Genomic DNA, 947,698 nt, shown 5'->3' with positions numbered 1-947,698 from the left:
GCTGGACTGACGATACAACAGGAACTGTTTTTAACTTGTGAGGCATCCTTCCATAGTTAGTATTAGGGAAGTTAAAATTATTGGTGCAACAATGACTGTCGATGCAATGTGTTTGGAGAGAGAAGCATACAGAATTTAGCCTCACAAGGAAAACCAAAATATTGTAAGCACTGTCTAATACTGCCAGCCTTTAAGCTATTTATTCAGTTTGTGCTTTAGGCATGAATAGCATCAGTTGTTAAAGCAGGGAAAGCAGCAGCCAGAGGAGAATCTTATTAGATCTTGGCAATTCTTTACTGTATGGTTGCACTTGACACCAAATTAGTGAATCAAAGGACCAACTTGATGAATCATTGTGGACAGATTATCTGTGTTTCTCCAGAGCTCCTTTTGAGATGCTACTAGACTCGGCTCCTGCATTTTTCAGTATCATTCCCCTTCCATCTAGCAAGTTGCCCAGTGACCGATAAAACACTTCTAATATATTTTGCAATGCCAAACAGAGCCATCATATTTATGATTTAAGCTCATGGCAGCACATTGGACATCTGTTACACAGTGTGTCTGACCAAATGCATTAAGCTTATGCTTTTTTTCCCTCCTGAGATAGCAGCTAGCTAGTTGTTAAATCTACTTATGAAATGGCCAGGTTAAATTTAAAAATACAATTCTGAACTTGATTTGAATATTTGATTAGATTAATGCAATGGTTTTAGGTACTCTGCCTTGAGAGCCAAATGGACAAGGTGGGTGGGAGAAGGGCAGAGAAAACCAGTAACAAAAATTAAAATCCTTGTGTGTGCAATTTAGCAATCATTTAATGATTGTCTGCTACCTGGTGGATCTATATTTGGGAACGCAGAGGTAAACAGGACAGAGATCCTCTTCTCTAAGAGCCCGCCACTCTGAGTGTATGAGTGCATACACTCATGTGTACGTGTGTGTGACTCAAGTCCAAAGGTAGGCAATGAAAGACAGGACACTGGAGATTCAGCATATATTTATCAAGTACCTACCACATTAAGCACATACTCTGGTGAGCACCTACTATGTGGCAGGTATTGGGGATACATGAGTAGATCACATGTTAGCTGTCAGGGACTCACAGCCTCTTCCCAGATAAGTGCTATAAACCACTATGCTACAAAGAACCAGGGAATGATCAAAACACTTGATTTTTTTCAACTTCTGAGTGCTTGCTTATTTAAGATCTGAGGAGTGTGACATCTTAAGGGTATCCACCTATGTTTGTGTAACTTTATGCACACATTTAAGTTAATAAATTGAATAGTCAGAAAGTGCAGAGAGTAGGTAGTGTTCACAGACATTTGATTGACTTGGAGGCAAGTAGACGAGTCAATAAAGCTTTTTTAGTTCATCTAACTTGTCCAGTTTAATACAAAGTAAGTCAGGGAATCACAATTTGCTTCTCAAAATCCAGGTAGCTGAGATGGATTTCTTAGCATTTAAAATTTTGCCACAGTTCTGCCTCCAGTGCCATCACATCCAATCGAATAGATTTCTACTGAAAAATAAGAAAGGGAAAGAATTTGAGTGTTTCACAATGTAGGTTATGTGATAAACTAAAGGAGAGAATTTATGAAACAAGGCATTTCAGGGATGAGGAGGGAGGATGGGGAATCTGAAGCTCAGAGGGGAGGCCACCCTGTGCACACAGCCACAGAGGCACCACAGAACTACCAAAGAAGGCAGAAAGACAGACTGCTGGAAATCCGTGAGCCCTAGCCATGATTCCTCAATAGCCTGTCAACTCAGAAACAAATATTTTAAACCTTTCAAAGATGGATAAAAAGCAGATAACAGCATAATGTAAACTGCATTTGAGATACAGCTGTTTTTCACCTTATGATCTTAAAAGAAAAGAGAAGGATTCTGCCATATGCAGCAAAAGCAAAAAGGTTAATACGGCAGAAAGTCTTGGAACAAATGTGGTACTTATCCATTGGTGTTCTGCAGTTTACTCAGCTCTCTTTTCTTTCGCAGTCTGTGCCTAGTGAGCTTGCTGGTTGGGAACAAGTTTCCGGAGTCAGGCTGCCAAGACCCAGATTCTGTTTTTACCACCTACAAGCTCGGTGACCTTGGGTAACTTACTTAGCTGTGCCCTACTTTCTTTATCTGTGAAACTGCAATCATAGGAGTACCTACCTCAATGCAATATTGTGAATCATTAAATGAGATACTATAAGTGAAGTGTCAAGAGGAGGACTAAGACATTGTTAACTATTTTAATATATTTTATGATTATGATTAATGTAATAAAATGGGTTCAGAGGCAAAAGACCAGGGCTTGATCTGTGTGACCGAGAGCTGTGTGACTTTTAGCAATAGACTTAAAAAACATTAAGCAGACTCTTAACATACCTCTAAAACGCGTACAACAAGGCCTATCCCACGAATTGTTAAAGGTGCATTAGAATGTTATGTTTGTAATTGTTTTGCATGCTATGAAGCTCTGCAATAACTAAGATAATAGTAACTCATTTCTTCCTCCAACTAGGATCAGTTGAGCATTTACTGTATGCCAGGCACTCTTCTAGCCCCTGGGAATGTGACCAAGACACACGAGGACTCTGCCCCATGAGGCTTACATTTCAAGCTCAGTCAATAAACCGATAGAACAGAATGTCAGGCACCAGGGGGGAAAGCAAAGTAAAGCAGTTACAGATTGGGGTGGAGGTGTATGTGCTGTTTGAACTAGGATGGTGACATTTGAGCAGAGATTTGAATAAAGTGAGGGAGTGAGCCATGAGGTTATCTGGAAGAAGGGAATTCCAGGCAAAGGGAACAGCGTGTGCAAAGGCCATGAGGTAAGAGCTTGACTAACATATTGATACAGCAAGGAGGTCAATGTGGCTGGAGTGGAGGGAACAAGAAGACTGGTACAGAAGGAGGGCAGAGAGGTAGTCCACGGCCAGATAATCTAGGGCCTCACAGGCCATGAAAAGGGTGGTGTGAAGAAAACCAGCTGAAGTTTAAAGCATTGGAAGGACGTGTACTCTTGATGTTTTGAAAAGATCACCTGGCTGCTGTGTTAGGAAGAGCTTTTGGGGGGAACAAGAGTGGGAGCAGGAAGACGCCCTTATGAAGCCATTAGAGTAGTGTAAGTAGAAGGAGGACATGGTGCTTTTAGGAGGAGTGATGCGTGTCAGGATTTGCTGACTATTGGGTAGGAGATATGAGAAAAAGAAAAGAGGCAAGTAAATGCAAGGCTTTTGGACTGGGCAGCTGGGAGAATGGAGAATTTGGATGTAGATGTACTCAGTATGAGATGTCATAGGCAATTGGAATTTAGGCATGATGTTGGGCTTAGAGACATGAACTGGGCACGACAGTTCATGAAAGGATGAGGTCACCTAGGAATGAGCCAGGGCACAGAAGGGAAGAGGCCACAGGCTTGAGCCCTGGGAGCTCCAAATTTCAGATGCTGCCAAGAATAGGAAGCATCATTATAATAATGATAAAACTGAAAAGTAAAAAAAATGACTCTCTGAACTTGATTTGATTTAGGTGGCTGATTACTGTCATTTTGAATGGATTTTCCATTCCAAGACAGTTAGTCATTTATGTTCTCAAAGCACTTTTCAAATTCTATTATTGTACTAAGCACATTCATTTATGTATTTATTGTTCACTCTTCCTTCTAGATCATAAATTTTCTAGAACTGGAACTATGTCCTATTACTGTGTATACCCTACAAGCCCAGCACATAACTGAGGGTAATAATATTAATCACTAACATTCGTCCAGCCCTTATTATACGCCAGCACAGGTCTGAGTTTGACGTATATTAGCTCCTTTAGTCCCCCGTGACCCATGAGGTAGGCGTTATTACTGTCCCCATTTCACAAATGAACTGAAGCATTGAGAGTCATTTGTCCACAGTCACCAGATAAGTAAGTGATAGCATTGGGCTAAATTAATATCTGTTTAAAAAATAAATATTTGGCCCCAGCTGGTGTGGCTCAGTTGGTCAGAGCCAAAAGGTCAAGGGTTCAATTCCTGGTCAGGGCACATGCCTCGGTTGTGGGTTTGTCCCCAGTCAGGGCGCCCACCAGAGGCAGATGATGGGTGTTTCTCACTTACATTGGTGTTCCTCTCCCTTCTGTTTCTTCCTCCCTTCCCCTCACTTTAAAAGAGTAAAACTAAAAATTAAAAGTAAATAAATAAATATTTGTTAAAGTATAAGTGAATAGAAGCTTTGTAAGAGTTCCTATTACCCAGTTCTTCTACTGAACTGTAAACCAGTCTGATGATAAGAATATAGTTTACATCCTGTCTACTTGTAATACAACCAAAGGCACTTGCTTATTTTGTGATGTATATTTTGCTATTTTATTTTTCAAGACATAATTTATATAGAGTAAAATACACAAAATTTAAGTGTACAGTTTGATGAGTTTTGTCAAAATTATACATCTGTTAACCACTATCAAGAAATAGATCATTTCCATCACCCCAAATAATACCCTCATGCTATCCTCTACTCATGTTAACCCCCATCTGATAAGCAAACAGGCAAACATTTTGATTTTTATCACTATAGATTAGCTTTGCCCATTTTAGAACTTATATAGATAAAAATATATACTATATGAATTTAGTCTGACTTCTTTTACTTAGCATAAAATTTTGAGTTGTATCATGTTGTTCAGTGTATTAATACTTCGTTCCCTTCAAACTGAACTAACAAGCAAAATAGAGACCAACTCATAGGTATAGAGCAGGATGACAGCTAAGGATGGGGGAGGTTAGGAAGTGGAAGGATTGAGCAAAATGGAAAAAGGACTCATGGACATGGACAACAGTGTGTGATCGGGTAGAGGGGAGAGGAGTATAAGGGGACTAAATGGTAATGGTAAAAATACAACAACAAAAAAACCGTATATTACAGAAAAAAACAAAGATAAGGAGAAGCCACGGCTAATGCCCCCCCCCCAAGTTTGTTCCCTTTTAGGGGCTCTTATGCATAAAGTTACTAAGAATATTCTTGTCTTTTTTAAGTGTATGGTTTTATTTTTCTTGCATGAATACCCAGGAGTGGAATAGTTAGATCATGTGATAGGTATATGATTGACTTTAGAAGAAATTGTCAAATTGTTTTCCAAAGTAATTGTGCTATTTTTTATTCTTACCATCAATGAATGAGAGTCCCAGTTTTTCTAAATCCTTGTCAGCACTTGGTGTGTTCATTTTGTAAAGATCTCTTTGCTTTTGAACAGTTTTCAAGATAAAGTTAGAAATCCTTGCTTAGCACCCAGGATACTTTCTGATTATGCATTCAACCATTCCTTTTTTTTTTTGTCCCTGAGGTGAGCCCAGGAACCTGAAACTTTGTGCTCCAGTATGTCATTTTTTCTTATTTTTAAAATTGAGGTATAATCAACAAATAACATTATACTTTATTTGTTTGGCAGGTGAGGAAACCCTTGTTGGGGGGAGAAAGGAAGGGACCCAGGAGGGCAAAGTAGCCGATGGGATGTGTTATAAGGCAAATTATCACGGTAGACACCTGGGGCTCAGTCCTGTTAGGGAAATTCTGGCAGCTTGTGTAGAACTCAGGCCTTGGTTATTCCACCCAAGGGCTGGAGGAATAGTGTTATTCATTTGCTTGACGGCTGCTCTGGGTGTGGGGCTGTGGGCACTGACTGATTCCTTGGCATGAGCCACTTGCTGCACAGGTAGCAAAGCAGCTGGGCTCTGGAGGCAGAAAAAAAATCCCCCAGGCAGAGACTCATAGGTTCTAGCACTTTATTTTATTTAGTTATTTTTTAAATTTTAAATTTTTATTGTTATTCAATTAAAGTTGTGTGCCTTTTCTCCCCATCCCTCCACCCCACCCCAGCCAAACCCCCATCCCTCCCCCACTTCCACCCTCCCTCTTGATTTTGTCCATGTGTCCTTTATAGTAGTTCCTGTAATCCCCTCTCCTCACTGTCCCCTCCCCACTCCCCCCTGTCCATTGTTAGATTGTTCTTAACTTCAATGTCTATGGTTATATTTTGTTTCCTTTTTTTTTTCTATTTATTATGTTCCAGTTAAAGGTGAGATCATATGGTATTTGTCCCTCACCGTCTGGCTTATTTCACTTAACATAATGCTCTCCAGTTCCATCCATGCTGTTGCAAAGGGTATAAGCTCCTTCTTTCTCTCTGCTGTGTAGAATTCCATTGTATAAATATACCATAGTTTTTGGATCCACTCGTTTGCTGATGGGCACTTAGATTGCTTCCATTACTTGGCTATTGTAAATTGTGCTGCTATGAACATTGGGGTGCACAGGTTCTTTTGGATTGGTGTTTCAGAGTTCTTAGGGTATAATCCCAGCCGCGGAATTGCTGGGTCAAAGGGCAGTTTCATTTTTAGTTTTCTGAGGAAATTCCATACTCAGCAAAGTGGGAATAAAGGAAGCATTCCTCAACATAATAAAAGCCATATATGAGAGACCTACAGCCAACATCATACTCAATGGACAAAAACTTAGAGCTTTCCCACTAAGACCAGGAACAAGACAAGGATGCCCTATCTCACCACTCCTATTCAACATAATATTGGAAGTCCTAGCCACAGCAATCAGACAAGAAAAAGCAATAAAAGGCATCCAAATTGGAAAGGAGGAAATGAAACTGTCACTGTTTGCAGATGACATGATAGTGTACATGGAAAATCCTATGGACTCTGCCAAAAAACTACTCGACCTAATAAATGAATTTGGCAAAACAGCTGGATACAAAGTCAATACTCAGAAATCAAAGGCATTCCTGTATACCAACAATGAAACTGCAGAAACAGAAATCAGGAAAAAAATCCCATTTGATATAGCAACAAGAAAAATAAAGTACCTAGGAATAAACCTAACCAAGGAGGTAAAAGACCTGTACTCAGAAAACTACACAACACTGAAGAAAGAAATTAAGGTAGACACAAACAAATGGAAGCATGTACCATGCTCATGGATTGGAAGAATGAACATCATCAAAATGGCCATACTACCCAAAGCAATTTATAGATTCAATGCAATCCCTATTAGAGTACCCATGACATATTTCACAGATATAGAACAAACATTTCAGAAATTTATATGGAACCATAAACGACCCCGAATAGCTACAGCAGTTTTGAGAAAGAAGAACAAAGCAGGAGGGATCACAATACCTGATATCAAACTGTATTACAAGGCCACTGTAATCAAAACAGCCTGGTACTGTCATAAAAACAGGCACATAGACCAATGGAACAGAACAGAGAGCCCAGAAATAAACTCAAGTCTATATGGTCAATGAATATTTGACAAAGGAGGCAGGAGCACAAAATGGAGCTCAACTGTAATGCAGTTGCAGACAACTGTAATTGAACAACAATAAAGTAATTTTAAAAATTAAAAAAATAAAAAATATAATTGATTTTTGTTTTGTTATTGGTAATATCTCAAAGTAAAGTGAGTTAATACAAATACCAGTAAACACTGTGACCCCTTAAAAGAAAGGAACATTTTCCTCCAAATGTGAAAGATAAAGGACCATCCTTGTAGGATACAATGTAACGATCTGACAGCTGAGTGAGTCTGTGTGCTGCAAAGCTCCCTGTGCTCCTGACTCACCTAGAAACTCAGGGGTGATGCTGGGTCTACATGGGCAGAGGCAGGCTCACCATTCTTTTGAAACAGCTAACAACATAAGGGTTAGCAGCTGCAAGAGGGGAAACCAGTTAAAGAGTTTTCAAAATGGCTTGAAAAGCGCATTCTGGCCCTGGCTGGTGTGGCTCTCAGTGGATTAAGAACCAGCCTGTGAAGTAAAGGGTCACCAGTTCAATTCCCAGTCAGGGCACTTGCCTGGGTTGCAGGCCAGGTCCCCAGTTGGTGGTGTGAGAGAGGCAGCCACACATTGATGTTTTTCTCCTGCTCTTTCTCCCTCCCTTTCCCTAAAAATAAATAATTAAAATATTAAAAAAAGAGAAAAGTACATTCTTGAGTGACCTTGCAATATTTCTGCTAATGTAAAAGGCGTGATTGATCTATATGCATCTTTCTGCCTCTTTTCCCATGCCAGTTTATATCATTCTTGTTACTTCTTACTTTTGTTTTGAAATGTTGCCTATGCCATTTAAAATAGCTGATTTTGTTTAAGCAGCGTTGAAATGTTCAACTTTTAAAAAGTCGACATTTAAAAAAAGTCAACTTGAACTTTGCCTCCTCATTAAGAGAGTTAATTTGTTAATTTCAAATTTCTTTTTAATCTGTGGAGAGGACACTTTACCTCTGAGCAAAGGGAAGGGTACAGGCTTCACTGTTGACTAGAGTCGTGTTTGTCTCCCAGCTCTGCCTTTTGTAGACCGTGACCTTGAGCAAGACACTAAATCTCTCTGAGCCCCAGCTGGCTCATCCAAACCTGGATGATGGCGATACTGCCCTCCTCAGTGGGGCCTCTTGAAGGCTTAAATAAGAAAATGATGAGAATACCTAATATGTAGATAGCCTTTTTTGTGTACTAAATTCTCATCGCAGCCGTCTCAGATACCATTGTTATGCCCACTTTACAGATAAGGAGACTGAGGCATGGATAGGCAAAGTATCTTGCCCGACATGACATAGTTAATAAGTGGCAGTGTCAATATTTAGACCCTCATACACACTGAACTTTTTTAAAAAACAAACTCCTGCCAATTATTATTGTCATTAAAATAAAATAGTACCTGGAGTTGCCCTATGTGAGTTAAAATTGGTGTCATTCCCCTTTTGAAGTGGGAAGCCCAGATCTCTTTGTCCCTCCTGAGGATAACGTGGAAACCAATGGCCTTTCTAGTGCTGGTATAGAGACACAAGCATCAATAAAAAATGCAAACAAGCCGACACATCCCTGCACATGTTCTGTTTCTCATGCCTTCTGTGGCCCTTTGGATATTTCAGAAGTAAAAACCTCTCCGTCACCCCTCAGGTAAACAGCTGCATCTCCTACGATGACAGACCAGAGCATGACAGCAGGCGTTGGGGGGCTGTTTTTATGAGAGCCAAAACACGAGTGTGTCAGTGACACAACTAAATGACTTGGCATGAAGATTCCTACTTGAATAACAAGTTAAACTATTTTAAAAATAATCATTCATTTGTTCACTCATTCATTAAATATTGATAGAATACAAGGTGTGTATCAGACACACTTGATACTCACTTGGCCTGTGGCTGCCCACTCGTCCCGTGTGGGTGTGGATGCCACTTCTTTGTTGTGACCTCTCAGTCCAGAAATGATGATCTCTTCCCACGTATACTTATGTGTTTTGTAATGTTTCTATCTTCTCTTCCTGTAAAGGCATGCATTGTTTCATTCTCTATTTACAGACCCTTCCTTCCACTTTCTTTCAACCAGGGCTAACTTCTCATGTGAATTCACTTCCCTTTACAAGTCAGATAAAAGGCTGGGGTGTCCTTTGAATGATGTCTTTGGAGGGAAAGTGTTGCCATAGCACCTAACTTGCAAGATTAACATGAGACTTAACCTCTGTAGTTCAATTAGTACTTGGCACATAGTAGGCCCTCAGTTACATGTGATTTTTCCTTCTCTTTAAGAACATGATAGCTGAAGTCATATACTGTGAGATCATTTAAAATTTATGCATTGTTATACATCAAGAGCTTAAATATATAGAAGTCATTTCTTCTTTTTGTAAGTTATCATCAAATAGAATTTATGAACCCTCAGATTTATGGGGTTGGGATGAATGGTATAAAATTGAGGTAATAAAACTCCATTACATACTTCTGCTTAGAGTGTCTTTCACACACATTTTTGTGTCTAATAATAATATTTTGCAGTTGCAAAAGATTTTTTTCAACTGGGATTATTTGCTACTGCAGTTTGGATTGTTCCATACGCATATTAACTAGTGATATGTACCAATTAATTGAGTTTTAATTTTACATGTACAAATTTGGTATCTGGATTTATAGGTGTCATAAGTGGAAAGACTAATTGAAAAGTGATGGAATTTGTATCTAAGTGATGTGACATGCTGTGGCTTCTAGACCAATTGATTCATTAAATGCTTCATCTGCCAAGCGTTTATGAGAGCCCACACTGTGACACACGGCGCGCTAGGTGTCTCAGGGAGACTGTTCTGTAAAGCTTTGCAGTGGGGCATGTGAAGAGTGCAGTGACAGCAGCATGTCCATGGTGTGGCGGCAGCAGAAAAGCAAGCACAATTAGCCCACCAAGTTTGAAAGTATTGGTTATTAAATTGGTTGTTATTTAGATATGATGAGGTCAACAGATTGGGAGATGATTGTCATTGAAAGATGAGGAGGGGGGCATGCCATGCCACAGGGGACCAGGTTTGGTCAGGAGGTGGAGAGAGAGAAGGGTATGGGCAAGAGCCTTTCTTATGGTTGAGCAAGGCAAGGTAAGCAAGTTTAGGATTGGCTAATTGAATAACTTCAGTGGGCTCTGGGGCCTGTGGCTGCCCCTGGTTTCCTGGGTGATTAGGTTAGGGGGACCAGAGCTGAAAAACAGAAGGCAGTTCGGGGTATGGGCTCTGGATTGCTCAGTTTGCATATAAAGGCATGCTCCTAGGTTAGTTGTTTGTTATCTCTATGAATCAGCAAACCCTCAGAGAGGCAATCCCTCCAGAATCAGCAAGTCTCCAAATATAAAAGCATCAAAATATACAGAACGACAAAACATTGTTAATACAACAATGTGGGGCCAGGGCAGCCAGGAGAACAGGCCTCAGGCTAGAGGAGAAGAGGGTTGTAGGCAGAGGGTTCAGCTTATGCAAATACTAAGGGACATGGAAGAACATGTGTATATTTCCATGTGTTTGGAGTCTGGAGTGGGGAACTATAACAGGAGCAGTAGGGCTCAGGGTGAGGTGGGGGGATTGTGTAGGCAGGAGCTGGTTTATGAAGTTTGCCTGGCTGAAGAATTTGGACTATATTTGAAAGGTAGTGAGCAGTAACTGAAGGGTTTTACATAGGAGGGTGACAAATGATTTCAGTTTACTTCTGTTTGGTGAAAATCTATGCTACTAAATCTATGCTACTTAAAAATTAATGAGGTTTCACATTTCATCTTTGTAAGATAAACAACATGATATGTTTAGCACTTTCAATGGTTATGTAAGGAATGTTTACCCTTTCTCTCCTACGGATTATAAATCCTTGGTGTTCTCTTTCCAGCACCCTCCAGGAAGACAGGTAGTACAGCAGAGAGTACAGAGTGATAAGGCAGTAATTAGAGGACCAATGCCCTGGATGTTCCATTGGTTGAGTCATCTAACTTCTCCAAAGACAGACCAGTGGTTAAGATCATCCCCTGGACCCACACGGTGGATATGAATCCTGTCTCTGCCACTTACAGTGTGACCTCGGGCAATAATTAACTTCTTTTTCAGTTTCCTCACGTGTAAAATGGAAATGATAAGAATATCTATGCCACAGGATTGATAAGAGGATTTGAATTTGGTCCCCTCCCTATGTGTCTCTGCCAGCATCTCTGTGCACACCAATGCCTTGTGCAGTGTTTTGATGGTAATGCAATGTTGGACCAAAGGATAAAGTCAGTAAAATGGATGCTCATGGACGTCACTGGTACTATTATATTGCTCAGCTCCCAGAAGCAGCTACTCTTCAACAGTGGAGAAATGGAATATTAAAGACTATTTTTTTTACTGTTCTTTCTTTTTTTATTGTTGTTCAATTACAGTTGTCTCCATTTCCCCCCCCATTACTCTCCCCTGCCCTACCCACCCCTCACCACGCACGTTCAATCCTCCCTCCCCCATCCCCCATTGTCCTCGTCCATGGGTCCTTTATACATGTTCCTTGACTTAACCCTTCCCCTTCTTTCACCCGTTATCCCCCTCTCTTCTCCCCTCTGGTTACTGTCAGTTTGTTCTTTATTTCCGTGTAAAGACTATTGTTCTTGACTGAAGCCAACATCCAATAAAGTTAATGTGCTATCCTATAGGTTTCTATAAATCAGAGATCGATATGTGGCCTGTTTTCTTCCTTCTCTCTATGACCAAGATGCAGACCTCTGGGAACCAACAGATAGAGAGGAGTGCTACCTGGCGTTATTATATTTAATGCCTCCTAGCAGCATTTGAGCTTCCTGTCCTTATGAGTCTAGGTTTTATTTCTGCCAGGAGATACAATAACCTTTCCCATGAATTGAATCCCACCCACTTACCTCTGTGGTATTCTTGCAAAGATGTTTGCCCAAGTCGGGTCTTGAGGAAACTGGATGGACCCAGTCTGTGAATTTAATTTCCTGCACTTTAGTCTCCTTCAATATGAAAAGGTTCTTCAATATTTCTTTGTCTTTCACATCTATGATAAAATTAAATAGTGCAGGCCTTTCATTTTATAGGAACTCATTGCTCAATACATGAACCGTATATATTTTAAATTTGCTAGAGCCACATTGAAAAAAATAAAAAGAATCAGGTGAAATTAATAGTAACAATATACTTAATTAATCCATTGTACTCAGAACATTATCATTGTATAATATAATCAGTATAACATTATATGTTTACATTTTCATAGAAAGTATTTGAAAGTCAGTGTATAAACAGCATATCTCACTAGGACTAGTCACGTTCTAAGTGCTCAGTAGTCATATATGGTTAAGTGGCTATCAGTGGCTGCAGATAGTGCGGTGTTAGCACGTCCCATCTGGGTCTGCTTAGTGTGTGCTCATGAGCAGGCTTGGCATGCATGCTTCGCAGGAAGAAGGCTGTGCTCTTTGTGATGATCACATCAGAAGGTACACAGCGATCATCCGACTCACCAGTGTTACCTTGGTCACTTGGTCAGGATGGTGCATCTTCCAGGTTTCTCTACTGCATGGTTATTATTTTGCTGTGTATAATGTGTACTTTTTGCCCAAATTCTTGAGGGAAAAATAAGAACGCACATTATACATGGGTAGTGCCTAAAATACCTGTATCTGTTCTTATGTTTTGTAATTATTTGTTATATAAAATTTCATGTACCATAATATATTAAAAAATAAATGCTAAAATTCCTTTATAATACAAAAAACCAGGATCTAAATATAAGTAAATAAAAAATTTAATTAAAACGAAAGATTATTTTCCCTGAAAGTTTGGGCCAAAAACGTGGATGCACATTATACACTCAAAATATAGTATTTATCCTATTTCTCATCACACCATCACCCACCAGCCTTTTCTTCAAAGACGGCTTCTGTCTAAATCACCTGCCGGTACATTGATTGCCAGATGGCGTTTTCCATTGTTAGTTCATTTTCTATTGTAAGGAAAATTTTTTCCTGGTTTCCTTCCTTCCTTCCTTCATTCCTTCATTCCTTCATTCCTTCCTTCCTATCAGTGTGGTCTCATGGATGTTTGTTTTATTTAATAACAGATTTTAATCTATTACTATCAGTATTTATTTTGTTGCTTATAATGTCCCAGATTTTGACTAGTGGAAGGCTTTTTTCAAGCTGACTCCTCTGTCCCTGTGAAGTATCTTTGTCATTCTTTGAGTATTCCTTAAATTCTGGTCAATGAGATATTCCAGGTTTATCTTCTATTTTCCCTGTCTCACCCTTAAAATTAGCTATTTTCCCAAGGAGCCCTGATTCCTTCTAATGTCGGATGGTATTGGGTTGGCCAGAAATTTCATTTTTTTTTTTTTCTGTAAGGTGGCTTTAGTAGTGCATAGTCATCTTTAAAGTCATTTGAAACAATTTTGTTACATTGTATTGTGACAGCTGTTATATCAGTGTGCATTTTTAAAAACATCAAAATCAGTGAAATTTTGTGTAGCCATTTGAATATCAAAGTGGAGGAAATGCAACATTTTTGGCATATTGTGCTTTATTATTTCAAAAAAGGTAAAAATGCAACTGAAACACATAAGAAGATTTGGAGAAGGTGCTGGGACCACTTGAACGTGGCAAAACTGGTTTGCGCAGCTTCGTGCTGGAGGTTCCTCACTGGACGGGCCCCCGTGGTCAGGCAGAGCCGTCAAAGTTACTGGCAATCCAATGGAGACATTGAGAACAATCAGCGCTCTACCACGCAGGAGACAGCCAGCATGCTCAAAATAATCAAATCAGTCAAGTTATTGGCGAAAATGAAAACTGTGACTTTTGGGCCAAACCAATATTTAGAACCAAGATTTTGGTGTGTGATTTGCTTATTTATATTGGGTCACTGGACAGAGCTAAGATATATATAACTGCATACATACACATATATTTATATACACATACTTCAATGTTTATTTACATATCTATTAAAAATCTAAGAGTTCACACTGATACTTTCAATTCTCATCCAATGCCTAGAGTTCTTTCTAGCCATCATTTTGTCTTCAGTTTTAACCCTTACTCTGACAGTGAGACACCTGGCTCCTGTTATTATGAACACAAAGGGGAGACCCCCCAAATGGGATTTATTTATTAAAAATTGTGTACCTATTTTTTCATGTTTGAACTTCATTCACCTTCAAAGTACTCTCATTTTGATGCAATACAGCTATTGAGATGTTTTCTCCACTGCTCAAAAGAGTGTTTGAACTTGATTTTAATGCCTTTTAGTGCTTCTGCCATTTTTGGTTTCACTTCTTCCACAGGAAAAACATTTCCCTCTGAGGACTGTTTTCATCTGGGAAAACAAAAAAGTGTCACTGGGGGTGAGACGGGACAAATAGGAAGGGTGAGTACTGCTGGTTTGGTCAAAAACTGCTGAACTCTCCGCGCAGTGTGGGCAGGTGCGCTCACAAATCACCCATCAGGGAATGTGCAAACGTGTGGTTAGAGTCTTCCAAAAAAATTCATCGAAGCCCAACGCAGCCCCTCACAACAAGCCAGCTGGTGCACTGGTACAGAGGAGTTCCTAGAACACTCACCTAGCAGGGGAAGCCTGTACTACAAGGGGCCTGCCTTCCAGAAGATAACTTCAGTTCTTTTCTGTCCCCCCTTTTATGTATTTACAGGTTCAATCCTGCTGCATGCCACCGTTTAGATTGTGTCAGCTGTCTTTCTGATCCTCGGCTCCACTGCTGCCTCCCTGGCTTTGTTGCCATCTTCCTGGCCACACAGTCACCTCCTCCCCATCACTGCTTTCTCGGCAACCCACCCTCCAGCCACCCCCTCAGCTCTGCTGTCCTTCAGCCACACACCATCCAGCTATGCCTCTGTCTCCAAAAGAAGAGAAGGGAAGGGAAGAGAGGGAAAAGGAGGAAGAAATACTTTTTTTTTACATTAATAAGTCAAATATAGGCATTTAGCGGCATGACAGATTAGATTTTTTGAAAAGCTTTTTCACTGACAAATGCCTATTTAATGGATAAATACATTATTAAATGTGCAAGAAAGTAAGAAAAATTTTCAAAGGCCAGTATCACCCAATAACATAAATAAAATAAGAATAAAATTACATTACTTAGGAGCCGAAACCAGAGTGGTAAGTGGGCACAGGAAGCTGGGCTTCCTGGCCTGTCCTGGCCTGTCCTGGCTGAGGAAGGAGAGAGAAATGCAGTTTCCAGTAAAATAGAGATTTGGGGATTGATGCCGCATACAGGATACAGAATATGGCAATGCAAGTGGCTGAGCAGGTCCATCTCGCATGCATCCGGGACACTACAAGGGGCCACACCCTTATGGACAAGGGGAACTAGAAATCAACAGTAAAATTGGCTTATCTCTGCTAAGCAGAAAAATAAAAGTATCTCCTGAGGATTTGCTACCATAGGCCTATTCCTGTGTGGTGACGGGGGTTTAAATTTATACTACCTCTGTAGCTAGGCAAATATCAAGCCAAGAGATTAAATTAAAGTGGTTCTGGCACCTAAAGCTTTTGTAAATTTAAAGATGGAAAAAGACATCTCAAACCTTGGCTACTTAAATTTCCCAAAATTAAGTTGAGGCAAACAAGAGCTTATGATTAAAAAACAAACTTACCAAATGTATGAGAAAACAAGCCACCATGTTTGAAAATCAGCAGAAACAACCAATCAAAGATTTGAACTCAATAAATTACTAGAGATATTTGTGTTGTATGATATAGAATATAACACACTTATGTGTGACATATCAAAGAAATAAAAAACAAAAACAAAGAACAAGAGACTATCATCAACAATCAGGAACATTTAGGAGAAATATGATCACTGAAATTATGAATAGCTCCAAAGCGTCCAGAACTCTCATATACCACTGGTGGAAGTGCAGGTTGGTACAAATACTTGGGGAAACTGGTTGTGTCTATTACATATAATTGTATAGCAAACCCTACCACCCAGCAATTCCACTTCTAAGTACACGTCTACTGGCTACTAAGGACCCAGTAGAAGTGCAGGTGCACGTCCACCCAAAACTTGTCCTGGAATGTTCATAGCGGTGCTGTTAGTAACAGTTACTACCTGGAAACTACCCACATGGCCATCAACAGCCCATTATAATGATATAAATTGTGGTATGTTCACACAATACAAAACTATACAGCAATGAGAATGAATACAACTACACACAACAGTGTGTCTGAATCTCACAAACATCACATTGTGTGAAAGACAAAAAAAGGAAATGTATTTATGGTTTCATTTAAATGAAGCTTAAAAATATTTAAAATTAATTTATGACCTAGGATTCAAGATGATAATTACCTTTGGTGGGGGTTAATGACTGAAAGGAAGCCTGAGGGAGTTTTAGAGAAGTTGGTAATGCTGTTTTTGATCTGGTTGCTGGTTAGAGATACGTGTTTGTTTGTGAAACCTAACATGTGTTTGTACATTTAGGATACATAAGTATACTCCTCTGAATGTATATGATACCAGAATAAGAAGCTTAAGTATAAAAATAATTCTAACTTAAGAGACAGTGACTAGTGCATCAACATTTGTCCATTCATTCAACAAATGTATTTACGCACTCATCATGTGGCTACTGAGACTAAAGCAGCAAACAGGTCTTGCACTTAGAGATTATATTCTTTTACGTGAGGAGAGAAATTATAATAAGTAGAAAAATAAAGATACATTACAAAATCTCAGGGAGTGATCAGTGCAATGAAGAAGAAATTCAGAAATGCAATGGAGGGCATAAAACATTAAGAGACGTCTCCCAAGGAGATGGCAACAGAGCAGAAGCTGGATGAAGTGAGGACAAACCATGCAAAGAATCGGAGGATGCAAAGGCCCAGAAGTAGGAAGAACCTTAGGGTTTTGGTAGAAAAAACAAAACTCCCCTTAAAAATAAAGATTGACAGTGTTTAGCTATTTTTTTCTCTTCATGAAATGAGATGTTTAGCTGGTTCCATGTATGAATATTTCCTCGACAAATATTTATGATAATATTTACTTTGCTTCTTTACCTTGGTCAGCTATGGGTGAGTTCTTGCATCTAAATGACATTTGTCCTATGTGTTGCAGTGGGAAAGCCACTGAAAACCACTGTCCTTGGCCTTGACAAGTTACTGGAGGGAATTAAGTGGAGGAGTAAGTAGCAGTAGAAGTACAAGTACACGGCAAATGTCCCAGTGGTGCAGGTGGTGCCTACGCAAGGGTTAAGCTGTTAGAAGTGTCTTTCTCCCAGCCTGGGAGCTGCTAATGAGAGAGTATGCTGATAACACTAGACTCCCAACTTAGTTTTTTATTTAGTTGAGTGTTTTCACTTAATGCATAAACACTGATGGAGAGCTTGTTGGTTTTTTTAACTTTTATTTGAATCGCTCTTGGGATTCAAACAATTTAGTAATTCATTTCCAAAAAGTCTTCAAAATAGCGAATAAAATGCTAGTTGGCACTTTTTAACTGCATTCCATGCATTAAGCAAGGAAATATGTCACTGAATTATTTAGATAATTCGCTAAGAAGAGAGACCCATCTTATCTGGACATTGCTTCTCTTCTTCAGTCTAAAACAACCTGTGTCTGGGAAGAAAGGTTTTCCCCCTTTCTTATTCTTGTAGTGTTTCCCCCTGAGCAGCCTCAAGCAGAGGGAAAGGGAAGGTAAATCCCACCTTCCCATTACCTCCCCACCGCTGCCTTTTAATCAACAGAAGGTGGTGAGAGAGAGGTGTCCCTTACTCTTCATGTGAGTGATACTGACTTCTTTCCACTGAGTGAGTGCAGTTGGCCAAGCACACAAGAGATTCTCAGTTCCAGGTGAACATCCACCCCGTACCTCACCCTGGACCTACCAGGGACACTCACAGGTGCTGTTGTAATCACTCTGCATATATAAGGAGAGAACACTCTTTTTATCCCACCAGGTTACTTAAGAAGCATTTGTTGAGGGCTTACACATGCGTTGGTCAGGGTTTTTAAGGAACTGACTCATCCAGATTACTGATATTTAGATTTATGGCAGGAAGCGCAGGGCAGTGGGTCATCATATTTTCAATCTGTGAAGGAGACAGCTACCTGCCTCCTAGTGTTTTTTCCTCACTTTCTGTAGTTAAAGAGCCCCCGCCTAACCCCACCAAATTTTTACCAGGGTACATAGAGGCAAGCAAGCCAAAGGCAATATTTCCCAGCTCCCCTCGCAGCTCAGTGTAGCCATATGACCAAGCTTTCTCAAAAGAGGATGAGTAGAAGGAAAATGGGCAACTTTCATAATTTCATGCCACTTGCCTGAAGAAATTTGCTTGCCTTTCATGTGAGCTCTTTCTGCTTCCCCACAGGCTGGAAATGGACACCGTGCTGCTGAGACGGCTTTTGTTAAATGACCAGGACCACTTCCTAGGACCTAGGAGATGGCAGAACCTTGATAATTCAGAAGGCAGGGAGTTCGACATGGATGGTTTTCTACAAAGTTGGTTTAACTGCAAATGCTATTCTAGAACATGACACAATACATTCAACAATATAAAAGTATTAACACACACAAATCCGGCTTCTGATTTGTCAGGCTTCTAAAGCATTTTTTCTTTCTTTTTTTTTTTTTTTGCAATACAGTGAGAAGCATCAGTAATCTCCTTCTGAAGGCTCCACTCACCCTGATTTTCCCCCTCTGTCATTTCAGAGGTGGAGCCAATGCCAAAGCGCTCAGCCAGGGCTGTCCTAACACACGGCAGACAAGGTGGTGATGATGGAAGAGCCCATTGTTTAAAAATATTGTTTCTGTTGCTAATGTCTGAAATTCTTTATTAGAAACTCATCCCTCTGGTTTAGAGTATTTTCTGACACCAAATGAAAATATCTCTGGCATGTCAGTGACTCTGAGAAATCTGAGATTTTATTCACTTACAAGCTAACTAGTTAGGCCGTCATAGGTGCTAGCAGGGTACATAAGACCCCTGGGCCAGAAACAATGGACCTCTCACTGATGAGTTAGCAGACTGAGTGAGTTTCACGTCTTCATCGCTTTCCCTCGCCGCCAAGTTCCACGAAGCACCCAGGTGATGTGCACATGGTAGGTTTGCTTCACAGCTGAGGAAATGCCTGTCTTTGAAAGGGTGTTGCTAGTAAACCTCTATCCAATCTTGGGACAATGTCTGGAGTGAAACATTATCTTTATCATCCTGGATCAAGAAACAAATGTGCTTGCTGCCCTGGAGGGGAATACTATTTCTATCTTCAAAGGTTGTCTGTTATACAAACATCCTTGAAAAGACGGAACAAAAGCTGATACAAGACATGCAGAAACACCATGAAAAATTATCAACCAACATGTGAGAGAAAGAATCCTAAGCCCTTACAACTTTATACATATGGCCAAGTATATTTAAGGACACTCTCTAAGGCTAGTTATCTGAAATAATTCACCAGTGAAAGGAAGGCAAACATAATAGGTAGCTTCCAGAGTCCCAGTGGCCTGCACTCACAACAACTGACAGTTCTGGATAAAATACGCAACTGGAGACTCTGGAATAGGACTAAAGATACCTCCTCCCCATACTTGCCTTAGTTCCCATGGCACTCTATGCCTGGAACACCGTTTCCTTTCCCTTTGCAAAGATAATTCCTTTGCTTTTTTCTTTAAGACTCTAGTAAAGCATCTCTTCTCTTGCAAAACCTTCCCTGAGCCCTTGCCTGCAACTGAGATAAGAGTCTCACATCTGTGCTCCCAGAGCATCCCACGCTTACTTTCCTCTGCAATAGCATTTACTGTGCTATATCACAACTTTATGCGTGTTGATAAGTTTCCCTTAATCAATTGTAACTTCTTGAGGGCAAAAACTGCTTATCTCTCAATCTCTTTGGTTTGCAATAAATGTCTGAAGAACTGAACTGAATTGGGGAGAATGTCAGTACCCAGATGTGATCTTGCATATTCACCTTTCCATATATTCAATGTAAATTCTATACCAGATTATAATTTCCTGCAGGTCTTTGAATTCCTTGATATTTGCCTGAGTGACACTTTAGAATAGGAGGAAAACAAATTAGAAAAGATCTCTCGCCCTGGCTGGCGTAGCTCAGTGGATTGAGCACAGGCTGTGAACCAAAGGGTCACTAGTTCAATTCCCAGTCAGGGCACATGCCTAGGTTGCAGTCCAGGTCCCCAGTGAGGGCCACAAGAGAGGCAACCACAGATTGATCTTTTCTTCCTTCTTTCCCCCACCCTTCCCCTCTCTCTAAAAATAAATAAATAAAATCTTAAAAAAAAAGAAAGAAAAGATCTCTCCTTTTTTTTTTTTGTAATGATAAAGACTAATTGAGCAAGAAGTTACTCAAGGTTAGGTTAGACGTCCAACAAGCCTGGACGATTGTTCTGGCCTCCAAGAGGTTTACTATACAACCCAATCTTGGACGCATTGGTACTCAGAGTGACTTTATGATTGTGTGCTAGTCAGGGCCCAAAGTAACCTGCTAGTCAGTGCCCAAACTAACAAAGAAACTTCAAAACATACTAACTCCAAAAAGACAGAAGTTTATCTTTCATGTATCAGTCCAGAGTTAGAGGAACAGTTGTTCCAGGATGAGTAGGCAGTTCTTCTCCAAAGACCAAATTTCTCTTTTAGTTTGTCACTGAAGTTTATTTTTACATCCCATCTCTTACCATTTAGGGTCTGGAAGTAGTCAGTTTTTCCAGTCTTGCAAGACCCCACATTTCTAAACTCTCTGCCCACCTCATTTCTGCTTGAAATTGCTCAATTTTTCCCCTGGTATATTGCTTGTCTTGCAATATTACCAACACAGTCAAATATAAAACTAAATTTTAGTTTCTCTCTCTCTCTCTCTCTCTCTCTCTCTCTCTCTAAAGATGCCTATCCAGAAGACATATGATCTGCCTTCCATGTTACCTTAGGGGATAGTTTCACCAAATATATTACATGGGTATCCATCTCTTCAACTCCCCATAGCAGTCTCCTCAACACTTCACTGCCAGATCAATGTCACATATTATACTGCTTTATTTTTTGGTGGGGAGTTGTTTTTGCTTTGTTTTTTGGTGACAGCTCACCCCTTCCGTTCCCAAAATGTGTATTAACCAGGGTGAGGTAATGTGGTAGATTAATCTTCCCCATTATTTGCTGCCCTACCTGTGAAGGGCTTGTAGTGCTTTTCTTGGCCATGTGACTTGCTTTGAGCAATGGAATGGGGACAGAAGTGTTGTGTGCCACTTCTGAACAGGAGGTTTAAAGGTCACCACGTGGTTCCACCTGCTTTATTGCCTCTGCCATGAGAACAGCAGCACACCAAATGAGGGCTGATTCTTCACCCCAAGTCCCAGAATGAAGACCCATAAAGCAGAGATGGGCAATTTATAACCACATCGAATAGGAGAATGTCCAACGGTGTGGAGACCACTGATATTCAGGGGTTGTTTGCTTCGACAGCATTATTTAGTGAAAGCTAACTGAAACAGAGAGACTATACTGCAGTAATAAATAAATCCAAAATTCTGAGTGCCTTAACATGAAAGAGTTTAATGCTATCACTTAGGGTGAGGTGAGGGTAACCCCATTTGGGGAGGACGCAGCCTCCTTTTGGGTGCTGCTGAGTAAACCGTCATGAACAGTCATGGGTTTGATCTGACCTGACCAGCTTCTGTTCGCAGCAGGTATAATCAAGTCCACTGGGATGGACTTCTCAGACAGGTGAATATTTACTTGTATTGCCTTATCCTTCAGATCCTCTTAGCTTGTTTATGTAGTTTGACTATGGCCACGTTGAGGTTTGTTTTGGTCCTGGATGAACAATATTTTTAATCATTAAAGAAGGATTAATGTGGTGGCTCCAAAATGATTTCCATTCTATTTTCCAAATTCAATATTCCTTTGAACTGATTCCAGAATGTGCAAAGGAGTATCGGTCTCATGATGTAGACAGCTATTTGAGCCACTGCAATCTTGGTATGAGACTGTATTCCACCTCCTTGTTCTCAGTCTCAAAACTCACATAGAATTTTTAAATGTACCAAAATGACCTGCTTATATCTCTCTTATCTAAAGATGGTGATTAAAATTAGCTCAGTGCCAAAGCTCTAAATGCCTCTGAACAGATTTCAGCTGTTCTGTCTATCTTTGATTAGGATATGTTCATTTAGGTGTTCCAACTCTTAAAAACCCTTCAGTAAATTTCCCAGCCTCTTGTCTAACATCACTGACCGATTGCCTTTCCAACTCCCAGCCCTAAAAGAGTCTAAAATCATTTCTCTGACATTCTCATCGACTAATTGAACTTTGATTGGTGTCAGCTGCTGCCAACTGTGATAAAACTCTTTTCAGTAAGCCTTGGCATTCTAGAGGTGACATTAGATCATTGCCTCACACTTACAAATAGGAAAGTTTTAGAATTAAGAGGGGGAGGGATGCTATGGATAGTCTTTCATTTAACAAACCTAAATTAAGAATTGACTTTGTGCCAAGTACTGTTGCAATGGGGTAAAAACTTACTCCCTCCTCTAAATTCCCACTGAGAAGAGCAACTTAACGTAATTGGAAACGATGATGATCCCAGGCGGAGGGAAATGCTGTCCAGCTTTGAAATTGCTGTGTGAGGAGGAAGAGCCCATGTGTGGCTAAATGGGAGGAGACCCAGTGAAAGTCCTCAGCAACCTCTAATTTCACCAGCAGGGGCACTCAATGTGACACGTGGGTGTGTGGGTGGGTGTGCGCGCGTGCGCGCGCACGCACATGAGAGAGATCTTCATTCAATTCCACAGCACTGCCATGAGGTAAGTACTGGCATTCTGCCTTATAGATGAGGAAACTGGCTCCCTCATAGTCCTCATTAAGGGTTTGTAATTGGCCCAGATGATAAGTTGTGCAGACTTGTAATAAAGGCGGTTGTGCCAGATGGAGAGGGGAAGGAGGAGGGCCAGCTAACTTTCTAGCTGCCACGACACCCTAAAACTAAAGCTACAGTAAATCTAAATTTACTCTTTTTCTATTTGACTTCAGCCTGAAATATTTGATTAGGAACCCAAATTCTCTGTGGCAAAATCTGCTTGAACTCTCAGTGCCGGGCAAACAGAGCTGTCCCTCTGCAGAGTGGGCAAACGGACAAAACTCCCTGCGAATGTGAGAAGCAGCAGCCCCTGACAAAGCAGCAGGCCTGCTAATGAACCAGGACAGTGGTTGCCCTTCAAGTCACAGGATGAAGGAAATCTCTCAGATAATCTTTTATGTGTGCTTTCAGTAAGAGTATACTGTATTAATGAGGTGAAAACAGGCAGTCTTGAATAGGGACGAGTCCAAAAGTAAAAAATATTTCTTGGAGGTGAAAAAGATGAACTCTGAGTTCGTGCAATGGAAAGAAGCGGAGAGTAAATTAAACGCAGGAGGAAATGAAATTAATGAACAAAAAAATAAGCTTGATAAATTGTACAAAGACACCAAGGGAATGGATAAAGGAATGAAAACAATGAGAGAAAATACATGGGACATGGTTTAGGCGAGCTGATACTACATAACCGAGATGCCTGTGAGAGAGCACATAATAGGTGGAGGGAAGTAACAGGCAAAGGAATAGGAAAGGGAAAATATTTTTAAGTGGAGAAAAAACTTGGATTTTAGAGTCAAAATAATTAAAATGACTAGGTATACCAGGGTAAAGTTTTTTAATTCACTGATTTCTCAATGCAATGAAATGGATGATATCAGAACTCTCCTCTTTAAAATGAACACCTTCAGAAAACAATGAGACATTGTCCACATAATTTCAAGGAGCGAAATATTGTGTTTCCAGAATTCTAGCCCAGCCACATTAGGCTTCATATAGAAAGGCAGAGGAAAGAAAATCTTGGATGCACAAGGCTTCAGAAAGCACACTGTTAGTGTACCTTTCCCCAAAAATTATTGAGTAAGTGCTCCAGTGAACCAAGAATTCAATCATAACAAAGAATTTAGAAATCAAGAAGTTTCTAAAAGAAACTATAGTAAAAGATGAAACCAGTGAAATAACATTAAATTTAGATTACTATTGCTAATGTATTGTATTTATAAAACTTACTGCAAATGTCAAAATAAAGGGAAAGAGAAGATACATAATGTCAAAATGTATTTAAAAGATTGAGACCCAAAATCCTAGATCACTTCAATGAAAACTGGGTGGTAAACAGGGAGGGGGTTAAATCTCACATTTTACAGGATGGAGTACACTGTTTCTTGGTTGATGTACCTTCATGTATGTTTTCAAAAAGTTTTAGAGATAAACAGCAATATTGTAGGTGAAAACATTTTTGTTTTGAGCATTGAAATCCTCCCTTTCCCTGGTACACACCTAATATAGAAGAAGTAACAGTGAAGACTGCTCTGGTTGAGACAGAGAGGCAAACCCATAGCTCTATTCCTTCACCCATAGGAGGGCTCTGAGACCCTGTAATAAAATCCTGGAGCTCACTGAACAAAATTTGAAAACCACTGTAGTAGTAGTAAAAAAGAAAGAATAAAACTTCCCTATCATTAGATCACAACCTTGCCTAGGTTCTATGAATGGATTACAGGTAAGCCATGAAGTGATAATCTCTGACTGTGGAGTGGCTGGGCATGCCTGAGGCTGCTGGCGTTCCATAGCCCTTGACTCAGAGCTGCCCAGTCGAGGGCCCTGTGAAGGGTGGAATGGTCTGAAAGTGTACCCCTCAGTAGCCATAGGCTGGCATTGTGTTGTCTCTCATTTGCACTCTGCTTCACCATGCTGTGCAGAGAGCAGGCAAAGAGGGACTCATACCACATGGACATCTCTTTCAAAAGCCAGTGTTATAAGCAAGTTGTTGTTGGGGGCATACTGCACTGGCCCCAGGTGAGATTGGTCCAGTACGGGGGCTTCTGGGTGAGTAAGCTCCTTTCCTTATGTATGTGGGAAAATCTCCATTGGCAGAATGTCCATGTTAGTGACACCTTAACTAGCTCCAGGGTGGCCTCTACGAGAATATATGCTTATTCTGAAAATTACAGCATTGTATATGTGTGTACACACACGCACGAGGGGGAACCCCCAAAATGGAATTTATTTATAAAAATTGTGTATTTATTCTTACATGTTTGAACTTCAGTCACCTTCAAAGTCCTCTCCATCTGATGCAATTCACCCATTGAGATTTTTTTTTCACTGCTCAGAACAGTTTTTGAACTCCTCGATTTTGATGCCTTTTAGTGCTTCTGCCTTTTTCCCCCACCTCTTTCACATTGGCAAAATGTTTCCCTTTGAGGACCTTTTTCATCCAGGGAAACAAAATAAAAGTTGCTCAGGGTGAGACTGGGTGAATAGAGAGGGTGGGACGGGGGGTCATGCTGTTTTTAATGAAAAACTGCTGAACACTCAGGGCCGTGTGAGCAGGTGCCCTCGTAAATCACCCATCGTGAAATGGGCAAATGTATTGAAAGAATCTTCAAAAAAAATGTCACTGAAGCTGAACACAGCTTCTCACAACACCAGCTGGTACATGATACAGAGGGGTTCCTAAAACACTCACCTAGTCAGGGAAGCCTGTACTACAAGGGGCCCTCTAGAAAATAGTTCTGACTTTTTGGGTCCCCTTCATATATATAATTTGAAATACCTAATATGAAAAAAACTCAATAGATTCAAAATCCATTCCCATCATCACAAGAAATCTCAATATTACATTATTAGATAAAGAGAAAAGGAAGAGCTGTTAGTTTCTTTAAATAAAAGTGTACATTTTGAATAATTGTAAAAATGCTTATAACTGTTTAATCACCAACCTGTGCAAGCAAAGCTTTTTCACTGATGGTCCTATAAAGAATTTGAAAATACCTTCATGAAAAATTTTTCATTAGGAATTTTGTGTAGTTATTTCAAGCATAAAATCTGATATAAATAAAGAATGGAAGAAAGCTCAAGTTTTATTAAGCCTTGACAATATTTTATTTGGAAGCTTTATACAAATTCAATATTTAATGTGTTCCTTGATTGTATATTTTAACTGTTTTACTTTTAAAAAATTTTAATTTTTGTTTAAGTACAGCTGTCTCCATTTTCCCCCTACCACTCCCCCCAACCCCAGCCATCTCTACTCCCTACCGTTGATCCTACTCCCCTTTGGTTTGTCCATGTGTCCTTTATAGATGTTCCTGAAAACCCTCTCCCTTTCCCCCGCATTGTCCCCTCCCACCTCCCCTCTTTTTATTGTCAGTTTGTTCTTAATTTCACTGTCTTTAGTTATAATTTGCTTGCTTGTCTTGTTGATTAGGTTCCATTTATAGGTGAGATCATATGGTATTTGTCTTTCACCGCCTGGCTTATTTCACTTAGCCTAATGCTCTCCAGTTCTATCCATGCTGTTGCAAAGGGTAGGAGGAGCTCCTTCTTTCTTTCTGCTGGGTAGTATTCCACCGTGTGAATGTACCATAGTTTTTTTACCCATCCATTTACTGGTGGGTGCTTAGGTTGCTTCCAGCACTTGGCTATTGTAAGTTGTGCTGCTATGAACATTGGGGTGCATAGGTTCTTTTGGATTGGTGTTTTAGGGTTCTTAGGGTGTAATCCCAGCAGTAGAACTACTGAGTCAAAAGGAAGTTCCATCTTTTGTTTTCTGAGGAAATTCCATACTGTTTTCCATAGTGACTCCACCAGTCTGCATTCCCACCAACAGTGCACTAGGGTTCCCTTTTCTCTGCAACCTTGCCAGCATTTGTTTGTTGCTTTGTTTATGATGGCCATTCTTATGATGGTGTTCAGTGGTATTTCCTTGTGGTTTTAATTTGCATCTTTCTGATGGCTAGTGATATTGAGCATCTTTTCATATGTCTCTGAGCCCTCTGTATGTCCTTCTTGGTGAAGTGTCTGTTCAAGTCCCTTGACCACTGTTTTACTTTTTAATCATAACTTTATAATACAAATAAAATATAATTGTACTCAGTTCCTTATAGATGACCTCAACTTTCCTCCAGTTTACTGAGTGTATAACAAAAACATTGTTTTCTATGTGCTTGTCATAATATATAAGATCGGAGAAAGCACTGTATTAGGGAAACAAATAAACCCACAGAGAAAGTTTGGTCAATAATGGAAATAAAGGGAGAAAATGCTCACACTTGAGCATTAGCCAACAGCTATAAAGTGAGGGGGGAGAATTATAAAACAATATGTAGAGCTCATTTTTACTTTTGCAAAATAAAAATATCCCTAGTGGATATCTGTGTCTGTCTTGCCACCTCAGTGATTCCTTTTTTCAGGTTACTGTCCATCTGTCTTCAACTCAAACATGCAGTTAGAGTGGAAGCTACCATGTTCATAGAACAAAAGCATGCCCCTGTCCATGGCTGATTGGGTCAGGATGGGTTCTTTAAAAAACCCTCATTCCTTTCACAGAAAACTTTGGGTTTGTGTCCACTCTCAGTCTGGCTGCTCGCTCGAATGGAGGAGATTTAAAATCACAAGGTACTTGCTGTTTTCTGCCTCAAGATGAGGAAACAGATGAAGCTTGGAGAGGACAGATTTTCCCGATTCCCCTGCAGTGTTCAGTCTGTTCCTAAGGCCTGGCTGCATTCCTTCTTGTGAGTTCAGGGAGACATCCTACTATCCTTATGGTAAATCCTTCCTTTTGCATTAATTTCTTCAATTAGGTTTCTTTTGTTCACATCCAATAAATACACTTCCTACATATTACTTTATAGGGAAAGGTAAAAGACAGGGACATCTACACTTAAATAATAGTAGAGCTTAACTCTGGATGAGTGGTAGACTAGGCTAAAGTTTATTTTTTTATTTTGTTTTTAGCAAAACTTTTTCCAAAAGCATGTATTGTTCCTGTAATAAGAAAAAAATTAAGGATGTATTTATTTAGGAGATAAGTGCTGGGTAATTATGTGTAAGTCTAATTTTTACACTTATGTTAATAAGTTTTAGGCTTGTTAGACATGACATAAAATGGAAGATGACAAATAATTCTGAAAAGACTGGCCTTAATACTAAAATAAAAATCCAGCAATATTCTCTTTAAATACATATAAAAGTAATTATATTTTTAATTTGCTTGCTAAAGGAGGAACTTACAAACTTTTTATTGGTGCATAAGTCACACTCCATTTAGAGAAATATTTTACGTGGGGAAGGATATTTGCCTTCACTTAAAAAAAAATAAGGCCAAGTGAGCCATAGGAAAAGTAGCAGATTCCCAGTTCTGATTGGGAAGTGTCTTCCACTTCTCTTCAATATCTGTAATACCAACTAAATGAGATTTCAATGAAGTTTGATCGATGGTACTATCCTAGGGGGATGGGGGAAGATGAGGAGGCATATTTGATGTTGGGAGCTGCCCATGATTAATGGATGAATAGGAGACACATGTTTTTAATGAAGCACAAGAATTTAAAAGAAAAAAGGGTGCAAAGTTTCTAACTCCAGATTGCTTTCAAAATGTCAGGAAAACGGAGCCAGCCAAACCCTTGATTTAAATTTAAGATTATAAGGGGGTGTGACTGAAAACTTCCTTCTGAATTGTCTCTATCTGAAAGTAAAAACACCCAGCACAATAATTTGGCAAAGTTGGCCATCTGACTCAAAACGCTTAAACACTGAAATAACTCATCGTGAAGACCGTGCGCTTTTATGTTTAGCACAGATGGGTTCACCTGTGTGAATTTCGGTTCCTATTTTATGTTGTCGTCTTTAAGATGAGAAATGGAAGGTTGACATTTTCTGATGCATGTTCACTGGCAAGTCTTGAGAAGAAATAATCACTAGCACGATTTGTGTGATGACAGTACAATGGGGTAAAATGAATGATGATGGCCCTTGGCACCGGTACTTGGGTGAGAAAGGAAAAGCATTTGTCCTGGTAGAGAAAAGAAATATTTGATCAAAATAAAAAGCTATTGCATAAAGCAGTTATTCACATGTGTGGATAACTTTGTTTTCTTCCTCAATACTGAACCTTAAGATTGCTTCGATCTTGGTTTTGAGCCTGTCCCAAACCTTGGCCAGTCCAAAGCTGTAGGACCCAGTTGCTTTGACTTTCAGCGTCAGCACTATCTGGGCTCCATCAGAAGTCACTTAGGATGGACACTAACTTGTTTCTCAGGTTGCCTGATGTGGGCGGGTCTGGGCTTTGGATTCAGGTGACCCGATTTGAGTCATAGTTCATAGAGACTTTGAAAGGAACTAAATCTTCCTGAATATTATTTTTCTTCTTTGTGGAAGGGGCCAACAATACTTACCTTCCAAACAGTTTCAGGGATTAACTGTGATGAAAGTACCTGTCACATTCCCTGACTTAATGCATAGTCTTGCAGAATATGTTTGTCCTTTATCTATATTATATCTAGAGGCTTAATTTCAGCTGTACCTTGTCTTCCTTGAAAAACTTCCACTACACAGCCTCCACATCTTTTATGAATTTACTTGGTTGATTGCACCTGCATTCTTTCATCAAGCTCACATATTTGCTTTTTGAAGACTTTCTAGAATATTCTTATAAGGACTCTTTCCTTTGCCCAAAGACTGAGAGGCCATTGGTAGTTAGGATTTAGGAACTCGCAAGTGAATAGCTGTGAGACTTAGACTATAAAACTATTACAAAGTAGGGATTGGTTGTCTTGGTGTCATATGATTATTGTGAGAACTAAATGACATAATGTATGGAGCTTTTAGCATGATGCCTAAATATGGCTATGTGGGTGATGATGTGTGCCAAACAAAGCAATAACTCATAAGCACTGATTATGTTGCAGATTCTTTTCCAATTAAAGATTAGAGTATAGCTGTAGGATATAGATTGCAAATAGGGTTTGATTCCTCTGCCCACATGCTCCCTGGGATGCTGGGTTAAGACGGGTTCTGAGGTTGCATCTTAGCTCATTGGGAAAGAGTGCCATGGCATTTAGAGATGTCAGCTGTGAGAGCAGAGGCAGTGGTGACATTTATTTAACATTCTTCTTTTAGGTCAGTTTCCTTCCTTTCCTCTTTCTTTCTTTCCTTCCTTCCTTCCTATCCTCCTTTCTTTTTTTTCTGACTGCTCAGGTGGAGCAAAAGATTCTTTGATTCACCTATTTTACCCCTTCCCAATTTTCTAGTTAAAAAATACTCTACAGTAACAAAAAAAATTGGAGTAGATTAAAATAATGAAAACTATACTCAAACTCTTCCAGTTAGTTACTGAAAAATTAGAGTCCCCCCAAAATCGTTACTAATTTTAGAGTTATTAGCCCATAAAAAGTGAAGTAAAAATAGTGAAGCTAAAATAATAGTAATTTAAAACAAGCATATCACCTGGTCAAGACAACACAAATCATATTCTAATAACAAGCTTTCTTCCCCTAAACTGGGCATTTTAACTATGTGTATATGTTCAATGCAGGAGAAGGTTTTCAGTGTTGCCAATCCTTGGAAAAATGGCCAGACTTAATAGAATCATAAATTAGAGGCTTCCATAAATTCTGGTTGCATACTAATTTTAGTTTAATGTTACAGAGATTATTGATGGCCCCCAGTATCCCTGAATGGACACTGGACATAATAATTGTATGTATTCATAAAGTTTGTTAAGATGTTAAATGCTATACCAAGGACATTGGCTGGCGCATAGCCCAAGCACAGAAAATGTTAGTTTTTAATTAATTCATACAATTTTAGAAATTCTATTGAGATGCTGCTAACTCCTTACATTCTATTCTTTCTTTTTATGTGAGCCCTGTTACACCACTTGAATATACTTCCTTTCATTTAAGGTTGTGATCCATTTTTTTTAAAGCACATTGCCTTGGGAAGGCTGACATTTTATTTCTTTTTATGTTTAGCATATTTATAAGTGTCTGATGAGCTAAACACCAGGAAATGTCTTTTGTGGGAGAAGGGGTCACTAAAATGAATGTCATGGTCTTTGACTCCAAGAAACTATCAGTTTTGTGTGTGTGTGTGTGGCTTCCTGAGTTAATCTGATAAACTCTGTGATCTGGCCCAACCTACCTTTCCAAATGAACTTCCTACCACAGTATGTTATGCTATGTCTATGTCGAACCACCACATTTCCTAAGCAATCCTTACGCTTTCCTAACTCTGTGTCTGGTTACATTCTATTTATTGCAACTTGGAAAGGTTCCCGTCCTCACTTTGAGAAGAAATAGGTCAACTGTAGCCTCACCTCTAAAATCTTCCTTTATTATCACAGTCTGAGAGCAAGACTCCCTTCTTGGTATGGCTGTAGCAGTATGTGTTTTGATGAATGAATAGATGTGTGGGTGAGTAAATAGGTTTCTTATTATAGTCGTGGAGCCTGGGTAAAAAGTTGTCTTAGGCATGCTGGGGGAGTCTGCAGAAGAAGGTGACAAGGGATTCTGAAAGCAAGCGTGAGAGGTTTCATACTTAATTCATACATGCAGCAAGCCATACTGTTCATTGGAGTATTTAATGGCCCAGCTCTGGAATAAAATCCTAGCTCTATTACTCTATGTTATGAGTTCAAACAAGTTCCTCAGTTTTCTCATCTATAAAATGAAGATTACAGTAGTACCTGTATCACAGGGGCATGAAGATTCAATCAGATGATAATTATTAAGATCTTAATGTGATAAGTGCTTGACACATGATAGGAATTCAATAAATATTGATTGTCATTATCATTTGCTGTTTTGTGAGCATCTCAGTCTCCTTGTACCTCTAAGACTAGACTCAGTGCTGGCCTTAAATCTAGCTCTTGAGATCCACCTTTCTTGATAGACACACATTTTAAATTTCTTATGCAAATATAAAACTGGAGAATATCAGGAGACTATTTGGAGCATCAGGAAATGTAGTTTGTGGAACTTACATATGGTCCAGCACAAATAATGCCCCCTCTTTATTATAAAATCTTTTATTGCAAAATCATAAGCATGAATTCTGTAACAAAAAATATCACACTCAAGCACACCATATGACATCGTAGGCGAAATGTTGAAGTTAAAACTATAAATTATCACACCCATATTATTACCCTACCAACCACACTCAAGCAGGCGTTACTTCTGCCAGACTCTGTATTATCTGTTTCGGATAAACCAGTTACTCAATTGGAGGAGTCACTCCTCTTCTCTCTTTCAAGTTCATATCTACTGCACTTGATGGTCATCTCCTCTTGTAAGCTGGCAGTAGTTGAAACTAATTAAAATGCAATTAATAAATGATAACTGGAATATAATGATTTTGGCTTGTGTCAAAGGCATTCAGGTCAATCAGGTAGGCAGAATAAACTGGAAACCCATTGAAATGTTCTTTGAAAATAACTGAAATGCTTTCCTCTAAGTATCACCAATAAAGTACAAAAAACATACTAAAGAGCATCCTGATGTACTGTTATTTACAGCAAATTTCCTTGATCAAGGACAAATAAACCATTTATGTCATATTTTATGTGTGTATGTATGTGTTAAGCTATGTATGCCATCTACTTTAACAGAACATTTCGATAATGTAATTTGTGAAGAAAAGTACAGATGAGAAGAGAGTTTTATCTTCTACAACACAAACACTACCAAGGTTGTGAAACATAGCACATGGGGTCAATCAGAGGCTCTTTCAAATGATTTTTCATCAGGCACTTCAGCTACACCTCATTTGCAGTTTTACAGTTTCCAAGTAGACTGGTAGGTTGGATGGTGGTTGGGTGAATCCCTCACAAAAATAGAACTGAAAACCACTTGAATTAGGGATGAAACATGACAGGAAGAGACATTGTCGGGGAGAGGAGTTAGAGACAGAAATGGCACTTAGGAAAGTAATATACCTGTAGTGGTTATATATCTGGTGTTTTCAGAGAGCCTTAGTTTTCACCTGCGCCCAGGTATCTTATCTATTTATCACCTCTTTTCACTCTCAGTTTCCCGGTTTATGTAATAAATTACATATCTACTGGAGTTAAAACTGAAATGCTCAATTTCACTCTCATAAGCCAGCAAAAAGTAGCTTGGACCAAAATCTGCCACTGGCTGCTGAAGGTCCCATTAGTCTAACAGAGATTGAGAAGCAGAGATGAGATGGCATGCTGCCATGCCTAAGCACATGCACTCCACTACAGAGATGGTAAGGATGACGCATCTGGGGCTGGCCCGGTAATCACGTGTATTAGTACCAATGCAAATTTGGTCCTCTGGGAGATTGGTCATTCTTTCACCTGGGACCTCTTTGTGCTCACCTTGTGGCAGAAATGTTGCCTCACCTTTCAAGGTAGGTGAAGTGAGAGAATATAGATAAAAGGCATGGCTGCTTGTGAGGTGAAGACTTTATTCAAGGAGGTAGACTCAAGGGAGATATGGTCAAAGGGATGTTTCTAGTCTAAAGGCTGAAACTTGTTGCCCTGGAAACAGTCTCCCCTTCCTCAGAAGGAAGACCTGCCCTATGCAACCATTTCCTTGGTTCCCTGCATGTCCATCTAGGAGAGGCCAACTGCCACCTGGGACAGCAGAATTTAGCTGTCTCTTCCTTTGGCAGCATGGAAACTAACAATGGAATGAGTCCAAGAATATTGGCATGGCTTTCTGTGCAAGAAGGTCATTGAAATACTCCAATTTTTGGAAGCCAAGTGTTATGACTTTTATTCAGCATTGTACTGGAGGTTCTAGCCATTGGAGTAAGGCAAGAAAAGTGAATAAAAGTTGACATTATCGGAAATAAACAAAATTGATTATTTAGAGATGACATGAAAATTGTCCAAGTAAAAGACTTACTTTATACACATGTACACACATCAGGAGAGTTTAACAAGATTGCCAGATATAAGATCAATTTCTAAGTCCATTGTGTGGACATACAATAGCAACCAATAGTTACATAGCTCAAAATAAAATATATTTAAAATAGCAACAAAATATAGTACTGAGAAATAAATGTAACAAAAGTTATGTCTGTCTTTTCTGTAGAAAAGTACCCGATTTTACTCAAACACATTAAAGAAGACCTAAATAAATGGAGGTACAACATTTCCTAGATAAGGTGAGCAGGTCTCCCATAACTGATCTATTAAAGTAGAAATTGAACTCTTGATGAAACTTGATAGATAGCCCCTAACATGTATGTGAAACAGGAAAGGGCAAACAAACAGCCAAGAGTATCTTGAAAAGAGAAAAAACATGGGGGAAATTGACCTATTAACTATAAAAATTTGTCATAAAGCCTTATATTAGCCTAATGTATTGGTTCATAAAGAGATCACTTAAACAGCCCTGGCTGGTGTGGTTCAGTGGATTGAGTGCTGGCCTGCAAACCAAAAGGTCACCAGTTTGACTCCCAGTCAGGACACATGCCTGGGTTGCGGGCCAGATCTCTGGTTGGGGGTATGAAAGAGGCAACTGGTCTATGTATCTCTCACACATCAATGTTCCTCTCCCTCTCTTTCTCCTTCCCTTCCCCTTTCTCTAAAAATAAATAAACAAAATCTACAAAAGAAAAAGAGAGATTGCCTAAACAGAATGGAGCGGGAAACCGACCTACCCATATGTAAAAGCCTCACATATACAGAACATATACAGAACTCTCATTGCAAACCTAGGGGAAAAAGGCACCATGCAATAAATGGTACCCAGACAATTGGCTATCCCTGCGAATTAACAAAAATAGGATTTCTGCCTCATATTCTAAACACATCTATTGCAGGTGAGTTAAAAGTTTAAAAGTGAAAGAAATCTTTAAAATTTCTAAAAGAGAATGTGAATAAAATCTTTACCTCAGGTTGAGATGCAATTTATACAATTCACACACATATAAGCCAACAACGAAAAAGTAATGTTTGATTATATTAACATGAAATTTTTAAAAACCTGAGAAAAAAATGACCAAAAGACATTGTGAAGAACAAGAAATGTTAATGCTAATAACTATGTGGAAAAAATTAATTAGTGACCAGAGAAATGCAAATTAAAACTATAATGAATTAATGTCTCACACCCATCAGGCTGACAAAGTTGGACAATACCGCTCTTGACGAGAATGTAAGACATTCTGACCTTGTGAGAGCATAAATCGGTGCAACCACTTTGGAAAATTCTTGGCCATTATTTTTTAAATTTGAAGAAAACATATACTATTACCAAGCAATTTTATTCTTAGGTACAGATGGTAGAGAAATTCTTGCTGATGTGAGTAATATACAAAATGTGCCTGGTTTGCACAGAAGTCCATTGACAAGAGACTGGGTCAGTCATTTGTGTACTACACAGCAGTGAAGAGGACTGGATGTAACTGTTTGCTTCAACACGGATGAGACTCGGAAACCACGTTCGGGGGAAGCAGACCACAAAAGAATACACAGGCTGATTCTACTTACTAAAGTTCAAATGTACAAAAATGAGCATGTAACTTGTGTTCATTAATACATATAGCATGTATTTCTAGGTTATGTGTATATGTTATAAAACTATTTTTAAAAGCCACAATCTTTGGTGGGGAGAGAGGGAAATAAGAAAAACTAGTGGGGAAACATATCAGGGGCTTTGCCAGACTTAGTAATTTTCTATTTATTAAGCTGGGCACAGGGCTGTTAGCTTAATCATCCTTTATACCTTAGCTATTCACTAGACATACTTTTTTAAATGCACAAAATATTTCATAAAAAGTAAATTTTTAAAAAGGCTGTAGCTGGCCGCAAACTCCCATCAACTGATGCAGGCCATCAATTATTTCCTTACAGCCGGATTTATAATTTTAACTTTGGCTCATCCCTGAACAAATTTACTGAATATGGTCTAGTGATCAGATTAGCAGCCCTCCATAATGTTTTAGCCAATTCCAACCTCAGCATATGCATAATGCAATTTTAATGGCCTAGAACAACATATTTAGTCATCTAGTATAGGCGCTTTCCTCATTAGCAACTGCATAGGAAATCCCCCAGTACATAATTTCTATTAGTGACTTTGTTATGAAGTCCCATTGCTGCCTGGTGGGGCCTATCCCAGGAACCGGATTTGATGATCCTAACAAATGTTACTTTCTTTGTGAAGCCTTCCCCAAAGCCTGAAGGCAGAGTTTGCTACTTCAGTCTGCTCATCCCAATAACATTTCTTTGCTTACGAAATGCAGAATACTGACTTACACCTGATGGGTTGCTATGAGGAATAAAAGAGATAATGCATTTAGAGCTCATAGTAAGCACTTGGCAAATATTAGTTATTCTTATATTTGTGTTTGTTTTTGTATTTGTATTTACATTCTTATTCTTCCTCTTCTTTTTATTCTTATGCCTTTATTGGAATCCATGGCACAGTGTGACACACATAAGCTAAGTAGGGATAACTGTAGCTCCCTCCTTAGTCTATAAGCCCATTGAAGGTTGGAAGTATGTCTTCTGATTTGTGTGCCTCTGGTGCCTCATATTATTTTTAGTGTGTAGTCAGCATTAATACATTTTTCTTAAATTTAGTTAAAATAGAATTGTTCTTTATGGTTTCATATTCTTTGAAAAGTTTTCCAGAATTTCCAGACCTGTTCCAGGTCCTTTCCAGTCCCTTGAAAGACCCTGAAGTTTGTGTCCCAGCTCTGTGCTTCAAGGATGCCAGTGATGTTTGCATTTGTCCCCCGCTGGCTGTGCTAAACAGCTTGATGGGGTGATAGCAGGACTCTCATCAACACTTCCTGAGGAAAATGAGGAGTGTCTACCAATGGTTAGGCCATATGCTATCCTGGTTAAAAAGAAAATAGTCTTAAAATGTTATTTATTACCATCTGGCTTGGTCAGAAAAGGTTTGGCCCAAACATGAGTAAAACCATCCTTTCTTAAGTCAAATTGGTTTCATGAAAATATCTACTTGGAAAGAAAGCAAAAAACAAAACAAAACAAAACAAAACTAAACTAAACTAAATTAAATATTGTTGGTCCTAAGGCTATAATATTGCTTTCTTAGGAGAATGTAACTTGCTGCTGAATATAGTCCAATGAACAGTTAGGGCTGGGGCCTGATTCACAGGCTGTGGACATTGTATTCCACGTGGATTGACCTGAGAATTAGGTAAGTGATAGTTGATATGATACATGGCAAGGTCAGGGCCAGAGAACATAGACACTTAACACATATAATTAGCCCTTTTGTCCAAAAGCCTTGTGTTCTAATCTCGATCTGTGACTACTTCTTCTTGTATAGTCATATGCTAACAGTGCTTAAGAATTTCTCTGTTTGAAAGGTAAAATAGTGTAATATAGCATGCAATATAGATCAGTATGAAATTTTATTGGGAATATTATTAGTTTAATTAATAAGTATATAAAGTGTATTATAAAGTATATTTGGTTAGAGGGTTTATAAAGATATAATTATGTGGTATTATATGATTAAGAATGATTTGTGTTATAGTAATAGGAATAGAATATACTACATCAGTGGGTTTGGGGGAATAGATTTTTAGAGAGTAAACTATTTTAAGGCCCTGTCAAGATGGAGAGGAGGGGGCAGTAAGGGTCTGTGTTTTTGTGACCACAGTAATGGCGAGAGCCAAGGAGAGCAATCAAAGTCTCACTAATGGGGCAGAAACCTCAGATAAGAATGAACTCTGCAACCATCACTCTTGGTGGTCTAGGTAGTATCCGAGTCCCTAGGAGGAGCACGAGAATCTACACAAAGGGAATAAGCAGTCATCAAGGCAGAGCAGAAGGTGGCTTTATCAGCTGGCCCTTGGAGTAGAGCTTGGAGTGAAAGAACGTTTGGGGTGAATGGCAAAGTGTGAGATCAGATGAGGGAGGGATTTCGTGGTTAAAGGAAAGAGACGTACTAAGCTTTCACCCGCAAGAGCCAGGACACACTGTTCTCAACAGTCATTTTTTCCATTAGCATGGCCCTGATATGGGCCAACAAACCAAGGTTCAGAAGTCCATGTTACCTCCCTGGTAAGGTCACATTAGTTGCAGGGAAGGAAACCGTAGAAGCAGCAGGTAGGGGAGCCCACATAGTGAAAGAGTGACTTCGGAGTCAGGCAGAGCTTTCTTTAAGTCCAAAATCTGCCACTTACAGGACATGAGGTCTGTGTAAGTTACTTAATATTTATGAGCCTGATTCCTACTTTTCATAAAATGGGATTGAAACAGGTTCTTTTTCAGTGTACTTTTGATGGTTTTTGTTTTGTGTTTTGATTAAGAACCAGAGGTCACATGCATCTGGTGCTCGGCAGGTACTTCAAATTCGCCTTTATTAACGAACACTTACTGAGTGTAGCTCTAGGCAGGCCCTCTTAGAATCTGGGGAAGAAAGATGAATGGGACACTGCTTTGTTTTCTCTTTCTTCAAGGAACTTACCAACTGCTTGAAAAGACAGGTAAACAAACATGGTGACTATTTTACAAAGAGTGAGGGAAACTGTTGATGCCTTCTGGCATCTCTTCTTTTTTCTTACAACTAAGAGCCCTGCTTTTTGTCAGAAACCATGCCCTTCAGCTAAAATACCATTTACCAAATTCCACTATAGAGGTAGGTGTGTCCTTGCGATTAACTTATAGCCAATGGGAAATAAGCAGAAGTTCTGTGTGCAACATCTGGGATGTTTCCGAAGATAAACAGATATTCCTTTGTCGTCTCCTGTCTTTTTCTGCTATCCGGGATGTGGTAGCTGGAGTCTGAACTTGCGTGTTGAAACTGAGGTGGAAGTTGTGGAGGGAGAGACTAGGGCAGCAGAAAAAGCAGGTTGACCTCTGCATCCAGATCTTTGGTGATCAAGAGGCCAGCCTCCAGCTTTAGGCTTCTTACCTTAAAGTTTCATTTCCATGAGAGGCAAATAAACGCCTTTTATTTAAGCCTTTGTTCTTTAGAGTTTTCAGCAACTTGCAACCTAGCCATTGAATTGTAATTGGGTACATGAGGTACTGGTGACCATTTCATGGGGGGATCAGGAAGGGCTTCTCAGAGGAGCCGCTGGTAAGCAGGTTGGTGTGGATGAGCACGGGGTCTGCCACCTGCCATGGGGCTTCCTGTGCCCAGATGTTAGGGGTCTGGTACTGTATCTATTTATGGATATTGTTGGCATTATTTAGACAAGCTCATTAGAACGAGGATTTGAAAGCTCTTCTATAAATTGATCTGCCACTTCCTGAATACGAGAGGGCTGGAGATTTTCGTAGAGAGGCTTTGACAGCTGGACTGGCATTTTTAAATTTACTCGTTGTGTGCGTGTGCGTGAGCGTGCATGTGTCTTAGTGTGTGGTACGATGTTTCAGAAATGCTAATGACTGTTTTTTTCCTCACATTTGCTTTCATCCTTTGACCTTTCTCCCATGTTTGACCAACTGAACTAGTTTGTGCCCACTGGCTCAGAAGAAGAAAGTGGCTACACAGAGCAGAGAAAAAGTCATTGTCCTGGCCTGCGTTTCAAAAGCATAGGCTCTGAGAAGGTTCTCAAACTTTCCAGTGAAGACTGGAAAAAGTATCTGTCACTAGAGATAGAAGATGATCCTACAAGACACACTGATGTGTCTCTAAGAAAGAAGTTCAGTGTGCCTTGCCATCTGGGCCCAGCCCCAGACCGAGATGAGTGGGCCCGCTGGAAAGCCCGGATGAGTTTGCATGATCTGAAAAGAGAGGGTCTCTGAGCCCTCTCCTACGTAGAGTCCTGGGAAAGCGACAGGTATCCAGAAGAGAAATGCCTGTGTCCTGAATGGACCTTAGATACTCAGAGTTTCTCTGAATTCTAGCATGGTGTGGGAGCTGCAAAGTAATTCCTATGTGTCCAGGAATGTTCCAAAGTAGCCCAGAGAGAACCACTAAATCCAAAGAAATCTGGAGCAGTAGGCAATCAGGGGAGATATTTCTGTGGGAGGCAGCATGGCAAGAAGACTGTGAGGATGTGGCGTCCACTCTCTGCTCCCTTGATACTGTGTCAGGCTCCAGACCTTAGATGTGATGCACAAACCACCAGGGAGATCAGCTCTCACCAGTTAAAAACACGCAAAGAAAACAATTGTCCTTGCAGACTGAAGTGTGAGGATAGAGATTAGGATCTGCCCCTTCTTTCCTTCCTCCCTCTCTTCCTCCCTTCCTCCCTTCCTTCCTTCCTTCCTTCCTTCCTTCCTTCCTTCCTTCCTTCCTTCCTTCCTTCCTTCCACAATAATTTATTGAGGGCCTATGGAGAGGCTGGTGCTGTTCTAGGCACCAGGGACACTACAGTAAACAAAACCAATGAAATTCCTGCCTTGATGTAGCTTACACACTAGCTTGGGAGACAGACAATATATAGAAAGTATAAATGTTATTCTGTTAATATGTCAATTAGTGATAAAGACTAAGTAGAAAAATAAAGTAGGGTCAGAAATAACTTATATATAGTAGAAAGTCAATATTCTTACATTAATGCTGAATCTTAATCGAACACCCTGCTCTTATTGCCAGTATTATCATGTGTTGCATTGATCTTGCATAACTGGTGAGAACCCACAAATGTTGACCATTCTTGAAGTGGGGGATACAAGAAATGATGACAAAGTAGGTAAATTGTTTATTATACCTTTCAAAGATCAAGGCCAAAGTTGAAGTACCTACCAGATTTTGGCTAAACTGCAGAGCTGAAGCTGAACTTCAGTGTAAGCTTCCTATCGTCCCTCTTTAACCCTTCATCCATCCCACTGCACAAATATCTGTATTCAATTTTATAGACGACACTACTGACCCTCAGAGAGGTTAATGCATCAGGCCAGGGTTACACTAGGATTCAGAGCTAGGACTGAGTTCAGGCCCCTCACTCTGACTAACCTGGGTAAAACACTCCAGCATGCTTCATGGGGGGCACCCCTGGACTCTCTCTAGATTTGCAGCCAATTAGGGGTTGCAAACAAAAGAACAGGCCTTAGCTATCCTCTGCCACCCTAAAGGATAAAGGACCCTCTTTCAGTCAGCTGAGCCTCAGAGAGTCATAGTACTGCCTCTTTGAGATGGAGGGTGGAGTAAGCAGAAATGTTTTTTCGTGAGGCACAAAATTCTAGCTTATGCTGCAGCAAACTTCTATGGATTACATTTAGATGTTGTCAAATTTGAGCAAAACGCCTGTATTCTAAAAGGTCTTCCTGTTCAAGAGGTAAGCAAAAGGTAGTGATTAGATACTGTCCCTGAGTTTCCTGAAAGGGGTATCTAAGGGCAAATCTCAAACACCTCTGTTCAAATTCCAGTGTACCCACTGATAATGGTAGAAGAAGGAAATTGGAATTGATTTTATCATAGTGGTGGCCATGGACCTCAATTTCATGGCCTTCCTCAATATAGATATTAACAATTTGGCAAAGTTATTGGCCAATTGACTCGCAGAATAAGGATTCATAAAAGAATTCAACCTGAACAATGTGCTGTTTTATGGCCACTGCATGTAAGCTCACCTGCATGAATTTACTATGCTTATTTAATATCCCCTTTAAGATGAAAAATGATGTCTGCTCAGTGTTAATACTATCTTTTGACGTGTTCCTGTGGATTGAATGGCAGTCACACCCTCGTCAGGCAGAGATCGAAACTATCTTGAACGTCTCGCACCGTAAATGGCGTCCTGTGTAAACGTTAGCACGAGCTCGTGCTGACTGAACAGTGCGTTGCCATAGGCACCTTGACTTTGTGGGCTCCCCGGGCATGTACATCCTCTTTCAGGGATCCTTGGTCAGTTGCCATCAAGCTAGAATAAAGGAAACTGCTAACTAACTCGTATTTTGATTTACAGGTTAGTTCTTGTGATATTCTCCATCAGATGGCGTATTTTGCTTTTTCATTATCCTATACATATCTTACCATCTCTTTGAGCCTTAAAATCCTATCATCAGGAAAAATGATAGATTTATGGAGACACTTTGGGTATGAAGTTATTGAGTGTCCCCTTAGAGGTCCTGAAAGTGACGGGGGAAATGCCATGGAAATACGTCAGGAAATATGAGGAGCACAAGATAGGGATCTGAACTGGGGCTCAGATTCCCTGTCTAGAGACTCAGGGGGAGTCTGAACATATCTTCTCTCCCTAATATCTCACAAGTCTGTAATTTCTCCCCTGCTTTTAAGAACAGATTCTTAGAAAAGTGTTCCTATTCAGGTACAGAACATTTTATTTCTCATTATTTTCTGTATAAGATAGTGTAAATTGGGTAAGGTGTTGGACAGAAAATAACACTGGATTAGGACTCAGGGTGCAGATTGCAAGTTGGTCAATGAAAGCTGTATGGCCTTGAGTAAATCACTCAACTTCTTTAAGTCTTAGTTCACTTAAAAAATCAAAGCACTGGATTTAACTCTCTCTGTGACCATATTTTAGTTCTAAGAACTGCAGGTTTTATAGACCATTGGGATCTTGTAATATGTAATAAATTATAAAAACAAACAATAACATGTAATTGTTATTTTGACTCCTTTCTAATATGGTCAGATTCCTTTACATAGAAAAAGAACTAACTCATAGGGTTCTTGTCTTGGGAGGTGGGGATTGAATAATGGATATGTCAGTGCTTTTCACATCGGTGTCTATGGACTCCTGAGAAGCCAGAAATGTATTTTCAGGGTCTGCAAGTTCCTAAGTTGAGAAACACTGGCTTAGAAATATCAAGCCAAACAGGACCTAGAATTGGAAGTGGACAGGTAAGAGGTAGAGGTGGGTGGGAATTTGGCAGTAGGAAGTTGTCAGTCACAGTCCTGGCAGCAAATAGAAGACCATTATAAATTGCGTCATTTGAGGAGACTTGAATAAACAGAGTATTACGAAGTTGCAAAGGGCGACGGAAAACCATTAAGAGAAGTATAGTGCAAAGATTCCATTAATACCCCTAGGTTAGGAAGAGTGGAGGGAGAAGTAATGCCCAGAATAGAAACAGAAAAGAAGCTGTGACCTTCACCTGAGAGACACAGCCAGCTCACAGAAGGAATACCCCAGCCTCACTCTCTTCCCCCTCTCCATTCTCCCGTGGGGATCCATAGTCACTGAAGGCCCCCAGGGCAAGGGAGGCCACCAGATCGGCTCCCAGAGGGCAGAGAGCAAGATGGCAAAGCAAGGAGCTGAGTCCCTAGAAGCAAAAGGAAGATACTCAGCACAGGGGGACAGAGAAAAAGAGGAGATCAAACCCTTTTAAAACGACAACTGAAATGTTCAGCACTACCTATACTGAAGGCAAGTTTTGCTTAATGTAAGCAAACTTCTATTTCATTAAGTCCCATACACTAACATGGGCTGCATGTCTTCTCTCCTTACACCTAATGAAAGGCATTTTACACAAGAAGCTCAACAAAGAGGTTTTGATTTAATTAATGGGACTTATTAATGCTTTACATTTGAAGGTCAAATCTAGAGGTCAAAATTCATACTTTCCCCTAAAAATTGAGCAAAGAGGAGAAATAAAATATTCTAGATTTGGGTCATGAGGAAATAAAATATAAAACAAAGATGCCAGGATTTTATTTTAATAATTAATGGTTAATTATTATTGTTTATTTAATTATTGATAGTGACATTTTGTTTTACAATGCCATTTCAAGGTTGCTTTCTTAACCTGGTCTTTAAAACAACCATTTGAGATTTGGTTTTTTTTTATTGCTTTTGTTTGTTTGTTTTTTACTCCCACTTTAGAGACAAAGAGAATGAGGCCTTGAGCAGGCTGAGCAATTTGCCCAAGGTCACAGTGCTAATAAATAGAGCTGATTTCAGCGTTGATTCCAGCACACTGCTCATTACTTTAAAAAGGCCTAATGTGAGATCCCCTAAGAGGAGATGTTAGACTACTAATTTATTTATAACCTACCTTTTCTTTTTTGTAAGTGGAAAATATGACAATTTTATTTGTGATCTAATACACTATTTTTTCGAGAATTGAATTTAAATGATATCATCAATCACCTAGCCAGATGATGCATGGCTTCAGGAGACAAAATTAAAAGAGTTAAAGCAGTTAAGCATATATTTTATTTCTATTTTGCATTTTTACAGTGTACTCACCGGCACCTGTTTCTTATTTGCAAAATGCCATATTTAAGTTGTTCTTTTCTTTAATTGAGCAAGATTTCATGTCAAATTCAGATTCTTCAGATGGATATTTAGATATAAAATGACAAGTTCTTTTCCACACACCTGATTTCCTGTTGACCTCAGAGAATTCCCCAAATCTAAAGAATTTGCTAGGTAGAGAAATGAAGAAAATCCGGCAGCTATCAGGCAGTTTTCTTTCCTTTTATGTATTTTTATGATGTGTATTTTGCAATTACTAAATGGTGGTCTCAGGGATACATTTATCATGCCTAATTAGGAACTATAAATGGGTATTCAGCAAATATTTTTCTAAAAAATGAAATTTCCAAGTAATAGAAAAATATTACACACAAGCTATAATAGCAGGTACCTTACAAAAATATCACAGAGAAATAGGAGGAAATGAATAATATACTACATTATCCCAATTTTAATTAGACTCATAGAATGTTAATGTAAGAAGATATTTCAGACAGAAAGTGGCTGGAAGGTAGAGAACTAAACATCCATTTAAATAAATATGCTTCATTTAATGCCCACAATACCTCTAGAAAGTAAGGATAATTATTGTCATTTTGCATACAAGGAAACAAGGGTTAAGAGAAGCTTTACAATTTGTTCAAAGCACAAGGCTAGGAAATGGAAAAGGTAGGGTTCAAACCTGGGTTTACCTGGATTAATTGCCCAAACTCATACCAGAACCCAGATTTTATGATGCACAGCTCAGGGCCCTTCCAGCTCAATACGATGCTTCCAAGTAAATGTGGACATGGCCCCTGAGAAAAAGACCTGGAGCTTTGCTTTTTTTTTTTTTTTCTCCTAGTAGTTCTTCCATATCTTTGTAACATCACACATATGAACATTTATTTATGTTTAATGTATCCCATTGAACATGTAGCAAGGAGAAAGACCTAAAGAGATATCCACATCTGTTCTCTCTTCTTTATTATACTTAATTTATGTTCCTTATAATACTCTCAGCTTATCAAGGATTGCTGTGAATTAGTAAATATTGTATAAAGCCAGGAATCTGAATGGGTATCATTGGGTTTGGGAGCTAGAAGATTTGTTAGAGATGATGTAATCTTTTCTCCTATAGCACTACCTGGGATTAAGTCCCAGAGAGCATCAATGAGTCATCCAAACTTATCTATTTATATCAAATTCTGGAGCCCAGGTCTTCTGATCTTCAGGAGAGTTTGTTATTCCCTCCCATTAGTTTGTTCCAGAAACAAAAAGATATTTCAAAGAGAAAATAACTCTGCCCTAGCCTATGTGGCTTAGTTGGTTGAGCATGGTTGCATGAACCAAAGGTCGTGGGTTCAAATCCGTAAGGGCACATACCTAGGTTGTGAGTTCGATCCCCAGTTGGAACATGCACAGCAACAGGTGGATATTTCTCTCTTTCATTGATATTTCCCTCCCTCTCTCCCTTCCTTCCTCTCTCTCTAAGATTAATGAGCTTGTCCTTGGGTGAGGATTAAAAAAAGGGGGGAAAAAAAGAAAAAGAAAACAAAAGGGTGGATGTGAAAGGCAATACAAGAAACACTTAAAAAATAAATTAAAGAAACTCTAAGTCATGGCCTGCTGAAGCAACAAACCTCAAGAAAAATAAAAAAGAGTCTCACTGATATCTAGGTAGAAATAATTAGTGAGGTTCAGGGAGAAAAAATGAGACTGGCCTCAAAGTTTGGAGCAATATCTTTAGTGGTCTTAGAAAAGAGAGTAAAGGGTAAACCAAGACTTTATTTCAAGCCAAGTTGTTTATTAATAAAGACAAAACAAACATATAGGGTAGGGCAAAAGTAGGTTTATAATTGGCATGGTAATATGGAAAATACTACAATAATTAATAAATAATAATACAAGAATAAACTCTGTTGCATTTACTTACAACTCTAAACCTACTTTTGTCCTTCCTGTATTCTCAAATATTTCTGCTATAACTGATGAAGAAATCAAGCCAAGCATGAGAATCAAATGAAGACCTTTGGCATTAGAAAGCTATAACAAGAAAAAACAGATTAATAAACTATGAAGATTAGACCAAAATGTGGAGGTTGTTATACTTAACAAAGTTAAAGTAATAATACATTGGCAAACTCCAGCATGTGAGGTGGTAAGGTTTGGGGAGAAATAAAGAGAGATGTATGTGCATCGATGTCTTCAACTCTCATATTGGAGACTCAACAGATTGAATACAACATTGTTAAACCAAGAAATAGGGACTTATGTTCATTTTCCATAATTAACATTTTTTGGAAGAAAATCACTTTATTTGAATTGATTCACTAACATTAATATCACAAAAGCTGGTTCAAGGAGGCCACACAAACATTTGCCCAGCCCCAAACTCAGTACCACCTCAATGAACTTCTATATGGTAAGGACACTCTTTTCCATTGCAATTCTGAGCAAGGAAACTATTAATGATAGGAGAGGTTAAACTGGTAATTTCATACTTTCACTATCAGTTATATCTTTACACTAAATTAACTTGGTCATGAGAGATGTTTTTCGAGAAGTCCATTTCTTCAATATGAACTTCTCGAGTAGGCTCATCCATTTGCAAATCTGCACTGTTTCAGCACCTCATGAAACCCTCACAAAGCTTAAGGTCGCTCTGCATTTGTGCACACTCCAAAAACTGTTTCATCTCGTGGTGGCAAGGGCCAAACTGCTGCTGCTGCTGCTGCTGCTGCTGGAATGCTGGCTGAGTTCCCTGAGGCTCCTGGTAAGTGATGTCAGGCCCTGAGGTCTCGGCATTACTTCCTCCACTGAAGCCCCCAGTGATAACATGACCTAGTGTGGGGCCAACAGCAGAGCCCACAGCCACACCAGCTGCAGTGGTTGCCCTCTGGGCCAGGAGACCTGGCTGCCGGGGGTCAGCAGCAGGTGAGCCCACAGCAGATGGTGGAGCTGGTGCTGGTGGCTGAGCTGCTGGTGCTGTCCTGGGCGCAGTTCTTATCTGAGGTGCTGACTGGCTGGAGGGGCCCTGTGGGAGGTATGGCTTTGCCTTCCACGCGGCATCACAACCGCACTGAGGCCCTGCATCTAAAAGTGTGAGACTCGGAGAGGACCCCAGCAGCTTCCGGAGAGGGAGAGTGCACCAAAGAACTAAAAGCAGATCAGAAATGAAAACTTACAAGACAAAATATAACCAAAATACTGACCATCTAGCAAAAGATTGAAAAGACATAAAAATTTGGGTGATTTTATGATGACACTTACAAAATTTAATGCATATGAAAGTATTTATATACCTCCATCCCCTCATCCAGACAAACATTATCTCTTCAAAATGATGACATGGAGATTTTTTTCTTTTTCTTATTGCTGTTCAATTACAGTTGTCCCAATTTTTCCTTATTGCTGTCCCCTACCCCCCTTCAGTCAGTCCCCACCCTGTTGTCCATTACCATGGGTACTTTATACATGTTCCTTGACTAGACCCTTCCCCTTCCTTCCCCTATTATTCCTCGTCCCCTCCCCTCCCCTGTGGTCACTGTCAGTTTGTTCCTTATTTCTTCACCTCTGGTTCTATTTTGCTTGTTTGTTTGTTTTGTTCATTAGGTTCCTCTTATAGGTGAGACCATACGGTATTTGTCTTTCACTTCCTGGCTTATTTCGTTTAGCATAATGTTCTCCAGTTCCATCCATGCTGTCCCGAGAAATAGGAGCTCCTTCTTTCTTTCTGCTGCATAGTATTCCATTGTGTAAATGTTCCACAGTTTTTTGATCCACTCATTTACTGATGGGCACTTAGGCTGTTCCCAGCACTGGACTATTTGTAAATTGTGCTGCTATGAACATTGGGGTGCTTAGGTTCTTATGAATGGGTGTTTCAGGATTATAAGGGTATACATGTGGATTCAAATGGGAAGGGAAGGGGAGGACTATAACTTTTTATCTTTAGTATTTTTATAGTACATAATAGTTTTATAAACATGATCAAATACTTAAAAATTAAACCAAAAAATGAAAGATAAACCAGCAATAGAGACACCTTAAAATTGTAGCAACGATTCAGATAAAAAAAGATATTGGTGGGGATTGACTGTGATGGTGGGGGGTGGGCGGGCAAGGGGGAGCAATGGGGGAAAATTGGGACAACTGTAATGGGACAACTGTAATAGAACAACAATAAAAAAACATTGGGATATATGAGTTGCTACCTACCATCTACAGCTGACTGTTAAAATGCTGTCGCCTCAGGGTCCCAAACAGTGGAGGGGTAGGTTAGAATACCAAGTCAGGCTGCACTACTGCTGCTACCGCCACAATCTGTGGACACTTTGGAAGTCAGTAGCACTTTCCAGCCCCAGGTCGGACAAACACAGTCCTGTTGCATGGTGCGAGGACTTAAACTTCATAATCAATCCAGTTGTTTTGCATCTACATAGAAAATTATCTTGATAAAAATTAGAATTTTCATTGTCCCACAAATGGTGTAAGCAGAACTTCCAGTTCTTTCTCTCTTCGGGCAAGTGAAGTATGAGAACAAGTTAGGAAGAGAATATAATGACAAGTGGGTAGTGAATACCTCACATTTTAGGCAAGATGCTATTATACGTGATATTTAATCTCAGCAAGAATATTTTCAAGCTCTCTTCAGTTTTCTTCTTGACACATGACTTTGTAAGTAACACTATATATATTTTAACAAATTTTTCTTTCCATTATTTTGAATATTTGAAAACAAATTGGTTTCACATTTACAAACCACATTTTCAACTTTAGTGATACATCATATTTAAGCATCCATAAAAATTTTAAGCCAGGAGTGTTAAACAAGAAACTTGAGTTTTTGTTGAAAAAAAATCTAATATTCTATGAAATGCTGTTTTTCTCTAAGACAATTTACTGAGAGTAGAAGTTCATTACCTATTCTTTCACGATATCATTGTGTTAATGGTTATTTTAAAAATCATCAATGTATCTTCTAGCTGTCCAAAATACAGACAAAATGTGTGTTTTGGAATGTCTAGTTGAGTTAGGGTGCATGCGTGTGCGTGTGTTTGCAGTCATAATAATTTGGGCCTGGCAAAGCAGAGCAAGATGGTCCTCTTACCCTGACCATGTGATATCTTCCTCAGGCTACTGAAACCTGCATTAGAGCCAAGAAGACAAGAACTTACAGAATGGTACACAGTTCAGGAAGAGTTCTGTGGTGGACCTTGTCTAATCAGACTGCTTGGGGGTTCAATCATTTATGCAACAGATACTTATTAAGAACCTCATATGTGGCAGGAAGAATCAGGCACTGGGATATAACAGTTATGAAATCATAAAAGTTATGATTTCAATGTTTTAAGTATTTTTTTCAAGTTGATTTTCCCAGAGAGTAAACTCTGGGCTAGAGATTTATTGGACTGTATTCTTGAGTTCAACACATGGGGAAGGCAGGAGGAATGCGAGAGAGGGCGAGTGAGCTGCACTATAATTTCAGTAGATTATAATCATTTTTTGCTCTTACCTAAATCCCTCTTCTCTAGAAATCCTTGTTCCCAAGATTCCTCTCTTTCTCCTTTTAGACCCTAGGCTAACCAGCCATGACATTTGCCCAAGTGTCCACTTATACTCAACTTCCCTTTTTACATAAATTGGAAGACCTTGTAAACTGCCTAAAGCTCTGCCATTGGGGGGATTTCCACTCATACCGTCTATCAGGACACCTCTGAGTGAGGTGGTATTGCTGCCACCATTTATTTTCAGCTTTTTGTCACATACAAAACAGACCGACTTATGAACCAAGCTGGGAGGTCATGAGAGATCTCCCAGGGGACCCTAGGTGTTGGAGTGTAGGTGAGGAAGAAGTGCTGGGGAAAAACTGATGGGCGTCATGTGGATCTGTCCTACCCCCTCTGGAAGCTAGTTCATGGACTCCAAAATCGCACTTCCAGTTTAAGATAGATTGCTGCTGGGCCCATCCAATTTTATGACTTGGTGAGCCTGACAGAATTCAGATCATGATGGACAGTTCTGGCCGCATGGTCATTTGATGCCCTGTGGTCTGTCTCTTCCCAGAAGCCCTAGAGCAAGACTGCAAATGTATATTGCTGTCTGTTCAAGTGAGTGCAACTATTTATGATCCTCTTTTCTGATAGGGATGGAAAAGAATTCATTTGCCAGATAAATAGCTGCATAACTTGTATCTGAGTCTGTTAATCTGCTGTAGCATAGATAACAACATTTAACATAGCAGCTGCAATTGGGGCCTCTAATTTTTGAGTTTGCAATAGCATCCTGTCATCCTCCACCAGCCATTATTGGGTTCAGACTTATAAATGAAATGCTGTTATCATGGGAATCACCAACCCTACCCACTTAGGTCTGAGTGGCACTAATTTCTGCCACTCTTCCTGAGATGTGACATTATTTTTGACTTCCTTAGCTTGGAGTGTGGAGTAATTTCAGAAGCTTCCACTGGCCTTCTCCATTAAGGTAGCTCTTGCCCAACGGGCAAAGCACTGTCTGTGTCAGGTGTGCCAACTAGTAGGTGCCTTTGGATTAATTATACATTTAGGGATTTGGGAACTGAATACTGGGTGGGTCCATGGACTCAAGGGACCCGTTGTTACCTAAACATGTCTGGGCTACATTTATTGCCTGGCTTTTCTATAGCCTCATACTAATGGTGAACTATGATGCCATCTTGAGTCTCCAGGTGTCACTATCAACTCAGACCCTGTGTCCAAGAGTCCTCTCAATGTTTGGGTAATCTCCTTTCTTCACTGCACAGCTACTCTTATAAATGGCTGTAGGTCACTTTGGGAGGAATTTATACACACTTGTAAGGCATTAGAAAGCGCTTCTTCCTGGGCCTGCCTTCCCTTTAGTCTGGATGTGGGTCTGAAACCTAGCTCAACCCTGGAAACTGGCAAAGAATTGTGACTTTATATTGGAGTGACTGCCTTCTTTGATTCTCATCTTCTCAGTATATTACTTCATCTATTTTCGATATCTTTTGATTATGCACATTGACAGTACCCTTGTTGGCTGTCCATTTATTCTCCACCTGCCCTGCCCAACCCAGGCTTGCCATATATAATCAGCCTTCTCCATAATCTTTTATAGGTCAGAACCCCAACCCCCGTCTGCCCTTCTGACTGTCACTCACCATAATTGCATCCATCAGGCTTCTGACATCTGGCCTTCAATGTTTCAGGGTCTTATCATCACCCTACTATTTGCTGGTTTGATCTACAATGGATTCTCCATGTTTCAGTTCTGATCTGAAAAAGAGAGCTCACATTGCACTTCTTAGTATTACTGGCACCCATCGCACCAGTGCGTCCCTTATTATTTTGGTGATTGGTGTATCATTTGGGCTCTCCCATGGAACAAAACCCTCTAGTTAGCTCACCATAGTATAGTAGTTTTCAGCCTTGCATAGTATATCTACTGTATAATAGTTCCCTTCTCTGAGTGTGTTATTCTCTTACCTTTTGATTCCCTCCCTAGCCTCACTAGAGGCTGAACTGACTCTCAGGGCAGTTTCCAAAGCTGGAATAAACCTTCGGAGTTGCCTTAACTTGGGATGAAGGGACTTGGCCTTTATATCCCATGTGGATCGGTCATTAGATACCTGCTGCTGCAGAAAGAGTCTGTGACCAGGAGCAAGGCGGCTCTCTGCAGCCAAGAATATCTCTGTAGAAGCTGACAGCTGAGAAATTTCTGTTTCCACTGGGGAGAGAAGGTCCTTTCTTCCTGAAGATGAATCTGGATGATGGTGCATCAGTGTCCACTACAGTTATCCTGATGATGACCATCATTTTCCAGGGCTTGGTCTGTGCCGTGTAAAATGGGCATTATTGTACTATGGGCATTATTGACATTTTTATCAAATCTTCTCAAGGGTCCTATGGGATAAGCACTATTATTTTCCCCATTTTAAAAATTAAACAAAACAAAACAAAACCCACAAACCTGAGGCCTGTAGAGATAAAATGACTTTTTTGGGGTAACAGCTGGAATTTGGACTCACACCCTGGAACCCACATCCCACCCTCCTCGTATTCTGAACGATGAACAAGCAGGCATCAAAGTGCAGCCCAGCTGGATGTGGCTGTGGCAGGTCCTCTGTTGCCATTCTGTCCTCTTTCCTGGGTGCTGTTTGTTCATGGGCATGTTGTCTGCCTACACTGTGCTTTTGTGCCAGTTAGAAAAAGATGGTTCTCCCTGCTTTTCGGGGTGTCCCAGTTTCTTGGGCTCATGGTTTGCCCAGAACATAGCACCATAGAACAAAGAAATCTTCCTTTCTCCAGCAACCTCACATTTTCTCTAAGGCACAAAGCCTGGCGAGCCAGAGCCAGGCTGGATTTAAGCCCCCACTTGTGCCCTTGAATCAGTGCCAGTGTGTACAATACCTTGTCACACAAATGGTTTCAAGTGCTGCTGTCAAATGCCATTGGCTCTTAAACCCCCATTGCTAGCCCATATCTGTGCCCCGAGTTTCATGTACCTTTAAACAATGGGCCAGATAACCCCAACTGTAATTTCTCCAAAAACTTAAAACTGACACTTCAAACTTAAAGACTTTCAAAGCAGAATTTCTCATCTTTTTCCTCCATTGCTACAGAAATCCCTTATATCTCCTGCATTTTCGCCTTTCCATTGGTCAAGCTAGAAACAGGAACTCAACTAACATTTATTTTGTACCTAGTATGTACCTGGCCTTGTATTGATAAACAAAACAAATATTGAATTTCTCCTTATTGAGTTTATGACTTAGTGAGAAGATAGGGAAAAGCTCATAAACAAATAGGTAAAATAATCCTTGATTGAGAATACTATTATTAAAAAACTTTATCAGGGTAATGTAATAGATGTTGGAGAAAGGTCTTTCTTTAAATTAAATTTTATTTTTTAAATTAAATTTCTTGGTTTGACATTTGTTAATGAGATTATATAGGCTTTAAGTGTACATATTTCTATGATACATGATGATCTGTGTACTGCACTGTGTTCCCACCACCCAGAGTCAAATCATCTCCAGTCACCCTATATTTGGCCCCCTTTACCGTGTACGACCCACTACCCCTTTTCCCTCTGGTAGCCACCATGCTGTCATTAGTCTGTGTCTGTGAGTGTCAGTTTTATGTCTCACATATGAGTGAAATCATATGGTTCTTAGCTTTTCCTGACTGACTTGTTTTGCTTAGCATAATATTCTGAAGGTCCACCCATGTTGTTGCAAATGGTAGTATTTCATCTTTTCTTGGGGAATGTTTTTTTTTTTTTAAATAAGGTAGTCAGGGACTACTTCTCTGAAGAAATGATATTTTAACTGAGATGAAGGGAGAAAAAAGCAAATGCAGATGTTTCCAGTTTGATGAATCATTTGCAATGCTATGCTCTTCTGCATCCCACACACCCCAGGTTTAGTGTTTTTATTTCCTAAACAGCTCACAAAACAGTCTCCTTTCTTCCAGTTTCCCTGCAAGCTCTTGCATTTAGGACATCATGCTTTCTTGCCCTAATACTTTGTATGCATCCTAGCTATTGCCATGGCCAGCTATCATGGTCTCTCTCCATTCCATCCTTCATAAAAAGACACAAATTTGATCTGATTATTGCCCTCCTTAAAGTCTGACAGTGGCTTCTTTTCTCCTTCAATATAAAACTCAAGGTTTCTGGCATGGAATGCTAGATAGTGCAAGCTTGGATCCTGCCGGTGTTTCTAGACTCCCTCCCATAGGTCCCTGTGTACATCCTGCCTTCCAGCCATATTGAGTTGCTTGCAGTTAGTTCCCTTACCATACCAAGCCCTCACCTCTCTCCTATCCACATGTGATTGTTTCTCCTGGAACACATTCCCCCACCCCTGATGTTGTGAGGATTGCAGCCAACTCACTTCCTTACAGTCTTTTCTTGAGAATCGTCAGCTGTACCCTGGTGATGGCACCTTCCTTTGTTACACTTGCTGTCCTCCATAGAATGCGGGTTGGTGGTTTTATTTATTTACTTTTTTCATGCCCACATCTCAGTTTCAAATGCTGTTGGTCAGGTTACTGAGTCTTCTTGCAAATATCTTTTCCCCAGATTTTGTGATATGTATTTTTTTTCTTGCTAGAATTTGTGTCCAATAGCTAAATTCTGTTCATATAACACCCAGTATGCAACTATTTGACTCAGTGTGCTTCTTTCTCTTACACAGAGAGAAAACTTTTTTGGGGGGGCAAGTTATTAAAATACCATGTAAATCCCCAAGTGTTCCTGTTTCCTAAGTAGAACTTTAAACTCTCCAGAGATATAATACATGTTTGTTTTTATTGCATTATTGGCTTTTGGGATCTTCTTGATACACTCAGTATTCATTCATTCATTCATTCATTCATTCACATAAAATAACATGTGTTGAACACTTTAGTGGTTCAGAGAAGTTATGAAGTCAAACATATGTTGATTCGATCTCATTCCACTACTTTTAAATTCTTAGACAAGTTATCTAAACTGTCCTTATCTGGAAATGAGAATAAAGTGCAATTTTTATGTTACAATAATAATAATAAAATAATATTTATCTACTTATGCCAACCCATGCTAAATGTGTTGTATATCTTGTCACTAATTTTCAGTTATCCTGCAGTTGGGTATTATTAACTCCTGTTTTGCAGATAAGGAGGCTGAGGTTCAGTAATTAAGGGATTTTTTAAAGATCATTTAACAAAAATGTGGAGTCGAGGTCCATGTTCTTCCAAATCATGAACTCTTAGGTGGTCCTTTGGCACCTGCAAGAACTTATCTCATTACTTAATCCATGTCTCTCTTCTTTGGTGTTAATAGGGATGCTGCTTCCAAATTTTCACTCCATAAATAGTCTCATATACTTATTGCAGTTGTAGTAAGATTATTTTCCCCTTATTTTTAATTTGTTGAACTTGCCAGTAGTCCAGGCCATTTTGTGGTAGCTTTAGTGTTATATCTGACTATAAAGTAGTACATATTTACAGAAAAAAAGTTTCTTTTTAAAGCATAGGGATGGACATAAAGAATATACCTACCTATTTCTACCTTCCAGGTCATTATTAGTGCTGGTTTTTATTTCCTTCTCCACATTCGAATATTTTGTATTGCACAACTGGATAATTTATTTTATCTTGTCTACCAGCCCATCATCTCAGCAAGGTAAAGCAACATAGAAGGCACTTTGTAAGTCTTTTCATCTTAATTTGATTCCTTGCTTATCAGTTTGCATTTTTAACACCCATAATCCACCACTATCCTGACAGAAAGTTAAATAAAATTCTTATCTTAAAAGTGAATATTCTAATTCCCTTGAGGTCGTTAGAAACTTTGGAACTGTCCTCTCCTCCCCAAATGTCTGCTTTATGGGGGTTCTGGGTATACAACAATCACTGGTTACAGATAACATTTTAGGTTTGCTTGGTAGTCTTCTCAATCTTCATGATCTCTTTGTCCACCTTTTAAAATATTAACAGTAACTTATATGAACTGGAGCCAGTTGAATTTCCAAACTCCATAGAGTTTAGGAAAAACAGCAACTCATACACCTTAGCCTCATGAAGCTATATAAACCCTTCACATATAAGGAACTCACATAAATCTTTAAAAAAATGAGCACCGCCCAATAGAAAAATGAATATGTAAACACTTTGTAACAGAAGAATATAAAAACATATAAAATTCTAATCAAACCCCATTAGTAACCAAAGAAACATAAATTAAAATAAGACACTATTTATTGGAATATTAAATATTTAAAAAATTACTAATAGTTAAAGCTAATGAATACATGGTGAAGTGAACTTATGTTTGTTTTTGAAAGCAATTTCTAAATATGTATTGAAAACCGTGCTCTTCATGTCCCTTGATAGAAGAATCTCATCTCCAGAATGTAGTCTAAGGAAATAATAACATACAGAAAAGAATTTAACAATAAAAATGTTTATTATGGTGTTATACAACAGAAGTAAAAAAAAGAAGAAAATATCTTCAATTTATATGTATATAAAGATATATGTATAAAAATATTTATATCTTTATAATGAAATTCTATGTTGGCTATTAAAATTATGTTTATGAAGAACTTTTAATGACATGGTAGGAAGGATGATAATGTCTTATAAAAAGAATACAAAATTGTATATTTAGATTGTTAACAGCTGTGTAAAATATTAATATAAAATGCTGAAAGTAAATATATCTGATCAAAATTTAACAGAGGTTATTTCTGGTGGTACCATCATTGGCTGATTTTTAATTGGTATCTTTCTACCTCTTATATTGGCTTTTCTTTCAAATCCTCAATAGCAAAATCATAAATATTATTTGTCAAACAGCAACATACCAGAGCATTATCTGTACTATTTTGGTCATGTTGAATATGTTGAAAAAACTGTCCTCATTTTGTTTCCTTTCTGTCTTCATTTGGGATGAGGGACTGGAGAAGCTGGCCATCAGTAAGCTATGACATTTAGAATCCTCAGAGTTCCTTCTCCTCCTGCCCTTAAAATGTTCCCCAAATCCAAGTCTGCTTTGGTTATTGCCTTAAGGACTGGGGTCGTCTGGAGACCCTAACGACTATGCACTTTCTCTCCTCTGACTCTGCTAAATAGAAGGAGCAGATGATATGTTTACCTGGAAGCTACCACCTCCCAGCCACAAATCAAAGTAATTGGCTGGAGTGGGTCAGAAATGTAGGGAGGACACATTCCTCAGAGATAAGAAAATGATGAGTTAGCCCTGTCTGTACTCATCTTCCTCCTCCTTTGTTCTTTGTCTCTAGCATTACATCCTTGATGACTTATGGGTTTCTAAGATGAGGAGAGTTGAATAAAGTCTTAGTTTTATCTGGTTCAGATCAGGACAGTCTATTTATTATAAAAAATTTCAAGAGACATTAATAATCAAGATGAATTGTGTTTTTGAGTGGTATCACAAGACTCCTAACAAAATACTAAATTCCTGAGGCTGCCAACCAAACCAAAATGCAAGAACACTGATAGTGCGGTATTGTGCAAACAGAGTATGCTAGACGTTTCCCTTTATCACTTGGTATTCAATATTGATAGTGGGCAGCATTACTGCCTTTTGTTTGTTCTCCCAGCCTAGACGATAATGATAAAAATACCCACCCGGTAATATTTCTTATAGAGCACTCTCACATACATTGTCTCATTTAGGAGAGGAAGTCAGCATGATGAAATGGAAAGAATTCAGGCTTTGGAGTCAGACAGTCCTGGACTTAAGTCCTGCCTCTGCCACTTAACTGCTTGGGGAAACTGTCTGCAAATTTAGAAATACTACTGATTTTGCAGCTTTTTTATGAAAATGAGCAATTATACATAAAACTACCTGGTTTGTTCATTCTCTTATTCACTGTTCAAAAGACACTGTGCTTGTTCAATCTCAGTAATCAAATGAATATAAATTAAAACAATACCTATTATATAACAAATCAAATCAGACATTGTTCCTCTTTGCATAGAACTCATGGTCTAGAGGATTTAAACATTCATCAAATAATAACAAATAAATTAAAAATTGTCACTGTGATAAATGCTATATAGTTTTTAATCGTAGTCAAGTAGGAAGTTGTGCTTAAGCTGAGATCTGAGGAATGAGTGAGAGTTCCCCAGAAAAAGAGGGGAAAGAGGAACATTCTAGAAGAGGAACATATGCAATAGCTGGGGAGTGTGGCAAGTAAGCAGGACAGAGGACAAGGCATAGGGTGGTAGGTGTTCCTACAAAGGTGGGCAAGGGCCAGACTGTGCAGGGACTTCTGGGTGAGTTTCATGAGTTTGTCTCAGTCCATAATATATTGGGTTGAAAATTGTTGCAAAACTGTAAAACCTAGATTAGAAGGGACCTAAAGAATTTGTGGTATCATCAGGTAAGAGACTAATTTAGTACTTGAGGAGAGAGAGAGAGCGATCATCCAATTGTGATGGTGGACATAGAGAAAAGTAGGTGAAGTCCAGACATTTAGGTAGCAAAGCAGAACTTGGTTTTGGAATGAATGTGTTCACTGAGGGAACTATCTACAAAGTCTACTCAATTTCTGGGTTGTATAACCCCAAGCCATAAAAACAAGATTGGGTGGCAAATACTAAGGGTTTCTTATGTGGACTTGTTGAGTCTAGGGTATCTTTAAGATATCCGGAAAGGAGTTAAGTAGGTAGGTGGCTTTTAAGAAAATGGCATGTGTTATACATCATATTATGCAAACATTTTATATTCACAATACAAGAAATTGCTTATACACAGTCCTATAGGACACTGTTTCCTATACTAATCAAGGTCCTTAGTTGTAGACAGCTCAATCCATTCTAGCTATTTGTAGTAGCAAAGTATTTCTTAAAGAACACTGATTAACTAAAAATAAATCTATAAAAGAGCCAGAGGACAAATTTTTAAAATATATTTTATCGATTATGCTAAAATATATTTTACTGATTATGCTGCAGTTGTCCCAGTTTTTCCCCCTTTGTCCCCCTCCACCTCATACCCCCCATTCCCTCTGGCAATCTCTCTCCTTTAGTTCATGTCCATGGGTCATGCATGTAAGTTCTTTGGCTACTCCATTTCCTATACTGTTCTTAAAATCCTCCTGTCTATTCTGTACCCACCAATTTGTACTTCTTTAAAAAAAAAGATTATTTATTTATTTATTTAGACAGAAGGGAAGGGAGAAAAACATCAATGTGTGGTTGCCATTTGATGCTCCCTACTGGGAACCTGACCTACAACCCAGGCATGTGCCCTGACTGGGAACCAAACCAGCGACCCTTTGGTTCACAGGCTGGCACTCAATCCACTGAGCAACACCAGCCAGACCCCAATTTGTACTTCTTAATCACTGCACCTTTTCCTTCATTCTCCTTCTACCTTCCAACTGATAAAACCTCCACATGATCTCCACATCTATGATCCTCTTTCTGTTCTGTTTGTTTGCTTTGTTTTTATAGATTCAACTGTTGCTAGCTATAAATTTGTTGCCATTTTAATGTTCATAGTTTTGATCTTGTTCTTTTTCTTAAATAGGTCCCTTTAACATTTCATATAATAATGGCTTGGTGATGATGAACTCCTTCAGCTTTACCTTGTCTGGTAAACACTTCATCCGCCCTTCAATTCTAAAGGACTGCTTTGCTAGGTAGAGTAATCCAAGTTTCAGGTCCTTGCTTTTCATTACTTAGAGGGCTTCTTGCCATTTCCTTCTAGCCTGCAAAGTTTCTTTTGAGAAATCAGCTGACAGTCTTATGGGCACTCCTTTGTAGGTAACTCTCTGCTTTTCTCTTGCTGCTTTTAGGATTCTCTCTTTATCTTTAAGCTTTGGCATTTTAATTATGTTTTGTCTCTGTGCTTCCTGTATTTCTATGTATATTTCCTTCACCAAGTTAGGGAATTTTCCTTTCATTATTTTTCCAAAATCTTGCCTTTTCTCTTCTCTTTCCAGCACCCCTATGATTTGAATGTTAGTACATTCGAAGTCGTCCCAGAAGCTCCTCAGCCTATTTTTGTTTTTTTGTTTTTGTTTTTATTTTTTGTTTTTTGGATTCTTTCTTCTTTGTGCTGTTGTGGTTGAATGTTTTTTTCTTCCTTATATTCCAAATTATTTATCTGATTCTTGGTTTCATCCACTCCACTGTTGGTTCCCAGTAAATTTTTCTTTATTTAACTAAGTATAACCTTCATTTCTGCTTGGGTCTTTTTTACGCTGTTGAAGTAACCATTGAGTTCCTGAAACATCCTAATAACCAATGTTTGAACTCTACATCTGATACTTTGCTTATCTCCATGTTGTTTAGTTCTTTTTCTGGAGTTTTGTTCTGTTCTTTCATTTGAGCCATATTTCCTTGTATCCTCTTTTGGGCCTCCTCCCTGTGTTTGTTTCTATGTATTAGGTAGAGTTGCTTTGACTCCCTGTCTTAGTAACATGGCCTATTGTAGAAAAATGCACCAGTAAGTTAGATGGGGTAGAACCGTAGGTAATGACCAGGGCGGGGCAACCCATGTGAACCAGGTTTATGGAATCTCCAATACAGTGTTGCTGCTCTGTGGCTCTGTGTATGGAAGGGCTCAGAAAGGGGACGATGTCACTGTCTGGCCTCTGGAGTCATGTCCAGGAGAAAGCTTTCTACCAGTACTCACCCTGATGCCCGACACTTCATTTTCTACCTGTGTCCCACTGGTGTCCTTCCATCTGCTACACTGGTGCTGGATCCTAGAGGGAGTGAGTCTGTATAAGTCCTAAGTCCATTGTGGGCCTTTTAAGAGGAGATGTCTGAGAATCTTGCAGTTTCTTCCACTGCCCCAACCCCCACTGATTTTTATAGCCAGAAGTTATGGGGACTTATCTTCCTAGCACTGGAACCCTGGGCTGGGTGGTCTGGTGTGGGCCTGGGATCCCTTGTTCCTGAGGTATCCCTCCCAATTGTTATCCACCATATGTGGGTGTAGGACTACCCATTCTGCATCTCTGTGTGTCTTACTCATCCTACCCATCTGGATGAATGTTGACTTCTTTAATTCCTTGGTTGTTCAACTTCCATACACCTCGGTTTCCTGATGATTCTGGGTAATAGTTGTTTTGTAGTTTAGTTGTGATTTTTGCTGTGGGAGTGCAAGGAGGTGAGCAGTGCTTACCTATGCCTCTATCTTGACTGGGAGTCAAAATGTAAGACTTGAAACCATAAAATTCCCAAGCATACATAGCCAGTACACTGTGGCACTAAGATTCAAATCTCTGTCTGCTGTCTGCTTCCAGGATCCAGGCAGTTAGAAATGAGTAGAGCAAGGATGATGGGCCAGGTACAGAAAGTCAGGAGGCTGGAAAGCCCCTGAATTTTGGATACTACGTAGCCATGGAAACACAGCCAGGAGCCACATACTCAAGCCAAATACCCAACCATATCCCTGGATTGTTTGGCACATAGTAAGCTTAAGGACAGGGCCCCAGAATTCTGGTCTTACCAGGAGAACAGACATCTTTGTCAACTTATTGCCATAAAAGCTGATATCCGTGTGAGTATTGATATGCCACCACACGGTGGCACTTCTGAATCCAAAATTTGGGGAACTTTGTATGATGGGTGTAAGCTAGGTAATATGTCAGCATGCAAATGGCAAAGGAATCTAGGAACGTAGTTCACGAAAGGGGGCTGGATAGCTTTTGAGTGACCCAACTAACAGTGTCTTCCAAGCCTCCTTTTCATCCCTTTACATCAAGGCACATTGTTCTTCCTGTCATTAAACTTACAAACAACAGCATGCTTCTCCCTAACTTAACATAGGCAGCCCTCATACAAGCAAATCATGTTCATCTTCCTTTCAGGAGATGAAAAGGGGTCAAGGGGAGCAGAGGCAGCTTTTGCCTATCAAATATTCATTTTTCTCTCCTTCTTTAATAAGCTTGATTTTGTCTGGACTGGTAACAGACATAGTTTAAATTTTTTTTTCTGAAGTCTTCTTGCAGATAGGGTTGGCCATGTGACACAGTTCTGAGTAGTGAAGTATGAGTAAAAGCTGTTGGGTGGAATTCTGAGAAAGTCTTTTAGAAGGGGTGGGGACAGGTGCTGACGTGTTCTATTTTTGCCTTACAGGTTCCTTTTTCTTCCTGCCTGAAATGTCAACATGCTGGTGGATGCCTTAGTGCCCATCCTGCGACCATCTCATGAGGGAAAGGCCCAGGTAATCATAAAAGCCAAGCTCTTAGATATAAAAGCCTCTGCCCCAGCCCTGGGTTACTCATCCAGGCCTCCTCATACATGAGAGGAGAGTTGGCTCCCTGCTTTTAGTAAGCCTTTGCTCTCTGTTTCCATTACAAGCAACCAAACCTAAATTTCTAAGCAAACAGTTTTCTAATGTGCTCTCATACTCCCCCCTGCTCCTTCAAATCCATTTTCTACACCATATATGAGATCTTTTAAAATGAAAATAATTATGTAATTTTCTTATCAAAAAGCCTTCAATAATCTCCTGCTAATTACAGAAATAGTTCTACAATCTTTAGCTTGATTCATAAGTCACAGCGTGGTCTGGCATCTGCCTACCTCTCCAACACCAACTCAAGGGACTTTCCCTCTCTTTCACCAGGCTCTGGACACACCAGCTTTCCTGTCAACAGGCATTCTCAAATGTGTCCCCTTGACAGAAATGGTCTCCCTCTGTCCTTACCTCCTATATACCATTAGGTCTTAGCTTTAAATATCTCTTCTCTGTAACAGGCCTACTCTGACCCCATAATTTAAAATAAGCCTGGTCTGTTAATCACTCTTGCTGCATGTTATTTTTCTTCCTCCATAGCTCTTATCCCAAATCATACTTATGTACAAGCTTATTTCTTTGCTATGTTTCCCTCATTACATCATGAACTCCTTTAGGACAAGAAGGGCAAGGCCTTTATCTGCATGGCTGATACTTAACGCTGAGCACAGGTCCTTGCACACAGTAAATATTTGATAATTATTGGTTGAAGGTTAAATGAATCAATTTATTAGACTTTGCCAATGGTAGACGTGTTTGAGCAATCAAATCTTATGTGTACTCATAGGCACAGAGAGTCATGATATAGAGTTATGGAATTTTATTGTGTAAAGGACCTTAGTTGTCAATAGTCAGGTATATAGCTGGAAAAGATCAGGAATTTTTCAAGGGTCATAGCACAGGATCCTAAAATGTTCTAGAATTAGGCTACTCTCTTGTCAAGCAACTTTATCCATTCAGCCATTTAACAAACATTAATTGGGTTCTATGTGCCAGGCACTATGCTAGAACGGAGGTATTAGAAATGAAAGACTGGGGTGGAGGGATGGGGAGAAAAGGCATACAACTGTAATTGAATAACAATAAAAATTAAAAAAAAAGAAATGAAAGACATAGCTTATCCTCAAAGAGTACCTACATAGATAGATGTGGAGACAAATATTTCTGCAAAAGTAAGTGTAACTTTCTTAGGGACCACAAGTTGGGGCACGTGGCTCAACCAAGGAGTGTTAGAGATGACTTCAAGGAGAAGATACCTGTACATGAAGTCTTAAAGATAAGAGGGGGTTCTACAGGCTGAGGGGCATGGAGGTAAGCATTTTAGATGAAAGGAACAGCATAGATAAGACTCAGAAATTGAAAGAGAAAGGCTAGAGCAAAATAGACATGTATGAGAAATGCAGTCAATACCTGACATTCCATGGGGACTCGGTTTAGCCGTCCCCATTCTGGGGAACTCTCTGGATCTGGTGTGCCAGGCTTCTCCCTACTACAGTCTGTACCAGGCTCTTTTGTGATTGCTCATTTACTCCTTAGTCTCCCACACTAGACTGCACACAGGGGTATGCAGTGAATATGGGCTTAATGGACATTTGCATTTGGGCAAAGACCAGTTCATGGAATGAATGAGCAAGTGAGTGATGTGACTGGAATTTTATTTTTGACATATTACCATGGTCTTGGGAATTGGGGGGAGGGCTGACTCAGAGGGCCTAAAAATGAAGTCAGGGTGAGTGACAAAAGGGTATTAGAATAGAGAAACAATTTTGCAGATCTGCTTTATACTTAAAGTAAAATCTCTTCTGTTGAACACCTTAAAAATAATGGTCATTAAAAAACAAAACAAAACAAACAAACAAAAATGTGAGGTGGGCAAATATAACCCAACCTTATTCCATACATTTTATATAATGTCAACCCAACTCATAAGGTCTTCGATATAATTTTATAGTATAATAAATAACAATACTCTCTCTTATGGTTCCCAGTTGATTCCTATTTTATCACTCCTCTTTCTCTCCTCTTTATCACCAAAATTCCAGAAAAAAAGTCATCTGCTTTATAAACTCCACCGTTTCTCAGACAATTGTAAATGTGCTTTCGCTACTTTCCTAAAAATTCTCGCATTATCTGAGTGCTTCATTAGACTGAAAGCTCTTGGGCTTCTTATATATGAATTTCTTCTTCCTGCCCCCAGCCTCATCCCACGTACCAATTGATCTACTATACTGAGCTGCTTTTTAAATGTTAAAATTCCCTTCTCTTCTCTTCCCAGTCTACATAGAAAAAATGTCATTATCATTCACCTCCCAAGCTTCAAGTATAACCAGTGCATCTGACTTTCAAATCAATATTCCCTCGCTTCTTTTTCTTTCAAATGACTGCATGATAGACATCTCAAACTCAAAATATTCAAATGTGAATGTACCATCTCTCTCTTCACCATAAAGCCCTTTTCTTCTTCCCAATCCTTTATCTCAGTTAAAGGAATCATCATATACTCAACTAGCCAAGATATAAACCTAAGAGCAATTCTTGACTCCTCTTTCCCTGTCACTCACTCCCCAAAACTTAATTAATCACCAACTCTGATGAATTCTATCTATGAAATAACTTTTAGATTGTAGTGTAATGAGCAAAATTGTCTCAAAGTGACCCTGAAAGCTCTCCCTCTTTGCTTGAGCAAAGAGCTAGGCAAAACTGGGGATTCTTCTTCTCTCAGGGGAAGAAGCAGCACTTCCCATGTGTCAAGAGGTGTCTTCTCTCCAGTGAGGTTAACTGCTTCATCTCATGAACTCAAGCTTTCTAGGTTCTGAAGATCTGGCACTCCTGCTCAGTTCCCAAATTGCTAGCACCTCAAATTCAGACAGTCTTATTCTAGGCAGACTCTGTATTCCCCCAGTTGGCAAGCCTGGGTTTCTCAAGCTTGTCCTCTAAAGTGAGTGATTCATAGCTGATGGGGGTATCCTTCTGCTGGAACACAGACCCCACATTCATGGTCATCAGAGCTTCAGCCCCAGTATGTGCCCCTGTGGAATAATGTTAAGATCCACAGAACCTCACCTCCTCACCTTTTCTTGACTTCTTGATCTAGCTGGTAAGTTATCCTCTTCCCCAAAAAGCCTATTCCACAATCCTTGCCATATGCTCTTCTATAACTTAAACCACTGTGCATAGTAGGAAATAAGCCTCAAGGGACCTACCTGGCATGCCATCATTCCTTTTCATCCTAAAGCTGTATCTTTTATTAAAATCCTCATTATCTCTCAACTAGATTACTGCTTCCTAACTGAACCCCTGCCTTAGGTATGGCCCCCTTTCATTCTAACCTTCACACACTGTCTGAGGGTAAATTTAAAATTAAAACCTGATCACCTACTCTCCTTTTTAAATCTGTCAGAGGCAACATAGGGCCTATAACAGTGTGTTTCTTTTAAAGGGGATAAGTTCTTTCAGACTCATAGTGCTGACTTAAAATATTTATTATAATAAGAACAAAATCTATAAATACAAAAGATGAGGTATAATAACTCTTTTTCCTCATAGATAGTATACAAATCTAAATCCAAAAATAAATATAGAATCAAATATAGACAACGCCATGCCTATAAAATTCTAATTAACAACATTAATTGAATGAGAAAGATTAGTAGAATAAGAAAGCTAAATTTTGCTGTATTTCTATGAACACTTTTACTCTGTTTCTGTGTCTTAAATTTGAAATTACGAAAGAGGGCAACATTGTTAACTTAAGGATGCTCTTCATAAGAGTATTAAGTAGCGTCACAGTTTTGTTTACTATTTTAAGGTATTCAGACCACCTCCTTGTTGTAATTCTGTCTACGGAATAATCATCAAATGCCAATTGTGATGAGCTGCCTCTTGATCCTTATGGAGCTATCATGGTAACTTGAAGATAAGGTTATCATTATGGCATATTTCAATCTGCATTAAATGATGACCTAATCCAATTATTACTGGACTTGTGCATGGGAAAATAATATCTGAAATTATTTTTTTTAGTTCTTAGAGTTGTTAAAAAATATTCATGGCTGTAGCACAGAGCCAGTGGAAAGATGTCAGTAAATGCTGGAAATGATATTCAGGACATTTTGAAATGATTATAAATCAAGTTTTCAATCATTGTTTCCACTTTGTCTGAAATTTGGAAGAACATATATTCAAACTATAGTCAACGATCTTTTGTCCAATTCCCCATGATGTTCTTTGAACTTTATTCGGCATAAACAAAAAATTTACTGAATAAATCCATAGCTGATCATTTATTATAAACCAGAAACCCTTAAAGGGAACATCACTCTCCTGTGCAAGGCTGTTTTCATTATCTCACAGCAGAGTTTCCGTTTATTTTCTAACTTAGGGAACGAAAGTCATACTCTAGGAAAATATGTTTTATTTCAATTATCAATGAGAAGTAAACATTATTCATAACAACTGGTAAAATAATTCCACATAAATATAATGACTTCAGTGTAGGACAACTGTCATTTTTTCTACTAGGATGTGTCCATGTAACCCCATACAATCAAATGCACTTACTAGCACATTAAAAGTTGAAAACTGTCACTTTAGGTCAGGGTTGAAAACTGATGGTACTGTGTTTTATTTGGACTGCACAGAGTTATTTCTTTTAAAATCAGACTCAGATACTTTTTAAAAGTGAGGCATGTAATCTCTAATATACAATGGTCCCTACCACTCTTGATTGTTTTATAGACAGATGCTTATGTATTTGAAAAGTGGAATCTATTGTGTATTCAACTCACACATTGGATCCAATGTGCCGTGTAACCAGAGGCCATAAATATGGCAGTAATCCAAATGATCCAGAATATTTCTGTATTCATTTTAAGGCTTTGGTTTGTTTGCTTCTTTGTTTTGTTTTATTTAGATTCTCATCAAAAAGGAGGGGGTAAAGCTTTTCCAGAAGATCTTTTGCATCCCAAGAGTGTATCCTCACTTTTCCCCAGAGGGTCCATGGACTTCCAGTTCGAGGAACACTGGCTTATAGGATAAAACCAAATTCTTTAAAGTGGTGTTCATTCCATTTTAATGCCATCTGAACTGTTCAGCAGACATTCCTTCCCTCATTTCCTATCACATCATCTGTCTTCAAGCAACACCGGTTGCTTCCTGAAGCTGTTCCGTGAGTGTCAATGTCTGGAAGTTGCACACGTTTTCTTCCTCCTACCTTGAATGCCCACTCCACCTTATTAGTCTGACGAACTCCCACTCTTCCCTCAAGACTCTTGGTGACCCAGTTGAAGTGTCATCTCCTTGGAGAAGAATTTTCAAGTTCCCCATGACTGGGTTAGTTGTTTCCTGCTCTATGATCCCCACAGCACTATTAAAAAAAAGAAGCAACTTCATTGCAGCATTGATCCCTTGCCAATATAAGGAGATCCTTTTTGAGACTCCCACTAAGTCATTTATTTCTTTCTATAAGAAATGGCAGGCAGAGTCATCACCATTCTTGTGAGGACAAGTGATATTACAAAATATTTTTTTCAAGATAAACACAGATGATAAATAAGAGTAAATGAAGGAACAGAAAGATAAATGTCAAACAATAAAGAAAGCAGGCATAAAGAAATTTAAGACTTTTCCAAACACAAAGAAAGAACATACAATTTGGAGTTACAAGCCTTGAGTTTAAGTTTTCATTCTGAAAATTATCTGCCATTACCTTTAAAAATATTTCTCTCATCACATTATCTCTCTCCCATCCTGGGAACCTGATTTAAATGTGTGTTAACCTCATAGTGCCTTCTATGTATTTTACCTTTTGTATACTCTGTATCTTGTTTCTTTGTACTACATTCTGCACAATATCTTATAATCTTTTAGTTCACCAACTCTATCTTCAGTTGTGTTTAACATAGGTTACATAAAATTCATTTTTTAATTTGTCATTTTAATTTACATTTTAAGAGTTCTAAAGAATTCTTATTCAGATCAGCTATGTAACTTTGTAGTTTCTTATTATTTATAGATATTTTATAAGGTGCATTTTATTTCTTTAAACATAGTAAGAAAAATGTGTCATTTATTGTCAATGTCTGATAATTCAAGCATATTGTTTTTGTTAGTTGAGAAGATACTCTTGTTGACTTATATCTCCTTGCTGTCTGGTTATATATCTGTAGTTGACATTTTATTTTTAAAAATTGGAAGCCTAGGATATTGATACTTTTATCCAAAGAGAATTTTTGTTGGATTCTACCAGGGGCTTGAGTCAATACTCACCTAAGACAATATTAATTGAAGATTAAGCTTTGAAGTTCCATGGACACTTAGTTGCCATTAACGTAGGCTGAGAGTCTACGTTAAGCAAGAGTTGGTTTATTTCTGCTTCACACTTGAAACTATTGACCTTTGGGGTCCCATCTTAATGTGGTGAGTTGTCATTCTCCCTAGATTTGGCAGGTCTTGGGGTTTTATTTTTTTTCTCTATCTTTTTTCCAAAGTCACCAGAATCACAACTTCATGTGTTTAATTCACTGGATCGTCAGCTAATCCTAGATTGTGGCTGAGTCATTCTTGGGGTTTTGTTAGTTCTCAGGTGCTTTGAAGAAGATGCTTTCTATATTTCTTCTCTCCTTTTTGTTGTGTCCATCCTGAGAGTTCGTAACCAAATGCAGGTTTGGCTGTCTGCAACATCAAAAGCCAAACTCGTGAGAGAGGTGCTGGTGGAAAGGAAAGAGGTTTGTTCAGATGCCAGCAATCTGAGAAGATGGGAGACTCTTGTGCCAAGGTACCTCTTAACATCTCTGTGCAGGCAGAGGTTTTTATAAGGAGGGAGAGGGAAAGCAGAACAAAGAGATCAAGGGGAAGGAGGTTGAGAAGTTCCCTAGGTGCAGACCAGCACAGTCCATTCCCATTAGGACCTCAAAACTGGTTAAGCAATGGTCTGGTGTGCATCATACTAGTCTTTGTCATCCTGGTTTTACATCATTCTAGTTTTCATTTGAAGGTCAGCAAATCTCCCAACTGAGATGACTGAAGGTCAGAGTCTGTATCTTTTAAAGTTAGTTTCTAGGATTCTTATGCAAACATACTTTTTATCTATAAGCTACATATTAGTCAGAGTCAGTATTTACAGAAACAATGTCAAAAGAATGGTGAGGTGGGTTATAATTCCTCACTCTTACAGATTGATTAAAATTACCTAGATTGCCATCATTGGAATAAATTTCTAGGTAGTGGCCTCACTACAAAACTTCTCTGAGCCATAAGTTTGATTATCCCTAGAATTTAGAACAGTGGCACATGGTAGGGGCTCAACACATGTTTGCTGTTGAAAGAATCTGTAGAACAAGGATAGCAACATCTAACCTAAAAAGCATAATAAAGAAAAAATAAGATAACAATGTAAAAAGGCAAATTTAAGATGCTGTTGGATGGGTCCAAAGAGGTTTAGTGACCTATCCAAGGTCCCAAAGCCAAGTGGGAAGAGGCAGAAATGGAAATCAGGATTCCTGATTTTTACTCCAGGGTCTTACGAGAAGTGATGCTCCAGTGAACAATTGTGTTGTGGTCTTAGAACAGCAAGTCTTCCAGGGGGGTGAGGGAGCTCAGTGCTAATGGCCTCCTGTCAGGACAAAATTGTTTCAGTGCAATTTGACTGCTTTCTAGGATCTCACTGGTTGCACATAAGTTGACCATCTCAACTTATAGTCTGGTGATACCACTGTATTGAGTGCACAATCCAGTGAAGCAACAAGCCAATTAAATGGAATATGTATAGAGCACTGTTACAAAAGGAAAAAAGAACAAGAGCCTGGGAAGAAAATAGTTTTATCCGACCACTGTCTCGGCCTTTAAATTGAACACTGTATCTGTGTTGAATCTGGCTGGGTCTAGTTAATGGAATGTGATAAGAGCTGTGGTAGTTTGAACCGATCTGTTCGTCTTGTGCTTTACTCATTAAGCAGGGCTTGGCTAATATCCACTCAGTTCAACTCACCTCAAAATGCTTTTACTGAGGTCATGGCATTGCACTGTGCTGGGGGACCTGGAGTCAAGAACCCCAAAGAGACTATAATAATCTAGTGGGTTATTATTATATCCAAAATCATTTTACCATTGGTGTACCCAAAGAATTATATTTTGGGGATCAGAGTGTGGGATGTGGGAGCATTTCTGCAGGCAGTTTTCTCCAACAGTGTGGTCGTAGATTGCATGTTAGATACTCAGCTCAGTGAAAGTGAACACCGGAGTAGACGCTGATCTCTGTATTAGGCTTAAATGGGGCTCAAATGGCAGCGACTACAGGCTCAATATTTCTAAGAGCGCATGTGTTTTCTTTCCCTGGACGTGAATTTCTCCAATTGCCAGAAGGAAAGAATGTTTTTAGTGGAAAATTCAATTCTAAAGAAAAGCTGGACACGATGCAAATCTTCTGTTCTCACCAGATTATTCACTTTTACAAATTCAAAAGGTAGGATAAGTTTCAGGGGGAAAAAAGAAGAAATCTGATCAGATAACCTTCCATGCCTCCTACTTTTGGGCACTAATTCCCTCTGAACTGATCCAGGTTATTACCGCACATCTTTAAAGGTATAAAGAATACACAGGGTTTTTTGATTTACTGGTCAGGTAATGATGGGGAATGTGTGAGGGGGGGTGTTTGGGTGCATTTTGAAGGTTATGGGAAAGACAATGGAAATAAAACCTACCTTGAATAAAAATAATGCACGTCCAAAGTGGATCTGGCATCTGACACTGAGCGGGATGAATTTTCTGCACATATTTGTTATAAGTGAGAAAGGGAAGGAGGGGGGTGGTGCTGTGTCAGCACAGGGATTGCAAATACAAGAAGTACCTGAAAGCAAGGTAGGGAAATGGGAAACAGTTTAAAACACTCTGAGTGGAAAAAGGGAAAGCAGGTACAGTCGTTTAAATGGACAAAAATAAATGTGAATCATAAAAGGGAGAAAGGGAGGGAGCGGGAAGAAAGGGGGGTGAAAAAGCGGGACAGAGAGAGGAAGGGGAGGAAGGGTAAGAAAGAGAAACTACAGAAGTTAATTCTAAAAGACCTTGGTCCATTTCTCAAAGTGCTGTGAAAATATGAAGATTGTGTTCTTTGAAACCCTTCTCCCACCTTCATTCTTAAAGCTTTTTCTTCTGTGTTCATACTCTTCATTTACTCCATCACCCAGTCCCTTCTAGGATATTTAGTTTTCCTGTCAAGGGGGAAAGTTTTAACTTACTCCAATTGAAGTGTTAACATGAATTTCCGTTTTATAGAGAACATGGGAAAACAAATTGCTGATAATAAAAACGTGGGAGCCATAGCGGAGACTCGTTTTTTGGAACGAGGGTCTTGCAGGGAAACATCAGACACATCTCCCAGGTAATCAAGAACGATCGCACATCACGGGGTCAGGTCTGAGAATGACGGAAAAAACCAAGGTTCAAAGACGTGGAGAGAAATACAAAGAGAGAGGCTGTGAGAAATAGGTATAAGCAATGGGATATTCATTCACAAAAGTCCATTTGCAGAAAGTCAAGAGTGTAATTTTGATGATCATAGCAGCCAAGAGAGGACAAGTATCTGTTACTCATCAGGTGCCAAGTATCTCCCCAACTGTTTGTTTCAGTTCTAACAATAGCCGTTTGAGGTGCCTTCCAAGGCATCCATTTTCCAAGTGAGAAAATTAAGGCCTGGAAAGATTTAGAAATTCACTGAAGGTAAAACTCACATCTAACTGCTACTGATATTAATGAAAATTGTGGTCAATTACTGAGAACTTACTATGTGCCAGGCACTGGGGTTATGCACTTTGCAAATATTATGCAATCTAGTCTTCATATGACCTTTTGAAATAGGTATTAATTCACCCAAATAACAAGAAGAAAATATTATAACCAGTAAATGTTGAAGACTGGACTTAACCCTGGTCTGCCTGACTCCAGACCCCACAATACAAGGTTTTCTTCGTCGGCCACCACACTGCAGCGCTCACTGCACTGAAAGCTTCCGAGGTGGGTTTGCTTTCTCTCCATCGCTAACTACGAGACGCTTTATAGTACACTCTTTGTCTTCCTTTAACTTTCTACTTGATGCCCCTACACCTTGACTTTGACCCCCTTACATCCTCCCCGCAAAGAAAGAGACACACTGCTGTAGATGCTGTTTTGTGCCTACAAATCTTTGAAACAACATTGCAAAGTACACATTATTTTCTCTGGTTTATAGATAAGGAAACTGAGGCTCACCTAAGCTGCCCAAGGTCACAGAACTAGAAAGTGAGGGAGTTGGAATTTTCCACTAAATCCATCTAATTCTGAGGCCTGTGTCCTTCCACTTTCTTGCAGGGCCCCTCTAATGTGTCCTGGGGAGTAATCCCATGCTCACAGTGGGACAGGGGATTAGAATTCTAACCAAAGTGCTTTCTAATCATTTTACAGTCAGAGAGCCTCCACTTTACTGAGTACCAAAGTCCATTTTTTTCCAGTGTGAAAGGAGGCATTGCAAAATAGAAAAAGTGCTCTCATTCCAGAGAGATCCTTAGAAATAACAATAAAAAAAAAGTTAAAAGGAATGCGAAAGAGAAGCAGTGGGGGAGATGGCTAATACCACTAGTTTCATTCTTATAAGGAAAAAAGAGACACTTTAGAAAAGATCTATTGTGTGAACTTGAAAACAAGAAGTAGGGTCAGAAGTGCCGTGGTGGCGGCAGGTCCTCGAAGGAAGTAGCTACTAGAACAATAGCTTTGATTGCAAGCCAGTGTTAATTAGGCTTGTGGGCCCGAGATGAGCAAAGATTGAGCTCTAACTATCAGTTCCCACATGAAGGTTTTTTGTAATATGAAAAAGTTATTTAATTTTCCTTTCACGTTGTCCTTTTGAATCCTCACATTAATAAAATTGCTTTCAGTGGAAATATCAGCAGCAAGAAATATAAAATACTAATAGCAGGAATTTTTTTTAAATGCCTACAAGAAGCAGCTAGGAAATTGACACCCAATTTGCCAGGCAAGTTTTATGGCTTTGCTCTTTACCACGGAGCAGAGATGATGTTCCTTCTGGAAAATTTACAAGTTTCTGGGTGCATCACATTGAAGATAGCAGGGGAGATAGTGATACCTGCCTCACAGAGCTATTCAAAAGCCCACAGAATTTAATATTTGTTGTAATAGTGCTTGGTACCTATGTAAACTAATTAAACTTTTGCTGCTATAATTATTTTTCATGACTATCCCCATGATACACTAAATAGCTAGTGTAGTGCTTACACAGAATGATCTTTTTTAAAGGATGAATAGATAAATAAGTGAAACAAAAATTTCATTTATTTTTCCTCTTGGAAAGAAATGGTTTTTTGTGCTTTTTTTTGGGTTTTTTTTTTTTTTTTTTTTTTGCTTAATTGATCAAAAAGTCCGAATTTTCAAAACTACCTTTACTTCATTCCAAATGCTAGGATAAAGTCAAAATTAGGATAAATGGCCAAAGTGGTGGTGCACTGATATTTTTTGTTCGTGTGTCCGCACTCCCAATAATTTTAATAATATACATTACTTCTGTTTCGTGGCTGTTCACAGGGCAATCCTATCTATGAAAAGGCAATTCACAGCGACCCTTGAAAATATTCTGGTTCTTGCTGAATGTGGTGTAGCTTTAACTCCAAATGGGATCGACTTTGAACTATTCATACAATTTGAGATGAGGCCAGCCAATTTAAATCATTCTATTTCTCTGTTCTTCCAGGATGCACTCTAATAGCCTCAAATGGCCTTAATAGTCTTCATTGGGTGGTTTTATGTTCAATGGATATTCTTTTAAAAATGTCTCTTCTCCTACACTGAGCCACTCTGAAGAGATAACACCACATTGTCCAGAGGTGCTGACTGGTGTTTATAACCTCTCTGGATTCTGAACAACGTAAACATTCTTGGTTATCTGCGACACTGATGTCACCTCATTGTGTGTATTCTGGGACTGTGACTTTTTGCTTTTTTTGGAAGAGTGTTGTCAAATAGCCTATGTCAGGAAAAAACTTTGAAGAGTAAGACCTAATGATGAAAAATTAATAATAATAATAATAATAATAAAATCAGGAATAGCATGCAATATGAAGGCCCAAGTACAACCTCAAGTTGCTCATGTAGGAAAATAGTGTTCAGGTATTATTAATTTAGTATTTGGCTTTATTATTTATCACAAACGGTTGAAGTTAAACTTTAAATTGTGTTCTTTACTAACTTTTCACATTACACTTTTTATTTTGAAATAAGTGTAGATTCATCTGCAGTTATGAGAAATACTACAGAGCAATGCTGTGTGCCCTTTATTCAGTTTCCCCCAATGAGCATCTTTTCACACAACATACAGCACAATATTATAACCAGGATATTGATAATTAATGTAGTCAAGACACAAACCCACCACAAGGATCCCTCACTTCCTGTCACAGCCATGCCTACTGCTTTTACTACCCTTTATCTCTGGCAATCACAGATTTGTTCTCCATTTCTATAATCTTGTTATTTTAAAAACACTGTATAACTAGAATCATACAGCATAGTCATTATGTTTATCTTTAGGAGAAAGAATGCTATGTGGCTAATGATATGTATAAAAGTTAGAAATTAAGGTGCTTGTTGGGTGTAGCTACTAACTAGTGTTGTGACCTCAGGAAAGTCTTCAAGTCCCATGTATAAATGAGTTAGATATAATGACCTCAAAGATTCCTTCTAATTCAAAGTTGTTATTATTCCATAGCTCAAATGCTGTCACATCTGAACTGAAACAATAGGAGGGCAGAGCTGAAGCTTTGGGAATGAAAAGGGTCACTCTCCAGGCTCCTCTTGAGAATGTTTCCAGCAATGTGCTCATCTTTTCTAGTAGATGGTCACTATTGGATACTCCCCTGCCATGTAAAAATCTCCCTTCTTTTGTGGTTGTAAGAAGCAGTAGAATAATACTCAGGGTTTTTTTTTCTTTCTTCCCTTTCATTAAATGGGAAAGGGAAGGTCTCTCTTCCCATTAGAGGTCTCTCTGGAATGCACCTAAATAAGAAAACCATAAAACCCTTATTTGAAACTTGATTTCCTCTTATTTTCCCCAAATCTTCCAGAAAGGACACTAGGGTGAGCTACCATTCAGGGGCACCTCCTTGAAAGGAGGAGTCCACAGGCCAGCGGACTTCAGGGCTGAAGCGGATGGGAGGGTAGGCTGTTTGACTGCTCTTGCCCCAAATCCAAGTTGTGTGGAGATCAGAGCTGGCTTCATTACACCAATCTGTGGGGTCACACAGGGTCCATACCCATGAGTGGTTTGTCTGCTGCCTCGGTCCTGAAATTGTGAATAATTTTTATCTTTTAACTTATATTTTATAAGTAAAGTTCAATGGGACTGTGGAATGGGTGTGTGAGCAGAAGAGGTATGGGTAATACACATGTTGACTGCTGTTATTTGCCACCTGATTTGCATATAATCTTAGCAAGCACCCCACGAGCACAGAATTCCAGAGGATACACAATGTATGGGGGCTCAATGAGACTCAAAGCCACAATAAGGTAACTGTGGTACACAGCCTCATGAGGCCACGCTTTCCATTCTAATCAGAACCTGCTTTTAATGCAGAAAGGCAATGATTTCTAAGAAACATGAATGACCAAGGAACCTTATCATACATACCCGTTCTCACTTGTGCTGCTACCCTGAAACTTATGCTGAACATGATGACAAAACAGAAGATTCCTGTAATTTCTATTCCTTTGGGTCCTAAATTACTTATAAGTAAGTTGAAGGTGGAATGTGCAGGTACCAAGAACTGAAGTAAAAGCAGTTGTGTTAGTTTTGCGCAGTGTTCCCGCTGTTCTGGTGAGAACAAAATACATATGTATATGTGATCTATAAAAATACAGTATGCGTAATTTTGGTGATTCTGCATATTAATTAAGTGCTCTGATATTTTCCTTTAAAACAGATATTGCACAACATAAACAGTAAAATTCATCATGATAATTTCAAATTTTAATTTTTTAAACTTGGAGTGACAAATAAACTCCATGATGAGGTGAGAGACAGGCCACAGAAGAAGGAAAAAGCTTTTATATTTATTATTTTAATAACATTTCCCTCCTTTTTGTATAAGGAGCCCACATTTTTACTTTGCACTGGGCTCATAAAGGACGTACCCAGCCCTGAGTAAGATGATGGTGTTGAGATGCTGAGCATGTGCTAGGAGGGAAAAGCCTCCTTAGAAGCAAGGGTTGATTTTTTTTTGCTTAAAGAAATCAAACTTAACTTGGCTAACCTAATCAAGAACACTTTTGTTTTGTTTTCCTTTGTTTTGTTTGGGAGGGATGCAGGGTACTCATGGGACTGAAGGAACACCTGAGAAAACAGATTTTAAAAAGGCTGAAACCAGGACAGTTCGAAAGGTCAGTCTTATGGGTATTGCAGCTGGAGTGAATCTCTTCTATGCGGTTGTCTCTGCCTGTGCAGCCCCAGTCAGTGGACTCACACTGGAAGGGAAGTTGTTTGGTCCACCTTGGCTGGCGTCCATGAGGCTAGAGGAGGGCAGATCTCCTTGACTGACAGGACTCCAAGATTGTACACAATAGGGAAAGAGTCATTCCCCAGGTAGAAGTTGGGGTGCTGTACCACAAGAAAGGAGAATGCAAGCTCAGCTGCAAAATTAAGAAATGCCCATTGTGTGAGACATTCTGAAAGAATACTGAGTTGAGTATCTTTAGCATCGTAGTACTGACTCTGATAACCAGGTAAATCCCACCAGTCCTCATATTGTCAGATAACAAAACTGGAGAGATTATTTTTATTTACTTCTTCATTATTCTCACAAGAATATATATTAAGAGACTACTACAAACTTGATACTATTTTAAATACTGGTGTTAAATATTGGTGTTAGAGTCATATGAAAGACAGGCATGATCGCCACCTCTATGGAGCTTATAACCTAGAATGACAACTAAAGAATCATTAAAGAGTATGGAACAATAATGAACATGCATTTTGCAATATACCAACTTCTGCAAATACAACAAAGGGCACACGGCTGAATCTGGAACTGATGTCTCAATCCTTCCTTCTGAGTAGCTGATGGAAAGCTGTAGCCCGTGTTTGCAAAAGCTCAGCCCCATGTATTTTCCAAACATCACTGGATACTCTCCATCCTTCTGGTACAGATAACTCTTCTTTCAGGTTTTGTGGATTCTTTTCCATATCCCACATAGTGGTTGACAGAATGGACTCTTAAAACCTGCCTTCCTGGACTGAGACTTGGCTCCACCACTCATAGGTGTATAAGCTTGAGCATACTACATAGTCTTCGCGTTCCCTTCTGTAAAATGGAAATAAGTCCTGTACCTCCCTGGGTATGTGTTTAATAAATGCTAGGCTGTTATGATGACCACCACTCCTTCTATTACCACTACCTGAGTCTGCTTTGTGATGTCACTTTTACTGGTCATACTGAGCTCTGAGGAACTCTAGCGCTACCCCCTTCTCTCCATTGTCTAGCTTTACAGTGCTGTTTAGCAGAATTTCCTGCAGTGGAAATGTTCTATATCTACACTGTCCAAAGAGCAGCCATTAGTCACACCGGCTCTTGACTCCTTGAAATGTGGCTTGTGCGAGTGAGGAATTGAATTTTTAATTTGATTTTAATAATGAAATTCAAATTTAAATAGCCACATGTGACTAGTGACTACCATATTGAACAGTGCAAGTCCAATGAAATGGAACTTTGGATACGGGACAACATAGTCTCCTATTCACATACAGTGGGATGCCTCTGAGAATGGTGTAGCTAAATTGATGGAGAAGAGAGAGGGCTAAAAAGTTATCTTCTCCCTCTCTCTTCCCTTTGCCTCTCTTTTGTTTTTCTTCCTTCCATCTCACATAGTGGGACACTAGGAGAATCCCTGGGTCATCAACCTCATCCTCTTTTGAGGAGTCAGAGGTGAGCCCCAAGGTGAAGGTGGGAAGGAGTAGAACCTGAGCTTTTAGCCTTGACCAGAGCCTGAAAAGGTAAAGTATTTTGCAGTTCTCACACATACTAGTTCAGTTCACCAGGGTAGAAGGCCTGAAAGAAAATTGGAGCAAAACCTAGCTAGTGCCTAAAAGTTTTCATTTTGCGGGGAATCTCTGTTGGGCCTCCATCCATCAGAAGCTAAGTTGCAGGGAGAGGGAGCAGGATTCAGATCTTGGCTAAGAACCTAGAAAGGACTATTAGCTTTCAAAATTCCCTATTTATGGCTCTGCTGTTAGTTCCCTTTAAGTACAATGTTTAGAAATAATATTGCTATGTATTCTTCCTCCAGAAGACTTTGCAAAATGCTGGCCACCTTATTCCTGTTAATATGCTACATAAAAGTAATGCCAAGAAATGTACACTTTTCTTCTTGTCATTTCCTTGAAGGTGAATGACATGCCTTAAACCATTGGACACATCCATACTGCCTTGAGAAGAATGAGAATCGCTGCAGCAGCGATTCAAGGAGGAAAAAGAATGCAGGGAAGGATTTTTGTTTCTTCATTTGTTTTTTGACTTCCATAATAGGCTCTTAGAGTATGAAGCAGAAATAAGTTTTGAGAGGTCAGGCTTCTGCGTTAGAAGAGATTCATTAAAAAAAGAGAGGATTTGGGAATCATGAAGGCAGCCCTCAAGCATGCAGGGCCTAAAGATTATGCCAGCATAGTGTACTGCACAGGGTAGCGAGAAGATCCAGATGATCTTCCTTTCAGGGGCTTGAAATGAGGATCATTGAGATGTGGAGGGAACTTGAAAGTGGAATGATTGCATAGGCTTAGAGGAGGAGCTGGGGTAGGGGCACACCTAAGGGAACTGCAGACAGGGGAAGGTATCAGCAACAGAAGATCACTGACCCCCAATGCTTCGGGCCCTCATGGAGGCCAGACCAATCCTGCAGAACACTCATCAGCATCTGGGAGGCACTGCCCATCATCTGAGCTAAGAACCCACATTAACCCTTCATGATGTCCCTGATGACTGGTGGGTTCCTTTTAGTAATGGTGCCCAGCATACCTGCCGTTAGTGGGTGGTTCACTTCTCACACCCAGAAGGGAGGATTTGCTGAGCCCCATCTGAACTGTCACAAGTGGGCATCCCTCATTTTTGAAATCCCTCCAGCCTACTCACAAGCCCCCTTCATTAAATGAGGAAAATGTTTGATGCTGATAGGCATGGGGCAATGTGAAAGGATCATGGGTGGGCAGCATAGTGGAGAAACTCACCCGTTATGCAGGGGATGCTTCACTGCCGTACTATCCTTGAAGCTGAAGCCCTGTCTCCTTAGGATCTGAATGCTTTAGGCCTTCTGTCGATGTTTTGCCTTCCCAGTTATACTATCGTGCAGGAGACACTGTTTTGAACTTTTTTTGGTAGAAAATAGTTTTCTGATTTTCACTTTTTTGGCAGAAATATGGCTTTGTGTATTAATATTAGACCTTCATCTCTGGTTGTAGTAATCAAGAGTATACTCCCAACTTTCATTCCCAATACGATAATCTTGACAACACTTTCAACTCACTTTAATCACTTTCATGAAGCACATGCTGAACACCAACCTTTACTCAGGTGCCCTGCTACTTACTGGTGACACAAAGTTGAACAAAGACAAGGTTATTCGCTTTCATGGGCTGGATACCGTTGAGTTCTATGTAACTCCTTGAAGTTAATGATGCTCATCTAATACATGCATGGAGCCATTGTGGGGCAATTGGTAGACATGGACATATTCCAATAAATGAGTTAGGTTTTTTCTCTTTCTTGCCTGCAAACTATTACTGACCTGTTCAATAGTGATTAGTATGGCCCTTAAAGAGCTTAAAGAAGGTATTTGTTCTTTTGCCTACTCTAACTTCTCTTTTTGTCATTATTCACCTTTGTCATTCAAACTTCTCAGTCTTAAAACCTTTTCCCACTCCCATGACTACATCAGTGTCTCACCTCCCTGGTCCTGGGATAGGTTCCTGTGTGCTCCCAAAGTTGAATTCTTATTGGCTCAGTTGTTCCAATTTAGCTTTTCGAGACAACTGCTTGAGGGTGGCTGAGTGGGTAGCTGGGGGCTGTCCAGCTCCATTTGGCTCATGCTAATAATTTAGAAGGTTTTGTTTCTTTCATTTGTTTCCCATTCTGGATTGAAAAAGTAGAAATGTGTCTGCTGAGTCGTATGGAAAGGTAGCAGGTGGGCGAGGCTGGAAGAATGGGACCAAGCACATTATTTCTGCCAACTGTTAGGCTGAGAAACTCATTCCTCTATTTTTTGCGCTTTGTACCCACCATCTGCCAAGCTATACCAGTCAGATCTTTTGGTTACAAATAACATGAACTAACTTGACCTCACTTAAGTAAAATGGGCATTTATTTTAAGAATATAGGGGGTCTTTCACAGAACACAAGGATAGATAGCCCTCAGGGAGGATTTGGAAAAAGCACCTGGAAAGTCTTTTGCTCTCTGTATTTTTCATTCCTTATCTATCTCTGCTTCTCATGATTCACTGGCTGTCTCTCTCTCTCTCTCTCTCTCTCTCTCTCTCTCTCTGTGTGTGTGTCTCTCTCCTCTCTTTCTCCTAACCTTCTTTCTAGGTTTCCTGTTTAACATGTAGAATGTGGCCAACCCACAGCATGCAAATTCAGATGTTATGTCTCCATTCAGCTGCAAAGACTGACTAAACTTCTCAGTCCCTGTTTCTCATCCACAAGTGGTTGGTAAGTTCTGGTCTGATAATTATCTCTGGTCCAATAAACCATGATGAAAGGGGCAGGGATACATAGTATAAAATTAATGGAAAGATCTGCTTCTGTGGACCAAGAGACAATTCCCAAAAGAGGGGAGATATTTAGGAACACAGGCAGACTTCCTAGCGTCCTTATCCCCAGAGATGTGCTATATCATTTGCTTCTTTCCCTCTAACCTGCAGCCCGTGGGCCACATGTGGCTCAGAATGGCTTTGAATGCAGCCCAACACAAAATTGTAAATTTACTTAAAACATTATGAGATTTTTTTGTGATTACATGTTGCAATGTATTTAATGTGTGGCCCAAGACCACTCTTCCAGTGTGGCCCAGAAAAGCCAAAATGTTGGACACCTCTGCAGATCCTTCCAGTTCTTATTTACTTTTTCCATAAAGATATGATCACTATAATTCTTCAAGGCTACCCACCTGCATCCAGGCAATTCCAGTGGGTATATGTCTCCACATATATTGATCTCCAAATTCTTAACCAGTGCCTTTGTTGTTAAAGTGCTGAGTCCTGTTAACATCTGAGGGTCTCTTCCCACTTAACTATTGAGTATCCAATGACAACAAAAATGAACCAATAAGATCACTCTTTGGATTTCTGGGGCCTTCAGTTACCCACCTGCTCACCAAGAAAGGGTGATAGTGATTTTGAAAGGTCAGGGTGCTTGAGTTCCAGCCCTGACTCTGCTGATCATCCACACAATGATGTGATCATAGCTTCAGGCTCCTCATTTGCACCTCAGTTTCCTCATCTCCAAGGAGCATAATAATGGCCACCTCATTCTCTAATTCAGAGATTTGTTAGATGCCCACAATGTGCCAAACATTGTGCTAGGCTTGTGGTACACAGGCTCTGCCCTCGTACATTTTATGACATAATTTGAAGACCAACATTAGGAAAAGAAATTTTAATTATCATAAGATATATATTTTATAATTACCACAAAATATTTTAGACACAAAAGGAACTATAATGAATAATGGAGTGAACATTTGTATATTCCTGATCAACCTCAAAAATAAAATATTCTCGTGGCAGTTGAAGTCACAGTTAACCTTTTCTTGAACACATATCCCTCCTGTTCCCTTGAAGTAACCACTTTCCTTAATTTAGCATTTATCATTATCATGCATTTCTTTATGTGTTTGTGTTATGGGTTGAATTATGTCCCCTCAAACATGTTTAAGTCCTAACCCCCAGTACCTCTGAATGTGACCTTATTTGGAAATAGGGTCTTTGCAAATTATCAGTTTAAGAAGAGATTGTTAGGGTCGGCCCTAATCCAGTAGAACTGTGTCCTTATGAAAAGGGGAAATTTGGACACAGAGACGGACATGCACACAAGGAGAACACTGTGTGAGGATGGCGGCAGAGGTCAGGATGATGCGCCTGCAGACCAGGAAACACTGAAGATTGTCCGTAAATCACCAGAGGCCAGGACAGAGGCATGGAACAGAGTATCTCTCGGAGCCCTCAGAAGGAACCAACCCTGCTGACACTTTGATCTCAGATTTATAGCCTCCATAATGTACGACACATTGCTGTTGGTTAACCCATCCAGTGTGAGGTCCGTGTTACAGCAATTGAAGCAAGCTAATACAATTTGCTGTATGTTCCCTGAACAAGTTATAACTTTGTTTGAGTATTTCAACACGTTATATAGACTATATCATGCTGCAGGTGGTCTTCTATGACTGGAATTTTTCTCTTAGAATTATGTTTATGAGATTCATCCATTGATACATGTGGCTTTAATATCTTCGTTTTTATTGTTCATAGTAGTCCATTTGATGAATATACTTTAGTTAACACAATTTACTTATCCATTTTCTTAATGATGTAGATTATAAAAATATTGCTATGTACATTATTGTAACGGGGTGCAGCCAAGAGGGGGGCCCCAAATAGGGATTTGTAATGGGGTCCAGAACTCAAGGTGTCTAGGAAATATTAGAAAAATATATATAGGTTGTCCTCACCTCCACAAGCCTGAGCTGGGGGAAGGGGCACATGGAGAAGGGCCATTCAGAGCTATTTTGTATAGCAACAGCTGTGCAGCTAACCTCTGGCATGGTCATTTAACATATCTATAACCTTTGACTGGTTTCATAGATATGTTAAATAGCTGTGGCCCTGCTTTGAGCCAGGGAGATGGGAGTGAATTCCACCCAGGATGTAACTGGGAAGCAACTCCCCCTGGTTACAGCACCTGCGTAAGAGCTTGGAGAAAATTGACTCCATGCCATAGAGCCACACCTGCCCAGACTTACTATGGCAGCCCAGTAAAGCTGGAAGAATAGGGAATGCTGGCAGGTATAACTGATTGTAGGGAGAGTCAGAGAAGGGAGAGAGAACCACGTGGCTTTGGCGGAGTAGGGGGAGAGAACCACACTGCTTTGGCAGAGTGGGAACCCTGTGGCTGCTACACAGCTGATGGTGCCTGGAGCCTGAATCATGGACTTCTACTTCTTTTCCTGAGATATGGCACCCCAGACTGGGCAGAGGGAGAAGGAAGGACTGTGTGTATTTGTGGGTGTTTTAAGGGACTTAGGGATTTTAATGAAGACATTAAGTCATTACTCTTAAGTCTGTATAACTTTTGAATAAATAATTCCTTTCCTTTTCACCAATCTCTGGCATTGAGAGACGTCTTTCCTCTGGCAGTGGGCAAGGCGAACCTAGTAGGTGGGAGGGGACCCCAGAGAGAAAGGTGTGGTCCTTTTGGTAATAGTATATTGTTCACCCCCCCATCTGTTCTGTAACATTATCAGCAATATCTCCTTGTATACATGTGAAATAGTTTCTCTGGGACTGATACCTAGGCATTGAATTTCCATGCAATTATATATTATATATCTTTATTCCCACCAGCGGTGTTAAAAAGTTCATTTTGTTGCACAGCCTCACTAACACACAATATCATCTGACTTATAAATCTGCTCCAATCTGATCAGTGTGACTAGAGAAGATACATAAAATTATTAAGGGTTTTATGAACAAATAAATGGAGGGTGCTATGGGAATGCCTAAGGAGGTCCAGACTAACTTGGGCAATGTGGTAGAGAAGCTCCCTTGAGAAAGTTCCACCTCAGCTGAGATTTGAGGCACAAAGGAGCATCAGCCAGGAAAGGGGGCAGAGGGAAGGGGGTAAAGAGAACAGCTTGATTAAAAGTGTAAACGTGAGGATTAATACAGCACTGTTGAGTAAGGGGACAGAGAGTGTGTCCACTAGTGGTCATATAGCTCCTCAGTGATGAGTCAGGTAGGGCAGCAAAGAATAGTACATCTTTTTTTAGCTTAATGATAACTTCTAGGCTAGGACATATGCTTTGAAGATGGAGTAAAGATATATTCTTTCCTCAATATAGATTTAGACTTCCATTCAAAAAATGGGACTAGGAGGCTGACTTAGATCCTCAAATGTATTTTGTTTCATTGTCACAGTAATTTCTATAATTTTTATATTTTATACATTTAGTATTTGTTATGCTTAATATTATATGTCAACTTGACAGCCATCGGTGTCCAGATTAAACATCATTTCTGGGTGTGTCTGCGAGGGTGTTTCTGGATGAGACTAGCACTTGAATCAGTAGACTCAGTAAAGTAAACAGCCCTCCCCAGGGTAGATGAGCATCATCCAATTCATTCAGGGCCTGGATAGAACAATAGGTAGAAGGAAGAGGAATTTACCTTTTGTGTTTCCTGCCTTCCAGCTTTAGTTGAGCCACCTGATCTCATCTTCTTCAGCCTTTGGACTGGGATTTAAACCTTTGGCAACCCTGTGCTTAGGCCTCTGGACTTGTGCTGAATTATACTGACTTTTTTGGGTTTCCAGCTTGCAGATGGCGGATCGTGGAACTTCTCAGCCTCCATAAATATGTGAGCCAATTCCTCATAATAAATTAGTATATATTTCCATATATATGCATATATATTTCTATACATATATGGAAATATATATTAATATCTTACTGGTTCTGTTTCTCTGGAGAAAACTGATTAATACAGGATGGAATAGCATTAAATGAATTAAGTCACTAATCTTCTCTATTGTCTTATACTCACATATCTCCCTAACCTCTGAAGTTACTTAAATTTGAGATTCCTAGCCAACACTATACTGGTTTGTGTAGGGAACAGGATGGGACAAGTAATCCACTCTTGAGAAAAGTTGCCTAATTAACTTATTAGGGTCTCTAGTTGAAGGCATTGGTAGGAATATAACTCTAGTGGTGAGCTACAGGAAAGGAAACACAATTGGATCATCCAGGACAACCCTTGCTCCTGGGACTAGACCCCATGTCTCCCCTGGCAATTTGAGAAACTTGGAAGGCTAAGAGCATCATTGCCCATCTGGCTTACACAAATGGCTTGTTCTCAAGACTGAGGAAATCCAATTTGGAATATGGTGTATGGAGAGAGGACCTAGGAGTGGGAAGAGGTGGAATTTTCTTGGAGAAGACATGGATTATATGACTCAGCAATTCCACTTCTGGGTATTTATCTGAAGAAAAGGAAAACACTAACTTGAAAATATATATGGAAAATATATATATCCCTATGTTCATTGCATCATTATTTACAATAGCTAAGATATGGAAGCAACCTAAGTGTTCATGAATAGATGAACAGATAAAGAAATGGAAAATGAAATATTACACAGCAATAAAAAAATAAAATCTTGCTATTTGTGACAACATGGATGGACCTAGAAGGTATTATTTATACTAAGTGAAAGAAGTCTACTGAGAGATTTTAGAAATAAGGCCTTTGGTGGAGGAACTTGCTACCCATGATGACAGGGAGCCCTGGTAAACAATAAGGGAATTACCCATGAGGGCTCCCTTCCTTTTGAGGCTCAGGAAAGTCCATTTCAGTAGAAGCTCTGTTCTTTTCTACTTGTAACTTTTTTCTGAAATTGCCTAACCTCCCACTAAGTTTTCAACCTGTATGATGTGCAGTCTGGTGTACTGAATCCGGGGAGACTAAATTATGTATATATAATGTATATATAATGTATATATAACCAGAGAGAGAGAGAGAGAGAGAGAGAGAGAGAGAGAGAGAGAGAGAGGAGAGAGAGGGAGAAAGAGAGAGAGAATCAGATAGTGGGGAAATGGAACTGTTTTAATTCATCTTACAGCAGAAAAGGGCATCAGACCCATTCATTGGGCTACAACTAGGACTTACAGTATCAGTCAGTGGTGGTTCAGGAGAGAGGCTCATGGGGAATTCTTGAAGTGCAGGGAAAGAAAGCAGTGTTAGAGAAAAAGATTTGTAAAAACAATAAACCCAAATGCTATGGGTTAGTTTCACGATGATTCTGAGCCATGGTTTAAAGTTAGAATTACCTAGGAGCTTTAAAAAATCCCTTGCCATTCTGAAGCCCAGGCAAGTTATAAATCAGAATCTCTGGGGAGGGAGGATCCAGACTTCAAGATTTAAAAAAAATTTCCCGAGGTAATCCTTGTCCTCAGCCAAGATTGTGGACACCGGGCTCCTCAATGTTCGGAGGATATACTGCCTCCAGGAAGGGATCAGAGGGGCCATGGTGCACTTGCCTTATCTTTAGTCTCAACGACAAAATAGAGTACATTTGAATGGAAATTTACTATCTCAGGGCTTCTACATTGTTGTTAAAGTGATTTATTAGTGGAAATAACAATAAAAATAGGTGGCATCAGGGTGAGGAAGAGAAAAATGTTAGAAATAAAATGCTTTGAATTTTTTTCTACTTGTGAAAATTTTGCAAAATATGGCAAACTTTGCCAAAGCAAGGTTGGATTCCCACCATATTTTGTCTTTTGAAGCAATTCTAATTTCTAGCATCAAAATGCCCTCCTGTACCACCCTCTGGTTCATAATTCCCAAAGATGTTGCATATTCCATTTCAGAAATTCATTCTTCCTTGAACTTACAACATGTTTTCACTCTGAGGGCATTTAGAAGGAATTGCTTAGAAAAAGCCCTGTGGGGAGCCTGTCATAATGATGCAGTTTTAAAGAACACCCAGACCACTTGTGGGGAATCACTAACCACCCTCCTGTGTTTTGTTTTCTTTCCTGGTCTCCAAGCTTTCTGTAGTCCTTTGCTTTGGTTTCCAAGACAGAATAGATGATATGTTGCTGAGTGAAGAACAATTGCATTTTATCCAACAGTCTCGTTGGGTTTCAATTTCTCACCAGGAGATTGAAGTTATTATTCTCCCAGTTTTTCTCAATATGCTCATCTTTATTTTGTCCCACATCCCCAAGATGGAGTGGAGAGGGAAGGCAGGTAAACAGGTGTGCCTTTGGCAAGAAGGTCGCAAGTGCACAGGTTTCAGCTCCTCTTTCTAAATGGAGAAGCAGAAACTTTAGTTGTGTTTGTGTGTCTGTGCATGTTAGTGTTCATGTGTGTGTATCTGAGCTCTTTGGTGTGTGATGACAGGCAGGGAAATGGATCATCTTCTATGGCTTCAACTAATGGCCAAACGGGAGCTTGGGTTTATCTTACAGACACGGGTTGCTTGAGTTTCATGACACCAACATAGCATTGGCATCTCAATCTCTGATCTTACTGTTCAGCTAATCATTTCACCTGCTAAGCAATCATTTCATGTAGACAAGGGCCTATGTTTGAAATTTAGAGGCTATAATTGAAAGCCCTGAAAATTGGCTTTTGAAGTCTTGAAGACTCATTTTTAGCCAGAAGATGGCAAATATTATTTTTTTAAATCCTCATCCGAGGATATGTTCATTGGTTTTAGGGAGAGAGGCATGGGTGGGAAGAGAGAGAGCGGGGGTAGGGGGAGAGAGAGAGAGAGAAATAGAGAGAGAAAGAGAGAAAATGTGAAAGAGAAACATTGATTGGTTGCCTCCGGTATGGTCCTCGACTGGGGATTGGACCAACTTAGGTATGTGCCCTGACTGGGAATTGAACCAATAACCTTTTGGTATATGGGGTGATACCCCAACCAACTGAGCCACCTGGTCAGGGCCAATTGCCTTTTATTCCTAGATGACATCATCTTTTGTGTGAACTCAGTTGAGGGGTTTCCTTTAAGAAACAGACTTTGTGGGGACTTCTGGCCAAGATGGAGGCACACTGTGCCTCCTCACACAACCAAAAGAAGGACAACAACAAATTTAAAAACAAAAAAACAACCAGAACTGACAGAAAATTGAACTGTATGGAAGTCCGACAACCAAGGAATTAAAGAAGAAACTCATCCAGACCAGTAAGAGGGGCAGAGACGGGCAGCCAGATGGAAAGGACTCTCGGCAAGGCAGCAGCTGGAGGACCAGGGCAGGAAAGGTGGAAGCTGGTGGACTGAGCAAGGCAGTCTCTTGCAGACTGACCAGTCCCATGTTCATGTGCAGATAAACCGGGAGAAACATCTGGGGAGCGAGACAGACCATGAAACCCAGGGTTCCAGCACAGGGAAATAAAGCCTCAAAGCCTCTGACTGAAAACACCTGTGGGGGTTGAGGCAGCAGCGGGAGAAACTCCCAGACTCACAGGAGAGTTCATTGGAGAGACCCACAGGGTTCTAGAATGTACACAATCCCACCCACCCGGGGATCAGCACCAGAGGGGCCCAATTTGATTGTGGGTAATGGAGAAAGTGACTGAAAACTGGCAGAGAGTGCAGCAAATGGCATTGTTCCCTCTCAGGTTCCTCTCCCACATACAGCATCACAGCGCAGTGATAATGGGTTGCCCCGCCCTGGTGAACACCTAAGGCTCTGCCCCTTATATGTAACAGGTGTGCAGAGACAGAAAAAAGATCAAAGGTCCAGAAAAAATACAACTAAGCGGTGAAGAGATAGCCAACCTATCAGATGCACAGCTGAAAACACTGGTTATCAGGATGATCCAGGAACGCACTAGGTACTTCAACAGCATAAAAAAGAAATGAAATTTCTTTGCTTCCAGGCAGCAATGAAAGTTGCATTATGTGAAATAAAGAAAAATCTACAGGGAACCAACAGTGACAGGAAGGAAACCAGGACTCAAATCAAAGGTTTGGACCAGAAGGAAGAAAGAATCATTCAACCACAACAGAATGAAGAAACAAGAATTCAAAAAAATGAGGAGAGGCTTTGGAATCTCCAGGGACAACTTGAAACATTCCAACATCTGAATCATAGGGGTGCCAGAAGGAGAAGAGGAAGAGCAAGAAATTGAAAACATATTTGAAAAAATAATGAAGGAGAACTTCCCTAATCTGGCAAAGGAAATAGACTTTCAGGAAGTCCAGGAAGCTCAGAGAGTCCCAAAGAAGTTGGACCCAAGGAGGAACACACCAAGGCACATCATAATTACATTAGACAAGATCAAAGATAAGGAGAGAATCTTATAAGCAGCAAGAGAAAAGGAGACAGTTACCTAAAAAAGAGTGCCCATAAGATTATCAGCTGATTTCTCAAAAGAAACCTTGCAGGCAAGAAGGGGCTAGAAAGAAGTATTCCAAGTCATGAAAAGGAAGGACCTACATCCAAGAGTACTCTCTCCAGCAAAGCTATCATTTAGAATGGAAGGGCAGATCAAGTGCTTCCCGGAAAAAGGTTAAAGGAGTTCATTATCCCTTATTATATGAAATGTTAAAGGGACTTATCTAAGAAAAAGAAGATAAAAAAATATGAACAGTAAAATGACAACAAACTCACAGCTATTAAAACTGAACCTAAAAACAAACAACACAAAAACAAACTAAGCAAACAACTACAACAGGAACAGAATCACAGAAATGGAGATTACGTGGAGGGATATCAGTGGATAGTGGGGGTGGGGTAAGAGAGACAGAAAAGGTACAGAGAATAAGAAGCATAATTGATAGGTAGAAAATAGACAGGGGGAGGTTAAGAATAGTGTAGGAAATGTAGATACCAAAGAATTTACATGTACGACCCATAGACATGAATTAAAGGAGGGGAATGAAGGTGGGAGGGGGTGTGCAGGGCAGAGGGGAATAAAGGGGAGGAAATGGGACAGCTGTAATAGTATAGTCAATAAAATATATTTTTTAAAAAAGAAAGAAACAGACTTCGTGTTCTTCCCCTATCTGTTTTCAAATATTTTATTCAATATTTGTTTCTCATCAAAATTCGGGTATCACTTCCCATATCTTTACATACCTGAGGCTGGTTTGCGTTCCAATTAAATGCCTCTGGTTGGCTGCCCTCTGCCTCTCTGTACTACAATTGTTCAATCCTCCCCTTTTTATATCAGGCCTTATAAAGATTTCCACAGGTATTGTCATATTTAGCACATTTTTCTTTCAGCTGTGAATGAAGAGACTGTGGCTCTGCAGTATCTGATATGGGTTTATGGTCTAAAGTGATAATGAGCCTGTGGAGACAAGTAGGCCAGCAATTGTTCTAGCCAGGCCAAAGGAGGTGAGCAAAATGCCAAATGCAGACCCAGTGGTGAACTAGCTGTGGAGAGCAGAAGCAGTACTGGATTAATAAAATCACAGGGGCTCAGCTTGCACCAGGAACTAAAGCGGCTTTGGGAAAGACATATGGCAAAAAATAAGCCAAAGTTAATCACAGAGTCAGGCGTCCAATAAAGCCGCATCTGCTTGAAAAGGAAAGCACATCAACCCCTGCACAGTGACTTCTCTCCTGCTCCTGTCGAGCAGGGCGATGTGCAGAGTGGGATTAGCAGGGCAACGAGCCTCAGTGCTGCGGCTGGGGCGCTGAGACTGGCTGAGTGCTTGCCCAAGGCAGCCAGCTGTGGATCTGATTATCAGCAACCACAATGCAGCCCTCGTGCTCCCCCTCACTCTCTCTTCTTTCTTCCCACTCATAAAACAGCCGCCACCACGCTATGTTGTTTCCTACCAGTTCTTCCTGCACTGCTGTTTATCAGCAATAGTCTGTGCACTCAAGTGCATGACCTCATTTAAGAGCTTTGGCAGAATGTCAGCATCCTGTTTCCCCCTCCTCCTTTTGGCCACTTGATTCTGAGTCTGTCATAATTGCCACAAAGAGCTTCTATGTCCAAAATGTGTAACTCTCCTACTCTTCTCCCAAAGGGACAAGAAGAGGCCAGAGGGTTATGGACTGTCACAGGCTTGCTGCTTTGCCTGCAATTTGTTTTCACAGTTGTTATGGACAACGACCATGGTCTTAGCCTTGGGCTGCTGCCCTGCTTGAAGTCTGGCTGCATTTTCTGAGGGGCATTTCATGGAATAATAGTGGGTGTAAATGAATGTCACTTAAGAAAATAGATTCCTGAGTCTCCTCATTTGAGACACACTGGGTTTTATAAATTTTCTTGGTATACAGGAGGCCGCTGTGCCTTATGGATATAGGTAGTGGGTGGAGCTGGCCAACTTTCCCAATTTTTTTAGCTTTAGAACCATTTTATGGAAGAGTATTTGTTATGGGTTGAATTGTGTCCCCTATATTCAACTCATATACTGAAGCCCAGTTTAAGTTCAAACTGCTGTAATAAAACAATACCATAGACTGGATGGCTTAAACAGGGTTTATTTCCCACAGTGCTGGAGGCTGGGACTCCCAGATCAAGGCACTGGCAGATTTGGTGTCTGGGGAGGACCTGTTTCCTAGTTCATAGATGGCTACCTTTGTGCTGTGCCCTCACCTGTGGAAGGGACAGGGGAGCTCTCTGAGCTTTCTTGTGTAAGGGCACTAATCCCACCCCTGAGGGCTACACCATCATGACCTCATCTTCTCCCAAAGGCTCCATTTCCAATACTAACACATTGGAGATTGGGTTTCAACATATGAATTTTGGGAGGACACAAACATCCAGTCCCTAGCAACATTCAGTCCCAGTACCTCACAATGTTACCTTATTTGGAAGTAGGACTATTGCAGATGCAATAGTTTAAGATGAGGGTATACTGGAGTAAGCTGGATCCTAACCTAATATGACCGGGATCATTATAGAAGGATGCAGAGACAGGCACGGACACAGGGAGAACACCTTATGAAGACGTGCCGTGCTGCCATGCTCCAAGGGACTCTCAGAAATTCGGAGAGGGGCCTACCAGGGGTGTCAAACTTTTTGGTGTCTCTGTGCCACACTGGAAAAAGAAGAGTTGTCTTGGGTCACACATCAAATACATTGGGATCCACAATCACAAAAAAGATCTCATAATGTTTTAAGTAAATTTATGACTTTGTGTTGGGCTGCATTCACAGTCATCCTTGGCTACATACAACCCACGGGCCGTAAGTTGGACACCCCTGGTAGACTAAATTGTCCCCTAGTACCTTTAGAGGGAGTATGGCCCTCGTGACACCTCAATCTCAGACATTTAGTCTCTGGAGTTGTGAGAAAATAGGTTATCTGTTGTTTAAACCACTCTGTATGGCAGCCCCAGGAAACTAATACAGTCTGCAGGAGAATACTGTTTTGAAGAACTTACTTTGAGAAATGCTGTGTAACAGACATCCCAGAATAGCAATTATAGCAGTCTAAGAACATATTTGCAGAAATCTAAGATTTTAAGAAATGTAAGGCTCAATTTAAGATTTTTCTGAATATGTGGGTAGAGTTCATGCTGACTACACTGATGTTATTTCACATTTAAAAGAAAAATCTTGAGTCAAGTACATGAAATGTTTTGTAAAGTAAATGGACACACTGCCCTCTTACATCTCCAAATGCTTAAATTATAAAACTAGTTTCATTACTTAAGCCGAGGGTAATCTTTCTGCCTTGCTTGAGTAACTACTGTAGCCTTTAATTAGATGGGTTGGTGAAAGTGTCCCAGGAGTTACACTAGCTGTCTTTATAATATTCCTTTATCCCACTTACTCGAATTAAAATGGAATGCCCTACAATTCACAGCTGCACGCGAGCTAGTGGGGCAGCTATTTTATTGAGAAAATTCCTAAGGGTGAAAGTGATACCCAAATTTGGGGGTTTCATGCACCAATACATTTTAAAAATTAATTTGAGGACTGACATGGATTTGTAAACTTCTTGTCTCATCAAGCAAGGATATTAAAACAATAAAAAAAGAAAATGAAAAAGAAGCAACAACCACCATGTGGTAGTGACATCTTTTCAACTTTTTATGTTGCCAAGCAAGAATATGAAAACAGCAAACAGCTTAACATACCTATAATACCCCCCAAACAAAACCAACAACTTTGACAAACATGTGCTACTGATACTATTTATAAAAGTAAAGGCAATTTTTTCAAACTCAGGAGATAGAAAGAACAAAATGTCCTGATGACACCATTGGGTTATATGTTTTGAGTGTTATGTGCCAGGTGTATCCTAAATGCATGAACTCAATGAACACTCACAAGGAAATTGTGCAGTTGAAACTTAGCTTTTCAAAGAACTAGCTCATGGATTCATTGATCTTTTGTATTTTTTTTAGACTCTATTTCATTTATGTCTGCTCTGATATTTATTATTTCCTTCTTTCTACTCCCTTTGGGTTTTGTTTGCTGTTCTTTCTCAAATTCCTTTGAGTGTAGTTAGATTGTTTATTTGAGCTTTTTTTGTTTTTTGAGATAGGCCTGTAATGCTATGAATTTCCCTCTTAGGATTGCTTTCCCTGTGTTCCACACATTTTGGATTATTGTGTTCTCATTTTTATTTGTTTGAGGGTATCTTTTGATTTTTTCCTTGATCTTATTATTGACCCACGCCTTGTTTAGTAACATGTTATTGGCCTCCATGTCTTTGTGTGTCTTCCACTGTTCTTCTTGTGATTGATTTCTAGTTTCATAGCATTGTGGTCAGAGAAGATGCTTGATATGATTTCAATCTTCTTAAATTTATTGAGACTTGTTTTGTATCCCAACATGGGCTCTATTCTAGAAAACATTCCATTTCACTTGAAAAGTATGTATATTCTGTTGCTTTGGGGTGAAATATTCTGAAGATACCAATTGAATCCATCAAGATCCCAGTGTAGTATTTCACATAACTAGAGAAAATATTTCAAAAATTTATATGGAACCACAAAAGGCCCCGCATAGCAACAGTGATCTTGAGAAAGAAGAACGAAGTTGGAGGAATCCTGCAGTCTAATATGAATGTATACTATAAGTCCACAATAATCAAAACAGCATGGTACTGGTGTAAAAACAGATACACAGATCAATGGAACAGAAGAGAGAGCCTAGAAATAAACCCACACCTTTATAGTCAATTAATATTTCACAAAGGAAGCAAGCACATACAATGGGCTAAAGATAGTTTATTCAGTAAGTGGTGCTGGGAAAATTGGACAAATATGTGGAGAAAAATGTAACTGGGCCACTTTCTTACACCACACACAAGAATAAATTCAAAATGGATTGAAGAAATTTTAGGCCCGAAACCATAAAAATTCTAGAAGAAAACATAGGCTGCAAAATCTCGGACATTGCTCATAGCAATATTTTATCAGATATATGTCCCCAGGCATGGGAAACAAAAGAAAAAAATAAACAAATGGAACTTCATCAAACTAAAAAGCTTTTGCACAGCAAAGGAAACTATCAACAAAATAAAACGACAACTCACAGAATGGGAGAACATATTTGCCGATGTATCTGATAAGGGGTAAATATACAAAATTTATAAAGAATTTATAAAACTCAACACTGAAAAAATGAACAATCCAATTAAAAAATAGACAAAGGACCTGAATAGACACTTCTCCAAAGAGGACATACAGATGGCCATTAGACATAATAAATATGTCCAATGTCACTAATCATCAGAGAAATGCACAGTAAAACCACAATGGGATATCATCTCACACCTGTTAGAATGGCTGTCATCAATAAATCAACAAATAAGTGCTGGCGAGGATGTGGAGAAAAGGGAACGCTTTTACACTGTTGGTGGGAATGCAGACTGGTGAGGCCACTGTGTAAAGCAGTATGGAGACACCTCAAAAAATTAAAAATGGTTCTGCCTTTCAACCCAGCTCTCCCACTTCTGGCAATATATCTGAAGGAACCTAAAATGCTAATTTGCAAGAACGTAAGCACCCCAGTATTCACTGCAGTGTTATTTACAATCACCAGGATATGGAAACAGCCCAAGTGTCCATCAGTAGATGAATGGATAAAACAACTATGGGACATTTGTATAATGGAATACTACTAGGTCATAAAAAAGAAGAAAGGTTTACCCCCTGTGACAGTATGTATGGACCTGGAGAACATTATGCTAAGTGAAATAAGCCAATCAGAGAAAGACAAACACCATATTACTTCACTTATAAGTGGAATCTAATGAACAAACTGAACTAAGTAGTAAAATAGAGAGACTCATAGATAGAGAGCAGGAGGACAGCTAATGGGGTAGGTGAGGAAGGGAGGGATTGAGCAAAAATGCAAAAAGACTCATGGACATGGACAACAGTGTGGTGATTATAGGGGGTGGGGGGCCTAAGGGGACTACATGGTAATGGAAAAAATACAATAAAAAGTTAAAAAATAAAGAAAATAAAAATGCTTTTTGAAGCTTAGATAAATAAAAAAACTTGCCACCTTCATTTTATAAGAAGGTGAAGCACTGGGTTTAAAGGTTGCCTGGGTCACTCTGATAGGTGGTGAGACTGGGAGTTGAATCCACAAGTGTGGCTCTGGAGTGTGTGATGTAGTGATCTTGGATGTCTTATGGTCTTGCATCTCTAACAAGATGGTCCTTTCCAGAAAAGAAACCTCCACTAACTGAGTGTGCATGGATGTTTCTCCTCTATTTTTACCCTCTTGCCGCAGACCTGTGATGACATCGTCACAGAACAGACTGTACTGGCATTTGGGAAGCCCTGCACTACTGCCAAAGACTGCGCACCAGCAAAAGACCGGGAATGCCAAGGAGCTGTGCTGTTTACAGAGGGAATTCCTAAGTTAGATAGGGCGAATGGCACAGTTTTCTTTAATCAGTCATCTATGTTTTGTGGTAGGGCTTGTGCAACCTTAGAAAAGGTGAATATGAATCAATCATTTCAGCTGACATTTTAAAAATACTTCAGGGTGGCAGAAAGTTAATGTATCAAATGTCATTAAAGGTTTAAAACAACCAAACCAAAACTAATATACTTTAAACTTAACCTCAAAATCTGAGTTGTGATTCAGTGCTGAGCTTGGAGGCTGTGTGTGTGCGTGTGGTGTATATGTGATGTGATTTGGATTCTGTAGCTGAGATGCATATGAAAACAGACCCCACAAGCCACTCAGAAGGGAACAACATCAAATACATAGTGGCTTTCTCCACTTGGAAATTACCAAACAGATGTAACCTTTGCAAGTATAAACTTTCACAGGGTAGCATGATTTAGTTAAAGGAGCACATGCCTTGGGAGCAGATAAACACACATTCAAATCCCAGTTCCTATTCTTTCTTGCTGTGTAATCTTGGGAAATTCACCTAACACTCCTTAGCTTATTTAATTTGTGAAATGGGAACAATCAACATATCTTACAGTTTTTTAAAAATACATTTTATTGATTATGCTATTATAGTTACCCCATTTTTTTTCTCCCCTTCATCTCCCTCTGCCCTGTACTGCCCCTCCCACCATCACTCCCCCACCTTAGTTCATGTCCATGGGTCATACATATAAGTTTTTTGGCTTCTCCATTTCCCATACTATTTTTAACCTGCCCCTATTTTGTTTGTTTGTTTTTAAAGATTTTATTTGTTTATTTTTAGAGAGATGGGAAGGGAGGGAGAAAGAAAGGAAGAGATATATCGTGTGTGGTTGCCTCTTGAGTGTTGCCTACTGGGGACCTGGCCTGCAACCCAGGCATATACCCTGACTGGGAATTGAACCAGCCACCCTTTAATTCACAGGCCAGGCTCAATCCACTGAGCCACACCAGCCAGGGCCCCCTGTGTGTTTTGTACCTATCATTTATGCTTCTAATTCCCTGTACATTCCCCCCTTTCTCCCCCCTCACTCCCTACTGATAACCCTCCATGTGATCTCTATTTCTGTGAATCTGTTCCTGTTGTAGTTGTTTCCTTAGTTTCTGTTTTTGTTTCTCTTTTTTTTGGGTTCAGTTGTTGACAGTTATGAGTTTGTTGTCATTTTACTGTTTGTATTTTTGATCTTCTTTTTCTTAGATAAGTCCCTTTAACATTTCATATAATAAGGGCTTGGTGATGATGAACTCCTTTAATTTGACCTTATCTGGGAAGCACTTTATCTGCCTTCCATTCTAAATGATAGCTTGGCTGGATAGAGTAATCTTGGATGTAGGTCCTTGCCTTTCATGACTTGGAATACTTCTTTCTAGCCCCTTCTTGCCTGCAAAGTTTCTTTTGAGAAATCAGCTGATAAACTTATGGGCACTCCTTTGTAGGTAAGTGTCTCCTTTTCTCTTGCTGCTTGTAAGATTCTCTCCTTATCTTTGATCTTGGCTAGTATAATTATGATGTGCCTTGGTGTGTGCTTCCATGCATCCAACATTTTTGAGACTCTCTGAGCTTCCTGGACTTCCTGAAAGTCTATTTCCTTTGCCAGATTAGGGAAATTCTCCTTCATTATTTTTTCAAATATGTTTTCAATTTCTCGCTCTTCCTCTTCTTCTTCTGGTACCCCTATGATTCAGATGTTGGAATGTTTCAAGTTGTCCCTGGAGATTCCTAAGCCTCTCCTCATTTTTTTGAATTCTTGTTTCTTCATTCTGTTGTGGTTGAATGATTCTTTCTTCCTTCTGGTCCAAACCTTTGATCTGAGTCCTGGCTTCCTTCCTGTCACTGTTGGTTCCCTGTAGATTTTCCTTTATTTCACTTTTCATAGCCTTCACTTTTTCTCTGTTTTGTGACCATACTCAACCATTTCTGTGAGCATCCTTATTACCAGTGTTTTGAACTCTGTATCTGATAGGTTGGCTATTTCTTCATTGCTTAGTTGAATTTTTTCTAGAGCTTTGATCTGTTCTTTCATTTGGGCCATATTTTTTGTCTTGCCATGCCTGTACACAGTTAGGGGTGGAGCCTTAGGTGTTCACCAGGGTGGGGCAACCCATGTCACTGCTTTGTGGTGCTGTATGTGGAAGAGGGGTCCAAAAGAGAACAGTGCCACTTGCTCATCTCTCTGCTAGCTTTCAGTCACTTCCCCCACTACCCACAAGCAAATTGGGCCCCTCTGGTGCTGATTCCTGTGTGGGTGGGCTTGTGTACATGCTAGGACCCTGTGGGTCTCTCCATTGAACTCTCCTGTGAGTCTGGGAGTTTCTTCTGCTGGTGCCTCAACCCCCACAGGTGTTTTCAGTCAGAGGCTTTGAGGCTTTATTTCCCCGCACTGGAACCTGGGGTTGCTCAGTCTGTCTCATTCCCCAGTTGTTCCTGTAGATTTTTCCACATGCAATTGTGGGACTGTCTGCTCCACCAGCTGCTGCCTCACCTGCCCAGGTCCTCTAGCCACCACCTTGCCTTGAGTCCTCTCCACCCCGGCTGCCCATCTCTGCCCCTCCTACTGGTCTGGGTGAATATTTCTTCTTTAACTCCTTGGTTGTCGGACTTCCATACAGTTTGATTTTCTGGCAGTTCTGGCTACTTTTTGTTTTTAAATTTGTTGTCCTTCTTTTGGTTTTGAGAGGAGGCAGTGTCTATGTCTCCATCTTTTCCAGAAGTCCCTATCTTATAGTTTTTAATTGAGAATTAGGCTAATTCATATTTAATGGTTAGCATTATTACTGAACAAAGAGAAGTTTATTTTAAAATAAATACAGTGTTCATATCATCAGACTTTGTTCTGATTCATAAATATTCATAATCACTCCACCGAGGGTAGGTATTATTATGATTTCCATTTTACAGTTGAAGAAAATAAGGTATAGACAGGTTAAGTAACTTACTCAAGGTCACAGACCTGGTAAACATCAGAGATAAGGTCAAATCCAGGAGGTCTGATGCCAGAGACAACCCTCTTAGTTATTATTTTGTAACATACTGATAACTGACTATGAAATACTTCCAATATTAAGTATTTATTAATCAATCATACTTGAAATATGTGCTTTCCCAGAACTTCAGAAACAAAGGAAATACAGTCATACCTCAGTACTTGTCAGCTTTAGAACTCGTCAAACCCTGTACTCATCATGTTTTGATGAGAAAAAAATGTTTCAGCACTCGGCCCTTGATTAGGACTCATAGTAATTGTTAGAACTTGTATGGGTCATAAGGCCTCCCCACAATAGAAAATGCTTTATCACTCATCCGGTACTCATCAGTTTTGGCACTCATCTTGAGTTCTGGAACGAATTAATGAGTACCACTGTACCAAGGTACTGCTGTGGTTGGATATGAACAAATTGTGCGTGGATTTAATTAGCTGTGAACATGCCCTGCTAGATGCACAGAGATTATGGAGTGTGAATTTTCTTGTCAGCCGCCACTTTCTTTGCACTAGAGTGTTGGAGCATCAGCTTCCCAGATGGCTCTGATTCCTCTTTCTTCTCTTTCCATTTACTCTCTCGGATTCTTTCTGGCCTGACTTGCTTGCCCTAGACCTCCAGGTTTCTCTGGATGCTGAGGTTCCAAACTCATGGGTTTCCCTCTGTTAATTTCTTCAGTGTGGATTGCCCCTCTCCCAACCTTTCTTTCTGTATCTTCTATCCCCACCCTGCTCAGGCTCCCACTCATACCCATTCTGCTCACTGTCAGCACAGGACTTGACCTTGTCATTCTCAGGAGAAATAGAGGCCAGTGCACACAAGCTCCATAGCTCACTTTGCCCCATCATGTTGGCATATGCACAACAGTCTGCAGAGGTCCTTCCTCATCTTCAAAGCTTCACTGCCCTTGTGCTTCTCAACTCATTGTTTCACCTTGGGGCCTTCCCTTGTCCATGATTCTCTCTTTTTCTCTCCTGCATCTTCCTTTTTGTCAAGTTTTCCCTGTCTTAAAGCAAATGCTGTCTCAACTCAGCAATGATGAAAGACTCCAACCCTTTCTCCTCTCTCTCATCAACACACATCTTGAAAGAGATGTCTCTCCTTTATCTTGTGTAATCCACTCTTCAACTCTTGCAGTCTATTTGGCTTCTTTCCACAACACTTGACTGAATTGCTCTCCTGGTGGTCATCAATGGTCTGTTAATTGTTGAAACCAATATCATCTACTCAGTCATCAAAATTGACCTCTCAGTGAGACCCTGCATGGTCTGGCCCAAGGCCAAATCTCTTGCCTCATTTCCTGTTGCATCCCCCTTACCACACCACAACTACACTGGCCAACCTATTGGTCTGCAAACAAGCCGGCAGTGCTGTTTCATGACCTTTGCATGTGCTGGTGCCTTTGCCTCTAGAACATTACTCTTTCAGATATTTGTATCTCTCCTTTTCTTTTGGATCTCTGTGTAAATGTCACTTCTTAAAGAAGCCCTCCCTAAAAACACTTATTTAAAATATCACCTGCTTCCCTCATCACTTCCAATCCCTTTACCTGCTTCAGATTTTTTCATAGCTTATTATTACTGTATCACTACCTACCTGTTACTTGTCTGTCTCCCCTAGAATATAATTCCATGAGGGAAGGGAATTTCTTTTTTCTTGTTTTTTTTTTCCTTTCAGGTAAATTTCAGCATCTATAATAGTACTTGGGATATAGTAGCTGTCTTATCAGTGTTGGGTTGAATGAACAAATTTGAATGCTCCTCATCTCTTAGCTTCTGTGACACCATACTTTCTGGTCCTACTGTTTCTCTGACCATGCATTCTTTCACTTGCACTTGATCTTCTTCATTCATCTTGGACTTTAAAGTTTTGTTTTTGGTCCTTTTTCTTCCCTGATCTCCATCTTGCTTTTGGGGAATCTCATCAATTTTGGTGATTTTGACTTTCATGTACCTGGTGAGGTCTCTCCTAGGTCTTTATCTCTTGGAGTTTTCTACCAAGAGGCAGATCCATGTCTCTAACAGTCTACCGCACTCCTCCATTCAGAGATCCCTCAAACTTAACATGGCCAAATTGAGGGCTTATTATCCTCCCTTCAGATTTCTTTATTTCCTGTCTTTTTTCCTCAAACCAGTTGCCCAAGTTACTAGATGACTTCAATATTAGTAAGGAAGTCAGAAGACCTGTAGGTCTTGTGGAAAAAGAGATGAAATTAGAATTGGGGAAACCCATTTCTGCTTTTATTCTGGGGACCTCAATGACTGGGCTGAGGAGAATGCTGTGAGTATCTTAGGCAGGAACATAGAGAAGAGGGATTTGGGGGGAGGAGTTTAGTTTTCCTGAACAATAATTTAGGTGATTGAACAGAGATATGAAGGAATGATATGGAGAAAAAAGAATAGGAGAGGGAGAAAGAGAGAGAGACAGAGAATTAGAGATGAATGAGAGTCTTTTGTGGCCTTTCCTTTGAGGCACTGAGATTCTGGAAAATCTTTGTTTGGCATAAGCATATAACTCAATTGATTAAAATATGGCCTTGCATTTCTTCCTTCCTTCCCTCTGCTTTTCTTGCAACGAGCCATCAGCCACTGCATCTCTAGGAGCATATGGTCAGGTGGAAGTGGATAGACAGAGTAGCAGGAGAAGGACTGATTCAACTCCCTCTTGTGCATTTTGGTAAAGAAGGGGTGAATGTCTTTTGAATGAATTAAACTTGGATTCTAGAGAGACCAATGATCAAGGAGTCACCTCAGATGAGGCCAAGATCTGAAGGCAATAGTCCTCAATATTGTCCCATGTTGGTGTCCCAGGGCAAAGCAAGGGCCTGTCACAACCAGACACAAAAGCTACCTCCACCACTGACTCATCAGTCAGGACCTCTCTATATATGGAAGTTGTGTCTGTCAATGTGTTGTTCTGTCTCAAATGACCTTTCCTTCCCCTTCCTTTTCTTCTTACTCTTGTCACTCTTTTTAGTTTCTTCCCTTTGCAATGGAGGTCTTACAGATCTCAAAGGATGTGCATATTTCTATTATCACATAAAGCACTTTAACTTACAATGTGCTCACTAAACTATCAGCTCCTTTAAGAGTATACTTTGAATTCTATTCTTGGTATTCCCAGCAAGAAGCACAGAGCACATGTTAGGTACTTAATAAATGTTTGATGAATGTATAAATGAATGAATACCTGTAAAACATTTAATGGTGCTGCATCTGTTGCTGCTGTCACTCCTCATGTGTCTTGGTGGATTAAAAAAATTTTTTGTTTTGCATTGACATTGTTTCCACGGAGAAGTAAACAACCCCTTTTGCCCTTGGGAGATTCCAAGGGCATCATTTATTACGTGGTACTCTGTAGAGCATGCAAATAATGTTTTATTCATTGTCCTTTCACTTTCTTAATTTTAAAAAAGGAATCTGCTTTTTATTGAAATCCTCCTTTGATGAAAAATCTATACAAAAATACTTTATTTCTTGCTAATGATTACAGAAAATTTCACAAAAGGGTTTACTTTATGCTGGCATCTGTGCTGGACCCTTTCGAACACATTTTCACCATTTAATTCTTAGAGTAATCTTCATTTAAAAAGGGATTATTTTCCATCTTGAAATGAGGATACTGAGGCTTAGAGAGATTGAGTGACTTTCCCAAGACCAATTTACTAAAAAGGGGCAAAGTCAGAATTCAAAACCAGATGCATCTGAATGCAAAACATCTGTGCAATGAGGAGCCCAGAGGACTTTTCAGAAGGCCCTTCTGACTCTTGCCTGGAGGATGGTTCTGCAGGCAGAAGGTCCAGAGCTAGAGGGGCAAGTATGAGTGCATGGCTGTGATTCCTGGCAGAGATGACTAGCACTTCAGATGGAGTGATTGTGCTCATAGAGAGAAGCAGACAGATTGAAAACATATTTACAATGTAAAATTTGAGTAATATTGTAATGACTTAGATGTAGGAGTTTAGGTGGGGAAGACATGCTGGTGACATTCTAGTTCCTGGTTGGTTGCCTGGGAATATGGAGGCACCACTAACTTAGCAGGAAATATTAAAAAGGGTACAGGGGTTGGCGAGTAGATAATATAATTCAGTTGAGGGGTATTGAGTGTTATGTACTTGAGGGTTGTAAGTGGGCTTCTAGTAGACATTTGGATACATGAGTCTGAAATTCAGAGGGAATGCCTTATATCTTCTATATAGTCATTTGTGTTGCGTAATTATTTGATTTAAAGTTCTTGTTAGTTACCAAAAGTTTTCTATTTAATGATCAGAGGAAATCAAGGGAGTGTCTACTAATGAATCAGAGCCCCTTAGGAAAACCTGTTCTATATTATCCTATTAAATGACTGGAAGAGGGTTTCCATTTTGTTATATTTTCCACTGCCTGAAATCATTCTGCATCCCAAAACATTTTGTATTGAATATTGCTCATTGTCAGGAAACTAATAGCTGATTGTGTCACCTGTACTCTTAGGTTTCAAAGTTCTTTCAGTTGTCAGATGAACTATCCACCTCTGTGAGTTCTCTCCAACTGTCTCTTTGAAAATACATGTTATAATAATATCTATTTTTCTTCCGAACCACAATATAATTTAAAAAGATTACTATTTTTCCCTTCAATTAAGCATTTTTCCCTTCCATATGGTCTTATTTATAATCCTGAGCACAAATAAAAAATACTGCAATTAAATAAACCCTGGGAGTACCAGCTCTGACTATCTCACCTAGGAGACTGCAAAATGCTCTAAGACAAAAGGGAATACAGGATGGTAGTGAGTGATTAAAAAAAGCATTATCTTGCTGAACAAAGGAAAGAGGACATGCAAACCAAAATGAACTGACTACAGACCCTCCCCTTAAACTGGGTGCCCAGTGTAGCTTGCTTCATGTAGGTAAACTGCTGCAATGAATTTTGGCCTCCCAGCATCTGCATACCTTTCATGTGTTTGTGAATCACTCCCCGCCCTACCATATAATAAAGAACTGGAGTCTGCTAGGGAAACTGAAAACATCAGGATTGTTTTCCCAGACACTTGAATTTATGGTGTAGGAACATGACTCAGACCCTGGCAATGAGTGACAGCTACTCCAGGCTTGCAGCTGGATGCTGGTGACATGGAGAGGCAGGGACTGTGCAGATTTCAAGCTGGTGAGAGTGTCAGCAGCAACATCCAGTTTTCAGAGACTTTGGAGTGTGGTTCTAGGATTATGATGCTATGTTCACTGTCCGTGAGTGGGTAGTACACGTTGTAGAACCTGTGTCAGTCTCTGGTGACGATGGTGTCTTCATCAGACCAGCTCTGCACTATGTGATTTTGTACACTACTTTTGCCTGCAAAGTCTGCATGCTGGGCTCTCCTAGAATTTCATGAGCTACCCAGTACCCTTTTATTTATTCCATTTTCTGCTCACATTAGCCAGAGCTGCTATCTGTTGCTTTAAACAGATTGGTGCATCCAAATCTACATGATATACTAAATTTTAAGGATTTCCAAGACTCTGTCCTCCTATAGCTTCTCTCTTAAAATGTGTTTAGAATGAATTTCATTTTGCCTTGTATTGTAGTTACATGTTTTTTAAACCAGATTTTTGAGAGCAGAGACTATATCTTTCTTATTCATCTTTGAAGCTTTCTGCTAATTCCTCATCCCAAATGCCTTGCACATAGTAAAGACTATTTATAAAATGGACTTGAGCAAGCTGTAAATACACCAGACCTTTATAGCTGAAAGAAAACAACATAAGCTAATCCTTCCCTTAAGAGTGGGATGTGGAACTCTGAAAAACACTAGAGAGAACAGTCAAAAGGTATCTTTTATGGTCAAGACTTAGGCAGTGATGCACTCCCTCTGAGGTTTCACCTGTTAATAGCCTGGGCCACTGGTCAGTAACAGCCAGAGCAATGGCGGTTATCCCTCCTCTAAGAATTTCCAATCAGAGTGTATTCACTGAGCAATAATAGTGCGCATCTCAAAGCCTACTGGGTCTGCTGGTGAGTTATTGTGTGGACCCAATACAATTCCTCTTTTCAGCAAGGTGGAGCAAAGCTTCCTTCCCTTCCTGTTAAAGTAAAAAAAAAAAAGTAGTCCCTAGAATCAGCAACATGTGCTCTATATTATTGTCTTTCCTTTTATGGGTACAAAAGAAAACTATATTAAATTTTTCTTATATACACATGCCTACCAGCCTAATATTTTCATAATATTATTGGATATACACATAAAATAGTACCAGCAGTGATATTTCACTGCCATTTGGAATGAATCTAGGGCACAAACCTTTACTAAGTTTTGCTCATTAAACCTGAAATTAACTTTAGATCTAGCTCATTTTAGAATGAACGTGAATCGAACTCCTTTCCCTATAACCCCATGTCTCTGAAGTTAATTATCGGCATTATCACGTATTTGCTTTGCAGTTTGAGTTGTGGTTTTAATCCCTTCCCAATGCTCTGGTTTTAAAGACATGTAAATCCTATTGCCACCCTTTTCTTACCTGTATATTAGGACTAACCAAGGAGCATTATATAATATACTTGTCCTATACTCTAAAGATAATACTATTTATTTTGGTGGAGAGAGGTCCTGCAAAAGATTCTCAGAGTAAAATAATTTCCAAGCCACACATTCACATTTATCCTAAAGAGCTAATGTACAACATAATGACTATAGCTAACACAGCTGTATAATACAGGAAAGTTAAGAGAGTAAATACTAAGAGTTCTCATCATAAGGAGAAATTTTTTTCCTTTTTTCTTTTTTAAAGTATATTTTATTGATTATGCTGTTACAGTTGTCCCCTTCTTTCCTCTTCTTTATTCTCCTCTACCCTGCATCTGCCTCCCTCCAGCATTCCCCCTCCCTTAGTTCATGTCCATGGGTCATACATATAATTTCTTAGGCTTCCCCATTTCCTCTACTATTCTTAACATCCCCCTATCTATTTAGGGCCTACCAATTATGCTTCTTATTCACTGTATCTTTCCCCCCCACTCTCTGCCCCCGCTCCCCGCTGATAACTCTCCATGTGATCTCCATTTCTATGATTCTGTTCCCTTTCTAGTTGTTTGCTTAGTTTTTTGTTTGTTTGTTTGTGCCTAGATTCAGTTGTTGATATTTGTGAGTTGTTACTTTACTGTTCATAGTTTTGATTTTTTTATTTTTCTTAGGTAAGTCACTTTAACGTTTCATATAATAAGGCCTTGGTGATGATGAACTCCTTTAACCTGACCTTATCTGGGAAGCACTTTATCTGCCCTTCCATTCTAAATGATAGCTTGGCTGGATAGAGTAGTCTAGGTTGTAGGTCTTTGCTTTTCATGACTTTACTTCTTTCCAGCCCCTACTTGCCTGCAAGGTTTCTTTTGAGAAATCAGCTGACAGTCTCATGGGAACTCCTTTGTAGGTAACTCTCTTTTTGTCTCTTGTTTATTTAAGATTCCCTCCTTATCTTTAATCTTAGGATAATTTAAATATGATGTGTCTTGGTGCATTTTTCCTTGGATCCAACTTCTTTGGGACTCTCTGAGCTTCCTGGGCTTGCACGTCTAGTTCCTTCACCAGATGGAGGAAGTTCTCCATTACTTTTTCAAATAAGTTTTCAATTTCTTGTTCTTCCTATTCTCCTTCTGGCTCCCCTGTGATTCGGATGTTGGAACATTTAAAGTTCTCCCGGAAGTTCCTAAGCCTCTCCTCATTTTTTTTTTTTTGACTTTTTGTTTCTTCATTTTGTTCTGGTTGAATGTTTTTTTCTTCCTTTTGTTCCAAATTGTTGACTTGAGTTGCGGTTTCCTTCTCTACACTGTTGCTTCCCTGTATATTTTTCTTTATTTCACTTTATATAGCCTTCATTTCTTACTTTATTTTGTGACCACACTCAACCATTTCTGTGAGCATCCTGATTACCAGTGTTTTGAACTCTGCATCTGATAGGTTGGCTATCTCCTCATCGCTTAGTTCTTTTTCTGGAGTTTTGATATGTTCTTTTATTTGGGCCATATTTCTTTGTCTTGGCACACCTGTTACTTGTGAGGGGTGGAGCTTTAGGTATTCACCAGGGCAGGGCAACCCATGTTGCTGCTGCATTGTGGCACTGTACATGGGGGAGGAATGGGTAAGGGAACAATGCCTCTTGCTTGGCTCTTGCCTCGCTTTTAGTCACTTCCCTTGCTTCCCACAAGTGGATTGTACCTTTTCAGGTGCTGATTGCCAGGTGAGTGGGCTTGTGTACATTCTAGGGTCCTGTGGGCTGCTCCAACCGACTCTCCTGTGAGACTGGGAGTTTCTCCCACCACTGCAACCCCCACAGATTTTTACAGCCAGAGGTTTTAAAGTTTTAGTGTCCTACACTGGAACTCTGGGCTGTGTGGTTTGTCTCACTCCTCATTTGTTCTTCCCAGATTATCTGCACACAAACGTGGGACTGCCTGGTCCACCAGCTGCTGCCTTGTTGCACATCATCACCACCCCAGCTTCCTGTCTCTGCCCCTCCTACCAGTCTGGATGAATGTTTCTTCTTTAACTTCTTGGTTGTTGGACTTTATTACAGTTCAATTTTCTAGGAGTTCTGGTTGATTTTTGTTTTTAAATTAGTTGTTGTCCTTTAGGTTGTGAGAGGAAGCAAAGCATATCTACCTATGCCTCCATCTTGGCTGGAAACGTTTTTTCTTTTATTTTTATCTATATGAGATGGATGTTAGCTTAACCTATTGTAATCATTTCACAATATATGTAAATCAAACCATCATGCTTTATACTTTCATCTTATATAGTGATGTATGTCCATTCTTTTTTAATGAAACTGGAAAAATTCATATCCTTTAAAGCAAGAAAACTAACAGGTGAATTTATTAAATATTCAAGTGCCAAGTAATGCAGCCTGAAAAATATATAAATTAATTTATTTTCCAAAAGTACAGCTAACGTGTTATATAATACAAGAAAAAATTGCACAATATTATACTCCTCCCACTTTCACCTGTTGCTCACCACTGCTATTGCCCATGGGACTTAAATTCACAAAACTCTGCTGTGAAATGTGCATCTTTCCCTCAATCTACTGATTTAGTGACTCCAATTCTGCTCTAGCCATCCTCTATGAAAAACAAGAAATTAATTGTTGTGATGATTTAAAAATGGAATTAAGTGAAGTGTACATGTTCATGGTCAAAAAGAAAAAAAGAAAGAAAGAAAGAAAAGAAAAGAAAAACCTGAACAATTCTAGCTACCCCCTCTTCCTCATAGCCCAATTGTTAAGTATAGTATTGTGTAATAATTAAAGCTATAGCTTCTGATAGCAGATTACTGCAGATCAAATCTCAACTCTTTTATTTAATGGTTTTGGACTATTAAAAAACCATACCTTGATTCTGCATCTGTAAAATCAATATAATAACCTACCTTAGTTTTGTTGTAAGGGATAGGTCAATTTTTACATGTGGAGACTTAAAACATGATTCTTAAAAAGACTTCAATAAATGTTAGCTATTATTATCCAATTTTCCTTTTATTTATCTCATTTGAAATTACAAAGACAAGGCTATTCACTAGGTCCTCTAAAACTATAACTATTGGAATTTAAAAGGAACCAAAAATGGGATTATAGCATTTCAAACATTATAGACTTGGAAGAGGACTTAGATATTAGATGTTCTCATTATCTACCTGAGAAGGATCTCATTGCCCAAGGCCCCATGATAAGTACAGGTTTCAAGCCCAATAAGGTTCTATGAATTTAGAGGACACACAAGTACAAACAAGGGAGCAGTATAGAAAGAGGTAAGATTAGATGGTTATTCAAAATAATTCTTACAAAGTAAAATACATATATAAGGGAATAAATTTTGTGTAACTGGATTTCATAAGTAACTAACACTTTATTTATTTTTCTTAGATCTTCCTGGAGAGATTTGACTATCTTAGATTTTCTGTTGTCTTGCCAATCAACACTTTATCAGTATGATTATCCTAAATGCTTTTTGAAGGATTTGGGGGGAGTTTTGGGCCAACGTAATCCTCTACAACACGAACATTTAAAGCTATGCTTATGATGTGATGAATGCACAAAGCCTTTTAGAAACATATAAAGGGCATTTCTTTACTTCAGTTTCATTGTAAAATAGTGACAATAATATGTGTCCCATAGGTTTCTTTCTTTTTTTGTTTCTGTGCTCATGAAGTTTATTTTAGTCTTTTTTCTTATTTTTTAATATCTTTACAAATGTTTTAATTGTATTTTTTCCATTACCATTTAGCCCTTTTAGGGTTTCTTGATGATCAACAATGTGCACCCAGCACAATGACTCAGACAGAGTGGACCCTTCCCTATATACACACACACGCACACCCTGTCCCAGCAGGACCCTTGCAATTGGTGGAGAGGAGTATGACTATCAGTAATGTCAAGTGAGTTGATTATCCCCAAATTTCTTAAAGCTAGTTATCAACTGGAAGTAAATATTTCTCTAGAAAATGTTACATTCATTTTTAAACTAACACCTTGATCTTAAGAGTTTATGAATCTGGGTATCAGGTCAAATGCCACCTCCAAAGAGAGACCTGCCTTAAGCATATTAACTAAAGAGTCCCCTCCCCCAGTCGCTCTCTCCTCTTCTCCTTCTTTATTTTCTTCCTAGTTTATATCAGAAGTTGTATCAGTCACTTCTTTTTTATTGTCTCACTCTCTCACACTAGATGTAAATTCCATGACGGTATATGATATCTTATTTAATATGAATCTCTATGTACTGGAGCCATGCCTGGTACACAGGGTCTCTCAGTAAAACCATATTTTTTTGATTGAATAAATAAATGAAGGCCTTGATGAGGAAGTTTGATTTTATTCTGAGTGCATAACAAAGGCAGTGGAAGAATTTTCTGCAACAAAGTTATTGACCAGACTTACATGTTAGAGACATTCTGGTAGCTTTGTGTGCTTTCCATTAGCAACCAGGAAATTAAATTTACCTTTGGACTTAAATTGAAAATCCTAGCAAATGTCATTTGGGACAAAGAAAGCCATGAGACTGGAAGAAATTGGAGATTAGAAGAACAAGAAAAACAAAAAAAGAAAATAAGGAAGGAAGGAAGGAAGGAAAGAAGAAAGAAACAGTAGAAAGAAAAAGTTTGTGAAGACAACTGCCTAGGAAAATTAACTCCAGACATTCGAACAGGTACATCTCAATGACAGGGAGACTTGGAAAGCCAATGAAGCTTAAACGGACTAAAAGAATTTCCTGGCAAGAGCTTTCAGTTATGAATGTTCGACCTCCAGAGATTAATTTGAGCCCTTACAATGTCATTTTCAGAGCTGCTCTACCATCTTTTCACCTAAGGTTTTTGTAAAATTTCATACTTACATGTGGATGCAATGATCCAGGAAGTTGCCTGTAACTTGGGAACTCTAGTAAACCCTCCTGGATCCTATATAAGCACCAAACTTCTGGTTGGATTGAGGGTGGGGGTCACAATGATCTGAGGTGAGTTTTTGTGTGGTTCAGTGTAATAATGGTGGTTGCGGACCACAGCAAAGAGAGGCAGGGCATCTTAGAACGCTGGATTCAACTCCGGAATCTCAGGCGGTGAAGAGACGACATCGCATAATTAACTCTGAGTTAATGGAGGTAGAACAGTGTCATGAGTCATACCAAACAGCAGATCTTTTAAAAACTGCATATAAACTGGGCTTTAGAATTCACTGTATGACTTCTTTGTCAGAGGATTTATGTCTTATTTGCTTTGCTTAAGCTAACAGTAAAATTTCTGCATGCTGTCTGCATTTGAAAGATGTTTGGCAGCAGAAGTGTAGGAGAAAAGGGAAAGAAAGGTGTAGGAGGAGGAAAGTGGCCAAGAAGCAGGCTGGCTGGCTGAGAAGTTCAGGCTAGGGTCAAAATTTGCCACATGGATCTGCATGGTGTAAAACCTTTATGTGCACAGGGAAATATATAATTAGTTAATATAATTACCTGCAGCAGGCCAATAAAGTTAGCATATAATAAATATTTGTTGAAAGAATAAAAAGAACTTTTTCTGATTTTAAAGTAATGACTCCTTATTTCATTGGAAAATTGTAGCAGGTTTATTCAATATTGTTTAATTTTTATTAGGTGATGTCTTGGTAAGAAGGCACAGAGATTCTCCTCCTTTATTTTTTCTTCTCATCAAACTGAACCCTGAGAGAGTAAAAAAAACCTTTTTAAGTCTTGGTACAAACCAGCTGTTGCAACCGGAACTTAATTTTTCAATTTGAACTTTGGTGCCACTGCTATTTTTGAAATGCAATGTGTGATTGGCTTTTAGGTATATACATTTAAAAGTCTACAGAATTAGTTGGTTTCATCTGATGTCTACAGCTCTTAAATATCTGGCCCCTTTGAATAGTCAGTACAATGTGTACATACCTGGTTATCACTGATAAAACTAGAAGCCCAGTCTCTGTATGTCCTGCTATTTCTGACTAGGGTCCGAGCTATTACTCTAAGCTGGCCTTATCAGAGAAAGGTGTTATGGCTAACTGTCTAGGACCGCCTGAGGCAGCAGGACACAACCAGCTCACACTGCTGTAATCATACCTGTTGGGGCCCACTGACAAAGCCTTCCAGATCCCAGAGGATCTGTGGCTATCAGAAAATGTGGTGAGAATCTTGAAGCCTTCATTTCTTTATTTGTGGGATTCCTCTATACCTTTTGCACTGGATGTCAGTAGGACAAAGATGTTAAATATTGCTGGTGTTTGTATAGAGACGGTGTGAATCTAGAACCCATGTAAACAGACTAGTCTTGAGGAGAATATGTTTTGCATCCCCATCATCAGACTATATAGACATCTGTTCTAACATACTGTGTCTCTAATATCTTGCATACATCTCCTACATGGAAGTATACAAACTCTCTGTATCATAGCAGTGGAATATGACCCAAATAGGGTGAAGACACTCAGGGGACAATTCTGAGCAGACACCATGCAACCACCCTAGAGATATCTACAGTTGTTAAAATTGTGCTCTAGGAGCCATGTGAATAGAAAATTTAAAAAACTCATTTAAGAACATTTGTTGTCATAGATTACTCTCATTTGATGCTTCCAAATTGCTAAGATGGTAGAGAAAGGAAACCCAAGTCTAGGCTACTCTGTGACATTATGTTCTTTTATGTCAAAGAATGCTGGTTGGTGTCCTTCATTGCTAATAAAACAAGGGCTACATATTATTGGTAATTGTTTTTGGATGCGTTTAAGAGAAAGTTGACCTTAGGGGGTTAACACAATACGGTTTTCTTTTCCTTATAGACTGGAGTTTGGAGGCAGGGACTCTAGAGCTGTACATTGGCTACATGATGTCATCAGGACCCAGGCTTCACCTACTGTTTAAGTTTCTTTCTTATGCTCATAAAACAGCTTTTTCTTGTCCAAGCATTTTATCCAATCTCATGAAGAATCAGGGGGTAGGGTACAGTAAGGGAGGGTAGATAAAGGACAAGAGAGAGATGCCAGCTGAGTCTGTCCCTTTTTATTAGGAGAACAATAATTTTTCTAAAATCTTAACTAAGAAGATTTTACTTCCACATCTTTAGTTAAAACAGGACCAACTAGCCACCATTAACAGCAAAAGAAGCGGGGAGATGAGTATTTTTTGTTGTTTTTTCAAACATCTTCACAATTCTGTTGGTAAGAAATACAGGGAGCATTTTGTCAGCATGGATATTAGTTAGACAATTTGTGTTTGCCTCGAGCAATAACACATGGGATACAATTTATTTCTAAATTCATCAAAAACTTTTACTCCAAATGATTCATCAGAGGGTTTTTTTCAAGATTCAATATATGAAGCAAACAGATAGCTGGATTCTGACAAATTTTGGTGAAGCAGTAATGGGGTGAAAATTAGTCCAGTCTCAAAGGCCTTATCTATTCTTTTCTCCTATTAGAGTGTCAGATCTGGTGGGGAAGGTCAGGATGTATATTTTTCTTCCTCACTTTTTCCTCAAGCAGAACACATTTAAGGAGTGAATGAATGAGTAAAAATAAACACAGGATTTGACACCATCACCAATTGGTTTTAGAATCTCGAGCTTGAGACTTGACCATTTCATGCCTGCTTTTTCCTGTCTCTGATATGGTTACATTACATGTGCAAATGTGCCTGATGGGGCTGTAGAGGACTAAAGTAAGAACACGTGGTGAACGTTTCTTAAGCATTGTAGGCTTGTACACTGTAAAGTGCTTTCAGTCACATCACCCCTCTTGCTCAGTCCTGCTAATCACCACAGCTCCACTCCTCACCTGTGAGAGAGTGAGAGCCAGCATCACTAGACCCACTTTTTTTGGTTGTTTACATGTATTTTATTGATTATGCTATTACAGTTGTCCCATTTTTTTTCTCTTCTTTATCCCCCTCCACCTTGCACCGCCATTCCACCAGCATTTTCCCCCACTTAGTTCATGTCCAAGGGTCATACATATAAGTTCTCTGGCTTCTCCATTTCCTAAACTATTCTTAACCTCCCCTGTCTATTTTATATCTACCATTTATGATACTTATTCCCTGTACCTTTTCCCCTATTCTTCCCCTTCCCCCTCCCCACTGTGAACCCTCCATGTGATCTCCATTTCTGTAATTCCGTTCCTGTTCTAGTTGTTTGCTTTGTTTTTGTTTTTTAAGTTCAGTTGTTAATATCGTACATTTGTTGTCTTTTTATTATTCACAGTTTTGATCTTCTTTTTTGTAGATAAATCCCTTAATCTGGAGAAGGAACTAGACATGAAAGTCCACGAAGCTCAGAGAATCCTAACTGGACCAAAGGAGGAACACACCAAGACATATCAGAATTAAGCTACCCAAGATTAAAGATAAGGAGAGAATCTTAAAAGTAGCAAGAGAAAGGAGACAATTACCTACAAAGGAGTGCCCATAAGACTGTCAGCTGATTTCTCAAAAGAAACCTTGTAGTCATGAAGGGGTTGGAAAGAAGTATTCGAATTCATGAAAGGCAAGGACCTACATCCAAGATAACTCTATCCAGCAAAGCTATCATTTAGAATGAAAGGGCAGATAAAGTGCTTCCCAGATAAGGTCAAGTTAAAGGAGTTCATCATTACCAAGCCCTTATTAGACCCACTTGATAGATTAAGAAACTAAGGTTAAGGTGGCTTGTAACTGATCTAATCTCAGGTAAATTATAAATGGCAAATCTTGATGTTTAGGCTTGAAAATAAGTACTACACAATAAACCTTTCTTTTTTCCAAAAAAAGGATTTAAGGAGGTGAGGAATTGTTATTTCTTTAAGCTGGTTGTTCTGAGAAATATATACATTCAATAGCTGAACAGATAGCTTAATAGGTAAGGCATCATTTAGTGTACTGGAGACAAGAGTGAAAGCCCTCAGGAAGGGTTTTTCAATAATGTAAAGGACCCAAGGATATAGAACAAAAGGAGTTGAAGCACAATAAAATTAGACTCAATATTGATAAATAGTGAAGGTTTTAGAACTCTTAAATGAGTGCATCAAGTTTCCTTCTCTAGGGATTTCTAAAAATAAGAGAGTCTCAAAAAAAAAGAGAGAGAGACTCTCATCTGTGGGAGGTGGCTTGAGCGCAGCCCAGTAAGAACAGACCATGTGGTCCACTTCTTTAAGTGTGCCTTTGAGCTTTATAATCTTTAAACTCTTAGAATTCATTATCACGTCTGCTTATTTACTTCAAAATAACAACTGACACTTCGCAATTTACAAAGTGATTTCACACATAACCTTTTATGTAATTCTCACAGCTGACTAATGTATTATGCACATTTTCAGAAATAAATAACAAAACTAAATTTTGAACCAAGTTCTTCTTAATCTGAATTCAATGCTCTTTTCTGAACATCTCATCTACCTCCCTCTTCCATGCGGTCATGCTGTGGCTGAAGAACTGGTCAATTCACTGTCTTCTGCTTCAAACCTGCTACTTCACCTATAGTCCTGGTCTTGGTTTGTAGAACTACTTTCTAATTGCCATAGGCGGAGACCTAGGAGTCAAACTAGACTTCTTTTTTCTATCCCATGTATGCTGGATCATCAAATATTGATTTTTAGCTCCAAAATAGTATCTCAAAAATTGTCTTTTCTCTATCCCCCCACCTTTTAGTTTTATCTTCACAATGATTTATTTGGATTACAAAAATAATTTTGCTCTTCCTAGATTTTCTTCTTTCAATGTTGCTTCCTAAACTCCAACCAAGGACCAATGTGAAAAGCTTTAAGCAGGAGAGTAAAATAAGAATATTCCCATGGAACCCCCTCGCCTGAAGCCCTTCATCATCTCCCTGTCTCCTACTGCAGTGCTTCCTACATTTCAGCCATTTCCATAGTCCTTTTATATTGTCGCTATAGTCTTACACCACTGAAACTAGTATCTCGTGTACTGCTGAAAAGAATACATTGATACCCATACCATTCAATGTATGAGAATCCATACACCCAACCCATGCTGTGTGTCCTTTCCAACCTTCCAAAGAGTTGTAAGAGAAATTTCAGTTATTCAAGGTCTGGAACATCCCTGCCAGAACACTGGGCCTGAGTACATGGAGTCCAGGTAGGATGGGTCACCAGAACAGTAACTATGGCAGTCTATCCAAGGCAATAATATCCATGAAATCATGAGTTTGATGTGCTAGCTATGTTCCCCCCACCAGTAGACATTAACATATGTATATAACTATGTGGAAGCAAAAGGGGTTCTATGGGAAGTAACCTCTCAGGATGATCTAATCAAACATTCCTAACCGGGCAGGTAATGGTGGGTAGTCATGCCCCAGGCCTACAACTTCTTTAGTAAAAGGCCAATTTTTGCCTTAAGCGAGCCCTGTCCATTGTTTCTGTGCATCTAGGTTAACACACCCTAAAAAAGAACATAATTTTGTTAATTATCCTGTAATCCAATCCCTGACTTGATTTCTCCCACCTTCATGTAATCTTCCTTATGCTTCCTCCTTAATTTCAAATGCATAAAAAAAAATGTCGGAACTGTCCTCCAGAACATTCGAGGCCTTGCTTCCTGGCAATTGTCAATTTGGGCTCAAGTAAACTCCAACAAAAATTCTGTACAAGTTTGCATATTTCTTACATAGACAACTATTAAAATTTTTTAAAGTTTGTGTATTCCCTAAAATCACCTTGTATTTGTGGTAAACCTTGTATACTTTTGAAAACTTCTCATGAAATAAGTGACTCTTTCTGTTCTGGCTTCTATGTCGCCCTGTAGCCTCATCTGCAAGGTGGCCGTATAGATTATTACCCAAACCAGGATAGTTTTGAGGGCTATGCACACTTAACTTAGATGTAAATCCAGGTTTAAACTTTACCATCCCAGAAAAACCTGAGCATAGGGTCATTTTATTCATCTGCTTACTTCCTGATTTCCACTTGTTGCAGTTGAGCAACACCCAAGTATTTTCAGGTTTTGTACCCATTACATGATTTCAGTCCTCTGAGTTTTTATACATCCTGTTCCTTTAGCCTGGAAACCCTTTCCTACTTTTCTTCTGATATTTCACTTCTAGCATTGACTTCTCCAGGAAGTCTTTCTGGAATCCAGACTAGAATGAATGTTTGTTCCTGTATTTCCTGAGAATTCTAAACATATTTTTATCTCCTTTTTACATTCACGCACTCTCCAAAGCAAGTACCACGTCTTACTGATTTTGTTCCCACCGCACACAGATACGTGTTCAAGGCAAACGTGAGGGACGTGTGTATGACTCGCTGTTGACCAACCTAGTGTAGCGATCACCCTGTTCTCCTCTAGTTAGCACAGGAGTTAGCCCTTGTCTGACTGATGACTCAGGAACTCCCTGAAAGTACTGCTCTTTTCTATATTTACCTTCAGCATTGGTGAGGTAATGGAACATCCTGGTGCTTAAGACGTGGCTTAGGGATTAGACAAAACTGGTTTCGAATTCCTGCTCTGCACTTACCTAGCTTTGTGGCTTTGGCAAATTATTCAGTTTTCCTAAACCTCAGTTTCTTTGTCTGTCAAATCTGGACGATAATAAAACCTTCCTCGTGGGAATGTTGTGATGACTAAGTGCATCTAAGGGCTGCCCACAGTGCCTGTCGTGCAGGGTGTGTTTAATAAATGTTTCAGAAAAGAGCCATGGGTGGAAATGGTGAGGGTATGAGGAAAGCAATATCTCCTTCTGCTGGTTCATTACGGAAGCTGGAATTTTCAAGGACATGAAACATTCAGGGACTTGAGTCAGAGTCCAGGCATAAAGCACCTCCACAGGACTCTGAAGGAGCATAGTACAAATGCAGAGAATTAAGGCCTTACTTCTATGTAGGCTTAGCACATATTTCTTGATGTATAAAAATGAAGCATTTAGCAACTAATGTTCTTCTCCCACAATAGGCACTGAAATCATCAGCTGCCCGAGTTCTTTTTGGAACTCTTGATGTCACATCTCTATACTCGAAAAATAAGTTATTAAGTCCTTAAGGCCATCTCCTCAAGCCCCATGAACAACCTGGCTAATTAATCAATCATGCAAAACCTAATTAATTGGTTAACCAAAGAATTATTATGTGCTTATAATAGGACTTGTGCTTGTGCATACTCCCATTATGTATTAGACATTGTAATTTGTATGAATACAAAGGGTAAAATGATGACAAAGTAAATAACTGGTGTTGGAGGTTCAAGTGGGTCAGACAGAGCTTTAATTTCATAAGCTCCATATATGTAGCAGTCAGGTACCTACAAAGCTGTGCCTATGTGCTAAGGGAACATAGGGGAGTGGTACCTAATCTCCCACAGGTGTGAGGATGGCATGTTATAAAGTTTTTCTTCAATGGGCCTTACTGGATCTGGATGGTCTGATCATCCAATGATGAATTTCACAGGGCAAGAGCAAGGGTCTTCACTGGGTCCTTGTACCTTATAGTTTTAGTGAGGCTGTGGGGGCATTAGCCAATTCCTGGGCATGCCTTTAGGGATTTAGTCCTGTCTCTCTGCAACCCTCCCTCTCCCCCACTCTTCATTCCTCAGCACTGGGGATAGAGAGAATTGGGTACAGCAGGCAGGGAGGTGATTTAATTAGGTGATTTCTGCAATGCTAGAATAAAAAGACAGGCCAGAACCAATGCAGTGGAAGAAGTCTGAGCTTAAGAGGCAACAGGAGGGAGGGAGTTCAGTTCTGATGACACCAAGGTTTCAGGCTGGGTGACCTGACAGTGGTGAGTAGTAGTCAGAGTCAGGGAATCACAGAAGGAGGAGGGGGACACTAAATGGGAGCTTGATCCTATTTTTAATGGGATATAATTTTTAACAAGAGCTAATCTTTCTGATTGTAAATGGCAATTGCCTTCTGCCCAACGTTTTCACATTTTCTTCAGGTTCCAAACAAAAGGAATACTGTCAAGCATGTCCTAGTACTACCTAAACACACTTGGCACAGAGTGAATTTAAACAATGATTAGAGAGACAGTACAATTGCAGTCTGTGCACAGCTCCAGTCAAGCTCTATCAAGTGCTAGCTAATGATTTCCAACCATTCATCAGTCATTTTCTCATGTCTCTACAGACATGTGTTTAAAAAATGACAGTGATTAAAACTGTGGTTGCTGCTGACTAATATTTGTTGTGCTATTCTTGACCAACTTCATGGAATGTGCGTCCTTAAAATGTTCTTTTAACATTTCCCTTGTTGATTACATAAAATAAACCTTGTCACTTTGGTATACAGCCCAAAGATCATGGTTCCGGTTTGGAATAATTAGTAAAATGTCTGAACTGTGGGCCCTTTTAAAACAATAATAAACATCACTATGCTTACTCTGTGTTGTGGTCTGTCAGAAATTACACCAACAGCCCTGGCTGGTGTGGTTCAGTGGATTGAGCACTGGCCTGAGAACCAAAGGGTCGCCGGTTTGATTCCCACACAGGGTACATGCCTGGGTTGTGGGCCAGGTCCCCAATAGGGGGCGCTGAAGAGGCAACCACACATTGATGTTTCTCTCCCTCTTTTTCTCCCTTTCTTTCCCTCTCCAAAAATAAATAAATACATTTTTTTTTAAAAAAGAACTTATACCAACATGTTTCTGGGCAGCTGTCCTAACCTAACACAGAAATAAATAAATAAATAAATAAATAAATAAATAAATATATATATATATATATATATATATATATATATAGCTATAAAATTGAATCAGGGCTATCCACCCTTTTGGCATCTTTGTGACAACTGGAAGAAAAACAGTTGTCTTGGGCCACACATTAAATACATTGAGATACCTAATCACACACACACAAAAAATCTCATAATGTTTTAAGTAAATTTCTGATTTTGTGTTGGGCCAAATTCACAGCCATCCTGGGCCGCAGGTTGGACACCCCTTAGACAATCACAAAGTTGGTATGAAAGTAAGTGCTTCTGATGTGTTTGAGAGCTTTGTTCTATGACATAGCCAAACACTCTCTTTGAAATGTTGCTTACAGATTTCATTGCTCTGGAAACAACTCTTTCACCTTTATTAGTACAAAATTAAATTGCAGCCCATTTCTCAATGTAATTTTATCGACTTCATCTTGAACAAATACTTATTGAGAATTTGCTTTATGTTCAGCCCTGTCCCCTGTCTAAGAGACATAGAGCAAGTTATATGTCCCAAGTTCCTGACCGCATGGACCTTTTATTGAGTTTGGTGGGTGGGGATGGTGAGACAGATTTATTGCAAGAACACATTTTTATATCATGAAGTATCACAAACACACTAAATTGAGAGTTGAAAGAAGGAGTGTCTAGGGAAATGGGGGCTACCTTATTGTGTTAAGCAATATCTCTCTACATTGATCTTATTTGATCTAAAATCTCAGTGATGACAGGAAGACCATCTAACTAGTATGTGGGTGTAAGAGGACTCCAGGCAGAGGGGAAGACATGTGCAAAGACCTTGAGACCTGACAGAAAATGATGTATTCAAGGAACAGAAAAGTAGCCTGTGTGGCTAGAATATATTAAGTGAGAGAGAGGGAGGAGGAGATGAGGTCAGCAAGAGATTAAGCCTTCCACAATGGCTGTACAGTGGAGAGACAGTGGTGGGTGATGTGATTTAAACTAAGCACTGAGATCACTCTGGCTGGTGTGTGGAGCATGGACTTTGGGAGACAGAAAGGAAACAGAAAACAATTAGGAGATGATGCATTATTCTAAGCAAGAGCTAACTGAAGCTTTAGAAGTTGGATATGGTGAAGAGTGATACTTTGAAAGCTGGGTCTACAGTACTTGCTGAAGGACTACATGAAGGATATGTTACAAAGACAAAAAATAAACATGGCAATTTGGGGGTCTTAGTTTGAATAACTTCCTTGATGGTGGTGACATTTACTGAAATGGGGAACACTGGGAAAATAAATTTGGGAGATAAAAATCAAGACCTCAGTTTAAGACGTTCAGTCTGTGGTAACTTTTTAGACACCCAAATAGAGATGTCTCGTAGGTATTCATAAATGTATGTCTGTAGTTCATGGCAGTCACGGATTGGATACAGATTCAGGAAGCAAAAGGATAGTAAAATGGTGGTGGGACAGGGGGAGGGGGTGTAGATTCACCATTCGTGTAGGGTGAAAGGAGAGTTGGACTGGGAGGATCAGAGTAAGAGCTGGAAGAGTACTAAAAGCATTTAGAGAGTGGGATGCATTGACAGGTTGTACTTGCTATTGATGGAAATGATGCTGACATTAAGACCAAGCATGGGAATGAGGTACCGAAGTGGAAGGTGATGGGAATAGTGGTTGGTCCTCTGGGGTATGTTGAAGTCACTTACAATGACTGCAGGACCTTAGAGTGAATACTGGGTTAGGTTCAAGGACAAAGGTCCATGTGAGGGCAGGGGGGTGGAAGAGAAGTTCTGATTGAGGAGCCTACGAAGAGTCACTTGGAGGCAAGTGGAAGGAGCAGGGCCCCCAGGTGAGGCAGGGTAGAGGCAGGTGGACACACAGTGAGGCGCATTCTCAGTGTGGGGCAGCAGCACAAACAGTGATTCAGCCATGCCACAAAGCAAGGCGTTCCAGGATGGAAAGAGAGTGTCAGAAACAAAGTGCTGCTGAACTCAGGAAACTTCAGATACCTGACGATGGACTTAATGAGGGAGGCTTTACTGCACGGGCTGCTGCTGACACAACCACTTACCCCCTCTGCAAACAAGTGAAAGCCGAGACGGCACAACTGTTGAAGGAGAGTGAATGTAGTCACATAGGCACATTCTGGGTACCTCACTGACATGTCTGTGGAAATAATCATACATTTCCCATCTGCTTTTCAATTTCACGTCATGAATCTGGATCGTTTGTTTACAGATCCACTTCCTTTTCCCCACAGGCAGAGTTGTGCATAATTATACCGAACTTGAGTAGAAAACATGTGATTATGATTCCAACTTCAGCCGTAAAATTCTTCACTTTGGTGTTGTACCCAACACTTGTAAATAAGATTATGGGAATGAGAAATTACAGGGAAGTTTCAGCAATTGTGAAGCTAACAAAACCATGCACTGTTTCCACTGCTGGTATCCAGATGGAAACCCTTTTGGTTAAAGAATCACCGGGATCCCATGTGTCAGGTGCGGTTAGGCTGACGTGATAGATTTCTAGCTGCCCTTGAGAGGACACCTTCCTCTTTTCTGTGTAGATTTCCCTCTCCTTTTCACCTTCAGTTGATCATAACAGCTGCAATAAAACCCACTTCACCTTAATAAAAACAAATCAGAGTGGCTCATTCTCTATATTCCAGCTTCACTTGCACAAGTGCCGATTATTGATCTGAAAACATGCTCTGCCTTCCCCTGGCCATATTTACTTTCATTTTCCCCATGCAAGTTTTAGTAACAGCCACTGTCGCCTGCAGTGGAATTGCCCTAGCAGAACAGTATGATGGCAGACTGGTCAGCAAATCTATCTGCGGTCGACAATTTGTCACAGCGAAAATTGCAGAGGCCCAAGTGTGTTCACTGAATGGTTAGCCACTCACGCTTGTCTCCCAGATATATGCATCGGCCTTGCTGACTCTCATCAATAAATTCAATTGCTTCAGAATAGCTGATAATTATGGTATTGAACAATTGATTTTGTGTAACTACATAACCACATAACTGAAGTTGATGTGGCTGTCATTGCTGAGAAGGGGAAAATGACAGTGGTCGTTGCTGAATGCCTTGTGCCCCTGAAGAACTATTGCAGGGAGGCAAAGATCAAAGTCATCTAATTCTTTTTTTTCCAGATGATCCATTTTGCCAGCTCTTTATTGTGAATTGAGAAGAAACTATCTTAGAAGTGACAGCAAAATGACACCAAGGCCATGGCCACCTTCACGTTCCTTTGTGATTTTCATCCTCTTCCAACCACTAAGGTTACAGGTTGATAAGGTCGTTCTGCCAAAAGCAACAACCCCAGAGCTGTTTCAAGATGGAAACATCCAGGTCTGCCGTGTGCCTGTTATGTTAGTGTGAACAATAAACCTGGTAATATTCTTTGCTATCCAATAGGGGCTCATGGAGTGTCCACGTGGCTCCAGCTCTCTGCAAGGGGCTGCAGTTCTGTGTGATTTGTGTGCACTTTGTTTCCATTTGTATTTAAAGTGCCCCGGGGATGTTTCCTGGGGTAGGCATTTCATTGTCAACTGGATTTCTGCTTGGTTCCCTGGCTGTCATGGTGTGTTACTGTGTCACCTATGCTCTCACACAAACTGCAGACTGAGGGGAGTGACCTAACGGTTGAAATCCCAGGTGCCTTAACCTACAGAGGTGGAAGGAATTACTGGACTCTGAAGGGGTGGGCTAGCCCTTGCCTTGCTGGGCAGACTCAATGAAAATATTGGGAAGCCAAATCTTGCCTGATAGTCCCATGCAGACCTATAATTATTGAAGAATATTTAGAAATCATAGATATCACACTAAAGGAAAAAAAAGATAAAACTGTTTATAATAACCTAGAGATAACCAGGTATTACTCCTGCTACTTTAATATTTACTCTGTACCCACACATACACAGGCACATACACATATCCCCACACTTATTATATCTGTAGTAATGTAGATACACAATTTTTAGACTATTTTTCCCATTAAAATGTACTTATGTATTTATTTATTCCACTTAAAATATAAAGCATTTGGATATATTATAACTAGTTTTTTATCTTTACATAAATTGCTTGCCTTTGCTTTTTTTTTCCCCTCAGGAGTTTTGTAGTCATGCTTCTCATCTCTTTCCTTCTAGGGGTTAATTTTCTTACATATGTTTAATCTCTCTATACACCTCCCTACTCTAAACAAGGCATTTAACATGCTTTTATAAATTCTCTAATGTCTCCCATGCTGTCTTCGAATAACTTGAGATTTTAATTCTAGATAGTTACTTATCCCCATTAATCCTGTATTCTTTTTAGAAACTAATTTTTAAAATTTGTCTTAATTTTTATAATACATTTACATACAACATTAAGAAAATTAATAAATGTAGACAACATGTTGCTTTATAGATATATTACTCAAAATTCAAATTTCTACAGTTGGAAAATTTTCAATTTTAGTATATTTATTGCTTTTCATGTTTTGTAGCCCATTTTATCTAGGTATAATTCACAAATAATAAAACCTACCAATTTTCAGTACAATGCGATGAGTTTTGGAAATATAAGTTGTTGTGTAACCATGAACAAAAGGAAGATATGGAAGGTTTTCATCACCCCCGAGCGCTTCCTAGGAACGTTTGTCACTCAGTCTTCTCCATCTCCTATGGTAACTTTCTCAGAAACCAAATAACCATGTGTGCGTAAGGTCTAGTTCTGGACTTCTATTCCGTTCCATTGACTTATTCATCTATTTTTACCCTAATATCTTGATTACTACACATCCTCTCTACCTTTGTGTTTGGCTCCTGGATTCACTGTTCCATTAGCTTAGTAGTCAACTAGTGATTGGACAGAGATTTACTTAAACTCTTGGAACCAAAACCACTCCAGTCTTTGTTGATGGACTATGATTGTGTGTTGGGGCACAACTTCAACACTCGGCCAGTTTACAGCTCTGCCTTAGCTCTCAGTTCCTGCTCTAGAAGAGCCTCAAAGTCAGCAGGAGATAAGACCTTAGAGCCTTCTAAAGTCTTTCTGAGCATACACACAGCCCTGAGCATGTTTCTTTCTGTTTGGATTTATTTTTATTTTGCAGAAATATATTCAGGCAGAAGGGATGCCTTAAGAACTTTTGTATGTCTAGAACTATACCTTCATTTGTTCTGTTGTTTTCCCCAAACCAGTGTTTCTAATAAGCTTTGTAATTTGTTGACAGGTGTTTTTTTTTTTTCTTTTTACCTCTTTCGAAACATTGTAGAATTTTCTGGGGGTCTTTTTGGAATTTGAAAGTATATGTGTTCCATGAGCCAAAACTCAATTGCTTTCATGGGAGGAGGATACAGAAAGATATGTTTTACATCTAGCATTATGAATTTTAAAAATATCATAAAAATAAGTTTCCCCCAAAGATCTTTTCGAGCTCCCAGTTACACGCGGGCTTTCTCTGATGCCTCAGGCCTACCTTGTCCCCAGTGTTCCTGTTTACATCCTCCTTATTACTTTGAACTTCTTCATCTAGGCTGCCAATGGCTCTTGCTTACTTTTTTTAAAACTTAATCTTCTCTTGAAGATACGTTTACCAATGTTTTTAGAGAGAGAGAGGAAGAGAAAGAGAGAGAGAGAAACATTGATATGAGAGAAACATTGATTCATTGCCCACTGCACATGCCCAGACTGGGGATCAAACCCACAGCCTAGGTATGTGCCCTGACAGAGGATCAAACCTGCAGCTTTTTGGTGTACAGGACAATGCTCCAGCCAACTGAACCACTCAGCCAGGGCTTGCTTACTTGAAGAAAAATAAGTATAATTAGTATACAATATTAAATCAGCTATATTAATTTTAAGTATATAATATTTTGATTTACATTTTTATACTTTACAGTGTGATCATCCCACTAACTCTAGTAATCATCTGTTGTCATGCAAACTTATCACAATATTATTGACTATGTTCTTGGCTACTTTTGTAGGTTATTTTGTGTCCTATGAACAAAGCCTGTATTGTTTGTTTGCAGTAATTTCTGCTATACATAGAAATACAGTCTGAAAGTTTTATTCTCCTTATAAAAAAAGTAAAGCTCAGGAAGTTACCTGCTATAACATATAGGTTTTTACAGTTCAGTATACAAATGTCCTGAAATTAGATATATCAACTGTGCAGCTTCATCTAATAGAAACATGGTTCGGGTAGAAACCCAAATTCCAATATGGTGTTGGCACATACGTACTGATAAATATTATTGCCTATAAAAATTAACTTGATGTTTAAATAGGCACAAAAGAATGATATTAGAGTTAATAACATATTACAGGGAACATTGAAGAAATGATTTTTTTCATTTTGTGAATTGTTCTCAGATTAAGCAGTGTCATTAAAATTGAAGTCAGCCTATGGAAGGCCACCACTGGTGACCAAGAGCTGTTCCAACAGCTCTGCCCCTGTATGTGTGTTTTTAACTGAGTATGTCTGCTGTTATACAACATAGAAAGGGTGATTCCCCTCCCCAACATCCAGCAGGAACGAGAGAAAAACAAGATACAATGTTAACTGGCAGAGATACCTTTTGTACAAACATGGTTTCTGAATTGCAAGTTTCAATATCATTCTACTGTCGCATGCACTGACAAACGTTTGATGGACACATGGAAGATGAGAAGAAAGTTACCTACTCAGGATTTTAACACTGTGTACGATGAAGTATTCGTTTAAATACTTCGATTTAGAATATTTATTGGTGTTCCTGTCTGTGGTTGTAGAACAAACTATTTTCCATGCCAAGTATGTGTTCTTATGACTGAAACTCATTTGCTAGGGGTTTGTTTCCGTAGGGGCTCTGGACAAGTTGCAGAGTTCACCTATGCACTTTGGTAGGGGAGAATATGCAAAAAAAAAAAAAACATTGAAAAATTAAATGAAAGAAGAAAATATGAGAGAATACACATTTAGGACTTAGCTATAAAAAACAGGGTAAAATTGTGGCCAAATTTCTGGTGTCACTCGTGGTGACTTCTCTAAGCCTCCCCTGGCAGGTGTGAGGACTCCCTGGTGTAGTGCTTGGGTGGCCCAGGAGTTGCTGATGTCACCAGAATGTTGGTGGACGGAGGTCCCACTGGAACAAAGAAGCTGAGGCCTGGGCTTACTCCATGCATCTTGGTTCTGGCCTTTCCTATTCTTGCCCTTCAAGATGAGGACAGCAGAAAGTGATGCTGATGGGACGTTAGATGCCAACAGGCCTGCCCATGTTGAAATACTGGTAGCAGGGGAGACCTCCTTTGAACAGAAGCACTTTATAAAACTTTTTTAAAAGTATAAAATAAAAACAGGACATGGTAAAGTAGCAGAGAGAAGGCACATTTCCTAGATTTAGACAGGAAAACAAGCATGTTATTCAATATAGGACATTCACTCGGGAATAAATATCTTAAAAATATCTTCAAGAAACTACTGAAATACGCTTGGGCAAGGCAGGAACCCTGTGCACCATGACTTGTTCATAGCGAATGTTCGCCTGGCCTCGGTGGTGGTGACCCATCAGGCTGGCGAAGAAATGCTGGACAAGACAGATTCAGGGCAGCTGTGATTTTCTGAAAAGGGAGAAAAGCCAAGCATCAGAAACTTCTATCTTGAGACGAAGGATTTAGGATAGTAGAAATAACTAACCCCACAAAGGCCGGTCGCTTACATTCAAATGGACACTTTTTGTACATTGCTGGTGGCAGTTGCAAACTCTGCAGTCCTCCTGAAACCAGTGTGGCAGCACAAAGCAAGGACTGTGGAGACAGCCATAGCCCTTAACCCGGCAGCTCACCTCGGGGAATGTGTCCTAAGGAAAGAATTCCACAGAAGCAAAACAACTGCATACAAGAAAATGTTCGTGGCAGCCGCTTCCTCATAACAGCTACAAAATGTCTCTGAAAAATAATTATATATATAAAACAGTTATGAAATCACTTAGTAAATTATGAACCATTAAATCTGTGGAATATTATTCAACTGTTAAAATTATAATTATGAAGGCCATGAATAACAAGGAAAAATGTTTACACTATGATGTTAGGAGAAAAAAGTGAAGTTAAAATACTACATACATTAGGATTGCTTCTGTTTAAAAATACGTGAGTAGAAATAAAATGCACAGAACTTAATATAGTTATCTCAGTTTGGTGCACTTGTGGATGATTTATTTTCTTTTTCAAAATTATGTTTAATAAATGATAAATATATTTTAATAAAGTACAGTGGAAACAGAACCAGTCGAGGGGAATAAACATAGTAAATAATGGAGTAAAACTGGCAGAGGACATATAAGGCGGTGCTATCTGATGCCTGTGGAAATTTTGCTGCTTTGGTTTAGCAGAGGAAAATCTGTGAGTGTCTATATTACACATACTGTGAGTATGTGTAATATAGATTATCTTTTGTAATAAAAATGGTCCTGCAGGTGATGTGAGCTCAGTGAAGCTGTTCGAAGCCTTGGCAGTAAGTGCGCAGTTTTCTTTCCGTGACCATCAGTTACAGAGACAAGAGTGAGCAGAACTGATACAGCCACTACCTGTTTAGAAACGGATTTGCTGACTTCTGATTCCTCATCCCCAGTGACTGCTGCCCCTGTCCACCCCCACAAAACTCCCCCATGGGTTTCCTGTATACACTTGAATGTATAATATGTCTCTGTGTGTCTATGTGTTTACTTTTACCTTTTAAAAATTATACACTATTTTACATATACAGAAAATGTCTAGACCATTAAGTGCAGTTATGAAGTGAACCCTTGTTCACAGTTCTAGATTGGGAACTGGAATGTGGCAAGTACCTTAGAGGCTCCTGGTCATGGCGCCTTCTCTCCCTGAGTAGTAGTGGCCATGGTCAGGACGCATGGCCATGCCTTTCTGAAATACTAATTCCCTGGCTTTTTCTGTGGGTCTCAGGTGCACAGAATTGTATTAGTCACGATTCTTGGTTCATGGCACACTGTTATAATTGGTTTACCATAGGCTGTTATTTCCGTTCCATTTCATGATAATATGATGAAATTATGAATTCATCACCTAGCCCAAGAATCAGGACATTTCCACTAACTTACAGCTTCCAAAGCACTCCTCAACTATTTAATTCCACTGTCTCCTTCCCAGAGGTAGGCAGAAATCAAAATTGTGTATTAATATTTTTTGCTCTTTTTAGAAAGTTTTCATATCTACACATGTATTTTCAGACAATGTATGTTTAATTTTATCTGGTTTTGAGTTTACATGAATGGAATTATACCACATGTATTCAATGACTTGGTCTTTCACAAAAATTTATGTTCATAAGATTCTTCTCTGACTCTAGTTTGTCTATGTTTTACTTCTAAGCAGTATTTGATTGTATAAACATACCATGATTTATTTATTCAATATAATGTTGATAGATATTTGTGTTTCCAGTTTTTTAAATTTATACACAGTGCTGCTATGAACAATTTTGAACACGTCTCTGGAAGCACACACACAGGAGTTTCTGTAGGTTTATTCTGGAGGTACATTAAATGTACAACTCAGCAGGGTATTGAAATCAATATTTAACCAAAGTTGAGGGCAAACATAAATGCCATCCTACTATTTTATAGGAATAAAATCTGAGATTTTGCATAAATATGTAGTTATCAACTTTAATATTAAAATTTTTAGTGATCGCATTTAAACATTTGAAATGATACACTAATTTCTCAGTGCTGCTGATCACATCAGCTATGTCCATGACGCTATAGCCGCCTTATTTTATTTTAGCTTGAGACATTTACTAGACTTAGGGTCAGGTGATAAATGAGGCAATGAAGCAGTGTCATTAGCAAAATTTTAAAGAGTCACGTGGAAATTTCCATCTGCATCTCAGTTTTCACTGCATGCAGAACTTCACGTTTTTATTTTGAGTAGAACGATGGGGGGATTTTTTCAGCAGGTGTCAGGTAAAATGTACCTGCTTTTTTAAGAAACATGAGTTTGGATGTTTTAGCAGCTTACAGCAAATACATTATTTCATCGTGTTCTAGCACATCCTGCTTTATCGATATTCTTCCCTACAACATATAGTATTAAAGTTTGTGTTCTTGTTTCTCTTATTAACACATAGTAGCTGCATATCTGATTTGTAAAATAATGTCTTGTGTAAGTACAAGACAAGACTGTTCCAGAATCTCTTGGGTGTCAAGTAGGTTGACTTTGGTGGGAGAAGAATAATGGAAGTGGTCCAACATTACTGTGTTGATGACCAGCAATTCTGGAACAATAATGTTGAAGATTAAACACAACACTGGAGGATGTACACAAAAGGTCCATGATTTCTAAACCACCCATAGCCATATGGTCTCATCGTTAATGACAATTGCATTACACTTACGTTCCTCTGGAGTTAAGCAATATGATTAACAAAATTCATGCAATGGACACAAATAGAACATTGCATCCAACTACAAGAAACATTCTACTCAAACAAATGCAAAATTTGAACATTTTCTGGTTCATAAAACAAATCTTAACAAATACCTAAGGGTTGGAATCATAGAGACAATAATCTAATCACAATGCAATTAGCCTAGGAGTCAAAACTTAAAATTTATATATAAAAATTAAAAATTTACATTTATAATAAAATTCACATTTACATTTGTATATTTATTAAATTTACATTAAATTTACATTTATAAAGTAAATTCATAGGTCAAGTAAAAATCATGGAAATTAGAAAGCATTTTGAACTGACAAAAATGAAAATGCTACATATCAAATATTGAGGAATTTAACAAAAACAAGAGGTAAATATATATCCTTATCATATAACAATGATGACATTTGAATAGCAGGAAAACAACAAAGAAAATCAATAAGCTAATTATCCAAACTAGAATTAGAAAAAAAACAGTGAACTAAGTTCCAAGAAAGAAAAATAAATAAATAAAAATATAAACATAAATATAATGGTAGAAATTAATGAATACAGTTAAACTATAGAGAATTAATATAGTTAACAGAGAGAATTAAAAAAGACAAAGTGTTCTTTGAAAGACTAATATACTTGACAAACTTTCAGGTGATAGTGAAGAAAAAGAAGACACAAACTATATTAAGAATGTAAAAGTATAGAAGCTGTAGTCATTTAAGATAAAAATATTAATTTATAAGCAGATTCATGGAAATAAATTAGAAAATACAGATTAAAAACTCTTGGATTTTCTTAAAATATAAGGTACAATAAAGATACAAGATCTGTCAGGAAGGTATCCAGCCATGTAATATGAAAAATAGAGACATTTATTGAAGAAGACATGAGATACAAGAAACATTGTACATGGGACAATGAAGCCTCAGTCCCCTTCAAAGTAGGTACCCTGGGACCTCACCCAGTTCTCCGAATCACCATCAGCTGCCTGTCATATTTTCCTGAATCTCATTGACAGTCTGAAATCTCTTCCCTTTCAAAGGTGATTTTAGTTTTGGAAAAGCCAGAAGTCGTGGGGCATCAAATGTGGGCTGTAGGGGGGCTGAGTCACCTGGGTGATGTGACGTTTCACCAAAAACTCCGTACAAGACATGATGCCTGAGCAGGCACAATTTCCTGATGAAGCTGCCAATCAGTTGCCCATGGCAGTGGCCTTCTGCATCATCTGAATAGAGTCCGTGGAGCAATGTTCAAGCTTAACATAAAATTTGATGCAGATTTCTTACTCTACTTGCTCGTCATTTTGAATGTGATGGCCACACAGTACAGAGGTTCACTCAGTGGTGTTCTATCGCCCCCACTGACTAGTACAGTGAAGTCACCATTGTTTACACATGTGCATTCCAGTCCACTCTCCTTGACTGCCAGGCTGAATCAATGTCATGCAAACTGTTCTTGTTACATTAACAATGGCTGGATTTATTCTGGACAGACCTTGTATAATAGATTGTATTCTCTGATAGGTTATATTCACCACTCCAACTCAAGAAGAAACAGTAAAACTTATGGAACTATAAACATTAAAGAAATTATATTAGTTGTCAGATTTTTTTTCCATTTTGAGAACTCAAGGACCAGATGGTCATGGCAAGTATCAAAAAGCATTCAAGGAAAAGGTACTTCCAACCCTCAGCAAATGACTCATGAGGTATAAAAAAGGAGGACTGCTCCCTAACGTACTTTATAAGACTAGCTTAAACTTGATAATAAGAACTGAAAAAGTCAAGACAGAAAAGATAGGTCATTTATAAATATAGATGTAAAAACTAAACAAAATATTGAATTGAATTGAGCAATATAAAGGAGAGATGACAAGACATTTTGACCACTGGGGTCAGTCTAAGAATTCAAGATTCATTTAACATTAGAAAAATTAATGAATGCAATTTATCACATCAACAGATAAAAGGAAAACACATGATGATCTTAATAAATATAGAAAAATTATTTGACAAAACTTAACATCTTTTTATGATTAAAACAATTAGCAAACATGGGAAATTTCTTAACCTGAAATATATTTACAATAATTTTTGTTAAATCTTATATTTAAAGTAAAATGTTGAAAGCTTTGCTTTTGAAATCACTAAAAGACAACAGGCTCCATTTTCCTTTCTTTTGGTGATTCTAACCAGCACAATAAGGCAGGAAAAATGAATAAAAAGGTGTGATACATCTGATAAGGGATTAATATCCAAAATTTATAAAGAACTTACAAAACTCAACACCAAAAATAAACAAACAACCCAATTAAAAAGTGGGCAAGGAACCTGAATAGACACCTCCAAAGAGGACATACCGATGGCCAATACGCATATGAAAATATGCTCAATGTCACTAATCATCAAGAAATGCAAATTAAAACCACAATGAGATATCATTGGTCAGAAGGGCCATCATCAATAAATCAACAAACAAGTGCTGGCAAGGGTGTGGCAAAAGGGGCACCCTTTTGCACTGTTGGTGGGAATGCAGACTGGTGCAGCCACTGTGGAAAGCAGTATGGGGATACCTCAAAGAATTAAAAATGGATCTGCCTTTTGACCCAGCAACCCCACTTCTGGAAATATATCTGAAGGAACCCAAAACACTAATTTGAAAGAACAGAAGCACCCCTATGTTAATTGTAGCATTGTTTACAGTCACCAGGACATGGAAGCAGCCCAGGTTTCCATCAGTAGATGAGTGATTAAAACAAATATGGGACATTTACACATAGGAATATTACTCGGCAGTAAAAAAAAGAAAAGAATTTTACCCTTTGCAACAGTATGGATGGACCTGGAGTACATTATGCTAAGTGAAATAAGCCAGTAGGAGAAAGATAAACACCATATGATTTTACTTATATGTGGAATCTAATGAAGAAACGGGACTAATAAAGAAAATGGGGACAGACTCATAGATGGAGAGCAGGATGACAGCTGGGGGAAAAGTTAGTGGGTGAAGCAATGGAGCAAAAAGGCAAAATGACTCAGGATATAGACAACAGTGTGGTCATTGTTGGGGGTAGGGGTTTTATAAGGGGACTAAATGATAATGGAAAAATACAATAAAGATTAAATTTAAAATAAGGTTATAGAGAAACTCAGTGTCTTTTTTCAACAATGATAATTAGTATTATCAAAATTCATATTATTTTACATTGAGTCTATAATTTTTATCAGTTGTTAAAACTCATAATTATTTTCTACTAAGAAAAAAGATGATCTCACTTAAATTCTGACACTGCGTTGACAGTAGTAATGCGGATGGCCTGAAGTTGTCTTTTTTTGTGCAGAGGGATTTGTCAGTTTCTCCAGTCTTTGCAGAGTGTAAGGAAGTTCTTCCCTCAGTTTAATTGCTTGACTTATGGCAGATAATTACTTTACCTTGCAGTAAATACCTGTAGCACAACTTTGTCATCTTATGCTCATTTTCCTTTCTTTTCTTTTTGTATAGGACTTGGTCATTGTTTTGCAAGTAAATAGGGTATTTTGATTATTCCTCCCATAATGAATATGTATTGCTCTGTTGCTCTGTTTCTGTGCCTTTTTTGTGAACTCAATAACTTCTTTCCAAAACTTAATAGTGTAGTTGTTTTAAAGACACTTTAATTGACAGTTACACTCACCACTGTTATTACTAACTATATACAATTCAATTAAAATGATGACAATAGCTATGACCAAGTTCACTAATTCATGGGCAGTGATGACTACTACTTAGAAAACAGTGATTATAAATTAGATTTTAAGATTCATTTCAATGTTAAAATGTGTAAAAATATACATTTGGGAATTGCTTAGATATAAAGCAATCTAGTAGATTTCCAGGATACAAGATGAATATAAAAGAAGATTGCATTCCTTTACCATCAATAGATGGAATACCCAGTTAGTAGTGTTGGAGATCCTGAGTTTTTTTGCCTTACTGAGGGCAACCAAAGGTGGGGGAAAAGTGCACTACAGGAAAGCTGCCCCCACACTTTCCTGATTCTCTTCCATCTAGGTGCTTTCCCACTCCTTTCCTCCCCCCAACATATACACCAGGAGCCAGCTCCCTTCTCTCCCTCCAGGGATTTCTCCTGTTGCATTTGTAATGCTTTGGCACCATGAATTTTTCTGGACATCTCCAGGATTGAACTGGAAGAGTAGAATCACATCTAGGTAAGTTTCCATCTAATAGAAAGACTCAGTTTAAATTTTTCTAAACCTAAATCTCTCTCTCTGAATCTCTCATATTTAATATATGTATATTTTTATTTCTTTTAAGAAGCAAGGATATGAAAGAAGTTGAAATTATTATATTTCTGTAGAACAGGAAAAGAAGTCACCATATGATCCCTTTCTCTGTTTCACCATTTATATGATTTTTTACTTTTCTTTTTCACATTTTTTTATTGTTGTTCAAGTTCAGTTGTGTCCATTTTCCCCCCACCATTTCCCCCACCCCAGCCATCCCCACTTCCCACCCTTGATCCCACCCCCTTTGTCAGAAACATGTATGAAGGGCACATGTTTCACCATTTATAATTTTCATACATATATACCTGAAGTAAGAAATTTTTACCAAACTCTCATTTAGAATAGTTCATTTAAATAAATTAGCACAATTTGTTATTGTAACTAAGTCTCAATGATCTGATAAAAGCTTTTGAATATATTAAGTAATTAGAGTGATGGATCTTGCATGTATTTTCTTTAGTTGGGCCATTTCTTTGTGACATCTCAAATCAAAAGAGAATTTGAGCAAAAATGACAGCCTTTTCTTTATCTAGTATATACTCAATCCTTTCAGAAACCTTCCAAAAGTCAATCAGCCAATTTTATCTTGCACTAAATTAACTCTAATGGTAGTTACTTTATGATTGGCAAAGCTTTTATGGCTTCTATTTTTGGGAGCTGACCATTTCCTAAACTATGGCACTACCAAAAGATTACCTACCTAATGAGACAGGTAAAAAAATCTGCTTTTAGACACGAAGATGCTTATTTTTTTCACTTCCTCTCCAATTGTTTCTGCAGCCATTATAGTCATTCTCCCTGGGTGATGACTTTGACTTCATCAGGTAATGTGCCTCTTATTGTTAATCACACCGTATGGCTTTCTTATCGACCTTACCTATGCTGTGCTCTTTCTTTTTCCATCTGTGCCATTGTGTTCTGGGTAAATGAGCAAAATAAGATATATTTACTGTATTTCTTTGGAAGAAAGTAATCGTCAAAATAATACCACCCTAGTCCATTTATCTCTTTCCCAAGTGACACAGCTGACTGCTTTATTGACAACAACAATTGTTCACTTTGGGGCTTGTTTCAAAGCCAATATAGCCAGAGAGAAAAAGAAGTGTCATTTTTTTTCATCAGCAGCAAATAAATTATATATAAGTCTTACTACAAAATTTATATGATAGACAGTCACACTGGGACACTGATAGAGTTTTGGGGTAGATACAACTATGTTAAATATGTTAAGTCTATTTTTTCCTTTATAGGAAGTTTATTGGGACTAATAAACTATATTGCACTCTCAGATCGATTTTACAGTTATTTCCTTTGGTCTATTTTGTGAGTAGGCTTATTGTGGAGGGGACCTGACAGCAGAAGAATTTTGTCCTGGATATTCATTTTTGCCTAGTAAACTTTGACAAGTTGTCTTCTCCATTTGTCTGCCTAGGGAGGTGGCAGAATTCTCAAGAGTTACTTAACATTTGCTTCTTCATGAACACATCTAAGTTCTTTTCCGTTCACTGTTTATAGTCCCTCTACGACAATGCCGAGTAGATGCTGAGAGTTGGACTCTGTTCTCCGTTGCTAGCTATAATTTTGTGTGAGTTACTTAAACTCTATGAGTCTCCATTTCCTCATCTGTAAAGTGGGAATCATAAATGTACCCATCTCATAGAGATTAAATGAGATTATGTATATAATACAGTACAGAGACAGGACAAGTATAAATACTCAACAAATGTTAGCTATTATTGTTGCTAACACCAGGGCAAATGAGCAGAAGTTATGTATGGAAAAAAGTGGTTTTGGTGTAGGGTTATAACTTGATCTGCATCACATCTGGTATCATGAACTATGTTATTTAAAAGGCTTCTGTTGTTCTTGCCAAAAAAAGAAACACAACGAAGTCAACTCTAAATCATATTAGATTCCCCAAAGGACACAGAGCTGAAATGAGTTAGACAAAATCACAGTGCTAACCCATTGGCTGTAAAAATTACTTTTCAGCTTCAGAAGGAAATAAAAGCTAATGCAATAAATGAAATAAAATAACCTTGAAAGTGATGATTAACTGATAAAAAGATAATTAGAACACTCTTTAAAAATGAAATGTAACCTAGATTAAAGCCTTTGGTTAATGTTTGAGTGCTTGAGAAATAGTAGATGTCTTATAAAAGAACCTTTGGCCCTATAGTGAGATCCCAAAGCAAACAAACAGCCAAGCAAATCAGGAGATGCTCAATTGTGTAGAGTGAGCTAAAATATCTTACCATTTCCCAATCCACCTTTGTCAGTATAGCTTCCTAAAGTAACACAGCTGACTTCATCGAACATAGTAAGTGAGCCCAGACCTGAGGATGTGACATACCCAAAAATGTCAGACAAATTCCCTTTATTACCAGGAGCATCCGTAGACCGGGGTTAACTGCCACAAACTCTGACCAATGTATCTTTCATTTGATGAAAAATCTCCACGGATTTAACATGGTAAAAGATAAATCAGAGCTCTTGAAAAATACATTAAGTCTTAAGTGTTAATTTCCTTAGTGAAATCTTCACCCTATCACCCTGTTACATGTGAATCACGACGTGGAAGGGAGGAAGCAGTGCTCAGAGACATCGAAGGCTCAGCTTTCTGTCTCCCCGCCTAGGTCAGGTCCTTAAACTTCTAGTAAAATCTACCAATTTGTAAGGCCTTATTTAGAAAGTCTCAAAAAGGAAAGGGAAGGTTTGGGGAAGAGTGGGGGGCGGATGTCGGAACGAATGAAAAATGAAGACATATTTCACAGGGATCCCATTGACTTTTAGAAATACTTGTACAACAGCCATGGCCACTGGGGTGCTGTAAGGACATGCCCCATTATAAAACGTAGCACTAAGTAAACGCAGGAGTGGAAGTTTAACAATTGAACATTTAATGGCTGCAATTATGGCAAAAGAATAATGAACCTATTAGACAGGAGAACTGGCAATTACTCTATAGCTTATTGGAATACAGCTGTGAAAAAGTAATACAGCAGAATACTTAAGAATGGTTATTAAAAGAGGAGAATGCATTCTGTTTACACTGACAGAAGCAATTTTTCTTTTGAAATGCAATGGGGCTTTTTGGCTATCAGACATGAACTCAGATGATGAATCCTACCATTGAAAGGTAATGCATTTTCAGATATGCTTCTCTAGCTGTGAATGATGCTTCCACGAAGACCATAAGGGTGAAATTCTTTTTTTTTTTTTTTTGCTGGAAGAAATGAAAGAAAATGTCAAGATGGACTTATAAACATTAAATAAATCACCTGGAAAAAAGTCGGCTAAATTTTAAATGACCCACATAGCTTCAGTAAATGAAACAGGTACAAGTTCAAAGATGAGGGTTGTCAAGAGAAGGTGTTCAGAACAATTACGTGATCTATGAAATCATCATTTTGGTGTCCAGGAGTGATGGATCATCCCATTACATTTTCAAATGTGTACACTTCTAAGTACAATTTATATGGCCCTCTCCATTTTCAGATTTATCCTTTCAAATGTATTTATCAAAACCCTGGGAGTCAGCCAAACACCAGGCCGGCAGAAAACAATAATCTAGACAAAGGGTCAGGCGCTGGAGCACAGCTGAAGTGTAAGAAAAGTGTGCTATGTAAGTACATTTGACAGGACGGAGCGAGGGCTTGGTCTGTCAAGACCTAGATACCTGCGCAGAAACTGGTTTGGGAGGGGAAATGCATTCTTGCAACGAAGTATCATTTCTGGCCATTTTCAAAGTAGATTAGGGGAATATAAAATAGAAGTCTAAACTTCACAGATGCTGAAAATTCAGAGGTCCTGGGAAATCCTCATTTGCGAGCAGGACCATATTCAAACCAGTCAAAACAGACGGAGAGAATTGTCCATTTTGTCTTTCACTGAAGAAGACTGGATGCTTACAAAAATGAGAACAATTGTGTGCCTCTTTGTAGGGAAAGCCTGCTTGGAACTCAAGGCTGGGTCCCTTTTCCTATTTCTCTTCTATAATTTTATAAGACAGGATTAAAGCATAGTGACCAGGACTTGAACTTCAACTTCCCTGAGAAACTGCGCAGAACACATGCCCTGCCGACCCCGGTCTGCATTTTGCAACAACAATCCAGTCGTACACCTGGAGCCTCAAGCCAGCTGTCCACAGTGTGCCTTCGATAACAAGCTTATGTAGTAAGGGCATATTCGGTCTGGTCTTGCATCATTTTGATGTTCAAAAAAGAAAGAACAAACTAAATTATCTGTTTACCTTGATGGAAGTTGCTTAGGCCAGGAAGTGAATGCAAGGTTACAAAAGCGCAAATTATTTTTAAACTTTTAGGTCACAGACTTGTTTTGAAGATCTAATAGAACCTGTAGACAATCAACCCAGGAACATACACATACATACTAGTTTTTCCAGGGCTAGAAACGTGGGAGGTTTGTAGTCCTAGATTGAAACCTACCTATAAGAGGTGCCCAGTGTCAACTTCTGCAACACCTGCCCTTGATCCAGAAGAAACTTAGCAACCGCCAGTTCCCAAACATTTGATTTAATGAGGCCAATGATAGTGGTGAAATTAAATCCATGTCATTAAAAAAAATGACTATAGCTAATTGTTTTTCCTATCTTCTTACCAAGTCAGATTCTAAATGGTTTGGATTTCACCTGTTCTTTCTTCCCATATTTACTCTGGTAGAGGAACTATGGAGAACAAATGTCTAGTGTATAGGTAAAGAATATTTTAGGTGATCAGCGCCTGAGTAATGAAAATTGATTATTACTCTAATATAGGGAAGAGATGAAAGATTTGAGGATGGTTTTGTTCATATTTTTCCATCAGCTCTGGCCTAACCTCCAAACCAAATTTCTCCCTGTCCAAGTTTAAGATGATGGGGAGAAATGAGAACCCCTTCTGTCAGTGGGGCCAAAAAAATGTGGAGTTTGCCTGAACTAACAAGCAAAACAGAGACAGACTCACAGGTGGAGGACAGATGACAGCTAGTGGTTGTGGGGGGATGTTAGAGGATGGAGGGACTGAGCAAAAAAAGAAAAAGGACTCACAAACATGGACAACAGGGTGGTGATTGCGGGAAAGGGGGGTGTGATATAATAAATAAAATTTAAAAATAATATAATAATAAATGTAATAAAGATTATATATTAAACAAATAAAACATAAATAAAATAAATAAAAAAATAAAAGTGTGGAGCTTGCGCAGTGAACTCCAGTGTCTCACAGGCCCTGCTCTAGTTTCAATGGCTGCCCTCTTCTGCCCACACACCTTGACCCTTCATTCAGCTTTCTCCTTGGACTTTGAGTCTCTAAATTAAAATAATGCTCACCCCATCTACTGTCTCACTTGGTTTGTTCTGAAATTTTCTCCCCTCAGAACGTTGCTGGTGCTTCCTTGAGAGAACCCCCCTTTTTGGTTTGCAGCTGCCCTACTTCTCTCCATTTGTCAGACCCTGAAACCCAGAGGGAGCCTGAGCGAGAGCCTGACCTCCGGCTTCCTGAAACACTGCGCTCTGCCCTCTCCGGTACAGGCAATGGAAGAAGGGAAAACATGGTGATTTTTAAAGTGGATAGGAGGAAGAGGGGGAGAGGAGGGTTCTTGGTTGGCAGGTACATAGAAGTCCTTATATTTAAACTTCTGTATTTTTTCATCCAATCACACAGACGGGTGAGAAAGAAGATAGAAACACGACTTGGAAAGAGGGCATCTTTCTGACAATTTCAGGCTTGTGCACAAGTTAGGATCGCAGTGCCTATTAAGCAATGAAATAATTCTTTGAAAAATCGTAATGGTATTATGAATAGTGCAATGATATTGTTTTGTGTGTGTATTAAAGTTGTCTTATTTATTTGTTAAATGAAAACATTTAATATACATATCCTGATTTGTCATTTATTTTTATATACTTGAAGCCTCAAAATTTTTTTTTGAAAAGAGGAAATACCCCAGACCTCTATGTGTTTCTAAAATATCTCAGACTTTTACCTGTTTCTGAGAAGCCCTGGGGAATGAAAGGTGACAAGAAAGAAGAGGACAGAAAAATAGGAAAAAAGAGAAATAGAAAAAAAAAAAACCAAACAGGACAAGACTTCCAGTTTAGGTGCAGAAGAGATTTAGTCTCTCTTCCCTCATGACCCCTTTGCTGTGTCCTCCATCTCTTCCCACAAAAACTGAAATGCTTCTTTCCTTTCTGCTCTCTGTTGCCTGGTTCTTACTGATGAACATATGCAAATTAAAATATACACAGACCACGTGTGTCTTCCATGAGAATATCCTAAAATGTTTTATTAGATGTTCAAATATAGAAAGTGCCCAGGTTCCCTGATTCTGTGACTTCTCATAAAAGGGTCTCTGTAAACATTTGTTATATTGAATTCAAGTGAGTTTTGAGAGTGGTGTATTTTCAAGTTCCTGTTCAAATATCTGTAGCAAATCAATGAATAGCTCTGCCTACAGGTATCAACCTGGATCATTTGGGTGGTGCAGTGGCTTCCACTCACTCATAACTTATCTGGTAAACCCTGCGCAACTGTATGTATGAAAGAAATGTTCAACTATTGGAAAGACGTGAACTTCTAACCCTGCTCTATGTTTAAACAGCTGTGTGATCTTGAGTAAGTCACGTGACCCTTCTGAGCTCTGTTTCCTTCTCTGAAAATAAAGACATTAAAATATGACAGTATAAGAGATGTTTTCCAGATCTAAGTGTTTGTGATTCTGTAATTTTAATTGTTGCTGAATATGATGCTGTTCGTGGGATATGACACAAAAACTCAACCTTACATATTTTGTTGTCTGAGTTCAGTATATCAGCGTTTCCAATGCAAATTAATATTTCTATCCACTCATACAACCCCGGGGCCCTTGTTCTTCTGAATATATCAGCAGCTTATTTTCACTTGGCATGTCAATACAGAGGTAATAGAAACTTGGTCTAAAGGACTGATGAAGAAATAAGGCCTGTGATTATTTTTTAAAAACTTATGCAAATTTTTCCACAGAACCCAGTTCCTTCCTAGACTGTCAATTTTTAAAAGGATGACGCCAGCCCTAGCTTACCTCTGGAGATTATGATTACATGTTTGGACACATTTTATCATATCACAGTGGGAGCTGGTTGAAAGCAACAACCAACTGTGCTTTCTTGCACTAGGATTTTCAGCCACGCAGTAATGGCACAAGCTGTTTTTGTTAGGAAACGCATTTTACTGATTAGAAAATGCAGAAGGAAAGCTGAAGTCTGGCAAACAAGGAGCTCGGAAAGGTGATTAATAAGAAAAAGGGAAATTGTGCTGCAACAACATATCTTTATGAATGTATACATCATGTAGCTAATATCTGAGGCAAATATTTTGGATTTTGAATTGGCTCATAAATGCAGCTATCAACAGAATGATAGTAGCATAATTCTTAGTGAATATGCATATCGCTTAAAGAATAAACATAGTTGTTTCTTAATAAGTAGTGAAAGTTTATTTAAAAAACTGCCAGGAAAAAATTTCAAAAGAACCCCTTCCAATGTATGCTACTCTAGGTAAACTATATTTGAGAAAAGAGCACAGACACTCGTATTATGAATACGCAGCATCATCTTGTCGATACCTCTTTGCTAGCATCCAATGCTCCGGGTGAAAAAGTAGCTCCTGCCATTCAGTACATGTTTCTCTTGGCTTTCTGCAACTTTAGCAGACGCTGAAAAAAGAACATATACTTCTTTTACAAATATGATATAAAAATTCTTGTACCAAGGAATAACTCTAACAAATTGTTGCAAAGCCTTTGTTTTTTCCTCATTTTTTCCTCCCTATAACATTGTATCCCTGCATATATCACTGCTCCTGTATTAATAATATTTAATGATAATTACATTATCACCATTAATGAAGTATTTTAATTCTCTTTCCCAATTAAATCAATTCCCTTGTGCTAAAAAATCATTAGTAATTCCATGTTGACTCATAACAATTTCTAGTTATTTCAATATTAAATTTCAGACTTCCAGTGAGGTGTGGTAACTTTTTGTGATCGTGTGACATTTTGGGGATCAGTCATAAGGAAAGGCAGAGCCAGCTTCTGAGATGTTACAAGAGGCTGGGAATTTCTATAAGAGCCTTCTTCGATAAAATACAAGTGAGATTGAGAATATATTTCTTTCCTTGGTTTCTTTTCTAATATTTTAATAAATCCTGTTCATCTTTTACTGTTCTTTGTGTTAATGTATAGCACAGTCGTTTGTATTTATCAGGATACTGCTCACTAAATAAAGGCCTGAATCTCATTGAATTAATATAACCAATGTTTGTCTTTCATTCATGGCACAGTCCATTGTGGGTCATGTGGCAATCGTGCGTGGCTCCCATACAACCTATGACTTGGGGATCAGCCTACTTCTGTCTTGCAACCCAGAAATCTCCGGATCCTTTGCCTCTTGGCTGGAGGAGAGAAAGAGTATGTGTGGAGGAGGTGCATCCACTCTTATCTGCTTCAGATTAGAAAGGATTTAGACTTCTTTTTAATTTTCCACCAGCAGGAGTTAGTCACATGAGTTCACCTAGATACATCAGAACAGAGAAATACAGTGAAGCACAGGATATATTGCGAGTACCAGCACACTCAGAGTTATTTTCAGAAAAATTAAAATTATTCCCATTGGGAAGAGGGAAAAACAAAATTCAAGGTGTAGCTAAACAAAAGCAAACAAATCGTCCCTTTCCCCAAGAGTATGGAGGGCCTTATGGATAAACAAATTCTAGACATTCAATGATATCAATAATTCCATAGTAATGCCTGGTATTTCCACTTTGGAAAACACCTTTACAGTACTGTATCCTCAGAACCTTTTATCGTTTCCAACACATAATAATTGCTCAACAAATATTTTTTGAATCCATGAATTCATGCCATTACAAGTCAAGTGTTTAAAGGCCTTGCATCTCATCACTCATTGGCTGATGGGCCACTGGCAATAATATAATTTTGGCCACAAACTGCTTTGAAACAATTTATAAAGTTCGGGAAGCAGGTGAGAGGTTGCCCTCTTCCTTCTTTGGCTCTGCCCAGCCAGTTAGCATATATGGAATGACTCTGGATCTGTTTTCTTGAGAGAAGAAAAAGAAATCCAATTGTAGACTCATTCCTCTTTGTTTTCCCTTAAATAGCTTTCTTAGTATTAAGATAAATTCTACTGGCTGTTACAGATAAACCCCAAGACCTCGTAAGTATCTTATCACTGAAGTTGATTGCTTACTCACCGCGTTCAGCACAGGTATTCCTGGTTAGGCCATCTCTTCTGCCAGTTACTTTACAGTGACTAAGGCTCCTTCCCTCTGAATGCTGTGCTATCTTCTGCTTTGTCTCCCAGATTCTGTGGCAGAATCGTCTTTATTCAGCTGGAAGAAGAATGTATCATTAACAGTCTCTCCTGGGAGGTTTTTATGGTAGGTTTTTTTTTTTTTTTAATAGACCTAGAGTTGGTATATACCATTTCCATTTATATTCCACTGGCTGAAATTCAGTCTTATGATCATATCCAGCTGCAAGAGAGATCAGAAAATGTTTTCTAGCTATCATTCCAGGGGGAGAAATACAGTCTTTGTCACAGTAGTCAACACAAATTAAGTAGACATGGTATTTATAAGATAGATATCAATTCCAAGAAAAAATAAGATACATTAACAGGACTTAAACATTTTACTCACACTACACAGACACACATTTTATCTATTAACTGTCCACTCTTTTTCACTAGCCTCCACCCACTGGGTAATGAGGAAAGAAGACTAGATTTTAGTTCGGTTGAGTAATACCATAGCATAGAAGCATTCTTATCTGATGTTCTTATTATTGGTATTTGGTAAGCTTAGTAAAGCAAGACATAAAAATAAATTCATATGTACATTAAGGATTATAACTTTAAGCATATCAATATATATTGTTTTGCTTAGCTTTTCATAGAAATGCAGGCCTTCATTTCTGTATGGATGTATTGATTAAAGTGCATTTTATCTTTCTTGCATAAATGACCGTGTTTTCTATAATTTTCAGTTTTGATTTTCTTAAGGAGCAAATTTACAACTCCCTCTGTCTTTCACAGTTGTCTCTCCCACAGCTAATTTGAAAGTCATTTAAAAAATATTTATCTCTGCTAAAATTTTCCAAGACTTTCATGTTCAATTTTTTCTTTTGCAGTGCACGCACCATACATATATAGTCTGTCCAGAAGGTATCCAGCCATGTTATATGAAAAACAGAGACATTTATTGAAGAAGATACAAGATACAAGAAACATTGTACGTAGGATAATGACCCCTCAGTCCTCTTCAAAGTAGGCACCTTGGGACCTCACACAGTTCTCCCAGTTGCCATCAGCTGCCCCATCGTATTTTCCTGAATCTTATTGATGATATGAAATCTCTTCCTTTCAAAGGTTATTTTAGTTTTGGGAAAAGCCAAAAGTTGCAGGGTACCAAATAGGGGGGCTGAGTCACCTGGGTGATGTGATGTTTCACCAAAAAACTCTGCACAAGATGTGATGTATGAGTAGGCACATTGTCATGTGAAGCTGCCAATCACCAGTTGCCCATAGCTGTGGCCTTCTGAATCATCCAAATAGTTTCAGTGGAGGAATATTCAAACTTAATGCAAAATTTGATGCAGATTTGCTGTTCTACTCAGTCATTTTGTATACGACAGACACACAGTATAGATGCTCACTCAACGGGCCCCACTGGCTAGTACAATGAAGTCATCATTATTCATGCATATTCCAGTACACTCTCTCCTTGGCTACCAGGTTGCATTGAGGTCACACAATCTGTTCTCATTACATATCTACATATATCATATATGTATATATTGCAATATATATTGTTATATATATACTATTAATTTTGTTAATTGTTAATTATATATAATTATTTTATTATATATTGTTAATTATATATAATTATTACTAATTACATATAATTGTTATATATTATTATATATTGTTAATTATATATAATTATTGTTAATTATATATATCTGTTAATTATATATTGTCAATTATATATAATTAACTGTATATATAATTAGTATATATAACATATATTATATTATATATACTAATATAACTATTAGTATTATATATACTAATATAACTATTATATAGTTAATATATAATATGTATTAACTATATATAATATAATTAACTATAAATAACTATAATTAATTATATATAATTAATATATGTATACATTATATATGTATATAATTAACTCTCTCTCTATATATATATAAAATCTGCAATTACAGATAGACCTACCCCTCAGCTTTAGGAATAGCACATCACTTATACACTAGAAATCCTACTCTGTTCCCTGCCCCAAAATATTACCCACTCTTCCTCTGTTTCTGAGGAAACTGTACCTTGAGTTCATTGTTAATTATTTCCTTTGTTTCCTATCTAATTTTACCGGATGTGTATATATTGCTGAAAATATATGTTGTTTTATTTTGCTATTTTACACATTTTATATACATGTAATTATATAGCATATCAATGATTTACTTTGTTTTATTCAAAATTATTTTTTGAAAGCCATCCATGTGAGTGTATACTCTATTCTCCACTCATTTTAACTGTTTTATATTATTCCATGTTTTGAATATGTCACATCTTACCATTCTGCTGTTGATGGAGAGTGGGTTGATTCCAGGTTTTATTACTATGAACATTCATGTACAATATGTAAATAAATGGAAAGCTGTAATGTGATCATGGATAAGAGAACTTGATGTTGTAAAGTTGCCTGTTTTTCACAGAGGGAAATGAGAGAAAGTTTCCCTACAAGATATTTTTAAAAATTATAAAGCTATAGCAATGATCACCTTTTTACTAGCTCAGGGGTACACAAATAACTCAACAAAAAAGAAGGAATCTAGAAATCAACCCATTTACCATGGACACATGATACATGAGAAAACTGGCATTGCAGATTGGTGTTGCAATGACAGATCATATAATGAAAGGCACTGGGAAAATTTTTTCTTCACTGAACAAAAGGTGAAATTAGGCCCTTACTTCATCCCAGACACAAAAATCAATTCCAGATAGTTTAAATGCTTACAGGAGAGGAAAAGTCATAAGCCTTTTAAAAAAGAATATAGGAGAATTCCTTTATGATCTTGGGATGGTAAGGATTTCCTAAAGTAGACATAAAAACTTAATTTATAAACAAAAACAAGTTTTATTACATGGAAGTTTTTTACACTCCTGTTCAAAAAAAGACGTATGAAGAGAAGCATGAGAATCCAAAATCTGGCAAAAAGGTGTTTACCACACTTATCCAATAATAGATTAGTATCAAAAATGAATGGTAGAAAAATATCAAGTGTTGGTAATTATGTAGAACAATGTGACTTCATGTACAGCTAGTGGTATTATAAATTGATAGAGCCTCTTTGGAAAACTCCTTGGTATTACATGGTGAACTTGAACATATCTATTACATATGGCCCAGTAGTTTCACTCCTACATGTACCCAGAGGAAATCTTGTATATGGCTATAAGCCTTTAAGGCTATAAATTCTCCTCTATGTAATGCATTATCTGCATAACACAAGTTTTGATATATAGTATCTCAAAAAATGTTCACTTATAAGTATTTCTGAATTCCATTGGTTTTTTTCTACTTGGAGTTGTTTTGAAGTATAATTTAAAATTTCCAAACATTTATGGTTTTTAGTTTTTTTAATTAATAAATAATAATAATATACATTGTGATCAGAAAATAAGCTATGGTAGTACTAACTCTTTGAAATTTATTGAGGCTCTCTGTATAGACTAGTACACTGTTAATTTTCATGATATTCCAGGTATACCAGAGAAGAATGTGTATCCTGGAGTTTGGGGGTACAATGTTCTTATTAGTTCTAAATCATTCATTGTACTCTTTAAATTTTATTTATCCACATTCAATTTTCACTGCTTATTTTATCAATTATTGAGAACATTATGTTGAAGTACGCCATGTGACAGTGGGTCAATATCCAATTTTTATTTAAGTATATTTTATTGATTATGCTGTTACAGTTGTCCCAATTTTTTCCCTTTTACCCCCTCTGCCTGGTACCCCACTTCCCTCCAACAATCTCCCCCTTAGTTAATGTCTATAGGTTGTGCATGTAAATTCTTTGGGTTTTCCATTTCCTATACTATTCTTAACATCCCCCTGTTTGTTTTGTACCTACCAATTATGCTTCTTGATCCCTGCACCATTTCTCCCTTTCTCCCCATCCCCCTCCCAGCTGATAACCCTCTAAATGATCCCATACCTATGATTCCTATTCTGGTTGTTTGCTTACTTTGTTTTTTAGATTCAATTGTTGATAGTTACGAGTTTGTTGTCATTTTAATGTTCATAGTTTTGATCTTCTTTTTCATAAATAAGACCCTTTAACATTTCATATAACAATGGCTTAGTAATGACCAACTCCTATAGTTTTATCTTGTCTGGGAAGCACTTTATCTCCCCATCCATTCTAAATGATAGCTTTGTTGGACAAAGTAACCTTGGTTGTAGGTCCTTGCTTTTCATCACTTTGAATACTTCTTGCCTGCAAAGTTTCTTTTTGAGAAATCAGCAGACAGTCTTATGGGAACTCCCCTGTAAGTAACTAACTTCTTTTATCTTGCTGCTTGTAAGATTCTCTTTATCCACTGGCATTTTAATTATATGTCTTGGTGTGGTCCTCTTTGGGTCCAACTTGATTGGGACTTTTGGTGCTTCCTGGATTTGCATGTCTCTTTCCTTTGCCAAATAGGGAAGTTTTCTTTCATTATTTTTTCAAATAGATTTCCAATTTCTTGCTCTTTCTCTTCTCCTTCTGGCACCCACATGATGCAAATGTTGGACCTCTTGAAGTTGTCCCAGAGGCTCCTTATACTACCCTGATCTTTTTGGATTCCTTTTTCTTCATGTTCTGATTGGTTGTTTTTTGCTTTCTTATGTTCTAAATCATCGATTTGATTCTTGGTTTCATCCACTCTCATCTTGTTTCCCTGTAAATTGTTCTTTATTTCAAGTTTTGAATCCTTCATTTCTGACTGAATCTTTTTTACGCCGTTGAGGTCTTCACTAGTTTCCTTGAGCATTCTAATAACCAGTGTTTTGAACTCTGCATCTGATAGATTGCTATCTCCATTTCATTTAGCTCTTTTTCTGGAGTTTTGATCTGTTCTTTCACCTGGGCCATGTTTCTTTGTCTCTTCATTTTGGCAGCCTCCCTGTGTTTGTTTCTATGTGTTAGGTAGAGCTGCTTTGACTCTGTGTCTTGGTAATGTGCCCTAATGCAGCAGGTGTCCTGAAGGTTCCAGTGGTATAGCCTTCCCTATCACCCAAGCTGGGTATTCAAGGTGTACCCTTCCTGTGGGCTGAGTACACCCTCCTCTTGAAGTTGAGCTTTGGTTGATGTTGACAGATCAATGGGAGGAATTTTCCAGGCCAGTCAGCTGCAAGGATGGCTATGACCACTTACCACAAACCTGCACCTTCTGTGGAGGGTCAGCTCTGCAGGGGCAGGGTGGCAGTGCTCTGAAGTGATCTGTAGCTGTCCACTGGGTGCACTGACCCTAGGGTTTCCAGAGTGGTGTCAGCCAAGATCAGCCTCGACCTGTGTTCTGTCCAGGGCCACCATTCCTGAGCTACAAAGCAATCTGAGAAGGCTGCTACTTGTGCTCGGCTTGGAGATACCCAGGCAAACCCAAGCTGTCAATCTAAGTTGGCTGCTGCTAGTGCCGGACATGGGGCTCACTGAAGCCAGCTGTTGCTTGTTTGATAAGATTTAGGAAGTTGTGAAGCATGAGTCAAGACCAGCCATTCATATGGAAAAGCAGCTTGGGTGGGTCTGTAAGTTGGGTGGTACTGAGTTATTGGGGATCTCCAAAGTGGGTCAAACAGTGTTAGCCAGGTTGATGAAGTCTCAAATATAGTACCAGCCTGCCAGCTCCATGGCTCTTCAGGGAAAGGGCTCAGAAAAAGGACAATGGTCTCTGCTCATCTTGATGCCAGACACTTCAGTTACTCTTTGTATGCTACTGTGCCCTTCTATCTGCCACCCCAGCACTGGAGCTCAGGGGTAGTGAGTCTGACTAGGTGAGTTGGTGTGTGGGTTCTTTAAGGGGAACTGTTTAGGGCTCCAGAAGTTTCTTCCACCAAGTTAATCCCTGCTGGGTTTTGCAGCCAGATGTTGTGGGGACTTATCTTCCTGGCACTGGAACCATGGGCTATCACTGTAACCCTAGGCCTGGTGTGGTGCTGGGCTTGCTCGCTCCTAAGATATCCCCCCTGGATTTTTATCCACTGCATGTGGTTGAGAGACTAGCCCATTCTGCATCTGGCCCCTCCTGCCAATTTTGGCGTATGTGGTTTCTTTAATTCTGTAGTTGTCAGATTTCCATTCAACTTGATTTCTGATGGTTCTAAGTAATAGTTCTATATTTTCCTTGTAATTTTGATGTGGTTGTGCAAAGAGGCTAGCCATGTCTGCCTAAGTCACCATCTTAACCAGAAGCAATATCCAATTTTAATTTAATAATAGACTTTCAAATAACCTGTTGAGTAAATAGATGGATATATTAATCAGGAGTTCAGAGGAGAGGTCCAACATGGAAATTCCAATCTAGGAATCCTTGCATATAGCTGACTTTTCAGGCCAAGAGACTGGATGAGGTCATCCAAAGAGTGGTAACAAGAAAGAAGCAAAGAAGTCTGAGAGCTGAGCCGTGGGTCACTCCAGTGCTTATAAGCTAGGGAGATGGGGAGGAACAGACAAAAAGTGACAAGAAGACAGAGAAGGAGAAGGAGAAGAAGAGAAAGAGAAGGAGGAAGAGAAGATGCTTGTAAAGTAGGAAGTAAATCCAGAGAGAGTAATAGGCTGAAAGCCAATTGAAGAAAGTTTTTCAAGGAGCAGAGACTGATTAGCTGTGTCAAATGTTGCTGAGTGGCCAAGTAAGATAAGGACTAAAAATTGAAAAAGAAACACAAAGTCTCTTGTGGCCATATATTTCAGTCGATGGCAGCAGAAGTCTATATACGAGAGGTGCTATTCATAGAGCAATACAGTAATAGCTTCCAGCATTCAGGGTGCTGGGGTCCTGCCTCTGCCATCAAAGAGCCAAGGGGAAGTGGGAGTCTGATAAGGGTACTCAGGCTCTTCTTCTCTGTTAACCTTGCTGATGACCCACCCTTACTCTGGGCTGTCTCCACTGTGGTTGGCACCACGTCGTCCAGGTGCCTGTAAAGAGAGTAGGGCAAGAGTCCTTGTGCCCTCAGACCCACTATCCAAAGCCTTTCCACTGTCTCCCAGGATAGAACTCACAGCATGATACTCTCATAGCCACCCCACCCCCACCCCTTTATCTGGTGAATCCTGCCTACACTTCCTTGCAGTCAGAAGGGACAGGGTTTTTTTTCTGGCCCTACAATGTATTTTTTACTCCTTTTCCAGTCTCAATGACAAAAGAGGTATTCTTCTCTACACTGGTGGAGAAACACATGAAAATATTAGCTAAAGAAATTTGAAAAGAGTTTAATGTTGATAAGTAATAATCCTTCATGTTTGACCTGTAAGAAAGGTGAGTTCCCCATTTCACTTTTCCCTCCAACACATGCTCACCCACACACAAACTGACTGTTGACTCTGGCTTGGAGGAAGATGGCTGCCATAAGCAGGCCTTTAAAAGGCGCCATCTAATTAGAAGCTTTGGGAACATCCTCATTTAAAAAGTCCTCATTTCTAACCATCCAGGTAAAGAACTCAAGCTAATGTAACCAGTGCCAGATGGGGTAGGGGAATACTGCCCTTAGAGCTGGTAGAGAGAGGTCCCTTCCCTGTGTCCTGCACTTTAGTGGACACAATTGTGGCCCTTCTTTCCATGCCCCAACTTGCTGGGAAGAAGCACCAAGGGCAATGAAATAGGCCCCAACCTAATCTCCCCAACTCCCACTTTTAGGCTACATTCTGGGTGCCCATAATCTGTGGCTAAAAGTCCATTATGAAGGCTTATGCAGAATTCTTCCCTGAATATATTCTTCCAAGTGTGCAACTGGAAGAATTGCACTCCTCTCCAATTCTCCTCTGGATAAAAGGCCACTCTCCTCCCCAGACTGTGTGCCTTACCACCTCCTGGATGTCTCTTGTCGTGTTGCTGAGCTGAATTGTGCCACCTCACTAGCTTCCTTCTGCTCTGCATATAATAAAATCCTACTTGCCTTTCCAGACCTAACACAAAGCCCAACCACGGTGACTTCTGATTATCTCTGTATGTTTCTGTCTCTCCCAGTAGTATTGTATTTGAGGCCTTGAGGCTGGGGAGCAGCGTATCTCACGGATCTTCGTTTCCCCAGGCCTCCTCCAGAATACTACACGTGCAGGCATTCACTGAATGTCTTCAGGATACATGAATAAACGCTACGATTCTTACAGCCTATGTATCCAGCATGATGGAGTCAGTCCTGGAAGATATACTGAATGTTTCAGCAAGAGGGCTGTTTCCCCTCCGTATAGTCTGTCTCACCAACTGATTTAAAATTCTAAAAAGGATACTGTAGTTATCTTTCTATGAATCTTTCAGAGTAACTCACGTAGTTTTAAGATCATAGTTGGTTTCTAATAATGCCTTGTTAAGTTAATTAGAGAAAAAAATGATTTAGGATGAAAATGAGGACATGTAGTTCAAAATTGGTGGTAAAGAATGCCCTATGTTGGTAATGGGGAAGGAAAAGAAAAATTAGAGATTAGAAAGTATCTTAAGACCCTACAGTGAGAATTTTATATTTTTCTTTCCTTCTACTGTCATTTTCAGGATTCAGAGTGATCTTTGAGGCGGGCTTCATTGTCACTACACCCTTCCTTCCATCTTAGTACAATCTGTCATATTGCTTGAGAGTTGCATGTTTCTAATTTATCAACTTGTAAATACTTCCCTAAATTTATTTTGTCTGGAAAAAATAATGCTGACACCTTTGACTCTGTATCATCCCCTAGACCAACAATAGAGCTTTAAAAACCCTCCTATTAATTCACATTAGTCTTCGGAATATTTTTTTCTGAACATTAGCACAGTGGTGAATTAATTTCATTATGACTTTAAGTTGTTTTTAAAAACCATAATCACAGATAATATAGTTGAGATGACTAAAAAGAGTTACTATAAGCCAAAAGCTACAGTGGGATTACGCAGTATATCAAGACAATGCCTTTTGTCACAATTCAAGTCAAATAAAAATGAAGAATAAAGAGTGAGGTGGCTGCTGAAACAAGGAAATCCCCTGCAGCCATGCCCCTCTCGCACTAGTGGGGAGGGACAGGAATGAGTCTGAAGCAAGCCAGAAACAGATGTAGTGAAAAGCAGACCGGAAGCCGGAGCAAGCAATTGTGTTTGCATACATTTTTAAGTCAGAGAGAACTGGGTGCAAATTCACTCACTGAAACCTTGGGTAATTTAACCTTTTTGAGCTTTGATTCCTTTATGTTTTATTCAATGTTCACATAAAACCAAGACTAATGGACAATATTTTGGTATAGCAGTATATCTCAATGGGCTCAATCTTGAATGAAATTTAATAAGAAAATATGAAGTCCTATTTTTTATTTAAAAATATTACACCAGAAACACACCAATGAAGCAATAATTATACACACAGAGAACTTGTAAAAAAAATATACCAACGTTTAACTGCCAGAACCAAAAACTTTACAGAGAAGTAACATATGAATTAAGTCTTGGAGGACAAATCTGAGAATTCCTAGGAAAAGATTTTTGGCAATGTACAGATTAAACATTCTTATAATTACAGAGGACTCAGTTGGTGGAAATACTAGAGAAGAAGACTTTAGGTCAATGGAAGATATGCCTGCACAGCAGAACAAACAAGAATGAAATAGGCAATTTCTGCAGTTAGTGACTCCCCATGCCTGCAAGTATTTAAGCAAATCCTCCACGGAAAGCAGCATAGCACAATGGGTAAGCATACCCTCTGGACACAGATTGCCTGGGTTGAAATCCCAGCCCCACCCCTTCACAAGCTGTGCTTTCTTTGTGCCTCAGTTTAAAATGGAGATACAAGCAATGTCTAACTTACATGGTAATGTTCTGAGGATTCAATAATTAACAAATGTAAACACCTGAGTGCTATGTAAGTTTTAGACATTGTTAGTGGTAATATTTCTTGGAGGGGATGTTGTAGGAGGAATTCATGTTTTAGATGAGTTTGGTTGGATAATCTATAATGGATCTGCTTCCTCTGAGATCTCATGATTCTATATTTTTATATTTCCTGCCTTTAAGGGATTAAAATTGCCAATCAATTGAGCTTTGGCTGAAGCATTTTTAAAAAGCAAAACAAAATAACAACAAAAACTCATGCTTCTCTAAAAAATAGTTTTGACCATCCTCTTTCAGATAGTAATGAATAGATTGTTTTAATAATTATTCATGTGTTTTATGACTTCCCCCACCCACAAAATAGCTCCCCAGGAGCAGCAAGGAGAGAGGTGGAAAGGAGAGGAAGATGGGAATCAAAATTAAATTTATTTCAGAAGAGTCCAGTCCATGAAATTACATTACAATATGATATACACAAAATAAAGGACAATTGCTTTTGGTCTTGGTGAAGAATCCTTCTGCTTTGAACATGGAGCTGCATGGGGGGTGGTAATTCTTTGTCTAATAACTCATTATCAGTCACGGTGATGCCCCAACACCTCTTTTTCAAGTGAGGTTGGGGACCACCCGTGATGTTTGTTAAATGGGGCTCCCTGGGTACCACCAGATACAGTAAATCAGAGTCTCTGCAGCTGGACCCAGAGGTTAAGAAACTCAACTATTCCATCCCCATCTGGTCTGGCTGCCACACGGGGATCTGCTTTTCATTGCAATTTAAATGGAATGATGTTTGGCCCCAGTTCCCATATCTGCCTGCCTATGAACAACAGTAGCAACAAGTACTTAACAAAACTCTGGTTGAGGTAAATAGCCAAAGACAGCTTAGCCCTTTTCTCCAGCACTGTGTCTTCCAGCTGAACTGGGCATATAATTTACAGCAGCAAACCTGAAACTGCAACTCTTGACAGATTAATTCCATAACAAAAAATCAATCATGGCACTTGTTGCTGGCATACGTAATATTTTGAGTTTCCTGTCTAGCACCACCGTGAAGCAGACCTCCTTGACCTTGACTACATTAAACAAATGCTCTAATACATTAGTGTACTCAGCTGATCACTGCATGCCCCATCACCCAGGGCTGCACAATAGTGATCATCTTTGAGCTCTTACTTCCTGTGGCATCTCCTAAACCAACATCCTTACTAGCAGAAAGAATGTCTCTTCTAACAGAATGTAGTAGTTATAGCAACATCCTGAAAAAGTCTTATTTTTTGACTGGTCACTTCAGGCAATATGTCAGCTGATTTGTCTGCTAGTTTTTCCCTGAACAAGTTATCTGCTAGTCATGGGACTGGAGTGGGAGTTAGGGGGAGGGGAGAGAAGCTCACATTGAATAAAATTCTCTCTTGTTCAGAAAATATTCATATTCACAATGAGGGCCAAAGAGACTAAAGAGAAAAAGGAACTTGGATAGGTGGCTGGCTGAGCATGTCACCTGTATAATGAACAAACCACAAAGGCTGGAGCTGTGGGGTGATGAGGTAGACAGAGTAGAGAAAAGAAAAATGATTTCATTTTAAGAGAAGTTGAGGGACTAGATTACACCTGAGAATGTGAATTGCATTTGGAGTACACAAACTCTCCAGAAAAGGGCTATTGACTCTTTCATTGGATCTCTCACCATAGGATGGTCGACATGAGTGAAGACTCTCAGTGTTGATCTGAGAGACAAAGCTTAGCCTGGAGTGAACTCCACCAGAAATATTTCCCAGAAACCAGGACCATGCTGCTGATTTGCCCCCAGTTGGTTATTTACAGATAAATAAGTGATCTTCAGGCTGCTCAGGAAGGAGAGCTAATGGGGCCACTATTCCTGGCAATGAATGCCTACACAGAAGCCCCTTCAGTTCAATGAAATAAACAGGGCTAGAAGATACACCTGGACTTAGAGACCTGCATGCTCAATGCAGATGTCTCATTTTAAAAGCTCTTAATTTGCCATTTTATAAAATGATCCTGTGGTAAAAAGAAAAGAGCTAATTAATCATTTCATTATCTGACTGATATAACAAAGCACAAAGTGACAGTGAAAAAAATCAGCACTGAAAACATCTGTCCCACTCTAATGCCGAGGATTTCACAGCCTGACTCAACATCTGCAGATGGAGGTTTTTAAAAATTGAAATGAAGAAATCTTCAAATAGCATGTTATAGAAATACCCCAGGGGATAAACACCAGGTAAAGTTTGCTCTTCAAACCTGTGCATAGAATTTACTGTTCAAATAATAGTGCACCCTCTTACAAAGGAAATCATGTTCAAGTTGGCAGTGATTTAATGAATACAAGATGATTATACTGAAATTTAACATGTATTGTCTCTCTTATGCTCAAGGCTTTCCAAAGTGTCTTATTAACAAGCAATTAAAATGCTAAGACCAGGGATGGTGGCAACGGTGTAATGTGTGCTCTTCTCCCAATTGTCTACAAATTGCCTGGAATATCTCTTTTGTTGCTGGAGCAATGTTGCTTGCTGATGTCATAGTTATTCCTGCAGTTGTTTGAACAAGCAATGAGATCTGGGATTCTCTCTAGATTGTGGGATTTAAGAGAGACCTCCAGCCCTGGCTGGTGTGGCTCAGTGGATTGAGTGCCAGCTTATGAACCAAACAGTTGCCAGTTTGATTCCCAGTCAGGGCACATGCCTGGGTTGTGGGTCAGGTTCTCAGTAGGGGGCACTTGAGAGGCAACCACACATTGATGTTTCTCTCCCTCTTTCCCTCCCTCCCCCACTCTCTAAAAATAAATAAATAAAACTTTAAAAAAAGAAAGAGAACTCCATTCGTAGCCTCTTCTATTAACACTGTAGTAAACCAGTATGCATGCAGGGCCATTCCTGTATCCTGAAAATGTGCTACCCAAAGACAGACCACTCAAGAGCACATAAGCAAATGAAAACAATCAGCTTAATTATATTTATTATAAAATTAATAGATGGTTAGGGTCTAAATACATAAAATACAGATAATGATATAGAAGATATTAAAGCAATTTATAGTCTCACCCCAGGGAGAGTTAAGTGGCATAATGCATGGTGCATAGTAGGCACTTCAGATAAATTTGTGTAATAAGTATTTCTTTCCAGTTTTTTATATGCAAATATATTCATGGTTTAAATAAAAATTGTATCATATTGTACCTACTCTTCTGAAACCTGATTGTGTGTAAGAAGTTTTAGCACTAGATTGTAAATAGCTTTCCAAGTCATTAAATATTCTAACAGCTTACATGACTGCTTACTATTACATTTTTGGACATATTTGGAATAAAAATTAGTCAGAATTTAATAACATAGTCCCACTCTTTTATCCATCCAATAAATATTTTTTGAACACTTATTATGTGCAAGGCTCTATTCTAGACCTTGGGCTTCATTAAGACACAGACAAAATCGTTGCTTTCAAAGAAGTGAAATTGTCGTTTGGGGAAGATGGACCACAAATGAAGCATAATAACTAAATGTTTGAAGATGATAAGCACTGTGGAAGAGAATAAAACTGGATAAAGGGAATAGAGCATATCACGGGTGTAGGGGGAGAATAAGAGTAGTAATTTCAAAAGACAAAATTTAAAGTCTTAAAGGAGGAGAGAAATTTAATCACATAAACATTTTGGGGAAAGTGTTGCTGGCAAAGGAAACACCCAATGCGAAGGCCCTAATGTTGGAAAGTCATCGGACTAGCAAGGTGGCTTTACAAAGAACAGAGTAGTAGGACGTGATCAGAGAAGCCAAGAGAAACGATAAAAAGCTTTTGGCATGTTTTCTTGAGGGAAATTAGGAAACCCTGGAATGGTTTGAGCAGAGGAGTGACACCATTTTCACAGGATCTGCCCAACTACTGTGTCAAAAATAGAATGGATGCGCAAAGGTGAGAGGAGGCTACTGCAGTTAAGCAAGTAACAGTGACGATGGCTCAAACCAGGGTAGCGAAGGTGGGAAGTGGTTCAGTTGTAGGTGGGCTTTGAAAGTAGTGCCTACAGTGTATGCTGATGGTTGGGGTAGTGTTTGCCAGAGGAGTTTGCAAAGTGTTTAGGCTTTGGAAGAATCCCTGGCAGAGTCAGAGTTGCCTGGTATTAAGTTGGGAAGACAGTGGGTGGAGAGATTTCAGGAGGCAGAGATCAGGTTTCAGTTTGGGGCATGTTGACTTTGAGGTGTCTATTAAGCATCCAGATGGAGATGCTGAGGCTGCAGTTGGATTTAAAAGAATGGAATTCAAGGAGAACTCAGAAAGTATAAGTTTGGGCTGGAGATATAATTTTGGGAGTCATGGATGTAGAGATCGCATTGAAGTCAGGGAAGTAGATGAGATCACATAAGTGTACGTGTGGGGAAGAAAGAAACTGAAGTGCTGAGGCATTTAACATTACTATATGTACCGAGAGAAGGTGAAGATCTAGTAAAAGAGACTGACAGGAGCAACCAATGAGGTGGGAGGAAAACCAAGTGTGTGGGGACCTAGAAACCAAGTAAAGAAAGTGTATTAAGGAGGAATGTGGTTAACTATGTCAACTGCTGCTGACAGGTTTACTGCTACTCATCAGTACAATGCCTTGTGTGCAGTAGAAAAAAGCACCCTCTCTCAGGAGATTTGCGACTGCAAACCTGCAGCTCAGCAAGTGCAGTGTGGACTAGATTTCACCGCCTCCCATTCCCCCTTCCAGGCGCCTTGTGCGAGCACAACCCGTACAGATACACATGGCAACCCTCACTGCTGCTGGGCAAGGTAAGGACAAAGAACTGATCACTGAATATAGCAACGTGGATGCCAAGAGTGACCTTGATGGGAGGACTTTTGGAGGGGTAACGGTCCACAAAAACATGAATGTTAAAGGTTTAAGAGAGAATGAAAGCAGAGAAAATGGAGACAGCAAATATAGACTACCCTTTGGAGGCCATTTGCTTCAAAGAGGAGCAGGGATGTCAGGCCGTAGCTGGTGGGAGTCATGAGGTCAGGAGAAATAAAAGAAATAGCGGTACATCTGTGTGCTAATGGGAGCCAGGCCCAGCATCGTCCTCTCTTGCTTTGACTACTGCAGTGACTTTCTCACTGTTTTCTTACATTCACTCTTGTGTCCTACAGTCTTTTCTCCAAATATCCTCTCAATGTGATCCCCTTAAATCATAAACCAAATAATGTCATGCCCTCTTCCCATCAAACTATTTTAAAATAAAATAAAAAGTCCTCACCATGACCTGTACAGTCCTGCCTGGCTGTCTCCTCCTTCATTTCCTACCATCCGTACCTTCAAATATGCAGCTGCAGCCACGCTGGCTTCCTTGTGCTTCCTCCAACCAGCAAGCCTTCTCCCAGCTCAGGGTGGCTCACCTGCTGTCCCTTCTGCCTGTAAGTCTCTTCCATGTTGTCATGTGCTTTGCTGCCGCATTTCATTCAGGTCTCAACCCAAGTACCACCTCCTCAGTCCTTGACTGACAATCTTACAATCTCTCTGTCACTCTTTATGGCCTTTTTTTTTTTCATAGCACAAATTGATAAGTGATTTTATTTGATTCCTCATTTTTGTCTATATCCCCTCCAAAATACAAATTCCATGAAGGGAGGGGCTTTGTCTCATTTTATTCACATTCACCCCTAACTGGTACAGTAATGTCTGGCACATAGCAGTAACTCAATAAGTATATTTTAAATAAATGAATACTTGAAAGTATACAACTAACACTATGGATACTTCAGTGTTTTTTTAGCATATTGAAAATTCAGGGTCATGGGTGTGCGTTGTGTTGGCCTGTGCGGATGCGTGGAGAGGAGCCCCAGTGTGCGCCTTTTTCCAGCACACACATGTGCTCTAACAATTTTCCATCCAATGGTGGAGGACTTTTGGTTCAACCTAATGACACTGTTTAGGACTTAAACTTAAGGGAAAAACTTAGGTATAAAATAGAATCAGAGATGTCCTCTGTTGTGGCAGAGAGGACACTGGATATGCCTCCGAAGTCCTCAATTCAAGTCTTCCCTGCTTCTTTTCGGTGCTGTGTGACTTTCTGTAAGTCACTATGTATCTCTGTGCCTTAGGCCCCTTATTTTAAATTTGTGATAAATTATGTACTTCCATCATCTTATTGTGTGAAGACCAAGTGAGATATTTGGGATAGTGCTAAACAAATGCACATAAATATTTTCTCTGGAAAAAAGAAAGTGTCGGCAGCTAATCTGTGGGGGTGGGGGAGAGAACATGGAGTTCTGCAGCAGCACAGGCACCATCTGGCTCTTTAAAATGTGTCCCTCAGGAAGAAAAATGAGATTGCTGTGGAGGCTGCAGTAAAGAATTATTTCCAAAGTGATATTTTCCAACTCTAATAAGTCTGTGATCACACAACCAGTATTTGGGGTAAAGGCCACTGCTTCCCCCGGCTGACCTGAAAGCAGGCACCGTATATTTCCTGTTGGGAGTGTGCCGGCACAGCGGTTCCCTGTGCAGAATGGAAAATAAAATCATGGAGTGCAAAACACTAGACACTCCTACCTAGCCTGGAACTGAACAAGAAACAGTCTTCCAGTCCTCCCCGGTGCGCCACCTGGCAAATGCCAGCCCACCCGTCCCTGGAGTGACCAGAGGAGGTGTTTTAAATACAGCACTTGTATGTGTGTATTACAAGAACAGAGGAGATGACTGAAAGGATGTGCGATCCAGGAACAGCGTGGGAGTAGGAATAGCTCGAGGCTCTTTTTTTTCTCTCTCCCCCTCGGCAGCATTTTCTTTCTGCTCTTACCTGCTCCAGTCTCCTCTCCCACTATCACCTTCTTCCTCACGTTTCTGCTCCCCGAACCTGCGTCATTCGATTTGCTGTGGCCTAGATAAGCTAAAACAGATTCTTAGTTTCCCAGTTCCAAATATTTATTAAGAAATCTCCTTGGCCCAGCTCAGCTAAACATTTTGAGCCTTGCCACATAAGTCATGGGTTGCTGGTCTCTTTATTTTGGACTTTCCTTGAGAGAGATGCCTACCCCGGATGACTGCAGTGGCCAGCTCGAGGTCAAGTGGCACAGGGCATGGCTGGGCCTGTAGGGAGAGATGTGGACTTGGGCAGATAACCTGAGAAGGGGACTGGGTGGCACAGGCCTTGTAAATGGCACCTTGCTTCGGTGAGGTCCTGCTGTGCATGTGGGTTGCCCCCACAGTCTCTCCTGGAATCAGTCTCTTCTGCTTATCCAAAAGTAGAGGACTGTTACTCAGAGCGGCTAGTTCAGTAGGTTACCAAATGTCCCACTTGAAATCTTGCCTATCAGTATAAAATATTTTATGTCAGCCTTATTAATTTTCAAGGCTGACAAACTGGTTTCTAGTGTGCCAATAAAAGGGCCTAGACACTCAGTCTCACTAAATTGTGAGAGCTTTTTAACTCTATACACTTTCACTACAGGAGATCTAGGCTGCCCAGTATATGCCCTCACACAATGGGGAGCAACCTGGGATCCTACACACAACACTCCCCCCATTTGATGCCCACCCACCCGACTCTGACTCAGTTCTCCAAGAGGCTCCTCCCAGCTCCTAGCAGTGAAAACTGAAAACGACACCATGGCAACATATTCCCAGCAACACCCTTTTGGCTGCACAAGCCCAAGCAAGCATCTGGAACTGAGAAAACACTATAAGCCTTTTCACCTGTCCAGTTACAGGTAGAGGCTTCATCGGCCAAATGGGGGAGATCAGGGCTCCCTGCTCTCACCATCGATGCCCTTGATTCCATCTTTCTGGAAAAATGAATTTTTGTGTCATTGGCATAGAGAAGGGAATTGAAAATGCTCTCCCTTTTGGCACTTATCTAATTGTACTGCCTAAATGTGCAACTGGTCCAGGGTTTAGACTCTTATGGCCTCCGGAGAAATTTTCTCACAGCACAAGTAGGGCTTGGAACTCTAGGATCAGCCTCATCCCGGAATGTGAAGCACAGGGAAGCCCTCCTGCTCACTCCACTCCCATTCCCCCGTTACATCCAGAGGACTGTGTGCTTTGGGCTCATCTTGGAGTGGGGGCTCCTATGGTTTTCTTTGCCAGGTCCAGTGACCAGGCCAGTTGTCATGCATTTAAAAAAGGATGAAGAGCTCTGGCTTTGCTCCATTAATAAGTCTGAGTGTGAAAGGTTGTCGTGACTCCCACTCATTCCTAAATTTCTGGGCTGGTTCAGGAAGGCATGCACACAGACAGACTTGCAGCAAACAGACAGACTTCCCATGTTTGAGAGTGCAATCAGTGAAAGATGCGGTTTCACACCTCACCCAGGCAGTCTGACTACCCCCAACAGCCGCCTCGGACAGCCTGGAGGGAGGGTCTCCAACACATGTTCCTTCTGACCAGGAGGCCCAGATTCAGACAACAGTAATGATGATGATAGCATCAGTAAGATCCTCAGCTACCCGGGGACGTTCTGTGACTTGGCTAGGGTCTCATATGTAGTACATGGCCCCAGCACTGCAGAGACAGGTTGTCATGCCCATTAAGGATGAAATCCAGAAGTTCAAGAGTTTTACACATGCAGAGATTGATTCACCCTCAATTTCTCCAGCCCGCTTGCCTTTCTGGCTAACTTATAAAAGGGGGAATATTGACCTGGATTTGAGTATTTAGGGGCTAAAAGGATTCCACTTCTCTATCCATCTCGAATCACCCTCTATTTATCTACAATATGTAATGGGGGGTGCGAGAGAGATTTAATAGCAGGAATTGCTCTAGAGGGCTGACCTGTACCTGTATTTACTCATTAGACAAGGGACACTGGCAGCACGGACACACACACACACACACCCCTTTGCAGGAAGGATGGCACTGGGGGTTCCTAGACTGGGAGTTTGGTCCAGTAAAAGGGGCCTGGCCTAAATACAGCATGGAAATAGTAAGTAACACACCCAGGGCTGTGAGTGACCAAACTCCTAGCAGAGTGCCTGAAAAACATTAGGCCGTCAGAAAACAGTTATTGAATGAGTGAAAGACAACATCCAAATCCAACTAAAGGTAACGTGGTTACCGTTAGGATTGTGTGCTTCCATCTTAAATGTCTTTCATGAACGAGCATTCAGAGAAAAGGCATTCTTACTTTGAGATATGATCTCTGAAACAGAAGTGCGATGTTTGGGTATTGAATGATCACATCAGAGCTATACTAGCGTGAAGACGGTGGGGACTTAGTCATTCCAACCATCCTCCTTGTCATGAATAAACAGGCAGATCACAGTCAGCCTGGAATCTCCTTTGAGTTTGGTAATGGAATTCTAAGTGAGTCCAAAATTAGTTTCAGTGAATGCCACTTGAGATGATTGTGTTGCCGTGAATGTGATACACGGACACAGGTACCAGGCTTCTCTGCTGAGAAGAACAGCATGATGGGATGGGGGTACACATCAACACGGAGCTGAGTGGGGCCATTCCCGAGAGTCATCAGGAAAGCTAAGTCAGGACTGCTTCGTGTTTTAAAGGTGGTTGAAAAACGATCACTGCGGAAGGCCGCTGTGACGCAACCTGCCAGAGTTTAGAAATCAGGATAAAGTTAAATAACCTATCCAGGAGCGTTATCTTAATCAAGCAGCATAAAGAACTTGCCCACTAGTAAGGCGGGCCCGCAGCATGGGTGGAGGCAGCACTGGATGAGGACCCACATGGTACTTAGTGGGAAAGTGACTTAGTAAGTGTCTTGGATTTAAAAATCAGCATTTGGATTTTAAAATTTGAGAAACTTCTTCTCTCTCTCCATCTCCTCATCCCTTTTTCCTCTTCCCCCTCTTTTTTTCTTTCTTGAGCTCATTGGACCAATGAAATTTATAAACTTTACCAACTCCACCAAGTTTCTTACCTGCTTTAACTACACTAAGGAAATTCTCTCAAATATAACTCTCGGTGCAAGAAATGGAGTCATTGCGCCCAGTTAAAATCTTACAAAAGAACTTCTTTCCCCTGGATTTCTGCAGCAATGATGTCTTTTCTCATCATCCTACTAAACAACAGTGTAAATTTTAATTATTTTTCTTGTGAGTGCAAGCAAATGCTTTGCTGCCTGCTTGTCCTCCGGCCTGCCTGTGGGTGCTGGAAACTGAGGTGGGGAAACTTCGGCAGAGGGAATGTAGAGAGGCAGGGCACAGGGTGCCAGAGACATAGCTGGAATCCATGTTTCTGTGTCCTGACCCAGAACTGATTTATCAAACTATGTCGCTATGCAAGAAGCTCCTCTAAAGTGGCCTATTTATCTTGAGGGTAAGGGAAGGGCTCATTCCTGTTCCACTTCGGTCTCACTGCATTTTCCTTTTGTTACAGTGTCACGTAAGCGAGAGCAGGCAGTTCGTGGCTAGGGCCCCAGAGCGAATGACATGCCATCCACAGTGGGGTCCTGTCCTCGAAGGAACGCGTGTTGGTCAGGCCCATACTGGAATTAAGAGATTTTCCACTTCTCAAGCCTCAGCATCCCTCTTCTTCAAAATGGAGCAATTGGTCTAAAATGCTAAATGATCTCCAAGGATTTTCTAGTTCTGCAAAAACTTATTGAGCTTTTTGTGTAATTTTAATTATGCTGTTCACCAAGTGCCCATCACCAGTACATCACCTCTGGAATCCACTCTCCCCACCCCACCAAGGTTTAGCAACTTAAAATGGAATCAGAGTTGTCACATACCACATTTGAATGGTGTCTCTGTCATAAAATAAGAAAAAAAAAAACACTCAAAGGAGTAGGATGTAAAACAATTCCTTGATTAGTTTAGGTTCTGGCTGTATGTGGGGGTTGTGGAGAGGGTGAAGGGAGATAGAGGATGAGAAGTGTCATAACAAAAAGTCTTAATTTAAGCAGGAAAAAAGTTTCTAGGAAAGGGCTTATTTCATAAAATTGTTACTCTTTCAGCAGTTTAGTAAATTTTATAAAATGTGGGCTCCAGAACGATGATTCAATAGCCAGGCTCAGGTAGCCTTCTTTGGTAAATGAACTTGGGGGCTGGGGAAAGCTAGATCCTGCTTGGAACCGGGCAGAATACTCCTATTCACCCCATGGCTTGCGGGTGATGAATTTTCAACCATGCCCCACATTAATAGGTCACATGGAAAAAGGATCATCTTGGTTAGAACCAGTTGCAAAGTTTAAACAGCAAACCCTGCAGCTCAGAGATCACCGTGGGGTTTAAGGTCAGTGAGTAGAATACCAATGTCGAGAACCTTACAAATCTGGAGAAAATTACCTTCAGCTGCATGAAAAGCATGATAAATTTCAAGAAATATCATTTTTATTTTTAGAATTCGGTGACTAACAACCTGCTTAACCTTGAGATGCTGATATTACAAGAATCACAGTGTGGCCCAGCGCTGGCATGTATGATGATAAATCTGCTTTGTCAGAGATAGATTTATGTGAGGGACACTATGTTTTTCTGATATTAAGATTAAGAAAGAAAAATATATGTAAGCGGGTAAGCAAATCAAGCCTTGTATTTTCATCTGAGAAAGACTGAAAGACATTTTCTAACATGACAAATTTTTTTAAGTTCCTTGTGTTGGAAGGAATTTTCTTCCTCACACACTTTTGGAGGCTATTTTGGATGCTCATTATAAGTTTAGGGAAAATGTTAGTGCCAGGGTTTTTAGTTGATAAGACTGACTCCTACAATCATCTTTTCTCTCACTGGCTTTTGCTTCTGAAACAGGTGTATGGCCTCTCAGTGTAGATTTTACAAACTTTAAAAATAAAACCTTGTTTCAGGAACACAAGAGGCCATGCCACCTCCAGCTGGGAGTTCGAGGTTCTCTGGCCTTGCCGAGTATGGAGGTACCAGTTTTGAACTCTCATTTGGAGTCAGTATGGACAGAGACCATCAAGGAAGGTATTATAGCTGAAAATTACTCAGTCTAGGCTGCGGTCACTTGGAGTTTTAGGCTGTTAACATTTGTAAGTGCTTGTTCCTCCTCTTCTTCTCCCTTTCATAAGTGAAGTGCAGGCCATGTGTCTACTACCAACATGAAATTCCGTCACTTTTCCCAGGTCCTTTGAAAACAGCTCTTGTCTGTCATTCTAGCTCTTTCCAGGTCCTTGCTATCGGGCTAAGGGAATCAGAAAGAAGATTTGAGGTGTTCAGGGTCAGTCAGGATAGAAAATGTCGATATCCATCAGGATAAAGAACCCAAACGAGAAAGGGAGTAGACACAGGAAGGCAGGGTGGAAAAACCAAAGTTAAATAGAGGCTGGCTTGATGCATGAGCAAATTGAACATTTAGACATGACAATGGAAAAAATTCTCTAGCAGAATTCTCATACTAGAGATGGTCTCCAGATATAATCCCATGTGTTTAGTGAATTACATCATCATTATTCCCCAGAACTCTTATAAGAAATCATGTAATAAATTGCGATTTATTTATTCTTGTTGTTTTGGTGGTGGTCAGACATATATAATATAAACTTGACATTTTAATCATTCTTAAGGTACAATTTAATTCAGTAACATCAATTACATTCACAATGTTGTGTAATTATCACCACTGTCTATGGCCAAAACATTTTCACCTTCCTAAACAGAACCTCTGTAACTATTATGCAATAATTCAACATCTTCCCTCCTCCCCCATCCTAGTCCCTAGTGACCACTAATCTACTTTCTGTTGTTATGAATTTGCCTACTATAGATATTGTATATAAATAAAATGATACAATATTTGTCCTTTTGTGTCTGGTTTATTTCACTTACCATGATGTTTTCAAGGTTCATCCATATGGTAGCATGTAGGAGAACTTCATTCATTTTTTATGGCCGAATAATATTCCATTCTTATAATTACTCCTCTGCGCTTCCTTCCTTGGGGAGCTCTGCTGGGGTCTCACTGGTTGCCGAGTTGAGGAGGAGGAGAGAGCAGGTGTGCCTTGGTGCTTCCAGTTTCTCTTTGGGAGCTGGCTGCCCTCTGGAAGTTTGCAACCTGCTCTGTTTTCCGAGTCCGCAGTTTTTCAGGGGTCTGATGAGAGGTAAATTAGTGTTCAGTGCAGCCCACAGTTCTTCATGACTTTAATCTTTCACTTCAGTTTCTCCTTGGGAATTTCATAAGGGAGGATGGTTGAAATTCAAGTATGTCACAGTCTTTATGTTGTCATGTAATCTCATGGCAGAAGCACTAATGAGCTGAAGCAGACATTGTGACTGAACATGATTTAGTTTGGGGGACCAAATGGCAGAATGAAATATAAGCCTTGGGTATAGAATGATCTTGTACTGTCCCATCCTGCACTGTCCTGACCAACTTTAGAGTCCTCTGGGGGCAAGACCTAAACTGTTCACTAGTGGTTAGTAAACGATTGATTTCTTTCCTCAAGGTAATAAACTACACCCTTGATGGACATTTAGGTTTGGGAATATCTGGGGAGAAACTCATTTCTCCAGCTTCATGTTTCCATATAAGGAAAACTCAAATAACTGATGCATTTGGAGGCACTGAGTTTACAAGGTTCAGTTCTTTCCTCTCCCTGGGATGTCTGGAGGCAGTTATTGGCAGGAAGTCTAAATTACGTCTGCTCTGCCCCTCCAGGGAAAGCCTATGGTTGTTCAGCACTCCCAAAGATTGCGGATGGGAGTCTGTTTAAATGAGGGCAAAGCAGCACCAGGCCCACTTGGCCAGTAGATCTTGGTCAGGAGACTCCACAATCACTTCCATCAATAATCTGCCTGGCTTTTAGGTCTCAGTCTTTATTGATTCCGAATTTAGGCCAGAAGGGAGAGGAGTGTGAAGGATTAACCCTATCAAAACCTTATACGTGAAAGTCCTTCTGCCATGTGACCACACAGCAAGAAGTTGACCACCTATGAACCAGGAAATGGGTCCTCACCAGAGATCACATCTACTGGTGACTGGATCTGGGATTTCCCATCCTCCAGAAACAGGGTATTGGCAGAGTCAGAACAAGGGTCAGAGTCTGCCCCGAGCAAACTCTGGACCCTGCGGCAATCTCTGCTTTTTATTCCGTTGTACGTGCAAAGACAAGTCTACACGGATATACCTTTCCCTCATTTGAATCCAACAGGCCTCTTTTTTATTCCGTCTCTCCTATTATCTTGCATATGTTGCCATTTTTTAAAAACGAAAAATAAATTCAATGTTGTAAAAAAAATCCATGTTCTGTATGAGAGTTGGAAGGCTTCTCCTATGACGCACAAATGAGGGAGTAAATGCCACCTTCTGGACAGCTGCTGATGCCGTTGACTTGGGAAGGGCCTCGGCGGTGCATTTGCTTTTCAGATGGACCATTAGTCAGACTCAATTTTTAAGTGATATCCAGATACATTACAAGGTTTCACATAACTCAGTTTTTCATAATGTCTTAAGTAAGCAAACATAACTCAGCAACAAAAACAGGTAAGAAGTGCTGTGGTTCCAGTGTTCCCTTGTGTCTCCTGAGAGACAATAAAAGGGGTATTATTCAAAAACCCTGCTTGTTCCTCTACATGTTTTCACAATCCCACTTGCTTCCTGAGCTGTGTGGTCAAAACTTTGTTAGCATCTCCTTACCAGTATCCTATTCGTTTGTTTGTTTTTCCCCTGCTCCCCATTCTTATTTCTTTATATAAAAATTGACTTAGAGTTTTTGTACTTTATCTTATTTTTCAGAATAAGTGAGACCACAGTGTCAATATGAAAAACTTTAACACCCAAGGGTGGTTTTTGAGCATAGAAAGAAGTTGGTTTCATTTATAGTTACCTTGGTTTAAAGTTAATCTTACTTTATTAAAATCATAATTTTAAAACCTGGTTTTCTTTAAGTTAAGCCTTTCAGTTTACCCGGAAAATCTTATTAATCTATTTATGAATTTAGTAATTTGGACATTAAATAAAAACAATTGATTAATGTCCATTAACTCAAATGAACAGACTCAATTCTCTGTGACTGTTGCCAACCGCACTGCCCACCTTTCATTACCTACTCTTCAAAAACTGACCCTAACCGCGTTTGAAATCTGCTTCTTTGCCATCTGGCCTGATGCTGCGTTTTGTCAGTAGCAGGTGCTGGAGAGACACCACAGCACGAAGGGAATTTTCTCCCCGGTTCCACTGTCTTCATCTCGGAGGGCTCCTGCAGCACCCGCAGCTTCTCCAAGTGTTCTGCCTTCTACGGCAAGAATAGCTTCTCCAAAGTCTTTCCACCTCCAGGCCCCAGCAGTGTGGGCAGTTTCTCCAGCACACACCACCTGTGGTGTGCAGAAGCCAGCAGCTCCTGGTAGCCAGCTACTTCCCCCAGCACCCTCTCAGAAGGTTTTGCAACAGCACGCCTCTGGCAAAGCACTCTATAAACAGCTTGTCCTGGCATCTTGGTGAGTGGATTTCCAGGAAGTGCCAGAGGGTGGATTTGCAGAAAGTTCCACCAGTAGAGCAACACAGACACTTCTCTGAATAATGAACATTTTCCAGGAAGGTCCTGATCTCAACCATGGGTGCTCTCTAACACTAAAGCTAAGACTGCTGCTCATATCTCTGTTCCCATATACTTCACAGTTCTCTTTACTTCTTACCAGACAATCCCTTATTACCCCAATCCCTGTAATATAAATATTTTATTTATTTTTAGAGAGAGGGGAAGGAAGGGAGAAAGAGAGGGAAAGAAACATTGATGTGTGAGGGAAACATCAGTTGGTTGCCTCTTGCGCAACTGCCACAGAGGACCTGGCTTGCCACTCTCAGGCATGTGCCCTGACTGGGAATCGAACCTGTGACCTTTCAGTTTGCGGGAGGATGCCCAATCCACTGAGCCACACTCGTCAGGGCTTCAATCTCTGACATAGGTAATATCTCTTTATGTTAAACTTTCCCTGTGATAATTGCTGTGTGCCTTCTATTTCTGTCTTCTGGTTGGACCCTGAGTGATACATGCTCTTTAAACAAGCAGTCTCATTTATAGACCTAGTTAATTAAACATGCTTAAACTTTTAAACTTCACATACATACTTAATACATTTAATTTTCTCTTTAAACATTTAAAAATGTCTGAAAGAGAATACTTAAAACCCTAAACAAGCAACATCTTCCCAAATACTTAAGTATTCCTAATAATTCAATGTTATATGAAAAATAGGAAATTTCAAATTCACATGAGCTTTCCAATTTATTTACAAATAGTTAAATTCTTATAGAGATTTCAATTTAAATCATAAATCTGAAATCAGTTACTGATTTAAATTTGACATCAGAAGGCTAATCTTTCAGATTCAATGTACCAAGTTACCTTAAACACTATAATCACTTTAAATAAAGAATATGAATTAGCTCAAACTTACCACAACAATGTTTAAGCTTAGGTTTGAGTTTCTTATTTATTTCTGTACTTACTGCCAAACCTTTCCAGGCTTGAAAAGACTCACCCAGCTATGGGACAGTTTTATCCCTGATTAGTAAGGTCACTGGATCAATAATTCATACTCACGTTACCCGCACAGTCTTGGACAGGCTGGGGTGATAGTGCTGCTTCAGGGTCAAGATTTTGTGACTACGGGGCACACACAGGAACTACACGCATCCGGGTCATACGTTCAGCCCTTTTAAAAATGTAGTCTCCGTGTCAATCGGCAACTCAAAGGTCACAACCTACCTAATTCTTTTCTTTGATTTGGGTTATAGGGGTCATATACTTTCACTCAGACTTCAGTTAACTTTTTTTAATTCTTGATTGAGTTCTGAACTTCTTCAGCAACCAGTTACAATGTTGAAGTCATTTTAATGCTGTCTGATTAGATATTACATTTCTATTCGTGTTTTTGTCTGACTGTTGGGGCAACAGTTCTAAAGTTCTGTTAATGATACCTTGGAGCTAAAGCACCAGAAAGCTAGAAACCTTCCACCTGAGAAAAGAATAGCGGAGGTGTGAGGTGGGGTGAAGTTTGTGAAAATATCTTCCTCTGTTTTCACTGCATTTGTATTTCTGAAATCAGGTTGCGGGGCACAGTGAGCAGCTGGACGAGCTCCGTGAAGAATGATCTTTGGTCATTAGGGCTCTTTAAGCTATTTATCTGTTCACATCTTGCCCTAAGGGTAAAGCTGTTTCTTATATCTGCTATTCCTATATTTTTCATAGTTCTCTTTACTTGGTTTCCAAGGTCACCCTAGTCTTGGGGAAAACTAACAGGTTCTGTGTTTGGCCAGGAGGATCTTAATATGTTACCAGGACTCAAAACCTGGCCTCCACCTTCCCCCTCGCCCCCCAACCCCAGAGTTGCTTACACATCTTTCATTTTTAACACTGCCATTTATTGACCATTCTGTTTTCTAGGCTCTGTGATAATTACATTATTAGATTGTCTCCTCTAATTCTTACTACAAGATAAGTATTTTTTCACCACACTTTTATAGATGAAGACAATCTCTGTCTCTCTCTCTCTCACACACACACACACACACACACATACACACACCCCTACATTGTTCCAGGTACTCTGCTGTTGCTAGGGATAGAATGGTGAGCAAATAGTAGTCCCTGCCCTCTTGGAGTTTATAGTCAAGTGTGTGGAGTGGAAGGGTATGCTTTTCTCACACACACATACATGCACAATCACACAGTGTAATCCTCATAGAACCTGCTCAGGGACTGGGGACAGGGAAGGCTTCCCTGAGGAAGGGGCATTTTAATTCAACCCCTTCAATGCCCTAGTTAGTTGAGACCGGTTGGAACCATGTGAATTTTAGGTTCTAACAGACCTGGGTTCAAATCCAAGCTCCATTTTTTCAGTATCTGTATTAAACTTTCTGAGCTTCAGGTTCACATTTATGAAGGAATGATGATGCTGGAGACCTCACAAGGTAAGGGTCACGTGAGATTATATATGTAAGCATTTAGCACCGTGTCTGGCATCTAGATATTAGTTTCTTTTCTGTTCCTCTTGCCCTTGTCCAATTTTTGTCCTTCATCTTTGTCAGACAGTTTTCATTCTAATTCCTAAAAGCCTGGTCATTTGTTTCAAAGTCCCTTTTTTTTTTGGAAAGAGCATTTGACTTTTATGCAAATAGGATTCTTAGAGGCATGTCCTCAGCCCAAACTCCCTAAAGTGGACATGCAGATAAGGGGCTCACCTCACAGTCAAGATTCATTCTTTAGGAGAAAAAAAATCACACATTGAGCCAGCTTAGAAAACAAATAAACAAACAGAAAAGCTTATATTCCACAGCATCCTTACCAGGTAGCCAGTTTTTCTGAGCCACGATTCCTTGGGATTCTACTTTTCGCAGGGAAGTTAGAGGCCTCTGCTCATGGCCATGGGTTACCTAGCTCCCTCTGCCTGCTGTGCAGGTCATGGCCACCTCGCTGAGCCTGCTGGCCCAGGCAGGACACAGTAACTGCCGACTGCACTGGGATAGTTTGTGTGGGAGAATGCCATGTTACAGAACGCACAGAGGGAAACAAAACACTGATTATTTAATTTGCATTGTTTTTCCGTGAGTATAAAGGAACTCCCTTCTGCAAGGAGCACGGAGGCAAAATGATTAAGACAGAACAGCCAGAATAAAATAAACCCAGTTGCTTTTAAAAGCTGGGGCGGGGGACTCAAAGATGCAGAAGCAGTAATAAAAAACAATGTTATTTAAATAATACTATATCTCTCCTGCCTTATCATTCTGATTACATTCAACTAATCTACAAAATTGAAAGGTAATGAGCAGTATTTCCTTAAAGCACATTAAATAATAGTGTCAAAATGCAAATTTATTCATTAAGTATAGATGAGTGTGTTAAATATTCATGAGCTGTTGCTCACAGTATATAATTAATCCCATGGTCTTTGTGTCCAAAGCACTGGGAAGATAAAAGGTTTCAGCACCACTGTTATAAAATAAGATTCCCAAAAATGCCCCTCAGGGCAAAGGTCAGGTACCTAGCAGACCCCAAACTGGAACTTCATTTTTATCAATACATTATATTGCATATTAATAGGAACATGGCTATCTGATGACACAAGATTTATTTTTCCAACTCCTGCTGTCTTATAATCTAGGTGGAAAATAAATATTTCAGGCTCGAAGAAGCTCGTTTGGCCTGAATGTACTAGGTCTGAGATTCTCTTTTGTTTTTGAACCTGGGCAAATGAAAGCATTTTATAAAAGTCCCCTTGTTAACTAGAAAATGTCATTGTTTCTACTTCCTTCTCTACTTGCCTTTTATTTTTAGAATAATTATTTCATGTGGGGTGAAATACCTTCATTATAGAATCTGTTGAAAATGTAGTCCATTTTGACTACCTGGCCCACCTTGTCTAGGGGCAAAGGGAGTTTGAAAACCATTTCCCTCCTTGAATGACTGATACATCTTTATAGGTTCTAGAAAGTCAAAGCCACCCACTTAGAGTGGTTCTCATTTCTTTTCTAGGTTACTGGTATCACAAGTCCTGTTGCTGATTCCTGGGGAAATTCACAAGAGTAGAGTAGCAAATGAAAAGAAGAATTCAAGTTTTTACCAGAAGTCAAAGAAGCTGTTAGTTTTATTCCTCCTCCTACATCTAAGTTTATTTATAAACTTTGTGGTGTTTGGTAGTTTTAAATCCAGGAACCAGTCTCTTCTATTTCTGTGACTTAACAAGAATGAACTAGACAAGCATGATGCCTTTTGTGTAAAACTATATAAATATATCTTTATGTCTGTGTGTAAATTGGGTTCTTGTTCTCAATTTTTTACTCTCCATATGTTATAATTATAATTCGCTATGTAATTTTGGCAATATGTCCCCTGAGAGTGGCCAAAGTATATTTCTCTGCTCCATTGATATGGGACATTGCCATATAACACGTTTTGTCCAATGAAATGTTGGCAGAAATGAAAATGGCCCAGCTCAAAGCCAAGGTTTTAAAAGGCATCATGTGCATGCACTCATTCTCTTATTCATCTGTCATTGACCATGAAATAACATGCCCCAGGAAGCTGCTAATCCAGGGAGTATGAAAGGAAGTATGGAGCTGACCTGGTCCCAGCCCTCAGGCTGGAGCCCAGACCTGCCTGTATCAGCTGAATCCCAGACACACCTTAGCCTACCTGCAGACTTGTGAGGGTGAACACAAATGTTATAACAGGCCATTGGGCTTTGGAACCTGTGGGTTTATTGTGGTGAACATACCTAACATGGAATTTAGTGTTTGAAGCATTTTTAAGTATATAATTTTGTGTCACTAGGTACATTCACATTGTTGAGCAACCATTACCACCATCCATCTTCAGCACTTTTGCATCTTTTCCATCTGAAACCCATTAGACATTCCCCATTCCCTCCTGCCAACCCCTAGAAACCACCATTCTGCTTCCTCTCTCTATGAATTTGACCACCCTAAGAGCCTCACGTAAGAGGAATACTAAGTTATTTGTCCACTCCTGGCTGGCTTGTTTCACTTAGCATAACGTCTTCAAGATTCATCCATCTTGTAGCGTGTGTCAAAATTGCTTTCCTTTCACATTTTGTTTATCCATTTGTCTTTTGATGGACAATTGTATTGTTTCTACCATTTGACTATTGTAAATAATGATGACATGAACATGTGTATACAAATCTCTATTTGAATCGCTTCTTCCTTTCTCCACTTCTTTGGGGCATATACCCAGAAGTGGAATTTATGGATCATATGATAATTCTAATTTTTGAGGAACCCCCAGACTATTTTCCACACCTGCTGAATAATTTTCCATTCCCACTAGCAATGCATGAAGGTTCTAATTTCTATACATCCTCATCAAAACTTATTTCCTTTCTTTCTTTTTTCTTTTCCTTCCTACTTTCTTCCTTCCTCCTTTCCTTTCTTCTTTTCTTTCTCATTTTCCTTTTTTTCTTTATAATAGTCATCCTACTGAATGCAAAGTCATATCCCATTGTAATTTTGATTTTTATTTTCCTGTTGCATTTCCCTAATGACCAATGATGTTAGCATCTTCTCATTTACTTATTGGACATTTGTATGTATGTCTCCTCAGAAAATGTCTGTTCAAGTCTTTTTAGTGTAGAAGTATCTGGTAAATACAATATATATTAGCACCAAAATAAATACATAAAAAGGGCATAGTGATTGTTACTTGTAGAAATTCCAGTGAGTTTTATTTTTGTTTTCTGTTTTATATTTTTTTTGTGTTATTTAGATATTGCTACAATGATTATGCATCATTTGTTTTTGTTCTTATTTCTTTTAGATTTGTTATAATTTCAGTTCTTACATTTAGGCTTATGATTCATAAGAAATAAAAAGAGAAACCACAGGAAAATAAAATAAAATAAAATAAAATAATAAAGAAAAAAAAGAGAAACCACAGAGCAGGAGGAAATATTTGCAAACCATATACTCAACAATGGACCTGCATCTAGAACATATAAATAACTCCCACAACTCAGTCCTAAGTGTGCAAAAAACACTTAATAAATGGCCCAACTATTTGAATAGACATTCCATGAAACAAAACATGCGAATGGTTAATAAGAACACAAAAAGCTGATCAATATAATTTATTATCAGGGAAATGCAAACCAAAATCCAGAATGAGGTATCATCACACACCCAGCAGAGGAGCCGTAATCAACAAGGCAGACAATAGCAAGTGTCAGAGAAGGTGAGGAAAAGCCAGAGCACTCATTCATATTTCGTCAACATGAAAAATGAGGCAGCCACCTGGAAAACATTTGGCAGTTCCCCAAATAATTAAACACAAACTTACAACATTACCTGAAAACTGCACTCTTAGAAGTGTACCCAAATTATATGAAATTATACCCAAATGAAATTATGTATCCAAACATGAGTCCTAAAATCAAAATTACCATTAACTGGTCATGGGAAACAAAATATTTTTCTTCTGTACAAAGCAATACTGCTTCATAACAGAAAGGAAGAGAATAATATTACATAACACAGTATGAGTAAACCTCCAAAAAGTTTGCTAAGTAAAAGAAGTCAGATGCAAAAGACTACGTAGCATGTGACAATTTATATGAAATGTCCAGAAAAGGCAAATCCACAGAGGGAGAACATGGATCAGTGGTTGCCTGGGACTGGGAGTGAAAGCAGGAATTGACATGAACTGACCAAGGAGAAACTTGCTGAGCTGATGGAAGTGTTCTAAAACTAGACTGTGGCTATGCCCAACGTATTAATTTACTAAAACTCATTGAACTCTACACTTAAAATGAATGAATTTTATAGAATGCATATGATGTTCAAATAAAGCAGTCAAAAATAACCAGGAAATGTAGAGGACATTGAGGTACAGTAAAACAAGTCTGGCAGTACATTGATAACTGCTGAAGTTTGGTAATGAATAATGAAGGTTTCTTATATGACTCCTTTTACTTTTGTGTATATTTTGAAATTGTCCATAATAAAAAGGTTTTATAAAGGTTTTATTTATTTATTTTTAAAGAGGGGAGGGAGGGAGCAAGAGAGGGAGAGAAACATCAATGTGTGGTTACCTCTTGTGTGCCCCCTCTTGGGGACCTGGCCCACAACCCAGGCATATCCCCAAGACTGGGAATTGAACCAGTGACCCTTTGGTTCACAGGCCAGTTCTCAATCCATTGAGCCACACCAGCCCGGATAACAAAAAGATTTTTATGAAGATTGTTCTATGTGTTGTGTAGGGGAAAAGAAAAACTATTTTTTAAAAAAGAGGCTACTTTTCTCTCAGATTAATGATAATTTCATGGAAAGAATGAGACAGATACAAATAATGACTAGTTTAAAGTAGAGAAGCCCAGAAATGAGTTTGAAAACACAAGAAAGGATGAGAAAAGGCTTCAAGATGACATTTGAGTTGCATCTTGGTGAGAGCAAGGCTCTGATGTTTTTCAGTCTGGGGTTGGTGTGGAAGTAAGAGTGTGAGAGGTTTGAGGGCACATGTGAGGGCGGCAGAGGGCGTTTAGAGATACTGAGAGATTATTTCATTCGCTTACTATGTATTTCTTTTTTCTATTTAAAATATTGATGCAATTGACCAATAAACATTGTATTACTTAGGGTATACAATGTGATGATTTGATATGCCTATAAACTGTAAAATGACAACTGCAGCCAAGTAGTTAATACGTTGATCACCAAATATAGTTCCTTTTCATTTGTGTGTGTGTGTGTGTGTGTGTGGTGAGAACACTTGAGATTTACCCTCTTAGCAAATTTCATTCATTGACTATACATTTTTTTCATCCAGCTTCATTTAGGTGTAATTGAAAAATAAAAATTGTGTTATATTTAAGTGTGCAACCTGATGTTTTGATATATGTATACAGTTTGAAGTGATTACCATAATCAAGTTAATTAACATATCCATCAACTCACAAGTTATGTGTGTGTGTGTTGTGTGGTGAGACTACTTAAGGTCTCCTCTCTCAGCAAATTTCAAGTATGCAACACATTATTATTAATAATAATCACCATGCTGTATATTAGGTGTTTGAAACATTCATCTCATAACTGAAAGTTTGTGGCCTTTGACCAACAACTCCCCACTTCCCCTACCCCACCCCTTGTAACTTCCCTTCTCCCCTCTGTTTCCAGTGAGTTTGACCTTTTTAGATTCCACAGATCAGTAAGATCACACAGTATCTTCCTTTTTGTATCTGGCCCATTTCACCCAGTAGAGTATCTTCTAGGTTCATCCATCTTGTCACAAATAAGGCAGAATTTTCTTATTTTTTAAGGGTACATAATATTCCATTCATTCATTGTTTTTCTCCACTCCTCCATGAACGGACACTTAGGTTGTCTCCATGTATTGTCAATAATGCTTCAATGAACATGGATGTGCAGATATCTCCTCAGGACAGTGATTTTATTTCCTTTGGATATACACTCAGAAGCAAGGTTGCTACTCTGGTAACTCTATTTTTTATTTTGGGGGGAAACTCCTTGCTATTTCCCATAATAACTATACCAGTTTGCATTTCTACTAACAATGTGCAAAGTACCCCCCTTTTCCACATCCTCACCAATACCTGTCATCTTTTGACTTTTTGAAATAGCTATCCCTGAAGGGATCAGGGAATATGTCACTGTGATTTTGATTTTTACCTGATGATTAGTGATGCTAAGCACCCCTTCATCTACCTTTGACCATCTGTGTATTTTTGGAAAAATGTCTATTTAGGTTGTTTGCCCATTGTTTAACTGGGTTATTTTTTAATTGAGTTAAGTGAGTTCTCTACACATCGCATACCAACCCCGCATTGAATATGTGGTTGGCAAGCACACTCCCCACATGCACACATATTCTATAGACTGCCTTTTCGTTTTGTCTACTTTTTCCCTTGCTATGTAGAAACCTTTTAGTTTCATGGAGTCCCACTTGTTCATTTTTGCTTTTGTTACCTGTGCTTTTGGTGTCACGTCCAAAAATGTCAAAGCTCCCTATTTTTTTGTAGGAGTTTATGGTTTCAGGTTTTGTGTTTAAGTCTTTAATCCATTTTGAGTTGATTTTTATATATGGTGTAAGTTATGTCTCCAACCTTATTTTTTCCAGCATGGTTACCCAATTTTTCCCAACCTCAGTCTCTTGGAGAGACTATTTTTTCCCTACTGTGTATTCTTGGGGACTTTGTTAAATATTAGTTACACCATTCTCATAATCAAGGAAAATAATAAAGTTATACTCATGTAAACTAATTAATTAATTACCTAGACCAGAGGTGCCAAATAAATGATTCTAAGTCTATATTTGGGATTGTAGTTATCTTCCAAATGGCCCACAGATAAAGTTTAAAAATAAAGGAATTTTATAAAAAATTAAAAAATAAGAAAATCTCATAAATTGCTGGGTTCTCTTGAGAAAACTTATGTAGAAGGGCAAGCAACACAAGGCCTACCTTCCATCTTGTCAATATTAACTCAAGGCTGAATATTGGCTACTGACTGTCTTCCGTCCTTCCCACCCATATCACGTTTCATGGCAACTCCGTTTGAATTTGTGGCTGCTGGGCACAACAGAGATGTGTAGGAGTTTGGAACATTTAACTGTCCCAAGTCCCCAAATTCCACATGTGGCAATGTGGAGTAATGGAAAGTGTCTAAGATTTGAAGTCAGAGAAACCTGAGGTCAAATCATGCTCTACCTTAGTCTCTTGGTGACTTATCTTAAGTATCTCAACTCCTCAAAGTCTGTGCTCTCTTATTTATAAAATAGGGTTACCCATCTTACAGGGTTATTAAGAGGATTACATAAAATTATATATATATATATATTTATAATGGCAAGATGAGGGCCTGGCAAAAGGAAGCCCTTACAGAAATGAGTTTCCTTCCTTCTCTGCCCCAGACTCTCAGGGTTTAATGAGAACAACAACAGTGGCAGCTGTGATGATTTTCATCTTTTCAGCGCTTATTAAATGCTAAGTACTATATTACCTTACAGTTACTCTCTCTGGATCCATCGTTTCCAGTAATGCTTGGGACACATTTCCTTTGGCTATCCATATGACTAAGTCCCTGCCTCCTTCAAATTTTTTGCTTCAAAGTCCCCTTCTTAGTGAGACCTATCTTGAGGACACTTTTACTTGTTTATTCTGTTTCACTTAGAATAACTTCTATTGCTATGTCTTCAAGTTCACTAGGGTTTTTTTTTTCCTAATTTATCTGCTGTTAATTTCATCCAGTATAATTTTTCTCTTTCTTTCTTTTTTTAAAAATCCTCACCCAAGGATATGTTTATTGATTTTAGAGAAAGAGGAAGGGAGAGAGGAAGGGTTAGAGAACATTGATGTGAGAGAGAAACATCAATTGGTTGCCTCCCATATGTACCCCAACTGGGTATCAAATCCACAACCTAGGTATGCACTCCAACCAGGAATCACACCCACAACCTTTTTTTGGGGGAGGGTGTATGGGATGATGCTGCAACCAACTGAGCCACCCAGCCAGGGCTCACCCAGTGTGTTTTTAATCCCATGTGTGGCAGTTTTCATGTCTAGAGATTTGATGGATCTTTTAAATATCTTTCAAGTCTTAACTTTTTTGAACATATGGACAACAGTTGTGATAATTGTTTTAATACTTGTATCTTTATCTGCTAATTCTAACACCTTTTTCAATTTTGTATTTGTTTTGTTTGATTTCTTTTCATATTTTCCTGCTTTTTGTCATTTTTTTAAACATTTTTTATTGTTGTTCAAGTAGTTTTCTGCCTTTCCCCCCAACCCCTTCCCACCACCCCAGCCCTCCCCACCTCCCTCCCCTGTTTCCACCTCCCCTTGTTATTATCTATGTGTCCTTTATAATTGTTCCTGCAAACCATTCACCCTTTTCCCCTATAATCCTGTCCCCTCTCCCCTCTGGTTACTGTCAGCCTATTCTCAACTTCAGTGTCTTTGGTTATATTTTGCTTGCTTGTTTGTTTTGTTGATAGGTTCCTATTAAAGGTGAGGTCATATAGTATTTGTCTTTTACCACCTAACATATTTCACTTAGCATAATGCTCTCCAGTGATGAGGATTTCGTCCCGCAAGATCTGCTGTTGAGGTTTCAGTATTCAAACACACATACACATGGACTATAGAAATCCGGTGGGGGAAAAGGGGCTATGTGGCCACTCTCCAAGTTAGAGAGAGACCTCTTCACCCCCGCCTGGACAGGCTTTATTGTTTTTCTAGGCCTCCTACATCAAAGATGGTCCTCATTTATGATTCATAGGTTTGTTTGGGGTGGTTATCTTTGCAGACACAGGAGAGGAAGTCACTGAGTACATCAAAGGGGGATATTTGCAATGTAAAAGGAGAAATGGTTGAAAAGGCTTTGTCCCATACCTGGAGGGTCTAGCCCAGATTCTGGGAAGATAAAGATACTCAGTAAACATTTGCTTCCTCAATTCAGGGTGAGGGAGTTTTTTAGCAAGAGCAAGTCTCATAGCAGTCTAAGTACAATGCAGGCCTGATTTCCCACTGGAGAACTTATCCATGGACGTGGGTCCTGCCCGCCTACTTCGCTCCCCACTGGTTTTCCAAGTGGGGGCTGAGCCACATTTCCCACGCTTGGAACGGTTCCCCACACTCCAGTTCCTTCCATGCTGTCGTGAAGGGTAGGAGCTCCTTCTTTCTTTCTGCTGCATAGAATTCCATTCTTAGTAACTTCATATCGAATGCCAGATATTGTAGGTTTTATTTTGTTGAGTAATGGAAATCTTTGTATGTATTTAAATATTCTTGACCTTTGTTTTGAGACATGGTTAAGTTACTAGGATTTATTTAACCCTTTCAGGTCTGCCCTTAAGTCCCAAACCTTAAGGTTTATAGGTGGGACCAGAGTGATGTTAAGGCTAGGGTTAATTATTCCTCACCACTCTGTCAAGAACTTTCTGAGTACTGTTCTCAGTGCCCTATGAATGATAAGATTTTCCAGTTTTGCTAAGGAGAAATGGCACCATGGCGGACTCTGGTAATTTCTTTGGGTACTTAATTTTTCTCCTTCTTGCGTAATTAATTCCCTGGTATCAACTGTTATGCTGATACTCGCCTGAAGATTCAGAGGGGTGGGGCTTCTTCAAATCTTTGAAGTTCTTTCTCTGTGCATCTTTCTCCTTTCTGCTACACTATCCTGCCCACTCTGGTCAACTTGGTTTCCCTAGAGTCTCAGCTTCTTCCTCTCTACTCAGGGAATCCACCAGACTACTTAGAGTCCCCCTCCCTGAGACATGTCCTGGAAACTCTTCCCAGTAGTATGCTGAGGCAATCATAAAACTCACTTTATTTGTTGCATTTCCCAGAGATTACTCTTCTTTTTTGCTTAGAGTTCCATATTTTGAAAACCAAGAGTTCATATATTTAATTTACTTTTTTGATTGTTTCAGGCAAAAAAAGCAAGTCCAGTCTTTCCTTGTCATGGTTAGAAGAGAAAGTCTTTAATTTTCCTTTGATTGCCATATGTACATATATATAATGTATGTATCACAAGAAAGATTAGAGAGTTTAAATTTATTTGATTGAAGAGTAATGGGGGGAAATGGAGACAACTGTAATTGAACAACGATAAAAAATAAAAATAAATAAATAAATTTATTTGATCGGGAAAAGCCACTATTGAGATGTGTACTGACCAACTTTGTTTTATTTTTTAATAATAAATTTTAGAATTTGGAACCACTGGAACCATACAAAAACATGAAACTAATCATATTTTCTATAAATAGCACACCGCTGGCAACAAAAAACAAGCTAAAGGAAGCTTTTGTTTTCCCTGGGAATGTCTGGGGGTGGAGAGGGCAGGAAAACATCTGGACATAATTAGAATTATCAGAAAGCAGGGCCACTGACAGGCAAGCTGAATTTCAGGGCATCTTTCATCATTGTCAGTCAAATTATTAATGAGACAGAAGAATATTCTGTGTAAAGCATTAGAATAAGATGGTGTCATTGTGAAGGACACCTCTTTGAGGTGTCATGACAGATGGAAATGAGTAATGATGGCATTGATATTTTCCTCTGGAGTTGTGAGGCCATGGACTTCCAGAGTGACAAACAAAAGTTCACTAAGCAAGGGCATTTCATTGTGTGGCCTTTGATGGGGAACTGAGCTTGGGTTGCTCCATATAATATAGTATAGGCCTTGCAGTGAGCTGAAGGCTGTGGCACCTGGAATTTCCTCAAACAGTTGGGTTTGGAGATGAGGGTGAAGAAGCAGGTGAGAAGGGACACCTTTCTGCCTAACTAGCACTTGGTGATCCAGGGTCATTTCTGGTATTTTTAAGGCAGTCCCAGATTATTACTTATCTTTAACCTGGTGCCTAGTCCCTAGAATTCAAAACACATATATCTTCAGTTCTGACTTTATAATGCACATTGAAGGGGATAGAGTCAACTATCACTAAAATGAAAGACTTTGGTCTAAATAACTCAATTTGGCTGTATCTCTTTAATTGAACTAACTGGGTAATTTTTTGGTTTCTTTATATCATTATAAATAATTCATATATGGGAGAGTTGAGAGTAATAATAATAGTATAAGCAAATGACACATTTGGCTCACTATAGGCCAAGTTCTTTATATGCATTCACTCTTTTACCATGTCAATTGCTTAGAAATTAGATATTTAACATTTGTAGAAGAGACTTAGATGAAACAACTTGCCAAAGTCCTACATTTTATGAGTGGTGAATCTGAAAAGCCTCAGATTCCTCATCTGACATTATAGGTATCCATTGGGTTCTCCTGAGTTGGTGAGAGTGCTAAATGAGATCATGTGTGAAAACTTCTTGACTGTACTGCCTAGCACAGATTAAACACTCAATGTATGACAGACAGGAACCTCCTTCATTATCACAAGGGCATTGCTCAAGGACACACACTTAGCAAGTTGGAGCCAAGATTTGAAAATCATATCTTCTGATTCCAGAACCTAAGTTTTTAACCACTTCAGTCCTGCCCATAATTTAAAAAGTACTATAATCCATTTTATACAAGCTTTGATGTGATTGGAGGCATGGCTTCAATTCCTGGCAGGATGATCTGACAACAGGAAAGTTTAAAAGAAGAGAAACCAGATAGAATCATAGAAGATGAGATCCATGATTTTCAGAGGGGCCAACTTCTTCAAAGACTGGCTCACTAGAAGCTTTTCCTGTCTACTCAAAACCTAAGGAAGATAGTGCACTAAGACCAGTAGATGACTTGCTAACCAAAGAGGAATCCATGGGATGCCATCAGAAATTGCTGGGGATATCAGTCAAATTGCAAACATGAAATGATCAGATGCAGAGGTAGTCTGCTGTGACTACTCACTGGTCAGCTCAGTGAACAGCAAGACCAAGTAAAGAGAGGTGACCAGTAAGGTCATGGACCTTGTGACCAAATGGCCAGTCAAGGGTGGGATTTCTCAAAGCTTTTTGGTGGTTTCAAGGAGAACAGGACCAACAAAGTAGGAAAATAAAGAAAATATATGTAATTCTGAACAAATAGAGGTTCAAACCAAGGGATAGGTTGGGGGGAGGCGGAGATGCAGTAGCGGTAACCAGAGTAGAAGTGGCTGTGTAGCTATTGTGCTCTAGCTCTGGTCCTCTCATCAGAACCAACTCATCCAAGTGCACACAAAACCTGATCATGAATGATGGCTACTACTTGAGGAGTTACCTACATTTTCCCCTCCTACTTACCTGACTGGCCTGTTACTTCCTGCTTCTTGAACCTCTCTTCTATACTTTCTTTGACTTCAAATATCTTCCCCAGTCTCTATTTTCACTTTACTTACATGCTGAACATTATTGTCAGCCAACTTCCATTCCCATCCCTTTTCTGGCTTTATCTGTCCTTTACCTATTGCAAATGTCCTTGTGGTCACATACTGGTAAGATTTCCAGACTGGACGGAGTTAAGGCTTTGGAACAGGTGCACAAGCACCTGAGGTGATCAGGAGCCCTAGTGATGCCCTGGAGTCCAGGATATGGTGGGCTGACCTGTTGAAAGAACTTTACACTCAAGTGTTAGCTTGACTCTCCTCTGTCCCTCCAGGTGTTTTCCACCTCTTCCTCTAGACTGTACGCTCCCTGAAAACCTGAAAAGAACTCAGGCTTTGCAGTCAGCCAGATCTGGGATAAAATTCTGCTTATCTGCTTATTAGCAATGTGACCCCGAGTAACTTACTTAACCTCTCTGAACCCCACTTTCTTTATTGTAGAGGGGGAATCATGATAGAACGTATCTCACAGAGTTGATGTGAGGATAAAAAGAGAGAAAGCCGAAGTCTTTATGCTTCAAATCAGACAGTCTTTAATTATTGTTCCCTTTAATTTTGTCTACTAATAGTCCCTCTCTTCCCCCAATCCCATCACCTGCCTTTCTCATCCCTCACTCTGTCAACTGTCTTCTCCCTCCTGAGCTTCCTTTCTGCTATGGCCATGCATGATAAAAAGAGAAACTCCTCTACACTCTTTGTTTAAAATGGATTTTACTGTTAAATACCATACACATTTTAAAAAGTACAAGACACATAAGCATATGTAGTTAAATAAATTATAAAGTGAACATCCACGTAACCCCTCCCTGGTCAAGAAGTAGGACCTTGTACTTCAGAATCTCTGATACCCGCCACCTTTTCTCAGAAAGCTCGCATCACTTCCTTACATTAACTGAAGACTCAGTTCCTCCCGTCCACGCTGATTTCCTTCTAGTTTTCCGAAAGGAAAATTTGTGTGCCAGGAACTCCCATAAGAAAGGAGTGGAGAGGTGGAACTAAGAGTAACATGGGGGGAAATGAGAGAAAGTGTCAGTCAGAGAGAAAGCCAGCAATCCAAATCACCTGTGCCCAAACTAATTCTGATGTGGGCAATGTCTTTCCCTATGGAGTCCCTTCCATGGAGAACTCAGGGCCTGGTGGGGGAGTTTTCTGGCAGCACCAGTTCTCAGTGTCCACCGGAAATTTGAGTTGCACTTCAGGTGGATCTGTTCCAAGAATGTGAGGGTTGCTGAAAGCAGCCCCAGGGAGATGCCATGAACAGAACCTGCTACCAGGTTACATTTCAGAACAGGGCTCTGCATTGCAGGGTGCCTGAGTGGGAATCAGAGCCCAAAGCAAAGAGCCAAGCTAACAGGTTGGCCACAGGATACTGGAGCTTAGCTAGAGAGGCCCAGATGTGAAACCCTTGTCAGTGCCCAGCTTGCCAAGTTCCAACGTTCATCTCAGGTATGAATTCAGCATGAAGATTACAATTTTAGCCTAAAGGCTGAAGTCTTTTGAAACCTGCGGCAAGGACATTGGTAAGGAAATTTCGTTGGAAGAACCACTGCTCTGTTTGAGACCCATCCCTTCTTTTGAGGGAAAGGGTCTATCCTCTAATCTCCAGCTCTGTGAGGAGAATGTGTTACCCGAAACTGAGAAGAGCAGAAAACTGGTGCCTGACCTACCTATGGCAAATGAGGCAGATGGGGATTAGTGGGGAAATCTGGAGGGTGAAATGCTCTCTGCCTGAATTGGTGGCACAGCCATGAAAGTGAAGCCACGTCTTCACTGCCACAGCTTCTCACTGCACGGGAACTGCCCAGAATGTAGACCATCAACCAGGTCAAGAGAACTGCAGGAGAGAAGGGCCCTGTGGGGAATGTTTGAAGAGCTCTGGTAAGAGAGGCAGCTGGTGAACATTCTCCAAGCCCTTACACCTGGAAGCAACCCAGCTAGAGAAGAATATGTTTATTCCCTTACCTTCCTACCTTCACATACCAACCCCCAAGACTCTAGTGGGGAGCAGAAGGGCATAGCAAATGGGAGAAGAAGCTAATGGGAGAAGGATAGAAAAGTATAAGATTTTAGCCTGAGGCTAAAAAGAGGTGGGGAGGGGGAGAAGTCTTGTTTGCTAAATCATATTCAGAATATTCATTGTTACCAGAGACAGAATATTTTAATTTCTGAATTGAGGCTTGTTTTTAATGATTTAAGTGACTGGGTGATGTTATGTTACCTGACATTGACCAGAAAAGTCAAGTCTTTATCCTGGGGCAAAGGAAAATCATCTCCACTCAATAAAGTTTAAAGGGACTGTAGGAGGCACAAAGGTGTGTGTTGCTCATAATCTTGAATTGTTTGTTTAACGTGCTGGTGACTTCTATGTCACCAAAAACTATGATGACAGATAGGATGAAAGGAATCAGAAGCAACAGCGCTCAGTGAATGATGGGGAGTTACCTAAATCCAAAGGAGAACAAAAATTTGGAGAAACAGTCAAAGATAGAGTAGGATAGTATGAACTCTATAAAGTAAGGAATTTAGCCTGTTTGACTCCCCAGTGGGGTTTTGAATTGGGTATGTTTCCATCCTTCTACTTTCTTTGGAAATATTTTGCTGTTCTTTTCCCAGCTCCCCTCCCCCCAAATGCTTATTTTGTAGCTTTTTAGCCTTTCTTCTTTCCTATACTACATTTTTGAAGCAATGCATTTTACCTCTAGGGATAGCTGTAGCTGGACCACATAAGTACTAATGTGTCATATCTACATTGTAGTTCAATTCAAAATGTTTTCTGATTTCCACTGCAACTTTCCTGTTTGACCCATGGGTTATTTGGAAGCATACATGTATTCTTCAATTTCCAGATACTTGGCGATGGTGATAGTTTCTAGGTATCTTTTATAAAAAGCATTTATAGCATTATTCCACTCTGAGAAGACAATCCTTGGCACAATTTCTCCATCTTTTGAAATGTTTAGAGACTTCATCATATGCTTAATTGTTAAAAATCTGCGATGTGTGTTTTAAAGAATGTATATTTTGTTATTTTGAGGTATAGCATTCGGATTATGATAATTTTATTATTTATATTAATCAAGAGTTCTAAATCCTTGCTGTTTAAAAATTGCTTTTCCTATCACTTACTGAGCTTGGTTTGTTAGACATCTCTCAGTATGGTTGTGGACTTGTCCACTTTTTTTTTTAGTCAGTTTTTGAGGTGTATATTTTAAGGTTTTATTATAAGGTGAAAACAAATTTAAAATTGTTACTTATGTCTACTGGTTTGGCCATTTTATCTTGAAATGTCCTGTTTTATATCTAACGATGTTTCTTGCCTTCAAATCTCCTTTGATGCTGTTCCAGATGTATCAGGTTTCTTTGATTAGTGCTTATATGTATATTTTTATCTTTTTATGTTAAATTATTCTGTTTACTTATACTTAACCTTTATCTCTTATAAACAGCATATATTTTCTGTGTCATCATTGTCAATTAGTTCATTTAATTTATTGACTGATATATTGGAGTTTAAACCTATCATCATACCATTGGATTGTATTTGTCACACTTGTTTTTATATTCCTTCATCTATACTTTATTACCCTCTTTTGGATGAAGTATTCATATTTTATGTCTATTAACTTATTAGTTATATAATCTTTTATTTATTTTTTTAGTGGTTACCTCAAGATTACAATACAGTTATGACTTACGAAAGTCCATTATAAATTTTTACTTGTACTATTTCCTGGATGATAAAAGGTATTTAGAAAACATTAATTCTATTCATCCTTCTCTAGTAATTATTATACCATATATTTGTTCTTAACATGTATTTTAAATTTCACAAATTGGTCATTATTTTTGTTTTATGTCATCAATATGTATTTATTTACATATTAATTCTTTAATAGTTTTTAACTACTTTCTTCTTTTCTGTGCTTCCATTTAGAATAGATTTCCATCTTCTGTTTTAAGAAATACTTTCATACATATTTTAGCTCAGGTTTATAGGTGACAGATTTATTTGTGTGAAATTGTTTTGATTTCATACTTATAGGATATTATCAGTGCTTATAAAATGGAAGCTTGGCAATTTCAAAGATGGCATTACTTTGTGTTCTCATTTCATTATTTATATTGAAATCCATCTGTCATTATTATTGTCACACCTTTGATATTAATCTTTTTTTCTTTGATTGCTTTTGAGATTTTCTGTTTTTTCTCACTTGTATTACGACAAGCATGTTACTGCTTTTGTATGTATCTTATTGGAATTTAAAGTAATTCTTGAATCTGTGACTTGATGTCTTATTTTTGAAAATTTCTTGGCCATATATCTTTAAATATTCTTTCTTCTCATCTAGAACTTCAATTACATGCACATTAATCCTTTTCCTGAGCTTTAACCTGGATCTTTCCTACTGATCTTATAGTTTACTAGTTCTCTCTTTAGCTATATCTAGTCTGATACTGAACACATCTATTGAGTTTTATTTTCTTGTTTAAATATATTTGTTGTAGAATTTCTATTTGATTTTTGGTTATTGTCTGAATCCTCCAACTTGCCATATTTTCTTTTGAGTATATTAGACACAATTATTTTTATTTTATATATAACTCTAGTATTTGTATTTTTCATAGGTTTATTTCCATGTCTACATTATCCCTTGTTGGTATCTTCTATTGATTTGTCTAGTAGATTTTCATTTTTAAAAAACCCTTCAAATTTTGCATGTGAAAAACAAATAATTTTACTCTTGATCATGTTATTTTCCTTCAGAGAGGGTATATTTTTTTCCTGGCAGGCAGTTAGGCTGGGGGCAAATCACTTTAATTAATTTGAGAGTGAGATGATTGGAATCTGCTTTCATGTGGGCTGGTCTGTTTCTTGTTCTCCTTTCTATTTGAGTAGTCCTTCAACAGTCTTATCTGAAAGCCTTGGATGTTTTTACCATAGCCCCTGCTCTTTGGTGGGCCTTAAACTTAAAGTTTTTATTCCTAAACCCCATTAGTTTAAAACATTGCTTAACTTCTCAGACTGTCACAGGCTGCCTACAAATTAGCAAATGCTTTGAAGGGAAAAGAAGAGCTAAATGTCATGCTTATCTCTTTGGACTTCCCTTCTCTGAGGATCTTGGTTCCTCATGTGCTTGCTTCCTTGATGGCTCCCTAGTGTTTTCCAACAGATTTTTCGATTCATATTTTATTTAGCCTTCCCAGTTCTTGGCAGTAAAATTAGTCTTCTACACATTAGTATGCCATCACTGGGATCAGAGACTTACTGTACTTTTTAAATTTTAATTTTTCATGTACATATTTTATTTTTACTACTAGGTGGTAAACTTGTAAAAGACAGTTCTATTTTTTTTTACTTGTAATACCTTGCCCTACATTTAATATATACTCATATTTACTGACTGATGTGAATTCATAAACTTTTGATTAGGAGTCCCCCAGTTAAACAATAATATTAAACTCATTTTATTTCAGAGTTAAAATTTTCCATAAAGATGCCATTGAAAAGTCATTGTGATAATGAATATAGACTCAGAAAAGTGAGCCAGCTAAACCACATCAAAGTTTTAAAATAATGTCAGAAAATTCAGGCACAGAAATTCTGAAAACCTTTAACTCCCCAGGATTTATCCATTCTACACAAAATCGGTGTTCTGCAACTGACACTTTGATCCAACATCCTCGTATTGTCAGAGTTCAGAAGCCTTAAGGCCTCAAAGTACTCTTCTGATTTTGATCCAAAACCATAATCACGTTTTGATCTATTGCAGAAAAGAGGTTTAATCTCTAGAGTCGAGCAGGAGCTATGGCACCAGAGGAACCATAAATGCATAGACCAAAAGCCCAGCAAGGGGCAAACAACTGATAAATGTGCTGCTAAAAATGTCTCTACTTCTTTCTTCCTTTTCTTTGATTACTTAACATAACAATATTTATTTTTTCTATTCCAGTCTTTTAATTGCAGTTTTTGTTATTGTTAAGAGTTTTGTTGTATGTGTGTTTTCCATGGGCTAAACCCATGCAAATAGTAGTGCTGGGTGGATGCATGCAGGGATATAGAATCCTTGTTCACAAAATTTCAGAGGGGTGTGTCTGTGTGTGTGTGTGTGTGTGTGTTGATATACATGTTGAAGTAAGCAGACAGCTTAGACAGGATAAAACTAAAGCCAGCTTTAAAATTTCAGATTGAAGCTTACTGTGAAAAATATATGTTTATTAAATGAACAAATGAATTTCAGGAAAATTGTTGAAGTATAGGTTCTGATTGCTATAGAAAGTGTTTAGGTGTGAGGTCCTTGTAGCTTAATTCACAGGAAGATGGTAAGTTGGGTTGACAGAATTTGGCAAATGTTATTTCAAAATAAAAGCACCTCTGAATTTTGGTCTATTTTTGTTAATATAAAAAGGGATTCTAAGATTTCTACAGATAGGAGTGTTTGGGAACTCAGTTTCTAAAACAGGATTTTAATCTAAAAAATACAGGCAGAGAATTTCTATAGTCAGAGTCCTAGAAGCCTGAGCCAAGAGAGAGTCTACCTGCTTTAGATTGAGTAGTTTTAAAGCAGCTGGGATTTTTTTGTGTGGTGAATTCACACACAACGCTGACTTATCCAGAATAGACTCAGCCAAATCCTTCATTTTACCAGACAGGAATGACAATTCCTGGTAACACTTCTTTTTCCAGTCAATACTGAAATGGATCTAACAATATTTTATAGCTGGGCAGACAGGGAAGTACAATATTTTGATAATCCATAGATAATGTTTTATTAAATTAATATTTATTTGTCCAGTAGTTAGTTATTAAGTACATACACATTACTAGGTTCTTGGGGGATCATAAAGAAAGATACTGACCTCACTTATTTGAAGAGTTTGATTGCTACTAACAGAAAAAAAATACTAAGCAGTGCAGGGCTAGTATATTGTCTATTTCCAGATAATTTCCACCATCCATGTTGTCATGGTCCAAGCTGACATTCATGTTCCCCAGACAAAGTAAAAGGGACAAAAGACAGGTGATAGCTGTTCAGTATTGAAAGACTTTTAATTATCACTATTTTAGTTTACATACAAGAAATTCAATTTTTGTGTACAATTTTGAGTGTTAATACATAAATAGAGTTGTGTAGACACCACCACAAATAGAATGCACAACAATTCTATCAGCTCCCAGAATTCTGTCGTGCTGCTCCTTTTTAGTTAACCACCACCACAGACCCAACCTCTGGCAACCACTGACCTGCTCTCCATCCCTATAATTTTACCTTTTAAAGAATGCTGTTTAGATGGAATCACACAGTATGTAGTTTTTTAGTTCTGGCTTTTTTCACATAACATAATGTAGTTGAAATTCATCTATTTATATAAATGATAGCTTATTTCCTTTTATTGCATAATATTTCATTGTATGGATGTACCACAATAATCTATCCACCTGTTGAAGAACATTTAAGCTGTTTCCAGCTGGGAGTGACTGGGAATAATATTGGCTTAAATAGTCATGTACAGGTTTTTGTTCTGAACATATTTTTTTCTATAAATACCTAGGAATAAGATGGTTGGGTCATAAGATATGTATATGCTTAACATTACAAGAAACTACCCAACTGTTTCCAGTGTAGTTATATCATTTTGCATTCTCTTCTACAATGCATGAGTGTTTAGGTTCTTACACATCCTCACCAGCACTTAATATTGGGGTATTTTTTTGTTTTTGTTGCTTTGCATTTGTTTTTTTTGTTTTTGGATTTTTTTAAGCCACTGTAATAGGTATATATGTGGTGGTCTTTCAAAGTCATTTTAATTTTCATTTCCATAATGAAGAATGATATTGATTATTGTTTCAAGTTCTTATTTTCCTTTATATATTTTCATTGGAGAAATGTCTGCATATTGTTAATTTTATATGTCAATTTGGATAGACCACAGTACCCAGACATTGGGTCAATCACATCTGGGTTTTCCTCTGAAAATGTTTCACAGGAGATTAACATTTAAATCAGTAGACTTTGATTTAAACAAGTTAGCCTCTATGATGTGGATGGACCTCATTTAAACAGTCAAAGTTCTTAAGGAAAAAGACTAATCTTGCCCAGAACTTTGACTAGTATATTGCCCTACTCTTTTGCTCATTTTTATATCAAGTTGTTTGGTTTCTCATTTTTGAATTTTGAGAATTCTTTATATATTCTTGTTATGAATTGAATGCTTGTGTCTCCAAATTAATATGTTGAAGCACTAACCTAATGTGATAGTAAAATATTAGGAGGTAGGGCCTTTGGGAGGTAATTCAGTCTGGATGAGATCATAAGGGTAGGGTCCTCACGATGGGATTAGTGCCCTTATAAGAAGGAACCAGAAAGCACTTTCTATTTCTCTTGTTTTCTTTCTCCTTCCACTATGTTAGACTATAGCAAGAAGACAGTTATTAGCAAGCCAGGAAGACAGTCTTCATCAAAAAACAAATTGGCTGGCACCTTAATCTTGGACATCCCAGTCTTCATAACTGTAAGAAATAAATGTCTGTGATTTAAGTCAAACAGTCTATGGGATTTTGTTAGAATAGCCAAAGCCAACTGAGACAATTCTGAATAAAAATCTTTTGTTATATATGTGATATGCAAATATTTTTCCCAAACTGTGGCTCATTTAAAAAAATTCTCTTAAGAGTACTTTTTATCATAGCAGAAGTTTTCAATATTTATAAAATAAAATAATTCAGTTTTTTCTTTTGTGAATTGTTCATTTGATGTAATATGTAAAAACTTTTTGCTCAACCCAAGGTCATAGACATTTTCTCTTAAGACTTTTACTGATTTAAGTTTATGACCCATTTTGAAATAACTCTTGTTTTGCTTTGAGGAATAGATCTAGGGTCTTTGTATTATTTTACATATTGATGTCCAATGGTTCCAGCACCATTGGTTGAAATGGCTACTGTTTCCTTATTATCCTTCACTAAGTTGCCTTTGCACCTTGAAAAAATTCAGTTGAACATGTTTGTATGGGTTTGTTTACAGACTCTCAATTGTTCCACTGATCTATGTTTCTTTCTTTCTTTTTTTTTTTTTTACCGCGCTTTTTAAAACTACTTTAGCTTAAGTCTTAATATTGGGTAGGTTGAGTCTTCCAACTTTGTTCTCTTTTAAATTCATTTTAATTTCTTTGCCTTTCCATAAAATGCTAGAATCAGTTTGTATACATCTATAAAAAACTGTACTATGACTTTTTATTTATGTTTCTTTAAATATATAAATGTTCTCAAGAGGCTAGTTTGGACGAGAAGTCAGCCAATGTCTTCCTTGAAAATATTCAGGAATGTGAGACCTATGAAAAATTGTCTCCCCTTAAATTTTTACCTAAATATTTCTCTTTTATTTCTGTAGCTATTGTAAATTTACAAATGGTCTTTTAAAAAAGTTTCCAGTTTTTCATGGTCAATATATATAAATAAAATCAGTCTTTGCATTTTGATATTATTTCTTGCAATATTGCTTAAAATCTCCAATTATTGCTAGAATGTTTTTTCTTTTTAATTATAGATTTGGGGAATTTTTGATGTAAACATCCCTGCCAGCTAGTGATGGGGAGAATTTTATTCCTATTTTATGCTTTCTATGTGTTTTTCTTGCCTTATCACATTGGCTAGGACTTTGTGTACAGGGAAGAACACAAATGGTGAAAGCAGACATTCTTGCCTCTTACCAAGCATAAGAGAAAAGCATTCAGTCTTTCAACATTTAATGTGAAAGGTAGTAAGCTTTTTAAGATGCTACTTTTAACACACATGTTTAAAGGATTCTTTTCTCTACCTCCTTCCTCTCTGTGATTTCTCCCACATACTCTGGGTCTCAGAGGTACCCTTTCTGGTGTTCTGTCTTATAAATCCTGGCCTTTGGTCTCCCTGGTTGCCCTGCACTTCCCCTACTAGATCCACCTTAAAGCGCAGAATTCAGATAAAAGAGCCTTTAGTACCACTCCTGCTCCTGTTAGGTAAGATAGATAGCAAAAAAAAAAAAAAAAAAAAAAAAAGACAGGGAGGAGGAGGGATACTTGTCCCACCCACTGATTCAGCAGTCCTTGAAATTCTATGTATCTTTTCCATTATCTTGGAAAGAAAATCTTTGAAACTGTGCTTTCATACCAAGCTCTGTAAGGCCCAAAAGGGCCCATAGTGCCTTAAGGAAGAAGCACATTAATACCTTTGTGTATTCATGCCTCAGTCCTGGAGATCTAGCACCACCTTTACCTGTCAATCAATATGTAACTTTTTCACCCTTCCCCATCCTGACAACTACGTAAGTCCTCAGGACAAAGGGTCTCGCTTGGTGCTCTTGGATCTCTGGCCTCCCAGCCAGGCCAGCTGGCCTCAGGCGACCTGGCCTCTGGTCATATCCAGGATGGCTAGCCCGACCCTCACCACCCCTGTGCTCGCCACCCCTGCCTCTGGTCACCTTTATCTTCACCTTCCTTATCCTGCTCCACCCTGAACCTATGCCTTTCAGCACCCCACCCCCACCTTAGCTAAGCCCTGTCTCTTCCATGAGACTGGATTACCAAAAAACCCTGCTGGCACACTAATATACTCACTGATCTTTAATTCTTCACTGCTTTGGCAAGAAGAACTGAGTTTCTGGGAGTTTCTCCCATAACACTACTATCACCAATACCGTAGAAAAGCAGCTTCATAGCTATGGCTCCATCCTGCAGAAACCTGTCTTTCTAGCCCTCTGTTTAGGAAGAGAGAATTTTTTTGGTCCATGCATAAAACACTGTTCCAGTATTTGAAATACCCAGAGTGTAATACAGGGAACACAAAAGGAAAAAACAAACAAGGGATTTATTGTTATGTGGGATGTTCTTCAAATTTTTGTTTGCATCCTCAGTCTGACTGCTGTTATTTATTTTTCAGAGTTCTCAGACTGTTTCTTTATATTTTTTGACTAGGGATTTTTAGCTGTACTCAATGGGAGGTAGGGTAGATTGTGCTCTCTCCTTAAATGGAATCATAAAACTCTCAGCTATTTCTCAAAGTTTCAACCTCAAGCTTACACAACACCCAGGCTTACAGCTTACATGTCATTAACCAGAACTTAATAATATGACAATACTCAACTGTAAAGGTGCATGACCATATGCCCAGTCAAAAGTAGAGGCTCTGTCACCATAGGAGAATAAAAAAAATAGATATTAGAGAAAATCTAGCTATTTCTACTCCACTTTCCTTACCTACGTATGATGGAGGAGATTGGCATGTAAACCATATGTTACATTACTATATTATAAGTGTTATAGAGATAGTCATCTGTGTGAGCATAGTTTCCACACAGGAGTCTCCAGAATCTAGGACACACTGAGGGTAATCATGGAGGTCCCAAAACTTTTGTAATATTTTGAAAAACTTCACAGAATTTATATGTAAGCCCTTGATTAGTTTCTAAAAGTTAGTGAAGCATAACCATCTTTTCTTTGTTCAGAATTCTGTCAACTCAATTAGTAATTCTCATTTGCTCATCCTGATTAGAAATTTAGAATAGAATTACAACAAAAAATCTAGAGCAAGCAACATGAATAACCAACTGAAGACTAGCTGAAGAGAAGTCTTATAACCAAGAATTTTACATCAAGACTGGAGGAAAGGGCGGACATACAAAAAAGGCTGGCCTGGCTCCCATGGGTGGTGGCTGAGATTCCAGAGGGATAGCTCACCTGTGAAGGTTCCCCCTGACAAGTGTGAGGTTTCAACCCCAAGCCTGGTTCCTCAGCCCAGGGGACTACATAATACCTGGCAGTAAAAATCCATGGATTCTGTCCTTCAGGAAGAGACAAGAGTCTGCTAGAGACACAGGCACACCCTTGAAGGGCCAACACACAAAATCTCGTTTGTAGTCATTCATCCTAGCCTCTGGCAGAGGGGAAGTGGAATGGACTAGAGTTGTTTCAGGAGAGCCTGGGGTTTATGGCTCTCTGGAGAGAGCTGAAGGGACACCTGCCAGGACTTCTGTGCTGAGTCCCTCTCCCACACCACCGATGCCATCCTTCTTGGGTGGATCACTCCCCTCCACAAGGGCTTCCCGGGGAAAGCAACAGCCCCACCTTCTGGGACCCATCTTGCCCCTCCCTGCAGGGCTGCACACACTACTGAGGAGTCAGCTGCCTGGGCCACAGTGTAAAAGGTCTGTACAGACTCAGGGGGTGTCAGTGACTGAGTTGTGTGGATTTGGGGCAAGGGCCATTTCCCCCACTTTCCCATAAATCTGACTGCTGACTCTTCTCATGGGAAATCTGCTAACCCCACTCTCTGAGCTCCTGGTGGTCCCACCCTTGCAACTTCGGGTGGCTCCACCCTGCCCAGGTCTGGGCAGAATCTGGGACAGACTGAGTTGTGTGGTGCTAGGTCAGGGACCATTTTCACTTACAAGCCGACTGATGCAGAGCTTTCCTTTCATGTGGCCAGATCTTGGTCTGTTTGGGCCTGGTAAACTCTACTGGCTTCACCCTGATGACTCCCTGAGTCCCTGCCCCACCACAAAAGGGTGTGAGCACCCAGAAGGTAGCAGCTAGACTTGGTATACCCAGGGACATTTGCTGAGTGGCCTCAGACCCAGCACTGGCACCGAGTTTAACCTTTGTCAATCAGGTGAACACTACTTGGCTCTACCTGGTGACTCACTGAGAACATACTTCATGTAACTTGAGTACTGCCAGAGGCACTTTCTGTGACTGAGCCTAACAGGCAACCAGCAGGCAGAGGATGATGGAGGCAGATCTCAGGGTGCCTTGGGACTTTAGCTGATGTGCCCCAAGGCCCCGTGTTGGGAAAAGCCAGCCTTGGTGTGCATGCATTCCCATGCATACCCAGACCATGCAGAAGCAGCCACAAACTGTGGATTGCTTTGTAGCTCCAAACAGATTGCCCAGAACAATTCACAGGCAGCATCTGACATTGGCCTATACCCGAGTCCCTTATAAGAGACCCAAGAACCACCAACACACTGAGTGGCCAGCTTCAGACAACATCAGAGCAGGATCCAATTAGCTTCACAAGTGATGTATTCAAAAGGAGATCTCGGCAGGTGCCAGGCCCTGCTGAGGTGAATTCTGCTTCTTGGGTCGGCAACTGCACAGCAGTTTGTACACGGTGGTCGGGGTTGAGCCTCACAGTCAGTCAGCCTTAAGGTTGATTCCATGGATGAATGGACCCACATAACACTACAAAGAGCATTTGTGGAGCACCCAGCTCAGGTGACTGAGAGACTGAGCCACTGGGTCCCACAGGACACTTATTCCATAAGGCCAGCATAAAAATCCTAGAAGAAAACAGGTAGTAAAATTTCTCATAGCAATATTTTTTTCTGATAATATTTCCTTGAAACAAAGGAAAAAATAAACAAATGGGACTACGTCAAACTAAAAAGTTTTTGCACAACAAGGTAAACCCTCAACAAAACAAAAAGAGTGAATGGGAGAACATATTCACCAATGATATATCTGATAAGGGATTAATATTCAAGATTTATAAAGAACTTATAAAACTCAACACCAAAAGAACAAACAATCCAATTAAAAAATGGGCAAAGGATGTGAACAGACCCTTCCAAAGAGGACATACAAATGGCCAATAGAAACACAAAAAATGCTCAAAGTCACTAATCATCAGAGAAATTCAAGTTAAAAACACAATGAAATATAACCTCACACATGTCAGAATGACTATCATCAATAAATCGACAAATAGCAAATGTTGATGAGAATTTCAAGAGAAGGGAACCCTTGTGCATTGCTGGTATAAAAAGCAGTATGGAGTCACTTCAAAAAGTTAAAAATGAAACTGCCTTATTACCCAGTGATTCCACCTCTGGTACTATATCCAAAGAAACCAGAAACACTAATTCAAAAGAATATGTGTACCCCTATGTTCATTGCAGTGTTATTTACAAGAGCCAAGATCTAGAAAGAGTCCAAGTACATCAGTAGATGAGTAGATAAAAAAAAGCTATGGTACATTTACTCAATGGAATACTACTTGTCTATAAAAAAAAAAGTAGGAAATCTTATTTTTTGCAACAGCAAGGATGGACCTGGAGAGTATCAGGCTAAATGAAATAAGCCAGTCAGAGAAAGACAAATATCATATAATCTCAGTAATGTGTGGTATCCAGTAAACAAAAACTAATACACAAAATAGAAACAGACTCAGGGATACAGAGAACAGACTGACAGCTGTCAGAGGGGAGGTGGTTAGGGAGGTGGGTTGAAAAGATGACAGGATTAAGCCCCCTCCCCCCCAAAAAACCCCAAAACACCTCAGTATAGGGATTACAAGAGGGAAAGGGGGTGGGAGGAGGTAGAATTGGGTGAAGAGGGGATAAATGGTGATAGAAGGAGACATGACTTGGGGTGGTGAACACAGAGTATAACATGCAGATGGTGTATTACAGAACTGTACACCTGAAGCCTATATAATTTTATTAACCAATATCACCTCAATAAATTCAATAAAAATAAAAATTAAAAAAAGAGTTTAGAATAGATGTAAAATTTCTGTTATCAAAAATGTAAGACAAACTACTTTCTACTTAAGTGCAATATAATAGTCAATCTCTTTTAAAACATGGAGTCTTTATGTTTTGGGCCGATGTCATTCGTGGATTCTTTTGACAGCAAATAAAAAAGTCATAGCAAAAATACACTTCAACATTTAGACAGTTTCTCTGAAACAAAAGACAATAGGGGCATTTATTGGCTACTGTATTTATGAAAAACATACTAGACTAGGCATAATTCACAATTTTTTAAAGGTTTAAAGGTATCACCAAGCAGCTAGCTTTTTGCCTTTGCACTTCTATGCAGTATGGCCATTTTTCCCATTGAAGGGAAGGTAGTTACTGGCCTAACAGTCCAGACGGGCTGTTAGCACACCTTTGTAGTAACTGCACTGGGAAGAGAGAGTTCCTTTCTTCCAGAATCTATACATCAGTCGCAGGAAAGGGACCTGATTGTTCTTGCTTGGGATAGATACCCACTCCAAACCAGTCAGTGTAGACAAGATGATATGGTACAGTTTGATTAGCCCTGGATTACAAGCCCACATGTATGAACATAGTTTGTTACTGGATAAAGACTGGGGAAAAAATTATGCGTGTTAGGAAAGGAAAATAACAGCTATCCAACATTAATATGGAGTGCAATAAGAGAGCCAGATATTACATCTGAGGGAATTTTTTCTTTTGTTTGGGTATCTCATTTTTTCTTCAATTCCATACCTACATCATCTACTAAGTTTTCCCTTTAAGAAAGAATACGGTCAGAGAAGTTTCTGATATTATTACTTACAGTATACATTTAACTTCTTTCTGTCAAGAATTCTGAATTATCACATTGTGTCCCCAAGTCAGGAATATTTTCTCTATCATTACAGCCAGAAAGAAAGTCTCCATGTAAGCCATAGTTGCTGCAGATCGGAAAGCTCTTTATTTTAGTTTTTCTCTATGCCTCTGTCGCGTTCCAGCTGTGATACAGATAACCCAGCACCAGGCTCGACTATTGTAGTTTCCTACTTTAAAAAATGTCCCAAACTGTTTTTACTTAAAATTTCAGCTGTTACTTAGTATTTGTTAAATGAGTACATAATAAATGAATAACCTGATAAATATTGCTCATTTCAAATATCAAATAAATATATTTTTGTCTTTTTTGAGGTCTTGTGATATCCCCTGTATATACTTCACATTTATGATGCATGTTTTGCCAAATTTTAGAATGTGATTCCAGTTTTTCTTTTCTCTAGCCTATGGCTCATGCATTTCTGGAAAGGAGCACTCCTGACATCACACCAATTTTAAAAACTTGAATGCATTTTTCACTCTTTTGTTCATTCAAAACCTATCTTGTGCCAATGTGTCTGGGATTCTCAGTTCTCAGTGTGTTTGTGCCTGTTTGGGAAGCCAGATCACAAACAACGCATTCTTAGAAACAGATTTTTATTCCCTTAATTCCTTTTCAAAATTTTTATTTATTTATTTCTTTTTAGAGACAGTGGAAGGGAGTGAGAGAGAGAGAGAAACATCAATTGGCTGGGATCAAACCCATCACCTAGGCATGTGCCTTGACCGGGAATCAAGCTGGCGATCTTTCCCTGTAGGGACAGTGCCTCATCAACTGAGCCACACTGCTCAGGGCTCTTCCCTTAACTCTTGATAGTGACTGAGTTAAGCCTCCTTCAATCAGACCTATGCATTCTGCTCTGTTTCCTTTTCCCACCATGACCTCCACTCTAAATATGTAATATTCTTTTCTCCATTCCTTTGTATACTTCTACACAAGATAACTTCTGACACTCCTTTTTTCTCCTCTGATTTTCCTTGAAAAGTCAACTTCATGGGGTTTTTCTTAACTGATTGATTCTTTCAAGCTGTATACTGATGATCTTTGTGCTTTTATGGTATTCTGTCCATATTTCTATCATAGCACATATCACATCCTCTTCTCTATTATACAGATGACTCCCAAATTTACATCATTAGGCTAGATCTCTGAGCTTCACATGTAAAACTTCATTTCGATGTCCTATACATCCCTCAAACTGACCATGCCTAGAACTTAATTCATCTTCAATTGCTTCTTCTACTGTATTTCCTATCATTGATAGTAGCATCACATCTGTCTGCCCAATTGTTCGAGCTAAACACCTGTGAATCATCTTCCATTTCTCTGCCTTCTCTGTGATCCTTTTAAACAGCAAGTTATACTCCTTTGTTTAAAGCCCTTCTATGTTTTCATGTATTGCTCTTATAACCAAGTTTAAATTCTTTATCACAGCCTGTAAGACTTATATATTCTGACCTCTGATTAAATTGTTTGTTTCTCGCTAACCACAACGCTGCATCTCTTACCCCTGCAGCTTTTCCCCAAACAGCTATCACAGACTTCTTTGAGACTGCCGAACTAGTCATGCTTTCTCTCCATCAGGACTTTCCACATTATGTCTTTCCTTGTGCATGCTTATCTTCTTCGCATCCCCTTTGCACAAGTTGTTTTCAGCATATTTCTTTTTTTTAAATTTTTGTTGTTATTCAATTACAGTTGTATGCCTTTTCTCCCCATCCCTCCACCCCACCCCAGGTGGAGGTGGGTTCAGCTGGGGTTCAAGCATCTTTCTAAAAGCTTCAATCCACTTTCACCAGGAAGCCTGCCTTGTTGACCCCCTTGTCCAACCTTTTGTCTGTGTTGTGATCTCCTCCATTATCACCCCAAGGCACCAGTACTTTTCCTATCCCAGCACTTATCTCATTCTTTGTGAATGCCTGTTAACTGATCTATATCTATTGTTATACTGTGAACTTTATGAAGGCGAGAACTATATTGGGTTTTTTCACCACTGAGTCCCTTAAGCCTAGTAGAGGGCTCAGTTTTAACCTGTATTTCCTGTTCATTGTGAGGCTGAGCATTTTTTCATGCACTTATTGGACATTTATATATCTCTTTGTGAAGCATATGTTCAAATTGTTGGCCCATTTTAAATTGAGACACTTGGTCTTTTATTATTGAGTTGTAAGAGTTATTTATATATTCAGGATACAAATCCTTTGTCAGCTATGTGTATTGCAAATATTTTCTCTTGAATATGGCTTTTATTTTTATTTTCTTAATAGTATCTTTCAAAAAGATGTTTTTAATTTGATTAGATGCCATTTATTAATATTTTCATGATTTTTGCTCTTTGTATCTTAGGAAATCTTTATCTAACCCAAAGTCATGAGGATTTTTTCCCCCTAAAATTTTTATTGTTTTATCTTTTGTGCTTAGATTAATTATGCGTTTCAGGTTAACTAGTTTGTATGGTTAATGCAGGTGTTCTGGGGGTTCAGGGGTCTAAAGGCCCATGACCCACTGTGAATTCTTGGCTTCATGCAGGTAGGAATTTATATTTGAATCAGCATAGAATTTAAAGTGAAAGGGAATTTATCAGTGAGGCAATAAGACAGACAGTGGCTACTCCGCAGATAGAACAGCAGTCTTTCTTTCCCAGAGAGGCAAGGGAGACTTGCAGAAAAAGCCACTCCGTAGTCAGAGTAGTGGAGTCTCCTCATTAGAAAAGGAAGAGAGACCTCAACCATCTGTAGAGGTTGACCTTATACGTATTTGCAGTTTCTATGGAAAATTGCTGGTATGAGAAAACTGAGAGTTGGAAAAAAACTGGGTTTAACTTTAACTTTCCAAGGTATATTTTGTGGCCTTGTATTTTCCTTTTATGGTACAGGTAAATAATACGTTATGGGTGAGGAGCTGTTAATCGATCTTTGCAGGAATTTTCTCAGTTCCAAAGGCTCCTGGTGGTCTGCTCGCACCTCTGGTGAGGTGTGTTCCATGTGGCAGTATGTAGCAGGTCCCTGACTCAACTCAGTTTGACATTAGTTAATTTATATAGCTCTCATGCCCCTTTTCTATATTGTGGTGAGGGTAAAAATTAGAATTCATTTTTTAATATAGACATCCAGTTGTTTCAGCACCATACATTGAAAAGACTATTCTTTTTCCATAGAATTATTTTGACATCGCTATGAAAATCAATTGACCAAATATATGCAGGTCTCTTCCTAGACTCAATGACAATAGCTAAATGAGATACCCTGAGTAGCTCTTCCATGTGAATATATAATAAAGAAGAAGAACCATTAGGAAATACTGTAGGATTTTAATGGAGGTACAGAAGAGACTTGGAAGAATATTAATATATGATCTCATAACTAGCTATCTCCTCTCCATTTATGCTTATTTGCCTCCCAGTGTGCAATTTGCCTACCACACAGGAAAGTAATTTTTCCTAGAACAGGTCACTTCCAGGAAGAGCTAAGTAGGCTATTTAAGTCACCAAAGCCATTAAATCACATAAAAGAGCGTAACTTCTCTATTAGATTTTCTTTGGAAGTTGTAGACAACAGGTGAATGTTGGGACAGGTGCATATTATAAGTTTTGCTTTCCCAGTCTGTTTCTTACCCTGCTTAAGCCTCCCATTACCTGCATATAGCTAACATTACATTAGAAAATTTTCATTCAAGCTCAATGTACAACTATAGATGAAACTGTCATAAGAAGAAACATAATCAGGGTAATTCACATCCACGGTAACTCCCAGAGCTGAGAGTAAATGCATATCAAGTATGATAACACAAGACTAATTGATCTACACGGATAAAAGGGATAAAATTGATCCATATTTATACCACCATTGGTTCCACATCCTATGCTATTTGAATTCACAGCTAACTTTGAAATATCTTTGAAAGGTGCTTTTCGTTCAATGAATACATTTGAAAGTAGTACCAGGGCCTTGACTGAACCCTGGTGTCCACTAGCAGATTCCAGTAAAGATGGGAGAAGAGATATTAGGATTTACTAAACCACAGACAATTTTCATTTAATTTTTCAAAGATAACCACTACATTTCCAATAAATATTGACTGTATTCTACAAGATGCTGCTGTCAGGAAGCTTCATCTTACATTAGATGAAAGTATCTTTATGTCCTGGTGGCCTTCTGCTGTATTAGCCATTTCTGTAAGAAGTTACTAATAGAAGTTCAAGATGCACTTCCTGAGATCCACCACATGCTGGATCATCCTACAGGCATTTTTGAACATTACTTGAATATATAATGTAATGACATTTTTAATATTTATATTATTATTTCTTTATACTTCTTATACTTCTCTATAACATATGACATCTGTATTTGCATTATTCTTGCAGCTATTACTCTGGGTCATCCTGTATTATTTAGAATTCTTATAGCTCTTTGGTAAACTTTGTAAAGAATTAAAGTATCATGAACTTGGTTATATTCAATGTGTAGTTGTTGAACTATTTGTGCATAGGTATTAATAAAGACCAGGAGTATTTCATAGTTATACACTAATCATATTGTCAAGCTTTCACTCTAGTTACATAGCCAGGAACACAATTAAGCTCATGGTCTGTCCAATTCTCAGTAATGAGAAGACAGTTTTGACAGTGTGGGGTGATTAAAATGCTTAATGCTCATTAGCCTTCTTAGATGAAATTTAGTAAAACGAAAAGGTAGGTAATTTAAAGTTGTATAATGGAGAGTATTATTTTACAAAAACCTTAAGAGCACAATTTGAAAAGGGGGCATTGATTGCTCAAAACTTAAAATATCCTAGGCATCACTTTGAATTTACAAAAGCAAGATAAAAGGATTATAAATATACTGAAAGTGAGTGATACAGACTAGAAAACTGAAAAATGCAGCAAAACCCAATATGAAGAAATTATTTAATCTAGCAGGAATAGAGAAATGTGGACAATATTAATGACTCCTAAATCTACAGTGACATCCATTATCATAAATTACCAAGATGAAGAATGTTATAATACTAAAGGTAATTTTCTTGAGTCATTACATTTCAAAGGCATAGCCCAATAGCGAGTATATAAAAATACGTTGTATAAAATGTGAATAAGGTTCCCACTGAGAAGCAAAGTCATAGCTCTTTATGAAGCATTACTAGAATGAAGTCACTGATAGGCAGTGTTAGGATTGGGGGGCTGGTGCTGGTGGTATGTGTGAACCTGTCCACAATGGAATGAACTCCCAGAATCTGGGAACCAACTCTGAATGGGGATTTGGTGAAATTTACCATCATCAGAAATAATTTGTTCTAAGAGATGACATCTGAATATGTTACTGCTTAGGCAAGGGGCTCCCAAAGCTCAACCATTCCAAGCTCATTTTTTTTTCTGATTTCATTGTCAAACCTTACCTTTCCACATGAGTTCCATTCTAGTGCACAGAATGCATGCTTTGGAGGGGACCTTGGGGGCCATTGGGTCCAACTTTCTAATCGCATGAAACACTAAACCAGTGGGTGGTCTTATCTGTCTGCAAATATAACCCACAAATTCACTCATTCTAAAAATTTACATTCTAATTTTGGATTCTTCTGAATGTCCTCCTGACATAAAATCTGAAATTTCATCCATTAGCTCTAGTTCCATTCAGAGGAACCACAGCATTTATGACTGATTTTGTACCTGCTTTAGTACCTTTAGTCTCCCTGGCACATTTTATCAAGCTAATGACATGTATGGGGAACAGTTCCAAGCATGGGAAATGTGGCCCAGCCCCCACTCAGAAAAGCCAGTGGGGAGCGAGGTTGGCGGGCAGGACCCCTGTCCATGGATAGGTTCTCCAGTGGGGAATCAGGCCTGCATTGTACATAGGCTGCTACGAGACTCGCTTTGCTAAAACTCCCTCACTCTGAATTGAGGCAGCAAATTTTTACTGAGTATCTTTGACTTCCTAAAGTCTGTGCTAAACCTCCCAAGTATGGAGTGTAACCAGTTCGACCACTTTCCCAGCTGGAAGCTGTTAAGATCCTTCCCTTTGAAGTAATTAGCAGTATTCTGCCCTTTGTTGTCCTTAAAAGATAATCACCTACAGTGAACCTGTGCAAAGTAAATGAGGATCATCCTCCATGTAATGGGCCCAGAAAAGAATAAAAGCCTGTCCAGGCAAGAGTCAGGGCACTCTCCTCTTGAGAGAGTGGCCGTGCTGTCTCTTTTCCTCCACAAGACTCGGTAGTCCCTGTGTATTTGTCTGTTGCCGCCACAGCACCGGACCTTGCTGGCCGGGATCCGCGACAGACAAGTTTTCAATCCCTGGTGTGAAAGGCTTCCATTTCCCTCCTGCCCCAGGCTGCTCTTAACCTGGCTCCCTTTCTTTTGACTGAATTCTTATTCGTCTGTGTCTTCAAAATGCAGTGACCTACCTCAGTAAAAAATGGGCAAAGTATTGAAAGAGCTAATTCATGAAAGAAGTAATATAAATTGCCAATAAATATGTAAAAATGTTTAATATCCAGACATCAATTAAATGCACTTTAAGTCAATATATCATTTTAGCATATGTAAAAGTGGCAAAGATAAAAAACACACCAAGTTTTAGCTTGGATGCAAGAAAGCAGGCACGACTGCATGTTGCTATAATAAAAGAAACAAAAATCAGAGAAAGATTCAAAATTTGATGAATAAACCTGTTTCTCATACAGAGAAAAGTGACAATGGAGAAATGTTTAAATAGATTATACCACAATGCAAGGCTACTAAAAATGTTTTAGAATAATTTAGTGACATTGGGAAAATGTTTGCAATTCCTTGTTAAGGAAAAAAATGGGTTATGAAATATGATTTTACTAATATCTATAAAAAATCACCGAATGAATATTGACCAATGTAATAATGAGTATCATACCTCCCTGTTAAGTGTTTTGGACAATGCAAATAGGCTCTGTGTCCAATCTGATGTCGCGTAAAAACGAGTTTTAAAAATACTCCCAGAAGTGGTCTGATTAATCCTGAACCTTGCTTTTTACTCTTAAACTCTTCTACGCATCTTAGGTCATAGTGACCTTTTAAAATGCTACATTTTATATTAGTTCTAAAACCTCCAAATAATTTTCATGAGTGCTCTGTTAAGTTATGCTCCAGCCTTTCTTGACCCTAAGTGCCAGGCTTTACATTTGCTCCTGTCAAATTTTATTTGCTTTCATTGAACCCATATGTTGTACAGTTGAACTCTTCCCTCCCTCCGCCTTTTTCCTAGTGCTTCATATTGGACAGCCACTCACAGCTTTGCGTGGTCCACAGATCTATTTGCGTGACATTAATGTCCTCATCCAACATTAATATCCTTTTATCCATCAAAGACTGTAGAGTATGCCCCTTTGTACTGGAGATGAACCCCATTATAACTGGCATCGCCAAAAGACGTGTCAGATAAATCATTTTAATTTGAAGTAAAACTGCCACTGAAGATGGAAAACCAGTCTAAGTGAATTCCATCCTATGTATTATACTTCCAGGGAAGTTCAGGTATGTGGGAGAAAAATATTTTGAAAGATTATATAGACTGTTAAGTGATTAGATAAGCATAGAAAAATGGTATCTATAATAGATGCAAGAACTCAAGAACACATGGTGTGGGATGCTGTGGGTGTGCATACACTGTATGCTTGTGTGATTCAAGCATTTTAGCTATGGGTTTAGGGATTGTAAAATCCTCAATTTAGTACTGTAAAGCAACTTAAAATATTCTTATCATGAGTTACAACTCTTAAAAAGAAATTTAAACCTATGTCATGTACCAATCAGGTGCTATGTTTTCTGGTCCTTAAAATGAATTTCACATTGATCTGGAGGAAGATAAGAACCAGGAGATTCCCTTCTCTAATTATTTTGTTTTTAGAGTCTTAACTAATCCCTCTCAATGGAAAAACTAAGAAGATTTATATGCTAACATGTCCCGCACATTTCCCAAGACAGCAAGTAATTTCCTATTAGGTAAGAAAGAATTCTAGGATGTAAGATCTATTAACATTAAGAGGATAAGATCTGTAGACATCTTAAAGAAAATAATATCAAAAAATAGAAATTATTGGGAAGGGAAGAAAAGTGTTGAGAGTTGAAGAGAGAGAAAACACGAAGGGTCTTTCTCCATGGGACTATATCTGTAATGTTTTGGTGAGGGACAACTATTTTTATGGGATTTTTGGACTTTTTGCTTGAGCAAGTTCATATGCTAACATGATTAGAAAAAAGAAAGCAAGAGAGATATTTGTAATTTTAAGATATGCTAACCAGCAGTTTTATTTATTTATTTTTTTACTTAAAAAAATCACCCAAGCACTGCATAGACCTGAAGACTGAAGGGAAGTTGAAAAGGGAGTCTAATCTTTGTAACAGCATGGAAAGGAAATGGGCAAACAGGAATCAGGGCGATCAGAGGTGAGGCTGGATCTATTTTACTTTAACCGCAGTTGAAGGAAAACGCTGAAAGTCAAGTAACTTTTACTGTTGGTAGAATTAAATCACTTCGAAGTGTTTCTAGAACACTAGTTTCTCTATTACTCTCTTGAGAAAGGGAAATCATATCCTCTCTTCTTGGCATACTAGGATGTAGTACAATATTTTGCTTCCTACTTTGTTTTGCTTGAGATGTGGGTGCTGACATCCACGTAAAGAAATTCTTTTGTGTGTTCCTAATATGGATTATCAACATAAATAATTTATTAAAGCAGTTGCACAAAGCTGGGTAATTTCTAGAAGGTTATATGTCTTCATGACTCAGAATATGGTATCAGAGACCTCCACTCGTTCATCTTCACAAACCCTGTTCCTTTTCCTCCCCCCGCAGGTAACAGGGCTAATCTCACTACCAGACCGCGTGATGGAATCTGGCCAATGGAACGTGGGTGGAATGACGCCCACTGCTTTGGAGCTAACTGCCCACAAAACCCTCTAACACAGGACTCGCCAAGCTCTTTCCCTATTAGCAGGCCAAATAGAGAAGACTCCAAGGATGCAGAGGAGGAAATCCCTACGATGGGAGAAGCCTGCTCTACTGAATCATCCTTGGAGATAAGGTGGTTGGAGAGTCCATGGGACTCATGTTTTAGAGAGAAACAAACCTCATTCTGTTAAGCCACTGAAACTTTGGAGTTGTTGGTTATCTCTACTAGCCTACCTCAGCTAGGTATGGATTCTGGGTCAAATTGCTTGGATTAAAAATCTCATTCCATCAATAGCTGTGCAAACTACTTAACCTGATTCAATTTCCTTGTGTGTGGAATGCTGATAGTAACCTTACCTACTTCATAGAATATTTGAGGGGATGGAGTGAGGTATATAACCCTTTCATAAACTTGGTATTTAAGTATGAGTTACGGTTGCTTCATTCCTAAAGAAGACTCTCATTTTAAGATCATATCCAAGTAGGGATTTCTTGTAGAGTTTGGTAGAGTACTGTAAGCTAATTTGTAAAACGAAAACCTATCCACTGATGATGTTTAACTAAAGGAATTCTGAGTTTTCCAGAAAGAAAATAAGGGAGAAAATGAGGACTAGAAGGAGGAAAGAAGGGAGGTGATGGAGGAGACTTCTTTGACTTCTTGGAGATAAGGTGGTTGGAGATAAGGTGTTAAAACAAAGACTTCTTTGTTTTAAGCAGCTTCTGTACAAACGGAACTTTGCTAACAAGTCTGACACGGCAACAAAGTAAATACCCCTCAGCATCAGACGGTTACAGCAGACATTTACCCTTGTTACTGTCTGCAGGAGTTTCCTGGACATCATTCTGCTTTGGATGGTATGTTGAACCTCCTCCCCCCTGCCCTGTTCCATGACACTCCTGCTGCCCGACTTTTTTTTCCTTCAGTGACAAATACTTTCTGGCTGTTTACATTTCCTCAAAATGTCTTGTCAGAGTGAACCAAACTAATATAAACCAGGAGCCTTTTGCCACTTAGTAAGCTTTATTCTAAGGCATGGTGCCTATAAATAAAGCAATTGGATGCCAGAAGAAAAAAACCCTCACTAAATGCACAACTGTACATTTACAGTCTCTTCTGTAAATAGATGAAGATTACAGGTTTTTAAGTGAACGAGAAACTACAGCAAAATTGTGTGAACTCAGAAAAATGAATGAAGCATAAAATATACTCTATGCAACAGAAATCGGTATTTATTCAGTAGCAATGCCAACAAAATTAAACACAAGGAAATTAGTATTTTGTAGGTTTGATAAAAAGGAACCATGAGTGGATTGAGCGCAGGCTGTGAACCAAAGGGTCACTGGTTCAATTCCCATTCAGTGCACATGCTTGGGATGTGGGCCAGGTCCCCATTAGGGGGCGCATGAGAGGCACCCCACACCTTGATGTTTCTCTCCCTATCTTTTTCCCTCTCTTCCCCTCGCCCTCAAAATAAATTTAAAAAATCTAAAAAAAAAATAAAGGAACCATGAAATGCCTTGGTTTTTGTCCCTCTGGAGTTTCTTAGATGAAACTGCTCAATTTATAGGCAAATATATGAATTTAGCAGTTGGCTATTTATTCATCAACATATTCTTCACTTTTGTGAAAGTGAGCTTCTATTTTTCTGAAGTATCCAAAGATGAACAAAAGGAGATGTATCTGTGAAGAAAAAGGAGTTTTTCGCTCCATAAACAAATTGTGCCTATTCTAAAGAGAAAAAAAGAGTAGAGAGCCTAAACAAAAAGCAAAATGTGGTTTTCTGCATCGTTACAATGCCCAAGGACAGTTCTGATTTGATGCCTTAGCAATTTACATGGAATTTTACTCTAGTGGTTTCTCTAAGGTTCAGCAAAAACAAGCAACAAAACAATACGCTCTCTCTGAGCCACAGGAACCATTTTCAGGGCCTAGTGCATACAGTTTTAAAATTTTCTCTTCTAACAGTACCCTACGAATGGACTGTAAAGAAAACATGCATGGTAATTGAGTTTTGTGGGGTGTTTGGGGCTTTCGTTTACCTTCTAGAAGGCTAGTATCTGAGCTCAAAGATCATGTGCAGTGCAAAGACGAGTGTGAAACAAAAGGCTAACATTTGACCAACCGATGCAGATGGATCGTTCCACTAACCCAGGCAGCTGAATTGGTTAGAGGCTGAGGATACTTAAGCTCTGTGAATAATGCAAACACAGGGCCTGCCAGTTACACTGAGCAACTTCCATACTCTAGCTCTTAGGAGTATCAATGATTTCATCATCCTCAGTAACCAAAAATCTAAGAAACTCACTTTTATGTTGTTTAAACTAGTCCTAGAATTTCATAATAACACAATTGGTTTAGTGATAGCAACAAATGTAGATAATAGAGAATACTGACAAGTACTGGGCTAGGTTCCTTCAATTATATGCATATTTCTACACTTCAGTGTGGAGATTTCTCTGATCATGAGTAGTATCAACACTAATGGGAACCTTGGCTTCCAGGAATAGACTCTTCCAGGAAAGTCACTTTGGCATTTTTGCAGCTACTGTTTTGTGCTAAAAATAATAATAATAATAATAATAATAATGAAAAAAAGTACTAGGGAAGGAGACATGAGTCAGCTACTAGTCTGTTTTCCGGGCACAGGCAAGTCACTTCAGCTCCACAGGTCTATTTTCTCAATTTGAAGATTGAAGGGTTGGACTGGCTGGTCTCTAAGGCCCCTTGTAGCTCTAGAGTCTAGACTACTTCCGAAGGTTAGCACTGGCTCCTTCAGTCATTAGGTCTACATAGGCTGTTCACATAATGAGGTCTCGCCTTTCAGAACTGCAGTTAAGGGAGAAACATGCTCCGCCTCACAGCTCTGGGACTGTAAATCATTTGTTGTGCTAAGACATGCAAATGACTGACCTGGACAACACAGTTTGTTCTTTGCATTGGACAGGCCACATTATACCCCAGATGGGTGGGTGGGTTGTTCAAAAAGAAAGTAAACCATCTGATTGTGTTTTCTTGCCTATTAAAATTAAACTGAGCTTATAATTAACATCATCAGGTGAAGTACTTCAGTGTTGTCTTTTTTTTTAAGGAAACACTGAGTGATTCTCTTCTGATGGCTTTTCGTTTTTGGAAAGGTCAGCCACGTCCCCATTTCAGACTTGCTCCCACGTCGGCTGATTCATTCCAGATCCTCAAAGAGCATTCATTCTCCTTATATAATTTTCCTTTTCCACAATGGCCACAGTTCTCTAGCCATATAATAAAAAATCATGCAAATCTGAGCTTGCTTACACTGAAGACAGGCTTGTTTGAATAGGGAGACCAGTGTTCATTCACTTCAGTGTGAACGAAGCCCGATGCGAGGTTTGTCAGCGTGGCTTTAGCTGAGCTGCAGTTGGCAGAGCCTACAACACAGATTGCTGCACTTACAGGTCTGATTTGCGGCAACTGTGGCATCTGTGTTCTCAGTTCTAGATTTAGCAGCTTCTCTAGCTTTCTTCTTCTGGCCAGCCGTGGAATATGATTCTATGTACTCTTAGCAATCAGTACATTTAATTTTGATTTTTGTTTTATTTTTTGCATCAGGATTCAAAATGTAACCCAACAAATTTCAGAGGAAGTCTAAAATGGGTTTTCTGTGATTCATACACATCAGTGAAAAATATGATTGCTGATGTGCCTTTACACATGCACACAAATGGAGTCTCTGTGCTCACATACGAACGTTCCCCCCTGTTGGTTTTTCTTTGATAGGTTTGATAGCAATGTAAAAACCATATATTATAAAATGTTTCTTATTCATATTACTGGGATAATGATGTAAACCATTACTACTTATCACTAGGTTAACTTAGAAAGAATTCAATCATTCATTCTAAAACCCTTTTTAAATTTCCTTTTTTTCCCCTAGGATTCTGTAGACTTTAAAAAAGAAACACATATTTTTAGCTTGTATGATTTTATGCCAATTTCAGCAACTGTGGCCAGTTTCCATAGTCTATTTGCTTAAAGCCTTGAATGGTACTGAAATATTTTTAATTTTTTAGATGCTGATTAACTTCTGGGATATGTACACATCAATGATGAGTGAGTTCAGTTAAATTTCCTAATGTTTGGAGGCGGGATGAAATCTCTTTCATTTGACTAGCACCTGTGGAATTGACTGCAAATTTGCATGACCAAGTACTCTCTTGAATTGATCCTTAACTGTTCTCTTCCCTTTCAGTAAATCTTAGATCCATTTCTCCACAACATGGGAGAAATTAGACTTTGTATTTTCACTAGGATTAGGAAGTTGAGGGTAAAGAAAAACAGGAAATGGAAGCAGAGAACATTAAAAATACAGAGAAAAATGAGTCATATGATTCTATCAAAATACTCATTACATTGGAAATCATCTAATTAGGTCTCCAAATTGAGAGTAATGTGTTTTTTGTTTCTCACTTCTAGAAAAAAAGAAAGAAAAAAGAGACAATGGCAATAAAAAGTGTACAGTTAGGGTTCTGTAAAGAAAGAAAAGCAAAATAAGGGAGGGGGGAAGGGAAGAAAATGCCTTGTGACCGCTCCAAAACAAACAAACAAACAAACAAACAAACTGCCTATTTCACACCCCCCACTGCCACAGAATTAGGGACACAGGGCTCTGCCAAAGCCTCCATCAGAGAAAATGATAGTGGGGCGGGAGAGCGAGGAAGTTCTCAGAAATTTCTCATTAGTAAATGCTAAGACGAAGAGGTGGCCCTCCATTGACCAGAAAACTAAATAAATTATGTCATTCCCTGAAACATTCTCATCATCAAGGGTTTCTTTTTATTTATAAACGGAATGTCTGTATCACATAAGGAAAAGAAGCCTCATTACAGTTTTAACATTTGTATATGTTTATTTTTCTTAGAGTGGGCATTTCTATCCATCATTGACTCCAAACAACTAACATACATACAACTAAAAATCACATAAGGAAACAACTAAAGGATAACAACACTGACAGTTTCAACAATGGAAGTGGCACTTGGTCATTTTTGTCGATACGAGTCCTGGGGAATCAAAATGGCAGAAGAGAGCAAGGAAGAGGCTTTTCCTCAAGATGGGCCACGATGCTGAAACCCGATCACGGGAGGTAGCCCTGGGAAAGACCTGCAGAGTGCTCCTGAGGGGACAGGCATCCTTACTTCCAGCCTCCAAAACCTTCTGCAAGTTAGCATGATTTTGTATTTTGAATCATTTGCAAAGATGTTTCAGCCTCTCAGCAAATCAACCCTAAAGTATTTAATGAGCAATACGTATATTATGAACAGAGTCATCTTAAGCCTGGAACAAGAAACTATATTTCTCTGCTTTCATTCCTTCCTATTGTTCATGCTTCATCTTTTCCCCAACTAAATAGTCATTAAAAAAATATCAACAGTATCTACGGTTTTAGTCCATGGTCAAAACCATCCTTATAACACTTTTTGAATAATTCTAATGATATATTGTATTTGGCACTGAAATCAATTGGTGACTAGTCTACATAAACACTACCCTATACAGGGATTAGCAGAGGGGAGCAATATATCAGAGCGATGAACAAATTACAGATCATCTGCTTAGGAGATGTCAGAATGCGTAGGCAATGGACTAGTGGGGGGGCCGTGGGCATCACATGGGATAGCATATGCGAAAGGACTCTAAATGATAGAGCACTTTGGACATTAAGATCGTTCTTACTGTTGTTATTATGGTATAACAACTGACCCGCGGAGGGGAAAGTAAACCCCGAGAAGGCAAAAGTTCTGGTCAGATGTAAGACAAGGAATCATTTCCTCTCCGTGTCTAACTGCTCGCACTTGGCAGTGGTAATGTGACATGTGGGGAGACGCACCTTGGGCCTACAAAATAGAAATTTGAATATACAAATATATAGTATGAAGAATGGTCGATACAAATTGATGTAAAAATATGCTTTGCTTTCCCTGTTTCATGAGTTTAAAAAGCATATAATTTTGTGTTGTTTTATGTTGAAGCAAAGTTAGTAAACTTTTTGGTTCTGTTAAAGAAGTATTTTCACAGTATATGTTATTACAGTGCTGAAACCTTACATGTTAAATAGCCACCTGAAATATTTAGGACTTATCCAGAAATAACTTAACATTAATATAGATCATTCTAGTAACATGTTTAGTTATATGGTTTGGGGTAGTAAGAATGGAGAGGTGAGAATGGTAATTCATCACGATTTGCTACTTGGCCCATTTTGAATTAAATGTTTGAGATAGTCAAGTAATCCTCTAGGTAGGATATCACGATATTTTCATTGTCAATTAGGAAATGGCCTGAAGCTTTGGCTGTAGGAAGTACGGTAGGAAGATGGTAAGTCGGGAAGAGATTCCTTTTCTGCCCTCAGCCTAACTAGTGACTGTGGTAAAGCACTTGAACCCGGATAGTGTCCGTGGGGTCAGTGTCTGACAATCACACGCTCCTCAAGATGGCAGAGCTGCTCAGGTTCAAGTGTCCACAGAGCAAACAGCCTTGCCTCATGAGGACCGAGCCCATGGCTGAGAATCTGCTCACTGCTGAAGAATTCTGGGAAGCTACTGAAGGATAATCTTCTCGCTCTTGGGTCACTGCTGTCATGTTACTGGCCTTCACTGCAGCTGCAGTTAAATTACAAAGTACAGTATATACTGTTGAGCCTTCAGGAGTAATATAATGAGCACAACCACCCTCCACGGAATCCCAAGTTCAAATTACTGGCAGAGTCATCATCTGAGAATGTCTGAGAATGTACAGAATCTCGATCATCATTGTTGCTGTCTGCATCATCACCACCGTCATCATAGCATCTTTAGCATCACAGTTGCACTATCTCGATCATGTCAAGTGGCGTGGCAAGATCAGAAAAACCAGTATCAAGACACTGTCCAGTTTGGGTGTGTAAATATTATCCTGTGTTTCTTGGCCCATTGAGCAAACACTTTCTTTTCAGTGATAAATCGATGGCCTCCATATGGGGCATGTTCATGAAGAAAATACTCATCACACTCATCTCTTCCTTGTTCATAGTAATGGTAGGGAACTTTCCTATACCCTTCTGTCCTAGAAAAGAAAAAAAAGGAGAGAAAGATTGAGATGAAGAACGAAAATCATTCATTTACAAGAATCCATTATGTGCTGAGTAAATGCATTTACTTGCAAACCTAGGCATGATTCTAGTCCATGAACTCAGTTAAAACTATTATGTATAAAAGCTTTTAGGAAGATGTACCAAGTCCTTAGTGCTTTAATAAATCAAATAAAATTTATATATCACACCAATTACATTCGAATGTATAGCTCTCCGTTGAAGGAGGAAACGGTGCCTAATGGAGCAAACTGGACAGCCTGATGCTTTTACAGGGCTTGGAGAAATCTTGTGATTTGTCAGAGTAAGACAGTTGGTTCATCTGTGCTCCAATATGCTAATAGCTGGGGTAGAAATATTTGACCATGAAGATTGTGGCTTAATTGCCATTTTGAAAATATGATGAAAATATTCCCCGAATTCTATTTTGCCAGTTGTTGGTAGGGAAGTATGTTTGATAACCTTGATAAAGAATGGAAGGTTTATTTTATTATCTAGTTAGAAACTACCCCCTACCCAGCCCAATGGGGATGTATGTGGATAAAGACATCCATTTTAGATAAGGGCCTGGTAGATTACTCACTTACTTCCAGAACTTCTGGTAAGCTATCAGCTTCTCTGAGGCTCTAGGACATTTTGTCCTTCACGATCAAATGTAACCACTGGGTAGATAGCCATCTATCAAGTCATTAGCACGGCAGAGATGACAAACTTGCTTTGCAAATTAAATAACCGCTGAAGTGGTCTGCATTTCTCAGCCACAAGCCCCCGCTATGCCACTGATTAAGGGGAAAACGTTTCTTCTGACATTTGACATTAGGCTGCGGTAAATATTTTTCTTTTTATCACTGCGAAAAGTCACAACCTGATGCACTGACAATGAAATGTCATGTCAGCAAAGAACACGGGGAAATCACTGTTGCTTTATCTGTTTCTTTTCTTCAGATTTATGGTATTAAAATGAGTTGTGATATTTTGACAAGACACCCGAATTGGAGATGCATAAAAATAATTTCCTGTGATCTTACTTGCAGTAGGTGTCATTTATCATCCCGTAGACGTGGATGCCATAGCAGGCATCCATGGCCAGAATGAACGTGAACCACCCAGTGCTGAGGTATGAGCCAGACTGGACTCTGCGAGGGAACAAAAACAACACACACAACACACACACAGTGACAATAAAGTGTGGTGAGAAACAAGCCAATTGTGGCAAAAACGTAGCATTTGTTATCAGGAAAAAGCATTAAGAAACTCGACAATCTGTCAAAGAGCCACACTTATTTTGAATTATCTCCGAATAATTTACGGGCATGTTCTCACTCTTACTACCTTAAGCCTGGAAGCTAGGCTGTATGGGAGAGAAGCCATATGGCAAATTTTCGAAGTCAAATAATCCTGCTCCCTTCAGGTGAAAAATAATTTGATTTTCCTTATGACACAAATTAGTGCTGCACATCAGAAGACAGGTTTTCTACAAGTTGCTTGGAGCCCTGATGGGAACTGAATGATAATACGTCTGCTATCCTGGACGGATCACTTTCTCTAAGGCTTGTTGGGTTTCTATGTGTAAATTCGATGCAGGGTGAGTGAATCATCTGGTCTATGAAAGCATCTGAAAAGTTCTCCTTCACTGCTTCCCAGGCACCATGAGACAAGACTTTTCCTTTATAAGACCTGTCTTACCAATCTCTTCAACATGTTTTTATTGAACACCTACTATGTGAACACCTACTATTGAACACCACTGTGGGAGATGCTGAGATACAGCAGTTATCAAACAACCAAAACTTTTGTCTTCATGGAGATTAGAGGACTGGATTTGGAGATGGCTGTGTTTTAAAGGTTGGCCATGGAAGGCTTTTTTGATAACAAAGATCCGGAGTGGGGGTGGGGAGTGAGGGAAAAGGGAAGGAGCCACGTGGACTGTATTGGAAAAGACAAGCTCATGTGCGGTCTTTTTTTTTTTTTTAAGATTCTATTAATTTATGTTTAGACAGAGGGGAAGGGAGAAAGAGAGGGACAGAAACATCAATGTGTGGTTGCCTCTCACGCACCGCCTACTGGGGACCTGGCCTGCAACCCAGGCATGTGCCCTGACTGGGAATCGAACAAGTGACCTTTCGGTTCGCAGGCTGGTGCTCAATCCGCTGAGCTACACTAGCCAGGGCATCATGTGTGTAGTCTTGACCACCTCTTGGTCACATAAGAATGGGCTACAGGCCTGGAACACTGACTTACTAAAGGAAAAGGAATTTTCACAGCCTGTGCTGGACTTGCCACCTTGTGTGGGGCTATCTTACCCTGTTTCAGATTTTAAATTTTGTTTATTTTTTCAGTTACAGTTGACATTTACTGTTATATTGGTTTCAGGTGTACACAGTGTTCAGACATTTATATAACCTATGAGGACAGCCCCTAATAAGTCTAATCCCACCTGACTTCACACATACTTGCAGCTATTACCGTACCATTGACTATATGCTGTACTGTACACCCCCATGACTATTTTGTAACTGGCAATTTGTTCTTATTAATGCTTACACCTTTTTCACCTACCCCCCAGCCCCACTCCCATCTGGCAACCATCCAGTTTGTTCTCTGTATCTATAAGTCTGTTCTTGTTTAGTTTGTTCATTTATTTTGTCTTTATATCCCACATAAAAGTGAAATCATAGGGTACTTGTCTTTCTCTGTTTGACTTAATTTACTTAGCTCAATGTGCACTTCTTTGTTCTGTTTAAATGTGTGTTTCATATGGTGCCTGGCCAACCTCACTGCTATATCTGTTCCCTGAAAACAGGGGATGGGATCCTTCATTCTGTGGCAGAAAAGGGTTGCATGCAGGCCAGAGGCCTTGTGTTAGCTGCTGGGAAGGACCTACTGGCCATGGGGCACCAATGCCCACTACTAACAAGGATCTCGTTCTGTTTCTTCTCTATGTGTGTAAAGGGTTGTTCCGTCTAGTGTCTGCATTGTTTTCCTTGGCCACTCTGATCCCAAGAGGTAGCAGCAGAAGGGCTTGAATGTCTACTCCTGGTGACAGGTAACAGATGCTCCTTGCTTGACGGACAACATGAGAGAAAAGAATTTCAGAAGAAGGAAATGCTAGGGGCAAAATCCCAGATATTTAAGGAAGAGATGGGAAGAGTGATAACTGTAGCATGCAGTGCTGACCTGAGGGGTCTGCCATGCTCCAAATGGTTCAAAGGAATGTTTGATGACAGGCAGCATCTCCATACCCATCTTTAGCCGAGGTTGACCAGTCCACCTAAAACAGATGACTGCTACTGCCGTAAGTTTCTCCCCATGGTGGCATTTGACTCATCCCAGGTTGTCTGGCATCTGTGTAGCACCACATCTAAAAAAGACTAAATTTCCTACATCTAGACTTCTTTGCACACCTGGAGCATAGCCAGCCCTTCCCTGACTGATAACTTCTCCCCAGGTGCACCACTCCAGCCAGCAGGGGCTCGACACAGAAGCCTGATACTGTGGATGGGTTTCTCCAGCACCAAGCCTTCCATGTGCTATAATTAGGACTCTGAATCCTTTCATTCTTTTTTTTTTTTTTAAACAGACACTGCTTAGTGTCAAATTACTTACAGCATACAAGCATTTCAGAAGCAACAGGAACTCAGATTGGGGGCTAACAACTGGGTATTTTAACCTTTATTTTCATTGGCTTTGGGTGATTTGCTAGGAGAGATAAACCCAACATATATATATCTATGTCTGTCTGTTATCTCTCTCTCTCTCTATATATATATATATATTTCCAGCACAAATAATGCCCCCTTTTTATTACAAAATCATAAGCATGTAATTCGTAACATAAGAATATCACACTCAAGCACACCATATGACATTTTAGGTGAAATGTTCAAATTAAAACTATAAATCATTACACAATATTATTACCCTACCAACCACACTCAGCAGGAGTTACTTCTGCTGGATATATATATATATATATATATATATATATATATATATATATATATATATACCCATTTCCTCTGCTTGTCACTGAATTTGAAATGCCACAATGTAAGTACTTTCCTTTGTATCTCCTGACATGTCTTCTACATACAAAACGTTCCAGAAACAGGATCCCCATGAATTACACGCACTTTCCTCTGTAATAGGAATGGTAGCAGAAGCACGGGTTAGGAATGGGTGCCACACGGGTGGGAAGATGTACCACAGGGAGGTGAAATACACATTAAGGGCAACTTTGCGTACACAGCGGAACCTGCAGTCCATCCTGCCTCCTGCAGTCTGAGGAGGAGCAGCAATAATGGGGATTGCTTAAAGCACCATCTGCTTAAGAAGTCCTCACTTGAAATTTGGGAGAGCTCAGAAGAGGCAAGGCTCTTGACAAACATCTCTGAAACTGAATCTAGAAACTTCATCTACGTACTGAATTTTTCTGGTTAGTATTCCTACTGAATGGTATACCCCTTTTTCCTCTTCGTGTCTTCTTGTATGACTTTTTCCATAAGACTTTTGTATTATCTCTAGCTTTCTTCAATATCTGATTGACCAAGCACTAGTAGAGATCAGTAAAACTTACAGCATTTGTTTGAATATGATGAGAAAAACCAGGTCTCACTTATTCACGCATTCATGTATCTTTTTCGACAATCATTTATTGGGATGCTATCATGTGCCACTAACTATACTAGAAGCTGGCAATGAATATTTTCTTAAAGAGCACATGGTCCAGTGGGGGAGGCACACACACTGAAACGACTGATCACAAAGCAGTGCAACAAGGCGCAAGCCCAGGTGTTTCTTCGGAGTTCGTTACCCAGTGCACTACGGAGCTGCGAGTGAGGCTACCTGGCTTCACGTTCCGGCTCTCTTGCCACTTGAACGAGGGGCTTTGCACAACTTATTTAGTCTCTTAAATCATCTTAGTTTCCTTTGTCTTGAAAATGAGGTGGCTGAACTCATATTTAAGGTTACTTCCAATTTTGAAATCAAATGATTCTGTGATTGTCACCTTCCATAGTCAACCTGTTTTAACCTTGTAAGCACATTCTATGCTCCAAGCATTTTGGGGGTATAATTAACAGTCTGACCACATTTAGAGCCCACTTGTGCAATGTGCATGCCACTAAATGTCTGGGGTGTATATTTTGAAATACAGTTTCTATCTGGCAATGGCAGTGGCAATTGTCACTGGACATTTGGAGGGAGATCCGTGTTCACCTCCATCACACTTCTGCTCACAGAAGGTGCTGAAATCACTGTTCAACACCAACGACACAACTGGACCATAATATTGAGGGTGAAGCTTACTTTGAGTGAGAGATAAAATAAATCTAAATTAGAAAAAATTGGTTGTATTCTGATGTGGTATTTTTTCCCCTAGGAGTTGCTAACTGTGATGGACCAAGGTAACATTGTAGCCCCGGGATAAAAAGGGGATCTTTTGCGTGACATATGGATCACTACTTTGCAGAACAAGCTCTCCTGGCTCATTCTGGTCCACCCCGGACAGCCGTTTCTGACAGTGCAGCAGTGGGTTTTCAGAGCAGAACCCTCAAAGGATAGATAGAGTGCAACTGTGGACGTGGCTCCTCCACATTTCTATCTTCCCTTCACCATAGGAAAAGCAGGTCAGGAATTTCAGAATTTAGCATATAGTCAAAGACCTTTGCAATTCGCCACATAATAAGAAAATGTTTCCTGTATTTTCGATGCTTGTTTACATTTAAACCTAATCTGATTTATTTTGTTTGTGGGTCGACAGATCGTGATAACTAGCCCCGAAGCTCTTTAAGTGAGCCGCCTTGCATTTGATTCAGTCCGGGGAGGCTCAGACTGCCCGAGTGCCCTGTCCTACAAACAGCACTTAATTAGATAGCTGCGTTTTCTTTCCCTGGTGCCTCTGACATATTCGGGATGAGAAATCGTGTGAGCCGATGTCCATGTAATGAAGCCGGGGGTGGAATAATGGCAGCCGGTAGATAAATCCAGGAATTCTTCTGAATAGATGTCTTGGCGATCTGGGTTCCTAAGGGGACTCACGGCCTGGACAGCGCTGGCTCTGGGAACTCTTGTAGGTGAACCGGCCCCCAACTCCCCTGCTGTGCGGGCAGACTAGAGATGGGGAAGTGTAAATTATACCCACCCACACTTTCTGAGGTTCAATAAAAACTACAACAAAATGATGTGGGCTGATATACATGAAATTGTTTATGATTATAAGCTTGAAGAGACCCAGTGATAATTATCAGATGCCTTAAAAAAATTCCAAAAGAGTGTCCTGTGGGGCCAAATATTGTCTTGTAATTTATCACTCACACATGCAACACTAAGTATGCACCAGCTGGCCGTCAGCCACAGCCCTGTTTATTTATACCTTCCACATTTGGGGATTGATAAAAACAATTATTGTCATCTACAAATAAACAATCAAGAGTCCCATAGGGGTGATAAGAGAACTTAAGTCCTTAATTCAGTACAATAGGAAAGCTTAAATTAATGCAGCAGAATAATGAGCCATGCAGTAGAAAACATAAAGGCAGGAGTGTGAGAGGAAGCTATCAATCATTTATTTCCACCGGCCAAGTTTTGCATCCCACAGCTCCTCGGTAATCAAGATACTTACCACTTGGAAACTACTTAAATTTACTTGCTCATCTCTTGGAAAAATGATGCTGTCAACACCTTGATGTAGCACATGCTTGAAGGCATAACATTTAAAATATAATCTTTCATCCAGTTTATTAAAAATAAAATATAAGCTACCTTGCCCCTTGATGTTTACCCCCGTTCCTTGATGTCTAAAGGCCATCACAAGTCCACAGGGATTCGTTCCCTGTCAAACTCTCCTTATTTACACCATTCTCAACATTTGGGGCTGTCAGCATCCTTCGTTTGCCTGCACTGCTGCTTCTGTGCATGCTCTCTCATCTTCTCGTTTCTGGAAACATATAGTGAAACATTTTCCCCCTGTTTCCTGGTAGGGGGAACTTTTCCCTTTTGGCTAATTTTAGAGGAGAAACTGAGGAAGGTGACATGGTTGCTCTTCATGAGAAAACTGGAGTACATAGATAGCTCTTTATCTATTCACAGGATGCTGTCCTAATTAGTGAACACCGTTAGCTGTAACTTACGTTTTGAACTCAAGAAGCTTATGCTTTGATGGGCAAAATAGTAGCACTTTCTCTACATTGGTGTTTCTCAATCTCAGCACTATTGACGTTTTAGATAAGGTAATTCTTTGTTATGGGGGAATGTCCTGTGTAGTAAGTTCTCTTTCACATTTCACCAGGGTCCACTGTCGCAAACTCACCTGTGCCCTCAGAGTGCAGTAAGTTTCTTGATGCCTACTCTTAGCTTGGGGTGGTTTGCCTTGAGATGTCCCTAACTCTAAAAATACAAGTTCTCCTTACCTACAGTTCCCACTTGGCCTAGACCCAAAGGGCAAGTCTTGATCTGCAATGGGGAAATGGAAAAAGTGTCAAGTGGGAACAAGAATGAGGGATCCAGTAGCCCCAGATTTTGTGGCTGCCCTCTTCAGGGAATGGTTGGTAGGGGGGCCTTTGGCTCTAACTTTGCTGTTAGTCTAAATTCTGCTCTTTCTGATTCATGTCCTCCATAAACTGATAAAATCAAGGTCTGGAGCACTGTGAGCTAGCATTCTAGAGGCATAATAATCATTTATCAAAGCCCAAAGGGGATCAAGACCCTCCCAATAATGGAGGTTTATTGGACAACATAATATTGGCAGCCCCTTCTGAAATCTGCTATACTCAGGAGAAAAAGAGGACTTTTTAAAAAAAGTTCATCAATATTTCATGTCTTGTTTCAACCCTTTTGGAACTCATCAATATACTACACTGGCAGGATAGATAAATAAAAATGGCAAAGTGAGTTTCCATATACCTTCCCACGGAGAAGGAATACATGACAGAATATAGATTACCCAATTAAAAACACTTGTTCCCCATTTTTTTCAAAAGCACATGGATAATAAAATAATACATTTAAACAAGGAGACTAGGTAAGAAAAAGAGCTGATCATTATCAGTAGCATCTTGGGATTCATCTAATGCTGTGAACCAGTCTAATGGAAGCGAAGCTCAAAGTGTGGAAACAATTTCAGCTGTCCCCAGTCATATATTTTTGTACATCACTTGATTGTTGGGAGGTAAGGAAATACTCTGGAGTGTGTCCATTACCTGAACAGTGTGTATTTGTACTATCTATCAATAGGACACGCCCAGCAAATGTTTGAACAGTAATGACTTTCTGCAAATCAGGCGGTAGAATTCTTGTTCTTGGCTTGAATCATTTGCAAAGGGACATAAACTTTTCAAATGGCTAAAACATCATACTATGGATGGTGAGTCTTAAAATAATGTTCCAAATGAAAGGAATCCAGGCCTGGAAAATATGAAAAAAAAGGATCCTGATTAAATGGAAAAAGCAGTAAATCTTAGTGGAAGACTGTACTACCATCCCGAGCAGCTAATGTGAAATGCTGGTGCTAATCAGGAGGCTCTCAGACTGTGAATATAACAAATAGTTTTCCTGCCATAGAATCAACAGGATTCTGACTGTGATGAATGCAATGAAATTGTACATAAAGAGCATAATAAGAAATGACTGTGTCCTTTTCAAAATGTACATTTAAAAGTAAAATGGTTCAGCTCTCAAAGGCATGATTTATGACTGCTGTAGAAATAGAAGATACCACACGCAAAGATTACTTCATGCATTCATCTCAGAAATTAAAAGGTTATTTCATTCTTGCCCTTGGGCTATGAAGCCCCTTTAATTGGAAATGTTGATTTGTGGGATTTCAATCACTTTCTTAAATGAACAGTGGAACCTCAGGAATGGCAGGGATGGGTGATGGGGATGTTTGGGGGCCACTTCATTAACGCAGAACTGGTTCCATTACCACTCAGTATTGACTGACCTGTATCCCCTCCGTGTATTCATCAGTAAATTCATATACTGTGTATTTAAGCCCTAACCCCCAATGGTGTTCAGAGATGGAGCCCTTGGAAGGTAATTAGCTTTACGTGATGTCATGAGGTGGGACCCTCATGATAGGATTAGTGGCCTTATAAAAGAGAATGAGACACTAGAACTCTCTCTCTACCACCATGTGAGGACACAGCAAGAAGGCTACAAGCCAGGAAGACAGCATTCGCCAGAAAGCGACCGTCTTGGCACTCTGATCTCAGACTTCAGCCTCCAGAACTGTGAGAAATAAATTTCTCTCGTTCAGCCACCCAGTTTATGGTATTTTGTTATGACAGCCTGAGCACACTAAGACAATGGGTGTCTTTCAAGGCCCCCCCCCACATAAACATAAACTCCCTTTTGTGATTTCTAGGGCTTCTGTTCCTGAACTCTCTCATCTAGTCATGTCAGTCCATTTGCTGCCCTTAAATACCTCTTGTGAACGTCAGCCTCTGTCTCTTTACTTGTGTACACTTTCCATCTTCCTTAAGCACTTTCCCTCATGTCCTCTCCAGTTTCAAGTCTTACTAAGCTTCAGTTCTTCTGTTATTTACTCAAGAAAAAATTATTGAGCACACTGTCAATGTGAGGCACTGTGCCAGGCACTGAAAATAACAAGTTGCCCCTGATCTCAACTTTGGGTCAAGTGGAGAAGACAGACTGAGTAACAGAGCTACCGAGGAGGTAATTCCCCCGCAAGTGCTCTGGGGATACCAAGGGAAAAGCAACCCACAGAGCTGGAGGGAATTAGGGAACATAATTCCTTCTGTAGAAGGAAGAGCTGAGCTGTGGATTCAGGCTAAAGGAGACCATCAGGAAGAGCATCAGGAGGAGGAGAGCGTCCAGGCAGAGAGAAAGGCCTGTGCAGTCCTACTGAGCTGTAAGAGTAATGGGAATGCAGAATAGTTCTCATACGTCCTCAAACATGGGATGGACCTCAAAGCATCGCCAGTGTTATTGCCATAATAGATTATTGGTTAGAGACAGAACATATAAGTAACACTGATTGATTTTTCTTTCTTACATTATGTTTTGAAATATGAAAGAGAGCTTGATGTTCTATACAGCTAGTTTTTTCAGATGATGGAAATTTATGGATTTGGAGGGAAGTGTCTAGGGGAAAATTGGAAGAATTATGTTTTTTCTTTCTCATTAAATTCCTCATTAATTCAGAATTGAGAACAAATGTAAACAAATATGACTAAGAATGAAAACAATTTAAAAATGTGTGATGCTAATGGAGTAGTGTTCATCTGGGTTATAAACTCAGTTACGAGTCATGAGCAAACTCATCTAATCTTTACTTATCACCAAACCAGCTTTCCTAATGCACACCTGGAGGCTTTCAACCTGTTTTATTTAAAAGGGAAACAGTTTCTACGAAAATACTTAATTCACTGCGTTTTTTTTTTATTATTTGAAATGAAAACATACCATTGCTGCTTTAAGGAGCCCTTTGAAATACCTTTCAGGTCTGGAAACAGTGAGCTAAATGATTCTAAAGCAACTTTCCTCTACCTGGTAAAGCTTCTGGGAGAATGTGTGACACTATGTACCTTATCACCCAATCTCTACCCTAAGTAACTCTGTTGCCTTCCTTGGATCTCTGTTTTTTAAAAGAATGGTCCATAATTTTGAAGATATGAGGTTTATGGACAGACTGTGTGGGTTCTAATTTCAGCCCTTGTCTCAATGGCCATACATTTGCTTTTTAAAAAAAAAAAAATTATTGGGATGACATTGATTAATAAAATTATATAGGTTTCAGGTGTACAATTCTATAACACATCATCTGTATATTGTATTGTGTGTTCACCACCTCAAGTCAAGTCCTTCCATCACCATTTATTTCCCCTTTATCAATGGCCATAGATTTTCTTTCAACTTTCTTGTGCTAGATTGTACTGTTCATTCCCTCCCGGGATATGGTTTGCTCATGGGTGCAGTAACTTTCCTGCTTCATCGACTCAGGGGTTGTCCAAACAACTTGCTTTGACTGATGGAACAGTACGTGGAAGTGAACATTCTGACAGGTCCCAGTAGAGATATTAAGAAGCAACATAGGGTCCCCACATCTTATACTTCTTTCCTCCATCATGGGAACAACACGTCCCAGGTAGGGGGTATTCCTTCAGCCTGGGTCCTGAGATGAGGAAACCCATGCAGCATATATGAGTCCAAAACTGGAGCCAAGTTCAGCTAAGCCTACTACAACTACAGGTGATCACAGGCCTGCGAGTAGGAAATATGTTCTTGAAAGCCATTGAGTTTTGTTCAGGGTTATTTGTTATGCAGCAAAAAGTTGACTAAATAGACCTTTTTGATTAATCATAATAATTACTGTTATGCACGGAATATTTACATGAACTAGGCATTGTGTCAAGAGGTCATCTCATTTAATCCTCACAACAACCCCACCCTATAGGAAGTATTAATATCTCCACTATACAATGGAAGGTTCAGGGAGGTATAAGAACTTGCTCAAGGACAGTGTGCCACCAGCGAAGTCAGGTCCTTAACTGAGTTCTTTCTTGGTCATCACCATTCTCAGGATTGTCTGAGGCACCACATGTCTGACAGAGCAGCCATCAGAGGCCCTCAATTTTCTTCTTGTTCCACTGTTAACCTTCTTGGAAATCTTATTTTGGGCCACAATGTTTTTGACGGCAGAATAAGAGGCCTGATCTAGGTAGGCTTAGGATCTGTTATCACTAATGTTCTGTAACCACAGTTATAATAACATAATTCATATTAGAAAGAATATAAATGTACAGATGTATTTTTAGAACAGACTGACTATCACTACTTTATAGATTTTATGTTTTTAATTTCAGGATTCAAAACACTTTCTGAATTTCGGCCACAGTCATGTTCAAATAACAGCTTTACACCACTGAGGTGGATACATGCATTGACTTTCAAAGAAATAAGGGTTAAGTTCTGAAATAAAGATCAAGTTTCTGGATCCACTTCATTCCCTAGGCATGGCTTTCTTCCAGCCCTTAGGTTCTATGACCTTTTAATAAATTCTCCTCTTTGTCTTGTGTCAGCTGAAGGAAGTGTCTTTTCCTTGCAACCAAAGATTTGAAGTTGGGTTGGCTGACCTCTAAGATTCTTTCCAACACAATAAGTCTATTAAATACTCTAGGTTAGACTTTGCTTCTAACTAATCTTTAACTCTTACTAACAATCACTATTTGATCTGATCCTAGCTTTATACTTAGGCTTAAAAAGTTACTTCTTTCTAATGTACCCTTCAACTTATCTTGAAATCATGCCCTTCCTAAATTGATGTGGGCTTCAGTATTCTGAATGCTAATCACCTTTCTCTACCTGAGGCACAGGTGCTTGTTCCCCTGCTAACCTGATAAAGGTAATTAATGGAAAGTTTTGGCTTCTGTTCCAGTTCTTTTATCAGCCATTCTTTCTGCATATACTTGCTTCAAGACCAAGAAAAGAAAAAAAGAAAGATTTTAATCAGGCAGGAGTATATCCAAGTAGATAAATGAGTTTTTCCTGGCACTTTACCTTTTTTAGAAGAGACATGAAATGACTCACTTCTCCTTAACTTTGTGATTTAACTGGAACTTGAGCTAAGCTAAGCTCTTTTCCTTTAGAAATAGTTCCAGCACAGAACCAGACTCAAAGTTGCTTCTGACAAATAATGCTTTCTGAGCTCCTGTTTCTCTTTCAAAATGAAAATTTATATTTAAACTTACTTTTAGACAACTAAGTTTTAACAAGGCTTTAAGACAGAGGTTTGAGGTGGTCTCAGCCCACTGAAGGAGATGGGGTGTCCAGGTTTGTTAGTGGCACAGGGTCTCCAGTACCACTGAGAACATCATTAAACCAGCCTCAGCCAGATGCCGAACAATCAACCACACAGAAAGAGAAAATTTAAAAAGCACAAAGCAGTTCTGACCTTCTTCTGGTTAAGAAAGACTAATTTTGCTGCCACTTCCTGCCTATCCGAATCTATTATCGCTCTTCTGACTGAGTTACATGGCTCAGTAAGCCCTGAAATAAATTATTTCGAGGGGAATATTTATTTTTAATAGCAAAAGCAAAGTTGTACTCCCATTTCCCACATCTATTAAAATTGTTTGTATCTGGCTCACTAACGAAGGATAATTCAATTAGAAAAGATCAACAGCAAAACTGACATTTGGGTCTTCAGGCACTGAGAATTTTAGTCTCTAACTTAGAGAAGGAGGCTTTGCTTGTCACTCTTTCCAGTAGGCTGACATTCAGTGACTACCTTATGCACACTACCTTTGCCAAACAATAGGCTCTCATCTGTGCATGAAAGCAGGTGCTGATCTCATTCTGCTCTGGCACCAGCAAATTCCTAAAAGGGGAGTCTCTGCTCCGGAGGGTATCTGAAGTCCAATGACCTTGAAACAGTCATACCTAACGGAGTCTCATCTAGTGAGCGAGCTGTTTATATCCACTAAGGTAGAATGTTATTTACTTTTGCCCAGGTGTTTCAATCCTAAAACCTCCATTTTTGTTTTCTCTCCGTTCTTGAGATGGCATGGAGTTTGAGAAAAGAGAATTCTTCCTTTGAAGTCTATTCAGATTTTCCAATTGAGTTAGATTCCTTGCTTAGCGGAGTGAAGAATTTCTCTCAGGGAGGTGGGTTGTTTCCCATAGAACTGTTACACAGCTCAGCTGGAAATCTCCGTGGAAAGGACCTTTGTGTTTGCTGCCTGAAGTAAATCTGTGCCTGGGAAGCCCTTCTATGAACACCACCCTCACACCGGAACAAAGTCTACACCGGAACTGCAGAGACTCGAAGGACCAGAGCATCTCCTCCTCTTTTCACACTCAGGAAATAAAACCCCAGAAAGATCCAAAAATGTAAAGAAGAGAGATTAATTCCAGCACTTAGGACCCTCTCTCGGATCAAAGAGGAGATAATGGCAATGATTCCCTTCTTCCAACCAGAGGAGATAACTCCAGAAAAATCTCCAGAGGAGATTTTTTTTTCTTTGGTGCTCAATAAATTCTTTATTTGCTTAATGTCAAATGCTTTTTACTGATTGTCATCCTCAGAATGAACAGCAGCACATCAAAAGTACAGACCCTCCCAATAAGCCAGCAGTCCCTAGACCCCCATCTTTGCCTCTTCCACCTGCCCCTGGGCCCCTGCTGTCTCACAAGGGACTCTGTCCAGGACAAGTGTGGGAAGATGCTCTCAGTGGCCTTGAAGGCAGATGGTGAGAGAGCATGGGCCAGGAATGGTTTAAGTTTTGCACCTGCCACAAAAGAGACAGCTTTCAGCTGTTTCCAGAATTCCTCAAGCCCAGTAATTCCATTGACCCAGAGTAGCCAAAATGCCATAAAGAGGGACCAGGATGCAGAGCTAAGGCAATACATACTAAAAAAAATGCCAAGAAGAAATAGAGTAGAACTTAGAAAATGTCTCTTTTAGAGAACAACTGATTGAAATGTGAGAATGTTGTTAATCACACAGATTTTCTTCCTACACTGCCACAGTCACGGCATGTCGATCTGCATGCTGAGCTATCAGAATGAGGACACTGGAGAATGTTTGAGGACGCTCTCCACCTACCATATCGCTTTCACCAGTTGGTAATAACACTTTATGTCCATGCTTCTGACTAAAGGGGCTGCAGAAAGTGACTGGAAGAGCTACTGAACTCTTAAGCTGTTGCATAGCACAGTAAACAAAAAAAATTGCTCTTATTTTTGGAGCTCACTTACTGGCCTCCCTACGTTCGTTGTTTGTTCCTCTTCCCTTCCCCCTTACATCTGCTTAGTCTTAAAGGTCCTTCATCACTCCAAGAGGATGAAGAGAACTACAGATTTGATTTGTGTAGAGGCATAAAATCTTGTGAAAGCCTCAACTCAAAATAAGAAAGTAGGTTGAAGGTAGCTGCCTTCCTTCCTCAGGAACTGGACTAAAGGAAGTGTTGAGTGATGCTGACCTACTGGGTTCTTACCAGCTCCGTCCCCATCGTCCCCAACACCACAGCTCCAATCCTTGTGCTCCTACACCTGAATGTCCCAGACCCCTCCACGGTTTCCCCCCTCCGGGATGCTTTACTGCCCGCTGAGACCAAATCTCTTAATCCAGTTCCACAAATTCAGTTACGAGTCTGCAATCCAATCCCTTCCCCCATTCTTTTTCTTCTTTCGGCCTTCAATGCCACAGTACCCTGGCCCAGCCTGTACACCCTGGAGCCCTGGCCTTCACTTCCCAGTTATGGCTCTGATCCCAGTCTCTCTAGAGGCATTGTTTTCCACCACTGCCACCGATAATGCCTCCTGATTATAACTTCCTGGGGGTAGAGTTTGGGATTAATACTTATTTTTAAAAATTTCCTTGGTGATGATAATGTAGTATGTGCAGCCAGGTTGGAAAATCACTGCTATACATGGTAGTTAGGATTGAGGATTCTATTGGAAGCTGAATTCCACTATATCATGAATTAAAATAGCTTTTGAGGATTGGCTTGAGAATCTAATCACTGTTTTAAAATTTGTATCTTTAGGAAAATGTATCCCAATTTATAAATAGCTGACTTGCAAACTAACTGGAAACTTGCCAGCAAAGAGACGCTGCTTGGCAAAGAGGTCGCATCTTTGGTAACTGTGTCTGGCGCGTAGTGCAGGCACTCGAGTTGCCCGGCTTAGTTGCATAATTTTTGGAATGTGGGCTATTGCTAGGTGAAAAGTTGCAAGTATTTTTCCCCAAGGAATTTTTAACAGTTTGCCAATATTTTCTCATTGACACTGTAGCAGAGAGACTGATATGTCTATTTTAAGGGTATGGCAGGATACACCCAAGTCACCCTGTCCACATGGCAGGATACAATCCCAGTCACCACTCAAAGTTTGGCAAGCCTCATGTGCATGTACCTCCAGAATCAGTTTCTAACCCCAGCTTACTGAGATATTAACAACATATAACATATAAGTTTAAGGTGTACAAGGTGATGATTAGACACATGTAGGTGTTGCAGAATGATTACCATAATAAGATTGGTTAACATCTCCATCCCTTCACATTATTACAATTTGTATGTGTGTTTGTGTTGGTGACATTTAACTTCTTTTCTCTTAGAAATTTACATAACGCAGTATTGTTAATTACAGTCACCACGCTGTCTATCAGACCCCCAGATCTTATTGTATTTTCTTATTTATTTTACATCTGGGACAGAATAAGGGTTTAAATGTGCGTTCTCTCTCTCTCTCTCGCTTTTAGTTAGTTGACCCAAAGCTCAGGCAAATTCCAATTTCATCACTCAGGATTGAAATGTGCTCTGTACTTTTTGTAAACAATAAATTATAGCAAAGGGCTGGCTACACACAAGTGTGCCAAAGAAAGGAGAATAAACGAAGATGGGGCTTCAAAAAAATGGGAAGGCGTGATTTTATAATTTATTGAACTCACAGTAGATATCAAGAGGTGTAGCTAAATCTCTGAAATCATGAAGAAAATATCAATTTAACTAAATTAATTTTAGTCTTTTGAATTTTCACTGCAAAGCAAACTCTCAGAAGATTGCCAGTCATTTGTACTTTCCTAAAGTTGTAAAGCACACACTTAATTGGATCTCGCAGCAATTCATATCTCAGGTCATTCTACAGACACAGGCAGGACTTTTTCCTCCCTGCTTTTGGCTGCCACCTGCACCTCTCTCACTGCTATGTCTTCCAGTTTCACAATCAATGGCTTCCCGAACGTGCTATTTGCATACTAGCCTCTTGTAGGAAAGCTTCCTTAGTCTTTAGGTCAGCACAAAGCTCTTTCAATTATGTTCAGCCTCAAACATGTCATTTTATTTATCAGAAGGCCACTTCCCAGTTTTTAAATGGCTTTGTACCTTTCACTTTGCGCAATCCTGATTACAATAGCATCTGTCGTTCACCTTGGGCCGCGCCTGGAGCAATCCTCCGCGACTAGCACGCTGTTAATAGGACTACTGTATGTATTCGGGATGGTGCCCGTGCTACGACTTATCGAGAAGGCCCAAGCTGCTTTTTAAAGCCCAAGCTGCTGATTTGCACATTGTAGGAGAAGAAAAAGTGCTTACAACTGTGGTGCTGTGCATGCTGTTTTCTTCCACTCATAGCTGAGGAATTAATGGTGATTCTAATGCAGCCAGAAGATATGTCAGATAGTAGGTGGCCCCAGCTCCTGAACTATTTTATCTCGTTAACTTTTTTGGATGGTAGCACCGTCATTCTCCAGGATATGTGCGTCATCCTCGACTTTGCTCTCATCGTCACACTTCACGCCCTGTTCCTGAGTCGTGTTACCTCTTTCTTCATGTTGTCTCTCACTTCTTTTCTTTCATTACATCCCACTACAACTTTAAGGCCCTGGGGAAAAGGTGGCTTCAGGGTCAGCCTCAGATTAGCACGTCCAGCCATTGTGGTGTATCTACCATCTACGCTCGCCTTTAGTGAAAGGGAATGAATGAGGTGGCTGAGGTGGTAACAACAGTGATAGGACTCCGGTTCCAGGGAACCATCATTAACACCCAAGATGTACAACCTTAGCATTTTCTTTAAAATCACAAAAACAGGAAGCAGGGAAGGTGATAATTTTTTTAAAAAAGATTTTTATTTGTTTATCTCTAGAGAGCAGAAAAGAGAGGAGAAAGAGAGGGTGAGAAACATCCATGTGAGAGAGAAACATTGTTACCTCTCATTCTTGCCTTGATCAGGGCTCAGACCACAACCCAGGCGTGTGCCCTGACCCGGAATTGACCCCCCAACCTTTTGCTTTGCCGCATGATGCCCAGCCAACTGAGCCACACCAGTCCAGGCAGATAATTTTTTCTTTTTTCTTTTTTTAAAGGAAAACACTCAAGCATTGCTAAGGAGAAAGATATGTTTTCCTATCTTTGTGCCCAGTACTTTTTTCTTAGTCACAGGTGACTTTATTGGAGAAACATCCTCTTATGCATTTCCTGGTGAGGTGTTGGAACTGAAAAAGCACAAGCTGGGTTAGGCACAAAATCAATATTCTTTGATTCAGTCTCGGCTCTTCACCGTGGCACTTTCCCCCCATCATCTCTTTCAAGAAAGCTTTGAAATAGAAAAATCAGATTTTTCCTCTAATCAAGGGTAAGAAATGATTTTTAGGTTTTTGATAAAGAGCTTCAAAGAACTCAGTGTTGGTTAAAATATTATAGCCATTTAAATCCTGACTTCATTTTGTAACATACCATCAAAATCTTCTTTTGATGATTTTTTTCTCTTTATATACCACTACAGAAGCAGGAGTATTTAATAAGCATGTTAAACACAGGTCTAGTACTGTAAAATGAAAGGACCTCTGGATGGATGAATGGATGAATTAGTTCCTCCCAGCAATTTACCTGGACGGTGTGCTTCCTTGAGGGGAGGGGTGGGACCTGAAAAGGAGGGAACCACTTTTCCATGGATAGCTGTTGTTTTCCTTTAATGTACATGTTTCTTTTTTGGCATTTGTAATGTTACAGAGAATAACCAAGGGATTTGTCATCTTAGCAGTTTCTTTGTCTTTAAAGAAATATACTAGGACATGGTTAAAGAATAGTATCATATGCAATTTGTGTTTCAGACAAAGGTAAAATTACTTTTATTTTTAATGCTACCCAGCATGTGAAGGTACACATAGAAAAAATGGTAACTCATTAGCATTTTTAGAAAGAACATTTTAAGTGTTAAATTCCCTTTAATATGTTAAAATACCTAAGATCATTGTTACACCTTAAAAGAGTATTGGGATAAAGGAAGATGAAATTTAAGTTTCAATGCTAAGAAATACACCAACTAAGGAGTTATTTAAAGCTCCTCATATATATATATATATATATATATTTAAAAACCCGGAAAAAGGATTTACTTCTCGCAATTTAATTTATGCCCCATGTTCTAGGAGCACACCAACTGCATAAAAATCGGGGAAGACTCGGATGCACTTACTTAACAAACACCAAGCACAGCAAGGTGGCTGCTGTGAACCTGACCCTGCACAGCTGAGATTTCGCTATTTAACGCTGAGTAATCCCTGTATCAGAAAAGAAACCATGTAAACACCTTTGTGTGTTTTTATGCCCAAGCCTTTAGCAGGTCCGTGCAGTATTGTGCGCATATCCATACGGCAGCTCCCTGAGTAAAGAGTTCTGTGGCTTGGGGAAGAATTGATTTCAAAAGTGCCTTTACCATTCCATTTCTCCCTCACACACCATAACTGTCCAGCCTCATCCCAACACTGTTCCAAAGACAGTGTTTTAAAAATAGGATCCATACTCCTCAGCCCTCTCCTTGGGATCCCAGACCGCACCTTTCACCTGGCTCTGTTGCCTCCGTCCCTCCAGGCCTTCATTCTCGTCATCTCGCTTTGTTCCCAGCACCAGGCTCAACATGCTCCCGTGAAGTTTGATTCTCTTGTCTGGGATTCTATCCTTTCCTGCTCCCCTGACCTGACTTTGATGCTTCCCTGTTCTGCGGTGAACCGGAGTGACAAGAGGAAGGAGTTACTGCTTCTAAGCAGAGTAGGCTGTCTGAACCATTAACCTTCCGGAGCAAAGAGCAATCATGTTTACTCACAGTGAAGAAACATGGAGACACTTGAAGCCTCATCAGTAAAGAAAACAGAGCTAACGGGAGATTCCACTACAGGCTCACTGACAACCAGTTAGCGCTGTGTTTGGGTTCATCTCTCTTTTGGTTATTTTATAGAAACTATTTCAAATTAAGAAAATAAAATCCTATGATAATTCCCATGTTGTATAGATTGTTCCAGACCCCAGAAAAATATGAAACATTTTCCAAGTTCATATTACCAATTCAGCAATACACTGACACAGAAACCCAGGAAAAAGCCAACAGGGGATAGGGACAAAAAAAAAAAAAGACAGTATAATCCCATTGATAATTACACACTCAAAAATCCTCAGTGAAAACCCAGCCGAACAATCTTAGCACTAAATCAAACACCCATTCCCTAGGGCCAAGCAGGGTTTGTTTTTCCCAGGAGTGCAAGGGTGATTTAATATAAGATAAACGATTCATAGTGCAATTTTCAAGCGTGTTAGATTGAACTCTAAGTTAGTGGAATGCTAATAGGTAACAGGTAATGTTAGGAAGTGGTAGATTTAACAAAGTTAACTGTATTTCTTTTTTTCAAGTTTACTGAGACATATAATTGACCAGCAGCACTGTGTATGTCTAAGGGGTATAGAGGGATGACTTGACTTACACACACTATAAACTGATTACCACAGTAAGTTTAGTTACATCTATCATTGTGCATAGAAACAAACAATGCTTTTTCCTTTCAGTTTTATTTTGTATTGGTTGCAGGGGTACAGCTTCGTGGTTAGATAATCATATACTTTACCTAGTGTTCCCCTCAGTGTTTCTAGTCCCCGACCTGGAGCCATACCTGTTTATTGCGATATTATTGCTAACACTCTCTATGCTTTGCTGATGTCTCCACAATGCTTTTACAACTACCAATCTGTGCTTCTTAATCCCTTCATCCCTTTCATCCCGTCCTCCAACTCTCCTCCCCTCTGGCAACCACAAGTTTGCTCTTTGTGTCTATGAGTCTGTTTCAATTCTGTTTGCATGTTTACTTTGTTCTTCAGATTCCACATATAAGTGAAATCACATGTTCTGTGTCTTTCCCTGACTGACTTGCTTTACTTAGCACAATACTCTTTAGGTCCATTCATGCTGTGGCAAATGGTAAGATTTCATTCTTTTTTATGGCTGAGTAATATTCTATTGTATATATGATGTAGCACCATTTTTTATCCACTTGTCTATTGGTGGGCACTTGGGTTGTTCCCGTATTTTGGCTATTGTCGACATGGCTGCAATGAACACAGGGATGCATATATTCTTTCAAACTAGTGTTTTGGGTTTCTTCAGATAAATCTCTACAAGTGGAATTGCTGGGTCATAAGGCAGATCCATTTCAAATTTTTTGAGAAAACTCTGTACTGCTTTCCATAGTGGCTGTACTAACTGGCATTCCTATCTACAGTGCACAAGGGTTTTCTTTTCCCCACATCCTCACCAACACTTGTTGTTTGTTGATTTATTAACGATGGCCATTCTGACAGGTGTGAGGGGATATCTTATTGTGGTTTTAATTTGCATTTCTCTGATAATTAGTGATGTTGGGAATCTTTTCATATGTCTATTGGCCTTCTGCATATCCTCTTTGAAGAAGTGTCTATTCAGGTCCTTTGCCCCCCAAAATGTTTTTGTCTTATGATAAGAACTTTAAGATCTAACACAGACACATCTTAAAATTTTAACTGAATTTTTTGACAGCCGGACTTCTTATCTTTCATATGATAATGAGCCAGTGAATCTCCAACAAGAGAATAAGCTATGCAAAATTCCTCTGAGTTACTTGACCGGAGGATAATTTCCTCTCATAGCTCTTTTTTTTTTTCATGGACCAACCTATAGAAAAATTGTTCTCTGGAAACATTTTTGGTAGACATCATATTAATTTTATTCATTGTATCACTTACTCAAAGGGGAAACATAATTTGATTTCTTTTACGGATGCCAGAAAAATTTTGATGAAATTCAGCATTCAATCCATATAAAATTGTTTTGATGTATGACTAAAGGGATATCTCTTTAACATAATAAACAACTCCATTCTTAAACTAAAGGCCAGAATCATAAATAATAGTAAAATGCTAGAAGGCGTGTGTCATTAAAATCAGGAACAAGAAAAATACGTGTGCTGTTCTCATTTTTCTTTAACACTGTTCTGGAAACTTTGGTGGATGGAATAGAAGTGAAATGTTAACAGTGAGAATAAATAGAGATCTTATATCAACATGAAATCATTGTTTAAAAATTGTAGAAGGAAGCACAAAACTATAGGAATAAAAGAGTTTAACAAAATGGTTGAATACAAAAATACATATTTTAAAAATAGTAAGTTTCTCTTACAACCAGAACCAATAGTTAGAAAATAAAATGTACCAAAGTAACCCTAAAATACACAACAATAGCAAAAATATAAAATATACTAAAGAGTAATGTTGGTAAAAGTTTGTGGAACTTTCAGGACTGAACAATCAGTTTTACTGATTGAAAAGACAAAGGCTGCAAATATTTCCACTCTCCCCATGTAAGTAAATTCAAATGCAGTTCTGATAAAAATTTCATTGGTACAAAAATCATCACAAAAATACATTGACAAAGTAGGGAGAAAATACTGGTTCTATCTATGGAATTCAAAGGATTAATGTTTTAATATAAAAATTGCTCTTTAAAAATGACTGAAAAAAGGCAAATGCTGAAGAAAATGGGCAGAGGTGCACGCACACACACATTTCCAGCCCAGGGACTTCGGCCGTCGCTCTTACCCACGTTCCTTCTTAGTTCCCCACTGACCACCTGTACCAATGCCAAATGACCCAACCCTCCACCGCCAGTCCTCTCACCCAGCCTCAGTTTTCTCCACAGCATTTGTCACCATCTGACATAGGGGAGACTGATCTGTCATTGTCTCTTCCTCTCATGTACTCCTGTGCATGTATTCCTGTAAGTTCCACGAGTGTCACTTGTGTGGTTAAACTGTTTTACCAAGGTCTAGAATAATACTCATCATTTTGTAGGGGCTCCATAAATATGTGTTTATATTTATATTCATTAAGGAATGAATGAATAAATACCATTTAGTCTCCTCTATTTATTCTAAGTATATTCTAAATCCATTGGACATTTTGACTCATTTATTTTTAGGAGTGACTGTCTTTTTTATTCATATTAGTATTTTTATAGTCTAGGTTTATATACTTGGGGTTGGCTCATTGGCTGAAGATGGACTTGCTATTTTGTAATGAAATTATAATTCATATGAAAAAAGGCACTAAAGCTTTGGACAAAATCACATTTTAATCGGAATCCGTCACAGGTTTATGAAAATTCCCATTTGTGTTGACTGATTGGCTCATATCAGTGTATTAGAGGATTTTTGTAAAGGAAGTATTATAGTTAAAGAGGAATTGTCACCTAGCCACAGGCTGGCTGCCAATGATAATTAGGCAAATGCTGTGCTTGGTTGGGGCAGTCACGGGACCATATTAGGTACAGGACTGCTGAGTCAGAATCAGGGCTGTAGGTCATGGCTGTGCAGCTCGTCCCCTACACAAGGGCACAGGGCCATGAGGGAGGCTGGAGACACATCGGGCCTGAAATCAGCCTTTATTCTGCGTGCCAAGACTTATTCCTTGGTTCTGGCTACATCAGCCCAGAGAGAGGGATGCATCTTAGTAATCCCTCACCTATAGGGGAGGCATCATTTTCCATTGTAACAAAGGTAGTTACATGATAGTATTGGGCCTTATCATAATGGAGACTTCCTTAGTATATAAACCACAAGTTCTGAAGACTGAGATTCTACAGCTATGACATTTGTCAGTGAAGGAAAAAAGAACGGTCCTGGAATCTACTTCTGAAAATTTATCCAAAGAAAACCAAAACACGAATTCGAGAGAATATAAGCACCCCTGTGTTCTTTGCAGCATTATATACAATTGCCAAGGTATACATGCAGCCCAAATGTCCATCAGTAGATGAGTGGATAAAACAACTATGTGACATTTACACAATGGAATACTACTTGGCCATAAAAAGGAAGAAAATTTTATTCTTTGTGACAGCATGGATGGGCCTGGAGAACATTATGCTAAGTGAAATAAGCCAGTCAGAGAGAGACAAATACCATATGATTTCACTCATATGTGGAATCTAATGGATGAGCTGAACTAACAAGTAAAATAGAGACAGACTCATAGATGGAGAGCAGGCTAACGGCTCGAGGTGGGGATGGTGGGTGGGGTGAAGGGATTGAGAAAAAAGAAGAAGAACTCATGCACACGAACAACAGTGTGGGGACTGCGTGAGGGGGTAGCTGTTGGAAGTGGAAGAGGGCACGGGGGGATAAATGGTAATGGGAAAAAAATAAAATAAAAAAGATGAACAACCACAACAGAAAAGAATGGTCCTGGAGAGAGCCGCTACTCATTAAAGTTAGAAGAGCAAAATGTTTCATTTTAATAAATCTCAGTAATACTGATTTAAAAAAAAATTTAAACAAAGAAAGACCAAAGTGAGAACAATGTCAGAAACATGACCTTAAAAAAACACTCCAAATAAGTTTACCCCCAACATTAATCTCACTAAGATTGATAATAAGAAATGTTTAACTACAAAAGTACCATCTAGCCTTCTATTCATGAATTCATTAGTGACATTCTTCCAAGGGCCATCAGGTTATGAAAAATACACGGAGGACAGAGTGCAGGTGGGGGCACAGCACGAAGTGCTAGGTGCTGCAGTGGAGGTCCAGACAGATGTTTTGTATTTTAAAAAAGAAAGCAATCATCTTTTATTGGGAATGCTGAAAAAGGTGTTATACACGAGGTGGTGTTTCTGAGTATTTAAGTGTGAATAGGAGTCGGCGTGTTGGACGAAGAGGAACAGAACATTCCTAACGGAGCCATCAGTACATGGTAAAAGAGAAATACTGAGGAGTTGAATATCAGCACAACATAGGGCATATGTTATGGAATGGCAGAAAAAAGAGGCAGATTTTGAAGTGCTAGAATGTAAAAGAGGTTTTTTTTTTTTTTTTTTTTTTTTTTTGCTAAGTTTGTGTTTGGATTGTACCTTTTAAGCTACGATGAGCCAGTGGATATTTGTTAGGAAATAGCATGATTAGATTTTATGATAATAAACTATGTGGATTATGAAGTTTGGGAGATTTTGGTAATAGGATGACAAGATAAGCCTAGTTAAGACATAATGAAGATGAAGGCTAAGGTGTGACAAAAGATTGTCAAGAGAGGCCAGAGCACAGGAACATTCCTGAAAAAACGGCAAAATGGGTGCAAGAAGATTCAGCAACGAGTCAAATTGAAATTATTTCTAACTTGAAAAGTGGGTGGGCGGTGACACTGTAATGGGAACGGAGAGTCCAGGCACCAAGTTATTTCAGGCTGTCAGGGACCACTGTTATGTTTGAGATGCCTCTGAGACCTTGGCTTGGGATGTCCCAGGATGAATTTAGGGTGAATTTGGACAAGTCAGGTCTGAATAGAGAGATCGTAAAATAATCGGATTATCGACTGTAGGGGCGTAATAGAAATCAAGGAAAAAGAAGGAAGAAGAATGGGTCTTTAAGGAACTCCAACATTTGATGTGTCAGATTAGGGCAAGGGTCAAAGAAAGAGATGGAGTGGACACTGAGAGAGATGTCATTTGATGCATGATTCTTTTAGATCTTGATAGGGATTACATTTATATTCTTTCTCCTCTCATAGAGAATATCTAAATTATGCATACTGGTCTCTTCATTAATTTTTTAATGGAAAAAAAACTAATCTAGCAACCAGATTAGGTGCTTACTTATGAATTTCTAAGAGTGGTATAGTACCCAGCATTTCCTGAACACATTTGATTACAGAACTTTTAACGTCTGCTGTTTCATACAACATGTTCTAGAAAATATTACACTGCATACTTTTTGTAAACTTGTGTTATGCACAGGAGTTAAATTGACAGATTCATTGTAATAAAGTACTTCTAGCCCTTTAAAAGTGAAACACTGAATTGATCTGTTCTCATAATTCAAATATTCAACCAATCTTTCAAAGAACTGTGACTTTGCAAGGCCCAGCCCATTCTTTCTGTAGTTCAGAGTGAAAATCACAAAGATTTATACATTTGAACCCAACAGGTATGTTTACAGATTAACACCAAGTTTTCTTCTATATGCTTGCCTTATCATTTCCCATTTTTTTGCCCAAATTTACATTCATTTTAATTATGAAATATTTCATGTATACAAAGAACTAGAGGTAATGTTTTCATAGGTCCATAGAATAATAAACTGCCAAATTTAAGGAATGGAGTCCAATCAGTTCAGATCCTTGTGGTCCAATCCGCTGACTCCCTGGCAGAAATAATCATTATTTTAGTTTTCGGATTTATTACATTTTTTCAGTACAGTTTTACTGTACATGTATATGTCCATGAACAAGTTATTATTTGGTTTTGTGAGTTTTCAATTTCATATATATTGCATCATTTTGTATGTATTCCTCTGTGAGTTGTGTTTTTCATTCAATATTTTGTTTCTGAGATTCATCTCTGTGAATGCTTGGCTGTAGTTCACTTTTTTTTACTACCGCAGTAAAATCCATTTATAAATACATAACAATTTACTTATCCATTCTTTTGTCAATGGATATTTGAAATGTTTCCAGTTTTCTTTTTCTTGCACACATTGCCACTATGAACATTCATAGACCTGTACTAGTGTTTCTCTGGAGAAGTATCTAGGAATATAATTGTTAGGCAGAAAGGTAAGCAAATGTTCAACTACAAGATAATTCCAAATTGTTTTCCAAGGGGCTGGGAGCAATTTATACTCCTATCAATAGGATGTAATAGCTTCTGCTGCTCTTCGCCCACAATAACATTATATATTTCAGACCTTAACATTTCTGCCAATCTGCTGGGTATAAAATGGTATTCAATTTTGGTTTGAATTTGCATTGCCCTAATTGCTAATGAGGGTGATGATATTGTCACGTGTTTTTCAGCTATTCATGTTTCTTTTTCTGTGAAATGCCTGTTCAGGTTATTGCTGATTTTTTTCCTAATGGGCATTTGTCTTTTCCTTAATGACTTTTTAGGAATGCTGTTTGATACTCCCATCTGTGAGTGTTGCAAGCATCTACTCCCACTGTAGCTTATCTTTTTAGTTTTTGTCTTTAAAAGTTTTTAACTTAAAGTTAATTGAACTGATGAAATGTTAAAAAGTAAAAATCAATACATTAATTTATTAATTAAAAAATTGATAAGAGTAATCAAATTTAACAATCTTGTACTTTAGTTTGTGCTTTGGGATCTGTTTTTAAGGAATCCATCCCTAAATGAATATCACATTTTAAGAAAGCACATTTCCCTTATTTGCCTTACAACTTAAAATCACAAACCTATTTGATACTAACTTAGTATTGTTATACTGACCTACATACACAATGGTTTAGAAGACCTCAAGTGTATTTTTGTGCTTTGCCTCCTGCTATCGCTCTTCCTGGTCGCCTCGCACACACACGTGTGCACCCACGCCCCCCTCTTCTTCTGTCCCCGCATTCATCCCCAGCTCTGCTTCTCCACGGAAGTGTTTTCACACGTAAGCTTGTTCCTATGTGCTTGCTAAATGCAGTCCTTAGCCAAGATGTCTGTAGTTAGGGCTCTTGTATTTGGCTCCAATCTCTTTTTCTCTTTTGTTCTTTCTTTCAGTAGCCTTGATTTTACTCATTCATAAATCACCTAAAATTGTATCTGTTGCATTTAAATACTTGTTAATTAATGTAAGTGGCTGAACAAATCTATTTCAATGAATATTCAATATCCCATATAGTTAACTCACTTCAACACAACCTTGTGACAACTCCCGCACCAAAAACAGTATTTTATTTTATATATTTTGATGCATTATTACTTCCATGCTATGGATTTCTCAGCAGTCAAGCGTACATTTGACTTCCTTTTCTCTTTGTGGAAGCCCTGTTAATATCCTCCCTCTTGACATGACCTCACCTCTGCAAAACAGTTAAGAGAGTATTTAAAAATCTCTGAAATTTCTTCTTTATAGTCCTCTCTACCTTGTCTGAACTTTTCTGTATTTGTTATGTGCTTTCATTCATTTTTGTGGAAGAGGGATACTCCTACTGGAATCCAATGTTTGGAGCTCGCCCTCACAAACTTCTAGTTAGACTTTCTCTTACTGCTTTGCAGTCTCCCTGGTGCTCTCATCGCTTCTTCAGCTGGACTTTTCGGCACCACCTGTGCCAACCTCTATTCCCACTGCATTCCTTCCTTTTCCTTACGGCAAACTGGCTTCTCCCACTCAGTCTCTAGGTCATGGACTCCAGAGGGTTTTTTTTAGGACACCCAGGTTTGAATCCTGACTTCGCCACTGATGGTTGTTCCAAGCTTAGGAATAAAGACGAGGAATCTCTCTCAGCCACAGCATCCTTTCAAATGAGAATAACTATTCCTACCTCATTAGGTTGTTGTTAGGATTAAAGAAGACAGTGTTTAAAAATGAACTTCATGCCAGTATATGATAAAAGTTCTCTGTGTGTAAATTGTCATTTTTTTAACTTTTAATTTAATTGCCTCTTTAATCTCTTTCACCTGTGAAAAATAAGTTATTATTCTTCTTCAACTAATGATTGAAATACTTTCACTTCATAATTTCTCTTTTAACCAGGACCCAATACTCTAATTCCTTTATTTATTGACAATAATTATACATTTCCTTCAAATTATGTTACTCATTTTGTTTTATTCTTATTATTTATCTAGGTATATTTTAGCAAATACTGGAAAATGAAAAGTAAAAGTAACTGAAATTAGTGAACTACTATTTTCCTGAAAGAGAAAGCTTTTTAGGTGGCACTTTGGCCTTAATACATTTTGTCCATTTTGTAGATTACCATTTCCAGGAAGTTTTTCAGTAAAATAGGATTTGGAAAAATACATTAGATAAATGGCTCCTGAAATAGTATTGTAATGTAATTATGAAAGTCAATCTATACTTATAAATTGAAAGCTGGCAAAAAAATGTTGCTTTGATGCATTTACTTTATAATAACCTTGACATGTTTTAAAATGCACCACACAGACATCTTTAAAACACAGCACGGTGTTCTCTCAGCACAGTACGGTATCCACAGAGGCTGAATAGATTTATGTACCAGATGAGGTAGTGACGGGCGTACACTCAGATCCAGGACTTTTGGAGGTAAAGAGGGCACAGAAAAACGAGCAGGGGTCCTGTCTCCCCAGTCTTTATACTTCTAGCTCCCAGCAGAATGTATCTACTCAAGGTGGGTACTCAGAGAAAATTGGACCAAATAATGAGGGAAGAGTGGGAATAGGACTCTTCATTTGAGAGAGATGAAGGTGAAAACATTTCCAAGTGTGTACTTTTAAAATAACCTTTGCTCTAAAATAGATTTTTAATCCCTATTTCTTGGTTTCCACTAGATCAGCTTTCCAGCTGCATAGAATAAACACAGTGCATAAGCTATCAAAGTGTGTGTACCAAAAATTATGTATTAATGATCATAATCTCACTGGGGTCCATCACCCAAATAGTAAAACATGGTGGAGAATGAAAGTAATTTCTAAGCAATAGCCCTCCTTTCATACACACATACTATGGGCTAAAAAATGAAAGGAGTAATAAAATAATCAAACAATCTATTTTATCATAATTTCTGGAATATTCCAGGTAATCCATGCATCTGAATTGAATTATACTTCATTTTTCATTTGTAGACATAACATTCACTTCCTTTTCACCATGAAATGTTTACTACATAATAGTTTCTTTATAATAAGCTCTTATTTTAAAACTTAAAACAATTCCAAAATTTTACATAAACACTTCAATTATGTTATGTATAAGAGAATGATCAAAGATGCATTATTTTAATGTGAACAGCTAATGAAAAATAAATGAGAGGTATTAATGGTGTTTTATCAATTTTATGGAAATCAACAATCCTAAAAATATCTGTAAGAAAAGAAGCAATGTAATGAGCCTACAACCATCAAAAAAAAAAAAAAGAAAGAAAGAAAGAAAAGAAAAACAGAAGCAGATACTAGTAAAAGTGGATTACTTTTGGAAAATAGTATTTCAACGCTCACAAGCTTCATCAAGTGTTTTTATTTTCCATGAAAAACAGAGAAATGCAGTGAGAATTAGGTACACTTAGATTTCACATGATTTTGTTAGAAATTTATTTATTTACTTACTTTTTTATTGAATAGCAGTGGGATCTTTCTGAAAAATCTACTTATTCTGCTCCACCCAAACATCCATTCCACTCATGTTCAAAAACAGCGGAGTGAAGCGTGAAGCCCACCTCCTGACTGAAGCTATTACACCCTGACCTGGTCCTCACTTTAAATATTTCCCCCCTCTCATTTCTCCGCTCCTCCTGTTTGGCAACCATCAGCTTGTTCTCTGTCTCTATGAGTCGATTTGTGTTTTATTTTGTATCAATATATTCATTCATTTTGTTTTTTAGATTTCACGTATAAGTGAGATCATACAGTATTCGTCTGGCTTATGTTACTTAGCAAATACACTTTAGGTGTACCCAGGTTTTTGCAAATGGCAAGATTTCTTTTTTGGTTGTTTCTTAATAATATTTTACTATATATTATATATATCACCTCTTCTTTATCCATTCATCTATTTTTTCTCACCCGAAGACATTTTTTTTCATTGCTTTTAGAGAGAGGATGGGAGAGAGAAAAATATCAGTGTGACAGAGAAACATTGATTGGTTGCCTCCCATATGCACCAGGACCAGGGATCGAATCTACAACCTAGGTATGTACCTGACTGGGAATCTAACCCACAACCTTTCAGTTAGGGAATGACGCTCCAACCAACTGAGCCACACCAGCCAGGACTATCCATTCATCTATTGATAGACATCAAGGTTGTTTCCATATCTTTAAAAAAATACTTTATTTACTTGTTTTAGAGAGAGGGAAAAATATTTTACTAACTTATTTTAGAGAGAGAGGAAGGGTGGGGGAAAAAGAGGGTGAGAAACATCAATGTGTGAGAGAAACATCGATCGGTAGCCTGTTATATATGCCTGGACCGGGAGAGAACCTTCAGCCTAGGCATGTGCCCTGACAGGGCCTCGAACTGGCAAGCCTTCACTTTTCAGGAAAATGCCCAGCCAACTGAACCTCACTGGTCAGGGCTTAGCTATTACTAGTAATGCTGCAGTGAACATAGGGGTACATACATATATGTTTTTGAATTATTGCTTCTGCTTGCTTTGGAAAACTACCCAGTGAAATTGTTGGACCATATGGCAGTTCTTCTATTTAATTTTATTACTTTTTTAAAGATTGTATTTATTTACTTTTAGAGGGAGGGGCAGGGACTGAGAAAGAGAGGGAGGGAAACATGCAAGAGATACATCGATCGGTTGCTTCTCCCACGCCCCCAACTGGGCACCTCACCCACAACCCAGGCATGTGTCCTGATTGGGAATCGAACCAGCAATCCTTCAACTTGCAGGCAGGTGATCAATTCCACTGAGCCACACTGGCCAGGGTGGCAGCTCTATTTTTAATTTTTTGAGACATTTTCATACTGTTTTTCATAGTGGCTGCACCAACTTATAACCCTACCAGCACTTGTTTGTTGATTTATTGATGCGAACCCTTCTGAGAGGTGTGAGATGTTATCTCATTGTGGTTTTAATTTGCTCTTCCATGATGATTAGTGATGCTGAGCATCTTTTCATATGTCTACTGGCCATATCTATGTCCTTTTTGGAGAAACTTGTATTTAGGTCTTCTGTCCCCTTTTTAATTGGATTTTTTGTTATTAACTTGTATGAGTTCCTTACATATCTTAGATATTAATCCCTTATTGGATACATCATTTGTGAATATTTTGTCCCATACAGTAGGTTGTCCTTCTGTTTGTTGATGGTCAGAAATTTATTTTTTATATAGGTATAAGAAGAAGTATATAGTAGACATTGGTATTATTGAAGAAATGCCCTAGTCAACCTTCACTTAAGCACTTAGTAAAAATAATTTCTCTCCGTCAGTCTAACAGAGGCTTTCCATTTATTTTTTAAATTGTGAAGAATATGAGGCACGGATGAGCAGTGAATGTCTGTGCTTGTCTGTCTATGAAGCACTCCTGAATCACGAGTGCAGAAGAGATCAGTAGAAGGGTTAGTGGAAATTTGGAAAGGTATTCTACTTTTCCCCATTATTGAATACGGTGGAGTAGATACAAAAAGTTTTTGATCAAAAAAGATTGAAAAAAGATTAGAATTCATATTTCCTTCCCAAGGCCTCACCATTGTAGACAACACTGTAAAATATTTCTTCTTGTCAGCTCCACACCTTTGGTACTCTGGGGCAGCTCATCTCTCAAGGCTCCGATGCTGTGGGGTGAGCAGAAGTATATGAACGTGTGGGATCCCTGCCCTCTTGGAGCCTGATTGGCACCCCGGTCATGAAGAATTTGGTTGAGGAGGCATCTGATGGTGTGTACTTAAACTGAGCCCCGACGACTAAAATCAGGGCTTGCGGGAGAGGAGGCATGCCAGACAGAATGAAGAGCATGAGCTAAGGCATTATTTTTGCAACGGTTTGGGGGAGAGAACATAGACTCCAGGACTCCAGTCTCAGCTCTGACACAGAGCAGTGTGAATTTGAGCCCATCGCTCAATCTCTTTGAATCTCAGTCCCTTCACTAGTTAGAGTGACAGCAAAAATACAGAAGCTCTCTAACTCACTAACAGTTTAGGTTTTCAACAACAGTTCAGAGTCCATCTGCTTAAGCACAAAGTAAATGATTTTTTAATCTTTCAAAACGGCTGCCTAAGATGGTCCTTCAAAGTTTAAAGCCAGGAATATTCTTTCTCCTTCTCAGTGGTATATATTAGAGATAACTTTTTTCAGAGAGTCCTTTTGCTTATTGAACATCAAAGAGAAGGGTAAATAATCTTCCCCATGCCCTCCCACCACAAATGATGCCCACAGTGATTGGAGGGAACCTGCCAGCTCCCGGATCTGCACTCGGTGCCTAGACCACGTCTTCACATGGTGCAGAGTTGACCAGACTATGAACCTACAGAATCATCCTTCGCACAGCAGAACAGTTTTACCAGCAGCTATTTCCTCGTGCTTTCCAAACCAAACATGACCACTTGTAGACTGGATCTGATGTAGATTGGATCTGAATCTCAGGACACAAAATCAAATGCAGAAGACATAAAATTTTCTTAATTTATGTTTTGAGCTTTTATTCTGGTTCATATAGCAAAAGTGAAGGAAAGTGGTGGTGAACGAATGTGCATGTGTCTGGTCTGTGTGTGGGAGAACGTTTTGTTACTAGGCGGTTAGTTTCTCACTAAAAAGGTTAGGAAATTCACCAACATCAACAGCAGGGCTCACCGCATGGTAAGCAAGCAACTTATTGAATAAACAGAAGATGAATCAAAATGAATGATTTGTTAAATCGGAACATCTTGGCCTTGCCAGGTAGCTAAGTTGGTTAGCGTGTCGTCCTGATATGCCAACTTTGTAGGTTCAATCTCTGGTCAGGGCACATAAAAGAAGCAACCAATGAATGCATAAGTAAGTATTATAACAGATAGATGTTTCTCTCTCTCTCTCAAATCAACGAAAAAGAACTGAAACATCTCAGCTCTCTGCTTCTTTTTAGAGCTTCTCCCCACTCATGGACAGTTCTGGGTAGGAGTGTCTTTAGCAGGCCTCCTACACTGATCAAATGGGAAAATTACTGAGTGATTTTGATGGCCTAGCATCTCTTTGCTTTATGTTTTCAGGCTCAGACTAAATAATGGATTTTCTGTATTTTATTAATGTCCTCAGAAATATGTCAGGCTGGTAAATCTCTCTGAAAAAACACAACAGTAGTCAGCACGAAGGGGAAAAAAAGGAAGAAACTTTTTAAACTATCTCTTAAAATGAACTCAGGGATGACTATAAGCTCACAAGTACAAACATGTTCAATGAAAATTGAATTCAGGACTACAGAGATGGACTAACAGCATCCCATACATCCCTGTGTGTGGAGCCCCATACTGCGGAAGGCCAAGTGTACGGTCCGGTGAGAGCAACAGTCGTGACAAACATTCTGACGTGTGAGATGCAGGAGAAAATAATTTAGCCCAGCTGATGTTATGTCAGTTTTGTTATGGCTTCATGGAACGAGTCACTTGCTTGTGAGCCATCCCTATTTTACTATATGTTGCTTTATTTTCTACAATGAGATGCTAGGCTTAATTATTTAAATAAACAATTTGATAGCTGCCATATGTCTTTAAATATCAGTAAGCATACAAGTACAGATTTGTCTACACTCCTTTTTTTTGGAATTTGAAGCCAGTGTTTGTCCAAAAAGAATCTTTCCGGTTAATACTACACAATACTTGGTGTCTTTGTTACAGATTTATGCCCACCCTCCTGTCCTGGCACATTTACTGGGCACCCACTGTGTGCCAGGAATTGTGTTAAAAGCTGAGGCTATCTCACATAAACAGAACATGCTTTCTATCTCAGAGACTGACAGTCTAACTGGAGAGATAGACACTGGACAAATAATTTTAATTTCATGTGATAAGTAAAATAAAAGAGGCATGCATAAGTTATTAAGGAGGAAGTAATTAATTCTGCTTGGGTGGCAAAGGGGAAACAAAAGTTAAAGGAGGAGTTCCTTGAAGAATTTTCCAGGAGGCCTCCAGGCCTCATGTTAATAAACAAGGCCCATATTTCATGTGCTTATCTGAATTAAAAAGATAAATTCTGTATTTTTTAATGCCGTGGTTCTAAGCCTTGGCCAGGCACTAGATCACCTGGGGAACTCTTAAAAACTGGGGATGAGAGGACTACACAAATTATAATTCAGAATCTCTGCAGTGACTCTCAGCCACTGGCCATGACACAAAGTCCTCAGGTGATTCAAATGATGTTACTAGGTCTGAGAACAACTTTGTCATAGTATCAACGGTAGGATGCCCTCTTTGCCCTAAGCCACAGGGGGGAAGGTAAGAATATGAGAATAAAACAAGGTTTAAAATATACAACTTTACCTTTGCACATTTAACTTCAGTCAATGTCAGAACCAAATCCAAAGTGGCCTTGAATATATAAATGATGTTTACCATAGTTAGTTACTGGGTGTTGAGAATTAAAAATCAGTGTGTGGACCTGAAGACTCTTATATGCGAAACACTTCAGGGTCATAAGTACTTGCAACGATTCCTGTCTCAGACTATGCTGAGTGGTTTCTGAACATTTTAAGAATGCATCAGAAAGCATAGAATGTGTCATGAATTAAAAGTCTTCCTTTTTTAAAAAAAGTGGGGGTACTCTAAATAAAATATGGATAATTTTAAGTTAATAATAGTGTAACATAAATATTGGTTCACTAATTGTGACAGATAAAAAACATAAGTATGGGAACTCCATACTCCAATCTTTGCAATATGCAGCTATTCAATTTTTTTAAAGTTTCTTTTTTTAAAAGTCTCTCCTTTTTCCTTTTAAAGCTGAAATTCATCATCCAATGTCACCCCTCTCTTGCTGCATGAGAATTTGACCCTTAGTAACTTTCTAGCTCTCTTCCCCTATAACCTAATAAGATAGAATACCATCTGTGTTACTAGGCCAATATTGCCTATAAAAATGACATCTTGATGATAAATTGCATATGAGCTGGGAGAACCATAAACACCGAATGGGAAGCCATAGCCTTACGCTTACTTGACTGTGGGGGCTCCTTTTAATTGGGATGACCTTTGTAGGGGTCTTTGAACCTATGCCTTTAATGTTATTATAGGAGATACTGGCTCCTGTGAAGCATAAGGCTTCTAATATAGGCAACTTTCACACCTGCCTGGCAGAAGACTCATTTTCTTACACTTGAGCTGGCACCTGGATGTCAAAAGAATAGCTTCGGGAATGCTTCATAGATTCTGAAAAGTGTCCTCCAAAGAGCAAAGCCAATGCTGCCTTGTTGGCAGGCTGCATTACCTGTCCTAGAGTTTTCTGAGCAACCAAATTGCCAAGTGTGGCCAATAGGAGACTTGTGAGTCTATTACAGAAACATTGCCTGATGGACACTGAGTATCGGTATCTTTACTTCCTCAGAGAACCTATGCACAAATGAGAAATGGTGGACTACATTTTCTTTCATACATACATACATACTTTCAAACATCTACTGAGTGGTCACATAAATCAATTTAAGGACCAGTGGTAGCATAGGTACTTGTTATACTAGTTTGTAGAATCACAGTTGATTTAAAGATGATCAAAGAAAAGAAGTAAAGGGCCCAAAGAAGCACATTTGTCTATCTGTCTGTCTGTCCGTCTATCTCTATCATCTATCTATTTGTTCATCTATCTATCCATCCATTCATTCATCTATTTATCTATTGCTATTAGGTTTTCCAATATGAGATGACAATATCAGGATAAAAGAATAATTTATTGTAGAGTATATTTTGATAACAGTTCTTCTGAAAACCTAGAAGTAACAAGAAGGTATTAGAGATTTTTGATCATTTTGAAGGTCCAAAAAGTCAAGAACAATATTGAGTAACAAGTTATGGTTTTTCTAGGGAGGGCAAAACCTTTAAAGAGTTGGGTAGATGTGCCATGTTTTTTTTTCCTTTCTGTTTATGCACGAATAGTATTGCAGATGGAAATCATGGACTATAATATTTGTCATACTGATTGATGGGACAGCTAGCCCTCTAATTGAGAACAAAATTAGTTCTGGATGTGTTGAAATAGCTTTATTTTTTAATAGTTTAATTTTTATGTTACTATTTTTTTTATTCTCTACATTTGTCAGAACAATGTACTTATTTCCAGGAGCCACAAGTAAAATCATGTGGTCATATAACTAGATTTCAGCAGCCACTCGAAGTTATCCCCCAGCCCATGTTCAGAGCCAATCCAGGACCTCTTTCTGGAGAAAATGCTGGGAGAAGAGATTGCATGAGGATCCCTTTCCACTCAGGGTCTTTTTATGCTAATTGTGATGGGTTCTGTTTGAATCTGGGCAATCTTAGAGATTCCGTAGGTGAGTGGGTGGCTGATCCCAAATGCGTAAACCTACCTCATATACCTTCCCTGTACCTAAGACCTATTATGTTGTACTAAATACATCTGTTTATAAGCTTGTGTTTTTTTCACTAGAATCCAGTGTGAGCACCTTTAGAGCAGAGACTCGGTCTCATTTATCTTTGATTTTCCAGCCAGTATCACAACTAGCAGGCATTAGAATGAAAATAAACTTTTGCAGGAACAGAGCAAACAGTCGAGATAAAGAGTCTGGCAGGTGATTCTGAAATTCTGGACAGGGTTTGGTACATTCTTTACCAAAGAAAGAAAACATAAAAGTAGCTTAGAAAGATGATTGGTAAAATATCTTTTTATTCATCCAAGTTCAATTTTTAAAAATTGTGCCCTATGTAGGCTCATAAGATCCCTCTGGATCTCTTTTCTGTCTTAGACACATGCTTGCTTCCAAATGCTCACTTTGTCAGGAGTATGTTATCTAATGTGGACACTCAGAACTCCAGGTAGGCTCTAAATAACCTTGTTGCTATTAAGGATACCAAATTAAAAATTAACAATGCAATCACATAAAATTCCAGCGATAACATCACAATTATTCTGTTAAACAACATAGCTCTTTGCAGAACTTTGCTGGCTTCTACGCTGCATTTTGTCTGATAAGCACTTGCCAACAAAGACATCATACTAATTACTCTTTGTTATTCAAAGGGCAAGAAAACTGATAAATGATTCATTGATTATTTTATTTCAGAAATAATTCTTCCATTCTTGTCTTTAAGTTACATTTGGGTTAATAAATGGAGGCTTTAAGTGCTTTCCCAAGGAGCTGTTTGGAAGAAATCAAGATGACAGTTTTAATACTCAGCAAGTAACAGTGAGTGGATACCCACTTTTTTAAAAAGGGAAGACAAAACAAATATTTTGTGTTCTCTGTGTGTGGAAATGAATAGTCCTTTTAAAAGTAGATCTGTTCTCTAAAATGTTCTTGTTCTGCTTTGTAATATTCTTTCACCCCCCACAGTTCCAAATGGTGTAAAGTGTATACTTTCCTCTCCTCTTTATCCCCAGGTGGGTGTGCCAGGGGCACAAGATATCTCTTAGCCATATCTTGGTTTTCTTGACCAGAAAGGTCAACACATGACACCTAATTTCTTCAAGGGCAATGACTACGCAATAGCAGGAATTTGGGCAGAGGGGGAATATGAGCCAATTACAAGTTCTTCTGTGACCAGGAAGGAGAGTCACCAGGAGGTCTGAGGTAAAGAAGGATGGAGGATGATAGGGCAAGAGTCGAAGGCTGCAAGGTTCTGTTTGACGTCTTCTCTTCCTTAGGTAAGTGAGTAAGTGTATGATCCTCACATCTAGCAGAGAGGCCCAGTGCTCTTTCCATCTGGGCATTTCCCCCGTGTGTGCACCATGCCCCAAACTGATCTCTGTGTACATTCTCAATCTTTGCTCTGTTCCTGTCTCCCCATCTCAGTTAATGATCTCAGCCTCCTGCAGACCACAGACAGTTCCTCATCAGCTCCATCTCTTTGTTCTCCCTTAACTCTGCATATTAGGGATGGATTTGACCTCATAATTGTTCTCAAGTTCATTCCCTCTCTCTTCCTTCACTCTGAACCTCATCCTGTCTGTTCTGGACAACTGTAATTGCTTCTTAACTGGTATCTCTGCTTTCAATTTCCCCCCTACTTATCCATAACCTAAACTGCTGCCACAGTGATTTTTCCATAATGAAAAGCAGATTATGTCATTCCCTTGGCTTAAAATACTTACATTGCTCTCCTCCATCTAGACCAGAGAATAAAATTTGGTCTTCTTCACCGTGCATTAAAAATCTTCACTCTTTTACCCCAGTGTGGATTTTCGAACTCCTATCTGGAAGTTTGACTCTCTACTTGTATGTAACATTGAAACCACTCAGAGTAACTTGTAGAACTCCTTACTGCGCCATATGTACATTATACAGATACATGTGGTTTAGACAGCAGGTGCCAAGCACTTTCCTAGGTCCTAGGGAATACAGATGTGGTGCCTTTGCACATGGTCCTCTGGAAGGCCCGTCCCAGGCTTCCTTTAACATTCTGTGCACACACCACCTCCTCTGCAGAGTCTTCAGTGACCGTTCCAGGCAGAGGCAGCCAGGACATTTCCCAGGACACACATACACAGCCCTGGCCTATTGGGCCTATTGTGACTGCGCGCTTTGGTGACTCCTTCCTTATTAGACTCTAGGCTTGAAGTCCTTGAAGTCAGAGGCTGTGCCTCAATCATCTCTGTGTTCTTAGTGTTTAGGGTAGTGCCCGGAACGATGCAAGTGTCTGATTAATTTTGGGGGGATGGTTAACAGTATGTGCCTGTCATGCGTGACCAGGAGAAATCCATGTTATGCACATTTACAAAATACAGGTGCATCGCCAGAGGACACCTGCCCCCCTCCACACCTGCTGTCAAAGTAATTCCCCACATTTCTGGATCAAAGTATTTTTTTGCTATAAATACATAAATAAATAAGTAAGTAAGTAAATAAATAAATCTGGAATAAAGGTTAGCAATTTTTGTCTCAAGGTGGTGGACTTCCAGAGGGAACTGGGACATACGTTCTCACTGCCTAAAATGTCTACCCCATCCTCCTACACACATACACACACAGACCCTCTGCCTGCTTACCCTTACCAATCATTTACCTCTCAGCTCATTTGCATTTCTTCTGAAAAGCCTTCCCTGATCCTCTCCTCTCCCTAGATTAAGTGAAGTCCCCCTGTCATTTATTCTTATAGCATCACATATCTTCCTCTTATCCACCTATGATTATGTTTGTGTAATTATTTGATTAATTTCTGTTTTTCCTTCCAGAACTTCCAAGGACAGGCTCCCTGTCTACTACGTATGACATGCTCAAAACATATTTGTCAAAAATCAAATTATCTAATTTAATTCTCATAATAATGACCCAAGGTAAGCACTTATCATAGGCATTTTCTAGAGAAAAGGGACACTGAGAACATTTAAGTAACCTGCCCAAGGTCACACAGTCAGGGACGAAGCCCTGGAACAGTTACTGGAATTCTGCATGCTGGCTCCCTTACCACAGAGAGCTAATCTAGAGTTATATCAAAATTTAAATAAATGATTTCAGCTATATTATTTACTGTTGAATGCCTAAGACAAATATTAATTTTAAACATGAGTTAAAAAATGAGTGGATCCATAGAGAATTTGTCATGTTTGATCTCTCAGCTCTGATTGGAAATAAGTCAGTGTTAACAAAGTTGTTGAAATCACCGCCTTAAGTATCTGTGTGGGTGCTTGGAGTCTAATGATAGAAAAGGTAAGCCTATTTTCTCCTCTAATATGTAGTTCTTGTATAATTCCCAGTGTGAGTTTGAAATAATTAAAAAAGTAATCTGATATTTTTAATTTAGTGGAACATATCTGACAACGGGGTCTTGAAGAATTTATTGTTGCATTATTTTCTAGCCTTCTTAAAATCCTAACTCTATTTCTCTTATAGAATGGATATATACTTCTCTAAATATTAAGACACTGAAGAGTAAAGGCATCTAAAAAGTGGTCACAATTAGCAGTTGCTCAAAACCTTAAGGAAGTGTAGGTCTTAAGTACATGAAGTTCTATGGACCCCAAATAATGGGGAGTAGAGATCGAGGCACATCTTGAATACAGACATACCATGTGAGTACAATTTAGACACAAAATGAATACGTTTCCAAGGGCACTTGCTGATCTTGCCCTTAGCTGCCACTGGACTCAGTCGGAGACAACTAAGATACCTTCCCAGTTTGCAGGTACTTACCCCAGCTGAGTACAAAATGGATTATAAGAATAGAACTGGCCCTGGCTGGTGTGGCTCAGTTGGTTGGAGCATCATCCTGGAGACCGACAGGTCACAGGTTTGATTCTTGGTCTGGGCACATGCCTGGGTTTCGTGTTCCATCCCTGGTCAGGGCCCATTCGAGAAGGCAACTACTTAGTGTTTCTCTCTCACATCAATGTTTCTCTCTCTCTTCCCCCCTCTTCCTCTGTATCTCAAAGCAATAAAAAATGTCCTCGGGTGAGGATGAAAAACAAAAAAGAATGGCACTAAAAAAAATAGAAGTGAAACCACCCCTCTGTATCTCATGGAGGAAGTAAGTACTATCACTGTCCCCTCCTTCCCAAGTTTGGTGTGAACAAGGAGCTGTATGTGTGAGGGGGTGCTGGTTGTCAAGGAAGAATTGGTTTCCAACTCATTAAACATCAGAATGTCATCTGCTTCTAGTGGGATCTTGCTATTTTCAAAGCTAATTTAAGCTATCCTTAAAAACATGCCAGTTTTTCCATTTCCACTTCTTTCAGATGGGTCCTTCTACTATCACTCAAGCAGCCCCGCTGGGAGGACGTGAGCTCTGAGGAGTCAGCTCCCCCACCTGACATACTGCATCATGTTCTTGTTGAATTTCAGACATGAATTATTTTAATGGCCCATTTTATAAGCAACTGCCTGAATTCCTACCAAAAAACTATTTTTTTATTAAGTGTTCCCTAAACACCTAATAAAATCTTTCTTCAGGTTTTCTCATTCAGAAGGGCACAGTGGAAGGCAAGCCAGGGCACCCTTGTCTCGTGGCCCAGGCTATTCCTACAACCACGGGCAGGCCTTTTTTTCTGGAGAGTAAAAATGGGCTCTATGTCAGGAAGCACAGGGTGAAGGGAAAATTCAGTTCACAGCTGTTTGTCCCACCTGGAATAGTGCAGAATTTTTGCAAACTACTGCCAGAGGTGTTTGATTGTCATGAGAAATAGTTTAGCCCTAATGACAAATCCCCAGACTAACAAACAGAGAGATATTTGCAAATGGCAAGTGATATTAGAGACCAAAACAGTGCTTTGCTGTGATGGAATGTCTTGGTGCATTATTCATGCCTCTTTGTTTTTATTCAGAGCTGCAGAGACACACATCTGCTTAAATACATTAACTTTCCCAGTATAATGAAATCATTAGGCAGAAGTAGGTTCACATCATCATGTGTAGTGGATCCCTCAGGGTCTAGATAAGAAACCCAAACCACTCTAGGTACTTCAAATAGAGAAAATTTAATACTGGAATTGGCTATAAAGATGATGGAGGACATGAAAAGCCAATCAGGGGAAGAGGAAGCATCCCAAAGACAGGGAGCAGCAGGAAGCCATGAACACTAGGAAGTGGTATTTTCAGAAACCAACACACTCAGGCTGGATCAAGTGTCACTGTGGGGACTGCCTTGCAGAAGCTGGCCAGAGAGGTCCAGTGGGAGTGAAGCCAGAAGACACAGCTTCTGCTGCATTTGACCGTCAAAGGCAGAGGGAGACCTTGACTTCTCCCTCCTCCCACCCTCCAGTCTTCTGCTGGCCAAAACTACAGGAAGCTGGTTGTCAAGGATGCTTTAAAAATGGCATTTCCTGTGATTGACAGTACAGCAGCAGAAGGGAGGAAAACAGACTTCTGGACAAACCAGCAAATGGCCAGCCAGGGCTCCTGTGCTCCCTCCAGCACCCCATCCTTGGCAAATATCAAGCATATTCCTTTTGTGCTATAAGCTTTGCAATTCAGTTAACTTTTTCTTTTCTTTTCCTCGTATTTCCTAGTGACTTTTATAACCCGTCTCCTGTGCCCTGTATAACACACAGATGCTGGAGTTTGCTGTGGAAGAAAAGCAGCGATCAGAAGGGGATGTGCCAAGGGAGTAGACCAGTGGTGAAGGCATCGTACACATCATTTGGATATAGCTTCATTTAAAAAAGATCTGGGTGAAATGCTTTTTTTTTAAATGTATGTTTCTATTGACAGACTGTGCACTAAAACAAGTATTCATGGCTAGCAAACATTTACTCAGTCCTCCGTTCATTGTTAGGGTGGGTTTAGAGGCACACAGAGTACAAAAAGAGATGAGTTTTAGGTTGAGCTGTGTTCCAGCAAGAAGCAGAGTGGGTATACATGGAAAAAAGGGCAAAGTGTGTTCTCTTGTATCCATCATCCTGCTCCCTAACTCCACCCTCTTAGTGTATCCCAGACTTGCTGGGCATGGCTTGCCCAGGGCCTCCTCATGTCTCCGGAGGCCTGGATGCTTGCAGGGGCCCTGTGCTGCCACAGGCAGCTGCAGAATCTGTCCACGCCTGTGGATGCCAGGAGTTTGCTTCTCATCAATCCCGGCTTCAAGCTTTGCTGCTCACATGGCACTTCTCTTCTCCCACTGGAACTCGTTCCACCTGAATCTCACCTCCTGAGGGCCAGGTCCTCTTTATAACTTTCATTCATCCAGAGACCATTAAGTGCCCGGAATTGGGCTAGACACTTTGTTTGGATTATTTCATTAATCCTCATAGCAACTCCCACTTTACAGATAAAGAGGCAGATTTAGTGATTAAATAATTTGCCCAGGGCCACCCAAACCATCAGTCACAGAAGTGGGATTTCAACCGACTTCCATGTCCAATCATACACAGCAGTCCCCTTATTTGTGGTGTCACTTTCTGCAGCTTCAGTTACCTGCAAGTCAACTGTGGTCCAACAATACCAAGTGGGAAATTCCAGAAAGAAACAACTGATGTTTTAAATTGCATGCTGCTATGAGTAGCACAATGAAATCTCACTCCATCCTGGTCTGTCCTGCCCGGGACATAAGTCATCCATTTGTCCAACATATGCAGCCTGGATATGCTATCGGCCTGTTAGTCGCTCAGTAGCCCTCTTGGTTATCAGATCAACCGTCGCAGTATTGTAGCGCTTATGTTCAAGTAACCCTAAGTTTACTTAATAGTGCTGCATTCACACAACATCCATTACAGTATATCATTATAATTGTTGCATTTTATTATTAATTTGTTAATGTTTTCCTGTGCCTAATTTATAAGTTAACCTTTATCAAAGGTATGTGTGTGTAGGAAAAACGTAGTGTATATCGGGTTTGGTACTGTTCATAGGGTCAAGCACCCACCGGGGCTTTTGGCACGCATCTGTTCTGAATAAGGGAGGACTACTGTCCTCCATTACACTGTCTCAGACAGCCCAGGGCCAGCCCAGAGCAGCAGTTCTGCAGGCAGCTGTACTGAGCTTTTTTTGAATACCAGGCTCTCTGCATCTAGAGAACTTTGCCCTTTCGCCAGGCCTTTCAAAGCTACAGTCACACCTTTACAGACACCTGGCTGTCCAGCGACAGTGTACTCACTCACAGTGTTCTGCCCAGGACTTGTGCGATATGCTCTCCCTGTTCCTGGACTCCTAGTAGCCTTCTGTCTCGCAGAATGAATCAGTGTCAGGTAATCAAACACGTTTCTTTCTTTGTCTCTCTCATTTAGGGGGTTGTATCTACTTCCTACAGCCTATCTTGTACCATTTATCGAGCCCAGTGTAAAATCATTCTACTAATAATTCAACCCAACTGGCCTTCATATCTGGTGCCTGCTGGAGTATAACAAAGATCCTTTCATTTTGGCTTTAAAGCATTGCTTCATCCAACCAGCTGACTGAAAACTGACACACATTCTAACCCAAAGGTTATGCATCAGGAGGTAAATGCAGAAATTCTATTAGTTTTTGGACCTGGGGCTGATGCCATTCGTTTTAAATAAAATCAAAATCCTATACAGGAATAGAAAAAGTACCATGAACAGGTTCATTTTTAAAAGCATCCATTTACCTATTATTACATAAGGGCCAAGAAAGCAGTAGTTTCTGTATTATCATGTAGATACTTCTAATACCTGTTCATTGACTTTGAAAAAGGTCTGTAAATAGCATACAGAGAATAGATACCTTTTAAAAGAAATATTAAAGTACTGATTAATGTAACATTAAGAAATTAAAGTCCCTTGGGTAAAGAGAGAGGAAAATTAAAATGCCTTTGACTCTTCATGAAACTGCACCCGGCTTACATAAATTTAGATTCCTTACCTTAACCCGAGCTTAAAATAATGGGCTAACTTGACAGAGCTTTACAAACTCTAGCAATGAACATTATCATTTATTACCAGAGTGACTGATAGTTAGCAGCAGGGAGATATCACATATTGAGAAGTGTCCAAAAAGTTTAGCAAGACAATATTTCTTTTTCACAATACACAGATAAAACAGCTATAAAACTTAGAGCTTATTCCACTCACTTGGAAGAAAGGGCAGGTGGGTGCTCTGGTTAGACAGATTGCAACCCTCTCTTATAGGAACAGAAAGGAGAATGAACAAACACAAGAGGTAATGTTTATTCCACAGTGCAAGAAGGTACACGGATTTAAAGTCCATCACAGTAATTAAATTTCAGTGTTGGCACAGTATATCTCAACATTCAGAGTTCTAAATATAGTTTATACGGTGCCTGCAAGCAAAATGCAATGCACATGAATATTTACCTTTGTAGTGATGATTCTGCTGCCACATGCTCAGAAAAGAAGGGCTGAAATTAGGACAGACCAGAACACGGTCAACAGAATTTGATGATTATCATTTCGAATTGTTGAAATGATCCTGTGGCCTTGTCTGAGAGCAGTGGTTTTCCAAACATTTTTGGTAACAGAACCAATGGATTGAAGTGGAGTAGGTCAGTTGAGCTAAGGGCAGGGGGCTGGGGCCAGGGTATCCCAGGTCCTTCACTGCTCAATGCAATGCCATAGTAGACTCAGACGCACAACCTCAAGCTACCGTTGTAACCCATAAATAAGTAAAATAAAAATCCATTTGGTATTTTATTAATTTTAAGGCACTACAGTGATCTTAAAGTACTGACAGATGGTAGAGAGCTATGTATTTCAAAGGAAGGGCTTGTGGAATGGGTTCATTACGATAGGGAAGAAGCAATAAGATTAGAAGAAGTAAATGTTCCTTACATTCTGCTACTCTTCAAAAAGATACCATCTTCTTTCCCTTTAGGGCCAGTCCCTCAACTGTGGGTCTGGCCCCGGCACCCACGCTGTGTACTCCCCTGTCCCCAAACCATCCAGCTCTGCCCTCTTTGCTGCAAGTACTTGGGACTGCAAAGAGCTGTTCTTCCTTTTATGCCTGTGTTTGCAGCATTAGCTCAGATTTCCTCAAGCCTGTTCACTAGTTTATCAGCCAGCTTAGGTTAAGCATTCGGTGGTAACAAATTACTGTAAGTCCTCAATGTCTTATAACCACTTATTTCTTGCTAGTGTTACATGACCATCCTGGGTTGACAAGATGTCTATCCCTCTGGGGCCCAGGCTAATGGAACCCACTTATTTGGGACATGGTTGGCCTTCTGAGAGAGCAAAGGCCATATGACAGTGTACTACATATTCTGAAAACTTTGTTTGAAGTGGCACACATTACTTCTGCTCACATGTCATTGGCCAAAAGAAGTCAACTGGCCAAGTTTGACATCAAATAAGGGGTAGGTATCATCTTTCCATAGGAAAGGGTCTATAGGAAGGAGTGGCAATGTTTTAAACAGTCTACTACAACCAGCTCATTGTTTAGGGTTTCCCTCTCCCAACTGTGGAGAAAGAGCAACTCAACAATCTCAGATTTGTTTCTTTCATCATGTATTTTTAACTGCAGATACCGTATTTCTCTAGAGTTGGCATGATCCATGCTAATTTCCAATGAGAGCGAAAGGTAGGATTTCTTGTATGTTCTTCTTGTAGAGCTTGTTTTTCCTTTTAGGGTTGCCACTAAATAATTTCATGCCTGGTGCTGCTACTAGCTTTTAAGACTTTTGGAAAGCAGACACACCTAACACATCCTGAACAAAGGGACTGCTCTGTTCCGGTGCTGTTGACTACCCCAGCAGGACATTTTTATAGAATTCTGTAATTATGAAATCAGCTTTAAAAAATACCTGCAGTACACATTAAGAGTGATAGATATTCTTTGCATCAATGGGAATTTGACTTTGTATCATAGATGTTTAAAACGGACTAACCCATAACATACTCATTCTTGCATTTTTTCTGCATATACTGTGAACCGAGCAAGCACTATGCCAGATCAAGTCCTGTTCTCACGGAGTTTGCAAACACAACCTAACCAAGGAGGGATAACTAACATCACAGATGGCACATTCCACATCTGATGTCATCCCAACTGCTACACTGACCCCAGCTCTACCACTTACTGACTGTAAGACTGAGTGGGCTTCTATAGTCCTCTCAAAACTAAGATGAGGAGAATGTAAGTAACTACCTGGTAAGTTATAAAGATTTCCTGAGATAATAAAAAACACTTCATTGCTCCTGGAGCATAGCAAGTGCCCGGTAGACATCAGTCATGGGCCTCATCACAATCACGACCAGATAAAATGTTAGAGTGGGGGATGCAGAATAGACTCTGGCTTTGCAGAATTTCATCTGAAAAAGATGTGGAGGTCTTCCCTGAAACAATTTACTATGGGCCGACAGTGTAATATAGCTCCAAGTAGTGGACAAAAAATACCATATTGTAGGGAAATTAATTCTACATCAGTCTTCCTTAATCAAAACCCAGCAAGACCAGATCAGGCTAGTTCAGGGTGGTATGGCCATAGACACTATTCATGGAGGTCAAGACACGGAAACCACCAAAGTGCCCTTTGATAAGTGAGTGGGAAAAGAAGATGCAGTGCGTACATGCAGTGGAACAGCACGCAGCCAGACGAAAAGGTAAAATACTGCCATGTGTGACGATATGGGTAGACCTTGGGAAAATCATGCTAAATGAAATGTCAGACAGCTAAAACTAGGAACCACATGACTTCACTTATATGTGGGGTATAAAACTGAAAGCAGCACAGGATCAAATAAGAAAAATGAACAAACAAAACCTCGTAGACATGGACAACAGTAACGTGGTCACCAGAGAGAAGGGGGAGGGAGGCAGTAAAGGTTAAAGGGGGTCAAATATATGGTGATGGAAGATGATTTGACTTTGCGTGGTGAGCACACAATGCAATATACATATTATGTATCATAGAAATGTGCACTTGAAACTTATGTAATCTTATTAACCAATGTCACCCCAAATAAGTGGAAAATCTCATCTAGAATATAGGAGTATGCTCTCTGGTGTGAGGCCTGTATTTCTGAAAATGGAGTAAGTAACAACTGTATCTGCATCACACAGGGTCTGGAGAATATAATCTCTATGAAGAGAAGTTCCCAGCGTTACATGCTGGCAAGCACTCTTCCCTTTGTGTTAAATCAGTAGTAGTCATGGCATGCTGTAGCTTCAGTTTCCTCTAGAAATATTGCAGACAACTGTTAGTCATTCCTGCGGAGATGCTTTATAATATTCTTCAGAATGTCAAAAGGACTTACACCAATCCCTAATTTCCTGCTGATCTTTACCTTGACCTTTCCATCAAAGTTTTCTCACACGGCTGGAAACCCTGCATGCTAACACGCAGTATGAAACTCTTCCTGGTGGGTTTTTTTTTTTTTTTGCCTCAGTCTCGGCACTACCACTTGCATACATTTTCTCCGCCATTATGGTTTGAAGCAGTTCACCAGAACACAGACATCTATGGCAAAAGAGAGGCTCCTGAGGGGCATATAACACACATTGCCGAACGCTTTCAACTCAGTATGGTGCAGTGGAGTGTTTACTGGCTGAGACTATTTGCCATATGGGGCACAAATGTTTGCTGCCTGAAAGGTTGTAGAACAGTCAACCACACCAGCTCTCACTGGTTCAGGGTACACTGGCACTCTGAGGATCTGAAGAATTATATATTAATAGTATGCTGTAACGGATTGTTCCATACAAGCATATATTTTATTTGGGGAGTGATTTTATATATAAATCATATTGTTACGACTGAGACAGCAAAAGGCAATACCAAATGGAGCATGTGTTTTGATTGAGTAGCACTTTAGGTAGGGTAAGGATAAGCCATTGTTTGCTTAGAGAATAACTTAGAGAATAACAAGGTGATGAGGGATACAGGAAACGTGGTTGGAGCAACCAGGAATGTGAGCCTCTGAAAGAAAACACAGTTCACTTGAAATCTACTTTCAAGTAAGAAGGGAAGCTGACTTGCTCTGTCCTATTCCTGAGGGCAGAATGAGGACCCCAAACTGGAAACTATGAGAAAGCATATTTTTGTTCAGTTTGACAATGTATTTTCATTTCTTTCTGTCCAGAAAAGGAGTAGTTTGTATTCTGTGATTATAAAGAGTTCCGTGTCACTGGAAGACCGTTTGTTAGAGACACTATATATGGGGTTCATGACTGGGCTAGTGTGGTGGTTTATGAACAATGGCCACAAGTTGGCAATTTGACAAACTGATGTTCCTCCTATAGAAATATGGCGTCTATGTCCCCTCTCCTTGGATCTGGGTGGGCTTGTAATGACTTTACTTCATTAAGGAAGGTAGCAGTGACACGATATGACTTCCCGAGCTAGGTCATAAAAGTCTAGACAACATCTGCCTGGCTTTCCTAGAAAGCTCGCTTTTGAGAGGTTCTCTTTCGGAACCCAGCCACCATGCTAGGAGAAATCTAAGCCACAGGGAAGGGCCACCTGTGGGAAGAAAAATTCCAGTTCAATTTAAACTTTCAATTATATCTACTTTGTCATTTGAAAAAATAGAAATAAACTAAGTTCCATTAAAGTTTAATATTCCACTTGACAATAAATTCATAAGTGAAAGAGTCCAACACAGTAAACATTCTCTTTCAGCATATTCTGACATACTCTGACTCAGGTGATCTTGTCAAATTGGTTTATATATTTATTATATAACCTAGTTTGGACTTATTAACCAACCCTCTTAAAATGGACAAAGGGCTTAAAGAAATTCTGCAAAGGATCCACAGATTAACCAGAAAAAAAAAAGGTAATGATGCAAACACATGCACATAAGAAATTGACAGAGCTGGCGGCTGCTCCTCATAGGTCAAGCTTCTAGCCAGCCACAGAGCCAGAATAAAACCTGTAATGACCTGACCAGAACCAACAATTTAGGAACTATCCAGGAGAATGTATGAAACACAGATTTACATCTACTGTGTTTTTGACCCTCACCGTAAGAGTTCTGCCTTGGTATTTTAGTGGTAATAGCAAGCACATATGTGCATATTTGTAAATAATAGATGTAAAGAAAAGGTTGAAAAATATAACTGCCAATGTTTGAATATTTTTGACTTACAAAATGCCAATTTCATGTGATTCAAACTAATTTATTGAGATTAAATGCTCAAAAATTATTTACCTTTAGAGTGAGTGCAATAAAAAATGGAACGTAGACTAGTAGTTTATGGAACAGACGTGTGGTCAGCATGGGTTTACAAATGCATGGGAAACTGTTCGCCGTTGCTCTCCAACTGGGTGTATCTCTTGTGTATATGTGAACACCAACACATGACATGTTATAAAATTACTGCTTTTCTTGTCTGGGGAATAAATAACTTTATTGTGACACATGGACCCTTTTCAATTAGAGTGATTCTGAATACCAAGATATATTGTGAACTGACTTGAATGACAATGAATACTCTTTGCCCGACTCCATTCCGCAGTGATCTACCCAGAAAACCAATATTCCTTAGAAAGAAACAAGGTTTTAAACAGAATGATCTTTATAGGAGCTGGTAGTTGTAGAGAACTATAGTGCCAATAAAAAGAAGATGAGGATTACTTGCTCCTTTGAGGCTGTAATTAAAAAACATATTCAATGGCTTTTGGAACACCTATTTCCATGAAATCTCAGCACTAAACATTTCAGGGAAATCAGAATAGATAAGTCACCTAAACAGATCAGAAGAAATGGATAAAGCAACCGTAATTCTATGCCACCTCCACCCCCTTCCAATTCACTGAATTATTTTAACCTCTTGGCACAAAATCCCATAACACTCCAAAGCATGTGCCTTGCTTTGGTGCTTGTCAAAATTAGTGTCTGAAAGACAGCGCTGGGAATGCTCTTCCATACAAAGGACTGTCTTCTGTGGTTGAAGTCCTTCCCCTAAACGGCTCAAGATTCCCACTGTCATGCAGCTTGTGCGGTATCAACTCTTTCTTATCAGCTAATATCGTGCTCAGTTTCACAGCACAAGGTTTAAAATGGGGTTTATTCTTGAAAGGAAAAGGAAATCATGGTTCAGTTTTGCCCTTTGTTCTCTCAGTCATACATTCATTCAACAAGTACTCCAGAGGCTACCATGTGACAGGCAGAGAAGAAGGAGACAGACGAACATAGCATTTGCAGTCTGGGGCTAAGAGACCACCAAAAAATCAGAATTCCAAACACCAGGTGAATTTGGTCCCCCAAGATAAGTTAAAAATGTGAGAAGAGTAAGACAGATTGTTAAAAACTAATGTGTTCTGGCATTTGGTGTATCTGTGTAATTTACATTTAAAATCTAGCTCTCTAAGAAGCTATCCCCAAGTTCCAATCATGTGAGAGAACACCTGGAAGGAGCAAGAGACAGAAAAGGTGGGCTGAGTAAAAGGGACAGGGAGCAGCCCATCACCAAAGTCACTGGGATACAGTCTTGCAAACAGAGGTAAGAATGGGCATGAACATGTCCAAAGAACTTAGCTAACTTTAGGAGTCTCCTACTAGCCAAAGATGGGACAATTTTAACATCAATAATGATAATAACTACAATGGATTGAAATACTTTAATATATTTTATTTTATTTTTTCAGCATATCTTAAATTCCTGTGTTCTTATAATATTAAAAAATTATTGGGTACTGATAGATAATGGCAGGGAGCTAAATCATTTTAAAAACTATAAATAAATGAATCAATAATCCATCCTTCTTTTCTACACTAACTATCCCACTGTTGGCCAAAGAGTAAACAAAGAGATTTTTTGGGGTTATAGAAATATTACATCAAATCAATGAAGAATGCATGAGAAATGAAAATATCATTTTATAATCTCTAATGATTTAATAGATCTAGACATTGAACACTAATGGATAACATCGCCAAAAGAGACAACTAGATACTATGATATAGGCAATATCAGATACATAGTGGTTTTATGAAAAAATTAAGTCTGAATATGGTGAAATCTCTAGACTCAACTACTAATGACGGGAAAGAAGAGGATTAAAGAGCTTATTAAACTACACTATGAGGATGCAATCAGCAAAAGCTAGACTGTAAGTAATTACAAAACAAACAACCGAACTGCAAGGAAAAAAAGAGGAGGGGAGAACCCATATATTTTTAAAGATCTTAAAGACATATCAACCAATTGTAATATATGGACTTTATTTAGATCCATATGTTAGGTCTAATTTTTTAAAAGTACAAATACTTATGACACTTATGAGATAACTGAGATATAAACAATGGATATTTGATGACATGAACAAAGATGGCTCATTTTTACTGGGACATTGGTATTCTGATCATATATAAAAACTGAGTTTTTAACTTTTACAATCACATCCTGGAACACTTAGAAATGTAAAAATATAAGCAATATGATCTTGGATTTGCTTCAAAGCAATACCGAGGATGAGGTTGGGAAGATGTGGCTAATGGTGGACATGGGACAGGGTAGACAAATGAGTTAATGTTTGTTGGGGCTGGTGATGAATATGGAGATTCATTACACTATTGTGTTTATGTTTGTGTATGTTTGGAATTCTTCACAATAAAATTCAAGAAGAAAATATATTAGCAGTCATATAAAATCATATACCCAAAAGATCAGCAGAAACCGGCTAATTTAAGCTGGCTTATGTTTTCCAATCAAGTTACCATACATCTAATGGTCTGGTTTTCTCAGAACCAAAGCTATATCCACATGGAAGCGCACGAATATATACAGATACAATAGAAGGAAAAAGAAACTCTCTCTCCCTGAGCATTTGTATAGAATATATGTAAGTCCACATACACACAAACATGTCATACACAGATATAGCCCCGGCTGCACCCGTTTGATATTCTGCTTGCTGCCGAATTTAGCCTTGTTGGAAAAGGATGAGGTCAGGTCGAAAACAAACCAATATTTCAATTAGCACAGACACATATCTCAGATGACGTACTGAACAAATGGCCTTGGTGACATGGGTAGGTAACGTATATTAAGTGTGTCCATGTGAATGAGCATGCAGACACTGTGCCTCAAAAATGAGGGACATTCTGCACCACCAAACATGTGCGTCTAGGTAGAGTTCAGCTTGTAGAAGAGGCACTAGATCTAGGAATTCACCCTTCAGAGCAGCTCCACGATTCCTGGGACTAATTTTTAAAACTGAATACATAGGGAATCTTTTCCAATCCAACAAATCAAGCAATAAAAATACGGTTCACCTACTTCTCACATCAAAGGTCAAAGCATCCATCTTAATACTACACTGTGAAATGCTAACACATTAAACACATGAAATTAAAACAAAACCACACAAGCAAACAAACAAACCCCCAAGTTCTTGAAAAGTAACAAAGTCCAGATTACTGTATAATGGCCTCTCCAGTATGATTGCTTACCACAGCTAGTTGTTTACACAATATAGAAGCCCTAAGGGCCCCTGCATTATTAGAGCAAATTATCATGTTTCAAGAACTAGAGGATTATTGCAGACAAATGTTTTACCAACAGGGGTTTTATGGTTGGCACATGTGATTATATAGCCATTAGCATCTGCAAGCCAAGCAAACAAACACGTGTCATGTGCCTCCTGGAAACACCTCAGTGTGGATATTCTAATTTCCACCATTGCAGGAGAGCAAAAGGACTTTTATCCAAGTGTAGCCAAAGATCATTTTTAAAAACTGAGTAGTAAACTAGGCAAATTATTTCTGTAACTTAAACAATTATCAACTCCCCATCTGCTTTCTGAGGCTAAATGGCAAAAAGGAGCATCTGTCATGTTTTGAAATGTGGCAAATGTTGACCATCTACTTAATTAGTCCACAGTCCTCACCCACCAAACATATTGAAATATTATAGGAGAGAAACTTGGGGAAAGTGGTAAATAGTCTCTTTCTCCATCTGCATGGAATAAAGTCATAAAAAATCAGAAAGCTGCCCGCTCAGAACCGCGTGCTGTAGGAATGCAGTTCTGTGGCTCTGTCATTACGGGAGGCAGGCTTGCGGTTTCCATGGCCACCAGTGGGGGCAGTGTGTGCAGGGGTGCATTGTGTGCATCTTGGTGCTTTGAGGGTGTTGCTGTAGAATATTCCCCCACTTTACCACAGCTTTATTTTTGACAAATATTGGTGTGCTTGCAGTGAACTTTAAGCTACAGCTGGAGGAAGACATGCCCGCTCTTGAAGCTCTACAACAGCAGTGTCAAACTCATTTTCACCAGGGGCCACAACAGTTTCGCACTTGCCTTCAAAGGGCTGAATGTAATTTCAACTCCTTAACTGTTAAGGAGGAGTTATGCTTATACAGCCTAAAATTATTTCGGTCCTTTGAAGGCAGCTGCGAGGCTGATGTGGCCCTCGGTGAAAATGAATTGAAGCTCCTGTTCTACAGGGAAGGACTGTTTTTATGAGATGATTTATAAATGATATTATATCTATGAAATTTTAATGCTTTAATTTTGGCCCACACGGCATGAATTAGTGAGCCAAGATAGTATCAGGCCCGATTTTCACAAGAGCAATTTCAACTAAAAGATCAAGAGGCCATAGCTCTTCTTCTTCTTTTTTAAAAAATTGCAAGTATTTATTTATTTTTAGAGAGAGGAGAAGGGAGGGAAAAAAGGAGGGAGGGAAACATCAGTTGGTGGCCTCTCACATGCCCCCAAGCAGGGACCTAGCCCACAAACTAGGCCCATGCTCTGACCGGAATTGAACTCCTCACCCTGCAGTCTGCCAGAAGATGTTCGACCCGCCAAGCTACACCAGTCAGGGCAACGGGACGTAGCTCTTGCTAAAGGTTACTTTCCCAGCGAAAGATACGGTGATGATGAAAATCTAGTGTGGCCTTTTCTAGAAAACAATGCCCTTGGAGTAATAATAAAGTACTGCATTCTATGGTCTTGTAATCAAAATCAGAGTAATGGGGACATGAACACATTTTGCTTGAATAAGATTCAATGAGGACAAATTAGATAAAACAAAACATTTAAAAGGGAGAAAACATTTCAAAATATTTACGTAGTGCAGTTTCCCTTCCTTTTATTTTACCATCATAATTGCAATCATTTTGCATCAAGTCAACAAAGGAAAAAATTTTGCTCACAGACACAATTTAAATCTTTGAACCATATAAATAAAAATATGTCTTTCCTTCCCTCCTTCCTTCCTTCCTTCCTTCCTTCCTTCCTTCCTTCCTTCCTTCCTTCCGGGGGTGGGGATGGGGGTGGCAGTTGTTTAATTGACCAGCGCTGCATGTGCACCTGTGTACTAGACTTCGTGGGAGTGAAGAAGTAATGTCAGAATTGGTCTTGGTCCCACCATCTAGGTAGGGAGAGGAGAGTAACTGGTACAGAACAATCTGTCAAAAAGGATGAATTACACTGTGCGATGTCACCGACTCTAAATAAATAGTTCAGGGATGAGGGGAATCAAGGACATCTACAGTAATCCAGAAAGGGCTCCATGAAGAGGAGATGATGAGTTGGGCTTGATCAGGACCTGGAAGAGGATAGAACTTTGATAACTTCAGTGGGAGGGACACTCCTCACAGCCAAGAGAGCCTACTAGATCCATAGTGGTACTTCTATCCTCCAGATAACGAGTGTGTATGGTAGTTTCAGAGGAATATACATTATGTATGTGTGTCTGTGTGGAGAGAGAGAGAGACAGAGGGAAAGAAATTAGTTATACATGCAAGTCTACTCCTTCAGCTATGAGAACCCTCATTCTTTGAGAATACTGTGGAAATGGTTAATCATGCTCCTCAGGGCTCATTCTTCTGGCATTTCTTCCAACGTGTCATTTGTACATTTCTGAGTTATTATACAACTTTTATGAAACTAAGTCTACATGACAGGCTCTAAGGTGTGAGTGATGTCTCTTTTGTAAGCCAGAGACATTTGCACAGCCTGTGTCTTGGGAGACTAATATTTCAGCTTTTCTTGGGGTGTTATTACCTGTTTGTGTCTGGCTTCCACTGCACAAGACTGCCAATTCCTTGGTCTAACTGCAGCAAGGGAAAAGCTATCATCAATTATGGATTGGGAGCAAACAATTAACTTTGCAGGAAGCGATTCAAATGAGAGCCAAATTTCTTCTTGGACATTCTGTGATATCGAAACTTTGGTTTACCAGGAGATTTAAAAAAACACTTTGTTTTCCATAGTGTCTATTTGTTCCATTAAGTTCTATCCCTTGGCCTTTGCCTGTGTTGCTGTAACAATAAAATCACCATCATGAAGAAAAACATCCATTGCTAAGCAGCTAATTGCCCTGTTCTCCGCTGTATCTGATAGTCTCTAGGGGTGCAGCAGATAAATTCTTTGAACAGAGGTACCTAAGGTTCCTGTAGCTGGCCCTGACTATACTGGCCACCTGTTCCCTGTTTAGAGAGACCATCCTTTCCCACCCCTAGCCTTCTGTTCCTTGTCTCAGACTAACAATGATGTATGGGGTGCTGTGTTCCTCCTCATTATGAAAATTACTTTCCATTGGTCTGAAGATTTTTATTTGATATCTTCTCAGATTCTTGGCTAGCCTCTGTGCCTTGGAGTCTTTAAGTAAAATCAAAGCTTAGAGCCCCCATATGGGGTCTGACATGCAGCTTTTAACCAGGAGCTCTTATTTAAAAAGGAAAGCTGATGTTTCAAAGAAAAGATGTCAGTTATTTATCATGTGGTCCACCACACCACCAAACTCAGGGCTCTGTAACTGAAGAGAAGTTTCCACACCCTGGTGCACAAACACCATCACCAATGAGTCACTGCTTATCTCCTCCCTGCAGATTCCAGTATGCCACCCCTTACCTCACTCCCCAAGTCAGAAACCTGTGAGTTATTCTTCATGCCTTCCCATTCTCTCCCTCACCACTCCCAGGTTTAGTTACCATCAAACCTCTCTACTTGCTATCTTCCAACCCAGTCCACTCTGATCCACATACACATTCCACTACTTTATTTTAGGCTCTCATGATTTCTTAGAAAGATTACAGCACATAGGCATCAATACCTCCTTAGTCCCACCCACCCTCCTTACTTTAGCCTTATTTCCATTTAATTGTTTCTATACACTGTAGTCTGAATGATTGCTCTAAGTGCAAGTCTGCTATTATTATTTATTCCCTTCCCTCAAACCCTTCAGTGGCTCTTCCCTACCATTAGATGAAGCATAAGCCTTTTTGTCAATGATGTCAGGAATGTCCTACCGCTTCTTCTTCAAAGTCACTCTGATTTGTTCTTGAGAACACGTCTCCTACATGCCTTTCATATCTTGTGCGTTTTTCTGAAAAACCTGTCTGTTTAACTGACTGCTTCCATGAGCTCCTTTGGGGGGTAGGGGGATGTCTATCTGATTGGTCTGTGAATCCTCAGCACAATGCAAGTGTCTGACATAACCTAGGTTCTCAATATACGTTTGGTGAATGAATCTATGATATAATTAATGAATAGTCTGTCCTCCTGATTGGCCACAACAGGCATTAGAAGATATGACCAGAATTGCAGTCAAGATGGAGGCATAAGGAGGTACATTTTGCCTCCTCCCACAATGAAAAGAAGGACAACAAAAAATTTAAAAACAAAAATCCAGAACTGCCAGAAAACCAAACTGTATGGAAGTCTGACAACCAATGAGTTAAAGAAACATTCATTCAGACTGGTAGGAGGGGCAGAGATGGTCAGCCAGAGCAGAGAGGATGAACAGCATGCGGGCAGTCCCACATCTGCATGTGGAAAAACCTGCAGGAACAACTGGGCCGTGAGATAGACTATGCAACCCAAGGTTCCAGTGTGGGGAAATAAAGCCTCAAAACCTCTGACTGAGAAAACCTATGGGGCTTGTGGTGGCAGAAGAAACTCCCAGCCTCAAAGGAGAGTTCATTGGAGAGACCCACAGGGTCCTAGAACATACACAAAACTACCCGCCCATGAATCAGCATCGGAAGGGCCCAATTTGCTTGTGGATAGCAGGGGAAGTGACTGAAAGCCATCTGAGAGCAAATGACATTGTTCCCTCTTGGACCCCTCCCCCACATAGAGCTCCACAGTGAATCAATGTTGGTGGCCCACCCTGGTGAATACCTAAGGCTCTGCCCCTTACAATGTAACAGGTGCACCAAGACAAAGGAATATGGCCCAAATGAAAGAACAAATCAAAGCTCCAAAAATAGAATTAAGCAATGAAAAGATAGCCAACCTAACAGATGCAGAGTTCAAAACACTGGTAATCAGGATGCTCATAGAAATGGTTGAGTATGGTCACAAAATAGAGGAAGAAGTGAAGGCTATGCAAAGTGAAATAAAGAGTGAAGGGAAACAATGAGTGAAGGGAAAGAAACCAGGACTCAAATCAATGATTTGGAGCAGAAGGAAGAAATAAACATTCAACCAGAACAGAATGAAGAAACAAGAATTCAGAAAAGTGGGGAGAGGCTTAGGAACCTCTGGGACAACTTTAAATGTTCCAACATCTGCATCATAGGAGTGCCAGAAGGAGAAGAGGAAGAGCAAGAAATGGAAAACTGATTTGAAAAAATAATGAAGAACTTCCCCATCTGGCAAAGGAAATAGACTTCCAGGAAAATCCAGGAAGCTCAGAGAGTACCAAAGAAGTTGGACTCACGGAAGCACACACAAAGGCACATCATAATTACATTAGCCAAGATTAAAGATAAGGAATCATAAAAACAGCCAGAGAAAAGCAGACAGTTACCTACAAAGGAGTTCCCAAAAGACTATCAGCTGATTTCTCAAAAGAAACCTTATAGGCAAGACGGGGCTGGGAAGAAGTATTCCAAGTCATGAAAGGCAAGGACCTACATACAAGATTACTCTATCCAGCAAAGATATCATTTAGAATGGAAGGGCAGATAAAATGCTTCCCAGATAAGGTCAAATTAAAGGAGTTCATCATCACCAAGCCCTTATTATATGAGATGTTAAAGGGACTCATCTAAGAAAAATAAGACTCAAAATATGAACAGTAAAATAACAACAAACACAACTATCAACAACCAAACCTTGAAAAACAAAAACAAACTAAGTAAACAAGTAGAACAGAAGCAGATTCACATAAATGGAGATCACATGGAGGGTTATCAGTGGGGCGAGGGAGGAGAGAGAATGGGAGAAAAGGTACAGGGAGTAAGAAGCATAAACGGTAGGTAGAAAATAGACAGAGGGAGGTTAAGAACAGTATGGGAAATGGAGAAGCCAAAGAACTTATATGTACGACCCATGGACATGAACTAAGGGAGAGGGAATGCTGGTGGAAGGGGGAAGGTGCAGGGAGAAGGGGAATAAAGGGGAGAAAAAAATGGAACAATTGTAATAGTGTAATCAATAAGATATATTTTTAAAAAAGATATGACCATAGCTTTTACATGCTACTGGAAATCACAAGATGGAAAGAGAACTTACTTGTTTTAATTTTACATTGAAACAGTGAGTTTTCAATGGATATTGGATAGAAACCTAAGAATTATTATATTTCCAGTGGTAATTATAGTACATTTTCACTTCCTGTGCACATAAAGATAATCTCTTGTTAGGGCTCAAACAAGACATTTTGTCACTGGCCTCTTCACGTCACATACTCTGCATGTCAGAGTCTTTTTTCAGCTACAAAAATAGGTATTTGGGCTGTTTCAAACTGCAAGTTCACATTCAGAGTTTTTCTTAAAGTAACCCAGCTATTTAGATACCCTGACCAAAGAAGTGTTCAGATAGAGCTTAAAAGGTCAATCTTCGCCTCAGCATACAGCCTACAGCAGGCCACACACACAGTGAGAGAGGAAGGTCCTTGGACCTTCCAACTTGCTAATTCAGATAAAATCAGTCCTGCTAACCAAGGAGTGACAGATGTCAAAGCCAGACCACCTCGCCCCCAGTCCTGCCATACATCACTGCTGTTTCCTTACGCACTCCATTATCTTCTCCATTGGTTTTCTGAAAGGTTGTTTAGCACCTGAGACACTTGCAGGGCTCTTCCTGGCTGTTAACTTGGGAAAGAAATATGCTCATGCCTCAACTCCACTGCTGGAGACAGTTCCTGAGACGTGCACACTGCTTTCAGCAGAAGAAAATATAGAGTGCGGATTTCAGTTTCATATGAGGAAGGTCACTTTAAAAACCAGAGCTATGGGCTGGTGAAATGGGCTGCCTCAGGAAGTAGAGAGCTTCCAGTGCCCGAAGACTTCAGAAAGAAGTGGGTAATTACTGTTTAATATGCTTGGGAGAAGATTCATCTGTGGGGACCAGGCATGTAGAGGAGGCAGGAGAGGGCAGACAATATGATATTCAAGACTTTTCCATCTCTGAGATTCTATCAGCGTAATAGATTTGATTCAAGTGATGATAAATTTTTATCTTCATGCAGGCTTAAATAATTGTCAGAAGTCTGTAAAAAATTATCTGGAAATAAGACTGATATGACTGTCTCATTTTTATGTAATCCACTATTTTAGACACACAGATTAGATAAAAAGTCCTGATTATGAATTTAGCACATCTTCCCTCAGAACTGTGCCAGATAACGGGTCCTGTAAGTGCTTATTTAGAACCATGTGGCCACAGATTATTTGTTGCATTTTCAAGTTTTGCACTGGCTTTTCTTTTTACCTTTTCCTTTAGATTATAACCTCTATAGTGGCATTTTTGCATTATTCATTGAAGTGTTTCTTTTGTGTCTAAAACAGTGCTTGGTACATAGTAGATGTTCCATTAACACTTATTAAATAATGAGCATTTTCTTACCAAAAAGACTGGACAAAAAAGAAGATATAGGTATCTGTCTAGAGAGTAAATATTTCCCTTGGGTCCTTTGGTGTTGACCCTGGCACCCACGTGCTCTGACTCGCGATCGCTCTGAGTCTCCAAAGAGCATCACCAGACTGCGTATTGCTTCCCAGAACCGTATGATCAGAGGACAAATACAAACTGCTAACAGTATTTAACCTACTAGGTAAATTATAAATGTGTTTATTTGTTTCTTTATATGTGTTCATGTTTCATACCTTTTCTGTAATGAGCTTTTATTGCCAGTCTGACTCAAAAATAAAAGGAGAGGTAAAGGAAAGAAGATGTCACAATGGAGATACCTTTCTACAAATCTGGCTGATATTCCTATAATCACAGAGTCAAGAGCATGTTTGCCTTCTACTCTGTGTAGATGAAGCGTAAGCAAAGTGACCCAGATCACAGAGTCGCACAACGACCTGAGCAGGGAACAAGCTGAACACTCGGACTCCCTGGATCAGGGGGGGGCGGCCAGCCTAGGCTTGTACCCTGCTACACATTTCACACACAGAACCATGCTTCCTCGGAAATTGTTGAATATTACCTCAGTGTGTTTAATATACATGTGATATCTTTCTCTTTCTGACATTTCAACATTTTGTAGATAGTGCGTTAAATTAAATATTGCTATGAATAAATACATACATAATAAGTAAACTGGATGGATGCTGCTGCATGCCCATCAACAACAGGATTTGTAAGCGGAAGGAGGAAGCAGGGAACACAACCACCTGTCAGAAGGTTCATATTGCATTTGGTGTTTCAACAGGTAACTAGATGCTTGTGAGAGGGCCCAAAAGGCAGTTTCACTCACAGGACTGGTAATTACTTCTAAAAAGTGCCTGTAGGAATCATCAGGTGCCTTGCATTCTCCCTGGTGAGACCTGGCCAGGTGACTCCTGCGTTTTGTTCAGCATTGCCTTCAGCCAGAAGTACAACTAAAATGATAAAGCCTATTTCCCCACGATTCCCCTGGCAACACATTTCTAATCTGGCCACATCGATCACTGAGAAAAGATTATCTGCTTCTGCAAAACTTAGTTAACTTTCTGGGCTATGGTCTGAGATCAGCAAAGCTTCTTTTAACTGATAAGACAAGCAATTTCATTTTCTTCTCTAGTGAGTTTAAGGCCCTAAGTTACCACCTAGAATTGTTCCAATATGGTATCTTCTCGTTTCTGCCAAGCTGTGAGACTAACAATACTTTTGACAAGCTGAAAAATCCCTTAGCTGCCTGCTGTCTCTGCAACACATTTCCTTCATCAACTAATTTACTAATTTGGGCCTTCTTGAGAACTCAGCTAATTTGTAAGAACAGGTGACTCATTCCATAAGTGTTCAACGAAGAGTCGCACATGATTACACATACAGCCTTGCCTTGCCTTACAAACAAATGAAGAAATGTGTGTACTTATGGAGACGCTAAAGAGACAGACAAGAGATTCTTCAGTAGCTAATGGAGTGCATCTGGTGATCTGGTAAAATTATTTCAAAAACTGCTGGAGGAAGGGGCTAGAGACAGGTGACATAAGGATATGAAGTCCTTGTCACATGGGCAATTCTGGGGAAACTATCAAGAGGTGATGGATATGAAAACAAACAAATGAAGAATGAAAACCTACTAATCAGAGCTTCACCCTAATTTTTTTCTTATGTTTACTTGGATTTGAGTTCATTCGTACATGCAACACTTTGTGAGCACTTACTAGCACTTACTTGTGTCGGTCACTGATTCAGTCACCTCAGCGTCACCTATCTTCTTTTATCGTAAAAGGAGGAAAAAGCATACTAACTGATCAAGAAAATATCATTATTTTGTTAAAAATATAAATGAGATGCCCAGATATTACTGGAATAGGTAAGAAAAAGTAATTCATGTATAAAATTGTAAAGACAAAAAAAATGATAGCAACAATTTTGGCTGATGTCTTTGCTGATTTTTTTAAGGGTTATTTTCCCATAGGAAAGATATAACTTAAAAATGCCTAACATTTGGGAGCAAAAAAAGATACAAAGTGATGTTTTCATTCTGTATTTTGATTAAAAGGGCCATAATTTCAGTTAAGAAGTTACTGCAAGAGAACACAGGCACTGTCCTCTCTTTATTCTTAGGAAGAGAATGAAGAAAACTCATGTGGATGATGAATAAGCTGTTATCTTACAAACCATCAGAACCATATAGTACAAAGTACAATGAACACCACACTCTTTTTGAATTAAGACATACACAATAGGGTGATAATGAATTCAGTCACTCTTTACATATGATAGATAAAGAACACCAAATCACTGAGGCACAGTGGGCCTTCTTTTCCTACATCCAGTTTCAGTTATCTATTCTATTCTTCATCCCGGAAAAAGAAGTGTTTGCATCTGTAAGATAGTGAATGCATCTAGTGCTCTGAAGGTCTAAAGAAGAGGTTAATGGAGGTAGAGAATTCAACACAGTTCTTAACAAAACATAACTTTCTAAATGAAAGGGAATTCAGTGCCACAGCCTGCGACAGAATCATGGCTGTGAAAACCCTTCAGCTGGTATGAGGGTCACCAGCCCTTATAAATGTGTGAGTTACCTCTTCCAGAAATAGGTGGCGACAGAGGAAGCTTAAATTTTTTTGGTCCAAGGGATCAAGACAGGCACAGTCACTTATTCACTTTCATTAATTTTTTGTTTGTTCTAAAAACATTTACTGAGCATCTGATAAGAGCTAGGCATCATGATAAGCACAAGGTTTATGAGGGCAAATAGAATGTTACCAGTAATGACGACAACGAAGTTTAGTAAGTGCTAAGAAAAGGGATGTGTACTGGATAGGGGAGTCTAAACCAGATTTCTCAGGAAAGGTGATAATAGATCTAATGTTTAAAGAATAAGTAGGAGAAAGCTATAAAAAGGGGGGTTGGGATATAGAAAGTTACTCCAGGGCTAAGGAAAGGCACAGAACACTGAAAACAAAGCAAAATAAAACATAATGTACTTGTAAAAATAAGTTATTTATTTTGAGGGAGGGAGCCTTGTAGGTGGGAGACAACTTCAGGGTGAGTTCAAGAAAAGTCTCATCTGTGAAATTCAAAGAAATCCACACTGAGACTCATTATAACCAAATGTCAGAAGTCAGAGAGAAAGATAGTGTATAAGCAGCAAGAGAAAATGGACTTGTCATGTCCAAAGGAGCTCCCGCCCTCCTTCAGACTAGCAGCGGACTCTTCAGCAAAAACCTTGCATGCTAGAAGAACGCATGATGATGCATTCGGAGTGCTGGAAGACAAAACCCAACCAGGAATTCTGTACCTGGCAAAACTGCCTGTCCTTCAAATAGAGAGAGAGAGACTTTGCCAGCAAAATAAAAGCTGAGAGAGCTCATCACTTCTAGACCTACCTGATGAGAAATCCTAAAGGGAGTTACTCAAGTTGAAAGAAAAAGACGCTAAACAGTAACGTGATAGCATAAGGAAATATAAAACTTAATGGTAAAGGTAAATACATAAGCAATTATATTATCACACTGTAATTCTAGTATGAAGGTAAAATACAAAAGCATTAAAAAAAACTATAAGTGAAGTTAATGAATATACAATAAAAGTAGATGTAAAATGTGATATCAATAACATAATGTGTAGGGGGGAGTTGAAAGTGTACAGTTTTTACATATAAGTGAAGTTTTTATCAGCTTAAAATAGATCGTTGTACTTTATATAAGCCCCATGATAACCACAAAGAAAATACCTATAGAGGAGACACAGTAGACATGGTGGGTGTGTCAGCCTGACTGGGTTAAGGGTGTCCAGATAACTGGTTAAACGTTTTTGGGTGTGTGTGGAGGGGTGTGTCTCGAAGAGATTAGCATTTGAATCAGTAAGCTGTGCCAGGCGGAGGGTTCTTCCTAAGGTGGATGGGCATTACCCAGTCCCCGGAGGGCATGAATAGAACAGAAAGGCAGGGGAAGTTTGAATTCACTCTATGCCTGACTGTTTGAGCTGGGACATCAGTCTTCTCCTTTCTCAGCACTCCTGGGTCTTAAGCCTTCAGACTCATTTTGGAATCTACACCATTGCTTTTCCAGGCCTCAACCTCCAATGCACACCACCGTTTCCCTGGGTCTTCAACTTGCATATGGCAGATTGCAGGGCTTTTCGGTCTCCATAATTGTTTGAGCCAACACCTTATGACAAGTAAATATACATACATATGTGCGTGTGTGTGTGTATCCCATCGGTTCTCTTTCTCTGGGAACCCTAATACAGTGGGAAACATTGAGTGATTCTATTCAGGGATGTATTGTGATTAAATTCACATTTTAGAGGAGACCATAGCAGAAGACATATTTCAGAAGATTTACTAATAATTCAGTGGGGGTGGTGACAATTAAAAGGCAGTGCAAATGGGAGAAGTACACAGATATGAGGTAAAATAGATAAGATTCGGTATAAAATCGAATATGGAAGATAAGAGAAATAAATCTTACATAACTGAGATTCTGGCTTTAGACCTAGATAGAAGGAAGTCTTGTCCATCACCAACGATGTATATCATCATCAGTGTTCATCTTTAGGACAATAAGCTGAGGAGCAGTTTGGGGAGGAAAGAGAAGGTGTTATTTCGGACTGCGTTGAGTTTGAGTTGCCCACAGGGGCACTGAATGAGAGACACCCAGCAGGTAACTGAGATTTGTGTCTGGATCTCAGCAGGCATAGGCTGAAAATAGGAACACAGAAATGGTATGTGAAGTCATGGGTATGATGGAGTCCCCTAGTAGTTATACACAGAATAAAAAGAAGAGAACCAAGAAAAATGTGCTGGAAAGAATATTTCTGGATGAAGAAGACAAAAAGAGAACAATGAGGGTGGTGACCCCAAGGCAAGAGAACATTTTTGTAAAAGGAAATGTGACTAACGCCCAGACAGAGAAGTAAAAACAAACAAAATGTACATGTACTTTGACAACGTAAGATGTCATTTGTAAGTTTACTGGTGTGGCAGTGTGAAAAACCAGCTGTGTGAGTTAGAGAGGTAAATGGAAGTTTAGGGAAAAGAGACATTGAAAGAACACGCCTCTGAAGTAGCTTAATATGAAGTATGGAAGAGTTTTATCATAGTGAACAGAAAAATATGAGATTGAGAAAATCATAGGTAAGAAAAAATGAGGGAATGAAGCAACTCCACAGGCTGCATGAATAAAAATCAACAGTTCAGAGAAATGACCGAAGGTATGGAAGGAAGGAAGGAAGGAAGGAAGGAAGGAAGGAAGGAAGGAAGGAAGGAAGGAAGGAAGGAAGGAAGGAAGGAAGGAAAACAAAATAAGGACTCTTGGTGTAAGACCAGAGGATAGAAACCACAGGTGAAGAATTGGCCATTACTACACATACATTTTTAATAATATTTCATAAAGGTTTATATTTTATAAAGACATTCCATAAGGTTTAAAACTCATATTGATTTAAGATGAACACTATTAGCTCAATCGACATGAGTGCACACTATTCAGAATTGGCTGAATTAAATATCTCAATTAGAGCCGTTACTCCCATAGTTCAGAGTGTGGCCCAGCCCTTCTTTAACTGTGCTGCTTCATTGCAGAAAATGGACTGGCTTTGCATCTAGCCTCAGACAGAAAATACTGGTGAGTCAGACTAACTAGACATGGATGAAACACAAAGTCACTTGATTCTTAAACAGAGGAGTACATGCATGTTAGAAGCTGATTTCCTTAATTTTATGAACATCAAGTCCAAGAACACAGAAGTTTTATAGCCAAACAAAAACAAAAACAAAAATTGTCTAATGCTGATAGTGTTACAGAACAGACCTGGCGGGGTGGGAGGGTGGTGAATAATATACTATTACAGAAAGGGCCCCTCCTTTCTCTCTGGGGGTCCCCCCGACCTACTAGGTTTGCCTTGCCCGCTGCCAGAGGAAAGATGTCTCTCAATGCCAGAGACTGGTGAAAAGGAAAATAATTATTTATTTAAAAGTTATACAGACTTAAGAGTAATGACTTAATGTCTTCACTAAAATATTAAAGTCCTTTAGAATACCCACAGACGCACACAGTCCTTCCTTCTCCCTCTGCCCAGTCTGGGTGGCCGTATCTCAGGAAAAGAAGTAGAAGTCCGTGATTCAGGCTCCAGGCACCATCAGCTGTGTAGCAGCCACAGGGTCCCCACTCTGACAAAGCCCCATGGTTCTCTCTCTCCAGCATGGCTGCCATGCCTGGGTTTTAATCCCAGCGCCAGTCTTTCTCCTCAGCCCTATTTTGGAGGACTACTCCTACAATCAGTTACACCTGCCAGCATTCCCTATTCTTCCAGCTTTACTGGGCTGCCATAGTAAGTCTGGGCAGGTGTGGCCTCTTGGCACGGAGCCAATCTTCTCCAAGCTCTCACGCAGGTGCTGTAACCTGGGGGAGTTGCTTCCTACTTACATCTTGGGTGGAAGTCACTCCCATCTCCCTGGCTCAAAGCATGGCCACAGCTATTTAACATATCTATGAAACCAGTCAAAGGTTATAGATGTGTTCAATGACCATGCCAGAGGTTAGCTCAACAGCTGTTGCTCTACAAAACAGCTCTGAATGGCCCTGCTCCATGTGTCCCTTCCCCCAGCTCAGGCGTGTGGGGGTGAGGACATCCTATCTATATTTTTCTAATATTTCCTGGACACCTTGAGTTCTGGACCCCATTACAAATCCCTAGTTAGGGCCCCCCTTTTGGCTGCACCCTATTACAATAGCACAAGCGATAATCAAAATGACTCAGTATTGAACATTAAACCCTATAGCAAACAATAACTCAGTGCTGTTTCTGATGAGAAATAAGATTCTCGGGTATAAAATCTAACTTGAAGCCATAAATAATATACAGCGTGAATATATAGGAATAAGCCATCCTACGTGATCTTAACTGAGGTCCTATAGGAGAGTATTTATTTGGGGGTGTTTTTTTCAAGTAATCAGGTTTCGCATTCAGACTGCACTTCTCTTAAAGTTGACTTGCTAATAAAGTTGCATTCACAACCCACATTAACATGATTTTATTTTGAATGTGTCATCTTGATTTGCCTAGGAGTCTTGTTTTGATTTACCTGGGTTAATTTTGCAGCAGAACAAACACAGAATTTTCTTTAGTTGTCTTAGCTCTCCCAAGGTTAATTTGGCAGCTCCTGTACTGGATTAATTAAGTGACTTGCCATGTTCCCATTAATTCATTTTTGCCAGGCTACATTCTTTTTTAGGCTGGAATACTTAGTCCTCCTCACATATATGGAACTCATTTTGTACCAATATAACAAAATATATCTCAGAAGGAAAATGTAATTTGAAAATACAGAAACAAATATTTTTAATTATTTTTTTAATTTTTTTTATTGTTTTGTTGTCTTTACTTCATACAAGTGTATGTTTGGGCAACAGAGACAGTAATATATGGCCATTCATTCATTTCCCCAGAGAATGAGTTATCAACTTCTGGAAAAGGAGTTATTTCATTCTGCAAAACTCGGATCAGATCCTTTGACAAGCAGTACTCATTAAGGCCATTTGTTCGCCTGGGATGCTTCCACTGGCAAGCCATCCCCCGGGGCAGTTTAACCCATTTATTTTTCTCTATTTCCCTCTAGGTTTCTAGCTACAATGAGAACAAAATAAATTAAATTAACAAAATCCATTTGGAAAACGAATCTTTTGTAATGGGTTCCAGGAAATGTTTAGTGTAGGAATGAATACTATCAGCATTTCCACTCACACCCAAGATGACTTGACTTTGATACACGAGCAGAGACGCACTTGGCAAACCTGGGATTTGAGACAAGGGCTCATTAATGCACCAACACGCTAAGCAATGTACAGTGTGGGGGTGTTTGCACTGTGCCTGTCCATTGCCTCCTCTCCACAGGGAAAAACCTCAGTCTGCTACTGTTTGGTTGGGTAAAAATTGCCAGTGTAGGTGGGGAATGGTTGTGAGTGTCGAAGCAGGTGTTAATCCACGCATTGGTTCAGTGTACGGGGGCTCCTGTAGAGATTCCAAATTACAGTGTGACTGCACAGGGTTTAGAGACGACCCTCACGCTGGGAGGAGACGGTCTGCAAAGAGAGTAGCAGGAAGAAACTACACACACAAGCAGATGCCTGGGCACAAACTTTCCATAATATTTCCGCATTGTGTTAAAACACCATGAAATGCTTAACATATAAATTGGTATGTTAAGAAGATGTGGAATGCTTAACATATAAATCAGTTGAATTACTGGAGAAAATGTACAGGTGACCTGGAATGAGTACTAGACTACATACAGCTGGAGAGGCACGGTTTGAACTGTTCCTCTCCATGCACTTGTCACCTGAACTGGGGCAAGCCACTGAACCTCTCTGCGCTGCACAAGGAGGGCGTGATAACACCTGCTTCACAGGGTGACTTACAGGATGGAATGATATAACATATAAGCAATCTCCTAATGCCCACGGAGAGTTAGCTGGGCATTCAGCCAGGCACGGGCATCCAAAATAATAAGATGTGAGTCCTGTCTTGAGATTAAATTGTTTTTTTCCCCTTTAATTTTTAAAGCCTCTGTTTCCGTTCTTATAGACGGCAAGCAGCAACGATTTTATTTTTACCATACAGATGCAACTACTGAGGCACGCAGACAGGTAATTATTTGCTTAGATCAAATAACACAGGTACTCAATAGAGAGCCTGTGGTCCTGATACCCAGCTGACAGCTCCAACTTTAGGAAGGCAGGTGCTCCCTTATTATATTCCACAAACTGATTCCAAATTTACACACCCACCCTAGGTAGGCTGAAGAATTTTCAAGGTAAATAATTGAAATGCACCCAGAAGAGACACAGTAGGTTCTTAAGACCACAATATAAGGCTCCTTGAGAGCTACCTATTTCCCTTAAGTACCACTTTGTTTTGATTTGGGCTGTTCAAAGGATTTCTTTGAGATATCAAAGGAATTAAAACTGCAATATTATTATCCTCACATTTGGATATTATTGCATCCGGTGGAGTGGCTGCCTAGTGGTATATCTTTCAAATGTTTTATTGTGTACAAGAAAAGAAAAAATGGCATTTTATAACATTGCTTTGTTGGTTTTGGTACACATTGAAAACAATCTTTCATTTTGCTTGCATTTTTCTAGTAAAATGTCATAAGTAAGTAACAATTGGTACTCCCCCTTTTTCTCTGATTATTGTTCTCTTGTTGGTACCTTACCTTGCCAGTAATATCAAAAGTAAGGGCCTGATTGCTCCCATGAATATGTATAATTATAGGACCTACACAGCTTGCATAGTATATTAAACCTGGAATTGAAATTCCTATCAGATGTATTACGGCACTGTGAAACATCCAAAACTATAAGAGGGTATTACAGCTTAAAACCATATTTAATTTGATCCAATCATTTCCTGAAAACAGTACAAAATTACCTCTTTTGCTTTCCACATATATAAGAGGGAACTATTTAATATCCTTTCCCTTTCTATTTTCTTCCTTTCCTTTCTATCTCCCTTTCTCCCTTCTTCCCTATCTTCGTTCTTTTATTTTTCCTTTCTTACATTTAACAACTATTTATTGAGTGTATGTTGATCAACAACAGCTTGGGATTTCCTGGGGCAGAGTGGATTTCAAAGATGTGAAATTTTTTGCTAAAACTGAGAAATTTCCAAGCAAACTGAGATGAGTTGTCAGTGTAATTGACGGTCTCCTTTGTGCTGGGTACTACTCTAGGTGCTGGGCATTTAGCAATAAAGTTGCTTCTGTCTCTGTACTTTCCAACGAAGAGAGACAGAAAATGAATTCTGACAGTGTGAGTAAGTGCTAGGAGGAATGTAACCGGGTCAGAGGAACGGAGCCATAGGTAAGGCCGGAAGAGGACTCTCATTTTGTGTGGTTCAACAAAACATTTCTGGAGATATTTCAGTAGGGTGTGAAGGGAATGAGAGGACGGGACCCAGAGTGTCTCAGGGAAGCGGATTCTGGTAACTGTAAAAGCCCTGAGGCAGGAGTGTGCAGAAGGATGGGAGGAACAGCAAGGAGGTCAGTGTGGCTGGGATGGGGTGAGAGAAAGAAGGCAGGAGATGGGAGATGAGGGGACCTTCTGGGACACTGAAAAGCACTTGAGCTTTTACTGAGTCCAATGAGAAGCCACTGGAAGGTTATTTAAGTTTATATGAAAGTTTTTGGTTTCTGTGTAGAAAATAAAATATAGAGAGAAAGGATAGAAGTAGGAAGATTAGCTAGGAAATTCTTGTTATAGTCCTTCTTTTGTTGGGAACTTTTAAATGTGGATTGCTTTTTATATTCTACGTGTGTGTGTGTTTGTGTGTATATATATATATATATATATATACACACATATATTCATGTTTATATATCAGGATAGATAGATAGATAGATAGACAGACATAGAAGAGACTGTGTCACTATTTTGGTTTAGAATCTTGGAGATACTTTACTTGCTGGCTGGAATTTGGCCTCCAGGGATCTAGATGGCACCTGTCATTCACTAGTATCTACTATACAATACAAAATCATTGTTAACCAAATAGAAATTAAATACTTTATCTGACTATTTTCTAAGTGATATCTGAATACCAAACTGTTGCTTAGAACAGTAACTAAAATCAAATAAAAATATATTACTCAAAATAAAAAACTTTGAAAAGCAATCTGAGAAAATACCCTACAACAGTCTTGTGGTAGATGCTTTGTGCGGTGGTGTGCTGTTTGGGAGGCACCCACCTGACCCAGGGAGAATTAGGATTGCTAGGGCCGGCACTGCAAAGGTAAAGGGAGGGATGCTCTGCAGCTTTGGATATTCAGATCTTCGGCACAGGCAGCAAGACAATAGTTTCCAAAAGCAGGCTCTATTGAAAATAAAAAGGATTTTCTCAACTCTGTCAGCTTCATTAACACGTCAAAAACTAGGCCTGCAGCACAAACCAGGCACCTCTGATCTGCAAGGCTTAGCGTCCCAGGAAGAAGGATATGATGTAGGAAGCCCATTCAAGAGAGAAGGAGAACACGGAGGGGCCCCCTCTTTCTCTGAGGAATTCCTCTGCGGGGAGAGTGGTAGGGGAAGCACATGGAACACCTGAGTCTTGATGTCTCCACGGGGGAGGAGGACGGTTGTGCTCTGGGAGGAGACTGCCAAGGTGACCCCACCAGAATGAAACGGTCTGCATTTAGCTTTTTGGAATCTTCCTCAGCTACTGTGTGATGTAGAGGGTACCCAGAAGCTTCCTCCTGAATTCTGGAAGGCAGTGGAAGAAGAGTGGCGTGTGTGGTAAGCTTTAAGGAGGTGCGCCCTCCCTCCATTGGCGTCAGTCTGTTCCCTGTATGGCAAGCCCCTGTGACGTTTACCCAGAGAGCCCACAGCAAAGCTCCGGCCCCATCAGTGAGATCGGAAAGGCCCTTGTTCCCTGGCACCATATGCCCAGACACTGTCTTTGTGAACAGAAAGCAGGAAGGGGAAGAATTCTGAAAAGCCCCAGCATTTTCTTGGAAATAAGTATTTTAATTTTTTTAAGTATATTTTATTGATTATGCTATTACAGTTGTCCCATTTTTTCTCCCTTTTACTTCCCTTCTCCTTGTACCCTCCTCCCACCAGCAATTCCCCCAGCTTAGTTCATGTCCATGGGTCGTACATAAGTTCTTTAGCTTCTCCATTTCCTATACTATTCCTAACCTCCCCCATCTATTTTGTACCTGCAAATCATGCTTCTCATTTCCTGTGCCTTTTCACCCATTCTTCCCACTCCCTCTCCCTCCATGTGATCTCCATTTCTGTGATTCCATTCTTGCTCTAGTTGTTTGCTTAGTTTATTTTTATTTTTTTTAGGTTCAGTTATTGATAGTTGTGAGTTTGCTGTCATTTTACTGTTCATAGTTTTGAGTATTTTTAAATGGAAAGAAAAAGAAAGAATGCACAATCAAGTTGAAGTTTCTACACTACCCAAAAAGAAGAGGAAAGCTCATGGAGATGAGATCAAGTTTCAGAAAAATAAAAATGCTTCATTTACTTTGAATATGGTGTGTTACATTTTTATCTCACCGGTTTGGTACCACCAGCAGATTCGCCATTAGTTGGGCATTCCATCGAAATCTGGCCTCGCTGTGAAGGCTGAAGTCATGTGCTGTACTATTATTTTGAATTAAGTACTCTGCAAGGGTGTGACTGGGGGGGGGTGAGGGTCTTTAAGAAAACATAACATTACAAATTCAGCACGCAAGTAAACATTTAAAATAAAAATATAAATCACAACAAATTAGTGGAAACCTGAAGATTCAGTTCCTTTTCTTCTATGATCTCTTCACCTGTCATGGGGCCCTGATGCTCACACTTCATTAGGTTCATGTTAACTCTCGGCTTATCCCAACTGGTTATCCTGTTTTCTACAACAACCTGTGCCGTAAGATTAAGTCTGTGGGCTAACCAGTGGCAAGCCAGCAGACCAGAAGAGGAAATGCTTTCTTGCTGTGATGGTCCTTTTGGGAGAAAAGAAATGTGCTCAAGTTCATTATATGATCTTTTGCCCACTTCTCCCTGGACTTGGGATGCTTCATAGATTCTCCTTGCACAGAATGGGAGAAAGTATTACTCCTCTCTACTCTTGCTGGACGTTTAGGAACATTCACTGTTAGACAAAGTGCATGGAGGGGCAGAGGGAGAAAAAAGCATGTCCGAGCGCTCTCATAGAAGCTGTGCTAAGAACTGTTCTATGGCCTTTATTTTTCTGTGGAGGAAAAATGTTTTGCTTTATATTTTTTCATAATAAAATCAAATAAACATATACTGAACAGTTAAAGAGCATAGTTTCCCCCCCGCCAGTGGGTAAATTAAATTAGACAATACATGCGAAGTGCTTTGTAACTGCTTTGGTGTTAAATTAATATAAAATATTTTTATTATAATTATTATTATTACTTTTACTGCTTTTGGGCATGAAAGTTAAATTGGTTACTAAATATTTCTAACTTAGTCATTAGGTTGTTGCTGAAACTCTGAAATCCTAGTATTATCTTTTTTTGAGGGATCCTGAAGAAAACTGTATGGGAGGAAACAGCAACGTTTTAAAGAAAGTGCTGGAAACAATCGGCATCACTTCTGAGTTGGTCCTAATTCTCCAGAGGCAAAGAGGTGGCAGGCAGGTGCGTCTCCAAGTTGGTCCATTTGTCAGCACGCGGAAAGTGATGCACATTGTGAAGTAGCTGGACAAACAAAGACTTAATTTGACCTCTGGCTCTAGGTCTAAGATCCCTTCCTCCCTTGACCCAGGCCTCCTGCCCACTGGTTTAGTGAGAGGTGGCCTAACAGGATTTAAAACGGATTGATTTCCCATTTTGATTCAATGCTGTTACTGGTTGTGTTTTCCTTTAGCAGTGTTAGTTAAATATTTAATAGAATCTTAAGAAAAAATTCTGTCTGGGCAATGTAAACATATTGTTGGGCTGAATGAAAGGGTCACATCTTGATTAAGCTGAATGTCAGGAGTATCAATAGCACCTTATCAGTATTCTAGAAAGATGCATCAGGAAAACCCCCACAGAGCATCGGGGCTGCTAAGCATTTTACGCACAGCCCAAAGCGTGTTTACGGCGAGGGAACAGGTCCAATGCCACATGGGGGTTTGATCTCTTCATCTCCACATCTGATTAACAGTTTAGCTTTTCAAAAATAGAATTCTAATTTGGGAATTAATCTCTCTGACCTTTATTGTACAAACATTTGTATGTTCTGTAATCCACAACAGATCCCGATCATTTACCAAACAAAGTTTTCCAAAGTTATTATAGCAACATGTCTATTTTGACAAGGCAGAATTAAAGACAATGGGTAAATGTTGCAGACAAGCACATTTTGCCCCTAAACAATAAAGTTAATTAAAATGATTCCCCAATTAGGCCAGCTGGAAGATAGGCGATGGACACGGGCCTCGGCTCTGGGTGTTTTTAAATGAAGTGATGGCTACCACCCATCAGGGATGACGAGGACGGCCTGTCTGCCTTTGTTCCTGCTGTGCCATCCCCATTACCACTGTGTTAGCGCAAGTCTTGCTTATTACATCCTTTGCCTACATTAACACTTTCTGTGCTTGTTTCCTATCTACGGTTTTAGCCTCTAACATCCTGTCTTCTACAGTCACACAATAATATTTTTTTCTTTTTAACAGCTTTGTTGTGACATAAACTACGTATCGTACTATGCAATCATTTCAAGTATTCATTTCAGTGCTGTTTAGAATATCCAATGAGTTGTGTATCAATGATCACAGATTAATTTTAGAATATTTTTATCTGCCAAAAAAAAAAAAAATCAACACACCCCTGTGCTCACTAGCAGTCACTCCTTATACCTGTCTCAGCGACAGGAAACAACCAATCAAATTTCTGTCTCTATAGATTTGCCTATTCTGGACATTTCATATAACTGGAATTATACAATATGTGGGCTGTTGTAACTGGCTCCTTTCACTTGGCATAATGTTTTCAGTGTTCACCCAAGTGGCAACATTTAGCAGTGCTTTTAATTGCTGAGTACTGTTCTATAGTGTCTATGTACCGCATGGTTTTATCCATCCATCACTTGATGGGCATGTGCGTTGTTTCCACCCTGGGGCTATTATGAATAAAACTGCTATGAAACTTGACAAGAAGTTTGTTCACACACAAAAATGAAACATGTTTTCATTGTTTTAGAGTGAAGTTACTAGATTTTATACAACTATATGTCTAACGTTTTGAGAAACTGTTTTTCTGAGCAGCTGTACCATTTTACATCCCTAGCAGCAATGTATGAAGGTTCTAGTTTCCCCATCTTTGCCAAAACTTGTTATCTATCTTTTTTTAAAGATTTTATTTACTTTTAGAGAGAGGGGAAAGGGAGGGAAAGAAAGGGAGAGAAACATCAGTGTGTGGTTGCCTCTCACGTGTCCCATACTGGAGACCTGGCCTGCAACCCAGGAATCTGCCCTGACTGGGCATTGAACCACCAACCCTTTGATTCACAGGCTGGCACTCAATCCGCTGAGCTACACCAGCTAGGGCTATTATCTATATTTTTGAGAATAGTCATCCTAATGGGTGTGAAGTGGTATCTCACTGTGGGTTGGATTTGCACTTCTCTGATGCTTAATAACGTGGAACATCTTTTTATGTGCCATTGATCATTCATATATCTTCTTTGGAGAAATGTCTATTCAAACTCTTTGCCCATTGTTTTTAGTTATTTGTCTTTTTGTTAATGAGATATAATAATTCTTTACATATTACAGATACTGGTCCCTTATCAGATACATATTTTCTCTATTCTGTGGGCCATCTTTTCACTTTTCTGAAAGTGTTTTCTCAAGCACAAAAATTTAATATTTTGATAAAGTCCAGTTTATTTTGTTGTTGTTTGTGCTCCTGGTGTTGAAACCATTACCTAATCCAAGATCATGAAAATTTATTCCTATGTTTTCTTCTAGAAGTTTTATAGTTCGACCTCCTACATTTAAGTTTATAATGGAATTTGTTAATTTTTGTGTATTGTGTGAGTTAAGGGGTCCAACTTCATTATATGTGGATATACAGGTGTTCTATCTAGCACCATTTGTTGAAGAGTGATCTCTCTTACACATGAATCTAAGAGTTTCATTTCACTTCACACTCAAAATTCTTTAGTGATTCACTATTGTGTGTGGTAGTGGTTTCTAAACTCATACCTCATGAACCAGTGAGGTAAAATAATTTGGGGAGACTTATGGTGGGTTGCAAAGTTTTTATTATTATTCAGGACAGCAATAAATAGTGTTTATACTTCCTCTATAGAATTTAACAAGACTGTATTTTACACAGATGCACACACCAGAAAAAATAATCTCAGAAGCCTAGTATTTTAAGTGAATTTAGCTTTATTAAAGACTCAGCAGATTCCCTTCTTTTATTTTCATGTTCATGTACACTGGTGGAAATATTGGTCATAGTCTGTCATTTGGCTCCTCTTGCTTAAAAAGCTTCATCTTTTGTCATGTTCCTCCCACACACCTTTATGATTCATCCACACTGAGCAAATGTGACATGTTTTCTTATACCATTTCTTCTGATTGGAACGCCTCCACCCAATTCCATTCTCCAAAAGGAAGAAATATACATATAAACTCTCATACAATGAACTGTTATAATAGTGTTACAAAAGCCACAAGAATGTAAGGGCTAGTTTCCAATTTACCCAATGTACAATCCTTGGGAAGGGAATTAGAATAATTAATGCAAAAACTTATGTTAAATCTCATCATCAGTACTTGCTAACTATGGACGAGGCTTGACCTTTATTTGTCTCAGATTTATTACTTGTAATTAGGGATAATAATGTCTGTCCTACATATAGGGTTCCTGTGAGGATCAAATCAGTTAAAATTTTGCCGTGTATAATGCGCACCCACGTTGTGTGAGCATTATACCCATGGTATGTAATCATTTAGTCATAAATAATATGCATCTCTGTTTTTCCCTAAAAAATTTAGGCAAAAAAGTGCACATTATACAGGGCAAAATACAGTAAGTTACCCAGTGCAGAACCTAGATTACTAGTAGTTGATTGATAATTGTTATTTGCCTCCCTCTCAGCCCTGTATCAGTGATTTTCAACCTTGACTATACATTAGAATCACCTGGGGACTTTGAAAAAGTCCACCTCCTACTTACAAACTAATCCTAAAATTCATATGAACATTCAGGGGATCTACAATGGCCAAAATACTCTTTTAAAAGAGGAACAATTAAAAAGGAGGACTCACACTTTTCGATTTCAAAATTTACTCCATTCATCTACGATCAATTCATTTTTGACAAAGTTGCCAAGACATTCAATGGGGGAAAAATAATTTTTCGTACAAAGAGTGCTGGAACAAGTGGATATCTACATGAAAAAGAATAATGGTCCTCATGCTATACACAAGAATTAACTAAAAATGGATCAGAAACCTAAGTGTAAGAGCCGAACTATAAAACTCTTAAGAGAAAATACAGGAGTAAGTATTCCTGACCATGGATGGCTTAGGCAAAGAATTCCTAGATAAGACAGGAAAAGCACAAATAGCAAAAGAAATAAGAAGTAAGTTAGGACTTCATAAAAATAAAAAAATTTTGTGTTTGAAAGGATGCTGTCGAGTAAAAAAGATATCTCACGAAATGGGAGAAAATATTTGCAAATTATACATTTGGTAAGAAACTTGTGTCTAGAATGTATAAAGAATTATTATAACTCAATAAAAAAAACAAAAAACAAATAACCAAGTTAAAAAATGGGCAAAAGATTTGAATAGATATTTCTTCAAAGCATATATACAAATGGCCAACAAGCATATAAAAATATGTTTAACATCATTAGGTATCAGAGAAATGCAAATCAAACTCACAATGAGATACCACTTCATACCCATTGGGATGGCTGTTATCAAAAAGATAGATATTAACATGTGTTGGCAAAGATGGGAAAACAAACCCTTATAAATTGCTGCTGGGGATGTAAAAGGATGTGGCTCCTCTGGAAACCAGTCTGGTAGTTTCTCAAAAACGTCAAACATAGAGTTAGCATGCAACCCAGAAATTCCGGTTCTAGGTATAAATCCAAGAGAAATAAAAACCTACATTCACACAAAAACTTGTTAATGAACATTATAGCCAGAAAGGGAAAATGCTAGAATGTCTATTAACTGATAAATGAATAAATAAAATGTACAGGTGTATATATCCATGTAATGGGATATGTTTCATCATAAAAAATAATGATGAGCTGATATATAACACAGCTTGGGTAAACCTTGAAAACATCATGCTAAGTAAAAGAAGCCAGTCACAAAGACCACACATTGTATGATTCCAGTGATATAAAATGTCCAGAGTAAGCAAATCTATACAGACAGAAAACAAACCAGTAATTGCCTAAAATTAAGGGTGGATTAGGAATACTAGGGAGTGACTGATGATGGGTGTAGCTTCATTTGGGATGATAAAAATGCTCTAAAATTGGTCATGGTGATGGTCACCCAACTATGAATATTCTCACAACACTGAATTATATACTTTAAATGGGGGGATTATGAGATATATAAACTATATATCTCAATAAATCTTTAAAAAACATTTTGCCCTATTCCCAGAATCTCTGATTCAGTTTTTCTGGCACCAAAGCCCTTAAAAAAATGGATTCCTGGTAATTCTACTGTGCTATTTGTCAACTTCTTCCTTCAATTTTCCTGACTCATCTACTTTGGAAAAATTTATTTAACCTGCCACTCCTGCTTCCTTCTTTATAGTCACTATTTTCTCACTCTTTCTCCAGCTGATCAATATCCTCACTCTACCTTATCCCCAAATCGGAATGACCGCAGCCCTTCCAAACCTATCAACATGTCTCACCTTCCTTGGATCTGGTTCAAACGTCATCTCTAGGAGACCTTTAATGACCAGACCCACTTTGCTTTGTTCAGTGAGTACTTGGCACTTGCTGTGTCCTCCACATTGACTTGTTCACATTAGAATCACCACCTTAGGTTTCTGAGCAAGAAGAAACCTTTAAAGGAAGTAGTTGCCCACCCCACCACCACTGCTTTATAGCTGATGCAAATGTGGTCCAGAGGAATGAGAATTCCATTCCAAGTATTTTCCACCTTGTATTTGTTGACATTTTGTTTTTTAATTATTTCAAATAATTCCTCATGCATTTCTCGTATCTGCCTGATTAGATTATGATCTTCTTGAAGACATATAGTAATTTCTTCCAACACGAATTTCCTGTGCCTGCTAACAATAAAATATACGCTTACCTTAATGAGCTGACATTTCTAGTGTCTTCCTGAATTCTCCTACATTATTCAAGGAAGCTTTTACTTTTAAGGGCATTAAGGCTATTTTATAAAAGGCAATAATCAATGAGTCTGTTTACACTTCACAAAAGATAAAGTATTTAACTTGCTGAAGGAGACAGGTAACCTTGAGCAAATTGCTCAACTTTTCTGAACCTCAGTTTCTAACTGTAAAATGCCCTATCTTGTATATTCTTCATAAATACTAAATAAGTTAATGCTTATTTAATGTTTAGGGAGTGCTTGCATGCGGTATCTGCTCAGGAAACATTAGTTACATTTATCATCATAGTCACTATGCTTATTGGAAGTATTTCTAGCCTGGAATTAGTCCTTAGCGATGCAAAGAGTTTTACACATTTGGAATGTATTTTGCTTCAGAGCACTGACATAGCTCTTCATCCACCTGTGGGAGTTAATACAGTTTCTCAGGTAGCCAACTTTCATTCAGTGAGCACAAATGGTTAGAAAGCTACATGCAGCAAATGTTTGAAATACTAACTTCCAATTGCCCCTGCGTCACATCATCCGTCTAAAGGAACTAGCCTTATTAAACGAGTAAACTGCCTGACTCTGGACTTCAAAGCAGAGCCTGCATCCCAGAGTGCACAGCATGCATTGAGCAACAAGATGCCCCAAGTGGAGTGTCCTCATTAGTTAAGTTCTTCCATCAATTTTCAAGTCGAAGTTTTGTTTTGAAGCTGAGTAGAGCTGGCTTAATTGGCTTTTTTCCGCCTGTAGCAGAAGTTTTGGTGGAAGATGTATATCTAGAAATCTAATTACATATCTTAACTGTAACCTGAGAAGTTTAAAATTCACAGATACACTTTACCTGTCAAATATAGACACAGTTGGCAAATAAAGGCCATAAAGGTGGAGATTTAGTACCCAGCTACATGAATTGTTGCTGCTTTCCTGTGTTTATTACTTCACAGTTAATCAAGGAGATAACTCCCAGGAGTTCAGTATCTTTCTTCCTACGTTCTATACAATGAGGAGGGAGGGGGAAAAGAATATTTTCTTTTAACACATTTCTGATCGAAATAAGGTATTTGGTTCACAAAAGCTTGAATCAAAAACTAACGTTAAATGTTTTAATCAATTTCTGAAAAAATGTTTAAAGCTAACAGACCAGGACATCACATTATTGTTACTATTCTTATACAGTTCTTTTGGTACAGCAACTTCTCAGTAATTGTACAAATGTGTGCATGTATGAGGACAGATATTCAGAAACAGGATGGCCCCCAAACCAGCAAAACTATATTCCTACACTGACCTTGCATTTCACACCAGGAGCAATTGTGCTGAAATAACTTTGTAACGTGGATACTCTAATGATTGAGTAGAACAAAGTTTCTTCGCTGAGCATCAGAACTACAAAAGGTTTTCCATGTATATGTCTCAAAAAGTGATACAATTACCAAAGATGAATAAAAACAGAAAAGACAAAAGTGGCTCCAAAAGACTGAGGGCAGAGGCGCTGTCTGTCACCAGCAATCATTAGTGCTACCCAGGACAGCTGCGAGGAAGACAAGCGCTCCCAGGTCACAGGCAGTACCCAATGGCCCTGCAATAGTTAAGTCTGTTTCCTAAATGATTCTGGATACAGGTATCACTGGGTTTTTTAGACAAATGGCCAGCATGATTCACCTACTCAGCAAATAGGAAATTATTGGCACCGGACCAATTACCCTAGAAATCCTTGATTGGTAGGAAGTTTTCTTCTACCCCTGTATTTCATGGTCCAAAATAAGTACAGCTAATAATTCTACCCTCCTCATTTTCCACTGTTCTTAGCTTTTGCTACTATTATATGTTTCATTTTTTTAAATGTAGAAATGCCCCCAAATGAGAGAAATATAGAAATCATGAACTAAACACACCAAGGCCTAAGAAAAAGAAACTTATATGAAGTTAGACCTGGCTTGTGTAGCTCAATGGATTGAGTGTGGGCCTGTGAACCAAAGGATCGCCGGTTTGAATCCCAGTCAGGGCACATGGCTGGGTTACAGGCCAGATCCCCAGGAGGGGGCACGCGAGAGGCAAACACACATTGATGTTTCTCTCCCTCACTTTCTCCCTCCCTTCCCCTCTGTCTAAAAATAAATAAATAAAATCTTTAAAAATAATAATGAAAAAAAAGAAACTTATGAGAAGTCAAATCAAAAGACTAATTGCTTAAAAACCTTAAGGGAAAGACCCAGGTGTTTCTTTGAAACACCAGAATACATTATCTTGGGAATGAAATAATGTTTCAACATTAGAAAGATCTATTAATACATTACACAATATTAACAGATCAAAGATTAAATAATCCATGATAAACTCAATACATGTCAAGAAAGTAATTAATTTTAACAATCATTTATGTTTAAGCTCTTAGTAAATTAGACATAAAGGGAACTTCCTAAATTTGACAATTATTATCTATCAAAAGTCAAACTTAATGAAACTTAACAATGTTGACATTACAGTTAGCCTAAGACAAGGAAGCCTGCTATCACTACCCCGCTTCATGCTGCAGGAAGTCTCAGTCAACACAATAAGATCGAAAAAGAAAAAGTTACATATTAGAAAGATGGAAAAAAGCAGTATTTTTGTGTAAATGATCAGTCTGTTTATAAATAATCTATAAAAATCTACAAACCATTAGAATTAATAATTGTTCAGCAAGGTGGCTACATACAGGATCAACATGAAAATAATAGTATTTTTACGCAGTAGTAATAATGATATACAAAAGTACCTCATTTACAATATCGACAAACTAAAACATACTTAGAATAAATCCAACAGAGATGCACTGACCTTTGTGGAATAAATTACAAAATTAACTTCTGATTGACATAAAAGGACAGGCTAGACAAAGAGGTATACCAAATTTATGGATTAGAAAACCCTAATTCACTCAATGCAATGACATTCAAATTTCAACAGGCTTTTTCATGAGACATTATAAGCCAATCTTGAAATTCATTTGAAAGAGCAAAAGGTCAATAGTTGTTAAGGCAATTTTGAAGAAGAAAAGATAGGTTAGGTTGGGCCCTAACCTATCAGATATCACAATTGGTAAGAACAATACTGATACTGCAACTAAAAATAATAGCAGCTAACTTCTATTGAACATTTATACGCCAGGTAAAATTTTTAAATTCATTATGAGTTTGGTACAATCATCGTCATCATTTCACAGACCAGAAAGAAACTGGGGCACAGAGAGACGGGGGTCTCTCTGACAGCGCCGGGGCCAGGCACTGGTAGGGTCAGCACTCAGAGCCACGCAGGGCGGCTCCTGAGGTCCTGTACTCCCCCCATGTGCTAATTTCGCCGACGCTCTGGTGGCCTGCTGGGAGTGGAAACTTGATATCAATTAATGCCTAAAAATTGGAGCATTCAATAATGTGGCTGAAATTACTAATTATTCATTTGGAAAAAAATAAAATAAAACTAGATTCCTTCATGTTACATGAAAATAATTCCAGCTGGACTAATTGTGGAAAGCAAAACTTTAATGTTTAAAAAAGAAAATAATGGGAAGATATTTTTAAGGTTTTGGAGGTAGAGAAGGATTTCTTATGTAAAATAAGAAGCACATATCACAAAGTCATATGTTGATTGATTTTACTATATTAAAACTTAATAATCGTATTCACAAAGCAACATTATAAACAACATAAATAGTTAAGCAATAGTGTGGGAAAAGATATTTGCAATGTGTGTTAATAAGAAAAAATTGCAGCCCACAAGATATAAAGAACTTTACAAAACAATAAGAAAAAACAACTTCTTGTTCCCCTAAAAGGGGCAATGCATATGAATAGGCAATTTTCATAAAAGGAAACCTGATTGGCCAACATACCTAGTGAAAGATCCTTAACCTTCCCTGTTGTCAGGAAAATACAAAATAAAACAAGGTGATATAATTTTTTTTTGATCTAGTAGGTTTTTTATTCATCAATTCATGAACTGGGCAGGAATGTGATATAATTTCATACCAATGGAGTAAGAAAAATCAGAGTATGATACCCAGTGTTAAATACAGAAAGAGTTTCTCTCATCCACCGCCTGTGGGAATTTCAATCGGTGCAATATTTTGTACAACACTTTGGTGAAAGCAAAGAAAATTGAAGAAATATGCCTCCTTCACCCTGTAACTTTATTTCTAGATATATACTTTAGACTAAAAAACCCTCATACATGTGACAAACAAATATGTAGAAGAATGTTAATTGCATGTAGCATTATTTGTAACAGAAAAAGACTATAAACAATCAGTCAGAATGTTTATCGAGAGAAAAATGGGTAACTAAATTGTTACTGCACAGTTATATAATAAAGCACTACACACAAATATGGTTAAACAATCAGTAATGAGAGAGATGAAAAAGATTGGAAAGTAATATTTTAGTAATTATATAATTTGTGTAGTGATTATATAAAAGACTTATATGCAACTTGAAAACATACAAAATAACACCCCTTGCTTATGGATATGTATTTAGATAGTTAGAAACACATACTAGATTAATAAACCCAAATTCATGGTAGTGGTTGCCTCAGCGAGAGAAAGGCAAGAGCAGGGACATGGAGCCAGGGAAAGGGACACGGATTTCAACTGTATCTATTTTGATTCTTAAATTCAACAACGTCAGCAAGACCACAAGGCCTCTGGCAAAAATCTGCAAATCTGATATGCTGAGTGGTGTGTATTTGAATGTTCATTATTTTATTTCATAAATATGCAGCTTTTTATATATAAAATAGTTTGTAACAAATAAATAGGAGCTATGTGTATCAGACTTTGATAGCCAGATCCTATTTTATTCCCAGGAGGCTGTGATTATATCATAATTCAGATGTAGCTGTCTTCCAGCCATCAACCAGCCCGTGAATTAAGCAATACTTATTAAGTACCTGCCATTGGTCAGGCACAAAGCTAGGTTCCTGTGATACGGTGGTGAGAGAGCCAGCCATGAGTGTATGCATCTATTCTAGTGGGATTATAAATGTACATCTCAGACCACGATAAATATCATGAGGAGAAGAAGTAGGGGACCACGACCGAGGATAACTGGGGTGTAGGGTGGTGTGCAGGGGGCACATACCACAGCAGACACTGAGGTCTGACTGCCTGAGACCTATTTATACCCCCCATTATCCCTTGCCTTCTTCAACTCCAGAGGTTGGGAAGCTAATCATGATTTTCCAGACTGCCTGGCATGTGACGCAGTTCTAACTAATTAGATACAGTTAGGAGTCTCTGGGGATGGTGGTCCTTCCTGAATGAAAAAGCAAAGCCTCACTGAAGAAAGCCTTTCTTCTCCCTTAACTCCTCCATGACATTCTGCCTGCGGCACTAATGTGATGGGTGTGTGTGTGTAAAACAGACATCTTGAGATAATGATGATGGAAGCAATATGCCCTGGGGGGTGGGGGTACGGAAGAGGCTCCTGGGTCCTGGGTGACATGGTTGAGCTGGGGTATCAGCCCTGGACCATTTACTCCAAACTTTTTTAAAGCAGGTTATTAATATCTACTGGCTTGTACCACAATTAAAAGATTTCTTCTTATTTGCAGCCCAAATCACTCCAGATACATTCTAGGAGAGGTGACATTTGACTTGAGAGGAGAGGAATGAGAGGAAGCCAGTCCTGCAGAAAGCAGAAATCAGTCAAGGAAGTGGGAGGGAACACGTGAGCAGCTGAGGAGGGAAGAGCACCTTTTAGAGAGAAGGGCACGCTTCAGGGGGAAGGGTGCGCTTCATGGGGCTGGCGTGTTTGAGGAGCTCAAGGAAGCCCACTGAGCCTGGAGCTGGTGAACAGGAGTGTGACTGCTTTGCAACCAGCTGGAATCTGACTATCTGCCTGTCTTTCTCAGGTTGCAGGTTAAGAACAGTGTAGCTATGATCTGTAAACAAAGATGAACGCAATAGCACCCAGGGCAGTTGCTGTTTTCAGACCCTTTTCTATACAACAAAGAATTAACCTCGAACCCATCTACTCGAGTATTTTTGTTTGATCTTTTAAAAGTGAAGTACACCAAGTCCACCTTTTGTCCAGAGGGACAGCTTTCTCTACCACTTCCTTCACTGCCTAGGAGGGGAAACTGAGCACTTCACCAGTCCCCTTGACATAAAGTAAATTGCAATGATAGGGTTTAGGTGGAGGCCACCCAACTGTGACCTAGGCATTCCCTGTGCTATAAAGGTTTCTATTTTGTTTTGTATTTATCTAAATGGAAAGAGGTCACTTCATTGTTGAAGGAGTGACTTGAACAACACAAGAAAAATCTAGCTCCTTTAATCCTGTCTTCACTGGGCACTAAGGACAGGGTTGGCTGATTTTCTAATGTGCTTCCTACTGGCTTATTTCCTAGAGCTCACAGTCTTGGCAAACAAAGGTTACTTTATAAGGTAGTATTTACTGAGCACCTGGGAAGGCAGAGTGCTGGTTCAGGCAAGAAGCCCATAGCTTGGAAGAAAATGTTCATTTTCATCTGAAGAGCCCTAATTTGATGGGTATTCTGCAAGTTTCCACTTGGCTATTTTAGAGAAGACCTGGATATTTATTATTAGTTTCTGGGCCTCCCCGTCCTGTTCTCCTTAGCTTTCTGCGGCTAAACTATGGCTTCTAATCCTTTTAATCTTTTATCCCTGTCCTTTCCTCAGGCTGAATTCATTCACCCTTGTTGCTATTCTCTGCACTCCTTCCAAATTGCCTGAGCTTCCCTAGTAATGAGGTGGTGGGAGCACAATGTGTGGTGCCAGGTGCTGCTCAGCTAGAAATGTCCACAGAGGAACTGTTATCCCGCGCCCTTCTGCACAGGCAGCCTCAACCTGGACTTCCCTTTCATCCTGCCAGGCTGCCTGGCTGGCCTGATTTAATTTGCAGACCACTGTGCCCCCTGGGCCTACTTTGGCATCGCTGCGCTCTGGCGTCTGCTTCCCAGAGAACAGCTCTGTGTTTGGATTCTCTTCCCCTAGGTGTATTCACTGCCTTGCCTTTTTCAAATGAGCACAAAGTTATTATTCCCAGCCTGTATACCTCCAGTCTCAAAGGTCGTTTGCATTTTATTTCTGTTGCCTGAGCTGCTCGCAATACTTTCCAAATTGGAATCATTAGTGAATGCCAAAAATGAGCAGCTTCTTCCTTTTTTTCCACGCAGGTCATGAATAAGAATGCTTAAATAAGAGTCAGACCCGCAGTTGCAAAAACAGCATGTGAGGCGGCACATCTTCTTAATCCTCCTTCATTAGTGATCCATCCACCAGCAGCCCCTTTCAGGACCTTCTGATTTTACAGGAGTTTTTCAGCCACATTAAAACCCACATTCTCAACCTTCCAAATATTTACTGAGGGTTGCACTAGGTACTGTGAGAGATTGCAAATCATGAAGACATAATCATTGCCCTTCAAATGGCTTCTTCTATGGCTATAAAGTATATACGATCTTCAACATTTAATAAGCACCTTAAATGTGTCCAGAACTGTTGGTGCTGAGATTTCAAATAGGAAAAGTACAGAGTCCCCATGAGTTTCCTTTGTAGCAGATAATGGCATATGATTCCAGTACAATGTAAAAACAGTTATGAAATATACTCCTGGGATGTCAGTCTTTCAGTCTCACTTACTTCATCTACAAAATGGCATCAACCTTCTAAGTTGTTGGCAGGGTTCATATAAGATGAGTTACAGACAATGCCTAGTGCAGTGAAGGACACAAAGTCTTAAGGATGTTATTATTAACAATCATAGTTATAAGGATAAAATGGTTATTACTGCTATTATTATTATCATCTCCCACATTGAATCCGATTGGTCAAGGCCGTCGGGGACACTGTGATAGGCTGATTCAGAAACCTTTACTAGGTCCAGTAGAAAATACTGTGACAGATGCTAACACCGTGATGGGTGGGAGGAGGGGACAGCTATGCAAGTGGTGATTGACCCTGATGCACACAAATAACTACACTACAACATGCAACGCAGTCAGTCCTCTCATGTAGGAGAAGAGCTGAACAAATAAAGAGATGTCTTGTGGTCAGGAATTGAAAGACTCAATATTGTTAAAACAGTAGTTCTTTGCAACTTAAAGTACTGAGAAGGCAACTGACTTTGTGTTTCAGGATAGGAGGGAACTCACGTCCTATTGTAGGATCTTGTGTTACTACTTTGTGAGTTTCAACCCTGTACTACTTTGATCCAGAACCCCAAGATGTGTCTTTTGCTTGGAGAGTCTAAGAGACCTGGTGAAGCTGGGTGTGGATAAGACCTTCTGTTATGAAAATGAGGTCACTTCCACCTCAGGCAGTTGCAGAAACTCTGGGCCAGTGGTTTGCAACCGCTGCTCCGGGACAGAGTCCTGATCTGCAGCAAAACGGGAGTAAGGACAATGGAGAGATTTTATGCAACTAAATGTCCTTACCTTAACGGGCTGATATTTTGTTCTTTCTATTTTGTGGGTGTTAAAATGTCATCCCTTTACAGAAAGATGCTCTGAAGATTTCCCCTGTTGTATCAGCCTCAAAATATTCTGTTTCATAATGCTTATTTCTGTGAAACCTTATCTACTCCCATGACTTTCATACCATTCAAATGCTGATATCTCCTAAATGTATATCTAGTAGCAAAATACTCCTCTAAACTTCTGAATCACAAATCTGCCTGCCTTGGATATCTCACAGGTATTTTACATTTAACAAGCACAAAAAGGGACCCTTGATTATTTCTTTCTGCCTCAACCTTTTCCTCCCTGGTCTTCCTATCTCAGTAAACGGTATACTAAATGCCCAGCTCTTCAAACCAGGAACGTAGGAGCCACCGTTGATACCTCTCTCTTCCTCCCTCCAGCTCCTCACCTGTCAATGAGTCTCAGCAATTCTAGTTCAAAATATGATTCAAATCCCACTACTGACCATTGCCATGGCCATCACACTAATCAGAGCTACATCCCTGAAATTTTGTCCTAACTGATCTCACTTCTGCCACACCTGCTTCCCTCAATCCATTCTGCAAAAGCATCCAGAGGAATCTTTTAAAAACACATATCATGCTTAGTATTCTTTAATTGCTTTCTATTACTCTTAGCATAAAGTTCAAAATCCTTACCATGGCCTGCAAGGTCCTGTATAGTCTAAGACCTCAGAAGTCCAAGCACAAATTTTTTAAAAAGATTTTATTTATTTATTTTTAGACAGAGGAGAAAGGAGGGAGAAAGAGAGGGAGAGAAACATCAACTGTGGTTGCCTCCCGTTCACCCCCTACTGGGGACCTGGTCCACAACCCAGGCATATGCCCTGACTGGGAATCAAACTGATGATCCTTTGGTTGGCAAGTTGGCACTCAGTCCACTTAGCAATACCAGTGAGGGCCTAAGCAATAATTTTTAAGAGGAAGAATTCTGTGACTCTTTCTGTTCATATCAAATCAATGTGTTACATGCTCTCTGAGAACCATGTTCATTTCCTTCATAGCATTTATCTTAATGTGAATTTTCTATATATTAGTGTAATTGATTAATAACTGTCTACCCACCAGCCCATAAGATACTTGAGGGCATAGATTGTATCTGGCTTTGTTTTTCATTGCAGGGCATAATTTAACATCTGCAGATAGTATGTGCTCAATAAATGTTCACAAATTAACAAATGAATGAAAAAGAAAAAGTATTAAACATCTTTACTTGGTAAAATAAAGAGGTGACAACCCTTGTAGGATTGCAATTAAGGAGACTATTTTTTCCTGGTCTCTGAAATCTAAAGTTCTGAAAACTACTATTCTGTGGTTTAAACGATACATTAGCTTGGGCCTCTGGTTATTTTAATAAAGTAAGTACACAGCTTTTGAAAGCTTTTGCAAGTGCTAGTAGGGACCAGCTAATGTTAGATTGATTCTCTGATCTTTGAGGTGAATCAATTTCTGTGGTCTAATTCTACTTCTGAAGCTCTGGAACTCTCAGGTAACTATCAAAAAATAGTAAGAGTAAAGAAACATAGTATCTATCTTCAGTTTAAGCTTTGCATTTTATAAAAATTTATTTGCATATTTTAACTGAGGTACTGATAAAGTCTAAAGATGGAAAAAATTTATTTATGGCAAAACCTTGTTCATACACTAATTGGCTATATAGTATCCTAATTCAAAACATGTAGACTATAAATTAGAAAAGCAAGATTCTAAGCCAGGCAATCAGATTTATCTTCTCAGTGGCAGCTTGTGTTTAGTGCTTGGATTATTCTATCACATAATTTATTGAGATGTAGACGCTCCGAATCCTGATCTCCCCCGTGAGTGGTTGTCAGATGCTCCTGTCCAAAAGCAAAGCGGTTGCTACTTAACTGTAAGCTTCCACACTTGTCAAATTATCTCCAAAGACTATGGAATTGCTTGTCCTCTTTGTCAAAATTAATATGAATGGGATATTTGCTATCTGTGTTGTAATTAAAAACTCAATTAAAAAAAATCCTGAAATCATTATCAACTTTTTCAGACGTGAGTTGTTCTGCAGAAAAGCAAGCTATTTAAAGCTGAGGCTTCTATCAGCTTTAAGATAGCTGGATTCCAAAATGGACCCAAAGAAAGGATGGGATCTGGACCAGGTGGGAAGCTTCCTGAAGGAGGGCAACAGCAAGGTGCAGACAGTGACGTTACCTGTTAGGTAGCAATTCCTCTCATTCTAGCACTAGTGTGTGTAACCGTAATTCTTTAATTAAATTGTATCATTTCATTAACACTGAGGACTACTGTCCTTAATGAGTGTTCTCAAAATGAGCAAACAGGAGGTAGCTTATCATGATGGCTCTCATTTATACTGTGCCTATCTACTAGATGAATATTATTGGAAAAAATTAGTTGCATGACAGTGGATGCCACTGAGTATAAGCACATTTGTTCTTAGGGAGATGATTACCCTAAGTGGCTGACAGCACTAATGGACTACAAAGAGTAGGCACTGGCGATGAGAGCCAAGCAAGGATGTGTGCCCAGCTGTAAATGAAACTCACTATTTTGTAGCCACGTAGCTGAGGCTGCATGAGAAAGCAGCCTCGCCTCTCCCTGGAGCTAGTTAAACCGGGCAGTTACTTGAATTAGAGCATGAATTATGGATAGTAATAATTCAGTAGAAGCCTCCATTTATTGAGAACTTACTATGTACTAGCAATGAAGCTACAATCCTTTAAATGCATGATCACACTTAATCCTCACCGCAACTCTATGAGATATAGTGTTTCACAGTTTCTAAGAGGTAATCAGGGAGAAAATCAGTTTGACTCCAAAACCAGTGCCCCTAACCATAAACTTGTCCATGCTAGGTCCAGACTCAGTGCGGATCAGAGCCTCTGGGGTATTTCCATTACGCGCACAGCCATTCTATCCGCATGGGCCCAGCCGGTACATCCGGGTTCAGGCATCACGTGTGATACTGAGCCCAAGGAGCTCCTGTGAGTATATTTTTATTGTATTCATTTGGAAACTCTTTATACATAATGGAAAACACTATATTTTAAGGAGAAAAATAATAGGCATTGCTTCTATGATTGTAATACTAAGGAGAAAATGGCACTAAAGCCTAATTTTAAAAATGTGGCACTAATTTAAATTTTCCTAACTTTCTGTTAAGACAGAAGAAGAGAATAATAGTACCTCCAATCTGTAGCTTAAAACTCCTAGCGAGGGGTGGTAACATGTATTAAAATGCCCTAGGAGGGGCCGCAGTGCCTTTTTTACAGAGCTGCGGGCGGCATTCCTCTGTTAGCTATGACAATGGGGACGCCTCAGACAATCTTCACTCTCCTACCTGCTCTTCCAACCATTTGCTTTCTATAGCCTGCACTTCACTGTCTGAGGAGGTGTGGCTAGAGCAGAGGGTGCCTGTTGGTGGACTGTGGGAAGACAGGCTGGACAGAATGGTCAGGTCTAGCAAGGCCAGGCCACTGAAAAGCCAGGTGCCCGTTTAAAAGGCAAAGCTGCTGGGAAGGTTGGGCCAGTATCTGGGAATCAGGTATTTATCTCTTTGAATGAAATAGTTTGTAATACATTTGAATGCAGACAATCAGTGGTTATTTTAAGGGGATTAGACAGTATGTATGTGGGGAATGCAGAACCACTGGATAAAAGCTTCTTTATGGAGGTGAGGGAGGAGCAACATAAGAAGTGAGGGTCCTGAGGGGGTGCTTTAAAGGCGGGTGCGAGAGCAACCCTGGGAAGGATGGGGCCAGACTTCTGAAGACTGTTTCACCTGCTACCTCATTGTACCTGGTCCTTGGGGTAATGAGTAAATACTAACCTTTGTTCTGAACTTGTGAAGCATGATCCGCTTCTCCTTCCCCATCCCAGGCCCCCACTCCCTCTGCCTTCCATTCATCCTTCCACACTCAGAGGTTTGAGAGTTTCAGTCCTTTATGCTTAAAGCCAACTCTTCCTATAAATTCCATCCCCTCCACCTCTCCCATCTGGGAACATGCTACGTTAATTTTTGCCGTGCAGTTTTACTTTTTCTACTTTTGGTTTCTCCTCTTCAGCCTCCAATAGTACTTAAATTTCTCTTCTCTTAAAACAACCTCCTCCTGACCCTGCGCTGCCTCTAGCAGCCATCCTATCCCTCTCTCTTTCATCCAAAATTCTCTGTAGAGAAAAAGTCTGTGCTCGTTTCTCCAAATTCACTCCTCGGCTAACGCAGCTGGGTTTCTGTTGCCGCTCCTACAGGGAGACTGCTCTGAGGAAGGCACCTACAGTCACTGCTTTCTAAAGTTAGGGGGTGCTTTTCAAGTCCCTGTAGTGGATTTCATTGCTTTCGTTTCACTTGGGACCCCACTGCTCTCCCAAACCTCTGTTCCTCTGGTCTCTGTGACATGGCACTGAATCGTGCCCCTTTCTAGCATGTCACTGTCCTCTCCAGGTGTCTTTTTTGGCTTTGTCTTTGGCTCACCCTCAGAAAGCTGGTGCCCCAGGCTTTTGTCCTGGCCTCTCTTCTCTGAGGGTTTTAACTACCGCTTACATATATGCTTTGACTTACAGAGTGAATTTCTCACCCAGATCTGTTGTTCCAAACTCAGGGCTTCCTGGATATCCTCACTCACATGTCTCACAGAAACCTTAAGATGAACATGGACAAAGAAATGAACATATGTTTTATCCCCTACATCTGATTCTTATTCAGTGTTCTGTATATATAATGTATTGCAAATAACCTAACCAGTCAAACTATAAGTTGAGGCTCTTCTCACCAACTCTCATAAAATTAATCACCATGCACTGCTCTTCTTCACTATTTTTCACGTTTGTCCTCTTGATTCTACCCAACTCCCACCCACTCTACTATTTTCCATCTGTACGGTAGCGATATTCTCCTCGCTGACCTTCAAATCTACCCTCCATACATCTCCAGAGTGACCACGATATGCCTGGCATCATTGGGTTCCCATCACTGGCAGGATAAAACCTGAATCTTTAACACAATAGACAGGCCTTCTATAATCTGAGCTCTGGAGACTTGTTGTTTTGCTATTCTGTGTTTGCTGTTTTTAAGCTCTAGTCATACAGATCCCTGTACTGACTTGGGATATACCACACTATATTTCACCTCAAGGCTATATTCAAGCCATCCCTCCCTGCCCCACAGGACTCCCCTCCTCTCCTCTCCCCAACTTCCTCTCACCTCCCAGACTCTGAAAGCGGTCAGGAATCCCCTTCTATGTTCCCAAACACCTGGCCTAGCTCTACCCTTGCACTTACCACAATACACTGACCTTCTCTGTTAATATGTCTGTTTCCCTAATGTATTTCTAAATCCTGAAGGTCAAAGATCAGTATTATTATTTCTCTAAATCCTCAGTGCCTAAAGCAATTCCTAGTACACACAAGGCACACTTCTGATTTTTACTGAATGCAATAGTAGCAGAAATAAATACGTGTATAGGACTTTAGATTTTTCAAAGCCTTCCCGTATAATATCTCCTTTAATCCTCAACACAGTCCTCTCTAGTTATTCAAAATGCATAGTTTATTTCAGTGTATCGCACATGGAAGTCAATGGCAGTTTTAGCTGAGCACTACCTGAGAAACACAACACAGAAAGACATTTATGGAACACAGCCCATCTTTCTCTTAATTGAAAACTATGGGTCTCCCAAAGTAAGTTCACGAGTAAAAAACAACAACAATAACAACAACAACAAAAAAAACCCCAAGGAGTTCTTTTCTTTTTGTTTAAAAATCCCCATTTAACATGTAGGTCTTAGAGTTCACTCCAGTGTTTCTGAGCTCCAAAAAGCCAGTTCATTTTCCTATGCTGTTGTCGCTAATTCAACATTTAGCCTACCTATTTCTCCAACCTACTGAGTAGAAGTTTTAATCCTTTCTTGGCCTCCAAACTTCTAGTCCATATGGAGTCTCCAGTTCTAATTTTGTGTTTGTACCTGATTTCTTTTTAACTTTCAGGCAGCAGATGAATTCACAAATTAGATTTTGTATGTAAAAGTATTAAACTGAAATGCTGTTTGAGACTTTTTGCCCAGTAAAATAATAGAATAAAATAGTTACCAAATGCTATTTTTGCTCATGAAACAAATATAGTTAAGCTATAAAACCTGGAGCCCATTACCAATACCATTTTCTGTTTTTTCTTTAAGACAAATAGCTTTACCTCTTGACCTAGAGAAAAGAAGCCTTACAGCAACGCACAAGCTCACACTTTAAATGTTGTTTGGAATTTTAATCACAGTTGGCCCAATATTTGAATTCACTTCCCTCCAGATAAGAGAAAGCAAATTAGATTATTTAGTTACTACTTCCCTACTAAAAAGAAAAATATTATCTGCTTAAGATATTAATAAATTGATATTGTTTCCATTTCTAAGTGACTGCTCTTCGGGAACATAGAAGGAACATTTTTTTTTGATAGATAGATAGCAATACAGAACTCAGGAATCTTGTCCCAACATCTTATTTGGCTGCTACATGATTCTGAAAGATAATATTCTCTTGCTCCACTTTACAAAAGCCATGAAAACTAGAACCTGCCTGTTGACAACAGTTTGGGCCTAAAAGAAAGCAGACTGTTATCTGCTGACTATTGTCCCATAAGAGAAAACTGCTCATCTCAGCAGTGCATGTCAGTATGAAGAGCGGACTTCCAAATGCCAGCCAAGAGCTTGCCACAAGGACTAGTAGGCATTTATACATTTATGAAAATAACAGTGGCACTTACGTTATTTGACAGATACTCTTCTAAGAACTTTACATGTAATAATCATTTCGTCCTCCCAATCACTCCGGGAGCCTAAGATCGGAACCCATGGAACATGCCCTCCCCCTACCCAAGGCCACCTCCCCCATGCTCTACCGCCTTCAGTACGATTACTCTATTCCACAGAGATAATTTCATACTGGAGACTTTCTTACTTCATGTTGAAAATTGTTAGTGAAGTCACGGAACTTGAGCAAGTGAGAGTAGACAAGGATCCAAGAAATCATTCGGTTTAAACAAGATATAGCGAAGCTATATCTGACATGCCGTGTGTCACACACATAGCTGGTGACAGATTAGAAACTAGAACATAGTATCCTGATCTCTGTAATATCCTACCCTTCCAAATTTCTTTTCTCTTGTGAAAGATGAGATACCCATTTGCTTCAAACGTACTTCCTGATCACCTACAACATGCCAGGCGTCATTTTAGAGACTGGGGATATGAGATGGAACAGAGAAAATACCTACCTTCACGAAGTCACGCTGTTCAGCCCACTAAATAAACAAACATTTACTGAGCAGCGGTGGGGATGGGTGGAGTGGGGGGAGGAAGACTACCAAGAGACAGTCCCTGATCTCCAAGGAGTTTCGTAAAAGATGAGGGAAAAACATGAAACTCAGAAAAACACAAAATAGCATACAGTGAAGAGCCCATTTATATGCTAAATGAATATGAAGGATTTCAGGGAAGGGAGGATTCAGACAGTGGGGGGATTCTGGGTGCGCACATCACGGAGTGAGTGCAGAGGTAAAGGAGATGGTTGCCCACTCACAGTATGTGTGAAGCTGACACAGACAGAATCCAAAGGTATTGGGCTGAGTTAATAAAGTGAGAAACACGGCGTGTAACACCTGTCATACGTGTACATCAACATCCATCCACATTCAACAATAATGATTGACAAAGACGTATGCTACAAGAAGACGAACATAAAACAGAACGCATACCTATGCAGCGAGGGGAGAGGGAAGAGAAATAAATGTAATAAATATACTAATTGATTGATTAACTTAAAAATAAGATCAGGGCCCTCGCAGACCAATGATGAAAATGAGTCATGACCTGATTATGTCAACTTTTTGCCACCAAGTCCAAAAAAAAACCAACCTAACCCCTCGAGGTAGGTTGGGGTAGGCACAGTGAGTTTTATACAATGTATAGACTTTTTGGGTTGAGAGAGGAATGGAAAAGGTGATCTGGGCGAGGGGACAGTATGAGAGGGAAGGGACCGTAATGCCAGGACAGGAAAGTGCTTGGGGAGGAGTAGGGGAATTATGGGCTGCGTGTGTCTTGGGTCTCTTAGGAGAACCCCCAGAAATCAGGCAGAGGTGTGAGAGCTGACGTGGTAGAAAACACGGACTAAGGGGGCATTTCTTGAGCAGATGAGTGACCCAGAGAAAAGAGATGGAGGGGAGCCTGCCAGCCTCTTTGGGAAGAAGACCCAGGCGGTGAAGCATCTAGGAGCTCACATGTGTATGGATAAGGGTCCAAGTTAGTGGTGTCAGTGGTGTCGGTGGGAAAGGGAGATGAAAAAGAGAAACGGACAGAAATTCCCCAGGAATATATTACTTTGGTTCTTTGTGTAGCACATTTTTGAAAGTTTGTTTCAGTGTAGCTGTGGTTCCTGAAAACAGTTAAGTGGGTCACTTGCTTAGCTTTCCTTAGGGGTAGATTAATTAGCCAGCTGTAACTCCCGGATCTCTATTTTTAAATAACGACTTGCAAGAATCTCCGAAGACAAGAACTCACCACTAGTATATAGCATATTCCAGCAGCTGCAAGTCATTATGCCCAGTGGAAATTAAATATCTTTTAGGGAAATCATGCAAGATCTTGTGACAAATATGAAATTAACCCCTGCCACCTCTATGCCCAACTCATTTCTTCCTTCACCTGCTATTCTAATAAGCAGAGTCTCTGGGGTCCTGAAATGACAGCAGAATTGGCAATATTTTAAAAAGACATTATTCGTCTACAAGCAGTGGAACATAAGAGCCTCTGTCCCTGGTTGAGCTAGAAACTGGAAATCAAACGTGGATAAGCACACACAATAGGCCCCTCCAAAACAACTATTAATCCATGGTCAAATGGAGACATTTATAACTCCAGAGATATAAGCAAGCACACAAGACATTTTATTTATCATTTTAGTAATTTTGTTCCCTATGCTTAACATCCCCAAGGTCTCACTTCTCTTTCCTTCTGACCAAATGCATTCTCATTCTGGTTCTTTGCCTCCCTTTCTTCCTCCCTCCCTTCCTCCCTCCCTCCCTTCCTCCCTTCCTTCCCAAGCTTCAGGTTTCAGGTAACGTAACATTTTACTTTCCCATTTCATTGCCTATTTTTCTACATTAGGTTGAGGCTCTTGCAGTTTGTAGGAGATATCAAACAGGACATTCTCAGTCGGAGCGAAATCAGGAGAGCGAGCAAGAACAGCGAGAGCTGGCTGTCAGTAGCTCTGACAGAGCTGCGCTGGGAAAGGCCCCGAGGGCTGCAGCAGCTCTGTGTGTTTAGGTGCCATTTGTGAATGTGTGTTTAAAAATGGCAGTTAATACACAGGCCATACTCACCAAGTGAAGGGCGTGGTTGGTTTGGCTATTTTCAGTAAAGAGCAGGAGTCAGAGACAGTTTTGGCCAGGAAACCTATCCCTGGGTAGGTGAAAATGGAGTCCTCAAGTTTTCTAAGTTATTGTAAAGACTTCATAACAAATCCCTCATTTCCCACTTGAGCACCAACAATCTAGAATCCAGAAAAGAAAAGAAATAATGCCTTCATAGGAATGGTATAATTTTGGGTCAGAGCAAGGCAAAGGAAATCCGTGAGGACGTATCAGAAGAAACAGAGGTGATGGTTCCCACAGAGCCCCTGCCGGGAGAGGCCCGTCACTCCAGCCCATTGCTGTGGACCTGGGCTCTGCTGCTCCCTTGTCAGTCCCTGCGGTGATCCCCCCCCACCCCAGCCTTCCCTCAGCGGACTCTCACAGGAAGGGCTGCGAACCCCAATGCTGCTGGGCGAGCTGTTTTCCTCTTTCCTGTGCCAGACACGGCTGCATCCTGGCTTTCACCTTGATCACTTGACCTCCCGTGTCAAAAAGTTAACACGGTTCCTGCCTCCAGCTAATGGCTCCCAACATCGCTAGGAGTCTATCTTATCAATTACGTGAACTTCAGTCTTTGGCATAAAGGTCATTATTGTGTTATGCACCTGGAATCACATTGTAATGAGGCACATCACATTCTCTTACAGTCAATGAGGGGGAAAAAAAGCACACAAAATGGAAATTACTCTTAAAATGACCTTGGTAAATTTCTACAGCTGGCTAAGCAGAGCCTGTTTCTATACATCAAGAAACTGACGTGGCAGCTTTGTCATACAACCAGGCAGCCCAAGTCCATGTTGGCAAACACGCCATTATGGAACATATGGCTTAAGCCCATTAATAGTGTACATAGTTGATGAACTCCTAGTGTCGGGCCTGGGAAGTCTACCGATTCACTGCCACCTTGCCCCAGGCTGCCTCCAAACATGTCAGGAAAATGAAATGCCATCCCTATTTCCCTTCAGAAGTTATTTCATATTTACACAGGCTAATAAAGGAAAAGGTTGGTTTTTGAGGAAGGGGCAAGATCCATAATCAATTTTCTAAGAGGTGCAAGTGTTGGACATATTCTGCACACATTTTATTCACTGGAATAGGAGCTTGAAAAATACAGGTAGGCTTGCTCCGTGGCTTCCTACCCCTTGCTAGGCCAACAGCAGCTGAGGACAGACAGCTACTCCGGAGAGCCAGGGCTACCTACAGATACCTCACTTCCTCTACCTAAATAGCTTGCCTTATATTATTTCTTAGTGACTGAACAAATATTTGATGAACCAGTGAACAAATTAGTTGTGTGGATAGCCATGACCTGATAGTGTCCCAAAACGTTGCTGTCCCTTTCATTAATAACCAGCTCCCTCTCCAAATTCCTCAGCCTTGCTCTCGTAAGTGGGCTATCGCATTGGGGTCATTAAATAGATAATGAAGTTCTGGTGCTGAAAATCACTGGTAATGTGACTGTCACAAACCCCTCAGAGCCTCAATTCCCTTATCTATAAAATGGGTGAATTATAACATTTGTCTTTTAAAGACTCTATGTTTCAAGAGACAGAAAATCAATTCAAACTATTTTAAGAGAAACACAAAAATTAAGTTTATTAGCTCACATGGCTGGAAGGGATATGGGGCTATCTGATCAAATAAAAGGGTGGGGACCTGGGCCTCAAATTCTGGGATTAAGATTAAAGCCACCAGCACACACTTCCTCCTCCACCTCGCAGCTCAGCTGGGCTCTGCTTGGTTTCATTCTCCCATTGCAGCCATACCTTCCTCACTTGGAATGAACTAAAGTAGGTCACTTTTAACCTTAATTTCATATTCTTCTAGCATCATGATCCCAGAGGCAAAGCTGTTTGTTCTTCATTTTCAAATCAAGTCTTTCTTTAGTATGCCAGGAGAGGCCTCCCATTGGCCATGCTGGTTCCCATGTTGACCTTAGGATGAGACGTCTGTGACAGCCGGGCCTGGGGTCGTGCCCACCCTGCACCTTGAGTGAAAGGCAGTGGCTAGAGTGAATTACCAGAAGAAGGGGGGTCAAAACCCTGCTGAGCAAAAATACGAGCTAACACTTTACGAACCCATCTCTGTGGACGCAGGCACACAAGTGTTGTAAACTGCCAGACGTCCTGTGCGAATCCTGACAAAATAACTACCAATTCTGTTTATTATTTCTCTATCCACGGGTGGGACCTGTTGAAGCCAGTGTTAGTGACATTTCTAGTAATAACAGTTAACATTTAAGGAGCAGTTACTGCATGTCAGGAACTACTTCTTGAGCATCTTAGATGTATGAACTATGAAACAGGTACTACTATTGTTCCCAGTTTTTACATGATAAATAAACAAATGCAAAGACAGGTAAAGTAATTTGCCTAAAGCCACTTTACTGGCAGTGGAGTGAGGGTTCAGTCCCAAGCAGTCTGGGCCAGAGTTCACATTCCCAAACACCTGGCCTCAAAATTTCCTGTGCTAGAAGTACGGGTATAGATTGAAAGGCAACTAATATTTTGTATTACACTGCATGCCTTTTCCTTGATGCACTGATTGTGTCTGTCGTACTCACAGTTGCATAAATATGCCATTCTTAAGGTCGACATGACTGATACGAGAAAATTAGAGATAATTGGGATTGGGCTAGACTTTTATTTGAGTGCCTGAATATCATTCAAATAATAGTGATTTGGAAAATGAATATGTACATCCATTTTCTGAAATTCAGAAAAGGTGCATAATATTCAGGTGCCTAATAACGTAGCTGCTAGTTAATCATGCTTGACACTTATATAGCTCTTCACCTTTTAAAATCATTTTAGAATATGTTAGTTCATTAATCCCTACAACATCCATGTGAGACAGGGAAGGTTCCTGAATGTGTCTCTGATCTCTCTACCAACTGGTATCTGAATAGTTGGTGGACTAGGGAAGGGAGTAAAGAATCGGATAAACCAAGCAATGAAACATGGGCAGCCAAGAATAATAGAGACCCATGAGCATTGAACAGAAAGGAACATCCTCTGACTCTGACTTTGTAGAGATTTGCCCTTGACACATAAACTTACAATGTACAGTATCCATATAAAAATAACTATTCACTCCTGATAGTTTAAAATGTAAGAAAACGGTAATCAGCTTGCATCTTTAACTTCAAATGCTTGTACACCAGTCACTTGACCTTATTAGTGGTCATTTCCATTGATTAAGATATGCTTCCAATTGTAAATGTCCATACTTATATTCCAAGTTCTGTTGCCCATTCCAATTTCTACTTTTCCCCAAAAGGACATGCCTAATGTTAGCATCTAGTATGATTTTGGCATATTCAGTATAGATTACCTCATGCTCTCTGGCCATTTAGGTATCAGTTGTTTCTGGGGTAGGATGTGATACTGGCTAAGCCCACCAGTCACCTGCACAAAGATGTTCTTGGCCACGGTTTTTTCACTCATATGCTGGGACTACCTCTGCTTCTTCTCAGGCATGGATGCTGAACACCACTGGCAATTTAATAAAGTAGAGACAGGAAGGTTCCTAAACAAGGTAATAGGGCTAAAAACACCATTTTAGGGTGCTTTGGAACCACAATCAACACTTGCAAAATTAGCAAAAGGGATCCCCATTAATACAATAGCATAAAAAAGACCCAATCCAGGTCTACATAGAGTACATATTTTTGGTTAGTAAAGAATCATCTCGTTTTAGCATCAGTTCACCCTGCATTCTCAACATACTGAGAATTAAAGGGAAGGAAGTAAAGGACAATAGTTAGGGCTCAAACTGTGGAAACAGGAAGACCTATGTTCAAGTTGATTGAGCTGACTACTACCTGTGTGACCTCAGGCAAGTTGCTCAGTCTCTGAGTATCAGTTTCTACAGGATAATACCAGAATCTACCTCATAGAATTATTATAGGATTAAATAAGATAATCACTTACAGATTTAGTACAGAGCCAGGGATATAGTAAATGCTCAGAAACAAATAGTACTGTCTCTCTCCAGGTTTCTTTGACATTCTCAGATTCAATTTTGAGGCACGCTATTGAGGCCTTTTTAAAATAACCAACTGAGGAATTCTAGATAATGACTGCCTATGAAAGAAGAATATGTTGTGGCCTATGTTAACATATAATGGCCTTTATCCATCCAGGCTAGAAACGGATGCTCTAAATCACCCAAAAGGTCAATTAGCAGAGTAATATGCAATGTTGACCCTGGTCAAAGTCAGGGAATAAAGAATCTGTCATGAACCTCTGTTTTTCTGCTTGTGCCCTCTTCCTTCTTCTTGAGATGTTGTCCTTACCCCAGTTTATTTGGGGCAATTGAGCCCTCCCACATGCCTCGGAAGTTCCAACAACTAAATGACTACTTTACCTACTGATGAGTGTTACTCTGGCAGCTTAAGACTCATGAGGTTACTAACAGTAGTTTTGTCCCTTTTCTACAACCACATTATTAACCTGGAAGATTTTTCAGCTCCCTGCCCTCCCTTCAAACAGCTGCAACAACAATTCATGATAAAGAGACTTGACAGTCTCTGATTTTTCACTAGCAAGGGACACGGCAAGGGTGTTGGGGGTTGGGGCGAGGTGTTAGCAAGTTCATGGGTTAATTTGCATTGGTACAGGGAAACTTGAGCAAACCTTTTTAGAATCAATCCACTGGGAGAAAATATAGAAGGAAGCATTCAAACCACAGTGCTCAAGCAGAATGAACACTTATTTCCCAGACACAATTACAATTGCCAGGGGAGAAAATTTTTCCAAAACCATTTAATCTCTGAAATGGGCAATAAGCTTGTCAGCCCCTTGGGTATTTCAACCTTGGTACAATGGTTCATAGCAAATCTCTCCATGACCCAAACCCATCAGATTCATCAAGTGTCTCCATTCTCTCAATATAAAAGTCTTTTTAAGGCTTTGAGGATCAGGCAAGCTTTGTGCATGCAATATATGCTCCTCTCTGTCACCAGTGCAAAACCTGAGGATGTGCTGGAGAAAGGAGCCTTGAAAAGTGAGGATATTTATCTTGCAAGTGTTTGAGATGTTATTTCTAAGCTAATCTCCCCCACAAATCAAGGAGTCCAATTCAATTCAAGTCCAATTCAAGCTTGTCTCCCAAAATGTCTAGTAAATCCTCAAAAACATGAACTGTGTACTTGTTTTGTGTCTCACTTTCTACCCATCCTCCTCGCAGCCCCATGAGTTCATTATGATTATGGAAAGTAATACGATTAAGACTAGAATGAGCAGTCAGAAAAATTTTCTAGAACTAGCCACTTTTTTTCTCTAATGTCTATTAATGACTGCAACATAAACAATAAAGTTTAATTAGGAACTAGAGTGTCTACAGCAATTAAATATGAAGGAAGTATTCAAAAACACAGCAGGAAGGATCATATTTTTAAAGAATTTAAATTGCAAATGATGTTATTGACAGAACTCTTAAAAGAAATTTTGTATTTGGGCAAGAAAAAAAGAAGTCTAAAGTGAAGTGTTGACTCCATGGCATTTATAGATAAATAAATATTTAGGATGGGTCAATTTGCAACCAGGAGCAGATGCTTCAGGAAATATATAGAGCTAATGGGAGCTGTCCTTAATTTCTACCTCACTGAGTCGATGAGAGGGGGAAAAAACAACTTAAAGGATTCCAGAGTAATGACATGACTCTTTAGTATTAAGGCCACTTCAAATTAAAAGATTCATCTTCAGTTACTGAGAGAAAAAAATTATTAACGAGCTTCATGCATGAATATTAGGAAAGGGCTATAGAGTCCTCGGTGCAAAAAGTACTTGAAGTTGTAACCACAGCATTTAGGTGTCTAAATAATTTTGCCTCCCTTTGGTTCTATAGTCCACTGCTTGATAAACAGCCCTGGGAATGGAAGTTGTGTGCCCCCTAGTCCTTCGCAAACAACTGGGAGTTTTGTGAACCTTAGGGACAGGGTAAATGCTGGATAGAATGGAAAGTGCTGTGTCCTGAAAAGACATGCGAAGAAGGAGCGAAGGTGAGCTTTCATCCCTCCAAGTTTTGCTATTCCTAGTCCAGTACCGACAACTTCGGAAAACAATATAAAGATGAACAAAGCTCAGGTGTCTTTCTGAACGTCTGAAGTACTGCACAGTGACTGAATTCGTCATTGTTTTCGGCATTTGCTGTTCAGCTTAGAACTTGACAGTCTTCTTCCATATGTAACCCCATAACACATTAGGCCCACTCTAGAGTGGTGTCCATTGAAGCCTCTGGTAATGAAAGTCTGGTGTTTGAAGAAACTGTGCTGAAAAAATTGTTTTGTTCCTTGGAAACAAGGTATGTACATAATAGTCTCATGGAAAATGAAAACTAAGGCGTAAAGTCAAAGGAGAAGTCCAGAATATGAAGACAAAAAGTTTGCCAAGTTTGTAGATAATGATGGTATATCCTGTACCAGTTATGAAACAAGACATTAGATTAAGATTCTTTTGACAGAGTTGGATATTGCCAAAACAACTGTCCATTTGATCATTGGCTTCATGGGGTCACCCACACCTTTAACTTAATTCTGAGTTTGGGAAGAAAAGGACAGAGGCTGATCTTCTTGAAATTCCTTTCTAATAGCCAGGATTTGTGGCAATTTTTTTCTCTAGTAAAGTTATATTTCTGCCTCCTCTGTGCTAAAATTATAAAGAAACAGAAGCATGATACTCCTAGTTGAAGTTCTTTGAGTTGACAATCTATTTTTATTTACTTTTTAAAATTATATTTTAATAATTATGCTATTGAGGTTGTCCCAATTTTCCCCTCTTTGCTCCTCTCCATCAAGCACTCCCCAGTCCCTCAGGCCATCCCCACACCATTGCCCATGTCCATGGGTCATGTGTATAAGTTCTTTGGCTACTCTATTTCCTATACTGCACTTTACATTCCCATGGCTATTCTGTAACTACCTGTTTGTACTTCTTCTTTTTTAAAAGATTTTATTAATTTTTAGACAGGGAAGGGAGGGAGAAAGAGAGGGAAAGAAATATCAATGTGTGGTTGCTTTTTGTGTGCCCCCCGACCAGGGACCGGGTTTGCAACCCAGGCATGTGCCCTGACTGGGAATCGAACTGGTGACCCTTTGGTTCACAGGCCAGTGCTCAATCCACTGAGCTACACCAGCCAGGGCCTATTCCTACTTCTTAATACCTTCACCTTTTCACCCATTCTGAAGGTTAAAGATAAAGATGGAATCTTAAAAACAGCAAGAGAAAAGCAATTAGTTACTTACAGGGGAGTTCCCCATAAGACTGTCAGATGACTTCTCAGACGAAACTTCTCAGGGTAGAAGGGATTGGCAAGAAATATTCAAAGTCATGAAAAGCAGGGACCTACAGCCAAGGTTGCTCTACCCAGCAAAGAAATCATTTAGAATCAAAAGGAAGATAAAGAGCTTCCCCAACAAGAAGAAACTGAAGGAGTTCACCATCACCAAACCATTATTATATGCAATGTTAAAGGGACTTAATTAAGAAAAAGAAGATAAAACATGAACAATAAAATGGCAATAAATACATATCTGTCAACAACTGAATCTAAAAAACAAACTAAGCAAACAAGTAGAACAGAGACAGAATCATGGATAAAGAGAGTATTTTTATTTACTTTTCAATTTAAAATCATTAAAATGTCCATACTACCCAAAGCAATCTATAGATTCAATGTAATTTTTATTAAAATACCAATGGCTTCTTACCTGTTCAAAAAGTTTTATGGAACCAAAAAAGACCCCAAATAGCCACAGCAATCTTGAGAAAGAAGAACAATGTTGGAGGGATCACAATACCTGATATCAAACTATACTATAAGGCCACTGTAATAAAACACAGTCTGATACTGGCATATGAATAGATACACAGATCAGTGGAACAGAACAGAGAGCTGCAAAATAAACCCAAGTCTCTCTGGTCAATTAATATTTGACAAAGGGGGCAGAAGCATAAAATGGAGCAAAAATAACTTCTTTGATAAATAGTGTGGGGACAACTGGACTGGTACATGCAAAATAAAATGAAACTAGACCACCAACTTACACCATACACCAGAATAAACTCAAAATGGATAAAAGACTAAAATATAAGTCACGATAACATAAAAGTCCTAGCGGAAAACATAGGCATTAAAACTCAGTTATCTCGCACAGCAATATTTTTGCCAATATATCTCCTAGGGCAAGGGAAATAAAGAAAAAATAAACCAATGGGACTACATCAAACTAAAAAGGTTCTGCACGGCTAAAGGAACCATCATCAAAATGAAAAGGGAAGTGATTGTATGGGAGAACAGATTTGCCAATGATACATCAGACTTAGGTTTAATCTCCAAAATATATAAAGAACCCATATGACTCAACACCAGAAAGACAAACAATCCAATTAAAAATGGGCAAAGGACTCAAATAGACACTTCTCCAAGGAGGACACACAGAGGGCCCATAGATATATGAAAAGATGCTCAGCATCACTAGCCTTCAGAGAGATGCAAATTAAAACCACAATGAGATATCACCTCACACCTGTCAGAATGGCCATCATTAATAAATCAACAAACAACAAGGGTTGGTGAGGTTGTGGAGAAAAGGGAATGCTAGTACACTGTTGGTAGAAATGCAGACTGGTGCAGCCACTGTGGGAAACAGTTTGGAATTTGCTCAAAAAATTGAAAATGGAACTGCTTTTTGACCCAGCTATTCCACTGCTGGGACTAAGCCCTAGAATCCCGAAACTCCAATTCAAAAGAACTTCTGCACCCCATTTGTTCATAGCAGCGCTATTTACAATAGCCAAGTGTTGGAAACAGCTTAAGTGCCCATCAGTAGATGAGTGGATTAAGAAATCGTGGTAGATTTACACAGTGGAATATTATGCAGCAGAAAAAAGGAATTCCTACCCTTTGCAACAGCATAGATGGAACTGGAGAGCATTAGGCTAAGTGAAATAAGCCAGGCAGTTAAAGACAAACACCATATGATCTCACTTATAAGAGGAATCCAATGAACAAACTAAACTAACAATCAAAACAGAACCAGGGACATGGAAACAGGGAACAGACTGACAGCTGCCAGAAGAAAGGTGAGGGGAGGGAGGTATGGGAATGTCGAAAAGAAGGGGAAGGGAGTAGTCAAAGAGCATGTATGAATGGTCCATGGACATGGACAATGGTGTGGGGATTGACTGTGGGAGCAGAGGGGGTGCTGGACAGAGGAGGTCAAAGGGGGAAAAGTTGGGACAACCATAATAGGATAAACAAGAATAAAAAATAATTAAATTCTAAGCCAGTGTTCACATGTGCCTTCACAGTGAGTTGCTGGCCTCTGGGAAAGGCTCCCTGGCTCCTCTGTTTATCTAAAGTTTGGCCTCCTCATTATGATCAATTAATATTTCAGAGCGTTAATTTTTTTCTGAGATTGGAAGAGATGTCACTTTCAGAAAGTCATTTATATTTATTTTCTTTTCAGTGCCCTGTTTCCAACTAAAAAATGCACTGATGATTTCATAATGACAGTATATTATGTAGAAATGGAAACATAATCTTTGAAAAGTATGACTTTTGTGTTAAGTAGTATTTCTCTTCAGTTTTTTCATGTGATTTTTTTCTTTTCTAAAGGGAAATATAGAGTTTTAGGAGAGAACAGAAAAATATATCAGGAATTTAAAAAATACATTTCTTGAACTACTATAAAATCTAAAGGGACCAGATGATTAAAGTTCTTCATTTTAAAGAATTCTTTGAGAAATCCCAGAAGTTGGAGAAATATTTTTTTTTTACTATTGTTTAAGTTCTGTTCAGGAGCATAGGATATAACAGGTTCTGTAAAGAAACAAAATGTTTGTCTGTTTCTCTAGTATTACCAGTATACACAGTATTTTGGATTGTTAACAGCAATACTATTCATGATGTGAAAGATACCAATAAAGTCATTGACCATGAAAATCATGAGGTCATTTATTCATTTATTTCATAATTTATTTAACAAGTAAACGATGAGCACCTATAATATGTGATTGCATATGCTAAGTATTATGGCAAGCATGAACATGGATAATTATTGTCTTTACCTTTCAGAAATTTATGATATAGTAGTAGAGACACACATAATCAGATAACTATAATATAGGGCCAAAGGTTCAAAATGTATGGCATTTTTAGTTTCAAATGGCTCACTGAAAGTACATGTAAACCTGTCTTCCCTCTCAAATTAGTGCTGACATGAGCTTATAACTCATCATAATAAAAGCCATGGAAAATTGGACATCCTAACATCAGAGCAGTATACTGACAAAAATTTGGGAAGACGTAAATAAGATGATAACGTGTTGACAGGCATTTTTGTTTCATGTAGATTAGTTTTGGGTAGAGGCAGACCAATTCACCTGCTGAGAAGAATAATTTTTAAGAAGCAAAATAAATTTTAAAACCATCTGTTTAAAGATATACACAGTACAGAAATAATGAGGACTAACAAGGCTAAAATCACCGAAAAGGGAGACTCTCAGAAAGGTGTACTGATGATTTTCACCTGCATTTTTTCCTATGAGGTTGTGCAGATTCCTGCAGGGGTAGGCTAGAAAATGGCTTTCCCTGGGCAGAGGGCAACGGTTGAGGAGAGAGAAACCAGTGGGTATTCTGGCACTTAGATGAGACCGAGTCATAAATTGGATGCTTGAGGAGCCTCAAGACAGAAATGACTCCCTGTTAAAATCAATGCCAAATATGAAGGAATACAAGATAGAGGCTAAAGAGCTAAGTGACAAACGGAGAAGTGAAAATTCTGTAGCCTCCTAGTGCAGAGAAGACAAAGACCTGCTCGGGTAAGTGGACCTAGCAAATACAGAAAGCTCTAATTGCAAGCAGTGGAGGCCTCTGGACTAAAGACTAGGAAAATCAGTGATAGACTAAGTTTTAGTTTAGTTTAATGAAAACCTGAATCCAGCCTAAAATTGTCCCGTTCCTAAATGATTAAAGGTAGCTTTTACACTGTCGATCTAGCAGAGGGAAAAATAAGCCTTTTCTGATGCAAGGTCACAATACCTGGGGTCTCTTCAATATTCATATTCAGTGCAGTTTGTTTATTAAAATAGTTCTAGGCATGGCAAAAGACAGCGCCATGTGTCTGAAAACTGAGAAAAATCAGGCAACAGAAAGAGATTTAAATGTGATATAGACATGGGTGTTATAAGGACTAACACTGATTGTTATGAACAAGAAAAGAAAAATGATAGCAAAGAAAAGATGCAATGGAGATTTTTGTCAGGAGATTAGAAACTGAATCAGTCATGTTTATATATTATACATATATTATATATAAACATTGATACATATGTGTGTGTATGAATATAATCTGACTCATTATAAAGTTTTGTCATTACACAGTTGTGAGAGCTGGTTAAAATTCACTACAGGGGGATCTTTGTCTTTTATGTTGGGGCTCGCTCCATGCCCACAAGGTTAAGCATTTGGGAAAGAAAGGCAGATATAAAGTTCAGGACAGCGAGGACAGACTGGAATCCAAAAGAATACGCTCGGACACATGGAATAAGGATGGACTAAAACCCCTGTCTGTCTCTCATTGCCTCTGACTTTGAGGGCAACTGTCTTGCAAAGTTTGAACACACATTTGGCTGAGAATTCAGAAAAACTGAAACAGGAGAAGAAGCTGAAGACCTAGCTGCTGCCTACAACCAATGAAATAAACCAATAGATCTGTGAAAATGTGTATGAGACGAGACAGCATACCTGACATCACTGTATGACTTTCCAAGTATAAATCAGTATGGCTACTGCTTCAAATCTACCTTCCCAATGTCCCAAATAATGTCTTTTGTGGCCCACTTGAATTAAAAAAAATTAAGGAAGAGAATTCTTGGAAAGTAATTTAGCCTAACTTAATTAACACAGTATAAAGTCACCACAGAATCTATACAAATAATTAGATGGGGACGGCAGAAGTAAAAAAGTATTCTATCTTAAAATAGGAAGTAAATTAATGCATAGGACACCAAACAGAACATAGTTGAGGATTAAATTAGAGAACGTGAAGACAGACAATGGGAAATACCCACATGAAAGCATAGAGAGACAAAAGAGTGGGTAGGGAACAAGAATAGAGCAAAAGATGAATAGTACAAAACATATATGTAATTGATACATAGAGAGAGAAATGAGAAAATAACACTATTTGAAGAAACAATGGCAAAAAATTTCTAAAGTAAAAAATCAATTCACATGTTCAAAAGGCTCAGAAAACCACAAGCATAATAAATACTTTTAAAATCATTAAGGGAAGGGGCAAGTCAAGGAACATGTATAAAGGACCCGTGGACAAAGACAATGGGGGATGGGGGATTGAATATGGGAGCTGGGGGGTAGGTAGGGTGGGGGAGAGTAATGGGGGGAAATAGGGACAAACTGTAATTGAATGACAATAAAAAAATCATTAGGCACATTATAAAAATGATTTAAAAAAGGGATTACTTAAGGCATATCATAGAAAAATAGATTTTTAAAAAAGACATAAATAAAATAAATCTTAACAGCAGTCAGAGGAAAAAAAGGCACAATCACCACAGAAACACCATGAGAAAACTGATGATTTCTCAGTAAAAATGATGTAAGACAGAGACAATTGAATGACTCCTTAAAAGTGCTGAAAATAGTCAACCTAGGTTCTACAAATAGCAAAATTGTACCTCAAAAATAAAGAAGAAATAGAAACATTCAGAAAAACAAAAAAAATAAAACAATTCATTGTCAGTAGGATTACACTAAAGGAAATACTAAAGAAAGCTCTTCAGGCAAAAGAAATATATTTGTGGAGGAAAATACAGAAATGAAGAAAGAATTTAGGAATGACACAAAGATAAATCCAAACAGAATTGAATATAGACAGTGCAAACCAACAATGGTTATGTCTGAGGAACTTAAAATACACATAGAATTAAATTTAAAGATATAATACAAAGGAGGTAAATGAAGTTAAAGTTTTCTAAGATCTCATCACTACTATGACAGGTAAAAACAATCATATGTATTGTATCAGGCGGTAATAAATCATGAATAAATATGTTGATGTCTTAACCATTAAAAATACATTTAAAAGTGTAAAAGTGACAAGGTAATCGATAACTATTATACAAAAATCATCTGATTGATCCAATAGAAAGAAAAAAAAAGCAAAAAGCATTTAAACTTCTCAACCAGAAAGGCCAAATTATAAACAAATAATAAGATGATGGATATAAACCCAAATATATAAGTACATTAAATATAAGTAGAAAAAAATAGTTCAGTAAAAGATTAATATTTTCAGGCTAGGTTTCAAAAAATCCCGTATGAGCTAACAACAGTGAGGTAGTACCATGTACCATATAAATGCAAGCCAAAGAAACTGGTATAGCTATAGTGATATAAGCCAAATAATTTGAAGGTAAAAATGATTCCTAGAGATAAAAAGGCCATATCATACTAAGGGTCCAGTCCCCCTGGAAGATGTAATAATTATAAATCTAAGTGCATCCATTTAAAAAATTAGCAGACCTCCAGAATCCCTAAGCTATATACAGAAAAGCTTTCCGTAAGTAAATTTTTCCAGAAGAACCCCAGCTAACCACAGATTAGAGGTAGTAATGAAACCTGGAAGCGGCACACTGCGCGTGGCTGGTCTGGTCATTTATATCAGTGTGTGTATGTGCGTGTGCGTGTGTGTACTACGCCAATCCCCTGCTCTTACACCATCCAACTCCAATATTTACCACTAGGATCAAGCTGTAAGTATAGCTTTATAAAGTGCAAAGTCTGAGTCCTACCTCTGGTAACTCATGGTCTCCCGTGCCAACAGGAGGAGTTATGAACTATCTTTAAAGTGGGGCCCTTCTAGCTTTGCATCTCTCTTGCTTTGCCTAGTCCCTGCAACTGTGGCTGCCTGTATCTGCTGCTAGGTCAAAAGAGATTTTGCATTTGTGCTAAGTAAATAAGGTGTCCCCACTAATGGTTTTCAATCAAGATCATCAGATATAAATAGGAGCAAATATACACGAATCACCAAACATTTGAGGAAAACTATGACACAAAAGAGAGTCACTGACTCAAAACAGATGTAACCACTAAGGAAACAGAAGTTAACAGAGGAAACAAGAAAAAAGGTGTGCATGTGTGTATATATACATATATACACACACACACACTTTTTAAAAATCTCAAATACTTAAAAATATATTACCTATGATAAAAGAGACTGGCTGCTATGAAAAATAAATGAGCAGAGTTCTTGGAAATTAGAAACATAATTAGCAGTAACACGTGAAAATCTAGGTCAAAGTAAGTGATTCCCCTACAACACAGCACAAAGACGAAGGGTTGAGTGTGAAGGAAAAGATGGCTTGTAAAGAATGAAAGCTCAAACTAAGTCGGAATAAAGATGAATGAAACAACCAGATGTGTCTGCAGGACTGCAGAGCTGCGCTAATACAATAGTCATTAGTGACATATGACTATTGAAATTTAAGTTGATAAAAATTTACTGAAACAAAAATTTCAGTTAATCTACTACCCACATTTCAAAAGCTCCATGCCACATGTGATAGGGGGCTACTATTTTGAAAATTGCATTAAATAAAGATTACCTACAAAGGAACATGGAACTAATGGACATCATTCTCTTTGTCAGAAAAATTTATATGGATGAAGATTCTAAGTTTTGAGAGAACACGATTTCCAACCTAGATTTTTACATTGAAATTATCTTGCAAATGTGAAGACTGGGTTGACATTGCCAGACACAAGTTCTCAGGATGCATTATCCCATAGATCCTCTTCCAAAGAAATACTTGAGGATATGCTCCAGAATAAAAAGAAAAGAATGTGAGATAAAAGGTAAAGATGTGAGATAAGGAAAGATAGTTGATAATTTAACCAGAAAGCATATCAACAGGTCAAAAAACAGTTGGTAATAAGCCTGTGACATGTAAGGCAATCTCCAGAAATAACGCCAAGAAAGTGTTTAAAAAAACAAACAATATATGATTGCTAATTATATCAACAAAACAGAGGAAGGGGAAGGAAGGTGGAAGGAAAAGTGAAAATGAAACATACTATGGGGTCTAGTTCAGGAGGGGTTGTTTTGCAAATTACATAATGTCAATATAAAATTGGAAACTGTAAGTTTCCAGTGTATTGAAATATACAGTATATGAAAAAAATGGAATGCATAATTACTACAAACAAAATTTAAAAAACCCAATAAAACAAATTTAATATACAAAGAAGAAACTCTCAGAATATAAAAGATTAAATATTTCATTTATTACAATAAATGTGAGTTACTTAAAATGTGTTATTTAAAATGGAAGTCCAATGGGGAATGCAAAATAATTTCATCTATATGCTGTTTAATAATGTCAAATCTATATTAAAATAGCACAGAATGGTTGAACATAAAGTTTCACTAATATATCAAGACTGGCTCTAGCAATTTTAAGTATACTTGAGTTTAAAATGAAGAGAATTAAAATGATTATGAACTTAACAACATAACATCGAAAACATGAGGTAAACCTAGAATTATATACAGAGAAATAAATTTACAATTATATTTGGACACTCAAAGTACAGCTCTCTCAAAAATCAACAAAATGAAGTACTCAGAAATAAATGAGAATACAGATTATTTGATATTCAAAATTAGCCTATATTTTTAAACATTGTATATATTTAATATAGCTAGGTCTTTACATCCAATAAGCAAAAATGAATCATTTTTAATATCCACAGAACATTTATAAAAATCAACTACAGACCACAAAAAAAATCTCACATTTTGAAAGTAGAAATTACAGTCCTGATTTTCTAACTAGAGTAAAAAAAAAGTACCCCTTCTTGCAAACAAAGAAAAACAATAAAAAGATAACTCCCCAACTATAAATACAAAGAAAAACCCCTAATTTTAATAAATATTAACATTAAGAGGAAGTCAAAATTAAAATCAAAGTCTGTTCAGAAGTGAACAGCAGTGAATACATATCAAAATGGGCTAACCCGAAGATAAAATTCAATGGAAAAACAAAAGCCTTAACTGTACTAATTAAATACAAAAACCAGTTTGGGGAATGGGTAAAAAGGGGAAGGGATTAAGATGTGCAAATTGCTACCTATAAAAACAGTCACAGAGATGTATAATTATTATATATGTATATTGAAATTTCCATATTGAAAAAGCTATAATAAGCAGTTGAAAGATAAGTAGAAGAAAATACCTAAAAATGTAAAATATACAATGGCTTCCTGTTCACTCTATAAAGTACTTTAAAAGAATTATAAAGACAAATAAGGAACAGAAATCTGAGCAAAGACCCATTTATAATAAAAGAAATACACACGGCTAAGAAACTTAGGAAACATTCATTAATCTCACCAGTATAGGTGAATCAAAATTAAAACAAAAAGATAGTGTATTTGCCCATTACATCAAGGATGTAAGAAGATTGATAGTGTTTCTGAAAACGTGGGGGAGAGAGCATGCTCAGATACTACCCAGACACAGCTCTCCTGGAAGCTCCATGTCAGTGTGCAGCTATCAAAATGCAAAATGCACGTGTGCTCTGACCTAGTGACTCACTTCTAGGAATATCTCTGAGCAAAAATCTTGCTTTGATAGAAAAGTCGTATATAACAACAGCAAAAGTCATACATAGTAATAGCAAAAAAAAAAAAAGCAGAGAGGATCTTTTTCAATTGCTAGTTATAGAAACCCAACTGACATGCTTTAAGCAAAACACAAAAAACAAAGAAAAACCATATGAGAAAGGGCATATATGGATATGCATATTTATATGTATATGTATCTACATAGAGAGATTTTCCAAGGCATGTTTTTAAGTGACAGTTAAAATACAACTCAAGTGGCAGAATAACGCCACCTAATAAGAAGCAGCAGGAACACAAGGACCACCTTAGTGCAGGGGTGTGCGCGGGTTCGTCTGCGCATAGGAGAAGGGCTGCGCTAAAACGAGAGGGTGCTTGTGGGAAACAGTGTAGGTGTGGAGGAGAAGTGGAGGCAGTCTCCACATTTTTAAATTCTATTTTCCACATTGTTACACTCCTTGCCTACAAAGCCCATGTAACTCAAGCATGAGGTTTTCCACGACAAAAAAACCATTGAAGACGAAGAACTGATATGACAGTGAAACAAAGGAGGAGGAGACTAATGCGAGACTATGATTCTGAATTTGGAGCCTGTGATACCATCGCTGCCTTCTAGGAGGTTAAGGGAGGTAAATATTGGCATTTCTCACATTGCCATGACCCCGGCATAGCACAGGTCTGGAAGAGAAGTAAAAACAAATTGTAGGAGAAGTCAGGAGAGAGCTATTACTTCAAATATGTTACCTAATAATTCATTTTGCTCTACCACTTAATGTCGAGAGGACAATTCAATTCATTTGAAATCATGTATTCATATTCCTAAACTGAACAGCATATTGATTTTGATATTCATTTTCACTGCATTCAAGAGGCCTTCAATGTGGAGCCCTTTCCATGTCTAAGTGTCTTCAAATCACCCAGGATTGTACTGCCACTCTTTGAATGTCAAAAAGACACAGCCACACTAAAGGGAGATGCTTTCCTGCTCAGTTTAGTTGGATTTAACAAATATTGATTGAATGACAATTACGGGCCAAGTCCCGTGCGAAGGCTGCAGAGGGGAAGGTGAACATTCTGTGTCCCTGTTCTGAAGAATCTTCAAATCTGCTGGGGAGAACAGAGGCATAAACGCTCAAGCTGTGCTCAGGGCACTGCAGGAGGGGAGAGAGGGGAGGGGAGGGGAGGGGAGAGAAGGGAGGGGAGGGGAGGGGCACGGTGCACAGGTGAGGCTGCAGGGGACTGGCAAAGAAATTCTGAGCAGGAGCCGGCATTTAAGGTGAGCCTTCAACAACAGCAGGATTTAGTTAGGGGAAGGAGGTGTGGAGGGCATGCCCAAGGGTGGGGAACAGCACAGCTGCCTGCAGAGATGAAATCTATTCTTTCTGGATTGTAAACAGTAAGAGTGAGTGGGGAAAGAGAAGGTGGAGGGGAGGTCAAAGGGGTGGACTGAGGTCAGAATCTTGAGGGCTTTGAAAGGAGAAAAGAACTTATGTTTTATTTTGTGTTGGATTTGAAGGACTTTAAGTGCAGAGTTAGATTTGCTTCATAAAAAGATTACTCTGGTGTAGGATAAGCGAGCAGGAACACCAGTTGAAAAACACTGGCAAAAATTCCAGTGCCCTGAACCAGAGTGGTAACAGTCGGTAGGGGAAGAGGAGATGTGTTTAAGAGACGATCTAAGATGCCAATTTACCACACTTGAGTTGTGAAGATTAAAGTAGTTCATGTACACAAAGATTTTAGAGCAGTTTACAGCAGATGGTAAATAAACACCATGTGACTGCTAGGTATTGTTATTCTTGGATCCACTGCATTCTCTCCGCCCCTTAACACTTCCGGTTCCCACATCTCGGACCATCCTACTTCTAGCGTCCCTTCCCTCTGGTCCCGTGGCTCCTCTCTTGTTTCCATCCTAACACTTCTGATATTCTAAGGGCTCTCTCCGGCTTCAGGCTGCTGGACTGTGGGGCCTGTGGGGCCTGTGTCTCATATGTATCACCTTGCCCAGCAACCAGCATGCTACCTTGCATAAGGTCCTCAAGGTATTTTGGATGACAGGTAGGAACCAAAGCCCATGATATCTTAGCTCAAAAACATGCCTCTGAATGTAAAGAAATTAAAAATTCAGTATGAACATTCATTCTGAAGTCTCTATCCAGAGCTCCTTGCATGCTGTGGATTAAATCATGTCCTACGTATTTATGCTGAGAACTCTTATTCTAACAGGGAACATCTATGCCATTTAAACCTTTGATTTTATTGTCAGCAGATGACACTTCGGGACATCTCACTGAGTTTTAACTGCCTTGGAGAATCAGGTTCAATCCTCACAAAAACAAACAAACAAACAAAAACCAAAACAAAACACACACTCTCCACCACCTTCAGGCTGATTCAAAGGGCTGAGAAACCCCTTCTTGCCTGTGGTGGGAAGGATCATGCCCCATAAAATGTCCACATCTTAATTCCCGAAGCCTGTGAATATGTTACCTTACAAGCGAATTTTGCCATGGTAATGAAGTGAAACGTCTTGAGAGGAAGAGAGTATCCTGGTTTATTCAGGCCCAGTGTAATCACACAGAGCGTTAGAAGAGAAAAAGGGAGACAGGAGAGCGGGAAAGGCGATGTGGCAATGGGGGCCGAGGTCAGAGTGCTGTGGGGCCAGGAGCCGAGGAATGTGTGAATAGCCTCACCTTCTTTGCTGGAAAAGGCAAGGACACAGAGTCTCCCTTAGAGCTTCCTGAAGGAATGCAGCCCTGCCAACCCGCTTTTGACTTACAGCTTCCGAACTGTAAGAAAATATATTTGTGTTGTTTTAAGCCACTAAGTCTGTGGTAATTTGTTATAGCAGCGTTGGGAAACTAACACATCCCCTAACTCAAATCTCATTGGTACAAATAATTTCCTGTTTATTTGTTCTCTCTGATGCAGTTCCAATATCTCAAAAACTGCTCTTACATTTTAAAGTGTCACAGTAAGCATGGCTTCTCATTGTTTTTATGATTCTAACTAAGATATTGCTATAGCATCAGCCCAAACAACCTCAAACACTATAAATTTTCATCTATTCTTAATATGAAAGTCAATTTGAGCCAAGCCAGTTCTGTGAATTTCTGCCAATATTTTTGGAACCGTTCTTTGAATACAAATTGCACAGAAACTATACTCATCCTTTTTATCTTTCATTTTGTGTTCACTTGTTTTTTTGCCTGCGTTATTTTCTTAGATTTCACTGAGTGATAAATGATACTCCTTTAGACCACCATCATTCACATAATTCCGTATCAACAAGATCAATACCAACAACTGAAGAATAACTCTGTTGGTCTTTCCAGAATAAATGACCTCATTCCTATTTCTTGATGAACTTAAACATCACAAGATGTTCCATTCTTAGACTCTTACATTAGAAGCATCTCAGACCTAGAAAATTCTGTCTTACTTGGTAAGATATTTATTCTAAATGTATATTGTCCTTAGTAAGTTGACACCCTATGCTCACCATCTGGTTTATCCTGGCAATTGCAGTATATTTTTATGGGACAGAAAAACAAAAACATAAAACAAAAATCTTTCTTACTAGTTCCTAAATGAGAAATACACTCTGTGTTTCAGACATCACCTGAACATGTTCAAATATTCATTAACATAAAAGTGACACTATGTTCCACAATCTGCGAAATTTGAGAAGATAAAACAGAGAGAATGAAAGGGGACTGTGGAGCGTGTGCTGCCTGATGTTCCCCGAAAATCCGGCTCAGTGTGGCTGGCGCCTGTTGCGAAGCCCTCCTCCCTCCCTCACCACCCTTTCGAGAGGAGAGCCAGGTCTAGATGCCTTTTGTAGCATCACGTGCTCCAGCGGCAGATTTCTGGATGTCATGTTTCAGCGGTTCTGGGGCCCAGGTGACAAAACTCAAACGCGATGCAGCCTTCCTAAGTCTTTCTTCAGAGACTTTAGGGGTTGTTTCGACCAGACATTAGAGCGTGGAGACTTTTCTGTCATTTCATCTCCATTGTGCTGGGCCAGATCTCGCTGGGGCAAGTTTACTAGTCAAGCTAAAGAAGTGAAAGGAGGCTGTAGCACATGAAAAGATGCTCAACATCATTAGCCATTGGAAAACCCAAATCAAAACTACAGTGAGATACTACTCACACCCCCTAGGATGGCTATAGTATAAAAGAGAGATAATAGCAAGTGTTGGTGAGAATGTGAAGGAATTGGAACCCTCATTCAGTGCAGCTAGAATGTAAACTGATGCAGAACTTTAAAAACAGTTTAGCACTTGCTCAGAAGTCTACATAGAGTCACCCTATGGTCCAGCAATTCCACACCTAGGCCTATGCCCAAGAGGAATGAAGACTCATGTGCAAACAGAAAGTTGTATATGACTGTTCACAGCAGCATTATTCATAATAGCCAGCAAAGAGAAACAACCCAAATGTTTTATCCACTGGTGCATGGATAAATAAAATGTGGTATATTAATATAATAGAATATTATTAAACTAGATAAATGAATAAAGTAATGATACTTGCTACAACATGATGAACCTTGAAAACATTAAGCTAATTAAAAGAATCACATATTGTGTGACTCTATGCAGAACATCCAAAATAGGCAAATCCATAGTCACAGAAAGTGGATTAGTGGTTTCCTAGGGCTAGCAGGGCCTGGAAAGTTGAGGGGTGACAGCTAGGGAGCATGGAGTTTCATTTTGAGGTAATCAAAAGATCCCGAAACTGATTGTAGAGGAATTATACAGCATGTGAATTATATCTTAATAAAGTTGTTTTTTGTTTTTAGAAAAGGAACAACTGACTATTTCCCACCAAGTTATTTCCTGAGCTGTGTCCCTGGTTTTCTCACCCAAATAGCTCCACCTGCCTTCCCTCCTCTTCACTTAGGACTGACAAGATCAAAACCAGCAGCTGCTCTGAGAGGCACAATGCTAGACTGGCCAGATTTTTATGTCTTGTTTTGTTTGTGAAATAATGAATAGCAGGGGCATTTGCTTAATCCTGTTTGCTTGCCGCTTCCTGGAAACTCCTGCCAGAAACCAACCACGTGTCGTTTTTCATTACTTCCAAAGAGATGTTCACCTTAAACATTTATTTCTATTCTCTTCCACTCACACTCCAAGGATCTACTCCACTATGTCAACATTCATATATATTTACTTCTGATCATTTCTCTAGAGGCTGCTCTCCACACGTAAGGTGACAGCTGATTGCCTTTAACATGATCTGATCCAAGCCTCCTTAACTAAATTGTCTCCAGCCTTCTCTTTTCAATAGCTAAGCCACCTGCTTTGGAACTGAAACTCTCATTATCAATCTCTCTTTTGGAATAAGACACCAAACTCCTCCTTGAAATCAAAATGTGCTTTGGAAAGGAAAGTGTGTTAATAAACTCCCACACGTGTACCACGATATAGAGTCAGACACAATAGTTGCTTGATTATAGTTCTAAAGAATGAGTTGGGAGGGGCTGGTGCGCATGACCCAATGTAGGAGAGCTCTGCTATGTTGGGGACCTCAGCTCCAGGAAGACACACAGAGCCACAGAGGCCTCCGAGCAAGGACGATCTGTTTACGTGGGTCACTGCAAGACAGAAAGGGACCATTAAAGGAAAAGTAAGTTTTAGTATAAGAGCTCTCTCACTTAATTTCCAATTTTGCCTGGGACGGGCTCCGGCGCCTTCATTCCTGAGACAAGAGTCTTTCTTTATTCCATCACGATGCAGTATCACTCCACTGCTACTGAACTTCTGTCATGTTTCAGTGTGGTAGCAGTGGGTGCGCTCTCCCCTTGGGTGTAAATCAGCTAATGAAGGTTTGCGAGAGCCCCAAGATTTGACAGGGTGCAGGGTACTACCTGGTGCAAGCAGAAGACCACCTTGAACTCACAGGTGCCATTTCCAAGGGCCTCAGCAAAACCCTGCAGTTTATTAGCATACGATGTGTCAAATAAAATCCATGTTTTATATACAACACATTATTAAGTAATGATTATGTCTCAAGGTAGGAGTTCAACATATTTCGTGTTTTCCTCTGCTGTGAAACAAGGAGATTGCCCTTAGCGGCTATTGACAAGTACAAACGGTGAAAGCAACACTGTGCCTGGCACTGAAATTAAGCGGCGCCTCTTCCTCCCATGCACGTGCTGCCCCGTACGTCTTTTGTGAAATTACTTCTGATTGTTAAGATTAGCAAAGGGGAAAGATTCATGACAGTGCAGCCTCCGGCCCTCCATTCTCAGCTCTATTTTCAGTGCTTTTAACATACAGCACTGCTTCTCCAGCAATGTACAGCCAGAGGGACTAGCTCTGCTTCTGCAGACATGTAGAAATGATTCTCCATCTAAACTTATTGAAATCCTTGCCTCTTTGGAAATAAAATTCTCCAATTAGGCTGACTGAGTCTTGCTGATTTGTGCCTCAGTCCGGGCTGTACTATTTATAAAGTGAAGAACAACCGCTCCCTGTGGCATCAATAATTGATGATGTAGGACAAGCCCTAGTTTGATTACATGTCTAAATGTTATCTGACCTATTACCCTGATTCCCAAGTTTTTTAATACTAGTTTTGGCTGCCCATTTCTTGCCTAAGTATGCTAAAGAGCACACCACTACTGAAAATAATAATGCTTCTCCTAAATATCAGAAAAAATGTGGCCATATTACCTGATAGAGAATGGTTTTTGCTTAGTATGCCTATGAACCGCCCCCCCCACCACTGGCCATGTTTAGTTTCCTATGGGAAATTACATGATGGGAGAAAAGGACTAGAAGCTTCTGAGCTCCCTGTCCTTGAACAATGGCACACCTGAAGAATGCTAGGAAAAAAAGGGACAGTGTGATCTTATTAAAATGCTTCCATGCATCACGTCTTTCCACAGTCTGTCTTTTGAAAACATCAATACTAATAGATAGTACTACTTCATAGTTTTGAGAAACTCAAGTTACAAATACTATAACTCCAGCAACAGTAAAATTTCACCAACTGATCTATTATACTGCCGAACCTAACAAGTTACGTTAGGTTCTTTCAAATCTAAGACTCCACACAGTGAAGGCCCCAAATACCATGGTTTTACCCCCTCACACAAGCAGTTGAATGTTCTTTAAGCATCCATTCTTGGGTTCCCTATGTTATCTGTATCTTTGATCTGCTTTTATAGTTCTATATACTTTTAAATACAGATTACTCTCATGTAATATAAATGCATAATTCTTTACACTAAATACTGAAGCCATCTTATTCATCCATTTATTCACCCAGATATTTATTCAATAATTTAGAGGGCTGAATTGTGGCCCTCCAAAAATATGTCTTCCCAGAAACTTAGAATAGGACCTTCTATGGAATAAGGGTCTTTGCGGATGTGACTAAGGTGCCACTGGATGGCTTTTCCTTTGGCAAATTTTGCTTGCTGATAGTGTTTGGTGGGCCAGCTTCTCCTTCTGCGCCCTTCAATTCCTTTGCTGTCTTCATCTATTTTGGTATATAAAGCCTAATGCATACTTACTTTTAGGTTCTGTTTCATAGTATCTGATCTCCAACTATATCTTAAACTATAATCTACACTAGGAAACTGATTCAAATATTTTAGCTGAGAATGTGTATTTTTTCCACATATCCATATAATATTCCTACATTCTATCATAAACATTAGAAATATTAAAATATTGTCCATTCACTCTATTTTTCATATATGAATTTTGGTTTCTTGTGTTATGGTAGAAGGTTCATTGACAAAGCAGACTCAGGTTTGGAGACACAGTCTGGGGCAAGTTATCTGATCTCTACTGGCCTTCGTTCCTTTGGTTCAATGGTGTTACAGATTGAATTGTGCCCTCCTAAAATTTATATGCTCAGGTTCTAACCTCCGGTACCTGAGAATGTGACCTTATTTGGAGGTAAGGTCTTTACAGAGGTAATCACGCTAAAATGAGGTCTTCAGGGTGGGCCCTAATCCAACAGCATGTATCCTTATGAAAAAGGGAAATCTGGACACAGACATGCAGAGAACAATGTGAAGAGACTTTGGAAAAGACAGACATCCACAAGCCAAGGAGAAAGGCCTGGAACAGATACTTTCCTCACAGAAAGGAATCAATACTGTCCAATCCTTGATCTTGAACTTCTAGCCTCCAGAACTGTGAGACAATAAATTTCTGTTGTTTAATCCACGCACTTTATGGTACACTTTATGGCAGCCTTAGCAAATTAATACAAACGATAATAATACTTATCTCAAAAGGTTATTGAGAAGATTAAATAATGTGGCAGACATTGGTGCTCACCTTCCCAAAGAACATCACCTTTCCTTAGTTGCAAACAGAGCTCTGATTTTTCTTTTAGTATCATCAAGAGAGAGTCCATGATCTCAACAAAGCGGATGCAGTGTCTGGAGCAGGGTAAGCACGTGACACATCTATTGCCAATAAGACGTGAGGGGAAATGGCTGGGGGTTCTGAGCCGTTTTGTTTCCTGGCAAGAGAGTCACGGGTGGAGAAACACTGGCCCCCATTCGTCACCATTTGGCTCAAGGCTTGGAGTGGATTCCAGGAGGGTGTGATGCTACACACTGCTACAGGTGTCTCAGATTGTGGGAGCAATGTGGGGGAGCAAAAATATCACAGAGATGCTGAATCATCAAGAGCTCTGACTTTACTGATTGACCGAATCAATTCCTGTGACTGCCTATGTTCAGACTGGTTGTTATAGAACAAACAAACAAACAAACAAAATCCTCTTGTTTATGCACACTTAGCCAGGGGTTCTTGTACTAAGCTGAAGCAGCAAAGATCCTGTTTCATAAGGTGCACTCACTAAACACTGGTGCCCTTTTCCCGTTCTGCAGCTTTGTTCCTCTTTCTTTCCTTTGTGGCTGATGGTTTAAGCTGTCTTGATATCCTGCTTCTCTAACTTTGGTTTCATTAATTTCAAGAAACTGCAGTTAGCTTGTTCATCAAGCATATTTTATTCTTTTCTTTTCCTTTACTCATCTTTTAAAATTTTCTTCCCTCAGTCAGTGTTTCCCAAACTGATCTCCTCTTCTGCTGTTCCAGCTTAACAAAATGATTTACTCTTTCCTGGTGCTTGTTTCTGTGTGACTTGGAATATAATCTCCTGGGAAGAGGATCGTGCCTTTTGAATCGTTTGCCTTGTAAGGCACGCTGTATACACTTATATATTTGGGGATTTACAGAGCGCAGTGGAGCATGACCAGTGCTTTGGTGACTGCTGACAGTAGAGAACGGATGGGAAAGAGGCGAGGATTGTTGAACAGGCTCTGGCCTTTTCCACCAGGAGTGCAGTGGTTTAATCTGGCTCAAGGTAATAGCAAGCAACACTCCAAATAAGAAATGGCTTGTAGGAGGAGGCAAAGGGGAAAGAGGAAAAGGGAAGCAGTGCATTTTCAATGAATTTCCATTTAATGCACTCTGTCAATGACCACTGGAATAAAGGTAAAAAGGAAAATTATGCGGCTTCCTCCTCCTCCTGCGGTCCTCCCCCACCATCCAAGGAGTAATCCCTTTGTATTATTGCTGAAAAAGTTTATGAATATGGGATCACATCATTATAGGTAATGTTTACCTGCATGGCCTTTTTATTTTATACAAATGCATCTACTGTAAATACGATTCTGTACCATGTTCTTTTATTTCAAAATATATTTGGATATTTTCCCACATCTATATACATTCCATAATTGCCTGAGAGAGGTGAAGTTATTTCCCCAAAATTATCCTTTAGAAAAGAAGGATACTTATCTTTGGGAAGTTTTCCTCATCACTTAATTTGAACAAAAGATTGTCATCTAGGAAAGATTCAGTAGCCTGAAACATTCTCAATCTAGAATAGTTTTGGATGCTTATTGAGAGCAGCTGTTGGATTTGATTAAAAGGTGGCAAAGAAATATATCATAGATCAGTCTTTAGTGCTGGTGTAAGAATTCAAAATTTCCAGCTTGAGATTGTATAAGAAGCCTTTCAAGGATTGTTTAATAGCAACACCACTATGGTGTGACTATGTTGGATGAAAATAAAGCTTCTCATGGTTTTCCTGGTTTAAAAAAAGCAGCGGAGTAGTTATGTGGTGAAATCCTACATATACCTCTACAGAACGAGTGATAATAAAGCAATTTTCCTGATGTTGGGTACTTGTGGCTTGGGATAAAATTTCTACTGAAAGCATCTTATGTGGAAAAACAAATGCTACACCCCCAGTAACAGCTGGAAATAAGTCAGATGTATGCTGAAAACTGTGGGTGACCCAGAAAGGAGCTCCAGTTGGTCAAACTGCTGTTAAAGATACATGCGAAGTATTTAAAAAAGATTAATTCAAAAGATGCAAAAGTGGAAATTTTCCCAACATAATATATGTGATCTTAATGTAAATGTGTAACTGCATTAATAAATACACATAGACATTTGATAATTTTGCTTATAATTTTAAAAGCATGCACACTGAAGTTGGCCCAAGTCTTTAAAAAAATCTTCACATTGGAGAATAAGGGCTTGCTTTGTACTCTAGGAGACTTTCTATGAGGTGTAATGGAAGATCTACCCCATCCTTCAGGGTCTCCCAGCTAGTATTCCGTAATAGAGATGCACAATGGTTTATTAGGCAGGTTGTCATGTATTTTATCTTCTGCAGTTACAAAGTTGTGATTGATTTCCTCAAATGTATCTTCATGCACTTTTGCAAGTATGTCTACAGGAGAAATTTCTCCATGCCTAATTTCCAGGTCAATTTATATTGTCATTGAATGGAATTTTCTATTCCTTCTTTATTTTCTCTTTTGCTCACCCAGAGCGAGGTCCTATTAACATATTGCATTTGAGTTACACTATAAGTGAGGGCCAAAATCATCAGGGGAGATGTTTCCATTATCCTATATGTTTTTACTCTGAAGTCCATAGCGCCCCTTACCCCCCATTAAAGCCCAGGACACAACAGGACTCCAGGGGAGGTTGGGGGTGGGGGTGGCGAATAGAATCGACAACCTGGGAGCTGGAAATCTGGGAGAGGACCAGAAAGATAAAAAGAACAGCTGGGAAAGGAGAGAACCAGTTAAAGGGAAGCAGAGAGCTGGCATAGAAAAGGAGGCTAGAGCAGAGGTTCCTGACCTTGATCTGAGTTGGCCCCTGGAGTTTGTTAAGTGACCCAATGGACAGAGCAACCACTCCTCTGGGCTTCATCTATCCTTTATTCCTGGTAACGGGATTCTACTTGCACACTCTACCAGATATTACGAGCATTATGAAGAGGTTATAATAAATATTCCCAAAATGCCCTCCAGAAAAGCTGTTTCAAATTACGCTCCCACCAAGAGTTTCCCCCACATCCTCACCAATGTTATGCATCATCAAACTTTTTAATTATTGCCAATTAGCGAAAAATGATATCTCCGGGGTATTTCTCTAATCACGTATAAGTTTAAGCATGTTTTCAGGGTCATTGGCCAATTATATATCTTCTTTGTTTTCTTTCTGGTTGTTTATGATTTCTTATTGATATGTAAAGAGCTTCTTTTATATTAAGGAAATGAATCCTTTGTCAAGGAGGGCAAATTACTGCTTCATTTCTTATTTATCTTTTTATGTTGTTAAGTGAATTAATTAATGTTGCAATGCAGAAGATGTATTTTTACATAGTCACATTATCAATTGCTTTTCTTAGACCTTCTGTCTAAGTGTTGTTATAAGTTCAGGCCAGCTGGTTAATGTATCAGAACACAGGAATGCAGTCTGAGCCTCAGTCTAGCCACTTAGCACCCAAGTGACCTTGGGCGAATCACTTACATGTCAATAAATTTCTTCCTCAACAGAAAGAAAACTATCTTCTCTCTCTCCCTGTTCTTTCTGCAGTTGTGAGAATTGAATGAGGCAAAGTTTATCAGTGGCTCTAACCCTACACAGTTCATGTGAATGTGTAGTTTAGATCTGAAAATGGAAGATGAAATATGAAGTTTTTTTAGAAGATTAATTTCTCTAAAATAAAACCTTAAATTAGAAAAACCAATGCAAATTTTTATGATCAACTTAATAGGCTTCAAGCAAGGCTAAGAGGGGTTTTGTGAAAATGTCTTTCTCCTGTGGCTCAAGACACGTGCCTCTGACTTGGCGAACAGATACAAGGAGAAATGCAGAGACCAAGAGGACAGAGCCCTGGCTGGGCTGCTAGAAGCAGCTCCTGTGTGGCCTATTTCTGGGTGAAATCAGAGGGCAAGGCCCTCAGGGTAGAACACACTTGTGTATAGGTGACAGGAGAAAGGTCCGCCTGAAGGTGGCCTGGGTAGGTTTGAGTTGTGCTCTTGCCCTTGGCGAACATGGTCAGACACTCAGGCTCTCCACATAGTCTTCTTTCAGATGTGGCCCTCCCTTGGGGCAAGTAAGGGCACTGAGAGACAGGTAGAAAGTGTCACTGTCTTCAATATTGTCCGTGTAGAGGTGCTGAATGGAACTCCCTTGACTTCTATTGGAAATATGAAGAAGGTAAGAGGTCTGTTTTTACCTCTTAAGATTATGGCTGTGGTGTGAGTGGCTTTGGTTTTGAATCTACGGGCACTAGATGGACACCTTTATTTATTTATTTTTTAAAAGTTGTATTTATTAACTTCTAGATGGAGGAGAAGGGAGGAAGAAACAGAGGGAGAAAAACATCAATGTGAAATAGAAACATAGATCAGTTGTCTCTCTTTTGGGCCCTGGCTGGGGAGTGAACCTGCAAACTTTTGCTTTGTGATATGACTCCCAACCAATCGGACCACACCAAACAAGGCCTAGGTGGGCAACTTTAGGCAAGTTACTTAAATCATCTGAGTCCTAGATGCCTCCTCTCTAAAATGGGACATGAATACCTAACCTGCTTGGTTGGGAAGAGAATTAAAGAGACGATACATGTAAGACACTTAGAGTAACTGGAGGTGAACATGAACTCAATAAATGTTGGTTTTCTTTCTATATCTCCCTAAATCTTTTCAAGGACCAGACTTAATTTTGCTTCTTCACCTCAATGAAAGTGAATAGTCACAAATCAACCTTCTGTTCATGGTTTGGCTCTATGCATTCAAGGCTAAATAAAACCATTTATTTTATTCTCTTCCATCTAGGCCCAATTTTCCAGCCCTAAAGTTTACTGTGCATGTCTTCAGAATACCCTATAGTCTTTTCACTTCTCTTAATTTGTAGAACAACAGACTGGGGAGTGGGCTCCTCTCCCCAAGACCAAGAAGATCCAACAGGCATAATAAGGGGAACAGACCTTCTGCCTTTGTCTGCCTACAACTCCCAAAGCTTCCATAGTTAAACCTCACTCTCCACCAGGAACTAGAGACTCCCTTTCTTTGAATTCATGGAGTTTGGTTAGTGCTTTTGATTCTCATTTCTAGCTGTTCCAGATACTACAGCTCCCCCTTCCTCCAAGAATCCCAAATTAGGATTATAAATACTCATGACTAGGTCTGTTGAAGAAAGCAGATACATCTGGCACCTTTGGCAACATTCCAAGTTGTAATCATTAAGAAAAATCCCCATAAATTAACTGAATACTGAAATTTTCAGATCCTTCACCCATGCGAAGAAGACAGAAGGCAGAATGGCCCCGGCTCTAGGGAAAGCTCCCACCCGGGGCCAGAGAGCGGTCAGCCTGAGAGGGCCGTGACTTCAGGAGGCAGACTCATGGAGAGGTCATTTGTTTCTCATTTACCCAGCACATAAGAATATGGAAATGGTCTCAGTCCATTTGTTTAATGGGACTCCTAAGCCAGTAATAAACAAATCAATACAATTAGTTTTGGCTCATCATCATTAAGGAACTATCACTGCTGGGACACAATTTAATTACACCTCTTGCTCCACAGTAAAGAAACCTCTTGAGATGGGTGGCTTCTCCTGAGATTGTAGCCAAGCGGCAGTGGGTGGGGAGGCTCAGAGGCAGTGTCTGCGTGCTTCCTTGAGAACGCTGTGTACGTGTGCGGCATAGCAGGGGTCTGCCCAGGGTGCTCTGAGTGCTCCTGCTACCAGTTTTGGGAATTCATTTGAACAACAATGCATTCTGTGTGGAGCTCAGAAACACAACAAATGCCAACAAATTGAAACAGTGAATGAAGATTAAAACGAGGATGTCTAATCTGGAACTGAAGTCAAACCAGAAGCCATGATGCCTGGTGTGGGTCCCCCGTGACTCTCTGTGACAGTGACAGAGTTCAAGAACTACCTTCTACCTAAGCTTTTCATCTCAATCTCTGGCACATTAGGGCTAACAAGCAGCTAACACTCAGTAAATGAGACCTGTGACCTTAACATTGTTCATACAAACCATGGTTGTTTCTCAGTGGGTTATAGTTAGGCAAATTATTTCGTGTGGACAGAGGAACCATTTCGCATCTTACCACTTCCTTCCCTCACCTCCAAGGACAATTCATATTTACGCCAAATCTAAAGACATGATTGCCCAGCTGAAATAACTACAATTTTCTTTTGGAAGTGATCTTAGGGAAATCAGTATGGCTAGCATCCCAAGTTTCAAATTAGGAAACTAAGGCCCAGAGTACTTAATTAACTTGCCTAGAATTCCCAACTTGAGGAGGAGAATTGGTACTTGAATCTAAAATTCAATTGAAGGGTTCCCTCTGCTACACCATCCTAACAAGTCCATATTTCCAAAGTTTTCTGTTAAGAAAGACTCCAAAATAACACAATCTTTTGAAAGATTAATTTGTTATTTAAGCTTGTAGTCTTTTCCCACTGGGTTCTATAGCAGATCATCAATGGAAAAATGAATTGTCTAAGGTTATGAAATGCTTAATTTACAGGAGCCAGTAATCGATTAATTATATATTTTTGGAGTTGACTTTATATATATATTTTTTCAAAGTAAGTGACATATACTGTATAATGATTTTTAAAAATAAATTTAAACATATGGAGTGCTGTGAAACCAGATATGACAACTCAAAGGTGAGTTACCTAGGAGAGCCTCCTGATCTTTTCAGACTGTGATGTGAAAAACAACTTTTTTTATTATGCTAGCAAAATTCAGGGATTGATTATTATAGTACTTAGCATTACTTCCTCTAACATATAAGGCTTCTCACTCACACCATTGTTTGAAATTAAAAGGTAGCCATAGCATACCTTCCAGCCACAATAAGATATCCTCCCTTAAGCATCTAATTCATATGCAAAAACACTACAACAAATGCACTGTTATTTTCAGCAATCTTCTCTAATACTAGTAAAATTAATTTTATTTTCCTCTTAATTTTCTAATAATAGTAATATGTATATTAAATTAGTACTATTGTGTACCTGGCACACATCATTTCATTTTATATATATATATATATATATATATATATGTATATATATATATACACACACACACATATATATGTATATATATGTATATGTATGTATATAAAATGGTTATGAGGTCTGTCCAGAAAAAGTCCAGCCATTGTTAACACAACAGGAACAGTTTGAGTGACATCAATGTAACCTGGCAGCCAAGAAGAGTGGACTGGAATGCGCATGTGTGAACAATGATGACTTCACTGTACTAGTCAGTGAGGGTGGTAGACGCTGTTGTGTGAGCATGTGTACTGTGTGGCTGTCATATTCAAATGACTGAGTGAATTTGCATCAAATTTTGCATTAACCTTGAACATTCCTCCTTGAACATGGAAACTATTCAGATGATTCAGGAGGTCGCAGCTATGGGCAACTGGTGATTGACAGCTTCACCATGACAACATATCCGCTCATGCATCACATCTCATGCAAAGTTTTTGGTGAAACATCAAATCACCCAGGTGACTCAGCCCCCCTACAACCCAGATTTGGTGCCCTGTGACTTCTGGCTTTTCCCAAAACTAAAATCACCTTTGAAAGGAAAGAGATTTCAGACCATGAATGAGATTCAGGAAAATGTGATGGGGTAGCTGATGGCAATTGGGAGAACTGTGTGAAGTCCCAAGGTGCCTACTTTGAAGGTGACTGAGGCATCACTGTCCTATGTACAGTGTTTCTTGTGTCTTGTATCTTCTTCAATGAATGTCTCTATTTTTTATATTACATGGCTGGATACCTTCTGGAGAGACCTCACATACTCTGTGATGGTTAATTTTATGGGTCTCCTTGACTGGGACAGAAGGTCCCCAGACATTTGGTCAAACATGATTCTGAATATATCTGTGAGGTTGTTTCTGCCTGAGATCAGCTTTTGAATTTATAGACTGAAGAAAGCAGATTGTCCTCCACAATGTGGGTGGGCTTCATCCAATCAGTTGAAGGCTTGAATACAAAAAAAGAGACCCATCTAATGAGTAGGAGGAAACTCCTTCTGCCTGACTGCTTTAAGTTGGGGATTTTATTTGTTTGTTTGTTTTCCTGCGTATGGGTTCAATATCAGCTCCTCTTGGTTCTCAAACCTACCAGCCTTTGGACTAGACTGGCAATTTTCAACTGGTGTTCTGCGAGAATTTTTAAAACGTACAATACTTGACTTCTTAGAAAATCTTGTGGCACAGCAGCTGAAAATCCCTGGACTGGAACTACACCATCCCCTCTTCTGGGTCTCCAGCTCGCGAGCTGCAGATCTCAGGACTTGTCGGCCTCCACAATCATGTGAGCCAATTTACATATATTTTTCCCTCTGGAAAATGTTGTACTATATACAAGTATATAACATGAATGTTTGTAAATTGACAAATGGATTAGAAACCTAATTTAAGAGGCTTAAGTGACTTGATAAGACCAATGCATCCTCCAACAAAGAAAAGCAACTTTACCTAAAAACACAATTCCATTAGTAGAATGTGAGCAACGACATTCCTAGATATTTTAGGTGGTACAGACTCTAGAAAGCATAGGATGTGGTCAAGATATCATTTAGCACTCAAAACGGGTAAGAAATGTATTAGGGAAGTGGCACCAGGAATGTGTTCAGAAATTCTGCTACCATGACTGAGTCAAGCTTATGATAGGATAATACGATATTTTGACAGATACTTTACTATTTGAAAAACTTCACAGAATTGTGGAGATTTACAGAGATATGGACACAGCAGAACCCTACTAAAGGCCTGGGCAGAGACGATAATGGAGCCCTGATGAGAAAGGGGAACGAATCTGGAGGTGTGAGACATCTACATGGACCTGCTCATATCCTCTGAGGAAATGGCCCTGAGCATATACAACATTTTTGGATTGTGGAGATTCTTGATAACTTAGTTGATATCAATTTTTTAAATTTCTGAATGACTGAACCCAACACCTCTTCTTTTTATATACACATGCTGAAATGACAACATAAGAAAAAAAATAAAGCAATGCATATTAAACATCTTTTGAAAATAGACTAAACTGCACAATAAAAATATAGAAATCAAACCTAATGTTTGCACTGTCTTATTCTAAATTGCTGAAAACACACCTATATCTGTTATTTCATTTCAAACAGAGAGATAGCCATTCCCTTTGGACAATCCAGGAAGGCTCACATTTTAGGAAAGTAGATTTCCAAATAACAGACACACTGGTGAAATGCTTAATCAAAATCAGGAATCAGTAACTAGTGTGAAATCACAATGCAACATCTGGAGTGAAGGGATTTCGGCTGTCGTTTTTGTCTTTCTTTCATGCTAAGTTCACATTTGTACTTGTGGTATCTCCCAAATTCCCTAGCCTTAAAAATTCCACTCCAAAAGTTACTGCGCGCTGTGGCCCCCTCGTCCGTTTCCCGAGGCTTGCTGTGTCTGTAAGCCGTGTATTTCCAACTGTGCCAACCCTCCCGGCAGCATCTATCTCCCCACCTACTTGAAAAACCTCCAGCACAAGTTTTATGACAGATATTCTTTACTTCCAAAGACAGTGTTCAATTTTGAAGGGTTGAATGATATAAGCAATTGAAAAAAAGATCTAAAATTGAACTCGATAGGGAGTAAAATGATATATAAAAGTGGATCTAAGGAAACTTGAAAATAAATCAACAAAAGTAAGAAGATGTCAACTTTCTGTTTCATATCCCCTACCCACCACCAACAGGCCCAGCCCCCCATGGTAACATGAGGGTGTAGCGTTAGAGACAAATAGACTGCCCCAATCCCAGGGCACCAGGAGATGACCTTTCCTTTCAGGGAAATAAGCTAGTTGGTAGAACAGGCGATAAAATACGACTTATCAATGATGTTACTGACATCACCCCACAAGAAATCTCCAGTTTGGCTTCCCCAAACACTTCCTATCACCTGGGTGAAGTTCATTGTTCTTGATCACTACTTCTAATCAGTTTTCTTTCAAGTGCAGCCAAACCCCATTTGGTTTCTATTACCAAATAGTCAGATATTTTGTTTGCAATAATAAATGATGTATTTATCTTTTAAAATTTTTACTATGCTTATATTTTTAGGTCTCTATTTTCATTTCTTTTTGATATAAACCTATTTTTCTCAATTAAACCTATTTATTCTAGAGCATCATGAAACCAATTTTATTTTACTCACCATTAATTATGTGCTTTTAAAAAAATTTGTTACAAGGATCATTTGGTGATTCTGTAGGACTATAGGACGGCCAATAAGCAAATTTCGGTTCATTAACTCACTGAGCCTCCAGTCCATTTTCAGAAGGGCAATGAGTTAACTCATTGGAAGAGAAAGAGCAAAGATCATGGAGTGAGAAAACCTAACTAGCCACAGCGCAGCTCACTTAATTTGTCGGAAACTTAGTTTACTCCTCTGTCAAATAGGAATAATAAAATACATGCTGCAAACGCCACGGAAGAGTTGTGTACATCAGGCTGTATATTTATACCAGGGTATTAAATTCAAACTTCTGACTGTACACTCAGGAATCATAAATATCAGATGCCAGAGTTACTGATGAGACAGACCAACCTGCAAGACCTGAAAAGGAGACAACTAAGTTTAATTGCTTGGCCTGAAGCAAGTCAGCCACACATAATATAAAAGGTTTGAGAGAGGAACATATTTGAAGGGGATTTCCTTAGCAAGAGCTATGCTAGGAGATCTCTTCCTGAAGGGGTTGTTTGCCCCTTCAGATCCAATCGGAGGAGAGAAACTTTCACAGGTCCACTTGAAGTGCAATATCTGTCCCCTGCAGCTGGAGACAGGGGGTGAAGTGGCATCTAACCTCCACTGGCAACAATGGCCTCGGAAGTGTTTCCCAGAGTTGGCTGGGACAGAAGTTGTGTGAGTGTGTGTCTTAGATTAGACATAGGCCATGTAAACAGGGGGACCAGAATGAGGTGGTGTTAGCTCCGTTCTGTTCAATAGTGCCTTTGAAATTGGAAAACTCATCAAATAGAAGATGGAGGTGAGTTCCTCACTCCCTCATTCCTCATGGGAGGAGTAAGGAACCAGTTAGAGGAAAATGCACCATCATGTATATCAAAAGCGCTGGGCAGTTGAGAGGTGCCCAGCGCTGCGGGTGGGGGCGGATTCTAAAGAACCCATGAAAGCGTTCTGTGAAAGAAATTAATACAGGTTAGTCTACCAGGGCACAAGGCCACCTAACTGCAGAACTGGCCATGTAAAAAAGCTAGCCTTTCCTCCTTACCTTTTGCTCCAACTCCAAAGGGTCCATAAGGACCAGCTAGCTCATGCAGGGAGGAGCAAGAAGAAAAAAGAAACCAAATGCATCACATTTCCAGGCTGTGGGCCCATGGGAAGGAAAGAGAGTCACTAATTTTGAATGAAGTAGTAAGGTTTGACTATTACATGAAATTGGACATTTAAAATACCAAATTGTGACAGTATTTTGTTACTTAAGGTGATGAGAATATTTTTATTACTTAAGAAATATCAGAAAAACCAGGGGAATACCCAATTACAACCAGGAACAGAGGAAGAACTGAATACAGTTTAAAGAGAGTGGTGACAAAATAATTGAGATACACACATCCACAACACAAACACATATACTACATAATGTTATGCTAAAAATTACAGTGTTTACAGACCACAATATAAAATAGATGTTAATTTCCAAGGCCAATCCATTGTGTGCAGATTTAAAAAAAAAAAACATTCCCAGATCCTAGAATGTAAGCCTCAATTTGAGAATCTAAGAAGGTCTGGAGTGTAGTACAAGGGAGAAAACTCTCGCTTCATTGACCCTCCACCTCCCCACATCTGCCCCAAGTCGGGTAAGGGATGCCCAAGAAGATCGCTGGGAGATCTGTGGACTGGGTTTCTTGGTCAGGAGATAGAGAAGACTGACACGTAATTAACCCCTGGTTAAACAGCCTACACTTCCAGTCAGTCAGAGTAGGGATGTGAATGTTTCTCATGGAGCAGGTAGATGTGAGTCCTATGGGACAGAGAGCAAGTATAGGGTTTTGTTACATCATTCCTAAGAAGTCTGCCCAGAAGGCTAACCCTGAGGATGCATAGCTCCAGCTCCTCAGGGCTGAGAAAGGAGCCACAAGAGATCACAAACTAGAATAGAGATACATGTTTAAGATAAGGGTCCCCAGAAGAAGAAGACCAGTGGTGAGCAAAGGAAAGAGTAGAGAAAGAGCTTAAGCCCACGATCCTCTCCCTGACTGCAGAGTTCCAGCGAAGGAAGGGAAAGGTTTAATGCTAACTCAAGTTCAGAGTTTTGATTATTCCACAGAACTGGAAATCAAGGTTACTGAATTGAGACTGCATTTGTGACTTCAAGGCATTTGAGGACTGTTTTACCCATGAGTGAGCAGAGGAATTATAGAGCCTATTAGAGTTTTCATCTAGGAGCAGAGAAAAAGAGCCCTTCTCCAAAAACAATTTCAAGGAATTATAGAAAACAAAAGTTGCACTTTAATTGTGTCATGGTCAACAACAATACACTCCAATGCCTAGAACAGCCCTGGCACATAGTAGAATAGTAGGTACTCAATAAATATTTATTGTACAAATGAATGGATAACATGCTAGTTTGAAACACACACACACACACCCCTGCAACTCTGGAAACTATAAAGCTTTCTATAGTAATACCTCTGAATGTGTACACTGTTATAATTGTTAATGGCAGCGGTATCCAATTACTTGCAATCTTGAGAAGCAAGGGTTGCAGTGGAACATGTTCATCCGTTCATTCACTAATTTAGACAACGAATATCAACTAACCAACTGCTTTATGTCAGGTACCATGATGGGCGCTGGAAATACAACAGTGATGCAGCTCCTGTCTTCATGGACCTGACTGTTCAAAGGAGGAAGACAGATGAGCAAGTAACGCTGTTTCCAGAAAGTTTGAAATTTGACTGGGGAAGAACAGAAAACAGAAGAAAGATGGTCACAAAAAGTCTGCTAGTGGAATTTTTCCTGGACTTGTTGAGTTCTGGACAGCAAACCATCAGCAGAGAGGATAGCATGGGCTTGGGAAATATCAGTATCAGCTCAGAATGAGAAAGGTCAGAGGCTGTCAAATAGGAATTTTGCTCTCTTCACAAATTTGTGCAGCACTGGTTCTGGAAGTGAAAGCCAAGTTGTGTAACAGAATCATGTACAACTGACAGATACTAGAATGGGCTCACATAAATGATTGGGGTGGGGGATTGTTAAAGGGCCAGAATGACCTGTAAATTATCATACATTGTCTTACATTCATTCATAGTCATTCATTCAACAAATATTTCTTAAGTGTTGGCTGTAAACCAGCCTGTATAGACTCTGGGATGTGGGTTCTGGAAAACTGTTCATTGGAATCCTACTCTGGTCTTCCTGTTCCTTAGTTACGTCCTCCTGCTTCTGTTCTACTCCTCCTTTAGAGAAGATAGTAGCGCAGTTGAGCAACTAAGAACAGAGGCTTGGAAGGAAGCCTATCTGGATTTTGTCTCAGTGACTTCAGTCAAGTGATTCAGTTTCCCTGAATCCCAGCTTCCTCGTAGGTGAAAATGCTGTAGCAAAAGTAGCTCCTTGGGGGGCTGTTGGGCAGATTAAATAAAACAATGCATGTGAAGGAATTGGCATGGTTCCTTGAACACAGAAAGCCTTAGATAAAGGTTATTTATCATTATCATTCTTTTCTTTTCTGCTTTGCTCCCTGGGAAATTGGGCACTTTATTCTACTCACCACAAATGCTGTGATGTTTAAAATATTCTTACTTTGTGAAGCCATTTAATATTGTTATGTGGACTGTCTCATCCTCCCCCGCCCCCCTGAATCAGTGCTATGGTTAACAACACAGAAGCAACACCACAATTATGACTCCAAAAGGAGTGAAACCTCAGGGGCTCAAACCTTTGGGAAAATGAGAGAGCTCTTGGGCTAAAATTCCAAATGCTGGCTCTTACTGTAAAGGGGAGGTTTTTTTTTTTTTTTTCCTTGCGTGTGAAGAAAATTTGATAAAACTCTCTTTGACAAATTTCTGAGCCATCGGAGCATGAAAGAAGGTGTTTCTCATCCCTTGAAAGAAATTCTGGGTACCTTTTTCAGTGCATGAATATCTCAATAAGCAGCTTGATTTTAAAATGTCAAACTTGCCACAGAACTTGGGTCTTGGGTAGGATAAATGTCTTTGATTTGTTTGAAGAAATTTGATTTGGAAATAGCCAAGTGATTAGTCGTCGAGACTAAGGCTTTGAAGTCACAGAATATGGATTTCTATTATAGTCCCTTGCAGATCCCTAGACATTTGCATGTAAAATATTTCTAGAACTTTTGCATATGCTTAGATATTAAAATAAGCATGCTTAATGCATTTATAAGATTCAATCTGTCACATACACAATGCATTTTAAAATGCTACCCAATGAGGAAATATCATCTTGTTTTTTAACCTTAATCAAATAGGAGAATGAACATATAGTGCTGATGAACTGTGATTGTTGAAGTCCTAAATGCACAGCTGTATTTAATTCTGTACATTGTGCATTTGGGATACTGGTAAATAATAGCTCTTTGGAGGTCTCCATTTAAAAGAGACTGAAGAATGTGGAGACAAACCAAAGAGAGTCAAGAATCATTCAAGCATAAAAATAGAAGCCTAAAAAGGACTTTGAAAGGTAAAAACATCTAATTCTTTTCCTAAAGTTACAGACTTTCAGGATGTTAGGTCTGGGGGCAACACAGGGAGATCACTTACTCTAAACCATTCGTTTTACAAAATCAGGAAATGGGAGTCCAAATTAGAGTTTGGTAGACCCTTAATTGCATTTTTCTCCTTCAGATTTTCAAATGAGAAAATTCTACAACTTCCTCTAACAACATATTCTCATGCTGCATCATTAGGAAATTGCAACTACCTTAATTTCCTCCAATTAGGCCAATTTTCTTGATATATGTGAGTTTTAAATTAACAATATAACATACATGTCTGTTTGTGACTATTGCTAAAACATGACACTATGACAAAATGTTAGAAATTGGAAATAATTAATCCAGAGAAGAGAAAACTCACAGGGGACCTACCCAGAGTTTTTCAGTAGATTCACAGTTACAATATGATGATGCAGAATCAGGAGGTTAAGAGTGAAGCTTTGGAGTACGTGGTCTAAATTCCAACTCTGTCCCTTATAAATGGTGTAACTTGCCAAATTGCTTACCTTTCATAAATTTCTATTTCTTTTTTTTTTAAGATTTTATTTATTTATTTTTAGAGAGAGGGTAAGAGAAGGAGAAAGAGAAGGAGAGAAACATCAATGTGTGGCTGCCTCTCATGCGCCCCATACTGGGGACCTTGTCCGCAACCCAGACATGTGTCCTGACTGGAAGTTGAACCAGCAACCCTTAGGTACACAGGCCGGTACTCAACCCACTGAGCCATACCAGCCAGGGCCTAATTTTCTATTTCTTTATTGGTAATAGCAATGGGTACTAAAAGAATAATAGTAAAAAAAAAAAGGACGCAGAAGAGTGTCTAATCCATTTAAATATTCAATATGTGGTGTTTTGATATGATTGTCGTTGATATTATTGTTATATACCACATTTGCAGGACAATAAAAAAAGATAGTGATCACATGTTATCATCACCTCTACCATCGCTAACAAATATGTTACATAAGCCATATGCATACATAAGAATTTACTGTTATAAAGAGAGTTTGAAGAAAAAGCCTTGGGACAGGGTTGAAGGAACTCCTATAGCTGATGACTGAAGGATCTTTTTTCTTCTTCCTTCCTTGGAGATCATTAAGTATGATAACAGCTAGAGGTACAATACTATGCAGGGGAATGGGCATCGTGGTATCTTTCAAATCCATGATTTCCTGACTTGTGTCTATCCAACATTATTTTTGAATTCCACATTGTTTTCTTAGTTTTATGAAGCATTTATTCATGTTGACACTTAAGGAAACTTTAAGAGCAGATCAAGAAAGCCATATGTACATGGTGTATTTCCAATCTCAAGATCCAGTTGTAAAAAATAGCTATTATTTTAATCTTTTTTTCAGAAATGCAGAAGAAAAGTCCTGCTTGCTATCACTGGAGATTCTAATTTATCTGAGTAAAATGAACTCTAAGTGATTATTGATAGAAGTAACTTTTTGCAAATCTATTTTGGATCAGGAGTTGAATGCTAATTTGCACCATAATGAAAAACAAATCTGCTAAATTCTCAATCTCATTATTTAATACAATTTGATGTCACAACATGACTGGTAAAGTAAAAAATCTCTCTCTCTATTATTTTCATTTGTTAGTTTCACACATTTAATTACAGACGTGGGAGCTGTCATTTTTGTTGCTTTTATTAACCAACTGCCACAGACAACTGTACTACCTTTAGATCAGTATGTTATGTAAAAAAATGTGAATTTTTTACAGATGGGTTGACCAATAAAGGGATACGTTTGGACAACAATGGGTTGACACACACACTTAGGAGAGTCGCACAGGCCAAGAGGAACACAACAATGGGAAGCCAAGATCTCGTTTGACTCTATGAGGCTCTCATACGTCTGGGGAAAAGGGAGGACTTTGTCTCTATAGTCCAATAACCCCTCACAAACTTACTTCCTGGAGTGACCTTTTCTAGTGATGTGAAGATATATGTGGAGTGGACAGTATGTCATTTCTGCTGTATGTCTCCAGCGTACCATTTTAAGCATGTTGCTGCTGTGCTGGGGTGGCTATAACATATTCATGAACTGGCAGAAGGGCTACAGCCACAAATCTGATCATAGAGAAGGTCAACCAGAGGGAAAAAACCTAGAGCCATTACTGGAAAAAATAATTATACTGGGAGTATGTTGATTTTAGAAGAGGAAAATCATGTCATTTTCTTTTGTGGTTAATGAAAACTCATTCTCTGTCTACATGGGTGAGAGACACTGAGCCTATATGTGAAAGACCCTGACTTCACTGAAGAACTCAAGTCTCCCAAGAAACTACCTATAGTAGATCAATCAGAATGGAAAAGCCAAGATACACCAAACATAGGACAAGCATTGGCTCAGGCTGGGAGTCAAAAGAATGTTCTCAGGAAATAAACCAGAGGGCACTCCCAAAAACAAACAAACAAGCAAAAAGGATGTGTTTGCAAAAGCTCAGGTCAGGAGGTCTCCATCCAGTAAAGGAACTTCTCTGTCCCAGTCAAAATAGGCTTTGCCTGCCATAGCATGATAAAGATGACACCTGTGAGGTCAGTGTGACAGCCCTGGGCCTACAGGCTGAGACTTACAGATCATAATGTAGGCCAGACAGAAACGGCCCAAGACCAGACCAACAGAATAGAATCAGATGAGGTGAGGAGGTGAAACAGCGGGACTGCGCGTGTTCTCGAGACCCAGAGAGTTAGGAGTGAGAGGTCATTACCCATAGCAAGGCAGAAGCAGCTTACAGCTCCCTTTGCAGCATTCCTCCCTGTCTACCTTCTTCCAAAGAGGTCTGTGCCATGGGTTAGTCTGGTTCACAGGCCCACAGGTTTCACAATGCTGAGCAAAAGTGACCGAGGACAGAACCCATGGAACACGTGCATTAAAAGATGAGAATGTAGTCTGTTCTCCGCATGTCCAGGGATAAATATTTAGGGATAATTTATATGTTTTAAAATTATTTCTCCTTTTTCTCTCCGTGTAGTTAATGGCAAATAGAAAGGTAGGTAGGCAGAACAACATGGCAAAGAAGGGATAAAAGACACTCTGCCAGTGTCTCCAGGGGAGCATCTTGGGACATGAGGTAGAAATGAAAAGGCCAAGGCAGTCCTAGCTCATGACTTGTGGGAAGATGTTTCTGTCCTGAGTCCACGGAGGGACAGGAGCGGCTGCGGGTGCAGGGGCTGAGAGAAACACTCAGCACGGGCGAGGATTCTGCCACAGCCCACGCATGGGTGATGGGAAAACACCCTGAACAGCCCTATCATGAAGGGACATTCAAGCTAATTGTACACATACCAATTACATCTGAGCGCGGCAATCGTCTGGGGCTGACCAGCTGCTCATTTTCATAAAGGGCAACACAAATTTTCAGTTTAAGATTTTAATGGCAGCTTATGCCTGATGCCATAAAGCCCGGCATCTAAACTGCCCCTCTGAGGAAGGGAAAGAAATTTGTGCAAAGCACAAGGATATTGTTCAGAACTAATGTGCTCAATGGTCCCCGGTCCTCTAAGTCACACCTAACCTCACTGCCTCTCAATGAAAATGGTCCTGTCCCATTGAGGTCTCATTGAAGCCCAGCATATGCGTATATCCGAGTCAGAATTAAAACAGCTCACACGTTATTTACTTAATGCATTTTCTCATTTTCTTTTTTCAACACTTACTGGTATAAGTATCCTGATAATAAACAACACCCAGCATGTCATTTTTGATTTGCTTTAAGATTTACAAAGATTCTGTGAAAAACAGAATTCGTCTCCAGGAGAGAAAATGTAATGATACTTATAAATTCTAAAATGACCTGTTGTTATATAATAAACACTTGTTACATATAAATCATTAACTAAAATGTACTCAGACCTCATTTCCTTATGTTGTAAATATTCATGAAAAATCATCTCGTTGCTAGGCCGAAGAGCCCCAAATTACCAGTAATTTCAATGACTGTATGCACCGCTTCTGTGCTCTCGGACTCAGTGCTTCACACACAGTGTCACGCCGACTCTTCAAACAACCCCTGCAGAAGGCAGTATTCTCCCCACTTTATAACTGATGGACCTGAGGCTCCGAGGGGTTCATAGTGTGTCTGAGGCCACAAGGTTAGTAAGTGATGGGACAAGGATTTGAATTGGCCCTAGCTGACCACAGAGCACGAGCATGTAACTTTTACACTGTACTGTCTCCCTTAGAAGGCCGACAGCCTATTTTATTTTCCACTCCTTTCACAAATATTGCACAACTTGGCAAGTGGGACGTCGTGACATTGCCTGCCTGGAGAAACCTCGCCACCTCAGCGTTCCCGGCTTCCTCCCTGTGCGTGCACACGCAGACATCAGCCAACCTGTTCAGAACACAAAAGTACCCTTTAGAAAGCTTCAGAATCCATAAAAGGAGAACATATCTAGTCCTTTCATTGTGATTTTAAAAGCTGAGGTTAGGGTTTTTATTTTCATTTGGGTCTATTTAAAGGGAGAGGCTTTGAATGGTGATAATTTTAGTTGACTGTATGTTGTGTTCCTTATTTTTTTTACTTAGGCAGTGCAGCCTTCCAAAAGGTGGAACTAAAATAAGGCACGATCCCACAGGATTCCATGTTGCCTTTTTCTCTCCCCGTGTGTCCTCTCCCCGCCCTTTCCTTCTCCCCTCTGCCTTCGCTTGATGTCTCCACGTTTGCTACTAAATACAAGAGAAAGGAGTGAGAAAGGACCCTTTAGGCTGGAACAGAAGGGAAGGAGGGCTGGTTGCATCTTTTTGTTTGAAACCTCTGACGGCTCCAGCCCCAACTTGGCCCTCAGCTTTGGGCCTGTTTCTCCATCTGCAAAGGGAATTTTATTATCTGGAAGTTGTGCTGGCACGTCAAAAAAATAACAACTGTAATCTGGACTTACCTTCTTCATGAATCCAGTTCTTTACCTAGACAGACTGCTGCCCACAACATGATTTCCCAGAGTTTCCTAATAATCTTTTATTTCCCTTTCTCCTTTGTCCCCCAACCCCATCCAGTCACCAGGCCATCAGAACCCGTGGCCTTCTTTTCTCCCACATTGTCTCCCCTACCTCACTTTCTGACTTGTCAGCTCCTCCCCTGACACCTGGATAAGGTCTGAAGTCTTTTAATTTGTCCCCTATCTTGAGAATCTTCCCCTTCACATCCTATTGCAGCACAAACAAGCTCTCAAAACCCGAAGGCTTAAAGCAACTATTGTGGGTAAGGTGGGTTCAGTGGCAATGGCTTGTCCCTACACCACATGGCTGGAGCAGCTTCATCTGGGGCTGCCAGAAAGAAGCTGGAGTTATTGACATGGCTGGTGATTCTGCTGAGGTGGCTGAACAGGCTGCAGCTGCCAGAGCCTATGTCCTCCCAGCTCTTTCACCCCCCACGGCCTCTGTCTACCTGGCCTCTCTCTCCAGCAGGGCAGGACCTTGGGCTTCTTTACTTGGTAGCTCAGGATTCTAAGAGAGCAAGTGTGGAAACTGTGATGTCTCTTAAGGCCTAAGCACAGAAGTCACATTTTGTCACTTTCGCCTCATCCTGGCCAAATCAGTCACTAGTCATGTTCAGATTCAAGGGGAGAAGATCGATTTCACCTCTTCGGAAAAGTGACAAAATAACATTGCAAAAAACCAAGTAGGTTGTGAGGCTTTTTGTGTGACCATCACAAGATAAAACCCATATTCTAGCACTTATGTTTCAATATTAATGGATTCCAGACTACTCAAAAACAGAATAGTCAGCTCTATAAAAAGTGAATTTCCAATCTATAAGTATATTCAAGACCATATTGGGTGGGATAGGGATAGGATCTAATCCAACCTTAAAATAGCCTTTCCAATAGCATTGCAAATGTGTAAGCAAGAGGAAGATAATTCAATAAACCAAGAAAAATGTGAATATAATCAATCATTTATTTGTGGTAATGAATCATTTCACATTCTAACTCTACATTGGAGACCACAAACATTTCAGATGAGATCGGGCGCGTTCAGGGTGGTGTGGCCGTAGATGAGACCACAAACATTTCAAAATGGCTCACCTTACACTCATCGCCTAGAAATGTTCCACTTATGGAAGCAAACACCAGTGTCTCACTCACTTTGTGAACAAAATTTCTTATCATACCGGGATTCTCACTCCTTTTGTCAGACTATACATTCTGGCTCGTGTCCTCGTGTCTCCAGAAGTTCCTACTGTGTAACGACTTCATCTCACAGTCCTACGCCTCTCCTCACTCCCACCACCTCTCTTCTCCCACCAGATGGGCTCGTTCATCTGTCACAGGGACAACCAGCTCTTAGTCTTGAATGCCTTCAATTTTCCACTCCCCACCCACAAAGACATGCATCTTTAGTTTTGCCCCTCTTTACTACCTTCAATGTTAGAAAACAAGAAGACATTCCTATTCAAGGTTCATCTACCCATCCACCTCTTCTCTAAGTTCCATTCTCCCTCATCTTTTCAGTAATTTTACTCCAGTAATTCATGCCTCTTTTTTCTACATCTTCAACCTGTCACCCTCTGATAACCATTTCTTTTCCTCCAATATATAAAAGAGTTATCTTTCACTTATCTGGAATAAAAAATCCTAATCTCTTCCCCCTATCTGATAATGACCTAATTTTCTCTCTGGTTTTTACAGCCAGGCTTTGAAAGTAGTCTCAGCTTGTTGTCTTTGGGTATTTATGAGAAACCACAGCTAATATTTACTGAGGACTTATAAGGAACCTGGTGCTGTTCTAACATTTTATCCACCTAAATTCATTTAGTCCTCACAACAACCTTGAGATTGTTCCATTTATATTCCCATTTTATAGAAGAGGATATTGAGGCAGAGAGAGAGAGAGAGAGAGAATTATTTAATCACCTGCCCATAGGCAACAGCCAGAGAATGGGAGAGAGTTTGGGTTTGAACTTGGGCCGTCCAGTTTCAGAGCCCTGGCACTCCTCACCAGATTTTATTGACTCAATCATTCATGCTGCTCAGTTCACTGCGGTCTGCCTTCTGCCTTCATCACTCTCCTGAAACTGCTCTCACATGGGTCACCAAGGCCATGCTAGTTGCCAATTTCAATCGACACCTGTTAGCATTCATCTAAGATGGCTGACAAATTATTCATGAAGAGGAATGAGGAGGGCAACTGAAAAGAAAAGAAAAGGGAAGAAAAGAAAAGAAAAGAAAATGGCAGAGACTTCCAGTCTCTTGTTCAAGTGAGAAGTCATAGCATGAGAAACTTTGTCCTTATTAACATGGCTGAGACCAAGAAAGTAAATCCTTTCTCCTACCCGTCTATGGCTTATGTATTTTAGACCAAATTCCTACCTAAAACATTAGAAAGGTTAGTCAGTTCAAATCACAAACTCACAAATAGAGGCAAATGATCGATTACACTTGTAAGGGACCCCACAAATGGAGTGTTTACCTCGCCGAACACCAACTTCTCTAGGGCCACGGACTACTCCGACTCGATTCACACCTTCACACAGCGTGGGCCTGCACTGACCGTGAAAGGACTTCATAACACTCAGTCCTTAACAACGGGTCAGTGCAGCTGGCATGTGCAATTACTGAAAAAATGCCCCATTGTTGAAAAGGTAACCTTCACTCTATTTAAGTTTCAGAACTTAGACATCTTTGAAAAAAGGTGTTGGAACAATGGAATGTTTCAAAAATGATGCCAAAGACTGTAAAACAAAGAGAAAAAAGTTTATTCTTAGATATTTGACTATTTTAAATTTCTATGTCATTTAGAAGTTGACAGATGTTTATTGAATGCTAAAGGCACACACATGCTGCCATCTTTTGTGCAGAGAGAAATTTGAGAGAAAACAGAGCTCCACCCTCTAAGGCTTTAAATGTTGGTAGTGCTGACTACGTGTGCAAACCAGATGAACATTTGCTTATTCGTGAGTCATATGCTGATTGCCCTCGCTGGGGAGGTGTGTCACTACCTTTTAAGACCTCACTTTCAATGAGCTTATTGATTACAGGGGGAAAAGACAAGAACAGCATGAACAATAATACAACATAGAAAAGAATTAGAAACTTTTAGAATAGCAATAAGCATGAAGTAAGCATTCAATAAATATTTGTTAAATAAACAGTAAGCACTATAAATAGGTTCATGCTAAGTGCTACAGTATTAGAATAAGGAACTCGGAGAGCATTTCATGAAGACAGTATTTGATTGGACCTGAAGAGAGTACCATTGATAGGCATGAAGAAAGACAGTCTAGGACAAAGCCGCGGAAGCAGGAAGACCCCAAAATGTGTGACCCGTTGCTTTGCCAGGATTGAAAAGTAAATAGAAAGGGAGGTTAACCAAGGAGTTCATATTCTAATCAATAGGTAATGAGGAACTAGCAATATTCTTGAGGAGTGGTAAGGCATGATTAGAATTTTAACTTGAGAAGGTGAATTGATAATGGGTTATTAGTACACATTGGAGGGGTAAGATTCTAAGAGGAAAGAGATCAAGTGCTGTCTGTCTCTGTATTAACAACTTGCACAAGGCCTGACCATCAGTAACTAGACTCAACATTTCTCATGCATTAACAGCATCCAGCCCCTGCTTCTGGTAAAAGCACCTGAGCAGAATCATCCCTCCCCCACGCTCAGCCCAGTTTGTGTGGAGCTGATGCTAGCTCCAAGACAGAACGGGTGACCCAGGCAAGACAGTGGCCTCAGTGATGGGTTTTGAGATGGACATGTGATCCAACTTGGACTAAAGAGATCAAGCCTTGAGTTTTTGTCCAGACTCTTGGGGAAATAAATAAACAAACAATAAAACAAAAAACAAAACAACACAAACCCTTGATTCCTCACCCTATTGGATTTGGGTAAGCGTGAGGGAAAAACCTTCTTGAAAACAGAGACCGCACAGGAGACAGCATATGTCATGTTTCTGACATAATAATTTCCTTAGTTGCTTGGGCCATTTTTGGCTGGAATTTTCTTTTTACTTGCAAGTGAAAAATATCCTGACTGATATAATAAGAACTTTATTTAATGAATAAGAATTGAGCGTTTGGTTTTATATGCAGAACTAGAATAGATCTAGTGGGAGAGGAGACCTGTCTTTGGTGAGTCAGTCAACCGCATCATTTCTCATCCCTAGATGCCAACAGTCAATTAGTTTCACTTGGAATCTCTTTCACCCATGAGCTATGATTCATTCCCATCCAATAATATCATGATCTATGTTTCCATCAAGTCAATGACAGAGAATCACAGTACTAGGCACATAGTAGCCATGCAATAAATCATTTGATTTGCTGCAGAACCTAGGCTTTAGAGAGAAAGCAAGCCATGAAGGATGCTATTTTTAAAAAAGTAGTTTCACTGAAAGTAAAGTGTGATTAATCCTGCAAACGTCATCCAGCTTGCCCAGGTAACCTGCACTGGGCAAATGCAAGAGAAGCAAGAGAGGCCATTTTCATTTGTGCTCACCTGAGGCGATGGCTCCATTAATACCCCCAAATCAAATGCCCGTCAGAATGTTTCAAACTTTTAAAATTCTAGGCACTGACTCCAAACTGGTCACAGCCACTCAGTATTCCCATGGTGGCATTACATTACCAAGACTTTGGCTGTTCTGAAATAAAGTAATTGCTCTCCTCTGCCTTACCTGTCATTAAATTGGTGGGCTTTATACATCATTCATAAGCCTCCTGGTGTTATTTATTGTGAATCTCTCTTGCCCAAGTCACATTTGATCAACATACTGAGAAACAAGTATTTCAGGCACAAAACAAAAATTTTATAAGAAGAGAAGTGATTTGAAACATGTTCTGGATTCAGCTTACTTTCATACAGCTAACTGGATTAGCTGCCAGGGATATGTCTCTTTGTGAGTTATTTGATAAATTTGTGACTCTTTTCCCCAGGGTTCTGAATTGAATTCATTAAATATTTACTGAGCGCCTACACTATGCAAGACACTGTGCTAGGTCCTGGGGCAATCTGATGTTTTGTATTATTAGATGTCATCCTTCAAATCTATAGGAAAGTAACAAAAATGTAAATGATGAGGACATGAAGGAGGAAACAGGAGGAGGTGTGTTACATTAGGATAGCAATAAATAGGGACAAAGGAGTCTTTCAAAGGTGGTCTTTTATTAGGGAAAAAAATCATGGTTGGCTAACCCTCCAGGCTAAATTTTTGCAACACATAACCAGAGTAATTTAAAAGAAACAGAAGCAATAATTGTCCACAGCATAAATAACATTATTTCATTACCTAGCTAATACTATGGCAATAATCAATAGGTTGCCCTTTTGTGAGGCTTTCTCTTTTCTATTACCACAGTAGAAAAAGCAAACAATGCCTCCTCAGCAGGTGCGGTGGTCAAGAAAAAAACTAATGTTTTTTTTCATCTGTGAGGAAAAATTTATCTTCCTTCTTTCCCCCACCTTCCTTCCTTCCTTCTTTCCATTTCATAAGTATTTACTCAAAACCACTAAAAATTATTTCCATAGTTTTTGCTCCTGTAAAATTAGTTAGAAATGCCTTATAATGATTAACTATGCTGGTCCACCACACTCTTGACCTGGAATTCCATAACCGCTCAGCCTCACACGGTAGGAGTCTAGATGCTCCTGTACTACAAGCAAAGATAAAATCTTTGAGTAAAAAATGACTAATGATTAGGAACAGAATTATAACTAAACTCCTCATTTATCAATACTTTCAGAGGGGTAGATAAAAGTAGTAGCCTTGAGAGGATAGCATTTCATTAACTATAGGGCTGTTTTATTTGGTGATGAGAAGTTGGCGAATTTGAGGGCAAATCACCCTCAAAATATTCACAAACAAAACATACATTGTCTTTTTGCATGCTGTTCTATTTAATAAGATTCAAGGCTAAGGGATTTTTTGTTTCTTACTACATGAATCCAGAAGGATAACATCAGGCTCCTCAATGTGCCCCAAAGAGCTGTTTAAATCACAGGCACTGAAGTATTTTCTGGGTAGAAGCTTTATCTAGTGAGGGTCTTTGCTGCCTACTATTTTCATTTTTTAAAGATTTAATGAACCCAAGACCTTTCACAAATGGACAAACTGAGCTAAACCCATCCTCACTCACTCTGCTTACTATTCTAGAACTGAAAGGAAGGAGGATAAAAGGAAAAGAGGGAAGGAAGGCAGAAGGAAGGAAGAATGGATTGAATCTGGTATATATAACCTCATAATTCTAACAAAACAATTTTTTCAGAAAAAAATATGAATTTCAGGAAGAGCTTGTATATGCATAAATATCAATATCTGGCTTGTCAATGCAAGCTACTTACTGGTGGAATTACATAAAATAAAACCTTATCTGAACACTGCTATAGTCTTTAGTCAATTGATGCAATCAAAATGGCATTTTTATTTCATTTCATTTCATTTTAATTTATGTTACCTCTTTCCAAAATTATTTCAATCAATATGCATTTTAGTGCCTGTATTAAACTCAATTTAAGAAACAATTTTTTACAAACAACTCTCCTAATTGAGGGAGAGTGAAATTGGAGAACATGGACATGAACAGATAATTAATTGCCCACTATCCCACTATTCAGATGATGATTATTGACAAGTTTACAACTTTTTATTTTTTTTCTTATGGGTGAGTGTAAAAATTGGGATCATGTTCAAGGCATAGTTTTGCATGTCCGTTTTCCCACATAATTTTACTGTGGACTTTACTCAGATTAATATACTTTTTTCTACTTTACTTCCAATGCCCATTTAATAGTCCATCCTATGTCTACAACATGCTTTATTTAACCAACCCTGTATGGTTATGTATTTAGGTTATTTCAATAGGGTTTTTTCTATGGATGTTTCTCGCTCTGATGCAAGCCAGGAAGTGATAATCTATTTCTGTTCTGTGGTTCTTTGGACTACAGCCCCTTCCCCAAACCCTGTGAGCACTTTCAGGTGGTGGCCAGAGCTGCACTGAGGCAACGTGCTAAAGAACATTACTGTGTCTCAGTCATCTGAGGAGAGCCTTCACTCCAGGTTCCAACACCAAACCCCCAAAAGGACACGAATGGTAGGTTTCGTTATTATGGAAAGATGTCTAACTCTTTTGTTTACCTATTTGGTTTCACTTTTGCTTAAATGCAATCATTTAAATGTTAAATTCCCAAATCCTTGACACTTTTAGGCCTCAAAGGTTTCCATTTGAACAACTACAATATTCTTAGCAAAGTTCCAATAAAAAAAAATAACCAACATTTTTCACTGATATTAATCTTCACAGTCAAGTGGTTTTTAGACCTTAATTATTGTTAAATGCAAAACAACATTGCAACAGTAAAATAAAACTTAAAAGCTAAATCTGAACACATTTTACCAAATTTGATTTTATATGGATCCAATAATTTTACACTCTCATAATCAAATTTTTTTCACTGAGCCCTATTTAATAAAATTTCATGTTACTAATTGGACTTCATATATATATAAGTGCACATAGATTTTAAAAAAATTATAAAAGTTCTATATTTACACAATGAAATTCTACGCAGCAGAGAGAAAGAGGGAGCTTATATCCTTTGCAACAGCATAGATGGAACTGGAGAGCATTATGTTAAGTGAAATAAGCCAGACGGTGAGGGACAAATACCATATGATCTCACCTTTAACTGGAACATAATAAATAGAAGAAAAAAGGAAACAAAATATAACCAGAGACATTGAAGTTAAGAACAATCTAACAATGGGCAGGGGGGAGTGGGGAGGGGACAGTGAGGAGAGGGGATTACAGGAACTACTATAAAGGACACGTGGACAAAATCAAGGGGGAGGGGGAGAAAAGGCACACAACTGTAACTGAATAACAATACAAAACTAAAATTAAAAAAATTTATAAAAGTTTCTCAATTGTTGAGTACTCTGGGTTGTTTTTAAATGTTCACTAACACACAAAAAAACCCTTCAGTGTACATCTTATCTTTTTTTTTAATTCTTCTAAAGGATTTCCTAAGGCTAAATTCCCAAAAGTGTAAATATAGTATCAAAAGATATAGACAGAAAATGCAGACAACTGTAACTGAATAAAAGAAAAAAAGATATGGACACCTTTCTGTGTTGCCAAAATGCTTCTCAAATGAATTACGTTGCTGTCAATAGGATGTGAGCCCAGCAGTTTCACTGAGATTGTAGCAGCACAGATTATTACACTTTACAAATTATTTCTAATTTGACAGGTGTAACTGCTCAGGGTTTTTAGTCTATGCGTGTCTACGGGTTTTTCTCGCAAGATCCCCAGGAAATGATAGGCAGGACTCTCCTTGGCACGTGTGTGAGGCGGTAGTCAGAATAAGCAGACACATAAACAAAATGGGTCACTACAGAGCAATTTCTGTTCATGGAGACATCTCTCCTCTTCTAAATAAAAGATGTCCGGGGAGTCGATGCAAGTTTGTGTCTCTTTATATCTGAGGCTGTGTCATCATCACAGTGATTTAACCTGCCTATTAGAAACTGAAGGTCAGCGTTTCTGCGGACTAACACTGTTCAACTTAGATTTATTTGATATTAGGGCTATTACCTACCATGACAAGGAGAAATGTTTGTTATGGCGCAATTTATTTTTCATATGAGCACCCTTTATACCAAGACTCATAAAATATTTTACAGTGATACATAAGCTAATGGTCCTTGTAGAATGCTTACTTTTCAATGTTTATTTAACTTGTGATGAAAAATTGGTTGTTTTATTTTCTGGCAGGTAACAGCTGACTTTCCAACAACTACGTTAAAGCAAATAATCCCAGAGGTTAAGAACGACCACAGATCCAGAACATTACGATTTACCCTTTTCCCAATGCCTTGCACCGAACTGAGCACATGCGAGGCTGTGGTGGCAACAAAAGGGAAGAGGGAAAGATTTTGGAAAAAAAAACAGCAACACTTCTTACCAACAGGGAAAATCTGTCAACCAAGTAATCTTTTTTCCCTAAAGAAGTGAAAAACACTCTCCTGTCTTTTCCCGGTAAGTGTGCCACTCCTCAGCTGCTCTCCCTGTATGGCTGATACGACATTTAAATGATAAAGTAAGACAATCTGAAGTTCACCATATCAAACACAGCAATGGCTCCCTGAGGAACAAGAAAGAAGAATCAATGGCTGCACTGTTGAATGCTTTAGGCCTGTAGTATTATTTTCATAAATTAAATTTATAACCGGCTGGCTTGCCTTCTTTTGCCTTTTCATTGAAGTCAAACCATCATCACTCCCCACCGAGATGATACTGACGGTTTTCAGATAGACTTCTCGGTTTCCTTTTTTCTTTTCAGCTCAGTCCCTCCTCTTAGCTCAGAAACTGTGGAAAATGCCTGCTTTCAGGGGAATGAAGTGTAGGTGGTGTTGTTCTGAAACCACGCAGAAGTGACCGAGCCAGCCAATGGTAAAACCTCTTATTCTCCAAGGACACCACAAGTTCAGAATCTGGAATCGGGAGAAAGTCTCACTGGGTTGGAGGGCAAATGGCTCAATATCTAAAATGCAGAAAAGTCAATGTTTGATTATTACTCACTTGAGGGTCCCCCAGGTTCTTTGCTAATATACAGTTCATTTATTCTGCATGCTCCCTCAAATTCCATGCTCTCCACTCTTTACCGCAGGAAGGAAAGGAGATCATTTCAAGTCAGATTTTTTTTTCTGCAATTGATAGAATGCCTATTTTTTTTAAAGTTTGAAACTTTTGAAGAGGTCATTCACAATGGCATACACCTTGGGCAAAGTTGGTGACAAAACAAAGAGGCTTTTGGATGACAAGATGAGACAGTGAAAAGAAAGCTTCTGTGTTACATGAGGTCGAGTTCAAATTTTACTTCTGACACTAGCTGTGCGATCCTGCACAAGTCACTCTCTTTGACTCCCAGCTTCTTCGTCTCTGCAACGGGATTCAGAGCTACCTCAGGGAGGGATTGTGACGATAGAGTAAGATGATAATTTTAAAGATTCTGGATGATGCCGGTCCAGGGGTCCAGGACAGTGCCTGGTATACAACGGGCAATGAGTAAATGGCCACTGATTCTGCTACTGCAGTTGCCAGGGGGGTTACATTATTACTGCATCCTTTTTCACTAATCCTGAGAACAGGTAGCAATGCTCAACTAGGACTCATGAAGTAGGGGCTGGTGGCAAATTTGTTAGCAAGGTGGTCAGTTCTTACTCTCCTTCAGACTATTCCTCCCAGGATATTCACCAGGAAGCCCAGTGAGCCAGGTAATTAACAATGGAGGCTACAGCCGCTTCGTGGGTGGGTCATGCTCAACATCAGTCACCCACAGTAACAAATACTTATGAAGCTTTTCAAGTATCAATTGGGTAGATATAAAACATAGTTGTAGGAACCAGAGGTTGTGGTTTTAAATACCTTTCCATATTGATTAATAAGATGGCTTCCTGGAAACATATAAATATACATAAGTCTTTTTGAAGTTGTTTTAACTGTGTATGTTGAAAAATTAGCTAAGGAGTATGTCAGGAGAACTGAATGTCTTAAAGGAAAAGGTCTAGGGTTAAAGTGGTGCCCAGTCAAGGTATCCAATTCTAAAGGGACGATTTACAAAGGTGCAGTCAGGGTGTAGACAAGCCACTGTGGAAGGGGCTGTAACCCAAGCCTGGTACCAGTGGGGAGCTAGAGAATCAATAGGAGGGAGCATGATCACTGGAACACATACAGCCAGCCTGGCAGTCTCCTTGCAAGGAGGGAGCTGGGGCAAAAATCCTTCCCCCTCACTCTCCTCCCTCCTTCTGATGAGGCCAACAGGCAAGAGAGCCCTTGGCTGCAATCTATATAGGTCAAACTCCCTGGGAAGAAAACAAGGTGAAGGGTGTAGGGTGGGCCTGGGCAGGCAAATGGGAGGATCTTCAGTCTACCCATAGACCCAGTCCTAAGGTGGGAAATTTCCTAAACCAGGTTCTCTTTCAGAGCAGGGATTATATCTTGCTCATTTTAGTAACCTACTGTCCAACAATTGCCTAGCTCAGAGTAAGCACTCAACAAATATTTGTTTTAGGAAGAGGAGTATTGCTTGGGTATTTGCTTCCCTACTAGATATTTTTAAGAATAGCATCTTTAATTTGCCACTAAACCTATCAAAAGCTTGTCTCTGCAGAGTCACGGAGAAATATGAAAAAACAAAGTGGCAAATGCTTGGCATGTGAAGTTAAAAACAGTCTTATCTCCAGTGAGCTGTGCAAGGCAGTTCTGCACATGAATGAATCCACCGCAAAGTTTGGCTCTCTCTCAGCAAGTTAAAGTTTAAATCCTAAATTAATGCTATTGACTGACATAAATGGAGGCCCCACGATTTACCTAAAGCAACATTTGGAGAAGCAAATTTAAAGAAAAGTAGAAAATGAAATAATTCTGTGAAATTTAAAGTTAAACTTCCACTATTAATTTTTTTAAAACTTTGTTTTTTTCGATTAAAATTCTCTGCAGTATTTTTTTTAATATTTGATTAGCGAATGTTAAAATAATTGTACTGGGATTAAACTTCCTAAACCTTGGCCTTATTTTTTATAAAAGCTGAATAAATATAAAACCCTAGGAGCTGTTTAAGCAGGACAAGTGACGTTTGGCTACAAGTTACACATTGGGATATCACTTAGGACAGTGTACTTCCAACAGTAAGCAATATACTTCACATAGCAATCTAGTACACACTCAGATATGTAATGGACCACAGTGTAAAATGCTTTTCTTAGTGCAGATAGTGGCCAGACATTTTGAAATACACTGCCTTAAATGCCAATATGGTATCTGCCCTGCTTAAAGCATGACTTACTGTGTGATACTGAATCAGTGCTCTTGATACACATGTATCCTCTTTTTATCCATCCACCTGAAATGAATACTGTGTCTTTCCATGTGCCATGCATGCTGATGAAGTATATTGTTTTGCAGTCTGTTTATTTCTTTTAAAAGAAATGCTGACTGCCACCCACTAAATAAATTTCAAGACTCACTAGTAGGTAGACACCTACAATTTTAAGAGACTCGATTTGGCTCAGTGCATATAGAATGCCAATTGGGGAAAAGAAGAAAGCACAAGGCAGCCTAAAAAAGAAATGATGGAGATCCAAGAAACTAAAGAGAAAAATAATGGAGCAATTTATCCGGGAAGCTATGGAGATAGCTGGGCCCATTTTGTTAAGAGTTGGGAGAAGATCGGGAAACAATCTATGAATTCACTCACATACACACATTTATTTTTTCCCATTAATTCAACCGTTCTTTCCACAGACTCTGAGTTCCTGCTCTGTGTTGTGTCCTGAAGGCAGAGAGAGAGGAGACATAGCTCCCCTGCTCTCCAGAAGTTAACAATCCAGAAAGATAAAGACAAGTATGGAGGTAATTACTACATGAATGAAACAGGGAGTGGAGGAAACAGGGGTCCTACAATCAGCCCGCCTGGGAAAGTCAGGTGCACTCTGCCCAGAGGAGGCCTTGCCAAAGACCAGGCATGCTAGCTACCTCCAAGAACCTACCCAGTTTGCCTTTTCAGGACTGCTGTCCCGGTAACCTAGGATTAAATCCTTCTTCTGTGATTTATTACTTGAGTGACTGTCAACAACTTTCTGAGCCTCAGTCTTTCCACCTGTAAAATGAGAAGGTAATAACACCCTCCTAGAGGGGTTGTGGTACAGCTCAAACACGAGGATGTACAATACAGAGCCTAGCACAGCACCACTAGTCCAGCAGCGCTCACGGCTTTGGTCACTATCACCGCCAACGTCGAGATCATCATTCTGTTCGCCTCTCAAAGCTGGTGTGGCAGGAGTACCCTTGCAAAACAGCGTCATGAATGACTAGGCTTTGTGAGACAGGATGCCCCTGACCCTGAAACAAGCATGAAAGATGCACACTCTGAGACAGAGGGTTTTAGAGAAGAAGGAAGTGGAATTAAGATTCCATCGTGAAGCACCTTGCTCTGGAGTGCCTTTTCCTGAAGTTTTAACATTGTTATCTGAAGTGTTTAATTGTGTAATTTAAAATATTTTGATGCTTTTGAGACTTAAGGGCACAGCATATAATTACTTTGAGATGAATTGTGAAATAAGGAGTGAAGAGCTATCAGACTCCCAAGTCTGCCATGGGCAACCACCAGGGGAGAACGTACTTAAATATAAAACACAGCTTATTAACGTTATACAAAGGTTCAAATGATAACCGATCACTGATCTCCATGTGTTCTGCATAGCTAGAGAAATCTATAGGGGATATGAAGTACCAGCAGATACAGAGTATCGTAAACAATAATTTCTAAGATAGAAGAAAAAAGCAGAGCTCGACTGAATAAGACAATGACCAAACCTGACTGCTGGGATTTTTTTAAATCCTCACCCAAGGATATGTTTATTCACTTCAGACAGAAAGGGGGGGAAAGAGAAAGAAACACTGATGAGAGAAATTCCTTCTGTAATGTGCCTTAACTGAGGAACGAACCCTCAACCCAGGCAGGTCCCCTAACCAGGTATCGAACACACAACCTTTCGGTGTACAGGACATCACTCCAGCCAAATGAGCCACCCAGCAAGGGCTTGACTGCCAGAATTTAATTCCACTTCCAGCTTTCTTAAGTTGGATCTTTTTGTGCTACGATCTTCAATAAATAAGACATTTAAATGAAATGATCCCAGACATTACTCCTACTCATAGAAGCCTAATGCAGCCACAGTAAAACCTACTACCATTCGTCCTCTTACCCATTTACCCAAAATGCTCAAATAAAATCAGAAATTCTGATTCCCACCTAGTCATTGAATCTAAAAGGGAATTCATCCACCTTATCAGGCTAAATGTTTCCACTGAGAGTAATTTTGGTGATATGAAGAAGAAAAGTAAATGCTTTTTAAAAGACTCCATCTCTATGTATTAAATCAAATAAATGAAAAATAACAGGATGCTGGTTTCTGTTATAATAATGTTATTGCTTAGAGCAATTACTAATGCAAATGAAGAACAATGAAGTCAGACCCACTTAGCAATTGTCTTTGATGGCACTGCTGACTCCTGGCTACCCACAGTGATGAAACTTCAGATGCAATAATACGACTTGCTTTTGCAGTGTCTCATTTATTTGCTGAAATCAAAGGTTGACAGATGGAGCCAGAGGACCAACGATCAAAGGGGAAGAAATGAGAAAGGACTTCTCAGTGAATAGTGGACAAAGAACTTAGCAAAACCTATCCTTAAGACTTTCACAAGTTGTGTGATTTCTAATAAAAAAGAAACCAACCAGTAGCTTCCAATTTGTCTCAAGTTTTATGCTTAAAACATCAGGACACAAAGATGAACAACCCAATTTATAAATGTGCAAATATTTGACATGTCTCCAAAGAATACATAGAAGTCGTCAACAAGTCCATGAAAAGTTGCCCAATTTCATTAGTTTTTGTGAAAATGCAAACCAAATCCACAGTGCAGTGCCATCTCACATGGATTGGGATGGCTATTTAAAAAACAAACAAGTGTTAGCAAGGATAGATCAAGATTGGAGCCCCTATACATAGTTAGTAGGAATGTAAAATGGTACAGTCACTGTAGAAAACAATTTGGCGGTCCCTCAATAAGTTAAACACAAAATTATTATCTTTTGACCCAGCATTTCTACCCTTAAGAATATATCCCAAAGAACTGAAAACCGGTGTTTAAACAAAAATTTGTACAAGAATGTTCATAGCCACACTATTCACAATAGCCAAAATGTAGAAACAATTCAAATTACCAACAATGATGAATGGATAACAAAATGTGGTATATCCATACAATAAAATATTATTCATTCATAAAAAAGAATGAAGTATACATGCTAAATGTCGATGAATCTTGAACACATGATGCTAAGTGGAAAAAAAAAACCAGACACAAAATGCCACGTCTTGTATGATTCCATTCATGTGAAATATTCGGAATAAGTAAATTCACAGAGACGAAAGCAGACTGAATGTCTGCTAGGGGCTGGGGAAGGGAGAAGGGAAAGTAACTATGTAATGGGGAAGGCTTTTCCTTTTGGGTGATGAAAACAGTCTAAAACTAGATAGCAGGCCTGCACATTGTAAATGTACTAAACACCACTGAACTGTATGCTTGAAAATAGTTAAAATGGTAAATTTCGTATTTTTTGTATTTTAACACACACACACCATGCGATCTCCAGAAGTTCTGTATAGAGCTACGGGATGTGTTCAGGGGTAGAAACGTATTTGAGAGGGGTCTAGAGGCTTTGCATCAAAACTGTGTTTGCTAAGCATGAACACGGTTTTCACTCAAACTGGATATTTACTTAGGAATAAGGGACTGAGAAAGATCGAGGAAGAGAGGAAATTATGGAGAGTGTCCCATAGCACTGACAATGTTAAAACACCTTATAGAAGCAGACTTTCCATTTTAAAACAACTAATATGGGATATACTATTCCTTGTAGTGGGCACACAGAAAATAAAATAGACCTTGTGGTCCTAGCTGGGTGGCTCAGTTAGTTGGAGTATCATTTTGTAAACCAAGAGGTTATGGGTTCGATTCCCAGTCAGGGCACATGCCTGGGTTGTAGGTTCAATCCCCAGTCTGGATGCATATGAGTGGCAACTGATCAATGTCTGTCTCTCTTTCTCTCTCTCTCTCAATCTAAAATCAATATTCTTGGGTAAGGATTAAGACATTAAAATGGACTTTATGTGGTCAACAAAGTTTACATTTTGTTATCTGTATTTATTTAAATGAGCACAGCCTACAATTTCTGCTCCCAATTTCACTTTTCTTCCCTGCAATATGGAAACACTGCTAATTTGCTTCACTCTCCTGGCAATTTTTATTGTTTTGTGTAGCAACAGGGAGCAAGCATGTTTACACACTTGTAATAAGCTACTCCCCTCTGCAGTCCACAGTCAATTTCATTCTATCCCCATATTTCTCTGTCTATGCTAATTTGTCAGCCCATCTTAAATCTAACTTTGAAAACAAGAAATGGAAGGAACCAAACTTCTCCGAAATAATGGTGCAGAGGTTGTTTCTGTACAACTTAAGCAGAGGTATGTGTACTCACAGGGGCATTTACTGACATGCTAGGAGGTATATAAATCCCAGAAATAATATGGTACACCTTCCTGAATTGTCAGTCTCACTCCATAACAAGGGATTTCAGAACATTACTTTCCTATAAAACAGATATGTTATGGAGCAAAATGCAAGATCCACGTGTATTTTTAAGATTATGTGAGACTTAAAAGAAATTTCTCGGTAGCTTCCAGACTCTGAAGAGGTATGTTCATTCTCCACTGCCTTTAGGAATATGTAAAAGCACTTTGTAAACTTCACAGACCAGACAAAATCCGCAGCAATGGGCATGCTGGTGAAAAAGTAGGAGGAGCCCATCTAATGCCACTGAGAGAAGTACAGTCTTGTTGCAGAATTGCATTGTGCTTCACAGTTAGTTCACAAAGTGTTTTCACACATATAATTCATTTAATCCTTATTATGCCCCTGTGAAGTTGTCATTTTATAAAGAAGGGTAAGGAAGCTCTGAAAATTTAAGCAATTTTTTATATACAGGGATAGTAACAGCCAGATCAAGAACTCAAGTTACCCTAAAAGACAAAGCAAAATGCTGGGCTAAGAGAGGGAGGGAGTATTGGTTCAAAGTCAGGAGTTCGGGAATAATCATGCAACTCCGATCTTCCCTGAGAGAGCAGGCAGAGGGTGCTCTTCCAGAGTAGTAGAAATAAAGACAGCAGCAGACACAATGGCAAGTGTGGGTAAGACCTTGCAGCCGAAACTTCCAAATCTGCACACTGACTGGCTAGGGCCTCAGCATCCTAGCAACCAAGGTCACGTCCCTAGCAGATCGGGGCATATCTTGAAGAAGTAAAATGTCTTCCTAGAGCACAAACCTACATATACTAAACTAGGAATCCTCCAAAAGGGCTGGCTGACCAAGACCGAACTACAGTGTGTATAAAACCCTCTGCACAACACAACTTCCTATTAGCCTTTATTTGTTGCTCTGTTTTTAACAGTGAGAGACATTATTATTTCATTTGTTTGTTTATTGATTGATTGAATTTATTGATAGGACATTGGTTATGATGCATTACGGAATTATGCACCTTAACCCCATATAATTTTATTGTGCTAAACAATGTCACCTCGTTGCTTTATTTTTAAATATATATCAGCAGCAGAAGATTGCCAGAAATTGAGGAAAGCTTCCAGAATGAAAGCCGAAAATCAAAACTAACAGAAAATAAGGAAATGGTTAAAAACAATATGCATACATAGTATGTGCAGGAAACAGAAGAAACTGTAATGACATGCTGTAAATAAGAACAGATACTGCATCCATAAAACAAGGTTATTATGAAACTGAACCACTCTATGAATCAAAAGAACTCTTGAAAATAAAAATAGTTTAATAGCTGAATATTAAAAACTTAATGACTGGAATATACATTTAAGTAAATCTGCCAGAAAACAGAATAAAAGAACAAAGCGATGAAAGTTAGGTAAAAGAAACTTAGAGAAAAACTTCCACACCTAATAGAAAACTAAAAGAACTGAAAAGGACAACTGAAAAAATTAGATAGGAGGAAATTATCAAAGAAATAATTCAAGAAAATTTCCCAGAGTGTAAGAAAAATTGGAGTTTCCATATTGAAACTGTTCACTGAAGCCTGGCACAGTTCATTTAAAAAGGCCCACACTTAAGCATATCACATTGAAATATCATAATTCCAGTGATGAAGAGAAATTCTTAGAGTTTTAATGAGAGAAACCAGGTCAGGCACAAAGCAGCAAAAAAATCAAGAGAATCAGTGTCTCCAACTTGAAAATGATGAAACAATTCTCTAAAATTCTTAAGGAAATGATTTTCCTGCTAGATTCTACACTTAACCACATTATCAATCCAGCATGAGGGTAGGAAAAAAAGATTGCTTCAGACAAAAATGCAAGAAACTGATCTTTCTTATCCATTCTTTCTTAGGAAGCTTCTGGAAGATGTAATCCAGCAAAATGTGGGCATTGCCCAAGAAAGAGGAAGAAAGCATCTGGGAACCACAAGCCGAACAACACGGGTGACACAGGGATCGGGGGATGACAGTGATGGGGAGGCCCGCAGAGCCGCCTGTGCAGGTGGGGTGGTATGTCTGCGTATTAGGGGGAAGCACGGCCACTTGGCGGTGTTGGTGAACCATTCAGAAAACTGTGCAAGTGAAAACACAAAGCAACTAATATCACTCAAAAAAATTTTTTTTTAGGATAAGGAACATGATAGCGTTCTTTTTGGCTTTGCAATGAATAGTCTTTATATGGTTTTAAAGACTGAACTTTTGCATTAACTAAAACATACGATGACGTATGCTATTCAGAAACACGGATATGAACAGCACCATCTGAAGGGGTGGGGAGTGACCACTCCTGAAGGTGAGGATGAGGAGTGAGGAGGGGTGAGTGGGCTACTGTTTTTAAACAGATCTTTAACTATATGACAGCATTATTTCAAAAATTAATTTAAAAAAGAACTCTGTGTTGTTCAATAATAACACATTAAGGAAATTTTAATGTAACCAATACAGAAAGATGCTACACAGTCATCAAATCCCGTATCATAAGATATCTGTGTCCAAAAGAAAGAACACTCATGATACATTGTTGGGGGCAAATAAAAGCAAGTTACAACAGTATGTATTGTATGATCCCATTTTTGGAAAAAACACACATACATACACACACAGTGTGTATATAATGTGGGTACAAAAATAAATGGTCCCTGTCTTCAAACAATGTCCAGTCCAGCAGAGAGGCATGCCTATAAGCAGATAGTTTTGGTGTGATATGTTTGCCGATAAGACGCAGGGGCTCTCAAACTTGAGCGTGCATCAGAGTCTCTTAGAGGGCTGGTTTCAACAAAGTCTGCAGGGCACCAGGCCGGAGTTTCTGATTATTAGGTCTGGAGTGATGCCCAAGAATTTCCTTTCTAACATGCTCCCAACGATGCTTGATGCCACTGGTCTGGGACCACACTTTGAACATAACTGAGATTGTTAAATGCAGAGTTCTCTGACACACTTGGCCCAGCATGGGCATCAGGGAAGTCTTCCTGGAAGAGACGCTCTCAACTCACAGCCTAAATGCTCTCAGTAGTGTCTGAAGTTCTCACCAAGGTGGAAACCCATTGTCAGCTGCTGACAAAGCTTACTGGAAATTCTGGATGCCCCAGTGATAAGGTTGTACACACTGACTTACCATCATCATGTCTTGTTGCTTTGGACTGATTTTCTCTAGTCAGTACTGGTTATTTCAGACAAATCAAAAGCTGTGCTTAGCATTTTTATATGCCTTTGGTTAACAAAGTGGAGAAATTATATTATTGCTTACAGATTGTAGTGTGATGACCAAAATCCTCTCAGCTCGAGATGACTGGGAGGGGTTCAAGTCAGTTCAGGGTCCCTGACGAGGGGAGGAAGAAGTCCTCCTGAAGTGAAATAAGCAGAGGGTACAACACTCGTCAGCTGGTTAAGAAGAGACCCAGGACCACTTCCTGTTATGGCTCTGCTCACTGTTGGATGCTGTTCCCCTGCTCACTTTTCCAGAGAAGAGGGAATGGTGGAAACAGATGACTGACACTAGTGACAACCTACCAGAGCCCTAACCCTACCCTCTGCTCTGGACCCTCCCTGTGAGGTCAGGGCATCCCTAGGTGTTTAGGATGGGAAAGACTCATCAGAACAAGTAATTTCTGCTGACATTTCTGGTTAGCTGGTTTCTCCTTATTGACATTTTTTCATAACTTTCTTTTCCCCTAAGGACAAAAATAAAGGAGACTTATGATATAAAATCCAGGCAACATAAACGACACCACACAGAAAGTCACGTACTGAGCAGTAACTAAGTTGAGGCCACTGTGGGGGGCATTAATTACCTAGGGTGGAGAGACCACTCAGTCATCTTCAGATACCGTAAGCTCTTGCCCTTGAGCAAGCAGGTTGCTGGGGGAAATACCACCACCTGCACTCAGAGTGTGGAAGTAGGGGCTGAACGAGGAACCAGCTTTGATTTAGGAACCCACAGCCTGGGTTCTCATGGCTGCTCTTTGCTCACTAGCTGTGGGGCCCTGGACAAGCCTCCTTTCCCTGGTCTGTAATCAGGAGTCAGAAAGGGCCCCTGTCTATACTTCACAGGGTGGACAGGAAATTCAAAGGCATCAAAACGAAGAAAATAGTTTGAAAAATCAAGGTCCTATATGAAGGTATGGTAACTTTATTGCCATTTTTATCTGCTAGGGATTTTTAAAATAGTTATTTTCAAGATTAGAATGGAATACAAAGCTTTTCAGGAGCTGGTCCCTGAAAACGTTTCCAGTTTCGTTAGTGTTTTATGAACTCGCCTAACCCCGACTAGACTGCGTGCCTAGAACAGTGCAGGGCCCGTAATGGGCACTGAGCAAAAATTGGTCATAGATGGGTCAACAGATGTAGAAGTTGTCTGAATAAATTGAGGAAAACATTTAGAACACATATGGAGTTTTTTTCCTCCAGCTTCAGAAGAATCAATGCATTGAGAAAGAGTCTTCAATAGTCTTTCATCTAACTCTAAGCGACTATAATCAGATACGTTTCAGAGAGACACATGTTAAAGATGGGACGCCACATAAGTGGCTGTCTATTGGCTCGCTGGGAAAGGAAAACTGCGTGTGGATCCAGTGAGGCCTAGAGCTGGCCAAGTCAGTCACAAATTAAAAGCTAATCCTCCTTTCCCAGAAAGGTGTCAACTTGTTTTGCTTCTCATTCTGTGATGGGTAGAAAGTTAGTTCCACTTACCTGAAACACTGGTCTCAACTACTCTAATAAAACTACTCTACTGAAAATTTGTGTTGAAAAATAATTGGAAACACTGTTCTCTATACTTCCACAGTTAAGATACCGAGTTACAACCGTTATAGTCTCCTAGACAGTAAGAGTAAACACATTTACATGAAATGTAATTTTCCTGCCATCTTTCCTGGGTAGCAGCCGGCATTCTTATAATGCACAAGGCAAGCTCAGAAGGCTACTTGCTATCCTAAAATCTTCATTTTCAAATCATTTCTTTCAAAATTTATACAATAATTTGTATAGATCACCCAACCTTAAAAACTTGAAAAGGCCAAGAAAACTAAACCACAGTCTCCCTTACACTACAGCCAAAGCTATTAAAAATACAAAGTGGGATCTTTTTGATGTAGGAATTCTTGACGGGTGGGGTGGAAAGGGGGAGAGAAGCTTAGGAATCACAGGGGGCCACGTTGTGATATAATTCATCTGGCCCCATCCAGCACTTCTAAGAAAGCCCTGTCTTGTACTCAAACAGAATCTTGCAGACAGGAGGCCCAGCCCTCCCTGTTCTAGGCTGAGTGAACTGATTAGGAGTTACCACTCTCCTAAGCTAGGTCGTTTCACACTGCCTTAATCTCTCCAGGAACTGCTAGAATCGCCAATGACAGGTCTGCCTTTGGTTTTGGTCGGCCAAGCCACTCATAATGAAAAAGTACACCAGTAAATGTGCTGGAATACAACCAAGCTGGTGCTCTCAAAACTTCAGAGAAGAAGACTTCAAGAAACATAAATTTTGAGTAATCAAAATTGCAATGCTATAGATGCCAGAGATCACAGAAGAAAGTTGCAGAAAACCAGTAATTTAATGAGAAAGAAGAAAAAAACATTTTTGGATTGGAGGTTGTGTTATTTTGGTGAAAACCAAAATAGGGGTCCCAGAAGGGGTAGTAACAAGATGTCCACTACGTCAGGCCACCTGCTAGGGGGTGTGAGCATAATGCCCGGCTAAGGTGCAGGTTAAGGGGCCCATCAGGTAACAGACCTGTTGTTGGGAAGAGATGGAAAAGGGTAAGAATCTGGTTTTGGTTGATTGAGGCAGAAGAAGTACCTAGCACTTTTCTTTCCCTGTTTGCACCGTGGTCCCTGAATGAATTACACCACATGTGACAGGAATTATACCACAATGTGGACAGGTCGCTTCTTAGATACTTGTGGGGTAGAACCAACCTCGGAAATTCTGAACTCTGCCGTGCTAATGAAGGCAAACACTGATGGGACTATTCCAAAAAAGAAAATCGCTTGTTTTTGGTTATAGAATACACTGTATTATTTGGGAGGTGTCAGGTTTACCTTTGTGTTTTGCTTGTGGCAGTGTGAAAATTAGGGTGTAGCCTCTGAGTACACATCAACTGGTAGAGGAGACCATCGGGGTAGGAGCAATAAATCAGCTTAGAATGCAGTTTTTCTGTCTATAAACTCCAGGTGGAAAAATTTAGAATTAACTAACCATTAGATCGTAGAGAGGAATGAACACCAACCCACCGTATGTAAGGAAAACTACCACTGATGTTACTTCACCGACCTAGGACACACAGTTAGAGGTCCCAGTCTCTCACCTCTGATGCTGAGGTTCTTCCCACTCGTCACACCACTTGCTCCATGTACCTGCACATTAGTACTTATCAGAGTGGACTGAAAGAACATAATTGGGTGACAAAAGGCTCTGATTAACTGATGAATGAGAGACCATCAAAGAGGTGTTTAGAGAAATTAAGTGTTTGGAAGATTGAGACTGACATCCAGGGAAGCTTACCCTTTCAAGGCATGTATCAGTGACATTGGCCATGAAAGAACCATATTTGATGAAGGATAATGTTGTCTCAGTGTGAAATCGTTCAGCTTTTCAGTGTTTCCTTCCAGTAGTGTTTGGGTGTTCTCAGAATAGGACAACTAACTAAGTGTGGGTGCTCTAGAATCAAATATGGTTTCAAATCCTATCTTGAACACAAGTTCCCTCTATATTTCCTTCTCCTGCTAGCTTAAGCAAGTAACATCAGTACTGCTTGTGAGGCTCGCTTCCCTTACCAGTATACCAGAAAATGTGCTTGAATAAAACCAAGCTGGTACTCTCAAGACTTCAGAGATGGAGACTTCAGGAAAGAGAAATTTTGAGTAATCAAAATTGTAATGCTATAGCTGTCAGAGATCACAGAAGGGAGTTGCAGAAAGCTAGTAATTTAAAGAGAAAAAAGGAAAGATTTCACACACAGGAGGAGACCATGTTGATCTTCCTCAGTCCTGCGTGTTAAAAATGAGGGCTGAATTCCCCAGGAATCTGATGAAAGAGGAATAGCTGAGTTGTATCCACTCAAATTTTTGAGTCTTAAAGAAATACATTAAAGAAATTGTGCCTTAGCTGATATGGCTCAGTTGCTTGGGTGTCCATTCTGCAAAAGGTCACTGGTTCAATTCCCACGCAAGACACGTGGGGTTTGGTCCCCGGGGGTGCGTGCGAGAGGCAGCCAATCCATGTTTTTCTCTTACAGCAATGTTTCTGGCCCTCTCTTTCTCCTTCCATTCCCCTCTCTCTAAAATAAAAATAAAATATATTTTTAAAAAAGAAATACATATTTGGATTGGAGGTCACATTTTATTGCAATAAAGATAAAGATAATAATTGTACCTGCCTCATAAGTTTGTTAAGATGATCAAAGAAGATGATGTAATACGTGGCCAAGGGCCTGACATTTAGTAAGGGTTCAGCAAAAGACACCCATTATCAGTAAAACGTAAGTACAGGTACATATACCTTTGTCCAACCTTCGGGTTGAACGCTCTCACATTCTCTCATATTCCCTTTGGATTAGTGCCATGTTGGTTTGTCTCTCTACTTGGGAGCCCCTGAGAACAAGCCCCATCTTTTATGTTTCTCTGCCTAGGTACTGCCATAAAGGGGCCCTCATGATAAAAAAATAAGTGAAATTTCCATTAACCCTGAACAGTGAGTCATAAAATTAATCAATTATAGTACATAAGACTGTAATTGCCCTGAGTAGTTTGAAGGTAAGAATCTAAAACAGAATTTGATGAAGAATGGTAAGATTTTATCAAATACACTTCTATTTTATAGAAAAGGGAAAGAACATACCTGGAGTGGGCATTCTGCCCTCGGGATAATCTTTGCTTTCAAGTCCTGGTTCTTGCTGCTTTCCAAGGACAGTGTGTCCCCACCCTACTCGCCTCATCTCTAACTTGAGCTCTTGTGATAACCAGTGATCCACCCTCACTAGGGTCTTTGGCTGTATCTCTTTCACAAAGCATCATTTTGTTTTGTTTTGTTTTGCCACATAGCTCATTTCTGAAATCACAAACAACATGGTCAGAAATTCTTGATCTGGCATAAAATGTTTTTTCTGATTTGGTGCCTACTACATTTCCAGGACACCTCCTCAGTACTTCCCATGAAAAGAAAGTGCCGCCACCCCTTGAGCCCTCCGGTGCACTTCTTCATTCTTACTCACTGTGCCCTCTGCCCGGGAAGTCCTTCCTCATCTTTCCTCCCCCAAAATACAGAATGTCTTTTGTGAAACTAATCAGATTTATGTTCTATTAAGCACATACTGCCTACCAACAATTGTTCTCAGCACTGACAACATATTCACTAATTCCATCCCCAGTAAATCCTGTAAGATGGTATTATTACCTCTATTTACGGAAAAGTGAGGCACACCGAGGTTAAGTAGCATGTCTAAATCCCACTGCTGGTATGCAGAAGCTACTTCCAGTCGGTCAGAATTAATCCCCCCTCTTTTCTAGTGTCGCAACTTGTTTATACAGCCACCGGTGCTTGTTATAGTCTCCTGCGTTACAGGCTTCTTTTAGCATTTGCCTTTGGGTTCTCAGGGTCGAGCGCTGTGCCTTACATTTGGTTGGCACTGAACTAATGGTTACCAACTGCATGAATGCAAATAAGAAAAATACAGCTCTTTACAGATTTCCATAATACCATGTATGCTATTGTGTCTTCAGTTGGTTGCAAAAATGGGTTTAGTGGCAACTGAACAGAAATGAAAGTTGGTAAACGAGAGAAAATAAGAGTTTCAGAGATGGTATACTTTTGTGAAAGCACGTCGTCCAACCTACAGCAATAACCAATGCTTTCAACACTCTTAACTCTGAAGAGTTACTGACGCATATAAGGAGAAATTGAAAACATAAAGCACATAGCTTTTCAAAACCCCAAACCTTTTAAAACAACCTTCCCTTTTTCATTTCTATACATCAGGTTTTATTTTAAGCTATACATATTAGGGAGAGTTAAGAGTCTCTTGAAACAGCTTAGTTTAGTTTCGACAGTAACTCTTTCGCAAAGACTCTGCTACACCATTTCCCAGAACTCTCTTCTCCCCTTAGGTGTCACAAGAAAACCAATAATACATGACATTTCATGCCCTTCCTTGGAGATCACTTACCTTAACCAACAGCTTAGGTGAAGAGTTTCTATGGGAGAATTACTATGAAAGAGTTACTATGTTACAATGGAAAACCTTTAGACATTTCCTAAAAACAGTATCTCAGTATCCACTCAGCCTTCAAGAAAGGCATATTAGCAAGGGGCAATTGGGTCCTTATTTCAAAGAAGAAAAAGGGCCATGGGAGTTTTGGCTCATCATATCACCACCTATCTGATTTCTGAGTGAATTTTTTTAGCACAGTGTTGCAGATACAGAAAGAATAAAACTGTCCCTTGCTCAAAAGAAAGTTTATATTCTAGCTGATCTGAAAGACATTTACGCAGATAGCTACTCCATTCTACAATGCGACCAGTACTCAGCAAGGATGAAAGCCCGAAGGAAAGAAGGACCCACTCTGCCGGGTATGGCCATGGCAGGGCGGGCGCACAGAAGAGGTGCCACTTTTGAGCCTCAAGCCACTAGTTTGGCCACTAGTGGAGAGGTACGGAGGAGGCAAGGTGGGAACCAGGATTACACAGAGAGTAAAAGTCATTTCTTAGCAAAAAGGCAAGAAGAGAAGCTTAAAATATTGTATTGTTGGATCATGGGCCAGTTAATGAAATAAAAGGAGAGAGAAAAGAAGAGAGAATAAAAAGATTCTGTCCTATTTTATGTGACGGTAGAGGTTGTTGCTGTGAATATTATGCAAGAATGTTAAGAAGAAGAAAAGCAGAGGTCTACAGAGATTAAATGCAATTGAATGATTTAATAGAAAGTCAGAATGGTTTTGATAGTATCTCATTTAATGATGTTAAGATTATTTAAGAAAAATCATAAGGCCTTCCTAAAAGACCACAAGTCATCAATATTTGAAAAATTAGTACCAAAGTTTGGTTCAAAAATTAAGAAGATAAATTATCTTCAGCAAAATTTAGCTTAGATTAAGTGTTTGTTACACCTAGAATAGTAAGGTCTTTTTATTTTCACACTAATTTTAAAAATAAATGCTTATTGAAAACCTATTATTTAGCAAGTAAATTCTTAGAATTGATTTTAAGAAATTGAGAAAATGCAAAATGAAACTAAATGAATCTATCTTATTATTAATGTAGAAGTATATTAATTTTATTGTTATATTAAATATATTAATTATATTTTTCTGTAATAACTAATTCTGCAAGTTAAAAAAAAAGACTTCCTTGGACAGTAAACCAGTGATGTATTTATCAATGAACAAATACACTGTAGAAAGCAGAAGAGCACATGTGATTGTAGGAACAATCAGGAAATAGAAAATCTTACTGAACAGGGCTGCTGAGAGGCAACGACATGAACCCTAACAGAGCTACTCAAATTAAGACTCCTGTGCTTCGGAGAAAGGGCTATGAATCAGTATGCTGAGAGACCTAGAAAACTGAATGTAAAAAATCAACCTCCAAGGACATGGCTCCTGTTATGTTAGGTGGGGCTTTTGATTTCCCATTTGGACTTAATTTCATAAGGTGTATTTCCTTTGAGGATATAAAGACTTAAGGAAAAATAAACGAAGGGATTGAGAAGAAATTTTTGCTCATTTTGAGATAGTGCACCTCCTACTGGCATGGGTACATAGTGACATGGGACTATGGGTAAAAGAAGTGTTAAGTACCCTGTGTTATAGGAGCAAGAGCAGGTCAGCTAGGCGCGGACCCACACTGAACCTCTGGTCAAGACACGAGCGCACTGTCATCACACCTCCTGTTGGGGATTGGAGAAAACCCTCACAGAATATGCAATAGCTCGTGTTCTTAAAACGGTGATGCCACAATACTTAGGTTAGTTTTCAAAATGGGAACAATTTTTTAAAAAAATCCTCAAATGTGTTGTAAACCATCGTAGACAAAATAAATTTGGACTGCATAAACGTCTCTGTGTCTCGGTACTGTCTGTGTGTGTAGGCGGAGTGCTATTATAAGGATTCAATAAGACAATGTAAGAAACATAATTAGCACGATGCCTGGTACAAAGCCAAGCATTTGTTAAATGGTTAAAAAAAAAGGAAAAAACCCTCACATTTATATATATACTATATTTTTGGTTAAGGGCTTATTTCCAATATTTAAGGTATTAAATTATGGTTAATGTACCACAAATAAGTAAAACAGAGAAGCTGACCCAGATTTCTAACGAATTACATAGTCCTCATTAAATAAAAACAAATTGTGACTCAGGATAGCTCAATAATAACACTTTAATTCATTCCACAAGAAAGCAGTATCTCTTTAGGCTGAACTTGACAGCCCATCGCCTAATGACCCAAATGTGATATTCTGATGGAATTCCGATTGCCATCCGCAATCCACGTCCTTCAGTCCGGCTTGGAACTTGGTCTCTTTTGATTACTAACAGTCTGTGCTTAGGCAAGTTTAGAAAATTGCATGTTGACACAGAGAAAATGTGTACTTAGTGCAGTCAAATTCTGAATCACAAAAGATAGGATTTCAAATTTCATTTCAAGTAGCTTTAAAAACAAAGACAGTCACTCTGGTTTTTCACTCCAGTTTGAGTTTTAGAACAGGGCGAAGCCTACTGCGGTAGGTATGTTGTGAACTGACCACATCTATAGGTGTTTAAGTATCGCTGGAAATGAACTGACCGATGCCGCCATGAACACATCAAAACTCATATTATGTTCAAGTTACACTGAAATACTGACCAGACTCTTCTGGAAACTACTTTTTCATGGAGGAAAAAATATTAATTTTAGAGGATTTATAGCCAAGGGAAAGTATTATTATTCAGGGAGAGTATTACTGGGGCCTTAGCACAATGCATGTCACATTTTTAGGTCTACCCGATTACCCTGCGTTTAGGAAAATCATTACCTATGATCTACCAAACATGAGAATGTCGAAGCTCTAACTTTCTTTTCACTTGTGCTCTGGCAACTGAATGAGGATGTTCCTTATTTCTTAAAGAGAAGATATGAGATTTCTTCTCACCATTTGTCACATGCACACATTTCATAAATCTGTCTCCCATAATATCTGTATATTTATCTAATCACTTGGTTTTGCCATATATAAGCTAATGATAACAATTATAATATCTTTCTTTCTATATATATTCTCAAATTATTTAGAGATTCATAGTCTTACTTGGAATTTTCAATCAACTCTTAGATATAACATATTTTAAAAATATCCCTAGCCTATGTACATTTTGAATATTGAATACATGAATTATTAACTGAACTTCACACATAAGGAAAATGAGATATTGAGAAACTAAGTGACTAAGAGCACTAAATATGAATTACCAGAATATAAAACGGCAATAAAAAGTCATCTTCCAGCGACAGCTCCTATATGCAGTTGTACACATTTATCAACCGATTGCAGTGATTCAATACAAAGACAGTTCTGTTCACACGGCAGTGAAAAACGGTTTAGTGTAACCTTAACTTCTCTCTCTGCCATGTCCTATAAGTAGCTACTTCTTCTAAAATACTATTTTGTAATCTTGTCTCGCATTTATTTGTTAACGTGTCTGCATCCCTCACTAGGAGAGGGGCTTCAAGAGCTTTACATTTCCATGTTACTTGTGGTTCCAGGATTGTTAGCACTTCATAGAGGTTCTGTAAATGCTTGCTGTGTGAATAAATGAAATGCTGGTTTGTTGTCCTGTGTGAGTTGATACCTTAGGATAAAGGCTTATGTTTAACAACCTGAAAGACAAAAGTGGTTAAAATGTGAGAGTTTATAGTCAAGAAATACCGTGCCTACGTTTTCATGTATGCAATGAGAGGCAACAATTTTATGGGCATGAAAAATGAACCTGCTTTCTGTCTCTGACTGCTGCCACCTTAGTTTCTGGGTGGCCTGTCATGGTTTCCTTTTTGAGGCTGGTATCGGTGAGAGTGAGCAAGTAGCAACACTTATCGTGCAACTTAAATGAGCACGCAGCAATCAGTAAGAGCCATGAATAAGAATGCTAACATGAATGAATGAATGACTGAGCAGATAAAATGTAAAATTAGGAAAAACCCTGCCATCACAATGTGATGCTATCATAATGAATAAGCCTCATCATCTCTCACCTCTATCTCCTATCATCAACAGCTTTAAAAAAATAACTGTCATATTAGACTCGAGTTGCTGCATTTCATAAGGCAGTTGGTGCTATTTCCTGCATTTCCCCCATTTAGGAACACCTGGCAGCAAGAGCCTAGTCTCGGGGCTTCAACAGCGGTGACCCAGGACCTGCAGTCTTGTAGGCGCCTGCTAACCATGGAATCGCTCCCACAGTCCCCGTGGACTGCTGTCCATCTCTGGCTCAGCCAGCCGTTGGGGCAGTGCTTGGTGGTGAAGACAGACAAGAAAACGGACATTTGATGGTGAGCTAGATGCAAGATCCAAGGCTAGGCACTCATTAGCTTTCCTTGCCAAAGTGGAAACAGTTTCACTCCAATTTCTTTCTAACTATAGCTATTTGTACATATGTACGCTGAAACAATTTCAGAAAATACAGAATACCATCACGAAGAAGTAGAAATCATGAATAACGCCGCCACCCACTCTGACTATTTTTTTTGGACTTTAAGACATAAAGGTGAAGGGATTAGCCGAAAACATACATACTTAACACACAGACACAGACAGCAGTGTGGTGATAGCCAGAGGGAAAGGCGGATGAGGGGGAGGTGGAAATGGGCGAAGATGGGGGGAATGGGGATGGAAAGAAACTTTGCTTGGGGTGATGGGCGCATGATGCCGCATACAGATGATGTCTTACTGAGCTGTAGCTTGAAGGCTGCACAGTTTTGTGAACCAGTGTCACCCCAACAAATTCAATTGAGAATGTCAAATAAAAAACACATATTGCATGCCCATATCATAAAATGCAACAGAAAGAAAATCCTGGAATAAGAGGGAGGATAAAGTCTCTTTCTTCTTTTCTCATAGCGTTCGCAAAACGTAAGGAAAAATGAAAGCAAAACAAGAATAAAACCCAACTGGAATGACAGCGTTAGCAGAAATCTAGAAGTTACAGAGGGCAGAGAAAGCTTTCAAAGGGGCAAAGACAGTGATCGAATTAGCCTGTCCCAAAACACTGTAGCACTGAAAAGCATGTGTAGCAGAGGCAAGAGGTCTGAGGAAGAACAAAGAGAGATACAGAGACAGTGAGCAGGTACCAGAGACAGAGAGAGAAAACGTGGGGCAGGAGGGGTGGCAAAGGGTGTTGCCACAAGAAGAAAAGCAACATAAGAATGAAGATGTCCCCTTCACAGATTTCACCCTTGAAGACCACCTGTGTAAGTTTATGAACTGCCCAGTTTCTTTGTTTTATTTTTTAAACAAAAATATTTTAATTGGTAGAAATGAAAGAATGACTTCCAGATATATTCAGTATCCCTAAGTCAGCAAAGGTAAATCACTCAGCATTAGAAAAGAAAAAAAAATTCAATGAAGGCAACCTAGCTACATATTTCAGCCAGAAATGTTTCAGTATATAAAATAAAACAATCTAAAAGAAAGCCAGCTTCTTATCCTATCCCCATGTCGTATTTCATTGGCACTTCTTTCCACACAGAGGAGAATCCAGTGTACAAGAGATTTCGGAGGAAAAAATGATTGGTAGAGAATTGTGTGTGTGTGTGTGTGTGTGTGTGTGTGTGAGAGAGAGAGAGAGAGAGAGAGAGAGAGAGAGAGAGAGAGAGAGACAGGCTGGAGAAGAGAATGTGTAATGGATTTGCCTCTATTAAATGAACAGCTACACAAAATCAAGTGGATTTGTCTTGTATTTAGTCTTTTACCAAATGCAATTAATTTTATTTGGATCTTCTGATTAAAGAAACAATCAAATTTTGATTTGATGAAAATCATCAAATTTTAATGTTGGAGTTCATCTGTTTTGGAGTAGAGGAAATAAAGCCTTGAGACTAGGATGTGACTCGTCCAAGCTTACCTAGTTAGTGACAAAATTGAACATGCATACTCAGTGTTCACCTGCTTTTGTTTCTGGGGTTTGCCAAGTGGCATCAGCTACTGTTGACACAGCACCTGCTCTTTCTGCAACAAGGTAAGTTAAAGCCCTTCTACGATGGGAGACTGAGACAGCTGCCCTCAGCAGGAGAGGGGCTGCCAGGGCTGAGCGCCGGATCCCTGAGTGTCTGTCCTCTCCCGTAAACTCTCAGCTAAGAGGAGACTTCCCCAAGAAGGACTTTGAATTTAGGGCAGAGGGGATTGTGCTTAATTCTGCCAAGAGGTTTTATAGGATTCCTATAAGAAAGAGTCTCAGAAAACATTACTTCTTGGTATGAAATCGGCTCCAGGCAGATTCCAGTAGTTGCAAGATGGCTTTTGAGAATTGTGTCCAAGTGCTTGCAAAATTGACATTCTCATCAGCAAATATTTGTTGAGGACCTAATATATATAGAGTACTCTGCTCAGAGAGATGAAAGACAGCCTTGAGGGGCTTCCAATCTTGCCGATCTTGTTGGCCAGCCAGAACAATATTTAAAGAGTAAGAAACAGCGAAAGCAGCCTGTACAAAGTGCAAGAAACAGGGCAGGAAGAGAAATGCCCGAGGACTTCATAGGAGTGAGCGGTAAACAGGGCTGTTGCAGACTACTGCACGGGAGGGTGGACTCTCGAGCTGTGTCTACACACATTTATATGACAGAAATACAAAAGGAAGGGCATTTCTGATGAGAAACCAGGGCCAGCAAAGATGCAAAGTTTTTGATGGTTGACACTATGGGAGTGAATGAGTCCTCCTCGAGAGGGAATGTTTCCTTTATGCTTAAAATATAATGGGAACAGAAGAAAAATAAAGACCAGTGTCATAAGTTCTTGGAACTACAGTAGCAACCGACCAAGACTGCCTCCTTCTACCTGGATTTCCTTGAATAGTCTCTGCTTCCTGATGCTTCCTCATAGCCCAATACTGAAGACTATGTAGGTCAGGGTCTGGCAGGAGTCCCGTCAACCATCATTCTGAAAGCAACACCTGAGCAGCTGGAATCCCTGGTGGCTTGCCAATGCCTTCCAGAGCTCAAATGTCTCAAAACTCCATTCGGGGGACATTTGATTATATGTCGAGGGTCCCTATGCTGTTTTCAATATGATACATGCAATGGCTTTTTTTCAAGAAAGGAGAGATAAGTTTAAATGATTACCTAAATTATTAAAATGGAGGGGAAGAAAAGAGACACTAATTGGTCTCTTGATATTACAATATGGATAGAAAATAATTCATAATAATAACTGATATTTATCAATGTTTACCACATGCCAGGCCCTAACCATGAAGTTTATAAACATTATTTAGATTAATTATAACAAAAATACAGAAGTCAAATATTATTATTTCAAACTTACTTTACACAGGGGAACACTGAAGTTTCAAGAGTTTTTGAACTTGGTCGGAGCCGTACAGATAGGATGTGGAGAACAGTCACATGTTATAATCTATGGCAAAGAACCAACACCTACTCCCATCCATCATTAAAGTCTAAATCTAGATGAACCTCCTCTAACTTGAAATTTTACTATAACTAGTCAACAGTTATAGACAAAACATAAATGAGTCACTCCCCTCCCCCCTACATACACATTTGTGAGAGGGAAGGGCTAATGGGTATTTTAACTATGCCAACGAAATAGCCCAGGAATCTCCTTAATAAAGCTACTCTTGGTAAGAACAAGTATTTCCAGTTCATTTAACAAAAAGACATAAAGTTACGGTTTCTGACAGGACTGATGGTTACATTTCAAAACTCATAATGGAGATGAACCTCAGCTTCACTAATGTCCCCACATACACTGTTTCCAGCAAAATATAGTCTGTTTACAAGGAGTGCAAAAATGTTGTTAAACTTAATTAGATGTAATTGTCACACTTTCATTAGCTATTAACATTATGTAAAGATAAACTAATGCATAATGAGTTCCTTCATTGTCACATAATTGTAATTTTAATGATAACATTATGGCCAGTATAATACAGTGCATATTTTCAATTTTCCAATTAGTGGGTAATTATTTATAAGGTTTTCTATTACAATCTGTCCATAGAGACCAAGTTATTAATACCTTCATTTTCCTATAATGATGACCACAGTGTTGAAATCAATATGATGGCCACAGGGAGAATTGCAAAGTAACATGGAAAGAACAGCAAAACAACAACCATGAAGTGAGCTCATTCAACACATGCCTGAGGACATTTCAAGATGGAGAAAAACAATGTATCAATATTCTCAAAAATTCTAGTCTTTAAGGTTTCTTCAAGTATGTTTTCCCTCTTATTCATGCCCTTTAGTTTCTAACTCTTTCCTAACACAGTGTCCATGGTATGAAATATTCAATAGCCTAACTAACCTTTGAAAAATGTCTTAAACAGTTTTCACCATTTGGAGAATTAAATTAACATCCCACAGAGCCATTTCTGAGAAAGTTTTTGAGTTGCTCAATCTCAAGGTTCTACATCAGGAAGTACAATAAGGATGAACTGTGGGACTCATCCCGGAAGATGATGAAGAGTGGGGCACATTTACTAGAACAAAGGCAAAGAGAGAGGGGACCAGACAGTGATTTGGGTTCTGAAAACTAGTACAATAACAACACTGATAACATCTATCAGTTTTTGCTTTTAACCACTACCTCTGAGGACTCACCGATCCCCTCATTATTCTCTTTTGGGGAGACCGAGACTATTTAGTGGACTTGAAAAGATGTCCAGGCGTATGCACACGGATTTAGAAATATAGCCTATGAAACACCTGCCCCAGGTCCTGTTCCCAGAGATTCTGACTCCATGTGGCTGAGTGGCCATGTTTTTATCAAGCCCCTTCATAAGATTCTGAAACAGATGGTCACGGCATACATTTCAGAAACACTGCAGCTGGAGCTCAGTCCAGTGGTGGGGAAGCCTCCTGGACCAGTAAACATGGCAGTAGCCTTGGATTCGTAAGATGCTGTAGTTGAAGCTTCACTGTAATAAGAAGTGTGACCTTGATTAAGTCTCTACATCTACGCTGGTCTTAGGGTTCCTTAGTCAGGAGATGTGTCTTGGGCTCATTCCAGAGTTTCCGACACAAAGGGACCATGGAGTTGGCAACAGAGATTCTTGAGCTATATATGGAATTTCAAAAGTCAAATAGGAATAATGTATTTATCAAATATCCAAAAGTCTTCTTGACACATCCAGTTTTAGTTTTTTGGCTGGAACTATAACCTCTGGTTATTAGAATTTCTGATGGCGGTATATTTGTCTCAGATTTACAAAGATGGGGAAATAAATCTTACTACTTAAGAAATGTAGGGATTTTTTTGGGTTGTTTTGTAGATCACATCTTTCACTTTTGTTTTTTGGGGTTTTTTTTTAAAGGAAAACATTTAAATCTAATGACAAGTAATAAATTTCACAGATACTATTTTATTGACTTTTTCTAGCTCCTGGGAAATTTCATCAGTACTGATTCCCTAAAAATTTTTAAAAACTGAGATAAAATCCACATATCATGAAACTCATCATTTTTGCTGGATTTTGCTGCTTTTTAATATGTACAACGCATTGGTTTTTCGTATGTTCACGAGAGAGTGCAGTCACCACCACTATCTGATTCCTGAGCATTTTATTACTGCCACTCCCCTGCCCCCACCAGCTCTTGCCAGATACGAATGCACCTTCTGTCTCTGCAGGTCTCCTTACACGTGACCTTGTGTTTAGTTTCTTTCACTTAACATAATGCGTTCAAAGAAGGACACAGATATTTTTACTCAAACTATTATTTTCTGAAAATAATGAATGATTCTCTGAAAGGGGTCTGTCAGAGTTACCTTGTTAGAAGCTTGTCCGGGCATGCAGATAACTCCTCTGCTCCAGCACAGCCCACTGTCACAGACAGTCTTGTTCACGATGGGGGGTGTGTTGGGCCAGAAAAAGACTGTGGCCATTTTTCTACAGTAAAACTAACTTATTGAGGAATACCGGAGTTATAGCCCATTGCCATTACACATATTTAATGTGTATAATCTGGCAAGTTTGTAATACCTCAGGTATATCCCTATGAACTATTGCCACAGTCAATATAATGAATGTTTTCATTGGCCCCGCTGCCCCTGTGATTTTCATCCTGCCTGTATATCATTCACTCCTAGTGTTCTTGTGCCTCCCCTGTCCCAATCCTCGGGCAGCCACTGATCTGATCTGCTTTCTCTCATTATAGATTAGTTTATATGTTCTCAAATATTATGTACAGTACATAGGACGTATTCTTTTTTTGGTCTGACTGCTTTCACTCAGGAAAATTATTGTAAGACTCATCCTACTACTCACCAACAGTACTGTTGAACGTAACCATGGTGTGTCCCCTTTTATTGCTGAGTAGCAGTCCATTGTACGGATATATCACAATTTGTTCATCCATTCATTTGTTTTCATTTTTAATTTAAACTATATTTTATTGTCTAATGCTATGCAGTTGTCCCAATTTCCCCCTTTGTCCCCCTCTGCCCAGACGCCCCCATCCCTCAGGCAGTCCCCACACTGTGGTCCCACTCCAGGAGCCCACAGGGGTAGAACTGCCCAAGGAAATGCTGTTACAAAAGGCATTGGGACACAATGGGATGAAGATTTCTAAGGTCTGTTCCAACCCTAAGAGTTCTTCACCAGTGTTGCTTCTTAAATTCAGAAGCTAACGGTTCCAAACAGCCTCAGGTCGCACACTCTGGACAGTGAGGTCATCTGTGTGCCACGAGCTGATCAAGGGGGCAGAGATGCAGCACTGGGTGAACCACTCTCAGGGAGCTCATGGTCTAGTCAGGGAAACAGAAGACAGAAAATACATAACATATCAGGCCTGGGTAAGCGACATAAAGGACAAGAGTTTGGTAAGCAGATGTGGTCGGGGGCAGGTGGAGAGTGTTGTCAAGGAAGGGTTCTCTAATAAGGTGATATGTGAATCCTGACCTAAAGAAATGAGGGAGAAAAATCATCTAGATATATGGGGGGACTCGGTCATATTGAATTATGGAATACATGCTTTTCAAGTAGAGAGATGATTCTTTTATATTATCATGTCTTAGTTAAGCTAATATGCATGTATTTATGAGTGCATGTTCAGAGCAGATTCCAGGTTAGGGAATAGCACACGTCATGAGTTCTTCACGGCTTGTGGGGAGCACAGGCGAAATCCCCAGTTCACAGACCATCTGACAGTGAGGCAAACCTGGACTTTGGCACAATACTTATTTTTGCTGCTTCAAGAACACACTTTGGTTTGTCACACACCCTAGTGGTCAACATATTTTTAGTTCACTGTAGGATTTTTTTTTTTGTCTTGGCACAGTTTTGTAGCTGCTTTCATTTCCTACCCACTGACAGCCTGATGAACATGATTTATAAACATTAAAAATAGAGTGGTGAGACCAATGCAAAGAACCTGCCAACACATGCCAGAACCTCTCATGAGTTCCCAATAAAACTGGAGAATCTGTTTCAAATATCAGTGGATCCCCCTGTCTAGGAGATTGTCTGACACCTGGTTAGCACCTAGGGAATATGCTTAAAGAATGAATGAAGTGTTTGAAAAAAAGTTGAATAATGCCACACTTCTGTGCTGCCCATCTCAAACCGAAATAAAAGCTCAGCTTAAATGGAGTAGCTTGGCATGGGTGTGTGTGGATGAGGGTGTGTGGGCATGTGTTAGTAAACAGGATGTGTTCTATCCTTTATGAGAAAGCATGGCAGCTGCTCGCTGGGCTCCTAACAGAGGAAGCTGCTAGTATTACATCTTTAAAATCCCCTATTTGCATAGATCTTACATAGGAAGGCAGACGTTAGAAATGGGAATAGTATATGATCACCAAATCTCACTTGTGCTAGCAAGTTCTGCCTGTGGTTTGTCATTTTTGGAAATGTGGATGTGCTGACAACAAAATCAACTTCTCAGAAGAACTGAGAATTGCCTACTCTCATCATCCTCCTCAGTGTAATTTACATGACTTGACGAAATTAGACCGTTATTTTCATTGGGATGATCTGCAAAATCATAAAATGATGTATATTTTGGGAATGCCTAATTAAGTCTTGTTAGTTCCACTGAGGTTTCAGCTACTAACATAAGCATTGCAAATACCATGGAGGTGTTCACATCTAGTTTTAGTAACCACAAAGAGATACTCTAAGGACTTGAAAAATTTCTTTAGAAGTAAGGCGATAATAAGAATTCAAATCAAAGGGGGAGCCTATGGGATAGAATGAGATATACACTGATTTGCCAAAATTTGCCTTGAAGCAAGTAGCAAGAAATACTTTTATAACTGAAGCCAATATTAATAATCAAAACAGCAGAATTACAGACATAGACACACAAAGTCCATTCCTATTCACAGTTTCTATTACAAACATTAACTAATATTGACCGAGCGGTTTGTCACAAAGTTTGCTGTGACATCCAATCAGCATCTGAAGTGACAGCCATGTTTCCTAGACAATTGCCAGCCCCATGTGTCATACTTGCAAATAATGGGCTGCTCGCATTGAGTGCCATCTGCTTGCTACAAAAAGTCTTCATCTTAATTATGAAATTCTTTTTATTATTTAATATTTTTAACTACCCACAATGTGTGTGGGTAGCAAAAACAACAGAAATATGCTCTCTGCCCACCAAGAATCCACCTGCTGAGGACAATAGAATGAGCCAGCCATGCAGTCATTTCCATTTTGACATATTTGATGTAACTCTTTCCAGAAGACAGAGTTGCCAAAGGCTCACTCTTCGAAAGGGTCATGTCTCCTAGTGAAGGTGGAATGGTGAGCCAGCAGAGGAGTTACGAGTGAAGTACAGGTAAAAAGGAGACAAAGGGCACACTAATTATGCTGATCGCAAAGCATAAGTGAAGTTGGCTCCATTGCTGGAGAAAACGCCAATGCACATGTAAGGAAACCCAGCTGTACTTTGTATGATGAGCAGACGAGCACTACACAACACACTAGAAGTACGGAATGCACAGTGGAAAAGTCACTTTGAGAAAACAACTATTCTTTGTTTTGCATTTATCTTCAAAGCTCCTGGGACTTGACAATAATATATACAATTAGGCTGTAGGGTACTCATTTCATCACAAGGATATTAATATCTTCATTAATAAAGATTTCACGGTCAAGGTCTTCTACCAGGTAGAAGAATCAAGACAGAGTGACAACCTCCCCCAGAAGCTTCTTGTTTGCTTACAGTCCAATCAACAACAATTTTAAAAAATTTGACACGGTTAACATTTCAGCCACATAGGGCATTGTTGGGGAAGATAAACTACCTACTCCCCTCAGTAGCCTGCCACCTGTATGCTTGCAATAGTGCCTTTGCATGAATTATCCAGCCCCAACTTTAATTACCCTATTAGTAAAAGTTATAAATTTTTTAAAATGTGGTTTTTTACTCCAAGACTCAAATATCTTAAATATGCTACTTTCTTACAGATCAGGTCCCCACTTCACATGGGAAAACTTCCACCAGCACCTTGCCAGTGTCTCACTGTTTCCAGTTTTGTTTTACTTTACACTTTTAATTAAATTTACGCTTCCCTCATTCTGCTTTCTTTACAAGGAAAACATGTAGTGAATGTAATTAATGAAGACGAATGTGATGACTTTGGTCAGAATGTTACTTTTTGTCCTAAAGTTTTACTGTTCTCACAAATCGGTAACACCAATTGTCCCACTGACCCATTTGGAACAGGGTTAAGTCAGAGAATGAATTATCCAGTATATAGATAATATATAAAGATATTATCCAGTGTTTTTATGTTATGCACATAATTCCTCATCCAGATAATTCAGGCAAAGGAGAACGTGCATATTAGTGGAGGTGATGCTTGTAGAAGGCAATTGTCACACAGTGCCAATATGAACTTCCAGTGCATATAATTTGAGAGAAATCCATGACAGAGGGATAATGACTCGCTCATATATTGTCAGGGTAATAAATACCTAATGAGCAAAACTGCAAAGCAAATAGTAGGTTGAACATACACCCAAATGTTGATTCTTGACTCAGAATCGGAGAACAGAATGATTTGTCTCTCTGTCTAGAATAATAAAGCATCACTTCCTCATAAGCTAATGAGCAAGAGCATCTGGCAGGAGTATAAAGGAGCAAGATCTTAAGGAAGTGGAGAATAAAATGACAGAGCTGCAGTAGAACTTTTGTAAGAGGTTAAAAATGCCTCACCATTAAAAAATAATCATAATAAAAATTATTTTAGATGTTCACATAACACTACAGCAATAATAGAAAGATTATAGAACTAAATGTTTTCAAAAGAATTAAATGTGGTTCCCAATATGTTCAAACCTTTCTCTACCAGAGCGGCTCTCGATATGCGGTCTCAGCAGCAGTACCAGCAGCATCACCTGGGGATCTGTTCGCAATGCAAACCCTATGTCTCTGCCCCCAAACCACTAACTCAGAGCCTCTCAGGGCGCACCCAGCAATTTGTGGTGTAACCAGCCATCAAGGGGATTCTGATATAGGCTCATATTTGGAAACAATTGCTCTACCAAACCGAATAAAAATCAGAGATTTTTACTGTTTCTTCTGGATACAAAAGAAATTAGCTAATTTGGTCAATTCTGTTTAATTGAGTAAACAATAAACATCAGTCAGACCACTTCGTTGAGTGACATGATGACCTCTCTGGTTATGAGAGAGAGAGCTGTTGTCCTAGTATTTTTTTTTTGTAGAACATCAGCAGAACAAATTGCCCTAAACTCCTACCTCCACTGCATGGTTTCTGAACATATGTATTTTCTCCTTTTTCAACTGCTTTGGTGGACTCACTGAGGCAAGTTTGCCTGAATCCTTTATTTACTTGTTCCTCCATCTCTTGGTCATTCATTCCAAAAAATATTAAATATCTACTATATGCCATATACTACATGTATATCAGTGACAAAAACAAACAATGATCCCCACCCTTAGGGAACTTATATCCTAGTGGGGGAGATAGACAAAAACAGTACATGATAAGATCAGTAAGTATATTATAGAGGAAGTTAGAAGGTAAACAGTGCTGTGGGGGAAAAGAATAGCAGTACCAGGTGAAGAGGACTGGAAATGCTGGTTATGGGAAGGGGGGATTTCCCTGTTAAGCATATCACGGCAGACCCACTGAGTGGGCGGCAAATGAGCAAAGGCTGGACGGAGATGATGGAGAGGATCGTGAGATGTACGGGAAGGAAGGGTGACCCAGCAGAGAGCTAGAGTAAAGGCCTGAAGGAGGGTACATGCCTGGTGTGCTCCAGATACAGCTACAAGTCTGTGTGGCTGGAGCAGAGTGAGCACAAAGGCAATTTAACAAATGAAGGTCCCAGAGCAAACAAGAGGTCAGATCACTCCGGAAGTCATTGTAAGTCATTGTTAAAACTTTTGCTTTTCCTCTAAGGGAAAGAGGACTATCTCAGGGTTTTGAGTAGAAGAGTGTCATGATCTGAATTATGTCAAAACATTTTCATTAATTTGCCTCTAAGTCTACGCACAAATTCATCAACTATTTATGCAGTGGGTTAGAAGACACTGCTACCATTTTTTTTCTTTATGTTAATCATGAAGTTATTTATAAGTATTTTCACTAAGGCAAGTTACTTTATTTGTTAACAAAGAAGAAAATGTTTTCTTGGAGACAATTAGAAGACAGTACTGGATAACAATCAGTTCTCCTTTACTTGGGCCTTGTTTTCTGCCTTCTATGGTGGTTTCTGTATTTGCTTTCTGAGGCCAAAAGCATAACCTTGGGTTGGGGTGCTTAGATTTGCTTTTTCACCAGGCAACTGACAGCTAACAGAATTGTGAGTGAAATCTTGGAAGCTGATTTGCCACCAAAGTGAAACTCAAATGGAAACCTGTATTTGAGGAATGGCTCTGTCAGCGGCTTATTAAAGCCCGCTGCCCAGTCCACAACATCTCTACAGAAGGTAATGGATTTGCCAACCTTTTGGTAGAATGGAGCGAGGGATAGTCTCTCTGAGTAGAACTGTGGAAACTTTTCTATCAAAATCCAACCCCAGGACTTGCTTTGTTTGGTATTGCTGTGACCCCTAGGACTGAAGAAAACTGGTTTTGAAATTCACAGGTGGCAAAGGGACTTGTAGACTTAAAAAAATTATCAGGTATTATTTCTCTAACTCATTTACTCACTTGTGTATAAATACATCCATCAAATATTTACTAAGTACCTATTAGAGTCAGACATTACATTAGGTTCTGGGGAAACAAAGAAATAAAGAGCCGGTATTCCCTGAAAGAGTCTGTGGACTCTCTGGAGACACATAAATGGCATAATGCATGGCAGAGAGTAATGATTTCTATTTTTAAAAAGCCCAAACACTATGGATTTTCAGAGAAGGAAATATAAAGTTATAATTAGAAAGATTGCAAAGGCTTCACGAACAGGTAACATGTGATTTGGTCACGAAGGTGCATGTGCGTGCACGGTGCTGGGAGGAAGCGCAGTTGACAGGGGAACCGGTTTCTGCAAAGGCATTGAGGTAGGGCTGCATTAGTAGTTTCCCAGGTAAGAGGCAAAGAATGCCTAAACTAGTGTGGCAGTAGTGGTAAAAAAAAGAAAGAGAAAAGAAAATGAGTTATTGCTGAGGCCATTTCAAGAAAACCTGAACTATCTGTGGGACAGTTAGCTGAAAGGAGTAGGGCATAAACAACGCATTTGGTACTTGGTTGGCAAACCGTACTGTGTTAGGTCTGAGGATAAAATGAATATGGGCATAGCTCCTGTCCTTGAGAAGTGGGCTGCCAATGAGAGAGGTGGCCAAATAAACACGATAAGGTCAGATAAATAAGTCCCTTGTTGAATGCTTAGGACTTCTGGGCCACATGCTTAAATGGCCAGGAACAGGGCATAGCGGCAAAATTAGGATACAACTGCAAGGCTATATTGGAAATAGCTATTCCTATGCATGTCTCTGGTTCAAGGAACAAGAAACTGCTGCCTTGTCCCTTCCTTTAAAGCAATCTAAAGTAGCACAATTCCAGTGTCATTTGGAGATTAAATAAAATTTGCCGGTCCTGGGAACTTGTTCAAAACACAAATTCTCAGGCTCCCACCCTAAATCGCCTGAATCAGCAGGTGGAGACTGTACGCACATTCAAGTTTGAGGAGTACTGAGGTATAAAAAAAACACAATATAAGATGCAAAGTCTCAAAACAGCAAACTCAAGAATCAAGGCACATGCCCTGATTGGTGTGGCTCAGTGGGTTGGGTATCATTCCAATCCCAAACGAAAGGATGCCATTTGGATTCGTGGTTGGGGCGCGTGCCTGGGTTGCAGGCCCAGTCCTTCGTCGGGGGAAGAGGCAGCCAATCAATGTTTCTCTCACATAGATGTTTCTCCCCCCTCCCCTCTCTCTAAAATAAATAAATAAATAAAATCTTAAAAGAAAAGAATCAAGGCATGCAAGAATCAAGGAAAGAGATTGCCCCTGGCTCGTATGTTTTAAGGACAAGTGTATAACTATTCTTAATTTCCTTAATTTTGACATAAAGTTGGAGACAGAGATGGTCAATTTTTAAAAAATCAAAGGAGAGGAAAAATCTAAATTATAGGGAGAAATAAATTGACTGAAGAGATTCGTCACATGACTTCAAACAAACAAACAGGAAAAGAAAAAAGAAAAAAACCCTTTACAGCTTTTCTTGACTTTAAAAGTCAGAACATATTCTAATGAGGCTTCTAATTTCAGGCCCCTTTGTCTTTGAGTTTGACATCCTCTGTAGTGTTCAAAAGCCTTAACATTGAGGGGATGTTAGCGTAAGGGTCTATCGGGACTTCCTTTCTACACAGTGTAATCCGGCTATGGGTCTAGCTGATGTGCCAAGTCACATTCTCAGGCCCGGAGAACCTTATTTCCCTGAGTACACGGGCTGCTCAAGGCCTGATTTCTACAACCAGGATCTGCACAGCCTTCCCTTTGAAAATATGGTCACTGAATCACAGATGTTTCTCTTGTTTTAATCCTAAACTAAGCTGTCTTGTCAGACATACTGTAGTTTCAGCCTGTGTACATGTGTGTGCATGTGTGTGCTTTAAACACATGACAGGTTGGTATGGATACCTTGATAAATGACAAATGTCCTTGCCACCTTGTCATTATTAAAACAGATTCTCCCCTCTTTTGTATTGAATTTTTAATTTCCAGTACGTGTGTATTACAGAGGAGACCTAATGTAGGTTACTGGATGCCATCGTGAAAGATGGGAAAGAGGAAGTTTCCCGTTTCCCAAAGCTTGTTAGTGTGAAAACACAGCCCCGGATACCTTATTATGCTTTTCGACTCAGGAGTCCTATGGGTCTGCCTATGACTGCTGTGTGAACTTAGTGTTCCTACCAAATACATCAGCTGGGCGGGAACATTAATTCATTTTCACAGAGAGGTATGTCAACACTGCTCTCAAAAAAGTGCTAAGATGTTGTATTTGCAAAGGCTGCCTTCCAAAGGAAAGAAAAAGGAAACAAATACTGTTTTTAATAGTGTCCTGTCTTTCAATCCAAGAAATTTTGCACTTTGCCTATTTCCTCCTCCTCCAGGCATTCCTGGGGTTAGTACCTGTTTGTTCTGAGTCAGAAATAATGTCTCAGTTTTCGGAGTGCAGGTACAGCAATAGTACTTCTTCGGGTGGACCAGGTAGGCTTGTGTGTCTTGTGGCTGACCTGGGCTAGCAGTTTTTTGTGCCTGTTTTGCCTCCCCCCTTGCTGCACCGCTTTTCTGCAGGCAGCTTGCCTGCCATGTGCTCCGACAGAGGGGACTCAGAGAGTTCCCAAATTCTCAGGAGAAAGGCTTGAAACCTCTTCCCACTCTAGAAACTACTAAATGTGTGCAAATGTAAGGTATGTGAGCCATTTTAATCCCTACAGTCAATCACACAGTGGCACAAAAAACTTTCAAAATATCCAAGCTGAGATAGCGAAACCTAGGCTGCACTTAAAACCCACGCCAGATGACAAAACTGTCTCCAGCAGAAGGCAGTGAGAAATGACACATCGCTGATTTCTTTTTCTCTCCTCAAAATTGTGTGGGAATGGATGAAGCATGCAGGCAAAGATTACCCATGTAGCCATCTCGATATTTACCCATCACTTTCCTTTTTTGACAGTGCTTTCTGAAAGTGACTTTTGTGTATCTTTTCCCCTAAATGGTCCTTAAAAGTAACTCTCTGCCTTCTCATGTCTGTACCTGAAGCAGTAACATCTTGAAACACTGATGCATGTGCTGTTAACTTTCATTAATTTCACCCATCCCTGAAGGCGGAGCCACATTGGTGCCAGCTAATTAAGACGCATTTAGGGCAGCTCAGAGCCCTTTATCAGCCCTGGATTAGCTTTGCACTTTTAATGGGGACTATATCTTTCTCTATTATTTGATTAAAGAATGTGTATGCATTTGCCCGTGTACTTCTAAAGTGGGATGCAAGCTGCAATCTCCTACCTGCCCACGGGTAAGCAGAATCTCTCACACTGGCTCTGTGTTGCTGCTCCAGGAGAGTTCACATTTGTGCCGGGCACATAATCATATTCTTCAAGTGTTGAGTGTGGCACCAGGTAACGTTGTCAGCCTACAGCACCTCTAGGGTATGTCAGGCTTAAGGTGTACGAATGCAAATGTGTAAATGCCAGGAAGGTAATATTATTTATGCATACCAGCCATTCAAAGGGGAAAAAGAGATCCATCCTGGCACAGATTATTTTGAATATAAGACTTTTAATTACTAAGCTTTCTGGTTTGTTGAAGATGGTTGTCTCCCCCCAAAAATGTTTGGTAAGTGAAAATGTAAAAGTGACCACTGCTCAAAGGACCTGGAATTCCAAAGGAGGCTGGGCCCCAGAAGATGAAGAAGGAAAAGGCAGTCTTCCCTTTTTCCCCCAGCTTCCCAACAAGGTCACCCTTTCTAATTAAGAAGCCAAATAATTTTAGTCAGTAACTGATAAGAAAGAAAATTAAATTTCATTTGGTTTGAAAAGTATTCCAATATGCATAAGAGTTGGTTTAAAGTCACTCTAAGAAATTTAACAGTGCACATAATTCTTATACTACTTTATGTTCTCTCAATGAGAAATCCCTTAAAACAAAATAAAAACAATTACCACCATAAATGAGGGAGGGGCTTATTATTATTATTTTTTAGAAAGGACTTGACAATTTGAAGTTCTCTGAGAAACTCCATTTAATCATTTACCTATCACGAATCACTTTAACTACTAAGGACACAATCTTTAAAAATTCTAAAACTTATGCATCATAATGGTGAAATAACCTCTCCATTAAAAACTTGATGAAAAAATGTGCCCTTGCTAAAAATTTCCCATTGTGCAGGCAAATCAAAATAGCTTACAACTATTTTGTTAATTTACTGTTAAATTAAATGGACACCCCTATTTCCTGACTTCCTCATGCCTACAATGATGTATACTATGTACTCTCATGTACTTAGGAGAAAAATATTTATGACTTTTGTTAGGATATAATCAACACACAATTGTGCAAATGGACCCACATTAATGTCTGCCATTAAAATGTCTTCATTGCCCTGGCTGGTGTGGCTCAGTGGATTGAGTGCTGGACTGTGAACCAAAGGGTTGCTGGTTCAATTCCCAGTCAGGACATATGTGTGGGTTGCAGGCCAGGTCCCCAGTAGGGGGCGCACGAGAGGCAACCACAAGTTGATGTTTCTCTCCCTCTCTTTCTCTGTTCCTTCTCCTCTCTCTGAAAATAAATAAAATCTTAAAAAAAAATGAAGCTTTAAGAAACTGTCTTATTTGGTGCAAAAAAAATAATCTGAAAATGCTTACAGTCATCACATTACTGATTGTGCTGTTATTCTCATTCCAAGACTGTTGTATGTGTGTTGTGGGATAAGGCACATGAGTGATTTACATTGGTGTCTCGAGGACCTATGATTGTCAACATGGTAGAAAAAATAAACAGCTGTAAGATTCATTGGGTAAGATAAAAACTTGGCAGCTCTGAATTTGAATTGGAAGTTTCAGTTTGAACTCAGAATGATTTTATCTTTAAATAATATACACAGCATATTAGCTGTGTATATTAGCTCTGTCCAATGAAATGACCAAGAAACAAAGAGCGGGCCAGGATCAGTGAGCACCACTAGCACCAAGATTCCGCACTCTCTTAGTCACTAAAAGGAGAAGTCTGTGTCCAGGTTGGTATCATGACATGTACAAGAAGAGCATCAAATATCCTCTAATACCAGGAAGCAAAGAAGCTGTTCGAGATTACTAAAGACATTTCAAAAGTACTCAAAAGCCAGTTTGAAGAGGTTCCCACAGCCCAGAATACGTTAATTTGAATAAAAGATCATAATTTTAGTGAGTTGAAATATATCAAATATGTTTACGTATATAAGTAAAATGTAAATATCAATAATAACAAACTTACTGGTCACTTTAAACGATGCTAGGGAACTGATGTCTTAAAGTTGATAAATAAAAAGGATTGGTACTATCTCATCATAACTAAATGGTGAATGAAGGCATGCTTTTCTTTATAAAGTATATCAGCAAATAAATGAAAAAGAAATGATGAAATATCACCATTTTGCAACCGCCCATGAATGACTGGGCCTAGATCATTAATGACAGCTTACATTAAAAGAGAAAACTAGGCAGTATTCCTCCTGATAGAAGTATCACCCAATGGTCCAACGGTCTTGGAGGGGAAAAAACCCTGAACTTAGTAATAAAGCCTCAATATAAAAATATCAACATAAAAGAGATATCATGGGGTACAAGCAGCAAAATCTAGATTGAGGAAAGCTCTATAGAACAAGTGATTAGGGTTTTTTAAAAATAATAGAGTGAGAGGGTGAGAAGCTCTAGATTAAGGGAAACATAGGTGACCTATCGATTCATTGCAATCTACAGACTTTATGCTAATCCCGATTTGAACAATGTATAGACTTTAATGCTAATCCTGATTCAAGTTAACTATTAAAAAATATTAATGAGATTATTAGAGAAACTTGCAAACAGACTAAATATATAATGTTATTAAGGAAGTATTGCTGATTCTTTGTAGGCCAGTGGTGGTGTGATACATGCTGAAGTATTTATAAATGGAACAATAGGATGTCTGGCATTTTCTTCAGAATAATCTTTGGAGAGGGAAGAAGTGGGTGCTGGTATAGGAGAGACAAGGCTGGCCGTGAGTAATAGTTACTCAGCCTGAGCAGTGGGTGTACAGGGGTTCACTAGACCATTAGTTTCTCTATTTTATGAGTTTGACATTTCCTTTCATAAGATGTTAAAAAATATTCTTGTTTGAAATTTGGCAATGAACAGCAGGTCACTATAAGAAATCCTTAGACAATAAAATCCACACAACTAAAGTTAGGATACAGATTTAAATCATAATGGTGAGAACAACTTTTGAAGTCATTTTGGTCAATCTTTGCAAACCAGATTTTACCGAAACCATGTATTCTGCTCATTTCTAAAACACGAGCATGGTTATCTTTCTCAATCTGGTTGTAGTACTCTGGGAAAGCAACCAGACAGAATTAGACTCAAGGAAGGAAACAGCAAGAAAGCATCAGAAATTTTTGGCTTTTTATCCTCTACATTTATTTTGGTAACTCTGTCAATTGACTGATACCTGCAAATCAATTTTACCAGGTGAGCTTTTCCCCACTATACAAATAGTTCTCCTCACCACAGCCAGCAGAGAAACGCAGCTCCCAAAGCTATTCTCTCCCAGTTCTGGTTGCACAATCCACATACCCCTGACAGTGCTGCCTCACTGAGAGCTCACAGCAAAAGCCAATGTGATAGAAACACAGAGAAACATAGGACATGCTAAGTTCTTCTCTAATACCCCAAAGTGGTTCTAGGGCCTCCAGTTATAACTGGGGGATAACCGAGTGCTAATTGTGCCTAATGAGAAAAACAAATATACCTAATTAATTGCATTGCTCAGGGCTAGTGAAAGACCAAACATTTCCAAAGCCCCTTGAAGAACAGTCATATTTATGTAGAATGGTGCTACATGTGAGATTCCTTCTTTGAAGCACATGCCTTCTGCTTTTTTCTCTACCGCCGGTCTCTGTGGACAGCTTATGCTACACTGATTCAAATCTAGCCATTGGAATTCTTCTCGTTAACTCTAACAGTAAAGGGGGACAGTGTTATGGCTATATTTGTCTTGCATTCCACTAGAAGCTGTGCATTTTGGTACTCGGAAGTGGAAAACACTAAATTAAGCCTACACTGTCAATAGGAGATAAGATTTCAGAATAATTATCAGCATTGAAATTATACCTAGAGACATTAGAAACTGCCCCCTACAAGCACATACCCCAATAGAGTTAAAAGCTTACATTTGATAATATTGAAGGACAAAAGGTACATATTTTGAGGAATCAGAATATTAATATTGGAACTATAGTCAATGCTCAATTTATCCATGGTATTACATGAAGTAGCAAAATTCACAGCTAATTAAAAACTTTAGCAATTACTTTCAATATTGTCCTTCAACAGTTCTTTATTATTACTAGATATATGAACTAAGAGCTGGTGACTTCTCATTCTCCTTCTCTCCCATAGACTCCTTACCTGTCTAAGGATTCAAATTAACTATGTCTTAAAGCAAAAATGGCAGGCAACAGAGTTATGTGGGAGGTAAGAGGAATGAAGAGGAGGCAGAGAGAGGAAACAGAAGATATAAGGAGTAGGAGAAAATGGAGCGAGCAGGCCTCAAGAAAAGGAAGTGGGAAGGGTGATTGATAGAATGCTGCAGGAAAATGGATGCACTGAAAAATGCGGAGAGATTTTTAAGAATTGTGTAAATAGTATCTATACCTCATTTCTCTTCAAGAATCTGCAGTTAATGATTTTAAGTAATGCATGATTTCAATGTGATTAACATGTTAGATACGAAGCTATGGTGTTCGTGACTATAGGGTCTAAAGCATGCCTGAAGCTAGACAATCTTATCAGAAAATCCGTAGCCTGTCTGTTTTGTGGTCTCAGGTACATTTTTGCCATCTCTTGCAAAGGAGTTTAGGTCCTAGAGTTCCTTAACATGTCAAAACAGAAATGTTAGGGAACTCTTGGCTAAAATTCAATTTAGTCAATAGCAAACTGAGCTAAATAAGAACAAAGATACAGATATCCCAGGAAAGAATCCAGTGGTCTTTTTTGGAGCCTCTAGCCAATCAAAATGGAAAGAACAGAAGATAGTGTAGGTGGAATTAATGGGACCTAGCTGCTGGCTCATCAACTCATCCTAATAGTCAAAAACACAGAGCAATCAGTTTGAAAAATAACTCTGTTCATTTGATAGCTGACGAAAAGACTCAGCAAAGATCTGGCATAAAGGACAATGAGGCTGCTTCTCAGAGGACTCACCTGTCTTTCCCGGTTTCCTTCTTAAAAACTCCATCGCAGTAACTCATGCGCTTCTCCGTGGTGACATAAACTTGGGCGCTTGGATAGGTGTCCACAGTCTTTTTCAGCATGTTGTAAACGATGCCATTGCCATCCTTCCTCATATTGCGGAAAGGGCCCCAAATGACATAAATAGTAGTGTTTGCCTCCTTGAAAAAATAATCAGGGGTTTTTAGCAAAAGAGGAACGCTGGTATGGGACACAACTCGAATCATTGTCAGGCGCCCAACATCCTCTTCGTAGCCCTTGGTCGGGGCGTTGTTCATTCTCCAGATGCAGGAGGACTGATCTATCTCATTCCCCACCTTCTGGCCAACCATCTGACCTGAGTTCGACACTATGGCACAAAGGTCACAGTCCAGTTGCAAAGGCTGAAAAACAGAAAGAGACAAGACGGGAGGGGAAATGTTAATTAGTAAGGCCCACCTATTCAAACAAGTTTCTCCGGGAAAACAGAAAATGCAGATGTTACGTATGAGTGCTGAGTGCAGGAATATCTCTGAAATGCCCTCACCAGCCCTAAAGTGACTGTCACAGGTTGTCAAGCCAGGTGCACGCTTTAACTTAAAAAGTGAGTACAGATGGTTAAAAATAATTTTAATTTCTATCCCCTGTGTTGGTTTAAAATTAAATGGAAAAATTGTCACTTGTTTTCCACTCTAAGTGATAAGTTTTCATTAAAACCATAATTTCAAATGAAATAAGGAAATAGGAAAAGATTTGATCTCTTTAATAAGGATGATGACTAAAAAGAAGGCAGAAGGAATATATCCAGGCATCAATTCTGTATTTTACTTACATGCATGAATGGTTATACAGCAGTTGATGAAATGTGAAAAATTCAGCAAACCAGAACTACCTAAGACAAGACTCAGGCTAGCAAAAATATTACAGAGAGACCCTTACAAACTTTTCTGCACCCCCAAGTTCGCTGTCCTTCGTGTTGTTTATTCCAGATGAGTGAGGAAAGGCTTCTTTCATGAACTCAGACAGGCACGTGCAGAGATAGTTTCCAGAGCCACTCTAACCACTCACCTCCCTTTTTTTTTTTAACCAATGAGGTCACAAAGTCTCAGAGGTCAGGCACCAGCTTTTAGGACTTGCAGATAGATTTCAGTTGCAGTGGGAGATTCAAATCTAGATCTTATCACTCTGAACCCACTGCCTTTCCCATTATTCTTTGATTCTTTCCTCCAAAGCTAAGTAAATCCCTTTTGCTGATTCCCTCCCACATGCAGAAAAGGCACTCTGTCTTTTAAAGCAGCAACAAAAGAACAGTGTGCTTTGCTGATACACATCTTGCTCCTGTACCTTCTGTGAGGCTCCACATTTTATATCCGACATTTGTTCCTGGACTCTCATTGTGCCTATTGGTCAGTGGCTCTTCTCACACTCAGACGTCATTGTTACTTTTGTCTGTGCGCTAGACAGTAAAGTCTGTAAGGGTAGAGCCACCGTTTGTCTTCATTTTAATGTTATTCTCCAGAAGTCCCTGGAATAGTATAGGAGCTCAAGACATAGTAGTTAAGTTAGGTAATGAAAGCAATTAAATTAAAATAATGTATTAGGAGTCTGAATATTGAATTTAATATTAGGGAAGAAAAGGACTTTTCCAATGCATCTAGAATTGTTAATTTAGATGAAAAGAGAAAATCAGTCTAGAAGAAACACACCAGCATACTAACAGGTCCAATCTCCATGGGTAAATTGATAGGCAAAGTGCCTCAGAAAAGTTACCAGGATAATTACCACACAACTGTAACAGATCATCTTTCCTATCCACGGTAGGACTCAACAAAGTTATTGAGCAGCTACTATGTGCCAGAAACTGCTCTAGGGGTTGGGGATTCCACTGTGAAAAGTTTAAACAAATATCCCTGCCCTCATAGAGTTTACATCCAGCTACGGGGAGAAAGGCAATAAGCAAACCCACAGGGTACATGTTAGATGGTGATAGTGCTAAGCAGAGAATATGAAAGCAAGAAAGGGGGTTAGGGTCTGTGTGTGTACGTGGGTGTGTTGACAGAGTGATCAATAGAGGCCTCAGGGGGGAAATGATGTTTGAGGAAAGACCTGAATGAAGAGGACTGGGTACAGGGATATTTTGGGGGAAAAGGTATTCCTGCAAAGTAAAGCTGAAGTTACTGCCAACTCCCCAAGGTAAGGGAGGAAGCATCAGGAGAGCACTGTAGTCTGGTAGAGCATAGAGAGAGCAAAGATACCAAGGCCAGAAAGATGATGGGGAGACACCACATAGCGTCTTTAACTGAGGAGCCATCGGAAGGCTCTGAGCAAAGGGGCGCCTGATCTGAGTTATATTTTACCAACTTTGACTGCTGTATGGATGACTGACACAAGGAAGGCAAGGACAGAAAATGAGAGAGCAGGCTACTGCCACAATCAGGGCAAGATAAGATAGTGGCTTGGAACAGGTTGGGTAACAGGGAGGTGACAAGAAGCAGTCACATTCTGGAAATATTCTGAAAGTAGAGCCTACTAGGTTGACCAGTAGATGGCATGTAGGACGTGAGAGAAAGATGATTAAGGATAACTTTGGATTCTCAGCCTAGGCAACTGGAAGACCAGAGCTGCCTTTAACCCAGAAAACAAAGGCTTTGGGAGGAGCAGGACAAGGGGAGGAAGAAGAGCTCGTTCCCAGACCTGTTAGATTTGAGTTGCCTTCAGCACAGACTCTTACAGCAAAGGTAATAACAAAACTACTCAAAATGCTTTAAAGTATTTTCTTAATTATTAAAGTAATATGGGCTTGCTATGGAAAACTTGAAAACTAAACAAATGAATAAAAGAATGAAAAATCTTCATATTGGTACCACTCAACAGTTGCTACAATATTTTGTTGTATTTTCCTCCTCTTATATACATTTTAGAAAGGTCAAGAAATACCATTTATATAATTTGGCAACTTTGGGTTTTCATTTGATTTCACACCTTAAGCTTTTCCATATCAATAAATAGTTCTTAGAGATATTTTTAATGCCTACTCAATATTTCATTAAATGGCTTTACCATTAATGTACCTGTTTGCCTACTCTTGGGCATTTAGTTATTATTGGATTTTTTCTATCATAAAAAAACTGCTTTAATGAACATTTGTGCTTCCCGTTTTATTTTGAATGCTAACAGTCATAAATTAACTTAATTTCACTTCTTTTAGTTTTCATTGTATACCTATAAAACAAGGTAGAGAAAAGCATCTATTTGAGATGTCAGAATTAAGAATTTCAAAAAAAAGACTTGTAGAGCCCACGAAGGTCTGCTTATGAGGCAGGTTAAAACTACTATCAAAGGGACTGCCCATCACTCCTGCTACAGTAGGATTTCGGAACGAAGGGAGGGCACCAAGTGGCTCAGGCACAGATTGGAATGGGTCCACTCAAGGTAAGTAAGTATATTAGAATGCTTGAAAATGGGGTTTGAAGGTTGGTGCCATAGTGAAAACTTCATTAATGACCAAACGGAAGCACAAGGTGTCCCTTGGCCTCAGGCATTGATCTTAGACCCTTCCTCAAGTGTCTAGAAGCCTACGATCTTTTGGGAGGTAAGGGAGTACACAATATGCTTTCTGCCAGGCTATTTGCAGTAGGTCCCGACATCCATTACACTCAGCTGAGTCCTCCGAACTCACCCAGAATCATGCAAATCATGCCTGATTTAAATTGTGTGTGTCATATGGCACGCTCAAACTCATCACCGAGATGCATATGGTGTGGGTAAGATACGTTCAATTTATTGTTCCAAGAAGTTGCTTCACTGTATAATAAAAGCATTTGGGGGTGGGGGTATGGACTCCACCAAGTTTTTAAAAATTAAAAAGGAAAAAGGAAGATATAAAGAAAATGCCTTTGATGTGTTCTAATCTGCAAAATGCAGCAATTTGCATTGGATTTCCCAGCCACGAGAGAAAATTAGCTGGCTCCGCTGTCACAAGACTTAATTTAGCTAATAAGAATCAGCATACTGGTTTCACTTGACAGTTGTAACCCCTAAAAGTGATCAATTAAGACATCACAATCTGTTGCATGACAACATATTGGGATGCTGCAGCTGTGCAGATGATGGGGTCACCAGCTGGCTAACAACTTGAGGGCAAACAATGGGGACAACAGCCTTTTGTTTAAGTAACAAATATGTAATTGGGCAGAGTGCTATGAACGCAATGTCTTCGAGGGGTAGATGATAATTTTTAAATTGCTCCTTTCTTTCATACTATTCACTTGGCCATATTGTCACCATGGCCAGAATCTTAGGGGACTTTCACATGTCCCTACTGCTTGGTCATAGGCCTGCCTCGCTGCCTGACCTCCTGAACGAGGCACCAGGAGACGTGGCCACACATGGTGACCGTTCTATTTACTGCTTCGTCGCAGGAACCATCCTTACAGTATGAGAGGACCGCAGGGCTAGATGAGCGAAACATTCTTCATCCTAATTGAAACTGCAGGTAACACAGAGAACTTGCTTGCTAAGGCCCAAGGGACTCATTTATACCTTTGAAGGCCCCTTCAAACTACAGCAAGCTATGATAAAAAGAAAGACATACCTAGTCACAAATGGACGGTTTGACCCAAGAGCTGCTCTTCCTGGTTATTTCAGCTCCTTTCATTGGCTTTATCCCTGCATCTTGTGATCTCAACTTTCTTTGTTAAAATGCACTACTGTTTCTTGGCCTCGTTTATATTATTTGATTTGGGGTCCTTGCTTGAAAATTTATTCCATATGCTTCCACTCGCTCAGTTCTACCTCAGTAAGCAGTTTCTTTTGACAATGAGGCCCTGGATTTTCCCAGACCTTTAGAAAGATTTATCTAATTCTACTTTATCAAGTCCTGTCTTGATTTTAAATTCTCCTTTTTCATTGACTTGTCCCTACTTCTGTTTTTGTTTTTTTTTTTTTCTCCATTACAAACAAACTTGACCTCTTCATCTTTTTTTCTCTTGTACCCTCAGGACATCATCAAGCCGACTGCCCTGGTGGGGCCTGGCCTGTGTCTATGAACCGAGATCCCCGCAAATATACAGCCAGGCCTGTCTGAGCAACTCTGTCCCTGCTAAAGGAAGCCCACAAATGTCAAATACTTCTTTTTATTTGAAGTCTAAAATATTGATTTTTTTATGGTAACATCACTATATTTGATTTGGCTATTTTCTCTCTCTCTAAAAGGATACTAACTCTGACCTGCATACCTGGTTATAAACAGTTTGGGGAAAGTTAAGAATTTGATGACATCTATTCAACAAGCAAGTGATTTTTATTTAATACCTGTTCTGTGCAAAGCACTGTGATGGTAAAATCATTTTAGAAGTCTAATCTGTGTGAGCTTTAACCTTAGTATGTGATTAACTAGATTCAATTCATATACTATACTATTTTAAAGGCAGAAGAGACTGCCTTGAAAATCAAGTTTTTTCTCTGTTAAAATGAACCTTCCAGTCTGGGGCCCTCAGAGAGCATGGGAGAGGGAGGAAGGAAAGAAGCAGTGCGAGTGAGATGTATGAGTATAGTATATTATATTTATTGATTAAAAACCTGAATGAACATCTATTATGGGCCAGTCACCTTACCTAGCACTTTATTACATTATTCCACAGAATTCTCATAATAAACTCTTCAAAAGGTGGTTTGTTTTTATCTCCCATTATAGAGTTGAGGAAATGGCGATGCATATGGTATCCAGTGGATACTAGATATCGTTCGTGTTCAGCAGAGGAGCATGTATCTTTGATGCAATGCGTTCACATCACTGTGAAGTAGGTGATATTAAAATATTTATTATTATTTTGCACTACTCCTAGCACACATAGAAGCAAACACCTGCAATCTCACCCAGTGTTATATTAAAATTATTTGCATTATACATTAATGCTTCTAAACATGCCGGTGGCCAAGAATTTCACCAAAATAAGAAAACTTTTTAAGTTGATGAAAGCTTCCTCGGGAAAGTTAGGCTTTGCGCGTGAGTGGGCCCTACCTGTCCTTTCTGGCGATGGTGTCACCATGGTATGAGAAATTATGTATATATTTTCTTCTTAATATTTTCAGCTTGTAATATGGCTGAAATTTCTGTCTAAGATAAACTAATCATGGCCAGTTTTATGAGCTTTAAAATTGTCCTTCACATCCTACTCAACTTGCTTTTCAAAAATATCTTACAACAGCAGTGAATTGTGTTTCTTTCTAAAGCGTTAAATGGTTACAGCCCATGTCTAGGAAAAAAAAAAAAACATGGCAGATGATGTTTGAATAAGCTGATCTCCGTGGAAAAAGGGATATCTGCTCCTGGCATGAAAACCTCCTTGAGGCAGATTCACTTCAGAAACCCACAATGGCTGTTTTCAAGTCCTTGGGAATCAAAGTTAGCTCAAGACAGCCACGTCCTTCTGTAACTCACGAACTGTTCTCCCCTCCACACTGATGAAAACTCTGGGCACTGGCTGACTGGGATACTTTGCTCATACTACAGGTCATTCTTACTCTCATTTATTATAAACATGAGTATTTGGCCCAAAATGAGTATTTGCAAAAATGTTGAAGAATGTGAGCACAAGAAAATCCAGAAAATCCTGAATTCTTTGATATTGTGGGGGCAGGCACGAGGAAGATGTGTCTATTCTCATTGCTTTGTAATAGTTTGTGGCATTTTAATAGTCAGCTTTACTTTCCTGTGTTTAAGTATTATGTGTATAGACCCTAAAAAACAATTTATCACGACATGCCCAATTCTTTCCTTATTTATTTTTTTATGAAATGAAAAAATGACCTTAACTAACAGATCAATTACTCTGATTTTTGTTGAGTATAGTCACTTCTCTCTTTAAATTAGTAAACATATAGTTAAAGAACTCTTTTGTGTCTCTGCTCTAAACTTACACACCCATACACAAACACGGTTGCCCTCACTGAGCTGACGAGACAGCTCACTCTCCTATCCACCCTTCTCATCCTGCTCCATACCAACGACTCCAGAAGACTCCTCCCCTATCTTCTGTGGGGAAGAACCTGACAAACTGCCCTATCCTTTTTGAATGAGATATTGGGAAAACTGCCAGGTCCTTTACATTTTAATCAGTAAGAAGAATGAAATATTTAACCTTTACTTATTACTCCATGAATAAGCTTATAGACAATAGAATAGATAATTAAAATCTGTGAATTAAAACTCACAAAAACAATGTGGTTTCCCCAGCAAAGAGCAATGGCCATGTACGAAAGGTCACCTGTCAACTACTTCTAGTTATTAAATCTCTGCATTTATCACTGAGGTGGCTCTACAGAAAACGAAGGTCAAGACATTAAATTATGAAACAGTCAGGATTAGAAAAGGTCACCAAAAATTCAAGTAAAATTTAACCAAACCTGCTAATGCTCTACCCTGGAAGCAAACAGAAACAGCGAGGGATGAAACACAACACTGATTACGGCAATCGATCTCCCTACTTTGGCCCCGAAAGGAAAATGAGTTTCTAGTTGATGTCCTGAAGTCTAAAATGAAACTTGCTCATCTCAAATCAAAACAGGAGCTTCGATAAATATTTCAGAACAAAAAAATCATATTTGAATTGAACCAGCTTAAATTATTAAAAGCGTTGTTTTACACAACCCTCGTGGTTGCTTTCATTTCAACCATAAGAATGCCATTTAAAATACTGGGGATGGGGTACTCCTGGCATGTGAAATGCTTTCTAGGACAACCACTCACTAATTTACTACTTTCATGTTGCAACAAATGAGATCTTTGCTTTTCATCATCCAATTTGGATGGATTTGAGCAAAGCAGCTTGAGCAAAGCTCCAGAGACACACTCCTCAGTTTGCTGCCATTTATTCCTCTACTCTTCCTGAATGTCTTTAGAGTTTTAGTTTTAGAGGCTTCAACATGTATAATGATGCCATTGGGGAATAGATTTTGCCTTTATTCTCCTTGATGTTCTTCTGAGGCCTTTCAAGTGAAAGGTACAAAAGAGGCATTAACAATCTGGCATTGTTTTTATTGCTTGACAAAGAAAAAAATGTATTTTAATTTTTTCCGTGTTTCAGGAATGATTAACCAAGCTGTTTTCATCTATACGGAGTCACTTTCAGCAGACCTCTAACTGTGAGCAAAGAATTGTGAAGACTGTTTTAGAGAGAAATCAGCACAGTTCAACCAAGCCAGCTTGTAAATGTATTCCTTTGCCCCTCTACAAACCAGCATCTTTCCATTGGTGCAGCTTTCAAAAGCAGTGTGTATAAATCACACACTCTGAGTAACAGCATGTAAAAAGACAGCTTTGACAAACCATGGTTTGGCTCTGACTCTCTATGGATTTGGGACATGGCATTTACCGTGATTCCTGCCTGCCGGCATTGTATCCAAGCATACAACTTAATATGGGGATGCACAAAAATATTAATGTCAAGAAATAATTCTAAAACAGGCAACATAAACCTACGTTTCTCAGTTACCATAGGTAATGTGTTCTCTTTATTTGAAAGTTCCTTGAGAGAAATGGATCTGTATAGACAAGTTGGCGAGTCCAAAACAGCAGCTTGCTTTCTCTGGACTGGAAGGCAAAAAGTGGGTTTTCCCAAACCAAGAAAGAGTCTTTTCCCATGGACTGGAATAACAGAAGTCATTCATATTTCACTATCACTATTAGGTCATAACAAAATTGACTAATTTTGTGACCAATTTTCTTCTGGATTATTTTCCTCTCTTTGCAGGAAGATGAGCTCAGGACCTACTGCTAAGATGCCATCCAGGTATGTTACACAGAAAAACTGATGTATGCTATCCTATTAGTATCTTAACATGTCACTCAGCTAGGGGCATGATTCTCAACCAGTTGCACATTACAATGACCAGGAGAACTTAAAAAAAATTATAATGGCTGGATGCCACTCCTGACCAAGTGAATCAGACAACACATGAGAGAGGCACCTGCATGCAAGTATTTATTTTAAGTTCCACACATGGGTCCAAAGGGCATCTAGGACCGAGAAACAATATCTCAGAGGAATTAGTGGTAATAAAAGTGGAGATCAAAGGGAAAAAGAGCAAAATGGTCAATTGGTATCCTCGGGGCCCTACATGTGAGAGATGCAGGGGTAGTGAATCTCTCCAGTTACCCCTCAAATACCACTGCATTGTGAGCCGCACATTGTGGGTGCCTCAGGCAAGCCACCCCAAAGTGCCCCACAATGCATGTGGATCATTTCTAATTAGAATTACTTGAGAAGTAGCAGGGCTGGGAGGACTCTGACTCCTCTGTCTCTCTAAATGGAGAAAATAAATCTCCCTGTGAAAGGAGTCCTCCCTGCTATAAAAGGCTGAGGAGCGATCAGAGGAAGGAAGAGACAGCTTTATCTCAGATTTTAAGAATCTATAGCTGATAAGCCTATTGGACAAACTCTTGTTAATTTTACTAATTTACTGCCCTAAGCCTATATTCTACTTAAATTCCTTACCATATACCCCCTATATATGTTCCTTTGTCTTGTCGAGCCCTCACAAATTTATTGTTTCTTTATTTAAATGATATATAAATGGGCTGCTCCACTTCTCTCACAGAGATCCTTTTAATCTTCCTGTGTACACATAATAAAGCTTGGGATTTTCTCCCGTTAGCCTGCCTTGTGCCGATTTATTAGTAGCCCAGCCACAAGGACTCAAGAAGGGTAGAAAGGGGAATTCCCTCTACTCAACAACATGAAAATAGCCCTAGAAGTCAGTGGTTATGAAGAGAAAAATGGAGACAATATTGGAAGTTTCCATGTAGTACCAAGCATGAGATTTTTTTATTTCCCACAAAGTTATTGTTAATTATATAGCATTAGAGGTAATCTTGATGTTCTAAATAGAATTTGCTTTGAGAGCCAGGAAAATCATGTTACCCTATAATTTCTCTTAGTTGTTATGAGAAATTTTGCCAGTGTGTAAGGGTTGTGGTAAATTTAACATTTTTTGATATGCATTCAATACAGTTTTTTAAAAAAATCTTGTTTTATTTTTAGGCTGGAGGATGTTTTAGTCTGAGAGGAAAGGGTTGGTGGAGATGGAGTGATTGTGAATACAAGAGAATGTCACACTAATGGAGTGAGAACACAGGCAAAAAGACATCAATAATTTGAGAATATAGTTGGATAGGTAGCCTTTGAAAAGTTAGAAACAGGTCCTACCCCATGCAACAGCAGGGATGGACTGGGAGAGCATTAGGTTAAGTGAAATAAGCCAGTCAGAGAAAGACAAATACCATATGACCTCACTTATATGTGGAACCTAATGAGCAAAAGAAACTAACAAACAAAATAGAAACAGACTTATAGAGAGAAAACAGACTGACAGCTGGTAGAGGCAAAGGGGTTTGAGGGAGGTGGGTGAAAAAGGTGAAGGGATTGAAAGAAACCCTCATAGACACAGACAATTGTATGGTGATTGCCAGTGGGAAAGAGGGGTGGGGGAGGTAGAGGACAGAAGACGGTATAGAGGGGATAAATGGTGATGGAAGAGAACTCAGTGGGGTGGTGAGCACACAATACAATATACAGATGATGTGTTATAGAATTGTATACCTGAAACCTATATAATTTTACTAACCAATGTCACCACAGTAAATTCAATTAAAAATAAAGAAAGATTCATAGGTACAGAGGGCGGGGGGGTTGAGGGTCTGGCTGAAAAAGTTGGAGGGATTAAGTAAAAAAACCTCAAAGACACAAACAACAGTATCAGGATTACAAGAAGGTAAAGGGGGTGAAGGGAGTTAGAAGAGGGTAAAGAGGGAACAAATGGTGATGGAACAAGACTTGACTTTGGATGGTGAACACACAATACAATATACAGATGATGTATTATAGAATTGTACACTTGAAAACAATATGATTTTATTAACCAATGTCATCCCAATAAATTCAATAAAAATTAAAAATTAAATAAAATAAGGGTTACTTGAACAAAAATAAGTAAATAAAAATAATTTTGTTTCAAAAAAGAATATACTGGGGGCCTTTGAAAAGGTAGAGACAGATTTTTCTATGAAACAGTAAAAAAGATTAAAAAAATTAAGAATCAGATGACTTTACAAGAGCGAACTGCAATTAAAGTTCCCTCCAGATTTCCTTACATTTTTCTACAGCAGTAAGGGTTTATTATTGAGAGATGGGATACTGAGAGATAAAGTTAGCAGACTTCAGGAGAGAGTTTAACTTTTGAGAAAGAGAATATTTTGAGCAAGAATCAGAAGGACTTTGAGTTGTGCCACAGCTGGAATTTAGAAATTATAGATTTTTGATTAACATACGGCAGGTTCATACAGTCTCTCTAGTACGAGAGCAGCACAGCAGGACTGCAGACATAAGTGAGCCAGCGTGACCGTGGACCGGAGACCGTGGTGAGTAGTGTACTGAAAGTTCAAAGCTGACAAACAATTGTGGGCATCAGTAACATGGATTCCAAGCTGAAAGTGAAAGGAAATGATGGCCAAATGAGCAAACAAAAGAGGTAAGGAAGCATGAATATTTTTAAGTGGTTATGTCCATTAATTGGACACTGGGAGAGAAATGTTTGCATTGAATGTCCTGAGACTGTACTTATTTTCGAAATAAGGAGAAAACATGCGGCTTATATAAGCTTTAAATGAAGGGTCTATGATTCCAACTGAAACAGGCTTTAGAAAAGAAGCTGTGATCTAAGTAATTTCTTCTAGCTTGAAAATGCACACCCAAAGTACAGAGGATATGCAAATTCATTATTGTTAAGAAGTACAGGCATTAGAATGTCTGCTTAAATATGTTAGTTTAAAAAATTCCAACCATTTTTTTATGAAAGATAACTAAAAGAGCTAAGAACAATATAAAAACCATTTTTTTAGGACTATTCAGGACCTAACAAGATAGTGAGGACCTGCCAGCCTGGAGAAGTCTGGAACTCAGGGAGGCAGTCTAGCACAGAGAACTGCTTTTGCCCTGGAGAGGCATTTGTGGCTCTGGAACAAGTAGCTGAGATATGCTTCTCTCAGCCTTGGGACCTAGAAGAACAGAAATCAGAATCTAGAGCTCAAAATGGGTAAATCAACATCTACTTAGGACTAGGACTCCTAAAATGTATTCTAAGAGTAAGTCTGAAATAACCCAGCTGCAAAATATATTACCCTCTTTCATGTCAATAGGTTGCTTCTGTAAAGCTCAATTTTGAAAATTGCATCATCTAGTCCTGAACTTCTAATGACATTACACATTTACAGAGAACAAAGAGAAGTGTTCTCAGAGGAAGACAGTATCATCCTAGGCCTCAAAGAATTGCCACAAATAAAATTTCAAGTACAATACCTGACACACGATCCGAACACCCGCACATTGAAGGGAAAAACCACCATTAGAGAAAACAAACAGAAACAGTCCCTGAGGAACTCTCCATGTAGAATTACAGGGCGCAAACCAAAACAACTACGTTTCCTGTGTTCAGGCAGATAAAAGCCAACTGAAAGTGTTGATGGAAATGAAAACTATCAAAAGTGATGGAGTGTGTGTGAAAAAGGACTACTTAGAAACTCTAGAAATGATTAATATAGTACATGAAATAAAGAAATCAAAGAATGTACTTAAGAGCAATTTAAAGAGAATTAGTGAACTAGATGATAAAAGCAACTGTTCAGAATGAAACATAAAATATTTTCCAAAGTAGAATCAGAGACACAGGAGATACAATGAGAAAGCCTACAATAAATTTATTTGAAATGCCAGAGGATAGGATAGATAGAATGACAAGAAGACAATAATTGAGAATTTTCTGGAACTTGAAAGAATCCATAAATGCAAAAGGCTCAGCTGATGACTCACAGGCAAAACAAATAAAAACAAATCCACATCTAAACATAGAGTGAAACTTCATAAAAACAAAAACACACAGGAAATTAAAAATTACCGTAAAGCAAAAACAGTTGACCTTCAAACAATATGAGTTTGGCCTGTGTAGGTCCACTTACAAGAGGATTTTTTTTCAATAAATATACAGTTGGTACTTTGTTTCCATGGTTTCACATCCATGGATTCAACCAACCAATGATCAAAAACAGTATTTCCATCTGTGGTTGGGATCCCCATGAGCCAAAGGCCAACTTAAGTTACAGGTGGATTTTAGACTGGGGAAGGGCGGGTTCTGCATTAACCTTCTATAGTGTTCAAGGGTCAGCTGTAATTTGGGAGGGGGTAAGTAAAGATAAAATATTTTAAGATATTAACACTGTCATGGAAAGAGGGTAAATGTGCCAAATAACATCACATTTTCATAAGTGTAGGATGCCTGGTACTATTCCTAGGGCAGTAGCTCTCAAACTTTTGGTCTCAAGTCCCATTTATATTCCTAATTACTGAGGGCTCTGATGATCTTTTGTTTACGTGACTTGAATATATATCAATATTTATCATATTAGAAATTGAAAATGAGAAAATTAAAAAATCCATTGATGTATTTAAAAACATCAATATGCCCATTTCATGTTAACATTAACAGTAACCTTTTCACACAAAATAGTGAAAAAAGTGGCATTATTTATATTTCATTTTTGCAAATTTATGCAATTGAAGATTGCTGAATTCTCACATCTGTTTTGCCCTCACTCTCTTGTAAGAGGTTGTTGATTGAAGTAGATTAAAAAAAAAAAAGGTTCACACTGCTATGTAATGGGAAAAGGAAGATAATTTTGTATATTTTTCTGTGAATCTATACAAAAATTTGACGTGTGGCATTTCTTAAAGTTTATTTGTGATATGAAATCTGAGACCATGTCAAAAAATGTTCTACTGTTACATTAGAATGCCCTGGTCCATCTTGTGCTTTGCAGGGATCTTTAACTCGTATGATTTTGTAGCATCACACATCGATCATTTGAAACGTGTTAGTTCAATGAGCTATGCAGATATTAAAGATGTTGAAAATCTCTATTATATATTTTAAACACATTTATGGATACAATATTGCCACTGATCTCACCAGACAAACCTGTAAGTTTTGGGAAACTGGAAAGCTGATGGTGACAAATACAAGTTTGTCAAACATGTGCTAATTTTGACTTGAAAGCTCCACCTTTGTCACTGGTGAAATGCGCTGACTGCTATTTTCGCTAAGTGACAGGCTCACTTCGTTCATTTTCTAGAATGTCTGCCAGGTCCTGATATATAAATATTCATCATTTGTTGGTTTCCATTTCCAGTGAAAACGATGTTTAATGACCTTGGAACTCATGACATTTTTCCACATCAAAATTTGGGCAGGAAAAGGCAAAAGGGGTCAAATGTCTGGTGACAAAATATTTGACTTTGGGTGGTGGACACACTATACAATGTACATGAGAGGGATCCTAGAATCATATACTTGAAACCTATATAATTTATTAGCCAGTGTCCCCTGATAAAATTAATTAGGAGAAAATGAAAAAATAAAACATTGGGAAGGGAAAAATCTATGTAATTTGCAATAGTAACAGTAAAATCATATGATCATCTCAGTAGGTACAGAAAAAAATGATAAAATTCAATATCTGCTAATGGTTAAAAACTCTTAGTTAAGGGAAAGTAGGGAGTTTCCTTAATCTAATAAAATGTTTCTACAAAACAAAAATTCTATATTAATCATTGTAGTGCTCCACACTTAATAGCAATATGTTGGAAACTGTCATTTTCAAGTCGAGAATAAGACGATGATTTCTGCTACCAGCGTGGTCATGCAATGCACTGAGACCCCAGCCAGTACAGTAAGGTGGGGGGGTGGGGGGAATGAAAGCTATAAGGGTAGTCAAAGAAGAAACAAAAAATAATTATTTACAGATGATATGCTATACATAACACACATATAATTTGTTTTATTAGAGTTAGGAGGATTGCTAGATACAAATCAGAATGCAAATGAACTGTATTTTGATACATCAGCAACAATGGAAATTTGAGTATATAATTTATAATTGCACCAAAATATAAGATACTTAGGAACAAATCTAATAATATATGTGCAAGACCTCGGTGGAGAAAAATAACAAAACTTTTTGGGGAACATTTTTAAAAAGTACATAAATGGAGAGATACAACATGTGCATGAAATAGAAAACTTAATGATGTAAAGATGTAAGTTGACCTTAAATCGGCCTATAGATTCAAAGTACTCTCAATCAAAATCCCAAAACATCACAGAATTTCTTTTCTGGAACTTTAAAAGCTGATCAGAACATTTATACAAAAATGCAGGGTAATGAAGTTAATACAGTCCTGACGAGGAACAAGGCGGTCCTAGCACAGGAGCAGACGAATGGGTCCACGGAACACAACCAGCAGCCCACGTAATTTGTGGTGAAAGTGCCACGCAGCGTACTGGAGGAAAAAAACAGGCTTTAAAGGAAGTGAAACTGGAAGAACTGGATAACCTCACGGAAAAGGGAAACGTAGACCCTTATGTATACATAGAACTTGGGTGAGGGGAAATGAAAACCCATAACTAAAAGATAAAACAGTAAGTTTTATGAAGGAAAACAGGAGAAAACTTTCATAAAATCAGACAAGGAAAAAAAAATTAAGCAAGACATAAAAGCACTAATGATGAGGGAAAGGGTTGATGAAATACATGAAATACATTATACATTAATGGTGTCCTTCAAGACAACATTAAGGGAGCAACAAGGCAGGCCACAGATATTTTTTCTCCCTCTCTATCAGGGAGGGGTGTGTGTGTGTGTGTGTGTGTGTGTGTGTGTGTGTGTGTGTGTGTGAGTCCTAGGAAGAGTTAATATAAATAATATATAATACATCGTTACAAATCAACAAGAAAAGACAGCAGCCAATCAAAGCAACAGAAAGACGTATAAATGACTGTCATCACGTAAAAGAAATTAAATGGCAAATAAGCATCAGAGAAGGCACTTGTCATTAGTAATAAGAAAAATGCAAACTAAAACAATGAGATGTTATTGTACATCTACCAGGTTGCCTGAAATTAAAATGTCTGACGATACCAAATGTTAAAAAGAATGTACAGTAGCCGGAAGTATCACGCAATAGCTGGTAGCAGTGTAGACTACAATGCAGGAAAACTGTAGCATTATCCTGCTTACTTGAATATACATGTAGGGTAATTTCTTAATGAGGGCTACAATTCTGAAACCAAAACCCACATTGCAGGTACCAGTGCCCTACCCGAGTGGCACTGACATATTTCAAAAACGGTGTTTTATGGACAAATATATTGGGAAATGTCAAGTACATTCTTCACATCTTGGGGATTGTCCATGAATATTAAATACTAAAGGCTACAAATAGTTATGCACTTAAGTCTGTCTCATTTTGCTTGATTCAGAGTTCCAGTATATTATTTGGAAAAGTCACTGTCATTTTTTGTAGGAAAATGATTAACATGTTATGGGACAATGGCTTGGAACATGGTTTAGAAACTGTGGACTAGATATAGTCTCGTTGGGACTGGAAATGAGACACGAACGGCCACGGATTCCATTATTATTTCACCATCGTTCATTGTCCCTTAAGTTCTACTCCATGTAATAACTGGAGCCCAGATGTGGCATGGGATGAGGTATTAATACTGGAACAGAAGTAACAATTATCATTATTTGCAGAAGATATAATAGTCTTCCTTGCAAACGTGACAAACCACAGTTCAAACTATTAGCACTAGTAGAATTTTAAAATGGTAGCCAGCTGCAGTGTGGATATACAAACTCACCAACAGTACCTCAGCAAAAAATGAATCTGCAACAAAAAGCCATCTAATGTACAGTAGAAAGCAAAATGCAATATAGGTAGAGAAAAAACCTGAACAAGAAATTTGTTAATTCTTTAAGAAATATGAGTGCCTTATATAAGAATGAACCACAATATGGTGTCAATCCAAGTAGTAAATTGCACATGGTTCTTAAGTTTGTTCTTTATTTCCATGGTCCCTTTTTTTCTTAAGAAAAAAATACTTGAATTTCTACATCTAGACTTGATGCCTTTGGAAGTTTATTTAAGGTCTAAGATCTTGTGATCTACTATTAGACAAGCTAAACCCTTTGAATTATAGGAATTCAATATTAAGATTTAAATATACAGTAATATTTATACTTGCTTTGGAGTCTCTCTTTCCTTTATTGCTACGGTAATTATACTTTGAAATTCCTTTCTTGTTAGAATAATTATTTTTAAACTATTTTAAATCTTCTTTTAGATATCACGGGTTATTGACCCAGTAAATGAAATTACTGAGCTCATAGTATTTTAATGCTTTAATAAAGTGGCTTTCTAAAATGCTCGGTCCCTGTGACCACGTAAAGCACAGCAACAAGCCGAAACTAAAATCACCACCCTTTCAGACACAAGACTGCAGACACAAGACAAACTGAAGATTCCACTCAGACTCTGGAAGACCAGAAGGTGACAATGCATAAACAATGATTCAGAGAGTGAAGGAACCAAAATGCTTTATTAAAGACTATGGTGCATTTTGGTCATGGTTTTAAGCGCAGATTTCAGACTTTCTTACCGTCTTCCTCAAAATCTATTTAACTGGACTTCAGAACTCTCCATGGGATCATTTTTGATACAGAGCAATTTGAACATCTTTCAAGTACTGAATAGCAACTTTACATATTTTATTTTTTAAGATTATTTATTTATTTACTTTTAGACAGAGGGGAAGAGAGGGAGAAACAGAGGAAGAGAAACATCGGTGCATGGTTGCCTCTCGCGCACTCGGCACCGGGGAACCAGGCTTGCAACCCAGGAATGTGCCCTGACTGGGAATCAAACCAGCGACCCTTTGGTCACAATCCACTGACCCTTTGAGCGCAATCCACTAAGCCACACCGGCCAGGGCCAACTTTACATATTTTAAAGCTGAAAGAGAAAAAGGCCCTTAAATCAAACTGGATCAATTATCACAAAGTGTCAAAGGACAGCCAATCCAAAATGTAAACCAATTGTTATTTGTGCTGTACTTACAAAATAGGGTTATTGACAGGCCAGGAAGAGACGGGCTGAAGGAAATCTGAACCTTGTGAGAGTCTGGGCTGCGTGCTGCAGCTGAGACGCCCGTGATCACCATCGCGACTTCGTGCCTCACGCCTGGGCTCGGACCTATAGCCCTGGGCCGGAAGCATAGGGCCTAACTAACAAGCTAATGAATTACGTATGATTTATTATTGACCAGCCTGACCATAAAAATAAATAACCTTTCGGTACCATATAATTCATCTGGGTGGGGGGGGGGGGTAAGGCAGAGAGGGGAAGCTGAGAATATGTTTTTTTATGGGTGTGTAATTGCTATAAACAAACAAGTGCTAATTTTAGGCAAAGTATAAGTGACACTTCAAAAACTGGGACTTGTTCCAAATAAATGTTTCCTTCTCATTGTAGGAGATCAGAAGTTTATCATACCATGGCCACGTCATTTCTAAATCATTTTGGTGCCAAAAGTATAAACCACTTTTTCCAATATGGATTAAACATTGAAGACATAATTTAAAATAAAAGCTATTAATAACAGGACACTGAAAGTTTAACATATAAGCCCTGTGTATAAAAATATATAATTAATTTCAGTACTGTCAACCTTCAACATTGTATCACATTCCACTTCCATTGCAGCTGGAAGAACTTAAAGTGCTCAGAGAAAATTATAATAGCACAAGTTTCTGGCAGCGGAGCAGAATACAAATAAGCATTGGCTTTGTCATCAGTCTTGCATTCAAATCCCTCTCTGCTACGTTCTGTGTACTTTTGCATAGATTCCCCAACTTCTTGACTTGTTACTTTCTTAGTTTCTGCAACTCATTTATTAGTTACCTGTGAGCAAGCTCGGCCTTTGCCCCAAGTAAATGTGAGTAAAATTAAACCCTATTCCTCCTTCACCACAGAAGAAAAGTTACCTCACTGAGCATTAGTATGCGATGGAAATTTCGCAGAGGATGGCTTGGGGTATGAAAGAGGGTTCTCCCATTCTGGCCTACATGTCTTCTAAATGGCATACCCTAGACTCGATTTCTCTCCATTTCTTTACAAAGCAGTATATTTTTCCTGGTTTCTCCAAGCTTGTACCCTCATAACTATCATTCTCACAGGCCCCTAAAGACTCTAGTTAGCAAGATCCACCCTTCCTAGGGGCTAGTAGAGATGTATCACTAACAGATGATGTGACTAATAAATAAAAGCACACATACACACAGTTTACAAGGAGAAATAAAACCTTTTTATTGCCTGCATTTTATCATGTGAGGATTCCTTTCAGGACTTGAAAAATCATTCTGTTTTGTCTTTTGCTCTTTGTTATTTTCCTTAGAAGATGTTGGTAATAAAGTTAAATATGTTCCAGAAGCATCAGATGTTTGTTACCTTCATTTTTTTTTCACAAAAGCTGGCTTGGTAGAAAAATGCTACTTAGAAAACACCAGGAGGTAAAATGTCAGATGCAGCTTAAGGATACACAGAGCGAAGGCTTCTATGTGGGTTGGATCGTGAATGCAGAGCATGAATTATGAATAAAATCATTCCTCTACCTCATCATGGGAATAATTTCTCAGATGTGAGTTCTCCTGCTGCCCCACAGAGGGAGTCTAAGTAGTAATTGTGGTTCTTTCTTTACCACTGGCCTGCAAGCTTCAGAAGGCCGCGGATGGTCATCTGTCTCCTCTGAGTGACAAGAAGGCAGTTCCAAATCAAAGACAGCATTGGGCTTTGTTTCTTAGAAACAAAACGATAGATTACACTAAAAATTTTAAAAAGGAAATTAACTTCAAAATGGATTTCCTGGCTGGGTATTAGGAGGACTGTTCTCAAAAATAAATAAATACATAAATACAGTGCTCTTGATAGTCCTTTTTGGAAAATGAGTGAGGTTTTATGCATGGTATGAATAACCACAGATGGCAGTTAAGTGTATAATTGATACAAAGGGGAATGGTTCCAGGCTGATATTTTTTCCTTGGAAAACTTTCTAACACTTCCACATTAATAATGGGCCATTATCTAGAAATTGAAGCTGCTAAGTGCAAACACCATAGGACTCGTAGTTATGCTTTGAAAGTAGTCTTGCAATTATCCAGCTGCAAGTTAAATGCAGTATAGCCTGTGGCTTTCTAAGCTGCATTTTGACTTTTATTTTTGCCCAATTGACCTGTGCTCTGGTTACTGACTGCAGTATTAGATCCATCAACAAAAATATCCTGGGTAAGTGAGATGACACTGCCACCAAACCCTGAGATCCGACTCTCAAGCTGGAAGCCTAACCTCTAATTTACTCTAGTCCGTGACTGATTAGACTCATTATTTAATGAAATATCTCTTGGTTGTCTGTCTATCAAATTATTTGTATTCATGGAGAGAACATGATAAGCCAAAATGATAATTATCCATTTTTCTAAAATAAAAGGTCCATGCTAAGAATAACAATGAGTTATTAAAGTCGCACTTTCCATCTGACATAATATATCTTAGCAAGCTCTTTAAATCCAGCGATTTTCATTGCCGGACATCTTATCTAATAGAAAGGGAGATGTTTACTTTCTATTCATTCAGATTTTGCTAGCTCTGAGCAATAGCTTTTGAATTTGAATGCTGTTGGAAATAATGAGGTAAGATGGAGAAATCCAGTATTTTTTAAAAAGCACTACGTTTAATATCATTGTTTATATCCTCGTTTATCCAAGTACCTGGGTCTAAAACAGAGTTTCTCGCCTGGGCATCCCCTGGGGACGTTCGGCAATGCCCGGAGACGTTTTTGGTTGCTACCGTTGAGGGAGTATTACTGGCATCAGGTCAGTAGGAGCCGAGAATGTTGTTAAAGATCCTTCAATGGACAGCGAAGTTCCTCACAACAAAAAATTGTTCAGCCCAAAATATCAACAGTGCCAAGGATGACAAACAGATTTGAAAGGAATTTAAATAAATAATTAGGCAATAGGCCTATGAAGTTAGGTTACATAAGTGCTATGAATTTAATCTTTTCTGTGTTCCAAGTTTCTCAGATTGTTCACAGGAGTCCAACTTCTTCGAACGATATTAATCATACTAAGGGGATCGAGCCGTGATTTCATAGGATCCCACCCATGTATCTCAGTCTTGCACCAGACTGAGTAGACATTTTCCTCCTCTGATGAAAGCTGGATGGAGAAAAACATGTAATGGAGGAGAAATAGGAAAGGATTGGAAAAGAGATCTAGTGTAAATAGGAAGAGATAGGAATCATTAGAATACAGTAAATGAAGGTGATTCCAATGTTATGGGTCTAAGATGTAGAATCCTGCGAAATATTTTTGTTGGCCAGTGACTTTATCTTTCACTGATCTCATCAATATTACTTGTCTACATAACCCGCATTCATTCACAGACAATGGCCCACTGGATTAATCTGCGTCCCCGTCATACACCCTCAACACACACACTGGAGGCCCTTCACACTGAAAAGACTGGCACAGCCACCACAATTATATTACTCTCTTTAAAAAGGGAATAGACACTTTAATAATTGGGAGTGAAATGATTCAGGGAGTACAAATAATGTACCTATTTTGTTTCCTATATGAAACTGTAGTATTAAACTTCCAATGTAAACTCCTAAGTTATTTCGTAACCACTTGCAGGTTCAACCTCTTCTAGTCTTCCTAGAGGAAGAGGCAAGAGAAAACAATTTATTTTCAGCACAGGTTTCTGTGTTCTTGGCACACAAGCTCCTGGCACTAGAGAGCCGCGAGGAACACAGTGGTTTGGGGCTGGCAAGCTCCAAGCGTTTCAGTTCCCAGCAGCCGGGCTCCTCAGAGGCCTGCCAAAGCCACAGAGCAACACCGAGTCTTCGAAGCCAAAAGCCCTTGGGAGGGAACCATCCTCTGGGCAAAACCTCAACACACGCTCTATTAGCTAAGAGGTTGATTACCAGTAGCAGAATCTTTAACAAATCTTAGCAAAGCTTTAGAACTTGAAAGATACTGGTGTTGTAGAAGCTTGATAGTCAATAAAGTGCCAATAATGCAGATGCCAGAGGGGGGCAGCCATCTCTCTTAGTACGCAAGTCCCTCCCGTTACATCAGATTTCATTCAGTAACTTTCTTTCAAAAGTGAAAGAAAAAAACCTTGGGAATGAAAAAATAAGGGATGAAAATAGTGATAGAAAGAAATATGAACTCTTTTATATGGAACAATCTGACAAAAATTCACATATAGCAGTGAGGGAATATTTGTTAGAATATGAGACGGCTCCACCAAAACAGAAATAAAAACATCACGAAACAACATAAATAATAAATTATCTCTATAGATAAGTGAGTAAAGGGGTATCTATCAAAACCTGTTAAAATAAGAACCATACATACAACTCAGTTTGTGGGCAAAGGCTGGATTAAAGGTCAGTATGGTAGACTGATAGGAAGTGTTGGAAGGTTATTGGGAAAAAGCAAATATCCAGCTGTTTGAAGTTGTTGGCTATTATGAAAAATTAAATTATATATATATATTCTATTTTTTGTATTTGCCTGGGTTTATTTTTAAATTTTTTTATTGTTGACCAATTATAGTTGTCCCGATTTTTCCCCTATTACTCTCCCCTGCCCTATTCACCTCCCTCCACATTCAATCCTCTCCCCACCACATTTTCTTTGTCCATGGATCCTTTATACATGTTCCTTGACTTAACCCCTCCCCTTCTTTCCCCCATTATTCCCCTCTCCTCTCCCCTCTTGTCACTGTCAGTTTCTTCTTTATTTCCATATCTCTGGTTCTATTTTGCTGGCATGTTTATTTTGTTGATCAGGTTCTACTTACAGGTGAGATCATATGGTATTTGTCTTTCACCTCCTGGCTTATTTCACTTAGCATTATACTCTCCAGGTTTATCCATGCTGTTGCAAAGGGCAACCACTGTGGAAAACACTATGGAATTTCCTCAAAATACTAAAATACTAAAAATGGAACTACCTTTTCACCTGGCAATTCCACTGCTGGGATTATGCCCTAAGAATCCTGAAACACCAATTCAGAAGAACCCATGCACCCCAATGTTCACAGCAGCACAATTTACAATAGCCAAGTGCTGGAAACAGCCTAAGTGCCCATCAATAAATGAGTGGATCAAAAAACTGTGGTACATTTACACAATGGAATAGTATGCAGCAGAAAGAAATTATAGATATTCTTAATAAATGGTACCCAAAATTTATATAAACAGTATTCTGTAATAGCAGAATACTAAATGCATTGGTGTGTTTGACACTTGAGCATTATTTTCTTAAAATATGACCCTTTGTTCATTTCCTCATTGACAGATAAATTGTATCTAATACAAAAATCTTCCAGAAGAAAATAATTAAAACATTGATGTGTACTGTGCTTTCTTAATAGAAAACTTTTTTTTGAGAGGATGAATTAAAATTGATCTCAAAGGTTAAATGTAATGAAGTGTGTCTAAAATACACAGTTGCCAATTAAAAACATATTTGTGGTAATTAGCTCCAAATACACATGGAAATTCTAAGCGCTGGCATCCACATCTCATACTCTCACAAGGCGTATAAATCCATGAAATTAACTGATTCAAAACCCCAACTACACAAAGGAAGACCCTGCCCTCTGGCATTCCTTGGGAAAAGAAACCTTGAGGAGACTGTTTTGTTAACTTCTGTTAACCCCAAATCAACAAGGCTCCCACTGTGTGTAGAAGCAACTCCAAACCCTTCATGTGGCTTCAGGCATCCTGGACCCTGGCCCTCTCAGCCACAGTCACCCAGCAAACAATTCCTTCAGTTTCTTGACCACGTCCTATTCTTGCCTTAGCCTCAGGACTGGGAACATTCTGTTTCTTTTCTCCTAAAATCCTTTGCGCTCCACTCCACTTCCCAGGTTTGCAGGAACTTTCTCCTAACGAGGAACCCAGCTTAATATCATCTTCTCCAAGAAGTCTTCCGATCACCCACCCAAGCGCAAGGTCAGTGCTCCCCATTAGACCCACACATATACAGCGCAGAGGGCTGTACCTTCAGAGACACTTATTCTAATTATAATTGTGTATTTATTAATCCATTTACTTATTTATCATCAGAATCTCCCATCGGTCACTATGTTTCCTGGAGGAAGAGAAAATTCTGGGATTCACTGTATCAATCACACTAAGAAGTTGCCTGACCCAAAGCAGGTATTAATAAATATTTTTGATTGTGTAGAAGTAGATTCCAATGTACTGTAAATATCATACTGGTTAAAAGACTTAGCTGTGATGTTTACTGACACAGTGGTGTTAGCACCATTACTCTACATCAGTGTTCAAAAGGGTCCTACCTTATTTGCACAGCATCGTATATTTTTCAGAGTGTAAGTCTTAAATCTGTTTGACTTCAGTAAATGCTAAGGAATCTCCAAGAATGTGGAGACCTCTGGTACCTACAGGACATACAGTTTAGCAGGTTCCTATTGAACTGGGAGACCATATAAAATATATTCGGTGTAGTCAGTGCCTAAGCCACAGAAGTGTATGTCTGTGTGTTCACGAGCACGTGGGTCCCCATGGGTCAGAATACACATGAGCAGATTCCTAGGCAGGGTCCCTGGTGGACAGACTGCCCTGGTATCAACATGTAAGGATTCAGTCCCCGGGTTCCTTCTTCCTTGAACTTTTCAAAATTGCTTTCTTAACCTACATCTTCCTACAACATCCAAGAGGTCTAATAGGAAATTTAAGATAAAGTACCATATTGAGTCAGAGGGACTAAATCTAAAACAGACTTGAATTTGTAATAAAAATGTTATGATAGCTGGAGAAGCCAGGATCATAGGATTCTTCTTGTTTAAGTAGGTCAGTCCAAATAGGTACAATATGACAATGGAAGAGGGATTTGAAAGCAAAGAAGACAAAGTGTAAAAATACAGTAGGACTATTCATCTACATATAAGATTATAAAGTCACTTTTAACCTCCACATTTAATTGAGGAAAGAAAAGTAAATTTCAAGTGTTATTGGAAAACGGTACAAGGTGTAATGTTCCACTGAAACTTTAAAGGTTATTTAATGTTAGATGGTAAGTTTTATAAAAATGAGGAAATGGTTTTGTTCTTTGTATTAATCCAGCATCCAGAGTAGTGTCTGATATCTGGTAAGCAATCAATAAATATTTGTTGAATGAATAATAACAATAATAGCAACTTCTAGGAACACTTTGTCAAATACACAGCTCATAGATAACATACCAATTAACCATTGCACCCACATAGGAGGAAGGTTTATTATAAGCATTTTAAAAGGAGTTAATAAAATCCAAATAATTTCCCCAGGATCAGAGGGCAACATTCCCATCAGGATGAGCTGACCACAGAGCCTGCCTTCCTACCCGCTGCACTAAACAGGCTCCTCGGACACGCAGAATTGTGTGGAGGAGAAACGCAACCACATTAAAAAGGATGTGCAGAAAAAGTCAGAATGTATGATGAACTACAGAGCTGCAGAACGTGGCCTATTTCCGTGCAGCCGGCTCGCTGGAGCTGCAAGTACAATGCCATAGAATATTATGGAGGTGGCTAAAGGCAGGATGTGGGTGGGAAAGGGAGCCAGAAAAAAATAGACAGCAAATAAATAAGGAGCTTATTCCTTTCCATAGTAACAGCTATACCTCTAGCCGCAACATTGCCAGTGCTGTCAGACCTTACAGAAACGAGGCAAACCGTGTTTTTCAAAAGAGTAATAATGAAAAAATAAAGTCCTGTGGTGCTTTTCCTCTATCGGCTCTGCTTATAAATTCATAGCACAGCATGGAGGTTATTAAAATCCCATATGTGAGAACCACACACAGCACAAAGAGATATGAATTGGCGTTCCATGGAGATAATGCTATCTAATGGGCAAAACAAGTAGTAGGGTTTCATTTTTATTCCGAGTACATTTGAAAAGGGCTCAGCATCCAACTACTGTGCATGGATAGCTGACCGTTCAAAGATTGTTTCTCCCCTTCTTTCCTATGGATTAATAAGTGGGTTATAAAGAGTAGGGTTGTTATCTGCCCAAGTCTGGATATTCCCATGACATCTTTTCTTTGCTTGCAACTGTTTGAAATAGAGTGGATTAAAAGCTTCTCCAGCTGCCTGGCACAGAAGGGAGGCAGAGGAAGCCTCCCCCTGCTCCCCACCACAGCACCAGGCAGGCCTGGGGTCCAGAGGAGCTCGTGATTTCCAGTCCACAGTCCACTGGAGACCTGTCCAGAGGTCCAGCACAGTCCAGCTTACACTTCATTGTTGCTGGCTTGGTTTATTAATGGATTTTGGGGCGGTGTTTAGAAAAGGCAGCCTAATGTCCTATTAGGGAAAATAAAATATGACTGATTATAGCTAATACTATTCTACATAATCTGGCAATAAGAGTGGAAAACAGCATCTCAGATCAAAAAGGCAATTTTAAGAATATCCTTTGACCTTAATCAATAGAAAAACTTATACCTGAAATTTCCTAAGTAACTTAGTGCTAGAACTTAATTAGGGCAGATAAATTTATGATCACAAACACCTGGACCAGAGGGGTATAGACAGAAAACACTGCTCTATGGAGGCAGGAACTTTAAAATCCACTGAGAACACTAAGTCAAGCAACCAGAACCCCAACACATCTAAACAGAATCTAAACCAAAAATCTGAAAGGTGTGGGGGGAAAAAGATAACATAGGTATGAAATGTGAGGGATTTCTGAGTTGGAGCATCATCCATTCATTCAGCAAGAATGTAGTGAGCACCTACCTGAGCACTGTAATGAGCACTGTTCCATGCCCGGGGGCATTCGGCAGGAAGATACACAAAGTCCCTGACCCCCTGCAGCTTACATTTAGTGCTGGGAAGGAAAGTAGAACATTTCCCCCAGCCCTACAGTCACCTTAGTTACATTCAGTGGATTGATTGGTAACCTAAATTTCCCTCAAGCTAACCTTGAGTGCCAATGTAAAAAAATCATTACTGAGTTGGTGCCTCGAAATGAGCAACACACTTGGGTGAGATGATCATCTCCAGCCTGGCAGGCAGAGAACCAGAAAAAGCCCACCTAAGAACAAGGAGAATCCAGTAGGATGAAAGGCCATGCGGGGGAGAGGTTGCAGCTAAAATGAACTCTAATGCGGGAGAGTGAAAACATGGAGTCCAGAAGGAAGGAGCGACCTTTAATGAAACGTCACTATCAGACATCTCAGATGTCTCAAAAACCTCTGCTGCCCTGTAGCGGTCATCTAATGGCCATATCTGAAAAGATGAGATGTTCTTACACGTCTCGTTTGGGATGATTTAGGGTAATACCCCTCTTTCAGAAATCCCCTACACGGGCTTGATGAATACTCTCTCAGTGGTTATCCAGTGATAAGAATGTAGACAGAGCAGGAGGGAATAAAGTCCTTCAGGCTAGCGCTGAGGATTTCCAACATGAACAGTTATGAGGTTGTTAGGCAAATCACGTTATCTCTCTGTGTTATTATCTCTAGGCCAGTTGAAGATAATAGTACCTACCTTGTGCAAACTTTCAGGGTGTCAGAAAAATAAAAACAAAATGGTTTTTTAAGAAATAAGGAAGGGACACCTACACATTCTGAGAGCTTACAGCTAATTTTCACAATTCAGTCCAGGCTGGTTTGAGTTTCTTGGCTGAGAGAAATACAAAGAAAATAGCATACCCAATAATGGTAATTTCTATGATTTTACAGAATGCTTTATACATGTTCCAGGCACATATCTCACTGAATCCTTACAACCACCCTGTGGGGTTCCTATGATTATTGCCCACACGTTACAAAGGAGGAAGCTGAGGCCCTGAGCAGTTAAGTACTTTGTGGAAATTCACAAATCTGGTAAATCAAACTCAAATGCATCTGACTCTAAAGCTTTGAGTTAAACCACCAAGTATTCTGGTTCTTATATCCCTCAAGATTCGCCACAGTTCAAATCAGTATAATTTAATTCAATTCAATCCACAAATATATATGTGCATAAACACACATATATATATACATGCACACACATGCACATATATGTGCTTCCAGAGTTCTGAGAGCTTACACATTTTCACAAAATAGCATACACATATCCTTGCTGGAGTCACCAACTTACTTAGCCATGAATGAAGGATGCGGTGGAAACAAGGTGAGCGCACAGGGAAGGGACGGAGGTCGTACCCTGCAGCAGTCACCATCCGATTCCAGGCACAGTGCTAAGCCACTGTTGACACTGCAGGGTTGTGGGGTCCTGCCAGGAGCAAATAACTTTTTCCTATCTTATTCTTCATACCTACACTAATTTATGCAGCTCTATTGAAGTTTCTTGTTCATAAGCAAAACTTGTCATCACTGTAATCTCATCTTCATCCATAGAGAAAAAATAGAATCAGTTCCCAAAATATTTTTGTCTCTAGTTTCCAGAAACCTCATCTTTCTGATTGCTCCATAGGTTCTAGGTGTTAGAGGGACTTAACACAAATATAAGGAATGCCCAAGATAATTACAGTAACAATCACAAACATTTATAGAATGCTAACTTTTGTGCCAGACATAGTTTTAAATAATTACTGATTCACTCAATTCCCCAAACAGCACTATGACACAAGAATTAGTAGCGATACCTTGCTTTTACAGCCAGGAAACTAAACACAGGAAGTTTGAGTGACTTGCCCAACTGTTAAACCAGGATTTAAACCAAGTGGTCTGTCTCCAGGGCTGTGTCTTCAGCCACTACATTATGTTGCCTCATGTGCCCTACATGATAAAAAGATCTGAGACAATGAAATGATACCATTAACTAGCATTTTTATTTCCATAATAAACAATAGACAAGATGCTAATAGAATTTACAAGCCAGAGTTCACTAGGTAGAGGAAGGTTCATGGAAAATACAGACTGGAAACCAAGAAAATTCTCTGTTTATAATGTTTGCCCACCTTCTTCACCCAGAAAGCAGTTCTGCATTTTTTTTTATCTGGAGGGGGTTCTTTGTTTGTTGGTTTTGGGGCTTTTTAAAAATATTTTTAATGAGCTATACCAAGTATACAGTAAGAAAAAAAACACTATTCTGACTTGTATCATTATAGCTTATTTGTACCTGTTTGGGGATTTATAGATGGAATCGCATGGATTGCATTCCTTGTGTCTGGCTTTGTTTGCTCACCGTGACATCTGTGAGATTCATCCCTGTTGGTTTGTGTAGCAATAGTTCACTCATTATTCCATTATATTATTATTCTGTACAACATATAGTTTTTCTAGTCCACTGTTGATAGACAAAGGGTTATTTTCAATTTCAAGAACACTTGTGTACATTTCCTTTCCTGCCAAATGTACCCATTTGTTTTAGGTATCCAGGAATGAAATTCCTGGGTCATAGGATATGTACATATTCTTGCTATCTTTTTGCTATTGATTTATAACCTAATTAAACTGTGATCGGAGGGGATACTACATGTGATTTCAATCCACTGAATTTTTAAAGACTTGCTTTACTGACTAGTATGTAATCAATTTTATTAAATGTTTTATGTTTAATTCAAAAGAATGTATATTCTGAAGCTTTGGGGTACAGAGTTCTAGCTATGTCATTCAGGTCAAGTTTGCTAACTGTCTTATTCAAATATGCTACATACTTACTCATATCTTTGATAATGCTAACAACTAAAGAGGGGGCACCCTATTAAAATTGGGGTTGTGAGATCACCCATTTTCTTCCTAATTTTGTCAGGTTTTGATTTAAACATTGGGTTAAGTGTGTATCTTTTTATATTATTGGACATTCCTGTCTAATTGCCCATCTTATCACTATTGATACGGCTTCTTTCACTTTTAGTATTACTCCTGTCTTTAAAAGCTACAGTGTCGAATATCAGTCAGTACAGCTACACCATCTCCCATTTGATTAGTGTTTACATGGCATTTCTTTTTCTATTCTTTTATTTTTAGCCTGTGTCCTGATATTTGAGTATGTCTATTCAGGGAGCATAAAATTATTTTTATGCTTTTGAATGGCAACATTAAACACCTCTCTTGCATTTTTAATTAATGTTTTTCAATTCTAGGATTTCCATTTGATCCATGTCTATAGATTCCTCTTGTGAAATAATCAATTTGTACATACATTTTCTTAAACAGATTAATCTTAGTTCTTTGAAATCCAATAATCTTAATATATCAATAACCTACAGTTCATTGCTATTTTCTCTTGAAATTCAGATATTTGGCCCTGTTTCCTGACATGCCCGGTTGCTTTCCCTTGACCATTGTCCTTTTTAAGTAAAAAGTTATATAGGCTCTGGATGTTATCTTCCTATACTGAGGATGTTGTTTTCTTCTGAAAGACAGAGCATAGACAGACACTTTATCTTGATCCAGTAGTGAATTGTTTATTTCCGGTTTGTCCTTGCTATAGCTCTTCCTAGTCTCAAAGAAGAGCTTCCCATTTTTTGCCAGGGCCTTTCCTCCCTGGGGGGCTCTGGACCACAATTTCTTTGCAGTTCAATAGGATTGTTGAAATCCCTGCTTAGACAATTGGCCTCTTAACCACTGCATTCTTCCTGCCTCCCCTTGTGTACACTGTAGAAGTCTACAGATTCTTCGCAGAAAGCCACAAGCAGAAAGCGGGCTTGGATATTTCTGGTTCCCTTTTATCTGGGATCTTGGTCCTCCATTATCACGGCTATCATAGCGTTTCTGAACATGAATTTTGTCTCCCAATTCCACTAAAGTTCCTGTTAAGATCTAGGACACTACTTTCTGTTCGACTTCTATACTCCTGTTAATGCACTACAAATGCATCACAGAGAATACCCACAAAAAATGTATTTTCTTTTCTCAGTTGTCTTGGCATCTCAAATTCTGGCCCTTTCAGGTCTACCCTGACGCTGTCAGATAGTAATTTATGCAGCTTCTTAGTGGGAGAGTTAGTCTGTACCGTCTATTCCATCATGTCTGCAAGCAGTGTGCTCTTGTGAGGATTAAATAATGCATAAAATAGCTAACATCACTAAATAATAGTAACTATTCAATAAAAGCTCACTACTGTTATTATTCCTACATATTCGCTAACTACTAGTTCCGGGGCCTCTTTTAGTGTAAGGTTCCTGGGAGTCCTCCTCCAAACTCCCAATGTTAAGTGCTGTTTCTTCCAACTTGACCCTGGCAGATGTTATCTTTAAGTTACATTGCCTGATGTGCAAAATTTTCCTGGTGTTCAGTAATCTTTTATCACCATACTAATAGTCCTCTGAAAAAGAGTGGTTGTCTTTTTTAAGCAGCTCAAACTATTTTGAAACAAAATTTTATGTAGGTCCTCCACAAATGGACCCAAAGCTGCCTATTCTGCTCTCTCGTCTCAACTCTCACTGTGATTGATGGATAGACAGGCAGACAGGCAGACAGATAGACACTCCTGAGGTATACAGGCTTACAGCTGAAAAGCTCTGAGAAACCAGTTTAAAATACTTCCATAGGGATAATTTCTGGACATTGTAGCTCTTAGAACAAAAGAATGCTTAAGCATTTATACCATAATTTTGAAAACATCGCCTAGCATTTTATTCCCTTTAGGTCCCACTATAAAAAGCCTGGCATGGCTCAACCAGTGTCTGGTGATTCTCACACATCACTCCACCTCTTGAGTACTCCCCAGAATTCAAGTTATTATTATACTTCCTCCATAATGCACGAAAAACACACCATGGCCTAAGTGCTGTGCCTGTTCATCACCTAGAATAGACAAGCATCCGATGAACAGCAGAGACATCTCACACAGTCAAAGACAATCCTGGCTCGGGGTGGTCTAATGTCAGTCTCAGACTCTGTGGCTGAAAGAGAGCGACAGAGGAGGAGTGTGCAGTGTGAAAGCACTGGGGAGGAAAACGGAGAGAGAAGAAATGAACAACCAAGCACGTTATATAGGGAAGTTAACCTCTTAAGTCTCATGTGCTATATTGTTTGGGCACAATGTCATATTAAAAGGAATAGAGTTGAACAAGGAATAATTTTAAAATAATTATAATCTTATTTTGAGCTATCGAAAATAAATGAATAGATAGGTAAATAGATAAATATATAAGATCTAGTCCATAACCTAACCCTCCTCTTTAAAAAAACTTTTTAATTGAAGTGTACAATTAGGACTAACAGGAAGCTCAAATGTGTAGCTTAGTGGGTTATGTCCGATTGATCCTGTGTATGTAACTACCACCAAAAGTCACGGAACAGCAGCACGAGAACCTCAGAAACCCCTCATAGCTTTTGCCAATGACTGCTCTCCCTCTGTGCCCCCCAAAGGCAACTACTCCCTCACATATAAATCATTTTGGTCTGCTTTTATTTATATTTTACATAAATAAAATCGGAGAGTGTATAGCTTTAAATATCTAATTTCTTTTGTTATTACCTTTGTGAGACTCACCCACCTTCCATTCTTTTTCAGTGATATATATGTTTGTGATATAAACACATGACTAGTTTATCCACCCCACTGTTCATGGACATTTAGTGTTTACAAATGTGGCTGTCATGAGCTAAGCTGCTGCAGACACCGAGGTGCACGGTGGCCAGTGCTTATACCTTTGTTTGAGTACGGACCTAAAAATAGAACTGCTAGCTTATAGGGTATGCGTATGTCCAATTTTAACAGATATTGATAAAAGGTTACCACAAGGGGTTCACACGAGCAGTGTGAAAGATTTCCAATTCCTGTATATCCTTATAAGTACTTGATTTTGCCGGTCATTTTTGGTTAGGCCGTTCTGCTAATATGTTTGTCACATTGTGTTTTCTTTTTTATCCACAACCAAGGATATTTTTTTTCATTGCTTTTAGAGAGAGCAGAAGGGGGAGAGAGAAACATCGATAAGAGAGAGAAGCATTGACCGGTTGTCTCCCGTGCACACCTGGGCTGGGGATGACACGTGCTTGGACCAGGGATGGAAACTGCAACCCCGGCATGTGCCCTGACCAGGAATTGAACACACAACCTTTCAGTTACAGGATAATGCTCCAATCAACTGAGCCACACCAGCCAGGGCTCACTGTGGTTTTAATTTGCATTGCCCTGATTGGTATAAGATTGAGAATCTCTTCCCTTATTATCCATTTCACTATCCTCTTTTATGAGGTGTCTGTTCAACTCTCTTTCCCATTTTAAGAACAATTACTGAATGTCCTTGTCCCCTTCTGCCCTTCACCTCTGCTCTCAGAAGTCTCTCCCTCCCCCAGCCCAAGTGGCTGATCTGACACACTTCTTGTTCCCTCATTTCCCTTCATTTATTTTTCTTAATATTGGGTGATTTGGGCTAGCTACTTTTCTCCTTATCTCTTTGCTTCTTCCAAAACAACTCTCCCCAGCAGAGGAGCACCTGGGATGCAGCCAGCAGAGTCCTCTCATTCCTCTCTTTGCTGCTCCTCTCAACCATTGTCTTGCTTCTGCATCACCTAAAGCCGGGAAACTTCTTCTTAGAAGTTTCTTGTAAGTTGTATGATTTTTTAAAAATTCTTTCTCAAGACTCTATGACTCCCCTATGCTATGTTGGTCACCTGGCACAGACTGAATTCTGCATATGGGTGAGGAAAGGAAGGACACACACAGGAGGCCACTCCAAGGTCTTGAATGTCAAATTTGACCATTTGCCAGAAGAAGCCTGTTTTTGTGGGAGATGAGCCACGCCTTACAAAGAGAATGAGCTGCCTACCAGCTCTTCTAATCTTCTTCCAGGGCAGGCTCATCTCTCAGTGACCTCAAACCAAAAGCCATTATTAGATTCTCTGTCTCCCTGCACCATGGAAAACTACTTGGCCACAGTTTGACAGGCACAGATGGTACCACCAGCTGCAAGTTTTTTTAGTTCTTATTGACTCTAAACTGCCCTTAGTCTTAATCTCTTGCATTTTGCTCAGCAGAATGGGAGATGGGTCCAAATTATTAATCTGGGAATAAAATTCACTATGGGAGAATTAGCAAGGTCTGGTGAAGGGTGAGATGGAGTTAGGGATATTGGCAAGATGCACAGAGAAAAAGCCCTGGAAAAAAATGTATGGATAGAAACTGTTTGAAGAAAGGGTCAGTACTTAGAAAGGAAAGAGGCACAAAGAAAGAAAAGTATTCTTAGGTCTGGTGATAATTTTTCTGCTGATCTGAAAATGAAAACAGGTCTATACACATTAAAATTGGGCATCATGTAAAGAATAAGGGCAATAAAAGAAAGTGATCTCTACATGGCTAGAATAACCTAAAATGAGTATTTTGATTGTGTGAAGTACCATCCAACAGACCTTGACAATCTTTTGTATTATAGAACACACTAAAGCTGCAATTCTAGGATTCATTTACAGCATTCTGGGTCCTCTATAAAGTAAGTAAACAGCTTGTTTGTTTTTTTTTTTGCAAGAGATTCTATAAAAACATCTGTCAACAGGATGCATGGAATGCTGTAAAAGAATGACCACATATCTTAACGCTAGGGACAATGCTATCAGTTCTGACATCTTCCTTTCATCCTCCTAAAGTAAGAACATTTGAACCCATATGCAAGCTTTTTTACTCTCTTTTTTTCATATCCAACTACTACCACATACCAAGACCATCGATCTAAGGGTAGAAAAATGAGCCAAAATGCCTGGAGTGATCCCTTTTTACCCCAAACATGGTTTTATGATTAAATATTGCCTCAGTGGGAAAAAGTGGAAGGAGGGTGCCATCCATGCCATCGAAGGAGTGAGTCATACCACTAGGCATGTCTGGTGACAAAATCTTCTCATCCTGAAGTATGACAGCATGTCACAATACACCTGAAACCCCGGGACCCAGGTGAGCACTCAGAGGAAAGTTCAGTTACATTATGGCAATAAGTTGTTTGAGTTTTTGTCCTGTGCCAGACACAACATTAAGGATTTGACATATATTTTCTCAGCAAATCCTCACAACAACTCTATGAAATCAGTTCCATTATTAATTTCCTCCTGTAGTTGGGTCTTAGAAAGCGTAAGGAGGGAGCAAGGCGCCCCAGGTGATGAGTGGCAAGTCTCTAAAAACCCAAGGACTGGACGCTCAACAGTGCGGTTCTCTCTGCTACCTACTTCAGAGGTCCTGGACTGGCCCCTAACTTTCAATGTCTCAGGTGCGGCTTGGAACGTTTGATTTAGTGTTTTCTTCCTATTCAAGATTTCTTTGAGTTATTTCTTCTGACGTGCTGTGATCTCCACTTTTCTTCCCATCTACATTCTGACTATACTCACATAAATTTTTGTTCCATTTGTTTCGGGTGAGTGTGAATGGAAGTTAAATATCTTGATTTATATTTATAAATAAACAAATAAATACAAATGATCCAAATGTATATTCTCATACATATTTGGTCTTCCTCCAGGGTTCCCGAGTCATAGCTCTGCAAACTCTTGGGACTTCGACTTGTCTAGAGTGACAAAAGCAACTCTTGTTACGTAGATGAGGTGACTTAGAGACCTCACGTTTGGATGAGGGCTGGTTGCCAGGAGAACCAACCATATGATTAGAGGGTTTCAGTCCCACACTTGACCTCTGGGGAAAGGAGTGGGGCTGGAGGTTGAATCAACCCCCAATAACTAATTACTTAATCAATCATGGCCATGTAACAAAGTGTTTATAAAAACCAAAGAGGACAGGATTCTGAGCACATTGGGGTTGGTGGAGATTTGGGGAGTGTACCTCCCTCTGCGAGGGCGTAGAATCTCGGTGCCCTCTCCTCACACTTTGCCTTATGCATCTTTTCTGTCTCATTGTGTCTGGTTGTATGTTTTTATAATCAACGTAATCAAGTAAGTAAAATGTTTCTCTGAGTTCTATGAGCAACTGTAGCAAATTGATCCAACCCAAGTGGGAGGTCATGGGAAATGATAGACAGCCGGTCAGGAGTACAGGTAACAACGTGAACTTGTGACTGCTGTCTGTATTCCAAATAGCTTGTAGTCTACAGCCAATCAGTAAGAAGCATGAGTAATAACGTGGGCTTATCCTGGCTTCTGAAGAGGGGAAGCAGAGTGAGGGCTGTTTTGTAGGACTAAACCTTTAACCTATGGAATCCAATGCTATCTCCCAATAGATAGTTTCTGAATTGAACTGAATTCCTGGACACCTGCTCGGTGCTGTGTGGGAACTCCACCCCACTTCCACATTGGAACTGGTACCACAGCCAATTTAATGGGGAAGGTGTTTTGGTTTGCTAGCTTTATTTTATTATTTTATTTTATTAACTTATGAAAAGTTACCTGAAAGCTAAAAAAGGAATATAATATTAGCAGACTTTGCTAATTTATATATGTTCATTATAATACCCAGAGCAACATCTAAGAAAATTATACAATGTGATATACTGAAAAACATTATAAAAAATAAATATGGGATCCTAAAAATTATCTAAGTAACCCTCAGGAAGATGAGGAAACACAAATAGAAGGATGTGAAATGAGAAAATAGAGAACAAATAATGAAATGGCAGACTTAAGCCCTAACGTATCAATAATTACCTCACGTGTAAATGGTCAAAAAACACCAACTAAAACAGATTTCTGCAGAGAGGATAAAACAACAATCTAACAATATGTTATCTATAAGAGTAGTTACTTAGATGAATCTCAAGGGAATTATGCTGAGTTTAAAAAGCCAATCTCAAGGTTACGTACTATATGATCCCATTTATACAACATTCTAAATGACAAAATTATAGACATAGAGAACAGATGAGTGGTTGCCAGGGGTGAGGAAGGAGAGAAAAGGAGAGGGGTGGCTATGGCTATGAAAGAGACCCTTGTGATAGGATGGTTCTTGTCCATGGTGTTGAGCATGCAAACGTATACACGTGATGAAACTGCACAGCACTAAACACAACACACACAAGCGCACACATGCATGTAAAATCAGTAAGGTATGAAGAAGCCCAGTGAATTACATCAGTGTGAACTGCCGGTTACAATACTGAACTATCCTTCTCCAATAGCAAGATGTTTCTATTGATGGAAACTGGGTGAGGGGTCTGTAGGATCTCTGCATTATGTTTTACAACTGATATGAATCTACAATATACACTGAGACAGAAGTCTCCCATCTACCTCTGTCTCCCAATCCCTCTGTTCTCTTCCCCAGGAGTAACCACTGTGGCTATTTTCTTACATACCCTTCCCGAGATAATCTGTAGTCTCTCCACATAGGAGTATGTGTGAAGGCACACCTACATAAAGACTTACAGTTTTTGCACAAATTTGAACACCATATACACTTTTCCTTTTCCCACATTGCTTTATCAGTTTATCTTTGAGCTTCCAGTACCAACAGAGCTCCTTGTTTTAGGAGTGGCCCCAGTGTTCTAGCCTAGGAATAAATTCTTATTTACTTAATCCATCCTTTCTTCAGAGAATAACGTGATCCAACAGAACCCAGAATTTTAGTTTGTTTCCCAGTTGTTCCTATTAGAAACAATGCTCCAAGGTGAGCCAGTGATCACTGAATTGATATTTTAAACCATTTCTAACCTGTCCTACCTCATACCTGCACCATGGAAAAATGACCCTTGGTCCCGGGCTCCTGGAATCCACGTCTAGGCCTTCTAATCACTTCCCAGTGTGCTGTGCCCCGAACTTGGCAGATGCTGGCCAGCTGCTAATCTATCTTCATGACCATGTCCCTGGCTTTGCATTGCTTGTTTTCTCATTGTTATTTTAATCTAGTCTAGACGTAAAACTTTTCCTTAGCACAAGTAAACCTATTTGTAATTTCAGCAGACGTTTTTCTCCACTTTACGAATGTGTTCCTTCTCAACATCTAGAATATTCTCTCTTCTTTTTTCAACCCCCTGCCATTTCTTCCATGATGTGTCCTCCTTGACTGAGAAACTAATTTTTCTTACAACCCCTCTTTTGACAAGCAGCTCAATAAAAAGGATAATTACCCTCTGTGCTTGAGTACAATACAAATACAGTGCTCTGCTATGCCTTGCAGGTGTGTAAACATGTATAAATCGCATGGTGTTCGTGCTAAGGGGACGCAGACACTCATACTTTAACATCATCTGATCCCTCTCCATTTCTCTTCATGTACCATCTCCCCCATCTCTGTAACATTTGCAGTCTTGCAAATACACACTTTAAACAGAATGGCAGGTTTACATGAATGAATTCTGTTTTGAAAAACAAGAAAAAGAACAAGTTGGCCACCTCTCCATGCCTACTGCACAAGACAACAACAAACCGCATTTTTTGGTTAATTTGTTTTCGTAACCAAAGTCATAGCTTAGCTCGTGCACTGGTGTGCCAGCTCCTTTCTGCCAGTGTGTGCCAATGGAGACAGTGCCAACTGCATCAGGTGTGTGTGTGCGTGTGTCCACACACGTCATTATCAGTGTAAAATTAAGGTACAGTAGGTAAATGATATACCATCACAAACCTACAATTGTTTTAACATTGTTCCCATGGAAGTTTTAAATGTGTATCTCCAATGTCTATATTTGTTGAGTGAACTTGAACACATGAGAATGTCTGTCCATGGCAATGGCTTTCCTTAGAGCATCTGTGTCTACATGTCAGGTGTCTATTTCATTTGTACTGCGTGTCCCTGTGATTATGAAAGTTTAATAAAAGTTAGATGCTGAAGCTTTCCCTCTTCAGGTAAATATTCTGTAGCCCTTGCAATTTTTCATTACGTGCAAGCTCTGCCTTATCCCCAACCATTAGTAATCTGCGTGGCGGGACCGTTTCAACGTCCGACCTATTCCACCAGGTGAAGCAAACCAATTAGACAGAGCGCCACAGCTGCTTCATCTAGCATGTCCTCATGTTTTTGCTCCTCTTTTTTAATACACCCAAGCATCCCATTTATTTTTTCAACAGCTGCTGCACATTGAGCAGACTTTTTAATTAGCTAATGTTTGGAAAGCCCTTTGAAGATAAAAAGCCCTATATAAGTGCTAAGTGTTACTATTACCTTGACAAAAGAGTTCTTTTTTACCTTGGCTTACTGCAAAATGTGTGAGCTTTCCTTCTCTCTAACTACTGGTGATAGTCAAACCACAGGCTACATAAATCATGGGAGAAAGAAATTCAGCTGTGGGCCTGGAACCACAGGCAACTGGGTGCTCTGGAGTGTTCCTTCGTGTCTTAATGCAATCTTTTCCAGGCCCCAGAAAAAAAGGATGCTGGGGGTGGGAAACAGTAAAGAAATACATTTTTCAGGCTCTACAATGCTTTTCAAGAAATGACAACATTTACAGGAACCTCTTTCTTGAAAGGGCTTTTGGATGTCAAACCTACAGTTTTTTTGTCTTAGCTTGATTCTTGGAAAACAGAGCAACATTTAGGTATCAGAGATTGCATCCTTGCAAATGGATACCCATGGTGTAGAGACAAAAAATGACTTGCCTGAAGCAAATAAATGTATGAATTTCCTTCTTCTCGTCCTCATTACCAGGAGGCAGAATACTAAAGGAAACCCACTAAAATAAGTGGTAAAAGGCAAAGAAAGCCTTCACAGATGAAGGGCCACACCCAACCCGCAACCCACACACACGCCCCTCTGCTTATCAAAAAGCACTCTCCTTCAAGGCTGTACAAGAGGCAGCCTCTGTCCTTGAGAATCTTCCATTTTACTTAAAAAAAAAACCCTACAGTAATAACTTCCATGGGCCCCATGCTCTGTGCCTTACATATGCTATCTTATTTACTCCCCACAACAACCCTGAAAGGTAGTTATTATTGTTTCCACCTTACAGGTGAGAAGACAGGCCTCGTTATTTCAAGTGACCTTCACCAGGCTACCAAGTAGGTAATGGAGTCATAATTCGAACCCAGGTTTGCCTGGCCACAAACCAGAGCTCTAACAACAAACAATGCCACTTAAAAGTCATAGCCATTAGAGCCGGGAGAGTGGTACAAAATAAATATGGTGTCATTCCTGTTACAATGTTTTTATTGTTACAGGGAGGTAGACAAGGCAAGAAGCATGTCTAATTGGTATGATCAGTGAAGACATTGGGAAAATGACTTTGACGGCTTTTACGTAGAGGTGGCTTTGTTAATCCAGCCAGGTGTGGAAACTGGCACTCTTATGTCACCAACTCGTGGAATAGCATTTGATATCATTCACATTTTGGAATGTGTTCAGGAGATAGGGGGTGAGAACAATGGCGTGTAAAACAAGCATTGCTGCCATGGAAATTAGCTCTGGCTATCATGGTAACTAAATTAAAAAATGTAAATAAATAACTTACTTAAAATTATTTTAAATAAAATATATTACTACCATTTTTTCCCAGTGGCACTGAAATTTCAAATCTGAATACCTGGAAAGATAGGACAGTAGTGGCATTAACTGAGAGGGAACTTAGAGGAAAAGAAATTGGGAATAAAGAAAATGAAGATTCTACCAAAACTCCCAAAAGTATAAACTTTTCCAAAAAACCCCCAAACTGTCGGGCAAGGACTAGTCACGCAGCTTTACTGTATGCTCGTGCAGAGCTCTTAATCAGCCTGCTTCTCATCACTTGAAAGCTGCCAGTCTCCGCTTCCTGGTGCCAAAGTACACTTACGGAACAAGGACACACTCGGCAGGCCCACATGCCCAGATAAAACACTTTTTTGGTGTTCTCCCTAAATGATACTATGTGTTATTACACAGCTCCAGGGCTGAAACACTTGTAAAGGTAGAAATGCATATTCCAGATCAACTTCAGAGCAATCTCTTGGAACTGGGAACAATTTCTAGCTCCCTACTGCAAAGTAGGAACAGGGTTAGTGAGACGCTCAGTGGTGAAAGCTTGTTTGTTACTAATACATTAGGTAAATTATTCAGGAACATCATCCTTGTGAGCCCTGTAATTACTGCCTAGTGACTGAGGTTGTTGACCTACAAAATGCAGATCAAAGATTAAATCTGCATTTCACACAAGATTCATTCCAGGCTCTAGCTGGACCAGTTGCTGATTTGAAACCCAAAACATAAAGCCCATAGTATTGTCACTCGAAAGTTATAAGGGAAGGGAGCTGAAGGGGTTCAGATAAAAGGGTAAAAGAATATTGGACTCAGCACTGCCAACAAGTGATGTCAAAATTCTCCACCATTTGACCCAATTACTCTTTCCAAATAGATCTTCCATTACCATTTTTCAGGTCTCCAAGCCTCTTCCAAACTGAAATACATGCTTTTCCATCTCCTACATACCCAGTGTTTTCCACCTCCACTTGTTAATTCCTACTATCACTTTTTTTCTAGAATGCCATTCTACCACAACCCCCATTTCCAAATCCTTTCCCTTGGTCAATGCCCATCGCATAGTTCACTTCCTCAGGGAAGCCATTCTCTCATGGAGAAGTATACATAGCATTTCTGTTTTGTTTCCCCCATGGAAACAACTACTTCCCCTGGATAGCGATGTTGTTAAAAGGGCATATTTCAGTAATGGTTTATTAGCCTGGGATCTCTTGCGAATAAGATTTTAATCTGTTGTATCTTAGGTCCTTTCTGGCTCTCAGTCTAGTCCTTTGAAAAGCAGTAGATGCTAAATAAATATTTATCTAGTAAACATTCACTCAACGTTTCTTGCATTTCTTACTACTGATAGTTAGGTACTGTTCCAAGTCTGGGGATGCGCTGTGACAGAAGTCCAGACTAGCATGTCTGACCTAATAGAATTTGCATTCCAGAGTACGGAACACACAATAAAAAAAATTAACTTGTATGGAATAGTAGAAGTTTACAAGCACAAAGAGGAAGAGTAAGAAATAGAAAAAAGATAAAATGGATCATGGTAGCTGGAAATTTACGTTGGACAGATGGATAGATGACTGCATGGGAAGATGGGTGGATGGATGGATGGATGCCTAGATAAATGGACTCAGTGCACAGTAAAACACTGGCTTTATCAGTGAGAAAAAAACTTTCCAAAAACACTTCCCATTCTTTATATAAATCAGTTGCTGGGGCCAAAAAGTGATGTTCACCTTATCCACAATAACTTTAGAGAAATAGAGAACAGAGAATCTGATTTCTCATTTTATTGCTATATGGACTTCAGGTGCTCCTGAACAGCTTACTTTTGGTGACCTTGAGTCAAGAAGAGCATGTTTTAGTCTGGGGATTTTCCTTTAAAAGGAATGATCTTTCCAAATGAAAACTAACCACTGAAGATAAAACTATGCAAAGACAAAAGTTTGGAAGAAAAAAGAAAGTTTTTTACATTGAAAAGTGTCCAAGTTATGTTTATAACAATTGAATCAACTCTAGAATGAAGTCAGTTTTCACAAAATATCTGGGATGTGATATTTCCAGACCCATAGCGGTCAGTAACTGTGTCGCAAGGAAACTTATGTGACTAATTTCCTAATTTTTATTTGCAATAGGTAATGGTGAGAATCACTTCATAGGTCACCATTCTAGAGATGAAGTGAGTACCTGTCCAACCAGGTGGCTGCATTTCTCATGCTTGGGGTCTGCTGCCTTGTCACTGGGAAAAACAACAGCAGGCAGTATATTCCCTACATTATACCACAAACTCGTTTCAGTTTTAAGGAAAACATCTATTTGTGTCTAAAACTAAGGCTCAGAGAAAAACACTTAATGAGTAAGAACACCTTTTCAATGTTCCCAGCTAGCCCTTTGAAAGGAGAAAGCAGCACAGTCACTCAAGGGCATTCTCATTTTTCTCATGATGTTCAAGGCTCAGGGTGCTCTGGGTTTGGAATTTTCTACCTATGTAGAGATAGTATTGCCTAATATCTCATGTGGTCTCTGGACGTCTCCACTCCGGCCTCAGCCTCTTCTGTAAGTCATATGCCCCTACTTATTTCCCTCCCCTCCTTTATTCCTCTTTTCTGGGATTCTAATAAGGAAGTGGATAGAATGGAGGCTGCACATGCTACAGGAAGTGAGTGGGGGATACAGGGTGAAGTAGGGGATGACCACAGCATCAGTGACATGATTTAATGTTTTGACATCAGATTGTCCAACTTCAACTCCTAGCTGCACAATTACTAGCTGTGTGACTTTGAACAATATCACTAATTTCTCTGTGCTATAGATTCTTCTTTCGTAAAATAAAATTGCCATAGAGGTTAAATGAGATACTATCTGCAAATAGCTTATAGAGAGCAAATGCCTGGTGCATAGTGAGTTCCACGGAAGCATTGCTATCAGTTGTTCTTCCTGCAAGCAGAGGAGGAAAAAAGATTCTTCTGTGGGCAAGGCCCCAGCTTGCTCTGGCTAGGACTCAAAGAGATGTATGGGCAGGCTGACAAGTTGGGAGGGTAGGATCCTTGATGTATGTCTGTAAGGAATAGAACTTCCTGAGAAATAATTCTTCCAAAGGCTGAGCCCCACAATTTGGACCCAGTGACAAAGCTTAAGACTTGGTGGGCGGAAGAGTTATTCTGATTATATCTGATATAACTCCAGACTAATCATGTAAGTTAAATAGATTTATCTGATTCTAGGGAGATAATGAGCTACATTAAAAAGGAAAGAGATGGTTTACTAAAAGTTCTCTAAGACACTGGAGAGCAGACAGCCCAGTTCTGGGACCTCCTCTAAAAGAATGTAACACAGTGAGGCAGCAGAGAGGTGCTATCTTCCACTTCAACAGAGCAGCAGTCAGCGGCGGAACAGGAAGGTGGAGCGAAAGTCTTCGTGGTCACAGACTGCCCGAATGGCACTTAGCTAAAGAAGGGCTGAGACTACTGATATCCATAGCCTGCTGAACGCCACTGCAACCAAGATACAAACTTTTCCTTTGTTACAATATGATTACAAACAATGGTAACCTAGCTCATAAATAAATTTCACCTGCTAGACTTAAATTCTAACAGTCAGGGAAGTGCTAAATAATTTCATTCATTAGTCATTAAACAAATATTTATTAAGCCCCTTCTATGTCCCAGGAACTATGGATTAGGTGCAAAGGGGACATAAAGCAAGCAGGCTCCCCCCCTCCAGGAGCTCACAGTCTGGAGTGCACTGGAATGGAGAGACAAGCCCCCGGCAACTAGGAATCAGTCTTGCTCTGGAGGGGAAGGTACGCAGGGCTGTGGGAGCACGCGAGGGGCATTCAACCTGGATTTCTGGTAGTGGGGGCTTCTTTGAAGGAATGACCGCTACGCTGAGAGCTGAAGAATAACTAAGATCTAGCCAGGTGGAGAGAGGGAGGCAGAGCGCTCCGAGCCACAGCAACAGCATGTGGAAGACACTGGCGTAGAGAACTGTTTTCAAGCGGAGGTCGGCAAACTACGGGCTACAGGCCGCGCAGGCCACCGCTTGTGTTTGCAAATCAAATTTTATTGGAACAGAGCCATGTTCATTCATTTGCATACTGTCCACAGCTGGTTTCCTGTTACCAATGGCAGAGTTCAGATGTGACAGAGACTTGTATGGTCTGCAAAGCTTAAAATATTTACTATCTGGACCTTTGCTGAAAAACAATGGGCCGACCCTTGGCCTAGATCGCAGGCAGTGCTGGCAAAGTGGTGAGCATTCTCCCAGTAAGCTTTCTTCCCCATTATTCTGGTGTTGGACTGGACACCAGCACAAAGCAAAATGGAATGAGTCTACAGGTGTACACTACTACGGTGCACTTCAAAGGCAAACACGCAGCAAGCTCCCTGTGGCACTGTGAGCAGAAGAGGTCAAAACTATGTTTCTAGATTACAGCCTCAAGTTCCCCGCCACATGCAGAATAAATGCACCATCTGACAAACTATAGGACAAGCCCTCTTAAAGGAAATGCCGAAGGGGAGGCACACCCAGCCTGGCCACAGCAGCAGTTCTTGACTGAAATCATAGGTGGCATTCACTCAGTTCAGAGAACCATCTATAATATAGGAGCAGAGGACCTTGACTTTGGGGTTTTCTAATGACAACAAAAGGTTCACTGAACTTTTGCTCCATTTAAAATTTAGTCCTTGCTTCTGCCTGGAACATTACCCCCACCTCCTATCCTATCTTTTGTTTGTAGTTAATTTTATTCCCTTTGCCCATGAGGACTGAAATAAATACTCCCACTTCCCGTTCGCATAGAGCACTGTGCTTATGGACACAGGATCCTTTCTTGCCGGCCGTCTGCCCCATTCCTGTAAGATCCTTGTGGGCACAGTTACGTTCTTTTCACCATTGTAAGTTGGTGCCTGAGACATGCGTGGGTCCTCAATACATATTTACTTAAATGTATTGGATTGATACTGTAGAATGAAATTTTATATATAGTTTACTCTTTAGTTAACAAGCACAAATCACATCAATGAGGAGCCCTATGAGACTGACAGCAATCCCTGTACCCTTCACACTAAGGAACTAGCCAGGTGCTGCTCACAGAATGTTCTCTTTTCTGGTGGAGTTTCTACATTGTTCTGCCTGTCTTTGTCCAGATTTTGCAGTCCCCGTGAGGCTCTGCCTTGGAGACGTGCGTACACTGTTGTTTCCTAATGCTGACCTGCCACTGTGGTCGCTTCCTTATGCCAGAATTTTTAACATTCTACTATAAAGATTTCTTGACCCCTCATATAATAGATATTGCATTAACTGTATTTCTGTGGAGGCTGCCGAGTACTGGCTTCCAAATCTTATGCCTACTAATGGTCCAAATTATCTGTTACAGTTATCTGCACTAGTATTTCCTGCCACACCGGGGAGATAGGGGGCCGTTTGTACCTTGAAGAAAATGTGATTTCCTGATTGATTTCAAGTTCTGACATCAGAGTACCTTGATACTTGCTGGGTGGGAATTTCTGTCTAGTCATTTTATATCCACAATAGCATAGAGGAAATCAAGCCCAACAGAAAGGACCTAGAAGTTCTCAGGGAAGTAAAATGTTCAAAAGGGGAGAAAGATCATGATACGTGGCAGTCTCGTATCCTTAAATTTATTCTTACCTTTTATTATTTACCTTTTTTGGTAAGTAGATAATCCATGGGGATAAAACCAAGCAGGTGATGTTTCAACAGATTCAGGAATCAACTATAATGGACCATGTATATATATATTTTTTCCATTTAAGAACTACTTTCAAATATCTAACAATACAAATAGTTGATCATTTATTTATTTTAGAAGCTAAATTAAAAGTCAGGGGAAAAAATTTTGGAGGGGTCAATCAGACTAGGTTTTTAAAAGAAGATTATGTAGGTGGAAAATAGACAGGGGGAGGGTAAGAATAGTGTAGGAAATGTAGAAGCCAAAGAACTTATAAGTATGACCCATGGACATGAACTATAGGGGGGGAATGTGGGAGAGAGGGGGTGGACAGGATGGAGTGGAGTGGGGGGGGAAATGGGACAACTGTAATAGCATAATCAATAAATATATTTTAAAAAAAGAAGATCATGGACTTGAATTCACAAATTTCTTGCCTGTTTTAAAAATAACAACAACAAAAAATGGTACATTGGATAAATTTAAGCTGAGTTCAAAATTGAATATTTCATGCACAGATTGATATGTAAAGAAAACATGACTGAGGGTAAGGAATTCTAAAATGGATTATGAATCAGTTTAGATAAAACGAATTCAAGAAGTGAATTCAAAATAAAGAAACCATCCAGTGTGAAAAGAGAAACAAGCCTCAGTCTGAAGTAGTAGGGCAATCGCCTTTTCAGATGCTGTCAACTCCGCAATTTCACACCTAACGCGTATGTTTTGCCAGGGATTGTGGATAATAAAGCACTTGAGAGAAAGTAAATTAGAAGAATATATTTACAGATGCATACATCCGTGCAGTTGACAGAATGAGAAGCATGAATCAAACTAACGAATTTAATCTTTAGAAAATTAGAGAGAGTGTAAACGGCTCTGTTTGTCAATTTTTAGAACATGGAAAAATGAAGAGACTATGCTTGTCATTATTTTAAAAGAGTTCTAAGACCTATTTTTACCCACATCCTCAAAGCTCCTGAAAACTCTTCTTTGAAAAGATCTGAATTATGTGGATGACACACTGATTTTCACTGGCAGAAACCTGTGAGCCACAGATTCTTAGGTTGCAGAATCACTTAAGATATCACAGAGATTCTAGTCACTACAGTGTTAAAAATAGCTTCCTTTATCTTCAGTAAGTGTGGAGAGGAATTTAATTTTTAAAGAGTGTTTTAAAGTGATGGGTTTGCCTTAATTCTTTACGAAATTTCCTTGAACCCTCTTCAGGAGTTGAAGGGTCATCTGTATCCATATTTATTCACCTATTTGACAAAACATCTAAAGTCTGTTTTTAGAGTTTCACAGTATTTTTCTGCCTAAAGAAATATTTGATACCATTATTGTCAGAGAATCACAATCTAGAATAAGGAGGCTTAAGTGACAAATATTTTTTAGAATTTTTCCAGTGTACTAAAATATTCTTCATTTATTTCTTAGAGGAAAAATTAAAAACAGATCTGATGTAGAGGCTTTATATTTTAAAATACACTTAGTTTGAAAATATTACAAAGTTACAAAAGCCAAGAGGCGGAAGCCATCCAAATGTCCATTGACAGATGAATGGGTAAACAAAATGTGGCATCTGCCTACCCTGGAATGTTAGTCAGCCTTAAAAAGGAAACCCTCTCACATACCACAACATGGGTGAATGCAGAGGATGTTACGCTAAGTGAAATAAACCAGTCACGAGAAGCAAACACTGTGAGACTCTACTTCCATGGGATATCTAAAGTAGTCCAATTCAAAGCAACAGAAAGTGGGGTGGTGGTTCCCAGGGCTGGGCGTGGGGAGGGAGCGAATGGGGAGATGGTGTTTAGTGGATGTAGCTGGTACAGCGCATTGGTTCTGCAGGATAAAAACGTGCTGGAGATGTGTTGCATAATGTGAATGTACGTAATACTACTCAACAGTACACTCAGAAATGGTTCCAATAGTAAATTTTATGTTATGTATGTTTTACTATAATTAAAAAAAACCCTAAGGTATGTTTCTGACTCATTTACATTTAATTCATCACTCATTTGCAGAGAAATCAGAACCATGAAGCCCTTACCATGAGTCCTTTAATTAGTATCTAGCTCTTTTTTCTTAGTCAGGAAAGCTCCTATTTTGACAGGATTAAATGAACAGGAGTACATAAAAGGAAAGGTTTAATATTTCCTTGACATTGAGATGCTGACTCCCGAAAGGCCAATGAGGTTTTAAACTTGAAATGTACACTCGACGATCACTATTAATAACTAAGATATAGCATCAAGCAAATTCCCCAACCTACTTAGTATGTATGAACACAAGCAATTACGTCTTTGCACAGCACACATACCTTACACTGCAGAGCATGGAGTCAAATTAATGCCTAATATAATCTAGCATGGATAATTGATAACAGGAATATTGATTAGCTACCAGAAATATTTCATCTCAACGCCTTGTATTTTTATTACTAAGCAAGGAAGTAGAGAAGTATATTTATTACTAAACTATTGAAAGAACTAGCTGGGGTAGAGAATACTTAAAATTGGGCCAAAGCTTGTTAATTCTCGACAAAGCAGCAGTTATAAAGTTAGACAGCTTAGTTTTAGGCTACAGGTCCTGGAAAATTGAACAAAGCATAGTCTTTGCTGTTAAAGATCTCATAACAAAGTGAGGAGAAGAGTTAGGCTTCTATATAATTAGAGCATAAAGAGAACAACCCGAGAGCTATAAACAAAGAGCTATAGGCATGCCAAAGAGAAAGAAAAATAGCATGAAGTCAAAGACTATGGTCATTTAGACCCTGCTTAGAGATATCAGAGGTAAAAATCTACCACCAGAGAGTGTCCATCCCATTTTGGGGGAGTTCTGGTTGATTAAAAATTCTTTCTTAGATAACATGAAAGTATGTCTCCCTTTAGCATACAATTATTAAGCTTCTCCTCTTTCATTTTTATGGTAAAGCTTATTAATTATTAATAATTCATTCATTCAAACATTCATACAAGTGACTTGGCATTTAAATATGAGAATCTGGAAGACTGGAAAGAAATCTGGATAGATGTATAGCCATCACATTGGTTGGGAGTCATCAACCAATATTTGGACTTGAAATCCTCCAAAATTTCTCAAGCCTTCTCTTCTCTCAACAATCCACGTCCAGTCATTCACCCACCCCACTTGATTCTACTCTCAAATTAGCTCTCTAATCTTTCCCACAGTCCCTGTCATGTCTAATTTTAACAGCCTCGGATTGTCTCCCCATATCCAGCTGTGCACATGCCCAAACCATTCTCCACAGCGCAGCCAGATTTATCCTTAGTAGTTTCGTTTGCTAGGTTGCTGTAACAATGTACCACACACTGAGTGGCTTTAAACAACAGAAGTTTATAGTCTTTCAGTTCTACAGGCTGGAAGTCTGAAACCAATGAGGTGACTCTAAGGTGAGATCAAGCCACTGTCCCTCTGAGGGAGCTAGGGAAGGTTCTGCTCCAGGGGTCTCCCCTAACTTCTGGGGGTTCCTTGGCTCGTGGCGGTGTAATCCCAATCTTCACATGGCATTCTCCTGTGTGCATGTCTGTCTCTTCATATGGCATTTTTAAAAAGAAGGACATTAGTCCTATTGGAGCAGAGGCCCACCCTACTTCAATATGACCTCATCTTACCGAATTCTATCACAATAACTCTACTTCCAAGTAGGGTCATATTCTGAAGGATCACATTAGAACTTCAATATATGAATTGGGGTAGAGGGTCACAATTCAAATAACAACATATCAAATGTAAATACTATCCTCTTCTTTTCTCTCCAAATAATCTAATAGCTCCTCACTGCTTCTAGGATAAAGTCTAAAATGTCTTAACAAAATAAATTCTTCATAATCCAGCCCCTAGAGTCTCCCTTGTTTTATCTCTTGAAACTCTCTTTCTCCTACCCTTCTCCCAATTATCATGCACGATAAATGTATAATTATAATAGCAGTATGTGCTCCTACCACACGGTGCAATAAGAGACTCTGATAGTGGATCTGACCAAATTGGGAGGGTCAGAAGATGCTTCCTCGAGGAAGGGATGAGTGAGGTGAGAAGTGAAACATCTGAGGGGGAGGTAGGTAAAGGGAGAGAAGATGACCCCAGCCAGAAGAAACGGTTTGTCCGCCATGCTTACAGGATGGACTGAAGGAAGAGGAAGGTGTGCGATGAGGCTGGAGAGAGAAGGAGGGCCAGACAAAACAGAGCCCTGTGGGCCACACCCAGTAGGAGTTTGGGGGAGACACAGGTAATAACTAAGGGCCTTATCCAGGGAAATAAGGTCGTAAATCTGCATTTCAAAAAACTCACCCTGGTAAACTGTAGAGAACTGTAGGAAGCAGAGGGGAAGAGGCAAATGTAGATGTGAGAAGCCCAGCCAGAGGCAACTGGAGCATTCCAGGCAAGAGAAGGATGGTGTCCTCTGGCTGGAAAATGGTCTATCTCTAACAGCATTCCAGATTTGTATCTGGAGGTAAAAACTGAGAGTCTGTAAGTGAATTGGATATGAGGAGTGAAGGAAGAGGGGGTATCAGGGTTGACTTCCAGAATTCTGGGTTGGGCATATGGAAAGCCTATAATTTCATTCATTAAAACTGGAAAGAACACAAAAGGTTCATGAGTTCTGCTTGTACTTGCTGGGTCTCAGAAGCCTTTTAGGTATCTTAAAAAAAACTTGAGGGGACAGTTGGGGGCTCAGAGGCCTTGTCTGAGGTGGAAATATAATTTAGTGAATCTCCACCATGTAGACTCTACTTGAAGCCACACGCATCAAAAAGTTTGAACAGAGAAGAACAGAGTGTCTAAGATGAGGTTACATTCCAACATTGAAACACTAGATAGAGAAGAGAAGCCAGGAAAAGAGATGAGAAGGACCATGACATGTTATGGACAAGGAGGGAAGAAAATGTTTCAAAAGAAGTGGTAAACTGATGAACAATGACAGAAGGTCAGATAAAAAACACGGAGGGTGGGGAAACAGGGAGAAGAATGAGGAGGAGAAAAAGGTGGAGAGACAGAAGAAAGAAAAGATGAAGACTGAAACACTTGCTTATCATTACATTTTTCTTCCCCAAGCTAATCGACCCATGTGTTTTGCCCAGGAGGCATTTCCCACTTTTCCATTTCCAGGAACTTCATCTGGAGGCACTCCAGTAGGACAGTATTTCCCTTGACTATGGCACTGAGCAAGCACCCTCGCTAGTAATTCCCTCATCTCTGCAGGACACTTGTTGGGCATGGGGAAGGATAAAAGACCCGTCAGAACATAAGCTCACTCTCAAAGAGCTTTAAATCTAACAGAAATGTGGAAGCATAATCATAAATAAGTAAATATAATGCAAAATGCCAAAAAGGATGTTTGTTATTCAGAAGAGGTAATTATTTAATGTTCAGAAGAGGAGAAGAAAAAAACATTATTTTTAATGTTTTTGCAGAAAGGGAAACATTTGAGCTAAGTCCAGCAGGCTGGATAGAATTTAGACACTGATAAGGTGGTAGAGAAAGATCTTCTAGCTAAAACACATGAGCAAAGAAACAAACAAAGACAGCAAGGAAGGAAATCAGGAAACTGGTGTTGGGGAGTGTGAAGGGAAGCACTAGGGAAAAATGTTGGAAACTGGCTGATGGAAGGCTGTGAATATTAAGGTAAAGATTTTAGACTTTTTCCTATTGGCAGTAAGGGCTCACTAAATATTATTCATGATTCCTATTTGTGTCTCACTCTGGCCCCTGGAAGTCCCACCTTGTGCCTCTTGAGTTACCTGTTGTAGTCATGCCACTTTGGGTCAACCTCGGCACTTTCTCTCAGACACAATTCCTTCCTTCCTTCCTTCCTTCCGTTTTATTTTTAGTACAATTCCTACATTTAGATCTCAATAATGTTTCACTAAAAGCACTGACCTGGGTGGGACAGGGATGGCTCAGAGAGAGGCACCATAGCTTGGTGGCTATTAGAATAGTTCTTGTGGAATTTTGCTCATGCTCAGATTATCACTGTGGTTTGGCATCGTGACTAGGAGATTCAAGAAAAGTTAAAATTAGAATGGCTTTTGCTGTATAGTTTTTGTTCACGATACGCCTTTGAATTTTAATTAACTTTCATTATCACCTCTATCACCTGTTTTATCTCTATGCCTTCTTCGTCCATCCCAGCTTGCCTTATGTCCTTTCTTTGCTTTACTTTTCTTCACAGCACTTAACACCATCCAACATACTATATTTTATTTACTTATGTTATTTTTTGTCTCGCTCTCCCCTATTTCCCACTAGAATACAAGCTTTATAAAGACTTTTTTCACTCTATTGTTCACTGCTATATCTCCCGAGCTTAAAAATGGCTTGGCTTGGCCCATGGCAGCTACTCAGTGTTATTGAATGCATTACCTAATTTGCATTCCCATCAAAAGCACTTTACACAGATTGCCTTGCTACTTAGAAGACAACAGACAGCATCAAGAGTCCAGTAAATAAAAGTGAGGGTCGACTCAAGAAATATACAAGAGATAGAATCGAAAGACTTTGACAATTCAATAAATGTTTCAAGAGGGAGAGAAGGAAATCAAAAAAGATTCGGGTTTTCAGAATAAGTGAGGAGGAGAAGTAGAAGCTACTGGCAAGAATGGAACAGGGATACTAGCAAAGAAGTGGGTTTGGAGATTAATATAATGTTCTAGAAACTGATTTACTGAATAATTATCACACCCCATAAAATACCACTTTGCTCCATAATGTATTTTTTCGAAAAAGCAGAGAAATATGGTAAATCTTTGCATGCCAAATAACCTTCCTGAAGCCAACAATATACACATATGAGACAATGCCATATGGGACGGCAACACAGAGAGGCAGAACAAAACATTTCTGACATTGATAGATTAAACCCTTGACTTGATAAATGGTTCATGCAGATCAGTAACGGGAAACCCTGCATGCCAACACAAAAAGCCAAAAATAATCTTGTAGTTTAAAAGAATAAATGAATGATACAGCACTCTGAGCTTGGAAAAGCCTCAGCTGCAGTCATGAAATATGTATCAAGAGCACTGGCTCTCCGTGTGACGCGTAGTTTCCTCTCTGCCTGGGGTGGAAGCTATTCTCTTCTCATCCAGAGCAGGCCAAATTCAGATTACAGATTCCACATTTTGTAATTCTTCCAGCATAAGCTGCTGCAACCCAAGCAAAATCCGAGGACACTTTTCCTTGGTTGGTGGAGAAGGTGGCAGTCTATAAAAGGAAATGAGCCAGCGGATTCATTCTCTCTATCACAAAGGAAAATCACAAAGCATATCTCACAGTAGAAGAGAAAAAAAAAGGCCATATATCAGGAAAAGGACTGAAAAGAAAATACCCTAAGCTGGAAATTGCCTCTGGAATAAGCATAATTTCCATTTTATTTCCTTACAATGAATATTTATTATTCTCCAATTAGAAAATAAATAAATAAAAGGATTTTTTAAAAGAGTGATCACTGATCTAAAGCTTATTGGCAGTGAGCTCCTGTCTGGCAGCACAGTGTCTGCACTAAGAGAAGAAATTAATCAGTGAGGAAGAGAATATTCTCTATCAACCCAAATCATTTTAAGCTTAAGCAAAAAAAAAAAAAAAAATCCACATGGTTGTTTAGGGAACAACCAAAGTATAGGCAATTCGAATCACCCTCGTGAGATGCTAAATACATTAAATTAAGTTAGATTCATTTATAGTTCTTAAATTCTGTTTAAGTCAGTAAAGTTAGCCTTCTTCATCCAAAAATTATTTCAAATTGTTTAATACTTACCTCTTAAATTTTCCCTTCTTATCTCAATGAGTTTACAAAAACCATTTTATTTTGTTTTGCTTTGCTTAGCTTTGCTTTAAGAGATCATTAAAACAAACAAACAAACCAACCAGCTGAGCTCTCAGGGGTAAACAACCAACCTGACAGCAATAGATAAATGTAGAATTGTCAGTACTGGATTCACACCCCAAACCAGTATTCATGGAGGTTTTCTGAAGCGACACTGGCAAAGCATTAACTAATCATTTGAAAGGAAACAAAAAAGAAACCTCTCACCTATATACCCATCCACTCAGGTATATACCTCACCAAATTCCAAAAAATTTTACATACATAAAACCTGGTCTGATTTTAAAACCATCCAACCAGGGAGAGGGGGCAGCAGGGGGCAGCTGAGGGTGGAAGGGGGGATGGGAATGGGGGACATCGGTAATCATGTCAACAATTTAAAAAAACAATCAACAAAAATTCATAAATACAACATACCTGCAGCATCAATAATCTAAGACTTATCATTTGGATCTGAGATATTTGAGCCACAAGTCTACAATACCCAAACACCTATTGTGGGACAGGTGTTGTTCCAGCTATACGAGTTATAAATGAAACAACAAGGTTCCTTCTTTCATGGAGCTGACAAGATACAAGTAGAAGGCCATTAAGAAAGAAAGAGCCATACTCAAAACTAGGACAAACTCTAAAACCAATGTATAAGATAGGCAGCGGTTTGGTGGGTGGGTGGGTAGTTGAGGACTCAGGGCCTAGACTGGCCCTGGCAGGACCAACCAAGCATCCTGAGACTGTCCGACTGGCCTGGTACACTCGCTGGGGCAGCCTCTGGGAGTCCGCATCAGAGATATAAGCAGGAGCAGGGCAGTTAGCAGAAGAAAGGTGGGGTCAATGCTTGGGAGGACCCACATCTCAGCAGCACCTCCACAGCCACAGCCCCTATCAAAGGGGGAGATGCCATCCTGGCCATGGTACTGTTTGAAGAAAGCCCAGGAACAGGTGAACAGGGAAGAGCTGTATAAGGTCAAGAAGGTGCCTCTATCCTGAAATGTCCCAAGACCCACATGGTGGGATTTGTGGAGCAGGATGAGGCTGTTAAGGCCAAGGAGGTCCCAGTCCACGTCTGACTGTCTGTGTCTTTGTGCCTGGTGAGTGGGAACGAGCCCACAATATGGAAGGAGACAGATTTACTACTGGATAATTCCTTTATGCCACTCTTTGGACACAAATGCTTTAAGAGGTTCTCCAAAGTAATAGATGATGACATCAAGAAGGCTCTAAACATGAAGCCCAAGGGTACAGGCCTCCCCCCCACCTGGAGCCCCACATCATCTTGCAGCTCTGAGGTCCGTACCCAGCTGCCCTCCTTCTACCCCTTCCTGTCTCACCGGCTCAGTCATGGACAAGGGGCGCCCCAGCCCCAAATCAGAGGGAGCTACCCAAATGGAACCTTAGCCATAATCTGCAATAATAATACTGGTTCAAAATAAACAGACAAAACTGGACTAGGTAACTTACTAGTCACCAAAGGAGAGGGACTACTGTTACAGTGCCAGAAGGGAAGGCCTGGCCTCTCTGAGGAGGTGACAATTGAGTTGAGAGTTTTCAGATAAGAATGGCCAGGCACATGAAGACCAAGGCCTGAAAAGTGTCCAAACAGAGGAACCAGCAAGCAACCCTATGATGAAAACACGTGCAGGAGGCCAGTGTGGTTGGAGGGGAGATGTGGACAGGGCTCCTCATTGGCCGTGATTTGAAGTTTGACATTTATTCTGACTCTAATAAAAGGCCAAGAGAGATGTTAAGGAGAGGAGCCAACTCCTCTGATTTATATTTTTAGGAGTTCTTTGGCAACTCTGTGGTGAAAGTTGGTGTTGGCCTTGATTAGAGAGTCATGGGAAAAACAAGAGACAGGTTTGGAGCTGTAACTGGCTGGTACTGCGATGAATGGGATAGGGAGGAAGGCAGGCAGTTAAATCTCTAGGATGCCTCTTAGGCTCTTGGCTTATGAAGATGAGTAGGTGACTGTGCCAATTACTGAGATGGGAAAGAACGGGGAAAACCAGGTATGAAGAGCAAACTCAATTTTGAACATGCACCTAATTGTGATAACTATTACACAGCCACACGGAAGGACTGGATCAAGCAGGCAATAGGATATACATGTTAGGAAGCCACGAGAGGCTTCGGAGCTGGAGGTATAACATTATACAAGAGGATTTTAAGCAAGTGGATTGGAGAAGGTCACCTGGAAATAAAATATAGACAAGAAAAGAGGACCCAGGCTTAGCTTTTTATACTCCAACAATCTAGCCAGAGGTGAAAAGACAATCAAACAAGTCTGAAAATAGTCAACGAGAAAGGGGGGAAACCGGTTCTGAGTGCTTCCCTGTCCATTCACCCAGTCCTGTGAGACCAGTGGCGTTCATGCTGTGAGGAGGAGGAAGGAAGCACTTGTCTGGTCAGATGCTGATGGTGAGGTCAGCCGAGGACAAGGACCACACAACTGTATTGACAACACTAACGTCCTGAGTGATGTCAACAAGGGCATTTCAGTCCTGAAAATATAACCTATTGTTTAAACAGAAACAATAAATGTGTGCAGATTATAAAATACCTGAATAACTATTAAGTCAAAAAGGAAATAAAATAATTGATGACAATTTTCAAATAGCTTTACAACAATGTTTCTCAGCCTTTTGTTCATGCTGTCTCTCTAAGTAGCCTGTTCAGACAATTTTTTTCTAATTGCACCCCCACGCCCATAAAGTCTTCATACCACAGACAAACTCTATGTTATCTATATACTGTGGCCCTCTGGGCAACTACAAACCATTATAATATCAAAGAACTTTTGCCTCCCTTGGACCTCCCCAGAATCAATTTTCACCCCTTCTGTGGGTGAAACATCCTTAAGAAAACTATAGATAAAATTGGCAAAAAAATAAATTCTAAAGTGGACAAATTAATAAATCTAAGAGCTGGTTTCTCAGAAAATGAACAAAATGGGCAAGATGGAAAATTTTAAAAGGGAGAAACATAAAACACAAGGCAAATAAAAAGTTATACAAATAAAAACACAGACATTAAACAGATTTAAAATACATCAAAGAATACCACACACACTTTATACTGAGAAATTTGAACATCTAGGTAAAAAGGAATTTTTCTGGGGGTGTATAATTTTTTAATGAATTTAAAGACTTAAAAACAGTATAACTAATCATGAACAAAACTAAAAATGTTATCAATGAAATATTTCCAAAATGAACTGTGGGCCATACATTTTTTAGGAAAAAAACCTTTGAAATCTTTAAAAAATACTTAAGATATGTTACATGATCTGTTCCCAAGCTGATCAAAGCGATAGAATGTTATCTAACTGCTTTCATAAAGCTGGCATAAACCTTATGCCAGAACGATGGTTAATACCCAAAAAAGTAACCTCACATATGAATATAGACGAGCACATCCAAAAGAAATATTAGCAAATTAATGCATCATCACAAGTTGATTAGTATGCATGGTCTAGGACAAAAATTTGCCTTATTTCTCAAAGCTAAGATATACTCTGAACTTCATACTTAGTTTAACACTTTTCTTAGTCACATGAGCAAGGAGTTAGAGAAGAATGTAATGCTGCAAATCCTTAGAACTATAAAAGTAAAAAATGTGTCAGAAAATTGAGATGTGGTATTTAAAATAGTGTGATCGTATATCAGAATGGTGTGATCGTATATCAGAATAATGATGCTCAGGGAGCCAGCGACCCAGTGTTTGCTTCGCAACGGCCAGCCCCTGTACTGGGGAAAGCTCTAAAAGGCTTCATGACACTATATTTCATTTTTAGATGAGATAAAAATAATACTTTTAGTCCATTATCATAATTTTAATCCATGTCACAGAGTTGCTATAATAAAAGGCTTATCTGAGAAGCTGTAAAATGTATTTATTTTCAACCTGTTTTGGCTTAAAAATCTAAGACTTGATTCACACATTTACCCATCTTATTGCTGACTCTTTTGTTAAGAGTATTAATTGCACCTGAGCTGAAGAAATCTGATTCAAAACGAATGCTTTTAAAATGTGTCAGTCACAAGACATTTTCATGGTTCCCTTAATCGTACAAACTCTCAGTAGGTATACCCTAAAAAAGTGAAGCATGAATTCCCTTTGTGAATCCAGTACTCGGTATATTCTGTGAGGGATATTTTGTAAGCATTCAATACATTGGTATATTGGTATATTGTGGAAGCATTTAAAACATAAATCCAATTTAAACTTACTCAAATTCCTGGACTTTGAAGTGGACTAGTAATTTTTGTTCTCAAACTTTTATCTTGAAAACATTCAAACCCACATGAATAAGGGAATGAACATGTGCACCCTCTGCATCTAGACTCAGCAGCTGTTAACATGTTGCCACACTGACGTCTTTACCGATCTTTCTACATCCACACTTTTGCTAAACTGTTTATATAAACCAAGGCACGTGGTTATTTAGCATGTGTGTGGCGCATATGAGAGTCCCTTATGTAACTACCAAATTCAGGAAATCTAAGAGTGAAACAATGATATTCTCTAATATACAGTCCATTTTCAAATTTTGCTAATCAACATTGTAACATAAATCCTGTTATCTGACTTTCAACCCTTTTATAATCAAGCTTTGTATAAAACTCGGAAACTTTAGATACAGTTATAGAGCAGGACATTAGCAGCCTTGACAACATAAAAGAAGACAGAGGGGAGGGGAGCTAATGCACTCATCGTGGTGGACAGACAAGAGCAGCTGCCTAAAGGTGATGGAACAAAACCCAGAAGTCTGAGTCTTTAAAATTAAAAAGAAAACTACCAGAAATAGCAACATACTAACATAACCATAAAACTTTGAGAGAGGAAGTAGAGAGAAAGGTAGGTAGAAGAGGTGAGCTAACTCCGCATCCCTTCTTCTTAGAGGGGCTTCAATAAATAATGTCTAAAATTCATAAATCAAGGAATGGTAAAATAAGGAAATAGGCAGATGGTTCTCTCTCCAAATATTAACGTAGTTGCTCTCTGTGCTTTTTCCTCCAGATCTTTTGTCTCACTGGTACCCCTACAGCTATTTCCCTCCTTCCACACTTAGCCCCAGTCCCACTATGGGGGAAAACAGATTCAAAGAGCCAGAGTAAGATTTGCAGAGCTGTTCTTCTTGGAGAGGCTGAATGGCCTGGACGTGGAGAAAAGTGTGAGAGACGGCAAGGGGCAACACTGTGAAAGGGAAGGGAAGGAAGCCGTCCCCCACAGAGGTCTGGAAATCAGTGCAGAAGAGACTGGAAGACGCGCTGTCCTCAATGTGGACTCCCCACACCACTTCATTCCCTGGACAACGGGTCTGGCATTCAACGACCAAAGACACCTGTAAGCCCCCAACCTGAAAAAGGGTAAGAGGGCACATTACTTCTGACCAAGGTGAGTCTAGATGGACCCAGCGGTGAATCTCCCTAGGACAGAACAGTGGCAGATGCATCAGTTCTCTTTTAAATTTAAATAGAAGATTAAAACTAATAACTTTCATTACAGAATACTTACCACGAGCTAGGCTCTATGTTAGGTAGTTTAAGTACATTCTCTTACTTCTCTGGTGTGGTTGGGGGAGGGAGAGGAATCAAGCAAACAAAGAGAGAGAGAAAGAGAGAGAAAACTCATGGATAAGGACAACAGTGTGGTGATTGCAGGGGGTAGGAGGTGGGTGGAGGTGGAAGAGGGTATAGGGGAGATATATAATGATGGAAAAGATTAAAAATTTAAAAATTATATTAAAAATTTCAGTATTGTCTATGTAAAGTTGGGGCTCAATATTAATTGAATGAATGGATCGCTAAAGGATCGCACTGGGCGTGTCTACAGTTGTGCTTGCATAAATTAACATTGCATGAGAAGCTTCAGAAAATTTCAGAACTCCAGTCTTGTCCACTAGCCACCTCATAGGAACATTCTACCTGGATATTACAGAAAATCTGCACTAAGTTTTTCAAAGTTCTTGTCTTTCAAGACTGAAAAAAATGGAAAAACCTATCAGATAATGGTAAGTTCAATTTCTTAGGCTCTCTCTGTCTTGGAAGTTCTCAGCCCCCAGTGGTTTAGAGGAGAGGAGGTTCTTCCTGGCACAGAAAACCTTAAATTAGAGTGAATACGTTGAGACTTGGCACGGCACTTCTGAGAGCCTGCCAGCCCCCGTTCAGCTGCCTTTTCCACATCAACTCTCATGTGCAAAGGAAGCCAGAAGGCAATAGTTGTTGAGAAAGATACATCCACATTCTGAAATGTACAAATATCACAGGTGGTCTCTCACTCTAAATTAGGCTTTGAGGGTAAATCGATAGGGTCAGTACACAAAATAACAAAACTACAGACTATATAGCGCTAAACAGTAAGTGCTAAACTGTCTGTAACAGTGTAGAAATTTAGAAAATAAATAACAAAGGCCATTTTTCAAATGCATTCAGCACAGGTTGTTTTAATTTGTACGGGCCTCTAAGAATAAAATATCCTTCAATGTAAAGACTTGTTTTCAGAGTTTCTAGTTGGTAGGCTTCTAGGAGAAACAGGAAGAAAGTTGTCCAATACCGCCATCGCTTGCAGGGAGAATATTAAAATTAAACACTCTCAATAGATTTGTGAATTTCCACTTTCTTTACAAAATTTCTAAAATGAAAATCAAGTTCCAGTCCTAACTAATATGACTATTGATTAATATTGACAACTAATATTTGTTAAACCCCATGTACCAAACAGCATGAAAAGCATTTTATATACATTACTTCACTTACTCTGCAAAATGTCTTCTGAGATAAGAGGTACTAATGTGGCCCAATTTTGCTGCTATGGTTAAGCAACTTGTCCAAGATCACTGAGTTCTCTAGAGGAACAGAGCCAATAAGATGGGTAGATATTTAGATAGATAGATAGATAGATAGATAGGCAGAAAGACAGACAGACAGACATAAATATAGATTAGATACACATATAGATATATCAGGAAATTTATTGTAAGGAATTGGCTCCCATGATTATTTTGGCTGAGAAGTTCAAGACCTAGAGTAGTAAGCTGGAGACTCAGAAAAAGTAAGGGTCTCAGTTCCAGTCTGAGTCTAAGTTCAAAGGCAGGAAAAGCTCAATGTTCAATGTCAAAGACAGGGAGAGAGAAAGAATTCTTATTGAGGCTTTTGTTCTATTCAGGTCTTCAATAGATTGGATGAGGCCTTCCAACACTGGGGAGAGCAAACTGCTTTACTGAATTTACTGAGTTTCCTGATTCAAGTGTTTCATGTCATCCAGAAACACCATCACAAACATACCTACAATAATCGTTACCAAATATCTGGGGATGTCACGGCCCAGTCGAGTGGACACATAAAATTAACCATCACGATCACGGAGCTAATATGTGGCAGAGCAAGAGCTTGAGCCCAGGCAGTCCGACCCTAGCGTCCTGGCTCCTGAGCACTGTGATGTACCTTTTTCATGTCTAGTAAGCAAAAGCACAGTAAACTGTATTGGAGTACTTGATTCCATCAGGGGTAGCAGCATTGGAACTAGACAGCTGGTGGGATTAAACAGTGTAGATAACCACCAATTCCTCGCTAGGAGCCCATATTATATCATATTATCATTCCATTGTAATACATGTGTGGCATAATTACTCTCATACAAATAAGGGGAATATGTCAAAGTTACATTAAAATCATAATGAAGGAATCAGCAAGACAATAAAGCTGATTTAAAAGAAAATATAAGAAACTGACAGGTAGTAAGTAGGTTTAGGCAGGTAGGTAGGCAGATGGATGGACGGATGAATGGATGTGCAACAAAATTTCTGAAATAGTATTTCTAAGATTCAGATCCCAAACTGCTTCATGGTCTAGAGAGAGTAAAACCCTTAGATCTGGGGGCTATTTCTCTACTTAGAAATCATGTGCCTGCCTATTAGACAATAGTGATTTTCATCTTCTTAGTTGTCTATATGTTAGCATCAACTTCATAATCGTGACTATAATAAATGGCAAATATTAAGCTAAACAAAATCTTATTGTCTGACAGAGTCAGACAACCCTCCTGGTATGTGATGGGGAAAGAATATGCCATCACGGCTTTGTCTTATTTCCAAATTTAGATGATCTTTTAAAAAAATAATAACTTATGAACACAAAGTGTTATGAACTTATGAACTAAAGTATGAGCCCACACTTTCTCGGCACACATGTAGTAAATAAACTCCATAATGATGACAGGAGTTTCTTGAGTGCATACTGACTCTCACCGAGAGCCAGGCACTGTGTTAATCTACCCTGTGGGACAGGGGCCTTGACGGTATGAAAATTCCTTGGGGAACCACTTAGCACAGTGGTTAAGAGCAGTGGCTCTGGACACCAGCAGATCTCTGTGTGCCGTCTGGCTTTCCTACCTCCTATCTATAACCTTAGAAAATCTACTTACCTGACATAAGCTTAATGTTTCTCTTTTGTACAATGGGTAATAAAAAGCTGTATTTACCTTCTAGGGCTATTGTGAGGAGATAGTACTTGTGAATCTGCTAGAGTTAAAAAGACAAACAATTGACACAACATAATGTATGACAGGTGATGGTAAGTAGTATAAAGAAAATTAAGCAAAGTGAGGAAGATGCATAGCAGGAGGAAGTAATGGCAATGGAAAGTTGACATTTTATAGGGGGTTGTCACTGGGAACTTTTGCTTAGGAAGTGGAGCAAGAAGAGCCCCAAAGGAAGTAGGGAGAAAATCATGAGGACCTGAGAAACTGATTGTTCTAGGCTAAACAAGACCAGTGCAAAGGCCCTGAGGTAGGACAGTTTGATCAACAATAGCAAGGAGGCCAATGTAATAGAATGGTGGGAGCAAAGAAGAGGTGGGAGGGAATATTTTCAGAGATGGGGGTGGGAAGTGGATCATACTGAGAGGTGAGGCTGGGGAGAGGATCCAACATGCCTGCTGGTTTTTACTCTGAGTAACACGAGAACTGTTTTAAAAATTCTGAGCATAGGAATTACAGGATTTGCCTTCAACTGAAAGGAACATGCAGGTGTTTAATAAATGTTATTGTACTATTGCTTTTAGCACTGGATACAGTATTCGAAGGTAGAGATGCTACCTGCTAGGGTTTTCACAGACCTTGTTGTTAACCTCTGCTCTGTGGGTCTAAGATAGGCCAACGTTTAACAGGCGTGGTTACCCACCGCCTCTGTTCCCCTTTGCTCTTTCATTCGTTCCCTGTCTCCTTTATTCTCCTCCCTCCTCCCTTTCTTCTCTACACTGTCTTCTCTCGATGCCTCTGATCTCTAGCCTTGCTTCTTCCCTTCCTCTGTATAACACTAGTCCCCCTCATCCAGTTTGGTTTTCCTCAGTTTCTGTTACCTGCAATCAAGTGCAGTCTGAAAAAATTAAATGGAAAATTCCAGAAATAAAGAGTTCGTATGTTTAAATTGCATGTCATTTTGAGTTGCATGATAAAATCTCTCGCTGTCCCCCTCCCTCCTGCCTGGGTCGTGAAAATCCCTTTGTCCAGTGTATAACACTGTACACCCCACCCCCAACCTACACCCCCCCTTAGTCACTGAGCAGCCCGCTCGGCTATCAGCTGGGCTGCCGAGGTATCACCGAGTTTGTGCTCCTGTCACACTTACAGGAACTCAATGCTATGTCACCGTGCCTGCGTCACTCACCTCACTTCATCTCATCACAAGGGCACTGTGTCATCTCACATCATCGTGAGCAGGGTGAGGACAGCACAATAAGGTATTTTTATTGAACTTATTGGGGTGACATGGTTAATACAATTATATCGGTTTCAGGTGTACAGTTCTATAACACATCATCTGTACGTGGTATTGCGTGTTCACCACCCCAAGTGAACTCTCCTTCCATCACCTTTATCCTCACTTTGCCCTCTTCTACCCCCCAAGCCCCATTCCTTCTGCTGATGAGAGATCACACTCGCATAACTTTTATTACAGTATATTGTTATAATTGTTGTACTTGTTCTACTTTATTAGTTTTTGTTGTTAATCTCTTACTGTGCCTATGAATTAAACTTTATCATAGGTACATATGTATAGGAAAATCATATTCCGTGTGGGGTTCAGTACTATCTGTGGTTTTGGACACCCACTAGGGACCTTGGAGGGCATCCCCCATGGATGGAGGTTGGGGGCCTACTGTATTCATTTATCTGAGGAAAAGGGATTCAAACAGATCTTAACTGAGGCCAGTCAGCAAGAGTGGACATGGCGCAGCGGCAGCGTCTCTTCCCCACCGGCGGAGGGAGGCTGAGCCCAGTGGCAGGTGAGGAGACCTCTGCCTGCTTCACCTACTCTTAGCCACACACGGTGAGGGGGCGCAGCAGCAGCCAGCTGAGGGCTTAACATGAATTGGTTGCAGACTCAGCAGATGTTCCTTGTACAGAGAAGCCAAGCATCCTGAGGGCCTCGCATGACAAACAGGTAGGGCTGGATGGGGCATGACCACAGGCTGGAGCTGGGTATAGTGTGTGACAGAGAAAGACACTGAAAGAGACGAGAGGGGCCCAACAAGGGCATGCAGAAACAGTAGATATTACCTTCTCTTACTTCACAGTGTTTGCAGTTCTCATCCTCACTGACCGCACTGAGGAAAAGGGGGAACCAAAGAGGATCTTTACTCAGTCATACGAGACACCAGCATGGAACTCATCTCTGATGCCCATCTTCTCATGTAAATCTCACAACAGCCCTGTGAAGAATCTGGCGGTTTTCAGAATTCTTGATACTTCTTCTAAGCCATACTCCTCTCCACAGGCAAAAAGAAATAGCTTAGTGTAGTAAAAATGATATTCACTGGACACCCAGTTCCTCTTCTAGGCACTGGAGACACAGCCATTGTGAATAAAAGGGACAAAATAGAGGTTGTCATAGAGCTCACATTCTAGTGGGGGAGAAAGACAGTAAACCAGATAAACCAGTAAATCAGAGTGGATGTCAGATACTGGTAGTAGCTGAGGAGAAAAAATAATGCAGGAAAGGGGACTATGAATTTCAGGGGGCAGGGGGCAGGTAGGAAGGGGACGTGGGAGGAAGGGTGACAGGCTCCTCTTAGACCTTGTGACTATAAATCAGAATCTCCCTTTGTAAACCCAGGCTCTTCCACCTTCCCAGAGGGTTAGCATGACTGTGCTTCCATTCCTGACCCATAACAATACACCCGACTCCTTCTCATCACACAGGTCTCTGCTGAAATCTCAGGAAGGCCGCCCTTGGCCACTCGAAGTTGGGTCCCTCGTCCTTCACCTGCTAGTCATAACCTCCTAGCATAATATCATCTCTGTTTCTTTCATAACACTGGACAATTTGTCATTGAATTGCATATCTGTGTATCTGCATGTTTGCTTTCCCACCATTTATGTTATTATTTCCAGAAGCCCAGGCTGAGGTCTTACTGTGCACCTGCCCCATGTCTGATGCTCAGCTCAGGGCTTGACATTTGGAAAGCACCACAACTCTTTAATGAATAAATGAATGAATATCCCACTTGAAGCCATTCTCATAGATGGCCTTAATTCTTGAGTAGAAACTTGCTTTACAGTTACTTCTCACTCGCATTTTTGTCCTATGACACAAGGGAACCCTACTGTTCCATGACATTAACACGCCACCGAGACTTCAAGAAAAATAAAAGGCAAAGACTATCAAAGCACTTGTAAGCCAGAAGGATGTGTTTGGTCATTTCTCCCCTGTATTCTGTAGGGTCTTGCTTTAGATGGTGAGCATGAGAGAGGGGAAATAATAGAGGAATTCGTTCTGACCTTCAGGACAGGGAAGCTGCCTACATACCAGTGGCTGACTGGCCACGGTTCCTTGGAGTTTTTCTAGCTGTTCATCCTGGCTGCTCGCCGGGTCTCTGTCTGGTGTGGACTCCTCTCCCAAGCTTTTGAGGACACAGATTCAGTTCCCACAGAACTGAGCACCTGCTAATCTCACCCTCTTTTTATTTTCATTCCTCCTGAGTTGGAGTTGCTCGTCTTGCTTAGCCTTCTCTTACCCTCCCTCCGACAGTCCCTCCAGACTGCAGAACAAACATATCCAAGCAGAGGTTTTATAAAAGAGGTTCTTTCCCTGAAAGAGGGGCTGGGCTGAGGAGGGCCACTTTACTTTTCTGACTATGTGTCTGAAAAGAGAAATCTTCCCCACTCAGATGATAAAGCACACACATTAATCTTTCTGTTCTGAAGCTATTTCATTTATCTATCAAAAAGCAGGGAAAGACAGCTTAGAAAAACTCATTTAGGAAAAAAAAAACATCTAACAGGATAATCAAATTAATGACTGAAATGCCTTTCAGCTATGAGTGGATGACCCAGCATAAAGAAGAATGCAATACACACCCACCATTGTGACCTTGCCTGAGTCATGATGAGACCAGAGATGCAAAATGCAATGGGAAAAAACCCTGCACCCAACATGTTAATGCGGGTGCCCGGACCAGCCCTAGACCCGGAGAGCCTTCTGGGTGCCTTGCACCCCGATCTTTCTCCAAAACTCCCACCCCCTGCTCCCAAACACAACGCCCTAGGCAGCATTTCAGCATTTTAGTTTTCTCAGCTTTTGATAAAAACTAGACCATTTCACCACCTGCCTTGGAAGAAGAAGAATCTGGATATGTTTCGATTCCATCCTTTGACAGAATTTGATTCCCCCTGGGGGATTAGTTGCTGGCAAGACAGGGCTATCAGAGGCTATCCCACGGGCTTCTTTCTAGGCCCTGGCTAGGCAGGGGCCCGGGTCTGTCAATTCTTTTGTGATTTCTCTCCCAGGACGGCGTGCACTCAAGTGAGAGACAAACTGCCTGCTCTAAGCACACCTGGCCTGTGGGCCTCCTGGACCACACAGGTATAAGGGGTGAAGCTGCCCGCAGTGGCGATGATCTCCTACCCATCTGACCTGCCCTCATCACCCCCGAAAGGTTTGCCAACTGAAATGCACACAAAGAATCTCCATTGGCTCCATGCTGGAAAAATAATGCTATTTCTGGGCATCTGTGCACCATTTCCAGGGCTTTGGGCCAAAGGATGTTTCCTCTTCATTTCTGTACAGACAAAAAAATGAAGGCCACCTTCAGGGTCACTTGGCAGCCCCACAGATATACTCTAAGGGACCACAGCAATGATAATAGCTAATATTTGCAAAGTGCTTTGAAACAAACAAAGGGGGTTCCTGTATGTTGCCCAGAGTTCTCACAACAGCCTTGTATAGTAATTACTGGCCCCTCCCTGTGCTTTAAACCCACACTGGCCCCCTCCCTGTACTTTAAATCCCTGAAGCTGCTAGCTCAGGGCATGTGTTCTTGCTTTTCCTCTGTTGTGAACACCCTTCCTTCGAATATCTGCTTGGTTTTCTCCCTGGATCAAGGCTTCCACTGAATATCACCTTATCGCAGAGTCTTTTCCTGAACACCTGCTAAGAAATAACCAGGGACTCCAGTTCCCTTGCCTATTTCCTTCACAGCACTTACCACTTACATATCATCTATGCATTCACAATTTTTCTGTTGTGTGCTGCTCTCCTGTCACTATGTTGGAGTAGGGCTTGGTCTGTGTTGCCCACTGCTCTATCCCTAGTGCTCAGAACAGGGCCTGACACCTAACAGGCAATTAAAACATACGCGTTGAATGAATGAATGAGGCCCATTTTACACTGGGATGTCAAGAGGAAAAATGTCTGACTCAATATATTAGTTTCCTATTGCTGTTAAAACAAATTACCACAAACTTTGCACCTTAAAACAACACACATTCATTACCTGCCAGTTATGGAGGTCAGCAGTCCCACATGAGCTTTCCTGGACTATAATCAAAGTACTGGCTGGGCTATGTCCTTTCTGGAGAGTCTAGAGGAGAATCTGTTTCCTTGCCTTTTTCAGCTTCTAGAGGTGACTCACTTTCCTTGGCTCATGGTCTCTTCTTCCAACTTTCCTTCATTTTCAAAACTAGCAGCATAGCTTCTTTAAATCTCTGGCCCTGACTCTCCTGTCTCCATATTTCACTTAAGAGCACCCTAATGATTGCTTGGGGCCACTCAGATATTCCAGGGTAATTTCCTCAGGTTAAGATCCTTAACTATCACACCTGCACGTTGTCCCCTGTGTCATGCATGTGAGGTACTGTATTCCTGGTCCCAGGACACGTATGGGGCCCTTATTCTGCTCCCACACTCGAGGTCACGCAGGTGGGGTTAATAGCAGAACTGAGACTGTGGTGCAGGTTAGGCCTTCCAAACCAACCGCTGATCCACCACGAAGAAGAAAAAGGAAGGCTGACAATGATCCTGATAAGACCATCACCACCAATGGTAGGCGGGTGGCAGTGCCCTGGAAACCACCCAGCCTCTGCGATGGTATGCTCGTCCAGACTGCACCCTGACGGCTACCCGGGCACACAGTCTACATGACCACAGTCCCCATAGACCTAATTTCTATATCTGTTGGCAAACAGGATGGGGATTTGGTCTCAACTCTTCAGGTCAGAATCCCAAGCTCGAGTGCTCTAGAGTAGAGCTTCCCAACCTTAACATTACGGATACTTTGGGCCAAATAATTCAGTGTTTGGGTGAGAGTGAGAACTGTCCTGTGCATTATAGGATATTTAGCATCAGCATTGCCCCCGGCCTCTACCCACAACACCTCCCTACCTGCTACAATAACCAAAATGTCTCCAGATATTCATGAATGGTCCATGGAGGTAATGGGGTGGTACAAGATCACCCCAGTTAAAAACCACTGTACTAGAGGAAACAGACCTAAATGCCACCATCTCAGTGCAGGCGGGTGGGGAAGTCAAGCCTCTGGAGGCATCAAAGTGTCCAGAAATCTGGAATTATAGGTGTCTTTGCCTTTATCTACATTTCAGCCCATCACTTATAGCACAGGATCCTGGCTGAAATACATTTGACTGCCCCGAGCATAAAGTGCTTCCCCATAATGCTGGCAAAACATAATTAACCACATGACAATGGCTTTCACATACACATCGATTCCTGTAATTTCAAGTCTCCATTACTAGATAAATCAACAGCAAAATCCTATTTATCAGCAAAAGCCTCCTCTCCTGGCAGACTTTTTGTTAAATATATTAATCCTAGAAGAGTAATACTTTCTCTCAGCTTTGCAAAGCAGTCCACCCATAAAAATGTTAATAGCCACAACATCACTTTCAGTACCCTGCTCCTCCATTAGCTGCGCGGCTCCCCGGCGCAGGGCAGCTGTGGGTTTTTCTGACTGCAGGGTGAGATGTAGTAAGTAGCTGCTCCACAGAGGACCGCATGGTCCGAAGCCTTGTGCTGCTTCTGCAGCTGCAAATTCCTTGTCTGGACAGGTACCACTTCACACAGCCCCTTGGAAATGTTATTCCAGGCCAGAAAAACCTGGAGGGTTACTATTACCCCATCCCCAGTACTAGAGGATTAATATCACCCCACTTAATGTGACCAAGTTATGCTACAAAAGTCAAGAGGAAGGGTCACGGTCCCCGAGTGTCTCACATGCCTCCAACATTCTCCCCAGGCTCACGAGTATTGCTTAGGTCAGGCCTTCTCCAACAGGCGAGCAAACCCTCTGCGGGGCTTGTTAAAATGCAGCTTTCGATTCCCTAGGTCTGGGCAGGTTCCTGGATTCCACAATTCTAACCAGCACCCAAGGGAGGGTGGCCTCCAGGCCACACGTTAGGTATCAAGCACTAGACAACCTGCTGTTAAACCCTTCATTCACCTTTTAGACAGCTCGCAACAGTCTCATTCCAAGAAGAAACCAGCCTAAACAGAAGTACACCAGTTCCATCTCACACACAGAGAGAAGTTTGTTTGCTGCCTCAGTTACTCTGTCTCCAAACCCAGTGGGAGAGATAATTCCCGACTTATTTCTGTGCCACTATAATCGCACAGCAGCTCCTGCCATTCGTTAGCACGCACATCTGGTAGCCCTCTTGCCTCCGGGCCAGCAGGCTCCAGACTCCAGAGCCCTGCAGAGCCTGGGCGAGCAGCCAGTTGCTGACACAGCAGCCAGAGGGTGCCTGGGGACCATGGGAATTGCTGTGCTCCACATCCGAGGGAGCTCAGCCCGTCCTCTGCTTAAGCAAGAGGAGGGGATGGATCTGGCGGAAAGGGAGTCTGAAGATCAGAAACCGGCCTCTCTGTGGACCTGTCAACCCTCCAGCTGCGAGCAGATTTGAATAATTGGGGCTGAGAGGCACATGCAGATGTCCTCTTCGGCCTGTGAAGTGAGCCCTGCTGGTCTCCACTCTGGCGGCACTTTAGCTCATCTAGGGGAAGCCCTGGCTACTGGCTAATAATGCAGCTGCTGTTCACAAACATGCAGCAGACCAATGGGAAAGGGGAATAATGCAGGGATCTATCTGGTATGGAAAGATGGGATGTGTTTCTGCCTCCATTCAAGAGATCTGATTTCAGAATCAGCTCTCACCCTTGCCTTTGACCTTGACCAGCTCACTTACTTTTCCCCTGCCTCATATTTTTCTCATCAGTCAGGTGGGAATAAAAGGTGCGGGGCAGTGCAGTGCCTTGAATCAGCACAAAGCCAGGGTGAGAACACCTGAGAGGCCTCACAGCCCTCACCACTCGCTGGCTGTTTTACTTTGAACAAATCATTTAAACTTGTAGTGACTTAGTTTCATCACCTACATAGTAGGGTTAATATCCCCACAATCGTCTCAGAAACTTCTAGTGAAGATCAAATTAGAATAGGACTGTGTTGCAAACTGTGCAGTGTTTGAGGTCCATGATCGATTGCATCCTGCTGAAAAGGATACAAGAGCCTCGTTTATACCACAAAGTAACACTGCTGTTTGGAACTGGAGATCTCTATACCATTGCCTTCGGATTTCCTTACGCAGTAGATTTAAGGGCCATCCGTGACAATCATCAGGGAAAAACAGGAAATATCCTGTGCCTTGTGATGCTAAGAAATACAATACTAAAAAACATATTTCGGATCAAAGTTCTATTACTGCAACAAATAATTGAAATGATGCCCGAAAAATAAATTAAGAGAAGTGAGCTCTAACTCGCTTCCCTCATGTAAATGCAATCTACCCTGTGTTCTACTTGGCGAGCTAATGGCACTCTAAGGAAATCCACAGTGAGAAATTGCAGCTTCCTTCCAGCCTTCTCAGCCTGCCTGCGCATTTTAATCTTTGCCTCGTGTCAGGCAGGCTCTGAGCGTCTGACCCTGCCGTCCAGACTTGCTTATTATCCCTCCCAGAAATAGGAGTCCTTATTAAAACCCATGCAGCCCATCCAGCTGTGGCACTGCTGGCTGAGCCCAATTTGGAAAAACTGAAAATAGCAAGAAGAGGAAAACAATTTGACATGGCTCTTTTGGATCAAAAAATTTGATACTTTTTATCAAAAGAGAAAAGTTATTCTGGCACAGTTCGAGATATGTGGTCATTCAATCTAGTCTAGTCGAATATTCTTTCATTTTAAAGAACTCCGTGAGCATTTTTATGTGCTGGGCCATGCATGTGTGGTGACTGGAAAACATAAACTGGAAAAGGAGATATTAAAAGCCACAATTAATTACTTGCTTGGTTTGTACTGATGTAGGCTTCAGGCAGAGTTCTATTCCCAAATGATCTTTTGAAGCAAGTACTGTATGTGAAGACATTTTATCAAATAGTGAAAAATGCAGTGTTCTAGAATAAACAAAGTCAGTTGAGGATTGGATGGTATCAGGTCAAGCTCTTTGGAAGACTTAGAGTAAAATTATGAATAGGTGTAACTCCTGGGTGTGCATTAGGATCACCTGTGAAGGTTTCTAATGTAGCTGTGATAGATGTGACCCAGCCTAATTATCTGAAAAGCCTGGCCTCTGAAAGTATGGTCCCGGGACCAGAACCGGCAGCTTTAACTGGGAATATGGTACAAATGCAGACTTTTGAAAATGAATCTGATACCCGAACATGGCTTCTCTAAACTATACTTCCCAAGGACTCAGGTATGCTTATAGAAGAAGTTAATTTTTCACGGAATTACTGTATACTCTTGTGGTTCCCACAAAAGTGAAATATGAATGGAGGGTTCTTAGCAGAGGATAATTAACATAACATGAAATAGAACCATATCCCTATGAGTTCAAACTAAAGATATATTTTTAGCACATTTAGAAAATCAGAAATGGTATAGATTAGATATACGTGGATTTAATTCACCATTCCCAGAACACTATAAAGCAACAACAAAAAAGAAGCTTGAAAGAAGGAAGCTTTAGGAAAAGTAAAGGCAAGAACTACTGTGTCTACTGTAAGATAAACACATGTAATTCTACCAGGTAAAGTCACCTTTGAAAAGATATAGTATCTTATTATATGTATTTAACAAGAATCAGTAATGCTTAATGGGTTGAGGGTCAGATTTTAGATCAGATTGCTTGGGTTCTTCAACCCAGTAGCTCTATGATGTTGGACAAATTAACTAATCTCTCTGCGCCTCAGTATTCTAATCTATGCAATGGACAAACTGTACCTACCACATGGCATGGTTGTGCATAACACATGTGTTCATATATGGAAAATGCCAGTGAGCACTTGATAAATGTCAGCTACCACAATCGTTATTGTATCTTCTTTGTGTCTCCTACTGCGTCTGGCCTGTCAGTCAAGTTATGGTCGACTCAAATTGAAAGATATTTATAGAAGTCTTAGGAATTTTATGATACACATAAACAAGGAGTGAAAGAAAATATGGATAAACAAGGAAGCTAGATTCATTGGGGAGTGAGGCAGAAGAGGATGTTTTCACTGACTTGGATTAATAAAAAATTTTAAATGCAGGCTGAGATAAATTGATGGATATTGAATCCATAATTGGCAATAATAAAAAACTAATGATATTTGAACTGAGGGAAAGAGATTAAACATAGAATCTAAGATTAGAAAAGGTCTTGGCAAGCACCTATTCCAAACCAATATAAGAATATATATTTAATAGCATCCCTGTGAATCTTATTATGAATACTTTCAGTCATTGAGAACTCATTATTTGATAAGATAGCACATTCCAATTTTGAACAGTTTTAATGCTCAGAAAGTTATTACTTACACTGAGATCAAATCTGCCTTCATATCTTCCAATCACTGGCGTTCCTTCCTGTGATTTTATAAAATGCAAATTTTGCTTAGTATGCCCACCTACTGAATATATTATAATTAAGAAGAGCCACATCTCTGGACAAGCTAATTTGCATTCCTGTTAGGATTTAAATAAACACTACACTGAAGTTCCCACATTTTGGAATATTTCTGGATGTGTTTCTCTCTGAGCGAAGGCACCACTACTGGCAGAGAGGAAATGTAAAGGACTTGAGATATAAAGATGCTACCTTTGAGGAGCATGCGGCTTGTAGAGGAAGTCAGCTCTACACACACTGAAGGGAAGGCGTGGTGATAGGGGCTCTGACGGAAGAAGGTAGAGGCTACACTAGAAATACAAGCACGTAAAGAAAACGGAGGTAATCAGAAAAGGCCTAGAAGGAGAGTAGTTCACCAGGTCAGTGAAGGGAGGGGCAAGCATTAGAAAATCCAGAAAGGTATAAGATGTATTGTTATGTTGGAATTTAAACTGATACAGTATGGCCAAAGCATTGGGCACCATGGGGAGTGGGTGCCATGAGAGATGAGCTGAGAGATGGGAAGATGTCAGAGACTGTAGACCTAACGGTCTTCAAGACTCTGCGTGGACTGATTCAGAACGCAAGTTCTAACCTTATCACCACCTCATCCACTCCGTCAAGGAATGTCATTAGCTCTGAGAGGTAGCACTGCCTGTGCGTGGTGAAAACCTGACTCATCCAGGTCTTATCTCTTCCCAAGGAAGTGGTATCACTGTTCTATAGAAGGCAACTTAGAGCTCAGTGAAGTTAGGTACCTTATTTCAGTCTGAACACTACAGGGACCAACATAAAGAAATTAATCTAACAATTAGCCGAGTCCCAACTTTTCCAAATGTTTTCATATCTCTTTCATGAATCAGAAAACAAGAAAAAGGAAATGACTGGATAAACAGAGCATGCCACATGGCAAGGCTTCAGCAAAGAGGAATTGATGGGACCCAGGCTCCAGTTGCTGGTAGATTAGTGATGAAACCCCCAGAAGAGCATTCTAGCAGGTTTAGCTCCCACAAAACACCTGAACCAAATGCCTTATTTTCCCGATGGGGATCCTTCTGCCATTAGGTAGGGCAAGCTCCGGTAAGAACACTGAGTTGGTGGAATATACCCTGCCCACACTAATACACTGCCACAGAATTAACTCTGGCGAAGGGAAATTGTGAGTGCGAGAAAACTTCTGACACTAATGACATTAACAAATCTGAGCTGATTAGCAGGATGCCATGAACTGAAACCCTTGTGTTCTGATCAATCTTGCAGGGAACTCCCGGAAAACACACTTGAGGGAGAAAAAATCCAGGAGATACTCCAGGAAGGTTTCTTCCTAAAAAGAGAGGAATAATCGGAAAGATACAATACACTGACAAACAGAGTGATTATTAGCTAGTCATTTTTAAGGCACTACTCCTTTTGGTAAATAAATGTCTACATTTACATTTATTCCTCATAAAAGGAGTGTGGACACTTTTTCAAACAAAGGCCCGCCTGAGACAGAGAGTCATCGTCATCGGAGCGAACTCTGCCCTAATCAGCTGGAGGTAGTGGGGAAAATACCGTGAGGGACACGTTCATTCTAGGAGGGGACCTGAAAGCAATTGGTCGGAGGAGGAACTGACGTCAATTTACCCAGTATTTAAATAAATAAGCTACAGAGCACTCAGGAAATGATGGTCTGCACAAGAAGGAGCACATTAGCATTTGAGCAGGAAGTGGGGAGCAAAGGTTCTGCTCAATCATTGCTTTGAGAGTTGAAGGATTAAGAAAGCATTTAGGTAGTTGCATATCCGCTGACTGACAGCAAATCAGAAGGCATCTGGGTATAGCCCTCTGGGTATTTGTTTGCCTGATTAATTTTCCATTAAAGGTAGAAGCTTTCCTCATAAGCTGTAGACAACACCCACTCCTTTGTCAGTCCACTATTCCAGCGCTCATTAACACGCAATCTTTCTTTCTAACATCAGACTGTGCCATTGTTCATCTCCCCCAACTGGCGTGGTGAAACCACTGCACAGCTGAGTGACTAATACTCAATGACCACTTTAACAGGCTCTCTTACTCAAAAGGAGCGGCCGATAGACCTGCCTCATTATCATAGTTATGCTGATTTGGTCTATTGGTACTCAGTATCCATTTTTACCTTCTTTTGAGCTCTTTCTTCCCCAATCCTGTGTAGCAAGGGTTGAAAAGCTAACTACGTTTCCCAAACTTTCATACCACTAAGGTCCCAAATGCTATTTAGACTCTGCCAATGGAATGCTCTCCTGAAATATTTGAAGTGCAGAAGAAGATGGAGCTCAATCTTTCTGTAGCAATGGTGACTGAAAGCTGGTATCTGGCAATTGTGAGTTTTTGCAACATTTTCACTGACTGGACACCAGAGTTGTGATATGGAAAGACAGTGATGCTCACAGCAGTTTCCTGGGTTATCTGACCTTGAATAAATTACTTAAATTCTCCAAATTTTGTATTACTCATTTGTAAACACCAGGATTATAATGGTACCTATTGCATAGAGTTGCTTTGAAAACTGAGTATCTGGCAAGGAGGTGTTAGGTATTATTACTGCTGCTGCTTCTGCTGTATATAAACACCTTAGAAGAATGCCTGACAAAGAGAAGGCCTTGATAAGGGTTAGCTAAGGTGATGATGACTAGAAACCAACAGGATATACCTGGCAAAGAAAGGGATCTGGTGGCGGAGACAGAGGACGGCTGTGTGGCATATAAACAAATTCCTTAACCTTTCTTTGCTCCATTTGTCAAATGTTCTCAATTTAAAATGGAGGATAGTATCACATTCACAGAATTATTTACTAAATGGAATAATGTCCATAAATGTTGCAAAGCATAATACAAATGTTTAGCATTATTAGTTACCATAAAAATGCTGAAAGAGTTCAAAAGAATGAAGTGCGACTTCTAAGGAGAATTAGCAAATCAACAATAAGGAAAACAGACCTTGGATGGGGCTTTGAGGAATGGGTGGATTTTCTATACGTAGAGAGAGCAGAGAAAAGCATGCCAGTTTGAACTGAAGCATAAAGGTGAGATACTGAAAGACCAATATAGAATTCATTCTTCTTCTTCTCGAGTGTTCTTCTAGCAGTTACACCATGAACGTTTTGAGACACAGTTAAGAGAAGGAATCCTAAGTGAAATCTCCTAATTGGCTTTCTGCATACTTAACATCACTTAGACAGAAAACTACTATATGAGGGTGAGATGCATTGAAAAGAGAAAGCTCATGGGCATGATTATGTAGCCTACAGAATTTAAGATGCATTCTTCTATATTAAAAGCAAAAAAAAAAGAAAAAGAAAAAAGAAAGCTTCTGCTTGCAGGAAAATGTCAAGGTGGCTCAGATGGTGAATATTATTCTGTTGCCATGATTCCTGTGTTTTTGTCAGCATAAGGTTTTTTAACACAGGCACACCACTCACCGAAGGGCTGAATGACCTCATATTAGCCCACTCCATTCCCAGACTCTAAGTGGGGATAATAGCAACAGCCTGAGAGTGGCGTATTTAATGAAAAGGAGAATTATAATGACCAGCTTCGAGAAGTAAATAAGCAAATTGACCACAGACCCATGCACTAAATAAATAAGTAAATTCTGAAGATGACGAGGGCACTTGGAGTCACATCATAGTCACGTGGCTCTCAGAAATATCAAAGACACATTTGCTTCCCTGAAGTAGATGTTCAAGAAAGAAACAGAAGGGTTATTTGACATATGGCTCAGCACCTTAAACCGTCTCATTTTCATCCTTAGCGGCTTTCTGGCAAACAATGTTAATTTCCACCTAATTTTAAATCAAGAGAATATATTACCATATCCCACTAGTTCTGTAATCTGGGACAGTCAATATTTTCACTCTGAAGGCTGTCCTGAATACATCCTGTCTGAACGTGCATATTAGCTCAAGAATACAGGGCTAAGGGGCTCCGTTTAGTTAGGGATGCAACACAGTCACCGACCATGCTGCTTTTGAGTCAAGGCTTAAGTAACTCCCAAGCGCAGCATTGTATCTTTTGAAAAATGTAAAGGATATGAGGTCAATTCATCAGCAAGACAGCGGGAATGGTAGTGGTGTGGTTGTTATGCCGACCAGTACAATGGAGTAGAAGTCAGGAGGACAGTTCACTGCTGTGCTCAGCCCAGATGTGGACTGCAACAAGATGATGGACCCGCAGCAGCGCCCACCAGTAAATAAAATCTCAACCCTTACATTCATCAAAAGCAATGAAGATTAAGTCACATATGAGAGATACAGGCAGCTGAACCCTGAGCAAAGGAAGCAGAGCCAGCGTGGAGAATGCTGTGTCAACCCATCGGCTGCTCTTCTTCCTGTGCTTGAACATATCACTAAGACCTGGGGCTCTGAGGTCTGGATTTCAAGACTCAGTCCTGCCACTTTGAACAAGTGGGGCTTGGAGTGAGTTGTATCACCTGTCCTACCCTCGATTTCCTCATATACGATGTGGGAGAATAATGTTACATAACCCATAAGAGTATTTGTGAGAAATTTTCAAATTCAGTGATTCATTAAAATTATGCACTGTTATGGTGAATTTATTTGTCAGCTTGGCTAAGGCTCAGGTATTTGGTCAAACATTATTCTGGATGTGTCTGTGAAGTTGTTTCCTGGATGTGACTAGCATTTAACTTCAGCCTTTCAGTAAAGCAGAATATCCTCCATAGTGTGGGTGGGCCTTATCTAATCAGTTGAAGACCGAAGTGACCATAAAAGCATTCCAAACAATGTATGTATCCTGAGCCTTAAAATTCTTTTTTTTTTTTTGTGGTGATGGAAACAGCTCTGGAGTGTTCACTGATACTGTTTAAAAAATAAAGTACTTAACTCTAGTAATTTTTGTAGTAATAAATGCAATACATACTCATTATAGAAAAACTGGGGAATATGTTTAAGGAAAAAGTCACCTGAAATTTATGCCCAGACACAGACCACTACACTTAATTTCTTCAGCTACTGTCTGCATACCTTCTTTCTACGTCTCCATTTAGAGTTGACATAGCCCTCTACATATACTTCTCTTTCTTGCTTATTATCATTTAACATTGTGAAAAATTGTTCTGTACTTTTAGACAGAAAGTGTTTGCTTCTTTACAATTCCCGAACATAGCATTGTGCCAGCGCGCAGTGGACTCAACAAGTGTGATCCAGTGAACTTTCTGACTTGACGAACTGACAAATGCTCCGTGAGACCATTTAATGGAACTGCTGACCAAGGCAATTTCGGTCCCTTCCTTTGCCCTCACAAAACAGCTAAAGTCACTGGAATACAGTCACTGATCTGGGGCTCTGAAAAATTAATTAATTCAGTAAAATAATATGCAGTCTGTAAGGACCAAAAAAAGATAACATTTGAAGTGCATAAGCACACAGGTTCACTCAGTGATACTTTATCCCAAAGCCTTTGGAGCAGTTACACTTTGGAATTTGGAATTCTTTTACTGAAAAGGATGATAGAGCAAATGTGATGTGCAGTGTGTTATAAAACCCCACAGCTGGGTACAGGGAAACATAGTGTCATCAAACAGTAAGAGCAAAGCATTTTTGTAGGAAAGCATGAGAATAACCACAATAAGTAGACCTGTCCTTGTGTTTTATGCTTCATGGTACATTGTAGGAATCTCCGGTGTCCAGGCTGTGGGAACACCCTCCAGAGGAATTTCAGTCCTCTAGGCCCAGTTTATCACTAGCTGGGAACCAAATTCTTGGTTGATGTCCCAGCTTGCAGGGTTCCTAGCCAATGCACGTGGTAAAATTCAGACTAACCACTAAGGTACAGATCTAGTGTTTTTAATTTCCAAGGATAAATTTTTTTTATCCAAAGACCAAAGCTATAACTAAGTTTCCTTATCTGTTCTTTGTGCCAATTTTCATGGTTTCTCTCCTAGCATCCTCTTTCATTAGGGTAGGGCTTGTAAAGCCCTGCTTTAGGTCTGATTGGTCGGGGGTGGGGGGCGGGGGCAGGTATCTCACTGTCTGCCTTTGGGGGACCCTGGCCTCGCCTTCTGTCTTGTAGGGTTAATATTACTCATCCTCTCAGTTACTGACACTAATAAACCCCGAGGAAACCACACCATCAGCTTTCTTGCTTACTTCTCTTTCCATACCGTCTTGATTTCTAGTGCCTGAAGATTTCCCTTGTTTCTGACAAGGTCAACTAACTGGGCATTAAATCATATATCCTATTTTATCCAGCATGTCCTGGTGTTTTACAGCAGGACAATTGTCCCGTTATCTTAGACCACTATATTGCCACCCCAGAACTCTTACTTTCATTTTCCTCTTACTACTTAAAACATTTCTATAAGCCAGGTTACTCCATTAACCAGGCATACCATTTCTGAAGCTTTGTGGAATAACATTTGATATAGGAACAGCAAATTTTGAGGTAAAAATTCTCTCATGAATATTTTTCTTTTATAAGTGAGCCTTTGTAAGCCTACTCCTGAAATCACAGTATGATGCCATCTACTCGGTGACATTATCTCCCAGACATTTAGTACAATTTTTAATACAAGGGACTTGAATGTTCGCTATTCTTAACAGCAACAGAATGAATCTGTTGTGCTGAAGCGCCAGTGCCCTCTCAGCGGGAGTCTTCCAGGCTCCCAGCAGAAAGGTCTGCCTCATGCTCTTCCTTGTTGAACCCCAACTTTAATTTTTCTTTAAGGGGGCGTTCATTGCTAATCCGCAGTTCATTATCCGGAGCAGAGCAAATACTTGTAAGTATTGGTGACCGACTAATACTCTCAGTGAATGCTAACTGCCACGTGATCAATGTCTTTTCCTTCTAGCTGATCTGTCAGGATATTTAATTGGAACTTGAGAAATGCTGATGAAAAATTCTTACAGTGGGTGGGGCTGGGGGGGCCAATTCTATCATCTTCTTCAACTCTCAAATCCAGGTGCTCTTCAGTAAGTGCTCTGCTTTGTTTTACTTTGTTTATCTCAAATGAGGTCATCTGATTTTTGGATTTCTAACATAACCCTGTCAGGTGTATTAACTTGACAGTTGGGAAATGGGCATTTTTTCTACCTAAGGTTCTGTAATGAATAAAATCCCCTTATATCTTCCTGGGGAACCAATTACTACACTGAAAACTATGATAATGGATCTTTCATCAATAACAAATGTGACTTGTAAAGTGAAAATCAATCTATTTTGACTGATGATGTCTCATAGCAATAGGTAAGATTTCTTCCGAAAAATTAAAATTTAAAAAGTGTTTGATTTATCAGTTGCGTAAGATTAGAAATTCAGTAGTTATCAGTCTTGTCCAGCTATTTCCTGGCTTTATGACCTTGGAAAATTGAGACCTTTATTTCCCTTTTTCAAAAGACAAGCTGGTCTCCCAAATATATGTCTCTCTACAGGGAGATAGAAAGCAGGCCTCTCTGTGGACATTTGAGCGGACAGATGGGCTGATGGATGTGAGTTCTTCCCATGTTTGGCCTCCCAACAAGTTTCAAGTATGGGTTTGAAAACATGGTTCCTCTCATCCTCCAAGCCACATCTTGCCTAAATATGAGTTTCAGAAGGCGTGGAGGTTATGATCATAAAATGACTGTAACATATAATGTGCATATCAATTAGGACTCTTTGGTGGCAAGCGACCAATGCATAATTCAAACCAGCAGACATGAAAAGGAAGGATTTACTGGCTTATTTACCCAAACCACAGGGGGAGGGGTAGACTGGTTTTGAGAACGGCTGGGCTCAGCACTGGAGCATTGTCCAGGCCCTCGCTTTAACTCTGCAACTGCTTAGTGTCTCTCTCAGTGTCTTGGTCTCATTCTGTCCAGGGACCACAGCCACTGACACCCAGAGAACCACATCTCAACACTCTACTACCAAAGAAAAGAGGGTCTTTCCCACAGCACTACTTAGAACTCTAAAATCTGGGGAGGGCTCAGAATGGCTCGTCTTGGGCCATGTATCCACCTCTTGACCAATTACTCATTTGGCTAATCACTAGCCTGAATCTTCTGCACACCCCTCTGGTCAGGAGGGTAGTGATTGCTTCTGTAATAAAGGGGTGGTGGAGAACAGGCAAGCATAAGAGGCACTATATGTACCTAAATGACTAATTATATATATAAATATTATATATAATATAATTTATATTATGTATATTATATTTTGTATATTGTATATTATATATTATACATTATCATATATAATATATAATATAAATTATATACATATATTAGTATATAGGTATATATAATTATATATATCAACAATTTTTTTTCATACTGTAATATATAGGTATATAGTCTATGCATGCTTATATTTAAGAAAGTATAAATTGTTCTGTGAGCATGTGTATATGTATATATTGCATGCATGTATATATGGATGTATTGTCTGTATATTTGTATGCATTGGTTCATGGATATGGATATATATTATATATATTACTGTTTTGCAAGTATTTGTGGCTTTTCCCTTTCCAGCAATTTTAATCTATCATCTATAACCCAGGGTAAATTGCATTGCAGTCAGATTAGTTTCTGTATTGCCCCTAAATGTGTCTGATTTCCTTCTCTGGAAAGAGATAGAATCATGCAGACACATGGCAGTGTCTCGGGGTCCTATGGGTATGGGGTACCACTTCCATGTTGGGGTACATAGAGGGAAGCATTGTAAGTGGACTGACCTCCTATATAGTTTTCAGGTCAGCAGCACCAAAGTAAGAGCTCTCCAAGACTACATAACCAACCAAAGAAAATGAGGAGCCCAGAGATTAGAAGGAAGGGTAATGGAACCAGAGAGAGGTAAGAAGTGAATTGATGGAGTGCCAGGCAGTGGCGACCACCAGCACAGACAGGAGTTTACTGTGACTTTGGTGTAATACCCCTGGCCTCCTAGGAGTGCTAAGAATGGAAGAAAGAGGGACAGTGTATACGAGGTCTGTCTGGAAAAAGTCAAGCCATTGTTAACATAACGAGAGTGGTTTGTGAGGCATCGATGTAACCCAGCAGCCAAGGAGAGTGGACTGGAATGCGCATGTGTGAACAGTGATGACTTCACTGTACTAGTCAGTGAGAGTGGTAGACGCTGTTGAGTGAGCATGTGTGCTGTGTGGCTGTCACATTGAAAATGACTGAGCAAGTAGAGCAACAAATCTGCATCAAATTTTGCATTAAGCTTGAGCATTCCTCCACAGAAACAATTTGGAGGAATCCAAAGGCTTTTGGGGGTGATGCAATGAGGGCAGCACAAATAAAAGTGTGGCACAAATGCTTCAAAGATGGTCAAGAATCGTTGAAAGTGGTCCACATTCTGGAAGGCCTGCAACAAGCAGAATACCTGAATGTTGGAGGTGTACAGGCTGCAATCAACACAGATCAGCAACTGACAGTGAGGGAACTAGATGCTAATCTGTGGATTCCCAAAAGTACTGTGTCTGAGACTTTGACACAGGGTCTTGGCATGGAACATGTCATGGCAAAATTTTTCTGAGGCTTCTGCTACCAGAGCAGAAGGAACATCGTGCTGCAGTTGCTAATGACTTCATTCAACCACTACCAATGAACCAGACTTCCTCAGGAAGGTCATAACCAGAGATGAACCATGGGTCTACAGCTATGGTCTGAAAATGGAGGCCCAGTCATCCCAATGGAAGTCACCTGGTTCCCCATGACTGAAGAAGGCGTGGCATAGTTGCAGCAAGATCAACCATGTTAACTGTTTTTGATTGGGAAGGTGTTGTACATCATGAGTACTCCTCCAGCCAAACAGTGAATAAGGAGTACTACCTCAATGTTCTTCATCAGTTGAGATGCAATATGATGAAAACGGCCACAGGTGCTAGCAACTGGTGATTGGCAGCTTCATCATGACAACACGCCTGCTCATGCATCATGTCTCGTGCAATTTTTTGGTGAAACATCAAATCACCCATGTGACTCAGCCCCCCTACAGCCCAAATTTGGCACTCTGTGACTTCTGGCTTTTCCCAAAACTAAAGTCACCTTTGAAAGGGAAGAGATTTCAGACTATCAGTGAGATTCAAGCTAATATGATGGGGCGTCTGCTGGTGACTGGGAGAACTGTGTGAGGCCCCAAGGTGCCTACTTTGAAGGGGGCTGTGGTGTTGTCATTAACCTACATACAATGCTTCTTGCATCTTGTATCTTCTTCAGTAAATGTCTCTATCTTTCATAGTGCATGGGTGGATACTTTCTGGACAGGCCTTTATATTCTGAAATTTTGTTTTTACCCTTTTCCCAGAAGGCCAGCAGGATGTGCCAGGGCAGGATGTGCCTCTTTGGCACAAGGACCCTGAGCTCCAGACGCTGGAGAAACATTGAAAACGTAGTACAAGTTCCCTTTTTGTAAGGGAAATTTGCATTAGAAAGGGGTCCTGTACCAGGAAGAGAGCTAGTACCAGAGATAAAACTTCTTCATCTGAGAAACCTGTCTTCATGGCAGTGGAATCTTTTGTACATTATACCAAACGTCTGCTCTTATTTTCCTGTGTTCCCCCCCTTTGAAGCCCTGGACTCCTACACCTTTCCTTGGCTCAGGACAGTATAGAAGCCTCAATCGCATGGCCGCCTTTCGGGTCTCCTGTTTTTGTAGGGGTCCTACATGTAATCAAATTTATTTTTCTCTTGACAATCTCTCTTAGGTCAATTTAATTTTTGGACCAAAGAACCTAGAAGGGAACAAGGAAAAATTAAACCTTTCCTACATGTGCAACTCTACTTTTTCTCTTCTTTCTGTCCCATCCAGTTTCTTCTCCTACACATGTCTCACCTCCCCCACAAATGCTTTCTGAAATTGTTTCAACCCACCGTGACATCTGCCCCTCTCCTTTGGCTCTAGAGCGCAGCCTGCCTCGAGAGGAGGCCATTGTTTGGAAGTTGCTATTTCACAGCCAGACTGAGAAACACGATCTCTTCCCCACTCGGCAAATATATGCCCTCACACTTAGGGAAAAGATAAATTATCTTAAAATTGATTAATCCGATATGCCAAGTAAGTAGTCTTTGTTATATGTTAATTTAGTTGTTTCCTTTTCTATAACAATTTAACAGTTGAAATTTCTTTTGCTTTATGATTATACAGATGCGAATATTCAGCTTTCGATTAACTATTAAATGGATGAATTTTAAACTTTTGAAACATATTTACATGTAATTGTTTTCAGTATACTTATGTAAAATCCAAAGCCTATATTCCCAAATATAAAAAACCCCATTCAAGTCAGCTTTAATTATACGTTTATTTGGATGTGTGGATTCTGTGCTTTTGTTGCCAAGCGTGTCAGCTCCGTTCCCCAGTCGTGGCTCTAACCACTATCTGGAAAGTTCTACTGCAACAGCAGTGTGTCATGCGCATCTCTCACTAGGCCTGTGTGGCCTGTCTGTCACAGCAACTGGTCCTAAGTACTCTTGTGTCATCTACTTTCAAATGTCCTCATTTTTTAAAGAGGTGTGTTTGGCCTCATTAAATTATTAAGCAAATCAATACACAGCCCTACGATTTGATTGCTATGTTCTAGAAATCGCGGGCTTCTTCACTTAGCAAACACTTAAAGACCATCTGAAAGGTCACTCTTCCCCAAATACCAGAAAACCTCCATGCGTCTGGTGTGTTAAGGTTTTCTTATCAGATCTGAGGGAGACATCTGTCATCCTCACTGGTTATCAGGCAGATCTGCATGTGTGAGTGTCAGAGCTTATCTGGTGGTTAATGCAAATAGGTTGCGGGTTACTTTCTGTGAGCAATGTCTTCCCAGCAGGTCACCCAGCCACAGAGACAGCAGCGTGACTGATTCCATGATCTGGAAACTACAAACAAAACCCACCTGAAGTTAATTCCTCCTTTTTCCTCAAAAACTGCCATGGTTACAACAGGGAGAAACAACGGCTGCCTTGAACAAAGTCCTGCCGTACTTTTAGTAGCTTGTACTTTCTGTCTCCGCTATAATTAATTATTTTAAAATGAATCATTAAAAATCATGTTAAGGAAAAAGTAGAGTTCACAGGATATTGTTAAGCATAGATTTTTTTTTCCCAAACACATATGGGTTATGCTTTTTACTACATCTAAGATCAGTCAATAATACAGTAACTGCCTTAAAATTATAGGCAGGGTCCTCCCGATTTAGTCCTGTTTCAATGGAGGGCTGCATTGTTAATGCAGTAATGACTCGGCAGGGCAAGTCTGGGCAGCCAGTGGGTCAGGAAGTTAATGGTGGTGGGGAGCAAAGGGAAGTATAACCCTGTCGCAAAATCAAAATCACTTCTGGTCCAGACTTTGTACTGATGCTACCTCATGGTTGTTGTCAGCTCAAACACGGTATGGATGAGGAATTCTGGGTTCTGTGGCCAAGAAAATTCAGGATTTGGTCAATCACCCAGTTAGCTGGCACTCATTTAGCTTCCCTAATTCTCAAGACTTCCCTTCCCCTAAACATTAGGACCTGCACTGTCATTGGTTATGAAAGGGAAAGAGACAGGGCAAAGCCTGCAGCCAATCACCAGCTGCCTTGTATTTAAGTTGTCGTTATAGACAGGGAGCAGTATTTTTATTTTTTCATTCTGATTCTTCTAAGAATAGTCCGCATAGTTTTCACAACATATTCCTTTTCATGGCTGTGGATCAGGAGGAAAAAATACTGTAGCAATGTGAAATACAAACAGGTTCACGTGTTTATCTTTTCTGTGCTCCCTATATTTTTACTTCTTTTATTTTTCTTGGGAACAGGTCATTCAAAAACTGGGTGAATTGATAAAATGAAGCTGAGCTTGAACCGGGTATAATTTGCTATACCTGAGGCCTTCAGGGCAGACTGTCACAGATTCATGAGGTTGCCTATACCTCCACTTGGCCACGCCAAAGGGCTAGAGCTCATTCCATTTTTTTTAAAGATAACCAGAGAATCAGATTTTGCTCCCAAGCAACCCAGCTCTCTACTGCTTCTACTAAATCTTCAACCTAATTCAGCGACTCCCATCTCCACCCCCACCTTGTCTTTGACAGTACTGGAGAGACATTTTTTTCTCACAAGCGTTTCCACTCATAAAGTCTTTGTCCAGTGACATTGATGTCTGGTCCAGATAAGGCATCAGCCAGTAAAACTATCATCAATGATGATTGTGTTTGCAGATACTCTAGATCTGGAAACCATTGCAGGCAAGTCTACATGTTTAAAAACTTTCTTGCAAGTCTGCCAGTGTCTAGCAAGCCTGTGCTTTCTTCTGAAAAACTTCTGGGAAAACCTCAAGAACCAAGACCTTAAAATAAATAGGCCAGCTTGGTGTTCACTTGACTGAGCTCAGCCAAGGCTACTGACCCTTCTCCAGATACGAATAGGATGAACAGGGACATAGGAGTGTGTGGCCACCTTTGGAGCAAGGTTTGAAGGTCACTACTGAAGCTATTTGCCCCAGAATATAAAATCCACCACCTATCATATTAGCTATATTACTTTGGCTCTTGAAAACATTTCCCTCCTAAATCTTATTTAATGCAGCTATCTCTGGGGAGGATTGCACCTGAAGCTATTATTTGGTGAACACCAAGGGTGGAGGTTAGGATTATAAGAAGGAAAAATAAAATCAATGAGGAGCGAAGTAGAGAGCCCTCTGCCCCCAATTCTGCTATCCTGTCAATTTAGCTGAGAACTGGAGGGAAAGCCAGTTTGTTTAGGTGTTATGTTGTTTTTCAACTCCCACTCAAAATTTTCTGATCACCTTCACTCCTGTTACAATATGGGGCCTCGCTATCATGGACAGACTAGAATAAGGAACCTGTATGTCTGCTAGTCACTGCAGAAAACGAAATTGCATACTTCAAATACTGCTAGTCTGTTTTGGCTAGCTTAATGCCTCATTGCTTCTTTTTAGTTATTTCTTGCTATTAAATCACGTGAAATGCTTTGGGTGATTCCTGGTCAATAAATATCCTACTGGGCTCAGAATATATTTTAAATTTTTTATTGTAAAATAGACATGCAGAAAAGTAAATATGACACAAACGCATACTTAAAATATTTAGAATGTGAACACCTATGTAACTTCCAACTGGATGAAGACAGGGTATTTGCTGATATCCCAGGAAGCCACACTGCTCACAAACCCAGTATTTTTCTCAGGGTAACTTCTCTTGTTACATATATGATAATAATTTCCTTACTTTTTAAATTCCTTTTTAGTTTTACCTCCTATATATGTCCCTAAGCAACATTATTTAGTTTTGCCTCTTCCTATGATCTGTAAATGGAATCACATTATGTGTATTCTTTTATTTTTGCATCTTTCCCTCAAAATTATGGTCATGTGTGATTTACACATGTTGTCACATCTAGTGACAGTTTCTTCATTTTTATTGGCTGTATGGCATTCCAGTACACGTAGCATGACTTCAACCCGCTCTCCCACGGATGGACATTTGGGTTGCCTCTAGGTCCTGGTGATTACGAACCACGCTGCCTGCCGTACCTGTGGTCCACGCCTGTCAACGCCTGTGCTGCTGAGTTTGAGTGAATGTGTGAGTGACTGGGAGTGCTGGGCATGGAATAGGTAGGTCTTCAACTTTGCACAACAACAGGAAGCTGATTTTTCCAGAGTGGTTGTTCCGGTTTATTATACTCTACTCTGCCAGAATTTAAGAGTTCCTGTTGTTCCACATTCTCACCAACACTTGCTATTATCAGATTCTTAATTTTTTGCCAATCTGGTATTCAGTGTGCACTGATACTTCCTTGTGCTTTTTTCCCTTTCTCATTGTGCTTTTAGGTTGCAAATCACTGATTTTTAAAGAGATTGCGAGCTCCTTTGTAAGTTTACTGCCCTGAACCCAGATTCTTTAAAATTTAAGTACAAAGTCTACTATTCTGGACTTTGGCATTTTACTGTAATTCATACTCAGCACTTCGACTCATAACTGAGAAGCACGGGAGAGGTAAAAGGACCTCATTCATTGAGCATCGGTTTGAAACTGGGCACCCCATGCTCTTTGTTCTATTTAGTCCTCAGGACGACTTCGCTAGTTGAGATTGCTCTCCCTATTTTGACTCAAACCACGCCTGCTCACATGCCTTTAAAGCCTAAAAAACCTCTTTCCAGTACCCATGCTTCCTCCCAAGAAAGAGACTCTGCAGGATCAAAACAATGATCACTATCCTGTAGTGAAGTCATTCCATTAAAAACTACACCAAAAGAATAGGAAAGGTAGCTTGGTTAATACGACTCTTTAATCACAGCTTCCCTAGGTCAGTGTTCCATTAATACTCCAAAATCCAGCACATTAATATTTAAATAAACGAAGGGATCCTTGATTTTGGGCGGGATTTCCCTCACGAGAGGAATTTGTGAAACGCTTCAGTTGCATGTCTCATTTTCTGCCTGTGACAGGCACTCGTGAAGTGATTAACAGGACCCAGAAGAGTTACAGAATATTAAATGACAGCCAGAAATAAAAGTAACGAAACACGGGAGTGAGACAAACTATCCTCTGTGATAATTTTTATACAAGTAATCAATTTATTAGGACAAGCAACAAGGTCAAGTAATGGGCCCTTTAAAGAAATAATTTAAAGCCAATTAAAAGACAAACATCAAGTAAGGCTCCTAAGAATTTATGTGTTATTAATAGCGCCTTTTTTCTTTTTAACTATAAAGGTCTAATAAAAAGTCTGTAAATCCTGCAGATCCAGAAATCATTTTCAAAGAATCAAATTAACCAGATGCAAAGACTTGAGTTTAATATTGCCTGCAAAAGGGAAGGCCAAGCCAGCTTTTAACACCCCTCCGGATGCTAACAGTAACATTCAGAATGGGAGCAGTGTTCTGTGTGTAACTCTCCTCTCTAGTATCTTTACAAAATCACCCTTCGGTGGGATCAGATCCAAAACTCTCTCAGCGATGCAGACACACCGAGGACTTGTACCCATGTTACCGACAACTTCAAACCGGCTTAGACTTCGCCTCTATGAATATTAACCTCACACTCACCCCACTGCATGACAAACAGTTCTAACGCTTTTATTAACTGCTTCTATACCTTTCACACCTTTTGCAAGGTCCATTATTTTTTCCTTCTCTCTGTGATACAAACCCTGGCTTGCAAAAATGTTAGCACGATGTGCACTTTCTAGCTGTCAATCTGCCTCCATTGTCTTGGGTACCATCAACTGGCTACAAAGATTTAGAGGTTCTGTGATTATAGGATTTAAATTATTTTAACCCCTTTAAATTTGGAAACTCTTTAAATACCATTATCTCTGCAGCCACTGAAGAATTTTAAAATCAGCTTGGTCTTTTCTAGCTCCAGGTCTAAGAATTATAGCATTTTAGAAAAGTATAAATGCTTCTCTGCAATTTCACAAAGAGCTGTCCCCAACCAGCTGACCTCCATGAAATAAAGCCAGCCAGTTCTCTAGCTGGTAACTACTGATCAGAGTTAATAAATGGAAAGATATGTATGCTATGCAACAAAGCACTAGGAAAACAGATAATTGCTTCCTCAACTCCACGTGAAGCCAGTGAATCAGATTTGATGTGGGAAGGGCAGCAGACTTGGACACACGTCAGTAAATGTCTAAGGATGAGAAGACAGAAAATGTCAGGGACCCAGAGAAGCTCGATGGGGCAGAGAGAGTAACTTCAGTGACTGAAGGTCATCTTGTTCCTAAAGAAAAGCAATTACCATGGATACTCTGGAATCCTAGGTAACCCTCTGCGGTCTTACCTCTTGCGTCCTCACATTTATGTATCCATAGTGAGTCCGAAGGGGCCGCCTGAAGGTGTAGGAGAAAGGTATCCATTTGGTCCCAGGTTGTCCAAAGCAGTTTAGTAGCAATGGGAAACTCAGTTCATTTACAAGGCGCACAATCAGCAGGAAGAGAAACGCTGCTACGAAGCTCACTGCCACCACGGACTTTCTCTGTAACACATTGAAAAAGAGAGAGAAGAAAAATGAGTGAGGACTTTCAACCAAAGGCAGTTGCAGAGGTGCCTTTACTCCTATTTCAAAGGTATCAAAGGATGCTGTCATTTTTATTTGGAAACAGAAAATAATTACTTGGTGACTAGGTTGTATTAGTGTGCTGAAGCTCTGAGAGCAAGCCGAGCATCTTTTTTAGGTTATCTTTCCATTCCTTTCCTATCCTTTATTACCCATCTTCCTTGACAACACTTACTCAGTTTTCAAAACCCACCAAAAAGACATTCCCAACTATAGGAAGCCCTTGCTAACTGCTCAATCCCCCCTCAGCCATCATCTCTTCACCCCCAACACATCTGTCCTATTGGAGGTAAGAAGTCCCACCGCTCCCATACCTTGAAGGCACTTCTATTGTGTATGTTCCATTGTATGATTAGTTACGTCACTTTTCCTCCAGGTACTTGTGACTTCCTGGAGAGCTGGGGTATGCTATGTCATACTGATCTCTGTATCCCAGGTCCTTGACACATTTTTTTGCATTCTTATAGACAAAGTCTCATTATCAATCATTATCCTGTGTGTTTATCTAGCACCCTCTACATGCAAGAAACTTTCACTTGTGCTATAGGATATGCACAAGTAAGATTTAAAAAACTAATAGCCCTGGATGTGTGGCTCAGTTGGAGCATCATGCCATACACCAAAATGTTGGGTGCTTGATCTCCACTCAGGCACATGCTGGGTTGTGGGTTCAATCCTTGGTCAGGGTGTATGCCAGGGGCAGCTAATCGATGTTTCTTTCTCATATTGATGTTTCTCTCTCTCTCTCTCTCTCTCTCTCTCTCTCTCTCTCTCTCTCTCACCTCTGAATCAGTGAACATATCCTTAGGTGAGGATTAAAAAAAAACTAACAATAAGGGTAGAAAAAAATGCATGCCAAGCAGCATAAGAACAAACCCTTAAATGAATTGCTATGGAATAAGAACAGGAGCAACTGCATCTGATTGGGGTGGGAGAAAGCAGAGATGTAATTGAGACTGAGCTTGATAAAATGCATGCATTTTAAACAGTAAAGATGTGTGAGAGGAGCTTTTAGGTGGAAGAATCAGAGCAAAGAGGCAAGAAAACATGGGGTTATTCCTAACCACATAGCACTGTGTCTTAGTGCGGCACAGAGAAAAAGAAAAGGCTAGATATATACACAGATAACTTGATGGACTGCTTCAGATATCAAGCTGAGAAGTCTATTGGATTTGTTAGGTGATGGTGGTAAACCAAAGGAGGCCTTTGTTTACTTTTTTAAAGGTGACTGTTATAAATTATAATCAAACATTGGCATTTAAGATGCTTTGAGCAGGGAGAAACTAAAGGTAGGCAGCAACTACTTAGAAGGTTATACCAGCTGGCTAGGATTGAGGTAATGAGGGATGGAAAACTAGAACAGTGGCAGGGGAAATAAAAAAGTGGGAAAGCATGAGAAACTCCACTGAGGTGAAAGGCAGAGAACTTGGCTACTGATTGGATAGAAGTGGCAGACAGAAAATTCAGAGATGAATGATACTTTGAGCCTTGGTAACTGAAATAATCCTGGTCATATCAGGGAAAACCAGGGTGGTCACAAAAGAAGTGATGTAAGAGAATAAGAAGATAAAGCCCTTGGCTTTCAAAGTCTTAGTTTTCAGGGACTGGTCCATCATCTGATGGAGCTGTCAAGGAGTCGGGTACAAGGTCAAGTTTGGAGCTGAAGGCAGACATCAGAAACAACTCTGCCTTCAAGTCCAGGGTAGAGATGCAATGAAATGTTCCTCCAAAAGCTGGGCTTGGCTTCTGATTCTTCTTCAGACTTAAGTGATGACAAATAGCTTTCTGAGAATAGCTAAGGATTTTGGAGGTTATTGCTATGTTTTAGCTCGCCACTTCCTGGTGTAATCAGATTTTTAAAAAATTTTTATTGTTATTCAATAGATTTTTTTTTTCTCTTCACAAAATGTCCCAAAAGGAGAAAAGAAACCCAAAGCTAGCCCCTGTATCCTCCCTGGGCCCATGGTCACAGTGTCTCTGGGCAGAAGAATAAGCCCCGAGAAACCAGACACCCAAAGGAATTCTTTGCTCTTACCCAGCCCTAGTGATTTGCAACGTCCCCAGCCTACTGTCTAACAGCCTAATTTTTCAATCACCTGAAAGTCCCTTGAGTTCTGCCTCCTCAAAACCCCTTATCTTACCACTAACTCCTACATCCTTACTGCATTTAAGCTTCTAATCATGAAAAAACATTTTAATTCGCTCATCTGTGGAATCATTCTGTCCACCACATTGCAATATGTCAAGGTAACAGTTTAAATGAGGTGATGGATCTTACAAGTTTAAAGGGAGATAGACCAGAACAGATGGCTAAATGAAAGCAAAGAGGCCAGTCACCCATTGAGTAAACAGGTAAGAATGTTTTTTATCACCATCTGGTAGCTTGTTGCAAAACAGCAGCTTGCTTTGAAGGAGACCCAGATGGGATTTGTGCCTTTGTCTACTCCAGAGCCCAGCACTGCTCTCAGGTTCTCTAGGCTGTCACACTGCATTGCATCGCTGAGGCTTTGGGGACAAAGGTGTGGATGGCCTTTGTGGGTTATCTGATCGTGCATAGCAACACACAGATAACGCATACATGAAAGAAAAGAAATCAACCATTTTGAGAGAAACTTCAACATGGGATGAAATCATAGTTGTAAAAGCCTGCTCCCTAGTAATACATGTCTGCCTCTCGTGCCCTATGAAAGGGAACCAAGTAATGAGCACAGAGGGTGAGGCAAGCAAAGGGAGAGTGGAAGCCAGACACTGGCTCCTCTGTGCTTGACCTGAAATGGGCAGAGGTGCCCCTTTCATAGCTCAGGCCTCCAGCCCAGTCTCTGCTGAGCGCTCTGGACCTGACTCTTTTCTTCATGCTTCCAAACTCCTATTTAATATGAACGCATCCTCACAGTGCTGATATACAACCACCCTGAAACTTCACTCGAAACAGTATAATTTCAAGCACATTTTGTGCTCCAGGTGGTAAGGACAACGGGACTTAACACAAATGTGTGTTTTGTGGTAGTCACTTTTGCCAGATCGTGACCTTGAGCTTCAGCAAGTAAAACAAAAACCGCAGATGAGGCTTTTTGAAGTCTCTGCACACCAGAGTGCAGTGAGAATGTGTGTGTGTGTGTGTGTGTGTGTGTTGGGGAAGTAATGAAATACTGATATGCATGATTTATATGAATGTATTCACTCCTTCCAGTCACACTTGCTCATTAAATTTGTACTCTGTATAGACTTGGTGAGGTGCAGAAAAACAGAAATAAACCCAACAAGACAGACTACTGGAAGCAAATTAGAAGATGCTACCTGTTTATACATGTGTTCTATGTCTAACAACTTGTTTATGGAAGTGATCGCTGATGCCTTTACTGCAGTCATCAGAACATCTCCTAGATTCAACAACCAAAAATTAGGTAAGCGAAAATAACAGTAAGGACTTGTCAAATTTATAATAGACAAGACCCAGCTCAACAAACTCTTACTGCAAAAGAAACCGACATAAACTTAGTAAGTCGTTCCCCTGACATTCAAAGCATGAGCATGGCGTAGGGCCCGCACTGACACAGCGCGTAGGGCCCACAGAGCACAGCTCTGGGCACCCAGCGAGCACACAAAAACCAGATGTCATCGCTGCGCTGTAACTACTGATTATCAGCACCTCGTGGCACATTCGCCAGTTGGCGAGGACTGGCCAGCCCATGTAAATGCATGAAAGAACTTAGAGACATCTTTTTCTCAAATATTCCAAGCAGCTGCAAACCCTTGAACTATTCAGTGACACATATCCACACAAGCTCTGGAAGGGTGTCACTGTGCCCGAACAGATCTGATGGATTGCTGTAGAGAAAGCTTCCTCATTCTTGGTTCTTCATTTTGGGTAAGTCTGAAGGGGCTTTTAAAGCTGAGACATTTAGAATTTAGTCCCCTCTGTGCTGCAAAAATATGCATCAAAAATGTGGCATTCCAGTTTCTTGCTCTTTAGAGTTGAAATACCATTTATCAGACTTATAGTAGAAATACCTATTTCAAAATAAAACCCACAGAGAATTCATGATTTAGAGAGAAAACAGTTGCAGATTTGGAAGAAACAGCTAGCAAATCTGGGGGCTATCTTTACATTTGTATGTTTTAATTTTTCTACCACAGCGTTAGTCTTTAGCCACAGTCTAACTATTAATTTAGTTAGTTGCTAGACTTCATTTTGTTTCTTCTTCATAAATATACACAAAGTACAGAGGGGTACTTTTCTATTTCAATAACATTACTGAATGACTGATAAAATGTATACTTTAATCCATATGCTGTCATTTGTATTATTTATATTGGTGCTCAATCACCTCATATATTGATGAGCCCTTACCCATTGCCTTTTTGTGATATTATCAAATAGAAATTCTTCCCCCATGTAAAAAAGTTGTGTAATCAATGCAGTTCTGCCTTGTGCCCCTGGGCAGGCTCCCAGTCTCGTTCTCCCTGCATGCAGTAAAGATCCTTTCCACTGGTACAGGATAAATTAGTAAAGCTCTGAGTGTATAAACGAAGTATCTATTTGTTTTGTTTCAGCTATTGAATCAACAAATTCTTTGGATGCTGCTTATTGAACTCTACTGAGCAGTGGGAAAACTCACTCATTTGCTGGGAGGATAAGAAAAGGAAGGTAATGAAAAGGTGGACAGTCCTAGATCGGCAGAGTCCACACAGAAGCTTGTCAAGGGCAGCCTTAGATACCTTGGCTGGTGACAGAATTACTGAGGTCATCAAGAGGAGAGAAGTTAATGTCTAACAAGGTTAACGTGGGAGGAAAAGCAGCATTTCCGAATCCGAGAGGCTGATGAAGAAAATGTGGTAAGGTAAAAATTCAGATTTTGAGAGCAGATTTTGAGGAAGGCAGACAGAGTGGGGCTAGAGAGGCAAGAAGGGACCTGATTATGCAGTCTCGTACATCATGCCATAGAGTCTGAACTCACGCTGTAGAACCCAAGAATGGCTTAGCCACGGGATAGACAGGATCAGGCTTGATTTGGGAAAGCTGCCTCAGGAAGTGGAGTGGTCAATGGACAGGGAGGTGGGAAAGACCCTTTAGGGGAAAAAATGACAAGAGCAACAATGACCTCTTCATCAAATATCACTGTTTCATATCACTATGAAATTATCAATATAAAAAGTACAACTGGTACTTTCAGAGATTAGCTTTTATTCTCCTATTAGGGGCACTAGGAATTAAGTCCAGATAGAGTGTATATGTATAAATAATCATCATAGTCTTAACAGAAAATATTTGAATGCTATCAGTTGGAGAAATACATCTGTAATTCACATTTTTCAGACCAAAGAAAATAGAGATGTATCAATAGAAAGATTGAGTGACTTGGCCTAGGTCACAGAACAAGGACACAGGAAAGACAGGTATTGAATTCAGATCATCTGACTCGGGCCTGTGTCCTAGTGACTGAATTAACTATGCTGTTAATTGTTACTCGCACCAATGGGGACATTCTCATAAAACTGCTTCATAAATTTTAAAAACTGGTGTTAGCCCTGAAGTAGATTTTGTAATACATTTTGTCAATAAACAAAATACTTAATTCACATGGAAAATGAAGAGGCTGATCTGAAGCACGGTAATTATATTTACTTCAAAATAAGTAATTTGTGGGCAAATTTAACTCATTTTGCCTAAAGCTGGCTTTATTCCTGGTATTAAAAAGACAACTACAGGGTACCATTGGTTAGCACTCAGAGAAAATAATGCAATGATTCATCCACTTCTGCTGAGAACATTAGCAGTCCTTTGTCAATCAATAGTACGGTGTCTTATTGCAGGCAGTGCATAGGAGCCAACGCGATAGAATAGGTTCGTTTTCCTTTCTCAGCCCCACAATTCCATGATCCTTTCATTTAATGAAGATGCAATTAAAGAGCAAAATGTTGATGGTTTGGTTTTTGTTTAAAAAAGGTTAAAATTGGTAGAACACCATCTATATAGCGACCTATGTTAAGATTTTGGACCCCTCAGCAACATGCTGCTTTCATGCATCAGATAATCCAGTAAGAGTTTGCAAACCCAACAAACAAAAACCAGGGCAACAGGGTCCCCATGGTCACAACGGTCACAGGTTATTCCATGCAAAGAGCTAGGCCTAGGGAAAAATTACAGGTTCCCACATTTTCGTCAGACATGCTTTTTCCCAACAGAGAGAGACTTCCTATGGCTGCAAAAGCTACAGGGAAGTTCAGGTAAACATGAGCATTATGAGTCTGTCAGGGGACATAGGAAGTCCCACTGAACTCTCTAACACCTGTTTTAAAACCATAATGAAAAAGCTTTCTAATACACCCACACATTTTTCCTACTTTATTTGAGGAGGGGATTTAGGTTTTCCTGGCTAGATTTGACTTTTAAAACTGCTACAGAATCGAATAAAATAATCCTGGCTACATTCACTGAGTTTGTTTTATTTTATAAAATTATATAAGAGTGGTTTTATCTCACTTTGCCTCTACATCCTTATCGAATTGCTTCAGCATATATCCTTTTACAGAAAGAAATCAAAGCTCCTCAGAAACACAAGGTAGAGATAACGGCAGGTATCAAGTGTGTAGCATGAAGGGCCCAGAAAGCAGTCCCTCAGTGTGGCTGTACAAAGAGACATAGAAAATGATGTAGCCCAGACGGCTGGTGCTCGTGACGAGAACATCAGAGGCTGGGGCAGATGGCCCTGAAGTCGTTCTCTTTCGTGATGTTTGCACTACAGGAAGAAGTGTCTTCTCTATGCATGCACTGACACAGCCCCCTCCTGTCCTCTCTCTGTGCCCCTAGCACCCTACTGAGGACAGAGAGGTGCTAACTAACCAGGGACAACGAAGGTACTTAGACAATCAGACCCCGAGCTTTTGTTGTGCCCTCAACCACCTGACCTTTGTTGGCCTTGTTTGGTTTCTGCAAACATCCGCTGGCATCTTTCATTTTTAAAGAAATGAGTTTGTCTCTGAGCACCCAATTCTTACTTCTGAGGTGTTCGAGACACTGAGGTGGAGCATAAGGATAAATTCTGGTCATCTTAGAGCCATTAGGGAGGGAGTCCTTCCTGGAAGTATCATGACAATGAAGCGAATGGCAGTGAGGAGGACAATGGTGATGACACCAACTGAGACCTCTCATTTTTCTGTGAGCCTCCATGACCTTGTGTTGAACAGCATTATCTTTTCAAGCACATTCAGACCTATCACCTCACATGATTTTCCCCATAACCAGTGAAGTAAGAAGGGAAGTCTGTATGCTTGAGTCTCATCCTTCATCTCTCTTTTCATGCCTTCCATGTTGCAGGCTGGACTTCTCACCATTCTCCAAAGCCGTCGGCTACCTAGCCTTTGTGACTTTGTCCAGGTTGCTCCTCATGGACATCCTGATATTTTCTATCATCCCCATCTATACATGATCAAATGTGGGGTCCAGCACAAACAATGCCCCTTTTTTATTACAAAACCTTTTATTACAAAATCATAAGCATGTAATTCTGCAACATAACAATATCCCACACAAGCATACCATATGACATTTTAGGTGAAATGTTCAAATTAAAACTATAAATCATTACACAATATTATTACCCTGCCAACCACACTCAAGCAGGTGTTACTTCTGCTGGACCCTGTATAACTCAGCTCAAATGATGCTTCCTCCCCAAAGTCTTCTCTTCCTTCCTGGCTTCCAGCTCACGGAAGGGGGTTGGGTGGAGTAGGGTGGGTGAAGAAGGAAGATGGAAAAAAGAGGTAAGGAGGAGGGGAGAGGGAGGAAAAGATTCCCCTATAATTTTGTCTTTAAAAATGTCTTGAGGACATGAACAAAGTCTGAGAAATACCTCTACTACTGAGGACATCAAACTCAGTATCTTGAATTTAGAAGATATTTTAGTGAATACTGGTGGAAGAAATGAAAAAAAAATAGGAATTAAAACTTATTCTCTTCTAAAGATACACAGTAAATTATCCAAAAAAATTCAATATAGGATCATTAGGAAAAATACATCTTTCCTAAGGGGAAAACCCACAAATTATTCTTTTCTTTTTCCTGTTAATTCACCTTCCTAGGAGATTTCTATGTAGATTTGATGTGGTTGTGGTGGCAGGGGGTGGAAGAGGAATTGGATGGGGAATATAAAGTGAAGCGAGAAAAAGTTGAGTATTTGTTGAACTGGACTTCTCACCGAGAGTGGCTTTGCAGTTCCTGGTAGATAGGACTTGCAGACCTAAATGGAGCTCAGCCTGCTTAGAGCAGCGTCCTTCATATGACACAGAATGAAAAGACAAGAATTCATATATTTTTAGAAAACCAACTCTTGTCTGAGGATAACACTTAAAGCAAGAACCCCATATCAGGGAATGAAAAACGGGTAAGAAAAGGGTACTCTGTCCTTCTAATAAGGACAATGGCCCATTTTCTGAGCCGTGCACTCGGCAAGTATCCGGTTCTACGCCAAGTACTTCACTGGAATGAAAACAGGCTGCCACCAGCGGCCTATCAGTAGACTCAGGGTGGCCAACCCACATTAAATGAGTTAACACATGTGAACTTGGGCACAAGTTCTAATTTAACTTCTTTGTGCCTCTGTTTTCTAACCTGAGATTGGGGCAACAGCAGTACCAACCTATATGACTGTTAGAGGTTTAAATGAGTTACTAGATTTTTAAAAAAGCCTTAAAGTGTTGCCTGGCAAAGAGAACATGCTCATTAAATGTTAAATGTATTGTTACAATCTTCAGTCAAATCTAAGGTGTACTGATTGTTAGTCACACCATTACTCTGAATATGATAAGAAAAACAAGATGGGGAGACTAATAGGAGACCTTGGCAAAAAGCTAAGATACCACAATGCTACTCCCCTAAAGTTAGCATATCCCAGAAATAAAGCATGCATTCAGAAAGGCACAGCAAGAAGAGAGAAAGAGAAAATAATCTCTCCTGATAATTCGAACCACATGTAGGTACTCAATCAGGTTTTGATACAAGTTCACACTGCCAGTGTGATTTAAGAAAAAACTCAGTAAATCATTCAATTTGAAGTGGTCCCAGGTAGGTAATGTCCCCAGGTAGCCACTGAAATGACCCAAATCCTACCTGGAAGAATTTAACTTTATTGCAGGCTAATAGCAACTGCAAGGTGGTATTGGGTATGAGACACACCTCAATCTCAGACATGGAAAAATGGGAAAACATTAAAAGATCAATAAAATATGGTTGCATTGTCATCATAGTAATAGCTGTTGTTGTCATCGTTATCCTCCTTCTCCTCATCATCCTAGGGAACAAAGAGGATCAGGCCTGGGCTATTTTAAATACCTATCTCTCATCCTGTACCCTAAAGAAAGCACAACCACAAGTCCACAAAGAAGAGATAACAAGGAGTCCTGGAGTTGCCCAGGACACCGGAAATCACTAATATAAAAACCCTTGGGGGTTTTATCTTCTGGTCTAGACTGCACAAATATAAAAACAAAACAAAACAAAAAACCTTCCCTTTTTGAACACGGTTAGATGGCCTTGCATACACATGCATGTCGTACCCCATCCCAATGGCTACATATCAACTGTGGTACCTCCCAGCATCCTTCTAAGGAACAGACACTGTTCTCTTGTAGGTCAAAGTTGAACTTTGGCAGAGGAACGCTCACGTATTAAACAGTCTTTTGCTGAGCACAAGCAGAGTTTTGCCAAAGCACAGGTCTCGTGGTGATAGTAAATAGTATTGTGCCAAGAACACTTGAATTTCTAAGTGAGACCATTTTCCTATCAATTCTGGATTTAATATTGCATTGACAGTAATTTGAGTCGCTCACGCAACATAAACTATATTAGTTTATTATTTAGAGTCTCCTGTGTTAGAATAGCAAAGGCAGAAAGATCCCCACTGTTAAGCAGAAGCCTGAAAATGCAAGTACTAGACTTGTGCTGTTACCAGTGAGTGTTTGATATATTTTTTATCATAACCATATCAGTTAGTGCCAAATTCTAACAACCTACTAGCCACCTCTATTTAGATGTCCCAGAGGCAACTCAAATTCAGTAATCCAAATCCATCCAAACCAATGGTATCCTCCCTCTCCCATCCAGTCTTCCTCACCTATACTGTCCCTCTGAGTAGCTACCACGAAAGTTACTTTTGGAGTCCCAATAATTAAAATCTCACGTCTACTTAATAGCTACATGACCTTGGGCATTTCAATTTTCTTTGTCCCTATACTTCATCTGTAAAATCATAGAGTCATTATGAAAATTAAATAATGAGATAATACATGAAGGACCCATCTTAGTGCCTAGCACAGAGCAGGCAATCACAGGTTATTAATTTCCTTCTCTTCTCCACATATCAGGTCCCTTGCACAAGCTATTCTTCCTTCAAGGAATGTCTTCTTCTTTCCCTTCTTTGTCAAGAAAACTGATACTTATTTTTCAAAACCAAATCCAAATGCCATCTCTTCTGTGAAATGGTCCTGACCCTCCAGGAAGATTTTAGAGCACTTAGTTCTGCAGCACGCTTCATATCATGTGATCATTATTTGATTACCAGTCAACCTTCATCATTCAATCAAATTCACACATAGCACCCCATGCCCCCACATTGTCCCCAGACAGACACTGCTGGTCAACCACAGCACCATTTCCCCCTGAGTCAGGATGCAACTTCAGAATCTTTTCAACGTGATGCTCGTGGCAGTGGTGGTCCTAATCAGTGCAACCTGGCATATTACCTCCCTTGCACAAAACAGGGGACGACTTGAGGCCAGAGGCTGTCTTGATAAATCTTATAATCCATGTGACCACAGGATAGACTGTTATCCTTTTTAGGCCTCGATTGCTTCATCGGTATGATGGAATGTTTTTAGGATCCTAGCTGGCTCTCAAATCCAAGACTCTGTAGTGATGACCCAGGGGCCATGGCTGACCAGAGCTGGCATCACTAGAAGGAAGGCTTGAGGCACAGCTCTGTATCTGACTCCTGCTCTGGGTCTGGGCCCAGTTCTTGTCACAGAGCTAGGCATGCCTTCAGATACTCACCAACTGAGCCCAGCGTCTACGAAACTGAAATAGAAATGGGGTGCGACTTTGTGATCTTTCAACTTGGTAGATAGCTGCTGTCACTCACCAAAGCCTACCTGATTGCAGCTACGTGCACCTGCTGAGAACGACTTCGCAGCAAGAGAGATGACTTCCTTTTTAACCCTTGTCTAAAAGGAAGAGCACATATTTTTTTACCCAGCTGTACAGGACGGTATCAGGTTCAGTCTTCCTTATGTATATGGACACGGATGTGCTAATGCACCTAGTCAAACTTGTTCCACTAAGCCCTGGCCCTCGCAATAAGAAGTTCAAATGTCCACTGAGTTAGTCTGTTGAAAACCTGAAATAAAATCAAAGATAGTCTGAAGTTTTTCATTTCTTAAAATAAGAAAACACAGAACTGTTTTTGTTTTCTTATATGCGACTGCATAAAGATGAAGATTTCTCTGAAGATTATTTGCTCATTCTATGAGCTAAATATTCAGGTTTAATCAGCAAACAAAATCATAAAATTATACACAAAGGTAGTTCCAAGGAAAAAATTACCAATAAATACTTGTGAAAAAACAAAAAGCCATTTCCTCAAATTTTAGAAACACATTCAGTTGATGGGGAGTAAACCTGTGCTAAGTCTTAATGTTTCAATTAAAAATCTCTGCTCTGGTGCCCAACGCCCAGCCTGAGTCTCAATAACTGGGTCTCAATGACTGCACTTTCACTACCCCTAAAAGGCTTACCCCGTGACACACTGAACCCCCCCTGCACATCTCTGTTCACTGTTGCAATGGCTAGCTTAATATCTCTTTCCCTGCCAGACTGTGAGTTCTTGAAAAATAGAAACTCTATCCATCTTATTCCCCGATGCTTCCCCCTTGGCAAAAGCAGCCAAGCCAGAAGCCTCAGGTACACAAACCTGGGAAACACGTGAGTAATCAACAAACAGTTTTGGAGCCCTGTTCATCTCCCTCAACAGTGTATCCGCCGGCCTCTGTCAGCAACAAGGGCAAGGCCGCCTACCACCACACCTCGTTTATTCCCAAGCACCTAACCGCCACTCCATAAGACGGTGCTTAGAAAACACATAATTTCTCTTCACTTAAAAACAGTATTTGCTGAATTTGTTAGAGAATTTTCCATTGCACAAAACTGACTGATGGTCTTACCATATTTTTACATTTTCTTGTGTTTTGTTAATTTTAAGCAGTATTTTGCAAATCAGGCTTTGCTCTTGATTTTAACAAAGGCCTTTCTTCCTGATCAAAATAGATGAGCAGTTCAGCAAGACAGGGAAGCTTTGATCTGCAAAAAAAATCTGCTTTTCAGCAGAGCAGACAATACGAGCACAACAGAGGCACACACATGCAGTATTTCCCCCATGTGAACTGTGGTTCCTCTCTCCTGCGGGGCGTGCAAGTGGCAAGACGGCTTAGCCCCACGTGGCACCGAAAGCAGGTCCCGGATACTTCTGAATATATCACTTTTATAGCCTTTTATATTGAATTACTGTGAAAGAAGAAAAATACTTTTGTGAGAATTCAAAATCAAAATACTTTAGAGGCTTTTAGAATTTACCCCGAGGATATAAAGAAAAACTTAAGAAAACAAATAATTCTGTTCTGCTAAGGATAACAGTTACCACTCCCACTGAGAGAGGGCCGCTTCACAGGAAGGGAGACATTATCAAATATTTATGCTGACTTTCAGGGAAAAATGGTAAGTGTTCTATTTGGGGTTCAGGCACTGGAGCCCTATCCCTGCTGCTCTAGAACTTGCCATTTAATGGACAAAACCCGCCCCAGGGCGCTTTGGCCTGTAACATTTCAGCACTGCATGCTCCTTCTGCAACTTGGTTTAAGATGCTTCCTAATGGCATCTATCACCAGAAATCTCACCTCTCCGTTGTCCATCAATCACAAAGATTCTTGTTCAATACATAGCAGGTCTTGGTTTTTCAGTAAAATTTTTTGAAAGATTTCCTATTCTTTCCATGAAATCAAATGAAGGTAAGTTGTTTTAACTGCTTTAATTTCAGGCTTGTCATTTTCTATTTAGGTAAGAGGAAGTTGCCTGTATGATAAGATAAAATCCAAGTAGCTTAGCATGATATGAAAGCCTCTTTATGATCTGATGTCTGACTATTTGTCCAGCCTGTCTCTCACTCTCCCCAAGTTCTTGTCTTAGCTACTGTAGGTATCTTATGGTTCTTGGAAGGCATGAGATTTTTGATGGCTTCATATGTTGGTAGAGTTCCTTCTACTCAAAATGTCAGTTCAGGAAAAAAAATAAAAGCCAACAAAACAAAGCCAAAATAATCTGTCTTCAGACTCTGAAAACTTCACCTTGTCACAGGTAGTTCCCCTAGCCTTTCTGTTGCCTCATCAGGAAATCAGTGCGTAGATCTCTCTGGAGTCCATAGATAGATAGATATTCAATAGATAGATAGACAGGCATATAAAATAGGCATATAAAATAGATATAGAGATAGTACAAATTTTATGTATAGATATATATGTTATAATTATAGTCTCATTAGTTGAGTGTCTACTATATGTGTGGAATTATGCCAGACTCTTTAAACACATTTCCTCTAATATTTTCAACTGCAATTTATGTAAATACTCTTGCTTCCTAAGTTGAGGAATCTTAGTCAAAGGGGATAAATGATTTGCCTGGGACAACAGCTAACAAGTAGTGATGTCAAGATTCAGTCAAGACGCCTTTTTACCGTGAGGGTATTTTATTTCATGGCCCTGTATTCATTTAGCTACAAGTCTGTCTACTCCAATAGACTACCATGCCTTGAAGGAAGAGCTACACTTTGGACCCTAATCCTCAAAACTCATTTTTTGGCATATATTAGGCACTCAAGAAATGCTGGTGCATCAATAAATTAAATGAATGTAATAATTTGCCTCTGTGGTTTTCAAGTGAAAAAAATAGTTATTGTAAGTGGAAATCAAGATGCTTGTATTAACTCTTGATGTTTTAGTTTAGTTATTTTTAAGAGGCAATGTGATCAAAAAATAAGAAGATTTGGAGCTAGAGAGACTATAATCTCAGCTCCACATTAGACAAAGCAGTTCCTATCTACAGAGTTCTAACCTGTAAAATGGAGATTATAACGGCTCCTTCCTCCCAGATTTAGGAAGTTTAACTCTGATAAAACCTATTAAAAGCCCTTCCTTCCTAAACACCAAAGTTCCATACAAATGTTGAGCACTCAGTTCTTGTGCTCATTGGGAAGAAATTCCACAGGGACAGGGACCGTCTGTTATTGTTGCCACTCCATCGTCCTAGCATAATACCTCATACATGTGGTGCCCAACGGACACTTGTCGAGTACACTTCCATAGTTCACTGTTGAGTAAAATGCTGTCCCGCACACTTTGTGTATCTAAGGCGTGGTGTAGAAATGGAAGGCAAAAGTAAAGAGAGAAGTGAATTTTCCATACATGAGAAGCAACAAAGACTTTCACACTGAAAACTGATGATAGAGGGGGAAGGGTATGATAAAAGAAAATAAGTCCAGGAAAGTAGGAGCAAATGAGGACCTAAGCGGGGTGACCAAAAGACTTTTGCCACATGGGTTTACTACAGTTCTCAATGCGTATTACTGCATAAAAATGTAATTTCTCCCTCCCAAACACACACACTCAAACACGCTTTAACCAAGAAATTGGCTTTGATCTTCAGGTTCTATTCTTTATTCTCTTTCCTCTAATTCCACCTCTCTGGAGCCTTCCCTAGTGAGCTAACCACGGATGTTAAAGAAACTTGGGTGTGCTCCTACACAAGTAAACTTTACCTCTCTCAATCTCCAATCTAGAAAATGAGAATAATAACCTACCACTTAGCCTCTCATAGTAACAGTGAGGACTGAAAAAAATATATGTTATGTGTGTGGTACATAGTGAATACTCAGTAAATATCTATCCCACTCCCTACTCCCTATCCTCTCTTTATTCATCCTACACCATGAGAAAAAAAATATAACTACTGAGACTCAATTCAGCAGAGATGGAAACACACAGAGACACACACACACGGATACACTCTCAGACACCTTACCTTTTACCAAATGCAATAGTACTAAAGTCTAACATCTCCAAAGAACATTACATTTGGTAGGACATTGTGAGAGCTTTTAACTACAAAGACCAATGCTAGTAGCACCTTGAAATACAACCTTTGGGTCTCTTTAGTTTGAAAAATCTTCAAGAAGTTCTTTGATACCAAAGAACATACAACATACCTATTTTCAGTAGCTTTAAACTGTAATTGCACGGGCTCCCTACTGGGGAAAAAAATAAGGCCTCATAAAGAAAAAGAAAGAAGAAAACATCTCAATATAGGCTTCCAGAGGAAAATACATCTCTCACTGGTTTGCAAGAATTCTTAATGGAGCTCTTCCTCTTCATAGCGTGGAGTGCGGAAGCTGCCAGGAAAAAGAACTGAATTATAATGGGAGGAACAAGGAAAGAATCACAGTGCTCCATAACCTGATCAGTTTTGACAGGTTGAACATCTCTCCTTCCTCATCACAAATTATGGAAATTTGACTTATTTTACCTTCAAAGCGGTGAACAAAATGTATAAAATAAATAGAGCCTTCCCAGGATATTCATTTTCTTGGAGTAATAGACAAGTGCATTAACTTCACATAAATTATATGCCTAAATATACCACCTAACAATGTGCTGCCACAGACCCATCACTCTGCTTCCTTTAAGTGGGTTGAACTCGACCTTCAAAGCCCTTGAAATGTAAAAAAACTTACTCTTTTCTGACATTTATGAGTGTCTTTTCTGCTTCACTGCCTTTTACCGCCTGGAAATAATAGTGAAAGCATTGTAGACGAAACCCGCTATAAACACTGACAAATAACAGGAAAGGCAGACAGTTTTTATTCCAGGCAGGTTAAAGCTAATCTAATCAAATCTAATTCTCTCTCTTTCTGCAAGCCTACCACTATGTTCAATTTATTTTTTGATTAGAAGTGCAATATGATAGTCCTCTGTTGGACCGCAGTTAAACAATACTGAGGCTTACCTTTTCCCTACAGTTTTGATGGAACAACAGATTTTAAAGGTTAAAAAAAAATAAAACAAAGCACGTTCTCAGACTAAAGTTAACTTCTAAGAAGTTTCTAAGAGAAACTATTTCTCAGTGTTTTTTAACTCTGAAAATGTATAGATTGGTTCTAGTCTAATCAATAATAAAATACGGCTCAGAGAAAAGTATTCTTTAGTCCTGGGTTTTAGAGATTTAAGAAAAATAGCTCTTTGGAAATGGCAGTAAAGACATTACATTACATGTATTTAAATACTGGATAAAGAGCCCTGCCTGGTGTGGATCAGTGGAGTAAGTGCTGGCCTGCAAACCAAAGGGTCACCAGTTCAAATCCCAGTCAGGGCACATGCCTGGGATGCAGGCCAGTTCCCCAGTTGGGGGTGTACGAGAGGCAACCACAGACTGATGTTTCCCTCTCTTTCTCCCTCCCTTCCCCTTTCTCTAAAAATAAATAAATAAATAAATAAAATCTTTAAAAAAACCCAGAGGTAAACACTGAATAATGAGCACAATGACACCTGTAGCTGAAGAACAGTTAGCAATTCAGCCAGCAAGGTGTGAAGAGCTACTTTCTTTGCACGAACAAATGTACAGTCCCTCATCAAAAACAGAGTTCCCTTAGTGAACACAAAGCAAGGCTACATACCCACCCCCAAATAATTGCACATAAGTGATGTTTGCCTTTTTGTGAAAAGTTTTCATTGACCAATAAATTATCCTGTTTTACTACTCTTCAATTATGGTGTAACGTAAATGCACATCGACCAACACACAGACACACATATCCCTCCTTCACACGCCTACACACACATGCTCACTTCTACCTATAATGTACCAGTTGTTAGGCAACACTATCATATTATGTTTTAAAGTTTCATATTTAGAGATAGAAGGAATTTTACCAAAGGTCTTAGAAGAAAAAAGAAGAAAAGACAACCATTTTGCTCTATCTCCAAATTAACATTAGTACATGACCTTCACAGAAAAGAGTAGGAAATGTTCCACAACATGCTGACCATTTTGTATTGAATTGGAGAATAGTATGAAAAGCGGTAGCTGCAGACGATAGTTTAGTGATTCATTACAAATATTCTTACCATTTGATCCAGCAATTATGTTCCTTGATATTTACCCAAAGTGGTTAAGAACTTATGTCTGCACCAAACCTGTACATGGGTGTTTACTGCAACTTCATTCATAATTGCCAAAACCTGGGAGCAACCAAGACGTCCTTCAGTAGATGAATGGGTGAATACATGGTGGTACACCCAGACAATGCAATATTCAGAGCTAAAAAAGAAAGGAGCTGTCGAGTCATAAGGAGACATAGAGAGAACTAAACTGCATATTACTGAATAAAAGAGGCCAATCTGAAAAGGCTACATACAACATGAATCCTACCATATGACATTCTAAAAAAGGCAAAACAATGAAGACAGTGAAAAAATATCAGTCTTTGCTAGGAGATGGGGAGAAGGAGGTATAAATAGGCGCAGAATACAGGGTTTTTAGGGCAGTGAGATTATTCTGTATGTTACTGTAAAGGTGGATCCGTGTCATTATTAATCTGTCCAAATCCATGGCATGTACCACACAGAGAACGAAGCCTGATGTAGACTGTGCACTCCGTGTGACAACGATGTGTCCGTGTAGGTCCATCAGTCGTAACAAGTGTCCCATCCCGGTGAGGGATGTCAATGGTGTGGGGGAACATGCATGTGTGGAGCCAGGGAGCATATGGGAAATCTCTGCTCCTTCAGCTCACTTTTGCTGCAAATATAAAAACGTTCTAAAATATATGTGTAATTATTTTTTATTTAAGTTATTTCCATTTTATTTTGTATTGCTTTCAGGTGCACAGCCCCACAGCCAGGCAATCATACGCTCCACACAGTGCTCCCCTGAAACCTCCAGTACCCCAACTGGAGCCACATAAAACTATCCCAACACCACTGACCACATTCCCTACGCTTTACATACACCCCCTATCAATTGTACTGCTTTATCCCTTTTACCTCTTTCGCCCAGTTCCCTGACTCTACAACCGTCAGGCAATCACCAGTTTGCTCTTTGTGTCTATGGGTCTGTTTCAATTTTGTTTGTTCATTTATTCTGTTCTTTAGATTCCACATGTAAGTGAAATCACATGGTATTTGTCTTTCTCTGACTGACATATTCCATTGAGCTTAATACCCACTAGTGTCTCCATAATAGTCACAAATAGTAAGATTTCATTCTTTTTTATGGCCGAGTAGTATAACATTGTATACATGTATCGCCACTTTTTTTATCCACACGTCTATTGATTGGCACCTGGGTTGCTTCTATGTCTCAGCTATTGTAAATAATGCTGCAATTAACATAGGGGTGCATATATTCTTTCGAATTACTGTTTTGCATTTCTTCAGATAAATCCCCAGAGGTGAAATAACTGGGACTTAAGGCACATGCATTTTTAATTTTTGAAGAAACTCCACACTGTTTTCTACAGTGACTGTACCAATCTGCATTCCTACCAACACTGCAGGAGAATTCCCTTTTCTCCACATATTCACCAGTATTTATTGTTTGTTAATTTGTTGACGGTAGTCATTCTGACTATTGATAGTGTCAGAACTGTATTTCTCTGACAATTAGTGATGTTGGAAATCTTTTCATATGTCTATTGGCCTCCTATATTGTTGGGAACCACCCTGCTTGATTTCAGAAGGTGTAACTCCCCATTGCTAAGGCTGAGTGAGAGACCTTGGGACCCTAAGCCACTAAGGAGACAAAGCTTATCTCCCTGGCAAGGGCACCACCTCTGCCCACTCTACTTCACCCTACCTGGCCCCCAGTGCCTGACCAGTTAGCCAATGACGGGCAAGATTCCTCAAGGGAGGGACAACCTAAGACAGGCATGGTCACAAAGAGGCCTTCAGGGAAGGACTTGGGGGACTATAGAAAAAGCCCCCCAGCTTTGACATAGCCTGAGTCCTCATTCTGTCTGCCAGGAGTCTCCTAATCTCTTGGCTGCATTACTTCCCCTGCCTGACTTAAGCCTGAAACAATGACAGTGGGTGGTGCAGTCCTGTGCTGGAAAGAGTGGGTTGCCCGGGGCTATCAGGCCAAAGAAAGAATACATAAAACCCTCTGAAACCTGCTTTGCTACAAATGCCCTCAGTTTTCTGATAAGGGTCCAAGCATGAAATGAGTTTGTTTCCCCAAAGTTTTATAGCCCTTTAGCTATCTGACCTTGACTCTAAATAAACCCTCATAGTCCTTTGAATGTTATCTATTGTTTGATCATTTCTGTGTGACAATGATTGATGAGCTTTTTGTGTATGGTATATATATATATATGTATATATATATACATATATATATACCATATATATATATATATACATATATATATATATATATACCATATATACCCTGTATTCCTATGCAAATAAACCCAGTAAAAGCCTATTGAGGAACAGGCTCCTGGCCCTTCTCCTTTGAGAGTTCAGCCACCTTTCCTCCCCAAGCAGATCATGTCTTATCCGTGGTGGATGGGGGGCTTGGTGGGCAGAGCCCCCCCACTGTATGTCCTCTTTGGAGAAGTGTCTATTCAGGCTCTCTGTCCATTTTTTTATTGGATTGTTTGGTTTTCTGGTGTTCAGAATGAATTCTTTATAAATTTTGGATATCAATGCCTTATCAGACGTATCATTGGCAAATATGTTCTCCAGTTCAGTGGGTCGTCTTTTCATTTTGTTGGTTTCATTTGCTGTGCAAAAATTTTTTAGTTTGATATAGTTCTATTTGTTTATTTTTTCTTTTGTTTCCCTTGCCCAAGAAGATATCAGAAAAAATACTGCTAAGAGAAATGTCCAAGATTTTACTGCCTATGTTTTCTTCTAGGAGTTTTATGGCTTCCAGTCTAATATTTAAGTCTTTAATGTATTTTGAGTTTATTCTTGTGTATGGTGTAAGAAGGTGGTCTAGTTTCATTTTTTTGCACATATCTGTCCAATTTTTCCCAACACCATTTATTGAATAAACTTTCTTTACCCCACTGTATGTTCTTGCCTCCTTTGTAAAATATTATTTGACCATACAAACATGGGTTTTTTTCCTGAGTTCTCTATTCTCTTCCATTAATCTATATATCTGTTTTTATGCCACTACCATGATGTTTTGAATACTATGGCCTTGTAGTATAGTTTGATATCAGGTAGCATAATACCTCCAACTTTGTTCTTCTTTTTAAATATTGCTGAGGCTCTTTAGGTTTTCTTGTGGTTCCATATGAATTTTTATTTGATTTGACTTATTTCTGCAAAATACGCCATTGTGTTTTGACGGGAATTATGTTGAACTGATAGATTGCTTTGGGTGGTGCAGACATTTTAATAATAAAATTTAAGTGTATTTTTTTAAGTGACAGCTGTGACGAAGAGAAAAAGACACCTGCCTTGGCTGTCAGTTTTGCCTTGGTTCTAGTCTGGGTTTTTCTACCAACCAGTTATGTGGCCATGGTCTCTCAAAGACATTTCCTCATATGCAAAATTGGTAGAGAGGGTGAAAACATTTCATATTGTCTAAAGTCACCTCTGACACCATGAGGAAATTGTGTAGGCCTAATGATCACACAAGAGTGGCACCCTAGGGGGGAAAGAGAACCGAGGGGCACCTACCAAAGTATTCACAGTTTTGTTACCAACCTTGTGATCAGATCTGCAAAGATGTAACACTGTGGCAATGACACTGTTGACAAAAATCAGCATTTGAAAATCTCTCAATAAGGTAGAAAGATGAGTAAAAACCAGTGATTAAATTTGGCAATGATACCGTGGAAAAGGTCATACATGCAGCTTTAAAAAAAAAAAACATTGTTGTAATAAAAATGGGTGACAATGTTTCTTGGATAGTAGTTGAAAGAAAAACAGACCTTAGGTTTTAGTGACCAGGAAGTTCAAAATGGTAGACACAGCTGCTAATGAAAAGAAATAATTGAGGGGATTAGTGATTAATCTGGAGCAGAGAAAATCTGAGAATTGATTGTCAAAATCATCACATGAAAGAAAGACAAGGCACATTCTTTTTTGAGCAAAAGACAGAATTAGGTCTATCAAGTGGAAGTGCAGGGAGGTAGAGTTTGACCTCTGATCAGTAACGTCGTTTCACATATCAGAAAGTGTCTCTAGGATGTTTACTATGCCTCAGGATGATCAAGATGTGGGGTACAGACAGAGACAGGTACAGACTCGCGCTCGTGGTCCAGTAACCAATAGGCTGCTTTGGAAGGAAGTGAACACTCCAAAGGAAGAAGTAGGCACGCAAAGGCTTACTGATGACTTTGAAAGGGAAATCCCATATTGGGTGATTTAAATTAAACCTCCTTTTTAAAGTGTGCATCAATGGATGAATAAAGAACATGGGTAAATAACACACACACAATAGTGTATTATTCAGCCAGGAGAAAGAAGGAAATTCTGCTATTGTGACAACACAGATAAACCTAGAGCACAATATGCTAAGTGAAATAAGTCAGACAAATGCTGTATAACTTCACTTAAATGTGGACTCTAAAAACAAGAAACAAAAAAGTCAAACTAAGAAACGAAGAGTAAAATAGTGTCTCCCGGGGGGCTGGGGACGGGCAAAATGGGAAGATGCTTGACCAAGCAGACAAGCCTTCCAGTTATGAGATGCATAAATTCTGGGGATGTAATGTACAGCATAATTAATAATACTGGATTATATACTTGAAATTTTCTAAAAAAATATAGGTCTTAAATGTTTTTTACACACATACACAAATGGCAACTATGTGAGGTGATGGGTGTGTTAATTAACCTGTTTTGATAATCATTTCAAAATGTATGTGTATTATCAAATCATCCTGTTATATGCTTTAAATATATTCAATTTCATTTTTCAATTATACCTCAATAAAGCTGAGGGGGGAAGTAAAAAACCTCTTTTCAACTTTTATTCCAGGCTACTGGTTCAATCTGTGGCAGGGTATTGCCTTTAAAAAGTGTAGTAAATAAGCCAGTCCTATGTGATGGTACTCACACACCCAGGGTCAGGACGTCAGCCACGGGGAGTACATACAGGAGAAGAGAGCGCAAGGTTACCAGCTCACGCATTCTTTCCACAAACAGTTCATGAGGGTGTCCACATACCTGCTCTGTGCAGGGCTGCCCCCGGTGCTGTTTTCTCGTGAGCGTTTCTCAGTACCAGGGCGATCAGTGCCTAATCGCCCATTATGGTGCAGCCACCATTTCTAGCAAAATAATCTTAAATTAGGACTGAGAATGCCTTAACTTCCCAAGAGACGGGATACCAACCACTGCCCATTTTCAATGTTGCTGTCAGACTATTAAGTTCTTGAGAAGATTCACTACTCATTACCAGTTCAGGTGAGGTTTTGTGACAGGCTACAATGAATAAAAATCCCAGGGATTATTTTGAAGGCTTCTCAGAATGATACTGTAAGGTTTCCTCAGGGAGACTGCTAGGTCTTGTGGCGATAAATCTCCCCCAATAACACTACTTATTCAATTTAAGGCTGCAAGCCCAGAGAGATTGATTAGAAGAGTTGTCCACTAGTCAAGGGGAGAACACGAGATATACCCTATCTTATTTCATCTTCTGGTTTAATCATTGTAAGTGTTATGTAATGTGACATTCACACATTATTGAAGACGTTCAAGGAAAAAATTGCGTATCACCAATCAGCAGATCATTTTTCACTTTTATTTCTTGCAGACTCTAAAATTAATGACTCCCTCCTTTTTCTATTAAATCTTTTTTTTAGTTATATTAAATAAGATATCGAACACGGGAACAGTAAGTATTTATTTTCTCTTTTGGAAAAAGAAATTTTGATGCTTTTCCTCAGCTAATGAACCCCATCAGTGTTAAAAAAAAAAAAAAAGGCTTAAGGAGCAGCAACTTATTTTGTTTCGGTTCATTACAACTTTGACAAGCAACTTGCTCCTTCCAGATCCAAAATGTTCTTTCCTACTTAATTCTTTCATGTCTGTTGTTCCTCTCTAACTTAGTGGTCGAAGCACACCAGGATGCTATTTGCAATCTGCTAATTGGGTCCAGGGGAGTGTCCGCTTGGACTGGGGCAGCAAGGCCACGATGAGCTCGCCAGGCTCCGTGCTCTCTGCCAGGATCTACCCCAGCTGGCGTCCTCTCTGGCAGGCTGTAGGGGCGCCCCCTCAGCTGGGGGAGCATATGGAGGTGGCATGCTGGCTCCGGGCCGGAATCAGCCTTAATCAGCCGAGGATGAAAGGGCTGGTCCGACCACCCTGATCTGCAGCTCCTCCAATGGTGAACTCAGAGATTTTAATTTAGAGACTCTTTTAATATGCCATTGTAAAAATATATTTATTAAAGAAATCTCATCAAAGAGCAGCTAGGGTTCTCTGAAATTTAAGCTTTAGTAGGGGCTAGGAATCTTTTTTTAATTTTAAAGTAAGATAGAGTACTCGTATATCCATCTCTTCCTTTCCTGCTCAAAACAAGCCAGTGTCCATAGGTTATTATTCTCCAGCCTCTTAAGTACAGTACCCTCTGCCTTAATCACGCAAGTGTCGCTTCATCCTGACGCTTCTCTGCCAGAGCTTTCAAATTTCGGCCATGGGTGGATAAAACTGCCTGCTTTGGCACAATGGCTTGGTAAACAGGGCAGGCCCAGCATTCTGCACAGTCTCCCCCCGACCCTATTTTGTTCACACAGGGCTGTTCTCCTCCCGAAAGCCACCTTTCTGCAGGGATCGCACAGCAGACGTTCTATTGAAACACTACGGGAAGTGAGAAGAGCTGCAGCAGGTGTGGGACAGCTGTGTGTGTAGTAATGCCACGAGAATGCCAGAGAGCCAGGAGCTTTATAACGATGCTTCGGTCAACGGCGGGCCGCGTGTGCAACGGGGGTCCCAGAAGATTATAATGGAGCTGAACTTCCAGTAAGAAATGGGAGGGTATGTGGTGCAGGAGTTCTTTTTCCTCGAACAGGAGCGACATCTGTGGGCCTTGGTAACAGACTCCCTCTCACAGCACCCCAACTCCGAGTGCTCAGATGACATCCAATCAGTCACCCCTGACCTGGGTCAGCACAGAGCAGCCTGTCCCCCTGCCCTACATATTCAGGGGTGATACAGCCCTCCCACTCTAGCTAGGTGGTTTTCAGTACATGGCGGTGAATTCTTTGTTGAGGACCTAAGATCCTGTACAGGGACACAGGTCCACAGGAGCTACCTTAACAGGTATTAACTGCCATTGCCACCTTAGTAAAAGCTTTCTCTGTGGTCATGTGGGGCCAGCCTGCCCTGTACTTGGGAAACATTTTCAGATTGTAATGTAAAACATTTATATTTTTCTATCGATTCAACGTCGGAGAGAGCCCTTTGTGTCAGATAGGGTCAATGGAACCAAAAACTAATTTCCAAAGTCAAAATATTAAGTCCTGAGTTCCACACTCTCATGTTAAAGATCTTTTTTTTTTAACCAATATCACAAATTCCTTAATCTGACCACAGTTCCCACTTGCAATAGGCAAAACTGCACTGCTGTGACAATACCTATGTTCCCTTATCTCCCCAACTTGATTTCTTATTCCTACTGATCCTCAGGCCACTTTTCACTGCCTCTGGGCGGTCACTATTACGGTGACATATTCCTTACCCACCTAAGTGCTCCTCAATACTTCCCGTCAGCCCGGCCCACACCTCTGCTCATGGAGCGGTGCCGGCAGCTTCGATGTTCTATTTCTCACCCTGTTGGAAGGAAGCAGGGAGAGGACTTGCGGGACAGTGTTTGCAAAGTCTGCAGTAGTGCACAGTGATGTCCTAGGCCTTCACACTCGCTCCCCACTCACCCACTGCCTCACCAGAGCCACTTCCGGTCCTGCAAGCTCCGTGCATGGTAAGTGCCCTGTACAGGTGTAGCGTTTTTCATCTTTTATACTGTACTTTTTGCTGTACCTTTTTGTATCTAGATACGTTTAGATACGCAAGTGCTTGCAGTTGCGCTACAACTGCCTGCAGCACCTCGGGCGGGAGCCTGCCCTATAGGTTTGTAGTGTCGGAGCAGGAGGCGGTACTGCATTACAAAGCCCGGGAGGTAGTAGGCTCCTGTCGTCAGGTTTGTGTAAATGACCTCTACAATGTCTGCACGACAAAATCACCTAACACCTTATTTTCAGAATGTATCCCCATCATTAATGGACACATAATTGTATTAGGGAATAGGTTACCAAGTGCAGATGTTCCAGTTTTGGGAGAATGTGAAGTAGCTGTGGAACGGGAGGGAAAGAAACCCCGTCAAACTTGAATTTGGAACAAAAAGACTCGGTTCTAGTCCTCAACCTGCTGCTCACTACCTGTGTAACCTCTCCGGGCCTCGGTCTCCTTTGCTGTGAGATAATATTTGTGTCAAAGAGTGGCTACAGAAATGCACCCACATACCCAAAGAGGCAGCATTCTTAGCTGTGGTAAAAGAAAAAAAATAAAAACAGCAAATATTTACTAGAAGGTGGGGTGACTAAGTAAATAATGGAGTGGTCATTCCATGGACGTGTATCTATTTAGAACACCTGATCTAAGCTAACCATTCATTACCATGGATGAGGTGCTGCTTAAAGCGCCGGACCTGAATGAGCACACTTAGTCATCCAAAACCGAAGGAAATCAGAGGCACAGAGCAGCGAAGCACTTACCAGGGTTCCACAGTAATAAGTGTCAGAGCTGCAATCCTGACCCCGTCTGACGTCCACCTGTACCCACACTGCCTCCCAGAGAAAGCGTGCCCCAAAATGCCTGAGGACAATACTTTGCCTCACAGGCAGAGATCCGTGAATTTTATCTCAAATGAAACGATCACCTTTCCAAAGCGTAGGAGCAAATAGAGGTGAGATTAAAGGTAACACACCACAGTGCACGTAACATGCATTCCCGTAAACATAGGCTTCAAGAACACAAGTGGAAGGAAAAAAGAAACCTGTTTTTATTGTAGCTCATGGCACTTAAAAACATAGCTTCTAGGACAACATGAGAACATACAACAGCATGAGGCATACTTTGGAGGGTGAAGACACGCCACACACGAAATCAGATTTTTTGACTCATCCTTCCCTACACCAATTAGCAAAGTATGACATGTTCATTTTCCTGCTCCCTGTAGAGGAGCCAGGGGCAGTTATTATCTTCCCAACCTTATTATCTGGGACTCCCAAAACACTGCTCTCTTCCCTGGTTCTGCCTATTGCCTACATCTTATATTTCCAGAGGCTTGCTCACACTCCTCTGTACTTGAAATTCCCTTTTATTTGGCCATCTAAGTCCACTCTGCTTTTGAGGGTCTACTTCAAATCCAATCTCCTCTCCAACGGACAACACGCCCACACCTTGCCCTTCCTTGGAGATCCCCTCACACACCCAGCCAGGTCTGATTTCTCCTTCGTTTGAGCTTCTGTAGCATTTGTGGAATGTGCCCTCATCTGAATCTCTTTGCAGTCAGGGTTGGCTTGGTAGTTGGCCGGGCCATTCTCTCTGTTAGACCTCTGTTCCCAGAGGGGAAGGACTGGCTGGGACTTACAGTTCTAGGTGCTTTTCTGAGGCCAGCAGAGTGACTGATAGGCTGGCATGTTTGGGGCACTAGGGTCTGACGTGGTTTGCTATTTATAATGTGCATATTAAAACATCTATGAAGAGATGTGGGGGAAAGCATTGTTTTGGTCACTCTGAGAGCAGAAATTGGACCACAGGACTTAAAAAAAAATTATCACTGGATATAAGGTTGGAGAAGATAAAATAATCAACATTTCAGTTCCACGCCTCCATAGGGATTTTATACCTTCCTTTTCCCCAAAGCTTCTAGACCACAGTCAGAGCTTAGGCCCGAAGGTGAAAAAGTAGCAGATAAAACTTCTAGGAAGCAGAAGAGGCTGCCCCATCAGTCGAATAATGAACAAATATCCTCCCACAGAGACTGGAGTAGTAACGGCCTGTGCTGCTGCTGCAGACGGCAGTGGGATGGGGGTACTAGGAGCACACGCTGATGACTAACACCAGCCCTGCTGCGCACAAGCTGTGTGGCCCTGGATGTGCTACTCAACATCTCTGTGCTTCTGTCTCTTCATCTGTGAAACTGGGTGAACAGCAGTGTCATCACCTCAAAGTTTGTTGTAACAATTAAATGTGGCACACTTCGAAGAGTGTTAGCTACTCTAGTGTTTGTAAAACACTTTTTTATTGTACAGGGTCTGGCACAAATAATGCCCCTTTTTCATTACAAACTCTTATTACAAAATCATAAGCATGTAATTCTGTAACAACAATATCACACTCAAGCACACCATATGACATTTTAGGTGAAATGTTCAAATTGAAACTATAAATTATTACGCCCATATTATTACCCTACCAACCACACTCAAGCAGACATTACTTCCGCCAGACCCTGTATACAAAAAGTGCCTGTAATCAGGAAAGAAGAAACTGGTAGATACTCTCTATATCTGTTCGGTGTGGACAAAGAACACTCCCTCAGTGGACTCACTTCTAACAGGGCCTAAATTCCTATGGCATCACTGTGTACATCTCACGTGATGCTCACAGAGCAGGCTTGCTTTTAGAGGCTTGTGGTTCGGGCTAGAGATGATGCAGTCACTCTTCAATTAACCTGCTGCTACCAGTTAATCCTAAACAAACTTCATCCTGTAAATAGATGAGCTTCTAACACCTGTAAAAATGAATCCAAAGTAATTTCAGTGAGCTTGGGGGGCAGGAAGAGGACTCAGTTTAATGTGCCCATGTCCACCCATGTCTGATGGGATTTATACACCTTCTTGCACTCTGCTGTTGCTTTGACAAATGGCAGAAAAATAACTGACACCTGGCAAAAAACAAACTTATAAATTATCTCTTCAACTGCGCTTACCGTCTTAGTTGAGCGAATTATCTCCATAATGGTGTCGGACAGTAGCTAGGACTGAATTTACAGATAGATGCGTGCTGTGATCATTTGTGCAAAGTAAGAAATTACTTCCACCTAAAAACACTTTCCACAGTCAAGGACATGGGAGCCGTCCCTCCTCAAGGCTGGTATGTTTTCCAAAATACCCACTGCCCAGTGCTTCCTCTTCGGCCCTGAAAGGTGGGAAGGACAAGCTGGCCTGGATTGATAACTTTTCTCTCTCTCTTTTTTTCTTATCGATTTCTTCCCACAACCATCTCTGCCAAGATTAGAAGACCAGAATTCAGAGCAGAGTGAAGTATTATACTTTTTAGTGTAAATTATTTCATTTCACTGGGGTTTCTTGTCAGGTTTTTAAAATGGTGTTTATCTTACGGGGTCTTTTTATACACAATCTCCAACCCTATTTTCCAGAGACAATAGACGTGAAATGGAATTGTGTGACTTAGAATGAAGCGACAAGGTCTCCATGTTCCAATAGTCTCACTTCCCTGGTACATTCACATTCAAGGCAGTACTCCTACAGCTCAAGGTGGGGTACTTCCTGCCCTCACCCAATCTTGATTTTGCAACTCCCAGCTGCTTTGGCTTAAGCATAGCCGAAAGCATGAGGTCGGTGGCTTCATAGCAATGACTGAGACAAGTTTCGGAGGAAGAGAAAGGCCATTGCATCTCATTCTACCTTCAAAGAGGAATGCAGCCCAAGGTCAAGGCCAGAGACAGATACAACCCTTTTTCTTGGGACTCCCTGTACCCAGGAGCATGGGGCTAAAGGAGGTCCTTCTCTCTCACCTGGTTCTCTGTGGCTGTGGATAAAGGAGTGGTTAGAGAGGCCTGTAACTCTTCAGACACCTTTGCTCCTGGAAAGCTAAAAAAATCAGAGCAAGCTGACAGCAAACCCTTCTAACGAATGTGCCCTGTGATACCTCGGACTGCATCTCTCACTCCCCCTGCCTCTCCCTGCATCTGCCAGGCTGTTTCTGTGTGCATGTGTGCACGGGCGTATCTGTCTGTCTCTCCCTGTGGGCGTGACACACTCTGTGTATCTTCCTGTAGCGTCCTCTCTCTGTCCTGTCTGTCTGCCTCTGAGCCTCTCCCGTGGTTGTGCAGTCAGTCAGGCCGGCATTACGAATTTCGTGGGCCCTCGGAGTTTTTACCCTCATGGGCTCCTGCCTTGTGTAAACACATTTAATGGCAGCATCGGTATAGAGGCAACTATAACCCAGGGTGGTTCCATTATTGTATATTCATTATTATTGTTATATTCAATTTTTTTCCTGATTCAAAAAATAAAAAACATGTTTGTGTGCCCCTAAAATTATCGTGGTCCTGAGGCACTGGGCCCTGCAGTCAGAGTCTCTCTCTCTCTCTGTCCATATACCTATACCCGCGGCGCACACACACAGGGGACTGGCCCTGCTTTCTCAGTCTAGAAGAGTGTAGGCCAGGTCATGGAGTCTACTTCTGCTCTAAGCTTTGGGGCAAATGATACTCGGTTTCTTCACACTCTTTTACTTCTCACAGGTTAAGGTGGCGGCACTTGTCCTTATGCTGGAATGTTAAGATCTAAGCTTCTGGCAAGAGCTTCAGAATAGAAAGAAGCTAAGTAGGTGTTTCTGCCCACTTCAGTTATAGGTTAGTCACGAGGAGATCTCCAAGAGGCCAGGTCTGGTCCACTCGACATCTGCCTTGGGGATGCAGCTGAAGCCTCAGGCTGGACCCCTGTGATCCTGTCCTGGCCTTGTTTCCTGCCGCTCTTACTGGGAGAACAGCTGGTTGAAAGCCACAGGATGGGTGGCCATTTATCTCCCTATCCACAAACATGTACTGCAACCCTGTTGTGACATGACTCACACACACCATCACGAAGGACACCTTGGCATTTCACGCACAATAAAGCTTGATTGGCCTGCTCGGGGTCGGCAGGCCAGGCACTCGGTGTGCGTCAGGAGCAACCGGATTTGACCACCTTGGCCTGGGAAGACCTAGGAACCTTACATGAGAATCCTTAATGATCATCTGTCTCCAAGCTAGCCATCATCCACATTCCACCTCTAAAAGATAGTTTTCGGGGTTGATATTTGGTTCTTTAATTTGTTTCCATAATAGTCCTAATTAAAAAGCCCTCTACCCTCCAAATAAATCCCTAAGCTTTTTGCTATCTCCCTGTGAAATAAAATAAAATGAAATTGACTTTCTTCTTTATCAGCAAAACTTATAAATTAAAGGCACAAATCCCAGGAAGCCAGCACATTACATTTATCTTAATGCTACTAATTGGACCAAAAAAAAGAGCCTTTTTTTTTTTTTTTTTTTTTGCTTGTTAAAGTTTTGAAAACAACTAAATCCTCCCTGTTTCAATCATACTTTCCCATATATTTTTCTTGGCCCCTGCAGAATAAAAATTATGTCCAGTGTGCTGTTTTTAGAAGATTTCTCACTTTTGGTAGGATTATTTGACCATTTCTGGACCCAAACCCTTTCTTTTTGCCCGTTTTTGCCTCAATATTGTCCTCTTCTTACTTACTTATATTTGCTAGTGGATCTCCTTCTCTGAGCCTTTGGTGTTACCTACACGTATTTCCCTTCTAATTTCCTTCTGGTCTCAAAGGCTTGTCAACGATTCACCTTACCTGAGACTAGAGGAAAAAATTAAAATTATAAATCTAATAATGCTAATACTTAAAAGCATAAACTTATGTCCTTTCAATATCCGATGCATATCTAACTCAGTTGTCTGACATTTCCATTGGCTTGAACCACTCAGGAAATTCCCATCTTCCAACAAGCAAGGACACAGAAAGGATAAGTGACAAAGAGATCAGGTTTCTAATAACATATTCATGAAGGTTCCCTGTTGCACGGTCACGTGAGGTCTCTAAGTTAGGCTCAATATGTGAAATTTCCAGTTGGAGTCCCAACATCTGAAGAAAAGATGTCACCTATTTATTTTGTGAGCTAGCTGTGATCACCCTCGATCTGAGGTTCACCTTCAAGGGCACAAACAAAAGAATCACAATGAAAGCACTAAGGCTGATGCCTGTATTCCTATTTCCGTCCTCCTCCCTGTCTCAGCACCATGGAAGAAATACAGAAAACATGGGAAGGATGGAGCTTTGATGAGGAAAAAAATATATGACCATTTGAAATCATAACGGGATGAGTGAAGTTAATACCTCAAACCCACACCTAAGGCAGAAGATCAAAAGGAATAAGACATGAAGAAGGACTGTTCGATATTCTTCTTATTCTTGATTTCTAGGAGATATGGTAGGTCCTGATCAATTGTGCCTTCCCTCAGCTGATGGGGCAAATGTCACTGAATGGACCTCATGTCCCTGATCAGATACACATAATAACTTCAGTGAGCTCCGCCCCAGACTGCCGGACTGTGTCTGAGACTGTTTAAATATAATGCTGTATTATATATAAGTAGATAAGAAAATAAAAATAATAATTATTAATTCAGCTGGTAAAGTGGTATACCAGAACACAATGTGAGTTAGAAAAAAAAAAAATGGAGTTTCCTCCTTTCAAAGGAAAAACAAACTTTCAGCACTGTGTAACATCAGCAAAGAACAACACCATAGAGAAACAAGGCTAGCTCCGAGCTCAGTGGTCTTCCCACAGTGTCCTGGGTGCTCTGGGGTACCGCGGCCGGCATGGGTCACCGAAGGGGGCGTGGCAAGAGGGAAGCCCGTGGAAACAAATGCCACATCTGCAGGTTTCACACCAGGTGTTTCCCATGGGACACTGCCACGAGAATGACTCCAGGGCCTTAAGAAATTAGTTTGAAAACACAGATAATTCCTCCGACTTCAAAACAAAAAACCACAATAAAGCTTTCTCCTGAGAAACAGGAATTCGTGCCATTTAAAATATTTTCCCTATGTCACCGCAGTACTGTTGATAAAGCTAAAAACTGGAAAAGATCTAAATATCCAATAGTCAAATATTGGCATATACTTAGTATAGAGTTTTCATCATATTAAAAGTGATGCATGGTGATTACCAGAGGGAAAGAGAGGCGAGGGCAGGTAGGAGATGGTAAATGCTGTTAGGAGACTTGACTTGGGGTGGTGAACCCACAATACAGTATAGAGATGACGGCCTACAGAACCGCACACCTGAAACCTGTATGATTTTATTAACCAATGTCGCCCTAATAAATTCAGTTTTTAAAAAATAAGTAAGTAAAAATGATATTGTAGTTTTAAACATTTTGGTGTGAGAAATGTTCAGCCCTGGCTGGTGTAGCTCAGTGGATTGAGCGTGTGCCTGTGAACCAAAGGGTTGCTGGTTTGATTCCAGTCAGGGCACATGCCTGGGTGGCAGGCCAGGTCCCCAGTAGAGGGTATGCAAGAGACAACCACACATTGAGTTTCTCTCCCTCTCTCTCTTCTTCCCTTCCCCTCTTTCTAAAAATAAATAAATAAAATCTTTATTAAAAAAGAAATGTTCATAATAAACTTGAAGGTTTAAAACAGATAAGAAAAGATTAAATATGGTATAACCTCATCTTATAGTGTTTAGGTATTTATCACATGTAAAATTTTATATATATAAAAATATAAATACACATACAAATATGAATATGTATTTATGTCCGTAAGCCTCTTGCCCCCTCCGGCCTCCCTCCTGAAACCCAACTCAAAAGTTTGATACAACCAATCTCTCAAGGTAGAAGGAAAGGAAGGAAAGGAAAAACGATGAAGCCAGAACTCCTTCGGCAGGGAAAAGGGAAGAAAGGATGAGCAACGCACATAATTTATATTTTTGTCTCCTCACACAAAGCGATTATACATTGTGTCCAATCACCTCAGCTGACTTGAGGACATGGATTTTGGAATCAAAAAGACTTAGATGGCTCCTCCTATTTTCATTTCTATTTCCATTCACCCTAGTTTCTCCATTAACCTTTTCCTACCTTGCCCATTTCTATTTGAAGGTATTTCTGCTGCTCGGGTATCATCAATCAAGCTGACCTGGGCACCTGGCACTTAGCATGTCCTCAGTATATGTTTGTTCCTCCCTTTCCTTACTGTCAATGATGCCTAAAAGCATATTAACGATCTTAAATAACAATGAATCAAGGCCACATGAGTACACATTTTTCTTGAAAACTCCTAGACAGGCAGTATAATTGAGTAGAAAGTGAGGTTTGGGGCCTTCCCAAGGACTGGGAAGGGGCTTGGGGCCGGTTTGTACTCTTTATCCTCTGGACCCAGCTGCAGAGTCTGGTTAAACAGAACGGTGCTGTCTGTGGGCCAGGTTTCACTTTCCGACACTTTTCCCAGGAAACGGGGCCCCACTTGAAGTGCCATCTGTGGGCCTGTGAACACTGTGTGCGCTCTGTGCAGATGAGGAGCAGGCGCGCTGCTGGAGTGGCTGGCACGGCCTGTCCCCCGCAGGCTGCAGGCATCTCTGTCTGGCCAGCCTCAGTGCTGACGAGCAGCAGGCGCTGCACTCTGAGGCCTCCCTCAGGCTGGCGCCGAAGGAGAATGTGTCTAACGGCATGCACCCACCCCTTCTCTCCACTACCACAGAAAATAAACTCATAATTAGGTATGCATTTGATCCCCCGTGTGTTTTCCTACAGCTTCTAAGAGAGAAAATTTGCAGAGTCAAGAGAAAAATCTACACTGATTTCTAGGCAATATCTCAAGATAATAATATCTTCAATTAAAAGGAAAGAAAGCTCACATTAAGGTTTCTTCACACAAATATCAATTAGTGGCTCTGCCATGTGGCAGATCTATGTGGTGTTGGGCAATTTATTAAACCTCTGTGCTTTAGCTTTCCTATCTGTGAAATGGGGTAAAAATGGTAAGTACTCAAAGGGTTACTAGATATCAAAGAGCCAAATTTATAAGATGCTTAGAACAGTGCATGGCCCAAAGGAAGCATTAGATTAAAGTTTGATCTGCATGCATTCATACATGCGTACCATGGGGCCCAGATTTGGGTGAGAAGGAAGGCAATATTCAGTGAGCATCTACTCTGTGTCAGGGGATTTCACATATTATCTCATTTGTCTCCATGACAAACTTGTAAATGGGTATTATTGATCCCATTTTACAGGAAACAGGCTGAAATAGAATAAAGTGACTTGCCCAAATTTATACAGCTAGCAATGAACTGAGCTTGGATTTGAACAGAGGTGGATGTGAGCCCAAATCTTTGTCCTGCACCAGGCACATAGTAATAATAATAATGGTGATAACAGCTAACCTTACTTCATTTTCAATCCCATGCCCATTATTGCACTGAATTATTACAAGAATCCTTTGTGATCGTACAAACAAACCCCTGCCACTAGCCACGGCACATCCAATTCCATCTTCTGTCCCTCGCGGCAGCAGAAAGGGGCTTGCCAACAGAACGTCACGGTGCTCGCCCCTGACTGAAACGGTTATGAAGTTAGCTCCCAAACTGGCACCCTAGGTATTCATTTACCAAAAAATAATAAATACTAAAAGTACCATACAAGAAATATAATCCAACAATCAAAACTGGAAAGGACGCACTAGTTCTGGGATGAAAACAGAAACATTTGAGAGCTGCCGTCTCCAGTATTTATTTCATTAGCAGTACATATTTTAAGAACATATCCTCAGTTTATTCACACACAAAGTAGACATACACAACAGATGAAATAAAACAAACATAAATAGGAGTTCTGAAATCTTTTCCAACTATCTACTTTGGCATCACTGACTCAGAACATAAATGGTGGGGTGGAAGAAGGGAGAGACCGAAGAGAGGAAAGAAGGAGAAAGGGAGGAGAAGGGAGTGGAGCGGAGGAATGAAAAAGAGAATGAGGGAGGAAAGAAGTAGGGTGAGGGGAAAGGCAAGAAAGAGAGGAGGAGAGACAGGAAAAAAAAAAAAAAAAACATTTACTCTGTCTTGATGGTAGGAAAACACTTAGAACTGCTCTGGTTGAACGACCTATAGGTATATGTCTCAAGTTACATCTGTGAAGAAGATCCCTATGAAGTTGTGGCAACTTTCTTCCTGATTCTTCCTGTTCTGCTTTTGAGTCTCCTGAGGTCGGCTCGCCTGCTGCAGGTGGCAGAGTGGTGATCTGGCTCGACCAAGCAGGGAGACGGCTGGGGCAATGGCCGCTGAGGACCGGCTGCTGCCCCAGAAAGCTGGACAGCCGCTGGCAGACACTCCTCCCAATGCCACAGCTGAAGCCGGCCTCTCACGTCCTTGTACGCACTACCTGCCACTGACAAGCCATCAAGAGCTGCAGTCATCTCTGTGGACGAAAAAGGAGCCACACACTACACCTGACAAGCACGGGGAGGCCTACATGTGGCCTTACAAGCTCAGAGACCTACGGTAAGCACACAGGGCGGCCCGGAATGAAAACTTTCTAACCGCAGGCAGTTCGTGGCGGGCAGTTGTGTCCTACGGTGGTATTTTTCCCTAACAAAGGTCAGTCTGCACCTCAACTGATCCTGTCTGCTGCCTTTTTCTTTTTTTGCATCTACAGTAATACACCTGATAACATACCTTTGGAATATCAAAGTATCAAAATAATTTCCTTTTCTTTGGACCCTTCAAAGTGCAACTATCATACTAGGGCAGAAACCACAAATCTCCTTATTGTTATTGTCCTGTTAATTGTTCACTGTTACCTATTCTATACCCACCAATGTAAAAGTAATATGTCGTTCATTCCTTTTACTTTTTATCAAATCCCAGAGATTCTCCCCCTGCTTTTCTTTCTCCCACCTCCCTAATCTATCACCAATGGACAGATTTCCTGTAACCCCTTCCACCCCCTCCTTTGCTTGTAATGTATAAAATAAGGCGCCTAACTGCCATTCTCCGGAGCATTTTCGCAGTCCGTTGAGATTTTGCTTCCCGGCAGTTGTCCTCAGTTTGGCTCAAATCATCTCATAAAAATGCTCCCCGGTTTGGACGTTTCTCACATTGACATCTCTTTCCCACAAAAGGCGCCTCTTTCCGTCTCTTCTCCAGCAAGACCGCCGAAGCTCCCGAGGCCTGTTGGATGGGGGAGGTTGATTGATAACAACTGTGTCTTCCAGCAGCGGATTCCCCCCGTGAGGATCGCAGATGGCAAGATGACTTGCGGTAATTTTCTTACCAAAGAACACTGGGCTCAGGCATCCAGACCATATTCAGCAGAGAATCTTTTCTAGTCGAATCCACAGAGGAGAATTTTCACAGTCATAAGCTTTTACTTGAGTTGTTATCGGAGTTTTCAATCACTGACTGTTTAAGAAAATATTAAAAGGCTCTGCACCACACGCAAGTCTGCTTCACAGTATCTGTTCCCCAGCCTGGCTCTGCGCTTTGAAATGTAGTCGGGGAGAAGCATGCCGGGGATATCTGCTTCCTCAGGTGTGCGGCTCTCTTCTGGGGAGCACCTGCACGCCTCGGCCAGCCACAGCGACGAGAGGAGGAGGGCAAGTGCTGTCAGACTTCTGCTGACTTTGGGGGGGTGGAGTGTCACATACATTGGGCTATAGAATGGATTATACATTCTGGTCACTGCACGTGGTGCTTAAAAAATTCTGAACATTGTTTTTGCCTGAAAGAAAGCATGGTGTGATGAGTACAACCATGTTGGAGTGAAAACTCACCTAGTTTTAAATCCTGGCCTTGCCATAAACACATTAGCTATGTGACTTGGAACAAATTCCTTGGCTTCTCTAAACTTTGATTTACCTGACATCAAAATATAGTACCTTCCTCAAAAGGTGAGGCTTGATAAGGTCATATAGTGCGGCAGGCAAATTAACTAAAACTCCTTTTAAACTGTATTGTTCTCCCTTTATCTTTTCCCATCTTCTCCGGCTCCAGGCCTTGGGCCAAAGAGTAGAAGTGATCAGATATCAAAGGCTCTTCTTGTCTTATGTAAACACTACATTCCATTGAAAAAAAGAATGTCCAGGGATAGTTGGAGAAAATGCGATAGTGAAGACACCATTTATAATAGCAACTAAAGACGCAAAGACTTTAAAATACGAACAAAGACATAGAAAGACTCACTGTTATAAAATCATGAAGAGGCTAATTTTCCCTTAAATCTATAATTTCAATGCATTTCAATAAAAATATTGGAAATTTCCAAGCCAATTATAAAATTTATGTAGAACAGCAAGGGCCAAGAATGGCCAAGACATTTCTGAAGAACCAGATACAGGATGTGGGAGGTGGGAAGAGACTTGCTTAATCAGATCTAAAGCTTATTTTAAAGGTACTGAAGCCGATGACAGTGCGGTCGGTACTGACACAATGACAAGCGGACCAATGGGAGCCAGAGAGCCCAGAAATGAATCTCCGTGTATATGAAAGTTCGACAGATAAATGGTGCCGAGATAATTAATAACCACATTCAAAAAGCAAATGAAATAGGACCCTCCTTCACTCCAGGCTAATTAAACACACGTGTGTGTCTCTGTGTGTGTAAAAGTTGGAGTAGGAAATAATTTTTATGATAAGACACCAAACTATACATCATAAGCAATAGTTTGATAGATTCAACCATCTTAACATTTTTTAAAATTTATTAAGAGACATTATGTTTAAAAGTGAAAATATAAATTGCAAATTGGAAGAAGATATTGCAGTATAAATAACTGACACTGGATTAGTAAGCAGAATATATAGAAACTTCAAGTCAATTTAGAAGAGAATAACAACCCAAAAGCAAAATGGGCAAAAGACGTGAACAGATCATTAATAAAAGATGAAATAAAAATACAAATAAACAAAAATCCCCTCAACCTAAGTAATTTGTGAATAAAGTAAATTGACTGAACCATAAACCACAATTTTCATAGGTCAATTTGTCAACTATTTAAAATTCTGACAAAATCAAATATTTGGAAAAGATGTAGAATGATAGCATTTCTTATATTCTACTCATATTGCAAATAATTTTATTCTCTTTTAGAAAATAATTTTGCATTATCTAGTAACATTAAAAGTGTGCATGATTGCATTCAGCAATGTTATAAATATATATGTACTTTTGAGAACCCCTTCTGGAGTGCATCCGAGAATTTTGGCAGCATTATTCCTGAGGGCCTCAAAGTGAAGTCAGTGTGAAGGTCCATCAACAGGAGACAGATGAATAAACTGTGGTTTAATTACATGATGAAAGGCTATGTCACAGTGAAAATGAATAAATAGATTCATTCATCAACAGAGACAAATCTCATAAACCATGGGAATGAAAAAAGCAAGCTGCAGAAGAATACACATAGATGATATCATTAATATAAAATTCAAAATCACACAAGACTAAACAATATATTGTTTAGGAATATATGAGGAAAGTTACATAGGAAAGATATCAATAAACCTGAAGAAATCTTACCTCTGGTAGTGAATGTGGAAGGCACAGCTAGGCAGGCATGGAAAGGGCCTCCAATAGAACCGGTAATACTCTCTTTATAAGCTGGGTGGTAGGTAGGTAGGTGCCTGGGTTTGCATTACATTATTCTTCATATACCTTACATGCTGTGCATATTTTTTACATGTATAAAATATTTCAAAATAATTTTAATGAACATGTGGCATCTAATGAAGGGCAATAAGGTGTTAAGAGAGGTTTGATGGAAGTAATTAGGAGAAAAGGATTCTTCAGATTCTGAGAAACTACCCAAAGCCAAGTGTCTCTCTCTCCCTGTGGAGGATGTGGTATGTAAATATAAAGCCTGGAATCACATCAACCGTTTTCCTCCAACAAAGGAACAGATCTTAGGATCAACATTGTATCACAGCCCTCACCATACAGAGGAAGAATGAAACTGGTACCTTGGTGACACTGTTGAACTGTTGGATCAAACCAGCCGTGAAGCTTGCCCTACCTGTGCACCACCCACATGGATGTCAGTAAATCCCCTTCTTTAAAATACATAAGTGCTGAGGGGATACTTTTCTTAGAAACTAAGAACACCCTCAGAAAAGAAATAAAATTAAACCACAGAACTGCCCTGGGTGGTATAGCTCAGTGGATTGAGTGCCAGCCTGCACACCAAAAGATCATCGTTTGGATTCTCAGTCAGGGCACATGCCTGGGTTGCAGACACGTTCCCAGTAGGGGGAGCGTGAGGCAACCACACATTGATGTTCCTCTCCCTCTCTTTCTCCTTCCCTTCCCCTCTTTCTAAAAATAAATAAATGAAATCTTTCCAAAATAAATAGATAGATAAATAAATAAATAAATAAATAAATAAATAAATAAATAAATAAAACTGGAGAACCCAATGCTACCTATAATCAAGAAGAAGGCAGAAAAAGTCTTTTGGGGGTAGAGAGAGACAGAGTCAGAAGGGGGAAAAAAGATCACCCCTGTCTCCAGCAGTGTGACTCAAGGGTTGCCCAGGGAAGACCTCAGGGTGGTTTCTAGGCACTGAGACAGGAGACAACTGATCAAGTGCAGACACATACGCAATGCCTTGAACTTCGGTGCAATGCTAACAGGTAGGGGACAGAGCCCCCCAATAGGTCAATGTTACACTTGCTGCCACGTGGGAGAAATAGGTGCTTTAAAAACAGAACTTAATATTCAAAAAATAAAGCACACTATTTCTTGTGTATCTAAGTTTATAGACCAAGATTTGAGTCTGCTACACCAACAAAGCCCCAACACAGAATTTCCCAAATTAAGCTTTAGGAAACACTAGTCTCTGTGAAGAAAGGTTTCATGTTGATAGAGGTTTAGAAATGTCTGTGCTACAACTTGTTCTTACCAATTCACAATGCACCTTAGAATGTTAAAGTCCTGAAACGAATCTTTCCCTAAATGCATTTGAGCAATGAACTTTCTAGAGGAACACCTACCACAAGCCAAGGAAACTGGACTTGTGTGTAACACATCTTGGAAACATTGTCTCTATGTAGCATAGGAGGTCAGCCTGCCGTCTGCAGGAACGCCACACTGTTATCCTCTGGGCCTTTATCGTGGTTACAGAGAGCAATGTTTTTCTGATTCCTAGTGAAGTGATGGCCTTCCACCAGGTTTGAATTTGCCACCAGATGAAGTTGGATATAATGCTTCTGCTGTCACAGTAACAAACTGTTGGTGAAAATCTCTACCTACAACTGTCAAATCCCATGAGTCTTTCCAGTAAACAGTAGGGGAACAGCCTGGGAAAGCATTCCCTTTGAACACCCCTACTCCCTTAAAATGCCTATGTTTGCACTTACTGTTTCCTTCAGAGATCAGCAATCAGACAGAGAGGACTGGGGCTAGCGTGTAAAATAATGTCAGAATGATACTAGAATTTAATAACATCTGACTACAGAACTTCTGACATTCTTTTATTGATTGAAGAAGTTTGGGCTGCAGAAATGGCTTTAACGCATGTCCACTCAAGGATCTTAAATTGCTTACTTGTGAATTCCTGATGTAGAACGATGAATAATGGGAGAAGGGGCTGATCAGAGATAAGGCTGAGCACAGTGAAATGCCTGAATTGGGGGAGGGTGGGAGAGGTTGGGAACGAACTCAGAAAAGACTGCCCCGTGCTTGTCCGGGCCACAGAGACAGATTTCACAGCTGGGTCGTCCAACTTCACTTTGCAAAGCAAGTATGTTTTTTAAAGGCTGTGGGTAAATTACAACCTTTATAAAAATTTAAAAAATTTAATATGAGTTGGAGTAGGTTCAGGGTGCAGTATTAAGTTGGAAGATTAGAATAAAGTTGCATGCACAGATACCATATTTTGGCCCAAACTTTCAGGAAAAAAAATCTTTTGTTTTAATTTTTTAATTCAATTCTTTATTTATATAAAAAACCAATTACATATTTCATGGTATTATTTTGCATATGGATACATTATTGCTTTCTAGAGCTACACTTTTAACTCAAAAGCATAAATAAAAAATTTAAAACATTTATATAGATGTGGAATTCATACTACCCATAAATAATGCATATCCTTATTTTTTTCCTCAAATATTTGGGGAAAAAAGTGCACTTTATACAAAGCAAATGTATAATATATATATGTACCACAAGTGCACACATATATAATCTATGCACAGTTTGAAGTTTTTCATTATTGAGGGATGACAACCAGGCAAAATCCCCTCTAACTAGAAATAGGTTTAACAAAGTTTAAAAATAAAAATACTAAAATATTAACTATGTCTGACTAAGGATGTCTTTCTGGCTGGTCTTTTTCTTCTTTTCAGTTTTATGTATGCTCCAAAGTTTCCCTGGTAAGTGGGGCTCTCACCTCTGAGCCACATAACACGTTCCCAATGAGCAAAGCAGTAAGGTGCCAATGGCTTTGGAAATGACCAGGTATTTTTCACAACCACCTCCACAGTGTGGAAAGCACAGCAGTACACAAGGACGCTGTGTATAGGGAGGTAAACTTCCAGGAACATCATTCCGCATACGAATACTCGTAGATCTTGAGTGGATATTTAGGTTGTTTCGAATTGCTCACTAATGTAAATAAGGCTGTGATGTAAGCCTTTGCTCCAATTTTAGCTTTTTCTTTTTTGGGATAAAGCCCCAAACGCAAGATTAATGGATCAATGGATATCAATATCTTAAGGCTCTCAATGCATGTCGCGTGTTGCTTTCTAGACTGATACACCAGGAAGTATTTACACCAGAAATGTACAAACAGATCTATCATAATATCCTAGCTTTAAGTATTAAAAACTTTATTTAACCTTTAAGAATTTAGCAAACAGAAAATGGGTCTTATTTCAGTTTTCATCCTCTTTGATGACTAGGAAGGTCATCCCTTTTCTTATAAGGTTATGTGCCATTGGTATTTCCTCTTCTGTGAATTGTGAGTTCTTTCTCTCAGCTCCACACTATCTTTTGATGTTTGGGGCTTTACCTTTTTACATTAAGGTTAATAACCTTTTGTCGAATATGTATTGTAAATAGCTTTCTGGTCATGTTTTAATTTTTTATGTGATAAATGTTATGTTTTTTCCCTATTTTTCTTTGCTTTTAAACCTTCAAAATTCTTCATTCAGAAATTAAGTAAATATTCACTTAGTTTCCTTAGAGGTTTATAAGAATTTTTTTTGTTTCAATTCTAATCTATGATATTTTTATTTCTCTCTATAATATGGAATGAAATACAACTTGATGTTTTCCCAGATATCTCATTTCCTCAACATCATTTCCTGGAAATACTTTCTTTATCAAATATATTAAATTATTCTATATACCAGGATGTACTTATTTTATAATGGAAAAGTCTATAATTTTTTAAGTCTATGAATGCAATGAACACCTTGACTCTGAAAGAATTATAGGTGAACCCTTTGAACAGTTTTTTAAAGTCCCCACGCCTGCCTCTTCTATCTGTATGTAAATAAATACTGACCCATCCTTCAAGCTGCCCCAAGTGTAGCCTTCTGTTCCCATTTTATAGAGGCTCTCTCTGTTGTTCTCCCCTGCCTGCAGTGCCCACCAAACTGCTGAGGATACAGAGTTACCCCATCCCCTCATTGCACACATTGGTCCGTCAGTCCCAAGGACATGCTGTGGGTGTGGCTGGGACAGGGAAGGTCTTGCAAGTGTAAGGTGACACCAGTGATGGGGATGAAAGGAATAGTAAAATGCTGTCCCATCATGCTGCCTCAGTAGGAAAATATATATATATATATATATATATATATATATATATATATATATCATTCCACTCTATGAGCACTCACTCAGAAAGGACCATTAAGGTGGGAAAGCTATTCATGGTTCAAGTACTGAGGAAGCCTGAGGCTCTGATCCCCATTCTGCCTTTAATGACCTTGGACAAAGTCAATGAACTTCCTAGGTCCTTGGACCTGTCACCTGCAAAATGAAGGACTTGACTATTAGAGGATGCAGTTTGGAAGTTCACAGGGCAATTGTGCAAATATATTTAGTGTGGCTCACAGGGTGTTTTAACTTGTTTTTATTGTTACAGGAAATAGCATCCTGTTTCTAAAAGCCCCTATTGTCATGCCACTAGTTTCACACCCTGATGTTCCCCATCCAGCCTTAAAAGGGGTCTGAGCCCGAAAGTCCACTCAAACCTCATAAATTTATCCAATCCATCAGAAATCCATGTCAACTGTACCTTCAAAACACATGGGATTTGGACCACTTCTCACCACATCCACCGCCACAACCCTGCTCCAAGCCACAGGCATCTCTCACCAAAATTATTCCCGTGGCTTCCTAATGGGTGTCCATGTTTCCATTCTAGCTCCTCTGAGTGTTTCCCCAGTAAAGCAGCCAGAGTAGTGCTGCTAAAGCATCAATAAAGCCGTCACTCAAATGTCACCTACTCAGGGACACCTACTTTGATGACCTTGTTTTAAATAGCAATCCCTATGTGCTCCTAACCAACCTTATCCAGCTCTGTCTTGCACAGAGAATTGTCCCCTTCCCACATACCTTATAACATAATTCCACAGTGTGGGTTTTGTTTTCTTTTCCCCTATTTTGTCATACGAGAGCATAAGGTCACTGAGGAAACACATTTTTGTCTGTTTTGTTTAGTGACTGGCATAGCCCCTGTGCCTGAGTACAGCCCGGCTCAGGTGGGTACTCAGTACATAATTGTGAATAATTATAAACTTATAAATAATTTCTCTCTCTCCTAGAATAAGTTCTTCTGGTCCCAAGAAGTAACATCAGTTAAGTGTCATTTCAAAATGGATGTAGCATCCTCTCTGCTAACCTTCCCCATTACAGCAATCCACTTTACGCCTACTCTACAGCTGGGAACATTCTCAGCAAAGAATTCACTTGCTAAATCTACAAGGAGCTGGGGAGATTTTCATGTTATGAGCAAATCAGTCCTTTATTAAAGACAGCCCACGAAGACATACATGAGTTCAAACAGGAGAGAAGCTTCTTTTCCACAGCCATCGAGTAAGGAATCGATATGAGGATCAATTCATGAAACAAACAAGGCAGCCAGCCCCAAAGAAGCAGGCTCGGAGACGCTCATATGAAACAGGTCAAAGTTCCGTGATATCATCCATGTTCTCTGAGCCCATCATCCCCAGGGGCCACCTCCAGGTCTGTCTGCTCAATTCAAAACATGCTGACAGTAAGATCTGTTGTTTCTCAAGAGTGATACATTCTCTTTGAAAGACTAGAAAAGGTCAAACTGCACCTCCCCTCCCCCCCACCTGCAAAAATCCCTGAGCTGCTTGCAGCAGCTTTGCAATACCAATACATCTCTTTCGAGTGGGAACTGAAAGATGACTCGCTGCCTCGCAAAGGTGGCCACTTTCACAGAGATGGACAAGCTCCTCCTGCACCTGGCACTACCGGTCCTTCAGATCCTCCCCATCCTCTCCCCACCTGTCGTTAACTGAGAGTGTGGCTCACGTCTGGTCACAGACTAGTCCATGGCACAGACTCACACAATCGAGAAAAGAAGAGAGATGGGAGGAACCATTCTAAGGCTGCCAACTTTTCACTGGGTCAAGCACATGCACTTTATAAAAAGACCTCTTCCATAAGACATTTTGAAACTCACAGGAAATAGTAGGTACATAATGTCAACATAAGTTTAATAATTTTAACTTATGAAATAGTTGGGGGTTTTCTCACAGTGTGAGCTGCAGGTCAGAGAAATTTTCTCAGGAACCAGCATTTGAGGAGCACTGATGTTGGTGCCCCCGAATCCCTTGTCTGGAACAATGAAACCTTAGAGGGATTCTCACGTGGGCAGAATGGCTGTGGCTCTAACTTGATGCTTTACATAACGACAAAGAGAGGGACTCAGTCTCATGGGTTTCAGCACACAGACACTTGGGGTCCCCTGAAAATCACAGCACTCTAAAGTAGTTAGAGCCTGGGAGAGATGACAGCCCATTAAGGAGGTCCTGAATTCTGAAAAATGAATTCACAGAGGATGAGACATGGGCCAGGGTCATTACAGGAGTAAGCAACCAGCTTCCCTTTTTTTTCTGTTCCTTTCAGAATCCTCCAACAGCTTTTGCTTATCAGCAAATGGCACTTGGCAATTGACCAAATGTGCACGGCCGTATACTGAGAGTGATGGTAGGGCATCAATCCCATCTTAACTAGGTGACTACCACGTAAAACTTGAAAGAAGACAGTGCACACCAGTGGTGCACAGGCTAGATATGGCAGTATGTGGGGGGAGGAGGAGGGTGGAGAGGAATTAACAATACACACACACACACATATGCACACACACATATATATTCATATATACAGATTCATATGTACTACTGTACACACACACATTAGTTACCTATGTTTAAAGATTGTGAAGTTTACTTAAGACTGGATTTCTGACTTCTCTTGAAAAATCTAAAAATTTGGCAACAATGAGCCCTCATTCTGTTACTGGACAATGGGGCCAGCTGTAGAGTGTGGGTTCTTGGCTTCGTGTAAGAAAGATTTCACCAGGTGAGTCCAGGTGACTGTGAGGATGCATTTATTAAAGCTGGGGACGGTGACACAAGGAAGGGTTTATCACAGAAGAAGAAACAGGAGAGTCTAGGCTGGACTGCCTTAGCTCACTGGGAAGTCAGAGAAAAGGGGGCTGTGGGGACAGTTCAGGGGGTCAGCCTGGGACGAGCTGCCACTGCCCATTGCCTCGCTGTTTAGGAGACAAGGGCCTGTGAAGAAAGAAGTGGGGGAAGAAGAAAGGGGAGGGAATGGCGCTGGCTGCTCCCCAGAGGGAGGGCACCGGAACACTGGGTCCTTTGTCTTGAGTCTTTCATCTCTTTCTTGGAGGCAGGAATGAATGAATCTTAAGGGAGGTGTCAGGGGAGGGCTTCAGCTAAATATTAATCAGTTCTCCTGCCTGGGTCCTGGTCTCCACTGATCGGAAAGTGCCAGGGCAGGATGTCCTTGGTCACTGCAGTTGGTTCTGGCCTCCCTCATCTGACTGCTGCTTTCTGGGCCTGGAGCTGAAACAGGGCTGAGGCCTAGATGTTAACTCTAAGCAGGGGACCATTTGCTCCTGGTTGTAAATTTTTCGGCCATTGTGTTTGGCTCTCTGTCTCCGTTTCCCTATTCTACTGGCCAGGGAATTTCCCTAGCTTCTCACTATCCAGGCTCCAGTCCAGTGTGGCCACCAGTGGCTGGCGCTGTGTGGACAGGCCGTGCTCTCTTCCCTGGCCTGAGCCATGTCATTACCTGCCTGGAGCCTGCAAGATTCTGTGTCGACAGGTCCATGGCTGAGCCCTGGCTTAGGTGTGGAGGTTCTTTATACTCCACCTAATCCCTGAGGGGATTAACAGAGGCCTGGAAGAGACAGACAGCACGGAGAAAGGGGAGAGAAAAACAATGCCAGGAATAGGGTCAAGGCCCTAGAACGGCTGCTGTACAATTCTAGACACTCAGCTGGTTTTGTCTTCTTCACATTCACATTACGTAGAGTCTGAGACTGAAACAAAGTCAATTTTTCTCCCTTTAGGGACAAACAACATTTCTACAGTAACAACATTGAATCCCATGAAGAAATTAAACATGAGACAGCACTACAAGGCAACATGAAGCTCCAAAATGGGTGATACCGGTGACAAAGCGATCTGGGTGGCCCCTGGAGGGAGAGGGGTCTGACAAGGAAGCCCTCGGCTGGGCCTTGGAAGATGAGCACATCACCGTTAGGCAGAGCACGCAGCGGGCTGTAGGAAGAAAAACACAGCCGCGTGAGAACAACGGCAGAGGAGTGTCTAGTGCACTGGCCGTCAGGTACTGCCCTTAATTTCCAGCAGCTCTGTGCTTCTTCCTGAAGTACTTTCTTCATTTGGGGTGCTGTCAAACTATGGGAAACACTAAGCTAGTCAAAAATGAAGTGCCTCTTCGAGTTCAGTGCCTAAGTAGCTCAGCTTAGAGACTTTGGGACCCAATTTCTTTCTCTCTCTTCAAATCAGATCACTTGCACACGGCTTTACTGGTTCTCTGATGTAGGGGCTGAAGGGAAGGATGACTGACACCGGGCCGGGCCCTGACAGGAAAGGGTCCTGCGCCCAGCGGCAGTCCCTATCCTCCTGGCTCTAGCACCTGGGCTTTCTCTCTCTCTTATCCTCAATCAAGCATCATCAAGACAAACTCTGGCAACTCCTCGACAATCCCACCATCATTTCTGCATGTTGCTGAAGTCGAGTTTTTTGTAGCCTGAGTGAAATGAATGGCAAATCCATTTGGCAAAGCAAAACAAATCCTGAATTAACAAACAGCACTGCTACCGCTTCTTGGTTCATTAGTGGAGAATGATATATTTCGTGCATTTTCTTCAGTTCAATATCTTATCTGTATCAAAATAAGGAACAATGAGCTCATCACTTCGATAATGGAATTTCAAGCAGCCATGGGGATAGGACTACAATTTTCTTCCCTACATAAATGGAGATCTGTGAGTTCTTCAGGGAATGGACTCTTTCCAGACAAATCAATTAAAAAAATTATAAAGCATTTTGGTCGCTGACTCAGATAGACATGAGAACATCGAGTACTTCCTCCCCTCCTCTCTCTACTACAGACGGTAGAAAGTTGAAGTCATTTTTCATGAGATATTGACTACATCTTCATATCAAAGCAGCCACAGTCATTACAGAGTCTGGTAATATTTCTGTAAGAAACCGTACCCGGGGAGGACTTAAAGAATTTGGGCTGCTTTTGATTCATAAAGAGCTGATTTTAAACCTGGGATCTCAGTTCCCACGAATTCATTTCATGTGCATATTGCATGTAAAGCAAAGCCATTTCTTGGGCCTCTGACCATTAACAATTTTACAGAAATGATAATTAAGATAATAGCCTACTTTCTTTAGAAAATATGTATATTTTTCAAATCTGACAATTATGAAGCTCAGATTCATATTCAGCCTCAATACTGACATATTTTCCTTCAGAATCTTTATCTTTTTGTCACTTGGGCCCTGAGGAAAAGGTGGTCAAATTACAGTGAGGGGAATACAGGCGCCCTGCTCAGGAACACAGGAGCAAAGTGGGAACCAGTCGGGAAAATACGAGGAGCAATGCAGGTCTTCCTTGTCCAACCCAGCCAGCAGCAGGGCAGCGCGTGGGCAGGACGGGAAAGGAGGCGACAGAGCAAGCAACCTAGCAAGATCCTTAAGTGAAGCAGACTGGTGACCAAGAGAAGTCAGCACGAGCTGAAAGGAGGAGGCAGATAGCTCCATGGGTCCATTAAGCAAGGGGTCATGTTCAAGAGGTCAGGCCTGGAGGACCCATAATCAGGAGGAGGTAACTGGGGACAAGGGGTCGGGAACCTGAGTCAAAGGGGTCAGAATGTAGAAGACAGACCTTAATGCAGGCACTGCCTGACACTGTCCCACCGCAGTCCTGGGCTGGAAGGAGAGTTGGGGTGCTCTAGAGAGACCTGGGACTTGGCCAAGGCTGGAGAGCGGGCAGGAGCAGAGAGGTTTGGCTGGAGCTGATGGCTCCCAGCTCAGTGCTCTCACTGTTCGCCATGCTGCGTCTGAACATGACCCTCTGTCAGACCCAACCCCCAAAAAATGCTTCCCCGGGCCATTTGGGACTGTCCTACAGGGCAGCAGAGCCTGAGATTGTGGGTGGTCACAGACGCTAACACGTGTCTGAAGAGCAGAGGAGATGAGAGGTCAGATAGTTCCCAACACTCCAAGTGTGTTCTGCTCCCAGTGGGACAGGAGGAAGCTCAGTCCCAGAATGATATACTCACAGGGCAGCTGGCAGTCAGAAGCCCAGAGGGGCAGCCATAATCAAGACAGAGCGGGAAGATGAGAACTGGAGATGCCATCTATTGAGCCAGCTGTTAGATCAGGCCCTAAAAGCAACCAAGTCTCATCCTCTAGGTTCATCCTCTTTGCCTTCACAGGCAGGAGGCCACATCTGCTGTCCCAGGAAAAGGAGTCAATCTGGCCTTAGCCAGGAATCCAGAGTCCTCTGAGATGGCTTCCTGCAAGACCCAGAACCTTTCTGGAGCAAGGGGAGAAGTTCTGGCAGTGGGAACTTGAAAGGATCTACAGACATACTTGATATGGAGTCATCCCGACGCTGAGGATGAGATGACTTGGGAAATAGAGCCCTGGACTCTCAGGGAAGGGAAGGGCTCATCTAATGCCCTCCGCCTCCATGCCTGCCTCATCTGTCCTCTTCCCTGCAGCGAGGAGAGGGTTTGCCAGAGAGAAGGTGCCCGGAAACATATGGTGAATGAATAAATGAATTCCACAACATCCAATTTTCTACTACTAGCTATTTGCAGTAAGTTAAGTGATCCCTGAAAGTTGCAATTTCTTCTTTGAAAAATTGAGAGAATTTCACCATAACCCAGAAAAGTTTGAAGAACTCATTATACAGCCCATTTGCTTAGAACCTCAAGCCTGTTTCTGCCAACTATGATCATCAGACCATCTACCTGTGAAACTGCAGATTCCTGGGCTCTGCACCAAAACCCTTGGAGGGGGTTGGCTGTGAGCACAAGAATGCGAAGCTTCCATAAGTACTGCAGGTGATATTTAGCACACGATAATTTGAGAAACACAGATACTTAACGTTTATTGACAAATAGTCTATTCTAGGCCTTAAGCTTGAGACTTCATATACATTTTATTCAATCTGTATAATTACCTTATGAGGCAAGTATTAATTAGCCTCCTCATTTCACAGATAAGGAAACTGACTGGAACAAGGTCGCACAGCCGATAAGCAGCTGAGCCAGAATCCATCTCAGCCGTTTCCGAACCCCAAACTGCGGCTCACACACGCCGATGTGAGCTCAGCAAACATCCACTGGAGCGATAATAAACAGAATGCTCTGTGTCCACTTTCAGCCTTATTTTACTTTGATTTTGATGAAAGTATATGTTTGTGGTGAAGCACTGAGAGGAAATACTGGTGTATTCGTGGGCACTTAGGTTTTCTCAGCCTATCCATGTGAGGAGCAGTAGAAACAGGAAAAACATAAGGAGAAGGCACATGGATAATAGCAACGCGGACAGCCAAGCAATGTTCGTGCACTGGCGTGGAAGGTTGCGATCGAACTTCACAGCCATGCTTTAAAAATGGTTATGATGCTGGGTTACTATGCTATAACATGCTCAGGGCACAACACTGTACAACATCGCCCTCCCACACAACCCCCACGACCTGCCTACAGGTAACCTTGATGGCCCGTGCAGCATACTTGGTCTCAAAAAACTGAATTGTGATTTTAAAAAAAGAAAGAAAACATGACTCATTGAAAACTACCATGTCCATTTTTAATTGTGCTTACTCTCACCAAAATAGTTGTTCTTATTTTCCCTTCAAAGCAGTTGTCAAAGTCAAATATCACCTACATGAGTCCCCCTGGAGGAAAATGGCATTGAATTTTTTCTTTTGCATGTGTAAATGGGCTCTTGATGGTCCTGCAAGAGCTACTTGATATAATGAGAAGTAGGTAATTTATTTTTTGTAATCCAGAGAGATAAAGGCCACCCCTTAAATACACCACTGTGTTATCTACTAGATTGTATTACTTAAAGATGTCTGAGCACATCTCTAGGTAACACAACCTAGTAGAAAAAGCACTGGAGTCAACAGTACAGATGCGTGGGGCATGGTTTCATCAGTCATCAGTTTGGTGTTTTTTAGGGCCCAAAAGCACTTCTTCGTCTTTCTTTAATCACTGAGCACAAGATGTACCGCTACTATTTCAGGAGTTTAATGTGGAGTTAATTCAATAAATATGAGGTATCTTTGAACACCTAAGTTGTTATGCTAATGTGATAAATAAAGATCGTATCGGGACAAGATCAGGTTTCAGTTTGGCTTTTAGGAGCTCTGGGCCCTCTTCCCGCCTCCTCCTGCGAGCCGCTCCTTGTGGGCGGCTTCATGTCCCATCTCAAAGGATGGATTGAAGTAAGTGATTCCTGCAAAGCACTTTGTGCAACTCACAAAAAGAGACATTTGAAGCACAAATTATTATTTTTATAGAAGACATTACAAGAGAAGGGCAGCAGTTACTACAATTACCACTCGGCAAAGAACCTCCTCAAGTGCAGACGGCAGACGTGCTCGGTGAACCAAAGCATTTCCACGGGCCTTAAAGGTTTGAGCTAATAACACCTATGTAGTTACTGAGGATAATGTGATGGCTATAATATATATAGATAGATAGATTCATTATAACAAATGAATTCACTGCCGTATGAAGAAATATTGAAGCTCCTACTATTATGCTGATGTAACTGTCTAGAGCTAGCCCCAACTCCCTCCTGAAACATTATCTGCTTGTTCTAATAGTATTTCAGACTATTACTTAAGTAAATTCCCTCATCTGTAAAATGAGGGGACAGGCGTAATTTTTGTAGATCCTCCCAGCTCCACGAGTACACAGTGGTTTCTGCGTGTTACACAAAGTAACAAGGGTACGCCATGGCATGCCATCACAAGATGGCACTCAAGCACAAAAGCCAATTAACAAATAAAAGATTGAAAAAGAGCACTTGCCAGGCCCACGAGGAGGGTGACCCTGATATCGGTTTAATGAGCAATGCTAACACACCAACAGAAAGAACATGTCAAGTGCTGGGGCGAGCATCAGAGCAACGATGCTCAGAGGAGCGAAGCGTGTTTACCCAGCAGTGCCAAAAAGAGTGAGATGCCGGGGCTGAGAAAGCCAAACCGGTCCCGCTCCCAGAAAAGTAGCCACTACTGTGAGCTGTGAAGATTGTCACCTTCCCCGAGCTTCAGTATTACATGCGTAAATAACTTCCGTTCCTTGTCGATGCCACGCTCACAGAGCTACCGCCTGATCAAACAATACGGTGTCCTAGTAACCCCAAGAACAGAACAAGGGCAGAGGACAGAAGACGTGATGAGGGAGGTACAGAGAGCTCTTAATACAGGGTCTGGCAGAAATAAGGCCTGCTTGAGTGTGGCTGGTATAGTTTTAACGTGAACATTTCATCTAAAATGTCATACAGTGTGCTTGAATGTGATATTGTTACGTTACAGAATTACATGCTTATGACTTTGTAATAAAAGATTTTGTAATAAAAAGGGGGTGTTATTTGTGTCAGACCCTGCATAGAGATTTAAGATTTGATGTCCCTATAAGAAGGATATTGCATAAGTTACCTCTGGTTTCCTAGACCAGACACGATAATATCAGCATGTAATATGTACTGAGCGCTCATTATGTTCCCCAACCACTGTCGGCACTTTACACACATGAGCCCATTTAATCCACACAGCATCACACCAGGAAGGTCCCATGCTAATAAGAGGCAGCTGAAGCTGAAGCTGGAGAGAGATTCACGAATTTAGCCAAGGAAACACTCTGAACTGTGGCAAACAACTTGAACCGTAGCCTTGATGTCATTCCTCCCGTTTAGTGGGAAGTGCAGCCTACACTGGGCGACTTGACGATATCCGTTTTCAACATTCACAAGGTTGAAGAGCAGATCTGCACCATGGTGGCGCAGCTAAAATGCTGCTCCTGAGAAGCCCTGCCAGAGGTACTCTGAGCCAGCATCCTTCCAGATGCGACCTCCAGAGTACCACATAACCCCGGCCCCCGTGAGCCCGGCTAAAGGGAAGTGCCTCCTCAGCCAGAACATGACAGACATCACTCGGACAGGCTGGAAATACCACCTGTTTATATTCCCTAAAGCTTTGCAAGGGAAAAAAGAAATGTTTGGGTGGACTTTTCTAATCTCGAGGGACGGATGACTCCTGACGGATGAAGACCCATGCTCCTCGCTCCCCACAGTCTACCCCTGGATGAAGGCCTAACTACTACCGTTGGGAGTGCTAACACGATGTTTTCCACACTTGCCAATCGGACTCTATTTCCACGTGCCATCTCTCTCACCCCAGACTTCCATACCTCGTGCTCAGTGACTGCAGCAGACTCCAGGCTGCTCTCCTTGATTGCAGCCTTTTACCACCTCTCCCTCACTCTACACAAAGTAGCCAGCCAGTCTCTTGAACATTTTTATTTCTTACCCCAATTTAGCCAATCCAAACTGATTCCAAGTTGACTGCTTAGATGACGCAAATATTAACATCAAAGAAGAGGCATCAAATTTGACGAAAAAATTACTCTCCTCTTTTAACCCCCTGTATATCCCTTTCACTCCCGTAAGTATTCTAGCAAATGTTCTATATCTTTACAAATACCAATTTCCATAGCAATGGAGCCCAATAATACATAGGTACAGCAGCATGGCATGAATCAGTATGCTGGCTCTGGCGTTGGGTAGAGCCGGGTTAGGGTCCTGGTCCCATCCACCCGGGCAACCTTGGTTCATCTCAGCGAGTCTGCTTCCCCAAGTATACGATGGGAGAATGTGATTGCCGTGATGATTAGGGGACAGTGGGCAAAGGGTGTTGGACACATTTTTCTGCCACATAGCAAGTCCTCAATACATGTTAGCTCTCATCATATCAGTATTATTACAGCAAATTGGCTTAGGGTTAAGAGCTCAGATATTGGAGTTATAAACACATGATTGGGGAAAATAAAAATTGCGAGGCAAGGTCCCTATAAATTTCACCCTGCTTCTTTCCACGTGAAAAACATTTCCCCAGTAAAACTATTTAAACACAGAAGGTTCTCTATCCCAGATGCTCTTGAAATGTGGTTCAGCAATTGATATAAAAAGATACAGGAAAAAAAAGAGGCAAATATTTCCCAGAACACTAGTAAGTGTTCAAACCTCTTTGATCAACAAATATTTATGGAACCTTTATGATCTGCCAGGCCAAAGAAGAATGACACAGTTCTGCTCTCAGAGAACTCACGTCCCAGTTGCGGCTAGAAGTATTTTTCCAGGGCACCGGTGATGTGGCTGCTCCGGTGTTCGGCACCTGCTCCATGCAGGCTCTGTGCTGAGCGCTCTGCACTCAGTACTCCTTGGTCCTCTGGGTTATTCCTTGAGAGGACAGCACTGTTTCTCTCATTTTTCATATGGAAAAAAACTGAGACTTACAGGAGTTAGATGGCTTGTCTAAGGTTGCACAGCAGGTGGGTACTAGGCCCAGGACCTGGACCGGGGTCAAACCGACTCTGCCCCTGGGGTGGTGTCTCCTCATTGTCCAGGCCCTGCCAACACTCAATTTTTATCTCACAGCAGTTGAGATGCAGACGACTGCAGCTTACAGATGGAAAATTTACCTAATTAGCAAAAACCTGGAATAACATGAACGTTCATCAATAAAAGAATGACTCAATAAATTATGGCATATCCAAACCATAATTTACATATTATGTCTTCTACATATGATGCAGCCAGTAAAAGACAGACACATATGTATTAACCTGAATGGATGTTCATGATATATATTGTCTAGTTTTCTTAAATCCCCCCCAAAAAAGATTGATAAATGAAAAAAATAAGCCCAAGGAGAATAAGAGAGAGATGAACACATTAAATTTAATGAGTCTGTACCTAACTGTCTTTAGGCCTGGGCTGATTTATCTGCAAACTAAAATATCCTTTCAGTAGGAACTGCGCCCCATGAGACATACACGGGCAAATGTAGAAGAGTGGTTAAGGGCACAAGCTTTGCAGTCAGACAGATCCAGGTTCACATCCCATCCCTGCGACTTATTACCTGTGACCTTGGGTAAGTGACTTACTGTAAACCTCAGCTGCCTCAACTACAAAGTGGTGACATTAATATCTCAACTCCTAGGGATGTTGCCCTGATCGAATGAGATGTCAGAAAAAATACTGAGCGTAGTCCTGGCACATAGCAAGTGCCCAATAGGTGGTGGCTGTTACTTTAACTATTATCTAATCCTCTTAGAGATCAGGCTTTGCTAAAAACAGAAGTCCTGCTGCAGATTGACATTAAAAGACCCCCACCACAAAGGATACATTAAGGCTTCCAGGAAGGCACTTGCAAAAGCGTGGGTTGATGAATAAATGACATTTGATTTTCGGTTCCAACATTTTTCCATTTCAACATTTGCTGGTGAAGCACCCGCATGGCACGCTCCAGCTGCTCAGCTTCCCTCCCACATTTTAAAACCAGGACTATTTCAAATGGGAAGTATGGTCCCTACATTTTCCTCCTTGCCACGATCACAGATCATCCAAGGTCTTTGGGTTCCAAGGCCCTGAATCAGGTCACGAGCCCCATAAACACAGCCCAGTAATCCATGTGTTAGTTGGAAAAAGAAGCAAAATGAGGGCAAGAGAATGAGAAAGGAGCCCAAACAGGCCGTCTCCACCTACCCTCTAGAGCGCCATCGAAGGTTCCAGAGCAACTATGTGAAAGAGAAACTTTAACTTTGGAAAGAGATTTCTAGATTTTTTGGATAACCCCAGATGCTTTGTAAACCAGAACAACAACTAAAAGCTTGTCAACAGTGTAAAACGCTACCGGCCAAATTTAATTAAATTCGGCCTCAGAGGACGGAGAGCAGCACTGGTGTTTATACGCTAGCAGAGCGGCACCGCCGTCAGTGCCCAACAGGCCAGAGCGCCCATTTTACTTACTACCTCCCACTGAAATCTGTGGACGGTGTGTTGCTTCAAACTACTTCAGAAGGAAGCCACTGGTATTAAATCATGGGCTTAAAAGAGAAGGGCTTGATTTTTATTAGAGAACGATGACAGTGGTAGCGGCGATAGTGTTAACAGCTAACATTATTGACCTCCGACTCAGGGCCAGGCACCACGCCGACTGCTTTCCCAGACACTGCAGGTGATGGGTATCATCACATCAAACAGACTAGAAGGGTTAAGGCACCATTTCCAGACAGTGACGAGCCAGGGTTTACACCCAGGCAGTCTCTCCTCCTAGCCCATACTCTTAACCACTACATCGCCTTCAGTTTCGGTCTCTAAACTCCTTAATCTAGGTCTCTAAAGTCCTTAGTCCCTACTGTATCTAGTATTTTATTTCTTTTGCCATATGAAGTGTCCATGGCTGCAGCTGCTTCTGACTTTTTGTGTGTGTGTGAGAAATGGTAACTCAAAACATTTCATTCTAATGCTTCTCACCTACATATTTAATTTTTTTTTAACTCCTAAGAGAAATCATGGCCATTTCAGCTGAGCATCATAATTTTGTATTCTTTCAGAACATGCATTCATCTTCTATTTTCCTTAATGAGGTTTTGTTTATAGCATACAAGAGAGGAAAACAGGATCGAAAAGGCAGGGAGAACATAAATCTTCTCATAAAAACAAGACACTCCTATCACGTGTGAAAGAGTTTCGAGTTGTTTAATGGCCTCAGTTCACTAGAAAATAGAAGGAGTGAAGTGAATTTTGGAGGAAGTGAATTCTGAGGGTCACAGTTCTGTCCACAGCAACAAGCTGTTTTTCTGCGTCTGCTCTGTAAGCCGGTGTCTTCTGCTTCCTTAGTCACTTTATGCATCTGGTGGTCCACAGTGTCTGAACCCTTCACTGTGTTTTCTTATTGCCAGATGTTTATTTCCAGCTGGATGTGTAAGCCCTCGGTGGGCTGAAACCGCATCCTATAATACCATGCACGGCCCGCCCTCCTACAGTAACTTATGTACAGCAGGGCCTCAAAAGAAGTTTAATTAAGTCAGAGATCATTTATTTTTTAAGCAAACTCCAAACCTCTGAAAAGCCGACACTCCAGACTGCATTGCTTCCTCCAGCATTACTTCATCCAGGGGAGCCTTCAAATGACAAGAACATTGATTTCCTCCCCGAGCAATCTGAAGGCCTGATGGCTCTGGAGTTATCATCTAAATATAAACCCATCCCTGATAAAGGTGCCCATTTCTTTCAAAGGCTAAAGAAGTGAGGACCTGAATGAGCACTATTTGATGAGAATATCTGGCCTTCCAATTTAAAGATTATGCAATTTTGTGAGGAGGTACACTATTTTTTAAACTGAATTCTGTCAGACCTAGAAAGTACTTTAAAAATATTTAATAAATGAATGTCTTTTTCCAAAAAAATTAAACCTAACACCTCATCTCATGTTACAATTGAATTGTAGTATAAATGTTGGAGATGGGTTTATGACAAAAACACTTTTACATTACATGCGAATCACTTTAATTACGGACCAAATCTACCTTGAGAACATGTCACTTATACTCGACAATTTAAACATAAAAAAAAGGCCACTGCAATATGCTTATTGCCTATAGATGGGACACAGAAACTCAGAGGTCAGAGCAGTTTTCAGCTCCTGAGAGGGGCCCGGACACCAGTGTCTGAGTCAGAGGACGGCCAAGTGGGCCAGGCTGCGGGCCACAGCAGCTCCCCGTTCATCTGCTGCAGAGAGAGAGTGGGATGCTGCATGAGGTTCCATTTAACGTACGGAAAAGCACCCAAGAGTGCAAAGATACTGGATAGAAAATAAAATAGCACCATTAGGTTTCTATCCCATTCTTTTTTTTTTTTTTTTTGACCACCATTCAGCACAATACTTGCTATTCCTTCTCGGTTTATGTCACCTGTGAACCTTGGCCCATTTTGGAAGTTACTGGCATTCATTATGAACCCTCAGCGCATGCCAAAGGGACAGGGTCAGAGCATAAGCAGAGACTCAAGCGGGGGAGTGGGGGACGATTTAATGGAATACACAAGGCGGTGTGAGGAGCACAGCTAAAGCAACTTGCAAACTAAAGCGGTGCTTTTCAAACCTGACCGTGGTTCAGAATCGCCCACAGAGCGTGTTGAAAATATAGCCGCCCCAGCTGCTCCCTGATTTACTCAGTCCGAACCACTGGGCGTGGGCGGGACCTGGGCAACCAGGTATTGAGCAAGTCCCTCCAAATGATGCTGATGCACATGCAGGCTTCAGAACCACCATGATAAGCCACGTTCGTATCAGGGTGTCACTTCTTGGCAATGTAATTCCTAGAAAATAAATTTCTTTAAATGAAGAAATATCAAGGCATTTTGATTGGTGATAATAACACCATATTTATGTAATATAGGTATTAAAATAACTTCGAACATCTGAGAAAATTAACTGTCACTTTTAAAAATTGAGGGTTTAAACCATATGCTCTAAAACCTTCTTTATAAACATGACATTGATGCAATGCCTCCCTTAATAGTCCTATACTTGCACCAGATGAGCAAATTCCCTGTCTTACTCATAATAACTAGCTGCTTTTGACAACTGTCAAATTTTCTCCTGGCTAAGATGTGGAGATTCATCCAAACCAATTGCCAGCCAGACATCTGGTTTTGTATGTTGCTTTAGAAATATAATCAGTAGCCCTGAATGTGGACAGGATATTCAGACGATCGTGAATGCCGCAGATTACTCTGATTCTAACTTTTGTGACTGGGCTATTTTTTCCCCCCGCTCCTGTGAAACCACTATTCAATGTGTCCTGTTTATAACTTATACAGTACTTGTTTTCTCCAGTCTCCTGGAGATAAAAAAAAAAAAAATCCCAAGTAGTTTTCTGGTTTCAGAACTTGACGATGGACTCCAAATGTTTCTATTGGAGATATCTGCTGCCACCCTGTGAGCCCATAATAAACACCCGTGGAGGCGATATTTTTAAATCTTACCTCAAAAAAAATCAAAAAACAAAACTTTAACCTATTCATATATATCCTCCAAATTCTAATTTTTGAACTTTTTTTTTTTTGGTCAATACAATGTAAATTCATGGAAGCAGCAGGATGCCACTTAGGGAACCACTTGGCACACACCCACTCCTTCAGAGCGCAACTTGTTCAAGACCCGCCTTTTCTCTCGCTGTTCCTCTTCGCACCCGTAATGGGGGTCTCCTGCTGCCTCTCGGCTTAGTCTCTTCTTGTTATGAGTAAGGAACAGTCCAAATAGCCGGCCTTCTCTTACATGAAGATTGTCTTTTAAAATTACTACAATTTAAAAAAGTGAATGGACTGGCGGTCTCTTCAACAATGGCTGTTCCCGAGAAATAGAACTGGAGAGAGGGAGGGGAGGCTGTTACCTGCTTCTTCTCTCATACAAATTACAAAGGTAATTTAACACTTGTTATAACAACTCAAACGCACGGCAAAGTAGAAATGTATTTTTAAACTACCTTAGAGTACCTTAATTTGTACCTTGAAAATATTAGATAGTTTTAATTTTGCTAAGTTTTCTATTATAAGTGCCTGTATTTTTACCCGACTTATTAAATAAGTTAGACTTAGGACCCCTTTATAGATTTTCCTAATTGTAATTTAGTGTGTGTGTTTCACCATTGAGATATATGTTTTTAATTTTTTAATTCTATTTTGCACTGTATCATTATACTTTATTTTTTCCATTTCCTTTATAGAAGTTCTCATAGAAGTAAATGAAGTTGGTTTCTATTTTATTTCACTTATCCCATTATTTTCCAGACTTTTATATATGACCCTTGCTTTCTTTTTATTTCTGTGGTAAATAATAGCATTTAACATGAGATCTACCCTCTCAATGATGTTTTAAATGTACGATGTGGCATTAACAATGTTGTACAGCAGGTTTTTTAAATTTAATCCTCTTGCATTAACTGAAACATTGTATCTGTTGAATATCAACTTCCCCACCTCCCTCTTCCCACTATTGCCTTTTGCTATTGTTATTCTTCTCTTTCTACCGTTTTAGTTTCCAATTATTGTTCTGGTACAGATATCCTTTTCTTCCATATTGGACAGAAGAGTAAATGCTTTGGATAAACACATGTGGCTTCCTAGTAGAAAAGAGTCTTTTAACCCGACAGTGCAAACTCAAATTTATTCAGACAGCAGGTGGCAATAAAGCAATGTATAAGACATTAAGGAGCAGTGAGGACTATAGCAAATTGCTCTGGAAAGCCACTTAAATGCAGTTGAATTTAAATTGCTACAAACCACCAGAATTCAGCCTTAAAGGTCAGTTCGCAACCTCTGCAAAATCTTATTCCCAATCTAGTTTTATCTCTCTCCAGACAAAAATTCAATCGACTCTTTCTTATTTATACCAATGGGAAAGTACCATAGCACAGATAAAACTAAAGAGCAGATAATCCAAGATCGGCATACAGATGACCTCAGTGTGAACTGCTTTTTCTTACAAAGTTTATCATTTAACAATAATTTGTTCAAGCTAACCCTGCGTTAACATAGTTTGTATTCATCCCAAGCCCAAACTACTCAGCGGGTGTAAGGGGAGAGAAGGGCGATGGAAATGGAGACGGGGGTAGTCAACATCACAGGGCAGGGACAGCTTAACGCCACGTTAAGGTAGCGCGCAGGCTGGAACTCCACAGCCGACTGTAGCGATAACTACACTCCCGATGGAAGTCATCGAACTTAGTCTTTGCAGACGGCTGAATTGGATAAAATGAAAGCCAACTATTCTCTCCCCTATCATTTTGCCGTTGTCATGAAGAAATGATTTTTCACAAAAACAGCCTTTGAAATTTCATCCAATGTAAACTCTACCCACTGCTTACCAAAAATGGAAACTACACAACAGGAGAATAATCGTCATTTTCTCCTATCACAAAAGAGAGACTTCTAGCAAAGTGAACAGGAGAGAAAAATCAAAGACTCGGTGTGGGACAGCTTTGCCATCCTGATGAGGCTAGTCACTAATTCCACACCAGCCTCCTTAATTGAAGCTTAGCACACCAATATCCAGCTTAGTGCTCATTTTCTCCTTGGAGCAATCAAGTACTACTCTCTGATCCACTTACGCCTAGCAACAGTAACTGTCCTAAGACCAGAGGAAAATCCCATCCTAGCTGGTGCACGTTTAGCATCTCTACCGCATTTTACAATTTCTAGGTGTTGCATGGCCCTGGTGCATGATTCCTTGCACCTGCAAAAACACAGAAATAAAGTCATTTGTCAAGGCCCCTGAGAAAATTCACAGAAGGAGAACCCAAACTTATAGCCCCTTCCAGGCCCTTACTTTATCCACAGAGGGCTTCATTCACCTCATTTACCACCACTCTGCTCTTTCCTGCTCATTGGCCACTGAGGGGCTTTGAGAATCCTTGCAAGGATCCCAAGATCCATGCTGCACACACCACCCTCCCATAGACTCCCAGTGGAAGAGGCAGTCAGTGCACAGGGGGCTGACAGCGCCCCAGCAGCCCATGCCATCTGCAGGGACCCCGAAAACCGAGAAAGTCAGAACTCTCTGCAGGGTGGGGGCCTCCTGTGCTGAATGGTGCTGGTTTGCCTGCTTTGCAGTGTTTTCAGCCGAGCTGACAGCTGAAAGTCACCGTGGTGATCAGGGTTAATGTAATTGCATTAATAATTTTCCATGGAGGGTATGCTCCAATTAATCTCATCTTAAATAAGAAACAGTAAAAGAACTCTGCAGTTTGACCACATTTCAGATACGCTTTAGCAGCGTCATACACTACACTAAGAAGCCTGATGCTTCACAACACTTTTTGACACCTGGTGTGTTGACATAATCAATCTCTTTCTGTCACGCTCTCAGAAAAGCTTTGATTCTGTGTCAGTTCGGGTTCATGCGAAGCTTTAATAGTGAGAGGCTTCACATTTTAAACGAGCTCCTCCATCTCCGGGCATGCCAAAAGACACCAATGGCGGTATTTTTTGTCCAAGACCTCAGAGAACTCAGCAAACACTCATTTCCACTTCCCTGTTCAGAAAGGGAATATGGCATATTCTTTGTGACCAATTCACTGGGGGAAGAACGATGCAGAAGAAAGTTTAACTTGAAAATACTTCTAAATATAGGACCCCAAGTCTCCTGGGATTTTTTAAGGACAAAATTATTCTTTCTGTAGATGATATTTCCTACAGATTCCTACCCTTTGGGGTGCGTGTGCTTCTTCATACTTTTGTCTCATTTGAAGATAGCGGCGAACAGTGCTCCACTGCAGTGAGACACAGGGCCGTGGGGCCGGCAGCACGGTACAGAAGTGGAGACATTCTAGTTTATATCATCCCTCTCTCTTCTTCCCCCCCACCAGCATTCTACCATCAAAAAGAGAATCTAATCGATTGGCTCATGACAGGAGATAGTGATTTAATTTCTGAGACACCGCCATAACTGGACTTCATCAGCAATCTTTAGTCCGTGAGAGATTGCCTTATGATCCCCCACTCCCCAAACCTTATTTAAATTGAATGCTATCGTACAGCAGCTTACCAATTAAATCAAGATGTCTTAATATTACAGAGAACAGATTCTTAAATGCAGTAACAGCATTTCTCAGCCGTGTTTACAGCCTTGGACATTGCTATTTAAGTACTCCCAGGGATGTAAATTCCAGGACGATTTTCACTTTGCACAGTTGCAGTTCACTGGCGTTGACTGCACATCTCCCTCAGCACCAGGAGCGTTCAGGAATGAGTCTGACTCCTGGTCCAAGAAACTCGGAAAAGGGATCGTGGTCAAAGGAACTGGATCAGATATGTGGGAAATGCTACATATAGTTTTACAGACTAGTTAAAAAACACATGCATACCCTCTCAAACATACACATGAAATAGCTCCCACTTGACAACCACATGCGAGCACTTGGCTGAGACAGCACAAATATTATTCTAGTTCCTACAAAACCCTTGTGGGGGGTGTTTGTTTCATGTCACAGTGGTGGACTCCGAGGTTCAGAGAAGTTAGGCCAGTGACCTCAGATGAAACCTAGAAGTCTAGACTCAAATTCCCTCTGGCTTCAAAGCCACCGTTCACGTATGTAGTATGTACAGTGCCCCCATCCCACAGCCTCCTCTATGGGACTGCATGCAGCAGTTACGGAAGCGGCAGAACCACGTGCAGAACCAGCTGAGGCACTCCAGGCACGGCCCCTGGCCCTCCACAGCTAAGTCAGCGTCGCTAAATTCCTCTCCCTTGGTTTTTCTGGTTTTTGTGGCCCCCCCATAGTAACTCTCCCCACTATCCGAAATAATAATAATTGGCATATGAAAAGCGCTTAAACCATACTGTGGACTAATTTGAAATTTGGACCTGTTTGCCATTAGGTGATCAGGGAAAGTAGATATAAACACATTTGGGTCAGTAAATTTATTCATTAGGAACTTTATTGAACATCTTTTCTGAATGATGCACTATGCTAAGTGCTCAGACAAGACTGTTTGTACTTAACCTAGGAGCTGACAGGTTCATAAGCAAGGTTTGGGACAGAGAGAAATTGAGACAAAGAGAAGGAGAATAAGGATTAAAGAATGCATTGGAGGGAGCAAGAGTGAGGGTTTGGGGCAAGTGCAAAATTCGTGAACAATCACAGAGGTATGATTAGAATCATAACAGAAGTCCATGCAAGGTCGCACAGGTCTCAAGGCAGACTTCACAGAGTTCATTCTGGGTATAGGAACTTAAAGTTTGCGTTAAAGTTCACCGAGCAGAAAAGAGAAAAACACTCCAGGCAGGAGGAAGAGGGAGTTCAAAGGTGCGGATGTGATCAGAAGAGGAAGAGGAACTGAGAACTAGGGAAGAGAAGGCTAGAGGGGAGGTGGAGGCAAAGATTAACAGGTCTACATAAGCTGCACAAAGAATGTAAACATTGTTTTCTCCAGGCTGTGGGCGTCACTGAGGACAAATAAACAAAAAAGTGGCAGGATGAAGTTCGTAGTTCTAAAACATAACTTTAGCAGAAATGCAGACAAAGATTTAGGGGAGAAATTGGGTACAGAGTAGCTTTATAACCTTCAGAAAAGAGATCATCAAACTCTGGATGAAGACAGTAAGATTGGAAAGGCATGTGCAGAAGCAGACTGGAACTGGGACAATGGGAGGACGTGGAAACCAAGCCGGTGGTCTTGCCATGGTGAAAGGAACAGAACAGATGGGCAGGGCAGGGGAGGTGAGAAAGAAGGGAGAAACGCGGCTCAGCTTCAGAGGTGTGAAGCTTGCACTGCCAAGACTGCTGCGGGAAGATTTGTGACGGGCACGTGGAAATTCAGGGTGGAGATCAGGAGGAAGGTCAAGGTTGTAAACACAGATGTGGAATTCCATCAGATTTGGCAACTGGTTAGCTCTCGGTCTCTAAGAGAACAATCTGAGAACAGTGGTCGACTGGGGCCAGAACACACGAAATTGGGAAGTAGATCGAAAGTATCTTACATTATTAGCGAATTATTTCTGACTGTTTCACAAGCGCATTTCCTATTCCTCCCAATGAGTGGAAGCTCGTTGGGCAGGCACCATGACAGAGCCCCCCTGTATGGCCCACAGGCGCTAATAAACACCTGCTGAACTGAGGAAGCGTGGTTAAGAGAGAGCAGTTAGCTAAGAAGACCTCTTTCCAGACAGACCTTGAAAGTGTACCTGGGAGCTCCTGAGCTTGCAGACAAAGCTCATTCCCTCTCACCTCTGCAAATGAAATTCAGGTTTCCTCCTGGCTGAAGGCCTCTGCTTATTTCCCATGGATTAACACTTCCAAGTGAGCAGAATTGACTTGCCAAGTAGTCTAATGCACTTGGCTGGTGTGTCTCACTTAAAAAGCCATTAACAAGTCCGACTAGAGAGGTGAGGGATGTCCAATTAAGGCAATTGCTGCGGTGTCCAAATGCCTAGCAGCTGTGCCCTCCTCACACCACCGGCCTGCCATGAAAATCAGACTCGAACCACTCTCTGAGAGCACAGCCAACACTCTGTCTGAAAGCCATGGAGGCCTGACAAGGGCAGGGCAGAAATTACATTATAAACCACCCCCTTCTGTATACCTCTGTTTTGTTGTTGTTGTTGTTGTTGTTGGTGGTGATGGTGGTGGTGGTGTTTTGCCCTTAAAGAAACTTCTCTGAGTTAGGCTATAATTCCCCTCATATGATGCCCAAAACACATGTAACAAGATTAAAAACAAATTGAACTCCACCAAAAGTAAAAATTTTGTGCTTCAAAGGATACCATTAAGAAAGTGAAAAGACCATCCACAGACTGGGGGAAAATACTTGCAAGTCATATATCTGATAAGGGACTTGCATACAGAATATATAAAAGACAATGAAAAGACAGCAATGAAAAGACGACTCAGTTTTTAAAATGGGCAAAGGATTCAAATAGTCCTTTCTCCAAAAAAGATACACAAATAGATAATAAACACATGAAAAGGTATTCATTATTAATCATCAGAGAAATGCAAATCAAAACCAGAACATACCATTTCACACTCACTAAAATAATTACAAATCAAAAAGATGACCAATCACAGGTAATGGCAAGGATGTGGAGAAATCATACCCCTCAAGCATTTCTGGTGCGACTGTAGAATGATGCAGCTACTTTTGAAAACAGTTTAGCAGTTCCACATGCAGTTATCATATGATCTGCACTTCCGCTCCTAGGTATGTACCAAGGAGAATTAAAAACATGTCCACACAAAAACCTGTACACAAATGTTCAGAGCAACATAATTTATAACAGCCACAAAGTGAATACAATTGATGAATGATACAAAATGCTGGTGAATTCATAGAATGGAATGTATTTGGCAATAAAAAGAATGAGGTAGTCACACAAGCTTCAAAATGGATGAACCTCAAAAATATTATGCTGAGTGAAAGAAGCCAGTCACAAAAGGCCATATATTGTATGATTCCATTTACAGAAAATGTCTATAATAGGAAAACCAGTAGAGATAAAAAGTAGATTAGAAGTTTTCAGGGCCTGGGAGAAGAGGGAATGGGAAGTGACTGCTAATAAGTACTTTTTTTTGGCAGGAGAAGTTGTGAATAATGAAGAAATGAGGTAGTGGAGATGGCTGCACAACTCTCCAAGTATACCAAAACCATTGAATTATATAGTTTAAAGGGTGAATTTTATGGTTAAGTGAATTATATGTCAATAAAACTATTATTTTGGGGAGGAAGGTAGGAAGGAAGAAAAGAAGGAAGGGAGGGAGGAGAGGAGGGAGGGAGGGAGGAACAGACAAACTTGTGGACACATGCATCTCTCAGGGTCACCCCCTGAAGTGAGAACATAAACAGTTTCCATGCAGGAAGTAAGAAGGAAGCACTGCTTCAGGAGTGTCTTGAGGGCCATGTTAATACAAAATAAATCAATGCTTTGAAAGAAATTTACTAGCCTTGGATCTTAGTAACTCCTGGTTTCCGAGGGGCCACAAATGGGACAGTTTCTCAGTCTTCCTAATGTGTCATCTTCATTCCATCTTTGCCTTTGTGAAAAATAAGGGAGAAGGAAGGATGAGAGAAGGGGAAAAGCAGAGCACCGGGGAGGAAGAAAAAAGGGGAAGGAGGAAATAGCAGCAAAAGGGAGGAAAGGACAAGAAAAAAAAAAGAAACAAGAACCATATTTTGCCACATATAAGGTGCACTTTTTTGCTCAAATTTTTGAGGGAAAAATGAGGATGCACATTATACATGGGTAGCGCCTGAAATACCTTGTATCTGTTCTTGTGTTTTGTAATTATTTTTACATAAAATTTCTTGTACCATAACATGCTCAAAAATAAATGCTAACATTCCTCTATAATACAAAAAAACAAGTATCTAAACATAAAATAAATAATTGAATTAAAAAATTAAGATGAAAGATTTTTTTCCTGAAAATTTGGGCCAAAAACTTGGCTGCATATTATACACAGGAGCGCATTATACATGGCAAAATACAATATCTGGTGCCAAGAGAGCAGTACTGGAAAATGCAGGCTTCATGTAGGCAGTCTATTATAGCTCTTCAACCCAAAACAAAGAAAAATAAAACATTTCTGGGTTTATGATAATGGCCCTTTAGTTCCACCCCCTCCTTTACATAGGAATTGCTAGACTTGAAAGCCATTTCCCTAATTCCAATGAAACTAATTGGTCTCAGTTTCCTTAGATTAGACGGAGAGAGAGGTTAGCTGTTAGAACGGCACTCATAGGGAGATGATGGCATTAAAAGGCTGTAAAGGGGAACAAAAAGTCTCATCTTTGATACTGCCAGTACATTTTCGAAAGGTTTTTAAAAGGGGAAACAAAATAACATTTTGCTTAATGAAAAAATTCAAGGCGAGCAGGTGATAGTGGAAGCTGCTTTTGGATGAAAGGCTGAGGCGGGGGAACAGGGACAGCTGCCCTTTGCTGAACACGTGAGAGCAGGCCCTGCATGGGACAGCTCTTTAATCCCAGTGACGGTCCTGCAAGATCGTTGTCTCCCTTAAAAGGAACCTGCTACCCAGGGCCCGTGTGCAGAGGCATCAGAGGATGTCTGCTTGCACGTAGTAGTAGCATTTGATGTTTAGAGCGGTGCTGTCTGACAGAAATGTAGTAGGAGCCATACATGCAATCTAGAATGTTCTAGTAGCCACATTAAACAATTTTAAAAAGGAAATTAATTTCAGTAATGTATTTTGTTTAACCCAATTATCCAGAATTTTATCATTCCAACATGTAATCAGACATTAACATCTTTGAGCCATTTAACATTTTTGGCCACTTCTGTGGCAAGCGTACAAATTACAGTGTATATTTCACAGGGTACCTCCACTCAAACTAGTCATAGTTCCAGTATCCAAGAGCAGCATATGGCTAGGGGCGACCGGTTTGGACAGGGAGGCTCTATAGGACTTTACAGATTTCAAGTTACGACATGCATTATCCTAATTAATATTCATTATAACTCCGTGACATATTTTGCAGGGAAGTAATCTGAGACCCAAGAAGTTAAATGATCCAATAAAGTTACACAGACTATCATCCCTTTTTCCAATAAGAAGAAGGGTTGAATAAGTAAGTAAAAAGATCATATAACTGGTAGGTGCAAACCAGGTCTCAAACCCAGTTCTGTTTCTTAGGTTCAGTGTGCTTTCAAACGTCCTTCACAGCTTGGGGTTTCTAGCTATCTCAGTCAAACCTGGAAACAGGAGGGAAAAGTATTAAGGTAGGCTAAGCAATTGCCAGAAAACAAAAAATCCAAAATTAAAAAAAAATGGCTCAAAGACAATAGTTTATTTCCAAATGTGCCCCAGGTCAGTGTGTGTGTGTGTGTGTGTGTGTGTGTGTGTGTGTGATGGTGGTGGTGGTGGGTTTGCTCTGCTCAACAACTATTCAGGGGCTCAGGCTGAGGGCGACACAGCAGACAGGCTTCCGAGGTCACTCTGGACTGCCCATCCAGCTGTCTGGAAGGGAGAGCGCAGCGCAGGGGAGGACTTTTAGCAAGTTAATGCCCAAGCCTGGGAGGGTGGTGCACATCATTGCCACTCGCATCCCACTGGTGAAGACTGTGTCAGGCGGTCACACTTAGCTATAAAGGGGGCTGTAAAAGGAGGAGAAGACAGTCAAATCAAAGGAAAACAGAGTGAGTCGGGATGGTCAGCCAGCAGCCAGTGCTCAGTATGGCTGACTAGATAGTATTCTGCCGGGAGCTGAGAATGCTTGCAAAGAGCGGGAGAGTCGGAAACTTCCTGTGGGCCTGAAAGACGAGGAAGGGCTGACATTTTTAATCACCTTGTATGTAAAACACCACATTAAGTATTTTGGGTAAGTTGTCTTAATTAACCCCCACAAAAATCCAATGAAGTGGGTATCATTTTTTCCATTTTCCCAAGGAAAAATTAAAACTAGTCAAGGTTAAATAAGTTGCCCAAGGACAAACAGCTAGCACTTGTCAGAGAGAACACTCTCACAGTCTAAAGCTCTTTCCAGTATAACACACTACTAATAAAGGATTAACAGTGAAGCAAACAGAGCTGCCATTTGTGGAATGCCTGGACTATAAAGCACTATGCAAAGTATTGTATATATGTTATTTTATTTAATATTTCCAGCAAATCTAAAGACAAATTTATTGCTTGATTTACAATTCAGGAAACTAAGACTCAGAGAGTTTAAGTAACTTTCCCAAGGTCATGTAGCTAAACCAGTAATAGTTCCTTGAACCCACCTCGGGCTCCAGAGTGCAGACAGTTGGCCCTTGAACAGCACGGGTTTGACCTGTGTGGGTCCACTTACACTTGAGGGTTTTCTTCAATAAATGCAGTCAGCTCTCTCTACCCCCAGGTGTCACCTCTGCAGGTCCCACCAATGACAGAGGGCTGGAAACAGTATTTCAGCATTCCCAACCATGATAAAAAAAAATTATTTTTTTCCATCCCAGCTTGGTTGAATCTGCAGATGCAAGGGGCTGACTCTACAGTTATATGTGAAAATAATTTTAAGATAAATAAGAAGAATTTATGAATAAGTAGCTTGTATAGATTCAAGGTTAAAAAGAGTATTATGCCAGCAGCTGACAGACTGATCATAAAAGTCTAGCCAGGAAGGACTCAGCAAAATCATTTTCCAAGAATGCAGAGACTTGAAATTTAGAAAAATAAAAAGTTCTACGAGGATTTTCAACTCTGAGGGGACCATGCCCCTAACACCCGTGCTATTCAGTGGTAAACTACATACTCTTCACCCAGAATGAATTTATCACTGGGCACTTTACTAGGGAAAGCACACATGAGGCAGAGACTAAAACCCTGTGCCTGGGAGATGGAAATTAAGTGTAGGTAGACAAAAACAAGAATCCAGAAGAAAAAGATTGAGATGCTGATAGAGGAATCTCCCACTCACACAGTGCCCCCCTTGCATCTCATCTCAGCTCTGCACCAGATTTCATAACAAGCTGCGGTTGGAAACTGATGTTTCCTTCTAGGAGAATTCAAGGCTGCTGTCTCTATACCCTCCCCTCCTCCCCCACAGAATACAAGTACTGCCATCAACAGGTCAAGTCCACAAGTCCAGGCCAGCACTGCCAACACCCTCGGGGCCCAGTCCCCTTGCTCTTGTGCTTACTTGGTTTTATAGTCTCTTAAAAAGTATAAATCCAAGGGGGTGGGGGAGGGGATAGTGGGGAGAGGGGATTACAGGAACTACTATAAAGGACACATGGACAAAACCAAGGGGGACGGTGGAGGTGGGGGAGGGAGGTGGGTTCACCTGGGGTGGAGGGATGGGGAGAAAAGGCATACAACTGTAATTGAATAACAATAAAAATTAAAAAAAAAAAGTATAAATCCAAAATCCTGGAGCAGGCCAAGTGGGAAGATAAGGATGTTTACTTATATTGACCCAGATTGAGAAAGACGTTAAATGCTTTGTAAAAAATACAGACAAAACATTCCCTAGACGTGTCAAGATGTATACAATTCAGTATTAGCATACCTATTTGCTGCCCTTATAAAACATTCTGTCTCACACCTATTTCAACTCTTCCACCTAAAAAAATCCTACCTACCCTTTAGAGTTGAAGTCCAATGCCATCACTTTAATGAAAGCCTTGCCCCCTCCTGCATAGTTGCCTCCTTCCCGCTCTGAGCTCTCAGAGATCTTTGTTTATTGTCTACAGAGGTAATCGCATTGCATTACAATGAGCTGTAACTGCATCATCTATCTCCTTGACGAAAATGTTGAGCTCCTGGACAGAGAGTGTCTCTGCATGTCCCATGCCCAGCACAGGGCATGGCAGGGGATAGACCTTTAATAACTCTCTGTGAATGGACTGAAAATAAAAGCTTCTCAAAGCCCCGGTATGGCCCGTTGGGTCTTTGGTGTTTCACGAGGCTGAGCTTCTCCTGGCTGAAGGCTGACTCATGCTGTGGGCATTCTCGTGTGCATTTTTCATTTGCCGTAATGGCCTCTTCTTATCATGCATTTTATTGATCTGTCTGAGCGCTGAAATTTATTATTTATTAGATTTCTGTAATAGCTCTGCTCCAAAGAGCACAGTGTGATATGTAGAGAACTCCAAGGCAACAGCAAGGGAGACCAGAATAACATCAGCACAGCGTGGAAGATGGAGAGGACGGGTGGAAGCCACCGACTAGGAAGCAATGGCACAGGAAAGCCACTGCCCTCAAAAGTGTGGCAGCCAGACCAGACTACTGGGAGCCCCATGCCAGTCCTGGCCTCAGCTCAGCCCCATCCCTACCCACGCTTGTTTGACAGTCTGGCAAGAAAAATAATATGGGAAAGCACTTTGAAAAGTTAAAAGCATCTTACAAATGAAAAATAATATTATTCCATTATCATTAATCAACATCAACATAATTCATCTGAATGCAGAAAGTGTTTTATGTTCAGGCAAGTGACGAAGAAAGTTGGAAGTATCTATCTTCCCCTCATAGACTAGACGGTCTCCTAAAGCGAGGACCAGTCCATACTCCTTTTGCACACAGCACTAATGCAGCATTCCCATCTCCAGAAACATTCATTTTGTCAGGAGTCCTGGAGGGTGATCGGATGCTGAACACTCTCTCACTTTTTTCCACACCGTTTTGAATTCCCATGGGAGACAGCCCTAAAAGGGAGGAGGGGTGAGACCTTGGTATTTCTTCCTCTGTTTACACTGATTAACCTGATAATTCTAAGCCTATGGTACCTATTTAACTTCCACCACATTTCTGGAAAATTGGGCAGGGGCTGATAGACATACGTGTATCCCAAACCTTTCAGCTTTGTTGACTGGCCCCTTCAATGGACCTAAAGGTACAACTGAAATGGGTCTTCACCTCCTTACACTTGCATTGAAAACAAGAGTCTCTCCTCATAATACAAATGCCTGAAGTGATTTACTGACTCCTTGTAAGCCTCTCCCCACCCTCCCCCGACCCACGATCTGATTCCTCCCCACTGTGCTCAGCCCAGCTGACTCCCAGCCTGGCCAGGGGCTCATCCCTCAACTCCTGAATCCAGCCACAGCTCTCTGAAGGCAGGAGATGGGCGTCAATGATGGAGGATCGGTCCCACAGTACAGGGGACTCTGTGCCCTGAATGTTAACTAAATCAGGAACCTGCCACTATTTTAAGAAATTAAAATGGTAAATAAGAAATTACTGACAAGGTCAAAATGACTATTTTGTATCTGTTTACCATTTTTTATGCAACAGCTGAGCCTTTTATCTAAAATATTATGGCACAACCTTAATTATGCAAACTCAATACATTATATGGAAAATTGCATTTACATACAAAAACAAGTAAGGAGTTATAAATGTTTGAAATATTGTCCCAATATTCAACGTGTTGCACAATCAGGTTGAGATTACAATCTTGTTTACAATCACAAACAAGTTGTGAGGCTTCAGCCACATCAAAACCATTTCACCTATGCAAGCACCCATTTCCCCATTTGTAAACTGGGGGTACTGCAGAGCAGGAATGGACTGGGAAGGTCTCTGTGAGGATTAGAAGGAAGTATTACAATACAGTCCCTGAATAGCAGGTACTCCAATAGTGATGGCGACTATTTATATGATTATTCTTTAAGATGTCTACCTACCAATAATAATTAGAACAAACCCTCACATAGCACTTCATATTGTCATTCAATCCACACAATACCCTATGAGGTGGTATCATGGGTTGAACTGTGTTCCTTCCAAAATAATTCATGTTACAATTCTAAACTCCAAGTACCTAAGAATGTGACCTTATTAGAAAATAGGGTCATTGCAGATGAGTTAAATTAAGATGGACTTATATTAGAATACAATGGACCACTATCTCAATCTGATTTGTGTCCTTATAAAAAGGGAAAACTCGGATACATACACACACACATGGACAACACATGTGAAGATGGACACAGAGACCAGGAACACCAAAGACTGTCAGTAAGCCACCAAAAGCGCTCAGAAGGAGCCATCTTTGATACCTTGATCAAGGACTTCTGGCTTCCAGAACTGTAACACAATAAACTTCTGTTGTTTAAGTCACACCTTTGTGGTCCTTTGTTACAGCAGCTCCGGCAAACTAATACAGGTGGGTATTCTTATAGCTCCATTTTATAGGTGAGGGAACTGAAGCATGGGAATGTATGTGCTACATCTCTCTATCGAGTGAGAGACACCTAGTTACTTATTATTCTAGGAAAATAAGTAACTTGACTTTGACGTGCATCCATGTGTGTTTTTCTCTTCTGTCAATGGCTCTGACCTGTTCTTGCTTTTCTGCTGAGAGCCAGAGACCATCAGCTGAGGGACAAACTCTTGGTGGCCCCTGCGGAGGGCGCCCGAGTGTCAGGCCCTGCTCTCTCAGGTTTAACCTCGAGCATCTCTGTGGAGAAGCGGATGCCCACCCTTCTTGGTTGTGACCAGACCTGGGCCATACTCGGAGGGTGTGTTAGCAACTGATCATCTAAGCGGGCCCCTCCAGTGTGCTCTTTTAAAGGAAGCTTTTACATGTAAATTTGATCAATTTACTATTATTGCTTATATTCCTCATCTTCCATGGGCCCTCTGGGAAGAAGAGAAAGAAATCCACTCACTCCTGATAAATTGATGCTAGAAACCCTGGTTAAAAAGCCAGGACTGGCTATTCAATTCTTTCAAAGCAACAATCTTTCAAACCAACAACGAAGTGTTTCTCATGACTGCCTCTGTTTACTATAAAATGTGTTCTGAAGATTGAATGTTCTTGGAATTGCTACACAGAGACACTCAGGTGTAGAGCCTGGTTTATAGAAAAGCAGCAGGAGATTCTAATCAAGAGGGTCAGATGAAGCCATGCGGCATCCAGGCTTCCGTTAGAGACAGGGCCTGCCTTCCTGCTGTGATTCGTGTGGGTCCACAATACATATGGTTCCAAATTTCTTCCCACTGGGAGAGACCCTGAAATTCCACTGGGAATGAGCCAGTCCTTAGGTAATTTCTCAGCATGGCATTAAAAGGCAAGTAACCATTGCTGCAATCCAGCAGCTAAAATTTCTCCTGGAACCTTCCTGGGCTAACAATGAAGCTGAGGAGGTAAGGTCTCAGACCCTAGACGGGAAGCAGAACAGTTTAGGAGGGCATGGGCTACCACCGGGGGAGGATGCAGAGGATGGGGGGAGGGAGGGGGTGAAAGGGGAGCTGTTTCCCCACCCCCAGAACAAGCAGTAAGAAGGCATCGCAACGTAGTGAATAAAAGGCCATGTTTTGCGCCACACGGACCTGTGTTTGAGTCAGAGCTCTTCCACCTAATAGTAATTTTGTGTTCTTCACAAATTATTTAATCTCTCAACTCACATTTTCACATCTATTTAATACAGATAATAACACCAGATGGTAGGACTTCTTAGACTTTTAAAAAAATTATTGCCCTCCCCAAGGAGCCTTTTTAGACATATTTTCTAAATGCCCCCATTAAATTTTAATACTGCAGATATACTGTATATCTGTTTACATATTGTACTCACATCTGTGGCTTACACATTAACAAAGTAAGGTTATTTATTCCCAAGAATCATTTTTTCCCTTGGTAGAGATATTGCTCTGCTGTGGAGTAATTGTATCCCCCCCAAATTCCTAGGTTGAATCCCTAGTAGGATGGCATTTGGAGGTGGGGCCTTTGGGAGATAATTAGGGAGTAAGAACGGAGCCCTAAGGATGGGATTGTTGTCCTTATAAGAAGAAGAGATCCGGCCCTTTATCTCTGCGCCCTCACCAGACACTACATCTTGGACTTCCCAGCCTCCAGTATTGTGAGAAATAAATTTTTGCTGCTTATAAACCACCCATTCTGTGGTATTTTGTTATATCAGCCCTAACGGACTAAACCCACCAAATGATAGTTAAATACCATCGACTTGGGAACTTCCTTGAACTATGTTAGTCATAGTCTTTTCAGTGTGGGTGGTTACTTATGCGTCTCTCTGCCCCATGGAGACCACTATTGATATTACAGTTCCGACCCTGCTTTTCTGGTAAAGTGCTACACTGTGCTGTGTTAAAGCGCTGGGTCCTGCTACCAGAATCCCGAGACCAAACACTGCGTGATTTCCCTGACACGAGGTCCCTAGAGTGGTCAGACTCGTAGAAACAGAAGGAACGGTAGTCACGGGGGACTGGTGGGAAAGAGGAATGGGAGTTGTTCAATGAGTACAGAGTTTCACTTTCACCAGATAAAAAAGTTCTGGGAATTGGTTTATAGCAGTATGAATATACTTAACAACACTAAACTGTATACTTCAAAATGGTTAAAATGGTAAATTTATGTTACATGTATTTTCCCACAGTTAAAAACAAAAAACAATACAATAAAAATTACAAAATAACTATTTTCTTGACTCCCAGTTCTGTGGAACAGCAACTCGGGCTGGGCCTCGTCGGCAGCCACGTGGCAACTCAGCTGGACCTGGCCTGTTCGAGAGGGCCTCTGCTGTGGTTTATTTTATGTGTCAAAGGAAATATGAGTGGGCCGTGCAAGCCCCAGATATTTGATAAACATTATTTTGGGTGTGTCTGGGAGGGTGTTTTTCTGGGTGAGGTTAACCTTTGAGTTGGTGGCTGGAGGAAAGCAGATGGCCCTCTCTGATGGGGGTGGGCCCCATCCAGTCCATTGAAGGCCTGTATAGAACAAAACACCGACTCAGAGAGAATTCGCTCACTCTGACCGCATTCAAGCTGGGACATCACCCTTCTCCTGCTTTTGGACTCAGACTCGGACTGGAACTGACACCACTGGCTCTCCTGGGTCTCAGAGCTTTGAACTCAGACTAGAATTATAGCATCACCCTTCCATGTCTCCAGTTTGCCAACTGCAGATCTGGGGACTTCTTAGCCTCCATAAGTGCACAAGCTAATTTCTTACAATAAACACCTTTCTAACTCTAGACCTAGATATATGCTGTTGGTCTTGTGTCTCTAATGTATAGCCTCAGTCACATATCAAGGGGTTGGTGCTAGCTCTGGCGGGAACTCCCACCCTATGTGGTTTTCCGTCCTGGCCCTGCGTGCTCCAAGAGGATGGCAGAGCAAGCAGTGGGTCCTGCGCTCGCAAATGGTAAAACATGAATTCCAGCACAGTCATTTGGTCAAAGGAAGTCACAAAGATATCCTAGATTCAAAGAACAGAAAAAGTAATTCCTCTCTCGGAGTGGAACAGGGAGAAGTAGACATCAGATTTACATTGCAAATGTGCATGCATAAGTGATGAAGTAATTATGACAATGAACTTCACAAAGAAACTGCCACTTAAGGTAACTAGAGTCAAGACCTAAAGACAGTGCCTAGTATATAGTAAGCACTCAATAAAAGGTAATTATTGTTTGGGATTTTTTTTGTTGTTGTTGTTGTTACAATTCTTTCAATTCCAGAAATGTTTGCCAATTTACAAAAGGTAGTTGATTCTAAGATCTTTCCGATGTATTTCTCTGGATCACAAAGATGAGGAAAAGTTATTGGTTACTAATAGGCTTCTATACCACACAGTATTTGTATATCTAAATATACAAGATATATATCATATATCCATTACACATAGATATAGAAGAGGTTATATAGTCTTTTTAAAAAGGCAAACCAAGAAGTAAAATATGAAATTTAATAGTGCTAATCTCATATTTTCTCTATAAACTGATATAATTCAGTAGGTTCACCTAATCATAAAAGCACAAAATTAAATTATTTAAAAAAATACTTGGACTCTAATATATTACTGTAGGGTCCTAAAAGCTCAATTAATAAAAAAATAATAATAAGATAATTTGAAAATAATGTAGATGTGTCACCATGAACAATGTTTAAGTATTTTTGCATTTTTCTTTTCTTCCATCTCATTAAAGCTCCATAATTGCAATTTTTAAATACAGCAATAACAGAGTGAACACAGATAATGAACTTAAATGCTGAAGAAACCAAATATAATAAGAAAATAAGGTATTCTGTGGTTTCAAGCGTTCTTAAGCAATTGTTCCAACTTTTTACTTTAACACTCATATATGTACTGCTTAAGGTTCAAGGAGAGGTCACTGTTGAAATGCCATTGAATTTTCATTAGAAAAAGAGGAAGGACTAACTTGGCTTTTGTTTCTCAGTCCTGTTGTTCTGGATCCCATTATCAGCACAACTAGGAGTATGAGGGAGTTGGAGCTTCGAAGCCAACTCATCTATAAGCCAGCACTAACCCCCTGGTGACCCCCTAAGCTCCGATCTCCTATTTCCAAATCTTCTGAGGATAATATTTGAAAAGGTTTTCCTTTATACCTTAACATTAGGGAAAAAAACCACCGGCCATTGATCTCTGTCACAAAGATGCCCTCTGCCCCTCCCTCCTCGGTGCCGTGAGAATGGGGTGCACCGTCAGACGGTAATACTTAATGCATGCACTGACATTTAGTAATGCGCTTTACTGCTCTGCCCTTTCCACACACAGAATGGCAACTAGGGGCCACATGCATCTCTCTCAGGCCAGCCACGGCCCTCTCCAGAGCCAGGAAATGCTAACGTACCCAAAGGAACAGCATCCACGTGCAATCACCCACCTACAGAAATTAAAAAGTGCTCCTGGACAATACAGTTCCCTGCCCAACCAGGCCCTGTGGGAATACGCAGACTAACCAAATGAGAATAAGCACAGGCTATTTATTCAGAGCTCACTACAGCAAGGGAGTCAGCCACAGTCACTTGTGTTTTGGCAGAGACTCAAGGCAGGCCAGGGAGGGGGAGAGCTTCACAGTGGGAAAAAGGAAAGGCTTCAGGTATGCCCTGATTGGAGTTCTGTTGGCATGTGGAAGCTAGAGGCAAGCTAACTAGAATAAGACATCCTACCAGACTGGTAAGGGGAGCATTTTCGGCCTTCTCTGATTGGTTGAAAGTGGGAGCAAGAATTAGGGAAGTTGTCAATCATAAATCAGGTCCTGGCCACGTGGGGCTGATTGTTATGGAAGCTGTTTAGCTTCCTGGGTTGTTACTGGAGACAGTAGTTTGAATCCCAAAAGTGAGACTTACAGCAGGCGGGCTGCCTGGGTTACTTATTGTAGATAAGGGGGTATAACCTGAATGAGTTTCTGCAGGTCAAGGGTCAAAGTTCTACTTTTATATATTGTCTGGCACATGGTCGGTTTATATATTCAGTCTCTGAGCCCTAAATAAATATGGAAGAGGTGCAGTGACCATTACCCTGGGGAGTCTAATTTGAATCTGATAAGCCTCTCTGAAGGCGGCTCCCTTCTCCAAGCCGCCTTATCCCCTGTTCACAGATCTACCAACTCGCAGGGCTCTCCCCCGCCCAGTGTGAACTTCTCCAGGCTGAAACCATTACTGACGTCGCCTCATTTCAAACTTACAAACTAATACACAGCAAACCATTTGAATCTAATTTACTCTCAACTAAAATGTAAAGGGCTACACATTTCATGTTTTCTTACCAGAGAAAACATATCTCATATATAGAGGTAACATTTTTCTTGGAAGTAAACTAACTTGGATGTCTGAGGAATGGATAATTAAGAAATAATTTGCAAGACTGACGTAATCGTTCCTCTAGAGTTCTGAGACCCACTCTGTATGGGGATTTTAAATGTGCTGGTATGTCTTGACCCAAAGCACCAGGCAGACCAGAAAATGGGATGTATTAAGTTGGACATTAAGTTGAACAGAAATGAATTTGAAAGGGGCTTCATATGCATTTGCTCCAAACCTCTTTCCAAGGTCACCAGATCACCTATGAGTTATCTCGGTTAATACAAATGTTTAAGAAAAAGAAAGGGATTTGTGCCACAAACTTCTTAGGTTAATGCAAGAGCAAGAATGTTAGAGGGTGTGAGACAAAGCTCCACTTTGTCAGAGAGTTTGTTCTTGCAGGAGTCATGATTTGATTAATACTGTTATTGAAACCACAAGGCGTTGCTTACAATTTGGCACTCCTAAACACTAATGTTCTTAAAAACTGTTAAGTGGTAGGCAAATCTCTGTGAAATGGTCTATTTCCAATGTTTCAATAGCAAAACTCATCCTCCTCTAGAGCAAATGTATTTTGCTGCAATAGGCGTCTTTCTGCTTTGACATCGTAACCTCAATTCTCATGGGCCTGAAGCTCTTAATTATAGCTGATTGGTGTTTACCTCCAAATACACACTTTGTTAAAAAGTAATGAAATTATATGTTCCACTAATGAGTACTTGCAGGTTTTAGATATCCCTCCCACGCCCCGCACGGCTTCTAGAAACCACATTCTTTATAAGTTGCTTAGCACATTATTTCCCAAGGTTTCTGTATAATCATAGCTACAAATCTCCAGCAGCACTTGAATAGATACACACAGTCACATGAGAGCGAATGATACTAGAAATACCTTAGCTATTTAGTAGGTGCTGATTATTACTATAATTGAACTTTTAAAAAGAGTAACGAGAAAGTTTTGGAATTTTCTTCCCTGGAGATTTTTACAATACAGGTCAGAAATTCTCCCAGTCAGTTTCAGGGTGACAAACTAGACTGCTGCTAAAATACTTTCCAGTGCGTGGGATTTAAATATTTACAGGTATATGGCATGATGACGCATTTGCATATATTCAGAATAAAACCCTAAATACCCTCTGCTGCTTTAATTCATTTGGCAAACATTTATGAAGGGCTGTCTCTGGACTGGGTGCCGAGTGACGACGATACGAAGTGCTGATGAAGACACAGAGGTGGGCAAGCACAGCCGCGGCCTGCAGGGCTTCATTGTCTAGTGAGAGATTAAGCTGGACACACAAACAACAGTTTTAATACCATGTGATAAACGCTACAAGATAAATGGATCTTGAAGTTCCCGGGCATGCCAAGTGAGAAGACAATTAATTCTTCTGGGAAGGACAGAGAAAGCTGACACTCAGCCCCGGCACCACCGCCACACTGGATGTTTACAGACAGCCTCCGTTCTGATTGCTCAGGGCCACTGCACTGCTGAAGGTGGAGGGGGGAGAAAAAGTAAAGAAGGGCACTCCAGGGTACAGAATGAAAAGGAAATAGGGATATACTTGCTGAATGTACCTGTCAGTTGCTCCACCAACTGACATTGCCTGTTGCATCTGCTTTTGACTTCTGCTGTCAACTAGAATTACTTCTGAAAAAACAAAAGCAAAAACCCTCCTGAATTTCTACATGATAAAGAAATATTTTTCTCTTTTATCACAAAAGTCAGGTCAACCCAACCCAAGAACTGGAATTATTCTCTGGTCTTCGCAATTGTTGGGATTCCAGTAAAATTCCATTTGCCAACAGGAACAAGATGCTCAGTCACTATATCTGTAATTATCTTCAATTGAATGAAACCCTCTAAAAGAAAAAAGGAGTCGTTTCACTTAGACCTAGGGAACCCACCTAGGTTTCCTTGAGAGTAAGCAGGTCCCCAAACCAGAGACATCTGTCCCTGGGGTGGCACTAAGCACCAGGCCAAACACCGATCACAGGTGTACTTCAGGAGACACAACAAAGTGAATCCCCTTTTTTGAAAGACACATAGAGTATAACATCAAATTTCAGTACTTCCCACCCTCCTGCTATCTGCCTAACAAGAAGAAATCCTAGAGCAGAGTGTTTTATACCCGTGGTCTGGGTGCAATTGATTTACTTTCATTGGAATCATTCATCTATCAGAGCTGAAAACATAAATGTCAAAGCAGCCGTAATATATTTGCACCAATGAACTCATCGGTTATGCTTTCACACCACATAGAGAGCGAGGACTTTATTAACCTTCATGAGGATTAAATACAAAGATAACATTAAAGGAAAATACTTAGGAGTATTTGGGGTAACTGGTATGTAGGTGGGTGGAGAGGGGTAGAATGAGGCAAGTAACTAAAAACTGGGGCCCTAGGATGAGTAGAGGAAGAGAAAGTGCCTCTTAAAATAAAATGGCTCCTTCGAAAGCTAAAATCTTTGGTTCTCATACAACACTCTCATTACAATTTGTCATCATTTTCTCTCCATTGTGCAATTCATAGATGCATGCAACTTATTAGCAAACTATTTACCCACTTTTCCATAAGCTATTATCTAAGTAATATTATTTCCTTCCAAAATGAGAGAGCATTAACTAGGCTCTCTAAATCCAGTGAAGCATATGGCGGGTTAGCAAATGCCTCCAGAATAAATAGTGACATAGGCAGTGCTGCCTTGGGTGGCCTGAAATGCTGTTGGTGACTGGGGGGAGAGGGGTGCGTTCTTCTCCTTCTTTAATGGGTCTGTTTTCCCCTCATGTCTGTTCCAGCAATCTGTCTCACCTCTACCAATGGCTAATCTCAGGAAAGGAACTTCTAATAGACCTACTCAGACTAATGCACACATCGCTTAAAAAGCATAATGCATCCTTCACTGCTTTATACTTTTAACCAAGTCTTAAGTTAAAATAAAGAGTTTCTAATTAGGAAATCTCTGGCATCCACAAACAGGCATGGGGCTGGGGAAGGGTTGCTCTTTGGATAAAAGGCATAATATTCAAATTCAGATTAAATCCCATTTCAGCAAATTTAGAGGCCCTTGAAAGTCTTCAGGCAGAGTAGATTTTGATTATATCAGTCATACAGGGTCTGGCACAAATAATGCCTCTTTTTTGTTACAAGGTCTTTATTACAAAATCATAAGCTTGTAATTCTATAACATAACAATATCACACTCAAGCACACCACATGACATTTTAGGTGAAATGTTCAAAGAGGTAGGAGTGAGCAATGGGGAAAAAGGCAAGACAACTGTAACCGAACAACAGTAAATTCAAAGAACTTACATGTACAACCCATGGACATGAACTAAGTGGAAGGGGATGCTGAAGGGTTGGGGGCTGCAGGGCTGTGGGGGGATAAAGGGGAAAAATTGGGATAACTGTAATAGCATAATCAATAAAATATACTTAAAATGAAAATTCATTAAAAAAAGAAACGAAAGAAATGAAAAAAATCATTTCTAAATTCCAAAAAAAACAACAAATTAAAACTATAAATTATTACACACATTTTATTACCCTACCAATCACACTCAAGCAGACATTACTTCTGCCAGGCCCTGTACTTTGAAATAAGAAAGACTTTGCCTCGAAGATTAGCGGATAGGCACTCTGTTTCTCAGACAGAGATAAAAGAGGGCTTCAGAGGAGTATCACAAGTGTCACTGTATTGGCCACGGCTCAACCCACCTTCCCGAAGCACAAGTCAGGAAGCAGCCGTCTGCGTAGGTAGCTCCCTGCCCTATAATGCCAGGTGGACGTCTGCACAATCTGGAAGAGAAATAACATGCTGACCTTCCTGGGTTCTCTGCTGTCATCCTATGCCCACAATATCCACTAGATCTCTGGGGAACCAGAGCTCCAGAGCAGATCTCTCTTCGATACGGGATCCATACGCCTTCCAAAGGCACTTGGTGAGAAAACAGAGCATTTTCCTAGGACACAAAGGCTATCTTGCCACGTAAAAATTACTAGGCTGATTCAGAGGAAAAGTGCATCTGCCTAGGCTCTTTGTCCCTCTGGAGATTTTCTGAGAAGCTTATAAGTACCAAAATCAATCTCCAGCACCAGAAATCTTTTGTTTCATAAACTTAGAGGAATCCATTATATAACCTGTTGTGTTGAACAGAGAATCGATACACTATTATTTAACACAGGTGACCAAGATGGCTCATCCAGGGGACAGGCACCTTGATGTCCAGATTACATAAACCTGCAGGAAAGCAACGCTGACTCCAGCACCAGGGCTCCGTAAAGTCTACCTTAACTCCATCTAAGGAAAGAATGTGTCTTCTAACCTTTTGCCTATGTGTTCAACAAGTATTTAATGAGCATTTCCTTTGGGCCAGCACTGTCCTCTAGGACGGGCATATATAGATGAACAGATACATTTCTTGTCCTCAAATTTAGCGTGGAAATGCGATGAGTGTTGTAAAGGCGGCAAAGAGATGAGAGTTTGTTCCTGGCAAGGAAATAAAGTCTCTTCAGAGAAGAGGGACCTGGAGTAACATCTTGAGGGTAAATAGAAGTTTACCAGGCACAGCAACAATGACACTATGAGAAGCACATTACAAACAGAATGAACATCAGATTCAAAGGCAGGAAGTGTGGCGAGACAGAGTGGTCAGAAAATGCTGAGTAGGTCAACGCGAGGGGAGCCTCATGTGATGGCTGGAGGTTACATGTAAAGCTAGACAGGTGTGTTTCTCATTAAAAAGTTAGAATGTTCTAGAGTGGATCAAGAATGCCTTACATGCTTTGGTCAAAATTCTGGATCCTCTAAATACAAAATTTTGCTTACAAATTCAGACAGTTCACCAATTTCCTGATTGAGATTTGAGAGCTCAGGTTTAAGAAGTCCTGAAGCTAGAGAAGTTTTTATCCAGAAAGTTTCCATAATCAAATTCTTTTGAAAAAAATGATTCTGGCATCAATAAGCAGGACAGACAGGAAAGGTGAATTAGTAGAGTAAGGATGACAGAGAGCTGTCGTAATATTCCAGAAAGCACCATTTTCTGGTTCCTAATTACTGGAAGACAAAACGCTATTGCGTGATTCCAGATAGCACAATTGCACAGGTTCTGAACTGCATTAACCAAGTGCGAGATAATAACATGGATTTATATAAGCTCTGGCCTGGCCTGGATACTTCCAAAAGCACATTTCAAATGCCTAATTGTTAACACAGAAAGAATTGAGGTCAAAAATGGGAGAAAAACACATGGATGAAAAGAACATTTTCAGAATCCTCCTCTTCAAGAGGGTGGTCACCCAGCAGCGGAGCAATCACTCCCCTATTCATCACGCACACTGAAGAGCAAAAAAAGTGAAAGTTCATTCTTTCAACACGAAGCTCACACCAAGAGCTGGATAACAAATTTTTGCGGGAAATGTGAAATAGCAGTGATATTCCTCGAGTCAAAGTGTTTTTATCTTGGTAACTCTTATACCAATAATCTCTGCCCTTGAGATTAAGTGAGAAATCTATCATTCATTACAGGGAACAAACAGAAAGCCTATCTTCCCGAAGTTTACATTCAAGTCTGATGAGAAATGCATATCACACTTTTTTCCTCTTTTGTATTGAATGGCTGGGGAAGTGAAATGAAAGGAAAGAGCGAAAGCAGACAAAAATAGGGTAACAGGTCCTCGTTTCTCAATCACTTAGGCAAGGGACTGTGACTTGGAATGATGGATGGAAGATGATCTGAATGATAGATGATAAAATACACTTCCATGGAGCACTGGGGAGGGATGCTATGAAGTCCAGAAAGAGGCTGAGAGCCACAGTTGTTTCCCAGAATTTTAACATATCTAATCTCAAATGGCTGCCCTTAATACAGCCAAGTCCATGCCGTGTGGTAGCACATGAAAACCGCCCCTTCGTTACAGCTTATTAAATAACTGGTCCCGGGCACCTGGTTGGAAGTGGAAACCAGACCCTTGGGGCTTTTCCCAAGTCCAGGGATCTTTGCATCATAAAGCATGATTTTACGATGCAAGATGAATTTGTAGTTTTAGGGTTTCTTGAGAAATTAATTATATTAGGCTCCACAACTATGATCCATGTGCTGCTATTCTTTTTTCAGTTGGGGGCTTTACAACCAAGAGAGATTCTTGATATTTACTCTTCCATCCCACATCCGTCACCTCTATCTTCCTACTGGAAGCACCTGGAACTTCAGATTTTGAAGGGCTTCCTGCATCGTCTGCAGGGAAATCCCTAGCCCAGGCTGCACCATTCTGTACCAATCCCTCCAAGGCCAATCTGGCCACTGGATGAGAATAAAATGCTCAACATACTTCTGCCTCAACTAAGGGCAAGAGCCTGCCTATGTGACAAGTGCTACCTTTGGACACATTAGACTATGCACCTGTCAAGACTGGAATGGTATTCACCAGGTAGCTTTTTCAGTATTTTTGAAACCGCTCATGTCACAATCAGGAACAACCTGAAATAAATATCTTGTAAATACCTCTGAGAAGAAGACCCCAATAACATCATGGCTTACTCCCAGCTCCAGGAATCTGCATGAGCTGGCTCCTTGGTGCAGAACCCCCAGCCTGGCCTAACAGCTTCCCCAGGTTAACTATCACAGCTGCTTCAGGACCTGGCCTTAATCTCACTTACTTCTTCCAGGAGGAAGTCCTTGCCACCACCACACAGTGTCCCGACACGTCCAAGCCAGAGTTAGTCACCCTGTTACATGCTCCCACAGTGCTTTCCCCTAAATTATAAACATTTTTTAATCCTCACCTGGGGACATGCATATTGACTTTAGAGAAAAGGGAAGGGAGTGAGAGAGGGAGAGAAACACTGATGGGAGAGAGAAACATCAATTGGTTGCCTCTTATATACCCCCTATGTGGGGACTGAGCCGGCAACCTAGGCATGTGCCCTGAATGGAAATCGAGCCCATGACCTTTCAGTTTATGGAACAATGCTCTAACCAACTGAGCCATACTGGCCAGGGCTCCCCTAAATTATTATGATCTGATTACTATATCCTTGTATATCCATCAATAGATTATACCTCTGAGGAAGCCTGAGTAGCTCCATTACTTGTAGGCACTCATATATTAACTAAATTGAATAATGACTGAGTTAATCAGGCATGCAGGTATTAGATACCTTAAAATACAACAAACTGCTAAAATGCTTTTTGTATAAAATGTATGTATTTAAAGAACAACTACAATCATGAGAATTTATTTCTATAATGTGCATGCTCTCAACACTAGTTTTTTTTTTGTCTCTACTGTCTTCCCCAAGATAGAAAATTAAGATAGATAGTTCTTCAAGAAATTATCTATAATCATACTACAAAGTTTTACCCTGCCCTCTAACTTCTGACAAAATTTACCAGACTATTAAGTAAGCTCTTACGAATTGTGAACCAGAAAACCCTCAGAAATTAAGAGAAAATTATAGCAAAGAGAAGATTGAGGGGAAAAAATGCTTCTGCTCTAGCAGAGTTTGCTATTATAGATTTCCCAGGAGAAAATGGTGTGTACTACCACTACTAATCAGCCTCCTCTTCATTTGCTGATAGGTACATTTCCTGTAACAGCCATCATGAGTCACAGGAAGGACGGGGCTGGGATGCACAGCTCCCCAGTAATCCAGAGCAAGATCCAGACCACTCTCCAGAAATCCAACTCTCCAATGCCAGCTTGCTTAACACAAGAACTCTAACTGGGTTAGAGGAGGCAAAGTCTAGGTTTCAAATGGGTCGTTTTGTAGCATGGAATTTTATTCAGGTACCGATGAAAAATTGTACACATCAAATAATTATGACACATTCACCATACCCAATCCCACAGCTACCTCACCACTTACAACATGCACTTAGCAACATATGGGCAAAGCCCCACCTCCCTTTCACTCTTCAGGGTCCACTGTCACTGGAAAACCCCCACGTAATGTTTCTAGAGAGAGTTTATTTCTGTGCACAGGGGAAGGCTGTCCTAGGGAGACCCACTTGCCCCCAGGACCTGCCAAGCTGCAGAGACAGCCTAAGAGAAAGCACCAGGCAGACGTCTCAGATCTAAAAGCCCAGAGGTTTGCATCTGTACTCGCTTTGCGCATGCCACAGGGTTATGTGGGACCTTGAAAACCTCTCATTACTTCTTACTACTTTGGGCTTCACTGCGTTTTCCAGGGTAATGAGAAAAACAAAGTCCCAACCTTAAGTAAGGCCTAGGAAATAGCTAAGAAGACAGAAGAAAGGAAGGAGATTATTCAACCTTAAAAACAGACAGCTGAAGGCAAGGCAGGCTCACCCATCTACCATGTGAAAGCTTACCATGTTACCATGTGCCGGGAAGCAAACTGCACATATGAAACAGTTCATAAATCACTGAATTTACGAACTTACCCAAGTCACTTACACAGCAGGAATTAGTGCCTCCATGTTACTCGGAGGAACCAAGTCTCAGAAACTTCAAATCATAAAGCTAGTTTCAGTTCTTTTCTTACTGTGTGACCTTGGGCCACTTTCATAGGCACACTTTCCTTAGCCATAAAAAGTGGGAAAAATAATATTATCTACATCATAGGATTGCTTGAAGGATTTAATACATGCAAATCTCTTAGTGCCTATTATGGTCGGAAACTAATAAATATAAGTAGCAGCAGTAATTGTTATTTATACTGAAAATGGCTACAATGATAAGGGATGGTAATAGTGACGACAAATACAACAATATTATTATGAAGTGGCAGAGCTGGGGTTCAAGTATAGGTCTTTCAGATTCTCGAGCCTTTGCTCATAATTCTTATACCTGCAATATAGTACTTAGCTAATAAAAATCAAGATGCATGAATGACTGGATGGAGGGAAGAGGGAGAGGGAGGAAGGAGAAAAGGAGGAAGGAAGAGAAGGAGAGAAAGGGAGAGAGGAAGGAGGTAGGGGAACAAAAAGTAAATAAATATTTCATAAGAACTGATATATATAAATATATTATATATATAATTTTTTTTTTTGCAGAAAGTGGTGGTCAGACTTACTTTATCTCAAAGAAGTACAATGCACACGCTGCACCAGTTCTTTAGGTCGGGTATTTTATAGAACATACTGTTTTCCCCACTACCGTGCCTCTAGTCCTGAGCACAGAGTCTGATATGCGGAAGGTACTCAAAAAATATTGGTTGATAAAGTCTCCACTCCAAGGAGATTTCGATGACAAGACTCCAAGGTCTCTGGACTGGACAGGAGGCTGTCTGCTCCCAGAAAGGCTGCGGCGCTGCTCTGCCCACAGACGGCCGGGTCAGCAGGCAGAACCACATCCAGCCCCAACCTCAGGTCCCTTCGCGTTTATGTTTGTGAGTGAGGCCTTCCAGTTGCAAGGGAGCTGAGGAGCAGTCACCCTGGATGGCAGTGAGGAGGCACTCTGTGTGCTAAGGATGAAAACTTCAGAAGTTCTACCAGATGCAAGAGATTTTGCTGGGTATTGGACAATAATTTAGACTATCTTACCATGATAGAGATAAAATATTTGATTCGCAAAGCTATTACAACCTCCTTCTGGACTATGATTAAAAGAAAAACCTACTTCTAAAAATGAAAGTGATTTAGGATCACAATTTAATTTCCTCTTCTTGAGAACAATACACAAAAACACAAAACAAAGTGAGGATTTCTTAAAATTTTCTGTCAATAAAGGAAGTTACTAAAGAAGCAGGGGGATTTTTACATTTTTTCCACAGGGAACTAAAGGGTACTATTATGATTTCAAAACTTATATGTTAAACGACCTTTAAATTGATAGATTTAATCATGTATGAAATTAAAAAGAGGTGTTACCTTAAAAGGCTGAATTTATTTTAGTACAATTCAAGCATTTTAATATATGCCCATGCCCAAGGCTGACTGTTTATCAGAGCTGGCATTTTTAAAATAACAAGGGATGATGCTAATTCTTTTTCCCCTAACAAGATTTATAATTTATAGAGCAGGAAGAACTTAATGTGCTGGTGATTTCTCCTCCTGCACCTGTAATTGATGACAAAGCACTAATTTTTACACATCGAGGAAATTAAACCTAGCCTTCCAGTGCACTCCTGACCTTTCCTGTACACAAAGTGGTTCGGAGAAAAACAAATCACACTGCAGCAAAGTTTCCTATTTCCTTTCCACATCGGATTTCATTCAGCGGTTTCCTGAAAACTGCTTATCAGTGAATAAAGTTTTGTTTTTAGACGATGCTGTTTCCATTTGATATGGGAGGAGAAAAAGATAACTTGAAAGCCGCCATTCTACCCATTCTACTAAATTTATCCTTCAAAGATGCAAACTGGGGGACCTCCTTCTCAGGAAGTTTATCCAGTCCAGAACAGAAAATTCTAGCTACAGTTGGTGAGATTCCACAGAACTAGGTGATCCCAGAGATTTACTCAACAACAAATGTTTCTTAGCATCTCTGAAAGCCCAGCACTATTGTGGCACTAAGGACACATCAGTGCACACTTGTGACACAAGTCCCAGACCATGGATCTTACAGTCTCTTAGAGGAACACGTGTGTGTGTGTGTGTGTGTGTGTGTGTGTGAGAGAGAGAGAGAGAGAGAGAGAGAGAGAAAGACTTCAGATGATAATGGAGAGAAATTTTTTAAAAAGGAAGATAAAGAGTTCAGAGAGAGGTTATAATTTGAGCAAAGACCCAAGGGCGGCGAGAGCAAATTGTGCAGGTATCTGGAGGAAAAGTGTTTCCGGAAGAAGGCAGAGCAACTGCATAGACCATGAGATGGAGCAAGTGCTTGGGGCGCTCAAAGAACAGCAAGGAGACCAGGTGGCTGAGGCAGGTGACACAAGGGCGAGACCAGGAGGTGAGGGCAGAATGAAGGAAATCTGCTGGTACTTGAACCCACCAACCGGTGCGTTTACATCCCTTTAAGTCCACAATAAAATCTCTGAGGTCTCTGTAAATCTCCAGGGTCTGGGAGTCCCACCATCCCCAGAAAACACTACTTGCTGACAGTGTTTTCTGACAGATACAGAGAAGTGCAAGTACTTCTCTATATCCATCCCCTGAAGCTTCTGCTCAGTCAGGGAATCTCTGTCTACCCTCTGAAATGCCACGTGAGGAAATGAACCTAAGAAAGACCAAGCAAGCAATGTTCAAGACTGTTAACCTCTTCTGACGGTTCTCCAAGGAAACGTCTTTGTTTTCTTCCACCTTTCCCTGAGAATTTTACAATTGCCAGTCCACTCACTGTCCGATGCTTCCCTGAATACACTCCAAGCTTGGTGGGACGTTCAGTACTTTATACAGAATGCTCTTCCACACGTGTAACAGGTATAGGCTGTGTAAATATAAAGGACACAGAATAAGGCAAGACCTCCCTCAACCTAGATAAGTGGACCTCAAACTTGGCTGGGGGTGGGAGCAGGGAAAGGGGGAGATTTAAAAATTCCAGTGCCAAAGCTGCAACCCACGCCAATGAAATCAGAACTTCTGTCCATTACCCAATCATCAGCATATTTAACTTCCCAGGAGTTCAAATGTGCAACTCTGGTTGCCTTGTTACTACTGCTGAAACTAACCCCTGGCAGCCACAACCCATGGTGCATGACACCGATCGATTTTTTATGTCCCCAAGTTTGTCTGCACACCGACCTTAGGGCATACATCTTCTATTCACTACTGTTGCGACTGTCTCTGAATCAAGTATAAATCATCCTAACTCTCCTTTGTAAACCTAAAGAATTAGAGTAAGCCCGTTGTTTCAGTCTACTGAAGTCCCTTAGAATTCTGACTCTTACTCCAGCTTGGGTCATCCACAAATTCAATCAGTATACCATGACTAATGTCAGAGACACAAATATTGGCTAGCTCAGAATGAAGACTCACCCCATTAAATTCTGCCACACACCCCCTTCCAGGGTATGTTCACGCTAGCTGTTTATATTGCCATATTTGATACTCGCGAGAATCCTACGAGGCAGACGTTACTATTTCCAACCTGAAGGTGAGGAGACAGTGATTCAGAGGTAAAACCACTGGCTGGGATTACACAGGGTAAGTGAAAGAGCCAAGAATTGAAGATAGGTCTGTATCTGATTCAGGTCTCATGCTCTCTTCATCGGCTGCTTCTTGTGGTTGTGTAAGTACTTAGAAACTCTCCCAACTAACTGTCTTATTGCCCAGCAACCATTGCTCCAAAGATATCACGAGAACTAAAACTAACTGCATCATTTAACAGATATTTACTGAACACCTTCTATGCTCCAACCACTGAGAATATTGAGAACCCAGCAATGAAGAAAATAGCCCAATAATAGACAAAAAAATTCCTTCTTTCATGAAGCTTAGATTGCTATGCCAGTCATAGAAGGACATGAAATGAATCTGTCAAAACTTAACTTGTGAACACTTGATAGTTCCTAATTATCATAACTTCCTTTTACCAGTACTCAGAAATCATTCCTTTGTGGCTCGTTCTAGAATCTTTTCTACAATGTATATTGCAACAATCTTAAAAACATCTCACGTGCTTAAAAGAAGGAAAAAGGAACAGCAGTTGCCCTGGCTGGAATGGTTCAGTTGGCTGGGCATCATCCTGCAAATGGAAGGGTCTCAGGTTCCGTTCCTGGTCAGGACACATGCCCGGGTTGCAGGTTCAGTCCTGGGTCAAAGTACATACAAAAGGCAACTGATTGATATTTCTCTCCCTCTCTTTCTCCCTTCCTTCCCCTCTCTCTGGAATCAATTAAAAGAAAAAAGAAAAAAAGTAAGAAAAAAATAGCACAGTGCAGTTAAAAAAATTTCAACTGAGTAAATTTTAAGATCCTATTGGCTTTATTCAGCAATTTATGATTTGGACAGCATCCAGTCTAGCAGACGGAAAGGAGCCCCAAACAACTACGATATATAAAGCCAAAGATTTTATAGGCAGAAGAGACCAGAAACAAGGAAGATTTACTAGAGGAGGGAAAAAAAGTAGAGGCTTATTGCAAGGTTACTCTCCTTTAGGAGATGGCGGGGGTTTTCAGGCAGAATGCCTAACACTAACCTGGCGGCTGGTGATTGGCTTGTTTAACACTCTTTGTATGGGAGAACTAAAACTGTAATTAAGTCTTGGTTTGATCATGGGCCTTAGCATCAGTGACTCCACTTTGGGTCTACTGTCTTATTTTCAACAGTGCTTTTAAATATATGAGGAGTAAGAATATCTGGAAACTCGGTTGCATCATAAAAAAATGAAAATGTCCGAGGGAACTGTCTAGACCATGCTATCTAACAGCACTTACAGCAGCGACAGGAATGTTCTGTGTCTGTGCTATCCAGTACGGTGACCACGGGCCAGCGTACTCTTGACGCACTGGTGGCTGTGACTGAGGAAATAAACTGTTATTTTAATTTAATTTTAGTTAAATTCAATTTAAATAGTCACATGGTACTAGTGGCTGCCTTACTACGCCACACAGCTCTACAGGACTCTAGGTTATAAAATGACTACCTCTCCAGAATGTGGGACGGCAGAGGCTTATAAACTCATTCTTTGTGGCTTCTGGTCATTGCTTTTTCTTGGGTTTCTTTCAGAATAATCCGCGAAGACAAGTAGTCCATTCATACACTCATAAAAAGTAAGCATTCACTTAAGACCTAAAACAAATTAGGGATGGTCATCATGGAACTCACGTGCTTTGCTCTGCCCTTTGTGGGATTTTCATAATGAAGAACATGTGCCGGAACTGGTGCCTTCCTCCCTGTCATCAGGTGGTGGTAGCCAATAGAGGTAGACGTTCTCACCTGCAGGGTTATGCCCAGGGCAAGCAGTCTCCTAAACAAGTTTCGGAGGCATAATAAATACCTGGCACTCCTCATCTCTCTAAAAAAATTGTGTGTTTATATGTTGTTTTAATATGCATGTGACTTCACACGATCCCTGACAAACACTCATTTGGCCTGTGAGTTAGCACCAACGAGGTGTGAGTAGGGCAAAAGGAATCTGTCTTTAATAGGGAAGAGGCTGCCATAAGTACATTGGGTTGCAGCATTCGTTGCTTTCAGGTCAAATGCCTTTGAGCATAATAATACCAAGAAACAAAACCCAGGCGGATCTTTATTGTAACTAACACAAGGTACTGGAACAACCCCAAAATCAAATTTTGGTGGCTTAGAACACGATAAAGATTTATTCCTTGCTTATATCACATCACAGTCCCGTGCAGGTTGATGAGGGCTCTGTTCCATATAGTGTTTCAGGGGGCCTGCATGCTTCCATCTTAGGTCTGCACCATCTCCTAGCTTTTTCACGGCATCCTATACACCCATTCATTGTATAAGGGAAGGGAAAATGTGGGGGGTCATGCAGAAATATTTTTAGGAGCAGATTTCAAAGCAGATATGTCATTTCCACCAAACCCCATCGGCCAGAATTACACCCCGCGGCCCTCCCCAACGAGAGAGAGTGAGATAGGCAGTTCCAGCTGTGGAGCAGGAAGAAAAAGGACAGGGGTTTGATGAACAATTAGCAATGTCTCTGCCACTACCACTAGTTTTAATTACTTGGGAAACAGTCCAGCCTGAATTAATGAAGTCATTCATTTAATCGTCACTCTAAGCATAGCAGTAGATTTAACTATTTACCAAATGTTCCCAGCACAGAACAGGTCAGACTTCACTACACAAGCCTCGGCTGTTTTCTTTCTCCTTACCTGTGTCTTAGACCCACCAGTGGCACCCACAGATACTGTCTAACCCAACAAGCAACTGGACAAATAGTTCCAATAGGAAATTCATAACCAAGAAAGTGGCCCTTATTTCACTAGACCAAGCTTCCTTATAGCAACACTGAAACATTTCAGGATTAATCTCCAAATTTGTATTTTTTTATCATGTACCTGAATTTCAAAATGGTCTGAAAAAAACATGCTTTCTGATGGAAATCATTTTTCCCCCAGAAAGAAAAATCCAGTTGTTGGATTTCTTAAATATTGTATGGCAGATGTATGCCATAAATACACTCCCTAAATATTTGGAAAATCAGGTGAATAATAAAATCCTCCTCATTGTCAACATTAGCAAAATTGTCCATTAATATGACATACAAGGCAGGAGCTTTTTTTCCCCGGAAACTAAGGCCTCAAACCCCTCTTTATGATCCTATAGTGGGGAATTTAAACTCCAAACCTTCAGGAGGAATTTTTCAAATGATCAAAAAAGAGAAGCTGCCAAAATAAGGCTCTTGATTAAAAACCAACATGATTACTGCAAGCACAGGCTGGGGGCACCAGCCTGCCGAGCCCTTCGAGAATGTTGCTTACGGGACAACTGTGGTCCAGAAAAGGCCGATTCTATTTCAGTGAAATGAGATTGTCTGGAAGCATTTCACTATATGTAACATAAGGGACCAGTTTCCAAAATGAGGCTTGGATTTTCAGATATAACAATTAGGATGCCATCTAAGGGGCGAGATCCAATGTGTAATTAGTGTAAATGGAGTGTTTCTGAGAGTAGAATTGAATCTGTCACATGGCTGCATGAACCCAAATGGACAGCAAAGCTATTACTGAAACACTGTTTTCATATCTACTGGATAAGTTTAAGTGAGAAAGTCTAGCAAGTGTAGGTTATCATGGACTAAATCCTGTCCCCCCTAAAATTCATCTGTTGAAGTTATAACCCCCAATGTGACTCTATGTGGAGACAGGCCTTTAATTAAGGTTTAATGGGGTCATAGGGTGCAGCCCAAATCCCATAGGGCTGGTGTCCTAGAGGAAAAGGAAGAGACTCTGGGAATGCACACACAGAGAAGAGGCCATGTGAAGACACAGGGAGAGGGCGGCCACCTGCAAGCCAAAGAGAGTTCTCGCCAGAAACAAACCCTGCTGGCATGCTGTTCTTAGACTTCTAGTCTGCAGCATTGTGAGAAATAAACTCTGATGTTTGAGCCACCCAGTCTGCGGTGTTCTGTTATGGCAGTCCTGATGGACTGATAAAAATGAATACAGAAAGCCTCACGTCACATTAGTACAAGTTCCCAGGTGAACAGATAATAAATTCAGTTCAATATAGATGAGGTCCAAGTCACAGACCTCGGAACAAAGGCAACATCAGGAAATATTTGCTAAATGGAAGTGTGCTACCCCTTCAGCATCCTTGACCGAGAAAGAGTATTTATGGTTCACATGAGGAAAAAACAAAAGGTCTAAGGCCCATGTAGCTCTCAGGCACCGCTACAGCACAGCAAAGGCTAGCAGGTCACTGCACTGATCATTTCTAGAAAACGCAGTCCCAACTGTACGTGGGGCTGCTCTGGGCAGTGGCCAAAATAGAGGTTGGCTTGTCAGAGCCCCTGGGGGCAAGGTTATCTTAATATAGTTGGGCTACTTGAATGCAACTTAGGGGTAGCAATTCTCTAGAGAGACTGAGACCCAGCAGGCAAGAACGTTCCAGAGGTTACTCAGGCTAAAATCAGATCTGTAGCTCTGACTACAAATTCCTTAGAATAACTAAGGAAACACAATAAATCATCCAGGGCAGGTAAAATGCAAGCAAATGCCAAGTGGTTCTTTAACGACTTTTAAACAATTTGTTTTGGCCTCTAATGCCTTCCTCTAACATGGGGAACATCAAGATTACAGGTTAGGAAGCAGATCTTAGTTCCCCACCAGAAACACCACCATGTATTCTTCCACCTTTCCCCAAAGATACCTATCTAGTTAAAGCAGACTAGCTGCTAAGCCACAGGACATCTTTGTGTATACCACGACAAGGTTCCGTCCAGAGGGGGCAGCTCAGCACCTGGTGCAAGGCTTGGCCAGGGATGCACAGACGGGCAGTCAGCCCCGAATTAGCACCTTGGTACACTCCACAGGACACAATCAATGTACACAATCATATGAGATGCTCTGATGTAAAAGACAGAGTTTGTGAAGCTTCATGAGCAACTGTAATCAGGACAGGAAAAAGTTCATGCTTTTATCACAGAACAAGCTCGATGGCTGGAAGAAGCACCCCAAGCTCCATGGACACAGGGTGGAAGCAGCCATAATAATGAGCACAACCTCACGAACCTACTCTCAAGACAATGCAACTCAGCAATGTAACAAGTGAACATTAGAGTCTCAGCCGGGCAAGTTCTAAGAAATCTTTGAAAATTGCTAAGTCAAATAATAAAATGCCCGAGAAAGCTCCAGCACATATGCAAAATGAGCCACTAAAAACAAAAGCTCTGAGAAGTACAAAAAATAAATTTATTTATAAAGAGGAAGCACAGAAGGTTCCTGGAAACCAAAGAAACTCAAAACTGGGCCAAGAAGAAGAAAAACACCAAATAGAGAGACAGAGAAACACCATGAAGTCTTTTTCAGTATTAATTGTCTCCAGAAAAATATGGGGAGGGAGGAACGCCTATAGAATACAGGTATATCAACTGGAAGAGAACATTAATGTGAAAAATATTTATAATATATATTACCCCAAGTACAATGTGGCTAGAAAATTGCAGAGGCAGATGCTAAAAAAAAAAAAGGAAACCAGCAATCACTTTAGAAATCCCATCAGCATAATGGAAAGAGAATCAGATCCCAGATCCCATAATGGAAAGAGGTGCTCAGATCCCAGTCAAGGACAAGAATCGGAGACATGACCCACCCTACCTTTCTCAACCTACATATTATGAACTTGTACTTGGGCCCACTCTTAGCCGTTGTCAATGGCTTGACACTAAAATGTCCCCTGAACCTCCCTCAGAAAGTTAGGGTGAGAGCCCTCAGATTTCATCCAGAGGGGCAGTTCCCCTGTAAGAGTCAGACTCTGGGAAGCAGAGGCACATGGTGTGAGTCTCTGCTCTGCTTCCAGGAGATTGTGACCTACTAGACTCTCATCCTTTCATAGATTAAACCCCCGACCAAATGACTTTCGGTATTCATGAGCTTTCGCTGTTCAAGGAGGCATGACCGAATGGCTAAATTTGTATAATATCTGCTATGCTCTAAATGTTTGTGTCCCTGCAAAATTCATATGTTGCATTCCTAACCCCTAAAGATGATGGTATTAGAAGGTGGGGCCTTTGTGAGGTGCTTAAGTCATGAGGGTGGAGACCTCAGGAGGGGGATTGGTGCTCTTGTAAAGGAGGCTCCAGAGACAGCCCTTCCCCTTCGGCCATCTGAGGACACAGCGAGAAGTCTGTGACTCAGAAGAGGGCCCTCATTCAACCACACTGGTACCCGATCTCATACTTCCAGCATTCAGAACTGTGAAAAATGAATTTCTGTTGTTTACAAGCCAACCAGTGTGTGGTATTTTGTTGTAGTAGCTTGAAACGATGAAGACAGCCTCTTCTCACTGCAAAGCACTTCGACAAAGAAATCAGTGTCTTCGTGACCCTCAGGACCATCTGTAAGTTGCAGCACCACCCCAGCAGCTGCCTGTATCCCTCAGGCCTAGGAGTGCTCCCTCTAGGGACCCAAGGTCAGCCCGCAGGAGGAGGGTCCCAGAAAAAAAGATCTCAGCAGCCCTTGAGATAGGGCCGGGGCTGAGTGGAGAGTTCTGGGGCCCTGGGGCCTTACGGTGTAGGAGTGGTGTGGTTTCCTGGAGAGCCATCTCCTTGGCCCGGGGGTCTACTCACTCCATGGGTGGGAGCAGCTGGAACCAAGCATTACGCAGGGACCTGTGAAGCATAGACACAAGGCTCAGAGCATGGGACCTCTTGCCCAGGTCTTAGGACAGTAAAGCTCTTCATGAAGCAGGTTCAAGGTCATTTTATACAAGTATGTTAGGTGCATTAGAGCATTTAAAGTGAAAATGCTCTAATTCATATTGGTGAATCAACACTGGAGAGAAGACAAATGTAATATCCTTTCTTTAGCATCAATTTGAAAAGGGGGCAGGTAGCTATGAGGGCTTACCATATATCCTCCCAAACAGTGCTAAACCCCAGGTGCACGGCAGCAGAGGGAGCAGACAGCCAGATGGCGCAGCCTCAGGCTTAGTGTGTCAGATGGGAGGGCAGAGCAGTCAGGCATCATGGAAAGAAGCACAGTCTCTGGCACGAGACTGCCAGAGTTCAAATCCCACTTTACCACTCATTAGCCAGCTGTACAGTTGAGGCTCCTAATTTATAAAATAGGTATAAATATCTACCTCACAGAAACAGAACTTAATTAATGATGTAAAATACTCAGCACAGTGACTCAATAAATATTAGTTGTTGTTGCTAGTTACTACGAAAATGACAGAAAGACAGAAGAACCAGAAGTTACAAATATTGAATTAACTCCACCCTTACATGTGGCAGGAGCCACCCGAGACTACCTTTGGGGATCCTTAAGAAATGTCAAAGGAATAAAAAATAAACAACACTTTGCCTTCTCAAGGGAAGCAAGCTCAGCTCCACAATATATTGTCTAATGTGTCTAATTTAGAGGAATGCAAAGTATTAAATATGTCACAGAAAGAAGACAAGTTAACCTGAGCAAGCTGAATGGAGTTGTTTTACTTGAAAACATTGAAGTGTGCATTCGGTGGCCCAGTAGAAATGTCTTTACTGTTATGATTGTTGCTAACAACCATTACCACCGATTGAGTGCCTTCTAAATGCCAGCACTTTGCTAGCTGTGAGCATTACTGCCACTCCTTACACATCTCCGAAAGGTAGAGACCTGTTTCATTTTGCTCAGAAATACTAAGTCACCTGCCTAAAGCTCCACCACTGGAAAGTGGCAGGGCCAGGATTCAAATCCAGAAATAACTTGATGGACCACGCTCCTTCTGCCACCGCCATGGCCTTCCACGGGCTGGGGGAGCATTAAAAGCCATCAGCCCTCAGCTCTTTCAGGCTGACCACAAATGAGGCGTAACCACACCCATCCTGACAGGTGGCATTATTTTCCATGCTGCTCCTTGACTCACTTCAAAGGGTTCCTTCACTGGCTTCACAGAACTTCATCATATAAGACCTCATGGGATTACTTTATGGTCTCATTTTTCTGTTTCATGTTATATAAACTACTAGGGTCTTATCTCCCATTTAGTTATATTTTCTCAGTAGCTAGTACCAAGCCCTAACATGAAAGGAGCTCAAGAAACACCATTTGTTTTTTTAATCACATTTTGTTTATTATGATATTTCAGTTGTCCCTATTTTCCCCACCACCACCCCCTTCACCCAGTACCCCCACAGCCTCAGGCAATCTCCATACCATTGTTCATGTCCATGAGTCATGTGTGTAAGTTCTTTGGCTACTCCATTTCCTATGCTGCACTTTACATCCCCATGGCTATCCTGTAACTACCTATCTGTACTTCTTAATCCCCTCCCCTCTTCACCCATTCCCTACAACACTATTTGAACAAGTGAAAGAGGTTCTAAAGAGAGAAGTAATGTAAGAACCAAAGTGGGAGAATATAATGGAACTGGCTATGGTGAGAAGCATAAAGGCAACTTCACTCAATTCCATGATGGAAAATAATACTGACATTCACTGTTTGGGGATCCATGGTCTAATCTCCTTTAATATCCCTAGTGCTTAATCTGTCAGTCACCACACACAGATTTAGCACTTACTGCCAGGTATTCAGTCTCAATTCTTTGAAGCATAAAATTGGCAGCATCAGAAAATATAGCTGTGGAAATACTTTTGATTTCTTTGGGAGAAAAAAAATATAAGCACTTTCATTATTTCTCAACCCCACTGTAGATTTCCCTCCTCCTTGATAACGTGAAAGTAGCAGCAAGGGTCCCATTCATAAATGCACGCTAACGTTCCCTCGGAGGATGTCAGATGAGACCGAACAAGATGCTCTTTTGAAGGGGCTGCATCTACCTGACACATCACCAGGATCTCTCCCTCTCCCCCACCCCTGCTCTCATATCCACCACTCTTTTGATCCTGTGGTCAATTTTCCATAGGGTGTGATGCCTCAGGGACTAAGCTGTGCTTTGGCAATGCTGAGCGGGGAGCAAAGTAGACGGAGAGGTGTAGTGGACTGTCCACCATTAGGAAGACACAGGGAGACCATGGACCCCTGAGTGTACAATAAGCTCTTTCCTCTAAAGTAGCCATTCTCCACAGTGTTGATATGATGGAGCCTTTGGAAAGCATGGAGCTTATCAACTCAGGTAGAACAGCATTGAAATGCTGATATGATACATTTAAAATAATCACACAAGTGCTTTGGGCCAATCAGATCTAAGCTGGCCAATCCTTTCTTCATCACACATTTAATGAGTGCTGATTCTGAGCCAGGCACAGCGCTGGGGGATTGAGAATATAAAGAAAAGCAAGAGATCTTGCCTGCCCTCCAGGGCCCCACAGCCCAGGAACCAAATGACGGGAGTAATAGCAGGAGCGGAAAAGCTATAGAATTACGAACATTTACTGAGTGCTCACTGTGTGCCCAGCATTGTCCTAAGCACATTTACATACACCAATTCGCCTAAGTCTGCATAGGAACCCTATGAGGTAAAATAGTAGTATTACATAAGATGCCAAGGCTTTTGCTATGGAAATCCAGAGAAATCTCCCCTACCATCTCTCATTCAATCTTCTTAAGAGACCACCAGTCGCAATTACTAAAGGGCTAAAAGATTATGAGAGCAAAACTTAAAATGAAAAAGTTCCATTAATATCCCCACACTCCATTGCAAAAGACTATCAGTGCCTGATTACAGCCTTAAGACGCATATCCTGCAATACGGAATATTCTGAAAAGTGCACATTTGAGAAATGTGCTCCTGAATATCCAGGCCAAGAACTCCTCCACACATACCCCTCCTCCCACCTCCACATGGAATTAAAAGGACTCCTTCCCCACCAGGGCCCTCCCAGAGCACCCAGCTCCACCCGGTTCCCCTCTATATAACGGACTTTCTTAGGGGCCGAATTAAAGGGGCAGTTCTCAATTCCAACTCTTCTACTTCAGAATTTAGAGTAATCCTAGCAGGTGAGATGATCAGGTCTTCATCTTTAATACAGAATAAATGGTTAAATGTATGATGGAAACAAAGGTTTCCAAGAATTCCTACACTTTCAAAACACAATTTCTGCCTGAATCAACGTGCTAAACACAAATGATTTTTATTTATCATTAAATATGTAGCACTTCTATTTTCTTGTCACTCCTTGTCTTTTATTCATTTCTGACATTCAGACATGGACTTTCCTGTGCTTCCCCTCAACAGTTTCATACATAAGTCATCTTTTCCCTCATTTGACTGTAATCCTGTGGAGGGCAGGGAGTACACCACTGGTTCTAAATTCTCGATGTGTGTTTGAATTATCTGGGGAGCCTGTGAAATTAACCCACCCCAGCCCAGTCCTCAGAGGTTTTATGGAATTGATATTGGGCAGTTTTTAGAGCTCTTTCCAGCTTTTGTCTAGTTCTTACATGCAGCTGCACCCTGGAATCACCTGGGGAGGGAGCTATACCAACTTGCAATACATAAATCCATCTCCAGAGACTCTAATTTAATTGATCAGAGTGCTGCTGTCATTGATCTGAATGTGTTCTTTATTGATCTAACTGCCCCCTTTTTTGATCTGAGAGCCATCTCTGCTGATCTGAGGGATGCCTTCATTAATCCTAGGGTGTCTTTCTTTGATCTGAGTGTGTCCTTCATTGAACTAAGAACCCCCTTTATTGATCTGAGGGCCACATCCATTGATATGACTGTAGCTTCCAGTGCAGCCTCTGTTGACCTGAGTGAAGCTTTCATTGGCCTGAGTTTCACTTGGATCTCAAGGCTTTTTTCTAAAGTGCTCCAGGCCGAGAACAACCTTACGTCTCTTTGGCATGAACCCCAAGACCTAGCCCAGCACATGGTTGACTGAATTAAGTTTATTTCAATATATGATAAAAATCTCATTTGAAATAGCCTAAACTCTGATTCTACAACTTCCCACAAATTAATCAGAATCAATAAAGTTTAATCATATGTTAAAATTTACCATACTTAAACACCTATAAAGCTGCGGACCTGGTTATCTCAGGGAGTATTTCCTTCCTCGACAGGCAATTGCTTCATAATTAAGATGAAATGAAGAATATTCAGATCTCCATATTTAACACCAACGGCCCAAAGGCCACATCAATTTATACCTAATAAATCAATACTTCCAAAATGTAATGCACTCAAGCCACACACAGATGACTTGCCTGCATTTTTTAAGACCACAGGCCAATTTTTCACTGAAAAAAATTGATCTAAACATCCAAGACTGACTCATTTCATCAGCATAAAACAGGCAGTCCCTGATTGCCGACACGTCGTCCTTCACCCTCTCATTGATGTCTGAGTATCACACGTACTACCCTCTCCAACAACTCCCCATACACATTCATCATCTCCTCCTGCAGTTTCCTGGGAGCCGGGACTGGGAGAGGCTGGGGGAGAGGACGTGGGGCCCAGGTGGGGCACTCTTCCCTATCATTTCATACTCAGCTTTACAAAGGCAAATCTTAGAGACTCACACATCCCTGCATCCCTGCTAGGACCTTTCTTTCAGAGGCCTTCCACAAAAGAGCGTCCCAATAAACACTACGAAGCCTTGGCACTGATTGTGTATGCATTTACACACACCCACACATATACACACATCCTTAGAGGGCCCCCTTAGAAACACCAACAGTTTCCCTCTGCTCTTTGGGTAAAGAACATTGCCTTCAAGTTAAAATGAAACTCCAAGGTGTAGGCATGGCTGTCCCTCTCTGTGTATCATCCAGGGGCTATAGAATGCCCCTGGGTTGTCGCCTGTGTCCTTCACGGTTATCTCTGACATCTGGTCACTTCACCCAGAACGAGCGCTGAGTCAGTTCATTTCTTTTCTTTAATGGGAATACGTTACTCTACCAAGTAATGCTCCCAGAGCTTGGGATAGTCAAATTTTACTAATGCATTTGCCGACATATTTTGCATATGCCAAATGCCGTCTGTGTACGTGGGGTTATTATTCATTATAAACTGGAAATACCATTCTGCCTCCAAGAACCAATCCTCGCTTGGCCTTTGGCTTGTCTTCCCGTTAGAATCCCAAAGGACACTGCCCAAAGGCCCTTCTTTACCTTCTTTCTGCTGAGACCTCTAACTCCCCAACCCACTTTTACCTTTTTTTACCTCTTATTCTTTTAATATAACAGCTCCACAGAAGTACAGTTTATTCTTCAGGGTCCTCCTTTTTGAACATCTATTTTCTCCCTACTGCTTACACCCTGGCTCCCTGAGCCAGGGAACATTACTTTTTCATGCACAGAAGAAAACCACAAACAGTTGTCATCGGTGCCAACTAGCGGTATAACCACCTATAAATTCCGTTTCCATCTCGATGATGAATTCTCTTTTGCTCTCACAACCTCAGTCTGAACATAAGAATTTAATATCTGGGTCTTTTTTTTTCTTTTTGCACACTGTCGCTTTTTCAAAGGCCACTCCAGCTGGGGTAGAACAGGAGAGGCCTAAAAATTCAAGTGTGGATGACATTTAAGGCCCTCTCCGTGGCCCTCTCCATGCCCCCAAATATTTGTTTTTGTGATTTATAACAGTAGCTAGCACTGTCTGAGCACTTACTGGGTGCCAGTACTGAGCATCTCATACTTAATATTATTTCTTCATCTTAGCAACCTTATGTATTATTAACCGTATTTTAAAAGGTGCCATCAATTTTCACCTGGACTATTGACACCATCTCCTTTTCTTTCTGCCAACATTCATGTTCACCGCACTGCAGCCAAGGCGTAAAGTGATTTGTCTTAAAACACTAAATAGATCACATCCCTGCCTCCCACTCTACTCTGCTTCCTTCTCCCATCTCTCTCTTTAGAAACAGCAATGCCTTTCCCACTGCCCTGTGAAGAAGGGACAAAATCCTTAAGGTGGCTCTGCACCGGCCCCTCCCTCGATCCCTCCAGGTTTATCTCTGAACCCCACGTCCCTGGTTCTCAGGACTAGAGCTAAACTGTTTCCAGCATGCTCCAGGCTCTCTCCTCAAAGCCTCTGTCGTAAAACTACCTCTGTCTCATTCATTCTTCACCTACTTATTCTCAACTCTTCCTTCGTCTCAAGAGTCACTTATGCAGGGAAGCCTCGCCTGACCTCCCAAAGTTATATGCTCTTTTGCAGCACAAGACCCCTCTCCTGTCTTGTGCTGCAAAAGAGCATATAACTTTGCTATAGATCCTATAGCAAAGTCAGATTCTAACTGTCGCTCAGCACAGTTAGAATCTGACAACTCCCATTAGAGACTGCAAGCGCCAGACCTCGACCCTCTGGTGTGGTTCCGGGTCTAGCAGTGTCAGCATCATCTGGGAACTTGCTAGAAATGCAAATTCTGAGCCCCCACCACAGACCTAGTACCTCAGAAATCTGAGGGTGGAGTCCAGTTCTCTGTGTTGACAGGCTCTGCAGGTAATTCTGATGCATGCTAATATTTTAGAAGCAACGGAGACTGTAAGATCCAAGAGAAATATTTTGGATCATCACGGTATTCTACCATATTTGATAGAGGAAGGAAGGAAAGAAGGAAGGAACGCAGGGAGGGAGGAAGATGAAAAACTTATGACTCTGAAAAGTTAAATAATGTGTCCAAATTCAAAGATCCAGAAAGTAATGGAATCAAGAACTACAACCTTTTTAAAACTTTATTTTTATTTTTTATTTTAGAGAGAGGGGAAGGGAGGGAGAAAGCGAGGGAGAGAAACATCTATTGGCTGCCTTCTGTACACAACCTGACTGGGGACCAAACCTGCAACCCAGACCTGTGCCCTGGCCAGGAATTGAACCAGGACCTTTTGGTTTGCAGGATGAAGCCAAACCAACTAAGCGACAGCGGCCAGGGCAAGAAGTATAACTCTTTATCATCATGTTTGCAAACATTTTTCTTCTTATATTCCAAGGAAAAACCTAGAAATGTTGCTCACTCATATTTACATGAAATAATACCTGGTCCAAATTCTCAGGTTTTCCTTTTCCTGATACATTTTTTCCATATATGGACCACTAATATGAATACTAATAACAAGATATTACTTATGAAATACACAGTCTGGGTACCTATGAGTTCCTAAAGACCTTACTTTGGGATTCTAAAGGCCACAGGCAGCATGAAATGAAGTGAGATTGTAAAAGTCACTTTAAGAGGTTTTCCTTAAATATACATGACTGACATTTAGAAACTAACAATATGCCACGTCAAGATTAAATGATGTTAATATATAATTTGGAATTTACACAATAACCAAAGTGGATGTTCATTATTTTCACTTACCTAAAACATTCATATGTAAAGTTTCCCAGTTTTATAGTCAATAATCAATACTTTTACCTTCTCACACACACATTCTGTTCTCACACCTCATTAGTGGATGCTCATACTTCCGTAAGCATAACTATTGATCTTTCATATCTCATTTAGAATGCCTTCAAATCACAAATAAGTAACTGTAAATTTTCATTTTATAGTAATAAAAATGCATATAAAGTTAAATCCTATTCTAACATCATCACTTTAAATGCTAAATAAGTGACAGTTTCGTCCCCTGCACTGTCAATTCCACTTTCTCAGAAGTAATCACTTTTAACCCTGTGGGGGCTATTTAGCACAATATCTTTCCAAACATATAGAGACCTATTTTTATCCACATACAGATGCATGTATCCTACATACAAATACGGATTTATATACATACATATAACCCCCATTTATTCACGGTTTTTGAATGATAAAAAAGGAACACTCTAGATCACTGGGATACTTTCATTTTTCCATGACTATCTTATAGACAGAGGAACTTAGTAAAGATATTTATTATTAATAATCTTCAATATCAAAGATGCAAGACCAGTCGTCTTTCCCATCATTAAAAACACTGGGACATCAGAGGGTCCTACATAGGCTGGGATCTCAAAGCACTCATTTCAAGGGACAAAGAGAAATATGACCAAAAAATGAGAGACAAGTCTCCTCGGAAAAGGCTTGAAAGTGGCCTTTCCCCCCAAGAACGCTGTGGTCCACACAATGGAGTGTCTCCTCACCACCCCTGAGAGACTGCACTCTCTGTCCCTTGTCCACACATCAAACATTAAAAGGCCTGGATTCATCGACCTGGAACTGACCATCCCTTCCACACACACATGTACCCTTCGCTTGTTTTAAAATTCTGGTTTCAAATGTGTATATGATGTTACATTTCCTATGCTTATTGCTGTACTTTGCAGAAAATGTCAGTAACATTTAAACCGAAGACTAGCTCAATTTAAAGCCATCAAATAATATTCAACTCATAAAAAAGCTTATTTAAAGTACATAAACAGAGCATGATAACTACCATCCAATCAGAAAATAGCAATTGAAGCAATGTTGCCTATTCCATTGCTCCCATATGCAGAAAATCACGGGCTGGTTTAAGTATACCTGGTCACTTAGAAGAATGCAAGGGGCTACAAGAGACCCCAAAGATATGGATGAACTGGGTCTTGGGAATTTATTGGAACCAGGGACTGAGATGCTCCAGGGAAGCCTGAGAATCCTTCCCCTCCGTTGCCTATCTCTGCTTCTCCCCCTTTATTCTTCTATTTCTGCGGACCTGCTTTCTCAATTTCCCTATTTATATAACAGAAAACCACCCCACTCACAAGAGTACTGGGAATCTGGTAGAACCAATTACAAACTCCCAGATGCAGAGGCTGGTTTGCATAGCCTGGTATAAAAACCCAGTCCTGGCCCAACAAGTCACTGCTAAAAGGGTTAACGTACAGAAATGGTTCTCCCACAGCACCACATGGATTACCTGGAAAGTGAAATTACCAGGGAAGGGCTGACTGAACCAAGTGTGGAAGATAACCCCTACAAATTTAGCACAAATTTCGTTTTGTCCAGCCACAGTTTTCCATTTCAGTACACAAACAAGCTCTCATTTAATTAAGTCTTAACTCTCCCAGTTGGGATGGCTGTAAATCTCAACTTCCCAACTCCTTCAGGGCGAATGGGACACGTAAATTAGAAAAGGGAAGATTGCCAGACCAGAAAATGTAAAGCTTCTAGGGGTTTTAATTCTAATATGAGCTACCGAATGCATTCCATATTATGTGGTAAAAGTTATGAAGCATCTTATTTTAATTAACAGAGCATTGAAACTACTGCTGAAATTTGAAAGCATGAAATCCAAGCACACAGCACAAGATTTCCTCCAATTCAAATTAGCTTATAGCTACAGGACCCAATTCTGAAGTAGTCATGATAAATCACAGCCATTTAGAATGCACGGGATCTTAGTTTCATGTAAATAATACATTAGTACCTTCAAAGGTCAGGTATCTGGAGCACACGCCACTCAGCAAAGAAATCATAAGATATTGCACAATGCTGATCTTGGAGACTGGTTATAGGGTGTTGTAACCCTTCAGTGATGGCTACACAAATCTAATTAAAGTTATTACTTTTTCATCAAAAGTGGCTTTTATGACAGAGAAACACAGTTCTATTACTCATCAACTGAAAGAGAATTTTCTTTAAGAACCTGGCAACTGATCCCTGGCTGGGGAGATTCATCTCCATTACAAAGCCCGCTACATAATTCAGCAGTCCGGGCCTGCATCAGTGCTATAGAGACACAGCATCTGCCTCCAACTCCAGCTGTTAAGTTTCAGAGCTTTTACTTGGGTTCATCGGGGATACATGCGGCACTCTCTCCGCAACCAGCACAACCTAATGTCTCCTGGAGTTTCCGATCACTGCAGAATGACCCTAATGAGCATCTGGGATCCACTGAAGGAAAGACAGGACTCTGAGTTATGGTTGCAAAGTTTGCTCCTCTTGGCAAAGCTAAGCCCTTCTAAACGGCCCTGGCACCGCCGCATCCTGGGTTTCCTCCTCCACATTCCCTCCCTTCATCAGCCACTCCTACTCTTACCAGGCCCTGCTGTAAGTTCCCTGGTTGTCACACTCAAGGCATCCTCCTTAGCCCAGAGTTTCAACTTTCATCTAGTTTCTGGTTGAATTATACCAGTCTCCTAAGTTCCAGAACCAAAGCTCCACCTGCAGATGGAAGTCTCCACTTGCTCTCACACGGTACCTCAAATTCGATACGTCTAAATTCTAAGCCAGCCTCTCCTGATCCTCCTAAATAAATCTGTTCCTTCTCCTGCACTCCCTTCATCAGTGAATAGCCCCACTATCTTATTCATGGTCCAGGCCAGAAACTGTGAGCCAGCAGCCTTGATTCCTCTCTTTCCCTCACTGTTCCTGTACAGTTAGCCACCGGAGCCTGGCAATTCTATCACCTCGATATATCTCAGGTCTGTATGCTTCTCTCCATCCCAACAGCCACTACCTCAGATCAGATGGCTGGTGTTTTCCACCCAGCCTGCTGCAACAATATCCTAGCAGGTTTCCACGTCTCCAGCCTTGCCAAATCCCCGTCACTCTCCACTCTGCTACCTTACTGACTGTGCAAAGATACAAATCCGTCCGTGTCATGCACTGAATAAAACGCTATGAACTGCCTTCCACTGCTCCTAATAGAAAAACAAAACCCAGCAAAAGTGTTTCCTCAACTGGGGCAACTTAACTCACCACTTCCAAGGAACATTTGGCAATGTCTGGAGACATTTTTGGTTGTCACAACTGGGGGAGGGTGGGTTGCTTGCCACTGGCATCTGGGAAAGAGACCAAGACAGGACAGTTTTCACCCCCCAGTCCCAACAAAGAATAATCTGGCCCCAAATCTCAGTGGTGCTCACATGGAGAAACACAGAAGGCATCTGGGCTCTGCTTAATCGTTCTCCCTTCTTGTGACTTCCTACCTTCTATTCTGTCCCCAACCTCCTTCCTTTTTTTTTTTTAAGATTTAGAGAGAGGAAACGAGGGAGGAAGAGGGGGAGAGAAACATCAATGTGTGGTTGCCTCTCCTGCACCCCCTACTGGGAACCTGGCCCACAACACAGGCATGTGCCCTAGACTGGGAATTGAACCAGCAACCCTTTGGTTTGCAGGCCAGCACTCAATCCACTGAGCCACAACAGTCAGGGCAGTTTGCCTCCTTTCTTTACCTAATTCAAAGACCCTTTTAAGGCTTCAATTCTGATACACTTTATCCTGGAAAACTTCCTTGCTGGCCCCATGAATTAGGTGCCCCCTCAGCTCAATCAGCTCTCTATCCTTCCCTATTTTATAACTGCCTGTTTACCTATTAGTGAACCAGACTAGTCCACGCTTAACTTGTCTTTTGTCTGGTGCTCAGCATTTGGCACAAAGCACTGCACATGGCTGGCATTCCTATACTTACCAAACATCACTGGTCATCGTCAAACTATCAACACTCTCAGCACATCTTCATCAGCAGCCTTAAAATGAGCAGCCTCATCTATACTTCTAAGCCCCCTAAAAAATAAGCTATGCCAAGTTCAGAAAAAGCAAAGATGCCCTATGACATTCATCAATGTGCTTCAAACTGTTGACAAATATACTGGAGAGTAAAACCATTGGCAATTGGGTGAAGTCTTAGAACCCAGTCATCTGGATTTAATAGCAATTAGGTGACCAAAACAGAGCAAATTAAAAGAAAGGAACTACTGGATCAGTTACTGTCTCGCGTTATGGTTCTGATAAAGAAACACAGGGACATTTTCAGTTCTTGGGCAAAATTAAATGAAAGGAACAAAATGAAACAAGAAGAATGAATAGATATCACTTCCCGTTCAAGGATCTCAAATAAAGGCATTGACTTGTTGAGTAACTGGGAAAAGAAAGGACACCAAGTGAGTTCCTCTGGTGCAGTGTTTCAGGCAGTGGGCTACCCAGAAGAGTGGCATCAGTATCAACCAGAAACTTGACGGAAATACAGATCCACAGCCCCATCTCAGACCTCCTTAATCAGAAACTGCAGAGGTGGGGCCCAGCAGTCCGTGTTTTAACAAGCTGTACAGGGCATTCTGCCACCTGCTTAAATTTGAGAACAACTCCCTAATTCATCCCATAACTACAACAAAACTCCATTTTCATAATAGCAAGACCTTTATTGGTCCTACTATGTACTAGACCCCGTTCTAAGCTATTTATACATTAATTCACACAATCCTATCACATTCCCATTCTACAGATCAGGAAACACATGGACAGCATCATTCCTCCCCAACAAATTATAGAAACTCCTGATTTTCCTTGAAGAGAAAATTACCCCAGAATCTGAGCTTCTGTGCCTTACGACCCTGCTAAAACTTCTCTCCCTCTTACCGACTTCGTTTAAAGATTGCCCTGTCCCTTACACCACACACTCATTTCAGAGTTGCTAACCCTTGAATGTTATACTCAAACCAGGGCATGCCTGTTCCCAGCTTCCCATGTGAAACTCATCCCACAACATAATTCCTCCAGCCCAGTGGTTCTCAAAGTGCAGTCCACAGACCTTGGGAGGAAGGCCTGGGACCCCATTGTGGACTACCAGGGCAAAGCTGTGTTTTGTAAAAATACTAAGTGTGTTCGCCTTTTTCACTTTGCTGACATTGGCACCAAAGAAGCAACGGTAGGTGAAAGTGCCAGTGTTACGGCTGGGGCACCAAACTGTACTAGTAGTCACTGTGTCCCTCAAGGCCACACACTCATAGGAAATAAGTAGTGGTTTCAAATAAAAGTTCTCGTAATGGAGCAGTAAAAAGTCCTCATTTTATTAAACCCCGAGTACACATCCATTTAATATTCTATGTGACGAAAAGAAAAATGCGCAGAGGAAAAGAATTTCTGCAACTGATTGGGCTGCATGCTCAACTAGTTGCGTTTTTCATGGAAAGCAAATTTTACTTGAAAGGAAAAACTAACAAAGTATGGTTATTTAGGCTTGGCCACCGGGGAGACATTTTCTTGAAAACAAATGAAGTGATCCTATCACTTCAACAAAACACCTAACAACATTTGACGCCGATATTAAAAATCTAGTTTTCAAATGAAAATTAGGAAGTTACAAAACTTGTGTCTGCCTCCATGAGCCTTTCCAGTACTTAAATACTTTCCTTTCTAATTTTTATTTGTTGCTTTTAGACGAAGATAGAAAAGGCAAGAGAGAGAAACATCAATTTGTTGTTCCGCTTATCTATGCACTCATTGGTTGCTGCTTGTATGTGCCCTGACCGGGGATTGAACCTGCAACCTTGGCATATTGGGATGACACACTACCCAGCAGAGCTCCTCAGCCAGAGATTTTTTGGATAAGATATTTGAGTAGTGATATTAAGGAATACAATTTTTGGCTATTATGTAATGAAATGTGTCAACATTTGAAATATCTGCATTAACTCAGTGAACCGATATTTTCAAATGACTAACACAAGATGTTACAAAATCATGCAGGGGAAAAAATCCATTCAAAGTGCAAGCGAGACCAATGGATTTTAGTGTAATGAAATATGAAAAGTTCATTGATTCAGTTTCAGATTTCACACTGCAACTAATCTTTAAAAAACTATCACTTGGAGTTTTGCTGTAGTAACAAAGCAGAATGTCCACAATCATCTGAAAAGACTACTCAAATACTCTTCCCTTGTCCAACTACATATCTGTGTAAGGCTGAATTTTCTCCATCGGCTTCAACCAATACAACATATTGCAACAGACTGAATGTGGAAAACAGATTAAATGCAGAAGCAGATATGAGAATCCAGCTGTCTTTTATTAAGAAAGACATCAGAGAGATTTGCAAAAAAATATATAAATTAATGCTACTTTGAAAAGTACAGGGTCTGGCAGAAGTAACGCCACTGAGTGTGGTTGGTAGGGGACATGAATGTCTCACACAAGTTGGACAGCAGTTTGAACATTTCACCTAAAATGTCAAATGGTGTGCTTGAGTGTGATATTGTTATGTTACAGAATTACGTGCTTATGATTTTGTAATAAAAGATTTTTACATAGTAAAAAAGGCCATTATTTGTGCTAAAACCTGTGTAATTATTTCTCATAAATATATATTATTGGAACTAACATGTAATAAGTTTATTATTACCCTTAAATAAATAGCTTTAAATCTTCCCAGGTCTTATTTCTAATAGTATAAATATCAATAGATATAACTCACTTAAACAAAAACTTTTTGAGGCTCTTAAGACTTTTTAAGAGTGTACAGAGGTGCTACCACCCAAGGTGTAAGAGCACTGTACGAGCCTAATAGAGCTTCTTCACTGCATATAGTTCCTGAAGGTCCTACTCGGTGTCTCAGATTATTTCTCTTCCCAAAGTCTTTCCTGGTTTACACACAACCGACTCTCATCACTTTTTCTTCTCAAGTCTCTCACTGGACATGTAACATAGTTCAGATTGTTATACCTTCGTAAGCCCAGTTTGAGTACTCAAGACCTGTGACTGAGACCTGGCTAGTCCACCTACTAGAGAGGCCTTGGGGAAGCTCCTTGCTCTAAGCCTCAGCATTCTCATTTGTGAGACAGTCACAGTGCCGGCTTCATTAGGGTTGTTGGGAGGAGGTGTGTACCCTCCAAAAATGCATGTGTTGAAGCCTTAAACATCAGAATCACTGTATTTGGATTAAGGGAGTAAGGTTAAATGAGGTCACAATGGTGCAGCCCTGATCCAGTGGAATTGGCGTCCTTATATGAAGGGACTCAGGAGAGCTAGTCCTCGCTCTCTCTGCCAGGTGGGGATACAGGAAGAAGATCGCTGTTTCCAAGCCAGGAAGAGGGCCTTAACTAGAAACAAAATCAGCCAGACTTTATCTTGAACGTCTTCAGAACAATGAGAAAATAAGTTTCTGTTGTTTAAGCTACCCAACCTATGCTGCATTATTATGGCAGCCTGAGCAGACTAAGACACATTTAGCACAGTTTCTAGTATATAGTAAGCACAGTAAATATTCCCTATTATTATTACTCATTCAACAGAAGTTTACTATATTTCGTGTCTACTGTAGTCACCAAAACTCCTGCCATCATGGAGCCGAGAGGCAGGGGAGAGGGGAGGGATCAAAAATATATATAACTACAGTTGTGTTAAATGTTGTGGAAGAAGTCAAAGACATTAAAAGAAGACAGAAGAAGGGGGACCCAATGTAGCCTGGAAGGGAAGGAGACATTAATAAAAGGCATTTTTGAGAAAGGGGCATGTATGCATTCACCAAAGAATGAGGAGAAGTCTTCCAAGTCTAGATTCCTAGAGAGATGGGGCCATGTCTTTCCCTTGCGGACTCTACACGGGGTGGAAGAATCTGCTGTGCTCTTTATTAGATATATTTTTTTCTATCTAATTTAAGCTACGCTCAGAAGCTCAAGGATTTGTTTCTAGTTGTTATGTGACACTTCTAAACTTAATGGCTTTTATACTGATGTCCTAAGCTTAGTGTTTATTGAGAATTACCTTCTGGGAAAACTGAAAAATTACCTTTACAGGCCAAAAAGCAGGAGATAAAAGGATCAATAAACAAAAGCCCCCAGTTCCCCAACTCACCTGACTAATGTTATAATCAGAAAGAATTTAATTCCTAAGGTCAGATGCTTCAGAGAAGCAAAGACCAGAAGGTGAGACCAAGGACACGTGGGAGCAGATGAAAGCAGATTCCAGTCTCACTGTAAGTGATTTTTCCTATCAAAGAGCAAAAGCATTGAAAAGCTTTGAAGAAATGTTCCACAGTGCTCAGAAGCACATAGCCATGAATATTCCAGTTAAGGCAGTATATTTTAACCACCTGGACTGAGAAACAAAACAGCTTCTTCCCAAACACAGGCCCCAGAAATAAGAAGCCAACAAAAGGATGAAAAGCAGCTATGATTTCCTGTTGGCAGAGACAATGGAAGTGGGACCTCTGGGGCTGTGTGTGGAGATAAAATATTAAAGTATGTGTCTCTTTAACTTTTCCTTCGGCATTCCCACAGATGTTCTGTAAGAGGGGGGCTCCTCGAAAATTCTTTCTCCAAGTCAAGGGGAGTGCAGGCTCTCGATAAATCATGAAATGTAAATGGTCTGGTGGAAGAAGCCTCTCGCTGGGAGCCAGCTGAGATCCTGGTGTCAACCTCACTTCATGACTGTGGGCAAAACTGGCCACATACCTGTGCCCAAGATTCCCCACCTCTCACGTGACGATAAATGCTGGTAAAGAAAATTAGCCACTGTGTAAAGGCGCTCTGACTTTTTGAAAATAAGAAAGTATTAATATAGTTAATGCAGTCTCATTTTAGACCAGCATTATATTAATTTCTTTAATTATATAATGCTAGGCACTGGGATTTAATATATATAGATTCTAGAGTAATTCTTCCATTATATAGATCTAGAGGTGTTTCGAAGTGTCCAATAAAGTGGCCAAAGCAAGCTGTAATTCAGGTCCCCTGATTCTCACCTACTGTTTTCCCCCATCAGTGTGTTTTTCCAAGGGTCCCTGCACTTTCCTTAAGTCCCGTGACCACGTCTGCCCCTCTGCTCTGGGGAAATGACCTCCTCTCCAATGCCCTGAAAGCAAGTCACCGTTTTTTTTGAGAGCCACGCACCAAACACTGACATTCCAGTTAACAACAGGCTGCATACACGATGGTGGTCTCGTAAGATTATAAAAAGTTGTAAATCTTCTAATGCCTGGTGACATCATAGCCGTCGTAGTGCCTTAGCTAAACACATCGCTCCCGCATTCGTGGTGATGCTGGTGTAAACAACCCTGCGCTGCCAACCACGCGAAAGCACAGCGCACACGATTGTACACAGCCCATAGTACTTGATGACAATAATAATGAACAACTACCTTACTGGCTTATGTGTTTACTCTACTCTTACCGTTATTTCAGAGCGCACTCTTCCTCATTAATAGAATTTTGCTGTAAGTCAGTACGCTGTGCTATGCTGGCAGCAGCCTGGCGCACCCGGTGTTCACTGCCTCTCTTGATTGCATCATTTTCTCTCATGGTTGATTTAATCAAAGATAATTCTGTGCAGTGACAGGCTGTACAGGCTTGTAGCCTCAGGGTAACAGACTATACCATATCACTTAGGTGTGCAGTCGGCTCTACCATCTAGGTTTGTATAAGTGCACTCTACAATGTTTGCACAACAATGAAATCACCTAATGATGTGTTTCTCAGAACCGATCCCTGTTGTTAAGTGAAGCATGACTACTCTCAATATTCCCACTTCCCTCCTTAACCCTTCCGCAACATAATGCCAATTTATATGCACCTCCCGCCTCCCACCCCAGAAGAACTAGCGTCACTCACTCAGTTTGACCTAATATCCCACCTGTGTCTCTACCTCAGCTGTCCTATTTCCCAGGGACCTCAGCCACTTCTCTCCTCCCTCCTTACCCTCTTGTTCCAAAAGGTCTCCTTCCCTACAAGTGCATATATCCATGCTCAAAGCTTTCAGTCCAAATTAAAAAAATGCCATGGGGTCTAGCTAGGACTTTCTTCATATCCACTCCACTTTCTGCACAGCCAAGCTCCTTGGAAGGGTAGTCCACCCCAGTGTTTCTCAAACTTGAATGTACACACAGGTCAACTAAGGAGCACAGTAAAACACAGGTTCTGACTCAGAAGGCTGGGCAGAGCCAGAGAGTCTGAGTTTCTGACAAATTTCCAGGTGAATCTGATGCTGCTGGTCTGCAGGCCACCCTTGGAGACGTAAGTTCCTATACTCCAATTTCACTTCCCGTATTTCTGTTACTAGAACCAACATCCATTTTCTTCAATGGGCCTCTGGGGATGGGAAACTGCCTGACTCCACTCACTATGTCTTTTGGGGAAAACCACCCTTCTCTGTGGCTTCAAATAAATATAGCACCCTTATTTAAGTTTTTAATTTAACACCCTTATTCCATGTTTTTATATATCCATAAGAACAATGGCAAATAGCATATCAGTCCCAGGGTTTGTACTGGATGGCTAACAAGCTTCATCTCATGAAGAGGAGGTCTGTGCGTAAACAAATTGCTGTCTTTCCACAAGTGATGGCACCACTGCTTTACAAATCTGATCAGCAAGGGTAGAGCCCTTGTTCCTGGAGCCTTTGTGGACCACAAGCAAAAAAAAAAAAAAAAAAAAAATCTCTGTACATTCTAGCTGAAGTGTGTAAGAAATTACCTCACTAAGGTTTTATTTATGTTTGTGGGGTTTTTTTTAATGTTTTGTTTGCTAGGCTTGTCTTGTGTATTTCATATAAGGTAAGCAAAGTCCTTCCAACCACTGGGCATGTGTCCCAAAGCCTGCAAAGAAGGACAGAGCAACTATTTCAAGGCAGCAAGAAATCACACGGAGGAAAGCTTGGTGTCCTGTGTACTTTTCTAGAAAGTTCACATTGCTCTGTGAAAACCTTTCTTTCGTGCCTCTGAGCCTGACTCTCGTTCTAAGTTACCCTCCAGTCTCCCCGCACAGATGACAGATAACACAGCCCAGATAGAGTCCTATCTCTATCATAGAACACTCCTGCACCAATTACTACAATGGTGAAACGTTATGTGTTATATGAAGTCTGTCCAGAAAGTATCCAGCCATGTGCTATGAAAAATACTTTTTTAAAAATTTTATTTTTAGACAAGGGGAAGTATAGGAGAAAGAGAGGGAGAGAAACATCAGTGTGTGGTTGCCTCTCACATGCTCTCTGCCGGGGACCTGGCCCATAACCCAGGCATGTTCTCTGACTGGGAATCGAACCAGAGACCCTTTGGTTCACAGGCTTGCATTTGATTCACTGAGCCATCAACCAAGGCCAAAAATAGAGACATTTATTGAAGAAGAGACAAGATACAAGAAACACTGTACATAGGACAGTAATGCCTCATTCCCCTTCAAAGGTGGTACCTTGGGACCTCACATAATTTTCACAATCACCATAAGCTGTCACATTGTATTTTCCTGAATCTCATTGACAGTCTGAAATCTCTTCCCTTTCATAGGCAATTTTAGTTTTGAGAAAATCCAGAAGTTGCAGGGCACCAAATCTGGGCTGTAGGGGGGCTGAGTCACCTGGGTGATTTGATGATTCGCCAATAAACTCTGCAAGAGACATGATGCATGAGTGGGTGCGTTGTCGTGATGAAGCCATGGCCTTCTGAATCATCTGAATAGTTTCTGCAGAGCAATGTTCAAGCTTAACACACAATTTGACGCATTTTGTTGCTCTGCTCACTCAGTCATTTTGAATGTGACGCCCACACAGCACACATGCTCACTCAAGGGTAACTACCACCCTCACGGCTAGTACAGTGAAGTTGTCATTGTTCACACATGCGCATTCCAGTCCACTCTCCTTGGCTGCCAGGTTACATCAATGTCACGCAAACCATTCTCCTTATATTAACAATGGCTGGACTTTCTCCAGACAGACCTCCTATACTACTTTACTTTTGTTTCATTACTCACCAATTAGACATAAGGAGTTGTCTTAAAACAAGGATTGTTAAAGCTTTAACTATAAAATCAGAAGGCTTTCATGAAGAAAAGTGCATCCAGCAGATGAACTTTTCTTTATCTGTGATAACTGAGCTCTCAGAATTCACATTCTACTGCAATCCAAGGACCAGAAACTCATGCCTCCAGCCGAGCTCAGGGCTGGGTTCTGACAATGTCAGTCCCCACTTAACAGCCTAGATGGGGCCCCTCAAGCCTTCAAGATGAGGTTCAGTCTTCTTAATCTGGACCATAAGGCCCCTCACAAGCTGCCACTGGACCTGGTCTCCACCTCTCTCTGCAGCACAGCCCTTTGGCTTTCTCCCTACACTACCGTACTTCCCCCAAGAGCCTTTCTCTCCACATAGGGTGGGGTCAGGGAACAAATCTCAGTGGAAAGGGAGCTAGCATTCCCATTTATGATTAAGGGATTTCAAACTGCATGTGCACTATTTCGTCCTTGTTGGATTTCTCTGTGCAGGCTTCTGATCTCCGACTAGACGTTCAACTCACTACTCACATTAAGGTATATTTGTCTCAGATTTTAAAATTCTAAATGCCCCAATCACAATGACCACTGTCCGTCTTTATTCCCTCCACTGTCTACTTTAGCCCAATCACAGAAGGGACCAAGAAGCTCAGAATGACTGCATACAGAAGAGAGGTCCTGCATACCCCTGGCTGGTCCTGGATGCGGTGGACTTGTCACAGGGGTGGTGGTAACAGACACAGGCAAAGGACAGAAATCACTTTACTGGAAGAAAAATGTTTAAGAGCTTGCCTGCATGATGATGGGTACGCCAAGTATATTCTCCCTGTAGAGGAACAAACTCCTTTATTGAAGCACACAGCCTGGCAGGGCCAGGATCCCTTAAGGAAGCTCTCTTTCCCATTCTCCTTTGGGAACAGGGGTAGGAGTTACACCCTCTTGGCCCCATCTAACTCTTCCAGAATAATTGGCCCTTAGACCACGGCATACGAGAAGCAGTACCTGGTAAGACCCCAGCCCATCTGAGTGCTTGAATGGGAAATGAATCTCCCACACACAACAATCTCTCAGCAGCCCTCACAATTTTAATGCTGTATAAGCTAACTCCTTCCTACTCCTAAACATATTGTAATAATCACTTTTTGCCCTTTCCTACAAAATACATATAGATTGTTTCTGAATCTACTGCTATCTACTCATACACTGTTAATTACTACTCAATTCTGAAAACAAATTAGATTCCAAATACCACATTGCTCAAAAGCTGAGTCTCAGAGTGATATTAAGGGAGAAAAAAAATCCCTTAAGATATAGATCTCTATCAAAAGCTCAGAGGATGCAGGGCAGCCTGGAGGCCTGAGGCAGTCCCTGGGACAGAAGTTAGCTGCTGCCCACCTGCAGACACTGGCAGCAGAGGGCCTCTGTAAACACAAGGATGCGCACCACTCTCTTCCACAAGGGAAGATGCCTGGGTATGTGTGTGTAGGGTGGGGAAGCTGGAGTGAGGAAAGCCTTCAATCAACATAGCTCAAATGCCTAAGCAGTGGGTCCACAGTTAATATACCATGGCACTGCGTGGCTAACCCCTGGCTCTTCAGCAAGATTACAGAGCATCCCAGAGTACTTTGGAATAAGTACACACTTTGTTGTCTCTTATACTATACCTGGCTGCCTGAACTCAGTGGTTCACACGGTGTCCACAGATATTGTCAGTCACCAGTAGCATAACCTATTAAAAAGTGCTGAAACCCAGTGATTAATTTATTTGGACGTCACAAATTTATTGAATCTGTCCAGTCAGTTCACTGGAGTGCACATGGAGACTGAGAGTAAAATATGCATAAATATCATAGTCTAACCTGTACTTTGTGCCCAGGCCTCACAGTGCTACTATAGGATGTACAACAACCAGAGTGTTTTGGCTAGAAAAGCTGTGACTCTGAAGTGTGGAGCACTCGGCTATTGTTATGTTATACCGGAGGCAGTCATTTGTTTCAGTGCCTTTAGAATGTATGGCTCTACTGCAGAAAAGCATCCAAAACATTAAAAAGATCAGAAAGGAAACTACTTTCTTAGAAACAAGTGCCGGAACTGAAACTTTAACAATAGCAGAAGGTTAAAATGGCACATTTTGAGTTTGTTTTTCTTTTTTAAACTCAGCCTTGAGCAAGCAGGAGGGATGGAAGAGCAGATAGATGCAGTTTCCTTGGAAACTAAATGTGATATTATTGCAGCAATAAGCCTCACGAATCATTGTTTAGAAGGCAAAAATACTGCTCATCTGCTTAAAACTGGACAAGGGTAATTTAGAATCTAAATAATTGTGATCACTACGAGAATCCTTGGGGAACTCTAAAGACTGCCGTGGAGTGGAGGTGCTGTGTACAAGCTAATAAATCTACCAAGGAACACGAGAAAGCCCCCCTGTGAGGCTGCAAAAAGCAGAGGACCGCAGTAATGAGTTACAGGTACAATTTCCAGGGCATTGATATAAATAGGCACCACCAGGCAAACTCACTCTCCAGCCCTCTTTCGATCTTGTTTGTTTGTTTTTGTTTTTTATTGTAAAATCTTTTTTTAATTGTTGTTCAAGTACAATTGTGTCCATCTTCCTGCCACCACTGTCCCCTGCCCCACCCACTCCCACCTCCCACCCTCAACACTTCCCCACTTTGGCTTTTTGTCCATGGGTCCTTTAAACATGTCCCTTGATGGACCTTCCCTTTCTCATGGCTGTGAGAACACACCACAATCACAGACAAGCAGGTCTGCAGGGAGACTGAGCTGCATTCCCTGTCTCAGCTCTACCACTCCCTTGTTCTCTCAGCTTGGACACCCCACTAGCCTCCCTAGGCCTCGTCTGGAAAAACAGAGAAAATACAACTTTCTTCTCAGGGTTACTGTGCAAATCAAATTAATGAGAAAATGAATGAACATTGCCTGGCACATAGCAGAGGGCTCAGACATGTTAATGGTGCTACAGTTCCAAGTGTCAATGGTTCATTTAGACCTGTCTGCTGCTTTCCACCACAGAAAATCCCATTTGAACAAAGAAGTTGATTTTATATGACAATCCATGGCAGGAGGTCTTTATAGAGAAACTCATAGAGTGTCGAATCTGGTCAAGTACAAGTTGCAGTATGTGGGTCCTTTCTATCATTCAGACACTTCAGAATCAATCCTGCTGATGACACAGGGATGGTGGGTGTCAGGGGATCATGTGTGCATGAGGAGCCGGGTTGAATCTGGATTGACTAAGTATAAGAGTATTCCTCCATGAGGACAGGGACCTTGCCTGGCCCATCCACCTTCATGTCCCCAATCCCAGTGCAATGCCTGGAACATAGAACATGCCCCATAGAGCATTTATGGCATGAATGCTAAGGGTAGTGGGGTGTGCCAGGAGCTTGGGGCAACACTACCCAGGGATCAGGAGCCAGGAAGAGAGCTCAGTGAGAGTGCAAATGAAAACCATGGGCAAGGAAAGATATGCTTCCCTCTATGACATGTTTGTGCACGTGTTGGAGCACAGTAGGTGCTCAAATATTTATTGAGCACCTACTGTGCTCCAGACACTGTATTAAGTGCTTTGGAACAGAACAGAGAAGTAAAGGAAAGGACTCCTCTCCTGGAGCTTACATTCTAGACATGCTCAGTCATGTTACACTAACATGGTTTCTGTGATTGGCTCCTCCACTCATCTGTGAGCTTTTTCATGCAAGGCCCACATCACGGTCATTTCTGATTCCTCAGTGCTGACCGCAGTGTCTGTGGGCCCACAGGAAAGGCACCCCAAGTATTTTTTGAACTGAACTCAAAGTCAGACATCAAAAGAAGCAGAAAAACAGAACAGCATTGGGTTGGGTCAGGAGGCACAGCAGTCTCAGCTCTGCCATGAACTAGCCTGGCAACAGTGCACAAGTTACTTTACCTCTCTGATCCTGTTTCCTCGTCTATAAAGTGGGGATCATGGTAGTACACAACTCACGGGGGTGTGGAGGGGGTTAAAAGACATGTTCCCTTTAAAATAATTGGTATGGAAGAGGGAACTTGACGGTCACGAAGTGATATCCACTGGCTCTCAGCTCATGATCAAGATTGTTGTTATTCCTTATCAGGGACAGGAGCTTGGCCACTCAGCTAGAGAGCATGGATAGAAAATTGGAGCAAATTTTCACCTGCAAAACATTTAACAAGGCCCTAAGACCTGTCCTACTTTGATAGCCGTATCTAAAGGAGACCCCTGTAGGCCAACACAATCTGTTTTGCATGACAAAAATCCTCTAATCAGCTACAATATCCTCCCTAGAGTGAACTCTGATTTCCAGTCCAATTCCAAATAGCATCAGCTCCCAATGACGGTCCTCATCAGTAGATTTGTTCCCAATGACCTTTCTCAAAAGGTCAACATTCAACTTTATACTAGTTTTAGTCTTAGGCAAACTCAAAAGAACTAGAACTCTCTGGATTGGCCATACATTTCCTAACTCATTTATGGTGACCTGGATAAGTTAACTTATTTAAATGAAGAAGAAGAAGAAGCTTTTTTTTTTTTCAGAGAAATACTCCTGTGGAGATGCTTTTGGCTCATATAATGGGTGATCATATAACAGAGTTAAAAACTGGAAGTGTGCTAAAGAAAGTTATGGAAAAATATATAGTTATTAAAATGGGATGCCTGGATGAGCTCCGTGAAGAGAGAGAGAAGTGGCAAGGAGACACAAGAGGGAATAAACAGATAAATCCATAGGTATAATTTTATATGGATGCATACATAAGACCATATATTGATTTATATCTATATATTCCAATGAACTGAGGTTAAAATGTATAACATATTAGGTTTAATAAATGTAAACATAAAAATATTATGTTTACATATTAAACATGAGGTTTAATATGTATAACATATTAAATAACACATATATGTACATATAGTCATTACTTGCCTCTACCCTCCCCAAATATAGATATAACATATATTCATTAAGGTACATGAAGTAAATATGTACATATAATTCTTATTTGTCTCTAACCCCCAATAAAAGACATTTCTGACATTCAGTATAGAAATTAACAACAGCAACAACAAAAGGGACACTAAGGCCTGAAGTGTGGGGTGCTGACCATTTTTTAAAATAAATAATAATGTAATAATATATCAAAGAACAAACTGGAGAAATAAAGTTTAAAATAAATCATACAAAAAGTTCTCCAGCCCTGGCTGGTGTAGTTCAGTTGGTTGGAGCATTGTCCCATAACTGAAAGGTTGCAGGTTCAATTCCCTGTCAGGGCACATACCTAGGTTGTGGGTTCAATCCCCAGTACGGACACGTACAATCCCCGGTACAGGTACATATCAGCCCTGGTGTGGGCACATATGACTCCCGGTCCGGGAGCATACAAAAAGCAACCAATCAATGTTTCTCTCTCACGTACATGTTTCTCCTTCTCCCTTCCTCTCTCCCCCTCCTCTCTCTCTAAAAGCAATGAAAAAATGTCCTCAGGTAAGGAAAAAAATAAAAAAGTTTCTCCAGACAAGTCTAAAATAGTAGAGCTACACCAGTGCACAAAAAGTCTCCCAAAATCTCATTATATTACCACAAGATTGACAGTAACTACTACTTCATTGTTATTCCTCTCTATTCTTCTCCATAATCATATATTGAACGGAGCTCTAAATAGGCAGCCTGAGAACCGCATTACACGCGGCAGCATCTGCATGCTCTGTAACAGCCCTCATGTCTAGCCTTAGACACCAATACCATAAATACAGACTCCATTTCTCAAATGACAATTTTGCTCATAGAAAAATAAGTGGCAAGTCAAAATCCAAATGACTGAAGTTGTTTTAGGTAATTCATAGGCTGTAAAAACTAATGAGAAGTAAAAAAATTATGAGGGTATTACAACTCTCCCATTAAAATGAAAATCTATGTTATAACTTTATGCTCTTCAAGTACCATACCAGATTGAAGCATCAAGCAATATATCAAGTGTTCTATTCCTAAAAAATTACTTTGTTTATGTGGAGCAATAACCTTCCATATTAATTTTCAGAAATACTTGCCTACTTATCCTTTTAGACTAGAATCATCTCCTATTCTACATGACCATCATAGTTTACTTCCAATCAGCAATTCATTTGAGTAACTAAAATGAAAATAATTACCCCCCACATACACACACTTCAAGTGCAACAGAGTAAACTGGAAGCAGATAATCATGTCTCTGAAAAGAAACTCCTATGAAGTCATCATTATGAACAGTTTTACGGATAGCACTAAAGGATTTAGTACATGTACGAGAAGCCAGCATGCAACAAGGCTCAATCAGCCAGACAGTGGTTTCATGCTGCAGGAAAGACTATGTCTAGACTCACTCGCACAAAGTGGCTTTGTTTTTTCTCTTCTATTCTCTGTTAAGAGTGGCTACTCAGTATACAGAGGGTATTCTGAATTTTGATGCTGATTGGACAAATGACTGCCAATAATCAGGTGGCATGACTTATCTTTTGAAAAACTGTGTAGGAATTCTAAGGAACACCAATAATATAAGTGCTAAGCATTGCTCACCATAGTGAAAATGCTTATGCCATTTCAAGCCTTCAAACCCAGGGTACAAAGAAAACAAATAGGCAGAGTGCGTTTGATACTGGAGTCTCTGTTTTTATCAGCAGAATTTTCTGATAACACAATGTGATACTTGACCACATCATAAGAGATTCAGTGACCCTTGCAGGTATGAGGAACAAGCATTCTGATTCAGATTTCTGAGTGTTCATGCTTGTCTTAGCATTAAAATAATCATGCAAATCTGCCTCCAGCTGGTCCCTGATTTACATTCATCTTTTTCTGTTTGAAATGATTTATACACACTTGTAAATTCTAAATTCTACTCTTAAAATTCAGTCTTGGAAGAACAGACATTTAAAATATTTGAACTAAATTTACAATATTAATAGCTAGCAATTAATAACAATATGGGTGTGTGGATGACGCCAAGCCTGGTTAATAAGCAAAGTATCTCCATGGTGATCTTTACAGAACTGAGCACTCATATATTTTTCGGCTAATGTAAAAAAAACAAAAAGCTGACTACCATGGATATTACCTTCTTAACACATGGAAGATAAAAGCATACAAAATAGTACATGTTGATTAAACATAAAAAGATAAGAAATGAATCTTTACCATCCCTATGTAATTTAAAAAAACCAGAGCATTCTCCAACCTATAGTTGTATTTAATTTTAATTACTTGCTTAAGAACAAGTAGGAAAATTTACACTGTGAAAGTCCTTACTTATAACAAAGATCACTCAAGCAAAAAAAAACAGGAGCCATCCACAGGTACTCCACACTGTTTTAGGAGAAATGGAATAAAAGTGACCGAAACTTCTCTTCTGGAAAAATGATACATGATTGGAGCCAGTTCCTGGATTCTACTGCCATGGAAATCCAACCCATGCCTGAATACTTTCAGTCCTAAAGCTCCATCAATGCTAAAAACAACAACAGCAGCAACAATAGCTATTAGATTGTTAGTGCAAACTTGATCTAACACCTTTGCTGAGAAACTGAAGCACCGGTTCTATTCTGCAGAAGAACTCCTGGAAAGAGACATTATGTTCATTTTTAAAATAAGGAATACTTGAACTCGGAGACATAATATGCTGAATGTCACACAACTAATAAGTGATAACGCTGAAATGAAAATCCAGATCTACTAATAATATACTCATCAAACACATACTCCTGAACACCTGTTATGTGTTGGTACTGTTCCAGACCCTGGGATCTTCTCTGAACAAAATACAGACCTCACAGAGCTTTATTGACATGTTTACTCCCACTTGATAAGTAATAAACAAACAAAACAAATAAGTAGCATGTCAGGTGATGAAATGTGCTATGAAGAAAAATAAAGCAGGAAAGAGTAAAACAAAATGTGAACTGAATGGAGAGGATCCATTTTTACATAAGCTGGCCAGGAATGGACTCTCTAATAAGGCAAAAAAAGTGATCAGACCTGAAGAAAGTGAGGGAACCATATAACTATCTCATTAAAAAAATGCTTCAGGCAGCGGAAACAAGGACAGTGGCCCAGAAGCAGAAGCTGCTTGGCCAAATGAGACAGAGCACGGAGGAAATTATGGTCAGAGGAGAATGATCAAGGGACTTAAAAGCCAGAGATGAGGTAAGAGACACCATGCCATGGAGGACCTTGCAGGGCACTATCAAGTCTTAGGCTCTGACTCTGAGAGAGAGGACATCTGAGCAAAGAAGGGAGGGACCTGAATAGTATTTTAAAGGATCACTATGATTGCTGTGTTAGGAAAGCAACCAAGGAACAAGGGCAGAAACTGTGAAGCCATTTCGGAGACTGTGGCAGCAGGTGATGGCCTTAGACCAGATGTTAATAACAGAGATGATGAGAAGAGATGGTTTCTTCATTTAGTTGCAAGGATTCACTATTTAAATGTGGGGTGTGAAAGACAGGAAGGAGTTAAGAATGACTCCAAGGATTTTGACCCTAGCAAATGGAAGGGCATGGAAAGTGGAGGTTCTAGCACCATGATGAAGCAGACAGGTGCCACGCTGAAGGTTAGTGTGCAAGCCCACTGAGCTGAGGCAGAACATGGACAGCAGAACCAGGAAAGATGGCTGAAGGGGCAAAACCAGCACACGGCAGTTGTTAACACACAGGGAAGAAACAGCCATGAGATGCTGAAGGTGGCAGTAGGAGACAGGGAAGAGGGAAAGGACCAGCCACACAAGGCCAATGGGGTGAGGACTAAGTCTGCATTCTTGGCATGGCCTTCCCTCCTGTGGCCCTTGGATCCTAAGAACGGTCTCTCCACCTGGAATTCAGTCAGTGTTCTGCTTTGAACTGATTTACATATTCCTCATTCTCAGATATTTGAACAATGAATTCCAAAGCTCATTCTCCCTCTTTCTCTCTGCCAATTTCCCTCAGTCCTACAACCTGCTCTGTCATTTTAAGTAAAAGTAGTGACCTTGACCAGAAGTTTTCAAAGCAAGCCAGGAAATCTCTTAGCAAAACAGATTCCTAGGCCCACACGAATTGGAGTCTACAGGAAGGAAAGATGTTCAGCCAAGTTTGGAAACTACTGAGTTCTCTCAATTAACATCAAGGACTCGTATGACTTGTATCTTAAACATGGCTTCATTTCCTTCCTCTCCATACCATCAGGGCCCCTTAGATGGTCCAACATCTGCTGAGTTTTTCCAATTTTTTTTTCGAGGAATCAAAGGCAGAATACTTTCCCAAGGAATTCTCACGCCCTTGGGTCTAGTGAAGCTCTATTACATCCATCTCCAGAGTCCAATACGAGACTTCTCTTTCACAAATGACTTTCCCTAGTGGGGAAGCCAGATGTTTTTCTTCTTCTTTATCGTCTTTGTTCACCAGTTGGACACTTTAATTAATGTTTAATCTTCCTGCATTTGTGCTTTGAGGCAGAGCCTATGAAGGGCACAGAGTTCAAAACCACGACCTCCTAACACTCCACAGGTTTAACATTAAAAAATTCTGACAATTCAAACCAAACACCAAAACCCCACTCAAACTGCCAACAACACAGGGTCAGTGTGTGCAGGCCTTTGTGGCCGAATCTGTAATTTTCTTTTTATTCTCCTACTGTTACACTGCTAGATGACTATTCCTGCTCCCATCTTCCCAGGGAAGGGCCGTATTCTGTGAGAAAATTGCTCCGTCACTCAAGAGTAATGAAATCGGTAGAGCAACAAACACTAGGGTAGATATGATTACTGAAGGCCCGTTAGGAGATGCCAAGAGAGCCTGTATATTAACCATGATTCCCTCTGCATGCAGCAATCTAAAAGAAAAAGGAGAGAAGACTTTCAGCTGCTCTGCTATCTCAGGGAATCATCTGACAGCTTATTTATTAAATGAATTTTAATATTAATTCTTTTCTGCCTCATAGCCGACCTTCCAAAAAATTCAGTAAGTCTCAAAAACACAAAGCACAATGGCTGAGGGAAAGCACAGGTGGGAAGAAAAATGCACTTGAACTTGTTTTCTCCTGTGCAGTTACATACAAGATCAGTTACCATGAAATCCTATGTTAGGTAGCTGATCTTGTCTTGCAGAACCTAAAACACAGGTAAATGAGAACTCACTGAATTGGGATCCAAATTATTTTTCTCTCTGCACATTCAGGAGAAGAATGAAATCACAGGGACGCACAACAATAGAAATAAATTTTAAGCTTCTTCTCAAATATGCCCTGGGTCCAAAACACATTCTGCTTCTCCAGTTCTATAAAATGAGAACTGCGTGCAGAATAGTGACCCCTAAATAGCCAGTACACACACAATTACATGTACTCTCCTGTGTTTGTTGAGTTAAAATGCGAATCAAAAGCTCTCTGAAAGAGTCTCCCATTGAATTCTTTTTTAAAATTGTGGTAAAATACACATAACGTAAAATTTACCAGCTTAGCCATTTTTAAGTGCACGGTTCAGTGATATTAAACACATTCATATTTTGTTTAAACATCTCCATCCATCTCCAAAACTCTTTTCATTTGGTAAAACTCAAAGTGTACCCATTAAACAACTCCCTCCATTTAACTCTGTCAGAAAATTCTACTAAATAAACTCCCCACTCTTTAAATATTTTGTCTAGGGTTTCCTTCTTCTATAGAGTAAAATTAGGACTTTTTCTTTATGATTTAACTCATGCTTAAGCCCAACACACTGTGCTCAGGAAAATGTGCTACTTGGTTCCCAAAGTCATATTGATTCCTCAAGTATTTACATGCCAGCGCTGATGGGTGTTTCAGACTGAATGACTGTACCCTACACGAATTTACACATTGAAGCTAATCTAATCCCAGTGTGATGCTGGGGCTGTCATGAATTGAATCAGGGCCCTTACAAGGAGAGACCCAAGAGCTAGCTTTCTCCATCATGTGAGGATACAACGAGAAATCGGCCGTTCATACATTGGAACAGGGTCCTCACCACAGCATGAGCACGCTGGCTCCCTGATCTTGGACTTCCATTTTCCAGAACTGTGCAAAATAAATTTCTGCTGTTTATAAGTCATTGAGACTATGGCACTTTGTTACGGAAGCCCAGACAGGCTAAGACAATGGGTGACTCATCAACACAGTTAGCCCAACTTGAATTGGAAGTTGCAGCCATCTTTCTTTACTTCCTCCAAATCACTTTACACTGTTAATTAGGATTAGAGCTGTTTTCACAAGGATCTGGGAGATGACTACTTATAAAACCACATCTTAAAATTTTTAAAGCACTAGGATTTCATCAGAAAACCAGTGCTTATGACTTCCCAGAGCAGAGCATCCTGTAAGTCACATGGAGCCTTTTTGGCACTGAAGAGTTACAATGCTGAGACAGGCCAGCTAGGGGGCCTCAGTCCTCAGGCAGCAGCAAGGCTGGACGGGGGCGTGGCTGCTCTCCTGAGCATTTGCAGCCCCAGCGTCAAATGAAGCTCTGTGTCAGTCTTTCTTGGTTCTGAGTCATTAGTTCCAGGGCAGAAAAGCATTAGAAAACTTTTCAAGCCACAAACCACATATCTTAGGCAGATAGCTAATTAGAATTCACCCTAAACTGTGACAGAATTAACAGACATTAAATAACCATTATTTATAATTGGAGAATCAAGTTATCCAAGAGAGAAAAAGGCAAAGCTCAGATTGCCTTGGCTAAATGTTTAAAGTGGAAAAAATAAAAGGATAAGTAGTTCCCCAAATGACCAAATAACTTATGTCTCAAAGTTAGTAACCTACAAAGTATTTTTTCTGGAGAAGCGATACTGAAATTGTGATGGGGACCCTCCTTGTGGAAGAGCACACCTACGTGATTCCTGCACAGATAGCCAGCGTGCAGGGCAGTCTGGGCTCTGGAACAGTGGCCAAGGGGTAACGCAGCTTACAGGGAAAATTTTTTTCCTCCTTCTTTTCAAGGCAAAGCATATACCTAAGGGAATTTTTTTTAATGGCTGATTATTTGTTATTGTGATTGTTTGTCCTTTTTTATATCTCTTTCCCATCCTCTGGTACTCCTCTCACAAGGCCCGGGGTTCTCTCAAGGGACCTTCATTTCACTCCTCTCCCAAAGTGGTCCCCATCCTGGCCAGGCCAACCACAAAGGCATATCCTCAGGGCAGCTGACCACAAGGGATCCAGGCAAATGGATCAAACCAAGACATAGATGAAATAAGACTTCCTGTTTTCTATTTTTTTCTAAAATGTTAGTTTTGCAATATGTGGTCCCTAAAAAGTAAAAGAAACGCCAATAAAACATGAAAATACATTCTCATCTGATGGGCTAAAAACGTTAAAAACAATGAGACTGTCCAATGAGCGAGGATATGGAAAAATAAGCACTCCACCAGATCTCCCAGGCAGTGTGAATTGCTTACAGACTCTCTGAAGGGTGCTCTAGTATACACGTCCAAATTCTTCAATTAAAACAAGTGCAAACACTAAGAGCTACATAAAGGACATAATCAAAGATGTGCACAAAGATGGATGTGCATAAAGTGTTTAAGATGTTTCTTTGTATAACAGAGAACAATCGGTCACGTACTGATTAACCTAAATGTCCAGTAAAAGCAGATTGTAAAGTAAATAATGGAACTTTCAGGCGATGGAATACACGGATACCATTAGGTGGCACATCACAGAAACATAGGTATTGACGGAAAAAAATCTTCATGGTCTACTGCTAAGTAAAAGAAAAAAATAGGCTATAAAACATATTAATGCATTATAATATATACAATTTCATGTTTTAATTTTATAAGTGTTTTATATATAAAATTATATATAAATTATATTATATAAATACATAAAGTTACATATATTTATATACAAATTACATATAGTTGATATATAATTTTATAACATATGTATATATGTTTAAAAATAAATTTAAAAATTAGAAAGACATGCACTAAAATGTAAACAATAGTGAGCTGTTTTCTTTTTCTTAGTGATTCTCTAAGCTTTTAGAATCTGTACTAACCATAAAATTAACTAAAACATTTTATAATTACTTAGGAAAATATTCTTTGATTTAATGCAAACACTAGAAACAGTAATGTCAATAGCGCCACTAGAGATAAGCCAAGAGGGGTGGGAGATAGACATTGTCAGGTGTGAGTATGGAGAGCTGGAACATGGGAGACTGCAGCTTGTCACTCTATAACAGAATTATTAATTAAGATAACCCTCCCCCCCACACACACATATCTCAGTGAATACTTGTTGGATTAAGAACAAACAAAAGAAATACCTCATCCTATTAAAGTTAAGAACAATCTAACAATAGCCAGGGGGGGAGTGGGGAGGGGACAGTGAGGAGAGGGGATTACAGGAACTACTATAAAGGACACATGGACAAAATCAAGGGGGAGGGTGGAGGTAGGGGAGGGAGGTGGGTTCGACTGGGGTGGGGTGGAGGGATGGGGAGAAAAGGCACACAACTGTAATTGAATAACAATAAAAATTTAAAAAAAAAGAAATACCTCGTCCTTAGCAATACATTTCCCAAAATATTTAACTGTCCCCTCTACTATTAGAAATACCGTATATCCTGATCCCTTTAAAATACTTAAAATCATGTAAATTATTCCTGGGGAATCTTTAAAAATTCATACTATTTACTCCTGAGAGACCATGAAAACATCTTTCCAGACTATTCTTCTGTGAATCGAGGATTTTAATTTGTAAGATGCAACAGCAAGGCTTTGTGCTCAGATCAATGAAAGGAAATGAGCTACTGTGGTTTGTCTGCCTTTTAACAGACCCTCACCAACACTTATTCACAGTCCTGAGTGTATCAAAACTCCATTTGTAAATTAAACTGGCTCTTCCGATACTGAAACAAAGCTAAACCATGTGCGGTGCAAACCACACGCATGGCTCATTCTCTTACACGCCAAATCCCTGGCCAGTGAAGACATGGGCCAGTAACGAGCCGGGCTTTACAGAATCCAAGGATTTATATGGACCTTTGAAATAATTTCCTTTTAAAACATTTTTGTCCCCTCCGGCAATGTAACATGTTACTACCAGCTAACGGCATTTTTTAAAAACCTTAGAGACAGATGTCTGCATTTTTCAATTAAATCTATTTTTTTCATTCTAACTCTGCAAAATCAGCCTTGGCATTGACTAACATCACCTTTTCTCCCTCCTAATTTGTTCACTTATTCCTATTTTTAACCATTAAGATTATGAGAGCAATTCCTAAATTTGCCACATTCTACTATTCTGGGCTTGAGGTATTTAAATATTGCGTGTAAAAATTGCTGACATATTAATTTTTTAATCCATCAGATGTGTGAATTGCTTGACACACCAAGTGAGTGATGGCTGGCCGAAGAACTGAAACCAGTGCTTAGGAATCCTAGGTAAACATAAATACTTTTAAATGTCTACTGACGGGGTAAATAATGTAAAAACAGAGTATTTGCCAACCTTGGGATCATCTGCCATGCTTTTCTTTAATAGCTACCATCTACTAAAAGCCTACTTTTGCCAAGTGTTGCCCCATTCCAAAAGTTTCCTTTAGTTGGGCAAGGCATTATGGGGGCTCCTCTCCTGGCCCAGAGAGTGAGTCTATGACCTGTGAGCCTCCAGTGTAGTTCAGGTCCTCCCTCCCCGCCCTGCCTCGGAGTGAACTGCCTGCCTAGCACCAAGATCTCCTTTACCCCTCCACTCCTTCCCTAGCAGTGTACCTGTGACTGCACAGGGAATTCTGGGTGCAGTACCAGGGAGCGCACTTACCTACACGTATGAGCCACATCCTCCAACCTAGAACTAGGTTCTCCCTCTGCCAGTCTTTCACCTCACTTCTCAGTTAGCTCAGAACCTGAGTTCTATTTGGGGAGGAGGAAGGGTTTTACAAAAACCTCAACATCTTGAGTGTCCTGCCGTGCACGATAGCAATGTTAATACATTTGGAGGGATTTAGGCTAAGGGTGGTGTCTTTGCACTTCTCTGTGCTTTCCTAAGCATGGGCCACGGTGGTTTCTAATTGTGGCGTCTTGCAAAGCTTGTTCTGAGTCTTGGGACTGGTTTTACTGTGTACAACTACCTTGAAACAGTTATGGCAACATCAGGTAAATATCTGATGAACTGTATACGTTATCTTGAATTTTCACAACTATCCTAACAAGTAAAAGTTTCAGCAAATCCTAAAATGACACTGACTGTAGAACACACCAGTATTTTATGTGCCACCGAGAAAGAAACACTGCCGATTGAACTATAACGTCGTTCATTATAATATGCATCCAAGTTTCAAAATGTTAAAATGTGGAGAAAATTAAATGAATCTTAGCAGTGAACTACAGGAGTAGCCTTATTTTTATTCAACTGGGGCTTAAAAAGAGTAAACTGTCTAACACAGAAAATGGCAAAGTCAGGGTTCAACCCGCCGACTTGGATTCAAAATGCTTACCCTTCCAACTCTAATACGTGGTCCCAGGTACTCTGTAATTTTTCACATAGATGACTTATTTCAAATATCAAGCATCACATTTTGTCGATCACTGCAGACTCAACATTGCGCTCATCCTTTGGGAGGCCCAGGTAATATGAAATAAAAAATTCTTCCCTCAAGGAACTTTCAATCATTTCTTGTGATCACAGAACAGAGATACATAAACTTTAGGGACAATTTTTTAAAGCATATAATTACATGTTGGAATAAGTAGCACAGGCTAAAACGCTACAGGTTTTTAGAGTACAGTGGGATCAGTCCTGCGGTAGTTAAAGAAAGCTTCATCCAAAGAGGGGAGAAATGAGACTAGGGAGGGCACCCCAGGTTTGAATCAGAATTTGGGAGTCGGGGGGGTGGCAGATCTGGAAGAGCAGCACCTGCCATTCCCTGAGCACACACCCCCTCAGGCTGGACCTCTCTCGGCTCTTCAGAACCCCCCGCTAGCCACATGCTCCCCGGCTCTGAGTTTAGTTAAACACACCCTGATCCCTGCCCAGACCAGCCTGGCCCGGCCCTGTGTCTGGCTACCTTCCCTTTGCCCTTCGCATCAACCTGCCATACCATGTCTCCTCTAAGTCTTAAGTGACCCCCAGACCCAGAGGGACTTCTGGCTGACTGCTCCCTCAGCACTTACTCTTCTGTCAAACACTCTGCACCCCTGAACTATGTGTGACTGCTTACTTCAAAGTTTATAACTACTATAGTTACACAGGGTGGGGCAAAAGTAGGTTTACCATTGTTCATAAGGAAAATATTACAATAATAAATAAATAATAATACAAAAATAAACTCTGTGTTTCGTGTGCTCACGATTGTAAATCTCCATTTGCCCCAGCCTGTACAGTTGGCCCGTGAACAGTGAGCGTTGGGGCACCAATCCTCACTCAGTAGAAAATCCGTGTACAACTGAACTATAGTTGGCTCTTTGCATCCACGGATCCCCGACTGGGGATTGAAAACACTGTTTTCCATTTGCAGATGGTTGAATCTGAAGATAGGAAACCCATGGATATAAAGGGACCTCTGTATTCAATGATAAACCATCCATGTATAAGTGGACCTGCACAGGTCAAATTCATGTTTTTAGGGTCCACTGCACAGCCATTAGACCTGGCCGTTCTGTGATGGCAGGGACCGTCCAATTTGCTTCCCACTCTACCTCCAGGACTTATACTCAGGAAGCTGAATCATGTTAATCTTGACTCAGTTTACAAGCCTTGTCTCTCTTAATCCTCACTACTACACTGTAAGGTGGGTAGCATTATCTCACCCATTTTACCAAGTGGAGCCACTGAGGCTTAAAGACGTCAATTATTTACCCAGGTTCCAAAAGAGAGAAGTCAAACTTCAGCCAAATAATGAGCCTGATACCAAAGACATGTCGTTAACCATTGGGCCATCCCCTCCTGTTGCTCATAAGCAAAAGCACAGAGGCAGGAATAAAACAACATTTCACGGTACAGAGAGATTTACCTGGCTACAATAGGTAGCGTATGGGCAACAGGTTCGAACTAAACATGTTGAGGACCTGCCATAGGCCAGGCAGGAGGCTGAGCACCTTGGACGTTGCTTATCTTATTTATTCTCACAGTCGCCCCATGAGTTGGGGTTTGTACCTCTACTTTACAATGGAGAAACAGGCTGACAAAAGCTAAGTAACATGCCCACTCACACAGCTGGTGAGCAGCAAAACCACGAGGTAGATGTTAAGTTTGGACAACAATGTACACACAAGGAATTTGAGAGGATTTGGGAGCAGTAGTTGAGGGTATTTTTTTCGGGCTGTTTCCCAAGCTAAGTGCTGACTGTCTTTGGCCAACTGACATTGGCAAATGTCAATTTCCAAAAACTTTTTCTGACCAATTGCGATCTTTAGTTAAGGATTTGTGACGAATTCTGATAATATTTCACTAAAACACCAACGGAACACGGCTATAATTAAATAGCATTAAGTAAAGGCAAACCAATAGAATTGCACAGACTCAGCATTAGGTGCCATGTTAAGCTGGCATCTGAACAGACTGTGTCCAAATCAAGAGGTGGCCCTTCAAGGCAAATGATGTGGCTCATTACCAGGGTAAGCCAGAGATGCAAGAGCCAAATTATGGATCAGCTCCTCAGTGAAACTGAATCTGACACCTCTGTCCTCAAGAGACTGGGAATTGTCTTCCCAACAAGCGCTGTGGCACATCAGTGTCAGCCCATCTGCTGTATGAATTCAGATCCCACTACAGCATGTAAAGCATATTTCTGCTGTGGTCATTAGCAGAGAGAAAAGCCCCCAAAAGCCCCATCATTAAGTGAAAGCCCACAGCATCTGCTCTGTCCTCCAGGGAACCTGTCATTTGTTCTGCAGCTCCTGGTGAAGGACTGAGGCAGGGGACTGGGTGCAGGCATGGAAGTGGCGAAGTAGAGGGTTGGGAGACCTTGATGCTGGCCCCACTCTGCTGCTACCACCTCTGTGACCTTGATCTCATTGAAAAACCTCAGGGTTACAAAGCGTTTTTAAGGTCTGTTAGTTCAGAAACTTTACCTATGTTTGAATCCCTTTAATAACATTCCTGCTAAGTGTTACTCGGTTTATGCTTTGCACTCAGGTGATAGAGAAATCCTTCCTTCCAGTCCCTCTCCAGGGCTCTATGACTTCTGAGCACCTGGGAGAAGGGATCGTGCGCCAAGCGTTGGAGGTTGGAGAGAACCTGAGGCCTGAAAGACAGCTAACTCTCAACAATACTGGAGAGTGGAAGAAGTCACTAGCCCATCTTTGTGTTGAGTTACCAATTACCAATCAAGATCAGATGGTCATGTAAGGTTCTAAAATATAAAAAAGTAAAAGAGGAGTCCTTGACATAATTGGCTTGCCTTTAGAGAAAAAAGGAAATTCTAAGAATGTTGAAACTGTGAACCAAAATACCTAAAACATAGTCACTCATATCAGGAGGTCCAACAATGGAGTCAGCAGGTCATTAAAGAAGTCAGATTTAGGCATTTTCACACCTACATGAGCTTCGGACTTTTGGACCTCCCTGCTTGCCGTAGTACATCCTAGAACTTGCCCTCACCCTTGTTTCCATGATGATGTTCACCTTGGTTTCATCTGTGGACCTCACCAATCCTACTGAATTAGTCATCACACCATGCTAAGCGGCCAATAGGAAACGTACCCTTTGCTCCAGCTTGTTGTTTTTGCCTTTATGAGCTCCGGCTTCCATTGTCTTCCCAGAGCACATTTCAGGCCTTCTCCAGAGCCTGTGTCTCTTGGATTCAAATCCTTTAAGACCCCAAATAAACTTTTAATTTGCTTTACAGTCTCAGATCTGTACTGGTCGACAAAACCACATTTTCCCTTCTATCCACCTATAAGCTCCTATTCATCCTTTAATAGCCAGTTCAGACACGGCCTCTGAAAGTCTCACTCACTATCCCAGAAAGAACTGTGCATTCAGACTCTCCCCGGGAGGCAGTTTAGTGTTTTTATTTAATCCTTAGAAGCAATGCAGTAGCTCTTATCCCTGCACCAATTAAGGTACTTAGTAGCAAGAGGGGCTGATTCTGCCTGGCTTAAACTTAAAGAACTAGAAGTAGGAGGAGGAGTAGGAGGAACTAATAGCGAGGAGTGGATTTTTTTAAAAAACAGGTACTAGAGTTGCTCAAAGAACTAGTCAATCCCTGAGCATCTAGCCCAGGCTGGGCAAGGACCAGGGACAACCCCCAAAACTGCCGCAGCAGGCCTTGATGAACTTGCTCTCAAAACTGTAGGCATCAAGCTGCCTCAGTGCCAAGGGCCCCTCTCCCTGGATTTCGAGTTCCTGTGCTAGAGAAGTTAATTGTCTTGACTCAGTCCGTTGCTATGGCCAGGAAGCAGAACCACCCTGCTCTGAGAACCCACCATTGCTGAGAAGGAGGATTGTCTAGTAAGCCTACAAGACACCATTAAAAGGGTCTGCTAAGTTCATATTTTACAGGTGAAGACTGACTTTAGAACTCATGTTTGCCCAGGGTCCTGTGGCTTGTAATTGGTGGAGCCAGGTGTCAGCCCAATTCTGTGACATTAAAGCAAGAACTCTGAAACTCCCCCACTCAATGCCTATTTACTAACAAAATAGGCCCAGGAAATTGCCAGAAATATTCTCACTAAGCTGTCAAAAATAGACAAGGATTTCTTTGCTACCCTCAGAGGCCATCTGCTAGGTGGTCATGAGCCAGCCTCTGCAGCTGCACTGCCAAAATTGGAGTCTTGCTTCCTTCATTTATTAGCTCTGTGACATTGACTATGCTCTCCAGATTGTAGGCATAAAGGGGTCTCATAAAGGTTGCTTACCTCCTTGGGGCCTCTTTATAGTTACTTGAGGATTAAATGAGTTAACATATATAAATGACTTAAAACCATGCTTGGAGCAAAAGACCAGAGTGGCAAACACAGAACAACAAAGTTGGAGGAATCACACTGATTTTAAAACTTACAATAAAGCTACAGTAATCAAAACAGCATGGTATTGGTGAAAGAAATCAATGTTCAGAAACTGATCCACACAAATAGAGTCAAGTCCCCTTTGACAAAGGAGTAATTCAGGCCATGTGCAAAAAAGAAGAAAAGGAAAAAGAAGTGAAACACAGACCTTACATCTCTCACAAAACTAACTCAAAATGGACTGTAGACCTACATGTAAAATATAAAACTATAAAACTTTCAGAAGAGAACAAAAGAGAAAATCTAGATGACCTTGGGTTTGGAGATAAGCTATTAGAAACAACACCAAAAACATGATCTTAGTTAGACTTTATTAAAATTAAAGTCTTTTGCTCTGAAAACACTAGTAAAAAAATTTAAAAATAAGCCACAGAAGTTTGCAGATATTTGCAAATACGTCTGACATAGGACTTGTATCTGAAGAGATCATAAAACTTAACAATAGAAAGTCCAATGGAAAATGGAGAAAAGACCAATCTGTATGTCAATGTTATAGCTGCTTTATTCTTAAATCCTAAAACTTGGAAGCAACCAAGATGTCCTTAAAAGGCTGTCTTCCAAACTGGCTGTACCATTTTGCCAAGATGTGAGCTGAAATGTCATTAAAGAAGACATATAAGCAGCAAATAAGTATATAAAAAATGTTTAATGCCATTTGTCATTAGGGAGTTACAAAATAAAACAACAATGAGATGTCACAACATACCTGAACATATTTGAACACAACATATTTGAATTGCTAAAATCTAAGAAAAGCTGACAATGCCAATCACTAGTGAGAAATTAGAAAAACAGGTGCTCTCATTCTTGGCTGGTGGGACTGCAGAATGGAATGGCAAAGTGTGAAGACGGTTTGGCAATTTCTTAAAAAGGTATATATAGCGTTAGCATACCATCCAGCAACCACACTCCTAGGTATTTGCTCAACTGATTTGAGAATTATGTCCACACAAAAACCAAAGGGTAACTATTATAGCAGCTTTATTCTTAATTGCAAGCAAGATGTGCCTAAGTAGGAGAGTGGGTACACAAACTCGGGTATAACCACACAATGGAGTATTACGCAGTGATAAAAGGAAATGAGCTATCAAGACACAAAAGACACGAATAAATCTTAAGTGCACCTCGCCAAGGGAAAAAGGCCAGTCTGAAAAGACAACACACTGTGCTATTCCAATTACACGACATTCTGGAAGGGGACATGTAAGAAATCAGTGATTGCCAGGCAGTAGAGGAGGGTTAAATAGCTGACTAGGTAAAAGACAAAGAATTTCTAGGGTGGCACAGATATTCTGTGTAACACTGTAACTGTGGATAATGACACTGTGCATTTGTCAAAACCCACTGAAATTTTCTGCACAAAGAATGAAACTTAATATCTCTAAACTTTTTAAAAAATCATTGGCAAAGTCAGGAAAATCCCAGGATGAAATGTAGCATGTGACCAAAACAATCTAATTTGTGACCAAACAGTCTAATTGCAAATGTATGGGACAACTTCAATAAAGGGGCCGGAGAAAAAAGGTGCTGCCTAAGTAACCTTGGAAATGAGTAGTCGGGATAACAAAAGGCAAAATAAACTGTACGCAAGCACCACAGACAGAGCTCTTTTCCATGGGGGTGTGGTTTAACACTTCCGATACTGCTACACGTGCGTGTGTACTAGGACTGAATAATTGCGCAAACGCATGGCAGATGGCGGGAGCCGAGTTCACCACTGCTGCAGTAGGAGGTTACAGGTAAACGAGGGAGGAGGCTTACCCATGTCACGATTAATGGATGCGAGTTAGTGATGTTAGTATAAACTCATGTTTAGCTTAATTCAGACAGGGATGGTTACATACACAGTTGACCCTTGAACACAGAGGTTAGGGGTCCCATTCCCCATGCAGTTGAAAATATACATACAACTTTTGACTCCCCTAAAACGTAGTTGTCCCTCAGCATCCACAGGAGATTGGTTCCAGAAACCCCCACAATACCAAAATCCATGAATGTTCAAGACTCTATATAATCAGGCACAGATCAGTGCACTCAGGTAGCTCTCCACATCTGCGGACTCCCGACCAGGGTCAAAAACAGCACAGGCATTTACTGAAAAGTCCATGTGAAAGTCGACCCGTGCAGTTCAAACTCGTGCTGTTCAAGGGTCAACCGCAGATATGTTTATCGGTTAGCGTACGCACGGATATACATACACATATATGTATATATAAATGTATAGATTTCCTCAGTCTGCCCGCTGTGAAGGCCTACGGCAGCCGTGCCCCTGCAGCAGCAAGAGCACCTATAGCCCAGATATTGGTTTCCTTCTTTTCTTTTTGAAGATTTTATTTATTTTATTTTTAGAGAGAGGGGAAAGGAGGGAGAAAGAGAGGGACAGAAATATCAGTGTGTGGTTGTCTCTCATGCGCCCCCTACTGGGGACCTGGCCCACAACCCAGGCATGTGCCCTGACTGGGAATCAAACCAGCGACCCTTTGGTTTGCAAGCTGGCGCTCAATCCACTGAACCACACCAGCCAGAGCCAGATCTTGGTTTTTAATCTTATTCTCCAATAAAAGGAACCAGGGCTCCATGGAGAAATGACTGATTCTAGGACTAGGGAGGGAGCTGTCCAAGATGAGCCTGGACCATCTCGTGGTCCCAGAAAATAACAACAACAACAACATCACAGCCATAGGGTTGTGTCAAAGGGACCCAAGAGCCAACTGAAAGAGCTTCCAGGGGCCAAAGATGAAGCAATCTGAGCAAAAAAATAAAAAAGTATTTTATTATAACCCGATGCATAAAGTAAATATCCATGAGTCCATACTGATTCAAATAAATAACTGAATAAATACGTGGAAGAGAAGAGACAAGTTCACTCTGCAGAAGGATTTCAAAGAATCTGTGTGAGTCCTCTTCTCTCAAGGAGATAACGCATAACTCCCCAGCCCTTGAGTACACTGACTTTCTTCTGAGAACACAGTGTGGAAACAGAAGGTGGTAGCTTCATGGAGAAGAAACATGCCAAACACTGTCTCAGCTAGGTGACAAAAGTCAACTGCAACCACACTAAGTCACGCTGACAGCATGGGCCCTTGATGAGATGTGATGAGAATGGCACTTTATATCTCTGTGGTCTACCTCTCAAAAATCCACGATCCCATTATAATCATGAGAAAACCTCCGACAAATACCAACAGAAGGACATTCCACAAAATCCATGACCAGTGCTCCCCAAAACTGTCAAGGTCATCCAAAACAAGGGAAGTCTGTGAAATTGCCACAACCAACTGGGATCTTCAGGAGACATGATAGGTAATTCAGTGTGGTATCCCAGATGGGATCCTGGAGCAGAAGAAAGGACATGAAGTCAAGACTCAGGGACACTGAGAAAAATATGGACTTCAGATAATAATGTGTCACCAGTGGTTCACTAATTGCAACAAATGTGCCATACTAATATAAGATGTTAAGAACAGGGGAAGTGGGGTACAAGGTTTATTTTGTCCTCACTGATTTTCTGTGAGTTTAAAAGTGCTCTAAAACATGAAGTTTATTAAAGCAAAGAAAAATAAATAAAGCATGCCTGGCACGTGGTAATGTTACATGAGTATTAGCTAGTATCAATGGTGGTGGCAGTATTCATGGATCGAGGGGGGAAAGTTTTGCTAAGAGAGGCCTTTATATTCTTCCTGTGCAAACTAAATTCACTATATTCTTCGAGGTCCACAGGCCCCGAAAAATAAGCTGTCACTCCGCTAGTCCCCAAGCAACAACCACTCCCAATCCCTGTGCTCCCAAAAGGAATAGCACTGCCAGTAGCTTTAGGAATGAACACTGGTGACTTTCTGGGGGGCAGACACCCCCAACTCACAAATAAGGACAGGCAAACAAACGCACGTATCTTCTAAGGCAAAGGAACTGGGATAGCTGCCAAAAAAAAAAAAAAGGAAAAGGAAACGGAAACGGAAAAGGAAAGGAAAGGAGAAAAGAGAGGAAAAGAATGGTGGGAATGTGAAGATTTCAATAAAGAGATGCTTATAACTGGAAGGAAGTTCTGACTAAGGGTCAAGGAACTGACCCCACCCAGTGGCTGTCACATAATCTAGAAACCCCAGAGATCAGAATGGTGGTTTTGTTCAACAGTCACATTCCCTGAAGTATTGAGTGGCTTGTATTTCCCTTGCTTGAAGTCTTAAGTCCTCTCTAAATGGAAAATCTCCAGTCAGGCTGACCCACACCAACCATGGCACTCTGCTGTTCTCGCCCAAAATGAGAAGGATCCGCACAGTGGATTGAAAACTCATCTCCTGCCCGACCTCAGCACGACTGTGCTGCAGCCACATTAAACCAGCTGGGCCAAGGAGAAGAGCAGACTGGAGGTGCAGCCCTCCAAAGGCGGATCTGCTCCTGGAAGTGTGAGAAAGCCCCAGGGTTACAATCACATTTCATTAATGAAACACAAACAAGCAGGGACTGTGCTTAATTTACAACAGGAGTTTCCCCAAACCTGGCTGGGCTGCAGAGTGTTGTTACTTTCAAAACACACCTTAAGAGTGGAAGCTGAGACACAAAGTATCGTAAACACAGAGCACTTCTGGGGACTCCCGCTAAGAAACAACCCGTTTTTCCTTGGTGCTGTTGCTTTAAGAGTGATGAGAGTGCCCTCTAGTGGGGGAGAAAGAACCCTGCATGCAGCGTGGAAACCTGTGCCCAACACTTCGCTGAACTGGTCACCAGTCGTTCCTTGGTTCCTGCGGTTTTCTCATTTTAGTATCTTGGTGGTGTTCAAAGAGAATTGTCCACCCACATAGCACATGCACATTCCTGAGAGAAACAGACAAGTTTCCAGGTGGACTGGGCCAGGTCCAGCTTCACTTCAGCACCTGCATGGGTTTACAGCTCCTTCTCAACACTGGAAATGCCACCCTGACATCTTCACACCACTAAACAAAGACCAACTCAACTCGTTAGGCCAGTAGGAAAGGCCTTAAAGGACAAAGCTAAATAGATAAAGTTGCCCACTTCCAAGGGCCCCACCTTCAGACAAACAAAAGGGAAACATTTCCTGATTTTACCAGACCTTTCTTTCAAGTCCAGCAGCCTAGAACATCCTCGGGCAGAAAAATGAGAAGTGAAGGGGCTCAGGGTCATTGGGCTGACATAGAACAAGGCTGTCCCTCGTTAAAAGGCAAAATACATTGCTCAAAGAAAGCCAATATTTATGGTTTTAAACAAAATATAGTTTTTATTTAAAAGTTAGCAACACAGGACAAGCCATATCAACAAAATACAGAAAGGTCTGACTTGAAGAAGCAAGTAGATCCCCTTGCCTGGACCCATTCTGAATTTTATTGAAGCGAATGAGGAATATGCCTAATTGAAATCCCCTCCCTCAATGGGTTTGTTAGCAGGATGCTGCTATTCGGTCTAATGCACATTGACAGGCAGGTGAGGCCCTGAGCAGCTCCGGGGAGTGGTGCATCTCCCCAGGGGCTCACAGGTACGGGGCCAGCCCGTAGGTTGTGGAGAGGAAGCAATGACATGCTGGGCCTACTGAGGTTACTCTGGCAGCAAAAAGGAAAAGGCCAGGAAGGAGAGCATTACTGGTGTTCTTCAAATACAGGCAACTTTATGTGACTTGCAAGTAGGCAATAGCCACCAAAAAAAATACCCACAAAAGTATCCAAAGGGATGCAAATTAAAGCAATGATGTTGTATTATTTCCCACCTATCTTTGGCAGAATGAAAAGAATGACAGATCCATTACTGAAGAAGATCTAAGGAAAGAGACACCGGAATCCATCCCAAAGGGGCATGTAAAAATGGATTCCTCATTTCTGGAGACCAGATGCATCCAACACCTGGAAAAATGTGCATACCTTAGGACCCAGCAATTCACTTCTGGGAATGCTGAACAATAACTTGGACAAGCTTCTCCAATATGAAGATCCCTCTCTCAAAAGTTTACAAATGACCACATTACAGGACTTAAACCTTTGGCTTCAGATAAGTAAGAAAATGAAAACATAATTCAATAGCCAGCATGCATCCAAGAATTAGGGAAAGCATTGATGGAACCTCTGCACTTTCTCTCCGCTTTTCCAGTGGATGTGGTCCTTGGCTTGTCCGTGACCGGAAACCTTTGACGAAGACTCAGAATAATTGTCATGTTTCTGGCTAGTTTCAGGAGTTCAGAGTCATTCACAGGCATTTATTTCCAATTTAAACGTTTTTGGCCTAAGTCTTTTGTTTCTGCTAGAGGCCACGGTCAACATCCTCAGCACGCACCCTCCTTGGTACAGGCTGGTGTAAGCCTCAGGTGAAGCCTTGAGCGAAGCCTTGAGAATCACGCAAATACTTCACTCTCAACAGCACCAAAGGCTTATGGGCATTTCTGAATCTAAGAAAGAACCTATCTTCACCTACCACAATGCCTTACAAACAGTCCTGACCCATTCATCTGGAGGAGCTCCACAAACATGTGATGTGGACAAGTCGCACACCTCATCAGACCTGGGGAGATATGTTTAGAAGCTGCTTTTCTGTGATAAATACTTTCTTTGTGTCTTACATAATCGGGAGAGTAATGAGCCATTGTGAAGGCGACGGCTGTCAGGCTCTTCTGGAAAGGATCAGCCGTGTCCTTGGAAAAGCAAAAAGCTAGAAGCCCAAGTAAACACTTGAGACATGACAATGACAAAAAGACATGAATAATAAATACCTTCAAAAATATGATCTTCCTGGGAGCCTTTATTTACACACTCAGCCAATTTTTTTGCTCTTTCTCTGGCTCCCAAAGAGGATTTAATCCTTTTGACAATTTTTCACTCAGGGAAAGAATAACAAATCCACAGTGGAAAGCAAAACATGATTCCATTAATCAGGTGCCGGAAGCCTCATACATCATTACAAATTTAAATTTCTGCCTTGAGTAACCAAGTGGAAAGAGCTCTAGAACTGGAGTCAGGAAACCTGGATTCTTGTGACCTTGAGTCTCAAGAACTGCCTCTGTGACCTTGGGCTGAGGTGCCTTTCTGAGCTTTGGATTCACTCTGTAATGAAAATGTCTGGGATCCTTCAGAAGGTGAAATGGGATAAAAGATGTAGGAGAGCCGCTGGTGCTCCCCCACATTCCCTCGGCCTTTATCATTTCCGGGCCCACGGGCCTTACCTCCAGCTGTAAGCCTGGCCAACGAATGCCCCTCTGCCCGAGGCTCTGGCCAGCAGGCCTTCACTTCCCAGGAGGGATAACTTGGAAGGGCCTGTGCTACACTGTATCACAGGCTTTCCCGTGGGGTTGAATCCCAGTTGTCCTCAGGGATCACCAGCTTGAAACACACCTTTTGCCAACTTCCTCCCTCCCTGGTCTCACTCCCCACCCCACCCCCCCCACCAGTGTTTCCTGGGATCCCATAGAAACTATATGCCCTGCAATCCTGGTCTCAGGTTTTGCTTCTATAGGAACCCAAACTAGGACAGGGCGTTATACGCCTTTCTCTCAGGGTCTAAGCATTTTTAAATGGCCTGCCCTTATATGGCTATTCCTTCCTTGTGACGTAGGAAGGAGGAAATTTTCTCCAGGATGCACCCGAATGAAAGCTTTTGAGAGTTTGGCTTTCATATCTCCCCTCTAACATCCCGAGGCAGTTCCATTGGCTCCTCCCAACTCCTAGTGGTCCTCACCAAGGAATCAGCAACAAGGCAGAGGGCAAGGATCTAAACCTCCCTTTTGCATCAGCACATAGGGCCATTACCCACTTCCTCAGTTCCCTGCTTCCGCTATGAGAGGGACTGCCAATGTGCCACTGCACACTCAGAAAGGGGCACAAATGCCAGGAATGCCAGGTCGCAAAGCAGCCTGAGTGGGACCTGTGGCTGAAGATTCAAGGTCCAACCACTCCTCTTCTGAGTGGTTGAAAGGTCATGGTTACAGCCTGGCAGGTAAGAAAGGTACAAAAAGGCCATCTCCACTGAACCTCTGGCTTGGCAGAAACAGGCTCAAATGCAACCAAGATCTGCTGAAATAGGCACTTCTGGTCCCCAGACTGCGGCACACACGTGCCACCGTCAGACATCTCAAAGACATCTTTGCCCCCAGTCTGCGCCGCTGTAACCGTTATCACCCTGATGAAACAGAGGTGGGAACCAAGCAGTGAGACCACACTGCTCACGGACCTCCATACCCACCCATAGGGCAGTCATGTCCACAGCACCGTCCCAGGAAGCCGGCTGCACCCTGGTCCAGCAGCACCATTTTCCATGGCAGCCTGCAAGAAATTGGCACTTTCAACAGCAAATCTTTGATTACAAAGGGAAAACCATGATGAAGGGAGAATATGGTAAAACTTAAGGAAATTCCAGGACAGCAAATGTGAAATTATCAAAATGGAAGAAAGGCAGTCAGGAGGCCGCAGAGTCTGCTTAGACGGGAAACACGGAAAAGTCTCCCTCATGGACTTACATCGCCAGAGCCAGAGTTAAGCTGATTCATCACCGTTGGCTTTACCTTTACCTGCCACCTTTCAAGGAGAGAGTAAGCAGGAGCGAAAGACGAGAGGTGAAAGCAGGAGGAAAGACAAGAGGTGAAAGAGCAAGGTGGAGGTCAACTTGAAAGCAGCGTGCCTTTCCCACAGAAGCACTGGAGACGAAAGCCAGCTGCCAGGGCGGTGAATGGGGAAATGAAATCTTCCGTGTCAGGAGGCCTTACACACCATCCAGGCCAGTCTCCTCGCCCTGCGGAGGAGGAAGTGCAACCCAGACACGTGCAGGCTTTACCTGTGTCACCCTGAGGAAACCTGTTCTCCTCAGCAGAGCTCTCTCTAGGGCGACCCACGGAGAGTACACACGCAGGTCATCCTCCCTCTCCAGGGAGCGTCTCTGTATTTAAGAATCCCACCCTAGCTTCCAGGAAGTGTCACCCACACGCCAGGCCCTCCTTTGCTTAGTCTGCTGACATACCAATAGGAAATGCCAGGCTCCCACGGAATATACTCCTTGCCACACAGAGGGACCTTGGGGCGTGAGCCTTGTCTTTCAGATCAAAGTTGAGCTTGAGATCAACCAGGATCTGCTCCTCATTAACTTAGTTGAATGGCTTATGGAGGCAAATGAGCCATTTTTGTCTTTGAAACAGAAATGATTTGACCATTAGGTGTCAGACACACAAGGATAAAACAATTTGGACACAGGGCGCCCACATGCCAGAAAGGCAGAGAGCACCACGTGCAGTGTCTCGGCCATTTAGAAAGTGAGCACCAGGTGTCACCGCTGGGCTCTGAGCTTCCCATGGCTGATCTGACCTGACTCTTGCCCCAACACTGAGGCGGCCATTGTTATCCCCATCTCATAGATGCAGAGACAGAGGCTTGGAAAAGGGAACTGACTCCGGGTACACAGCTGCTGGAGGACCTGGGGGTGAAGGTCTGCCGGGTTCCCAGCCTCAGCTGTCCTTCCTCCCAATATGCATTTTTATTGATTTGGTTAATCCCCACCTTGGAACAGAACACAGTTAAGAAATGGTGATGTATGAGTAAACAGAAACGCTGTATTAGAAAGGGGCTGGGGGATTACGACGTGCTTATGAGAGAGAGGACAAGTATGGCCTGGCAGCCCTGAGCCCCTGGGGACAGGAGGCATGCGTGAATGAGACAGAGTGACACGCTTTCCTATGGCTCTGCGGGAAGCCAGCGTCAGCAGCCTTCAACACACACGGGGCCTAGCACTGCCAGGGAATGTGGGCTTTGTAGAAAACAGCACTGCCCCCTCCCAGCATCTGTTTATACATTGTGGAGGGTCTGAGATCCCTCTGAGGAAGGGAGGGGAAGCAAACAACAAAGAGGAAGAAATAAAGATAGTGGGGCGAGGGGAGCTGAAACAGGTTTCCCATATAGCTGTTAACCTGTTTGCCCAAAGAGAGGAAAAAGAATGAAACATGAACATGAAACCCAAAAAGAAAATAAACTCCCTGAGCCCCTCACAACACTCCCATATCTGAATTCAGAGACCATTCTCTCCTACCATGATGAGCAGCTGAAATTTTGGCAACCCAAGCCTTGTTCCATACCAAAGAAATGCCCTGGCGGGGGGGGGGGGGGGGGGGGGGGCTTTGGGGAAATAAAAATGCCCATCAACAGCCTCTTAAGGACTTCAAGCATTTTCTCGAGGGCTCAAGTGAGGATGCAGATACGTAAAGAGCACCCTAGCAGTCCCCTTAATGAGGCCCAGGACCGGTAGGGCTTACTTCTCTGGAAACAGGAGAGGGGTCTGTTCCATTCATTTACCACTCTACTGAGCATATTCCACAGTGGTAAGAACGGCAAACATGAATACCCTGTGATCCTCTTTTCAACTTAAAAGTAACTGGACTACAAAGCAGAATGTACTTACTGATAAGACAAGTACAAACAACAACATTCCAAAGAGAGGGACTCTTACAGTGAGGGAAGGGTAGTCACTAGAAAAGACTTTGGAAGAAATGGTACTTAGAGAGCTAGATTCCGAAGGGTGTAATGAGATAAGGACTGAGCAGGACAATGGCTACAAAAGAGAGAACAAATGCAAGGAAGGCACGGAGAAGCAACACTGAGCGCAGGGAGGAGATGGAACTGAACGCACCCTGTCTCTGAAACATGTACTGAGCACCTACTACTTGCTAGACGCTGTTGGAGGTGCTTTGGGACAAAGCAAACATCCCAGTGTCATGGGGCTTGCATGGCAGTTGAGAGAAAACAGACTAACAGATCAATAAGTAAATGATACAGTATATTAGAAGGTGTACGGAATATAAAGAAAAACCAAACCCAGGGGAGGATATTGAATGCTGAGCAAGAGGGGAGTGTGGCTGCAAGGTGGTGGGTTCAGGAACACACACGGTCTTGAATATCAAGTTAAGGCATTTGAACTTGAGTTCACAGGTAACTGTTCTGGAAAAAAAAATGCTTGTAAAAGGCTTGGCAGTAAAAGTCAGTGATCAGTAGCAGTTAGCTCTTGGTCATGATGGTTAATTTGGGATGATTTTGAAGACACCAAATTCTTAGCAACACATGCGATCACTAGACAGCCCAGGATAGAGAGGCACACAGGAGAGACACCCAGGAAGAGGTTGAGGAGTGCATTTCACTGAACACCGGTATTGCTACTTACTTCCCAAGAGGGTTCTTCCAGGGAAAAAAAAAATTGGCATGGAGGCACACAACAACCCAACCCCCACCTGGCAGGATATTAAATGTTCTGAGTCGTCCTGTGATTAAACCAACAAATAGAACCACGTTTAATTCTAAGTCAGCATTTTGTACTCTTTCCTGACCAATTAATTTCTTTTAGGGTTCAAGAGACAGAATATCTATTTAAAAAAACTTGCAGGCCCATCTTTGTGAAATGCTGATCGAGAGGGAAAGTAATAAAACCCTGTAAATTAGAAGGAGAGAATGGATTTTTGAAGGAGGGAGAAGCTGGTGAATGACGGGCCCTGGCAACCGCTTGATGGGGAGTGCCCTGCAGTGCAGGCAGGAGGGCAGGGGAGGAGCCGTCAAAGTCAGAGAGGACAGGAGCAGGCCACGGTGACGCTGCCTCAGAATCCGCAAGAACATCTCCATCAAAAGTTGAGCCGCCTTCGGTGAGGCCGCAATGAATGCTAACTCGCTTCTGAAAGCTCCGATCTGACAGCAGTGAAAACAAGGAATTAAGAAGGGGATAATCTTCCTTTTATGAAAAAGGAGAAGTTAAGGCGTTAGACAGGCAGCCTCCTAGATCACCCCCGCAATCAATCCCGAGGGGATGCAGAAGGATGGTGAATGTGGAAGGAGAAAAGGAAAAAGCACTGTTGGGATTAAACCTTGTTTATTCAGACTAGGGAGATAAAGAACATTTTAAATCATTAATCCTGAGAAGCACATCTTGTCCACTCACGCAGACACATATAAATCAAGCACCTTTTTCCTTTGGCTGCTTAGCAGGTTGTCTGTATTTATTAAATTGCCTTTATAACTGTTAGATGGCAGTAAGTTTTAAAAGGCAAAGGCCTAGGAAGCCATTTATGTTTATTGGCCAAGTTGTCTTAGAGGACCAGTGCAGATTATGAATGCCACCTCTTAACCAGCGTGCAAGTTTGTAACTCAATCACCTGTAAGACCACATCGAAAAACAAAGACTACCAAATTTCTTTTCTGATCCCACTATTCAAGAAAAGCTATTGGGAAAACAGAGGTGATTTACACATGTTAAAAAATTTAAAGCCTCTATTAAACTGTCATGTGAAATTCATACTTGCCTAATTTTTCAGCACACATAGAATTTACTCTCTAGCTCATAAATGCCATCAAATCTGTGATGTCGTATAACAGGAATGCAGATTTATCTGTTTAAATAGCCACGCAGCCCTGAATCAAAAGTCAGTTGTAAGTCACTAATTATTACCACAATTTAAAAACACCTGAAGAGTATTTTGACCCAGAGGCAGTTAACCAACTGATGCTTCTCGTACACTCCATACCATGGGGAACTTGTTAAGCTGCAGATTCTGATTCAGTAAGTCTTGGGAGTGGGGGATGCCTGGGAGTCCACATTTCTACCAATTCCCAGTGATGCCCATTCTGCTGGAACACACCGCCCTCTTTGCGTAGCAGGGCAATAGAGTATCTTCTGGGGCTGAGGCTTAAGGGGAGGCAGCACAGTTTGATGAATTCAGCTGAGTGCAAGCAACTGAGTGGTTTTTTTTAGCTGGCCTGATGGTCCCTGCTGGATTTTCTGGAGAAGCACTGCTGTCCCTTCTGCCTGGGAAGACTTGGAAAGCTCAGGTCCTACAAGCATACATGCAAAACGAGGGAGAACAAGTGCAAAGGAGAAACATGAAACTAATAACAGTGTGGTGTAGTGCAAGGCTCTGTACTCTGAGCTGCGAACAAATAAAAAGCAGGATTCTTAGCTTAGTCTGGGTTGAGGTTCAGGATTTGGATTTTTATAAATACCCGGCTGATTCTTAGGACCATGAATGTTCTAGACAAGCTACAGCAAGATCAACATTCCTGTCATGTTTCAATAAAAATATTGGAAACTCAGCATATGCCCCAGGCCACCCTACCCATGACAGAGCTAAGATTCAAACCGAGGGGGTCTCCTGACGTGGAGACAGGGGCTCTTTCCTCTAAACGACACAACTTGGCGAGGAGATCCCAAAACCATGATTGGTAACCCATGTCTGAGAAAGGAATCAATGTCAAATTTTCAAGAAGTAAAGACATCGGGGATTATACATGAGTTGGCTTCACAAAACTGGGGCTGGGGAGGGGGAAAGGAGCGTTTTTCCTGTTGAAAGAAGCAGAGGGTTTCCCTAATGGAGACAGCAGAGCGCACTGTCCAGATGGAATGAGGGCTCCACGGGGCCGAACGCGAGCTCCTAGGGCCGTGCCTGGTCCAGAACAGGAACTTAATAAACATGTGTTGAATGACTGAACAAGGAACAAGCCAACACATTCCAACATTTATTGAACTCCAACTAGGGGCCAAGCACAGCGGATGTAAAAACGAGTAAGATACAGACCCTGACTGTAAGTGGTTAGCATCTGTTTTCCTAATTAATGCTTTGTTAAGAAAGTTATGGTTTCTGGCTTATATGACAGTTGATGGGCTGATGGCTCCTTCCTCCTCCCCTTTCCTTGGCCTCTGAGCTGATAGCGGCCTTCCTCTTCCCATTAGTGAAAGCCGCAAGCTTCCTGGCCCTTTCTGTGCCCCGGAGCCGCTGTGATCCTGGTGCAGCAGGAAAAACATGAGCGCCGTTGTTTTGAAAAGCTGGCTCACTGACAGCACTTCCATGTGGTAGACACTGCTCTGAGCACAGGACTGGTGGCAATCATTTAGTGCTCGCGGCCACCGTGCTCTGTGGCATCACAGCGTTACAGATGAGGAGACTGAGACCCAGAAAGGCTAGTGATGCGCACAACATCTGCCAGCTAGAAACTGGCCGAGCGAGTTTTAAATCGGGGCAGCGGACTCCAGGGCCCTCTCTCCATAACCCCAAACTGTCTCTCAAAGCGAAGGCCTGGACGACCCCTCGCACACATCAGGTTCACAGTTTTGTCTCAAGCATGCGTTTGGTGCCTTCCCCGACATGGCAAAGATCCCACCTGTCTCAGTAACAAAGACAGTCTTTATTTCCTTTCAAACAAAAGCTCAATTCTGCTATTAAGTAACAATATTTCCCTCCAACAGTTCTTATCTCAAATATCTCAATATTTGAAATATTTCTATGGATTTTCTGATATAAAGAGGCGGGGCGGGGGGGGGGGGAGCCATACTGGTTGGTATTAAATTCCAATGAAACCGCTCAATTTATCTTCACGTTTTAAGTCCTCTTCCTGATGTGACCTGTTATGACAGGAAAAAATGGGTGTTGTAAGGCTTTTGTACTGCCAAGTCCTGAACACCCCCATTTCAAATACACACACACAGAGATGGACACGCACATGCACACGCACACACGTGACTCGGTGAAAAGAACAAGGCTTTGACGAGTGAGTTCGCTAGTGGGACTGTCACACAACTGGAGAGAAACTGCATTTTCTACGAGCACTGTAAAAATCCTCCTTTTTGTAAGGACCGAAGGCAGGTTGCTGGTAAGAAGATTATTTTTAAATAAATCCAAAGTTAGTTTTAAACCCTTTACTGCCAAGATCCATTTCATTAAGTGTAAAAATAGGTTCCTTCCCATAAGGGTAAACACGGTAAGTTCGATTTTCCTAAAAATTGGTTTAAAAATAAACCCACTATATCACTAGCTTAGGCATCTAATTTCCTTGTGATAAGAAAGTAATCCTTTCTTCACCTTCTCCCCCCTCTGGCTGCAGGCCAGCATCTTCAAACAGAATACAGCCTAAGAAATAAAAGACGTGGTGTACCCAGACCTAATCCTTTAGGGGAACTGATCCGATGCAGCTCGAAGCAATGTGGTCCTGAAGCAGATGCAAAATTTGGAAGAAACGGAGCCGGGTGTTCAAGGCAGTGGAGTGTGGACTCCCTCAGAGGGATCTGCCCACACTCACCAGACACCCAAAACTGGCTGCTCACTCACTGGTTGAAAAGGTCTGAAATGTAGTTCTGCAATGTCTTTTTTTAATTATATTTTATTGATTATGCTAATATAGTTGTCCCAGTCTTCCCCCTCTGCCCCCCTCCTAGCACTCACTAATCCCTCAGGCCATCCCCACATTATTATTCATGTCCATGGGTCACGCATATATGTTCTTCGGCTACTCCATTTCCTATACTGTACTTTACATCCCATGGCTATTCTGTAACTACCTATTTGTACTTCTTCATCCCCTCACCTCTTCACCCATTCTCCCCACCCCCTTCCCATCTGACAACCATCAAAACGCTCTCCGTATCTGTGATTCTGTCTCTGTTCTTATTGTTTGTTTAGTTTGATTTTTAGGTTCAATTGCTGGAAGGTATGTATTTATGGATACTTTATAGTTCATAGTTTTTATCTTCTTTTTCTTAAATAAGTCCCTTGAACTTTTCATATAATAATGGCTTGGTGATAAAGAACTCCTTTAGTTTTCCCTTGTCTGGGGAGCTCTTTATCTAATCTTCGATGCTAAATGATAGCTTTGCTGGGTAGAGCAATCTTGGCTATAGATCCCTGCTTTTCATGACTTTGAATATTTCTTGCCAGTCCCATCTAGCCTTCAAAGTTTGTTTTGAGAAATCAGCTGACAGTCTTATGGGAACTCCCTTGTATGTAACTAATTGCTTTTCTCTTGCTACTTTTGAGATTCTCTCTTTATCTTTAACTTCTGGTATTTTAATTATTATGTGTCTTGGAGTGGGCCTCTTTCCATCCATCTTGTTTGGAATTCTCTGTACTTCCTGGACTTGCATGTCTATTTCCTTCACAAAATTCAGAAAGTTTTCTTTCATTATTTTTTCAAAAATATTTCCAATTTCTTGTTCTTTCTCTTTTCCTATGGTACCCCTATGATGGGAATGTTGAAATGCTGGAAGTTGTCCCAGAGGTTGCTTACACTATCTTCATTTCTTTGGATTTTTTTTCTTCTTGTTGTTCTGATTGGTTGTTTTTTGCTTCCTTATGTCCCAAAATCATTGATTTGATTCTTAGCTTCATCCACTCTACTGTTGTTTCCCTGTAAATTGTTATTTCATTTAGTGTATCCTTTGTTTCTGACTGGATCTTTTTTATGCTGTTGAGGTCCTCACTCAGTTCCTCGAGCATCCTTATAACCAGGGTTTTGAACACTGCATTTGATAGATTGCTTATCTCCATTTTGTTTATCTCTTTTTCTGGAGTTTTAATTTGTTCTTTCATTTGGGCCATGGTTCCTTGTCTCCTCAATAGTCGCCTCCCTGTGTTTGTTTTTCTGTGTTAGGTAGAGCTGCTTTGACTCCATGTCTTGGTAGTGTGGCCTAATGTAGTAGGTGTCCTGTAGGGTTCAGTGGCACAGCCTCCCCTATCACCCAAGCTGGGTACTTGAGGTGCACCCTTTGTGTGGGCTGAGTACACCCTTTTATTGTAGTTGAGCCTTGGTTGCTATTGGCAGGTCAATGGGAGGGATTTATCCTGGCCAGTCAGTTGCAAGGACTGAGTATGACTACTGACTGCCAACCTCCACCCTCCATGGAGGATCCGCTGTGCAGGGGCAGAGTGGTGGTGCTCCAGTGTGGTCTGTAGCTGTCAACTGGGTACACAGGCCCGGGAGTTTCCCAGGTGGTACAGGCCAAGATCAGCCCACGCCTGTGTTTTGCCTGGGGCCACCCAGTATGAGCAATAAAGCAATCTGAGATGGTTGCTACTGGTGCTGGGCTTAGAGATTTCCAGGCAAAGCCAAGCTGTGAATCTAGGCTGGTTGCTGCTAGTGCCATGCCTGAGGCCACATCACAAAAAGTACAGCAGTTGGGGGCTCACTTAGGCCAGCTGTTCCTTGTTTAAAAGGCTTTAGGAAGTTGTGAAACATAAACCCAAAATAGCCATTCACATGGAAAAGCCACTGTTAATAACTGTAAGTTGGATGGGATGGAGTTTCAGGGGATCTCCAGAGCAGGACAGTGTTAGCCAGTTTGATGGAGAATCAGATATAGAACCTGCTTGCCAGACCAGTGGCTCTGTAGGGGAAGGGTTCAGAAAAGGGACAATGGCCTCTGTCCACCTTTCTGTCTGCAAGAAAGTTGTCCCCCAGCTCTTGCCTTGATGCCAGACACTTCAGTTCCTCCCTGTATGCCATTGGTGCCTTTCAAACTGCTAACCCAGTGCTGGAGCTCAGAGGGAGTAAGTCTGAGTAAGTCTGGGTGTGAGTTCTTTAGGAGGAACTGCTTGGGACTCTGGAAGTTTCTTCCACCAACTCAATCCCCACTGAGTTTTGTTTTTTAAGCCAGAAGTTATGGGGACTTACATTCCTGGCACTGAAACACTGGGCTGGTGGGCGTGGTGTGCACCTGGGACTCTTTGCTCCCGAGATATCCCTCCTGAATTTTTATCCACCACACATGGGGTGGGGCCAGCCCAACCCACATCTGTGCCCTTCCTACAGTCTGGATGGATGTGCTTTCTTTAACTGCTTAGTTGTCAACTTCCATTCAACTATATTTCTAATGATTCTGAGTGATGGTTGTTCTACCATTTAATTGTAATTGATGTGGCTGTGTAAGGAGGTGAGCTGTGTTTATGTATGCTACCATCTGGATCAGAAGTCTCTTTGTCCTCTTTTAAAATGGGAGAATAATCCCTGACTCTGCAGGACCACTCAAGTTCTTTACTGTCTTCAGAAAGGCTGTAAGTCTCTGATAAAGGTCTTTCACAGCTTTTATTCAGATCTTAATTATCTCATCATGGCAGAGGTGAGTAATTATATCCCCTTCTTTCTCTAAGCAGCAGATTCTACCACCCCATCCAGCTAATCACCCCTTCTTGCATCTGGCATGGCCCTGCATCTTAACTCTGAGTGATGCCACGTGACACAAAATGCCTCACCATGGAAAGGAAGATAATGTCCCTCCTCTTTCCCCTGGCCACAGTTGCAAGCCTGCTGTGACCATGTCCACATGAACCACACCCTAGGAGACAGTGGGGCCCCAAATACAAGAGGCTTGTATTTCTGGAAGATATCTTGAAGCAGAGCCAGCTACCCTTTCTAGTTACCTAGCGACATCTATACTACCGCGTGAAAGAGAACAAACTTCTATCTGACTTAAGCCAGTTTTTTAAAATCTCTTTGTTATAATAGTTTAGCCTCTTCCTTAAGGAATTCAACTCATCCTGAACTCCTGTCCCAACAAAGATGGAATTTCTCTACCCTCCCCAACATTCCCCCCACTTCATGTCTTTGCTTTTAGGGGTACCTGCCCTTTCCTGGTTTCCTTCTCCTGCCTAAATGTATTAACTCTCCAAGATGCAGGGGCTCTCCTTCCTCCCCTCTAAAGAATCCTCCCCTAACAGATCCCTTTCTCAGAGATTCCACTGCCCTTCTAATCTGAATCTCTGGCATTTGATCAGGTACTGGCTGGAAAAGACTCTAGTGGTCTCATGGGCATATTTCTCCACATCTTCACGGGAGTGGCGATGCAAGTGTATTGGAAAAGCCAGACACTGCTCTGCTCCTCCCATGAGGACATGAAGGAATATATCTTCAAATCACAGTTACTGTGGAGAGAATGAAGCCCATGCTAAAATGCCTAGCATAATGAAGATGTCCAAGTAATTGTTCTTGTTGCTTTCATTTCCAGGCATCTGTCATTTATTTCCCTCAATACTCTGTATAAAACTGGGCATGTAATGGATTTTAATAATGCTTTAGATCACAAAAATCCCCAAGTGAATTTTTTTAGGCTGTGTTGTCACAAGCGAGCATAATGCTGACCATGTTCATGAAAGGCAAGTTTTAGTCTCTCACACTTAAAAAATAAAAATAAAAATAAATTCATTATCTTTTGTTGGATCTTGACTCCCCTCCTGTGACCTGGATCCTCTCCATTTTCAAGTAACGAGCACAAGCCTCCCAGGGGCCATGGAGCACTAAGAGGTGAGGTTTGCTTCAGGGGTTCGCTGGAAGGAATATTATACTCTCTCCAGCTGACAGTGGTTGGGGCCGCCTCTGAGCCTGCCTTGAGGTAGACAACATCCATATGCGCTTCTCCCCTGGGTTTGGACAAGAGGAACTATCTCTAATCCAGAAATGGGACAGCTCTTAGAACTTGTCTCCACCACAGAAATCCCTGGCTGTGCAGGGTGTCTCAATTCAGCATTATAAAATAGACCACACTGGCCAATAAAAGTGGCCGCCACAGAGGAGACTGGCAAACTCCCCAGTGTCAGCTCATAGATAGAGATGCCAGGGACATCCTAGCATGGGGCTCTGACCCCAAGTCTCCAGGCTACAAAAAATGTTCTCCATTCATCCCTGCTTTCATCCAGATTAATTCATCATCAATTATTTTAAGAAATATCTATTGAGTACCTACTCTAAGCAAGTCACCAAATGTACACTATAGAAACAAGACAACTACTCAAGAATTTTTAAGTTCTGTAAAAGAGGCAGAAATAAACAGGCAATTTTCCATATAATCTGACAAGCACTATACTAAAGAATACAAAGGCCTGTGGGAATGGCTAGAGATGAGGACAGAAAGGTAAAGAGGCGACCACCTGGTCACCAGGGACAGACTCCAGGTAGATGCTGAAGCCACTCCTTTTATTCTACCCCTTTCCTAGCAAGAGAAAGGCCTTCCTTCCTTCGGTGGTACCATAAAGGCAGCCAAAAGCAAAAGGTGCATGCATTGCCCACAGTGTTAATGAAGCGCTCTGCAAATGCCAAACAGGTGGGATGCAAAATTTCTCTCTGCTCAAGAGATCTTTATATCTACTTCCACAAAGCATCAGATTAATAATCCCTTTCACCATAAAAACCAGTAAGAGCTGAGACAAGAAATAGGCAGGGGATATATCTGCTTCTGCAGTCAGAAAACGAAAATTAGACTCACTATTGAATACATTGTTCAAGAACCTGGATTTCATGGTGAGAGGCACCACACGAATAAACCAATGGTGGACGATGCATCTAACGTGATCACTGAGCAACGCCGCAAGGAACTGAGAGCCTTTATTGTTCTGGGTGGCGAAGGGTCCGAACAGGTGGGGATTTGGAGCTTGTCCCCATTGTCCTGCTTTGGACTTCTTCTCTCACTGGGGGAAAGACATTTATGGAATTGCAAACCTAAATCTTAGAGATCATCATCTCATTTTACAGGAGAAGAATCTGAGGTTAGAAAAGGCAACTGCCTTGCCCTGCTGGTGAGTGACAAAACCAAATTAGGACCCAGGCTCCGAACTCTCTCAGCTATGGGCTTATCCCACTAACCCACTTTGAGCCGAGAAACCTGGCACTAGACAAATACTTATTTGGGACAGATTATGACTTCCTTAGAGACCTTTTCCTTCAGTACCTCTCTCTCTCTCTCTCTCTCTCTGAGAATGTATGTCACCAAAAAATAGCTATCAGGACAAAAGCAGTAGCTGTTAAAAAGGCTTTCTGCAAGGACAGAGGCCAAGGATCAAAATTGCAAACAGAAAAAGAAGCCACTGTCATCAGATGAGTGTGTCTTGCAAGTAAACAGTATATGTAGTTGAGTGTTTATGTGTGCCCACGTTTTTATGTGTATGTGTATATAAGTGTTAGAGTGCCGTACATATACCTGTGTGTCTGAGAGTTGTGAGTCTGTGTGAAGTTCTTGTGTGTGGATTTGTATGTATATATCTTTGTCTGTTAAGGCTCCTACAACAGAATACCACAGACCAGGTAGCTTATAAGCAACAGAAATTTATATTTCATAATTCCGGATGCTGGAAAGTCCAAGATCAAGGTGCCAAGCAGATTCAGTGTCCAGTGAGACCACTTCTTAGTTCATCAATGCTGTCTTTTTGCTGTGTCCTTCTCTGGTAAAGGGACGATGGAGCTCTCTAGAGTCTCTTCTCTACGGACACTAATCCCAGTCATGCGGGATCTACCCTCATGACTTAATCACCTTCCAAAGGCTCCCCTTCCAAACCACCACATTTCGGGTTAGGATTTAGCAAATGATTCCTCAGGGCACCAGTAAATTCAGAGCCACAAGCAGCTGAGAGAAAGGAAAACATATTCAAATAGGCATGTGCTGCTGAACCAGACAAGCATGTTGGCTTTGGGTAAGGGATTGAGTCCCTAAAAAGGGTTTGCAGCCTAGAGAATCACCATCTTGTAATCCATGTTTGCCCCCAATTTCCCTCGTGGGGGCATGACAGCAACTGGATAGAAAGGAAGCCACAAATGCCTCTCTTCTTAAACACTGAAGATCACACACAAAGGATTGTTAAATAATATCTGTTGAGCTGATGGAGGTGGGGCTGGCGCTTCTGCTCTATTAGAAGTTTCTACTTTGAACCAATGTCCTGAACTTCCATCGTATTTATTTGGATCCTACCTCTATTTCCTGTCTTTTCACCTTCATCACCTGGATTGTCTGCCTCCCAGAAATGGGTTTCTAGCAACACACCTCAACTTTGGAGCATGTTTATTTAGACCAAGTTGAAGAAAGTCTTCTCATCTGCATTCCCACTTCTCACTGCCCACTGGATCCCAAGAACTCGCCCAAACATCAGGCCTACACAGCAGTCAAAAGCTAAGGGTGCCCGAAAAGGGAGCGAGTATCTCTGCAAATGCTCACGCTTCCCAGACAGACACAATATAATAGAAAGGACCAGCTCCACAGAGCTTTCTGCCAGGTAGTCATTTAGCCAAGCAGTGACCTTCTCTCCGCATACACCGGCAGGGCAGAAGAGCAGCATAGACAGCAAAGGGGACAGAAAACAGTACAGGCTCCCAGGCAGGCAAACCTCGCTTTCAGTCCCTCCTCTGTCAGCTCCTATGTAATCTTAACCAAATCACTGGGCCAAACTGAGTATCGGCTTTCTAATCAAACATATCCACTTCACAAGCTATTGTAATTAAATGAGATATTGTTTTTCCAGCACCTAGAGCTAACTCTGACAGCGGGTAAATGATGGATAAGTGAACACTACTAGAATTTGTATAAGAATTGCCATTTCTGAGACCCGTAGACTTTGGGGGGGGGGAATCTCACCTAAGAATCAGTAACAATGACTGACTGCAATTCCAACTCATCCTAACCAAAGGACTGAAAATTTTTTTTTCTCAAATATTTAAACCTCTTCTAAGTAACAATAAGGTTCCTGGAATTGGCATGCACGAAGATGTCACATAATTTGGGAGTTAGATGTCTCCCAAAGTCTGATGTTTAACCAACTGTGAAAGCTATTTATTGCCAGGCATGTTCTGGGGGCTTGTTCATCTAAAAGGAATATTTTATACACACATACATGCACGCACACACACACACACACACACACATTTAGTGAACAGTCCCCTTGGCGATTTATTTCCTCCTGTGAAAAACAAGGAGGATAGAATTAGCTTAGGGATCTCTACACAGAATCACAGAAGACACCACTTAATGAGATTAAAATTGAGTTTGTCAAAGATGACTAGATGATATATTACAGACTGCAAATTTAGCACTAATTTCAAAACCCTCACACATTAGCAAGTCCTGTAAAGGCATTTATTTGTAAGCTGTACATCAAAGAACAAAGAGTCTATTGACAACAAAGCTATTTTGGAGAAAGTTTGTCTCTCGATAGGAATAAATGCATCTAAAACAGCTATTGACCAGGTTCCTGCCATTTAGTAAACCTCTGAATTTGGTTTCTGGAAGTGCATTTATAAATGGCCTGTAGCTTGCTTTCTATTAGCTACTAACAATGAAGGATATAAAATTCTAAAATGAAGCACCTGTGTTAAAGTTGGCACTGAGCCTGTTAGTGGTTAGGTGCTGCTGCTTCCCAGCCCCACGCAGCACAGGTTCCGGAAGACTGCAGGAGAGGCCAGCCAGCACCGGAGGCCTGACCTCCCAAGGGCCCCCCTCCTGAGCAGAGGTCTTTGCTGAAGCCAGAGCAGGAAAGCCTGGGGCGTGCAATGGAATTACAAGTACAGAGACACAACTTTGAATGGAGCCTAGCCTTTCAAATGTATTATTGGTGGGGAGCGGGTGTCACAGGCCGGCAGGCTCCTGCTCCACAACACAAGCGGGGACACAGGAGACACCTGGAATCAAGCACACATCCCCATGGTGGAAACCTGTGTCAGGAAGGAGGTAACTGCCTTCCCACCTCAGGTCTGTGTGCTGGGTTGGGCCTGAAGACAGAACTCCCGGCAGGGAGGAATTCCATCTCGGGGGGCAGGTGGCCCTCACCTGGTGTTCAGTCAACTCGTGGTGCAGTTAGATGGGTATCGCAGCCATTAAAATGCACAATCAAAAGAACGCAGGTTTTTGATGTCAGCCCCAAGCAGGATAAATTCTGACTCTGGCCCTTTTTAGCTATAGGATCTGCTAAATTTTCTGAGCCTTCATTTTCTTAAATGAAAAACAGGGATAAAAATGTCCACCTCAGCAGCATGCTGTAGTAAATGGGCTAATTTGTACAGAAACACCTAATTCATTTCTGTAATATCGTAGATACTCAATATTAGTTTATTTGTAAAACAAGTAACACCGTGAAAAAGACTTATACATTGGGTTTGAAAAGCAAAACAGCAACCGCAGTACAGCTCTGGGCACTTGAGCCAACAAATGCACAATGTAAAACAGAGTGGGAGGAGACACACTAGACTGTTAGCCGTTCTCCCTCTGCCTGGAGGTCAGGTTATAATATAGTAAGTTTTCTCTCCCTTCCCAAATTTTCTTTTAAGGAGAAAAGGTACTTTTATAATGGCAGAATTTTATTGTTTTAGGAAAAGGTAGTTATTAAAGCTGAGAGTTCTTGAAAGAGGCAGCTGGTCTGAAGGTGGGTGGTTGTCAGAACCGAGATCTGGGTGAGGCCCAGCAGCCAGGCAACGCTGTCATAGCAGGAGTCTCGGGGCTGCTCCCTGTGGTCAGGGCGACCCCAGCAGGAGCCCGCGGAGTGTTCCAGAGAAGGCGAAACAGAAGTCAGTGTCCCTGGCTTCTCCTAGAGAGGAAGTGCCACAGCTCGTGGGCCTCTCTTCAGATGCTGGAGGCAGCAGGGGCCGAGCACCCTCTGGCAGCCACCTTCCACTGGGGGCCATTCTCAACCACAAGCATTAAAAGCCATTCGATGAGCTGTGGCCCAGGCACTGGCTTGGGACCAGCTAGTCACAGGTGAATGGCACACACTACAGATGCTGATCTTACTGCATCGCTTCTCCTTTCTGAATAACATGCTGTTCCAGCCAGCACTCTGAGTGCTGCTTCCTCCTCGGGGACATGGAGCCCAGAGGTGCTGCCGTGGGCCCACATGGATGGCGGTTGGCACTGTTAGGCTCCTTGCCGTCCTTCATGCTGTGGGAATCCTCACCTGGGACTGGGAGCTGGATCTTCCTGCTCGACACATAACGCGATGTCAGGTAGTGATAACTGCCGTGTGGAAACAAAGCAGGGTGAGGAAAGAGAGAGACACAGGCTGAAGTACCGAGGATGAAGTTGGGGCAGGTAGGGACTTCAACATGAGATAAAGACTGCAGGTGTGTTCTAGCGTGATGGGTGCAGTTGGAGGGTGGGCACATGGTCACCTACCTTGTGTGGACCGCCTGCAGGCACACATTCCAGAGCTCCCGGCACCGACGGGACACCGCCGGGCTGGACGGGCGGGCAGGCAGTCCACTCATCATCGTGCCATCTCAGAAGACAGATGGCAAAATTGTGTAACCAGTTCTGCAGTGCCCGTGCAGAACTTTTATTCCAACCTTCTGATGCTACTGAAAATAATAATAAATGCCTTCTTCCGCACCATGGTGAAGAATAAATGAGATCATCCATGTAAAATGCTGACCACAGGGTATTTCTATAAGCACATACTGTTTATTATTTCATCATACACTAAAATATAAGAATAGAAAAACCCATGTAACACATACGGTTTCTTATAAATAAAGACTGAGCCTTGACTTTATTGCCATTTCAGATTTGCAACAAAGTCTACATTTTGAGTAACATCGTTCTTGCCCTACTCCCTTTGCTTACTGCCTTCCACAGTTCTGGCTGCTATAATAAATATACCAGAGACTGGATGGTTTATACAAACATGTATTTATTTCCCACAGTCTGGAGGTCAGAAAGTCCAAGATCAACACGCAGCACAGACAGCCATCCTCATGATGTATCCTCACATGGCCCGGACACAGAGACAGAGGGAGGGACAAAAAGATAAAACATAAACAGAGAGAAACAGAGATGACGAGACAGAAAGACCAAGATAGAGAGAGAAAGAGACAAAGGCAGAGGGAGAGATACAAAGGGAAAGCCAACTCTGCCGTGTCTCTCCTTCTAAGGGCTCCAGTGTCATGATCCAATTACCCCCATAGGCCCCATCTCCAAATACCGACACTCTGGGGACTGAGGTTTCAACACAGACATGGGGACCAACATGAACAAGCAGTCCATAACAGTGACCATGTACCCCTTCATGATCATCTGTTAAAAGAGAACGGGAAACTCATATTTCTCAGACAAGGTGGATACAGTATCACTCTGCTGCCAGAAAAGTATTTCTAATGGCCCAGTGTCCACACGGTGACTTTCACTTTGATTAACAGCCCAAGCCCCAGGCGCAGTCAGCCCTCCCCAGAGGGAGTTGTTTGGGTCCACCCATGCTGCCTGGGCTCCTGTGACATGAGCCTCCCCCCTTACACGTCCACCCACATCTTTGAGGACATGCATTTCACACGGTTTATCTCAATGAGCACACGGAAATCTTAAAGAGGATTCCAGAAACCTATTTCCTACCTCAAGACTTCCTTTTCAAAAGCATCACTGCAGAGCTGAGGGACTTTGGATTTTGTTGTTATTTCCATAACAGGGTTTTGGAAGTGCAGGACCCCGTTTACCGAAAGCACGGAGGTTGCATGCCTCCTGGACTCCAGAAGGCCAAGGCAAGGCGTGTATCCAAGATACCGGCCGGAGTTGGGTGGAACTACCTTTCAATGTCCACTAGATGCTAGGTACTTAATATGTACACTCCTTTAAAATTCTTAACATAACATAGCTGGACAGATGTTGTTATCCGTATTACGGACAAGTTAATGCAAATACAGAGCGGTGACATCATTTTCTCAGAATAAAGGTGGAGGTGGGGCCTCCAACTCATGGTTCTGCCTCCAGGGCCCACATTGATCTGTTACAAGTTGCTTCCCCGAGCGACAATCAGAGAATAGTATTCTTTATGTGAATAAGGAGAGGATCACTTGTTGAGGGAAAAAAATGTACTTCATCATGAAATGTATTCACTTATGTCTGTAAGAGACATTCATTATTCACCAAAGCGGGGCGGGGGAGTACGGGGGGGGGGGGGGGGGGGGCGAGGGGGAAGAAAGACATTTCCCTTCAGGACGTCACTTACCAAGTTGCATTAATTCAACTTGGTAAGTAATTAATTCCATTTGAAAAAGGGGCCCAAAGGTAATGAGTTATGAGAGAAAGAGGGAAAGCAATGCAGGGGAGAGGCATGAAAAAAGCCCTAAAGAAACGGAAGTGCACGAAGAGAAAATGTATTGGGAAAACAGAAGACGTTTTGTGTTCTGTTTCTCTTGAAATATTAGAAGTAACTTCCTTATCAGCAAAACTCTTGAGACAGACGTCCAAAAACACCTTTCAAGGCCGAGAAATGAGGCCCTATACTATCCGAGGGGTTTATATTAACGTAAGCCTTGCAAATCCAATAAGACTGCCAGACGGAGTCCCAGGGGACCTCGCTGTCTCTACACCAGCAGGAAGATTTACACTAACTGAACGTGGCCTCTCAGCAGGGCCAGTTCAATTGGCTCCATCAATCTGTCTAAACAGGGTTCTGACATAGAAACTGGGAATAAAAGTAGGAGACGGGTGTGACGGGTGTCAGTGAATACCATAGCCTGGACACAAGAGGTATTTAAAATGCATCCATCGTAGATGTGGGTGCTAAAGAGAAGACGGAGAAGGAAAAAGGTACCATCCCCCGACCCGCAGAAGTTGAGGAGATGCCAGAAGCAGTCAAGGAGATTCTGAACCCAGCTACAAAAGAGTCTGCTGTGTGTTGATGGGAAACGCACGCCTCTGTAGCACAGAGCAACCCGCCGGCTTCTGATCTTCCGGGTATATTCTAGGTACTAAAATAAGATGACAAAGGAAGCTTTATGGCTCTTTCCAGATGGACCACAGAGCCCTCCATTGCAAGTTGAATGGAGTTCAATGTGAATCTGAGTCCCAAGCCACCACTCATATTCTGAACACAAGCTGTCAGTGTCTCATCATGTCACTGTATCTGTTCCTAAACATTTTCAAATCCTCAGATCCTAGCAAAGTCAGGACCCCCTGGGTGGGATGCAGTGCAGACACGGTGCAAACACAGCCAGGAGACGGGACGCCACCTGTGTCTTCCAGCTGAGGCGGGAGCTGGGAAGGAAATAAACGGATTGGAGTGAATACTAAATGATTATAGAACTTACTACATACTTACTTCTAAATCACACCTTCCCGGGGACAATGAATTCACCATGTGGTCAGAAACAAGCCCATTTTGTATGGTTCACGTTGTAAAGTAACTATCTCAGTCTCACACTTGGCCATTGTTTCTTGCTATTTTCTTGAAGTTGGATGTGTCTTTTCAGGGTTCTAGGTAAGGAAAAGCGCAGGGCTCCCATAAAGATCTTGTCTTACGTACATTTCAGCGACAAGGCATTCCAAAGTTGCTGCGGAGTCTTACCAAATGCTGGTAGAACAGGTCAGGCAAACAAAAGCCCCAGATACACACACATACACACACAAATTCTTCTGAGTTGCTAAATTTAAACTCTTTCCCTCACCAGACCTCTCACTGTTATGCACCCCTTTGGCCATACTGGTTGTGGGTAAACGGTCACCAGGACCCTGTACCTCCCCGTGACCCAGCAACGAAACAGTGAATAACAGTGAATGCTCCTCACTGGCCCAGGGAGATGGTCAGCAGTGTTTCCACTGGCCATGCTCGCACTGCACCAACAAGCAAGGACCTAAGTCCTACTTTCACTTCCTGTCCATTGTTGTAAATACCTCTAATAGCTGAATTTGTTGTTCCTTTACATCACAAAGATTACTGAAGTTCTTGTAGAGTTACACAACATGCAGGCCCTTGTGATGCAGATAAACCAGAAAGATAAGACTCCTGATCTCCTGGAATCACCCTGAAGGGCAGAGAGCATTTAAAGGGACAGTGCAGACCAGCACCATTGTCAGAACAGAGGAAGAGGAAGCCTGCAGCACCCCGAAACACCTAAGCTAAACTGAGACAGGCAAGGCCACAGCGTGGTCCTGTGAGGCACTAATGCAGTCTTGTTTAGCCGGTGAGTAGGGCGCTGGGGCTGGAGAAGAGAAAGCAAGAGATGAAGCTGAAGAATTGGCAGAAAGCAGAAAATGCGAGTCCTTGCAGGCCATACAAAGGCATGTGGGCTTGATCCTAAAAGCTGGGAGCTTTGCGTTCCAGGAAGATCATATTGGCTACACCAGAAAAACAAAACACAAAAAACAAAAAACCCAGCCTAGAAGAGAGCAAGAGTGGAGGCAACGAGGCAGGGAGTGGGCAACTGAGGCAGACATAGATGGAGAGATGATGGTGTCCTGAGCTGAGGCCATAGCAGAAAGAAAAAGGTGCTCTCAAAAGGTGTCAGAAATAGAATGGACAGGGCCTGGGTACTGACTGGGTATGGGGGATGCAAGGGAGAGTCATCAAGGCTAGTTTGTCTGGGTACCTGACTTGGGAGAAGTGCGTGGACAGTAGCGCCATTCCCTAAGATTTGAAGACAACACAAGCCAAAGCAAACATATTCATGAGGACGAGTCTGGGTCCTGCTGAGGACATGCTGTGCTGTGAGGTCCCTGCAGGCAACCCAGCACCATCATCCAGGAGGCTGCTGAGTCAGGAGAGGGATGGGGCAGAAGATAAAGTTTGGAACCACCCAAGGAGAGTGAGGTGAGAAGGGGAGGGAGGCTGAGGTCACAACTGTGAGGTCACTCACATTTGGGGTTGGCTGACCCACAGGCCCCTGCTGAGGAGTCCCAGAGAAAGGCCTGAAGAGGCAAAGACAACCAGCAGCCCCTTGGTGACCAATTGTCTCAGTGCCTAAAACCTGAATGAGCTGCAATTAGTGGGCCCAGGAGTATAAAGGCAAGGGGTGAGAGGGGGAGGGGAAACCCTAGGGGGGCTGGGGAATTAAATTCACTTGACCTTCAGCTCTAAGAATGGATTACAGCAAACAGAACACTTGTTGGCCACTTCCTGTCAAATCGGTTGAGAAGGGCTGTCCCAGAAAAAGAGTGCAAGCTACGGATGTAAGCCACATTTGCAATTGAAAATTCTCTAGTAGTTACATTAAAAAAGCAAAAATAAGCAGGGGAAATTAAATTTAATATTGTACTTTATCTAAACTATCAAAACATCATCATTCACTAAGTAGTCAATCTAAAAAACTACTAATGAGATATTTTACCGTTTTGGGTATGAAGTCTTTGAAATCCAGCGGGAATCTGACTTTTACGGCACATCTCTCTCAGACGGGCCATGTTTCAAGTCCTCAGCGGCCCCAGGAGCTGGTGGCCACGGCGTGGACAATGCAGGTTTACAGCGTGTACACAAACACTTTACTCCCCCCAAATCTTAACCAAGGAAATGAAAACCTGAAGAAGTATATGATCAACAGGTTTTCTCTAAAAGTTCTGGGTAGCAAGCAAGATGTCAAATCCAGATGAAGGAAAATTGAGACAATTAAGGAGCTTTTTGTTTTTAACACTGTCAAAAGAGGAAAGAGGCTGGGGTTCGGCTGATCGCAAGCTCGTTGCTGAACAGGACAGCAAGTGACAGCTGCTGTGAAACGGGGGTCAGAGCTGGGGGCTCGTGAGGAAGAAATTGATGCTGCCTGTTACTGCACTGTGGGGGGAGTGGTGCACCTCACCATCCAGGGACAGGCTGCACCCCGCAAGGTCAGGTGTGGGGGAATGCAACTTGCCGGTGGAGACAGGCCCCTCCCTGGCCAGGGCAATGCCATCTAGAAAGAGTTCCATCTGGAGCTTCTCAAAAATCTTTTAGCCCTCTCTGCTCATCACCTTTGAAGGGTGTGGGTGGTTTCCTCATCATGGGGGTGTTAACAGGACTCAGCATCCCAGGTCTGCACCTCCATCTCATCACCACAAGGTGGGCTCCCTGAGGAGGAAGGGCAGGCAGGAGATGAATTGAACTGCCCAGCTCAAGACCACCTGGCCCTCCTGTAATCACAGTCGGGGCCCAGCTTGAGCTGGCTGGCCTCACTTCTCCAGCTTCTGAGACCTCTTCTGTGAACATTCTTTTTCTCTTCAGATAACAACCTCCGCAGTTGCTCGCTAGAGGCTCTCCCTCCTGAGAAGCAGAAAGGGTGAAACGTTGACACCTTAACCTAGGAAATGGAAGCAGTCTTTCACTGACCCCTCCAGCCTGTCTCCTGTATGCCCTTGCCTTCCCCACCTCCTGTTTTACAGTCTGGTAATGCACCACACAGCTGGGGGCACGCTCGCTCTCTCTGTCTCTGGCCTCACACACACACACACACACACACCTGAGAAAAGAAGCAGAGTAGTGTTTATATAGTCAAAAGACCAGGCTTTGAAGACAAATCCAAATTCCATAGCTGACATTTGCTAGCTGTACGAACTTGCGCAAATAACTTGACCTCTGCAAGTGAGTTTCCTTATCTGAGAAATGGGGAGAAAAGCTACCCCAGCCTCCCAGATGCCTGTGGGATTAAAATGGGTCAGTGCTTTAAACTTAAGTGTCCTAGACATTAAAATGAGTAGAACTGGATCTCAAACATGCTAAGGAGCGTATTAGTGATTAGTATCATCTATTACACATTCTTAGGTGTTCAATAAGTAGTAGCTATGGTTACTGTCATAAAAATCCCCACTCCTTCCTTCAAGGCTTATCTCGGCCATCATGTCATTCTGCTGGCTTTTCCGTTCAATGCCGGCTTCCCAAGCTGCTCTGTGCCACACAACAGGGCACTCACACACTCAGACCTGAGGGCCCTCCCTGGAGAGCTGGCGCTTCCCACTCTTCCCCTGCCTTAACGCAATGCTGCCATATATAGCAACAATCTGCTTGTGTTTGTCACTTTCCCTACAGTGCTGCTTCTTTTACTGTGCAGATGATTCACCTGGGATCTCGTTAAAATGCAGCTTTTGATTCAGGAGATCTGGGGTGGGGCCCAAGCTTCTGCATTTCTAACAAATTTCCTGAGTTCCTGGAGCTGAGGCACCTCCTTTGTAGCTCACCCATACATCCACAAAGTATGAGGTGCTTTGGGGTCAAGTGACTTATGGGCCACGCATAATCACCCCCAGGTTAAACTTATCTGAAAATCTGTGCTTAGTCGGGGAGTAACTCTGGGGTGTGGAAACACTGTACTGCGGGGTCACCATCTCTAATGAGAGGGTAACAAAATGTGGGCACACGATTACAAGTGGAGCAGAGACAGCGAAAGAGGCTCTCGAGGAGCCATTCAGTTCACCCTGAGAAATTCTCTGTAAAACAGCCTGGTGCCTCCCCTTCACCTGTCCGCCTAGCCACCTCCCAGCATTCATGGGGAAACATGTGACCCGAAGGGACCAGGAAAACAGCCTTTGCTGATGTTACGAAATCGCACTTTTCTTTAACCACCTGTGGGAAGAAAGCATGGGGGAGGGGAGAACACCCCCCATCCAGAACCAGAAGACCTGGATTGAAAGTCCAGTTTCCATTTATATATTGACTAAGTTCTTTCTACGCACAAGGCACCATACGAGGTTCTGAGCAAATGCAAACTTCTCAGCCCTCGTGGCTCTCAACAAGGCAGACGATGCACTTACAGGCTACACATATGCACATACGCACAACATATTGTCGAGAGCGCTCAATGCTCAGATGGGAAAATAAAGCGGGACACAAGGACGGAGGGTATCAGGGCGGGCAGGCTGAGTGGAGAGGAGCTCTGAGGAGCTAAAGTTTGAGCAGACACACAAAAGAAGGGAGTAAGCTGGGCGGAGATATCTGAGGGAGACCCATTCCTGGCACGTCTAGGAAACAACAGCAAGAAGGCAGTGTGGTTGGAGCGGAGTAGGTAGGCAGAGAGAGGAGAGGTGGTCAGAAACGCAAGGCCAAAGGGTAGGAGAGAGATTTGGATTTTTTTTCTGAGGGAGATATGAGCCTCCTGAGAGCTCGTACGCACAGGACTGGTGTGATCTAACACACATTTTTAAGCCCACTCTGGCTACAGCAGGGAAGCAAGGGTGGACGATGCATGCAGACCAGATGCGAGGCTTTAGCATCAGCGGTCCAGGTGAGAGAGGCTGCGAGTGAGGCAGTGATGACAGAGCTCCCAAGAGGACTCGCTGATGCAGCGGGTGAAAGAACAGAGGTTAGGCTGTGGTTTTGCCCTAGAACTTGGTGTGGTAAGCAGAATAATGCCCCCAAATATCCATACCCTCATCTCCAAACCTGTGAACATGTCATCTTCCAGGGCAAAAGGGATTCGCTGGTGTAAGTGAAGGATCTTTGGATGGAGAGATTCTCCATGGATGGGTCATCTGGGTGGGCCCGGTATCATCTCAAGGGCCCTGATGGAAGGAAGACGGAGGCAGGACAGTTGGAGTCGGAAAAGGAGATGTGTGGGTGACAGCAGGGTCAGAGTGATGCGGGGCCAGGAGCCATGGACTCTGAGCCGTCTCTAAAGCTGGAAAAGGAAGGCAGCAGGTTCTCCCTCAGAGCCTCCAGAAATGAGTACAGCCCTGCCAACTCATGGTAGACTTCTGGCCTCCAGAACTGTGAGGTAATAAAACTTGTGTTGCTTTACGTCGGTGGTGATTTGTACAGCAGCAACAGGAAACTAATATACCCATGTGCACCATGACGTCTTGGTTGCAACAGCACCAGAGAAGGAGCAGGAATCAGGAGCTCTGTCTTTTAGGTCATGCTGGGCTTCAGGTACCTGTATTCTACCCTAATACAGACACCAAGTAGCTAGACAGCAACTGAGCCTGCAGCTTAGAGAGAGAGTCAAGCTTCATATGACCTTGATTTCTCTGAACCTAAGTGTCTTTAGTAAAATAGGAGTTATATCTTCTTTATGTAGCTCAAGGATCAAAGGAGACATTCTGTGTAAGTGTTCAAAGTGTGCCATTAATATAAAGCATTTATTATTCCTATAAATTGATCTCTAATCCAATGGCAATGGGAGCCATTTTTCAGAGACTTCTTAACATCTTCTGTCTCCACAAAGGTCACCACATCCCATCAAGCTCCACCGAATGCAGACAGCAGCACTTAGGGCAACAAATGGCCACAATTCTCAGAGAAACACCAGATCACACGGGGCATTCCCAGTGAATAGAGCTATAAGCAAAAAATCCCACCCTCGGCACGCTCACCACCTGCCAGACTCTGACTAGCTAATAACCTGCAGCAGAGAGATGGGGGTGTGTATTTTATTTCCTGCTAAATAATTAAGGGGTTTTAAAGGGTCTTAGAGACCAGTAGAGAAGTCCAATCGCCCACCAAAGGCAGGGTTCATTCATTGCCCCACCACTTGCTGAGCACTGGCTCTGTTCCAGGACCACCAGGTAGATGGGAGCACAGGCAGACTGGTGCTCGGAGCCATTCCCCCCACAGCCTCGCATCTGCCCTGGAGGGAGGCGTTCTCTCTGCACATGGCTCTGCAGTCCCTCGGACCCGCCACCTACAGGTGCCCGTGGGGCAACTCCTAAACCCACTTAAATCTCCAATTCGTCATCTATAAAGTAGGGTTTATAATCCCCAGAAAGCATTTAGCATAGTACTTAGTACTCATTAAAGGCCCAATAAGTGGCCATCTTAATTGTTATAGTTACTATTGTTAAAGTATCACCTAAATTTTTTTTAATAAATAGCCTGAAATATGTCTCGGTGAAAAATCCAGTACAACAGAGTAACTAACATTCTTCCTCCTCCTGACAGCCTTAAAATATTTGAAGGTGGATTTTATTACTCCTTTTCATCTCTCTTCCAGGGCAAATATACCCAATTCCTTTACCGTCCTTCAGAGAACTGAACTCCCAGGATTCCTTTCCATCCCCACTACTTGTTCTTACATGTTTTATGTTTGGCCATGGTCCTCTTACAATATAACCCTCCATAGAACACAGTGGCCTGACCAAGGTCAGGTATAACAGAGTTGTTATAGAGCAAACATCTAGCATTCAAGGACTTAACAATCATTGTTTCATTTATTCACGAGCAGCAATTCCAAAGATCTGTGACATGTTTTAGTGTGAAATTTCACTGAAGTACCACTTTGGATCTTTCGGATGATTCAGCTCATGTTTGGGAAAGTTACTGCGGTTCCAGGGGCCTGACATCTTTCTGGCAATAAAGGATTCCGTCCTTGTCCTTAGATGCAGTGACACCTGTGACACAATTACAAACTCAGGTTCCTTGTGGAAACTCGCCATCAAGCAAGAGGAGACACTTTAGTAAAACTGTATTCACACACACACACAAAAAAGCCTTTGCACAGGAAACATATGATCTCTAATAGAAAAAGGATTTGAGGTAAATGAGGATCCATATAAACATTCCCATATTTATAAGATAAAGTTTTGTGAGGGCTTCTAACATCTTCGACAAATGAGATGCATCCTCTATACACATATCACTTTAGCTAAAAAAATGCTCTAATTCTTCTGCAGATGAACTAGGCAGCGTAGCGGGTACAAAACTGAATGAAGAGACAGGTCCCTGAGTTCCAGGTCCAACTCTGCCAGACACTGCCTGACCTTGGGAAACTGACCCTCTCCTGGGTTTCAATATCCCTGCCTATGAAATGAGAGGTTACAGTAAGTCAGGGAGTCTTAACCTGCTGTCCAGGGACAGGTAGGTCAGGGGAGATACCCACTGACGTTTTAAAGACACGAATCTACCCATTTTTAGAGTGAAAGTGCCACAGCACGTTTCAAACTCTGGGCATTATATACCCATAGTAATTGCTAATACTTACGAACTTACTATGGACTTCCTAAATATTTACTGAGTCATAATATTTCTGTATAGTAGTTACTAATACGACCCCCATTCTATTGATAAGTAAGTTGAGATTTAGAAAGATTAGGTACCTGGCAATCACCCAGTGCGTGATGAGCAGAGGAGGGATTCCCGCACAGGTTGAATCACGGGCCCGTAACCAGGTACCTGGACGAGTTGGCTACCACACCACAGTGTGGAATTGTGTCGAATTTGCCTGCTTTCAGATGAGCACTTTCCCAAATCTCAGCAGTGGTTGGCAGTGACTGTCCTTTCAAATTAGCAGCCCAGAGGCCGGACCAGAGTGAGTGACCCTGCCGTTAGCCAAGCTGCTCCCTCCAAGAGCTGGGGATGGAGCAAAGACAGAATTAGGAAAATGTAGCGGGTTGTGCTCAGAAATAAACCACATTTTTACTTATGCTAATACTGATGCCGTTTGTATCAAAAAGAAATAAGGTCAGCATAGGCTATAAAGACTCTACAGGAAATGCTACAGGAAAGAATGCTGCAGGGAAAATTTGATTTCTTAAGTTTTTATACAGAAATCTATAAAATATCTTGTAAAGGTGTTTCTGCTTATGCAGCAGTTTCCTTGGATCACATTTTAATTCTTGGGAAATGACAGATGCAATTAACTTCTCCTGTCCCTTTGTATCATCAAACTAAACTAGAGGATAATTGACTTTTCGTGAATTAACAAGTTTTGAGGCCCATTTACAATCAGAAGATGGGCCTGAAGCAGAATTATAATATATGTCTATAAATATCTGCACTCACAGAAAAAATAATTTTACACGAGGAACAGAAAGTAACTCTGGCTAGTCTGAACAAAAAGTAAGGAAAGGAGATTTTTTGGAGGAAGACTATTCTATCACGGAAACCAAGGCTAAGACACCTGCTGGGAAAGGTCTAGAATCAGAGCCTGGACCATAAGGAAGGCTCAGGAACAGGTTCTCCCACTCTGATTTCACATTAAATTCTCTCTGAGGAATTGCTTTATTCCTCCATTTCTGTGCCTTGCGCCGCGTGGCAGAACACAGCCTCCACGAGCTCTTCACTTTGCCGGTCCTCTGTCTCAGCCACCGGGAGAGAAGCTAACTCCTCCTTCTCAATTCCAATTCCAACACCCCAAGGAATCAAACAAGAAGGACCCCTAGATCAACCACCTATGGCTGAGACACAGAGTAGCCTAACGCAGCATGGCTGCCTTTGAAACAACCATGAAGACCGAATAGTAGGGAAGCGACTTCCAGAACAGGGAGGAGTCCAAAGGAGTGGTGGTCTACAGACTAATAAAATACTACGTGTCCTTTACACATCCTTCCCGAGGCAGACGCCTAAGTGGGCGGAAAGCTCCTAGCTCATACAGCGTCCAGACTGCTCAATGTCCCCTGGAGCCCTCTCAGTCTGGCCCCCCATCTCCAGCCTGCCCTATCCGGCACACTTCCCACTGTGAGCTCAAGTCACTGCATTTTCTTTTCATCTCTCCAAGGACAGAAGCTCCTTCTCACTGGGAGGCCTTTCCTAATGAAGTCAACGTACTCTCCTTCCCTCTCATCTGGCTACCTCCCCCTCGGCCTCTCTTCGACTTAGACTTCTTCATGAGGCCCAGCCCGGCCAGAGCACTGATTGTGACTGCAGTTAAAGGGCTGTGTAGCTTTGCAGTTGGTGTTTTTTTTTTTCTTTTGTATCATACTATAAACTTAATGAAGGCAGAGCCTGGCCCTTCTGTTTGATTCTAATTCCATAGTGCCTAGCATACACAGGGCCTTGCAATGTTAAGTCTCAAAAATACTTTAAATGCTTGTTTTTTGAGTAGAAGATTAAAAAAAAAAAAAAGAGCAAGTGAACCAGGCCAAATCCTAAACTTTCAAGTGTAATGGTCTCCAAAAGGTAGGAGTGGCCTAGAATCAAATAAAGTATTTCTTACACCTCATTTTCCGACTCAGAACTCTTACATAGGCAGCAACCAATTGGCAGGTGATGGCTGGCAAGGAAAACCCCCGAGGCATAAGGGACGCTTTGTTACACCAAGGCAACCCTGAAAACAAAGTCAAACTGTGGTCCACCGAGAGGCAGGATTTCTGCACTCGAAAAAGCCAAGTATCTGTTCCCCGTCCCCAGCGCTTCTCTAAAAAGGGGTTATTAGCCACTCATCTGAAAACCAAAGATCTCAAAACATCAAGGCTCCTTTCAACCAAAAATCAAAAGATACATCAGCAAATGATCATTGCTTGAGAACCACAGGCCTTGTTAAATGTAAATGGCTCTTTCTGTGGTTTTAACATAAAGTGCAGCTTTGAAATACTATTGGCATGTTATAAATTTAAGTTCTTTTCCCACTAACTGACATTCAAGAAAAAATTACAGCTACCCCAACTCATGAATCATTGGGGGCAAGAGGTAGCTACACAGTTTACTTAGAGACATACTGAAATATACTGACATGCAAAAATAATACGAAAATCAAGCCTAAGCTTCAAGGGCCAAATTTTCACCATGGAGTGCCTGGAAATATATCCTAAAACATAAATACATCTAACAAGCGATCCTATAGTACCGGTCTCATTTAATTTTTTTCCTTGAAAAAACAAAACCCAATTCTAAAAGGGACAGAAGAAAATATGAACCGTGGCATTGTTTTAAGAGAAGACAAAGCTGTACGGTCAATGACCTGCTATTGTGGGGATAGACTACCTCAATCTCAGCACAGTTGGGACTCTCTTCTCTCCTCTACTAATCAAGCTCTTAGACCCAAGACAGGAAACTCAGCAATTACATTCACCCTTCAATCTGTCACTTTCTTTGCTAGCTCTTTGCTACGTCTCTTCTTCAACTGCACAAATATTATTTCTTATAAGTAATATAGAGTACTTAATTATACACCCTCCATTTTCATAAGATTTGTATTTTATAATGAGGGGGGAAATAGGTTCACTGTAGAAGCTACAAAACTAGAGAAAATAGAAACAAGAGAATAAGCACCCCTCATCCCATTGTTCGGGGGATTAGTTTACTCTACTCCTGGTCCGGTACAGGAAGACAGTCCCTGTTTGGGAAAGTAATTGATAACCAACTATACAAGTATGAATTTCAATTTTGGCAAGTGCTACAGAGAAAAAGTACAGGATAGGATGCTTTGGACTGTAATGGTGCCCCTCACTCTAATCAACATTTTGTGTCCGTGCTTCCCACATTTGTTCAGAGTAAGTGTCAAATGCAGGTGTGTGGCCCAAGACAACTCTTCTTCCGGCGTGTAGCCCAGAGATGCCAAAAGGCTGGACACCCCTGCACTTACATCGGTGCAGTGAGCTGACGTTCCCAAATCCACAGTGCAAACTGGGGGCAAGTCTGCATTTTGCCAGGTCTCCAACTCTCCCAAGAAAGTGCTTGCACACACTTCTGAACTTACCAGTCACAGTATTAATCCAGGCAATTCAAAAACAGGGCAAAGCACATAAGGTTCAAGTTTATTTTTGAAATGTATTTAGGCACTGGTTTCTACCTCCTTTATAAAGGAAGCAAAGTCTTCTAGTTCACAATAAGTGATATTATTCAAATTCCCCTGGGAATATCAATATCCAGGTTTACATTCACATTAAGGTGTATAGAGAGTAGCATGAATGAACAGAAATTATAGTGAGCCCTTTAGGCTGGCAGAAAGGTAGAGAGGGGGAACCAGCCTGGCCAGCCCTATTGGTTTTCATCCCCATCCACACAGCAAACGGATTACACTTCAAATATAACACTCAGCTCACTGCCTAAACCTCTCATAGTCTATCTTATAATTTTAAAAATAAATGTATAACTTAGTACAGTTTCAAATACTTTCAAATGGCCATTATTGTTTTACAGTGGAAATTTACCTTAATAATTTGTTAGTAGAGGAAACCGGAGAAGTAATAGCAACACGATCCCTTCCTGAACCTGTGCTGGAAAGAACACACTCCCAGCCTTATTCCCAGCTAGGCTTTGCTCACCCTTCTCAGTCAGTTCCTGCGCGTCAGGAGAAATTTCCCTTCTCCATTTTCAGGGAAGAATGACTTCACCCAAAGCGGGCCTGAAAGCCCAGGCTCTGCGTGGCGCCCTGGCAGGCAGCAATGCCAAGAGCAGGCGATGCAGGTGCAGCCTCGGCCTCTCCCAGCGCAGCCTGAGACTGGCTCTGCCAGGCCAGGGAGGAGCCTGGCTTCCCCAAAATGCTACAGCAAGACGGTCAGGCACCAAGCAGGTCCTACTGCTCAGTGGACCGGGCCACCCAGCACTTCAGGAAGGTGAAGACAGGACTCAGCTTCTTGTCCTTCAAGCAGAATATTCCATTACAACTTCTAGAAAGCTCTTTGACAATGAACCCCTTTGGCCAATTATGTTGCAGCTCTTAATAACAAAGGATAAGCCCCAGCCCCTGGCTTTCATGCCTTTCCCACCTCCGCTCAGTTTCCAGCAGGCTCTGGTTTTTTGCGTGGAGACGCAATGCCTCTCTCATCGAGAACTCTCCCATTACTCTTACCAGGGAGGCAGCAGTCACAGAGCAACCAGAAAGTCCGCAAAAACGTTATTCACTACTTTGTAACTAGCTAATTTCCGTTAATGCCGATGGAAGTCGTATATACCAGGACAACGGAAACCACAGCAGCAAAGGAGGGCTGGGAACAGTTGCCCCTCATGTGGACTGGGCTGCAAGTTTTGTGTGATTCCTCCCAGCAACACAAAGGCCGCACCAGACCTGCCAGAGAAACTATAAATCATCTAATTAAATAATATGAAAACAGAGTCAATGAAACCCCTCACAGTGCGGCCGGCAGCTTTCTGATTAGCTGTCACACTGCTGGGGACCGAGGAACCCCAAAGGAAAATGCTGCTTTCTTTTAGCTGTGAAAAGTTTCATTTTCCTCAGCGGTCTCGCACACACACACACACACACACACACACAGAAGTCTACGGATCTGAGAGCTCATTACACAGAATATTTCTTTTTTCAAAATGACTGACACTTTTGTAAATACTCACCCCTCATTACTGAGATTTTCTTTTTCCTCCCTCCTAAGATCTTTATTTCAGTCAAAGAATTTAAATTCCCCATAAAATATTAAAGAGCCCCTAGACCCCAAGGCTCAGAAGGCTGACTAGGTGAAGATAGTATCTTCGCTTAGGACACCTTTTGGATCATGAGTAATTCTGCACAGTTACAGTTGTTCTTTATTATTATTATTATTTAAATCATTTTTAACCACCTTATAAAGTTTCGGTGAGGAGCACGTAGAACTTGGCTGAACACCATTCCCTCCATTCATAACAGAGAAGGCTTTGAGTGGCAGATGAAGAATCCAATTCAACAAGAAAGGTGCTGCATCATACAGCTGGGGTTCCTCGGGGCAAATGGACAAAGAGTGCACTGGGGTGCAGAAGGAAGGAAAAGGGGTGGGGAGAGAACCTAACCTGTCAGAGAAGTTTCCTTTTTTCTCCACATCGCATCTCCCTGTGAGTTACAGGCTGCCCACTCACAGGACTGTATTTGCACAGGAGATGGGCTGGGGAGTTGGACAAAGGGAAAGAGGCCATAGTTGCAAAAAGACCCATTTTGATTAATAAAGAAGAAACTGGAAACAGGAGCAAGCAGGCAGGAAGAAGCCTCTGCATAGCAAGAGTAATGAGCAAACAAGGGTCCTATCGCACACGAGGACACTTACAAGGCACCGAGAGAGAGTATTCCAGTGGTGAAGAAAGATTCTCCAGCGTCAGACCAATCTGGGATTGGGGCGCTAACTCTCCCTCCCGAGACTGTGACCCCTCAAAGCCTCCCTCCCCTCTTCAGTGAAATGACAATAAAAATAAAACACATATCATTGGGTTATTGCTTATTGTGAGATAAAATGAGAATGCACTGAAAGAATAATGTGCTTGATTAATACTTAATTAGCCGTAGCTGCCTTTATTTCTACCATTGATTGCACTTGCACAGTTAGTCAGAGGAGAGGTTTAGTCAGGAAGGAAGGACGGGGGCCACGCGGACTGGAGAAGTGCACACGGGACAGCTGTAAGCTGGCCACGAAAATGCCCCTCCTTGACCAGTCGACCCCCTCCCAGGTGTTGAAGACCCTGAATGAGGCCTGTGTTTCTTTCCATGAACTCATGACTAGGGAGCCTGAGATGATTACCCTTTGGGCTCACAAGAAGGAAAAACTGTAAGTTAATTTCTCAGGAGGATAGCAAGAAACTGACTTTAGGCTCTTTAGAATGTACAAATCTTGGGCAAAGGTAGAGAACAGTTCTATTCCCATTTCAGGGGGGCTGCGGCACGCACACATTCCCATGGCAATGGCAGAAAGCCTGCGGAAGAAAAGACTTAGGAAGTGCCATGGTTTTATTTATTTATATACGTCAGCGTGTTGATTTCAGTCATTATTCTTTGTCCCAGGCTTCTATTGTTGTTAATAAGTCCACTCTCTCCCATCTGAAAATTAATGTTCCTAATATTTGAATTATTGATATTTTTTCTTGCTTAATTCAAAACGAAGAAAAAGAGGATTTTGCCCCTGTTGCTCTGCCTCACCCCACCAAGTGGCACACCTACTTCAGCTCGTGAGGAGCCGGGCTGCGCCCCCTGCTACCTGCACAGAGCCTGCGAGGCCATGGGCCATCGACAGATCACGTGGAGGGAGGGCACATTCATCCCAAACACACCGCCGAGGTCAAGGCACAGACCGAGACTCACTCACAGAGCTCAGTGGCTGGAAGCACAGAGCAGGAGGAGAAACGGCAAAGAGTCTTTCCTAGGTCATTTTACAGACAGCAAAACAGTGTTGTGTCTGTCCCTCTCGCCCTAAACAACATTGTTCAGGTCATTTTTTACCAGGTGAAGACTAGAGAGGAAACAAAGGTTTTCTCTGAAAGAGAATGATTTGTTAATAGGTACAACAAACACAACAATAATACCAATAATAGTAGCAAATGACACTTACGAAGCATTCACTATGTGACATACCCTATGGCAAAACACTTCACATAAATCAGCTCATTAACAGTCCCAAAATAAAGTAGGTACTACCATTATATTTTCAGATGGGGACAATAGGGTTAGAGAGGTCACATCACTGGATGAACCAGGAAGTGAACCATAGGGACAGGCTTACACAGAAGACCTATTATATAATACATCTAAAATTCTGCTATGGTATCTAAAGAGGCTACAGGGCCCTCAAGAACGCAGACAGCATTGCTTTCTGCCAGGTATTGTAGTTTTGCCTTAAGAGTTAAATGTTGCTTATCGCAACTATTGATGTAGGGGTTCAATCTCTACTACTGAAAATTCCAAATGATAGAAAAGGTATACAGTGAAATTTTATCAATTAGGATAAATTCAAGTGCATGGAACAGGAAATCCTACTTAAACTGGCTTTGACAACAAAAGCAATGTATTACTTCCTGTAACAAAAAAAGCCTGCAGTAGGACAGACTTCAGAGATGGACTGATCAGTACCCCAGCTCCATCTCTCTTTAGTTCTTTCACCTCCTCCTTGCATCTGTCTGCTTCACTTCAGGCTGTTTTCCCTCTTGTGTACAAAATGGCTGCAGCAGTTCCAGGTCTCACATGGGTAGCCCCAACCACTCTGAGCAAAAGACAATTTCTCTTTCTCCAGCTATCAAAGAAAAGTCCTGGGCTTCACTCTGTTTCAACCAACTTAGGGCACATGCCCAGGGCTGAACCCACCAACATAGACAAGAAAAGTGCTATGTACCAAATAAGGCCTGGGAGAAGACTGCCCACCACTCTTCAAAACAATGGTATTCAGAAGATGGGTCAATGACAATCTCTCCCAAATTAAGAGTCTGCTATGAAATGAGGTACAAGACAGCTTCCAAAAGAATTTTCTAGGTGCTATTAGGAAAAGAGGGGATAGGTGCAAAGACAGTAACAAACAATGTTACCACGGCAACAGTATTACCTTATTAACCAAAAGTGTGCCCAACAAGAATATTTGAAGGATCTGTAATCATGACCACATTTGAACAATTTGCATTTAATCATTTAATTTTGTGTGCAGAGAGGTGGTACTGGGAAGGGGGCAGTTACTAACTTAAACAGACTCAACATTCCTTTTGTTGATATGATTCCTTTACTTAACCACTGCCACCTTCAAAATTAGCACCAGTGCACTTTCGGCCAAGCCCTCCATCCGGCTGGTGACACATCCCAGCATCGCTGCAGACTCCACATGTCCTGGAGTGAGGCAGTCCAGTAGAATAGCTAAGATCACGGGCAATGAGAAGACTGGGCTCCATATGAGCTCTGTCTCTTATCAGCTTGGAAAACCCAAATTATTTAACTTTTCAATTTCCTCACCTATCCTGGAACACAGCAAATGTTCAACCCCTATTAGCTCTTTTATTTATACAAACTTTAAGTTTATGTGAGTATTCTGAGCCATTATTTTAATCTTACAAATAAATTGACTAATTATAAGAAAAAATCTCATCCACATTCCTCATTATAACAATAATATACAATTTATTAACTGCTTACCATGTTCAAGGCACTAGGCTTGGTGTTTTATGCATATGAATTCTAAAAACGAGTGTTATTGTTGTTATTTGACCGAAGAGGAAACTGAGGCTCCAAAAGGTTAAGGAACTCGCCTGATGCCAAGAGCTAGAAAGCAGCTGAGCAAACACTCGAACACAGGTCACTGCCCCCAGGGCTCACACACTCTGTCCTGGTTACCTGACAACTCTATTTTCTCCAGCAAGTGAAGAATTGTCTTTCATAAAAGAAGGCTAATCCTCCCAGTTTAAAAAAAAAAGAAAATTGTTTAAAGTGGTATTTGGACAATAATTTCAGGAAATGTAATAGCCAGATGATGATAGCACTAGCAATCCTGGGTGTATTTTATGGGGCTATTAATACACGCCTCCAGTGGTCAAAGGCTTCGCCACTCACTTGAGGCAAGTAGTAATGGCCAATAAAACTTGCCTTGTCGTGTCTTAATGCCGTATTATATCATCACACTTGTAATGAAATGCTCTTAAACTCTAGTGTTATCAGAAAAGAAAAAGGGGTGGTTAAACAAGCTAGCAAAGAGAGGAGCGAGTGTAGTAAAGGGGGAAGAGCTAAGACCCTGGTCTAACTCTGCTGTGCTCTTGTGTGACCTTGAGCACATCTCAGATCTCAGTATCCCACTATCTCCGCCTATAAACTGGTTTCATTATGACAGGCTAAGACCTTTTCTAGTTTCAGACGGTCTGTGGGTCTATAGGGAATTTCATTCATTCAACAACAGCTCATGGAGGGCAAAGCAGGTCCACTCCGTGCCCAGAGCTGAGGAGAAGCGGTGAGCAAGGCAGCAGGCCTATCTCTGATGCTGGACTTCAGCTGAATGGATGGCTGGGGGCTGAAATACAGCCCTGTTTTGTAACTTTCTCTTCGTAGATGTCATGCAAATGTCCGAGCAAATGTAATAAAGCCTTGAAAATAATTGAATTTGGGTGATGGTTGGGGGCAGTGGATTCTTTGCACTCTTCTCTCACTACTTTTTTGACATGTGAACTTTTTCCTCATAAAAAAATTAAGATAGATGAGAAAGCTTCAGGAAGACTTCTTTTTCTAATAAAAAACCCACTGTGGTAAATAAGTCCTACCATCAAACACAAATAAAAAAAATTAACAAAATATTTATTAATGCTTGAAAACATCCAAAGCCAACAAAACTGGGGGGAAAGAAGGAATGGGGAGAAGAACCAAGTGAGGATAAAGGGAAGTCAATGCAGATGGCATTTGGGACCTGTTTTCTCTCTACGGATGATTTGAGGGGCCAGGAAACTAGAGATTTGTGTTCACAGCTTTCTCACAGTATGCTGAGGATGGAGGAAACAGACCTGAGCACACCCGTTTGTGTGGGTTAGGATCTCCAAAGGGCCGCATGCAACCCAGCAAGGAGAGAACAGAAAGCTAACAGGCCCTTTGCAGAGGACCAGAATTTAACTGCAAATCATCTTAATCTCTGATTCTGAAATAAGGTGCTTCTAGAGTGCCATGCCCCACGTACTTGCAGAAGCAAACGTAAATCCCTTCTAGAGTTGGATAACGTTGGCTTCACATTATATCTGTAAACAACTGTGTAAATAGGATGTCTCACACACAATTAAACATAACAAGCACAGAAAGAGGTAAGATGTAAGTAAAAACCAGCAGAAACAACAGAAATAGAAATAGACTCACCGAGCTCCAGTTTGGGAATTATGTGAAACAGACTTTTTGTTGAAAGGTTTAGTATGTGTAGGAAGCACAAGGTTGAGACTTTCAGCATAGAACAGTGCAGTGGGCTGAAGAGTGGCCCCCCAAAAGATAGGTCCATGTTTTTATCCCTGGGACCCATGAATATTACCTTATGTAGCAAAGGAGTGAGTATTGCCTAATATGGGAAAAGATCTGACAAAATTAAGATGCTCCAAGGGGAAGTTTATCCTGGGTTATCCAGGTGAGCCCTCAGGCAAGCACTGGTAGCCTCCTAAGAGTAGCAGAGGGAGTTTTAACACAGACACAGAGGAGAAGGCAATGAGAAGTGGGGCAGAGAGACATCGTCACGAAACAAGGAAAGCCAACAGCCAGTTGAAGATGGAAGAGGCGAGGAGCGGAGCCTCCAGAGGCAGTGTGACCCAGACAACATCTTGATCTCAGGGTTAGAGACTCCAGAACTGTGACAAAATAAATGTCTGCTCTTTTAGGCCATCCGGTTTTGAGTAATTTAGTAAATTACTACAAGCACCCTAGAAAAGTAAGATACATGCGAAACTCAAAAAAAGAAAAAGAGAGAACCAAGTGGAAAGTTCAAACCTAAAACTGTATTAACTAAAATTAATAAATGAATGAATTTAACTCTAAAGGGATAGATACACCTGAGGCAGAAATTAGAAGTCAGAATAGCTAAAGTGAATCACAGAAAGATAAAAGAATGGAAAATACAGGATAAGACACATTATATGACATAGCAAGAAGGTAATTAAGTCCAAGTAATTACTAAATATAAGTACTTACAGTCCAAGGAGGAGAGGAGAGTGAATGGGGCAAAGCAATACTTGACAAGATTACAGAGGAGGACTTTTTCAAACTAAAGAATGATATCAGGCCTTAGGAGGAGCTACCATTTTTGCTACGCATCATGCGCTCCCTTGTATAATGTGCATCCATGTTTTGGGCTCAAACTTTCAGGAAAAGAATCTTTTGTTTTAGTTGTTAATTCAATATTTTTTTATATTCTATTTATTTATTTTTAGAGAAAGGGGAAGGGAGGGAGAAGAGAGGGAGAGAAATATCAATGTGAGGTTGCCTCACACACACCCCCTACTGGGGACCTGGCCTACAACCCAGGCATCTCCCTTTGGTTTGCAGTCCACACTCAATCCATTGAGCTACACCAGCCAGGGCAAAATTGGGACAACTGTAATTGAACAACAATAAAAAGAAGAAGAAATGCGGTGTTCATACCTCCAAATGCACCAAATATCATCAACTCAAAAAATCTGCTCTAATAAACGAATAAATGATAAATGAATTTCCTTGATGGAAAAATCAACATTTAGAATGCACTTCCATTTATTATTATTGTCATAAAAAGAGTATGTTAATGTATGATAATTAATCTTTGAAGTTAAAATTCAAAGGTACATTAAAGAACTTCACTTCCTTGAACTTAAATTTGAAAAGCAGAAGTATTCACTTTTGTTTTCCCTCTGCAAGTCAAACATAGATGGATTTGGGAAAAGGAAATAAATCAAACACTCATATGATTCTAACCTATTTCTTCATTTAGTATCCAAAGAAATTTCTCTTATTGGGTCAATATTTTTATGGCCTACCTAAAAATATTGTGCCATGTTAAAAATTAGTAAAATTCAGCATCTTCAGGGGAATTGTAAGTACTTTACATACAACTTCTCTCACGGGAGTCTGTTTCTCTTGAACAGAAACCTTTTGAGTCCCACAAAGTGTTGGTCAATTGATACCAATTAATCCTAGATTATATCCGGCCAGTTACAACTGTTGCTTATATCCTCATTGCTGAGTTTGCTTATCTTGATTATGTGGTATACTAGATTTCAATAACAAGTTCAGTGTAACAACAAAAAAAGAAGATATTATAGAAAAATTTATGCCAATAACCTTGAAAATTTAGATAACAGGCAAAGTTCTAGAAAACTACCTCCCCAAAACTCACACACACACTTAACAATCTAAAAATTTGAAGTCTTAAGCTATTAAAAGATTATAATGCATTATTTAAAAACTTAACACAAAGAAAACACCAGACCTAAAAGCTTCACCCAGAAATTCTTCCAGAAATTTGAAGAACAATGCTGATCATACTCAGAGACCTCCAGAGAATAGAAAAGGAGAAAACATTTCTTATCACTTTAAGTCTCACCCTGATGACCAAAACCCGAGAAGGACTTTGTAAGAGAGGAAAAACTCAGGACTATTCAACTCATGAATATAGAGGTAAAAAGCCTAAACAAAATATTAGCAAACCAAATACAGCAACATGTAAAAAGGTTAATCCATCTTGACCAATCAGGCTTATTCCAGAAACACATGGCTATTTAACATCTTTTAAAAATTATTGTTTAGCACATTAACAGGATTAAGGAGAAAATATATATAATAATTTTAATATATGCAGGAATAGCTTTAATAAAATTCCATATTCATCAAAGATTAAAAACTCTTAGCAAAATATGAATAAAAGAAAAATTCTTTAAACTCTATCTTTAAAAAAATACTAGCAATCGAACACATGCTGATGAAATGTTGATAGCTTTCTCTTTGGAAACAACATCTTATTAAAGGCCCTAGACAGTACAATCAGATAAGAAAAAGGTATATAAAAATAAAATAGTTAGAAAAGAAGAAATAAAAGATTCATTTTTAGCAGATATGATGAAGGATGTAGAAATCTAAAATAACACTTACAGAAAAATGACAGTGAGTTTAGCAAGATTGCTGGATGAAAAAATAAAATCAATAAACAAACATGAACTGCATGTTGATACACAAGCTATAAACATAATGAAATTTTAAAAAGTAACTTTTATAATAGCATGAAAAATACTCAAGAATATCTACAAATAAGCCAAAGAATAATTCTTAAAATGATGTGAAAGATCTCTATGTAGAAAACAAAATATTTCGAAGAGAATTTAAAATCAGTAATACTTGGGGCTATATAAAATATTCATAGATTGAAAGATGTAATTTGTTGATATGCATGTTAGTTCTTCCCAAAAAGATCTATAAAATTAATGGAGTCTTTTAACAAAGAAAAAAAGGAAAAATGTTACCAAAATACATACCATCAAATAACACACACATTTTCGGGTTATGTTTTGATGACCTCTGTAATCACTGCCCCAATCAGTGCTGACCTGCCTCTGTGGGGTTCGCCACCCCAGTCTCCTCCACCCTCTACTCCAATCAACCACTGATTTGATCTCATCCACTACTGAGTAGTTGTGGCTGCTATGAAACTCCTTATAAATGAAATCACATATATATACTTTTGTTTCTGGCTCCTTTTGTTTAATGTAATGTTTTTGAGGTTCATCCATGTTATTGAGTGTTATCAACAGTTTATTCCTTTTCAGTGCTTAGTAGTTTTACATTATATAAAAATATCTGTTCTTTCTAGTTTGGAGCAATTATGAATAAAGTGCTATATGTATTAATGTACAATTCTTTGGGCATATGTTTTTATTTCTTTTTCTTACGTTATTTTGTTGTATTTTTTCCATTACCATTGATCCCCCTTATACTCTCTTCCACCTTCACCAACCCTCCTCCCCGCCCCCCCAGCACAATCACCACATTGCAGTCCATGTCCATGAATTCTCCCTCATTTTTTCTTTTTTGCTCAATCCCTCCACTCCCTCAACTGCCCACCCCCAGAGCTGTCAGCCTGCTCTCTACCTATGAGTCTGTCTCTATTTTGATTGTTTGTTAGTTTTGTTTAGTGGAGTCCACATGTGAGTGAGATCATATGGTATTGGTCTTTATCTGGCTGGCTTATTTCACTTAGCATAATGTTCACCAGGTCATTCCACGCTGTTGCAAAGGGTAAAATTTCCTTCCCTTTTATGGCCAAGTAGTATCCCATTGTGTAAATGTACCACAGCTGTTTTATCCACTCATTTACTGATGTATACTTGGGCTGCTTCCCTATCTTGGCAATTGCAAATAACGTTGCAATGAACACAGGGGTGCATATATGCTTTTGAATTACTGTTTTGGGTTTTTTCAGATAAATTCCTAGAAGTGGAATCGCTAGGTCATGAGGCAGTTTCATTTTTTATTTTTCAGGTAACTCTTTACTGCTTCCCACAGTGGCCACACCAGTCTGCATTCCCACCAACAGGGCAAAAATGTTCCCCTTCCTCCACATCCTCGCCATCACTTGTTGTTTGTTGATTTATGGAAGACAGACATTCTGACAGGTGTGAGGTGATATCTCGTTGTGTTTTAACTTGTCATTTCTCTGATTAGTGACACTGACCATCTTTTCACGCATCTAGTGGCCATCTGTACATCCTCTCTGGAGAAGTGTCTATTCAGGCCCCTTTGCCCACTTTTAAACTGGATTTCTTCTTTGGAGTTGAGCTTTAAAATGTTTTCATTCCTCTTTTATAAATACCCAGAAATAAAATTTCTGGGTACTTAATGCAGTCTTAAAAACCACAAATAAAATTCCACAATTGTTGTGAAATCGATGAGCTAATTCTAAAATTCAAAAGGCAATATAAAGGGATAAAATAGCCTTAAAGAAGTACAACAAGGTGGAAGAGAGAGCTCTCCCAGAAATAAAGACTTATTAAGAAACGTATTATAAACTCACTACCGTGTGGTGCTCGTGTAAAAATAGTCAGAGGAGTCTGTGGAGTATGTTCGAGAAGCCCAGAAACACTCCCAACATGTGAACACTTGGCGCAGCATGCACATGCCTCTGCCAAGCAGAGTGAAGGGGAGTCTTTCTAATGAAGGGTTCCAGGAAAATCAAACAGCATAATGGGCGGGGGGTAGATACTCTATTTTACATCACTCAAATAAACTACATGGTTTTTAGATCTAAATACAAAAACAGAACAACATAGTTTTTAGAGGTTAGTATTTCTGCAAAATCAGGGTGGTAAAACACTGCTTAAAGAAAGATTTTAAAAATTATTAACTATAAAATAAAATAAACTGGGCTACATTAAAATCATTTTGCCCATCAAAAAACACAATAAAAGGATGAAAAGGCAATGGAAAAATACAATAAAAATAAAAATAATAAAAATATAAACTGTATTGATTAAATTTGTGCTCGTTTGAAACATATGCACAATCCGATTCCCTGCTCGCATATACAAACCAACAACAACAACAGCAATAGCAACAACAAAAGAGACAAAGAAAAAGAAGAAAAGGCAAGCCAAGAAGTGGGAGACAATCTCTACAACATACAAAATTGGAAAATATATAATACATAGAATCTATAAAATATATATATGAAAAATTCCTGCCAATAAAAAAGGAAAAAGACCTATAACTCAATTTTTAAAAATGGGAAGAAGACTAGAACAGGCAGTTCACATAAGAGGATAGTCAAATAGCCCATAAATGTCTGAAAAGATACTCAAACTAATTATTAATCATAAAAATGTAAATTAAAAGCACAAAGGTATACCATGAACACCTACCCAAATTAGCCAAAACTGAAAGTCTGACAATACCAACTGTTACCCAGAATATGGAGCAGCAGAGACTCTGGCACACTTCCAGTGAGACAGTAACTTGAAGCTATCACTTTGCAAAACAATTTGGCATTAGGTGCTGCCAGGAAGAACCATGAAAGACGTTGAATACTGGGGAAAGAAAGAGTACTGAGATTCTAGTCCAGCGCGCCCTTGCAGGCCATCCTGCCTTTCATTGCCTTGAGCTTATTCTATGACTATTTAAATTGTAAAAAAAAAAAACCTGATGATGATATAAATGCTTCTAGTCCACAGAAATGCAAATTAATTTTGTCACTGGAATAGAATAGATTATTATTGCCTGTGGAGAGAATCATTTTGCATCTTCTCATAAATTCATTCAGCATCCCTTGCTGCCTATACGTGTGTGCCTTTTATTTTTTGAAGCAGTTGGAATACTCTATTGGTTTCTTCATTAATTAATGAGTTCAATGAAATCTCTGACACTTGTTCATTTTACACTCGGATGAGAGTAATGAATTTACTTCAAACAAAATGATCCTTTAACATCACTAAGGCCAAAGATACATATCTTACACCCTATCGATTCCACTCCCAGGCACACGACCAGTGCACGTTTATGTGCCCAGGAGACATGTGCAAGAATGTCCATAACATCAGTTAAGCCCAGAAACACCCTAAACACCCATCAATGGTCAAGAGGATAAAAAAACTGTGGTATATTCAGATAATACAGTACAGCAAGTAAAATAAATGAATGACAGCTATACAACTCCACAGAGATTAACCTCAGGAACACAATGTTGGTTTTAAAAAAAGGAAAAGCAGAACTTCACTGTATGACTCCATCTGTGTGATATTCCAAACAGATACAAAATTAAACCACAGCGTTAGCAATATGCCTAGGGGTTTAGTAGTGGGGGCAGCGACAGATGCAAGGCTGGGAAGAAGTAGGAGAGCTTCTGGGACACCTGCGATGTTGTCCTCACCTCGGCGCTGGTAACAAGCTTAAACACCCTCACTTTATGATAAACCACTGGACTACTTGTTTCACGAACTTTTCTTAATGTGCATTGTCTTTCACAATTAAAAAAAAAAAATTTCCAAAAAAGGCTTTGGGGAGTGAAAGACCCAATAGTCTAGTAGAGACAAAAGCTACAGTATTCACTGTATTGTCCAACAAGCAAGTTTTCTACATTAATATTCCCAGTCATTGAAGAAATAGCCTTCAGAGACTATTTCCTAATCCCCCAAAGCAGTAAAATAAATGCAATAAGCTGCCGAAAAGACAAGAAGCCTAACAGTCCGGCGCCAGGACTGTTTTATTCTTAAGAGGCTTGCCAGGTTCACAAACTGAGTCTTTTCAGGCAAAAGCTAAAGTTTAATCTTTTCCCCGTTTCCCTGAAACCAGAATATTAACTGCCAGTCAAAAGAAATTAACGCCTGCATATACCTCGTTTCAAGAGTAAATTGTTTCTTTCCAGCTCCCCTGTCACCTGATACACTTCTGTATGCATCAGAGGACAGTGACAGCCCCTTTGTCATCAGCATAGGTAAACGTTGCCTTGGTAACCAAGCCCTCCTACCAGGGGCTCCAGCTCTGAGTTCACCATGCAGAGTTGGCACCATCCCCACACGTGAGGGGGTGAAATGTTAGAAAATTCAACTATCGCCAGTTCCCGTTCGTGTTTTGATTCATGTGTCTGTTACAAGGGCTGTCTGAGGGCCCCAAAGCAAAGCCAGCCCCACGTTTACAGACATCCAGTTCCACTCTGTCCTGAGGGGAGACAAAGATTGGAGATGGGGGCGAGGGGCGTCTGAGAAGAGAGGAAGGAAACCCTATAAACACCTCTTATGCCCTTGGCCTCACTCTAACACTCAGCTCTGGAATACTAAATCTTTTCCTTTCAGGAATAGAAACAGTAATAGTTATCATTGATTGAACAGTTTATTTGTGCCAAGCACTTTTTAAAGGTAAAAAATTTTAATTTTTTAAAGTTTTTTATTGTTATTCTATTACAGTTGTTCCAATTTTTCCTCCTTTGCCCTCCTCCGCCCATCCCATGCCCCCCCCGTCCCACAGTCAATTCCCACCCTGTTGTCCATGTCTGTAGGTCATTCATACATGTCCTTTGACGAGTCCCTTCCCCTTCTTTCCACCATTATCCCCCTCCCTCCGCCCCTCTGGTCACTGTCAGTCTGTGAGAATATTATGCAAAGTGAAATAAGCCAGTCAGTAAAGACAAATACCATTATGACCTCACCTGTAAGAGGAACCTAATGAACAAAATAAACTAACAAACAAATAGAACCACAAACACCGAAACATGGACCGGAACGACAGTGCCAAGCTGCCTGGAGAAAACTGCTGTCCTCCCCGCCTTCCTGACCTCCCATTCTGGCAACAAATTACCCAGTCTTCCCAAAAGGCACTCATTAACCACAGTCTGCCTAGAGCTCTCCAGCACTGAAATGATAGATGAAGTTGCCATGAATGATGAGAAAAAGTAAATAAATAAAATTTCTTACACTAGAGACAATTTATGCAATAAACATTATTTATACAAAGTATAATATACAGTCGTACTTCACATTGTTCCTGACAGCAAAGAGAGGAAGAGAGATGATCATTCTGCCTCATTTGGAGACTGGGAAACCAAGGTTCAGAATGGTTTGCTACCCGCCCCCAGGCCTTAGTGCTAAAAATGATGGGATGAGGACCCCAGCTGACTCCAGAGTCCTCGTTCATCTCATGCACTAATAGACGATCACTGGGTGTGCGCACTGTGTGACTCTTACCCGTGTGAGTGTGACCGAGACCATATGGATATTTATAACTTATGGAGAAGCCCTCAATAAATGTTAGCTATTGTCATCATCGCCCCTAATTACTCGGGCTATAAATCTGCACTCTTAAGTTAGGACACGAAGCTCCTCAGTATTCGGTCACCACCCACCTACCTCTCCCACATCATCTTCAACACTTCAGCCAGGGCCAAGTTCACCCTGACCATGATCCCCTCAGCTCCATGCTTCTGTTCTCCCTGTTCCCTCTGTCTAGGCCTTTTTCTTGTCTGAGACACAATTTCTCGCTTCTCCACCTAGATAATTCCCCTAAGCTTTGGAGGCTCCTCTTAACATAGTCAGCTGCTTTCCTGGGGATCCTGGGGCCAATGTCTGCCTCTGTCAGAGTCTGGGTGCCCTGTGATGGCTACACTTATGTCCTTACTCCTTCTGACTTGGAGCTCTGGTGCCTTGCTGACCTCTGCCTCTTCACAGAAACTTCTCAGGAAATGCTGAGGCAGAACTCAGACGGCCTCAGGTTTTAGCCCCAGATAGACTACGAGGGATGATTTTTTTGCCACCATGATAGAAATCCCCTCCTATCTTTCTACATTTCCCTTTATGGCAATCCTCGAAAGGCTAAAAAACAGCTTCTCATAAAACAGCCCATAAAACTGTGTGGGGTAATTAAGTGTCACCAGTCCACAGAGTACCACATGCAGATAAACAGGGCTGAGGGACTGCCCTCCTTTCACATGCACTGGAGCTTTCTTTTTCCCCAGTAAACTTACACAGAACAAATACGTTTAGTGTTCCCACTTCATTCGCATTTATTTGGGGGCTATGGTTTTCCCCATGGTAAGGATGTGCAATTCTTGCCCATCCTTCAAATCTTCCCTACTGCTCTCCTACAAAACCTAACTGGGAAATTGTGCGTAGCAGCCCAACAAGCAAAGCTAAATCCAAGGAATTCAACAAAGGTGAGTCAAACCACCTGTCTCTAAAGACAGAGAAAAAGAGAAAAAGAAGGTGGAGGGACCTTGCTTTAAGAATATGGGGTATGGAAAGTCAAATAAGGTAAAAGAAAGAGTGTAAGCTTAAGGCCAGGCATCTGGGTTTGAATCCCAACTCTGCCGCACACCGCTGAGTGACCTTGGGCTACTTCTGTAGGCAGGACTAGCTACATAATTTGCAGAACCCCCATACAAAACAAAAACACGGCCCTTTGTTTAAAAGTAGGAAGAGTTTTTCGACAGCAACTGAAGAACATTAAATGCGGGGCTCTTGTAAGCATGGGGGCCTGGGATCACACAGGTCACACAGGCCATGAAGCCATCCCTTCGTCTGGCCTGTACAAATCTGTTTCCTCCTCTGTGAAAAGACACAACAGCACCCCGCTTGCAGGCTGAGAAAATCCTATAAAAAATGCTTATAAGAACACCTGGTACACAACAAAAAACATCAGGTTTGACTCCACTCCAGGAAGACAAACAACCCAATTAAAAAATGGGCAAAGGACTTGAACAGACACTTCTCCAAGGAAGACATACAGAGGGCCCAGAGACATATGAAAAGATGCTCAGCATCACTAGCCATCAAACAGATGCAAATTAAAACCACAATGAGGTACCATCTCACACCAGTCAGAGTGGCCAACATAAACAAATCCACACACAAATGTTGGAGAGGATACGGAGAAAAGGGAACCCTAGTGCACTGTTGGTGGGAATGCAGACTGGTGAGGCCACTGTGGAAAACAGTATGGAATTTCCTCAGAAAACTAAAAATGGAACTGCCCTTTGACCCAGCAATTCCGCTGCTGGGATTATACCCTAAGAACCCTGAAACACCAATCCAAAAGAACCTGTGCACCCCAATGTTCATAGCGGCACAATTTACAATAGCCAAGTACTGGAAGCAACCTAAGTGCCCATCAGCAAACGAGTGGATCCAAAAACTATGGTATATTTACACAATGGAATTCTACACAGCAGAGAGAAAGAAGGAGCTTATACCCTTTGCAACAGCATGGATGGAACTAGAGAGCATTATGCTAAGTGAAATAAGCCAGGCGGTGAGGGACAAATACCATATGATCTCACCTTTAACTGGAACACAATCAATAGAAGAAAAAAGTAAACAAAATATAACCAGAAACATTGAAGTTAAGAACAATCTAACAATGGGCAGGGGGGAGTGGGGAGGGGACAGTGGGGAGAGGGGATTACAGGAACTACTATAAAGGACACATGGACAGGATCAAGGGGGGGGTGGAGGTGGGGGAGGGAGAGCGGTTCAGCTGGGGTGGGGTGGAGGGATGGGGAGAAAAGGCACACAACTGTAATTGAGTAACAATACAAAATTAAAATTAAAAAATTCAAAAAAATAAAATAAAATAAAAAATAAATGTTACTTTTCTTCCTATCTGCACTATAAATGAATGTAAATATAAGAAAAACCATCAGCTTTTGCCATTATTATTCTTTGAAAGTCAAATTAAGAAACAGAATAATTAAGGCATTACTATGCAATTACAGAATAATTTCTTACTTTACCAAAAGATTAGCAACAAGACCCTTCAAATAGCCAACTTCCTTACTTATCTTGGAGTTCACAAAAGACTGATATCTGTACTACTTAACAAAAAAAATCTATTAGGCAAAACAAAGTCTCTTTAGTTAGAGAAATTACCCCCAGGTAGAAAGATGGGCTTCAGTTAAAATGACCCCAGAGATGTTTCCATTTAAGGCTTATAAGAAAGGAGACCTCTTCTCTGTTCCTACCTATCATTCTGACCTGACCACAGGATAGTGTTAAGTCTACGACTGCGCTGGGGATACGAGCGTCAATTGTGGAGTCAGTCAGACCTGGGACTTAGACTCCCTGGTGCTAGTTACGCTCTGTGACTTAACTTGTTGAAGCCCTTAACTTGTAAGCACTTAACTTCTATAAGCCGATCATTTCTTCATTAGCAATACAAACCAACAAGGGCTTACGAAATAACCTGTAGCTTCACGCCACCATATCTTTGTACATGCTATTTTTCTGCCTGAAATGAATTCATTCAATCATTGATTTGTTTGTTGACTGCACTGTGCTAGATGCTAGGTACATAGTGATGAACAAAATAATCATGATCCTTGCCTCTTCGGTCTTTTCACTGATGGGTAAACAAACAAATACACATGCATTCATGTATTAGGAAAGAGCTATGCACACAATAAACAGGGAAGCATAGAGGGGGGTATCAGGAAGTGTTATATTTCATTGGCACAATCAGCAAAGGCCTACCTGAGGCAATCGATTTTAATCTGGGACATGACAGGTAGGAAGAAACAGCCTCGAAAAGAACCCGGAGCAAAGTATGGCAGGTGGGGAAACAAACAGCCCTGCCTCTCTATAGCAGGAATGAACTTGACATGGTTCAAGAACCGGATGGAATAAAAATGAGCGGGGCACCAAGGTGTAGGAGAAGATCTCTCCAGAATAAGCAGGAACAAGACCATGAGCTCTGTGAGCCACGGAAAGGAGCTGAGATTTTGCCCCAAGAGAAGTGGAAAGCTACCAGCTGCCAAGAGGTTTAGACAGGGAACTGCCATAATGTGCTTTACTTTGTGAAAGATCGCTCTGGCTGCGCTGTGAGGTTACCCAGGGGGCTGGGCAGTGATGAGGAGAGCAGGGAGAGCAGTCAAGAGGGGCAACTGCCTGGCCTCCCCCACCTAGGCCAACGAGGAGCTCATGCTCAAATACAAATACCATCCCCACGAGGAAAATGATTTCACCAGGTCTGAAGACCCAGGTGGGTCTTCTTCAGTGAGATCTGATTCAAAACTCTTCAAAAGCAAAAAAATAAAAATCAAAAAATCAAAAATCAAGCAATCTTTTTTTATTTCCACAAGCTCCTTGAAGCGGGTTAATGTCATATTAAAATGAATTTCAGAAGTCCCAAGTGATTTGCGGCACTAGTAGATAAAATAAGAGGGAAAAAGGGGGCGTTTGTGTGTCCATGCGCACAGGTGGTGCACACACAGACGTCAGGGCCGAACTGCCTGTGTTGGAATCTCCCCACTGCTGCAAATAGTTTGGTAACTTCAACCACTCTGTGCCTCAGTTTCCCTACCTTGAAACTGGGTATTAAATGAGTTAATAAGTATAAAGTGCTGAAAATAGTGCCTAGGCCTTATTGATTATAGAAATGTTAGCTACTAATAATAATATTTATAAAAATAAAATGGCCACACAAACTTTCTATTCACTAACCACAGGAACTTGGGCAAAGAACCTGAGTTTTCTCTAAGCCTCAGAGTTTCCTCACAGGTGAAACGGATATGATAGTAGTAGTATTTTTCTAATAGAATTGTTGAATATTAAAGGAAACCATGTGTATGTCTAAAAGACAGTACCTACCATAAAGTTAGTGCCCAGAAAATGGTTACTAATGTTATTTTATTATAAAAGTTATTATTATTGAGGGCAAGTTACAAATAGGATTGTCTATGGATGATTATAGGAATATATTCTATTACATGTGTATATTTTACTTCAGCAACACTTCTGCATTCAAGTCCCGCCCCTTCCTTTAACAGTTGTACAACGTTAGGGAGGTTACTTAGAGAAGCCTTAATTTCCTCACCTACACGGGGAATTTATAATAGTATGTACCTTATATGCTAGGAAGGGTTAAATGAAATACAAAAATATAAACACAATACCCCAACACAATTACCTTGAAGCACTCAATAAATGTAAGCTATGGCTACAATTAATGTTACTATTCATACAACTCCAACTGCTCTTAAAGAGGAATTAAATCTTCACTTAATTCTCTTCATTCTCTCTCCTCTCCTCTCACCTTGAATTCTCTCTAAGTGCTTGATAATAAACTCGCTCTTCATGAGTCTCTATTTGCTGAAGACGAGAGAAAAAGGTCAAACACAGATCCCTTTAACCTATACAAATCTAGAAGAATATATAGTGAATTTCGATGGTTCTAATACAGAAATTTAGAGTGATACATGGTGTGCCTGTCACTTCTTGAATGAGGTTTCAATATCCAGGGTCAAAGATGGGTGAAAGGAAAACAAACTTCACCAACAAGTTAGAAGTCACATGCAGAAACCTTGGCTCAGCTCAAGCCATCAACCAGGTTTCTGGGGTTAAACAGCATGGTAGGATTAAATACACATTAAACCAGCCAAGGGGCAAATAACTAAGTGATATAAACCAGGGTAGGAGAGAAATTCTCTTACACACAACTGAAAGTGTAAGAGGAACAATAAATAAGGCATAAGGTGGCAATGGTTCAGGGATCTGCTGTTTCTGGGGAATCAATTTCCTCCTAGAAATGGGGAAAAAGGAAAGAAGGAGAACAAGGTCAAGAAGGTCAGCAATAAAAAAGAAAACGCAGGTAGTAGCAAAGTCGGCCTCCAGTCAGCCACCTTCGTGACAAAGGTGTGCAGGATGGCAACGGGCTGTCACGAAAGCCAGGCCAATAATTTTGTACCAGGCACAGAAATGAGTCACAGTTCTGTGAACTTTAATGAAATGGCTTATATCCTAGGACTCTGCAAGAGGGCTTTCTCTGCTTGGTGAGAGAGCTCTCTGCGGCCTCCCTTCTGCAGGGCTGAGGCTGATTCTGCAGACAGACTGGCTAGTGATCCTGTGACACCTGTATCCAGGAAGGGCCAGAGGCCAGACATGAAAGGAAGGAAACCAGAAAAATGGGCTGAACAATAAATAAAGGCATAGAAATAGACAGCCAGGAGAAAGCAAAAGAGAAAACTTCAGAGATTCATTTTCTTCTTTATGCCAGGTTTCTAATCCTTTTTGTTACATATTAAAATCTCAAACAAAGCTATGAATCATCACAAAGAAAAAACTATCACCTATCACCAATCTTTGCTCTCCCCGTGCCTAATCCTTAAAAAATGACTTTTTAGATATTTGACTGCCTACACCGATAATTAAGCTGTAAACTAGCACTGATGCACTCACTTTTGTGACCAAAGCCAGTGACTACAGCAGCGGTTTCCTGCACTCTCAGGTCTCCTTTTCAGCCAGCAGAGAAACGGGACAGTAGCACAAGAAAGGGTTTGACATACAATCAGCCAGGAACCAAATTCCTGGTTTATAAACCATCATAAACTGATTTTGAAACTGATTTGAAAGAAATGAGATTCCAGAAATGCATGAGGGATGCCACTGATGAGGGGTTCATTTCAGCTCCAGCCCCTCTGCACTGGGCACAGAGCCACGTGCATTTCAACATTCATGGTGCCCTGAGCCCATGACATCAGAAAGCTTGGGTTTAATGAAAAGCAATGGAGGTGGAAACCAAATGATTACAGTGTTCAAGGAGCCTGTGAGAAATGCAAATTCTTGGGCCCCACCCCAGACCAAGCGAATCATAAACTCCAGGAGGGGGCTTAGCAATCTCCAGTGTAACAGGGCCTTGAGAGGTGTGGGGGGTAGTCCTAGTACCCAGTTCAAGCTTCACAGCACTGTGGCCAGCATATTTGTTAGAAGCAACAGACTTAGGGACCAGGCTTTGTAGTCTAAATTCCAGTCTCACTATGAGGCTTTGGGGAGTTATTTATCCTCCCTAAGCTTCAGGATCCTCTCCCACATAGAGTTCTTGGCTCCACGCTCAGTAAACATCCTTTATATTCAGGATGTGGGGCTCCAGGGCTAGTGCTGGCCACCCTCGGGGGAACCTGCACTGCCTCTCACCCTGGCTCTTACCATCCCCTGAAAGAACATAATAGTCCAGCACAGGGGTTGGCTCACTTCCTTTGTAAAGAAACAGATAGTTAGAAGGGATTAAGCAAAAAGAAAAAGCGGAAAACCTCATACACAAGACTTTGGTGATTACCGGAGGGAAAGAGGTGTGAGTGAGTTACAAAAGGGTGGCGGGGATAAATGGTGATGGAAGGAGACTTGACTCGGGGTGGTGCACACACAGTACAATATACAGATGATGTGTTATAGAACTGTACACCTGAAACCTATGTAATCCTATTAAACAATGTCACCCCAATGAGTTCTATTACAAATACAACATATTCAAGGCTTTGTGGGCCGTGCGGTCCGCATGCCCACTTCTCGACTGCCTCTGCAGCGTGGCTGCGGACAGGGACAACGGAAACGAGTAAGTGTTCTGTGTTCTAGAGAACCTCATTTGCGGGCACTGATGTTTGGATTTCACACATTTTCACACGTCATTAAATCTTCCTCTTCTTTTGATTTTTTTCACCAATTTAAAAATGCAAAACCAATTCTTAATCATGGCTATTAAGAAACAGGCAGCAGGGAGATTTGGTCCAAGAGCTTTAGTTGGAGGGCCCTCAATGCTTTTGCATTAGCTAAGATGTGAAACGTAGGAACCAGAGTGTTCTCATCTGTCAAGTGAAAGTAATAATGCCCATCCTGAAATTTTGTGAGTTAATAAATATCTGTAAAATATCTGGCAGGCTGTCATTATTACAATGAATTGTTCATCTCATAAAAAAATGCAAGTGCTCTATGATCCAGGGAGACTAGGTAAAGCAGGGCAGGGATACAATGCAGAAATGTAGGCAAAGCAGAGCTGCAGGTTTAGAAACTCATTTGCTCTAAGCACCGTTGGACACAGGTCTATTAACATATTGCTGAATTTATATACACCAAATAAGCAGTTAAAAAGGAAAGCAAACTGTACAAAGGAACTCCCATTACCTTACTCTCTTGACTTAAAAGAAGACATGTGGTATATTCTGGATGTATAAATTGCTGCCATATGTGATCGCCCTCCTGGAGCAAAGGAATGACTCAAATAAAAGTGTATGAAGTTCGCCTCTGACCTCAAAGCCTCTGGGAGTTCACACTCCCACACTGAGACCAAAGCGGCACTCCCTTGGGAAAATTCACAGCTGCTGAACATCTGGGGGGCCAACCAGGCTCAGGATATGGAAAAACCTGGGGCTCCACTTTCAGATGGAATTTCAAGGGCTCATCGAAGGCTCCCACATGTCCCTGGATACAGCACTTATTAGCTGGACATCCTCTGCTTTTCTTTGACTGCCGAGAGTCTGGCCAACAGAAGTATCCTCCCCTTCCTTCCTCTATCTAGCCAGTGGGCAAGCCTTGCCCCACCTCCTTGTATGCTCTCATTGCCCCAAGCTTATCCAACCCTTCTGATGAGGAGGATGAATACCTGGACCAACACGCTGTCCAGTTCAGCAGCTACTACTCACACGTGGCTGTTGAGCACTTGAAACTTGGCTGGTATGACTGAGGAGTCACATTTTTGTTTCTTTTTATTTTACTTTACTTACATTTGAAAACCGATACTTGATTCAACTCATGGAAAACTTCTAAGCATCCACAGAACAGCTTGGAAATGTGATCTATTGTTCTGACTGTACATTTTATAAACTCCAACCACATATCAAGTGTTTCTGGTGAAAATTTAACAACCAAATTGAGATACACTATCATGGCAAAATATACAATGGATTTTAAAGACTTATGAAAAAAATATAAATATCCCATTAGTCATTTTTATATGGAGATGTGGAAATAACAATATTTGGGATACATTGGATTAAATAAAATACATTATTGAAATTCTGCCTGTTTCTTTTTGTGTTTTTTTTTTAATTGTGGCTCTTAGAAAATGTAAAAACACTAAGTGGCCCGCGTTATAGTTCTACTAGACAGCACTGCTACAGAGCATTAAATAAAGGTATTACTATCATTATTCATAGTCATCACAAAGCTGGAATTGGACTCAGAATCAGTCCAGCTCTGACCTTTGCGTCCTGCCGCCCTCTTGCTGCCCACGCCCTGCAGAACAGCGCTTCTTTCCCCGTTACCGTTTTCCCTGATGGATAAGGCAGCCCTTCACAAACAGAGACTTCTCCTTCTCTTTCCTTAGAGATCAGCGTGTTGTTGGGGCCCAGAACACCGAACAATGACACCAGGAGCAGCAGCCCTGCTCTCTCTAGGTGTGTGCCCCACTTGTCCTAAGGGGGGGCATGGTTCCAGCGCAGTCGCTCGCTCACTGCAGTCCAATATCTAAGATGAGCTCCATGTGCACATTTTAATCCCACATCATGACTCATCCCCAAAGCAGGACGTACACATTTTACTTCCAATTCCCTTATGATCGCGATCTTCTCAGAGGAAGATGCAAATACCGTTTTTCATAACCGACCAAAGAAGTTTCTCCTTTGCGTCTTGTAAGTGCACAGCTAATAAATTCACCAGGAAACAAAAGAGCCTTTGAAATTTGAGAGAAGTCCCTTCCAGAAAAGGATTTTACATGCAAAAGTTTCAAATCTGAGAAGATATTGAAGATAGGACTGAATGTATGTAGGTGCATATTTCTGTTTACATATTTATATTCATGATGTATATGCAGAGACACACACATTTTTTTTTACACAAACACTAGAATGACTCAAGTACAAGGGTCTCTCTTTCCCTGGCCCCTGAGCAATCTCCTTAGGAGTTAGCTTTCCCCAACTGCCCCAAGTACCAGATGTTGTGAGTGCCCACCCCTCACATCACAGGAAATGAGAGTCAGGCCAGGAGATTCCAAGCAGGGCAAAGGGCCTCTCTGAGAATGTTACCTGCCCCGACACTGCTGTTGACTGAAGTCTCTGGATACCCTAGGCCAAGGTCTCTCTCTCTGACTTAGTGACTTTAAAGCCATTTGAAATCCGAACCAGAGCCTACTCTCAATCCTTGAGAAACAGACTCACGAAAGCACAGATAATCCCTTCGCCTCATAGGAGGCATTTCCCAGAACTACCTTCCTGCTAACAAACGTTGACAGAGCTGCTAACAAGGAGAGGAATTAACCAGTTTGGGGGGTAGCTCCTCTCCCTTTCCCAGCTCTGGCAGAGGTGATAATGCATACCTGGTGTACATTAAAATGGCCAGGAACAGTCAGGATCTGGATAATCCAGAAACTGAGTAACGAGCCTGCTATTACCAGGAGCTAACTGCCGCCTTCTGTAATGGGATCCAGGTAGCACTTGTAAATCTACCCTCTCCAATTAGAAAAAGGCAGTCCTCCCCTTTTCTTTGAAGCCGGGAAACAGAAATCAACTCATCCCATTCCCAGCTTTCAGGCACAAACAAATATGTGTGAAATTCTCACAGACAGACGGACATCTTCCTCCTGGGGAGGAGCTTTCATAATTTTCCCGTCATCTACTGGAAGGCGGTACTGGCTCTCTCAGCTTTCCTCAAATCTAAACCCTTCTTTCTCCCACTAGCCCCCAAGATACATTTCCTGGATTCAAGCTACTGTCTAATTATTCATGCTACTACTACTAATTTTGCCATATGGGCACAGTGCATTCTGCTTTACAAAGTGCGTTAACGAGCATTATCTCTTCTGGACTCCAACACTGACCCAGGGAGGACCCAGGTTGGGAAGCCTGAAGCATATATTGTGGGTCTCTTGAAGAAAATGAAGATAAAATGATAAATACAAAACGCCAGGGCCTCTTCCCAGAGCCTTGAAGGGGCCCTACACGTAAGGGCAAATCCAAGTCTACACCACCCCTCTCCTTCCCGAAGACACATGTGAGTTTTTCAAGCAAAGGAGGTTGGGGGGGGAGTCATGTGATTTACCCACAGTCAAAGAGCTATTCAGTATTAGAGGCAGAATGAAAACCTTATCTCCCCAGTCTCTGTGGTCCCTCTAGTTCCTCTAGTTCCTCTGTCACAAAGGAAACTGAGAAAGGAACAAATAAATACAACACAGCTAAAAGTGATTCCCACCAGGGGACATCAGGAAGCTGTCTAGACTGAGTACTGCCAGGGTAGACAGTGAAATAAACTCAAAGAAAGCCCCTACAATTACCCACTCGGCACTGGAGGTAAAGGACACAGCACATAACCACACAGAGCTGGGGTAACGCCACCTTCACCACTTGCGAACCACAGGACCCGGGACACGTTACTCTTCTCTGAACCTCAGCATCTTTATTTGTAATAAAAGTTTACATGAGATGATGCATGTAAAGCTCTTAGCACAGGACCCAGACTGAACACTCTAGATATGCAACAAATAACTATTATCGTTGCTATGGTTATCAATTCACCCAAAGAGCACTGCTTTTACCCAAGCAACCCACTCCCCAAACTGTGCTAATGGAAGTTGCAAAAACATCTGCTCTGTCATCATACGACTGAAAATTAGTCCGGGCAGCTACTGAGACTTCAGCATCTCTTGGGCAGCAGAACGAAATGTCACGGGATACTTATCAGACGAAGTGCTTTTTCTGTTCTATTTGCCGGGGTTACCTTAGCGTTTCAGGTTTATAACCTGTGTACCTGTGAAGTCTCTGTGGTTTCTGAGTCTCAGTAAAGCCGAATTATTTTCAAATGCTTTGAGAACTTGTAGTACGAGAACCATAAACTGTGGGTTGTGGGAGTTGGTTTTTTTGTTTTGTTTTATTTTCTGCTTTTGCTTTTTTGTTTCCATTCACTTGGGGAATTAAAATGATCACAACAAAAAGGTAACCCACTCCTGTACTTCCCTCCTTTCTTCCTTCCAGTCCAGTTCTCCCTTCCTCTTCCCCCTAGATTTAAAATTGGCTCCAGATGTTATCTGAAAAGCAGTAACAGATTTACAGAAACAAACTTCAGGATCTTAAGGAGCAAATGGATAGATAAACACTAATAGACTTTCATTTTGTTGAGAGTGAGAAATCCCTGCTATACTCATGAAGAATCCAGCTGTTTAAAAAGGAGTACAGGTTAGGCCCATGTCCATCATAGGCATCTCAAAAAAATGTAATAACATCATGTATACATTCCACACACACTTAGGGAACACTTTGCCGAGAGCCAGGCTAGTTCTTATCGATACCAAGCTGCATAAGACAAGGTCTTTTCTGCCTCAAGGTTCAACTGAGTAACCACCAACACCCCCATCCGTATACTCCCACACCACGAGGCATACCTTTCAAAATATTTTGTGTACCTGAAACTACTCGTTTAATGATTTGCCTCTTCATTGAGTCTGTTACTTACTTAGGGTAAGAACAGTATTCATTTACTGACACTTCGTGAACACTAGGTGATCATTGACCTACTGGAGGCCCCTGCCTGTTGTGAGTTATAGTCACACAAAAGAGCTGGCATGTAACTAGCTGGGTGACAGTTCAGGGTAATGCCTGCTGCTACTGAGATGGCAAGCAGGACCACGGGAGCACAGAGAAAGCCTGCTGAAGCAGGAGAAGGCTTGAATGCAGATGTGATACTGCAGTAAGAGTTGAAAGATGAATAGAATTTCTGTTGGTGAAGGAAAAGTAATAGGGAATTCCCCTGCAGAGAAAACCGCATGTACAATAACAACTCATAGCTCAATATTATCAAGGACTTATTATATGGCAGGTCCTGTTCTATTGGAATTAGCTCATTTACTTCTCATAACCTTAAGAAGTAGGCATTATTTTTGCTTCCATTTCACAGATGTGGAAACTGAGGCTTAGAGACCTCACAACTGGAATAGTGTGTTCTGACATGGGAGACTAGGCTCTCAATCCCTAGGCTACAAAGACACAGGGCCATGAAAGGAGATGCTACATGTACTCATTTGGAGAAAGTTTAGGTAAGTGTCTGGACCATAGGAACGTAGTAGGCAGGGAGGCCAGTTCTTGAACAGGACCAGATTCTGAAAGAACTTGAATGCCAAGCGAACTAGTTTGGTTTATCCCACAGTGGTTGGGGAGCAAAGACAAGCATTTAAGCCTACAAGTGGTTTGATCAACACCGTACTTTAGCACAATCCCTGAGAGTGATGTGAAAGACGGGCAAGATTTCGAGGAAGGAAGGAAAGGAGACTATTCAAGAAACCAAATGCTAGGCTCTGGACGAGGTATACGGAGTACAGTTAGGAAGTAATGGGCAAGACGTGAGAGATTGTCCTGAGATAGAATTGATGTGATATGATGAAGGATTGGGTCTGAGTCGGGGGAAGGAAGAATAAATGAGAAGATGCGAAGTTCTTACTTGATGTGAACATTCATCCAGTTTTCCATCAGTCAAGACAAATGTTATGCAAGGACAGGTGTCTGGCAGAGAAGGTGACAGTAACGTAGTCACGCAGCAGTTGTGTTGTTGTCTAACTGCTTCATGTTCGTAAGTCGCATCAACCTGGCAAAACCGTACCCTTCTCAAAGGCAGAAGTGACTCACGGTGTCCTTTGTTCGTATGTCCACTCAGTGTCCACTTCAGTGCTGAGTAGGAAAAAAAAACTAAATCCAGTTCACCAAATATTTGCTAAATACAGAAGGTTTCCAAAATACTATGCTCAAAAACTACCTGCTGATCAAGGTAGAAATCATAGAAGGAAATATGGAGGGGTTTAGTATATGCAATTTTAAATTATCTGTAATTTACAAAAGAAAAACAAAGGGTAATATAAATTATAAAGTTTTACTTCCCTAGGAATCAAATAAATACAAATTAAATATCTCCCCTGACTATCGAATTTCAAAGACTTTTAAAACACGCCATGGACAGAGACGGGTCCTTGACCTGATTGTTCAGTGGCAGTTACCCAGGAGAGCTGCCTAACCAGGAGCATGGTGAGAAATGAACATACTAAGACTTTTTTTAAAGACTTTATTTATGTTTTAAAGAGAAGGACAGAAACCTCAATGTGAGAGAGAAGCATCAATCGGTTGCCTCTTCCATGTGCCCTGAGCTTACTAAGAGGTTTTTACTGCACCCTAACTAGCCTATCCTTATTAACATGCAGATATTATCACCTAACCCCTAGAATAATCCATTGAGGGACACAGGATCATCCCCACTTCAGAAACCCAGGTAGCAAAATCAAGAAACTTATTTGTGGTTATACAATTAGTAAGTGGTGGAGCTATAACTAAAATCCACAGATTTCTGACTTCAAAGCCCATGCAAAGTGGAGCAAATATGAATTCCACAATTAAATGATTACGAGAACCAGCTCTGTGCATGGGCAGAATAGGCTCTGGCCATGTACAATCCCTTCAGGGAATAATTCGCAGTGCCCCACAAACACCACCACCTACCTGCCACGGCATGGGCTTCTCCTCTCAGTTAGTCAGAGGTCCCCACTATTAGGGTCACTATTACGTGCAATAATATGACTTTAATCAACCTCTCTGTACCTCCGTTTTCTCATATGTAAAAATGGATAATAACATCTACCTCCAAAATCTATGGAGAAGAAAATTCATTTTTGTCCACAAAATAAAAGTGACAGTGCTTCAAAAGTTACCTTTCTAAAACCCAAGCTCCATCACAGTAAGTACTATTTGGTCTTCTAAACCCAGCTCCGATATCTTAAGTGAGAAGCCTGTCCTGATAACCCACTGAGAGTGTTCATGGCTCTCTCCCTCTGTGCTTCTGTCATGCCTTCCACTATGTTACTCTTCACTACGTAACGTAAACATTCATTCGCTTTTCCATTCCCCTTTCTGTACCATAAGCCACTGAGAAGGGAGGCAATGGCTTACACATCTTGTGATGCCAACACCAAGTCGAACGCTGGCATATGGGGGAAAGTTTTTGTTAAAAAAAGAAAAAGCCACTATTTTACCCTCGCACAGGCCTGTCAGGCCTCTATGATAATTATCTGCATTCTACAACTTGAGCAAATGGAGGTTTCAAGTTGCAGTGACCATGTAAAATCACACACAGGAGAACAAGCTCTACTGAATCCCGGTCTCCAGACTCTCCACTCCATCAAACACGGCCTTTCAAAGACAACAGTAGGAAAAGACCCACCAAAGACCATGTGACCAGCAATTTTTAACCGGCATGCTGCAAGAATGTTTAAAACATGCACTACCTGACTATTTAGTCAGGGCACTGAACTCCTTTCCCTTAGACTGTCAAATAAAAAATTGACAACCGCCAACACAACAATAGCCATCCGGAGTGAATGAATCCAAATTACACCTCTTTCTTTTTGTCGGATGGGCAAAAAATAAACCTTTTGGTGTGCTGCAGAACTTTAGTCATTGGTTAATGTGTGCCATGAGATGAAAAAGTCTGAAAATTGCTGACCTAGACCATCACTGTATAAAGGACTTTGTTCCTCGAAGGTGGTAAGGGCTCTGAATGGGATCAGGACCACTTGGAAAGTCATCACCTAGGAAAACAGGGAACAGCATCAAAGCGGAAGGAATGCTGGCAAATACGGGTCTAACTCCAGGCTCACTCTGTCCTTAGCCCTGCTGTCTTCAGCAAACCCTTAGACTCAGGACCTTCAGCTTCCTCGTTTGTAAAACGGAGTTTTAAATAGTGATACTCACCATGTAGGGTTTGATGTAAAACTAAAAGAGTCATAAGAGATGGGCTGAGTATAAAGATTAATTAAACGGTGGTTATTATTATGTCTGAGAAAATTGCACATATTAAATGCCTGTGCCACAAAGTATTTTTCATACATTATCTTATCTCATCCCCACAGCAACCCTGTGGAGTCCGTGCTATTACTTTGATCTTACACTGAGGTAAATGAGACTCAAAGACATTTATGAACCTTGTCCAAGGTCACATAGGTAGCAACTGGCAGAGTCTGCATTCAGACCATGGTCTTTCTGAGTCCAAAGCCTTTGCTCTTTGCAGGTCACCTGTAGGCACCCCAGATTAGGCTCGGTGGAGGAAGAATTAGGAGGACTCAGATATGCCCCCAAATTCTGAGGTCAGTGTGAGGTGCTAGAAAGGTTGGATCAGATTCATGTGTAGCTTGGGATGTGTACTAAAATTGTCTGGAATATGTACAAGATAAGGCAGGGGAGAAACCAAAAGGTAAGAAGACAGCCTGAACGATAAATGTCATGCTCCTCAACTTCCCTTTCAGCTAATAAAACAATAAATAGTAGAGGTGATTCATATTTATAGTTCAGTCCCTGTGGTCTTCAAGGTAAAAATCCCATATTGTAATACCGATGTATTATTTCCTCTTGATCTCGCGACTATTTGTTGTGTACCAGAATATGTTTCAAAACCAAACAGGAAGTTCAGAAAAGTCACAGGATATATCTGATCTCCTTTGCCCTAAGAAGTGGAAACAAACTCTACTAGGTTAGTCTCTTACTTGTGTCATTAATATCAAGGCATGTTGGAAGAGATAACTAGAACAGCAATAGATGGCTTCATCCTACAGAAAAACAAAGACTATTTCACAATAACGCAATAAAAACTTAAATTATTTTCTGCTGTTTGCCTCTGTTGCACAGTTTCCCCAAGCTTGGAACAAACAGACCTTTGCATTCTCCATTCAAGGCCCAAGAAACCTTCATGCTGTGAATGTTTTTGATTTATGCATTCGGGAGTCAGATTAGGCATGGGCAGAAAAGTAGTGCAAAAGACAAACAAACCCTCTTCCTGTGGGATGTAAAGTTCTCAAGTGAGGCACTCACACCAAAGCCTCCCACCTGATGCCACAAGGCTGGGAACCCAAGAGAGATGCTCAGTCCAGGCTAGGCACCCAGACTTGGAGAAAGAAAACTCAACAAAGGGGTGGCTGAGCAGACTCTAACAGGGAGTAAAATCATTTTGCTTGTTCAAATTTATGAGCAAAAGGAGGTTCCGAAATTCTCTACTAATAAATACACCCACTTGTGAACTTTTCCAAAGTGCAGCGAATAGCATAGAGCTAACAGACTTCATAGGAAACTCATTCCTAAGGTACTGACTACCTGTAAACTCAGAAGTTTCTGTCTTCACATGATCAAATGCTCAGTTGAACACCCCCCTGCTCCCTCTCACCCCCATTTAAAGTGCTATACCCCTCACCACCAATAACCCTTATACAGCCACTGAAAGGCCTCAGGCGACAGATCCACAGGACACGCGGGAGCACCCCTCCCCTCCCTGCCATCCCCATTATTCGGCACACAGCTCTGCTTTCCCCTGGAGCCAACAGTCTGCAGCTCCTTCAATGCAGGCGCGAGCAGACAGGAATGGTGGGAAAAGAGGCTCTGCAAGCTGCATGCTTCAGAATCTCCCCTCTATGCGTTTGCCAAAGGAACAAAAAGAAGATCCGTGCCAGGAAAAGACAACTGAGATGAGGATGCAGTGGGACCGCGGCTGACTCCGCGCCTCTTAGCAGCAGGAGGCTGGCCAACCACGCGTCGGAGCCACAGATCCGAGTCGTTACCTTCAGGATGCAGGCCATGGCGCTCCGCCGACCCCCCTGCCAACGGGCAGTGGGCGCGCCTGAGTCAGGGGCAGTCCCGGCGACAGGCTGGAGGCTGGTACCGTGACAGGACCGCTTCAACCCACATTCCCGCAGATCCAAATAAGGGGACCGCGGTGCGAGCTGCGCGGACACAGGCCCCGCCCCCCGGGCCTCGGGCCCGCCCCCGGTCCAGTCCACTGGCTGGCGGCCCGCGAGGCCTCGCCTCCGAGTCACGTGCCATCCCGGGCGCCACGGGCTGCTCCTAGGTTCTTGCTACTTTGTTCTTTTCTCTTTTATTTCTGTAAACGTTGTGTCTTTCAACGTATACAAAGTCAGCAGCAGCCTGGGGAAAAGAGCGCGGTGTTTTCTTCTTGATTCCACCTCCTCTAACAGGTCAAGAAAACTTGCACACGTTTCACACTGCTTAAAAAGTTAAATGGGTTGGAATCACCCCTCTACCAGCACCAGCAAAGGATTCTTCAGAAGTAGCAAATGAAATGCTTCCTGGACTGTTTGAGGATAAAGCCTTCACTCTGCTTGAAAACTCTGTGATAGGCTTATTAAAAATTAATAATTTGCCATTAATAGCACAAATTACCTATTAACCAAAGATGCCATAAACCTTACACTGAGTATTTTATGTGCGCACATGCACATATACATATATGTGTATATATGAAATGCTTTTTTCCATGCTTTAACATGTGTGTTTATGAAAATGTGTGTAAACAATTGCACAGTAAATAGACTATATGTATATGAACATACATTCTCATGTATACATTGACTATATATGTATGTACAGTGTGTGTGTGCATATGCATAGACAGGACATTGCTCTTCCCTGCTGTAAGTTTAGAATTTGAATGAACTTCGTTTCAACTTCAGTAACAAGACTACATCTAAACAGGCTTGGAAATCCGGAGAGGCCAGTTTTCACGATAACAACCTGAACTCATGTTAAAACAGAGAGGAATACAGCAGCTGTACTTAACAGGAAGGTGACTGGAAGAAAAAATGTTTTGGGTCCTCTCCACCCCTCCTCAGCAGGCCCTCTTTGAGTGGAAATCAAGAAGGAAAGCCCAGTTCCCAAGTAAGAACCTGCTAAAAGAATCAGAGTTAATTCTGTAAGAAAAGTAACATCACACACAGTAGAAGAAGGGAGAGAACATTCTGTGTATGTACACAGATTTCTACCACTTGGTCTGTCAGAGAAATCTTGAAACCAGGCCCAAAACATTTACTCACCAGAGGTTTCACTTACTAAGAAGCCCTGTCTAGTTCACCTACAGGGAGTCAGGAAAAGCACTGTGAGCTGCTAGTTACAGTGACATCATGAAATTGGCTCACAGACACAAGGCAGAAACCAGGCTTCGAGGACTTGGTGTTTATTGCTGAGGATGTTCAGAGTCATGAGAGAGGAGGAACCGCAGGAAAATGGGTCTGAAACTGAGGAAGAACTGCCTGCTCCCAAGGGAAGCTCTTTTCAGTCAACCTGAGGGAACACACCCTGCTCCCCACTCCTTCCTCCAGCCTCCTCATCTGCCTCAGAGAGCTACTTGCTAATTTTCAATAAGAACTACTTGATTAGGGCTGTATATTTCAAGCTGCTGCTTTAGCTCAGGGTCTTTTGTGGGCCAGGAAAACTCAATATTTCATTCATTTACTAATTCAACAAAACTTCATTGAACTACTAGTAGAAGAATAAATCTTTTTTGATCTACCTACCACCTACCTGGAGGATAACGTCTTTATTGACATACCATGGGACCAGTCAGGGATGAGAGAATGATTTTTGGGGTCTCTAACATTGATTCATTGATTCTGCTTCAGTCAAGTGGGAAAGATAAGAGATACATGATGATATGGCAAGGTAAGTTCTTTAACCAAGTGAAAGCAAAGCTCTAAGCAAAGAGGGACTGGACCTGACAGGTGGGAAGGCAAGGGTGGGCAGAGCATATCATTTCTCTTTCCAGGAAGTCTGCTGCAACACAGCAGACTCTGGTGGGCAGCCTTGCTTAGCACTTCCTTGCTGGGTGACCTTGATCAAGTTCTTAACTTCTATTTAACCCTTAGCTTAGTATCTATCCCTTTGAGAATTAAATGAGGTAATGCTTATAAATCCACTCACTTCAATTCCTGGCATGGTGAACACTCTTTAGTGCTATGTATCTAAAGAATAAAACCTTTGAGGAAAGATCGCTTGTGGGAGAGGAGGAATAGAACAACTGCCATTCACCTTGGCTGTCTCAAAAGGATGGACACGGATGTAGTGAGGGCTTTACTAACTCCCTCAAGTCTTGGGGATGGCTGTCTCAATTAAACTCCCATCCACCCACATCCACACTTGTCAAAACGTTACTTTTTTATTAGGATTGACAGGTCGTGCCTAAATATAGATAGGCATAGAGGTACATTTATAACAACCTAAAAAGAAACTCAAGAGATTCTAGAATAAATCTGGACCAGAAGTTTTACAAAGCAGTATTAATAATCACTGCTTCGGATGGACAGCAGTTAGATAGGAAAAACCAGTTGGATGGAAATAGAAACAGGTTTTGAACCTACAAGAGGATGAAGGTACAGCCAGATAGTCGGGAGCGTGGTGGGATGGGGTGGGGGTATGGCCAGGATTTTTTTGTTTTAAAACTGGCCAAACTACATGAATAGCTTAGTCTGGCCCAAGATGTAGCATAATTTTCCAAGTCTCAAGTTATGTGACTTAAAGCCAAAGTCTGTTTCCAAAAATAATAGTAACAAAATTGAGGCACCTTTCAATTTAATACAATATGCCATTTGATCCTCATAACATCTATATGGATGTTGGCATATCAGCTAGTAAGTGGGGAAACAGAGGTTTGAACCTGGGTAGTTCGATTTCTACGTCTGCCATCTTAACTGCTATATTCAGCTGTCCAGCATGTTAGGAGCCCAGTCTCTACCATTTGGCACCTGATTTAGTTTCAGTCTGTTGTTTAGGTGTGGTAGTCCTGAAACCTAGGGTAAGTATGTATCCCCCCTAGGAAACATACTAGGGTAGAAACCTAGGATAAGTATGTATATACGTGAAGAGTACACTCTGAATGTACACAGGTATAGTCACTCTGTATCTATCAACCCCCAGCACCTCAGTACAGCTTTAGCCAAGATGCTGCACATCCCAGCCAGGTCTCCCATACAGCCAAACTCCCATACCACCTTCTGCCCTCTGCCCATGAACACGAGGACTCTCTCTGCTGTATCTCACCTATGACATGGGGCCTGTCACGTAGCAGCCCGCCAGCCCTTGTTTCCCTGGATGGAGAGATCCTTATGGGCTGGTCCTATCACTGTATCAGCCTCCCTAGGGCTCTTCTGGACCCCAAATGGTCCACCTTCCCTATCACAGACCTTTCACCAATGAGATCTCACTATGCCTTAAGGCTGATACCTCATGAGTTATGAGAAGTCGTGGGCTAAAATGCCCTATTTAAATTCAGTCTTGCTTCATTGTAAACAACCCCATTACCAAGTAATTCTCAGAGTTATAACATACAGTTTCCTGATAGAAATAAAATTAAAATGCAGACTCCCATAACTTTTCCAATGTTATCTTGTACACATATTAATTTAATATATTTATATTCAACACAGAGTCATTTATTAAGGTTTTAATTGGATCCCAATTTTTCCCATCTAAAGTTTTTAAATGGATTCTAGATATCATAAAACTCTTCTTGTCATCCACTGCATAAATTATGCTTCCATAGGAGACTGTGATCAGAAGATCCATTACACAATGTTATAGGGAAGTCATTTTTTTTACATTCTGAACCAGATTAGGAAATGATTTTTTTTTCTAAAAACCATTGCACTATTACAATTTTTACCTGGAAACATTTTTTAATATCCTAAAGCATGTGTCTATCTGTGCATGTCTGTACAAGTCCGCCTGTGTACAAGTATGCATGTGGCTGTGCCTTTTAGATGGATATTTATGAGAACATATTGACATATGGGGTTAAGCTTCATTTCCTCCATTTGGATAGTAGATCATTCCAAAATGTCATACATTTTGCATTCCCAAGACTTGAGCTTACTGCCTTTTCCAAAGCTTTGCACAGTTCTAATCCAGAATTCATCGTTATCCCTGACTATACTGATACTTATCTGGGATGAAGTCCAATACAAGTTATGCATGATTTAAAATTGCATTTTAAAAATATTATATAATTTCTCATCTCTCTTAATGTTCTTCCTTAACTTCATCTCTGCTCTACCCTTCCTATTAGAACTTCCCATCTTTTCTCAAAAAAAAAACAAAAAACAGAAAAACTTTTTCAAATGAACCAGAAAAGAAAAATACTGAGATATCTGTTTTTAATTAAAAGAGAAAAACCTGAAGTTAATGTTCTTTACCTAATTTCCATTACCTAAAAGAATGTAGGTTTTAACTAGATTTGGTTTTCTTAAAGAATTCCTCCCTAAGATTTTTAGAAACATAATCAATTGAAAGTAAATACGGCTGGAAGCACTGGCATGTAGTTTGAATTTGGTTTGTATTGGATTTTTCTAAGGCTATTGAAGACTCCATTATTAATAGAGTCTGATATCTCTTAATCACGTTTCCCAGAGTTCGTTTTCTTCTTATCGTGAGGTTTTTTCCCATGTGTGTTTCCCTACACTTGTCTTAGATTTCGCTTCTGAGGCTTGGTAACATGCTGCCTTAAAATATTAGAGTAGAAATTTGCAATGCATCCACGGTGGATCTGAGGGGAACATCCCATGGGAGGTCGGAGGGCATCTAACAGCTGGCCTGCTCCTGAAGTTTGTTTTGCCTGGACCATTTTTTTCTTTAATGACCTGGTCCTCACAAAGCTTCTAGAGAGAACTAGGACTTTTTGCTAATTCTTTGTAGTCAATAGAAACCCTCACTCCTTGTATCTATGTCTGCACTGTTGTAGCAAAGGTAGAAGAGGAACAACGCTGTGCTGTCCCAGGAAGAAAGATCCGCGGAGGAGTCATCTGAATACACTCTAAGAGAAGCCCGAAAACGCAAAGTATTGTCTTGTGCCCAATTGTGAAAATTTTCAAGAACTGCTCACAACAAACCTGTGTGAGGGTAGGATTGATGGACAACCTGAGAGAGTTCAGAAGCATGTCCCATATTTTCAAGAGCAGACATATGTATCCATGCATACATATATGTGGTAAAACAGGGGGCTTTGGAATCTGAAACATTTTTCTGATTTGTTGACTTAACAAACCTTTGCAAGCCCAGGTGATATGTTCAGGAATCAGAGACAGTTGCGAATTGGCTTCCTCCCATATTCAAAACCTTCAATGGCTCTTTTTCTCCAGAGCTTGGTATGGTTATAGGCCTTTCCGCCATTACTGCCCATTATTGTCTTACAGCAGGAGTTGGCCAACTTTGTCAGAAAAGGCTAGATAGTGAATATTTTAGACTCGGTGAGCCGTGTGATCCCTGTCACCACTACTCAGCTCAGCCATTGTAGCACAGAAGCAGCCACAGAGAGCGGCTGTGTTCCAACAAAGCCTTAGTTGTGAGCACTGACGTTCAAATTTCATATAATGGTCAGTATTATGAAATTTTATTCTTATCTGGATTTGTTCCACCACCTAAAAATGTGCAACCCATTCTTGGTTCTGCAGGTGTACAAGAGCAGTCTGCAGTCCAGATTTGGCCCAACAGTAGTTTGCCAAACCACCTTCATCTTTGCACTCTTCATTCAGCCAGATTTCACCATCCTTCAAGGCCAGATCAAATTCCACTTGTCCCTTGATGCTTTTTCAGACCACCCTAGTCTATTATAGTTTATCCTATTTTAATTGCAGCAATTACTATCTGCAAAATTCTTTGGCAACCAATCACATCCTATCTGGTGGCATTTCTTCTAGCATTAACTTGTCCTATTATCTAAATCTTTATTTTTGCCTTTTATTTGTGGCTTTGCTTCCCAAATAGATCACAAACTTCTGGCTTATTTTTTTTCTTTTCATCTTCACCTCTCTGTGCCTCGGGCAAGGAAATACAGCAATTCTGAAGAGATAACTAAGAATGGCAGATGAGAAGGTGTTAGAAACCACAAATTTATATAATTGAAAATCAGATTGGCCTACCATTTTGGACACCACTCAAAGATTTTGAGAAGAAAATTTGGGATGTAGTATCGTTAATCCCTCCACCACATATGGTATTCTAAGATCATCTTATATTTCTCTATAAGACATGTAACAGATCGCATTAGCTTTTTTTATTTTTTATTCAACAGAGTGATTACTTGATTTAGATGGATTTTGCAGACCATGTTTAATGACAAGAGTGGCCTGTAATTATCCCTGTGGGTATTCTCAGTTGATTAAGAAATCAGTGATGCTTTTATTCTAAGTGGAAGCTGCCTTATTTCCATCATGATTTTTTAAAAATCACTATGTACAGTATATTTTAATCAGTCATGGTGCATTATGTTTATCTGATATTTATTTTCATTAAAAATGACTCCCTGACTTACGCTATGATTTTTTTCAGTTTATTCCACTTTATTTCATCTTTATTTTAATTAAAATAAAATGAAAAGGATCATATAAATAAATCCATTTTGTCTAAGAGACGAAGAGATCTGGGCATCAAATATTTAAACAACTGAGTTTGCAATTTTTACTGACATGTTTGTAATTAAGAAATAGTAAGAAGTTAAAAACTACGTAATGGGATATTCCAAAAAAGATTCGTTTTCCCTTTCAAGTGGTGAATTCAGCAGTACTGAGGACAAGCACTGCATAATTTGAACACTAGAAAAACATCATTTCCTTCATGTTTCATAAGCCTACATTGTAAATGAGTTATAATTTTCTTCATTTTTAAATTGCAATTACAATTTATCATTTAAAAATAGGTGAAAATGGTAAACCAACTCTCTCTCTCTCAATAAACAAGCCTCCTGGTATTTTCAACAAAAGTATGTCTTATTAGTACAGTCACTGAATAAACCTCAATTTTTTTAAAAAAACTGCATTTGTCTAAACTTATAAAAATGTTAGTATCTATATCCTGCTCTTTTCTTTGACCTATATTTTTTTCTCACTATTTTTGGTATTCCTATCATCCCATTTTGCCTCTTCCTTCTTTCATAACATCCTTTACTCTTTTTCCCCTGGGAAAGTTTTTCAGTTTAAATTTAATAAGAAAATTAAAGACCAAAGGAGATACTTTACCTTGAGAAAGTACCAGTTTGGTCCAAGTATTTGTCTGAATAAAATGCAAATGCTCAAAACAATTGACAAGATTTGTGAAAGGCCTAAAATTCTACCCAACATGCATATTTCTATAGTTGTTGGCTAAAGCCCAAGACCCTCGGGCCAGAGATATAGGACAATTTATTATTTATAGTCATAGGACTGCTTATTATAGCAATTGATGACAGGCAGAGTATCACCATTTGTGCCCATTCCCTAAGACCCATTCCCACAACATCACTGAAAACAAAAACAAAAAAAACTACACACCTGCACTCTCTGTGGATTGCACTTAGTAGAATAACCCTGAGCTTAGGAAACTCAAGTCTTTTATAATGGGTAGTAAGCATGTTGGCCTTTTGTTCCCGGAGGAATGCTATCTCTTCCAAGACTGATATCCTTGAAAAGGTAATCCAGAACAAAGGCAGTCTCTACCTGCTTTTGCAAGATACACAGAAACTTAAGAGATCAACTGAGAATTGTCTCCTACGAGCAATAACATTCACTGTACATGCCATTATGAATTTTGACTGATGTGGTACTTTGTACCTATTTTCAACAAATTTAGGCAACTGGAAAGCGTAAGGCATTCATTAGTGTTTGTTGTGAGCTGCCTCAAATAATTGTTTATGAGCAGAGTTTGTAAAAAAATAATAATAAATAATGGTAATAAATAATTCAAAATGGTAATTTTGAAACTATACGTAGTTTCAAAATATTTGTTAGTTCTCCTGCAGCCTCAGACGCCATATTCCACCAAGGCACTCTATGCTTTAAAATGAAATGTTTACACATTGGCTTAAAATTTTTATTTTATTTCCTTTCTGTTTTCTTTGGCTACACACACACACACACACGCACACCCCTTTCTCTTGACCAGAGATTACACAACATATCGCTAAAGTTTTAGCTATGTAGAGAGTGGTGATTGAGTTACTAATAAGTAACTGATGCTCTGTTAAACATTCAAGGTGCTCATATAACCAAATAGGTTTGGTTTTTTTCCCTTCTAAATCACACTTCTTTTTTTTCCTTCTTACTTTTGGCTAACACAAATATTCACTTGCCAAAACCAGGAAGGAATTAGAGAAGGTATACACAGGAGCACCCTTAATTTGCAGAATTGCTCTCTATATTAATATTTTTAATGATATGAAGCAGTCACACAGACCTGGCTTCTGCAAAAATGTTGAAGATGCCTTAAGTGAGTATCATCTGTATTAACCCTCTATTTTCAGGCAAGGTAGTGCTAATTTACTCCATCTCAGAAAGGTGAAAACCCACTATATTTGAAAAGGAAATTTTACAACATTCTTCATGAACCCTCAGCTCCAGTACTTCTAATCTTTCTAAAATTAGGTTCCTTTATGTGAAACCTGACATTTCTCTTGCAACCAATTGAAGGTCTTTCGTTACAGAGAACTCTGATGCCCTGTCACTCTCTGGCCCCACGGTCAGCTTGGATCCTCTACCCTCTCACTCAGGCACCCACGTGTGTCTCCGCGTTCCGTGCACTGGGTCCTGAAATGTGTGTCTGGTGGTGAGCCTCTGATGAGAGACATAAAATAAACACTTTCCATTCCCTTTCAATGGTAAACTTCCTCCTCTTCACAGGCGTCTCTTGTCTGAAGCTGAGGAATGGGAGTGACGTCACTAAACACTTAGTATGTGGTATGCTGTGGGGTCAGCTGAAGGTTAGTTTCCAGAAAACACACCTATTCAGAAGGCAAACCAGTGTAGGCATTGACGAGGGGCACTCAGCATAATGTATTTGGGATGTTATTTCCGCAGGGCGCACAGTGCTAGTGACGTCACATACCAGCCCAGACACGCTAACAATCAGCATCCTAAGATGCTTCAGGAGCACCTCAGGTGGCTTCTTTATGAATTCAACATATCAACATAATGAGATTCAACCAAGGGTTCATCTTCAATAAAAGCAAAGGCATGCTGTTAGATGGAATACTCCTAGAGTCTGCAAAGTTTCCTTTAGCTCTGCACCTCAGAGTGAACAAGTCCAGTTACCATTTTTGTTCAGAATGCTGTAAGGCTAAGACCTAAGCTAATACTAGCAGAAAGCAGGAGCTCTTTCTCCTAATCCAAAATGTCTGTGTGTGTTAGGGGGAGGGGATAAGAATAATATGTGGCAGAATAAAAATACAAACACAAAATGATATCTCTCTGACAGGTTAAAGAAATATCAAGAATCCTTCCTGTTTATTCACGAGTCGCGACCTTTATTATAAGGATGAAATTATAGGTGCGCTGTCTCCCAGGGAGAACTAGCCCTTCTCCACGGAATACTAAGCACCATTAATTTTTAACTGAGTACCTGTGACCACTGACTGTTTCCTTGGGGAAGAACTGGCTATTCTCCTGGAGGGGACGGTTGGTCAATTGAGTCACAAAAGGCCCTTGGCACATAGCCACTTTTGTCCAAACATATTTATTCAGAGCCCCCAAAGTAAGACTTTGGAATCCCACCTGAGAGAAGGACGCTTCGCTCAGAACTGTTCCCAGATGAACTCTGAATACAGCTGCCTCCAGGATTCCCAAAGTCTGTGTTCGGGTGTTGGTGATGTATGCTCTTGATTCTTGCTTTTCTCTGTGCTCTTGCTTAATAAACTGCATAACTATCCATGTTTGACTTGGGGTTTTTATTGTCTGGGAATCCCAACCTCCCAATTAAGTGACCGCGATCTCATACGTGCCCCTTAACGGCACACTCTCTAAAGCCATCACCAAGTCTAAGCACGAGAATAGAGATAAGGATAACCTACTGAGTAACTATCCACCTCTAGGAAGTATTTATCCCGCTCCTCACCACCCACTCTTCTTTCCAACTCTGCATTTTTTCACACAGCATTCCTTTACCTAGACCATCTTCCCTTCTCTGCAGCAGTCAAAATTCAGCTCATCTTGAAATGCCTAATTCAAAAGCTATCATTGACACACTGACCATCCTAACAGGAAATATTTATTCAACAAATTCATTTGAGTTAGACATGGAGCTCTGAACAAGGCAAACAGAGTTCCCGGCATTACAGCACTTGTAGCATTCAATTCTCCCAAAACCCCTATGGTCTTTACTGTATAACTCTAAGTCATTTGGTAGATAGGATATTTATTCTTCTTTGCGTTGAGCTAGTTGATGGATCTCTTCGATATGCCTGTTTGGAGATGCTGCTGTTCTTAAAGACCCTGAGGAGAATGTCAGGCCACAGAGCCATCTCCAGACACAGCAAGACCTAACAATCTCCAAGTGGGGGGTAGAGCTGAGTAAGCCTGTGGTTTCAGTAAAGTGAATGAAGAATTATGTAGGGAACTCTTTTGCCTCTGTTCATATGGTTAGAAAATGTTGCCTAATGTGCTCATTTACTTTACAAGAGCAATATTGCAAACAGAACTGATATTTCTGTAAAGGCTGATATTTTCCAGGCTCGTTCTTAGCTATAATAGTTTTCTCTAAGTAGGGCTTTAGGTGGAAGTGGGCTAGAAAATTGGACTTAATATATACTGATTTAAAACCATGCTCAGGAGCTCAATAGAAAATTCCTCTTATTGGTTACCATCTTAGCATCTTACCAATTATTTGAAGGTTCAGTTAATTGGGTTCCCATGTAACTCATCCCCAATAGTCACTAGTCTATCGGGCTGCAGCTGGGAAAACTTCAACTATGGAGAGACACTCTGATCATCTGGCTGTGGTGTAGTGGGTTCTCTCTCACAGTATTTAACCAATGACTGCGAATTACCCATACTTCAAACAAATGGGTATTTAACAATTTAATAAAGGAATCTGCCAACATGAGAGTTACCAAAATAGTCAAACTAATAAAATATCAAACGTACAATTATAATGACATTACATACTGGTTAGGTCTCTAGTTGTTTCCTGGGATATGGCCCATGCTTGTGTAAGTCACAGACACCTTGTGGGAAGAGGCTATGTCTTCTCCTTCTTTAATTTCCTCTGAAAGGCCTGGTATGATGAAAGACATGTAATCGAGTCCTGATTGAAAATATGGAAACCCCTCCCCCAATATATGATTCAACACAGAAACCCTCCTACCACATTTTCTATAAGAAGTCCAACAGAGCTCTTATTTGGTTTTCTCATGAAAACTACCTTGAAAATTGTATATATACATATGTATGTATATATATATATACACACACATACACATGTGTGTGTGTGTATATATGTATATATTGTCAATTTCTTGCCAACCCCAAACCATTTCTTTTTTGGTTTCCCTATTCTGTTGATGCTTTTAGAATATGCACACTTTTCCTACTGGGTAATCCAGCATTGTACATAATAAAACCACATTGAAAAAATAAACAAAATGACAGGAATTTGATATGCACAGAGACCTGGCTAGAATCTCAACGACCGGTTCTGACTCCTAGGTAACTTCTCTTAAATGCAATGCTTCATGAAGGTATCAATATACTATCGAGTAGCCATACCAGATCGTTTGCCCTGGAAAATAAAATTTCTTGGATGATGCCGTTTTCATCACTAAGAGATACTTGGAAACAAAAGCCTTCTTAATATTCTCACCCAAGTCAATGAAATCCCTAGAAGTTGAAAAATTATCACAATCTATATCATTTTACTGTTGCATGAATATACTTTGAAGATGCCTAAGAAAGAAAAAAGCAACTAAGAATCCATTGTCATAAAATTTACTTCTACTGCCAGAAGAGAATAGTTTCAATTCCATTTTCATATCCAAAGTATCCATGTGTATTATAGCTCCCCTCAAGCGGATATAACTCGTTTACCAGCAAATTTCAAAGTTAGAGTGAACTTTTTACAGCCCTCTCATTGCAACTCCTGGTTTTAAAACCTGTATCATCATTTGTTATTTTTTAAAGCAAACATCTCCTATTATAATTCTTGTGCATCAACTAAACTGTGTTTCTCATCGTGGTTGTGCAAATACCCTGAGTTCAAAAACAAATATGATTTTGAAAGACACTGTGTTGCTCCAACAAAGGGAACATTGTCCATCTTCTCTGACGGCCTCTCTCTGATTAAAGAGGCCCCAATGCTCTGCAGAATGTCAGGCTCCTCAACACCGCCCCCCCCTCGCTGTTTTCACTGCACAGTGAAGGAAACAATTTGTAGCTTACTGCGCTCTCCTTCCTAGAAGAAAATTTAATAAGGTCCCAGAAAGGATAGAAAGCAAAATTTCCTGAGGGACATATACACTTCTTTTAAAATACCACTGGCAGGGAGAGTTGGTTGGAGAAAGGGGTTCCCTTTACCACCATCTCTGAGCTGTGTGTAGTTGGTCTCATTTTTTGTTACTTTTTTTTTAAACAGTGGGCTTTCACTTATTTTACCCATACTCATAAACCATCTTTGACATTTGATTTTCTAAAACATGGCTCTACAAAAACACAAAAAGCTGAGAGATCATTTCATGACTAGAAATGGCAGCATCAACTTCCTCATTTTCTAAACATCATCTTAAGATAGGTATTTTGCACACAAACAACCAAAGATACGCTATTATATACTAACTGTGTCTATTCTGCAGTCACAATGTTCCACATTAGAGCCTACAAAGGGAAGTTTTTCTATTTTTCTAAGCTAAGTCTCAGTATCTGTTTGGTGAAGCTCATGTCCACAGCACCTCCCGTGTGCACACATATCTGTCTATACACCTGGGTAAAAGGAATGCAATAATATCTAACATAACACCACTCTGTTTCCAGCTTCTTTCCATTTCTTTATAGGAACTGTTTATCCAGTTAGAGATAAATCATATGTACTTTAAGTTATAATACTCTATATTCATGCTTTAAAAGTCCCAAAATAGTTCATTGCTATTCTATCATTTGACCTTCACAGCAAGCCTGTGGATCAAACAGCTGGTAAATGTTAAGAGGTGAGGCAAAGTCCAATTTCCATGCTCTAAACCAGAGATTGGCAAAATTTTCCTCGAAAGGGCCAGATAGTAAATATTTTAGGCTTTGTGGGCCATATGGTCTCTGTCACAGCTAATCAACTACACCACTGTAGAGCAAAAGTAACCCTACACAGCATATTAATGAATGAGTGTGATTGTCTTCCACTAAAACTTTTTTTGAGAAAACAGGCAGTGGGCTGGGTTTGTCTGGTGGGCTATGATTTGCCAGCTTCTGCTCTAAATGACTATGCTTTAAAGTCCTGAGAAAGTAGAAGTCAAAAGACAATTACAGGTTAAAAATATGATTGGTCTTCAAGGGATTACAGCTTGGGCTATCAGAAAAGGCTTTATGGAAGAAGAAGTATTCTAGTTAGGGCCTGAAATATTCGTTGCATCTCCATATGGGCACCAGAGGGTTGGGTATTTCATGTGAAAAGAGCAATATGAGAAAATTCTGCAGACAGGATGTGGAGTGGGGCAGGTGCAGGAAGAGGAGGTAGTTCATTTTGACTGAGGCCAAGATATGTGAAGAGGACCAGTGAGATAGAAAAGGTAGGATTTTCCTTAGGCAAAAATATTGAGCAAAAAAAATACAATCTCATTCCATCAAAACCATTATATGTTTTGGGAGTAGAGAGGCAAATGAGAGAGGAACTAATCATTCCTTCTTCTTTATGATGGCCTAAGAAAGATATGCCAGAAGGGCCCAGAATTGAGCTGGGTCCCCGTGAGTGAGGACGAATTTCCAGTCATTGCAATAAACTGATCTGACACAGAAGGATCCCAATGGAAGATGTATTTGAAAAATTGTACCCACTAGATAAGGCAGTGAGAAAACACCTTGCCCTCTACCTGTACCATTAATGGGAAGAAGTCAAGTGTAAGAATCAGATTCCCAAGGCTGGGTGGTAGATTCAAATTATTTGCTAGTGATCTGTTAGGGATTTAGGTTGAACTTGGCTAAATGGTTCTTTGGCTCCACTGGAGGCTGGGGTCATTCGTTCCCCTGCTTGTAGCTGATGACTCAATGGGGCTGAGTGAGGCTGAAGGTCTAAGAAATCTTCATTCACAGGTTTGATTGCTTTGGTGCTCCTCCATTCAGTCTCTGCTTCCATGTGTAGACAATGTGGGCTTCTTTATACATGGTGATCTTAAGGTAGTCAGGTGTGTAACAAAATGACTGACTTCTAAGAAGAAGCATCCCAAGTGATGAAGGTGAAAGCTGGGAATCTCTTAAGGCCCTGTCATAGAAGTTACACGATGTCACTTCTGCCACATTTTATTTGTCAAACCCCAGGAAAAGGGATGACCAGAATCAGGAGGAAAAATAAACTCCACCTCTTGGGGGAGTGGGAAGATCATGTTGCAAAAGAGTTTGCAGGAGGGGAGTTATTGTTTTAGCATTCTTTGGAAACATAATCTACCATAGGAGTTTAACATAAAAATTAGGCCAGAACCAATGAAACCTCTAGGGACTTCAAAGAGACAAACTCAAAACCACTTCCATAACCCAAGCCTTAAGGGACTTACATGAAAAACAAAGCCTGCTGAAAATGAACTTGCAATAAAAAATTATGAACCACGTAGGAAAACAGGATGTAGACATAGCAGAGAGTGGAAACTGCTCACTGTAACCTGAGATAATGGAAGAAAATGAAAGGGACTTACAAATAATCACATTTAAAGGGTGAAAGGTAAGAAACACAAGACATAAAATGAGAACTGAAGAGTATAAGAAACAAATAGTCACATTTGAAAAGTATTACATTGAAATTTTAGCAGTGAAAATGATATTCATTGAAATAAAAATCCTTAACAAGTAGAAATAGAATTAATGAAATAGAAGATAGACCTAAGAAATTATTCCAGTACAAGTGTAGCACAAAGCAATATACATATTAAAATATGAAATATGAAAGGAATATTAAGAAACTGGAAAGTTAAAATAAGAAAGTCGAACACATATCTAATAGAAATTCTAGGAGGAGAGAACCGAGAAGATGATGAAGAACCAATATCCAAGGACATAATGGATGAGAACTTTCCAGAACTGAAGAAAGAATTGATCAGATTTATAGATTACACCAAACCTCAAGCAGGATTAAAAAAAAAAAATTACACTCACAACATCTTAGTGAAATGGACAACATCCCCAATGAAAAATGTTCCAGGCACTGGAGGAGGAAAACAAGAGACGTTAGCAATCCGAATGCCTGAGTTCCCCTCAGCAACAACAGGTAGGTAATAGAATGACATATTTAAAGGGTGAGGGAAAATGACTACCCACCTTGAAATCTGTGTGCTACTAAACTGCGATCACAATGAAGGCCAGAAAAATCCTCCTGTGGTAAAGGACAGAAACCATCAGAGCAGATTTTTTTGTTGTTGCTCAACTTTATTGCAACATGTTTTATGTACAATAAAGTGCATCTGATAGAGTAGGCAGTTAAACAGGAATGAGCAGAGCAGGAACAATAGGCCAGGTACGGGATGTCACCAGGGCACACAGTCTAGGGCACCTAACGATGGGCAAACTAGAGAAAACCACTATAATAAGCTAGGATCTTGCCCCCAGGGTGACCTTTCCTCCCCTAGCACTAGACCCCCTTAGAGGAGGAACAGGGGGGCTGGAGAACAGCCTCATAAGACTCCCATGCAAGCCCTTACAACCACTCCCTTAAGCATTAAGCCCTCAGCACCATGAGGTTCTGACCGGCATCTTAGGAACAAAGCCTCAGGTCGGCTGACCACGAAGACAGGATGTCTAGGCCTCAGTTGTGTTTCAGCTCCAGGCCCAGAAAAGCAGCAAAACCAGAGGAAGCAATGCAATGGCTGACATCAGGACCAGACAGAATGACTAATGAGCCCTGCCAACCTAGTGCCAACCAATCAGTAGAGACCAAAATCCTCCCCTAAGCAAAGGACCCAGTGTGTTCGTGCCTTCTCTCTCTCTCTCTCTCTCTATGTGTGTGTGTGTGTGTGTATACATTTTATATATATATATCTCACAGGGATGTCCAGACTTTTGGCATCTCTGGGCCACACTGGAAGAAGAGGAGTTGCCTTGGGTCACACATTAATTACACAAACACTAATGAAAACAAAAACAATCTCGTAACGTTTTAAGTACATTTTGAGTAAATTCATGATTTTGTTTTGGGCCGCATTCAGTGCGATCCTGGGCCGCATTGGGCCCTTGGGCCATGGGTTGGACACCGCTGCAGAGCACGCCTGCACGTTCTTTCTCAGGTGCATACCTTTGCTTTCTTTCTCCTAAGCTCCAAGAGCCCTGTAACTTGCCTCTCTAACTTGTTTCCTGAGTCTATACAGCTTAGCTGGCTCACTTCTACCTCTGAGACTTTCTAAATAAACTTCTTGCATTGGAGTGCTTGGCTCTGAATTCTTTCTTAGCCAAACTCAAGGACCGAGGTCTAACACATAGCCACTAACACATCCGTTTTAAGAGTATAGTTTGTCGAGTTTTCACAAATAAATACAACCTTGTAACTACTACCACAATCAAGGTACAGCATATTTTCCTTGCCAGGAAAGACTTCCTTGTGCCCCTTCTTAATCAATGTCTCCACCTGGCTCTTGTCCCCTAGCAACCACTGATCTACTTTCAGTCACTGTAAATTAAATTTATTTGTTTTCCCCTAGAGTTCTGTTAATGGAATTATACTGCTTGCAATCTTTGTGTCTGGCTTCTTTCACTCCTTTCAGCTTAATGTTTTTGAGATTCATCCATGTCGTCTGTATTACTAGTTCGTTCTTTTTTATTTCATTCTACAGAAAAAAAAAAAAAACCCTGATGTTTCAATATTAGTTACGGCAAAAGAAAAATTTAAGTCAGAATGTACTATTAGGGTTAAAGAGGGAATGTACATAATGATAAAAAGCAAATTACACCAAGAGAGTAAAACAAGTGTGAATTTTTGTGTTTCTAACAATATAATTACAAAGCATTTAAAATCAAAACTGACAAGATGACACACAGCTATTTAAAAATTCAACATCAAAGTATAATTTTAAAAATACTTCTTTTAGAAATGGATAGATCAAGCAGTCAAAAGTGGGTAGGCCTATAGAAGATGGGGGAGAAGAGGCGTTGAAATGTACCATAAGGTGGTCAGTGGAGGCTTCGCTGAGAAAGCCAGTCATTGTTGAAGGGCCTCTTACACCGTTCTGTGGTCATAGGGCAAAGCATGATCACCTAGCTCCCCTGGACACGGGGCTGATGTGAAGGGGTTAACACTACTAGCTGTTTCTAGGGACACTGGTAACCACGCCTCTTGGGAAGATTTAAAAACGGAAGTGGGATGCTTATTCCTTTTCCATGAAATAAAGGCAAAAATAACAATAGTAAAAAATAACATTAACTGTGTACTCAGCCTGTATCAGGCAATATGCTAAACACTGCATTCATTATCTCTTTCACTTGCATCAACTTTTGAGTTCACAAAAGAGGAAATTGAGACCCAAAGAAGTGGCTTGTGAATAGCAATATCACTACTTGAACTTGTGTCTAACTCTAGAATCAGTACTTAACACTACCAGACCATATTGTGTCACCCCAAAACTGAGATTTCACAAACTTCCACCATTAACTGCCTCTTCTTCTGACAGCATAGTGCATTCCTGACCCGAATGCCTACTAAACCACAGGGCAGGCAGTTCATTCTTTTTTTTTTAAGTTTTATTGTTATTCAATTACAGTTGTGTGCCTTTTCTCCCCACCCCTCCACCCCACTCCAGCCGAACCCACCTCCCTCCCCCACCTCCACCCTCTCCCTTGATTTTGTCCATGTGTCCTTTATAGTAGCTCCTGAAAACCCCTCTCCCCACTGACCCCTCCCACTCCCCTCTGGCTATTGTTAGATTGTTCTTAACTTCAATGTCTCTGGTTATATTTTGTTTGCTTTTTTCTCTTGTTGATTATGTTCCAGTTAAAGGTGAGTTCATTCTTATTCAAACTGTGGAGCAAAGATTCAGCTGGATTATTTCTCACGTAAAACATTCCATCTGTGGAGAAGCAAGACAGACTTTTTTTTTTTAAACAATCAGCCTGGGGCTGGCCAAGGGCTGGAAGTGAGAGGCAGCAGGGTGCCCTTCCCCCCCCCCCCCCCCCCCCCCCCGCGGCCCTACTGACAATCAAATGTTGGAGATCAGAGCTGGGAATGACATGCAGATCCAGTACATCAAAGCAGTGAAGAGCGGCCTGAAAACAGACATCTCAGATTAGCCCCAGCTCCCTGCTGCAGGAGGGACGCTGCAGTGCCCCTTAGGTAACCACCGTCTCATTGCCCACAACCATCCTAGCCAAGGCCTTGCATTGCATTTGCATGGATCTTTGCTGCCTGTGGCCTCAATTCTTGCCTTCTCCTCTGATCACCTTGCAAATAATAATAAAATTATTATTATAATAGTTTTTAATCCAAGACACAAAAATGACTCATGGATTTTAGAAAGCTATAAAAACTAGAACTTGAATGCATCCCCCATGTTTATATGATACCTAAATTTAGGTTTATGCAACTGACCCTTTCCATAATCTGAATTATGCCTTATACAAAAGAATAGAAATAACTCATTGGTATTCTGCAGAGAGCTTGACGTTTTCTGCAGAAAGACTATGAGGGGATAAAACGTTGAGAAGACTCAAATAAAAAACCTTGGAAAACAAACATCATCTTAGCTTTTAACAAACACTGCGTATGTTGCCCACCTAGTAAGAGGTCTGGCATGTGGCTGGTGCTAAATAAATGTTTAATGACAATAAATTGATGAATAAGTTGACACATTAGAGGGCTTGGAGCTATTAAATTAAGCAAAATGAATGCTTCATTGTATTTATGTCAGCAAAATTAGGGGACAGATGAGCAATTGTTAAGTGAACGTAGTCAACCTGGATCATCAATTGCCTAGGTTCAAATCCCCAGTCTTCTGTGTGACCTCGGGCATATTGCTTGAATTCTCTGTGCCTCAGTCTTCTCTGTGAAATTGGAACTGTGAGGTTATATCCTTCTAAAGTAGTTATGAGGATTACATTAAATTATAAGTGTAAATAGATGGCACAGTGCCTACCCTGAAGTGAGCATGTAGCTTTTACCTTTATTATCTCTTTAGGCCACTTCCTCTATTGTTTCACCTTTGTGAATAAAATGTAACCATAACAACTTCAAAAAGACTTTTTTAACTAGAGGATTCTGAACACCTAAACACAAAACTCCATATCAAAGCTGACTTTCTTCCCATGGTTATGTGATAGTTGGTGTTAAATAAACACTGAACTTTTATTCTTTCTTCCCTTCAAAAAATGCCCTTGTCCTTAATGAAAACAGAAAACTGGCCTCTTAATTAATATTTTCAGAAATACACCCCTATTAGGCACCATTTTAAATCAAAATAGATGAGTAGGTAAGAAATGTTCTCATAGGCAGGGCTAAAGACAGCTTTGGCTTCAGTATTAGAAGGACTGGAGAGTAGGATTTTATGAGGGGAGAATCTGTCTGTCTCTTCTTACTGTAGCTCAGTTGCTCGGCCCGTGCTAAGAACTCAGTAAGAAAATACGTATGAGAGTCCCTAGTTAATTTCTCTCAGGATAACAGGTTGTTCTCTCTGACTTCATCCTCCAAAGATCATGCGTTGTAATGGAAAGAACCTAAATCAAACAGATCTAGATTCAAATCCCCAACCTCTTACTAGCCTGTGATCTTCAGCAAGATAATCTTTCTAAAATAAGGGGCAGTTTTCCACCAGAAATGGGGCAGCCTCTGTAGGGTTATTATAAGAACTGGAGACAACAATGTAAACATTTCCTGGACCTAATAGCACTTAAATATGGTACTTATTCTTACATAGATTTCCCCAAGACTTTATCATCCACGGACTCACCTAACATTTAGTTGATTCTATTTAAATTAGCCAATACTTCCTCTTCCTCACATTTTCCCATCTTGGGCGTGAATGCAGAATAGTGTAGCAGAATGCTACATTCTGGAAATTGACAGATCTGAGTTCAGAACTATCTCTGACACATAGGAAGAGGGTTCACTCCAAGGCAGGCACAGATGGAAAAGAAAATCCTGACCTGCCATTCACTAGCTCAGTGACCACAGACAAGGATTTAGTGTCTCTAAGCCTCAATTTCTTAAATGGAGCTAAGTATAATAACCCTAACCCATAAGGGTTAGAATAATTAAAGAACAGCTCAGAGCTTTTTCTTTCTGATCACCTCCCACAGAGAACAAATATGATGAACATCTAGAAGATAATCGATAATGGTAGATGAATAAATGATTGAATTGATAAAGGAAGCAGAAGAACAGAAAGAGGGAAGAAAAAAGGGAGGGAAGATAGAGGAAGGGAGGGAGGGAGGTTGAAAGGGAGGAAAGAAAGGGAGAAGGAAGGAAGGAGAGGGGAAAAGAAGGCAGGCAGGCAGCAGGAAGACAGAAAGGGATACAAAAGAAACTGTGCCCTGCAGATATTTCGGGACATAAGAACCGTATACTGAGCTTTTGATTTTAATGCACAGGGTAGTCAGACCTTGAGGGCATATCCTGAAGGAAGCCATTTGTAAAAATTAACGCTACCTGTGTGACAGTCACCTCATCCTTCCCAGACCTCATTAGACATCTAGAATGCCTTGGAAAAACACCAAATACCAAATCGTGAAAAATGGGAGGAAAAATTCCCAAGGCAAAAGAATTATTTTATATCTTCCCAAGCATCTGTTTCTGAAGACTGAATTATTTCATGCAAAACATATTTCATGGAATTCAAATAATTAAATGAAACAAATATTAAATAAGTAACAGAAAGTAGCAAATAACAAATCTCTTCAGATTTCATTGCCATTGTTCTAAACTTTCAATAAGATATAAACATTCTTTTACTCAAATTGGCAGCAAAATTAAGAATATATTACCAGTTTTCCTAGAAAGAATTATTTGGAAGAAAATACCATTTGAGTACTTTTTTAATCATAGAAGAGCAAAACATACAGTTAATGTTGTTTGTTTTTAAAAAATAACAAAAAAAAGCTATTGAAATCAATTAAACCATTTTCATATGGAGGTAATATCCAAAATGCAATGAAAATAATCTATTGTAAGCAGGCACAGTTTTTATTATTTCTTTACTGTATCAGACATAAATTTCACAGCTCATAATTAACTCCCAGTGCCCACATCACCATTAATTTTTAATCAAAGCAGAGCTGCTGTGAGCACTACTGATATTTCACCAAGGTTAGTAGGGGGTGGTTTTCAGGCTCAGAAACTTTATTTGTTCTGTGTAACAGAGACTGATTTCTAAAAGGATGGCCAGATGTACCCTGTATTCCCAGCTAATTACCTACAGGTGATGGGGACCAAACTCTGTTTTGACTCAAAAAAAAATATCTAGTTTCACAGATAATTACACCTTTGCACAGACTAGGGATTTGAAGTTTTATATTCTTGGTGGTGTTAGGCTTAGAAGGTGTATATTATTGAAAAGCATTTCCTCTATATGTATAAAGGGAATTCTCCACAATCAATTTACCACCCTTATGCTCATAAATGTGTGTTTACAAAAGATCCCCAGATAGCGAGGGAACATTGCGCCAGGGAGCAAATGCGATAAAAGTGTAAAGAACTTTTCTGACATAAAATCACCAGACAAGGAAATGATTTCAATGTGGGCTTGGGAAGGCCCCAGGCAAGTTATTCTCCAGCTGAACATCAAACAACACAAGGCAAAACCAGAGGACTAATGCTCAGTTTCAAACCAGGTAAATATTCTAAGTAAAAACAAGAAACCACACTGCAAAAAAAAATCATTTCCTTAGGTTTAATACTTTTTCATGAAAGACATAAATTGGTCATTTAGATTTAAATATGTATATTTCAAATCAATTTCTTTTTGGAAAACAATGTCATGTTTATTAAATCTAATAAAATGTCTAATAATAAAAGATGAAATCTGTCTAATCCAACCAAATATAGACAAAAGTCAAACTGTTTTAACATATTTTATGATATTTATATACATATATACACAGATAGACCTCTTAAAGATATATGTACTTTAAAATATTTATAAAATATGTAAAGATATATACCTGCACACCCTAAAGATATATGTACCTTATATGTGTTCAATATATAAACTTTAAATATTACATATATTAAATAAACATTTTCAACAGCTTAAAATTTTTTTAAATAGCTTGGCTTTTATAGACCCACTCACAAAGAGACTTTCTAGGCTAAAAGTATTAGTGGTATTAGTGATAATTTCAATTTTGTATTATTCTCTTTATTTTTCAAATTAATAAGTAAACATGTACTACTTTATAATAATTTTTTTAATATTGTCAGCCTTAAAAATTTTAAGTTTATTTAACTCTCTTATTTACGAAATTTGAGATGCGCTAAAAAAATAAAAGAATTTGGTGACCAATAAGCTACACAAGTAAAATTAGTTTCCTCAGTCACACCTCCCACTATGAAACCCTCCATAATGTAGCAGTGAATATTTAATAAATGACTTAGCCATGCTTACACAATGGATACACCTTCCCAAGGACTCCAGGAATAGATCTAGTTGAGCAACTTCAGCCCAATAAAAACAGCATGGATGAGATTTAATGTGGACCACTCCATGGCATTGTGTGGTTTAAATTAAGTTCAGAATGCAATGCAACTTTAATATAACCACAGCTTCAAATAGCATTGATTGAAAAACCATGAGAATCCAGGGTTTATTAAATGAAATGCCCAATTCTAACCCCATCACTTTCAACTCTCCTTGCAGGTCCATTAGCTCCCACCATTTCACGTAGCTGGGTCACTCTATGCATGGGCGTGTAAGCCCTTATTAGGTAATGAAGGCACAGCAATTTTTCCCAGCTTAAACTATCACCTCTATTGTCCTGTGAGGATGCTTGAATTTCCCACTATTCAAGACTCTTAGCCAAGACATTAACACAAGAAAACAGAGAACCAAGATTTTTCACAGTTGGGAATGCTGGCAGATGATTTACTAGAATAAGTGAACAAAGTTAAGTGCAGAGAGTGGGAAAGGAGGACATGCATCCAGGTGAATGGAGAAGTACCTGTGTGTAGGGAAAGGTGAGGCACATTTGGAAAGACATGTCAAGACTCTATCAGGGAGCCTAAGATGACAGATTTCATTGTTAGAGGATGACAATTCATTGAAGACTCCTGCCAGAAGATAACACAATCATGGTGGTGCTTTAAGCAGAGGAAGGATTGGAGGAAGAACCACTAAAGGTAAGAAGACTCTGAGATGCTAGTCAGTGGTTCAAGCAAAATGTGATGAGGGTGTGAACAAAGGTGAGGGTGGAGTAAATGGAGAGAAGAGAAGCTGTTGGGCAGAGATCAAGGGTAAAGGAGGATTCAGATCTGACTTCAGGAAGTAAAAAGATCAAGGAAAGGTTTTAATGAGAAAAGGGACACCTGAGTATGCTTTAGACTATAGGGAAGATGCTGCCAAAAAGGAACAATTTAAACCAAAGCATGGGGGAAGAAGGGGATCCAGGAAAAATAAAAAATACATTTTCTGAACATTTACTATGTGTCAGACCAAGGCTAGGTATATATATATGTGTATATGTGTGTGTGTGTATACGTGTGTGTGTATGTGTATCTACTCTCTGAAAGCAAAATCTGTATCATTTTTATCTTGCTATTTCCAGTACATCACATTTAGTGGGCACTCAGTGAATATTGAATGAATGGCCCAGAGGAAGGAGGAAGGATTAGCCTTGGTGAGATGAAAGGGCACTTTCTCAAAGGCAGGAGTAAATGCAAGGAGTGCCAAAGCAATGGGGTAGCAAGCCCTGATGGCTCAGCAAAATGAGTGTCAAGGTCATTTGTTCAGATGAAGGACAATGATGTGGGTTGGGAGTGATGTGATTAAGACTCAAAGAGTAGAAAAGAATTTCAACAACTATTGTAAATAGTGAAAGAAGGATTCATCCAGACATGAATAAAAGTGTCCAAATAGCAGTGAGGGACGAGCTAATGTTAATATGCCCCCAGTGGGTCCCCATTTTCTGACTTTCACTCCCTAAACAAGGATTAAAATTAGTGAAGCCAGATAGAGGTCATTTAAGTCTTCTGACCCTACTTAATTCCTGGTGTATAACATTATCATGAATTTGTTATGTTATTTTGAGTTATCTGTTTGTTTGGATGTCTGCCAATATACAAACATCTTTCCAAAGATAGAACCTATGTTTTATGCATCTTTAGTCCTTACTATGGTGCCCAAAACATAATCAGTGCTCAGTAATATTGACGGAACTCTGACCCAAGGACTGTGCACCAACCAATGGGAACAATGGAAATTCAATGCTAAGCAATAGACTTTGGGGCAGGAGATAGTATATCAGCCTGAAGTACATACTAGATAATGTATGGAATAAAAACAGAATGTGGTGAGTAGATTGTAAGAACAGAAAAGGGAGATGGCTTCAAGGAACATAATGGCGGGGTAAAAGTGTCTAAATAAATAAGGTCATTTAATGGATCACATAACAATAAGCCCAGAAGCAGGGCGGTTCCAGGGTTTGTGCAACAGCTCACAAAGTCTTACACCCAGCGTTTTTCGTATTTTTTGGTCAGATTTCAGCACATCATCAGCATTCACTCTTTTTGGTTGCAAAATAGCTACCAAAGTTGTAGGCATTATATTCAGATATAACAAGTTATGGCAAAAAAATTTTCTTTGTTGTGTGTTAGTAAGGAAAACTTTTTCTAGAGCTCAGGAGCAGAGCTCAAGTGCCACTGGTCACATTAGGGTCATGTGTCTCTGCCTTTGCTACAATGTGGGTTGGGAAAGCTCATGCATTTCTAGTTTATATATTGGGGAAATCTGCACTTTCAGGAACAAAAAAGAGGTGGTGGTATGGATGGGGAAAATACCAAATAACGTCCTCAAGGGAGTTGGAAGGAATAATGATCACAATGAGGATTTCATAGCCTGGGAAAGACTCAGAATAAATGACTTGCCTACTGGACCCCCCACAATTCCACAGATTATGGACTCTTTGATTCCATCTACAGCTGGTTGAAGCAGGGTGGACACCTAACTAAGAGTAGGACAGTAACCTATGTCAGTAGCGTGGCATGGCTCAAAGTGACAACCAAATCAACTGGGTGCTTTTTCAGCTATTTCTATCAAGGACAGCTCTGGCAAGGATGATGTATTCCTAAGTATATTGATGTGCTTTATTTCCCTGCGTTTCCTTATTTGTGTGCTTCTCTTTACTCATAAGAGGCACTTGCAGTGCCTCAAGAAGAATTAGCATTGTCAAAGCAGGAATGCAAGTGGAAGAAGAGATGTAACTTTTCAACTTATCTGTAGCCCTTTGTTAAATCCCCTATCCTGAGGAATGCTGAATGAGTGATTCTCTGTTTCTTCCTATTAAAATTGCTGAACTATAAAATATGGAATAAAATATAGGTTTTTTTGAGTACCAGCTGTAGACCAAAGGTCTGGGCAAGGGACTAGGATTTCTGAATATCATCAACAGCAATAATCATAAACACCTTCTGAGCACTTTACTAAATGCCAGGCAGGGTATTATTTCATTTAAGGCATACAGCAACCCCATGAAGACGGTATAATTACTATTGCAATTTTACAGATGCAGTTTGCAAGTGGTCTAAAAAAAACATGTAGTCGGCCTACTCAGCATCCTCCTCACTGTCCTGTCTCTAACACTGCCTCTTGTAGTCAGCTTGCACTGTGGAAAAGTCTTCTATTGCATCTAAAAATAGTCCCATCCCCCCAACCCAGTAATTGGTTCGATGCCTACGACAATTAGCACATGGCATTTCTTCGAACAAAAGGATAGGAATAAGATCCCATTTGGGCCAATGAGACACAAGGAAAGGTTGCCTTGGGGTTGCTTCAAAAAAGTCTTCTCCCCTGTAAGAGATGGACCTTGTAAGAAATACCCACTCTTTCTCTGACCATGGTGATTTGCAGATACAAAGATCGGAAGAACAGGATTTTGCCATGGTATACGGACAATTTTTGGCAGCAAGTAAGTCACTGAACTAAGACTGGCTTACAAATTAGGAAAAGTTGTTTCATGAACAGAAGGCCTACAGGTAGGTAGGGGGTTTTAAGTTAATCTTCTCCTCAGGATTGCTGCCACCGTCCTGGGTGTCACAGGAGGTTCCGTGTTTCTCATTGGCCAGGGCTGCATCACATGCCTATGAATAAACCAAACTCTAGCAAGAAGAACAGGATTACCATGCTTGGTTAGGCTAATTAATATTCCCCTTTAGGCGGTGGAGGGTCAAACTTCCCTGAATATATAGAAAGATTAATGCTTGACAAAATCTGAGCTCTCCTGGAAAAGAAAAAAAAGGCAGGTACTGGGAAGGCAATGTGCACGCAGTCACCAAAGCAGGAACCTATCTGTTGACAAAACTGTCAGAGGAAACTGCATGGACTTCTTGAGGGAGGGAAATATGAAGAAAAAAGAGCCCTGGCTGGTGTGGCTCAGTAGATTTAGTGCTGGCCTGTGAACAAAAGGGTCGCCTCTTTGGTTCCCAGTAGGGGCACATGCCTGGGTTGTGGGCCAGGTCCCCGATAGGGGGTACAAGAGAGGCAACCACACATTGATGTTTCTCTCCCTCTCTTTCTCCCTCTCTTTCCTTCCATCTAAAAATAAATAAATAAAATATTTTCAGAAAAGAAACAGTAAAAAGAATCAGAGACACTGGATTAAGCCAACTTTGAAAGCCATTTGACCTTGAAATTCCAGTTATGTCAATATATTTTCTGACTCTTTAATCTTGTCAGGGTCAGTTTTTTTGTTTTGTTTTGTTTTTTGTTTTATAACTTGCTGCCCAGAGCATCCTAATTAGTGAATTGGAAGAGGAAGGATTCAAACCTAGGTCTGTCTGAACCACATCTGGCTACTGAATCTTCAGTCTACATCTCAACAACTATGCCTCACTATGTCTCCAAAATGTAAAGGAAAAATGAAAGAGTGGCCAGCTGATTTTATGCACTTAATTGCAAGTAACCCACTCAGTTGTCCCCTTCAGGTTATAGCAGGGAATGAAGATGAGCCAGTCAACTGAGGGTATAAACTTCCAAGCCCTTTCCCCACACATGTGGATGTTGCTATCAGTCTCCACCACTGGCTCTTCCCTTTTGCTGTCTCAGTCTCCCCATTTCCTTCCTCATGTTCGCTGATACAGCCTGTACACAAGTCAGGCTTTAGTTTGGAGAAACCTAAAGTAAAATTGTCACGTAGTGACAAGAATACTCAAGAAAAATAAAGCAGAGGGATTTGGTGGAAAAGAAGACAGTAAACCATTTTATCATGCTCCTGGGGAAAATTTGAAGTGTTGATGTCAGTAAGCTATGATGAGGAAAAAAAAGTCATGCAAACATAAATATTTTATTCAATCCATTCAGCCAGTCTATACTGAACACTTTTTCCATGCTATATAATTTACTAAGCTCTGAGAATACAATAGGGAGCAAAACCAAAATTCTCTGCCTTTTTGGAGCTTGCAATCCTGTCTAGAAGACAGATATGAAAAAAATAATCACACAAATAATAGTCATACAAATATAAATACAACTGCCGTGAAGGGAAGGGATGTGGTGTGAAGTTTAAAACAGAAGTTATAGCAAGATGCAGCGGGACAAAGGAATGGGCCCAAAGAAACAGAAGATTTAGATGATTTCAATTACCTTGCAAGGGGAAGAGTGTCCACATAGTGTAACTGGCCTGCTTGAATACTGTCTAGTACATCAGACATGAATGAAAACTAACAACTTATAGTAAACTAGCCAGATAATATGATTAGAGTCACATGTTTGTCTAGCTCTCTTATATAAGTACTAGGAAGTTTCCACCCCATATAGTCAGAAAGCATTACAATGAAAGGGGAGTCCAGAATCTTCGAAATTGAAAGTGGGACTCTTGTCCTCACATGGCTGGGAGAACTGTCACTCCCAACAGGGAGAAATAAATGAGATTTTTATTCTGTTTTGTCTTTAATGTACTGTAAAATTTCAGACAAAAAAGTTATAAAAATAATACTCATGTACTCACTACTTATCTGAACAAATAAAATGTTTCTAATATAATTTAAAGTTTAAAGTACCATGTGCCTTTCCCTCCAGTTGCATTCTCTTCCCAGAGGTAACAGTGACCCTAAATGTGATTATCATCACCGTGAGTTTTTAAAATACTTACTGTATAAATATATGTATCTCTAAAGAATAGTATCATATTATACGGTTCTATACTTTTTTTGACAAAATCATATTATATATATTCTTCTGCAACCTGCTTTGTCTGTTTATTACATATGTATGCTCTACAATATTTATGTGAATGTATGTAGATCCTATTTGTTAATTTTCACTACTATATAATATTCCAAAGCATTCATTCTCCTTCTGATGAAAATTTAGCATGTTTCAATTTGAAGCCTTCTATCCACAAGCATGACATATTTTTCCTCTTAAAATAACTGAATTTTTAACTTCTTCAAATTTGCTTCAAAAATATTCTATGGACTTTCGTGTAGTGTCACTGAATGAGTACCCACCTGGTATGTCAGAAATCTAGTACTGAAATTCTACATATTTAATGCGTCACATATGTGTGAATATTTGGTCCAAGTATAGGAGAAATGGATCTGTGGAATACATCTTTCAAATGATTTTTTTGTTTGCTACCACTGACATTACAATAGCATGAAAGCATGATTATCTTGTAGATTTAGGAGAAGAAATGTGAGAAACCTTTGTTCCTCTGTGGACACAAAGACATGTCAGGAAAAGTCTATCATTATTTTAATTAATGACATATCTTTCTTCTAACAGCACTTTAACACTATGTAATTGAATTTATTCTAAAAGCACTCCTGAGAAATAGGGGTGCTTTTAGCTCAATTTAATAAGTGACACTGAAGTTGGTTGGATTGCCCAGATCACTAAGAGTAGCTTTGAATCTTTCTCAAAATGACATATACTCAACTAAGCTGTCTCATACAGCTTTCGTCTTTGATAGAATAGTTGAAGCCCACATTATTTTACATTCTGGCACTAGAAAAGCTATTTCAGTAACTGAATCAACCAAGGCTCCAAATCCCCTTGGAAAGTTTTATCAGTTATGGTCCATTTGGCTGGCAATAAAAGAAACCCAATGGTATAACAATTGGGAAATATATTAGCTCATAAAGAAAGAAGTCTAGAGGTAGTCAGTTGATTCAGTAGCTTATCATTATCATCAAAGACCCAAGTTCTTTCCAACTCTACTATGCCTTTCTCAATATGAGCCTTATCCTCAGTCTGGTAGCAAAATGGCTGCAGTTGTTCCAGGCATCACAACCATACACAAGAGCATTAAAAGGAATAGAGAAATATGTCTTCTTATCACTTTCTCTCAGATATGTTCTTCAGAACCAGTTTCCAGCCCACACCCAGCAGACTTGCTTCTAGATCCACAGAGCTGAGTCACATGTTCATCACTAAACCAAATATTATCAAAGGAAATGAGATTGATAGTTCTGCCAATCAGGCCCACCCCTTGGGCTCTATGAACCCACATGACTTCATGGGGTCTCCTGACTGATGACTAGATGGGGGAGGAGATGTGCAAACAAAATCAAAATTCAAATAGAAAGGGAGAAGGGGAAAGGATCAAGGGTAGGCACCCAAGAGTGCCCAGTAGAGTTAGTCCTTTTTAACTCCCTATTTATACACTAAGGATAGATTTTAAATACTAAGGAAATGAATTTTAGTTCGCTCTAGCCCCATGAAAGATTATTACAGGCTCCAGATCCAACCCCCAAATAACTACTCTATCTCAAGCACCTAACTCCTGTTGACTTCTGAGCCACAGCTTCTATGGTCAGAAGGCCTGCACCTCCCCCAGATTCATATGTTGAAAACCTAATGTCCCATGTGATGATATTAGCAGGTGGGCTCTTTGGGAGATAATTATTGCCCTTATCGAAAAGGCCTAAGAGAGCTCCCTAGCCCCCTTTACCACATAAGGATACAGTGAGAAGGTACCATCCATGAACCAGAAAGTAGGTCCTCACCTGACCCCAAATCGGCTGGTACTTTGGACTTGAACCCCCAGCCTCAAGAACTGTGAGAATAAATTTCAGTCCCTGGTATTTTGTTATAGCAGCCCAAACAGACTGAGATAAGAGCTTTAATCACCAAAGGTAGTCATCAATATTTGGTTACTCATGCTCCAAAATAAAGATGCATCTGGGCCTGGGTAGTAGAGTTGACTAACACTAAGAATGACTGTTTAATGTATAGTTTTACCTGCAATCTATTTTGGGTACCTAAGGACATTGAATCTAATGTTAAATGGTAAACTAATATTCAGCATTTGCTTGAGGAACTCTCTAATGTTCAGTGTAAATTTTAAAGTACCAGTATATGGAATTAAATTAAATTACTAAAAACACTTTCCTTCATTTTCTTCCTGCTTATCCCCCAAGTATAAACTGCTTGGTTTCCAGACCAACTTAGAAAAAAATAAATCAGACTTCAGGTAAGTATTTTAGATTAACTGGAACATTAGCTACCTTTTTTTTTTTGAGTGACAGCTATCTATTTGCCAAATGCCATAAATAGAACACATCCAGACACTGGGCAGGAAACTTTCCTGATGTAACACTTCGCATCACTGCTTTTTTTCAAATTCACATGTTCTTAAAAATAAGATTTTAAAATACTGCCAATATACTTGAAGATGCCAGTCTAATTTAGACAGCAATGTGAAAGTCTGCTTCCATTCAAATAAGGCAACTGTTAAAAACAAGAAGGCATTCAGAAAATCTAATGATGAAGCTCTCAGCAAGAACACTGTACAATCTCAACTGCTTCTGGTGCCAGATTTAGATGCTTGTTAACCAAACTACAACTCAGGCCTTTACATTATAAGGGACCTCCAAAATTGCAAAAGTTTTCCAATAAAAGGGCACTTCTGATGCCTAGGTGAGTTTTACACCGATTTCTTCTAACCCTGTGATGAGCTTCTGCGCACCTCAGCTATAGGCAGCCTGCTATTACACCCTTTCCCAGGTTTCACGAATTCTTTGAAGTTGATTTGAAAATATACGTGGACTCCTCATGCTGCTTTAGTATCAAATCAAAGACAGTTCTGCTTTCATCATTACGCAATGTAAAATATATTTCTTTACAATAAAAGTTTACTGTCTTTAAGAATTCAAAGGTATTTTTTTATGTGTGTAGGAAGAAATATCTTTGGACTCCATGAAATGAAGCCTGTAGATTTCATCAACGTACATGGAAATGGGCTGTTTGAAAGCTGTCAGCTTTCTTCTCAAATATTTGGGGGAGAGATGCCTGGTTGAGGAAAGCGAAGTTACTAGATGAGGCTCCAATAGATTAAAGAAGAATGTCAATGACGCCAAAGCCTGGAATGCGATTGGAGGCCTATGATTTACTAGCTAATTTCATGATTCCTTTTGCATTTAACCCCTGTTTCTGTATTTTTCTTTCACTATACACTTTTCCAAAACTAAAGCCTAGGCCGTCAATAGCGAACAGTGGTAAGAGAAAACTACACCCTAGGAACCCGCATGTCAGTCCTCTAGGGAAGAGGAAGGCTGGCACACATGGCACTTAGGGAGCTGAGAGGGAGATCGTGAGGCTAAGAAAGACATTGCCTGGAATCGGAACTCTGGAAGCTCTTCTCTCTCCCATTTCACAGATGCCATTCATTTTTTTATTTTCTACGATCTTTTGCCACTCTTGTGTTTCTCCTCATATTTCCCCTTTCTTGGTCTCTAAAACATAGGGAAAAATGACTTAAAACAACAAAACATGTCATGCAGTTAAATGAAAGGGGTCCCCATCCTCCAGGCTGTGGACTGGTCCTGATCTGGGCCTGTTAGGAACTGGGCCATGCAGCAGCAAGAGGTGAACTTAAATGTAATGCACTTGAATCATCCTGACACCATCCCCACCCCCAGCCCAGTTCGTGGAAAATTTGCCTTCCACGAGACTGGTCCCTGGCGCCAAAAAGGTTGCGGACTGCTATAAAGTGTTTGCAGTCTGTTCTCTCCCTCCCCACACCTCCCATGTATTAAAGGAAAGCCCTTCTTCCCAGAGCAGCCCTTTCTCCCTTCCCATCCCCAACCCCATCCCCATCCCCATCCCCATCCCCATCCCCATCCTCATCCCCATCCCCCTCCCCCTCCCCATCCCCACCAACATGCAGGAAGGGTAATAGCTGCCTATGGGTAATTAGATTCCATCAGAGTACTTTTGGGAAAGAACTGGAAAAAAGTGCAGGACTAAAGAAAACATTGAAAGGGACGGGAAGGCCATGGACATCAAGACTCCTTTCTGGCGGGACTTGGCAGTGAGTTTGAGGCTGAGAGTTGAGTGCACAGGGTGCAGAAGGGGTTGTGGGGATGGAAGATATACAAACTCTGTGGGCCCTGGGACCTTGTCCCTCTAGAGGCATACCTGACACATAGGAGACATTCAGTAAATATTGAATTAAGAACAAGAAGAATAATGAAAAATTTTAAGTATATACATCAGTTATAGGTTAGACTTTCTTACGTATTTTCTAAGTCTTCGGTAAAACTTGAATTACTTTTAGTTACTTTGGTTTGGTGCATTGGCGTCCTTTCTGTGAAACGCCCTGCCCTGGCTTTTATTCCAGCTACACACACCTGTCATCCGGTGTTGTGAGGTTCGAATCATTATGATAAGCTGCAGAGCTAGGGTTGGAACCAGGTTTGTGACTGTCGTGGGTAAGCATCTCAATGACAGGACAAAGTTGCTTTTTATATGTAAAGTTGTCTCCCCAAGAATTCTTACCACTTTAATATATCAGTATTATTTTAGAAGCAGGATAGGGCTAAATGCTTTATTTCACAAGTGAGAAGTCAGATAAAGGTAAAAATGGGTAAAATGTATTTATACATTCAAGAATAGTGGCTGAACATTTGCTGGGTGCTAGGCATCATGCTGGGTACAATATAGCATAAGGAAATGTGGTTAGAGCATTAAAAATAATAAAAAACTATGATTTAAATTAGGGACGTGGTAAATGCATTTCTATTCTTACAAAGATGGTAAGTCAAAAATTATATGAGCAGATCCCCTTATAAAATTAGGGTCAAGGTGGCTCGAACTTTTTATTTGTAACCTCACTGAAGTCTCCCTGTACGGGGACATGCAACCCTCCTTCTGGAAATGCTAACCCCCTTCTTGGGAACTTCGCTCTCCCTCATACCCACGTATGGAGGATTTAATGAGAGCTGCATGTGGTAGGGCCCCATTCTATTGGCCGCTGTTCATGAGTCTAAAAATGAAGATATGACCCAAGCCAGGCATGGATACTGCTGAAGGCTTTGTTTCCCAAAAGTGGAAAGAGTTAGTCTAAAAAACATTTGTTTTGCATTATTTTACACACAAGTGACCTCACATATGTATTCCTTTTTTGTGAGAACATTTAAGATCTACTGTCTTAACCAACCTCAGTTTTGCAATACGCTGTTGTCAACTACTAGTGTAGTTACCACATTATACACTAGATGCTCAGACCTTATTCATCTTACAACTGAAAGTTGTACCATTTTGCCAATCTCTCCTTATTTCCCCCACCCAGCCCCTAACAATCACTTTCTTCCTTCTGTTTCTATAAGTTTGACTTTTTTTTTAAGACGCCACATACAAGTGATACCACACAGTATTTGTCTTTCTCTGCCTTGCTTAATTCACTTAATGCCTCTGGGTTCATCAGTGTTGTTGAAAGTGACAGGATTTCCCTCCTTTTTTAAGGCTGAATGATTCTCCATCCCATATATACACTCCTTTTTTTCTTGATCCACCATTCATTGATGGACACTTAGGTTGTTTCTCTGCTCTAGCTATTATGAACAACACTTCAGTGAACATTAAAGTAGATAATCTCTTTAAGATAATGGTTTCATTTCCTTTGGTTATATACCCAGGGATGTAATTGCTGAGTCATATGGTAGCTCTATATTCAATTTCTTGAGGAACCTCTATGCTCTTTTTCATAGTGGCTGTACCGGTTTGTATTCCCACCAACCACGTGCAAGGTTTCTCTTTGCGCCACATCCTCACCAGCATTTGTTATCTGGTACACCAAGAGAAAAGGCAGGAGATGGAGAGGAGAGACAGGCAGAGTGGCAGAACGAGAGTCCTGGCTCCAGGGTGCCTGAGCTCACATGCACCATGGCTTTCTCCTGCAGACAATTGAACCAATACATTCCCATCTTAGATTAAACTAGCTTGAGTTGGCTTTTTTCGTCATAGCCACCAAAATATTTCTAACTAACATACTTAATAAATTTAAAGTGGTTTATATAAATAAGCAAGGGACTTAGCTAAACCAAAAGATTATTTTATGAATCTTAACAAAATAGGCTTTAGAAACCACAGACTCTGATTAAAATCTCAAGTTTGCTGCTCACTAGTTTAGTAACCGTGGGCTACCCTTTGCACTGTGCTTTCATCATCACCTCTAAAACGTAATAATGGTATATACATTGCAAGGTCATTCTGAGGATCAAATAAAATAGTGCACATTCAACATTAAACACTGTAAGCACACTGGTTGGTGTGGCTTAGCTGGTTGAGCGTCATCCCATAAACCAAAAGGCCGCAGGTTCAATTCCAGGTCAGGGCGCATGCCTGGACTGCGGGTTTGATCCCAGTTGGGGACACATACAAGGGGCAGTCAATCGATGTTTCTCTCTCACATCAATGTTTCTCTCCCTCTCTCTCTCCCTTCCTTCCCCTCTCTCTAAAATCAGTAAGCGTGATCTCCAGTGAAGATTAAAAAAAAAAAAAGCAAGTGCAGCCTACTCCATATGGTGAACCAGACTTAGGGGAACCAAGAGTTACAGAAGTGCTGGTGCTATCCTGGAAGCACACAGCCTGGGGTGACGAAGGGAGTTTGAGCATTCCTCAGTCAGACAGGGAGAGGATTATGTCTGTGCTGAGCTCACAGAAATTATTCTGAGCAAAGTCAACAAAAGTGTTTTTTTTTTTGTCTCAAGATACTACAGATCAAACCCTGGTAGAGCACATAGATTACCTCTGTACCGAGTTCATGAGAAATTATTCGACATGAGGAAGAAAGTGAAAGATATAACACTTCTAGAAGTAATTAACTCTTCTCTGAAAATTCCTGGGCTTCTCCAGTGGCCTTAGCATATAAACTGGATGCCTTACCTAGACTCTGTGTGTACCCTGTGTGGTTGTAACATTAGATCACGGGTGAACTTTAAAAATAATCTTAATACATCAAGATGGAGGCATAGGTAGACACACTTTGCTTCCTTGTGCAACCACAGAAGGAATTACAACTATATCTCAAAACAAATAACAACCAGAACTGTCAGAAAATTGAGCTATATGGAAGTCTGACAACCAAGGATTTAGAGAAGTCACATTCATCCAGATGGGTAAGAGGGGTGGAGTCACAGAGATGGGTGGAGATGAAGTGTGGTGCAAAGAGGCAGCCTGGCAGTGGTGGTGGTGCCTGCAGTAGAACAAGCAGTCCAACAGTCATGAGTGGTGTATAAAAATGGGGAGGGATACCTTGGGAGCAAGGGATCCGAGTCCTACACCAGACCACACATCCCAGAGTTTCAGCACTGGGAAGATAAATCCTCATAATTTCTGGCTGTGAAATCAATGCGGGTTGGGCCAGTGGAAGAAACTACCCGATTTTCAGGAGAGTCTGTTTTAAGGGCCTGCATGGACTTGGGATGTATGCAAACCAGCCCACTCTGGGAGTCACCACCAGGGCAACAGCTGGAAGGGTGCGAATTGCATACGGGAAATCACTGAAGTGATTGGAAATGGGGCAAGTGCTGGGAAAACCTCCAGAAGCCAGGCAGTGGCACTGTCCCCTCTCAGAGCTCTCCCCCCAACACACAGAGCCATGAAGTGGTGAAGTGGGTTGCCCCGCCCTGGCGATTACCTATGACTCCACCCCACACAACTTACAGGTGACTTTTATAAGACAGGGAGTCAAAGTAGCTCTACCTAATACACAGAAGCAAACATGGGGAGGCTGCTGAATTGAGGAGACAAATAAATATGGCCCAAATGAAAGAACAGTACAAAATTCTAGAAAAAGAACTAAATGAAACAGAGATAACTGACCTACAAGATGCAGAGTTCCAAACACTGTTGCTCAGGATGGTCAAAGCATTAATTGAGTACTGCAAGAACATAAGGGAAGAAATGAAAGTTAAACTAAGTAAAATAAAGAAAAATCTACAGGGAACCAACAGTGGAAAGGATGAAGCCAAGAATCAGATCAACAATTTGAAACACAAGGAAGGAAAAAAATCAATCAGAACAGCAGGAAGAAAAAGGAATTAAAAAAAACGAGGACAGGCTTACAAACCTCTAGGACAACTTTAAACGTACCAATATCTGAATCATAGGGATGCCAGAAGGAGAAGAAGAAGAGCAAGAAATCGAAAAGTTATTTGAAAAAATAATGAAAGAAAACTTCCCTTAGTTGGTGAAGGAAATAGATATACAAGTCCAGGAAGCACAGAGAATCCCTAACATTTTGGACCCAAAGAGGACCACACCAAGACACAACATAATTAAAATGCAAAAGGTGGAACATAAAGAGAGAATCTTAAAATCAACAACAGGAAATCAGAGAGTTACCTTCAAAGGAATTCCCATCAGACAGCTAATTTCTCAAAAGAAACTTTGCAGGCAAGAAGTATTCAAAGTGATGAAAAGCAAGGACCTACAACTTAGATTACTCTATCCACCAAAGCTATTATTTAGAATGGAAGGGCAGATAAAGTGCTTCCCAGACAAGGTAATGCCAAAGGAGTTTATCATCACCAAGCCATTATTACATGAAGTGTTAAAGGGACTTATTTAAGAAAAAGAAGATCAAAATGATGAACACTAAAAGGGCAACAAATTCACAACTATGAACAACTGAATCTAAAAAACAAACTAAGCAAACAAGCAGAAAAGGAACAAAATCATAGATACAGAGATCATTCAGAGGGTTATCAGCTGGGAGGGGGAAGGGGGAGAATGGGGGAAAAGGTTCCCCCATTAAGGGAATTAAGAAGCATAATTGGTAGGTACAAAAAAGACAGGGGGATGTCAAGAATAGTATAGGAAATGGAAAAGCCAAAGAACTTACCTTATTTTGCCATGTATAATGCACACCCATGCTTTAGTACTAATTTCCATGTGTAACGCGCATCCTTGTTTTTCTCTGAAAAATCTGGGCAAAAAAGTGTGCATTATACATGGCAAAATACGGTATATGCACAATTCATGGACACAAAGTAAGGGGGAGTTGCTGGAGGGAAGGGGATACTGGGCAGAGGCGGGCAAAGGGGGAAAAATTGGGACATCTGTAATAGCATTATCAATACAATATCATTTTTAAAAATAAATAAAAAATAATTTTAACTTATTGACTTATGCACAGGGTTCTGGCAAATTGCCTTAGATGAAGAATGTGGTGCCAAAACAGCATTTGTAACTCTTAGCGGTGATGATCTGCTTTTCAAAATTTGGCAAGTGGTTTGGCCATTTGCAATAGCCATAAGGCATCATCACAGCATGTAGCTAAAGTGTAAAAGGTCACTGGGGACACTTAAAAGTACCGACAATTGAAAACCATAAGACTGATCTTAAATGAAACTGTAGAATGCCAACTTTCAGGTCAAGACTCCACAGAAGATGGAAAGTGAACACGTAGACATTTCTCCCACCACTCATCCCCTTAACCCCTACACTGAGGAATGAAACGATGCCTTCAAACATTGGAGACATCGCCAAACAAAATGCAGCTGTCACCTTGCATGTGACGCTTTCCCTGAGCCTCCACCATTGCTCTCACCGCCCCCCACCCCCGGCAGACAAAAGCATCTCCTGCATGGGGCTCCCACAGCACATTGTCCCACACCCAACAGTACAGCCCTTATCATGCTGTATCACAGCCACGAAAGTGTTTGTTTCCCACTCATGATTTCAGGAGAAGTCCTGAGCTTTATTCTCATTCTTGGAGACCTAGGACTCAATAAACTATTGCTGAACATTGGGTTTTCTTCTAACAAGGACACCTAACACTGCTGAGAAGTTGGGTGTTGAGCCATGAGTAATTTTAAAAGAGCTCCACTTTGGTAAGGACCTTCAGAAAACTATGCTTGTCCTCACATATGTCACTGTTGAAAGTACCCAATAAGAAGCCAGGGGAGGTTTTAAGATAATTGAGGCCCTCCAGCTACATAGAAGCCATATCATTTAACTTAAAAAAAATTAGGTGAGCCAGTCAAGGTGGTAGCCATGGAAGATGACCAGGGTGGGGAAGACGTGGCTTTACTGAGGCAAAGTGGAAGGTGCCTCTCTGAGGCCTTCGGCTGTGGAGGTGGGGCAGGGCGGGGCCACAGATTACTCCAGTCTGCATTATTGCACTAGGACAGCTTTCTGATTGAACTCAGCGCAGGAAATGGGAATTGCTTACCCAGAGCCTGGAGTGTTAAGAAATTTTTGCAAAACAAATTTCTAGGTCTCTCACGAAGTGTCCAGATGTTTCATTATCCTTCTGTCAAGTAGTCTATCAGATAAAGGTTCGAGGTCAGGTTTTTTTTTTTAAGGCCACAGTAGGGTAAAACATACTGTAATCTACTTTTGAAGAAAAGGATTAACAAAAAATATTTGCCTTCTATTCAGAAAAACTATTGAGCCATCACAAAAGCTTTAGTCAAATCAGGATCACCAGATTCCTGTAGAAACACCAGAACATCTGAGCCTCACTCTGCACCGCTGGAATCAGAATCCCACTTGGAAAGCTGAAACAGGTGGGGCCTGGGACTTGAAATCACTGTTTGAGTTTAACATTACAGGGGCTTCTTGTTGGGAAAATGTGCAAAAGAAAAAAACAGAAGGCTAAAGTAAGAGGCTTGGAAAGGTGACCTCTGTATGTTTTAGGACAACAATTCTCTAAATTTGGTATCATTTCTGGGCCCTAATAATGCATATTCCTAGGAAGACCCCAGCCTCAAAAATCTGCATTTTAATAATTCTGATTTTATATCTTGGCGATTGTAAATAATGCTGAAATGAACATAGGAGTGCTTATGTTCTTTTGAGTTAGTGTTTTGGGTTCCTTCAGGTATATTCTCAGAAGTGGGATCACTGGGTCAAAAGCAGATCTGTTTTTAATTTCGTGAGGTTTCTCCATACTGCTTCCCACAGTGGCTGCACCAGTCTGCATTCCCACCAACAGTTCAAAAGGGTATAGAAACAGCCCCAGTGTCCATAAGTAGATGAGTGGATAAAACAACTATTTACACAATGGAATACTACGTGGCCTTAAAAAGAAGAAAGTTTCACCCTTTGTGACAGCATGGATGGACCTGGAGAACATTATGCTAAGTGCGATAAGCCAGTCAGAGAAAGAAAATGCCACAGATTTACCTGAGGTGAGCAAACTTTTGGTATCAAGATCAATTTGGGACATATTAATATTCATGAGTCACTTTAAAAATGGAAATTTTTAAGTGGAACCTAATGAACAAACTGAACTAACATGCAAAATGGAGACAGACTCATAGGTAGAGAGCAGGCTAACGGGTAAATGGGGGAGGGTCGGGGTGGAGGGACTGAGCAACAAGGAAAAAGGACTCATGGATTTGGACAACAGTGTGGTGATTGTGGGGGAGGGGGTATAAAGGGGCTAGATGGTAATGGAAAAAAATACAATAAAAAAACCCAAAAAACAATTCTCTGACATGATCAGGGTCTTAGACCACCATTGTAAAAACATTTCTTGTACACTCATTTTTATAAAAAGGATGTGGTCTTGTTAAACAAAGTGCTTAGTGTTGTGAGAAGAACACGGGAGTTGAAGCAATAATATTAAATATATGTAGTATGTTTTCATGTGCTACCTGCTGATTCATTGATGATGGCAAGACATGGGTCATTCTCTTCAGTCAAGTTCTGTCAGCTTTAGCAAGGTGATGACAGTTGAGCAGCCCCTGATCGAAATGACCTTTTTGGCCCATGAGCTAATTTCAGGATAAAAAATTAGAGAGCAGTGGCATAATTCTCGTGGATAATAAGCATGCCATTTTCTCACTAACACTCTTACATTAAATAAAATAGGCAATTTAATTTGTATGGATATTCATTCTTTCAAAGAGACTTAAATATATTTTTAATTTCCATTTTTAAAGTGACGCATGAATATTTTTATCCTAAATTGATCTCAGTGCCCAAAGGTTGCTCACCTCTGGCAAATCTGAGCTGGACACTGGACACCAGGAGATTAAGGAAGCACAACTACTGAGCGCTTACGACACTGCGAGGCACTCCGAAAGTTCTGCACGTGTGTCATCTCACTTAGTCCTCAAAGCAAACCTACTAGTAAAATCCTATCTTTGTTTTACATATAAGTAAAATCAGACCTGGAACTCAATTTGGCCAGTCGGTGCTGGAATCAAGAGCTGAACTGAGATTTGTCAGACTCCAGACTCGTGTGTCCAAGGACTAACGACATGTCTAGGCCTGGCTGGTGTCCCTAAGTGGAAAGAATGGGGAAACAGTTATATTTTGTTGTATGGTTAAGTTCACACTCAGGAACTGGAAAGTTCTGTTCCCTTTCTGGACTGTGAATGAGTATGAGAGAGCATTTGCTTCTGGGTTTAATCTGCGGCAATGTTTAGGGGCAGCAGGTCAAAAGGTCCATCAGATTCCGGCCCCCGGCCAGAGCTCTGCCCACCGTGAGCCCTTGCAGAGGACATCACATGCTTGTCTAATAGAAAAGCTCATGCAGAAATAAAGGAGATCCTCATTTAATTTTTGGGATGTTTTTCCAACTAGTTTTCTACAATGATGATTAGGGAAGGATATAAAATCATTGGGGAGCAATACAGAACTTACAGGTTTAGAAGTGGACATTTGTAAAATTCTCAAAGGCGAAAAATGACAGACCCCTAACTCTACGACACAGGCAAACTGATGCCATCTCCTGGCAAAGTCAGTAAATTTTGACGTGCAGAGGACTGGGCAGTTGTGAGCAGTCCTCACAACTGACCAGTCCTCCAATACAGAGCGCTAACTAGACATTACTTTTCTGGCAAACCCAACTGCCAGAATGTAGTCAGAAACTAGGAAACAGAGATTTCTGGAAAGGTAAAAGAGAGTTCTGGCAAGGTGGCTCAATTGGTTGGAGAGTCATATCACACACCAAAAGTTTGCAGGTTCAATCCCTGGTGAGGGTACATACCTAGGTAGCAGGTTCAATCCCTGGTTGGGGCAGGTATGGGGAGGCAACTGATTGATGTTTCTCTCTCACATGGATGTTTCTCTCTCTCTCCCTCTCTCCTCTCTCCTCACCCTTCTTTCTCTCTAAAATAAATTTTTTAAAAATCCTTGGGTGATGATTAAAAATAAATTTAAAAAAATTAAAACTGTGGTACAACACATACAGAGAGAGAGAGAGAGAGAGAGAGAGAGAGAGAGAAGTGCAAAAGAGACACCGGAGCTTCCCTCATACAGAATAGCTTGGCTGCTTGATTTTACTGACTCCTATGTTATAAACAGTTTGAACAGACTTGGTAATCAGTGGAGCAGACACCAGTGGCAAGCACATTCATAGTCCCCACAGCTGCTGACAACCTGGAAGAGAAAACAGATTTTCAATCTATTTTCTAAAATGAAAAACATTGAAAGTTACCACGGGGTGAGGGTAAAAGGACATCGCTGTGGTACAGACTCCTCTTTCAGTTACTTACCACTGATACATTAGCAATGAGTCTACAAGGAAGTTTTTCAGGAATATTCTACCTACTGTTTTAAAGGCAGGAGTGGATATAATCAATTGAGAAAGAGACAAGGGTTGGAAGAAAACTCTTTATTTTAGCTTTTAATCTTTGAACCTTATTGTATTACTCTGGTCAGACTGCCATGTAGAATACTACAGATGGGATGGCTTAAACAACAACAAAAAAAGATTTTCTCATAGTTCTGGATGTTGGAAGTCCAAGGTCAAGGTGCCAGCGGGGTTGGTTACTGCTGAGAGCTCTCTTCCTGACTTGCAGATGGCGGCCTTCTCGCTGAGTGCTCACATGGCCTCTCCTCTGAATGTGTACTTGTATGGTGCCTCTTCCTCTTCTTACAAGGACACCAGTCCTGTTGGATTAGGACCAAAGCCTTATAACCTCATTTAACCTTACTTATCTCTTTCAAGGCGTTATCTATAGTCAAACTGGGGTTAGAGCTTCAACATATGAGTTTAGGGGGTACAATTTAGTTCATAACACATGTGAATAAAATATTGAAAAAATAAAATACATTTTAAAATAAAGAAGTGAATATTACCCTGTCACTCCACCTTCCCCAATTAACCGAGCAGCTACCAAGTGCTTGGTAATAATGTGGTAACACTCTGGGGGAAATGTATCACAACAGAGAAACTCACCATACAGTAGAAGAAGGGCAACCAAATGTTTGACATTTCGTTTCATTTCCTGGAAGAGGAACAGTCATTCTCCAATGATGTTTGAAAGGTGCTGCTGCATACTACATCAGGGACTCCCTTCTCCTTCCATCCTCATTCTCTGTCTCTCCTCTCTCTTTCCCCTCCCAACTCTTCCTTTCCTCTTATTTGCTTGCTTATATTTTTAGTGACTTTACTGTGAAATCATTCGTTGACTGTTCCTAGTTAGAGTCTTTCAATCAGGAAGTAGACTGGAGACTACTGAAAGTTTTGACCTGGTCTTGCTCACCTGAGAGAATTTGGGGTTCAGTAAAAATTGTGTTTACCTCACTCTCTTGCATAGAGTGGAGGCTAGCAGGGGTTTTTGTTTCCACCTGGGACTTGCTTTCACTCCTTTTTCCATTCCATTATTATTATTATTATATTGTTATTACTATTATTATTGAGAGTGATAGATTCAGCCACCTTTATTATTTACACAAATGTATCCGATATGGTAGGATTTTGTACATGCATTGTTCTAGAAAACTGGAACAGTTCTAGAATGGTATTGGAGATACCATTCGGGGATGGCTCTTTGTCATGAAGACAAAGCCAAGAAATTGAGGCAAGTGGTGACGACTCTGTGAAGTGCCATCTTCCTCACTACAAAACCCATCACTCGCCATTCTGATGCAATTCTAATTCACTGGCAGTTGAAGGTAGATTTTGAACAGGCCTAGTCATTTCAAGGAAATGTTTAAAAGGAATTATTTTTCATCTTTGAGTTGTGAGTTAAGGTTCCTGTTTTAAATTTGTTTTGCCAGGCATCTGAGGGATGCAAGGGAGGGTTACAAAAAAAGCCTGAACATGAGACAACCTGGGATGGGTTATAAATATCCTATAATTCGCAGAAAGTACTGACGCACAGCTTTATATCAGGTTTTTCTTCTTCTTCTTCTTCTTTAAACCCCCTGACATTTCTCTTATCAAATTCAACAGCAGCAGGCCTATAGCTCAGCTGCCTCTTTATGTTTTAATAAAAGACTGAGGAAACATTTCACTGCTATAGATTACTTTCTAGAAAGTTAGATCCCTATTCAGTGTGGAAAGTTCAAGATCTGCCTGCTTAAAACCGTCTGTTAAGCAGTCACAGTGGGAATCTCAGTGACTGAGAGGGAAGAACCGATTGAAGCGGGAAGCAGATGCCGTCCAAATGGACTTTGAAGTAAACTTTATAATTGGGATATTGAAATGAATGGTCATAAAATTGACTTAAGCAAGTCCCAGAACTATAACCAGCTCAAAGCCCATACAGCTCCTTGCTGATCTGCTTCCCCTTTTTCATCCTTACTAGTAACAGCTCTCACACATAAAGATTTTCAATAATGTCAAAATGCCCTGCTCACTGGGGTAAAATATTCACAAATTAACATCCTACTCCCCATTTGCATTCTGGCCTCATAATGTCCCTAATGTGTTTAAGTTTCTGACTGCCTGGCAGACAGGTTAACTCACCTTTAAAATAGCCAAACACACACACACACAATTGTTGAGAACTTAACTTAAAGTTGAGAACTTAACTTCAGTGGTGTGAAAAATTTTGTGACCTGAAGGCTTGAAGGCTATTTCAACGAGAGATGCTTATCTTGCAAAATTCCTACGAGTCTAACGCAGGGGCTGGGCTGGATTCCTGAAGCCGCTGCAGTGGGGGCAGCTGTCCATGTCACCCTGGAATGCTTATTTTGCTACTTTATCCCAAGGATAGCATGAGTCTCATCTTCACAGAGGGCAGGGGAGGCAGGTGGCCTCTTAGAACTGAGAGCTAAGAGGTCATCATCCATCTAGCGATTTCAAATCGCAGTTTCTCAGAGGGTTCCAGGCTGGCTGCAAAGAGCTGGTTAAAAACCAGTGGCACAGGTTCTGCTCTCAGGATGCCCTGAGGGGGGCCCAGGAGCTTGGTGTTTTTAAGGCTCCCAAGGTGATTAGGGTGTGCAGGCAGGCTTGAGAGCCTTTGCTCTCAACCCAGTCCCTCACCCACAGACAATTCTGTTCTGTCACCACTTACTCTTCCCAATCACACTCTAAAAAGGTGCGGGCTAATGGGCAAAAGAACACAGGGACAAACCCCTGCGAACACGTGCAATGTGATAGCTGGGCATTAACAAAAGTAACAACAACAGAAAAACACTAGCGTGGTTTTTAAAATGTTAAATCCTCAGAAAGTGAGTATAGTATGTAGTAAATATGACTTAACCTTGGGGTGGGGGCTGGGAGCTGGGGGTGTGAAGGGACTGAGAAAAAAAGAGAGAGAAAACTCATGGACAGGGGCAACAACAGTGTGGTGTTTGCAGGGGAGGAGGGGTAGGGAGGTGTAGGGGGGTCCAGGGGCGATAAGGAGACTTGGCTTGGGGTGGGGAACGCACAACACAGTGTACAGATGACGTGTTGTGGGATTGTGCCCCTGAAACCTGTATGATTCTGTTCACTAGTGTCACCTCAGTAAATTCAATAAAAAAGAAAAAAGACAACCTTTAAAAAAAGTAAAGTTACTATAATAGAATAAACAATAAAAAATAAAATTTTTTAAAAAGGTAACATTAGTTTGGTGGAGAAAAAATCACGAAGATTGGGGAGAACTATGGGACAAGCTCTTCTGAGTTGGAATGCATGATCAACCCGGGCCACGAAGACGAAGCTGGAGTTGCTCATGCTGGAAGCTGCACTGAGTCGCCCCATGGTTTCTGCGTTCAGCAGCGTTGGGGCATTTGGCCACGGTTGCTTGATGGTGCAAAACATCAAAGGGCTATGTCAACATAAGGTCTACGTCATACTGACATCACCCTGCTAGTGGGCAACTGAGTGTGAGCTAAATCACTTTTAGAGGAAACACGCGTCAGAGCAGAACAGACCTCGTCTTCCGGACATTTCTGCCATGCGTTCCTTCAGCTTTTTCTTGAACGCTTTGGCCTAAGGTAGTTTACTCCATTTTGGAGAGCTCTCAAATTAAAAGCTCTTCTTTCTGCATTTCATGCTAAAATTTGTCTTTCTGTGGTGTCCACCCAGTCATCCAAGTCTAATTTTCTTCCATGTAACAGAGATTCTCAGAGGTTTGGAAACGGTGATCTTAATTTCCCTACATCTTCTCTTTCTTCACCAGGCTAAGTAGCCCCAGTGTTTTACGTGCTCCTCATATGTCATTGCTCAGAGTTCCCTGACCACTCAGGCCACCTCCTTTAAAACAGTCAGGGTTTGATGTCCAGCATTAACCATAATACTCCAGTTTTGGCTGATTAATGTAGACATGAGTGAGACTATTAACTCATTTGAGCTGAACACTGTGTTTCTATGGATGTGGAGTAACCTGAATAAGCTTCTGGGGGTCAAATCACATTGTTGGCTCACTTTGTACTTGCAGTCACACAATCCCTTACCTAGAGAGTATCCTTTAACCCTGCGGGCACCCCCTTGCCCTTGGCCACAGGAAACTTACATAAGCCTCTGTGCAGGCCTGGCTGTAGGCTGAGGGAGTTTGCCTGGCCTTACCTTTCTGGGTCCCTTTTGTACCTCCCTAGGCAGAAGCTATTTTGATTCTAGATTCTCCCTTGAACATTATATTATCCTTATGCCATCCAATTTTAGATAAGCTATCACATTTTGTACAGATATGTCCCTGAAAACATCCATATCTCCATCACATCTGGGAAGCATCATGCCCCTGCAGTGACCTCAGGCCGGCAGCCCTGGGGTTCCCACTGTGTCCACACACACACACACACACACACACACACACACACACACACACACAGAGACGCAGGATAATCCAAAACCCCTAAGTGTGTGTTTAGCATGAACTTCTGTTAAGTCATGTCTTTCTAGTCACATTTATGAGGTGGTTTTGGGTACATAAATGCTGCTTAACACATGCATCCTTATAAAGCTTTGCGCTGTTCGATTTGCCTATCACGCTGTAGTCCCTGCGGTCTGCACTATTGTCGGACATACTCATTACACTCCCACCTCCTATCACCTGCCAGTATGATTTGCGTGGCTGTGATAGTCTTTTCCAGAACATGAACAGAACCTTTGAAGAGCAAAGACCAATGACAAATCCTGCGGACATGTGCTAGAAACCTCTGCCAGTATAACAGCGACTCTTGTAACTGCGCTCTTTAGGTATTATGCTTTAATAAGCTATGAGACTATATGTAGCTGATTCAAAAATAAACCTATAATTAAATAAATTATATTAAAACAAAGGCCATGACTAAACAAGGAAAGCCCAAGAAACAGTCCCAGTCCCGAGGAGACTAAGGAAACGTGACAATTCAATGCAATGTGGTGTCTTGGACGACATCCTTGAACAGAAAAAGGACATTCGTGGAAGATCTGGTGAACTCCGAGTAAAGCCTGCACGTAACTGAGTAGTTAGTATCACACCAATGTTCGTCTTAGTTCTGACCAACGGTCCCCTGTCATGTGACATGCTAACACTAGGGGAGCTGGGGGAAGGGTATGTGAGAACTTTCTGTGCTATCTTGCAACTTCTGTAAATCCAAAATTATTTTAAAATAAAAGGTTTTAGCCCTTACTGGTGTGGCTCAATTGGTTGGAGTGTCATTCCATACACCAAAGGGTTGGGGGTTTGATTCCAGACCAGGGCACATATCTGGGTTGTAGGTTCAATCCCCAGTCCTGGTGCGTGTATGGGAGGCAACTAATGATCTCTCTCTCTCTCTCTCTCTCTCTCTATTTCTCCCCTTCTGCTCTCTCTAAAATAAATAAACATATTTTTTAAATAAATAATTTTTTAAAGTTTAAAATAAAAGCTTTTTGAAAAATGCAATATTCAAAACTTGTCACTTCTTAATTTTACTGCATTTTGCTATTATTTATTATCTTTAAGTTATTTACGTCTAAGTTATCTATATACAGATATTGCTTTTCCCCCAAACAGCTAGTTGTTAAACACCAGCATATCGCTCTTCAAGACCCTCCTTACACACTAGAAAAACAAGTCATAGTCTGCACATGCCCTCACCCATGGTACTCCGTTTTTACCAGTCGGTTACTACGGAAGAATCTGATCCTTTTGTAAACACGTGGATTGCATGACGATGCAGCTCGACATCTCTTTTGGTCTGCATTGTCTGAGTGTGTGCTTTCTTTCTGAAGCAGTCGGGGTTTTCTGGCACCTGTAGTAACCAGAGGAGCATTTTAAATACTCAAGTCAGAAGAATCACTTTCTTCTCAGAGTCCAAACTAGAAATGAAATCCCCTACTGTGAAAAAACATTATGCTATTAGCCATCTCCCTGAAAACACTCACTCAGGGCATTGCTACCTAACCTCCTGTGCTGTCCACACTGGGTGGCAACCCTACCTGCCCAATTATCACACCGTCAGCACCCCATTTTCCATGTTGGCAACAAAGTGGACAGAATGTACCCTGCAAAATTTCTAAATAATCAGATACATTATATCTATGTCTATGGCCCTTTCTTGACTCAGTGGTCCAGTTACCCCGTTTCAAAGAAATAAGCTGACCTGATACAATTTTTCCTTGATAAACTACGTACTTATACATTACCTTCTTCTAAAAAATATTGAATATGTGAGGCGACTTCCCTGTTTATTAGTCTAATTGCAAAGTGTCTGAGACTCAGACAAATGTGAGCAAGAAATTCTCTCCTAATAGTCAGAATCCCACATGAGGCTCAGGAAAAGCCAGCCACAGGCTTGCTTAAGAACTGCTTCTACTTCCCTTCATTTTAATCGAAAGCAAGTAATTAAGAAATTTTCTCTCTGGAAGACTTCTAATAAGCAGATTTCCATTATCCTTAACCACATGGTGTGAACTGACTTTTCTTCTCTTAATGAATCCTGAAACGTGGACGTGGGCATGCATTAATCCAGACATGGCTGAGCAGAGCCGAGCCCCACGGAGACAAGAATCAAAGGTCCTTCTTCCTCAGTCCAGAGATTAGTATATGCAGGATACAGACGTTATGGTCCAAGAATCGAAAAGGACAAGAAAACACACATCTTTCTCTAATTCAAGGGACAAGACATTATGTACTTTTTTAATGTAGCCATGTTCCATTGACACAGCTGAAAATGACAAATTCAATGACAACTTGAGGAGTGGATGTTACAAATGATAATAGATACTATTTATTGTGCCAACCACTCTAGTATGCACTTTAAGTAAATTACCTCATTCAAAATTATGAGGATAATTATCCCTTTTTCACAGGTAAGAAAGCTGATGTTCAGAGATATAAGTTAGTCCTAGGTGACCAGTGTGGTCAGCAGTCAAGCGTGGTCAGCAGTCAAGCTGAGATTTGAACCCAGGACTCTTGGTGCCAACATCTTCATTCTGTCTCTATGCCTTGCTCTCTCACTGGATTTGTATTCATCTGAACTACCGGACAATAAAACAACAATCTCATTTTTCTGCAGTGGGAGCTATATGTAGTTCTCACATCCTATTAGTAAAATCTTTCTAGAACACACCTTAATACATGTACATGTGTAGGTTCATAAATTAATGTACTTGTGGTGCTGCAATAGTATAATATGCACATTATAAAAATACAAAAGTAGGAAAGTTGTAAAATGCTATACACATTTTAACATATTTTTACTATTTTTTTTCTCTCAATCCAAAGGGTCATCTTTTCAATTTATGCACCGCTCCCCCCACAACATAGAGGCTACCCTTTGCCAAATTTAATTAATTATATGCTGTCTTGGGAAAATTCTTATGTATGCCTTGCACTAGTATTTTTACATGTGGGTTTATTATTCTAAATATCACTAATAGGAGGCAATGCTGGCTACTTTCGACGGTAGGTGCCATGAAAGGAACACGGCTCTGGGAGAGGATCCAAGGGCCAGAACCAACTCCAGCTTTACTCCATGCCTGTCACGTGACCCGTTGCCCACAACAGCCTCCGAGGCCACGCTGCGCCATCCGCGCAGAGCAGGAGAAGCCTCACTAAGCAACAGGGGTTCTGACGATGAACCGAGGGCTACAAAGAATAGAGCTCCTGGTGGCAAGGCACTGTGTTAATCTTTCCTACCTCTGATCCATCGTCTGTTTTGTGGCCTGACAGTGTCTACAACGTGACTGGAATGTGGAGATTCAGGAAAAACCTGAAGAATTGTGCAAGCGAAAGCTTCCTTTTTCATAATAATCCTTTATATCGTCACTAGGATACTCTATGTTTACTTGGAACATAATGCGGACTGTAAGTTCCCACATTAAATTCCCAGCACAAGGAGTGAGAGTTTTCCAGAGGAATAAGTGCATTGTTGTGACATAATTAATCTGGGAATCAGTGTATATTTTGGGCATATACACTACATGGAAAACCTTGGATGAATAGCTATTCTTCTGACGGTCCAGTTAAGTATTCTTTTATTGCTTTAATTCAGTGGTTATCAGATCGTGTTCAGTGGGTTTAAGAATGATACCTGCCTGCCATTGGGATAGAGTGGAAAAGAAGAAAAGCAAGAAACCAGCAGGGGGCGCTCTGTGTCCCCTTCTCTATGCAGAACAATTCTCTTCTGATGTTTTATAAATCTGGATGCTTAGAGAAATCCATTTAGAAGAGGGTATGTTAAAAAAAATGAACAAGAACCATAATATATGCTGAAAATTTTTCTCTCTTAAAGTAAAATATAAATGATTCCTACCAAGTATTTTTAAACCTCTGGGCAAGAATATGAAGAAAAAATCAGACTTAATAGAACCCCAAGGGCAAGAAATAATGTAAAAAAATTCAGCAAATTAATAATTTGATAGTTTCTACATGTACTCCAAGTTGAGAGACAGGTTACTTAGATCACCCAAAGTTAGAATTTCCAACTGAATCCCTGCTGAAGATGACCTCAGTGACAAAGTCACTCAGCCTGGCACACGGAGTCTTTACTCAGATGTATCTGGTGGATTGGTAAAGGATGTGCTGGGCTTTTGAACCCTGAATCACTGATTATCAATCTTTGTGGGTGCTTAGGGAGCAAATTCAAGACAGATGAATCATCTAGCATGTGGGCAGGGGTGGGGGGAATTATGAGAATTAAAATACACCTAAAGAGACAGTGTCCTTGCTCTGAAGGATTTTTCTACAAAACGTATTAGTAGAGAAGTGTCACTTTCAGTGGAGTGCAACATTTGAGCCCGTCAGTGCTGACAGTCTGCTCGGCGTGGGTCTTGTTACCACTGGCTATAGGCAAGACAAGGAACATGCAGGCAAGGTGGTTGTAACGAAGTCATGACTGCAAGCGCAGTCAGGCTGCCACAAACTTGGGGAAACAGAAATTGCTTTGACATGAGTAACAGTCTACCAATTATTTCTAGTGCCTGTGCTCCAGAGGAAACTCCTTACTTACTCGGTCAGCTCAGTCCCAGTGGAACCTATGGCTAAATAGTCCACAGTAGGAAACATACCTCAGGAGCAGGCAAGTCTACTCCCAGCTCATCATCACTCCCAAACATGTGCTTGTTAAATCTCGCTGCTGAAATGTCTCTCTGCTTCTATCCAGATCAGCTTCATTCTTCAAGAACTACATCAAACACTTCTTGCTCTTTAATCAGCTCTGCTTACAGTAATTTCCCTAGTCTCCAAATTCATTCACTTATTCAACCAGTATTTACTGAGCACCTACTGCGTTTTGGGCACTGTTGTAGGTGTTGTGGATTCAATGGTGAGCAAAACACACAAGGCTCCACTCATATTGAGCATAAAATCATACTGGGAAACAAATGTCTGGGTGACAAAATTGTTTACATATTATATGTCTATATATGTATATATATGTTTACATATGTATATATACTAACTAAAAAAGAGTGCTATAAAGAAAATATAAAGCAGAATAAAGGAGTCTCTAATATCCACTGTCCATGCCACTCACTTTTTGATACAACACATTGTATTCTGATGTAATCTTTAATCTGTGACCATTTTATTAGAGTGTTAAGGGAGAGATGTACTATCTTTGTCTCCTCCACAATGCCTAGTTCATATCTTGCAGTAGATGCTCCATAAATCATTGTTGAATTCCCTCAATTAAATGAAATCCACTTTCATTTAATGCTGGTACTGGCATCACGAAGAGGGATTTTTAATTGATGCTGACTAATGGGCTGGCCCAGACCCCAAATAAGGACAAGAAGCTTTGGGAATGGTGTTCAGCTGTCAGGAGGACAGATGCTAACTGAAGTCACAGATATGCTGTTTTGAAATATGCATAGATTCCATCCTGCAATACTTACTGTAACTACACTGTGATGGTTCTTAATGTATAGCGCTCATACTTCCTCCATTTTCTGCAACAGTCTTGAATCTGTATCTTTATTCTTTTCAAAATGAAGTAACTATTTAACTATTTAATTACATTGATAACTTTATAATTTATGTTCATTTTAGAATTTTCATATACATAAATCCACAAATCATGGAAAAAATAATACTGAATGGAACAGCATCTGCAGGCACTCCTTTTCTGTAATGCCTTCAGTTTTCTCAATTAACCAGAATCTAAAAGGCATGTTCTTTGTGTCATGCTTTGCTCTAAAAATAAGTTATGTTTTATAGTAAGGCAGGCTGGTAAACATTTCTGACTGCCCACAGTCACAGGACTTGCGCAGGTAAAGGATACAGAAATTCAGGCAAGGATGAAATTCTGCACTTGCCCTGGGGGGTGGTGACCAACGAGATACTAAATGCACTAGATTTCTTATCAGCCCCTTTGCACTCCTTTCCATGTCACTATAGCTCAGAGAGCAGAGCACCCCTCCAGGGTGACCTTCATCTTGCAGTTGTAGTAAACAGAGTATGTGTTTTAGAATCAGACAAATGGAGATTCAAATCCTAGTTCTGCCATTCACTCAACATCCCTAATCTCGGTTTCCACATTGTAAAATGAACATAATAATAACTACCTCTTAGAGTTATGGTGAAGATTAAATAAGATGCATATTAGGTGCCTTGTGCATAAGAAACTGTCAATATATTGCCATTACGTTTATCATTATTTCTCACTCATAATCACTTGTGTTAAATACTGAAAAACAAATAAGAACAAGACACCTTCCATGACTTCAAGAAATTCACAGTCTACACTGGGAGAGAGAAATATAAGCAGATAATTCCAACTAGTGAATGAATAGCAAGGAATGAGTACAGTGATGTAGAAATACCCATGGTAGTGTGGGAACTCGCAGGAAGAGTAGCTAACTCACAGGGTGGGAGAAGGCTTCCAAATGAAGATCACCTAGGAGGTCTTCAAGGATAAGTGGAAGTTCAGCAATGGGAAGCATGGAAGAGTAGTCCCAGTACAGGAAACCGCATTGGTAAAAACAGGACAGCAAGACAACAGTGTGTGCAGGAGCTACAAGCCCGTTCAAGGCAAAGGGTGGTGCATATGGGAGGATGAGGCTGGAGAGAGAGCAGGACACAGCCCATGGAGGTGGCTCATGGATGCGTGTCACGGTAAGGATCTTGAACTTAACCCTGTAGGGAGTTTATGGAGAAAATGCAACTAGAGCATTTTGATAAATAGTTGACATCATTATATTTAAATAAAATACTCATAATGTCACACTGGTGGCTAGGTAGTGAAGGGATTGGATGAAGATGTAAAGAAGTAGAGAGAAAAATAAGATCCTGAACTAAGGCATGGATGTAGGGTAGGATTCAAGAATCCAGAGGTAATCAAGTAGGGCTTGATTAGGGAGGAAGGAGTTAAGGAGAACTCATAGATAGGGTCTACCTAGGTGGTTGAGACGGGATGAGTTTAGAAGATCAGAGACACTGAGAGGCTCCAATGGGGAGTGATTCATCCATCCTGCAGGGCCCTGAAATACTGATGTGGAGAGCACTAGTGAGAGCTAGAGACTTCTGTGAACTAGTCAGAATGACATTCTGGCTCCATAAACAATAGTCGCTGATACACTAGGTACAGCTTTGGGATGTCAACCACCCAAAAAGTAGGAGCTTCACACAAGGGTAGATACATGCTTGTGCGAAGAGGCAGGGGGAAGCCTGGAGAACACTAATGCACACTGCAGCCCTCCCCCTGTCGTGTGCATGCTGTGGGACAATAGTAGCCCCTCTGAACAGGACTGGAGGGGTAGTCTTGCACTGGGGCAAGAACCAGGGTGCCGCCAAGACCTAAGGGAATGCAGCATTCTGTGAGGAGAGCATAAGGACTGCAGAGAGTTCTAGCAGTGGCACAAGACTTCCCCTCACCTCTAGACCTGTCAGTGCCCATACCACCTTCACTGGTGCCAAAACGAAGTGTTCTCTGGTTTACCACCCCTTCCCTTATCAACAGAGCAAGCTGTTGACTCTTCCCACTTCCACAGACATTCGTTTCTCTTTCATGGATGCAATGATCCATGCCCACAATACATCTTTTCCCTGAGAAGCTTCATTTTATTTATTTTTTTATTGTTGTTCAAATACAGTTGTCTCCATTTTCCCACCACCACCTTCCCCCTTCCCCACCCTCCATCCTTCCCCTGTTTGGCTTTTTTTTTTCCTGAGAAGTTTCAGACACCTCAGAACTCATCATGGTGAATGGGCAACTTAAACTCTTTTTCCCTGGGAGCCTGGATGTGGTCAAGACAGCAAGCGTCATACGTCTGCAGTCAGGACTGATTCTCCCAAGGGTGCCAGGCGCAGCTGTGCTGGGGCCCTCAGGGATACGTGGTACTATCACTTCACAGTCACCAGAAGAGGGGCTTCATCAGCGCATCTGACCTCCCCTCACCAAACAAGACCCAACTGGCTGAGTCCTTCTGCGGATTTCTATTACTTGGCAGTGTGGCAGGCAGACTTGCTACCAGTCTGAACTTCTGACTTTAAATCCATTTTTTACTGAGGATGTATATGAATGCTCTGATTTGGCTAATGAAGGATTTAGAGGGGAGGATATCTGTAGATTCCATCAAGAGGTTACTGACGGACGTGTTTTTCCACCCTTCAATATTTGTAAATTCAAATCCATTATCTGTAAAAATCACCAAGTTCTCTTTATCCTCTTAGGGCTGGAAACGCTGCCTTTCTTTGGTCTTCTGACAAGGTCAACAGTAACTACCATGTTTACCAAAACATGTTACTTGAATACAGAGGCTATTGAACACACCAGTGGTAGAAGAATTAGAACTCCATTCAGGCTATTTACGAAACCCTGCCTTCAAGTGTTCTGGGGAAGTGAATGTGTTCACAGTGACGTGACTTTTAAGAAACACTTTCCTAATAGCACAGAAAAGCACAGAGACAAATCCAAAGTTTGGTTGTAGGCTTATCATTCTCACAAATGAACTGAGCATGGTGTTCATTTCTCCTGCTCTTCTTTCTGACTCCCTACGTGGCTGTTTCAGGAAAATAAAGAAGTAACTCTACATACAAAACTCAGAGACACCTTCACCTGTATTCAGGTATCTGTGAACCTCCCAGCTGGTGAAGTCATTTTGACAAAGAGTGGCCTCTCCTGCCTTGTGAAAGTGCAAATGGGAAGCACACTGGCGTGGACAGCGGGCTGTTGATGGTACCGCCGTTCAGGATTGCCGGAGCAAAGGCACTGCTTGCTTTTTAGGAAGACGGGGTTAGCTCAGAATACACCTTCCATGGGTGTATTTTCTGGCTGCTGTTTGGAATCAATTTTAAGGCAAAAATGTGTGAGGCTGAAGGTAGGAATGGAGAAAATTTTGTATAACAGGTGTTTCAAGGATACAGTCTCTTTTTAGCAGAAAATAAGAAAAAGGATGCTGACAACTTATTGAAACAGAATGATTCAAATTGGGTCCTGCGAACAAGGATTTGACAGAACCTGTGCTAAGCACATTTGCAAGCACAGAACAAAACTACTTGCATTTTAGCTTTTTGAATGCCCCTGGCACCCCTGGTACCTGAACCCCATGTTTGGGAATGCTCATACCCAATTGAAGATATGTTCACATTTATATTTCAACAACAACTGCAAGCTTAATTTTGCTTTTTTCTCTCTTGTGTGCATTGAAAAGAGTACTATATATTCCCAGAACAATCATGGTTTTTACAATCTGCAGAGGTATCTAACCTTTTGTTGTCTCTGGGCCACACTGGAAGAAGAAGAGTTGTCTTGGGCCACAAATTAAATATACAAACACTAACAAAAACTGATGAGCAAAGAAAAGGTCTTATGTAAACTTATGATTTTGTGTTGAGCTGCACTCACAGACACTCTGGGCTCCATGCAGCCTTCGGGCCACAGGTGGGACACCCCTGGTAGAGGCTACAGTTTCAGCACGAACTTCAGCAACCTACAAGCCCTGCAGACTTGAAAAGTCCCCATTTAGAACTAATCATCCATGGCCTTTCAATCTGGGCACAGAAAAGTGATAGGTAACCAGTGTTCCCGCCTTGGCCGGCCGAACATGGCGGAGTTGAAGATGTTAACTGGTAGTTATAGAATGAAGTATCAGTTAGTATTCTCTACTCTACAATTACATTTATTTATTGACATTGTAGCCCCACCTTTTTAAAACACAAAGGACTGACTGACCTTCATCTTATTTAATTCTAGTTTAACTCAACCTTTACTAGCTATCTCCTACATGTCAAGCAAAGTATAAGGCGCAAAGCACACGGTAACGAGCTGGACTAAAATAGCGCACCAAGATGTGACCCATGAGACGCTAGTGTATGAGAAAGGAACAATGTCTGTGGTATTAAAAACTAGAAAGTCGAGTTATATTTTAGTTGTAGTGATTTTTATGCGTGTGTAAGAAAAATACTAAATACAATTTTACAGTTCTTCTCATGATTATGCATGACCCACCTTTTAAAAAATGGGGCCCTCTGCCCAAGAATAACAAGGAATCCTGTGAGAGACCCCGTGGTGCTGAATGCAGGGTCTCCACGTTGATGCAGTGGTGGCATTCACCCTCAAAAACACTGACTCACTTCTTTTCAGCTGGCTTCTTGGCCGTCTTTGCGTGCCAGTGGTCTTCAAATTTGCTTGCTCATGAGTCCCCTAACATAAGTATGAAAAACTAGATATCCCTTTATATATTCATAGACCATTATCTAAAATGATTCAGTATTAGTTTAAATAGTTGCAGACACACAATTTCCAGCATATTGTAAATATTCACACTTAAAAATATCAAGTGTTTTATTATGTTTTTAAATAAATACAATGGAATCTAAGTACCATAGTGTATGATACTCACCATCATCTGTTTAAAAGATACACGAACATGCTCGTTATGGGACATTTTCTGTAACACCTTTTCTCCTTGTGAAGTTTTTCCATTCTACTTCCCTCACATGATTTTATCCTAATGTAATATTGTGCTCCAAATACCTTTCTAAACTGAATTTTATAAGAAATTATTTCTTTTGTAAACATGAAACTCTATTAAATTATTTTTCTGTATTGTGCCATTCTTAAAATTCTTAGTTGTACATGGTTGATTAAAGCAATATAGCTATGTGTACAATTTTGAAAGGTAATTATTGGGCAAAACAAGTAAAATGTTATCGGGAATACACGTCTTAACGAAATAGATTTTTTCTCAATTTACATAAGCTTGGATGAATATTACTTAATACTAAAATGAAACAGGATCCAGCATCAGTTCAATTCTACTTACCTTTTAATGCATTTAAGTGCTGAGGAATCATTTGATGCAAATGGTTGGAGTTCTGTTACATTTTACTCAGTTTTTGATCTCCTGAGTTGGCTATCAAAAATCGCACAGTGATCTACCATCAAATTATTTTTTATAATCTTTTATCTGACAATTCAAAGGAGTCTCCTTCAATTTTGTTGATAACAATGAAATGAAAACAATCTCACTTGTAAAAGGGCATGTTATCAAGGCATTAGAGTGGTTCACTTTTTAATTTACTGGGGACTTACCCAGTGACCAGTAATTATTAACTAAATTCATTACAGGTGAGAATCAGTGTGCACAGTGCAGGCAGGAAGGACATGGTAAGAAGGCTTGTCCCAAACTCAGGAAGGGAAATGATCACAGAGAAAAGAGAAATGAGAGAAAAGGAGGGGCACGTACACAGATGGTGGAGGGGCGTGGTGATCTGGACTGCGAATGAAGAGGCCCTGGAGCAGCCTTTGATTTTTCAAAACCAATTGTTATTTTCCCTCAGGAGCCCCAGGGACAACCGACAGTGGGGAACAAATTAACTGATTGCTTAGTTGGAAATCTACAAAGTTCTGATATACCTTCATTTGTAATTCTGATTGTTGCCTTAAAATGTTTTTATAAAAAGGCAAATTTCTTTGTCAATTGTGTCATAATCAGATCTATAAATGTGTCACTTCAAGGGTTTTTTTTTGTCATTTAGAGACAGTCATTGTTTTACTGTGATGCGTTTGTAAGTGCATCATGTCTTCAGAAAGATTCATGGAAAGGACACTGACTTACCCTGGAGTCTGGGTTTCTGAGAGTAAATTTTCAGGTCATACCTTTGAAGTGGATGAAGATTTATAGAACTTTAAGGAACAACTGGATTCATGGGAATACTGGCAAATAATCAAGGTAAATAAGAATTGGTTATAGGACAGAATTAACTGAAGATAATAACTATTTTTATGATTTTGTCTACAATATTGCTGATTTTTAAATATTTTTTGTTTCCCAGATATAAGGTTTTTTTCCTTAGAGCAATTTGGTGAATTATACCTTGATAAGCAATATGGAAGCATTTATATTTTTTTCCTACTTCATCCCTCCAGAATTTGAAAACTCTTAATGAGGAAGCATTATTATTATTCTCATAGCAATATGTTTGTTTGCATGAATCCAATAAGAATCTGTTCTCTTCATAAGTGGACACAATTGGAAACTGATTTTATTAACCAAGTGTTGACTATCAATGTCAGGTTTAAGAAAGACATGCCTGGACTCTGAATGTCACCAGAACGCTCCAAGAATTCAAGATTGACTTTGGAAGCCGATAAAACCCCTTGGGAAAACAGCCTGGCACCTTCCTCGTTCACACGTTCATAGCGGTCTCTCCAGGTGACGGATGACGGTCCCTTTCCTGGGAGGTAGCAAAGAAAGGGCCTCAAGATATAGGGGGGACCTAGAGAACTTGAGGAACTGAGTATTGCAGGCGAATACTCATGGCAACCTGATGGCAACGATGTGGCCTGGCTTTTTCACCCTGAGAAGATAGTTAAAGTTCAAGTTGGCAATTCCTCATGAGATTCTAGCAAAGCAGATTTAAGAGAGTCTATAGGATCAATTGCTATTCTCGGTGTCTTTATGTAAATAATCAGGCCAAATTGAAACTGAACTTAAAGCAGTATCTAATCCTAATTTCATTATCTTTACTATAAATGAGGGTGATTTTAGGGGAGAAATTGTGTTTCAGTAGAACCTATAACACAGTTGTGGACATTAGAGTCTAGTTCAGTTAATTGTCTTTAAAGCCTTTCCTAGAAGAAATTATAAAGTTAGATCTAACCATCTTATTTCTAATATTAATTCTTTATAAAACATTTAAGATAATCATGTTATGTATAACAAGGACGTACAAACAGACTTCAGCAATTAGGAAGCAAAGGCACATTTAAAACTTCTCTTCTAAAATAAAAACTAAAAATTATATCTCATAATGAGTTCAGGCATTTCATGCTAAATTAATGCCCCAAGGTTCTGCAACAAATTAGTCAGAGAAACTTCCCTGGAAATGGAAGAAAAATTTGAGTGGGGACTTCACTAGACTGCGGTTGAGGAGCATTTTATTTTACACTTAGAAATTAATATCAAGAAATAGTAAGGGCTTGGCTTAAAGTGAATGTGGGTATAGTAATGGTTGTTGTTAATGGCATTCTTTATAATAAAATCCACATCTTCTGGTTAAGTTAATCTATATTATATAACAGAAGTAACAGGACGTAACAGAAATAACATATGTTTGTAGAAAAGAGGTTGAAGGATGACAGTGAGTAGGAGCCTTGCTCCCAAGTCAAAAGAAAAAATATATATATTTATAATATACAATTATTTTTGGTAAGTAGTCATGAAGTTATTTTTCCTACAGTTCTAAACAAGTGTTTAAGAAACAGTTGTTTCATTTTCATGAAGATGCAATGTTAATCTGTTGAAAATAAATGTGGACATTTATACTTCCCTCTCTTTGAAATCACACAAAATACTCAACCAAATGAAAACACTCACTTGCTCTTTTTTCATTATTGGAAACAGTGAAGATGCCCAGGTGATGTGCTTCATAATCAATTAGTATTCCCCTGCATCCTTGTTACAAACTCAGCTACTTAAAGATAAGTTGGTATGGTATGTACATGTCAGGGTCCAGTCAAGAAAACGAAAACCACAGGAGGCATTTTAACATGAAATTTACTACAGGGAGTTGGCTAGGCGAGGCGGTGGAAGACTGAATGGGCAAAAGGGGTCACCAGCATAGCTCTGACACAGAACAGCAGGAGCAGCAGCAATCAAGGGAAGAGGTTCGAATTATCAGAGCCCAGAAGCTCAGACATCTGAGGAGGGGCATGTCCCAACTGCTGCTACTATTATGTCCGAAGGCAGGTTCTGAGAGTACCAAAGAGACCGGAAACCAGAACCAACTACTGCTGTTAGATGAAGGCCAATGCTGGGGTGATACTGAGAGGAACAACTAGAAAACAGGGTGGAGAAAGTCCCTTCCTTCCTCGCAGTCTCCCACTGCTGTCCCTATTGGCAGACCTTTACAGGAAGCCAGCTGGCCGAGGAGAGTTTGCAGAGCCCCAGCCTGGTACCACAGAGCGGTGCATAGAAGGGAATCTTGCAGCTGAGAAGTAATGATACCCTCACAACTGATTTAGCTAAGGCTGAGTGAGCCTTGAGCTTGTCACCTGGATGATAGCCGCTGCCTCTCAGAGTACTCGTGTTTGCGTTTCCCCCACTCTTGCATCCCAATGCCTGGGACAGAGTCTAGCACACAGTAGGCACTCAGTAGTTATTTGCTAAATCAATAAATAAATGAATGGAATTCAAACATAGACGTCTCTGATTGCAAAACCCATGATCCTGACTTTTCACTATTGCTACAGCATCCACTGCCTTTGAGGGGGATTTATCCAAAGAGAATTTCTTCCACTTTACCAGTTCGCCCTCAAGTGGCCTTGGCGGCCCACTTTGTTGTCTCCAGTGCTACGGGGTGAGCCAGGAAGAACTGATAAAACAGGGGCAATGACTAATGAGTTCCAGTCAGCCTCCTCTTTTCACAACATAGAACAGAATTTCACCTGCTGACAAACTTGACATGAAATCTCCATACACAGAGAGACAGTCCACATTCATATTTTGTGCTAAATTAGAACTACAAATAAAAATAAGCAATAGCCATGACAAGATTCTCAGCAATGTTTCAGACATGCTTTTTTCCCCTAAAAGAGACCAATCTATGTACATCACTCTCTGTTAAAACCTATATAAACTTAAATTGCCTCAGAGCCAAATAACAAGTTGTGAGTGAGTCATGGACTTCTTAGCCCATGGATTTCACACCTTGCTTTTGAAAGTGAGCCACTGTCTCCCCTCTCTGTCTGCCCCAGCCGTGTACCACAGCACAACCGGCAGCCTCTGCTCTTCAAAGCTGGGAGAAATCAGTGACATTCTCATTTGCATTTTTAAAAAGAGAAAGAAGAAAAGGAGGCTTTTCAGATAATAAAAGAAACTGAAGGATTCCACACAACCCTGTGATTGGGGTATACCCATTCTGATTGCAAGCAGGTAGGCACCTAGTCTTTTTTCCCCCCAGCCCTGATGGACTGTAACCTTCCTCAGTGGGGTCAGACACAGGGCAGCATACCAAGCCCCCTGCTGACAACAGGGAAAAGCAGGTCACAGCCACCTCAGGCCACCTTCCACCCAGCACTGAAGTTTCCAGCTACATCACTTTTAGCAGCTGGGGGTTTGTGTTCTGCAAGGCTGAGTGGAACTCAGCAGAACTTCTTTGGAAATTTGCACCTGGTCTTTGAACCAGATCAGATGTCTCTCACATCACCTTGAAGTTCAAGGCCATGTAATGACATTGTGGATTCCTGTGACACTTAACGGCAAAAGTTGAGCATTAGTATAGTTTTGGTTTTGAATGTTTTTTACCAATTCATTGTATTTTCTGGAAAGAAAGTTATGTTTTGCCTGATGCTCACTTTGGAGGTGAATGAAGTGTTGTCCTCTCCTCTTCCCCGTAGGGCTGTCTCTATTCCCATTCTGATTCAGGCGAGTGAGGTGCTGAGTTGTCTCACATTCGGTTGCCCTCGCCTACAGTGAATTGTGAGACAGTTATGGTATTAAAGCCAGAGTCTCACTTAGAGAAATGAAGTGTTGGCCTCTGGGTTGAGAAAGCTTAGGTGGAGGTTGTTTTTACAACCTCCAAGTAATGTTAGACCAACTATGACTTTAGACATGTGGGTATCTCCTCCCTTGGGCCCCTTCTGTGGGGGAAATCTCAGGGCACGAACACCATTTGGAACTGGTTGCCAAAGCAGAGCTGGTGGGTAATGGAAATCTGTCCGGAGTCACAGAGAGAGGCTTTTTTACATTAGTCTCCCATTCCCACAACATATATTCTTTCCTTGCCATTTCTTCCCTCTGTTTTTTTTCTTCTTTTCCCTTGCTTTGTTCTCTTCTGTCAGAATCTTAGCTGTTTCACACTTAATCCTACAGACATTATCAGGAATGAAAAGGCTGTGGACCACCAATGTAAAGCAACCCTTAAATTGTGGTCTGGTTTTCTGTTTACCTCCAATGCTGGTGAACACAGGTGATGAAGGAATTCTACAATGGTTTCAGTACCTAATTCATGGGATTGGTGGTACTATCTCTTTTACGCAGAGTTGTAATCTCCACACTGAGATCACTTTCCCTTAGATTAGGAGTTCTCAAAGGGGCAGTCTAAGGAACCCGGGATTGGTAAAACACTTTCAGGGATCTGGGGTCAGCATTTTAAGAATAATAACACCCAGATGTTATTGCCTTTTTTAAATCCTAATTCTCTTACAATAGCACAGTGGCGTGTTCCAGAGGCTGCATGAGGTGTAATGTCACAACAGGCTTAGTGCAGGGCAGGTATGGGACTCCAGCCGTCTTCTCTAAGTGACATGAAAGACATTCACAAAAACGTAAAGCAATGTCATTTCTCTCACTTATATTTTTGCTGTGGCGGTGGAGAGTACAGTTAGTTTTCACAAAAAAAGAATAGGTTATTTGTTAACACATAACGGGCTTATTAGGGTTAGGTCTATTCTCATTGTTTTTAAATGAAAAATATTTACCGATAGATCTAATCCACATTAACAAACAAATAAAAGCTCTTTGGGGTCCTTAATGATTTTTAATATTATAAATAGTTTGGAGACCAAAACTTTTCCAACCACTGTGTTAGATTAGAGCCTGAGCTAACAGGTGTCAGTCTTCATTTTAGAGGGCCTTTCATAAAGTGCAGGCATCGTGGGTAAGTTTTAATAGGTCAAAATACCTCCTGGTAGTTTGCACTCCAAACCATATTGGGAATCTAACCACAGCTCCCACCATCATCACCTATACCCTAGTCCATTTCTACTGGAGATATAGTTCAGTGCATCCATTTGAACCCCACTACAACCCATTCTGGACACTGCGACCAGGGTGACCATTTAAAAATGCACGTCTAATCATGACTCCACTTTGCCCAACCTTTCACTGGCTTCCCATCACACCTAGGACACATCTAGAATAAACCTTCATAGGTCTACAAGATTCCACGTGACCTGGTCCAGCCAATCTCAGCCTCATCTCCAACCGCACCTTGCTGGTCACATTGGCCTTCTTGTGGTTCCCAGACAGACTGGATTGCTGTTGTCTCAGGGCCTTTGCCCACGTTGTTCCCTCTGCTTGGAGTGTTCCTCCCCCAGATATGTGCATGACTTTATTTACCCCTTTGTCATCTCCTCCTCATTCTCTTAGAGTAGTGCCTCATTCTCTCATCCCACCCCATGCTCGTTATCCCCTTCTCTCTCTCCATTTCTTCGTTAGTACTCTGTAGCCCGGCATTATGGTACATATGCTTTGTATATTCTCAGTCTCTCCCACTAGAATGAAGCCTCCATAGTGCTGAGACTTTGTCCTACTTATCACAGTATATCCTAGATATCACAGTGCTTAGAATGGTCATAGAACTGGGTAGATGTTCAATAAACATCTGATGGATACCTGAGATCTAAATAATCCGTGTCCTGCCCTGGCCAGTGTTGCTCAGTTGGTTGGAGCACTGTCCCGTAGACTGAGAGGTCAGGGTTTGATCCCTGGTAGGGCACATGCCCGGGTTGCAGGTACTTGTCAGGGTTCACATTGATGTTTCTCTCCTCTTCTCCCTACCCCACTCCCTCTGTCCCTGCCTCCCTCCTTTCCCATTTAAGCATGCCGTTGGGTAAGGATAAAAAAATAAAAGCAGATGACCAAATTTAAAGAAATAAATAGTACATATCCTTGTAGCTATGTGTTAACTCAATATGTGCTATGTACTTACCTTTTTACCAGGTACCAGATTATGGAGATGAATAAAACACAAGCCAGAGCCAGTATGACAAATCCGAAGGACATTAATCTTAGAAAAGAGGTACAGATAAGGTGTATGGGAAAGAAGTACAAAGAAGAAAATGATAAATTACCACTAGGAAATTCAAGAAAAACTTCATAATGTAGGGATTAACTGAAAATGTCTAGAAGCGCTGATTTCAACTTTATCTTCTTTAGGCTTTGCAAAATAATCTTTTCATTTTCTTGTAGTCCTAGCTGCAACCATTCAAAGGCTTTTGTCTCAAAAACTGGCAAACCCTTTGGTTCATTCCTATCACCAAGAGTCAGTTATTTCAATAGGTAACAGAAGTAAAGGAGTTAACTTTCACGCAGAAGGAGAAGGAGGAGAAAAAAAAACAGGATAAGCAATTACTACTCTGGCCCCAGGCTGTTGACATCTCTAGGCCTTTCGCCCCAGGCACTCAGACCAGATAGTTTTTACCTCAAAGACAAAAAACCATCACTAAATTTCCCATCTCATCTGGTGTCAGGAAGACCCACAAGATCAAATCAACATTTCGTAAGAATTGCATAAAAAGCATCAGATCAATGTGCTGTGAAAATTCCCATGAGCATAAGAAATTGAAATTAAATATGTCAATGTGCATTGTTCACATCCACATGTGACTAGAATGAGAACCAAGAATTTGAAAGAGTAACAAAGAGAGGGAACTGGAGTCGGAGGGATAGAGGGTAAGACAGAGAACACAGAGGAGCCCTTTGAGACTTCCTACTGTTTGAAGATAGTGGAAGTTTTTGCAAAGAATAGCCCAAATATCACATAAATCCATGTCACCTCAAACATCGCGTGATGTTGTGAAGTCATTCACCTCAGAACAGAGGTGACGTGAGTTTAGATCTCAGTGCTATTTCATAATGGACAGCTGTCAGTCACTCCCCTTTCTTTGGTTTGTACAGATTTCCCATACTGCATCCAAATCTCCCCAAGACAGTCACAACTTTCATCTTTATTTCTAAGCCCCCATTGAATAGGACACTTTAAAACTAGTTATATCTCATTGGAACTCATACCCCACTACCTCTATCATCAATTCCGTCCCATAGGCTCTGGATCCTGTAAAACAAATCCTGCCACATCAGGAATTAATTATAACCAAATGCTTCTTGTGAGTTGAATACTAGATCATGTTTAAACATTAGGTTACTCATTCAATGGGTACTAACGTTCTCCTGAACATCTCACATATTGCAATTTAAAAATTTTGCTCACTGAGTGGCCATCCCTTGATTGTTGGCCTGCTCAGGGAGACCCATACTTTTTCTTGGTCCTTGCCCAAACATCTCACAAAATAATGGGTGTTTTAAGGTGCTTTCAGCAGCAAGGTTCAGTAATCAACCTCAATTGGAAACAATGTGGATATGTACCAGTCCACATAATAAGATGCACATCAAGCAGGCATGTTTCAGCATTGGGTTACAACGAGACACAATGATGTCATCAAGGACAAAGCCCTTGTTCCGTTTTTCCACTCTCTTGCCCAGAGTTGGTAAGGTTGGTCCCCTTGTGGACACAGGGCGGCTGCTGATGCAAGTTTAGTACCACATGTTGTTTTGTTCACAACCAGAAAGACACAAAGTCATTTCTAGAAGCTGTTTCAAGTGTCATAATAGTATTTTTTCCCCAGAAGCCTCTGGAAAATGCTTTGACTAGTCTCATTACCCTGAATTGGCTTCAGACTGACCTAACCCTGAACCCATAACTGCGAAAAGGAGAATGGGCTCACCCAATGGGGGGTCAGCTCCCCAACCCTCAGGGCTGGAGTACAATGAGAAGAGTAACTTTAGGGTGACAACCACGGTGTCCACAGAAGACTAGGAGGCCTTTTGTCTTATGACATTTCATGGCCATATACCAGCAGTAACTTCTGTTATACTCCTAGCTCTCTGTCTAAATGTAAGTCTCTCTAGCTCTGCCAAGTAAAACAACTTTTAAGTGGTGAGCACTCATAGTGTAAATCTGTAAAACACTGCCTCCCCCCACCAGCTTATTAAATTGTTTTATCTGTGCTGTTTGTCTGGATTCACCTTTTGCTTCCAGCAAAACCCCCTTTTCTTGGTCATAACTAAAGAGTTACCCCCTAGTCTTGCCTCAGAAAAGACAAGCCATATCTTTATCTAACCTTAAGGCTGTTTGAAAGAAGGCATTAATTAATGCACTGATGTTGGCCAGCTCCTGAAGTGACCCTGAGAGGTCAGAGTATTGATTCCTCACCCTTCCAGCTAAGGAATCTTCAAAGACTGCGGAGCATCTGGAGGGCTCACGAAGTAACTCCAGGGGGTTAATGCACTTTATCACTTTGATGTGGAAACTGCAGCCATTTTCTTCTATCACAGGCATGGTTAACAAAATGGCAAGTCACAATTCATGTTGCCCCATTTGTCCAGATGTGTACTTCAGTGACTAATTTGCCACGTGGATCTATTTAGTTCATCCAAATAAATACTGTGAAGCCTCCGAGGATGCTGAAGAAGATCTGGGCCCAAATACATCTCCCGGGATGCCTTAGATACCCTAGAAACATCCCAAGAGGAATCCTCTGATGAAGCTGATACCTCCTTTAGGAGGCTGCACACGTGGCTCCTGCCTAGGTGCCCACAAACACTTTCAACAGAAATAAACAAGTCCAACATGATTCTTAATGGCTTCAAGTCATAAAGAAGACTTCCTCCATGCCTGCTGTAATGCTCCACTTAGGCCTTTGTTGCTGTCTCCTTTTGGTGAAGAATGACCAATTCTTTCTGAGCCATATCAGCAATTCTTACTCTCATATGGACAGTGAATTTTATATAAGCTATTCGTTCTCCTTCTGTCCCTTTTCTAATGCTAGGGACAACTAGATTTTAAAAAGCTCTTCTTTATAGACATTTTGTTCCCATAGGGCTTAATAATATAGGTTTTAGAGGATTGCTTTTCGGCCATTTTTTGATACAAGTATTCATTCAAGACATTCTGAATATGTCATGTGACCGAGTAGCAGACTGTGCTATTAAACATGAACTGAATCAGCAATCTGAACATCTTTGTGAGATCTCATGGACGGCTATTGGAAAGTACTGGATTCTGAGGGAGCCTGGATGTGGCCCCAGGAAGGATCCTAAGTGATGGCTTTGCACTACATGAAGCCACAAAGTGAAAGAAGTAAAGAAATATTTGCTTGCCTTCCAGACCCCCTATAAAGTTTAAGAAGTCAAAGTCATGGAATGCAGCTGCTTGCCTATTTATAGTTCAAAGCTCATTAAAAAAAAAAAAAGCCTTCTCAAGACCTATTCAGGAGCTACTGAGAATTTTTTTTGTAAGCCACCAATACAATCTAAGATCATAGAAATCATTCAGGATCATTCTATTTGCTGGGAAATTAGTTAAATATTAGATAATCAAAGTTTTTGCAGCATCAGCTGGAGTTACCACTTGCAAAACTTAGCCAAAGGAGGAGTAGAAGATACATGCTCCATAGGTAGGGACATTTTCCAAGGAGAGACAGTAAATTCCAAAGACAGTAGCATCCCTCAGCATCATCTTCCAGCATCAGTTTTATCTATTGGTGACAGGTGTCCAAGTTGACTTGAAATTGGACAAGTCAATGTTTTCCAAACTTAGAAAATAGACAAAAAAATTGGGCATAATCTTGTTACTAAGCACAATCTACCTTCTACGATTGCTTATCAATCTGAAATATCCCTCAATTATAAACATTTTAAAATTTAAGTCTGTGTGTAGGTTTGCTAACGGAGCAAATCTCACCTTTTTTCTTGCTTATACCCAGAAATCTAAGAGAAGTTCTGGGTGTTCAGTCACGTCTTCCTCTGTAACCCAGGTATTTTGCACCTTCTGTAGTGCGGCCTTTGGGCACTTCACACACTGGTGAGGGGCACAGAGACTAGAGCCAACTATACAGCCCAACTCCTCTATGCATTAGCTATGGGAGCTAGAAAATTACTTAATCTCTCTATACCTCAGTTTCCTCATCTGTAAAATAAGAATAATACTACTATCAACCTCAGAGTGCTGCTGTGAGGCTTAAATTAATTTTACATGTAAAGTGCTTAAGGATAATGCTTAACATTTAAAACAAACATATATGATAATACATATTCAACAGTTTCCATACATGAAAGATATATGTCAACATATAATAAAAGCTAAATAAAATGAAATAATTTTTATGGCAAACAATATATAATAAAAAGCTAAATAAAATCACCCTATTTTTAAAATCACTTGAAAAATAAAGGTATGAAGAGTTCTGGCCAAGATGGAGGCATAGGTAGAAATGCTTCCTTCCTCACATAACCAAAAGAAGGATGACAATCAATTTAAAAACAATCAACAACCACAAGTGCCAGAAAATCAAACTGAATGGACCAAGGAGTTAAAGAAACATTCATCCAGACCGTTAAGAGGAGCAGAGATGGGAGACAGGCCCCTGAGTGGAGAGAACTGCGGCAAGGTGCCAGACCGTGCAGGCAAAGGTGGGGCTGGCTGAATGGGAATCTAACCACTCAAAACCTCTAGCTATAAACTACTGCAGGGGTTATGACAGCAGGAGAAACTCCCAGTCTCACAGCAGAGTTCATTGGAAAGTAGGGCTAGAGCAGAGCGAGAAAGCGACATTATTCCCTCTCTGACCCCTCCCCCCCACAGACAGAGCCACAACGCAGCAAAGAGGGTTGCCCCACCATGGTGAATACCTAAGGCTCCACCTCCTTACAACATAACAGGTGCGCCGAGACACAGAAATATGGCCCAAATGAAAGAACAGGGCAAAACTCCAGAAAAACAGCTAAGTGAAAGAAGATAGACAACCTGTGTGATGCAGAGTTGAAAACACTGGTAATCAGGATGCTCACAGAACTGATTGAGCTCGGTTGCAAAATGAAGGAAGAAATGAAAGCTACACAAAGTCAAATAAAGCAAAATATACAGGGAACCAAGTGAAGGGAAGGAAACCAGTACTCAAATCAATGGTTTGTAACAAAAGGAAGAAATAAATATCCAACTGGAACAGAATGAAGAAACAAGAATTCGAAAAAATGAGGAGAGGCTTAGGAACCTCAGGGACAACTTTAAACATTCTAACATCCGAATCATAGGGGTGCCAGAAGGAGAAAAACAAGGGCAAGAAATTGAAAACTTATTTGAATAATAAATGAAGGAAAACTTCCCCAATCTGGTGACGGAAATAGATACCCAGAAAGTCTGAGAAACCCAGAGAGTCCCAAAGAAATTGGACCCAAGGAGGAACACACCAAGGTACATCATAATTAAGTTACCCAGGATTAAAGATAAGGAGAGAATCTTAAAAGCAGCAAGAGAAAGGAGACAGTTACCTACAAAGGAGTGCCCATAAGACTATCAGCTGATTTCTCAAAAGAAACCTTGCAGGCAAGAAGGGGCTGGAAAGAAGTATTCCAAGTCATGAAAGTCAAGGACCTACATCTGACATTACTCTAACCAGCAAAGCTATCATTTAGAATGGGAGGGCAGATCAAGTGCTTCCCAGATAAGGTCAAGTTAAAGGAGTTCATCATCATCCAGCCCTTATTATATGAAATGCTAAAGGTACTTATCTAAGCATTAGAAGAACATAAAAAAATATGAACAATAAAATGACAACAAACTTATAACTGTCAACAACTGAACCTAAAAAACAAAGACAAAAACTAAGCAAACAACTAGAACAGGAACAGAATCGGAGAAATGGAGATCACATGGAGGGCTATCAGTGGGAAGGGGGAAGGGAAGGATGGTGGGGGGAAGGTACAGGGAGTAAGAAGCATAGTTGGTAGGCATAAAATAGACAGGGGGAGGTTAAGAATAATGTAATAAATGGAGAAGCCAAAGAACTTATATATACAACCCATGGACGTGAACTGAGGGGTAGGGGAAGCTGGAGGGTGGGTGGGTGCAGGGAAGAGGGCGGATAAAGGGAAGAAAAAAATTGGGAAAACTGTCATAGCATAATCAGTAAAATACACAACAAATATTGACAAGAAAGGTATGCTTCAAGTGGTATAAAACCAATAGAAAAGTAATATATACATGGATTATATAAAAGAGTTCCCGATGTAGAAAGCACACAAAATTGTATACAAGTCTGACTGGAGCTTATATGCTAGCAGCAGCAAAGTTACTAAGAACATGTGAGAAGAGTTTTTATTAATATGCCAGCTATATCCAATAAAGGGTGAGTGGATCCTTCCTTTTAAAAAAAAGTAATTCTTTTTAGTATTGAGCAGAGTCATTAAAAAAGGTTATTAGCTTTGTAACTTAATATAATAGGTACTCAATATACATTTATCTTTGTTAATAATTATGATAGTAATAGCTCTATCATGAACAAAATAATAAAACTTCACCACTAACAACATTTATTAGGTCTTTACAAAGCACTTGCCATATATTATTTTGATAGAGCCTCACTGGAACTCTATGAGGAGCATAGTATGTTGTTGTTTTTTTCTCAGAATGAAAAACTAATTCAGGACAATCGAGTGACTTGCTGGATGTAGCATAGTTTGTAAGTAGTAGAGATGACCCTCAGTTCAAGTTCACTTTCTCTACACTCTAGAGAATCTAGACATGTGCCCAGCAACTAAAGGCAGATTGTTATAATTGTTCGACAAATCTTTGGTGGTTGTGGTGTGCATGAATGTAGGTGTGGCTGGAGCTTCCCACTCTAGGAAAATTACCCAATACTTTTCTTATTTCCCTGTCTCTATTTTTCTTCAAAGTTACTAGTGCAGCTGTCTCAAAATCAGATCAAAACAATGCCCAAAGGAAATATACCCATGTGGGCTGTCATTCTTTCTTACAGTTCTTTCTGGTCACTACTGTGTGTGTGTGTGCACATATGTATGATTTTGCTGACTGTTCTTTTCCAAAGGTTCTTTAAATCTAAGATATGCTAAAATCATGTCCCTCAGATGCCCTTGACACAGTCCCATCCAGAATCAGAAGAATGACCCGGGACCTTCTCTCAGCCCGCTCTCATTCGTTTCCATATGCGGAGTGTCCAGAGGGTGCCGAGCCCTGCACTAGCTGTGGGAAGACAAAGATGCATAAGACCCAATCCTTGCCCTCAAACAGCTCATAATCTAACAGGAAGGCAGACAAGCGAGCAAATATATACACTACAACGGGTTTTCCTAAGATTTTTCTCAATGATCTCTTTCAACTAAGCAATGGTCAAATCTAGTTAAGAAAACACAGATGGTAAAGTTTGTTCATTCTTACTGACAAATCTAAAATATTTTAATTGCATACTAAAGAGAGGAGCTGTCTACTTCCCAATGATTTAGAATAGTTTTAAAAAATCAAAACACTTTAAAAAAAACTGCCTGGAAATAAGTTGATTACTTGACAGCAAACATTACCTTAAATGTTTCTTGACTGAAGGGTGAATCACCATGCCCAGGCAAAGTAATCAGAAGAAAGTTGGAAATAAAGTGACAACAAAATTAAGGTATTAAAGCTCCGAAGTTGGACATCCTGACAGTTACTTCCAGGAACATTCACCCTTTTCAAATAGAGCCAGATTCTCTCAGGGATTACCTGAAACTCTGCAGAACAGTGCTTTCTGTAGGTGGCCTCCTTGGGAAGAAACTAAGTATCTTGCTTGTTTACAGTAAGTTTCCATCAGAACTGACAACCTCAAGGATGGAAAAGAAAGGAAATGCAAGTGCCCTGAGGGAGAAAAAGTTGCATCATTTCATCATCATTTTACTCATAAGCAGTTACTTTGTTATTGAGAAAGGAAGAGCTCATTAAAATAGGAAGGTGGCGAATATTTGCCTTTTCAAGAGCCAAGGCAAGAGGGGATGAAATAAGTTTTGGGGGCAAAAATTAAAACTGGAAGTCAAAAATGTAAAGGAAAAACAGTTTTAAATGGTGTTTAGCTGAATTAAAAGCCACAGCACTTTTATGTTTACCAAAGGGCTTGCTTTTAGAGTTTTCTTTTAAATATAATAGCACTCACTATCTTAAAAGAAAGAGATCATTATTTCTCCAGAACACCAAACAATCTCAGTTTCAACAAACACAGAGGGGTTAGTTATGTTTATGACTGTGGTTTTTATGACAAACAACTTGATTGGCTTATTCAGATAAAAATCTAGAAAAATAGTTCTTCTGAGTTTACATTTCCCATCTCTACTCTTCCCATTATAGTTTGTGAAATTGGGAGTTGCTTGGTGCTCACCTAGTTTCTCTGATCTGTTAGACGGAGGGTATTGATTTAATGTGTGTTTAAGAAGAAAGACGGTGTATTTCCTTTAAAAATCAAACACATGTTACTTTCAGACAATGACAATCCGAACTGATTGGTAAGGACAACCTATGTAATTTCCAAATATGTGAGCAGACCTCAGAGAGTGAGACTGCCTTTTGCCTGATAGGCATGATTGCAGATGAGGTCTCCATTAAGACCATTTTTTGCCCTTTAGAAAATTTTAAATGACACCCTACTAATAGTTAACTTCCAAACATAAGCCATTAGGGCTCACACTAGCCAAGTAAAATGCAGTTCATGCATCACAGGAAATGCTAACACTTTGCACTTCCAATGCCCCCTTTATCCAAACAACAATTACAAAAGTAGGTAACCGTTATCACCTACATCTAGCATTATCGCTGTAATAGGCAACATGACAAAAAATGCTTGAGAACTAAGGAAAATGCTACTCTGGAAGCACTTTTGCCATGGCTCAGAACCCTGTGACATCTTCCAGGAAACATCTACGCTTGCCAGTGAGGGTGGCCAACTCACAGGGAAGAAAATGAAATTTCAGGGATGCCAGGACGCCCATCTGCTGTGCCTCCTGCACTAGCCTCGCATGATACCAAAGATTCCTCCCCACAGTGACCCTGTTCAAAAGGAAAATGAAACCCAGCAGGAAAAGAACAAGAGGTTATTAGCACCAGCTAGCATGTGACTGGGTGTCAGTAGCGGTCTCTTTAGAAAGAAAAGGATATATATACCATCTTAAGGCTGTTGTGAGTGTTAAAATAACTAGTGCATAAAAAGTATGTCGATCCCACATAACCAATAAGTTACATGCGTAAATACATGTGCTACAGTAAGAGTTATGAATATTGAATAGACAGCTGCTCTGCAGTCCATAGGATATGAATAAGGAAGAAACTCAAAGCACTGTGAAGCGTGCTGCCCACCCCAGTGAGACAAAGGAAAGGTTTAAATGTGCTGTAGGATACGGAGAACTTATGAGAGAATAAATTATATCCTTATATATTCTAAGTTGGCAATCATGACCACAATTGTACCTCTAGCCCTCTCTCTCCTAAGGCTGTCAACATTTGCAGATGTCACCTGAAGCTTTTGTACAAAGTGCCAATTTCAGAATAAATACCTTATCCAAAAAGTGTCAAATCCGTTTGAATAGTATTTCTTTACATTATTAGAAAAGGGGGTTTCAAGGAGCAGCCCCAGTTATATCTGCACTCGCCAGTGCCCACTTCCAGGGCTGCTGACCGAGGAGCAGTGCGGGCAGAGGACGGTCACGCAGAGTCCGTGGGAAGTACAAAAGCCATGCCATTCCAGACTGTCCCAGGTGAAAAACAACAGAACACCATCTGGACACAAAAAGCCATGTCAACTCTCTTCATTTTGCAACAATTAAAATATTTCGAATGCATTGGTATGTGGAAACTTGTGTCTAGTGAGCCACGGCTAAATCTTCTGGATGAATATTTAAAACATGTAAAAAAATTCTTCTGTGAACAATCAGTTCCGGGCATCTCTGTACACAAAATATTTTCAATATAAGTCAAAAAAATAAAACTACACTAAACACTCAGCATTACTTCTCCCAGAAAACTCTTCTGGGTGGCTATATGACATGAAACCTCTTTCTGGGGAAGTATTTTTTACCATAATATGGATGAATTTATGGCAAAAGAAAAGACAATGCACAAAGGATTTCACGGTTTCACTTAGCACAAGAGTTATTTCAACATGGGTCTTCCCACAGAAACATGCGGAAGGCTCCCTTCTGCCATTTTGACAGAGTAGGCAACAAGGACCCCAGCCAGGTTCCATTTTTTAAAAATAGAGATACAATTGACATGTAACATTATTTACATGCATGCACACATATATGCACATATATAACTGCTATATAATATACTGTACATATAACTAACATGCTATAACACTGCAGTGTTACTGTATATCAGACGTGCAACATACTGGGGTGACATCTGTAGGCACTGTGAAATGATCGCCAGAGTAAGTCTACACAGCATCCAGCCCACTCAGTTACAATACTTTTCTCCTGCGGGCGGACTTTTAAAATCTACTCTCTTAACAACTTTCAACTCTACCATGCAGTGTTATTCACCATAGTCACCGTGCTGTATATTGTATCCCAGCGACATTTATTTTACAGCCGGGACCACCCTCACCGGTTTCACCCACCCGCACGTCCCACCCCTGCCAACCACCAACCTCTTCTCTGAAACTATGAGTTAATTTTTTGTTTTCGTGGTTTTTTTTTTAGATTCCACGTATAAGTGAGATCACGCAGTATTGTCTTTCTCTGTCTGACTTATTTCACTTAGCTCAACGCCCCCAAGGTCCATCCATGTTTTCGCAAATGGTGGATCTCCTTCTTTTCAGACAGGCTGTATCTTGATTACACTGCCACACTGACATTCCAGGAGGGGCCAAATATCTGCCAGCCACGGACTATCCATCTGGCCAGAGTCCCCAGCACTTGACAAGAAGACTGGCAGACGCCACACCTATTCCGGAGTCCGCTTTGGTTGCAGGTTGCCATATCATGAGCCTACCTTTTCCCAAGCCCCTTTTCGTCCACTAACAAAAGGTTTTGTAGAAAAAAAATTGCTTAATACTAGCTCATTAGAAGAAAAAGAAAAAGACTGAGACAAGCATCCTTAATGACACAAATATTAAAAGTCACTTTGAAAGTTGCCTTAGAGAGTTGTACCTCTTAATATAACTACTGATATTTCTTATAGATGTGGCCTGCCCCCACAACAGAAATCTCAGAGATCTTTAAGAGCATTATCATCTGAGTTAAAACCACAGCTAGCCAAATTCAGGGACTATAAAATCCTAACTGATAATTTATAAATATAATCTACAGAGGTTCCCCTTGTTCCAAGCAGAGACACAATTTGGAGGAAACTGAAAGGGAGGAAATCAGGTTGGTCAGTATGTCGGCTCAAATTATGTAAGTAGAGATGTAAACTATTACATCCCTAGTCATATCTCTAGTTCCATAAATCGGATAAATGGGAAGAGTGAGGGAGTGGAGTGGCCCTCCCGTTTCCCTTGGTTCAGCTTCAAATCCAGTTCCTAACTCCTAAGCATGTGCAGACCACACTGGATTATCTTGCATTGTTTTATCTACTTTCCTGCTTTCAGTCCTTCTTTCTATCTCTGTGTCTCTTTCCTTTCCTCCTTCTCCCCCTCTCTCAATCTCTATTCAGAAATATTGTCTGAATTAGTTAAATTTAACTTGTCTAGGGATTCCTGCTCAGGCTGTATCAGATGCAGATGTCAGTAAGGAAATCAGCTATAAATGGACGTTTGGGGAAGGGGGCATTAAAATGATCATGACCGTGAATTCTGAGGCAGTTATGATTCTTCAAATAAAAAATTGCCCAGGAACTCCCCCCAACAGGTTACATGGCAGTTCCCCCAAATCTTCACTCCTTTATACACGGCCCTTCTTCCAATGAAAACATGGAACTGCTTGCTTGCCAAGTCCCAGCCTGGTGTGACCTATGAGTGTATGAGGAATAGTCATCAAATATCAAGCATATCAGCCGCGTGCATGCGTGCAGCCTGTTTCGAGAGAGTCCCTCCCGGTCCTGTAGGAGGCAGTGCAGCTGCGCCACTGCTCTGGGTACTTCTGAAACTCCTCCGCCATTCTGTTTAGTGACTGCAGCATATTCACGTGTCAGTTTGACTGAGGACGCATTTTATTTTTGAAATCCATTCGAAGTCATTTAGAGTTAAATTTAGTTTCAGAACTGGGTAAACGTTATTTGAGGTCGAAACTAAATGTGACCATGAAGTTCCAGCCAGGATATGTTATCTACCTTCTACTCCTCCCACTGTCTAATACTCTACTTAGTACATGTTCAGTAAATGCTAGTAATAATAATAATAGATTTCACTGCATGATTCATAAACTATTAGTTCTGAAGACCATTCCGAAAGCTTTAGAATAACCACAGAGTCTCTCTAGGCCTCTACTTTGAATGAAATAGCACTCATTTCATATGTATAAATTTGTTTTTAAAAAAAATCCTTACTTCACAGACATATTCCGAATACTGTATGTATCCATTGATAGGGATTGGCCATTTGCAACAATTTGATTTACCTAGCCTAACTTCTGTTCAGGTATCCTGGCATGCCTGTTAATGATTCAGACAACAAACTCAAATTAATCTATGATTTCTGTTTTGGTCTAGGCAAACATTTTCTGTAAAGGACTGAATAGTAAATGTTTTAGGCTTTGTGGACCAAGCAGCAAAATTAAGGATATTATGTATTATTGAGAAATTCAAAATAGAATAATAATAATTGAGTATATATATTTTTATTATATAGATCTGCGAATGACAAGAATAAAATTCTACTTTGGAGGAAAATATTTCACTTAACTGGAGTCATAGCTCATGCTTCTTATCATTACACTGACTGCAAATGTTCGACTGTAAAAACCACTGTTAGCTGGTGGTGTGGATGCAACAGTCGTGGGGCCACACATAGTGTGCCAACCCACTGGCTGTGGTGAGCCACCTTCAAGTACAGGGGCTGATTCGCTCTCTAAGAAGTGGAAGGAACCTGCTACTTCTAAATGTTTGTGGAACATGGTCTAAATGTTTGTGGTTCCCCCCCCAATATTTATAGGTTGAAATCCTAACCCTCCAAGGTGATGGTATTAGTAGGTAGGGCCTTTGGGAGATGATTACATTGTGAGGGTGGAGCCCTCAAAAATGAGATCAGCTTTCTCATAAAAGAGACCCCGGAACTCCCAGCACCTTCTGCCAGGTGAGGGTACAAGGAAAAGTCTGTCACCTGGGGGAAGGGCCTCACTAACCACCCTGTTCTTAGACTTCCAGCCTCCAGAACTACCAGATATTAATGTCTGTTGTTTATAAGCCCCCTTGTCTGGGATACTTTGTTATTGCAGCCTGAACAGACTAAGACGAACCAGTCTGTATTTAATCTCATTAAGGGCAAAACCCATTTTCCTTGAGGGTTCCCAAGGGCATCCCCTGGGGGCTCTAGGACAGAGAAGGATGAGGGGAAGGGGGAGACATCTAGAAAGGGACTGGATCTGATACTGTCCTCAGATTTACTTTATTTCATTGATTGAAAGATAATGTTTCTTATTTTAATACCTCTGACATCAAGTTGGGCCTTACAATCCATGATTTAATTTAATTGGCAATTTTTTTTTCTTTCTTAGTGCAAATAAAACAATGGGGAGACTTATAATCAGTGGCATCTTAGCTTCTATAAAAATAGTAATATATCTCATTCAAAGCTGCCATTAGCTCCCTCTGGAATCTCTTCATCCCTGTCTGAGTAACTGTTTTCATATTAGAGCTATGTTCTGCTTCCTTCTGTTGCCCCAGAAATAGGCCCTTTTGGAGATGTTGTTCCTAGTGAAGGCCTTCAAGAAGCTATCAGTTTGGAGGGGTGTGACAGGGCCTTGTTTAGGGGCAAACTTTCTTGTAGAATTAGTTTATCTTTTAAAAAAGTCATTTGAAATTCCTTTCCTTTCCAAATGACAGGAGGGAGAGAATTCCTGAAGGTTAGTGCCTCCAGCATGTAACCTGTCTCTTCTGGATTACCTTCCCCGGAGGGGGAAGCCAGCCTGCCTCAGCTGGCGCAGAGCCCTGTTCCCTTGACAACTGCCTCTCCGAATCCGATGCCAAGCGCCACCTGGTGTCCGCATTAAGCAGGCACAACAAATAGGCAACTGGCTGAAGGAAGTTTGGAGGATATGCAAAAATTGGAATGCAATAAATAGAACCAGGAAGTCAGGCTCAGACCAGATGCAGGATTATAATACATGTATTTGTTTTACCACATGGAATACAAAGGCCATGTACCATAATGAGTCATCAATGTAACATAATCTTGATATTTAAAAAAATGGTTACTGTGGATAGGGCATCAAATATAAATCGGATTTCCTTGCTGTTAATTCCAGTTTGCCATTAATCGGTAGATTGTCTGCTACGTGGCAGGTACTTTATTAGGTACTAGAGCCTAGCACTGTGTTAAATGTTCTACACTGGTTATTTCATTCTAAACTTATCCTCACCCATGAGGTAGACATAAAAATTTCATTAGGAAACTAAGCTCAAGAAGGTTAAATAACTTACCCAAACTCACAGAGCTGACAAGCGGAGGAGCTGAAATACAAAATTTTACTTGGTATCACGCCTGCTACACAGTGGACATTCATTATTTGTTCAATGAATTAAAGCCCATATTTGCATGATACTGGCCAGCTTCGCCACTCGTAAGTAATTACTACACATACTGCTTTAAACAAGTATGTATACTTGTATACATACTACATGCGTAGTATGTCTGCCTCTCCTTTCTATTACTGGGGCAGGGAAGCAACCTTCGAGGCAGAACTCAGGAGGTCTGACACTGCAGGAGACCTAATCCTCTTAGTAAAGGGGAGTGAGAGGGGAAGAGTAGGGAAAAGGAAGCCTTATCAGTGGTCTGAGCAGGGGCCAAAAACCTTGTTAGTGTCAAGGAAAGTGTTTGCTCATAGGCAAGCTCTCCTGAAGTTGTTATAAAAGTTTGCTACCAATCTTCTTTTAGTGACCTCCTGGCCTCACTGAAAATCAAATGATTTCCTGATAAAAAGTCAGGGTTCCCAGAGCTATATCCACCCCCCTGGGGCTGCCTGAACTCTCCATCTTTGTGCAAATGCCAAGAATTGCATCACAGCGCTGCAGCAGCAGCCTCCCCATTCCCTCGGCCTCCCAGCCATCAATCTCCACAGCACGGCTCACAGAAGGGGCTCGAGCCAGAGATGAATCACAAACATAAGGAAAGAAAAATGTATAAACATATGGAGGAAAGAAAGCTCTCCTGGAAAGGGGCAGAATTTATTTTCACTCTCCAGGAGCTGTCCTCCAGACTTGCAAGCTGCCACCATCTTGAAAAAGCATCTGGAAGTTCAGAATTACTTTCATCTGGCAAATTCATGAACTATGACTAATATTTTGTATCTATCTCCCTAAGACTTTCAAGAGCACTGCAGGAAGAGCACTTTCTGTTCTTCTCTGGGTTTTTTTTTTTTTAACATCTTCACTGTTAAGAGGTTTAGGATTAGTTTAGGCAGACTCCTGAAGGAAAACTAATAATAATTTGAATCCCAGGAAAGCTTTGGAGTAAATGAGATCATGTCTGTGAAAATTACACGTGACCTGAAAGTCCTGTGCATGTGTCAACGTTCAGTTAGGAAAACAGAGTTCTGTGTTATGGGAATAAAGGGTTTAGTGGACGAATTAGGCTTTACATGAAATATGGGAGGAAGGGGAGAAGTGAAGATCTAAAAGAGAAGATAGGAGAATCAGAGAACAGAGTCACTAACGAAGGCACCTAAAGCTCTAGCACAGATGGACAAGCTATTGCCCCTCTCTTTGTCTGGGTCTCCTCACCTGCAATGGTAAGGAACGGAGTCTCTAGAACCAGTTCCACCATTTACTAGCTGAGCAGCCCTGGACAAGTTAGTTCACTTCTCGGGATCTCATGTCATTTGTAGAATAAGGATAATCCCGGCGCCTGATAGGGTTGTTGTGAGGATTAAATAGGACAACATTTAGAACAGTTCCTGGAGCGTGTGAGCATTCAGAGAATCTAGGAATCTTTACCACAGAGGAAGATGGCGACAACTCCACGGGATATATGCCCTGCAGCTAGGTCATCACCTGGAACATACTAAGTGCGTGGTACACACTAAATGTGCATTACAGTGATTTAGGATTGTGAGTTAGAGATGTTTTAGGAACACTATGGGAAAAAAGAAAGGGGTTGAGAATGCCAGGACACATCAGGGACAAGTAGTATGGCTAGAGGGTAGGTTCTCAGGGGGGACTGATAGAGACTCTGACTGGAGAGACATGTCAAGTCCAAAACAGGAAACACTTGACTATCATATAACAATAAAGAGCTGCAGTATGTCCTTGGGTTTTCAAGCTTACCTGACATAGCTTTTGTAGGCTAGCATGGGACAGGTAGAATAGGGAAACATTCCTACAGGGAGAAAGTCTAATTAGAAAGTTCTTGCAGTAAACTAAGGCAAGCAGTAGTGAGGACCTGGATTATGACAGTCAGGATGGAAATGAGGAGGTAGAGTAAAGATAGCCACATGGCAGAAGTAACAGACCATCAAAACTATTGGATACTGGACATAATGAAGAGGAGGGGTCAAAGACAATTTTTAGGTTAAATAAGTCAGAAAAAAGGTGACGCAGATCCCAGCCCGCAGGATCCGGTGTTGTGGCAGCTATATTCAAATACACACGGACTACAGAAATCCTGTGGAGGAAAAGGGACTGCGCAGCCATTCTCTCAAGAGGAGAGCAGCTGGCTGACCCCTTGCCTTGACAGGCTTTTATTGTTTTTCTAGGCCCCTTACATCAAAGATGGTCCTCCTTTACTATGCACAGGTTTGTTTTGGGTGGTTATCTTTTACAAAGGAGAGGATGTCACTGGATACATCAAAGAAGGATATTTGCAATGTAAAGGGAGAAATGGTCTAAAAGGCTATGTTCCATACCTGGAAGGTCTAGCCAAGATTTTGGGAAGATAAAGATACTCAGTAAACATTTGCTGCCTCAGGGTGAGGGAGTTTTAGCAAGAGCAAGTCTCATAGCAGCCTAAGTACAATGCAGGCCTGATTTCCCACTGGAGAACCTATCTATAGACGTGGATCTTGCCTGCCAACCTCGCTCCCCACTGGCTTTTCCAAGTGGGGGCTGAGCCACATTTCCCACGTGTGGAACAGTTCCCCACAAAAAGGTAGGCATTAGAAAATGGGTTTTTAGCACATACAAGTGAACTGCTCAGATGATCAGGTGTGGTCTGGAGCACAGAGGAAACGTTGGGGCTGGAGATGACGGTCTCAGGACAGTCTGGAGAGAGACACTGGAATAGAGGCAGATGCCCTTGCTGCCAGTCTTGCTTTGGAATGTGTGGGAAAAAATTAAGAAATAAAAATTTAGAAAGAAAAGAAAATCCTAACTATAGTACTTGCAAACCTTATTTAACAAGATTTGTGTGTAAAAATATAAACAAATATAGACAGAACATCTTGGTCAATTAAGATTTATTCAAGGCATTGAAGGATGGTTTAACAATAGGAAGTCTATTAGTATAATTTACCATATTACCAATTAAAATGAGAAAAGACAAATGGCCATTTAAATAAATGCACAAAAGAGATATTTGTTAGAATTTAATATCTACTCATTGTGTAAAAAAAAAAAAAAAACTCTTAACAAACTAGGAATTGAACAGAAATTTCTTAGCATTGGTTGATAAAGAATATCCACTAAACTCTAGAGCAAACATTGTACTCACTGGCATATCATTAAGAGTATTTCTTTTAAAATCAGAAACTGGACAAAAATACCATTTATTGTCTTTTCTAATCAATATTTCACTACAGGTGTAAGACAGTACAGCAAGACATGAAAGAAAGAAAATCATTGCATAGTAATAAATAAAACACATTATTCTTAGACAATGTGTCCTATAGCAAAATTATTTAAAATTAACAAATCATCAATAATTATAGAACTAAACTAAAATGGAGTTACTTATGGCAGGGACAAAATGGAGTCAGTCAACACAGGCACATAAAGAAAATGAAGCTTAACCTCACCTAACAGGAATTTACAACTCTTCCTAGAGACCAGCAGAGAACACCTAGAAATTCCAAATGCCAAGTCTATTCACACTGTCCCTAGACTCCCTTATTCCCTGACTCAGCTACCCTGACCCAAATAAGAAAAAAGACCATGAGGTCTGAAAAAGCCAAATAACTTTTGTATTTATCCCATAAAAATCCCTTAGTTTGACAGCCTGAAAGAAACTAGAGAGTATTATGCTAAGTGAAATAAGCCAGGTGGTAAAAAACAAATACCATATAATCTCACATATAAGTGGAACCTAATCAATAAAACAAACAAGCGAACAAAAGAGACCTAAAGACATGGAAATAGAGAACTGACAGTGGCCAGAGGGGCAGGGGAGGGGGCAAGTCAAGGAACACATATGAGGGACCCATGGATGTGCACCATGGGAGCAAGGATTGAGTGTGGGAGAGGAGGAGTGGGCAGGGCAGTGGAAAGCAATGGGAGAAAAATGGGGACAACTGTGACTGAACAACAATAAAACATTTTTTAAATCCCTTAGTCTGTGAGCAACTTGAACTCATCGATTCCATAGCCTTGCATTTCCTGACTTCATGTTGCAGCCCTTATGATAAACTCGTCTTTCTGCTTTGTTTCTTTCAGTTATGCAGTTTGATTTTTGACATAATTTATAATACATTTTCCTGTAGATTTGAAGAATGTAAGATAAATATATAAAAGCCAGTCGCATTTCTTTTATTTATTAAGTTTATTGGGGTGCCATTGGTTAATAAGATTATATTGGTTTCAAGTGTCCAATTCTATGACGCATCATCTGTATACTGCATTGTGCACCCATCACCCAAAGTCACATCTGCTTCTGTCACCCTACATTTGACCCCCTTTACCCTTTACTATCCCCCCACCCCTCTTCCCTCTGGTAACCACCATACTGTTGTCTGTGTCTATGAGTTTTTGTTTGTTTTTCTTGTTTGTTCATTTGTTGCTTTCAACTTTATGTCCCGCACAAGTGAAATCATATGGTTCTTAACTTTTTCTCTGTCACTTATTTTGCTTAGCATGGTATTCTTAAGATCCACCCATGTTGTCACAAATGGCAGCATTTCATATTTTATCATGGCTCAGCAGTATTTCGTTGTATATATGTACCACATTCAATTGCATTTCTAAATGCCACTAACAGATAAATGTATTTGTAAAAAGATGCCACATATAATAGCAGCAAAAATACAGGGAAGGGCAAAAGTAAGTGTACAGTTGTTCGCATGGAAAATAACACAATAATTAATAAATAATAACACAAGAATAAACTGTGTTTCATGTACTCACAACTGTAAATCTACTTTTGTCCCACCCAGTATATGATTATATCATCTATATCACATGCATATCACATCATATTTCCTGATACATATTTATTTATAAGAAATAAATTTGAACTAAAGATAGAGAAGTTATTTTTAAATATTAAAAGATAATAGCAATATCCCAAGAGAAATAATGTTCATGCATAAATGACTCAATATAAAAATGTAGTTTCCTAAAATTAATTAATTCAACATTATTTCATCTAAGAATCCAGAAGTTTAATAAATTTCACAATATGATTCTAAAATGTATAAAAGAGAACAAAAGACAAAAATGGATATGAAAATTCTGAAGAAGAAAAATAAGATTGAGGGATTTGTCCTACCTAATACCAATATTTATTATCCATCTGTAGTAAGACAGTGTGATATTGACCGGAGATAAACAGAAGATCAATGGAACAGAACAGAGATGCCAGCAGCTGACCCATGCATGTCTAGAAACCTCATAGAGGACATGTGTAGCATAGGCTGGTAGATAAGAATAAACTATTAAAAAATATACCATGCTAAAATGACTGAATTTTCCATATGGAGAAAAAGAAAAGTATACTCTACCTCACACTATAAACAGAAATAAATTCTAGGTGATTAAAAACTTAAATTTGAAAAGGAAACAAAAAATATGAATATACTGACCACAGGTATTTGTGATTCTCACACAAAACACAAAAATCACATGTTGTGAAGGAAAATATTAGTAAACTCAAATGTATTAAAAATTATAATTCTTGCTAATTATATACCATAAAAATGCCTAGGCAAATATACCTGTAAAGCATATAACTATAAAATGTGGTGCTCATAACATCATAATATTAAAAGGCATACAAATGATAAGGAAAAAGGCAATTCAAAAAGCTGAGTAAGTGATATGAACAGGCAAGTCTTAGAAAAGGATATCAATGGCCAAGAACACTATCAAAAGCAGCTCACATATAAGCAGATGGTGAGCAACTAGAGCATGAATCCAGCCTGGGTGGGTCTGCAAGTCGGCAGGACCCCTTGGAAAACCACTCCTGTTTCTGGTGGACTTGAATGTGACCTCATTATTTCACCTAGTAATTTCAGTCCTGGTGTAGACCTCAAAAGGCAAGCAAGGCATGGCTTCCTGGGGGCATTCGGAAATTTGTCAACTGTCGACTGACTCCAAATTGCAAAATATACCTCCAGTCATAAAGATGCAAGAAAATTAGCAATTTTATCTTGAAAAACATGAATGGAATGGGTTATATCCACTTATTTGTACAAAATGGTAACATTTCTTTCTGTCTTTGTAATCTCCTAGCAGATTGTCTAGGATGCACTCATATTCTTGTTTAATGTTTATTCAATAATAAAATTATCTTCTTCCCTTTAGAAAAAGCAGCTCAAACTCACTAGTATTCAGAGAAATGCAAATTAAAATCATAACATACCCTTACATGTCCATCAAAAAAATAAAAAAACAAATTCAACAACTGCAAATGTGACGAGGGTATGGAGCAGCTGCAACTTCTATTACACTGCTGGTGGAACTATAAACTGGTACATCCACTTTGGAAACAGTTTAGCGTTGACTTGAAGAAGCACATAGCCTACACTCCAGCAATCCCCTCCTTAGTTACGCATACGTACCCAAAAGAAACTCTGGCCCATGCACCAGCATAATGTATCCAAATGTTCATAGTGAGGCTGTTTTTAACTGCCAAATGCGTAGCAAGAGGAAAATAGGCAAACTTCAGCTTCCTGCAAAAATATGAAGGAATCTCCCAAACATAATGGTATAGTGAAGAATTAACCTCACCCAAATTGATGCCTGACCTTGGCCTTTGGCCAGTGGGAGTTGAACTCTAAGCCCTTGGAATGTCCCACCTGATAGTTCTTTGCCTGGGGAGCCTTGGCCACCAGACAATCTAACAGTGTGGTTTACGTTATGGGTTTTGGGCCACTCCATATCCACTTTACCTCTGGAGGGGCCGCAGACTGGAGGTCAGATAGGCAGCAAAGGCAGAGCCCCAGGAAATACTCTGGACGCCAAGGCTTGGGCGAGCTTTCCATCTTGGCAAAGTCCCATGCATGTTATCATACATTGTTGCCAGAAAAGTAATGCGGGCCGTGACTCCAGGAGGAGAAGGTGACTGGAAGCTCTGTGTGTGGTTCCCTAAACTCTGCTGTATAAATTTCTTCCCTTGGCTGATTTTAATCTGTGTTCTTTCCCTATGATATCCATAAATGTGAGTATAAGAGGTTAAGTGAGCTTGGTGAATCTTTTAGTGAATTATCAAATGTGAGGGTAGTTTTGAGAACCCCCTTAACTTGTAACTGGTGTCAGAGGTGAGAGTGGTCTTGTGGACTGTACGCCTCTCCCCAATTTTACAATGATGTTCAGGGAAAGAAGTAAGTTACATATGTTACATATGTTACATAACATATGTTCAATATTATACCGTTTATTTAAGAAGCCCCCAAGCAGGTAAAACAATGAAGGCCCCACATCTCTTCGTGCAGTTGTAGATGGCACAATTTCAGAGAGCACTTTCCCTGTCAACAGTGTTCCCCTGGACTCGTGCAAGTACTTGCTGCTCCAGTGAGCAAGGAATATCACAAACATTTTTAGTAACAATATAAAACATTCATGAAGATGATAACTCCCAATAACTGGTTATCTCTCTGGTGGGACAAGAGGGAAATAATCAAAAGGCATACACAGGGGATTTCAGCTACAGCTGTACTGCTTTATTTCTTTGGCTAGGTGGAGTTATCTGTATTATTTACATATTTTATTCTCTCTCTATTTTCATACATATGAAATATTTCATTTAAAAAACGTGTGTTTAAGGTACAAAAGGAAAGAAATAATCTGGTGTGGGGGAGGTCAGAGATAGAAATATAAGGAGAAAACAATCAGAGTATAACATCAATAAAATCAAAAGAAGAGATTTAAATGGGACACAATGTTCAACAAAGCTCTGAGAATGAAAAGAAATGATTTGTGGAAATGGCAATTGGATCATTTCCATCTTTCAAAGAGCAGTTTCAACAGAGCGGTGAGGGTGAAATCCGATGGCAAGAGGTCAAGGAGAGAGTAGGAAGTGATGAAATGGAAACAATGAATGTTGATGCCACTGGAAGTTCAAAGTAAAAGAAAGGAGGTAGGCCAGAAACTGTTGATGCAAAGAATATCATGGTTAAAGTGAGGAGTCTGTTATAGGCAGAATGTCTGTGTCCCCCAAAATTCACATGTTGAGATCCCAAGTGCCCAGTATGATGGTGTTAGGAGGTTGGGGCCTCTGGGAGATGATTAGGTCACAGAGGTGGGGCCTTCATGCATAGGATTAGTGTCCTTGTAAAAGAGACCCCACAGAGCTCCTTCTCCCCTTGCACCATGTGGGGATACAGGAAGTGGGTCTGCCTGGACACCCAATCTGCCAGCATCCTGATCTGGGACTTCCAGGCCTCCAGAACTATGAAAAATAAACTTCTTTTATATGTCGCTCAGTCTATGGCATTCTGTAGCTGAATGGACTAAGACAGTCTTTTTGTTGATGTTGTTTTGTTTTGTTCATACGAAACTGATGGTATAGGGGGAGAAATTAAAGATTGGAAATAAAAAATGTAATTATACTGACAGTCTTTGGGAATATTTACTTTTCTTAATTCTGAGAAGAATAGGTTATAGTAGTTACCAGTGATTTAAATAGTGTCCTTATCAAGGTCCTAAGTTACAAAAAAATCATTTTTAAGTTTAGAAACTTGAATGCATTTTTCTATCTGACCCAAGTTACAAAGGATGATTCATTTCCATGCAAATCTCTTTAACTTAGAGAGGCTAAAATGCTGTGAATCTACCTTACTCCCTCCAGATATTATTCTGACCAGCTGACAAAATAGTAATAAGACAAAATTAGAAAAAATAGATTTTAAAACCTTTATTGGAATTCTGATGCTAGAGTAAAAATAGGAATAAAGGGGAAGAGATGATTAGATTGGCATTTTTGTCAAGAATCTTCTGAGGGGCCTCAAGTTGCTCTTCAAGGCTATCAAATATGATCACCAGTGGCTCTTTAGTTTGAGGCCAGGACTGAGCTAAACCCTATACATATTAGGGTATCCCTCCAAGTTTAAGTGTGTACCCACTGTTGTTCACAGAGCCTGAGCACCTGCTGTGGAGAAAAATGCTTCACCCTGTCCACAGCGGCAGCAAGTCGAGGCATGAAGTGGGACTGGGGAGGAGGCAGTGAGGGGCAGGGCAAAGTCCCTTGTAGTAAGTTTCTCCTTTGGGAAGGAGTCTGGCTTGGTGAGCAGTGAAGTAGTAAGGTGGAAGGGTGTGCATACAGCAGGCCCTGGCCAGCCCACTGCTTGGGTGGGGAGGTTGTTGGTGCGTGAACAATACACATGCACACGTGCATGAACGCACACACTCACAACAATCACATCACAGAAGACAGAAGCACTTTCCTCTCACTGCACTGAAGCCGGAGCATAGCTGGGGCTAGGACAGAAGACCTGATCTGTTTATACTAATGCAATATGAAACTATTTTATTGATATGCCACGATGAATTAAATATTAGGAAGCAGGGTTATCACATCTATCTGCAGGGATTTTATGGATGCGTTTGCCTTGGAGGTGGCCTTCATCTGTGCTGTGGACATGCTGCTTCGATTTCCCCCTCCTGGACTGAAGCGCTTGTTTCCCCAGCTGCTGGAGTGTTGGCAGCTTAGAGCTCTCAACAGGGCTTGCCCTCTGCTGAAGGAACCACCTGACTCAAGGTCACTGCCATCTCGGAGGAGAGCCTGCAAGCAATGACTGCTCAATGAGGGAGGATGGGAATGAAGTCCTCTCTCCCTCTCCCCAATTCTAATCAAGTTTGAAAGGTCATCCAAGGGCTCCTTTAAGTTCAGCAGAGGCCTCTGTTTCAATGCATTGCAGTTTAATTTCCCTTTGTTCCCAACCCTGCTGCTTTCTGTTCCTACAGGTGCTGATCCCCGGAGCTCACTCCCCCAATAAGCCCCCTGCATGCAAAACTCCATTCCAGAGTCAGTCTCCCAGAGCTGACCTATGACAGCCTCTGATCTAATCTCTATTTCACATAAAACTCATCTCTTCTGGAAACATGTAGAAACATAACTAAGCATAGCCTTACTATCTCAGATGAATCTCATTTCAACGTCCATTTCTCACAGGTTATTAAGGACTTAATTCCTTCTAAGTCCTTTTTCTCCCATAGGTCATGAGGTCTGTCTGTTCTCATTACACTGGTCTTCTTCAGTGAGGTTGAGAAAACAAGTATTACACAGTAGGGAAGAGAAGTAAATCCACAAGAAGTAAAGTAAAACTTCCTACTTAATATCCTCCCTTCATCTCAGGCCAACCACAAACTCAGATGTTGCCATCCAGGGGTGGACTCAGGATTGGATTGTCCATGCTATTACCCTTAATTAGGTAGTAATTATGATAATAATAATTGTTACTACCATAAATCATATACTTGTATGTCATAAGCTCCACACTAAAATTTTTTAATAGGTTTTCTTTAACTTTTCTAATAAACCCAGTAAGGAAAGCATTTTCAACCTTTTCGACAGGCAAAGTGAGGAGAGTTCAATTGCCCAAGACCACATCATTCTGTAGCTGAGACTACATGCAGGGTCCTTCTGCCTTCAAAGACTAACCGTGTTCCTTTGCACCAACGCTCCCAGACTTCGATTCTTGCCAGCTCCCCAGCACACAGTTCACTTTGGAGGGAAAACTCCAAGACGGCAGAGGTGTTTGTTCTCTGTCATGCACCAGTGCCCTCAGCAGTCGCTGGCATGTACCAAATGTCCATTTAGTTGTTTGTTTGAATGAATAAATGAATGAATGAGGTCCAGTAACACAAGCCTGCTAGAGTGGACCGAAGCATCGAAGAATGCTGAGCACCATGTGTGAACTCGCTTGTTCTTGAGCAAACAGCTGCCACGAGCCCATACACTGTGAGAAGTTAGAAAAGGAGTCCGGTTCTCAAGGCTATTATATCCGCCTCTCAGAAAACTGTCCTGTGCTATGGATTTGTTAGAGTAAGACGCTTTACTGCCACCTTCCCCCAATAATCACACACATCTACAGCGTCTATGGTGTGGGCAATGTCCCTTCAGGGCGGTGCTTTGTGCCCCAGACAGCCTGCACAGCCACATGTGGCCGCTCTGCCTAGGACTGGCCAGGCCTAGTGCATGCTTTTGTCTAACTAGGTACTGAAGCCAGGTAGACCCTATTTTCTGACAGTTGGACTCTAACCCACATTTGTTTTTTAATTCCTCACTCAGCTACCTTTTGTTGACTTACAGATAAATTGTCAAAGGCTCAGAAAGCTTGCTGGATGATTGTCTCAGCATTACCGGGCTCCCCACTCTGTATGGCTCATATTTTCAGAGAGCTCTCTTATCACTCTCTGATGGAGAGCTATTTTCAAGAGCCGTGCAATTTTCTGGCATTCTTCTTTGCTTGTTGAAGACAGATTCTCTTGGGAAGTACAATATCTTAAGTACTTTAAAAACACTGTGAATGCCATCATCTCCCTTCTGAATCAGGCTTTCTTTCTCAGCAATTATCTTCCCCTCTGACCTGCTTTTCACAGGCTGTTTTATGCCCTTTGTCCCAGACAGATGAAACACCTGGTCTGGAAAAGGTCACATTCAGCGTGCTGAAATAATACATATTTCTACATCCCCAGTGAAAAGAAAGGCAAATTGATAGATAACATTAACCAATCTATCTCTGAGGTTCTTGAGGAAGGGACATCAGAAATGTGAAATTGTAAACAGTCTTTGATCAGGGACACTCAGATGCCAATATACAAGCCAAATGAGTTATTTTATGTATAATTCTATACAAACAAAGGCCAGGAGAAAACCAAACCAAAACAAAACAAAAAGAATGGAACAGGCCATCCTGCTGTTACAAAATGTAATAAAGCCAGGGCAAGTCTGACGGGAACCAGAACTGTAGCTGGTCTAATTCCCAAGATACGAAAACGAACATGATTCGGGCATCTAAATAGGTCACAGCAAACAAATACCAACTTTACTTTGATAATCAGCTCGCCCCACTCGCCACGGCAGCTGCACTAAATCTTAATGTCCCTGGCAGACAGACCCATGTTGTTTCCAACCTTGAGAACCACTGCATTTTGTTTGTTCTTTTGTTGGAGTATTTAATATGTTGCTTTGAATTTTCAGCTCACTCACCCATATTTCTTTCGATTGGATTGTGATTCCTTGAGGCAAGAGCCACATCTTGCACATTTTACTATTCCCAGTGATAGTATCACGTGCACCCAGGCACAGCATGGGTGTACACAATGATTTCTGGGAGTTAGTTAGATATTGTTATGAACTGAATGTTTTTGTCCCCCCCAAATCTATGTGTTTAAGCCTTAATCCCCAATGTGCTGGTATTTGGAGGTGGGGCCTTTGAGAAGTAATCCGGTTTAAATGAGGTCATGAGAGTGGACCCCCATGATGGGATTGGTGCCTTTCCAAGGAAATAAAGAGATCAGAGCTTTTCCCCCAGTATATGAGGATACATCAAGAAAGCAGCCCTCTGAGAACCAGAAAGAGGGCCCTCACCAGAACACAGCGATCTTGGACTTCTACCCTCCTGAACTGTGAGAAATAAATGTCTGTGGTTGACACTACCCTTTCTGTGGTATTTTTGCTATAGCAGCCCAAGCCAAAACAGATGTTTTCCACTGTGCGGAGGAATTAGACACCATTTCTTATCATGAAATCTTGCTTCCAGGTAGTAAAGGCAGAGGTGTCTTTAGCAGCATCCCAAAGGTTCAAAGAGCAATGTCCATAACAAAGTGCGTTTTCCCTCACAGTGTTATCAATACATGCATTTCCTCTATTTCTCCTGAATTTGCCATAAGTCCATCTTTCAGAAATCTTTTGTATATTGTCCTATAATGTAGAATGACTCAAGCAATGAAACGCAGGTGCCTAGAGGAAGTCTGTGACCCACACATTACTAGGCATGAAGCAAATGAAGAGCAGTTTCTTTACTATACCAGGAAAATATTTGGTGACGCTGCACAGCCCTGGTGCTACACAAGTGGGGACTCTCAGGAAGAGACCCTGCCCACGAAAGGACTTGGAATGTCCTGTCATCCCGCCACACTCAAGGATAACACAGCAGTGGGATTGCAGACCCCACTGCAGAGAACACCTATTGTGTGAAAAAAGGATGCAGTTCCTGGAACATTCCAGTACCGAACACTGTGGTCAGGAAGGTAGCAAACATCACAGCCAGCATTTAAGAATGTTGAGTACATTCCAGGCACTTTGCTAGGGACTTGACAAGCATTTATCCTCAGAGCCCTCCAGGGAAGGAGGCTCTCTTGTTATCTCCATTTTATAGATGAAGAAACTGAGGTTTATGAAACAGGTGGATAATTTATCTGAAGTCTCATAGAAAGTAAGAAGCAAAGCCAAAACTGAACCTAGTCTGTCTGCTGGACTCTGTACTTGTAGCAAGTGCACTAGCAGAAACTAAGTGGGGTAAACTTACCCGTGTATTTGAGTCCTTCTCTCCTTCTGAATATGTGGAAAGATTATATAGCCATACACATTTAAGTTGGTCTTGATCTACTTTGACCAATGAAATGACATAATATACTTCATGGCAGAAGCATTTAAGATCCAGAGAACAACTTTCTACTTCTCCCCCCAAAGCAAAGCCTGAAGCCCCATGTTGAGATGGCAGCATCAACCAATGCCCACTTCAGATATGGGGTTGAGGATGATAACAGAGAAGGAAGGACCTCCTAGAGAGCCAAGCCAAAGGCCATGGAGATCAATAGACTAGGAGATTTTCCTAAGGATGAGAGTGCAGCTCACTATAGGAATATTCTCTACCTCCAAGGCAGGGAACCATCTTTTGAGAGTGAGGTTTCAAAATTCTCCAGACCAGTTACGGTTATGTGACCCCCATTCTTTCTCTTTCAGAATGTGAACATTTATTGAAATTACCCTGTCCCTGCTCTATTAACAGGGCAAGAAGGCAGGGGCAGATGACTTGTCTTTTTAGTTCACAGTGTGTCATGGGGACTTGGCTTTCTTTTGCATGATGCTACAGTCTGAATGTCTGTGTTCCTCCAAAGCTCATCTGTTGAAATCCTAACTACCGAGTTAATGGTATTTGGAGGTGGGGACTTTACGAAGTGATAGGCCATGAAGGTCAAGCCCTCATGAATGAGATTAGTGCCCTTACGAAAGAGGCCCAACAAAGTTCCCTTACATCATCCACCACGTGAGGACACAATGGAAAGATGTCATCTGTGAACCAGGAAATGTGTCCTTAGCAGACACCAAATCTGCCAGTGTCTTGATCTTGGACTTCCCAGCTTTCAGATCTATGAGAAATAAATTTCTGTTGCTTATATGCTACTTAATGTCTCTTATTTTACTTATAGTAGCTGAACAGACTAAGACAACAGGAGATCGGGAGCATATTCTGTACATAGGGAAACAAGAGAAACTAATATTTGGTTATCAGATTATGGTCATCATTACAAGTACTCCCAATATCTCTATTCTCCTTTCCTTCTGCGAATACTAAAGGATTGTGCTTCCTCGTCTTTTGAAGGAAGACAGAGCAAACGGCTTGCTTTGGCCAATGAAATGGGACCAGAAATGATGTATTGTGCCTGGGCATATGCATTTCAGACCCAGTGCATGGCCGTCCCTGCTATTTCTCCTGTCACAGCAAACCCTGAAAACTCATGTTGACACAGCAATGTTGTAAGATGATAAAACTTCCACCAACCTGGGCCCCTGGATGACCATTGGTGAGCATTGTCACCTGCAAACACAAGGTAGGTGTGTGACATTAGAAAAATAAAACTTTGTTGTTTTAAATACAGAGACTTTAGAGCTTATTTGTTACCACACCATAACCTAACCTATCCTGATAGTACCCTAAAACTTAGCATGAGAGGCCTGAAATTAGAAGTTAATATCTAAGAATAGAAGTTAATCTTCTAATTAATAGAAGTTCATTAGAAGTTCGGAATGCACTGTACTAGAGAAAAGCAGATGGAGACACATAGAAGAGAGTCAAAAATGAACCTGAACTCTTTGTTAGCCAAAATGATCAGCATCTGTTACTTAGCGAAGAAGAGATGAAATAGGCCCTATCAATGCCCTGGCTGGTGTGGCTCAGTGGATTGAGCACTGACCTGCAAACTAAAGGGTAGCTGGTTCAATTCTCAGTCAGGGCACATGCCTGAGTTGCAGGCCAGGTCCCCAGTGGGGGATGCTTGAGAGGCAACTACACATTGATGTTTCTCTCCCTCTCTTCCCCTTCCCCTCTCTCTAAAAATAAATAAATAAAATCTTCAGGGGAAAAAAAGAGAAAGAAATAGACCCTGTCAAAGTTATTGTAAATGCATATATTATAGTAAAAAATATAGAGCTTATGGAGTCATTGCAAAAAAACAAAACAAAACAAAACAAACAAATAAACAAAAAACACAAAACTTAATTCATCTTCAAAAAGGACTGAGTTAAAAGTCCCCAGAGAGGACAACAAGGTAAGTAATACCTGGAATAACATAATCAATCATAATGTAGTTTGCAAACACTTTACATCAACATCGCTGGGGTCTGTGTTAAAATTCCAAAATCCCTAGGCTCTACGATTAAAATTCACTGCTTTAGCAAATTCTGTTTTAAGGATCTCTGCCTTGGTATGCAACAGAATATTCTTTGACTTTTCCTAGAGCTACATAATTCCCATCTAGAAATCCAATACTGTCTTTAAGTCAATGACTCTTTAAGACCATTCCTTGGGAGTTAATGCCCAAGCTAATATTAAAAACTGAATTGTAACCATCTGGCCTTTGAACAGGCATTTTTGGTGGACTTGGATAAGGAAAACCCATAATTACCAATGAAATCAGTATTTGAAATATCTTCGGTATTATTGTCAAGAATTTTCAAAATCAGCCTTGTTCTTGATTTTAATCAATATGCTAGCTGTTAGATATACAAAGACAATGGTTTCACCTCTCAAGGAATTCCATGGGCACATAAATATATTTGATTCTTGTTATTCACCAGTTTTGTTTTGTAAAGTTACTGGATGGAGGGAGGCAGAAAGCCATCAGAGATAAAGTAATGCTTAAGAAAAGACTTACGAGGCTTCCAGTAAAAATGGAGACACAGGCAGACATAGCTTGCCTCTTCTCACAACCACGTCAAAATCACAACTAAAATATAGAATAATATCACTCAGGAACATCAGAAATTGAGCTGAATGGAAGTTTGACAACTATGAAATGAAGATGAATAGAAGTCTGACAACTACAGAATTGAAGAAACCATATCCATCCAGGCTAGTAGGAGGGGTGCAGACACTGAGCAGGCTGGACCCACACTCACATGGATTAAAATTTGGAAGGGAAATCTCGGGATCGAGGAGTCCCAGCCCCACACCAGACTCCCCGGTCCAAGATTCCAGTGCCAAGAAGTTATTTTCCCACAATTTCTGGCTACTAAAACTTGCAGGGACTGAGTCTGTGGAGGACACTGCTGGACCCCTAAGTAGTTCCTCTTGGGGAACCCACACATGGACTTACCTATTCACATTCACTCCCCTTGAGGTCCAGCACCAGGGTGTGGCTTAAGGGCACCACAGAGACACTGAAGTGTCTGGTGTCAGGGCAAGCAGAGGCCATTGTCCCTTTGCTGAGTCCTCCCCCACCCAGAGCTGATAGGCTGGTGCTATATCTGAGACTCCGTCAACCTGGCTAACACTGTGTGACACACCTTGGAGATTAATAGAGGCTCTACCCCACCCAACTATGGGCCCACCCAAGCTGCTTTTCCATAAGAATGGCTGGTCTTGGCTCCTAAATCCTATCACACAAGCAATAGATGGCTTCAGTGACCCTAGCCACTGCCAGATTAGAGTCACAGCTTGGCTTTGCTTGGGAATCTCCAAGCCCAGCGCCAGTAGCAGCTATGTCAGATTGCTTTACAGCTCAAGCGGAGTGCCCCAGGAAAAGCACAGGAGGGGGCTGACCTTGGCCTGCGCCACCCAAGAAACCCCAGGGCCAATACACCCAGTGGACAGATACAGACCATGTTGGAGCACCACCACCCTGCCCCTGCACAGCTGACCATCCACAGAGGGTAGAGGTTGGTGATCAGTGGTGACAGCCAGTCCTTGCAGCTGACTGAACTGGGTAAAAAAAAAAAAAAAAAATCCCTCCCATTGATCTGCCAACAGCAACCAAGGCTCAACTACAAGAGGAGGGTGTACTCAGTCCACATAAAGAGCACACCTTAAGTATTCAGCTTGGATGATAGGGGAGGATGTGCCATTGGACCCTACAGGACACCTACTATCATTAGGCAACACTACCATGACATGGAGTCAAAGCAGCTCTACCTAATACATAGAAACAAACATAGGGAGGCTGTCAAAACAAGGAGACAAAGAAACATGGCCAACATGAAAGAACAGATCAAAACTCCAGAAAAAGAGCTAAATGAAATGGAGATAAGCAATCTATCAGATGCAGAATTCAAAACACTGTTTATAAGGACACTCAAGAAACTTAGGACATCAGCAGCATAAAAAAGACCCAGTCAGAAATGAAATATACACTAATTGAAATAAAGAGCAATTTACAGGGAAACAACAGTAGAATGGATGAAGCCTAGAATCAAATCAATTATTTTGGAACACAAGGAAGCAAAAGACAACTATGCAGAACAAGAAGAAAAAATAAGTCCAAAAATATGAGGATAAAGAGCCTCTGGGACAACTTTAAGAGGTCCAACATTCACATCATAGGGGTGCCAGAAGGAGAAGAGAAAGTTCAAGAAATTGGAAATCTATCTGAAAAAATAGTGAAAGAAAACTTTCCTAATTTGATGAAGGAAAGAGACATGCAAGACCAGGAAGCACAGAGAGTCCCCACTATGATGGATGCAGAGAGGCCCACTCTAAGACACATCATTATTAAAAGGCAAAAGGTTAAAGATAAAGAGAGACTCTTAAAAACAGCAAGAGAAAAGAAGTTAATTACTGCAAGATTGCCAGATGGGAGGGGGAGAGGGAGAATGGGTGAACAGGTGAGGGGATTAAGAAGTGCAAATAGGTAGTTAGAGAATAGCCATGGGGATGTTAAGTACAATATAGGAAATGGAGTAGCCAACAAACTTATACACATGACCCATGGACATGAACAATGGTGGAGGAATTGCCTGAGGGAGTAGGGGGTGCTGGGTGGAGAGGGGCAACGGGGGAAAAATCAGAACAACTGTAATAGCATAATCAATAAAACATAATTAAAATTTAAAACAGAAAGAAAGAAAAGACTTGTAAAGTGAATAGGATTTTGATCAACAAGAGGGTAGTCCAGAAACAGGGATCCATGTATGGGAAGAATATGACACTGAACAGGCGGGAGGAGACAATCCTGAAAGGCCTTGTATTTCATGCTAAGGAGGTTAGATTTTATCCTTTGTAAATAGCAGCCAATTATATCCTGGTTAATTGAGCAGACACTCTCAATTTGCATTTTCCTTCTATTTGTCACATTGCTAGCCTACCGCAAACTACCAGGAGACTTGTAAATGATTATCCTCAGAATAGTGATTGTTTACCGTCTCCTTCTTGTAATTTCTTCTACTTAAATTTCATTTCCTAAACAGGGCTTGCCTGAAAGCTGCACATTATGATTTATTCACTGGGTAATTTCACATTTAGGAGACAATGTTTTGACAATGTTTTGATTATATGCGAATTCAAAACAGGGAACATGACATGAATCAATATCTGTTTAATCCTCAGATAACTACAACTCAATCAAATTAAACCAGTCGAAAGGGCCATGATGTCTACCACATATTCAGTAGCTTGCTTGTGACTAAGCAGGGGAAAACGCCATCCAAGGGGTAGTTTCTGTGAGTCTGGAGCAAAGTGGTTCAATTCAAGCTAATTTAAAGACTGGATAGGTAAACTGGCCTGCTCCTCTGTGGAACTTGCACTACTGGGCAGGGGCACTGTGGTTGTTGTTGGCCTGGTTTTAAGCGCCTGGAGTCATTTTGTTGCATTGCTAGCCTTAGACAGTGCTCAGGAATGCCTGCCTTTCATTCACCACAGGGACTTGCCACAGTTGCTCAGGTGACCAGCTGTGGTCACCAGACAGCAGTTCAGGTCACTATCATCCATCCCCTCTTTTATTACTGTAATTCCTTAATTGTCTTTCCTTATGCTAGTCTCACTTTCTCTCCAATCCATTCTGCACACTCCTGCCAGAGCGATCTTTTTAAAGTGGTAAGACCAACACATCAGTCTTCAGCTTGAAAAGCTTCAGACTCTTCTTTTCTTTTTTCTTTTAAATATATTTTATTTTATTTTTTAAATTTTATTATTGTTATTCAATTACAGTTGTATGCATTTCTCCCCCACCCCAGCCAACCTCTCCTTCCCTTGCTTCCACCTTCCCCCTTGGTCCACGTGTCCTTTATAGTAGTTCCTGAAAACCCTTCCCCCCATTATCCCCTCCCACAGCCATGATTATGCTGTTAGAGTTGTCCCATATTTTCCCCATTATACCCCTCCACCCTGCACTCTCCCTCCCACCAGCATTCCCCCAATCCTTAGTTCATGTCCATGGGTCATACCTATAAGTTCTTTGGCTTTTGAATTTCCTATACAATCCTTGACCTCCCCCTGTCTATTTTGTACCGACGATTTATGCTTCTTATTCCCTGTACCTTTCCCCACATTCTCCCCACTCTACCACCCTGCTGATAACCCTCCATGTGATCTCCATTTTTGTGATTCTGTTCCTGTTCTAGTTGTTTGCTTAATTTGTTTTTGTTTTCAATTTTTTAGGTTCAGTTGTTGATAGTTGTCAGTTTGTTGTCATTTTACTGTTCAAATTTTTGACCTTTTTTTTCTTAGATACCTTCCTTTAACATTTCATATAATAAGGGCTTGGTAATGATGAACTCCTTGAACTTGACCTTATCTTGGAAGCACTTTATCTGCCCTCCCATTCTAAATGAGAGCTTTGCTGGATAGAGTAATCTTGGAAGTAGGTTCTTGCCTTTCATGACTTGGAATACTTTCCAGCCCCTTCTTGTCTATAAGTTTAGTGTTGAGAAATCAGCTGACAGTCTTATGGTCACTCCTTTGTAGGTAACTGTCTCCTTTTCTCTTGCTGCTTTGAAGATTCTCTCCTTATCTTTAATCTTGGCTAATTTAATTATGATGTGCCTTGGTGTGTGCTTCCTTGGGTCCAACTTCTTTGGGACTCTCTGAGCTTCCTGGACTTCCTGGAAGTCTATTTCCTTTGCCAGATTGGGGAAGTTTTCCTTTATTATGTTTTCAGATAAGTTTTCCATTTCTTGTTCCTCCTCTTCTCCTTCTGGCACCCCTATAATTCAAATGTTGGAATGTTTAAAGTTGTCCTGGATGTTTGTAAGCCTCTCCTCATTTTTGAAAATTCTTGTTTCTCCATTCTGTTCTGGTTGAATGATTCTTTCTTCCTTCTGGTCCAAACCATTGATTTGAGTCTGGTTTCCTTCCCATCATTGTTGGTTCCCTGTACATTTTCCTCTATTTTACTTTTCATAGCCTTCACTTTTTCCTCTATTTTGCGACCATATTCAACCAATTCTGTGAGCATCCTGATTACCAGTGTTTTGAACTGTGCATCTGATAGGTTGGCTATCTCTTCATCACTTAGTTGCATTTTTTCCTGGAGCTCTGATCTGTTCTTTCATTTGGGCCATATTTTTTGTCTCAGGGTGCCTGTTATGTAGAAAGGGGTGGAGCCTTAGGTATTTGCTAGGGTGGGGCAACCCACAGGTCAATTGTGTTTTGGTGCTATATGTTGGGAAGGGATCTGAGAGGGAACAGTGACACTTGCTCAGCCTTCTGCCAGCTTTCAGTCACTTCCTCTGCTACCCACAATCAAATTGAGCCCTTCTGGTGCTGATTCCCAGGTGGGTGGGTTTGCATGAGTTCTAGGACCCTGTGGGTCTCTCCAATGAACTCTGCTGTGATGCTGGGGTTTCTCCTGCTGCTGCAACACCCACAGGTCTTTTCAGACATTTTGAGGCTTTATTTCCCCACACTGGAACCCTGGGTTGCGCTTTCTGTCTTGCTCCCCAGTTGTTCCTCCTGGTTTATCTGCACACAAGTGTAGGACTGCCCACTCTGCCAGCCACCATCTGTCCCAGTTTTCCAGCCTCCACTTTGCCATGAGTCCTCTCCACCTAGCTGCCCATCTCTACGCCTCCTATTGGTCTGGATGAATGTTTCTTCTTTAACTCCTTGGTTGTTGGACTTCCATACTGTTTGATTTTCTGGTAGTTCTGGTTATTTTTTGTTTTTAACTTTGTTGCTGTCCTTCTTTTGGTTGTGTGAGGAGACACAGGGTATCTACCTATGCCTCCATCTTGGCCAGAAGTCCCAGACTCTTTTAACATGGTGTCAAGGCCCAGCTTGCTCAGGTTTCCCTCAACTCTCTCATGTGTCTCATTTCACATGCAGTGTTGGAGTTATCCTGGCTTATTTAATTAACATTTGCCTTCTAAATAGTGACTTGTCCTGCCTAAGGGTCTTTGCATATGCTGCTCCTTCAGCCCAGAACATTTTTCTCCATTCCCCACTACAAATCCCTACTTATTTATTCTATCTCATGTTAGGTATTACATCTCCCAGAAAGCTTTTCCTGACCACCCCATCACTCCCTCTGCCTCACTAAGGCTCCCACCATTCCCTGTACACTTTTCCTAACAAAGCACAGGTCATCCTGTATTATCTTTTTCTATATACTTGATTATCTCCCCATGTTAGACTATATGCCTCACAAGAGCAGGGACTATGTCCTGTTCTCCTTTATATTTAAGGAGCCAACACAGTGCCAACACTGTGCTCATGAATACTTTTGAATGGTTAAGTAAATGAATAACACTGTCTTCTTCCTTTGAGGAGATAAGACACAGGATTTAGAATCTGGAAAAAGGGGTGTGAATTCCATTTCCAACAGCTACTGGTGTGTGATCATGGGCAAGTCACATTCTCCCTGAGTCCCAATTCTCATCTGCAGAATAAGGAAGACAATAACACCTCCTTCACACAATTAGAGTGGTGGTTGATTAAAACATGCATAAGGCGGCACTCTAACTAACATTTGTTAGTTATTATATACATAGAAAATATAAACTTTTATTGTTCAGAGGGTTAAATTTTTTAATCACTGATTTTATTTAAAAAGAAAGTTCAATTTGGCGATATCGGTGCAATTTTAGCCTATAAATGAAAATCATTATACTGCAACTAGATTAGGTAGGATATTCAGATGCTCATGAAAAGTAACTGGAAATCTGAATGTTTTAAAAAAGGCTAAATAGAGGAAGGTGTCAATTCTAACTCCCAGCATTCACTAAAAAGAAAAGAAAAAAACCCTAGAAATACCCTATGCAAAATTTTTTTTTAAAAGACCTCTCTCCAGTATTTTAAAAAAAGAAGAAAAATGGCTCCCAATAACTTTATTTGCTGACACTAAAACAGTAATTTATAGCCAACCCATTTTCTGTGTGGTCAAGTGGAAAACTGGATATTGCAGACGATCTCGGGACATGTAGGTGATGGACATTCTATTCTTCAGCTCATTCAACCATACAGAGCATTCTGCTCATTTCTTCCATGGACCCTGCCACAAAGCTTTGTGAGCAATAGCTCTGGGGATCTCATAGAGGGTCATGCTTATCGAAAACGGACATTGAGTATTTCTCACTGTTGGCTTTCAGATCGTTTCCAAATCTACTTCTTTTTCAGTTTTTAGATCAGCAATCATTTTTAAAGTTAGAGGAACTAGCTGGTGTATCAACATATGACCTACCACTGAACTCCAGTATGAAACCACCAAGTGGTTCAAATAAAACAGGGGCCTATTCAAACCAATTTCTGCTCCCAGGCCTCAACTATAAATGAGAGTCATGTCAGCAGGTGAGTTTTTCAGTTGCTGTTCTTACTGGATTGCAGAGATAAAGGCTGACAGTCTAGCAAATATTTCTTTAATGGTCTCCTCTGAGCTCTGATAATGAGATGGGCAGGCCCTCAGTTCCCGTCTTTTTATGTTTATTTCTGCATATCTGTGCTGCTTCATCTCCCCTTGTGGATTTGCCCCTGTGCTCTCAGAGGACAAACCATCCACGTTTCCTATGAGCTTTGTGCTACTTCATCTCTATATGTACCAGAGAGGAAAAGAGAACCAATAAACTTATGGATTAATTTACCTTGATCCCACATTATACCTCCTTATGTGGCATCTTCAATAACTACATTAATCCTTATTTGATACCTTGAAACATGCCCCAGCTTCCCCTACCTTAAAGTAAAATAAGAGTGCCACTCAACCAATTCATTTTAACCAATACTTAGAACGAAGATACGTTCAAAGAACTATGATGAAACTATGGGAACACAGAAGAAATAAGATGGCCTCTTCCCCAAAGGACCTTCCAGTCTGGCCCAGGAGAGGAGATGCAGAGACAGTGAGACTGGCTTAGAGGGCCTCGCTTTTCTGCACGCCTATGCAAGTCGCTCACTCTCCCCACCAAACCTCAGTTTCCTTGTCTGTAAAACAGAAGCAGTAACGGGCAAACCTCGGGAGATGATTATGGTACTGAATGTATTAATGATGGAAAGCACTTAGTACAGGGTGGCTCAAAGTAAGTGTCAGGTAAGTGTTGTAAAAATGATAAATGGAATACATATGATATGGCAGAAAGTCTTACTGACTTGCATAATTAAATAGGTGACCAACAATCCTTTTTAGAAACATCCTTAATACCATGGGGAGCCACTGAAAGATTTTTAAGCAGAAATCTGGCATAATGCAATTTATATTAAACATCAAAATAAAAGCTAACAAAATAAGTAATGAGTATCTTACCATTATTTTTCAGAAAACACATCTAGCTAGCATCTATATTTACGTTAAGTGCATTCCAAGAGTCCTCTTCTCTCTACCTGGGCCTGTGGTGTGCCTTGTTATCTTCCTTTGCTTGTTTGTTAGGGCTCAGAGGCAAATGTTGGGGTACCTTAAATGGCCAAAGGCCCCAAAGTGGAAGAATCATACTGGTATCTGTTCTCTGGAGTGGATGCTATAGCAGCAAGCAGGCTGTCAGCCCCCATTTATCACCTCTGCATACAGTCTGCTCCCACTGGCTCCTCCTCTGGAATAGAGGACTCAGCCCACCTGTTGGCTACTCTTCAACTTCCCAAGGTCCAGGGAAACTGTGTATGCTGATATTAACTCTCCCCTGGGACTGACCCAGAGCAAATATGTTCCTGTACCAGCTCTCTCCAGCAGTCTCATGCCCCCTCACAGCCACCTTCTGGGAAGTGCCAACTGCTATTTGGCTCAGAAATGGAAAGACTAAAGTTGGAAACAGAAGAATCAGGCCATACTGAGGCCACCATCTTCCCAGAATCCTTTCTGTGTGCATGTGTAGGTAACTGTGTGTTTTATGGTTTGTGTTCATGTTTCTGGAAAAGTAGGTTTTAACTAACATTTATTGCATGCTTACCAGGTATACTGGATTCAATAGTTTCCCTAAATCCATGTCCACCTTGAACCTGTGAATGTGGCCTTCTTTGGAAATAAGATCTTTGAATAATTAATTAGTCTATTAAGATGAGGTCATACTGGATTGAGGTAAGCCTAATTCTAATGACGCTATCTACTAGAAGGCCATGTGAAGACACAGAGAGCCCTGGATGGTGTGGCTGGTTGATTGAGTGGCAGCCTGTGAACTGAAAGGTAGCCAGTTCCATTCCCTGTCAGAGCACATGGCTGGGTTGTGGGCCAGGTCCACAGTTGGGGGCATGTGAGAGGCAAGCAGTTGATGTTTCTCTTGCACATCGATGTTTTTCTCCTTCTCTTTCTCCCTCCCTTCTCCTCTCTCTGAAAATACATAAATAAAATCTCTCTAGAAAAAAGAAGAGAGAGACACACAGGGAAACAACATGTAATGACAGGATTTGGAGTGAATGTCCGCCAGACAAAGGAATGTTAAGGGTTGCCAGCTACAACACCAGATGCTAAGAGACATGCTGAGGAGATGGCCCTGCTCACACCTTGATTTGTGACTTCCAGTCTCCAAAACCATGAGAAAATAAACCTTAATGTTTTAAGCCATCCAGGTTGTATAAATTCATTACAGCAGCCCTTGGAAACTAACATTCTAGGTTTCAGGTGCAGTGTGAAGACCTTTAACTCAATTACATCATTTATTTCTCACAGTAATCCTATGAAATGATGCTACTAATATATTATTCTCATTGTACAGATTAGGAAACTGAGGCAAGAAAAGCTTAAGCCTCTCTCCAATGGTCAAACTATTAGTAAGTGATGAGGCCTGGACTCGAACTTAAGCAGGCTGATTCTTAATCACTGCTCTCTGTAATCTTCCAGGAATTCAAATACACTGCATAAGGTTGTTAAAACAGGCAAACATCTGCCAAATACAGCCTGTTGGTATGATTTGAGGACTTGGCTCACCAGCATGGGAGGGTCTTCACTGAGCACCTTTCCACACCAGGGGGAGGGAGGCCAGAATGTGTGTGATCAGGAAAGTGACCAGCAGCCCCTTCACTGTTGAGTGTGGGACACTGATGGAGACAGCAGGCTTCATCTAATGGTGCCCAGGGTCTGCCTACTGCCTTCTGCAGGAAACATTCCTCTTAGACATAACTGAGATGCAGTGGTTACTGGGCAAAGGCAGAGAAACTAAATTGTGAGGCACAGTTCCTGAGTGATGCAGTTTCTAAGGATTACCCAGGCAACAACAATCCACCCCAGCAGACAAGTACCCTTCCTCTTGGCTCCCATAACACCCTCTGTCTGTTTCTGCTGTGGCATCCTCTTCCTTGTATTACAATTTTCTGTATATCTGTCTGGGTCCCTCACAGGATGGTAAGTTCCTTGGGGGCATCAGGACAATGCATTATTCATGAATCTATCACCAGCTCATGTACAAATGGCTATTCATTGTATATTATCTTGTACTTTTTCACTGTTGTTTCTTTGGAGCATGGTTCATTTCTTCAATTAAACCATGCATCTTAAATGGAGGGGAATTTTGATTAAGCTGAGCTCAGAAGAAGTAATGGACCCAAGAGGACTGCCCAAGAGTAAAACAGAAGGCATTGTGAGAAGAGACAATAGCACTGATATACTGAACAAAAGAAAGCACTAGTATAAATCAGGAAGGGTGATTACCATTGTGATTAGTATGGCTGGAATGGAGAGCCTCTATTAGATAAAATGAGGAAAGAATGAGGCTGCTCTTGATGTCTGAGAAAGCAGAGAGGGGCCCTGTTTTTCACATGTTGTGAATTAAACAACTCCAGGAAGGTTCCTCCAAATGTAGTAAATGCCTCCTCAGTGCCATGGGTGCCTAAAATTGAAGTCGTTTAAATTATAAAGCTTAGTAAATTATTAAGGGGATTGGTAAAAAGAGCACAATAATTCCTATAGACATTGAATCTCACTGCCTATGAGTTTATCACTTCCTTTGCTGAGAAGTGATAAATAAAGTGGGAAGATGAAAAACCATGAGGATTTGGAGTGAAAGATAGGAAGCCTGATGGCAGAATAATAAAAATATGTACATAACTAATTTCACAGCCTTGCCTATAGTCTTGTCCTATAAATGAGGCTGGGGATCTGTGGGACAAAGTCTTTAAAGACCATTTATTCCCTAGGAGCTCATATTTTATTTACACATCAAAAAATCTAGCTTGCTAAGTCAGAGCTCCTTTTACCAACATTCTCCCACACTCTGGAAAAACAAGGAGGCAAACACCCCAGTGCCCAAGTGATTGAAAGGGGTAAGTATTTTATTTTTATTATATAGAATAGAGCAAGGATGTATACTTAAATGATTTCTAGTCTTTCTCAACTGCTTTTGACCTTACATTAGATTTGCTAGGAGACCTTTTAAAAAAGGAACTTCAAGGACAAACAAGTTCAGATCTGATTATTCTTTCTTTGGACAATACTTATTAAAAACGGGAAAGACAGAGACACTGTCAATTTCTCATTTTGGTTGACCTTGCCATTTTCCAATGACATCAGCAGGAATAAGGTGTATCTCTGCCAAAGGTAATATTATCTTTGCAATAGGATATGTTGGAGTGTTGGAGAAATTAATTATCTAGTGACTTATAGCTTTTTATCTTTATATCATAAACCAAGGAAAAGAATAGAGAATAATATTGGTCAAATATATCCTTATTTAAAATCTGTTCGGGCATTCTCACTCTCAAATTTTCTAAAAGGACAAAGGTGTATGTTAACAAACTATTAACAACGCTTTCAATAATAATACTAGTACAACTACTAATATAAACAATATTAGATATAATGAGTCTATGTGCGAAGCATAGTGATACATTCTTTTTTTAAAAGGTTAATTCTCACAAAAACCACAGGTCTGTTCATAATCCAAACCTTGTTCTCTCTTTTAAACACTGTCTGTTTTCAGTCAGACGTATTGGAGCATAGTCTCTGTCATTTAGAGTCATGTGACAGGGAGTTACATCACCTCTCTCTTCTCCCTCATCTGAAAACAGGATAACACACACAACTTACTGTATAGGAGTGATGGCTAGTGTTAATTTATGTGTTAATTTGGGCCACAGGGTGTCTGTATATTTGGTTAAATATTATTCTGGGAGTGTCTGTGAGTGTGTTTTGGGATCAAATTAACATCTGAATCGACAGACTGAGTAAAGCAGATTTCTTCACCTAATATGGGTGGGTCTTACCCACCTGAAGGCCTGAATAGACCAAAAAGGCTGACCCTCCCCTGAGTAAAAGTGAATGCCTCCTGCATAACTGCCTTCCAACTAGGATATCCGTGTTCCGTAAGCCTTCAAACTACAACTAAAACATGGGCTCTCAGGGCTGCTGTGGGGCAAAGTGGGCTAGCAGTTGTTTGTATGGAAAATAATACAATAGTTAATAAACAAGAATAAACTCCATATTTTGCATACTCACAACTGTAAATCTATTCCTCCTCTCCCCCACCGTGTGTGTGTATGTGTGTGTGTGTTGCATTTCTCTGGAGAAGCCTCACTAATACAATAGGGTAGTAAGATCTAAATGAGTCTAAATAAGATCTAAATCTCATTTATCTCAAGATCTAAGATCTAAATAAGTATTTACTGAGTACAATGCCTGGCACATAGTAGTATGGACTACTGTGCAACTGCCTATCTCAATAATAGTCATAACATATAAAATGTTTTAGCCTTTTTATGAAGTGAAAATATCCCAGGGTGATCTCTTGGACTCAGAACAGAGAATGAATATGATAGTATTGATCATCCTTGCTTATCATTCATTTCATGTGCCTTTGTTGGTTGAATTATTTGTTTTAAAGAAACTACAGACTCGATGATTTTAAGACCTATCTTGGGTTAGTTATTAAATCAATGCTGTCAAAGTGAGTTCATTATAGTGTCAGGAATTTAGAGGCCAACTCTTTTTTCCTTGACTTTTCTCATATATAGATGTTTTAGGTCCTTCATCTTTTAAAACTGTATTTTTTTTAAAGAAAGAGTCTCTGAGAAAAAAATAGCAGTTCAATAAATAAGCTATTCAATCAATAACGATACTGACCTATATTATAGGAGTGACAGGAAAATTGCTGTCTATAAAATATTCTTGTGAGAGGTATGCATACAGAGCATAGAGAGAGAGCATGATGTAAGTTATTTTAAATGACCTTTTCCTAAAGTAAATCTTCCAAGGAAAAGTAGAAGAGTAGATATACAGACCCTCACAGGAACAATGAGCAACTTGGACATGGTAAATTTCCATCAGAACCTCAATGCAGTTCACTACACGTTCCACACTTACTTTGTGCCAGGCATTGTGTGTGGCACTAGGCACTTCTAGGTGAATGAGATGTGCTCTCTGCTCCCGAGGAAATCACGGTCTAGATTCCATTCAAAGTAGAGTCCAGAGTGTAATGAGGATATGAGGAAGAAGTTGGTCAGCCCACCTGGAAGCTAAGGTGAACAACATGGTCATACGGATGGAGAGAAAAGGGGAAGAGGAAGGAAGAGGAGTCTTATGGAAAGGGAATGCTTATTAAAAAGACACCAAAGCAGAGTAACCACATGATGTGTGGGAAGCATACAGAAGCTTCTCATGACTGAAATAGGGGATGGTGGGGAGGGGCACAGAAGTAGTAGATGGTGCTCTGATTATGGAAGGTCTTCCATGTCATGCACAGGGATTTAGACTGGGCATGTAAATCATTTGTTTTAACCCAACATGATGGTGTGAAGTACTTGGTGACACCTCATTACTAAGAACAAAAGACGCTTCCTTCACCTTTCAAATTCAATAGTTTATTAGTGCTAGACTCCTCACCATATGGTTTGCTGTGCTGTGGTCTTCTAGTAGAATCTATTTGATAACAATCTTTCCTTTACCATCTGTATAAAGATAATTAGAAATGAGGAGAGGGAAAGAGAGGTGGGAAGGAATCAATTTGATACTTGGTCTTTTCTCCTTTTCACCATTTTCTTGATGGTGGAGGGGGGCTTGGGAAAGGTGAAGATGTTCCACCTGCTAACCTCTCTTGCCTTGGAAAAATCTGAAAGTCCCAGGAAAACCATCAGTCAGGCTTTGAGGATTACTCTAGGACTTGGGACAAGGGCCAGTTTTCACCTGGAGTTGCTGAGACCTGGCTCATTGTAGAGCTCATGCAAAGCACGTGGAATATTCTGTGGCTCCAAGGAGGAGAAACAGAAGATTTCCATGCTCCAGGGGGATGAGGATTTGGGGGTGATTTAAGAGAGATATCAGGCTGTGTAGCCTGATACCACACACCTGAGAAGTCATGTGGCACACTCTCCTGAAGTAGGGTTGAAGTGAGACAGGAGCATCCTCCCCTGGCAGCTCTCCTGGCCTGGACCTGGGTCAGAGGAGTATGGCTGAGAGTGCGCATCACCTATACTAAGACCAGTTGGACAATAGGGAGCCTGCTTTCTACCCAGGCAGAAATGTGATCTGCAGACATGGGCAACTCTGTAGGCCACCAGCGTCTGATGCAGAAGCACAGCTTGCCAACAGAAAAGGAGTTCACCTCCTTATTTTCAAGGTGTAGGCAGTCACTGAAGTGGATAGCTCTCTTTCCCCATTTATGCCATGAGGGCACAAGCACATGAGAGAAAGAGGAGAAAGATGCAAGAAGAGCAGGTCATGTCCTTTTGTGTCCTTCACAATCCCTACCCAGAAGGCAGGGATAGAAAACCTACCTGAAATGGGACTAAGATCATAAGAGCTCCCAGTCACTGGACTGGGACTGAGGTATAATCAGTGAACAAGTCTGTTTTCTTTCCCTTTTCTCCTCCCACCTAGTGACTTGAGTTTCTGAATTGCAACCAGGAGTTGTGATTAATAGGGAAATAGGTACCTGGAAGTGGGGTTGCAAATGAAAAGCCCTAAAGTGTAGGACTGTCTCAGTCAGGGGAGTTGTGAGCTGTGGGGTTTCCTCTTGACCCCAGCTAGGAAGTTGGCATTCCCTGTAATGCAACAGAAAAGCTGCTGATTAAGCAGCTTTAAGCCTGATGGTTAAACTACTTCCTGTTGCATGTTAGGGTATCAAACATGCCACTCAAGGCTTATCTTGACCATTGCTACTGGCTAGTAGGGATTTTGGGCTGGGCTTCTTCTGTGGGTCAGAGCAAATGCCCTTCAAAATAGGCCCTGTGCAACAGAATAATTAGTAACTTATTATCAGTAGGAATTTTTAAATTTTAATATGATAGCAATAAATTGGGGGTCTTTTATGTTGTTTAATTGTGTTTGGGGCTATGTTTTTACATGGTGTTAATTTACATAACCCTATTTTATTAGGCAATGCAGTTGAGCATTTTTGAGATGGCAGGAATGCATGAAGGATTTCACTGAAGAATGGAATTTCAGCCTAGTGCAGACAGTGACCATGGAATAAACTTCGTCTCTGGGCTTAATCCATCTCAGAAACTTTTAGGGACAATTTCGAGAGATACTTATAAAGGTACTCGAGCTGAGATTGACCTTATATTAGCTCTCAATTGTTACAGGAGCAAAGAATGCTAAAGGAACACCACAAAAGGCATAGATAGGACATATTTATTGTGATGCTAATCTTTCCCCCATGACAGCCACACTTCCACTCTAGACTGACCACTAGATATTAAATCAACCAGATTAATAGACTAAAACCCAAAATATGGGAAATGCTAAGCCTATGCCCCACCCTAAGTTGTTGTGCTTTGAAGGGGGAGATTGCTGCTGTGATCTGATCTGTTTTAGGGGCATTATACTGACCACTGTACTACTGGTGGGAGTCACTCTGCTAATTAAACATCACAGGACACATAGGTTTGGCCATTCCTTCTCTCTTTTCTTTCACAGACCTATAGTGATAAAAATACTGCAGCTGCCCAAGAAGCCTCCATCATCTCTCTTTTCCCTTTTCCAGATTTTTTTATCCAACACAGAAGCAGCCCAGGAGCTACTACCCTGTTTAGAAAAACCTTAGGCAAGCAAGGCTAGGCATTCAAGGAAATCTGCTTTGCATGTTGGCTCTCTCTGCTTTCCTCTCTCTTTTATCATGGGTGCACTTCCTTCTTTCCTCCCACTAGGGTGGTCAGCTTTGGAGTGGAAGCATACCTGAAACCTTGTTGGCCTGCTGTTGTATGTGTCATTTGGACCCCTCTAGCTTCATTTAACAATTTATCCACAGGCCCAGGGCTATGTATTGACGGTTGGGGACAAACTCCAGCTTTGCTTTGTTTTTCTCTGTGTGTGTGTGTGTGTGTGTGTACATTCCCTTGGGGATCTTTTTGGAGGAGTAACTGGTCATGGGCAGGATTCAGATTGTGGTGGTTTTAAAGTATGTCTGCAATCTCTTTGACATTCATCCCTTCAAAAGGTGGAGCCTAATTCCCCTCTCTTTGATTGCACACTGGATATAGTTGACTTGCTTTTAATGAACAGAATGTGGCAGAAGTGATGATTTGTGACTCTTGATACTCGGTCATAAAAAGCATTGTCAGTTCCAACTTGCTTTCTTGGATTGCTTGCTGTGGAGGAGGTCAGACACGTCTTTGAGGAGAGTGTCAGCACAACCTTGATAGCCTTGGAGGAGGCTACTGGTGAGGTCTTAAAGGAAAGTAAGACAAGTGTTGCTGAACACTGGAAGGGGATCCGTGTTGTGCAGCAGCAGAAATCTCAGTAACATGGAAAGTATGAAATGTAGTAATGAATTGGATTATCCACCTAAGGTGATTTCCAGGAACAGTGTTGATGGTGTCATGTGGCTTTTTGGACTGATTATAATCAAATGTGAGAAAAGAGAGATAAACCAAAGAAAAGACTATTAAACATAAAGGAGCCAGGACTTTGATTTTGAAAACCCCCAACCTCTCCAGATGGCAAACTAAAATTAAGAACTGTCCCTAGGTAGACAGCAAATCCAGAACACTATCTGAACATTTTGTAAAGATGCGGCTGAAGGAATAGCTGTAAAATGCTTTGACTAGACCTCAAAAAAATGTAGGGGAGGTGCCTCAGAGAACTTTTAGTTAAAAAAATAAGCCCTCAAAGATTAGGTTCTTTTTTCTCAGCAGTCTCAGCAGAAGTCTAAGTGGAGAAGGGAACATATCAAAAACATTCATGGGTAAGACTTTTGTCTGATGCCATGAGCCCTCAGTAAGAGCCATAGGAGACCCACAAGTTTTAAAGACTATTGCATGGCAGAAATTGCACCCGTTTGGACTGAAAGGAATAATATAGTACAAAATGAAAAGGGATACTTGGGTTTCCAGAGCTCTACAGGAAAGATGCAGACTTATAAGACTACTCAACTACAAGCATTAGCTGACCTTCATGGAAAAGGAAGGATGACTCAGAAGGTGAAACAAAGAGACTAAGATGCAGAGCCAAGAGGTATAGAAAATTATTCCCAGGACTTGATTCCCAGCCAAGGAGATACCAACTAATGCTCTGCTACATTATGGAATTTCTATGGACCTGTGTCTCTTGTAAGCCCCCGTGTTTACCCTTTTTGAATGGTAGTAACTATAGCACTTTTCCTAGGCCTGTGCTACCACTGTGTGTTGAGTATGTGGGGGGCAGATGACTTGTCTCTTGGGTTCATAGGTCTTCAGGTCAACAGAAACTATATTTGAGGAACTGTACTTAAAGAACACCACAGGAGCCTCATCCACAGCTGGTTCTAATAGAGAGGATGTGATCCCAGACTTTAAGCTGATTCTGTAAGGGATAAGACTTCACGAGGAGGATTTTGAGAGTGACTGAGTATATGTTGCATGTGGGAAGATTTCAAATAATTTTTTGCTGCAGGGAAGCCTACCATGGTTTTAAAACATGCCTGTACCCTTCCGTGCCAATAGTGCTTTTGCAAACATGGTAAAAGTTTGTAAAACCTGCCAGACTTTCTGTAAAAGGTGTGGCAAGCACCAAACCCATAAAGTAACACAGAAGGACAAGTACAAGAAGGACAAGGATTCTCTGTATGCACAGGGACAACAGTGTTATGACAGGAAGCAGAGTGGCTATGGAGGGCAGACTAAGCCAATTTTCCACAAAAAGTTTAAAACTTAAAAGAATGTTGTATTGAGGATTGAATGTGTTGAGAGCCCAACTGCAGACCTAAGAGAATGCTGGCTATTAAGAGACATAGCATTTTGAATTAGGAGGGAATAAGGAAGGAAAGGACCAACTGGTCCAGTTCTAAGCTTTATATTGTATTTTATTATGTGACAGTAAAATCTTGGTGATATGTTTGCTTCAAAACATGTCTTCAAATTCTTTAACACTCTTCCATTTGAAACATAGGGACAAATTCCCCTCCCTTTATATATGGGTTAGACTTAATGAGTGCACTTCTCATCAACAGAATATGGCAGAAGAGAGAAAGTGTGACTTCTACTGCATATTGGGGTAATTTGTTACACAGCAATAGACAACAAATGTCATTCCCAAGCTCTGTCCTGCTACTATTCCTAAATACTCTCTAAATAAAATTAGAATCTGATATAATTTTAAACACCACATTTTCAATGAATAGTCTCTCCCTTCATTTGAGACAAATTGTAAAATGATTCCTTCCCTGTATATTCTTCATCTTGCCATACCCACAATTTTAATGTTGGAATAGTTTATATGCCTGCTACCCAGACATGGCGCATTTCTATATGGCCATGGTACCTTGTATATAGTAGGTAATTAGAACTGTTTATTAACCCCAAATAAAATAAAATCCAGGGTAGACAGTACACACTTTTAAATTTCAAATAAATAACAGAAGAATGACTTTTACATGGCAGGTATGCCATAAATATTGCTTGTATGATCGACTGATTGGCGGGACATGATTTCATCACAAATGTTAAAAGGAAAAACAATGTACAGATAGAGAAGTTTGTTCAATTGGATAAAGATAGTCCTAAAGCCAGGAGCTAGGTCAGTATAAACAAAAAGTTAGCATGATGTTATTGAACATTTGCAAAAAAGAAAAATAGCATTATGTAGAAGGAATAAGGATAACAGAAAATGAGGAAATATATGGCTAGAAAGGAATTCAAAGAAAAATAAATTCTCTTTTTTTCACTTTTTAATTTTCAATCTTATTGCTTTCCTAATTAAAAAAATATAGAAAAATATTAGATGATTTTGAGTTAGAAGATAGAAAGTTTTCCTTAAAAGAGGCTATTTACCTCCTTAATAACTTGAAAACAAAATTAAAAATTCCTTACGTTTGGATAGTGCTTTATGAGGCATATGGGATTTTTCATGTTATCTAATTTATCTTTTGCAGCAATCCTATGAAAAAGGCCCAGTAGAATATCTTCCCATTGGCAGATAAGGTGATTAAAGTTCAGAGAGGTTAAAGGATTTGTTCAAGGTCACACATAAAGTAAGTGGCAGAGCCAATACTTAAAAATCCAGCATTTTCTCACTATGTCACAATAAACAACTGAGTTAAGTACATGGGAAAGTCAATTCAGTTTATCAGTGAATGAATGATCTGCAAGCATAGCAGTATTTCCTAGCAAACCACAGTGATAAAAGCTCCAGTTGGAACAAACTGCCTAATTCCAGAAGTACAGGCTGCATAAAAATTATGCCTTACCTGAAATTAGAAAGGAAAATTCACAACAGGCTAAATGGTAGATGGCCTCGTCTCACACGGTGTTTTCTTCGACTTTACAAAGACCAATACTTTCATTCATCATTATTATGCTGACTCTTTTTCTCATCTAGTAGATGTTGTCTGTGGACATAAAAAGAAAAAGGTTATGAAACGAACTTATCACATGTTTTAAACTTTAACTTTTTCCATAATTATAACTTTGAATCAACATAATCTGTGTGTCGAAACATGGCATTGAAAGTTACAAATATATACACCACAAATCGAGTATGTGATCACTAAGGAAAACTGAGGAAGAGAATGATTTGCATGGTGTTGGATAAATCATAAAGGCTGATCAACATAAGCCAGAGGGAATCATAAGAAGGATCCCAGTGGAAGGTAGTAGGATATTGAAGGCAAAGAGTGGGAATAACAAGATCATATGTAAAAGATAAAAATCAAATAAATTTCATAGGAGCAGAAAGGGGCTTGCTGGGAGACCATAAGATAAAAGGTGTTTGGGACTACCAGGTTAAGGACTTTAGATATTAAGCAACTGTGAGTACTTGATCCAAAAAAATAATAAAAATTATTAGAAAACTTCTCTGGCAGCTATCAATAGGTTGCATGTATATTTAGAAAATTCAAGAGTGTAGACACTGGAAGTCAAAGAAATATAAAATTTAGGAGCTGGAGAGAAAGAATAGAGTGAAGTCATAGTCACCAAGTTAATCAAGGATCAAAACTTTGCATCATTTTTTTACAATTATTTTTTAAATTTTTTTCTTTTAAATATTTTATTGTTTATGCTAGCACAGTTGTCCCAATTTTTCCCATTTGCCTCCTTCATCCAGCTCGCCCCACATTCCCACAGTCAATCCCCATCCTGTTTCCATGTCCATGGGTCATGCATTATGTTCTTTGCCTAATCCCTTCACCTTCTCCCCACCAGTCCCCACATCTTTCTTCTCTTCTTATAGCTGTCAGCTGTCAGTCTTTCCATGTTTCTATGCATCTTATTCTATTTCACTCATTAGTTTATTTATTTTTGTTAGAGTCCACTTATAGGTGAGATCATATGGTATTTGTCTTTCATTGACTGACTTATTTCACTTAGCATAATAGTCTCTAGTTCTATCCATGATGTTACAAAAGGTAAGAATTTCTTCTTTTTTATGGCTGGGTGGTATTCCATTGTGCAAATGTACCACAGCTTTTTTATCCGCTCATCTACTAATGGGCATTCAGGTTATTTCTAAATCTTGGCTATTGTAAATAACACTGCTATGAACATAGAAGTGCATATATTCTTTTTAATTGATGTTTTGGGATTCTTAGGATATATTCCCAGAAACAGAAAAGCAGTTTCATTTTTTAATTTTTTGAGGAAATGGTGTACTGTTTTCCAGAGTGGCTGTACCAATCTGCATTCCCATCAACAGTGCACTAGGCTTCCTTTTTCTCCACATCCTTGCCAGCACTTGTTGGTCGATATATTAATGACAGCCATTCTGACAGGTATGAGATGATTTTAATTTGCGTCTCTCTGATGGTTAGGGATGTTGAGCATTTTCAGAGGTCTATGCGCCATCTGTACGCCCTCCTTGAATAGAAGTATCTATTCAAGTCCTTTGCCCATTTTTTAATTGGATTGTTTGTCCTCTTTGTGTTGAGTCATGTAAGTTCTTTATAAATTTGAGAGATTAAACCTTTGTCTGATGTGTCATAGGCAAATCTGTTCTCCCATACAGTGGGTTCCCTTTTCCTTTTGATGATGGTGTCTTTAGCTGTGCAGAAGCCTTTTAATTTGATATAGTCTCATTTCTATACTTTTCTTTTGTTTCCCTTGCCCTAGGAGATACATGAGCAAAAAATATTGCTATGCAAGATATCTGAAATTTTACTGCCTATGTTTCCCCCTCGGATTTTTATGGTATTGCAACTTTTTAAGTATTTTGTCCATTTTTTTTAGTTTATTCTGATGTATTGTGTAATTTGGTGGTGGTCTACCTTCATTTTTTTGCAAGTACTAGTCCAGTTCCCCCAATACCATTTATTGAAGAGGATGTTTTTACTCCATTGTATAGTCTTGCCTCCTTTGTCAAATATTAACTGATCATAAAGGCATGGGTTTATTTATGGGCTCTCTATTCTGTTCCATTTATCTATGTCTGTTCTTATGCCAGTACAAGACTGTTTTGATTATAGTGGTCTTATAATATAGTTTGATATCAGGTATTGAGATCCCTCCAACTTTGTTCTTCTTTCTCAAGATTGCTAAAGCTATTTGGGGTCCTTTTTGTTCCATATAAATTTTTGGAATATTTGTTCTAGATCTGTGAAATATGCCATTGGTACTTTAATAGGAATTGCATTGAATCTATAGATTGCTTTGAGTAGTATGGACATTTTCATGATGCTAATTCTTCCAACCCATGAACATGGTATCTGTTCCCACTTATTTGTATCTTCCTCAATTTCTTCCTTCAGTGTCCTATAGTTTTCCGAGTACCAGTACTTCCTTGGTTAAATTTATTCTTAGGTACTTCATGGAAATAGCATGAATGGAGTTGTAGAACTGTTCCAATGTCCCAAGAGACAAAAAAAATTTAAATGCAATGTATGAATTCCTATTGGATTCCTATTCTTTAAAAAGCTCTAAAAACATGTCTTAGGACTTGGGGAAATTTGCATATGGACTACATATCAGCTGATTTGGAGGTGAGCTGGAGAAGAGCTTAGAAATTATGTGGTATAACATATTGACTCTACAGGAGACGAAACTAAAGCCCAGAGAGTTTACAAGTGACTTGCCCAAAATTATACATTTAATTAATCATAGATTAAATTTAAATCCTGGTTTTCTCTTTCCTACTATAACATGAATAGAGGCAGACACTATTTATGTAAATCATGCCTACTGTATGAGAAAACAAAAATAACTGACCATATGGGAAACAAGGAAAGAAATGCTGGTTCTTGGGTATCTTTTACCAGTGGATTTTGTTCATATGCTGCACGGGTGTGTGAGGGCTAACTATAACAGTGCTCCCTTCAGTGAGAAGCATCTCCAGCCCCGATCTTTTTGCATCCATGTATTGCTCACGGCCTTTTCAATCCTTTAGAATGAACAGACATTTACCTCACTGGTGCAACAATTAAAACCACAACTGAGAAACCACAGCAGAAACACAAAGGATTCTATCTTGGCCCTCTCAATTATAACATTGTATATTGCCTGTCAGAGAAACCAAATGTAATGAAATGCAGAAACAAGAACAAAGAGGTATAATAACCACAGCCTAAAACTTCTGTGGTTTGTGTTCATTATTGTTTTTCTATCTCCCTTCACAGCTGTTATTGAATTCTTTTCAATACCCACAATACAATAGACTTACCCACACATAGGTAGACCAAAAAAAAAAAAAAATCCCTAACATAATTAACAAAATCCTTACTCTTTTTTTCATTTTATTAGACAGTAGACTAGAGCCGAGATATTCTTGTTTGTTAGTTACTGGCTTGTGTTTTTGTTTACTTGCCTGCATGTTTTGAAAAAGAGAGAAAGCTTTTGTTCTTTTGTTTGTTTACAAGACAATTGTCAGAAATACACACATATGATCAATTGTCATTTGCACACTGTAAGGACAAGAATTGACAAAATGCAGCAGTAATATAGTCCACAACCAAATAAGCTTTCTCATTTCAATAACTTTTTGACCAAATATTTTATTTTAAAAACAAAGCTAGCTTTAAAAAAGTATTCAAACATATTGATTTTAGTTTTTGTTCTCTGCTAGAATACTGCCTAGATAGTCAATGAATATTGGTATTTGTAAGAGGTGACCTGGAGAAATAGAGAAAAGAAAACACGAAGCTTAAATAACATGCAGGCTTTGTAATAAACCCTCAGAAGTGTTAGTCATACATCTGCAAATATTTAACCTTCCCAATTATCTCAGAAGTCTGTCCTCTGATCTAACCTCTCCTGTTGTAATTGAGTCCCTGGTATAGACTAATTGATATGCCAAATCAAATCATAGTGGTTCTCAGCTTTATTATAGAGATGAGAAATATCAATTACCAAATAGCCATACAGAAACACTAGGTGATAGAACTAAAATACAAGAAAGTCTCATTATTCTGGAGAAAAATTAAATTTAGTTATAAAGTTTAAAGCTAGCTAGAGGTAATAATTTCCCAACACCAATTTTTCATGAAACAATAATGAAAAGATAGTGATCCTCTATTATCTGCTGGAACCCAAGAATTTTCATAAAGCAAAATGCAAATGGAGTCCTGAGGCACAACAATTAAATAAGCAAGAATATTGTAAAATAATTAGATCCAATTTCACTTTGTATCCCCACACAAAATGGTACTTTTGATGATGTAAGTAGGGTCCCCAACCCCCAGGTCGCAGACCAGTACTGATCCATGGCCTTTTAGGAACCAGGATCTCCTGAGCTCTGCCTCCTGTCTCTGTCCCCTCTTCCCACCAACTTGGTCCAGTCCATAGCAGGAGGTGAGCAGCAGCCAGCAAGTGACTCGCCTGAACTCTGCCCCCTGACCCCTGGCCTCCAGCCTGAGCTTATTATTTTTTTTATTTTTGAAGACTTTTTATTAATTTATTTTTTGACAGAGGGAAAGAGAAGGAGAAAAAGAGGGAGAGAAACATCAATGTGTTGTTGCCTCTTGGGAACCTTCTACTGGAGATCTGGTCTGCAACCCACACGTGTGCCCTGACTGGGAATCAAACTGGCGATCCTTTGGTTTGCAGGCTGGCGCTCAATCCACTGAGCCACACCAGCCAGGGCCTGAGCTTTTTTGTTTGTTTATTTGCATTTGTTTGTTCATATGTACAGGGGTCTTGTTGAATGCTTTTTTTCTCTCCTAAATTGTCTTGCTTCTGTATAATGTACTAAGAGATGTTTGATAGGGAATACATGGAGATATAGACCTGACAGTCTCTAATACAGTCCAAGCTGGCCCTGATTACTAATGGATGGGGGTTTAGAAGCAGCTAAATAATTTGTGAGTCCAGGAGAAAAGTTTAAAAACTGTTAAAATTGTTAAGATAGCAATAGCAGAAAATTAAAGCAAGTTCGAGGCCCCTCTAAGCACAGGGCCCCATTGGACTGCCAAGATCACACACCCATGGAGCTAGTCTTGTGGAGGTCCTTCAGATTGGCAATCAATTTGTGAAAAAAATGAAGTCAGTATTTCCATTAGATTCCCTTAAAAACTTGACTTGTATATTTGTTAGAGAAGATTACTTTGTTTAGTCCATATTCTGGGGTCAGTGATAGTTGGGTTGTCAGCAGTTCAGGCCCTTTCTCTGCTTGATTGAGGAATTTGAGGCAACATTCAAAAGTATACAATTTGATCAATCACAGTGCCTTTCTTTCTCGTACATAATGGATTTGCGTCAGTAGTTTTCATCTGGGGCGATTTTGTCTCCCAAGGAACATTTAGCAATGTCTGCAGACATTTTTATTATTACAGCTGGTAACTTTGTAGGTCAAGGCCAGGGATGCTGCTAACCATGGTACAATGCAGCCCTCACCAGTGTGGCTCACTTGGTTGGGTGTCATCCCACAAAACCAAAAGGTTCAATTCCCAGTCAGGGTACTTGCCTGGGTTGTGGGTTCAGTCCTCCCGGTCCTGATGTGTGCAAGAGGCAACAAATTGATATTTCTCACCATCTCTCTCTCCCTCCCCCACTCTCTAAAAATGAATAAATAAACACAAAATAAAATGTTAAAAAATCTACAATGCACAGGATAGTCCCACACAACAAAGAATTATCTGGAGAATCAAAAGCAGTGGTAAGACTCTGGCCAATCCTAGTTGGTCTTTCCTGCGGCTTTGGTGGCATGAGGACTGAAATGGGGAGTGAGAATAAAAAAGTTCCTATGGTATTAGGAAAAAATTGATTGTTCCGTAACCACTGTGGCACAATGAGGGACAGCCCCTTGCTCCTAAAATTCAGCCAATCAGAATAAATTCACTCCAATAAATCTCCTCTGAGTGCCAATCAGTCAACAACAACATTAGTCAAAGTTACCAGGCTTCTATGATGTCAGTATATTTACACCTGTGAAAGGTCACCAGTCCCTGAGCTCCATGCTTCACCAAACCCTGTGTAAGATCAGCAGTAAGCTGCACTCAGAGAGATTGTGTCTGAATGGCAAAGCTCTCTCACATTATAGTAAGCCATCAATTCAGCTTTGTCTCTCAATTACACGTATTGAATAATGCTCTCACCATCCCTTGACAACACCTTTGTCCTCAGGGTATGTTCCTTTTACCACTTGACTGAGGAGGAAATAAACTCAAGTCTGATTTTTGAATGATTCTACAAAATGTGCTGACATCAACAAAAGGCGCTCTTTTGCAGCATTAAAAGCCTGACTGAGAGTGTTCTAGAATAACAGTGACGGCAGGAAATTCTCCCAGTGAGGAAAAACTCTGAGTAGTATGTTTATTATTTATGTTATTCAGATTAAGAAATTGCCATACAAAAAGGAAAAAGGACTTATGGACATGGACAACAGTGTGGTTATTGCCAGGGGTGGGGAAGGGTGGGAGAGCGTTTAAGGGGAGTAAATGTTAATGGGAAAAATTCAAAAAAAAAATTTTTTTTAAAGAAACTGCCATCCATACGTACCTACAGCATTCACAGGCAACGGGCAATTATTTGGTTTTATTGTCAGGGACTTGGAAAGAACAGCATTGAAAGATTAATCATAAGGAAGTCTGGAAAAGAAGTAAATGAACAAACTTTTAGTAATAGGAATCATGTAAAGGTGCTTGTGTCCTGTGTGAATGCATACCAAAGGGCATACATTATAGCGAAGGCACTTAGTAATGGGCTTGACAAAATGAGACATTCTGGGTATGTCAGTCTTTTCCCCAGCTACCTTTGTGCTTTCTCAAAGGGCCCATGAGCAAGCGGCTACGGTGGAAGACGAGGAGCTCAAAAATATGGATTTCCCCTCATTGTGGCTGACTTGGTGTGGCAGGTTTTATTTTCCTAAAGTTGGCCACAATAAAATATCAGATCTCACATTTTCTTACAATGTTATCTTGACACTTTCCCCAGCAAGTTATGGATCTATGTCTCTTCCCCTCAAACTTGGGAAGAGCTTTGTGACTGCTTTGGTAAGTGATACAACTTGATTTCATGAGCTAAATCATAAAAATGGCATGCACTACTAACTTGTTCTATTAGAATGCTCACCTTTGGGACTTCTGGCCAAGATGGAGACATAGGTAGATACCCTGTGTCTCTTCACACAACCAAAAGAAGGACAACAACAAATTAAAAAACAAAAAACCAGAACTGACAGAGTCAAACTGTATGGAAGTCCGACAGCCAGGGAGTTGAAGAGGAGGCATTCATCCAGACTGGTGGGGGGTGCGGAGACGGGCAGCCGGGTGGAGAGGACTTGCGGCAGGGCAGCAGCTGGGGGACTGCAGCAGGCAAGGTGGCTGCTGGTGGTCAGGGAGGTCCCACATTCCCGTGCAGACAGGCTGGGAGGAACAACTGTAGAGCAAGACAGACCACACAGCCCAGGGCCCTAGGGCGGGGAAATAAAGCATCAAAGCCTCTGATTGAAAACACCTGTGAGGGTTGAGGTGGCAGCAGGAGAAACTCCCAGCCTGACAGGAGAGTTTGTTGGACAGACCACAGGGTCCTAGAGTGTACACAAGCCCACCCACCTGGGGAATCAGAACCAGAAGGGCCCAACGTGATTCTGGGTAGTGGGGGAAGTGACTAAAAACTGGCAGAAAGTGGAGCAAGTGGCACTGTTCCCTCTCAGACCCCTCCCCCACATATGGCATCACAACGCAGCAGTGAAGTAGGTTGCCCCGCCCTGGTGAACACGTAAGGCTTCGCCTCTTACTACCTAACAGGAGCACCGAGATTTAAAAAAAAAAGGCCCAAATGAAAGAACAGATCAAAGCTCCAGGAAAAATACAATTAAGCAACAGAGAGATTAAAAAACCCTTGTATAAGATCAGAAGCATCAGGCTAGGTTGAGGCAGTGGCAAATACAGACAACTTCTTGGGAAAAAGGGAGGATGACTCAAAAGTCAAAGAGAGTGGAGCCATGACCACAGCGGCAGAGACAGTAGTCATGGAAAACAACTTCCAGGAAGTAGGACTGAGACCTAGTCAAGGAACTGGCAGCTGTGTCTGGCTGGGTGTCAGAATTGCTGTGGGCCACGGACTGCTGTGTGCCTTCTGTTTTCCCCCTTTATCTGTAAGGGGTTCTCCTATGTCTCTCCCACCATTGTGTGTGGAGTGTGTGGGGGGCATAAATATTCTACAGAGGCAACAGTATTCAAGGAACCACACCCAAGGAGCCTCATTTATACCTGAACCCGATTAGGTGGCAATACCCATGATTCTGAGCTGACACTGTAATGAGATTGATAGCCGGGGGAATCCTAGAAAGAGGTGAGTAAATGCTGCACAGAAGGAGGCATGTCAGTTCTGACCAGAAAGTAGGCAGAGGGTGGGCTTAGTGTTTCACACAGATAAAATCACATGCACGTAAATGTGAAATTCATAATTCACATTAAGTTCAATTTGTTCCTAAATATATCAACTGTAATAAAACACGTTCACATTTTCAAACCAAGCATTGTATCAGAATTGACCACTTGAAAGGAGGACTATTTTGAAGATTAATCACTTAGCACAGAATTAGAGCAATGAAAGAATTTACACAAAGGATACAGTCTGATGAAATCTGATGAAAAGTTCCTGTCCCATAGCAGAGACTCTACCGACATTGATGTTTATGTAATTCAAATTTAACAACACTTTCCAAAATGCTGCACACACATTGCCAACGTGTATTTCTCTAGAGCATGCTTTTATCTCTCCATGCTATATCCTTTTAGTGTTTTAAAATATATATTGATATTACCAATTAAGAAATAATCAAGTAAAGTAATTTTTCTCCAAGGATATGAGATATTTTGTAGTACTCAGAATGTGTTGGTTTGATTATTTTAACTTTCAAAAAACTTTATTTTTTTATGGCTTTGCACCAAATACAATCAATATTAACACTTTATTTTAAGAAGGTATAAGTAAATAAAACAAGTAAAATGAGATTCACAGATAACTATACATAATGATAAATCACTCTCATATAAAACTTAAGCCATTCCACTGTAACGTCCTTTAGCCCTCCTCGATGACATCATCTGTACGCCTCCTCACCACTCCTGCTTGTTAATGAAGATTTTGGAATTTTGCTCACATCCTTTATCTGCCCTAACTTTACAATCTTCATACCAACATCAACATGGATGATACAGAAAATGACCTGTTGGGAACCGCCCTGCCTGGTTTCAGAAGCTGTAATCCCCCATGCCTAAGGATGAATCAGAGACCTTGGGACCATAAGCCACTAAGGAGACAAAGCTTATCTCCCTGGCAGGGGTGCCACCTCTGCCCACTTTACTTCACCCTGCTTGGCCTCGAGACTGACCAGTTAGCCAATGATGGGTAAGATTCATCAAGGGAGGGACGACCAAAAACAGGCATGGCCACAAAGGGGCCTTCAGCGAAGGACTTGGGGGGCTATAGAAAAAGGGGGTGATGGACCCTCACCCCTATGCTTTGACATAGCCTGAGTCCTCATTCTGTCCCAAGAAGTCTCCTAATCTCTGGGCTGCCTCACTTCCCCTGCCTGACTTAAGCCTGAAACAATGACAGAGGGTGGTGCAGTCCTGTGCTGGAAAGGGTGGATTCCCTGGGGCGATCAGGCCTAAGAAAGAATGCATAAAATCCTGTGAAACCTGCTGTGCTAAGAATGCCCTCAGTGTTCTGATAAGGGTCCAAGCATAAAATGAGTTTGTTCCCCAAAGTTTTATAGCCCTTTAGCTAACTGACTCTGACTTAGAATAAGCCCTCTAGTTCCTTGTATGTTATCTGTTGTTTGATCCTTACTGCCTGAGGATGATTGATGCTTTACCTGTATTCCTGTTCAAATTGAACCCAATAAAAGCCCATTGAGGGAAGGGCTCTTGGCCCTTCTCCTTGGAAAGATCAGCCACCTTTCCTCCCCAAGCAGATCATGTCTTGGTAGACTTATTCTCATCTGTGGTGGACGGGGGGCTCTGTGGATGGAACCCCCATACTACAAACCTGAACTCTACTCCCAGGCTCTAGTATGGATCTCGTCTTTAATAGGAACTTTCCACATCATTATTAAACTTGAATATTATTGCCCTCTGACCATACTTCCTATCCTGCCGGATCTCTCATACCTTCCCTCCTTTCATCTAGTCTTTGGCCATGGAGAAAGTTAGTTCCATTTCTCCCAGCCCAATCTTTTCCTTACCTCTCTTCCCTTCTAGCCTGGCCTGGACACCACGGTTCATCCTTTGAACCACAACTCTATATATTGGTTTATGTACCACGATATCACCAAAAAGTTACAATACTGATTTCAAAAATAAAATTAATTTGGTTTTGCTTGACTGATTACAAAATAAATACATGTGCATTAGGCAAATATTTAGAAAACTAAGAAAAGGATTAAAATTTTAAAATCACTATTAGCCATATAGAAATATATAGTATTAACATTTGACTTATATATCTTACCAGTTATTTCTATTCACATATATGCATATACGTTTTTTACAATGTACTAGAGGGGACCCCTCCAAAATGAAATTCTCTTCTGTAAGGTTGGCCTGTGGTAGTACAGGCTTCTCCTGCTAGGTGAGTGTTCTAAGAACCCATCTGTATCAGTGTACCAGCTGGCACTGTTGTGAGAGGCTATGTTAGGCTTCAGTGAATTTTTTTTCTTGAAGACTTTCAGTGCAGTTGCCCATTTCATGATGGGTGATTTATGAGCACACCTGCCCACACCATGCTGAGTGTTCAGCAGTTTTTGACCAAAAACAGCATGGCTCCAATGCTGCACATTACTTATTCATTGGCTCTTGCCCTGAGCAACTTTGTTTTGTTTCCCTGGATGAAAAAAGTCCTCAAAGGGAATTGTTTTGCTGATGTGGAAGAGGTGAAACAAAAAGCAGCAGCACTAAAAGCCATCAAAATCAATGGGTTCAAAAACTGTTTTGAGCAGTGGAAAGAACGTCTTGATAGGTGAATTGCATCAAATGGAGAGCACTTTGATGTGACTGAAGTTTAAATATGTAAGACTAAATACACAATTTTTTATAAATAAATTCCATTTTGGGGGGTCCCCCCTCATAGATTGGAATGTATATATTGGTTGCTTAAAATCATATAGTATGTTTTTTTTTTTTAATTCAAAGGCTGAAATAAAGAACAAACTGACAGTAACCAGAGGGGAGGAGGGAGGGAGATAACAGGAAATAAGGGGTTGTCAAGGAACATGTATAAAGGACCCATGGAAAAGGACAATGGCAGGAAGGATGGAGGGTGGGAGGTGGGTGTGGGTGGGGCAGGGGAAAGTGGTGGCAGGAAAATTGAGACAACTGTATTCGAATAACAATAAAAAATAAAAATAAAAAATAAATTAAAAAAATAAAATTCAAAGGATACTCAATAAATAATCAAGATTAAAAATTTTTACAAAACAATATTATTTTAAAAAATATATTATAAATGCCTTTAATATAGACAGGGAAGTATAACTGTGGCACAATTTATGTAGCAGAGATCTTTAAAAAATGTTATGACCAATACTATTATAATCTCATTAGTTCCTGTCATCTTTTAACATTCTAATTATAATTACATTTATCTTTTGATTAAATCTTTCTATAAGTAGAGGTCATATCTAATTTTCAACACTATTTGGCAGTCAGATTTTGACAGAATTTTAAACATAAAGGGTCTGTGCTCTTTCTTTTCAGTATTATCATTTTCTTCAAATAGAATATAATATCACATTAAGTCTCTATAAACTAAGTTTCATGAGTACATATTTTCTTTTCATTGTGACTGCATTCTTATTTTAAAATACACATACTATTTGTTTTTTAAATTCATAAAGCATTTTTTTATTGTTATTCTATTACAGTTGTTCCAATTTTTCCCCCTTTGCCCTCCCCCATCCACCGCACAACAGCCTAAGTGCCCAGCAGTAAATGAGTAGATCAAAAAACTGTGGTACATTTACCCAATGGAATACTACACAGAAGAAAGAAAGAAGGAACTCCTACCTTTTATGACAGCATGGGTAGAACTGGAGAGCATTATGCTAAGTGAAAAAGCTGGTTGGTGAAAGACAAATGCCATATGATCTCACCCATAAGTGGAATATAATGAACAAAATAAACTAATGAACAAAATAGAAGCACAGGCATGGAAACAGGGAACAGACTAAAAGTGATCAGAAGGGAGAGGGGAGGGGGATGATGGTAGAAAGAGGGGAAGGAACTAGACAAAATACACGTTACTATTTTAAAAAGAAAAGTCTCCACCCTAATAAAGTAATTTGAAAACCCTCTCCCTTCACCTCATTTGGGTATGTACAAAAACTAACAATAAAACTAATTCAGAATAAAGAGAAGGGAGCAACCCACAGGAACAGCCTACTTCACGAGTTAAAAGTATAAATGGTAGAATACTTTTAGACACTTTTTTTTTGCTTTAAAGTACATGAGATTACTAGGCCAGTGGGTTTCAAATATTTTTAGAAGCAATTTATTTTGAAAAAGGAAATGTTTATACATAACTGATATGTAAAGCTCATAAATCGGTGGGCTGCTTCAGTGCTGACCTGAGGGAGCAGGCCCCAGACACACCCTAGTTGGCATGTGCCTCTCCCTGCATGGTCCTTGAATCACAGCTACAGACCCTCAGGTTTCTAGGCAGCAGGTAGGTATTAAACAAAAATTTACCATTAAACACTTACCAGTTGATAGGGTATCAACAACAGACAACCTCAGAAGCTATTACAAAATATTAATATGTATCAAGTATAATTGTTCCTCTTATTTTTGAATAATGTTCAAAAATTATTTCAGGGTAATCCTATTTTTAATTTTTGGAGGAACCTCCATGCTGTTTTCTACAGTGCTGCACCAATCTGCATTCCCACCAACAGTGTATCAGGGTTCCAATTTATCCACATCCTTGCCAACACTTTTTAGAATTTTTATAATAGCCATCCGAATAGGTATGAAATAATATACCATTGTGGATTTAATCCAGCAATACAACTTCTGAGTATATACTCAAATGACTTGAAATCAAGATCTCAAAGAGGTATGTGTACCCCATGTTTATTGCAACATTGGTCCACAGTATCCAAGATATGGAAGCAACCAAATCCCCATCTACAATAAATGAGGTCTATACATGCAATGTATTATCCAGCCTTAGAAAAGAAGGAAATCCTGCCATTTGTGCTAACATGGATAAACTGAGAGGTCATTGTGATAACTGCCATAAGCCAGTCACAGAAGGACATATACCATATGATTCTACTTACACAGGAGACCCAAGATAGACAAGCTTACAGAAGCAGAGAGCGGAATGGTGGTTGCTGGGGGCTTGGGAGAAAGGGAAGTGAGGGATTGTTTTTCAATGAATATAAAGTTTCTGTAATGCAAGATGAGTAAGTTCTAGAAATCTACTGTACAATATAGCATCTATAGTTAACAATATGCTATTGTGCACTTTAAAATATACTAAGAGGATAGATTTCATATAAAGTGTTCTAACAAAAAAAGAACAGAGGGATACTTTTGGAGGTGAAAGATATATTTAGTATCTTGGTTGTGATGATGGTATTACAGGTATATACATATGTATGAACTTATCAGAATGTATACATTAAATGTGTGAATGAATTTTTGGTGTATCATTTATACCTCAATAAAGCTAAACAATCCATCAAGGCTTTTTACAATAAAATTTTGTTTTCATGTACACAAATATGTGCTATTTCTATATTTTTAGAAAGAATTTAACTTTTGAAAAAGTTTTGGGGTAGGACTCTATCAAAAAATAGCTCAATTTATATAATATTTTAGCACTTTCTTTCACTCTCAAATATTCCTTGGTTTAGATAATAAATTTGCATTTTATGGTTAAGAAATTTGAAGAGTTGACACTATCAGAGTTGACTTTATATATGTCAAAATATTATTAATTGAAAAAATACTCTTTAAGAATGCTGAAGTCCTGATAAGCTCAGAGCAAAAAGCAAATTACTAAATGAAGGATAATGTCAATTCTATTTTTGAGAGTGAAATGATGTGTTAGCCCCAGTTCTATGAAAAACAGATGCAAATATGGGATTAAATGTGGAAGGAATTTACTAAGGGAACACAGTGAGAGGAAATGGGAAGAGCCATAAGAAGGCTGGGAGAACTGTCAGTCTGCAGTGGAAGTCTATACCAGGGAAGGAGAGAGGAGGGCAGGCTGCGCGATGCAGCCCTCAGCTGGGCTGGAGTGCTGCCACGCACATCTCACGGCACCACTCAGGTGTCAATGTTTCAGCCCCTGCATTTCCACAAACACTACCTTTTTGCCACCATCTGAGTAACCTTCCACTGCAATTGCCAAATAAGTCGCCTATGATTCTTTTGATGTTTCACTAAATTTAGATGCTGCAAATCTGTCTTCTAAATTTTATTCTCTCTGGATATACTATAAATTTATACAGTTAAAAGTTCCTACAAGTTACATTTTACAAAGTAGAATTAGAGATTTTGGAAATCAAAGTTCATATAAAAACCTGCCCTTGTTTAATTTATTCAGTACTTCTCTTGCTTATGAGGATAAAGTTCAACATCTTCCATGGTGAAATTTTTGATTTAATAATTGCAGTTTTCTAAAAGCTTCAAAAACTGAAGGTGTTGGGTGCTAGATTCAGTGACTATTTTCATTAAAGATCTCAAAATGATTTTGAATAGGTGCAAGAAAAATCTGGAGGACCTGTTTCCAAAATTATTCCAATCCTGATAGGGCAGCATAGGTTGATTTACAAAACAGTTCTTCAAAGGCTCAAGCATTCTGAATGGTGAAGGATAAAGTGTTCACTTTCTAAAATAAGTTTCATAAGTCAACAAAGCCTTCCTTACAACTTTCTAAGTTAATTGTGCTGTATGTAGATGTATGTCTCCATTTTGACAGCCGATGCTCCTGTTTGGACTGGTAGAACATCAGAGCCTTGGATGCAGCTGCACAGCAGGTGGGTTCCCCATCCAGTTCTATTCCGCAATAAGAAGATTATTTTTCCTACAAGTCTGTGCTTCTGAATAAAATCTATTTTGTATTTTCACTGTTAAACCCATAATTTTTTTAGCAAGAAACTTTAATATTAAACTTACTCACAGTATTAGCTGTTTCACCTTTGATACAATAAATTTCCAAAAGTTTTACTTTGATTCCATGAATTGAATGAAGAATTGAGTCACCATTGAAATTCACTGGGTTTGTATTTTAAACATTTTACATTAATGTAACATTGTAAATATTTGACTATTTGTGAAGTTCTTCTGCTAATAAAACCAGCCTGTTTACATTCTTTAATAATTTCTTATTTGTCTATAATACTATTTAGTAACAGATAAAGTGAATTATTGGTTTGATTTTCATAGCTATACATGAAAAATTTGAATAAAAATGAGCCAGAAATTATTTTAGAAAAATTACTTTTTGATCTAGATGCAAAAAATCATGCCTTCTGGGGCGACATATAAATGCAAATTCTGAAAGTGCATTTGTAAAGTCACCAGCTTTGGACACTAAAAAGTCTTCTTCTGTGTTCTAACCTTTGAACTAACTACCAACTTTTGAAATAGATGATATTGCTTCTTCAGCAGACTTGTGTCTCTTGGTTTTTAAGTGACCATGGGTTGTAATATTGACATTTTGTGCAAAATACATTCTGTTCATCATCAATTTCTTTGAGAAATGGAAAGTCTGGACTTAAATTTTTATTAAATGAAGCATGTACTTTATTTAGATCATTACTGCTTAAAAAGTATATTGTTTTTTAACAAAACACAATACTGTTAATCAAATTATAAAGTAATTTCATTATACAATAAATGACAAGAGTCATGAAAATAGTACTCATTATATCCTATGAGCTCAAGAACATATTTAAGCTCTATTTTCTGCATATATTTCACGCACACTCAACAAATTTTAATTTTCCACTAACTCTGCCTACTAATGGCATGGTAGCCTTGGGTATTTTGTATGTTGTTGCAAAAGCCACATCACAAATTGGCTGCAATACCAGGTGTTAAAATACTTCTATCACCACCTGCAGACAAAAAGAGTTACCTGTTTCTAAGTACAGGGAAATAGATTTAACCTATGTCTTAAAATGCTTCATTTTCATCAGTGAGCACCATTATGTTATCTTTGAAAGGGAGGTATTGGTTTTTGCACCTGCGAAGGATCAGGACACAAATTCAGGTTAGCAAATGTGAAAGTGAGAAATCTGCTAACTGCACATACATCTTACATCTCACCTGATGAGACCAAAGCAGTAGCGAGAAGTGAAAAGTGGAGATCTGCACAGATCAGGTTCCCCAAGCAACAGACTCAGAGATGAAGACTGGTGCACAGGAAGTTTATAGGAGTGTGTTCTTGGCATCAAAACACATGGTAGAGGTACAAGAAGTACAACTGAGCAGGAGAACTGACCAGCATGCAGTCACAACAAAGGCCCTGTCTGATCCCAGGGGAGCTCTGGAGCTGGGATGGTTCTCATGATTGTTCAAAATTGGGAAAGGACGGGCCTTTGTACCTTTGCATTTATCCGTCCCTGGATGTGGTATCCAATGTGGGATCATACTTTTCAGTCATCAAATGAGACAAGGTGGCTCTATCTGTGCACAATTCTTGGAATTAAGTTAACAGATTTTACATTTAAGTATTTAGGGACTAATTAGTTGAGAGCTACCACTGTAAACCACTCCCAGTAGCTGTAGGAGTGAGTGCATTGGTCTTTGGAGGAGTCAGGGCAGCAGATCCTGGCATCTACTACTTCTCCAAACACATTCCAGGGTATCTTAATGTAATTATTCATAGCAGTGCCTGATTAAAAAGGAAAACCCTGAAACAATGCTAAGCTGGACAGGAGTCAGGATAGCGGGCGTAATTAAGCACTGTCCTAGACAAACTGGCAGTGTGACCAGGCTCACGCTTCTCCCGGTTCCCCTCTTTGGAGAAAGCGACCATCCTTTGGCCTCTATTACCCAGTCTCATCCTCTGCCTACCTCTTAAACATTTGTCTTCCCTCAAGGATCCAGTATTTGTCACTTTTTCTTATTACTCTATATTCAGGTCAATGTTGTCTATATCAATGACTTCACTAGTTCAAAAAAATTTTGAGTGAATTTTATGTTTCAGACACTGTGCTAATTCCTGGAGATATTTTTTAGGAAATCAGGTCTCATCTATGTAGCTGCATAGACATAACCACATGATTCTATGGAAGTACATAAAATATTTATCAAAGAGCACTGGATCCAAGTCATATGAGGGAGTTTAGGGTCAGAGAAGACTTTCTGCCTTAAGAGATGTTAAGAGAAGAATAGAAATTAGTGGGCAAAGAGCAGGAGACAAGGTTTTTCATGTGGAAGATGTAGCATGACACATTCAAGCAGGTGAAGACATTTCAGCAGGAATGGGCTTTGTAGGGATGAAACAGAGGAGATGTGGCTACATAAAGGGCATACAGAAGTTTGGAACTTTATCCTGGAAACTACGATTGAGACTCAAAAAAGATTTTCGGTTGAATAGCATCATCAAATGCATTTTGAGAAATCAAACTGGCAACAATGTGGAAAATGGTTTAGACTGGACAAGATGTAATAACTGTAGAAACCAGGAAGAAAATATGGGACTTAATCTAAATTAGTTGAAGTGATGTTGGAGAAAAAAGGAATAATTGAAAAACATTACTAAGTGACTTAATAAATAGGAAAACCAGGTATTGGGTAAAAGAAATGGATAGAGGACTCAAGTTTCTCACCAGGATAATGGCTAGGTAGTAGAACCACTCAATAAGAACAAAAATAATATAGAACGAGGAATAAGTTCAGGGGTAAGAGCTAGTGAGTGCAATTTTAACTTGTTGCATTTGAAGTGCTTGTGAGACATCCAAGGGATGATGTATAACAGCCAGTTGCATACATACGACTGGAGTTCAGAGAAGAAATATGGGCTGGAGGCGTACATTTTTGGAGGTCAAAAGTATGTAGGTGATGTGGAAGACATGCAACGGAATGAGACTAACCAAGAAAAGTCTATTGAGTGAAAAAGAAAAAGAAAAATCAATCAGAGGGGGACACCAAAATGTATAGAATGAGTAGAGGAAGAAAAGTCTTCCGAGATGGCTAAGCATTCAAAGAGATAGGAAATATCTCATAAGTTAAATATTGTGGGAATCAAAGGATTTAATTTGAAACGGCTGGTTTGAGGAAGACAGGATGATCAAAAAACCCAACGAGGCATTAAGTTTTATAATAAAAGAATAAAGAAGTGTCCATTGATTTAACAACAAAGAGCATTAAAAATTTTGCCAAGAGCAGTCTCAGTGGTGGAACAGATGTCAAATTGCAATGGATGGACAGTGAGTTACAGAGGAGACAGCATAATCATGAATATAAGACACAAATTCGGGGGTACAGAAAGCAGAAGGGGTAGGAGATAAAAACAAATGGAGGGGTGAGATAGGATTTGTTGTTGCTTTTAAGATGAAGGAGTCTTGAATATGTTTGCATGCTGAGAAATAGCCAGAAAAGAGATACAGTTTGAAGACACGAGAGAGAAAAGTGATACTTGAGACAAGGTTACTAAGAAGAAGGAAGAAGAAAATTTGAGAAGGGGAGGTTAAAAAAAAAAAAGAAGAAAAGAAAGCCAAAACAAAAGTAAAGGTAAGTGCCACTATGGGTCAACTTGTATCCCTAAAAAATAAGCGTTCAAGTTCTAAACACTGAAAATAAATATTCAATGTAACTTCATTTGGAAATAAATTCTTTGCAGATGTAATTAAATTAAAATGAGGTCCTTTCCTGGCTGGGTGGCTCAGTTGGTTGGAGCATTGTCCCATACACCAAAAGGACGTGGGTTTGATTTCCAGTCAGGGCACGTACCTAAGTTGAATGTTCCATCCCTGATCAGGGTGTATATGGGAGGCAAGTGATCAATGATTCTCTCTCACATTAAGGTGTCTCTCTCTCTCTCAAAAAAAATCAATAAACATATCCTCTAGTGAGGATTAAAAAAATTAAAATTAAAACTAAAATGAGGTTATAAGGTCTTCCTGGATTGTGGGGTGAGGGAGTCATAATCCAATGACTGAAGTCCCTATAAAACAATGACAATTTAGACATAAGCACCAGGCACAGAGAAATGAAGGTCGTGTAAACCTAGAGATTTTTTAAAAACAAAATACACTATTTTGGTGTGAAACTAAATTTAGCAAAAGAATTTTTATATTTGGTGGAGTTTGGGTAATTGCAATATTTGGTTTCAGGTGTCTAATCAACTAGTGATGCTGTCCAACAAAATATCTTGAGACCAAACGACCAAGACTAAAAGCTTTATTCTCTTTAATCCCTGGCCTGGAAAACATGAAAGAATGGCCATTCAAAATATGATTTGGGCATCATGGAACTGGTACTTAATTCGCAGGTGCTGAGAGTGATTGAAATTTTGTTCTAGTGAATATCTTGATTTCCCCCCTGTAAAATCTTATTGATTTCCATTGTAAATTATTTTGTCCAATGTTTTCATTCCCTCTGCCCAGGTGATCATATATTAAAAAATAAGAGAGTTCAAATTAATGTTTTACTTGAGTCTTTCAATATTTTTTAGTCAATTGCTTTATGACCTTCAAATAATTTGTAATGCAAATGAAAGAATCTCAGAAGTCACAAATTGGATTCTGACCTCTTAAATCAACTTCAGTTAAATAGCTCCAACTACAGGAAAGAGCAGACCTTCTTGCTTTGGGGGCAAAAAGAATCACAATTTGAAATGTCAGTTGCCTCAGACAGGCATATCACATTGAGTTGTGTTTAAACATAGCTTAAAGCTAGTTTCACAGTGAATTATAATAGTCACTAAAGTTATTCCTTTTCATCTATAGTAGAAAAAGGAAATTAATTTTAATATTACTTAACATAGGGAAAATGGTTAATGTATATAACATCTACCTTTATATAATAATGGTTTTTCTCTAAAAGAAACTAAAATTTAGCCACTGGCTGGTGTGGCTCAGTGAATTGATCACCGGCCCATGAATCAAAAGGTTGTTGGTTCGATTCCCAGTCAGGACACATGCCTGGGTTGCAGACCAGGTCACCAGTAGGGGGCACATGAAAGGCAACCACACAATGATGTTTCTCTCCCTCTCTTTCTCCCTCTCTTCGCCTCTCTAAAAATAAATAAATAAAATATTTTTAAAAAGACACAAATAGATAAATCTAATAAAATAGAGTTTAGAAACATTCATTCATGAGATCCATAATATGGTATGTGATAAAGATAGTAGTTTAGTGATAAAGAGATGACAAAGTTTAATTTCTTGGATATAAAGTGAGATCTTTACATCATGGAAAACCAAAAATTTATTCCAACAGCACTGAAAAGAACTAAACATGTGAAATAAAAATGTAGCGAATCTAGTAAGTATAGGGAACCATTCTGTGTGGCCTGGGGAATGTAGCCAAGCCCCTGATTTGGAAAACCAACGGGGAGCTAGGTCGGCACACAGGACCCACACCCACGGATAGGTTTTCCCAAGGGGAATCAGGCCTGCATTGTACCTAGGCTACTTTGAGGCTTGCTTTTTGCTAAAACTCCCTCACCCTGAATTGAGGCAGCAAAGGTTTACTGCATATCTTTAAAGTAACTTCCTAAAATCTATGCTAAACCTCCCAAGGATGAGTGTAACCAGTTCAACCACTTTTCCCTTTGCATTTGCAAATATCCTTCTTCTTTGATGTAATTAGCAATATCCTCTCCTTTGTTTTCTATAAGAATCTGTACATAGTAAATGAGGACCATCCTTGATGTAATGTGCCCAGAAAAGCAATAAAAGCCTGTCCAGGCAAGGGTCGAGGCCCTCTCTTTCACTGAAAGAGTGGCCGAGCCATTCCTTTTCTTGACAGGACTTCTGTAGTCCACGTGAATTCATTCGTCATAGCCACACGGATCCCGCAGGCTGGAGTCCGCATCAAGTAAGCAATGCACATTAATAGTCATCATCTTGAGAGATGTAGGTATGAACTTTAAATTAAAAAAAAAGCTAGATAGAACACTGACAGATTAAACTTCAGAACATTTCAACAATTTTATATATCTCAAAAGATATTTTTTAAATTAAACAAACAAATAAAATTTCATGTATATAACAAAAATAAACTTTTTATAAATGAATGAAAAAAATATTTAGAGTGCCCCAACAAAAAAGAACAGTGTGAATAAACAATTCACAAAACAATACATTCAAATTGTCAATAAGTGTATGAAAAATGTCTTACTATGGCTCAAATTAATGTCAAAAAAATTTTTGATAGGAAATATTTAGTTGCTGAAGCATAGCTTTTTCAATGCCCAGAATCGTTTTGATTTCAGTGTGACAGGAATCTTCACACACTGCTAGTAGGAATACACCTTGGTAAACCCTTTTTGAAGACTGGTAGTCAGAATAATGGCCCTCTGAAGTATTTATGTCTTAATCCCCAGAACCTGTGAACACGTTACTTTACATGTCAAAAAGGACTTTGCAGATGTGATTAAATTAAGCATCTTGAGATGGGGTCATTATCCTGGGATATCCATGTGGGCTCAGTGTAGTCACAAGGCAAAAATGGAGACAGGAAAGTCAGAGTCTGAAAAGGGAGACAAAGAGAGAGGAAGCAGAAGTCAGACAGAAAGAGATTTGAAGATGCTACACTCCTGGCTTTGAACATGGAGGGAGGGGCACACATTAAAGAATGTAGGTGGCTTCTAGAAGCCGAATAGGCAAAGCAACAGATTCTCCCTAAACCTCCATAGAAATGCAGCCTGGCTGACACCTTGAATTTAGGACTTCGGACCTCCAGAACTATAATACATTTTTGTTGTTTTATACCAAGTTTGTGGTAATTTATACAGCAGCAATCAGAAATTCATACAAGAGCAATGGGATAACTTTAAAATTATACCTGTTCTGGGATAGCATCTCTATTTCTAGGAAGTGATCTTAAAGGTGTTATCAAAGAGCATAAATAGCTAACCAAAAGTACATTCGTTGCAACACTGTTTGTGGTAGTCAACAATTGGAAGCCACCTAAGTGTTAAACCATAGAGGATACATGAAATACATTACTCGATATCCTCAATAAAAGTAATCAATACAGCAGTAAAAAATCAGCTGCTGGAAAAACATTTAGATAAATGGAAAGAGTCACTTTTTTAAAAAAAAAGATAGTTTGCAAAACTACATTGTTTTCATGTTGATCTCAGTCTATCAATGGTGATGCTATTGGCAAAGGATACCTGGGGGCGCTCGCATGGACCTGTGGGAGCCCCCATAAACATATCCCTAGTGAGAGCCAATGTGTGGCTGGAGCGACCCTCATAGTTCTTATGATTGCAAGACCCACTTCAGCAACAACCGCCGGGGAATGCTAGAAAGACAAGGTTTACTACTCACAGGTGTTGGAGAGTGTATGCATGAGGTTGTGGGTAGAGAGGGGGAAAACACTGTTTGATTTGGGGTTCTGCCTTTATTGGGTCGAGGGTGGGATGTCTGGGGTGTCGAGGGTTTACTCTTTATTAGTGAAATTAAAACTTAAGAGTGGGAATTAGGGTGTGAGAAGGAAAAGAGTGGGGTCACTCAGTCTGTCAGTTATCTAGGTCAACGAGGACTTTCTAAAAGGGGGACGTCTAAATGTTTTGCTGGTAACTGTCATAAAGGTGACACTAGGTTTATTGGAGGTGAATGTCTTCACCTCAGCAATTGAGACCTTAATGTCAGGTGCTTACAGTATAGTCAAAAAGTTTACCGTCAGGCACTTATACGACATACATATAGTAGAGTATCAATTTTTTTAAAAGACATATATCTGATTATGTCTGAAATGTTTATGTTTACCTCTGAGTGGTAAAATTACAGGTGGTTGTCTTTTATATTTTGATAGGGACTAATTACACTCAACAATATTTACACAGGTATAAAATAATTACATACATATCTACTTGCCAAAAGAGCCTATACAATATAATTATACTCATAAATATCAGTATCAATTATTATACACTGTAAAATAGCCTCGAGGTATAAGATAATTGTGTTTTCCTCCACGATAAACAATCCCAGCCTCCCTAATTATTGAAGACTGATTTAGATCAGCTCTGTCTGCACAAGCAGAACCTTCCAGTGGCACTCCACTACCACTCCTTTCATGATTGACATGTTTCCCCAAATTGGAAATTAATTATGAAAATTATCTGAGAATAGCAAATAACCAGCTTGCTGTTACTGGTCTTAACATTATGTACAAAATGGTATCTTACCTTCAGCTACTTTCAAGTATGTCGGCTTTATAATGGCTCTTGTTTTTCTTTGATACTCAAAGATCTTTTTTCACTTGATGTTTGTGATTTGATAGTTCATACTATCATCAGTTAAATGAGAAATACAGTTAACTCTTGAACAACAGGGGTTTATGTGTCATAGGCCTGCTTATACAAGGACTGTCTCTATTTTCATATTTTTAATATGAAAAATAGAGACATTTATTGAAGAAGATACAAGATGCAGAAAACATTGTACATAGGACAGTGACACCTCAGTCCCCTTCTTAGTAGGCACCTCGAGACCTCACACAGTTCTCCCAAATGCCATCAGCCTGCCCTGTCGTATTTTCCTGAATCTCATCAACAGCCTGAAATCTCTTCCCTTTCAAAGGTGATTTTCATTTTGTGTTTGTGTCTTAGTTTTTAACAAAAACATTTAAAAGGTTAAGAAAATTTAATTTAAAGAGTAGGAATAAAGCTTATAGAATAAGGATATAAAGAAAAATATTTTTGTACTGCTGGACAATGTGTTCATGCTTTAAGTTTATAAAGTAAAGCTACAGTAAGCTCAGGTTAATTTATTATTAAAGAAAGAATAATCTTCTTAAAAATTTAGTATAGCCAAAGAGTACAGTGTTTGTGAAGTCTACGGTAGTGCACAGTGAAGTCCTCGGTCTCCCCACTCACTCCCCACTCACTCGGAAACTCACCCAGAGCCACTTCCGGTCCCGCAGCTGCGTGCATGGTGAGTGCGCTGTACAGGTGTTCCACTTTTTTATCTTTTATGTCACATTTTTACTGAACGTTTCCTATATTTAAATACACAAATATTTATTATCAATTTACACTTACCTACAGCATCAGTACAGTAACATGCTGTTCGGGTTTGTAGTCTGGGAGCAATAGGCCGTATCACCTAGGTTTGCGTAAGTGTGCACTGTGATGCACGAGCAATGAAATCACCTCATGATGCATTTTCCAGAATGTATCCCTGTCTTTAAGTGATGCATGACTGTCCTACAGGTTTGTGGTGCTGCCTCCCTGAGCCACAACTGACTAGCCTGAACGGTAGACATAGTCCCAAGGACAATTCACGTATAAGGTAGCACGGGATCTATGGCTTAAAATAGCCTAGCTAAAAATTTTGAGTTAAAATTCATGCTTAACAATTGAGTTAAAAATTTGAGTGGCAGCCATGAGGTAGGAACAAGCCTGACAACCACAGGGCTGTGCAGGCCAAAGGTCTGAGGGAGCCAGAGTTATGACTCAAAGTGTTCCTGGATGGCTGCCTCAATTCATAAATAGAAGGGTAAAAATTCAGGTTGCCATGTGTTTTAAGGTACCCTTTAAAACTGATACAAAGCTATTACATATACATTTAAGGCATCATATAATATGTACATGAATTTTTCATTCTACCTTTAGAAAATGCACACTATCCCTACCCATACTTAAAAATCAGGAATTCCCTCTTCTCTCAATTCTGATTTAACTTTTGACTTTTAAATATGTAAATCAATATTAGAGATGAGTGGTATTCAGAATAAATAGTAAAGTTTGGCAAAGAGCTCATATAAACTTTATAGAATGGATAAAACTTTTACAAACAATTTTATATAATTGTGTAGAAATTGTACTATTGAACCCATCAAAAGACCATTCTTACCTCCTGACATTTGATTGACAGTTTGCTGAGGTTACACAAACAGGTCCCCCATCCAGGACCTACACACGGCGCTCAGCTCCGGTGAAACTACTTAGCAGGCCGAGTTCGTCCTGCGCCTCCCCTCAGTCCGCCTCAGTTGTCCAGTGCAATCGTGCTACATCCCTCGTACTTCCCGGATCCTTAGGCATCGCTCTAGGATTTTCCTGATATGGTTCCTCCTTAACGAAATGTAACTGTGCTGAGCCCAGGCAGATTATAGGCTTAGGCATCTCATAAAAATGAATTTACTTAAAAGATTAATGAGTAATAATGGTTCAAATGTAAGCCTTCCAGGTAACACTAGGCCTGAAATACGCTAACCTAAAGGAAAAATCGAGCAGGAATTTCAGACCGCATTTGGGACCTATACGCTTTTGGCTAATTCACAGCTCACAGAGGTCAACATGCTGCAATCTGTGCTTAGGATGTTCAGTCGTAAGTACCAAAAACCATAGTAGGGCATTTATGTAACGTCACAATTTTTCAATTACTTGTATATAATGTATGGAACATCTTCCTTTAAATCAGGACATTTATTAACGCTGGTAAACACATTTTCAGTGTCACTAGACTTCTAATGGTTTTCCTAAGAGCCTTCCGTGAACACGAGCTAGATAAGTGAGAGTCTGGAGCAGGCGTTACCGCCCACAAAGCCGGAAGGCCCCCGCACACGGAGACAAAGGACCGCGGACTCAGCCTCGGTCCAGGTCTCTGCCAGACACTAGATGTATGACTTCTGGCAAGTGTCTCAACTAATAAAATAACTGATCTCTAAATCTCAGGCCCCTCAACCATAAAGTGGAGGTAACAGTAGAGAATTATGAGGATTAAATAAGAAAATGCATATAAAGCACATGTAATACCACGAGAATATACAAACTCAATATATGTTGACTATCAGTATTAATCAGTAGATTGTCTGCTGAATATGTCTTTGGTGTTTACCATTAGTAACTATAATTTACTTTTTTTAAAAACTAGAGCAGTACCAATTTTGACTTAATATGTTCTGGTTATTATACACAAAGTGGAAATGACTTGATTGTTTTTTCTGATTAGAAAAATATGCACACTCACTGACCTTCAAATCATAAAGAAAATTATAAAGAAAAAATCACTGAAATTTTATACATTGTTATTACTTTAATAATAACACTTCTTTCCAAAAGCAGGGTTAATTGTGGAGCTCTGGCTTCATGATCTCTATCCATGAACTAGTCATAACAACAGCAAGGCAGCTTTCTCTTTTTAGGGACGCAGAGAGACTAGAGGTGAAGCTTCTGGCATCAGACAGTCTGGATTGAAAGCCCAGCTGTACCACTCACTAGACGTATATCTGCTTTCTTACCTGTGGAGTGGAGTTGTTGTAAAACAAAAAAGATGAAAAAAGTTAATATATAAAGCACTTAAACAGTGCCTGGTATGTAGTAAGTAGTACGTAAGAGTTTCTTATTATATATGGACATACAAATGAACCTATGAGGTGTTGTTATGTAAGTTAAAAGCAGCTCATAGAACCAGTTATGTGTAATATTATCCCATCTGTAGGCAAAAGAACAAAGTAAATAATAATATATCTATTTCCATATGAGCATGAAAATATTTGAAAGGCTATACATAAAACTGTTAACATAATTATCTCGGGGAGGGTTTTTTCACTGGCTCTATAATGTTTCAAATATTACAACCTTCATGTATAGTATTATTAAGAAATCAATAAAAATGGTTCAACTTAAAAATGTATTTTTGAGGTAGAGAAAATAAAAAGAGAAAGTACAGGAAAACAACAAAACTCTAGGTTTTCAGAAAGGTGACAATAGTTACTTTGTTTTCATGCTATGCTGGGAAAAGAGAGCTTAGAGTTTAGAGAATTAAATACATTATTAGTGGAAGCATATTATAGTAAGCCCAAAGTAATACTTCCTTTTACTAAAGAGACATTATCTATGTGATTTAAAGAAAAATTGCAAAAGAAAAAAAATTCAAGTACCTTTAAACTGGCTCATCAATACAACCAAGTGTTAAATTTAACATAAAAGTGGCTGAAGCATAAACTACCAAATAAGGATAAAACCACAGCATATTTCCCCTTTACTTTACCTGGCAAGGATACCACAGAAAACTTGAAGCTCTTTTAGTGGACAAATTGTATATATTCTGCCAAATTTATAGAGAATCTCTATCAAACATAAAATTTGAAAATAAAGTTTACAAAATTTGTTTCATACTATATGACATCTTTTTTGAGAATTAGTACAGTGCCTATTAGCAGGTTACTTTAACTATAAACTAGTTTCTGCAACTATAAAATAGGGAAAATATTCCATGAGCATTCAGTGAGAACATGCAGCTCTCATGCAGAACATGAGAACAGCAGTGTTGGACTTTCACATCCTGGCTATAAGCTCTTTGCTTACGTGACATCATAAAAGGATAATCAATCTGATTGTTAATATTACTTTGTCTAATGTATAGACTGAGCTTATAGCACTTGAAAGCATGCATACTCTCTTGAGCTGAGTTCTTAGCAAATCATCAAGAACACTGTTTCTTAGCTCTCACACATGCCGTTTCTGCGCAGCATCTCTCTCAAATGTCACCAGTTACATACATTATCCCAAACTACTGACCTATGCTGATGACAGATGTCCATCAATTGTGATGTCATCCAGTACTTTATGGTAATAGCTCATATGATATTTTCCTGGCCACAGTTTAAAGGACACTTCCTGTTTGCAGAGTGAAGCCTACCACATTATCAAAATATGTGACTGAAGGGTTACAGTATGACTTCCTATGATTTTATTTGTAGATCATCGCCTTAAGTAGCAATGAGTAAATCTTCTAAATTATGTCGTAAGACTTCTTGTCCAAGAAGCAATATATTCTGCAATCTTGTTGACAAAATTGTTAAAAGACCGTCCTTGCAGTTTCTGGGCCAATGGGGATATCATTGTTACGAACCTCGAATTTACAGAACACTGGCAAAAATCCTGAGGTATGTCGACTTGGACGGGTTTGACGCACTGCTCACAGATTATATTGCATTTGTGGAAAAATCAGGATACCGTTTTGAACTAAATTTTAATCTTGAATTTACTGAAATATGTGTGAATACAATTCTGTACTGGGTTTTTGCCAGAAAAGGTAATCCTGACTTTGTGGAATTGCTTCTCAAGAAGACAAAAGACTATGTTCAAGACAGAAGCTGTAACCTGGCACTGATATGGAGGTAATGGTCTCGTATAAGGAGAGAAATTTCATTTAGGAGATTATACTACTACTACTGTTTCTAAAATGAATATGCACAGTGGCTATATATGGATAAGAAATCCTGACTTGAATGCTCATTCATTTGTTCACGCCTTCATTCCTTCCTTTTTTATTCCATACATTTTTACCTATATGTACATTATTATGTAGCAGTAAATTACTAGTTGTTCTGCTCTGTGATGCTGGCACGTCAGTGCTCAAGGTAATGCAGCGTTAGATAACTTCATTGTTTTGTGTAATACTGTGAGCCCCTCTTTTTGAGAATACTGAGAATGTATAACTGTTGTATATACATAAATTGAATATTTAAAATAAATTGACTTTCATAGAATAATTCAGAATACACACACAAATTCACTTAATAATACTTATTAAACACACTTATTTCCTATTTGTATGTTAAACATTGATAAATTTGACTCTAAATCCTCCAGAATTGAGCACAGTGAAAGCCAAATACCTGCTTCCGTCTCTTATAGAACCAAACTTTCACACAGTCTGAACATGTCAATCTAGGCAATAAATACCACTAAGGATCCTGTAAAAATAAATCTCCAATGTCACCTCTTTGTAGAGTCCATAACATACAGTCTAACATTACTGAGTCTGCGCTAACTCCAGTTGACTCTTTACGTGTAGGTATTGGTTTGATTAGATGTAGATTTGTTCATTCATTCAGAAGTATTTACCACCTTACTATGTATGATGCGCTGTAAGGCACCCTGATAGGAGCATGTACACAATGAAAAACAATACAGATAAAGACTAAACCGATTTAGATTCTGCCTGAAGCTGAGTTGTTTTCTTGACTGTGCATCACGATGGTATTGGAGAACCGGGTTGCTTTCCTTAGTGATCACCCAAGTACAGGAACTGATAGCTGTGGTATAAAATATCAATAAATAAAACCCCCAAATAGCACTTTTTGGTTGTTTTAAGGACCACTATATTTGTAACTGGCAGAGGTCAGCAGCTTCTAACACACAGTGTCACCAGCTGAGCTAAGGAATGTCTATGCACATCCCTGGCCGACGCATGAAAAAGAAAAATGGAGTCAAACAGAGGAAGAAAGGTTTTAAAAAATTAAATAGAGGGCAAGAGGGGAAAACTGAAAGGAAGAAAAACAAAGAAAGAGAAACACGCAGTAGGATATGACAGAGTACCATTAACAGCTGTCTTAAGGGGCAGTTTTAAAATTACAGTAATAACTTTTGTCTTAGATGCACCCACAATTGCAGGTAAATTCTACACACCAAAAGATCATTAGGGTCTTTCAGAATCATAGAATTTTAGATTGGAATGGAGTCTAAGAATTCACTAGCAAACCCCTCAGGCAGGAACCCCTTGTAAAGCAAACCCTGGTTGCTGTTTGTCTGCTTTCTGCTTGAACAACTCTAGTGGCAGTGAGTTTACTGTCTCCTGGGGCACACCATTCCTTCCTGCAAAGACCCTTCTCCTTCCCAGCTATATTCTTTTCACCGGGGCTTTTACTCAGTCCCATGACTCTAAATAGGCATATGCCAAAGACTCCCAAATCTTTACCTCTCGACTGGGAGCTGCAGACTCCTCCTTTATCAGGCTGTCTGTCTGCTTGACACTTCCACAAGGAACCTCAGGCTTCACAAAAACAAACAGCTTGCCTGGGCAACTGCAACAGACTCCTATCAAAGTCTTCGGGCTTCCACTCTCCCCTCTCAACCTCTATAATGTATTCTTGACTCAGAAACCTCAGTGACCTTTTAAAAATGTAAAATAGGTCATATCACTCATGCTTAAAGTCCTCTAAAGTTTTCTGTCTACAAATGGGATAAAATGCAAATTCAATACCCATTTTAAAAAGTCCTACCTGATCTGGCCCCTCACTATTTCTCCCAAAGTCTATCCCATGTCACTCTCTCCCTTGAACTCTATTCCAACAAGTACGCCTTTCTGTTTCTTGAACATCAAGTTAATACCTGCTTGAAGACCTTCTCTCTGCCTGAAAAAATCGACTCACTCAGGTCTTCCCACCATTAGCTCCTTTTTACCAGCTGGATTACAGTATAAATGTCACCTCTATGAGGCCTTCCCTGGTCACACCGTCTAGTCACTCAGTCATTATAGCACTCTATTTGAAATCTCAGCATAGCACTGACCACTCCATTTGCTGCTGTTCTTTATTTTTTCATTGATTTATTTGTTCACTACGTACTCTTGCTAAAAGTAAGCTCCATGAGAGGAGGAGCCTTGACTACATCTTCAACATTGAATCCTCAGTGCCAGAACTATGCAGATTCATAGCAAGTGCTCACTCAAGATTGTGTTGAATGAAAAAGTGAATTTTTCTGCAGCTTTATTATATTCTTCTTCCTCAAAGTGTAGTGATTCTGTCTCCATTTCACTAATCCTGACCCCTGAGCTATAGAGAACAGTCTACTTAATCTCCCTCTACCATAAAAACCTCTCAAATATTTAAACACAGCTATTGTGTCCTCATAATGAAAACCTTAAGTTTCTTTTGATCTGTTGGTTTTTTATTTCTATAGCAGCATTATTCTTTGGTTCCCCACCCTTGTATATAACCCAGTTTGGTAATTTCCCTATTTTAACAATGCAGTGTTATGATAGGTCCCTGGAGGGCAGGAGATAGAATTAAGGAGAGAATAGAACATAAGTTTGTTCATTTTTACAACAAACCTGCAATAAAGATCTAAATGGCTGTGACTGGTATGGCTCAGTTGGTCAGAGTGTCATCCAGTAAAGAAAAGGTTATTGGTTTGATTCCCGGTTAGGGTATGTACCTAGGTTGCAGGTTTAATCCCCAATCTGGGCACTTATGGGAGGCAACCAATTGATGCTTCTCTCTCACATTGACGTTTCTCTCTTTCCCTTACTTTTTCTCTAAAAGCAATTAGAAAATGTCCTCAGATGAGAATAAAAAAAAGGATCTAAGTGATACTGTATGACTGACATTTAGTGGTTAAAAAAAAGTTGATCTCGTTCAGTTAAAATAACAATAATCATTTATTATTAAGCATGTTCAAGTGCCAGGCACTGTGTTATCTGTTGGAAATAAAAACCTGAAGTAGACATACAGGGTCCGGCAGAAGTAACGCCTGTTTAGTGTAGTTGGTAAGATAATAATATGGGTGTAATAATTTAGTTTTAATTTGAACATTTCACCTAAAATGCCATGTGGTGTGCTTGAGTGTGATATTGTTATGTTACAGAATATGTTACATGCTTATGATTTTGTAGTAAAAGATTTTGTAATGAAAAGGGGAGTTATTTGTGCGAGACCCTGTATTTGTCTCATTTTGGAGAGTGTATAGACTAGTAAGGGAGCCATAAAAAGTTACAATCACACTATAGGTACCAAAATAAAAGAAAGTAAAGGTAGAACAGAGGACACTGTTAACACTATTGGGGAGGAGCAGGTATCTGAGAAGGCTCTCTAGAAAAGGTAATGTCTTAAATGCATTTTTCAAAGATGAAAGGGAGTTTCCATTGTCTTTTTCTTGAAGAGACGTCATTTAGGCAGACAGAAAGATAACTAAAACCAAAGGAAACATAAACATGTTGTATTCAGTGGCTATAGCAATTCAGCATTGCTGGAGTGAGATGGGAAGCCTAGGAGAGAAACCCTGAAGGACTTTGTAGGCCATGTTAAGGAATTTAAAATTTATACCATGGGTGATGCCCAACCAGTGAAGGTCAGACTTGTAGTATGAAAAGACTTATCACCTCCCATTTTCGAAATGGATTGTGGGAGGGGAGGCTAGGGCAGGAGGCGGAGAAATCAGTTAGTGGACTGCTCGAACACTCCAGGTACAATGACAGCTCCAGAATTTCTATATACGAAGGACTGGAGGAAGCAATCTGATTGAAAAGGAGGAGGTAGTTAGAGGAGTAGTTTTAAAATGAATTTTTACAGAAGGCACAGTGTTCCAACTTAAATTATATGTATATTTAAAACATCAGTAGTAGGATTATGGGAAAGGTAAACGTACTAGACTCTGAACCAAACATAAGATGGATTTGTCCCATGATTTAACAGTATTCTTGGATCTTCCTTGCACAGTGATTCATTCATTTATCTGTATAATAGCTCTATGAAATAATGTTGGCTGTGAATTGATATTGAAATCAATAAAGTGCTTTAACCAGGAAAAAAAAATAGTCTGGAGGGCAGAACTTATTCCACTGTACCATTCCCTATCGCAGACCATCAAACCTCTAGCCACTCTTTGCTATCACAATTGTCCAGGTAAGTCATGAGGACTTAAACTAAAACAACAGCTGCAGGGAAAAGATATTATTACATATAAGTAACAAGATACAAAGAATGGAGAATCAAAAAAAGAGGAGAGTCAATCTTCAGATTTCTAAATTTGGAGACTAGTTTACGGTTGTATTAGTTTCCTCTTGCTGCTGTAACAAATTGCCACAAACTTAGTGGCTTAAAGCAATACAAATTTATTATGTTATAGTTCTGAGGGACAGAAGTCCAAAATGAGGCTACAGAGCTAAAATCAATGTGTCAGCAGGACTAATTCCTTCTGGAAGCTCTAGGGGAGAATGTCTCCTTGCCTTTGTCAGCTTCCAGAGGCTGCCTGCGTTCCTTGGTTCGTGGCCTCTTTTTCCATCTTCAAAGCCATCATTGTAGTCATATCTTCACTGGCTATGGTTCCATCATTTCCTGACACTTCTTACAAGGACACTTGTGATTTCATTTCACCCATCTGTGTAATATCACACCTCAAGATGTTGATCTTAACTGCAAAATCCCTTTTGCAATATTGAGAGGGTGTATCCAGCCTACCGCAACGATCACGTAACAGACCTATCAGGATTATTACAGAGATCTACAAAGTTATTTTCAGACATACGAGTTTGCATTGTATAATGGATATCCAGGTAGAGACGTACAATAGGTGGTTAGATATAGCGTCATCCTTGCTGTCTCGCTTTCTCTTACATTCTACATCTTATCTGTCAGGATATCTGTTGGTTCTACATTCAAACAATATACAGAATATGATCACCTCTATTGCTATTACCTCCTATCCATAACAAATTTTCTTTCTATCTCATAACAATTCTCCTTCTATCGCATAACAAATTCTCCTCCTAACGCATAACAAATTCTCAACAAATGTAAGATCTTGTTGTTGCTTTTCTACTCAAAATCCCCAGTGGCTCCTCCATTCCACTTAGAGTACAAGATGAAGTCCTTACAGTGATCTGCAAGGCTCTATCTGATGTGGCATCCTATGATCGCTGTCTTTCTTTCCTACTATTCCTACCCTATTCACTCTTTCTGCCATACTGGCTCCCTTACTCTTCCTTCACCCTTAATGATACACTCTCCTGCCTTAGGGTCCTTAAATATCCAAATGGCTCACTTCATCTCCTTCTTCTTTATCCAGTGTCACCTTTCAGTTATGCCCTCTCCTATTTTCACCCTATTCAAAATCAGCAAATGCTGCCCTGACAAAGTGGTTCAGTTGGTTGAAGCATCATCTCATACACTAAAAGGTTGCAGGTTCAATCCCTGCTCTGCTCAGGACATATTCCTAGGTTTACAGGTTCCATCCCCAGTTGGGGCACATATGGGAAACAACCAACTGCTGTTTCTCTCTCTCTCTCTCTCTCTTTCTCTATATCCTCAAATGAGGATTAAAAAAATACAAAGCAGAAAATGCCCTCATTTCACCCACTGCACTTCCACATCTCTTATACTGCTCTACTTTTTCTTTTCCCACAGCACTTATCAAACCTTCTAACATCGTATAAAATTTGCTTGTTTCCTGTGTTCACTGGGTATTGTCTGTTACCCCCCACTGCAACATAATCAAGAAAGGAGGCATCTTTGTTTTGTTCATTCATGTATCCCAAGCACCCAAAATAGTGCTGGCATACATATGCATTCAATAAATATTTGTTGAATAAATTAGTAGACAGTAGTTGAAGTTATAGTCATAAATGAAATTGCCTGAGAACAATTAGTCAAAAGAAAATGAGACAAAAGGCCACATCTACTTAGATATTGAGGGTATCGGAAGAGAAACCAATGAAACCAAGGAGGTAGATGCTTAATTTGGAGAAAATGGCCCCACTGAGTCAAGAGAAAACATGGTTTGAAGAAAGTCAACTGTGTTACATAGCAAAGATAAAATTATGGGAAAACAGCTATTGAATTTAGCATCTTAAAACCAAAGGAGAAATAGTAAAAAAAAAATTAGAAATAATTATTAGAGCTTTAAAACTAAATCATTCCCTGCATGTCTATATGGAAATATTATGCCTCATTTCATAAGCGTGGGTGACAGGTTTTCAGATACAGAGGGTTCAGTTCATTAACCTCACATTTAAAAACTGATTCCTGCTTTGCTTGCCTCGCTCCATCCATATAAGCACTATTATAATTAACTGTCAGTCCAGATTAAGCAAATTTTGGTTTACAGTAGCATGCTCTTTAAACATGAGGATTAATCATATGTCATTTGGGTACAGATTAGACTTTTAAATCACATTTTAAACCTATTTGAGCTTTAGTCATGTTTTCAACATTTTTGGTCCAAAATAGCCTCTAAATGGTAATGTCAATCTTAGTATCTTAAAATCAACTAGTGTCTCTAAATCTTAACTAGGGCTACTTGTGCTATTTTTTGTTACCTAAGTTCCCTGAATTTCAATACTTGTAAGACTTTTAAGTTAAACATCTTCTTAAGAGTTAGCAAGATGAATAAACTAGATTGGTTTTGAAAAATTTAAATAATTCCACTTAACTAAAAACTTTGTTAGGCCTAAAAGCTACAGAACAGATTTAAGGAATATATATATTCAGGATACCAGTGAAAAAAATCAGTTAACAAGTGTCTACGATGGCATTGTTCTAGGCATTTAGGAACGTAACAGTGGACTAAAACAGACAAAATTATTGCCCTTGTGGAACTTAAATTTCTATAGTTCCTCTTGCTCACCCATTTATTTTTGAAGGTGTGAAATAAAAGATTAGAGATGTTGCCCCAAATAATAAGGGCTTAATGGAAGTATGCACAAAGTACCAGAGGAATAAGAGAAGGTCAGGTAATCAAAGAACACTTCACAGAAGAGTTTATTAGGCAGGGTCTTACACAATGAGCAAGACAGAATTGAAAAGAGAGGAAAATAACATGTACAAATCAAAGAAATATGAAGAGCTGAATGCGAAGAGTGGTGTTTTGGGAAAGTGAATAATGATAAGCAGGATAGGAGTGCCGAAGGAGAAGTAGCTTAGGAGTTCGACTTTGGATGGGTGTTGGAAGTATTGTGACGGAGTTGAGATGTGCAGCACAGTATCGCTCTGGAGAGGGTTCCAGGGGTAGTGCATATACTTGTATGCAGAACTAAGAAGGACATCAATAGGACTACGGACGGAGCTACGACAAAAACCCACTCTCAATTTCCAAAATGCTGATCTGCACTGTGCCACACTTATTTTGTTTAAATCACAAAATATTGTCATATAAGGGCTCATTGAAGCTTTTGGAGGTAAAGTAGGTAGTCTAAGGAATCACCACAGAGGAGGTTTCTAGGGCTCCCAAATAGACACCAACCAAAAAACTTATCTAATACAAAATAGTAATTTCATATAGCTAGTTCAGGCATGACAATCCTCCAATGTTGCTTTCTGTTTGTAAATGAGACATTCTTTCCAATCTTTTTATTGGCAAATAATTACTAATCCTTCAAGTCTTAGCTCCAGGATGACCTAGAGCATGACTATTCCAGTAGAGTCAGTGCCCTTCCTCAGCTCTTCCAGAGCACCCAGCCACTCATCTACTGCAGCAATTATAACTTTCTGTTGTATTTATCAAATTACTTGCCTACTTCCCTGACTACACTGCAATAAGCATCCTGTTATCAAGGACTATATCTTTCGTCTCTGCATATCTATTACTTGGTATGCTCTGGACAAGCAAGTATTAAATAAATGAGTAAATGAACGCATAATTGCAAAAGGACACTGACAGTCCAAGAGGCTGACTTACCCAGCATAGTAGCTAGAACCAAAACCTAGAACCCAGAACCCTTAAATCTCCATTGTTTATGGCATTATACCATGTTGCCTCCCATCTTAAGTATATGCCATCTTAAAATTTATCTTTTTGAATAATACTTCCTTTGCTCTGCATAGTTGTCCAAAACCAGAATTTGTAGTTTATATGCCATGTTTACTTGGCTAAACTGAGGCTTGATCATTTAAAAGCCTCTGCGGTATGTCCTATCTCCAGATAGAGGCCAATTCAACAGCAGACATAAATATCCTTAAATGGAACAATTGCAAGGACTAAATAAATTTAGAAAAAATAAAATTTTCATTTCTGTCATAGGGAAGAGAAATTTTCAAGTCTAGTGATCACATAGTACTCCATGAGAAACAAGATCTCAGGGGGCTTTCAAAACTGTTCTGAAGAAAGAAAATAAAATTCTGCCCTTGTGGGACCTGATATGGCATTTACATTTCTTAGACCTGCAAATACCAATTCTAATTTTATAAAAGTGACAAAATAGAATTAAAAAAAACAGTGAAAGTAGTTGCACTTACTCATTGGGTTCAGTATTCAAACACAATGCTAGCTCAGCTCTGCCATATAATCAAGAACAATAAAAACAAAAAGATATCAAAAGGGTCACATAATTATGTTCCATTAATAAAGTACAGTAAAAAGAGCCTTTTTCTCTTTTCCATTTTAGAGTTTCCAGAGCTACATCAGTTTTCTAATACTTGTTCTAATCACAATGGATTTTTCAAATGAGAAACAGAACTGCCGTTACTAAAACTTTGTACACATTGGAAATCTTTTTTGGTTTGTTCTTACAAATGTAAAGGGGGTTTAAATATGTAGTAGAAGTTTTCTTATTTTTTTTTAACCTTCAGTTTGGTCTAGATTCATAGAGCAGAAAACTAAGACCCCATATGTAAAGTTACATTAAAAGTTACGACATTTAACATATAAGGTAGTACTATTATTTTCCCTGTACTATTATATTACCGTTAAGATAAAGTGTTTACCACACTTGTTAACTGTAGGTTCAGGGAGGTTTCGTGTGTTTGGTTCACAGGACGTTCACACCAGTGTACTGCCCCAGCCCACTCAGTGGCATCACACCTCTACTTTACGTAGCTCAGACAAGACAATCCAGCATCTTAAAAATACTCCTGCAATATGGCATCTTAGAAAGAGAAAAAAACCCTATCAACATTGTGTTAACAATACTGCTCTACCCTTCACGAGTGAGGATAATGGTCGATCATGAACTGGTAGACATCCAGGAAGACGCCAAAACGTGTTTAATGCTCTGCTCCAGAGTTCTCCCTGTCATCTCAGTCAGGGAGATAGAGGTGAGCAAGTGTGGTTTTTGGAGTTTGGGCTCAAATACGGATCAACTACAAGATAAAATTGTGAGCTAAGAAGGAAATTAATTTTTAATCTGATTACATCCATTGAAAAGTTAATCATTGAGAATATGCTTGTAAAAATAGACAAAATCCAAATTATCTCAAATATCAGTCCTTTATTTCATAATTTTGTCTTATAAATATGAGAAAATTTCAAAAGCTAAGTTTATAGTTTATTTTAGTAGTTATTAAATAAATTTGTGTTATTATATTGTAATTACAGAAAATATCTCTTCATAAGGATTTCTATGTCTCTTAAAAAACATAATAGCTGTTGGAGAGGAGGGGGAGGGAGGTGATGGATGAAAGAAGGTGAAAGGATTAGCCAAAGAAATATGCGCATGACCCACGGACACAAAGGCATGGAGACTGCCTGAGTGGGGGAGGGGTTGGAAACAGGTGGGAAAAGGGGGTAAAGTTGGGACAACTGTAATAGCATGAACAATAAAATATAATTAAAAAAACCAATAAAATTTTATCAGACCCTTTTCCCAATAGAAAATTTTAAAACAAGAGTTACATTTCTCCCCACAAATGCAATCAGATTTTTTATAATCAGAATACAGATTTTTTTGTTTTCAAAATCTCAAAATAATTTTGAGCATGAAAATATATGGGGGGAGAGGAGAAAATGCAGACAACTGTAACTGAACAGCAATAAAAAAGTATTTGTTCAGTGGACAATATCCCTCAGATATGTGGAGGGATTCTCCTCGATAAGATTTTTGGAAATAAACCAAATTTAGAAAAACAATCAACTATATATGCCCAGGTCGATGTGGATCAGTTGGTGGGAATGCCTGGGCTGTGGGTTTGGTCCCAGTTGGGGCACATGAAAGAGGCAACTAATCGATGTTTCTCTCTCACATAGATGTTTCTCTCCCTCCCTCTCTCCTTTCCTTCTTCTCTCTTTAAAATCAATAAGCATGTACTCAGGTGAGAATAAAAAAAGAAAAAAAAAAAAAACTATGTAGAGGGCATGTTTACCCTAACAAAACAAGCTGCAAGTTTCAGCATCATTGTATCATGCCTACTAGAATAGCAAGAAGTAAATCTGCTTAAGGGAAAGAAAGCTATTCCTATCAATTTAAACCAGTAAAGTTACCAAGGATTTTAGCAGTTCCCTTTATTTTTAAATATGTAACTTCAGAAACAAATTCCTTATAAATATAACTCCGCTGGTTTTGTTTTTGTTTTCTTTTTAAGTCTCAACAGTGCACATCAATCAACCATGCCTGGAACAATTATAAGGAGGGCAAATCGGTCAAGTTATTTTGGCAATCAACTTTTTTTAAATTTATTGATTTTAGAGAGAATGGGGAAAGGGGGGGGAGGGAGAGAGAGACAGAGAGAGAGAGAGAAACATTGATTTACTATTCCACCTATGTATGCATTCATCGGTCGATTCTTGTATGTGCTCTGAGCAGAGATCAGACTTGCAACCTTGGCACACTGGGATGATGTTCTAACTGAGCTACCCGGCCAGGGCCTTAGCAACCAATTTTTAAAACAAAAACAGTTAAGGCTTTATGCATCTTTAGCAATTTGCTTGTCCCTGTCTAGTGTTAGTCCTGCATAATAATTCTAGATGAAAACAATTCTGGACCAATTCCATAACTGCTATTCCCAAGGCACAATCACACTGGAAAAGTATTTACTAGGACAGAGCGAGTTGATCAAGATCACCTGTCTAAGGGGCAAAAATTTAGCTTCCAATCAATTGCATTTTAATAAGCTAAAGTGAAGTAGCATTGAGTGAGATAGTGAAAGATGGCATAAAATACGCCTTAAAGAACACTTTCAATACCCCTCTGCATTTCCACACTTCCAGTAGTTCCCCCTATCACAGCATATGTATTTTATCATAAACATGTATTGAGACAGCTTTACCTCTGGACCATAGTTCTGCCATCACAGACTATGTCTATTTGTGTACCCTACAATTTTCCCAAGTACTGAGTTCAGCTGGAGCATATACTAGATATTCTTTAAGTCGTCGAGTATGGGATAAATAACGAAAAGTTGTATAGCATTTCGGTGAGAGTTTCATAGTCTGTAGAGTACAGGTTCTACTGGAGAAACATCTATGCAATACAGCAATGTTTTTTTACTCCTAAATCAACCTACTAACATGTGGCTTCTAGAACTAAATCTCTAAAAGGTACCTCAACTGGAACTTTAGAAGTTATCTTTCCATATGGATGGGCCTCCTGCCAGGCCTTCTCATGGCTTACAGTATGAAGTTGTTCTCTATAATGACAGGGATCACTTCAGGGAATTTTTAGGATGTATGTTGTCTCTGCCCAGCCCCAGACCCATTGAATCAGAATTTCTGAAGTAGAACCTTATCATCGATGTGTTTTAAAGTGGCCTAGATAATTCCAGTGTATATCCGAGTTGACAATACTACTCTAGGAGAAGCTGACGAAACATAGGTTTATGACCTACAGTTAAAACATATGCAGACTCATAGTTGTAAGAAATAATGTATGTGTCCTAGACATATTAAAGTTTATATATAGTTGTAAGAATGACATGGGAGTAACAGTACTCGCCTTAGGTGAAAATGTTTCAGAAAAGCATTAAGGTATATTGTATTCATTTGAATAAAAAATGAAAATGTTACTCCAAAGATTCACATAACAAAATGAAAACACTTGCCTTTTCTTCAGACGCAGTTAAGTTTAGGAAGACGTCCAATTGTCTCGGATTGGTTGGAGTACATTCCTTCAACGAGATACCGAGACCCGTGTGAACTCTTACATCTCTGCAGAATGATCGTCAGGTCTCAGCTACTGACCAACAACATGCTCCCAAACGGAATATTTTCACTTCTGATTCCTGTTCGTCTACAGAACTACCTGAATTTAGAAAGTTAACACACGTGTTTTTCCCGAGTTCTCTAAGGATGCTCACCATCATATGTCTTAGAAGTTAATAAACTACTAACTTCATGCAAATTTTTATTGCATTAAATATTCCATTACGAAATATATTTTCACATGACACCCTAAATGAACCAATTTTAAATCAACATATGGCTCTGCACATTACCTTTCTATACAGTGGAAGAAATACATGCATTTTATTTTTATATTTAATCCATTCTTTAAAGTTGTTTTGCCTTATAGCATTATTGTTACTTGTGGAACTTTTGGTCGTGTTAATTTTCAGAATTATGAATCTCTTATTTATATGTTATAAGCTAGATAAATATTATTTTTATATTAAGCAGTTATGTTAACAAACATTTATTTACTAAGTCTTTTCGCAAATAAAATATCATAGTCAGTAGTAGGGATTAATCAAGGAAATTAAGACACCATCCCTTCCTTGAGAAGAATTTGTAATTCTGTAACAGACATAGTTTCAAATAATACAAGGTGAAGAATTGGTCAACTAAAGGGTAGGGGTTGGGAGCAGGGTGACAGAAGTGGATTATATTTAAAAATAGCTTGCCTTAAGTTATAATATGGAGCCTTGGAGTTTTGGTATGTAATGTATTTAAATACTAGCCCCGTAGTATTTTTAAATTGAGATTCAATTGTCAAGTAACATAAGTTTCAGGTGTACATAATGATTCAACATATGCACACACACAAAATGGTCCCCACACCGTTACAATTTTTTCATATGATGAAAACCTTTAAGATCTATTCTCTTAGCAACTTTCAAGTATACAATAGAGTATTATTAACTCTATTATTAATAGAGTATTATTATTAGTCACCATGCTACACATTACATCTCCAAGACTTTTATTTTATAAATGGAAGTTGGTACCTTTTGACCACTTTCACACATTGTCTACCACAATTTTTTAGCCGTTTTCTTTTTTAATATCTAGGGTACTCGGCTTTTCTCTTTGTAACTATGTGGTCAAACTGCTACAACACAAACATGAGCATTAGGAGACAGTTCTCCATGTGTCTCTCACGTTTCCGCTGTCCTACGAACAAAGACACTGGCTGCTTCATTCCTGACGACCATTTTAAGGATGTCTGTGTAGTGAGCAACGTTGAAAGCTAGGGACAGTGTCTCCCTCTGAGCAAAGGGCAGGTTTGCTCAGTAAGTAGTATAACATAGGTAATGTCTTCCTATGCAGAAAAGGTCCAGTCTGTTTGCTTCAAGCTCGTTATAAATGATCGGAGTCTCCCAAGCCTGGGATTCCTCGGCTGTAACACGAACCCACTGCGTGCACATCTAGCTGGACCGCTCACTGTCTCACAGGGTGGGACCAACACAGACACTCAAGCTGCACGCTGAGCCATCCGTATCAAGTCTTCTGTTTCAGACCCAGGAGACTCTTGACTTCTTTTTTTTTATTTAAGATTTTAACTTATTTTTTAGAGAAGGGAAGGGAGAGAGAAAGAGAGGTAGCTAAACATCAATGTGTGGTTGCATCTCAGGCGCCCCCCACTAGGGACCGTGTGCCCTCGATTGAGCATTGAACCAGAGACCCTTTGATTCGCAGGTCGGCACTCAACCACTGAGCCACGCCAGCCAGGGCAACGGATACTAAACTGATAAAACAGGTACTGCACTTGATCTTAGCCAAAAGGCCAAGAAGCGATTCTTTTGACTTCTGACAGCAAACATCAAACTGTAGTAAGCTAACCAGCTGGTCTGCAATTAAGATAAAAATCTCAAACCCCTTATAGTTCTCTTTTTTTAAATCAAGGTATAATTGACATACATTACAGTAGTCTCCTCTTAGCCACAGTTTCACTTTCTGGGGTTTCAGTTACCCACAGTCAACTGCATACTAAAAATATGAAGTGGAATATTGCAGAAATAATTTATAAGCTTAGAAATTGCATGCCATTCCGAGTAGCATGAGGAAGCTTCTGCTCTCCTGCCACACCCACCTGGGATGTGAATCATCCCTTTGCCTGGCATATGCAGGCTGTAGGAGCTCCCTGTCAGTCTCACGGTGGCCACCTCAGTTATCGGATCGACTGTTGTGGTATCGCAGTGTTTGTGTTCAAATAGTCCTTATCTTGCTTAATAATGGCCCCAAAAGATAAGAGTAGTGATGCTCGCAATTCAGATATGCCAAAGAGAAGCCATAAAGTGCTTTAAGTGAAAAGGTATGTATGCATAGGAAAAAGCATAGTATATATAGAGTTTGGGACTATCTTCAGTTTCGGGCATCTACTGGGGGTTTTGGAATGTATCTCCTACAGATAAGAGCTGCTGTATATTAGTTTTAGGTATACAACATAATGATTCAATATTTGCATATATTGCAAAGCAATCACCACAACAAGTCTAGTTAGTAACATCCGTCACCATACACTGCTATGCCTTTACAGTTCTTCACAATGAGAATCTGTTCCCCACCTCAGCACTATGTATTTTAGGATACATTATAGTAGATTTTATCAGATAGCAGCCATTTGCACTGTCTACTTACAATCTGAGGACTATTAAAATTTTAACAACTTGGACCTCTGGCCAAGATGGAGGCATAGGTGGATACATTGTGCCTCCTCGAACAACCAAAGGAAGTCAACAACAAATTTAAAAACAGAAAACAACCAGAACTGCCAGAAAATCAAACTCTATGGAAGTCTGACAACCAAGGAGTTAAAAAAGAAACATTCATCCAGACTGGCAGATGGGGCGGAGACGGGCAGCCCGGGTGGAGAGGATGTGCGACAAGATGGAGGCTGGTGGACCAGGTGGGCCCACATTTGCATTCGGATAAGCTGGGAGGAACAACTGGGGACAGAGACTGCACAACCCGGGGTTCCAGTGCAAGGAAATAAAGCCTCAAAACCTGACTGGAAAATCCTGTGGCGGCTGAGGCAGCTGCAGGAGAAACTCCCAGAGTCACAGGAGGGTTTGTTGGAGGGACCCACAGGGTCCTAGAACATACAAAAACCCACCCACCCAGGAATCAGCACCAGAAGGGCCCAATTTGCTTGTGGGTAGCGGAGGAAGTGACTGAAAGTTGACTGAGAGCTGAGCAAGTGGCACTGTTTCCTGTCAGACCCCTCCCCCACAAACAGTGCCTCAACTCAGCAACTTGGGTGCCCCACCCTGGCTAATACCTAAGGCTCTACCCCTTACTACATAACAGGCGCGCTGGGACAAAAAAATGGCCCAAATGAAAGAACAGATCAAAACTCCAGAAAAATACAACTAAGCGATGAAGAGACAGCCAACCTATCAGATGCACAGTTCAAAACACTGGTAATCAAGATGCTCACAGAATTAATTGACTACGGTCACAAAATAGAGGAAAAAGTGAAGGCTATGAAGACTGAAATAAAGGAAAATGCACAGGGAACCAACAGTGACAGGAAGGAAACCAGAACTCAAAGGTTTGGACCAGAAGGAAGAAATAAACATTCAACCAGAACAGAATGAAGAAATAAGAATTCAAAAAAATGAGGAGAGGCTTAGGAAACTCCAAGATATCTTTAAACGTTCCAACATCCAAATCATAGGGGTACCAGAAGAAGAGGAAGACCAAGAAATTGAAAACTTAACTTGAAAACATAATAAAAGAGAACTTCCCCAATCTGGCAAAGGAAATAGACTTCCAGGAAGTCCAGGAAGCTCAGAGAGTCCCAAAGAAGTTGGACCCAAGGAAGCACACACCAAGGCATATCATAATTAAATTAGCCAAGATTAAAGATAAGGAGAGAATCTTAAAAGCAGCAAGAGAAAGGAGACAGTTACCTACAAAGGAGTGCCCATAAGACTGTCAGCTGATTTCTCAAAAGAAACCTGGCAGGCAAGAAGGGACTGGAAAGAAGTATTTGAAGTCCTGAAAGGCAAGGACCTACATCCAAGATTACTCTAGCAAAGCTATCATTTAGAATGGAAGGCAGATAAAGTGCTTCCCAGATAAGGTCAAATTAAAGGAGCTTAATTTTGCCCAGCCCTTATTGTAGGAAATGTTTAAGGGACTTATCTAAAAAAAAGAAGATGATCAAAAACATGAACAGTAAAATGACAACAAACTCACAACTATCAACAACCAAACCTAAAAAAAACAAAAACACAAACTAAGCAAACAACTAGAACAGGAACAGACTGACAGAAATGGAAATCACATGGAGCATTATCAGTGGGGAGGTGGAGAGAAGAGAATGGGGGAAAAGGTACAGGGAATAAAGAATAAATGGTAGGTACAAAATAGGCAGGGGGAGGTTAAGAATAGTGTAGGAAATGTAGAAGCCAAAGAACTTATATGTATGACCCATAGACATGAACTAAGAGGGGAATGTGGGTGGGAGGTGGGGTACAGGGTGGAGGGGAGTAAAGGGGTGAAAATGGGACGACTGCAATAGCATAGTCAATAAAATACATTTGTTAAAATTTTAACAATTCATAGGAAAAGAGTATTCATTCTGATCTTATAGTAAGATTTTAAAAAGCTGTGTAATTTAAGCTTCTAAAGAATAGAATGAAAACAGCAAAGTGGCAAAATAACTAGATTACTTGCTTTCCCTTTCCTTCCATTTTCATTCCTGTGAGTTACTAATGTATTATTGGATTGAATTTATATACTTAATTAAACTACACTGAATTATAATTAAGCATATTATAACCTAATAAGTAATAGGAGTTTATAGTATACACAGTATATTAACATTTGAATATATTTTAAAAGTAGTATAAACAAAGTTATTATTATGGTTAAAAATGCGTTAATATGAAGGAAGTATAAAAAATACCCTTAGTCTAGCTCATAGAGAAACACTAGACTGCTGACTCAGATAAAGAGATTTGTCTGGGAAAATAGCTCAGCAAATCTTTTTACATTTATTCTCTAATTTCCACCCATTTTTTTTCCTTCTTCCTCCTCTTACACCTTCAACACTATTAGAATTTAGTGAATTTGGTCTAGTTATCACTTTTACTGAACATGGCTCATACCTATGCCAGAGAATAGACAAGAAGCAGTACCTAAATTTCCAAAACTACTTCTTAATGGAATTCTTACCAGTACTTCCCTATTTTTCAACATGGTTGATGGCATCAACACTCATAATCACATTTAATTTTTCTCTCTTATATTAGTTTGCGAGCTCTGCCATAACAAAGTAACACAAACTGGATGGCAGAAAGAAAGCAGAAATTTGTCTCACAGTTCTGGAAACTAGAATCTAGGTTTCAGCAGAGCTATGCTCCCTCTGAAATCTGTAGGGGAGCCCTCCCTCACCTCTTTCTAGCTTCTGGTGGTCCTCTAAGGGTCTTTGGCATTCCTTAGCTTATACAGGTGTCACTCCAATCCTGTCTTCACATGGCAATCTTCTTATAAGGACACCAATCATATTGAATTAGGGGCCCACCCTGTTAGCATAACCTTATCTCAACTAATTACATCTGAAATGATCGATCCTATTTCCAAATAAGTTCACATTCTGAGGTGCATGGGCTGGGGTGGGGGCAATTGAACCCATAAAAACTTTCCTTCAGTAAAAAATTGGATGAGTCACTAATCTAGTTAATCAGTCACTAAATCTCCTTAGTATCTTGCAAATCAGTTATATTCTCTCTCCTACCAGCTACTCTCTCTTATTCTTTCCTCTGCCCATCCCAACACATCTGTTCTACTCCCATTGCTTCTTTCTTTAATGATCAACTCTGCACTGGACTACTAAAATAACCTCTCAAACAATCATGTCCTCCTCCCTATGGCTTCAATCACCCTTCACAGATCATTCATGCTGTCACTCAGACGACCTTTGTACAATGGAGATCTCATCGTTATCCCTCCACTCCCATCACCATCACCCTCTCCCACCCTCCAGAAAACACACACACACCCCTTAAAACTCTTCGGTGGTCTACAGAAGAAATTTATGTAAGCACCTAGATTCATCTTTTTTTTCAGTTTCTCGTATGCACTCTACCTCCCAGCCAAACCAAATAGCTTACTGTTTCCTATCTCTTTGCTTTTACATATGCTGATCCTTCTATCTAAATTGCTCTTCTCTTCTTCTATTCTTATCTGAATACCTGATGTAGTTTACGATCTTTTAAACTCCTTGACTCACAAACAATTGTATAATTTTTGTGCCACTACATTTTTATTATGTTCCTCTATTGCACTTATCACATGGTGTACCAACTCTAATACATCGGGTTTTTTTCCTGTTTACTACACCTGCAAAATCTACCTCAGGGTCAGACATCTTTTGTACCCCTACAACCTAGTATGTTGCCAGTTCCATAGTAGATATTACTAATTTTTTTTGTAGTTTTTAAGAGTAAGACCTATTATAAAACTTCTGCATGAAGGGAAAGGTTTAAAAATATGCTACCAGAAGGGTTAAGCTAAAAAAAATTTAGGAAAAGAGGGAAAAAAATCACTACTTACTATAAATAATGATCAGAATAGCTTTAAATTTTTAAAAATGCATTATTCATTACACATCTATTAGAATAGCTAAAATTAAAACACACCCCCCAAAATGACAATACCAGGTACTAGAGAACATGTGAGACGACCGGAACTGTCATACATGGCTGACAGTAATACAAAATAGTATAGCCACTCTGGAAAATAGTTTGGCAACTTCTTATAAATTAAACATACACTTATGATGCAGCTACTTCATTCTTAGTTAACCTAGATAAATTAAAACTAAAACTCACACAAAAATCTGTACATGAATGTTTATAACATCTTTATTCATAATCACCAAATCCGGAAATCCAAATGTTCTTCAATGAGTGAATGGCAAAACTGTGTTACATTCAAACAAGGAAATAATACTCACCAATAAAAAGGAAAAACATCATCGATAAAGTCTAAAACACATTATGCTGAGTTACAGAAGCCAGTCTTACAAGGTTATATGCGATATTATTCTATTTAATGGACCTTCCAGGAAAAAAAATCCAGAAAAAAAAAACTATAGGGAAGGAATACTTAATCATTCCCAGTGATTGCTGGGTTAAAGTTAGGAGCCAGGGAAGGATTTGACTATAAAGACACAGTATAAGGGAATCATTTAGGGGGAATGGAACTGTTCTATGTCCTGCTGTAGTGATTCCAAGAATCCATAAAGGTGCACCATTTAACCAAAACTGTATACCAAAAAATTAATTTTACTATATGTAAGTTTTAAAATAAATGTGTTGCTCCCTATGCATGAGGATAAGCTGCCCTATTCCTCTAGTCTCACATACCTTACTCCCAGACTTTAAAAAGCATGACTTTATACAAGGAGAAAGATGGAACAGACTAAAAGAATTGCTTTGAGGTGGAAATTAAAGGAGTTTGGTACAACATTATGGACATTTATCTTAAAAGGCTGGATTATGAGATAATGATCTATAATTTTAGAGAAAGTCAAAAGCAAAGAGGTCTAAAGAGTAGAGCCAAATAAACCTTAAAATTGGAAAATGGACTGTCTTCCTAGTACTCACCTTTCTACAGCACCCTGACATGATAATTGCATCTTCATTTGCTTTGCTTTTTGAAGTTTCTGCTATAAAAACAATATTGAAGAAAAAGTACCAGTAACTTAATTTTAAGAAAATATAAAGCTACTTTTATGTCAGAATTACAAATCTAGAATAAAAGAAAATCAGTTGGCTGCACTTTTTGCATCAAAAGCTCTAAATGATGAAAAGTTTCTTAGAAGTCTGGTGGAATCTAATACTGGGGTTAAATCTAAAGGGAACTTAATAAAATTCAGGAAATAATATTCAATGTATTTAATACTTTGCACCTGTCTCTGTTTGCCTGTTTTTCTTCCATTGCCTGCTCCCCTTCTGCCTTTCATTGCTTCCTCACTTTTTTCCCTTTCCTCCTCAACAATCTGCCATGCCCTCTTCCTCCTCAGTGCCTTCTAGAAATTTGCCACAAGCTGAAATTATCTAACTGCTTTTAGGAATGACTGCATAAAATATAATTAATTTCAAAAGCTATGAATTAAAATGTACCTAATGGTCAATTTCAAATACTCTTCCTAAAAGGGCAATGAAGAATATAAGTAGTCTAATAGGACATTAATATATATCAAATGTAAGTGTCATTACTAATTTCCAACAGTATATATGTCCTTCAAATTATAACTTTTTCAATATGTCTGGCTACTAATGTGTATTTAGAATCCTGAAAAAGAGTTTTACAAAGTCAAACGCATTAATAATAAATTTGTAAGATAAAATATGTGTATGTAAACAACAAATAGGGCCCTAACCAGTCTCTAAATAATTTTTTGGCCAAATTACTATGAATTCTCAAGACTCTTGAATGTATACCCTGAGTTCCAGATACTTAGTTGTCCAAGAAAAGAACAACTTCTCTATCTTGGCCTCTGGGCTGAGATTATGTAAATAAGTCATCTACTATGCTGAAACTGTAGGAATCAGGAGTTTGAGAAGACAACAGCTCTTTACAGTTACTCAACAACCGGTGGCCTTCCATTTCCTTTTGTCCAGTTATAAAACAACAATGACCTGTGGGGAGATTCTACAACGGTGGTGTAGCCACATGCCTATGGAAAAACAGTTCTGTGCAATGTTCCCTCTCAACCAAGAACTGAGGTATACAAATCAATATTACCTTTCTGCAGCCATGGTCAACTCACCTAAAAAAGATGGCCAAACATGAAAACCTGAAAAAGAGGTTGGTGAGGAGAGGACGGCAAGCCTGGCTATTTGGAAAACTGAAAGGGTCTGTGGTGGCGACTCCCCACTCCAGAAACACCCCGCATGAAAAACGGCCTTTGTTTATTTTTGCCCTTTAGAACTATACTGAATGTCAAAAGAATACTTTAAAATTCTTTAGAATGGTATTCTAAAATACCATTCTAACTAACTTCAGAAGCATCCAGTGTTAGAATTTGGGATGCTAAGTAAAAACTTATTGAGACGTAGGTATTATTGGTTCAGAACACAGTGTAAAGAACTCATGTACATTTCCAGACATAAAAAGGAAGTTGTTTTTTTAAAATAAGGTATTTACTATAACATTTTAAATTCTAACTTTGTAAGTATAAACTTACAACAATAACATAAGTTTTCATAAGTGAAAAAAGTATCACATCACACTGATTTTTGTCCTAAAAATCAGCCCTTTAAATAGTTCTCATTGGTAGGTAGTCACAACAAACATTTTCTTATACAGAATAATTGGGGATGATAATTCTGAGATTAATATAAAGTAGTTGCTAACTAAAATATGAGATGAATTTTAATTTCATTTGTATAACATGTGAATTACTATTCTTCAGTCTTTCCTGAATCTCGCTCGGCCTCGGGGAACCCTGCTTCATACTTCGTTTTCAGATGGCTTAAATATGTGCGTAAACCGTCGGGATCCAACCGGGAGTTGCGAGCAGTTTGCACTAGCCTAGTAGCCAGATGGTACACGGCCCTCTGTCTCTCCATCTCAGGGGCGTTCCACTGGCTTTTCTGTTATTGAAAAAATATAGATAAAAATTACAATATGACTACTATGAACTTACATTAAACTTCTAGTAATTCTCTATATCTTTTAATAGAAATGTAGAACCCAAGGGTTAACTAATCCCTTCAGATAACTCAGTTCTATCCAAATAGCAAGGGAATATACAGAAGAAATAAAGAATATTATTTTGGAGAATAAAAAGCTATGGAAAAACAGCACTGCTCTTTGTTAGGTAGTATTCAAACTTTTAATTGTCACTCAAGGCTACCACTCTGCAATCTCCTATTTTAATTCCCCAACAGGTAAACTGGTGGAAAGAATGGTTCATCAATAAACAGCTTGTCCCTCAAAAACACTCTTACATAGAAACTACTAGAGCCTAAGAGAAAATATTACCCGAGAGGTGAATTACAACATAAAAATAAGCAACATAATTAGCTACTTAAAATTATGCCTTGATGCTTAACAAACTACTTAAGGATACCCAAGAAATAATGTTTAAAATGGGAATTTTCTAATGTGTTGGAAGACCTTTAGATATTTGGTCCTTGAAGAGTATTTCAGGGTTGGAAGTACTACTAGAAAATTCTTCATTCACTTCTCTACCTGAGCTAGATAAGGGAATCAGCATTTTCAATGTTAACTGTTTATGTAAAGTCTTAGTGAACTTCCCTTTACTAAGGAAAATAAAATCCCTCAACTCTTTCTCAATAGCAAGCAATTTCAGACATTTTTCTACTTTCACTACAGGAAAAATAAATATGATTTCATGAGCAGAATAAGATTATTATGCATTTACACATCTATTTAATACATTGATCAGCTATCAGTTTATTATTTAAACAAACATTTATTGAACATTATTCTCATCTCTATTCTGGGTACCACATTTTGTGTTTTTATCTACAGGAGATACAGAAATGTCCACCTGACATATTAATGAAACTCAAGATCAGTCTTACAATGTAAAGACATGTTTATAAGCAACTGATTACTGTAATTATGATAAGTCCCACATGAAAATACAAAGTGCTCAAAGGAAGAAGAGCTCACTTCCCACTCAGGCCAATAAAATCTTAAACATGATGGGGTGTTTGGAATGAATCTTGATAGAGGAACCTGGAAAGAAGGGCATTCTTGATGAAGGAAACATCTAGAACAGACCCATTAAAAAGCATGGTACACTTATATAATCTTATTAGCCAATGTCACCCCAGTAAATTTAATTTTCAAATAATTAAAAATAAGTCCTGGCTGGTATAGCTCAGTGGATTGAGTGCTGCAGTGTGAACTGCAGGTTGCCAGTTCAATTCCCTGTTCAGGGCACATGCTTGGATAGAGGGCCAGGTCCCCAGGTAGGGGCATGAGAGAGGCAACCAATTGATCCATGTTTCTCTCCCTCTCTTTCTCCCTCCTTTCCCCTCTCTCTGAAAATAAATAAAATCTTTTTTAAAAATTTAAAAAGGAAGGAACGAAGGAAGGAAGGAAAGAAAAGAAAAGGAAGGAAGGAAGGAAGGAAGGAGCAGCAGTCAGGTTAAAACAGTGAAATATCAAGTAATTCAGAGTGCCAGAAAAGTAGGTTATATAATCAAGTAATGTTGTTTAAGGTTGGAGCAGTAAGCATAAGAAAATTATACAGCAGCAGTTAACAAACTTTAGTGTGTTTAAGAATCATCTGAAAGAAAAAAATATAAAACAGATTCAGGGACACAAACAACAGGAGGTAGTTACCAGAGGGGAAGGGAGCAGTGAAGAAAGTAAAGAGAGTCAAATATATGGGGATGGAGGGCAAACTATGTTACAGACGGGTCAGGCCAAGTTGCCAAGAGAAGAAAAGGGCCAGGGAGAAAACCCCAAGGCAAAATTGCAGGTTCGAAGCGGCTTTCCTTCCCTATGAAGGGAGTCTGCCAGAGAAGGGAGCTTGTACAGAGCCTGTGTGACTGGAGGAGACTCTGACCCCTTGTAAACACAGCTGTGGGAAAAGGGGCAAAGGCAAACATGGCTGGCACTGGCCCTCATTGGTTGGAAAGCTGGACACTCCCACTGGCTTTGGAAGCACACAGGTTTCTGGGAGAGGACATTTGAAACAGAGTGTGCTGGGAAACAAAACGTCAGTTGGTTCTTTCTCCTCCCACGGTGGAGCTGGGGGTTGGTGTGTGTCAACGGTCACCAGCAGGCCTGCCAATGGTGGCCAGGGTGGGCCTGTGAGCGGAAGCCTGGGGGCACAGACTCTGAAAGATGCCTGAAACTGGACAAAGACTGGAGACCAGCTCAGCCACCCACATTTATGATACTTTTGGGTGAGAAAAGAGGTTCTTGGTGCAACCTTGAACTGAGCTGACAGAGGGTGACAGGGTGATTTTTCTTTGCGTGTCTTAGAGGAAATGGGCTTTGAAGCAGACATTTGCCTTTATTTACAAAGACCTTGGTGATAATAGCACTGTGAACAGATTTTTGTTCATGTGTTATTTTCAGTTCTTGAACCTATGTAGCAGTTGTAATGACAAATATTTAAATAACTATTTTTGATGTCATGCTGTTTTTCTTTCCCCTTACTTTTGCTACCCAGATATTTGAGGCAGAAACTTGTCATTATTTCAAATTATATGATTGTTAATAAAAGAACTCTGTCTCTGGATTCTTGCTTGGTAGGCAGCAAGTGGTAGGACCTCCCCTATTGGTTGGGTTCAGAAACAACTACACTTTGGCTGGAGAGCACACAATGCGATATATAGATGATGTGTTATAGAACTGAACACTTGAAACATATACAGTATAATTAACCAATGTCACCCAAATAAATTTGAAAAGAATCATCTGAAGACTGGTTAAAAATGTACATTCCTATGCCACAAGAGACCACTGAAAATCTAGAATGGTACCCAATATTCTAGGTGATTTTAACGTAAGTAATCCTAGGACAGTATTTGGAGACATTATCATAGCAGACTTTTAACACTAGGCTAAGAAATAGTAGAAAGTTCCTTGGCAGGGGAACAATATGATAAGAGCTATACATTAGGAGACAATCTGGTAGAAATATTTAGAATGGGCTAGAAAAGACAGAACTCACTACCTTGTTCTAATGAGAGGTGATTAAGAAGCAGGATTCATAGATGACTGTGATAGATCAAAGGAAGATTTGAAAATGAAATGAGATTTTACAGAAGATAATAAATATAATTTTGGACCTATTAAAGGCTACAAACATGAATTAAAATTTCAAGAAATATGGAGAAAATACAGGGTGGGCAAAAGTAGGTTTATAGTTATGAGTATGGGAAGAGACATGCAAGTTGATTATTGCAATAGATTTATTAACTCAAAGTTATGTCACAATGGCAGAGTAAAACTACTTTTGCCCCATCCTTATATAGATTGAGAGTCGATAAGAAATAAAAATGGAAGCTGAAGAGAAAATGAGATCACAAAAAATAGACTTGTAAATGAACAGGGCAAAACCTTAAAAATACTTTTATTTGATAAGTGGAATGATAAAAAGCACTGATGAAGAAAGGAAAGAAGTAATCAAAGATGTAGGAGAATGAAAACATCCAGGGGAAAACAATTCCACAGTAGCCAAAGCAGGAAAGAACTATCAAAAGGGAAGAGTGGTAGTGCCAAACGCCACAGAAGAGACCAGGAAAGAGAAGTAAAAAAAAAGCCAGAAGATTTTACTATTACCTCATATATAAGAAGAAACTTTCAGTAGAGTGATGACAGGAAGATCCAGTTTATGAGTGAGAAATGGAAGAAGCTACTCTTGAGAAGTTGGCAGTAAAATGAAGAGAAATATAGTTTGAGAATAAGGCAGAAAAAAAAGAACTTCTTAGAAAACCTAAGCATAGTCATAGAAAAAGAAAAGTCAGTCTAAAAAGTACTAAGGATTGAAGGAGAAGAAAGGAAACCGATGATGTAACATCCTAACAGGGTTGGAAAGATGGAAGAACAGTTAAACAGGCTGAAAGATAATCTCTTCTTTTGAGATAAGAGGGAAGAGAAATGGGTGAAAAAAGAAAATTACAAAATAGAATTTTGAAGGGAAAAAGATTCAAGAACTCATAGAGATGACTTCAAGTCTTTCAAAAACTATAGGAGGTGAATTCTTTGTAGAGAGTGAGGTCATAGAGGGCTTAGGAGCAACAGAAATGTTTTGAAAGAATTACTGCAAAGAAACCATACTCATCAAAATAATGGCAGAAAAAAACTAATAAATATTGAACCAAGTTAAACTATGTGAATTTGTAGTGGAAAAAACTAGCCTGTCTTTTTTTTTTTTTATGGAGAACAGAAATTAATTCTTGTTCACCTTCAACAACTTTGGGTACAAAACTATTTCCAGTTATATATAACTGTATATGTGTGATTCCAAGATAACAGTTTTTCTGAGGAAAACAAAAATACCACCACATTAAATAGGCACATTAATAATAAGATTCATTATAATTCCCAAGGTTAAAGTGTCCATCTTAGTTTATAGTTTATAGTCCATCTTAGAATAGAGTTTATCAAATAAAACTAGCCTGCCGCAAGTATATTTGGAGCATCACTGAAAAAGCCAAAGCCTGAAAGATTATTGAAGAAGTTGCCCCCAGCTGGAGAGGTTTTCAGAAGAAAAGCACTGTCAAAATTACGGATGAAGGGATTCAAATGCCATTAGTTGGGAAAGTGAACTCAGAAAGACAGTCTAGGAACTCAAAAGACTGGAGGAATTCATTAAAAGTTGAAGGCAGGTTAAGAAAGTGTGAAAGACATAGGAAACTTACTACCATAGAACATTTCACACTGTACGTAGCTCAGTTTACTAAACACTGGATTCTTAAAACAATTTAAAGCAACCTGATACAAAAAGAAAAAAGATTTCCAAATTTTGAGCCAACAGATGTGAATTCAGTTTTGGAGCTACTGCTTCCTAGCAAATCCCTTAACCTCTATGAACCTCATTTGTAAAAATGTGAGTAAAACTAATACCTTTTTTAAAAATCTTTTATTAGATGTAACTGCTTCATGAAGAGTTATGAGGTTTACATATGATAATAGATAGTAGAGCTTTGAAAACTATAAAAAAGATTTAAAAATGTTGCGCATAGTGATTTTTACTTTTAATGCTTACTTTATATAGATTTATTTTCTCATCAGAAAGTGTAGCAGTAAGTACTATAGGAACTGAATTGCTTAACTTTTGTCTCATATTAGTTGATTTACTGGAAAACATTATAATAAATTAAACCAAAAATTTTAAGAAGAGGATTTTCTTTATTTAGATATCAAGTTTTTATTTTAAATATTTTAACTATTAATGTGAATTATTACATATTTAAATACAAGACCATTATAAACATGTACGCTAAAAGTATTTTCTTGAATTTGAAAAACGATTCTTATTGCTAAAAAGTTTCTTACCAAAATTTGTCTGGTAATTTGAGTTGTGATTTCTTTGGCATCCAAGACAATTGATGGTGGGAGTGATGACGCCTCTGCGGCTTTTAACCCTAAAATTATAAACAATGATGGGGCTTCGATATTATTATCACTGGTATCAGTGTTTCTTTCGACCAGTATTAATCTTTTCTTTCCAGATTTAAACCTTCCTTCTCAGATATTTCTCAACTACTTCACAATTCTCAAAATTAAGTTTTCCAAAGTCCAACTTACCAATTATTAGATTTAATTATATGTCCAAGAGATGTTAGGCAAATTGAGAGGTAAATCAATTACCTCTCAAGATACCTCTGAGACACAAGAAAACATGTCAGGGAAAGGAAAAGAGGTCATTAGAAAGTTGAATAAAAAAAAGAAACTGAATAATAGTAATTGCAACTACAAATGCAGTTGGTTAACAGAAGGTCAAGGATATATGGGTTTTGCAAGGGAGGCCAGTGTTTAGCCACAGAGGTGTCCCTATAGCTGAATGATTCTCTATCTAGCAGATCAATGAGGGAGGAATTTCTCAGAAGCTTTAATGGTAGGTTATTACTCTTCATGCAAACTCAAAGTACCACTAGTAGTTTTCATGTTCTCAGAGTTTAATTTGATTACATTGTATGAATGCCATATACACTTACTACTGTGTGCTAATAATTTATTGCATTTATTGCTTTAGAGGCAATAGAAGCCCACTAATATTTACTCAGAAGTTAGTGATTGCTAGACACTACACTGGTAGTTCATATTTGATAATTCGTTAATCTTCACAAGCCTACATATATGGAAAATTATTCCCATTTGGTAGATGAAATTAATGCTTATAAAGATTAAACATCTGATACAAATCAAGCTATCCATTTGATTTCCTATTTCAAATGGAAAAAAATGCTTTTTTCCCCTCTGCCAAGTGTCACATTTATTGCAAAATTAATTTTTGGAACTTTATATGTGGAAGTCAATCGAAAATTCTCTGAATCCATGAGATTTCACACACGTCAAATAATAACATAGATAAAAAATGTAATCAAGTTTCTAAATGTCTTAAAATGGGGTATATTACCCCATTTAGATTTAATTATCAAGTTCCCAGACTCTGAAGAACACAGAGAAAGAAGCCTACTACTGAAAGAGTATGCAAGGGATACACAACTTTCAATTCATTATATAACTTGCAAATATAAACTATATTCTTCTAAGGATAGATACCTATACTTCTAGGGTCTTTATGTGTTGTAATTCTACATAGCTACTGGTTAATATACGTTTTAAAATAAGCTACATTTTAAAATACATATGTGTTTTTTGACATAGAAAACACAGTCTTAGAACATTTAAGCACTCAATGAGAAAGTACTTAGATTGACAGCCAAATAAAGGGGAGGAGAAACTTTCTCTTATGAGAATATGTAGACTTTCAGTGTATAGATATAATTTCTACATAAATACCATAATTTTTTTCTTCTGTGAATCCCTTAGAAAGTCTGTAGGTATACAAGATTGCTCCTTTATTTCTTGAGGTGTTTTTTACATGTTGAACTTCAAAATGCATGTTTTCTACATTAGGATACAGGACATCCAGATGGCATAGTTCCAAGAAGTGCGTAGCAAACAGTGTAAATGCCTAGAATATATAATAGTAAGTATCAATGCTTTTTAAATAAATGAGAAAATTCTATTTTAATTTCTTAAACATAAAATTTACTTCAGTTTTCCAAGTAGCTTAGCAGAAGTATAGGAATGAAACTAACAGCTTTAAGGCTAACATGGTAGATTCATTTTAAATGTTTTGGAAATTCATATTCAATGAAGGACAGCACATAAATGGGTTTCTGGAGAACCTTGCTGCAGTCCTGCAAGACACTGCCACCTAGCTGGCATGTAACTGAGTCTTCCAAAGGCCATGTCACAGTACTACCAAGGCAGCTGTTGGGGAACAGGGTAAGACCAGTGAATTTCATGAGCACAGACCCAATGCTGCATGTCACTTGCTAGGAAGTGAGTTCTTTCTTGATCAAAAGCAATTCTGTGTGGAGTATGACAACAGTGGATAAAGCATTCTATTAAGATCAAGGGTGGTAGTTTGGGCAGAAGCAATTAATGAAAAGAAGGCAAATCTGTATCCAGATTAAGTACCTAGTCCAATAAGAACAAATTGCTGCCCTTCTCATGATGGAAGTGGTCCGATGCAATCAACCAGCCACCCGGCAGGTGGCTGATCACCTTGGGGAATGGTGCCATATCGAAGGCTCAGTGTTGGTCTCTGTTGCTGGCAGACTGGGCACACAGTAGTGGTTGTAGCCAGACTGGCCATGGTTAGTGGAAATCTATGTTGCTGAGTCCATGCCTAACCTCTATCCATGCCATCACTGCCACTGTGTTCATGAGTCCTTTGGGTGACGTCAGGAGTGAATGGGGAAAGAGGCTAACAGGTATCCACACAACAGATCATCCCATCCACTTGATTATTAAAATCCTCCTTTACTAAGGCTACGCTTTGGTTGAGTATTCTCATGGAGCACAAATAACTTCACATTTTTCCCATTAAGACAAATTTATACATACACCTCTTCCCCAGATTTCCTTGTCACCAATTTTTCTAAACATGTTCCTTCCAAGTCCCAGCCACAGCACATGAACTGGTATACAATCACACATCTGGCCATTTCATGTTCCAAGCCAAATGAACAAGTTAGGTACTCTGCTTGAAGTCCTGCCCGCTCGGACAGTTTTCCTTCACTACTGTCCTCCAGGGATGTCCCAGAGAGGGGATGCACTTCTGCAGCTGTCCACTTTCCGGTGGCACCTGAATATTGTGCAAAACCATCTGTAAATCAGGAAAGTCTTCTCTTCCTCTGTCAATGATCATAGGGGATTACCCATGAGGTCACATGTACAGGTTGAGAAAGAGAGCAGTGTACCAGGCATGGGGACCATGAGCATTTAGGCCATTTCTTCATGCAACTTACTCGTACCTTCATCACCAGCTCAGGCTTGATCACCTATATGCCACTTCCACTTGATAACAGAGTGCTTCTGTGTATACCCAATTTAATGGCTGGTGGGTCAGATAATACCCAGTTTATGACAGGCAGCTCAGGTTGCATGACAATTTGGCAGCCCATGCTAATCATTCAGTCTCTACTAAGGCACAGTAGCAGGCCAAGTGTGGTTTTTCAAAAGGAGAGTAGTTATCAGCAAAGGATAGTAGGGTTTGCTCCAAAATCCTAATCCCTGTGCTATAATTCACCTACAGGACCCTGCCAAATAGCATCTCCATCTGCCACTGACACTTCAAGCACTACGGACTCTGCTTGGTCATGTAGCCTAAGTAGCAGAACAGCTTGCATGGCTGAACATGTTGCAGAGCCTTCTCTTGTTTTGGGCCCCACTTAAAACTAACAGTTTTCAGGTCACTTGGTGAATATGCCAGAGTAATACGTCTAAATGGGGATGACTGTGCCTCTAAAATCCAAAGGCCAACTATGTATTTTTCAGTTGGAGGGGCTAAATGTAACAAATTGCCCTATACCAGTGGATCCCTAGAAACTTCACTGGGATAGAAGGCCCCTCCCTGTACTTTTGTCAGATTTATTTCCCCCATCTGACACAGATGTTTTACCAACAAATCTACAGTATTGTTACTTCTTGCTTACTAGATCCAATCACTCACTGTAAGATTATCATTGTAATGTAATGTAATAGCTTGTGGCAGGTTAAGTGGTCAAGATTTTGGAAACTAAATTATGATGCAGAGTCAGAGAGTGGATATACCCCTGAAGTTCAAAGTGCACTGCTGACATTGCCAGCTGAAAGCAAACTGCTTCTGGTGGTCTTGATTCTCAGGGAGAAAGAAAAAAGCATTGGCTAGATCAATTAGCTGCATACCAGGTACCAGGGGATGTGTTAATTTGCTCAAGCAATGAAACTTCATCTGATACAGCAGCTGCGATTACAGTCACCACCTGGTTAAGGTTACAATAATCCACTGTCATTCTCCAAGATCCATCTGTCTTCTGCACAGACTGAATACGTGAGTGGAATGGAGATGTGGTGCGAATAACCACCTCTGCATTGTTCAAGGCCTTGATGGTGGCACTAATCTCTGCAACCCCCACCCAGGAATGCAGTATTGCTTCTGGTTTATTATCTTCCTGAGTAGAAGTTCTAGTAGCTTTCATTTCGCCTTTCCTACCATAATAGTTCCTACTGAACAAGTCAGGAAACCCATGTGGCAATTCTACCAGCTACTGAGTACATCTATCCCAATTATGCATTCTGGAACTGAAGGAACCACCACAGGATGGGCTGGGGACCCACTGGGCCCACTGTGAGATAGACTTGAGCTAAAACTCCATTTATCACCTGACTTCCATAAGCCCCTACTCTGACTGGTAGACCCCAGTGACGTTTTGTGTTTCCTGGATTTAGAGCCAGTGTCCAGTAGTCCTCAAAATGTATAATCGTTTCCTTTCCCCCAATACACAGTTACCCTGGGAAAAGGGCTGGAAGAATGATTAAGAGAATAAGTTATTGGCAGTGTACCAGAGCCCTTCCTCAAGGGGGCCTGGCCTCCCTTCATTTAAGAGGTTCTAGGTCCATAAATTGGCCCATCTAGAACTTGGTTAAGGGGTTGTGACTCTCTGTTTTTATGATTCAGGGTAGACTTTTATTCTCTTGACCTAAAGCTTTTATGCTTATACAGATCAAGTAATAATTTAATAAACTTCCTATTTCACATCGACAGACACCCTGATCAACTAGCAGTGCCACAGATCTGACTAAGTCATGACGTTTCTGATGGCTGCTTGACTCTGCTGTCTGTGTTGGTAACCACTCCCACCTTGCCTTTGACGGCTGAGTGCCACCAGTTGGCCCCTGCCTCCCTGAGCTCCAATTACTCCCTTGTATTTAGGTTTCCCAATTCAGTGACTGCACTTTCCAATGCAAGGTCTGGCCTACAGATAAAAACAATCACAGAGCTCTTCAAGGATGTTGGTGCTCTCCTCACAAATTTATTGCTCACAGTCATGGTGAAAAGTATGTCTTTTGGACCTGTCCAGGGTGGGTGAGTAGGTCTTAAATGGTAAATCCAAAATAACATTCTAATCTCCCTAAACTTCTGAATCCTTTCCTCTGTGGATGAAAAAAGAGAGGGGGTTCCATGGAAAGTAACTTCACAGGGCATCTGATCATAAATTCCTAACTGGGCGGGTTATAGTGGATAGTCATGCCCCAGGCCTATAACTTCTTTAGTAAAAGGTTTAAGCCAGTCCTATCCCTTGTTCTTATAGGTTAACACACATCTGAAATATGAGATGTAATTACCCTGGAAGGGGTATTAAGCCTGAAGAAACCACATAATTTTAACTATCCTATAATCCAATCCCCACCTTGTTTTTTCCGACCTCCATATAATCTTCCTTATGTTACTCCCTTAATTTCAAATGCATAAAGGAAACTGCAAAACTGTTATTCCCTGGAGCATTTGAGATCACGCTCTCCAGTACATGTCAGTTTGGCTCAAATAAACTCTAATAATAATTCTCTACACGTTTAGACATTTCTTACCCTAAGATCTCTACATTAAAGCAAGGAAGGTCCAATACTTCCAGCTCACTCACCGTGGGCTACCTTTTGGTTCATGTTTCAACCAACCAACCAAATATCCCAAACTGCAACATTAAATGCAAAATCTCTCGCTCACAAGTCCATATCAATAAATTCAGTCCAATCCAACTTTATGTTCCTGATATATGGGATAATTATATCCATATCCAATTCCTTAATATCCAGTTCCACACATGTTCCCCAAATTTCTGTCTGTATAAGTTAGACACAGATAGTTCTTTTGAAGTATAGTATACCTCCTCGTGGGCCATACTTTGTACCCCACCCTTAGGGGCCTTCTAGAACCCTCATCTAGTTGTGGCAAAGAAGGTTGCTAGATTACAGGCAAAGAAGGTTGCTAGGGATGGAGCCTAAGGAATCCGCATTGTCTTACATTGTAATCCCCTCAGGGGAGGCCATTAGTTTCCTCAGGTAATGTAGCTAGCTAATCTGCTCAGATGGCAGGCCTCTTCCGCTGGCAAGGCAGACTGATCAGAATTTTGAGGCTCAGTGTTCCCAGCTTCATCAGGGTCTTCCCACGTTCTTTCAGGATCCCATTTCTTCCTAATCAATGCTCTCACTTTAATAACACAGTTGCTACCACGTGGCTAACAGTTCAACCTGCATTGTAATTCAGCCAGCCACAGGATGAGATCTGGGTCCGATTTTTAGGAATCTCATTCATGTGGCTCCAGAAGGTAAGACTCTCCTTCAGGGTGCCTATAGAGCTTTCAGGTCATTTTTATAGGGATTTATGCAGGCACTCAAACACCTGAGCTCTCTATTTTCTTTCTCCATTTTGTCCAGTAATGTTAGGAGCAATTAGCCAATCTCATTATATTTGTTGGTCTGCCAAAAATATCTGAAAGTATCACGTATACAGTCGCCCAGCTCCTTGCTTCTTTACAAGTAGTTGATTAAGAGTATCCAGTGGTGATATTTTGCATATTTCTATTGCCAGGTCACACTATGGACAACCAGTGCTTTCTTACTGCTGGAAATAATCACTAGTATCTTATCTAATCATATTAGAGAGTCAATTCCAGAAACCCCATAATCAATTCAGAAAGCTAATCCTTAAAATTCTCTTCCTTTAGAACCATTCTCAATACCAAAATCTGTATTTTTAAAGTTTCCCATAAGAAACAGAATTAATAGGGATGTGTGTGTGTGGAGAGAGATTTTTTTTTTAAGGAATTGGCTCCTGTGATTATGGAGCCTGACAAGTCCCCAGATCTGCAATCAGCAAGCTAGAGACTCAGGAGAGCTGATGGTAGTTCCAGTCCAAATGTTGGCAGGCTCAAGACCCAGCAAGAGCTAATATTTCAGTTTGAGTCCAAAGGCAGGAAGAACCAATATCCCAGAATGAAGGCAGTCAGGCAGGTAGAGTTAAACTCTTACTCCTAGGCCTTTTTGTTCTACTCAAGACTTCAACTGGGTCCCACCCAGTTGAATAGGGCCCACACACATTAAAGAGGGCAATCTGCTTTACTCATTCTACCACTCCAAATACTATCCAGAAATACCCTCACAGTTACACCCAAAATATTGTTCAACCAATTGTCTCTGGGGTACTCTGTAGCCCAGTCAAGTTAACATAAAATTAACCATCAGCTTTTAATCCTAATGAAGTAGCTTTTAATCCTAACAAGTAACACACATATCTTTTTCATATGAGAAATTCTGATCAAGTGACATAGATTCAGAATTATAAAGACTAATGTTATCCAATAATGTTACTTTTGACTCATCACATAACTTTAAGTATAAAATCATATCTTTAATTCTATATGATAAACTGCTAGATTCTTATTTAAGGTATATTAAGGTACAGTAAATCATTATGGACTCTTAGGAATATATTTTTTTAAGATTTTATTTATTTATTTTTCGAGAGAGGGAAAGGGAAGGAGAAAGAGAGAGAGAGAAACATCAATGTGTGGTTGCCCCTCAGGTGCCCCCAACTGGGGACCTGGCCTGCAACCCAGGCATGTGTCCTGACTGGGAATTGAACCAGTGACCCTTTGGTTCACAGGCCCACACTTAATCCACTGAGCTTCACCAGCCAGGGCCAGAATATTTTAAGATACCTTATTTGAGGAAATATATTTTTATTTAAGTTTTTTCATATCTGTATGTATTTTGAGTGATGATCTAAAAGGTAATTTTATGAATTAGCTTAATAATAGAGAAAAACATAGTTTGTTTTATATAATTGATTAGTTAAAAAGCATTTTCTTTAAAGGAATGAACTCTCAGGTAAAATATTAGTATTTTCCATAAGGTGACCTCAGATGCCTAGTAAAATTTCATACTATCACATCATAGTCAATGTTATTACACAGAGACAATTACTGAAATGCTTTCATGTTTTGCTATTTGATAAAAATTAAGGCCAAATTGACCAGTTCTAACATTGTTTGTACTTCTTGATTTCCTCCTTTCCTTGTCTGCATCGTGACTATCATACCAACCATTCCTACTTTCGTCAGAAATAAAGTAACAAAAATATAAGTGCTATGGTAATTTTTACTACCTAAAATTGTTTAAAGAGCTATTTATAGGTGCCTGCAAAATGCAATCATGATAAATATATGAAAGATACATCAAAAAAGGACTCAAAATTAATATACTTAAAACAGAGAATAATACCTTTAAGCTCAGCAGATATTCACAAACAGCATAACAAATGCCAATACCTTCTTCTGTATTAGTACCTCTGCCAAGTTCATCAATTAATATGAGTGATTTGTCATTAGCATTATGTACAATGTATGCTATCTGAAAAATATAATTTTAACATTATTCGTTATAATGAAATAGCTGTCACTATCATAGAAAAATGAAGAAAAATCCAGTCTCTCTATTAGTTCGTGTAAAATATGTTTTTATAGAGAAATCCAGCTGAGCAGAAACATTTTATTACTTTATTAAAATCTCATGACTAATAATTCCAAGAGAATAGCTGATGTATATATAGACGTAAGCATATGTGTATGTATCTAAAAATATCGATGTTTTAGATATAGCAAAATAAAGGAATGAATTACATATTTAAATGAAGCATAAAACTGGTCATTTTCTTCAAAAATGACTAATCAATTGTCATAAAATACTCAAAACTATCTCTCAAACTTATTGTTACTTCTGTATATGATGGTAAATATGGAAAGAAAACTTTCAAAAAAAGCATCCAATCCATGTCCACTGATTCCTGGTTAAACAAATAAATTTCAATCATGCCCAACAAAGACCAAGACTTTCATTAACCGACGTGCTCCTTCTCAAATGAAGATTATTAACCTCCTTCTCAAAAAACAGAATTTCACCTTTATTATGTAATGACACAATAGGAACCTTCATGGTCTTTTTACCTAGCTATGGGTCTAAGCTTCACAAGAGTTAAGACTACTTAAAAATAAATGTGACTTAAGAACCTAATATATTGCTATATTCTGCCATAGATAGTCAATGCATTCTATTAATAATTATATAAACATCATACACTGTGGAGAAATGATAATTTTATTCTCCATCTACCTATAGAAAATTTAGACTATATAGTGGTCCAATTATTCCTACCTGCTAAAGATAGGGCAAGAGCTACATTAAATTCCCTTAGCCCCTCCAGCCTACTTGACATCTGCTCAGATCAGATATAGGTGATGATACATCCTTTGTTATAGGAAGTGAAAATTCTCTAAGAGTACAAAATATGTAAGGATTTTTAAAAGCCTTCTAACCCAGTGATCTTTTATTTTAAAACTAAGCCTAACAGGAACAATAGATACTATGCAAAATGTTCCTGAACAGGTCCATGTTTTCTGAGACCTTCACATATCCCATACAGAACTATGAAAGCATGTTTTTACCATTCAATAACACTTTTTCTTTAAAACTGTATTTTTCAATAAAACATTCGTTTCCATTTCCACATAAGACAGAAACTAGGAAGCTGTGTTTGACTGCCCTCTGGCTCCTGAAGAGTAGTATAAGCACATCTGCATGTTTTAGTTTAAGACTAATTTCTTCCATGATGATTGACCATTAGTGGCAGAATTTAATGTTTTTAACATAAGAAAAGTTTAGTTTCGGTACCTCTTTCATTTCCTTCATAAATGTTGATGAATTTGTTTCTATATCATCATCAGTACTGATTCTTGTAAAAATCTGTTCAGCAATTCTAAAGGAAGAATATTCTGCTGGAACATATGATCCTATAAAATATAAGATCAAAGTATACTGAAATGTTTCTGTAAAATGTAAGTGCTAACATTTCCACCTCCCACCACCTCAGATTATTTACTAGTGTATCTAAGGATGAGGTGATAGAAAGACCATTGAATATGGAGTTAGAATACATGGCCCCAGCTCTGTCATTTATTGTATAATCTTGGACAACACTTAAATTCTCCCAGTCTTTTTCATATATAAAATAGAATAATTGCCCTACCTATTGTAAAAGTAATTTGAAAGTTCAAATAAAATAGTATATACTAAAGTACATTACAGAGGTTTGTTATAAATGTAATAACATTTTTAAATCATAGATGAACAAAGTATAAAACTTTAAGAGAAATGCTTATGAAGCTAAAGTTGATAAAAATCATTATAGAAAAATATATTAGAAAATATCTGTTAATAGAAATGTACATAAATATACACAATCAGAATGAAAGCAAAATATTTAATCTTTTTAAAGTTGCATTTATAGCCACAAGATTGTTTCTGTCTGAGAAGTTATCAGGCTAACTAATCTAAAATATTCTTTTGAAAATAAATCTATCTGATTAATACAATTACCTCTATATTAGGAAATGACATATAAAAGGCATTCTGAAATCATAAGATAAAAATATACAAATAGGTGAATGGGAAAGTACCAAGTATACAGAACTTTATATAGACAAAATGGTGAAATAATGGGAATACATAAACAAAGCCAGATTATTCCAGAATTTAAAACAAAGGTAAGGATGAAGAATAGGATCTACCTCCAAGAAATAAACACTGGTAGGAAAAGGAAGCAAAAGTCAAGACAATACTAATAAAAATAAGAATAAGAATAACAATATTATTTATAATGATCACACCCCAGAGAGCAGATTTCTTAAATATAATTTATAAGATTATCAGAAGAATTAAATGGAAAAATAAATGTGACATACCAAGCACAGAATACAGCATATGTATGTTTATATTTTCTCCCCTCTCTTACTTCTACCAAAAAGGCTCTCACCTTTTTTTTTAAGATTTTATTTATTTACTTTTAGAGAGAGGGGAAGAGTGGGAGAAAGAAAGGAAGAGAAACATCAGTATGTGAGAGATACTCGCACCCCCGCAACTGCGTACCTGGCCCGTAATCCAGGCATGTGACGTGCCCTGACTGGTAATCGAACCAGCAATGTTTTGGTTTGCAGGTCGGCACCCAATCCACTGAGCCACCCCAGCCAGAGCAAGACTCACAACTTTTTAAAATCTCAATTATTACAGAAGCTTCCTAGCTGGTATTTTGCATCTGGTCTGGTTCTAGTCTAACCATATATCAACCAGAGTGATCTATCTAAAAGTCAAATCCAATCATACCATTCTCTTGCCTAAATTTCAATAGCTCCCCACAGATTTCTGGATAAAGTTCAATCTCCTCGGTTAAGTTCCTAAGGCTCTTTGTGATCTGACTTCTGCCCATCTCTCCAGTTTTATATCCTGCCACTCCTCACAGCCACTTTCTGCTCTACAAAGCAAAGGAACTACAAAGCCTCTGGACTCCTTGCAGTTCCTTGGGGATACCATACTTTTTTTTTTTTGCTTCTACTCTTAAGAACATGTTCTTCTGCCTGAAAACTGTCCTTGTTCATATTCTTTCTATAAGTCCATACCACTTTATATACATTATCTCACATAATCTTTACTATTCTCACAAGAGGTAGTGTTACAATTTTCATTTACAGATGGAAATCTAAGGAGGTTAAATAATTTGCCTAAGATCACATAAGTAGTAACTTGACAAACTTAGTTCCAAAGCCTATGTACTAAATGTCCATGAATCACAGAATAATCTAGTCTGTTCTAATAATAGCCCTTCAAACACTTGAGAAAATTATTCTACTTCTCTTGTCACTAAATTATTCTGTGATGCATGGAAGATAAGAAGACTAATGAGTAGAAGTTATAGAAAGTCAAATTTCAATTCACTATAATGAATCCTCTATTATTTGGTGCTGTCTAACAGTTGCATGGCCTGTTTTTAAAGGACAGAGTTTTCCATAGCCAAACACAAATAGGATTATGTCACATATGAATATGTAGTTTTTAAAGATTTTATTTATTTGGTTTTAGACAGTAAGGAGGGGAGGGAGAAAAACATCAATGTATGGCCTCTCACGCACCCCCTACTGGGGACCTGGCCCACAACCCAGGCATGTCCCCTCACTGGGAATTGAACTGGCAATCCTTGAATATGTATCCTTAGAAGAAGAAAGAAGTTGGCTAAAATATCCTTTTAACTTCAATAAAACTATAAACTCAATAAAATATATACCATCCACTCTCATTCATCTCTGATTTTCTTTTTCAGCAGTAAGGGTAAATTTGCACGGTATCACCAGCATTCTGATTGCCGTATTTTCCTTACAATCATTGTATTGCAAGGAAATACAGTTGTTTCTCAATCATAGTGACTGAGAAACAACAGGGTTTCTCAATCACAACACTTGACTAACTTCTTGGGCTAGATAAATCTTTCTTGAGTTTGTGGAGTGGAGAGGGGTAGGGAAGCTGCCCTGTGCATCGTAGGATGTTTAGCAGCATCCCTGTACTCTACAGTCCCCTCAGTTATGACACCAAAGATGTCTCCAGATGCTGCCAGACAACAGGGGGGAGAAGGAGTCAAATCGCCCCTGGTTGAGAACCACAGCATTAAGACCAATCATCTCTGACTCTTTTCTCATGGAAACCCAGTTTTCAGAGATAAGAAGTTGCACCTGTATACCAAGAAATATGTGAGAATGTTGGGCCAGTGACAGCCATTTATATGCATATGTGTGTAGTATATCAATTTCCGTGGACAAGTTATTGGCACCTCTTAAATTAAATACGGGAAATATCTGACCAATGTTATAACTTTGGAAATATCTTATATGGGTTATTAAAGACAGCAACTTATTTATTTAATGCTTTCTCACAATGAAGTTTGCTTTTGATAATTATATCATTCTGTTTAGTAGTAATTGATACCATACTAATAATTATAGTAAGGAAATCTCTACTTATGTTTTATTTCACAAATTTTTTAGTACACTCCAATCCAAAATTGGATGGAGCTTAATAAATACTAAGTTCTAAAAGTTATGGCCTACATACTAAACACTACCACATATACTTTTAGGTAAGAAAATCTACTCCAAACTGTTTTTGGGTTAATTAAGTACCTGGATCTAAACCGTCAGGCAGAAAACACTTTAAATGGGAGGCAGAATTGGTAACTATAAAGCAAGCCACAACTTACCAATCTGGGCCATAATCTGACAAAGTGCTATCTGTTTTAAATATGTGGATTTCCCACTCATATTTGGTCCAGTTATGATCAAAAAATTACTTCCTTCTGTAATATAGGTATTGTTCGCAACAGGTTTTTCCACAGATATTCTTTCAAGAATGGGATGCCATCCCTGTTTGATTGCTAATGTATCAGTAAACTCTGGCCGAACTAAAGAAAAAAAAATAGAATGGTTTTGAAGGATTAGTATGTATTTATATTGAAAGATTTTGTGGTGTGTACATACACCTTAGTGATTTTACTAGGGTCAATTTTGAACAATATTAAGGTATTATTTTATCCCAAATAATATATAAATATATAAATCCCTCTAAATTATATCTGACACACTCTAAACATCATCACTTTTATTCACATCCAGGGAACTCTAGGATTTAGTTCCCTGCTGTCCTAGGCTCCAAAAAAGTTCATAACATTTTCAGATTTGTATAGATTAAAAATAATCAACTAGCCATTGATAACAGTATTAAAATAACAATAAATTACTGGCACTACAAAATTGCACATTACTTAATTCCTGCCTTAAGCATTCTTTCAAATCTGGCATACTTAGCTTTTCAAATGAGGTACAAATATAGAATAAAACCAAATATAAAAATAATTTTATGTCCAAACCCTTAGAGAAATTTTATCTAAATCAAAATCTCAGAGGCTGGAGAAATCATACACAAAAGCTATTGCTAGTTTATAGAAGCAAATAATGATCATGTCTCTATGGATAGTCTTTGAGATAAAGGGAGAAGGAAGAAGGTGAGAGGAATGTCAAATATCACATTCCTTGAAATGAAACCCATAGATAAACTTGAAAGTATACAGTATAAAAGTAAGTATGGTTAGAAAAAATATTTTTAATTATTCCGAATTACTTTAATACCAAAAATTCAATATTTATAGGTTTGGAGTTTCAAGATGATCCCTCTCAAATTAAAATGAAGCAACATCAAATATCTTAATAATCAAGAAAGCTACTATTAAGATTAGCTGATCCCTATTGTTAAGTCTTTGACCCAAAAAGAAATATAAAATATTAAACATTTTGGGCCTTTAAAATACCAATTGAAAAGTTAACATTTTCATTAAAAATATGAAAAAAGAATTTTATACGATATTTATTTGCCATTATAAAAATAAATTTACATAATATTTTGCAAATGTCACTGATGATTATAGGTAGAAATTTTAATGTTATTAAGTTCATAATTATTCAACCTTAATGATCACATACTAGTTCTTCAAATTTGTGTACTGGAGTCTGGTTGTTACTAATAAGTTGAATAAGAAATTCAAGGGGATAATTTGGACAATTACTTTTTTATATTCAAGGCCTGTACAAAATATGACATAACTCTTGACCCTGGGATGCTCACACCTGAGGAGCTGGTTTAGAAAATGCCCACTTTGGAGATTCACTTCTCTCATGTCTATTAGTATTAGTCACACTATTTCTGAGTCTTCAGATTGAAACTTTATAAATTTGGGTCACTGTTATTTTCACTAATGAGATAGCTCTGTAGTCTTTCTTATTTTGGGAACCTCTAAAATTTCTTGCAGTTTTTTCTTCTGATTTATAAATTTCTCAGTAAATAATTTTCTGACTTTTAAAATAAAATTTAAAGTTTCTCTATTTTGAGTGAGTCTAAGACCAGAGGCAAGAGACTATATTTCAGGTAAAAAATATAAAACATTCATAATTGTTATGTAAAATTGCTTGAATGGGATACAAATTTCAGTATGCAGCATAATTACTCCAAAGACATTAACTTACCGTAGTCAGAAAGAGTGCAGGCATGAGCAAATGACACCAGCATATCCAGCATTGACACAGTGTCCGACAGTTTGTACAAACAATGAATATAGTCATAAATCTCACTAAGCAGCTTGCACACGATCCTGAAAGGACATTTTTGGTAAGGTAAGTAATACTTTCTAAGACCAGTGTGCAATGTAATTGTAAAACAATATTAAATTTAATGCCTGAGGTAAAATACCATTCACATTTGAGTTATACACTACAGATATTCTATTGTTCTACTGTCTCATTTTAGACAGGAGGAAATTGAAGTTCATATTTGAGGTCACAGCTACTTAGTGGCAAAGAATTCTTCTGGTGTGTTAGCACCATGTTTTGTAATGACTGCTTTTAATTAAATCTTAATAAAATAAGCTTATTAATGAAAATATTTTTATATAAGTCCTTACTATACTTCGACAGATCCTATCTGCTAATAATTTTGTGATTTTACATGTTAAATTCACCACAACACCTATCATGTATTTTTCTTCACTCATATATTCTCTCTCTTTCTCTCACACATACACACACATACACCCTAAAAATATAATTCTTTAAGCTTCTATGTGGCAGAGTTATCACAATTGTCACATAAGTTTTTCCCTTACAAGGAAAAATACGTTCCCAAAATGTATTATGTCTTACAATCTCCATGGTCTATACCCTAAATTGTTTTGAAGGCCCAACATGTCTCTTTATCATCTCAGCACCAATTCTAAATGTCCTATTTATTATTTCTAGCAGTGTTGCTACTGTTTCATGAATGGCAAGAGACGGGCGGTACTGTGATGCTGCTGTGTAAGTAGTAAAGCATGAGAAGTGGAAGGGCTTACATACATAGAAAAAGACTGAGCTGAATGACACTCACAATAAGCCCATGCTGTACCAAGTTCTACATTGTGGTGGGAGTATCAGTAACAATGGGTTATTTGGCAATTAGATTTGCACTACTAAAGCTTCTGTGAGGCTCACTATTCCCAATCACAAAGAGAAAATTTTAACTTTGTCCAGGAATGTTCTTTCTTTGCTAACATTTATTCTGCAGTCAGACAAAATGTCAATTAATAAAATTTATCACAGTGCCTCAAATTAAACTAATTTAATTTAATATTCAAAAATCCCAAATGCTCTTACATGTAAGTCATGTGATAGATTTCTCTCAAAGACTCTTGGCATCTTTCATTCATTTTAATTAAATCTGCTGAAGTAAAGCTATAAGAATTTTTCACTTTAGAAATCTGTTCGGAAATTAAATAACAAAAATCAAGAGACATGTACACTCCTATGAAATAAAATATACAGATATTAAACAATAAAAATACAGGTATCCAGGTTAATCACTGTAATTTTTCAGATATAGGTTCACAGATCAAGTCCTAAGTGTTTGTGAATGAGAAAAACATCACATCTAAAGTTAAAGTAGAATTTTTTAACTTAGTCCATCAGGCATGACTATTTTTATAGGTCTTAAATTGATCACGTAGAATGTTAACAAGCTACATCTTATTACCAAGTAATATGCAGGATACATATAGTAGTCTTCACTCCATCTCTGACCCCTATTTCAGGCCTTGCCCCCTAACTAAACGTCACTCAATCTCCAACCCCATTACTAAGTCTCATCCCATCCCATTCCTCACTTCACCTATCCACATTACTTGGTAATACAGAATATTTTTAAAATCCCCAAATTTAAATGGTTTGTTATTATCAAAAGGGACTCCCTGGAAACAGAGAGAGCAAAGATAAGAGTGGGTTAGATTTTCCCAACCTGGTATATTATGGAGGAGTTAATATGTGTATATGAAAAAATATTTCCCTGGTCTAAAAGTTTGGCAATATTGGATAACAGTAAGTTAAGTAGATTTCTCTACTTCACGACTTTTAACCTTTAATATACAAATGTGCGTTGGAGAACTACCTAAAATGAGATAGTACAGTATTTTCCAAATTTCTTTGATCAAAAATAACTTTGGGGCTTTATTTTTTTTTCTTTTCCTTTCTTCCTTCTTTTCTTCCTCCCTCCCTCCCTCCCTCCCTTCTTTTTTTTTTACCCATACCAAACTTCCAGAGCTGTGGGAAGCACTGTTTGATATTCCTCTTGAAAGCAAACACACACAAAAAAACTTCTGCGCTGGCTGGTGTGGCTCAGTGGACTGAGTGCCAGCCTGTGAACCAAAAGGTCACCAGTTTGATTCCCAGTCAGGGCACATGCCTGGGTTGCAGGCCAGGTCCCCAGTTGGAGGCAGATGAGAGGCAACCACACATTGATGTTTCTCTTTCTCCCTCCCTTCCCCTCTCTCTAAAATAAATAAATAAAATCTTTTTTAAAAGAAAGCTTATAAATCACTCAGATTAGCATAGCTGTTAGGTAAGTAGGTAACAGAAGCAATACACATAACATTCAGAAATTTGGCACATAAAACTCAAAGAACGTCTAAAACTTCAAGTATGTAAATGTAATCCTATAAAATCAGGAACACTAATTTCCTAACCAAACTCTAAAGTATACCTTAATAAACTCTGAAGGAAGTTGATCGTTGGGTAAGGCTGTACAATCTATAGTCATCTGGATGAAAAATCCTCTAGTAGAGCTAAAACTTGTCCTTAAAGGAAGACTGTATTTTTCTGCAAGTTGTGATATCATTCCTAGTGACCAGAAAAAACAAAAACATAGACATTTTAATTAAAAAATTATTCTTTTTGTTTAAAAATGTCACATGCTTTTTGTCTTACTATTTTATACATAAATGATAATGTCTCGTTATACTTTTAAACTCTATAGATTTTTAATGTCTAAAATATCTGGTTAAGTATTCTTTTCAGAACAAAAATTACAGAGCAAAGGTAGTCATCTTGGTTGGTATTTTGAGAGTAAAAGGAATGGTAAAAATTAAAATTAAAAAATAAAACCAGGGCAAGATGGCAGCATAGATAAACATGGCTCACCTCCTCACACAACCACATCAAAATTACACTAAAATATAAAACACTCATCACTCAGAACCATCAGTAATGGGGCTGAATAGAAGTCTGGCAACTATGGAATTAGAAAAACCACATCCATCTAGACTGATAGGAGAGGTGGAGACATGGAATGGGCTGGTCCTGCATCCCTGTGTGGTGGATAAAAAATTGGGAGATATCTCGGGAACAAGGAGAACCAGCCTCAGTTCAGGTTCCCTACCCAGGGTTCCAGTGCGAGAAAGATAAGTCCCCATAACTACTGGCTGCAAAACCCAGTGGGGATTAAGTCAGTGGAAGAAACTTTTAGAGTTCCAAGCAGTTCTTCTTAAAGAACCTACACATGGACTTACTCAGACTCACTCCCTCAGAGCTCCAGCACCAGGGTAGGAGCTTCACAGGCACCAGGCACACAGGGAGGAGCTGAAGGGTCTGGCATCAGGGCAAGAGCTGGGGGACAGCTTTCTCCCAAACAGAAATGGGGGCAAAGGCCATTGTCCCTTTTTTGAACCCACCCCCACCAAAGAGCCACAGATACAGCAGGCAGGTGACATATCTGAGACTCCATCCACCTGGCTAACAATGTTGCCCCAGCCTGGAGATCCCCTGAGACTCCGTCCCACCCAACTTACAGGCCCACCCAAACTGTTAACTGCGAATTAACACGTCAAGTAAAATGCCAAAGGTTAAAGATAAAGAGAGAATCTTAAAAGCCCCAAGAGAAAAGCAGTTAGTTACCTACAGGGGAGTTCCCATAAGACTGTCAGCTGATTTCTCAAAAGAAACTTTGCAAACTAGAAGGAATTAGCAAGAAATATTCAAAGTCATGAAAAGCAAGGACCTACAGCCAAGATTGCTCTACCCAGCAGAGCTGTCATCTAGAATTGAAAGGCAGATAAAGAGCTTCCCAGACAAGAAAAAGCTAAAGGAGTTCATCATCACCAACCATTATTATATGAAATGTTAAAGAGACTTACTTAAGAAAAAGAAGATCAAAACTATGAACAATAAAATGGCAATAAATACATATCTATCAACAATTGAATCTAAAAAACAAACTAAGCATACAAACAACAGAGACAGAATCATGGATACAGAGAGCATTTTGATAGTTGCCAGATGGGAGGGGCATGTGGGAGAATGGGCAAAGAGGTGAGGGGATTAAGAAGTACAAATAGGTAGCTACAGAATAGCTGTGGGGATATGAAGTACAGTATAGGAAATGGAGTAGCCAAGGAACTTATATGCATGACCCATGGACATGAACAATGGTGAAGAAAGGATTACCTGAGGGACTAGGGAGTGCTGTGTGCAAGGGGGCAAAGGGGGAAAAATCAGGACAACTGTAATAGCATATCAATAAAATATAATTAAAAAATAAATAAAACCAAGACTACTGTCTTAGGAATATTAGTTTTTGACTTGTTATTCATTCTACCTTTTTGAAAAGAGAACACTTAAATTACTGCAATAATTAATTCACAATAAGAAATTCCCTCTACCAAACATATATTATAAAAGTATTCCAAAAATGAAATTGGTGATTCATTAAATAAAATTTAAAAAGTATCCAAATCTCCCTATCAACTTCATGCTCAGTACAGAGTTCTAAATTTATATTTTTAACATGATGACCATTAATGCTTTGAACATTACTTGAGAAAACTAGTATCTTTATTCCTAAAGCAGGTTCTCCAACAAGGTTCCTGCTTTTCTCAGTAGAACCACCACTCTCAGGAGACAGATCTCAATGAGCACTAGTGGCCACATTCCCCTTTGCCATGCCACATCTACTCAATAACTCTTATCAAACTCCTTCTTCAGTATTTGCCTTTTTCTCCTCTCATATGCATAGCTCTCACCCTAAATACTGTTCTAATCTGTAATAGATTAACATAGTTTCCCTGTCTCCACAGCTCCACTCAAATCCATTCAACACATCTTCTTGATCAACTTCACTCCACAGAGCAAAAACATCTGAGTTCTCTTCATTCCTCTGGGGAAAAATCCAAACTCCTAACCTTTAAAGACTAAATTCTGCTCTCCAGTATACATTTATGATCATATCCCTTACTACTTCTGAAGAGAATGCCCTGCTCAACCCTAACAAATTTCGTCACTATCCCGTGAGGTTTCCTGATACCTTTGTGCTTCAGTTTGTATACTGCTAGTGGGTAAAATTCCTTCTAGGCTATTCTATCTACTAAAAACAGTCCCATTCTCTATGCCTCCACACCCAGTCTCTCTGACCCTCTAACCTATTATTTTTCTTCATATTTTATATTCATGTGAAATTATAAGATATATGTAATTTATATATATCAATATTGACATATATAATTCCACACACACATGAGTATGTATATGTGTGTATTTTTTTTAACATCTGTCCCTCCTACTGCAACATAAACTTCATGAGGACAGAGGCTTTGTCTTGTTCCTATGTATTTCCAGCACCCAGAACAGTGTCTACATCTATTTACTAAGAGCTCAGTAAATACAGGAATGGGTAAAAGTAGGTTTACAGGTGTTTATTTGGAAAATAATACAATAATTAATGAGTAATATAAGAATAAACTCTGTGTTTCATATACTCACAGCTGTAAACTGAATTTTGCCCACCCCTTTATTTGTTAAATTACTGTACTAGTTCAAATGCCACTTCTAGACACAAACGACCTCTCTCCCTCCACTGAAACCCTTTAGTACTAATAGCTTGCATTTTTTATGTAGTGTCTACACAATGTTGTATGAAGGTACCACTTATTTAACTTTGGAGAAAAAAAATAGACATATTACAACACTTTGAAATCTTTATTTTTTAAAAAAATGTTCCATAAGTGACAATATGTGTTAACCATACCTATTTTGATAACAAAAAAATAACTTAAATATATGCATGGCAGGTTATCATCAGCAAAAAAGCATAAGGTCTAAAAAGCCTGTCATTTATAAAAACAAAAAATATATGCTCAAGTAATTAAATTACCTGCTATGTCATCTACAATCTCTGTATATGTTCTTCTAGCTATGTCAAGAAACTCATTTATGTTAGACCTCACTGCATAGCACTTCTGCGTCCTCATGTTCAGGCATCCTTTCATGTATCTTGCATCATCATTAATTACTGTTTTAATCTTTTCAAGTATGATTCCAAACCTAAAAAAGAACATTATAGGTAATAAGTCAAAAAGTTATAATTTGAGTCATAGTTAATGATAGCAAATAACATTTTCTTAAATCACTGTTTTAAATTATGTTGAAAATAAACAATTAAGCAATATATAAATTTAAACTTATCTAAGTTAGAACTGTGACTATGTCAATTTGAAACTACTTCGTTGGTCAGGACTAGACTCCTAAAACAACATAAGGCCACCAAGAACAATTCTACACTGCTAATAAAGAGGGCTCCCAAACTATACGTACTGACTGTGCCCATGAATATAAAATATACCCCTGAACAACTGTTATAAAACTTCTGGCTTCATGCTCATTGACTCAATAAACATTTACTTATATCATGTATTAATTTCTATGTTAGATGCAAAGATTCAAAGAAGAATTAACATATGGTCCTCTCAATCAATTGGGGTAAGGGAGACTAAATATATATTATGAGACAGTATAAAAGTGATTAAGTTCAATAATCATGCAAACCAGAAGTTTGGTAACACCTGTTTCCCTAACCTTTTGTTTTATTCTGTTCTGTATTTTATTTGCAATTAATTCAGTTTTATTACAAACCTCCATTTGTAGCCTTACAGAAGATCTGAAGCTTAAATCAATACAATAACAGTTCTTAAGGAGCACAAGTCTTTTTGGCTAAGAACCAAGTTCCTAGTACTAAAAACATTAAAATTAAATTATATTTAGATCTTATTCAGTATTCATATCTACTAGTTTCTGGTTATATTAGGCCCTTCATGACTTAAAGAGAAAAATATATTTTTATATTTGTTAGTGTTTCCATAGAGAATAGCTAACAAAAGATATTAAAATTGTGTATGATTTCAATTTTTAATGCTAGTCTAACACAAATACTCAGTGTGCTGTTACCCTGCTTATTGGTATTTATAAGACAAAAAGTATAGTTGGAATTTTGATGACTAGTTTAAAGAGTCTATTAACCACAGCTGAAGTAATTGTTCTATGGAATATAATTAGAGTCCTTAAAATCAGTTACAATCAGGGAGAAAAGGAGAATCTGATATTTCATTAACAGTTGAGTGATGAAGACCTCTTATCTTCCAAGGATCCATAGTAAGCTCTTAATAAAGGCATGTTACAGTTCTTCAGAGCAATCTATTGAAGAATAAAATAAAGGATAATAAATGATGACATTACTCATACATAGCATTTTACATTTGTTTAATACTTTACAGCTTACCAAGTGCATTCTTCATCTTCTCGTTTATACTCATAAAATATATTTTAGGTATATAAGTGAGGACAGATAGTATCTTTTTTGTTTTCCATATAAAGAGCACAGGGCTAATAAGTGGCCTCCAGTTTTCTTGCCTCCCAACTAATTGTTAACATCTAACTGCTTATTAGAGGGGTAGGTACAATACTTAAAGAGCTGTCATTGTCCATTGGGAGTCCTGTACATATAATTCCAAAATTTTTATTAAATTTACATTAAACTAAAAAAGTGCTCTCTCCCTTTGCATATGATAAAAGAAGGTATTTTATTTTGCTTAACAGAAACTGTAAGTAGTCATTACTTGAATAAATAGAGAAGAGAAGGAGAAAACATATTTAAACTGATAGTTTGTTATCAGGCAATGGGAATATGTTTTGCTTATGAATAAAAAATAATGTTTACACAGTGATAAAACTAAAAAATTCATAAAAGCATAAAGAAAAACATTTAAATCACTTATAATTCTAATACCCTTCCAAAGATGGTCTAAATATTATTGTATATTTCCTGTCACTTCTTTAAATCAAAAAGTTACAACATTGCAAGCTCCTTTTCTCCCTCACTTAATACTATATCATATACATTAAAAACTTTCTATAGCAAAAATTTTAAATAATTCTTATTATTTATTCCACCCTGTGGGAAGCACAGTCTCTTCCCCTACTTACTGGAGTACTATGCTACTTATATTCTAATATACATAATGCTGCAATGACCATCACTGGGCATAAATCTTGGTCAACATTTCTTAAGAGTCCTTTCAGATGTATTTCTAGAAGTAGTATTACAGGATCAAAGACATTTATTTTAGTCCTGGCTGGTGTGGCTCAGTGGATTGAGCACCGGCCTGCAAACAGGAAGGTCACCAGTTTGATTCTCCATCAGGGCACATGCTCGAGTTGCAGGCCAGGTCCCCAGTTGGGGGTGTGCAAGAGGTAGCTGACTCGATATTTCTCTTCCTTTCTCCCTCCCTCCCCCTCTCTCTAAAAATAAATAAAATCTCTAAGAAGTGGAACAAAATATTAAATTTAAAAAAGACATCTGTTTTGAAACTTTCCTGTAAAGTACATACAATTATATTCCTACCAGCTAGGTAATTAATTGCCTGTCTCACTGTTCCCTCAGCAATAAGTTGCATCCATTAAGAAAGAAAATCATCTTTGCTTCTTTGAAAGATAAAAATTTTGGTTTTAATTTTTATTTCTTTGAATAATAGTGAGATTAAGCATTTTTGGTACTATTTATTAACCACTTTGATTCCTGTTTAGGGGTCATTTTCCATATTTCCACTGTCATTCTAGTATTTTCATTAAAAATTACACAAGTATTATGATGACAGAAATTAGTATTTTGTTTCTCATTTGCTATGAACTTTTCTTATAATAAATTTCTTTGGCTTTTACTTTGTCTTTGAAATTTCAAAATTTGAAATTTGTTTCAGCAAATCTGTCAATTGAAGGGGAAGATTTATTACTATACCTCTTTCATTCTAAGAAAGATGACAATACTTTTGAAATCTTTTGCCAAACTGCTTTCATTACATATATTTATCAAAATGAACTCTGTAAAACTTTTCCACATTTTTCATTATTTTTCTTTTACAGAAGTAGTTCTTTTTGTCACTTGTATTTTACAAATGTTTTGCATAAGACAGAATTTAAAAATTGATTGATGAGAAAATTGCCATTTTAGACCATCAGAATAACAATTACTTCAGGTAAGAGTTACAGTAAATATTAAAATCAATGAGTGAAAAGTTGATGAGAAACAGGATATTTAAAGTTTCAAAGTATCTCTCCAATGATTACTTAACTTTAAAGAGAAGAAATTGATCAAAGTTAATATTGCCAAGCATAGGGATATTACATCACAAGAAAGATACATTTTTATAGAGCATTACCACCAAATATAAGCTGAATTTAATCAGGAAGAGCAATCATTCAAATTGAAGAATATCCTAAAAAACAACTGACCCTTACTCTTCAAAATGTCAATATCCTAAGAGACAAAGAAATGCTGAGAAACTTTTCAATTTGAAGGAGTATTAAAAATATGACATTAAATACAGTGCATGATTCTGGACTAGACCCTGTAGCAGGAAACAAAATACATAAAGAACATTTTAGGACAACTTCAATATGGGCTATCCATTACAGAACAGTAGTGTATTAATGCTGCATTTCCTGAATCGTATAATCATGTGTTTATGTAAGACAACATCTTTGTTCTTAAGAGAATATACACTTTAGTATTTGGGTACTACAACCTATTCTCAAATAGTTCAGTAAGAATAATAATAGTAAGGATAATAATATGCATGTGTGTTTTGAATGTAAAGAGAGAGAATATGAGAATTAATTATACTATTCTTGCAACTTTCTCTAGGTTTGAAATTTTTTCAAAACAAAAATTTTTAAATGCTGATGCCTAGGCATGCTTTGTACAATACACACATAAAATTACCTTTAAAGGATCCACAAGCTCCAAGGTATGTTTTAGGTATATTAAATTTGTTATCTTTGATTCAGCTACATTAACCTATTAACATAAAAATCCAAATATGGACACTGTAAGTATTTAATACAAAAATGGGGTTTCCTCTAAAATATTCTATGCTTATCATATTTCATACGTTTGTATACATCAACCTAGCCAGCATGACTGCCAGACCAAACACTGTTCAGAAATTACCAATCCATCATAATGAGACTAGTGGACTAGTTTCCTGAAAGTCTGACAATGAAGAGTTCAACTCAATGTATCCAATTTTCATGTCTATTCAAGCACTTTGGTTTCACCCTATTAACCCATGGTAGTGACAGGAGGTACATTTCAATTCTGAGCAGCACTGAGAGACTAGGATTGATTGAAAAAAGCACAAAGAGTATTTGTGGAGCCATGATCTGAAAAACTGAATCCAAATATTCCAGATTACAGAACAATACAAATTTCCCTTATTGGTTCCTGTTTGTTCAAGTAAAACAATTTTCATAAGTCCAGGCATCCAGATTAAATATAGTTTTTCAAAATAAAGCAACACCAGCATTCTAAATTTTGTAAAGTTTTTTACAAATTAAATTGTAGTACTATCTCTAACACGGACCAGTGGTACTAAAACTGGGGAAATGAAGATGTTCTTGCAGATGGAATAATTTACTAACACTGACAAGAACTTTTAGGATATTACTATTAGGATATAATAGTAATTGATACAGAACTGTTTCTTTTTCTAACCTCTGACCTTTATCTCCATATCATACACAGTACCTGACCTGTTCTGTGACCATATGGGTCAATTTAGAAGAAATATCAAAGAGGAGGTTTTTCGCCCTAAAACAAGTTATCTCATGCTCTCTTATAATGGATCTCTGAAACTAAATGGAAGCTTAAAAATAAATAAAATTCACCAAATAGGAGACAATTATCATCACTATTACCAAAGGAGGACATCTTCCAAAATAGCCAAGATACTCTTGTACAAGAATAAGATGAAAGAACTAAATCTAACAAATATCAATTTATAACAAAGTTAAAGTAACTAAGAAACTGTGGGATGGACACAAGGCCAGACAGAAACCGAAGAAACAAAAGGAGAGTCTGGAATTAGACCCCATAATGTGAGTGCTTGGTTTATGACAAATGTTGACTAGAACGGTATGGGAAAGGACAGTTTTTCCATAAATGGTGCCAATACAATTATGCATTCATATGAGAAAAATAAAATGTAGTTCCTTCCTCATGCCACATCCAAAAATCAATTCCAGGCAGATTGTAAATCTAAATATAAAAATTAAAGCAATAAAATATTTGGAATATAACAAAAATATCTTCATTATCTAGGGTATTCTAATTTGTTTTTATAAATTTCATAATTAATTATTTGGCATCCATTAATCACAGGGCCAAACTAATGGCTAAAGTTGTTCACATATTCCCCATAATACGGCTTTTATGGGTACATAAAAATCTTACTATAAGCTGTCCCACCACAAACTCCCACATTTGTGTTTTGCTTTCAACCCAACAGGGGATATTTCTACTTAACAACCTCCCATAATACTTCTGCAATGTTTTACCCTCACTCCTTTTGACTTCTGACCAACCCGGTACTTTCCCAGGTGACCCTGAGAGGCATGCTTCCTCTTCTCAGGAATAGAAGGAATAAAAATCTTCTTTTAAAGGCACTAGCCTTACTCAGTCATCTCCACAAGTTAAAATCCCATAGGTGCAATCAAGACATTAGGGTAAAGACTTCTTAAGCAGCATACGACAAACACTAACTACAAAGAAAAAAAACATAAACTAGACTACATTTAAACTAAGAACTTCTTTTCATCAAAAGATACCATGACCCAGGACCAGTTCCAAAAGCCAACTTTGAGAAACTAGAATTTGAGGGCAAGTAATTTATTTCAAAAGTAAGTTCAGTAGGCAGAGGCAAGGGAGTGCAGAAGTAAGAAGGGAAGAGAAGGGCAGCAAAACGGATGCATTGATGATGCTGTTACTACTGCATGGTACCATGGTTCAATCCTGCTAGAGACCTATCAGAGATGGTGTAAGGTAAGCTTCAGAGGTTATCTCTATAGGTAAGAAAAATGGATCTTTATTCATCTAGTCCTGTTCAGTATTAGTTATGACCTATTGCCAGAGCAACCACGCTGATCTCTCCTGTGGCTAGAGCAAGTCCTCAGGCAGTGAGTTGCAGCTCGTGCAGCAGAAGCCCTCCTTGTACAAAGAGAATGCCAAGGGGACACAGGTAGTACACCAACAGCATCCACACCATAATGTTAAGTGGAAAAAGCAAACTAAAAAGTAAGAAAAGATATTTGAAACACAGAACCAATAAAGGGCTCATATCTAAAATATAAAAAGAAGCTCTACAGATCAACAACCCAAGAGAAAAACGGGCAAGAGACTTGAACAAGACTTTCACAAAAAGTATTCAAATGGTCTATATACATCTGAAAGTGTGTTCATCTTCATTAATAGGAAAGTGCAAATTAAAACCACAATAAAATACCATTATTTACCAACCACTATGGCTAAAATTTTAAAACTGACAATATCAGGTTTTGGGAAAGAACAATGAGAATTCTCATACACTGCTGATGAGACCATAAATTGTGCAATGATTGTGAAAAACATTTTGGCAAGCATTTTGTCATTATCTCCTGAAGTTGAAGACATATTCCATGACCCCGAAATTCCATTCCTAAGTATGAATCTAGTAAAAATGTGCACACAATTGTATTAAGAAAGAGGTACAAAATAGTTTACCAGCATTATTTCCAATTGCCAAAAACTGTCAACAACTCAAAAAGTCAAACACCAGTGAAAGGAGTAATGGCAAATTCATACAGTGAAATATTGTACAGCAATGGGAATGAGCTACAGCTACATGCAACCACATGATTAAATGCCATAAACATAATATTGACTGTAAGAATCCAGATATAAAAAATAAAAATTGAATGGTTACATGCAAAGATTTAAAAACAGGCAAAATTAAATTATAAAGAAAAACAAGAGAGTGATTACTAAAACTTGGGGGATTTTTTGGAGAGAGGGAGAGAATAATGATGGGAAGGACCAGAAGGGGGGATTTTTGAAGTAATGGTAATATCTATTTCTTTACCTAGGTAGTCACTACATGGATGTTCACTTTGTAAGAAATCAATGAGCACTGCATTGTTCTCTGCAGTTTTCTATGTGCACCTTTCTCATTACTTGTTAGAGGTCTAAAAACGGTAATACACGTAAAGAAAGGTAGGAAGAAAACAAGGAAGAGGTACTAAGGCAAAAGAAAACAAGGAAAAGGTACTTAGGCAAATGGAGAAAACAGTTCAAGGAAAAGATTGTGTTCTTCGAATTTTGCTGATAGGTCAAGTATGATCAGCACTTCTATTAACTATTCGCTTTAGCAATGTGGAGATCAGCAGTGGCCTTCAAAAGAGCTTCTTTAGTAGAATAGTGATGGTGAAAACCAGATTATGATGGATTCAGGAGAGAAAAAGGAAAATAATTAGAGGTATAAATTACAGGTAACTCTTTCAAGGAATTTTTTTGTAAAGAGAAAGATAAATAGGGAAGAAGTAGAAGGGGAAGTAAAATAAGGGAATTTTTTTTATTTTAATGAATGATAACAACATGTTTGTATGCTGATGGAAAAAACACGTAGAAGGGGGAAATTGACACAAGCAACGCAGGAGATATTCTGAAGTACTGTTCCCTGCAAAGGTAAAGTCGTGGAATCAAAGACACAAGGAAAAGTGTTGGCTTTAGCTAGGAGGATGGACAGGCAGTTTATCCACATTAATGAGAGAAGATACATGCTGGTAAGTGTAGATAAATGCAGTCACAGGAGCTTGTAGAAGTTCTCTTCTGATTTCTTCACTTTCTCGGTGAAGAAGGAAGCAAGGTCATCATCAGCTTAGAATGGGGTGGGGGAAGGAACTGGTATTAAGGTAAAATAACACCAATTCCTATAACATACACCCCCAATCTCAAAGACTTAATATAACAATATCTTATCTTTTGTTCATACAAATTTCAATGTGGTTCTAATGTATGTGGGAGGGCAATGTTCCATACTGCCATTTAAAGACCCAGGATCCTTCTGTCTTGTGGCTTCACTACCCCTCTGCTGGATTCTCTACATCTATTTAGAAGAGGCCGAAAGAATGAATACTCTATGGGTAAGATATAAGCTGGCATTTATCACTTCTACTCACATTCCAGTAGACAAAACTCAGTTACCTCTTCCGGAAGGGAGTCTGAGAAACACAGTCTAGCTGTGCACCCAAAAGGTAGAGAAAAGGGATTTTGCCATCACTGCCAGAGAGGTGCTGAGGTCTGAAGAAGAAAGAAGATGGATTGAAATAGTTTCTCAAAGCATAAGAAGAAGCAAATGAACAAGGAAAATATAGAATGACTGCTGGGCAACCTTAAGGGACCTCTGACTACATGAGTCAAAACCGGTGACTTTTCGGAAGAGTGAACTGAATGGCAACAAGGAGCAAGGAGGACACACAGTCTAACACAGGAGGAGCCATGTGAAGAGGACGAGCACCGCTTCGAGGTCTGCGAAACAGCAGTCACAACAGAAGACACAGGTTTCCGTTTGAGGAAGAAGGTGAGGAACGAAGGAGACTTGCCCACAACTGACCTTGAGTGCCAGAGAGAAACATGACAGGGTGTCATAAAATGGATAAAGCAAAAATAAAGACAGGAAAGCTGATGTACAGAGACAGATGGGAAGTAGAGTCCAAAATGAGGAATAATTTAGGAGTACTAGGCTTCTTGTGGTGATTTACATGAACAGGAATAAGGTCAAGAAGAGATTATTCCTGATGGTTCAAAACCAAATACATTTATTTGTAAAGATATATGTACTTTTATGTTCATGACAGTATTATTCACGGTGGCCAAGCCCTGGAAACAACCAAAGTGTCCTCTGATAGATAACTGGATAAAGAAGATACGGTGATACAATGGAACACTACTCAACCATAAGAAAGATGAAATACTGCCACAACATGGGTAGATCTTGAGAACCTCCGGCTACATGAGAAAAGATGGAAAAACCCAAGAACCATGTGATACAAAACTGAAAGCAACAAATGAACAAGCAAAACAAATATTCAAAAACTCACAGACACAAACAACATTATGGTGTTTAACAGAGGGAATGGTGGGCTAGGGATTGGTAAAAGGTAAAGGGGGTCAAATATGTGGTGAGGGAAGAAGATTAGACTTTGGGTGGTGAACATAGATGATATATCATAGAACTGTACACTTGAAATCTATGTGGTATTATTAACCAGTGTCACCCCAATAAATTTAATTTTAAAAACGGAAGAAAAGCAAGCACTGGCTCATAGAAACATTGTTCACACAACCAATAAGTAAAGGTTGGCGGGAGGAAGGTCTTGACAGAAGCAGGAAAACTTCCGAGGCTTCAACTGACTCTTACTGATAGAAATACAGAGTTTTGTAAAGCAGTGGTCTTACTCTGAGGACACATGGACAATCACTTGACCTCTATCCTTTAGAGCATGTACAGAACTGGTTCTCAACTGGGGGAAATTTTCCCTGTTGAGACATTTGGCAATGCCCAAAGACATTTGGTTGTTAAAATTAGGGGGATGCTAGTGGCATCCAGTGGGTAGAACCCAAGGATGTTGCTAAAAATCCAACAATGCACAGGACAACAAGATTTATCCAGCCCAAAATGTCAATACTGCCGAGGTTGAGAAGTCCTGCTGTAGAAAAGTTGTCTTACTACATGCATACAGGCACTCTCTTAACCTCTTGTATCACCGGTGATTTCCTGTTTTTTTCTTTTTTGTCTCCCTCTCTAGACTTTCCCTGCCTTGTCAGCCTGAAGAAGCTGCTCTAACCTTAGCTCCACAGAACTAAAAGTTGCCAACACCACATACGTGGGGAGGCAAACCCTTCCCTCATCAAGTACTCCAGATGTGTTTCCAGCTTGGCGGACACTTGTAACTGCAGCTTTGAGACCCTAAGCAGAGGACCAACCTAAGACGTGCATAGGCTCCTGACCTACAGAAACTATAAGATAGCAAATATGGGTAGCTGAGGCTGCTATGGTTGTGGTAATTTGTTACACAGCCATAAAAAGCTAATACAGAGTGTCTTTGCAGTTTGCTTCTTCAAAGCCAGCAAGAGAGATTCTCTCCAGGAAGAATTAGGAGACAATTCTCTGCTGGCCTCTACATCTCTGCCTACCTTGTAAGCAGAGGCATTGACTGACGGCCTTTGTTCTTCACAATCTGTTCAAGGATGTTTGTATAGTGAACAGGCTTGAAAGATACAGAACAAAGGGCAAGTTTGCTTATAGTCTTCGAAGATTAAAATGGTGTCATCCTCGTAACAGCAGGCAAGTATGCTTGTTTCCCATTAGAAAAGATTCAGGTTCCCTAAGTTCAGCAGTTCTCTCTTGCAACATACTGTACATAGGAAATAAAACTTGGGGAACCAGTACAAAAAAATCCTGATACTCTGGCTACTACTACTGCTCTGAGTACTCAAGTCCTTTCTCTCTGACCCAGGAGTCTCATATCTTCTGTCAGCATCCATGAAACTCTGTCAGGCTAACTTGTTAGTTTGCAAGTAGGGTAGAATATCAGATCACTTATAGTTCTTGATAATACTATACTGTAACTGCTTTTTTTTTTTTTAACCTAAATCTCACACTAGATCATAAATTCCTTTGGCTTAGGGACTTACTTCTTATAGTATCCCTAGCACTTACATACTTGGTAAAATAAAATAACTTGTTGAATGAATGAAAAAAAGAACCATGTACTATTACAAATATTCTGTACGGCAGTCTGAAATCAATTGAGAAAAATTAAACCTTATTCAAATGAAGCAAAGAACTTGGGTAAAACTTGAAAAAATGTTTAATATTGACATTTTCAAATATTTCAGAAAAATCAATGTTTATAATGAGAAACACAAACTTTCTTAATACAATACATTAAATATATAGTCATAAATATTGCATAGAAAGAAAAGACATTTGAGCTATTTCCAATAAGAAATTTTAAGCACTATTCTCAGTAAATATTTATGACCAGAAAACTGCATTTTCTAAAATCAATATTCTTGAAGGAAAATATAACAACTCATTTAGGCAAGCAATTCCATACTGAAGATATTCAGAGAATATTTAGTTTATTCAAAAGTTGTTGATTTTAAAAGGCATAACAAATCTAGATATTAATAATGAAGTGCTTTTCCAAAACATCTTGATATTTTCTGTTACATTACATTAAGACAAGTTATATCGTGCCTCGGTCAGGTAGCTCAGTTGGTTAAAGCCAAGGTTGTAGGTTTAATCCCCGGTCAGAGTACATATAAGCAATCAGTGAATGCAAAAATAAGTGGAACAACAAATCAATGTTTCTTTCTCCTTCTCTCTCTCTCTCTAAAATCAATTTTTTAAAAAGACAAATTATATTACAATGTATAAAAATATACCACAAAATGTACATATAAACATACCGTGTCTTGCTTTGGAATTTGGACTAAAACAGAAAGAAGCTGCTCTGTATCAAGAAATCTTGATATAACTGAAACAAACAAAAAATATGAGCATTTAAATTTTGTTACTGGTTAAAATATACACTGTGTAAAATATCCTGAAATAATAAAATAGAACAGTTCTACCTGCAATATTGTTTTAATTGTCTTTATCTATCTGACAAGTGCCAGGAATAAAGCAATAAACCCTAATGGTCATTTATTAAGCTTGATTACTTACACCCTGCCTTCCAAATTTGACACTGCTGAGCACCCCGTTCTTGAAACACTACATCTCTGATTTTTTGATGTTGCTTACCATAATTTTCTTCCCACCTTTTTAATCTCTAATTTTTCTTCCTGACACATAAAAAGATTAGTTTAAAAGCATAAACCACTGACCATGTAACCTTCCAGAAGTTACCTAACTTCTCATTTTTAAATGTGGATAATGACATCTACCTGCTATGGCTGCTGTGAGGATTAAGACAAATTGTGTAAAGTACCCCACACATACCAGAGCTCAAAACTGTTATTTTATTCTTCTCAACTCATTTTCCAGCTTAAAATATTCTATAAAAGTAAATGTATAGAAAATTATAGTCTATCCCTTTTAAATATCCCCAAATCATTTTTTTTTCTTAGACATTTAACATACAGGTCTTTTAAGAGTGCATTTCTTCATACTTAAAATATAGTAAACTTAATGACTCATGGTTATTTTCATTATTATAATGTGTAACCTCAAAAGATTTTGTGTAGACTTGACACTTTACAAAGTGGTTCCAACCCGTTATCCTTTAAAAAAAAAAATTTTGTCACTTGCTTTCTTTCAACTGCCAAGTCTTTTGATAATTTTCAGTTTGCCTGCTTCTAGCACTGTGTCCTTTTCTAATTTGTGATTCAACAGTAAATCATATTTATACTTTTTTAGAGTAAATAGGCTCAGTATATACTACTTTTATATTTTTCAATATGATATAATGCTATTATGACATTTTACATGTGATTCCACTAGATTCTTAAAGCTCTCACTTAGACTGGCCTTTCTTTTTTTCAGTCTCTTTCTTCTTCCTTTTCCCAAACCTATCATAACAACCAAAACAATTTTTTCTAAAATAAGGATTTGATCATACTACTCTCTCAGTTTAGAACTGTCAGCTCCCTAAGTTTGGCATGATAGGATTCAAATTTCTTAGTATTATATAAAGGCTCTTGATAAGCTAACCCCAGTTCTCATTTCTTACCATTCCCCAAGGCTTTAAGTCATAAATAATTACTGGCCATATCTTAAACTTAAAAACAGCAAGCTTTTTTAATGTAAGTAAAACTGTAGAAGCTTATGTTGACTCTACCTTCCCCAACTGCCCAGAAAAACAAGTGTAATCTAGAAAGTAATGACTATTCAAGATCACCAGATCTTTATCCCTGTTACCACATCTAAAAAATATTTTTGTTATCCCTATGTGTATCAGCATGCTTTACACAGGCATGTTCCCTTTGTCTTGAAAGTCACTTCTAGGATTCTTCTTTTGTCAAAGTCCTGCTCATTTCCTTAAGATAGAGCTGTGAATCCCACTGGATTCTATCTTTATCCCTCCTTCTGTGTTCCCATAAAATACTCAATTATTACTGCATTTACCGCATTGCATCATATAGCAGAGTTCTGTTTGCCTAACATGAATGCAAGATCTTTGAGGACAGAAACTTATAGATTAATCTTCCTTATCTTTTTATGCCTAACATGTATAAAATGCCTATAGTAAAGTAGGTACTGGGCTTTTTAATGAGGTTTAGACTCTCACATTTTAATAAACTATAAAAATTAATCTCCCATCCTGCTGTATATTTGTGTTCCCCTACTTTTTACATGCTATGATGAATTATAAACTGTCAAGACAGAAAAACCTATAGAGCTTGACTAATATTACATGATTAAATGACTTAACATTCCTAGCACTTAATGTATTATTATACAGAATGCCAGGTGTAGGTAAGCCTATAATGAGATGTTGCTGTGACCAGGAAAAGATTACCAGTTAAAAACGGTTTCCTTGTACCTTTCCCAAAGTTTCACTGAATACACTGGGATATATTTGAAAAGTAAATATACTTAGCAACATTGAAAATGCAGTCACAGTCAATGTACTGCCAGAATTTTGAAGGAACTATTTAAAATGTATTGGGAATTGAACTGAGGAAAAACTGTTCAGGCTGTAAACGCTTCCCAGTACACCAGGAGGGGTGGTTGGGGAATGGGTGTATGGAAGACAGCCCAAACTCCTAGAAACCAGGAACTGGGTTTGGAACAATGCATATAACTTGCCCTTCCACCTGTAGGTTTAAGAACATTGCACTGCTATGCCAATGAACAAATAGCCAGGTGCCAAGGGCAATTCTCTTACCTAATGTTATAGGTTGAACTGCATCCCCCAATAAGATATTTTGAAGTCCTAAATCCCAGTACCTGTGAATGTGACCTTATTTGGAAATTGGATCTTTGCAGATGTAATCAAATTAAGATGAAGTCATTAGGGTGGGCCTTAATTTGACTGGTGTTCTTACAAGAAAATGTGTATTTTCTAATAATTTGTATTTTAAAAATCAGAGAATATTCATTTACCTGACTGAAGTCCAAAAAAGAGTTCCTCATCTTGAAGTAGTTCTTGAACACAATCTAATCTCATGTTAATGGTTTCAATATCAACTAGAGGTTCTAATATATTAGAACGAAGTCTTCTACCCCCTCCAGGAGTCTTAGTGTAATTCAGAACACCAAAGAGAGTGTGATTATTCCTTTGAAAACACAAGTTTGAAAATTTTCATTAGGTATACAACGGTAAAATTCAAGAAAATTGCAATTTATCTTTGTAATTAAATAATTCTATAATCTACAGTAGTGATTCTCAAACTTTAACAGGCATACAAATCACATGCATATTCTGATTCAGTAGGTCTGGGATGAGGCTTGAGAATCTACATTTTAAATAAGCTCCCTAATATGTTGTAAGTCCATGAACCATACTTTGATTAACAAGGATCAACAGTATCTTCTTACACTTAACATGTTTTTCCATGGACACGGACAACAGTATGGTGATTGCAGGGTGGGGGGAAGGGGTGTGGGTGGAGGTAGAAGATGGCATGGGGGGATAAATGGTAATGGAAAAAAATTTAAAATTTAAAATTTAAAATTTAAAAAATTTAAAAATTAAAAACAATTTTTTCAATATTCAGACTAACATAAAATGTTCTAACCCATGGCACCCATTGGTGACAGCATGATATCAATAATAATTTATATAATAAAAATATAGTTTTTCCTGTGATGAAAAGCAAATAATAATAATAATTAATCTTTAAGGGGGAAAGAACTTTCACACTGATTAAGTGAGTATTTAATATAATCACTTGGTTCTAATTTAAGAAGCTAGAGAATTACAAATGAAAGAAAAAAATCTCAATTACAGAAACTGCTTTAAAAAAAAAAAAGAACAGGCTTCTGGACAAGATAGTGGTGTAGGTAGATGCGGTCCTTGCAGCTTCCCACACCCACGTCAAAATTATGACTGAATTACATAACCACCATCATTTAGAATTGCCTGAAATATAGCTGAACAAAAGTCCTTACAACTAAGGATATAAAGAAAAAAAGCTACATTAAGACTAGTAGGAGGGGCAGAGATGAGAAATGCTTGTGGTGGATAAAAATCACGAGGGCTATCTTGCTGAGATGTGAGGATTCCCAGCCCCACACCTGGTCCCCCAGCCCAAGGTTCAAGTGCCAAGAAAAGTCCCCAAAACTTCTGGCTGTAAAATCCAGTAGGAATTGTGGCTGAGTGAGACAAAGGACCACTAAAGACCCAGGGGCTCCTTTTAAAGGCCTCATCCCCAACCACCCTGCAGAAATTTACTAGGATTCACTCCTGAGCTCCAGCACTGGGGAAGCAGCTCTAAAGGCACCAGGGACATACAGGAAGGAACTCAATCATAGGGCATCAGGCCAATAGCAAGAGGGGCAGCTTTCTCCCAGACTGAAGTGCTGGCAGAGGTCATTTTCCTTTTCTGAGACCCCACCCCACCCTACAGAGCCTGCAGGTGGACACCAAATATGAGTCTCTATCAACTTGGCTCGCAATGTTCAGCCCACCTGGTGATTTCCTAAGATCCTGCCCCACCTAACATGGGGGACCAATCAAGCTGTTTCCAGTGGCTTTACTATGCAAATGGCTTGTCTTGACTCATGTTCAGACTTTTCTAAAATCTTTCAAACAAGCAGCATCTGCCTCACTATGCCCTGTACCTCTCATTAAGTGGCCCCAGACCCAGCACTAGCAGCAGCCAGCCTTGGTTCACAGCTTGGCCTCTCCTGGGCACCTCCAAGTCTAGCACAAGTAGCAGCCATCTGCAGATTGCTTTGTAACTCATGCCAGAAGGTCCTTGGCAGAACACAGGAGGCAGGTGACCTTGGCCTGCACCTCCTGGGAGGCCCAAGAGCCAGTGCACTCAGTGGACAGCTTCAGACCACATCGTTGTATGTATACATTGCAATGATTTGCTATATGTATGCACTGTTAAAGGATTCCTTCCATCAAGTTAACATATTCACCACCTCACATATTTATCAGTGTGTATGAGAGAGAGAACATTTAAGTTCTACTCTCCAAAAAATTCAAGTACCCTCTCCCAACCTTAGGGAGAGATTGGTAAAAAGAGTACAAATTGTATCATTTTTTTATCAAGATAAAATATGCATAAAATTCACCATTTCAACCATTTTAAGCACACAATTCAGTGTCATTAGAAATACTGTCAATGTTATGTAACCACCACCACTATCCATTTCCAGAACTTTTTCAACATTCCAAACAGAAATTCCAAATCCATTAAAAAGTAACTCCCCATTCCCCCTGGCCTCTGGTAACCTCCTAACCTTTCTGTCTCAATGAATTTACCTATTTTATGCACCCCATATAAGTGAAATCATGAAACATTTTTCCTTTTGTCTGGCTCATTTCACTTAACATGTTTTTCAAGGTTCATATAGCTAGTGGCATGTATCAGAATTTCATTCTTTTTAAAGCTAAATAATATTCCATTATGTGTACACATTTCATTATGTTTATTCATTGTCATTCATTGGTGAACATTTGGTTTATTTCCACCTGTTGGCTACTGTGAATAATAAACACTGATGTGCAAGTATCTGTTTGATTCCCTGCTTTCAATTTTTGGGGGTATGTACCTGGAAGTGGAATTGCTGGATCATATGGTAATTCTATGCATAACTTTTTGAGGAACCACCATACTGTTTTCCAAAGTGACTGTACCATGTTACATTCCCACAAGCAATGAGTCAGGTTTTCAATGTCTTCAAAGTGTAACCAACACTTATTTTACATTTACTTGATGATAACCATCCTGTAGAGTGTGATGTAGTACATAATCGTGGTTTTGATTTGCATTTCCCAAATTACTACTGATATTGAGCATCTTCTCATGTGCTTATTGGCCACTTGTATATCTTTTTTAGAGAAAAATCTATTCAAATCCTTTGCCTAGTTTTGCATTGGGATTTTTTGTTGTTACTACAAATATATTTTTAATTAAATTATTGGAGTGACATTGGCTAATAACATTATGTAAGTTTCAAATGTACAGCTGTATACTATGTCTGTATACTCTACTGTGTGCCCACCACATGAAGTCTCCTTCTTTTACCATATACTTGATACACTTTACTCATCGTCGTCCCTCCAGTCTCCCTTCCCCTGTGGTAACCCATCATTCTGTTGTTTGCATCTGCAAGTTTGCTTGTTTGTTTTGTTTCATGCTGTTCTTGTCCTTTTCTACCTGATTTATTTCACTTACCATAACCTCCTCAAGATCCAGCCATGCTGTTGAAAATGGTAATATTTCATCTTTTTATGGCTAAATAGTATCTTCTTTATCCAATCATCCACCAAAGAACACTTACGTTGTTTCCAAGTCTTGGCTATTGTGAATAATACTGCAATGAACATGGGGATGCATATATCTTTTTGAATTCGTGTTTGGGTTTCTTTGGGTACATATCTAGAAGTGTAATTGCTGGGTCATGTGCTAGTTCAATTTTTAATTTTTGGAGGAACCTTGAATATTTTCCGTAGTGGCTCCACCAACTGGCATTCCCACCAGCAGTGTGCAAGAGCTCCCTTTTCTCCACATCCTCTCTAATACTTATTTCTTGTCTTATTGATAACAGTCATTCTAACAGGTTGAGGCAGTATCTGTGTTTTGATTTCCATTTCTCTTATGACTAGTGATGTTGAGCACATTTTCATCTGTCTGATGGCCATCTCTATGGCTTCCTTGAAAAAGTGTCTATTTAGGTCTTCTGCACATTTTTAACTGGATTGTTGGTTGTTTTGTTGGTTGAGTTATATGAGTTCTTTGTATATTTTGGATATTAGCCCCTTATCAGAGGTATCATTTGCATATATTTTCTCCCATTTGGTCAGTTGTTTTTTTGTTTTGTTGATGGTTTCTTTTGCTATGCAGAGGCTTTTTAGTCTGGTGTAGTCCCATTCATTTACTTTTGCTTTCACTTCCCTTGCCTTTGAGGTCAACTTCATAAAAATCCATCTGAGGCCAAGTCCATAAGTTTAGTCACTATGTTTTCTTCAATGTGTTTTATTGTTTCAGATCTTATATTCAAGTCTTTAACCCATTTTGAGTTAATTTTTATGTAGGGTGCCAGATGGCAATCTAGTTTCATTCTTTTGCATGTGGCTTTCCAGTTTTCCCAACACCATTTATTAAGGAGACTTTCCTTTCTCCATTGTGTGTTGCTGGCTTCTTTGTCAAAAATCAGTTGTCCATACATGTGTGGATTTCTTTTGGGGCTCTCAATACTGTTCCATACTGCTGTTTTATTTTCTTCTGCTAGTATCATACTCTTTTGATCACTATAGCTTTGTAGTACAGTTTAAACTCAAGGAGTGTGATAGCTCTAGCTTTGTTCTTTTTTCTCAGAACTGCTTTTGGCTATTCATCCAAACTGACAAGATCTCAAATGTTCTGAGAATTCTTTAAAAAAGATTTTATTTTTAGAGTGAGGTCAAGGGGGAGAAAGAAAGGAAGAGAAACATCAATGTGAGAAACATCAATCAGTTGCCTCATGTACCTGATGACCATGGAATGAACCTACAACCTAGGCATGTGCCCTGACCAGGAATTAAACTGGTGACCATTTGGTTTGCAGGATGATGCCCAACCAACTGAGCCACACAGGTCATGTATATCGTTGATTTTTGAATAAAATGTCTTGTAGGTCTTTTTGCACTGATATAATTAGGTATTCTGCTAGCTTCCTCTGTTCTAAAGTCCAATTCTTTTGATAGGCTTGGGAAGTTGTCATCAATTATTTCTTTGGGTAGGCCCTCTGCTCTCTCCTGCCTCTCTTCTCTTTCAGGTATACCTATTATCCTTATGTTACTTTTTCTAATGGAGTCAGATAGTTCTTAATTTTTTTTACTTACTTCTGTCTCATCTTCCTCCTGGGCCACTTCTAGGTTTCTCTCTGTCTTCCATCTGGTTTACTCTATTTTCAGTGCTCTCTAGTGAATTCCTCATGTCCTTTATCGAGTTCTTCAGCTCCAGAATTTCTGGTTGGTTCTTTCTTACAGTGTCAATTCCTTTCAAGTATTTCTTCTGCTCACTGACTTTATTCCTGAGCTCACTGAACTGCTTTTCTGTGTTATCTATCGTATTGTCCATTAGGACAGTGCTGAATTCTGCTGTGTTGCATAGCTGTTCAATATACTCTAATCCTTTTGTTTCATAACTGCAGTGCTGAATTCTCTGTCACTTCATTCACTGTTTGGGCCCTGACTATTGTGGCTCAGTGGGTTGGGCATCACTCTGCAAACTGAAATGCTATAGGTTTGATTCCTAGTCAGGGCACATGCCTGGGATGTGGGCCAGGTCCCTGGCTGTGGGCATGTGATCAGCATCATGTATCAGTGTTTCTCTCCCTCCCTTCCCCTCTCCCTAAAAATAAATAAATAAAATCTTAAATCACTGTCTGGTTTCTGGAGACTTTTCATTTTCTTTCTGTGTTCCTAACTTACCTTTGTTATTCACAGCATTTGATGTAGTGAACTCTTTTCATGTTTAGAATCTATTTTGCTCTCAACAATTTAGTAGGTTGATAGGTAAGGTACTTTCTTTTTGCTATGCTGCTTGGGGAGTCTCAGAATTCTTCACCAGGCTCTGCTGGGGAGTGTTGGGTAGAGGGAGTAAGCTTGCCATCCTGTAGCTCTGCCCATTTCCAGTAATGGCTGTCACCCTTTCGAGTTGTTTAAAGCCTCCCACCTTTCTTTAACAGGCTCTGCCAGGAAGTTGGTGGCAGGGAGCAAAGTTGCAACTTGCAGCTCTGCCCCCTTCCAGTAATGGTTGCCAGCACTGCTGTTTGTCCAAAGTTTCCCAGCCACCTTTACCTGGCTCTCCCACAATGGAAATGGAGAAGGGACATACCTTTTCTCAAAAAGAAAACAGCTTCTGCCTGTCTTATGCTCCCAGCCATAGTGTGACTTCTGAATTCATAGTCTGACTTCTCTGCTCTTGCTCTCGCTGGAGTTACAGTAAGCTCTGACCTGCATCAGCGGCTGCTATAAACCCGTCCTTTCCCTGTCTTGCATCACCAAAAGGCTCAACTTTAGATGTCCCATGCATGGATCTTTCAGACATGTTTGTGTGCTGAGCAGGGGATCATTTGTTAAGTTATAGGTGTCTGACTTGCTATCAGTTTAAGGGCAGAAACAGTGGAGTCCTCTCACTCCACCATGATGCTTATGCCATTTCCACAAGTATCTTTTTAATACTTGATTTTGGTGAAACATCTGAACAGTCCAGCAACAACAGCAATCATTCTCCATCAGTTTTTAAAAATATAAAGTAACTATTCATATAAAAGATGATATAATAAAATATACTGATATATTTTATAAGAAAAAATGGGTGATCTTACCTAGAGTCTTGACTATTAATTAGTAATTCAAGGTTTTGGGCTGATGATGAATCTATCATGGCTGTCTGTTCACTACCTTGAAAACAAATCTTCAGAGATTTTGGTGCATAAACTGAATTTTGAATAAACTCAACATATTTTAATAAAGCTGCAATAGCTGCAAGGCAGTAATACCTGTAAGATGACCAATGATACATCACTATAAATCTTTAGAACCAAAATATTGCTATAAAATGAAACATGTATTTTACCTTAATATTAGGAAAATTATAAATATTTGCCTAACACCACTCAAATCCAAAGAAAAAAATACAGTAAGTGTTCTTGATTTTTGAAAACTACACAAATTACCTCCAAAACGTAAAACTTGATAGGCAATTTTCCAAAGTCTGACACTTAAAGGATATTAGACGCCAATAAACCATCTGCTAGAAGTCAAAATTCAGTGGGAATTTGTGCCATTTTTGATGCACCATTCTAAGTATTCAAATAATGTTGAAGGCCTCTGAGCTTTGAAGGTAAGTCAGGAGGTCCCAAGGCATAGGAAAGTCCATTATAATCCCAGTGAGGGTAGTCATTGTGATTAACTGAGTAAACAAGTAGTCCAACCTGGCTCAGAGAAAGTATCTATTTAGCATGTTCTAATAAATTTCTTTTCTAAAAATATCATTCCCTGTCTCATACTGAAGCTTTTAGGAGTACAGGTATGAAGTAACAGAACAAAACTTTAAATGTATTTAACTTCTGTGCCCTCACATTCCTAGTTTATAATAGCTACTTGAGCTGTTGACTCCAAAGTAAAGTGAGCAGCAACCATTAGGGGGCAATAGATTATGACTAACTTGGAGAGATTCTATATAAATTAAGTTAGCAAGACATGCAAACTTTAGTTTAAACTATTTTAACTATTTCAATAATTATTCAGTTGCATTATAAGCCAAGCACTTTTCTAGGTGGTAGGAATATAGCAGAGAACAAATCAGACAAAAGATATTACCCTTGTAGAACTTACACTAAACATTTATGACTTTCCTTAAGTTATAACTTACTTGGACTGAACCTCCATCAGAACAGTGCTGAATTCTGCAATGCATAACTGTTCGATGTACTCTAATCCTTTTGTTTCATTGAAGTATTTTCTCTGGACAGTAGTGAAATTTACATTCTGAAAAAAAATTTTAATTTCAAAATGAATTTTTAGGCCTGACTGGTGTGGCTCAGGGGATTGAGTGCCAGTCTGTGAACTGAAAGCTAGCTGGTTCAATTCCCGGTCAGGGCACATGCCTTGGTTGTGGGCCAGGTCCCTGGTTGGGAACATGAGAGAGGCAACCAATCGACATCTCTTGCACCAATTTATCTCTCCTTCCCTTTCCCCCTCCCTTCCCCTTTCTCTAAAAATAAATACATAAATATTTTTTAAAATAATAAATAAATTTTTAGTTTCATGCACTTGCCCAAAACTGGTTTGTTAAACACACATCTATACATAGCTTAAATATCATGTAAAGTTTACTTTTAATGTTTTCCAGAATTAAAAAGTTTTGTTATTTACAAAACAAGAATGATTATCTGTCTTATTAAGTGAATGACAATACAGCCTGTAGCTCTTATTACAGCATATTCATATAAAATTTAACTGAATGTTAGGAACCATAAAAAAAATAAATACAAGAGTCTCTTCCTTCTAGTAATTTTATTCTACAGCAACATCATCACACAAAATTTTACAATCAACCTGACATACTTATAATGTGCTAGCTGACTAAGGCGAAAACATCAATTCCACCTGTCAAATCTATGAAGTGATGTCTACATGAGGTGAATTTAATTTATTTAAAATAAAATCAATAATGGAACTTGTTTTTAAAAAAGAAAAAAAAAGCATGAAGTTGTAGAGCAAAAGGTATACTACTTTGAATAAAAATAGGTAGGAAAGGAATCCAACACTGGACTGTTAAAAATCTTTAAGACTGAAAAAAATTATAAATAGGTAGGGAGTTTGTTATGTGCCAAGAATGTTTTAACCATTGTCATTGTGAAGACAACAACCCTGTGACCTAAGGCTTATTAACTACAATTTCCATACAAGTAAAATTCTGAAAAGTCAAGTCACTTTTCTAGCATACAGTTGATACGTGTCAGAGCTAAAACTTGAATTTAGAATCTTTGACTTACAAAGTCAATGTTCCTTCTACTTCATTTTGCTTCTGATTGAATAAAGATAAGTGTGGTGATAATGATAATAATAATATTGATTTTCCCTTCTACTTGTAATACTTTCACCCCAAATACTTCCATGATTCGCTACCTCACTCCATTCAGGACCCTGCCCAAATGTAATCTTATTGATGAGGTCCTTTAGGATAGCCCTATATAAAATACCAATTCTGAAGAAGATAGATATTGTTATTTGTCCCTATTTTACTGATGAAAAAAACTGAAGCTCAAAGAGGGTAAGTTGACTTGCACAAAGTCACTTCCAACTCCTCTATTCTTAAGCACTATGCTATCCCGCCTTATACCAAAGTATAGTGAACAGCTGTTGCTTTTGCCTTTGGAGGATTCATCTACCCCACGTTGCACATAGTTGTGGTAAGACTGTTAACTACAGTGCTCTGTGCCCCACAGCAATGAGTACATGACCTGGAGGTAGTCGATTATAGTGTTTCTATCCCCAGAAATAGTGTTTGGCCTAACATGAGAGAATATGAACAAAGCAGGACCAGTCAAGGTCCATCCCTGGAATTCGTATGCGGACACTAGAAGAATAAATTTCTTCTTTTCTCTGAGTTGGTTTAGCTGAGACCAATTAGCCTGGAGCCATCAGCAATCTTCTTAGACCTCATAGAGCACAGGTGGTTACACAAGGCCTGCGGGCCGAATCCAGCCCTCCACTTTGTTTTATCCCATTGGGTACCATGTTTCTACCCGGCGACAGCGCCAAGCTCCTTGCTCCTAGTTAAGGAGTAGTTACATTTATACAGTCCTAAAATTACACTTGACCCTTTGAAGGCAACCGTGAGGCTGATGTGGCCCCTAGTGAAAATCAGTTTGACATCCCTGTAGAGGTAACCCATCAGCAGGTTAAAAAAAAGATGGTGGTGGGGATAAGATGGTGGTGGGGATGACAGTATGGATACCATCTATCCAGATATTTGGCTTCCAATTTATACAAGCCAATAAATGTCCTTTTTTACTTAACAAATACTTAGAATGTTTAATCAAAAAAAATAATGGAAGTTGGAGAGGTATGCATTAATAAGAGTGATGGAAAGAAGTTAGAAATAGTGAATGAAAGAAACAACAGATGAAGACACTTGTCTAATGGAGACAATAGATTTCCCTGAGGGACCATTTTTAGCAATGAGTCAAACACAGAAAAGGTACTACATAGGATCTCTAAGAGGACCAGAAAAAAAATCTTACATGACTGCAGATTCTGTATATTTAGAATAATAAAGAAATCATTGGACCCTAAATCTCAGCTTGATTCTAAAAGTGTTGAAGATGAGCCTAAAAACATAACAAAATACAGTATATTGTAAAAATAATTTGCACTCATCAGGAATTATTCCAACTGCAATGCTGCCTACTTGGTTCAGAATTATTCCAACTGCAATGCTGCCCCTCTTCCACTTAAAAAAAAAGGGAGGGGGAGATTTACTAGAGGGAATATTGTATTATGGAAATAAACCATAATACATGGTGGAAATGGCCTCACTGAGGGAGAGTGCACTGGTTGGATGAGATTCCAGAGCACTCACCTGTCGCAGTCCCACAGCTAAAGCAGTAAGCTAATTGTGAGTCGATCCATACTACCAGGGGAAGCTAAAACAATTCTATAATATAGATCAAATTCTCTAAAGGAAAAGTACTTGCTGATAGCTGCTATTCCCTAACAAACAAGAAGTTCAATTTCAACTAGTCTGCCAGCTTAGTGACTAGTTTCCAGGAAGCCAGACCTAAGGAAATCCATGTTTTCTCTAAGGGTCTGCTTCCTGTGTACTTTAAAAAACCTCCTTATTACCTAAAATATTTTTCCTTTTATTTAAAGTAGATCAAGGTATAAAGTCAAATCAGTAGATTCCCTGTCCTTTTTATTATATGTATTAATAGTTCATTAGATTAGAATTTGTACCTAGTGCATACTTTAGGGTGGGGCAAAAGTAGGTTTACAGTTGTTTGTATGGAAAATAATACGGTAACTAATAAATAATAATACAAAAATAAACTCTGTGTTTCACATACTCACAACTGTAAACCTACTTTTGCCCCACCCTATAAAGTTACTCAAAGTATTGGATTTTTTAAAGGTTTTATTTATTTATTTTTAGCGAGAGGGGAAAGGAAGGGAGAGAAACATTGATGTGTGAGAATCGAACTGGTGACCTGTTGGTTTGCAAGCTGGTGCTCAATCCACTGAGCCACACCAGCCATGGAAATACTGGGGTTTTAAATAAAGATCTCAAAATGTTTCTATGGAGAATAAAATCACTTACCTTGAAATTCTCTGTGATCAGAGTAAACAACTTAGTTGAATTCCCCGCAACACAAGCAGTATTTGACATTATTATTTCCAAAGGTGATAAAATTTTGAGTTTAGTGATCACCTAAAATGATTTGAATAATCAATTTCTTAAATGTAAACTTAGGATTCTCTAAAACAAAAAAAGTTTCACTTTTTTGAGGGAGAATTAAAATTACCTCATAAAATATAAAATTATAACTGTCTTAATTATATATTTCAATTAAAAGACATTTCTAATGATTGTATAGTAAACATATATCCTATATAATTACAAATGTAAATTGACATAAACATAAGCTATATTTTACTCACAATAGTTTGTAACACCTCTATGTCCAAAAATCAATTTGAATTTATAAAATATGCATTCCTAAGATTTTTTAAAGAAATTTTTTCTAGTCAGCATTTTATCCATCTCTACGAAAAACATTCAATAGAGTAACTATGGTGATACAATCAATATGACCTTACTGGTACAGCTTAGAAGTTAAAAAGTAAAAAAATCAGAGATGAGAAACATTTGCTTTATGACTTATGCTTTTCACAACATAAAGTACATTTCTTACAACTACCTTAGAATGCAGAAATTCTTAATCAGTTTGACTAAAATTCCTGTTTTATAAAAAGTTGCTTCCTATTCTTTTTAAGTTGCATAAAAATCTGAAATGCCCAGAGATGAAGGTAGTATGCTTTTTAGAATATAAAGAGTAGGCATAGACTACCTCTACCTGATAAGTCACACATATTCCCATGGCAACAGGCCAGTAGCCCCTCTTCATGAGTAATAAGAGGTAAAGGCAAGAAGAGATTAAATTATGACTGATCTAAGAGACCAACTTCCCTTAAATCTCAAAAATAATATTCAAATACAGTTCAGTGGAAATAACACTGTGGAGACGGCATTATTACATATATTATTTTTTGAATAAATCCAGGAATTATAATTTAAAAATAATTTTAGAAACTAACAGTAATTTGGAATGTTTAACAGCAAAACACTATTTTTAGGACTAAATATACTTAAAAAATCAGATGTAGAACAATTTTATTTTAATTCAGACTAACATTAGAACAATATTGAATAATCTGTATTCTACCAAAAAGTAAAATAATTAGGAAAGTACTGACTTGAAAATCCAGCTAGTGCCACTAGGTCAACCATTTTCTAGGATTATAAATACTCACCTTTGTATATGTTGTGTTGTCTGCAAACTGAGATAATATAACTTGTGGGCTTTTTAAATCAACACTTGCCATTCCTATTTCACCTCTGGCAAGTCCTCTCCCTTCTACAACAGCTACAATAACTGATGGGGAGTGTGCAGAAACTGCAGATGAGGACGTAGCTGCTAAAAAGAAAATTTTAATGTGTAAACATTCATAGTATTAATTTCTAGTTTTTTCTCAAGATCTCAAGGCTTCAAGTCTAGGACATGGCTACTAATATCTAAGAAAATAATCCTTTTTTAGTCATCAAAAAAATTAATTTTCATGGGTTTGGCTGGGTGGGGAGAAAATACAGACAACTGTAATTGAATAACAATAATAATAAATAAATTTTCATATTCAGAATAAAATATTAATTTTCACAGTATTTTGCCAAAACTTAAACTTCATTCACATTCAGAAATAACAAATTTACACACTGTCTGATTTTGTATTTTATTGAAATGTAGTCATAAGAGAAACACTGAATTTGGAATCAAAAAACCTAGATTATTTATCTTACTCTGTCATTTAAAAGCTATATGAATTTGAACAAGTTATTTCATAATAAATAATCATCAATCACAAAAATATAATGGAATAAGTGCCCTGCCTAACTCAAGTATAAAACATTATATAACTATAAACTCCAATTTCAAGATATATGTATAATGGTGGATATCTTCTTTCTTAATGTGCCAAGAATGTTCTAAGTTCTCTACTTGGATTAATTCATTTCACTGTCACAACAATTCTATCAAAGAGACATCATTATTTTCTCCATTTACTTATAAGGACACTGAGGCACAGATGGAACTGGCAGGGTCAGAATTTGTACCCAGGAAGCCTGGTTCAGATCCAGTGCTCTTAACCACTACATGTATGAATATAACTGATTTTGAGATATGTGCCTTATAAACAGGTAAGTTGTTTGACCTTTCTGAAACAACTATTTCTTCACTTGTAAACTGAAAATACAAAACCTTTTACACAAAGTTGTAATAATGCAATAATATAAAAGTATTCATAAAGTATACGAAATTATTTAAATAGAGCATGATTCATAGATAAAAATGTCATTCATAGCTAAAATTTTATTTTCAAAGTAATATTTCTTTTATTCCCTTGTCAACTTTTCAATGTGCCCCTTTTCATCCCTCCTTTCTCTCCCTGACCTAGATTACTTTTTTCTTTTCTATTCTTCTACTAATATGTATACAAACTTACTTACACATTTATGCTATCTTGGTTAGCAGTCAACTTAAGAATTCATGTAAAAATATACTGTGTCTAGTTTTCAGAATCCTTTTTGCCATGAAAGCCACGTTATACATTGTGATTGAGTTCATATTACATCTATAGCAGTCAGTTTAAGCTCTGCAATAGAATACAACCTTCCTATTTGTAACTGTAAAATAATGCCAAGTTCCAGAGGAAATTTCAGTACTCTCAGCAGACATTTTCTTTAAACTTCTGCAAGAACATTTATAGTCATCTCTGTTATAAACAATCCTATAATACTATAGAGTGGGGCAAAGCAGGTATACAGTTGGAAATTATTATTTATTAATTACTGTATTGTTTTCCACACAAACAATTATAAACCTACTTTTGCCCCACCCTGTATAATGAGCATCCTTGTACATAAAGCTTTTTTCTGGGTCTCTTATTATTTCCTTAGAGTGGATCCTTGGAAGTCAAATAATAGAAACCACCACTTTTATTTTTATTAAATTTATGGGAATGACATTAGTTAATAAAATTATATAGGTTTCAAGTATAAAGGCCTATGATACATCATGCATATGGCATTGTATGCCCAGAACACTGCCATTTTTTAAGGATCTCATATATATTACCAAATTTCTTTTCAGAATTACACCAATTTTTAATTCCATAAACAGTATGAGAAAAAACAATTTTATAGTATCCTTACCAAAAATTACCTCTAAAATGTATTATTATTATTGGCTAATTTAATAGACTTGCACTTAAATTTCTATTTTTTAAATGACTATAAAAATTGAATATAATTTAACATACCCCTTTGTTTTCTATATTTTCTTTTGAGATGTTTATACCCTTTTAATACAATTTTTAGTAGGTCTTTTTAATTTTTTATTTATTGATTTTAGAGAGAGAAAGGGAGGGAAGGAGAGAGGGAGGGACAGAGAGAAACATCAATTTGTTGTTCCACTTATTTGTGCATTCACTGGTTGGTTCTTCTTGAGCCCTGATTGGAAATCAAATCCACAACCTTGGTATATCAGAATGACACCCTAATCAAGTTACCTGGTCAGGGCTACAAGTTTTACTAGATCTTAAACCTTTCAATCTGTTTTTATGAGCATTTTGTAACTCAATCAGAATAATTTATAGTTACTACTAATATTAATTTTTTCATATCTCAAAGATTTCTTCTTTATATAGACAATATTTTTCTTTATAATTTCTTCCATTGCTTTTCTTCTAAGAAACTCCTCCTTCATTAAGATATCTGATATGCTGCTCTGACTGGTGTGGCTCAGTTGGCTGGGTGCCATCCTGCAAGGTAAGAGGTCACCAGGTCAATTCCCCATCCCCAGTGAGGGCACCTACAAGAGGCAAACAATCCATGTTTCTCTCCCTCCCTTTCTCCCTCCTTCCCCCCTCTCTAAAAATAAACAAAATATTTTTTAAAAGATATTTGATATGCATTACTATTTTTTCCATTTTTAAAAATTTATTTTATTCATTTTGATCTTTCATTTGGGCAGAACTTTAAGCAGTATATTTAGTTGTCCACATGTCTGGAATGAGGGATAACCAGGAGTACAGATTTAGAGTCATTCATAAGCAGTTTCTAATATCTAGCTAGACAGTCAAAGATTTGGAAGTAACAAGGATTGTAAGATGGTGACAAGAGAAGCTGGAGAAGAAATATGTGGATGAATCTCTTAGAATGGGCATGAACTTTGAAAATATTTGTGTCCCATGTGAATACTCATCAAAGAGCATCCACTGTAGAGGACACTCTTAATAATCAGGTGGACAAAATGATTGCTCTGTGGATGTCAAGTAGCCTCTTTTCCAAGCTACCCCAATAGACCCATAAACAAAGTGGCCACGGTGGTAAGGATGGTGCCTATGAATGGGCTCAACATGAATTTCCTCTTACCAAAGCTGACCTGGTTAATCACACGGCTGAGTGCCTAATCTGCCAACATTAGAGATCAATATTAAATGCCCCCAAAAGCACCACTCCCCAGGGAGACAGCCCATCACCTTAGATTCATTACACTGGATTTCCTCCATTATGGACGGGGAAGATATTTGTCCTCACTAGAACAAACACATGTTCTAGATACAGATTTCCCTTTGTCCAGAAAACTTTCCCCAGCATCACCATGCATGAATTCATAGGATGACTTATCCACCATCAAGGTGTTCTGCACAGTGATGCATCTCATCAAGGAGCTCATTTAACAGCAAAGGAAATTCATCAATGGGCCCAAGCCCATTGAATCGACTGATTTTACAACATATCCCACCACTCAGAAATGTTGAGCTTAGCAGAATGGCAGAATGGCTTTTTAAACTCCATTATGGTGTCAACTGGAATACAGCACCCTCAAAGAATTGGTTCTGTCTTGGAGAATGCTGTATATATTTTGAATCAGAGACCATTAGAAGATGCTGTATTCCTCATAGCCAGAATATACAGGTCTGGGAATCAAAAGGTAGAAGTGGGAGTAACTACTCGCACTATCATACCTACTAGCCCACCTTCCCATCCCAGCAACTCTGAGCTCTGGAGGTTTGGAGATCTCACTTTCCACAAGGTTGTTGCTTCCACCGGATGACACTACCATGGTTCCACTGATTTGGAAGATGAAATTCCCACCTGGCCATTTTGAGCTCTTTATTTATGCTACTGAACCAATAGGCAACAAAAGGTGGGGGGTATCTATGAGTAAAGTGGTCGATCCTGATTACCAGTGGGAAAATCATGTTGCTACACACAATCGAGGCAAAGTGGAGTAAGTACGGAACCCAGGGAATTCTATGAGGCACTTCTCAGTATTTCCAATAGTAGAGATTAATAGAAAACTACAGCAACCAAAAAAAAAAAAAAAAAAAAGAGTTGACTACATGAAGAGGGAAGAAAGAGTTTTCTAAGCAAAGGAAAGAGCATATATAAAAGAGAGAGAGTACCATGTTCAAGGTACAGAAAAAAGTACAGAAAGGTTAAAATGTAAAATACAAGTGAGAAAACAGGTGAGATGAAGCTGGAAAGCCTGACTAAAGCTCTATCATGCAGCCCCTCATAAACTATGTCAGGATATTTAAACTTGATCTTAACAGCAATGGGGAGCCAAAAGTTATTAGAAATAATAATAATATAACAATATGGCTATCATGGGATAAACCGTGCCCCACCCCCTACACACCACAAATTCGTATCTTGAAGTCCTAACCAGTTGGTTCACTGGGATAGTGACTGAATTCAGAATGTGACTATACAAGGTGGGGAAAAAAGTAGGTTTATAGGTGTGACTACACAACACATAGACTTTATTCTTGTAGTAGTTATTAACTACTGTGTTATTTTCCATGCAAACAACTGTAAACCTTTTTCACACTCTGTATTTGGAGATAGGGCCTTCAGAGACGTCAGTAAGGTTAAATGAGATCATTAGGGTGAGCCTTAATCCAATATGACAGGTGTCCTTATAAAATGAGAAGATTAGAACACATACCAGAATAGGGGTGTCATGTAAAGAGACGAGAAGAAGATAGCTATCTACAAGCCAAAGAGAGAGGCCTCAGAATAAAGGCAATCTGCTGATATCTTGACCTTGAACTTCTAGCCTCTAGAACAGTGAGAAAGTGAATTTTTATTTAAACCACCAAGTTGGTGGTATTTTGTTATGGCAACCTAGGAAACTAATACAGTCACTGACTCTAAAAATCAACAAAAAAGAACAACAAAAGAAAAAAAAATCCAAAAAAAATGAGGGAAGTATAAGTAGCCTCTGGGATAACTTCAAGCATTCCAACATTCACATCATAGGGGTGCCAGAAGGGGCAGAGAAAAAGCAAGAAATTGGAAATCTATTTGAAAAATAATGAAAGAAAACTTCCCTAATTTGGTGAAGGAAATAGACACGCAAATCCAGGAAGCACAGAGAGTCCCAAATAAGATGGATGCAAAGAGGCCCACTCCAAGACACATCATAATTAAAATGCCATCATAATTAAAAAACAGTTAGTTACCTACAGGGGAGTTTCCATAAGACTGTCAACTGATTTCTCAAAAGAAGCTTTGCAGGCTAGAAGGAATTTGCAATATTCAAAGTCATGAAAAGCAGGGACTTACAGCCAAGATTTAGAATCGGGCTGTAGAATCATTTAGAATCAAAGGGCAGATAAAGAACTTCCCAGACAAGAAGGAGCTAAAGGAGTTCATTATCACCAACCATTATTATATGAAATATTAAAGGGACTTATTTAAGAAAAAGAAGATCAAAACTATGAACAATAAAATGGCAATAAATACATATCTATCAACAATTGAATCTAAAAAACAAACTAAGTAAATAAGAACAGAGACAGAATCATGGATACAGAGAGAATTTTGAAGGTTGCCAGATGGGAGGGTGTTGTGGGGAAATGGGTAAAAAGGTGAGGGGATTAAGAAGTACAAAAAGGTAGTTACAGAATAGCCATGTACTTTATGAGGATGTACAGTACAGTATAGGAAATGGAGTAGCCAAAGAACTTATATTCATGACCATGGACATGAACAATGGTGGAGGGATTGCCTGAGGGAGAAGGGGTGCTGGGGGGGGGCAAAGGGGGAAAATCAGGACAACTATAATAGCATAATCGATAAAATATAATTTAAAAAATTATCAGAAACATAGAAATAAATCTAACAAACATATATAAGATCTGTATGTAGAAAATTATAAAACTTTGTGGGAAAACATTATACAAGGCCGAAGTAGAGAGGTATCCACACTCATGGACGAAATACTCAATATTTTAATTCTCTCTAAAAGGATCTATTGATTAGTACAAATGCAATTTCAATTAATAATTCAGTGTGTTGTTTTTGACACTTGATAAGTGTCAAGTAAAAACTGTGAACTAACTTAGTTTATAAACTGTAAATTAACTTAGTTTATAAACCGTAAACTAAGTGTCAAACCTAAAAACTATATGGAATAGCAAAGGGACAAAAAGAGTCAAGACTCTTCTGAAGAAGAAAAAATGGTCAGTGGAGGATAAAGGTTGGAGGGCTGCCCTTGTAGATATCAGGATGTAATATAAAGCTAAAGACAGTGTGTTTTGGCAGAGATAGACATAATGAGTCAGAGAGGTTAAAAGAGAGGTAGAGACGGAAGCATAAATATTTGGCTCTATGATACATGACAAAGGTGGCATTCCAACTCAGTAGAGAAAGGATAATCAAGAAATAGTCATTATCTCTATGAGAAAAATGAAATTGACTTCTTATCTCATATTATAAACAAAAAATCAATTCTAGGTACATTAAAACTTAAATATAAAATGCAAAACTTCAAAACTTGGAAGAAAATATGGGCAAATATTTTTCTGTCCTGGGACAGGGATAAAGTTCCTAATCAATATACATAAAGCAGTAATCATAGAAGAAAATATTGATAAATTTGACTCTATTAAAATGAAAAATTCTGATTTCTGCTTCTGGTAATGGTAGACAAAGTTATTTAAAACAATTCTCTTGGTGAAAACAACAAATTCCTAGACAAAATATAAATACACAAATGTATATGCAACAACCATACAAAACATAAACATAACAAAAATCCATACAAACATACAAAAGAACTTCTTAAAAGCACTGAAGAGCTTCAGGAATGCCTGTGTTTATATGTCAGGACATATCAAATTATACACTTCAATTTTTTTGTTTTGTTTTGCTTTTTCTTAAGATTTCATTTATTTATTATTAGAGAGAGGAGGGAGGGAGAAAGAGAGGGAAACATCAATGTGTGGTTGCTTCTCATGCGCCCCCTACTGGGGACCTGGCCCTCAACCCAGGCATGTGCCCTGACTAGGAATTGAACCGGCAACCCTTTGGTTTGCAGGCTGGCACTCAATCCATTGAGCCACACCAGCCCAGGTGAATTATACACTTTAAATATGCAGCTTATTGCATGCCAATTATGTCTTAATAAAGCTGTTAAAAATACACCATGAGGTCACACTGAAACTTTCAATTTACCTTGAAAAAAATATTAAAGAGCAGAAAAATACTGAGGAATTTTGGGGTGTATACCAAAAAAATATAACAATCCAAAAAGGTAAGCCTAGCAAAGGCAGCAAATGTTTCTTTGAGGCCATTTGCCTATATAAACGTAGGTAGGTAGGTAGGTAGGAAGGAAGGAAGGAAGGAAAGAAAAAAATATACTACATAAGCACTAACAAACAAGAGTTGTTATAACCTTTGAGGCAAAAAGCATTATCTACAGATGAAGAAAGCCATTTTATAACAAGACATAACAATACTAAATTTTTATATTACTACTAAAATAGCTTCAAAATACTCAAAAAAATTACAAGAACTACAAGAGAAATAAGTTCACAATCATAATGGGAGATTTTAACATATCTTTATAAAAAAGTCAGTAGTGATACAGAATTAACTAACATAACTTTAAAAATTACCTAGTAGTAATACATATACATAATTGTAAAAAAAAAAAAAACACATTATTTTCAAGCAGATACTAAACATTTTCTAAAAAATTAAGATTTTCTGTTCATCAAAGGAAATCACAAAGAAAGGAGGAAGAGAAGCTACAAACCTACAGAAGCTATACGCATGTAATCATCAAAAGATTTAGTACTCAGAATATATAAATAAGTTCTCCAAATCCAGAAAATAATCCTAAAGAGAAATGGGCAAAGGACATAAACAGTCATCTCACAAAAAATGAGAGCTATGACCAAAAGTACACAAAAAGATAATCAACCCCATTTATAACTAGAACAATGCAAATTCAGACTACAAGGGTTTTACAACTGTTAGAATGGTAAACATTAAGAAACCTGACAATACCAAATGTTGAGAAGGATGTAGAATAACAAGAACTCTCATTAGCTGCTAGTAAGACTAGAGGTGGTACAAACACTCGGAAAAACAATTTGTCATAATCTTGTCAATTCACATGAAAACTTTCACATACTCTGTAACCAAGAAATTGTACTGTATGAACCTCAGGGAATGCTTACACATTAAGACCTATTTCACTCATCTGCCCCTCAAGAAAATCTAGTAGATTTAGATAAAAACTAAAATTTAAGTATTTTTTAAAACCAGAATCAGCTTCTAGATTTAAACAAACATTATGTATAAAAGGGACAACTCTTCCTTTCTTGTGGTTTTTTTTTTTTTTTGGCAGAAAGGTTAAGATAATGTAGACCTGCATTTATTAACAAACTATCAGAAACTACATAGGCTTATTAACCTTGTCTCAAATTACAGATTGGATAAACTAATATATTTATCTTTCAATCATTCATCAGTTTCAAAACACTTCCAATGAACTTAGCCATCCTAATTTATAATTTTAAAACCTTTTAAAGTTTCAAAAAGTCATCTAGATCAATATTCCACTCATTTTACCTGAATATCCCATCTGTGGTGTCCAACTTTTATAACCTGATCTCTGGGGGTTTCCAGCAGACAAAGGAGTTTTCAGTGTTCGAAGATAATTATTGTCTTGTGCGGAAGAGGAGCTTGTACCAAAAGTAAAATTTGATGCAAATCTGTTTTCTGCATAAGACCTTTGGTTTCCAAAGTATGAACCTAAATTCAAAACATTAAAAATCAATTCTTAAAGATTTAGAACTATGCAATTATGTATTAATACCTATAATTTATACCATGTTCACTTTCTATAAAATTTCATCAGTTAATGATTTTTTGAAATGTAACATTATGACAAATGACATTATTAATAAATAATCTTGTACTAAAACATAAGGAAAAGTATTTGCTTATATGGCTTTTGCTTCTGCAAGTTCACTAACACTACTCTTGCTAAAATTGTAAATTACCTCCTAATCTTCAAGTACACCAGATATGTTTACTTATGAGGCTGCCTTTCCTCTGTTGACTTCTGCATTAAAATTCTCTCCTCCCATGTAAATGTATAAAGAAAGTATTAGATTCACTTGAATTCAGTTGCTTATTTCCTTATACTGTTGGTATGAGATACTACCTATTTTACAGGGTTGTCATAAAAGTTAAAAGAATGTACAAAAACAGCCAGCATAGTCTTTTAAAAAAATAATGGGCTCTTTTCTCATATTCCCTTTTATTTCCATGACAACTCTCTATGTTGATTCTCCTTAAATCACTTTTTAGTTTCCTTTGCCAAGTCCTTTTTCCTCTGTTTGCCTCTTAACTATTGGTTTCCCAGGGTTCCATACTTTTTCACCACCTCTCATATTAACATTATACATTTTCTCTGGCCATCTCATCCATTATCTTGGTTTCTATTAATATCTATTTCCTGACAACTCTCACTCTCAAGCCTTCAACACAGCCCTAACTCTTCTACACTGTATACCGCAGGTTGGCAAACTTTAATAAAGAGCCAGATGGTAAATACTTTAGGCTTTGTGGGCCATTGGATCTGTCACAATTACTCAACTCTGACACTATAGTGGGAAAGCAGCCATACACAATATGTAACTGAATGAGCACGGCTGTATTTCAATTGAACTTTATGTGTAGACACTGAAATCTGCATTTCATGTAATTTTCACACATCACAAAATATGATTCTTCTTTTATTTTTTCAGTTCTAAAATGCAAAATGCAAATGCAAAAACCGCCCTGGCTGGTGTGGCTCAGTGGATTGAGTGCTGGCCTGTGAACTAAAACATCACTGGTTCGGGACACATGCTCGGAATGTGGGCTAGGCCCCTGGTTGGGGACATGCGAGAGGCAGCCAACTGATGTTTCTCTCTCACATAGATGTTTCTCTCCCTCTCTCTCCCCCTCCCTTCCCCTCTCTCTGAAAAAAAATAAAATCTTTTTAAAAATGCACAAATCATTCTTATGTCTATACCTGCATTATTCAATTTAGTAGCTACTTAAAATGTGGCTATTTACATTAAATCAGAAATAAAATTAAAAATTCAGTCCCTTAATCACAGTAGCCACATTTCAAATACTCTCAAGCTACATTTGCCTAGCAGCTACCATATCAGCGTACATATGGAATATTTCTAGCATCACAGAAATTTCTACCAGACATTGTGGTTCTAGATCCCTATATCTAATGATCTTTTGGATGTAAACCTTTAGATACCTTCCTCACATTTTTAGATGTCCGTAAGTGAACTCAGTATCTTTTCCTCAAAATTTATTCTTTCTTTATTACCAGTTGTGGTCAATTGTGCCATCTTGTACCCTGTTACTCAAGCCACAAACTTAGTAGTCATTCTTAATTCCCCATCCATCAGTTCTAACAACCAATCCATGACCAAGTCTTACATCTCTTTTCTTTTAAATACCTAAAATTCCTCTCCCCCTCCACTCTTACTAGCTTATTTCAAGCCCTTATCTTCTTCAGGACCTTTGCAAATCTCCTAATTGTTCTCCGTGCCTCCAGTATTATGCCTCTCTAATATAGTCTTCATATCTCTTTCTGAAAAAGAGATTTCACCCTATGTCTCTCATTCTTACAACTCCTCAGTGTCTCTCCATACTCACCATATGATAAAGTCTAACTCCTTTGTACGGGTCCCAGAAAAAGTTGGATGACACATTCAAACTAGAATAATTTTTGGAGTTTGATAAAGGGAATATTTGCAAAGGTGTGGAGAGGGTATAAGGATATCATGATAAAGAAGAGCCTGGCTCTGTAACAAAGTATGTCCATTACCATCTATGTATAGGCTTAAAGGAGCTAAGGAAAGGAGTGGTTACAAGAATCTGAAGAGAGGGCTGTGTCTTGTTCTCAGTTTACCCTTACACTCTAAGCTCATTCTTGAAACTCACTCACTCCTTTCCTTGACCTCTATTTTGTTGTACCTCCTTTATCTTCTTCCCTCTAGCCTCAGATATACTGGGAATTTACAAATCTTTCTCTCTCCCAAGTTTCTCTTCTTAGCCCCCAGATCCGTATGTTCAGTTGCCTTAATAGGAATATTTAGATATCCCAGAGGTTCTTCACAGTCATCATGTCCATACAGAATTCATCATTTTCCCTCTAAAAGTTGGTTTTCCAACAAAATACTTCCCCCCGCCCCCCCCCCCCCCAGGATACAGTACTACAATTTATCCATTAACCAAAGCCAGAGATCTGTTGTTGGCATGGCAGCCAAAACCTATTTGCCTCCTTGACCAAATTGCTACCAGTGCTTCAAGTTTCTATCAGATCACCCTACTGCTCTAGCCAAACAAAATTATTTGTATGCATGCTGTATCATACTTCTGTGCCTTTGCACAAGGTTTTCTTTCTTAAGAACGTTCAGTTTCTCTTCTCTCCTCTTTAGCTAACATTCTTTGTCCTAGTTACACTTCAATAGCAGGTCAAGTTGCACTCCCTCTGTAAAATTTTTCTTTTGTTCCCCTACCTTTCTTACAAAGACCCCAAATATCTGTGAATACCTCAAATATAGTTCTTTAAAAAGTTTATTTATTGATGTTTAAGTCTGTCTTCCCTACTGAACTGTAAGTTACCAGGGAGCACAGAATATTATTCTTAGCTCCTAACATAACTATTTCACCTATGAGGGCCTTGGATCCTTCTGTAAATGGGAACAAAAAGGAAAAAAACACTGTGCAGAACTATTGTGAGGATCAGAAATACCACATGCCTAGTAAGGAGCTGTACTCATTTATTGGTGGATGTTATTATTACTGTTGAAAATAAATGTGTGACAAATCATTTCATGAAGAGGAGGATTATACTACCAAAGTGACCATGCATATTGCCTTGTAAAAACTCCAAGTAGCCCAGTTAGCTTAGCAAATAGAGGAAACATTAAGAACTGATGGGAGATAAGGCTGCAAAGACCAGAAACAGACCCCGAATGGCCTCAGTTACCCTGCTAAAGAGTTTGATCTTTTACCTGACAATAGCCACTGATTTAAATGGCAAGGGATATGATAAAATTTTCATTTTCCATATGACTCTGGTGACACAAAGCTTGGAAAAATACTTTGAAGTTTGATGCAATAATTCAGACATAAAATTTGAGGGCCTATAATGGGACAGAGTTAGAAAGGGACAGAATTATTTGAACAATATAGAGAGGACTGTATTTGGATGTTGTGAGTGTGGGAACTCATGAATTGTTAAAGTGTTCTAAGTTTAAGGTTTAGGCAACCCAATGATTGAGTTAAGTAGGAGAGGAAGTCAATTAATCATACAGTGAGTCTGAGGTGTCCACAGGTCCCTCACTAGAATCTCCAGAAGACAGTCTGAAATGGAAATTGGTAGAATAGATGAAATGAGCACTGTGGTGATAATCACAACCAGGTTGACGTGGCCTAGAAGGGAAAAAAAAACTCTAAGGACAAACCAATAATTAGGAAACTAACAAAGTTGAGCACAGTTCTCTAGAAGGCAGGAGAAAATTGGGAGTAGAGTCAAGGAAACCAAATTAAGAGAATTCTTGAGAAGACTGATGAATATTAAATACAGTGGAAAGGTCACAAGGGATGAACTGAAAAGTGACCACTGGATTTGACATTTGTTAACTTCCCATTAAGTTGCAATGGAATGTGAAAAACAGTGATGGTTTTGCCATGGATGATCAAATATAAAATAAATGAGTTGAACTCACCTTGAAGGACACACATTTTAAAATACTAAAATACCATTAACATGGGTTTGACAAAATGTTAAGTTTAATCTATTTTCATCATATCCTAGAAGGCTTGGACACTTAAGTTCAGGGGCCAATAGGTTCACCACTCCTATCACCAAATTGTACACAAATTCTACCATTTTGTCATATACAGTTGACCCTTGAACAGGTGTTTGAACTATGCAGGTCCTTATATGCATATTTTTTTCAATAAATACTATCAATATATTTTCCTTATAATTTTTTAGCTTCATTCTTTTTATTTATTGCATAACGTACCAGTATGTGAATATACAAGTTATTTAATTACAGATTTTTCTTAACATTTTCTTTTCTCTAGCTTACTTTATAGTAAGAATATAGTATATAACACATATAAACATACAAAATACTCGCTAATCGACTATTTTCAGTGCTAAGGCTTTCAGTCAACAGTAGGCTAATAGTAAAGGTTTTGGGGTGTCAAGTTATTCAAGGATTTTTCAATTGGGTAGGGTTGATGATCCTAACACCATCCCACACACAGTCAATGACCAACTGTATTTCTTGGGGGGATGGCGGGGCTAGAGGAAGGAGGGATATTATACCAGATACTTGGGCCTTCATCATAACTTTGCCATCTACCATCACACCCTTGTAATAACACCAATTTGGAGAGTCCAGCCTTTCAATCATTCAGATCATCAAATTCCGAGAGCACCCAGTCGTCATCCTCCAACCAAACCACAACCGAAATCGCTCTGTGCAAACCACCAACCCCCGTTCCCTGAACCTCCAGGAGCTTCAGGTCTGTCCCCATGGGGAATTCACCCCCCACTCCTTGCCTTGAGCTGGCAGAGTGCGTGGCGCAAAACGAGGGAGGCTGCTGCTGCTGCTCTGGTCACCTGCGGCCCCAGATGTGCCAGTTGGGGTGGCGGCCGAGGCCTTGGCGGAAGGGCGGCTCTGGGGTGTCTCCTGCATCCCGAAATTGTAGCGGGGCCCCCGAGCCTCTAGGGATGACAGGGAAGCAGCAGGGGCAGGTGAGGTTGAAGAGATCTCAGGCCTCAGCATCCTCACAAAGCTCAGGTGCCAGGATGAGACCTCTGAATGGGCCCTTAGCTGTGGGAAAGAAGCGGTGGCCCGGAAAAGGCGGGAGGACGCGCAGACGCACGGAGCCACAGAGCGCAGGCGCGAAGCCCAGGAGCGCAGGCGCACTGGTCTCCAGCTTTCCACGCAGCACGTTTCTCCTATTCACAGCTGATGTACACCACCACAGGATTTGGTTATGACCTTTATGTGAGGTACGGTACTCCTTAACATGCAGTTTAGGTGATAGCCTGCATGTAGGTAGCCTACCAATGACCATCAATTTGGTGGCCCCATTATTCACGTAGCACCCTATTTCCCTCGTCCCAAGGCTTAACATTTCCCACTACTCCCAAATGCACTAGCTCCTTTCTCATGCTTACACTTTATGGTACAATCCACCTAACATTGGTCTTGTGGCTAAATACGGGTAAGAGCAGTTAAACCTCTTAAGCGTAAACATCCACAAGGTCATTATCACTCAAAGGTAGCTCTTCAACCAGTAAACACATGGTTCTGTACACAGTATAATCCAGACAAATAATGGAACTCTCTTGCGAGTTTTAAGAACAGATCCCAATCTCTCAAATTCTACTATTCAGGTTTCGCAACGGTAATTCAGCTAGGAGCAGACTACACAACTTCAAACTCTAGCTTCTGAAAAAATAATCTTTGGGAAACTATTATCTGTTCAGTTTTCTTATGAAAATAGTACTAACTTCATAAAGATGATTGGATTGAAAAAAATATCCTGGATACCCTTAGAAGGCATCCATTTAAAACACTGTATGCATACAATCATAAACCAGGTATTCACGCAATAGCTCAACCACAGGCAACGACGGCAGTCCTCCAAACTCCTTCAAATACTTCCTATGATGCCATTTAAATGCTCCACCCAGTGACCTCCAAGCTTTCAGAAAGACCAAAACTTAACCAAAACTCTTCAAATTAGTTACCTGTCAAAATACTCCTGGACATTCCAACAATCTGACTGATCCAAGCACCTATATTCAAAATGTTGAAATCGACACTGACCAATGTGTTCCATGAATACCCATGTGCAAAATCACTCTTAAAATGATTACAAAGTACTGAAACACATTTGCGAAATTTAAAAGTCCACAAGAAAAATATTTTTCACCCAAAATGCAACACTCTTGAGAACACTCGTGCTCATTTTAGTCTTTCCAAAGACACAAAAAGTGCTGTCATGCCCTGATGGGTGTGGCTTAGTGAATTAAGCACTGTTCCACAAAGCATAAGGTCATTGGTTCCACTCCTGGTCAGCACACATGCCTGGGTTGCAAGCCAGGTCCCCCTTTGGGGCATGCGAGAGGCTACAGATTGATGTTTCTCATACATCTGTTTCTCTCCCTCTCCATGTCTCTCCTTTCCCCTCTCTGAAAATAAATGAAATCTTTAAAAAAATTATTGTGGCATCTATCTCAGGAGGGCAGAAAAGCAACAATCCCTTAGTAATAAAGAGCTGGTACTGTGCCATAAAAAAATTAAAAATTATAAAAAAGTATAGTCCAAATTGCAATCATATTCTAAGATGGTGAACTGTCATTTACCTAAATTACTGTGACCACTTCAGGGTAACCATAAGCACTCGAAATAACTCCCAGACTTCAAAAGCCATTTATTTTTGTGCATCTTTTAATTCGTATGTGGGGCTTATCAATTTTTATCTGTTAGCAATCTCATTGACACAAAGCAATTTACATGAATTATGTAACATATGAAGGGAACACAAACTGGAGTTCTTAAATTACAGATTATCATTAGGAAAATTTAAATACATTGAAGCATAAACAAGATAGACCTTTATTTTACAGTATGTATAATTATACAATTTATTAAAATTAACACAATCATGTATAAAATATCAACAAAGAGGTCATTTTAAGCTTGATAAGCACTTCAAATACAGAAATGTTAGGATGACAAAATTATACCAAGCAACTTTTACATCAATAAATCTAGCTCACTAGTTCAGGTTGAACGTTCACTCTCCGAAGTACTTCTTCAGGCATGCAAAAAACAGGACTGACAGGTTTAATCTGTTCTTCTCCCAAAAGTGACAATCCAGCAATTCCAAATAAAGTATGAAAAGGATCTACCTATTTAAAAAAATGAAAACTTAGTGTTACAAAATGAAAATGTCTAAAACCCTGCTTCTGAATGACAGTTACCTAAATTGGAGCTCACCTTATTTCCTTTACCTCAGCGTATGCTTCAAGTTTTTTAAAATAAAAATAACTTCAAATTGTGATGTTAACCATACATTATTCTAGCAATGTGATGAGAAATTTCTGAAAACTTGTTTTGTATTCTTTGTACAGCCTCAAAAATTACCCAAAACAGCATCCTGCTTTCAAAGCAACACTTGGAAATACCATCCACTTCTAAGTCTGGAATAGCTTAGAAACATGCAATGAAATGTAACTGTTACATGAACACGTCAGAAATATACTTGCCATATCTCCCGGCCTGTCTGCAAATCCTCCAGTTTCTTCATCTTGACATGCTAAAATGAAGCTACGCAGTTTCTCTCTATCAATCCAATGAAGCCTTCCAATTATCTTCAGGGAAGCCAACACCCACCATGAATAGCACACATCTGGTAACTAGGAGAAAAAGCCACAAAGTTGCCACAATTTTACTCTCTAGACCACACACAGGTAGGAGTGGTGAGAAATACAGGGATAGACTGACATGCAGTGTTGGATCCTGAAATGTATCAAGACAACTGCTCAGAATTAAAGACAGGGAAAGAGAGGACCAAACTCTCCAATCCATAGAAGGCTATGTATGCTGTGTTCAGTGCTTCGTAACACCCATCTACCTTTATTTCATCTGCAATGAATGAATGCCTAACTCAGTCCCTTATTCAAGCTGGTGGTAAGGCTCATGAAATCTATGATGTATAACGCATTTCCCCAGTTAGAACAGTCAACAAGTGCTGCCCAACACACCTGCTTAAAAACCACCTACAGCCTGGCTCCTCAAAACATGGCTGCTTAAGAAATATAAGATCCCATGTGAGATTAAGTTAAGAACCTTCATTTCAACAAGATCCTTCGGTTATTCATAGGCATATTAAAAGTTGTCCTACAGTGTAAATGCCTATTGCTGTCAATTCCCACCCCACCCCATTTTCTGACTATTGGAAGTTGCCCAGCCACACCGGAGTAGCTCAGAGAGCTGGGCATTGTTCTAAAAGTGAAAGGTCCCCGGATCAATTCATGGTCAAGGCATGTGCCCAGGTTGCAGGCCAGGTCCCTAGTTGGGGGCATTTAAGAGGTCAACTGTCTCTCTCTCCCTCCCTTTCCTATCTCAAAATAAACAAAATCTTAAAAAAAAAAAGTTACTCAGGTTTTCAATAGGATCTTAAGTAGAAACCACCTGATTATTTCCCTATGCACCCCTCCCCAACTTACTTGGAAATATTAAGGAAGTAAAAGTAAACAAAAATGATGTAAGAACCACCGGGCCCTATTTTTTTTTTTTTTTTAGGTCAAGGCCCAGCAAGCTATATAGCTCGAGTTAAACCTAGACAACCAAAGAACAGTTTTTACAAATGTAATTTTAAGTAAGTTTTCTGATGGGAAAAATCCTAAGAAGTACAAACGTGTCCATAGTTTTATTGCAAAATAGCTATGCCTATATATTCCTTATTGTCTGTGGCAGCCATTTTCAACCTTTTTCATTCCATGACACAGAAAAATCACTAAAATCCTGTGGCACACCAAAAAATACATTTTTTGCTGATATAACAATCACAGTAGAGAGCTACTGTTGTGTTGGCTATTGTCATTTTTTAATTTGACAACCCAGAAGAAAAGAGGTCAGTCCCTGTAACTAGTCAGGTATTGCATGTCTTAAAAATTCTTGCAGCACAGCAACTGAAAACCGCTGATCTATGGGAGCATTTGCTCTTCAGGGTAGTTTAGCTGCAGTAAGACTGTATGTCCTACAATGCTGAAAATATTTCCTATCTGGCCTTTATAGACACAATGTGTGAGAACTAAACAAAACTGTTTAGAGAATAATGTATGAGAGCTAAACACACCGAAGGAAAATTATTTCCCTTCTTTCAAATCCAAGTACCAAAAATTAGTTTTTTCTTCTAAAAAAACCCACCAAAGATAAAAAGTTTGAATGAAACGTTTTAACAGTATTTTAAATCCTCACCCAAAGAGGTTTACTGATTTCAGAGAAGGGAGAGGAAGAAACATCAGTGTTTGCCTTTCACACGGAAGAGAAACATCAATGTGTGGTTGCCTCTTACCCCCTGCCCCCACCCTGCTGGGAACTGGCCTGCAACCCAGGCATGTGCCCTGACTGGGAATCGAACTACGACCCTTTGGTTCGCAGCCCCGTGCTCAATCCACTGAGCTACACCAGCCACAGCCAACATGGAGATTTCTATGCTAGATGAATGTGTTCACTTAACAGGAGTCTGACTCCCAGACATAAACCCTTTAATGCATAACTTGATATTCACCCAGAAATAAAAAGGGGAGAAAGACCATTTAAGAATTCAGATTATGTGTGAACACAAATATAAGTCTACCTCAGCCTAGGAATGATCAAAAGACAGATTTGTAAACACCAGAAGGTACCATGCACATCCTTCCTTCAAGTGTCTTTTTTTCACAAGGTTTAGCTCTCCACCTGGATTTTTTTTTTTTCCAAGTAAATTTACTGGTGTGACCTTGGTTAATGAGGTTATATAGGTTTCAAGTGTACATATTTATGATACATAATCTGTATACTGCATTGTATGCCCACCACCCAGAGTCAAACCATCTCCCATCACCATGTATCTGACTCCCTATTTTATTACTCTCCCAAACTCCCTTCCCTATGGTAAATACCGTGTGGTCTTGTAAATGGTCACCAGGTCTCAGAGGCATTTCAACCCCAGCTATTTTACTTTCACAAGGGCCATCTTTTTGGAGATACAACAGAAAAATTGTAACAGAAGATAAAAATTATTAATTTACAAGAGCAGTATTGTAAGAGCTAAGATAAAGTAGTACTCACTAAAGATTATTATTAGAACAGTTTATCTTATTGAAACAATACCTTCTCTGGCCTTCCATTCAGTCCACCTGAAGGTAACTGTCGTTCACAAAGCCACCAACCCAGCAAATCAGAATTTACTTGATGCAACTGATTAGTAATAGCCAGAAATCCTGTGCAACAATAGATCTAAAATTACAGACATAAAGTGTATGTATATAATAATTTTCAGTAAGTGGTAAAAACTACCCAATTAAAACTCCAATTTACATAAAAACTTAGTAACACTTGAACAGTTAGAACTGCAAACTTGGAAATGTCACTGTATTATTGGGGGGTGGGGGGGAATCCAAGCATACTATTACCAGGATCCAACTTTGCAATGAAATATTGTCAAAACTTCTCCATGGCTAAAGTCATATTTTATGTCACAACTATTTACATGTATACAATGTTGTCTGACACAAGCAAATAGTTTTATTCAAAATAGGAACAAAACATTTTCAATTGCTTTTTAGAAACTAAGAAAAATCAAAATGTATTTTTGGTGATTACAAACCTACTTATGTTTGACTGGGACAGTGTTTCACCAACAGGGGAATGTATACAAAGCAAACTGTTGTTTTTTTTAAAAAAAGCAGCCTTCCTTATTCAGTAATTAGCAACTATTATTAACATCCCACATATATATTACACTCAAATTAACTGCATTCATATTTAACAAAAACTAAAATTGTTATTAATGAATTTTAATCTGTATAGTGAATTACCTGCCCAGCATGGGACTCAGAACCTGGCCTACAACCAAATCCACCATCAAAGTTCATACATGATAAAACAAATTCAATTGCCTTTTCCACATTAATAGCATCCAGCTTCCCCTATAAACAGAAAAAAAAATCCCTATTAAATTCAAGTAACCATAGACATTAATTAATTCCAATACAATTGTCATAACTTACCAATAGAGCCAAAGTTGCCACCGCACAAAAAGAAAATCTTGTATCAATTTCTCCTAAAAATAAAAGACCAAACCAAAACTTAAATGTTACTAGAGGCTTCTGATCATAATATATACAAGTTATTCTGTACAACTACCACAGTTAAATTCAAGCTTAAAATTTACTTTTAGGTCACCAGAAGGTAAGCTAAATTCCAAGTGAAATCATTTTACTTCTAAGGAAACTAAGAACTGGAAAAATACTTTCTCAAAAATGCAGCAAATTATCTTCAGTTGCTTATATAGTGCCCAGAAAGGGAAGGTAATGTACAGAGCCCAAAGGACTAGTCAATTTCTTATAACTTACCCTAGTATACAAAAGTAGATTTTCACATCCCATGAAGCAGCTGGTCTCTCGGCCTGCACTGTATTCAGCCCTAAAGTAGAGATTGTCTAAATACATTTATCAAGTAAAATGCTATTCCCTCCCTCCACTTAAATATTCAGTAAGTTTGTAAAGTTTCTGAATAATTTTCCCCTGCCAGTAAGCAGTTTTTTTGGTTTTTTTTTTTTTTAAACTTTACAAAGCCACCAAATATTGGGGGAAAACATTCACCTACCTTATCTTTTAGACTGGCCCCCTCTGTTCCAGTGCTCCTGTATGCTGATATAACTAGCACAGTGCATGCTGGAACTTCCAGCAGACTATTAACTCCAGTTAGACCAGCTGCTTAGTGGGACCTGAAAAGATGAAAAGCTTAAATCTTTCATAAATTAGCAAAGCTTCTGATTAATTGTACTTAAAAATATGCAGCAAAGCTTATCACTACAACAAAACATTTCCATATTGGAATTTTGGGTAGCATGGATTAAACTGACATTACCCCATATATCTCCAGCAAAAGAACCATCTTCTTTCTGTAGACTCTGAACATATTCCACAACTTTATTTATGTCAATAACATTAATACTATCATAGAGAGTAAGAATCTATAACCAAAAACAAAACAAAAACATAAATCAATACATCTTCAACCCTGGTAAGTTTGATCTAATGTTTTTCCTCAACTACCTTTTAAGTTATCAAGCATGTCCTTTTGTCTACACATATTGCAAACCTTTCTCAAATATGTAATCTTCTATGCAACAAAGTTATAGTATCATCAACAAACCCAAACTTTTAAAAGCATTTTTTCTACATATAAATTGCAACTTCAAATTTTAAGGCTCTTAAATAGCCTAACTTCTGTAGACTTTAACCCCCTATTTGTGGATCTTCTATATCAAAATTAAAACATTTTTAATTCCACCTAGTTATTCTCAAATATTTATATACACTTAACATTTTACCATTCAAGGTCTCAGTGTAATTTTAGAATTTGCATCAACTTTGAATTCAGCTAATACATGCCATGACATCACTGACCTTGTAGAATTAGATTGCATTTGCAAAACTTAGGCTAACTTTTTCACATACTCATTCTGTTGCCTTCCTTGTTCCAATTTCCTCACTCTCAGGTAAGAGCATGCACCATCGTGACCACTAAATTTAATTAGTATTTACCTGGACAGCACTCAGAGTGTACAAAAGGTGAGGATCGTGTCCGATACTGGCACTTATTCCACCACACTCGTGTTGGCATGACTTAATGAATGTCAGAATTTCTTCTCTATTCATGCGATGTAGTTGTCCCATGAGATCCATTACAGTCAGACCCCAGTAGATGCCACTCATTCTCAAATACTCAGACATACAGTATTCCTAAAATACAAATTACTTTACCATGTCAGTTTGAACTGATGCTGGGTTATGAACTGAACACAAAAACATTTAATCCTGTCAACAGCTATGAGCTTAAATTTGTAGCTCTCAAATTTGGGGTTGGGGTAGAGAGCTCACTATCTGAGAAATATGTAATTCACTTGTGACTATACAAATAGCACTTTAATCTTTCCCAGGAGCCAAGCAGAAGTCTAAGTCAGAAAAAGACACAAGTTCAGGGAGAACATTTCTTTCACAGTATCTACATTGGATTTATTAGATATTCACTCTTTTAATATATGGACTCTGTACAAACATATGCAATACCTGCTAGTACATGATACAAATTCTTGAAAACCAAAATAATCACAGGTAAAAGATAAAACTGGTAACAATGGCTAATCAAGGAGAAATAAAACCTGCTATGAGGATTATTCCAGAAACATGCTACAGTTTAAGATGTTTTGAACCACATGGGTGGGGTTAGTGGTTTGCTGTTATCCTGAAGTCAAGGTTTAAAGAAAGCAGCAGGTAAACAGTAGAAAAGGCAGGAATAAGTCAAGCCCTAATCCCTTAGTCATGCAGCAAGAAGGCAGAAAAAAGAAAAGGTTGTCCTAATCCCCCCATAATTAGTTATGGGAACCAATCACAAGAATTTATCAATACTAGGTGTTTCCCAAGATGATAAAACAACACAGCTGCTTGGACGCTACAGGGAAAAATATTTACTTTCAGCTGGGCTGTTTCCTACTTTTCAATTGTCCCAGAGAAAAACTGCTCTACATTGTTTAAAACTCAAGGTGAGTTTTTCGAGGTCTCAGCATAATTCTAGAGCTAGTGTTATTACACATCAGCCATAAATTCAGGTAATACATGCCAACACATCATTGACCTTGAAAGTATCACCTCAACTACCAAAGTAGAAATCTGTCGTTTCTCAAACCTCTTGAAATCTGGGCAAGACAGGAATCTAGTTTTCACAGACTCTAAGTACATACTGACAATTTTGATGTATATTCAACCTCGATTACCTATCGGTAGTCCTCACTGCACTTCAAGGACATTATCTTCAGTCCTTGGAATGCAGGAGTTGGATACCATTTTTAAGAAACATGGGCCATAATGACCTACCTACTGAGTGCTTATGGAGAATAATCTGACTTCTTTGAAATAAACTTGCAACATAAAACCATACATACATAATCATCTTTCTTTGAGCCATAGGATGCAATATAATCTGCATGCTTCTCCAGTAATAGGGTGTCAGGTGCATCTGACTTGATAACAACATCCTTCTGCGGTGTGCCCTTTCAAAATAAAAGTGATTTCATAAAAGGTTATCTTTTAATGTTTGACCCCAGAGCCCTCACTATACTTCAGGTATTTTTGAGGTCTCAGAGTAATTCTAGAGCTAAAGTAGTCGTAATCAACTTCAGATTCAGAATACATGCCAGCTCATCATAGACCCCAAAATTACCTTTATGTATTGCTTATCTTTCCCTCAAAGAGTAAAATTAACACAAGAAAATATCAAAACTTTGCATTTCAAGACAACTTATGGTTTGCATGTCGCAAAAAGCAAGCGAGAGCATTAAAATAAAATTCACTTAGGTTTCAAAACATTTTCTTCAAACCCCAAGTTAATTTCATTGATCAATCAAGTCCCTCTCCAGCTTCAGGTTCTGCATTTGCAACCAGCCCCCAGGTGATTAGCATGCTGCTCTATTTCTCCACATTTACCTTTATTTCGTGATTGAGATGGCAATGTACTCATTATAAGTAGGTCATGACGATTACCGAAGTAAATTAAATAGTACATTTGCTTTAGATCCCATTTTAAGTTTACTACCATGCCAGTTGCAATTCTAAAGATTGAGCCCTAAAAAAGATACGTATGCATGTGGAATATAAAAAGTACCGCCTATCGGCCTGGTTTTGCGGGATTAAGAAATTAGGCCTTTGAATCCTGAGGCCTGCCGAACAGGAAGAAACCTGGATAAAATTAAAAGCGGCAACCGCGCCCACGAGGTCTGTAGAAAACGCTGAGTAATACTTCAGCCTCTCTGAGCCCTTAAAAAACATTCCAGGGTCTGTGCCTTTACCCAACCATTCTCAAATACTTAGTAAACCACGCTACGACCACTGAACTGATCAATATTACCCTACCCAGCCTCCTTCTCAAACTATCTGGACAGCAGCGCAAGACACAGCCACACTCACCATGTCTGAAAGCGAAAAGGAAAATTCGACCTTTCCTGGGTGTATTTTGGCGGCACGCGCCTGCGCAGAAGAGCCCTTCCGGTCCCCTCCGAGGCCCCACTTAGTTGACCTAACTGCCGCCTGTTCCATCGCTGCCGCAGGACCCCACCGTCTGCTTTTAGCTGTCATCGCTGCCTGTACCCAAAGTCTCTGGACCCTCTTTTCTCGTCTCGTGATCACATCGATTGGTCCAGAACAGTTTTAAGTAATGTTTAAATATCTCGATTACTTTTAAGAAATTACTTGTTCTTAGGGCTCTTTGTATTCTGAAGATTTGAAATGGCTGGTAATCAGAATTTTTGCATGTAGTAAGTGTTCAATAAATGTTTTTTGAGGGACTTAAGGAAGTGTTCATATTTCACTTCAGTTTGCCTTGTCCATTCTCTGTCGGCTCCCTCACCTTCCTCCGCCCCCCACTTCTTCAGGAAGTGCTAATAGCTGAAGTTTTGGAAATAACTTTAGAAAACAGAAATATCCCTCTTCCTTTTAAGAGCTTTCCACAGAATTCAGATTTGCTGGGCGTGTTAGAGCTGTTCTCATTTGTGCTTTCTTAGGTCTTTAATACTTAAGCGTTTTTGAACACCCCTTAGAGAAAATTGGCACCACATCCCCTTAAAATGTTGCATTTAGTAACAATTTGGAATAGGGTTCCTGAGTGTGATATGTATGGGCTATCAATAATTGAGAGTGTTGAATCTACAGTGATAGATTTCATTGTTTCTCCCTGTAACTTTGTTATTTCCATTTATAGTTTGAAGCTCCATTATTGAAATTGTGTAATTTTAGAATTAACCATTTCTGGTGAGTTGAGCCTTTTATCATTCAGTGATAACCATCTCTAACCCTAATACTTTTATTTTACAAAGTCTGCCTTATTAAATATTAATGTGATTTCCCCATCTTTAGCCTCTAAATCAGATGGGGGAGGGTCGTGGAGGGGTGAGAGAAACCAAGGGAGAGATGGGGTGATCAGATCTCCTAGGAAAAGCGATGGTCAAAATAAGACTAATACAAGCATCAGACTTGAAAAATTAAGATTAAGATTGAGTCAGTAATTGCTGAAGAGATGAAAAACAAGCCTCACTTCCTATTTTAAAAATTTATTTAGCGAATATGTATTGGATGCCAAATATTTATGTAGGTTCTGGGGAACAACGGTGAGCAAAATGAAAATATGTATAGATGTTACTGGACTGGACTCTTGCTGTATCTAGGTCAATAGGTCACACCTGCTTTTTTTGTAGTCAAAAATAATCTTGGCAGATTATGATCTCAGGGAAGAGACTTTCAAGAAACATTGTCAAAGACTTAGAAATGGATAAAAGAAATTACTGAGTAGCCTTTTATTTTAGTCAAAAGATTAGATTTTTAGAGAAAGGGGAAGGGAGGGAGGAAGACAGGGAGAGAGACAGTGACCTGGCCTGCAACCCAGGCATGTTCCCTGACCAGGAATCAAACCATCAATGTTTTGGTTTGTGGGGTGACCCCCAACCCACTGAGCCACACCAGTCTGAGCAATCTTTTAGTGAAGTGCTAGGTATTGTCTAATGGGTGCTCTGGGTATTTTCTGAAGGGGTATATACCTGTGATTGTCTTTCTATTGGCTAGGCTGTCATACAACTCTGTAACGTTAGAAGTTAAATTGTAGAAAATTGAGAGTAATGCAAATGAAAGATGAACTTCAACTGATTTCTGCTCTGTGGAAAAGATGACCACTTTAGATTTTATTGCCCTATAGGTTATAAGCCAGTCTTATATCTATTAGCAAATTCTTTTGCTAATAGACATTTCTAACATTTCTAACTCCCTGTATGTCTGTTCTTCAAATTTTCCCTTTTACCAGTTTTAACATTTTAGTCTCCTCATCCACTGAGTTCAATGAAATGTTTAACATGTGCTTAAACAACAATAAAAACATTGTTGTCTGGTAGATGGGCAGATTAAAAAGATGTGCATTTATATAGTGGAATACTACTTGGCCCCCCAAAAGGAAATCTTACCCTTGCAACAGCATGGATAGAATTGGAGAGCAATATTCTAAGTAAAATACGCCAGTCAGAGAAAGACAAATACCATATAATTTCACTCATAAGTTGAATCTAATAAAGAAAATGAATTAATCAAAATAGAGACAGACTATAGATAGCAGGTGATAGCAGTGGGGGGCTGGAGGGCATGAGCCAAAAGAAAACAAACTCCTGGATACAGACAACAGTGTGGTGATTGCAGGGAGTGAAGGGGAGGTTGGGAGAAGTAAAGGAGGATATAGGGGGAATATATGTGATGGAAGAAGACTTGGGGTGGTGAACACAATACAGTATACAGACGAGGTGTTGGAATTGGGCATCTGAAACCTGTATAATTTTGTTAACCAGTGTCACCCCAATAAATTCAATTAAGAAAAACACTGTTGCCTATAGAACTTAATCTTTAATCTTCAAAGGCATTTTGTACTACTTGATAATGGGTAATATATTCATATTAATGGATGTCATTCTGGGGACCATATAAACAGCCATCTATTTTTTAATCAGAGGAGTTTTGGAATAATCTCTTCTCCCATTATGCAAATTAATGACACTGGCAAATTCCTTAAACATCCATTAGAATTGCCATAAACTGATCAAATCTTTTATAAAACAATTCCTGTTCCAAGAACCATCAATTCACAGATGGACACAACTAACGATCATGTTTATAGTTTATGACTTTACCTACCCTTCTGGCTGTAATTGCCCTAGTAGTCAGCTTGTAAGTAGTGGAAAATCTAATATATAAACACTAGATCTTGTTCTATCATGAGACCAAAGCAGCAGAGAAAGCTAGGCTGCGGAACAAGAAAGAATGAAACATGCCAGCAAGTAGTAGAGTTGCAAGTTAGAAAAATGGTATTTCATGGATTGCTAGACTATTTGGGTTCTAGTCCCTTTCTAACACTGACTCCATCTCTGCCCTTCAGATTGATGAGGCACTTCAATATACAGATGACCCCTTACACAACCTGGGTTTGAACAGCATTGGTCCACTTACGTGTGGATTTTTTTCCAATAAATACATACAGAACTGTAAATGTATTCTTTTCCTTATGATTTTTTTCTTAAGATTTTAATAACATTTTCTTTTCTCTAACTTACTCTATTGAAAGAATATATAATACATATGATACACAAAATATGTGTTAATGGACTGTTTATGTTCTCAGTAAGGTTTCAGGTCAACAATATGCTATTAGTAATGAATTTTGGGGGGAGTCAAACGTTATTAGCAATTTTCAACTGCACAAGGGTAGAAGTGGGTGGGTGGTTCATTGCCTCTAACCCTTGAGTTGTTCAAGGGTCAACTAGCAAATATTTGTTCACTTTTTAAAGTAGCTTAAGTTCAGTTGTGACCAAGTCTTAATTGCTAGTTATGTACAATAGTTGATTAATACTTATTACAAGGGTACTTCAGTAAATATTCTCATTATATGGCTTTGGAACACATTTTTTATCTAGAAGTTTTATATTTAGAATTGGTAGGTACATTTTTAGACTTGTGGTTTATAAATTCAAATCAGCATTTGGAATGTATATATTTTATTTAACTTCTAATTTCTATGTAATACCCAATTTAGGGTATTAGAAAGTCTCTAAATCTCATCAATCTCTGGCTGTGCCACTAAAATACAATTTCATAATTGAGCATTGAAATAGTCACTTAAATCTTTTATAAAAGATTTGATTTTTATTTTCATAATTTAGTGTGGTATAGAATATGTATTTGGCCTTTGTTCCCCAGTCCCTGGCTCTGAGTTCCTAAATCCTTGGAATTTTTTGATAGGAGTTCGCTACTCATAATGAGCCCCTTTCAAAAGATCATACATTAAGTTTATGCAAATTGGGTGATTCTGAGTGGGTCTCTTAGAAAAAGCTGGCCACCAGAAAGACTAAATAGTTAAAGGGTAGTGTAATGGACTGAATTGTCTTCCTCCACCCCATCCCCTCCCCAAATTCGTATCTTGAAGCCCTAACTTTTCCCCATGTGACTGCATTTGGAGACAGGGCCCTCAGAGAGGCAACTGAGGTTGAATGTTATAAGGGCAAAGACCTAATCTAATAGGACTGTCTCTTCCTCATAACAAGACAGAGTATCACCAGAGCTCCCTCTCCTCATGCATAAGCACAGACAGTGA

General features: G+C 39.8%; 4 protein-coding genes, 1 long non-coding RNA gene, 3 other non-coding genes and 2 pseudogenes across 8 annotated transcripts; 2 read left to right on the top strand and 8 right to left on the bottom strand.

The window, feature by feature from the left end:
• Nucleotides 1–46,824: 46,824 nt before the first annotated feature.
• LOC112309042 (coiled-coil-helix-coiled-coil-helix domain-containing protein 2 pseudogene) lies at nt 46,825–47,296 on the bottom strand (annotated as a pseudogene).
• A 164,601-nt stretch (nt 47,297–211,897) lies between these two features.
• Nucleotides 211,898–703,100, bottom strand: ST6GALNAC3 (ST6 N-acetylgalactosaminide alpha-2,6-sialyltransferase 3). Its single transcript, XM_045199607.2, has 5 exons — nt 702,930–703,100; nt 495,471–495,665; nt 405,796–406,205; nt 215,190–215,297; nt 211,898–214,136 (listed from the first exon to the last, which is right to left on the bottom strand). The coding sequence occupies exons 1-5, from the start codon at nt 702,945–702,947 to the stop codon at nt 213,950–213,952; spliced, it is 918 nt and encodes a 305-aa protein (XP_045055542.1). The 5' UTR covers nt 702,948–703,100; the 3' UTR covers nt 211,898–213,949.
• Nucleotides 408,449–438,811, top strand: LOC123480288 (uncharacterized). Its single transcript, XR_006656208.2, has 4 exons — nt 408,449–408,539; nt 414,555–414,593; nt 417,136–417,330; nt 438,638–438,811. It is a non-coding gene; the product is annotated as an uncharacterized lncRNA (long non-coding RNA).
• Nucleotides 703,101–844,661: 141,561 nt separating the features above from the next.
• Nucleotides 844,662–857,535, top strand: ASB17 (ankyrin repeat and SOCS box containing 17). The gene is made up of 3 exons (XM_024565586.2): nt 844,662–845,188; nt 854,320–854,599; nt 857,329–857,535. The coding sequence occupies exons 1-3, from the start codon at nt 844,788–844,790 to the stop codon at nt 857,533–857,535; spliced, it is 888 nt and encodes a 295-aa protein (XP_024421354.1). The 5' UTR covers nt 844,662–844,787.
• A 1,583-nt stretch (nt 857,536–859,118) lies between these two features.
• Nucleotides 859,119–859,230, bottom strand: LOC112309444 (U2 spliceosomal RNA; annotated as a pseudogene).
• Nucleotides 859,231–866,697: 7,467 nt separating this feature from the next.
• Nucleotides 866,698–935,053, bottom strand: MSH4 (mutS homolog 4). The gene is made up of 20 exons (XM_024565345.3): nt 933,292–935,053; nt 928,263–928,445; nt 919,586–919,746; nt 918,372–918,482; nt 914,922–915,037; nt 913,873–914,046; nt 907,486–907,658; nt 904,845–904,912; nt 897,279–897,353; nt 894,630–894,694; nt 893,379–893,548; nt 889,938–890,074; nt 888,560–888,663; nt 887,399–887,523; nt 885,583–885,783; nt 882,174–882,292; nt 880,728–880,856; nt 873,915–874,089; nt 872,445–872,533; nt 866,698–867,046 (listed from the first exon to the last, which is right to left on the bottom strand). Exons 1-20 carry the CDS (start codon nt 933,515–933,517, stop codon nt 866,855–866,857), a joined length of 2,793 nt encoding a protein of 930 aa, XP_024421113.2. The 5' UTR covers nt 933,518–935,053; the 3' UTR covers nt 866,698–866,854.
• A 109-nt stretch (nt 935,054–935,162) lies between these two features.
• On the bottom strand, nt 935,163–943,534 carry RABGGTB (Rab geranylgeranyltransferase subunit beta). The gene is given in 10 exon segments (XM_053920260.2): nt 935,163–936,108; nt 936,110–936,141; nt 936,144–936,165; nt 938,630–938,755; nt 939,337–939,447; nt 939,529–939,581; nt 940,391–940,496; nt 941,071–941,268; nt 942,468–942,575; nt 943,489–943,534. Coding segments are annotated over 10 exon segments (924 nt in total). The 5' UTR covers nt 943,492–943,534; the 3' UTR covers nt 935,163–935,943.
• On the bottom strand, nt 940,862–940,933 carry LOC112309418 (small nucleolar RNA SNORD45). Its single transcript, XR_002975231.1, has one exon. It is a non-coding gene; the product is annotated as a small nucleolar RNA SNORD45 (small nucleolar RNA).
• Nucleotides 942,080–942,161, bottom strand: LOC112309417 (small nucleolar RNA SNORD45). Its single transcript, XR_002975230.2, has one exon. It is a non-coding gene; the product is annotated as a small nucleolar RNA SNORD45 (small nucleolar RNA).
• LOC112309419 (small nucleolar RNA SNORD45) lies at nt 942,657–942,735 on the bottom strand. Its single transcript, XR_002975232.1, has one exon. It is a non-coding gene; the product is annotated as a small nucleolar RNA SNORD45 (small nucleolar RNA).
• Nucleotides 943,535–947,698: the final 4,164 nt, after the last annotated feature.

Source organism: Desmodus rotundus, chromosome 3 (genome assembly GCF_022682495.2).
Source record: "Desmodus rotundus isolate HL8 chromosome 3, HLdesRot8A.1, whole genome shotgun sequence".
Taxonomy (NCBI): domain Eukaryota; kingdom Metazoa; phylum Chordata; class Mammalia; order Chiroptera; family Phyllostomidae; genus Desmodus; species Desmodus rotundus.
This window is presented reverse-complemented; position numbering and strand designations above follow the sequence as displayed.

Excerpts from the sequence above, each read along its gene's own strand:
- ASB17 (XM_024565586.2), top strand. The coding sequence starts at position 844,788 with ATGAGTAAATCTTCTAAATTATGTCGTAAGACTTCTTGTCCAAGAAGC. Across the intron at positions 845,189-854,319 it reads AACCTGGCACTGATATGGAG|GACGTTCACACCAGTGTACT; the intron begins GTAATGGTCTCG and ends TTTGGTTCACAG. Across the intron at positions 854,600-857,328 it reads TCTCAGTCAGGGAGATAGAG|ACGCAGTTAAGTTTAGGAAG; the intron begins GTGAGCAAGTGT and ends CCTTTTCTTCAG.
- ST6GALNAC3 (XM_045199607.2), bottom strand. Across the intron at positions 406,206-495,470 it reads TAAATGTGAGGACGCAAGAG|CCTTTGCAACTGGACTGTGA; the intron begins GTAAGACCGCAG and ends TCTGTTTTTCAG. Across the intron at positions 214,137-215,189 it reads ATAAATGACACCTACTGCAA|GACAGAAGGGTATAGGAAAG; the intron begins GTAAGATCACAG and ends TTTCTTTTCTAG.
- MSH4 (XM_024565345.3), bottom strand. The coding sequence starts at position 933,517 with ATGCTGAGGCCTGAGATCTCTTCAACCTCACCTGCCCCTGCTGCTTCC. Across the intron at positions 904,913-907,485 it reads CTTTTTTGGACTTCAGTCAG|TTATATCAAGATTTCTTGAT; the intron begins GTAAATGAATAT and ends TGTTTGTTTCAG. Across the intron at positions 894,695-897,278 it reads AGCTTGTGGATCCTTTAAAG|ATTGCTCTGAAGAACTGTAA; the intron begins GTAATTTTATGT and ends ATTCTTCAATAG.